This window comes from Hyla sarda, chromosome 5, assembly GCF_029499605.1.
Source record: "Hyla sarda isolate aHylSar1 chromosome 5, aHylSar1.hap1, whole genome shotgun sequence".
Taxonomy (NCBI): Eukaryota; Metazoa; Chordata; class Amphibia; order Anura; family Hylidae; genus Hyla; species Hyla sarda.
The window spans coordinates 118806916-119754480 of record NC_079193.1 but is presented as its reverse complement, the minus strand read 5'-3'; the positions used below and the strand labels follow the sequence as shown (position 1 = coordinate 119754480).

The 947565-nt window shown below is 44.1% G+C and overlaps 4 protein-coding genes across 18 annotated transcripts in view; 3 read left to right on the top strand and 1 right to left on the bottom strand.

Moving 5' to 3' along the window:
- The window catches only part of SLC6A19 (solute carrier family 6 member 19), a 283454-nt gene extending 203495 nt beyond the window's left edge, over nucleotides 1–79959 (top strand). For all 8 annotated transcript variants that reach the window (XM_056520183.1, XM_056520177.1, XM_056520176.1 and 5 more), the window contains 10 exons: nucleotides 6940–7077; nucleotides 33525–33706; nucleotides 35829–35939; nucleotides 38448–38560; nucleotides 58895–59023; nucleotides 60132–60288; nucleotides 71324–71528; nucleotides 77555–77714; nucleotides 77861–78023; nucleotides 79230–79959. In XM_056520183.1, the coding sequence (XP_056376158.1) occupies nucleotides 6940–7077; nucleotides 33525–33706; nucleotides 35829–35939; nucleotides 38448–38560; nucleotides 58895–59023; nucleotides 60132–60288; nucleotides 71324–71528; nucleotides 77555–77714; nucleotides 77861–78023; nucleotides 79230–79439 (1568 nt within the window). In that variant the 3' untranslated portion in view covers nucleotides 79440–79959. The remainder of the gene's footprint in view (nucleotides 1–6939; nucleotides 7078–33524; nucleotides 33707–35828; nucleotides 35940–38447; nucleotides 38561–58894; nucleotides 59024–60131; nucleotides 60289–71323; nucleotides 71529–77554; nucleotides 77715–77860; nucleotides 78024–79229) is intronic.
- A 94059-nt stretch (nucleotides 79960–174018) lies between these two features.
- On the top strand, nucleotides 174019–763443 carry LOC130273417 (sodium-dependent neutral amino acid transporter B(0)AT3-like). 5 transcript variants are annotated; one of them, XM_056520173.1, is made up of 13 exons: nucleotides 174019–174209; nucleotides 210852–210992; nucleotides 257802–257936; nucleotides 340823–341004; nucleotides 365754–365864; nucleotides 489523–489635; nucleotides 549238–549366; nucleotides 549447–549603; nucleotides 597868–598072; nucleotides 639031–639190; nucleotides 681284–681446; nucleotides 762106–762153; nucleotides 763178–763294. In XM_056520173.1, exons 1-12 carry the CDS (start codon nucleotides 174050–174052, stop codon nucleotides 762136–762138), a joined length of 1689 nt encoding a protein of 562 aa, XP_056376148.1. In that variant the 5' UTR covers nucleotides 174019–174049; the 3' UTR covers nucleotides 762139–762153; nucleotides 763178–763294. The 5 variants fall into 5 exon arrangements, with proteins under 5 accessions (XP_056376148.1, XP_056376145.1, XP_056376146.1 ...); XM_056520170.1 differs by lacking the exon at nucleotides 762106–762153 and having other exon boundaries at nucleotides 763178–763443; XM_056520171.1 differs by lacking the exons at nucleotides 762106–762153; nucleotides 763178–763294 and adding an exon at nucleotides 681976–682362.
- A 49822-nt stretch (nucleotides 763444–813265) lies between these two features.
- On the bottom strand, nucleotides 813266–834544 carry ALG2 (ALG2 alpha-1,3/1,6-mannosyltransferase). Of its 4 annotated transcripts, none has more exons than XM_056520168.1 (3): nucleotides 834046–834544; nucleotides 815515–815845; nucleotides 813266–814615 (listed from the first exon to the last, which is right to left on the bottom strand). In XM_056520168.1, exons 2-3 carry the CDS (start codon nucleotides 815824–815826, stop codon nucleotides 813713–813715), a joined length of 1215 nt encoding a protein of 404 aa, XP_056376143.1. In that variant the 5' UTR covers nucleotides 815827–815845; nucleotides 834046–834544; the 3' UTR covers nucleotides 813266–813712. The 4 variants fall into 4 exon arrangements, with proteins under 4 accessions (XP_056376143.1, XP_056376139.1, XP_056376142.1 ...); XM_056520164.1 differs by having other exon boundaries at nucleotides 833978–834102; XM_056520167.1 differs by having other exon boundaries at nucleotides 833943–834079.
- Nucleotides 834007–842037, top strand: SEC61B (SEC61 translocon subunit beta). Its single transcript, XM_056520169.1, has 4 exons — nucleotides 834007–834147; nucleotides 839727–839824; nucleotides 840774–840875; nucleotides 841849–842037. Exons 1-4 carry the CDS (start codon nucleotides 834145–834147, stop codon nucleotides 841934–841936), a joined length of 291 nt encoding a protein of 96 aa, XP_056376144.1. The 5' UTR covers nucleotides 834007–834144; the 3' UTR covers nucleotides 841937–842037.
- The last annotated feature ends 105528 nt before the right edge of the window (nucleotides 842038–947565 follow it).

Sequence of the window (947565 nt, the reverse complement as noted above, 5' to 3'; positions counted from 1 at the left end):
GTGCAGCTTCATCATCCACCAGCAATAGCACCCCATCATCCACCAGCACCCCCCCCTTCTGGAGATGGTGGTGCTAGTGCTGGGTGGGGGGTGCTGTGTATGATGGGGTGCAGCCTCATCATCCACCAGCAACACCTCCCCCCCCAGAAATAGCACCCCCATCATAAACCAGCACCCCCCCACCCAGCTGGATGATGGTGATGCTACTGCTGGGGGGTGCTGGTGGATGATGGGGTGCAGCCTCCTCATCCACCAGCAACACCTCCCCCCCCCCCAGAAATAGCACCCCCATCATCCACCAGCAATAGCACCCCCATCATCCACCAGCACCCCCCCCCTTCTGGATGATGGTGGTGCTACTGCTGGGGCGGGGTGCTGGTGTATGATGGGGTGCAGCCTCATCATCCACCAGCAATAGCACCCCGTTCATCCACCAGCACCCCCCCCTTCTGGATGATGGTGGTGCTAGTGCTGGGTGGGGGGTGCTGGTGTATGATGGGGTGCAGCCTCATCATCCACCAGCAACACCTCCCCCCCCAGAAATAGCACCCCCATCATAAATCAGCACCCCCACCCAGCTGGATGATGGTGATGCTACTGCTGGGGGGTCCTGGTGGATGATGGGGTGCAGCCTCATTATCCACCAGGCAATAGCACCCCCATCATCCACCAGCACCCCCCCCCCTTCTGGATGATGGTGGTGCTACTGCTGGGGGGGGGGGTGCTGGTGTATGATGGGGTGCAGCCTCATCATCCACCAGCAACACCTCCCCCCCCAGAAATAGCACCCCCATCATCCACCAGCACCCCCCCCCTGCTGGATGATGGTGGTGCTACTGCTACTGCTGGGGGGTGCTGGTGGATGATGGGGTGCAGCCTCCTCATCCACCAGCAACACCTCCCCCCAGAAATAGCACCCCCATCATCCACCATCACCCCCCAGCAGTAGCACCCCCATCATCCACCAGCACCCCCCCCCCCCTGCTGGATGATGGTGGTGCTACTGCTGGGGGGTGCTGGTGGATGATGGGGTGCAGCATCCTCATCCACCAGCAACACCCCCCCCCCAGAAATAGCACCCCCATCATCCACCAGCACCCCCACCCAGCTGGATGATGGGGTGCAGACTCATAATCCACTAGCAACAACCCCCCCTCCCCAGAACTCCCACTGCACCCCTTTTTCTCTGTACCTGGCTGGCTCGGCTGCTCCAACTGTCCCCGGGCTCACTAGTGTGGTCCTGATCAGTGCGGACGGCACGTCATGTTAGCGCCGTCCATCTAGCTCCGCCCGCCGACGTCCCGTCACAAGCCGGGACGTGTGCCGGAGCTACGGGGGGGGGGGGGGCAGTTTGGTGCAGCGCTAAGGGGGGGGGGGGTGGCGGTTGGTGCTGTCAGCGCTGAGGACCGGGGGGGTAGTTTGGGGTGCTGTCAGCGCTGCGGACCGGGTGAGGGGGTGGGTGCTAGCTGTCAGCGCCAACTGAGGACCGGGGGGGAGGGTTGGGGGGTGCTGTCAGCGGTAACTGATGACCGGGGGGGGGGGTTGGGGGTGCTGGCAGAGTGGTGTCACCCCATCAGCCTGGTGTCACCCGGTGCGGTCCGCACCCCCCACACCCCGGTCACAACGCCACTGCCTTTAGGGGGATCGTGGTGTCTTAGACAACCGCGATCCCCCTTATATTCCGGGTCACCATACACCCGTATGACCCGGAATCGGCGCATATCGCAAGTTTGAATTCACTTGCGATTTGCACCGATCGCCGACATGGGGGGCATTTGCACGGGGTGCCTGCTGATCCCTTCGTCCTTAAGTACCAGGACGCAAGGGCGTATGCATAAGCCCTTCGTCCCCAACAGGTAAATGCTAGACTCCATTGTTCAGGTGACAAAGTACCGTAATGCCTAGTTCACGCTTCAATAGACGAAGCGGATAGCTTCTACTACATGGGTCAGACCCCAGTAAGGAGGAATATATAAGCTTCAGACCCTTCATATAAGAGGCACAAAAATATTAATATTAGAGTCTATGGGAGTGGGGGGACGATGGTAGTGACTGCATAAAATGTCTGATTTGTAAATATTTAAAGAAATCGCTATGAGCATAAGATATCGAAAGCGTAAAGCTTCAAACATAAGAAGATGATCATTATCAAAGAGCTGACCAACGGTAAGTAAGCCAGCCGCAGTCCAGTCTTGGATATTCAAGTTTGGGATAGAAGCTCGCAGTATGGATATTGGTATATCCGCTTGAATAGCCGCCACTAGGGTGCTAGAGTGTGTAATGTAGTGTTTCCTGGCTTGAAATTATGCTTTTACTACTGGGTTAGTAAAGGAAGAGGGTTTATGCTGCCCAAGTGGAACATACAACAGATCACAAAGGGAATATGGAGCTACCGATAGGTTTTCAATTTGGACGCAGGAGAGATCGCCTCTAAACCAGTGTTTTAGAGCAGCCACTAACATGGAAATATAAAAGCCATGTAAATCTCGAGATCCAAGGCCTCCCGCCAATTTAAACTTAGATAAGATAGATGGGGATAACCTGGGTTTCCCTTCTGCCCATACAAAATTGGTAAGAATCCTGTGAGCGGCTACAAAGAAAGATTTGGGAAGGACAATGGGAAGGATGCCAAAAAGGTAAAGGAACTTGGGAAGGAGGAACATTTTGAATGTCGCCACTTTACCCATCCAGGAGAGCATAGCATTAGAGAGAGTGTTTGCTTCAGACACAATTGAAGTCAGGAGGGGAGTATAGTTAGAAGCATAGATGGTGGAATGTGGGTAAGAGAGTTGGACTCCAAGATATTTAATATTACCGGAGCGCCAGTCAAAATTGTAGGTGGAACAAAGGAGGTAGTCAGTAAGTGGAGGAATATTTATTGGGAGGGTATGCGTTTTTGTACTGTTAAGTTTATAATAAGAGAGGGTGCCATAGAGAGTATATAGATCAGTGGGGACAGCCTTGGCAGGAGCCATTGGTTATGGCAAACTCCCCCGAAAGGACACCATTAGTTGAGACTTTGGCAGTAGGGGAGGAATATAGGGAGGAGATGGCTGACATGATATTTCCAGAGAAGTCAATGAAGCAAAGAACCGAGAAGGCATAAGAACCACCGAAGGCAATCAAGCGCCTTCTTGGCATCCAAGGACAGTCGCACAGCTGGGGTAGAGGACTGTTCCAGGCTATGAAGAACACTGAGTAAGTGGCGGGTATTGTCAGAGGTCTGAAGTACCGCGACAAAACCCGCTTGATCTGGAGAGATGAGGGATGGGAGAATAGGAGCTAAATGGGTGGCAGTCAGCTTGGCAAAGATCTTAATATCCTGGTTCAGGAGGGAGATCGGGCGGGAATTCTGCGGCAAACTGTGGACTTACCAGCTTTTGGTAGAGTCATGATAAGGGCCTGTAAGTTCTCTGCAGGTAAAGAACCAGAGGATATGGCCTTCTGGCAGATATCTTTAAGAGGGGAGGACTAGATATCAGTGAACTTTTTTTTAATAAATGTTAGCGAAACCATCAGATCCGGGGGCCTTTCCTTAAGGGAGAGTGCGTATAATTTTAGAAATTTTGTAATCGGAGATGTCCCTATTTAATATTTGAAGCTGGGGGTCTGTGGGCTTGGGCAGAACCAGACTATCTAAATATTGTGTGACCACATGGTCCAAGTTAGGGAAGGACAGAATAGAGTCTTTTAGATTAAAAAGGTGGGCATAAAACGTTTGGAAGCCATTGGCTATGTCTAAGGGGGTAAGAAATTTGGCATTAGAAGTGGGGTGGACAAGGCAAGGAATGCAAGATTTTATTTGTCTGGAGCGCAATCGTCTAGCTAACAACCTGCTAGATTTAATTTCCTGGGAATAGTACACAGCTTGCATCTTCCTATGCAATTTTTCATAGGAGGCTAACAAGGCGCAGCGAAGGTCGCACCGCAAAGCTACTACTTGGGAAGCCAGCGTGGCTGAGGACAAGCGTTTATTAGCAGATTCAACATCTTTAAGCTGGGTCAGAAGGGAAGTAATTAGTTGCTCATGTTGTTTCTTAAGAATAGAGCCATGCTTAATACACAGGCCGCGAATAACTGCTTTATGGCAGTTCCAAATAGAAATGTGGCTATCCATGGACTGGAAATTAAGTTGGAAGTATTCAACAAGATCAGACGTAGACTCTTGGAGTATGTCGGGTGAGACAGAAGAAAAGGGCTAATATGCCATGTGTGGGCAGGGCAAGAAGAAACTTCATCTGATAGGGAGATCATGACTGCAGCATGGTCCAACCATTTAATAGCCGATATTTTGGATTCTATGACTGTGGGGAGGAGGGAACTACCCACTAGCAGCATTTCTAGCCTGGAATATGAATTGCGTGCACTCAAATGGAAGGTATAATCCCTCTCTGGGGTGTGCTGTAGTCTCCAAACATCATATAAATGTCTGCCTCCCAGGCCCAGGGGGCCAAAGAAATAGAAGCAAACCGGGAGGAGGAGGTGGAATCCAGTACAGGGTCCATCACTAGATTGAAGTCCCCACATAGTATAAGAGAGCCCCATAACTATTGCTAGCTATTTTAAGTACTTTCTTTAAAAAACTCAATTGACCAGAGTTAGGTGCATATAGTGATACTAAAGTGAGAGGAATAGCATTTCTCGTGCAACACAAGATAATATATCTGCCTTTGTCATCAGTGAGCACCTCATTCAGAGAAAAGGAAACAGAATTTTTGATCGCAATCAGTACTCCTCTAGTCTTTGTACCATAATGCACTTGAAAAATTTGCGGAAACTGAGGGTGCTTCAATTTGAAACTATCTCTGGAGAGAAGATGGGTTTCTTGTGCACACAAAACATCAGCTTTTAAAGATGAAGCCTCTCTCCAGAGATGAGACCGTTTGTAGTGGGCATTGAGACCATTAGTGTTAATGCTAGCTATTGTTATAACCATGGTTATGCAGCAAGGTAGGTAATATTAAAAGCAGGTATATCAAATAAGTGTGGAAGCGTGTGCCTCCCAGCCATCACACACGCCTCCTACATGGTTAGACCGGGCGACCATAAAGAGCATGGGAGCATATATCAATATAATATCTAAATGCAAAACCTAGACGGTTCACCAACATGGAGCCAACACATCGGAGTGGGGCAAAGTCCATCCTGTAGCCAAGGGGGATGAAAAAAACCTGAAAAAAAGCTGAAGATAAAAGTAACACCGATAGTCCTGAAAAAAAGGTGAAGACAAAAGTAAGGCTGGGTCCACACTACGTTTTGTCCCATACGGGAGCGCATACGGCAGGAGGGAGCTAAAACCTCGCGCTCCCGTATGTGACCGTATGCGCTCCCGTATGCCATTCACTTCAATGAGCCGACCGGAGTGAAACATTCGGTCCGGTCGGCTCATTTTTGCGCCGTATGCGCTTTTACAACCGGACCTAAAACCGTGGTTGACCACGGTTTTAGGTCCGGTTGTAAAAGCGCATACGGCGCAAAAATGAGCCGACCGGACCGAACGTTTCACTCCGGTCGGCTCATTGAAGTGAATGACATACGGGAGCGCATACGGTCACATACGGGAGCGCGAGGTTTTAGATCCCTCCTGCCGTATGCGCTCCCGTATGGGACAAAACGTAGTGTGGACCCAGCCTAACACCGGCAGTCCGGGCCACAGCCCACTCTTTCCGCAAATGTGATGGTGAAGATCTAGAAGAAACAGCATCTCAAGTAGGCAGTGAGATATTCTAGGATGTGAGGAGAGCTTGACCTTGGATAGGGGATGAGATGTTTTTGCCCGGAATACCCCTTTAAGTGTATGTTCCATGAAGTCCCATGCCATCTTATTGAAGGCCTTTTTGGCTTCAGTGCCGAGGATAAGCATCAGGTATTAGAGTTTTGAGCGTGTTGGATAGCATATACTGTCTAACCCTAATTACATTAGGTCTCCCTTCCCATCCTTTCACACAACCTGTATGATCTAGGTGTATTAATTTCGGTAGGTCTTTGCTAAGTCTGGTTGCTTTAAGTTTTGCCCAGAGGTTCACATCAAGGTTAAGGAGGGATATGGGTCTATAGCTAGCACACAAGGTTGAGACTTTACCTTCTTTGGGTATTACGGAAACATACGCCTCCAAGAATTGATTTGGAAAATAATCGCCCTTTAGGAGCGCATTGCAGGTATCAGTCAGGTGTGGGACTAGAACGTCAATGAACCTTCTATAATACAAGATGGTAAACCTGTTGGGACCAGGGCTTTTCTCTCACACTGTTTGATAAATCTGGGCCAGTATTTCTTACTTCTTGTTGTGTAATGTGCCTTATCAAACTTTTCACGTCATCTGGGGTGAGGGATGGGAGTCAGAGCCTGTCTAGAAAAGTGGAAGTTAGAAGGGAACTATCTTGTGGGGAGGTGGACGTCGACTGCAGGTTGTAGGAGTAATAATCTGTAAAGGTTTTGATGATGTCTTTGGTAGAAGAGTAGGAGGTGCCATCAGGAGCTTTAATGATGTGGATAAAGGACTCTCTCTCTGTCTTTTTAGCAGCACCGTCATCATCTTATCTCGAAGTATCTTTCTGCCCCCTGCATTAAATAGATCTTTGTGTCAATCCCTAAGGAACTTCAGGGCTTCATAAGCATCTTGGGCAGCTCACTGTTTATGTTAGAAGTGCAGACTTTTAATTCCTCTGCATGTATATTTCTATTGCACATTTTCAGATTTTACAACTTTTAGTGTAGAGGGGTAAAATCCGAATTAAAAGCTGCTACACATCTGCAACAAAATTTTGCTTCGGATTTGACATGGATTTGTTGCAGGAGAAATTCCTCTTGTGTGCACCCTAATCTTAGCAATAAGCTTTGTAAAGTAGGTATTGGTATTATTATTATGACTATTATAAATCATGATTCATGAATATTTATTTTGTTATAAAAGATGTAATACACATTTTATTTTTTAGGTGTGGCATCAATGTTGGTATCTTTCTTTGTTGGCCTGTATTATAACACTATTATTGCATGGGTCATGTGGTACTTTTTCAACTCCTTCCAAGAACCTTTGCCATGGAGTGAATGCCCTTTAAATGGAAACCGAACAGGTAAAGTGCAGATTTTTCCTTTTTTTAAAGTTAAAGAAATTATGTAAAAAATATATATTTAGTTTCCAAGTATTCTAGATTATATTCTGATTGATTCAGCCCATACAGCTTTTCAAAATATTTTTTACCTGAAGCATATGGATTTGGCAAATCTATTTACCATACCACCTAGGAAATGTTTACTATAACAGTTATTAAATGTTTGTTGTTATTAATTATAACATTTTATATTTTACATGGCAGTTTATTATGTTCTGAACTTCTCAGTAGTAAATAAATTACAAAGATAGCAAAAAAATAAATAAAAATGTATTATAACAGGCTCACTGCTATAAATCACAACCGATCCGAGCGTACCACAAAAACTCCCTACCCCAGGAAATACTAATGATAATACTGAAAATAATATAAAAGAGGAGCTCAAAGATTAATGGACAAACTAATACATTTATTAAAATGCATAAACACCAGTCAGCATATCATACTGGGCTGACACCCACTGGGCCCTAGTAGGTGCAGCTTAGAGTAAGGCAAAACAGAATTCTAATACGTATATTCACTTATGTCTAGAAACTCAATGGTAAAATCAATCTAAAATACTGACAACACTATAAAAACACTGCCCTTCAAGAATATATAGCTTGCTGCCTTAGTGTAAACTCGTCAATCCATATAGTCTGGGAAATGTTGGTAGAGTTATAAAACCAATATTGCACAGCAATTTCACATGTCCATAAGGAGATCAGCATTGGGATAAACGTGTATAGGCTGTTATGATGTATAAACACGAGTCTTATTGCCAATTGAAGCCGCAGATCGGCTGTGTGAGCGATGCCTCTAGGTAGAGTATAGATTCACCAATGCTCCCATTCACATACACTGTGCTTCTCTCTCTCAATTGGTGGCGTGATAACAGAGAATCGTCTCGTAGTCAGCGCTCTTCCCGGTGGCGTCCTCGGAGCAGTTAGCACGAGGAGGTCTTAGAAAGTAGTAATGTCCCTGACTGGTGTAAAATAGTATTACTGTATAAAGTTTAAAAATGATATTATCCAACGTCAAACACGTTTCAGAACTGCTATAGGTTCCTTCCTCATGACGGTTCCTCCTAGGAAGAAACCTATGGCGATTCTCTGCCATCTCGCTACCCATTGAGAGAGATGCACAGTGTATGTGAACGGGAGAATCGGTAAATCTATACTCTACCTAGAAGGATCACTCGCACAGCCTGTCTGCGGCTTCAATTGGCAGCGGCTGGATTTCACAGAGGAGCACTTCCCGCACTCACTCTGTTAACTGCGGTTTGGAGGGTGAGAGGTACCTGGTACCAAGCTGTGTTTTATTCAAGTGCAATAAGACTCGTGTTTCTACATCATAACAGCATATACACGATTATCCCGATGCTTATCTCCTGATGGGCATGTGAAATCGCTGTGCAATATTAGTGGTATAACTCTACCAACCTTTCCCAGACTATGTGGATTGACGAGTGTTTACACTAAGGCAGCAAGCTAAATATTCTTGAAGGGCAATGTTTTTAGTGTGTATATACCTATACATAGAATTCTGTTTTGCCTTACTGTAAGCTGCATCTACTAGGGCCCGATGGGTGTCAGCCCACAATGATATGCTGACTGGGGTTTATGTATTTTAATAAATTTATTAGTTTGTCCAGTAATATTTGAGCTCCACTTTTATATTATTTTAAGTTACAATAATACATAAAACATTTTTTTCCCTCTTGCTGTTGATCTTGTTAAAGCAGCAGTTACAACCACAAGGTGGTACAGTTCCCAAGCTTTTTAAAGAAGTATGCATGTTTGTAGGGGTTTGGAATTTGTTTATAGATAGAGATGAGCTAATCGAATCGGACCAAGTCTAATTCGTTCCGAATTTCATGAAAAATTAGATTTGGACCGAATCCGAACATCCACTCAATTCTAAATAATGAAAATAATGAATCTTTTCATTAGCGACACCCGTTGCGATCGTCCTGTATAATGTATAGATGCGAGCAGCTTTCTCCTGCGCTTGCATCTCTGCAATAGATAGGACGTTCGCAGCGGATGTCAGGAGTGAAACCCGCTGTGATCTATCCTTAACTGCAGGTACTACTGCTCCCAACATGGTGCACACTCTGCTCCATGCTGGAAGCTATAGTTTCTGCATTAACCCCTTAACGACGGAGGACGTAAATGTACGTCCTGGTGAGGTGGTACTTAACGCACCAGGACGTACATTTACGTCCTAAGCATAACCGCGAGCATCGGAGCGATGCCCGATCATGCGCGGCAGGTCCCGGCTGCTAATCGCAGCCAGGGACCTGCCCGTAATGGCGGACATCCGCGATCCCCAGGATGTCTGCCATTAACCCCTCAGATGCCATGATCAATACAGATCACGGCATCTGCAGCATCGCGGTCACTAAAATGGATGATCGGATCACCCGCAGCACTGCCGCGGTGATCCGATCATCCAGCATGGCAGACGGAGGTCCTCTCCCCTTGCTCCACTGCCTTCCCAGCATCTCCTGCTCTGATCTGCCTTCCCGCAGACCAGAGCAGAAGATGACCGATAATGCTGATCAGTGCTGTGTCCTGAACAGTATTAGCAATCGAGTGATTGCTATAAATAGTCCCCTATGGGGACTATTAAAGTGTAAAAATTAAAGTAAAAAAATTTAAAAATAAAGTAACAAAATTTTGAAAAAACCCCTCCCCCAATAAAAACTTCAATTGTCCCATTTTCCCTATTTCACCCCCAAAAAGTGTTAATATATATTTATATACATATTTGGTACCGCCGCGTGCGTAAATATCTGAACTATTAAGATAAAATATTAATGATACCATATGGTGAACGGCGTGAGCGTAAAAATAAAAAAAAAGTAGATGCTTTTTTATAACATTTTCTTCCCCAAAAAATTTCAAAAAAATGGATTCAAAGTTCTATATGAGCAAATATGGTATCAATAAAAGGTACAAATCATGGCACAAAAAATGAGCCCTCATACCGCCGCTTATACGGAAAAATGAAAAAGTTATAGGTCTTCAAAATAGGGGGATTTTAAAGGTACTAATTTGGTGCAACATGTATCTTATCATGGGTATCATTTTAATCGTATTGACCCAAAGAATAAAGAACACATGTAATTTTTACCGTAAATTGTACGTCGTGAAATGAAAACCTTAAAAAATTTGCAAAATTGCGGTTTTCTTTTTCATTTCACCACACAAATAGTATTTTTTTGGGGCGCCATACATTTTATGGTAAAGTGAGTAAGGCATTACAACGGACAACTGGTCACGCAAAAAACAAGCCCTCATACTAGTCTGTGGATGAAAATATAAACAAAGAGATGTGGAAAATAAATTAGGGGACCACGTAAACCCAAAAATAGACTCTATTTAATCCAGCATTAAGTATAATCAGAATGGGGACTATTCTAATGTGTCCAGGATGTGCTATAACTTAACTTTTAATAATTCGCTTAAAAGATTGATAAATTATGTCCAAGTGATGCAATATCAGTTTATAGTTACTCGGTCAATGTATATTAGATGTAGGTACTCAGTTCAATTGGGACTCTGCAGGGCCCTGCCAGTCCCAAATGACCGTTCACCCAGAAAATCGTGATTGATATACCGAATGGGGGAACTAATATATATATAACCGCCGCCGCATTTCTAGAAAGCAAATAATGCAAATACAGTACATGTTGGCTGTGGGAGAGAGAAACTATCCCTATTGGTCACTAATGCCAGCAAGGAAGTATGCAGCCAGGAATCTTTAATCCACGATTCGCTGGTCTGCTGGTTCATGCAGACGCAGTCCCGCAGATAACCGGGAGCCAGAGTTGTCCGGCCGCACTCCCCTCGTGCAGAGAGTGATGGCGTACTGTATTGGCATTATTTGCTTTCTATTGCAGGTTGTATAGGGAGAGAATCTTTTCTCTAGGTACTTTGGTCACACAACTACTACGCCAAGCATTACCATTGATATAGTGTTATTGCTATGTGATTTTGAATATATGATGGCATAAACTACTAGCTATTGTTTTAGCAGATATTTAAGGTGACTGATGGATGACTTTAACCAGTGCCTTTCTCGGTCTTAGCTGTTCTGTTTTGTACCCCCTGAGGACACTGGCTAAAAATCAGTCAGTAGAAACGCATCGGCGGTTATATATATTAGTTCACCCATTCGGTATATCAATCACGATATTCTGGGTGAATGGTCATTTGGGACTGACAGGGCTCTGCAGAGTCCCAATTGAACTGAGTATCTACATCTGATATACATTGACCGAGTAACTATAAACTGATATTGCATCACTTGGACATCATTTATCAATCTTTTAAGCGAATTATTAAAAGTTAAATGGGCACTGTCATGAAAACAAAAAATTGGTATGTTGTAGTACTTAAGTACTACAACATATCTCTAATATATCACTTTTAAATTTGGCCACAAGGGGTAGCCCTCCTAGTGGCCGAATGCATTCAGCAGTGACGTCACTAATGAATTCCGACTCGTTGAAGCCTGGCAACGAGTCGAAATTCAATCACTGCTGTGCTCGCTCCCGTCTGTCAATCAGACAGGCAGGAGCGAGCGCATTGAAGGAAGAGGACGCGCGCAGGCTCAGGGAAAAGGTAAAGTATTATGTTCACTGTATTATGTATATGTTCAAGTATTATGTATACTGTTCACCTATACAGTATGCCTCCAGTTTCCCCACTACAACTCCCAGCATGGCCTGGGAGTTGTAGTGGGGAAGCCTGGAGGTACACTGAATAGGTGAACTGAGGGGGAGTGGGTTGAGCGGAGCGGCGGGGCCTGGGGGGGGGTTGCGGGCTATGCGGTGGGGAGGGGGTACTCTGGGTGAACTAAGGGGGAGGGGGAGGGAGTTGAGCGGCACGACGGGGCCAGGGGGGGGGGAGAGTTGCGGGCTGCGCGGCGGGGAGCGGTATGTGCTCCGGTGTTCACCTATACAGAATGCCTCCAGTTGTTTCCCCACTACAACTCCCAGCATGCCCTGACAGCCAATAGATGTCAGGGCAAGCTGGGAGTTGCAGTGGGGAAACAGCTGGAGGCACCCTGTATAGGTGAACTACGGGCGGAAGTTTCGGCCCCAGCAGGCATCAGTGACGTGGTGCCTGCTGGGGAAGTCTGCCTGGTAGTGAGCACACTGCCAGGCAGACAAGAAAGCATTTTTAATATGTAAAAAAAAAAAAAATTTAAGGCAGGGAGGGGGTTAGGGATAGATGGGTAATAGGCAGGGACAAAAAAAAAAAGTGATGGTGGGAGCCACCCTTTAAGTTATAAAGCACATCCTGGATACATTAGAATAGTCTCCACTCTGGTGAAAATATAAAAGAGTTATGATTTTTTGAAGGCGAGGAGGAAAAAACGAAAATGTAAAAATTAAATTGTCTGTATCCCTAAGGCCCAAATGGTCTGCGTCCTTAAGGGGTTAAAGGGGTACTCCGGGGAAAAACTTTTTTTTAAATCAACTGGTGCCAGAAAGTTAAACAGATTTGTAAATTACTTCTATTAAAATATCTTAATCCTTCCTGTACTTATTAGCTGCTGATTACTACAGTGAAAATTCTTTTCCGTTTGAAACACAGAGCTGTCTGCTGACATTATGAGCACAGTGCTCTCTGCTGACATCTCTGTCCATTTTACGAACTGTCCAGAGTAAAAGGAAACCCCCCATACCGAACATATGCTGTTCTGGTCAGTTCCTAAAATGGACAGAGATGTCAGCAGAGAGCACTGTGCTCATGATGTCAGCAGACAGCTCTGTGTTACAAAAAGAAAATAATTTCCGCTGTAGTATTCAGCAGCTAATAAGTACAGGAAGGATTAAGATTTTTAATAGAAGTAATTTACAAATCTAGCAAAATGGAAGAGTAGTCAGTTCACCCGGCCACCGCACGGCAATATAATCCTCCAAGGGTACGAAGAAAGCAGGTAGATGGCGCTGATTCCTGGAATTTTAAATGTCTGTCTTACTGAAGTCTCTCCATGTCGATGATTTTATGTGGTTCTAATAAAGGTGAAGTTTCATAATCGCTGGCATCTACCTGCTTTCTTCGTAATTTACAAATCTGTTTAACTTTCTGGCACCAGTTGATTTAAAAAAAAAAGTTTTTCACCGGAGTACCCCTTTAAGTCTAGTAGGGCGCCCCCTCTGGTCAGGTTCTGTACCATTTGGGACAGATAATTGTCTTTAGCTATAGTCAGAAACCTGATTCACAGGTCTCAGTCTCCCAATTTATATCAGGATAGTTAAAGGGGTTATCCAGGAAAAAAAATGTTTTTATATATCAACTGGCTCCAGAAAGTTAAACAGATTTGTAAATTACTTCTATTAAAAAAATCTTAATCCTTTCAGTACTTATGAGCTTCTGAAGTTTAGGTTGTTCTTTTCTGTCTAAGTAATCTCTGATGACACGTGTCTCGGGAACCGCCCAGTTTAGAAGAGGTTTGCTATGGGAATTTGCTTCTAAACTGGGTGTTTCCCGAGACACGTGTAATCAGAGATTACTTAGACAGAAAAGAACAACCTTAACTTCAGAAGCTCATAAGTACTGAAAGGATTAAGATTTTTTAATAGAAGTAATTTACAAATCTGTTTAACTTTCTGGAACCAGTTCATATATAAAAAAAGTTTTTTCCTGGAATACCCCTTTAAAGTCTTGTTTATTTGCTTCAGTAGTTGATCTTCTGCCTCTTCCAACCACTCCAGTTCCTCTGTTTTATTACACAGACTTCTGGAATTAGTCATCATGCAATACAATGGTGAATCATTTTTCTTCCTATGATGCCTATCTCTATTAACTATTCTAACCCCTCCCTCCGCTCCACCTCCAGGTATATTACTAAGTCCCCCTCTCTATCTACACTATATTCCCCCTCTACGTTATAGGTTCCCTCCCCCCCAGTCCCTAGTTTAAACACTCCTCCACCCTTCTAGCCATCTTCTCCCCAAGCACTGCTGCACCCTCCCCAATGAGGTGCAGCCCGTCCCTACTGTAGAGCCTGTAATCGACAGCGAAGTCAGTCCAGTTCTCCATGAACCCAAACCCCTCCTTGCTACACCAGCTTCTGAGCCACTTGTTTACCTCCCTAATCTCCCGCTGCCTCTCTGGTGTGTATTTCAGAAAATATTACCTTGGAGGTCCTTGCCTTAAGCTTGCAGCCTAAGTCCCTGATATCATTTTTAAGGACACTCCACCTACCTCTTACTTTGTCATTGGTGCCAATATGTACCATGACTGCTGGGTCTTCTCCAGCCCCACCCAGCAACCTGTCAACCCGATCCGCGATGTGCCGAACTCGAGCGCCAGGAAGACAACACACTGTTTGGCGATCCCGGTCTTTGTGACAGATCGCCCTGTCTGTCCCCCTAATAATTGAGTCCCCCACTACTAGTACCTGTCTGGCCTGCCCTGCACTCCTCCCTCCCTCCTGGAGCAGACACCCCCCTGGCGGTCAGAGGCAGTATCTTGCTGCAGTTCTGCTAGCTCTGAAATGGCATCCCCCACATCTGCCAACCAGGCAAACTTGTTGGGGGTGTGCCAGTTCAGGACTAGCCTCCCTGACACTTTTCCCTCTACCCCATTTTCTAACTGTAACCCAGCAAGCTGCCTGACTGTCCTGCACCTCCGTCTCACTATCCTCCCCCACCTCTACCCCAGAGAGTACTTGCTCAGTGAGCAGGAGACTCCTCTCCAAGTTGTCAATGCATCTCAGTGTTGCTAGTTGCTCCTCTAGATCCAGGATCTGGGCTTCCAAATGAGCAACTCGCACACATCTCTCTCAACAATATGCACCCTCAAACTGCTTTTTAAAGGGGTACTCCGCCCCTAGACATCTAATCCCCTATCCAAAGGATAGGGGATAAGATGTTAGATCGCCGCGGTCCCGCTGCTGGGGATCCCCGGGATCCCCGCTGCGGCACCCCGCTATCATTACAGCACAGAGCGAGTTCGCTCTGTGCGTAATGACGGGCGATACAGGGGACGAAGCAGCGTGACGTCATGGCATCGTGACATCACGGCCTGTCCCCTTAATGCAAGTCTATGGCAGGGGGCGTGACGACCCCCACGCCCCCTCCCATAGACTTGTATTGAAAGGGGCGGGCCGTGATGTCACGAGGGGCGGAGCCATGACGTAACAATGCTCCGGCCCCTGTATTGCCCGTCATTACGTGCAGAGCGAACTCGCTCTGTGCTGTAATGATAGCGCAGTGCCGCAGCGGGGATCCCGGGGCTCCCCAGCAGCGGGACCGTGGCGATCTGGCATCTTATCCCCTATCCATTGGATAGGGGATAAGATGTCTAGGGGCGTAGTACCCCTTTAAGGATTGCATACATTGTGCAAGATGTGCACTGTACTGCATTTTCCAACATGGAGGCCATACTAGATTTGGGGATTGCAAGTATTTAAGGACGTAGGGTTTTTCAGTTTTTGCACTTTCGTTTTTTCCTCCATACCTTTTAAAAATCATAACCCTTTCAATTTTCCACCTAAAAATCCATATTATGGCTTATTTTTTGCGTCACCAATTCTACTTTGCAGGGACATTAGTCATTTTACCCAAAAAGTCACGGCGAAACGGAAAAAAAATCATTGTGCGACAAAATCGAAGAAAAAACGCCATTTTGTAACTTTTGGGGGCTTCCGTTTCTATGCAGTGCATATTTTGGTAAAAATGACACCTTATCATTATTGTGTAGGTCCATACGGTTAAAATGATACCCTACTAAGTTTCATTTTGTCGTACTTCTGGAAAAAATCATAACTACATGCAGGAAAATTTATACGTTTAAAAATGTCCTCTTCTGACCCCTATAACTTTTTTATTTTTCCATGTACAGGGCGGTATTTATCGGTACCATTTTTGTTTTGATCGGACTTTTTGATCACTTTTTATTCATTTTTTAATGGTATAAAAAGTGACCAAAAATACGCTTTTTTGGACTTTGGAATTTTTTTACGTGTACGCCATTGACCGTGCGGTTTAATTAACAATATATTTTTATAGTTTGGACATTTACGCACGCGGCAATACCACATATGTTTATTTTTATTTACACAGTTTTATTTTTTTATGGGAAAAGGGGGGCGATTCAAACTTTTATTAGGGAAGGGGTTAAATGACCTTTATTAACACTTTTTTTTTTAACTTTTTTTTTTGCAGTGTTATAGGTCCCATAGGGACCTATAACATTGCACACACTGATCTCTCATGCTGATCACTGGCGTGTATTAACACGCCTGTGATCAGTGTTATCGGCGCTTGACTGCTCCTGCCTGGATCTCAGGCACGGAGCAGTCATTCGTCGATCGGACACCGAGGAGGCAGGTAAGGGCCCTCCCGGTGTCCTGTAAGCTGTTCGGGACACCACGATTTCACCGCGGCGGTCCCGAACAGTGCGACTGAGCAGCCGGGTCACTTTCGCTTTCACTTCAGACGCGGAGGCTGAGCTTTGATCGCCACGTCTGAAGGGTAAATACAGGGCATCACCGCAATCGGTGATGTCCTGTATTAGCCGCGGGTCCCGGCCGTTGATAGTCGCCGGGACTGACCCGATATGCCACGGGTACATATACGTCCTTCGTCGTTAAGGGGTTAACTGTAGAAGAGAAAGAAAAAATCTAATATTTCAATTAAACTCCCCGAATTTAAAGTCCTTAATCGCTAGATATACTTGGTTTTATAGTTACCAAACAGGACCTTTCTCTTCAAAGCCTGGAAGTGAATGCAAGGGCTAGCAGGCTGAAAACAGCTGCAATTTATCAGCTGCTAATTAGTTAACCTGTTGGGGACGAAGGGGGTATGCATACGCCCTTGCGTCCTGGTACTTAAGGACAAAGTGCTTATGCATACGCACGTGAGAATTTCGGTCCCCGACACGGACCAGGATGACTGCTGATATTGATCAACAGGCAACCCGCGCAAATTCCCCCCCCCCCCCCATGTCGGCGATCGGCGCAAATCGCAAGTGAATTCACACTTGCGACTTGCGGCTATTCCGGGTCATGTGGGTCTATGGTGACTCGGAAAATAGGGGGGATCGCGGTTGTCCAAGACACCAACGATCTTTCTGAAGGGATAGGAGTGAGGTGGCAGGGGTGCCACCCCTCCTAACCCTGCTATTGGGCGTCTGGCTCCCTGGATCTGATGAAAGCTGGTAAGTTGCCTAGCAACATCTAGAGGGCTATAGTTTGAGACCACTATACAGTGGTCTTTACACTGCTGCCCTCCAGATGTTGCAAGACTACAACTCCCAGCATGCCCAGACAAGCTTTCATGCTGGGATTTGTAGTTTTGCAACAGCTGGATGGCTACAGTTTGGATATCACTGTGCAGTGAGCTGCAGCGCAAACTTGTAGCGGTAAGCTCACAGTAAACCTCCGCCAGTGTGAATGTACCCTAAAAACACTACACTATACTACACTAACACATAAAAAAGGGTAAAACACTACATATACACCCCTTACACTGTCCCCCAAATAAAAATGAAAAACGTATTGTACAGCAATACAACTCCCAGCATTTCCGGACAGCCACTGACTGTCCAGTCATGTTGGGAGTTTAGCAACAGCTGGAGACACCCTATTTGGAAATCACTGGCGTAGAATACCCCTATGTCCACCCCTATGCAATCCCTAATTTAGTCCTCAAATGCGCATGGCGCTCTCTCACTTCGGAGCCCTGTCGTATTTCAAGGAAACAGTTTAGTGCCACATATGGAGTATTTCCGTACTCGGGAGAAATTGCACTACAAATTTTGGGGGGCTTTTTCTCCTTTTACCCCTTATGAAAAGGAAAAGTTGGGGTCTACTCCAGCCTGTTAGTGTAAAAAAAAATGTTTTACACTAACATGCTGGTGTTGCCCTTTACTTTTTATTTTCACAAGAGGTAAAAGGAAGAAAAGACCCCCAAAATTTGTAACGCAATTTCTTCTGAGTACAGAAATACCCCATATGTGGGCGTAAAATGCTTTGCGGGCGCATAACAAGGCTCAGGAGTGAGAGCGCACTATGTACATTTGAGGCTTAAATTGGTGATTTGCACAGGGGTGGCTGATTTTACAGTGGTTCTGACATAAACGCAAAAAAAAAATACCCACAAGTGACCCCATTTTGGAAACTGCACCCCTCATGGAATGTAACAAGGGTATAGTGAACTTTAACACCCCACAGGTGTTTGACATATTTTTATTAAAGTTGAATGGGAAAAAAATATGTCACTAAAATGCTGGTTACCCTAAATTTTTCATTTTCACTAGGGAAAATAGGAAATAGGAATAGGAAAATTGAAAAATAGGAAAATTTGTAACCCCATTTCTTCTGAGTATATAATTACCCCATATGTGGATGTAAAGTGCTCTACGGGCGAACTACAATGCTCAGAAGAGAAGGAGCACCATTGGGCTTTTGGAGAGAAAATTTGTCCGAAATTGAAGGCCACGTGTGTTTACAAAGTCCCCATAGTGCCAGAACAAGGAACCTCCCCCACATGTTACCCCATTTTAGAAACTACACCCCTGACGGAATGTCATAAGGGGTACAGTGAGCATTTACGCCCCACAGATGTCTGACAGATTTTTGGACCAGTGGTCCTTGAAAATGAAAAATGTAATTTTTCATTTGCACAGCCCACTGTTCCAAAGATCTGTCAAACGCCAGTAGGGTGTAAATGCTCACTGTACCCCTTATTACATTCCGTGAGGTGTGTAGTTTCCAAAATGGGGTCATATGTGGGGGGTCCACTGTTCTGGCACCACGGGGGGGCTTTGTAAATGGACATGGCCCCCAACTTCCATTCCAAACAAATTCTCTCTCTAAAAGCTCAATGGCGCTCCTTCTCTTCTGAGCATTGTAGTGCGCTCGCAGTGCACTTGACATCCACACATGGGGTATTTTCATACTCAGAAGAAATGGGGTTACAAATTTTTTGGGTCATTTTCTCCTATTACCCCTTGTAAAAATGTAAAATTTGGGGGAAAACCAGCATTTTTGTGAAAAAAAAATGTTTTTTCATTTACACATCCAACTTTAACAAAAAGTTGTCAAACACTTGTGGGGTTTTAAGGCTCACCATACCCCTTGTTACGTTCCTTGAGGGGTCTAGTTTCCATAATAGTGTGCCATGTGGGGTTTTCTTTTGCTGTCCTGGCACCATAGGGGCTTCCTAAATGTGATATGCCCCCCAAAAACCATTTCAGAAAAACTCACTCATGTGGCTCCTTCCCTTCTGAGCCCACCGAACACTTAACATACACATGTGAGGTATTACCTTACTCGAGTGAAATTGGGTTACAAATTTTGAGAGGATTTTTCTCCTTTTACCCCTTGTAAAAATTCAAAAGCTGGGTCTACAAGAACATGCGAGTGTAAAAAATTAAGATTTTGAATTTTCTCCTCCACTTTGCTGCTATTCCTGTGAAACACCTAAAGGGTTAACACATTTACTGAATGTCATTTTGAATACTTTGAGGGGTGCAGTTTTTATAATGGGGTCATTTATGGGGTATTTCTAATATTAAGACCCTTCAAATCCACATCAAACCTGAACTGGTCCCTGAAAAATTTGCTGCATCCCAAACTTGAAGCAGGATACTTACTGTAAACCTGCCTGTGTGAATGTACCCTGTACGTTCACATGGGGGGGGGGGGGGGGGGGCAAACCTCCAGCTGTTTCAAAACTACAACTCCCAGCATGTACTGATAGACTGTGCATGCTGGGAGTTGTACTTTTGCAACAGCTGGAGGCACACTGGTTGGAAAACCTTCAGTTAGGTTTTGTTACCTGACTCAGTATTTTCCAACCAGTGCTCCTCCAGCTGTTGTAAAACTACAACTCCCAGCATGTACTGATCACCGAAGGGCATGCTGGGAGATGTATTTATGCAGCAGCTGGAGGTACGCAACTACAACTCCCAGCATGCCGAGACAGCTGTGAGACTCCCAGGTGATCAGTATATGCTGGGAGTTGTAGTTTTACAACAGCTGTGGGCACACTGGTTTGAAAATACTGAGTTAGGTAACAGAACCTAACTGAAGGTTTTCCAACCAGTGTGCCTCCAGCTGTTCCAAAAGTACAGGGGCCGGAATTCTCCATGACGTACGCATACGTCATGGGTCCTTAAGTACCAGGGTGTCATGACGTACTCGTATGTCAAGGGTCCTTAATGGGTTAAAATACATTACTAATAAAAATTTGCCACAAATTTATTCATATCGAATCGAATTTATTTGAAAAATTCGGTGAATCGCCCAAATCAAATTTTTCTAAATTTCGCTCATCTCTACTCATAGACAATGCAAACATTACATAGTAAGTGCACTAAGAGGATGTTCATCCATCTGTTTTTTATTCATAGCAAATGCACATATCAAAGATATAACAAAAAGATTATGTTATCCTCAATAAAAAAAAAATTATGTAATCCTGATTAGTACTTCCTTTAACCTCCTCTGTCATTAAGAAAGGTCTGAACCCTGGATAATTCCACCATACTGTACCAAATAAAACCACTATATACAGTCCAGTATTCCTCTATACAGTGGCCATATAGCGGTAGAAACCAGCTGTACACAGGATCTGTTTACCATATATTAAATACATTTGATCTGATATTTTATACAGGCTCATATAGAGATACATACCTATATTTGTTAACTTTCCCTTTTCTTTTCCAATCGGCCCAGACCATCATGCTGATTTCTTTCAGCCACCAGTTGTCTTTGCAGAATCTACCAAACATTTAAACTCTGCATTTTTCCTTACCTTCCCATCCATTTCAAGACCTATACAAATTTCCTATACATAAAGCCCCAACTTGTAATAATGTCCTTTGTGACGTCCCACACAGTATAAAAGTACCCCCTTTTGTGCTCCAAACAGTGATATTGTGGAAACCGCACCAGTGCCTGTTCAACTAATCACTACCTCAGGCAGGACACCGGTGTGGCCAGTGATTGGCTGAGCAGGCAGTTCCTGTTGGGAGTATACATCAGTAGTGGAGATGAGTGGGGATCAACAGCGTCAGTGCCACAGCTGTGAGGTATTGAAGAGTATGGCTTTTATTAACACCCCCCCTATCAGGTAGGCAGATAGGGATCCCCAGTAGGTTGAAAGGGACCCTGATAGACATGTTCCCCTGTCAGGTAGGGCTACCCAGTAGGTACATAGCATTGTGCTGCCCGGGTCCAAGAATGAAATGCTGCCCCCACCCCAAAAAAAGCACAAACACACATGCACGTTTACATGTATCTATATATGTATATATAGTTAACATGTATGACAGTTTTTTACACATGATAATACCTAAATACCTAAATATACTACTCATGCAGTTACCATTTGATACCACTAAACAAGGAGCAAATATTACCTTACATTATTGTAACCTGACCAGATCGGGCATACTGCGACCAACAATACCAATAATACCGGTATACCAAGATAAATATTACCAATAATACACCTATATAAGGAACACATAATACCGCCACACAAAGACCATTATATCTCAAAGTGTATGGTGACTGGATAATTTTACTATACTGTTATTAAATAAAATCCACTATATTCCAACCAGGATTCCCCAACTACCTCACCCCCACCCCCCAGGACCATATATTGGTATATACCAGCTGTACAAAGGATCTATATACCATGTAAGTGATTATATTGAGGACCGTATAGAGGTATATACCAGCTGTATACAGATCTTTATACCATATAAGTGATTATATACAGGACCATTTAAAGGTACATACCAGCTGTATACAGATCCTGTATACCATATAAGTGATTATATACAGCACTATATGGAAGTATATACCAGCTGTACACAGATCCTGTATATCATATAAGTGATTATATACAGGACCATATAGAGGTATATTCCAGCTGTACACAGATCCTGTGTACCATATAAGTGATTATATACAGGACTATATAGAGGTATATACCAGCTGTATAAAGATCTGTATACCATATAAGTGATTACAATTACATTTAGGGACAATTATATATTTTCTGATCAGAGGCGTCCTCTTTCAATTTCTTCTCCATCTGGCTCAGACCGCCATGATGTCTTCTTTCTGCCATAACTTCATTTCTTCAGCATCTGCGGGACAAACATGTTAGACTCTGCATTTTTCCAGTGCCCTACATTGCCGATCCACCCTTTGCCATTTCAATTTCCAATCCCCCCCCCCTTCTATAACATTTCAATTCCTCCCTCTGATCCCCTCTGTGCCATTTCAATCCCCCCCCCTTCTCATAGGGGGAAGGGATGAAATATCACAGGGGATCAGAAGGCGGGGGGGATTGGGAATTGAAATGGCACAGGGGAATCAGCAGGGGGATTGGGAATTGAGGTGGCCCCCCTGATCCCCATGTGCTGTGCCATTTTAATTACCCCCCCATTCCCCTGTGCTATTTCATTACCCCCCCTGTGCCATTTCATTAAACCCCCCTCCCCTCCCCCCGTGCCATTTCATTAATTGTCCCCCATGTGCCAATTCATTAACCCCCTCCCCATGTGCCAATTCATTAACCGCCCCCTCCCCATGTGCCAATTCATTAATCTCCACCCCCTCCCCTCCCCCATGTGCCAATTCATTAGTCTCCCCTCCCTCCCCACCCCCATGTGCCAATTCATTAACCGCTCCCTCCCCTCTGTGCCGTTTCATTAAAAAACTCACTTATAGCTTCTGCATCTCAGCAGGGTCTTCTGCCTGCTGAATCCTAGTGAAGGAAGCGCGCTGATGAGTGGCGTCATCGCACGCGCCGACGCTGTGACCCTGATGTCCTGCGCGGGGTCTCAGCTTTCTCTAGACCGGAGCATATAGGTATGGCTGTCATAAATTTCATCTGTATGTGCAGAAAGCCAAGCATACAGCTGAGAGATGTTCTGCAGCCACGGGGGCATCAGGTCTAAACTCTTGTGCCTCGGATCCCCAGGGGGGCCCACTGTGGATGGGGGCCCTGGGAAATTGCCTGCCTGGGGATCCGGGACAAGAGTCCTGGATCCCCAGTAGCAGCTGCAGGCCCTCAACCCGGCCGGGCCCTCGGACAACGTCCGGTCAAACCGGCTGGTAAGTCCGCCCCTGCACGCACTACACACCTGTACCAATAGGTTAGTGTGGGTGAAATTGATGATAGTTTCCCTTTAACCCCTTAACCTCTTAAGGACCGGGGTTTTTTCCGTTTTTGCATTTTTGCTCCTTGCCTTTAAAAAATCATAACTTTTTCAATTTTGCACCTAAAAATCCTTATGATTGCTTATTCTACTTATTTTACAATTCTACTTTGTAATGACATCAGTCATTTTGCCCAAAAACGCTGTTTTGTAACTTTTGGGGGCTTCCTTCTACGTAGTACATTTTTCGGTAAAAATGACACCTTATCTTTTTTCTGTATGTCCATACGATTAAAATGATACCCTACTTATATAGGTTTGATTTTGTCGTACGTCTGGAAAAAATCATAACTACATGCAGGAAAATTAATACGTTTAAAATTGTCATCTTCTGACCCCTATAACTTTTTTATTTTTGCGCGTATGGGGCGGTATGAGGCCGTGGCCCCGCGTTATAGATCGGGAGCGGACACATGCCGTTCCAGTACGTCATGTGTCCTTAAGCTGTTAAGGACATAGCCCATTTTATCCCTAAAGGGGTTATCCAGAAATAGAAAAACAGCTAATTTCAAAAACAGCTCCATGTCTGTCCCCAGGTTGTGTGTGCTATTACTTATTATTTTTCACTTCAATTGAACTGAGCGGCAGAACCACACCTGACATGGTAATTTTGTATACACAGAGTTAAACACATTTCACTATATAAATACACAATGGTCTCTGTGTATTACCACCTACCCCCAGAGAGAGAGAGAGAGAGAGAGAGAGAGAGAGAGAGAGAGAGAGAGAGAGAGAGAGAGATAAAGGTCTGATACATTATGTCTCAAAAAATAGTCTTGTCCACATTGAGTTTCAGATTTGTCCATTGCATAGCTGTTGGAGACATTACCCATATATTGTCTGTTCTTAGATGGTTTTGTTTAAACTGCCTACTCAGCTGTGATGTAATTAGAAACACATCATCCCATTGATTGACAGTCTATTGTGAATATAAAAAAAGGGCTGGCTGGTACAGTACTGTGTGCTGGGCTAACCTGCCACCATGGTAGAATTAGCTGTGTGTTGTTCTTTGTATGAATGTGAAGCTCACAGATGGACGAAGGGCCTGAGAGGGTAACACGACACACCGAACCTGGAGGAGACAGACAGGGAGTGTTTTTAAAAAAAAAAGAAATTAGCTCTGATTTCTATCCCTGGAGAACCCCTTTAAGGAAATAGCCCATTTTCATTTTTGCATTGTAGCTTTTTCCTCCTCCCCTTTTACACGTCCAGGCAGGATGCACGTTCCTGCACTAGGACAAGTATACACATCCATTGTTCTCGCGGGTGCTCCCCAGTGCACCCATGAGATCACGGCAGTGACTCGGCTGTAACGCACAGCCGGGACCCTGCCGCACTGCCAGGACCGACGTTAACTTCGGTTCCGGCAGTTTAACCCTTACAGCCGTGGTCGGAAGCGACCGCGAGCTGTAAGGAGTTTCGACTCTCTCCTGTAGCACTCTGCAACGATCGCGGGGTGCTGCATGTTACCTGCGTAGCCGGGGGTCTTTACAAGGACCCCCAGGTCTGCCCCGGTTATTGCCTGTCAGGACATGCCAGATGCACGTACTGACATGCGGCCTGCCAATGTAAAACTAGCAGGCAGCATATAACTGCAATGCTTTGAAATACTAAGTATTCTAAAGCATAAAAAAAAAGTGTAAAAAAAATATTAAATAAATAAAAGTGTAAAAGACTGTTAAAAAATGTAACAAAGTGTAAATTTTTTTTATAAAAAATAAAAATTATTAAATAAATATAATGAAAAATAAAAATGCATAATGTTTAGGATCACACGGTGCACATTTGCAGCATATTACATGCTGTGGATGCCCGCTAGCAGTCACAATAATGAGCTCCCTGCTGGGTAGCTTTGTATGTCCACTCATAGCGGAGGATTTCTCGCTGGCAGTCATGAGCGGACACACTGAGCTACCCAGCCGCAACAGTGATCTCGCCCTTGTCACTGCCGGCGGCATCCGCATGTGCTCTATGTGACCCTACACTGCATCCCGATCATACTGCATTTTAGCAGTATGTTAGAGGTATCCGTCAGCATCATGTCAAAAATTTCTGAATGAGATTGCTACAGTATACATTGGTATCCCTTTTTTACATGACAACTTGGGTCACTTGTGGGGGTTCTGTATGGTTCTGGCAGCTAAAACCCTTTGAAGACATGTAGTGCGGCCTATAATCCATTTGGCCTAAAATGATGCCCTGAAAGCCAAATGGTGCTCCTCTCTTCTGGGACCTACCACGCAGCCAAGGAACCAAATATGGTCTAAGCGGAGGTATTTCCAAACACGGGCCAAGCAGCTCAATTTCTTTCAATATCAGAAGCGATGTACAAAAAATATGTCCCACAAATGATTTGTGAAAAAAAGCATATTTCCAATTTTTAACACTGACTTTGTAATAATTCCTGCCAAAAAACTATGGTGTTAAAATACTCACTGTACCCCCAAGCGAATATCTTGAGGGGTCTAATTTTTAAAATGTGGTAATTTGGGAGGGGGGGGGGGGGTTTCTATGTTCTACTACCTTCAAATTTCGGCAAACCTTGCATAGCGCATAAAAAAAAGATGAACTTTTAAAATTTTCTACATTCTCAAAATTTCAAGTTAAATTGTTAGGCTTCTAATTCATTTAAAATGTTAATTAAAAACAAAAGAAATGCTTTCAAAATGAAGTAGACATCTGAAAGTATACGTTTCATAAACTATTTGGTCAGAAAGTATAAATATACAACCTATTAGTGTTAAAATAGCAAAAATCTGATTTTTTTTTTATTTCATGATTTTTTCCATTGAAAAAAAAAATACAAATGATATTGGCTTACTTTTACTATGTACATGAAGGACAACTTGTGACAAAAAAAAACTAAGTCAGAATTATCGTGATTGGCAAAACGTTACTAGAGTTATTCTCTAATAAAGACAGACGATTTGAAAAAACAGGCCTGGTCTTTCAGGGTTTACTTGTATTGGTGCTTAAAGTGTTAAAATCAATAGTTCTTTTATTTTCCCACCTACAGACTTATATGTTGTTTTTTACACAACCAATTGTACTTTGTAATATGATCTTTAATTTTGCCATAAAATGTACCGCAAAACCAAAAAATTATTATTTGTGAGCTCAAATTTATAAGTTTTTACCCAGTGCGTTTTACATGGTAAAAATGATACATTATCTTTATTCTGTAGGTCCATCCTAATTTATATCTTTTTTTAAATTATTGTACTACTTTTCTGATATATATGATGTTATATTTGAAAAAATATGTATTTTTGGTGTTTGGTATATTTTAACGTTTTTGACATTTACCGTTCAGGATGTAAACATTGGCCCTTATTTACTATGAGTGGAGTGTAGGTTTCTTTGTAGGTTTTAATTCCCTTCAATTTTTATTTTTCATGGTGTTTACTAAGGTTTCCCAAAATTTTCTACTTTCCCTACACTTTGCTTTTTTTTACACATGCTCTGATCTGTCAGGTTTTCCTCAGCTCAAATCCACCACATTTTCTGTGGAAACCATAGTAAATATGTTGGGTTTTTGGGAAAATTTCATAAACACGCCCCTTTTCGGTGACCACGCCCCCATTTCCATGCTGCCATGCCACTTTTTAGGTTTTCTTAGCAAAATGGAGAGCTAGTCTGGGTTTTTCAATTCTGCCGCAAATTCTGGCGCAGACAGAATTTCTGGTGCACAACCCAACAAAACATGTCGGGTTTGCAATAGTAAATGAGGGCCATTATATTTTATTGGTTTGGACAATTACGCATACAGCGATAGGAAATTTTATTATTTTTTTTATTGGGAAAATAAGGGTGATAGGGTGATTTGCTTTTTTATTTGGGGAGAGAGTTTTATATAATTTAACAAAAAATTTTTAATTTAAAATTTAACATTTTTTAAGTTAAATCAATAATTTATTGTAAAATGCTATGCCTATGCATAGCATTACATAGTATGATCGGTGATTGACTAATATAGCCTGGCTAAGCCCAGGCTACAGCTTTAGATCGGTGATTGGCAACAGGAGGCAAGTAAGGGGACCCTTCTCCCTCATTTTAGCTCACTGAGCTACTGGCACACTTTACTTTTACTTTATATTCTGTGATCGGCATTGATCATGGCATCTAAAGGGTTAAATGGCCGGCAGCGGTCACATACTTATCAAACTATCCAGCTCTTCCTGCTCAGTAACATGAATCCAGAAGATTAGATAGTATTTTCATGGTGGCAGGTTCCTTTTTAGTGTGCGACCTAGAAGGGAATAAGAGCAACCATGAATGTTGCACCCCAGCCAGTAGCATGCTGCCTGCGCTGGGTGTGTCTACAATAAATTCAGTTGTCACAAAGAGGGCACTGTTAGGTAAGGGGGTACTGTGTGGGCATTATTATAGAACTATTTACTGTGGGGCACTATTAAGAGGCTGAATAGTGTGTGTGTGGGCACTATTGGAGGGCTAACTACTTTGTGGAGTCTACTCTGCAGGGTAGGGATCGACCGATTATAGGTTTGGCTGATATTATCGGCCGATAAACACGATTTTGGGCATTATCGGTATCGGCAATTACCTTGCTGATATGCCGATAATGCTCCTCCCCCCGCACCGCCCGCACCGCGACCGCACCCCCCCCACGACCCGCCGCACCGCCCCATCGCGTCGCATCCCCCACCGCACCGCCCCGGCCCCATTGCCTCCCCGGTTTTATAATTACCTGGTCAATGCTACTTCTGGCTCCTGCTGCGTCCTGCGTTACGCTGTGCGCAATGACGAGTGACGTGACGCGACGCAACGTCACCGTCAGTGCGCACAGTGACAGCTCAGGAGGACGCCACCGGAGCCAGATGTAGAGTGGACCCCGGGCCCTGGGAACAGGTAATTATAAAACCGGGGAAGGGGGAGGCAATGGGGCAGGGGCGGTGCAGTGGGGGGTGCGGCGCGGTGCGGCGGTAGGGGGCACAGAGCGGCGCGGCGGTGGGGAGGGGGCTGGGTCGGTTGTGGTGATAGGACTCAGGACCCCTGGACAGGCAGGGGGAGAGAAGCAGGTGGCGGCGGCGGTCTATGGCACCACAAAAGCTGCTGCAGTTCATTGATTTAAAGCGCCCGGCTGTCGGCCCTAACCTCCACAGATTATCTGTATCGGCCCTAAAAAAACCATATCGGTCGATCACCACTGCAGGGGCACTATTGGGGACTAATTACTGCAGGAGTGCAATACTATAGGGGCAACTACTGTTTGGGGCACTATTGGGGTAACTACTGTGCTAGGACACTCTAGAGGTGTTCTCTAATCTGTGGGGGAATTATTGAGAGGCTATGGGTAGTATTAGCAAGCTAACTAAAGTATGGGTTTTTTATTAGGGTGGTAAATACTGTATGGGGGCACTCATATGGGAGGTTACTAGTATTGGGGCACTATTAGGGGTATTACTTCAATACACAGATCATATAGTGATTGTACTGCATCATAGATGGCATCTTCTTTAATCAGAATTATCCTATTTTGCCATCTTTCCTATTCAGCCCAGATCATCATGTCGACTTTTTTTTTTCCATTTCTTCAAAATCTTTCAGACAAATATCTTAGGGTCCTCACTTTTACAACACCCTTCATTATTTCTATACAAACCTCCTAGTGCCTAAAATGATGATAATGCCCCCTTTTGTACCCCACATAGTATATAGTATAGTATATTGTGTAGGTCTATATATAGCTTTTTGTATTTAGTATACCATAAGTCTGGTGGTATTACTCTTTAGACAGTGCTAATATGTGATGAGGGCAAAGCAATATTATTTGTACCTATTGATATTGGCATTGGTATAATAGGCATTGTTTAGTAAGAGCATGGTGGTAATATTTAGTTGATGTGTGCTGGTAATATGTGGTTTTGTTGTGGCAGTATTATTTGGCCTTTATATAGTGTTGGTCTTAGAATGCCGATTTTGATTGCTTGAATTCCTAACAGTAAGATAATAATAATTATTATGATATTTATGTGATACTTGATCCTTGTTAGCTGGTGTTTTGTAACCGTATGGCTAATATATAGAGGTAGACAGTGAACTATGCTGGTACCCAGTGCAGATTTTCTGCATGAAAACCTGCTGGAGATAATCATCAGTATATCCACCGATTTGTGAACTATATAGTTCCACCGATTTGGGAACTATAGATATAAGAGGGGAGCAAATTTTTTGAACAATGCAGATACAGTTAATCTGCCACTGATTGCCATCACCTTTGATCCATTACCTGACATAAAGCCCCATATGATAAATAAGTGAGACAATTTGATTGTTTTCTTCAGGTATCATCTTTATGTTTTATTAGTATGGCACTAGACAAAAGTATTGGTCAATGCAGATTTGTGATTCATCACTGAATATATCATTCAGTTATTCATATTCCATGATTTCCCATTTTTAACACCCTGGACAGTAACTTTCTTGTCTTCTGTCTAGCTGTTTCCATGTATGTCTCTTGTAGGGCCCTTTTCTTTTCTTGGCAAAACATTAACCTTTCTAATATACTTCATAAGAAAATGTTATTTCCTTTTTATAGAAACCATGGCTTAGTCCAAGCTGAAACACAGGCATGGACAAAGTCCAGTAAGTGAGGGTGGGCTAGCACTCCTCTGTGCTCTGTGTCTGATATAGGACAGGAGAGAGCGTAGAGGCGTATGTAGAGACAAGAGAGAGCACAGAGGAGTATTACTAGAAGATTTTATCCTTATTTTCATAAATATCCCTCTGGAAATGAACCATAAGAAAGACCCAAGCTGTTAGGTCAGCAACAGTAAGAGGACTGGATGTTTCATGAAGCCAGACTGTTTATCTATTAACCCCTTCCCGACCTATGACATACCTGTACGTCATGGGTGGCAAGGTGTTCCCGACCCATGACATACAGGTACGTCATGGACATTACTGCCGCTACTCGCGGCATCCCGCAGCGCCCGGAAAGATGGTGGCTATCACTGATAGCCAGCCATCTTACCGTGCGACCATGGGGGGGTTTCGTCCCCCACCCCCCCCAGCGATCGCTGCTATCAGCTGGTCAAATCTGACTAGCTGATAGCAGCGTTTCGCTATCAGAATACTTAGCAGCGCAGTGTGTGAGTCCCGATCACGGGGATCGGGACACACACTGCTCTGCTAAGTGTCCCTGACCCGTCCCCCGGCATCACTTACCCGTCGGAGCGGTGTCCCGAGCGGTCCCGGCGTCCTCCGTGCGGTCCCGGCGTCCTCCGTGCGGTCCTGGCTGCGCTGCATCCCGGAGGTGAGTTTCCGGCAGCAGTGCGGCATCTTCATTGGCAGCAGTGAGATCGCCGTAAAGCGATCTCACTGCTGCCTCTGAGAGTTTCAAAACTGCAACTCCCAGCATGCCCAGACAGCCTTTGGCTTTCTGGGCATGCTGGGAGTTGTAGTTTTGCAACATCTGGAGGTCCACAGTTTGGAGACCACTGTATAATGGTCTCCAATCTGTGCTCTTCCAGATGTTGCAAAACTACAAATCTCAGCATGCTCAGTCTGTCCAGGCATGCTGGGAGTTGTAGTTCTCTAACATCTGGAAGAGCACAGATTGGAGACCATTATACAGTGGTCTCCAAACTGTGGACCTCCAGATGTTGCAAAACTACAACTCCCAGCATGCCCAGACTGCCCAAGCATGCTGGAAGTTGTAGTTCGGCAACATCTGATCCTTCAGATATTGCCGAACTACAACTTTCAGCATGCCTTGGCAGTCTGGGCATGCTGGGAGTTGTAGTTTTGCAACAACTGGAGGCACACTAGTTGGGAAACACTAAGTTTGGTTGCAAAACACTTGAAAGTTTATTACTTAACTTAGTGTTTCCAAACCAGTGTTCCTCCAGCTGTTGCAAAACTACAACTCCCAGCATGCACGGACAGCCAAAGGGCATGCTCGGAGTTTGCAACAGCTGGATGTTTGCCCCCTCCCCCCAATGTGAATGTACAGGGTACACTCACATGGGCGGAGGTTTACAGTGAGTGCTGCAAGTTTGAGATGGCGCAAATTTTGCGCTGCAGCTCAAACTTCCAGCGGCAAACTTGCTGTGAACCTCTGCCCATGTGACTGTACCCTAAAAACACTACACTACACTGACACTAACCTAAAATAAAAAGTAAAAAACACTACATATACACATACCCCTACACAGCCCCCCTCCCCCCAAAAAATGAAAAACGTCTGGTACGCTACTGTTTCCAAAACGGAGCCTCCAGCTGTTGCAAAATAATAACTCCCAGTATTGCCGGACAGCCATTGACTGACCAGGCATGCTGGGAGTTTTGCAACAGCTGGAGGCACCCTGTTTGGGAATCACTGGCGTAGAATACCCCTATGCCCACCCCTATGCAAATCCCTAATTCAGGCCTCAAATGCGCATGGCGCTCTCTCACTTTGGAGCCCTGTCGTATTTCAGGGCAACAGTTTTGGGACACATATGGGGTATCGTTGTACTCGGGAGAAATTGCCTTACAAATTTAGGGGGGCTTTTTCTTCTTTAACCCCTTATGAAAAGGTGAAGTTGGGGTCTACACCAGCATGTTAGTGTAAAAAAATAAATTTTTTACACTGACATGCTGGTGTTGCCCTATACTTTTCATTTTCACAAGAGGTAAAAGGGAAAAAAGACCCTCTAAATTTGTAACGCAATTTCTCCTGAGTACGGAGATACCCCATATGTGGACGCAAAGTGCTCTGGGGGCGCACAACAAGGCCCAGAAGGGACAGTGCACCATGTACATTTGAGGCGATTTGCACAGGGGTGGCTGATTGTTACAGCAGTTCTGACAAACGCAAAACAATAAATATCCACATGTGACCCCATTTTGGAAACTACACCCCTCACGGAATGTAATATGGGGTGCAGTGAGCATTTACACCCCACTGGTGTATGACAGATTTTTTGAACAGTGGTCTGTGAAAATGAAAAATAAAATTTTTGATTTGCACAGTCCACTGTTTCAAATATCTGTCAAACGCCAGTGGGGTGTAAATGCTCACTGCACCCCTTATTAAATTCCATGAGGGGTATAGTTTCCAAAATGGGGTCACATGTGGGGGGGTCCACTGTTCTGGCACCATAGAGGCTTCCTAAATGGGACATGCCCCCCAAAAACCCTTTCAGAAAAACTCACTCTCCAAAATCCCATTGTCGCTCCTTCCCTTCTGAGCCCTCTACTGCGCCCGCCGAACACTTTACATACGCATATGAGGTATTTCCTTACTCAAGAGAAATTGGGTTACCAATTTTAGGGTGATTTCTCTCCTTTTACCCCTTGTAAAAATTCAAAAATTGGGTCTACAAGAAAATGCGAGTGTAAAAAATGAAGATTTAGAATTTTCTCCTTCACTTTGCTGCTATTCCTGTGAAACACCTAAAGGGTTAAAACACTTACTGAATGTCATTTTGAATACTTTGGGGGGTGCAGTTTTTATAATGGGGTCATTTATGGGGTATTTCTAATATGAAGATCCTTAAAATCCACTTCCAACCTGAACTGGGCCCTGAAAAATTACGATTTTGAAAATCTTGAGAAAAATTGGAAAATTGCTGCGGAACTTTGAAGCCCTCTGGTGTCTTCCAAAAGTAAAAACTTGTCAATTTTTTAATGCAAACACAAAGTAGACATATTGTATATGTGAATCAATATGTAATTTATTTGGAATATCCATTTTCCTTTCAAGCAGAGACTTTCAAAGTTAGAAAAATGCAAAATTTTCAAAATTTTCATGAAATTTTTAGATTTTTTACCAAGAAAGGATACAAATATCAGTGAAATTTTACCGATAACATAAAGTAGAATATGTCACGAAAAAACAATCTCGGAATCAGAATGATAACTAAAAGCATTCCAAAGTTATTAATGTTTAAAGTGACAGTGGTCAGATTTTCAAAAAATGCCCAGGTCTTGAAGGTGAAAATGGGCTGGGTCATGAAGGGGTTAAACAAACATTTTTTTTTTTTTTTTTTAGCACATCTGTGATATGTACATTTGCTACAAAGTTAAAAACTGGTTGAACATCTTTTGATTGTGGTGATTCCAGAATTTTGTCAGAGGTTGTTTCCCAAAATAACTCATCTTATGTAGGCTACACATTAGTGTTTGTAATGTTTAAAATTTTATAAACATTCTATATTTGTGATGTACAAAATCCTTTTCAAATTTTAAAACATGTTATGATTATTTTAGATGTGGAATTAGAGTGTGCAAAGAGCTCTCCTGTGGACTATTTTTGGTACAGAGAAACACTGAATATTTCAACATCTATTGACAATTCAGGCGGCCTCCAGTGGTGGTTAGTGGTCAGCTTGGCTTGTGCATGGGGTGTACTGTATGTGTGCACTATCAGAGGAATTGAAACTACAGGAAAGGTATTTCGTTTGCATTCAAATAAAACATAATATTAAAAATACACTTATGAATTATATCTGCTTTTATTTCTTACGTTAGTTCTCCAATGTTTAATTCTATACAAAAGAAAAAACAGTGGCCCAGATTTGTCAATTTTCCTGAAACCAACATTTTCGGATTTTGCTCATTGTAACCAGTTATTCCTCAGCTTTCATATGTTAACAGGCTCTGGTAAAATAGAAGCTGAGCTGTGATTGGCTGCTGTGAGCAAAACCAGACAGTTTTGGTTTCAGACAGATTGATAAATTTGGGCCAGTGTATGCATTGCTGGCCACCATTTTCATTGACCTTCATAGTGCTTATCATTAGATAAAAAAATATGTTTGTTATTCTGATTTTATTACTTTTAATTCTATAGTGTGTGAACCCAGTCTCAGGCTGGATTCCTGAGACTGGGTTCACACACTATATGTATTTTCTGTGTTTATTACAGTTTGAAAGCCAGAAAAAGGCATTGTAAGGCATTGGGAAAAAAAATATCAGATGATACATTTCCAAAAATGTGAATCACCTGTCAAAATCATGCTCTCAGCATCACAATACCATAGTGATTTGTTGCAAATTAAAAATTATTAATATTTGTGATTTGTGTTAAAAAAATGTTTTTAAATATATTATATTGTTCTAGACTTATCTTTGTCTATAGACATATGTAACATAACTAATATCACAATGGGAGAGATTTATTGTACAGTTGCCCTTAACCCCTTAAGGACCACGGGTTTTTCCGTTTTTGCACTTTCGTTTTTTTCTCCTTCAATTTTGCACCTAAAAATCCATATGATGGCTTATTTTTTGCGCCACCAATTCTACTTTGCAGTGACATCAGTCATTTTACCCCAAAATCTACGGAGAAACGGAAAAAAAAATAATTGTGCGACGAAATTGAAGAAAAAACGCCATTTTGTAACTTTCGTTTCAACGCAGTACATTTTTCGGTAAAAATGACACCTTATCTTTATTCTGTAGGTCCATATGATTAAAATGATACCCTACTTATATAGGTGTGATTTTGTCGTACTTCTGTTAAAAATCATAACTACATAAAATTGTCATCTTCTGACCCCTATAACTTTTTTATTTTTCCGCGTACGGGCCGGTATGAGGGCTCATTTTTTGTGCCGTGATCTGAAGTTTTTAGCGGTACCATTTTTGTATTGATCAGGCTTTTGGATCGCTTTTTATTCATTTTTTCATGCTATAAAAAGCGACCAAAAATACATTATTTTGGACTTTAGAATTTTTTTTGCACGTACGCCATTGACCGTGCGCTTTAATTAATGATATATTTTTATAGTTCGGACATTTACGCATGCGGCGATACCACATATGTTTATATTTATTTTTATTTACATGGTGGTTTTTTTTTTGGGGGAAAAAGGGGGTGATTTGAACTTTTATTAAGGAAAGGGTTAAATCACATTTATTAACTTTTTTTTTGCAGTGTTATAGCTCCCATAGGGACCTATAACACTGCACACACTGATCTTATACCCTGTTCACTGCAAAGCCATAGCTTTGCAGTGATCAGGGTTATCAGCGGTCAATTACTCAAGCCTGAATATTAGGCTTGGAGCAATCAATCGCCGAGGGTACACGCCGGAGGCAGGTAAGAGGACCTCCGCTCGTGCCCCAGCTGATCGGGACACCGCATTTTCACTGTGGTGGTCCCGATCAGCCCCGCTGAGCAGCCGGGCAGCTTTCACTTTCGGTTTAGACGCGGCGTTGAACTTTGAACGCCGCTTCTAAAGGGTTAATAGCGATCGCGGTGCCGCGCGCTATTAGCCCCGGGTCCCGGCATCAGATACATGCTGGGACAGACCCGATATGACGCGGGGTCACCGCATGACCCCACGTTATATCGCGGGAGCTGGCCAAGGACGTAAATATACGTCCTTGGTTGTTAAGGGGTTAACAACCAATCAGATTGCACCTTTAATTTTTCAAATGACTTTAAAAAAATAAAATAAGCAATCTGACTGGTTACCATGGGCAACTGCACCACTCTTCCTCTACGCAGGTTTTGATACATCATTCCCTCATATCAATTGTTAGAGTAAACATATTTATCTTCTTTTCCAGGCAGTTTATGTAACATCAACACTTCCATATTTGGTTCTTACTATTTTCCTAATAAGAGGCCTAACATTGAAGGGTTCTACAAGTGGAATTGTATATTTGTTCACTCCAGACGTAAGTTCAGTCATTATGGTGCAGTTAACGTCTTTGCTTGCATGAACCCCCCGCGATCTCCCTGCAGCACCCACATTGTATGCAGGGTTGCGTCTCCAGTGTCGGAAACTTCTGGGTTTCCGAGAATGGAGACGTGACGTAATGCCCCACCCCCTCCATTCATGTTTATGGGAGGGGGGCATAATGGTCGTCACAGACATTTTATCCCCTATCCTCTGGATAGGGGATAAAAGCTTAGGTTCCAGAATACCCCTTTAAAGGATTCCTTAGTTTTGCCCTTGTCTGTCAGAGAGATGGACATTTTCCAGAGCTTCCAAATTTAGAGCCTTTATTATATGCAAAAATAATATTCACTTAATAAATTATGTATATGGTATACTAGAGTTGAACTCAGGAGCAACTTCTTTACTGAGATTGTATGGGGTTTTTTTGTATTTAAATTGCTTTCTTCTGCATACCACAATCCATAAACAACTGGTTAGGTTAACTGGCTGTGTCTCTGGCCTTTAAGGTTAACATGTGCGGACAGTCCGCATATTTGACTCATCCGGCAGGCGCTGGAACTGCCCGGAAATGCGCCTTTTGAAAGACGGCAATGCATTTTCTTGTGAAATCCAAAGAATAAATAGACATGTCTATTCTTTCTGAGGATGCCAGAATCAGAATTTCCACAACAGAAACATCTGGTGCAGAAATTCTGCCATGTGAACAGTGCAGCAGAATCCCATTGAAATCAATAGGACTCTGCTGCGGTGGAATGTCAGTGCGGAATATTCTGTGTGGATATTCCACACAAATTCCCCTGTGTGAACATACCCAATGACAGACAAATAAGTTACATTAATATACAGTATGGCAAAATCAATAAACAGAACAAAAATTACAACATTACATGGGTGTTGAGTTTTTATTGGTAAGGTTCCCTAAAGATTTAAGAATTGCTCTGATATAGCATGGTCTTCCTTCTCCCTTGGAAAATAACACTGCTACACACTGTAACCTCTGAATGATAAACCTGCCACACACTGAGCCCCCTGAATATAACCCTGCTAGATGCTATATCTTCTGAATATAACCATGCCACACACTGTGCCCTCTGAATATAATTCTGCCACATAGTGTACTCTATGAACACAACACTACCACACACTAAGCTCCCAGAATATAACCTCTGAATAATAAACCTGCCCCACACTGTGCCCCTGAATACAATACTGGTACACACTGTGCCCTCTCAATGTAGCAATGCTACACACTGTGCCCCTGAACATAACACTGCTAGACACTGTGGCCTCTAAATATAACCCTTCCACATACTGATTCCCTTGAATATAACCCTGCCTTACACTGTGACCCCTGAATACAGCCAAATACTTTGGCTCCTGAAACATACAAAATACACCATAGCCCTGAAATTCAATTCACACTCTGTTCCATATATACATTTATTAATATACTATACTGCATATATAAACAATATTAAATAAATATGTATATACTGTATCCCATGTTTGAATGTATATATGCTGTGCCCCATATATGAATGTATTAATACATGCTGTGCCACCATATATAAATGTATTTTTGCATGCTGCTCCCATATATGAAAATTTTTCTACGTGCTGTGCGCCCATATATCAGTTTATTTCCACACTCTGTGGCCCATATACACATTTAATTTCTGCACACTGCTTTCCAGCCTAAGTCTCTTTAATAAAAATGCATCTGTCACTTGAAATCTGGTTGGTAAATGGGCCACATAGTGTAAAAGCTGGTGTCAAGTATACTGCAGTCATACCTATTTTTGTAGAATTGCTTGTTTTGTTCCATTTAAAAAGTGTTTTTTGTACTGTCAGGAATGGTCTGAGAGGTGTAGCTGGGGCTTGCTATGCCCTGGGGCCAAAGGCCTCTTTCTGCTTAGTTCACAGCATCTCCCCTGTGTGCTTGTGTATTATGGTGGATGCTCAAGGGCCCTATGTGTCAATCACACAGGGAAATGCCTTGAGAAAGAGCAGTGTTCGGAATGGGGCATCATTGACCCTGTGCCACATCTCTTGAACCATTGCTGACAGTACAAAAAACTAAATAAAGCAACAAATTCTAACAAATGTATGACTGCAGTATACCTGTAAGCAGCTTCTACACTATGTGACCCATTTATTAAGGGGATTGAGCGCAAGTGACAGATGCACTTTATTATCTACTAAAGTTTACTTTCTAGTTACAATATCTCTATTGTACTCTGTTTCAGCCACAAGGAACTAATGAACCCTAAAATTGTTTTTCTCTACTCCGATGGACTTTGTTCTTTTAGAAACCTAGCCATGTAACTTATTAAAAATATGTTACATATTTCTTAAAGCTCTGTGCAGAGGTCAGCACATATAACACCATGCACAATAAATTTGAGTGTTTAAATGTACAGCACACATGATTTTATACCTTTATTAAACTAAACTAAGTCTGTTTTGGATTTGCTATAAGTTTGCAAACTTTACTGTCATTTAGGTATCTGAATTGGCAAATCCAAAAACTTGGCTGGATGCTGGTGCCCAGGTTTTCTATTCTTTTTCGCTTGCTTTTGGGGGACTGATTTCATTCTCTAGTTATAATTCAATACAGTAAGTAAACAATTATGTATGACATCAAAACTAAGATGATAAAAGGATTTTTTTTTGTGTTGTTCAGTTGTAAAGAGTATTTATCATGAAAAAGCTGTTATTAAAGTTTTTGCACATTTAAGAATCATTAAATTATTATATTTTTAACTATACAAATGTTATGGTGTTATGATCTTGATTTCATATGGAGAAATGTTTTTGGCATGCTTCATTAAATGCTATATGTTCATGAATCTGCCTCTATACTGGCCCACAGGGCCTTACTCTAAAGGTATGTTCACACAGCATGTACCGTATATTCCAATGTGTATTCAGCATTAGAACATAATACACAGATGAAATATGCATAGATAAGTGACATGTCATTTATCTTGTTTGTATCCCCCTAAGTGATCAATTAGGGTAACCAGGACACAAATTAGCCCCACTGAAAGGGGCCAATCCGTGGGAAAAAAAACTGCAGCAAAATTCACAGCAAAAGAGTGATTTCTGCTGTATGTGTTTTGCTTGAATACTATGGTGTGTGAACATACTCTAACAGAGAGAGACTTTATTAAGCATAAAACTTTTCATAGCTTAATGTTAGAGATAAACAAACTTTCGAAAAATTTGATTTGGCCAATTCGACTAATTTTCAGAAAAATTTAGTTTGGGGTCGAATTTATTTGCAGCGAATCTATATTAAAAATGGCTATTTCTTGCCTACAGAGAGCCTCAATAGAAGTGTAGAACACTTTGCTTTCCTCTAACATGCATATGGAGTGTGCTGGGTTTGTTAAATAATACTGTTATTCAATATGACATGCAGATTACAGGCATCACTATTAGAATCACTGCCGCAGAGCGGCACAATGACAGAGCCTGGAGGTGGCATCAGTATGAGGAGACCATATAGTGGCTAAATGACACAGCATGGAGGTGTTGGCAGCATGAGGAGACCATATAGTGGCTGAATGACACAGCATAGAGGTGTTGGCAGCATGAGTAGACCATATAGTGGCTGAATTACACAACTTGGATGTGGCTGAAACATGAGGAGACCATATAGTGGCTGAATGACTCAGCATGGAGGTGTTGGCAGCATGAGTAGACCATATAGTGGCTGAATGACACAGCGCGGAGGTGGCTGAATCACGAGGAGACCCTCTAGTGGCTGAATGGCACAGCCTGGAGGTGGCTGAAGCATGAGGAGACCATACAGTTGCACAGCCTGGAGGTGGCTGAAGCATGAGGAGAGACCATATAGTGGCTGAATGGCACAACTTGGAGGTGTTGGCAGCATGAGGAGACCATAATCTGGCAGAATTACACAGCCTGGAATTGGAATTTAAGGTAATGTCCCAGGCCCAGCAGCATCAGTAAACCATAAAGTAGCTGAATGGCACAGCTTGGAGGTTGCTGAATCATAAGGAGACCACATAGTGGCTGAATGGCACAGCCTGGAGTTGGCAGCAGATGAGGAGACAATAGGGCCACACAATCTCTTATAATAAAAGATAAATTTTGAAATTTCTATTGAAGATGTAAAGTACCTAGTGCTACCATAAACATATATAGGTAATATCCTAGGCCCAGCAGCATCAGTAAAGCATGAAGTTGCTGAATGACACAGTCTAGACATGGCAGCAGCATGAGTACCTCAATAGGGGTGTAGAACACTTTGCTTTGTTCTAACATGCATATGGAGTGTGCTGGGGTAGTGAGGAATCTGTAGGCGCTATATAAATAAAATGAATAAATAATAAATAAATAATGTTGGAAAATGCAGTCCAATGTACATCCTGTTCAATGTATGCAATCCTTGAACAACAGTTTGAGGGTGCATATTGTTGTGCGAGATGTGTGCTAGTTGTCCGTTTGGAAGCCCAGATCCTGCATCTAGAGGGGCAATTGGCAACAATGAGAAGCATTAACAACATGGAGAGGAGTCTCGTGCTCACTGAGCAGGCACTCTCGGGAATAGAGGTGGGGGAGGACAGTGGGACGGAGTTGCAGGACAGTCAGGCAGTTAGCTGGGTTACAGTTAGAAAGAGGGGTAGGGGAAAAAGTGTCAGGGAGGCTAGTCCTGAACTGGCACACCCCAACAAGTTTGCCCGCTTGGCAGATGAGGGGGATGCCATTACAGAGCTAGCAGAACTGCAGCAGGATTCCGCCTCTGACCACCAGGGGGGTGTCTGCTCCAGTAAGGAAGGAGGGAGGAGTACAGGGCAGGCCAGACAGGTACTAGTGGTGGGGGACTCAATTATTAGGGGGACAGACAGGGCAATCTGTCACAAAGACCGGGATCGCCGAACAGTGTGTTGTCTGCCTGGCGCACGAGTTCGGCACATCGCGGATCGGGTTGACAGGTTGCTGGGCGGGGCTGGAGAGGACCCAGCAGTCATGGTACATATTGGCACCAATGACAAAGTAAGAGGTAGGTGGAGTGTCCTTAAAAATGATTTCAGGGACTTAGGCCGCAAGCTTAAGGCAAGGACCTCCAAGGTAGTATTTTCTGAAATACTACCAGTACCACGAGCCACACCAGAGAGGCAGCGGGAGATCAGGGAGGTAAACAAGTGGCTCAGAAGCTGGTGTAGGAAGGAAGGGTTTGGGTTAATGGAGAACTGGGCTGACTTCTCTGTCGGTTACCGGCTCTACCGTAGGGACGGGCTGCACCTCAATGGGGAGGGTGCAGCTTTGCTTGGGGAGAAGATGGCTAGAAGGGTGGAGGAGTGTTTAAACTAGGGACTTGGGGGGAGGGAACCTACAGCAAAGAGGGGGAAGATAGTGTAGATAGAGAGGTGGGAATTATAAATGTACCTGGGGTGGAGCGGAGGGAGGGGTTAGAATAGTTAATAGGAATAGGCTTCATAGGAAAATAAAACTTACAACCTTGAATCCCATTAACCCCAATAACATAAAGGATGGAAATGTAAAGTGTATGTTCACAAATGCCAGAAGCCTAGCAAATAAAATGGGGGAGCTTGAGGCCTTGATACTGGAGGAACATATTGATATAGTTGGGGTCACTGAAACATGGCTGGACTCCTCACATGACTGGGCCGTCAATCTGCAGAGGTTTACATTGTTTCGCAAGGATAGAATGAACAGAAAAGGTGGTGGAGTCTGTCTGTATGTAAGAAGTGGTATGAAAGTCAGTCAATTCCTAAATTTATTGCAGGATAATTTTCTGGGCCAGTTTGTGGAGGACCCAACAAGAAGTGATGCCTTGTTGGATCTGATCATTTCCAACAACGCAGAGCTGGTTGGTAATGTAACTGTGCGGGAAAACCTTGGTAATAGCGACCACAATATAGTTACTTTTGACTTAAAATGTAGAAAACAAAGACAGGCGGGGAAGGCAAAAACATATAACTTTAAAAAGGCAAATTTCCCTGGGCTGAGAGCTGCACTACAGGACATAGACTGGGGGGAGGTGTTGTCAAATACTGACACAGAAGGTAAATGGGACATCTTTAAATCAACTCTAAATAACTATACAGCTAAATATATACCAAAGGGGAACAAATATAAACGATTAAAACTAAATCCTACATGGCTGACAAATGATGTTAAAAGAGCAATAAACAACAAAAAAATAGCCTTCAAAAAATACAAATCTGATGGGTCAGCGATAACATTTAAACAGTACAAAGAGCTTAATAAAATCTGTAAAAATGTAATAAAAACAGCAAGAATTCAAAACGAGAGACAGGTGGCCAAAGAAAGCAAAACTAATCCTAAATATTTTTTTAGATATATAAATGCAAAAAAAACAAGGACAGAGCATGTAGGACCCCTTAATAATGATAATGGGGAGGTTGTCACAGGCGAACAAGAGAAAGCGGAGCTACTGAATGGGTTCTTTAGTTCTGTATACACTATGGAAAAAGGAGCTGACATTGGCCAGGTCAGTGCTGGTAACACATCATGTAATGTACTGAACTGGCTTAATGTAGAGATGGTACAAGGTAAGTTAAGTGATGTAAATGTAAGCAAATCTCCAGGGCCAGATGGATTGCACCCAAGAGTTCTTAGAGAGGTAAGTTCAGTAATATCTGTACCCCTGTTCATGATATTTAGAGATTCTCTGGTGTCTGGTATTGTGCCAAGGGACTGGCGCAAGGCGAATGTGGTGCCAATCTTCAAAAAGGGCTCTAGGTCTTCCCCAGGAAACTATAGACCGGTAAGTTTAACGTGCATTGTGGGTAAATTGTTTGAAGGACTTATAAGGGATTACATACAGGAATACATAGGGGATAATTGTATTATAAGTGATAGCCAGCATGGGTTTACTAAGCATAGAAGTTGTCAAACCAATCTAATTTGCTTTTATGAAGAGGTGAGTAGAAGCCTTGACAGAGGAATGGCTGTGGATATAGTGTTTCTGGATTTTGCTAAAGCATTTGATACTGTCCCTCATAGACGTCTGACAGGTAAGTTAAGGTCTTTGGGTTTGGAAATTTTAGTTTGTAACTGGATTGAACACTGGCTCATGGATCGTACCTAGAGAGTGGTGGTCAATGATTCGTACTCTGATTGGTCCCCGGTAATTAGTGGTGTACCCCAAGGTTCAGTACTGGGCCCGCTGTTGTTTAATTTATTTATCAATGATATAAAGGATGGTATTAACAGCTCTGTTTCTATCTTTGCAGATGACACCAAGCTTTGTAGCACAGTACAGTCTATAGAGGATGTGCATAAGTTACAGGATGACTTGGATAGACTAAGTGTCTGGGCATCCACTTGGCAAATGAGGTTCAATGTGGATAAATGTAAAGTTATGCATCTGGGTACTAATAACCTGCATGCATCGTATGTCTTAGGGGGGATTAAACTGGCAGAGTCACTGGTAGAGAAGGATCTGGGTGTACTTGTAGATCACAGACTACAGAATAGCATGCAATGTCAGGCTGCTGCTTCCAAAGCCGGTAGGATATTGTCATGTATCAAAAGAGGCATGGACTCAAGGGACAGGGACATAATACTCCCCCTTTATAAAGCATTGGTACGGCCTCACCTGGAATATGCTGTTCAGTTTTGGGCACCTGTCCATAAAAGGGACACTGCGGAGTTGGAAAGGGTGCAGAGACGCGCGACTAAACTAATATGGGGCATGGATCATCTTAGCTATGAGGAGCGATTAAAGGAGTTACAATTGTTTAGTCTTGAGAAGAGACGTTTAAGGGGGGATATGATAAACGTATATAAGTATATTAATGGCCCATACAAAAAATATGGAGAAAAACTGTTCCAGGTTAAACCCCCCCAAAGGACGAGGGGGCACTCCCTCCGTCTGGAGAAGAAAAAGTTTAGTCTCAAGGGGCGACACGCATTCTTTACCGTGAGGACTGTGAATTTATGGAACGGTCTACCTCAGGAACTGGTCACAGCAGGAACAATTAACAGCTTTAAAACAGGATTAGATACATTCCTGGAACAAAATAACATTAATGCTTATGAAGAAATATAAAATCCCATCCCTTCCCCAATATCGCGCCACACCCCTACCCCTTAATTCCCTGGTTGAACTTGATGGACATATGTCTTTTTTCGACCGTACTAACTATGTAACTATGTAACTATGTAATACTGTTATTCAATATGACATACAGACTGCAGGCATCGCTATTAGAATCACTGCCGCAGAGCGGTACAATGACAGAGCCTGGAGGTGGCATCAGTATGAGGAGACCATATAGTGGCTTAATGACACAGCGTGGAGGTGTTGGCAGCATGAGGAGACCATATAGTGGCTGAATGACACAGCTTGGATGTGGCTGAAGCATTAGGAGACCATATAGTGTCTGAATGACACAGCATGGAGGTGTTGGCAGCATGAGGAGACCATATAGTGGCTGAATTACACAGTTTGGATGTGGCTGAAGCATGAGGAGATCATATAGTGGCTGAATGACACAGCATGGAGGTGTTGGCAGCTTGAGGAGACCATATAGTGGCTGAATGGCACAGCGTGGAGGTGTTGGAAGCATTAGGAGACCATATAGTGGCTGAATGACACAGCGTGGAGGTGTTGGAAGCATGAGGAGACCAAATAGTGGCTGAATGACACAACATGGAGGTGTTGGCAGCATGAGTAGACCATATAGTGGCTGAATGACACAGCTTGGATCTGGCTGAAGCATGAGGAGACCATATAGTGGCTGAATGACACAGCTTGGAGGTGGCTAAATAAAGAGGAGACCCTCTAGTGGCTGAGTGGAACAGCCTGGAGGTGGCTGAAGCATGAGGAGACCATGCAGTTGCTGAATTGTACAGCCTGGAGGTGGCTTAAGCATGAGGAGAGACCATATAGTGGCTGAATGGCACAACGTGGAGGTGTTGGCAGCATGAGGAGACCATAATCTGGCAGAATGAGACAGCCTGGAATTGGAATTTAAGGTACTGTCCCAGGCCCAGCATCATCAGTAAACCATATAGTGGCTGAATGGCACAGCCTGGAGGTTGCTGAATCATAAGGAGACCATAAAGTGGCTGAATAGCACAGCCTGGAGTTGGCGGAAGATGAGGAGAAACTAGGGCCTCACAATCTCTAATAATAAAAGCTGAATTTTGAAATTTCTATTGAAGATGAATGGTACCTAGTGCTACCATAAACATATAAAGGTAAAGTCCTAGGCCCAGCAGCATGACTAAAGCATGTAGTTGCTAAATGAAACAGACTAGATATGGCAGCAGCATGAGTACCTCAATAGGGGTGTAGAACACTTTGCTTTGTTCTAACATGCATATGGAGTGTGCTGGGGTAGTGAAATAATACTGTTATTCAATATGACATGCAGATTTCAGGCATCACTATTAGAATCACTGCCGCAGAGCGGCACAATGACAGAGCCTGGAGGTGGCATCAGTATAAGGAGACCATATAGTGGCTGAATGACACAGCTTGGATGTGGCTGAAGCATTAGGAGACCATATAGTGGCTGAATGACACAACATGGAGGTGTTGGCAGCATGAGGAGACCATATAGTGGCTAAATGACACAGCATGGAGGTGTTGGCAGCATGAGGAGACCATATAGTTGCTGAATGACACAGCCTGGAGCTGGCAGCAGCATGAGCAGACACTGGGGCTTCACAATCCCTAAGATGAAAAGATGAATTTTGAAATTTAAATTGAAGATTTATGGTAGCTAGTGCTACCATAAAAATTTTTAGGCCCAGGCCCAGCAGCATCAGTAAACCATATATTCACTGAATGACACAGCCTGGAGGTGGCTGAATCATGAAGAGACCGTATAGTGGCTGACTGGCACAACCTGGAGTTGGCTGATGCATGAGGAGACCACATAGTATCTGAATGGCCGAGCCTGGAGTCGGCTGAAGCATGAGGAGACCATATAGTGTCTGAATGGAACAGCCTGGAGTTGGCAGAAGCATGAGGAGACCATTGAAATTTAAGATTTTAAAATTTAAGATTTTGAAATTGAAATTGAGGAATTTGAAATTGAAATTTTAACTCCTAAGTTTTAGTGTTTTGGGCCCCGGCATGTGGGTACAAAGGTACACATGGCGGCACAATGACACAGCCTGGAGGGGGCATCAGTATGAGGAGACCATATAGTGGCTGAATTACTGCCTGGAGTTTGTGGCAACATGAATAGACCGTATAGTGGATGAATGGCACAGCCTGGAGTTGGATGAAGCATGAGGAGACCATATAGTTGCTTAATGGCACATCCTGGAGTGTGTGGCTGCATGAGGAGACCATATAGTGGCTGAATGAGACAGCCTGGAGGTGGCAGCAGCAACATCAAGAGTCCTGAAAGTGACCCTAATGCAGAGGAATTTCTGAAACTGGGGACCAGCACCTTCATTATGTTTTGCAGTATCCATGGCAGCACAATGAGACATACTTATTGCGTAAATCAGGGGTGTACAATACGCTTCACTATGCTTAAAACAGTTAATGTATAAATAATATCTTTGAGATTATCGGCATGTTGCAAGACAGGGGACAGCAGATTTCACTTTCCACTCCATCAGTAGATGCACTTTTGGCTGCAGTTCTAGTCTGTGAATTAAGTTTTTTAAGGTTGCATATGTGCGTTGACCTGAAGAGGACACAATGGTCGACTAAGATCTGCTGATGTTTGAAGTTCCATATGTTCCAAAGCGGGAGAAGTCATGGTTGTCAATGGTGGCTGGAGTGGTGAGACAAAAAGTGTCCCCTTCAGACTCACCACTAGTGTTGCTCACGAATATTCGCAATTCAAATATTATTCGCGAATATCGCATATTCGTGAATTCGCGAATTTCGCGAATATAGCGCTATATATTCGTAATTATGAATATTCGGTTTTTTTTTTGTTTTTTTTTCACAGTACACATCACAGTGATCACCCCTCTCTGCTTCCAGCTTGTGTGGTGTAAAGAAGGCTGTAATACTACTGTGTGAGACTGGCGTGCGAAAATTCGCATATACGAAAATTAGCATATGCTAATTTTCGCATGTGCGAATTTTCGCGTATGCTAATTTTGTATATGCTAATATTCACATATGTTAATTTTCGCATACGCGAATGTTCGCATATGCGAAAATAAAACAAGAATATAACGAAAAAAGCGAATATTCGCGAATATATGACGAATATTCGTCCATATATTCGCGAATGTTCGCGAATTCGAATATGGCCTATGCCACTCAACACTACTCACCACTACAAATTGTTAAAGAAGGGGCTGCACTGTTGATGAAAGCCTATTTCCACTGGGGCACATTCCTAGTTATGATGTCCTGGCCAGTGGTATTTGGAATGCTCTTGGTGTTACGTGTGCTGTAAAAAAACAAGCCATCTGGACTCAAAGGGTGTAGAAGCAAAACAGAACTTTTACTAAACTTCTTCCACATAATGGAGGCACATATTTTGAACAGTTCCAACAATAATAGTTCTTAAATTGGTAGAAGGCAGATTGTATAGAACGAGTTATCCCACGTGGCGTGGATATGTTCAGGTGAGCAGTTCCTGAAGTTGCAGATCCTCTGAAAAGACTTGAAAAGCACTCTAAGGCTATGTTCACTCAACAAAATATCCACAATTCTGCACAAATTTCGTTCAGCAAAGTTTGCTGAATGGTATTGTGGACTGTACCAGAATTGCGGTGGAATTTGTCAAAACACAGAATTCTGCTGAAATTCAAGCCACATTGAGTTTAATAGGATTCTGCAGCGGAATTCCACAAAATTAAAGACAGGTCTTTAAATTTTGCAGAATGCTGAATTTTCTGACAGAAATTCTGCTGTGTGAGTGGGACAGCTGAATCCTATTAAACATTTCAAGAAAAGGTGAGTGTAAAGAGAAAGCAACTCACCCACTGTGGAGAAATGGAGACTTTATTATCCTTGGTGCATACAAATCATTTCAGCGGGGATGTGCTGGTGAATGGGCAGGGAAGCTGCAATCAGTGCGACAGCTGTTTCGGATGCAGCTATGATCTTTGTCAAGCCCATTCACGAGCACGTCCCCACTGCAATGATTTGTATGCACCGAAGATAATGAAGTCTCTGTTTCACTACAGTAGGTGAATTGCTTTCTCTGTACACTTACCTTGTCTTGAATTGATTAATGTCTTATACCGAAAGCACCACCTGAGAAGTAATATATTGTGCGAGCTGGAATTCCACTTGTTTTTTTTAAACGCCAAGAAAAACGCTCTGCCGCATGGCGTTTTTTTCGGCCAAAAAACACTGCAGCCAGATGTTAGCTGTAAATCAATGAGAAATCATAAAATTCTTATTCCACTTGGCATTTTTCACTTTGGCATTTTTTTTAATCCTTTTGGCGTTTTTTCATTCTTTTTTTTGCATTTTTTCATATCGTTGGTAATTGCAACTTGTTGAGCCACTAGTCAAAATCGTGGCGTTTTTTTTCCATAGAAGTCTATGGGAGTGAAAAAACGTCAAGAAAAACGATGTGTGGGTTTTAACTTTGGTGTTTTTGCAGGCGGTTTTCATTCTTTTTTGGACTTTAGCGATCCAAAAAAGTGATGGATATACCTTTTTTAATGAAATTTCGTTGGGTACCAGTAAAAAAAAAAAAAGATACAGTAGTGAAGGAAAAAATTGTATCTAACGAAATGTATCTTTTTATAACGACATTTTTATTACTTTTTAACCCCTTAAGGACTCAGCTCATTTTCACCTTAAGGACAGAGTCCTTTTTTTGCAATTCTGACCACTGTCACTTTATGCATTAATAACTCTGGGATGCTTTTACCGATTATTCTGATTCTGAGAAAGTTTTTTCGTGACATATTCTACTTTATTTTAGTGGTAAATTTTTGTCGTTACTTGCATCCTTTCTTGGTGAAAAATCCCCAAATTTCATGAAAATTTTGCATTTTTCTAACTTTGAAGCTCTCTGCTTGTAAGGAAAATGGATATTCCAAATAAAAGTTATATTGATTCACGAATACAATATGTCTACTTTATGTTGGCATCATAAAATGGACCTAATTTTACTTTTTGAAAACATAAGAGGGCTTCAAAGTATAGCAGCAATTTTCTAAATTTTCATGAAAATTGCAAAATCTGAAGGGACAGATGTTACAGAACTACAACTCCCAGCATGCCTGAGCAGTCTAGGCATGCTGAGAGTTGTAGTTTTGCAACATCTGGAGGGCTACCGTTTGGGCACCACTATAATAGTGGTCTCCAAACTGTGACATAGAAACATAGAATGTGTCGGCAGATAAGAAACATTTGGCCCATCAAGTCTGCCCAATAAACTGAATCCTATCAATAGTCCCTGGCCCTATCTTCTATGAAGGATAGCCTTATGCTTATCCCATGCATGTTTAAACCTCTTCACTGTATTTGCAGCGACCACTTCTGCAGGAAGGCTATTCCATGCATCCACTACTCTCTCAGTAAAGTAATACTTCCTGTTATTACTTTTAAACCTTTGCCCCTCTAATTTAAAACTACGTCCTCTTGTGGTAGTTTTTCTTCTTTTAAATATGCTCTCGTCCTTTACCGTGTTGATTCCCTTTATGTATTTAAAAGTCTCTATCATATCCCCTTTGTCTCTTCTTTCTTCCAAGCTACACATGTTAAGGTCCTTTAACCTTTCCTGGTAGGTTTTATCATGCAATCCATGTGCTAATTTAGTAGCTCTTCTCTGAACTCTCTCTAAAGTATCTATATCCTTTTGGAGATACAGCCTCCAGTACTGCTCACAATACTCCAAGTGAGGTCTCACCAGTGTTCAGTACAGTGGCATGAGCACTTCTCTCTTTCTACTGCTTATACCTTTTCCTATACATCCAAGCATTCTGCCAGTGTTTCCTGCTACTGATACTGAGGTCAAGACTGTGTCAAATATTCTATATTCTGCCCGAGGGTTTTTACGCCCCAGGTGCATTATCTTGCACTTATCCACATAAAATTTCAGTTGCCAGAGTTCTGACCGTTCTTCTAGTTTTCCTAAATCCTTTTCCAGATCCCTCAAGGAACATCAACCCTGTTACATATCTTTGTGTCATCAGCAAAAAGACACACCTTACCATCGTGACCTATTGTAATATCACTAATGAAGATATTAAACAAAATTGGTCCCAGTACAGATCCCTGAGGTACCCCACTGGTACTCCATTGACCACATTGACTAATAAACTCCATTGACTACAATCCTCTGTTGTCTGTCACTCAGCCACTGCCTAATCCACTCAACAATATTTGAATCCAAGCTCAATGACTGCAGTTTATTGATAGGTCTTCTATGTGGGACAGTTTCAAAAGCCTTACTAAAATTTAGATATGGAATGTCTACTGCCCCTCCGCGATCTATTATTTTAGTCAAAAAAATCAATAAGATTTGTTTGACATGATCTCCCTGAAGTAAACCCATGTTGTTCTTCATCTTGCAATCCATTGGATTTTAGATGTTCCAAAATCCTATCCTTTAGTAGGGTTTCCATTAATTTCCCCACTATTGATGTCAGACTTACCTAGAGTTTCTTGATACCTCCCTGCTACATTTCTTGTGAATGGGCACAACATTTGCTAATTTCCAATTTCCAATCTCTTGAAATTTCCAATTTGCAGAGGAAAAGTTGCCCATTTGCCCATAGCAACCAATCAGCTCACTTCTTTCATTTTTAACAAGGCCTCTGTAAAATGAAAGAAGCTATCTGATTGGTTGCTATGAGCAACCATTTTGTTCGCACAGGTTCTTATAAATCTTCCCCATGGGCTTTAAATTTCAGCAAAATTTCCAGTTGAATTCTTTTCAGAATTCTGCACGTAAATTCCGCGCAATATAACTTAAGATGGCTCCGGACAGAGACACTTTTATTTGGCCTGACCGAAGGTCCTCTCAGCCTTTAGAATTCATAAGAATGAAGTAAAAAGTCTGTACAGTAGAGATTTGTAGCCTTCTGCATAGTAGCCTGTACTGGTAAACATGATCTTGGTACACTTTAGCAACTATGCTCAAACTCCAGACAGTAAGACACTAAGGCCTTAGATGGCAACTACACTTGAGACCATCTAATCTAGGTCCCAGCGATTGGACCCCCGCGATCTAAAACTTATCTCCTATCATTTGGATAGAGGATCAGTTTTTCTGCCTGATAGTTCTCCTTTATGAAGGCTAAACGGGTATTCCGCCCCTAGACATCTTATCCCCTATCCAAAGGATAGAGAATAAGATGCCTGATCGTGGGGGTCCGGCGATACAGGGGCCGGAGCATCGTGACATCACGGATCCGCCCCCTCATGACGTCAATACAAGTCTATGAGAGGGGGCGTGGCGGCTATCACGCCCGCTCCCATAGACTTGCATAAGATGTCTAGGGGCGGTGTACCCCTTTAAGTACAGCTGTCCACCAGAGAGCAGAAAGTACATGTGAATGGGTTTCAAGGAAATGTGTCATCAGAAAATTACTTATTGTTTTCATCACATTTTTATGATAAACATGTTTTTTAACCTATTAAGGACTTAGGGCGTACCTGTACACCCTGAGCCCGGTCCCGATGTGAAAAACAAGGTCACACCGTGACCTCGCATCACACCGGGTCAGTCCCGGCTTCTAACGATAGCCGGGACCCTGGGCTAACAGCGTACGGCACTGATCGTTGTGCCGCGCGCTGTTAACCCTTCAGACGCGGCGATCAAAGTTGCCGCTGCGTCTGAAAACGAAAGTAAATGCTTCCCGGCAGCTCAGTCGGGCTGATCGGGACATCGCGATAAAATCGCGATGTTCCAATCAGCTGGGACGCAGGCGGAGGTCTCCTTACCTGACTCCGCGGCGTCCGATCGTCGATTGATTGCTTCAAGCCTGAGCTACAGGCTTGAGCAATCAAGCCCCTTTTAACAAAGGTCATTTAACCCCTTCCCTAATAAAAGTTTGAATCACCCCCCTTTTCCCATAAAAAAAACAGTGTAAATAAAAATAAAAATTTACAAATGTGGTATCGCCGCATGCGTAAATGTTCGAACTATAAAACTATATCATTAATTAAACTGCACGGTCAATGGCGTACGTGCAAAAAAATTCCAAAGTCCAAAATATCATGAAAAAATGAATAAAAAGCGATCAAAAAGTCTGATCAACACAAAAATGGTACCGATAAAAACTTCAGAACACGGCGCAAAAAATTTGCCCTAATACCGGCCCATATGCGGAAAAATAAAAAAGTTATAGGGGTCAGAATATGACAATTTTAAACATATAAATTTTCCTGCATGTAGTTATGATTTTTTTCAGAAGTGCGACAAAATCCAACCTATATAAGTAGGGTATCATTTTAACTGTATGGACCTACAGAATAAAGATAAGGTTTAATTTTGACCAAAAAATGCATTGCGTAGAAACGGAAGCCCCCAAAAGTTACAAAATGAAATTTTTTCTTCAATTTTGTCGCACAATGATTTTTGTTTCCGTTTCGCGTGGATTTTTTTGTAAAATTACTAATGTCACTGCAAAGTAGAATTGGTGGCGCAAAAAATAAGCCATCATATGGATTTTTAGGTGCAAAATTGAAAGCATTATGATTTTTAGAAGGTGATGAGGAAAAAATGAAGGGGTTAAAAGGAAACTGTCAGTGGCATCACCAGGATTAACCTTTTGCACTATTAAACATGTCGGTGATGCTGAATCTAATGCACTTACTAATTTATTTCTGTTGCACCATTTAAAAAAAAAATAATGGATAATTCCAAGTATACAAATGGTTGTTGTGACCAGGGGATGTCTCTGGCCCCTTGGTGTAACATTCTGAATGCCCCGCTGGTCCCTGTAATTCATAAATATTCATCTTCTGCTCTCAAGATCAAGGGGGTAGTAATACATGTGGGCTCGTGGGTAAGCTGGGAGGAGGGGGGCGGGGCTGGGAGGAGGGGGGCGGGGCTTTATCGCGGCGCCCGCACTCAGCCGTATTCGGGAACGGTATTTAATGCATGTCTATGAGCCGACCGGAGAGAACTGCAGCCTCCGGTCGGCTTCGTTTTTGGCCGTATGCGGTTTCCCGACCGTAGGCAAAAACGTGGTCGACCGCGTTTTTGCCTGTGGTCAGGAAACCGCATACGGCTGAAAACGAAGCCGACCGGAGGCTGCGGTTCACTCCGGTCAGCTCATATACATGCATTAAATACGGTTCCCCAATACGGCTGAGTGTGGGCGCCGCGATTAAGCCCTCCCCCCCCCTCCTCCCAGCCGTATACCGGAACCTTAGTTAACAAAACGTGGTTTTGTTAAGGACCAGATTACAAGGACCAGCCAGGCAGGCATAATAGTGTACCAAGTGGCTTGAAATGCGTTCCGCCCACAAATCTATTTATAAAATCCATTCAGAAAACAGTAACAGATTAGAAAAAAACAACATATTTTATTTCTAATCTAGTAAAAAATATATTTTAATTCTAATCTAGAAAAAAAAATATAGGTGACACATTTGGCAGCACTGATTGGATATTATCAGACAGTGTAGTGACACCCCCAACTTGCCACACTCTGGCAACATTACTAATAAAAATATAACTTCAAATATTGTAGTATTTTGTTCCACTTCCTAAAGCCTACTTCAGCAAAGCTTTTGTGGAAGGATTTACTAAGACCAGCGGGTCTTAATTAAAAGCCCCCTGTTGTCTGTGTCCCATGATAAAATAATGTGCCTTCTGTGTCATCAATTTGTTATTGAACCCTGTACTATGTGAATGCCCCTTTCTGTGGTCCATTTTATAATAATGGCCTCTTCTGTGTCAACAAATTATAATGATGTCCCATTTTGTGATCCCGTGGTATAATAATATCAACTTTGTGTCCTAAGTGAAAAATGCTCCCTTTAGCCCCCCCCCCACATTATAATATACTTATAATACCCCTTCTGTGCCTCAATATTATAATGCCTCCTTCTGTGCCACAACTTTAAAATAATGACCCATTCTGTGCCCCCATGTTATAATAATTACCCCTTGTCCTTCCACGTTATGGTAATGCCCCCTTTTCTACTAATAATTATGACATGAACAATGCCATCATCAATCATGTCTTTTCTTGTGCCAAAGAAAAAAAAAGACAACAAAAGCTACTTAAAGGGGTACTCCTCCCCTAGATATCTTATCCCCGCCACCGAGGACCCCGAGGCGATCTCTCTGCTGCACCTGGCATTCGTTTAGAGCATCGGGTGCAGTGCCAGAGCGCCGGAGGCTCGTGACATCACGGCCGGGCCCCGTTTGTGATGTCATGACCACGCCCCCTCAATGCAAGTCTATTGGAGGGGGCGTGATGGCCATCAGGCCCCCCACACACAGACTTGCATTGAGGGGACGTGGCCATGATGTCACAAGTGGGGCCCGGCCGTGATGTCACGAGCCTCCGTCCCGCATCACCACTCATCCGGCACGGAGCGAAGTTCGCTATGTGCACCAGATGTCTGAGGTGCCGCAGCCGAGATCACGGGGGTCCCCAGCAGCGGGACCCCCGCGATCAGACATATTATTCCCTATCCTTTGGATAGGGGATAAGATGTTTAGGGGCAGAGAACCCCTTTAACTCTCCCATTTCTCACACTCTGCTGTGTCCTCCGCTGGATACTTCCTGGTCTATCTCATTGTGCAGCTTGTACTAAGGCAGGCATCAACAGCCGCTGTGGATCATTTCTAGTCTGCAGGCCTAATGCAGCCTGCAACCTAAAAGTGAAGGTCAGAAAAATAGATGGGTTGTGGAGCTCACAATAGAAGACACGAGGTTAACTGCAAAATCTCTCACTCAAAGAGAAAAAAGGGAATATAGACAGTGTATACAAACAAAGCAGTGCTCAGTGATTTACTCAATCCAGCCTTTGGATTGAGTGAGTCACTGAGGACTGCTTTGTTTGTATTCATTGTCTAAAAGTGAAGGTCAATGAGCAGAGAGCACAAGGGTGCCCAGCTTAATAATAAATAAACACTGTGGGCGGGGACTTTGTATATCATGGGCCTTCCTTTTCCTGAAGTGTATTGAGCAGTTATGCAGTAGCAGCCAGTGCTCACCCTCAGGCACTCTGTAATTTGCAGCCTGAAATAAGATACTCATCTTGCTAGACCAGTGTTTCCCAACCTTTTTCGGGTCGGGGCACACCTCGAAAAAAAAAAATTCCGCGGGGGGACCTCTACAGAGGTTGACGAGCAAAAAAAATAAAAATAAAAAGGAAGGGGGAAAATGGTAAAAAATGCAATGCACTATATCTATTTATCAGTGGGTATGTAGTTTAAAGTGTTGCTTTATACAGCAACTCACCAATGATGTCTTCTCTAATTTGCAATGTTGTCTTCTCTTCTCCATCTGGTCCGGGCCATCATCACGATTTCTTCCACACACAATTCTTCACCGTTAAACCTGCAAAACAAATCTATTAGGCGCCAAACTTTTTTTTAAATGGGTGACAGAGGGGTGTAGAGTGTACATGGGTGACAGAGGGATGTAGAGGGGTGGACATGGGTGACAAAGGAGTTTAGAGGAGCGTACAGAGGGGTGTACAGGAGCGTACATGGGTGACAGAGGTGTAGAGGAGTGGACAGAGGGGTGTAGAGGAGCGTACATGGGTGACAGGGGTGTAGAGGAGTGGACAGAGGGGTGTAGAGGAGCGTACATGGGTGAAAGGGGTGTAGAGGAGTGGACAGAGGGGTGTAGAGGAGCGTACATGGGTGACAGGGGTGTAGAGGAGTGGACAGAGGGGTGTAGAGGAGCATACATGGGTGACAAAGGGGTGTATAGGAATGTACATGGGTGACAGAGGGGTGTAGAGGAGTGTACAGAGGGGTGTAGAGGAGCATACATGGGTGACAGGGGTGTAGAGGAGTGTACAGAGAGTTGTACAGGAGCGTACATGGGTGACAAAGGTGTAGAGGAGTGGACAGGGGGGTGTAGAGGAGTGTACAGAGGGGTGTAGAGGAGCATACATGGGTGACAGGGGTGTAGAGGAGTGGAGAGATGGGTGTAGAGGAGTGTACATGGGTGACAGGGGTGTAGAGGAGTGGACAGAGAGGTGTAGAGGAGCAGACAGAGGGGTGCAGAGGAGCGTACATGGGTGACAGGGGTGTAGAGGAGTGTACAGAGGGGTGTAGAGGAGTGGAGAGAGGGGTGTAGAGGAGCGTACATGGGTGACAGGGGTGTAGAGGAGCGTACATGGGTGACGGGTGTAGAGGAGTGTACAGAGAGGTGTAGAGGAGTGGAGAGAGGGGTGTAGAGGAGCGTACATGGATGACAGGGGTGTAGATGAGTGGACAGAGAGGTGTAGAGGAGCAGACAGAGGGGTGCAGAGGAGCGTACATGGGTGACAGGGGTGTAGAGAAGCAGACATGGGTGACAGGGGTGTAGAGGAGTGGACAGAGGGGTGTAGAGGAGAGTACATGGGTGACAGGGGTGTAGAGGAGTGGACAGGGGTGTAGAGGAGTGTACATGGGTGACAGGGGTGTAGAGGAGTGGACAGAGGGGTGTAGAGGAGTGGACAGAGAGGTGTAGAGGAGCAGACAGAGGGGTGCAGAGGAGCGTACATGGGTGACAGGGGTGTAGAGGAGTGTACATGGGTGACAGGGGTGTAGAGTAGTGTACAGAGGGGTGTAGAGGAGTGTACATGGGTGACAGGGGTGTAGAGGAGTGTACAGAGGGGTGTAGAGGAGCGTACATGGGTGACGGGTGTAGAGGAGTGGACAGAGAGGTGTAGAGGAGCAGACAGAGGGGTGCAGAGGAGCAGACAGAGGGGTGCAGAGGAGCGTACATGGGTGACAGGGATGTAGAGTAGTGTACAGAGGGGTGTAGGGGAGCATACATGGGTGACAGGGGTGTAGAGGATTGGAGAGAGGGGTGTAGAGGAGTGTACATGGGTGACAGGGGTATAGAGGAGTGGACAGAGAGGTGTAGAGGAGCAGACAGAGGGGTGCAGAGGAGCGTACATGGGTGACAGGGGTGTAGAGGAGTGTACAGAGGGGTGTAGAGGAGTGGAGAGAGGGGTGTAGAGGAGCGTACATGGGTGACAGGGGTGTAGAGGAGCGTACATGGGTGACAGGGGTGTAGAGGAGTGTACAGAGGGGTGTAGAGGAGTGGAGAGAGGGGTGTAGAGGAGCGTACATGGGTGACAGGGGTGTAGAGGAGTGGAGAGAGAGGTGTAGAGGAGTGGACAGGGGTGCAGAGGAGTGGACATGGGTCGACAGGAGGGTGAACATGGATGACAGAGGGATGACCGAAGGGTGGACGGGGGTGACAGGGATGACAGGAGGGTGGACGGGGGTGGACATGGGTGATGGGGGGTGAACGGGAGTGAAAGGGATGACAGGAGGGTGGTGGACAGGGGTGACAGGAGGGTGGTGGACAGGGGTGACAGGAGGGTGGTGGACAGGGGTGACAGGAGGGTGGATGAGGGTGAACATGGGTGACAGGAGGGTGGAGAGGGGGGGGGACGGGAGTGAAAGTGATGACAGGAGGGTGACATGGGTGACAGGAGGGTGGATGGGAGTGAAAGGGATGACAGGAGGGGGTGAACATGGGTGACAGGAGGGGGTGAACATGGGTGACAGGAGGGGGTGAACATGGGTGATAGGAGGGGGTGAACATGGGTGACAGGAGGGGGTGAACATGGGTGATAGGAGGGGGTGAACGGGAGTGAAAGGGATGACAGGAGGGTGAACATGGGTGACAGGAGGGGGGGCGGACTGGGTGACAGGGGGGTGTGGACATGGGTGACAGGGGGGGTGTGAACATGGGTGACAGGGGGGGTGGACATGGGTGACAGGGGGGGTGGACATGGGTGACAGGGGGGGTGGACATGGGTGACAGGGGGGGTGGACATGGGTGACAGGGGGGGGTGGACATGGGTGACAGGGGGGGTATACGGTGGACCCGGGTGATGGGGGGGGGTTGGACAGGGTTGAGAAGGGGTAACAGAGGGGTGGAAAGGGTACAGTACCTTGAGCAAGCCGGTCCGCGCAGCTTTGCAGGTCCACGGCAGGCACGGGAGTCCGGCGCAGGTGAAGATCGTTCCGCCCCAGGGACCCATTTTCGGCCCACTGCACCGCAAGGTAGAAGGGGGAGGAGGACGCAGGGGACGCAGTGGGGAGGGGGACGCAGGGGACGCAGTGGGGAGGGGGACACAGGGGACGCAGTGGACGCAGTGGGGAGGGGGAGGGGGACGCTGTGTGCGCAGTGCGCACGCAGGCTTCCCTTCCCCCCTGCGCCACCAGTCATAAGCGCGCAGGCCGGGGCGGGATATTTTAAAAAAAAAAATCACAACAAAATCCCGCGGCACCACGGCCAGTGGCGAACGGCACACACGTGTGCCGCGGCACCGCGGTTGGGAATCACTGTGCTAGACATATGGAGATAGCGGAGTCCAGACAACTGGTATCTGTGGTTCTGGTTCAGACCACAGTCTGCCAGTTGTAGTATTGTAGCTATTTTTTATATATTATACATAAACCAAAAGGCTATGTAAGTAAATATTTCATATTTTTAACTAACATAGAAACATAGACTGTGTCGGCAGATAAGAACAGATGCACCTGTCCTTTAACCTTTCCTGGTAAGTTTTATCCTGTAGTCCATGTACTAGTTAGTAGCTCTTTTCTGAACTCTCTCCAAAATACCTATGTCCTTTTGGATATGTTCTCCAGTAATGCGCATAATACTCCAAGTGAGGTCTCATCAGTGCTCTGTACAGCGGCATGAACGCTTTTTTCTCTTTCAACTGCTAATGCCTTTCTCAATACTTTTCTGGCCTACATTTTATGTAAAGTATGACCTTATATATAAAACTGCCATGAATAAAACATATTTTATTTTCAGGCAAAAAATAAACCTAAAGTACAGAAACTGGCAAACATTTTAATCACATATTTTTTATTTGTTTTATAGTAACAATTGTGAAAGGGATGCAGTCATCATCTCTGTTATTAATGGATTCACATCTGTATTTGCTGCTACTGTCATCTATTCTATTATTGGATTCCGTGCTACAGCCCAATATGATGATTGCTTGGCTAGGTAAGCTTTGTAAAAAACAGAAGTGGAAAAAAATATCCTAATATGGATCCAATACATATAAGTAATAAATTCCTTTTGGAACTCTAAAAACAGTCTGTATGTGAATTTGAAAATTGTCTTAGGGTTAGCATAAGTAAATATCATCTAACATATGTGATAGTAACCCAATTGTTGAGATAGAGGATAAGATGTCTGATCACGGGAGTCTGGCCATTGGGACACCCCCACGATTTCTGTGCTGTTACCCCCGCGTTCTGAACATTATGTTCAGAACACTGTGTTTGGGCGGTAGTGGTCTTGACGTCATGCCTCCTCCCTTAGACAGTAATGGAGGGGGCGTGGCGTGATGTCTAGGGGGCAGTACCCCTTTAAGGGTACATGCTGCAAATTTTATGTGACAGATTGGACGCTACAGACTTGTTGTTTTGTCAAGCAATATTACTAAATGATTCAATCACAGAATCAAATTTGCAGCATCAAATCTGTAGCAAACACTTTACCTGTGGATTTAGCTAAGGGGGTTTTCAGGGCTTTGATATTGATGGCCTAGCCTTGGGAACCTCTTCAATTTTTATTCATGTTTCATATAAAGAGACCACCTCCATCCAATATATTTACAGAGAATGACATAAATGAAAGGGGTATCCAGGTGAAAAAAATGTATCCCCTATAAACAGGATAGGGGATGAATATCTGATCACTGGACCCCTGCATGTGCCTGGAATCTCCTGCATGGCCCTAGCTCCTGCTGCTAAACTCACCAGTCGCCTGAGCTCTTCCACCTCCATCTTTGAAAAAGTGCAGGAGTGACAGCATGCTCAGGCAATCACAGGCTGATATGTTTTTCTCCCCAGATAACCCCTAAAAATTACTGGATTATTTTTTAATATAAACATATTGCTAGTTATTGTTACTGAAAAAGGGGATCCAGGGCTTTTGTTTCAAACTAAGGTTGGGAAAATTGTCTCTTTTACCCCATAGGTGTTTTTTGCCTGCTATACTATAAGATAATATGCTGAACTGAATAGATGTTGTTTTTTTTTTTTTTTTTTTTTTTTATCCTTACAAAGTTATACTGCATTTTCTAAGAGACTTTTTTCTGTTTTAGCAACATCCTGGCACTTACTAATACATTTGATTGGCCAGAGGGGAATATAACTGAGGATAACTATGACCACATGCTGAGTTATTTTAATCAGACTCAATCAAATGTGGTTGCATCCCTTCAGCTTCCTAAATGTGATTTAAATACCCTTCTATCTGAGGTAGGATTTTAATTCATCCTTAAAGTTTAAGTAACCTCTACAAAATTCAGATGTAAACATTATCAATAATATCTCACTACCCTATGTCTTGTTTGCCAGAAAGTCCATAAAGCTAATATAGAAGGAATTAGTTGGTACGTTTTGGTTTCTCAAAATAGTAAATACGTTTTTATCATATATTTAAAAAAAAAAAAAGAAAGACATTTAACTTAGGTCCTTCAGCATAATTAAGGAATGCCCCTGCTAGGGAAGGAATGCACACAGCCACCAGCAAATCTGCAGGGTCAGTGGGCACCCATAAAAAGATGAAAACAAAGTATTTTATGTAGAAAACATGCATATTAATGTGCATAATCATTTTAGGGCACATTACTACAAATGCTTGAGAATTGTTGAGCTAAACCCAGAATTGCATTCAAAAGAAATGAGAATTATCTGGATTTATACTTCCTCTACCAGCTGGACTAACTTCTGGGATAGGGGATAAGTTGTTCTGCACCACAGTACTCCTTTAAATAAGCTATTGATTTATCACACAGACAAGCAAACTGCATTATAAGGTTAATATGATTGATAAGATGATTGAGTGGCAAGCCAGGGAATGAAGTGTGCAGCCACTTTCTTCATCTACCTATATCTACAGTTCGGACAGGGTTTCAGGATAGAAACCTTGACCAATCTAAACTTTTGAAATGTCTGTGCAACATGTCAAAAACGTACTTAACTGATTGTTACATTGTAACTCTATTAGTCAAAGTACAGGGTGGGCCATTTATATGAATACACCTTAATAAAATGGGATGGTTGGTGATATTAACTTCCTGTTTGTGGCACATTAGTATATGTGAGGAGGGAAACTTTTCAAGATTGGTGGTGACCATGGCGGCCATTTTGAAGTCGGGCATTTTGAATCCAACTTTAGTTTTTTCAATAGGAAGAGGGTCATGTGACACATCAAACTTATTGGGAATTTCACAAGAAAAACATTGATGTGCTTGGTTTTAACTTAACTTTATTCTTTCACAAGTTATTTACAAGTTTCTGACCACTTGTAAAATGTGTTCAATGTGCTGCCCATTGTGTTGGATTGTCAATGCTACCCTCTTCTCCCACTCTTCACACACTGATAGCAACACCGCAGGAGAAATGCTAGCACAGGCTTCCAGTATCCGTAGTTTCAGGTGCTACACATCTCGTATCTTCACAACATAGACAATTGCCTTCAGATGACCCCAAAGATGAAAGTCTAAGGAGGTCAGATCGGGAGACCTTGGGGGCCATTCAACTGGCCCACGACGACCAATCCACTTTCCAGGAAACTGTTCATCTAGGAATGCTCGGATCCCCCCCTGCGCCTTTTTAATTCTCTTCTCCCTCTCTGATCCCTGCTGGTGCTGTCCTGTACATTACTCACTTGGCCTGTGTTCCAGCAGGCTCAGGTGCAGGTAGCATCTCAGCTGGTCTGGGCGACACTGCCGAGTGACATTCTCCTGCACGGCTCCTCAGCATGCTGCCTCACTCATCAGGCTCGACTCCTGCCAGCTGCCTTAGTTTACTTATTTAAAGTGGCCATGGCCCCGGCTGCCTGTTTAGCAGCTTGTGCCGTGGCCACTTAAGAACAATGATCAGCGGGCCTGAAAAATACCGGCCATTGCATGTGTGGTGAGGGTGTGATGAGGGCAGATGTAATTACCCTAGGGACAGACAGCATTAACCCCTCGTGTTCATGACGCCTTAGCATGGTTTATCCTCTACACCACCCGAAGGAATGCCAATGAATCCTGGGCTAGGCACGGGGGCAAATAATGACTCTGACACCAAGTTACGGAACAACCGCAGCTTTACTGAGTCAGACAGGTGTAACAGTCTATACAGCTTGGCTAGGCCGATGGAGGTGACCAGTGACTTCAGAGACCTTAGGGCTTGCTGGGACTTATAGTGGACTTGGACAATTTGGATGCAGGCCATGCTGACTTGAGACAGGTTGACTTGGACTGACTTGACTATAACAGACTATGACTGACTTCACCCCTTCTGTAGCTTACCAGGCTTTGACTTGACCTGTGGGGCAATGGACTTAAGAATCCGTAGCTGTTTGACTGACTTTAGGCCTCCTCTGGACTCCAGACCCACTCTAGCATGACTTGACCTCACTGCAACTCAGCATAAAAGAGAGCGAGCAGAGGCTCCACCCAGGGCTTATATGGGGGATACTCTCATGGGTCCCATAGGCCACCCTTTGGTCACATGGTCACTGATACATCACTGGGTTACAATCACATGACAACAGGTTAATCACTAGTGTTGAGCGGCATAGGCCATATTCGAATTCGCGAATATTCGCGAATATATGGACGAATATTCGTCATATATTCGCGAATATTCGCATATTCGTTATATTCTCGTTTTATTTTCGCATATGCGAACATTCGCGTATGCGAAAATTAACATATGTGAAAATTAACATACACAAAATTAGCGTACGCGAAAATTCGCATATGCGAAAATTAGCATATGCTAATTTTCGTATATGCGAATTTTCGCGCACCAGTCTCACACAGTAGTATTAGAGCCTTCTTTACACCACACAAGCTGGAAGCAGAGAGGGGTGATCACTGTGATGTGTACTGTGAAGAAAAAAAAAAAAAAAAACGAATATTCGTAATTACGAATATATAGCGCTATATTCGCGAAATTCGCGAATTCGCGAATATGCGATATTCGCGAATAATATTCGAATTGCGAATATTCGCGAGCAACACTATTAATCACATGTCAACTATTCTTAAAGGCATAACACTTTTATATACAATACACAGCATAAAATAACTGTACAAGAGGAACAGGTTCAAGGGAGCACAGGGGACACTGTAGGGATGCTGTCTAACAGGGCAGCAAGGGTACAGGGGTGCAACTCCTGTACTGGACCACCACAAACTCCCCCTCTTAACAACAGCCATCCTCGGCACCCAGTCCTCGAGGGCAGACAACAGAAAGTGGCAACTGGAGCCTAGTGATGACAACAGGAGATTATGAACATGTGAGATTTGTGAGTCTTGAAACTGCATTCACAACACATATTGGTGCAGATCGAACTGCCTGAGGCTTTCTGCCTAAATACCTTAGCTGCGGGGGCCCTTTGGCACTAGTTACTTCTCCCCAAAACACTATACACATTTTTTAGACAATTCTACAAGATTACCTTTATATGACAACTCTGTCACTATCCGTGTTTTTCTTATGTTTCAGGGGAACCCTCTGGCCAGTAGAGTTCCCTGTACACGATGGACAAGAAAAGTGGTTAGACATTTGAACATTTTACATTACGGACTATGGACTGGAATATATTTTTGTTGCCTACAAGCTTAACTAGGCACTATAGTTGACTAGTTTATGCACAATACACTATGTACATGACATTAGACTTAACAGTACAAAATGACATTTAGCATTATCTATGCTAGACTGGCTAAATATGACTGTACTTTAGACTGATAACTTTATACAAGGTACAATGACTATTCTCTGTACCTGGCTGGTAGCTGTCCCTATGTTGACCTTTGGGATCTGCGCAGCACCACCTATAGAGCTCTTGCGACTTCTGGGGCTGCAGCCAACTCTTCTTCAGCGAACTCAGAAGCTGGGATCAGTTCAGGACTTGCTGGACTCAGAATAGCTGGCATTTGTGCTGGAGAGGTTGGGAGACATGGTCGGCACCGGGAAGGCAGGTGTATAGGCCTGGTGACAGGATTAGGACTGGTGTGGTGACTAACGTGGGTTGAACTAGTCCTGAGGTTGGAGACACACACAGAAGATTGCTGGCTGGTTTGGAGAAAATATGGGGAAATCCATAGATGGGTTGATCCTCTTGCCAGGAACGTACTCCCTCACAGGCCTGACATCTGGAAGAGGCGGTGCTGGCAGCAAGGGTAAATCCTCTTTGAGACAAAGCTTGATACGATTCCATTGGACAACTTGTGCCTCATACCCACAATACATCAGACTCAGGATAAGGTATGGCCGTCACCGTATAGGTTTCTGTCTCCCAGATGGAATCCAGTTTGTTAGTCCTTGGGAACTTTTGTAGCCAGAATTTATCACCCAATTGAAGTGGTTTGGAGGAGGCATGTTGATTGTAGTCTTCTTGCTGCCTCTGTTGGGCCTCGCCCATTTTTTTACTGATATTTATTTTGGCTTCTTGGATCCTTCTCTGATGGTCAGAGACCCACTCAAGGGAGGCTTGTGGAGAGTTGTGGATTGGGACCTGTAGCCGAAATGGGCCACTGTCTTGGCTGTGAGATCTTTGACGGGTACTATGACCACCTATTTGGAGTAATGATCCACCATGGTGAGAGCATAAGTATACCGGGTAGGAGACAGTTTGACATTATCTAGCGTGACCAACTGGTTGGGCCTTTCACTCTGGATCCTTGTGCACATTCTTGGTGACATTGCAGACTGCACACTCACTGCACCATTTCTCAATGTCAACCGCATTCCGATCCAATAGAATCTTCACCTGACAGTAGCGTTGGTCTTGTGGACTCCAAAGTGTCCCGACTGGTCATGGTATGCGTTGAGGACCATCACCGCATCTCTTCGGGGAACCAGAATCTGATGAAGTCGATCACCAGAGACCGGATCCAAGGAATTTTAGTACAACAGTCGCTTCCTCTGTCGCCACAGACGTTTCAGCTCATAGTCACACTGGGCCTAGTGTAGACGGGTTGGTACTTTTTTCGTCCGAAGGTAATCCAACAGATCCCCCATGACTCGACTTTCATCTTGAAGAGTCTTCCAGGTGTACAGGTCTTTTTTTTTATTCTTTTAGGACCTGGGTTCACCATCAAACAGGGTGGTCACAACATTCTGGTTCACAAACCATTGATAAAATGGGGGCATCTCCACATCTTCCCACACGTCTTCGACAGGTGGTTCTTCGCCTGTAGTCATTCGAAATAGTACATCGGCATTGACGTTTGACTTGCCGCTTCTGTACTTGATAATGAAGCTGTAATTGGCCAATCTTGAAGCCCATCACTATTCAATGGCACCCAACTTGGCAGTGTTCAGGTGGGCCAATGGGTTATTATCCGTGTAGACAGTGAATGATGTGGCGGCCAAATAGTCTTTGAACTTTTCGGTCAAGACCCAGAGCAGGGTGAGAAGTTCCAATTTGAATGAGTTGTAATAAGCATCTCTGCTCCTCGCAGGTTATGACTGGCATAAGCAATAACTCACTCTTGTCCATCCTGGACTTGGGACAGGACAAGACCTTCAAAACTGGCATCAGTTTATAACCGGATTGGCTGACTGTAGTCTCGATATGCCAGGATTGGTGGTTCTGTCAACAAATGTTTAAGAGCTCGGAACGCTGTCTCTTGCTCTTCGACCTAATCAATAGTCTTCCATTATAATTCTCCTTCGCCGCACCTCATAGGAGAGCTGTGAGGGTTTAAGCAAGCTGGGCGAAGTGTGGGATGAAGCGGCGGTAGTAGCCAGCAAATCCCAGGAAACTCCTGACATCTTTCACCGTGCGCGGGGTAGGCCAGGCCGTGCACGGAGAAGTAAGCGGCCGACCCAAGGACAAGTGACCCTACAAACACTCTCCCTGCCTACTTGCCTATTCATCCTAAATGATGGATCGACAACTGGGCGCCGGTCCCCCAGAACCACCAGAAGACACAGGAATGTCTTGATACTAGAACGCAATCTCCCAGAGTCCACATGGAACATGGAGATCTCTTGTACTAATTCTCAATTCCCTGGGGTTCCCTATGGACAGGTAACAGGGCTATCTTGGTACAGAAACACAGAAAACGGATTAAGGAGAAAACAGTGTATTTCAGCTACCAGCAGAAAGGACGTACAAATCCTAAAAAGTGACTAATCAAACACAGATTAAAATCTACTATGAGCGTGCTACATAACCATGGCTAAAACCCAGAACATCACAAAGATGATTACAAAGTACATGCTAAGGCAAACATGGTAGATTTAAGGCTCAAACAAAGCAGAGTGTTTCGACAACAGCTTCATAACAGCATGTCAGGCATGTAAGCAGGAAGACAGGTTGTCCATCACCAGGGCAGAAGCTAGACAGAGCTGGAGATTTCTAGACACACCCGAGTTCTCATTCGTTCAGAGCATTAACCACTCCCTATCCAGGGAAAATAGAAAACTGTGTGTCAATAGTGTGGGAATACACACTTGAACAGAAAAATACAAAAACGAATAAACGGACATTACAGTTCCCTCTTTCTTCTTGACCAGGACAAGTGGCGCCGCCCAGGGGCTCTGACTCTTGGATCACGTCTGCCTCTTTCATGTCAGCCAGCATTTTCTTGACAGTCTGGTACATGCCTGGCGCGACCAAGCGGTACCTTTCCTTGATAGGCAGACTGTTGCCTGTGAGGATTTGATGCTGGATCATGGAAGTATGCCCATAGTCTGTCAGGTATTTGCTGAAAGCCTCATGGTACCTTTTTGAGACATTGATGACTCCATTGACTTGGTCCCTTGGGATAGTGTTGTCTCCCACCTGGAGTTGCGCCCACCAGGGCTCTGAAGGGCTTGCACTGGATCCTTTGGCCACTTGAGCTGCACGCTGTCGGGCCATCAGACGTACTGTCACAATGTCCTTCGACTCTAGGAGGTACAACTGAGCTACTGGAGTGTATTTGGATAAGACAGTAGCAGAATCAGACAAGTTTACCCACCGCACCGGACTCTCCCATTGGTATCAGTGACAAGGCTTCTCGCAGCTCGGACAAGAGGGTGATCTTCTAATTGCATAGATTCCAGCTGGGCCTGATAGTCCCTATTCTTGATTCCGGGACGTGCACGACACCAGATGATGGTTTCCGTGTTGGGTTGTAAGGTCACGGACCAGATATCTTGAATTCGTACTCAGATTTCACCTTGCTTGTTGGCAAACTTCTGCTCCGCCTGTAGAACTTTCAAGTGGTGCTGCACAGCCCACTGGCCTGAAGGGGACATATGGGGAAGAGAGGCATGTAAGGCATCTAATATATCAGCAAAAAAAATTTCATAATGTTCATCCCCAATATAAACTCAGCAGACCCCTTTTCTGACACATTGGTTAAAATCACTTCCTGCCCGGTAAGTACATGCTCTCCCAATTGAATCGTATGCTCCTAGTATCTATGTCTGGGGACTGGTTGCCCATTACCTGCAACTACTCTGAAATTAGCATCATCAGGCTCACACAATAAACTAGCATCTCAATATTGATTAAAAAAAAACACTTTTAGGTATGGTAGACACTTGTGACCCTGTATCTATTAAAGCCTCAAAAAGTACACCTTCTACAATAACTTTTAGGCTTCTTTCACACTACAAAACCCTCCGTCTTTAAACATCCGTAGGAAGATCCGTGTGAAAATCAGCTGAAAACAGCAGTAACAAAATCCTATATGTCCGTTAGAAAACCTCATTATAGTCTATGGGATTTTCTAATATCCATATTAGTCCGTTATAGTCCGCAATTTTTGTCACACGTGCGTTTTACTCTGCAATACTGGACACAGTTCAGACTGGGGGGGGGGGGTACTTTAGGCATAAGGCGTGCACCCGTATCCTGTTCGTAGGATTCCAAAAGTTGTGGTGAGGGTGTGATAAGGGCAGATGGAATTACTGTAGGGGCAGATGGCATTAAACCCTTGTGTTCATTGTGCCAGGGCGTGGTTTATCCTCTACACCACCAGAAGGAATACAGCTGAATCCTATGCTATGCACGGGGGCAAATAATGACTCTGATGCCAAGTTACGGAACAAGGGCAGCTTTACTGAGTCAGACAGGTGTAACAGTCTTTACAACTTGGCTAGGCCCACGGAGGTGACCAGCGACTTCAGAAACCTTAGGGTTGCTGGGACTTATAGTGGACTTGGACAATTTGGATGCAGGCCAAGCTGACTTGAGACAGGATGACTTGGACTGATGTGACTATGACAGACTATGACTGACCACACCACTTCTGTAGCTTACCAAGCTTTGACCTGACTTGTGGGGCAATGAACTTGAGAATCCGAGGCTGCTTGACTGACTTTAGGCCTCCTCTGGACTCCAGACACACTCTAGCAGGACTTGACCTCACTGCAACTCAGCATAAAAGAGAGAGAGAGCAGAGGCTCCACCCATGGCTTATATGGGAGAGACTCTGAGGAGTCCCATAGGTCACCCTTAGGTCACATGGTCACTGATACCTCACTGGGTTACAATCACATGACAACAGGTTAATCACATGTCAACTTTTCTTAAAGACATAACACTTTTATATAGAGGTCCTATATCTGTGGTGACAAGCATAGGGTCTGAAATGAACCCCCAGTTCTAGGAATCTCCTGTATTATTACTATGTGCTAAATTTCATATATCTATGTAGATTATTAATAGCCCTAGTTGGTCACATCAGCCCCTATGCTTATCACCTATGTTTCCCAACCAGGGTGCCTTCAGCTGCTGCAAAACTACAACTTCCAGCATGCCTGGACACCCGAGGGCTTTGCGAGCATGCTGGAAGTTTAGTTTTGCAAACAGCTGGAGACACCCTGGTTGGGAAACACTGCCCCACATAGTGTTTAAACTTCTGTGGTAGCTTGGGGGTGTAAGGTGTAGGTGGTATAGCTGTGCAGTGATGTAGCTGTGCAGGTGGTGTAACTGTCGTGATGCCAGGGTGCGGGTTCTTCCTCTATAGATATATATCCTACCGCCACCCGTCCCAGGAACGATAGGGAGGAATAAAGGATTGTCCACAACTGGAGGTTTAGTAAACTGTAGCTTTTATGCAGGTTGATAACGGCAAACAGTCTATACAACAGAGTAGTCTGTAAGTTCCTCACAGTTGGTTGGGACCTTGTAGTATATAAGCTCTGAGTCTGGGATAACGCTGTTCCGCTGAATTTAGGGGAATGATTTAGGTCCAGCAGTCATGCAGGATTAACAGGATTTAGATTTGGTAGACTCATGTTTAGTAAGCTGCTGAATTGGTAGGCTTCAGGCCTAGTTCGGTCTTTAGATTTGTGCTGAGCTCCGCTCGCTGTCATATTCCGGGGAAAAGAGAGCGAGAGTTTGGTTACAGCGACCCTATATGGAGAGGGGCAGGCTTAGAGCTTATTGGTTCCCACCAGCTGTCAGTCCTTTCACAAAGCATTATTGTACATCATGTGACCACATCACGTGCCCTGGAAGGTCCTTAAGCTTAACTTAACATTAGACATAGTGATTATGTGACCTAAGGTCCTGGAAGTACTATACATATACATTAATTATATAAATTATATACATTAAACAACAAAAAATTAAAGAAGGAAGAGGAGACAAGGGGTTATCCCACTAGGAGGATCCTACCGGTACATAGGAACTCTGACTTTGGGGACTTAGCACACAAGGTACGGTACAAGGTACGGTACCAGAACACCATACTGCCTTACCAGCCTGGGGGCAGCTCATGGGTGCCAGGATCCTAGGAAAAGATGGCTCTTCATTTGAATACCTCCAGTGTAGAGCAGCATATGGATGTCTGAGGTCAGAGGGTGGGGCTACAAAAGGTCGGAGAGGAAGCTATGCAATGTTGGGGGCAAAGCTACAGAAGGTCAGGCCATGGAATATAGGATAAGGGGCATGGCAGTCACACTGCAGCATGGAATGCAGTCATCCTGTCTCTAACAAATTCTACTGATCAATGAGTTAGAGTGGCCGTGGCGCCTGCTGTCTGTTCAGCAGCTCGGGCCATGGCCTCTTTAGAACAGTGACCAGCGGCAGCTGCTGAATAGCACCGGGTCCTGTCTCTTCTTTAGTCCACCATGGCAAGGCCTTTGTTGATTGGAAGCTGTCCTTTAAAACACTGTATGGTCTTGCCCACCATGCTACAGCTCATTTTCAGGGTCTTGGCAATCTTCTTATAGCCACGGCCATCTTTATGTAGAGCAACAATTCCTTTTTTCGATTCTCAGAGAGTTATTTTCCATTAAGTGCCATGTTGGACTTCCATTGACCAGTATTAGGCTCCTATCACACTATGAAAAGAACCCGTTATATAACACCGGTTAAAAAATCGCGGGCGATTGCATGCACTGTTTCTCTCGCTATTATCTCCCATCCCAAAGTAACGTGCGTTTTGAATGACGGGCGAGAACAGGTTAAAACGTGTATTAGAACAATGCCATAGACTATAATGGGTTTTACTAACGTAAGTTAGGGCTTTTCTAATGGCCATTTTACCCGGCGATCGCCCGCGATTTAGTAACGGGTGTTATATAACGGGTCCTTTTCATAGTGTGAAAGGAGCCTTAGAGAGTGTGAGAGTGATAACACTAAATTTAAGAAACCTGCTCCCTATTCACCTTGTATCATTAATAAGTTACATGACACCATAAAGATTAAATTGCTAATTTGGCCTCATTTGAAATTTCCACTTAGAGGGTGTGCTCACTTTTGTTGCCAAAGACAACAACTGGCTATGTGTTGAGTTATTTTGAGGAGACAGCAAAATTAAACACTGTTATACATGCTGCGTACTTTCTTCAGTGTTGTCACATAAAATTACCAAAATTTCTTCAGTGTTGTCACATAAAAAGATATAATAAAATAATAACAAAAATGGGAGGGGTACAAGATAAAAATATTCGTGTATCACACTATTGCAGAAAAAAAATGTACCTGAGGTTACTGTTGATGCCTGTACCCCAATTTTGTTTTATATAGATTGAAGGTCATATAACCTAAAACAGAGGTATGTAAACATCAGGATAGATAGAAGACAGAAAATAAGATTAAAATATGTGTCCAGTAGCTAATTTGACTAAAAAGTATTTTATTTGTTTAAACAAGAGGTCTACCACAGGACCCTTGCAGCAGCCTAATTAAATAATAAAAAAGCAAAAGTAAAAATGTGAGGGGTGTACTCACACTTATGTGAGATACTGTAGATAGACAGATAGATAGATAAATAACATGCTATGAATTGTATGTTTCAAGGTACATTTACTATTTTTAATGTGTTTCCCTCTACAGGGCGTTGAAGGAACAGGATTGGCTTTTATTGTATTCACCGAGGCCATTACAAAAATGCCAGTGTCCCCTCTCTGGTCTGTTTTGTTCTTTATAATGCTCTTCTGCTTGGGGCTTTCTTCCATGTTTGGTAATATGGAAGGGGTATTAGTGCCATTAATGGATTTGAAATTAATACCAAAATCATGGCCAAAAGAAGCTGTCACAGGTATTATTCTATTTCCAATTATTAGTGCTCTTATATAGAGACATATGAAATTGATACATGTAGCACAGGCGTGAATAAGTTAAAAAGGGTTATTGTTAGACTTTGCCCTGACCATTTCTAAAAGCTTGTTAAAGGGGTTGTTTCCACTATGCTCCACTTCCTGATGCTGGCGGTCAATATGTACCACTCAACCGATAGTTCCTAGTGCTTAGGCCCAATACGTTACATAGCCAATCATTTCTTAAAATTCTGCTTAGCTTTCATTTCATGTGATTCGGAATAATTTGAGTGGTCTATAAAATTGCTGCTAAACTAAAGAACCTGCTAACGTAGTAAAAAAGTAAAAGGACGTTTAACAAATGTGCCAACATAAAGTTGACATGTTATAGATGTGAAGTAATCACTAATTTATGTGGCATGGCTATTTTTCTTACAAGCAGAAAATGTCATGAAATTTGGGAGTTATTCACACAAAAAAGCAGAATGTAAAAAACCCAAAATTTACCACTAATATAAAGTACAATATTTCACAAAAAAAACTACCTCAGAAAAATTGATTTGATAAGTAAAAGCATTCAGACACATTAGATTTGAAAAATGGCCTTGGTCATTAAAGGGGTACTCCGCTGGAAAACATTTTTTTTAATTGGTGCCAGAAAGTTAAACAGATTTGTAAATTACTTCTATTTGAAAATCTTAATCCTTACAGTACTTATCAGCTGCTATATGCTCCACAGGAAGTTATTTTCTTTTTGAATTTTCTTTCTGTCTGACCATAGAGCTCTCTGCTGACACCTCTGTCCATTTTAGGAACTGTCCAGAGTAGGATCAAATCCCCATAGCAAACCTATTCTGCTCTGGACAGGTCCTGACATGGACAGAGGTGTCAGCAGAGAGCATTGTGGTCAGACAGAAAGGAAATTAAAAAAGAAGAGAACTTCCTGTAGAACATACAGAAGTTGATAAGTACTGGAAGGATTAAGATTTTTAAATAGAAGTAGTTTACAAATATGTTTAACTTTCTGGCATCAGTTGATTTAAAAAAAAGTACCCCTTTAACGTCAAAACAGGCCTGGGCGTGAAGGGATTAAAAACTTATAAAAGTACCCCTGGGGCATACAGTTTTTTTTACAAGCAAAAACAAAAGCAGAAAAACAAATTAATTGGAAGTTTTCATAGCATTGTTTGTGATAGAATCTTTTGTATTGATACATATATAATGTGTGTGTTTTTTCTGAAGAATTCTAGAAAAAATGCCATACCTAGAACACCAAAGGATTAAAGAAAAACAACAAAAAAATGCACTATAGAACACAACATTGTGTTTTTTCTCAAAAACACTGGCCCGGATTTTTCAATCTGCCTTAAACCAAAACTGTCAGATTTTTATCATAGCAACCAACCACAGCTCCACTTTCATTTTACCAGAGTTTTTGTTAACATATGAAAGCTGAGCTGTGAGTGATTGGTATCACCCCAAAAAAAAATTCACACAGCATACAGCACCGGATAACTACTGGAAGGATTAACATTTTCTTAATAGAAGTAATTTACAAATCTGTTCAACTTTCTGGCATCAGTAAATTTGAAAAAAAAAAGTATTTCCACGGAAGTACCCTTTTAACCCAGCTTGTTTTGGTATTAATGAGTTGGCCTTTAAAGTGACATAACTCTTTAACCCCTTAAGGACTGGGGTTTTTTCTGTTTATGCATTTTCATTTTTTGCTCCTTGCCTTTAAAAAATCATAACTCTTTCAATTTTGCACCTAAAAATCCATATTATGGCTTATTTTTTGTGCTACCAATTCTACTTTGTAATGACGTCAGTCATTGTGCCCAAATATCTACGGTGAAACGGAAAAAAAAATCATTGTGAGACAAAATTGAAAAAAACCCGCCATTTTGTAACTTTTGGGGGCTTCCGTTTCTACGTAGTACATTTTTCGGTAAAAATGACACCTGATTTTATTCTGTAGGTCCATACGATTAAAATGATACCCTACTTGTATAGGTTTGATTTTGTCGTACTTCTGGAAAATGAATACGTTTAAAATTGTCATTTCTGACCCCTATAACTTTTTTTATTTTTCCGTGTATGGGGCGGTATGAGGGCTCATTTTTTGCGCCGTGATCTGAAGTTTTTCACGGTACCATTTTTGCATTGATAGGACTTATTGATCGCTTTTTATTCATTTTTTCATGATATAAAAAGTGACCAAAAATGCACTATTTTGGACTTTGGAATTTTTTGCGCGCACGCCATTGACCGTGCAGTTTAATTAGCGATATATATTTATAATTCGGACATTTCCACATGCGGCGATACCATATATGTTTATTTTTATTTACACTGTGTTTTTTTATGGGAAAAGGGGGGTGATTCAAACTTTTAATAGGGGCGGTGTTAAATGATGTTTATTCACTTTTTTTCTCACTTTTTTTTTTGCAGTGTTATAGCTCCCATAGGGACCTATAACACTGCACACACTGATCTTTTACATTGATCACTGGTTTCTCATAGGAAACCAGTGATCGATGATTCTGCCGCTTGACTGCTCATGCCTGTATCTCAGGCACTGAGCAGTCATTCGGTGATCGGAGAGCGAGGAGGCAGGTAGGGGCCCTCCCGCTGTCCTGTAAGCTGTTCGGGATGCCGTGATTTCGCCGCGGCTATCCTGAACAGCCCACTGAGCTAACTGACATGCTTTCAGTTTCACTTTAGACGCGGCGTTCAATTTTGAACGCCGTGTCTAAAGGGTTAGTAGCGCGCGGCACAGCGATCAATGCCGCCCGCTATTAGCCACGGGTCCCGGCCATTGTTAGAGGCTGGGCCCGACCCGCTATGACGCGGGGCCACGGCGTGGCCCCGCATTATAGATCGGGAGTGGACACATGACGTTCCAGTACGTCATGTGTCCTTAAGGGGTTAAAGGGGTACTCCACTGGAAAACATTTTTTTTAAATCAACTGGTACAAGAAAGTTAAACAGATTTGTAAATTATTTAATAATCTTAATCCTTCTTAATTTAATAATCTTAATCTTAATCCAGCTTCTGTATGTTCTTTTCTTTTTGAATTTCCTTTCTGTCTGACAAAACTGCTCTCTGATACCTCTGTAAATGTTAGGAGCTGTCCAGAGTAGGAGCAAATCCCCATAACAAACCTATCCTGCTCCAGACAGGTGTCTGCAGAGAGCATTGTGGTCAGACAGAAAGGGAATTCAAAAAGAAAAGAACTTTCTCTGGAGCATACAGCATCTGATAAGTACTGGAAGGATTAAGTAATTTACAAATCTGTTTAACTTTCTGGCAACAGTGGATTTAAAAAAAAAAAGCCATATGAGAGCTTAATTTTTGTATAACCAATTGTTCTTTGCAAGGGCACCTTTAATCTTACCATAAAAATGTCTGGCACAATGAAAAAAAAAATTGTTTTGTTGAGTGAATTTGGGAAGAAAAAAATGCAATTGTGCAACTTTTGGGGGGTTTAATTGTTATGCAGTGCACTTTACGGTTAAAGTGACACATTGACCCTCCTTTACATAGAGTGGAGTGTAGTTTTCTTTGTTGGTTTTTTACCCGTCAGGTATTTTTCCATGATATTTACTAATTTCCCCTACGTTTTGTACTTTTCCCTATGTTTTGCTTTTTTATTTAGACCTGCTTTGAGCTGTTGGGTTTTTCAAAGTTCAAATCCACTACATTTTATGTGGGAACATAAGTAAATATATTGGTAACAGTTGGGGACACACCCATTTCAGTGGACACACCCCTTCCCCACTGGCCACACTCCTTTATCAGGTTTTCTGAGTAAAGTGGAGAGTTAGTAGAGTTTCTAGGAATTTTTGTCGGAAATTCTGGTGCACCATCCATGTGACAAAATCTACTTGGAGTGAGCCACAGTATCTATATTTTGTGGGTCAATACAATTGCAATACTCAATTTATATATATATTTTTTATTTGACTACTTTTTATTCTAAGTATGCTGAAAATTGCCCTATTCTATCCCCTATTACATACCCCATATATGTGTTGTATAAGGGTTATTTTTTTGCACCATGACCTGCATTCATTATTGCTACCATTTTTGTTTTGATAAAACTCTCTGATCACTTTTTCTTCTGATATATGATGTGACCAAAAATCTGACAATTCTGGTGTTTGGTATTTTTTATGTTCACATTATGTTATTTAGATTTTTTTGGAACATTTTGCACATAGCATTGTACAGCAATATCAGCGCTTCATTAGTACAGTTTGCCTTAGGCAGATTGTATTATAGTTTGAAGTAGCCGTATTGGTCCTGTGATGCAGATATAGCCAAATTTGTGATCACACAAAAATATATCATCTTAAAAGCAGTTTTATTAAAATACATCATGATGATAATAAAAAAATGTAAAAAAAATCTGTTAGTAAATAAAGCTATAGAAAGTCCCAATCCAAAAAGTGCAAAGAAAAGCTATACACTAAAATCATAGCACCATGGATAGAAATATACCTACACAAAAAATGACAAAGGAAAATAATAAAGGACCTGTGCAATCAGCAAAAATATAGAACATAATACAGACCACCCCACAGAACCTCTGACACTTGTTTTGCTGACCACATTTTACCAAATTCAAGAGTGCTACATACCTCTGAAAAACTTTTTTCAATTTTTTTTCAGTTAAATCTCTTTTTTTGGCCCATGTTGCCTGCGGAAAAGAAGCTGCCTAATAATTATGCACACCATAATATAGGTGTTAATTTATTTAGGCCACACCCTCCCTCATTGCATATGATCTGAAATTTTTTGTATAAATCTGCCACGGGTAACTAAACCTTAATATATATATTGGTGAAATAGAATGCAGCACACCACTGTTGCAGTCAAAACAAATAGATTTATTCCACAGCGTGCAGAGGACTACGTTTCACCGGTCTCACACCGGCTCAGACCGGTGAAACGTAGTCCTCTGCACGCTATGGAATAAATCTATTTGTTTTGACTGCAACAGTGGTGTGCTGCATTCTTTTTCACCTATTTGGATTGAGGAACCGGTAGACTCAGGCTCCAATTATGCGAGCACCCCATACTGACCTGATTCTCACTTGATTCTACTTGATGTGCTGCTTCTATTTGGATTTTTTCAAATATATATATATATATATATATATATATATATATATATATACACAGTGTAAAGAGATTAGGGTTTACTGAGAGGATGATTTCAGCATGTAAAGCTTCATTGTATAATTAGAGGGTTACCCAACAGGTGCTAAGCTTGTTATAAGATAGAGCTCTGATAACTGGACTGTAAGTATTTGTTCAAATGTTTCACATTTTTGGTCTGGGTCTGTTGAGACCTGATGCTATTGAATGGAGTTTTTAAAAAGGACTATTCAAAGGGAACCTAGTAACCCCTTTATGCTGCCGAACCACAAGTCATTGATCCCCACTGTATTCTGCCTGTCTCGTCACCCTTGATAGATAGATTTCTCCATATACCCAAACACAGGGGAAGATCTATTAATCAGTGGCAGAATGTTATTATTTTTTTTTTTTTTCCTATAACCTAATGATCAATGAGGGTAAGACTGCTAGGATCTTCACTGAACCCAAAAACAACATTTCTGCACACTGCAATACCCAATAATTCAGGAGAATAGCTTATTAGTAGTAGAGGCATAACATTGGTCAGAAGTGGATTGGAAAAACAATAAATATCTAAAGTTGAGAGCAGATCACACTAGTTCTAATTGTTGTGAGGGTCCCAGCAGTTGGACCCACACGGAACATGAAGGTATGACATATTCCAGTGACCTTCCATTATTCACCTTTGATCTCTTATGCCCGAACTGCATAATTGTACTAATTGTTCTCAGTAAACGGGTTGTTCTGCAAACTGCTGTTCTATTACTGTGCATTAATGGGACAGGAGTTGTGGATAAAAATAAGAAGGTGAGGGGAATTTGAAAAGCTAAATCATTATAAAAAGACATACTAAACAGATGTTTTTCCCCCTTTTTTTTTCAGGAATGATATGTGCGGTTTCATTCTTGATTGCACTTATATTTGTGTTGGAGTCTGGGAACTATTGGCTGGCTCTGTTTGATGATTTTGCTGGATCTGTACCATTGTTGATAATAGCTTTTTGTGAGATGTTTTCAGTAGTTTATATATATGGAATAGACAGGTATGTTATTGACGAATGTATACACAAAACATTTTCATAAAGCAATGTAACATATTTCTAATATTTCAATATTTCTAGCCAGCCAACAAGCCAAACCATACCGTAAAATAAATTCTGCTATTCATTATTCTTTTTTAAATTTTTAGGTTTAACAGAGACATCAAATTTATGATTGGTCATAAACCAAACATCTTCTGGCAAGCCACTTGGAGAGTTATCAGTCCTCTGATTATGCTTGCAATATTCCTATTCTATTTTGTTGTTCAAGTTACAGAGAAACCTTCATACAAAACTTGGGATCCCAAATATGTAAGTATCTTACCAGGAAGTCTTTCATATGATACAGTAAAAATTATTGTATTGTGTTGCATAATAGTGCAGGGGCCATATTCGAATTATCGATATTTCGCGAATATATTGACGATTATTCGTCCTGTCAAGGATGGCTTGAGGTGAGGCTTTCAAATGTGATTGACTGCTGATGTATACTGGTGATTGTCGACACAAGAAATATACATCAGACAAGAAGTTGGTATAAACTCTTTTTCAGCAGAAAAACTCAGAGCTGTTCCCGAGGAGCTCACATAAGAGTTTCCAGAGTGAGTTATGTTTAATCAAAACATTTAGTTTTTACATTTGGATAAAAGAGGAGGTTTAGTTATTACGTAAAAATCATCATGTTACATTTTGATTAGTTGTTTGATTATTGCGTCCGTATATATTAGCATATCTAGCATCCATTCATTTCTTGGCAGAAGTTCCTCTACCGGGAAATTCCAGAGTTCTCTGTCCGTCAGATATTTTGTCTTTTTACTCCTTATCTCGGTCCTGCTGGCGTCATCCCGAGGACTCTATCTTAGTCATGAGCAGATAGCAAGCTGGGTAAATGGGTTAACAAATATCTTTTTCCAGCATCAGCAATGGCATATCAGTATTAATATATTGATCAGTCATCAGAAACATAAGGGTCATCTTTATCAGTCCTATGTTCACGAAATTCGCATATTGGCTATGTTCGTTCCATTTTTTTTCCATGCTAAAAGCCACCTGGAAAATTTGCTTAAAAATTTGCATGTGAAAAAAACCAAAAAAAAACAAAACGAATATTTGTCATTACGATTATATAGCACTATATTCTAAATATTCACGAAATCGCGAAGTGATGATATTCGCGATAAAAATTTGCATTATGAATATTCGTGAACAACCCTATTGCATAATGGGATATTAATCCATGCAGTTCAGGGTACACAAAATTATTTTAAAAAAATCTGAAACTGCCTGAAATTCAGGAATGTAAAAGCTTAGGAATAAAAAATTATAATAAAATCTACTAGTGGATGGTGAAATTAAGAACAAAAATAGTGTGTATATATACATATATATATATATATATATATATATATATATATATATATATGTGTTTTTTTTTTTGTAATTAAGCAATAAATTAGTAAATTGAAAAACAAATGATTACAAAATAAATTATTAATTTGATATATGCTTAACTTCCAGGCAGATTTTCCGAAGTCAAGTGAACAATTTTATCCTGACTGGGTGTACGCGATGATAGTAGTTCTGGCTGGAGTTCCAAGTTTAGTAATACCTGGGTTTGCTATTGTCATATTTATTAGGAGATGCATAAAGAAAGATGATGACCAGCAAGAAATTATGAATGCTGCATCGATGGTGTCTGTTAATGGTGATACAAAAATCAAGATGTAAAGTTTAAAATGTGGAAAAATTTACATTGAATGAAAAATAAAAATATCACATTACCAAGATACTCTGAAGAATACAGAATTGAACACAAGCATTTTTTTGAGGGAATGGAAGAGAAAAGTCTCAGTTTAAGCCCAGACCCATAGCACTAAATCAGTAATCAACAAATAACACCAAAGTGCCCAGAATGGGCACGGAAACACCATTTTATAAACCCCAGTGTTAAAACATAAAGGGGTACTCCAGTTGAAAATGTTTCATTTTTAATTAACTGGTTCCCGAAAATTAAACAGATTTGTAAATTACTTCTATTTAAAAATCTTAATCCTTCCAGTACTTATCAGCTGCTGTTTTCTCTAGAGGAAGTTCTTTTCTTTTTGAATTTTTCTTCTGTCTGATCACAGTGCTCTCTGCTGACACCACTGTCCATGTCAGGTACTGTCCAGAGCAGGATAGGTTTGCTATGGGGATTTGCTCCTGCTCTGGACAGAGGTATCAGCAGAGTGCACTGGGGTCAGACAGAAAAGAAAATCAAAAAGAAAAGAACTTCCTCTGGAGTATACAGCAGCTGATAAATGCTAGAAGGATTAAGGCCCACATTTATCAAACTGTGTGAGAGTAAAACTGAAGTGATTTTCCCACAGTAGCCAATCACAGTTCAGCTTTCACTTTACCAGAGCTTGTTAGCTGAGCTGTTATTGGTTGCTGTGGAAAAGTCACTACATTTTTTCTCTCACAAAGTTTTATAAGATTTTTAAATAATGTTTAACTTTCTGGCACCAGCTGATTTAAAAAAAATATATAATTTCAACCGGAGTACCCCTATAATCTTTACTTATATTTAATAAAAAAAATGTATATAGGAATTAGACAAGTGAGTTTTAAAATTACTGATATTGTCACGGTGTCATGTAAACTAGTAGATTAATTTGCGGTGTGGATGTGTTAGGTTCATTGTTAACTGCCCTCCAAAGTCCTTTCTCAGTGATCACAATGCAATGAATATCTCTCTTAGTAATGAGCTACTGTAGATTGATGGTACATTTTCCTTTACCCTAATAGAGGTATTTTTTGTTTGTTTATATTCAGTAGTCAGATCAATATATTTTCTTCCTTTACTAAATCTTTGGACATAAGTGAAACAGTTTTATTTGCTTTGCTAGAAAGGTATTGACAATGTTATGTGTGTGTTAAACAGGCCTGCAATAGCCATAAGTTTATTGTTAGCATTCAAGCCCCCTAATAGTACATATTCAATACTACAGTGTCTTTAACACCTCATAATGATACGTACATACATTTTTACTGATTTTAACAGCTTGATGTACATGACATTGAAATTGATTTACAGTCTGTCAAAAATGCAACTGTTTAATGTACTAATGTCTAGGTATATGTTTAAAAATATGTAACATTCATGCTGATCTTAATGTGATTAGGATCTTTTACAGTGTGAAGAAAAATTTAGAAATATAGGGTTGTGCTGACAGAAAAACCCAACTAAACTTTGACCTGTCATTGATGTGGGTGGTTATTCAATGCAGGCCTTATCCTATACATTAAAGGAGTAGCGCAGTGAAAAGTAACTTGTCCCCTATGCAAAGATTAGGGTATAAGTTAAAGATTACGGGGGTCCAAGTGCTGGGACCCCCCACGATCTCCTGAACGAACCACGGCACTCTGCCGGATAGGGGATAAATTATTTTTCACTACAGAACTCCTTTAAAGGGGTTATCCAGGAATAGACAGACAACGCTAATTTCTTTCAAAAACTTCTCTCTGTCTGTCTCAAGGTTGGGTGTGGTTCTGCAGTTCTGTTCCATTGAAGTGAATGGAGCGAAGTTTTAATACCACACACAACCTGGGGACATACATGGAGCTGTTTTTAAAAGAAATTAGCTCTTTTTTTCTGTTCCTGGATAACCTCTTTAAAAGTCAATACTATGGTTAGAGGTTGGGAACAACGGAACAAACAATGGAATACATTAAGTTATTTTGTATATTACGTACAAATTGCATATAGTATTCAAGATCAAGGGAATCAGACGTTTCATATTAAATCTAAAAACAACTACTATTTCTGTAATATTTCCAAATAATCCCTGACTTAAGAAATAGAAATATGAATAAACTTTCATTTTTCATTTATATTGTAGTGGGTGAATGTCATACAATGAATTCATATTAAAATGTGTTTCCTAAATCTTATTTTTTGTTTATATATAAACCTATTATACAAAGGCTCAGACACCATCAGAGGGAACAGGGCAGCAATATCAAACATACCTACTGTTGAGGGGCAGGGACATTAACCCTTAAGGAGACTCGCCTATTAAGATATAATGACATATAGTTAGTATGGTTGAGAAAAGACATATGTCCATCAAATTCAACAAGGAAGTGATGGGAAGGGGTACGAGTGGATAAAGGGGGATGGCATGTGATTCTAAGAAATTATCAACCTAATCCTGTTTTGAAGTCCTCAACCATTCTTTCTGTGACCAATTCCATAGGCAGACTAAGCAGAATGGTAGAAAACGAAAGGATGCACTCACCCGGGAGTCTTCATAGCAGAAGACTTTATTGATACATCAGTAAAGGAAACAGGCGGGTAGGCGCAGAGGAGCGACCTCGCAGCGACAGGCTGTTTCCTGTGCACAAGGCGCACTTCTTCGGGCTGCTGCTGTGATCAGCAGCCCGAAGAAGTGCGCCTTGTGCGCAGAACACTGCCTATCGCTGTGAGGTCGCTCCTCTGCGCCTACCCGCCTGTGTCCTGTACTGATGTATCAATAAAGTCTTCTGCTATCAAGACTCCCGGGTGAGTGCATCCTTTTGTTTTCTACCGTTCTGCTTAATACCTGTGTCTGCTTTGTGGATTGCACCCCCGGCACTGCATGGATTGTGTGAACAGTTCCTGACTTTTTGTTTTGGGACCGGTTTTGTTTGGGCAGCAGTGCCGGACCACTTCTTTCTGTTTGTATCCATAGGCAGACTGTTACATAAATTTACAGTTTTTATGGTAATGAAAGCTTGTCGCTCCTAGAGACTAAACCTTCTTTGTGCTCCACCTATTTATATACTTAAATAGGTTGATCATGTCCGCCCTTAAACATCTCTTTTTAAGACTAAACTTTAATCTTTTAATCTTTTCTCATAGCTAAATGCATCTCTGTACCCTTTCCAGCTCCATAAATTACCTTTTATAAATGGGTGCCCAAAACTAAACAGGAAGTTCCAGGACAGGCAGCACCAATGCTTTATAAAGTGGTAGTGTTAAGTCTTTGTTCCATGAGTCCACGTCTCTTTACATGACACTATCATGTTGGCCTTAGAAGCAGCTGCTTGACATTGCTGTTTCTATAGGTACACCCAGATCCTTCTCTACCATGGACTTGACCAGTTCTACATCCCCTAGGACATTCAATGTATGCTGGTTTTTGTACCCAGATGCATTACTTTAAAAGCTTATAAGCTTTAAAAAGCTCTGTATCTTACCATTCTTCTTGCTCACATAGTGCATTTTCCCAGCAGGAGAAAGTGCAGACAATGCATGTAGAAGAAAGAAGAGGAACAGAGAACAGGTGCTTTCTAAGTGCCGTTAAATCCCTTTTTAGAGTGGAAAAAGGTGATTAGAGTAATAGCGGCAATGGGAGAGATTTATCATTATTTGTCTATTGTAGACACAGATCTACCCCTTTACACTCTTGTCTAATTTACACTCTTGCTCAGCATTTACTAAGGTTGTGCACTCCTTTGATAAATCTTGTGCAAATGTTTTTTTTTCTTCAAATTTAGATACGTGAATGCGGAGAACTATGTCAGATTTGGTGGATTGCGACGATGAACAGCGTTTTTAAAAAAAAAGTCAATAAAAGAGTTAACGAGGGCTGTGGGAGAGTGTTTTTTTTATAACATTTTTTTTCCATTGTGTTTTTTATAATTGAATTTTCGGGCTTAGTAGTGGAAGGAGTCCTGTAGACAGAATCTATTACTAGGCCTGGGCTTAGTGTTAGCCCCCAAATCAGCTAGCGTTAACCCCCAATAATTACCCGGTACCCACCGCCACAGGGGTTCCGGAAAAAGCCGGTACCAACAGGCCTGGAGTATCAAAAATGCCGCTCTTGGGCCTAGGCTGTAACAGTCTGGTGTTATTTAGGCTGGGGAGGGCCAGTAACAATGGTCCTTGCTCACCCTCATAACGTCAGGCTGTTGCTGCTTGGTTGGTATCTGACTGATACTGAAAAAATGAGGGAACCTCACACTTTTATTTATTTATAAAAAAAAATAAAATAAAAAAAAACGCATAGGATTTCCGCTATTTTCAGTATCAGCCAGATACCAAGCAAGCAGCGACATCCTGACGTTACCAGGGTGGCGAGAACCATTGTTACTGGCCCTCCCCAGCCTAAATAAAACCAGCCTGTTACTGCCTAGGCCCAGGAGCACCATTTTTGACGCTCTGGGCCTGTTGGTACTGTTTTTTTCTGGCACCCCTCTTGCGGTGGGTACCGGGGTAATAATTAGAGGTTAGCGTTAGCTGATTTTGGGGCTAACACTAAGCCCCAGCTTAGTAATGGATTCTGTCTATATGAAATCTTCCACTACTAACCCTGAAAATTCAATTATAAAAAAACACAACACATTGAAAATTTTTTATTTATTTAAAAACAACACTCCCCCACAGTCCTCGTTAACCCTTTTATTGGAATAAAAAAACAAACGCTGATCATCGTCGCAGTCCACCGAATCTGACGTAGTCCTCCACATTCAGGTATCTGAAATGAGAAGAAACGAAAAACAAGAAATATGGGTTAGTAAATTTTTTGCGCTCTCCCCTGGGAAGAGTGCACATAATGCAGCGTGTTCCTAAACAGGGAGCCTCCAATTGTTGCTAAACTACAACTCCCATCATGGGGGGGGGGGGGGCTGGGGCTGTAGCTACGCAACAGCTGGAGTCTCCCTGTTTGGGAACACACTGCCAGAAAGGCTCTGTTTCCATTATGCAAAACACATAATGTGAACAGAGATCTGTCCCTCTGCCCTTGGACTACTACTCAGACAGAGTCTGTCCTATGATGGGAGTAGTTGTAGTCCGCGGCGCTGCTGAGAGATGGCACTTGCACATCCCCCGGCTGCATGACTTTTAGAACTACTACTCCCATCATGGACAGACTCTGCCCATGATTAGAGTTGTAGTCCAGGGGCTGAGGTGCAGATCGCACTGGGTCATTCTGTCATTCTGGAGTGACCCGCTGCGATCCGCATTTATTAACTGTAAAAGCCGGCGGTACATGCGTCTACACAGCACACCCCACCGGCTTTTATATACAGTTGCCATAATTCATAATCCTCGCCGCCAGGAGATGGGAGCTCTGATTGGTCAATAGCTATTTACCAATCAGAGCTCCCATGTTCCGGCGGCGGTGATTATGAATTATGACAATGTATATAGAAGGCGACGGGCAGCGCAGTGTAGATGCATGTCCCGCCAGCCTGTATAGTTAATAAATGCAGATCGCAGGAGATCTCCAGATAATGATCTGCTGCGATCTGCTTTTATTTTCTTCTCATTTCAAATACCTGGTACTAACAGGCCCAGAGCATCAAAAATGGTGCTACTGGGCCTAGGTGGTAACAGGCTGGCATTATTTAAGCTGGGAAGGGCCAATAACATTGGTCCTCGCTCACCCTGGTAACATCAGGCTGTTGCTGCTTTGTTGGCATCTGGCTGATACTGAAAATAGGGGGAACCCTATGCGTTTTTTTTAATTTTTTTTTATAAATAAATAAAAAAAGTGTCTGGTTCCCCCATTTTTTCAGTATCAGCCAGATACCAACCAAGCAGCAACAGCCTGACATTACCAGGGTGGGCAAGGACCATTGTTACTGGCCCTCCCCAGCCTAAATAATATCAGCCTGTCACTACCTAGGCCCAGGAGCGTCATTTTTGATGCTCCGGGCCAGTTGGTGCATTGGATGGTGGGTATGAAAACATTACATATTTCAGCAAAACTTAAGAATGATCATTGCACTATTCAGAGATTTGTGGCTGATTCAGAGCACAGATGGGTTCGTGCAGATAGAGATACATTGAGGACGATTTCTGCCAGATCCATGCATCAGATCAAGAGAGCAGCTGCTAAAATACCATTACATAGCAGGAAACAGATGCTGGTGCCTCTGGAGTCCCATGGACAACAAGGTGTAGAGTCCTCCAGAGTCTTGCAACTGTGCGTAAACCTTCTATTCGGCCACCACTAACCAATGCTCACAAGCAGAAATGGGCAGAAAAATACATGAAGACTAATTTTTAAACAGTCACTGATGAGTGCTGTGCAACCCTGGATGGTACAGATGGATGGAGTAGTGGATGGTCGGTGGACGGCCATCCTGTTCCAACAAGGCTGCGACTTCAGCAAGGCTGTGGTGGAGTCAGGTTTTGAGCCGGAATCATGGGGAGAGAGCTGGTCAGCCCCTTTAGGATCCCTGTAGGTGTAAAGATGACCTCTGCAAAGTATATGGAATTTCTGACGGACCACTTTCTTCCCTTGTACAGAAGGAAGAACTATGCTTTCCATAATAAAATCATCTTCATGCATGACAATGCACCATCTCATGCTGCAAAGAATACCTCTGCATCAATGGCTGCTATGGGGATAAAAGGAGAGAAAGTCATGGTGTGGCCTCCATCCTCCCCTGACCTCAATCCCATTGAGAACCTTTGGAACATCCTCAAGCAAAAGATCTATGAGGGTGGGAGGCAGTTTACATCCAAACAGCAGCTCTGGGAGGCTATTCTGACATCTTGCAAACAAATTCAAGCAGAAAAAGTAAAAAAAACTCATAAGTTCAATGGATGCAAGACGTGTGAAGCGGCTATCAAATAAGGGATAGTTAAAATGTAACTTGACCTGTTTAACCACTTAAAGGGGTACTCCGGTGGTTAATTTTTTGACTATATGGCATCTTCTTTGTAAGTTTCTTTTTTATGCAATATACATGTGTTATATGTTTTGGCAGCATGTGTGTGTTTTTCATACCTGTTTGTTGGGCAGGAAGTTCTGTAGTTCAGAGGGTTTTCTTTTACTGTTGTCCACAGTTCTGAGTCTGTTGTGGACAAGATGTCACAGTTTTTTTTTTCTCTCTGTCTGCATGAGAGGAATAAGCCACGCCCCCTCATCTCATCCAGTTGAGTACACAGCTCCTTACCTCCCCTCCCCCCTGCTTTGTATTCTAAGGATGCAGGTATGCACAGGAGAAGAAACACAGAGAAGATAAGTGTTATCTTAAGGGGAGGATGAGAAGGTGCACGGGCTGGGGATGTATGAACTGCAGGGGAATAAATCTCATACTGGGAATGATCTCTATGGGGGAGATTTATCAAAACCTGTGCAGAGGAAAACTTGCCCAGTTGCCCATAGCGACTCAGATCGCTTCTTTCGTTTTTCACAGGCCTTCATAAAAATGAAAGCAGCAAGCTGATTGGTTGCTATGGGCAACTGGGCAAGTTTTCCTCTGCACAGGTTTTGATAAATCTCCCCCTATATGTGAAGGGGGAGGGGGGGGACACACACCTGAATGACACATGCTCGGAGTTGTAGTCCCTGTTGTGTGTATGCTAGTGTGTACAAACCAGTGTGCCTCCAGCTGTTGCAAAACTACAACTCCCAGCATGCCCTGACAGACTTTGGGCATGCTGGGAGTTGTAGATTCTCAACAGCTGGAGGTACACTGGTTGGGAAACACTGTTCTAGCCTATTCAGCATACACATCATGTTACACCAGTGTTTCCCAACCAGTGTGCCTCCAGCTGTTGCAAAACTACAACTCCTAGCATGCCCAAAGGCTGTCAGGGCATGCTGGGAGTTGGAGTTTTGCAACACCTGCAGGCATCCTGGTTGGGAAACACTGGTGTATGCCCTACAGAGGTGTGGTGAACTACAACCCCCAGGAGACTACAGAGGCAGTATGCTGGTGTTATACCACAGACTGAATACTCCTGAATGACACATACTGGGAGTTGTAGTCCCTTTTGTGTGTGTATGCCAGTATATCCCAACCAAGACTGATTATATTAGTTTGCTGTGTATAAGGGGGCCGACCCGGGAAAATAGTAGGATGGGTAAAGGGCGGAACAGCACAGCAAGAAACAGGAAATAGAAGCAAAGATAGGAAAACAAAGTGGGGGATAAAAAGACAACAAAGAACGGAAATAGAGTCGCCTAAACAACAAGAATAGAAATGAAACAAAACAAATAGGGTAAGTCAAAAACAGAAAAACACGTTGACCACCGGAGTATCCCTTTAAGGACTCAGGGCATACCTGTACTCCCTGAGTCCGATTCCATTCTTTAACGTGAGGCCACAGTGCCGCACACTATTAGCTATGGGTCCCGGCCGGGCCCGACCCACTATGACGCAGGGCCACGCTATTAACCCTTTAGATGTGGCGTTCAAAGTTGGTCACCCCGTCTAAAGTAAAAGTAAACTACTGCCGGTTAGCTCAGTGGGCTGTTTGGGACCACCGGCATGTCCCGAACAGGTGGAAGACACCAGGAGGATCCCTACCTGCCTCCTGCATGTCCGATCGCCGAATGACTGAACAGTGCCTGAGATCCAGGCATGAGCAGTCAAGCAGCAGAATCATTGATCAATGTAATCCTATGGGATAACAATGATCAATGTAAAAGATCAGTGTGTGCAGTGTTATAGCCGCACCGTGTAGCGCATAGCAATGGCGCAGGGGACGCACACTGGAGGCCTGAAGCAGCGCGGACCCGACCCCGGCAACAGGTAATTATGCAACCGGGGATGGGGATAGGCAGCGGCGCCGGCAATGGGTGCCGCTGCCCCTTCTCTCCCCCTGGCTGTCGGCGCCGCTTTTCTCCCCCTGGCTATCGGCACCGGCAATGGGGCACCGATAGTCAGGGGGACAGAACGGGCAGCAGCGCCGATAGCCAGGGGGAGAGAAGGGCCGGCAGCAGGGCTCTAGACCCCAGGAAAGGCAGGGGAAGAGAAGCGGGCAGTGACGGCCTCTCTCCCCCTGCCTTTCCTGGGGGTGTATCGGCGTATAACATGCACATAGACTTTAGGCTAAAAATTTTAGCCTAAAAAGTGCGTGTTATACGCCGATAAATACAGTAATAGTTTCACCAATGATACTTTTGCCACTTTATCACTCAGTGGAAGTCCAGCTTCGACTATTTCTCCAAGACTTTCGAATCCTACCTTATCCTCCCTAAGCAATTCAACCCAGAGTTTATCTTTCCATCCCCTTTTAATATTTAACAATTTACTCCCTAGAAAATATAGTTTAAAGTCTGGGAGGGCCCATCCCCCTTCTCCTTCCGGTAGTTACAAGTTTTTATACTTCATTCTCACATGTTCCCTCCTCCATAATAACCTACCTAACAGGGCTTCTAGGCTCCTAAACCATTTACCGGGTGTCCACAAATGGGCTGCTGCTAATATGTACTATACCTGAGGGAGGAGTAACATTTTTATCAGGGCAGATCTGTCTGCCAAGGAGAATGGCATTCTAACCCAGGTGTCTACTTTTTTCCTAATTTTTTGAAGCAATGGGTCTAAATTATCCTGGGTGAAACGATTAACCTTTGGAGAGAGCTTAATCCCTAAATAATCTAGGTTTCATTCCCTTGATAAAATTGTTACCCCTTGCACCCTTGGGGCAGACTCCGGCACCATAGGCAGCAGAGAGGATTTCTCCCAATTGATTTTAAATCCTGACCTTTTCCTGAATTCATCTATCTCCTTCATCACCTTGGGTACTCCAATTTCTGCATTTTCCACAAACAGGAGCAGATCATCTACATACATAAAAAATTTCTCACTAATACCCCGTATTCCAAAACCCCTAAGCTCTTTTGCCCTTCTTAATCTCCCTGCCAGGGGTTCCAGAAAGAGTACAAACAAGAGGGAGGACAGGGGACTCCCCTGTCTAGTCCCTCTAGAAATCTTAAAAGGAGTGGATAAAATCCCATTTATTCCTATTCTAGCCCTAGATCTCTTATAAAGCAGCTTGATCCAATTTACTATTTCTCCCTCAATACCAAACCTCTTAAGAGTCTGCCAAAGAAACCTCCACTCCACCCTGTGCTTCCTCTAATTCCTTATAATTGACTATGGATTGTTTCTTGTTGTAGTTCTCTGCCCTACTAATCTCCTGCCTAATATTTGGTTCTGCCTGGAAAAATTCTCTCTTCTTCCTCTGGATTGCTTTAAATAATGCACGCCCTCAAAGTATCCCACACCACATGATAAGGTATCCCACACCACATAATAAGGTGCTGAATTTTAACTCCTTAAGGACCGGGGTTTTTTCTGTTTTTGCATTTTCGTTTTTTGCTCCTTGCCTAAAAATCAATATTAGGGCTTATTTTTTGCGCCACCAATTCTACTTTGTAATGACATAAGTCATTGTGCCCAAAAATCTACGGTGAAACGGAAAAAAAAATCATTGTGAGACAAAATTGAAAAAAAACGCCATTTTGTAACTTTTGAGGGCTTCTGTTTCTACGTAGTACATTTTTCAGTAAAAATGACACCTGATATTTATTCTGTAGGTCCATACGGTTAAAATGATACCCTACTTGTATAGGTTTGATTTTGTCGTACTTCTGGAAAAAATCATAACTTCATGCAGGAAAATTAATACGTTTAAAATTGTCATATTCTGACCCCTATAACTTTTTTATTTTTCCGTGTATGAGGGCTCATTTTTTGCGCCGTGATCTGAAGTTTTTGCATTGATAGGACTTATTGATTGCTTTTTATTCATTTTTTCATGATATAAAAAGTGACCAAAAATGCACTATTTTGGACTTTGGAATTTTTTTCCGCGCACGCCATTGACTGTGCGGTTTAATTAACAGTATATTTTTATAATTCGGACATTTCCGCACGCGGCGATACCATATATGTTTATTTTTATTTACACTGTGTTTTTTTTTTTTTTATGGGAAAAGGGGGGTGATTCAAACTTTTAATAGGGGAGGTGTTAAATGATGTTTGTTTACTTTTTTTTTGCAATGTTATAGCTCCTATAGGGACCTATAACACTGCACACACTGATCTTTATCATTGATCACTGGTTTCTCATAGGAAACCAGTGATCGATGATTCTGCCGCTTGACTGCTCATGCCTGGATCTCAGGCACTGAGCAGTCATTCGGCGATCGGACAGCGAGGAGGCAGGTAGGGGCCCTCCCGCTGTCCTGTAAGCTGTTCGGGATGCCGCGATTTCGCCGCGGCTATTCCGAACAGCCCACTGAGTTAACCGGCATGCTTTCAGTTTCACTTTAGACGCGGCGTTCAACTTTGAACGCCGCGTCTAAAGGGTTAATAGCGCACGGCACAGCGATCAATACCGCGCGCTATTAGCCACGGGTCCCGGCCGTTGTTAGCCACGGGTCCCGGCGGTGGCCCTGCGTTATAGATCGGAGTGGACACATGACGTTCCAGTATGTCATGTGTCCTTAAGGGGTTAATTATCTTCCCAACAGCCTCATATAGCCTTCCTAATTTCCTCCTTTCCCTCAATCTAATTTAGCCAATGGGGGGTTTAAGTTAAATATCCTCTTCCTATCTCTTAACCCCCCCACCCCCCCCCCCCTTTTTAAACATACTATGGCCGGGGAGTGATCTGATATTGACCTGGGTTCATACTCCAATTTATTAATATACCCTAATCCCTGTCGTTACATAAAACCAAATCAATACGCAAGGCCACTTTGTTTGAGGCAGAAAAGCATGAGAACACCTTTTTTTTTTTACAGGATTCATAATACGCCATGGGTCTCTCCAACCCATTTCATCCTTATTTTTAGACAACGGGGATTAACATTACCTCTAACATTCTGTACTTGTATTCTTTAAGATTTATCCATGTCATAATTAAAAACACAATTAAAATCCCCACATAAATAAAGTGGAAGGTGTTCCCTGCCCTTAATAAAAATAATCTGCAGGGCTGCAGGGAGAATGGGGGAGGGATATAAAAAAAAATGGCAATACCATTTGCCAATTATTAATATCTAAATGGAAAAAAATGTAACGCCCTCTATTGTCTATCCGTTTTCCTACAATTTTAGCTGGGATCTGCCTGTGTATATACACAGGCACTCCCGCTGAATATGTAGACAGAGAGGAGTGGAACTCCACTTGGACCCATCTCCTTGATATTTTTTCTTTAGTCTCTTCAGTAACATGGGATTCTAATAAACAAATAATAGCAGGTAAAAATCTTTGTACCCTATCAAATATGGCCACTCTCTTACATCTCTTCCCATACAACTAACATTCCAGGACAGTATCTTTAATATACCCTCTACCATAGTCTACAGAGACAAGAAAAAAAAAAACCAACCTACCACACGGTTCCTCCCCCCCACTCCCCACAGTGGCCCGCTATCATCCTAGCCAATCTCTTACCACGTAAATTCCCCTACTTCTCCACCCCCTCCCTCCTAAATACATACATGAGTATTTGCCCTAGCAAAATCCAGATACAGTGCTATCTTTACCCCATTATACAAAGGATAGGGGATAAGATGCCTGATCGCGGGAGTCCCGCGGCTGGGGACGCCCGCGATCATGCACGTGGCACCCTGTTTGTAATAAGTGCCCGGCGCGTGTTCGCTTCGTGTCTGATTACGCTCGACCGCAGCTGGGGACGCCCGCGATCATGCACGCGGCACCCCTTTTGTAATCAGTGCCCGGAGCATGTTCGCTCCGGGTCTGATTACGCTCGACCGCAGAGCCAGCGGCGTGTGATGTCACGTCCCCGCCCCCGTGTGACATCACACTCCGCCCCTCAATGCAAGCCTACGGGAGGGGGCCTGATACCTATCACGCCCCCTCCCGTAGGCTTGCATTGGGGGGGCGGAGCGTAACGTCACACGGGTGCGGGGGCGTGACGTCACACGCCGCCGACTCTGCGGTCGAGCGTAATCAGACCCGGAGCGAACATGCTCCGGGCACTGATTACAAAAGGGGTGCCGCGTGCATGATCGCGGGTGTCCCCAGCTGCGGGACGCCCGCGATCAGTCATATTATCCCCTATCCTTTGGATAGGGGATAAGATGTGTAAGCACCGGAGTACCGCTTTAAAGCTCCCTTCTCTCTTGCCTTATGCAAAATAATGTCCCTGTCATTTGAACCAAGAACTTTTAGCAAAATCGTCCTGGGTGGAGCTTCTTTTTTTTTTCAATTCACTGTTTATTAAACTTTTTTTTTTTTTTTTTTAAACAAGGGGTACAGAAAAGAAAACAGGAGGTACAGGACAAGTAGGGTTTCTCTTGTACATAAACATGTCTAAGCACAATCTATAATAAAGATAGGACCTATAAGCCCTACATAGTGGTACACCATATACAGTAAGGTAATAGTATGTTGGTATATTAACAACAGCTTATTACAGCTTCCTAGGTATAATAGAGGGGAGTAAAACAGTGCTTTGGTTTAAAGCCGCCAAAACCTGGGGAAAAGAAAGAAGAGAGGAGGAAGAGGGAGGAAAGGGGGGGAACAAGGATAAGAGGAAATCGGAGGTGAGTATGGAGTGAGTGCGGAGAAGGGTGGGGAAGAAAAGGTGGGAGGAACAAAGAAACAGGGGATGAGATGAAAAGAGGGGTGGTATAAAACAAACAAGATAAACTATATACAAACTATAACAGCATATGTATATTGCAGAATTGTCTAAAGTATTACAACAAAACTTTTAAGGACTTAAGCACCTCAGGGGAGATGACCACAAGGGAAGGTGTAAATGTGACAGAGGAATACCATGTCAGGAGAATCTTGATGATTGGGAGAGTGATGAATCGAAATAGTCAGCCAAGGCCATAAATGAGATACAGCTAAAGGCGCGATCTAGGAGTTTTCAAGTGGTTGGGGAGATAGATAACCAGTGAGTGAGGAGCGGAACTGCTTCCATGGGGACCAAGTTTTCAAAAAGGCATCATGTCTCCTAAGCTCCCAGCTAACCAGCTCTTCCATGCGGTATATATAATCAATTTTTGCATACCAAGAATTCAATGTGGGGGATTCCGTTTGACGCCAAAGGGTAGGAATCAAGAGTTTAGCGGCTATTAAAAGCATGGTAGCTAAGTTTGCCTTCTTAGGGGTAAAAGCAGGGTGGGGGCCCAAAGTGTTACGCCGAGCGCTCCGGGTCCCCGCTCCTCCCCGGAGCGCTCGCAGCGTTCTCTTATTCACAGCGCCCCGGTCAGACCTGCTGACCGGGTACGCTGCGATATTGCTCCCAGCCGGGATGCGATTCGCGATGCGGGACGCGCCCGCTCGCGATGCGCATCTCGGCTCCCGTACCTGACCCGTTCCCCGTCTGTGTTGTCCCGGCGCGCGCGGCCCTGCTCCTTAGGGCGCGCGCGCGCCGGGTCTCTGCGATTTAAAGGGCCACTGCGCCACTGATTGGCACAGCAGGCCTAATCAGTATCCTCACCTGTGCACTCCCTACTTATACCTCACTTCCCCTGCACTCCCTCGCCGGATCTTGTTGCCATTGTGCCAGTGAAAGCGTTTCCTTGTGTGTTCCTAGCCTGTGTTCCAGACCTCCTGCCGTTGCCCCTGACTACGATCCTTGCTGCCTGCCCTGACCTTCTGCTACGTCCGACCTTGCTCTTGTCTACTCCCTTGTACCGTGCTTATCTCAGCAGTTAGAGAGGTTGAGCCGTTGCCGCTTTGCGGCAGGCTCTGGTGAATACCAGTAGCAACTTAGAACCGGTCCACCGACACGGTCCACGCCAATCCCTCTCTGGCACAGAGGATCCACCTCCAGCCTGCCGAATCGTGACAGTAGATCCGGCCATGGATCCCGCTGAGGTCCCGCTGCCAGTTGTCGCCGACCTCACCACAGTTGTCGCCCAGCAGTCGCAACAGATAGCGCAACAAGGCCACCAGCTGTCTCAACTGACTGTGATGCTACAGCAGCTACTACCACAGCTTCAGCAATCATCTCCTCCGCCAGCTCCTGCACCTCCTCCGCAGCGAGTGGCCGCATCCAGCCTCCGATTATCTTTGCCGGATATATTTGATGGGGACTCTAAGTTTTGCCGTGGTTTTCTTTCGCAATGTTCCCTGCATTTGGAGATGATGTCGGACCAGTTTCCAACTGAAAGGTCAAAGGTGGCTTTCGTAGTCAGCCTTCTGTCTGGGAAAGCCCTGTCATGGGCCACACCGCTCTGGGACCGCAATGATCCTTTCACTGCCTCTGTACACTCCTTCTTCACGGAGATTCGAAGTGTCTTTGAGGAACCTGCCCGAGCCTCTTCTGCCGAGACTGCCCTGCTGAACCTGGTCCAGGGTAATTCTTCTGTTGGCGAGTATGCCATCCAATTCCGTACTCTCGCCTCCGAATTGTCCTGGAATAACGAGGCCCTCTGCGCGACCTTTAAAAAAGGCCTATCCAGTAACATTAAAGATGTGCTGGCCGCACGAGAAATTCCTGCTAACTTGCATGAACTTATTCATCTTGCCACCCGCATTGACATGCGTTTTTCCGAAAGGTGTCAGGAGCTCCGCCAGGATATGGACTTTGTTCGCACGAGGCGGTTTCTCTCCCCGGCTCCTCTCTCCTCTGGTCCTCTGCAATCCGTTCCTGTGCCTTCCGCCGTGGAGGCTATGCAAGTTGACCGGTCTCGCTTGACACCTCAAGAGAGGACACGACGCCGCATGGAGAACCTTTGCCTGTACTGTGCCGGTACAGAACATTTCTTGAAGGATTGTCCTATCCGTCCTCCTCGCCAGGAAAGACGCACGCTGACTCCGCACAAAGGTGAGACAGCTCTTGATGTGAACTCTGCTTCTCCACGTCTTACTGTGCCTGTGCGGATGTCTTCTTCTACCTTCTCCTTCTCTGCTATGGCCTTCTTGGATTCCGGAAATTTTATTTTGGCCTCTCTCATCAACAGGTTCAACATCCCGGTGACCAGTCTCGCCAGACCCCTCTACATCAACTCTGTTAATAATGAAAGATTGGACTGTACCGTGCGTTACCGCACGGAACCTCTCTTAATGTGCATCGGACCCCATCACGAAAAAATTGAATTTTTGGTCCTCTCTAACTGCACTTCAGAAATTCTTCTTGGATTACCGTGGCTTCAACGCCATTCCCCAACCCTTGATTGGACCACAGGGGAAATCAAGAACTGGGGTACTTCTTGCCCCAAGGACTGTCTTAAACCGGCTCCCAGTACTCACAGTCAAGACCCTGTGGTTCCCCCGGTATCTGGTCTTCCCAAGGCCTATCTGGATTATGCTGATGTTTTTTGCAAAAAACAAGCAGAGACTTTGCCTCCTCACAGGCCTTATGACTGTCCTATTGACTTCCTCCCGGGTACTACTCCACCCCGGGGCAGAATCTATCCTCTGTCTGCTCCGGAAACTCAAGCCATGTCGGAGTACATCCAGGAGAACTTAAAAAAGGGGTTTATCCGCAAGTCCTCCTCTCCTGCCGGAGCTGGATTTTTTTTTTGTTTCCAAAAAAGACGGCTCCCTACGCCCTTGCATTGATTACCGCGGACTTAATAAAATCACTGTAAAAAAAACGCTACCCCCTACCTCTTATTTCGGAACTCTTTGACCGCCTTCGAGGCGCCCACATCTTTACCAAGCTGGACTTAAGAGGTGCTTATAATCTCATCCGCATCAGGGAGTGTAAGACTGCATTTAACACCAGAGATGGACACTTTGAATATCTGGTTTTGCCCTTTGGCCTTTGCAACGCCCCTGCCGTCTTCCAAGACTTTGTAAATGAAATTTTTCGTGATCTTCTATATACCTGTGTTGTGGTTTACCTGGACGATATTCTGATTTTTTCTGCTAACCTAGAAGAACACCGCCAGCATGTCCGCATGGTTCTTCAGAGACTTCGGGACAATCAATTATATGCCAAAATGGAAAAATGTCTCTTTGAATGTCAGTCTCTTCCTTTCCTAGGATACTTAGTCTCTGGCCAGGGACTACAAATGGACCCAGATAAACTATCTGCCGTATTGGATTGGCCACGCCCCTCCGGACTCCATGCTATCCAACGTTTTTTTGGGGTTCGCCAATTATTACAGACAATTTATTCCACACTTTTCCACTATTGTGGCTCCTATCGTGGCTCTAACCAAGAAAAACGCCAATCCTAAGTCCTGGTCTCCTCAAGCGAAAGACGCATTTAAACATCTCAAGTCTGCCTTTTCTTCTGCTCCCGTACTCTCCAGACCTGACCCATCTAAACCCTTCTTATTGGAGGTAGACGCCTCCTCGGTGGGAGCTGGAGCAGTTCTTCTACAAAAAAATTCTTCCGGGCATGCTGTTACTTGTGGGTTTTTTTCTAGGACCTTCTCTCCGGCGGAGAAAAACTACTCCATTGGTGATCGAGAATTACTGGCCATAAAATTGTCGCTTGAGGAATGGAGGCACCTGCTGGAGGGATCCAAATATCCAGTTATTATATACACTGACCACAAGAATCTCTCTTATCTCCAGTCTGCTCAACGGCTGAACCCTCGCCAGGCTAGGTGGTCGTTGTTCTTTGCCCGTTTTAACTTTGAAATTCATTTTCGCCCTGCTGACAAGAACATTAGGGCCGATGCCCTCTCTCGTTCTTCAGATACCTCTGTAGTGGAAGCCTCTCCGCAACACATCATTCCTCCGGACTGTCTGATCTCCACTTCTCCAGCTTCCATCAGACAAACTCCTAAAGGGAAGACCTTCGTTTCTCCACGCCAGCGCCTCGGGATTCTCAAGTGGGGACACTCCTCCCACCTCGCAGGCCATGCTGGCATCAAAAAATCCATCCAACTCATCTCTCGATTTTATTGGTGGCCTACTCTGGAGACTGATGTTGTTGATTTCGTGCGGGCTTGTACTGTCTGTGCCCGGGATAAGACCCCTCGCCAGAAGCCTGCTGGTCTCCTTCATCCTCTGCCTGTTCCTGAATAACCTTGGTCACAGATTGGTATGGACTTTATTACTGACTTGCCCTTATCCCATGGCAACACAGTTGTTTGGGTGGTCGTTGATCGATTCTCCAAGATGGCACATTTTATCCCTCTTCCAGGCCTTCCTTCGGCGCCTCAGTTGGAGAAGCAATTTTTTATACACATTTTTCGCCTTCACGGGTTGCCCACGCATATCGTCTCGGATAGAGGTGTTCAATTTGTGTCTAAATTCTGGAGGGCCCTCTGTAAGCAGCTCAAGATCAAATTAAACTTCTCTTCTTCTTATCATCCCCAATCCAATGGGCAAGTAGAAAGAATTAATCAGGTTCTGGGTGACTATTTGCAACATTTTGTTTCCTCCCGCCAGAATGACTGGGCAGATCTTCTACCATGGGCAGAATTCTCGTACAATTTCAGAGTCTCCGAATCCTCTGCTAAATCCCCATTCTTCGTGGTGTACGGCCGTCACCCTCTTTCTCCCCTCCCCACTCCCATGCCCTCTGGTTTGCCCGCTGTTGATGAAGTGACTCGTGACCTTTCCACCATATGGAAAGAAACCCAAAATTCTCTTTTACAGGCTTCATCCCGGATGAAAAAATTTGCTGATAAGAAAAGAAGAATTTCCCCCATTTTTGCTCCCGGAGACAAGGTATGGCTCTCCGCTAAGTATGTCCGCTTTCGTGTCCCCAGTTATAAACTGGGACCACGTTATCTTGGTCCTTTCAAAATCAAGCGCCAGATCAACACAGGGTTGTTACAAACTCCTTCTTCCTCCTTCTCTCCGTATTCCCAATGCCTTCCATGGCTCTCTCCTTAAACCACTCATCCTTAACCGCTTCTCTCCCAAAGTTGTTTCTCCCACTCCAGTTTCCGGGTCCTCTGACGTCTTTTCGGTGAAGGAGATTCTAGCATCCAAGACGGTCAGAGGTAAAAGATTCTTTTTGGTTGACTGGGAGAATTGCGGCCCAGAGGAGAGATCTTGGGAACCTGAGGACAACATCCTGGACAACATCCTGGACAAAAGTCTTATCCTCAGGTTCTCAGGCTCCAAGAAGAGGGGGAGACCCAAGGGGGGGGGGGGGGTACTGTTACGCCGAGCCGTTCTCTTATTCACAGCGCCCCGGTCAGGCCTGCTGACCGGGTGCGCTGCGATATTGCTCCCAGCCGGGATGCGATTCGCGATGCGGGACACGCCCGCTCGCGATGCGCATCTCGGCTCCCGTACCTGACCCGTTCCCCGTCTGTGTTGTCCCGGCGCGCGCGGCCCTGCTCCTTAGGGCGCGCGCGCGCCGGGTCTCTGCGATTTAAAGGGCCACTGCGCCACTGATTGGCACAGCAGGCCTAATCAGTATCCTCACCTGTGCACTCCCTACTTATACCTCACTTCCCCTGCACTCCCTCGCCGGATCTTGTTGCCATTGTGCCAGTGAAAGCGTTTCCTTGTGTGTTCCTAGCCTGTGTTCCAGACCTCCTGCCGTTGCCCCTGACTACGATCCTTGCTGCCTGCCCTGACCTTCTGCTACGTCCGACCTTGCTCTTGTCTACTCCCTTGTACCGTGCTTATCTCAGCAGTCAGAGAGCTTGAGCCGTTGCCGCTTTGCGGCAGGCTCTGGTGAATACCAGTAGCAACTTAGAACCGGTCCACCGACACGGTCCACGCCAATCCCTCTCTGGCACAGATGATCTACCTCCAGCCTGCCGAATCGTGACAGTAGATCTGGCCATGGATCCCGCTGAGGTCCCGCTGCCAGTTGTCGCCGACCTCACCACAGTTGTCGCCCAGCAGTCGCAACAGATAGCGCAACAAGGCCACCAGCTGTCTCAACTGACTGTGATGCTACAGCAGCTACTACCACAGCTTCAGCAATCATCTCCTCCGCCAGCTCCTGCACCTCCTCCGCAGCGAGTGGCCGCATCCAGCCTCCGATTATCTTTGCCGGATATATTTGATGGGGACTCTAAGTTTTGCCGTGGTTTTCTTTCGCAATGTTCCCTGCATTTGGAGATGATGTCGGACCAGTTTCCAACTGAAAGGTCAAAGGTGGCTTTAGTAGTCAGCCTTCTGTCTGGGAAAGCCCTGTCATGGGCCACACCGCTCTGGGACCACAATGATCCTTTCACTGCCTCTGTACACTCCTTCTTCACGGAGATTCGAAGTGTCTTTGAGGAACCTGCCCGAGCCTCTTCTGCCGAGACTGCCCTGCTGAACCTGGTCCAGGGTAATTCTTCTGTTGGCGAGTATGCCATCCAATTCCGTACTCTCGCCTCCGAATTGTCCTGGAATAACGAGGCCCTCTGCGCGACCTTTAAAAAAGGCCTATCCAGTAACATTAAAGATGTGCTGGCCGCACGAGAAATTCCTGCTAACTTGCATGAACTTATTCATCTTGCCACCCGCATTGACATGCGTTTTTCCGATTGCGGCCCAGAGGAGAGATCTTGGGAACCTGAGGACAACATCCTGGACAACATCCTGGAGAAAAGTCTTATCCTCAGGTTCTCAGGCTCCAAGAAGAGGGGGAGACCCAAGGGGGGGGGGTACTGTTACGCCGAGCCGTTCTCTTATTCACAGCGCCCCGGTCAGACCTGCTGACCGGGTGCGCTGCGATATTGCTCCCAGCCGGGATGCGATTCGCGATGCGGGACACGCCCGCTCGCGATGCGCATCTCGGCTCCCGTACCTGACCCGTTCCCCGTCTGTGTTGTGCCGGCGTGCGCGGCCCCGCTCCTTAGGACGCGCGCGCGCCGGGTCTCTGCAATTTAAAGGGCCACTGATTGGCGCAGCAGGCCTAATCAGTATCCTCACCTGTGCACTCCCTACTTATACCTCACTTCCCCTGCACTCCCTCGCCGGATCTTGTTGCCATTGTGCCAGTGAAAGCGTTTCCTTGTGTGTTCCTAGCCTGTGTTCCAGACCTCCTGCCGTTGCCCCTGACTACGATCCTTGCTGCCTGCCCTGACCTTCTGCTACGTCCGACCTTGCTCTTGTCTACTCCCTTGTACCGCGCTTATCTCAGCAGTCAGAGAGGTTGAGCCGTTGCCAGTGGATACGACCTGGTTGCTACCGCCGCTGCAAGACCATCCCACTTTGCGGCGGGCTCTGGTGAATACCAGTAGCAACTTAGAACCGGTCCACCGACACGGTCCACGCCAATCCCTCTCTGGCACAGAGGATCCACCTCCAGCCTGCCGAATCGTGACACAAAGGAGGAGAAGAGGTGACAAAAAAGGGGATTTTCACTTTGGCAATTGATTCTATAGTCCATAAAACACCCTCCCAGAAGTGCTTAAGCCTAGGGCAGAACAACCAGATATGCGATAAGGAGCCAGTTTTTTCATTAAAATGCCAGCAAAGATTACTGTTAACGAGTTTATGGCGATAAAGCCACTCTGGCGTGCGGTACCACCTAGTCATGAGCTTGAAGGAGTTTTCTTGAATTCTAACGCATCTAGAGAAACCATGTGAGCATGAGAGAATAGTTTTAACTTCATCTCTAGAAAAAGTAATATTTAGCTCAGTGCTCCAAGCAAGCAGATAACTAGGTGTCGCAGGTGAAGAAGAGATCACTAAATCTGCATACACATTAGACATAATACCTTTGGGAAGCATAGGAAGAAGGTAGTATTTATCAAGCCAAGAAAGAGGGGGTAGCGAGGGGAGGAGTCTACGAAATTGAATAGTTGTTTGTCGTAAGTGTAGGCGTGATAGAAAATTAAGTTCCTTGCGGGCGATATTGGGCAGCAAGCCCGCCGGATCACCATTCTCGGTGGAGTAAAGATCTTTTATGGTGAGCCTGCTGAAATGTGACCAAACATCCCTGTGGTCGCCCCCTAAGTTTAAATAGAGGGGCAAATCTGAAAGGGGAGCTAGCGGGGATATGTTGTGTATACCTGACTCTGAGGCTAAGTAATTGCGGTATGTTTGGATGGTGCCCTTGGTTAAGGGGTTAAGGGATGACCTAAGTGCTCCCCGAGAGGCACTTCATTCTGCGAATGAAGGCCTGGGGGTTGGACGGGCTAAGTCCAGCCATCTTGTAAGATCAATGGCCTGGTAATATTTATATAGATCTGGTAGGCCCATGCCTCCCTGCGAGGATTTAAGAATTAGCAGTCTATGGGGGAGTCTTGGCTTTCTACCAGTCCATAGGAATCTAGTGAATTCCTGACGGAGGGTGTTAAAAAAGGAGGTAGGAACCACAATTGGTAGGGTCTGTAGAACATATAGGATTTGAGGGACTATATACGTTTTAAGAATTTTTTTTCTACCTAACCATGAAGTCATGGGGAGTTTAAAATTAGCCAGTTGATGTTTAATTTTATTCAACAACGGAGTGTAGTTTTCTGAGAAAATGGATGCCGTGGTCTTGGTTAGATGGATGCCTAAAAACTTCATATATTTATCTGGCCAATTAAACGGGGCTAGTGTTTTTAGAGAGGGTACTTTCTTTTCGGGTACAGATATGTTTAAAATTTCGGATTTACTAAAGTTCACTTTAAAGTTAGAAATTTGACCATATTCCTTAAAGATTTCTAACACCCTGGGGAGTGCCACAGAGGGATTAGTAATGATTAAAAGAAAGTCATCTGCAAAAGCAGCGGTTTTATGCATATAATCTCCTATTTGCATACCTTGTATGGCTTCAGTTTGTCTGATCTTTTGTATCAGGGCCTCTATTGTTAAGACAAATAGGGTTGGGGATAGCGGGCATCCTTGGCGAGTCCCGTTTGTGATATTAAAATGTGGTGATAATGTACCGTTAATGCGTAAACGGGCTGAAGGGCATGAATATAAGGTGCAAATGGCAGATATGAACCCTGAAGGAAAATTCAATTTCTGTAATATCGCTTTCATAAAGGACCATGAGACACATTCGAATGCTTTTTCAGCATCTGTACCCAACAAAATAAGATCAGTGTGGGAATGTTGTGCATGGTGTATAAGGGAAAGGAGGCGAGTAGTGTTATGTTTACCTTCTCTGGATTGAACAAAACCTACTTGCTCAGGGCCAAGGAGCTGGGGGATAAGATGTTTCATACGGAAAGCTAATAGTTTGGCATACCATTTTATATCGGAATTTAATAAAGAAATAGTGCGATAATTGCCACAATCAAGTTTGCTCTTCCCTTCCTTATGTAGTAAAGTAATGTGTGCTTCCAGCGCCTGGGGGGGTAGCGGAGCACCCTGTAAGAGGCTATTGCATAGAGAAGTAAATTTAGTAAGTAAAGGTTGTTTAAGAGTTTTGTAATAAGAAATAGGGAGGCCGTCTGGACCAGGGCTCTTTTCCGAGGGGATGGAAGCCAGTACTTTGGAAACCTCATCTTCTGTAAATGGTGATGTTAAGGTTTCTTTATCAGCTTCGGAAAGGGAGGGGAGCAAAATTGAGTCAAGAAAGTGGGAAGTCAGGGTTGCAGTATCAGAGGGTTGAGGTATATTGTATAAGGAGCTATAAAAGTGGAGGAAAGTTTCCGTAAGAGAATCAATATCACTAGTTACTGATCCTGAGGGTGTGTTGAGTTGGGAAATAAATGTTTGTTCTGCTCGTTTTTTTTAGTAAGGAGGTAGTTAATTTAGAACCTTTGTCACCATGAGCATAAAATCTGAAAGAGCTCCTTTGGTAAGCTTTTGCAGATTTTATATTCAGTAGATCCTTCAGGGAGTTACAGAGAGTAGCCAGATCAGATTGAACAGATCACATATCTGATAGCTTACTCAATCTTTCCAATGAATATATTTGAGATAAAAGTGAATTAAGTTCAGAAGAGCGTTGCTTCTTCAGTTTAGAACCTAATGCAATAAATTCTCCCCTAATAAAGGCTTTGTGAGCCTCTCAGACAATTGGAAATGGAGTATCTTTGTTTTCATTGTGTTCAAAATATTCTGTCAGTAAGTGAGTGAAGCGATCTCTGTGTGCTTCAGAATCTAAAAGAGTTTCTTTAAGAGTCCATGTCCAATGCCTGGGGGGTATATTTCTGAAGGAAAAGTTAACAAATACTGGGGCGTGATCAGATAGTGTGGTGGGTCCAATAGAGGAAGATATTGCTTGGAGGAGAAACCTATTTGATACCAAGATATAATCTAACCTGTGAGAAGAATTGTGCGTAGGAGAGTAGAAAGTATAGTCTTTTGTGGTAGGGTTGTGGGACCTCCAGACATCAATAAGGTCAAGGGTAGATAGTGCCTTATGAATTGCTGATAGTACTCTACGGGAGATAAATGAACGTTGGGAGGAAGTGTCTAATAGTGGATTTAAAACAACATTAAAGTCTCCTTCTACTATGAGGACACCTTCGGTGAACTGTTTCAGCTGATCCAGAATGGAAACAAACCAATTTGCATGTTGTATGTTAGGGGCGTATAAGTTATGTATGGTTACTAAAGAACCAGCTAAGCAACCCTTAATAAAAAGAAATCTCCCCTCTGGATCAGAGAAAGAAGCAGTGTGTGTGAAGGGAGTGTTTTTGTGTATAGCAATACTCACTCCTTTAGAAGCCGAGGTGGGATGTGTGCTGTGGAACCACTGGGTGTAGAAATGGGTCAGGAGCTTGGGAATGTGGGTGCCTCTAAAATGTGTTTCCTGGATCAGGGCGATATCCACCCCGTCTTTACGGATAAGGGACAAAAGTTGTCCCCTCTTTTTGGCTCGTTGAAGCCCCTGACATTATAAGTAGAAACAGTTACAGCGTTGGTCATCACATAACATGAAGAAAGAGGTGAACCATCATTATCTGCTCACAATAAAGTTGCCTGGTGAACAAAGGCCAGTTGAGTCAGCCAATTTTAACAAACCAATAAACAATTATATAACAATACCACAAGTTATATGGTAGAATGTAGACCATCTTGTAGTCAGTATTAATATAGCAACCAACAATTAGTCAGAACTGCATTAAAGAATTGTGAAAAAGTTATAACAATGTCCAGCAACGGGAAGAACGTAAAGATAGCAGAGGGAACTAGGGGGAGAAGAGCAAGGAGTCAAGATGAGGAGTAGGTAGCAGGTAGAAATATGAGGGGTATAGGGAGAGAGTGTTGGAAGGTTATTGTAGAAATAGGGATATAAGTGGTGTAAAAGAGAGGAAGAGTGGAAGAAGGAGAACTAGGTTAAGAGAGCAAATGTGGAAAAATTGAGAGTAGACACAGTAAGGGGCACAGTTTCACGGACAACGTGTAATAGAGAACGCACCAAATAATAACTGTAACCCATTTGGGTATTTGCCAACGCAGTGCACACCTCTAATAACTATTAAACTATGAAACTAAATAAGGTCCAGAGACCTATTTGGTATCTGGCACCACATCTCTAGTGGTAAGATCACCTGTAGGATTGAAAAATTATTAGGTAAAGGTGAAAAAATGAAAACAAATTCTCCAAATGCAGCACAGGTGCGAGTCCCATTTAGAAGGACTCTTAGAGATGAATTATCTCTGCTAAGATGTCCCTCGGTCCATCGTACGTAATCAGGTGTCTGCTAAGTCGATTCCCCGAGCGTCTTCTAGCTTTATGTGATTTAATCGTCCCAACAGTTTCCCACGGTGTTGGCATTGGAATGGAGGGAAGATCTATGAGATCCATGACAGCAGCCCAGTCCGGCACATCAACATCACCCCATTCCAGAATAGAGAGTGCATCCGTGAGATCTGTTTTTGTGCAGATGGTAAATCGCTTGCCGCTCATGGAGAAGGATAGGCCGAAGGGGAACAGCCATTTATATGGAATAGACTTGGAGCGGAGCAGATCTGTGAATGGTCTCATGAGGTTACGTTTGGATAAGGTAATGCGGGCTAGGTCTTGGTATATGGAGAGAGGGGAGTCCTCAAAAGGAAAGGTCAGATAGATTCCTAGACTTGCGAAGAATATCATCTCTGACCATAGAGTTGAAGAGGTGGCAGATTCCGTCTCTTGGAGGTTCTTGCGGTTTTGGTTTGGCTCTCAAAGCCCGATGAGCTCTCTCAATTTCTATAGTGAGGTGGTAGGAGCCTCCGAGTATTTGGATGAATATTTGTTTGAGGGTCGGTATCAGCGATTCCTGCAGAACGGTTTCAGGGAGACCTTTTATTCGTAGGTTGTTCCGCCTCCCCCTGTTATCTTGGTCCTCCATCCACACGACAATTTTGTTCAGGTGGAGTTGGCATTTTGCAAAGGTGGAGGTAGAAGATTCTGCATAAGAAATAAGATGAGTTTGCGTAGTTTCAAGTTGCTCTACCCTGTTACCCACTTGTTTTATATCATGCTTAACTTCATTCAGGTCTTGACGGATGGGGTCCAGGGCAGAGGTAATTAGTTCACTCATGAAGGATCTGGAAACTGGGAGTTCCCCCGACTGCGACTGGTTATCCATTTCGCTGTCTGAGCAATCACCAGAGCGGGATCTAGAGACAGGCGTAGAATATTTAGCAGATGGAGAGGCTTGAGATTGTGCCTTACGTTTATCTCCCTTTAAGTGCTTAGTAACAAAGTCTTCAATACTTCTTTTCTGCTGGTGGGTAGCTGATGTATCTCTGTGTTTCGGAGGTCCTATTTTAACCATCTCCACTCTCCCAAGGGCTAGAGAGGGGCTTAAGGATTTAGAGGATGAAAACAAAGCTGCATGGACAAATCAAGTGCAGTTCTGCCAGATAAGGTAGAACTTAGTGCATTGTAGTTAGGTGGTGCTTAATGTACATGGTAGAGTCCCTTTTATGCAGATTCTGACAGTAATAACAATTAGAATAGAAGCTGACGTCATCTATTGGCTGCTGACACGCCAAGTGTGGGGGGGAAGTATAGAGCTGAGCAAAAGTTGGTAAAAGTGATTGTAAAATGCAGTACCAGTCTTTGGTCAACAGGTGGCAGCACTATATAAAGAGGGTCACAGTGCAGATACAGTTGTATAGCAATGTAATCTGGTATCTAGGAGAGGTTGTAGACAACAGTCCAGGAAGCAGATAAGCAAAGTGACAATAGTGTCCCTCCTCTGAGTGTGTTCTCTGACAAGTTGGAGGAGGGAGGCTGCTCAAATAATGGGTAAGTGATCCCTTAGTAGAACACTGTCTGTATGCTGAACAGAGGTTAGCTCATGTAATAGCACACTTAAAGGAGTAGTCCAGTGGTGACTCAGTGGTGAGCAACTTATCCCCTATCCTAAGGATAGGGGATAAGTTGCAGATCGCGGGGGGTCCGACCGCTGGGGCCCCCTGCGATCTCCTGTACGGAGCCCCGACAGCCCGCGGGAAGGGGGCGTGTCAACCTCTGCACGAGGCGGCGGCCGACACGCCCCCTCAATACAACTCTATGGCAGAGCCGAAGCGCTGCCTTCGGCAATCTCCGGCTCTGCCATTGAGATGTATTGAGGGGGCGTGTCGGCCGCCGCTTCGTGCGGGGGTCTACACCCGCTATCTGGGCCGAGAGCCGGGGCCCCGTACAGAGAGATTGCAGGGGGCCCCAGCGGTCGGACCCCCCGCGATTTCAAACTTATCCCCTATCCTTAGGATAGGGGATAAGTTTTTCACCACTGGACTACCCCTTTAACCCCTTAAGGACGCAGGACGTAAATGTACGTCCTGGTGCGGTGGTACTTAACGCACCAGGACGTACATTTACGTCCTAAGCATAACCGCGGGCATCGGAGCAATGCCCGTGTCATGCGCGGCTGATCCCGGCTGCTGATCGCAGCCAGGTACCCGCCGGCAATGGCCGACGCCCGCAATCTCGCGGGCGTCCGCCATTAACCCCTCAGGTGCCGGGATCAATACAGATCCCGGCATCTGCGGCAGTGCGCGATTTGAATGAATGATCGAATCGGCCGCAGCGCTGCTGCGGGGATCCGATCATTCATAGCGCCGCATGGAGGTCCCCTCTCCTTCCTCCGTCCGGCTCCCGGCGTCTCCTGCTCTGGTCTGTGATCGAGCAGACCAGAGCAGAAGATGACCGAAAACACTGATCTGTTGTCACGATGCCGGCTGGCAGGAGGTGGATCCTCTGTGCCAGAGAGGGATTGGCGTGGACCGTGCTAGTGGACCGGTTCTAAGTCACTACTGGTGTTCACCAGAGCCCGCCGCAAAGCGGGATGGACTTGCTGCGGCGGTAGTGACCAGGTCGTATCCACTAGCAACGGCTCAACCTCTCTGACTGCTGAAGATAGGCGCGGTACAAGGGAGTAGACAGAAGCAAGGTCGGACGTAGCAGAAGGTCGGGGCAGGCAGCAAGGATCGTAGTCAGGGGCAACGGCAGGAGGTCTGGAACACAGGCTAGGAACACACAAGGGAACGCTTTCACTGGCACAATGGCAACAAGATCCGGCCAGGGAGTGCAGGGGAAGTGAGGTATAAATAGGGAGTGCACAGGTGAACACACTGATTAGAACCACTGCGCCAATCAGTGTCGCAGTGGCCCTTTAAATCGCAGAGACCCGGCGCGCGCGCGCCCTAGGGAGCGGGGCCGCGCGCGCCGGGACAGGACCGACGGAGAGCGAGTCAGGTACGGGAGCCGGGGTGCGCATCGCGAGCGGGCGCCACCCGCATCGCGAATCGCATCCCGGCTGGAGGCAGTATCGCAGCGCACCCGGTCAGTGGATCTGACCGGGGCGCTGCGGGAGCGAGAGTGTAGCGAGCGCTCCGGGGAGGAGCGGGGACCCGGAGCGCTCGGCGTAACATCTGTTCTATGTCCTATACATAGAACAGATCAGTATTAGCAATCATGGTATTGCTATGAATAGTCCCCTATGGGGACTATTCAAGTGTAAAAAAATGTAAAAGTAAAAGTAAAAAAAAAGTGAAAAATCCCCTCCCCCAATAAAAAAGTAAAACGTCCGTTTTTTCCTATTTTACCCCCAAAAAGCGTAATTTTTTTTATAGACATATTTGGTATCGCCGCGTGCGTAAATGTCCGATCTATTAAAATAAAATGTTAATGATCCCGTACGGTTAACGGCGTGAACGAAAAAAAAAAAAGTCCAAAATTCCTACTTTTTTAATACATTTTATTTAAAAAAATTATAAAAAATGTATCAAAAGTTTTTTATATGCAAATGTGGTATCAAAAAAAAGTACAGATCATGGCGCAAAAAATTATCCCCCATACCGCCGCTTATACGGAAAAATAAAAAAGTTATAGGTCATCAAAATAAAGGGATTATAAACGTACTAATTTGGTTAAAAAGTTTGTGATTTTTTTTTTAAGCGCAACAATAATAGAAAAGTATGTAATAATGGGTATCATTTTAATTGTATTGACCCTCAGAATAAAGAACACACGTCATTTTTACCATAAATTGTACGGCGTGAAAACGAAACCTTCCAAAATTAGCCCTCATACTAGTCTGTGGATGAAAATATAAAAGAGTTATGATTTTTAGAAATCCTAAAGGCCAAAATGGGCTGAGTCCTTAAGGGGTTAAGCTGCACTGATGAGGGAAACAGGGATGTAGCAGGCAGTGGTGAGCTTCCTGAGTGTTACTGGATGCTGCACTCCTCCCTGCTGCCGTCTACTATAATCACAAAGAGCTCCCACTCGTGGTCTGTTCACTGTCTGTTCACTGAGTAACTGCAGCAGCAGCTCCTGTATGGGGGATGGTAGATTGTGTCAGTCTGCACTGAGCTGGGAGGCCGTCCCCAGCAGCACAGCTCTGAGATATACAGGGGAGGTAAGGGTCACTGAGAGCCGTGCTTCAGCTGTAGCAGGGAGGAGAAGCTGCCTGACAATGAGATGTTCTATGCCTCTGTCTCCCCAGCGATCCTCTGGCAGGTGGGGGCTTAGTGCTGCAGCACACAGTGAAGGGGGCAGCAGTGTATACAGTCTCTATTAAGTGTACTCACTCTGGCAGGAGTGAAAGTTGTTGAGAGCAGTCCAGCATGTGAGGAGGCACAGCACCTGAGGAACTATGCAGGGGGCCAAGATGGCACTGGAGATCTTCTGTATCCTCAGTGTAGGAGCTGTATCTTCGGGGTCCAGGAACCCAGGAAGACAGGACAGGTGTCAAAATGGTCCAGGGATACTCCGGTGTTTAAGGACCTCTGTTGTGGAGCTGTTATAGTCCTTTTAGGGCTTTTTAGCAGCAGTAAAAGCTGGCTTTCAGCAGGAGCACAGGGACCATATGTCCTTCTCAGTCTGCGGCTAGCTCCGCCCCTGTCCTGGGTGGAGCTTCCGGCGGTGTTCTCTTCATCGGGACTTTGTGTACCCTTTCCAGCCCGAAGAGAGGTGACAAGTTTTCTACCCCCATATTATCCTGTAGCCATTTACAACAGAACTCTCTAATGTCTCCATTTTCAATATCCTCTGGCATCCCAACTATTCTTATGTTATTTCTTCTCGACCTGTCCTCCAGGCAGTCTATTACTTTAGCTCTCAGGTTTGTTACTTCTTTCCTTATGTGGTAAGCTTGTGAGTGAAGTAGGGTATGGGGAGTGTAGCTGTGCGGTAATTAAAGGGTGATTGTTAACCCTTGCTATCCGTGACGCCAGGGTGAGGGCTCCTCAATATAGCTTTTCCTACCTCCACCCTTCCCAGGAATGATAGGGAGGTAGATGATAATATGCTTGAGATAGATAATAATGGATTGTCCACAACCGGAACGCTTCTGTAAACAGTGTTAACTTTTACTGAAGTTTTTCTGTACACTTCATCAACACAACAGTCTCTTATCATAACAACAGCTTCCTTTGGAGATTGACAATGTTTGGGACTTTAAGAGTCTTTTAGTCTATTGCGCTGTTCCACTGGATTTAGGGGAATTAGTTGCGATCCAGTAGTCACGCTAGTATTAGCAGGAATTAGATTAGAATTCACGATTTTGGTTCTGCTGAGGCCATAGGTTTTGAGGCCTAGCATGTTAGTCCGGCATCCACGAGAGCAGCAACCCAAGAGAGTGATAATTGGACGCAGCTCCCTTATATGGGCAGGGGCTGGACTAACGCTAATTGGTCCAAACAGATGTCAATCACCATTACAGAGATTTGTGGGTAACACGTGACCCAAGGACCTCCTAAGGTCCTGCAACATGCCATAGAGGTTACTAGCATGGTAACATGACCAAAGGTCTTGCGACGCTGAACAAGGTAAGTACTATACATTTCTATAGAATATAGCTATAATTATCAAATATATACATTTATTAATATTACAACTAGACTTAAGGAGAGGTGACTAGGGGCTGTCCCACCTGAGGAACCCTACCTGAACGTAGTTACTCTGACTTTGGGGACCTCTACACTAGGTACTGGATGCAATACGGTACCGGGACACCACAAACCCCCTTACTTAAGATAAGTCAGCCTCGACGTCAGTCCCCTAAGACAGAGGGGCGAAGTGAAGGTCGGGTACAACTTTTAAACCTACTTAACATTTCTTTTTCGTGTACATACATTGGTTTGGGTAAACTCACGAATAGGGTTGGTTAGTTCATGAATTTAGTAACAGGATGATATTAGTCACATGAGATGCATCCTACTTAGAATTTTTCTTTCTCTAGCTCAATTGAAATCTCACTATACATTTTTATTTAGGTTCACTAGACAATTGAAATCTCACTATACATTTTTATTTAGGTTCACTAGACAATTGAAATCTCACTATACATTTTTGCCACATTTAGCTACCTGTTTAGTACACTGGAAGTATATTGGCTTGCCTGAGGCTTTCTACCAATAAGCGTGGCTACTAGGGTCTATTGGCTATATGCTCCTATCCCTAGAACACAACAGATAAACCTTACCTAGGTTACCTTTAACAACGTGCTTTATTTTTAAGCTCGCAAGAGTATCTACTGGCAAGGCAGAACATCTCGCACACGTATAAGAACATAGAATTAGTGTACATGACAGTGGCAGGAATTGGAAAAATGACATTAGCTACAATTCCCAAGGCATTTACTTTAGTGTGAGATAAGTATTTTGCTTGTTTGGTGTACTAAATTTAAGTGAGATAAGTACACTTAAGTGATTGTTTTGTGAATTACTATGTGTTTAGTATTATGGGGAAGGTCAGTCTTAATATCTTAGGGGTAATTTGCCTTGAGTGGACCTTTGAGAAGATGTTAGTGATTGGTGACAAAATTTTAATTCCTAAGAGGAGCCGAGGAAGCCACCTACTAGCGACTACTACAACACCTATTATATACATTTTTTCTGTACATGTGTACAATAACAATTTACATTTAGTTACTCTAGCATGAATATTTATTAAACACTCCAACAGGGTTCAGGTGCATTCACCTGATAAGTACAACTTTCACGAAAAATGTCACGTTACGATTGAGGTATACACATTAGACATGTGCAATTTGGTTCGGCACGAATTTCTAATTGACCGAATTTTACGATTTTCGGGCATTCGAACCGATCCGAATGCACAAAAACATATTTTGAACATTCCCGAATAGCCATGATAATACAAATAGTAAAATAACGAATGCATTCGTTATTTACCGAATGCATGCGGTAAATAACGAATGCATTAGTTATCCGTAAACGAACGTACAGAATTCATTCTAATAACAAAAAAATAATTTAAAAAATGCAGTAGTGATGGAAAAGATTGTATCTAACTAAATGTATCTTTTTTATTATGAAATGTTTATTCATTTTTAAACAGGGATCAATTTATGTGAGCGGGTAAAGCACTAAAAATGTAGCCGACAATAATAAAAATGTATTGTGTGTGCGTGTTTTTCACTTTTTAAAAAAAACATTTTTTAGGTAGCACTACTACTCCCAGCATGGAACACACTGTTCCATGATGGGAGTAGTAGTTACCTGTACTAATTGACAGATCCCCGGGGTCCCTTGCGATCCTCTTTTATAATGTATAGATGCGGCGGCTGCTCTTCTATGGTCCCCTGCACTCACGTATATATGCACATATTCATATTTCCCGCAGAGCTGTGATTGGCCAGATGGTTCCAGCCAATCACAGCTCTCTGTGAGAAATAGGAATATGTGTATGTGATAGCCCTTGGGGGGTGTATGGTAGGGATGGTATAATGTTGGTATATGAGGGGTTAATATTAACCCAGTCACTCGTGACGCCAGGGTGAGGGCTGGTATGCTGAATCTATGTTCCGGCCTATCGCCGCCCTTCCCAGAAGCAATAGGTGCAATGAAATGACTGAAGGGCCACAAGCAGATTTAACTTGAATAACTTTACTGCAGTGCCTAATATCCAATGCGTAGTAACAGTCTCATATAACAGTTCTTAGGTTGCTTAGAAACTGGCAGAAGTTGCGGACCTTGCATTAAACTTATAGTCTCTGAATTTAGGGAGTGATGTGCAGATCCGTCCGGATTTAGGGGAAATATCGGGTCCGGTGATACTGCAGAGTGCCCAGGGGATGACACACTCTATACTTTAGATCATTCAGCCGTTGCCACAAGGCTCAGGCCTAACTCACTGCGATTACTACAATATAGGTCTTCTCTCATCAAGAGCCAGGAGAAAGAGAGAGATAAGATGGCCGCCGCTCCCTTATATGGGCAGGGGGCGTGGCGATTTTGATTGGTCCGAATGTCTGCCATTCACTTTACATGGTGTGATGGGATTGCTTACATCACAGGATCTATATACATTATAAAACCAGAATGAGGCTAGAGATACCAAAGTGAGGCCTGGAACGCATCCAGAATGAGGCTTGGAACGCATCACATGACCCGAAGGCCCTGCGACACCATGGAAACAAGTAATTAACCATTTATATACATAAATAATACTATATACATTATTCTATGAGCAAATTAGAAATCTATATACTACAATAGAGGCGACTAGGGGCGGACTGACTAACAGAGATTACTAAGTCCTAGGGACTCTGGCTACGGGGACCCATAGATAAACAAGTACCATATGAAATGCGGTACTGGGACACCACATGTATATATACGTCGCGTTATTTAGGCTGGGGAGGGCCAGTAACAATGGTCCTCGCCCACCCTGGTAACGTCAGGCTGTTTCATGCTTGGTTGGTATTGTGCTGAGAATGAAAATACGGGGAACCCTATGCATTTTTTTTTTTATTTATTTAAATTAAAAAAAATGAAAAAAACGTATAGGGTTCCCCATATTTTCATTCTCAGCACAATACCAACCAAACAGCAACAGCCTGACGTTACCAGGGTGGGCGAGGACCATTGTTACTGGCCCTCCCCAGCCTAAATAATGCCAGCCTGTTACCGCCTAGGCCCAGGAGCGCCATTTTTGATGCTCCGGACCTGTTGATACCGGCTTTTCCCGGCACCCCTGTGGCGGTGGGTACCGAGGTAATAATTTGGGGTTAGCGCTAGCAGTTTTTGGGGCTAGCACTAAGCCCTGGCTTAGTAATGGATTCAGTCAATAAGACCAGCTTCCACTACTAAGCCAGAAAATTCAATAAAAAAAAAAAACACAACTCATTGGAAAAATTATTTTATTTAAAAAAAAAAACACTCCCTCACAGCCCTCGTTAACCATTTTATTAAAAGAAAAAAAAAATCCGCCGTAATCCATCGAATCCGCAGTAATCCTCTGCATACACGGATCTGAAACGAGAAGAAAAAAAAACACAAAAAATTGGTTATGACATTTTTGGCGCTGTCCGCTGGGGAGAGCACCCATGATGCAATTTCTACCCAAACAGGGAGCCACCAATTGGTGTAAAACTACAACTCCCAGCATGCCCAGACAGCCTTTGGCTGTCTGGGCATGCTGGGAGTTGTAGTTTAGCAACAGCTGGAGTCTCCCTGTCTGGGTAGACACTGCCAGAAGGGTCTGTTCACATTATACAAAACGGACAATGTGAACAGAGCTTCAGATCACTAGGGGCGGAGCTACACGGACCTGCCCGATACTCGAGGGAAGTAAGCGGACTTCGTCTTCTGTATACACTATATACAGCTATCTATAGATAGCTGTATATAGTGTATACCGCCCAAAGGGTTAACCTACACTGTCCAGCAGTGTAAGTTAACTCTTTCCTTGCTGGGCTTGCGCATTGTGCACAGCTCAGCAAGGGGTTAAGTGAGCCAGCAACCCCGATGTATACCTACGGCTCAGCGTCAGCTGTTCTCCCGGCTCTGTAGCCCTGAGAACAGCTGATTCCGACATTCACATAAGGACGATCGCAGCGGGTGTCAGGAGAAGTGACATCCCTGGGATCTGTCCCTTACTGCAGGTACTAATACTCCCAACATGGAGCACACGCTGCTCCATGCTGGGAGCTGTAGTACCTGCATTAATAGACATATCGCAGCGAGTGTAACTTCTGACACCCGCTGCGATCTGTCTATTAATGCAGGTACTACAACTCCTAGCATGGAGCAGAGTGTACTCCATGTTGGGAGTAGTAGTACTTGTAGTAAAGGAAAGATCACTGTGGTTATCACTCCTGACACCCGCTGTGATGTTCCTGTATAATGTATGGATGCCGCGGCCGCTCTCCTATGGTCCCCTGCACGGCCGTATATATACACATATTCCTATTTCTCACAGAGAGCTGTGATTGGCTGGAACCATCTGGCCAATCACAGCTCTCTGTGGGAAATATGAATATGTGTATATATACGCGAGTGCAGGGGACCATAGAAGAGCAGCCGCCGCATATATACATTATACAGGAGGATCGCAAGGGACCCCAGCGATCTGTCAATTAGTACAGGTAACTACTACTCCCATCATGGAACAGTGTGTTCCATGCTGGGAGTAGTAGTACTACCTAAAAAATGTAAAAAATTAAAAGTGAAAAACGCGCACACAATACATTTTTATTATTGTCGGCTACATTTTTAGTGCTTTACTCGCCCAGATACATTGATCCCTGTTTAAAAATTTATAAACATTTCATAATAAAAAAGATACATTTCGTTAGATACAATTTTTTCCATCACTACTGTATCTTTTTTATTATGAATTTTTTATGATACCCTACGAAATTTAAATAAAAAAAGGTATCTCCATAATTTCTTAGGATCGCTAAAGTCCAAAAAAGAATAAAAAGATTTACCGAATGTACCCGAATACCGAACGTATCCGAAAAAAAATCAAACCGAACACCCGAATACCGAATGTATACGAAAAATCAAAACTGAAAATATTGCCGAACCGAAAAAAAATTCCAAAACGAAAAAACAAAACAAAACAAAAATTTTTCTACTGCACAAGTCTAATATACATGTAAACGTGCGTGCAAGGATCAGCAGTCCACCTGCACTAAGAGTCTAAACTTTCACGGCTAGCACAGTTTAGCCGGGCACACACTTACGAATCTCCTACCTCTAGGAGTCTCTTGGTCTATAGACCAGGCACAAAAGCTTAATGGTTACTTTATAATTTGAAAAGTCTTAGCATAGTTCTGCTAGGCACATTTCTTGAACTTGTTGCTGAACAGTCTGTGAAGACAAAAACAAAAGAATTTTCAAGGCAGAATAAATGTCTGCTTAGCGGAAACTCTGGCGACTTCGTCCTGCTCCTCGCCTAGAGCCTCTACCCCTCTCAGGATCACGAGCAGACAAAGAGTTAATGTTGCTCTCCCACACAACATTGGTCAGGGTAGAATGTGACACTGAAGGATTGAGGTTAACAGTTGGTGCTGGTTGATTCGTCCCACCTCCTCATCAGGCGTGGGCCGCAGCACATTTGTTGGTACCTGGGGGGCAGACCAAAGCTCCTTGTCGGGAGAAGGCCCAGGTACTTCTGTTGGCACCCACGGTCGAGGCCAAACCTCCTGGACAGGAGTAGGCCAGGGTGCTTTGCTGTAGACAGTAGGAACTGGTTGCTGTTGCAGAGACTTCTCCTCCTTGGGTACGTTGGTGGAGGCATCAGGAGCAGGCCACTTCGGCCTCAGCTGGAAGGGGTCCGCTTCCCAATCATTTTAAGGAAAATACTTGAAGGGCAACTGGGTTGGAGCTGCTAGCCTGGTGACTGCGGCCGCCCACTCTCCTCACAGGCCCTGGACAGGGGTGTATTCCACTATCTCACCCACCTCCAGGGAATAGAACTTCTTGTGTAGATATGACCTCTGTACAGCTCGCCAGTTTACAAGGATGGTATAGCCGTTGTGGCAATCAATGAGGGTACCATAACTTCTGACCTTGTCGAACTTGGCCACTGTTACTCTACAACATTCCAATGGTTCCTCCCCTTCTCAGGGATGATCCCATCTGCGAATAAAGAGTGCCTCCATCTCCTTGGTGTTCTCCTGACAGCATATCCTCTCCTCTAGAGGCAGATGTACATGCTTGGGGGCATAAAGTTCTCTGTGATGGGCCTTTACTTTTACCATCAGGTCGGCTATTTTGGCCTCCTGGCGGGCCCTTTCTTGCTGTGCCTTAGGCACCGATGGCAGAGTTTTCCCAGGTAGGGGTGGAAGCACGTCATGCATATATTGAATAAAACCAGGTTCATCCCCAAAGACCCATTGGGGTAATTTTGTTGAGCACGGTCGTGCATTTTGCAGGGCAGATAAGGGTATCTCTGGCTCAGGGCTGGTGGAGGAAGAGAAGGCAGATCGTGGAACAGTTGGGCTGCGACCGCCGCAACTTTCCTTTATTCCGGTGCCATCTTCGTGTGCATGCCACGTGGAACGCTGCTCTCTGCCATGTCTGTACCTTCCGGCTCTCCTTTGTGCAGACCGAAGAGGTCGCTGTGCAGGGTTCCCTTTATACTGGGCTTCACCAAAATGGCTGCCGGCCGGAAGAACGTTATCGGTGCAGCCCCGACTTCCTGTCCTCCCGGAAACAACAACCGTGTCTCTAAGTTCCCTTTCGGCTGTGATACACTCACTTGATAGCCGCACCCAGGGGCGGGTCGTGGCGCAGTGCGGGCCTTCTTCACGAGCTTTTCCGGCAGCGAGTTAACTCTTGCAGTGCTGACCGGACGAGAGGATTGTAGCGTGCATTCATTCCTTACTTTACACATTTCTGCAGCAATAACATTTTCGTCTCCCCCCCCTTACTTTCCGCATGTGCTCTCTGCACGCGGCACCATATGCAATCTTCAGTATAGTTTTATGGTGCTCCATAACACATGGGTACAGTCTATTATACAGGGGGAGTACACTTTACTTGGTGGCAACAGCTGAAGGCACACACCCGTATCCTGTTTGTAAGACACCAAAAAGCTATGTGGTAAGCTTGTGGAGGAAGTAGGGTATGGGGAGTGTAGCTGTGTGGTAATTAAAGGGTGCTTGTTAACCCTTGCTATTCATGATGCCAGGGTGAGGGCTCCTCAATATAGCTTTTCCTACTGCCGGCCTTCCCAGGAACTATAGGGAGAAGGATGATAATATGCTTGAGATAGATAATAATGTATTGTCCCCAACCGGAACGCTTCTGTAAACAGCGTTAACTTTTACTGAAGATTTTCTCTACACTTCATCAACACAACAGTCTCTTATCATAACAACAACTTCCTTTGGAGATTGACAATGGTTGGGACTTTAGCTTTAAGAGTCTTTTAGTCTATTGCGCTGTTCCACTGGATTTAGGGGAATTAATTGCGGTCCAGTAGTCACGCTAGCATTAGCAGGAATTAGATTAGAACTCACGATTTTGGTTCTGCTGAGGCCATAGGTTTTGAGGCCTAGCGTGTCTTTGAAAGTTGCGTAGCACACCGTCCTGTTAGTCAGGCATCCACGAGAGCAGCAACCCAAGAAAGCGATAATTGGACGCAGCTCCCTTATATGGGCAGGGACTGGACTAACGCTAATTGGTCCAAACGGATGTCAATCACCATTACAAAGATTTGTGGGTAACACGTGACCCAAGGACCTCCTAAGGTCCTTCAACATACCATAGAGGTTACTAGCATGGTCATATGACCGAAGGTCCTGCGACACTGAACAAGGTAAGTACTATACATTTCTATAGAACATAGCTATAATTATCAAATATATACATTTATTAATATTACAACTAGACTTAAGGAGAGGCGACTAGGGGCTGTCCCACCTGAGGAACCCTACCTGAACGTAGTTACTCTGACTTTGGGGACCTCTACACTAGGTACTGGATGCAATACGGTACCGGGATACCACACTTAATAATTCTGTTTTCGTTGTTACAGATAATACACCTTTTTCTAATGCAGGGAGGGCCGTTTCCATTTTTTAAGTGTGGTCCCTTATTTTATTAACGTCCTTTATAATCATAACATCCAATGATAAAGCTCCTACTTGCGTGTGCAATTCTACCAATGACTGATTGCATCCTTGCACTTCTTTTAGGATCAATTCCAACATAGTGGCAGTTATTCCTTGAGATCCCTCCTCCCCATTATCCACCATATCTTGTAAAACAGTGTACCTTGATCCTGTGTTTTCCAATGGGTTTTTAACCAGAGAGATTTTATTACTCCGGGTTTTAGTCCAACCTGGGGACAATTTTACATACTTATAATTTTTTCCTGCCCCAATCACTCCTTTCAGGGAGGTAGATCACCTCACTACAGGTTTAGGGGGCATATTTCTCATCAATAATGCGGGCTACCAGCCATTGGAGAATTTGGACGCACCTAGACGCAGGAGAAAACACACATTCTATGAATGCAACAAGTTAAATTCAGATCTCTAATATACTCCTTAACTCCTCAGGGATCACTTTCATGGGACAATCTATGCTGTTAAAGTCTCAGTAAATGCCCCTCCCAGTTCTCAGGGCAAGTCCACTTTTTATCCAAGCCAGGACCTGTACATACATAAAAGTAAAAAGTTCATACCCCTGCTCTCCTTTTCAAGGCCTGGGATTAACATTCCTATTAACCACCAAAGATATTCAATACACATTGACCGTCTACAGTATGAAACTTACAAATTGTCCCAGTCTGTTCAACACCAGTTGTTTCTCTCCGCAGAGAGGATATACTTAATAGATGGCAAATAATTTCACTCTGTAGATGGTCAGGGATATAGGATGCTATGCAGGGGAATAGAAAACAGCGCATATATTCCATCAGATCTTTTTCCGCGATATTCATGCATCATATTACACCAAAATTATAAGCAAAAGGATATTTCTATGCAAGATTATTTAGCTCACTAGTTCTCCATATACACCCACAGCTTATCCAGGCATATAGATGTCATGTTCGGGGCGGGGAGGCATATATAGTTATTGGGCTGAGGGAGTACTTCTTTCAGCTAGCAGAAGACAAGGGTGGTAATAATAGGCAGTAAGTCTTTTTCCTCCAGGCAATATATTTAACTATCCGTATGCGTAATATCTCAACCTGCCACAGCCTTCTCATCCCCACTCTCATGGGCCACCCATACTGGATGGAGGGAGGGGATGGGGGGTAAAACAGGCCGGGACCACCAAAAGAGAAAATAAAAAACACTCCACTTGCTTATGCAACGATCCCAACCAGCTCCCCCACCCCTTTAAGCTTCCACACATGCGGTTTTCTATGTGCATTAAGGTACCCAGCAAAATTCCAGCCATAATCAAAAAGCAGGGGGAAGTATTCACTCACAGATAGCTCTCCACGGCAGTCAGGTTCCACCTCGTGCAGATGCTGCCAGCGCACAACTGACTAACATAGTTCCACCTGCCTGGCCAAATATGGTCAGGCGCAACCATTCTCTTGGAGGAGGAGGATAAGCCAGGACCATCCTCAGCTCCTGCTCCACATCTCTCCTCCCGTGCAGCAGACTCCGACCTGCCAATCTTTTATTGTAGGGCGCTCCACAGAGAGGGGGGTCCAGGCGGCACGCATTCCGGGATATGTCGCCTTCACTTTTATCCTGACCTCCGGAACAGATTCTTCCCCTAGTAAATACATATTCCCGGCTCCATCTTCCTTCCTCGCCGGCAGGAACTATGGGCAGTCCAGCGGGCCAAACATCTGCATGCCTTGGCGTTTTCCCGGCAGGGTTCCATACACCAGGGATGTGGAGGGGGAGGAGAGGAGGGGAGGAGAGGCGAGCTCCTAGCATAGCGTAACTACGCCATGACGTCCTGTCCTGCTCCGGACAGTTCCTGACATGGACAGAGGTGTCAGCAAAGAGCACTGTGGTCAGAAAGCTTACTGTGGAGCATACAGCAGCTGATAAGTACTGGAAGGATTATGATTTTTTTATGGAATTTTCAAATCTGTTTAGCTTTCTGACACCAGTTGATTAAAAAAAAAAGTTTTTCACCTGAGTACCCCTTTAAGTCAGTGACCCTGTCCCTCACTAGGTAAATACGTTGGTAAATAGGTTGCTAGCTAGGTAGGTAGCCAAGAAGGAAGGTAGTAACTAGATTGGCAGGAAGGTACATTGACAGGTAGGTAAATAGTTAGGTAAGTAGCTAGGTAGATAGCCAGGTAGGTTGGTAGCTAGCTTGGTTGTTTGCTAGCTAGTTTGATAGGTAGGTATCTAGATGAGTAGCTTAAAAGATAGAAAGATAGCCAGGTAGGTAACTAGGTGGGTAGGGAAGTAGCCAGTTAGGTAGCTTGCTAGCTGGGTAATGTTCTAGATAGGTAGCTATCCAGGTAGGTAGATACCCCCTTGTGTCAGGATTAGAGATGAGTGAATTGAATCTGCCAAATCTGAATTCATTATGAATGTCATGAAAAATTTAATTAGTAACAAATTTGAATATCGCTGTGATTCGATAAAACAAATCGCTTCATTAAACTTCATTTAGTGCGGTCCAGGCTCCAGGGCATCTAAAATGGCGGCTCCACGTGTGAAGACATAGGGCAAGGAACGGAGTCCATTACTAAGCCAGGCTTAGCATTAGCCACAAAAACAGCTAGCGCTAACCTCCATGTTAGGATTCGGCTAGCTGGATGTGGATCCTCTGTGTCAGCGAGGGATGGCGTGGACCGTGTCGGTGGACCGGTTCTAGGGTTGCTACTGGTATTCACCAGAGCCCGCCGCAAAGTGGGATGGTCTTGCTGCAGCGGTAGCAACCAGGTCGTATCCACCGGCAACGGCTCAACCTCGCTGACTGCTGAGAAGGCGTGGGACAGAAGGACTAGACAGAGGCAAGGTCAGACGTAGCAGAAGGTCGGGGCAGGGGGCAAGGTTCGTAGTCAATGGCAATAGCAGAAGATCTGGAACACAGGCTTTGGACAACACTAAACGCTTTCTCTGGCACAAGGCAACAAGATCCGGCAAGGAAGGGAAGGGGAAGTGAGGTTATATAGACAGGGAGCAGATGGAAGATATTTAGACTGATTGGGCCAGGCACCAATCATTGGTGCACTGGCCCTTTAAATCTTAGAGAGCTGGCGCGCGCGCGCCCTAAGGAGCGGAGCCGCGCACGCCAGGATGTGACAGCCGGGGACCGGGACAGGTGAGTGACTTGGGATGCGATTCGCGAGCGGGCGCGTCCCGCTATGCGAATCGCATCCCCGCCGGCAGTGTCAGTGCAGCACTCCCGGTCAGCGGGTCTGACCGGGGCGCTGCAGAGAAAGGAACGCCGCGAGCGCTCCGGGGAGGAGCAGGGACCCGAGCGCTCGGCGTAACAGTACCCCCCCCTTAGGTCTCCCCCTCTTTTTGTCCGGTAGTTGCTTCACGTGGGACGAGGACATTGGTAGCGATTGTAGAGTTTCCTTCTGGAAGACAGAGAAGTCCTGGGTATCCTCATCAAAGGCAGGCAGTTCAGAAGGAGTGGGAATGGGGAGGGGGGGCAGAGGGTGAAGCTTGGCACGGGTCAGAGTGTTACCAGGACGGGGGCTATGAGGAGGCAAAGCATAGTCCTGATAGGCCTTGGGGAGACCAGGTGTAGGAGGAGGCACTGAGGCTTGCCTGACGGGACTGGGAGCAGACGTGAGGCATTTTTTGTGGCAAGAAGTACCCCAGCACTTGATTTCCCCGGTGGTCCAGTCAAGGGTAGGAGAGTGGCGTTGGAGCCATGGCAGACCGAGGAGGACTTCAGAGGTGCAGTTGGGCAAAACAAAAAATAAATATAAATTTTTTGTGATGCAGTCCAATGCTCATGAGCAGGGGTTCTGTGCGGTTATGCATGGTGCAGTCCAATTTAACTCCGTTGATCGAGGAAATGTAGAGCGGCTTGACGAGACGGGTCACAGGGATGTTGAACTTATTGACAAAAGATGCCAAAATGAAATTTCCCGCAGAACCAGAGTCCAAGAAGGCCATAGCTGAGAAGGAAGAGTTGGCAGAAGGAGAAATCCGCATGGGCACAGTGAGACGTGGAGAAGCAGACTTCATACCAATAGACGCCACACCCACGTGAGCTGGGTGCGTGCGTGCGTTTCCCAGACGTGGAGGACGAATAGGGCAATCCACCAAGAAATGTTCGGTACTAGCGCAGTACAGAAATAAATTTTTATCCCTACGGCGAGTCCTCTCTTCATGGGTCAGACGAGACCGATCCACTTGCATAGCCTCCTCGGCGGGAGGCACAGGGGTAGATTGCAAAGGATACTGTGAGAGAGGTGCCCAGAGATCAAGGTCTTTTTCCTGGCGGAGCTCCTGGTGTCTTTCAGAAAAACACATGTCAATGCGGGTGGACAAATGGATAAGTTCATACAGGTTGGCAGGAATCTCTCGTGCGGCCAGCACATCCTTGATGTTACCGGATAGGACTTTTTTAAAGGTCGCGCAGAGGGCCTCGTTATTCCAAGATAATTCGGAGGCGAGAGTACGAAATTGGATGGCGTACTCGCCTACTGAAGAATTACTCTGGACCAGGTTCAGCAGGGCAGTCTCGGCAGAAGAAGCTCGGGCTGGTTCCTCGAAGACACTACGGACTTCAGCGAAGAAGGACTTGACTGTGGCAGGATCATTGCGGTCCCAGAGCGGTGTGGCCCAAGACAAGGCCTTTCCAGACAGAAGACTAACTACGAACGCCACCTTAGACGGTTCTGTAGGAAATTGGTCCGACAACATCTCCATATGTAGGGAACATTGAGACAGGAAGCCACGGCAGAGTCTAGAGTCCCCATCAAATTTGTCTGGCAGGGACAAGCGGAGGCTAGGAGTGGCCACTCGCTGCGGAGGAGGTGCAGCAGCTGGCGGAGGAGATGGTTGCTGCTGTAGCAGTGGCAGAAGTTGCTGTAACATGGCGGTCAACTGCGACAGCTGCTGTCCTTGTTGGGCAATTTGCTGCGATAGCTGGGCGACCACCGTGGGTAGGTCAGCGAGACATGGCAGCGGCACCTCAGCGGGATCCATGGCCGGATCAGCGAGTCTGACCGGGGCGCTGCAGAGAGAGGAACGCCGCGAGCGCTCCGGGGAGGAGCAGGGACCCGGAGCGCTCGGCGTAACACTCCAATTATTACCCCGGTACCCACCGCGACAGAAGTACTTGGAAGAGCCATTACCAACAGGCCGGAGCATAAAAAAGGGTGCTCCTGGGCCTAGATGGTAACAGGCTGGTGTTATTTAGGCTGGGGGAGCCAGTAACAATGGTCCTTGCCCACCCTGGTAACATCAGGCTGTTGCTGATTGGTTGGTATTTGGCTGAGAATAAAAATAGGGGGAACCTTATGCTTTTTTTGCATAAATAATTAAATATAAAAAAAAAATGCATAGGGTCCCCCCCGATTTTTATTCTCAGAGAAATACCAACCAAGCAGCAACAGTCTGACGTTACCAGGGCGGGCAAGGACCATTGTTACTGGCCCTCCCCAGCCTAAATAACACCAGCCTGTTGCCGCCTAGGCCCAGGAGTGCCATTTTTGATACTCCGGGCCTGTTGGTACTGGCTCTTGGGTACCCCTGTGGCATTGGGTACCGGGGTAATAGTTGGGGGTAAGCGCCAACTGTTTTTGGGGCTAACACTAAGCCCGGGTTAGTAATGGACTCCATCTATAAGGCAGCTTCCACTACTAAGCCTGTGAACTAAATAATAAAAAAAAAACACAATGTTTTAAAAAAATGTATTCCAAAAAAACACTCCACCAGAAGCCCTCGTTAACCATTTTATTAACATTAAACAAAGAAAAAACGCTGGTCATGGACATAGTCCACCGAATCCGAAGTAGTCCACAGGATACACAGATCTGAAATGAGAAAAAAAAAACACAAAAAATAGGTTAATACATTTATTGTCACCTGCTCGCACATCTCCCACGCCGCACATCGGCAACTCCCAGAATGCCCTTACAGTAAGTACATGCTGGGAGTTGTACTCGTGCGGTGCGGAGATGTCCGAGTGAGTGACAAGCTTGTCACCTGCCCCCTGCTGTTGGACTACAACTCCCAGCATGCCCTTACAGTAAGGGCATTCTGGGAGCTGTAGCTGTGCGGCGAGGACAGGTAACAAGCTTGACACTTGCCTGCATAACAACTTCCAGCATGCCCTTACTGTAAGGGGATGCTGGGAATTGTAGTCTTGCAGCAAGGGCAGGTGACAAGCTTGTCACTCGCCCGCATCGCACAACTACAACACCCAGCATGCCCTTACATTAATAGCATGCTGGGAGTTGTAGTCGTGCAGCGCGGCGGGTGGCAATCAAGCCAGGGAAACAGGTGGTAATGCACTCCGCTCCCTGGCCGGCAGATGTGTAGGAGCCATCCCTGCCATCACTCAGTGTGTACCACAGTGCCGAGGGATGGCAGGGACGGCTCCTGAACATCTCCCGACCCGGCTTCGGGAGTCCCGGGCGGCTGCAGAGTTATGACAGGCCGGGCCCCTTAACCTGGCACCATGGAGTTAACCCCCGCCACCCCCCTTTCTCCCCGGCATTTCTCCCTTTTTCTCCCTGGCTTTTCTCCCGGGCTTTTTTTTTTTTTTTTTAACTCACCTGGCTGTGCTCCTGTAGGCTTAGATTCAGGCTGCAGGTCTTCCGGGTGCCTGCAAGTCTTCTGTGGTGCCTGTAAAGCATTGAAAGCATGCGAGTGACGATCCCTGCCGGCTCCTCTTCTGCGCGGCTTAAGGGATGTCACCGGCGCTACGGCCACTTTCACCCACTGCGGCTGCCGGGAATGAAGTCCCTTACGCCGTGCAGAAGAGGAGCCAGCAGGCATTGTTACTCGGCATGCTTTCAATGCTTTACAAGCAGAGGTGGCTCTCTAATTAGACGATTTAGGCAGCTGCCTAAGGCCTTGCGCTAAAAGGGGCCTCGCAGCCGCCTAAATAGTGTAATTAGAGAGCTGCAGGCCGCCACCGCCACAACTTTCAATAAGAGCAGTAAGGACTGTAAAGGTATAGAAGAAATCAGGGACGGACTGACCGACCTGGTAAAGGGCCCGTTGCAGCTGCTGAGGATCCAGGACACTTGCCCGGATCCTTAGTCAGACAAGCACTACTTTCCCTGATGTTTTTCTCTATGTAAATATCCCTGCCCTGCTCCTCCTATCATTAGCAGAGACAGGCAGGAGGGATGAAGGTCACCTGATTGATGGCTCCGCCCCAGCACAGGAAGAGGATGGGCAGAGAGCTGACAGGCCTCCCAGGAACACAGAGCGGCTGTGAGGGTGAGTGATGTCACTGTCCTGCCTCTCTCCCCATGACTAGCAGTATAACCAGGGGCTGGGGGGTGTAAAGTAGCAGCCTAGTGGGGTCACTTTCCCACCTCCAGTGTCCACAGGTTGCCAACAGGTCTCATTACAAGAACAATTTTGGGGAAAAATTGTGGCAAAAATGGCGCGGTTGCAGTAAATCCGCGCCATTTTTGCTGCGATTTTTCAAAAAATTGTTCTGGTAATGTGACCTGTGGACACTGGAGGAGGGAAAGTGACCCCACTGGGCCCACAACATGTGGACACACTGCTTGTTTATTTATCATTAACCCCTTAAGGCAGTGTTTCCCAACCAGGGTGCCTCCAGCTGTTGCAAAACTACAACTTCCAGCATGCCTAGACAGCCTTTATGCTGGGAGTTGTAGTTTTGCAACAGCTGGATGCACCCTCGTTGGGAAACACTGCCTTAAAGGGTACATTCACATGTACAGGATCTGCATATTTTTGCTGCATATTTTGTGCAGCTGATTTTGCAACCCATTAGCTTCAATGGTTAGCAAAATCAGCTGACCGAAATATGCAGCAGATCCTGTACGTATGAAAGTACCCAAAGGACGCAAGGCATACATGTACTCCCTGTGTCTGCTCCCACTCCCCCTTTCTAGTAGGAAAGCTGAATTAAGATTCCTGTTATTTCTCACAAGAATCATCATTCAGCTTTCGATGATTCCTGTGAGAAATATAATTACAGTCATATTTTTTTCACCCAGCTTTCCTAGACTTCCGAACAGCAAAGTTTGCCTAAATATGTCTTACCACATATTTAGGCAAACTTTGTTGTTTGGAAGTCTAGGAAAGCTGGGTGAAAAAATATGGCTGCAGTTATATTTCAGCAATTATATTATATGTGTTACCACATATTTAAGCAAACTTTGCTGTATTGAAGTCTAGTATAGTGGTTTTTACTGATATTATTGTTAATATTGGTCTCAGTATTCAGGATTTGGTCAGTAATGGTATGGTGGTAATATGTATGGTTATTTTATTCCTCCTTGTATACTGGTTTTAATGCTTAAAATTGTCCTCTTCTATTAGACTTTTACTTATGGGACTTTTATTTTTTGCTGTGTGGTCTATAGTTTTTATCGGTATCATTTTTGTTTTGATGGTACTTTTTGATCACTTTTAATAAACATTTTTTCTGGTATATAAAATGACCAGAAATCAGCAATTCTGGACTTAGGTATTTTTTTTACGTATGTTTATTTTTGTTTACACTTTTATTAGGGAAGGGACATAATCACTGATGTGCGGCATTAGCAGTAAATGAAGAGCATTCAGCTAGTAAGCGTACTTCCTACACCCAAACTGCTACCACGGCATACATGTACACCCTATTTCTTCAAGGAGTTAATGGTGACATACACTAACCCCTCGTCCTGACCTCACACACACAGCCTACCTCCCACAGTCCTGACGAATTCCTATCTCTTGAATTCACTGCTCCCCGAAGTTACCTGTGATGAGGAGCCTGTATTGTCATGCAAAATTAAGTGGCTTGCTTAAGGTACTGTACCCTTCCCGCCCCTCTGTTACTCCCCCCCCCTCGTCACCCATGTCCACCCCCCTGTCATTGATGTCCACCCTCCTGTCATTCATGTCCGCCTTGTCCACCCCCCTGCCCATCCCTGTCACCCATGTTCACCTCCCCTGTCCACCCCCAGTCTACCCCCCATTCTACCCTGTCACCCATGTGCATCCCCTATTCACCCATCTGTCCCTTTATCACCCCTCTTTATCCCCCTTGTCATCCTTGTCCACCCCCCTGTCCCCCCTGTTCACCCCCCTGTCTCCCATGTCCCCCCCCCTCGTCATCCATGTCCACCTAGGCCACCCCTCTGTCACCCCTGTCCATCCCTCTGTCACCCATGTTCACCCCCCCATCCACCCCTCTGACCATCCCTCAATCTACCCCTCTGTCACCCATATCCACCCCTTATTCACCTCTCTATCCTTTTGTCACCCCTGTTCACCCCCCTGCCTCCCATGTCCACTCCCATGTCCACCCCCCAATCTAACCCCTGTCACCCATGACCACACCCCTATTCACCCCTTGTTTTCTTTTTCAGGCTAATTTACTATTCTGTCGCACATGTCGTTTTTTTTGGTGTCACACGTTTTTTTGTATCGCACTAGTCAATCGTGTCGCACAAACTCTGAGCTACAGAAATTAGTTGTGTGAATCAAAATGGTTTAGACTTGTTTGTTTAAAAATGTTTCCATGAATCAAAAGTATTAGTGTGTTATAATTTTTCAAACATTACAACAATTATCCTTGTTTATCAGCTTGGGTGTTAAATTGAATTAAACCTAATATTGCAAATGTGTTAAAAAGAAAAAAATATATCAACATTAACTATCACAAAAGCATTCAATATTTTATTCATAAAAGTGTTGAACTGTACAAAATGTTTTCAGGTTATAAAACAATTTTGTTTCACAAAAAACACCATGGCAAACAGTCCCTTGTTAGAAATCACTTCATTTTTTGAATTTCACTCGGCCTCTTGGCTGTCGGGTATTGTGTGAGGCAAACTCACACTTTTTCTCGAGTTATTTTTGAAGTACTCCAGACATGCTGGGAGTTGTAGTTCTGCAACATCTGAAGGGCCAGATATTGCAGAGCTACACGCCCAGCATCCCTGACTGTCTGGCCATGTTGGGAATTGTAGTTTTGCAACAGCTGTAGGCACACTGGTTGGGAAACACTGAACTATAGTCTGTTTCCAAACTCAGTGATTCCAACCCGTGTGCCTCAAGCTGTTGCAAAACTACAACTCCCAGAATGCACTGACAGACCGTACATGCTGGGAGTTGTAGTTTTGCAACAGCTAGAGGCACACAGGTTGGAATCACTGAGCTAGAGTCTGTTTTCTAACTCAGTGGTTCCCCACCAGTGTGCCTACAGCTGTTGGAAAACTACAACTCCCAGCATGTACGGTCTGTCAATGCATTCTGAGAGTTGTCATTTTGCCACAGCTGAAGGTTTGGGGTGCCCCACCATGTGAATGTACCATGGGCGGGTTTACAGTGGGTTTTCTTCCACAAGTTTGACCTGCGGCAAATTTTTCGCCGCAGCTCAAACTCCCAGCGGAAAACTTACTGTGAACCCCCGCCTGTGTGAATGTACCCTAAAAACACTACACTAACAAATAATAAGTAAAACACTACATATACACCCCCTTACATGTCGTCGTCCCCCATCCCCCAATAAAAATTAAAAACGTCCCATAAGGCAGTGTTTACTAAACGGAACCTCCAGCTGTTGCAAAACCACAACTCCCAGTATTGCCAGACAGTTATAGACTGTCCTGGCAGGCTGGGAGTCTTGTAACAGCTGGATGCACCCTGTTTGGGAAACACTGCTGTAGGGTTTTGGTGGAGACAAGCCCCATCCTTGTAACCGGGTCTGCCTCTATTGCAAATTACTTATTTAGGCCTCAAATGCGCATGGCGTTCTCTCACTTAAGAGCCCTGTCATATTTAATGGCAACAGTTTGGGGCCACATATAGGGTATTTCCGTACTCGGGAGAAAATGCATTATAAATTTTGGGGGGATTTTTCTCCTTTTGCTCTTATGAAAAGGTAAAGTTGAGGGCTACACCAGCATGTTAGTGTAAACATTTTTTTATTTTTACACTAACATGCTGGTGTTGCCCCATACATTTCATTTTTACAAGAGGTAAAAGGAGAAAAAGACCGCCAAAATTTCTACGGAAATACCCCATATGTGGGCGTAAAATGCTCTGCGGATGAACTACTCAGGCGTGAGAGAGCGCCATGTACATTTGAGGCCTACAATTGATGATTAGCACAGGGGTGGCTGATCGTTATAGCGGTTCTGACATGAACGCAAAAAAAAAACTACCCACATGTGAGCCCATTTTGGAAACTACACCCCTTACGGAATGTAACAAGGGGTATAGTAAGCCTTAACAACCCACAGGTCTTTGACAAATTTTCGTTAAATTTGGACATGAAAATTAAATTTTTTATTATTTTCCCTGAAATGCTGGCGCTACCCCAAATTTTTCATTTTCACAAGGGAAAATAGGAAAAAAGCTCCCCAAAATTTGTAACCCCATTTCTTCTGAGTAAGAAAATACCCCATATGTGGATGAAGAGAAGGAGCGCCATTGGGATTCTGAAGAGAAAATTTGTCCACAATTGAAGGCCACGTGTGTTTATAAAGCCCCCATAGTGCCAGAGCAATAGACCCCCCGACATGTGACCCCATTTTGGAAACTACACCCCTCATGTAATGTAATAAGGAGTACAGTGAGCATTTACGCCCCACAGGTGTCTGACAGATTTTTGATTTGCACAGCCCACTGTTCCAAAGATCTGTCAAACGCCAGTGGGGTGTAAATACTCACTGCACCACTTATTAAATTCTGTGAGGGGTGTAGTTTCCAAAATGGGGTCACATGTGAAGGGGTCCACTGTTCTGGCACCACGGGGGGGGCTTTGTAAACACACATTGCCCCTGAATTCCATTCCAAACTAATTCTCTTTCCAAAAGCTCAATGGCTCTCCTCCTCTTCTGAGCATTGTAGTGAGCCAGCAGAGCACTTGTCGTCCACACATGGGGTATTTACATACTAAGAAATGTGGTTACAAATTTTTGGGGGTCATTTTCTCCTATTAACCCTTGTAAAAATGTAAAATTTTTGGAAAAAACTGCTAAATTTTTAGTTTTTTTCATTTACACATCCAATTTTAACAAAAAGTCGTCAAACACCTGTGAGGTGTTAAGGCTCACTATGCCCCTTGTTACATTCCTTAAGGGGTGTAGTTTCCAAAATTGTATGCCATGTGGGTATTTTTTGCTGTTCTGCCACCACAGGGGCTTCCTAAATGCAACATGCCCCTAAAAACCATTTCAGCAAAATTTGCTTTCCAAAAGCCAAATGTGACTCCTTCTCTTCTGAGCATTGTAGTTCGTCCGCAGAGCATTTTACGTACTAACATGGAGTATATCCATACTCAGAAGAGATAGGGTTAAAAAATTTGGGGGGGGGCGGTTATTTTCTTCCATTACCCTTTGTAAAAATGGTAAATTTGGGGAAAAAACTGCACTTTAGTGAAAACATTTTTTTTTTCATTTACACATCCGATTTTAATGAAAAGTCGTCAAAAATCTGTGGGGTGTTAAGGCTAATTGGACCCCTTGTTACGTGCCTTGAGGGGTGTAGTTTCCAAAATGGCATGCCATGTGGGGGTTTCTGCTGTTCTGGCACCATAGGGCCTTCCTAAATGTGACATGCCCCCCAAAAACCATTTCAGCTAAATTCACTCTCCAAAATCTCATTGTTGCTCCTTCCCTTCTGAGTCTTCTACTGCGCCCTCAGAACACTTGACATACACATATGAGGTATCTCCTTACTCGAGAGAAATTGGATTACAAATTTTTGGGGGGCTTTTTCTCCTATTACCACTTGTAAAAATTCAAAAACTGGGTCTACAAGAACATGCAAGAGTAAAAAATGAAGATTTTGAATTTTCTCCTTCATTTTAATGCTATTCCTATGGAACACCTAAAGGGTTAACACACTTACTGAATGTCATTTTGGATACTTTGAGGGTTTTTTATAATGGGGTCATTTGTGGGGTATTTCTAATATGAAGGCCCTTCAAATCCACTTCAAAACTGAACTGGTCGCTGATAAATTCTGATTTTGAAAATTTTGTGAAAAATTTGAAAATTGCTGATGATCTTTGAAGCCCTCTGATATCTTCCAAAAGTAAAAACATGTCAACTTTATGATGCAAACATAAAGTAGACATATTGTATATGTGAATCAATATATAATTTATTTGAAATATTCATTTTCCTTATAAGCAGAGAGCTTCAAAGTAAAAAAAAAAAAAACTTATAGCTCGGGATGGGAGGTCGGGATGGGAGGACGGGATGGGAGGATGTGATATGACAACAATATATAAGGACGGGATATTAAAGGGGTACTCCGGTGAAAACCTTTTTTCTTTTAAATCAACTGGTGGCAGAAAGTTAAACATATTTGTAAATTACTTCTATTAAAAAATCGTAATCCTTCCATTACTTATTAGCTGCTGAATGCTACAGAGGAATTTCCTTTCTTTTTGGAACACTAATGACATCACGAGCACAGTGCTCTCTGCTGACATGTCTGTCCATTTTAGCAACCATGCATAGCAGATGCATGCTAAGGGCAGCATGGTGGCTCAGTGGTTAGCACTGCTGCCTTGCAGTGCTGGGGATTTGGGTTCAAATCCCACTAAGGACAACAATAAATAAAGCATTATTATTATTATAATAACGTCAGCAGAGAGAACTGTGCTCGTGATGTCATCAGAGAGCATTCCAAAAAGAAAATAATTTCCTCTGTAGTATTCAGCAGCTAATAAGTACAGGAAGGACTAAGATTTTTTAATAGAAGTAATTTACAAATATGTTTAACTTTCTGCCACCAGTTGATTTCAAAGAAAAAAGGTTTTCACCGGAGTACCCCTTAACCCCTTAAGGACTCAGCCCATTTGGACCTTAAGGACTCAGACAATTTTATTTTTACGCTTTTGTTTTTTCCTCCTCCCCTTCAAAAAATCATAACTCTTTTATATTTTCATTCACAGACTAGTATGAGGGCTTGTTTTTGCGCGACCAGTTGTCCGTTGTAATGCCATCACTCACTTTACCATATAATGTATGGCGCAACCAAAAAAATACTATTTGTGTGGGGAAATTAAAAAGAAAACCGCAATTTTGCAAATTTTGGAAGGTTTTGTTTTCATGCTGTACAATTTATGGTAAAAATTACATGTGTTTTTTATTCTCTGGGTCAATATGATTAAAATGATACCATGATTATACACTTTTCTATTACTGTTGCGCTTAAAAAAATCGCAAACTTTTAAAGCAAATTAGTACGTTTAAAATCCCCCTATTTTGAAGACCTATAACTTTTTTAATTTTTCCGTATAAGCGGTGGTATGAGGGCTCATTTTTTGCGCCGTGATCTGTACTTTTTATTAATACCATATTTGCTTATACAAAACTTTTTTAATTACATTTTTTATAAATTTTTTGGGAATAAAATGTTATAAAAAAGCAGCTATTTTGGATTTTTTTTTTTACGTTCACTCCGTTCACCATTCGGGATCATTTACATTTTATTTTAATAGTACGTATATTTACACACGCGGCGATACCAAATATGTATATAAAATAATTTTTTTTACACTTTTTGGGGGTAAAATAGGGAAAATGGGACAATTTACGTTTTTATTGGGGGAGGGGATTTTTCACATGTTTTTTTACTTAATTTTTTTACTTATTTTACTTTTATTTTTACACTCTTATAGTCCCCGTAGGGGACTATTTATAGCAACCATCCGATTGCTAATCCTGTTCAGTGCTATGTATAGGACATAGCACTGATCAGGGTTATCGGTCATCTTCTGCTCTGGTCTGCGGGAAGGCAGATCAGAGCAGCAGACTCCCGGAAGACAGCGGAGGCAGGTGAGGGGACCTCCGTCTGCCATGCAGGATGATCGGATTGCCGCGGCAGCGCTGCGGGCGATCGATCATCCTGTTAAGTGACTGAGGGGTTAATGGCGGACATCCGTGGGATCGCGGGTGTCCACTATTATTGGCGGGTCCCTGACTGCGATCCACAGCTGGGACCTGCCGCGCATGATGCCGGCATTGCTCCGATGCCCGCGGTTATACTCAGGACGTAAATGTACGTCCTGCGTCGTTAAGGGGTTAAGGACTCAGGGTTTTTCAATTTTTGCACTTTCATTTTTTCCTCCTTACCTTTTAAAAGTCATGATAAAAACAAGCAATCTCCAGGTAGCAGAGCGGGATCAATGGAAGCGCTGAGACCAGATAAGAAGTTAAAAGGATTTATTTCCCATAATGCAATGCGTTTCACGGTCACCCGCTTCCTCAGGCATGTTGGGTTTAGCAGATTACAAGGTATATATAGGGAAAAGGGGTTAACCCCTTCAAGGAGGAAAATTAAATTAACCCCTTGAGGGGTCAAGCCCTTCACAACAAGATAGAAGCACATAATAACATCACAACAAAGTACCCAATAAAACAAATACAATACAATTAAAAACAAATATTACATTTTAACAAAAAAATATTATAGTACTATATATATTAAAAAAATATATATATATTTTTTTTTTCCTTTTTTTTTTTTTTCTCCCCTTTTTTCTTTTTTTCTTTTTTCCCTTCCTCCATTTTTCCCATTTTTTTCTCCTTTATTTATTTATTAATTTTTTCCTCTTTCCTCTTTTTTCTCTTCGATGTTTTAACGGGCATTTTCCAGTGTCTCATTAAGACCATCTGGAAATAAAGTAACCAAAGAAAAAATCCAGAAGGATTCTCTATTATTTAATCGCTGTATACGATTATGACTAAAAACTGGAATAGTTTCTAGTATAGTCAGCTTTAAAACATCAATGCATCTATCATGTTTAAGAAGTAAGTGGCGTGAGACACTATGTAGAACAAAACCATTTTTAATGTTAGATCTATGTTTGTTCATACGTGACCGCACCGTCTGTACGGTGCAGCCAACGTATTGAAGCCCACACGAGCAAGTAAGTAGATAGATAGCAAACGAACTATCACAGGAATAATGATTTTTTTTTTGGAAACTTTTTTTAGATACTGTGGAGTTAAATGAAACAGAGGGAGTGCCAATCATAGCACAACAAAGGCACCTTGGTCGCCCACAAGGAAATGTGCCCGGGGCTTTGGAGCCAACAGAATGGTTTTGTTGAAGAGATTCAGATTTGAACCTACTAGGGGCCACCAAATTTCTCAGGTTCGGGGACCGACGAAACATAATACCTGGTTGGGATGGCAAACATTCTTTTTAAATAGAGTCATCCAATAGGATAGACCAATTTTTTCTTAATATTCGGCGAATATCACCTGCTCCACAATTATAATCTGTAATAAAATTATATTTATAGGACTCCTTAGGTGCTGTCTGAATAAATTCTTTTTTTCTTTTTCTCACAAGTGTTTCCTGTGATATATCCTTCACCCTATTGAATGCATCGGTTAGGATGGAGGGGTGATAGCCTTTGGATAGAAAACGTTCACGAAGAATGCCTGACTGTTTTAAAAAATCTTGTTTATTGGTGCAGTTTTTGCGTATACGCAAATACTGCCCATAGGGCACGTTTTTAATCCACTTGGGACAATGAGAACTACTGTATTCCAAAAGACTATTAACGTCTACCTTTTTGAAAAAGGTTTCTGTTATAATCTTATTATTGATATCTTTTTTAATCAACAAATCTAAGAATTCTATCTCATTATTAGAAAAATGTAGGGTAAAAGAAAAACTCCAATCATTAGAATTTAGATGAGAAACAAACTGTTCAGCCAAGATGATAGAACCTGACCAAATAAAGAACAAATCATCTATAAAACGTCTGTAAAAAATAATATGAGAACTGAAATGAGTGGGCTGCTTAATGTACAGGGACTCGAATCGCCCCATAACCAAGTTAGCATAACTTGGGGCGAAACGAGTCCCCATAGCGCAGCCCCGTGTCTGTCTGTAAATCGTGTTATTAAACTGAAATGCGTTGTGATCCAAAATGAAATGCATGGCTTCAATTAAAAAGGAGATCTGTAAAGGATCCAATGTAGGATCATTAGACAAAGTATCATAAATAGCTTTCAAACCAACCGATGTGGAAATATTCGTATATAATGAACAAACATCAAGTGTGATGAATAAAAAATGTGAAGGTAAACTTAAATTGTGAATTTCTCTAATCAGTTGGGTGGAGTCCTTAAGATATGATGGTAACTGTAACACAAAAGGCTGTAAAAATAAGTCAATAAAGTGCAATAGATTACTAGTGAGGGACCCAACCCCCGAAATAATAGGACGACCAGGAGGGTGAGTGAGGGACTTGTGTAGTTTGGGAAGGTAATAAAAAATCGGTAGAGAACAATGTCTAACAGAAAGGAATTCCTTTTCCTTTTTATTCAAAAAAGACATATCAATAGCTTTTTTAATCAATGTATTATATTGTAGCTCATATTTGGATGAAGGATCCTGCTTCATGATTTCATAATAATTTGTATCAGATAGTATAGATAAAGCTTCATGAACTTAATCAACCTTATTTAAGATGGCTATCCCCCCCCCCTTGTCCGCAGGACGGATAACAATAGATGGATTGTTTTGTAAGGACTCAATAGCTCTACGCTCCTCATGGCTGAGATTGTCATGATATCCAGTCAATCTGACAGTTTCATGTAAAGAGCATAATTCTTTAGAAACTAGAGAATAAAAAGTTTCCACATGGGAGCCCCTATGTTGTAGGGGGTAAAATGAGAAAACTGGATTAACCTCAACATGTCTCACGGGACAATTAGTAGGGACAGCAAAATCCACCGTAGGGGACGCAATAGGTGCATCACTAGTGGGGGATGGCACACCCATCGAATCCCCAGCAGGGGACACGATGGATGTGTCATTCTGAGTGGCTGGCATGTTTGATAAACCACGTATATCGATCAATGAAAAGTGGCGTCCAAGAGTAAGCTTACGAATAAATTTATGTAAATCAAGAAAAAGTTGGAAATTATTAGGCAGTGCTGTCGGACAAAAGGAAAGACCTTTGGCTAATAAATCAATTTCATTCTGCTTTAGCATATAAGATGAAAGATTAAACAATTTAATTTTCTTTTTATTTCCACTATTATCTTCATTATCCTTGGTACTATCATACCGTATTGATCCTGAATTAGCTAAATCATAACCTTGTTCTTTTTTATGCTGTGATCTATTTCTACGTTTAATTCCTCCTCTTGAGCCTCTGGGGCGCTTTTTCTTTTTACGGCTGTACTTTGTATCAGGGGAAAATATTGTGTTATCCGATTTTTTTGGGGACTGATGGTAGGGGGAGGTAAGTGAACAGTGTTTACATGAGCACGCTGGAAGTTTAAAAAAGCCGTAGACTCATTAGACATAGAGTTAGGGGTGGAATAGTTACTGAGACTATCATTAGAAACCTCATGAACTGTTATATCGAGTGTTAATGTATCATCATCAGAAGAATTAGAAATACCAGAAATTCTATTGGGTGTATTTATGATAGAAAAAACATTTGTCACTGGATTGGACATATAGATGGAATCTTCAGTATCCTGAATGGAAAGATTACTCAAAGAAGTACCTGTTAGTGTATCAGGTTTAACTGTGGTGCAAGCAGCTGAGGGACGAATAATTTCACTAGGGTTAATAGCAGCATATGATCTATTAACATCAGGATTAATAGGGGCACATCCAGACCATGCAGTCAGATGTCGCGATTCTACAATTTGAGTAGAAAGACCATTATCAGAAATAATACCTGGGAGTATATCACAAGTCCCAGAAGTTTGTATCACTTGAGGGTGGATGGTTTCACCAGGGTAAATGGTGGGGTGTGGTTCAGTCCTTAGGGAGTTAATAGGAGCAAATTCAGACTGTGCGGTCAGAGACTGCAATTCTAATCTCGGACGCGCACAGGCCGGGAGGCCAGCATCAAGCTCACCTCTAGTGGTAGAAAGTTCCTTTATAATGTTATGACCAGGTAAGCCAGCCGGCAAGTGAGATTTTTTTGTATCATGAGGTTTAGTGAAATTATTTTTGTTTTTATGAAAAACAGAGTTATATATCATGCGGCCGCTGTGGGGGGACTGACGAACTTTTGGTCTAGTACCCCCCACTGCTGTCACAGTGGAAAAAGATGGTTTGATATTCAAAGCGGAAGGCTCACCAGATTTATTTAGAGTGGGCACATTCGGGAGGCTGCTGCTGTTTCCAGGCTGGGGTAATGTAGAGCCATGGGGAGCCGCAGCAGACCTGTTAATGGTGGAGTGGTTATTACTACCATCATTTAACTTCGTAATACTTTCAGAGTGATGATTAAATTTTGGCCATTTGCGAATCTGGCCACACAAATAATCATTTTTGTCTCTATTGTATTTATGTACTTTTTTGTTAATAGTTTCCATTTCAAGTTTTTTCAATCGATTTAAAATAATACCATCTAATTTCATAAATTCAACTGACATAGAAAATTTTGAAAGTCTATCTCTAACTTCCCTGGCTTTGGTAGTTAGTTCAGACACCAGGTTAGTTCTTTTTACATATAGACGCTCCATCAGCCCCCTAGAGCAGGTTTCCAAAAAGGATTCCCAGTCACAGGTAAATGTTGGATCGTCTGGAAATGAGGACTCAATCGGGGGGCGTAATCCCCGAGGTGTAATGTGTGAGTCTATATATCGAGTCAGGAATAGAATATCAGTGCCGTGGTGAATCTCGGCTTTACAATAATTTTCATATTGTTTAAATAACTCATTCATATAGTTACGGTCAGTCTCTGATAGAATGTCCAGTACCGCAATTGTAGGGATCGGCCGTTTCACAGGTGCAGTCCCAATGAGCTGACTGATCAGGTGATCACGAGTAAGTTCACGATTGTCCAGAAACTCCATAGTGACAAATAGGAGAATCCAATATCCAAATCCAATATTCAAGCGTAAGAAAAGGGTGGAACAACACAGTACAGCAATCCAATATTAATAAGGAATCCAAGCGGAGGAACTTGGTAGAAAACTGAAATAAAAAAAGCACAAACGGATGCGCTCCGTAGTGTAACACCAAAGGTGAGTTGGTAACGCTAAGTGTGAATTGCGCTTACCACATGAAGTTGTACTCCAACCAAGTACAACAATGGAACAGGGTGTATCATCAAAGGGTCTCTGCAGCTTCGCCCCGCTGAAATAAAATCACGATAAAAACAAGCAATCTCCAGGTAGCAGAGCGGGATCAATGGAAGCGCTGAGACCAGATAAGAAGTTAAAAGGATTTATTTCCCATAATGCAACGCGTTTCACGGTCACCTGCTTCCTCAGGCATGTTGGGTTTAGCAGATTACAAGGTATATATAGGGAAAAGGGGTTAACCCCTTCAAGGAGGAAAATTAAATTAACCCCTTGAGGGGTCAAGCCCTTTAAGCCCTTCACAACAAGATAGAAGCACATAATAACATCACAACAAAGTACCCAATAAAACAAATACAATACAATTAAAAACAAATATTAAATTTTAACAAAAAAATATTATAGTACTATATATATAAAAAAAAAATTGGGGTATTTTTTTTTCCTTTTTTTTTCTTTTTTTTTTTTCTCCCCTTTTTTCTCTTTTTCTTTTTTCCCTTCCTCCATTTTTCCCATTTTTTTCTCCTTTATTTATTTATTTATTTTTTCCTCTTTTTTCTCTTCGATGTTTTAACGGGCATTTTCCAGTGTCTCATTAAGACCATCTGGAAATAAAGTAACCAAAGAAAAAATCCAGAAGGATTCTCTATTATTTAATCGCTGTATACGATTATGACTAAAAACTGGAATAGTTTCTAGTATAGTCAGCTTTAAAACATCAATGCATCTATCATGTTTAAGAAGTAAGGGGCGTGAGACACTATGTAGAACAAAACCATTTTTAATGTTAGATCTATGTTTGTTCATACGTGACCGCACCGTCTGTACGGTGCGGCCAACGTATTGAAGCCCACACGAGCAAGTAAGTAGATAGATAGCAAACGAACTATCACAGGAATAATGATTTTTTATTTGGAAACTTTTTTTTAGATACTGTGGAGTTAAATGAAACAGAGGGAGTGCCAATCATAGCACAACAAAGGCACCTTGGTCGCCCACAAGGAAAAGTGCCCGGGGCTTTGGAGCCAACAGAATGGTTTTGTTGAAGAGATTCAGATTTGAACCTACTAGGGGCCACCAAATTTCTCAGGTTCGGGGACCGACGAAACGTAATACCTGGTTGGGATGGCAAACATTTTTTTAAAATAGAGTCATCCAATAGGATAGACCAATTTTTTCTTAATATTCGGCGAATATCACCTGCTCCACAATTATAATCTGTAATAAAATTATATTTATAGGACTCCTTAGGTGCTGTCTGAATAAATTCTTTTTTTCTTTTTCTCACAAGTGTTTCCTGTGATATATCCTTCACCCTATTGAATGCATCGGTTAGGATGGAGGGGGGATAGCCTTTGGATAAATATAATTTTATTACAGATTATAATTGTGGAGCAGGTGATATTCGCCGAATATTAAGAAAAAATTGGTCTATCCTATTGGATGACTCTATTTAAAAAAAAATTTTGCCATCCCAACCAGGTATTACGTTTCGTCGGTCCCCGAACCTGAGAAATTTGGTGGCCCCTAGAAGGTTCAAATCTGAATCTCTTCAACAAAACCATTCTGTTGGCTCCAAAGCCACGGGCACTTTTCCTTGTGGGCGACCAAGGTGCCTTTGTTGTGCTATGATTGGCACTCCCTCTGTTTCATTTAACTCCACAGTATCTAAAAAAAGTTTCCAAATAAAAAATCATTATTCCTGTGATAGTTCGTTTGCTATCTATCTACTTACTTGCTCGTGTGGGCTTCAATACATGGCCGCACCGTACAGACGGTGCGGTCACGTATGAACAAACATAGATCTAACATTAAAAATGGTTTTGTTCTACATAGTGTCTCACGCCACTTACTTCTTAAACATGATAGATGCATTGATGTTTTAAAGCTGACTATACTAGAAACTATTCCAGTTTTTAGTCATAATCGTATACAGCGATTAAATAATAGGGAATCCTTCTGGATTTTTTCTTTGGTTACTTTATTTCCAGATGGTCTTAATGAGACACTGGAAAATGCCCGTTAAAACATCGAAGAGAAAAAAGAGGAAAGAGGAAAAAATAAATAAATAAATAAAGGAGAAAAAAATGGGAAAAATGGAGGAAGGGAAAAAAGAAAAAAAGAAAAGAGGGGAGAAAAAAAATGAAAAAAAATAAAAAAAACATTTTTTTATATATATATATATATATATATATAGTACTATAATATTTTTTTGTTAAAATTTTATATTTGTTTTTAATTGTATTGTATTTGTTTTATTGGGTACTTTGTTGTGATGTTATTATGTGCTTCTATCTTGTTGTGAAGGGCTTAAAGGGCTTGACCCCTCAAGGGGTTAATTTAATTTTCCTCCTTGAAGGGGTTAACCCCTTTTCCCTATATATACCTTGTAATCTGCTAAACCCAACATGCCTGAGGAAGCAGGTGACCGTGAAACGCGTTGCATTATGGGAAATAAATCCTTTTAACTTCTTATCTGGTCTCAGCGCTTCCATTGATCCCGCTCTGCTACCTGGAGATTGCTTGTTTTTATCGTGATTTTATTTCAGCGGGACGAAGCTGCAGAGACCCTTTGATGATACACCCTGTTCCATTGTTGTACTTGGTTCGAGTACAACTTCATGTGGTAAGCGCAATTCACACTTAGCGTTACCAACTCACCTTTGGTGTTACACTACGGAGCGCATCCGTTTGTGCTTTTTTTATTTCAGTTTTAAAAGTCATAACCTTTTCAATTTTCCACCTTAAAATCCATATTATGGCTTATTTTTTGCGTCACCAATACTTCTTCGCAGTGACATTAGTCATTTTACCCAAAAATTCACGGCAAAATGGAAAAAAAATTATTGTGCGACAAAATCAAAGAAAAAACGCCATTTTGTAACTTTTGGGGCTTCCGTTTCTACGCAGTGCATATATCTGTAAAAATGACACCTTATCATTATTCTGTAGGTCCATACGGTTAAAATGATTCTCTACTTATATAGGTTTGATTTTGTCGTACTTCTGGAAAGAATCATAACTACATGCAGGAAAATTTATACGTTTAAAAATGTAATTTTCTGACCCCTATAACTTTTTTATTTTTCCACGTACAGGGCAGTATGAGAACTCATTTTTTTTTGCGCCGTGATCTGAAGTTTTTGTCGGTATGATTTTTGTTTTGATCGGACTTTTTGATCACTTTTTATTCATTTTTTAATGGTATAAAAAGTGACCAAAATCCGCTTTTTTGGACTATGGTAATTTTTTACGTGTACGCCATTGACCGTGTGGTTTAATTAACTATATATTTTTATAGTTCCAACATTTACGCACGCAGCGATATCACATATGTTTATTTTTATTTTTATTTACACTGTTTTATTTTTTTTATGGGAAAAGGGGGGTGATTCAAACTTTTATTAGAGAAGGGTGTGGCAGTGTGGCAAGGAAAGGGTGTATTTCCCTTGCTATCTCTGCAGAATGCTCCACCTGTGGCCTGATTAATGAGGTATCAGGAAGGGAAAGTGTGTGTTTAAAAGGAAAAGGAACAGAATAGTTGGGGCTCTTCCTAGGAGACAGCATGTGGGCTGTAGGGAAGAGACAGAGGCTGCTGAGGAGTACACAGCCCGAGCTATGAGGGGCTCAAAGAAAGTGATAAGAAATGTGAGTAGAAGGTTGCAGGGGACATAAGTTTAACCGGCTGAGGGAAGCTCAGCGGTTGTTAGTCAGGACAAGCTGATCTGTTTAGTCAGTGACCAGACGGTCTAGGATTTTGTTTTGTTCCTGCTTTTTGTTGATTTCTTACCCTGCAACCTGTCTAATAAAACTGGCAAGGTGCCAGATTTGCATTATAAGTGTTTGTTTGCTGGTTTATTGAGAAGAAACGCATCCTGTGGCGTGGTCCAGGACGATCCCAGAGCTAATCCCCAAGGAGGAATCCTTACAAGGGGTTAAATGACCTTTATTAACACTTTTTTTTTAAACTTTTTTTTTGCAGTGTTATAGGTCCCATAGGGACCTATAACACTGCACACACTGATCTCTTACACAGATCACTGGCGTATATTAACACGCCTGTGATCAGTGTTATCGGCACTTGACTGCTCCTGCCTGGATCTGAGGCATGGAGCAGTCTTTCGTCGATCAGAAACCGAGGAGGCAGGTAAGGGCTGTTCAGGACACCGCGATTTCACCGTGGCGGTCCCGAACAGCCCGACTGACTAGCTGGGATAGTTTCACTTTCACTTTAGAAGCAGCGGTCAGCTTTGACCGTCGCTTCTAAAGGGTTAATACCGCACATTGCCGCGATCGGCGATGTGTGGTATTAGCCGCGGGTCCCGGCCGTTGATCAGCGCCGGGACCGACGCGATGTGATGCGGGGTCGCAGCGCGACCCCGCTTCATATCGCTGGAGCCGGCGCAGGACATAAATATACGTCCTGCGTCGTAAAGGGGTTAAACAACCTCACTCAGGTTTATGGAATGGACTGTTGCAGAAATTTCTACCCCCCCAAATTTTTGCCCCCCTTTTAAATCCACCCTTGATGACATTGTCACATACATAATACCTCTTTTTTCATAGTGCTTTTATCACAGATTTTAATGTTTTTGGAAATTTTTATTTTTTGAACTTGAATGTTCTGTAATCAGGGCTGTAGCTCCCATGAGGCGAGGAGGCGATCGCCTCAGGTGCGCTGTTGCAAGGGGGTGCAATATCCAGGGCTGCATTAGCCTGGCCTCTGCACCTGCTTGCACAGGGAGTCCGGCACACATTACATAGTTAGTATGGTTGAAAAAAGACATACGTCCATCAAGTCCAACCAGGGAATTGAAGTGAAGGGTGTAAGGGGATAAGGGAAAGGGATGTAGTTTTATAATTCTGCATAAGCATTAATGTTATTTTGTTCCAGGAATGTATCTAACCCTGTTTTAAAGCTATTAATTGTTCCTGCTGTGACCAGTTCCTGAGGTAGACCGTTCCATAAATTCACAGTCCTCACGGTAAAGAAGGTGTGTAGCCCCTTTAGACTAAACCTTTTCTTCTCCAGATGGAGGGAGTGCCCCCTCGTCCTTTGGGGGGGTTTAACCTGGAACAGTTTTTCTCCATATTTTTTGTATGGGTCATTTATATACTTATATACATTTGTCATATCCCCCCTTAAACGTCTCTTCTCAAACTAAACAATTGTAACTCCTTTAATCGCTCCTCATAGCTAAGATGTTCCATGCCCCATATTAGTTTAGTCGCGCGTCTCTGCACCCTTTCCAACTCCGCAGTGTCCCTTTTATGAACAGGCGACCAAAACTGAACAGCATATTCCAGGTGAGGCCGTACCAATGCTTTATAAAGGGGGGAGTATTATGTCCCTGTCCCTCGAGTCCATGCCTCTTTTTATACATGACAATATCCTGCCGGCTTTGGAAGCAGCAGCCTGACATTGCATGCTATTCTGTAGTCTGTGATCTACAAGTACACCCAGATCCTTCTCTACCAGTGACTCTGCCAGTTTAATCCCCCCTAAGACATACGATGCATGCAGGTTATTAGTACCCAGATGCATAACTTTACATTTATCCACATCGAACCTCATTTGCCAAGTGGATGCCCAGACACTTAGTCTATCCAAGTCATCTTGTAACTTATGCACATCCTCTATAGACTGTACCGTGCTACAAAGCTTGGTGTCATCTGCAAAGATAGAAACAGAGCTGTTAATACCATCCTCTATATCATTGATAAATAAATTAAACAACAGTGGGCCCAGTACTGAACCTTGGGGTATACCACTAATTACCGGGGACCAATCAGAGTACGAATCATTGACCACCACTCTCTGGGTACGATCCATGAGCCAGTGTTCAATCCAGTTACAAACTAAAGTTTCCAAGCCCAAGGACCTTAACTTTCCTGTCAGACGTCTGTGAGGGACAGTATCAAACGCTTTGGCAAAGTCCAGAAACACTATATCCACAGCCATTCCTCTGTCAAGGCTTCTACTCACCTCTTCATAAAAGCAAATTAGATTGGTTTGACAACTTCTATCCTTAGTAAACCCATGCTGGCTATCACTTATAATACTATTATCCCCTATGTATTCCTGTATGTTATCCCTTATAAGTCCTTCAAACAATTTACCCACAATGCACGTTAGACTTACCGGTCTATAATTGCCTGGCGAAGACCTAGAGCCCTTCTTGAAGATTGGCACCACATTAGCCTTGCGCCAGTCCCTTGGCACAATACCAGACACCAGAGAATCTCTAAATATCATGAACAAGGGTACAGATATTACTGAACTTACCTCTCTAAGAACTCTTGGGTGTAGTCCATCCGGCCCTGGAGATTTGCTTACATTTACTTGATTTAACTTACCTTGTACCATCTCTACATTAAGCCAGTTCAGTACATTACATGATGTGCTACCAGTACTGACCTGGCCAATGTCAGCTCCTTTTTCCATAGTGTATGCAGAACTAAAGAACCCATTCAGTAGCTCCGCCTTCTCTTGACCTCCCCATTATCATTATTAACTTCTTAAGGACGCAGGGCGTATGGATACACCCTGCATTCCGAGTCCTTAAGGACGCAGGGCGTATCCATACGCCCGTGGGAATTCCGGTCCCCACCGCTAGCCGGTGAAATCGTTCAGCAGGCATCCCGGCATATCGCCCAGGGGCGTCATTATGCCCCCCCATATCGGCAATTCAGTCCAGCGATCTGCGGCGATTCCGGGTCAATCGGGTCTCCAGTGACCTGGTGACCCGGAATTACTGGCTGTTCGGGGCCGTCTCTGACGGCCCCGAACAGCCAGAGCCTGCAGGGGTGAGGTGGCACTGGTGCCACCTCACGATCGCCCTGATTCGTCGGCCGGATTACCGGCCGACCAATCAGGGCGCCTGCTGCGGGTGTCACTCCCGCACCCGCTCCGCCCCTCTTCCGGAGGGCGTGAGCGGGTGCGGGAAGACGACCCCGGGTGCTGGGGACCCCGATCGCCCGGCGTCCATGTTGGGATCGGGGCCCCAGCAGCGACGACGGCGGCGAGGGACAGCCTGCGATGGAGCAGCAGCAGGAGGTGAGTTACAGCCTCCTGCTGTTGCTTAGCAACAGCTCCCAGCATGCAAAAAGGGCATGCTGGGAGCTGTAGTTATGCAACAGCAGGAGGCAGACCACCACAACTCCCAGCATTCCCTTATGGGCATGCTGGGACTTATGGTTTTGCAACAGCTGGAGGCACATTTTGCATAACTATAACTCCCAGCATGCCCGTTGGCTGTCGGTGACTGCTGAGAGTTGTAGTTTTGCAACAGCTGAAGGCACACTGGTTGTGAAACTTTGAGTTTTTTTTTTTTACCTAACTCAGTGTTTCACGACCGGTGTGCCTCCAGCTGTTGCAAACTACAACTCCCAGCAGTCACCTTACACCATGCACCGTACATGCTGGGAGTTGTAGTTTTGCAACAGCTGGAGGCACACTGGTTTTGAAACACTGAGTAAGGTCACAAACTCCGTGATACATAACCAGTGTGCCTACAGCTGTTGCAAAACTAAAACTCTCAGCATGTACAGTCTGTCAGCGCATGCTGGGAGTTGTAGTTTTGCAACAGCTGGATGTCCCCCCCAATGTGAATGTACAGGGTACACTCACATGGGCGGAGGCTTACAGTAAGTATCTGGCTGCAAGTTTGAGCTGCAGCAAAAAATAAAATAAAAAGTAAAAAAACACTACATATACACTTACCCCTATACAACCCCCCTCCCCTCCCCCATAGAAATGAAAAACGTCTGGTACTCCACAGTTTCCAAAACGGAGCCTCCAGCTGTTGCAAAACAACAACTCCCAGTATTGTCGGACAGCCGTTGACTGTCCAGGTATGCTGGGAGTTTTGCAACAGCTGGAGGCACCCTGTTTGGGAATCACTGGCGTAGAATACCCCTATGTCCACCCCTATGCAATCCCTAATTTAGGCCTTAAATGCGCATGGCGCTCTCACTTTGGAGCCCTGTCGTATTTCAATGCAACAGTTAAGGGTCACATATGGGGTATCGCCGTACTCGGGAGAAATTGGGCTTCAAATTTTGGGGGGTATTTTCTGCTTTTACCCTTTTTAAAAATGTAAATTTTTTGGGAAAAGAAGCATGTTAGGTAAAAATTTTTTTTATTTTTTTTACATATGCAATAGTCGTGAAACGCCTGTGGGGTATTAAGGTTCACTTAACCCCTTGTTACATTCCCCGAGGGCTCTAGTTTCCAAAATGGTATGCCATGTGGGTTTTTTTTTTGCGATCCTGGCACCATAGGGGCTTCCTAAATGCGGCATGCCCCCAGAGCAAAATTTGCTTTCAAAAAGCCAAATGTAACTCCTTCTCTTCTGAGACCTGTAGTGCGCCAACAGAGCACTTTTCACCCCCATATGGGGTGTTTTATGAATCGGGAGAAATTGGGCTTCAAATTTTGGGGGGTATTTTCTGATTTAACCCTTTGTATAAATGTAAATTTTTTGGGAAACCAAGCATTTTAGGTAAATTTTTTTATTTTTTTTTACATATGCAAAAGTCGTGAAACACCTGTAGGGTATTAAGGTTCACTTTACCCCTTGTTACGTTCCCCCAGGGGTCAAGTTTCCAAAATGGTATGCCATGTGGTTTTTTTTTTGCTGTCCTGGCACCATAGGGGCTTCCTAAAAGCGGCATTCCCCTAGAGCAAAATTTCCTTCAAAAAAGCCAAATGTGACTCCTTCTCTTCTGAGACCTGTAGTGCGCCAGCAGAGCACTTTTCACCCCCATATGGGGTGTTTTCTGAATCGGGAGAAATTGGGCTTCAAATTTTGGGGGGTATTTTCTGCTATTACCCTTTTTAAAAATGTAAAACTTTAGGGAAACCAAGCATTTTATGTAAAAAAAAATTTTTTTTTTACATATGCAAAAGTCGTGAATCACCTGTGGGGTATTAAGGTTCACATTACCCCTTGTTACGTTCCCCGAGGGGTCTAGTTTCCAAAATGGTATGCCATGTGGGTTTTTTTGCTGTTCTGGCACCATAGGGGCTTCCTAAAGGTGACATGCCCCCCAAAAACCATTTGACGCTCCTTCCCTTCTGAGCCCTCTACTGCGCCCGCCGAACACTTTACATAGACATATGAGGTATGTGCTTACTCGAGAGAAATTGGGTTTCAAATACAAGTAAAAATTTTCTCCTTTTTACCCCTTGCAAAAATTCAAAAATTGGGTCTACAAGAACATGCGAGTGTAAAAAATGAAGATTGTGAATTTTCTCCTTCACTTTGCTGCTATTCCTGTGAAACCCGTAAAGGGTTAAAACGCTTACTGAATGTCATTTTGAATACTTTCGGGGGTGCAGTTTTTTATAATGGGGTCATTTATGGGGTATTTCTAATATGAAGACCCTTCAAATCCACTTCAAACCTGAACTGGTCCCTGAAAAAAAGCGAGTTTCAAAATTTTGTGAAAAATTGGAAAATTGCTGCGGAACTTTGAAGCCCTCTGGTGTCTTCCAAAAGTAAAAACTCATCAATTTTATGATGCAAATATAAAGTAGACATATTGTATATGTGAATAAAAAAAACATTTTTTTGGAATATCCATTTTCCTTACAAGCAGAGAGCTTCAAAGTTCGAAAAATGCAAAATTTTCAAATTTTTCATCAAATTTTGGGATTTTTCACCAAGAAAGGATGCAAGTTACCAAAAAATTTTACCATTACTTTAAAGTAGAATATGTCACGAATAAACAATCTCGGAATCAGAATGATAACTAAAAGCATTCCAGAGTTATTAATGTTTAAAGTGACAGTGGTCAGATTTGCAAAAAATGGCCGAGTCCTTAAGGTGAAAAAGGGCTCAGTCCTTAAGGGGTCCTACATGCTCTGTCCTTGTTTTTCTTAGTATCAAACGGAGTAAATTTATTGAAGCTTAAGAATGTTGCACATCATATAGTACAGCATTTGCAAAGTAACAGAACTAGTGCAATAACAAAGGATTAATGCCATATAAAGGTCAACATAAACCAAAATCCAAATTGGGGAGGGGGGAGGGGGGGGAGGAAGGGTCAGGTACATATAAGCTCAGTACATAGTAGTTCGGAGCACACAACCAGAAAGGTCTACATTTCCAGAAGTGGAGGGAAACAAACAGGCGATGGTGAGATGGTAGTATCAGAGGAAAATCATACATAGAAGACCCATTACAATGAGATATAGTAAGAGATATCCATACCATGAGGGGAGTTTATCCAGGGATTCCATACTTTGTTAAAGAGCAACATCTCATCCCCCCTGATAGCATTCAAACGTTCTGATAACATAATATCATTAATTTTTGTTATGACCATCTCCACAGACAGCACAGATGTTTTCCATTTGGAAGCAATATGAATTCTCGCTGCCAGAAGAATAAATTGTAATAGTCTAAATTTGGCACCAGGTAAGGCCCGAGGTCTGTGGCCCAACAGGAAAATAGCCGGATTTCGTGGGCAGGAGACATGTAAGACAGAGAAAATCAGGTCCCCAACCCGGTGCCAAAATGCGGCAACATACTGGCAAGACCACCATATATGCAACATATCACCTGTATCCTGACATCCTCTAAAGCACAGAGGGGAGACAGATGGGTAAATGGCGTGCAACCTGGAGGGAACATAATAGGTCCTATGAAGTATTTTTAGAGCAGTTTCTGTTAGGGAGGTCTGCCAACTACCTCTACTCAACTGCACACAGCATTCATGCCATTGCGGTAATGATAAGGTAATTTGGAAATCGTCCTCCCATTGAGACATAAACAATAACTTTGTGTCCTTGGGAGGACGGTTAAGAACCGAATAAATAAGGGAAAGAGTCCCCGTGCGTAATGGTGAGTATATAGCCGTGGCTTCATAGAAGGAGTTCTCTATGGCACATGAAGTAGTATTTAAGGAGCGCCAGAGGGAGAAAATTTGGGAGACTCTGAACATTTCCTCAGGAGGTGGGTTATACCTACTGATGAATTCTGATTGGGTAGTCAATCGTTTACGTACGAGAAAGTGGTGGAGTAAGCAGAGTTTGTGAGAAAGCCACCAAGAAAAATCCGACCTCTGTAGACCAGGAGGAAAGGAAGGGTTAGCAAGTAGGGGGGTTGTAGGAGAAACTGGAGATTGCAGCTTGTACTTAAAACGCACCGACCGCCAGAGGAGAAGAGAATAGAGGGATAGGATAGCTGAGGAAGGAACATAAGAGGAGACTGAAGCAGTAGACCACATGAGAGATTGTAAGGTATATGGAGAAAGCAAATCATTTTCTAGGGTAACCCAACGGGGAGAGTCCGATGGGGAGTAACAAAGGACTAGTTGAGCCAGACGAGCAGAGTGATAGTAGTGTATGAAGTTAGGTACAGAGAGCCCACCCAGTCTTTTGTGGTAGTACATGATACTTCGAGGGATTCTGGGTTTAAGATCTCGCCAGATGAACTCAAAAACATCTCTCTGTAACTTCCTAAGGTCCGTCATGCGGACTGGGATGGGTAAAGTCCTAAAGAGGTAGAGAAGTCTAGGTAATACCACCATCTTTATGGAGTGGATACGTCCAAACCACGAGATGTGGGGAAGGTTCCATCTGGCCAGGTCCTCCCGAATAGATTTGTAAAGAGAGGGGTAGTTAAGTTTATACAACTGTGATAAAGAAGAAGGCAGCGCGATTCCTAAGTATGGAAGGAAGGAAGAAGAGGGACGTAATTGAAAGTTAGTAGAGATAGAAGTACACAGCCGAGAAGGTGAATTACATAAGAGGATCTCCGACTTGGACCTATTGATTACCAGGCCCGATATTGTCGAGAAGCGATCGAGTAAGGGGAATAGATTAGGAAGGGAAATCAGGGGGTTAGTTAAGGTAAGTAACAGGTCATCAGCAAATAAGTTGGTTTCATACTGTGAAGAACCTACAGAAACTCCGGTAATATCTGGGTGGGAACGAATGAGGCTCGCCAGGGGTTCCATGACCAGAGCAAAAAGTGCCGGGGACAGGGGACAACCCTGGCGAGTACCCCTCAAAATAGAAATGGGAGACGGGTGGGAAGATGGGAGTTTGAGGTACGCTACAGGGTTGGAATAGAGAGTATTAATGGCTTGTACAAAGGGTCCAGAAAATCCCAGGGCAGACAGAACCCCAAACAAATATGGCCAAGATACCGTGTCAAAAGCCTTTTCTATGTCGAGGCCTAGGAGTGCCAGAGGAGTATTATGTACTGAGGCCCATTGGATGACGGAGAGCACTTTTCGAATGTTGTCTGGGGCCTGTCTGCCGGGGATGAAGCCTACTTGATCATTATGTATTAGGTTAGGTAACAATCGATTGAGGCGGTGCGCTAATATGGACGTAAACAGTTTAGCATCTAAGTTAATAAGCGAAATGGGTCTATAGTTAGAGGGTAGTAGTGGGTCCTTATTGGGTTTGGGAATAACTACTATGGACGCTTGCAGAAATTCAGGTGACATAGGGGTACCGGATAATAATTTATTGCAATAGGCAGTGATGTGGGGAATTAAGATAGAAGCAAATTTCTTGTAATAGAGGGTGGAGAAGCCATCAGGTCCTGGGGCCTTACCTAGCTTCAAATCGGAGATCGCAGCATCCACCTCCTCAGCCGTGATAGGGGAGTTAAGGGAGTCTCTAGCGGTAGAGGTAAGTGTAGGGAGGGGAATCGAGGATAGGAATGTAGAGATGTCAGGCAGTGAAGGAGAAGAGCGGCCAGTATTATATAAGGAGGAATAGAAGGAATGAAAAACCGAGTATATACGGGATGGGTCTGAGGTGGGCACCCCAGGTTTTAGTTGTATGCTATGCACTTTATTAATTCTCTGTCTATTTCGTAACATGGATGCTAGGAGGCGGTCCAGTTTATTTGCCCATTTATAGTAAGTAGTTTTCGTCCAGCTGTTGTGGTTCGTGGCTTTGGGGTTGAATTATATCTGGCTCCAAGGGTCCACGACCAGTTAAAATCTGCAGACCATGCATCTGGGACACAAAATGTCCGACAAAAATGGCTGCCACCGTGCGGTGTTGTGAATACAATATATTCACAGACCAGGTGCATAGACACTTAGCTGAGCAGTATTACCGGAGACCAAATGCATTCACAAACTCCCCACAGACCAACCTATTTCGGAATTTTGGAAGAGTTATATCCTAATATCCAATGCACAAATTAACACTACACACCCAAATACTGGCAGAAATAAAGATGTTTTAATATACAGCTAACTAAAACACACTCTAACTAAGAGAGAAAAGAGAAAAAGATTTTACAAATAGCTAGGAACTTAAATCTGCAGTGTAAGTAGACACATATACAACGATTATAGTAGAAGACACTATCCGTTGGCTATTTAGGTGGATTTTCCTTAAAATATACAACTATACTAAATGAAACACACAGAGAATATAATACTGAAAAATACTTAGCTTCGGGGACCCTTTACAGCAAGTATGAGCAACAAAGACAGGCATGGGAGCAGGCTGCAGTCCTTTGTTTCAGGATTCAGGCCCAAACAGGAAGTTGAATGGCCAGGTGTGTTGGTATCCAGCCCCGCAAGAGAAAGAGGAGAGTGGTCCCCTTTGAATGGGCTTTTATTTTAGATCTTCTCCGCCCCCAGGTGGTCTGTCTAATGTTACAAAAGCCCCTGTAAGCATGCCTTGGAGACCCCCTACTATAAAGATGATCCTCCATCTTTTCTTTTGTCTAAACTCCATGCGGCCTTCTAGGACTAGAATCACAAAATATAGCAAATAAAATGTATGTCATTTTCATGTCCATAACACCAGCGTAGGGCTTTCTCTGTGTGTTCAGATAGAACAGTGTCTAGCTGTAATTTAGTGATGCGTATGGCCTGTAATAAATACATGGAAGGATTAAAGCTGATGTGCAATGGAGAGCCTGGCCAGCTTATTTTCAAGCATGGTTTGAGCTTTTAGGCGTTCCCATTTCAGACGGGAAGCCAGAGAGATAATCCTACCTCTCATATAGGCCTTGTGTGCCATCCAGACCCACCCCGGTTCAGCAAAAGAAGAGGAATTAGAAGAGAAGTAGTCAGAGAGGTCGGATTCAAGTTGGGTACGTACATGTGGTCGGCATAGCAGTGACTCGTTGAGTCTCCATGAGAAAGGTGTGGAACAGCGAGTACCTATGTTAAATTCAGAAAGAACAAGATCAGGGTCAGACCAAACACAATTAATATGGCGAGCATAAAGTAAGTGAGCAAGAGTACATGAGTTAGTTAAAATCCAATCTATACGTGTATAGAGATTGTGTGAAGGGGAGTAATATTTATACCCCCTCTGTTGTAGATTATGCTCCCTACAGGTATCAACCAACTCATGGTCAGCAAAGGTTTGCAGCAAAAGCCTCTGCTGGGCCCCCGTGCGACGGAAGGAGGTGGTGGCAGATCTGTCTAATATACCGTTAAAGACCATATTAAAATCTCTGCTCCAGATGAGATAGTCATAGGTAAGAGACTGTAACAGGGTCGCCACGGTTACAAAAAAGGCAAGGGGTTCTTCATTAGGGGCATAGGAATTGACAATACCCATTTTTTTCTCTTGGTAAATTCCCTCTAGAATGAGGTACCTACCCTCGGGGTAATTATGTATGGTTGTGGGGGTGAAAGGGAAAGAGTTCTTCAATAATATCACTACCCCCCTCGTCTTTGTCTGAAATGAAGCAGCGTAGAAGCGAGAGTAATTCTTATGCAAAAGGAACTATGGGGGAGATGTATCAATGTTGTTGTTGGTAGAAGTTTTTTGTAGATCATTTTGGTTGGTCTAAATTTGGAGCAATTTCTCCAAATTTATCAAACTTGTGCAAGCCCCATGATAAATTTCGTGCAATGGTCTAAATCTCCACACAGTTCTATTTGTAGACCTGTTCTACACCTCACAGGAAAAGTGGTGTATCCTGGACGCTTGGCTTTTGTTCTATTGTTTTTCAGGATTCCACTGAGATTTTTTTTTGTCCACCAGCAAAAACGCCTGAAAAACGGTCCCAGCTTTTCCTGCATTTTGGTAATTTTTCTTGGGGGAGATTCATCAAAAACTGTACAAAGGAAGAGTAGTGCAGTTGCCCATGGCAACCAATCAGATTACTTCTTTACAAAAATGAAAGGAGCAATCTGATAGGTTGCTATGGGCAACTGCACCGCTCTTCCTCTACATAGGTTGTGATTAATCTCTCCCCTTGTGTTTTTTCTTGCATTTTTGCTGGTGTGTGGAAACAAACATTTTTGTACCCTGTGTGCATTTTTTTCACTGCAGGTACTACTCCATGGGTCGGATGCAGAGCGCCCGCCCCACGGAGTGTAAGGAGGTAAGGAGTGATGTATAGCATATACATATACAGGGTGCAGAGCATCACTACTTACCTCCGCCCGCTGTATAGTATACAGGGGGCATAGTGTATCCATGTATACTACACAGGAGCCCAGCAAGGAAAGAGTTAACCCACACTGCAGCTCTGAGTTAAATCTTTGTGCGCTCTCCTGTATATACAGCCATCTATAGATGACTGTATATACAGGATACAGTAGGCAGACAAGAACAATTGGAGGCTCCCTGTTACACACTGCAGTATGGGCGCACTCACCAGGTGAGATCGCAAATGATGTCCTAACCTTTTTTTTTTCTCATTTCAGATACGTGAATGGGGAGGACTACGTCAGATTCAGTGTATTGCGATGATGACCAGCTTTTTTTAATGTCAATAAAAGGTTTACTGAGGGCTGTGTGGGGAGTTTTTTTTTTTTTTTTTAAATACATTTTTTTTTTCAATGCCGGGCTTAGCGTTAGCCGCAAAAACAGCTAGAGCTAACCCCCGATTATTACCCCGTTACCCACCGCCACAGGGTTGCCGGGAAGAGCCAGTACCAACAGGCCTGGAGTGTCAAAAATAGCGCTCCTGGCTGGGGTTATTTAGGTTGGGGAGAGCCAGTAACAATGGTCCTCGCCCACCCTGGTAACGTCAGGCTGTTGCTGATTGGTTGGTATCTGACTGACACTGAAAATATGGGGAACCACACACTTTTTTTTATTACAAAAAAAAAACAACACATAGGCTTCCCCATATTTTCAGTGTCAATCAGACACCAACCAATCAGCAACAGCCTGACATTACCAGCATGGGCGAGGACCATTGTTACTGGCCCTCCCCAGCCTAAATAACCCCAGCCTGTTACCGCCTAGGCCAAGGAGCGCTATTTTTTGATGCTCCGGGCCTGTTGGTAACGGCTCTTCCCGGCACCCCTGTGGCGGTGAGTACCGGGGTAATAATTGGGGGTTAGCGCTAGCTGTTTTCGGGGCTAACGCTAAGCCCAGCTTAGTAATAGATTCCGTCTACAAGACGGCTTCCACTACTAAGCCTGAAATTTCAATTATAAAAAACACAACACATGAAATAAAAAATGGATTTAAAAAAACACTCCCCCACAGCCCTCGTTAACCCTTTTATTGACATAAAAAAAAATGCTAGTCATCGTCACACTCCACCGAATCTCAGGTAGTCCTCTGCATTCACTTATCTGAAATGACAAGAAAATAAAAACACGAAAATTGGGTCAGTACATTTTTGGCGCTCTCCCCTGGGTAGAGCGCACATAATGCAGTGTGTTCCTAAAGAGGGAGCCTCCAATTGTTGCTAAACTACAACTCCCATCATGGGGGCTGTAGGTAAACAACAGCTGGAGTCTCCCTGTTTGGGAACACACTGCCAAAAAGGCTCTGTTCCCATTATGCAAAACGCATAATGAGAACAGAGCCATACTTACCACCCTGGCTTCAGGCCTGGACTGTGAAGCTCCGCCCCCTAATGATGTCATCACTAGGGGGCAGGGGCGGAGAAGTTGCAAGGGGTCTCAAGAGTGAGACCCCTGAGATCCGTCAGTCTGCCCTTGGACTACTACTCCCATCATGGGAAATTTTGTGTCCCATGATGGGAGTAGTTGTAGTACCGCAGTGCTGAGGGATGGCTCTTACACATCCCCCAGCTGCGAAACTGTATTGTGACTGTTAGGACTACTACTCCCATCATGGACAGACTCTGTCCATGATGGGAGTTGTAGTCCTCGGGCTGAAGGACAGATCGCAGCAGGTCATTCTCCAGAGACCCGCTGCGATCTGCATTTATTAACTTAAAAAGCCAGCGGCAACACTGCACTCCCCCCCCCCCCCCTCCTCCTCCTGTATACAGATTTCACGATTCATAATCCCCGCCGCCGGGAGAGGGGAGCTCTGATTGGTGGAAAGCTATTCACCACTATACACCAATCAGAGTTCCTGTCTTCTGGTGGGGATTATGAATTGTGACAGGTCTATACAGGGGAGCGAGTGGAGCCGCTTCTACAGTATATAATTGTTATGTGTATTGTACGCCCCCCCCCCCCCCCAGACTAATACTGACCCCTTCTATAGTGAGCACTGGGACCGCTGTGTGATTGACAGGTCCCCAGCGCAAGTGTCCGGCCCCACTGACCTTTACATGTTATAAATCTTTATGATACACACTGCCCGTCCTCCTCTTCATTCTTCTGATACCGGAGACGCGCGGCTTCTGTATCATAGTCTATAGATAGAGTGCCCCCTCCCTGCCTCCACACTGCACGGGGCTGGGGTCAGACAACGGCAGGGGGCGCTCTGACTATAGTGAAAGCAGAAGCCGTGCGTCTCCGGTATCAGAAGAATGAAGAGGAGGACGGGCAGTGTGTATCATAAGGATTTATAACATATAAAGGTCAGTGGGGCCGGACACTTGCGCTGGGGACCTGTCAATCACACAGCGGTCCCAGCGCTCACTATAGAAGGGGTCAGTATTAGTCTGGGGGGGGGGTACAGTACACATAACAATTATATACTGTAGAAGCGGCTCCACTCGCTCCCCTGTATAGACCTGTCACAATTCATAATCCCCGCCAGAAGACAGGAGCTCTGATAGTGGTGAATAGCTTTCCACCAATCAGAGCTCCCCTCTCCCAGAGGCGGGGATTATGAATCGTGACATCTGCATACGGGAGCCGGCGGCAGCGCAGTGGAGCCGCATATACCGCCGGCTTTTTAAGTTAATAAATGCAGATCGCAGCAGGTCTCTGGAGAATGACCTGCTGCGATCTGTCCTTCAGCCCCAGGACTACAACTCCCATCATGGAAAGAGTCTGTCCATGATGGGAGTAGTAGTCCTAACAGTCACAATAGAGTCCCGCAGACAGGGGATGTGCGTCTCTCAGCGCTCCGGTACTACAACTACTCCCATTATGGGACAGATTCTGTCCCATGATGGGAGTAGTTGTAGTACTGCAGTGCTGAGAGACAGCTCCTGCATCCTCCACCTGCATCTTCCACCGTCTGCCATTTTCTACGAGTCCTTGCTAGCACTCTTAGGTTTAGACTACTTTTCTTGCAAAAAAGCGCAATTGCGCAAAAAAAAAAAAAATCTACTTTTTTTTTTGCACAATTGATAAATACCAGTCCACTGGATTAGGTGGTGTACTGTAGACCAAACTGGTGACAACTTTAGAAAACTGTCCACCAAAAAAAACGCAGCTCTATGCAAAAAAAGCGCAATTGCGCAAAATTTGTAGACGTGAAAAATGGTCTAAATGCAATGATACATGTCCCCCAATGGGTGAAATGAGATTCCTGGAGATTAATAACATCTGGGTCATGTGTGAGATAGTCAATAAATGCCTTTTTCCTCTTAATCGGGGAGTTGAACCCCCTCACGTTATGGGATAACATGCGACACATTAGGAGAGAGGGTATAGAGCTGAGTAAAGCAGTCGCTGACCAAGACATACAACAGTAAGGATGAAAAATCGGAAAAGTTCAAGTGTACTGCAGTTGGTAAGATAGTGCAGGGGGGGGGGGGAAGAAAAGACCATAGAATGGCCACTTCAGGCGTACCGGGAGGGGGGGAGGGGAACAAACAAGGAAAACCAAGAACAAGGAAATAGTACCAGAAGAGGATGGACAAAAAAGACCATCATAACTATCCTTCCCACCATCTCTATCATTCCTGAAGGAGAAAGGGGCAACAAGATCATCCACCCCCACCAAGATTCCCTAGGGTAGAGCATCAGCAGCCGCATGTAATAGCACAGTAAGCACAGTTGGGCAGTAGATAAAGAGAAGATCTAGAGGAGAAAGGAGTAGTAACGTAAAGTAGAAATTAGGAGAAGGGAGGTGGAAAAGAACCGGCAACAGAGTAAAGACAAGTATAGGTAGAAAGCATGAGAAAGGAAGAAAGAGTACTGGTAATAACTCACTAAGCCGAAAAGGTGATTGGAGATAGGCACCCAAAATACCCGAGATTAAAGAGCAAATTAAAAGGACAGCAATCATTAGCCAGTGTATATAACTATAAACTCCAAAAGGACCTCCGTATTGCAAGGAGGTACAGCAAAATAAAACAGTCATTATAAGAAGAAAAACGTATGAACTAGAGTCCATGAAATCCGACTCCACCTTTAAGAATAAAGGTTAGGCAGAGATATAACACATGGCCTGCGGCAAGAGAAAAATAAAATAATAAAGAAAAATAGTCTATTCAGCCAGGCTTGTGAGGTTGAGATCTTTGGCGCTTGTGGGGAACTTCGGGCCTTTGCCACATCCTTTTGAGGGTCGGAGAGCGCGAAGGTAATGGAGCATGTTCATCATATAGAAGGAAGGATTGTCCGGCACCAGGTATGCTCTAAAAGATTGCTTTTATTCATGCCATAGCAAGGAAACAGACATCACAGGACTGTGGTAATCTGACGCGTTTCGCTCTCTCTTGAGCTTAAACGTAGACTAAATTCAACAGACCAACATGCAAATTTAAAATAGAGACTCGATGGTCACATGATAAAATACCTGACATAGGTAGTAATTATAAAAACCCGGCATGGATATCATCTGTTAGTATTACAGAATGGGTTGGATCCTACCATTAGTGCGTTATTCGCTGTGTGTTTATCCTATGAGTGTGAATATACTCCAAACATTAAGTGCAAAAATCGACAGGTATGCACACAATAGGTTGCGGTATGTTCATATCGTGCATGTATAGGTTAATAGTAGAATGGGATAATCTACCTCATTGACTAAATAACTCAGAGATCTGCATACATGGATATATATGTTAAAAGTACATGCATTAGATGGATTACGGCATGTCAATATCACACATGCACGGGTAAATAATGGAAAAGGATAAGCAACCTCTTTATATGTGTAGTTCTGAGACCTACGTGCATGTATACATATACTAAAAGATGATATTTATGCCATGAATTAATAGATGTACATAAATAAATTGAAACACTGCACAATTTGCTCTGTTTTGGTTTACATATATATCCATTACGTATTAATACTATAATTTTCAGTAACCGCACTCTAATAGGTATCAAAACACACTAGGCGGAATCACCCTCCCAACACTCGCACCAAGAGAAATTATTGGTCTACCAAAAATATATAAATAAATAAAACATAATATGGGGCTACGGCGCTCGGGGCATCCGGGGAGGCATATAACGCTAAACTATATTCTTATGTACAGGTCATGATTAAATCTAAGCGTTTGTTCATTCCCCGCGGGTATCTGGTATCCAAAAGAAATATCCAATATGTCTCTCTATTGAAGAGGCGTTTTCTCGCATCCCCTCCTCTAATACCTATCTTAACCTTTTCTATACCAGACACCCGCAGGGAATCCAACTCCCCCGCGTGCACATCCCGAAAATGGCGTGATAACATGGAAATGCCTACTCCTTCACTCCTGCTGTCGGAGATATGTCTCCTGATTCTTGTTTTAAGGGTATTGGTAGTGCACCCTACATATTGCATGTTACACTTGGTGCATGTGGCCACATAAACTAACATCGTAGTATTGCAGTTAATGTATTCACGTAGTTGGTATGATTTTTTAGTTACACAAGACATTATTTCTTTAGAGTGGTGCATATATTTGCATGTAATACATCGGTTGTGACCGCAACCCCAATTCCCTACAATATCCAACCAATTACCCTGTTTAATTTTGTCCTTTGTCTTGTATTCTCCTTTTTTAGAATTGAATAGACTTGGTGATAGGGAGGAGCCCAATGAGGGTGCTTTTCTGGAGACTGCCATAATGCCCTCTTTAACCACCTCCCTCAGTATTGGGTCTCCCTCTAGAACTGGTGTATACTTATGGATTATATTTTTAATTTGGGCAAATTGCGCACTGTATGTGGTAACAAAAACTGCTCTTTTTTGTTTATTTTTGGTATTTTGTGAACTATTTGCCCTTTTTCTTTTCCCGGTATATTTAATCAATTGCTCTCTATTAATGCCTTCTACTCTTTCCTGAGCCTTATTAAGACAGTCCTCTGTATAGCCCCTTCTGGCAAATCTGCTTTTAAGCTCTCCTATCTCTTTTTCCCATTGTACAGGATCAAAGCAGTTCCTCTTGGTTCTGCACATCTCCCCAAAGGGGATATTCTGGACCACATGCTTTGGGTGGCAGGAGGATGCCATAAGGACTGAATTTGTCGCCGTCTCCTTTCTGTAGGGGACGACAACTATCTTAGACTCTCTGCTGGATAGGGAGATGTCCAAAAAATTGACTGAGGTGCTACTAAACTGAGCTGTAAATTTAAGATTTAAATGATTATTATTAATATAAGAAACGAACTAAAAAAAACGACATTCTGTACTCCCCCAGATAATCAATAAATCATCTATGTAACGCCCTATCCAGCAGATGTTCTCAAAAAAAGGGTTACTGGGTGTAAACAAAAATTGCTGCTCCCAATAAAACATGAATATGTTTGCTAAGGAGGGTGAATATTTGGCACCCATGGACGCTCCCCGGGTCTGAAGGAAGAAATCGCCATCAAACATGAAATAATTGTGCTGCAACAAAAATTCAGTAACCATGACGATAAATTCCTTCAGACCCGGGGAGTAACTGCTAAATTGATCCAAATGACATGCCAGGGCAGTAAGACCCGCATCCCATGGGATGGATGGATATAATCCCACTACATCACAGGTAGCCCAAGACATATGTTCACTCCACTCTTTCTGATCTAGAATATTAATGACATGTTTGGTATCCTGTAAAAAAGTGGGCGTGATTTTAGTGAGGGGTTGCAAATAGTGGTCCACCCACTCCCCAAGGCGCTCAGTGACCGATCAACAAAAAAGAGCAGTTTTTGTTACCACATACAGTGCGCAATTTGCCCAAATTAAAAATATAATCCATAAGTATACACCAGTTCTAGAGGGAGACCCAATACTGAGGGAGGTGGTTAAAGAGGGCATTATGGCGGTCTCCAGAAAAGCACCCTCATTGGGCTCCTCCCTATCACCAAGTCTATTCAATTCTAAAAAAGGAGAATACAAGACAAAGGACAAAATTAAACAGGGTAATTGGTTGGATATTGTAGGGAATTGGGGTTGCGGTCACAACCGATGTATTACATGCAAATATATGCACCACTCTAAAGAAATAATGTCTTGTGTAACTAAAAAATCATACCAACTACGTGAATACATTAACTGCAATACTACGATGTTAGTTTATGTGGCCACATGCACCAAGTGTAACATGAAATATGTAGGGTGCACTACCAATACCCTTAAAACAAGAATCAGGAGACATATCTCCGACAGCAGGAGTGAAGGAGTAGGCATTTCCATGTTATCACGCCATTTTCGGGATGTGCACGCGGGGGAGTTGGATTCCCTGCGGGTGTCTGGTATAGAAAAGGTTAAGATAGGTATTAGAGGAGGGGATGCGAGAAAACGCCTCTTCAATAGAGAGACATATTGGATATTTCTTTTGGATACCAGATACCCGCGGGGAATGAACAAACGCTTAGATTTAATCATGACCTGTACATAAGAATATAGTTTAGCGTTATATGCCTCCCCGGATGCCCCGAGCGCCGTAGCCCCTTATTATGTTTTATTTATTTATATATTTTTGGTAGACCAATAATTTCTCTTGGTGCGAGTGTTGGGAGGGTGATTCCGCCTAGTGTGTTTTGATACCTATTAGAGTGCGGTTACTGAAAATTATAGTATTAATACGTAATGGATATATATGTAAACCAAAACAGAGCAAATTGTGCAGTGTTTCAATTTATTTATGTACATCTATTAATTCATGGCATAAATATCATCTTTTAGTATATGTATACATGCACGTAGGTCTCAGAACTACACATATAAAGAGGTTGCTTATCCTTTTCCATTATTTACCCGTGCATGTGTGATATTGACATGCCGTAATCCATCTAATGCATGTACTTTTAACATATATATCCATGTATGCAGATCTCTGAGTTATTTAGTCAATGAGGTAGATTATCCCATTCTACTATTAACCTATACATGCACGATATGAACATACCGCAACCTATTGTGTGCATACCTGTCGATTTTTGCACTTAATGTTTGGAGTATATTCACACTCATAGGATAAACACACAGCGAATAACGCACTAATGGTAGGATCCAACCCATTCTGTAATACTAACAGATAATATCCATGCCGGGTTTTTATAATTACTACCTATGTCAGGTATTTTATCATGTGACCATCGAGTCTCTATTTTAAATTTGCATGTTGGTCTGTTGAATTTATTCTACATTTAAGCTCAAGAGAGAGCGAAACGCGTCAGATTACCACAGTCCTGTGATGTCTGTTTCCTTGCTATGGCATGAATAAAAGCAATCTTTTAGAGCATACCTGGTGCCGGACAATCCTTCCTTCTATACGCTGTTGAAGCCGGGGCGGGACCGGCGGGTCCGTGACAGCACAGGTGTGTCGGAGATTCGGCTCCGGAGGTGAGCGGACACCACTGCATTTGGATGTTCATCATATGGAATGTCCTCACGATGAAGAATTTCCATGGCTTCCGAGGGATTGTGAACCACATAGGAGCGGGAACGTATCTGGAACTGCAGCGAAAAGGGAAATCCCCATTGGTACTTTATCTGGGCCTTTTGGAGAGCCAGGGTGACCGGTCTCATGTTCCGTCTTCTTTCAAGTGTGGACGGAGCCAGGTCCGCATAAAGATGGACCGAGGGCGGCATGCCGGGTAAGGGAGAGACATTGCGAGCTGCTTGAAGGATTTTATCTCTCATGTCAGGATAGTGCATACGGAGTACTACATCTCTCGGTATGTCAGGGTTTTTAGGGCGACCCAATGCTCTGTTGATCCGGTCCATGCGTAGGTAGGTCCGGTCAGTTTGTGGTAATAGAGCAGTGAACAACGTCAGAGTCGTAGTGTTTAAGTCGGTTACTGCTTCCGGTAGTCCGCGAATGCGAATGTTTGCTCGCCTGGATCTATTTTCAAGATCTTCCATTTTTAGTTCCAGGATATCAAACTTATCATTATGCTCAGAGAGGAAACCTTTGTTAGCCTCTATAGCGTCAGCTAAGTCATCGGCCCTTAGTTCCATGTCGGAGACTCTGCTGCCTAGGTCGCCCACCTGTTTGGAGAGGTCTGCCACGGCCTTTGAAAGTTCTGTCTTAAACATCGCTTGGATGGAGCGGTATAATTCAGCCGGGTTCATAGGGTCAGCCGGTAGATCTGGTACTGGGGACTCATCCACTATGTCCTCCTCCTCAGGAGCAGCGGGGCTGGAGGCGCGCGAAGGAGTCGGCGCCATATTGGATCTTCGCCCCGAGCGGAAAATTTCAGGTATAGTTTGGGATAAGGACTTTTGCGAGTCCCCTGTCCGGCTCTTCTCCATCCCCGCAAGTTTAGCCCACCTTTAGAGTGTGCGATGCTGCTGTGGAGCCGTAAAAACAGCGCTGGTTATGGCTTAATCTCGGCAGGTGGCGCGGAGCTCACGGGGAACACGTCCTTCTCAGCGAGCCACGCGCATGCGCCTTCCTGTCCTGGTTTTTTGGTATTTATATATCTAAAAAAATATTTAGGATTAGTTTTGCTTTCTTTGGCCACCTGTCTCTCATTTTGAATTTTTGCGGTTTTTATTACATTTTTACAAATTTTATTAAGCTCCTTGTACTGTTTAAATGTTATAGCTGACCCATCAGATTTGAATTTTTTGAAGGCTATTTTTTTGTTGTTTATTGCCCTTTTAACATCATTTGTCAGCCATGTAGGATTTAGTTTTAATCGTTTATATTTGTTCCCCTTTGGTATATATTTAGCTGTATAGTTATTTAGAGTTGATTTAAAGATGTTCCATTTACCTTCTGTATCAGTATTTGAGAACACCTCCCCCAGTCTATGTCCTGTAGTGCAGCTCTCAGCCCAGGAAAATTTGCCTTTTTAAAGTTATATGTTTTTGCCTTCCCCGTCTGTCTTTGTTTTCTACATTTTAAGTCAAAAGTAACTATATTGTGGTCGCTATTACCAAGGTTTTCCCGCACAGTTACATTACCAACCAGCTCTGCTTTGTTGGAAATGATCAGATCCAACAAGGCATCACTTCTTGTTGGGTCCTCCACAAACTGGCCCATAAAATTATCCTGCAATAAATTTAGGAATTGTCGCCCCTTTGTAGTTTTAGCCAGCCCCCGGCCCCAATCTATATCTGGATAGTTAAAATCTCCCATTATTACCACTGTACCTACCCGGGCGGCCCTCTCTATTTGTTTATACAGCCAACCTTCTATCTCTTCATTGATATTAGGGGGTCTATAGATTACACCAAATGTTATTTTTTCAGTATTTCCCTCCTTTTGTAATTCTACCCACAGTGATTCCACATCCTCAGAATCATGACACACTATGGCATCGTTCACACTGGCTTTCATACCACTTCTTACATACAGACAGACTCCACCACCTTTTCTGTTCATTCTATCCTTGCGAAACAATGTAAACCCCTGCAGATTAACGGCCCAGTCATTACACTGAAGTATTGATTCCCAACCGGGGTGCCAGGACAATCTGGTGGGAAATATGACGCAAAAATTTGTGGATTTTCCTGCCCAGGCCTGTGCACATGTGAGTCACAGGCGTGCAGGCTGGGCGGGAGGGAAGTCTTGTGCAGTGCTGGGACGGGTGATGCTGCAGCTCCAATCCTCATGTATCCTCCCTCTCCTGAGGAGCAGCTCTGGACTCTGGATTCTCCCTGGTCCCTTAGCAGAATGATGTGGATGGAGGGAAGGCGCAGGGGCGCCACTGACAGAGGCCTACTCAGCTCCAGGTAGTGCACCCCAATCCTTCTTTCACTTCTCTACACCTCTCTATCACCACTTGTAACCTCTCTGTAACCCCTGGACACCCCTCTGTCACCCCTCTACACCCTTCTGTCAAGCCTCTAAATCCCTCTGTCACCCCTGTACACCTCATGGTTAACCTGTTCACCCCTCTATCACCCATCTACACTCCTCTATTACCCCTGTATGCCCCTCTGTCACCCATGTACTTCCCTCTACACCCCTGTCTCCCATGTACACCGCTCTGTCACTGTGTGGGGTAAGGCTGGAGGCATTATGTGTAGGTGAGGCAGGAGGCAGTGGGTGTGGGGAAGGCTGGAGGAATATGGAAAGGCAGGAGGCATTGTGTGTGCTTGTGGGGGGGGGGGGGGGTTCTGGAGGCATTTGAGTGAGGCTGCAAACATTGCAGGGGATTTATCAAAACCTGTGCAAAGGAAAAGTTGCTCAGTTGCCCATAGCAGCCAATCATATTGTTTATTTCACTTTACAGAGGCCTTGTTTAAAATGAAAGAAGCAAGCTATGGGCAACTGGGCAACTTTTCCTCTGCACAGGTTTTGATAAATCTCCTCCTCCTCCTTGTGCATTGTGGGAAGGCCTGTGGCATTGTGTTTGGAGGAGGCTGGAGTCATTTGTGGAGCCAAATACTAATAAGTTTGTGTTGCAGGTTCTGCCCTGAAGAGTTTTAGCTGAAACAAAATATCATGATGCCCTGGGTCAGATGGCGAAGAAAAAAAATAAAAGAGAATGACTCTGATCAGTGAATATGTCATTTGTGAGTCATTGCATAAAGCCGTCTTGTAATCTGCATAACAAACTAATTACATAATACATAACAAATATTTAAAAAAAATTATTCAGTAAGGGTGTCCCACAATTTTTTTTTTAAAGGGGTGCCCCAAGTCAAAATTGCTTTTTTTTTTCGTCTCAGGAACAAAAAGAGCTAGCTGCAGCTCTGTCTGTAATGCACTCATGTAACAATGTTTAGCACTTCTCTGATCGCTGTTATAAGAGCCTTGTAGTTTGCTGACTGTTTAAAAATGTTTTATAATTTATGAAAAGTGACTTGTAAATTTAATAAATAATCATAATTTAACATTCTAATAGGCTATAGTTAAATAAACACTTATTTACATAAATAAAAAGCTACACAGCTGTCTGGATTGAAGTGTGAATGTGGGAGATACGTAGGATAGCTTGGATATGAAGAGTGCTGTAGAAGTGACACTAATGTGAAGAAATCCTTAAAAATACATCATAGGTGTCCATAGCCATTACATCATTTAATTAAAGTGCTGATTTGACTCTAAGTAAGGTTTGTGTTTATAATGTGAAAGTGTCCAAAATATTTTATCGTGTTTCAGTCAGGCTTCAGTTTTTGAGAACTTTTGTAGTTTGCAGACTTTGTTTAACCCCTTATCGACACAGGACGTAACTGTACGTCCTGGTGCGTTGGTACCTAACGCACCAGGACGTACATTAACGTCCTGTACATGACCGCGAGCATCAGACCGATGGTTGGGTCATGTGCAGCAGGTCGTGACTGCTATTAGCAGCCAGGGACCCACCGGTAATGGCGCACATCAGCGATCGCGCTGATGTGTGCCATTAACACCTAAGATGCCATGATCAATACAGATCACGGCATCTGCAGCAGTGTGGTCACTAAAATGGATGATCGGATTGCCCGCAGCGCTGCAGCAAGGTTTAGATCATCCATAATGGCGGTCGGAGGTCCCTTCACCTGCCTCCGTCCATCTCCAGGGGTCTTCCGCTCTGATCAAGCAGACCAGAGCAGAAGATAGCCGATAATACTGATCACTGCTATACCCTATCCATAGCACTGAACAGTATTAGCAATCAAGTGATTGCTATAAATAGTCCCTTATGGGGACTATTAATGTATAAAAATAAAAGTAAAAAAAAAGTATAAAAAGTACAGATCACGGCGCAAAAAATTAGCCCTTATACTGCACTTATACAGAAAAATGAAAAAGTTATAGGTCAGCAAAATAGAGGTATCATTTTAATCATATTTACCCTCAGAATAAAGAAAACTTCATTTTTACCATAAATTGCACAACGTGAAAACGACAACTTCCAAAATTTGCAAAATTGCTGTTTTCTTTTTAATTTCCCCACACAAATATAATTTTTTTTGTAAAATTAGTGATGTCATTACAAAGGACAACTGGCCACGCAAAAATCAAGCCCTCATACTCATCTGTGGTAGAAAATATAAGAGTTAGGATTATTAGAAGGCGAGGAGGAAAAAACTAAAACGTACAAATAAAATTAGCTTACGGGGTTAAAGACGTTTTATAATTTATGAAAAGTGACTTGTAAATATTTTTATAAAATTTAATATAATTTAAATAAATAATTACTATACATAAAAGCCAGGTAAGATGTCCAGAATGGTAGGTCACTACATTCTCATGGCATGAAGGACCCTTCCAAAAGAATCTGCATGTCATACTGAATAACAGTATTATTTCACTAAGACAGCATACTCCCTATGCGTGTTATGACAAGGCAAAGTGTTCTACACCCCTATTGAGGCTCTCTGTAGCCTGGAAACAGCTGTTTTTCATAGAAAATAAGAAAATTCGGCAAATCGACCGAATTGAATTTTCCAAAAATTCGCTCATCTCTAGTCAGGATTTAAAAAAAAAAAAAAACACACTTACCCCTCCAATACAGCCGGGCCATGCCCCTTCCTCCTTCACAGTGCAAGTGCTTGCATTGGGCAGAGGACACGGCTGTGTATAAATGTATATGTGCGTGCGTGTTCTGGGTGACGAGTGTGAGGGGCAAATGTTGGATAAAAAATAAATACAAAATATGAGAAGTATCTTGGGCAGCAAACTACTGCTCACTGTCAAGATGCTGCCTCAGTCCATTGGACCCAGTAGGAATCATGGGATCCCTGGTAGCCCCAGCCATGGCTGAGACAGTTCCTGCATCTGTGTGGCTATTTAACTAATGCTTTCTGCTGTACAGAAGTTCCATGCAATTTTAAACAAGTTTTTGCAGGAATTGGCTCTTTGCTCGCTGGAGAACTCAGTGTATGCATGTTGTGACAGACAAGTCTAGCCACATGTGCAACGTAGAAAATACGGTTACTTAGGCCTTCAGCACCTGAAATACACACTTTACTGTCTAGCAAACCTTTTAATACCTCTACTAGGTATGGTGTAGCAGCTAGTACAGCTCGCACTGGGCTTCCACAATAACCTGTAATGTCATTACAATTGAGAAAAGAACCTCTTTTGTGTTGGTGTGGGAACCTTTTTTGCTCTAGGTGCAGAGGATACCCTCTGATTTATAGATCCTGGGTAAAAATTGAATATGGGAGAGAGCTCTGTATATTTATAGTTCTTTGGTTGCCCATCAGTCGTCTGATTTCTATATTGTATAGGCCTAATCTTAAAGGAGTATTCTGCCCATAGACTTTGACATAGACATCCTATCCCCTATCCAAAGATCCCAGCGATGGCGCCCCCGCGATCTCCTTGCAGTACCCCGCATTCATAGATATGAAGGGAAGGGGGCACAGCGTGACATCATGAGGGGGCTTGGTGTGACATCACGTCTCCAGTCCCGGAAACTCAGGGGTCTCTGATACTAGAGCATCAACCCGACACAGAATGCCGGGTGCTGCACAGAGATCGCAGGGGGTCCCAGCTGTGGGCCCCCAGCGATCAGACATCTTATCCCCTATTCTTTGAATAGGGGATAAAATGTCTGTTGTAGAATACCCCTTTCATAATATTTCTTAGTATTATAGTCTCCCTATTCCATTTATTACTCTGGTTGTCCATCTTAAACCTGTTCAAGCTCTAATAGGTCTTTCTTGCACACTGGTGCCCAAGAATGTAAACAAATATACCAAGTGCAACTATATAAATAGCAAAAAGGGTCTAAAATGAAGGTGTTGGCCCTTTAAAAAACGATGAGGAAGAAACTATAGACAGGGATTAGGAAAAAGTAAAAATATTTAACATATTCTTCACTGTATTCACAGAGGAATATGAAATGCCAGGTGAAATACAGCTAGATAAGGTAAACTCCCCAGTACAAGTCACCTGTCTAACCCAGGAAGAAGTACAGTGCCGCCTAAAAAGATTTAAATAGTCAAATCACCAGGTCCAGATGGCATTCACTCCCATGTCCTAAATTAGTTAAAGGGGTACTCCACTGGAAATTTTTTTTTTTTTTAAATCAAGTGGTGCCAGAAAGTTAAACAGATTTGTAAATTACTTTTATTAAAAAATCTTAATCCTTCCAGTACTTATCAGCTGCTGTATAATAGGGATCGGCCGATAATCACGATTTTGGGCATTATCGGTATCGGCACCGCCCCCACCCCACCGCAACCACCCCCGACCTGTCGCACCCCCCACCGCACCGCTCGGCCCCATTGCCTCCCCCATCCCCAGTTTTATAATTACCTGTTCCCGGGGCCCACGCTACTTTTGGTTCATGCTGCGCCCTGCGTTACGCTGTGCGCAATGACGTGACGTGCGCGACGTGACGTCACCGTTAGTGCGCACAGTGACAGCTCAGGAGGACGCCACCGGAGCCAGATGTAGAAATGACCCCGGGAACAGGCAATTATAAAACCGGGGATGGGGGAGGCAATGGGGCCGGAGCGGTGCAGTGGGGGGTGCGACGCGGTGGGTTGGGGGGGCGGACGCGGTGCGGCGCGGCGGGTTGGGGGAGGGGGGGCGGTCACGGTGTGGTGCGGCGAGTCGGGGGGGGGGGGGGGGGGTCGGTGGCGGTGATAGGACTCAGGACCATCCCCGGTGTTATAATTACCTGTTCCCGGGGGTCCGCGATCCTTCTGGCTCCGTCGGCGTCCTGCGCTGTCACTGTGCGCACTGACGGTGATGTCGCGTGGGGGACGTCACTAGTCACTACGCAGCACACAGCAATGGCGCAGGAGCCAGAAGGATTGCGGACCCCCGGGAACAGGTAATTATAACACCAGGGATGGGGGGAGGCAATGGGGCAGTGGCGGCGGTATGTGGGCAGAGGATGGGGGGAGGCAATGGGGCAGCGGCAGCGGTATGTGGGCAGAGGATGGGGGAGGCAATGGGGCAGCAGCGGCGGTATGTGGGGGGGGAGGCGATGGGGCAACTTTGGTGGTTAGACTCAGGACAGTCAGGGGGAGAGAAGTGGGCAGCGGCGGCGGTTTCTGGCACTGCAAAAGCCGCTGCAGTTCATTGATTTAAAGCGCCCGATTTAAATAATTGATCTGCAACGGCTTCTACTCCGCCGGGAGGGGGGGGGGTTTGAAATAGCCAATAACTTATACTGGAATATCGGTATATGTTATTGGCTATCGGACTGAAAGGTGACAGACTATCGGTATCGGCCCTAAAAAATCGATATCGGTCGATCCCTACTATGGGGATTTGTTACTAATCTGAACAGTTCCTAAAATTGACAGAGGTGTCTGCAGAGAGCATTGTCGTCAGGCAGACAGGAAATTCAAAAGGAAAAGAACTCCCTATGTATCATATAGCAGCTGATAAATTTCTGGAAGGATTAAAATGTTTTAATAGAAGTAATTTACAAATCTGTTTAACTTTCTGGCACCAGTTGATTAAAAAAAAAAATGTTTTCCAGTGGAGTACCCCTTTAAGTAATGTAATAGATAGGCCCCTATTTTTAATATTCAAGGACTCTATAGTGACAGGGTCTGTTTCCCAGGACTGGCGCATAGCAAATGTGGTGCCAATATTTAAAGAGGGGTCAAAAGGGGACCCTGGGAATTCTAGGCCTGTTAGTTTAACTTGCGTTGTATGTAAATTGTTTAAGGGTTTTCTAAGAGATGCCATTTTGCAGTATCTTGATAAAAATAAATGTATGACTCCATATCAGCATGGCTTTATGAGGGATCGGTCCTGTCAAACTAACCTGAACAGCTTCTATGAGGAGGTGAGCTCCAGACTGGACCAGGGGGAACCGCTGGATGTCGTATGTATTGATTTTTCCAAAGCATTTGATACGGTGCAACATAAAAGGTTGGTGCATAAAATGAGAAGGATTTGGCTGGGGGAAAATGTGTATGTAAGTAAGTAACTGGCTCAGTGATACGAAACAGAGGGTAGTTATTAATAGTACTTATTCTGATTGGGTGACTGTTACGTGTGGGGTACCACAGGGGTCAGTCTTGGGTCCTATTCTATTTAAAGGGGTACTCCCGCGGAAAACTTTTTTTTAAATAAACTGGTGCCAGAAAGTTAAACAGATTTCTAAATCACTTGTATTAAAAAATCTTAATCCTTCCAGTACTTTTTAGGGGCTGTATACTAAACAGAAATCCAAAAAAGAAATGCATTTCCTCTGATGTCATGACCACAGTGCTCTCTGCTGACATCTGCTGTCCATTTTAGGAACTGTCCAGAGCAGCATATGTTTGCCATGGGGATTTTCTCCTGCTCTGGACAGTTCCTAAAATGGACAGCAGAGGTCAGCAGAGAGCACTGTGATCATGATATCAGAGGAAATGCATTTCTTTTTTGGATTTCTCTTTAGCATACAGCCCCTAAAAAGTACTGGAAGGATTAAGATTTTATAATAGAAGTGATTTACAAATCTGTTTAACTTTCTGGCACCAGTTGATTTAAAAAAAAAGTTTTCCTCGGGAGTACCCCTTTAATATATTCATTAATGACCTTGTAGAGGGTTGAATGATGAAGTAGCAATCTTTACAGATGATACTAAATTCTGTAAAGTGGTTAACACAATAGAGGACTGTGCACGGTTACAAATGGATCTGGATACGTTAGAGGTTTGGGCTGGGAAGTGGCAGATGAGGTTCAACACTGATACATTTTAGGTTATGCACATGGGGAGGAAAAATCAGGGCTGGGATTATGTATTAAATGGGAGAACACTTGGGACGACTGACATGGAAAAGGACTTTGGAGTCCTAGTTAACAGTAAACTTAGCTGTAGTGACCAGTATCTGGCAGCTGCTGCCAAGGCAAATAAAATCATGGGGTGCATCAATAAATATATCAGGGGGCAGTACAGAGATCTCTCCCATGATCTATTTATACCCAGGACTGTATCTATAACAAGGGGACATCCACTACATTTAGAGGAAAGAAGGTTTCTACACCAGCACAGACGGGGGTTCTTTACTGTAAAAGCAGTGAGACTGTGGAATTATCTGCCAGAGGTGGTCATGGTGAACTCTGTAAAAGAGTTCAAAAGGGGTCTGAATGCATTTTTGGTGAGTAATAATAATGCTGGTTTTGTATACTAGATTTATAGGGACAGAATGTTGATCCAGGGATTTATTCTGACTGGCATATTGGAGTCGGGAATGAATTTTACCTCTAGTATGAGTTTTTTTTTTGTCTTCCTCTGGATCCCTCAGTAGGGACTTATAAGGCTAGGTTCAGACTACGGAATCTCGGGGCAGAAAATTTCCGCCCGGAGATTCCGAGTGCGGACAGGGCTGACTGAATCAGTCGGCGCTAGGACCGCGCGGACACTGCAGTCTCCAATAGACTGCAATGTGTTCCGCGTGGATTTCCACCTGAAGAAAGAGCAACTCCATTCTTCAGGCGGAAATTTCCAAGCGGATTTTCCGTTCACAAATTCCGCTTCACAAATTCCGAAGTGTGAATTTGTGAACGGAAACCCATTCACTACATCATACATTTTAGCAAGCGGAATTTCCGCCTTCAATTTCAAAGCGGAATTGCAGACAGAAATTCCATTGTCTGAACTTAGCCTTAGGGTTATAGGATGAACTTGATGGACTCTGGTCTTTTTTTGCAACCTTATGGGCTATGCTACTATGTAGGTTGTTGATATATCCATAGATACATGTTTAAATTTGCTTACTTTATATTTACCAGTAAAATATGATTTTCTCACATTGTTTCTGATCTTTCCCCCAACTAACATGTTTAGTTTCTTATTAAAATCTCTTCTCTCAAACATTATTTAACCCTGTGAAACATTTATAGATTTCTGTCATATAGTTTTAGTTTTTTACGACTTTTCTGATAACTTTTATACTTCATATATGTCAGGAAAGATCTAAAGAACTAAATCTGTATAGTCTAAAGGAAAGAAGGGAAAGGGGAGACATGACTTAAACTTAGATCATTAATAAATATGTTAAAGAGAATAGGACCCAAAACTGAACCTTGTGGTACCCCACTCGCAACAGTCCCCTAGAATATGTACCATTAATAGCCACCATGTGTTTCCTGTCACAAAGCTAGTTACTTACCCATTTACACACATACATTTTCCCTTAGCCCAATTTTCCCCATTATGATTTTATGTACCAGCCTTTTTATGTGACATAGGATCAAATGCTTTGGAAAAGTTAAGATATATGACATCTAGCAATCCACCTTGGTGCAGCAAATCTTTCAAACAATTAACCCCTGTAGAGCCCTCACAAGCACATAGGGGGGTATTTATCAATTTTGCCTGTTGAAAGTTTCTTTTTACCCTGTAGAGCAGCCATTTCGGAGTCCCTCCTCCAGTATATCAGCAAGTGACATGAGTTATTTTCTTTTGTGGGGTTTATAGCCACCATGTGAAATGGATTTTATTTTCAACTTGAGTAGTTTATTTATTTTTTTTTTGGGTTACTTTAGTGCTTAACTTTCCTGAACCTGTGTGGCCATGTCCAATGCTGGCTCAACGGAGGGTGAAGGTCCCTCAGAGACAACTATGTCGCAGGATAGTATTGTGCAGCCCCAGAGACGTCGCTGCTTTCACAAAAAAAATTTTTTTTATATATTTTGTGTTTTCACAAAAAATGTATTTAATGTATTTTGACGCCTTTACATTTTCTGACATTGCTATGTGTGTTTTCCATGTGCAAAATTTCTTGCCGGTGAATTGCGGCAAAAAAAAAACCTAAAGGCGCAAAATTGCGCCAAAGAATCGATTGGCGCAAATGATGAATTACTGACTGGCTAAGCAGGCAGTTTTCATGAGGATAGTCCATCACAGGAACCAGCATAGATTGTTGGGGCCCAAGAACAGCTAGAACTGCTGAGGCATAGCATTGGGACAGATTAACAGTCTCTTTTTTGTTTGTTTGTTTTTTTAGCACCCTGGCTCATTTTGAAACCTTTCTGCGGCTGGCATAACACTTAGTCAAGACACTTAAACACAGGAAATCCTTTAATATTAGTTACAAATTAACCTACCTGTGTATCTATTTCTTTTGGCTAATGGTAAAAAAAAGACTCATTTTCATTCAGGAAATAATTTCTTTAAACCATTTGTTATTTTAAGCCTACTTAGATTGGGTACATATTAATGTTGGTCTAAGTTATAAAAGACTTCAGCACATTTCCACAGGCCTGTCAGATACAAGAAATATTTTCTCATGAAAACCATGGGTAGTACTGAGCTTTCAAATAATGCAAAAACACAGGAAAGACCAAAATGGGACAATAAAGTCCAGTACTTGTTGACATGTATTGGATTTGCAGTGGGTTTGGGAAATGTATGGAGATTTCCCTATTTATGTCAGACCTATGGAGGAGGTAAGTGCTTCATACAATAAACATATATTCATATCATATTAAGCTGCACCTTTGTTTTGTTTTGTTAACATACTTTGTTAACATACTTATTTACAACCATTTTCTTTTTTGCATACAATATATATTAACCCCTTAGGGTTTTCACCTTAAGGACTCACCCCTTTTTTGCAATTCTGACCACTGTCACTTTATGTGTTAATAACTCTGGGATGCTTTTACTGTTTATTCTGATTCCGATAATGTTTTTTCGTGACATATTCTACTTCAACATAGTGGTAAATTTTCATCGTTACTTGCATCCTTTGTTGGCGAAAAATACCAAAATTTCATAAAAAATTTTAAATTTTTGAATTTTTATAACTTTGAAACTCTCTGCTTGTAAGGAAAATGGATATTCCAAATAAATGTTCTATTGATTCACAAATGCAATATGTCTACTTTATGTTGGTATCATAAAGTTGACATGTTTTTACTTTTTGAAGACATTAGAGGACTTCAAAGTATAGCAGCAATTTACTAAATTTTTACAAAAATTTCATAATCTGAATTTTTCAGGGATTAGTTAGGTTTGAAGTAGATTTGAAAGGCTTTTCTGTGAGAAATACCCCATAAATGTCCCCATTATAGAAACCACACCCCTCAAAGTATTCAAAATGACATTCAGAAAGTTTAACCCTTTAGGTGTTTCACGAGAATAGCAGCAAAGTGGAGGAGAAAAATCTAAATCTGCATTTTTTACACTAACATGTTCTTGTAGCCCCATTCTTTTCATTTTTAAAAGTGGTTTAAGGAGAAAAAGCTCCCCAAAATTTGTAGCCCAATTTCTCTCGAGTACGGAAATACCTCATATGTTGATATAAAGTGCTCTGTGGGCTCACAACATGGCTCAAGAGAGAAAGAGAAACTGTGGATTTTCGAAAATGAATTTTGCTGTCATGGCCATGTTGCATTTAGGAAGCCCTCATGTTGCCATAACAGCAAAATAACCCCCACATGGCATACAATTTTGGAAACTACACCCCCCTCAAGGAATGTAACAAGGGGTATAGTGAGCCTTAACACCTCACAGGTGTTTGCAGACTTTGCCTTGAAGTTGGACGTGAAAATGGAGAATTAGATTTTTAACACTAAAATGATGGTGTTACCTCAAATTTTCTTTTTCACAATGGGTAATAGGTGAAAATGGACTGCAAAATTTGAAGCTCGATTTCTCCCGATTAAGAAAATGCCCCATATGTGGACGTTAAGTGCTCTGCTGGCGCACTACAGTGCTTAGAAGAGAAGGAGCAAAATTTGGCTTTTTGAAAGAGAATTTTGCTGAAATGGTTTTTGGGGGGGCGTGTTGCATTTAGCAAGTCCCCAGGGTGCCAGAACAACAAAAAAAATCCACATGGCATACTATTTTGGAAACTACACCCCTCGAGGAACGTAACAAGGGGTATAGTGAGCCCTAACACCTCACAGGTGACGACTTTGCCTTGAAGTTGGACGTGAAAAGGGAAAATTTGATTTTTAACACTAAAATGATGGTGTTAACCCACATTTTTTTTCACAAGGGGTAATGTAAGAGAAAGAGAAAATGAACCCCAAAATTTGAAGCCCAATTTTTCCTGATTAAGAAAATGCCCTATATGTGGACGTTAAGTGCTCTGCTGGTGCACTACAGGTCTCAGAACAGAAGGAGCGCCATTGGACTTTTGGAGAGAGAATTTTGCTGAAATTGAAGTCGGGAGCCATGTGCATTTACAAACCCTCCATGATGCCAGAACAGCAGAATCCTCCACATGTGACACCATTTTGGAAACTACACCCCTCACAGAATTGAATAAGGGGTGCAGTGAGCATTTACACCCCACTGGCATTTGACAGATCTTTGGAACAGAGGGCTCTGAAAATGAAAAATTTAATTTTTGATTTTCACGGACCACTGTTCCAAAAAAATCTGTCAGACACCTGTGGGGCTTAAATACTTACTGTACCCCTTATTACATTCCTTGAGGGGTGTAGCTTCCAAAATGGGGTCACATATGGGGGGCTTCCACTGTTCTGGCCCCACGGGGGCTTTGTAAACACACATGGCCTTCAATTACAGACACATTCTCTTTATAAAAGCCCTATGGCACTCCTTCTCTTCAGAGCATTGTAGTTCGCCTGCAGAGCACTTTAGATCCACACATGGGGCATTTCCATACTCAGAAAAAATGGGGTTACAAATTTTGGGGGGCTTTTTTCCTATTACCCCTTGTGAAAATGAAAGATTTGGGTTAACACCAGCATTTTAGTGAAATAAATGCAAATTGTTCATTTTCACGTCCAACTTTAACAAAAATTCTTCAAACACCTGTGGGGTGTTAAGGCTCACTATACCCCTTGTTTTGTTCCGTGAGAGGTGTAGTTTCCAAAATGGGTCACATGTGGGTATTTTTCTTGTTGCGCTTATGTCAGAACCACTGTAACGATCAGCCACCCCTGTGCAAATCACATTTGAGGCCAAAATTACGCATTTGCATAGGAATGGACCCGGATGCAAGAATCACACTTGCCTCCTTCACCAAAATTACCCTACGGCAGTGTTTCCCAAACAGGGTGACTCCAGCTGTTGCAAAACTCCCAGCATGCCTGGACAGTCAATGGCTGTCCGGCAACACTGGGAGTTGTTGTTTTGGAACAGCTGGAGGCTCCATTTTAGAAACCATGCCGTACCAGACGTTTCTCATTTTTATTGGGGAGGGGGGGAGGGGGGTAAATGTGTAGGGGTATGTGTATATGTAGTGTTTTACTCTTTATTTTGTGTAGTGTAGTGTAGTAGGGTACATTCACACGGGTGGGGGTTCACAGCAAGTTTCCCACTGGGAGCTTGAGCAACAGCGGAAAATTTGCTGCATCTCAAACCTGCAGAGAGAACCTCACTGTTAACCCCCGCCCGTGTGAATGTACCCTTTACATTCACATGGGGGAGGGGGGGCAAACCTCCAGCTGTTGCAAAACTACAACTCCCAGCATTCCCTTTGCATGTCCGTGCATGCTGGGGGTTGTAATTATGCAAGAGCTGGAGGCACACTGGTTGCAAAACCCTGCGAGTTTGTTATTTAACTCAAAGTTTCGCAACCAGTGTGCCTCCAGCTGTTGCAAAAGTACAACTCCCAGCATGTACGGACAGCCAAAGGGCATGCTGGGAGTTGTAGTTTGCAACAGCTGGAGACACACTGGTTACGAAACACTGAGTTAGGTAACAAACTCTGTGTTTTGCAATCAGTGTGCCTTCAGCTGTTGCAAAAACTACAACTCAGCATGCAGTGACAGCTGAAGGGCATCCTGGTAGTTCTGCAACAGCTGGAGACATACTACTACAACTTCCAGCATGCCCTTTGGCTGTCCGTGCATGCTGGGGTTTGTAGTTATGCAACAGCTGGAGGCACACTGGTTGCAAAACACTGAGAGTTTTCTACTTAACTGAGTGTTTCACAATCAGTGTGCCTCCAGCTGCTGCAAAACTTCAACTCCCAGCATGTACAGTCTATCAGTGCATGCTGGGAGTTATAGTTTGCAACAGCTGGAGGCACACCGGTTGCAAAACACTGAGTTAGGTAACAAACTCTGTGTTTCGCAACCAGTGTGTCTTCAGCTGTTGCAAAACTACAACTCTCAGCATGCCCTTACAGCCGAAGGGCATGCTGGGACTTGTAGTTATGCAACAGCTGGATGCACACTACTGCAAATCCCAGCATGTCCTTTGGTAGTTTGTGCATGCTGGGGATTGTAGTTATGCAATTGTTTGAGGCACACTTTTTCACAGAAAAAAATGTGCCTCCAGCTGTTGCATAACTACAACCCCCAGCATGCACAAACTACCAAAGGGCATGCTTGGAGTTGTAGTTGTGCCTTCTGCTGTTGCTTAACAATAACTCCCAGCATGTCCATTTGTGCATGTTGGGAGTTGTTGCTAAGCAACAGCAGGAGGCACGGCCTTAACGCCGGATCCTGCTTGCCGCCACCGCTGTCTTCTCTCTGGGGGCCCCGATCCCGCCGATGTCAGGGATCGGAGGCCCCCACTTCAGGTACATACTCCCGGCACCCACTCTCGCCCTCTGCAGTGGGGGTGGAGCAGGTGCCATTAGGGACACCCCCACAGCAGGCCTCCTGATTCAGGATGATCGTGAGGTGGCACCAGTGCCACCTCACACCTGGGATCCGATTGACCTGGAATCAACACAAATTTCTGATCTGAATTGATTTGCACAGGGTTTGCACGGGATGCCTGCTGAATGATTTCCATAGGTGTACAAGTACTCCCTTTGTCCTTAAAGGAAAACTGTCAAATATTTGCTCCCGGATCCCCCCGCCTATTCGTCCGCAATCGTAGTTTTATTATATGTGGAAATCTGGCTGTAACTGGCATGGTCGTGGCTTCTGTAGCTTAACTGGCACTGACGTCAGCTACGCCCGCTTATGAATATTCATCCCCCCTCCCTCCAGTTAGGAGCGGCGAAGAGAGGGAGAGCTGGAGGGAGGGGGGATGAATATTCATAAGCGGGCGGCGCTGACGTCAGTGCCAGTTAAGCTACAGAAGCCCCGCCCGTGCCAGTTACAGCCAGATTTCCCCATATAATAAAACTACGATTGCGGGTGAACGGCCGGGCGGATCCGGCCAAGGTAGGGATCATAGGAATCAGCGTCCCCTGCACTATCCATCAAGCTTAAGGCAAGGACCTTCAAGGTAGTATTTTCTGAAATATTATGTGTACCACGAGCCACACCAGAGAGGCAGCGGAAGATTAGGGAAGTAAACAAGTGGCTCAGAAGCTGTGTAGGAAGGAGGGGTTTGGGTTCATGGAGAACTGGGCCGACTTTGCTGTCGGATACCGGCTCTACCGTAGGGACGGGCTGCACCTTAATGGAGAGGGTGCAGTTGTGTTTGGGGAGAAGATGGCTAGAAGGGTGGAGAAGTGTTTAAACTAGGGACTGGGGGGGGGGAGGGAACCTACAACGTAGAGGGGGAAGATAGTGTAGATAGAGAGGGGGGACTAAGTAATATACCTCGGGGTGGGGCAGAGGGAGGGGTTAGAATAGTTAATAGGGATAGGCTTCATAGGAAGAAAAATCATACACCATTGTATTGCATGATGACTAATGCCAGAAGTCTGTCCAAGAAAACAGAGGAACTTGAGTGGTTGATGTCTGAAGAAAATTATGACATAGTAGGTATAACAGAATCTTGGTAGGACTATAGCTGTGACTGGGCGGTCAACATACAGGGATATAGTCTATTCAGGAAGTATCAGACAAAACGGAAAGGGGGAGGAGTTTGTCTTTATGTGAAATCGAGTCTGAAGGCTGCACTGCGGGAGGATATACAGGAGGGAAACGATAATGTGGAGTCATTATGGGTAGAAATATATGGAGATAAAAATAAAAAAATTCTGGTAGAGGTTTGTTATAAGCCACCAAACATAATGGAAGAGGCAGAAGATCAATTACTGAAGCAAATAAACAAGGTAGCAAATCAGAATGAGGTGATAATAATGGGGGACTTTAACTATCCTGATATAAACTGGGAGACTGAGACCTGTGAATCTCATAAAGGAAACCGGTTTCTGACTATAGCTAAAGACAATTATCTGTCCCAAATCGTGCAGAGCCCGACCAGATGGAGCGCCCTACTAGACTTAATATTAACCAACAGACCTGATAGAGTAACTAATGTAACTAGGAAATAGTGATCATAATATAATACATTATATAATCTCTCGAAGGGCCACAAAAACAATGAACTTTAGGAAGGCAAAGTTCGATCAACTCAGTTCGATCAATTCTGAGAAGCCCTTAAAGGGGTACTTCGACGCTAAGACATCTTATCCCCTATCCAAAGCATAGGGGATAAGATGCCTGATCGCGGGGGTCCCGCCCCCGTGATCTTCCACGCCGCACCCCGTTAGAATCAGCCCCCGGAGCGTGCTCGCTCTGGGTCTGATTACTGGTGATCACGGGGACAGAGCATAGTGATGTCACGGCTCTGCCCCGTGTGAAATCACGCTCCGCCCCCTCAATGCAAGCCTATGGAGGGGGCGTGATAGCTGATACTAACGGGGTGCGGCGTGGAAGATCATGGGGGTCCCCAGCGGCGGGACCCCCGTGATCAGGCATCTTATCCTAGCGATGTTGTTACGCCGAGCGCTCCGGGTCCCTGCTCCTCCCCGGAGCGCTCGCGGCGTTCCTCTCTCTGCAGCGCCCCGGTCAGACCCGCTGACCGGGAGCGCTGCACTGACATTGCCGGCGGGGATGCGATTCGCATAGCGGGACGCGCCCGCTCGCGAATCGCATCCCAAGTCACTTACCTGTCCCGGTCCCCGGCTGTCATGTCCTGGCGCGCGCGGCTCCGCTCCTTAGGGCGCGCGCGCGCCAGCTCTCTAAGATTTAAAGGGCCAGTGCACCAATGATTGGTGCCTGGCCCAATTAGCCTAATTAGCTTCCACCTGCTCCCTGGCTATAATACCTCACTTCCCCTGCACCCCCTTGCCGGATCTTGTTGCCTTGTGCCAGTGAAAGCGTTTAGTGTTGTCCAAAGCCTGTGTTTCCAGATCTTCTGCTATCCATATTGACTACGAACCTTGCCGCCTGCCCCGACCTTCTGCTACGTCTGACCTTGTCTCTGCCTAGTCCTTCTGTCCCACGCCTTCTCAGCAGTCAGCGAGGTTGAGCCGTTGCCAGTGGATACGACCTGGTTGCTACCGCCGCAGCAAGACCATCCCGCTTTGCGGCGGGCTGTGGTGAATACCAGTAGCATCTTAGAACCGGTCCACCGGCACGGTCCACGCCAATCCCTCGCTGACACAGAGGATCCACAACCAGCTAGCCGAATCGTGACAGTAGATCCGGCCATGGATCCCGCTGAGGTGCCGATGCCAAGTCTCGCTGACCTATCCACGGTGGTCGCTCAGCAATCGCAGCAAATCGCCCAACAAGGACAGCAGCAGTCGCAGTTGACCGCCACGTTACAGCAACTTCTGCCACTGCTACAGCAGCAACCATCTCCTCCGCCAGCTCCTGCACCTCCTCCGCAGCAAGTGCCGCTCCCAGCCTCCGCTTGTCCCTGCTGGACAAATTTGATGGGGACTCCCGACTCTGCCGTGGCTTCTTATCTCAATGTTCCCTGCATATGGAGATGTTATCGGACCAATTTCCTACAGAACGGCCCAAGGTGGCGTTCGTAGTGAGTCTTCTATCTGGAAAGGCTTTGTCTTGGGCCACACCGCTCTGGGACCGCAATGATCCTGCCACAGCTACAGTCCAGTCCTTCTTCGCTGAAGTCCGTAGTGTCTTCGAGGAACCAGCCCAAGCTTCTTCTGCCGAGACTGCCCTGCTGAACCTGGTCCAGGGTAATTCTTCAGTAGGCGAGTACGCCATCCAATTTCGTACTCTCGCTTCCGAATTATCTTGGAATAACGAGGCTCTCTGCGCGACCTTTAAAAAAGGCCTATCCAGTAACATCAAGGATGTGCTGGCCGCACGAGAGATTCCTGCCAACCTGCAAGAACTTATCCATTTGGCCACCCGCATTGACATGCGTTTTTCTGAGAGACACCAGGAGCTCCGCCAGGAAAAAGACCTTGATCTCTGGGCACCTCTCCCACAGTATCCTTTGCAATCTACGCCTGTGCCTCCCGCCGAGGAGGCTATGCAAGTGGATCGGTCTTGCCTGACCCAGGAAGAGAGGACTCGCCGTAGGGAAGAAAATCTTTGTCTGTACTGCGCCAGTACCGAACATTTCTTGGTGGATTGCCCTATTCATCCTCCACGTCTGGGAAACGCACGCACGCACCCAGCTCACGTGGGTGTGGCGTCTCTTGGTAGGAAGTCGGATTTCTCCTTCTGCCAACTCCTCCCTCTCAGCCGTGGCCTGCTTGGACTCTGGTGCCTCTGGAAATTTTATTCTGGACTCTTTGGTGAATAAGTTCTGCATCCCGGTGACCCGTCTCGTCAAGCCGCTCTACATTTCCTCGGTCAACGGAGTTAAATTGGATTGCACCGTGCGTTACCGCACAAAACCCCTCTTAATGTGCATTGGATCCCATCATGAAAAGATTGAATTGTTCGTCCTTCCCAACTGTACCTCTGAAGTCCTCCTCGGTCTGCCATGGCTCCAGCATCATTCTCCCACCCTTGATTGGACCACCGGGGAGATCAAGAGCTGGGGTCCTGTTTGCCGGAAGAGATGCCTCACGTCTCCTCCCAGTCCCGTCAGGCAAGCCTCAGTGCCTCCTCCTACACCTGGTCTCCCCAAGGCCTATCTGGACCGTGCCGTGCCTCCTCATGGCCCCCGTCCTGGTGACACCCTGCCCCATGCCAAGCTTCACCCTCTGCCCTCCCTCCCCATTCCCACTCCTGCTGTACTGCCTGCCTTCGAGGAAACCCTACAATCGCTCCCAGTGTCCTCGTCCCAGGTGAAGCAATTGCCGGACAAAAAAAGGGGGAGACCTAAGGGGGGGGTACTGTTACGCCGAGCGCTCCGGGTCCCTGCTCCTCCCCGGAGCGCTCACGGCGTTCCTCTCTCTGCAGCACCCCGGTCAGACCCACTGACCGGGAGCGCTGCACTGACATTGCCGGCGGGGATGCGATTCGCATAGCGGGACGCGCCCGCTCGCGAATCGCATCCCAAGTCACTTACCTGTCCCGGTCCCCAGCTGTCATGTCCTGGCGCGCGCGGCTCCGCTCCTTAGGGCGCGCGCGCCAGCTCTCTAAGATTTAAAGGGCCAGTGCACCAATGATTGGTGCCTGGCCCAATTAGCCTAATTATCTTCCACCTGCTCCATGGCTATAATACCTCACTTCCCCTGCACTCCCTTGCCGGATCTTGTTGCCTTGTGCCAGTGAAAGCGTTTAGTGTTGTCCAAAGCCTGTGTTTCCAGATCTTCTGTTATCCATATTGACTACGAACCTTGCCGCCTGCCCCGACCTTCTGCTACGTCTGACCTTGTCTCTGCCTAGTCCTTCTGTCCCACGCCTTCTCAGCAGTCAGCGAGGTTGAGCCGTTGCCAGTGGATACGACCTGGTTGCTACCGCCGCAGCAAGACCATCCCGCTTTGCGGCGGGCTGTGGTGAATACCAGTAGCATCTTAGAACCGGTCCACCGGCATGGTCCACGCCAATCCCTCGCTGACACAGAGGATCCACAACCAGCTAGCCGAATCGTGACAGATGTCTTAGCGCTGGAGTACCCCTTTAACAATATAAAATGGGATAATGTCCTCAAAAATATGAATATTGACAATAAATGGGAGACTTTTAGGAATATCTTAAATTCTCACTGTAAGATGTATATACCCTATGGGAATATAAGGGTCCGAAATAAAAGAAAACCAATATGGATGAATAAAAATGTTAAGGAGGCATTAAATGACAAAAAAAAAATAGCATTTAAACTACTAAAACAGGATGGCAGTGAAGAAGTATTAAAAAGCTATAGAGAAAAAGTTAAAATATGTAAAATAAAGATAAAAGCCGCAAAAATTGAGACAGAAAGACTCATTGCCAAAGAGTAAAACTAACCCCAAAATGTTCTTTAACTATATAAATAGCAAAATGGTCATAAAGGAAAGTGTGTATTCACCAAGGAAAATGAAATGCCAGGTAAACTCCGAAGTACAGGTCACCTGTCTAACCCAGGAAGAAGTACAGTGCCGTCATAGACAAATCACCAGGTCCAGATGTCATTCACCCCCGAGTTCTAAAGGAATTAAAAAATGTAATAGACAGACCTCTATTTTTAATATTCAGGGACTCTATAGTAACAGGGACGATTCCCCAGGACTGGCGCATGGCAAATGTGGTGCCAATATTTAAAAAGGGGACAAAAGGTGAACCCGGGAATTACAGACCTGTTAGTTTGACTTCCGTTGTATGTAAATTGTTTGAGAGTTTTCTAAGGGATGCTATTTTGGAGTATATTGATAAAAATAAATGACCCCATATCAGCATGGCTTTATGAGGGATCGGTCCTGTCAAACTAACCTGACCAGCTTTTTTGAGGAGGCGAGCTTTTATGAGATCGGCGGGCGGCGATGACTGGCAGCAGGCTCCCTGGATCCGACGGAAGCCGGTAAGTTGCCTAGCAACATCTGGAGGGCTGCAGTCCGAGAACACTATATAGTTGTCTCTATACTGTAGCATTCCAGATGTTGCAAAACTACAACTCCCAGTATGCCCAGACAGCTGTTTGGGTATGCTGGGATTTGTAGTTTTGCAACAGCTGGAGGGCTACAGTTTGAGACCACTATATGGTAGTCTCTGAACTATAGCCCTCCAGATCTTGCAAAACTACAACTCCTAGCATGCCCACACAACTGTTTGCTGTCTGGGCATGCTGGGATTTGTAGTTTTGCAGCATCTGGAGGGCCACAGTTTGCAGTGGTCTCTATACTGTAGCTCTCCAGATGTTGCAAAACTGCAAATTCCAGCATGCTGGGAGTTGTAGTTGCGATCCCTCCAGCTGTTGCATAACTACATCTCCCAGAATGCCCTTCGGTGATCAGTACATGCTGGGAGTTGTAGTTTTGCAACAGCTGGAGGCACACTGGTTGGAAAATATTGAGTTAGATAACAGAACCTAACTGAAGGTTTTCACACCAGTGTGCCTCCAGCTGTTGCAAAACTACAACTCCCAGCCTGCATGGTCTGTCAGTACATGCTGGGAGTTGTACATATAAGGATATACTGGCGAATGTCTCAATTTTAACATCAGTGTTGAGGGATAGCCAATGTCATTGAATACATCTACCACAGTAGTGCACCTAAATTTCTGTATTGTATTATTCTAATTGTTACACATCCACACCATTTATCTGGTGTAGGATTCTATTGTGACACTTGTAGTCCACTGCAGGCATCCTCCATTGTATGCATTTTTATGCTGGGGATCTCCCCTAGCAACCGACTACAAGGGCAGTATCTGCTCCCCCAGTATAAATGCACAACTGCATTTGGGGTTGAGCACCTCCAGCCATTTGAGACCACGTCTTTTGTTGTTGTTTAAAATTTATACTTGAAGGTGTGTAAACTCCATATGTAATGCGCCTTGAACATTTTTCCAGGCAGCATTAAGGTTGCACCTGTGAGGCCATGCACCTATATCAGCCAACTTGGGTGGGGCTTGTAGCCTGTCTCTCCCTCCTCCCATTGTATGTGTGCTTAGTCACACTGGAGGCAACTGGGAGCAGGCTGCATGTCGGCCTAATGCTGCTGTAATTGCCCACTGGCCCCTGGTTTTTGCATAACACGCACAAGTAGGTTAGCGTTAGGTCCCGTGCAATTTGAGAAACCTTAGCGTTGGTATGCGGGCTCTGGTGTGTCCTTCATATAAGGATATACTGGCGAATGTCTCAATTTTAACATCAGTGTTGAGGGATAGCCAATGTCATTGTATACATCTACCAAAGTAGTGCACCTAAATTTCTGTATTGTATTATTCTAATTGTTACACATCCACACCGTTTATCTGGTGTAGGATTCTATTGTGGCACTTGTAATCCACTGCAGGCATCCTCCATTGCATGCATTTTTATGCTGGGGATCGTCCCTAGCAAAGGACTACAAGGGCAGGATCTGCTCCACCAGTATAAATGCACAACTGCATTTGGGGTTGAGCACGTCCAGCCATTTGAGACCACGTTTTTTGTTGTTGAGTACATGCTGGGAGTTGTAGTTTTGAAACAGCTGGAGGTACAGGATACATTCACACGGGCAGGCTTAAAGTACGTTTTCTGCTAAAAGTATGAGCTGCGGCAAACTTTTCGCCGTAGCGCAAACTCCTAGCAGGAAACTCACTGTAAACCTCCGCCAGTGTGAATGTACCCTAAAAACACTACAGTACACTGCACTACACTACACTAACACAAAATAAAGGGTAAAACACGACATGTACACCCTAACACTACATGATACACTGTCTCCCCCCCCCCCCCCCCCGCCAATAAAAATTAAAAATGTATTGTACGGCAGTGTTTCCAAAACGTAGCCTCCAGCTGTTGCAAAACAACAACTCCCAGCATTTCTGGACAGCCACTGATTGCCCAGGCATGCTGGGAGTTTAGCAACAGCTGGAGGCTCCCTGTTTGGGAATAACTGGCGTAGAATACCCCTATGTCCACCCCTATGCAATCCCTAATTTAGTCCTCAAATACGCATGGCGCTCTCTCACTTTAGAGCCCTCTCGTATTTCAAGGAAACAGTTTAGGGCCACATATGGGGTATCTCCATATTCAGGAGAAATTACACTACACATTTTGGGGGGCTTTTTCTCCTTTTACCCCTTATGAAAATGAAAAGTTGGGGTCTACACCAGCCTGTTAGTGTTAAAAAAAAAATTTTTTACTCTAACTTGCTGGTGTTGCCCTTTACTTTTTATTTTCACAAGAGGTAAAAGGAAAAAAAGACCCCCAAAATTTGTAACGCAATTTCTCCTGAGTACAGAAATACCCCATATGTGGGTGTAAAATGATCTGCGGACGCATAACAAGGCTCAGGAGTGAGAGCGCACTATGTACATTTGAGGCCTAAATTGGTGATTTGCACAGGGGTGGCTAATTTTCAGCGGTTCTGACATAAACGCTAAAAAATAAATAACGACATGTGCCCCCATTTTGGAAACTACACCCCTCATGGAATGTAACAAGGGGTATAGTGAGCCTTAACACCCCACAGGTCTTTGACAAATTTTCGTTAAAGTTGGATGGGAAAATGAAAAAAAAAAAAATTTTCACAAAAATGCTGGTGTTACCCTAAATTTTTCATTTTCACAAGGGAAAATAGGAAAGAAAAATTATAATTTGTAACCCCATTTCTTCTACGTAAGAAAATACCCCATATGTGAATGTAAAGGGCTTGGCGGGCAAACTACAATGCTCAGAAGAGAGGGAGCGCCATTTGGATTTTGAAGAAAAAATGTGTCCGGAATTGAAGGCCACGTGTGTTTACAAAGCCCCCATAGTGCCAGAACAATGGACCCCCCAACATGTGACCCCATTTTGGAAACTACACCCCTCACATAATGTAATAAGGAGTACAGTGAGCATTTACCCCCCACATGTGTCTGACAGATTTTTGGAACAGTGGTCCATGAAAATTAAAAATGTAATTTTTCATTTGCTCAGCCCACTGTTCCAAAGATCTGTCAAATGCCAGTGGGGTGTAAATGCTCACTGCACCCCTTATTAAATTCTGTGAGGGGTATAGTTTCCAAAATGGGGTCACATGTGGGGGGGGGGTCCACTGTTCTGGCACCACGGGGGGCTTTGTAAACGCACATGGCCCCTGACTTCCATTCGAAACAAATTCACTCTTCAAAAGCTCAATGGCGCTCCTCCTCTTCTGAGAATTGTAGTTCGACCACAGGGCACTTGACGTCCACATATGGGGTATTTCCATACTCAGGAGAAAATTACCACCAAAATTTGTTACCCAATTTCTTCTATTACCCCTTGTAAAAATGTAAAATTTGGGGGGAAAACTGTGAAAAAAATGTTTTTTTCATTTACACATCCAACTTTAACAAAAAGTCATGAAATACCTGTGAGGTGTTAAGGCTCACTGTACCCCTTGTTACGTTCCTTGAAGGGTTTAGTTTCCAAAATAGTATGCCATGTGGGTATTTTTGCTGTTCTGGCACCATAGGGGCTTCCTAAATGCGACATGCCCCCAAAAAAACATTTCCGCAAAATTTGCTTTCCAAAAGCCAAATGTGACTCCTTCTCTTCTGAGCATTGTAGTTCGCCCGCAGAGAATTTTATGTCCTAACATGGGGTATTTCCATACTCAGAAGAGACGGGGTTACAAATTTTGGGGGGCATTTTCTCCCATTACCCTTTATATAAATAGTGAATTTGGGGGGGAAAAATGCACTTTAGTGAAAAATTTTTTTTTTCATTTACACATCCGACTTTAACGAAAAGTCGTCAAACACCTGTGGGGTATTAAGGCTCACTGGACCCCTTGTTACATGCATTGAGGGGTGTAGTTTCCAAAATGGTATGCCATGTGGGGAATTGTCTGCTGTTCTGGCACCATAGGGGCTTCCTAAATGTGACATGCCACCCAAAAACCATTTCAGAAAAACTCACTCTCTAAAATTCCACTGTCGCTCCTTCCCTTCTGAGCCCTCTACTGCGCTCGCCGAACACTTGACATACACATATGAGGTATTTCCTTACTCGAGAGAAATTGGGTTACAAATTTTGAGAGGATTTTTCTCCTTTTACCCCTTGTAAAAATTCTAAAACTGGGTCTACAAGAACATGCGAGTGTAAAAAATGAAGATTTTGAATTTTCTCCTTCACTTTGCTGCTATTCCTGTGAAACACACTTACTGAATGTCATTTTGAATACTTTGAGGGGTGCAGTTTTTATAAAGGGGTCATTTGTGGGGTATTTCTAATAAGAAAGCCCTTCAAATCCACTTCAAACCTGAACTGGTCCATGAAAAATTCAGATTTTGGAAATTTTGTGAAAAATTGGAAAATTGCTGCTGAACTTTGAAGCTCTCTGATGTCTTCCGAAAGTAAAAACATGGCAACCTTATGATGCAAACATAAAGTAGACATATTGTATTTGTGAATCAATATATAATTTATTTGGAATGTCTATTTTCCTTACAAGCAAAGAGCTTCAAAGTTAGAAAATGCAAAATTTTCGATTTTTTCAAATTTTGGAATTTTTCACCAAGAAATGATGCAAGTATCGACAAAATTTTACCAATAACATAAAGTAGAATATGTCACGAAAAAACTATATTGGAATCAGAATGAAAGGTAAAAGCATCCCAGAGTTATTAATGCTTAAAGTGAAAGTGGTCAGATGTGCAAAAAACGCTCTGGTCCTACAGTGAAAAATGGCCTGGTCCTTAAGGGGTTAAATGGGAGAACACTTGGGACGACTGACATGGAAAAGAACTTAGGGGTCTTAGTTAATAGTAAACTTAGCTGTAGTGACCAGTGTCTGCCAGCTGATGCCAAGGAAAATAAAATCATGGGGTGCATCAATAGGGGCATAGATGCCCACGACAAGGAAATAATTATACCGCTGTACAAATCACTAGTCAGACCACACATACTGTGTACAGTACTGGGCACCAGTGTACAAGAAAGATATAGTGGAGCTGGTGAGGGTTCAAAGACGGGCAACCAGAGTAATACAGGGAATGGGAGGACTACAGTACCCAGAAAGATTATCAGAATTAGGGTTATTTAGTTTAGAAAAAAGAAGGCTTAGGGGAGACCTCATAACTATGTATAAATATATCAGGGGACAGTACAAAGATCTCTCCCATGATCTATTTATAGCCAGGGCTATATCTATAACAAGGGGGCATCCTCTACGTCTAGAAGAAAGAAGGTTTCTACACCAGCAGAGATGGGGGTTCTTTACTGTAAGAGCAGTGAGACTGTGGAATTCTCTCCTGGAGGAGGTGGTCATGGTGAACTCTGTAAAAAGAGTTAAAAAGGGGTCTGGATGCATTTTTGGAGAATAATAACATTGATGGTGTTGTAGAATATCCAGACTTGTAATCATTCGGGCTCAGTGGTGTCTGCCAGGATAGCGAATTCACAATAGTTGGAAAAACACAGACAGACAGAGTCAGTGGTCCAGCAACTGACTTCTCCTCCAGCATAGAAAGAAATCCCTGGGGGAGGTCAGTGTTCAGTTTATTTATTTATACAACAAAGAGGGAGGGGTTACAGTAGCCACTCCCACATATACAGTATCAAGTGTCACACCTACAGCCACTGTATCAAAGGCACTTCCACAGTGGACACAGACAAGTTACAATATGGTGATCCAGGCTACAACATTGTGCACTGAGGCATAGGCGTGCGCAGCCTATTGCATTAGGGTGTGCACCCTAAAGCACAAACTCACTCCACGCATGCGTGTGTGTGTGTGTTTATGTATGTATGTATATATATATATATATATATATATATATATACACACACATACATATACACACACACACTCTTGCTTGCATAGTGTAGGAGGATTGTATCCAGGGCCGGTTTTAGGCTTAACATGGCTATGGGCAAAATCAGAAGTGGGGTCCCAAAAGTCGTAATAGTGCACTAATCAGATTAGCACTATGAGTCACTTCAAATACCATAAAAAAATATCTAAAAAGCAAAAAAAAATAAAAATGGTACCGATAAAAACTACAAATCACAGCGCTAAAAATGACCCTCACATCCCCATATACAGAAAAATTAAAGTGCTATAGGGATCAAAATAGTACAATTTTATATTTTTGTATAGTTCCCCCACATTAGGTTGGCAGTATAGTTCCCCCACATTAGGTTGGCAGTATAGTTCCCCCACATTAGGTTGGAAGTATAAATCTCCCACATTAGGATGGAAATATATTTCCCCCACATTAGGTTGGCAGTATAGTTCCCCCACATTAGGTGCAGTATAGTTCCCCCACATTAGGTTAGTAGTACAGTTCCCCCACATTAGGTTGGAAGTATAGTTCCCCCACATTAGGTGCAGTATAGTTCCCCCACATTAGGTTAGTAGTACAGTTCCCCCACATTAGGTTGGCAGTATAGTTCCCCCACATTAGGTTGGCAGTATAGTTCCCCCACATTAGGTTAGTAGTACAGTTCCTCCATATTAGGTGCAGTACAGTTCCCCCACAGGTGCAATATAGTTCCCCCACATTAGGTGCAGTACAGTTCCCCCACATTAGGTGTAGTATAGTTCCCCCACATTAGGTGCAGTATAGTCCCCCACATTAGGTGCAATATAGTTCCCCCACATTAGGTGCAATATAGTTCCCCCACATTAGGTGCAGTACAGTTCCCCCACATTAGGTGCAATATAGTTCCCCCACATTAGGTGCAATATAGTTCCCCCACATTAGGTGCAGTACAGTTCCCCCACATTAGGAGCAGTATAGTTCTCCACATTAGGTGCAGTATAGTTATAATTGTAGGGAGGAGGACAAGTCTAGAATTTACCATGAGGCTTACGGGACTAATTCTACCCCTGATCTTATATTTGCCAAGGGGTTCAATGGGGGAACCAAAGGGTTGTCAAAATTAGGTTTTGCCTAGAGTGTCAAAAATCCATGCACCAGCCCTGACTAGACCTCCCACTTGTGTGTATGTTTGCTGGTGTTTATAGGGAGGCATTTGATGTGGATTTGAAAAAAAAATTGTAAGCTGAATGGTAAAATTCATGTTTTTCTTTACTTGGCAAATAGACATTTTTTTTGCACCAGATTGGTTGAAAAAGTGATGCGGCACCCAGCAAGCTTGGAGCAGCATGTAAGTTGTAGTTTTGGGTCTGCAGCTGACCCAAAACTAGGACTCCCAGCATGTTACACCATAATCTAAATTGTACTCCTATATAGATGTGTGGAGTTGTAGTTTTGGTCATCATAGATTGTATCAGGGCATGCTGGGATTTGTAGTTGGTAACTGCACCTCCCAGCATTGCATTCCTTCAAGGAATGCAATGCTGGGATTTGCAGTTACCAACTACAATTCCCAGCATGCCCTGATACAATATATGGTGACCAAAACTACAACTCCCATTATGTTGCACTGGGGGTGCTATGTGTGTGTGTGTGTGTGAGTGTGGGGGGGGGGGGTGCTGTGTGTGTGTGTTTGAGGGGTGCTGTGTGTTTGAGGGGTGCTATGAGTGCTGTGTGGGGGATTGCGTACATAATACATACATAATATAAAATACATAATACATAAAGAAAATAAAAAAAATGTTTATTTCAGCTACCGGGTCGGTGCTGTAGTCGTTTTTAGTATTTGTGCTGGTAGAAGAGCACGGACTGCAGAGAACAGGCCGTGTCCCGTGTATCAGAACAAAGGAAAAAAGAAAGTTGCCTCTTTCAAGGTGCTTGTAGTATTAAAACATCAAACCTTTAATCTGTATACATTAAAAATAGAAAAAGGTGACATCAATCATTAAAGAGAAGTGAAACGCCAACATGTTTTGAGCAAAATGTCGCTCTTAATCATGGCTATATGTAGCCCAAAACGCACTGGAGGTTCGCTTCTCTTTTATGATGTCACCTTTTTCTATTTTTAATGTATACAGATTAAAGGTTTGATGGTTTAATACTACATGCACCGTTATCCTTGGAAGAGATGGAGGCAACTTTCTTTTTTCTTTTGTTCTGATTCATAATACATATATACATACGTCATACATACATGCACACATCATACATGCATAACCTACACACACACATCTATATATATATACACACACATACATACATAATGCATAAATACATACTATATGCATACAAACATCATACATATATAATACATGCATACATCATACATACATATGCACACCATACATAATACATACACAAATCCATTATATATACATAGACATCATACATAAATACATCATACATACATAACATACATATGGTATGTATGTACTGTATGTTCTGTATGTATGATGCATGTATGTATGATGTATTTATGTATGATGTGTGTATATATAATGGATTTGTGTATGTATTATGTATGGTGTGCATATGTATGTATTATGTATGTATTATATATGTATGATGTTTGTATTTATGCATTATATATATATATATATATATATGTATGTGTGTGTATATATATTATACATACATAATGCATAAATACAAACATCATACATATATAATACATACATAATACATACATATGCACACCATACATAATACATACACAAATCAATTATATATACACACATCATACATAAATACATCATACATACACACATCATACATACATAATACATACATCCCACCCTCCTCCCGTGCTCGGTCTGTGCACTTTTCTTACCTGCGGCAGCCATGTTGGGGTCAGAGGCCGGGCGCGTCCAATCCCATCTGCTGCACATTTTGCACCATCACCCACTTCTTCCTCATGCCGAGGAATGGATACTCGGTGCCAGGAGTTGCGGCCAGGATCATCCCAGGAGGTGTAAGCAGACGTGCGCAGCTGCCGGGCGGCCCCTGCGTCTGCAGTTAGCGCAGCAGTGTGCGCGGCTGGGGAAGGGGGAGGAGCGGCCCGGAGGAAGGGGAAAAGAGCGGCCCAGAGGAAGGGGGGATAGAGCGGCCGGAGGACGGGGGATAGAGCGGCCCGGAGGAAGGGGATAGAGCGGCCGGAGGAAGGGGATAGAGCGGCCCGGAGTAAGGGGATAGAGCGGCCGGAGGACGGGGGATAGAGCGGCCTGAGCCGCAAATAAAAAAAAAATGCATTTTTAAACATCCGGTGTGCCCTGAAAGTCTTTCAGGGCACACCGGATGTTTAAAAATGCATTTTTTTTTAAATTTGCGGCTCTGGCCAATCTATCCCCCGTCCTCCGGCTGGTGATGTCAGGGATGTCTGGTGGGGCTGGGGTTTAGTAGTGAGGGAAAAAAAAATAATAAAAAGTCCTGCAGCAGCGGGCCGCGGCTGCAGTGATTAGGGTGTGCCTGTGCACACCCGGCACACCCCGTGCGCACGCCTATGCACTGAGGCTTGTATGTCACCGATCACAAACACATCTGCAGCTGTGCCAATAGCCAATAACAACAAACCACACTGCACAACATTACGCTCACCATGAAGGCAATGTGACAAACCAGAAAATATTTCCACGACAATCGTCATGTATACTAGATATTTAGAGACAGCATGTTGATCCAGAGATTTATTTTGACTGCCATATTTGGAGTCGGGAAGGAATTTTTACCTCTAGTATGAGTTTTTTTTTTGCCTTCCTCTGGATCAACTCAGTAGGGACTCATTAGGGATATAGGTTGAAGCAGAAGGACTTATGAAATATGTTACTATGTTACCTGTGGATAGTGTGGGAGCAAACATGTGACAGTTTTCCATTAAGTACCAGGACCTCAGGGCGTACCTGTACGCCCTGTGTCCTTAACGGGTTAAAGTGGTACTCTGCCAGAAAACATTTTCTTTTAAATCAACTGGCACCAGAAAAAAAATAGTTATGTAAATTACTTCTATTTAAAAATCTTAATCCTTCCAGTACTTATCAGCTGCTGTATGTTCCACAGGAAGTTATTTTATTTTTGAATTTCCTTTCTTTCTGACCACAAGTGCTCTCTGCTGACACCTCCATCTATGTCAGGAACTGTCCAGAGCAGGAGAGGTTTGCTATGGGGATTTGCTCCAACTCTGGACAGTTCCTAAACACAAGTGTCAGCAGAGAGCACTCTGGTCAGGCTGAAAATAATTCCAGAAAGAAATACAACTTCCTCTGTAGTATACAGTAGCAGATAAGTACTGAGAGGATTAAGATTTTTTAATAGAAGTAATTTACAAATCTGTTTAACTTTCTGGCACCAGTTGATTTAAAAATAAAAAATAAAAAATGTTTTCCAGCATAGTAGCCCTTTAAAGCGTTCCTGTCATAGTACAAAAAATAAAAAGTGATATGTTACTCAGTACCTACTCCTGACATGTACATTTTTTATGTGTCTAGCACCTTTTATTTTTATTTCTTTTATTACAATTTTATTGTTGCTTACTTGCTTGAATTCCGCTCACATGTCCTCTAGCATTAGCAAAGCTACAACTCCCAGCATGTCCTCAATGTCAGGGCATGCTGGGAGTTATAGTTTTGCTAATGCTAGGGAAGATGTGAGCAGGCAGATGGTTACATCTCCCGTAGCATTAGCAAAACTACAATTCCAAACATGTCCACAATGTCAGGGCATCCTGGGAGTAGTAGTTTTGCAACAGCAGCAGAGGCAAAATTTGCAGACCACTTCTGCCCTGCAGAATATAATATGGCCAGAGACTACAACTCCCAGCATGCCCAGATAGCCAAGAGCATGTTGGGAGTTGTAGTTGGGAAACAAAGCTGTATATGGCCCAGGCTTCCTCCCTCCCCTGCTATTGTGGCTTCAGGTTCAGGTGATGCTCATTGATGCTGCTCCAACCACATAGAAACAGTCTCCCACCACCACCGCCCCCCTGCCATCACCCCCCCCCCCCACACACACACACACACACACACACACACACTCCGATACCTGTCCGCTGTCAAGCGTTGCTCCGCTGCTCCCCTGTGCTCCATGGGACCGGGACATTCTGCTTACTCCGCTGTAGCAGATCACAGCTGCATTGACTGTGTGCAGGCTTGCTGCGCTCGCACAGGCAGTACGTGTCCCCGCCTACACAGCACCCAGTTCAGTGGCTATTAGTGTTGGGCGCGAATATTCACAGTTCGAATTGTCACTGCGAAAATCGCAAATACGTGAATTTGCAAATATTGGGTATATATTCAAAATTAAGAATATTCGCTTTTTTTCTCATATTAGCATATTCCTTCTTTTAACTTGTGGTCCAATTAGAATGATGCAAATATACTTGTCAGAGGTTATCAACAACATCCCTAGTAACTAATAGTAAAGTTGCCCACCCCTCACTGTTTTCTTCCTCAAATATGCGAATATAACGAATATGCTAAATTCGAGAATATAGGACGAATATTCGTCTATATATTTGCGAAATATCGCAAATTCGAATATGTCCAATGCCGCCCATTACTAGTGGCTATCTCCTATACTGGATACCGACACGCTTTACGGGCGGTATCCAGTATGTTGCAAAATCCAGACTAGTCTGTCTGTATAAAGACAGACGAACCCTAGTGGCGGCTATTTTTTGTTGAAATTTTTTGGGGAAAATGTATTTAAATTTACATTTTTTTAATACATATAAATTGAAAAAAGGCATCTTAGGATTAGTTCTGTAAAATACCAAGTTTTTCACAATCACAGTGCCTCTTTAACCTTTTGGGGACAGAGGGCGTATGGATACTCCCTCGCGTCCCGGTACTTAAGGACAGAGGGCGTACCTGTACGCCCTCCGCATTTCTGAATACTGCCACTCGCTGGGCGGTGATCGGACTTGGATGATGGCTGATATCTATCAGCTGGCATCCCATGGCAATGCCTAGGGGGGTCCTGAGACGCCTCCATGTCGGCGATCGCTGCAAATCGCCGGTCAATTCAGACCGACGATTTGCGGAGATCGGGGCCAAGCCGATCACTGGTGACCCGATCGCCCGGAAAATAAGAATGATCGGAGCTGTCAGAGACAGCTCCGACCATCCTAAAGGATAGGAGCGAGGTCGCAGTGTTGCCACCTCCTCCTATTCCCTGCTATTGGTCGGTCAGTAGGACCACCAATGGCAGGAGGGGGCGGGAGGGGTTAGAGTTAATTTCCCCTGTTCTGCCCACTGATCGAAGTTCGAGCAGGGAGGGGGGGTTGGGGGTGTAACACAAGCGGCAAGGGGGGGAGCACGGCCGGCTTACCTTGACCTCCGGGGGCATCCTGAAGCAGCAGCGGGAGGGGGCGGGAGGGGTTAGAGTTCATTTCCCCCGTTCTGCCCACTGATCGGAGTCCGAGCAAGGGGGGGGGGTTGGGGGTGTAACACAAGCGGCAAGGGAGGGAGCACGGCCGGCTTACCTTGACCTCCGGGGGCATCCTGAAGCAGCAGCGGAGGTCGGCCAGAAAGTGCGCCGGTGGAGGAGGCTCAGCCTTTGGCTGTCTGGGCATGATGGGAGTTGTAGTTTTGCAACATCTGGAGGGCCACAGTTTGGAGACCACTGTGTAGTGGTCTCTAAACTGTGGTCTTACAGATGTTGCAAAACTATAACTTTCAGCATGCACTGACTGTCTGGGCATGTTGGGAGTTGTAGTTTTGCAACATCTGAAGTGGCACAGTTTGGAGACAACTATACGGTGTAGCCCTCCAGATGTTGCAAAACTACAATTCCCAGCATGCCCAGACAGTCAGGGATGCTGGGTGTGTAGTTCTGCAATATCTGGCCCTTCATATGTTGCAGAACTACAACTCCCAGCATGCCTGGACAGTCTGGGCATGCTTGGAGTTGTAGTTTTGCAACATCTGGAGGGCTACAGTTTGGAGACCACTACTTAGCGGTCTCCAAACTGTTCTTCCCCAGTTGTTGCATAACTACAACTACTAGCAAGCCCAGACTGTCCAGGCATGCTGGGAGTTGTAGTTCTGCAACATCCGAAGGGCCAGATATTGCAGAACTACATGCCCAGCATCCCTGACTGTCTGGGCATGCTGGGAATTGTAGTTTTGCACCCTGGAGGCACCCTGTTTGTGAAACACTGCTGAAGGGTTTTGGCGGAGACAAGCCTCATCCTTGTATCCGGGACTTCCCCTATTGCAAAGTCCTAATTTATGCCTCAAATGTGCATGGCACTCTCTCACTTCAGAGCCCTGTCGTATTTCAAGGCAACAGTTTAGGGCCACATATGAGGTATTTCCGTACTCAGGATAAATTTTGTTACAAATTTTGGGGAGATTTTTCTCCTTTTACCACTTATGAAAAGAAAAAGTTGGGGGCTACACCAGCATGTTAGCGTAAAACATAAACATTTTTACACTAACATGCTGGTGTTGCCCCGTACTTTTCATTTTCACAACAGGTAAAAGGAGAAAAAGACCCACAAAATTTGTAACACAATTTCTCCTGAGTACGGAAATACCCCATATGTGGACGCAAAGTGCTCTGCAGGCGCACAACAGTGCTCAGGAGTGAGAGAGCGCCATGTACATTAGAGGTCTAAATTGGTGATTTGCACAGGGGTGGCTGATTTTACAGCAGTTCTGACATAAACACAAAAGAAAAAATATCCACATGTACCCCATTTTGTAAACTACACCCCTCACAGAATGTAACAAGGGGTATAGTGAGCCTTAACACCCCAAAGTATTTGACAAATGTTTGTTAAAGTTGGATATGAAAATTTTAAATTTGTTTCTTTTCCCCCTGAAATGCTGGTGTTACCACACATTGTTCATTTTCACAAGGGGTAATAGGAAAAAAGCTTCCCAAAATGTGTAACCCCATTTCTTCTGAGTATGGAAATACCCCATATGTGGATGTAAAGTGCTCTGCTGGTGAACTACAAGGCTCAGAAGAGAATGAGTGCCTTTGGGCTTTTGGAGAGAGAATTAGGCTGGAATTGAAGGCCATGTGCGTTTACAAAACCCCAATGCTACCAGAACAGTGGACCCCCCCACTTGTGACCCCATTTTGGAAGGGGTGCAGTGAGCATTTACACCCCACAGGTGTCTAACAGATTTTTGGAACAGTGGTCCATGAAAAATTACATTTCTCTATCGGCTCCATTGGGGGACACAGACCGTGGGTGTATGCTGCTGTCTCTAGGAGGTATGACACTATGGCAACAAAGAAGTCGGCTCCTCCCAGCAGGATATACCTGCCTCCAGGCCCTAAGCTAATCAGTTTTAGCTTAGTGTCTGAAGGAGGTGGACATGGTCTGGATTTTTCCAGACCAGGTCTTATGTTCTATTATTTCCCTAGTTAGGAAATGTGTTACCCCTCTCGCCAACGGTCAGCGCCTGGGGTTGTACCTCATGGGTCCCCCTATTCCCTGGTCGCCTCGCTCGCACATGGTAGCTCGGTGTGATGCAGGTAACAAAAAGCTGACTGAAGTCCTCACAGAAGACTCCATTAGGTAAGTTCTTCTGACTGAGGTGAGTCTATCTTTCTCCCTTTAGGTGCCGACTTGCAACCTCTGGAGACTCTCATTTTTTGGTCCACCTTTCAGGGTCCAAGGGGCTGGCCTGTGGTAGGGGCTCTATCTTTTATTCTGTAAAGGGGCAAGCAAGGAATGACTGGTTTACTTTATTATTATGCACATGTGTGTGTGTGTGTGTGTTTTACTATGTGGCTGACAGCTGCGGTGCTTACTATGCGGCTGACAGCCGCTGCGTTTTTACTGTTCGGGCGCATGAAGCACCGACTTATTTTCACTTTCGGCAGCAGACGGCTGCCAGCGGATATATGTATCGCCCGCTCACTTCCCCGCGGGCGCATATGTGGCTGACATCGGGGCAAAGAGCGAGCACCATTTCTATTTTTCTTCTCGGCGGCCGGGGCGCTATAGCTCCTCCCACAAGGCCGCCCAAGCTTACTGGAGGCACGAATCACCCTCCAATCAGCGCTGTGTGCGCAATGCAGGTGGCAGGGGCCAATCAGACAGTGCCCCTGCTCCAGGAACGCCCCTCTCCGGCTATTGGCTAGCCTGTTCTCCTCTCTGATAGAGCGGAGTTTCCTCACAGCAGGGACAGAGTGTTACAGTGTTGGGGTTAAAACTTTACTGACCACAGGGGACATAAATCTGTTCCTCCCTCTAAACAGACAACTAGACTGTTAATCTCCTCTATTGTCTGTATGACATGCAATTCCAAAATGCCGGGTCCTGCTGAGCCCACTGGCTCTGCCTGCTCCTCTGCTCCCCCAGACCGCCTAGCTCCCCCGGATTTTACAGTTCCGGTGGATTCGGCCGCCCCTCCAGCCTGGGTTTCTTTCTATCCCAGTGTATGTCTGACTTGATTACTTGACTCAAGTCTCTTTTTTTTCGGTGGCTGAGGCCTCCCGTGACGTGGTGTCTCCTCTTCTCTACAAATCTCACGCTCTCACAAGCGTACTAGGGGTGCTTCTTCTGACTCTTACATTGAGTCTTCAGGTAGATGTGGGCGTCCCCCCGTGGGTTTCACCCCCCCCCCGTGTCATCTGGTCACAGACGTCGCTCCTCCAGAGGACGTTCCCGGGGTCGCCGCTCTGCCTCGCCAGAGCCGCGTACCCGGTCAGGGTCGCCCCCTCAGGGCTGCCTCCACTCGTTCACATTCTCCTGGTGAACTGGCGGATTAGGCTTCCGAATCGGCATCTGACTCAGAGGACCGCTCGGATACAGTTGAAACGGTGAACTCATTGGTTGCTGCCATAAGAGACACCTTTCACTTTGAGGACCCAGGATCTTCGGACGTGACTCCTTAAGTATCCTTTCATCGTGCTAAACCAGCACCTCAAAGGTTCAGCTCTCACGCTGAATTTCACATCCTTCTGGAATCTGCATGGAGACATCCAGACAAAAGGTTCCCGGGAATGAAGAACCATTGCTGCCTGCCCTGACCTTCTGCTACGTCCGACCTTGCTCTTGCCTTGTCCCTGTGTACCCAGCCTGTCTCAGCTGTCAGTGGGGTTGAGTCGCTATTGGGTGGAACGACCTGGGGGTTACCTGCCGCTGCAAGTCCATCCCGCTTTGCGGCGGGCTCTGGTGAAAACCAGTAACCCCTTAGATTCCGTTCCCCTGGTACGGCCCACGCCATCACCTCACTGACACAGAGGATCCACCTCCAGTGTCCTCTCTACATACCAGTCCGGATCCTGACAACGTCCCATTTGAACGAAAGTTCGTCAATCACCTGTGGGGTGTTAAGGCTCACTTTACCCCTTGTTACCTTCCTTGAGGGGTGTAGTTTCCAAAATAATATGCCATGTGGTTTTTCTTTTTACTGTTCTGGCATCATGAGGGCTTCCTAAATGCGACATGCCCCCCTAAAACCATTTCAGCAAAATTCACTCTCAAAAAGCCCAATGTCACTCCTTCCCTTCTGAGCCCTATATTGCACCCACAGAGCCCTTTACATCCACATATGAAGTATTTCCTTACTCAAGAGAAATGGGGTTACAAATTTTGGGGGGGCATTTTCTTCTATTAATTTGGGCTAACACCAGCATTTTAGTGTTAAAAATCAAATTTTTTATTTTCACATCCGACTTTAACGAAAGTTCGTTAATCACCTGTGGGGTATTCCTTGAGGGGTGTAGCTTCCAAAATAGTATGCCATTTGTTTTAGTTTTTTTTACTGTTCTGACATCATGGGGGCTTCCTAAATGCGACATGTTCCGCAAAAACCATTTCAGCAAACTTTGCTCTCCAAAATCCCATTGTCGCTCCTTCCCTTCTGAGTCCTCTAATGCACCCACGGAGCACTTTACATCTACACATGAGGTATTTCCTTACTCGAGAGAAATTACTTACAAGTTTTGGGGGCCCTTTTTACCTTTTACCCCTTTTGAAAATGAAAACAATGGGGCTACAATAACATGTTAGTGTAAAAAATGGAGATTTTGATTTTTCTCCTCCATTTTGCTGCTATTCCTGTGAAACACCTAGGATAACTTTTTGAATGTCATTTTGAATACTTTGAGGGGTGCGGTTTTCATAATGGAGTCCATCATAGGGGATTTGCAACATAAAGACCCTCAAATTCACTTCTAAACTTAACTGGTCCCTGAAAAAAATCAGATTTTGAAATTTTCGTGTAGAATTGGAAAATTGCTGCTATATTTTGAAGCCCTCTGATGTCTTCAAAAAGTAAAAACATGTCGACGTTATGAGGAAAACATAAAGTTAACATATGGTAATCAATATGTTATTTATTTGGGATGTCTATTTTCCTTACAAGCAGAGAGCTTCAAAGTTAGAAAAATGCAACATTTTCAAATTTTTCCAGAAATTTGGGAATTTTTCACCAAGAATTGATGCAATTATTGACGAAATTTTACCGCTAACATAAAGTAGAATATGTAAAAAAAAAAAAAAAACTATCTTGGAATCAAATTTATAAGTAAAAACATCCCAGATTATTAATGCATAAAGTGATAAAGGTCAGATTTGAAAAAAATGCTCCTGTCCTTAGGGTTATAATGGGCTCCGTCCCCAAGGGATTAAAGTCAAAATGTACATAGTTCTTAAGGGTTTAAGAGAAATGGGCTGTTCAGCAGCACTAAAGCCAATATACTTGGTTATAATGTGGGTGAACAGCTTTAAAAACAGTAATCACTTACTTAACTATATGCACACATTGAGTGTTCCGCAAGTTTCTGTTGCAGCCGTGTAGGGGCGTATTATATATTGACGCACTCCGCTGATGTACATGCTTTCTGTTTCAAGCGTAAAGTGGCCTGTTAGTGTAAAAGCAGGGATATATACACACTCATTGAGTGTTCCACAAGTTTCTTTTGAAGCCGTATAGGGGTGTATTTCTCTATAAAAAGTGAAATATATACTCACTTCGCTGTTGTATGTGTTTTCTGTTTCAAGTGTATAGTGGCCTGTTACCGTAAAAGCAGGAATATATATATACACACATTGAGTGTTCCACAAGTTTCTGTTGCAGCCGTATAGGGGCGTATTTATCTATAAAAAGTTAAATATAGGCACATTCCGCAGCTGTATGTGTTTTCTGTTTCAAGCGTATAGTGGCCTGTTAGTGTAAAAGCAGAGATATATACACAGCCATATGGGCAGAGATATATACACAGCCATATATACACAGCCTATTTCTCTAAAAAAAAGTAAAGTAAGTAATGTATGTTGTGGGCTTAGCTCTTCTATACAGTGAGGACGATGAACTAGGGGACAGTCATCAGCTACTGCCCAGCCAAGAGGTGGAGGAGACATCCACCATTTACTCCACTAGATGAGCAAGTAGTGATGAGGAGAGTGGCATGGGTTGCTGTTTTGCAAGTGTTCAGGCTCCTGAAACAGACACAGTTGAGGAACCTGAGGATGACATCAATGATGTGCAGACACAACTCGATGATAATGAAGCCGATTGCACTTGGGAGCTGGGTGCAGGAAGGGCTTCATCCTCATCAGGAGAAGAGAGTGGCAGGTTGCTTGTGAGGCGGCAGCTGAGCCAGCAAGGGGATAGCACGTTTGGGAGTCAGCAGGGTGGAAGCAGTGGGAAGTCTGGAGCCAAAGGTGCCCGGGGTAGACCACCTGCTTTGCGGCAGCCTACCTGCCCGGGAGGTAGTGGAGCAGGGGTTCCCGGAGTCCGCAGCAGTATCAGTCAGTAAGTGCGGACTTTTGGGGGGGGAAATCAGCTACTCGGCGGTGTGGCAGCTGTTTGTCAAGCATCCGGAGGAGGTTAACATGGCTACATGCAAGATATGTCGACAGAAGGTGAAGCGTGGCCAGGGTCCCAATGTTGGCACCACGGCCCTGCGTCAATATATGCAGTGTCACCATAAAGTGGCCTGGGAGAACCCTTGCTCCGAGGTGGTGGTCCAGCCTGCTGCATCACCCAGTGGAACGCCGCTCCCTGTTTCAGCCAGCCAAGGCTCCACCACCTCAGCCCAAGGGAGCAGTCTGTCATTCCATCTTCTGTCGGTCCCATGACCCACCTACTTCTCGTCAGTCATTCCGGCAGCAATACATCACCGAAGCGATTTCCAAGAGACAGCAGTATGCGCCCACTCATCCAATGGCAAAGAAGTTGAATGTGCTCCTGTACAAGTTGTTGGTGCTGTAGTCGCTCTCTATTTTGGAAACTACACCCCTCACAGAATTTAATAAGGGGTGCAGTGAGTATTTACACCCCACTGGCATTTGACAGATCTTTGGAACAGTGGGCTGTGCAAATGAAAAATTACAGATTTCATTGTCACGGACCACTGTTCCAAAAATCTCTCAGACACCTGTGAGGCGTAAATGCTCACTGTACCCCTTATTATATTACATGAGGGGTGTAGTTTCCAAAATTGGGTCACATGTGGGGGGGTCCATTGTTCTGGCACTATGGGGGGCTTTGTAAACACATGTGGCCTTCAATTCTGGACAAATTTTCTCTTCAAAAGCCCAATGGCGCTCCTTCTCTTCTGAGCATTGTAGTTCGCACGCAGAGCACATCCACACATGGGGTATGTTCTTACTCAGAAGAAATGGGGTTACAAATTTTGGGGGGCTTTTTTCCTATTTTCCATTGTGAAAATGAAAAATGTAGGGTAACACCAGCATTTTAGTGAAAAATATATATATTTTTTTTTTTTTCATTTTTCCATCCAACTTTGAAGAATTTTCATTAAACACCTGTGGGGTGTTAAGGTACACTATGCCCCTTGTTACATTCCATGAGGTGTGTAGTTTCCAAAATGGGGTTACATGTGGGTATTCCTTTTTTTGTGTTTATGTCAGAACTGCTGTAAAATCAGCCACCTCTGTGCAAATAATCAATTTAGGCCTCAAATGTACATAGTGCACTCTCACTCCTGAGCCTTGTTGTACGACTGCACAGCATTTTACGCCCACATCTGGGGTATTTCCGTACTCAGGAGAAATTGCGTTACAAATTTTGGGGGTCTTTTTTCCTTTTAACGCTTGTGAAAATAAAAAGTATGGGGCGACACCAGCATGATAGTGTAATAGTTTTTTACACTAACAAGCTGGTGTAGCCCCAACTTTTCCTTTTCATAAGGGGTAAAAGGAGAAAAAGCCCCCAAAATTTGTAGTGCAGTTTCTCCTGAGTATGGAAATACCCCATATGTGACCCTAAACTGTTTCCTTGAAATACGACAGGGCTCCGAAGTGAGAGAGCTCCATGCGCATTTGAGGACTAAATTAGGGATTGTATATGGGTGGACATAGGGGTATCCTACTCCAGTGATTCCCAAACAGGGTTCCTCAAGCTGTTTCTAAATTGCCAGCATGCCTGGACAGTCAGTGGCTGTCCGGAAATGTTGGGAGTTGTTGTTTTGCAACAGCTGGAGGCTTCGTTTTGGAAACACTGCCAAACAATACATTTTTCATTTTTATTGTAAACCTTCCTGTGTGTGTACCCTGTACATTCACATGAGGGGGAAAACCTCCAGCTGTTGCAAAACTACAACTCCCAGCATATACTGACAGACCGTGCATGCTGGGAGTTGTACTTTTGGAACAGCTGGAGGCACACTGGTTGGAAAACCTTCAGTTAGGTTCTGTTACCTAACTCAGTATTTTTAAACCAGTGTGCCTCCAGCTGTTGCAAAACTACAACTCCCAGCTTGTACTGATCACCGAAGGGCATGCTGGGAGATGTAGTTATGCAAAAGCTGGAGGTACGCAACTACAACTCCCAGCATGCCGAGACAGCTGTTTGCTGTTTTAGCATGCTGGGATTTACAGTTTTGCAACATCTGGAGGGCCACAGTGATCTCCAAACTGTGGCCCTTCAGATGTTGCAAAACTACAAATCCCAGCATGCCCAGACAGCAAACAGCTGTTTGGGCATGCTAGGAGTTGTAGTTTTGCAAGATCTGGAGGGATACAGTTTAGAGACCACTGTATAGTGGTCTCAAACTGTAGCCCTCCAGCTGTTGCAGAACTATATTCCAGCATGCCCAAACAGCTGTCTGGGTATGCTGGGAGTTGTAATCGTCGCCCGCCATCGCCCGCTGCCTCCGGATGGGTAAGTGGATCTTCGGCGTCAGGTCCTCTGTCGTTTCCCCGTTCTGCCCCGCCTATTGTGGGTGGGCAGGACGGGGAAAACGAAAGTTAACCCCCCCTGCCCCCGATCTGCTATTGGTCGTCGCTTCTGGCGACCAATAGAAGGAATAGGAGGGGTGGCACCATTGCCACCTCACTCCTATCCCTTCAGGGGGATCGTAGGTGTCTTAGACAACCGCGATCCCCCTTATATTCCAGGTCACCATAGACCCGTAATCGCGCAAATCGCAAGTGTGAATTCACTTGCGATTTGCCGCGATCGCCGACATGGGCATTTGCACGGCGTGCCTGCTGAATGATTTCAGCAGGCATGCCGGTCCGATCCCCGCCCGGCACGCGGCAGGGGCCGGAATTGTCCATGACATACGCGTACGTCATGGGTCCTTTAAGGGGTACTCCGGTGAAAACCTTTTTTCTTTTAAATCAACTGGTGCCAGAAAGTTAAACAGATTTGTAAATGACTTCTATTAAAAAATCTTAATCCTTCCTGTACTTATTAGCTGCTGAATACTACAGAGGAAATTCTTTTCTTTTTGAAGTTGTCCCTGATGACATCAGGAGCACAGTGCTCTTTGCTGACGTCATTATAATAATAACAATAACTCTTTATTAATTGTTGTCCTTAGTGGGATTTGAACCCAAGGCCCCAGCACTGCAAGGCAGCAGTGCTAACGACTAAGCCACCATGCTGCTCTTTGCATACATCTGCTATGCACAGTTGCTAAAATGGACAGAGATGTCAGCAGAGAGCACCGTGGTCACGATGTCATCAGTGTTCCAAAAAGAAAGGAATTTCCTCTGCAGCTAATAAGTACTGGAAGGATTAAGATTTTTTAATAGAAGTAATCTACAAATATGTTTAACTTTCTGGCACCAGTTGATTTAAAAGAAAAAAGGTTTTCACCGGAGTACCCCTTTAAGTACCAGGGTGTCATGATGTACGCGTACGTTAAGGGTCCTTAAGGGGTTAATTTCTTCAATTGTAATGCCATATGGTCTCCCGACCCTGCTGCCACATCCAGACTTTGTCATTGTGCCGCTCTGCGGGAGTGATTCAAATAGCGGTGCCTGTAATCTGCATGTCATACTGAATAACAGTATTATTTCACTACCCGAGCACACTCCCTATGCGTGTTACAGCAAGGAAAAGTGCTCTACACCCCTATAGAGGTTTCTCTGTAGCCTGGAAATATCAGTTTTTAATAGCATTTGCCACAAATATATTCGGATCAAACCCAATTTTGGAAAAAGTCACCCATCTCTAATGCCAACACAAGGTAGAAATATTGTAAATGTGAAATAATTACTCATTTACAGTGGGGCAAAAAAGTATTTAGTCAGCCATCAATTGTGCAAGTTCGCAACACAAAAAGAGAAACGCAGCCGCACATCCACCATTTGCAATTTGATCTACTTGCTTCTCAGCATAATTTCAAAAACTAACAGGTTGTTAGTATACATTTTGATCAAAAAGTACAAGCCCACTCGCCACGTCAAGGCCACCTCGTTAGAGTGGGTCCCTAACCTGACACTGGTGTAGCCCTTGGCGGCGACCACTGCCTCCGAGACCCCATGCCCAAAGGGGGAGCGACCCAGTGGCCAGGCAGCCCCACTACTGCCCGACCAAGCCCCTGTCTCTGGGACACTCCACCCCACAGACAAAGCATCACATAAACAATGGCCGCCACAGAGAACCACACCAGTATGAAACCTACCATGTGCTCACTGCCAGAGGGCCGGGAGAACCCTTATGCAGTTTCCTGCTATTTAAAAACGCCTGGGCCAAATGGGTGGAGTGGAGTGCTGGCTATGAAAGGATTGAGAGACTACAAATGTGTAACACAAAAAGAGAAACACAGCCGCATAGCCACCATTTGTAATTTGATCTACTTGCTTCACAGCATAATTTCAAAAACTATCAGGTTGTTAGTATACAATTGTGCAAGTATACAATTGTGCAAGTTCTCCCACTTAAAAAGATGAGAGAGGCCTGTCATTTTCATCATAGGTATACCTCAACTATGAGAGACAGAATGGAGGGAAAGAATACAGGAAATCACATTGCAGAATTTCTAATGAATTAATTGGTAAATTTCTCGGTAAAATAATTATTTATATAGGTTTTTCTTTATTTTACTACTTTAAAAAAATTATAGCTACATACACCAAAATTAGTATGTTTAACCTGTTAAGGACCAAGGGCGTAAACTTACGCCCCTAGTCCCGCTCCCGTGATATAATGCGGGGTTACACGGTAACCCCGCATCATATCACGGCGGGCCCAGCGTCATAGTTAAGCTGGGACCCAACGCTAATAGCGCGCGGCACTGATCGTGGCGCCGCGCCCTATTAACCCTTTAGCCGCGCGCTCAAAGCTGAGCCACGCGGCTAAAAGTGAAATTAAAATGTGTCGGTTAGCTCAGGGAGCTGTTCGGGACCGGCGCGGTATAATCGTGGCATCCCGAACAGCTGTACTTCAGGAGGAAGGTCTCTTACCTTCCTTCCTGCAGTCCGATCGCCAAATGAATGCTTCAAGCCTGAGATCCAGGCTTGAGCATTCAATCGCCGAAAACACTGATTGATGCATTCCTATGGAGATGCATCAATCAGTGGTAAAGATCAGTACATGCAATGTTATAGCCCCCCCGGGGGCTATAATATGGCATAAGAAAAGTGTAAAAAAAAATCATTAAGCCTTTCAATGATCCCTTCCCCTAATAAAAGTTAGAATCACCTGGCATTTCCAAAAATAATAAAAAACAGTGTAAATAAAAATAAATCTATGTCGTATCACTGCGTGCGGAAATGTCCGAATTATAAAAATATACCGCTTTTTAAACCGCACGTTCAATGGCGTACACGCAAAAAAATTCCAAATTCCAAAATAGCGTCTTTTTGGTCACTTTTTAGATCATGAAAAGATAAATAAAAAGCGATCAAAAAGTCTGATCACTGCAAAAATGGTACCAACAAAAACTTCAGATCACGGCGCAAAAAACAAGCCCTCATAGCCCCCTGAACATGGAAAAATAAAAAAGTTAGAGGGCTCAGAAAATGACAACTTTAAACATATACATTTTTCTGCATGTATTTATGATTTTTTTCCATTAGTAATACAAAATCAAACCTATACATGTAGGATATCATTTTAACCGTATGGACCTAGAGAATAAAGAAAAGGTGTCATTTGTAATGAAAAATGTACTACGTAGAAACGGAAGCCCCCAAAAGTTACAAAATGGCTTTTTTTTAAAAAATTTTGTTGCACAATGATTTTATTTTCTGTTTCGCCGTAGATTTTTGGGTACAATGACTTATATCATTACAAAGTAGAATTGGTGGTGCAAAAAATACGCCATAATACAGATTTTAAGGTGCAAAATTGAAAGAGTTATGATTTTTTAAAGGTAAGGAGGAAAAAATGAAAGTGCAAAAAACGAAAAACGTTTTTCTGTATACCGGGTGGTATGTGCCGTGATCAGAAGTTTTTATCGGTACCATGATTGTTTTGATCACTTTTTCAAAATTTTTTTAGGGTATACAAAGTAACCAAAAATACGCAATTTTGGACTTTGATGTGTACGCCATTGACCATGCGGTTTAATTACCATTTTATTTTTATAATTCGAACATCAATGCACGCGCCGATACCACATTTGTTTATTTTTATTTTTGCTTACACATTTTTTGTTTTGCCGATTGCAACTGGGACCCAGAAGATACGAAGCGTGATCAGCTTCTGAGCGCGCTTCACATTACGGGAGCTGGCAACGATGTAAATATATGTCCATGGTCGTTAAGAGTCTCCTATGTGTTCCACTTGTTACTTGTATCAATGGCACCTGTTTGAACTTGTTATCAGTATAAAAGAAACCTGTCCACAACCTCAAACAGTCACACTCCAAACTCCACTATGGCCAAGACCAAAGAGCTGCCGAAGGACACCAGAAACAAAATTGTAGACCTGCACCAGACTGGGAAGACTGAGTCTGCAATAGGCAAGCAGCTTGGTGTGAAGAAATCAACTGTGGGAGCAATTATTAGAAAATGGAAGACGTACAAGACCACTGATAATCTTCCTCGATCTGAGGCTCCATGCAAGATCTCACCCTGTGGTATAAAAATGATCACAAGAACTGAGAAAAAAATCCCAGAAGCACATGGGGGGACCTAGTGAATGACCTGCAGAGAGCTGGGACCAAAGTAACAAAGGCTACCATCAGTAGCACACTGCGCCACCAGGGACTCAAATCATGCAGTGCTAGACGTGTCCCCCTGCTTAAGCCAGCACATGTCCGGGCCCGTCTTTAGTTTGCTAGAGAGCATTTGAATGATCCAGAAGAGGATTGGGAGAATGTCATATGGTCATATGAAACCAAAGTAGAACTTTTTGGTAAAAACTCAACTCTTCGTGTTTGGAGGAGAAAGAATGATGAGTTGCATCCAAAGAACACCATACCTACTGTGAAGCATGGTGGTGGAAACATCATGTTTTGGGGCTGTTTTTCATCAAAGGGACCAGGACGACTGATCCATGTAAAGGAAAAGAATTAAAGGAGCCATGTATCGTGAGATTTTTAGTGAAAACCTCCTTCCTACAGCAAGGGCATTGAAGACTGGGTCTTTCAGCGTGACAATGATCCCAAACACACTGCCCAGGCAACGAAGGAGTGGCTTCGTAAGAAGCATTTCAAGGTCCTGGAGTGGCTTAGCCTGTCTCCAGATCTCAACCCCATAGAAAACCTTTGGAGGAAGTTGAAAGTCCGTATTGCCCAGCAACAGCCCCAAAACTTCACTGCTCTAGAAGAGATCTGCATGGAGGAATGGGCCAAAATACCAGCTACATTGTGTGAAAACCTTGTGAAGACTTACAGAAAACATTTGACCTCTGTCATTGCCAACAAAGGATAAATAAAGTATTGAGATTAACTTTTTTTATTGACCAAATACTTATTTTCCACCATAATTTGCAAATAAATTATTTAAATCCCCCAATGTGATTTTATAGATTTTTTTCTCTCATTATGTTATAGTTGAGGTATACCTATGATGAAAATTACAGGTCTCTATCTTCTTTTTAAATGGGAGAACTTTCACAATTGGTGGCTGACTAAATACTTTTTTGCCCCACTGTATGTACCATAGCTATCTGTCTTACAATCAGAAAAAATTTGCAGTTTTTCAGAGATTATTTGCTCAAGGAGTCATCAAAATTTCCACTAACATGAAGTACATGGTGTCATGAAAAAAAATGTCATACTTCTTTGTAATAAATAAAAGTATTTCAAAATTATAACCAGGTAAAGCATATGGGCAGGTCAGTTCATAGAGACCAAAACACAGCATGGTCGGAAAAGTGTTTATGAAAGGGTTGTACAATAGTATTTTCCTATAAGTAGTCTGCTGCATTAAGGCTGCACGAGAAATATTTATTTTAGTTTAAACAACTATTTGAAATGTATTCTTTAAAATATAACAAGTATACATTTATTCCTAGGTGCATTTCTAATTCCATATGGAATAGCGCTTATCTTTGAAGGAATACCATTATTTTACCTTGAACTTGCAATTGGACAACGCTTGAGGAGAGGAAGCATAGGAGTCTGGAATGCAATTTCACCATATTTTGGAGGAGTTGGTATGCATTGTTCTCTAGTTTACCATTACTACAGTAATTTCAAGATGTTGATTGTTTTTTTTCCTCAGTAAGTTCTGTTCTCATTCTCCTATAACAATGATGCAGGGTAAGTTATGTCAATGGCTTCAGCTTTAGATCAAATCTGTTAGATACCGGTTAGATTTAGGTTTGAGCACCATACCTAAAAGCTCTGTGGAGTTGTGTGTGTAATAAGCCTACATCCTGACCATAAATTATGGTGCTTTCACATGTGCCAAATAGCATTTTCACAATTCTGACTTGGCATCATCACAAACTGCACTACCTTGCATTACCTCAAATGGAGGTCAGAGGAAGTGCTTTCTTATACAAAACGGCCATGGCCTTACTGTACTCCTGCTGTTCTTCAGAGCAGATTTAGAATGAAGAATGGACGAGTTCATGTTTTGAAATCTGCAGCAAAAAATCTGCAGCTTCAAAACCTACACATCAAATATGCGCAGCATACTGCACATGTGAATAGATCCTTAAAGGGGTACTTCGGTGAAAAAATATATTTTTTTTATAAATCAACTGGTGCCAGAAAGTTAAACAGATTTGTAAATTACTTCTATTTGAAAATCTTAATACTTCCAGTACTTATGAGTTGCTGTATGCTCCAGAGGAAGTTCTTTTTTTATTTATTTATTTATTTATATATTTATTTTCTGTCTGACCACAGTGCTCTCTGCTGACACATCTGTCCATGTCAGGAACTGTCCAGAGCAGGAGCAAATTCTGATAGCAAACATATCCTGCTCTGGACAGGTGTCATAGAGCACTGTGGTCGGACAGAAAAGAAATTAAAAAAGAAAAGAACTTCTTCTTTAGTATACAGCAGCTGATAAGTACTGAAAGGATTAAGATTTGTTAATAGAAGTGATTTACAAATCTGTTTAACTTTCTGGCACTAGTTGAGGATTTGTCAATGACTCAGAGCCTCTGAGCCCTTGACAAAGCCAATTTATCAGCAAAATGTTGGGGAGGCTACAGTACGTCTTTTAATCTGCAGCAGTGTACTCTAACATTACCTATGCAAAAACCACAAACTGGTAGCCCTATGAGGTTACACATATTGTGCATTCGCACAGAGGAAAAAAATATACCACATTGTGAAAGTGAGATCTGCGTAAGTATATGGTGTGCAATAGTGCTTGAAGCACAATGTTAGTGTCACACTGGGATTTAAATTTATCACTGGGTGGAATCAACTCTACAATAAAAGTCCAATAAAATTATTATTTTTAGGGGAGTCTTTAGTTTAGGGTCTCCCCTGAGGTTTTTTTTTGATAGTTCAGTACCCTGGGATAACTTGGTTATTGATTTATTTTTTGGAGTGTCTATTGTGCTGAGCACTGCTTAAATCGGGTTCATAGCTTCAAAATACTATTGCTGGCATACTAGTGCATACTACTGAAATGAACTTGTCCATTCTTCAGTCAGAATACGCTCTGCAGACATCGCCATCTATGGGGACGACAATGTCCACGGAGTCCTAGCACCGACTGACTTGCCGCACTCAGAAGCTCTGGGAGGAAAAATTATTTGGAAGTGGGAAACTAGCCTTATAGTAGCAGGAACCTGTGTTGCCGAGTATACCTTTTGTGTAGTTGTGCCAGACGCAATCTCTTGATATGTTTGCTAATGGTACAGTGATTGCAGGAGTGCCATGGCCCCTTTAAACAGCTGATGGAAATTAGATCCCTGTTGTTCTAATTTAATGGCCTTCCCTAAGGATAGGCCATTCAATTTTATGGACCTTAGTATTATTATTGACCAAATTTTTTCCTCCAAGAATGAGTTGCCATTGAAAGTCAAAACCCTGTAAATTATATACAGTCACAGCCTTCAAGTGGCTGCTATATGTAAGGCCTTTCCCTCAATCAACAGGACTATGTCCCGTATTGACCTTTGTCTTAGTAATAAGAATGAGACGATTAAGAAAATAAATTTTTACTCGTTGTATATCAGATCTCAATTAAAGGGGTTATCCAGGGAAACTTTTTTAATATATTAACTGGCTCCAGAAAGTTAAACAGATTTGTAAATTACTTCTATTAAAAAATCTTAATCATTTCAGTATTTATTAGCTGCTGTACTTATTGAGTTGTTCTTTTCTGTCTAAGTACCCTCTGATGACACCTGTCTCGGGAACTGTCCAGAGTAGAAGCAAATCCCCTCTTCTACTCTGTGCAATTCCTGAGACAAGCAGAGATGTCAGCAGAGAGCACTGTTACCAGACAGAAAAGAACAACTCAACTTCAATAGCTGATAATTATTGGAAGGATTAAGATTTTCTATTAGAAGTAATTCATAAAAAAAAAGTTTTTTCCTGAAATACCCTTTAAAACATAATGATCAATACAGGAGTAGAATATGGAAGGGGTATGCAAAAAATAAATGCATATTGATTTGAGGTGATAGATAATGAAGAAGTAAAATTACATCGTAAGGAATTCTTTGATAGAAACTGGGATATGGCCACAGACCAAATAGTGTGGTAAACTGCTACAGGGGGAATTAATGTGGGTAATAACAAAAAAGAAAAAATAATTTAGAAAAAGAGAAAAAGGAATGTTGGAGGTAGTGAATAATGCAGAAAAGGAATACATCCAATCTCCCTCAGAGGAAAAAAAAACAGGAGTCTGAAAATAATCAGGATCAATTAAACAGGTATCTAATGAGAAAAGCAGAAGAAAAGACTGCTTTCAGGGTCAACAATTTTTTTTTTGAGTCTGGAAAACTAAATAAAAGATTATTGTCATTGATTAAAAGTCAGCAGGGGAGTAGAGTTATTAAGGAAATCAGGGATAAAGACAGAAGAAATGATTTGGGAATGTGGGAAATATTTTGTAAAATTATACAAATCAGAATATCACCAAGGAAAAATAGATCTTCAAAGGTATTAGTAGAAGAGAAACTCAATGGTCCACCAACAATAGCTGAATTATATCAAGCTCTGGGTATGATAAAGGGGAATACATCCCCAGGAGCAGATGGATTCCCATTTGAAATCTACCATAGGTACGGAGATATGCTCATGCCTGTCCTACTCAGAGTGGTCGAGAGTTCCCTGAAAGGGGGGGGGGGGGGGGGGCTCCTAAAATCAATATGTGAAGCTAATATAATTCTATTGTAAAAACCAGACAAAAATAAAGAGGAAATATAATCACATAGGTCAATATCGCTCCTCAATACAGATGTAAAAATAGTGGCCACTTTCAAACAGAATACAGAAAGTTATCCCTAAACTAATACATAGTGATCAATGTGGGTTTATACAGATTGGTAAGGAGGGGGGGAAAGGTGTGGGAAGTGATGTAGAAATATGGTATGGGGGAGATCTGGTAAAAATAAAAAAATTAGTGTACACAAATGCTTCAGCTAAAATACTCATGGAAGGTATGAGGGATTCAGCCTTTCAAGAGGAACCAGACAAGGTTGTCCTTTCTCCCCCCTTTTGTTTGCAAGGGTTATTGAACCGTTGGCAGCTTGTATAAGAGCCGACCCAGGGGTACTGGGGTTCGGTGTTGGGGGAAGATAGGACAAAATATCACTGTATGCAGATGATATATTGATGTTTTTGGAGGATCCAAAGAAATTATGGATTAACAATATTGGAAAAGGGAGGACATTTTCAATACCTGGGTATACAAGTAGCAGGGGACATAGGAAACTATAATGATTTAAATACTAAAATATTAATTGTAAAAATCTAAAAAAAAAAAGCAACTACAGTGGTCCCTCAAGTTACAATATTAATTGGTTCCAGGACGACCATTGTATGTTGAAACCATTGTATGTTGAGACCAGAACTCTATGGAAACCTGGTAATTGGTTCTAAAGGCACCAAAATGGCATCCAAAAATAGGAAAAAAGTGAGGATTAAAGAAAAATAAGTAGATAACTAATATAGATAAAGCAAGATCGTACATATAAAAGTAATAAAGATCAGCTGGGAGCTGTAATCACTGTCTATGTCAGTGTTTCCCAAGCAGAGAGCCTCCAGCTGTTACAAAATTACAACTCCCAGCATGCCCGGACAGCCAAAGGCTGTCCCGGCATGCTGGGAGTTGTAGTTTTGCAACAGCTGGAGGCTCCCTGCTTGGTAAACACTGGTCTATATAGAGGACAGGAGCTTCTTCAGGGTCCTGTACAGAACACGCAATGTCCTAAAAAAAAAAATGGAGTCGCCCTCACCTGGTGTCCAAAGGAGAAGGTAACCCTGGTACAGGTAAAGTGTACAGAACATGTTGTACCTCCCTGTACTGTTGGGGGCGCTACCAGACACCAGTCAGTGCATACACTTCAGTAATACAGGTAAAGAGTAGAGAACATGTAATACCTCCCTGTACTGTAGGGGGCGCTACCAGACACTAGTCAGTGCATGGACTTCAGTAATATAGGTAAAGAGTAGAGAACATGTAATACCTCCCTGTACTGTAGGGGGCGCTACCAAACACCAGTCAGTGCATACGCTTCAGTAATACAGGTAAAGAGTACAGAACATGTAATACCTCCCTGTACTGTAGGGGGTGCTACCGGACATCACGTTTCACAGATCTGGACTGTCCGTAACATTGTATGTTGAGTCTGGTTTCAACTTACAAAGGTCCAGAAAAGACCATTGTATGTTGAAACTATTGTATGTTGAGGCCATTGTAAGTTGAGGGATCACTGTATATGGAATTATCTTAATATATATAAAGCTGAAAAAATTACACTGATCAAGTCGGTAATCCTCCCAAAACGACATTATGTATTTTGTTCTGCACCAATCTGGTGTGAAAAAAAAGTTATTTAACTCCTTAAGGACCGGGGTTTTTCTGTTTTTTGCATTTTCGTTTTTTCCTCCTTACCTTTCAATTTTGCACCTATAAATCCATATGATGGCTTATTTTTTGCGCCACCAATTCTACTGTGTAATGACGTCAGTCATTTTACCCAAAAATCTATGGCGAAAAAAAAATCATTGTGAGACAAAATAAAAAATAAAAAAAACGGCATTTTGAAAATTTTGGGGGCTTCCGTTTCTACACAGTAAATTTTTTGGTAAAAATTACACCTCTCTATTCTGTAGGTCCATACAATTAAGATGATATGCTACTTATATAGGTTTGATTTTGTCGTATTTCTGGAAAATGTATACATTTAAAATTGTCATCTTCTGACCCCTATAACTTTTTTCTTTTTCTGCGTATGGGGCGGTATGAGGACTAATTTTTTGCGCCGTGATCTGAAGATTTTCGCTGTACCATTTTTGTATCAATTGGACTTTTTGATCGCTTTTTATTCATTTTTTCATGATATAAAAAGTGACCAAAAATACTATTTTGTACTTTGGAATTTTTTTGCGCTTACGCCATTGACCGTGCAGTTTAATTAATGATATATTTTTATACCATATATGTTTATTTTTATTTACACAGTTTTTTTTATGGCAAAAGGGGGGTTATTCAAACTTTTATTAGGGAAGGGGTTAAATGATCTGTATTCACTTTCTTTTGCACTTTTTCTTTTTGCAGTGTTATACCTCCCATAGGGGGCTATAACACTGCACAGACTGATCTTTTACATTGATCAGTGCTTTCTCATAGGAAACCACTGATCAATGATTCTGCCGCTTGACTGCTCATGCCTGGATCTCAGGCACTGAGCAGTCATTCGGCGATCGGACAGCATGGAGGCAGGTAGGGACCCTCCCGCTGTCCTGTAAGCTGTTCAGAATGCCGCGATTTTGCCACGGCGATCCCGAACAGCTCCATGAGCTAACCAGCAACGTTTTAGTTTCACTTAAGAAGCGGGGCATTTGGAGGATCCAACATCCTACGGAAAAAGACTTTACATTTTACTCACACGTGCATAAAGTATATACACGCATAGACTTTTTTCTTATTAATAGATCACTCTTAGACTCAGTAGTAGTATCCGAAATAAAAACAATAACATGGTCGGACCACGCCCCAATTATCTTGGAATTAAAAGGCCCTGGCTTAGTTACTCCAGACAGACAATGGCGGGCTAGCTCTTATATTGTCAATAAAGAAGAATGTAAAAAATCCCTGGCTTCTTTTATTGATACATTTTTTGAAATAAATACAGGATCAGTTAACTCTGTCTCTATGCTCTGGTGTGCGTTTAAAGCAGCACTCAGAGGACAAATTATAAGTTTAACAGCTCATTATAAAAAAGAAGATAGAGCTAAGAGAAGAGCGTTAACGACTGAGTTGGCAGATCTCCATAGAAGGAACAAAATTTTATTTAATAATTCCATAGCAACCCGCATATCAAGTATTACTGCCGATTTACATAATATGGATTTATATAAACTAAACAGAGCTCTAATGAACAAGAAAACAGATACATATTACTTAGCTAACAGACCAGGGAGATATTTAGCTAGACAAACAAAAATTAATAAAAAAAGGGGGAAAATTACATATATTACGCTACAAAATAATATTAGAATCTTTGACCCCAAAAGCATAGCCAATGCTTTCGCAGATTACTATGAGCAACTATACAATTTGAATAATAACTTAGAAACTACTCAACCCACCCCTGAAATAATAAAACACTTTTTATCTAAAATACCCTTACCACAACTTTCAGATGATCAAAAGTTGAGTTTAGAAGCTCCATTCCAACTAGAGGAAGTGTCCCAACAAATACATAAATTAAAACTAACTAAATCCCCAGGGCCGGATGGTTTAATAGGCGAAATTTACAAAACACAAGCAATAACGCTAGCACCAGTGGTTACGGAGCTCTGTAATGAAATTTTTAATAAAGGTATAGTGCTGAAAGAGATGCTGGAGGCCCAGATTATATTAATCCCAAAAGAGGGGAAAGATCCCACGATCACATCCAATTTTAGACCCATATCGCTGCTGAATGAAGATATAAAAATATACGCTAAATTATTAGCAGCGAGATTGAGTCCACTATTACCAGAACTGATTCATGTAGATCAAGTGGGTTTTGTTAAAGGAAGACAATCATCAGATGGGACCCGTCGCATGCTGGACCTCATGGACTGGGTGGGTCGCGGTCGGATGCCTTCTCTCCTGCTGGGTCTGGACGCAGAGAAGGCATTCGACCGCATTCATTGGGGCTATCTGTGTTCGGTAATGGAGAGGTTTGGATTGTCACCAGCGGTTATTGGGGCAATCATGGCCTTGTACACTGTTCCCAGTGCAAGGGTGCGAACAGAGGGGGCAACCTCTAGAACCTTCTTTATTTCTAACGGTACAAGGCAGGGTTGCCCCCTGTCTCCCCTGCTTTTTGTTCTAGCAATAGAACCACTGGCGGAGCAAATGAGAAGGTCGGGTGACATACGAGGTATCCCAGTAGGTACAGGCACTGGAGACTATCGAATAAGTCTTTTTGCAGACGATATACTGATTTCATGTATTGACCCACTGAAATCCTTAAAATCAATAGTAAGGATATTAGAGGAGTTCAGTAAAGTAAGTTTTTATAAACTTAATATAACAAAATCAGTGGCCCTTATGCTTAATATTGATAAAGTAACTAAAAGGTGCTTGGGGGAAAATTATTCATTCATGTGGACAGAGGAAAACATAACTTACTTAGGCATAAAATTAGGGACTACGCTACAGCATACGGGGAAACTAAATGTGGATTCACTGATACTTCAAATGAAGCTGGATGTGGCAACTTATTCCAGACTGCCGATTTCATGGTTGGGGAGGGTGTCAATAGTTAAAATGATGCTGCTGCCTAAGATTTTATACATCTTTCGCAATATGCCAATTAAAATACCAAATAAGTCAATTAAAATCCTTCAGCAAATAATATTAAACTATATTTGGAAAAACAAGAAACCAAGAACCTCTGCTCAAATACTATATCGTCCAATTAAAGAAGGGGGACTAGGCTGCCCAAACCTTTTAAAATATTATTACGCTTCCCTCTTAACCCAGGTTCAGAGATTATGGCATAATGAAGTGGGGATGCACTGGGTAGGCTTGGAAACTGAGCTGTTGGGGGGAGTGCCCCCTGGGTTAGTATTGTGGATATCAGCTTTATTAAATAAGAAAATGGGAAGGGATGTTGCGACGGTTGTCGCGGGTTTGGAAGCATGGCGGTACGCGTTGCAACATCAAATCCTAAACCCATGCGTATTGGAGAATGTTCCACTGGCGGTAGTCCAGTTCCTTATACCAACAACAGATTTTGCTGCCTGGATGAAAAAGGGTATTTTAACACTAGGAGACATTGTAGGGGATACAGGACTGCTGCCATTTGAACATATCACTAAAAAATTTGAAATCCCTCCAAAAGACTTTTTTAAGTATTTGCAGCTGCGACATTGTGTCTCCTCTTTTGATTGGAGAATTGAAGTAAAGTCAAGATACAACGAGTATTTTTTTAATAATAAGGGGGGTAGAGGTGGGATATCTAGATCATATAAAGCTTTACAACAAACAGAGCCCAAAATAATGAATTTTCAGGTCAAATGGGAAATTGACCTAGGGTTTTCTATCTCTGAAGAAACATGGTCGGGTATCTTTACTATCCCAGTCAAGTTTTCACATTGTCTCTCCCACTTGGAGTCATCACGCAAGTTACTATATAGGTGGTACCAGACCCCGGTTAAAATGGCTAAATTCAATATAAAGAACTCTTCGGTTTGTTGGCGGTGTAAGCTAGGGGTGGGTACATTAAAACATATTTGGTGGGATTGCCCACATATAAAAAGGTTTTGGGACGAGATATATGGTTTACTGAAGCTATTGTGGGGTGAAACTATGGATATTACCTGGGGGCCAGGAATGGCGTTATTATCATTGGGTTTGAATCACCTTCAACCGAAATATTCAGTGATAGCCTTCCATGTACTGGTCACAACAAGGGAGGCAATAGCCAGTTGTTGGAATAGCCAAACTCTTCCAAATATAATTTCCATTGTTAGAACATTGAAACAAATATGTATTATGGAGAAATTAAGATTAAATAGGATTATAAAGGTTAAGTCAAAAGACAAATGGCAGGAGATCTGGGAAATTTTTGAAACCCAATTAAATAAGTTGATGTGAACCTCCCTAAATATTAGGGGTGAACTCTGGGTGTGAGTGGATAAGGGAGGCGGAAGGATGGTTAGGTGAGAGGGGTGAGAGAAAGGGAGAGATTGTAGGATGTTGTTAAGTAGAGGTTTGGTTGTTTTGAGTTTTATTTATGTATATGTGCGATAATTGTATCTTGAAAATAACAATAATAAAATATAACAAAAAAAAAAAAAGAAGCGGGGCTCAACTTTGAACTCCGCGTCTAAAGGGTTAATAGCCCGATCAATGCTGCGCGCTATTAGCCACGGGTGCCAGCCGTTGTTAGTGGCCGGGCTCTACCCACTATGACGCGGGGCCACGCCATGGTCCTGCGTTATAGAACGGGAGCGGACTCATGACGTACCGGTACGTCATGGGTCCTTAAAGGAGATGTCCGGTGCTCACTTTTCTTATTGTATCCGTTCCGGGCTGCAAAAAAAAAAGAAAATAAGCTTTCTCTTGCCTGTCTACACTCCCCCGGTGCTTCGGTACAGGTGTTCGGTCCCCGGGCTGTATTCTTCTTACTTCCTGTTAGCCCGGCACGTCACACGGAGCTTCAGCCTATCACCGGCCGAGGCGGGACATTGCTGCGGCCCGTGATAGGTTGAAGCTCCGTGTGACGTGCCGGGCTAACAGGAAGTAAGAAGAATACAGCCCGGGGACCGAACGCTTGTACTGAAGCACCGGGGGAGCCTAGGCAGGTAAGAGAAAGTTTCTTTTCTTTTATTTTTCAGCCCGGAATGGATAAAATAAGAAAAGTGAGCACTGGACATCTCCTTTAACAGGTTAAAAGAATTATGGCAATTTTGAATTCCCTGATTTGGGCAGGAAGAGAATAACAATAAAACTGGAATATCTATGTCAATTAAGGGAACATGGTGGTGTAGCTTTTCCAGACTTAAGTAAATATTTTCTGGCAAGGCAGATGTTTTTTCTGATTGAATGGAAGAAATTTGAGCTCTTTGGATATTTATCGTCTAAGAGTGAAGGAGGACTTAAAGATATTTTACAGCTATTGGAAACTGGTCAGTTGGAAAGGGGTAAATGGAAGAAGAATTTGATGGTTAAGAACTTGGTAAGAACATGGAAAGGGTTCAGAAAGGAAATGGGCATAGAGGCATGGACATAGCTCCACTGTGGGCCAATTTACATATTGAAGAGGTAAATAAATTAGGAAAAGTTGGAGTATTCAAAAAGGCGGATGTATTAAGATAAAAGATGTATGGAATGGAAGTAGATTCAAAGAATGGAATGACTTGAAAACTGAATTAAATCTAAAAGAAGGTGCATGGTTAGAATACAACACCTTAAAAACTGCCTTTATTGAGTCATTAGGAAAGGAAGGAAAGATAAGTCAATCAACCCTGATGGAAATAAAGAGAATAATAGAGGGGGTATAATTTTATATATATATATATATTCAGCCAAGCCAGATAACCCTGCTCTGTACTGACGAGGGGCAAACACCCCAAAACAGCTTTCCTTCTGGAGAGAGTTCTGGCTTGGCATGAATCCCAATCAGTTCTGAGACTTCTTGGCTGGAGCCTGAGCTGTTTGCAGGACACACTACCTGTGAAGGTGGTGTGATGAGCTGATTTGCATATTTTTGTACCCAGGAGCCCGCTGAGTGCTATATGGCCTACTTGAATCTCTGTCTTACACCAGAAGTGGTGTCCTCTCCCTGAGGAAAGTTTATATTTATATATTATATATATAACTTTTGTTTATACAGTTTTAAGAAGAAGGCCAGGGAAGAATTCCACTTGGAATGTCCGCATGGAAATTTCGCTACAGCAGAGTCCCGCTGAATTCAACAGGATTGTGCTGCGCTGTGCACACGGCAGATTTTCTGTGCCAGATGTTTCCAGCACGGAAATTTTATTTTCCGTGTCTGCGGAAAGAATGAACCTGTTTATTCTTTCTGTGGACTTTGCAAAGTATGCATAGTCTTCTATGAGACTTGTGCATTCTTGTGTGGTCCTAACGCCGGCACATTATGCCAGCGCACGCATTCCCAGACATTCCCAGATGGGAATATAGCCTAACCAAGACAAACATACAGTGTAAAACTATGGCATTGTCTTGCACACAGAAAATATAAAATATAACCTATATATAAATAAAATATAACCTACATTGTTATTGGCTGTTAAAAAGGCAAGAATGCAAAATTACTTGTGCAAGAGCTGGCAGTGGTTCTGGTCTCACATCATTATGTTCATCCTTCTTCCTTTCACCAATCCCTGGATACTTATTTTATTATTTTTCTCTCTGTGGCTCTGTGATTATTCCATCATGATTACAATTCAAACAGCATTGACAGTACAAACATACAAAAAACTTCTAAAACCTACATGATTTAGGTGAAGACGCACCCTTGGTCATGGCTGACTATCTGAACAAACATCTCTCTTTTAAGGTAGTGAGCTCCCAGGGGACACACAAAATTCATCTGTTTTAAAGATCCATTTGATGTTCCGTTATGAAAACCCTGGAAATTGGCCATTAAAAGGGTACTCCGCCCCTAGACATCTTATCCCCTATCCAAAGGATAGGGGATAAGATGTCAGATCGCCGGGGTCGCGCTGCTGGGGACCCCGGGGATCGCTGCTGCAGCACCCCGCTATCATTACTGCGCAGAGCGAGTTCGCTCTGCACGTAATGACGGGCAATACAGGGGCCGGAGCATCGTTACGTCACAGCTCCGCCCCTCGTGATGTCACGGCCCGCCCCCGTCAATACAAGTCTATGGGAGGGGGCGTGGCGGTCGTCGCGCCCCCTGTCATAGACTTGCATTAAGAGGACGGGCCGTGATGTCATGAGGGGTGGAGCCATGGCGTCACACTGCTCCGGCCCCTGTATCGCCCGTCATTACGCACAGAGCGAACTCGCTCTGTGCAGTAATGATGGCAGGGTACCGCAGCGGCGATCCCCGGGGTCCCCAGCAGCGGGACCGTGGCGATCTAAGATCTTATCCCCTATCCTTTGGATAGGGGATAAGATGTCTAGGGGCGGAGTACCCCTTTAAACGTCCGTTAGAAAATCCCATTATAGTCTATGGGATTTTAACATGATCCATTTTAATCCGTTATTAACCTCTTAAGGACGCAGGGCGTATGGATACGCCCTGCATTCTGAGTCCTTAAGGACGCAGGGCGTATCCATACGCCCGTGGGAATTCCGGTCCCCACCGCTAGCCGGTTGGGGACCGGAGCCGGATGCCTGCTGAAATCATTCAGCAGGCATCCCGGCATATCGCCCAGGGGGGTCATTATGCCCCCCCCATGTCGGCGATGGCCGCAGATCGCTGGACAATTCAGTCCAGCGATCTGCGGCGATTCCGGGTCAATCGGGTCTACAGTGACCCGGTGACCCGGAATTACTGGCTGATCGGAGCCGTCTCTGACAACCCCGAACAGCCATAGCCTGCAGGGGTGAGGTGGCACTGGTGCCACCTCATGATCGCCCTGATTCGTCGGCCGGATTACCGGCCGACCAATCAGGGCACCTACTGCGGGTGTCACTCCCGCACCCGCTCCGCCCCTCTTCCGGAGGACGTGACCGGGTGCGGGAAGATGACCCCGGAGGCTGGGGACCCCGATCCCCGGCGTCCATGTTGGGATCGGGGCCCCAGGAGCTGGTTGCATGACTATAACTCCCAGCATGCCCATTGGCTGTCGGTGACTGCTGAGAGTTGTAGTTTTGCAACAGCTGAAGGCACACTGGTTGTGAAACTCATTTTTTTTTTTACCTAACTCAGTGTTTCACGACTGGTGTGCCTCCAGCTGTTGCAAACTACAACTCCCAGCAGTCACCTTACACCATGCACCGTACATGCTGGGAGTTGTAGTTTTGCAACAGCTGGAGGCACACTGGTTTTGAAACACTGAGTAAGGTCACAAACTCAGTGATACATAACCAGTGTGCCTACAGCTGTTGCAAAACTAAAACTCTCAGCATGTACAGTCTGTCAGCGCATGTTGGGAGTTGTAGTTTTGCAACAGCTGGATGTCCCCCCCCCCCCAATGTGAATGTACAGGGTACACTCACATGGGCCGAGGCTTACAGTAAGTATCGGGCTGCAAGTTTGAGCTGCGGCAAATTTTCTGCAACAGCTCAAACTTCCAGCGAGAAACTACTGTGAACCCCCGCCCGTGCGACTGTACCCTAAAAACACTACACTACACTACCACAAAAAATAAAATAAAAAGTAAAAAACACTACATATACACATACCCCTACACAGCCCCCCTCCCCTCCCCAATAAAAATGAAAAACGTCTGGTACACCACGGTTTCCAAAACGGAGCCTCCAGCTGTTGCAAAACAACTACTCCCAGTATTGCCAGACAGCCACTGACTGTCCAGGCATGCTGGGAGTTTTACAACAGCTGGAGGCACCCTGTTTGGGAATCACTGGCGTAGAATTCCCTTATGTCCACCCCTATGCAATCCCTAATTTAGGCCTCAAATGCGCATGGCGCTCTCACTTTGGAGCCCTGTCGTATTTCAAGGCAACACTTTAGAGTCACATATGGGGTATCGCCGTACTTGGGAGAAATTGTGTTACAAATTTTGGGGAGTATTTTCTGCTTTTACCCTTTTTAAAAATGTAAAATTTTGGGGAAAAGAAGCATTTTAGGTAAAAAATTTTTTTTTTTTTTTTTTACATATGCTATAGTCGTGAAACGCCTGTGGGGTATTAAGGTTCACTTAACCCCTTGTTACATTCCCCGAGGGCTCTGGTTTCCAAAATAGTATGCCATGTGGTTTTTTTTTTGCTGTCCTGGCACCATAGGGGCTTCCTAAATGCGGCATGCCCCCAGAGCAAAATTTGCTTTCAAAAAGCCAAATGTGACTCCTTCTCTTCTGAGACCTGTAGTGCGCCAGCAGAGCACTTTTCACCCCCATATGGGGTGTTTTCTGAATCGGGAGAAATTGGGCTTCAAATTTTGGGGGGTATTTTCTGCTATTACCCTTTTTAAAAATGTAAAACTTTTGGGAAACCAAGCATTTTAGGTAAAAATTTTATTTATTTTTTTACATATGCAAAAGTCGTGAATCACCTGTGGGGTATTAAGGTTCACATTACCCCTTGTTACGTTCCCCGCGGGGTCTAGTTTCCAAAATGGTATGCCATGTGGTTTTTTTTGCTGTTCTGGCACCATAGGGGCTTCCTAAAGGTGACATGCCCCCCAAAAACCATTTGACGCTCCTTCCCTTCTTAGCCCTCTACTGCGCCCGCCGAACACTTTACATAGACATATGAGGTATGGGCTTTATCGAGAGAAATTGGGTTTCAAATACAAGTAAATTTTTTTTCCTTTTTACCTCTTGCAAAAATTCAAAAATTGGGTCTACAAGAACATGCGAGTGTAAAAAATGAAGATTGTGAATTTTCTCCTTCACTTTGCTGCTATTCCTGTGAAACCCGTAAAGGGTTAAAACGCTTACTGAATGTCATTTTGAATACTTTGGGGGGTGCAGTTTTTATAATGGGGTCATTTATGGGGTATTTCTAATATGAAGACCCTTGAAATCCACTTCAAACCTGAACTGGTCCCTGAAAAAAAGCGAGTTTCAAAATTTTGTCAAAAATTGGAAAATTGCTGCGAAACTTTGAAGCCCTCTGATGTCTTCCAAAAGTAAAAACTCATCAATTTTATGATGCAAATATAAAGTAGACATATTGTATATGTGAATAAAAAAAAATATTTGGAATATCCATTTTCCTTACAAGCACAGAGCTTCAAAGTTAGAAAAATGCTAAATTTTCTAATTTTTCATCAAATTTTGGAATTTTTCACCAAGAAAGGATGCAAGTCACCACAAAATGTTACCACTATGCTAAAGTAGAATATCTCACGAAAAAACAATCTCGGAATCAGAATGATAACTAAAAGCATTCCAGAGTTATTAATGTTTAAAGTGACAGTGGTCAGATTTGCAAAAAATGGCAGAGTCCTTAAGGTGAAAAAGGGCTCAGTCTTTAAGGGGTTAATAATAGAGGTGCACCGAAATGGAAATTTCAGAACCGAAACGAAACCGAAATAAAAAAAAAAAATGTCCGGCCGAAACCGATACCGAAAATGACTTCTCCCCGTCTTCTGGTAAAATGCAGCGCTCCGCTCATTAGATTAGATTAGATTCCCCCACATTAGATTGCCAGCTCCCCCACATTAGGTCGGGAGTTCCCCCACAATAGTAGGCAGCTCCCCCACAATAGTAGGCAGCTCCCCCACAATAGTAGGCAGCTCCCCCACAACAGTAGGCAGGTTCCCAAATTAGGTCAGCATTTCCCCCACAATAGTAGGCAGGTTCCCCACAATAGTAGGCAGCTCCCCCCAACAATAGTAGGCAGTTCCCACACAATATTAGGCAGCTCCCCCCAACAATATTAGGCAGCTCCCTCCACATTTTTAGGCAGCTCGCCCCCACATTAGGTCAGCAGTTCCCCCACAATAGTAGACAGGTTCCTCACAATAGTAGGCAGCTCCCCCACATTAGGTCAGAATTTCCCCCACAATAGTAGGCAGCTCCCCCCAACAATAGTAGGCAGTTCCCACACAATATTAGGCAGCTCCCCCCAACAATATTAGGCAGCTCCCCCCACATTTGTAGGCAGCTCCCCCCCCCACATTAGGTCAGCAGTTCCCCCACAATAGTAGGCAGGTTCCCCACAATAGTAGGCAGTTCCCCCACAATATTAGGCAGCTCCCCCCACATTTGTAGGCAGCTCCCCCAACAATATTAGGCAGCTCCCCCCAACAATATTAGGCAGCTCCCCCCAACAATATTAGGCAGCTCCCCCCAACAATATTAGGCAGCTCCCCCCAACAATATTAGGCAGCTCCCCCCCCCCACAATATTAGGCAGCTCCCCCCCCCCTCCCACAATATCAGGCAGCTCCCCCCCCCCACAATATCAGGCAGCTCAACTCAACAATATTAGGCAGCTCCCCCCCCCCCAACAATATTAGGCAGCTCCCCCCAACAATATTAGACAGCTCCCCCCAACAATATTAGGCAGCTCCCCCCACAATATTAGGCAGCTCCCCCACACACACACAATATCAGGCAGCTCCCCCCAACAATATTAGGCAGGTCCCCCCAACAATATCAGGCAGCTCCCCCCCCCCAACAATATTAGGCAGCTCCCCCCCCCCAACAATATTAGGCAGCTCCCCCCCCACAATATTAGGCAGCTCCCCCCCCCCACAATATTAGGCAGCTCCCCCCACATTTGTAGGCAGCTCCCCCCCACTTTAGGTCAGCAGTTCCCCCACCCCACAGACATACAGCTTCCAGCCATATACAGTGTATGGCTGGAGGCTGTATGTCTGTACTGCTTCCCCCACTGTGATCCGGTCACCGCTCTTTCGGCCGGGGTCACATCTACTGCTATGGCCTATGGACCATAGCAGTAGGTACCGGGACCGGAGGAGCAGTGACCGGAACACTGAACAAGATGACACGGTCACTTACCAGGCCCCGGCCAGCGTGCGTTCTCCCCCGACGATCCTGCGGTCCTCCTGCGTCTCTATGGTTGTACGCACGGGACGTCAGTGACATCCCGTGCGTACGACTTGCAAAAAATGGCCGAGTCCTTAAGGTGAAAAAGGGCTCAGTCTTTAAGGGGTTAATAATAGAGGTGCACCGAAATGGAAATTTCAGAACCGAAACGAAACCGAAATAAAAAAAAAAAATGTCCGGCCGAAACCGATACCGAAAATGACTTCTCCCCGTCTTCTGGTAAAATGCAGCGCTCCGCTCATTAGATTAGATTAGATTCCCCCACATTAGATTGCCAGCTCCCCCACATTAGGTCGGGAGTTCCCCCACAATAGTAGGCAGCTCCCCCACAATAGTAGGCAGCTCCCCCACAACAGTAGGCAGCTCCCCCACAACAGTAGGCAGGTTCCCAAATTAGGTCAGCATTTCCCCCACAATAGTAGGCAGGTTCCCCACAATAGTAGGCAGCTCCCCCCAACAATAGTAGGCAGTTCCCACACAATATTAGGCAGCTCCCCCCAACAATATTAGGCAGCTCCCTCCACATTTTTAGGCAGCTCGCCCCCACATTAGGTCAGCAGTTCCCCCACAATAGTAGGCAGGTTCCTCACAATAGTAGGCAGCTCCCCCACATTAGGTCAGAATTTCCCCCACAATAGTAGGCAGCTCCCCCCAACAATAGTAGGCAGTTCCCACACAATATTAGGCAGCTCCCCCCAACAATATTAGGCAGCTCCCCCCACATTTGTAGGCAGCTCCCCCCCCACATTAGGTCAGCAGTTCCCCCACAATAGTAGGCAGTTCCCCCACAATATTAGGCAGCTCCCCCCACATTTGTAGGCAGCTCCCCCCAACAATATTAGGCAGCTCCCCCCAACAATATTAGGCAGCTCCCCCCAACAATATTAGGCAGCTCCCCCCAACAATATTAGGCAGCTCCCCCCCCCCACAATATTAGGCAGCTCCCCCCCCCCCCACAATATCAGGCAGCTCCCCCCCCCACAATATCAGGCAGCTCAACTCAACAATATTAGGCAGCTCCCCCCCCAACAATATTAGGCAGCTCCCCCCAACAATATTAGACAGCTCCCCCCAACAATATTAGGCAGCTCCCCCCACAATATTAGGCAGCTCCCCCCCACACACACAATATCAGGCAGCTCCCCCCAACAATATTAGGCAGGTCCCCCCAACAATATCAGGCAGCTCCCCCCCCAACAATATTAGGCAGCTCCCCCCCCCAACAATATTAGGCAGCTCCCCCCCCCCAACAATATTAGGCAGCTCCCCCCCCACAATATTAGGCAGCTCCCCCCCCCACAATATTAGGCAGCTCCCCCCACATTTGTAGGCAGCTCCCCCCCACTTTAGGTCAGCAGTTCCCCCACCCCACAGACATACAGCTTCCAGCCATATACAGTGTATGGCTGGAGGCTGTATGTCTGTACTGCTTCCCCCACTGTGATCCGGTCACCGCTCTTTCGGCCGGGGTCACATCTACTGCTATGGCCTATGGACCATAGCAGTAGGTACCGGGACCGGAGGAGCAGTGACCGGAACACTGAACAAGATGACACGGTCACTTACCAGGCCCCGGCCAGCGTGCGTTCTCCCCCGACGATCCTGCGGTCCTCCTGCGTCTCTATGGTTGTACGCACGGGACGTCAGTGACATCCCGTGCGTACGACCATAGAGGCGGAGAAGCGAAGGACCGAAGGAGGATCGCGGGAGGATCGCAGGAGGACGCCGGGGAATGGTGAGTGACCGCCGGACATCCTTATGTCCCGAAAAGATTTTTCGGGACACAGGGATGTCCGGGATAGGATTAGGAATACTTCTTTTTATGTGCCCGGGCCGGCTCCCGTGTGTGGCGGCAGGCGGGGGCCGGCCAGAGCATATAAAACCTAATACTGTGTACTAAAAACCAGGGGGCCTCCAGCTGTTGTGAAACTACAACTCCCAGCATGTCCGGACAGACTTTGCCTATCCCGGAGAGCGCAACCCCCCCCCCCCAGATGTTGCGGCCGGCCCCCCCTGCACCCCCCACGAGTGCCTCTGCCACTGGCAGTGTTTGTAACTTGTGCTGTGGGCGGGCAGGGGAGGTGGTCATTATCGGCACATTTTTTGTTGTTTCGGCATTTTGCCGAAATAGCTATTTTCGGCCGATTATCGGCCGCCGATATATCGGTGCATCCCTAGTTAATAACGGATGTTATTTTGTGATGGAAGATAATTTCTTCCGTTCATTCTCCCGTCACAAAATAACGGATTAAGACGGATAATGTAAAAATCCCGTAGACTATAATGGGATTTTCTAATGGACGTTTAATGGCCGATTTTCAGGGTTTTCATAACGGAACATCAAACGGATCTTTAAAACTGATGAATTTTATAGTCTGAAAGCAGCCTAACAGTTTTGAAAGACATTGCTGTACCAGTGAATAGTGTGAACACCAACATAAACTCCTATTAGGAGCCACACCCATTCATCTTGGCCAGAAATATTTTCAAAAGACACTGCTTTACCAATGAATAATATAATGTGAACACCGATGTGAGCTCCCAACCAGGGGCCACACCCGCTTAACCTGGCCAGACATAGTTTCAAAAGACGCTGTTTTACCAATTAATATAGTAAACACTGACTTGAGCTCCCAACTAGGGGCCACACCTGCTTGTCCTGGCCAGACAGTTTACAAACAGTTCATAAACAACGTGAACACAGACATAAATTAAATGACATGGAATATTCACAATTACTGTTAAAGAACAGTTTGTACAAATAAAATAAACAGAGACTAAAGAACAAATTTAGATCATAAATGAAACATAAGCTCACGCTTGTAATTTTGCCCTCTTGGATAGGAGGTATCCAGATTAAATATCCCAAATTCCTCTTTATCCTCTATCATTAATAGGCATTTAAAATCGCCTCATCTAAGAGTCAGTATTACTTTTTCTACAGCATAGATCTTAAAATTATTCATATCACCTTGAGGTTGAGTAATGAAATGTCTTGAAGCACCTGAAATGTTCATGAATATCGGAATCAACTCTATTTTTTTTTTATTTATGTCCGCAATATGCTCTAGTGTACACACTTTAAATTTACATGTGGTGCAGCCTATGTACAATTTGCTTCACGCTGTACTGTGGTGGCCCAATACAGAATCTGTCATTCTGTACACCTGCCCGTCCTGTGTGGCGGCTTCTTTGTCAGTGTTCCCCTTTGTCCACATCCCTCCTAAGAGCTATAAAGTGTAATAAGTTCTCATGTTATATGCTGGTTAATCTTTTGAGGCATTTGTCTCTTTAAATCTTTGTTGCCAAGGCCTATGTTACCAGGGAAGGTGCAAGGTGGTGAACAGGACTTGTTGGTGACCAATGGGACATCTCGAAATTGCTCCCATATGTAGCTGAAAGTGGGTTGTGGGTGTCCGTTGTCACGATTCGGCTTCCAGGTAGTGGATCCTCTGTGTCAGCGAGGGATTGGCGTGGACCGTGCTAATGGACCGGTTCTAAGAGGCTACTGGTGTTCACCAGAGCCCGCCGCAAAGCGGGATGGTCTTGCTGCGGCAGTAGCAACCAGGTCGTATCCACTAGCAACGGCTCAACCTCGCTGACTGCTGAGAAGGCGTGGGACAGAAGGACTAGGCAGAGGCAAGGTCAGACGTAGCAGAAGGTCGGGGGCAGGCGGCAAGGTTCGTAGTCAGGATGGATAGCAGAAGTTCAGGTAACACAGGCTTTGGACACACTAAACGCTTTCACTGGCACAAGGCAACAAGATCCGGCAAGGGAGTGCATGGGAGGAGATCAGATATAGCCAGGGAGCAGGTGGAAGCCAATTAAGCTAATTGGGCCAGGCACCAATCATTGGTGCACTGGCCCTTTAAGTCTCAGAGAGCTGGCGCGCGCGCGCCCTAGAGAGCGGAGCCGCGCGCGCCAGCACATGACAGCAGGGGACCGGGACGGGTAAGTGACCTGGGATGCGATTCGCGAGCGGGCGCGTCCCGCTGTGCGAATCGCATCCCCAACGGCCAAGACAGTGCAGCGCTCCCGGTCAGCGGGACTGACCGGGGCGCTGCAGGGAGAAAGACGCCGTGAGCGCTCCGGGGAGGAGCGGGGACCCGGAGCGCTAGGCGTAACATCCGTGGAAAGGGACAGACCCAAAATCCGACTTTTGTGCGGCGCTTCTCCGGGATGAAACAGATTATTTCGTCAAGAATGCTGTGCAAACTTTTTATTTTTCAATCTACAGTAGTAAAATGGGCAATATAAGTTACACAGATTTGAGATGTGAAGGACAATGTGTTTCTAGAGGGGAATCCTCTCTTCATCAGGACCATTTATTTATTGGGAAGTGCAAGTATTTATACAGTGTGCGGGCTTCAAACGTTTAATTTTTTGGCGGGTAGCTGAGTTCACTTGGGGCTGGGCTGTGGCATTAGTCCCTGTGACCTCAGCTAGAACTGCTAAGGGCTTTCGTAGGATTTATCTATAACATTAAGAAATTTTCTCCATTAAAGCCTATTTAGGTTTATGGCCGGGCCAGCCAACTTCATGTTGAAGTTGAGCAGCTTTAAAGGGGTACTCCGGTGCTTACACATCTTATCCCCTATCCAAAGCATAGGGGATAAGATGCCTGATCGTGGGAGTCCCGCAGCTGGGGACGCCCGCGATCATGCACGTGGCACCCCGTTTATAATCAGTCCCCGGAGCGTGTTCGCTCCGGGTCTGATTAAGGTCGACTGCAGGGCCGGCGGCGTGTGACGTCACGCCCCCGCCCCCATGTGATGTCATGCTCCGCCCCTCAATGCAAACCTATGGGAGGGGGCGTGATAGGGGATAAGATGTGTAAGCACCAGAGTACCCCTTTAAGGTCTGGCTGAGGCTTAGATGAGGCTTCTGGAGACCAGAAGAACACAGTGTTTGAATATTTACATCTTTTCATCTATTTTGGTTTCTGGCTTACCCCTACAAAAGGTAAGAGGATAACCACACCCTGGCATCACAAACACATCTTATCAAAAGTGCACAAAAATCAACCCCCCCCCCCCCCCCCCCCCGGCAGACCTATCATCTCCGGAATCAACAGTCACACCTTACAAATATCTCACTATTTGGACCTCATCTTACAAGACTACGTTCAATCTCTCCCCAGTTACCTAATAAGTTCAGATGACCTAATCAAACTACTCTGCCCAATACCATGGCACAATGACCTCACCTTTGTGACCATAGACGTTACAGCACTCTACTCAAACATAAAACATGGCATAGGCCTGAGCTGCATTAAACTAATTCTGGAGGAAGATCCCACCACAACAGCAAAAATTTTTACTACAGTACTTAGAAATCGTACTCAACCACAATTACTTTACATATGCCCCCTACCACCAGATGTGGGGCACCGCGATGGGCACACTGGGGGCACCGTCTTATGCCAATCTGGTAATGGGCTCATTTGAAAAAATATTTATCACTTCTCATCCACTATTTCGAAAATATATGACACTATACCATCGATACATAGACGACCTCTTCATGCTATGGAACAGACCACCACACCTGATTGAAAAACTCATCCCCAGCATAAACAACAATAACTGGGGAATCACAGTAACCTCCAACAAATCTGCCAATAAAATCGACTTCCTGGATCTGGAGATTCATCATGAAAAGAACAACATCATCACCGCCAGCAATTTAAAAAAAGTAGATTCAAACAGCTATCCATCATTCAATAGTGGACACTACAAAAAAAAAAGGAAAATAAACATACCTTCAGCCAATACAAACGGTTCTGAAAAAATTGCACCTTCAACAGTACCTTCCGCACTCAAGCCAAAACTCTTCAAAATCGATGTTACGCCTAGCGCTCCGGGTCCCCGCTCCTCCCCGGAGCGCTCACGGCGTCTCTCTCCCTGCAGCGCCCCGGTCAGTCCCGCTGACCGGGAGCGCTGCACTGTCATGGCCGTTGGGGATGCGATTCGCACAGCGGGACGCGCCCGCTCGCGAATCGCATCCCAGGTCACTTACCCGTCCCGGTCCCCTGCACTCCCCTGCCGGATCTTGTTGCCTTGTGCCAGTGAAAGCGTTTAGTCTGTCCAAAGCCTGTGTTACCTGAACTTCTGCTATCCATCCTGACTACGAACCTTGCCGCCTGCCCCCGACCTTCTGCTACGTCTGACCTTGCCTCTGCCTAGTCCTTTTGTCCCACGCCTTCTCAGCAGTCAGCGAGGTTGAGCCGTTGCTAGTGGATACGACCTGGTTGCTACTGCCGCAGCAAGACCATCCCGCTTTGCGGCGGGCTCTGGTGAAAACCAGTAGCCTCTTAGAACCGGTCCACTAGCATGGTCCACGCCAATCCCTCGCTGACACGGCGGATCCACAACCCGTAAGCCGAATCGTGACTGTAGATCCGGCCATGGATCCCGCTGAGGTGCCGCTGCCAAGTCTCGCTGACCTTACCACGGTGGTCGCTCAGCAATCGCAGCAAATTGCCCAACAAGGACAGCAGCTGTCGCAGTTGACCGCCACGTTACAGCAACTTCTGCCTCTGCTACAGCAGCAACCATCTCCTCCGCCAGCTCCTGCACCTCCTCCGCAGCGAGTGGCCGCTCCTAGCCTCCGCTTGTCCCTGCCGGACAAATTTGATGGGGACTCTAAACTCTGCCGTGGATTTTTGTCTCAGTGTTCCCTGCATATGGAGATGTTGTCGGACTTGTTTCCTACAGAACGGTCTAAGGTGGCGTTCGTAGTAAGCCTTCTTTCAGGAAAGGCCTTGTCTTGGGCTACACCGCTCTGGGACCGCAATGATCCTGCCACAGCCACAGTCCAGTCCTTCTTCGCTGAAGTCCGGAGTGTCTTCGAGGAGCCAGCCCGAGCTTCTTCTGCCGAGACTGCCCTGTTGAACCTGGTCCAGGGTAATTCTTCAGTGGGCGAGTACGCCATCCAATTTCGTACTCTTGCTTCCGAGTTATCATGGAATAACGAGGCTCTCTGCGCGACCTTTAAAAAAGGCCTATCCAGTCGCATCAAGGATGTGCTGGCCGCACGAGAGATTCCTGCCAACCTGCAAGAACTCATCCATTTGGCTACCCGCATTGACATGCGTTTTTCTGAGCGACACCAAGAGCTCCGCCAGGAAAAAGACTTAGATCTCTGGGCACCTCTCCCACAGCATCCTTTGCAGTCTACGCCTGGGCCTCCCGCCGAGGAGGCCATGCAAGTGGATCGGTCTCGTCTGACCCAGGAAGAGAGGAATCGCCGTAGGGAAGAAAATCTCTGTCTGTACTGTGCCAGTACCGAGCATTTCTTGGTGGATTGCCCTATCCGTCCTCCATGTCTGGGAAACGCACGCACGCACCCAGCTCACGTGGGTGTGGCGTCTCTTGGTTCTAAGTCTGCTTCTCCACGTCTCACGGTACCCGTGCGGATTTCTCCTTCAGCCAACTCCTCCCTCTCAGCCTTGGCCTGCTTGGACTCTGGTGCCTCTGGGAATTTTATTTTGGAGTCGTTTGTGAATAAATTCCGCATCCCGGTGACCCGTCTCGTCAAGCCGCTCTACATTTCCGCGGTCAATGGAGTCAGACTGGATTGCACCGTGCGTTACCGCACAGAACCCCTCCTGATGTGTATTGGACCCCACCACGAAAGGATTGAGCTCTTCGTTCTCCCCAACTGTACCTCTGAGGTCCTCCTCGGTCTGCCTTGGCTCCGGCTTCATTCTCCCACCCTTGATTGGACCACCGGGGAAATCAAGAACTGGGACTCTGCCTGCCATAGGAAGTGCCTCTCCCCCCCTCCCAGTCCCGTCAGGCAAGCCTCTGTGCCTCCTCATGGCTCCCGTCCTTGTGTCACCCTGCCCCGTGCCAAGCTTCACCCTCTGCCCTCCCTCCCCATTCCAACTCCTGCTGTACTGCCTGCCGTTGAGGAAACCCTCCATTCTTTCCCGGTGTCCTCATCCCAGGGGAGGCAGTTACCGGACAAAAAAAAGGGGAGACCTAAGGGGGGGGGTACTGTTACGCCTAGCGCTCCGGGTCCCCGCTCCTCCCCAGAGCGCTCACGGCGTCTCTCTCCCTGCAGCGCCCCGGTCAGTCCCGCTGACCGGGAGCGCTGCACTGTCATGGCCGTCGGGGATGCGATTCGCACAGCGGGACGCGCCCGCTCGCGAATCGCATCCCAGGTCACTTACCCGTCCCGGTCCCCTGCACTCCCCTGCCGGATCTTGTTGCCTTGTGCCAGTGAAAGCGTTTAGTGTGTCCAAAGCCTGTGTTACCTGAACTTCTGCTATCCATCCTGACTACGAACCTTGCCGCCTGCCCCCGACCTTCTGCTACGTCTGACCTTGCCTCTGCCTAGTCCTTTTGTCCCACGCCTTCTCAGCAGTCAGCGAGGTTGAGCCGTTGCTAGTGGATACGACCTGGTTGCTACTGCCGCAGCAAGACCATCCCGCTTTGCGGCGGGCTCTGGTGAAAACCAGTAGCCTCTTAGAACCGGTCCACTAGCACGGTCCACGCCAATCCCTCGCTGACACGGCGGATCCACAACCCGTAAGCCGAATCGTGACTATCGATTTTTAGCCATAGGCTACCCAAAAAAAATAAAAAATGAAGCATATAACAAAACAAAATAAAAACACAAGAAGACTTTACTAGCAAAAGAAAGCAGATAAAATCTGGAAAATCAAACCAAACTCAGTTTCATTACCACCTACAACTCCTCCCACAACGCATTCTGCTCTGTCTTTCAAAAACACTGGCACATACTCCAATCCGATCCAGTCCTACAGAACGCCCTTCTAAATAAACCAGGCATAACCTTCAGGAGAGCACCAACACTAAAAAACCTACTAGCTCCCAGCAGACTAAGATGCCACGCAACCTGCCACCCACAACAATACCACAAATAAAAAAACAAAAGGGGCATACAGATGTAAAACAAAAATGTGTCTTTGCTGCACTACCATAAGCCACAAACAGAAAACATTTTCCAACAAAACCACCAACAAAATATTCAACATCAATTTCTCCCTCAACTGCAATCCAGCTATGTCATTTACCTGATCATCTGCATCTGCAAGCTACAATACATTGGAGGAACAACCCAGGAGTTACATCTCCAACCCAACCAACACAGAAACAATATCAAATGGAAATTCCCCCTCCATTCCCCCTCCACAGACATTGCTCATAAAAACATAAGCAATACAAACACCATATGCCAAATCGATCACATCCCAACATACAAAAATGACAAGGTTCTCAGCCCTAAGAAAAAACGAGAAATGTACTGGATTTAACACCTAGGAACACTTCAACCGCTTAAGGACTAAGCCCATTTTGACCTTAAAGACCAGGCCAATTTTATTTTTGCATTTTCCTTTTTTCCTCCTAGACTTCTAAAAATCATAATTCTTTCATATTTTCATCCACAGACTATTATGAGGTCTTGTTTTTTGCGCGACCAGTTGTCCTGCGTAATGACATAGTTTTACCACAAAATGTATGGCGCAACCCCAAAAATACTATTAAAAATTAACCGCATATAATTAAAAAGAAAACCGCAATTTAGCAAATTTTGGAAGATTTCGTCTTCACGCTGTACAGTTTACGGTAAAAATGACATGTGTTCTTTATTCTGTGGGTCAATACAATTAAAACCCATGATTATATACTTATCTATTATTGCTGCGCTTAAAAAAAATCTAAAATTTTTTAACCAAATTAGTATGTTTAAAATCCTTCTATTTTGACAACCTATAACTTTTTCATTTTTCCGTATAAGCAGCAGTATGAGGGCTAATTTTTTGCGCCATGATCTGTACATTTTATTGATACCCCATTTATGTATATAAAACTTCAATAAATTTTTTTATAATTTTTTAAAATAAAATGTGACAAAAAAGCAGCAATTTTGCGTTTTTTTTTTTTTATGTTCACGCCGTACACCGTACAGGATCAATAACATTATATTTTAATAATTTGGACATTTACGCATGCGGCAATACCAAATATGTGTATTCATTTTTTTTATTTTTTTTACACTTTATGGGGGTAAAATTGGGAAAAAAAGGACGTTTTACATTTTTATTGGGGGAAGGGATTTTTCACATTTTATACTATTTATAGCAATCCTTTGATTGCTAATACGGTTCAGTGCTATGCATAGGACATATCACTGATCAGTATTATCGGTCATCTTCTGCTCTGGTCTGCACGATCTCAGACCAGAGCAGAAGACCCCGGGAGACACTGGAGCCAGGTGAGGGGACCTCCGACCACCATGCTGGATGATTGGATCGTCGTGCCAGCGCTGCGGGCGATCCGATCATCCGTTTAAAGTACCGCACTGCCGCAGATGCCTTGATCAGTATTGATCACAGCATCTGAGGGGTTAATAGTGACATCCGTGCGATCACGGATGTCCGCCATTACTGGCGGGTGCCTGGCTGCTGATAGCTGACGCAAGCACCGGTCCCGGTGCTTCCGGTCATGGCGGAGCATAACTGTACGCCATGGTGCGTTAAGTACCACGGCACCATGACATACATTTATGTCAATTGTCATTAAGGGGTTAAATGATGCCACAGAGCTCATAATATAGCCAAATAATTCCTACTGCCAATAAACCACCCAGCTACCCCCACCTCCCATAATTACCTCAAGAAAATTATACACATTCCATAAAACACACCAATTCATCCCCCCCACTTCTCAATACAGCCTATAACCCTACCAATAAAACATAATAAAACCACCCAGCCATCCCTACCTCCCATATTCGTCCCAAGAAGAAGAAAAGGAAAAATAATACACAATTCATAAAACACACAATCCACCTCCCATATCCTTCTCATTATAACACAAATCGATTCAACACCCCCATTTAACTAGTACAACAATGGCCCCTACTGGCCAAATGCAATCACTACAACTCTATCACGCCAAAACCTGCCTGTATTTCTTTAATCTGTTACCACAAGTTTATGAATAACTTCCCCCATCTGTCAATCACAATTAACTGAACGTTCTAATGTAACCACAAGCGTTGTAATGTAACCACAAACTACATTAATTACTTCCCTCTTAACCATTACCTTTGCTGTCACTCAGAGTTAAATATAGTAAGACACCAAGACTGATAAAATAAAAGAAATATATTAGGTAGTGCCAAAAAGTAAGTAATGTTACCAGGGACAAAGAGCCAGCTACTAACATAATGCATAACAAAGGTAATTACCAGGTGGACAGGAGGAAAGACCCGACCCCCATCACCTGACGTTTCACCACTAAAGGCTTCTTCTGGGGTGTAATCAGTGTGGGTGTGTAGCTTCTATTTAAGTCTGGAGACGGCCAATCATAAACCTGGAACCAAACCATGTGATCTAACTGGGTTCCATAACCAAAACTCCGACATTGCGGGATGCCCGCAAATCCCGGGCATCGCGAGATGTCCACACTGTTGCTGATCACACAGTGACACAGAGGAACGCCTAATAACTCGTGGCAAGCATTACACCATAGTTGCAGGCATCGCAAGATGTTTGCGTAATGCCCAGTGGCTGACAGCAGCCACATCGCTATACTCGCAGGCATCGCAAGATGTCTGCGGGAATAGTAAGGTAAGAGCCTTCCCCTAATATAGGAGAGTCCACCGCGTCACTGCGGGAGACTCCGCCCAGTCACCAAGGAGACCAGAGTCACTATACAGCATATGTTAAAGTGTAAGATGCAAGTGGAGCAATGCAGCAATCCTGCAAAATGCTCCACAGGCATCACTAGGCAGATAAAAAGACAACAGGAAAGTATCAGAGAATAAATTGATTAAACGCACCACAGCTATAATGAACATAAAAACAATAGTAAGTAGATATAATTAACAATGACAAAATCATATGAAAACCCGGTCATGGCAGTAAAACAAATCATAACACCACGTATATACAATTAAATGAAAAAAAGGGACGATCATGCAGAAGATCCAAAATACCTATAAATGTCCGGAGCGCCCTGTGATATATGTCATTTCCATTGCGTCACCCTGCACAGAATAGGTAGTGCCACCAGTGGGAAAGCATATACCATGTAGTGAAGTGGTAATATAGCAAAAATTTGAAAAACATGAAACAAAAACAAATAAGGACACACAAAGTGATAGGAACACATCTGAATGCTCAGTGAAGAGTGCTAAGGTGCAGAATGTGACAGTGAGTCAGAACCCACCTGCAGAGAGAGGCATGCTACAAAACTGAAGCAGAAAAGTATGCAGGTCTTATTAAAAATACAGCATCCTGGGCAAGTTATAAACATATAAGGGGTCAAATTGGGGCTTATCTAAAATAATGTGTTACAATAACACGTGTGGTTCTCAAATTAATGTAATAGCCACAAGTGGCATCATGTTAGTATATGAAAAATGCTAAAAGATTCTGACTGATATGTTAGTACAGCAGAGAAGGAAATACTATCCAGTATACGTGGGAATATGTAAAATGGCCAACCGGGGGTACATATAAAAATCCGAGAGAGTGTACACATAAAATAGTACACTCATCAGTATTACTAATTAATATCCCACTGCAATACAGATAGAGCCGTGGATAAAGCATATTGTAGTTCATCATGAATAAGGAGCTGAAAAATAATGAAGACCAAGGTATGCGTCCACATGAAGAGAGGGAGACATCAGGCCGAACATTCACTATCTACATAAATTGAAGAATAAAGAATAAATGTTAGCAAAAATTATATACAGTTAAAAACTAAAACCATTGACAACCTAAAAGGATTAAAAACAACCACCCACAGTCTGAGGTCAAGTCATCTGTCAAAGTCCCTCACAAAAAAGGTAGATAGCTGTTCACCTCATTAAGTCCATGCGGAACCAACAAATCCAACTTAAAAATCCAGCGATTCTCACGTTGCGCCACAACTTTTCTCCAATTTCCACCATGTACCCCCATGGGGACATGGTCAATCCCTGTGAACTTAAGGAGATTGGCGTCACTGTTATGTTTTAGCTTGAAATGTCGAGGTATTGTCTTGAGATGTTGAATATTGCCCTCATTTGCAGCAGCCCTGATATCAAGAACATGTTCTCGTATATGTCTGCGGAACACCCTGGTGGTTATACCAACATATAGTAAAGTACAAGGGCACCTTGCGATGTATACCACCTCTTTAGTAAGGCAATTGATTGTGCGCCTAATTTCATAGGAGTGTGTACATTAGGTATCGGAGAACATGGTAGCTCTATCAATGTTGCTGCATGCAATACATCCACCACACGGAGAGCAGCCTAGTTTATGGCCTTCAGAGACAAAAATATATGTACTGCCACTATGATAGTGGCTGTGTACCAGAAGATCTTTAAGGTTTTTGCTGCGACGATAAACGACAGCCGGGTGTTAAAATATCAACCTACCCACAGTACTATCTGTATGTAAGACCAGTGACGCCCAATAATCTCTCTTACTTCATTGCTCTGTGAGTTGTAATCAAGGATACATCTCACCTGATCGTCAGATTTCTTCATTGTAGATATCCTAGGTAGCAATGATGTCCGATCCGACTGTTTAGCTTGTTTGCTTGTTTGGTATGCTTGTTTGATACTCCTGTTGCTGTATCCCTGCTCATGGAACCTCTGCTCCAAATCTTGGGATTGTTGTTCAAAGTCTTGTTCAGTGGAACAAAGGCGTCTTGCTCATAGGTATTGACCGACAGGTATATTCTTTATCAGATGGGAAGGATGAGCAGAATTTGCGTGCAATAGGGAATTTGCTGACATGCTCTTATGATGTAAGTTTGTGTGAACAAACCCATGGCCGTCAACCTGAATCTGGATATCCCAAAAGTCCATGTTAGTCTTGCTGGATTTATACATTAAATGGATATTTAATTCATTATTATTCAGGTATGACATAAATTCATCTAACTCAGTTGTAGTCCCCTGCCAGACAAACAGGACGTTGTCGATACACCGGCCACAGGAAATAACCTTCTCGGCATGGGGACATGAGTCAGATGTAAAGAGGGTCCTCTCCCACCACCCCAGGAAAAGGTTCGCATATGAGGGTGCACAAGGCGCCCCCATGGCGGTTCCCTGGAGATGTAAATAGAGGACGCCATTAGAAATGAAAAAATACCTACTTAGGACAAAAGAAAGGAGTTCCAAGGTAAGTGTACACAAATCAGCATCAAGACCACTGGAATCAAGGTAAAAACGTTGTTGCTGCTATGCCATCGGAATTCCTAATTGATGTGTACAGTGATTCCACTTCGCAGGTGACCAGCATTGAGTTATCATCAAGGTGAACTCCTTCTAACCTCCATAGTAGAGATGAGCAAACTTTTCAAAAATTCGATCCAAATTTATTTGCAGCAAATCTATATTAAAAATGGCTATTTCTGGCCTACAGAGAGCCTCAATAGGGGTATGGAACACTTTGCTGTGTTCTAACACGCATATTGAATGTGCTGGGGTTGTGATATAATACTGTTATTTAGAATAACATGCAGATTACCAGCATTGCTTTTAGAATCACTGCCGCAGAGCGGCACATTGACAGAGCCTGGAGGTGGCATCAGTATGAGGAGACCATATAGTGGCTGAATGACACAGCGTGGAGGTTTTGGCAGCATGAGGAGACCATATAGTGGCTGAATGACACAGTGTGAAGGTGTTGGCAGCACGAGGAGACCATAATAATAATTAATAATAATAATAATTTTATTTATATAGCGCCTACAGATTCCGCAGCGCTAGACCATATACAGTAGTGGCTCAATTACACAGCGTGGAGGTGTTGGCAGCATGAGGAGACCATATAGTGGCTGAAGGACACAGCGTGGAGGTGTTAGCAGCATGAGGAGACCATATAGTAGATGAATGACACAGCTAGGATGAGGCTGAAGCATGAGGAGACCATATAGTGGCTGAATGGCACAGCCAGGAGTTGGCAGCAGCATCCCTTAGATTAATTCAGAAATTTAAACCAAATATTTTTTATAGCTAGTGATACCTACCATAACAACATTTTTATTCCCAGACCTAGGCCTAGCAGAAGTATCAGTAAACCATATATTGCCTGAATGACACAGCCTGGAGTTGGCTGAAGCATGAGTGCACACCAGGGCTTCACAATCCCCCCCAAAAAAGACAAGAATTTTTTAAATTTAAAATGAAGATTTTGGATAGCTGGTGCTAACTAGCATAACAAAATTTTTATTCCCAGACCCAGGCCCAGCAGCAGCATCGGTAAACCATATATTGCCTGAATGACACAGCCTGGAGTTGGCTGAAGCATGAGGAGACCATTGAAATGTATGATTTTTTTTTAATTTAAATTTAAAGGGGTTATCCACCATAAGGTGATTTTAGTAAATACCTGGCAGACAGTAATGGACATGCTTAGGAAGGATCTGCGCTTGTATTTGGGATAAATGGCTATGTTGTGAGATTACCATAACACTGTAGCTAGCTTTTTGTCAACTGGTATTTGCTGTTTGACTTTTCTTTTTTGGACTACAAATCCCACAATTCCATTTCCCTTCCTCCGAGCCACCCCACCCATTGAAACATAAATGAGCTGCAGACCTGTGGTTTTCAATCAGGGTGCCTACAGCTGTTGCATTAGTTGTAGATTTATCCCTCCACTCATTGAAGCAGACAGGCTCTCTGTCATCAGCTGACTAGTGAGTCAGGTCTCTGCAGCATTGCAAGCTGGGAAAAATCTGAGACAACCGTCATGTTGTATGCTGTTAAAAATAAATAGTGGGGTGAAAATCACAGAAGAATTGTGAGAAAACCTTCACACACAGGTAAAGGCACTATATTATGAACTACACCAACTTTACAACCCCTGTAGCATAGTCAAATAAAAATAATTCCTGGAATACCCCTTTAAGATTTAGAAATTTAAATTAATGATTTTCAAATTGAACTTTTAACTCCCAAGTTTTAGTGTCCCGGACCCTGACATGTGGGTACTAAGGGCCAAATATAACAAGCTCCCACAGGGTTCATGTGGCCATGAGATGTAGGCGCAACGTCTCCATAGCCCTGACCAGCCATTGTTTCCAACACTTTTCGCCAAGGCAAACCGTCTGAAGAACAGCGTGACACCGCCGTGCCCTGAACAGACGGTATGCTGAAGGGCCACTGAAACTTTTCCGGGCAGTGGAGGCTGAGGACACGGTGGAGGATGAGGAGGCGGAGTCGCACACTGTCACAGGACCAACAGGCTGACAGAGTGGAGCAGGAAGTAGCATGGGTACATGAGAGGGGTTCACAACCCCTAAAATTAAACAGTGAATGTTGAAATCTCTATTGAATTTGCATGTTAGGTAGTGCTACCATCCAAAAATGTAAGGCCAAGAAGCATGAGTAAGCCAAGTAGTTCTTGAAAGACGCAGTCAGGAAAAGGCATCAGCAGTACACACAAGGATTTCATAACCCCTAAGATTGAAAGATCAATGATGAAATCTCAATTAAGCATGTATGTAAGCAGTGCAAAACATCAAAAAATGTAGGGCCCAAACCCAGAAGCATCAAAAAGCCAAGTAGTTCCTGAAACACACAGTCAGGAGCAGGCATCAGCAGTACCTAAGAGGGTTGCATAACCCCTTACATTGAAAGATCAATGTTGAAATTTCTATTAAGTATGTATTTCGCTAGTGCTAAACATCCAAAAATGTAAGGCCCAAGCCCAGAAGCATCAGTAAGCTAAGTAGTTCCTGAAAGACACAGAAGCAGTCAGGAGCAGGCATCAGCAGTACACCCGAGGGTTTCATAACCCCTTTACATTGAAAGATCAATGTTGAAGTTTCTATTAAGCATGTATTTAGCTTGTGCTAAACATCCAAAAATGTAAGGCCCAAGCCCAGAAGCATCAGTAAGCCAAGTAATTCCTGAAAGACACAGGAGCATGCATCAGCAGTACACTAGAGGTTTTCATTTGCATTTATGTTAGCTAGTGCTACCAGAACATATTTGGAGTTAATATCCCAGTCCCAGTAGCATCAGAAAACAATATATTGGCTGAATGCCACAGCTTGGAGGTGGGGGAAGCATAAGGAGCACATGTAGTGTCTGAATGGTACAGCCTGAAGGTGGCTGAAGCATGAGAAGACCATTGAAATACAAGAATTTTCAATATAAATCTAAGATTTTGAAATTGAGGATTTTGAAATGGAGCTTTTAACTCCCAAGTTTTACTGGCCCGAGCCCCGGCGTGTGGGTACAAAGCACATAATCTAACAAGGATTCCCATGTCACATGTCAGCACAATGACAGAGCCCGGAGGAGGCATCAGTAGGAGGAGACCATATAGTGTCTGAATGGCACAGCCTGGAGATGACTGAAGCATGAGGAGACCCCAGGGCTTCACAAAAATTGTCAGAATACCACCTGACATTCAAAATAATAAAATGATAGATACGTTCTATGAAGAATAGGATCCTTCATTGGATGACAATATGAGTATGGTGTGTTCCAGTGACATTAGCTCATCGGAGAAACAGAAAAAGATGATACAACTTAATTTTGCAACTGAAGAATCACAACAAAGAATGAACGACTTAAAGCCTACTGGAACTGAGGAACTTCAAAATGGTAAATGTACCACCTGGGATAGTCAGTCAATTCCAACAGCCTGTGGTCAGTATCCACTGTTCCCTTTTTCTGCTAGTCCTTGGCAATATTCCTTTTATTATTGGTCTGGTATCAACATGGCAATAATGCTGGGAGATTAACTCAAGGATAGCCACATGTTTCCTACAATACACAGTCAATATATGGAGACCATATAGTGGCTGAATGACACAGCCTGGAGGTGGCTGAAGCATGAGGAGACCATATATTGTGTCTGAATGGCACAGCCTGAAGTTGGCGGCAGATGAGGAGACAATAGGGCCTCACAATTTCTCATAATAAAATATTAATTTTGAAGTTTTCATTGAAGATGTATGGTACCTTGTGCAACCATAAACATATATAGGTAATGTCCTAGGCCCAGCAGCATCACTAAACCATGTAGTTGCTGAATGACATAGACAGAAGCAGTCAGCTGCAGGAGTGCACAAGAGGGTTTCATAACCCCTAAGATTGAAAGATCAATGTTGAAATCTCAAATCTCAATTAAGCATGTATGTAACCTAGTGCTAACATCCCAAAATTTAAGGCCCAGCAGCATCACTAAGCGAAGTAGTTCCTGAAACACACAGCCCATGGCAGGCATCAGCATGAGTTTACAGAAAAGCTTCACAACCCCTAACATTGTTAATGTTGAAATCTGCATAGAACATGTATGTTAGCTAGTGCTAACATCCCAACAATTTTGGCACAGGCCCAGCAGCATCAGTAAGCCAAGTAGTTCCTGAAACACACAGCCTAGATTAGGCAGCAGGATGTGTACATAAGAGGGCTTCCCAACCCCTTACATTAAAAGATCAATGTTGAAATCTTTATTGAGCATGTATATTTGCTAGTGCTACCATAAAAAATTGTAGGTAATATCCAAGACAGTCCCAGCAGCATCAGTAAACAATATATTGGCTGAATGACACAGCCTGGAGGTGGGGGAAAGCATAAGGAGCCCATATAGTGTCCGAATGGCACAGCCTGGAGGTGGTTGAAGCATGAGCATACCATATAGTGGCTGAATGGCACAGCCCGGAGGTGGCATCAGGAGTCCTGAAAGTTACCCTAATGATGGGAATTTCTGAAACTGGGGACCAGCACCTTAATTATGTTTTGTAGTATCCATGGCAGCGCAATGAGAGAGCCTGGAGGTGGCAGCATCAGCATAAGGAGACCATATGGTGCCACAATGACAGTGCCAGGAGGTGGTAGCATCAGCATGAGGAGACCATATAGTGGCACAATGACAGAGCGTGGAGGTGGTAGCATTAGCATGAGGAGACCATAGAGCAGCACAATGACAGAGCTTGGAGGTGGCAGCAGCAGCATGAGGACCATGCCAACTGAGGGTTGAGTGTGAGAAACCAACCGACTGTTGACTGGGGGTGTCGGATGTCACTTGAGATGAAGTGGATGACCGAGTGAACCGATCAATCACGGTTGCTGGGTTGCTGGTCGCAACTGCTAGCTGACACCGGGAGCTCAGACCTCTCGCTGCGACTCCGGCTGCCAGACACCCTTACTCTGCTACGACCTCTGCTTGCACCTGATGAATTTAGGCCTCTGCCAATCTTCTGTCCACGTCCTGGCAATACTCTTCCTGACATACTTATTGCATATAGTATTTGTCTAGAACAGCAGCAGGTGTGTACTATTAGCTGTCCATTCACAGTATCTAGGCCCTTGACAGATCAACAAGTACAAAATAGTACACTACTTAGATGTAGGTATGTGGTATGCACTGCTTAGGGCAGAAGAATGCGCAACAATACGCATAAAAACTCTGTATTTCTGTAAAACACCAGCCGGTGAGTACTATTGCTTGGACTTTCACAGTATGTAGGCCCTTGACAGATTAACAGGTACAAAATGGTACACTACTTAGATGTACGTAAGCGGTATGCACTGATGAGGGCAGAAAAATATGCTACAATAAGCCTAAAAACTCAGTATTTTTGTAAAACACCAGCCGATGAGTACTATTGCGTTATGCACTGATGAGGGCAGAAAATGCGCAACAGTACACTTGGAAAACGTATTTTCATAAAACAACAGCCAGTGATTAGTTTTCCCTGGCCTTTAACTGTATGTAGGCTTATTACAGATTAACAGGTACAAAAAAGTGTACTACTTAGATGTAGGTATGTGGTATGCACTGATGAGGGCAGAAAAATGCGCTGCAATACGCCAAAAAACTCTGTATGTTTTGTAAAACACCAGCCGGTGAGAACTATTGCTTGGACTTTCACAGTATGTAGGCCCTTAACAGATTAACAGGTACAAGATGGTACACTACTTAGATGTAGGTATGTGGTATGCTCGTATGAGGGCAAAAAAAAATGTGCTACAATACACTTGGAAAATGTATTTTCGTAAAACACCAGCCTGTGATTACTTTTGCCTGGACTTTCCCGGTATCTAGACTTGTTACAGATTCACAGATACAAAATAGTGGACTGCTTTGATGTAGGTATGTGGTATGCACGTATGAGGGAAGAAAAATGCACTACAGTCCACTGAAAAAAAAATATTTTTGCATAGCAGCAGGACACAACAGTGCAGCACCACAAAAAAAAATTGCACTCTGTCACAGAGTATTAAGAATGGTGTGAACTGCTCGTTATTATACCGTCTATAGACTAGTATAAGCAGCAGATGATTTCTTGTGGAAAAAATACACCAAATAGCACTGAAAAATCATTCCTGCCTCCTGGGATACGGTTCATGAAGTTAAGGCAGCTTGTTGATATGTATGTGGCAACGAAAAGCTGTCTGCCCCTCTCTCATAAAATGCTGAATAAAGTGACTGGGAGGTTTATGGCTAGCGTAAAAATCCATTTCAGTGAGAACAGGCAAAGCTCTGCACTGTTCTCTGTCCACAATGCTGATTTGACTGGCAGTTGGAAGTGGAATGCTGTGGTATGATCAATTCAGCGTGTCTGTATAACACACAGAGACACGCAGTCCGTCCTCTACCTACCTTCCCACCTTGCCTTCCCAGCATCCCCTGCCCCATGTACTGTCATGTGGATCTGCCATTTTAGGTGTCCTGGAGCCTGGAATGCTGTAAAATGGTGTTAAATGAAGCGATTTTCGTGATAGAACGGAGGCGATATTCTCATTCGTTGCGAATTGAAGAAATCCATAAATTCGTAACGAATTCAGGTTTGTCTGCTTCAATTCGCTCACCTCTAAACATAAAGTATAATATGTCACGAAAAAACTATCTCAGATTAAAATTAATAAGTAAAAGCATCTGAGAGTTATCAATGCATAAAGTTACACGGGTCAGATTTCCATAAAATGGTCTAAAAAGACCTTAACCTCTCTAAAAAGACCTTCAAATGGATGTCTTTGTTCAACATGACAGAGTTGTTTTTTCTTCTTTCTGTAAAATAGTAAAGATTTCTATCAATCTGTTTTCATAATGGAGTATTGAGTGCAGAATTGTGTGTGTGTGTGAGGAGATCTCATCTGGAGTCTGATGTAGGATTTTTATAAAATCACCAGTATAGAACAGATTTCCTTGCCCTTCCTGCCCTATGACATAAATGGTAAATGGTAACTTAAGGCACCATGACATACGTTTATTTGAATGGCGATCCCATGTCCTCAAAAGCAGAGCACATGGGATCAGCGGTGCAAGCTGGATTTCAAACACAGTTATATTCTTGCCAAGCTCGTGCTAAAGCTCACACCTGTCTCGGCAGTATTACTGTATAGATAATGCAATTGGTACTGACTGCAGCATCTAAAGGATAGCTTTCCCTGTCACTCATTGGTACCCTGCAATGCTTTTGCAGTATTCCAATAGTTGCCATGGCAGCCAGAGGCCATGGTTTGGGTCTGCAAGCTATGGAAGCCTGTGAGATCCATCCACAGGTTTGGTCTCACAGGCTACTGACAGGTATAGTACAGAGCAGTACAGATGTACTGCTGTGTGGTATACTAGCAATCAGACAACTGCAGTCTCAAGTCAGAAGGGGGAAAAAAGTTAAAATAATATGTTTGTTTTTTTTACCTAAAAAATGAAATAAAAAAACTAAATAAATATATTGCCCTTTACGTTATTTTAAAGGAGATCTGTAGTAGTAATTTTTCATAATCCCCTGTGCCTGGGCTGCAAAAAGTAACAAAACAAACTTTAATTCACCTTCCGACATTCCCCTCTTGCACCAATATCGGTGTCCTGGTCCTCCAATGCCAGTCTTCTTTCTGCTTCCTGGGGACAATGAGTCATACTGCGCTCATTGTATCACCAGCCGTATAGATGTCCCTCCTCGGCTCGTGATAGCCTGAGCACACTGTCATGTAATAAGCCTTGGCCTCGCCTTCTCTCTGCTGCCCGTGCTCGTTACATGACAGTGCGCTCAGCCTATCACTGGCTGAGGCCGGACATCGCTGCGGCCAGTGATAGGCTAAGCGCAGTATGACTTATCATCCCCAGTGTTACGCCGAGCGCTCCGGGTCCCCGTTCCTCCCCGGAGCGCTCGCCTCATCCTTGTTGCTGCAGCGCCCCGGTCAGATCCACTGACCGGGTGCGCTGCGGTTCCGCCTCCAGCCGGGGTGCGATTCGCGATGCGGGTGGCGCCCGCTCGCGATGCGCACCCCGGTCCCCGTACCTGACTCGCTCTCCGTCTGTTCTGTCCCGGCGCGCGCGGCCCCGCTCCCTAGGGCGCGCGCGCGCCGGGTCTCTGCGATTTAAAGGGCCACTGCGCCGCTGATTGGCGCAGTGGTTCCAATTAGTGTGTTCACCTGTGCACTTCCCTATATCACCTCACTTCCCCTGCACTCCCTTGCCGGATCTTGTTGCCTTAGTGCCTAGTGAAAGCGTTCCCTTGTCTGTTCCTAGCCCGTGTTCCTGACCTCCTGCCGTTGCCCCTGACTACGATCCTTGCTGCCTGCCTCGACCTTCTGCTACGTCCGACCTTGCTTCTGCCTACTCCCTTGTACCTCGCCTATCTTCAGTATCTTCAGCAGCCAGAGAGGTGAACCGTTGCTAGTGGATACGACCTGGTCACTACCGCCGCAGCAAGACCATCCCGCTTTGCGGCGGGCTCTGGTGAAAACCTGTAGTGGCTTAGAACCGGTCCACTAGCGCGGTCCTCGCCATCCCTCTCTGGCACAGAGGATCCACTACCTGCCAGCCGGCATCGTGACAGTAGATCCGGCCATGGATCCCGCTGAAGTTCCTCTGCCAGTTGTCGCTGACCTCACCACGGTGGCCGCCCAGCAAGCCCGACAGATCGCCCTTCTAACCCGTCAGCTGTCGGAAATGTCCACCATTTCGCACCAACTTCAGTCGCAACTTCTCCAGCAATCTTCTCCTCCGCCAGCTCCTGCACCTCCTCCGCAGCGAGTGGCCACTCCTAGCCTCCGCCTGTCCTTGCCGGACAAATTTAATGGGGACTCTAAGTATTGCCGTGGCTTTCTTTCGCAATGTTCCCAGCACTTGGAGATGATGTCGGACCAGTTTCCTACTGAAAGGTCTAAGGTGGCTTTCGTGTTCTGCCTTCTGTCTGGAAAAGCCCTGTCATGGGCCGCACCGCTCTGGGACCGCAATGACCCCGTCACTGCCTCTGTACACTCCTTCTTCTCGGAAATTCGAAGTGTCTTTGAGGAACCTGCCCGAGCTTCTTCAGCCGAGATTGCCCTGCTGAACCTGGCCCAGGGTGTTTCTTCCGTTGGCGAGTACGCCATTCAGTTCCGTGCTCTTGCTTACGAGTTGTCCTGGAATAGTGAGGTTCTCTGCGCGACCTTTAAAAAAGGCCTATCCAGCAACATTAAAGATGTTCTGGCCGCACGAGAGACTCCTGCTGACCTACATGAACTCATTCATCTTGCCACTCGCATTGACATGCGTTCTTCCGGATGGCGTCTGGAGCTCCGCCTGGATATGGACTTTGTTCGCACGAAGCGTTTTTTCTCCCCGGCTCCTCTCTCCTCTGGTCCTCTGCAATCTGTTCCTGTGCCTCCCGCCGTGGAGGCTATGCAAGTTGACCGGTCTCGCTTGACACCTCAAGAGAGGACACGACGCCGCATGGAGAATCTTTGCCTGTACTATGCCGGTACCGAACACTTCCTGAAGGATTGTCCTATCCGTCCTCCCCGCCTGGAAAGACGTACGCTGACTCCGCACAAAGGTGACACAGTTCTTGATGTCAACTCTGCTTCTCCACGCCTTACTGTGCCTGTGCGGATATCTGCCTCTACCTTCTCCTTCTCTACTATGCTCTTCTTGGATTCCGGATCTGCAGGAAAATTTTTTTTGGCCTCTCTTATCAACAGGTTCTACGTTCCTGTGACCAGTCTCGCCAGACCCCTCTACATCTATTGTTTTTACAATAAAAGATTGGACTGTCTCGTGCGTTTTCACTCAGAACCCCTCCTAATGTGCATCGGACCTCATCACGGAAAAATTGAGTTTTTTTTCCTCCGGTTCTTTGGCCCCAAGAAGAGGGGGAGACCCAAGGGGGGGGGGTACTGTTACGCCGAGCGCTCCGGGTCCCCGTTCCTCCCCGGAGCGCTCGCCTCATCCTTGTTGCTGCAGCGCCCCGGTCAGATCCACTGACCGGGTGCGCTGCGGTTCCGCCTCCAGCCGGGGTGCGATTCGCGATGCGGGTGGCGCCCGCTCGCGATGCGCACCCCGGTCCCCGTACCTGACTCGCTCTCCGTCTGTTCTGTCCCGGCGCGCGCGGCCCCGCTCCCTAGGGCGCGCGCGCGCCGGGTCTCTGCGATTTAAAGGGCCACTGCGCCGCTGATTGGCGCAGTGGTTCCAATTAGTGTGTTCACCTGTGCACTTCCCTATATCACCTCACTTCCCCTGCACTCCCTTGCCGGATCTTGTTGCCTTAGTGCCTAGTGAAAGCGTTCCCTTGTCTGTTCCTAGCCCGTGTTCCTGACCTCCTGCCGTTGCCCCTGACTACGATCCTTGCTGCCTGCCTCGACCTTCTGCTACGTCCGACCTTGCTTCTGCCTACTCCCTTGTACCTCGCCTATCTTCAGTATCTTCAGCAGCCAGAGAGGTGAACCGTTGCTAGTGGATACGACCTGGTCACTACCGCCGCAGCAAGACCATCCCGCTTTGCGGCGGGCTCTGGTGAAAACCTGTAGTGGCTTAGAACCGGTCCACTAGCGCGGTCCTCGCCATCCCTCTCTGGCACAGAGGATCCACTACCTGCCAGCCGGCATCGTGACACCCAGGAAGAAGACTGGCACCGGTGGACCAGGACAGCCATATTGGTACCACGGGGGAATGTTGAAAGGGGTACTCCGGTGGAAAACTTTTTTTTTTATGAACTGATGCCAGAAAGTTAAACAGATTTGTAAATTACTTCTATTAAAAAATCTTAATATTTCTGTTTAGCAGCTGTATGCTACAGAGGAAATTCTTTTTTCTTTGAATTTCTTTTTTTGTCTTTTCCACAGTGCTCTCTGCTGACAACTCTGTCCGTGTCAGGAACTGTCCAGAGCAGCATAGGTTTGCTATGGGGATTTTCTCCTGCTCTTGACAGTTCCTGATACAGGCATCAGGTGTCAGCAGAGAGCACTGTGGACAAGACAAAAAAGAAATTCAAAAAGAAAACTATTTCCTCTGTGGTATACAGCTGCTAAAAAGTATTGAAAGGGTAAAGATTTTTTAATAGAAGTAATTTACAAATCTAAAAAAGAAAAAAAAATGTGTGTGCAGCTCACAATTATTAATACACACCGAGGTCAAACTAGGGCATGCAACTACACCTCAGTTGCAGAAAGAGGGAACCAAAAACAAAATATTTTGCCCGGAACTTCTAGGTTAGTATAAATAAGCTATAGGTCAATATAAACTATATAGAAATTAATGAATATAAAATGAATAGCTGGATCGTGCTTCAATAATAATGCAATTATTTATTAAAATGTCACAATGTAAAAGGTTACTCCTCACAGGGCCCGTGTGTGGAGAACACATAAAAAAATGCAGGCAATCAATTAATACTAAGTATACATAAATAAGCATAAAATTGTACCGCTGGCATAAATGTATGGCTTATTGTGTACAACGAGCAAATGCCTATTTGTAAAACAAGCAGATACTTATTGCACAGAACAAGCAGTAGGAAGAGCCTAATAGGCTAGTTCCCACATTAGAATGTTCAAAGATAGATGCGTCCTTTTTATATTACTAGACAGTTTGTAGCAATTTGAAAATGATGTTACCGGTCCTATTTGTAATGACTCGGGCAGTTCACACTGGAAACAGGTAATGTTGTAACAGTGCCTGGATGGTTTAAAGCACCGAGTTCTCTGTGCGGCGTTCCCAGATTGTATTGGAGAAATAGCCAAGCAGAGTCCTAATTATAAAGCGGTGGTGGTCACCTCGGACTGATGGCGCTGGCAGGCGCTGATGTACACAAGATACCAGGAGACCGTTGGCGCTGGCAGGTGCTGGAGATGAAAGAATCCTCACCGCCGGGCTTCAATGCTGGCTGGATGGAACCGGAGACCGCACGCTGAATACGAGGAGCTCACCTCGTGTTACCGGCGTGTGATGTCAGCAGATGTTGGAGCTGGAAACTCTGCATCAGAGTTGCACTTGTAATAGCTGGACTGGACAAGTGCTGGACTGGATACACTGTAGTTTAACAGTCCACAGAAGGTAACTGGCCGTCAATAGTGGACACAGTTCATTAATAGCGTTTGTGCCAGTGGCTATGTATACAGGACTAGACGTGTTTCAGGGTTATGTAATGTAACCCTTTCCTCAGTAGTCAGTAGTCATGACTACTGAGGAAAGGGTTATATAACATAACCCTGAAACGCGTCTAATCCTGTATACATAGCCACTGGCACAAATGCTATTTATGAACTGTGTCCACTATTGAAGGCCAGTTACCTTCTGTGGACTGTTAAACTACAGTGTATCCAGTCCAGCACTTGTCCGGTCAAGCTATTACAAGTCCAACTCTGGTGCAGAGTTTCCAGCTCCAACATCTGCTGACGTCACACGCCGGTAACACGAGGTGAGCTCCTCGTATTCAGCGTGCGGTCTCCGGTTCCATCCAGCCAGCATTGAAGCCCAGCGGTGAGGATTCTTTCATCTCCAGCGCCTGCCAGCGCCAACGGTCTCCCGGCATCTTGTGTACATCAGCGCCTGCCAGCGCCATCAGTCCGAGGTGACCACCACCACTTTATAATTAGGACTCTGCTTGGCTATTTCTCCAATACCATCTGGGACCGCTGCACAGAGGACTCGGTGCTTTAAACCATCCAGGCACTGTTACAACATTGGAAAGAAAACTAGTGTGTGCAGCTCACAACCAACGTCCGAGGTACATGTGGTTAAAATGATCAGTCCCCACTGATCGACAATAGTGAAAAATCTCAATAGTAATATATTAACCACACCTCAAGGATGATACACAATGAACAAAAATTATAGACAGTTAGATTGATAGAAATGCAAAACAATTTATTATACAATGTTTGTCACAATATAAAAACCAATTGAAAAATTAATTTGATAAAACATAAATAAAAATAAGACTGATAAAGCAATAGTGTATATTAGGGATGTAAGAAAAAATCGATTCTCGCGATAATCGCGATTTTTTCATTTGCCGATACAGAATCGATTCAAAATATTTTTGAATCGATTCTTTTAGGGATGTGGAATTTTTATCTGCAGACGCCTGGAACAGCATGTCATGTCCCGGGCATCAGGAGATAAAAGTTCCACATTTGTGGAGCCGGGCAGGCCGGATCTGACACGGCTATGGAGCGGGCTCCGACTCGTGCCCACTCCGTACTATGCGACCCCCGGCTGATTTCAGTAGCCGGGGGCCGCCGCTAATAGCCAGCATGCGGCAATCGCCGCGGCTGGCTATTATAGGAGTATCCGGTGCACACTTTTCTCATTTTATCCTATCCAGGCTGCAAAATAAAACGCACTTTATCTTACCTGCCAACGAGCCCCCGGAGCTCCGGTACAGGTGTTCGGTCCCCGGGCTGTATTCTTCTTACTTCCTGTTAGTCCGGCACGTCACATGGAGCTTCAGCCTATCATCGGCCGCAGCGATGTCCCGCCTCCGCTGGTGATAGGCTGAAGCTCCATGTGACGTGCCGGACTAACAGGAAGTAAGAAGAATACAGCCCGGGGACCGAACACCTGTACCGGACTGTACCGGAGCTCCGCGGGCTCGTTGGGAGGTAAGATAAAGTGCGTTTTATTTTATTTTGCAGCCCGGACGGGATAACATGAGAAAAGTGAGCACCGGAGTACTAGATCGCCGCTGTCAAAGCTGACAGCGGCGTCTATTGGGATCTATGAATGCTCCCAGGTGGGCGATATATCGGGATATATCGCGATGTATCGTCACCTAGACGGTATCGCGATATATCGGGATATATCGAATCGCCACACTGGTATCGCGATTCGAATCGAATCGCCAAATTCTTGGCGATTCACACCCCTAGTGTATATAATGTTTTACCATTGGGCCCTAATGGTATATGGAATTGAATATAGCACTGCTGTTTGGGTGGTTGTTAGGTTATCGGCCGATTGCCAAACTGTTAGTCCGGCAAATATGTGGCTATAGTGTGAAACAGTCTTTGGTTGACAGACTAGGTTGTTCAGATTAATAGGAATTGGTTGTCTCTCACCCTGTCCGCTGGTCTCCGTACTGCGACGGGCCAATGATGGTAAAATTGCTGTGTTGTAGGCGATGGTTAGAATCCGTCTAGCGGCAGGGGCTCTGGCAAGAGACTCCCACGTCGGAGGTCCATAGCGGCGGCGTGCGGCTGTGTTGGTATCGGACCTCTACTTAGCAAGCCAGATCGGGATAGTTGTGCATACAACAGCGTTTGAAGCAAGTCTGTGCGGCAAGTAGGTGAGGCTCCCAGCTGAAGATGAACGGTTTGTTTCAATCAATGTGCCGGCTTCTGGAGGAGCAGTGCATATTTCTAATGCTCTATTCAGACTGTATCCAGACATAGACACGTTTCAGGGCACTTAAATAGACCCCTTCTTCAGTAGGCAATTTTTTTAATTGATTTTATATTGTGACAAACATTGTATAATACATTTTTTGCATTTTTATCAATCTAACTGTCTATAATTTTTGTTCATTGTGTATCATCCTTGAGGTGTGGTTAATATATTACTACTGTTACAACATTACCTGTTTCCAGTGTGAACTGCCCGAGTCGTTACAAATAGGATCGGTAACATCATTTTCAAATTGCTACAAACTGTCTAGTAATATAAAAAGGACACATCTATCTTTGAACATTCTAATGTGGTAACTAGCCTATTAGGCTCTTCCTACTGCTCATTCTGTGCAATAAGTATCTGCTTGTTTTACAAATAGGCATTTGCTCATTGTACACAATAAGCCATACATTTATGCCAGTGGTACAATTTTATGCTTATTATTCTATGTATACTTAGTATTAATTGATTGCCTACATTTTTTTATGTGTTCTCCACATACGGGCCCTGTGAGGAGTAACCTTTTACATTGTGACATTTTAATAAATAATTGCATTATTATTGAAGCACGATCCAGCTATTCATTTTATATTCATTAATTTCTATATAGTTTATATTCACCTATAGCTTATTTATACTCACCTAGAAGTTCCGGGCAAAATGTTTTGTTTTTAATTTACAAATCTGTTTAACTTTCTGGCACCAGTTGTTTAAAAAAAAAAATGTTTTCCACCAGAGTACCCCTTTAAAGTTTATCTTTTTACCTTTTGCAGTCAGGGCACAAGGGATTCTGACAAATTACTATTACAGATCTCCTTTAATGTGCAAATGAAGGAAAATTTTATAAAACACTGATCAAAGAATTGTATTTATCCCATAATAGTACCAATAAAAACTAAAGCTTGTTCCAAGAAGACCTCACACAGTTCCACCAACTGCAAAATGAAATAATGAACGAATCTGTGCTAAATATGCATAATAGTGCTCCTTCCCTTTTTAACCCCACCATATGTCCAAAAAGCAGCTTATAGCCATATATGGGGTACTACCATAAAAAAATTGGTGCCTATTTTGCTGTGTTCTGTAACTATATAATATTGCTAAATAATGTATTTTAATTTTTTCCAACCTAATTTTAATTACTTTTATGAAGCATCTGTTGGGGTCAAAAGCTCACTAAGTTCCATGATGGAAGAAGTTTCCATAAATGGGTCTTTTGTAGATAACAAAAAATTGGCGCTCCAGGTCCGGAGCGGTAACTGGCTGGTGTTATTAGACTAGTAACTGCCGAAATAGAAGTTTGAAACAACAGTGTCTATTTAAATAATAATCAAATAAAGCAGCAGCTTTGTCAAGTAGTAATTGGTCTGTTGCAATGTGTGAAGCTATTCTAAAGTGAGCCAACCATTAGTAATTATGTATATACATAAGTCTTTTTATTCATACTTTCTGTCTTGCATTTTGTAGCAAAAAATCTGTCACATATAATATGAAAAAATAGACTAATAGATGTAATTTCTTAATGAGTACTGTATGTAATACACTGATGACTTATCTTCAAGGCTTTCCTCAATATTTTTATTCTCTTCTTGCAGGTGTTGTTTCACTTCTTGTTTCTTTTCTGGTGGGAGTGTATTATAATACTATTATTGCCTGGATCCTTTGGTACTTTTTCAATTCATTTCAGGACCCGCTTCCTTGGAGTTATTGCCCTACTTTCAACCAAACAGGTAATAACAACGTATGTCATCTAAATAATATTGAAGATTTAGGTATGTAAACCAGGTATAAAAATATATATGCAGTGGGGCAAAAAAGTATTTAGTCAGCCACCAAGTTCTCCCACTTAAAAAGATGAGAGTGGGCTGTAATTTGCATCATAGGTATACCTCAACTGTGAGAGACATAATGAGAAAAAAAATCCATAAAATCACAGTCTAATTTAAAAAAAATGTATTTGTAATTTATGGTGGACAATAAGTATTTGGTCAATAACAAAAGTTCATCTCAATACTTTGTTATATACCCTTTGTTGGCAAAGACAGAGGTCAAATGTTTTCTGTAAGTCTTCACAAGGTTTTCACACACTGTTGCTGGCAATTTGGTCCATTTAGGCCACTCCAGGACCTTGAAATGCTTCTTATGAAGCCACTCCTTCATTGCCTGGGTGGTGTGTTTGGGATTATTGTCATGCTGAAAGACCCAGCCACATTTCATCTTCAATTCCCTTGCTGATGGAAGGAGGTTTTCACTGAAAATCTCATGATACATGGTCCCATTCATTCTTTCCTTTACAAGAATCAGTCGTCCTGGTCCCTTTGCTGAAAAACAGCCCCAAAGCATGACGTTTCCACCCCAAGCTTCACAGTAGGTACGGTGTTCTTTGGATGCAACTCGGCATTCTTTCTCCTCCAAACACGATGGGGGAGATTTATCAAAACCTGTCCAGAGGAAAAGTTGCCAGGTTGCCCATAGCAACCAATCAGATCGCTTCTTTCATTTTTAACAAGGCCTCTGCAAAATGAAAGAAGCGATTTGATTCATTGCTATGGGCAACTGGGCAATGTTTCCTTTACACAGGTTTTGATAAATCTCCCCCGATGAGTTGAGTTCTTACCAAAAAGTTCTTCCTTAGTTTCATTTGACCATATGACATTCTCCCAATCCTCTTCTGGATCATCCAAATGCTCTCTAGCAATCTTCAGTGGACTCATTTTCACCTTTTATTCACAGGTGGGCCCATTTTCACCTTAAGGACTCAGCCCTTTTTTGCAATTCTGACCACTGTCACTTTATGCATGAATAACTCTGGGATGCTTTTATATTTAATTCTGATTCCAAGAAAAAATTTTCATGACATATTCTACTTTAACATAGTGGTAAATTTTTGTGGTTACTTGCATCCTTTCTTGGTGAAAAATCCCAAAATTTCAAAAAATTTTTGAAAATTGTGAATTTTTCTAACTTTGAAACTCTCTGCTTGTAAGGAAAATAGACATCCCAAATAAATTATATATTGATTCACATATACAGTATGTCTACTTTATGTTTGCATCAAGTTGACATGTTTTTACTTTTTGAGGATATTAGAGGGTTTCAAAGTACAGCAGCAATTTCCAAAGATTTGAAGTGGATTTGAGGGGCCTTTCTGTGAGAATTCCCCATAAATGATCCCATAATAGAAACTGCACCCCTAAAAGTATTCAAAATGACATTCAGAAAGTTTGTTAACCCTTTAGGTGTTTCACAGAAACAGCAGAAAAGTGGAGGAGAAAAATCTAAATCTCAATTTTTTACACTAACATGTTCATTAGAGATGTCAGGAGACCATATAGTGGCTGAATGACATGGCGTGGAGGTTTTGGCAGCATGAGGAGTCCATATAGTGGCTGAATGACACAGCGTAGAGGTGTTGGCTGCAAGAGGAGACCATATAGTGGCTGAAGTTGGCAGCAGCATGAGTAGACACTAGGACTTCACAATCCCTAAGATTAAAAGATGAATTCAGAAATTTAAACCGAAGATTTTGGATAGCTAGTGCTACCTACCATAACATTTTTATTCCCAGGCCTGCAGCAGTATCAGTAAACCATATATTGCCTGAATGACACAGTCTGGAGTTGGCTGAAGCATGGGCAGACCCCAGGGCTTCACAATCGCCAAGAAAAGACACAAGAATTTTTGAAATTTAAAATGAAGATTTTGGATAGCTAGTGCTACCTACCATAAAAAAAAAATTCCCATGCCCAGCAGCAGTATCAGTAAACCATATATTGCCTGAATGACACAGCCTGAAGTTGGCTGAAGCATGAGTACACACCAGGGCTTCACAGTCCCCCCCAAAAAACACAAGAATTTTTGGAATTTAAAATGATGATTTTGGATAGCTAGTGCTACCTACCATAGCAACATTTTTATTCCCAGGCCCAGCAGCAGCATCAGTAAACCATACATTGCCTGAATGACACAGCCTGGAGTTGGCTGAAGCATGAGTACACACTAGGGCAGTGATTCCCAACAGCGGTGCTGCGGCACATGTGTGCCGTTCGGCACTGCCCTTGGTGCCGCGGGATTTTGCCGTGATTTTTTATTATTTTTTTTTTAAATGTCCCGACCCGGCCTGCGCGCTTATGACTGATGGCGCACACAGTGTCCCCCTGCGTCCCCCTCTCCATTGCGGCGCAGTGAGCCAAAAATGGTGCCCTGGTGCGGAACGAGCTGCATCTGTGCTGGACTCCTGTGCTTGCTGTGGAACTGCAAGCTGCGTGGGCCGGCTTGCTTAAGGTACTGTACCCTTTTTCCGCCCCTCTGTTACCCCTTCTCAACCCTGTCCAAACCCCCACCACTACCGTCACCCAGGTTCACTCTCTACCCCGCCGTCTCTCATGTCCACCCCCCCTGTCATCCATGTCCGCCTTGTCCTCCTCCCTGTCCATCCCTGACACCCATGTCCACCCCCCCATCACTCATGTCCACCCCCCCTCTCACACATGTCCACCCTCCTATCATCCCCGTCACCCATGTCCACCCCCCCTCTCACCCATGTCCACCCTCCTGTCATCCATGTCCGCCTTGTCCACTCCCCTGTCCATCCCTGTCACTCATGTTTGCCCCCCGTCTACCCCGTAGTCTATCCTGTCACCCATGTGCACCCTCCTGTTCACCCATCTGTCCCTTTGTCACCCCAGTCCACCCCTCTCTGTCACTCCTGTCCCTCTTTTACCCCCTTGTCCACCTCTATGACCCCCTGTCACCCATGTCCACCATCCTGTCATCCATGTCCACCCCCATCCAACCCTCTATCACCCCTGTCCATCCCTGCCACCCATGTTCACCCTCCATTGTCCACCCCTCTGACCACATCCTTGTCACCCATGTCAACCCCCTGTTCACCCCTGTCCACCCCTCTGTCACCCCCTATGCCCCCGTCACCCATGTTCACTCTTCTACACCCATCTGTCACCCTTGTACACCTCCCTACGCCCCTTTGTACACTCCTCTACACCCCTCTGTCACCTATGTACACCCATCTGTCACCCATGTACACTTCTCTATACCCCTCAGTCACCCATGTACACTCCTCTATACCCCTCTGTCACCCATGTACACTCCTCTACACCCCTCTGTCACCCATGTACACTCCTCTACACCCATCTGTCAACCATGAACACCCATCTGTCACTCATGTACACTTTTCTACACCCCTCTGTACACTCCTCTACACCTTTCTGTACACTCCTCTACACCCCTCTGTACACCCCTCTGTCACCCATGTCCACTCCTCTACACCCTTCTGTACACTCCTCTACACCCCTCTGTACACTCCTCTACACCCCTCTTTCACCCATGTACACTCTTCTACACCCCTCTGTCACCCATGTAAAAAAAAGTGCGGAGCCTAATAGGTTTGTATGCAGGTTTAACGGTGAAGAATTGTGCGTGGAAGAAATCGTGATGATGGCCCGGACCAGATGGAGAAGAGAAGGCAACGATGCAAATTAGAGAAGACGTCATTTGTGAGTTGCTGTATAAAGCAGTACTTTAAACTACATACCCATTGATAGATAGATATAGTGCATTGCGTTTTTAACCGTTTTTTTTTTTTTTTTTTTGCTCGTCAACCTCGGTAGGGGTGCCCCGTGGAAATTTTTTTTTACTGAGGTGTGCCCGAGGTGTGCGCAACTCCTCCATTGCCCTGACTGGCCATTGTTTCCAACACTTTTTGCCAAGGCAAACCATGTGAAGAACAGCGTGACACCGCCGTGCCCTGCACACATGGTATGCTGGAGGGCCACTGAGACTCATCTGGGCATTGGAGGCTGAAGACACGGTGGAGGATGAGGAGGCGGAGTTGCACACTGTCACAGGACCAACGGGCTGACAGAGTGGAGCAGGAAGCAGCATGAGTACACAAGAGGGGTTCACAACCCCTAAAAGTAAAAGGTGAATGTTGAAATCTCTATTGAAGATGCATGTTAGGTAGTGCTACCATCCAAAAATGTAAGGGCCAAGCCCAGAAGCATCAGTAAGCCAAGTAGTTCCTGAAAGACGCAGTCAGGAAAAGGCATCAGCAGTACCCAACAGGGTTTCATAACCCCTTACATTGAAAGATCAATGTTGAAATTTCTATTAAGAATGTATTTAGCTACTGTTAAACATCCAAAAAATTGAAGGCCCAAGCCCAGAAGCATTAGTAAGCCAAGTAATTCCTGAAAGACACAGGAGTAGTCAAAAGTAGGCATCAGCAGTACACCAGAGGGTTTCATATCCCCTTACATAGAAATCTCAATTAAGCATTTATGTTAGCTAGTGCTACCAGAACATATTTGGAGTTAATATCCCAGTCCCAGTAGCATCAGAAAACAAAATATTGGCTGAATGACACAGCCTGGAGTTGGGGAAAGCATAAGGAGCCCATGTAGTGTCTGAATGGTACAGCCTGAAGGTGGCTGAAGCATGAGAAGACCATTGAATAACAAGAATTTTAAATAGAAATCTAAGATTTTGAAATAGAAATTGAGGATTTTGAAATGGAACTTTAAACTCCCAAGTTTTAGTGGTCCGGGCCCCGGCGTGTGGGTACAAAGAACCTAATCTAACAAGGAGTCCCATGTCCTCAGTAGGAGGAGACCATATAATGTCTGAATGGCACAGCCTGGAGTTGGCTGAAGCATGAGGAGACCCCAGGACTTCACAAAAAATTTCAGAATACCACCTGACATTCAAAATAATAAAATGATAGATACGTTCTCTGAAGAAAAGGATCCTTCATTAGATGACAATATGAGTATTGTGTGTTCCAGTGACATTAGCTGATCGGAGGAACAGGAAAACATGATACAACTTAATTCTGCAACTGAAGAACCACAGCAAAGAATGAATGCCTTAAAGCCTACTGGAACTGAGGAACTTCAAAATGGTAAATCTACCACCTGGGATAGTCAGTCAATTCCAACAGCCGCTGGTCAGTATCCACAGTTCCCTGTTGCTGCTAGTCCTTGGCAATATTCCTTTTATTACTGGTCTGGTATCAACATGGCAATAATGCTGGGAGAGTAACTCAAGAATAGCCAGATGTTTCCTACAACACACAGTCAATACATGGAGACCATATACTGGCTGAATGACACAGCCTGGAGGTGACTGAAGCAGGAAGAGACCATATAGTGTCTAAATGGCACAGCCTGGAGTTGGTGGCAGTTGAGGAGATAAGAGGGCCTCAAAATCTCTCAGAGTAAAAGATGAATTTTGAAATTTCCATTGAAGATTTATGCTACCTAGTGCTACCATAAATATATATAGGTAATGTCCTAGGCCCAGCAACATCACTAAACCATATAGTTGCTGAAACACACAGCCTGGATCAGGAAGCAGCAGAAGTACACAAGAGGGCTTAATAACCCCAAACATTAAAAGGTGAATATTGAAATCTGTATAGAACATGTATGTTAGCTAGTGCTAACATCCAAAAAATGTTGGCACAGGCCCAGCAGCATCAGTAAGTCAATTAGTTCCTGAAACAAACAGCCTGGATCAGGCAGCAGGATGTGTACATAAAAGGGCTTCACAACCCCTAACATTAAAAGATCAACGTGGAAATCTTTATTGAGCATGTATGATTGCTAGTGCTATCTTAAAAAATTGTAGGTAATATCCACGCGAGTCCCAGCAGCATCAGAAAACAATATATTAGCTGAATAACACAGCCTGGAGGTGGGGAAAGCAGAAGGAACCCATATAGTGTCTGAATGGCACAGCCTGGAGTTGGCGGCAGATGAGGAGATAATAGGGCCTCACAATCTCTCAGAATAAAAGATGAATTTTGAAATTTCCATTGAAGATTTATGGTACCTAGTGCTACCATAAACATATATAGGTAAGTCCTAGGCCCAGCAGCATCACTAAACCATATAGTTGCTGATACACACAGCCTGGATCAGGCAGCAGCAGAAGTACACAAGAGGGCTTAATAACCCCCAACATTAAAAGGTGAATATTGAAATCTGTATAGAACATGTATGTTAGCTAGTGCTAACATCAAAAAATGTTGGCACAGGCCCAGCACCATCAGTAAGCCAATTAGTTCCTGAAACACACAGCCTGGACCAGGCAGCAAGATGTGTACATAAGAGGGCTTTACAAACCCTAACATTAAAAGATCAATGTTGAAATCTTTATTGAGCATGTATGTTTGCTGCTAGTGCTACCTTAAAAAATTGTAGGTAATATCCATGAGAGTCCCAGCAGCATCAGAATACAATATATTGGCTGAATGACACAGCCTGGAGGTGGGGAAAGCATAAGGAGCCCATATAGTGTCTGAATGGCACAGTCAGGAGGTGGCTGAAGCATAAGGATACCATATAGTGGCTGAATGGCACAGCCTAGAGGCGGCATCAGGAGTCCTGAAAGTGACCCTAATGCAAGGAATTTCTGAAACTGGGGACCAGCACCTTAATTATGTTTTGCGGTATCCATGGCAACATGGCGGTATCCATGGCAGGTGGTAGCATCATCATGGGGAGACCATAGAGCAGCACAATTATAGAGCCTGGAGGTGGCAGCATCAGCTTGAGGAGACCATAGAGAAGCACAATTTGAGAGCCTGGAGGTGGCAGCATCAGCATGAGGAGAGCACAGAGCAGCACAATTAGAGAGCCTGGAGGTGGCAGCATCAGCATGAGGAGACCATATGGCGGCACAATGACAGTTCCTGGAGGTGGTAGCATCAGCATGTGGAGACCATATGGTGGCACAACGACAGAGCCTGGAGGTGTTAGCATCAGCATGAGGAGAACCATAGAGCAGCAGAATGAGAGAGCCTGGAGGTGGCAGCATCAGCATGAGGAGACCATATTGCGGCACAATGACAGAGCCCGGAGGTGGTAGCAATAGCATGAGGAGACCATAGAGCAGCACAATGACAGAGCCTGGAGGTGGCAGCAGCAGCATGAGGGCCATGCCAACCGAGGGTTGAGTGTGAGGAACTCGCCGACTGTTAACTGAGGGTGTCGAATGTCACTTGAGATGAAGTGGATGACTGATCAATCACGGCTGCTGGGTTGCTGATCGCGACACAACTGCTAGCTGACACTGGGCGCTCAGACCACTCGCTGCGACTCTGACTGGCACACACCCCTATTCTGCTGCAACCTCTGCCTGCGCCTGAGGAATTTAGGCCTCTGCCACTCCTCTGTGCACGTCCTGGCGGTACTCTTCCTGACATACTTAGTGCGTAAATTAGGGGAGTACAATACGCTTCACTACACTTAAAACAGTATTTGTCTAGAACAGCAGCAGGTGTGTACTATTGGCTGTCCATTCACAGTATCTAGGCCCTTGACAGATTAACAAGTCCAAAATAGTACACCACTTAGATGTAGGTATACAGTATGCACTGATTAGGGCATAAAATACACTAAAAAATGCCTAAAAACTCTGTATTTTTGTAAAACACCAGCCGGTGAGTACTGTTGCTTGGACTTTCACAGTATGTAGGCCCTTGACAGATTAACAGGTACAAAATGGTACACTAATTAGATGTATGTATGCGGTATGCACTGATGAGGGCAGAAAAATGCGCTACAATACGAATGAAAAACTCTGTATTTTTGTAAAACACCAGCCGGGGAGTACTCTTGCTTGGACTTTCAAATTTTTTAGGCTCTTGACAGATTAACAGGTTCAAGATGGTACACTACTCAGATGAAGGTATGTGGTATGCACGTATGAGGGGCAAAAAAATGCGCTACAGTACACTTGGAAAAGTGGAAGTATTTTCATAAAACAGCCAGTGATTAGTTTTCCCTGGCCTTTCACTGTATGTAGGCTTGTTACAGATTAAAAGGTACAACAAAGAGCACTACTTAGATGTTGGTTTGTGGTTTACAAGTATGAGGGCAAAAAAATGCGCTACAGTAGACTTGGAAAACGTATTATTGTAAAACACCAGCCGGTGATTACTTTTGTCTGGACTTTCCCAGTATATAGACTTGTTACAGATTTACAGATACAAAATAGTCGACTGCTTTGATGTAGGTATGTGGTATGGACGTATGAGGGAAGAAAAATGCACTACAGTCCCCTGTAAAAACATATTTTTGCACAGCAGCAGGACACAACAGTGCAGCACCACACACAAAAAATTTGCACTCTGTCAGAGTATAAAGAATGGTGTGAACTTGTTATGCCGAGCGCTCCGGGTCCCCGCTCCTCCCCGGAGCGCTCGCAGCGTTCTCCTGTTCGCAGCGCCCCGGTCAGACCTGCTGACCGGATGCGCTGCGATAATGTCCCCACCGGGATGCGATTCGCGATGCGGGACGCACTCGCTCGCGATGCGCATCCCGACCCTCTTACCAGACTCGTTCCCCGTCTGTGCTGTCCCGGCGCACGGCCCCGCTCCCTAGGGCGCGCGCGCGCCGCGTCTTTGCGATTTAAAGTGGCGCCAGGGTTTTAATCAGTATCTTTACCTGTGCACTTCCCTATTTATACCTCACTTCCCCTGCACTTCCTTGCCGGATCTTGTTGCCATTGTGCCAGTGAAAGCGTTTCCTAGTGTGTTCCTAGCCTGTGTTCCAGACCTCCTGCCGTTGCCCCTGACTACGAGTCTTGCTGCCTGCCCTGACCTTCTGCTACGTCCGACCTTGCTCTTGTCTACTCCCTTGTACCGCGCTTATCTCAGCAGTCAGAGAGGTTGAGCCGTTGCCGGTGGATACGACCTGGTTGCTACTGCCGCTGCAAGACCATCCCGCTTTGCGGCGGGCTCTGGTGAAAACCAGTAGCAACTTAGAACCGGTCCACCGACACGGTCCACGCCAATCCCTCTCTGGCACAGAGGATCCACCTCCAGCCAGCCGAATCGTGATAGAACTGCTCGTTATTATACAGTCAACAGACTAGTATAAGCAGCAGATGATTTATTGTGCAAAAAGTACACAGGCAATGAAAAGCTATCTGCCCCTCTATGATACAATGCTGAATAAAGTGCCTGGGAGGTTTATGGCTAGCGTAAAAATCCTTCTCAGTGAGAACAAGCAAAGCACTGCACTGCTCTCTGTCCACAACGCTGATGTGACTAGCAGTTGGAAGTGGAATTCTCCGGTATGATCAATTCAGCGTGTCTGTGTAACACACAGAGACACACAGCCATCCTCTCTCTCTGTAGTGAATGGCATGAAATGAGAAAAATGGCTGCCGATTATATAGGGCTGTGACATCACAGGGGTCAATGAATGCTGATAGGCTGCATCCTGCATGTGATTCAGGGTCATCCCGCCTATTTCCCTTTGCGCCTTCACAGCATCCCCTGCCCCATGTACTGACATGTGGATCCTCCATTTTAGGTGTCCTGGAGCCTGGAACGCTATAAAATGGAGTTCATTGAAGCGATTTGCGTCATAGAATTGCAGCGATATTCGCATACGTTGTGAATCTAATAAATCCTGAAATTCGAAATGACTTTGGGTTCGTCTGCTTCAATTTGCTTATCTGTAATGTTCATGGAGCCCATTTTTTTTTCATTTTTACAAGGTTTATAAGGCTTAAAAGACCCCCAAAACCCAATTTCTCCCGAGTATAGCAATACCTCCCTCATATGTTGACTTAAGTGCTCTGCGGGCTCGCAACATGGCTCATGATGGAAAGAGAAACTGTGGGATTTTGGAGGGCGAGTTTTGCTGTCATGATTTTCGGGGGCATGTTGCATTTTGGAAGCTTCCATGGTAACAGAACAGCAAAAAAAAACTCCCCATGGCACACTATTTGGGAAACTATACCCTTCAAGGATCATAACAAGGGATATAGTGAGCCTTAACACCTTACAGGTGTTTGACAGGTTTGCACTGAAGTTAGACATGAAAATGAAAAATTAGATTTTTAACACTAAAATTATGGTGTTACTCCAAATGTTTCATTTTCACAGGGGGTAGTAGGAGAAAATAGACCCCAAAATTTAAAGCTCAATTTCTCCCGAGCAAGGAAATACCCCATATGTGGACGTAAAGTGCTCTGCTGGCGCACTACAGGTCTCAGAACAGAAGGAGCACCATTGGACTTTTGGAGAATTTCGCTGAAATGGTTTATGGGGGCCATGTTGCATTTAGGAAACCCCCATGGTGCCAGAACAGCAAAAATAAAAGCACCTGCCAACTATTTTTGAAACTACACCACTCGAGGAATGTAACAAGGCGTATAGTGAGCCATAACACCCTACAGGTGATTGACAAACTTTTGTTAAAATGGGACCATGAAAATTAAAAAATTAATTTTTTTCACTAAAATGCTTGTGTTGCCCCAAATTTTTCATTTTCACAAGGGGTAATAGGAGAAAATGTCCCCTAAAATTGTAATTTCCTTTCTCTCGAGTAAGGAAATAGCTCATATGTGGATGTAAAGTGTTCTGTGAGCACACTAGATGGCTAAGAAGGGAAGGAGCGACATTGGGCTTTTGGAGAGCGAATTTTGCTGAAATGATTTTTGGGGGTATGTCGCATTTAGGAAGCCCCCGTGGTGCCAGAACAGCAAAGAAAAAAAAACAAATGGCACACTATTTGGGAAACTACATCCATCAAAGAACTTAACAAGGGGTATAGTGATCCTTAACAGCCCACAGGTGATTGACAAATTTTTGCTAATGTTGGACGTGAAAATGAAATTTTTTATTTTCACTAAAATGCTGGTATTACCCCAATTTTTTCCTTTTCACAACGGATAATAGGAGAAAAAGCCCCCCAAAATTTGTAACCCCCATATGTGGATGTAAAGAGCTCTGCGGGTGCACTGCAGGGCTCAGAAGTGGAGTGTCATTGGGCTTTTGGAGAGAGAATTTGGATGGAATAGAAGTCGGGGGCCATGTGCATTTACAACGCCCCAGAACACTGCCCCCACATGTGACCCTATCCCGGAATCTACACCCCTCACGGAATGTAATAAGGGGTGCATTGAGCACTTACACCCCACTGGCGTTTGACAGATCTTTGAAACAGTGAAAAATAAGATTTTTCATTTTCATGGACCACTGTTCCAAAAATCTGTCAGACACCTGTGGGGTGTAAATTCTCACTGCACATACTCAGAAGAAATGGGGTTACAAATTTTGTGGGGCTTTTCTCCTATTACCCCTAGTGAAAATGAAAAGTTTGGGGTAACACCAGCATTTTAGTGAAAAAAATAAAATTTTTCATTTTCATTTCCAACTTGAATGAAAATTCGTCAAACACCTGTGGAGTGTTAAGACTCACTATACCCCTTTTTACGTTCTGTGAGGGGTGTAGTTTCCATATTTTCCATATTTATTCTTGTGGGTGTTTTTTTTTTTGCATTTGTCAGAACCGCTGTAGCTACCAGCCGCCCCGTGCAAATAACCAATTTAGGCCTCAAATGTACATGGTGTGCTCTCACTCCTGAGCCCTGTTGTGCATCCACAGAGCACTTTACATCCAGATATTTCCGTACTTAGGAGAAATTGTGTTACAAATTTTGGGGGTCTTTTTTTTTTTTCCCCCTTTACCTCTACAACACTACCTTTACCCTTTACAACACCAGCATGTTAGTGTAAAATAATTTTTTTTTTAACCCGTAGAGGACCTAGGGCGTATGTATATGCCTTCTGTACCTGGGTCTTAAGGACCCAGGGCGTACAGGTACGCCCGTGGGAATTCCGGTCCCTGCCGCACGCCGGGCGGGGATCGGACTGGGGTGACTGCTGATATCTATCAGCAGGCACCCCGTGCAAATGCCCAGGGGGGTCATCAGACCCCCCCATGTCGGCGATTAGCGCAAATCGCAAGTGAATTCACACTTGCGATTTGCGCCGATTCCGGTGATGCGGGTCTATGGTGACCCGGAATATAAGGAAGATCGTGGTTTTCTAAGATACCCACGATCCCCCTGAAGGGATAGGAGTAAGGTGGCAGGGGGGCCACCCCCGCCTATCCCTGCTATTGATCGTCAGACGCAACGACCAATAGCAGATCGGGAGCGGCGGGGTTAACTTTAGTTTTCTCCGTTCTGCCCACCCACAATAGGCGGTGCAGAACGGGGAACCCGAATGGGGACCAGGCGCCGAAGATCCACTAACCCATCGGTGGAGGCTGCTGGACGCGATCGGCTGCGGTGATCGGCGCAGCCGGCATGTCGTGCGGCAGAAGAGGACGGCTCCCTGGATCCGGCGGAAGCCGGTAAGTTGCCTAGAAACATCTAGAGGGCTACAGTCTGAGTCTGTAGCCCTCCAGATGTTGTAAAACTACAACTCCCAGCATGCCCAGACAGCTGTTTGGGCATGCTGGGATATGCAGTTTTGCAACAGCTGGAGGTCTACAGTTTAGAGACCACTGCACAGGAATCTCTATACTGCCCTCTAGATCTTTCAAAACTACAACTCCTAGCATGCCCTCATAGCAGTTTGCTGTCTGTGCATGCTGGGATTTGTAGTTTTGCAACATCTGGAGGTCCACAGTTTGGAGATCACAGTGCAGTGGTCTCTTACTGTAGCCCTCCAGATGTTGCAAAACTGCAAATCCCAGCATGCCCAAACAGCTGTCTCTGCATGCTGGGAGTTGTAGTTGCGTACCTCTAGCTGTTGCATAACTACATCTCCCAGCATGCACTTCGGCGATCAGTACATGCTGGGAGTTGTAGTTTTGCAACAGCTATAGGCACACTGGTTGGAAAATACTGAGTTAGGTAACAGAACCTAATTGAAGGTTTTCCAACCAGTGTGCCTCCAGCTGTTGCAAAACTACAACTCCCAGCATGCACGGTCTGTCAGTACGTACTTGGAGATGTAGTTTTGAAACAGCTGGAGGTTTTCCCCCCATGTTAACGTACAGGGAACATTCACACAGGCAGGTTTACAGTAAGTTTCCTGCTTCAAGTATGAGCTGAGGCAAATTTTTCGCTGCAGCGCAAATTTCTAGCGGGAAGCTCACTGTAAACCTCCGCCAGTGCGAATGTACACTAAAAACACTACACTACACTACAAACACATAATAAAGGGTAAAACACTACAAATACACGCCCTTATACTGTTCCCCCAATAAAAATGAAAAACGTATTGTACGGCAGTGTTTCCAAAACAGAGCCTCCAGCTGTTGCAAAACAACAACTCCCAGCATTTCCGGACAGCCACTGACTGTCCAGGCATGCTGGAAGTATAGCAACAGCTGGAGACACCCTGTTTGGGAATCACTGGTGCAGAATACCCCTATGTCCACCCCTATGAAATCCCTAATTTAGTCCTCAAATGCGCATGGAGCTCTCTCACTTCGGAGCCCTATCGTATTTCAAGGAAACAGTTTAGGGCCACATATGGGGTATTTCCGTACTTGGGAGAAATTGCACTACAAGTTTTGGGGGGCTTTTTCTCCTTTTACCCCTTATGAAAAGGAAAAGTTGGGGGCTACACCAGCCTGTTAGTGTAAAAAAAAAAAAATTTTACACTGATATGCTGGTGTTGGCCCATACTTTTTATTTTCACAAGTGTTAAAAGGAAAAAAGACCCCCAAAATTTGTAACATAATTTCTCCTGAGTACGGAAATACCCCAGATGTGGGCGTAAAATGCTCTGCGGACACACAACAAGGCTCAGGAGTGAGAGCGCACTATGTACATTTGAAGCCTAAATTGGTGATTTGCACAGGGGTGACTGATTTGACAGCGGTTCTGCCATAAACGCAAAAAAATAAATACCCACATGTGACCCCATTTTGGAAACAACACCCCTCACGGAACGTAACAAGGGGTATAGTGCGCCTTAACACTCCACATGTATTTGACACATTTTCTTTAAAGTTGGATGGGAAAATGAAAAAAAAAATGTTTTCACTAAAATGCTGGTGTTACCCAAAATTTTTCATTTTCACAAGAAAAAATAGGAAAAAAAAAATTTGTAACCCCATTTCTTCTGAGTATATAAATACCCCATATGTGGATGTAAACTGCTCTGCTGGCGCTCTACAATGCTCATAAGAGAAGGAGCACCATTGGGATTTTGAAGAGAAAATTTGTCCGGAATTGAAGGCCATGTGTGTTTACAAAGCCCCCATAGAGCCAGAACAATGGACCACCCCACATGTGACCCCATTTTGGAAACTACACCCCTCACGTAATGTAATAAGGGGTACAGTGAGCATTTATGCCCCACAGGTGTCTGACAGTTTTTTGAAACAGTGGTCCGTGAAAATGAAAAATGTAATCTGTCAAACGCCAGTGGGGTGTAAATACTCACTGCACCCCTTATTAAATTCTGTGAGGGGTGTCGTTTCCAAAATGGGGTCACATATGGGGGGTTCCACTGTTCTGGCACCACGGGGGGGGCTTTGTAAACGCACAAATATGACTCCTTCTCTTCTGAGCATTGTCGTGCGCCTGCAGAGCACTTGACATCCACACATTGGGTATTTCCATACTCGGAAGAGATGGGGTTACAAATTTTGGGGGGCATTTTGTCCTAATATCCCTTGTTAAAATTTGGGGGAAAACTAGCATTTTAGTGAACAAAATAATAATAATAATTTACACATCCAACTTTAAAGGGGTATTCCAGGAAAAAACTTTTTTTTATATATATATATCAACAGGCTCCAGAAAGTTAAACAGATTTGTAAATTACTTCTATTAAAAAATCTTAATGCTTTCAGTACTTATGAGCTTCTGAAGTTAAGGTTGTTCTTTTCTGTCAAAGTGCTCTATGATGACACGTGTCTCGGGAGCCGCCCAGTTTAGCAGAGGTTTGCTATGGGGATTTGCTTCTAAACTTGGAGACACGTGTCATCAGAGAGCACTTAGACAGAAAAGAACAACCTTAACTTCAGAAGCTAATAAGTACTGAAAGGATTAAGATTTTTTAATAGAAGTAATTTACAAATCTGTTTAACTTTCTGGAGCCAGTTGATTTATATATATATATATATATATATATATATATATAAGTTTTTTCCTGGATAACCCCTTTAACAAAAAGTCGTGAAACACCTGTGTGGTGTTAAGGCTCACTGGACCCCTTGTTACGTGCCTTGAGGGGTGTTGTTTCCAAAATAGTATGCCATGTGGTTTTTTGCTGTTCTGGCACCATAGGGGCTTCCTAAATGCGATATGCCCCACAAAAACCATTTCAGAAAAACTCACTCTCCAAAATCCCATTGTCGCTCCTTCCCTTCTGAGCCCTCTACTGCGCCCGCCGAACACTTGACATCCACATATGAGGTATTTCCTTACTCTGGAGAAATTGGGTTACACATTTTAGGAAGATTTCTCTCCTTTTACCCCTTGTAAAAATTCACTACTGGGTCTAAATGAACATGCCTGTGTAAAAAATGAAGATTTTGAATTTTCTCCATCAATTTGCTGCTATTCCTGTGAAACACCTAAAGGGTTAACAAACCTTTTGAATGTCATTTTGAATACTTTGAGGGGTGCAGTTTTTATAATGGGGTCATTTGTGGGGTATTTCTAATAAGAAGGCCCTTCAAATATACTTCAAAACAGAACTGGTCCTTGAAAAATTTCGATTTTGAAAATTTTGTGAAAAATTGGAAAATTGTTGCTGAACTTTGAAGCCCTCTGATGTCTTCCAAAAGTAAAAACATGTCAACTTCATGATGGAAACATAAAGTGGACATGTTGTATATGTGAATCTATATATAATTTATTTGGAATATTCATTTTCCTTATAAGCAGGAAACGATGCAAGTATCGACAAAATTTTTCCACTAACATAAAGTAGAATATGTCACGAAAAAAACAATCTCGGAATCAGAATGAAAGGTAAAAGCATCCCAGAGTTATTAAAGGGGTATTCCAGGCCAAAACTTTTTTTATATATCAAATGGCTCCGGAAAGTTAAACAGATTTGTAAATTATGAATTCGGGTAGAAAACAGACATGGCGCACATCTACAATCTTGTATAATGATCTGATTGCTACTCAGCATAATATCAAAAACTAACAGGTTGTTAGTATACATTTTTGATCAAAAAGTACAAGCCCACTCGCCACGTCAAGGCCACCTATTCAGAGTGGGTCCCTAACGTCCCTAGCATAAAATGGCGTAGCACTGGGTTGCGACCACCACCGCCGCGACACCAGTGCCCACGGGGGAGGGGAGCGTCCCACTGGCAGAGCGGCCCCAATGCCACTCAAACCAGTCTATGGGCCGCACCCGCCCCCAGACATAGCGCCACGGCAGCAACGGACGCCGCCCTGCACCACACCAGTGTGAACAAGGTGTAATGGCTCACTTACCATGCTCTCCCAGTCAGACTGGGAGGCTGCTAGTAATAAAATGGCCCTAGTGTGGCTAATTACCACCTATATAGGGTTGGACTGAGGGGGTGGGTAAGAGTGCAGCACATGTTCAAACAAAAAAAAGGGAAGGATAGAAATCACAGTGTGAATTCGGGTAGAAAACAGACATGGCGCACATCTACAATCTTGTAAAATGATCTGATTGCTACTCAACATAATATCAAAAACTAACAGGTTGTTAGTATACATTTTTGATCAAAAAGTACAAGCCCACTCGCCACGTCAAGGCCACCTATTCAGAGTGAGTCCCTAACGTCCCTAGCATAAAATGGCGTAGCACTGGGCGGCGACCACCACCGCTGCGACACCAGTGCCCACGGGGGAGGGGAGCGACCCACTGGCAGAGCGGCCCCAATGCCACTCAAACCAGTCTATGGGCCGCACCCGCCCGCAGACACAGCGCCACGGCAGCAAGGACGCCGCCCTGCACCACACCAGTGTGAACAAGGTGTAATGGCTCACTTACCATGCTCTCCCAGTCAGACTGGGAGGCTGCTAGTAATGAAATGGCCCTAGTGTGGCTAATTACCACCTATATAGGGTTGGGCTGAGGGGGTGGGGAAGAGTGCAGCACATGTTCAAACAAAAAAAAGGGAAGGATAGAAATCACAGTGTGAATTACTGTTGTTAATTACTTCTATTAAAAAATCTTAATCCTTCCATTAGTTATTAGCTTCTGAAGTTGAGTTGTTGTTTTCTGTCTAACTGCTCTCTGATGACTCACGTCCCGGGAGATGTGCAGTTCCTATGGGGATATTCTCCCATCATGCACAGCTCCCGGGACGTGACATCATCATTGAGCAGTTAGACAGAAAACTTCAGAAGCTAATAACTATTGGAAGGATTAAGATTTTTTAATAGAAGTAACTTAGAAATCTGGCAAAAATAGATTATTAGTCCTCAGCTCAATATCAAAAAGATTAAATGGTGGATGTCTGGTGTTAAAAATAGAGAAAAAGAAGGATGTAAAATGTGTTGTTTATTAATAAACAACATATTTTAAATCCTTCTTTTTCTCTATTTTTAGAGAAAAACAAGGATGTAAAATATGTTGTTTATTAATAAACAACATATTTTATATCCTTCTTTTTCTCTATTTTTTACACCAGACATCCACCATTTAATCTTTTTGATATTGAGGACTAATAATCTATTTTTGCCACTTTTCCATATCTCTCAGTAGGGGAGAGCTTTTAGTTAACCTAGCTCATTTTATTGTGGTTGAGCTACACATATCTGTTTATAATAATTTACAAATCTGTTTAACTTTCCGGAGCCAGTTGATATATATAAAAAAAGGTTTTGCCTGGAATACCCCTTTCATGCTTAAAGTGAAAGTTGTCAGATGTGCAAAAAATGGCCGGGTCCTACAGTGAAAATTGGCTGGGTCCTTAAGGGGTTAAACTAACATACTGGTGGAGACCCCAAATTTTCCATTTCATAAGGGGTAAAAGGAGAAAAAGTCCCCCAAAATTTGTAATGCAATTTCTCCCAAGTACTGAAATGCCCCACATGTGGCCCTAAACTGTTGCCTTGAAATACGTCAGAGCTCAGAAGTGAGAGAGCGCCATGTGCATTTGAGGCCTAAATTAGGGATTTGCATAGGGGCAGACCCAGATGCCTTCGCCACCACAAATACCCTACAACAGTGTTTCCCAAACAGGGTGCCTCCAGCTGTTGCAAAACTCCCAGCATGCCTGGACAGTCAATGGCTGTCTGGCAATGCTGGGAGTTGTTGTTTTGCCACAGCTGGAGGCACACTGGTGAGGAACACCGAGTTAAGTAACAGACAAACTCAGTACTTCCCCACCAGTGAGCTTCCAGCTGTAGCAAAACTGCCACTCCCAGCATGCACTGATAGCCAAAGGGCATGCTGGGAATTGTACTTATGCAACATCTGGAGGGCCACAGTTTAGAGACCACTGCACAGTGATCTCCAAACTGTGGCCCTCCAGATGTTGCAAAACTACAAATCCTAGCATGCCCAAACAGCAAATGGCTGTGTGGACATGATGGGAGTTGTAGTTCTTCAAGATCTGAAGGGCCACAGCTTAGAGACTCAGTCGCAGGAATACCGAGGGGTGGCACTCCTGCCACCTCACTTCTATCCCTTCAGGGGGACCGGGATGTGTCAGACAGCCCAGTTCCCCCTTATTTTCCTGGTCACCAGAGACCCGTATGACCCGAAATAGCTGGTCTGAATTGACCAGCGATTTGCGGTGGGGTCTCAGAACTCCCACGGTGATGTCACGGGATGCCTGCTGAATGATTTCAGCAGGCATCCCGGTCCGGTCCCCGCCCCGCGAGCAGCAGGGACCGGAATTCCCACGGGCATACAGGTACGCCCTGGGTCCTTAAGGATCGGGATGCAGGGCGTCCCTGCACGCCCTGTGTCCCCAAGAGGTTAAGCAGGGGGACACGTCTGGCACTGCATGATTTGAGTCCATGGCGGCGTAGTGTGTTACTGATGATAGCCTTTGTTACTTTGATCCCAGCTCTCTGCAGGTCATTCACTAGGTCCCCCATGTTGTTCTGAGATTTTTGCTCACCGTTCTTGTGATCATTTTGACACCACGAGGTGAGATGTTGTTTGGAGCCACAGACAGGGGGAGATTATCAGTGGTCTTGTATGTCTTCCATTTTCTAATAATTGCTCCCACAGTTCATTTCTTCACACCAAGCTGCTTACCTATTGCAAATTCAGTCTTCCCAGCCTGATGCAGGTCTACAATTTTGTTTCTGGTGTCCTTCGACAACTCTTTGGTCTTGGCCATAGTGGAGTTTGAAGTGTGACTGTTTGAGGTTTTGGACAGATGTTTTTTTTATACTGATAACAAGTTCAAACAGGTGCCATTAACCCCTTAACCTCTTAAGGAAGCAGCCCTTTTTCACCTTAAGGACTGAGCCCTTTTTCGCAATTCTGACCACCGTCGCTTTACGAATTAATAACTCTAAAATGCTTTTACCGAATATTCTGATTCTGAGAAAGTTTTTTCGTGACACATTGTACTTTATGTTGGTGGTAAATTTTCGGCGTTACTTGCATCCTTTTTTTGGTGAAAAATCCAGAAATTTCATGAAAATTTAGAAAATTTAGCATTTTTCTAACTTTGAAGCTCTCTACTTGTAAGGAAAATGTATATTCCAAATACATTTTATTTTTATTCACAAATACAATATGTCCACTTTATGTTGGCATCATAAAATGGACATATTTTTGCTTCTTGAAAAAATTAGAGGGCTTCAAAGTAGAGCAGCAATTTTCACAAATTTCATGAAAATTGCAAAATCTGAAGGGACAGATGTTACAGAACTACAACTCCCAGCATGCCTGGGCAGTCTAGGCATGCTGAGAGTTGTAGTTTGGCAACATCTGGAGGGCTTCCGTTTGGGCACCATTGTAATAGTGGTCTCCAAACTGTGACCCTCGAGATGTTGCAAAACTAGAACTCCCAGCATGCCCAGACAGCCTTTGGCTGTCTGGGCATGCTGGGAGATGCAGTTTGGCCTTCCTAGTGGTTGCCACAGTAAAGATCACTTTACTTTCACTTTCATTTCAGCAGGCATTCCGGTCCGGTCCCCAACCGGCTAGCGGCGGGGAGCGAAATTCCCACGGGCGTATGCATACGCCCCATGTCCTTAGGGACTCGGGATGCAGGGCGTATGCATATGCCCGGCGTCCTTAAAAGGTTAAGGACTCAGACCATTTTATTTTTATGTTTTTGTTTTTTCCTCCTTGCCTTCAAAAAATCATAACTCTTTTATATTTTCATCCACAGACTAGTATGAGGGCTTGTTTTTTGTGCGACCAGTTGTCCGTTGTAGTGCCATCACTCACTTTACCATAAAATGTATGGCACAACCAAAACAATACTATTTGTGTGGGGAAATTTAAAAGAAAAACCCAATTTTGCTAATTTTGGAAGGTTTTGTTTTCACACCATACAATTTACGGTAAAAAGGACATGTGTGCTTTATTCGTTGGGTCAATATGATTAAAATGATACCCATGATAACATACTTTTCTATTACTGTTGCGCTTAAAAACAAATCGCAAACTTTTTAACCAAATTAGTACGTTTAAAATCCCACTATTTTGAAGATCTATAACTGTTTCATTTTTCCGTATAAGCGTATAATATACCTGTTATGCTATGCACTCCGGCCTCACATGCTGGACGTGAGCACATGGTCCCCTTACCTTCTGCTGCCGACGGGGCTGGGACTCGCACTGCGGGACGCACCTGCATGCGAGCCCCAGTCAGTCACTCTCCGGGTGTTTCCCCTGCCTCTGCTTCCACCTCTCTGCTCCGGCGCACGTGTCCCGTGTCACGTGTGCGCGTGCCGGAGTTTTAAAATTTAAAGGGCCAATATGCTCATTAGTGTAACCACCTAGTTGATAAATTCCTCCACCCTCCTCAGTTCTCTGCCGGATCTTTGTTGCCTTGTGCCCTAGAGAAAGCGTTCCTTTGTATTGCCCTGTCGTGTACCAGATCTCCTGCTCTTGTGACCTTGACCTTGCTTCTCTGCCGCCTGCCTACTGAACTTCTGCTACGTCCCGACTAAGCTACTGTGCTGCCTGCCCTGACCTACAGCTATCCTGACTGCGAGTTGTCTCATCCCTTCTGTGCTTCACATCTCCTCAGCCGCCTGCGTGGTCGAGCCATTGCCGGGGGTTACGACCTGGGCGTCGCCTGCAGCAGCAAGCCCATCCTGCTTTTGCGGTGGGCTCTGGTGAAGACCAGCGGCACCTTAGACTCCGTTCCCTGGCACGGTCCGAGTCATCTGCCACACAGGTCCAACGGATCCACATACACCGGAGTTCCTGTCTTCAGAAACGTGAGTGTTACAGTAAGATCCGGCAATGGATCCCGCTGAGGAACCCCTGCCTGAAGTTGTGGATCTTTCCTCCGTTGTGATACGTCACTCACAGCAGTTGCCATGATGCAACAGCTTTTGGCCTTGCAACAGCAGTAGGTACCACAATCTGACCCACTCCCTCCTCCAGCTCCTGCAGTCTCTCCTGGCTCCCAGCTGCACCTGCCTTTGCCTTCCAAGTATGATGGGGATTCCAAGTCATGCAGAGGCATTGTTACACAGTGCTCCATGCATTTGGAGCTCATGTCTGAACTATTTCCGACTGAACATAGTAAGGTGGCCTTTGTCATTAGTCTACTTTGTGGAAAAGCCCTGGCTTGGGCTACACCCCTTTGGGACCGTGGTGATCCAGTATCCTCCAATTTGTCAGCATTCTTGGACGAATTTCGCAGTGTATTTGAGGAACTCGCACGTGCATCTTCAGCTGAGACAGCGTTGCTGAATCTATGTCAAGGAAATTCTACCGTTGATCAATATGCGGTTCAGTTCCGCATTCTAGCCTCTGAACTTGCCTAAAATGAAGAGGCCTTGTGTGCCACATTTAAAAAAGGACTGTCAAGCAGGATTAAAGATGCCCTTGCAGCACGAGACCCTTATCTTCTTTGTCAGAACTTATCCACTTGGCCACACACATTGATGTGCGTTTTGACGAAAGACAGGAGGAATTGCGCTTTGGGAGGGAATCTGCCCGCCTGACAACTGTGTCCCAACGTTCTCCTCTTCTGTCTCTTGCGCCTCTTGCCAAAGAGGTTATACAAGGAGATCGTCCTCGTCTTACGCAGCAGGAGAGGTCACGACGACGCAACGAGGATTTGTGTTTGTACTGTGCTAGCCTGGAGCACTTTCTCAAGGACTGTACTGTTCGTCCGCACCTAGGGTATGTGGGAGAGGCATCCCTGGGTGTGAATACTACCTCTCCATGATTAACTATTCCTTTACAAGTCTTCGCTTCAGCCAAGTCTTCCTTCAGCGCTACAGCATTTTTGGACTCCGGATCTGCAGGTGACTTTATTGATGCGGCTTTAGTCCACAAGTATCATCTTCCTCTTACTCGGCTTGCCAAGCCCTTGTTCATCTCCTCTGTAAATGGATAAAATCTGGACTCTAAGGTTCACTTCCGTACTGAAACTCTCGTCATGCAAGTGGGAGTATCGCATAAAGAGAAGATTGAATTCTATGTTCTGCCACACTGTACTTCTGAGATTCTTCTTGGTCTTCCTTGGCTGCAACACCATTCCCCACAACTGGATTGGAGAACTGGAGAAATAATTCTCTGGGGACAATCCTGTCAAAATTTTTGCCTCCAATCTGCTCTGCTTAAAGTTGTTTCTCCTCCACCACCTTTACCTGGCCTGCCGCCACCTTACCAAGATTTCTTGGATGTCTTCTGCAAGAAACAGGCTGAGTCTCTGCCTCCACATCATCCTTACGACTGCCCTATTGGTCTTCTGCCTGGTACCCCTCCTCCTCGTGGGAGGATATATCCTCTTTCAGTTCCTGAGACCAAAGCCAGTATATCCATACTAGCTGAGTATATCCAGGAGAATCTCCAAAAGGGATTTATCCGTAAGTCCTCTTCTCCTGCAGGAGCATGTTTCTTCTTTGTAGGGAAGAAGGATGGCTCACTCCGTCCATGCATTGACTACAGGGGACTTAACAAAATCACGGTCAAGAACCGTTACCCTTTACCTCTTATCTCAGAACTTTTTGACCGTTTACGTGGTGCCAAGTTCTTCTCCAAGCTGGACTTATGCGGTGCGTATAATCTCATTCGTATCCACAAGGGAGATGAATGGAAAACGGCCTTCAATACTCGTGACGGACATTTTGAGTATCTTGTTATGCCATTTGGTCTCTGCAATGCTCCAGCCATTTTCCAGGAATTTGTTAATTATATCTTCCGTGATCTTCTTTACACCTGTGTTGTCGTATACCTTGATTACATCCTAATCTTCTCTTCCAACTTAGTGGAGCATTGTGCTCATGTTCGTCTGGTTCTTCAGAGACTACGGAAGAATCATCTCTACGCCAAATTGGAGAAATGCCTGTTCGAAATGTCTAGTCTTCCGTTTCTTGGATACATTGTCTCTCATCAGGGCCTGCAGATGGATCCAGATAAGTTATCTGCAGTTTTGGATTAGCCTAGTCCCTCAGGCCTAGGTGCAATTCAACGCTTTCAGGGAGTCACTAACTATTATCGTCAGTTTATTCCACATTTTTCATCCTTGGTTGCTCCTATTGTAGCTCTCACTAAAAAAGCATCCAATCCTAGGTCTTGGTCTCGAGAGGCTGAAGAGGCCTTCTCCCGTTTAAAGTCTGCATTTGCCTCTGCTCCCGTGCTTACAAGACCTGATCCAGAGAGGCCCTTTGCGTTGGAGGTTGATGCCTCATCTATTGGAGCGGGAGCCGTCCTCACACAGAAAAGTGCCAAGGGCAAGAGTGTAACTTGTGGGTTTTTCTCCAAGACTTTCTCTCTTGCTGAGAGGAATTACTCCATTGGAGATCGTGAACTCCTCACTATTAAGCTAGCTTTGGAGGAATGGCAACATTTACTGGAAGGTTCTTCTCATCCGGTCAGCATCTACTTCGATCATAAGAATCTTCTATACCTTCAATCTGCTCAGCGTTTGAACCCCCGCCAGGCAAGATGGTCACTGTTCTTTTACCGTTTCAACTTCTTCATTCACTTCCGTCCTGCAGACAAGAACATCAGGGCTGATGCACTCTCCAGGTCCTCTGACGTCGCTGGTTTGGACTCCACGCCTAGGCACATTATTCCTTCCTACCGTTTGACTCCTGCCGCTCCTGCCGAGATTCAGCAAATTCCTCCGGGAAAATCCTTTGTGCCCACCAGATTGAGACGCAAGGTCTTGAAATGGGGTCATTCTTCCTTGACAGCAGGACATCCTAGAATACGCAAGACCCTACTTCTTATTTCCCGGCACTACTGGTGGCCCCATATTGAACGTGATGTTTCTTATTTTGTTCGGTCCTGTGTAACTTGTGCCCGTGACAAAACTCCTCGGCAAAGACCTGCAGGACTCTTATAGCCTTTACCCATTCCAGAGACTCCCTGGTCCCATATCGCCATGGATTTCATCACTGATCTGCCACCTTCTCATAATAACACTGTCATCTGGGTCATGGTAGATCGGTTTTCCACGTTGGCTCACTTCATTCCTCTCTCAGGTCTTCCTTCTGCTCCACAGCTGGCGAAGTACTTCTTGTCGCATGTCTTTCATTTACATGGTCTTCCACAACATATCGTTTTGGATCGAAGTGTGCAGTTTGTCTCTAAGTTCTGGCGAGCCCTTTGTAACTGTCTGGACATCAATCTGGACTTCTCCTTGGCCTACCACCCTCAGTCCAACGGTCAGGTGGAAAGGGTCAATCAAATCCTTGAGACTTATCTTCGGCATTTTGTTCCAGCTCGCCAAGATGATAGCGTCGACCTTCTCCCCTGGGCTGAATTCTCATATAATCTTAAGGATTCTGAGTCCACGAGGTCGTCTCCCTTTTTTGTTGTCTACGGACTCCATCTCAGTCCTCCTCTTCCTCTCCCAGTCTCCACCGGTGTGACTGCTGTTGATGAGCTGGTCCGTGACTTCTCCACCATCTGGCAACAGACCCGACAGTCATTGTCCCAGGCTTCTTCACGCATGAAGGCGCAAGCGGATAAAGGTAGAAGACCTCCTCCCTCCTTCTCTCCTGGTGACATGGTGTGGCTTTCATCCAAATACATTCAAGATCCCCTGTTACAAGCTCGGTCCCCGCTACCTTGATCCCTTCCAGATTCTACAAAAGATCAATCCTGTTTCCTACAAACTCCGTCTACCTGCTACGTTACGTATTCCCAATTCCTTCCACGTCTCTCTCCTCAAGCCTCTTGTTGTAAACCGGTTTTCTCAGAAGAATCCTCCCCCAACACCTGTCTCCGGGTCATCAGATGTCTACAAAGTTAAGCAGATCCTTTCTGCAAAAACTGTGAGAAGTAAACAATTTTTTTGGGTCGACTGGGAGGGTTACGGTCCTGAGGAGAGATCTTGGGAACCTGAGGAGAATATCCTGGACCGTGACCTTCTCAGGAGTTTCCTCTCTCGTAAAAGGAGGGGGAGACCAAAGGGGGGGGGGTACCGTTACGCTATGCGCTTCGGCCTCACACGCTGGCCGTGAGCACATGGTCCCCTTACCTTCTGCTGCCGACGGGGCTGGGACTCGCACTGCGGGACGCACCCGCATGCGAGCCCCAGTCTGTCACTCTCTGGGTGTTTCCTCTGCCTCTGCTTCCACCTCTCTGCTCTGGCGCATGTGTCCCCGTCCCTTAGGGCGTGCGCATGCCGGAGCTTTAAGATTTAAAGGGCCAGTACGCTCATTAGTGTAACCACATGTGTCATGTTGATAAATTCCTCCACCCTCCTCAGTTCTCTGCCGGATCTTTGTTGCCTTGTGCCCTAGAGAAAGCGTTCCTTTGTATTGCTCTGCCGTGTACGAGATCTCCTGCTCTTGTGACCTTGACCTTGCTTCTCTGCCGCCTGCCTACTGAACTTCTGCTACGTCCCGACTACGCTACTGTGCTGCATGCCCTGACCTACAGCTATCCTGACTATGAGTTGTCTCATCCCTTCTGTGCTTCGCATCTCTTCAGCTGCCTGTGTGGTCAAGCCGTTGCCGGGGGTTACGACCTGGGTGTCGCCTGCAGCAGCAAGCCCATCCTGCCTTGCGGCAGGCTCTGGTGAAGACCAGCGGCACCTTAGACTCCGTTCCCTGGCACTGTCCGAGTCATCTGCCACACAGGTCCAGCGGATCCACATACATCGGAGTTCCTGTCTTCAGAAACGTGAGTGTTACAATACCATATTTGCTTATATAGTTACGTAGTTAGTACGGTTGAAAAAAGACATACGTCCATCAAGTTCAACCAGGGAATTGAAGGGTAGGGGTGTGGCACGATATTGGGGAAGGGATGGGAGTTCAATAATTTTTTTATAAATTTTTTTGGGAATAAAATGTTATAAAAAATCTGAAATTTTGGACTTTTTTTTTTACATTTACGCCGTTCACCGTACGGTATCATTTAACATTATATTTTAATAGTTCGGATATTTACGCATGCGGAGATACCAAATATGTATATAACATTGTTTTTTTTTACACTTTTTGGGGGTGAAATAGGGAAAAGGGGACAATTTAAGTTTTTATTGGGGGAGGGTTTTTTTCAAATTTCTTTTACTGTTTTTAAAACCTTTTTTACATTTATTTTTACACTTTAATAGTCCCCATAGGGGACAATTTATTGCAATCATTCGATTGCTAATACTGTTCAGTGCTATGCATAGGGCATTGCACTGATCAGTGTTATCGGTCATCTTCTGCTCTGGTCTGCTCAATCGCAGACCAGAGCAGATGATCCATGGAAGGCAGCGGAGGCAGGTGAGGGGACCTCCGTCTGCCGTTCTGGATGATCCGATCATCCATTTTAGTGTCTGCAATGCTGCAGGTACCGTGATCTGTATTGATCACAGCATCTGAGGGGTTAATGGCAGACATCCTCGTGATCGCGGATGTCGGCTATTACCGGCGGGCCATGGCTACTATCAGCAGCCAGGACCTGCCGTGCATGATTCAGGCATCGCTCCGATGCTCGCGGTTATGTATAGGACGTAAATATATGTCCTGGCGCATTAAGTACCACCTCACCAGGACGTACATTTACGTCCTGTGTCGTTAAGGGGTTAATAAAGTAACGAGTGGAGGACAAATGAGACTCTTAAAGAATAAGTTACAGTTCTGTAAGAGACAGAAATCGTGCTTGCTCGTAGGTGACCAAATATAATTATTTTCCACCATAATTAGCAAACTAATTCTTTAAAAATCAGACAATGTCTCTCATAGTTAAGTTATTTCTATAAATAGAAAAAAGTAAGGTAGCTCTACAATAGGAGGAAGGGATAGAACGAGAACAGGTAATTAGGTTGTGTACTCTATACAACCTCAGAGTAAATAAATGTGAAGAGAAAAGGTAACCATTCTCTAGTGAGATCCTTGTGTGTGTGTATATATATATATATATATATATATATATATATATATATATATATAGTGTATGGAAGCTTGTTGTTTGCAGTGAATCAGATATATTACTTGTATATACAGTATTGATGTCTGCAATCAGTAGAAATATTGATTACATCATTAAAATATACACATTTATTTAGTATATCATTATAAACTCAAGCTTTCTGCAGGGCCTTTGCAGAAGCTCACAGTATTTAAATGTAAATAAAAATATTTCATTAAAAAACATAAAGATTATAATAAACGTATAAAACAGAATATAGTACTGCCACTTAAGTATAAAAATTCGTCCTGGTCAAAGCTTGTCTGAAGGGATATTGCAAAGGTATGATAGTTCTAGTTCCTGAAAGATAAGTAGAAAATCTTGTTTTCTGATCCTCGGAAAGCAGGGTGATGTTACAATTAGATGCTGTGCATCCGTTAGAGGTATAGTAGAATCCTGTAGTGGAAAAAAGGTTATAGGTGCTATGCACCATACTGTAGATGGTATGTCCTATTTGATATTGTATATCCGTTGGTGGTACAGTGGTAACCTATGCAGGAAATCTGTTGGAGGAAAACGGTGCGTGCTGTGCACTGCTTACCGATCCCGATGTTCGGTCCCACGGCGCTCTCACACTTACCCGCCTAGGCTTCCAGCCTGGTCCTGTCCTGGTTGGCGAACCACTGTCGCCGGCGAGCCTGGGGAGGGAGATATCGCTGTGTGATGTCCAGAGTTGAAGTCCCGTAGATGCTGCGGGCTGTGTCTTGCTCGTGGTTTTAGCGTGCCAGGTGCTAAAGTCCTGTCTTTATGTCGGATGGGGATAGACTTAAAAGACCTTGAAGTGGCAGTGCCGTATTGCTAGTAGGCTAGACACATTTCTGAGCATGTTATGCTCCTTTTTCAACAGGTGTGCACAGCTATTTAAAAAGGAGCATAGCACGCTCCGAAACGTGTCTAGCCTACTAGCAATACAGCACTGCCACTTCAAGATATTTTAAGTTTATCCCCATAATAGTTTTTTAACAGTAGATTGTCTATCAGGTGTTTTTTGATATTTGAGATACATGTTTTTTAAGATATTCACGTCACAACTTGAGCACCTCCCTTATGTTTCACCTCCTCTTTCAATCCTTTAACCCCTTAAAGCATACCTGTCATAGTGCAAAAAAACAGAAAAAAAAGTGATATGTTACTCAGGACCCAATCCTGATCATGTGCATATAATTTGTATGTGTCTCGGATCTATATATCCAGAGATATAAGCATTTATCTACTGGTGAGTTACTTCTTCATTGTGCAGGCTGGAGGGGGCGTGTCAGTCTGTCTCCCTCACAGGAGCTAGCCTGTGCAGTCAGCCAATCAGTACTCTCTACTCTGTAACACTTTCCTCTCTGGTTTTATGCTGTGTCATGTGTCAGAGGAAGATACTTGGAGCTTGCCTGCAGTAATCAGAAGACAGTATGGTGAATTAATTACAGGATAAAATGTATAAATATAACAATAGATCTTTATAAAATTAGTGCAAGGTTTTTTTTTATATAAAAGTACAGCATTTTTATGAATACATGTTCTGTTTTATCTTCTCCTAGTAAAGCTGGATGCTAATCAGCATAGCTGTCACTATGTGTGTCATTCATCTTTCACAGACTCCTGAATGACTGATCAACTTCTTTGTCATTCAGGAGTCCGAGAAAGCTTTGACTATTTCAGCATGCTGGGAGTTGTAGTTTAGTAACAACTGAAGCTGCAATGTTTGTAAATAACTGTGTTAGAGCAGTGTTGCCTCCAGCTGTTTTAAAATTACAGCTCCCAGCATGTCCACACATCCTTTATCTGAAGTTTTGCATACACAATAGAAATCTCCTATACTGGATACCGGTATGCTTTACGGACGGTATCCAGTATGCTGTAAAATCTAGACAAGTCTGTCTGGCTAAAAGACAGGCGTCCCCTAGTGGTGGCTATTTTGAGCTTGAATTTCAGGTGAAAATGAAAAAATTTTTAAACAGGTGTATATTGTGAAATGTCATATTATAATGAGTCCTGCAATATATGAAAAGGCTGTCTGGGCATGCTGGGAGTTGTAGTTTTTCAACATCTGGAGAGCCACAGTTTGGAGTCCACTATATAGTGGTGCCCAAGCTGTAGCCCTCCAGATGTTGCAAAACTACAACTCCAAGCATGCCTAGACTGTCCAGGCATGCTGGGAGTATTAGTTCTGAAACATGTGTCCATTCAGATGTTGCCAAACTACAACTCCCAGCATGTCTGGACAGTCTCAGCATGCTGGGAGTTGTAGTTTTGCAACATCTGGAAGAACACAGTTTGGAGACCACTATACAGTGGTGCCCAAACTGTAGCGCTCCAGATGTTGCAAAACTACAACTCCAAGCATGCCCAGACTGCCCAGGCATGCTGGAAGTTGTAGTTCGGCAACATCTGGCCCTTCAGATGTTTCCAAACTACAACTCCCAGCATGCCTGGGCAGTCAGAGCATGTTTGGAGTTGTAGTTTTGCAACATCTGGAGGGCTACAGTTTGGACACTACTACACAGTGGTCTACAAACTGTTCTCCTCCAGTTGTTGCATGGGCATGTCTGGGCATGCTGGGAGCTGTAGTTTTGCAACAACTGGAGGCACACTGGTTGGGAAACAGTGACTGTTTCCTAACTCAGTGTTCCCCAACCCATGTGCCTCCTGTTGCAAAACTATAACTCCCAGCATGCACTGACAGACCATGCATTCTGGGAGTTGTAGTTTTGCAACAGCTGGAGGCACACAGGTTGATAAAAACACTGAGTTAAGTTACAAACTCTCAGTGTTTTGCAACCATTGTGCCTCCAGCTGTTGCATAACTACAAGTCCCAGCATGCCCTTCAGCTGTCACTGCATGCTGAGAGTTGTAGTTATTGCAACAGCTGAAGGCACACTGGTTGCAAAACACAAAGTTTGTTACCTAACTAAGTGTTTCGCAACCAGTGTGCCTCCAACTCCCAGCATGCCCTTTGGTTGTCCGTACATGCTGGGAGTTGTACTTTTGCAACAGCTGGTGGCACACTGGTTTCGAAACTTTCCTTTAAGTAACAAACTTTCAGTGTTTTGCAACCAGTGTGTCTCCAGCATAACTACAACCCCCAGCATGCATGGACAGCCAAAGGGCATGCTGGGAGATGTAGCTTTGCAACAGCTTGAGGTTTGTTAAAAAAAATTCCCCATATGTGGATGTAAAGTGCTCTGCGGGTGAACTACAATGCTCAAAAGAGAAGAAGCGCCATTGGGCTTTTGGAAAGAGAATGTGTCTGGAATTGAAGTCCATGTGTGTTTAAAAAGCCCCCCGTGGTGCCAGAACAGTTACCCCCCCCCCAACCTGTGACCCCATTTTGGAAACTACACCCCTCAAGGAATGTAATAAGGGTGCAGTGAGCATTTACACCCCACAGGTGTCTGACAGATTTTTTTGAACACTGGTCCGTGAAAATGAAAAATGACTTAAATTTAGCTTACCTGAAAATTTCAATTCCTGGAGTCCGTAGGAAGCACAGTATGGGTTAAACTTGTTTCCCTGAACTTGCCAGAACAGATAATCAACATATAATTAATATATTAGCATAATTAATAGTCCCCTCCCACATAGCATAAGTACCCCAATGAAACCACACACCACAGAATATTTTTATAGCATGCTTTATTAGGGCGGGAACTCTGTGCTGCCTACGGATTCCAGGAATTGAAATTTTCAGGTAAGCTAAATTTAAGTCATTTTTCATTTTCACGGACCAGTGTTCAAAAAAACTATACTAAACTATACTAAACTAAAACAAATTCCTGGGCGTCCTACGGCAGCACAGTATGGGATTTACGTAGTAAAAAATAACAAAGGGTGGGCATTACTTCTTAAACGCTTCCTCTAAGGCTGTTTCCACTTGTTTTTTTTTTTTTGCAAAACGGCAATAAAAACGCCCATTCTGCCGCATGCTGCAGCCAGATGTTAGCTGCAAGTCAATAGTAAACTGCAAAAGGCCAAATCCACTTGGCGTTTTTCAGTTTGGCGTTTTTTTAATTCTTTTGGCGTTTTTGGGCTCCTTGGCAGTTTTTAAAAAACGACCTCTTGTCGAGATTTTGGCGTTTTTTCAGGAAAATCTTGGCGTTTTTCTCCCATAAAAGTCTATGGGAGTGAAAAAACTCCAAGAAAAACGCCATGTGGGTTTTAACTTTGGTGTTTTTTCAGGCGTTTTTATTCTTTTTTGGACTTTAGCGATCCCAAAATGTGATGGAGATACCTTTTTTATAAAAATTTCGTAGGGTATCATTAAAAAATAAATAAAAAAGATATGGTAGTGATGGTAAAAATTGTATTTAACTAAATATATCTTTTTTAGAACGAAATTTTAATTATTTTTTAAACGGGGATCAATTTATGTGTGCGGGTGGGGACCTAAAAATGTAGCCGACAATAAAAATGAAGTGTGCGCGTGTGTTTTTTACTTTTTTTTACACATTTTTTAGGTAGTACTACTACTCACAGCATGAAACACACTGTTCCATGATGGAAGTAGTAGTACCTGTACTATTTGACAGATCGTCCCTTTGCGATCCTCCTGTATAATGTATAGATGCTCCAGCTGCTCTTCTCTGGTCCCCTGCACTGCCGTATATATACACATAGTCATATTTCCCGCAGAGAGCTGTGATTGGTCAGATGGTTCCAGCCAATCACAACTCTGTGGGATATATGAATATGTGTATATATAGGTCAGTGCAGGGACCATAGAAGAGCGGTCGCCCGCATCCATACATTATACAGGAGGATCACAGCGGGTGTCAGGAGTTACACTCCTTGCGATCTATTAATGCAGGTACTACTGCACCCAGCATGGAACAGTTTGCTCTCCATGTTGGGAGGAGTAATACCTGCAGTAAGGGCCAGATCACAGCTGACACCCGCTGCCATAGTCCTGAAGTCGGGATCAGTTGTTCTCAAGGCTACAGAGCCGGGAGATCAGCTGATCCTGAGCAGTAAGATATACACTGTATACATACTGCCCAGCAAGAACTTACAGTGAGCCTGCAATGTGTATACAGTATACACATTGCTGGCTCACTTAACCCCTTGCTGAGCTGTGCGCTATGCGCAAGCCCGGCAAGGAAAGAGTTAACTTACACTGCTGGACAGTGTAGGTTAACCCTTTGGGTGGTATACAGTATATACATCTATCTATAGATAGCTGTATATAGGGTATACAGAAAATTAAGAAGTCCCCTTACCTCCCTCTAGTCTCCGTGGGTCCGTGTAGCTCTGTCCCCTAATGATGACATCATTAGGGGGCGGAGCTACAGACGGGAGTCAGGCTAGTAAGGCTCTGTGAAGCTCTGTTCACATTGTCCGTTTTGTATAATGTGAACAGACCCTTCTGGCAGTGTCTTCCCAGATAGGGAGACTCCAGCTGTTGCTAAACTACAACTCCCAGCATGCCCAGACAACCAAAGGCTGTCTGGGCATGCTGGGAGTTGTAGTTTTGCACCAATTTGAGGTTCCCTGTTTGGGAACACATTGCATTATGGGCGCTCTCCTCTGCGGAGAGCGCAAAAAATGTCCTAACCCATTTTTTTGTGTTTTTTTCTTCTCCTTTCAGATCCGTGTATGCAGAGGATTACGACGGATTCGATGGATTACTACGGATTAACTTGATTTTTTTAATTTTATTTCCAACAAAGCAGCAACAGCCTGACGTTACCAGGGTGGGCGAGGACCATTGTTACTGGCCCTCCCCAGCCTAAATAACACCAGCCTGTTACCGCCTAGGCCCAGGAGTGCCATTTTTGATGCTCCGGGCCTGTTGGTACCGGCTCTGTGGCGGTGGGTACAAGGGTAATAATTGGGGGTTAGCGCCAGCTGTTTTGGGGGCTAACGCTAAGCCCCGGCTTAGTGATGGATTCCGTCTATTAGAAAGCCTCCATTACTAAGCCTGAATATTCAATTAAAAAAAGACACAACACATTGGAAAAATTATTTTATTTTAGATAACACTCCCCCACAGCCCTCGTTAACCATTTTATTAAAATAAAAAAAATCAAGTTCATCCGTCGTAATCCATCGAATCCGTTGTAATCCACTGCATACACGGATCTGAAACGAGAAGAAAAAAAACACAAAAAAATGGGTTAGGACATTTTTTGCGCTCTCTGCAGGGGAAAGCGCCCATAATGCAATGTCTACCTAAACAGTGAGCCTCCAATTGGTGCAAAACTAAAACTCCCAGCATGCCCAGACAGCCTTTGGTTGCCTGGGCATGCTGGGAGTTGTAGTTTAGCAACAGCTGGAGTCTCCCTGTCTGGGTAGACACTGGCAGAAGGGTCTGTTCACATTATCCAATAAGGACAATGTTAACAGAGCCTTGTACCCTTTCCAGCCTGAATCGCGTATGTAGCTCCGCTCCAATGACGTCATCACTAGGGGGCGGAGCTATACGGACCGGCGGTGACAGAAACGAGGGAGGTAAGTGGACCTCCTGTTCTGTATACACTATATACAGCTATCTATAGATAGTTGTATATACTGTATACAGCCCAAAGGGGCTATAGGAGCAGGGAGTCCTGTCAGTCTGGTGACAGGATTCCCGGCTCCTGTATAGTATATACGGGTACACTATGCCTCCCTGTATACTATACGGCCCGGGAGGTGAGTAGTGATGCTGTACATTACTCCTCACCTCCTTACACTCTGTGGACCGGGCGCTCAGCATCCGACCCACAGAGTGGTACCCAGAAGGCAGTGAGAAAACTGCCACAGGGGACAAAATTGGCTGTTTCCACACACCAGGGAAAACGCCAGAAAAAACGCCAGAAAAACTGCCAAAACTCAGGGAAAACCTGTGGCAGTTTTTCTGGCGTTTTTGCTGGCGTTTTTTTAGGTGTACAAAAAAAAACAAGTGGAAACCTAGCCTTACACTGTTTTTCCTAAGGTCGAACTACTGGAAAGGTCTAGACGGTAGTGTTGAATGAACGTCGTTGGAGTTGCCCATGTAGCCGCTCTGCATATCTCTTGTAATGATACATATCCCACTTCTGCCCATGAAGTTGAGGCTGCTCTTGTTGAGTGCGCTTTCAGATCCTTTGGTGCATCCAATCCTTCCTTTTGGAAGCAGAAACTTATGGTGTTTTTTATCCAATTGGTGATAGTAGATTTTGCCGCTTTAGCACCCTTAGATTTCGCTCCGAACTGTATGAACAAATGCTCAGAAATCCTGAAAGGCTCCGTTCTTGCAATGTATTGTAAGACTGCTCTCCTTACATCCACCTTGGATATTTCTTCCTTCTCAGAAAAAGCTGGTGAAATTATTTCTTGTTGCATATTGTTGTACGAGAGAATTTTGGGAATAAATCCCGGCAATGTGCGGAGAACTAGTGCGTTTCCTAGGTCCCTCAGGTAAGCCTGAATCTCACTAACACGTCTCGCCGATGCAATGGCCACAAAAAAACATGTCTTCCATGTGAGAAACTTGAGATGAATCTTCTCTATAGGCTCACAGGGTTCTGATGCCAAACATCTCAATACCTTAGGTAGATCCCAGGAAAGGATTGGCTTATTTACCTTTGGGCATAAATTCTTGACCCCCTTGAAGAATCTTTTGATGAGAGGATCATTGGAAATTTTTTCTGCCAGAAAATAATTTATGGCCGCAGACTGAACTTTTAACCCCTTCCCGACCTATGACATACCTGTACGTCATGGGTGGCAAGGTGTTCCCGACCCATGACATACAGGTACGTCATGGACATTACTGCCGCTACTCGCGGCACCCCGCAGCGCCCGGAAAGATGGTGGCTATCACTGATAGCCATCCATCTTACCGTGCGACCACGGGGGGTTTCGTCCCCCACCCCCCCCAGCGATCGCTGCTATCAGCTGGTCAAATCTGACTAGCTGATAGCAGCGTTTCGCTATCAGAATACTTAGCAGCGCGGTGTGTGAGTCCCGATCACGGGGATCAGGACACACACCGCTCTGCTAAGTGTCCCTGACCCGTCCCCCGGCGTCACTTACCCGTCGGAGCGGTGTCCCGAGCGGTCCCGGCGTCCTCCGTGCGGTCCCGACGTCCTCCAGGCGGTCCCGGCGGCGCTGCGTCCCGGAGGTGAGTTTCCGGCAGCAGTGCAGCATCTTCATTGGCAGCAGTGAGATCGCCGTAAAGCGATCTCACTGCTGCCTCTGAGAGTTTCAAAACTGCAACTCCCAGCATGCCCAGACAGCCTTTGGCTTTCTGGGCATGCTGGGAGTTGTAGTTTTGCAACATCTGGAGGTCCTCAGTTTGGAGACCACTGTATAATGGTCTCCAATCTGTGCTCTTCCAGATGTTGCAAAACTACAAATCTCAGCATGCTCAGTCTGTCCAGGCATGCTGGGAGTTGTAGTTCTCTAACATCTGGAAGAGCACAGATTGGAGACCATTATACAGTGGTCTCCAAACTGTGGACCTCCAGATGTTGCAAAACTACAACTCCCAGCATGCCCAGACTGCCCAAGCATGCTGGAAGTTGTAGTTCGGCAACATCTGATCCTTCAGATATTGCCGAACTACAACTTCCAGCATGCCTTGGCAGTCTGGGCATGCTGGGAGTTGTAGTTTTGCAACATCTGGAGGCACACTAGTTGGGAAACATTGTCCGTTTCCTACCTCAGTGCCTCCAGCTGTTGCAATTGTTGCAAAACTATAACTCCCAGCATGCACTGACAGACCATGCATGCTGGGAGTTGTAGTTTTGCAACAGCTGGAGGCACACTGGTTTGGAAACACTAAGTTTGGTTGCAACACTTGAAAGTTTATTACTTAACTTAGTGTTTCCAAACCAGTGTTCCTCCAGCTGTTGCAAAACTACAACTCCCAGCATGCACGGACAGCCAAAGGGCATGCTCGGAGTTTGCAACAGCTGGATGTTTGCCCCCTCCCCCCAATGTGAATGTACAGGGTACACTCACATGGGCGGAGGTTTACAGTGAGTGCTGGAAGTTTGAGATGGCGCAAATTTTGCGCTGCAGCTCAAACTTCCAGCGGCAAACTTGCTGTGAACCTCTGCCCATGTGACTGTACCCTAAAAACACTACACTACACTGACACTAACCTAAAATAAAAAGTAAAAAACACTACATATACACATACCCCTACACAGCCCCCCTCCCCCCAAAAAATGAAAAACGTCTGGTACGCTACTGTTTCCAAAACGGAGCCTCCAGCTGTTGCAAAATAATAACTCCCAGTATTGCCGGACAGCCATTGACTGTCCAGGCATGCTGGGAGTTTTGCAACAGCTGGAGGCACCCTGTTTGGGAATCACTGGCGTAGAATACCCCTATGTCCACCCCTATGCAAATCCCTAATTCAGGCCTCAAATGCGCATGGCGCTCTCTCACTTTGGAGCCCTGTCGTATTTCAGGGCAACAGTTTTGGGACACATATGGGGTATCGCCGTACTCGGGAGAAATTGCCTTACAAATTTTGGGGGGCTTTTTCTTCTTTAACCCCTTATGAAAAGGTGAAGTTGGGGTCTACACCAGCATGTTAGTGTAAAAAAATAATTTTTTTACACTGACATGCTGGTGTTGCCCTATACTTTTCATTTTCACAAGACGTAAAAGGGAAAAAAGACCCTCTAAATTTGTAACGCAATTTCTCCTGAGTACGGCGATACCCCATATGTGGGTGCAAAGTGCTCTGAGGGCGCACAACAAGGCCCAGAAGGGAGAGTGCCCCATGTACATTTGAGGCGATTTGCACAGGGGTGGCTGATTGTTACAGCAGTTCTGACAAACGCAAAACAATAAATATCCATATGTGACCCCATTTTGGAAACTACACCCCTCACGGAATGTAATAAGGGGTGCAGTGAGCATTTACACCCCACTGGTGTATGACAGATTTTTGGAACAGTGGTCTGTGAAAATGAAAAATAAAATTTTTGATTTGCACAGTCCACCGTTTCAAATATCTGTCAAACGCCAGTGGGGTGTAAATACTCACTGCACCCCTTATTACATTCCATGAGGGGTATAGTTTCCAAAATGGGGTCACATGTGGGGGGGTCCACTGTTCTGGCACCATAGGGGCTTCCTAAATGGGACATGCCCCCCAAAAACCCTTTCAGAAAAACTCACTCTCCAAAATCCCATTGTCGCTCCTTCCCTTCTGAGCCCTCTACTGCGCCCACCGAACATTTTACATACGCATATGAGGTATTTCCTTACTCGAGAGAAATTGGGTTACAAATTTTAGGGTGATTTATCTCCTTTACCCCTTGTAAAAATTAAAAAATTGGGTCTACAAGAAAATGCGAGTGTAAAAAATGAAGATTTAGAATTTTCTCCTTCACTTTGCTGCTATTCCTGTGAAACACCTAAAGGGTTAAAACACTTACTGAATGTCATTTTGAATACTTTGGGGGGTGCAGTTTTTATAATGGGGTCATTTATGGGGTATTTCTAATATGAAGATCCTTAAAATCCACTTCCAACCTGAACTGGGCCCTGAAAAATTACGATTTTGAAAATCTTGAGAAAAATTTTAAAATTGCTGCCGAACTTTGAAGCCCTCTGATGTCTTCCAAAAGTAAAAAACTTGTCAATTTTTTAATGCAAACACAAAGTAGACATATTGTATATGTGAATCAATATGTAATTTATTTGGAATATCCATTTTCCTTTCAAGCAGAGACTTTCAAAGTTAGAAAAATGCTAAATTTTCAAAATTTTCATGAAATTTTTAGATTTTTTACCAAGAAAGGATACAAATATCAGTGAAATTTTACCGATAAAATAAAGTAGAATATGTCACGAAAAAACAATCTCGGAATCAGAATGATAAGTAAAAGCATTCCAAAGTTATTACTGTTTAAAGTGACAGTGGTCAGATTTTCAAAAAATGCCCAGGTCATGAAGGTGAAAATGGGCTGGGTCATGAAGGGGTTAAAATCGACTGCTTCAGGCCTTTGTTTAGACCTTGTTGTAGAAATTTTAAGACAATAGGAACCGTAATCTCCTGATCTGGACAAACCGAACTAAACAACTTCCAGACCCTCACATAACATTTCATTGTACCGGCTTTACTTGCGTTCTTTAAGGTAGAAATAACATCTTCTGACAGCATTGTGTTGAATACAGCTAATTCACCTTCCATGCAGTTAATTGTAGGGTATTCAAACTCTGATGATATATTCCTCTTTGTTCAGATAGGTCGACCCTTTTGGGTAGTAGCCAGTACTGATTCTGTGCTAGATCTCTGATCAATGAGAACCAAGCTCTTCTTGGCCACTATGGCAGGATCACTATTGCTTTGGCCTTTTCCCTCTTGAGCTTCCATAACGTCCTTTGACTCAGAGGTGGAGGGAGAAAGAGATAGACAAATGTCTTCCTCCATGAAACTGAGAGCCCGTCCACATGGCTCTGTGACTTCCCGGAACACCTCTTGGTTCAACTCCCACTCTCCTGGGTGCAAAGTTTTCCGGCAGAGGAGGTCTGCCTTTATGTTCAGTGTCCCCTTCAGATCAACTGCTGTCAAGTTGTTGACATTGTTCTCCGCCCAAAGAAATACTTCTGCACATTGTTTCCTCAGAGTTGTACACCTCGTTCCTTCCTGTTTGTTTAGATAAAACACTGTAGGTAGGTTGTCTGATCGTATTACTACGTCTTTGCCCAACAACGAAGGAGTGAAATGAAGCAGTGCCAGGTATGTGCCAGTGCCTCTTAACTCCCTCATGTTTGAGGACAGGATTTCCTCTGATTGTGACCATCTTCCTTGAAACCATTGATGTCCAACGAATGCTCCCCATCCGTGTGCTGAGGCATCTGTTGTTATGGTTACCGTTTGCTGGCCTGGTAGTAACGATATCCCTCTTGAAAACCTGTTTGGAACAAGCCACCACTGTAGATCCTGACATACAGTGGGGATCAAAAGTTTGGGCACCCCAGGTCAAAATTTGTATTAATGTGCATAAAGAAGCCAAGGAAAGATGGAAAGATCTCCAAAAGGCATCAAATTATAGACTAGACATTCTTATAATATGTCAACAAAAGTTATATTTTATTTCTATCATTTAAACTTTCAAAATAACAGAAAACAAAAAAATGGCGTCTGCCCCCTTTGGCAAGTATCACAGCTTGTAAACCCTTTTTGTAGCCAGCCAAGAGTTTTTCAATTCTTGTTTGAGGTATCTTTGCCCATTCTTCCAGTTCTTTGAGATTTCTGGTCTGTCTGTCACGCACTGCTCTTTTAAGGTCTATCCATAGATTTTCAATTATGTTGAGGTCATGAGATTGTGAAGGCCATGGCAAAACCTTCAGTTTACGCCTCTTGATGTAATCCCCCGTGAATTTTGAGGTGTGTTTAGGATCATTATCCGTTTGTAGAAGCCGTCCTCTCTTTAATTTCAGCTTTTTCACAGATGGCATCAAGTTAGCATCCAAAATTTGCTGAAATTTTATTGAATCCATTTTTCCTTTTTCCACTGGCTGCAATACAATCCCAAAGCATGATTGATCCACCCCCATGCTTAACAGTTGGACAGAGGTTCCTTTCATTAAATTCTGTTCCCTTTCTTCTCCAAACGTACCTTTGCTCAATCCAGCCAAAAAGTTCAATTTTAACCTCATCGGTGCGCAGAACTTGTTTCCAAAATGCATCAGGCTTGTCTATATGTTCATTTGCAAAGTTCAAATGCTGATTTTTGTGGTGAGGACGTAGAAGAGGTTTTCTTCTGATGACTCTTCCATGAAGACCATATTTGTACAAGTATCTCTTTATAGTGGAATAGTGTACCACAACTCCAGTGTCTGCCAGATCTTTCTGGAGGGATTGTGCAGTCAAAGGTGAGTTTTGAATAGTTTTTCTCACAATCCTGCGAGCTATTCTGTCTGATATTTTTCTTGGTCTTCCAGATCTTGCTTTAACCCCTTAAGGACCAGGCCATTTTACACCTTAAGGACCAGAGCGTTTTTTGCAATTCTGACCACTGTCACTTTAAACATTAATAACTCTGGAATGCTTTTAGTTATCATTCTGATTCTGAGACTGTTTTTTCGTGACATATTCTACTTTAACTTAGTGGTAAAATTTTATGGTAACTTGCATCCTTTCTTGGTGAAAAATCCCAAAATTTGATGAAAAAAATGAAAATTTTGCATTTTTCTAACTTTGAAGCTCTCTGCTTGTAAGGAAAATGGATATTCAAAATAGAAAAATTTTGGGTTCACATATATAATATGTCTACTTTATGTTTGCATCATAAAATTTATGAGTTTTTACTTTTGGAAGACACCAGAGGGCTTCAAAGTTCAGCAGCAATTTGGAAATTTTTCACAAATTTTTCAAACTCGCTATTTTTCATGGACCAGTTCAGGTTTGAAGTGGATTTGAAGGGTCTTCATATTAGAAATACCCCATAAATGACCCCATTATAAAAACTATACACCCCAAAGTATTCAAAATGACATTCAATAAGTGTATTAACCCTTTAGGTGTTTCACAGGAATAGCAGAAAAGTGAAGGAGAAAATTCACAATCTTCATTTTTTACACTCGCATGTTCTTGTAGACCCAATTTTTGAATTTTTGCAAGGGGTAAAAAGGAGAAAAAATTTTCTTGTATTTGAAACCCAATTTCTCTCGAGTAAGCACATACCTCATATGTCTATGTTAATTGTTCGGAGGGCGCAGTAGAGGGCTCAGAAGGGAAGGAGCGTCAAATGGTTTTTGGGGGGCATGTCACCTTCAGGAAGCCCCTATGGTGCCAGGACAGCAAAAAAAAAACACATGGCATACCATTTTGGAAACTAGACCCCTCAGGGAACGTAACAAGGGGTAAAGTGAACCTTAATACCCCACAAGTGATTCACGACTTTTGCATATGTAAAAAAAAAAAAAAAAAATGTTTTACCTAAAATGCTTGGTTTCCCAAAAATGTTACATTTTTAAAAAGGGTAATAGCAGAAAATACCCCCCAAAATTTGAAGCCCAATTTCTCCCGATTCAGAAAACACCCCATATGGGGGTGAAAAGTGCTCTGCTGGCGCACTACAGGTCTCAGAAGAGGAGTCACATTTGGCTTTTTGAAAGCAAATTTTGCTCTGGGGGCATGCCGCATTTAGGAAGCCCCTATGGTGCCAGAACCGCAAAAAAAAAAACCACATGGCATACCATTTTGGAAACCAGACCCCTCGGGGAACGTAAAAAGGGGTAAAGTGAACCTTAATACCCTACAGGTGTTTCACGACTTTTGCATATGTTAAAAAAAAAAAAACATTTTACCTAAAATGCTTGGTTTCTCAAAATTTTTACATTTTTAAAAAGGGTAATAGCAGAAAATACCCCCCAAAATTTGAAGCCCAATTTCTCCCGATTCATAAAACACCCCATATGGGGGTGAGAAGTGCTCTGCTGGCGCACTACAGGTCTCAGAAGAGAAGGAATCACATTTGGCTTTTTGAAAGCAAATTTTGCTCTGGGGGCATGCCGCATTTAGGAAGCCCCTATGGTGCCAGAACAGCAAAAAAACAACACATGGCATACCATTTTGGAAACTAGACCCCTCGTGGAACGTAACAAGGGGTAATGTGAACCTTAATACCCTACAGGTGTTTCACGACTTTTGCATATGTAAAAAAAAAAAATTTTTTTTTACCTAAAATGCTTGGTTTCCCAAAATTTTTACATATTTTAAAAGGGTAATAGCAGAAAATACCCCCCAAAATTTGAAGCTCTATTTCTCACGATTCAGAAAACACCCCATATGGGGGTGAGAAGTGCTCTGCTGGCGTACTACAGGTCTCAGAAGAGGAGGAGTCACATTTGGCTTTTTGAAAGCAAATTTTGCTCTGGGGGCATGCCGCATTTAGGAAGCCCCTATGGTGCCAGGACAGCAAAAAAAAACACATGGCATACTATTTTGGAAACTAGACCCCTCGGGGAACGTAAAAAGGGGTAATGTGAACCTTAATACCCCACAGGTGATTCACAACTTTTGCATATGTAAAAAAAAATTATAATTTTTTACCTAAAATGTTGGTTTCCCAAAAATTTTAGATTTTTTAAAAGGGTAATAGCAGAAAATACCCCCCATAATTTGTAACACAATTTCTCCCGAGTACGGTGATACCCCATATGTGAGCCTAAACTGTTGCCTTGAAATACGACAGGGCTCCAAAGTGAGAGCGCCATGCGCATTTGAGGCCTGAATTAGGGACTTGCATAGGGGTGGACATAGGGGTATTCTACGCCAGTGATTCCCAAATAGGGTGCCTCCAGCTGTTGTAAAAGTCCCAGCATGCCTGGACAGTCAGTGGCTGTCTGGTAATACTGGGAGTAGTTGTTTTGCAACAGCTGGAGGCTCCGTTTTGGAAACAGTGGCGTACCAGACGTTTTTCATTTTTATTGGGGAGGGGAGGGGGGCTGTGTAGGGGAATGTGCATATGTAGTGTTTTTTACTTTTTATTTTATTTTGTGTTAGTGTAGGGTTTTTAGGGTACAGTCACACGGGCGGGGGGTTCACAGTAGTTTCTCGCTGGCAGCTTGAGCTGCAGCAGAAAATTTGCTGCAGCTCAAACTTGCAGCCGGATACTTACTGTAATCCTCCGCCCATGTGAGTGTACCCTGTACATTCACATTGGGGTGGGGGGACATCCAGCTGTTGCAAAACTACAACTCCCAGCATGTACGGTCTATCAGTGCATGCTGGGAGTTGTAGTTTTGCAACAGCTGGAGGCACACTGGTTGTGAAACACCGAGTTTGGCGACAAACTCAGTGTTTTGCAACCAGCGTGCCTTCAGCTGTTGCAAAAGCTACAACCCCCAGCATGTACGGACAGCGGAAGGGCATGCTGGGTGTTGTAGTTATGCAACAGCGGGAGGCATACTACTTTGGCTGGGGATGCTGGGGATTGTAGTTATGCAACAGCTGGAGACACACTGGTTTGCTACTTAACTCAGTGTGCCTTCAGCTGTTGCAAAACTACAACTCTCAGCAGTCACCGACAGCCAACGGGCATGCTGGGAGTTGTAGTTATGCAACCAGCAGATGCACCACTACAACTCCCAGCATGCACTTTAGCTGTTTGTGCAAGCTGGGAGTTGTAGTTACACAACAGCTGAAGGTACACTTTTCCATAGAAAGAATGTGCCTCCAGCTGTTGCAAAACCATAAGTCCCAGCATGCCCATAAGGGCATGCTGGGAGTTGTGGTGGTCTGCCTCCTCCTGTTGCATAACTACAGCTCCCAGCATGCCCTTTTTGCATGCTGGGAGCTGTTGCTAAGCCACAGCAGGAGGCTGTCACTCACCTCCTGCTGCTGCTTGATCGCCGCACAGGTCAGTCCCGCCGCCGCCGCCGTCGTCGCTCCTGGGGCCCCGATCCCAACATTAACGCCGGGGATCGGGGTCCCCAGCACCAGGGGTGCACGTCCTGCACCCGCTCACGTCCTCCGGAAGAGGGGCGGAGCGGGTGCGGGAGTGACACCCGCAGCAGGCGCCCTGATTGGTCGGCCGGGAGTCCGGCCGACGAATCAGGGCGATCGTGAGGTGGCACCAGTGCCACCTCACCCCTGCAGGCTCTGGCTGTAATTCCGGGTCACCGGGTCACTGGAGACCCGATTGACCCGGAATCGCCGCAGATCGCTGGACTGAATTGTCCAGCGATCTGCGGCCATCGCCGACATGGGGGGGCATAATGACCCCCCTGGGCGATATGCCGCGATGCCTGCTGAACGATTTCAGCAGGCATCGGGCACCGGCTCCCCTCCGGCTAGCGGCGGGGGGCCGGGAATGGACAGGACGTACTCCTACGTCCTCGGTCCTTAAGGACTCGGAAACGGGGGCGTAGGAGTACGTCCACTGTCCTTAAGGGGTTAAAGGGGTACTCCGGTACTAAGAAATCTTATCCCCTATCCAAAGGATAGGGGATAAGATGCCTGATCGCGGGGATCCCGGCGCTGGGGACCCCCGTGATCTTCCACGCTGCACCCTGTTAGAATCAGCCCCCGGAGCATGCTCGCTCCGGGTCTGATTACTGTTGATCACGGGGACGGAGCATAGTGACGTCACAGCTCTGCCCCCGTGTGACGTCACGCTCCGCCCCCTCAATGTCACGCCCCCTCCATAGGCTTGCATTGAGGGGGCGGGGTGTGACGTCACACGGGGCGGAGCAGTGACGTCACTATGCTCCATCCCCGTAATCGCTAGTAATCAGACCCGGAGCGAGCATGCTTCGGAGGCTGATTCTAACGGGGTGCGGCTTGGAAGATCACGAGGGTCCCCAGTGGCGGGACCCCGGGATCAGGCATCTTATCCCCTATACTTTGGATAGGGGATAAGATGTCTTAGCACCGGAGTACCCCTTTAACTTCCACTGTTCCTGATGACTGCCATTTCTTAATGGCATTCCGAACAGAAGATATTGACATCTGAAAACGTTTTGCTATCTTCTTATAGCTTTCTCTAGCTTTGTGAGCATCAACTATTTTCAATTTCAGATTTCTAGACAACTGCTTAGAAGAACCCATGGTGCTGATTGCTGGGGCAAGGTCAGATGAGTCTGGGCCTTTAAAACCTTTGAGATTGACATCACCTGGTCTTCCCAGATGATGATTGAGAACAATCCATGACACTGACAGGTCTCAGTTTTGCAAAGGGGGCAGTGCATGCTATAAATTCTGCAGGGTGCCCAAACTTTTGCAGACGCCATTTTTTTTGTAGTTTTCTGTTTTTTTGAAAGTGTAAATGATGGAAATAAAATCTAACTTTTGTTGACATATTATAAGAATGTCTAATCTGTAATTTGATGCCTTTTGGATATTTTTCCATTTTTCCTTGGCTTCTTTTTGCACATTAATACAAATTTTTACCTGGGGTGCCCCAACTTTTGACCCCCACTGTAGATATGTCGGAATCCAGATGGATTTCTCCAGCGTTGTCTGTGACCTGTCCCACGATGCCAGAACCCTTGATTGTAGGGTTCTCATATTTCGCCCATTGAACTGTGTCTGTTAAACTGCCCAAGACTTTCATCGCCTGGCAAATCGAGACAACCCTGTACTTCAAGAGCCTCTTGATCTGTTGCCTCAAATTCTTTTCCCTTTCTTGAGATATGGAAATTTTCATAGTCACCGAGTTTATTATGAATCCCAAGAACCGGATCTTCTGGGATGGAACCATTTGCAATTTTTCTTTGTTGACAATAAACACGTGTTTCTTGAGGAACTCTATTGTTTTGCTTACGTGAACCGTCAATTGTTCCCTTGAAGTTGCCTTTATCCACCAGTCGTCCAGATATGGTACTATACTGATCCCTTGAGTGCATAGTGCTGCTGCAATGACTATCACCATCTTTGTGAATACTCTTGGGGAAGAGCTTAGGCCGAATGATAGACATGTGAATTGTAGGTGCCATACCACATCCCCTATTCTGAGTGCCACTCTCAGAAACTTCCTGCATAGGTGATGTATTGGTACATGCAGGTATGCATCAGATAAGTCCAGTGTGGCCATGAAATCCCCTTGATTGAATATCAGAAACACCGACCTGATGCTTTCCATCTTGAAATGTTTCTTCTGCATAAACTTGGTATGTCAAGTCTATTACTAGGCTCCATTTCCCATTTATCTTCGGGACCGCAAAAATCCTTGAGTATACCCCTGTAAAACACTTTTTTGCTGGTACCCACTCTATGGCATTTTTTGCTAAAAAAAAAAAAAACCTCTAATATTAGGGGTAGCAATTTTTCATCTTGTCTGCTGTTGAGGAAGAATTTCTCTTGAGGTTGACTCAGAAGCTCCAGTTTGTAGCCTCTCTTTATGATGGACAGGACCCACCTGTCTTCTGTTGTACTCTCCCAGACTGGAAAAAATGCTGCTAATCTTCCTCCAACTTGCGGCAATATTAATATGGCGTCATAACTCTTTCTTTTTTACTGGCGACTTCCTCTTGTTGGATGTATTGTAATTTACATTCCTTTTCTGACGGTTGAACCATGGCCTTGTATAACCTCCGAAATAAAAAGGATGGAAAAGCGCTCCACTGTGAAGGACAATATATAAAGAAGGTGAGCCCCTAGCAATAGAGTAACTCACCAGATAGTGTTGTGCTATGGAAGAGGCAAAACACTCTTGTAGGCATGTAATCCTTTCGGAGGGTTGTAATGGAGATCCCGCCTGGACATCCACCTAGGACTGCAGCTTATCCCGCCCTCGACAAGGCAAAGGGAACATAAATAAAAATTGTGCACTTTTCCGGTGCACAGGTAATGGGGATATTGCAGCGCTGTCCACAACCAAGGTGAGTAGTTTAGAAGTTTTTTATTTTACATGTAACGTGTTTCAAGGACGCTCCGTCCTCTTCCTCAGACATGTATGAAACTAAAAGTGCGGCAATATATACAGCTGATCACATGATCAGAGATGACATCATAGTACATTTGCATAAAATTAACATAAAATTTACATAGAAAAAACATAGTAAAAAAATAGAAAAAAACATGGAAAAAAACATTTACAAGCCACCAGTACATGGCTAAAAGTACAAATGAGTAAATAAAACATCCCCCATAAAAAAATATATATCCTCCTATATTTAACATGTTTTTTCAATTGTTTCATTAAGCCCTCTCGGCCATAACGTGTTCAGTGTGAAAATCCAAAAGGATTCTATATTCACTAATTTTCGGAAGCGGTCAGATTGATCAGGAGGAATACGTTCTGAAATGCAAAGTTTTATACAAGTGGGATCACTATTATGCATAGTCATAATGTGCCTAGAGATGCTATGTAGAACAAAGTTCTTATGACAAATGTTTTTTTCTATGTTTTTTCTATGTAAATTTTATGTTAATTTTATGCAAATGTACTATGATGTCATCACTGATCATGTGATCAGCTGTATATATTGCTGCACTTTTAGTTTCATACATGTCTGAGGAAGAGGATGGAGCGTCAAGGACGTTACATGTAAAATAAAAAAACTACTCACCTTGGTTGTGGACAGCGCTGTAATATCCCCATTACCTGTGCACCGGAAAAGTGCATTTGTATAACCTCCGGCCTGGTAATTTTTTCTGTAATGCTTTGGTGACCTCTTCCATTTCGGACACCCCTTGAATGACTCCTTCTTAGATGTTCCGGGAAAGATATAATTTTCCTCATTCATATCCTTAACCTCCCTGGCGGTATGATTCTGTCTGGAAATTTGTACCAAAAGCGGTACAATTTTTTTAACTGAATTTCACATCTCCCTCCGCCCATTTCACATCTCCCCTGTCACATTCCCCCTCTCCCTTGTCACATCCTCCGTCACATTCTCCCCCCTCCTTGTCACATTCTCCCCCCTCCTTGTCACATTCTTCCCCCTGTCACATTCCCCCCCTTGTCACATTCCCCCCCATGTCACATTCCCCCCCATGTCACATTCCCCCCCATGTCACATTCCCCCCCTGTCTTGTCCTGCAGCAAATACACTAGGTTTGCCGGCAGATTTCAAACCTAGTGTATTTGCTGCAGAACAAGCCCTTTCCCCTTCAGCCAATCACAGGCTTTACACCACTGCCGCCTGTGATTGGCTGAAAAGTGAAAGGTCCTAGAAGATGAATAGTGAAGAGAGGACACCCCGGACCGCATGGAGGGGAACGGCATCTGCAGGGACCGGGACTAGGTGAGCAAAAGGTTTTTTTATTTTACTACTTCTTCCTTTTACACTTAGCTCAGTGTTTTTCTAACAGGGGGCCTCCAGCTGTTGTGAAACTACTACTCCCAGCATGCCCGGGCAGCCTTTGGCTGTTCGGGCATGCTGAGAGTTGTAGTTTTGCAACAGCTGGAGGCCCCCTGGTAGGGAAACACTGACTTTTAGTATTTTTCTTTACCTGCTCTGGCCGGCCCCGCAACGGGAGCCGACAAGAGCAGATAATCGCATGTTTTCCCGGGGGCTGCATCGCTATATCGCATTGCTTTTGCGATATATCGTGCAGCCCGGCCGGGAACTCTGCAATTCTACCCCGAGCGTGACTCGGGGTTACCGATCCTGGCAGGGAAAATTAACCCCGAGTCACGCTCGGGAATACCGCTCAGGAGGTTAAGAATACTTTTCAGACTCGGGCCGAACAAAGATCCCGGAGAAAATGGTATTGCTGCCACATCCCCTTTCATCCACTGTTTAATCCACAATGCTCTCCTCACGGAGTTAGTTTCAGCCATATTCTGAGATGACAGGCGAAGCGTGTCTAATGAAGCATCACATAGAAATTCAGCTGCTGATTTCATGACCGGTATTTTCTTTAATATATCCTCTCTGAGCACCCCTTCCTGCAAACCCTTGGTCATTTGGCTCAGCCAAATCCTCAATGCCCTTGCCACAGGCAGCGATGCCATGCCTATCTTAGATACTGCAGCCACCATGGCATGAGCTTTCTTTGCCAGAGAATCTGCTTTTATGTCCATAGGGTTAGCCAACAGAGACGTATCCTCTGAAGGGAAATAAGATTTCTTTACCAGTTAAGCCACTGGCAAATCCACCTTAGGTGGATTATACCAAGAAGTAGAGGCTCCTGAATCCAGTCTATACACAGCTTTAAAGCGAGACCCAACGTCCACCCTTTTTTCCAGTTTCTCCCAGTTCGCTTTAAACCATTTGATAACTGATGGGTGTGAGGGTAACACTTTTTCATTAGAAACCGGAAAGTAGTATAGACTTTCTCTTGGTAATTTCCCTTCAGTAGACCGGTCTGACTCCAGCACATGTTTGACAGATTTAATCAAATCGTGCGTATTCTCCTTATGGAAAATATAATAATCTTCTGGGGAATCCATAGACTCCGCTGAAGAATAAGATTTAGACTCATCAGATTCTGACAGCGAAACTGCTCTGTGTCGTACCTTCTGTTTTTTTGCTGATGGTGCATCCTCAGGTAAGAATGATGAGATGTGTTTCTTAAACCATGAAAAGAACGAACTGGCTTCCTTTCTGAAACTCTGTTCGTCTTCCCTAGAATGTGCCTGTGGTGAACAATCTTCACAAAAATCCAACTCCACATTCTCCGCTAATGGCAGTGAACATGATCTGCATTGTCTGTGTCTTGATTTTTTGGATCTCTTCCTTCTTGGGGCTTTGTCAGACATCTAATAATGATAATTAACACAGTCTCAGAACCAAAAACCAAGATCAAGCAATTTTAAATGTTTTTTTATAAAATGCTCCAAAGCTGCTCTTATGCTAAACTGCCTGCGCATAGGGACTTCACAGTAACCCATACAACAGTAATGCACTATGCTGTCAACAAACCAGCTGCTTCACAGTAAGCCCAAGAATCAGTTGCCCTCCTACATTTGTACATATAATATCTCAGAGCCTTGCTTTATCAAAGAACAGCAACTGTCCACCATCACTATGCTACTTCACAGTAGCTGCTGACATGATATGTTGAGACATCACAGCCTGGTAAGCTTTTATATAAACCATAGCATATGTCCATCATCACTATGCTACTTCACAGTAGCTGCTGACACGACAAGATAATACATAACACATACTTTAAATTCCTAATAGTCCCACTGCCTTGGTACAGTGTTTTGGCTGCAGAGACGGGCCTGCCATACCTTTATATGATTACATTTGTGCGCCAAGATCCGCACGCTCTGCCCCCTCATGTCGACACCACTCCCGGGATCTCGGCGTCTTTCGCAATGCGCATGCGAATAGTTTGTTCGCATCCCTGTGCGTGCAGCACGGCGTGGAGTCCCCGGCTTCCTTACAGGTGCTCCGGAATTTCACAGTGCTTAGTCATACTCAATGCTTACCCAGCCGATAAGCTATACGGATCTACTATGACTAGTACTTCACAGTATACTATTTTACTATAGGCGCTTCACAGCCACCCTATGTGAAATCTAAAAAAGAAAGAAAAACTGATAATTAACATTAGATACATAAAACATAACCTTCCCATAGGAAGCGTAACAATTAGCTCTCCTAAGAAGGAAAAAACTCAATATTTTAAATATATGCTGATTATCTCTTCTGACAAGTTCAGAGAAACAAGTTTAAACCATACTGTGCTGCCTTAGGCCGTCAAGGAATGTAGTTTTTCATTTGCACAGCCCACTGTTCCAAAGATCTGTCAAACGCCAGTAGGGTGTAAATGCTCACTGCACCCCTTATTAAATTCTGTGAGGGGTGTAGTTTCCAAAACGGTGTCACATGTGGCGGGTTTCTGTGGTTCTGGCACCATGGGAGGTTTGTAAATGCACATGGCCCCCAACTTAAATCTCAGCAAAATTCTCTCTCCAAAAGTCCAATGGCGCTCCTTCTGTTCTGAAACCTGTATTGCGCCAGCAGAGCACTTAATATCCACATATACTTACACCTCACAGGTTTTTTGAACAGTGGGCTGAAAAAGTGAAAAATTTGATTTTTAACACAAAAACTATGGTGTTACTCCAAATTTTTCATTTTCACATGGCGTAATAGGAGAAAATGGACCCCAAAATTTGAAGCCCAATTTCAAATTTTCAGGTCTATTTTCTGCTAATACACCATGTGAAAATGAAAAATTTGGAGTAGCACCATCATTTTACTGTTAAAAGTAAAAACTTTCACTTTTTCACTTGTTCAAAAAAACCTGTGAGGTGTAAGTACTTACTGTAACCCTTGTTACGTTCCTGGAGGGGTGTAGTTTCGAAAATGGTGTAAAATGTGGGGGGCTTCTACTGTTCTGGCATCATGGGAGGTTGGTAAATGCACATGGCCCCCAACTTCAATTGCAGCAAAATTCTCTCTCCAAAAGTGAAAATGGTCCTCCTTCTGATCTGAGACCTGTAGTGCGCCAGCAAAGCACTTAACGTCCACATATGGGCATTTTCTTAATCGGGAGAAATTGGGCTTCAAATTTTGGGGTCCATTTTCTCCTATTACGCCATGTGAAAATGAAAAATTTGGAGTAACACCATAGTTTTTGTGTTAAAAATCAAATTTTTCACTTTTTCAGCCCACTGTTCAAAAAACCTGTGAGGTGTAAGTACTCACTGTAACCCTTGTTACGTTCCTGGTGGGGTGTAGTTTTGAAAATGGTGTTAAAAATCTAATTTTAAAGTCCAACTTCAATGCAAAGTCGGCAAACACCTGTGAGGTGTTAAGGCTCACTATACCCCTTGTTACATTCATTGAGGGGTGTAGTTTCCAAAATAGTATATCATGTTTTTTTTTTTTTTGCTGTTCTGGCACCATAGGGGCTTCCTAAATGCAACATGCCCCCCAAAAACCATTTCAGCTAAATTCTCTTTCAAAAAGCCAAATTTTGCTCCTTCTCTTCCAAGCATTGTAGTGCACCAGCAGAGCACTTAACGTCCACATATGGGGCGTTTTCTTAATTGGAAGAAATTGGGCTTCAACTTTTGGGGTCGATTTTCTCCTGTTATTCCTTGAGAAAAAGAAAAATTTGGGGTAAAACCATCATTTTAGTGTTAAAAATTAAATTTTCCATTTTCACGTCCAACTTCAACGCAAAGTCGTCAAACACCTGTGAGGTGTTAAGGCTCACTATACCCCTTGTTACGTTCCTTGAGGGGTGTAGTTTCCAAAATAGTATGCCATGTGGGGGTTATTTTGCTGTTCTTGCACCATGGGGCTTCCTAAATGCAACACTGCCCCCAAAAACCATGACAGCAAAATTTGTTTTTAAAAATCCCACAGTTTCTCTTTCCGTCTTGAGCCATGTTGTGAGCCCGCAGAGCACTTTATGTCAACATATGAGCTATTTCCATATTCAAGAGAAATTGAGCAAAAAATGTTGGGGGGCTTTTTCTCCTTATACCACTTTAAAAAATGGAAAAAATTGGGCTACAAGAATATGTTAGTTTAAAAAATGCAGATTTAGATTTTTCTCCTCCACTTTACTGCTATTCTTGTGAAACACCTAAAGGGCTAACAAACTTTCTGAATGTCATTTTGAATACTTTAAGGGGTGTAATTTCTATAATGGGGTAATTTATGGGGTATTTCTCACAGAAAAGTCCCTCAAATGCACTTGAAACTTAACTGGTCCCTGAAAAATTCTGATTTTGAAATTTTTGTGACATTTTTTAAATTTGCTGCTATACTTTGAAGCCCTCTAATGTCTTCAAAAAGTAAAAACATGTCAACTTTCTTATGCCAACATAAAGTAGACATATTGGCCCTCATTCACTATTGCAAACCCGACATGTTTTGTTGGGTTGTGCGCCAGATTCTGTCCTATTGCACCAGATTCAGTTGCCTTGCACCAGAAATTCTTTCTGCGTCAGATTTTGCACCAGAATTTGCGCCAGAATTGAAAAAAACCCGACTAACCCTCCATTTTGCTAAGAAAACCCAAAAAAGGGGCATGGCCGCCGGGGAAACGGGGGCATGGTCTCTGAAAAGGGGCGTGTTCCAGACATTTTCACAAAAAAAAAAACTACATAACAAACTACATTTATTTTCCATGGTATTTACTAAGATTTCCCTACATTTTGCTTTTTTTTTTTTTTTTTTACACATGCTCTGATCTGTAGGATTTTCCTCAGCTCAAATCCACCACATTTTATGTAGAAACCTTAGTAAATACCATGGAAAATAAATTGTAAGGAATTAAAACCCACAAAGAAACCTACACTCGACTCTTAAAAAATAAGGGCCAATGTATTTGTGAATCAATTAAAATGTTATCTAGAAGCGTAAATTTTTAACGTAAATTTGTTTTCCCTTAGTCCTAACAGCAGCACAAGCGGGGGTGTTCTGCCCCTGTGAAGCTGGCAGGACGGTGGAATTTTTAATTCCGCCCAAGTAATTAAAGACTTAATTAGACCCCCATATAAGGCCTCCTCCCTTAGGCCACATTGCTTAATAACAAGTAAAACAAAACAATTTGGGCGGGAAAATTTGTGTGCTGCTGTTAGGACTAAGGGAAACAAATTTCCGTTAAAAATTAACGCTTCCCTTACTTCCTAACCAGCAGCACAAGTGGGGACTTAGCAAGTAACAACCCAAATAGGGAGGGACTACGGCAGAGTGGCACTTAGGATTGATTGCCCGAAGGCCAACTCTTCCGAACGTTTGGCATTAACCCTGTAATGACTAATAAATGTATTATGCGTGCTCCAGGAGGCAGCAGCGCAGACTTGTTCTAGAGGAACAGCTTTTCTTTCTGCAAAGGAAGTGGAGACTGCTCTAGTGGAATGGGCAGTGACAAAGGCAGGAGGAGCTAACTCCTGGGCTACAAAAGCCTCCCGGATTGCCTCTTTAATCCATCTACTCAGAGAGGGTTTAGCGGCTTTAAGACCTTTGTTCTTCCCAGAAAAGGAAACAAGAAGGTGCTCCGATCTTCTAAATTCTCCAGTTCTTGAGATGTAAATTCTGAGGATTCTTGAAATGTCCAGAGAATGGTCAGCCGCTTCCTCGGGAGAGGATGGATTAGGACACAGAACTGGAAGGGATATAGCTTGATTGATGTTGGAGAACATCGGGACCTTAGGAACAAAGGTGTGCAAAAATCTCAACAGGACTCTATCCTGGAGAAAAAGCGTATAAGGCTCGAAAGCCGAAAGGGCCTGAAGCTCGCCAAAGCTTTTGGCTGAGGTTATGGCCAATAAGAAGGTGACTTTAAGGGACAAATACCTAAAGTCGACTTCTTCCAGAGGTTCAAAGGGGTGTGAGCATAACCCCTTAAGAACAATAGTCAAATCCCATTTGGGAATGGGTCTGAGAACTGTGGGTTTCAGTCTTTCAGCTCCCTTAAGGAATCTTCTGATTAGGGATTCTTGTGATAAAGATCTGCGTGGATGGGCTAAGACCCTTGTCAAGGCCATCCTGAAGGAAACGTAAAATTGCAGAAAGAGGAGGATCTGAGGTTACTACCTCTTTCGTAGCACACCATCGAAGGAAAATCTTCTTTATCCTAGAATAGACCTTGTTTGTAGACTCTGCTCTAGAGTGTGCAATAGTTCTCAAGACCTACGCAGGAAGCCCACTACTTAGTAGGGTCCTGTCAATCTCCAGGCTGTCAGATTGAGTCTCCTCAGATCTAGGCAGGAGCCTGTGTTGTGAGACACAAGGTTCTGCACGTGGGGAAGCCTCCAATAACACCCCTGACTCATCCTCATGAGTTGGGTGAACCAGGACCTCTTGGGCCAGAATGGTATGATGGCAATCACTGAGGTCTGGTCTTGCCTGACTTTCATCAATACCCTTGGTATCATGGAAAGTGGAGGGAATATGTAGGCCAGCCTGAACCTCCATGGAATGGACAGAGCATCTATCGCCACTGGATTGTCCTCTTTGTAAAGAGAGCAAAACTTGTTCACCTTGGCGTTCAGACGAGTTGCCATGAGATCTATCTCTGGCATACCCCACCTTAGGGTTATCTTCTTGAAGATGTCTTCATTCAGGGACCATTCCCCTTGGACCGGAAGCCCGCGACTTAGACGATCTGCCACTATGTTGAGATCCCCCTTGATGTGGACTGCAGAAAGGTGGGTTAGATTGAGCTCTTCCCAATAAAAAATTAGTCCGGTCTCCTTGAGGAGCACTTGGGACTTTGTGCCACCCTGTCTGTTGATGTAAGCCACCACAGTGGTGTTGTCTGACCGAACTCTTATCGCTTTCCCTAGAATAAGGGGTGCGAAATGGAGAAGAGCTAGACGAACTGCTCTCAGTTCTCTCATGTTGGAGGAGAGAAGTCTCTCCTGAGGGTTCCAAGTACCCTGTACTGGATTCTCATCCAGATGGGCTCCCCAGCCCAGAAGGGAGGCGTCCGTGGTTAAAGTGATCCACTGAGGTTGAATCAAGGACTTCCCATCTGTCAGATTCGTCCACCATCTGAGAGATGCACGGACTTCGGTCGAGAGGTTGCACTTTTTGTCCAACCATCTGGGGTTGCGATTCCAGACCTTCAAGACTTGATCTTGGAGAGGCCGGAGGTGCCATAGGGCCCAGGGGACTGCCTCTGCAGACGCTGACATATGACCCAACATCTTCATTAGAGTTCTGATGGGAACCTTGCGAGGGACCATCAAAAACTCGGCGGCTCTTATGGCTCGATCTTTCCTTTCTGGAGTGAGGGATAGAGTCGTCTGAGAGGAGTTCAGGACAAACCCCAGAAACTTCCTTGAGGTGGACGGGTTGATTTCTGATTTCTCCCAATTTATAAGCCAGCCCAAGCGCTGGAGAAAATCTAGAGCCAGATGAAGATGAGACTGTAGAACGTCTAGAGTAGCGGCTTTTAGAAGCCAGTCGTCTAGATAAGGAATGATCTCTAGACCTTTTAGTCTGAGAGCAGAGACCACTGGAGCCACCACCTTTGTAAAGGTGTGGGGGGCTGAAGTGATACCGAAAGGCAGAACAGCGAACTGGAAATGCTTTACCATACCGTTTATGGTGACAGCAACCCTCAAATATTTCCTGTGAGCAGAAAAAATAGGAACATGCAGGTAAGTATCCTTCAAGTCGATGGTAACCATGAGATCTTGAGGGTCCAGGATACTGACTACTGAGCGAATGGTTTCCATCCTGAACCGCCTTTTCCTTATGAAACGGTTCAAAAAGCGAAGATCTATGATCATACGCCAGTCGCCCGATGGTTTCGGCACCAGAAATATTGGGGAATACACCCCTGACCCTCTATGGTCGGGGGGAACTTCTTCTAGTGCATGTTTCCCCACGTACTGTAGGACAGAGTCCTCTAGAATAGCCTGTTTTGGCTGAGGAAGTAGCTTTGTTAAAACAAATTTCCTTGGAGGGGGAAATGAAATCTATTTTGTACCCCGACTGAATCACATCCAGAACCCAAGGATCCTGGATTTCTTGCATCCAGGTTGACAGAAACAAACTTAAACGTCCTCCGACCGGAGGGGGATTGGTAGATAGCATCTCTACCTGAACTTCCCGAGGGGAAGGGAGAAGGGAAACGTTGGTGGACCTTAGAGGAGAGTCATAGCTCGGCCTTACGGTCTTTACCGCGGCCGCGTCCTCCACCACGCTTTTGAGTAGACTGGCGTCTCTGGGATCTGGAAGGGATCTACCCTTGCCCGAAAGGTAGGCATTTACCTTTTTTATCCGCAAAACCCTCCATGATTCGGTCTGACTCAGACCCAAAGAGCCAATTAGGCTCAAAGGGCATCCCACAGAGGTTGAACTTTGAGGTATTATCAGCTACCCAGGGAAGCAACCACAAGGGGCGCCTGCTTGCGGATGAGAGCGCCATGGACTTGGCAGCAAGTTTGAGGTGCTGTTGGGATGATTCGCATAAGAAATCTACCTCGAGGAGTAGCGTTTTGAAGCTGTCCAGAATATCCTCCCTAGCAACATTACTTTCAATCTCAGACTGAATGCGTTGTACGCGTTCTTTGACAAAGTCCGCAACCTCACTTGAAGCGACAGCCACCGAGGCAGATGCTGAGGCCGCCGAATAGTTGCGTCTTAGAAGGGAGTCCACCTTCCTGTCAAGGGGGTCCTGGAGGTTACTGCCATCATCTGCAGGAACTAGAACCCTCTTGGACAGCTTGTTAACAGCCATATCCACTTTTGGCGGTGGCATCCAGGATTCCGACTCAGCTTCTTATAGAGGAAACATCAGCTTGAACCTCCGGGTAACAACAGCAGGCTTGTCTGGGTGCTTCCACTCGGCTTTCATCTTAGGGGCAAAGTAATTCTTGATCTCGTTGATAGAATTTCCCATGAATTCTTTCATCCAGATGAACATGTCTTGGACTGTAGGTTCAGCTGGATTAGCGGGTGGACGAGATCTAGGACACCTGTTGTATTCATAGGAATCAGGCAGTGGAGTACCACAGTCAGCGCAAGTTAGATGGCGCTTCTTTGAAGCAGACTTGCGACTACCAGCATGTGTATCACTCGACGGAGGAGTGGACATAGTTCTGGAATTAAAACAATAGGTTAGAAAAGACACCAGAACTGTTACCATTGCAGCGCAAATGGAAAAAGAGTACCTATTGAAAAATAGACAAGCTCTTTTACAAAACCCAAGAATAGCAGGAACCACACAAGTGTAGTCAAGCTAGCAAGGCAGCAAGAGGCCAAATGAAGGCCAGTACTGCCTCAAATAAGGGAGAGGGCGGCAATTTTAAAATAAGCCCCGCCCCTCCAGGAAGTCAGAGCACCAACCAGATCGAAATCTATAAAAACGATCTGAAATAAAACATTTTTGCTCTGAGCCCCTTCCTTACCTTGGAAGGGGCAAGTAACTAATATATTAAGTAAAATAATAGTGTAAAATATATTAAGTAAAACTAGCGCTCATTGCGCCAGAAGGCTCCGATGCCGGACCGGAAGTCGTCAGATGACGCACTTCTGGTCCGCGGCTCCGCACACAGCAGAGGACCGGAGCGAGACAGCGGCACTGCCGGAAAGGTAAGGGCGGAATGCCCGAGTAGCAGAGGGATCGGAGGATCCCAGAACCATAGGCTCAGCGCCGCCTGAACTAAGAAAATGAACTGTATCTACGAACCCGGACCGAAGTCCCGGGTCATAGATACAGAGTCTGAAAAAAAAAAAACTCAGCTGGGGCAGTGCCAAAACAACGCCGCCCAGGCTGACAGAAAAGAAGGAGCAGCAAGCTGCAACCCTGCTAGAAAAAAACAAACCCTTCTCCACATAAAAGAGGGGGAAGGGAAAACTCCATGCAGGCTCTACTAAAAAACCAGAGCCTGCACCGTCCTGCTGTCCTTGCACAGGACAGAAAAAAAGCAATGTGGCCTAAGGGAGGAGGCCTTATATGGGGGTCTAATTAAGTCTTTAATTACTTGGGCGGAATTAAAAATTCCACCGTCCTGCCAGCTTCACAGGGGCAGAACACCCCCGCTTGTGCTGCTGGTTAGGACGTAAGGGAATATCCATTTTCCTGACAAGCAGAAAGTTTCAAAGTTAGAAAAATGCTAAAGTCTCTAAATTTTCATGAAATTTTGTTATTTTTCACCAAGAAAGGATGCAAGTAATGACACAAATTTACCACTATGTTAAAGTAGAATATGTCACAAAAAAAACTCTCGGAATCAGAATAAACGGTAAAAGCATCCCAGAGTTATTAATGCATAAATTGACAGTGGTCAGAATTGCAAATAAGCGCTCAGTCCATAAATGGGCACTGTCAGATACAAAAACTTTTGATATGTTGTAAAACATGCAAAACCAATAGGTTTTGCAATTGCTTTCATTAGAAAATTTTCAGTATTTCAAACTGAAAAAGCCAGTCAAACAACTGCCCCCCCCCTTGCCTGTTTGTACACATGCTAGTCCTGCTGTGTCCATGCCACTTCCTGCTGTGTGGACACACTTCCTTGATTGACAGCTATGAGCTGTGAGTGCAGGGCTCACAGCTGGATGAAAAATCCTCCCACTGTCAGCTTGTGTCCCGCTACTGTCAGTGAGGACAAGCTGGGAGTTGTAGTTTTGCTAATACTAGGGGAGATGGGAGCAGACAGCATACTGAGGGAGGGGGCGGAGTAAAGCCATGCCCCCTCTGTTTGAGAGGAATTCAGACTAGTGAGCTAAACTAAGAGTGTAATAAAAAATAAAGGTGCTAGACACATAAAAATTAGATGCACATGCTCAGGAATAGGTACTGAGTGATATATAAAAAAAAATTTGGGTTGGCTCTGACGGCTACGCTTTAAGGGAAAAAAGGGCTCAGTCCTTAAGGTTAAAAAATGCAACTGTGAGTAATTGCATACGAGGTGGTCCAATGAAGTGCATTATGGGTACAAAACGGCTGTTCGCATCCACTGCTCCACAGCCCTCTGTTTGTCTCTCCCCGCATTATCCCATTACCTGTTATGTTTAACTTTTGAAATAAATGTGGTGAGCTGGGGTGTTGCAGTAGTGTCGAAGAGTCTGGTGGTATTAACCCTGGGGGGCAAGGTGTTATTAACCCCGTATTATTCGTGACATCAGGATGTGGTTATTCCGGTATGGTAACCGCCGTCAACCAAGCCAAAAACGGTCTTCAAGAAAGGAATGTCCACAGCAGGAATTATACAAGAACTGGAACTTTTACTTGTAATTCTTAAGAAACAGTCTTTACAGTTATGCAGTTTCTCTAGAGGCAACCAGGACACAGGATACCTTGCAGGCTTGCTGGGACTTGTAATATTGAGATTATCTATGCAGGCCACTGTGCAACTGATATTATTCTTGAATTGAGTAGTAGTCACTAGAATTATGGATAGAGCTTGATAACTCACGTTTTGAAGTGGCTGCTGGATCTTTAGGCTTTGGCCTAGCTGAGATGAATTTAGATACAGGTATTGTGCTTGGCTGAAATCCAGGAGATAAAAGAGACAAGAGAGTGCAGGAACAAGATAGCTAACTGAGAGACTACAGCCCCTTATATACTAAGAGGGCTGGACTAAAGCCCATTGGTTGCAAAACCTGTGGTTCCTGTGTCCATGGCATTCTGGGTAGTGTCACATGACAGTGCTTCACATGACTAACACATTTGTACAAACTTTATACATATTGACAATTGACCACAAACCCCCTTACTTAGTAAAAGTAGTCCTCGAAGTCTGTCGAAGGCCATAGGGCCGGATGCAGTCCTGAAGCATTTAATCACAATGTCCCATTTCAGGCTGAAGAACAATAAAAGAATAATGAAAAATATAGAGTATCTGTGCATTTGAATAATGTCCATACATGCTCTGGAACTTGTTATAAACAGGATGATAAGGAATAGACTTTTTCCTTAAGACTCACTAAATAGTAACATTCCTCAATAACATTACCATTATGTTATATTTTATCTGAATTTTATATGAATTATGAATAGCTATCAAATCCGACTATAGCTAACAATTTTATTGATATTGTACTATGACTGATATTTGACATTTGACTATGAATGACATTTGACATTTGAATATGACTGACAATTTTATTGACATTTGATATTGGACTAAAGTATGTATAATGACTACAATGCTACTACATACTTGGCATTATCTCACTGTTACTTTTTTTTTCATTGATATGCAGTTAATATTATACCACTCATTATTTCCTTTGTTATACACTGGTTGCGGATTGGGTTGCCTGAGGCTTTCTGCTCATTGCCCTAGCTGCTAGGGTCTATCGGTACTACACACGTACCCCTAGAACTCTTTATTGAGATAACACTTACACATACTGTTACCTTTACTGAATACGTGCATTTTTTAGTAAGCTACAGGAATACTTTCTGGCCACAAAAGCCTCCTGAACACATGGAGACAAAAAGAACACATTAGTACATGACATTTGTGCATAACAGTGGTATGGACTGGTAATAAACAGGTTACAGTCCCTAATACACATTGACTTGTGTACTGGTGAGATAGGTATATGAATTCTTTTAGTGAGATATGTGTACTAGACTTTAGGGATGTACACTACTTGGATTTGTATGTACTGAACTTTGTGTACTGAATTTTCAGTACATGTATGAAGTCAGTCTTGATATGGGTATTTAGCCCTGTGTCGACCTTTGAGACTGATGCAACACCACCTCTTGTGTCTCAGGAGTGCCCTCTTCTTCTTGAGCTCTTGCTGTTTCAGCCCTAGAGGGACCAGCTTTAGGGCTGGAGTCAGGAGTTTCACTTGATCCTGCACTGAGGACATCCATGTGAACGGGTGAGGTCGGTTCTTGACTTCAAACAGTTGCCACGGGAGACAGACTAGTAACAGGCGAGGAAACCAGAGATGGTTGTGCTGGAACTGGACATGGCATTGCACAGAAAACTGCAGGCTGGTTGGATGAAAACATTGGTATGTCCATCGATGGATGGATTCTCTCTCCTGGCACATATTCCCTCCTGGTTCTAGCAGCTATGGGAGCAGGAGTAGGAGGTTCTGGCAGGTCCTCTCTGAGGCACAATTTGATTCTATTCCGATGAACCACCTGCGGTTCAAATCCAGTCTTCTGGACCTCGTAGACATCTGAGTCCGGGTATTGCATGGCGCTTATAGTATAAGGTTCTGTCTTGCATGGCGCTTATAGTATAAGGTTCTGTCTCCCAGATGGAATCCAACTTGTGTGTTCTGGGAAATTTCCTTAGCCAAACTCTGTCTCCCAGTTGTAATGTAATGTAATGTTGTAATCTCTCTGTTGTCTTTCTTGGTCCTCGCCCATCTTCTTCCCCACAATCTCCTTAGCTTCCTGAATTCTCCTCTGATGATCAGAGACCCAGGCTTGTGGAGAGTTGTTGAAAGGTGCTTGTAATCCAAACTTTTGGAAGTTGTCCATGCCGTCCCATCATTAGGAAGAAGGGAGTGTACCCTGTGGAGCAGTAGACGGTGTTGTTGTATGTCTCCAACAGTTCAGGCAATAGCCGAGGCCACTCTTTGTGCTTGGATACTGATGCTGCTCGCAGCATATGTATGAAGACCTGATTGATTGCGCTCACATAATCCATTCCTCTGGGGGTGGTAAGCTGTGGTCCAGAACTTCTTGCAGTCATTAAACAGACACAATTCCTGGAACAATTGGGCTTCAAAGGCTGTTCCCCAGTCCATGAGGACCGACTCTGGATATCCCAGGGTCTGGACCTAGTTGGAGTAGAACATCTGTGCAGCGGTCTTCGCTGTGAGGTCCTTGACAGGTACTACCACCACCCACTTGGAGTAGCGATCTACCATGGTGAGGGCATAGGTGTATCCAGACCGCGTAGATGACAACTTGACATGGTCCAATTCGACCAGCTGGTTAGGCCTTTCAGTTTGGATGGAATGAAGGGGTGCTCTAGCATCCTTGTGGAGATTCTTGGTGACATTACAGACAGTACATTCACCTCACCACTTTTCAATGTCTCCTCGCATCTCGATCCAATAGAACCTCTGTCTGATGGTGGCTTTGGTCTTGTGTACTCTAAAGTATCCCGACTGATCGTGGTAAGCATTTAGGACCATTGTAGCATCTCTTCTCGGAATCAGGATCTGATGGAGTCGCTCACCAGAGACTGGATCCAATGAGTTCCTGTACAGCAGTCCTTTGTGTATAAACAGTCGGTTTCTTTGTTGCCACAACCTGTTTAATTCATAATCACACTGAGACCGGCATAGACGGGTTGGTACCTTCTTCATGAGTAGGTAGTCCAACAGATCCCCCATGACTCGAAATTCATCCTGTAGAGTCTTCCATGTATAGAGGTCCTCGGGAACCCTTGTGGACCTGGGCTCACCGTCTTCCTGTGTAGTCAAGACATGCTGACTCACAAACCTCTGATAAAATGGGGGCATCTCCACGTCTTCCCACTCGTCTTCAACAGGTGGTTCTTTGCCAGGGTACCATGCGGGATAGCACATCTGCATTCACATTAGACTTGCCACTTCGGTATTTGATGTTGAAGTCATAGTTGGCTAGCAAGGTGAGGAGCTCCAGCTTGGAGGAACTGTAATTGGAGTCGTTCTTCTCCGCTCCTCGCAGATGTCTGCTGGCATAGGCTACCACCTACCGCCTCTAACTGCACCCCCCTCCACAATAACCTTTACATAAGGGCAGGGGGCAACATAAAAGGAAAGTCCTGACATGGTGTATGTTGCATCTGGACCTGGAGACGATGCTCCTGAGGGCCGGTCCTCGACCTCAGGGGATTTCCTTTTAAAGCCCAACACTGACTTTTCCAATGTCTGGCTTTATTACAATGGTTGCAGAAGGGCCTCTGAGTCCCTGGAGGCCTGATAAGGGGGTAATTAGGTGGATTGGCAGGATGGGGGAGCAGGTTTTCTGGGTGGAGGTGTCTCTTGACTAGATGGGCTAGACCTGCTTGCAAGTTCTTTAACGGCCTTAGTTAACTGGTCAATGTCCTGTCGTACACTTTGCAATTCTGAGGCCGCAGAGAGTGTAGGGGCAGGTAGTGGTACAGGAGCAGGCAGTGCTGGTTGTACTGGCCTAGCAGAGGCCCCTAACGCTTCAGTGGAAGGGGCACTAACTTGTTCTGCCTCAGGCCCTGACTCAATGACCTGTATGGCGATCTCTTAAAGGCTGGGAAAGACAAGCTAAGACTCTTCACCACAAGTATTCTAATTTGGGCCTTGTCCTACTTGTTTTGTGCCCCATCTATAAATCTATCCATAAGCACTTTGTTACCCTGCTTGGGCGTAATGCCGTCTAACCTCTGGACAGTCTCTAACGCATTTTGCAACGCTACAGCATAGGCCCGAAGGGTTTCACCTGGTTTCTAATGCTGATCCCTGTAGCTGTCCCGTAAGTAACCACACCTGCTGGTTAGGGGGAAAGGAATAAAAAACAAAGAGACTCTGTATCTTCTCCTTGAAGTCTCGAAGGGTGAAAGGATCCCCATTATAGGTAGGGAGCAAGGGATTCCCCAGGAAGACAGGTGCGGCTACAGGAGCTCCCAGGCTGTAGCGTGGAACTGGAGGTGAAGAGGGTAACATTCTCCTTGCAGACTGTGGTGACCCCCTTGGCAGGGTCGCAGGAGCACCTTCATCCTGTGGATCAGGTGGTGGACTAGGTGCTGACATCTTACAGACTTTATTGGGTGCGCTGGCCTTTTAAGAGACTTTTGAGTGCGCTCACCTGTAGACTTGATGGGGTGCGCTGTTACTGTAAGCAGGTTGAGTGCGCTCTTGTGGACTTGATGGAGTGTGCAGTCGCTGCTGGGCAGTTAGGGTACGCTGGCCCTTTAAGACGGCTTGCTTCCACGGCTCCTGCCATCTGCTGTACTGCCCGGATCCTTGTCCTGATGTCTGCAGAGTCTATGCAGTGGAGGTTTGCTATCGCAATGCGGGTGCAGCTGCCGAAACCATTTTATTTTCGCTGCGCCCGGAGGACTTCCGGCTGGGTCTGGGCAAGAAAACCTTCCCCTCGGCAACACAGGAGGGGAACTTTCGTTCCTTCCAGCTGACACTGGAGGCGTGCAGTACTGCAGTAAACACACAGAATTCTTCACCTCCCCCCTTACTTTTTCTAGCACCCCAGCAAAGCACAATTTCAGCAACAATGTCCTGTACACTTGTGAGAGCAATTTCGACTTGCGACAATCCTGGACAATCTTATAAACACACTTCTGAATAGGGGGAGGACTATGGTACTTGTAATATCTGTGTACACCCATTTGTTGTTGCGGGTGGTCGGGGTAGCTGAGTTATTAAAGGCACACACCCATATTATGTTCGTAGGATGCCAAAAGCTAAGTGGTGAACTGGAGTGTTGCAGTAGTGTAGCAGGGTCTGGTGGTATTAACCCTGGAGGGCCAGCTGTTATTAACCCCGGATTATTCGTGACGCAAGGATGTGGTTATTCCGGTATGGTAACCGCCGTCAACCTACCCAAAAACGGTCTTCAAGAAAGGAATGTCCACAGCTGGAACTGGAACTTTTACTTGTAATTCTTAAGAAACATTCTTTACAGTTATGAAGTTTCTCTAGAGGCAACCAGGACACAGAATACCTCGCAGACTCGCTGTGACTTATTAGTATTGAGAATATCTATGCAGGCCACTGTGCTACTAATATTATTCTTGAGTTGAGTAGTAGTCACTAGAATTGTGGCTAGAGCTTGATAGCTCACGTTTTGAAGTGGCTGCAGGTTCTTTAGGCTTTGGCCTAGCTGAGATGAATTTAGATAGTATTAGCTTGGCTGAAATCTAGGAGATAAGAGAGACAATAGTGCAGGAACAAGAGAGCTAACTGAGAGACTACAGCCCCTTATATACTAAGGGGGTTGGACTAAAGCCCATTGGTTGCAAAGCCTGTGGTTCCTGTGCCCATGGCACTCTGGGAAGTGTCACGTGACATGACTAACACTTCTGTACACATTTGTACAAACTTTATACATATTGACAATGCATACACAATATATTCAATGCATTTATATGAGACAATAGAAGGTGAGCAAAGGGGTGAACCCTGCAGGAGAGCCATATAGACTGCAGGGACTCTTCCTGAGGGGACTTACCGGGACACCACAGAAAGACTATTTTTTTAATACTACGCATATGAGTGGCCTTTTTAAGTGGGAGAACTTGCAAAATTGGTGGCTGACTAAATACTTTTTTGCCCCACTGTACATTCCTTAACAGATATTTCTTGTAAATGTATATTGTGGTGAGGGTATGATGAGGGCAGATGGAATTACGCTAGGGGCAGATGGCATTTACCCCTTGTGTTGGTGATGCCAGGGCATGGTTTATCCTCTACACCACCCGAAGGAATAAAGCTGGATATTTGGCTAGGAATGGGGGCAAATAATGACTCCAATGCCAAGTTATGGAACAACGGCAGCTTTACTGAGTCAGAGAGGTGTAACAGTCTAACAGCTTGGCTAGGCCCACAGAGGTGACCAGTGACTTCAGAGACCTTAAGGCTTGCTGGGACTTGGACAATTTGGATGCAGGCCACGCTGACTTGAGACAGGATGACTTGAACAGACTTAGACTGTAGCTTACCAGGCTTTGACTTGAAATTTAGGGCAAGGGACTTGAGAATCCGTGGCTGCTTGACTGACTTTAGGCTTGAAAGCCAACCAAGAATAGCTAAAAATTAACAACTTTTATTGAAATCATGTTAAAACCTACAACAGTCAATATAAAATGAATACAGAGTCAAGGGTCCCAAGGTAAGGGGACTCTACTCAGGGTCAATCCCCTATTTTACACCCTCTTTACACCCGACGCGTTTCCCCGTAGGTTAGATAAATCTACGGTTCCTCAGGGGTTACAACTTCAACCCAGGACACAATGTGGAGTTATATGTGTTACAAGTTATTCCATTCTATAAATGATACACAATAGACAGACAATAAAGCAACACATAGCAAGCAGATAAGAATATAAAATAAATATAATGTGGTATATAAGTTCCTTCTTTGTGGGAGAGCTCCAGATAGATTCGGCATCCAAAAGACCCTAGGAGGTTGATGTATACTCTCCAAGGATAGTTTAAGAACCTAAAATGCAAAAAGCAAAAGACAGGAGATAGCAAGTGGAGATAAACATATTATCATATACAGCATGACATACAAAGTTATCTAAGCAAAGCAAGCCAGGGTTGAAATCACATATCAAAGCATAATGCATAAATAAATAGATAGACAGGGACCATTACTCATTATAAATTCGATAGAATGGAATAATTGTAATAAGTACCTGGATGCCAGACTTAGGTACTTCTGTGTATACCCATACATAATAGAGTGGGTAAACAAACAGTTATTTTCCTTCTCATCAATGGCCCCTATTCACTAAAAAATCAATATATATAGAATTACTTAGCAAAAGGTAGTTGCTTAGGAGAAATATTTCTCAATATATCAGTAACTAAATAAACAAACAAACATTACCTCCGTGTGTATGTCCAGATGAAAAATATGTTACTATAACTCCCAAAGGGAACTACACCATAAAAAAACAAACAACTAATCAAATGAGGCTCCACAGCAATACAAAAAAAAAAAAAAAAAAAAAAAATAATATATATATATATACATATATATATAAATATACCAAAATGGGGAGGGAGTGGAAATGGTAATACCTTTACTATTGGTCTTCACTGTATATGGATTGATGTGACCAAATATAACCTTCACAGTGCTACCATAAGCCGGAGAAGAATGATCTTTTCCTAGTAATAACAATAGGATAGAGTGACCAAACTAGCACAATTCATACAGTGACCAACTTGCTGGATATACATGTGGTCAGAAAATAAATGTAACTGACTCTTACCTCAACACTCCCTGACTGCAATAAATCCACAAAGTACACAGAGAAGAGGAGACCTCTGACTTTAGGCTTCCTCTGGACTCCAGATACACTCTAGCAGGACTTGACCTCACTGCAACTCAGCATACAAGAGAGTAGGAGCTAATAGAGAGGGCAGAAGCTCCACCCAGGCCTTATATGGGGACTCTGAGGGGTGACTCTGATACCTCACTGGGATACAATCACATGACAACAGGTTAATCACATGTCAAAAATGTCTGAGATGTTTCTTTTTGTCTATGGCAATTTATATACAGTCATGGCTTTAAATGTTGGCATCCCTGAAACTTTTCAAGAAAATTAAGTATTTCTCACAGTAAAGGATTGCAGTAACACGTGTTTTGCTATACACATGTTTATTCCCTTTGTGTTTATTGAAACTAAATTTAAAAAGGGAGGAAATAAAGCAAATTGGACATAATGTCGCACCAAACTCCAAAAATGGTCTGGACAAAATTTTTGGCACCCTTTTAAAATTGTGGCTAAATAAGATTGTTTCAAGCATGTGATGCTCCTTCAAACTCACCTGGGGCAAGTAAAAGGTGTAGGCAATATAAAAATCACACCTGAAAGCAGATAAAAAGGAGAGACGTTCACTTAGTCATTGCATTGTGTGTCTGTGTGTGCCACACTAAGCATGGACAACAGAAAGGGGAGAAGAGAACTGTCTGAGCACTTGAGAACCAAAATTGTGGAAAAATATCAACAATCTCAAGGTTAAAAGTTCATCTCCAGAGATCTAGATTTGCCTTTGTCCACAGTGCGCAACATTATCAAGAAGTTTGTAACCCATGACCCTGTAGCTAATCTCCCTGGGAGTGGACCAAAGAGAAAAATCTATGAAAGATGTCAACGCAGGATAGTCTGGATGGTGGATAAGCAGCCCCAAGCAAATTCCAAAGATATGCAAGCTGTCCTGCAGGCTCAGGGAGCATCAGTGTCAGCAAGAACTATCTGTCAACATTCAAATGAAATGAAACGCTATGGCAGGAGACCCAGGAGGACCCCACTGCTGAGGCCCCTTTCACACTACAAAATTCTCCGTTTTTAAAGATCCGTACAAAGTTCCGTCTGAAAATCAGCTGAAAACGGCAGCTACAAAATCCTATACGGCCGTTAAAAAATCCCCTTATAGTCAATGGGATTTTTCTAATAGCAATTTTAACCCATTATAGCCTGTTATTAATAACGGCCGTTATTTTGTGACGGAATATAGTAATAGGAGAAATAGTGCAGACGGAACTTCGTACGGATCTTTAAAAACTGAGAATTTTGTAGTGTGAAAGGGGCCTAACACTGAGACAAAAAAGCAAGACTACATTTTGCCAAAATGAACTTGAGTAAGCCAAAATCCTTCCGGGAAAACGTCTTGTGGACAGATGAGACCGAGATAGAGCTTTTTGGTAAAGCACATCATTCTACTGTTTACCAAAAATGGAATGAGGCCTACAAAGAAAAAAACACAGTACCTACAGTGAAATATGGTGGAGGTTCAATGACGTTTTGGGGTTGTTTTGCTGCCTCTGGCACTGGGTACCTTGAATGTCTTCAGGGCATCATGAAATCTGAGGATTACCAACGGATTTTGGGTCGCACTGTACATCCCAGTGTCAGAAAGCTGGGTTTGCATCTGAGATCTTGGGTCTTTCAGGAGGACAATGACCCCAAACATATGTCAAAAAGCACCCAGAAATGGATGGCAACCAGGCACTGGAGAGTTCTGAAGTGGCCAGCAATGGGTCCAGATTTAAATCCCATTGAACACCTGTGGAGAGATCTTATAATTGCTGTTGGGAAAAGGCACCCTTTCAATAAGAGAGACATGGAGCAGTTTGCAAAGGAAGAGTGGTCCAACATTCCGGCTGAGAGGTGTAAGAGGCTTATTGATGGTTATAGGAAGCGACTGTTTTCAGTGATTTTTTCCAAAGGGTTTGCAACCAAATATTAAGTTAAGGGTGCCACGAACTTTGTCGAGCACATTTTTGGAGTTTGGTGTGACATTATGTCCAATTTTCTTTTTTTTCTCCCTTTTTTGGTTTAGTTCCAATACACACAAAGTACAAAAGAGAACAGGGTGCGCGCCCCTGGATGGAACCTGATGGATGAGATAGTGAAGAGCCCAGTGAAAACACACTCACCAATGCAAGTTGTGCGAATCGAGGCACAACACTCAATGCGCTTGATCAGGAATCCTGTAATCGAGGCTGCTGCGGCTCCCAGCGTCCAGGTGCAAATGTAGATAAAAGGAGATCCAAGAAAAGGGAGATGAATCGCGCTGCCACAAGAAGTATATATGGGCGCCTGACGAAAAAGCCGGAACGGCTTTGAAACGCGTTGCGTGGATCGTTTGTGAGCAATAAATACACACAAAGGGAATAAATATGTGTGTAGCAAAACATGTGATACTGCAATCCTTTTCTGTGAGAAATACTTAATTTTCTTGAAAAATTTCAGGGGTGCCAACATTTAAAGCCATGACTGTATATAAATTGCCATAGACAAAAAGAAACATCTCAGACATTTTTGTACAAATATGTTATATACATTTATTACATTGTACCTTAAACAATACAGTACAAAAACATTTGCATTCACCTGTGCAAAAATATAAACAGAAATATATTACTCTGACAGTATATATATATATATATATATATATATATATATATATATATATATATATTTCGTACTACTCTACAGTTCTGCAACAGCTGGAGGGCCACAGTTTGGAGATCATTGAGTGGTGGTTTCTAAACCATGGACCTCTAAATCTTGCAAAACTACAACTCCCAGCATACACAAACAGCAAATGGCTGTCTCACCATGCTGGGAGTTGTAGTTGTGTGTCTCCAGCTGTTGTATAACTACATCTCCCAGCATGCCCTTCGTCGATCAGTACATGTTGGTAGTTGTAGTTTTGCAACAGCTGGAGGCACACTGGTTGGAAAAGGTAACAGAACCTTACTAAAGGTTTTCCAACCAGTGTGCCTCCAGCTGTTGCAAAAGTACAACTCCCAGCATGCACGGTCTGTCAGTGCATTCTGGGAGTTGTAGTTTTGCAACAGCTGGAGGTTTGCTCCCCCCCCCCCCCCCATGTGAATGTAAAGGGTACATTCCCATGGGTGGGTTTACAGTGAGTTTCCTGTATCAAGTTTGAGCTGCGGCAATTTTCCGCCGCAGCTCAAACTCCTAGCGGGAAACTTCCCGTAAACCCCCGCCTGTGTGAATGTACCCTAAAAACACTACATTAACACATAATAAAGGGTAAAACACTACATATACACCCCCTTACACTGCACCCCCCCCCTAGTAAAAATGAAAAACGTATTGTACAGCAGTGTTTCCAAAACAGAGCCTGCAGCTATTGCAAAACAACAACTCCCAGCATTTCCGGATAGCCACTTACTGTCCAGGCATGCTGGGAGTATAGCAACAGCTGGAGGCACTCTGGGAATCAATGGCATAGAATACCCCTATGTCCACCCCTATGCAATCCCTAATGTAGTCCTCAAACGCGCATGGCGCTCTCTCACTTCGGAGCCCTGTTGTATTTCAAGAGCCCCCACCCTCCAATCAGCAACAGTGTCCTTATTAGTATTGGTGCCTTCCTATTATTCCCAGTCAGTCATGGTGGCCCCCATTTTGTAGTGCTACTTTCATAGTTTCCCTTTTTTGTAGTGCAGTCCCCTTGTTTGTAGTACTGCAACTTTAGTACCCCAGCCAGTATTACTGCCCCACCTAAAAATATTCACCTATTCTCATTCCTGCAGTTATCTATCTCTTCAGGCCTACATCCTAGGAGCCATGTTCCAAGTGCAGTGATGTCAGATCATCATGCCAACTTGTTAAGTGATCTCATTCCTGCACCTCATGTATGTGGAGGGAGCTGACATTTCTATCTGCCCTGCCATTATACTCAGCTGCATTTCTGTCTTATAGATGCAGATGCAGATCTCTCCCGGAGATCAAGGGCACCAGACCAAAAACTTGGTGTTTAAAGCGTGATCTGTCAGATCCCATAAAAAAAATTATAATATGTTACGCAGTACCTAATCCTGACCATGTACATTAAATTTTATGCCTCTATCACCTATATTTTATTATAAAATACCTATTTTCATTAGCTCACAGTGTTAGAAATCCAGACATCCTCTCAGGGGAAGAGGGCGTGTCTCTCCCTTGTGGTGGTTGTGTGAGGTGATTTGTGTTTCTGCTCTGTTGTTCATGTGGTTTTGGCAGCTCCTATGGCCTCTGTTGTCTCCTAGATATTCTATTTCCTTGCTTGCAGCCCAGACTACAACTCCCAGAAGTCAGTGCAGCTCTGTGTATGGGCTGCTAGCCAACTACTTTTACTATCTGTGTGCATGCTGTGTTTTCAGTCAGCAGCACACACTGTACAGGTCTTTTCTTTCAGATTACCCCCCCCCCCCCCCGCAATAAATCATACTATGCTCTGAATCGCAGCAGTCAGTGATAAGATCTACAGCAGGAAAAGAGCAGCGTTATGTGCTGAGCTGTGACTCAGAATCTTCACTGGGGCTTCTGGAGAGGTGTGCCTGTTAAGCCAGAAATCATGTGCTTGTCTTGCAGGAGGGTGGAGGCTAGGTCTCAGTGAGGGGTTTACACAAAGACAAGCAGGATCTGAATATGACGTCTTTCTCTCATTCCCTGCATGTAAATGACAGCTGAAAGAGGGAAACTGCTCTATATAGCTAATGAATAATATTTAGACACATACATCAGTTGATGAGAGGGAAAGGATAGGCTATGGGTTTAGTTCCCTGGAGTACCCCTTTAATCTCCACACAAAACTCTCAGAAGCAGCAGTGGTATGGAAGATATAGAGCAGTACTGGCACTTTTGTTTCAACAAATTTTGCATGGATCACACACACCAGCCTCCTTGCACTGGCACGTGATAACGCCGAGACATGATATACAGAATACCCATGGGAGACGACTCACCTGACGACCTCCTTCCTGCTACCGACACTTTGGACTGCTCCACTTCAGCCTCATCAGCTTGCCAGCTCCACTGGAAGGTGAGTCTGCTCCTGGCGCCATTGTCTCTGCACGTGGTCTCCGGATGTTCTGCACACGCCGCCTGGGGATGCATTAGTACACAGGAGTCTCCTCTCCTCACTCTGAAATCTGAAATCAGGGGACAACCGCTGATACTCTTAACTGCACATCCCTGCCTTCTGGGATTTGGAACTACATTATCTGGGTCCTAACCAAAAATCTGCACAGCGACAATAGGCTGTGAATCCCCCTAGACCACAGGTACTGCAAATCTTACATCCTTCCTGGCTGCTTTAACCCCCTATGAAGCGTCCTATTTCTAATACATTACTGTGAGGACTTAGTCCATCTGGATGACCTCCCTGCCCTGGACTTGCCTATATCTAACATCAGAAAGACTGTTCTAAGACCTAGTCCCCTATAAAATGATGCCATCTTGCATACTTCTAATTCTGTCTAAGACAATCATTCTTAGCTCCAATTGCAGCTAAGTTTCTGAATCCTCACTGATTTGCATCAACTACAGACTGTAATCTAAAGAAGAAGCCTTATTATAAGCTTTGGCATATATTTTAGTGAAGCACATTTCACTTCTTGAATGATCCGATTATATGCTCAGTTCTCTGCTGCCACCTACTGTCAAGCTGTAGAATTGCCTTTAACTTCACTGAACTGTCTCACTGCTGAATTGTATGTTCATCGACATTCTCCTCATACCTTGAAGTTTTAATGAGGAATCACAAAAAACTGAAACAACACCAGACATCTAGAACATCTAGGTCGCAATCAATATCTACCGTCAATTTACAATCTGAACAATCGTCGCTTCGGATGGAACTTCTGTCACAAACACAAAGTGCTCCACCAACTCCAAGTAGGGAATCTCTGTCCAAATCATTCCTCAGCCTTCCGTCAATAGAAGGTCTCTCTGTATCTCAAACTAAAATGTCATACTCTAAGTGTACTGCTGTAACTCCTACAGATCTTCATTCTAGAGACTCATTGGCTGAATCTAGCCCGAAAGAGCAGCGGTCATCGAGATCCCAGTCTTACGATGCTAAAAGGACACTATCAACTCCTCCTCATTGAGACCTTGTGTTTGCTGATTATGTGTCCTCTCCTCCACAGAAAAAACATGATCAATCCTCATGGTCCCCACGATCTTCTAGCTCTGAAAAAGAAAACTCTGAAAACCTTATGAGGAAGGGAATGATACTTGGAGAAACTGCCTTTCTCATCACCCAACTAAAGACGACTTCAAAGATTTCATGAAAGAAATGAAAGATGCCTTTAAATCCAAACTCTCGGCGGTGAGACATGATAACCGCACGGTCACAAAGAAAGTGGACAATCTAGAGAACCACCTTGATGAAACCCGCCTGTATATCATATCCCTTCAATCTACAGTAGTGGCACAACATGATTGCATCTGTGAATATCGAAGACACTTAGAGGACCTTGACAATAGAGGGTGTTGCCACAACATATGGGTTTGGGGCCTCACTGAGTCTACCCATGATGAGGACTTGAAAATTACCCTTGAAGCTATCTTTAACAAAATACTTGCTTCTACTCCCATAGGATTCAATTTGACAGGGCCCACAGAGCATTATGTCCCAAGGGTACATCAGCATCCCCTCCTGATGTCATATGTTGCATCACAAATTACTCTCTCAAAGAAGATATTATAGCAAAAGCCCGTAGGTTGAGAGAAATTGATTTTGATGGGGCCATCCTCAAAATAATGCCTGACCTGTCATGGGGTAATTTACAAAAGAGGAGGTTGCTCAGATCACTACTACAATCATTATGGGACCATGACATTAACTACAGATGGGGCTTCCCCTTTAGCCTCACGTTGAGATGGAATGGACAGACTGACACGTTAAAGACTGCTCAGGACTTACGATCCTTCTGTGAAATTCTGGACATTCAAATTCCAAAACTCCAGAACTGGGAGCTCCTTCCACCTCCACCATCCCCACCCCCTGTCTGGAAGAAAGTATCTTCCCAGAACAAGAAATTCACACACCCAACAGTTCGAACACCTCATGGAACGCCACGACGGGAGATGACTACCGATGATGACGGCTAGGCTTTTCCTCATTCTTTATGTCCTCTTTACTAGTTATCTAGGTGCTAGTTATTTGTTTATTGCTAATTTTAGCTTAATGCAGGGTTTAAAACATTTGACATGTTTGTTTGTTTTTCCCATTACCCTGATCATTTAAGACTGCTACTGATTATGGTTTAATACAGCAGTGGGAGAGCTTATCTCTGTTTCCCTTCCCCCCCCCCCCCCCCCCCCTCGGATTTCCGCCATATATCTCCCTCTGTTGAGGAATTTACTTTTTCCTTCTAGTTTATCTAGTTTTAGGTGCGAGTTATTGTTATAATTTTTCACATAGCTTGAGTGAGGATTAGTTCCTCTGACTAGTTTACTGAAGTACTCCTCATTATGTTAGCTGTTCAACAGTATTGTTCTTTTTTTTGTTTAATTTTATATCTAATTCTTTTCTTTCTCTCCCTCTCTAGCATAGTCACTCATGTAATCTACCCGATCATCTTTTCACCCAAAATACTTACCTTACATGGCCTCAAGACTCAAGACCTCCTCACCTATGGTATGTCCCACATTACATCTGCGGCCAACACTCATATAGGTCGTCATGGTGCGTGTAATGACTTTTAACGTGAAAGGCTTGAACACAGACGTCAAGCGCACACTCCATTTAAATCAACTGGTGCCAGAAAGTTAAACCGATTTGTAAATCACTTCTATTAAAAAATCTTAATCCTTCCAGTACTTTTTAGGGGCTGTATACTAAAGAGAAATCCAAAAAAGAAATGCATTTCCTCTGATGTCATGACCACAGTGCTCTCTGCTGTCCATTTTAGGAACTGTCCAGAGCAGGAGAAAATCCCCATAGCAAACATTTGCTGCTCTGAACAGTCCCTAAAATGGACAGCAGAGGTCAGCAGAGAGCACTGTGGTCATGACATCAGAGGAAATACATTTCTTTTTTGGATTTCTCTTTAGTATACAGCCCCTAAAAAGTACTGGAAGGATTAAGATTTTTTAATAAAAGTGATTTACAAATCTGTTTAACTTTCTGGCACCAGTTGATTAAAAAAAAAAAAAAGTTTTCCACAGGAATACCCCTTTAAAGGAACTCAAGTCTCACAAAGTGGACATAGCATTCATTCAGAAGATGCATCATGACGACACAGGCACATTTAAATTTGCCCTTAGATACTATCCAATGGCTTATGTAGCCACACAAGACAGGAAAGGGGGGTGTCGCCATATTATTCTCTAAACATTGTCCCTTTCAGGTAACCTCAACATACTCTGACCCTAACGGTAGATATGTAATTGTATGAGGTACTATAGCTAACATTCCAATTACCTTATGTAATGTCTATGCCCCAAACCTCAAATTCCATTTCTGTCTCGGATTTTTGCTAAACTGGTCCAGTTACCCCCCTTCACTTTTCATTGGAGGTGATTTCATTATTCCATTTTCCCCCTCAGTTGACAGGTCCTCCCTCAACCAACCAACTATTCCTTCATCATTATTACACCTTGCTACTCTATTTAAGCAATTTGTCAGACGTAACCATCTATATGACCTTTGGAGGGTTTCCAACCACACTTATAGGGAATACACTTTCTACTCCCACCCACATACGACACACTCGAGGATTGAAACATTCCTGGGCAACCTCATGGGCCTTCGTCTTATCGAGAAAGCTAAGATCCATTCCATCACTTGTTCATTTCATGCCCTGGTCACATTGGACCTCAAACCAACTTCTATGCCTAGGAGAATCTGCCATGGGCATTTTAATGAGTCACTTCTTAAGACAGAGGTCCATAGAGAACTTCTTGGAATATATATAAAAGATATTTTTCTCCAGAATTTCGGTTCTGTCTCTTCATACTCCACCTTGTGGGATGCACACAAGGCAGTTTTTAGGGGCCATTGTATTGCCCTCTCCTCTTGTCTCAAAAGAGATATGCTTAAATTAATGAAAGAGACACAGGATAAATTGGAGGATTTTGGAGGAAAAAATGACTTGTCACCCCTCAGTGACCACCCTAAGACAAATAATTAGATTAAGATCACAATTGAAAGACATTGCTGTTGGGAGAGCTGAAAAATTACTCACTTTTACTAAAATGTATATTATATGAAAGCTATGAAAGCTAACAAGCCTGACTCTCTTTTGGCCTCCCAACTGAATTCTCGTTCTATCTACTCCAACCCTACAGCGATTAAAGATCCGAATGGTCTCCCTGTTTATGACCCTGATTCGATAGATTAGTTGTTCCATTACTTCTATCGTAAACGTTATAATTTGCCGCTATCTACATCTTCAGGGGTTGAGGCAGACTCTTCTAAGGGTGGGTTCACACCACATTTTTGCAATACAGTTCCTGTATCCAGTTTTTGATAAAAAAAAAAACGGATTCCTCAAAACCTGACTAAACTGTATCAAAACATGTGTACAAATTTTTATCTGTATACGGTTGAAAACCGTATGCGGTTTGTAAAATTATGTCCGGTTGCATCCTTTTTGTACGAAAAAAACTTATACGTTTTGAACTTTTCACTCCATTATGAATAAAGTTTCACTTATTTGATTGAAATTTCAAGAAAAAAAACGGTGGAAAGTCAAAAACCGTATGGTGAAAAGCATATGGAACTGTATGCACATACGGTTCTGTACGGTTCCCATTGACTCCCATGTTAAAAAAAAAAAAGTATACGGTTTAATACAGTTTTTCACCCGTGCCAAAAACCGTGTAAGGCCATGGTTTTCTGTCCGGAAAAAAAAAAGTAAAAAACCTTATGGTTTGAAAAATGGAGACAACCGTATACAATATGGTGCATACGGTTTTGAATGGGAAATCTATGGGCATGGTTTTCTGTACGGTTGCAAAGGTTTTTTTTATGAAACCATATAGCAAAATTGTGGTGTGAACCCACCCTAAGATCCGAGCATACCTGAACACTTGTGGTCTCCCATCTGTCACATCTGATGACCTACATGTATTAAATTCTCAGTTCTCTATAGAGGAATTACAAGAGGTCATTAACAATTTCCCAAATGGGAAAACACTAGGTCCAGATGGCCTCCCATATCTTTATTATGAAACGTACTCTGATACTCTTTCCCCACACTTATTTAACTTATTTAACTCCTTTCTGTTAAACTCTCCCATCCCTCAGACCATGTTACACTCTTACATCACAGTTATACCAAAGACAGGCAAGGACCCATCTGACTGTTGTAGCTATAGACTTGAAGATCTTTACTAAGCACCTCGCGAACAGATTGGGCTCCATACTCCCTTCCCTCATTAACAAGGATCAAGTGGGATTTGTACTGAACAGACAGGCTGGGTCTGTGATACTCGACAAAATATTGATTTAAAGGGTACCTCTCATCAAAAAAACTTTGAAGAAATGACCACTAGGGGTCTCCCTACCAGTCCTGGCAGCAAGCATTTCAGACTCATGCTGGAGTCCTAAACACTACGAGCTGCCAGTCTGCTTTGTTCAGAAAGGAGAACACTCAGAGCTGCCAGCCTGCTTTGTTCACAGCCTGTTTGGCTTGCTGACAGGACTAATCGGGAAAAATACAATAGAAAGAAGCATATTTTTCATTAACATGCTATTGGAAAGTTAGTCAACATTCATTAATCTAAAATATATCAAAAGTTTATTTGATGAGAGGTACCCTTTAATTTACGTACTAAATAAAAGGAAAACTCAGGGTCTCTTCCTGAGCTTAGGCGCTGAAAAAGCGTTTGATAGATTGAGTTGGCATTTCCTGATGTTGACTTTACGTGCCTTATGGGCTCTCGGGTCCTTTCTTCGATGCCATCTCCGGCCTCTATACATCTCCTTCAGCACAAGTATGCCTACTACATGCTACTTCCCGTAGTTTAGAAATTAAAAATGGCACTCGTCAGGGATGTCCCTTGTCCCTGATGCTGTTTGTCCTCTGCATCAAACCCCTCGCCGCACAAATCCGCAACAACCCGGATATCCAGGGAATTAAAATTAGCACAAAGGAATTTAAAATAACATTATTTGCGGATGATATGCTCTTATCATTATGTAACTAACTCCCTTTTGACAAATACAATATGTCTACTTAACGCTTGCATCATAAAGTTGACAAGTTTTTACTTTTGGAAGACATCAGAGGGCTTCAAATTCAGCAGCAATTTTCCAATTTATCTAAAAATTTTCAAAATCGGAATTTTTCATGGACCAGTTCAGGTTTGAAGTGGATTTGAAGGTCTTTCTTATTAGAAATACCCCATAAATGACCCCATTATAAAAACTGAACCCCTCAAAGTATTCAAAATGACATTCAGTAAGTGTGTTAATCCTTTAGGTGTTTCACAGGAAAGTGAAGGAGAAAATTCTAAATCTTCATTTTTTCTCGCATGTTCTTGTAGACACAGTTTTTGAATTTTTACAAGGGGTAAATGGAGAAAAAGCCTCTCAAAATTTTAAACCCAATTTCTCTCGAGTAAGGAAATACCTCTTATGTGTATGTCAAGTGTTTGGCGGGTGGAGTAGAGGGCTCAGAAGGGAAGGAGCAACAATGGGATTTTGAAGAGTTTTTCTGAAATGGTTTTTGGGGGACATGTCACATTTAACCCCTTGGGGACGGAGGGTTTTCCAGTTTTTGCACTTTAATTTTTTCCTCCTTACATATTAAAAATCATAACCCTTTCAATTTTGCAGCTAAAAATCCATATGATGGCTTATTTTTTGCACAACCAATTCTACTTTGCAATGACATCAGTCATTTTACCCAAAAATCAACGGCGAATCGGAAAAAAAATCATTGTGCAAAAAAATTGAAGAAAAAATGCCATTTTGTAAATTTTGGGGGCTTTCATTTCTACGCAGTACATTTTTCGGTAAAAATGACACCTTATCTTTATTCTGTAGGTCCATACGATTAAAATGATACGCTACTTATATAGCTTTGATTTTGTCGTACTTCTGGAAAAAATCATAACTACATGCAAGAAAATGTATACGTTTAAAATTGTAATCTTCTGACCCCTATGACTTTTTTATTTTTCTGCGTATGGGGTGGTATTGTTAAGGATGCCTTAATGTGGGGCCTTAATCTGTGAGTGTCTACCGCTGTACTAATTTCCAAGCGTCGACATAAGAAAATTCACACCAGGCCTCAACAGATGGTCCTGGGGGGGGGTGTTGTAGAAGTTGTCCCTTGCTGGAAACAGCGGGACTTCTGCCAGTCAATCTGTGCGGTGCTGCGCATCGCTGGGTTAACTGCATGTCATTTATATAAGCCGTGATGTGCGAACTGCCTGCACATCACGGCTTATATATAAGCCATTCTGCGGGAAGGGGTTAAAGTCTCAGGTAGAGAGAGGGTTGCAAATCATCCTATTAACAAAAAATGAACAGTGGATTGGCCAAACAAGGGTGTCAACGTGACAACCACTGTTTGTATGATGCCACTATATTCTGCTACTCTTATGCATTACTGTTCCAAATACAAGAGTTACGGGAGCCACTGTCCTTGCTCCAGAACAAACCAAAGCTATCAGTAATGCCGTCCTCTAATACGGTAAAAGTTACTGGCCGAAACAGTTCTGAAGCTATCAGCTTGTCTGACATCCAGAAAAAGTTATCGTGCCCACGTGCAGCCCATAAAAGGTATTAGAGAACCTAGAACTCAAAAATCTACGTCACTTATCTTCCTCGGCCCAATCCCCAAAATTAAAAAATTACAAATTAAATTAAATCCGAACTCAAAAATCCCAATGAATCTCTCTCACAGTTAAATTCTCCTGTTTACATTATGAAACGGATCTGACCTTGCTACAGCACACCGTATCTGCTTCTCAGATAAGGAATTTACAATATAAGCAAGAGAGAATTATTTTTTTTTTTTTAATAAGTCTGCAAGTTCTGCCACTTGACTGCTCATGCCTGGATCTCAGGAACTTAGCAGTCATTCGGCAATCGGACAGCATGGAGGCAGGTAGGGACCCTCCTGCTGTCTTTACAGTTGTTCGGGATGCCGCGATTTTACCGCGGACATTCTGAACAGCACACTGAGCTAACCGGCAGTGCTTTACTTTCACTTTAGACGTGGCGTTCAACTTTGAAGGCCACGTCTAAAGGGTTAATAGCGCGCGGTGCCGCAATCAGTGCCGTTGTTAGAGGCCAAGCCCGACCCACTATGATGAGGGGCCACGGCGTGGCTCTGCGTTATAGAAAGGGAGTGGGCTGAGGGCATATAGGTACACCCCTCAAGGAATGTAACAAGGGGTACAGTGAGCCTGAACACCCCACAGGTGTTTAATGACTTTTCGTTAAAGTTGGATGTGTAAATGAATTTTTTTTTCACTAAAATGCTGATTTTCCCCCAAATACATTTTTTACAAGGGGTAATAGGAGAAAATGCCTTAACACCCCACATGTGTTCGACGACTTTTTGTTAAAGTTGGATGTGTAAATGAAAATAGGGCAATTTTAACCCCTTAAGGACCGGGTTTTTTTTTCCGTTTTTGCATTTTCGTTTTTTGCTCCTTGCCTTTAAAAAATCATAAGTCTTTCAATTTTGCACCTAAAAATCCATATGATGGCTTATTTTTTGCGCCACCAATTCTACTTTGTAATGACGTCAGTCATTTTGCCCAAAAATCTACGGCGAAACGGAAAAAAAAATCATTGTGCAACAAAATTGAAAAAAAACTGCCGTTTTGTAAATTTTGGGGGCTTCCGTTTCTACGTAGTACATTTTTCGGTAAAAATGATACCTTATCTCTATTCTGTAGGTCCATACGATTAAAATGATACCCTACTTATATAGGTTTGATTTTGTCGGACTTCTGGAAAAAATCATAACTACATGCAGGAAAATGAATACGTTTAAAATTGTCATCTTCTGACCCCTATAACTTTTTTATTTTTCCGTGTATGGGGCGGTATGAGGGCTCATTTTTTTGCGCCGTGATCTGAAGTTTTTAACGGTAACATTTTTGCATTGATAGGACTTATTGATCGAAAAACCAAAAATGCACTATTTTGGACTTTGGAATTTTTTTGCGCGCACGCCATTGACCGAGCGGTTTAATTAATGATATATTTTTATAATTTGGACATTTCCGCACGCGGTGATACCATATATGTTTATTTTTATTTACACTGTGTTTTTTTTATTGGAAAAGGGGGGTGATTCAAACTTTTAATAGGGGAGGAGTTAAATGATGTTTATTCAATTATTTTTCACCTTTTTTTTGCAGTGTTATAGGTCCCATATGGACCTATAACACTGCACACACTGATCTTCATCATTGATCACTGGTTTCTCATAGGAAACCAGTGATCGACGATTCTGCCGCATGACTGCTCATGCCTGGATCTCAGGCACTGAGCAGTCATTCGGCGATCGGACAGCGAGGAGGCAGGTAGGGGCCTTCCCGCTGTCCTGTAAGCTGTTCGGGATGCCGTGATTTTGCCGCGGCTATCCCGAACAGCCCACTGAGCTAGCAGGCAACTTTCGCTTTCGTTTTTAGTGGCTCAGCTCTGAGCGCGCGGCTAAAGGGTTAATAGCGCGCGGTGCCACGATCGGCGCTGCGCGCTATTAGTGGCGGGTCCCGGCTTCACTATGACTGTGTAACCCCGCGTTATATCAGGAGAGCAGGACCAAGGACGTACCGGTACATCCTTGGTCCTTAAGGGGTTAAACATACTGATTATGTTATAAAAGTTTGAGATCAAAGTTGACTGCCGCGTCTGAAAGTGAAAGTAAACGCTTCCCGGCAGCTCAGTCGGGCTGATCGGGATATCGCGATAAGGGGGTCTCCGATCAGCTAGGATGTGAGTGGAGACCCCCTTACCTTGCTCCGTCGTGTCCGATCGGGGTTTGATTGCTCTAAGCCTGAGCTACAGGCTTGAGCAATCGCGCCCCTATCTCGCTGATCCATGCAAAGCTTTGACTTTGCAGGGATCAGGGTAAAAGATCAGTGTGTGCAGTGTTATAGACCCCCTATGGGAGCTATAACACTGCAAAAAAAGTGGAAAAAAAAGTTAACAAAGGTCATTTAACCCCTTCCCTAATAACATTTTGAATTACCCCCCTTTTCCCATAAAAAAAACTGTGTAAATAAAAATAAACATACATGGTATCGCAGCGTGCATAAATGTCCGAGCTATAAAAATGTATCATTAATTAAACTGCACGGTCAATGGCGTACGTGCAAAAGAATTCCAAATTCCAACATAGTGTATTTTTGATCACTTTTTATATCATAAAAAAATTTATAAAAAGTTATCAAAAAGTCTGATCAATGCAAAAATGGTACCGATAAAAACTTCAGAACACGGCACAAAAAATATGCCCTCATACCGGCCCGTATGCGGAAAAATAAAAAAGTTATAGGGGTCAGAAGATGACAATTTTAAACTTATAAATTTTCTTATAAACTTTTGCTTCAATTGACTTTAATAGGTAGGAGAATGCGCAGCAGCAAAATATGGCACGTGTGACAGTACCCTTAAAGTAAGAAGAGCATTTCATAAATTGTGCCATGCTTTTTCTGTAGGTGACAATGAAGAGTGTGCCCAAAGTAGCACAGTTAGTTACTTTTGGTATAGAAAAACATTGAATATAACTTCAACCATAAAAGACAATGGGGATTTGCAGTGGTGGATGGTATTATCTCTGGCAGCTGCTTGGGGAGCTGTGTACCTATGCACAATAAGAGGGATTCAATCTTCAGGAAAGGTCAGTTACTTATTAATGTAATTTATTATAATAATTAAGATGTATATGCAGATTATAACTACATATAATGACATTGTTTAGTAAAATTATTATTTTGCATTATTTTGACTACTGTGTACATATATATATATATATATATATATATATATATATATATATATACAGTATATATATGTAAAGGGATAAGCCTTATAACACCTCACCAATGTGACTGTTTATGTAAATGTTTTCACTGTTCTTTCTATATATTATTATTATTATCAGTATTGTTATAGCTATTAACCACTTAATGACAACTGATATGCCCTTTACTGTGTTATTGAGGGTTTGGGTAGTTTAACCCTTCACATGTAACAGTCAAATCATGACCGCTGCATGTGAAGAATATCGCTTAGCTCCAGCAGCAGCCCTGGCTCCTTACATGTTGATTACATTGCAGAGTTTTATACCTCTGCTGACATGCAAAATACACTGCAGTGTATTATACCAGCAATCTGCTAAGCACTGTCAGTCCCCTTATGAGACTAGTAAAAAAAAAATTATTAATTATAAAATGTACATACAATAAAGTATATTTTCCCTTTACATCCCTCCTTATACATAAAAAAATACACATTTGCCTTGTTCCTAATGACCTAATGACTTAAACCATCAAATGATTTTAATATTTATGTCTCAAGTTGAACACTGTAAAAATAAAAAAATAAATGCTATGATTAAACGGTGAACAGTTGAAATTTTAAATGCTAATCATTTATGACAAAATAGCATTTTTTGCAGTTTGACTAGCAAATTAATAAATATTAACCATTAATATATTACATTAACCCCTTAAGGATGCAGGACGTAAATGTACGTCCTGATGCGGTGGTACTTAACGCACCAGGACGTACATTTACGTCCTGTGCATAACCGCGGGCATCGGAGCGATGCCCGTGTCATGCGCGGCTGATCCCGGCTGCTGATCGCAGCCAGGGACCCGCCGGCAATGGCCGACACCTGCGATCTCGCGGGCGTCTGCCATTAACCCCTCAGGTGCCGGGATCAATACAGATCCCGGCATCTGCGGCAGTGCGCGATTTAAATGAACGATCGGATTGCCCGCAGCGCTGCTGCGGGGATCCGATCATTCAGAACGTCGCACGGAGGTCCCCTCACCTTCCGGCTCCCGGCGTCTTCTGCTCTGGTCTGAGATCGAGCAGACCAGAACAGAAGATAGCCGATAACACTGATCTGTTCTATGTCCTATACATAGAACAAATCAGTATTAGCAATCATGGTATTGCTGTGAATAGTCCCCTATGGGGACTATTCAAGTGTAAAAAAAAATGTAAAAGTAATAGTAAAAATAAGTGAAAAATCTCCTCCCCCAATAAAAAAGTAAATGTCCGTTTTTTCCTATTTTACCCCCAAAAAGCGTAAAAAATAAATTTTATAGACATATTTGGTATCGCCGCGTGCGTAAATGTCCAAAATATTAAAATGAAAATGTTAATGATCCCGTACGGTGAACGGCGTGAACGTAAAAAAAAAAAAAAGTCCAAAATTGCTACTTTTTTAATACATTTTATTAAGAAAAAATTATGAAAAAATGTATTCAAAGTTTTTTATATGCAAATGTGGTATCAAAAAAAAGTACAGATCATGGCGCAAAAAAATTAGCCCTCGTACCGCTGCTTATACGAAAAAATAAAAAAGTTAGAGGTCATCAAAATAAGGGGATTATAAACGTACTAATTTGGTTAAAAAGTTTGTGATTTTTTTTTAAGCACAACAATAATATAAAAGTATGTAATAATGGGTATCATTTTAATCGTATTGACCCTCAGAATAAAAAACACGTGTCATTTTTACCGTAAATTGTACGGCATGAAAATGAAACCTTCGAAAATTAGCAAAATTGCGTTTTTCTTTTTAATTTCCCCACAAAAATAGTGTTTTTTGGTTGCGCCATACATTTTATGATATAATGAGTTATGTCATTACAAAGGACAACTGGTTGCGCAAAAAACAAGCCCTCATACTAGTCTGTTTAAGGGGGTAAACATTAAAAAGTACAACTTGGAAGACGACAATGGAAAAATTAAGGAAAGAAAAACAATGCTTGGACATTTACGATCCCAAAAGGATGCCAAGGAAAGGTTAGTATGAGTAATCATAATCATGGTAATACTGTAACATTAACTGTTTCATTAACTGTCGTTGAAAAAACTAGAGTGAGGTTATATAAAGAACTTCAAGCAGAAAGAGGTTAATGTGTGTGGCTGAGACAAGTCAGGCAGAGGACACCTGTTACTTAGGAAAGTGTAGAACTAGGCCAAAGGCATGGAGTAGTTCAAAAGGAAGGGACTAAACAAAGAAAGAGCTACAGAAAGACCTAAAAGTGGTGGTTTGGATTCATAATTCTTTAACGTAGTCCCTTTAAAATCAGCCCAGAGAGATAAGAAGCCATGGTGCAGATGGACAAAAATTGTGCGGACAGTGGACTGCAATATGTGTGATAAAGACTTATGGAGTATGATGGAGGTGCAGAGGACCATGTGAGTATATGTTATTGTGGTAACATGTTTGTTGATGTTGTGATGTCACTGCTTAGTAAACGTGAGATGCGTTGTAATAGACATATACAATATACTTCAATGTGGCCGATGTGCCCTTTTTCAAATATATGTGATAGCCTGGGGGACTAGGGTATGGGGAGTGGAGCTGTGCGGTGACTAAAGGGTGCTTGTTAACCCTTGTTATTCGTGACGCCAGGGTGATGGCTCCTCAGTAATGCTTGTCCTACTGCCACCCTTCCCAAAAGCGATAGGGAGGTAGATAATAATGGAATGTCTAAAACCGGAGAGTTTGCTGAAACAGTTGTAACTTTTACTGAAGATTTTATGCAAGCTTCATAACCGGAACAGTTGCTATACATGCAAGCTTTCTTTGGAGATTGACAAAGGTTGGAACTTTAGCAATTTAGAGTCTTTAGCATAATATGCGCTGTTCCACTGGATTTAGGGGATTTAGTTGCGGTCCAGTAGTCACGCTAGCTTTAGCGGGGAGTAGTTTAGAACACACGGATTGGTTCCGCTGATGCCGGTAGGTTTTCAGGCCTAGCGTGTCTTTGCAAGTTGCGCAGATCCATCCTGCTAGTCCGGCATCCATGAGAGCAGCAACCCAAGAGAGTGATAATTAGCTACAGCTCCCTTATATGGGCAGGGGCTGGACTAGTGCTAATTGGTCCAATACTTGTGTCAATTCGGGTAGAAAACAGACATGGTGCACATCTACAATCTTGTATAATGATCTGATTGCTTCTCAGCATAATATAAAAAACTAACAGGTTGTTAGTATACATTTTTGATCAAAAAGTACAAGCCCACTCGCCACGTCAAGGCCACCTATTTAGAGTGGGTTCCTAACGTCCCTAGCATAAAATGGCGTAGCACTGGGCGGCGACCACCACCGCCGCGACACCAGTGCCCACGGGGGGAAACAACCCACTGGCAGAGCGGCCCCAATGTCACTCAAACCAGTCTATGGGCCGCACCTCCCCGCAGACACAGCGCCACGGCAGCAACGGACGCTGCACAGCACCACACCAGTGTGAACAAGGTGTGATAGCTCACTTACCATGCTCTCCCAGTCAGACTGGGAGGCTGCTAGGAAAGAAATGGCCCTTGTGTAGCTAACTACTACTTATATAGGGTTGGGCTGAGGGGGTGGGGAAGAGTGCAGCACATGTTCAAACAAACAAAAGGAGGGGATAGAAAACACAGTGTGAATTCGAGTAGAAAACAGACATGGTGCACATCTACAATGCAAGTTGCGCAGATCCATCCTGCTAGTCCGGCATCCATGAGAGCAGCAACCCAGGAGTGCTAATTAGCTACAGCTCCCTTATATAGGCAGGGGCTGGACTAGTGCTAATTGGTCCAATACTTGTGTCAATTCGGGTAGAAAACAGACATGGTGCACATCTACAATCTTGTATAATGATCTGATTGCTTCTCAGCATAATATAAAAAAAAACAGGTTGTTAGTATACATTTATAGGCCACCTATTTAGAGTGGGTCCCTAACGTCCCTAGCATAAAATGGCGTAGCACTGGGCGACCACCACCGCCGCGACACCAGTGCCCACGGGGGGCTGCTATTCTCTGGAATTATATCTATCTATCTACATATGTCTATGTAAAAATGGTAATTGGTTCTGGGGCCTCGGAACCATTGTATGTTGAATACATATCTCTATGGGAAACTGCTAATTGGTTCTGGGACGACCATTGTATGTGGAGTGTATGGGGAGTGTTTATTTAACAAACCAGGGTGCCTCCAGCTGTTGCACAACTACAACTCCCAGCATGCATGTACAGCCATTGACTGTCTGGGCATGCTGGGAGTTATAGTTTTGCAACAGCTGGAAGCACACTGATAGGGAAACATTGATGTATGGGATGTATAGTGTGTATATGTATTGTATGTGATGTGTGACATCACATACAGTACTGTACAGTTCTTTAAATACCTTCAGGGGGGACAGAATGTCCTCCATTACCATCCTGCCGACTACAGCTCTATAGGAAAGGAAGGGGAGGGCAGCCAGCAGCTCATTGGATGCCTGCAGCAAGATGCTGCAGGCTATTGGCTATGGCTGCACTGGGGGGCGGGACTTACACGGAGCTCACAGTGGAAGCCTGTATGAGTTAGCAGGACAGCATGTGAGTAACAGGAGGCAGAACGGGGCACACGGGGCACATTAAACAACTATCTGTCAGATGCTGAAGTTGTCAGTGCTGTCAGATAGCTGTTTGTACGATGGCCCCGACACACAGCAGCATGATATGTCGAGGCTGCCCTCAACATACGATGGGCTCTGAGAGGCCATCATATGTTGAAATGATCATATGTCGAGGCCATCATAAGTCGAGGGGTCACTGTATATATATATACATATATATATATGTATATATATGCATATATAAATATATACACACACACTAATATACTATATATACATGCCATGAGTGTTTTCCTAACATTGTGCCTCCAGCTGTTTCACAACTACAACTCTCAGCATGACCTGACAGCTATTGGCTATCCCTGTATGCTGGGAGTTGTAGTTGTGAAACAGCGTTAAGCGCCCTATTAGGAAAAAATATAATGGCATGTAAATATAGTAGACTACACACACACACAAATATATATATATATATATATATATATATATATATATATATATACACACTAATATACTATATATACATGCCATGAGTTTTTTCCTAACATTGTGCCTCCAGCTGTTTCACAACTAGCTATTGGCTATCCCCGTATGCTGGGAGTTGTAGTTGTGAAACAGCGCTAGGCGCCCTATTAGGAAATATATCATGACATGTATATATAGTAGAATAAATAAATATATATATATATATATGTATATATTTATGTCTATGGGTGGTGTATAGGAATGAATAGGCTAGATCTATAACATTGTGATTTTTTGTATGTGTATATACATGCCATGAGCGTTTTCCTAACAGTGTGCCTCCAGCTGTTTCAAAACTACAACTCTCAGCATGACCAGACTACTATTGACTGTGAGGGCATGCTATGATTTGTAGTTGTGAACCTAGGGGCATAATGTTAGGAAACTACATGACCAGACAGCAATTGGCTATCCCCGTATGCTGGGAGTTGTAGTTGTGAAACAGCGCTAGGCGCCCTATTAGGAAATATATCATGGCGGAGCTACTGAATGGGTTCTTTAGTTCTGTATACACTATGGAAAAAGGAACTGACATTGGCCAGGTCAGTGCTGGTAACACATCATGTAATGTACTGAACTGGCTTAATGTAGAAATGGTACAAGGTAAGTTAAGTAATATAAATGTAAGCAAATCTCCAGGGCCAGATGGATTGCACCCAAGAGTTCTTAGAGAGGTAAGTTCAGTAATATCTGTACCCCTGTTCATGATATTTAGAGATTCTCTGGTGTCTGGTATTGTGCCAAGGGACTGGCACAGGGCGAATGTGGTGCAAATCTTCAAAAAGGGCTCTAGGTCTTCCCCAGGAAACTATAGACCGGTAAGTTTAACGTGCATTGTGGGTAAATTGTTTGAAAGACTTATAAGGGATTACATAGAGGAATACATAGGGGATAATTGTATTATAAGTGATAGCCAGCATGGGTTTACTAAGGATAGAAGTTGTCAAACCAATCTAATTTGCTTTTATGAAGAGGTGAGTAGAAGCCTTGACAGAGGAATGGTTGTGGATATAGTTTCTGGATTTTGCTAAAGCGTTTGATACTGTCCCTCATAGACGTCTGACAGGTAAGTTAAGGTCTTTGGGTTTGGAAATGTTAGTTTGTAACTGGATTGAACACTGGCTCATGGATCGTACCCAGAGAGTGGTGGTCAATGATTCGTACTCTGATTGGTCCCCGGTAATTAGTGGTGTGCCCCAAGGTTCTGTACTGGGCCCGCTGTTGTTTAATTTATTTATCAATGATATAGAGGATGGTATTAACAGCTCTGTTTCTATCTTTGCAGATGACACCAAGCTTTGTAGCACAGTACAGTCTATAGAGGATGTGCATAAGTTACAAGATGACTTGGATAGACTAAGTGTCTGGGCATCCACTTGGCAAATGAGGTTCAATGTGGATAAATGTAAAGTTATGCATCTGGGTACTAATAACCTGCATGCATCGTATGTCTTAGGGGGGGATTAAACTGGCAGAGTCACTGGTAGAGAAGGATCTGGGTGTACTTGTAGATCACAGACTACAGAATAGCATGCAATGTCAGGCTGCTGCTTCCAAAGCCGGCAGGATATTGTCATGTATCAAAAGGGGCATGGACTCGAGGAACAGGGACATAATACTCCCCCTTTATAAAGCATTGGTACGGCCTCACCTGGAATATGCTGTTCAGTTTTGGTCGCCTGTACATAAAAGGGACACTGCAGAGCTGGAAAGGGTGCAGAGACGCGCGACTAAACTAATATGGGGCATGGAACATCTTAGCTATGAGGAGCGATTAAAGGAGTTACAATTGTTTAGTCTTGAGAAGAGACGTTTAAGGGGGGATATGATAAACGTATATAAGTATATTAATGGCCCATACAAAAAATATGGAGAAAAACTGTTCCAGGTTAAACCCCCCCAAAGGACGAGGGGGCACTCCCTCCGTCTGGAGAAGAAAAAGTTTAGTCTCAAGGGGCGACACGCCTTCTTTACCATGAGAACTGTGAACTTATGGAATAGTCTACCTCAGGAACTGGTCACAGCAGGAAAAATTAACAGCTTTAAAACAGGATTAGATACATTCCTGGAACAAAATAACATTAATGCTTATGAAGAAATATAAAATCCCATCCCTTCCCCAATATCGCGACACACCCCTACCCCTTAATTCCCTGGTTGTACTTGATGGACATATATCTTTTTTCGATCATACTAACTATGTAACTATGGCATGTATATATAGTAGAATATATATATATATATATATATATATATATATATATATATATATATATATATACATATATATATATATATATATATATATACACAATAATACAATGTGTATATATATATATATATATATATGTGGTAGGGCCTTGGGGGTGTAGTGTAGTTGGGGTGTTGCTTCGGTATATGAGGGGTTAATTTAACCCCTGTCACTCATGACACCAGGGTGGAGGTTAATACACTGAGGTGAATCTTCGGCCTATCGCCACCCTTCCCAGAAACGATTGGTGCGTGCTTAAATGAATGAAGGTCCACAATAGGGATGAACTTGAACTTGTATAAACTTTACTGAGGTACTTGCGGTACATCCAATTAACAGCAACAGTCTTAGCAATACAGTCTCTATGTAGTACGGCAGTGATTGACAGATGCTGCGGACCATTAGCTTATCCAAAGGACTAATAGAATTAGGATTGATGCAGAGATCCGTCCGGATTTAGGGGTCTGTTTAGGTCCGGTGATCTTGCAGACTTAACAGGGATTGAGGTAACTCACAGTTTTGTAAGATGGCCGTTGCCGCAAGGCTTGGGCCTAGTCACTGCTGACGACAGCTGCGCAGATCCTCCTCTATCAGCAGCCCACGAGGAAAGAGAGAGATTAATGGCCGCCGCTCCCTTATATGGGCAGGGCCGTTTTGGATTGGTCCATGTCAGCTGTCACTCACCGTTACAATGCATGGTGGGCGATCACCTGACTTCCTCCAAAGGTCCTTGAACCATAAAACCATAGAGTTTTGGAACGCACCACGTGACCCGCTGGTCCTGCGACACTACAACAAGGTAAGTGCACTTTATTTACATATTGAATTTGAATAATTTTAACTATTACAGGGGTGACAAGGGGCTAACTATGGATGAGGACCCCACCGGTACCTAGAGACTCTGACTTTGGGGACCCCACCACAAGGTAACGGATGCAATTCGGTACCGAGGTACCACACACACACACATATATATATATATATATATATATGTATTAGGGCTGCAGGATATGGGGAAAATGTGCGATTGGGATTTTGGGCCTAAATATTGCGATATAATAAAAAAAATGGTGAAATCCCATTTCATGTCCAATCGCCTCCATTTCACATCTATCCACCCATTTTATGCCCACCGCCTATTTCACATCTCCCCCTTGTCCCATTCTCCTCCCCCGTCACATCCCCCCCTTGTCACATTCCCCTCCCCCCGTCACATCCCCCTCTTGTCACATTCCCCCCTTGTCACATTCTCCTCCCCCTTGTCACACCCCCGTCACATTCTCCTCCCCCTTGTCACATTCCCCCCTTGTCACATTCTCCCCCTTGTCACATTCTCCTCCCCTTGTCACCCCCCCGTCACATTCTCCTCCCCCTTGTCACACCCCTGTCACATTCTCCTCCCCCTTGTCACATTCCCCCCCTTGTCACATTCTCCCCTTGTCACATCCCCCCCTTGTCACATTCCCCCCCTCCCCTTGTCAAATTCCCCTCCTGTTACATTTCCCCCTTGTCACATCCCCCCCCCCCTTGTCACAACCTTTATATCTGGCATGGACCAGACCCGATATGAGATGATCCCGGGATAAGATATATAGTAGTCTTCAGGTGACCACTTATATTAATATTATTAGTTATGAACAACATAACTATCACCTCTACCTGACAGGGACTGGCCCCAACAGTAAAATGACCAAGGGCCATCCCATGGGATAGTGATGATAATGTCGGCATACCACTATCATATGCCAACCTGCCTTATTTATATGGCAGTTGATGATAGGACTCCATGATTATGGTTGTTTGGGAACTGATATTCACTATGTGTAATAGATTCATATCTACAATGTGATGTCATTTACCCATTATGATAATAAAGATCTGGTTAACATTTATATGGTCATTCTATAGATATGCCAGGATGCTATTAATAACATACGTACTGACACTATTAGTACATGGAGATATCATCATCTGTTGATAACATAATGAATACAATGAGAATAGGACATGTTGCATAATAAATAAAAACTATACAAACAATACATTACAGGAATGGTGAAGAGTTTAATTTGTCAGCAGTAAGGTGAAGATGGATATTCACGCATGCGCTATTCAGAACATTAGAGGATGATTCCTAAGTGCAGTCTGGGACCCGGTGCGCATGCGCAGGGATGGAAGACAGGCGGATAATAATGCGCATGCGTGGAAACATAACGAAAGTAAACAGACGCGCTGAGGAACACAGGTGAACGCGTCAGGAGGCGCGCATAGATGAGGTGTCAGGAGGCACGCATAGATGAGATATCAGGTAAGCCCTTATATTATTGGTCACACTAAAGAGCTATCAGAAATTACAGGTGTGGGTGACATCATGATAAGGAAAGTGTATACTGATTGGTCAGAACGATGCCTGGGGCGGTGCCAATCAGCGGTCTTGGTCCATAAATAGCCAGTGAGTTGGCTATACAGGTTAATGCCCGTTTCCCTCCTGAAGACGTTGCTCTTGCAACAAAACATGTAGAGGGGGCATATTTAGCTTTTATATTAACCTCCTGTGTGTCTCAGTAACCAGTGACACTGCAGATCACTGGCTTTGATTTAGATACCAAGATAGCGGTTAGCTTCTAGATAACTACTGATATAGTTAATACACACAAGGAGGCTAGATTTTAACCTCTTTTGATCACTACATTATTTTGTTACTAGTTGTAATTTAAATAAAAGTTTCATTTTAGGGGGTGGGATTAATAAGGGTATTAGTGACTTAGGACTTGTTCCTAGGTCAGAGGTGTTTGTCAATTGACCCTAACCCATTCCGGGGTAAAAGTTGTTGGTCCTTGTCACATTCCCCCCCCCCCCCTTGTCACTTCCCCCCCTTTGTCACATTCCCCCCACTGTCACATTCCCCACACCTTGTCACCAGGGCCGCCATCAGGGGGGTACAACCAGTACCCCAGTAAGGGGCCCGGACCTCCAGGGAAGCACTGGGCTCAAACCTTTTTTTTTTGGGGGGGGGGGGCTTTTTGTGAGTCAGGGAGTGACTGTCACTCACTGACCGCTGGGGGGGGCGTCACTATACCCTGACTGACTGACCGTACTCTGTACAGGCAGTCAGTTAGTCACACCAAAGAGCAGGCCTGCCCCGCCATCATCACGTGGCTGCAGCTGGTATGAGACGTGCCTGCGCGCGGCCGTCAGTTACCAGCAGGCCAGTGACGTCGGCTCACGTGTCCCTCCTCTCCCTACCCGGCGCCTGCAATAGAGGAGCGGAGCGACCGGCTACACTGCACACAGGTAATAACTGATATGGGGGCAGTGTATGTGTGTATGATGGCTCTGTGCGCGCTTGTGTGTGTATATATATAGGGGCAGTATATGTGTGTATGATGGCTCTTTGTGTGTGTATATAGGGGCGCCGTGTATGTATATTGGGGCGCTGTGTATGGGTCAGTGTATATGGTATGGGGCTGTGTATGTATGTGTGTATGGGGGCTGTTTCTGTGTGTATGGGGGCTGTTTCTGTGTGTATGGGGGCTGTTTCTGTGTGTATGGGGGCTGTTTATGTGTGTATGGGGGCTGTTTGTGTGTATGGGGGCTGTTTGTGTGTAGGGGGCTGTGTATGTGTGTATGATGGCTCTTTGTGTGTATATAGGGGCACCGTGTATGTATATTGGGGCGCTGTGTATGTGTATGGGTCAGTGTATATGGTATGGGGCTGTGTATGTATGTGTGTATGGGGGCTGTTTGTGTGTAGGGGGCTGTGTATGTGTGTATGATGGCTCTGTGCGTGCGTGTGTGTATATATAGGGGCAGTATATGTGTGTATGATGGCTCTTTGTGTGTGTATATAGGGGCGCCGTGTATGTATATTGTGGCGCTGTGTATGTGTATGGGTCAGTGTATATGGTATGGGGCTGCGTATGTATGTGTGTATGGGGGCTGTTTATGTGTGTATGGGGGCTGTTTATGTGTGTATGGGGGCTGTTTGTGTGTAGGGGGCTGTGTATGTGTGTATGATGGCTCTTTGTGTGTATATAGGGGCGCCATGTATGTATATTGGGGCGCTGTGTATGTGTATGGGTCAGTGTATATGGTATGGGGCTGTGTATGTATGTGTGTATGATGGCTGTTTATGTGTGTATGGGGGCTGTTTGTGTGTAGGGGGCTGTGTGTGTGTATGATGGCTCTGTGCGTGCGTGTGTGTGTATATATAGGGGCAGTATATGTGTGTATGATGGCTCTTTGTGTGTGTATATAGGGGCGCTGTGTATGTATATTGTGGCGCTGTGTATGGGTCAGTGTATATGGTATGGGGCTGTGTATGTATGTGTGTATGGGGGCTGTTTATGTGTGTATAGGGGCTGTTTGTGTGTAGGGGGCTGTGTATGTGTGTATGATGGCTCTGTGCGTGCGTGTGTGTATATATAGGGGCAGTATATGTGTGTATGATGGCTTTGTGTGTGTGTGTGTATATATGGGCGCCGTGTATGTATATTGGGGCGCTGTGTATGTATATTGGGGCGCTGTGTATGTGTATGGGTCAGTGTATATGGTATGGGGCTGTGTATGTATGTGTGTATGGGGGCTGTTTATGTGTGAATGGGGGCTGTTTGTGTGTAGGGGGCTGTGTATGTGTGTATGATGGCTCTGTGCGTGCGTGTGTGTGTGTGTATATAGGGGCAGTATATGTGTGTATGATGGCTCTTTGTGTATATAGGGGCGCTGTGTATATATATAGGGGCGCTGTGTATGTGTGTAGGGGCAGTGTATGTGTTATGGCGCTGTATATGTGTGTGAATATGGGGGGGGGGGAGGGGGGTGTATGTAGGGTTGCCACCCAAACGGTATTTTTAATTTGCCACCAGTAATTTAATATGAAAAATATCAGAATAAAATTAGCCCGGATGCAGTAGCAGCCGCCGCCGCTCACTATACTGAGTGGCTGCGGCCCCTTTAAATCAGAGAGCTGCGGCAGTGATGTCCTCTTGCACCGAAGAGCCGCGCAGGAGGACGTCACTGTCGGTGCTGCCCTTACTGAAAGCCTGCCGACTCTAACAGTGCCTGCAGTGAAGTATAAGCAGCTGTCTAGAAGTAAGGGATCAAATTAAATTGCATAGTATGGTGGAGTAAGGTATTGTTGGAGTTAATCAATTAAATCAATTTAAATGGCACAGGGGGATCAGTGGGGTTCAAATTGAACCCCCCTGATCCCGCTGTGCCATTTTAGTTGACCTGAATCAGGAAGTTGTCAATGAAAATGGCACAGAAGGGGACTGAAATTATCCTCTGATCCTCCTTTGCTATTTTTTTATCCCCTTTCCGACCCCCCATGCCACTATAATCCCCTTCTGCTTCCTCTGTGCCATTACGTGACGCTGTGTGTATGGGCATGGGCGTAGCTACCTGTGATGTTACGCACATATAATTAATTATGCACATTACCATGGCAGTTTTTCTTAAATAGGTGGCAACCCTATGTGTGCATAAGGGCAGTGTATGCGTGCATATGGGGGCTGTGTATGTGTGTGTGGGGGCTGTGGATATGTGTGGGGGCTGTGTGTGTGTGGGGGCTGTGTGTGTGGGGGGGCTGTGTGTGTGTGTGTGTGTGGGGGCTGTGGATATGTGTATGTGTGTGTGTGGGGACAGTGTGGGGATGTGTATAGGGGCTGTGCGCACATGTGCGGGGGCTGTGGATATGTGTATGTGTGTGTGGGCTGTGTGTGTGTGGGTACAGTGTATGTGTGTGTGTGGGGATGTGTATAGGGGCTGTGCGCACATGTGCGGGGGCTGTGGATATGTGTATGTGTGTGTGGGCTGTGTATGTGTGTGTGTGTGGGGATGTGTATAGGGGCTGTGCGCACATGTGTGGGGGCTGTATCTGTATATGGGGCACAAAGTGAACACTATTACTATGTGAGACAATATTGATGTGGAGTTTGTATAGAGGTGGGGATGGTGCTTTAGAAAGGAGCATAAAATGTGTGTCCATCAGATTCTTCAGAAACAAGTCAGAGCTGGGAGAAATCTTCATGGAGGTCCAGACCAGATGGAGAAGGAAAGGAAACTTGAACGACTCCAATCAGAGAAGACGTCACCTGTGAGTCATGTCATTGTAATGGCCTATACTGTCAGCAGACACTTCCTGGATTCTACCTCTGTATGGTCAGTGGGGCAGATTTATCAGAACCTGTAGAGAGGAAAAGTGATGCAGTTGCCCATAGCAACAATGAGATTACTTCTATTTATTTTTTAAAGGCTTTCTTAAAAATTAAAGAAGCCACCTGATTGGTTGCTATGGACAACTTTTCCACATTTCGTCTCACAGGTTTTCATAAATCTCCCCCAGTATGTGGGAATATTCACACATTTTTAGGGCAGTTTTACAGTAACCAGAATAGGGTATATTTGATTATTACAGAGTGCGGCACAGTAACATTCTTTGCAGCACATTGTTTTACTGCACTGCCCTCTGCTGTAATCTAATTAAAAATAGATAATTAGAAAAGTAAATGGGGGGGGGGGGCCCTGGGGGCAGACTCAAGGACAGGCCACTAGGGGGAAGGGGGCCCAGGCCTTAACCTGTGTAAGGGGCCCCGAAAACTCTGATGGCAGCCCTGCTTGTCACATTCCCCCCACTGCCACATCCCCCCCCCCTTGTCACACCCCCCATCCATAAACATACTGCATTAACACGGCATGATTTGTTACATCAGTTATGAAAGATATATCTTTACCGTTATAACACCATATTTGAGTGTAGGGGGCTGTGTATGTGTGTATGATGGCTCTGTGCTTGCGTGTGTGTATATATAGGGGCAGTATATGGTCATCTATCCCCTTCATCTTAGTTTAGTCCCTCCCCTCCCCCCAATCTACCTTAGTTGTAATTGATTTAGATCTCCTTTCTCATATTTGACTCTGGTCCACTCCGTTATTCACCTTCTTAACCCGATTGGGCTTCTTACCTGCACTGTTGCAAGATACAAATGTATATTCTGTCTAAGGGACACACAAGAGGCACAACTAACTGACATCTGAAAGAGTGATGAGTTAATCAGGGAATGTGTTATATGTTTAGTCAACAATGAGTTAACCTGAGTTTACTCATCAGCATTTGAATACTAGTCACGTGCCATTGTTTACATCCTACGTCCATTCATTGGACGGCACTGTTGGTCGATCATGTGGGCAGTGATGTGAATGCGCACGGCCTCCCTGATCAGCTATGCCGCCACTGCTGAACACTAAATAACAGCATTGATCAGGCATAGAGGGAAAGCTAATCGAGAACACCATCTATTGAGACAGGTTTCTCTACAAAATTATATCTAGAACGCTGTCTGTGAGGTACGGGGTGAACCGGAAGTGGTCACCGCGATACCGGAAGTGCTCACGGCGTCTGTCGCGGGGTATAAAACATACGCGTGGCCATATCAAGACCGCAGGCTTATTGAATAACATACCCATTTGGGCGCTCACCTGACGTATCCATGATGCACATCAAGACGAGGTATGTAATGGCTGCTCCTTCCTTTTCAGGTGCTCATAGCATTTATACTGTGACCTCTGGGTGCATACTTAGCATGTCTTTATGATTTTTTTGTGCAGGTTTATCGTTATTATCAGTATACGGGCCTCGTTGTTGTGACATCAGTCCAATCATTAGGAATAACCTGCAGGTTCCTTGAGAAACCCCGACAAAATGGGGGGAAATGCGTCGGAACGGGGAAAATTGTAATGTCCTTTTTATTATTTCACTCACTTTGTATTGCACAGTAGGTGGTATAATTTAAGGTGTACACCTGAAGTGTCTGTGGTGAGTTACATATCTCACAAACATATGACATATATTGATGTCTGTTACATTGAGAAAAGGTAGAGCAATCTTTGATGGGATAACATATGGTTGCTACTCATCGTGTGAGAGATATTGTGCTTGTCAGGTGTATGTTGGTCTGTCTATCCTGGTGGACCGGTGATTTACCCTGAACCCACCACTGTTGATATTTACATGCTATTAGTCCTTTTGTCAGCATTGACTTGGGACTGGCACAGTGATTTTTCAGGTGTTGTGATTATTTTTGCACATAGTGTGTCACATCACAGTAGTCACTTTTTTTTATACGTTTTTGATTTACATTTTTAAGGTATATCAATAAAGTTTATACGTTTTAATTATATCTGCTACTACAGTCTATTGGGCTGTGATATACATTCGGAATGACTCTAAGGGTTATCCAGTTTGTTCTGCTGCTTTGTCACCCCCCCCCCCCCTTGGCACATCCCCCCCCCCTTGTCACCCCCCCCCCCCCTTGTCACATCCCCCCCCCTTGTCACATCCCCCCCTTGTCACATCGCCCCCCCTTGTCACATCCCCCCCCTTGTCACATCCCCCCCTTGTCACATCCCCCCCTTGTCACATCCCCCCTTGTCACATCCCCCCATGTCACATCCCCCTCCATGTCACATCTCCCCCTTGTCACATTTTCCTCCCCCTTGTCACATTCCTCCCTCCCCTTGTCACATTCCTCCCTCCCCTTGTCACATTCACCCCCCCCCTCCCCTTGTCACATTCACCCCCCCCTCCCCTTGTCACATTCCCCCCACTCCCCTTGTCACATTCCCCCACTCCCCTCCTGTCATATTCCCCCACTCCCCTCCTGTCATATTCCCCCACTCCCCTCCTGTCACATTCCCCCCTCCCCTCCTGTCACATTCCCCCCTCCCCTCCTGTCACATTCCCCTCACCCCCTCCTGTCACATTCTTGTACTGCAGCAAAATACACTGGGTTTCCCGGGCAGATTTCAAATCTTCCGCAGGACCAGGGAAACCTAGTGTATTATTGCAGTACAAGACCTCTCCCCATCAGCCAATCACTGGCTTGACACGTGACACCGCTGCGTCCAGTGATTGGCTGAAAAGGGAAAGGTCCTACTGTACTAGAGAGAGGACACTTCGGAGCGCACGGAGACGAATCTGCAGGGCCTAGGACTAGGTAGACAGAAGTTTTTTTTTTATTTTTCTCCTTGCGCCCTAAGCTCAGTGTTTGTCTAGCAGGGTGCCTCCAGCTGTTGTGAAACTACTACTCCCAGCATGCCCGGACAGCCTTTGCCAGTCCGGGCATGCTAAGAGTTGTAGTTTTGCAACAACTGGAGGCACCTTGGTTGGGAAACACTGACTTTTAGTATTTAAATTAGTTTTTACCTGCTCTAGCCGCCCCGCCAAGGGAGCCAACCCGAGCAGATAATAGCATGTTTTCCAGAGGGGCCGTATAGGAATGAATAGGCTATATCTATAACATTGTGATTTTTTGCCCATTGAAATCAATGGGCCCATTGTGGTCTATGGAGATCTTGTGGCAAATGTGGTAGAAAGCTAAACGGCAGGGTCCTGGTAGTAATGTGGATAGGAGACCCTGGCATGGGTTTTATTCCCAGGTTGATATACTGTGTTGTGCTTATACTTTAATTAGGATAGACATTTATGGGTCAATTGAACCCTGTGAACTAGGTCAATTGGATACCATAAATGGTCAACAGTTTGAACACATCAAGTAACCCATATATGTATATCCTAATTAAAATAAAATCCAAACACTGTATATAAAACCCAGGAATTGAACCCACACCAGGGTCTCCCATACACATTACTTCCAGGACCCTGCTGTTTAGCTTTCTACTCCATTTGCCACAAGATCTCCATAGACCACAATGGACCCATTGTTTTCAATGGGCAAAAATTCATAATGTTATAGATCTAACCCATTCATTCCTATTCACCACCAATAGACCCTGGTGGCTAACGTCATACTCAGCCTCCAATGGCATTCAGACCCGCCAAACTTCAAATGTTTAATGGGTTAATGCATTCATGGAAATATGTATATATAAAGTACTGTATCCACACTGTATCCACACACTGTAACTCAGACCTGAGGAAGGAGGGTGCCCCTTCGAAACGCATACTCCTACCATGTATTGCCACTATTTATGATTTTCAATAAAAAGCAAGTACGAATATATACCTGACTCCTGTGTCACCACGCCGGTGTACCTATATCAGTGCTGAAGTCATGTATTCACTGGAAGGTCAAGGAAACCCCTGCTGGGATTTCCACCTCCCACATCTGTACTTCTGTAGGAGAAAACCCTGCGACAGAAATGCTGGGAGTTGTACTTTAGCAACAGCTGTAGGCACACTGTTTGATACTCAATTGTGTAATCATCAGTGTGCCTTCAGCTGCTGCAAAACTACAACGCCCAGCATGCCCAGACAGCTATTGGCTGTACGGGCATGCTTGGAGTTGTAGTTAAGCAACAGCTGTAGGCACACTGTTTGAGACTCACTCATGAGTAATCATCAGGGTGCCTCCAGCTGCTGCAAAACTACAACTCCCAGCATGCCCAGACCGCTATGGGCTGTACGGGCATGCTTGGAGTTGTAGTTTAGCAAAAGTTGTAGGCACACTGATGATTACTGATCAATGTTTAGAAAACAGTGTACCTACAGTTTTTTTTAAATTTTTTATGACATACTAACCATTATATGTAAAGTCTCGGTCCCGGGTCTCGGCAGGTGTCTATTTTTATGCAGGCTACTCCTATACTCCTCCTCCCTGGGTAGCAAATGCACTGCTAAACAGGGAGGAGGAGACCCCGGAGCAGCCTGCCGTGCGATTGGCTGATTATCTATGCGCGCTCCTGACAGGAGCGCAGCATAGATGAAGTGAGGGCGGAAGTCGGCGCCAAGCAGGCGTCAGTGACGTCGCGTCTGCTGGGGAAGCCGGCTTCTGGGAGAGGACAGCGCAGCAAGAAAGAAGACTAGAAGATGAAGACTTTGTGAGTTGCAAACATTTTTTTTCAAAGGTAGGGAGGGTGTTAGGAAGAGATTAACAATAGGTAGGGACAGAAGCAAACAAAAAATAGATGGTGGGAGCTACTCTTTAAGGCTCACTGGCCCACTTTTATCATTGTAGTGTATTTGAAGCAATTTTTTACACCTTTTTTTTGTGTGCTGAAAATGTGTAGGTGTAATTTTAGAGACTTTTCACTGGCTCTGCACCATTTTTTGCTCCTTTTCACAAAAAGGCGCAGTTGATAAAACCCTTCCACATCATGTGTATTGCCAAAACCAGTGGATTGCAACTCAAAATCAGCAGAAATGTGTAAACAAAAAGGCGCAAAAAAAGGCTCAAAAGCCCTGCTTGCTCCATTTTTTGCCCCTTTTTAGACACAAAAAACATTCTAAAGACAATGATAAATGTGGGCCACTATACCCCTTGTTACATTCCTTAAGGGATGTAGTTTCCCAAATAGTGTGCCATGTGGAGGTGCTGGTCTGGCACCATGTGGGCTTCCTAAATGCAACACGGCCCCCAAAAACCATGACAGCAAAATTCGCTCTCCAAAATCCCACAGTTTCTCTTTCTCTCTTGAGCCATGTTGTAAGCCCACAGAGCACTTTTATGTCAACATATGAGGTATTTCCATACTCGAGAGAAAATATTTTTTTTTTTTGGGGGGGGCTTTTTCTCCTTATAACACTTAAAAAAATTCAAAAACGTGTTAGTTAAAAAATGCAGATTTAGATTTGTCTCCTCCACTTTGCTGCTATTCTTGTGAAACACCTAAAGGGTTAACAAACTTTCTGAATGTCATTTTAAATACTTTGAGTGGTGCAGTTTCTATAAAGGGGTAAGTATTTCTTACAGAATTGCCCCTCGAATCCACTTTAAACTTAACTGGTTCCTGAAAAATTCTGATTTAGAATTTTTGGTGAAATTTTTTAAAATTGCTGCTATACTTTGAAGCCCTCTTATGTCCTCAAAAAGTTAAAACATGTCAACTTTATGTTGCCAACATAAAAGTAGACATATTTGTATATTTGGAATGCCCATTTTCCTTACAAGCAGAGAGTTTCAAAGTTAGAAAAATGCAAAATTTTCATGAAATTTTGGGGCTTTTCACCACGAAAGGATGCAAGTAACAACGAAAATGTACCACTATGTTACAGTAGAATATGTCACGAAAAAACTATCTCGGAATCAGAATGAAAAGTAAAAGCATCCCAGAGTTATTAATGCATAAAGTGACAGTGGTCAGATTTGCAAAAAAGGGCTGAGTCCTTAACCCCTTAATGACGATGAACGTGTATACTCGTCCATGTGCCGTTAACAGGTTATGGGCTCACGACTCAAGCCGGTGTTAGAACGGCCAGCCCCGAGCTTATACCTGTAGCTGGGGGTCGGTGTTAATATCCGAAATGCGGTTGCCGCGGCCGGCTATTAAGCCTTTATATCGCCGCTGTCAAATTTGACAGAGCGTCTAAAGGTGCCTTTATCCTGTCCCTGATGGTCCAGTGCGGTGGATTGCACCCCCCACAGTGAGATCGCAGGGGGGGGGGGGGGATTCACTGCTGAGGTAGCCTGAGGGCTTACCTCTCCTTCCATGTGGGCTCCTGCGCTGAGAATGATAAAGCCTGGCAGGACCAGGCTTTATCAATCGAGCGCAGAGCACACAGATCAATGTGGTTCTATGAAACCACATTGATCTGTATGAGGAATCAAATTATTCCTCCTAAAAGTCCCCTATGGGAACTAAAAGTGTAAAAAAAAAAAAAAAAAAAAAGTTTTAAAAATGTTTAACCTGTTGGTACTGTTTAACCTGGTACTTAAGGACGAAGGGCGTATCAATACGCCCGTGGGAATTTCGGTCCCCGCCGCGCGTCGGGCGGGGACCGGGCCGGGGTGACTGCTGGGAACGGGCCGGGGTGACTGCTGATATCTATCAGCAGGCACCCCGTGCAAATGCCCAGGGGGGTCATTAGACCCCCCCATGTCAGCGATCGGCGCAAATCGCAAGTGAATTCACCAATAGCAGACCACCAATAGCAGATCTGGGGCTTTACTTTTGTTTTCCCTGTCCTGTCCACCCACAATAGGCGGGGCAGAATTGGGAAAACGAAGAGGACCGGCGCCGGAGTCCTCTTACCCCTCCGGAGGCAGCGGAGCGACGGCGATCGGCGGGCGGCGACGGAGATCTGCGGCGGCGTCTGGAAGAAGAGGACGGCTCCCTGGAAGCCGGTGAGTAGTTGACTAGCAACATCTAGAGGGCTACAGTCTGAGACCACTATAGTGGTCTCTAGACTGTAGCCCTTCAGATGTTGCAAAACTACAACTCCCAGCATGCCCAGACAGTTGTTTGCTGTGTGGGTATGCTGGAATTTGTATTTTTGCAACAGCTGGAGGTCTGCAGTTTAGAGACCACTGCACAGTGATCTCTATACTGCCCTCTAGATCTTGCAAAACTACAACTCCTAGCATGCCCACACAGCTGTTTGCTGTCTGGGCATGCTGGGAGTTGTAGTTTTGCAACATCTGGAGGTCCACAGTTTGGAGATCACTGTTCAGTGGTCTCTAAATTGTAACACTCCCAGATGTTGCAAAACTACAAATTCCAGCATGCCCACACAGAAAACAGCTGTCTGGGCATGCTGGGAGTTGTAGTTGCGTACCTCCAGCTGTTGCATAACTACATCTCCCAGCATGCCCTTCTGTGATCAGTACATGCTGGGAATTGTAGTTTTGCAACAGCTGGAGGCACACTGGTTGGAAAATACAAAGTTAGGTAACAGAACCTAACTGAAGGTTTTCTAACCAGTGTGCCTCCAGCTGTTGAAAAACTACAACTCCCAGCATGCACGGTCTGTCAGTACATGCTGGGAGTTGTAGTTTTGAAACAGCTGGAGGTTTCCCCCCCCCCCCCCCCCCATGTGAACGTACAGGGTACATTCACACGGGCGGGTTTACAGCAAGTTTCCTGCTTCAAGTCTGAGCTGCGGCAAATTTTTAGCCGCAGCGCAAATTCCTAGCGGGAAACTCACCGTAACCCGCCAGTGCAAATGTACCCTAAAAACACTACACTACACTAACACCTAATAAAGAGTAAAACACTACATATACACCCCCTTACACTGTCCCCCCCCCAATAAAAATGAAAAATGTATTGTACGGCAGTGTTTCCAAAACGGAGCCTCCAGCTGTTGCAAAACAACAACTCCCAGCATTTCCGGACAGCCACTGACTGTCCAGGCATGCTGGGAGTTTAGCAACAGCTGGAGGCACCCTGTTTGGGAATCACTGGCGTAGAATACCCCTATGTCCACCCCTATGCAATCCCTAATTTGGTCCTCAAATGCGCATGGCGCTCTCTCTCTTCGGAGCCCTGTAGTATTTCAAGGAAACAGTTTAGGGACACATATGGGGTATCTCCGTACTCGGGAGAAATTACACTACAAATTTGAGGGGGCTTTTTCTCCTTTTACTCCTTATGAAAAGGAAAAGTTGGGGTCTACACCAGCCTGTTAGTGTAAAAAAAAATTTTTTTTACACTAACATGCTGGTGTTGCCCTTTACTTTTTATTTTCACAAGAGGTAAAAGGAAAAAAATACCCCCAAAATTTGTAACGCAATTTCTCCTGAGTACGGAAATACCCCATATGTGGGCGTAAAATGCTCTGCGGGCGCACAACAAGGCTCAGGAGTGAGAGCGCACTATGTACATTTGAGGCCGAAATTGGTGATTTACACAGGGGTGGCTGATTTTACAGCGGTTCTGACATAAACCCAAAAAAATAAATACCCACATGTGATCCCATTTTGGAAACTACACCCCTCACGGAATGTAACAAGGGGTACAGTGAGCATTTACGCCCCACAGGTGTCTGACAGATTTTTGGAACAGTGGTCAGTGAAAATGAAAAATGTAATTTTTTTGTTTGCACAGCCCACTGTTCCAAAGATCTGTCAAACGCCAGTAGGGTGTAAATGCTCACTGTACCCCTTATTACATTCCGTGAGGGGTGTAGTTTCCAAAATGGGGTCACGTGTGGGGGGGTCCACTGTTCTGGCACCACGGGGGGCTTTGTAAATGCACATGGCCCCCGACTTCCATTCCAAACAAATAATCTCTCTAAAAGCTCAATGGCGCTCCTTCTCTTCTGAGCATTGTAGTTCGCTCGCAGTGCACTTGACGTCCAAACATGGGGTATTTCCATACTCAGAAGAAATGGGGTTACAAATGTTGGGGGGCATTTTCTCCTATCACCCGTTGTAAAAAAAGTAAAATTTGGGGAAAAAACAGCATTTTAGTGGAATTTTTTTTTTTTTCATTTACACATCTGACTTTAACAAAAAGTTGTCAAACACCTGTGGGGTGTTAAGGCTCACCGTACCCCTTGTTACGTTCCTTGAGGGGTGTCGTTTCCATAATAGTGTGCGATTTGTTTTTTTTTGCTGTCCTGGCACCATAGGGGCTTCCTAAATGGGACATGCCCCCCAAAAACCATTTCAGAAAAACTCACTCTCCTAAATCCCATTGTTGCTCCTTCGCTTCTGAGCCCTCTAGTGCACCCGCCGAACACTTGACATACACATATGAGGTATTTTCTTACTCGAGAGAAATTGGGTTACAAATTTTGAGAGGATTTTTTTCCTTTTACCCCTTGTAAAAATTAAAAAAACTGGGTCTATAAGAACATGCCAGTGTAAAATATGAAGATTTTGAATTTTCTCCTTCACTTATCTGCTATTCCTGTGAAACACCTAAAGGGTTAACACACTTACTGAATGTCATTTTGGATACTTTGAGGGGTGCAGTTTTTATAATGGGGTCATTTATGGGGTATTTCTAACCAGAAGACCCTTCAAATCCACTTCAAACCTGAACTGGTCCCTGAAAAATTCCGATTTTGAAAATTTTGCGAAAAATTTGAAAATTGCTGCTGAACTTTGAAGCCCTCTGATGTTTTCCAAAAGTAAAAACTCATCAATTTTATGATGCAAACATATAGTAGACATATTGTATATGTGAATCAATATATAATTTATTTGGAATATCCATATTCCTTATAAGCAGAGAGCTTCCAAGTTAGAAAAATGCAAACTTTTCAAATTTTTCATGAAATTTTTGAATTTTTCACCAAGAAATGATGCAAGTATCGACTAAAATTTACCACTAACATAAAGTAGAATATGTCACGAAAAAACTATCTCGGAATCAAATTTATAAGTAAAAGCATCCCAGAGTTATTAATGCTTGGACAGTGGTCAGATTTGCAAAAAATGCTCCCGTCCTTAGAGTCATAATGGGCTCCGTCCCCAAGGGGTTAAAAACACACACATTAACCCCTTCCTTATTGAAAGTTTAAATCACCCCCTTTTCCCAAATTCCATATAAAAAATATATAAACATAATAAAAATAAACATGTGGTATCGCCGTGTGCGTAAATGTCCGAACTATTACAAAAGTTATAGGGGTCAAAAGAGGACAATATTAAATGTATTAATGTTCGTGCATGTAGTTATGATTTTTTCCAGAAGTACGACAAAATCAAACTTATATAAGTAGGGTATCATTTTAATCGTATGAAACTATAGAATAAATAAAGTGTCATTTTTACCGAAAAATTTACTGCGTAGAAACAGAAGCCCCCAAAATTTACAAAATGGTGTTTTTTCTTCAATTTTGTCTTACAGTGATTATTTTTTTTCCGTTTCGCCGTATATTTTTGGGTAAAATGACTGTTAAAATGACTGGTAAAATGTCATTACACAGTAGAATTGGTGGTGCAAAAAAAAAAAAAAAAGGCCTCATGGTTTTTTAGGTGCAAAATTGAAAGGGTTATGATTTTTTAAAGGTAAGCAGGAAAAAACGAAAGTGCAAAAAACAGAAACTATTGGTCCTTAAGGGGTTAAAGGTGTATTCTGGTGGGAAAACATTTTTTTATATATTAACTGGTGCTAAAAAGTTAAACACATTTGTAAATTACTTATATTGAAAAAATCATAATCCTTTCAGTACTTATTAGCAGTTATATGCTACAGAGGAAATTCTTTTCTTTTTGAAAAAGAAAATTATTTTTTGAATTTTCTTTTTTGTCTTGTCCAAAGTGCTCTCTGCTGACATCTGGTGCCTGTATCAGGAACTGTCCAGAGCAGGAGAAAATCCCCATAGCAAACCTATGCTGCTCTGGACAGTTCCTGACACGGGCAGAGGTGTCAGCAGAGAGCACTGTGGACAAGACAAAAAAGAAATTAAAAAATAAAGAATTTCCTCTGTAGCATACATTCCAGTGGAGTACCCCTTTAAGCAATTTATGTTTTGTTGTAAATATTTATAGAATCGTCATATTTAAACTTAACGTAATTTTAACTATTGCTGTTTTTTTCTTTTTCATTTTCCAGGCAGTTTATGTTACTTCTACTTTCCCGTATGTTGTTTTAACAATATTCCTAATTCGTGGTTTCACATTGCCGGGTGCCATAGATGGATTACAATATCTTTTTACTCCTGACGTAAGTTACACATTTTTATAAGAAACTGCTGATGAACATAATGATCAAAATATAACCTAAACACCTAAATGAGTGGTCTAATATAGAAATAAATCAAAGCATACTGTATCTTATATTACAGGGCAATGTGTGGCTATTAAATGGCTTTACAATAGATGCCAAGGAATGTGTTTTTTTTTTTTGTCGGATGATCACTGGCCCTTTTACACAGGCCAATTATCAAGAACATTCATTCAACCAATAATCAGCTTGTGTTAAGGGTCCTTCAGGCCTAATTCTGACAACTAAAATGTGTCCACATTCTAACATCCATACCAACAGCATTACAAGGATCCAAATTCCGATTAGTTCAGTTCACTAGAAACATGGTCAGGCCAAGCTGCAGCAGATGCTACAAAGCAGCCACATTACAGGAAAGCAGAGTAGTTACCCCATGCTAACAATCATTGTTTTAAAATATTATTTTATTATATTGACCCAGGAAATTTTTGCTTTTTCATTTTCCCTTCTCTTCTTCTAAGAGCCAAAACTCTTATTTTTTCATTTACGGTGCAATATGAGTGCTTGTTTGCTGGGTTAATTATACTTTGTAACAACACTTCATTTTACATTTAAATTACAATTTACTGACCCCTGTAACTTTTTTTTACTTTTCTAAGAAGATGTATAGGTCACATAATCTGTAGTTTTTATCAGTACCATTTGAAATAGATAAACCTTTTTTTTTATCACTTTTAATTAAATTTTTTGGGTCATAAGATAAAAAAAAAAAACACACACACACACAATGGCCCTGATTTGCTATTGTAAACCTGACATGTGTTGTCAGGTTGTGTGCCAGATTTTGTGCCAGAATTGAAAAAAAAACAAAAAACGAACTAACTCTATTTTACAAAAAAATCCAAACAAGGGGTGTGGTCGACGAAAAGGGGCACGTCCCTAACATTATTACAAAAGCCCAACATATTTACTATGGTTTCCACAGAAAATGTAGGGAATTTGAGCTGAGGAAAACTCGACAGATCAGAGCATGTGTTAAAAAAAAAAAAAAGCAAAATGCAGGGAATAGTGCAAACTGTAAGGAAACCTTAGTAAATACAGTGGAAAAAAATTGTAAGGAATTAAAACCCACAAAGCAAACTCCACTCCACTCTTAGTAAATCAGGACTAATGTATTGCATTGCAATGCACTGAATTATTTACTTATCTTTAAATTGCTATTACAGCCTACCCATGGCTGCCATGACATAAGATCAGCTCCCCTTGATTGATCCAACCCCCTGAACAACAAGCATGTGACATACTACAGTTTAAATAACACTGTCACTGTGCTTTGACAGTGGCATCGGAAAAAGTTAAAAATAACAAATGGCATGCTACTGCGTGCTACTGGGTATGGGGCAAGATCAAATCCCAAACTCTCTCCATGCACCCTTAATGGCACCATAACAAGAAGAAAAAAAATTATAGGTTGTTAAAAGGTTAACCCCTTGGGACCTCAGGATTTTTCCGTTTTTGCACTTTCGTTTTTCCTCCTCACCTTTTAAAAATCAAAACCTTTCAATTTTGCACCTGTAGAGCCAAATGATGGCTTATTTTTTTTGCACCACCAATTTTACTTTGTAATGACATCAGTCATTTTACCCCCAAATCTACGGTAAAACCAAACAACGCCATTTTGTTATTTTTGGGGGCTTCCGTTTCTACACAGTGCACTTTCCAGTAAAAGTGACACCTTTTCTTTATTCTGTAGGTCCATACGATTAAAGTGATACCCTACTTATATAGATTTTGTAATCATGACTACATGCAGGAAAATGTATACTTTTAAAATTGTCATCTTCTGACCCCTATAACTTTTTTATTTTCCGCGTACAGGCTGTATGAGGGCTCATTTTTTGCACCGTGATCTGAAGTTTTTATTGGTACCTTTTTTATTTTGATCGGACTTTTTGATCGCTTTTTATTCATTTTTTTAATGGTATAAAAAGTGACCAAATGTACACTATTTTGGACTTTGGATTTTTTTGCACGTACGCCATTGACCTTGCGGTTTAACTAATGATATATTTTTATAGTTCGGCAATACCACATGTATATATTTATTTTTATTTACAAGTTTTTTTTTTTTTACACTTTTTTTTTGCAGTGTTATAGCCCCCATAGGCTATAACATGCAGTACATTGATTGCCAGCACTGTTCAATGCAAAGCCATAGCATTGCATTGATCAGTGTTATCGACAGTCGATTGCTCAAGCCTGGATCTCAGGCTTGGAGCAATCAATTGCCGTTCGGACGCGGCGGTGGCAGATAACGGACCCTCTGCTCACGACCCAGCTGATCGGGACACCGTGGTTTCACTGTGGTGGTCCCAATCAGCCCGACTGAGCTGCTGGGAGTGCTTTTTTACATTTTTGACACGAAGAACAACTTTGATTGCCACATCTAAAGGGTTAATAGCGTACATAACAGAAAATAATATGTACAGTATACAATAGTATTACAGATAGCACAGAAGTACACAGTGGTAAATGGACGGTAGCACTTTGAACACAAAATGATAATTGATGTAGTAGTAGTACAAACACATCCCTAGATACATCAAACACTATTACAATTGTAAGTTAAGCACAAAAATATTGTGATGCAGAAGCGGTAGGCCAATCTTGATTAGTTTATGATGCACACTAATGGTCCAGCAATAACTGTAGGATGTACCAGAGTATGCCAAAATCCACAAGCTAGATATGTGGAGAAAAAGAACAACAAAAGGTGGCTCTGCCTGGTGCCGTTACCAAGGGTAACAATTGTATACAAAGGTCAATGCAATTACACCTGGGCTAATTGTACCTGGGCTAAGAGCTTAACATCTCTGTGCGCATATTTTATAGATGGAAGTGGGGCAGCCTCACACCCAGACCCGACCATGGAAGGGTTTTGCATATGATACTTGGAGCCGCTGGGATGTCCAGAGGAATGTAGAACAAGTTTTCTATGAGGAGCATGCCGTGCTGGTATTGGTGATATACCGCGGACACTGTAGTTAAAATAATGGTTTTATTAATTAACCTGTTCAGGACCCAAGACGTATGCATACGTCTTGGGTACCTGGTACTTAAGGACCCAGGACATATGCATACGTCCTGAGTCATTCCGGTCTCCGCCACTCGCCGGGCGGAGATCGGAACTGCATGCCTGCTGAAATCGTTCAGCTGGCATGCCGTGCAAATGCCGAGGGGGTCCCGGGACCCCCACATGTCGGTGATCGACGCAGATCACAAGTGAATTCACGCCAGCGATCTGTGCCGATTCCGGTCATTCGGGTCAATTGTGACCCGATGACCCGGTAATAAATGGTGATCGGCAGTGTACGATACACCGCCAATCAATCACCTGCCGTTGCTGGGGAGAGGTGACAATACTGTCACCTCCCCAGCAACGCTGCTATTGGCTGGCGATCGTCCAGCCAATAGCAGTGCGGCAGAGGAGGGGTTAATGGCTCCTTCTCCCCGCTCTGCGCGCTTACTGAGTTCAGTCAGTGGGCAGTGCGGGAAGATAAAGACCGGGATCCCCCCTCAGAGCATCGGAGATCCGGGTGAGCTTTTTTTTCCAGGGACAGGTAGGGAATCAAATGAAAGTAAAAAACTGTAAAAAGGGAACAAACAGAAAAGAAAAAAAAAGTAACCCCCCCCTGACCCCCCAATAGGTCCCCAAGGGTCCGCTGTCACCTGATCCATGTGACCCCGGGCCCTATTAGGGGTTCAGGGTGCTGCGAGTGCCACCCATTTTTTTTTTTTGGCCGCAGCTTTTTTTTTTCCTGTAAGTTTACACCAAGCACCACACACTACACACTTCCCTGCCCCCCCCCCCCCCCCCGCACACACACCCTCCCCGCCACCGTAGAAAAAAGGCGATGGCCCGCCGGGCATTTTTGGCAGCAGAGGCTTACGTTTTTTTAGCCTCCGAATTTGCCAGTGAGGACGAGGAAGATCCTACTTTTTTGTGTTCTTCCTCGTCCTCCTCATCATCTAGCAGTGATGATGAGTCCCCTGTACGGCGGCGGAGACGCCGCCAGGCGAGGCCACGCACCCCTCATGAGAGTGACCCAGTGGCTTACACTAGTACGAGTGGCAATGCCGCTCGTAATAGGAGTCCGGCCCCCCAGACAAGTGCATCGGAGCCCCCTTCCGATGACCCTGTCTGGAGCCCCCCAGAGGGTTATCAGCCACGGGTTCCGGAGTTTGTTGGCGACTGCGGAATCCGGATTGACCATGCTGGCTTGACTGACCTAGACTTTTTAAAGTTTTTTTTCAGTGACAGCCTGGTCAATCACATGGTGGAGCAAACGAACTTGTATGCCCAGCAGTTCATTGCCCACCACCCCGATTCGTTTTTGGCCAGGTCCAATGAATGGCGCACCATTGATGCAGCGGAAATGAGAACCTTTTGGGGCCTCACGCTGCATATGGGCCTGGTCAAAAAACCAAGTGCTCGTCAGTACTGGAGCGGGGACGTCCTCTATCAGACCCCGCTTTACAGTATGGCGATGACACGGAAGCGGTTCGAGGCGATTCGGAAATGCCTGCATTATGCAGATAATGCGGCATGTCCGCCCCGAGGTGATCCCGCCCATGACCGGCTTTACAATGTGAGGCCGGTCATTGATCACTTTGGGTCCAAATTTTTGGAGGCCTACGTACCGCTCAGGGACCTCTCTGTAGATGAGTCTCTCATCAGTTTTAAGGGGAGACTCATCTTCCGCCAGTATATTCCCTCGAAGCGGGCGCGGTATGGCGTGAAGCTCTATAAACTTTGTGAGTGTTCCTCCGGGTACACTCTCAAGTTTAGAGTGTATGAGGGACGAGATTCCCGTATTAAACCCCCAGATTGTTCCCCCACTCTGGGTGTTAGCTGGAAAATCGTTTGGGACCTTGTGCACCCATTGCTGGATAAGGGTTACCACATGTACGTGGACAACTTTTATACCAGCATCCATCTCTTCACATCCCTTGCCGCCAGATCCACGTCCGCTTGTGGGACCGTGCGGAGGAACCAGAGAGGCCTCCCTCTAAATTTGGTCCAGACGCCTATCCCCAAGGGTGAGTCCTGTGCCCTCACCCATGATAACCTGTTGTTGGTGAAGTATAAGGATAAGAGGGATGTCCTTATACTCACCACTATTCATGGGAACGGCAGCACCCCTGTGCGAGGTACCATGGGACCGGTCCTCAAGCCCGATTGTATTCTGGACTACAATTGGTATATGGGGGGAGTTGATGTCTCAGATCAAGTCCTCAAGCCATATAACGCCATGCGGAAAACACGGGCATGGTACAAAAAAGTTGCGGTCTACATGGTACAGGTTGCCATGTACAACGCTTTTGTACTATCCCAGTACGCTGGCAACACAGGGACATTCCTCCAGTACCAAGAAGAAGTCCTAAGGTTCCTGATCTTTGCTGACCGGGAAAGATCAGGCCGGACTTCCCAAGGGTCTGGAGTTATAGGCACCAGGATCGTCCCAGGCCAACACTTTCCAGGTGTGATTTTCCCCCCCACTGGAAAGAAGGGACGAACCCAGAAAAAATGCAGAGTGTGTTTCAGGAGGGGGATTGGGAAGGACACCACATATCAATGTGACACTTGCCCAGATAATCCGGGCCTCTGCATAGGGAGTATCACACTTCCATTGAGCCCTAAATTTTCAATTTTTATGTAAATTTTCCATAATTTGACCAATGTACCAAGTCCAGAGTACATTCCAAATGTTTAACCCCATAAATCTCTAAATTGCCCCAAAAACCTAAAAAAAAAAAAAAAACCTGATAAGACCTCTGGGGGTGTTTTTTTCAAAAATGGGTCATGGGTCACTGAGTCACTATCATCGGGGACTTTTTTTATGTTGCCTCAAATGCGCAGCGCTCTCTCTCCACCTGAGCGGGTGCGCATTTGAGGCAACAGGTTAGGGACGGCCACACACATCACATTCCCAGAATGATGATTCAGAGCATAGGGTTTGGGGCGGGCATATTTTTTTTCAGTTTTGGCTATGCTCTGGGTCATCATTCTGGGAATATATCCTTTTTTATTATAATTTTCTGGCCCACTGTACCCCATATTACGGGCCTCTGTACCCCACCTGTATACCCCAGTTATGGCCCGTTGTCCCCCATGGTGTTCCCCTATTTTAGGGCTCAGTGCTCCCCATTAACGCTCCTTGAGGGGGGGGGTCCCACATCCTGGCTCCATATGAAGCTCAAGGCCCCTGACTGCCCTCCCACTCCAGCAAGACCTGCTGTGCATCCGCCGAGCCATTATCATCCAAAAATAAGGTATGTCCTTACTCCAAAGAAATGTATTTACAAATTGTGGGGGATCTTTTCTGCTATTAACCCTTGTAAAAATGTAAAATTTTGGGGAAAACTCACATTTTAGTGAAAAAAAACTTTTTTTTTTACATATGCAAAAGTCGTGAAAACCCTGTGGGGTATTAAGGCTTAGTTTACCCCTTGTTACGTTCCTCAAGGGGTCTAGTTTCCAAAATGGTATGCCATGTGTTTTTTTTTTTTTTTTGCTGTCCTGGCACCGTATGGGCTTCCTAAATGCGACATGTCCCCCCCCCCATTTCAGCAAAGTTTGCAAATGTGACTCCTTCTCCTCTGAGCATTGTAGCGCCCCTGCAGTACACTTCACGTCCACTTCCATACTCAGATGAGATGGGGTTACACATTTTGGGGGGTATTTTCTGCTATTAACCCTTGCAAAAATGTGAAATTTGGTGGAAAACTCACATTTTAGTGATAAAAACCTTTTTTTTTTTTTTTTACATATGCAAAAGTCGTGAAACCCCTGTGGGGTATTAAGGCTCACTTAATTCCTTGTTACGTTCCCCAAGGGGTCTAGTTTCCAAAATGGTTTGCCATGTGTTTTTATTTTTGCTGTCCTGGCACCAAAGGGGCTTCCTAAATGCGACATGCCCCCCAAGCAAAATTTGCTCTCAAAAAGCCAAATATGACTCCTTCTCTTCTGAGCATTGTAGTTCGCCCGTAGTGTAATTCAGGTCAACTTATGGGGTACCTCCATACTCAGATGAGATGGGGTTACAAATTTTGATGGGTATTTTCTGCTATTAACCCTTGCAAAAATGTGACATTTTCGGGGAAACACACATTTTAGTGAGAAATTTTTTTTTTTTTTACATATGCAAAAGTCGTGAAACCCCTGTGGGGTATTAAGGCTCACTTTATTCCTTGTTACGCTCCTCAAGGGGTCTAGTTTCTAAAATGGAATGCCATGTGGTTTTTTTTTTTTTGCTTTTCTGACACCATAGGGGCTTCCTAAATGCGACATGCCCCCCCGAGCTAAATTTGCTCTCAAAAAGCCAAATATGACTCCTTCTCTTCTGGGAACTGTAGTTCGCCCGTAGTGCACTTCAAGTCAACTTATGGGGTACCTCCATACTCAGAAGAGATGGGGTTACAAATTTTGGGGGGTATTTTATGCTATTAACCCTTGCAAAAATGTGAAGCTTGGGGGGAAACACACATTTTAGTGAAATTTTTTTTTTCTTTTACATATGCAAAAGTCGTGAAACCCCTGTGGTGTATTAAGGCTCACTTAATTCCTTGTTACGTTCCCCAGGGGGTCTAGTTTCCAAAATGGTATGCCATGTGTTTTTTTTTTGCTCTTCTGTCACCAAAGGGGCTTCCTAAATGCAACATGCCCCCCAAAAACCATTTCAGAAAAATGTACTCTCCAAAATCCCCTTGTCGCTCCTTCCCTTCTGAGCCCTCTACTGCGCCCGCCGAACACTTTACATAGACATATGAGGTATGTGCTTACTCGAGAGAAATTGGGCTACAAATATAAGTATACATTTTCTCCTTTTACCACTTGTAAAAATGCAAAAATTGGGTCTACAAGAACATGCGAGTGTAAAAAATGAAGATTGTGAATTTTCTCCTTCACTTTGCTGCTATTCCTGTGAAACACCTAAAGGGTTAAAATGCTGACTGAATGTCATTTTGAATACTTTGGGGGGTGCAGTTTTTATAATGGGGTCATTTGTGGGGTATTTCTAATATGAAGACCTTTCAAATCCACTTCAAACCTGAACTGGTCCCTGAAAAATAGTGAGTTTAAAAATGTTGTGAAAAATTGGAAAATTGCTGCTGAACTTTGAAGCCCTCTGGTGTCTTCCAAAAGTAAAAACATGTCAATTTTATGATGCAAACATAAAGTATTAAAAGTAAATGGGGCTCAAAGGTCAAAGATATCTGGTTTAGAATAATTTGTATTTATTAATATAGATTATAAAATGAATTAAATAGGGAATGCACAGGGCCCTTGTACTCCCCTAATTAATTTAATACACAGTAAAATATATATAATAATGCCAATATAAAAATAGCAACTAAAAACTAAAATTCAATACAAACTAAAAATAACTGTAAAAATTATTCTGCGATTTGAGCATGTGTGATCAATATAGCGATCAGCTAATCCTGTAGCGAAGCACAGTACAAATGTTCATTCCTGTTCACAGAGCTCTTCAATCAAACAGATACAATGTAGCAGCTGCAGATAACAGTAAGTCAATTAATATTGTATCTGTCCAGCCAGTGGCAACTAAATTCCACCGATATAATGATACAATATAGCGCTTTGTGGATAGTCGCTTAAGATCGATCTTTAAATGTCTCTGTATATACCGCAAAATATCACATCAACCAATTGGCAATAAAATCCAAAAAATGCTCACCGCTCCCGGGATACCATGGATCTCCCTTCGGTGTAGTCCTGTGGACCGACTGTATGGTGTATTTCGCCCGGTGACTGGCCTCAGTCAGGGATCGTGCTGCTGGAGTCTCGGCCGACTTCTAAGGACGCAGTACTTGGTGGTGGGCACCGTTTGGGGGGACTGCAGCGCTGTCAAGCGGAGTCCCTTGATCGAACCAACTGGGAAAAAAGGCGGTCAGCAAACATCGAATCCTTGTTGTAGATAGCCCGGTTAGCTTTAAACTTGTAATTAAAGTAGCGGCTGGATGCGGTATACAGAGTGAGTGACCCGGCGGCGTTCCTCGTGCACAGGTCGCGCGCTCGGGAGATAGCACACTGTAACAAATGTCTTGGATCTGTCGGATGATCGCTAGTGCTGTTAGGCAGATGTTCTATATTAGCAGGCTCAATATCGCATATTTAGAATCGCTGGACGCGTTTCAAAACCATCCTCGGTTTTTTCTTCAGCAGCGGAACATGGTTGGTTGATGTGATATTTTGCGGTATATACAGAGACATTTAAAGATCGATCTTAAGCGACTATCCACAAAGCGCTATATTGTATCATTATATCGGTGGAATTTAGTTGCCACTGGCTGGACAGATACAATATTAATTGACTTACTGTTATCTGCAGCTGCTACATTGTATCTGTTTGATTAAAGAGCTCTGTGAACAGGAATGAACATTTGTACTGTGCTTCGCTACAGGATTAGCTGATCGCTATATTGATCACACATGCTCAAATCGCAGAATAATTTTTACAGTTATTTTTAGTTTGTATTGAATTTTAGTTTTTAGTTGCTATTTTTATATTGGGATTATTATATATATTTTACTGTGTATTAAATTAATTAGGGGAGTACAAGGGCCCTGTGCATTCCCTATTTAATTCATTTTATAATCTATATTAATAAATACAAATTATTCTAAACCAGATATCTTTGACCTTTGAGCCCCATTTACTTTTAATACATTGTCCCTATTTTTTACACCGTGGGTATAGGTGTTTGTTGGGTCGCTCGGGTCTTTAGTGACGGTCAGATAGACAGGAGCCTCTCCATTGTGTTTATATCAAACATAAAGTAGACATATTGGAAATGTGAATTGAAATATTTTTTGGGGGGATTTTTTGGGGGGGATTTTTCACCAAGAAAGGATGCAAGTTACCATAAAATTTTACCACTATGTTAAAGTAGAATATGTCACGAAAAAACAATCTCGGAATCAGAATGATAACTAAAAGCATCCCAGAGTTATTAATGTTTAAAGCAACAGTGGTCAGATGTTCAAAAAATGGCCGGGTCCTAAGGTGTAAAATGGCTGGGTCCTTAAAGGGGTTCTCCGCCCCTGGCATCTCATCCCCTATCCAAAGGATAGGGGATAAGATGTTAGATCGCCGCGGTTCCGCTGCTGGGGACCACGGGGATCGCCGCTGCGGCACCCCACCATCATTATTGCACAGAGCGAGTTCGCTCTGTGCGTAATGATGGGCGATACAGGGGCCGGAGCAGCGTGACATCATGGCTCTGCCCCTCATGACATCACGGCCTGTCCCCTTAATGCAAGTCTATGGCAGGGGGCGTGACGACCGCCACGCCCCCTTCCCATAGACTTGTATTGACGGGGCGGGCCGTAACGTCACGAGGGGCGGAGCCGTGACGTAACAATGCTCCGGCCCCTGTATTGCCTGTCATTACGTGCAGAGCGAACTCTCTCTGCGCAGTAATGATAGTGGGGTGCTGCAGCGGAGATCCCGGGGCTCCCCAGCAGCAGGACCCCGGCGATCTGACATCTTATCCCCTATCCTTTGGATATGGGATAAGAAGTCTAGGGGCGGAGTACCCCTTTAAGGGGTTAAGGGTAAGCTGAGGACCTTCCTCATCTTACCCTAAATTAATAAAACCTTTGATTTTAACCACGATGTCCGCGGTTTATCCCTGAAACCAGTGAGGCTGGTTAGAAAACCGGTTCTATATTCATCTGGACATCCCAGCGCCTCCTTAAATCCACAAGATGTCATCCACTCAATTATGGACATTTATCAATGGGTTTAGTCAGGTTTTCTTTACTATAATTGTCGCAAAATTGTCCCAACTGCGACTACACGATTTTTCGTGCGACATTTTGACTGGAAAGCGAGAAAAGCATGTTTTCCTAAAATGTACTATGTAGTAATAATTTTAAAATGGACTACGGGTAGTCAGGTATTTATTAACTGCGACAGTCGCAACTGCGCAAAAAAAAGTCGCAACAGCGTTAAAAATTGACTAAATTTACTCCAGCTCAAACATGGAGCAGAAAAAGCTACTACCAAAGTAAAAAAGGAAAAATTGCTTACGTGAAAGAAAATTATGAACAGGCTGAAACCAGTTGATAAATACGTCGCACATAAGCAAAAAAAAAGTAAGGAAAAAATTACTAAAAAAAAGAATACATAAGCAAACATTGATAAATGTCCCTCACTATGTTCAACCTGGAGGCCTCTACATAGCTAATTTCAAAACTGGTCACTAAACGACCACAGGTAAGTTCAGCAAAGTGCGGTAGTGGAGTGGTTTAGTGACCACTTTTGAAATTAGCCATGTAGGGGCATCCAGGTGGAATAAATTGAGTGGATGAAATCTTGTGGATTTTGGCATAGTCTGGTACATCATACAGTTATTACTGGACCATTAGTGTGCATCATACACTCATCAAGATTGGCCTACTGCATCTGAATCACTATATTTTTGTGTTTATCCTACGATTGTAATAGTGTTTGATGAATCTAGGGATACTCTCAGTGTGCCCCATTATACCACATTGTACGTCTTCCATTTTTATAATTACTTTCTGCTATCTTGACTAATCCTTCGTGCCATCTAACATCTCTTATGTATGTCATCTACACATAGCTTTCCTATGTGGCTACTACATCAATTTCCATTTTCTGTTGAAAGTGCTACCTTCTCATTACCACTGTGTATTTCTGTGCTATCTATGTAATGCTATTGTAAATCTCTGTGTCTGTATCACCATTGTTACTTTCTGGGGTTAACCTCCTTATTTCCTGATGAACCCATTATATTTACTGGGTAAAACTTGTTAGATAAGGGAGTTTTAGCTATCTCTGTTTACTATTATCGTTGTCATTTCTGGAACCTTACATTATCCTTAAAGATAAGCGAATGTTTGAAAAACTCGATTCGGATGAATCGCCAAATTTTCCCAAAAAATTTGGTTCAGTCCAAATTTATTCATGCCAAATTGCTATTAAATTGGCTATTTCTAGGTTACAGAGAGCCTCAATATGGGTGTAGAACACTTTGTCTTGTCGTAACACTAATAGGGAGTGTGCTCTGTTAGTGAAATAATACTGTTATTCAGTATGACATGCAGATTACAGGCGTCGCTATTAGAATCACTGTCGCAGAGCGGCACAATGACAGAGCCTGGAGGTGGCGGAAGCATGAGGAGAACATATGGTGGCAGAATGAGACAGCCTGGAGCCATTTTTTTTTTTTTTATTTAACAAAAGGAAAGGTGTGCAAAAAACACAAAAAAATGTGCCACCTACACCACCAAGTATTGATGTGATGCAAAGACCTCTAAAAGGTGGAAGGAAACAACATATGGTCCATTGTAAGTAATGGGGGTAAAAACTTCCCCTGTAAGGCCTTACTCTAGCACTATTAATTCCCTTCTTGGCTAATGTTACTAGCCCTAAAAATGGCAGCCCCACACAGCAACCTCTCCCTATTTCCACCTACAAACACTGCCATTTCCTAGAGTTTTTAGTTAGAAATAGGGAGAGGTTCATGTGTGGGGCCGCCCTTTTTAGGACGACTAACCCTTGCCTCCAAAAGGTGGAAGAGAACAACGTATTGTGGGGGTAAAAACTTCCCCTGTAAGGCCCTACTCTTGCACTATTAATTCCCTTCTTGCCAAGTGTATCCCTGGGAAATGGCAGTGTTTTTAGGTGGAAATAGGGAGAGGTTCCTGTGTGGGGCCACCCCATTTAGGGTGTGTAAAGCTTGCCAAAAGGGAATTAATAATGTGAGAGAGGAGCCTTACAGGGGAAGTTTTTACCTCCACCTGTTACAATGGACCATACGTTGTTCCCTTCCACCTTTTAGAGGTCTTTGCCTCACATCAATACTTGGTGGTGTAGGTGCACATGGTGTTTTTTTGCACACCTTTCCTTTTCTTAGAACAAAAAAAAAAATTGTGCTCCTTATAATTTATCCTAAGAAAAACTAAGTTTTAGCTAATGCATATCCTCAATACTTACTTGTGGTCTGATGCGGAGGAATTTCTGTAACTGGGGAGCAGCACCTTAACCCCTTCCCGCTATTTGACGTATGCATAAGTCCAAGCATCCGACACGTTCGCGCAATTGGACGTATGCATATGTCAGGGGTGTGGAAATTTTATAAAAAACTACTTGTCCACGGGACTAAAATGGAGCAAAATCTACTTGTCCCTCATGACGATCCACTTGTCCGGGCCAATTCTCGCTTTTACGCTGTAATTTTTTCCTCCTCGCCCTATAATAGCCATAACTACCTACTATAAGGATACCTTTTAATTTTTCAATAACATATTCTCTGAACCAAAAAAAATATAAATTTGGCGGAGACAAATTTGCGAGCTAAGTGCCTCACTATTTCATAGTTTCACATTTGCATCTATTAAACCATAGCTGTATAGCTCTCCATGTTTTAACTGCATATTCATGTTGCACCTATATCTTTGTGCTGGCAGTGTGCTGCTGCATTCTTCTGTTGCTATATATATATATATATATATATATATATATATATATATATATAGGGAAGTGAAATTGAAATAGTAAAAGATAATTTTGCAGATTTGGTGGTTTTTTTTTCTGCGCCATTTACCTTGTGGTCAGATAACATGTTAGTTTTATACTTTACAGCAATACCAGATTTGTATCGTTTACGTCATGTTTTACTAATTCTGAACTTTTTCCAATTTTTTTAATTGCCATTTTTCAATCCCCATAGCTTTATTTTTTTCCGCATACCAGGCTGTATGAGGGCTCATTTTTTGCGCCATAATCTGTTTTTTGTATTGGTACCATTTTGGTATTGATCTGACTTTTTAATCGCTTTTTAACTTTTTTTTCTGGGATATTATAAAAATTGCAAATCTGTGGTTTGGTATTTTTTTTACATTTACCGTACGGGATACATAATGTTATATTTTAATAGGTTGTACAATTACGCACGAAGCGATACTAAATATGTTTATTTTTACTATGTTTACGTGTTTTTATATAGGAAAAGGGGGTGATTTGAACTTTTAACATGGAAGGGGTTAATGCAGCGGTCTTCAAACTGTGGCCCTCCGGATGTTGCAAAACTACAACTCCCAGCATGCCCGGACAGCCAACGGCTGTCCTGGCATGCTGGGAATTGTAGTATTGTAGCATCTGGAGGGGCACAGTTTGAAGACCACTATGTTAATGTGTGTCTTTCAAACTTTTATTAAAACTTTTTTTTTTTTTTTTTTTACACTTTATTACACTTATAGGAGGAATCATTAGATTCCTCAGACAGATGAATAGAGTTCTATTGAACTCTATTAATCTGTGTGCTCTGTGATCCATTGATAGAGCCTGGTCCAGCCAGGCTCTATCAATGACAGAGCGGGACAGCAGGGAACAGAGGTAAGTCCTCCGGCTACCTCCATAGTGGATCGCCTCCCTGCGATCGCGCTGCCGGGGGGGGGAGCGATCCACCCCACTAGCCCACCAGGGAGCATTCACATGTCCCTTTAGACGCCGCTATGACAGCGGCGATCTAAAGGGTTAATAACCAGCCGCGGCGATCGCCGCATGCTGGCTATTAGCGGCGGCCCCCGGCTACTGAGAACAGCCGGGTGCTGCAGAGTATGGAGTGGGCAGGAATCCCGAGCCCGCTCCATACTCCCCTGTGAGTGCCGCAAGCATCTCCCCGTGCAGACGTGCCTCCTCCCCTCAGCTCTCCGAAGCTACAGCTGGGGGGAGTGAAGGCAGAGGACGCAGGTCTGCACGGGGAGAAATAAGCCACGCCCCCTCATCTCCCCCCGGACGTCTGCAGAGCAGGGGAGAGTAGACAAATACTGTACACAGCTTCTCATCTCCCCTGCTCTGCTTCGGAGGACACAGGCTGCAGAGTATGGAGCAGGCAGGAGTCGGGAGCCCGCTCCATACAGACTGCAAATCGCCGCCGCACTTGTCAGGTCCGGCCCTGCTTGCCCGAAGCCGTGCTAAGGGCCGAACAAATTCACCTGCCCGGCACCCAAAACTGCTAGTCCCGGGCGTCAGGCAATAGGAATTCCACATCCCTGATATGTCATTGCGATCTCCTGAACTGCTGCGGGCAGCGCAGGAGATCGGCGACTGGACCCGGCTGTTAATCCGATCACGCCAGTCCCTGGAGCATTAACCCTGTAGATACCGTGATCAATCCTGATCACGGCATCTATGGTGTTGACATGGGGAGCGCTCTCCCCCTGTTCTCCAACGGCGGTGCCGCGATACAATCACGGGTCGCCGTTGGTGGCTATGGCAGCAAGAGGTCAGATCATGACCTCCTGTATGCCTTCTACGAAAGCCTGTGAGATCCAGCCAGAGACTGGATCGCACAGGCTGTACAGTGTGCAGCTCATCAGGTCATATTGTGCTGCAGTACAAATGTATTGCAGCATAGTATAATCTGTAAAAAGTGTAAAAAATTCAATGAAAAGTTCTTCAATAAAATTATGAAGTGTAAAAAAATAAATAAATACCCCTTTCCCAATAAAAGCCCTGTATTATCACCAAAAAAGATCAAGAACACAAATAATATACATAATAGGTATTGCCACGTCTGTAATGATGTGTACTGTAAAACAAAAACTTAAATTATCCCGCACGGTGAATGACACAAAAAAAACATTTAAAAAAGCGCAAAATTCGCCAATTTTGGTACAAATAGCAGAATGAAAAAGATCAAAAGGTAGCACATAACACAAAAATGATACCAATAAAATGGGTATCGCCATAATCGTACCGACCCACAGAATAAATATAACATCACTTTTACAGCACAGTGTTCACCATAATAAAAAAAAAATTTAAACGCCAGAAATTTTCCAGTTTTTCACAATATTTTGAAGTTTTTCACAAAAAATGCATGTGTCAACAAAATTGCGCCACTTATATAAAGTACAATATGTCACAAAAAAACTATCTCAGAATCGCTCTGCTCAGAAAAAGCGTTTTAAAGTTATTACCATTTAAAGAGATACATGTCAAATTAAAAAAAAAAGAGCCTGGTCATTGAGGTAAAAAATGGGTCCGTCCTTAAGGGGTTAAATATGTTTTTTGCACTATCCATATTTGTGAAGTTAAGAAAAGAATGAACATTAAATCTTATTTCATAATTGCCCAGTGAGGTCTGCTGCTGCCCAGCATACCGCTACAGGTGCCCTTGACAGATAGTGCCCTGTCAATCAAGCACCCCTCACTCTCAAAGACACGAGGACGATGGGGCTATATATACCTGCCGCAGAGCAGAGGTCCACATGTCTCATACAGCTGCCAATACCTGCACGCTGCTGTAGAAGATCAGTGCCGGCAACATACAACCTATACAGACCGTGACATCGGAGTTGCACAGTCAACTCCAGGAGCTGCAGGATCACACGATCCATACTCCCGTCTCCCGTGATCGGTGGGATAGGTGAGAGGTGCACAGCACCGCCGCACTATAACTGTGACATTATATTTCTAACGTGCCGAATATTACTATCTATTGCGGGAGCAAGCACAATATTAAATTCCCTGCCGGAATAAGCGCTATTTGATCATTATCTTGCGAGAACAATAGAATGTACAATCAACTGAATGTACCATCAACAAGTAACACAATGCCCTACTAACTTCAACTATTGGATTATCATTTTTTTTTCTTTTTAGCACATGATTTCAGCAGCAGTTCCCACGGCACTATATTATTATCTACTTATTTTACACCATTATTTCATGTTTTAATTGTTATTTATATATATAACTAGAGGTCAACCACAAGGGCCCTGTGGCTTTTCAGATGGCTATATATTGTATGTATCTTTTATTTATAGGTTCATATTGTTATTTTTAATAAATACATCATTGAGATTTTATATCCATTTAACTTTGAGCACCGTCATTCTTTTCTTAATTGTACATTATTTATTTAACACCTTGGGTATAGGTGTTTAGACGGGTCTGCTCGGTTTTAGGTATTATAGGCTAGGTGAGCGCCTTCCATTTCCTTTGCATATTTGTGCAAAATATATAATTTGTGTGGCACCATGGTCAATCTACTCTGATGCATCGGGCATTGGTGGGTGGAAATCCTGGCTGATCCATGCCTGATTCATCTTCACAAAGGTCAGTCTCTCCAAATTTTTCGTGGACAGATAAGTTCTCCTTGGGGTTACTATGGCCCCCGCCCCACTAAACACCCGCTCTGATGGCACACTACTGGCTGGGTAGAACAGCTTTTCCAGGGCAAACTCTGCTAGTTCCGCCACAAATAAAGTTTGGCTGCCCAGCAGTCTAGCGGATCTTCAAAGTGTGGTGGCAGGGTCATGTCAAGGTATGCCACCACCTGCTGGTTCAGGTCCTGCTCCAGATCTACCTGCTGCTGATGAGTTGCTTCACTATGCGGGTGAAGAAAGCTACTGATCAGCGACTGTAGACTCAGGCTGCTGATGGAGGTCCTGCCATCCCACCCCTCCCCAGCAGCCATGGCAGTGGAAGTTGAGCGCAGAGGGCCCCCCCCGAATCAGACCTGTGAGAGGATGGACAATGGCACAGATGACATCGGCCAACTGACTACGTAGGACGTCTCTGTAGTAGGTCAGTTTGTCCTCCCTCTCAGTGGGTGTAAAAAAGGCCCCCATTTTTTGGTGGTAATGAGGGTCCAATAAGGTGGAAAGCCAGAAGTCATCCCGCTGATGAATGGTGACAATTTGGCAGTCATTACGCAAGCAAGTGAGCATGCATCATGCCATTTATGCAAGTGACTCAGAGGGACTCCCTGCCTCCATCTCCACTGCATACTGCCGTGGTGTGTCTGGGTCCTCTGTCTCTCCTTCCTCATCACCCTCTACCTCCTCTGACTGCTCCTGCTCCTCCTCTCCTGTCAGATGACTAGAAAAACCACCCATTTCGCAAAACCTAAACTGTGCTCCACTGTCCCCCTCCTCCTCCTCTCCTGCTCCCACAGGGATCATATGGCCCTTAGATATAGGCACCACGTCTGCAGTGCCCTTACCTGCCATTTTTTCCAACACATGTTGTAGGAAATGAAGCAGTGGAATGACGTTGTTCATCCTGTAATCCTGGTGATTGACTAATAATGTGACTTCCTCAAATGGCCTGAGCAAACGGCAGGTGTCAGGTTTGAGCTGCCACTAGTTGACATTGAAGTAACACAGAGTAGTCCCGCTATTCACTTGGATCAACAACAAATTGGTGCTGGCTTTTCTCTGTTCGTATAGTCGGTCCAACATATGGATGGTGGAATTCTAATGTGTGGAAACATTGCAAATCAGACTTTGTTGGGGGATGCCGTTCTGATGCTGCACGGTGTACGAGTGGCTGAATTCCTTCCCATTGTTAGTATGTCTTGCAGATGGGGGGAACACTTCAGGAACAACTTGACAACCAGATTGAACATTTGTGCCTGCAGGGCGTATGGCTCAGGCTTCCTTGTCGCAGCACAGACAAAATGTTCTTCCCGTTGTCATGGTTCCCATTTCCAATTTTCGTGGAGTAAGCCATGATTGGATTTCTTGATGGATGACTTTTAGCAGTTCCTCCTCTGTGTGACTCCTTTCGCCAAGGCAAACCATGGGAAGAACAGCGTGACACCTCTGTGCCCTGCACACATGGTATGCTGGAGGGGCACTGAGACTTGTCTGTGCAGTGGAGACTGAGGAGACGGAGTCGCACACTATCACAGGACAAACTGCCTGAGATCGGGGAGGCGGAAGCGGTGTGACCTGTCCAAGTTGCTGTTTTGGCTGTGCAGGAACCACATTTACCCAGTGAGCCATAAAGGACATGTATTGTCCATGTCTGTAGTTACAGCTCCACACGTTCGCACTGCTGTGCACATTTTATTACACACCGACAGGCTCAAGGACTGGCCCACCATCTGTTTCACAAAATTGTGCAGGACTGGTACTGCATTTTTTTGCAAAGAAATGACGGCTTAGGACTCTCCACCTCTGCTCGTCACAAGCCATCAGTTCTCTGAAAGGTGCAGAGTCCACCACTTGAAAAGGGAGGGACTGCAGCACCAGCATCTTGGACAGGAGCACATTCAGCTTCTGCACCTTTGGATGAGTGGGCGCATACTGTTGTCTCTTGGACATAGTTTCGCTGATGGATTGCTGGCAGAATGACTGACTCGAAGTAGGAGGAGCTGGAGCATATGGAGCAACAGAAGATGTGTATGACAGACAGCTCCCTTTGGAGTGGGTGGAGCCTTGGCTTGGTGAAACAGGGAGCGGCATGCCACTGGGTGATGCAGCAGGTTGGGCCACCGCATCGGAGCCCCTGTTCTCCCAGGCTGCTTTATCGTGATGCTGCATATGTTGACACAGGGCTGTGGTGCCAACATGGGGACCCTGGCCACGCTTCACCTTCTGCCGACACATCTTGCATGTGGCCATGTGAACCTCCTCCGGATGCTTGATGAAAAACTGCCACACCGCCCTCGCCAACAGTCCACACTGATTGACTGCTACTGCTGCCGACTCCTGGAACCCCTGTTACACTACCTCCCAGAAAGGTAGGCTGCTGCAATGTAGGAGGTCTACCCCGGGCACATTTGGCTCCAGACTTTTCACCTCTGCCACAACCATGCTACCACCTTGCTGGCTCAGCGTCTGCCTCACGGGCAACCTGCAACCCTCTTCTCCTGATGATGATGAAGCCCCTTCTGCACCCAGCTCCCAAGTGCGATCGGCTTCATCATCATCGAGTTGTGTCTGCACATCACTGATGTCCTCCTCAGGTTCCTCAACAGTCTCTGCTTCAGGAGCCTGAACGCTGGCAACACTACCTCTCAGGCCACTTTCCTCATCACTACTTGCCCGCTTAGCGGAGGAAGCGGCAGATGTCTCCTCCACTTCTTGGCTGCTGACTGTCCTCTAGTAGATCGTCCTCACTAAATAGTGAAGCTGAACCCACAGCATACGATATTTCTGTGGGGAAGGGAACAGCATAGGACAGAGGAAATGGGAGGACAGGGACTAGTCCCAGGCCATGCCACCTGAGGGTTGTGTCTGAGGAACCCACCGACTGTTGACTGAGGGTGTCGGATGTCACTTGTGATGAGGTGGATGACTGAGTTAACCAATCGATGATGGCAGATGGGTTGCTAGTTGAGACACTGCCGCTAGCTCATACCTGGATCTCAGGCATCTCGCTGCGACTTCTGCTGCCACTTGCCCCTAGTCTGCTGCGACCTCTGCCTGCAGAGGCTTCTGTGCACGTCCCGGCACTTCTCTGCCTGACATAGTTATACATCAGCTGAATGCGTATGTTACACTTATGAGAGGAGGACTATACGCTCCACTACCTTTTAAAACTGTATTATACTACAGAAAAAAAGTGTGTAGCTTTCGCTGGCCTACATAGGTGTACGTACAATTTACACTTATGAAAGGTGGACAATATGCTCCACTACAAACTGTATAAGGCTAAAAAAAACAAGTGTGTAGATTTGGCTAGCTTTTCACAGTACCTAGGCCCAAATTAGTTTAACAGGAAAATACATAAAGAACACCACGTAGGTGTACGTACAGTTTAAACTTATGAGAGGTGGACAATACGCTCCACTACAAACTATAAGGCTACAGAAACAAGTGGGTAGCTTTGGCTGGCCTTTCACAGTAACTAGGCCCAAATTAGTTTTTCAGGAAAAAAAAAACGTACACCACATAGATGTACGTAGAGTTTACACTTATAAGAGCTGGACAATATGCACCGCTTAACCCCTTAAGGACCACAGGTTTTTCCGTTTTTGCACTTTCGTTTTTTCCTCCTAACCTTTTAACCCCTTAAGGACTCAGGGTTTTTCCGTTTTTGCACTTTCGTTTTTTCCTCCTTACCTTTAAAAAATCATAACCCTTTCAATTTTCCACCTAAAAATCCATATTATGGCTTATTTTTTGTGTCGCCAATTCTACTTTGCAGTGACGTTAGTCATTTTACCCAAAAATGCACGGCGAAACAGAAAAAAAAATCATTGTGCGACAAAATCGGAAAAAAAACGCCATTTTGTAACTTTTGGGGGCTTCCGTTTCTACGCAGTGCATATTTCGGTAAAAATTACACCTTATCATTATTCTGTAGGTCCATACGTTTAAAATGATACCCTACTTATATAGGTTTGATTTTGTCGCACTTCTGGAAAAAATCATAACTACATGCAGGAAAATGTATACGTTTAAAAATGTCATCTTCTGACCCCTATAACTTTTTTATTTTTCCACGTAAAGGGCGGTATGAGGACTCATTTTTTGCGCCGTGATCTGAAGTTTTTATCGGTATGATTTTTGTTTTGATCGGACTTTTTGATCACTTTTTATAAATTTTTTTAATGGTATAAAAAGTGACCAAAATACGCTTTTTTGGACTTTGGGATTTTTTTGCGCGTACGCCATTGACCGTGCGGTTTAATTAATGATATATTTTTATAGTTCGGACATTTACGCACGCGGCGATACCACATATGTTTATTTATTTATTTTTTTTACACTGTTTTATTTTTTTTATGGGAAAAGGGGGGTGATTCAAACTTTTATTAGGGAAGGGGTTAAATGACCTTTATTAACACTTTTTTTTTACATTTTTTTTGCAGTGTTATAGGTCCCATAGGGACCTATAACACTGCACACACTGATCTCCTATGCTGATCACTGGCGTGTATTAACACGCCTGTGATCAGCATTATCGGCGCTTGACTGCTCCTGCCTGGATCTAAGGCACGGAGCAGTCATTCGTCGATCGGACACCGAGGAGGCAGGTAAGGGCCCTCCCGGTCTCCGATCAGCTGTTCGGGACGCCGCGATTTCACCGCGGCGGTCCCGAACAGCACGACTGAGCAGCCGGGATACTTTCAGTTTCACTTTAGAAGCGGCGGTCAGCTTTGACCGCCGCTTCTAAAGGGTTAATACCGCACATCGCCGCGATCGGCGATGTGTGGTATTAGCCGCGGGTCCCGGCCGTTGATGAGCGCCGGGACCGAAGCGATATGATGCAGGATCGCGGCGCGATCCCGCTTCATATCGCGGGAGCCGGCGCAGGACGTAAATATACGTCCTGCGTCGTTAAGGGGTTAAAAATCATAACCCTTTCAATTTTGCACCTAAAAATCCATAGGATGGCTTATTTTTTGCGCCACCAATTCTACTTTGCAGTGACATCAGTCATTTTACCCAAAAATGTACGGCGAAACGGAAAAAATAATTGTGCGACGAAATTGAAGAAAAAGACATTTTTTAACTTTTGGGGGCTTCCGTTTCTACGCAGTACATTTTTCAGAAAAAATGACACCTTATCTTTATTCTGTAGGTCTATATGATTAAAATGATACCCTACTTATATCGGTTTGATTTTGTCGTACTTCTGTAAAAAATCATAACTACATGCAGAAAAATGTATACGTTTAAAATTGTCATCTTCTGACCCCTATAACTTATTTTTATTTTTCCACATATGGGGCGGTATGAGGGCTCACTTTTTGCGCCGTGATCTGAAGTATTAAGAGGTACCATTTTTGTATTGATCTGACTTTTTGATCGCTTTTTATTAATTTTTTCATGATATAAAAAGCGACCAAAAATATGTTATTTTGTACTTTGTAATTTTTTGGCGCTTACGCCATAGACCGTGCGGTTTAATTAATGATATATTTTTATAGTTCGGACATTTACGCACGCGGCGATACCACATATGTTTATATATATTTTTATTTACATGGTGTGTTTTTTTATGCGAAAAGGGGGGTGATTTGAACTTTTATTAAGGAAAGGGTTAAATCACATTTATTAACTTCTTTTTTACACTTTTTTTTTGCAATGTTATAGCTCCCATAGGGATCTATAACACAGCACACACTGATTGCCAGCACTGTTCACTGCAAAGCCATAGCTTTGCAATGATCAGAGTTATCGGCGGTCGATTGCTCAAGCCTGAATCTCAGGCTTGTAGCATTCAATCGCCAAGGGGACACGCCGGAGGCAGGTAAGAGGACCTCCGTTCGTGTCCCAGCTGATCAGGACACCGCATTTTCACTGCAGTAGTCCCGATCAGCCCCGCTGAACAGCCGGGCAGCTTTCACTTTCGTTTTAGACGCGGCATTCAACGTTGAATGCCGCGTCTAAAGGCTTAATAGCGCACCGCGATCGCTGCCACGCGCTATTATCCCCGGGTCCCAGCATCAGATACATGCCGGGATCGACTCGATATGACGCGGGGTCACCGCGTGACCCCGTGTCATATCGTGGGAGCCGGCCAAGCACGTAAATATACGTCCTTGGTCGTTAAGGGGTTAAAACTGTATAAGGCTACAGAAACAAGGTTGTAGCTTTGTCTGGCCTTTCACAGTAACTAATTAGTTTTTCACGAAAAAAAAGGTATGCAACCTACGTACGTACAGGTTACACTAATGAGTGGACAATAAGTTCCGTTACACAACCTGTATTAGACACTGTAATCAGGTGACAATAGCTTTTAGTGCTCTAATTAACTGGCCCCTTTAAGCTTTAGAGTTGCTGTACACCCCACTGCACTGCAGCAGTGGAGTCACTGTGTATTACACCCAAAAGTGTTCTCTCTCTCTCTGTCTCTCTCTCTCTCTCTCTGTCTCTCTCGTGGTGAATCGCTGCTGTAAAGCTGTTTTTCTATGCAATGCACACAATGCTCTCTGAAATAAAACGCTGAAGTGACTGGCCGCAAAATGGCTGCCAATAGGGCTGTGGCAATACTGGGGTAGCTGCTGACAAGGCTGACTGCTGCATATGATTCCGGGTCATCCCGCCATCCTGCCTTCCCAGAGTCCCTTGCCCCATGTCCTCACATGTGGATCCGCCATTTTAGATGCCCTGGAGCCTGGACCGCACTGAATGGAGTTTAATGAAGCAATTCGTTCAATCAAATCGCGGTGATATTCTGATTCATTGCATAGCAAATTTTTCATGAAATTCATAACAAATTCGGATTCGTCAGATTCGATTCGCTCATCCCTAATTATCATATATTTATTGCATATACCCTGCACCCTCTTTCACATTTTAGCTTAGGGTGGGACAGCTGGGTCATTTTTGTATTGTTAGGTTAGGGATTAGCACCTGTACCCCGTCATCATCCCTACCTGGCATTTATTGTGTTCCTTATAGAGTAAAACAAACTGTCACACACTGTTTTGTAACAAATGATTTTGTCAGTCTCTGAGTACAGGGGTGTGGAAATGAAAAAAAATAAATACTTGTCCAAAAGACTAAAGCGGAACACAATCTACTTGTCCCTCAAGAAAATCCACTTGTCCTGGTAGATAAAATAATTTCGACCAAAATAGTACGATTCACCCCACTAGACCACCAGGGATGGTTATAAGATCCTGTAGACACTGCTGTCAACTTTGACAGCGGTGATCTAATGGTTTAATAGCGGCCACGGCGATCGCAGCATGCCGGGCTATTAGCGGTGGGAGAGCTGTAGCTCCTTGTACATCCGAGGCAAGCCCAGAAAAGTCTAGATGTAACTTTTTGATCACCATAAAAAAATTCTCATATGTAGTGACCAAAATGAACAATTCTGGACTATTATTTTACATTTACACCGTTCACCATACGGTTTAATTAACATTATATTTTAATAGCCTGGACATTTCCACATGCAGCGATACCACTTATGTTTATTTTTGTACATTATTTTTATTTAAAGAAAATTGGAAACATTTATTAGGAAAGGGGCTTATTCACATATATACGCACTTTTTAAAATATTTTAATCACTATTTTTCAGTCTCAATAGGGACTTATGTGTTACTGGGGGGTGTTCTGCTTCTCCAGTTTATGTGCTGCATTTTGTGTCAGAAAATGCTGGAAGTTGCATTTAGTTACTAGATAACTACAACACCCAGCATGCCCTGATACAGCCTATGGTTGTGTGGGTGTTGCAGCATGCTGCACTGTATAGTAGTACAGTTAAGGTTATTGTGTAACATGCTGGGAGTTGTAGTTTTGGTTTGTGTCAGCTGCAGAGCCATAGGATGTGTCAGTGAATACTGGGAATTGCAGTTAGTAACTACAACACCCAGCATGCCCTGATACAGCCTATGGCTCTGCAGCTGACCCGAACCAAAACTACAACTTCCAGCATGTTGCACTTTATAGTTCTACAGTTTAGTTTATGGTGCAACATGCTGGAAGTTGTAGTTTTGGTTCGGGCATGTTTGCGGGCATCCGTGGGGCTCTTGGTTGGCGGGTGAGTATGAAGGGGCGGGATTCTGGGGGTGCAATTCAGTGCAGGTGGCCAGAAACCACTAAAAATAAATAAAATTAGATAGCACAACTTGCGGCGGCAGTGCCCCCCCCCTCCCCCACATCATACATTACATACACACATCACAGATACATCATACACATATACACTCACACCATACATATGCACACATCATACATACACCCGCCACTGCCCCCCCACCACAACATATATTACATACACACATCACACCGACATCATACACACATCACACATACACTCACACCATACATATACACACACATCATACATACACCGCTGCCCACCCCACATCATACATCACATACATACACACATCACACATAGACAGACATCATACACACATTATCCATTACATACACATCACACATAGACAGACATCATACACACATTATTCATTACATACACACATCACACATAGACAGAGATCATACACACATTATCCATTACATACACACATCACACACACAGACATCATACACACATCACACATAGACAGACATCATACACACATTATACATTACACACACATATCACAAATAGACAGACATCATACACACATCATACATTACACACACATCACACATAGACAGACATCATACACACATTATCCATTACATACACATCACACATAGACAGACATCATACACACATCATACATTACATACACATCACACATAAACAGACATCATACACACATCATACATTACACACACATCACACATAGACAGACATCATACACACATTATCCATTACATACACATCACACATAGACAGACATCATACACACATTATACATTACATACACATCACACACAGACATCATACACACATTATACATTAAATACACATCACACACAGACATTATACACACATCATACATTACATACACATCACACATAGACAGACATCATACACACATTATACATTACATACACATCACACATAGACAGACATCATACACACATCACACATTATACATTACATACACATCACACATAGACAGACATTATACACACATTATACATTACATACACATCACACACAGCCATCATACACACATTATACATTACATACACATCACACACAGACATTATACACACATCACACATACACTCACACCCTACATATACAACCACCCTTCCTGTCGCCGCCGCCTGCATTCTCTGCCTCCTCACCTGAGCCGGCCATGAGTGGACATCAGATCTGTAGTCCCGGCCGGTGTGAGGTTACATGGGTTTGAAAATATCACCTCACACCGGACGTCCTCTCCTCTCTCCCCTCCCCCGCTCTGTGTTTTCCCCGTGCAAACATGCAACCTCCCCGTGGTGGATTAGGTCCTGTGAAGAAAGAGCAGGGGGAGGGATAGAACTGTGTGCGGGGGAGGGGAGAAGCTGTGTGACGAGCTGTGGACATCCTTTCTCTCCCCCTGTCTTCTTGTGTTATGTGCAGCTGCGTCCTCCATCCTCCGGGAGGATTAGATAAGGGGGCGTGGCTCAATTATGTAATGCGAAAGTGCGACCTCGGGCTCTGCGGTCAGCTGGGGGGCCACCGCCGCCCCCCTCCATACACTCTGAGCGCCGGTGTGAGGTGTAGACTTGCATCCGCTCCTGCGCCTCACAACGGCAGTAAAGAAAAATAAGGGGGAAGTCGGTCTGTCCCTGCTAGCCCGATACAGGGCTAAATCTATAAACAATTCACCTGCCCGGCGTCGGGCGATAGAAAGTTATGTTTTCAGTAGGCCTCATTGGTATCAAGTAGGCCTCATTGGTATTTTTCTCCTGTTGTGATTTTGTTTACCAAGGGCAACAATATTTGAGGGGCTCTGGATACCCTATATTACTATCCAGTTTCAGTGTCTATACAGGCTATGGTCGCAAGGAGTATTGTAGCCGTATTTTAGTTTATAAAAGTGCGTCCACAAAATCGCAAAAAGTATTGGGTATGTATTTTTAATATTTATGTGCTCTATGTAAGTGTATAGGAAAGTAGTTGTCTGTACTCTGTCGCCCAATTTCCCTTTCTTTCTGTCGCAGTTTTTTTTTTCTGTCGCACAAAATGTATTCTGTGCGACAGAAAAAAGTCTCTGCAAATTCTGACTACATTAGGGTCTGTTCCATGTTGGGGGTAGTAGTACAGGGGCTGAGGGATTGACCACACCTGGTCGCTGGGGGGCTATATATGTGGCCCCTCCAGCGTTTCTATATATATTTCCCCCTGCTGCGCTATATCAAACTTAGTGGCCACTGCGCTTGAATAAATGTACTGCCCCCCCCAGCGCTATTATATATCTATACTGACCCCCACTGCGCATATACTGACCCCCGCTGCGCATACTTATATATATACTGCCCCCCACCCAAGCTGCGCATATTAATCTTCATCTTCTCCCTCCCCTGGCTGCCAATCAATGAAAACTCTATTAGCGGGGGAGCGGAGGGCTGCTGCCCGCTCTCGCTGCTAAGAGTTTGTCATTCATAGTGGGGAGGCTGCGTTGCTGCTGCCAATAGCTTACTTGTCATTCACAGCGGTGAGCCGGCATGTATATGCTATTGGCAGCAGCAGCGCACCCTCCCTGCACTGCTTTACTTGTCATTCATAGCGGTGAGCCGGCACCTGTATATATAGATGCTGTGAGGGTCAGACATATATCCATATATCTGAACCCTACCGGGCATCTATATATATATACAGGTGCCGGCTCACCGATATGAATGACAAGTAAAGCAGTGCAGGGAGCGGAGGTTCGCGCTGCTGCCAATAGCTTACTTGTCATTCATAGCGGTGAGCCGGCATTTGTATATGTATGCTGTGAGGGTCAGACATATATCCATATGTCTGACCCCCACAGCATGATATGCAGCTGCTGCCCGCTATGAATGACAAACTCTTAGCAGCTAGAGCGGGCAGCAGCCCTCCGCTCCCCCGCTAATAGAATTTTCATTCATTGGCAGCCAGGGGAGGGAGAAGATAAAGATTAATATGCGCAGCTTGGGGGGGGGGGTAGTATATATATAAATATGCGCAGCGGGGGTCAGTATATGCGCAGCGGGGGTCAGTATAGATATATATAGATATAGCGCAGCAGGGGGAAATATATATAGAAACGCTGGAGGGGCCAGATATATACCCCCCCCCCCAGCGATTCTATACATCTTTGCCCACCACAGCGCTTCTTTATTAAAACCCTTCCAGGAGGGCTTCTGGTGGGGAATTTAAAAATGAAAGTTTACAGTACATTGGAGGGGATCGGAACATGCCGCCCGCTCCCCTGCTTAATAACTTTTGATCGGAGCGGGTCTCAGAAGTGAGACCCGGTGCGATCAATCCCTCAGCCCCTGTACTACTACCCCCAACATGGAACAGACCCTGTTCCATGCTGGGGTTAGCAGGATTCACTCCATTTGAGGAATTTACCAACAGCTCAGAGCTGTCGGGTTTCTGTGAAGCAAAGCTCACAGGTTTTCCTGTGAGTTTTCTTAACACTCTGAGGTTTTTTTCTCTTTTTGTCGGGAACAAGCCCCTTTTGTTGTGAAAAACGCCCCTTTTGTCGTTTTTTTCCCCCACTCTGATTGATTTTGATTGTGTCGGGTTGTGCGCCAGATTCTGGCGCAGACAGAATTCTGGCACAAAGCCCAACAAAAAGTGTCGGGATCCTGTTAGTAAATGAGGGCCAATATGTGAAAAGGAAATGTTTATTACAACCGTGTAAATAATGGACATGACACAAATGCAAAAAATTTCAGTCTTTTGTTAGTTTTTACCGTACATTTTGTGTGCACAAACAACCACTTTCCTGTTGACGTACATAGAGCACATTCCAACCTGTTCCAAATTATTATGCAAATTATATTTTTCTCATTTACCTAAATAATTGATGTAAATAACAGTCAGCATAAGGGTATGTTCACACTACGTAATTCCCGTGGAATTCCGTGAGTGGAATGCCGGGAATGGAATTACGTGCTGTGAACATAAACATGGGTCTTCCGCTAGACCTGTTCACACTGTGGAATTCCGCCACTGAAATTGTTCTGCGCAAAGAAAGAACATGTTCATTCTTTGGGCGGAAGTACGCGAACACTGCATAGCCGTCAATGGTGACGGCGCAGTGACGCGCGGTCCTTCCACCGAAGTTTTGCGGCGGCCGCCAGAATGGAAACATCACTCGCGGAATTCTGCGAGCGGAGATTCCGTTCATTATCCGTAGTGTGAAAATACCCTAATTCTCATGTTATCAACTATTAAAGGGTACCTCTCATCAAATAAACTTTTGATATATTTTAGATTAATGAATGTTGAATAACTTTCCAATAGCATGTTAATGAAAAATATGCTTCTTTCTATTGTATTTTTCCCGATCAGTCCTGTCAGCAAGCATTTCTGACTCATGCTGGAGTCCTAAACACTCAGAGCTGCCAGCCTGCTTTGTTCACAGCCAAACAGGCTGTGAACAAAGCAGGCTGGCAGCTCTGAGGTTTCTCCTTTGTGAACAAAGCAGACTGGCAGCTCGTAGTGTTTAGGACTCCAGCATGAGTCTGAAATGCTTGCTTGCAAGAACTGGTAGGGAGACCCCTAGTGGTCATTTCTTCAAAGGGGAAAATTAAATAGAAAGAAGCATATTTTTTAATAACATGCAATTGTAAAGTTATTCTGCATACATTAATCTATAATATATCAAAAGTTTTTTTGATGAGAGGTACCCTTTAAGAGTACAATTCAAATTTTATTGAACAAACCTCCTAATAATAACAGTATTTTTTAACCCCTTAAGGACTGAGCCCTTTTTCCCCTTAAGGACGCAGCCCTTTTTTGCAATTCTGACCACTATTACTTTATGCATTAATAACTCTGGGATGCTTTTACAGATTATTCTGATTCCGCGAGAGTTTTTTCGTGACGTATTCTACTTTAACACAGTGGTAAATTTTCGTCGTTACTTGCATCCTTTCTTGGTGAAAAATCCCCAAATTTCATGTCATGAAAATTTAGCATTTTTCTAACTTTGAAACTCTCTGCTGGAAGGAAAATGGATATTCCAAATAAATTATATATTGGTTCACACATACAATATGTCTACTTTATATTTCCATCATAAAGTTTGACTTTTGGAAGACATCAGAGGGCTTCAAAGTTCAGCAGCAATTTTCCAATTTTTTCCAAAATTTTCTAAATCGGAATTTTTCAGGGACCAGTTGAGTTTTGAAGTGGATTTGAGGGGCCTTCATATTAGAAATACCCCATTATAAAAACTGCACCCCCAAAGTATTCAAAATGACATTCAGATAGTGTGTTAACACTTTAGGTGTTTCATAGGAATAGAAGCAAAATTAAGGAGAAAATTCAAAATCTTCATTTTTTACACTCGCATGTTCTTGTAGACCCAGTTTTTGAAATTTTACAAGGGAGAAAAGGCCTCCCAAAATGTATAAACCAATTTCTCTCGAGTAAGGAAATACCTCATAGGTGGATGTCAAGTGCTCTGTGGGTGCACTAAGAAGGCTCAGAAGGGAAGGAGCAACAATGGGATTTTGGAGAGTGTTTTTCTGAAATACTATTTTGGAAACATAAAAAGGGGTCCAGTGAGCCTTAACACCCTACAGGTGTTTGACGACTGTTCGTTAAATTTGGATGCGTAAATGAACTATTTTTTTTCACTAAAATGCTGGTTTTCCCCAAAATTGTACATTTTTACAAGGGGTTATAGGAGAAAATGCCATCCAAAATTTGTAACCCCATCTCTTCTGAGTATGGAAATACTCTATGTGTGGACGTCAAGTGCACTGCTGGTGCACTACAATGCTCAGAAGAGAAGAAGTCATATTTGGCTTTTGGAAAGCAAATTTTGCTGAAATGGTTTTTGGGGGCATGTTGCATTTAGGAAGCCTCTGTGGTGCCAGAACAGCAAAAAAAAAAAACAACACATGGCATACTATTTTGGAAACTACACCCCTGAAGGAATGTAACAAGTGGTACAATGAGCCTTAACACCCCACAGGTGTTTGACAAATTTCCGCTAAAGTTGGACAGTAAAATAATTTTTTTTATTTTTTCTCACTAAAATGCTGATGTTACCCCAAAATTTTCATTTTCACAAGGGGTAATTTGAGAAAAAGCCTCCCAAAATGCGTAACCCCATTTCTTCTGAGTATGGAAATACCCCATATGTGGATGTAAATTGCTCTGCAGGCGAACTACAATGCTCAGAAGAGAAGGAGTGCCATTGAGCGTTTGGTGAGAGAATTTGATTGGAATATAAGTCGGGGGCCATGTGCATTTACAAAGCCCCTTTGGTGCCAGAACAGTGGACCCCCCCCACATGTGACCCCATTTTGGAAATGATACCACTTACAGAAATTAATAAGGGGTGCAGTGAACATTTACACCCCACTCGTGTTTGACAGATCTTTGGAACAGTGGGCGGTGCAAATGAAACATTTTATTTTTCATTTTCACGGACCACTGTTCCAAAAATCTGTCAGACACCTGTGGGGCATAAATGCTCACTGTACACCTAATTACATAACGTGAGGGATGTAGTTTCCAAAATTGGGTCACATGTTGGGGGGCTCCACTGTTCTGGCACTATGGGGGCTTTGTAAACACACATGGCTTTCAATTTCGGACACATTCTCTCTCCAAAATTCCAATGTCGCTCCTTCTCTTCTGAGCATTGTAGTGCACTTGCAGAGCACTTTACATCCACATATGGGGTATCTTCTCACGCAGAAGAAATGGGGTTACAAATTTTGGGGGGCTTTTTTCCTATTTTCCCTTGTGAAAATGAAAAATGTAGGGTAACACCAGCATTTTAGTGAAAATTTTTTTTTTTCATTTTTACATCCAACTTTAACTAAAATTTGTCAAACACCTGTGGGGTGTTAAGGCTCACTTTACCCCTTGTTACATTCTGTGAGGGGTGTAGTTTCCAAAATGTGGTCACATCTGGGTATTTATTGTTTTGCGTTTGTCAGAACCACTGTAAAATCAGCCACCCCTGTGCAAATCACCAATTTAGACCTCAAATGTACATAGTGCGCTCTCACTCCTGAGCCTTGTTGTGCGTCCGCAGAACATTTTAAGCCCACATATGGGGTATTTCCGTCTTCAGGAGAAATTGCATTACAAATTTTAGGGGTCTATTTTTCCTTTTACCGCTTGTGAAAATGAAAAGAATGGGGCAACACCAGCATATTTTTGGTTTACACGAACAGGCTGGTGTAGCCCCCAACTTTACCTTTTTATGAGGGGTAAAAGGAGAAAAAACACACCAAAATTTGTAATGCAATTTCTCCTGAGTACGGAGATGCCCTATATGTGGCCCTAAACTGTGTCCTTGAAATACGACAGGGCTCCAAATCGAGAGAGAGCGCCTTGCGCATTTGAGGCCTAAATTGGGGATTTGAATCCGCCACAAAAAATACGCCACAGCAGTGTTTCCCAAACAGGGTGTCTCCAGCTGTTGCAAAACTTCCAGCATGCCTGGACAGTCAGTGTGTCACGACTCGGCTGGTTGGAGGTGGATCCTCTGTGCCAGAGAGGGATTGGCGTGGACCGGTTCTAAGTTGCTACTGGTATTCACCAGAGCCCGCCGCAAAGTGGGATGGTCTTGCAGCGGCGGTAGCAACCAGGTCGTATCCACTGGCAACGGCTCAACCTCTCTGACTGCTGAGATAAGCACGGTACAAGGGAGTAGACAAGAGCAAGGTCGGACGTAGCAGAAGGTCAGGGCAGGCAGCAAGGATCGTAGTCAGGGGCAACGGCAGGAGGTCTGGAACACAGGCTAGGAACACACAAGGAAACGCTTTCACTGGCACAATGGCAACAAGATCCGGCAAGGGAGTGCAGGGGAAGTGATGCATAAGTAGGGAAGTGCGCAGGTGAAGGTACTGATTAAAACCTCATGCGCCAATCAGTGGCGCACCGGCCCTTTAAATCGCAAAGACCGGCGCGCGCGCGCCCTAAGGAGCGGGGCCGTGCGCGCCGGGACAGCACAGACGGGGAACGGGTCTGGTAAGCGAGTCGGGATGCGCATCGCGAGCGGGCGCGTCCCGCATCGCGAATCGCATCCCGGCTGGGAACATTATCGCAGCGCACCTGGTCGGCAGGTCTGACCGGGGCGCTGCGAATAGGAGAACGCTGTGAGCGCTCCGGGGAGGAGCGGGGACCCGGAGCGCTCGGCGTAACAGTACCCCCCCCCCCTTTGGGTCTCCCCCTCTTTTTGGAACCTGAGAATTTGAGGACAAGATTCTTGTCCAGGATGTTGTCCTTAGGTTCCCATGATCTCTCCTCTGGGCCGCAATTCTCCCAATCAACCCAAAATTTTTTTTTACCTCTGACCGTCTTGGATGCCAGAATTTCTTTCACCGAAAAAACGTCAGAGGACCCGGAAACTGGAGTGGGAGAAACAACTTTGGGAGAGAAGCGGTTAAGGATGAGTGGTTTAAGGAGAGAGACATGGAAAGCATTGGGAATATGGAGAGAAGGAGGAAGAAGGAGTTTGTAAGAGACAGGGTTGATTTGGCACTTGATTTTGAAAGGACCAAGATAACGTGGTCCCAGTTTATAACGTGGGACACGAAAGCGAACATACTTGGCGGAGAGCCATACTTTGTCTCCGGGAGAAAAAATGGGGGGAATTCTTCTTTTCCTATCGGCATGTTTTTTTCATCCGGGATGAAGCCTGTAAGAGAGAATTTTGAGTCTCTTTCCATATGGTGGAGAAGTCCCGAGTCACCTCATCAACAGCGGGCAAACCAAAGGGCATGGGAGTGGGAAGGGGGGGAAGAGGGTGACGGCCGTACACCACGAAGAATGGGGATTTAGCGGAAGATTCAGAGACTCTGAAATTGTACGAGAATTCGGCCCATGGTAGAAGATCTGCCCAGTCATCCTGGCGGGAGGAAACAAAATGTCGCAAATAGTCACCCAGAACCTGATTAATTCTTTCTACTTGCCCATTGGATTGGGGATGATAAGAAGACGAGAAGTTTAATTTGATTTTGAGCTGATTACAGAGGGCCCTCCAGAATTTAGACACAAATTGAACGCCTCTATCCGAGACGATATGCGTGGGCAGCCCGTGAAGGCGAAAAATGTGTATAAAAAATTGTTTCGCCAACTGAGGCGCAGAAGGAAGACCTGGAAGGGGGATAAAATGTGCCATCTTGGAGAATCGATCAACGACCACCCAAATAACTGTGTTGCCATGGGATAAAGGTAAGTCAGTAATAAAGTCCATACCAATCTGAGACCATGGTCATTCAGGAACAGGCAGAGGATGGAGGAGACCAGCAGGCTTCTGGCGAGGGGTCTTGTCCCGGGCACAGACTGTACAAGCCTGCACGAAATCAACAACATCAGCTTCCACAGTAGGCCACCAATAAAATCGAGAGATGAGCTGGATGAATTTTTTTATGCCAGCATGGCCTGCGAGGTGTGAGGAGTGTCCCCACTTGAGAATCCTGAGGCGCTGGCATGGAGAGACGAAGATCTTCCCTGGAGGAGTTTGTCTGATGGAAGCTGGAGAAGTGGAGATCAGACAGTCCGGAGGAATAATGTGTTGCGGGGAAGCTTCCACTTCAGAGGCATCCGATGAACGAGAGAGGGCATCAGCCCTAATGTTCTTGTCAGCAGGGCGAAAATGAATTTCAAAGTTAAAACGGGCAAAGAACAACGACCACCTAGCCTGGCGAGGGTTCAGCCGTTGGGCAGACTGAAGATAAGAGAGATTCTTGTGATCAGTGTATATAATAACTGGATATTTGGATCCCTCCAGCAGGTGCCTCCATTCCTCAAGCGGCAATTTTATGGCCAGTAGTTCTCGATCACCAATGGAGTAGTTTTTCTCCGCCGGAGAGAAGGTCCTAGAAAAGAAACCACAAGTAACAGCATGCCCGGAAGAATTTTTTTGTAGGAGTACTGCTCCAGCTCCCACCGAGGAGGCGTCTACCTCCAGCGAGAAGGGCTTAGATGGATCAGGTCTGGAGAGTACGGGAGCAGAAGAAAAGGCAGTCTTGAGATGATTGAATGCGTCTTCCGCTTGAGGAGGCCAGGACTTAGGGTTGGTGTTTTTCTTGGTTAGGGCCACGATAGGAGCCACAATAGTGGAAAAGTGCAGAATAAATTGTCTGTAATAATTGGCAAACCCCAAAAAATGTTGGATAGCACGGAGTCCGGAGGGGCGTAGCCAATCCAATACGGCTGATAGTTTATCTGGGTCCATTTGTAGTCCCTGGCCAGAGACTAAGTATCCTAGGAAGGGAAGAGATTGACATTCAAAGAGACATTTTTCCATTTTGGCATATAATTGATTGTCCCAAAGTCTCTGAAGAACCATGCGGACATGCTGGCGGTGTTCTTCTAGGTTAGCAGAAAAAATCAGAATATCGTCTAGGTAAACCACAACACAGCTTTATAGAAGATCACGAAAAATTTCATTTACAAAGTCTTGGAAGACGGCAGGGGCGTTGCAAAGCCCAAAGGGCATAACCAGATATTCAAAGTGTCCATCTCTGGTGTTTAAATGTGGTCTTCCACTCGTCCCCCTCCCTGATGCTGATGAGATTATATGCACCTCTTAAGTCCAGCTTGGTAAAGATGTGGGCGCCTCGTAGGCGATCAAAGAGTTCCGAGATAAGAGGTAGGGGATAGCGTTTTTTTACAGTGATTTTATTAAGTCCGCGTTAATCAATGCAAGGGCGTAAGGAGCAGTCTTTTTTGGAAACGAAAAAAATCCAGCTCCGGCAAGGGAGGAAGACTTGCGGATAATCCCCTTTTTTAAATTCTCTTGGATGTACTCCGACATGGCTTGTGTTTCCGGAGCAGACAGAGGATAGATTCTGCCCCGGGGTGGAGTAGTACCAGGAAGGAGGTCAATAGGACAGTCATAAGGCCTGTGAGGAGGCAAAGTCTCTGCTTGTTTTTTGCAAAAAACATCAGCATAATCCAGATAGGCTTTGGGGAGACCAGATATCGGAGGAACCACAGGGTCTTGACTGACAGTACAGGGAGCAGGCTTAAGACAGTCCTTGTGGCAAGAAGTACCCCAGTTCTTGATTTCCCCGGTGGTCCAATCGAGGGTTGGGGAATGGCGTTGAAGCCACGGTAATCCAAGAAGAATTTCCGAAGTGCAGTTAGAGAGGACCAGAAATTCTATTTTTTCGTGATGGGGTCCGATGCACATTAAGAGGGGTTCCGTGCGGTAACGCACAGTACAGTCCAATCTTTCATTAATAACAGAGGCGATGTAGAGGGGTCTGGCGAGACTGGTCACCGGGATGTTGAACCTGTTGATGAAAGAGGCCAAAATAAAATTTCCTGCAGATCCGGAATCCAAGAAGGCCATAGCTGAGAAGGTAGAAGAAGAAATCCGCACAGGCACAGTAAGACGTGGAGAAGCAGAGTTCACATCAAGAGCTGTCTCACCTTTGTGCGAAGTGGGCGTGCGTCTTTCCTGACGTGGAGGTCGGATAGGACAATCCTTCAAGAAATGTTCGGTACTGGCACAGTACAGGCAAAGGTTCTCCATGCGGCGTCGTGTCCTCTCTTGAGATGTCAAGCGAGACCGGTCAACTTGCATAGCCTCCACGGTGGAAGGCACAGGAATGGATTGCAGTGGACCAGAGGAGAGAGGAGCCGGGGAGAGAAACCGCCTCGTGCGAACAAAGTCCATATCCTGGCGGAGCTCCTGACGCCTTTCGGAAAAACGCATGTCAATGCGGGTGGCAAGATGAATAAGTTCATGCAGGTTAGCAGGGATTTCTCGTGCGGCCAGCACATCTTTGATGTTACTGGATAGGCCTTTTTTAAAGGTCGCGCAGAGGGCCTCGTTATTCCAGGACAATTCGGAGGCGAGAGTACGGAATTGGATGGCAAACTCACCAACAGAAGAATTACCCTGGACCAGGTTCAGCAGGGCAGTCTCGGCAGAAGAGGCTCGGGCAGGTTCCTCGAAGACACTTCGAATCTCCGTGAAGAAAGTGTGTACAGAGGCAGTGACAGGATCATTGCGGTCCCAGAGCGGTGTGGCCCATGACAGAGCTTTCCCAGACAGAAGGCTGACTACGAAAGCCACCTTAGACCTTTCAGTTGGAAACTGGTCCGACATCATCTCCAAATGCAGGGAACATTGGGAAAGAAAACCACGGCAAAATTTAGGGTCCCCATCAAATTTGTCCGGCAAAGATAAACGGAGGCTGGATGCGGCCACTCGCTGCGGAGGAGGTGCAGGAGCTGGCGGAGGAGATGATTGTTGAAGCTGTGGTAGTAGCTGCTGTAGCATCACGGTCAGTTGAGACAGCTGGTGGCCTTGTTGCTCTATCTGTTGCGACTGCTGGGCGACCACCGTGGTGAGGTCAGCGACAACTGGCAGCGGGACCTCAGCGGGATCCATGGCCGGATCTACTTTCACGATTCGGCTGGCTGGAGGTGGATCCTCTGTGCCAGAGAGGGATTGGCATGGACTGTGTCAGTCGACCGGTTCTAAGTTGCTACTGGTATTCACCAGAGCCCGCCGCAAAGCGGGATGGTCTTGCAGCGGCGGTAGCAACCAGGTCGCGGTACAAGGTCTGCTGAGATTAGCGCGGTACAAGGGAGTAGACAAGAGCAAGGTCGGACGTAGCAGAAGGTCAGGGCAGGCAGCAAGGATCGTAGTCAGGGGCAACGGCAGGAGATCTGGAACACAGGCTAGGAACACACAAGGAAACGCTTTCACTGGCACAATGGCAACAAGATCCGGCAAGGGAGTGCAGGGGAAGTGAGGTATAAGTAGGGAAGTGCACAGGTGAAGGTACTGATTAAAACCTCATGCGCCAATCAGTGGCGCACCGGCCCTTTAAATCGCAAAGACCCGGCTCGCGCGCGCCGGGACAGCACAGACGGGGAACGGGTCTGGTAAGCGAGTCGGGATGCGCATCGCGAGCGGGCGCGTCCCGCATCGCGAATCGCATCCCGGCTGGGAACATTATCGCAGCGCACCCGGTCGGCAGGTCTGACCGGGGAGCTGCGAATAGGAGAACGCTGTGAGCGCTCTGGGGAGGAGCGGGGACCCGGAGCGCTCGGCGTAACACAGTGGCTGTCCGGCAATACTGGGAGTTTTTGTATTTCAACAGCTGGAGGCTCTGTTTTGGAAACAATGGCGTACAAGCCTTTTTTATTTTTTTTACTGGGGGGGGAGGGACTGTGTAGGGGTATGTGTATATGCAGTGTTTTACTTTTTATTTTGTGTAGTGTAGTGTTTTTAGGGTACATTCACACTGTCGGAATTGCTGGGAGTTTGAGCTGGGAGTTTGAGCTGCGGCTGAAAATTTGCCGCATCTCAAACTTGCAGCAGAAAATTTGCTGTAAACCCACCCTTGTGAATGTACCCTGCAGATGGGGGGGGGGGGATGGCACCTCCAGCTGTTGCAAAACTACAACTCCCAGCATGCACTGACAGGCCATACCTGCTTGGAGTTGTAGTTATGCAACAGCTGGAGGCACATTGGTTGCGAAACATTGAGCGTTTGTTGCTTAACTCAGTGTTTTGCAACCAGTGGGCCTCCAGCTGTTGCAAAATGACAACTCCCAGCATGTACAGTCTCTCAGTGCATGCTGAGAGTTGTATTTTTGCAACAGCTGGAGGCACACTGCTTGCGAAACACTGAGTTAGGTAACCAACTCGGTTTCACAACCAATGCTTCTCCAGCTGTTGCAAAACTGCAACGATCAGCATACATTGACAGTCGAAGGGCATGCTGAGAGTTGTAGTTTTGCAACAGCTGGAGGCACACTACTACAACTGCCATAGAAAAAATGTGCCTCCAGCTCTTGCATAACTACAACCCCCAGCATGCACAGACTACCAAAAGGCATGCTGGGAGTTGTAGTTGGAACTCCAGCTGTTGCAAAACTACAACTCCCAGCATGCCCTTTGGGTTTGCATGCTGCGAGTGTTGCTAAGCAACAGTAGGAGGTGAACAGACCTCACCTTCTGCTGTATCCTGCCGCCGGGTCCGCCATCGCTGTATCCTGCCGATGGGACCGAATCCTGCTGCTCTTGTCGCCGTCACCGTACACGAGGGGATACCCGCCGGACCTGGGCAAGGTAGGAGACCCCCGCCGGCGCCGATCTGAGCTCCGATCGCCATCCCCGGCAGGTCCGTGTTTGGTAAGTCGTTCCGACTGATCAATCACGTGATCGTGAGGCGGCATCGGTGCCACCTCACTCCTGCTGAGTGGCACCGAACAGCCCCATTCACCCTTTTTTTCCGGGTCACCGGGTCACCTGAGACCCAATTGACCCGAAATAGCGGCAAATCAGCAATCATCACATTCTGATCACCACGTCCAGAGACGCGGTGATCAAGGAAAGCGGTGCCATAAATGTACGTTGCTGTGGGCTAAGAACTTCTTAGCAGCACCGTACATTTACGGCGCTCAAGCTTAAGGAGTTAAACATAAAAAACTTACAATGCATTGTTCCAAATTATTACGCACAGTAAGTTTCAAAACACTTTATAGGTTGTAAAGAACTGAAAGTAGTCATTTGTTGTGTTTGCAGCATATTTACTGAAATCAAAAGCTATTTCAATCAAGCTTTAACTTTTTAAGCATTTTAACTGGTCACATTACATTTTAACATGGCCCCCTCATTTGATAGCAACTTCACAAGTCTTGTATCCATTGAACTTGTGAGTTTTTGGACAGTTTCTGCTTGAATTTGTTTTGCAGGATGACAGAGTAGCCTCCCAGAGCTGCTGTTTGGATGTAAACTGCCTCCAACCCTCATAGATCTTTTGCTTGAAGATGCTCCAAGGGTTCTTAATAGGATTGAGGTCAGGGGAGGAAGGAGGCCACACCATGACTTTCTCTTCTTTTATCCCCATAGTAGCCATTGATGCAGAGGTATTCTTTGCATCATGAGATGGTGCATTGTCATGCATGAAGATGATTTTATTATGGAAAGTAATAACTTCTGTAGCAGGGAAGAAAGTGGTCAGTCAGAAACTCCACATACTATGCAGAGGTCATCATTTCACCTTCAGGGACCCTAAAGGGGCCAACTAGCTCTCTTCCCATGATTACGGCCCAAAACATGACTCCATCACCGTTTTGCTGACGTTGCAGCCTTGTTGGAACAGGGTGGCTGTCCACCAACCATCCAGGGTTGCATGGCACTCACCAGGGAACAGGACTGTTTGAAAATTAGTCTTCATGTATTTTTCTGCCCAATGCAGCCGTTTCTGCTTGTGAGTATTGGTTAGTGGTGGCGGACTTTACACCTTCATGCCCGTGGGATTCCAGAGGCACCAGCAGCTTCAAATATTTGTTTGCATGTAATGGTATTTTAGCAGCTACTCTCTTGATCCGATGCATGGATCTGCCAGAAATCTTCATCAATGCGCCTTTATCTGCACAAACCCGTCTGTGCTCTGAATCAGCCACAAATCTCTTAATAGTTTGAAGATCACGCTTAAGTTTTCGTGAAATATCTAATGTTTTCATTGAACTATTTCACTCTTTTCCTGCAGCAGAGAAATCCTTTTTGTTCCCCATATTGCTTGAAAATGGTGCTTTGCTTAATAATGTGGAACACCCATCTTTAGTAGTTTTTCCTTAAATTGGGATCACCTGGCAGTCTAATTATCACAGGTGTCCGAGATTGTTTTCAATGATCAAAAGAGCCCTGAGACACAATGCCATCCATGTTAAACTGAGTTAAAGGGGTACTCCACCCCTAGACATCTTATCCCCTATCTGACCGTGGGGGTCCCGCCGCTGGGGACCCCACAGTATAGCATATGGCACCCACCTGTTTCTGGTCCAGAGGCGCTGGAGGGTCCGGACCAGAAACAGGTGGGTGCCGCATGCTATATTGCGGGGGTCCCCAGCGGCGAGACCCCCGCGATCAGACATCTTAACCCCTATCCTTTGCATAGGGGATAAGATGTCTAGGGGTGGAGTACCCCTTTAAACTGAAAAACAAAATATTTAATCTTTGTGACACTTAAATAGAATTTGCATAATAATTTGAAACATGGTGTAATGTAACAGGGTGTAATGTAATGTATTCCTCTTCTAGAAAAAGCAAAGGAACTGCGTACAACATACCTACATCAAAACAGTGTACTATTTTGTAGCTGTAAATCTGTAACAAGTCTAGATACTGGGAAAGTCCAGGCAAAAGTAATCACCGTCTGGTGTTTAACAAAAAAATAAATTTTCCAAGTGTACTGTAGCGCATTTTTTGCCCTCATACGTGCATACCACATTCCTACATCTAAGTAGTGCACTTTTTTGTACCTGTTAATTTGTAACTAAGCTACATACAGTGTAAGGCGAGGGAAAAGTAATCACTGGCTGTTGTTTTATGAAAATACGTTTTCCAAGTGTACTGTAGAGCATTTTTTTGCCCTCATACGTGCATACCATATACAAACATCTAAGTAGTGCACATTTTGTTCCTGTTAATCTATAACAAGCCTACATACAGTGAAAGGCCAGGGAAATGTAATCACTGGCTGTTGTTTTATGAAAATACATTTTCCAAGTGTACTGTAGCGCATTTTTGTGCCCTCATACGTGCATGCCGGACAAAAGTATTCAGGTAAGGACAGACAAAAGTAATCACTGGCTGGTGTTTTTAAAAATAATTAGAGTTTTTAGGCGCATTTTTCTGCCCTCATAAGTGCATACTGCATAAGTACATCTACGTACTATTTTGTACCTGTTAATCTGTCAAGGGCCTACATACTATGAATGGACAGACAAAAGTAATCACCGTATAAAGTGGGGGTGCACTTTACTCAAGTCTGGGCTTGATAATCACCAATAAATGGGTGTATATAAAATATATGTAAAAAATGATGTAGATCCAGTGAATTAATTTAAAACAATTTATTATTACAATGATAGTGCTTGTGGTGTCCTTTGTAGGGCCCTTACATCGGACAAAGTAGTGAATGTTTAAAATATTCATATAAGGAAATAAAATAAAATAGACATATAATATTCAGGGTAAAAAGTGCTGGTATCCCAGTGTGGCAAATAGTCTGTATCGCTTATAGATGTATGCATGGAGATTGGGCCTTGTATGGTTAATTACAAATAGTCTGAGTAGTGATGTCTCTGTATAGTTCGTATCTGGTCAGGATACTACATGCGGTAGCGTATTAGTAAGGGGTTAAAATCAATCCGCTCTGCGGAGCTGGGGTTTCCTTGTGGGTATCCCACTCTACCCTGGCGGCACAGGGATAGACATTGGTGAGCGGGATATAGGTAGTCTCTTAATTGTAATCCTTTGGGTGCATGAGGCTGCGTTCTGCAGCACTGGAGGCCCCTCAAATGTGGACCACTCTACCCCAGCGGCACAGGGAAAGTTTTGAGTGGATTTGGGGATTTGGCACACTGTGTCTCTTACCAGCAATGTCCTGGAGTCTGGTTGCCGGAAAATGGTTTTCGCGGGGGAGACGTCCGCTGGCAGGTGGGATGCGTACAACTCTGGAAGCGTGCTCCGGTAAATTTCTTGTGATCCAGTAAATGATGGTAAAGATCGTAGGGTTTGCCAATACTGGGGTAGAGGTGATAGCGGCTAGACACGTTTCGAGGTACTCATCTACCCCTTTTTCAATAGCAATGGCTGACTGGTTGTAGAGAGGTACTATTTATACCTGCAGCAGCCCTGTAGTTGGATAGTTCTCATCGTTATCTACAAATTGTGTACTGGATCGTTGTGCAGGTGATACTGATTGTCTGGTGTTGTGATGCAAAACCTGGATGTGGAAAATTCGTTGTCAACTTCTTATTGAGTGTAAAGATTTGATTGCAAAAAAAATAAAAAATTGGGTATAGAGAGATGGCATATCGTGGATATGTTCATGAATGTTTATTATGTGGAAATATTTTGAAGCATTATTTGTATACATACATTTTGATCAAGATAGTAATAAATGATGTACGATATGGCAAAAAATATATAAAAATAAAATAATAAATATATATTATAATCATACGTATGTAGAAATGTTTGTGATAATAAGATAATAGGTTGATCATATTAACATAGTAACATTAGGGTTATAGGTTGAACTTGATGGACTCTGGTCTTTTTTCAACCTTATGAACTATAAGTCCCTATTGAGTTGAGTTGATCCAGAAGAAGGCAAAAAACCCTCATACTAGAGGTAAAAATTCCTTCCCGACTCCAATATGGCAGTCAGAATAAATCCCTGGATCAACGTTCTGTCCCTATAAATCTAGTATACATAACCAGTAATGTTATTACTCTTCAAAAATGCATCCAGCCCCTTTTTGAACTCTATTACAGTGTTCACCATGACCACCTCCTCCGGGAGAGAATTCCACAGTCTCACTGTTCTTACAATAAACCGTCTGTGCTGGTGTAGGAACCTTCTTTCCTCTAGACGTAGAGGATGCCCCCTTGTTATTGATACAGTCCTTGGTATAAATAGATCATGGGAGAGATCTCTGTACTGTCCCCTGATATATTTATACATAGTTATTAGGTCTACCCTAAGCCTTCTTTTTTCTAAACTAAATAACCCTAATTCTCATAATCTTTCTGGGTACTGTATTCCTCCCATTCTCCGTATTACTCTGGTTGCCCGTCTTTGAACCTTCTCCAGCTCCACTATATCTTTCTTGTACACTGGTGCCCAGTACTGTACACAGTATTCTATGTGTGGTCTGACTAGTGATTTGTACAGCGGTAGAATTATTTCCTTGTCGTGGACATCTATACCCCTATTGATGCACCCCATGATTTTATTAGCCTTGGCAGCAGCTGCCCGACACTGGTCACTACAGCTAAATTTACTGTTAACTAAGACTCCTAAGTCCTTTTCCATGTCAGTCGTCCCAAGTGTTCTCCCATTTAATACATAATCCCAGCCCAGATTTTTCTTCCCCATGTGCATTACCTTACATTTATCAGTGTTGAACCTCATCTGCCACTTCCCAGCCCAAACCTCCAACCTATCCAGATCCATTTGTAACAGTGCACTGTCCTCTATAGTGTTTACCGCTTTAGAGTTTAGTGTGATCTGCAAAGATTGATACTTTACTATTCAACCCCTCTGCAAGGTCATTTATGAATATATTAAATAGGACAAGACGGACCCCTGTGGTACCCCACTAGTAACAGTCACCCAATCAGAATAAGTACCATTAATAACCACCCTCTGTTTCCTATCATTGAGCCAGTTACTCCCCCAGCCCAAAACTTCTCATTTTATGCACCAAGCTTTTATGTGGAACCGTATCAAATTCTTTGGAAAAATCCAGATATATGACATCCAGAGATTGCCCCTGGTCCAGTCTGGAGCCCACCTCCTCATAAAAGCTGATCAGGTTAGTTTGACAGGATCGATCCCTCATAAATCCATGCTGATACGGAGTCATACATTTATTTTTATCAAGATATTCCAAAATAGCATCTCTTAGGAAACCCTCAAACAATTTACATACAACCGAGGTTAAACTAACAGGTCTATAATTCCCAGGGTCACCTTTTGACCCCTTCTTAAATATTGGCAGCACATTTGCCATGCGCCAGTCATGGGGAACAGTCCCTGTCACTATAGAGTCCCTGAATATTAAAAATATGGGTCTGTCTATTACATTACTTAATTCCTTTAGAACACGGGGGTGAATGCCATCTGGACCTGATGATTTGTCTATTTTGATTTTTTGTAGGCGGCACTGTACTTCTTCCTGGGTTAGACAGGTGACATGTAAAGGGGAGTTTACCTTATCACACTGTATTTCACCTGGCATTTCATTTTCCTCAGTGAATACAGTGGAGAAGAATTTGTTCAATATATTTACTTTTTCCTGATCCCTGTTTATAATTTCTTCCTCATCATTTTTTAAAGGGCCAACACTTTCATTTTTGACCTTTTTGTTATTTATATAGTTAAAGAACATTTTGGGGTTAGTTTTACTCTTTGGCAATGAGTCTTTCTGTCTCTATTTTTGCGGCTTTTATCTGTTTTTTTACATATTTTAATTTTTTTTTTTCTATAGCTTTTTAATGCTTCTTCACTGCTGTCCTGACCCTTTTATTCCCATAAGGTATATACATCTTACGGTGAAAATTTAAGATATTTTTAAAAGTCTCCCATTTAGTGTCAGTATTGTTCATTTTGAGGACATTATCCCATTTTATATTGTTAAGGGCTTCTCTATGTTGATCGAACTTTGCCTTCCTAAAGTTCATTGATTTTGTGGCCCCTCGAGTGATTCCCTTATTGAAGAACAAGTTATAATGTATTATATTATGATCACTATTTCCTAGGTATCCTTTAACTTGCACATTAATTACTCTGTCAGGTACGTTGGTTAATATTAAGTCTAGTAGGGCGCCCCCTATGGTAGGGCCCTGCACCATTTGGAACAGATGATTCTCTTTAGTTATAGTCAGAAACCTGTTTCCTTTATGAGATTCACAGGTCTCAGTCTCCCAGTTTATATCAGGATAGTTAAAGTCCCCCATTATTATCACATCATTTTGATTTGCTGCCTTGTTTATTTGCCTCAATAATTGATCCTCTGGCTCCTCCATTACGTTTGGTGGCTTATAGCAAACCCCTATCAGAATTTTTTTGTTTTTGTCTCCATATATTTCTACCCATAATGACTCCACATTATCGTTTCCCTCCCAAATATCCTCCAGCAGTGCGGCCTTCAGACTGGACTTTACATAAAGACAGACTCCTCCTCCTTTCCGTTTTGTCCGATCCTTCCTGAATAGACTATAACCCTGTATGTTGACCCCAAACCCCTCCTTCCTACACGAGCTTCTGAGCCACTTGTTTACCTCCCTAATCTCCCGCTGCCTCTCTGGTGTGGCTCGTGGTACAGGTAATATTTCAGAAAATACTACCTTGGAGGTCCTTGCCTTAAGCTTGCAGCCTAAGTCCCTGAAATCATTTTTAAGGACACTCCACCTACCTCTTACTTAGTCATTGGTGCCAATATGTACCATGACTGCCTGGTCTTCTCCAGCCCCACCCAGCAACCTGTCAACCCGATCCGTGATATGCCGAACTCGAGCGCCAGGAAGACAACACACTGTTTGGCGATCCCGGTCTTTGTGACAGATCGCCCTGTCTGTCCCCCTAATAATTGAGTCCCCCACTACCAGTACCTGTCTAGCCTGCCCTGCATTCCTCCCTCCCTCCTTACTGGAGCAGACAACCCCCTGGCGGTCAGAGGCAGAGTCCTGCTGCAGTACCGCTAGCTCTGAAATGGCATCCCCCTCATCTGCCAACCGGGCAAACTTGTTGGGGTGTGCTAGTTCAGGAATAGCCTCCCTGACATTTTTCCCTCTATTCCGTTTTCTAACTGTAACCCAGCTAACTGCCTGACTGTCCTGCACCTCCGTCCCACTATCCTCTCCAACCTCTACCCCAGAGAATACCTGCTCAGTGAGCAGGAGACTCCTCTCCGGGTTGTCAATGCAACTCAGTGTTGCCAGTTGCTCCTCTAGATCCAGGATCTGGGCTTCCAAATGAACAACTCGCACACATCTCACACAACAATATGCACCCTCAAACTGCTGTTCAAGGATTGCATACATTGTGCAAAATGCACACTGGACTGCCTTTTCCAACATGGAGGTCATACTAAATTTGGGGATAGCAAAAATTTACAGAAAAAAAAAAAATTTAATATTTCAATTTAAACTTCCTGAATTTAAAGTCCCTTAGTTTTAAGTTCCCTCACTTTTATACTCACTCACTTGTATACGTCACACTCTTGTATACAGACACACAATCACTAGCTCAGACAATCGCTAGATATACTTGGTTTTATAGTTACCAAACAGCACTTCTCTCTTCACAGCCTGGAAGTGAATGCATCCTGGAAGTTTTTTCATAATTGGAATGGTGATTTATTATACTGAGTTGGTGTTACATGGTATTGAGACTTTAAACTTCAAACACGTATGGTAGAAGTGTGATGTTTGCACTATGTGTCCTACTGGTAATGGGAGTAATCCGGATATCACAATGCATTTATGAGTAGAAAAATCTATATATGTATAAAAATATGAAGGAGATATATCCTTCTCTTTTCCCTTTCTCCCCTTTTTTTTTTCTTTTTATTTCTTCACAAAAAATTTTTGTACAAAAAACTTTTTAAATTGTAGAAAGAATGATAGAAAATATTTTTGGGTAAAAAATAAAAAATTGTATACAAAAGTAGACACAGATATAGATTTACAGTCCGGAAAGAAAATGTATGTGATACTATAGCTGTACAGTGGAAAGATGACAATATAAAGTAATAATATAGATATATAGTCCAGATATATTTACGAGATGAAAACTTTGGCCCCTAAAGGCTTAAACACTGAACTGGAAATTTACGGATTCATCTAGATAGAGACACCACTAGGATTACATGAGGAATCTGGTTTCTATATCTGTGTCTATTTATGTATACAATTTTTTTTTTTTACCCAAAAATATTTAGTATAATTCTTTCTACTATTTAAAAAGTTTTTTGTACAAATTTTTTTTGTGAAGAAATAAAAAATAAAATAAAAAAAAAAGGGGGAGAAAGGGAAAAGGGAAGAATATATCTTCTTTATATTTATACTAGCTGAATACCCGGCGTTGCCCGGTTTTTCCTTCCTAATCCTTGTTGGGGAGGAAAATAAACAATGGAGGAAGCTTTTGACTTCATATCCCGTCCTCATATCCCGACCTCCTATCTCGACCTCCTATCCTGTCATCATATCTCAACCTCCTATCTCGTCCTCACATCCCTTCCTCATATCCCGTCCTCATATCCCAACCTCCTATCCCGACCTCCTATCCCGACCTCCTATGTCGACCTCCTATCCTAACCAGTAATAGGTGTACCAGGTATTGAAATATTGCCAACCGTACAGAAGTTATGTGGGAACAAACATTTCCCATTGATTTGCATGGGACTTTAACCCCTTAAGGCCCCAGCCCAAATATACCTTAAGGACCCGGCCATTTTTTTGAACATCTGACCACTGTCACTTCAAGCATTAATAACTCTGGGATGCTTTTACCTTTCATTCTGATTCCGAGATTATTTTTTCGTGACATATTCTACTTTATGTTAGTGGTAAAATTTGTCGATACTTGTTTCATTTCTTGGTGAAAAATTCCAAATTTTTTTTTACTTTGAAGCTCTCTGCTTATAAGGAAAATAGACATTCCAAATAAATTATACATTGATCCACATACACAATATGTCTACTTTATGTTTGCATCATAAAGTTGACATGTTTTTAACTTTTGGAGGACATCAGAGGGCTTCAAACTTCAGCAGCAATTTTCCAATTTTTCACAAAATTTTCAAAATCTGATTTTTTTCAGGGACCAGTTCAGTTTTGAAGTGGATTTGAAGGGCCTTCATATTAGAAATACCCCACAAATGACCCAATTATAAAAACTGCACCCCTCAAAGTATCCAAAATGACATTCAGTAAGTGTGTTAACACTTTAGGTGTTTCACAGGAATAGCAGCAAAGTGAAGGAGAAAATTCAAAATCTTAATTTTTTTACATTCGCATGTTTTTGTAGACCCAGTTTTTGAATTTTTACAAGGGGTAAAAGGAGAGAAATCTTCGTAAAATGTGTAACCCAATTTCTCTCGAGTAAGGAAATACCTCATATGTGTATGTCAAGTGTTCGGCGGGCGCAGTAGAGGGCTCAGAAGGGAAGGAGCGACAATGGGATTTTGGAGAGTGAGTTTTTCTGAAATGGTTTTTGGGGGCATGTCACATTTAAGAAGCCCCTATGATGCCAGAACAGCAAAACAAAAAAAAAAAAAAAAAAAAAAAAAAAACACATGGCATACTATTTTGGAAACTACACCCCTCAAGGAACGTAAAAAGGGGTACAGTGAGCCTTCATACCCCACAGGTGTTTCACGACTTTATGTCAAAGTTGGATGTGTTAATAATTTTTTTTTTCACTAAAATGCTAGTTGTCCCCCAAATTTTTTATTTTTAGAAGGAGTAATAGAAGAGATGGGGTTACAAATTTTGGGGGGCATTTTCTCCTATTACTCCTTGTAAAAATTTAAAATTTGGGGGAAAATTAGCATTTTTGTGAAAAAAATAAATTATTAACACATCCAACTTTGACATTAAGTCGTGAAACAGCTCTGGGGTGTGAAGGCTCATTGTACCCCTTGTTACGTTCCTTGAGGGGTGTAGTTTCCAAAATAGTATGCCATGTGGGTTTTTCTTACTGTTCTGGCACCATAGGGGCTTCCTAAATGCGACATGCCCTAGAAAAACCATTTCAGCAAAATGTGCTTTCCAAAAGCCAAATGTGACTCCTTCTCTTCTGAGCATTGTAGTGCGCCCACAGTGCACTTGACGTCCACAAAAGGGGTATTACCATACTCAGAAGAGATGGGGTTACAAATTTTGGGGGGCATTTTCTCCTGAGTATGGTAATACCCCATGTGTAGGCGTCAAGTGCACTGCAGGTGCACTACAATGCTCAGAAGAGAAGGAGTCACATTTGACTTTTGGAAAGCACATTTTGCTGAAATGGTTTTTCTAGGGCATGTTGCATTTAGGAAGCCCCTATGGTGCCAGAACAGTAAAAAAAAAAAAACACATTGCATACTATTTTGGAAACTACACCCCTCAAGGAACATTACAAGGGGTACAGTGAGCCTTACCACCCCACAGGTGTTTGCCGACTTTTCGTTAAAGTTGGATGTGTAAATGAAGAAAAAAAATGTTTTCACAAAAATGCTGGTTTCCCCCCAAATTTTACATTTTTACAAGGGGTAATAGGAGAAAATGCCCCCCAAAATTTGTAACCCCATCTCTTCTGAGTATGGAATTACCCCATGTGTGGACGTCAAGTGCACTGCGGGCACACTACAATGCTCAGAAGAGAAGGAGTCACATTTGCAAATTTTGCTGAAATGGGGTGTGGGGAGCATGTCGCATTTAGTGCCAGAACAGCAAAAAAAAAATTAAATTTGTAAATACATTTCTTTGGAATAAGGACATGTCTCATATCTGGACAGGTCACAGAAGAACAGGAGTGCAGTCAGGGGCCTTGAGCTTCGAAATCGCTGCCTGTGGAGCCAGAGCAGTGGGACCCCCCTCAAGGGGCATTTCATGGGGTAATTAATAAATGTTACATGGGGTAAGTTACTAAAATGGGGTACAGTGGGACATAAAATTATAAAACAGGTTATGTTCCCAGAATGATGACCCAGAGCATAGCCAAAACTAAAGAATATGCCCACCCCAAACCCTATGTTCTGAATCATCATTCTGGGAATGTGATGTGCGTGGCCGTCCCTAACCTGTTGCCTCAAATGCGTACCCCGCTCAGGTGGAGAGAGAGCGCTGCGCATTTGAGGGAACATAAAAAGTCCCCGATAATAGTGACTCAGTGACCCATGACCCGTTTTTTTTTGAAAAATTACCCTCAGAGGTCTTATCAGTTTTTTTTTTTTATCTGTTTTTTTTATGAGAGTTTTTTTGGGCAATTTAGTGGTTTTATGGGGTTAAAATTTGGAATGTACTCTGGGCTTAGTACATTGGGGTCAAATTATGGAAAATTAAAATGAAAAGGGAAAATTGAGTACCGCATGGAAGTGTGATACTCCCTGAAGCAGATTTTAATGCAGAGGCCCGGATGATCGGGGCAAGTGTCACATTGAGTGGTGGTATCCTTCCGAATCCCCCTCCTGTTACACACTCTTCATTTTTTCTGGGTTCGTCCCTTCTTTCCAGTGTGGGATCTCACCTGGAAAGTGTTGACCTGGGATGATCCTGGCACCTATTACTTCAGTTCCTTCTGAACTCCAGCCTGCTCTTTCCCGGTCAGCAAAGATCAGGGCCTTTAGGACTTCTTCTTGGAACTGGAGGAATGTCCCTGTGCTGCCAGCGTTCTGGTACAGTACAAAAGAGTTGTACATGGCAACCTGTACCAAGTAGACCGCAACTGTCTTGTACCATACATGTGTTTTCCGCATGGCATTATATGGCTTCAGGATTTGATCAGAAAGATCAACTCCCCCCCCCCCCCATATACCGATTGTAGTCCAGAATACAATCGGGCTTGAGGAACGTTGTTGTGGTACCTCGCACAGGGACAGGTGAGCTGCCGTTGCCATGAATAGTGGTCAGCAAAAGGACATCCCTCTTATCCTTATACCTGACCAGCAACAGGTTTTCATGGGCAAGGGCACGGGACTCACCCTTGGGCATAGGTGTCTGCAGAAAATTTAGAGGAAGGCCTCTCTGATTCTTCCGCACGGTCCCACAAGCGGACGTGGATCTGGTGGCAAGGGATGTGAAGAGAGGGATGCTGGTATAAAAGTTGTCCATGTACACGTGGTAACCCTTATCCAGCAATGGGTACATAAGGTCCCAAACGATTTTCCAGCTAACACCCAGAGTGGGGGAACAATCTGGGGGTTCAATACAGGAATCTCGTCCCTCATACACCCTAAACTTGTAAGTGTACCCGGAGGTACTCTCACAAAGTTTATAAAGCTTCACGCCATACCGCGCCCGCTTCGAGGGAATATACTGGCGGAATATGAGTCTCCCCTTAAAACTGATGAGAGACTCATCTACAGAGAGCTCCCTAAGCGGTACGTAGGCCTCCAAAAATTTGGCCCCAAAGTGATCGATGACCGGCCTCACTTTGTACCGCCGGTCATTGTATCACCTCGGGGTGGTGTATGTAGTGAGTGCTTGGTGTAACTATTAGATATAACGGTTTGTGATTAGAAATCACACACCGTTATATAAGGGAGGAAGAAAAATTGCGGCCCCCAAAAAAATGGGGGGGCAAATGCAGCGCCCTGAACCCCAGGTCACACTGAAAAATTTATGGTGGACCTATTAGGGGTTCGGATTTTATTTATTTTTTTAACTTTTGTTTTAACTTTTTTACACTCACTCCTACCTTGCCCTGGAGTGTATTCTTTCCCTGCTCTGTCCCTGCAGATCTTCCTCTCTGAGGGGGCTCTGATGGCACAGAGGGGGGGTCCCTGGCACCTTCGAGCAGCTTTGCCCGCTGACTGAACTCAGTTAACGGGCAGAGCTGCAAGAAGATGCAGTTAACCCCTCCCCTGCCGGGTGCTATTGGCTGGTCCCTCCAACCAATTGCAGCGCTCCTGGGGGGGGGGGGGGGGGGGTGGACAAAATCGCCACCTCCCCATAGATTCAGTGGGTGATACAAGATCACCTTGTATCTCCGGGTCATCGGGTCACACATGACCCGTATGACCCGAATCCTGGCAGATCGTTAGTGTGAATTCACTAACGATCTGCCGCGATCGGCGACACGGGGGGGAGGGGGGGGTCTGATGACCCCCCCTCAGCATCTGCACGGGATGCCTGCTGAACGATATCAGCAGGCATCCCAGTCCGGTCCCCGCCCGGCGCGCGGCAGGGACCGAAATTCCCATGGGCGTATGGATACGCCCTGGGTCCTCAAGTACCAGAAAACCAGGGCGTATCCATACGCCCTAGGTCCTTAAGGGGTTAAACGAAAACCCCGAACCTCACAAATGGGGGTAGTTAAGGGTTAAATTAACTATCCTATATTTTAAGTAGACATATAAGTAACATGTGACCAAGTATTATCGCAATATCTCCAGCCGTTTGGAAGTTGTGCAGTAACATATATTTCCCATTGACTTGTATGGGACTTTAAACATAAACCCTGCCCCTGGCAAATGGGGGTGAGTAAGGGTTAAATCACCTATCCTATGTTTGTTGTTGACATATAAGTAACATGCGTGCCAAGTTTCATGTTAATATCTTTAGCCGTTTGGACGTGATGCTGGAACATACACACATACACACATTAGCCCTCATTTACTTATTTGGTCGCACAACCCGACAAAAGATATCATCACTCCGAGTGTTTTTTAAACCCTTCGAAATGGACGTGGTTATCACAAAAAGGGGCGTGTTCCCGACAAAAAAGAAAAAAACACTCGGAGTATGATGAAAAACTCTCAGGAAAACCTGTGAATTTTTCTTCACTAAAACTCGACAGCTCTGAGCTGTCTGGAAATTACTGAAAACCGAGTGAATTCTACCCTCATCATAGAACAGGGTCTGTTCCATGTTGGGGGTAGTAGTACAGGGGCTAAGGGGTTGATCACATCGGGTCTCACTTCTGAGACCCGATCCGATCAAAAGTTATTAAGCAGGGGAGTGGGTGGCATGGTCCGCTCCCCAGCAATGTATTATGTGTTTTACTTTAATTTTCAAATTCCCCGCCGGGATCCTTGAATGGCCCGTACTGAGGAGCCATTCAGGGATCCCTGCAAGCTGTGGTGGGGAAAGATATATAGAATCGCTGGGGGTTTTGTATATGTCCCCATAGCTTCTATATATCTTGCCTCCTGCTGCGCTATATGCCTTGTCCCCCGCTGCGCATGTGTACATATATATATATATATATATATATATAAGAATTGTAGAGCAGCACTCCCAGGTTGAAGTAAAAGTAAATGGGTGCAAGCGGTCTCAGGGATCCCGGTTCTGGATCCAATACTTGTAGATACAATGGAAGGCAACTGCAGCACACCAACTTAAAGTGCAGGAAAGTGATTTATTCCAGAAAATACAGGCAACGTTTCTGTGAACGTTTCACAGAAACGTTGCCTGTATTTTCTGGAATAAATCACTTTCCTGCACTTTAAGTTGGTGTGCTGCAGTTGCCTTCCATTGTATCTATATATATATATATATATATATATACCCCCCGCATAGCGCTATTATATACCTTCCGCAGCGCATGATGATATATATTATACATGCCCCGCACAGCGCATCTTTATACATATGCCTCTGAAGCGCTATTAATGACTAATGCAGTGGTCTCCAACTTGCGGACCTCCAGATGTTTCAAAAATACATGTCCGGGCATGCTGGGAGTTGTATTTTTGAAACATCTGGAGCTCCGCAGGTTGGAGACCATTGCGCTTCCGAGGCATGTGTATATAGAAGCGAAGTGGGGACCAGACATATAGCGTTATCTGGTCCCCACTTCGCTACAATACATAATCCTCAGGAAACACCAGAGCTTCCCCATCGCCTCCCCCATCCCCAGTGTAATAATTACCTGTTGCCGGGGCTTGGGGTCCGCGATCATTCTGGCTTCAGCGCTGTTGCTGTGCGCTGTCACTGTGCGCACTGACGGTGACGTCACGACGTGCGTTGGGGACGTCACTCGTCAGTGCGCACAGTGACAGTGCACAGCAACAGTGCCGAAGCCAGAATGATCGCAGACCCGAGCCCCGGCAACAGGTAATTATAACACTGGGGATGGGGGAGGCGATGGGGCAGCTCTGGTGTTTGCTGAGGATTATGTATTGTAGCGAAGTGGGGACCAGATAACGCTATATGTCTGGTCCCCACTTCTCTTCTATATACATATGCCTCTGAAGCGCAGTGGTCTCCAACCTGCGGAGCTCCAGATGTTTCAAAAATACAACTCCCAGAATGCCCGGACAGCCAACGGCTGTCCGGGCATGCTGGGAGTTGTAGTTTTAAAACATCTGGAGCTCCGCAAGTTGGAGACCACTGCATTAGTCATTTAATAGCGCTTCAAAGGCATATATATATAGATGCGCTGTGCGGGGCATATATAATATATATCTACATGCGTTGCGGGGGGTATATAATAGCGCTATGCGGGGGGGGCTATATATATATGTACACATGCGCTGTGGGGGGGTATATAATATCACTATGCGGGGGGGATATATATATATGTACACATGCGCTGCGGGGGGTATATAATAGCGCTATGCGGGGGGATATATATATATATGTACACGTGCGCTGCGGGGGGCATATGATAGAGCTGTGCATGGGGCATATATATATATATATATATATATATATATATATATATATATATATATATATATATATATACACATGCGCTGCTGGGGGCATGTGATTGCTCTGTGCGGGGGGCATATATACAAATTACCCTGCGACACAATTTCCAACCCATGCGACACAATTGTTTTTTTCCCGTGCGACACATTAGTAAATCAGGGAGAAAAATACACAGAGTAAATCAAGAAACACTCAGAGATAAACCCGACACTCTTAGTAAATGATGGCCATTGAGTTTTATATATATAGATTTTTATACCTATTCTTCAATATAGATTTTTCTACTCATAAATGTATTGTGATATCCGGATTACTCCCATTACCAGTAGGACACATAGCTCAAACATCACACTTCTACAATACGTGTCTGCAGTTTATAGTCTCAATACAACGTATCACCAACTCAGTATAATAAATCACGATTCCGATTATGAATCAATATATATAATATCAACCTATTATCTTATTATCACAAACATTTCTACATACGTATGATTATAATATATATTTACTATTTTTATTTTTTGTATTTTTTTTTTTTGCCATATCTTACATCATTTAATACTATGTTGATCACCATGTATATATGCAAATAATGCTTCAACATAATAAACATTCATGAAAATATACACGATATTCCATCTCTCTATACCCAAATTATATATATTTTTTGTTTTGGAATCAAATCTTTACACTCAATAAGAAGTTGACAACGGATTTTCCACATCCAGGTTTTGCATCACAACACCAGACAATCAGTATCACCTGCACAACGATCCAGTACACAATTTGTAGATAACGATGACAACTATCCAATTACAGGGCTGCTGCAGGTATAAATAGTACCTCTCTACAACCAGTGAGCCATTGCTATTGAAAAAGAGGTAGATGAGTACCTCGAAACGTGTCTAGTCTCTATCACCTGTACCCCAGTATTGGCAAACCCGACGATCTTTACCATCATTTACTGAACCGCAAGAAATTTACCGGAGCACGCTTCCAGGGTTGTACGCATCCCGCCTGCCAGCGGACGTCTCCCCTGCGAAAACCTTTTTCCAGGCTCCAGAACACAGTGTGTCAAATTCCCAAATCCACTCAAAACTTTCCCTGTACTGTCTGGGTAGAGTGGTCCACATTTGAGGGGCCTCCAGTGCTGCAGAACGCAGCCTCATGCACCCAAAGGATTACAATTAAGAGACTATGTATATCCCGCTCAGCAATCTCTATCCCTGTACCGCCAGGGTAGAGTGGGATACACACAAGGAAACCCCAGCTCCGCAAAGCGCATTAATTTTAACCCCTTACCAATATGTTACCGCATGCAGTATCCTGACTAGATACGAGCTATACAGAGACATCGCTACTCAGACTATTTGTAATCAACCATACAAGGCCCGATCTCCGTGCATACATCTATAAGCTATACAGACTATTTGCCACACTGGGATACCAGCACTTTTTTTTTACCCTGTATATTATATGTCTATTTTATTTTATTTCATTGTATGAATATTTTGTACATTCACTACCTTGCTTATCATGGTGAGTCCAATGTAAGGGCCCTACAAAGGACACACCAAGCGGACACCACAAGCACTATCATTGTAATAATAAAATGTTTTAAATTAATTCAATGGATCTCAATTATTTTTTACATGTATTTTAAATACACCCATTTATTGGTGATAATCAAGCCCAGGCTTGAGGAAAGTGTACCCCCACTTTATACATTATTCGCAGGTTGTATGGCATACACAACTTTTTTCATATAAGTACTCGTCTGGCAGTAATGCTATTGAACCTATTGTTGGGTTGCAGCTACCTATACACGTTTTTGGCTAAAAGTAATCACCGGCTGGTGTTTTAAAAAAAAAAATAAAAAAATCAAACAAACAGTTTTTAGGCCCATTGTAGCGCATTTTTCTGCCCTCATAAGTGAATACCGCACACGTACATCTAAGTAGTGTACTATTTTGTACCTGTTAATCTGTCAAGGTCCTACATACTGTGAAAGTCCAGCCAAAAGTACTCATCGGCTGACTTTTTTTTAACCCCTTGGGGACGGAGCCCATTATAACTCTAAGGACGGGAGCATTTTTTGCAATTCTGACCACTGTCACTTTAAGCATTAATAACGCTGGGATGCTTTTACTTTTCATTCTGATTCCGAGATTGTTTTTTCGTGACATATTCTACTTTATGTTGGTGGTAAATTTTTGTTGATATTTGCATCATTTCATGGTGAAAAATTCAAAAATGTGATGAACAAATAATTTTACATTTTGTATTTTTCTTTTAAGGAAAATAGACATTCCAAATAAATTATATGTTGATTCACATACACAATATGTCTAAGTTTTGTTTGCATATAAAGCTAACATGTTTTTACTTTTGGAAGACATCAGAGGGCTTTCAAAGTTCAGCAGCAAATTTTCAAATTTTTCACAAAATTTTCAAAATCGGAATTTTTCAGGGACCAGTTCAGTTTTGAAGTGGATTTGAAGGGCCTTCATATTAAAAACACCCCATAAAAGACCCCATTATAAAAACTGTACCCCTCAAAGTATTCAAAATGACATTCAGTAATTAGGTGTTTCACAGGAATAGCAGCAAAGTGAAGGAGAAAATTCAAAATCTTAATTTTTTACACTCACATGTTCTTGTAGACCCAGTTTTTGAGTTTTTACAATGGGTAAAAGGAGAAAAAGCCCCCTAAAATTTGTAACCCAATTTCCCTCGGGTAAGGAAATACCTCATATGTGTTTGTGAAGTGTTCGGTGGGCGCAGTAGAGGGCTCAGAAGGGAAGGAGCAACAATGGGATTTTGGAGAGTGAGTTTTTCTGAAATGGTTCTTGAGGGGCATGTCACATTTAGGAAGCCCCTATGGTGCCAGAACAGCAAAAAAAAAAAACACACATGGCATACTATTTTGGAAACTACACCCCTCAAGGCACATAACAAGGGGTCCAGTGAGCCCTAACACCCCTCAGGTGTTTGATGACTTTTCGTTAAAGTCGGATGTGTAAATGAAAAAAAAAAGTTTTTTCACTAAAGTGCAGTTTTTTTCCCCAGATTTACCATTTTTACAAAGGGTAATGGGAGAAAATGCCCCCCAAAATTTGTAACCCCATCTCTTCTGAGTATGGAAATACCCCATGTTAGGACATAAAATGCTCTACGGGTGAACTACAATGCTCAGAAGAGAAGGAGTCACATTTGGCTTTTGGAAAGCAAACTTTGCTGAAATGGTTTTTGGGGGGCATGTTGCATTTAGTAAGCCCCTATGGTGCCAGAACAGCAAAAAAAAAACAAAAAAAAAACACATGGCATGCTATTTTGGAAACTACACCCCTTAACCCCTTAAGGACGCAGGGTTTTTCCGTTTTTGCATTTTCATTTTTTCCTCATCACCTTCTAAAAATCATAACGCTTTCAAATTTGCACATAAAATTCCATATGATGGCTTACTTTTTGCGCCACCAATTCTACTTTGCAGTGACATTAGTCATTTTACCCAAAAATCCATGGCAAAATGGAAAAAAAATTTATTGTGCAACAAAATTGAAGAATTTTTTTGATTTTGTAACTTTTGGGGGCTTCCGTTTCTACGCAGTGCATTTTTCGGTAAAAATAACACCTTTTCTCTATTCTGTAGTTCCATGCGGTTAAAATTCTACCCTACTTATATAGGTTGGATATTGTCGTACTTCGGAGAAAAATCATAACTACATGCAGGGAAATTTATATGTTAAAAATTCTCATCTTCTAACCCCTATAAGTTTTTTATTTTTGAGGACTCATTTTTTGCGCTGTGTTCTGACGTTTTTATCGGTACCATTTTTGTATTGATCGGACTTTTTGTTCGCTTTTTATGAATTTTTTCATTATATAAAAAGTGACCAAAAAGACGCTATTTTGGACTTTGGAAATTTTTTTGCGCGTACGCCATTGACCGTGCGATTTAATTAACAATATATTTTTATAGTTCAGACATTTCTGCTTGCGGCAATACCTCATATGTTTATTTTTACTTACAGTTTTTTTTTATGGGAAAAGGGGGTTGATTCAAACTTTTATTCGGGAAGAGGTTAAATGACCTTTGTTAACTTTTTTTTTTTCACTTTTTTTTTTGCAGTGTTATAGCTCCCATAGGGACCTATAACACTGCACACACTGATCTCTTATGCTGATACCTGCAAAGCCATAGTTTTGCATGGATCAGAGAGATAGGGGCTCGATTGCTGAAGCCTGTAGCTCAGGCTTGGAGCTATCAAACCCAGATAGGACGCGGTGGAGACAGGTAAGGGGACCTCCGCTCGCGTCCTAGCTGATCAGGACATCGAGATTTTATTGCAATGTCCGGATCAGCCCGACTGAGCTGCCGGGAAGCGTTTACTTTCACTTTCAGACGCGGCGGTCAACTTTTATTGCCGCGTCTGAAGGGTTAATAAAGTGCCGCATGCTGTTAACCCAGGGTCCCGGCTATGAATAGCAGCCGGGACTGACCCGGTGTGATGCGAGGTCACGGTTTGACCCTGTTATAAACACCGGGACCGGGCGTAGGGCGTACAGGTACACCCTACATCCTTAAGAGGTTAAGGAAAGTAAAAAGGGGTACAGTTAGCCTTAACACCCCACAGGTGATTGACGAACGTTTGTAAAATTGGGATGTAAAAAAAAAAATCTTAAAAAGCCCCCAAAAATTTTTAACCCCATTTCTTCTGAGTATGGAAATACCCCATATGTGGATGTAAAGTGCTCTGCGGGCAAACTACCATGCTCAGAAGAGAAGAAGCGCCATTGAAAAATCCCCCCAAAATTTGTAACGCAATTTCTCTTGAGTACGGAAATACCCCATACATGTCCCTAAACTGTTGCCTTGAAATACAACAGGGCTCTGAAGTGAGAGAGCGCCATGTGCATTTGAGGCCTAAATAAGGAATTTGCAATAGGGGCGAACCTGGTTACAAGGATGGGGCTTGTCTCCACCAAAACCCTACAGCAGTGTTTCCCAAACAGGGTGCCTCCAGCTGTTGCAAGACTACCAGCCTGCCAAGACAGTCTTTGGCTGTCTGGCAATACTGGGAGTTGTGGTTTTGCAACAGCTGGAGGCTCCGTTTAGGAAACACTGCCGTAGGAGAGGTTTTCCATTTTTATTAGGGGGAGGTGGGGGGGGGGGGACGTGTAAGGGGGTGTATATGTAGTGTTTTAGTTTTTATTATTTGTTAGTGTAGTGTTTTTAGGGTACATCCACACAGGCGGGGGTTTTGAGCTTTGGCGGAAAATTTGCCGCAGCTCAAACTTGTAGAAGGAAACCCACTGTAAACCCGCCTGTGTGAATATACCCCAAACCTTCAGCTGTGGCAAAATGACAACTCCCAGAATGCACTGACAGACCGTACATGCTGGGAGTTGTAGTTTTACAACAGCTGTAGGCACACTGGTGGGGAACCACTGAGTTAGAAAACAGACTCTAGCTCAGTGATTCCAACCTGTGTGCCTACAGCTACTGCAAAACTACAATTCCCAGCATGCCCAGACAGTCAGGGATGCTGGGTGTGTAGTTCTGCAATATCTGGTCCTTCAGATGTTGCAGAACTACAACTCCCAGCATGCCTAGACAGTCTGGGCATGCTAGGAGTTGTAGTTATGCAACAACTGGGGAGTAGTAGTGGTCTCCAAACTGTAGCCCTCCAGATGTTGCAAAACTACAACTCCAAGCATGCCCAGATTGTCCAGGCATGCTGGGAGCTGTAGTTCTGCAACATCTGAAGGGCCAGATATTGCAGAACTACACGCCCAGCATCCCTGACTGTCTGGCCATGCTGGGAATTGTAGTTTTGCAACATCTGGAGGGCTACAGTTTGGAGACCAAACTGTGCCACTTCAGATGTTAAAATGCTACAACTCCCAGCATGCCCCGACAGTCAGTGCATGCTGAAAGTTGTAGGTTTGCAACATCTGGAGGACCACAGTTTAGAGACCACTACATAGTGGTCTCGTAACTGTGACCATCCAGGTGTTGCAAAACTACAACTCCCAGCATGCCCAGACAGCCTTTGGCTGTGTGTGCATTCTAGGAGTTGTAGTTTTGCAGTTTTAGAAGGCCACAGTGAAGATCACTTACCGCGATATTCACTGCAGCCTTCTCCACGCCTCACTTTCCGGCCGCACTCCTCCTGCTGCCGTTGATGCCGCCGCTGCTCCATTATGCCACCTCCGTCGGTCTGGTAAGCCGGCCATGCTCCCAACCTTGACACCCGTCCCCCCCCCCCCCTCCCCCTCTGCCCCGACTTCGATCGGTGGGCAGAGCGGGGGAAATGAACTCTAACCTCACTCTCAACTGCCATCGGTTGTCAGCCTGATCACCCAATGGCAGGGGATAGGAGGGGGTGGCAACACTGCCCCCTTGCTCCTATCCTTTAGGATCGTTCTTATTTTCCGGGCAATCGGGTCCCCAGTGACCCGATTGGCCCAGATCGCGGCAAATTGACTGGCGATTTGCGGCAAATGCTGACATGCGCGGGGGGGGGGGGGTCCCCCTAGGCATTTCCACGGGATGCCTGCTGATAGATATACTGTGTATGGATACCCCCTCCGTCCTTAAGTGACAGGACGCGAGGGCGTATACATACGCCCTCTGTCCCCAAGGAGTTAAGTGTACTTGATAAGGATGGTCCGAGGGGAGGCTTTCAAATGTGATTGACTGTGCTGCTATATATTTTGCTAAGTGTTGACACAAGAAAATATACACCACACAGGATGCTGCTATACACTCTTTCTTAGCAGGAAACTCAGCGGTTCCTCAAAGAGTTCTGTTTAATACAGGAAGTAAATTTGGTTTTTACATTCGAAGAAAGAGGAGGGTTTGTTATGACATCACAAATAGCATGTTACTTTTTGATTGGTTGTTTGATTATTGTGTACATATATATGAGAATATCTTTTTTTTTAATAAATATTTTTATTTTAATAATTACAAAAATACATTGTACAAATCCAATAAAACAACATCACCATTGTACAAATCCGATAAAACAACATCACCAATCGGAAGAAAAGCAGAAGCCATAGAAGCCAAATTGATACTTGTTTACATAGTATGTCTAATCAACATCCCCCCCCCATCCCCCCCCCCCCGCCACTGGCACCGAGAAGAGCAAAGAGAGAAAAAAAAAGGGGAAGAGCTTTTTAAATCTACCATAAATTCCAAATTTTCCGACATTCTCTTTGCCCACCCCTACTCCTCATCCATCTAAACTCCTTATTTTTCATGGTTTTCAGACCTTCCTTCCATTCCTCTATTTGCAGTTCTTTAGGGGATATCCAATTCCTTAATATAATCAGTCTGGCGAAGAACAAATTCCGATGTAATAGGCACTCAAAATTGCCCATATTACCAATAGCTCCCAACAGTATAAACTCTATCGTACAAGGTACCTTCACAGAGATTTTACTTTCTACCTCTTTTATTACAGATTCCCAGAAAACAGATATCTTCTCACACGACCAAAAACTATGTAGATAGTCCGCCTCTTCCAAACCACATTTGACACACTGTGAAGTGATTCTCACCCCTATCCTATGTAAATGAAGCGCGGAATAGTGGGTCCTGTGTAATATCTTAAATTGTGTAATTTTATGTTCCATATTACGAGAAACCTTACTTATATTTTGGGCCATAATATCCCAGTCTTCCTCAGACACGGTACCCACTATTCCGGACCCTTTGTCTTTAATTCTGTCGATCCCCCTTACTCCAATAATCTTATTTAATTTCTTATACAAAATTGAAATTCCTTTTTTTTTTAAGTGCTCTATTTGAGTTAGTGCTTCTAAGAAATTGTGTTTCTGTGCTACATATATCTCCTTATCTATCGTGTTATGGACTGCATGACTAACTTGCCAATAGTACAGCCAATCATTATCACTAATATCATACCCCCTTTTTATGTGTTCAAATGAAAAGAGTTGTCCTTTATCAAATAGTTGTTCCAGTCGTTTTATACCCTTACTGTCCCAAAAAGTTGACTCACAATTCACCAATTCTTTAAATTTATTGTTACCCCATAGGGGTGTGAACCCAAAACTATTTCCTACATGTAATTCTCCCTTTAATCTTTCCCATACTTTCCTATATTTATACCATAACATCGTGTTGTTTGACCCACTCTCCTCATAATCATCTAATTCCAACACCTCATATATGTTCACTTTCTCCTTATCTACTACAGTCTTGTCCAGATATCTAGAATTTCTCCAATTCACGATTCGTACCAACTGCGCGGCCATGTAATAAACAAAGAAATTGGGCATATCCAATCCCCCCATATCTCCAGGGGCCATAAAATATCTGTACTTCAGACAAACCCTTTTTCTTCCCCATAGCAATCTACCCAGTATCACTTCTATCTTCCGGAACCAGCATTTGCCGATCCACACTGGCGAAGCAGCAAGAAAAAAAAGGATCTGTGGGAGGACCACCATTTTTATTATCGCCATCCTTTCTGACATAGAGAAGGGCATTTTAATCCATACTTCTACTCTCTTCGCTAAACTATTCAAAAGGGGCCGTATATTGTTGCTCACAAACCTATCCTTCGTGGCTGCTATTTTTACTCCCAGATACAGGAAACATTCATTTTTTTTTTAACACGGATAGTCTTCCCACCGTCTCCCCCATATCTTCATCCAGGGGGAGCATAGTAGATTTACTCCAATTTATCTGCAACCCAGATAGAAGGGCAAATACCTCGAACATCTTAATGATACGATGTATTTTTTCTTGTGGGTTAGTTACAAAGAGGAGGATATCATCTGCAAATAACAGGATCTTACTCTTCTCTCCGTTTACTCCAAATCCCTCATAAACATCATTATCTCTTATCCAAGCCGCTAATGGTTCAATATAAATTAAAAATAAAAAGGGTGAGAGGGGGCAGCCCTGCCTTGTTCCTCTGCTTAGTTTGAATGGGTAGGAGGGAGTTCCATCTACCACCACACTCGCCTCGGGGTTAGTGTATAGTAGCTGAATATAACTCAAAAACCTCGGGCCCACCCCAACCCTCTTCAAAACTTCCCAGAGGTATCCCCACTCCACCCTGTCAAAAGCTTTAGTAGCATCCAATGACAGAATGGAGCAGGGGGCCCCGGGATCCACTCTGGATTGCTTCATACACCTGATGAATACTGTCATAAACCGTTCTTCCTGACCTAAACCCTCCCTGGTCACCGCCCACCACTACCTCCACTACTTTTTCCAATCTCTTTGCCAGTGCTTTCGCTATTATCTTTATATCTGTATTAAGCAAGGAGATAGGACGATATGAGCCCAAATCCAAGGGATCCATATCTTTTTTCCTAATGAGTCTAATATTAGCCTCACACATAGATTTAGGGAGGGAGAACCCCCCCCCCCTCCAGGATTCATTAATGATACCCAGCAGTTTTGGAAGTAGCAGAGTTGAATATATCCTATATATCTGGAAGGGAATGCCGTCAGACCCGGGGGATGTATTCCCTTGGATTGATGCCAATGCCTCCTCCAATTCCTGGAGGGAAATTGGGTCGTCCAGGGAATCCCTGACTTCCTCTGTCAAACTTGGAATATTAATTCCCCTCAGGAATACCGCTACCTCCGCCCTATTAATATCGCTGCTCATATAGAGATTGGAGAAAAAAGAGCTAACCATTTGGGCTATTTCTTCTCTATCTGTGGTTGTGCTACCATCCTCCCATATATGAGAATATCTAGTGTCCATTAATTTCTTGGCAGAAGTTTCTCTGCTGGGAAATTCCAAGGTTCACTGTTCGTCAAATATTTTGTCTTCCTACTCCTGCATGGAGTCATCCCAAGGCCTATATTCGGAGTCACGAGCATATTGCAAGCTGATGTATATGAGTTAATGGGTAGTTAACAGATATTTTTTTCCAGCAGCAATGGCATATTAGTATTATTATATTGATCAGTCATTAGAAACATAAGGATCATCCCTATCATACTGTAGAGCATTTTTCTGCCCTCATCAGTGCATACCACATGCCTACATCTAAGTAGTGTACTATTTTGTTCCTGTTAATCTGTCAAGGGCCTACATACTGTGAATGGCCAGCCAAAAGTGCACACCTGCTGCTGTTCTAGACAAATTCTGTTTTAAGCATAGTGGAGCGTATTGTACTCCCCTCATATACGCACTAAGTATGTCAGGCAGAGAAGTGCCAGGACGTACACAGAGGAGTGGCAGAGGCCTAAATCCTTCAGGCAGAGGTGACATCAGACTAGGGGTGAGTGGCAGCAGGAGTGGCAGCGAGAGGCCTGAGCTCCCATTATCAGCTAGCGGTTGTGTCTCAACCAGCAACCCATCTGCCGTCATTGATTGGTCAACACGTTTATCCACTTCATCACATGTGACATCTTACACCCCCCAGTGAACAGTTGGTGAGTTCCTCAGACACAACCCTCAGATGCGATGGCCCGGGAGTAGTCCCTGTCCTCCCATTGCCTCTGTTCTATGCTGTTCCCTCTCCTACCAAAGTATCTTATGCTGTGTGTTCAGCTCCACTATTCACTGTTCACTATTCATCTAATAGAGGACAGTAAGCAGCTACTGCCCAGCCAAGAAGTGGAGGAGACACGTGCTGCTTCCTCTGCTAGGTGGGCAAGTAGTGATGAGGAGAGGGAGGTGGGAGGCGGTGTTGCCAGACACTGTTGAGGAACCTTAGGAGGACATCAGAGACGTGCAGACACAACTTAATGATGATGAAGCCGATCGCAATTGGGAGCCGGGTGCAGAAGGGGCTTCATCATCATCAGGAGAAGAGAGTTGCAGGTTGCCCTTGAGGCAGCAGCTGAACCAGCAAGGCGGTAGCATGGTTGGCAGTCAGCGTGGTGGAAGAATTGGAAATTCTGGAGCCAAACTGCCCGGGGGAGACCACCTGCTTCTCGGCAGCCTACCTTCCCGGGAGGTAGTGGAACAGGGGGCCCTGCAGCCAAGGCAGTAGTAGTAAATTAGTGCAGACTGTTGGTGGGAAAATCAGCTACTCAGTGGTGTGGCAGTTTTTCATCAAGCATCCGGAGGAGGTTCACATAGCCACATGCAAGATATGTCAGCAGAAGGTGAAGCGGCCTTGGAGAACCCTGGCTCCAATGTAGTGGTCCAGCCTGCTGCATCACCCAGTGGCATGCCGCTCCCTCTTTCAGCCAGCCAAGGCTCCACCACCTCAGCCAAAGGGAGCTGTGTGTCATACCCTCCTTCTGTCGCTCCAGATGCTCCTGCTTCACCCACTCTGCCATTCTGCCAACAACCATCCGCAAAGCCATGTCCAAGAGACAACAGTATGCGCCCACTCATCCAACGGCGCAGAAGCTGAATGTGCTCCTGTCTAAGTTGCTGGTGCTGCAGCCTCTCCCTTTTCAAGTGGTGGATTCTGCACCTTTCAGAGAACTGATGGCTTGTGCTGAGCCGAGGGGGAGAGTGCCAAGCCATCAGTACCAGCAGTACCAGCCCTGCACAATTTTGTGGAAGAGAAGGTGGGCCAGTCCTTGAGCCTGTGTGTACCAAAGTGCACGGCAGCGCCGATGTCTGGTGCTGTAGCTACAGTCAGGGACAATACATGTCCTTTACGGCTGGGTGAATGTGGTTCCTGCACAGCCACAATGCCAACTTGGACAGGTCACGCGGCTTCCTCCTCCACGCTGTCAGCCCATTGGACCTGTGAAAGTATGCAACTCCGCCTCCTCATCATCCACCGTGTACTCAGCCTTTACTGCCCGCACAAGTCTTAGTGGCCCTTCAGCATACCATGTGTACAGGGCCCGGGGTGTCACGCTGTTCTTCACATGGTTTGCCTTGGCAAAAAGAGTCACACAGGGGAGGAACTGCTAAAAGTCATTCGTAAAGAAATCAGAGCATGGCTTACTCCACGAAATCTGGAAATGGGAACCATGATGACTGACAACGGGAAGAACATCTTGGCCGCACTGCGGCAAGAAAGGGTGACCCATGTGCCCTGCATGGCACACGTGTTAAATCTGGTTGTCAAGCAGTTCCTTAAATGTTTCCCGCCATTTGCGAGACATGGGAAGGAAACTTTGCATGCACTTCAGCCACTCGTACACGGCAAAACACACCCTACTTGAGCTGCAGCGTCAGAATGGCATCCCCCAACATAGTCTGATTTGTGACGTTGCCACGCGTTGGAATTCCACCCTACATATGTTGGACCTACTGTACGAACAGAGAAAAGCCATCACCGATTTCTTGATGATCCAAGCGGATAGGGGTACTCTCCTGTGTAACTTCAATGTGAACCAGTGGCAGAACCATACGTGACACCTGACGTTTGCTCCGGCCCTTTGAGGAAGCTACATTATACGTAAGTCACCAGGATTACGGGATGAACAACTTCATTCCACTGCTTCATTTCCTACAAGTGTTGGAAACGATGGCTGGTCAGGGCAATGGAGACGTTGCTCCTACATCTCAAGGCCACATGAGCCCTGTGGGGGTTGAACTAGAGGAGGAGGATGAGGGGCACAGTGGAGCACAATTTAGGTTTGGTGAGATGGGCGGTGTTTCTAGTCATCTGACAGGAGAGGAGGAGCATGATCAACTAGAGGAGCTAGAGGGTTATGAGGAAGGCGAGACAGAGGACCCAGAAACACTGTGGCAGTATGCAGTGGAGATGGAGGCAGGGAGTCCCTCCGAGTTACTTGCACAAATGGTATGATGCATGCTCACTTGCTTGCGTAGTGACAGCCGAATTGTCACCATTCGGCAGCGGGATAACTTCTGGCTCTCCACCTTTTATATATTACCTTTCTACACTCGCATAGTGGAGCAACTCATCAGCAGCAGGTAGACATGGAGCAGGACCTGAACTAGCAGGTGGTGGCATACCTTGACATGGCCATGCCAACAAACATTGAAGATCCACTGAACTTCTGGGCAGCCAAACTTGATTTTTGGCTGCAACTAGCAGAGTTTTGCCATGAAAAAGCTGCCCTGCCCGGCCAGTAGTTTGGCATCAGAGCGGGTGTTTAGTGTGGCGGGGGCCATAGTCACCCCAAGGAGAACTCCTCTGTCCACGAAAATTGTGGAGAAACTGACCTTTGTGAAGATGAATCAGGCATGGATCAGCCAGCATTTCCACCCACCAATGCCAGATGCATCAGAGTAGATTGACCATGGTGCTACACCAACAATTCACAAATATGGATAGTGCCAAACAGATTTAAGGCACTGCTCCCCAGTTACAAACATTCCAGCCACCTTTATCACCGGGTTCTGGTATTGCCACCCACCCACTCTGTCACCGAACCAAGTCACTTTCAGGACTCCTCATGCTGCTGCTGCCACCTCCATGCTGTTTTGTTCAGCCACTATTTTGTCTCCTTATACTTCTGCCAACTCCAGGCTGTGCCATTCAGCCACTATATGGTCTCCTCATGCTTCGCCCAACTCCAGGCTGTACCATTCAGACACTATATGAGCTCATTATGCTTTCCCAACCTCCAGGCTGTGTCATTCAGCCAATATTTTGTTTTCTGATGCTGCTGTCTTGGATATTACCTACAATTTTTTTCAATTGAGATTTCAACATTGATCTTTTAATGTTAGGGGTTGTGACGCTCTCTTATGTACCCATCCTGCTGCCTGATCCAGGATGTGTGTTTTCAGGAACTACTTGGCTTACTGATACTGCTGGGCCTGTGCCTAAAAATGTTTGATATTAGCATTAGCTAACATACATCTTGTATATAGATTTAAACATTAACATTTTAATGTTAGGGGTTGTGAAGCCCTCTTGTAAACTCATGCTGATGCCTTCTCCAGGCTGTGTTGTTCAGCAACTATATGGTTTAGTGATGCTGCAGGGCTTGGGCCTTAAATTCTTTGATGATAGCACGAGGTAACATACCTCTTCAATAGAGAGTACTGCTGCTGCCTGCTCCTGCCTGCTCCATTTTGGGATCGTAGCACTAACTTACATGCATCTTCAATAGAGATTTTAACATTCACCTTTTAATGTTAGGGGATGTGAACCCCCTCATGTGTACTCATGCTGCTGCCTGCTCCTGTCTGTGTCATTAAGCAACTACATGGTTTAGTGATGCTGCTGGGCCTAGGACATTACCTATATATGATTATGGTGGCACTAGGTACCATACATCTTTAATGGAAATTTCTAAATTTATCTTTTATTCTTAGAGATTGTGAGGCCCTATTGTCTCCTCATCTGCCGCCAACTCCAGGCTGTGCCATTAAGCCACTATATGGTCTCTTCTCATGCTTTAGCCAACTCCAGGCTGTGCCATTCAGACATTATATGGTCTCCTGCTACTGATGCCACCTCCAGGCTCTGTCATTGTGCTTCCATGTGACATGTGATCCCTTGTTAGATTTGGCCCTTTGTACCCACACGCCGGGGCCTGGGACACTAAAACTTTGGAGTTAAAAGTTCAATTTCAAAATCCTTAATTTAAATTTCAAAATCTTACATTCCAATGGTCTACTCATGCATCTGCCGACTCCAGTCTGTGTCATTCAGACAATATATGGTTTGCTTATGCTGCTGGGCCTGGGTCTGGGCCTAAAAATGTTATGGTAGCACTAGCTACCCAAAATCTTTGGTTTAAATTTCAAAATTCGTCTGTTTTTTTTCTTTGGGATTGTGAACCCTGATGTCTACTCATGCTTCAGCCTCATCCAAGCTTTGTCATTCAGCCACTATATGGTCTCCTCATGCTGCCAACACCTCCACGCTGTATCATTCAGCCACTATATGGTCTCCTCATGATGCCAATACCTCCACACTGTGTCATTCAGCCACTAAATGGTCTCCTCATGCTGCCAACACCTCCACGCGCTGTCATTCAGCCACTATATGGTCTCCTCATGCTGCCAACCCCTCCACGCTGTGTCATTCAGCCACTATATGGTCTCCTCATGCTGCCAACACCTCCACGCTGTGTCATTTAGCCACTATATGGTCTCCTCATGCTTCAGCCTCATCCAAGCTGTGTAATTCAGCCACTATATAGTCTCCTCATACTGATGCCACCTCCAGGTTCTGTCATTGTGCCGCTCTGCGGCAGTGATTCTAAAAGCGATGCCTGTAATCTGCATGTCATACTGAATAACAGTATTATTTCACTACCCCTGCACACTCCATATGCGTGTTAGAACACAGCAAAGTGTTCTATATATTCCTATTGAGGCTCTCGGTAGGCCAGAAATAGCCATTTTTTAATATAGATTTGCCGCAAATAAATTTGGATCGAAGCTAATTTTTTTTTAAATATTCGGAGAATCGGATGAATCGAATTTTTCAAGAGTTCGCTCATCTCTATTAAATGCCTCCATATTATAATTTATTTTCAATAGGATTTTCACCCCGCTTCCCTATCTGTGATTTTTCAATTGATGTCCTAATAAAAAATTAAATCGAATTGTTTTTTGTTTTGAACTTTTTTATATGCATTCCTTAATAAAGATTTTGGATAACCTTTTTCCTTGAAGCGTGTCCTTAGGACAGCAGCCTGCGCATGAAGATCTGCATCGCTAGTGCAATTCCTATGGATGTGCAGGTACTGTCCATAGGGCACGCCCCTTAGCCAACTAGGGTAATTGGCGCTATCAAACTGTAAAAAACTTTTGACATCTATTGTCTTAAAAATTTCCTTGTTGCTATAGATCCATCATTAGTTTTATAAATATCCAAATCTAAAAATGTAATCGAGACATTTGAATAATGCATCGTAAATTGAAGACCTCAGGAATTCTGTTTCAATTCATCTACACATAATACGGCCTCTTCATCAGACCCTAACCAAATCATAAAAAGATCTATAAAGCGACGAAAAAAATATACAAACTTAATAAAAAACAAGGACTGTGCCATTATTAGGGACTCAAAACGCCCCATAAATAAATGTGCATAACTAGGGGCGAATCGAGTCCCCATGGCACAGCCCTTGATCTGACGGTAAATGATATCATCAAAATTAAAAACATTATTTATCAAAATAAACCTAACAGACTCCAATAGAAAATCCGCCTGGTTTTTGTTCAAGTAAGTATCATTCCCCAAAAAACTATTAACTGCTTGGATGCTTAATTCAGTATCAATATTGGAGTAGAGGGAGCACACGTCTAGAGTTAAAAAAGCAAAAGATGGAGGTAAAGATAAATTCTGAATTTCATATATTAATTGTGCTGAATCTCTCAAATAAGATGGTAAATTTAAAACATAAGGTTGCAAAAATAAATCAATAAAATGGGATACATTTTCTTTAACCCCTTAACGACGCAGGACGTATATTTTCGTCCTGCGCCGGCTCCCGCGATATGAAGCGGGATCGCGCCGCGATCCTGCATCATATCGCGTCGGTCCCGGCGCTCATCAACGGCCGGGACCCACGGCTAATACCACACATCGCCGATCACGGCGATGTGCGGTATTAACCCTTTAGAAGCGGCGGTCAAAGCTGACCGCCGCTTCTAAAGTGAAAGTGACCCGGCTGCTCAGTCGGGCTGTTCGGGACCGCCGCAGTGAAATAGCGGCGTCCCGAACAGCTGACCGGACACCGGGAGGGCCCTTACCTGCCTCCTCGGTGTCCGATCGACGAATGACTGCTCCGTGCCTGAGATCCAGGCAGGAGCAGTCAAGCGCCGATAACACTGATCACAGGCGTGTTAATACACGCCAGTGATCTGTGTAAGAGATCAGTATGTGCAGTGTTATAGGTCCCTATGGGACCTATAACACTGCAAAAAAAATGTAAAAAAAAGTGTTAACCAAGGTCATTTAACCCCTTCCCTAATAAAAGTTTAAATCACCCCCCTTTTCCCATAAAAAAAATAAAAGTGTAAAAAAAATAAACATGTGGTATCGCCACGTGCGTAAATGTCCGAACTATAAAAATATATCATTAATTAAACCGCACGGTCAATGGCGTACGCGCAAAAAAATTCCAAAGTCCAAAAAAGCGTATTTTGGTCACTTTTTATACCATTAAAAAATGAATATAAAGTGATAAAAAAGTCCGATCAAAACAAAAATCATACCGATAAAAACTTCAGATCACGGCGCAAAAAATGAGTTCTCATACCGCCCTGTACGTGGAAAAATAAAAAAGTTATAGGGGTCAGAAGATGACATTTTTAAACGTATACATTTTCCTGCATGTAGTTATGATTTTTTCCAGAAGTGCAACAAAATCAAACCTATATAAGTAGGGTATCATTTTAACCGTATGGACCTACAGAATAATGATAAGGTGTAATGATTTTTTTTTCTGTTTCGCCGTGCATTTTTGGGTAAAATGACTAATGTCACTGCAAAGTAGAATTGGCGACGCAAAAAATAAGCCATAATATGGATTTTTAGGTGGAAAATTGAAAGGGTTATGATTTTTAAAAGGTAAGGAGGAAAAAACGAAAGGGCAAAAACGGAAAAACCCTGTGTCCTTAAGGGGTTAATCAGGAGGATTTATCAAATCCTTATGTAATTTCGGTAAGTAATAAAAAGTGGGTAAAACATAATTTTTTATAGTGAGAAATGTGTGCGCCCTCCTGTCCAGTAGGGACTGATTTGCAGCCTTCTTAATCAATTCACAATATAGACCAAACATTTCAGCAGAAGGATCACTAGAAAGTGTATGGTATTATTCAGAATCAGCTAAAAAATGCAAAGCTTGTTTTTTGTATGTCATCAGGACGTGCTGCCGGACAAAAGGGCAATCCCTTAGCTAAAAGGTTAGTTTCACTTTCTGATAGCATATAGTCAGATAGATGAAATATTTTTACTTTTTCTTTTTGTGTTCCTCTAGTTTCTGTGTACGATGAATTGCTTGATTTCTTTCTATTTCTACCTCCTCTACAACCCCTTGATTTGCTTTTGTGGGTCTCCTGAGAGGAGATGATGTCACTGGTGGAAAGTAATGTGTTATCGGAAGATGGCGAACATCCAAATTTACAGAGGGTATTATGCTTGCTGCATTTGTTAGTGGGGAGTCTAAAAAAGGGGATTTGATTTCTGATATACTTGATCTAGTATGTAAATTTTGACTGATGTATTAATTAATGTCAGGTGAAGATATTTCATGTACAGTCATGAAAGAGGATTCCATGGAGCATTTATGTCAAAAGCAGCTCCGCTCGATCCATCCTACTCGATCCTGTACAATACTAGCGGACGTTATCAATGATTTGACTTTATTAATTTTCAATGGTAATTTTCACACAACCCAATATGGTAAGCGGCTGTGGTTGGTTCCCTTCCCCCATTCTATCTGACCGAGAGGTTCTAAACATGGAGCGCCTTCTACCCTCTTTTTTTGAAAATTTTTAAGGACCTTGTGACTACGGTTCTGGATTCCAGAGGAATCACTTTCTGAAGAGCAGCTCCTGAAAGTTTAATTAAGTATTTTACAACAATTATTCTGGACATTTTATTGTTCTTGTTATTCTTGCATTGACTTGTCGGTATTTGAAGTTTTCTTTAGTATGGATTATTTATCAAATCGAGACTCTGTTCGTGAATCACTTATTAATCAATTACTGGGTACGGCTAAGTATACAACAGCCCCCAGTATAAGTGAGGAAACGAACACTATTTCAGATAATGAACATAAAATAATGACTGAATTGTATCATGATAATGAAAACTGTTGTAAAACAGAACTACAACATAGTTTAGATGTACTGTTTTTACAGAGGTATTTATCAGACAACTTTACTCCCAAGGGATTGAGATTACCATTAGAATTTTCATTCCCTGAGGATTCTACATTCACAAAGGAATGGGAGGAATATACTGAGTTGTGGTCTAGAGGTCTAATGACACGGTTAATCGAAAAAAGAAAATCTTTAGCTTTAAGCTGTAGACAAAGAGCATGAGAGGAGAGCTGTCAATTTTTTCTAAATACTCTGAGTATTTTAAGATGGATGGTATCGTCTTTAACAGATTGCATAAACTTGAAATTTAAACTATTAATAAAAAGGTGCATAAGTATTAGGGATCGACCTATATCGGTTTTATAGGGCCGATACCGATAATCGGTGCAGGTTATGGCCGATAGCCGATAACTTATACCGATATTCCGGCATAAGTTATCGGCTATTTAACCCCCTGCGACACCGCTGCAGATCATTGATTTAAAGCGGGCGCTTTAAATCAATGATCTGCAGTGGCTTTTGCGGGGCCATAGACCGCCGCCGCCACCACCCGCTTCTCTCCCCTACCTGCCAGGGTGCTCCGGGCCATCCATCCATCGTTCATGTAGTGTCCGGGGGCGTTCCGGGTGGAGGGTGGTCCGGTCCGGGCTGTCCTTCTTCTCCGGCGGTCATCTTCTCCACTCCGGGCAGGCTCCGGCCTAGTAACGCTGCATAGACGTCGCTGCGCAGTGACGCCCATGCGCAGCGACGCACCTGACGTCACGGCGTAGCGTTATCTATGCAGCGTACTAGGCCGGAGCCTGCCCGGAGTGGAGAAGAAGACCGTGGGAGAAGGACAGCCCGGACCGGACCACCCTCCACCCGGAATGCCCCCGGACACTACATGAAGGAAGGATGGCCTGAACCACCCCCATTACGGGTAAGTTTAATTTTTTTATTGACTCGGAGGGTGGGGGAGGGGCCCGACCGGTATAGCGGTATGGGAAAAAATCCATACCGGTATACCGCCTAGCATCACGGTGGGAGGTGCGACGCGGTGTGGTGGGTCGGGGGTGCGGTGCGGCGGGTCGAGGGGGTGGCGGTCGTGGTGGGGGCGGTGTGGGGGGCGGGGCATTATCGGCAAGATAATTGCCGATACCGATAATGCCCAAATCGTGATTATCGGCCGATAATATCGGCCATACCGATAATCGTTCAATCCCTAATAAGTATAACCGTGATAAGAACGATTATGCATTTGGCCAAGTACACAAATGGCCAAAATATATTCCCATCTATACTAATAGACCATCCATTAAACAAAGATCCCAACTTTTCGTGAACCCTGACCTGTTAGTGGCGTCACTGCACAATGTGAACAGGGTTGGTAAATTGATTACCGTATATACTCGAGTATAAGCCAAGTTTTTCAGCACGATTTTTCGTGCTGAAAACACCCCCCTCGGCTTATACTCGAGTGAACTCTCCGCCCTCAGTGGTCTTCAACCTGTGGACCTCCAGATGTTTCAAAACTACAACTCCCAACAAGCCCGGGCAGCCATCGGCTGTCCGGGATTGCTGGGAGTTGTAGTTTTGAAACCTCTGGAGGTCCGCAGGTTGAAGACCACTGCGGCCTTCGACATCATCCAGCCCCCCCCCCCTCTTTAGTTCTGTACTCACCACTGCTCGGCGGGACGTTAGGGTGCGCTGGTCCGGTGCTGCAGGACTGTCTGGGGGGGAGGTCGTCTGGTGGGATAGTGGTTCCGGGCTGCCATCTTCACCGGGGGGCCTCTTCTCCGCGCTTCGGGCCCGGCCCCGGAATAGTCACGTTGCCTTGACGACGACGCAGAGGAACGTTCATTACCAACGTCCCTCTGCGTCGTCGTCAAGGCAACGCCTCTATTCCGGGCCAGAAGCGAGGAGAAGAGGCCCCCCGGTGAAGATGCCGAGTGGAGGTGAGTACAGAACTAATGGGGGTGAGAGGGGAGGGGGGGGCTGGATGATGTTGAAGGCCGCAGTGGTCTTCAACCTGCAGACCTCCAGAGGTTTCAAAACTACAACTCCCAGCAATCCCGGACAGCCGATGGCTGCCCGGGCTTGCTGGGAGTTGTAGTTTTGAAACATCTGGAGGTCCGCAGGTTGAAGACCACTGTATCAGACATTTACAAGCGGTGATGATGAAGGTGGGGGGGGGGCTGATGACATGTGGTGATGATGACAAGGGGATGATGAAGGGGGGTGTGTGGGATGATGACAAGGGGATGATGGAGGGGTGTGGGATGATGACAAGGGGATGATGAAGGGGGGGTGGGATGATGACAAGGGGATGATGACAGGTGGTGATGATGACAGGGTGATGATGATGAGGGTGTTAATGACGGGGTCTGGATGATGACAGGGGGGATGATGTATTTCCCACCCTAGGCTTATACTCGAGTCGATAACTTTTCCTGGGATTTTGGGGTAAAATTAGGGGCCTCGGCTTATATTCAGGTCGGCATATACTCGAGTATATACGGTAAGCAAAATCCACTAGGTCGGCAGACGGATACATTTGAACATAGTTGGACAATTATTTTTTATTTTAATATTAAACAATTACAAAAATACATTGTACAAATCAGATAAAACAACGTCACCACTCGGGAGAAAAACAAAAGCCATAGAAGCCAAATAGCCATACTTATTTACATCTAAGAGTATATCTAATCAACATCGGGCCCACCCCAACCCTCTTCAAAACTTCCCAGAGGTATCCCCACTCCACCCTGTCAAAAGCTTTAGTAGCATCCAATGACAGAATGGAGCGGGGGCCCCGGGATCCACTCTGGATTGCTTCATACACCTGGTGAATATTGTCATGAACTGTTCTTCCTGACCTAAACCCTCCCTGGTCATTGCCCACCACTGCATCCACTACTTTATCCAATCTCTTTGCCAGTGCTTTCGCTATTATCTTTATATCTGTATTAAGTAAGGAGATAGGACGATATGAGCCCAAATCCAAGGGATCTTTATCTTTTTTCCTAATGAGTCTAATATTAGCCTCACACATAGATTTAGGGAAGACCCCCCCCCCCCCCCCCCTCCAGGATTCATTAATGATACCCAGCAGTTTTGGAAGTAGCAGAGTTGAGTATATCCTATATATCTGGAATGGAATGCCGTCGGACCCGGGGGATGTATTCCCTTGGATTGATGCCAATGCCTCCTCCAATTCCTGGAGGGAAATTGGGTCATCCAAGGAGTCCCTGACATCCTCTGTCAAACTTGGAATATTAACCTCTTAAGGACCCAGGGCGTATGGATACGCCCTCACACCCTGGGCCTTAAGGACCCAGGGCGTATCCATACGCCCTGGCGTTTTCCAGTCTCTGCCGCGCGCCGGGCAGAGATCAGAACTGGATGCCTGCTGAAATCCTTCAGCAGGCATCCAGGGCAAACGCCGAGGGGGGCCATGTAGGCCCCCCATGTCGGCGATCGCCGCAAATCGCAAGGGAAATCGCCCTTGCGATCTGCGGCGATACCGGGCTGATCGGGTCTCTGGGACCCGACCGCCCGGTAATTTCGCATGATCCCGGCTGTCACAGACAGCCAGGACCATGCTGGAGCCTAGGAGCGAGGTGGCAAGCCTGCCACCTCCTCCGATCCCCCTGCGATCTGTCGGTTAGTTAACCGACCAATCGCAGGAGGGCGGGACGGTTACTTCTTCCCGTCCTGCCCGGCCCCTGAAAGTCCGTAGAGGACGGGAGGAAGATCGGAGGACGCGGCGGGGGACGGGGGAGTGCTGGGGACCGGCCCCAGTACTTACCTCGTCCCTGAAGACCCGGATCCCGGCGAGGAAGATGGCGGCGGCGACAGGTGAGTAGATCTTCAGCCGCGGTCGGGCCCTTTACAGCAATGCACGTCGCCGTAAAGCGACATGCATTGCTGTAATGGGACCCTGTAAACTACAACTCACAGCATGCCAAGACAGCCCTTGGCGTCTGGGCATGCTGGGAGTTGCAGTTTTGCAACATCTGGAGGTCCACAGTTTGGGACCACTGTGCCCTTCCAGATGTTGCAAAACTACACATCCTCAGCATGCCCTTACTGTCCAGGCATGCTGGGAGTTGTAGTTCTGTAACATCTGGCCCTTCAGATGTTGCATAACTACAACTCCCAGCATGCCTGGACAGTTTTGGCATACTGGGAGTTGTAGTTTTGCAACATCTGGAAGGGCACAGATTGGGAACCACTGTATTAGTGGTCTACAAACTAGTCCTCCAGATGTTGCAAAACTACAACTCCAAGCATGCTGGGAGTTGTAGTTCGGCAACATCTGGCTCTAAAGATGTTGCCGAACTACTACTCCCAGCATGCTTGAGAATGCTGAGAGTTGTGGTTTTGCAACAACTGGAGGCACACTGGTTGGGAAACATTGTCTGTTTCCTTACTCAGTGTTTCCCAACCCGTGAGCCTCCAGCTGTGGCAAAACTATAACTACCAGCATGCACTGATAGACTGTAGTTTTGCAACAGCTGGAGGTCCCCCCCTGTGAATGTACAGGATACATTCACATGGGCAGGGGGCTTACAGTGAGTATCAGGCTGCAAGTTTGCGATACAGCAAATTTTGCGCGGCAGCTCAAAGTCGCTGTAACCCCCCCGCCCATGTGACTGTACCCTAAAAACACTACACTAACACAAAATAAAATAAAAAGTAAAAAACACTACATATGCACATACCCCTACACAGCCCCCCTCCCCTCCCCAATAAAAATGAAAAACGTCTGGTACGCCACTGTTTCCAAAATGGAGCCTCCAGCTGTTGCAAAACAACAACTCCCAGTATTGCTGGACAGCCGTTGACTGTCCAAGCATGCTGGGAGTTTTGCAACAGCTGGAGGCACCCTGTTTGGGAATCACTGGCGTAGAATACCCCTATGTCCACCCCTATGCAAATCCCTAATTTAGGCCTCAAATGCGCATGGCGCTCTCACTTTGGAGCCCTGTCGTATTTCAGGGCAACAGTTTAGGGTCACATATGGGGTATCGCCGTACTCGGTAGAAATTGCCTAACAAATTTTGGGGGGCTTTTTCTCCTTTCACCCCTTATGAAAATGTGAAGTTGGGGTCTACACCAGCATGTTAGTGTAAAAAAATAATTTTTTTACACTAACATGCTGGTGCTGCCCTATACTTTTCATTTTGACAAGAGGTAAAAGGGAAAAAAGCCCCCCCAAAATTTGTAACGCAATTTCTCCCGAGTACGGAGATACCCCATATGTGGGCGCAAAGTGCTCTGGGGGCGCACAACAAGGCCCAGAAGGGAGAGTGCACCATGTACATTTGAGGTGATTTGCACAGGGGTGGCTGATTGTTACAGCGGTTTTGACAAACGCAAAAAAAACTAAACCCCACATGTGACCCCATTTCGGAAACTACACCCCTCACGGAATGTAATGAGGGGTGCAGTGAGAATTTACCCCCCACTGGTGTCTGACAGATCTTTGGAAAAGTGGGCTGTGCAAATAAAAAATGTTGTACAGACCACTGTTCCAAAGATCTGACAGACACCAATGGGGATAAATGCTCACTGTACCCCTTGTTACGTTCCTCAAGGGGTCTAGTTTCCAAAATGGTATGCCATGTGGGGGTTATTTTGCTGTCCTGGCACCATAGGGGCTTCCTAAATGCGACATGCCCCCCCCCCCCCCCCCCCGAGCAAAATTTGCTCTCAAAAAGCCAAATATGACTCCTTCTCTTCTGAGCATTGTAGTTCGCTCGTAGTGCACTTCAGGTCAACTTATGGGGTACCTCCATACTCAGAAGAGATGGGGTTTCAAATTTTGGGGGGTATTTTTTGCTATTAACCCTTGTAAAAATGTGAAATTTTGGGGGAAACACCCATTTTAATGAAATTTTTTTTTTTTTTTTTTACGTATGCAAAAGTCGTGAAACCCGTGTGGGATATTAAGGCTCACTTTATTCCTTGTTACGTTCCTCAAGGGGTCTAGTTTCCAAAATGGTATGCCATGTGGGTATTTTTTGCTGTCCTAGCACCATAGGGGCTTCCTATATGGGACATGCCCCCGAGCAAAATTTGCTCTCAAAAAGCCAAATATGACTCCTTCTCTTCTGAGCATTGTAGTTCGCCCGTAGTGCACTTCAGGTCAACTTATGGGGTACCTCCATACTCAGAAGAGATGGGGTTACAAATTTTGGGGGGTATTTTCTGCTATTAACCCTTGCAAAAATGTGAAATTTGGGGGGAAACACACATTTTAGTGAAATTTTATTTTATTTTTTTACATATGCAAAAGTTGTGAAACACATGTGGGGTATTAAGGCTCACTTAATTCCTTGTTACGTTCCTCAAGGGGTCTTGTTTCCAAAATGGTATGGCATGTGTTTTTTTTTTTGCTGTTCTGGCACCATAGGGGCTTCCTAAATGCAACATGCCCCCCAAAAACCATTTCAGAAAAACGTACTCTCCAAATTCCCCTTGTCACGCCTTCGGTTCTGAGCCCTCTATTGCGCCCACCGAACACTTTACATAGACATATGAGGTATGTGCTTACTCGAGAGAAATTGGGCTACAAATATAAGTATACATTTTCTCCTTTTACCCCTCGTAAAAATTCAAAAATTGGGTCTACAAGAACATGCGAGTGTAAAAAATGAAGATTGTGAATTTTCTTCTTCACTTTCCTGCTATTCCTGTGACATACGTAAAGGGTTAAAATGCTGACTGAATGTCATTATGAATACTTTAGGGGGTGCAGTTTTTATAATGGGGTCATTTATGGGGTATTTCTAAGATGAAGACCCTTCAAATCCACTTCAAACCTGAACTGGTCCCTGAAAAATAGTGAGTTTGGAAATTTTGTGAAAAATTGGAAAATTGCTGCTGAACTTTGAAGCCCTCTGGTGTCTTCCAAAAGTAAAAACTTGTCAATTTTATGATGCAAACATAAAGTAGACATATTGTATATGTGAAAAAAAAATTAAAATATTTTGAATATCCATTTTCCTTACAAACAGAGAGCTTCAAAGTTAGAAAAATGCAAAATTTTCAAATTTTTCATAAAATTTTCACATTTTTCACCAAGAAAGGATGCAAGTTACAAATTTTTTTTACCACTATTTTAAAGTAGAATATGTCACGAAAAAACAATCTCGGAATCAGAATGATAACTAAAAGCATCCTTAGGGTCCTAAGGTGTAAAATGGCTGGGTCCTTAAGAGGTTAATTCCCCTCAAGAATTCCGCTACATCCGCCCTATTAATATTGCTGCCTATATAGAGATTGGAGAAAAAAGAGCCAACCATTTGGGCTATTTCCTCTCTTTCTGTGGTTATGCTGCCATCCTCCCCCCTCAGAGCCATAATACCACATTCCTCGCCTTGATTTTTAAGTAATCTTGACAGTGTCTTGTTTGGTTTCCCTTTCTCAAAGAAATTAAATTGCCCACTGAAGAATAGTTTATTTTGTGCCTTTTTAAGTAGATATTCTTTATATTCCTCTTGAGCTGCCTTCAGTTCTAACAGCTGTTCACCCCCACTATCCTCTTCTATCCCTGCTTCTAATATTGCCACTTTACTATTCAGTACTGATTCTTCCTGTGAGAATTCCTTTTTCTTTTTATTGATTTGCCCCATATATAGGCCCCTCAAATATGCCTTCATAGTATCCCATACCACCTGAGGGTTTGCGGACTTATGATTAATCTCCCAGAATGCCTCTATTTCCTGTCTAAACCAGTCCTGATCTCCCACTAATTCTATCCAGTGGGGGTTGAGCCGAAAGCCCAACCTTTTCCCACCCATTGCCTTACCTCCAATTTCCACCACCACTGGGCAATGGTCCGATAGGGTTTTAGCTTTATACTGCACCCTGCTGGTCCAGGTCATTGCATTCTTATCACACAGGCATAAGTCAATTCGGGAAGCGGTGTTGTATGAGGTACTAAAACATGAGTACTGTCTTACTCCTGGGTTTAGTTTCCGCCACCCATCAACCCAATTCATCTCTCCACAGTATCTCGCCAATGCTGTTTCATTCCCCCCTACATTCCTACCTAATTTGTATCTGTCCATACTAGGGTCCATTACATTGTTCAAATCTCCAACTATCCATAATGCCGAATGTGTCTTACTTTCGCAATAACTCACGAAGTCCCTCAGAACATCCACTCTAAAAGGTGGAGGAATATAAACAAAAGCCAAGATGACTGCCCTATCTTCCCATATTCCATAAAGAAATACATATCGACCATACTTATCTACCTTTGCATTCTTAGTCTCGAATGGTACCCTCCTGTGAACATATACTGACACTCCCACGGAGTAGGAAGAGAGTCTGGAATGGTATTCTTCTTTGGCCCACTTCCTTGGAAGTATCTGCTCATCTTTTGACCTATGGGTCTCGACTAAACATATGATCGCAGGAAGGCACCTCCGAATATAATCGAAGATTGCTCACTTTTTAATTCTATCCGACATACCTCGTACGTTCCAGGCTAATAATTTAAGCATAGATATATTTACCTAAGAGAGAGAAAAAAAAAAAAGAAAAAAAAGATCCCCTCATTTGATCATCCCGTGCCATCCCTCCCCCTTCCCCTTACCCTCCCCCCCTTCCTTCCCCATAATGCACCGTACTTCTACTATGCACTCCTATCCTAGTGACACCCCAGAGAACCCCCCAACCCCTCCCCCCGAGACGTAAAATTATTACTCAACTAATACTTCCAACCCCTAATGCCGCAGTAGTGCCTTATATTAGATGCCTTCTTTATCCATCCATTCTGAGACTTCTTGTGGGGTTCCAAATATTGTTACCTTTCCCTTATGCTCAACCCGGAGTCTCGTTGGAAACAACAGAGAGAAGAGCACCCCCGCGTTCTTTAGCCGCCTTTTTATCTCCCGAAAGGATGCCCTTTTCCTCTGGGTCTCCCAGGAGAAATCCGGATATAGAAAAATATTCTGTCCATTATATTGTAGGTCCCTCATCTCTCTTGCCCTCCTAAGGATAGTATCCCTGTCCTGGGAGGTATATAACTTAATTAGGATTGTCCTAGGGGAACCCCCCGGAGGGGGAATACGCCTTGGTACCCGATGATCTCGTTCAATCCCAAACATTGGGGTAAGATGCCCTTCCCCTATCCCCTCCTTCAACCACCTACTAAGAAACTGTATGGCAGAGTCCCCCCCCTCCACCCCCTCAGCAAACCCCACCATCCTTATATTACAACGTCTGGATCTATCCTCAAGGTCAGTGAGCTTATCTTTAACGGATGTAGTCTCCTTTTTCAAGTCATTAACCTCCTCCTCCAAAACCTTAATCCTATTTTCTGTTTTAGGGGCTTCTTCCTCCAGTCTGGAAATCCTATCTCTCATTTTAGTCATATCGTGTCTTATCAGAGATACCTCGCTCGGTAGATACCACACCCAGTTGTTTATTTATCTCCTCAATTGCACAATTAGATTTTTTCTCCCCTCCCAGGATCTCCTCCAACATCTGAGTTCCCATAGGGGGCACAGACTGCCCCTCCTCAGTTTCTTCCACCTCCAAAACCGAGTACCTAGAGCCTGTTTTACTAGGGGAGAGATCCTTTTTGGTTCTAGTTTTTATACCCACAGCTGGAGACTTCCATATTTTATCCAATTTACCCATAGCCCCCTTGTCTTTTTGTGGCGAGCTACCCCCTGATCTTCTGGGGTTCACCTTGGGGGCCATTTCTCCTGCTTTGTTTTTTATATTTATGAGGAGTACGTATCACACCAGGGTGCCACCTATTGTCTTAGCGACTTTATGCACCGTGGGCCCCACCCACTCAGTAATTTACATCCAATTATTTACAACATACAAGGGAGAGGATTCATAGTCCCACACAACTCTGGAGTACGCTTTGAGCAGAGAGTATCACAGCCTGATCTAGCAGTATACAGCTACAGCATACTAATAAAAAATAAAATCGTTAGCGTATTCACACTCCCCCTAATAGACAGTCCGATATCCCCCCAGAGTCACTGAGCTTAGTGGGTCGAGGGAGAGGGTCCAATTCCATGGAAGAGGGGGTCTGCTAGGACAAAGTTGTTCAATTTAGTCCTTAAGTCCAGGTTACTCCTGTATAAGAGAGAGAGAGAGGGAGGAATAAGTCCTCTAGAGACATCAGTTTAGCAGTAGGACAGGCCATAGATGCATCTGCATGGCCATAATTATACCGCCCATACTCCTCAAAGTCCATGCATATTTTCATTCTGAGCAAGGAATTTCCATAGTTAAGAGCAAAAGATGCCTAAAAGGAGGAGGGCGCCAGTCCCACAACGCTCAGTAAATTCAGTTCCCCAAGTCCCCGGTTATCCATTAGGGCTTAGCCCACATAAGCAGGACAGGAGCATCCCTACCACCATAGTTAGGAATATTGTAACTCCCTTCCCGTGTGTAGCAACCAAGGGACCACCACATGGGGGAGAAGGGGGGGACCTGGTCATATCCATTGCCACGGCTATCACTCACCAAGTCACTAGAGAGAGTGGCCAGGCGGGGAGTCCGGCATCCAGTAATCTCTATTCCACATGGGACCAGTGCTGGGGACTGCTGCTGTTCACAATATTGCCGAAGTATTAATAGTAGGTTTCACCTATTGAAGGAAATCCGTAAATAGCAGTTTATCCCCATATTAGACTCCTCCATCCAGGGAAACTGTCTACTTAAGTGGCCTGTTCCCCAAAAAGAAGCAATAACTCACCAGCTTAGCGGCTATTAAGATAAATATCATGTGTAGCCTCAGGTCTTTTTCTCAATTCCTCTTTCCTTTCCACCAAAAAAGGGATCTGTTCCGGCCTGATCTAGTCCCAGCAAGGAGTAGCAGGACGCCACATGTACCCCTCACCACCTCCACACCGCTACACCGCGCTGTAAGACAGGTGCCACAATATATGGGCTTCCGGAGCAGGCCTGAGACTCCTCTCTGTTACTGGCCACGAAAGTCCACACCTCCCTCTCTCTCACCTCGTCTCCGGCGTCTCCCTCCACCGCACACGTGGGGGGGGGGGGGAAGACCTCCGCCTCCCGTCCTGTCCAGCAACGGGCCGCGCCATCCTCCTCTCACTCCTCCCTCCTCCTGCGGCTGAGTCCAGCGCCCCCAGCTCTCGCAGGGCATCCAGGCCGACAAGCAGCACCGGCGGCGTCACTCTGTGGGTATCCCGGCATCCCAAGTTCGGCATCAGCTCCACGTCCGTCCCGAGGGCTCAGGGGGCGGGGCCGGAGCCCCGGAGCGCGCGGCCCTAGCTCATGCCGCCGTCACTTCCTCCCGATTAGTGCCTCAGTTGGACAATTATTAATTCAACATGTAATAAAATTAAACAACACAGAACTAAAAAAGATGAAATCACTAAAAAGTCACAGAATTTAAGTAGTTATCAAATAAAAGAAAAATGAAAATGTTGTATATAACACTAATGAATCAAACACTCAATGCACGAATGTTAATATTAACACTGAAAAACTATCTCCAAATGGTTTGCTCACTATTACGACCATTGAAAATTAATAAAGTCAAATCATTGATAACGTCTGCTAGTATTGTACAGGATGGAGAAGAGGGATCGGGTGGAGCCACTTTCGACATAAATGAGTTGGACTGCTCCATGGATTCCTCTTTTCTGACTGTACATGAAGTATCTTCACCGGACATTAATACATAATCTCAATCCCTTGGGAGTAAAGTTGTCTGATAAATACCTCTGTAAAAACAGTACATCTAAACTATGTTGTAGTTCTGTTTTACAACAGTTTTCATTATCATGATACAATTCAGTCATTATTTTATGTTCATTATCTGAAATAGTGTTCGTTTCCTCACTTATACTGGGGGCTGTTGTATACTTAGCCGTACCCAGTAATTGATTAATAAGTGAGTCACGAACAGAGTCTCGATTTGAAATCCTAAAGAAAACTTCAAATACCGACAAGTCAATGCAAGAATAACAAGAACAATAAAATGTCCAGAATAATTGTTGTTAAAATACTTAAACTTACAGGATCTACTCTTCAGAAAGTGATTCCTCTGGAATCCAGACCGTAGTCACAAGGTCCTTAAAAATTTGCAAATAAAAAGAGGGTAGAAGGCGCTCCATGTGTAGAACCTCTCAGTCAGATAGAATAGGGGAAGGGAACCAACCACAGTCGCTTACCATATTGGGTTGTATGAAAATTACCATTGAAAATTAATAAAGTCAAATCATTGATAACGTCTGCTAGTCTTGTACAGGATGGAGTAGATGGATTGAGTGGAGCCGCTTTCGACATAAATGCTCCATGGATTCCTCTTTCCTGACTGTACATGAAGTATCTTCACCTGACATTAATACATCAGTCAATCAAAATTTACATACTAGATCAAGTATATCAGAAATCAAATCCCCTTCAATTTTAGACTCTTCACTAACAAATGCAGCAAGCATGATACCCTTTGTAAATTTGGATGTTCGCCATCTTCCGATGACACATTACTTCCCACCAGTGACATCATCCCCTCTCAGGGGACCCACAAAAAGGAAAGAAAATCCAGGGGTTGTAGAGGAGGTAGAAATAGAAAGAAATCAAGCAATTCATCGTACACAGAAACTACAGGAACACAAAAAGAAAAAGTAAAAATATTTCATCTATCTGACTAGATGCTATTAGAAAGTGAAACTAACCTACTATCTAATGGATTGTCCTTTTGTCTGGCAGCACGTCCTGATGACTTCCAATTATTTTTAGATCTGAATCAGTTCATAAGAAAACTTACACTTAACACGATCTGAAAGAACTGCTATTAGGATGAATCAGAACAATATGTCCATAATTATCCATCCAGCCAATAAAGGGGGGGTGTTGCGGTTTTGAACCGCAATGCATACAAAAAAAGTTTTGAGTATTTTAGCTGATACTGTATAATACCATACACTTTCTAGTGATCTTTCTGCAGAAATTTTCAATCTATATTGTAAATTGATTAAGAAGGCTGCAATTCAGTCCCTGCTTAGACAGGAGGGCGCACACATTTCTCACTATAAAAAATTATGTTTTACCCACTTTTTATTATTTACCAAAATTACTAGAGATGAGCGAACTTACAGTAAATTCGATTCGTCACAAACTTCATGGCTCGGCAGTTGATGACTTATCCTGCATAAATGAGTTCAGCTTTCAGGTGCTCCGGTGGGCTGGAAAAGGTTGATACAGTCCTAGGAAAGAGTCTCCTAGGACTGTATCCACCTTTTCCAGCCCACAGGAGCACCTGAAAGCTGAACTCATTTATGTAGGATAAGTCATCAACTGCCGAGCCGAGAAGTTCGTGACCAATCGAATTTACTGTAAGTTCGCTCATCTCTAATACTTATGAACAAAAACCAGGCAGATTTTCTTTTGGAGTCTATTAGGTTTATTTTGGTACATAGTGTTTTGAATTTTGATGATATCATTTACCATCAGATCAAGGGCTGTGCCATTGGGATTTGAATCGCCCCTAGTTATGCAAATTTATTTATGGGGCGATTCGAGTGTAATAATGGCACAGTCCTTGTTTTTTATTAAGTTTGTATATTTTTTCGTCGATTTTATAGATCTTTTTATGATTTGGTTAGTCTGAAGAAGAAGCCGTATTATTTGTAGATGAATTGAAATAGAATTACTGGGGTCTTCAATTTACGATGCATTATTCGAATGTCTGGATAAAATTTTTAGATTTGGATATTTATAAAACTAATGATGGATCTTTAGCAACAAGGACATTTTTAAGACAGTAGATGTCAATAGTATTTCCAAGTTTGATAGCGCCCATTACCCTAGTTGGCTTAGGGGCGCTCCCTATGGACAGTACCTGCGCATCCGTAGGAATTGCACTAGTGATGAGAATTTTCATGCAAGGACACACTTCCAGGGAAAAGGTTATCCCAAATCTTTAATAACGAATGCATATAAAAAGGTCCAAAACAAAAAACAAGTCTATTTAATTAGGACATCAGTTGAAAAATCATAGATAGGGAAGCGGGGTGAAAATCCTATTGAAAATAAATTTAAATTTAATTTCATAACAAATTATAATATGGAGGCAAATAACATCAAAAAAATTATTTTAAAACAATTGGCCGATTATAAAAAAAAATTACCCTTTTTTAAAAGAGATAATTCCAACAATACCAAATATAACCTATAGGCATTCAAAAAATCTTCACAATCTTATTGCACCAAGTAGATTTAGGATTGAGAAATCTATGGCCATTCCTGGTGCGGGCAAATCTGAATATTCTCCCTGCATGAGGAACTAGAAAAAAGAAGGAAAGAGCGCTCCATAGCGTAATTGTCAGGATCCGGACTGGTATGCGGAGTGGACACTGGTGGTGGATCCTCTGTGTCAGTGAGGTGATGGGCGTGGGCCGTACCAGGGGAACGGAGTCTAAGAGGTTACTGGTTTTCACCAGAGCCCGCTGCAAAGCGGGATGGACTTGCAGCGGCAGGTAACCCCCAGGTCGTTCCACCCGATAGCGACTCAACCTCACTGACAGCTGAGACAGGCACGGTACACAAGGACTAGACAGAGGCAAGGTCAGACGTAGCAGAAGGGTATACTTGATATAGCTTATAGCTAAAGGTTTAGGTCTCCCCAAAAATTTTTTCAATAAAGCGAAAGGGAACCTTATATTGCAGATATGATAAAACTTCACTTTTAATAATAATAGCTAGTAAAATAACCCAAAAAAACAAACAAACAAAAAAATCTAGTGCACAAAATATTAACGGACCGCCACCATTAACCCCTTAAGGACTCAGCCCATTTTGGCCTTAAGGACTCAGACAATTTAATTTTTACGTTTTCATTTTTTCCTCCTCGCCTTCTAAAAATCATAACTCTTTTATATTTTCATCCACAGACTAGTATGAGGGCTTATTTTTTGCGTGACCAGTTGTCCTTTGTAATGACATCATTCATTATATCATAAAATGTATGGCGCAACCAAAAAACACTATTTTTGTGGGGAAATTAAAACGAAAAACGCAATTTTGCTAATTTTGGAAGGTTTTGTTTTCACGCCGTACAATTTATGGTAAAAATGACGTGTGTTCTTTATTCTTAGGGTCAATACGATTAAAATGATACCCATTATTATATACTTTTATATTATTGTTGTGCTTAAAAAAAATCACAAACTTTTTAACCAAATTAGTACGTTTATAATCCCTTTATTTTGATGACCTCTAACTTATTAATTTTTCCGTATAAGTGGCGGCATGGGGGCTCATTTTTTGCGCCATGATCTGTACTTTTTTTGATACCACATTTGCATATAAAAAACTTTTAATACACTTTTTATAAATTTTTTTTTAATAAAATGTATTAAAAAAGTAGGAATTTTGGACTTTTTTTATTTTTTTTCGTTCACGCCGTTCACCGTACGGGATCATTAACATTTTATTTTAATAGTTCGGACATTTACGCACGCGGCGATACCAAATATGTCTATAAAAAATGTTTTTTACGCTTTTTGGGGGTAAAATAGGAAAAAACGGACGTTTTACTTTTTTATTGGGGGAGGGGATTTTTCACTTTTTTTTTACTTTTACTTTTACATTTTTTTACATTTTTTTTTGCACTTGAATAGTCCCCATAGGGGACTATTCATAGCAATACCATGATTGCTAATACTGATCTGTTCTATGTATAGGACATAGAACAGATCAGTATTATCGGTCATCTCCTGCTCTGGTCTGCTCGATCACAGACCAGAGCAGGAGACGCCGGGAGCCGCACGGAGGAAGGAGAGGGGACCTCCGTGCGGCGTTATGAATGATCGGATCCCCGCAGCAGCGCTGCGGGCGATCCGATCGTTCATTTAAATCGCGAACTCCCGCAGATGCCGGGATCTGTATTGATCCCGGCACCTGAGGGGTTAATGGCGGACGCCCGCGAGATCGCGGGCGTCGGCCATTGCCGGCGGGTCCCTGGCTGCAATCAGCAGCCGGGATCAGCCGCGCATGACACGGGCATCGCTCCGATGCCCGCGGTTATGCTTAGGACGTAAATGTACGTCCTGGTGCGTTAAGTACCACCTCACCAGGACGTACATTTACGTCCTGCGTCCTTAAGGGGTTAATAAGAGATATCGCTAGTAGAAGCTCAAATATCTGCTTTTTGGGCAGTCCTAGAAAAATGAAGGCGTACTGTAGTCGTAGGGCTACTAAGTATAAATAGTCACTAGATCACTACTGCTGATCTTCCTTCAACAAAGGTGCATGTTACCATAATTTATATGCATAAGGTGCGTCTTCCAGCATATATAGTGGTTGTCATAGTGCAGTAATGACTCTGCTAGTCAATATATCCCAGTGGTACAAGGCCTTGATAGCAGCATATATAGGCAGCAATAGATAGCACATATCTTAGCAGCATATCATCATAACACTCCGTTCTGCAGCAATTAGTATTGCACTTTCCAGCATAGCAGCAGAAATCCTGGTAGCAGCGTCAACAAGCAGCAATAGATAGCACATATCTTAGCAGCATACCGTCATTGTACTCAATTCTGCAACAGTAGGTATTGCACTTTCCAACATAGCAGCAGAGATATATAGCAGCAGATTATAGAGTTGGCACCAAAGCAAAATTTATATCACTGCACTTTGCCCTTCAGTTATGCAGCAGTTATATATTGCACTTAATTCAGTAGCTGCAGATAACTTGCAGTAAGCAGCAGTACAAGCTCTTGGTTCCAATATCCATCCATAGTCATTGCACTTAGCCCTATGCGCTGCAGCTGTCCTTCATCTAATCCAATAACAAATGCATTAATAAAGCAGCATAGTTACATATCTTGTCATGTCCAGAGCAGGGGTCCTACGCGTTTCCTTTGCCATCAATCATCAGGGACCAGCGTCTTGGCTCTTTATTATAGTTTGATCCATGTGCTCATTTCTGTATGTGCGACTCTGGTGGCGGCCGTACAAACAGACGTAGCAGAAGGTCAGGGCAGGCAGCGAGGTTCGTAGTCAGGGGCAACAGCAGACGGTCTGGGTACACAGGCTTGGGAACACACTATAACACTTTCACAGGGCACAAGGCAACAAGATCCAGCAAGGACAGGAAGGGGAAGTGGGTTTATATATGTTTGGGAGAGATAACACTGATTGGGCCAGGCACCAATTAGTGGTGCACTGGCCCTTTAAATTTCGGAGAGCCGGCGCGCGCGTGCCCTAGAGAGCGGGGCCGCGCGCGCCGGGACATGACAGCAGGGGAACGGGACAGGTGAGAGGATTGGGATGCGACCGGCGGGCGGATCGAATCCCCGCCGGCGATAACAGTGCAGCGCTCCCGGTCAGCGGGTCTGACCGGGCGCTGCACACAGAAGAACGCTGCGAGCGCTCCGGGGAGGAGCAGGGGCCCGGAGCGCTCGGCGTAACAGTAATACCGTAAGGTAGGGGATCCACAGGTATAATAGGAAATGCCCTTACCATGAGCGGTTGTGTAAGCTCACACACAACAGTCGTCAGAGTGAGTGAGAGACAAATCCAGTCTGCAGCCTTCCCATCCAAGTGAGACAATGGCAGGATAAGACTTCAAGGTGTGATGGGATTCAATGGCTATCTAGATGCCTGATGAAGCCGCACCTGCGGTGAAAAGTGTAGAATTGTTTTAATAAAGCCATCCTCCATCTTACCTGATGTGTCTGCTCCTGCTCAGCGCCATTGAATCCCATCACACCTTGAAGTCTTATGTTATGTTTATGTTGTCAATGGATTGGTAACAGTATTACCACATTTAAATCTTTTCAAACTCAAAACATTTTAAAAATAAAATAAAGGGAAAACTTAATTGTGAGACTAATTTCGCTATCTATCTGATATCCTGTAGCTGTAATTTACAGTATGTGGACCGGACGGTCCAGGAATAAACATAGATGGAATATTTCACATGGCTAGATGTTAGACTGGGTTCACATCACGTTTTTACCAATACAGTACCGCATACGGCTGGGGGGAGCCAAAACCTTGCGGTCCCATATCCCTGCCGTATGCCGCCCGTATGTAATTCATTTCAATGTGCCGACCGGAATGAAACGCTGACTCCGGTCGGCTCATTTTTGCCCCGTATGCGGTTTTCCCACCGCACCTAAAACCGTAGTCGACCGCGGTTTGAGGTCCGGTGGAAAACCGCATACGGGGCAAAAATGAGCCGACTGGAGTCAGCGTTCCACTCCGGTTGGCTCATTGTAATGAATTACATACGGGCGGCATACGGCAGGGATACGGGAGCGCAAGGTCTTAGCTCCCCCCAGCCGTATGCGGTACCGTATTGGTAAAAACGTGATGTAAACCCAGCCTACCATAGTTTATCGAGACATTTTAATAATACTCACCATAGAGATATGGAAATAGTAAAATTAACTATACTTTGGAAACTCCAAATAGATTTCAAAGATTAATAAATCGTGAATCCTTTTGGATTCCCAAGCTTGGTACTTTGACCCCTAATGGTTTTGATGAATCTATAGCAGGGGTGGGCAATTATTTTTTCCATGGGGTCACATTAGAAACTAAAAAATTGTGAAGGGCCGGGTAGTTTTCCCCCAGATTAGGCAGCATAGTTGTCCCCCAGATTAGGCAGAATAGTTTCCCCCAGATTAGGAGCATAGTTGTCCCCCAGATTAGGCAGCAATTGTCCCCCAGATGAGGCAGCATAGTTGTCCCCCAGATTAGGAGCATAGTTGTCCCCCAGATTAGGCAGCAATTGTCCCCCAGATTAGGCAGCATAGTTGTCCCCCAGATTAGGAGCATAGTTGTCCCCCAGATTAGGCAGCATAGTTGTCCCCCAGATTAGGCAGCATAGTTGTCCCCCAAATTTGGCAGCATAGTTGTCCCCCAGATTAGGCAGCACAGTTGTCCCCCAGATTAGGCAGCATAGTTGTCCCCCAGATTAGTAAACATAGTTGTCCCAGATCAGGCAGCTCACCCCCCCCCCCCCCCCCCCCACACACACACACACACACACACACACACACACACACACTGACACAGACAACACATACAGAGACAGGCACTTATAAATACACATATAAACACACACAGAGACATATATACACACAGGGGGACATGTATCATTTCCAGTGTATAATAGAAGTTTTTTACCCCCTCTGCCTGTTGTCTAAATTTGGTGCAGCTGCGTTAAATTTATCATTCTTGTGCAGCTACTTTCTTGAATTGCGTTTAAATTTAGAATTCTCCTCAGAGCATACATTTACCCCGCAGCTCTATTTAGTAGGAGCTTTGTCTGCAGCGTATCTGCACCTAAACAGTGTGTCCTCGTTATTAGTTTTAGAATTTTTTTTCTTCATTATGTAGAGTTTTAATCTCACAATAAAACCACTTTTTGCACCCAATTATAACACATCAATTATACCAATGTCCTTATTCTTCATTTAACATCTGTGACACCCCTGTGCAAATCACCTCAAATGTACATGATGCACTCTACCTTATGGGCCTTGTTGTGCGCCCGCAGAGCACTTTGCGTCCACATATGTGGTATCTCCATACTCTGGCTAAATTGTGTCCCAAAAAATGGGGATCTTTTTTCCCCATTTACCTCTTGTGAAAATGTAAAGTATGTGGCAATACCTGCATGTCAGTGTAAATAATTTTATTTTTATACACTAACATACTGGTGTAGACTCCAACTGTTCCTTTTCATAATGGGTAAAAGGAGAAAAAGTCCCCCAAAATCTGTAAGGCAATTTCTCCCGAGTACGGCGATACCCCATATGTGACCCTAAAATGTTGCCTTGAAATACGACAGGGCTCTGAAGTGAGAGAGCGCCATGCGCATTTGAGGCCTAAATTAGGGTTTTGCATAGGGGTGGACATAGGGGTATTCTATGCCAGTGTTTCCCAAACAGGGTGCCTCCAGCTGTGGCAAAACTCCCAACATGCCTGGACAGTCAATGTCTGTCCGGCAATACTGGGAGTTGTTGTTTTGCAACAGCTGGAGGCTCCATTTTGGAAACAGTGACGCACCAGACGTTGTTCATATTTATTGGGGAGGGGAGGGGGGCTGTGTAGCGGTATGTGTATATATAGTGTTTTTTACTTATTTTATTTAAGTGTAGTGTAGTGTAGTGTTTTTAGGGTACAGTCACACGGGCGGGGGTTGACAGCGAGTTTGCTGCATCTCAATCTTGCAGCACTCCCTGTAAACCTCCGCCCATGTGAGTGTACCCTGTCCATTCACATTGGGGGGGGGGGGGGGGGGGATAAACATCCAGCTGTTGCAAAACTACAACTCAGAGCATGCCCTTTGGCTGTCCGTGCATGCTGGGAGTTGTAGTTTTGCAACAGCTGGAGGCACACTGGTTGCGAAACACGGAAACGGACTCAGTGTTTCGCAACCAGTGTGCCTTTAGCTGTTGCAAAAACTTCAAATCTCAGCATGCAGTGACAGCAGAAGGACATGCTGGAACATGTAGTTATGCAACAGCTGGAGGCATACTGCTACAACTCCCAGCATGCCCTTTGGCAGTCCGTGCATGCTGAGGGTTGTAGTTATGCAACAGCTGAAGGCACACTGGTTGCAAAACACTTGAAAGTTTTTTACTTAACTTAGTGTTTCCAAACCAGTCTGCCTCCAGCTGTTGCACAACTTCAATTCCCAGCATGAATGGTCTGTCAGTGCATGCTGGGCGTTATAGTTTGGAGGCACAGCTGGAGGCACACGGGTTGGGAAAAAGAGTTAGGAAACGAACAATGTTTCCCAACTAGTGTGCCTCCAGCTGTTGCAAAATTATAATTCCCAGCTTGGCAAACATGCTGGAAGTTGTATTTCGGCAATATCTGAAGGGTCAGATGTTGACAAACTACAACTCCCAGCATGCTTGGGTAGTCTGGGCATGCTGGGAGTTGTAGTTTTGCAACAGCTGGAGGTCCACAGTTTGTAGACCACTGTATAATGGTCTCCAATCTGTGGTCTTCCAGATGTTACAGAACTACAACTCCCAGCATGCCTCGACAGAGTGGGCATGCTGAGATTTGTAATTTTGGAACATCTGGAAGAGCACAGATTGGAGACCATTATACAGTGGTCTCCAAACTGTGGCCCTCCAGATGTTGCAAAACTACAACTCCCAGCATGCCCAGATGGTCAAATGGTAAGATGGCTGGCTATCAGTGATAGCCACCATCTTACCGGGCGCTGGGGAAAAGTATAACGGAAAGCAGTAAATTTTAAAAATAAAAGGAGAATGATCTCCAGCGATAAGTGGATTACAAAGCTATTTTAATGTGACGGAGCTTGTTGAATGGTAAGTTATCAAACATTTCCTATGTAAATGTATTAAATTGTTGGATCATAAAATAACAAAACCAATATACAAGTGATCTGATGAATAACTGAACTGTAAACAAATATTCTATATGCAAATTATTTTAAAAGTGCTTTGGAATAACCAAGGAGTAAAAAGCAATATAAAGCAAACCAAAGGAGGAATTGAGATAGGAAAGTAAAAACATTCTGGTGGTTCCTTAGTAGAACTTTCCTTCAGAAATAGAAAGGATTGCTACGTGCAGTTAAAGTTGGCTTATATTTATGGGGAAAAAGACGCACGTGCATCAAAATTTTTGGTGCAAAGGAAAAGAACGCAGGTAATAAATCCATGTGTACTATAGATGTCACTCCAAGGTACCCTGATTCAGCCACATCTGGAGGACATGCTCTACCAAAACGTGCGCAAAAAAATGGGAAAAAACAAGCACTTGCGCAAAATTTTGCGCAAAAAAATACACACAAAACAGGGGTAAAATCTTTGATACATGTCCCCCACAGACACACATATACACAGACACACATATACACAGCAGGGGTGTGAAAAAAAAATATATATATACTTGTACAAGGGACTAAAGCAGAACACAATCTACTTGTCCCTTAAGAAAAACCACTTGTCCTGATAGATAAAATAATTTCAACCAAAATAGTACGATTCACCCCAGTAGACCACCAGGGATGGTTATAAGATCCTTTAGACACTGCTGTCAACTTAGACAGCGGAGATCTAATGGTTTAATAGCGGCCACGGCGATCGCAGCATGCCAGGCTATTAGCGGCGGGAGAGCTGTAGCTCCTTGTACACCCGAGGCAAGCCCAGAAAAGTCTCGATGAAACATATGAAGTGACCAATTTTAATAGCCTGGACATTTACACTTGCAGCGATACCACTTATGTTTATTTTTGTACATTATTTTCATTTAAAGAAAATTGGAAACATTTATTAGGAAAGGGGCTTATTCACATATATACGCACTTTTTAAAATATTTGAATATTTCAGTCTCATTAGGGACTTGGGGGGGGGGTTCTGCTTTTCCAGTTTATGTGGTGCATTTTGTGTCAGAAAATGCTGGAAGTTGCATTTAGTTACTAGATAACTACAACACCCAGCATGCCCTGATACAGCCTATGGTTGTGTGGGTGTTGCAGCATGTTGCACCGTACAGTTAAGGTTATTGTGTAACATGCTGGGAGTTGTAGTTTTTGTTCGGGTCAGCTGCAGAGCCATAGTCTATGTCAAGGAATACTGGGAATTACAGTTAGTAACTACAACTCCCAGCATGCCCTGATACAGCCTATGGCTCTGCAGCTGACCCGAACCAAAACTACAACTCCCAGCATGTTACACTTTATAGTTCTACAGTTTAGATTATGGTGTAACATGCTGGGAGTTGCAGTTTTGGTTCGGCGTGTTTGCGTGCATCCGTGGGGCTCTTGGTTGGCGGGCGAGTATGAAGGGCGGAATTCTGGTGGTGCAATTTAGTGCGGATGGCAGAAACCACTAAAAATAAATAAAATTAGATGGCACAACTGGCGGTGGCGGCAGTGCCCCCCCCCCCCCCTCCCATCATACATTACATACACACATCACAGATACATCATACACATATACACTCACACCATACATATACACCATACATATGCACACATCATACATACACCCGCCACTGCCCTCCCACATCATACATTTTATACACACATCACACAGACAGACATCATACACACATCACACATACACTCACACTATACATATACACACTAGGGATAGACCGATATCGTTTTTTTAGGGCCGATACTGATAATCGGTGGAGGTTAGGGCCGATAGCCGATAACTTATACCGATATTCCGGTATAAGTTATCGGCTATTTATCCCCCCGCGACACCGCTGCAGATCATTGATTTAAAGCGGGCGCTTTAAATCAATGCTCTGCAGTGGCTTTTGCGGTGCCATAGGCAGCCGCTGCCACTCGCTTCTCTCCCCCTGCCTGTCCGGGGGTCCTGAGACCTATCACCGCCACCGCTCCCCCCGCCGCGCCGCACTGCGCCTAGGGGTGCCTCCAGCTGTTGCAAAACTACTACTCCCATGCTGGGAGTTATAGTTTTGCAACAGCTGGAGGGCCTACTGTAGGTATAGTATATTATACAGACCCCTGTCCATCCCAGAACCCTAACTCACCTTCCCAGTTGCTGCAGGGACCGTCCGGGGAGGGTGGTCTGGGCCATCCATCCTTCCTGTAGTGTCCGGCGGCGTTCCGGGTGGAGGGTGAACCGGTCCTTCTTCTCCGGGGGTCCTCTTCTCCACTCCAGGCAGGCTCCGGCCTAGTAACGCTGCATAGATGCCGCTGCACAGCGACACACCTGATGTCACGGCGTCTATGCAGCGTACTAGGCCGGAGCCTGCCCAGAGTGGAGAAGAGGACCACCGGAGAAGGGCAGCCCGGACCGGTTCACCCTCCTCCCGGTATGCCGCCAGACACTACAGGAAGGATGGATGGCCCGGACCACCCCCATTACGGGTGGGGGAGGGGCCCGGCCTGTATAGCGGTATGGGCAAAAATCCATACCGTGGGAGAAAAAAAAAACGGTATCCGGTTCATACCGTTATACCGCCCAGCACTACAGTGGGGGGTCGGGGGGGCGGTCGCGGTGCGGTGGGTCGGGGGGGCGGTGTGGGGGAGGGGCATTATCGGCTTATCGGTAAGGTAATTGCCAATACCGATAATGCCCAAAATCGTGATTATCGGACGATAATATCGGCCATACCGATAATCGGTCGATCCCTAGTACACACATCATACATACATCGCTGCCCCCTCCACATCATACATACACACATCACCCATAGACAGACATCATACACACATTATCCATTACATACACATCACACATAGACAGACATCATACACACATCATACATTACATACACATCACACATAGACAGACATCATACACACATTATCCATTACATACACACATCACACATAGACAGACATCATACACACATTATCCATTACATACACACATCACACATAGACAGACATCATACACACATTATCCATTACATACACATCACACATAGACAGACATCATACACACATTATCCATTACATACACACATCACACACAGACATCATACACACATCATCCATTACATACACATCACACATAGACAGACATCCTACACACATCATACATTACATACAAACATCACACATACACTCACACCCTACATATACAACCACCCTTCCTGCTGCCACCTGCATTCTTGGCCTCCTCTCCTGAGCCGGCCATGAGTGGACATCAGAGCTGTAGTCCCGGCCGGTGTGAGGTTACATGGGTTTGAAAATCTCACCTCACACCGGACGTCCTCTCTCTCCTCCCCCTGCGCCTCACACCGGCAGTAAAGAAATATAAGAGGGAAGTCTGTCTGTCCCTGCTAGCCCGATACAGGGCTAAATCTATGACAAATTCACCTGCCCAGCGCCCAAAACTACTTGTCCCGGGCGTCGGGCGATAGGATTTACACATCCCTGCATAGACACACAGACACATATATACACAGACAACACACAGACACATATATACACTGACAACACACAGACAACACAGACACATATATACACAGACACATATATACACAGACAACACACAGACACATATATACACAGACAACACACAGACACATATATACACAGACAACACACAGACACATATATACACAGACAACACACAGACAACACAGACACATATAAACACAGACACACACATACACAGACAACACAGACACATATATACACAGACAACACACAGACACATATATACACAGACAACACAGACACATATATACACAGACAACACACAGACACATATATACACAGACAAAACAGACACATATACACAGACAACACACAGACACATATATACACAGACAACACACAGACAACACAGACACATATATACACAGACAACACAGACACATATATACACAGACTACACAGACAACACAGACACATATATACACAGACAACACACAGACACATATATACACAGACAACACAGACACATATATACACAGACAACACACAGACACATATATACACAGACAACACAGAAACACTCACCCGGCCGGAGTTTAGAGCCGAGGGGAGGGGGCGGAGGGAGACAGGATACACGGCCTCTCCTCTGCCTTCAGAGAGAAGGCAGGGGAGGGGAGAGAGTGCACGCCCCCTCCCTCTTCCTGTCAGCACTTCCTGTCATCGCACGGGAGCTCAGTGCACAGGCTGGTTCAGACCTGGGCATTGTACGGCCGACAGTCAGCGCGGGCCGGTCAGAGCCAATCAAACGGCCGTATGTGGCCCGCAGGCCGTACAATGCCCAGGTCTGATCTATAGAAAACCCTTGTTAAATTATCCTACTCTGTTTTTTTATTGATGCGCATACACACTGATGCTGTTCTGTTTGATAACAAAGCTTTATTCATTTAATTGAGTGTAAGTTTCTCTTCTTTTGTATTTCTGCCATATAGTCTTTGTGGTGGTTCACATTGGTGCGGATTTGTCCGATAACAAAGTACTATTCATTTTAATGATTGTTTGCTATTTATCGAATAGATTTTATATATGTATTCTCTTCTTTGTTATATATAATTTTTGCATAATAGAATATATTTTTTCATGTAAAATAATGTATGTGCTGTATTATTGTATTGTCAGTATTGTAAAGGGTTAATCTCTAAGGCTATCTAACCTGTGTGATAGCCCTATTTGACATGCCTGACGAACCTGCGCATGCGCAGCGAAATGTGTTGCATCTCTGCTGAATAAACCCACCTAATTGTCTTACCTGCCACTCTCCTGCTATTGTTGGTCCAGCGCTGGTATTATTCCTGCTTCCCCGGTCACTGCATGGTCTCTCCACATTATATAGGCAGCAGAAGACCCCCACATTAGGTTGGCAGTAGATTCCCCCCCTTCATAGTAGGCGTCAGATTCCCCCCCCCCATACTAGGTAGCAGTTTCCCCCCACCCCATACTAGGCCCCATAATAGATGCCATTAACCCCTTATGTTCGTGACGCCAGTGCGTAGTTATCCTCTACACCACCCGAGGTATAGCTGAAGTTTCCTTGGCCAGGCGCATGGCAAATAATCGCTCTGATGTAGGACTACGCAACAATGGCAACTTTACTGAGGCAGACAGATGGTATAGTCTTTAAAGCTCAGTTAGTCCCAAGGAGATGACTAGTGACTTTAAGAGACTTGAGGGCTCACTAGGAGTTATAGTGGACTTGGACTGAATGAAGCTGACCCATGCTGACTTTAGTAGACTTGACTATGTTTGACTAGACTTCTCCCCTGTGGTTGCTTACCAGGTTTTTACTTTAACCTGTAGGGGTACACACTTGATGGAAGCGTGGCTGCATGGTTGGGCCTAGGTCTCCCTCAGGACACCAGACACTCTCAGGTCTTGCCTGTTCTGTACTCAGCATGCACTAAGACTTACTAAGTTAGCTCCTCCCTTGGTTTATAAGGGAGCAATTTGGAGGGGTCCTATAGGTCACCCACAAGTCACCTGATCTCTGACACCTTCCCTGGTTACATAAGACTTGGTAACAACATTTAGAGGCACATGAACATTAGAAAGACAATTTAATAAATCACATAAGGCACTGTTAACCATTTAGGGTTTGTGGAATGGAGGTGGACCCAAGGACAATGAAATACAGTCCGCCACACATGACAGAAAAGGGTGTAGGAGGGCAACTCTTGTACTGGGCCACCATACTAGGCAGCAGTGCCCCGCCCCCCCCCATACTAGGCAGTAGTGTCCCCCCATATACTAGGGAGCAGCAGTCCCCCCCCATACTAGGCAGCAGCAGTCCCCCCCATTCTAGGCAGCAGTAGTTTCCCCTCCCCCATACTAGGCAGCAGTAGTTTCCTCCCCGTACTTGGCAGCAGTAGTGTCCCCCATGTTAGGCAGCAATAGTGTCCCCCATGTTAGGCAGCAATAGTGACCCCATGTTAGGCAGCATTAGTGTCCTCCGTGCTAGGCAGCATTAGTGTCCCCCATGTTAGGCAGCATTAGTGTCCCCCATGTTAGGCAGCATTAGTGTCCCCCATGTTAGGCAGCATTAGTGTCCCCCATGTTAGGCAACAGCAGCCCCCCTCCCTTCCCATACTTTCCTCCTGCGGCTCTTCTGTCTTCTTCCTGTCAGCTCCGGCGGCTCCCTCTGCACAGCTTCTTCCTCTGTGCTGCGGCATCTGATGACTTATGTTATGCAATGGAGTGGAGAAGAAGAACAAGCCTCTTGTGTCCGCTAGCCGGCGGGCCCAAGAATGATTGACATGGTGAGGAGCCAATGGCTCTTCACCCTGTAAAACTCTCTCCCCCCCCCCCCCCCCCCCCCCCCAGCACTGCATTTACTCAGGGATGTACCAACTTATCCCCTACCCGGGGGGGGGGAGGGGGGGAACGGTGACATGGGGGGGCATGAGGGGGTCCAGTGATCTCCCGCAAGGAGTCCCAGCTACCTGCATGAAAGGAGTCATTTTGACCACAGCACAAAACTGCAGCTGACCCTCCATGCAGTTCTATGGCAGAGCTGTAGATTGCCAAAAGCAGCGCTCCAGCTCTCTCATAGAGCTGCATGGAGGGGGCGTGTTGGCTGCCATTTCGTGCTGTGGTCGTCATGCCCCATTCATTCTGAGAATCGGGGCACAGTGCGGGATATCGCAGGGGGCCCCAGTAGTCAGACCCCCACAATCTGACACTTATTTCCTATCCTTAGGATAGGGGAGAAGTAGTTTTTTTGCGTCCCTGTGAATCCTTGCGTCCTCTCCTCCCCCAGCTCTCCGAAGATTTCCGAAGCTAGAGCTGGGGGAGGGCAGAGCAAGGGGAGAGAGAAGGTACACGCCCCCTCCCTCATCTCCGCTCCCTGAGCTCGGGAAGCAGATGTCCACGGGGAGAAGTACAGGCCACCCCTCCCTCATCTCCCCGAGCTGAGGACACAGATCTCCACGGAAAGCCAGAGCAGGGGGAGAGTGGAGGAGCACCGCTCCCGCATCTCCTTTCCCCTCGGAGGACGCAGGTCTAGAAGCCAGAACAGTGCTCCTCATCTCCCCTGCCTTAGCTCTGTCTGTGCTTACTGTACATGGGCTGGGGATTCATACATTGCAGGGACTGGAATAAATCTCTGACTGGGGATGATTTCTATGTTAGAGGAGGTGGGTCCCTGTTGTGTGTGTGTGTGTGTGTGTGTGTATGCTGGGAGTTGTATTCCCTGTTAGGTGTGTGTATGCTGGGAGTTGTAGTCCCTGTTGTGTGTGTGTGTATATGCTGGTAGTTGTAGTGCCTGTTAGGTGTGTGTGTGTATGCTGGGAGTTGTAGTGCCTGTTAGGTGTGTGTGTATGCTGGGAGTTGTAGTCCCTGTTAGGTGTGTGTATGCTGGGAGTTGTAGTCCCTGTTAGGTGTGTGTGTATGCTGGGAGTTGTAGTCCATGTTAGGTGTGTGTGTATGCTGGGAGTTGTAGTCCCTGTTATGTGTGTATATGCTGGGAGTTGTAGTCCCTGTTAGGTGTGTGTATGCTGGGAGTTGTAGTCCCTGTTAGGTGTGTGTGTATGCTGAGAGTTGTAGTCCCTGTTAGGTGTGTGTGCATGCTGGGAGTTGTAGTCCCTGTTAGATATGTGTGTGTGTATGCTGGGAGTTGTAGTCCCTGTTAGGTGTGTGTGTATGCTGGGAGTTGTAGTCCCTGTTAAGTATGTGTGTATGCTGGGAGTTGTAGTCCCTGTTATGTGTGTGTATGCTGGGAGTTGTAGTCCCTGTTAGGTGTGTGTGTATGCTGGAAGTTGTAGTCCCTGTTAGGTGTGTGTATGCTGGGAGTTATAGTCCCTGTTAGATATGTGTGTGTGTATGCTGGGAGTTGTAGTTCCTGTTAGGTGTGTGTGTATGCTGGGAGTTGTAGTCCCTGTTAGGTGTGTGTGTATGCTGGGAGTTGTAGTCCATGTTAGGTGTGTGTCTGTATGCTGGGAGTTGTAGTCCCTGTTAGGTGTGTGTGTATGCTGGAAGTTGTAGTCCCTGTTAGGTGTGTGTATGCTGGGAGTTATAGTCCCTGTTAGGTGTGTGTGTATGCTGGGAGTTGTAGTCCCTGTTAGGTGTGTGTGTATGCTGGGGGTTGTAGTCCCTGTTAGGTGTGTGTATGCTGGGAGTTGTAGTCCCTGTTAGGTGTGTGTATGCCTGTGTTTCCCAACCAGGGAATGCTGGGAGTTGTAGTTTTGCAACTACAACTCCCAGGAGACTACTGAGGCAGCATGCTGGTGTTATACCACAGACTGTAGACTCCTGAATGACACATACTGGGAGTTGTAGTCCCTGTTATGTGTGTATGCCAGTGTTTCCCAACCAGGGCTGAGTTATATTAGTGTGCTGTGTATAACACAGGTTTCCTCAAGCTGCAAGGGGAAGGACAGACTGCACAGGCTGGTTTCTGCTTTTTCATGGGGTTTATTAGCCCCATAAAGAGGACATAGAAATTAATGTTGTTTGTACAGAACATGAACATCACTGTATGAACCCTGTGCATTTATATGTCAGAGTTCATATAGCGACGTAGAAATGCACGGGGTTCATACAGGGGAGCAGAGATGCAAAGGGTTCATACAGGGAAGCAGAGATGCACGGGGTTCATACAGGGATGTAGAAATGCACGGGGTCCATACAGGGACGTAGAGATGCATGGGGTCCATACAGGGAAGCAGAGATGCACGGGGTTCATACAGGGAAGCAGAGATGCACGGGTCCATACAGGGAAGCAGAAATGCACGGGGTCCATACAGGGGAGCAGAGATGCACGGGGTTCATACAGGGGAGCAGAAATGCACGGGGTTCATACAGGGAAGAAGAGATGCATGGGGTCCATACAGGGAAGCAGAAATGCCCGTGGTTCATACAGGGGAGCAGAAATGCCCGTGGTTCATACAGGGGAGCAGAAATGCACGGGGTTCATACAGGGAAGCAGAAATGCACGGGGTTCATACAGGGAAGCAGAGATGCATGGGGTTCATACAGGGGAGCAGAAATGCATGGGGTTCATACAGGGGAGCAGAAATGCATGGGGTTCATACAGGGGAGCAGAAATGCACGGGGTTCATACGGGGAAGTAGAAATGTACGGGTTCATACAGGGAAGCAGAGATGCACGGGGTTCATACAGGGAAGCAGAGATGCATGGGGTTCATACAGGGATATAGAAATGCACGGGGTTCATACAGGGATGTCGAAATGCACGGGGTTCATACAGGGAAGCAGAGATGCACAGGGTTCATACAGGGAAGCAGAGATGCATGGGGTTCATACAGAGAAGCAGAGATGCACGGGGCTCATACAGGGAAGCAGAGATGCATGGGGTTCATGCAGGGATATAGAAATGCACAGGGTTCATACAGGGGAGCAGAGATGCACGGGGTTCATACAGGGAAGCAGATATGCACGGGGTTCATACAGGGAAGCAGAGATGCACGAGGTTCATACAGGGAAGCAGAGATGCACAGGGTTCATACAGAGGCCTTCATGTCAGCATTCATTGCACAACAGCTTTGAGAGAAAATCATGTCAGGAGGGACGTACAGGAGAAATAACACTGTAGCATGTACAGCTTCATCCAGGGGAAATTGAGAAGGAGGGGAAAACGGATCTTGGCGGCAGCCGCCCATTGAAATCTACACTTGCAGAATTCTGCAAGTGGAGTTTTAGATTAAATCATTAACCTGTCTAGGACCAAAAGCGTACCTGTACGCCCTCATGGTTTCCGGTCACCACCAGTAACCAGGCGGTGAACGGAACGGGATGCCTGCTGAAATCGTTCAGCAGGCATCCCGTGCCAATGCCTGGCCTGAGCCCCCCCATGTTGGTCAATTCAGACCGGAGATTTGTGGCGATTTCAGGTATTATGGGTCTCCGGTGACCCGGTAAATAAGGGTATTCGGGGCTGTCCAAGACAGCTTCGATCACCCTGAAGTGATAGGAGTGAAGTGGCAGAGGTGCCACCCCTCCTATCTCTGCTATTGGCCGGTCAGAAGCGACAGACCAATAGCAGATTGGGGAGGTGGTGCAAGGGTTAAAGTTAATTTCCTCCGCTCTGCCCACCCACGGTAATCCGGGCAGAGCGGGGGAACTGTGACGTGAGCAGCGGTTGAGGTCCCTTACCGACTGCGGACGGCGATCCTCCTCTAAGTGTGGCGGGCAGCGATCGTGCTGTTGACGGGAGCCAGGACGTGAGTACTTGCCTAGCAACATCTGGAGGGCCCCAGTTTGGAGATCACTATGCAGTGGTCTCTAAATTGTAGACATCCAGATGTTACATTACTACAACTCCCAGCATGCACTAACAGACCACACATGCTGGGAGTTGTAGTTTTGCAACAGCTGGAGGCTCACTGGTGGGGAAGCACTAAGTTAGGTTCTGTTACCTAACTGGGTGCTTCCTCACCAGTGGGCCTCCAGTTGGGACAAAATTACAACTCCCAGCATCCACTGATAACCGAAGGGCATGCTGGGAGTTGTAGATATGCAACAGCTGGAGGTACACAAATACAACTCTCAGCATGCCCAGACAGCCATTTGCTGTTCGTGCATGCTGGGAGTTGTAGTTATGTAGTTATGTATCTGGATGGCTACAATTTAGAGACCACTGCACAGTAATCTCCAAACTGTGGCCCTCCAGATGTTGCTAGGCAAGTACTCACCTCCTGGCTCCCGTCAACAGCACGATTGCTGCCCGCCACACTTAGAGGAGGATCGCCGCCGGCAATCAGTAAGGGACCTCCACCGCTGCTCACATCACATTCCCCCTGCTCTGCCCAGATTACCGTGGGTGGCCGGGCGGAGGAACTGAATTTTAACCCAAGTGCCACCTCCCCGATCTGCTATTGGTTGATCGCTTCTGACCGGCCAATAGCAGAGATAGGAGGGGTGGCACCCCCGCAACCTCACTCCTATCACTTCAGGGTGATTGAAGCTGTCAGGAGCCCCCCAGGCGTTGGCGCGATTTCAGCAGGCATCCCGTTCCATTCACCGCCAGGTTACCAGGTTAATGATTTAATCTAAAACTCCACTTGCAGAATTCTGCAAGTGTAGATTTCAATTGGCGTCCGCCGCCAAAATCCGTTTTCCCCTCCTTCTCAATTTCCCCAACATACACACACCTAACGGGGACTACAACTCCCAGCAAACACACACACACATAACAGGGAATACAACTCCCAACATACACACACCTAACAGGGACTATAACTACCAGCATACACACATACCTAACAGGGACTAAAACTCCCAGCATACACACACACACACACACCCCCCTAACAGGGACCACAACTCCCTGCCCACACACATAACAGGGACCCCCTCCTCCTCACATAGAAATCATCCCCAGGCAGAGATTTATTCCCAGTCCCTGCAGTGTATGATTCCCCAGCCCGTGTACAGTAAACACAGTCAGAGCTCAGGCAGGGGAGATGAGGAGCACTGCTCTGGCTTCTAGACCTGTGTCCTCCGAGGGGAGGGGAGATGCGGGAGCCATGCTCCTCCTCTCTCCCCCTTCTCTGCATCCTCAGCTCGGGGAGATGAGGAAGGGGCCGTGTACTTCTCCCCGTGGAGATCTGTGTCCTCAGCTTGGGGAGATGAGGGAGGGGGCGTGTACTTCTCCCCGTGGAGATCTGCGTCCTCCGGAGCTCAGGGATCGGAGATGAGGGAGGGGGCATGTACCTTCTCTCTCCCCTTGCTCTGCCCTCCCCCAGCTCTAGCTTCGGAAATCTTCGGAAAGCTGGGGGAGGAGCGGACGCAAGGATTCACGGGGGCGCAAAAAACCACCTCACACCGGAGTGCCGCAAACCGTGCTCCCCCTAGACACAATAAGATGCTGGACAACGGCTCAGGCAACCAAGTGAAGCTTAAAGGGGTTATCCAGGAAAAAACTTTTTTTTATATATCAACTTGCTCCAGAAAGTTAAAAAGATTTGTAAATTAGTTCTATTAACCTCTTCAGGACGGGGGGCGTATGCATACGCCCTGCATCCCGGGTCCTTAAGGACGTAGGGCGTATGCATATGTCCGTGGGAATTCCGGTCCCCGCCACTAGCCGGTTGGGGACCAGACCGGGATGCCTGCTGGAATCATTCAGCAGGCATCCCGGCACATCGCCGAGGGGGGTCCTGAGACCCCCCTATGTCAGCGATCGCAGAAAATCGCATGTCAATTCAGACATGCGATTTTCTGCTATTCCGGGCTCATCGGGTCTCTGGTGACCCGATCACCCGGGAAATAGGGATGATCGGAGCTGTCAGTGACAGCCCCAATCCTCCTATTCCCTGCCTATCCCTATCCCCTGCCATTGGTCAGAACTGAATTCTGACCAATGGCAGCACAGGGCAGTGGGTTGCCATGGCAACCCTCGTTCTGCCCACCCCTGGATGTCTGGCAGAACGGGGGGAGAAGATGAAGGCAGGTACCTGGAGGAGAAGATGCGTGGGGACCGCCGATCGTCGCTGGAGACTGCGGAGATCACGGCGCAGGTAGGGAAGCGACGGTTGGGGGGGGGAAGGAAGGGGGCAGTAAGCGATATTTACTGCTGCCCTTCCTAGTGGGTGCCAAACTGCAACTCCCAGCATGCCAAGACAGCCAAAGGCTGTCTGGGCATGCTGGGAGTTGTAGTTTTGCAACATCTGGAGGGTCACAGTTTGGAGACCCCTGTTACAGTGGTGCCCAAACAGTAGCCCTCCAGATGTTGCCAAACTACAACTCTGAGCATGCCTTGACTGCCCAGGCATGCTGGGAGTTGTAATTCTGTAACATCTGTCCCTTCAGATTTTGCAATTTTCATGAAATGTTTGAAAATTGCTGCTCTACTTTGAAGCCCTCAAATTTTTTCAAAAAGTAAAAATATGTCCATTTTATGATGCCACCATAAAGTGGACATATTGTATTTGTGAATAAAAATAACATTTATTTGGAATACCCATTTTCCTTACAAGCAGAGAGCTTCAAGATTAGAAAAATGCTAAATTTTCATGAAATTTGGCGATTTTTCACCAAAAAAGGATGCAAGTAACGACAAAAATTTACCACAAAAATAAAGTAGAATATGTCACGAAAAAACTATCTCAGAATCAGAATATTCGGCAAAAGCGTTTTACAGTTATTAATGCATAAAGTGAGGGTCAGAATTGCGAAAAAGGGCTCAGTCCTTAAGGTGAAAAAGGGCTGCCTCCTTAAGGGGTTAAAAAAATCTTAATCCTTTCAGTACTTATGAGCTTCTGAAGTTAAGGTTGTTCTATTCTGTCTAAGTGCTCTCTGATAACGTGTCTCGGGAACCGCCCAGTTTAGAAGCAAATCCCCATAGCAAACCTCTTCTAAACTGGGCGGTTCCCGAGACACGTGTCATCAGGGAGCACTTAGACAGAAAAGAACAACCTTAACTTCAGAAGCTCATAAATACTGAAAGGATTAAGATTTTTTCATAGAAGTAATTTACAAATATGTTTAACTTTCGGGAGCCAGTTGATATATAATTAACCCCCAACCCAGATATTTAAACGGCCGGTGACATGCACCAGCCCACTGTGGGAGAAAGGGTTGAATCCAGACTGCGTAAAAAACGACCTGCTAGAAGGGGACAAAGGGGAAAACCGTCTCTCTTCTTCCTGGGCAGTATATCTGCGGTGACCTTGCATTAGAGGTAAGCCACAATCTTACCACAGTGTGTGGCCAAGCATCCCTCCTTGCAGCAGCCGATGGGCTACAGGGGATGCCTCGGACAAAAGTGACATGCCAAAACCCATGTTGGAGTGGGGCCATCCTAGCTGTTGCAATGGTACTTTGCAACTACGTTATTTTGGTCTCTACTCCTGCTCAACTGTATTTTGCACATTACATGTTGTCTGCTATAGTCTACTTGCCATATATCTTTGAAACTTTGCACATAGGCACTCATCACCTTAATCTCATATGTTTCAATCTCTTAGGTACTTATAGTTACTTCATGTCTCTGTGTTTTATTTGTGCAATATATTTGCCTTATTATTAGGCTATCAAATAGTTGTCTAGTTATATTTTTTGCACATAGTATTTCTTGGATGCTGTAGTCTACATGCTGCATACGTTCGCATATTTGCACAAAGCACATGATACTTTAGTCGTTTACTTATTCAGTTTTTAGATACCTATTTATCTTAGTGTGCCTGTGCCTCAGTTGGGCATTACATAGTATTTACTTTATTTTTTTTGAGCCGTGTACTTAATATCTCTATGTATATTTTATATTACTTGTTGCAGTATCCGGTGATGTTGCCTTTCCTGTTTGTTTCCTCCTAATCGTTTATGTGTGTTTTTCTTTTATGAAATTTCTGTCAATAAAATTAATTTGTATATTATAGGATTGGTTATTTGAGAAGTGACTCTGGTGTTTTTTTTCTTTATGGTTTTACAGTACATTTTACAGTAAAACTGAAATGTTTTATTTATTCTTTGGGTTAATACTACATTCTTTATTTTCCGATTGTACTGCAAACTTAAAAAAATTTTAGGGCAAAGCTGAGAAAACATTTTTTGTAACTTTTAGGGGCTTTTTTCAGTAAAAAAATTACACATTTTGTAGATCCATACGAATAAAAAGATATCCAATTTATATTGTCAGCTATTACCAGCTACTGCCTGTATAGCTTTCAATCAATGTGGAGAATGAATTTTAGTTGGTAGGGCATGCATATGACCAATACAAACTAATAAAGCATAAACAGAATTTAGCACTTGGTAAGAGAAAACGAAGGTATATCAGCTTACCCAGTCGTATCCAAGATGCAAGGAATCGTGGCACAATACACCTGAACCAGCGGGAGCTTCGGATGAATCTCTGAGGCCAAGTCCTCAGGTGGAGTAATCACAGAGAAGGAAAGGAAGTTCCGGCTCCCAAAGCTGGGTAAAATTTCAAGTTTATTTCTTCATATAAAAATCCAGTGCACGAGCAACAATAAAAACATAGAAAAAGAGCAACACAAAACGCACCAACGCGTTTCGACTTAACGCTAAGTCTTAATCATGGCAACTACAATAACCAGCATGTCTTCCTTATATACCCTAATGTCCCATAATGAATAGAGGAAGGTGGGGTATGTAACCCGCCCATGGGCGTAAACCAGCAGGTGAAGCATGAATTCATCAAAGGACATCTGAATTGGTTCAAATGTATCAAAGGATATATATATATATATCAAAATTAAAGAAATATATAGAAATATAAAGAAAGTATATAAACTAGATGCAGGGATACATATCACCAGACACTTATACAAAACATTAGTAAATATAAGATAAATCATGTCTGTAGTTGAGTCCAGACGGGAAACGTGAGTCCATACATAGGATCCAAAACGCTTCCCGTCTGAACAAAGCCTTACACCAATCTCCCCCTCTCCGGGGAGGGCGTACTCTCTCTAATCCTGTGACCTCTATCCTAGGGACAACGCCATCATGGTTATCAACTAATGTCTTGTTATGCCCGACATAGATCTATTAGTAAATTGGGTATTTGTAGGTAAGTGTAAATGTTCCTGAATTCTAACTTTAAGCTTTCTGCTGGTGCATCCGATGTATTGTAATTTAGTTCTAGTTTATATACTTTCTTTATATTTCTATATATTTCTTTAATTTTGATATATATATCCTTTGATATTTTTGAACCAATTGAGATGTCCTTTGATGAATTCATGCTTCACCTGCGGGTTTACGCCCATGGGCGGGTTACATACCCCACCTTCCTCTATTCATTATGGGACATTAGGGTATATAAGGAAGACATGCTGGTTATTGTAATTGCCGTGATTAAGACTTAGCGTTAAGTTGAAACGCGTTGGTGCGTTTTGTGTTGCTCTTTTTCTATGTTTTTATTGTTGCTCGTGCACTGGATTTTTATATGAAGAAATAAACTTGAAATTTTACCCAGCTTTGGGAGCCGGAACTTCCTTTCCTTCTCCGTGATTACTCCACCTGAGGACTTGGCCTCAGAGATTCATCCGAAGCTCCCGCTGGTTCAGGTGTATTGTGCCACGATTCCTTGCATCTTGGATACGACTGGGTAAGCTGATATACCTTTGTTTTCTCTTACCATATCCATACCATGTTTATATCGTGCTAGCCCGGTCGCAAGGCAGATATTGGCTTATTGATACAGTCTATACACCATATCCTTATTACGTGCATTGAGCAAATTTATTAAGTTTTCTTACATCATGTCTACACAAACGGATAACCCAGCAACTTCCGTACCCCCAGCCTTACAAATTCCTATGCCCGACTTTTCCACTCTTAACATCACTACCCATCAAGCCAGGGTTGCGAGTGTTTTCTCAGGAGGGACGGATGCATCGTCTGTATTTGACCTCAAAAAACTCCTGTGGGACCTGGAAAACTTGAAATCACTCCAATTAAGGACATGGTGGGATGCCACCACCCTGTAACAATATTTGGAGAAGAATATGATACCCAGAGGTCTTCGTATAAGAAAAAAATGTACAACCTCATATGATGATGATTTTGCAACTAGATGGAATGACGCTCTGTCTAGATGTTCATTGGAGCTAATGTCCCTCATAATAGAGAAAGAAGAACTAAAGCTGGCTGATCTAGAAGAGAGTATCAATAAAATATTGGTCTCTATCGAACCGTTTAAACAATCTACTGATTTTGATGCTCTGCAGAGCAAGATGAACGAACATCTATTACAACTAGAAGAAACGGTTACTAACATTAAGAAAACCAAATTTAACAGAGACCTAAGAGATTATACTACAAACATGGTATACAACTGGCAAACTAAAAAACCATACAAACCAAGATCCATATTAAAATACTCCAAAACGCACAATACACCACAGCGAAAAAACGTGAGCTTCAGTTCCTCCGAAAATGAGGCCACTGATTATGGCACAGACAGCGAATATGAAGCCAGGCCGTCCAAAATCGATTACAGAAATAATCAACCGGCAAAAAACGACAAAACGCTGAATCTGAACAGAGACATAACGCAGGCCAAAAAAGGAGACGGAGGAGATATAGGTCGGGAAGGAAACACAAGTCGAGGAGAAACTACAAGAGCTACATACACGAGAAAGAACAAATTCCAACCGAAATACAAACAATAAAAAACTCAGTAGTCAACCTATCGGCACAGATACTCAGCAGTGCACAAATAGAAGTCCTTGAAAAAGGGCTCACGTTTGTTCCCACTTGCAATTTTGACCTTTATCATACAATCCTTGATGTTAACAAATTCGTTCGCCTACTAATCATTAAAAGGCATTTTTTTCAAAGTATGGAGACTGAACAGGTTTCTAATAATGACTCTATAAATACACAATACCTTAATGTCAAAGGACGAAGTCATATGCCTCTACAGAGCACGTTTCAAGATCATGTTGCCACCCAGATACTTGTGGACTTACAACAAACACCCGATGATTCAAATAGGTTTTCTAGTACCATCAATACATTCAATACAAAAAATCCAGATTTTTATCCTATCAACTCCAGAGCTGACAGTATGGACACCTTTCAACAAAGGGTGGAACAGGATTTGAAAATTCTTTACCAACAACAACACAGTAATAAACATACACAAAATCTCACAGCCAATCAAAGAAAAGCTGTCAAAGAATTAATGGATAATAAAATGTTGACCATACGACAGTCAGACAAAGGGGGCGCTGTAGCCGTCATGGACACTACATTATACGAGTCGCTGATACTAAAGATGTTGCAGGACACAAATACATATCGTAAGCTAAGCTACAACCCCACAGAAATTGTCAGAAACAAATTGAAACAAATCCTGGAAGAAGGTGTGACTTTACATATTATTTCTGAAAATCAGGCTGAATATTTAGAACCGCCACATGTGAAATGCCCCATATTCCATGCCTTACCGAAATTGCATAAGGGTACATTCCCTCCACCAATGCGACCCATAGTCTCAGGTATTGATTCCCTATTGGAAAGACTGAGTTCCTGGTTGGATGAACTGTTACAGCCCCTTGTATGCAGGACCACTGGATATATTAAGGACACTAAGTCTCTTTTACAGGCTGTGGAACATCTTCAATGGTCGGAACATGAAAGTTGGATGACCTGTGACGTCACGGCCCTGTATACATGCATTCCACATGACATGGCCGTGATAGCCATAACTCATCATCTTAAAAAATACAGTAATTATAGTTATGATTTGCAGGAGTATATCCTGCAAGTTATGCTTTTTCTATTACAAATTTTAAATTTTTAAAATTATATTATAATTTTTAAAATTTTAAATTATAAATTTTCCCCGTCTCTGGCCAATCTTTATATGGCATACTGGGAGGAGGTCGTCTTGTTCACGCCAGCCAACCCCTTTCACCATCTTATAGGGTGGTATGGGCGTTATATTGACGACCTCCTCCTAGTCTGGAGAGGTACTTCTAGTCAGATGCAGCAATTCTCACAGTTTCTAAATGACAATGATTTTTCTTTAAAATTTACAATCAGTATGAATCCTGTGAGTATTGATTTTTTGGATGTTCAGGGGTGTGGAAATTTTTTTAAAAACTACTTGTCCAAGGGACTAAAGCGGAACACAATCTACTTGTCCCTCAAGAAAATCCACTTGTCCTGGTAGATTAAATAATTTCCACCAAAATAGTCTGATCCCCCCCCCCCCCACTAGACCACCAGGGATGGATATAAGATCCTTTAGACACTGCTGTCAGCGATGATCTAATGGTTTAATAGCGGCCACAGTAATCGCAGCATGTCAGGATATTAGCGGCAGGAGAGCTGTAGCTCCTCTTACACCCGAGACAAACCCAGAAAAGTCTAGATGTAACTTTTTGATCACCTTATAAAAAATTTCTCATATGAAGTGACCAAAAACAAGCAATTCTGGACTATTCTTTACATTTACACCGTTCACCATACGGTTTAATTAACATTATATTTTAATAGCAGGGATGTGGAAATTCTATAGCCCGACGCCCGGGACAAGTAGTTTTGGGCGCCGGGCAGGTGAATTGTTTATAGATTTAGCCCTGTATCGGGCTAGCAGGGACAGACAGACTTCCCCCTTATTTTTCTTTAATGCCGGTGTGAGGTGCAGGAGCCGATGGAAGTCTACACGTCACACCAGCTCTGAGTGTATGGAGGGGGGGGCGGCCTCCAGCTGACTGCAGAGCCCCCTTATCTCCCCTCCCGGAGGATGGAGCACGCAGCTCAGAAGACACAGGAGGGTGAGAGAGAGGATGTTGACAGCTCCGTGCACAGCTCCTCCCCCGCACACAGCTCTATCCCTCCCCCTCCCCTGCTCTGTCTAGACAGGACCTAATCCACCACGGGGCGGTTGCTAGTTTGCACGGGGAAAACACAGAGCAGGGGGGAGGGGGAGAGGACGAAATCTCACCTCACACCGGCCGGGACTACAGCTCTGATGTCCACTCATGGCGGCTCAGGTGAGGAGACCAAGAATGCAGACGGCGGCAGGAAGGGTGGTTGTATATGTATGGTGTGAGTGTATGTGTGATGTGTGTATGTAATGTATGATGGGGGGGCAGCGGCAGGTGTATGTATGATGTGTGCATATGTATGGTGTATATCAGTGTTTCCCAACCAGGGTGCCTCCAGCTGTTGCAAAACTACAACTCCCAGCATGCCCTGGGCATGCTGGGAGTTGTAGTTTTGCAACAGCTGGAGGCACCCTGGTTGGGAAACACTGGTGGATATGTATGGTGTGAGTGTATGTGTGTATGATGTCTATGTGTGATGTGTATGTAATGTATGATGTGTGTATAATGTCTGTGTGTGATGTGTATGTAATGTATGATGTGTGTATAATGTCTAAGTGTGATGTGTGTGTGTATGTATGTATTCCCCTGGTTGGACTTGATGGACGTATGTCTTTCAACCATACTAACTATGTAACTATGGTGTGAGTGTATGTGTTATGTGTGTATGTAATGTGTGATGTGTGTATGATGTCTGTGTGATGTGTATGTAATGTATGATGTGTGTATAATGTCTAAGTGTGATGTGTGTATGTATGTGATGTATGATGTGGGGTGGGCAGCGGCAGGTGTATGTATGATGTGTGCATATGTATGGTGTATATGTATGGTGTGAGTGTATGTGTATATGTAATGTATGGTGGGGGGGGGGGGCAGTGGCGGGGTTGTGTGTGTGTGTATGTATATGGGGGCAGTGGCTGGTGCATGTATGATATGTGTATGCATGAATGTTTTGTATAGGAGCGGACTGTCACGTCGGGCATTAGGGCAGTTGTGCCATCTAATTTTATTTATTTTTAGTGGCACCCGCACTAAATTGCACCCCCAGAATCCCGCCCCCTTCATTCTCACCCGCCAACCAAGAGCCCCACGGATGCACACAAACACGCCCGAACCAAAACTACAACTCCCAGCATGGTGGACCATAACCTAAACTGTAGAACTATAAAGTGCAACATGCTGGGCAGAGCTATAGGCTGCATCAGGGCATGCTGGGAGTTGTAGTTTTGGTTCGGGTCAGCTGCAGAGCTATAGGCTGCATCAGGGCATGCTGGGTGTTGTAGTTACTAACTGTAATTCCCAGTATTCCTTGACACAGACTATGGCTCTGCAGCTGACACAAACCAAAACTACAACTCCTAGCATGTTACACAATAACCTTAACTGTACTACTATACAGTGCAACATGCTGCAACACCCACACAACCATAGGCTGTATCAGGGCATGCTGGGAGTTGTAGTTATCTAGTAACTAAATCTAACTTCCAGCATTTTCTGACACAAAATGCACCATATAAACTGGAGAAGCAGAACACCCCCCAGTAACACATAAGTCCCTATTGAGACTGAAAAAAAGTGATTAAAATATTTTAAAAAGTGCGTATATATGTGAATAAGCCCCTTTCCTAATAAAAGTTTCCAATTTTCTTTAAATAAAAATAATGTACAAAAATAAACATAAGTGGTATCGCTACATGTGGAAATGTCCAGACTATTAAAATACAATGTTAATTAAACCGTACGGTGAACGGTGTAAATGTAAAGAATAGTCCAGAATTGCTCGTTTTTGGTCACTTCATATGAGAAATTTTTTATAAGGTGATCAAAAAGTTACATCTAGACTTTTCTGGGTTTGTCTCGGGTGTAAGAGGAGCTACAGCTCTCCCGCCGCTAATATTCTGACATGGTGCGATCACTGCGGCCGCTATTAAACCATTAGATCATCGCTGACTGCAGTGTCTAAAGGATCTTATATCCATCCCTGGTGGTCTAGTGGGGGGGGGGGATCAGGCTATTTTGGTGGAAATTATTTAATCTACCAGGACAAGTGGATTTTCTTGAGGGACAAGTAGATTGTGTTCCGCTTTAGTCCCTTGGACAAGTAGTTTTTTAAAAAATTTCCACACCCCTGTAATAGTCTGGACATTTCCACATGTAGCGATACCACTTATGTTTATTTTTGTACATTATTTTTATTTAAAGAAAATTGGAAACTTTTATTAGGAAAGGGGCTTATTCACATATATACGCACTTTTTAAAATATTTTAATCACTTTTTTTCAGTCTCAATAGGGACTTATGTGTTACTGGGGGGTGTTCTGCTTCTCCAGTTTATATGGTGCATTTTGTGTCAGAAAATGCTGGAAGTTAGATTTAGTTACTAGATAACTACAACTCCCAGCATGCCCTGATACAGCCTATGGTTGTGTGGGTGTTGCAGCATGTTGCACTGTATAGTAGTACAGTTAAGGTTATTGTGTAACATGCTGGGAGTTGTAGTTTTGGTTTGTGTCAGCTGCAGAGCCATAGTCTGTGTCAAGGAATACTGGGAATTACGGTTAGTAACTACAACACCCAGCATGCCCTGATGCAGCCTATAGCTCTGCAGCTGACCCGAACCAAAACTACAACTCCCAGCATGCCCTGATGCAGCCTATAGCTCTGCAGCTGACCCGAACCAAAACTACAACTCCCAGCATGTTGCACTTTATAGTTCTACAGTTTAGGTTATGGTCCACCATGCTGGGAGTTGTTGTTTTGGTTCGGGCGTGTTTGTGTGCATCCGTGGGGCTCTTGGTTGGCGGGTGAGTATGAAGGGGGCGGGATTCTGGGGGTGCAATTTAGTGCGGGTGCCACTAAAAATAAATAAAATTAGATGGCACAACTGCCCTAATGCCCGACGTGACAGTCCGCTCCTATACAAAACATTCATGCATACACATATCATACATGCACCAGCCACTGCCCCCATATACATACACACACACACACAACCCCGCCACTGCCCCCCCCACCATACATTACATATACACATACACTCACACCATACATATACACCATACATATGCACACATCATACATACACCTGCCGCTGTCCACCCCACATCATACATCACATACATACACACATCACACTTAGACATTATACACACATCATACATTACATACACATCACACAGACATCATACACACATCACACATTACATACACACATCACACATACACACATCACACATACACTCACACCATACATATACACCATACATATGCACACATCATACATACACCCACCGCTGCCCACCCCACATCATACATCACATACACACACACATCACACTTAGACATTATACACACATCATACATTACATGCACATCACACACAGACATTATACACACATCATACATTACATACACATCACACATAGACATCATACACACATACACTCACACCATACATATCCACCAGTGTTTCCCAACCAGGGTGCCTCCAACAGTTGCAAAACTACAACTCCCAGCATGCCCAGGGCATGCTGGGAGTTGTAGTTTTGCAACAGCTGGAGGCACCCTGGTTGGGAAACACTGATATACACCATACATATGCACACATCATACATACACCTGCCGCTGCCCCCCCCCATCATACATTACATACACACATCACACATACACTCACACCATACATATACAACCACCCTTCCTGCCGCCGTCTGCATTCTTGGTCTCCTCACCTGAGCCGCCATGAGTGGACATCAGAGCTGTAGTCCCGGCCGGTGTGAGCTGAGATTTCCGTCCTCTCCCCCTCCCCCCTGCTCTGTGTTTTCCCCGTGCAAACTAGCAACCGCCCCGTGGTGGATTAGGTCCTGTCTAGACAGAGCAGGGGAGGGGGAGGGATAGAGCTGTGTGCGGGGGAGGAGCTGTGCACGGAGCTGTCAACATCCTCTCTCTCACCCTCCTGTGTCTTCTGAGCTGCGTGCTCCATCCTCCGGGAGGGGAGATAAGGGGGCTCTGCAGTCAGCTGGAGGCCGCCGCCCCCTCCATACACTCAGAGCTGGTGTGACGTGTAGACTTCCATCGGCTCCTGCACCTCACACCGGCATTAAAGAAAAATAAGGGGGAAGTCTGTCTGTCCCTGCTAGCCCGATACAGGGCTAAATCTATAAACAATTCACCTGCCCGGCTCCCAAAACTACTTGTCCCGGGCGTCGGGCTATAGGATTTCCACATCCCTGATGTTACACTCATTGGTGACATGCATAATAATTGTATCAATACCAAACTGTTCCGCAAATCATGTTCAGGAAACAGTCTTTTACATTCCACAAGCTGCCATCCTCGTCACATAATTCAGAACCTTCCCATAGGTGAATTTGTTCGAGCTAGACGTGCCTCCACTCAAGATTTCACATATCTAGACACATAAAAATATCAGGACACGCCTACAGGACAGAGGGTACGACAAACATACAATAGCCAGAGCAGAAGGCATTGTCAATTCCAAACCACCAGGATATTACCTGAAGGACAAACCTCTGCATACGCATAATGATATGGACAATACTCTAACTTTCACCACAGCTTTTTCTAATCAGTTTGCTGATATTAGAAATATTATTTATAAACACATACCAGTGTTACATCATGATCTCATCATGTCACAAATATTACAAGCCAATAATGTAAAGGTAATTCCACGCAAAGCCAGATCTCTACACACTCAATTATCACCCAGTGACATTACCACTTGCAATAATCAGGGCGATACCTGGCTTCCCACTAAAGGTAATTATCAGTGTGGTAGGAATAGATGTAGCAACTGTAAATTCATGACCAATTCTAATACTTTCAAATCTTGTGTCACCAGTATCAGTTATAATATCAAAAGTTATATCAATTGCCATACCCACCATGTGGTGTACAGTATTACTTGCCTAGATTATAAATTACAATACATCGGATGCACCAGCAGAAAGCTTAAAGTTAGAATTCAGGAACATTTACACTTACCTACAAATACCCAATTTACTAATAGATCTATGTCGGGCATAACAAGACATATAGTTGATAACCATGATGGCGTTGTCCCTAGGATAGAGGTCACAGGATTAGAGAGAGTACGACCTCCCCGGAGAGGGGGAGATTGGTGTAAGGCTTTGTTCAGACGGGAAGCGTTTTGGATCCTATGTATGGACTCACGTTTCCTGTCTGGACTCAACTACAGACATGATTTATCTTATATTTACTAATGTTTTGTATAAGTGTCTGGTGATATGTATCCCTGCATCTAGTTTATATACTTTCTTTATATTTCTATATATTTCTTTAATTTTGATATATATATATATCCTTTGATACATTTGAACCAATTCAGATGTCCTTTGATGAATTCATGCTTCACCTGCGGGTTTACGCCCATGGGCGGGTTACATACCCCACCTTCCTCTATTCATTATGGGACATTAGAGTATATAAGGAAGACATGCTGGTTATTGTAGTTGCCATGATTAAGACTTAGCGTTAAGTCGAAACGCGTTGGTGCGTTTTGTGTTGCTCTTTTTCCATGTTTTTATTGTTGCTCGTGCACTGGATTTTTATATGAAGAAATAAACTTGAAATTTTACCCAGCTTTGGGAGCCGGAACTTCCTTTCCTTCTCCAGAATTTAGCACTTACCTGGGCATTTGGGAATAAAGTCTTCACTGCTTTATTAGAAATTTGTAAAAGATAATGATCCACATCAGCGGACAGGCAGGAAAGAGATGAACAAGAAGGATAGCGCTGCATCAGGTATATCCTATAGATCCATGAGGTGGATTAAAAATAAAGAAAAGCTACATGTGCAAGGCATTGGAGGCAGCGAGCCGGCTAGCCAAGTTCCCCTGTCTGTTACATAGTCCCCGTTGGCCCTGTTCCCTTCATTCTTAAAGAGCTCTGCTCCCTATGCACTACCTTGTGGCTTTCATTAGCATATTAATGAAGGGGACGGGGCCGACAGGGATTATGTAGGAGACAGGGCAATTTGGCCAGCCGGCTTCCCGTCTCCAATGCACGCTGAGGCTCATTAGGAATGAAACTATGTACAAGCAGAACGCAGCAGCTAGCGAATGTATTTCAGTGAGTAACCCCTCATTTTACAGCTTTTCACCTACACTCTAACCCAGAATACTGGCTTTAGTGCAGGTGAACTAGCTGTCAGATTCTCTTTAAATTAAATGTAGGGCCAGAAAACTGTGTTGCAATATAAGGGCCAAAATACACCAATAATATGGTCCTTTAGGGTATGGTCACACATGCATATTTTAGCTGCAGATTGTGATGCCCATTGAAGTCATTGGGCAGCAAAATCTGCAGCAGCATATCTGCACATGCGAACGTACCCTTTAACTAACATTTGCTTTTGCAAAGGGGATGAGTTAATCAAATGGCCACACGCACTGGGGGGGGGGGGGGGGGGGGGGGATAATCCTGCACCCAGGCATTCATGACACTAGGAACAGCCCTGTTCTAGGAAGTATACAAGTGCAACAAACCATCTGTAAAATGCTCTATTGTACACATTTTGCCATCTCTTTATTTTGCCATCTCTATATCAGGGTAGAACATTAGTTGACTACCTGTAACACACATAGTTATGTGGTGACCCAGTACAGAATATAGCATATTGCCCATCCTGTGTGGCAGATGTTGCCTTCAGTGTCAGTCTTGGGCCCACATTACTCAGGACTCTATATATCTCAATATTATGCTATGGTTAATGTATTGTCATTTTATATGTACCTGTTGCTATAATCCCTGTTCTTAGAAACCTTGTTGTTAGGGGAGTGTGTAAGAGGTGAACCAGGTGACTTATCTGGCCAATGGGAATGCCGAATCCGAATCTGCCCTTTATATAGTGTGGTAAGAGTTCAGAATTCAGATTTAGCTGAGGTACAGTTTGGAGAAGTTTGAAGTGAGTCTGTGAGGTGTTATGAGGAGGCCTCAAGTATAATCCTGCAACCATGCATCTGCTTAAGAATAACCCCAGCACGTAGGTGAATGTCAAGCCTAGCGGTAAGCACTTAAGTCCTGGAGATTCAATTCAAGTCAAGTCAGTCATACAGTCAGTAAAGTCAAGCGTGGGTTGCCATACAGCAAGTCAGTCATATATAGCATGATCAATTATAAGTCCCAGCAAGCCGATAAGCTTCCAAGCTTCACCCTGCACATCTCTTTATACCAATCTGAGCTGTAACAGATTTTATCATCTCTCCTGCCTCAGTAAAGTCAGTTTCCCTTTTACCTTGTGTCAGAGTACTTATTGCCTCATGCCTGGCCCAGTAGAAGATGGCTCAACCTCGGATGGTGTATAGGTTAAGGTAGGGGGGCATAACGAAAAGGTTAATTGCACATTACCCTTACCCGACACCATAGTTATACTGGTCATAATCTATATTGTTTTTTATCTTTTACAATAGGAGGAGTGCAAAACCATCTTGACTTGCATGAACTGTATTTAGCTGTTATGATGAGTATAATTACAATGCATTTACTTATGTATAATTTCCAGCAGTCTTTAACCCCTTAAGGACCAAGCCCATTTTGACCTTAAGGACCAGGCCAATTTTATTTTTGCATTTTCGTTTTTTCCTCCTCGTCTTCAAAAAATTGTAACTCTTTTATATTTTTATCCACAGACTAGTTTGAGGGCTTGTTTTTTGCAAGACCAGTTGTCCTGCGTAATGAAATCGCTCATTTTACCATAAAATGTATGGCGCAACCAAAAAAATTCTATTTGTGTGGGCAAATTAAAAAGAAAACCACAATTTTGCTAATTTTGGAAGGTTTTGTTTTCACACCGTACAATTTACGGTAAAAATGTCATGTGTTCTTTATTCTGTGGGTCAATAAGATTAAAATTATACCCATGATTATATACTTTTCTGTTATTGTTGCGCTTAAAAAAAATCGCTAACTTTTTAACCAAATTAGTATGTTTAAAATCCTATTTTGACTATCTATAACTTTCATTTTTCCGTATAAGCGGCGGTATAAGGGCTAATTTTTTGCGCCATGATCAGTACTTTTTATTGATACCACATTTGTGTTTATAAAACTTTTATTCATTTTTTATAATTTTTTTATTGAATAAAATGTGACAAAGTAGCAATTTTGTGCTTTTTTATTTTTATGTTCACGCCGTTTTCCGTACGGGATCAATAACATTATACTTTAATAGTTTGGACATTTACACACGCGGCGATACCAAATATGTGTATTCATTATTTTTTTTACACTTTATGGGGGTAAAATGGGAAAAAAGCACATTTTACATTTTTATTGGGGGAGGGTTTTTTTCTCGTTTTTTACTTTTTTTAATATTTTTTTTTTACTTTTTTTACTTTCACTTTTACACTTTAATAGTCCCCATAGGGATTGCTAAAACTGTTCAGTGCCATAGCACTCAGGACACAGGACACAGCACTGATCAGTATTATCGGTGATCTTCTGCTCTGGTCTGCTCTGTCCCAGGAGATGGCCGGAGCCAGGCGAAGGGACCTCCGGCCACCATGCTGGATGATCGGATCACCGCGGCAGCGCTGCGTGCGATCCGATCATCCATACAAAGTACCGCACTGCGCAGATGCCGTGATCTGTATTGATCACAGCATCTGAGGGGTTAATGGCGCGATCGTGGATGTCGGCCATTATCGGCAGGTCTCCGGCTGCTGCTAGCACCCGGAACCTGCCGTGTATGACGCGAGCACCCTTCCGATGCTCGCGGTCATACACAGTATGTAAATGTACGTCCTGGTGCGCGAAGTCCCACCAAACCAGGACGTACATGTACGTCCTTGGTTGTTAAGGGGTTAAAATGTATTGCCTTCATGTATAGCTCAATATTATAATCATAAACTGTAATCATTTTTAATTTATTTAGTGACTCATCAGGAAAAAGAAATGGTATATATCAATTGCTGTCTTTTATTTACTTTTAGGGCCCTACTATACTCTTTTATGTGAAATGTATTGATACTTCATATGATCCATAAAGTATGGTAAAGTATAATAACTTTAATTTTTCTGTAGATAGCAATATTGATGAACCCACGTGTATGGCTGGATGCTGCAACCCAAATATTTTTTTCCCTTTCCTTGGGTTTTGGAGGATTAATTGCATTTTCAAGCTACAATCCGGAACAGTAAGCAACTTTTTGTTTTAATTGGTTATGATATTTTAATACTTATTTATCATTTTGATTAAAACGTAATATTAAAAACAATGGATTCTTAACCCCATAAAGACCCAGCCAACTTAATTTTTTATTTTAGTTTTTCCTCCTTGCCTTCTGAAAGCCATAACTCTTTCACTTTTTTTTTTTATCTTCAGACCCATATGAGGGCTTGTTTTTTGCACAACCAATTGTACTTTGTAATTACTTCACTCTTTTTTACATACAATGTATAGTGAAACAAAAAAGAACATTATCTGTGTGGGAAAACTGAAAAGAAAACAACAATTTAGAAAAATTTTAGAAGTTTCATTTTCACACTGTACAGTTTATGGTAAAAATGACATGTTCTCTGTATTCTGTGGGTGAATATGGTTATAATGATACCAATGCTGGCAACTGAAATTTAAGGTGGACAAGTGCAAGATAATGCACCTGGAGCATAAAAACCCTCGGGCAGAATATAGAATATTTGACACAGTCCCGACCTCAGTATCTGAAGAAAGGGATTTAGGAGTAATTATTTCAGAAGACTTAAAGGTAGAAAGACAATGTAATAGAGCAGCAGGAAACGCTAGCAGAATGCTTGGATGTATAGGTAGAGGTATAAGCAGTAGAAAGAGAGAAGTGCTCATGCCGCTGTACAGAAGACTGGTTAGACATTACTTGGAGTATTGTGCGCAGTACTGGAGGCCGTTTCTCAAAAAGGATATAGGGGGGAGATTTATCAAAACATGTCTAGAGGAAGAGTGGTGCAGTTACTCATAGCAATCAATCAAATCACATCTTTCATTTTTCCCAGGCCTCTCTAAAAATGAAAGAAGCAATCTGATTGCTATGGGCAACTGCACCACTCTTCCTCCACAGGTTTTGATAAATCTCCCCCATAGATATTCTAGAGAGAGTTCAGAGAAGAACTACTAAACTAGTACATGGATTGCAGGATAAAACTTACCAGGAAAGGGTAAAGGACCTTAACATGTATAGCTTGGAAGAAAGAAGAGACAAAGGGGATATGATAGATACTTTTAAATACATAAAGGGAATCAACACGGTAAAGGAGGAGAGCATATTTAAAAGAAGAAAAACTACCACAAGAGGACATCGTTTTAAAGTAGAGGAGCAAATGTTTAAAAGTAATAACAGGAAGTATTACTTTACTGAGAGAGTAGTGGATGCATGGAATAGCCTTCCTGCAGAAGTGCAAATTGCAGGTCGCTGCAAATACAGTGAAGGAGTTTAAAGGGGTATTCCAGGAAAAAACTTTTTTTTATATATCAACTGGTTCCAGAAAGTTAAACAGATTTGTAAATTACTTCTGTTGAAAAATCTTAATCCTTTCAGTACTTATGAGCTTCTGAAGTTAAGGTCGTTCTTTTCTGTCTAAGTGCTCTCTGATGACACGTGTCTCGGGAAACGCCCAGTTTAGAAGCAAATTCCCATAGCAAACCTGTTCTAAACTGGGCGGTTCCCGAGACACGTATCATCAGAGATTACTTAGACAGAAAAGAACAACCTAAACTTCAGAAGCTCATAAGTACTGAAAGGATTAAGATTTTTTAATAGAAGTAATTTACAAATCTGTTTAACTTTCTGAAGCCAGTTGATATATATAAAAAAAGTTTTTTCCTGGATAACCCCTTTAACCCCTTAAGGACCCAGCCAATTTTCAGTGTAGGACCAGGCCATTTTTTGCACATCTGACCACTGTCACTTTAAGCATTAATAACTCTGAGATGCTTTTACCTTTCATTCTGATTCCGAGATAGTTTTTTCTTGACATATTTTACTTTATGTTAGTGGTAAATTTTCGTCGATACTTGCATCATTTCTTGGTGAAAATTCCAAAATTTCATGAAAAGATTGAAAATTTTGCTTTTTTTTTTTAACTTTGAAGCTCTCTGCTTGTAAGGAAAATAGAAATTCCAAATTATATATTGATTCACATATACACTATGTCTACTTTATGTTGGCATCATAAAGTTGAAATGTTTTTACTTTTGGAAGACATCAGAGGGCTTCAAGGTGCAGCAGCAATTTTCCAATTTTTCACAAAATTTTCTAAATCGGAATTTTTCAGGGACCAGTTCAGTTTTGAAGTGTATTTGAAGGGCCTTCATATTAGAAATACCCCACATTATAAAAACTGCACCCCTCAAAGTATTCAAAATGACATTCAGTAAGTGTGTTAACCCTTAAAGGGGTATTCCAGGAAAAAACTTTTTTATATAAATCAACTGGCTCCAGAAAGTTAAACAGATTTGTAAATTACTTCTATTAAAAAATCTTAATCCTTTCAGTACGAGCTTCTGAAGTTAAGGTTGTTCTTTTCTGTCTAAATCCTCTCTGATGACACCTGTCTCGGGAAACGCCCAGTTTAGAAGAGGTTTGCTATGGGGATTTTCTTCTAAACTGGGCGTTTCCTGAGACAGGTGTCATCAGAGAGGATTTAGACAGAAAAGAACAACCTTAACTTCAGAAACTCATAAGTACTGAAAGGATTAAGATTTTTTAATAGAAGTAATTTACAAATCTGTTTAACTTTCTGGAGCCAGTTGATGTATAAAAAAAGTTTTTCCTGGAATACCCCTTTAAGGTGTTTCACAGGAATAGCAGCAAAGTGATGGAGAAAATTGAAAATCTTCATTTTTTACACTCGCATGTTCTTGTAGACCCAGTTTCTCTATCGGCTCCATTGGGGGACACAGACAGTGGGTATATCTTGCTGTCTCTAGGAGGTGCGACACTATGGTGATAAAAAAGTCAGCTCCTCCCTGCAGGATACACCCGCCTTCAGGCTCTGAGCTAGTCAGTTTAAGCTTAGTGTCTGAAGGAGGTGGTTGTGGTCTGGGTTGCTCCAGACCAGGTCTTCTGATTTTTTGTTTTCCTAGTTAGGGACGTGTTAGTTTTTTATTCCTTTTCTTTTCTGTTTTCATTGCAAGTGTGGGGGCACAGACATTGCGCATATGCGCTGTTAACCCCCTTCACCAACGGTCAGCGCTTGGGTGGTACCTCACGGGTCCGGGACCCCTATTTCCCTGCTCGCCTTGCTCGCGCATAGCAACCAGGCGTGATGCAGGTAACTAGAGCTGACTGAAGACTTCACTGAAGAATCCATTTGGTAAGTTCTTCTGACTGAGGTAAGTGCTTTTCTCCATAGGTACGGACTCGCAACAGCTGGAGACCCCCTGTTTTGGCCCACCTTCAGTTCTTTGGCGCTAGCTTTCAGGGGCTGCACTTTATTTTTGGGGGAGCAGTGGCACCATGAATGGACACCATATATGGGGCACTTCACTAAGCTTCCCTTTACGGGTGGCCGTCTTTTCGGCAAATGCCTTGATGAGATTATCTCCGAGGCAACGGGAGGTAAGAGTTCCTTGTTACCTCAAAACAAGGCTCGCCCTACTTCTCAAAGGAAGTCCTTTTCCTTTCGGTCCTTTCGGACCTCCAGCTCCAACAAGGGGTCCGGGCAGGCGCCCTCTTGGGATAAGAAGGCTCCCTCGTTCCGGGCTTGCCCATCTTGGAAGTCGGACTCCAACCGGTCCGGCCAAATCAGGCAACCGCAAGCCCACTTCTGCATGAAGTGAGGCCCCCACCCGCGGTTTCTTCTCGGGTGGGAGGTAGTCTCTTACTTTTTGGAGACATTTGGACCTCTCACATTCAAGACTTTTGGGTCAGGGGGGCGGAGCCTGACCGCTGAGCTGGATGGCCGCATGAACGCGCTGCTCTCCACAGCCTGAGTCCTAAGCTGACCTACACGGCTCATAAATCCTTGCCAAAATGGGCAAACATGATGAAACAAAGTCCGGTGCCACTCCTGGACCGACCAAGACCCGAAATAATCAATCGGACATGGCCGCATTTCTGAAAAGACAACCGGAGCAGAGCCCAGCACGGCCCTCCAAGATGGCGCCGACCGCCGCGCTTGTAAGCGATGCAGAAAGAGATGACGGGTCCGATAGAGAAAGCCTCCTGGGGAACTTCAATGACTCTGGTGGGGAAGATACGCGATTGTCGGTCACTAAAGCCCTCATAAGGAAGACGGTGCAACAAGCGGTGACTAAGGCCATACAAGCAGCAATGGCGCCGCTACTACAGGAACTTGTGGAGATCAAGACGGATGTGAAACAGGTGGGCTATCGCACCGAACACCTAGAAACTGCACTTACCGACACTGTCTCTTTCTGTGACTCTCCTTCTCACCACCTAAGGGCATAGGAGACCTAGCTTAATAGGGCATTCTTGCTCCTTGAAGATCAGGAGAACCGCAGCAGGTGCCGGAATATCAGAATAAAAGGGGTTCCGGAGACATTTGCGGCAGACTCCCTACCAGCAGTGACCCGCCAGATTTTCGCATCCTTGCTGGGGGGAGCGAGAGGGCTGACGAGGTGATCATAGAAAGAGTGCATAGAGCGCTGAGGCCTAAGCCGAAACCGTCCGAACCACCCAGGGATATCATATGCGGTCTTCTTAGCTACCTTGACACGGCTGCGATCCTGAAAGCCAGCAGAGAAGCCGACTCCATCGTCCACGAGGGTGTGGCGGTGAAATTATTTCAGGACATTGCACCATCTAAACTGGCTAAACGCCGTCTACTGAATCCCCTGCAATCAATGCATCCTATACCTGGCTGTATCCCTTCGGTCTCTCAGTGCTGAAGGACGGGAGATGTCTCGCTGTCCGCGATCCTGAGGAGCTGGAAAAGCTGTGGCCTTTCTTGGGAATTGATAAGATCGAGGTCCCGTCGTGGCTACCGGTCCAGCTCAGTCATACACTACCTGCCTTACCTAAGATGTCGCAGTGGTCAAAAGTGGAACGCTTCAAGTCTCCCAAGCAGAAGAAGCAACAAAAGGCTCACCAGAGATCAGACTATTCCTCTACCTGAAGAACACAGACAAGGACACTTGCTCTAGTTTTAAAACTCCCTGCCTTAAGGTATCGTCCTCCAGTTGATTGAACAGTAGCTCCTTACCTACTCAAGGTACATCCCGGACTCTTACGGTTAGTTGTTTCTCACTTTATTAGCCCTCTGGCTTAAGTGGCGGGGAAATGTTCCCGTTTATCCTGGGGTCGATATATTGAGGTTCCTCATGCCTGACTAGCATTGCTATAGGTGTCTTTCTGCGGATGTGCACATTGTGAATATTTTATTTTGCTATGCCACATATTTACTGTTTTCTTTATATTAATGGTTTTTTCCTCGGACCACTTGCAACCCTGGCGGCCCTAACCCTTCCCCCACCTTCATTTCCCTACCCCTTTGCCCCCCCTCCCCCCCTCTTCCCCACAATCCCCTTCCTCCTTTCTTCCATCTCCCCCTCCCAACCCCTCACCCTTCCATCCTCCCCCCCCTATTTTCACTTCTTCCACCCCCTCTCCCCCTCGCCCCTCCCCCCCAACCTTCCCCCCCAATCCTCTCCATCACTCGTCCCCCCTCCACCCCCCTTCCGCCTCTCCCCCTAAGTCTCCGTCTACCCTCCCCCCCCCCCCCCCCCCCGGTGATCATCGACCACTGTGTGGTCGCTGCACGCACCTCAGGGGTTACTCTTAATGATGGTTCCCACGGAGTGACAGTAACCCAGCATTAGTTGTAGGCACATGTTTATTCGGTACTTTTCATTGTATGCCGTTGTTTTGTTACAGTTTATATGTAAGCAGACAGATTCATGGTCGGCCTCGGACCGGCTGTCGGTTCAGGAATCCCTCCGTTTCCCACCCACTTGAATTTTTCGCCTCGGCTGATAGTTAATTGTTCAGTTCTAATTTTGACACTATCAGGGTCCCACCTCTCTAGAAAGGACCGCTTATCTTACTGTTTTCTTCCTCTGCCCTTGCTTTTCTCTTTCCTCCTTTCCTCATTCTCCACTCTCCTACTCGCACTCACTCACCCCTCCCCTCAACGCCCTCCCCTACTCCTACTCCCCTATCCACATACCCAGCATCATCCCCTGGTCGATAGATATCCTTACCACCTGAGGAAACTGTAGATTTATTTTCCGATGAACACACTGAAATATAACTTGAAGGGGTTTAACCCCTTAAGGACCGGAGGTTTTTCCGTTTTTGCATTTTCGTTTTTTGCTCCTTGCCTTTAAAAAATCATAACTCTTTCAAATTTACACCTAAAAATCCATATGATGGCTTATTTTTTGCGCCACCAATTCTACTTTGTAATGACGTTAGTCATTTTGCCCAAAAATCTATGGTGAAGCGGGAAAAAAAATCATTGTGCGACAAAATTGAAAAAAAAAACGCTGTTTTGTAACTTTTGGGGGCTTCCGTTTCTACGTAGTACATTTTTCGGTAAAAATGACACCTGATATGTATTCTGTAGGTCCATACGATTAAAACGATACCCTACTTATATAGGTTTGATTTTGTCGGACTTCTGGAAAAAATCATAACTACATGCAGGAAAATTTATACGTTTAAAATTGTCATCTTCTGACCCCTATAACTTTTTTATTTTTCCGTGTATGGGGCGGTATGAGCGCTCATTTTTTGCGCCGTGATCTGAAGTTTTTAACGGTACCATTTTTGCATTGATAGGACTTATTGATCACTTTTTATTCATTTTTAAATGATATAAAAAGTGACCAAAAATGCACTATTTTGGACTTTGGAATTTTTTTGCGCGCACGCCATTGACCGAGCGGTTTAATTAATGATATATTTTTATAATTCGGACATTTCCGCACGCGGTGATACCACATATGTTTATTTTTATTTTTATTTACACTGTGTTTTTTTTTTATTGGAAAAGGGGGGTGATTCAAACTTTTAATAGGGGAGGAGTTAAATGATGTTTATTCACTTTTTTTTTAACTTTTTTTTTGCAGTGTTATAGGTCCCATAGGGACCTATAACACTGCACACACTGATCTTCTATGTTGATCACTGGTTTCTCATAAGAAACCAGTGATCAACGATTCTGCCGGATGACTGCTCAGGCCTGGATCTCAGGCACTGAGCAGTCATTCGGCGATCGGACAGCGAGGAGGCAGGTAGGGGCCCTCCCGCTGTCCTGTCAGCTGTTCGGGATGCCGCGATTAGCCGCGGCTATCCCGAACAGCCCGACTGAGCTAGCCGGGAACTTTCACTTTCACTTTTAGCCGCGCGGCTCAGCTTTGAGCGCGCGGCTAAAGGGTTAATAGCGCGGCGCCGCGATCGGCGCTGCGCGCTATTAGAGGCGGGTCCCGGCTTCACTATGACGCCGGGCCCGCCATGATATGACGCGGGGTTACTGTGTAACCCCGCGTTATATCAGAAGAGCAGGACCAAGGACGTACCGGTACGTCCTTGGTCCTTAAGGGGTTAACTCACCGTGCAAGAGACATAGCATCTTCACGTTGCTAGCTAGAGAGGGGGTTGATTTCCTTTTTTTACAGGAGACTCATTTCAAATGGGGAAGGGTCCCTAAATTACCCATTAATAATTTCTCGCATTGGTTCCACAGTTGCAGCTCCAACTCGTCCTCCCGTGGGGTCACTATTGCAATACAGAAGGATGTCCCATTCACTCTAACCGCTGTCCATGATGGAGGAGATGGCAGGTCTCTATTTGTTAAAGGTAAGGTTGGATCCATGACATACACCTTTGCCTCATTGTACACTCCTAACAAAAAACAGGTCCCCTGGCTGTTAAAAACCCTTGATAAGTTGAGGTCCTTTGCTAAAGGCCCCATAATACTTGGCGCGGACTTAAACCTCCCATTAGACCCATCTCTTGACACCTCATCTACTAAAACTTACACTTCAGACCTTGCTCTCCGCACACTTCGCAACCGATTACATGACATGGAGCTGACTGACGTGTGGCGAGCGATGCATCCAACGGAACGGACATACTCATTCTACTCTGCGCCCCATAAGTCCTCTCACCGACTGGACTACATCTTTTGTCATCATAGCCTGCTTCCCACGATCCACTCATCCGACATAGGATCGCGGACGTTATCTGACCACGCCCCAGTACATGCAAATTTCGCTCTACCGCACATACCCAATAGGGCTAGGACATGGCGACTGAATGAGTCGTTGCTATCTGACGACTTAGAACTTGCTAAGCTCTCGTCTCAAATAGCCGAATACTTTGACATAAATACCACACAAGACATCTCCCCCACAATCACTTGGGAGGCCCATAAGGCCTATGTGAGGGGCCTCCTCATATCACTGGGCTCCAAGGTAAAGAGGGAAAGGACGGCACGAATCACTCAATTACTGGCAGACATTGCTGACATAGAAAAGTCTTCCTCACGGTTAACTGGGAATACCGATGTTGACGGTATCTCCACGACCTTGATTTCCCTTAGGGAACAACTAAAAGACGTATTATCAAAACAGCATGGCGACCGGGTCATACGTTTTCAACAAAAACTTTTTTTTACATGGGAATAAAGGGGGACGTCTTATGTCGGCCATGATCAAAAAACTTAGACAGAAAACGCACATTGCCAAGATTGTGGCGTCAGACGGTACCCAACACGTAGACACTGGCCCTATAGCAACGGCTTTCCGGGACTTCTACTATTCTCTTTATAACATACAACCAACTAACCCCACGCCATTGCCACGCACGCTGGCGATCCAAACTTTCTTGGACCGACTGAATTTACCTACCCTCACCACGTTGGAAGGAGAAACATTACTGGAGCCTTGCGCTGCTGAGGAGGTTGAGGCAGTAATAAAGTCCTTCCCCATAGGGAATAGCCCGGGACCAGATGGCCTGAGCTTACAATACTATAAAAAGTTGGGCCCAGTTTTGCTGCCTCGGCTTACTCAGTGGTGCAACGCGTTACTTGGAGGCACCCATCTGCCGCTCCAATCCCTAGAGGCACACATCACTATTCTACCAAAAGAGGGTAAAGACCCTCTAATGTGCTCGAGTTATAGGCCCATTTCACTTTTGAATATGGACCTAAAGATCTGGGCTAAGCTGTTGTCCATGAGACTTCGCCCCCTCCCCCCTGGCCTCATTCATGTGGACCAGACTGGTTTTGTGAAGGGCAGGGAGGGGAAGCATAACTCATTACGAGTCATGCATGCTATTCACTATGCAACACAAAACAAGATCCCTCTACTCCTTCTCGGCACAGATGCCGAGAAGGCGTTTGATAGGGTAGCGTGGGACTACATGACAAAGGTGTTAGCCAAATATTGCATCCCTGATCGCTTCATCCGAGCTATCATGTCCCTATATAGTGAACCCAGCGCTCGGGTTAGGGTTAATGGCACTCTTTCTGAACCTTTCCCCATATGTAATGGGACGCGACAAGGGTGCCCCCTATCACCGTCACTGTACGTCCTCGTGATGGAGACTCTTCTCCAGGCCTTGAGGCAGGATGAGGCGATTAGGGGATTGCAAATAGGGGATAGGCCTCATCTTACGGCTGCATTCGCTGACGATCTGCTCATAATGATCACTAATCCTACTGAAGCCCTGCCTCGAGTCCAATGGGTTATTGAAGAGTATGGAACCCTGTCCAATTTCAAAGTAAATTATAGTAAGTCGGAGATATTGAACATCACAATACCCCCTCGTATAGCCTCGTGTCTACAATCATCCTCATCTTATAGATAGCCTTCTAAACACATTACATACCTGGGCATAGCCCTTCCCTCATCACTGAGCAACTTGTTTGACCTTAACTATGTACCCTTACTGACTAAAATGAAGAATAATCTTGACTCCTACAAGTTACCCTTTCTTTCATGGGTGGGACAACGCAACCTCCTACAGACATACATTGTACCTTCAATACTCTACTCACTGCGCATGGTACCCATAGAGCTACCTAAATGGTATCTCCTGCAGTGGAGACGGCTCTTTGGGGCTTTCCTATGGTCAGGGAAGCGCCCGCGTCTAGCACATTCCCTTCTCACTTGATCTAAGAGGGGCGGTGGCATAGGTATGCCAGACATTTCTATGCTATATACAGCTAACCATATTCACAGATGGGTCGAGATCACTACTGGAACCAGCCTACTGGGTATCTCAGAACTTGAACGCTCTCAAATGACTTCCCGAGGCTATGGGGTGGACCGTCATGTCTGGCTGCCTACATGCCGCTCCCTCTCATATGTCAATAATCCCCTGTTGAAAGGTACACTCACTATCAAAAGAGCTTATGATAAAGGCACAACACAAGGCGACTACGGAAAAACGTTGATCTCTCCATGCTTTCCAAGTTCTCTGATTCCTTATGCAGTTCACCCTGACATGCAAGAGACGGACGACTTGTGGTCCCATTTTCAACACGTCCCTGTCAAAACCCTATGTGCCCGAAACCAACCACCCACAGTTGAGACACTATCCACGATAGTTCCACACCTTAAAACTAACTTTCTACATCTTCATATGCTCAGGGAGATGTGTGTTGCATTTCTAAAGGTGTATGTCATTGGTGAAAACCCGACCTGGATAGATAAGTTGATGCAATTCTCGCCGAACTGTAGGCCCAAATTTTCCACCTTTAATGCCTGTTTGAGAGATGAGAGACAAACATCTAATCTGTTGTACTTGAGGTCCTGGGAGGAGGAGTTGGAGCGCAGGTTCACGGACCAAGAGAGGAAATCCATTCTAACTGGCTCCCATGGCTTCTCTAGGTGCGTCAAGCTACAAGGAGGTCATTATAAATTAGTAGCCAGATGGTATAGGACGCCCGAGTTATTATATCATTGGGATCTGAGTGCTTCCCCTGCGTGCTGGAGATGCCATGGGGGCGTGGGCTCTTTGTCTCACATCTGGTGGTCATGCCCCAGGATAACGTCTTACTGGAGTGAAGTGAATCTCATCATAGATAAGGTGGTGGGACGGCATGTCCCTCTCTCACCAGAGGTGGTTCTCTTGGGCTTATCGACTAAGGATTGCACCCTGTCAAAGAGATCTCTGATTGCACACATGCTAACTGCAGCCAAGGCATTAGTTCCACTTCATTGGTTAGATGAAACACCTCCTACAGTTCAACAGTGGATTTCTAAGGTCTCCCAGTTGTGTAGAATGGAGGAGCTCTCCAGTTGGAGTGATCGCTCCCATGACAGATACTGGAGTATATGGGCTCCTTGGCTGGACTTTCGTGATGCTGACACTGCTCCCCCTCTCTCGCACCAGACATCGCAACTGGGTTCCAGCCAATGACCCCATGGACAATCCCCCCCCCCCTCTTTCCCAACCCCTCCCCCCCTTCCCACCTCCTCACCCACGACCAAAAACCTTGTATCTTTTCTTTATCCTCCACTCGTCTCTCTCTCTTCCTATTTTCTCTTTCTTCTGCCTCCCGCCTTGGAGAAATCCTTCACCTTTTCATTTCTCCTCCTTCTTTTTTCTCCTTCAGTACTCTGGCACATTGTGCTAATGTTCATTGATCCTATTATGTTCAGTACCATACTCCTATTAGAGTTCCACCTAATTAAATGGGCTCCTAGGTGACATCACCTCATACTTATAGGATGCTTATAGGCATGACTGACCTTCTGCTTTATGTATAGCTTAAGTAGACGTTTGCCAATACTTCTCTTGATTGAGTTGTTTTATTGATTTTACCATAATACATCAACAAAGGAGCTCACTGGTCTTTTTAAATGTTGCCTGGGGCCTAGCCCACACACCCCCTTTTATCTTGCTTTTTTCTCTCCTATTTGAGCATTATGTAATGTACTTCATATTACACTTGTATGTTCTGTTGTATTGCAATATTCGAAAATAAAGAATTGAAAAAAAAAAAAAGACTCTTGGGTCAGGGACGTGGTGTCCAACAGTTACCGGATCGAATTTGCATCCCTTCCGAGGGACCACTTTTTTCGCTCCCGGACCCCCCGGTCTCCTCCTCTGGCGAAGCAGTTTTGAGCGGCTCTCCAGTCTCTGCTTCTCCAGGGGGTGATTGTTCCCGTTCCTCCAGGGGAACGGTTTTGGGGTTTTTATTCAAATCTTTTTGTTGTCCCCAAGAAGGACGGTTCTGTGTGTCCAATTTTGGACTTCAAACGTCTCACCATCATCTTCTCATCCGCCACTTCCGAATGGAATCCCTCCGTTCGGTAGTGGCGTCCCTGGAACAAGGGGAGTTTCTTTCATCGGTGGACATCAAGGATGCCTACCTCCATGTGCCAATATTTCCGGGTCATCATCGGTACCTCCGCTTTGCGATTCCGGAAGGGCACTTTCAATTTGTAGCCCTCCCCTTCGGTCTAGCCACGGCTCCTCGGGTCTTTACGAAGGTCCCTGCGCAGGTGATGGGCCTGTTGTGGGCGAGGGGAATCTCGGTGATACCCTATCTGGACGACCTTCTCATCAAGGCTCCATCCAGGGCCCAGACTCTGGAGAATCTGGACGTCACTCTCCACACTCTGACTCGCTTCGGGTGGATTATCAACCAGGACAAGTCAGTCCTCCGTCCTACCCAGTCTCTAACCTTTCTGGGACTTAACTTCGACATGGCCTCTGCCCGAATTCGTCTTCCGCCGGACAAACATCTGGCGCTCCGGTCGGGGTTCGCTCCCTTCGGACCCAGGTATCGGTCTCCATCCACACTTGTATGGAAGTCCTGGGTCGGATGGTGGCAACTATGGAGGTCGTACCTTTTGCCCAGTTTCATTACCGCCCACTTCAACTGGCGTTTCTCTCCCGATGGAACAGGTGTTCTCTGTCCCTCGATCGTCAAATTGTTCTCCCTTGCAGAGTCCGTCAGTCTCTGCTCTGGTGGCTCCGCTCCCCCCTTCTTCTCCAAGGGCGGTCGTTTCTTCCCCTTCACGGGCAAGTTGTTACAACGGATGCCAGCCTGTCGGGCTGGGGCGGCGTGTTCAGGGATTGGACTGTTAAGGGACTCTGGTCTCCCGAGGAGACCCTTCTTCCAATAAACATATTGGAATTATGCGCGATTCTTCTTTGCCTTCTTCATTGGGAGTCCCATCTTCAGTCCCGTCCTGTCCGCGTTCAGTCGGACAATGCCACGGCCGTGGCGTACATAAATCGTCAGGGCGGCACTCGCAGCTCGGCAGTCATGGCCGAGGTGACCAAGATTCTCTCCTGGGCGGAGAACAAGGTTCCGCCCATTTCGGCGATTCACATCTCGGGGGTGCTCAACTGGGAAGCGGACTTCCTCAGTCGGTCCTCACCAGACCCCGGCGAGTGGTCCCTACATCCAGAGGTCTTCGCGCAACTCTGCGACCTCTGGGGCATTCCGGACGTGGACCTCTTCGCGTCCCGGCACAATCGGAAGATCCTTCTCTTCCGCTTCTTCCCAGGGTGCTGAGGAAGCTCAAGGCAGAGGGCGTCCCCGCCATTCTGGTAGCTCCAGATTGGCCCCGAAGGTCGTGGTACGCCGACTTAGTCAGGCTCCTGGACGACGCTCCACTGCGTCTTCCGCTCCGTCCGGACCTGCACTCTCAGGATCCTCTTTGCCATCCCAATTTACAGTTGCTGCATTTGACGGCGTGGCGGTTAAGACCGCGGTTTTAAGGGCCCGCGGGTTCTCTTGCCAAGTCATTCGCACCATGCTCAAGGCTCATAAGCCCTCCTCTGCAAGGATTTACCACCGTACTTGGAGGTCTTATTTTCGTTGGTGTGAAGCACAGGACTTCTCCCCGGTGACCTTCTCCGTTCCCCGTCTTCTCTCCTTTTTGCAGTCGGGGTTGGAACTGGGGTTGTCTCTCAGTTCTCTTAAGGGTCAGGTTTCGGCCCTTACTGTTCTTTTCCAGCGGCCCCTGGCTTCTAATCTCCATGTCCGGACCTTCCTGCAAGGAGTGGCGCACGCTGTTCCTCCTTATCGGTCACCTTCTCCCCCTTGGGACTTGAATTTGGTTCTGAGTGCCCTTCAGGGTGCACCCTTTGAGCCCCTTAGAGAAGTGTCTCTCCGCCTCCTTTCTTGGAAAGTGGCGTTTCTGGTGGCTATCACCTCCATCCGGAGGGTGTCTGAATTGGCAGCCCTTTCCTGCCATTCTCCGTTTCTGGTGATCCACCAGGACAAGGTTGTTTTCCAGCCAGACCCTTCCTTTTTACCTAAGGTGGTCTCGGCCTTTCATCTCAATGAGGATATTGTCCTCCCGTCATTTTGCCCAGCTCCTTCTCATCCTAGGGAGCGCTTACTGCACAAGCTGGACGTGGTTCGGGCTGTTCGGTCTTATCTCTCCATCACTTCTTCCTTTCGTCAGTGTGATTCCTTTTTCGTCCTTGCGGAAGGTCGTCGCAAGGGACAACCTGCTTCCAAGGCCACCATTTCTAGGTGGATTCGGTCTGCCATTTCGGAAGCCTATCGCTGTAAGGGGAAGATTCCTCCTTTCAGGGTTGTAGCTCATTCCACTCGTTCTGTTGGGGCATCCTGGGCTCTCCAGAATAGAGCCTCGGCCTCGCAGATTTGCAAGGCGGCTACCTGGTCGTCTTTGCACACTTTTTCGAGGTTTTACCGGGTTCATACTTTCGCATCGGCTGATGCTACCCTGGGGCGTAAGGTGTTGCAGGCGGCAGTGGATCAGCCGTCTGCCTGATTACTTATCTGCCCACCCAAGGGACGGCTTTGGTACGTCCCACTGTCTGTGTCCCCCAATGGAGCCGATAGAGAAAAGTAGATTTTTTAACACTTACCGTAAAATCTCTTTCTCAAAGGATCCATTGGGGGACACAGACAGTGGGTGTATCTTGCTGTCTCAAGGAATCCTTACAATTGGTGGAGGATGGGGGCAAAACATTGCTAGGAGCAACCGGTGGTCGAGTTGCAGTGAAGTTGTTGCCAAGAGAAAACTACAGTGCATGTTGCAAGGGTGTACTCTTTCTCAGAGAGGAGACAGTGGGACGAGCCCAGCTGTGGAGTACAAGAGCAGGACTGAGGCTGTGGTGAAGTTTTTGCTAGGGGCAACAGATCGCATCAAGCGAGTGGGCGCTCTTTCTCAAGTAAGGAGACAGGTGAATGGGCCATCTGCAGAGTGCAAATGTATAAAGGCGTTGCTAGGGATAACGGAAATTTATTATGGACAAGCGGCTGAATTTTTGGACTGTACTGTGCTGTGTTTGCAAGGTTTAAAGTGTTGCAAGATAGATGTCCTGATAAGTGCTTTGTTGCAGACTGCTGCAGCTCAAGATGAAGCAACCTTTGCAGAGTTTGAAAGGATTGCCACGCATGAGGCATGGCCCAAGACACACTGGGGAAACTTGGTGTTTGGAGAGGCCCAAAAAGTTCATTGTGAACTGGATCCAAAGATCTTAAGCAACTATGAGAAAGTCAAGACAGAGATCCTTACTCAAGGTGGAATAAGCCAAGCTACAAGACTACAGTGTGCACTGCAGCCTAACAAAGATGCTGGATTTAAAGGGGTACTCCGGCGCTTAGACATCTTATCCTCAATCCAAAGGATAGGGGATAAGATGCCTGATCGCGGGGGTCCCGCCGCTTGGGACCCACGTGATCTTGCACGCTGCACCCCGTTAGAATCTGTCCCCGGAACGTGTTCACTCTGGGTCTGATTACTGTCGATCATGGGGACGGAGCATTGTGACATCATGGCTCTGCCCCAGTGTGACGTCACGCTACGCCCCCTCAATGCAAGCCTATGGGACGGGGCGTGACAGCTGTGACAGGATAAGGGATAAGATGTCTAAGTGCCGGATTACCCCTTTAAAGTTGCAGAGCTACTTAAAGAGCAAGTGGAGCGATGTTCTGCAGCAGAGAAGCTGGTGAGAGGTGTCCAGTGCCATCCCTTAACTGACTGGACAGCAAGAGATTCTGGTAAGACTGTTCCAGGGGTTATGGGGGCCATGTATAGAGTCTATGAGACTGTACATAAGAATCATGGGACCGTACATAAAAATGCTTAGTCTGAGGGTGGTGTTTCCCTAGTTGACTGTGTGAACCATGTTCAAGGTGGTTCCAACCTATGTCCAGTTGCAAAATCATGTGAGGGTGAGGAACCCCTCATGAAGACTGATGAGACTGTTCACACTCTGCAGATTGGATAAAAAAAAATCTGGTGAACAGAAAATGTTGAATGCAGGACTAGGAGAATATTTTACAAATCACACTTTGCCTGAGCTAGGTCATAGTGCTATGAACTGTCCTGTAAATTTTGAACATGTGCAATCTGATTATGTTTTTTTTTTTTTTTTTAAACTTATGTTGATGTGTTCAGATGTAAAGAGTACTGTTGCCACCTTTGACAGGACAAAAGAAAACCTGTGTGAGCAGGCAATAGAAGGTAAAAAGGTGATGGCTTTGTTAGACCCCAGTTGTGTAACAAGTGTTGACCAGCTGCAGAAAGCCAGACCCCGCTATAGTGTCTATGCAAGCTGGTATTTGGGGTTATAAAACGGTTAATGTATGTATTTCTACTCCCTATGGTACTATAGGTCACAAGGTTGCAATAGAGCCCTCCTTGAAGTATGATGTAGTACTGGGGAAGGATTTTCCGTTTTTTCAACAGTTGTGGGAAGACTTTCAGGTGACTAGAGCAGGAACACCTGATAGGCTCACAACACTTGAATTGCACCACTCAGCAGTAGAAAGTAACTCAGCAGAGGCTGAGGACGGGGAGTGTCAGCAGACCCTAGGCATATGTCAGATGGGAGTGTGCCAGACCACTAGGGGAGCTGAAGAACAGTCTGTGAGTCAAGTCCAAGAGGTGACAGGAAAAGAAGCTAAGGAGAGGTCTGTGGAAAAACCAAAATTACGGAAGGGAGTACATGTAGAGCTGGGGGCTGCGCTTACTGTCACAGACAGAGTCCTGAGTGAAAGAGATGTGACGTCTGGACCAGAGATGGAGTGTGACCAGGAAGGTCGAACCACTGGACCAGATGTTGGTGCAGACCCAGGAGCCCTAGACGTTTCTGCCGGGCAGCGGAAAAACTGTGTTGAAGTGAAAAAGAAGTCTGCCAGTGAGCAGAGAGACAGTCCAGAGAGACTGTCCGGGAACTACCCTGAAGCCCAAGTGGCCAAGACCGTTGAAAAGTGGGAGACTACTTCTAAAGGTGGAGAAGAGTCGGAACGAGTTGGCTTGAAGGAAGAGACATGCCAAGGACAGGTGACTGTCAGAGGACAAGAGAATGTATCAAGGTCCAGCAGCGAGAGTAAGGAGACTGCTGTAAGTAAGAGAACTCGGAAAAAACGAGCTGGTCTTAGTAAGAAAAGGGAGCAGATCCAGAACCTTGAAGAAACCTTACAGATGGTTTCTGCTAAATTTTCACAACAGGAAGATTATATGACAGAGGAGAAAAAAAAATGCTTTCAGACTTGAAGAAAAAGCAGGAAGCGAAGCTTCAGCTGCAGAAAGATATGGAGCTCCACAAAAGTGAGTGTGCGGCTCTGCAGGACGAACTGTCCTGCTCCCAGGGTCTTGTGACCAGCAAGGAGAGAGAATTGGAGAGTCTGGCCAAGCAGATCTCATTCAAGGAAGAAGAAGTGAATGTTCTGTGTGAGGCATATCAGGCTCTACAAAGTGATCACAAGGCTAGGTTGGTAGCCATGGAAGAGCTGGAGAAGGAGACAGTAGTAATGGCTCATAAGGTGCAGAGCCTGGAGGCGCAGAACGAAACGCACATTAAGATTCACCCAGCTATCTTGGATTCACTGGGAACGCAGCTCTCCGAACAAGAGGCTCAGCTAAAAGTCTATGAGCAGAACGTGTCCAAGATGGTGCAGCTGAATAAAGACAATGAGCAGATGAGAGAACAACTGCTGTCCCGGAGGATACTGTCAAAAACTTGACAGAATTGCTGGAAAGTGAGAAGATGAACTCTGCTAAGCTCAAGAGTGAGCAGCAGAAACATTTAAAACTGGAGGGGGACATGAAGGTCCTAAAAGAAAGCAGAGACCAAGCTGTAGCAGAACTGGCTAAAGTGAGGTTAAAAGTGTCAAAGCCACAGCTGTCCGTATTGAAGAAGAAAAAGACGGGGAGGCTTTCTCTAAAAGTGATGGAGTCCGAACAATGGACTCAAGAAACAGTTGAGTCTGCAGACCATGAGAAGAAGCCATATGAGAGAGATCCTCTGAAGCTGAGACTGAGGTGAAACCATATGGGAGGCAAAGAAATTCTCTGAGGCAGAAGTTAAACTAGAGATAACTGCAGAAGCTGCAAGTAAAGTCAGTGACACATCTGAAGGTGCAGGTGAAAAACAGCCTAAAAGAGCCAAGAGTTCTCAGCCTGCAGATGAGCCTGTGAAGGTCGGCGTCTCTAAAGAAAAGGCTAATAAGAAAGCAGAGTCCTTAAAAAGAGGTCCCTGTGATAGAAGACTGGGTTATGGTAGAAACCCTGAGAGGCGCTGGATTAGTTCCAGAAAACACAGAAAGAAAGTCTGCAGAAGTAGAATTTGGAGAAGAGTCCGTCTCAAGGGGAAGATGGACAGGTGCATTAAAGGGAAGCCTCCTGAAATTGTGGAGGATGTCTTAGAAGTCATGCAAATGGGTGACATAGGCTTGGTTGGCCACCAGCAAAGTTCGGGCAATGGTCATACCGTTGACAGAAGACAATGGCCTGGAGCATCTGCCTTGTCGGCACCTAGTGTCCAGAGCACTGCACAGACCAAGATGAAGAACCTGATGTTTGAAAGGTGTGACATGAATAGAGCCTTTTACAAGGGATTTGTCAAAGGTGACCAAAAGTCTTGTGCTCGGTGGCTGGTGAAAGTGCGAATGAAAGAAGGGTGCGCCATTGAAGTGGTGCATATAAAATCTGCTGAAGAAGTAAGCCAAGTGCCTCAAAACCTGTTGTACAAAGTTGATCAAGTAAAAGGAAAGGCAGTTGGACACTGTCTTTTTAAGTCAAGTGCTCCTTCCCGGTGGTCTGAGCAGAGGGGGGGTGGGGGGTGGGAGAGATATTTGTGGCACTAGGGTAGGTTTGAGGGCAATGAAAGGGTGTTTTTCCCAGTCCTTTATTCTAGCTGCTATCAGGTGCCTAATTAAGGAGGCCAGCAGAAATGTGGGATGTCTTGATATAAGGAAAGGGCTCTCCCTGGGAAACAGCATGTCGCTGTAGGGGGATACACTCGGGCCCTGTTGAGGAAGCACACAGCTGGAGCTGTGAGTGGTCCAAGAAGTGATGTGAACTGTGAGTAGCAGGTTGCAGGAGTCACATAGGTTGTAGTAGTCAGTGACCAGACGGTCTAGGATTTTATTTTGTTCCTCCGTTATGTTTGTTTTTCTACCTGTCTAAATAAAGCTGGCAAGGTGCCAGACTTGCATGAATAACCATTGTCTGTGGGTTTATTGAGTGGAAAGGTGTCCCTTGGCACTGTACAGGACAATCCCGGAGCTATCCCCAAGGAGGAATCCTTACAACAGTAATTTAATACACCTGTTGACATTGATTTATTCCCTGCCTCCACGCTTGCTTTCTGAGCATTGACAAATGAAGTGTGCTAGAAACACAAAACGGAGACCACCCCAAGGAGGCACGCCAGTATATCTGTCCTTTTGTATCTACTGAGTTTTTTGCAATAAAGAAGTCTTACCTTGAACGGTGAGTGCGGCATTGCATCTTTTCTTTGTAATACAATAGATTTCATTGATCAATGCTATGTAATAGCATAGCAATAATAAGTATATAAGATAGTCACGCTCCAGACTACAGGAGCTGGGTGAGTACCTTTTTTCTTTTTTTAACTACTTAGAGGGAGCTGCTGCTGTTTTTACTACCTAAAGAGGGCTACTGCGACTTTTACTACCTAAAGGGGGTTGCTGCTTTTGCTACCTATAGGGGGCTACTATTGCTACCTAAAGGGGGCTACCATTACTACCACAAACGGGGCCTGCTATTACTACCACTGAGGGATTTTCACATAATCAACAGAGCAATAGATGGGAGAACAGCACAAGGTTTATTGGCAGAGATTACATACAAAACACAATCCACAGGATTAGTCTGGACAAACAATGGCCCGACAGAGAGACACAGTCCACGGCTAGGGGGTACAGTCCACAGAACAGTCCATGCCTAAGAGTATAGACCACTAACTGGGGAAAGAACAAACCACAGGGGAAAGAACAAAGAACAGATCCCGTGATTGAGCACCAAATCCGACACTCCACACAACAATATATTGTCTAGCGATGAGCGAATCGAATCTGATCGAATTTTAGCTTGGAGTGATTAACCTCCCAGTTATTGTCTACAGCATTGTATTACAGAGAAGGGCACAGAGCTGTGTGCCTTATATGTTGGAACAAGCTGGCTCAGCTGGAGAAACCTTAGCAAAGAAGGTAGGAATAAGTTTTACCATAACTCTGTGTCTTTGTTCCACAACAAATGGTCTGCTACTAATCTGTAGTAGACAGTCTAATACAGACCCAGAAGTCAATTCCTAATAGTCTTTGAAAGAGAGTGCAATTTTGGGTTTAGTACACAGCGACTGTGTGCTGCAGCACTGTTGTGCACAGCTGGTGTTGTGCACAAATACTTATTTAAGCATACTGTAGCGCATTTTTCTGCCCTCATAGGTGCATACCGCATCCATACACCTAAGTGGTGTAATATTTTCTACCTGTTAAACTCTCAAGGGCCTAGATACTGTGAAAGGCTAGGCAAAAGTACTCACTGGCTGGTGTTGTACTCAAATACTTATAAACGTACTGTAGTGCATTTCTCTGCCCTCATAAGTGCATACCACATACCTACACATAAATAGTGTACTATTTTGTACCTGTTAATCTGTCAAGGGCCTAGATACTGTGAAAGGCCAGGAAAAAGTACTCACCAGCTCGTGTTGTACTCAAAAACTTTAACCCCTTAAGGACCCAGCCATTTTACACCTTAGGACCCGGCCATTTTTTGCACATCTGACCACTGTCACTTTAAACATTAATAACTCTGGAATGCTTTTACTTATCAATCTGATTCCGAGATTGTTTTTTCGTGACATATTCTACTTTAACAGTGGTAAAATTTTGTGGTATCTTGCATCCTTTCTTGGGGAAAGATCCCAAAATTTGATATAAAATTAGAAAATTTTGCATTTTTCTAACTTTGAAAAGCTCTCTGCTTGTAAGGAAAATGGATATTCCAAATAATTTTTTTTTACTCACATATACAATATGTCCACTTTATGTTTGCATCATAAAATTTACGTGTTTTTGCTTTTGGAAGACACCAGAGGGCTTCAAAGTTCAGCAGAAATTTTCCAATTTTTCACAAAATTTCCAAACTCACAATTTTTCAGGGACCAGTTCAGGTTTGAAGTGGATTTGAAGGGTCTTCATATTAGAAATACCCCACAAATGACCCCATTATAAAAACTGCACCCCCAAAGTATTCAAAATAACATTCAGTCAGCGTTTTAACCCTTTAGGTGTTTCACAGGAATAGCAGCAAAGTGAAGGAGAAAATTCACAATCTCCATTTTTTTACACTCGCATGTGCTTGTAGACCCAATTTTAGAATTTTTACAAGGGGTAAAAGGAGAAAATGTATACTTATCTTCGTAGCCCAATTTCTCTCGTGTAAGCACATACCTCATATGTTTATGTAAAGTGTTCGGTGGGCGCAGTAGAGGGATCAGAAGCGAATGAGTGACAAGGGGATTTTGGAGAGTATGTTTTTCTGAAATGGTTTTTGGGGGGCATGTTGCATTTAGGAAGCCCCTATGGTGCCAGAACAGCAAAAAAAAAAAAAAAACACATGGCATACCATTTTGGAAACTAGACCCCTTGAGGTACGTAACAAGGAATAAAGTGAGCCTTAATACCCCATAGGTGTTTCAAGACTTTTGCATATGTAAAAAAATAAAATGTCACTAAAATGTGTGTTTCCCCCCCCAAATTTCACATGTTTGCAAGGGTTAATAGCAGAAAATAACCCCCCCCCCCAATTTGTAACCCCATCTCTTCTGAGTATGAAGGTACCCCATAAGTTGACCTGAAGTGTACTACGGGCGAACTACAATGCTCAGAAGAGAAGGAGTCATATTTGGCTTTTTGAGAGCAAATTTTGCTCGGGGGCATGTCGCATTTAGGAAGCCCCTATGGTGCCAGGACAGCAAAATAACCCCCACATGGCATACCATTTTGGAAACTAGACCCCTTGAGGAACGTAACAAGGCGTAAAGTGAGCATTTACCCCCCCCCCCCCCCACTGGTGTCTGTCAGATCTTTGGAACAGTGGGCTGTACAAAATTTTTAATTTGCACAGCCCACTGTTCCAAAGATCTGTCAGACACCAGTGGGGTGTAAATTCTCACTGCACCCCTCATTACATTCCGTGAGGGGTGTAGTTTCCGAAATGGGGTCACATGTGGGTTTTTTTTTTTTTTGCGTTTGTCAAAACCGCTGTAACAATCAGCCACCCCTGTGCAAATCACCTCAAATGTACATGGTGCACTCTCCCTTCTGGGCCTTGTTGTGCGCCCCCAGAGCACTTTGCGCCCACATATGGGGTATCTCCGTAGTCGGGAGAAATTGCATTACAAATTTTGGGGGGCTTTTTCCCCTTTTACCTCTTGTCAAAAGGAAAAGTATAGGGCAACACCAGCATGTTAGTGTAAAAAATTTATTTTTTTACACTAACATGTTGGTGTAGACCCCAACTTCACATTTTCATAAGGGGTGAAAGGAGAAGCCCCCAAAATTTGTAAGGCAATTTCTCCCGAGTACGGCGATACCCCATATGTGACCCTTAACTGTTGCCTTGAAATACGACAGGGCTCCGAAGGGAGAGCGCCATGTGCATTTGAGGCCTGAATTAGGGATTTGCATAGGGGTGGACATAGGGGTATTCTACGCCAGTGATTCCCAAACAGGATGCCTCCAGCTGTTGCAAAACTCCCAGCATGCTTGGACAGTCAACAGCTGTCCGGCATTACTGGGAGTTGTTGTTTTGCAACAGCTGGAGGCTCCATTTTGGAAAGAGTGGCGTACCAGACGTTTTTCATTTTTATTGGGGAGGGGGGCTGTGTAGGGGTATGTGTATATGTAGTGTTTTTTACTTTTTATTTTGTGTTAGTGTAGTGTAGTGTGTTTTTAGGGTACAGTCACACGGGCGGGGGATTACAGCGAGTTTCCTGCTGCGAATTTGAGCTGCCGCGCAAAATTGGCTGCATTGCAAACTTGCAGCCTGATACTCACTGTAAGCCCCCTGCCCATGTGAATGTACCCTGTACATTCACAGGGGGGGGGGGGACCTCCAGCTGTTGCAAAACTACAACTCCCAGCATGCACAGTCTATCAGTGAGTTAGGAAACTGAGTTAGGAAACAGACAATGTTTCCCAACCAGTGTGCCTCCAGTTGTTGCAAAACCACTACTCCCAAACATTCTCAGGCATGCTGGAAGTAGTAGTTCGGCAACATCTTTACAGCCAGATGTTGCCGAACTACAACTCCCAGCATGCTTGGAGTTGTAGTTTTGCAACATCTGGAGGACTACAGTTTGCAGACCACTAATACATTGGTTTCCAATCTGTGCCCTTCCAGATGTTGCAAAACTACAACTCCCAGTATGCCAAAACTGTCCAGGCTTGCTGGGAGTTGTAGTTCTGAAGGGCCAGATGTTACAGAACTACAACTCCCAGCATGCCTGGACAGTAAGGGCATGCTGAGGATGTATAGTTTTGCAACATCTGGAAGGGCACAGATTGGAAACCACTGTATTAGTAGTCTGCAAACTGTACTCCTCCAGATGTTGCAAAACTACAACTCCAAGCATGCCCAGACGCCAAGGGCTGTCTGGGCATGCTGGGAGTTGTAGTATACAGGGTCCCAATACAGCAATGCATGTCGCTTTACGGCGACGTGCATTGCTGTAAAGGGCCCGACCGCGGCTGAAGATCCACTCACCTGTTGCCGCCGCCGTCTTCATCGCCAGGATCCGGGTCTTCAGGGATGAGGTAAGTACCGAGGCTGGCCCCCAGCACTCCCCCGTCCCCCGCCGCGTCCTCCGGTCTTCCTCCCATCCTCTCCGGACTTCAAGGGGCCGGGCAGGGCGGGAGGAAGTAACCGCCCCCCCCTTGCGATTGGTCGGTTAGCCTCCAGCATGGTCCTGGCTGTCTGTGACAGCCGGGATCGTGCAAAATTACCGAGCGGTCGGGTCCCAGAGACCCGATCAGCCCGGTATCGCCGCAGATCGCAAGGGGGATTTCCCTCGCCATTTGCGGCGATAGCCGACATGGGGGGCCTACATGGCCCCCCTCGGCGTTTGCCCTGGATGCCTGCTGAAGCATTTCAGCAGGCATCCGCTTCCGATCTCTGCCCGGCACGCGGCAGGGACCGGAAAACGCCACGATGTACGGGGACGTCCTGGGTCCTTAAAGCCCAGGGTGCGGGGACGTCCCCGTACGTCCTGGGTCCTTAACCTCTTAAGGACCCAGCCATTTTACACCTTCGGACCCGGCCATTTTTTGAACATCTGACCACTGTCACTTTAAACATTAATAACTCTGGAATGCTTTTAGTTATCATTCTGATTCCGAGATCGTTTTTTCGTGACATATTCTACTTTAACCCCTTAAGGACTCAGGGTTTTTCCGTTTTTGCACTTTCGTTTTTTCCTCCTTACCTTTAAAAAATCATAATCCTTTCAATTTTCCACCTAAAAATCCATATTATGGCTTATTTTTTGCGTCGCCAATTCTACTTTGCAGTGACATTAGTCATTTTACCCAAAAATGCACGGCGAAACGGAAAAAAAAATCATTGTGCGACAAAATCGAAAAAAAAACGCCATTTTGTAACTTTTGGGGGCTTCCGTTTCTACGCAGTGCATATTTCGGTAAAAATTACACCTTATCATTATTCTGTAGGTCCATACGGTTAAAATGATACCCTACTTATATAGGTTTGATTTTGTCGCACTTCTGGAAAAAATCATAACTACATGCAGGAAAATTTATACGTTTAAAAATGTCATCTTCTGACCCCTATAACTTTTTTATTTTTCCACGTACGGGGCGGTATGAGGACTCATTTTTTGCGCCGTGATCTGAAGTTTTTATTGGTATGATTTTTGTTTTGATCTGACTTTTTGATCACTTTTTATTCATTTTTTAATGTTATAAAAAGTTACCAAAATACGCTTTTTTTGACTTTGGAATTTTTTTGCGCGTACGCCATTGACCGTACGGCTTAATTAATGATATATTTTTATAGTTCGGACATTTACGCACGCGGCGATACCACATATGTTTATTTATTTATTTTTTTACACTGTTTTATTTTTCTTATGGGAAAAGGGGGGTGATTCAAACTTTTATTAGGGAAGGGGTTAAATGACCTTTATTAACACTTTTTTTTTACTTTTTTTTTGCAGTGTTATAGGTCCCATAGGGACCTATAACACTGCACACACTGATCTTTCATCCTGATCACAGGCGTGTATTAACACGCCTGTGATCAGCATTATCGACGCTTGACTGCTCCTGCCTGGATCTCAGGCACGGAGCAGTCATTCGTCGATCGGACACCAGGGAGGCAGGTAAGAGCCCTCCCGGTGTCCGATCAGCTGTTCGGGACGCCGCGATTTCACCGCGGCGGTCCCGAACAGCCCGACTGAGCAGCCGGGATACTTTCAGTTTCACTTTAGAAGCGGCGGTCAGCTTTGACCGCCGCTTCTAAAGGGTTAATACCGAACATCGCCGCGATCGGCGATGTGTGGTATTAGCCGCGGGTCCCGGCCGTTGATAAGCGCCGGGACCCACGCGATATGAATATAAATATACGTCCTGCTTCGTTAAGGGGTTAACATAGTGGTAAAAAAAATTTGTAACTTGCACCCTTTCTTGGTGAAAAATTTGAACATTTTATGAAAAATGTGAAAATTTTGCATTTTTCTAACTTTGAAGCTCTCTGCTTGTAAGGAAAATGGATATTCAAAATATTTTAATTTTTTTTCACATATACAATATGTCTACTTCATGTTTGCATCATAAAATTGACAAGTTTTTACTTTTGGAAGACACCAGAGGGCTTCAAAGTTCAGCAGCAATTTTCCAATTTTTCACAAAATTTCCAAACTCACTATTTTTCAGGGACCAGTTCAGGTTTGAAGTGGATTTGAAGGGTCTTCATCTTAGAAATACCCCACAAATGACCCCATTATAAAAACTGCACCCCTCAAAGTATGCAAAATGATATTCGGTCAGCCTTTTAACCCTATAGGTGTTTCCCAGGAATAGCAGCAAAGTGAAGGAGAAAATTCACAATCTTCATTTTTTACACTCGCATGTTCTTGTAGACCCAATTTTTGAATTTTTAGGAGGGGTAAAAGGAGAAAATGTATACTTATATTTGTAGCCCAATTTCTCTTGAGTAAGCACATACCTCATATGTCTATGTAAAGTGTTCGGCGGGCGCAGTAGAGGGCTCAGAACCGAAGGAGTGACAAGGGGATTTTGGAGAGTATGTTTTTCTGAAATGGTTTTTGGGGGGCATGTTGCATTTAGGAAGCCCCTATGGTGCCAGAACAGCAAAAAAAAACACATGCCATACCATTTTGGAAACAAGACCCCTTGAGGAACGTAACAAGGAATTAAGTGAGCCTTAATACCCCACATGTGTTTCACGACTTTTGCATATGTAAAAAATAAAATAAAATTTCACTAAAATGTGTGTTTCCCCCCAAATTTCACATTTTTGCAAGGGTTAGTAGCAGAAAATACCCCCCAATATTTTTAACCCCATCTCTTCTGAGTATGAAGGTACCCCATAAGTTGACCTGAAGTGCACATAGGGCGAACTACAATGCTCAGAAGAGAAGGAGTCATATTTGGCTTTTTGAGAGCAAATTTTGCTCGGGGGCATGTCGCATTTAGGAAGCCCCTATGGTGCCAGGACAGCAAAATAACCCCCACATGGCATACCATTTTGGAAACTAGACCCCTTGAGAAATGTAACAAGGAATAAAGTGAGCCTTAATACCCCTCAGGGGTTTCACGACTTTTGCATACGTAAAAAAAAAAAAAAAAATCACTAAAATGGGTGTTTCCCCCCAAATTTCACATTTTTGCAAGGTTTAATAGCAAAAAATACCCCCCAAAATTTGAAACCCCATCTCTTCTGAGTATGGAGGTACCCCATAAGTTGACCTGAAGTGCACTACGGGCGAACTAAAATGCTCAGAAGAGAAGAATCATATTTGGCTTTTTGAGAGCAAATTTTGCTCGGGGGGCATGTCGCATTTAGGAAGCCCCTATGGTGCCAGGACAGCAAAATAACCCCCACATGGCATACCATTTTGGAAACTAGACCCCTTGAGGAACGTAACAAGGGGTACAGTGAGCATTTACCCCCACTGGTGTCTGTCAGATCTTTGGAACAGTGGTCTGTACAACATTTTTAATTTGCACAGCCCACTGTTCCAAAGATCTGTCAGACACCAGTGGGGTGTAAATTCTCACTGCACCCCTCATTACATTCCGTGAGGGGTGTAGTTTCCGAAATGGGGTCACATGTGTTTTTTTTTTTTTTTTGCGTTTGTCAAAACCGCTGTAACAATCAGCCACCCCTGTGCAAATCACCTCAAATGTACATGGTGCACTCTCCCTTCTGGGCCTTGTTGTGCGCCCCCAGAGGACTTTACGCCCACATATGGGGTATGTCCGTACTCGGGAGAAATTGCATCACAAATTTACTTTTTTACACTAACATGCTGGTGTAGACCCCAACTTCACATTTTCATAAGGGGTGAAAGGAGAAAAAGCCCCCCAAAATTTGTTAGGCAATTTCTCCCGAGTACGGCGATACCCCATATGTGACCCAAAACTGTTGCCTTGAAATACGACAGGGCTCCAAAGTGAGAGCGCCATGCGCATTTGAGGCCTAAATTGGGGATTTGAATAGGGGTGGACATAGGGGTATTCTACGCCAGTGATTCCCAAACAGGGTGCCTCCAGCTGTTGCAAAACTCCCAGCATGCTTGGACAGTCAATGGCTGTCCAGCAATACTGGGAGTTGTTGTTTTGCAACAGCTGGAGGCTCCATTTTGGAAACAGTGGCGTACCAGACGTTTTTCATTTTTATTGGGGAGGAGAGGGGGGCTGTGTAGGGGTATGTGTATATGTAGTGTTTTTTTACTTTTTATTTTGTTTTGTGTTAGTCTAGTGGTGTGTAGTGTTTTTAGGGTACAGTCACATGGGAAGGGGGGTTACAGCGAGTTTGAGCTGCCGCGCAAAATTTGCTGCATCGCAAACTTGCAGCCTGATACTCACTGTAAGCCCCCTGCCCATGTGAATGTACCCTGTACATTCACAGGGGGGGACCTCCAGCTGTTGCAAAACTACAACTCCCAGCATGAACAGTCTATCAGTGCATGCTGATAGTTATAGTTTTGCAACAGCTGGAGGCACACGGGTTGGGAAACACTGAGTTAGGAAACAGACAATGTTTCCCAACCAGTGTGCCTCCAGCTGTTGCAAAACCACAACTCCCAAACATTCTCAGGCATGCTGGGAGTAGTAGTTCGGCAACATCTTTAGAGCCAGATGTTGCCGAACTACAATTCTTAGCATGCTTGGAGTTGTAGTTTTGCAACATCTGGAGGACTACAGTTTGCAGACCACTAATACAGTGGCTCCCAATCTGTGCCCTTCCAGATGTTGCAAAACTACAACTTCCAGTATGCCAAAACTGTCCAGGCATGCTGGGAGTTGTAGTTCTGCAACATCTGAAGGGCCAGATGTTACAGAACTACAACACCCAGCATGCCTGGACAGTAAGGGCATGCTGAGGATGTGTAGTTTTGCAACATCTGGAAGGGCACAGTGGTCTCCAAACTGTGGACCTCCAGATGTTGCAAAACTGCAACTCCCAGCATGCCCAGACGCCAAGGGCTGTCTGGGCATGCTGGGAGTTGTAGTTTACAGGGTCCCATTACAGCAATGCATGCCGCTTTACGGCGACGTGCATTGCTGTAAAGGGCCCAACCGTGGCTGAAGATCAACTCACCTGTCGCCGCCGCCGTCTTCATCGTATGGATCCGGGTTTTCAGGGACGAGGTAAGTTCCGAGGCCGGTCCCCAGCACTCCCCCGTCCCCCGCCGCGTCCTCGGTCTTCCTCCCGTCCTCTCCGGACTACAAGGGGCCGGGCAGGACGGGAGGAAGTAACCGCCCCCCCTCCTGCGATTGGTCGGTTAACTAACCGACGGATCGCAGGGTATAGGAGGAGGTGGCCGGCTTGCCACCTCGCTCCTATACGTTAGCATGGTCCTAGCTGTCTGTGACAGTCGGGATCATGCGAAATTACCGGGCGGTCGGGTCCCAGAGACCTGATCAGCCCGGTATCGCCGCAGATCGCAATGGCGATTTCCCTTGCGATTTGCGGCGATCGCCGACATGGGGGGCATACATGGCCCCCCTCGGCGTTTGCCCTGGATGCCTGCTGAAGGATTTCAGCAGGCATCCAGTTCCGATCTCTGCCCGGCGCGCGGCAGAGACCGGAAAACGCCAGGGCGTATGGATACGCCCTGGGTCCTTAAGGCCCAGGGTGTGAGGGCGTATCCATACGTCCTGGGTCCTTAAGAGGTTAAGAGGTTAAACGTACTGTAGCGCATTTTTCTACCCTCATAAATGCATACCACATACCTTTTATCTAAGTGGAGTATTATTTTGTACCCGTTAAACTCTCAAGGACCTAGGTACTGTGAAAATCCAGGCAAAAGTAATCACCGACTGGTGTTTTACTCAAATACTTTTTTAAACATACTGTAGCGCATTTATCTGCCCTTATATGTCCATACCACATACCTTTATCTAAGTGGAGTACTGTTTTGTACCTGTTAAACTCTCAAGGGCCTAAATACTGTGGAAGTCCAGGCAAAACTAATTACCAGCTAGTGTTTTACTCAAATAAGTTTTTAAGTGTACTGTAGCACATTTTTCTGCCCTTATATGTGCATACCACATACCTACACATAAGTAGTGTACTATTTTATATCTGTTAATCTGTCAAGGGCCTAGATACTGTGAAAGGCCAGGCAAAAGCACTAACCAGCTGGTCTTGTACTCAAATACTTTTTTAAGCGTACTGTAGCGCATTTTATTGCCCCCATAACTGCATACCTACACATAAGTAGTGTACTATTTCGTACCTGTTAATCTGTTAAGGGCCTAGATACTGTGAAATGCCAGGCAAACCTACTCACCAGCTGGTGTTATACAAAAATACTTTAAGTGTACTGTAGTGCATTTTTTCTGCCCTCATAAGTGCATACCACATAAGTTGTGTACTATTTTCCACGTGTTAAATTCTCAAGGGCCTAGATACTGTGAAAGTCCAGGAAAAAGTAATCCCCGGCTGATGTTTTATTCAAATACTTTTATAAGCATACTGTAGTGCATTTTTCTGCCCTCATAAGTGCATACCACATACCTACATCTAAGTAGTGTACTATTTTGTACTTATTAATCTGTCAAGGGCCTAGATACTGTGAAAGGCCAGGCAAAAGTACTCACCGGCTGGTGTTGTACTCAAATAATTTTTTTAATGTACTGTACTGCATTTTTCTGCTCTCATAAGTGCATACCACAAACGTACATCCAAGTTGTGTACTATTTTGTACCTGTTAAACTCTCAAGGGCCTAGATACTGTGAAAGGACAGCCAAAAGTACACACCTGCTGCTTTTCTAGACAAATACTGTTAAAGGACTACTGTAGTGGTACACTTTTATATATGCCCATGCCTGGGCCTCAAAATTAAACAAAATAAACTCATACATACCTTCCTACGAGTCCCCGTTGGTCCGGCACAGGCCTCACAGTCCGGCAGTGCTGACGTCATTCCACTTCCTGGGGACGGGAATGCCGCAGAGCCGTCGGCGTATCAACGGGCGCAGCGATGTCCCGCCCGGCCTGTGATAGGCTGAGCCCACTGTCATGTAAGGAGCTCTGGACAGCTTTTTCAGGCACGGGCATATATAAAAGTGTATCATTACAGTAGTCCTTTAACCCCTTAAGGACCCAGCCCAAATATACCTTAAGGACCCGGCCATTTTTTGAACATCTGACCACTGTCACTTTAAGCATTAATAACTCTGGGATGCTTTTACCTTTCATTCTGATTCCGAGATTGTTTTTTCGTGACATATTCTACTTTATGTTAGTGGTAAAATTTTGTCGATACTTGCATAATTTCTTGGTGAAAAATTCCCAAATTTGATGAAAAAATTGAAAATTTTGCATTTTTTTAACTTTGAAGCTCACTGCTTGTAAGGAAAATGGATATTCCAAATAAATTATACATTGATTCACATATACAATATGTCTACTTTATGTTTGCATCATAAAATTGACGTGTTTTTACTTTTGGAAGACATCAGAGGGCTTCAAAGTTCAGCAGCAATTTTCCAATTTTTCACAAAATTTTCAAAATCGGAATTTTTCAGGGACCAGTTCAGTTTTGAAGTGGATTTGAAGGGCCTTCATATTAGTTATACCCCACAAATGACCCCATTATAAAAACTGCACCCCTCAAAGTATTCAAAATGACATTCAGTAAGTGTGTTAACCCTTTAGGTGTTTCACAGGAATAGCAGCAAAGTGAAGGAGAAAATTCAAAATCTTCATTTTTTACACTCGCATGTTCTTGTAGACCCAGTTTTTGAATTTTTACAAGGGGTAATAGATGAAAAATCCCCCCAAAATTTGTAACCCAATTTCTCTCGAGTAAGGAAATACCTCATATGTGTATGTCAAGTGTTCGGCGGGTGCACTAGAGGGCTCAGAAGGGAAGGAGCGACAATAGGATTTTGGAGAGGGAATTTTTCTGAAATGGTTTTTGGGGGGCATGTCACATTTAGGAAGCCCCTATGGTGCCAGAACAGCAGAAAACCCCAACATGGCATACCATTTTGGAAACTAGACCCCTCAAGGCACGTAACAAGGGGTCCAGTGAGCCTTAACACCCCACAGGTGTTTGACGACTTTCGTTAAAGTCGGATGTGTAAATGAAAAAAAAAAATTTTTCACTAAAGTGCAGTTTTTCCCCCAAATTTACCATTTTTACAAAGGGTAATGGGAGAAAATGCCCCCCCAAATTTGTAACCCCATCTCTTCTGAGTATGGAAATACCCCATGTTAGGATGTAAAATGCTTTGCGGGCAAACTACAATGCTCAGAAGAGAAGCAGTCAGATTTGGCTTTTTGAAAGCAACTTTTGCTGAAATGGTTTTTTGGGGGCATGTCGCATTTAGGAAGCCCCTGTGGTGCCAGAACAGCAATAAATACCCACATGGCATACTATTTTGGAAACTACACCCCTCAAGGAACGTAACAAGGGGTCCGCTGAGCCTTAACACCCCACAGGTGTTTGACGACTTTTCGTTAAAGTTTGATGTGTAAATGAAAAATTTTTTTTTTTTTTCTAAAATGCAGTTTTTCCCCAAAATTTTACATTTTTACAAGGTGTAATAGGAGAAAATGATCCCCAAAATGTGTAACCCCATTTCTTCTGAGAATGGAAATACCCCATGTTAGGACGTAAAATGCTCTGCTGGCGAACTACAATGCTCAGAAGAGGAGGAGCGCCATTGAGCTTTTGGAAAGAGAATTAGTTTGGAATGGTAGTCAGGGGCCATGTGCGTTTACAAAGCCCCCCGTGGTGCCAGAACAGTGGAACCCCCCACATGTGACCCCATTTTGGAAACTACACCCCTCACAGAATTTAATAAGGGGTGCAGTGAGTATTTACACCCCACAGATCTTTGGAACAGTGGGCTGTGCAAATGAAAAAGTTTATTTTTCATTTTTATGGACCACTGTTCCAAAAATCTGTCAGACATCTGTGGGGCGTAAATTCTCAATGTACCCCTTATTACATTACGTGAGGGGTGTAGTTTGCAAAATGGGGTCACATGTGTTGGGGGTTCATTGTTCTGGCACTATGGGGGCTTTGTAAACACATGTGGCCTTCAATTCCGGACAAATTTTCTCTACAAAATCCCAATGGCGCTCCTTCTCTTCTGAGCATTGTAGTTCGCCCGCAGAGCACTTTAAATTCACATATGGGGTATGTTCTTACTCAGAAGAGATGGGTTTACAAATTTGGGGGGGCTTTTTTCCTATTTCCCGATGTGAAAATGAAAAATTTAGGGTAACACCAGCATTTTAGTGAAAAAATAGAATTTTTTTCATTTTCCCATCCAACTTTAATGAAAATTCGTCAAACACCTGTGGGGTGTTCAGGCTCACTACACGCCTTGTCACGTTCGGTGAGGGGTGTAGTTTCCAAAATGGGGTCACATGTGGGTATTTATTTTTTTTTGCGTTTGTCAGAACCGCTGTAAAATCAGCCACCCCTGTGCAAATCACCAATTTAGGCCTCAAATGTACATGGTGCACTCTCACTCCTGAGCCTTGTTGTGTGCCCGCAGAGCATTTTACGCCCACATCTGGGGTATTTCTGTACTCAGGAGAAATTGCGTTACAAATTTTGGGGGTCTTTTTTTCCTTTTACCGCTTGTGGAAATAAAAAGTATGGGGCAACACCAGCATGTTAGTGTAAAAAAATAAACAAATTTACACTAACAGGCTTTTCCTTTTCACAAGCGGTAAAAGGAAAAAAAGCCCCCCAAAATTTGTAGTGTAATTTCTCCCGAGTACGGAGATACCCCATATGTGGCCCTAAACTGTTTCCTTGAAATACGACAGGGCGCCGAAGTAAGAGAGCACCATGTTTTACCCTTCATTAGGTGTTAGTGTAGTGTAGTGTTTTTAGGGTACATTCACACTGGCGGGTTACGGTGAATTTCCCGCTAGGAGTTTGCACTGCGGCAAAAAATTTGCCGCAGCCCAAACTTGAAGCAGGAAATTTACTGTAAACCCGCCTATGTGAATGTACCCTGTACGTTCACATGGGGGGGCAAACCTCCAGCTGTTTCAAAACTACAACTCCCAGCATGTACTGACAGACCGTGCATGCTGGGAGTTGTAGTTTTGCAACAGCTGGAGGCACACTGGTTGGAAAACCTTCAGTTAGGTTCTGTTACCTAACTCAATATTTTCCAACCAGTGTGCCTCCAGCTGTTGCAAAACTACAACTCCCAGCATGTACTAATCACCGAAGGGCATGCTGGGAGATGTAGTTATGCAATAGCTGGAGGTACCCAACTACAACTCCCAGCATGCCGAGACAGCTGTTTGCTTTCTGGGCATGCTGGGAATTGCAGTTTTGCAACATCTGGAGAGCTACAGTTTTTAGACCACTGCACAGTGATCTCCAAACTGTGGACCTCCAGATGTTGCAAAACTACAACTCCCAGCATGTCCAGACAACAAACAGCTATGTGGGCATGCTAGGAGTTGTAGTTTTGCAACATCTGGAGGGATATAGTTTAGAGACCACTGTATAGTGGTCTCAAACTGCAGCCCTCCAGCTGTTGCAAAACTACATATTCCAGCATGCCCAAACAGCTGTCTGGGCATGCTGGGAGTTGTAGTTTTGCAACATCTGGAGGGCTACAGTTAGAGACCACGGTCTCAGACTGTAGCCCTCCAGATCTACTTACCGGCTTCCGTAGGATCCCGGCAGCCGTCCTCTTCAGACGCACGTGACGCCGCCCGCCGATCAACGTCGCCGCAGCCTCCGGACGGGTAAGTGGACGTCGGTGCCCGGTCCCCTTCGGTTCCCCGTTCTGCCCCGCCTATTGTGGGAGGGCAGGACGGGGAAAACGAAAGTTAACCCCCCGCCCCCGGTCTGCTATTGGTCGTCGCCTTTGACGATCAATAGCTGACCAATAGCAGGGATAGGAGGGGTGGCAACCCTGCCACCTCACTCCTATGCCTACAGGGGGATCGTGGGTGTCTTAGACAACCACGATCCCCCTTCTATTCCGGGTCACCTGGTCACAATAGACCCGTATGACCCGGAATCGGCGCAAATCGCAAGTGTGAATTCACTTGCGATTTGCGCCGATCGCCGACGGGGGGGGGGGTCTGATGACCCCCCTGGGCATTTGCATGGGGTGCCTGCTGATTGATATCAGCAGTCACCCCGGCCCGGTCCCCGCCCAGCGCGCGGCGGGGACCGAAATTCCCACGGGCGTATGGATACGCCCTGGGTCCTTAAGTACCAGGACGTCAAGGCGTATCCATACGCCCTAGGTCCTTAAGTGGTTAAGCATAGTGGAGCGCACTCTACTACCTTTATAAATGCATACCACATACGTCCATCTAAGTGTTGTTCCATTTTGTTCCTGATAAAGTTTTAAGGGCCTAGTTACTGTAAAACTCTCAAGGGCCTAGATAGTACACACCTGCTGCTGTTCTAGACAAATACTGTTTTAAGCGTAGTGAAGCATATTGTACTCCCCTTATATACGCAATAAGTATGTCAGGCAGAGAAATGCAAGGACGTGCACAGAGGAGTGGTAGAGGCCTAAATTCATCAAGCAGAGGTCGCAGCAGACTAGGGGCGAGTGGCAGCCGGTGTCGCAGTGAGAGGCCTGATCTCCCGTTATCAGCTAGCAGTCATGGTTCGACCAGCAACCCATCTGCCGTCATCAATTGATTAACACGGTCATCCAGTTCATCACAAGTGACATCTGAAACTCCCAGTCAACAGTCGGTGGGTTACTCAGACACATTCCTCAGTTGGCATGGCCCGGGAGCAGTCCCTGTCCCCCCATTGCCATTGTCCTATGCTGTTCCCTCCCCTAAAGAAGTATTGTATGCTGTGGGTTCACTTCCACTAGTCAGCGAGGACGATCTGATAGAGGACAGTCAGCAGCTACTGCCCAGCCAACGAGTGAAGGAGACATCCGCCGCTTCCTCCACGAGACGGGCAAGTAGTGATGAGGAGAGGGATGTGGGAGGTGGTGTTGCCAGCGTTTAGGATCCTAAAGCAGACTGTTGAGGAACCTGAGGAGGACATGAGTAACATGCAGACACTTGTTGATAATGATGAATCCGATTGCAATTGGAAGCCGGGTGCAGAAGGGATTTCATCATCATCAGGAGTAGAGGGTTGCAGGTTGCCTGAAAAGCAGCAGCTGAGCCAGCAAGGCGATAGCATGGTTGGCAGTCACGCTGACTGGCAGGTGGCAGAAGTGGAAATTCTGGAGCCCAACGTGCCCCGGGGAGACCACCTGCTTTGCGGCAGTGAAATCTGTCACATCCAGATGCTCTACGGCAGTGATTCTAACCATCAAACAATGAAGCTTTATTGATTGTTCAAAGAAACAGCCAAAATCAGCACATAAAAAGATAAACAGAAGGTTCGAAAACCTCATAACAATAGTAACAAGTAGGTCACATAGAAAAAAAAAAAGTGAGTATCAACAACAGAGATCCTCACAGATAAAATACAAGAAGCGGAAATAGCCATACAACATAAGACATGAATACTAAGTTATCCATACATAGGAGAAAAAAACACCCCAACTCTCCCCCCCCCCCCCCCCCCCAACACACCGTCCAACTCCCACAATTCCGAATATCAGTACAAAGAGAAACTATGCGTCATATTAGGGCAATGTGGAGAGGTAAGCCAAGGCTCCCACACCAAGTTAAATCTATCTACCAGGTCTTCACGGATTGCCGCCAACTTTTCATATAACATAATGGCGTTGATTCTATCTATCACCACCGAGAGAGATAGGACAGGTTGTTTCCACTGAGCTGCAATATAGTTACATAGTTAGTATGGTTGAAAAAAGACATACGTCCATCAACCAGGGAATTGAAGGGAAGGGGATAAGGGAAAGGGATGTAGTTTTATAATTCTGCATAAGCATTAATGTTATTTTGTTTCAGGAATGTATCTAACCCTGTTTTAAAACTGTTAATTGTTCCTGCTGTGACCAGTTCCTGAGGTAGACTGTTCCATAAATTCACAGTCCTCACGGAAAAGAAAGGGTGTTGCCCCTTTAGACTAAACCTTTTCTTCTCCAGATGGAGGGAGTGCCCCCTCGTCCTTTGGGGGGGTTTAACCTGGAACAGTTTTTCTCCATATTTTTTGTATGGACAATTTATATACTTATATACGTTCATCATATCCCCCCTTAAACGTCTCTTCTCAAGACTAAACAATTGTAACTCCTTTAATCGCTCCTCATAGCTAAGATGTTCCATGCCCCATATTAGTTTAGTCGCACGTCTCTGCACCCTTTCCAACTCAGCAGTGTCCCTTTTATGAACAGGCGACCAAAACTGAACAGCATATTCCAGGTGAGGCCGTACCCAGTGGCGTCTCTAGGGGGGGCCAGAGGGGGCCACGGCCCCCCTACATCATGATTGGCCCCCCCTTGTGCCCCCCCCTAGCAGCAGTAGGTCACTAGCAGCTCTCATGGCCATCAGGGGGGTACAGCTAGTTCACCAGTAAGGGTCCCGAGCCCCCGCTGCACCCCCCGCCCCCCGGAGCCATCTACTCCGCCATTCTTTTTTTAATAAGTCTTCAGCCAGCAGCCCTGTCACCACGCAGGGGCCGCGCTATGCAGACTGGGAAGAGCAGACAGGAAGCTCCTCCCCCTCCCCTGTATGCTGCTGCTGGACCTTGTGGAGCAGGCCCGCTGTGTGTATACAGGCCCGGACACCACCAGTATGGAAGACTTACCTGCCCAATGCCCACTGCTGATGCTGCTCTTTTAAAGTAAGTAACTTGCTTGGGGGAGAGGGGGAAAGTTGTAGTTCGGGAGACAGTGGGAGGTAGTTCAGTGTTTTCCAACCAGGGGGCCTTCAGCTGTTGCAAAACTACAACTCCCAGCATTCCTTTGGCTTTATGAGCATACTGGGAGTTGTAGTTTTGCAACAGCTGGAGGCCCCAAGGTTGGGAAACACTGATCTATCTATCTCCTATCTATCTATCTATCTATCTATCTATCTATTTCCTATCTATCTATCTGTCTCATATCTATCTATCTCATATCTATCTCCTATCTATCTATCATCTATCTATCTCATATCTATCTATCTCATATCTATCTCCCATCTATCTATCATCTATCTATCTCATATCTATCTATCTCATATCTATCTATCAATCTATCTATCTCATATCTATCTATCTATCTATCATCTATCAATCTATCTCATATCTATCTATCTCATATCTATCCATGCATCTAACTTTCTATATATCTATCTTTCTCATATCTATCTCATATCTATCTATCTAACTCAGATAGATGAGAGATAGATAGATGAAAGATAGATATGAGAGATAGATAGGTAGATAGATGATATATAGATAGATAGATACATAAATATATATATAGATAGATAGATATAGATAAATAGATGATATATAGATAGAGAGATGATATATAGAAAGATACATAAATAGATGGATAGATAGATGATAGACAGATCGATAGATAGATGATAGATACATAGATATAGATAGATAGATGATAGATAGATATGATATAGACAGATAGATAGATGATAGATTAGATAGATAGATAGGAGATAGATGGATATGATATAGATACATTTATATGATATAGATAGATAGGAGAAAGATAGATAGATAGATCAGTTTCCCAACCAGGGGGCCTCCAGCTGTTGCAAAACTACAACTCCCAGCATTCCTTTGGCTTTATGAGCATACTGGGAGTTGTAGTTTTGCAACAGCTGGAGGCCCCCCTAGTTGGGAAACACTGATCTATCTATCAATCAATCATCTATCTATTATCTATCTATCTCCTATCTATCTATCTCATATCTATCTCATGTCTATCTATCTATATCATATCTATCTATCCATCTATTTATGTATCTATCTATCTTTCTATTTATCTATCTATCTATCTATCTCATATCTATCTCAGATAGATGAGAGATAGATGAAAGATAGATAGATATGAGAGATAGATAGATAGATGATATATAGATAGATAAATACATAAATAGATGGATAGATAGATATGAGATAGATAGATAAATAGATGATAGATGGATAGATGATAGATAGATATGATATAGATGGATAGATAGGAGATAGATGGATATGATATAGATAGATTGATATGATATAGATAGATAGGATATAGAAAGATAGATAGATAGATAAAGAACAATATGATGCAGCACGCCACAAGTTTGCAGAAAATGGTGGTTTATTCCATCATGGACATAGACTATGCACATGATGGAATAAACCACCATTTTCTGCAAACTTGTGGCGTGCTGCATCATATTGTTCTTTGTCTGGATTAAGGAACCAGTGGACCCAGGTTCCAAGTATGCAGGCACCCCGACTTCTCTCTAATCTCTGGATTTTGGTTGTGCCGTTTTTATTTGTTTTAGATAGATAGATAGAAAGAGATAGTATCTATCTATCTATCTATCATCTATTTATCTATCTTTCTATCTATCTCATATCTATCTATATATCCATCTATTTATGTATCTATCTATCTATATTTCATCTATTTATCTATCTCTCATATCTATCTATCTTTCATCTATCTATCTATATCTCATCTATCTCTCATCTATATGAGATAGATATGAGATAGATAGATAGATAAATAGAAAGATAGATAGATAGATACATAAATAGATAGATGGATATAGATAGATGGAGGAATAGATAGATAGGAGATAGATGGATAGATAGATAGATGATTGATAGATAGATAGATCAGTGTTTCCCAACCAGGGGGCCTCCAGCTGTTGCAAAACTACAACTCCCAGTATGCCCATACAGCCAAAGACATGCTGGGAGTTGTCGTTTTGGAATAGCTAGGGGCCCCCTCATTGGGATACACTGATCTATCTATCTATCTCATATCTATCTATATCTATCTATCTATCTCATATCTATCTATTAATCTATAATATCTAAGTGTTTTATTCCCCCATGTATGTGTGACGTTCTGATAGCATCCCGCCATCTTCATCATACGTACAGTTGTACATTCTGTAGTCTCTGTGACATCACTGTGCTTCATAATAAACTGTGACATCACTGTGCTTCATAATAAACGGTGACATCACTGTGCTTCATAATAAACTGACATCACTGTGCTTCATAATAAACTGTGACATCACTGTGCTTCATAATAAACTGTGACATCACTGTGCTTCATCCTGTAATTTGATGTCACTGTGTATAACAACCCTGTAGTGACATCACAGTTTATTATTCTTGAACGCTGACTTCACTGTGTATATTTTCCCGGTACAATGACATCACTGTATAGTTACCCTCTACTGTGACAACACTGCGTTTATTAACCCTGTAGTGGCAAAACTGTTTATTGTCCCTGTACAGAGACATTACTGTTTATATTAACTCTGAACTGTGATGTCACTGTATATATTGACTCTGAACTGTGATGTCACTGTGCATATTTACCCTGTATTGTCACTCGCAGTGCAAGGTAAATATGTACAGTGACATTAGGGTATACAGGCTTAATATATACAGTGATGTCACAGTGCAGTGTAAGTATCAACAGTGATGTTGCAGTATAGAGATAACACAGTGATGTTATAGTTCAGAGATAATATACACAGTGAGGTCACAGTACAGGGATAATACACACAGTGATGTCACAGTACAGGGATAATACACACCGTGATGTCACAGCACAGGGATAATACACACAGTGATGTCACAGTACAGGGATAATATACACAGTGATGTCACAGTACAGGGATAATACACACAGTGATGTCACAGTACAGGGATAATACACACAGTGATGTCACAGTACAGGGATAATACACACAGTGATGTCACAGTACAGGGATAATACATACAGTGATGTCACAGTACAGGGATAATACACACAGTGATGTCACAGTACAGGGATAATACACACAGTGATGTCACAGTACAGGGATAATACACACAGTCATGTCACAGTACAGGGATAATACACACAGTGATGTCACAGTACAGGGATAATACATACAGTGATGTCACAGTACAGGGATAATACACACAGTGATGTCACAGTACAGGCATAATACACACAGTGATGTCACAGTACAGGGATAATACTCAGTGATGTCACAGTACAGGGATAATACACAGTGATGTCACAGTACAGGGATAATACACACAGTGAGGTCACAGTACAGGGATAATACACACAGTGATGTCACAGTACAGGGATAATACACACCGTGATGTCACAGCACAGGGATAATACACACAGTGATGTCACAGTACAGGGATAATATACACAGTGATGTCACAGTACAGGGATAATACACATAGTGATGTCACAGTACAGGGATAATACACACAGTGATGTCACAGTACAGGGATAATACACAGTCATGTCACAGTACAGGGATAATACATACAGTGATGTCACAGTACAGGGATAACATACACAGTGATGTCACAGTACAGGAATAATATACACAGTGATGTCACAGTACAGGGATAATACACACTGTGATGTGTACAGCTGGTATCTACCACTATAAGGCCAGTGTATGTGGGAGTATTGGTATTTGTAAAATGAATTTTATACAGTAACAATTGGTGTTAGTCGGTCATTAGTCAGTCACAATGGTAGTGGTGGTCATGGTGTGGCAGTATTATTTGTTTCTTGCTAGTAACGCACACAACTAACAGTAAGCACCTTTTGTCTGGAGGTGCTGACCATTTTTATTTTTTTGTACTGGTATTATCAGTAATATTGGTGTCAGTAAAAGTATGACCATAATATGTATAATGACAATATTTTCTCCCTGTATACTGGTATTATTGGTAATATTGGTCTCAGTATACAGGATTTGGTCAGTTACAGTATGATGGTAATATGTATGGTGATAATATTCCTCCTTGTATACGGATATTATTTGTAATATTAGTCTCAGTATACAGGTCATTGTTCGCACTAGCGTCTAGCTCACCGGTGCTGCATGGAGCCGCTTTGCCTGCACACCCTGGAATTAAGGGTACGCTCCCACACGGCGTATTTGCTGCGTATTTGCTGCTGCGTATTTTATTTTCCCTGTTGAAGTCAATGGGTAGGAAAATACGCAGCACCAAATACGCAGCAAATACGCAGCAAAATACGCCACGTGGGAATGCACCCTTAAGCATGAAGTCTTGCAAAAGATTGGTGAGTTGCCTGTAATTTTTCTACATCATTGTAACATGAGCACCACCATATTACAAGCCTGTGCTGTCTGATACTTTAGAGTCCGGATTATAGGAGGAACGTATTTTTTGTGAACCACACAATACAGGTAGTGCCAGCACGCTTCTATCTACACATATATTACTTATGTTAATGTTTGACAGGGAACTGGCCCAAAAATAAGTGACATGTCACTTCTTCTCCACGTAGACACATGCTGAAGCTGCCTTTGAAGTCAATGAGATCTTGATGGTCCCCCGATGCTGCCCTTGGCTTGGATATAATTTGCACGTGCAATGTATAAATGTGGTGTTGTTATAATTGCCCCCCCCCTACTTTTGTCCTGGCCCCCAGTGTGCCCCCCCCCCCCAAAATTTGAAAGCTGGAGACGCCACTGGCCGTACCAATGCTTTATAAAGGGGGAGTATTATGTCCCTGTTCCTCGAGTCCATGCCTCTTTTGATACATGACAATATCCTGCCGGCTTTGGAAGCAGCAGCCTGACATTGCATGCTATTCTGTAGTCTGTGATCTACAAGTACACCCAGATCCTTCTCTACCAGTGACTCTGCCAGTTTAATCCCCCCTAAGACATACGATGCATGCATGTTATTAGTACCCAGATGCATAACTTTACATTTATCCACATTGAACCTCATTTGCCAAGTGGATGCCCAGACACTTAATCTATCCAAGTCATCTTGTAACTTATGCACATCCTCTATAGACTGTACTGTGCTACAAAGCTTGGTGTCATCTGCAAAGATAGAAACAGAGCTGTTAATACCATCCTCTATATCATTGATACATAAATTAAACAACAGCGGGCCCAGTACTGAACCTTGGGGTACACCACTAATTACCGGGGACCAATCAGAGTACGAATCATTGACCACCACTCTCTGGGTACGATCCATGAGCCAGTGTTCAATCCAGTTACAAACTAAAGTTTCCAAGCCCAAAGACCTTAACTTACCTGTCAGGCGTCTGTGAGGGACAGTATCAAACGCTTTGGCAAAATCCAGAAACACTATATCCACAGCCATTCCTCTGTCAAGGCTTCTACTCACCTCTTCATAAAAGCAAATTAGATTGATTTGACAACTTCTATCCTTAGTAAACCCATGCTGGCTATCACGTATAATACTATTATCCCCTATGTATTCCTGTATGTAATTCCTTATAAGTCCTTCAAACAATTTACCCACAATGCACGTTAGACTTACCGGTCTATAATTGCCTGGCGAAGACCTAGAGCCCTTCTTGAAGATTGGTACCACATTAGCCTTGCGCCAGTCCCTTGGCACAATACCAGACACCAGAGAATCTCTAAATATCATGAACAAGGGTACATAGATATTACTGAACTTACCTCTCTAAGAACTCTTGGGTGTAGTCCATCCGGCCCTGGAGATTTGCTTATATTTACTCTACCTAACTTACCTTGTACCATCTCTACATTAAGCCAGTTCAGTACATTACATGATGTGTTACCAGCACTGACCTGGCCAATGTCAGCTCCTTCTTCCATAGTATATACAGAACTAAAGAACCCATTCAGTAGCTCCGCCTTCTCTTGATCGCCCGTGACAACCTCCCCATTATCATTATTAAGGGGTCCTACATGCTCTGTCCTTGGTTTTTTTGTATTTATATATCTAAAAAAATATTTAGGATTAGTTTTGCTTTCTTTGCCACCTGTCTCTCATTTTGAATTTTTGCTGTTTTTATTACATTTTTACAGATTTTATTAAGCTCTTTGTACTGTTTAAATGTTATAGCTGACCCATCAGATTTGAATTTTTTAAAGGTTATTTTTTTGTTGTTTATTGCTCTTTTAACATCATTTGTCAGCCATGTAGGATTTAGTTTTAATCGTTTATATTTGTTCCCCTTTGGTATATATTTAGCTGTATAGTTATTTAGAGTTGATTTAAAGATGTCCCATTTACCTTCTGTATCAGTATTTGAGAACACCTCCCCCCAGTCTATGTCCTGTAGTGCAGCCCTCAGCCCAGGGAAGTTTGCCTTTTTAAAGTTATATGTTTTTGCCTTCCCCGTCTGTCTTTGTTTTCTACATTTTAAGTCAAAAGTAACTATATTGTGGTCGCTATTACCAAGGTTTTCCCGCACAGTTACATTACCAACCAGCTCTGCGTTGTTGGAAATGATCAGATCCAACAAGGCATCACTTCTTGTTGGGTCCTCCACAAACTGGCCCATAAAATTATCCTGCAATAAATTTAGGAATTTTCTCCCCTTTTGTAGTTTTAGCCAGCCCCCAGCCCCAATCTATATCTGGATAGTTAAAATCTCCCATTATTACCACTGCACCTGCCTGGGCGGCCCTCTCTATTTGTTTATACAGCTGACCTTCTATCTCTTCAGTGATATTAGGGGGTCTGTAGATTACACCAAATACTATTTTTTCAATATTTCCCTCCTTTTGTAATTCTACCCACAGTGATTCCACATCCTCAGAATCATCACACACTATGGCATTGTTCACACTGGCTTTTATACCACTTCTTACATACAGACAGACTCCACCACCTTTTCTGTTCATTCTATCCTTGCGTAAACCCCTGCAGATTAACAGCCCAGTCATGCGAGGAGTCCAGCCATGTCTCAGTGACCCCAACTATATCAATATGTTCCTCCAGTATCAAGGCCTCAAGCTCCCCCGTTTTATTTGCTAGGCTTCTGGCATTTGTGAACATACACTTTACATTTCCATAAATTTTTACACATATAGTCTCACTAATGGGATTTTCAGAGTTGTTGGGGTTAATGTTATTTTTTGAGTTATAAGGGCTAATTGTATTATTTAAGTTATTGGGGTTAATGGGGTTTTTGAGTTATTGGGTCTAACGTTGTTATTTAAGTTATTGGGGCTAATGGGATTTTTTGAGTTAATGGGGCTTATTGTAGTTATTGAGTTATTGGGGCTAATGGAATTTTTTGAATTATTGGGATTACAATTTTTCGGGCTACATTTATTTTTACGGCTGGTTTGTAACCCATGGATCTCCTTATCCACTGCTCTTAACCTCCCCCCACAGGACTCCTCTCCACCCACCATTATGTCCTGACCCCTCTCTAACCTATACATCCCACTGTCTGCTTTCTTTGCTTTATTATCCTCCCCCCACTCACCTAGTTTAAATACTCCCCTGTAGTTTAAATACTCCACCCCTGTATTCTTGTCGCCATTAGAATATAATGGGACAACTTAAAATCCCTAAATGGCATCCTCGATGGTTTGAGGCTCAAGAGGCAAAAGGCAGGGGTACGAATCACCCCGACCTCCAGCATCGAGGAGGTCAGTATGTCCAAAATGTGGTTCCATAACACGGATACAGTGGGGCAACTCCACCAAGTGTGAAACATTGTGCCTCTAGCCCCACAGCCCCTAAAGCACAGAGGGGAAACTGAAGAGTATATTCGATGGAGTCTAGTAGGGACTTTATAGGTACGGTGAAGTATCTTCAGAGATGTTTCTAACAAGGATATCTGCCAACTACCCTCACTAATAGTAGTACAGCAGTCTCTCCACTGTGAGGTAGAAAGCGTAGAGTGAATGTCCCCTTCCCACTCAATCATGTATTTTAACTTTTTATCTGGGGGTGGAGCGTTAAAGTGCGAATAAAGTATCGAGAGGAGACCTGGTGCGCTAGGGGAATACAACATGTGTCTCTCAAATGAGGTAGGTACAACTGGAGAGCTACGGGGAATATGGGACTTATAGAAAGAGACAATCTGAGAAGCCCGGAACCTCTCTCTCGGTGGAACTTCATGTTGCAAGCACAGGGAATCTAAGGTCGGCAACATTTGGCCTACTAAAAAAAAATGATGCAGGTACCTCAATCCCTTACTCAGCCACCAGTGAAAGGAAGTAAGCATTAAGCCAGGGGGAAAAGAAGGATTAGAAAGAAAGAGCAGAAGAGGCGAAGGCACCGACTGCATACGGAACTTAAATCTCACCTGACGCCACAGAGAAAGGGTGTACAGAGTGACTTGCGCTGAGGAAGATAGCAAGGACGCAACTGGGCACGTAGTCCACATCAATGAGGGCAGCGAATGTGGAGAGACCAGAACCCCCCCCAACTCCACCCACCTTGGAGCCCCCACTGGAATGTTAACCTGCGCTAATTGGGCAATGCGCGCGGCATAATAATAATAATATTTCAAATACTGCAGTGATTCTAATAGCGATATCTGTAATCTGCATGTCATACTAAATAACAGTATTATTTTACTAACACAGCATACTCCCTATGCATGTTAGGACAAGGCAAGGTGTTCTACATCCCTATTGAGCTTCTCTGTAGGCCAGAAATAGACGTTTTTAATAGCAATTCACCGCAAATAAATTCGGTGTGAACCAAATTTTTTCGGAAAATTCGACAAATCGGCCGTATTGAATTTTTAATGACCAAGCCCATTTTCACCTTAAGGACCAGAGCGTTTTTTGCACATCTGACCACTGTCACTTTAAGTATTAATAACTCTGGGATGCTTTTACTTATGAATTTGATTCCGAGTTTGTTTTTTCGTGACATATTCTACTTTAACATAGTGGTAAAATTTCGTCGATACTTGCATAATTTATTGGTGAAAAATTCCAAAATTTCATGAGAAATGTAAACATTTTGCATTTTTTTTTTACTTTGAAACTCTGCTTATAAGGAAAATGGACATCCCAAATAAATTATATATTGATTCACATATACAATATGTCTACTTTGTATTTTCATCATAAAGTTGACATGTTTTTACTTTTGGAAGACATCAGAGGGCTTCAAAGTTCTGCAGCAATTTTCCAATTTTTCAGAAAATTTTCAAAATCTGAATTTTTCAGGGACCAGATCAGTTTTGAAGTGGATTTGAGGGCCCTTCATATTAAAGTGTATAAAACTCAATATATGTAATAGGTTATTGTCACGATGCCGGCTGGCAGGTAGTGGATCCTCTGTGCCAGAGAGGGATTGGCGTGGACCGTGCTAGTGGACCGGTTCTAAGCCACTACTGGTTTTCACCAGAGCCCGCCGCAAAGCGGGATGGTCTTGCTGCGGCGGTAGTGACCAGGTCGTATCCACTAGCAACGGCTCACCTCTCTGGCTGCTGAAGATAGGCGCGGTACAGGGGAGTAGGCAAAAGCAAGGTCGGACGTAGCAGAAGGTCGGGGCAGGCAGCAAGGATCGTAGTCAGGGGCAACGGCAGAAGGTCTGGAAACACAGGCAAGGAACACACAAGGAACGCTTTCACTGGCACTAAGGCAACAAGATCCGGCAAGGGAGTGCAGGGGAAGTGAGGTGATATAGGGAAGTGCACAGGTGAACACACTAATTGGAACCACTGCGCCAATCAGCGGCGCAGTGGCCCTTTAAATCGCAGAGACCCGGCGCGCGTGCGCCCTAGGGAGCGGGGCCGCGCGCGCCGGGACAGAACAGACGGAGAGCGAGTCAGGTAGGGGAGCCGGGGTGCGCATCGCGAGCGGGCGCTACCCGCATCGCGAATCGCATCCCGGCAGGCAGCGGAATCGCAGCGCCCCGGGTCAGAGGACGTGACCGGAGCGCTGCCGCGGGGAGAGTGAAGCGAGCGCTCCGGGGAGGAGCGGGGACCCGGAGCGCTCGGCGTAACAGTACCCCCCCCCTTGGGTCTCCCCCTCTTCTTAGAGCCTGAGAACCTGAGGAGCAGACTTTTGTCTAGGATGTTGTCCTCAGGTTCCCAGGATCTCTCTTCAGGACCACAACCCTCCCAGTCCACTAAAAAAAAATTTTTCCCTCTGACCTTTTTGGCAGCTAAAATTTCTTTGACCGAGAAGATGTCCGAGGAGCCGGAAACAGGAGTGGGAGGAACAGATTTGGGAGAAAAACGGTTGAGGATGAGTGGTTTGAGAAGAGAGACGTGAAAGGCATTAGGGATACGAAGAGAGGGAGGAAGAAGAAGTTTATAAGAGACAGGATTAATTTGACACAAAATTTTGAAAGGACCAAGATAGCGTGGTCCCAACTTGTAGCTAGGGACACGGAAGCGGACATATTTAGCGGAGAGCCATACCTTGTCTCCAGGGGAAAAAACGGGGGGAGCTCTTCTTTTCTTATCCGCGAACTTCTTCATGCGTGATGAAGCCTGTAAGAGAGAATTTTGGGTCTCTCTCCATATGATGGAAAGGTCACGAGAAATTTCATCCACAGCGGGCAGACCAGAGGGCAAGGGAGTAGGGAGGGGGGGAAGAGGGTGACGGCCGTACACCACGAAAAATGGGGATTTGGAGGAAGACTCAGAGACCCTGAAGTTATACGAGAATTCGGCCCATGGGAGGAGATCTGCCCAGTCATCCTGGCGGGAGGAAACAAAATGTCGCAAATAATCACCCAAGATCTGGTTAATCCTTTCTACTTGTCCATTGGACTGGGGATGATATGCAGAAGAAAAATTTAATTTAATCTTGAGTTGTTTACAGAGAGCCCTCCAGAATTTAGACACGAATTGGACGCCTCTATCCGAGACAATCTGCGTAGGCAACCCGTGAAGACGAAAAATGTGTACAAAAAATTGTTTAGCCAACTGAGGCGCAGAAGGAAGACCAGGAAGAGGGATGAAATGTGCCATTTTGGAGAATCGATCAACGACCACCCAAATAACAGTGTTGCCACGGGAAGGGGGTAAATCAGTAATAAAATCCATACCAATCAGAGACCAAGGCTGTTCGGGGACAGGCAGAGGATGAAGAAAACCAGCGGGCTTCTGGCGAGGAGTCTTATCCCGGGCACAGATAGTGCAGGCTCGCACAAAGTCCACAACATCCGTCTCCAGAGTCGGCCACCAATAGAAGCGGGAGATGAGTTGCACAGATTTCTTGATACCCGCATGACCTGCGAGATGGGAGGAGTGACCCCATTTGAGGATTCCGAGGCGTTGGCGAGGAGAAACAAAGGTCTTTCCTGGAGGAGTCTGCCTGATGGAGGCAGGAGAAGTGGAGATCAGGCAGTCAGGTGGAATGATGTGTTGCGGAGAGAGTTCAACTTCTGAGGCATCCGAGGAACGAGAGAGAGCATCGGCCCTAATGTTCTTATCGGCAGGACGAAAGTGAATCTCAAAATTAAATCGGGCAAAGAACAGAGACCACCGGGCCTGGCGAGGATTCAGCCGTTGGGCAGACTGGAGGTAGGAGAGGTTCTTGTGGTCGGTGTAGATAATAACAGGAGAACTTGATCCCTCCAGCAGATGCCTCCATTCCTCAAGTGCTAATTTAATGGCTAGAAGCTCTCGATCCCCGATGGAGTAGTTCCTCTCCGCTGGAGAGAAGGTCCTAGAGAAAAAACCACAAGTGACAGCATGCCCGGAAGAATTTTTTTGTAGAAGAACAGCTCCAGCTCCCACTGAGGAGGCATCAACCTCCAATAGGAAGGGTTTGGAAGGGTCAGGTCTGGAGAGGACGGGAGCCGAAGAAAAGGCAGACTTGAGTCGTTTAAAGGCGTCTTCTGCTTGAGGAGGCCAGGACTTGGGATCAGCATTTTTTTTGGTTAAAGCCACGATAGGAGCCACAATGGTAGAAAAATGTGGAATAAATTGCCTGTAATAATTGGCGAACCCCAAAAAGCGTTGGATAGCACGGAGTCCGGAGGGGCGTGGCCAATCTAAGACGGCAGAGAGTTTGTCTGGATCCATCTGTAGTCCCTGGCCAGAGACCAAATATCCTAGAAAAGGAAGAGATTGGCATTCAAACAGACATTTCTCAATTTTGGCATAGAGTTGGTTGTCACGAAGTCTCTGAAGAACCATACGGACATGCTGGCGGTGTTCTTCTAGATTGGCAGAAAAAATTAGGATATCGTCCAGATATACAACAACACAGGAGTATAACAGATCACGAAAAATTTCATTGACAAAGTCTTGGAAGACGGCAGGGGCGTTGCACAGTCCAAAGGGCATGACCAGATACTCAAAGTGTCCATCTCTGGTGTTAAATGCCGTTTTCCACTCGTCCCCCTCTCTGATGCGGATGAGGTTATAGGCGCCTCTTAAGTCCAATTTAGTGAAGATGTGGGCACCTTGGAGGCGATCAAAGAGTTCAGAGATGAGGGGTAAGGGGTAGCGGTTCTTAACCGTGATTTTATTAAGACCGCGGTAGTCAATGCAAGGACGTAGGGAGCCATCTTTTTTGGACACAAAGAAAAATCCGGCTCCGGCAGGAGAGGAGGATTTACGGATAAAGCCCTTTTTTAGATTCTCCTGGACGTATTCGGACATGGCAAGAGTCTCTGGGGCAGAGAGAGGATAAATTCTGCCCCGGGGTGGAGTAGTACCCGGGAGGAGGTCGATAGGGCAATCATAAGGCCTGTGAGGAGGTAGAGTCTCAGCTTGTTTTTTGCAGAAAACATCCGCGAAGTCCATATAGGCCTTAGGGAGACCGGTTACTGGAGGAACCACAGAGTTACGGCAAGGGTTACTGGGAACCGGTTTTAGACAGTTCTTGGAACAAGAGGACCCCCAACTCTTGATCTCCCCAGTGGACCAATCCAGGGTAGGGGAATGAAGTTGAAGCCAGGGAAGTCCAAGGAGAATTTCCGAGGTGCAATTGGGGAGGACCAAAAGTTCAATCCTCTCATGATGAGATCCGATGCTCATAAGAAGGGGCTCCGTGCGGAAACGTATGGTACAGTCCAATCTTTCATTATTTACACAATTGATGTAGAGGGGTCTGGCGAGACTGGTCACCGGGATGTTGAACCTGTTGACGAGAGAGGCCAAAATAAAATTTCCTGCAGATCCAGAGTCCAAGAAGGCCACTGTAGAGAAGGAGAAGGCAGAGGCAGACATCCGCACAGGCACAGTAAGACGTGGAGAAGCAGAGTAGACATCAAGGACTGTCTCACCTTTGTGCGGAGTCAGCGTACGTCTTTCCAGGCGGGGAGGACGGATAGGACAATCTCTCAGGAAGTGTTCGGTACTAGCACAGTACAGGCAGAGGTTCTCCATACGGCGTCGTGTCCTCTCTTGAGGTGTCAGGCGAGACCGGTCGACCTGCATAGCCTCCACGGCGGGAGGCACAGGAACAGATTGCAGGGGACCAGAGGAGAGAGGAGCCGAGGAGAAGAAACGCCTCGTGCGAACAGAGTCCATATCTTGGCGGAGTTCCTGACGCCTTTCGGAAAAACGCATGTCAATGCGAGTGGCTAGGTGAATAAGTTCATGTAGATTAGCAGGAATTTCTCGTGCGGCCAGAACATCTTTAATGTTGCTGGATAGGCCTTTTTTGAAGGTCGCGCAGAGGGCCTCATTATTCCAGGACAATTCTGAAGCAAGAGTACGGAATTGTACGGCATACTCGCCAACGGAAGAATTACCCTGGACCAGGTTCAACAGGGCAGTCTCAGCAGAAGAGGCTCGGGCAGGTTCCTCAAAGACACTTCGGATTTCCGAGAAGAAGGAGTGTACAGAGGCAGTGACGGGGTCATTGCGGTCCCAGAGCGGTGTGGCCCATGACAGGGCTTTTCCGGACAGAAGGCTGACTACGAAAGCCACCTTAGACCTTTCAGTGGGAAACAGGTCCGACATCATCTCCAGATGCAGGGAACATTGGGAAAGAAAGCCACGGCAAAACTTAGAGTCCCCATCAAATTTATCCGGCAAGGATAAGCGTATCCCAGGAGCGGCCACTCGCTGCGGAGGAGGTGCAGGAGCTGGCGGAGGAGATGACTGCTGAAGCTGTGGTAGTAACTGTTGTAGCATAACGGTCAGTTGAGACAGCTGTTGGCCTTGTTGCGCTATCTGTTGTGACTGCTGGGCGACCACCGTGGTGAGGTCAGCGACAACTGGCAGAGGAACTTCAGCGGGATCCAGTGCCGGATCTACTGTCACGATGCCGGCTGGCAGGTAGTGGATCCTCTGTGCCAGAGAGGGATTGGCGTGGACCGTGCTAGTGGACCGGTTCTAAGCCACTACTGGTTTTCACCAGAGCCCGCCGCAAAGCGGGATGGTCTTGCTGCGGCGGTAGTGACCAGGTCGTATCCACTAGCAACGGCTCACCTCTCTGGCTGCTGAAGATAGGCGCGGTACAGGGGAGTAGGCAAAAGCAAGGTCGGACGTAGCAGAAGGTCGGGGCAGGCAGCAAGGATCGTAGTCAGGGGCAACGGCAGAAGGTCTGGAAACACAGGCAAGGAACACACAAGGAACGCTTTCACTGGCACTAAGGCAACAAGATCCGGCAAGGGAGTGCAGGGGAAGTGAGGTGATATAGGGAAGTGCACAGGTGAACACACTAATTGGAACCACTGCGCCAATCAGCGGCGCAGTGGCCCTTTAAATCGCAGAGACCCGGCGCGCGCGCGCCCTAGGGAGCGGGGCCGCGCGCGCCGGGACAGAACAGACGGAGAGCGAGTCAGGTAGGGGAGCCGGGGTGCGCATCGCGAGCGGGCGCTACCCGCATCGCGAATCGCATCCCGGCAGGCAGCGGAATCGCAGCGCCCCGGGTCAGAGGACGTGACCGGAGCGCTGCCGCGGGGAGAGTGAAGCGAGCGCTCCGGGGAGGAGCGGGGACCCGGAGCGCTCGGCGTAACAGTTATGCGTCTCAACCAGATACGGGAAATTCACCTCAGCATCAAAGATCAAATAATAATTAGATACAACTGAAGAGTGTTCTAACAAAAGGTGTGCTTAATACATAACTTTTACTAGGTTTGTATTAAAATCCACCAATTTCTAATAGTGCATGTGTATACCAACACCAAACGAGAAATAAACATAAAAATGGTCATCACCATTAGCAACCATGCATAATGAGGCTCTGCTGGGCCTTGCCTGCCCCAAATGCAATAATTGAGTAGTATACAGAACTGCCAACGCGTTTCTACCACCTAGTAGACGGTGGTTTCATCAGGGAGGTGTTAAAGGGTAGCTCCCACCATCCTATTATTTTTTTTTTGCTAGCCCGTTTCAACCCCCCCCCCCCCCGCTACGGCACTAGCCCATTCACTCCTCCCCCCCCCAAACCCCCCTGCCCCGCATACCCCGTTCCCTCATTACACTTGCAGTTACTGCAGAGTCCGGCAGCGGGCGTGTAGGGACAGCGGCAGCAACGAGGCGGCGGCGGCGATGTGCGGGAGGAGTGGCCTCCCAGCCAGTGGCCGGGGAGCTAATGCGCTCGCTCCCACCTGTCTGATTGACAGGCAGGGAGCGAGTGCAGCCTAACTGAAAAAGGACTGATTGCCACTCCAAAATCAGTCCTTTTTCAGTGGCCGGTTTTTAAATGTAAATTAAACCTTTTTAATGAAAAAAAAATAATAAAAGTATATTAGAGATATGTTGTAGTACATAAGTACTACAACATATCAAAAAATAAAGTTGGTGACAGTGCCCATTTAAATATAAATGACCATGACATATAACAGTTTCTTAGATTTTTGGTATATGCAGCAAATATGCCCCCTGGAAATAAAGCATACAATACAATAGGACTAGTAGGAAGGGCTCAGTTGATCCTGTAAGGAAAAAGGCTCCACTCCCTTGTCCTGTAAGAAAAGGTTGGGGCCAATTGTTCGTGGCTGCTTCTCACACCTAGAAAAAAACAGGCAAAAAGAATTCATTCAGTGCCTGTCCTGAAAAAAAGGTCAGGGAGCAATTTAGTCCCTCCGTTGTTACTCACGGTTAGCCGTCTCAGGATGCGGGCACGAACTTACCTGCAGTTGCGCAGGGAGCCTGATCTCGGTCCAGCTCAACTCGCCTAGTGCGGCGAGATGCCGGCGTCTCTCATCACTACCGGTTTCAGACAGAAGTTACATAGCGTGCAGTCTCCACCCGCTCTGTGACGCGCACAAACAGAGCAGGCGTGTTGCCGTACAAGGCCTGGCTGCATGCAAGATAGGCAACCCCGCCCCATTACCGTAGTGTGTATAATAAAAGGGTTTAAGGTGAGTATCTAGGCAAGTGCCATAATTCATACTTTTTTTTTTTTCCTATTGTATTGTATGCTTTATTTACAGGGGGCATATATGCTGCATATACCAAAAATCTAAGAAACTGCTATATGTCAAGGTCATTTATATTTAACACCTCCCTGATGAAACCACCGTCTACTAGGTGGTAGAAACATGTCGGCGTTTCTGAATACTACTCCATTATTGCATTTGGGGCTGGCAAGGCCCAGCAGAGCCTCATTATGCATGGTTGCTAATGGTGATGACCATTTTTATGTTTATTTCTCGTTTGGTGTTGGTATACACAGGCACTTTTGGAAATTGGTGGATTTTAATAGAAACCTAGTAAAAGTTATGTATTAAGCACACTGTGGCCCTGACGTCTGATTCCCCACGTAACATCTCAGCCTCCCCGTCCTTCTGTCGGCTGATCGCGATGTCACAGACCTGATCCCTTGGAACTGGTGAGCTGCTCCGCAATTTCTATTTCTTATGTGTGTAGATATTTGTCTGTCTTTTCTCAGCGTGAAGCACCACCCGTATTGATCTATGGACTTTCAGTGTTCAGCTAACACCACACATTGGGTAAATATTACATATTTATGGAAGGAATTATAACAGTGCCGGATTTTTCTCTGTTTTTCTTCTGTGGAGTGGTGAATCTAATTATTATTTGGCCCTTCATATTAGAAGTACCCCATAAATTACCCCATTATAAAAACTGCACCCCTTAAACTATTCAAAATGATATTCAGTAAGTGTCTTAACCCTTTAGGTGTTTCACAAGAATAGCAGCAAATTGAAGGAGAAAATTAAAAATCTTCATTTTTTACACTCACATGTTCTTGAGAGAAATCACCATAAAATTTGTAACCCAATCTCTCTCGAGTAAGGAAATATCTCATATGTGTATGTCAAGAGCTCTGTGGATGCACTAGAGGGTTCAGAAGGGAAGGAGCAACAATAGGATTTTGGAGAGTGAGTTTTTCTGAAATGTTTTTTGGAGGGGCATGTCACATTTAGGAAGCCCATATGGTGCCAGAACAGCAAAAAAAGAAAAAAAACATGGCATACTATTTTGGAAACTACACCGCTCAAGGAACATAATATGGAGTACAGTGAACCTTGACAGATGACTTTTCTTTAAAGTTGGATGTGTAAATTTTACAAGGGGTAATAGGAGAAAATGCCCCCCCAAATTTGTAACCCCACATGGAAATACACCATGTGTGGACATCAAGTGCTCTGCTGGCGCACTACAATGCTCAGCAGAGAAGGAGTTCCATTGAGCTTTTGGAGAGAGAATTTGGTTGGAATAGAAGTCGGGGGCCTTGTGCGTTTACAAAGCCCCCCGTGGTGCCAGAACAGTGGACCCCCCCTCCCCCACATACACCCCTCACATAATTTAATAGGGGGTGCAGGGGCATTCAAACCCCACTGGCTTGGTCCAAAAATCTGTCTGACACCTCTGGGCATAAATGCTCACTGTACCTCCTCATAACTTTTTGTGAGGGGTGTAGTTTCCAAAATGGGGTCACATGTCGGGGTGGGGGAGTCCATTGTTCGCGCACTATGGGGGCTTTGTAAACACACATGCCCTTCAATTCCAGACAAGTTTTCTCTCCAAAAGCCCAATGGTGCTCCTTCTCTTCTGAGCATTGTAGTTTGCCCGCAGAGCACTTTACATCTACTCAGAAGAAATGGGGATACAAATTTTGGGAGGCGCTTTTTCCTATTTTCCCTTGTGAAAATAAAAATTTTGGGTAACACCAGTATTTTTGTAAAAAAAAAATGTTTTTTCCCATCCAACTTTAACGAAAATTTGTCAGACACCTGTGGGATGTTAAGGCTCATTATACCCCTTGTTACATTCCGTCAGGGGTGTAATGGGGTCACATATGGGTATTTATTTTTTTACGTTTATGTATGAATCGCTGTAAAATCAGCCATCCCTATGCAAATCACCAATTTAGGCTTCAAATGTACATAATGCGCTCTCACTCCTAAGCCTTGTTGTGCGCCCGCAGAGCATTTTGTGCCCACATACGGGGTATTTCCGTACTAAGGAGAAATTGTGTTACAAATTGTGGGGGTCTTTTTTTTCCTTTTACCTCTTGTGAAAATAAAAAGTATGGGGCAACACCAGCATGTTAGTGTAATTTTTTTTAGTTTTTTTTTGTTTTTACACTAACAGGCTGGTGTAGACCCCAACTTTTCCTTTTCATAAGGGGTAAAAGGAGAAAAAGCCCCCCAAAATTTGTAGTGCAATTTCTCCCAAGTATGGAAATACCCCATATGTGGCCCTAAACTGCTTCCTTTAAATACGACAGGACTCCAAAGTGAGAGAGCACCATGCGCATTTGAGGACTAAATTAAGGATTGCATAGGGGAGGACATAGGGTATTCTATGCCATTCATTCCCAAACAGGGTGCCTCCAGCTGTTGCTAAACTCCCAGCATGCCTGGACAGTCAATGGCTGTCCGTAAATGCTGGGAGTTTTTGTTTTGCAACAGCTGGAGGCTCCGTTTTGGAAACCCTGCCATACGATATGTTTTTCATTTTGATTGGGGTGGGGGGGGGGGACAGTATAAGGGGGTGTATATGTAGTGTTTCAACCTTTTATTTTGTGTTAATGTAGTGTAGTGTAGTGTTTTTAGGGTACACTACTACTACGCAGCTCTAACATGAAGCAGGAAACTCACTGTAAACCTGCCCGTGTGAATGTACCCTGTACATTCACATGGGAGGGGGGGGGGGGCAAACCTCCAGCTTTTGCAAAACTACAATTCCCAACATACACTGACAGACCATACATGCTGGTAGTTGTACTTTTACAACAGCTGGAGGCACACTGGTTGGAAAACCTTCAGTTAGGTTCTGTTATCTAACTCAGTATTTTCCAACCAGTGTGCCTCCAGCTGTTGCAAAACTACAACTCCCAGATTGTACTGATCGCCGAAGGGCATGCTGGGAGATGTAGTAATCCAACAGCTGGGGGTACGCAACTACAAATCCCAGCATGGCGAGGCAGCCGTTTGCTGTTCGTGCATGCTGGGACTTTTTAGAAACCACTGCACAGTGATCTCCAAACTGTGGCCCTCCAGATGTTACAAAACTACAAATCCCAGCATGCCCAAACAGTAAACAGCTGAGTTGTAGTTTTGGAACATCTGGAGGGTTACAGTTTAGAGACCACTGTATAGTGGTCTCCAAACTGTAGCCTTCCAGATGTTGCAAGGCAACTCACTGGCTTCTGTAGTCTGCAGCAGGGAGCCAGCCGAACATCACCGCCGCCCGCTGCCGCCGCCGATCGTTGCCGCCGATGGTAAGTAGCCCTCAGGCGTTGGTCACAGGACAGTTCCCCGTTCTGCCCACACTACTGTGGGTGGATAGTACAGGGGATCGAACTTTAACCCCGCCCCCGATCTGCTTTTGGTCGGTCACTTCTGACCGACCAATAGCAGGCTTAGTAGGGGTGGCACCCCTGCCACCTCACTCCTATCCCTTCAGGGGGATCGTGGGTGTCTTGGACACTCCCGATTCCCCCTTATTTTCTTGGTCACCGGAGACCCGTATGACCCGGAATCGCCGCAGATCGCTGGTCTGAAATGACCGGCGATTTGCGGTGATCGCCGACATGGGGGTGTCTCAGGACCCCCTGGGCATTTGCATGAGATGCCTGCAGATAGATATAAGCAGTCACCCGGTCCCCATCCCGTTAAGTACCCATACGCTTTGGGTCCTTAAGGGGTTAAAGGGGTACTTCCTCGAAAAACTTTTTTTTTTTTTTTACATTTTTTATCAACTGGTGCCAGACAGTTAAATAGATTTGTAAATGTACTTTTATTTAAAAATTGTAATCCTTCCAGTACTTGTCGGCTGCTGTATGCTACACAGGAAGTTCTTTACTTTTTGAATATGCTTTATTTGTCTGACCTCAGTTCTCTCTGCTGACGCTATTTATTACAGGGACACCTTGCATGTTTTCATTTTTGCATTTTTTAACCACCATTTTTCATTATGTCTGTATCATTCTCATTGTTATAAAAATATTCTTTACATATTTTTATTATTATTATTCCTTTTCCCTATGCTACCTATTTGTTCCTTTAGAATTCTTAAATAGAGAACAACCCTGTATCTAACTGTTGATCAGCTTTCCCGTCACTAGATATATTTATTACATAAAGCCTTTCATTTTTATGGCTCCTATTAGGTCTAGTGACATTATATAACTGTTCAATATACATACTGTAGGTGTTTTTAGTGACGAGACTCTTGGTTGTTTGTGTTAAGTGGCGGAAATCACTGTCTTAGTTGTTACCTCCCCTTGCTTGTGCGGCATCGTAGCACATGGCTACGCCCCTTACTGACGTCAGACGGGGGCGTGACCTCTACGACGCGGCATAGCAAGGGAAGGGGATATTACATCAGACGCCACTGACACGAGCAGACAGCGCTCTGTAGCCGAACGTTCCGGCTCCCTGCCACTACAGGTGCGCGCTGCATCTCACATGTGCCGAATGAAAGAGACTGTGAGTACCCCGCAGAGCGGTTCCTCTTCCTTTCTATCCCCATTTCTTTTACAGGAGGATAATATAGCTGAATAGTATCCCTCTGCATTTTTTCCCTCTAGGTATTCTAATATGCCCACGTAAAGGCTGTGAGTAGGATCATATATACATGGGGGAGAATTTTCTCTTTTTCAGGAACGAGTGGCATTGAGTATATATATCTTTTGTACTTACCCTTTTTTACAGATTCCTGAAGTCTCACGGCTGCAATACATATCTATATGGATGGGTTTTTTATTATAATGAAAAAGGCATGCCCGACATCATGGGTTGCCATCCCCCATGGATATGAATGACTAGTATTATTGGATATTACTTGTTGTTGCTCTGAACTTTGTGCTACTAGGCTGAACTTACATGTGTGGCTTTATCTTCATAGCACCATATGTAATTCAGTTAATATGAACATAGGCTTTACCCCTGAAGACGTCACATCATTGTGACAGAAACGCATAGGGTACCCTTATGTTTTATGTGTTTGATTCTCTTGTAAGTGTTATCATAAGGCGAGACTGGTACTGACAGTCTCCTGGTAACTATTATCTATCTATAAAATATCCATAGGAGTTTATTTCTTAGCCATTCTTGAAATATATACGGCAATTTTAGACTGTAGTCTACAGACTTGGTTGCACTTAGTGTTTTTACTTGGTTTATTATCTAGAATCAAATAAAAGCCACGTTTTAGTATCTCCCCATTCTTGTTTGAAACATTGGATAAGATTCGTATATACACTAATTATTTTGGGAGTTTGTTCACATAAATATTATTTTGGTCCTCACTGCTGGATCCGTTATTTAAAAAGCAGTTTTTGTCTCTCTGCTGACACCTCTGTCCATTTTAGTAACTGCCCCGAGCAGAATCGGTTTGCTATGGGGATTTGCTTCTACTTTGGACAGTTCCTAAAATGGACAGAGGTGTCAGCAGAGAGCACTTTGGTCAGACTGATATATTTTACTGTTACTGTTATATATTTGTTGTTTTTGGTATGACCAGATATTATCAACCTTACTTGACTTTTCCTACCCCAAATCCTCTAGTTGTTGAAAGTCAAGCGGGGAGGTTTTGGTTAAGCTATGAAAACTAGTCAAACATATAATGAATAATGTATTTATATTTTTTTTTTTGTCCACTAGGAATGATTGTGAAAAGGATGCAGTGACAATAGCTGTCATAAATAGCCTGTCATCACTATATGCCTCCATTCCAATATTTAGTATTTTAGGATTCAAAGCAAAAACTGGCTTCTGGCAATGCTTGGACAGGTAACATGTAAATGTAAACATCTATTGTAGAAAATATATTAAATTGACATTAGATACAGTTATTACATTTTGTTTTCCAGAAATATTATCTCCTTAATTAATGAGTTTGACCTAAGTGAAATGACTATTACAAGAGAAAACTACGAGGAGTCTTTTCATATGCTCAATTCAACCTACCCAGATAGAATATTTAATTTAAAAATGAAAGAATGTAACCTTAAAGAATTTCTTGACCAGGTAATATATTTAAAAATACTATTTAAAAATTTTAATAATGTATATGCACTTATTATGCCCTTTCCATCTGCCCGTGTACTGAGTCTACATTTCACTGGACACAATGATCCAGGCACTTTCCATTGCCATCTGCTAACTGAGTGAAGTTTGGTTTACACATTGGCCCTGATTTACTAAGAGTGGAGTGGAGTTTTCTTTGTGGGTTTTAATTCTCTTCCAGTATTTTTCCACATAATTTAGTAATGTTTCCCAACATTTTTCACTTTTCTCTACAATGTGTTTTTATTACAACTGCTCTGAGCTGTGAGATTTTCCAGAGCTCAAATGCACCACATTCTCTCTGGAAACCTTAGTAAATAAGTTAGCTGTCACGATTCGGCTGGCTGGAGGTGGATCCTCTGTGCCAGAGAGGGATTGGCGTGGACCGTGTCGGTGGACCGGTTCTAAGTTGCTACTGGTATTCACCAGAGCCCGCCGCAAAGCGGGATGGTCTTGCAGCGGCGGTAGCAACCAGGTCGTATCCACAGGCAACGGCTCAACCTCTCTGACTGCTGAGATAAGCGCGGTACAAGGGAGTAGACAAGAGCAAGGTCGGACGTAGCAGAAGGTCAGGGCAGGCAGCAAGGATCGTAGTCAGGGGCAACGGCAGGAGGTCTGGAACACAGGCTAGGAACACACAAGGAAACGCTTTCACTGGCACAATGGCAACAAGATCCGGCAAGGGAGTGCAGGGGAAGTGAGGTATAAGTAGGAAAGTGCACAGGTAAAGGTACTGATTAAAACCTCATGCGCCAATCAGTGGCGCACCGGCCCTTTAAATCGCAAAGACCCGGCGCGTGCGCGCCCTAAGGAGCGCATCGCGAATCGCATCCCGGCTGGGAACATTATCGCAGTGCACCCGGTCGGCAGGTCTGACCGGGGCGCTGCGAATAGGAGAACGCTGTGAGCACTCCGGGGAGGAGCGGGGACCCGGAGCGCTCGGTGTAACAGTATCCCCCCCCCCCCTTGGGTCTCCCCCTCTTTTTGGAACCTGAGAATTTGAGGATAAGATTCTTGTCCAGGATGTTGTCCTCAGGTTCCCATGATCTCTCCTCTGGGCCGCAATTCTCCCAATCAACCCCAAAAATTTTTTTTACCTCTGACCGTCTTGGATGCCAGAATTTCTTTCACCGAAAAAACATCAGAGGACCCGGAAACTGGAGTGGGAGAAACAACTTTGGGAGAGAAGCGGTTAAGGATGAGTGGTTTAAGGAGAGAGACATGGAAAGCATTGGGAATACGGAGAGAAGGAGGAAGAAGGAGTTCGTAAGAGACAGGGTTGATTTGGCACTTGATTTTGAAAGGACCAAGATAACGTGGTCCCAGTTTATAACTGGGGACACGAAAGCGGACATACTTGGCGGAGAGCCATACTTTGTCTCCGGGAGAAAAAATGGGGGGAATTCTTCTTTTCCTATCGGCATGTTTTTTTCATCCGGGATGAAGCCTGTAAGAGAGAATTTTGAGTCTCTTTCCATATGGTGGAGAAGTCCCGAGTCACCTCATCAACAGCGGGCAAACCAGAGGGCATGGGAGTGGGAAGGGGGGGGAAGAGGGTGACGGCCGTACACCACGAAGAATGGGGATTTAGCGGAACATTCAGAGACTCTGAAATTGTACGAGAATTCGGCCCATGGTAGAAGATCTGCCCAGTCATCCTGGCGGGAGGAAACAAAATGTTGCAAATAGTCACCCAGAACCTGATTAATTCTTTCTACTTGCCCATTGGATTGGGGATGATAAGAAGACGAGAAGTTTAATTTGATTTTGAGCTGATTACAGAGGGCCCTCCAGAATTTAGACACAAATTGAACGCCTCTATCCGAGACGATATGCGTGGGCAGCCCGTGAAGGCGAAAAATGTGTATAAAAATTGTTTCGCCAACTGAGGCGCAGAAGGAAGACCTGGAAGATAAAATGTGCCATCTTGGAGAATCAATCAACGACCACCCAAATAACTGTGTTGCCATGGGATAAAGGTAAGTTAGTAATAAAGTCCATACCAATCTGAGACCATGGTCGTTCAGGAACAGGCAGAGGATGGAGGAGACCAGCAGGCTTCTGGCGAGGGGTCTTGTCCCGGGCACAGACTGTACAAGCCCGCACGAAATCAACAACATCAGCTTCCAGGGTAGGCCACCAATAAAATCGAGAGATGAGCTGGATGGATTTTTTGATGCCAGCATGGCCTGCGAGGTGTGAGGAGTGTCCCCACTTGAGAATCCTGAGGCGCTGGCGTGGAGAGACGAAGGTCTTCCCTGGAGGAGTTTGTCTGATGGAAGCTGGAGAAGTGGAGATCAGACAGTCCGGAGGAATAATGTGTTGCGGGGAAGCTTCCACTTCAGAGGCATCCGATGAACGAGAGAGGGCATCAGCCCTAATGTTCTTGTCAGCAGGGTGAAAATGAATTTCAAAGTTAAAATGGGCAAAGAACAACGACCACCTAGCCTGGCGAGGGTTCAGCCGTTGGGCAGACTGAAGATAAGAGAGATTCTTGTGATCAGTGTATATAATAACTGGATATTTGGATCCCTCCAGCAGGTGCCTCCATTCCTCAAGCGACAATTCCCACGGCAAAATTTAGAGTCCCCATCAAATTTGTCCGGCAAATTTGTCCGGAGGCTGGATGCGGCCACTCGCTGCGGAGGAGGTGCAGGAGCTGGCGGAGGAGATGATTGTTGAAGCTGTGGTAGTAGCTGCTGTGAGCTCACGGTCAGTTGAGACAGCTGGTGGCCTTGTTGCGCTATCTGTTGCGACTGCTAGGCGACCACCGTGGTGAGGTCAGCGACAACTGGCCACGGGACCTCAGCGGGATCCATGGCCGGATCTACTGTCACGATTCGGCTGGAGGTGGATCCTCTGTGCCAGAGAGGGATTGGCGTGGACCGTGTCGGTGGACCGGTTCTAAGTTGCTACTGGTATTCACCAGAGCCCGCCGCAAAGCGGGATGGTCTTGCAGCGGCGGTAGCAACCAGGTCGTATCCACAGGCAACGGCTCAACCTCTCTGACTGCTGAGATAAGCGCGGTACAAGGGAGTAGACAAGAGCAAGGTCGGACGTAGCAGAAGGTCAGGGCAGGCAGCAAGGATCGTAGTCAGGGGCAACGGCAGGAGGTCTGGAACACAGGCTAGGAACACACAAGGAAACGCTTTCACTGGCACAATGGCAACAAGATCCGGCAAGGGAGTGCAGGGGAAGTGAGGTATAAGTAGGAAAGTGCACAGGTGAAGGTACTGATTAAAACCTCATGCGCCAATCAGTGGCGCACCGGCCCTTTAAATCGCAAAGACCCGGCTCGCGCGCGCCGGGACAGCACAGACGGGGAACGGGTCTGGTAAGCGAGTCGGGATGCGCATCGCGAGCGGGCGCGTCCCGCATCGCGAATCGCATCCCGGCTGGGAACATTATCGCAGCGCACCCGGTCGGCAGGTCTGACCGGGGCGCTGCGAATAGGAGAACGCTGTGAGTGCTCCGGGGAGGAGCGGGGACTCGGAGCCCTCGGCGTAACATTAGCATTTTTTGAAAATGCCAAGAACGCACCCCCTTTTAAGAGGCCACACACCCTTTTCCCAGCGGCCATGCCACTTTTTTGGGTTTTCTGTGTAAAATGGAGAGTTGGTCGGGTTGTTACATTTTTTGGAACAAATTCCGGCGAAGATACAATTTGTGGCACAATGCACCAAATTTAGGCGCACAACCCGAAAAAAAAACATAGTTAACATAGTAACATAGTTTGTAAGGTTTAGTCTATCGCGTTCTACCTAAAACCCTACTGTGTTGAACCAGAAAAAGGCACAAAAAAAAAAAACATGAGGCTGATGCCAATCCATGACAGAGTAAAAATGTATTCCCAAACTTAATTTGACAATCAGAATAGATCCCTGGATCAACGTTCTATCCCCATAAATCTACTATCTATAACATCTTATGTTATTATAGACCGGTAAGTCTAACGTGCATTGTGGGTAAATTGTTTGAAGGACTTATAAGGGATTACATACAGGAATACATAGGGGATAATAGTATTATAAGTGATAGCCAGCATGGGTTTACTAAGGATAGAAGTTGTCAAACCAATCTAATTTGCTTTTATGAAGAGGTGAGTAGAAGCCTTGACAGAGGAATGGCTGTGGATATAGTGTTTCTGGATTTTGCCAAAGCGTTTGATACTGTCCCTCACAGACATCTGACAGGTAAGTTAAGGTCCTTGGGCTTGGAAACTTTAGTTTGTAACTGGATTGAACACTGGCTCATGGATCGTACCCAGAGAGTGGTGGTAAATGATTCGTACTCTGATTGGTCCCCGGTTATTAGTGGTGTACCCCAAGGTTCAGTACTGGGCCCGCTGCTGTTTAATTTATTTATCAATGATATAGAGGATGGTATTAACAGCTCTGTTTCTATCTTTGCAGATGACACCAAGCTTTGTAGCACGGTACAGTCTATAGAGGATGTGCATAAGTTACAAGATGACTTGGATAGACTAAGTGTCTGGGCATCCACTTGGCAAATGAGGTTCAATGTGGATAAATGTAAAGTTATGCATCTGGGTACTAATAACCTGCATGCGTCGTATGTCTTAGGGGGGATTAAACTGGCAGAGTCACTGGTAGAGAAGGATCTGGGTGTACTTGTAGATCACAGACTACAAAATAGCATGCAATGTCAGGCTGCTGCTTCCAAAGCCGTCAGGATATTGTCATGTATAAAAAGAGGCATGGACTCGAGGGGCAGGGACATAATACTCCCCCTTTATAAAGCATTGGTACGGCCTCACCTGGAATATGCTGTTCAGTTTTGGTCGCCTGTTCATAAAAGGGACACTTCGGAGTTGGAAAGGGTGCAGAGACGCGCGACTAAACTAATATGGGGCATGGAACATCTTAGCTATGAGGAGCGATTAAAGGAGTTACAATTGTTTAGTCTTGAGAAGAGACGTTTAAGGGGGGATATGATAAACGTATATAAGTATATAAATGGCCCATACAAAAAATATGGAGAAAAACTGTTCCAGGTTAAACCCCCCCAAAGGACGAGGGGGCACTCCCTCCGTCTGGAGAAGAAAAGGTTTAGTCTAAAGGGGCGGCACGCCTTCTTTACCGTGAGGACTGTGAATTTATGGAACGGTCTACCTCAGGAACTGGTCACAGCAGGAACAATTAACAGCTTTAAAGCAGGGTTAGATACATTCCTGGAACAAAATAACATTAATGCTTATGCAGAATTATAAAACTACATCCCTTTCCCTTATCCCCTTACATCCTTCCCTTCAATCCCCTGGTTGGACTTGATGGACGTATGTCTTTTTTCAACCATACTAACTATGTAACTATGTAACTATTACTACTTTATTATTTTGAACTTGTTTATTGAGTCAGACATCACAACATCATGTGGCAGAGAGTTCCATAGTCTCACTACTCCTACAGTAAATAATCTCTGTCTGTAATGATGGTGAAACCTTCTTTCCTCTAAACATAGAGGATGCCACCTTGTCATGGTTATCGGCCTAGGTATAAAAAGATCACTAGAAAGATCACTGTAGTGTCCATTCATATATTTGTACATTGTGATCAGAGCACCCCTAAGATGTCTTTTCTCCCAACTAAATAACTCCAAGCTTGATAACCTGTCTTGGTCCTGTAATTCTCCCATACCATTAATTATCTATGTCGCCCTCCTCTGCACCCTCTCCGGTTTTGCCATGTCCTTTTTATATACAGGTGCCCAGAATTGGACACAATATTCCATATGTGGTCTGACTAGTGATCTATACAGCGGCAAAATTATGTTCCTGTCACGTGTCTCTATGCCTCTCTTGATACATCACATGACTTTGTTAGCCTTGGCAGCCGCTGCCTTGCACTGATTGCTTAGGTCAAGTTTACTGTCCACCAGTACCACCAAGTCTTTTTCGGTAGAAGTTTTACCGAATTTCTTATTATTAAGCACATAATTGTACATTTTGTTTTTACGGCACAAGTGCATTCATCCACATTAAACTTCAATTGCCATGTCTGTGCCGAAGCCTACAGCTTCTCCAGATCCCTCTGTAATATTATGTTATCACCCTCTGTGGGGATCACCTTACCCAGTTTGGTTTCATCTGTAAATATAGAAATTCTACTTTGTAATCCCTCTACAATGTCATTAATAAACATATTGAAAATAAGTGGACCCAGTACTGACCCCTGTGGTACCCTATTTTTAACTGTCACTCAACCAGAGTAAATTCCATTGATACCCACCCTCTGCTTCCTGTCACTGAGCCAGTTGCTAACCCACTTAAATATTTCCTCCCCGAGTCTCAGCATCCTCATTTTATGTACTAACCTTTTGTGTGACACAGTATCAAATGCCTTTTGAAAAGTCCAGATATATAATATCCACAGCTTCACCCCAGTCCAATCTATAACTGACCTCCTCATAAAAGCTGATCATATTAGTCTGACAGGACCGATTCTGCATAAACCCATGTTGTTGTTGTTTCAGAAGGTTATTTTCATTAAAATTCCATTCCAGAATAGCATCTCTCAGAAAACAAACAAAAATCTTACCCACCACAGATGTTAAATTTACAGGCCTATAGTTCCCAGGATCCCTTTTTGACCCCTTTTTGAATATTGGTACCACAGTCCTGTGGAACAATCCCTGTCTTTATAGAATCTTTAAATATAAGAATTTTACTTTGTTCCCTCTCCTGTTATCTGACATTGGATTTTCCTTTTTAAATACAGTAGAGAAGGTAATTTAGTAGATTGGCTTTTCCTCATCCTTCGCCACCATTACCCCCCATATTATCTCTTAAGGGGGGGGGGGGGCAACATTCTCAGTTTAAAATTTCTTCATTATTTATGAAGGTGAAAAATATTTTTGGGTTCTTTTTACTTTCTATGGCAATTTTTCTCTCTGCTGTAATTTTTGCTAGTTTTATTTCTTCTTTACTGATTTTTGTTTTCTCTCCATATAATTATTTAATGTTTCCTCACTAGCTTCTTGTTTTAGTAGTCTAAATGCTTTCCTCTTATTGTTTATTGCTTCCTTAAAGCGTACCCATCAGATCCAACATATTTTTTTGTTATATATCACTTATGTAACTATGTAACTTAGTACCTAATCCTGACCATGTACCGTATTTTTCGCCCTATAGGACGCACCGGCATATAAGACGCACCCAATTTTAAAGGTGCAAAATCTAGAAAAAAAAAGATTCTGCACCCAACAGTGATCTTCAACCTGCGGACCTCCAGATGTTGCAAAACTACAACTCCCAGCATGCCCGGACAGCCAACGGCTGGGAGTTGTAGTTTTGCAACATCTGGAGGTCCGCAGGTTGAAGACCACTGGATAGGAGGTAATACTCACCGCTGCCCTGGATGTCGCTCCATTGCTGTCGCCGCGTCCCCATGGTGTCCGCGACGCTCCGGACATCTTCTTCCCCGGGATCCACGCTCTCCGTCGCCATCATCACGTCGCTACGCACGCCGCTCCTATTGGGTGACTGGATGGCGTGCGCGGTGACGAGATGAGGTCGAAGGAGAGCACCGCCATGCAGGGGATCCCGGCACAGAGCAGACACCGAGGAGGCAGGTAAGTTCCCTCCCGGTGTCCTGTAAGCTGTTCGGGATGCCGCAATTTAACCGCGGCGGTCCCGAACAGCACGACTGAGCAGCCGGGTTACTGTCACTTTCGCTCCAGACGCGTCTGAAGGGTTAATACAGGGCATCACCGCGATCGGTGATGTCCTGTATTAGCCGCGGGTCCCGGCCGTTGATGGCCGTCGGGACCGACCCGATAGGTGTGTATTCGCCGTATAAGACGCATCAACTTTTCCTCCCCCAAAAGTGTGTCTTATATGGCGAAAAAAACGGTACATCTAATTTTTATGTGTCTAGCACCTTTATTTATTTTTTTATAACACTTTTAATTTAGCTCACTAGTCTAAATTCCTCTCAAAGGGAGGGGCGTGGCCTCACTGTGCAGGTCTCCGCCCCCTCCCTCAGTATGCTGTCTGCTCACATCTCCCCTAGCATTAGCAAAACTACAACTCCCAGCTTGTTGCCACTGACATTAGTGGGACACACGCTGACAGTAGGAGGACTTTTCCTCCAGCTGTGAGCCCTGCACTCCCAGCTGTCAGTCAAGGAAGTGGGTCCATGACATAAGTGATAATGCATGGACACAGCAGGACTAGTATGTGTCATAGCAGGCAGGGGGTTCAGTTGTTTGACTGACTTTTTGAGTATGAAATACTGAAAATTTTCTAATGAAAGCAATTGCAAAACCTATTGGTTTTGCTTGCTTTACAACATATCAAAAGTTTTTGTATCTGACAGTGCCAAAGTTTTCCCCTATTTTTAGCGCCCCACCTCTTGTTGGGTCATGCACTAGTTGGGAGAGGTAATTGTCCTTTATTATTGCCAAAAATATGTTTCCCTTGCTGGATTTACAGGTTTCAGATTCCCAATTAATGTCAGGATAGTTAAAGTCCCCCATAATAATGACTTCCCCCTTCTTTGCTGCCCCATCTATTTGTCCTATAAGTAGGTTTTCTGCTTTTTCTGTTATACTTGGTGTCTTATAACAAACCCCTATCAGTAATTTCTTATTTTTACCCCTACCCCTTATTTCCACCCACATAGACTCCACATGATAATTTTTCTCACCAATGTCCTCACGCAGAATGGGCCCAAGACAGGATTTTACATATAAGTAAACTTCTCCCCCTTTCTTACTTGCACAGTCATTCCTGTACAGAATGTATACCTGTACATTAACCTCCCAGTAATAGCTTTCATCCAGCCATGTCTCCCTTGTCCTTACTATGTCATAGTCTTCCTCCAACATTAATCGTTCCAGTTCCTCCATCTTATTATTGAGGCTTCTGGCGTTAGTATGCATGCACTTTCTTGATTGCTTACCTATTAACTTTCCTCTGATCACTAATGACTGTTCTAACCCCTTCCTCCGCTCGACCCCCAGTGTTATTACCTATCCCCAGATGTCTATCGACACTATCTTTTGCTTCTATATTGTAGATTCCGTCCCCCCCATTGCCTAGTTTAAACACTTCGCCACCCTTCTGGCCATCGTCTCCCTGAGCACAGCTGCACGCTACCAATTGAGGTGCAACCTGTCCCCACGGAAGAGCCTGTATCCAAAATATCACTGTTACACTAGAACTTAACCTTTAATATTTCTTAGAATAAAAACAAGATGCCATCAAAATTTACAAAACACCAAAATCACAGAAAGATGTGACTCAAACTATCCTCATTACAGAGAGATCATCACCAACATTGGTGAGACTACCAGTGTTGGATAGTAAAACACGGTGAACAGTGTCACCTACAGGGTGCACTAACAGTGAGATCAGAAATTATTTACAACAAATAATGATACAACTATTGCTGTCCAAGTATTCCAAAAGGAAAAGCAGGGGGATAGGTGGGGAAATGGAGTGGGGGAGGGGGACTAGGGGAATGGGGGAGGGCCTAATGTATGTGGCCCCTACCTTTTATGTCTATTATATATCCCTTACTCTATTCCTGCACCCTAGGCAGAGTTGATGCCCTGAAAAGGGCAGCCCTGCAATGGAACCTAAACCTCCTCTGATCAAAGATGTCCCTGGTTACAGACAAAGTAGAGATTATGTGCTCTCTGCCTCACTAAAGGGATGCTATCTATCGGATAGGATAGAAGGACAGCAAACCTATAGAAGCCTATTGCTTATGACACCCTATGCAAAGATTGAACAATACAATGATAAGTGTACTAAGATTCTAGCACTAATAAATAACTTGTATTCTCAAAAAATTTAGCACAGGTGTATCTTATAGCATAGCTTAGTTATTTCAAATGTAACCAACTTGAGACATTCCTCTAGAAAGAAGGTAGGATATAGATAGAATAAACACATATATATGCAATGCAAAAATACATTCTGCTAGTTATAAATAGTCAGTCATCAAGCCACGTAAGCACATAAGCAGGTTTTATGACATGTAAATTGTGACTTATGCTAATCACATATCATAGCTTAGTTGTTAAAGGGGTACTCCGCCCCGAGACATCTTATCCCCTATCCAAAGGATAGGGGATAAGATGTCAGATCGCTGCGGTCCTGCTGCTGGGGACCCCCGGGATCACTGCTGCGGCACTGCGCTATCAGTACTGCACAGAGCGAGTTCGGTCTGCACGTAATGACGTGCAATACTGGGGCCGGAGCATCGTTGCGTCACGGCTCCGCCCCTCGTGACGTCACAGCCCGCCCCCCTCAATACAAGTCTATGGGAGGGGGCGTGGCGGTCGTCACGCCCCCTGCCATAAACTTGCATTAAGGGGACGGGCCGTGATGTCACAAGGGGCGGAGCCATGACGTCACGCTGCTCCGTCCCCGGTATCGCCCGTCATTACGCACAGAGCGAACTCGCTCTGTGTAGCAATGATAGTACAGAGCCACAACGGCGATCCCGGGGGTCCCCAGCAGCGGGACCATGGAGATCTGACATCTTATCCCCTATCCTTTGGATAGGGGATAAGATGTCAAGGGGCGGAGTACCCCTTTAACTAGTAACCAACTTGAGACATTCCTTTAAAAAGAAGGTAGGGTATGGCTGGAAAAAACATGTGTATGCAATACCAATATTCAGTCATCAAGCCACATAAGCATATGAGCAAGTTCTAAGAGATATAACTTGTAACTTATCTGCTCCCAAAGCCTTTTAGTGCCGCTAGTATAGCCGATGCATTTCTAGCCCCAATTCATCAGCAGACGATGGGGGGCTCCACTGATGTAGAAAATTCCATAATAGGATGATGCCCAAAGACTGCATATGGTGGAGCAGGGAGGACCATGGTCCTCCCTTTGCCACCATATGCAGTCTTCAGCCATCATCAGGGGACAATGGAGAGCTCCACTGATGTAGAAAATTCCATAATAGGATGATGACCAAAGACTGAATATGGTGAAGAAGTTGAGTCACTATCAGTCTATGAAGCAAGGGCATCTCCTGTGCTTGCTTAATAGAATGTAAACACTGCAGAACATAAATGTACATCTTGGTGTGTTTAGCACCAGGATGCAAGGATGTACATCTACATTCAATGTTGTTCAGTTGTTTAAAGAGTACTTGTCACCAAATAAAACTTTTAATATAGTGTTCCTTGTCATGCTTCGCACTCCAGCCGCGCATTTTTCCTATGTCCCCGGCTGCCGGTAGGGCTGGGATTCGCATCGCAGGATGCGCCCGCATGCGAGTTCCAGCCCGTCACTCACCGCGCTCCCCTGCTGCCTCTGCTCCTTTGCCGCCTGCCTTGACCTTCTGCTACATTTGACTACGCTACTGCCTTATCCTTTGGTACCTCACCTTGCCCAGCTACCTGTGTAGTCGAGCCATGTCGGGGGTAGCGACCCATTCGGGGGTAGCGACCCATTCTGCCTTGCGGCAGGCTCTGCTGAAGACCAGCGGCACCTTAGACTCTGCTCCCTGATACAGTCCATGTCATCAGCCACACAGGTTAGAGGATCCACATTCAGCTCTGTAACAGCAAGATTCGGCCATGGATCCTGCTGGGGTTCCTCTTGCAGATAATCGGGATCTCACATCGGGATCTCGTCTGGCACCTGTCATCCAGCAACCACCGCAACCTACTACATTGCCTCCCGCAGTGGAGGCTATGCAGGTGGATCGGTCTCGCCTGACCCTGCAGAAAAGAACTTGCTGACAAACTGAGAATCTATGTCTATACTGCGCCAGTGCGGATAATTTCCTTAAAGATTGTCCTCTACGTCCACAGTCACAGGGAAACGCTCGCACCTAGGGTTTGTGGGAGAGGCCTCCCTAGCTGTGAATAAAACCTCTCCACGCTTAAATTTGAAGGTCCAGCTTTTTCTACCCTCCAAAGAGATTGTCTCTGTTCTTGTCTTCTTGGACTCTGATTCCTCAGGAAATTTTATTGATGCCTCCCTAGTACATAGGTATCATCTTCCTGTATCTCGCTTGTTAAAGCCCTTGTACATCTCTACGGTCAATGGAGAAAGACTGGACTGGACTGGACTGGACTCAGCTATACAGCACTGAACTGTTGTCTATGAAGGTCGGAGCATTGTGTAAGGAGAACTTGTCTTTTTATGCACTCCTTCATTGTACTTCTCCTCCTGCTTGGCCCCATGGTTGCAACTCAATGCCACGCAGCTGGATTGGAAAACTGGAGAAGTTCTTCGTTGGGGACCGCATTGCAAAAACAACTGTATTCAAATACGTTTGTCTAAGTTGGACCCATCTTCTTGTCCTCTGCCCAGTTTGCCTTTGTTCCTTCAGGACTTTGCTGATCTCTTCAGTGAGAAACAAGCTGAAGTCTTACCACCACATCATCCCTATGATTGACCTATTGACTTACTGCCCAGCTCCACACCTCCCCGGGGCAGAATATACCCTTTTTTGTCCCTTAAACCCAGTCTATGTCTAATTACATCCAGGAGAATCTACAGAAGGGATTTATCAGGAAATTCTCTTCCCCTGTCGGTGCCGGATTCTTCTTCGTGGAAAAGAAAGACGGGTCTTTGCGACCTTGCATCGACTACTGAGGCTTAAATAAAATCACAGTAAAGAACCACTACCCACTTCCTTTAATCTCAGAATTATTTGATCGTCTGCCGGGTGCCAGGGTCTTCTCTAAACTGGACCTTCGTGGTGCCTATGATTTGATTTGTACACGAGAAGGGGAAGAGTGGAAGACTGTGTTTAATACTCGTGATGGGCATTTTGAGTATCTTGTGATGCTGTTCGGACTCTGTAATGCTCCAGCAGTCTTCCAGGAGTTTGTCAGTGACATTTTTCTTGACCTCCTGTGTCGTTGTCTATTTGGATGACATTCTCATCTACTCTCCCAACCTCCAGACTCACAGTTTACACCTCCACCGAGTTTACAGCATCTCTGAGACAACCATCTCTATGCAAAACTTGAGAAATGTACTTTTGAAAAGACCAGCCTTCCGTTTCTGGGGTATATTGTTACCAGTCAAGGTCTCCAAATGAATCCTAACAAGTTCTCAGCTGTACTGGAGTGGCCTTAACCTTCTGACTTGAAAGCAATTCAGCGCTTCCTCGGTTTTGCCAATTATTATCAGCAATGTATTCCTTACTACTCCACCTTGGTTGCCCCCATCGTTTCTCTTACCAAGAAAACTGCTAATCCGAAGGTCTGGACTCCTGAGGCCGAAGAAGCATTCAAACAGTTTAAGTCCGCCTTCACTTCTACTCCTGTGTTGTCAAGACCCGATCCAGGCATGCCATTTATTTTGGAAGGGGATGCTTCTTCAGTTGCGCCGGAGCAGTTTTGACACAAAAATCCTCCAAAGGAAGAACTGTAACCTGCGGATTTTTCTCTAAGACCTTCTCTCCTGCGGAGAGAAATTATACCACTGGAGAACGCGAGTGCTTGGCTATTAAGTTGGCCCTGGAAGAATGGCATCATTTTTTGGAGGGCTCTGTACATCCGCTTACTATTTATACCGACCACAAGAACTTGCTCTGTCTACAGACTGCCCATCGTCTCAACCCTCGACAGGCTCGCTGGTCTCTGTTCTTCTCAAGATTCGACTTTTTTTTATTCATTTCCGACCAGCAGAGAAGGGTCATGCCGGTATTTGTAAATCCTTGCACCTCATCTCCCCACAGTATTGATGGCTGACTTTAAAACGAGATGTTGTTGGCTTCATTCGTTCCTGTTCGGTCTGTGCCCGGATAAGACCCCTCGTGCCAAGCCTGCTGGTCTACTACATCCTTTGCCAGTTCTTGAGCTGCCCTGGACCGACATAGCAATGGATTTTATTGCTGGCCTTCCTTTTTCTGGCAGGAATATGGTCATCTGAGTTGTCATCCTCAGCCCCACAGGTTAGAGGATCCACATCCAGCTCCGTAACATTGCTTGTATAATTAGTAGACATTTCCCCATTCACTTGCTTTTATTCTCAATTATCAACATAAATATGTTTAAAATGTAATAGGAAAAACGGCCACTAGGTGGCACTGTTCTGTTCCCTGCCACAATGGATACAGTGAGTTTTGTCTGCTTCCGACCTGGCAGGAGACCAAACTCAGGAAGTGCTTCTCTATGCACTGAGCTTCATTGACAGCTTTACAGAGCCTCACTAAAAACTGCAAAAAGCCTCACTGAAAGCTGCAAAGAGCCTCACTGAAACATGCATAGAGCCTCACTGAAAGCTGTACAGAGCTTGAGGTCTTCTATTCATCAAAGCACTGCAACGATGTGAGGGCGGAAGTGGCCCCCCTGCAGGCTTCAGTGATGTCATGCCTGTTGGGAAACACCCACTTTCTCCTGCTGAGGGGCTGCACTATGTGAGCAAGAAGAAAGGTATGATAAGGAGCTTTTTAAAGGTCTGAATTTTTATTTTTTTTTTGAGAGTGGGAGAAGTGTTAGGAGAAGTTAGGGAACAGAGCCTGAGTTAGTTTAGAAAAGTTTACTTGGTGTCAGGTACTTTTTTAATACTAATACTGCTTTGTACCCTTGGGAGTGCCCACCTCCTCAATTTCCTCTTATTTCCTAGATATAGTGATTTTAATATTTGGTTGACTATCTTTTCCCTAAGCAGTCAAATTGGCAGGCATTTTTAATAAATATAAAAATATTATATGATTAGGTTGTGGACTAGGCTCGGTGTCGGGGGGGGGGGGGGAATAGAAGGGTGAAGTACACTTCAAGGGATGTGAATAAGAGGCTAAGGGGATTTGAATCGAGTTTTTAGAAGGAGGTCCTTCTATTTTAATGTTTATGTTGCTGTGGCCAGGTGTTGGCAGGGAGTTGATAGGAAATTATAAACTGCCAACCTTTTTGGATTTGGTGTTCCCCCCCTGCTTTTGTATTTTTTTTGGGAATAGAGCTGTTTCTGGGGTAATAATTGGGGGTTAGCGCTAGCTTTTTGAGCTAACACTAAGTCCTGGCATAGTAATGGACTCTGTCTATGAGATAACTTCAACTAAACCATTAAAGTAATAGAAATATTAAAAAAAGGTAAAAAAATGTATTAAAAAAACACTCCTCCACAGCCCTTTTCAACCATTTTATTAGAGAAAAAAAAACGCCATATTCACTTATCTTAAAAAAGAAGAAAAGAAAAACACAAAAAGGGTGTGCCCATAAAGTGCATAAAGCAGTGTTTACCAAACAGAGATCCTCCGGCTGTTGTTTAAACTACATTCCTCATCATTCCCAGACAGCTAATGGCTGTCCCGGCATTGTAGGTTTGCAACAGCTGGAGGCTCCCTGTTTGGGAATCACTAAGATAAAGGGTCTGTTCACATTTTACATTTTTAACATGGCTTTTTTTTTTTTTTTTTAACCCCTTAAGGAACATGGACGTACGCGTACGTCTAAGCACCCTGGTAGTTAAGGACCAAAGACGTATGCGTCCGTCCATGGGAATTTCGGTCCCTGACACGCGCCGGGCGGGGACCAAACTGGGGTGACTGCTGATATCGATCAGCAGTCACACACCGCAAATTCCCATGGGGGTCATCAGACTCCCCCATGTCGGCGATCGCTGCAAATCACAAGTGAATTCACACTTGTGGTTTGTGGCGATTCCGGTGATGCGGGTCACGGGTGACCCGCTGACCTAGAGATACATGGTGATCGGGGGTGTAGGATACACCCCCAATCACCTCTTGTATCTATGGGGAGGTGGCGATTTCGTCACCCCCCAAGGATCGCTGCTATCGTTCGGCCAATAGCAGCCGGCAAGGGAGGGGTTAACGGCATCTTCCCACACCTCTGCTGGCTGGCTGAGTTCAGTCAGTGGTTAGAGCTGCAGGACGGAGCCGTGGCCCCCCCCCCCCCCCCCCCCCTCTGCCGAGATCGGAGCCCCTCAGGAGAGAAGAAGCCCCCTTAGAGCAGGGACAGATTACTCAACAGGGAAAGGCAGGAGTAAAAAAAAAGTGAAAGTAAAAAAAAAAATAATTCCCCCGACCCCCTAATAGGTCCTCAAGGGTCCGCCCACAGTTTTTTTTTGCATGATGCGGACCCTATTAGGGGTTCCGGGCGCTGCGATTTGCCCCCCTTTTTTTTGGGCCGCAGCAGTTTTGTTTTTTTACCCCATATAATGGTGTGTGATTTTTAATCACACACCATTATATAATACAGTCACACCAAACACACACTACATAATCCCCTGCCCCCCCCCCCCCCCACACACACACACACCCTCCCCCCCTCCAGCCCCCACCCACCACCACCACTGTAGAAAAAAGGCAATGGCTCGCCAGGCATTTTTGGCGGCGGAGGCATACGCTTTTCTTGCCTCCGACTCCGAATCTGCCAGGTTGGACGAGGAATATCCTACATTCCTGTGTTTTCCCTTGTCCTCCTCATCATCTAGTACTGATGAGGAGTCCCCTGTACGTTGGCGGAGACGCCGCCAGGCGAGGCAACACACCCCCCATGATAGTGGCCCATTGGCCGGCACTAGTAGGAGTGGCCATGCCGCTCGTACTAGGAGTCCGACCCACCAGATAAGTATACTGGAGCCCCCTTCTGGTGAAACTGTCTGGAGACCCCCAGAGGCTTATCAGCCACGGATTCCGGCGTTTGTTGGCGACTCCGGAATCCGGATTGACATGGCTGGATTCATTGAAATTGACTATTTCAGTTATCTTTTCAGTGACCGTTTTGTCAATCACATGGTGGAGCAGACAAATCTGTACGCCCAGCAGTTCATCGCCCACCACCCTGATTCTGTTTTGGCCAGGCCCAATGAATGGTACGCCATTGATGCAGCAGAAATTAGGACATTTTGGGGCCTCGTGCTGCATATGGGCTTGGTCAAAAAGCCAAGTGTCAGGCAGTACTGGAGCGGGGACATCCTATACCAGACCCCACTTTACAGTATGGTCATGGCCCAAAGGTGGTTCGAGGCTATTCAGAAATGCCTGCATTATGCAGATAATGTGGAGGCCTACGTACCCCTCAGGGAGCTCTCGGTCGAGGATTCTCTTATCAGTTTTAAGGGGAGACTCATCTTCCGCCAGTATATTCCTTCGAAGCGGACGCAGTATGGCATGAAGCTCTACAAACTTTGTGAGAGTACCTCCGGGTACACTTACAAGTTTAGAGTATATGAGGGCCGAGATTCCCATATTGAACACCCAGATTGTTCCCCCACTCTGGGTGTTAGCGGGAAAATCGTTTGGGACCTTGTGCACCCATTGCTGGATAAGAGTTACCACGTGTACATCTTTTATACCAGCATCTCTCTGTTCACATCCCTTGCTGCCAGATCCACGTCCGCTTGTGGGACCGTGTAAAAAAAAAAAACAGAGAGGCCTCCCTCTAAATTTGATCCAGACACCTATTTCCAAGGGTGAGTCCCGTGCCCTTACCAATGAAAACCTGTTGCTGGTCAGATATAAGCCTAAGAGGGATGTCCTTATGCTGACCACAATTCATGGTAACGGCAGCTCACCCCTCCCTCTGCAAGGTACCACAACAACGGTCCTCAAGCCCGATTGTATTCTGGACTACAATCAGTATATGGGGGGAGTTGATCTTTCTGATCAAGTCCTCAAGCCATACATGGCCATGCGGAAAGCACGTATATGGTACAAAAAAGTTGCGGTCTACTTGGTACAGATTACCCTGTACAACTCTTTTGTACTGTACCAGAACCCTGGCAACAAAGGGACATACCTTCAGTTCCGAAAAGAAGTCCTAAAGGTCCTGAACTTTGGCGACCGGAAAAGAGTAGGCCGGACTTCCCAAGGTTGAACTTCCCTGGTTGAACTTGATGGACATATGTTTTTTTTCGACCGTACTAACTATGTAACTATGTAACTGAAGTTATAGGTGCCAGGATCGGGACGATCCTGGCACCTATAACTTCAGTTCCTTAGGAAGTCCGGCCTGCTCTTTCCCGGTCGCCAAAGTTCAGGACCTTTAGGACTTCTTTTCGGAACTGAAGGTAGGCCAACACTTTCCAGGTGAAGTCCCCCACACTGAAAAGAAGGGATGAACCCAGAAAAGATGCAAAGTGTGTTAAAAGAGGGGGATACGGAAGGATACCACCGCTCAATGTGACACTTGCCCAGATCACCCGGGCCTCTACATTAAGGATTGCTTTAGGGAGTATCACACTTCCATGGAATACTAAATTTTCCCTCTTCATTTTAATTTTCCATAATTTGACCCCAATGTACCAAGTCCAGAGTACACTCCAAGTTTTAACCCCATAAAACCACTTAATTGCCCCAAAAACTCTTTTATAAAAATAAAAAACACCCGATAAGACCTCTGGGGGTATTTTTTCCAAAAATGGGTCATGGGTCACTGATTCACTATCATCGGGGACTTTTTTTTATGTTGCCTCAAATGCGCAGAGCTCTCTCTCCACCTGAGCGGGGTGCGCATTTGAGGAAACAGGTTAGGGACGGCCACACACATCACATTCCCAGAATGATGATTCAGATCATAAGGTTTGAGGTGGGCATATTTTTTGGTTTTGGCTATGCTCTGGGTCATCATTCTGGGAACATAACCTGTTTTATAATTTTATGTCCCACTGTACCCCATTTTAGTTAGTGTACCCCAGTTATTTACCTCATGTAATGCCCCTTGAGAGGGGGGGGGGTCCCGCTGTTCTGGCTCCATAGGCAGCAATGCAAAAGCTCAAGGACCCTGACTGCACTCCTTCTCCTCCAAAACCTAGTGTGCACCCTCAGAGCTGCTAACATCAAGATATGAGGTATGTCCTTACTCCAAATAAATGTATCTGCAAATTTACAATGAAATTTTCTCCTTTTACCACTTGTGAAAATGAAAAATTTGGGGTAACCCCAGAATTTGAGTGTAAAAAATAAAAATTTTCCGTTTCACATCCCACTTAATGAACATTTATCAAACACCTGTGGGGTGTTAAGACTCACCGTACCCCTTGTTACATTCCTTGAGGGGTGTAGTTTCCAAAATAGTATGATATGTGTTTTTTTTTTTTTTGCTGTTCTGGCACCATAGGGGCTTCCTAAATGTGACATCCCCCCCCATTTCAGCAACGTTTTCAAATGTGACTCCTTCTCTTCTGAAATAAAAAAAAAGCACAAACGGATTCGCTCCGTAGTGTAACACCAAAGGTGAGTTGGTAACGCTAAGTGTGAATTGCGCTTACCACATGAAGTTGTACTCCAACCAAGTACAACAATGGAACAGGGTGTATCATCAAAGGGTCTCTGCAGCTTCGTCCCTCTGAAATAGAATCACGATAAAAACAAGCAATCTCCAGGTAGCAGAGCGGGATCAATGGAAGCACTGAGACCAGATAAAAAGTTAAAAGGATTTATTTCCCATAATGCAACGCGTTTCACGGTCACCCGCTTCCTCAGGCATGCCTGAGGAAGCGGGTGACCGTGAAACGCGTTGCATTATGGGAAATAAATCCTTTTAACTTCTTATCTGGTCTCAGCGCTTCCATTGATCCCGCTCTGCTACCTGGAGATTGCTTGTTTTTATCGTCCTTCTCTTCTGAGCATTGTAGTGTGCCCGCAGTGTACTTGATGTCCACACATGGGGTATTTCCATGCTCAGAAGAGGTGGGATTATACATTTTGGGGAGCATTTTCTCCTATTACCCCTTGTAAAAAAGTAAAATTTGGGGGAACACCAGCATTTTAGTGAAAACATTTTTTAATTTCCACATGAAACTTTAACGAAAAGTCGTCAAACACCTGTGGGGTGTTTAAAGCTCACTGTACACCTTGTTACATTCCTTAAGGGGTGTAGTTTCCAAAATAGTATGCCATCTGTTTTTTTTTTTTTTTTTTTGCTGTCCTGGCACCACAGGGGCTTCCTAAATGTGACATGCCCCCAAAATCCATTTCAGCAAAATTTGCTTCCAAAATCCAAACGTGACTCCTTCTCTTCTGAGCATTTTGACTTCCACACATGGGGTAGTTCCATACTCAGAAGAGATGGGGTTCCAAATTTTGGGGGGCATTTTCTCCTATTACCCTTTGTAAAAAAAAAAAAAAGTAACATTTGGGGGAAAACCAGCATTTTAGTGAAAAAAAAATTCATTTACACATCCAACTTTAACGAAAAGTCGTCAAACACCTGTGGGGTGTTAAGGCTCACTGTATCCCTTGTTACGTTCCTTGAGGGGTGTACTTTCCAAAATAGTATACCATGGTGGGGGGGGGTGCTTCCTAAATGGGAAATGCCCCCCAAAAACCATTTCAGCAAAACTCTATCTCCAAAATCCCATTGTTGCTCCTTCCCTTCTGAGCCCTCTACTGCGCTCGCCACGCACTTGACATACACATATGAGGTATTTCCTTACTCAAGAGAAATTGGCTTACAAATGTTGAAAGGATTTTTTTCCTTTTAGCCCTTGTAAAAATAAAAAAAACTGGGTCTACAAGAACATGCGAGTGTAAAAAATTAAGATTTTGAATTTTCTCCTTCAGTTTTCTGCTATTCCTATGAAACACCTAAGGGTTAACACACTTACTGAATGTCATTTTGAATACTTTGAGGGGTGCACTATTTCTAATAAGAAAGCTAATAAGAAAATTTTGTGAAAAATTGGAAAATTGCTGCTATACTTTGAAGCCCCCTGATGTCTTCCAAAAGTAAAAACATGTCAACTTTATGATGCAAACATAAAGTAGACATATTGTATTTGTGAATCAAAATATTATTTATTTGGAATGTCTATTTTCCTTACAAGCAGAGAGCTTCAAAGTTAGAAAAATGCTAAATTAAAAAAATTTTCATCACATTTTGGAATTTTTCACCAAGAAATGATGCAAGTATTGACAAAACGTTACCACTAACATAAAGTAGAATATGTCACGAAAAAATATCTCAGATTCAGAATAAAAGATTAAAGCATTCCAGAGTTATTTAATGCTTAACCTCTTAATGACCAAAAAAATTTTCACCTCAAGGACCAAGCCAATTTCATTTTTGCATTTTCGTTTTTTCCTCCTCGCCTTCTAAAATCCATAACTCCTTTATATTTCCATGTACAGACCCATATAAGGGCTTGTTTTTTTGTGTGACCAATTGTACTTTGTAATGAAACCTCTCATTTTACCATAAAATGTACGGCGAACCCCCCCAAAAAACATTTTTAGGGAGGAAATTTAAATGAAGACCAACATTTTGCACATTTGGAGGTTTTTTTGTTTTCACACTGTACACTTAATGGTAAAAATGATAGGTGTTCTTTATTCTGCGGGTCAATACGATTAAAATGATACCCATGGCTAGATACTTTTATAAAAAAAAATCAAAAACTTTTTGTACAAAATCAGTAATCTAAAATCGCCCTGTTTTGAGCACCTATAACTTTTTCATTTTTCCGTATATAGGGCGGTATGAGGGCTAATTTTTTGCGCCGTCATCTGTACTTTTTTTTAGATACCACATTTGCATATATAAAACTTTTAGATAATTTTTTATAAATTATTTTTTTTTATAAAATGTGGACTTTATAAATTTTTTACGTTTATGCCATTCACCGTAAGGGATCATTAACATTATATTTTGAGTTTCGGACATTTACGCACGCTGCGATACCAAATATGTTTATTTTTTTTTAAAAATTACGCTTTTTGGGGGTAAAATGGGAAAAACTGACAATTTTTATTGGGGGAGGGTTTTTTTCACTTTTTTTTTTTTAAATTTACAACTTTTTTTTTTACACTTTTTATGTCCCCATAGGGGACTATCTATAGCAATCGTTTGATTGCTACTACTGTGCAGTGCTATGCATAGGACACAGCACTGCTCAGTATTATCGGTGATCTTCTGCTCTGGTCTGCTCGATCTCAGACCAGAGCAGAAGACCCCGGGAGACAGCCGGAGCTAGGTAAGGGGACCTCCGGCTGTCATGCTGGATGATCGGATCCCCGCAGCAGCGCTGCGGGCGATCCGATCATCCAATCAAAGTGCCGCAGATGCCGTGATCTGTATTGATCACGGCATCGGAGGGGTTAATGGCAGACATCCACGCGATTGCTGCTACCAGCCGGAACCTGCCGTGTATGAGGCGAGCACCCTTCCGATGCTCGCGGTCATACACAGGACGTAAATGTATGTCCTGGTGCGGGAAGTCCTGCCAAACCAGGACGTACATTTACGTCCATGGTCGTTAAGGGGTTAAACTGAAAGTGGTCAGGTGTGAAAAAAACGCTCTGGTCCTAAAGTGAAAATTGGCCTGGTCCTTAAGGGGTTAAACAAAACTGCATGTTAAAAATTCAAGATGTGAACACAGAGTCGGACTTACCACCCTCTGTCTAGCTCTGCCTCTAGTGACATTATTAGAGGCAGGGCTACACAGGACCAGGCCAAAGTAGGCATGGAGGTGGGTAAGTGGACTTCAGATCACAATAAAACTCCAGCTCCTTGCTGGGCTGAGCATTATGCTCGGGCCCAGCAAGGAAGGTTTACAATATGTTCTTGTTGGGCAGAAGGTATACCATGTATACCTCCTGGACTGCTGGACTGCCCAAGCTGTATTTGCGGTTGTATAGCTGCTGGCACAGCTCAGCCTCCCTAGGAACAGGGACTCCTGGTAGTTTAGTCCAGGCCTCAGTACAATATACAGCAATACCCAGAAATAAATGATATTATGCTAGTACATTATTATAGATATGAAAGTATAGTGCCAGGACAGCAGCTGGGATGTCGGATTTACTAAGGTGTGCATTGTTAAATAGGTTTTTAGGAAGCACCCTACAAAAATAGGTTTATTGTAACTTTTTTCTTATCTTCAAACTTTTGTAGAATTTTAGACTGACTAGTGTTTTGTTTCAAATGACCGTATGCTCTGTCTGTGACATATCTTTTCATGATTTGTCTGTAGACAACATTTGTGTCTAATCTGGCATAAGTGAACAGACCTCCAAGTCAGTTGGTGGAAGTATCCTATACAATCTTTTTCTTGAATTCACCACATTCTAACCAACTTGTTCACATTATGTTTTTTGCTATCCACAGTGTATTTGTTTAACATATTCGAAAAAAAAAATGTGCATAGAGATGAGCGAATCGAAGCAGACGAACCCGAATTTGTTACGAATTCCAGGATTTACTCGATTCACAACGAATGCGAATATTGCCGCGATTCTATCACACGATTCGCTTCATTAAACTCCATTTTACTGCGTTCCAGGCTCCAGGACACCTAAAATAGCGTATCTACATGTCATTACATGGGGCAGGGGATGCTGGGAAGGTGGGACTGCGAGGCGAGAAGTGAGGTAGGCGTGATGGCCCTGAATCACATGCGGGATGCAGCCTATCAGCATTCATTGACCCATGTGATGTCACAGCCCTATATAATCAGCAGCCATTTTGTGGCTGCTCATTTCATGCCATATACACTGCAGGGATGGGACGGACCGTGTGCCTGTGTGTTACACAGAGACGCTGAATTGATTATACTGCAGCATTCCACTGCCAACTGCCAGATACATCAACGTTGTGGACAGAGCAGTGCAGTGCTTGTTGTCACTGAGAAGGATTTTGACGCCAGCCATTAAGCTCCCAGGCACTTCATTCAGCATTTTATCAGAGAGGGGCAGATAGCTTTTCGTTGCCTTATATATATATCAAGAAGCTGCCTGAACTTCATGAACCGTATCACAGGAGGCAGGAATGATTTTTCAGCACAATTCTGTGTATTTTTTCCACAAGAATTCATCTGCTGCTTAAACTAGTCTGTAGACTATATAAAAACCAGTTTAATCCCCTTTTTTTTTTTTTGGTGCTGTACTGTTGTGTCCTGCTGCTGTCCAAAAATATGTTTTTTTTCAGCGGACTGTGGTGCATTTGTCTGCTCTTATACGTGCAAACCACATACCTACATCAAAGCAGTCTACTATTTTGGATCTGTAAATCTGTAACAAGTCTAGATACTGGGAAAGTCCAGGAAATCACCGGCTGGTGTTTTACGAAAATACGTTTTCCAAGAGTACTGTAGCTCATTTTTCTGCCCTCATACCTGCAAACCACATACCTACATCTAAGTAGTTCACTTTATTGAACCTGTTAATCTGTTAAAAGCCTACATACAGTGAAAGGCCAGGGAAAACTAATCACTGGCTGTTGTTTCATGAAAATATGTTTTCCAAGTGTACTGTAGCGCATTTTTTTTTTGCCCTTATACGTGCATACCACATACCTATATCTAAGTAGTATACCATATTGTACCTGTTAATCTGTCAGGGGCCTACATACTGTGAAAGTCCAAGCAATAGTACTCACCGGCTGGTGTTTTACAGAAATACAGACCTTTTATTGCATATTGTATCGCATTTTTTTGCCCTCATCAGTGCATACCGCATACGTACATCTAAGTAGTGTACTATTTTGTACCTGTTAATCTGTCAAGGGCCTACATACTGTTACGCCGAGCGCTCCGGGTCCCCGCTCCTCCCCGGAGCGCTCACAGCGTTCTCCTGTTCGCAGCGCCCCGGTCAGACCCGCTGACCGGGTACGCTGCGATAATGTTCCGAGCCGGGATGCGATTCGCGATGCGGGACGCGCACGCTCGCGGTGCGCATCCCGACCCGCTTACCAGACTCGCTCCCCGTCTGTGCTGTCACGGCGCGCGCGGCCCCGCTCCCTAGGGCGCGCGCGCGCCGGTTCTTTGCAATTTAAAGGGCCGGTGCGCCACTGATTGGCGCATGGTTTTTAATTAGTATGTTCACCTGTGCACTTCCCTATATTACCTCACTTCCCCTGCACTTCCTTGCCGGATCTTGTTGCCATTGTGCCAATGAAAGCGTTCCTTGTGTATCCCTAGCCAGTTTTCCAGACCTCTTGCCGTTGCCCCTGACTACCATCCTTGCTTCCTGCCCTGACCTTCTGCTACGTCCGACCCTGCTCTTGTCTAATCTCTTGTACCGCGCCTATCTCAGCAGTCAGAGAGGTTGAGCCGTTGCCGGTGGATATGACCTGGTTGCTACCGCCGCTGCAAGACCATCCCGCTTTGCGGCGGGCTCTGGTGAAAACCAGTAGCAACTTAGAACCGGTCCACCGACACGGTCCACGCCAATCCCTCTCTGACACAGAGGATCCACCTCCAGCCTGCCGAATCCTGACAGTAGATCCGGCCATGGATCCCGCTGAGGTTCCGCTGCCAGTTGTCGCTGACCTTACCACGGTGGTCGCTGACCTTACCACAGATAGCGCAACAAGGCCACCAGCTGTCTCAACTGACTGTGATGCTACAGCAGCTTCTACCACAGCTTCAGCAACCATCTCCTCCGCCAGCTCCTGCACCTCCTCCGCAGTGAGTGGCCGCATCCAGCCTCCGTTTATCATTGCCGGACAAGTTTGATGGGGACTCTAAACTTTGCCGTGGTTTTCTCTCGCAATGTTCCCTGCATTTGGAGATGATGTCGGACCAATTTCCAACTGAAAGGTCAAAGGTGGCTTTCGTGGTCAGTCTTCTGTCTGGGAAAGCCCTGTCATGGGCCACACCGCTCTGGGACCGCAATGATCCTGTCACTGCCTCTGTACACTCTTTCTTCACGGAGATTCAAAGTGTCTTCAAGGAACCAGCCCGAGACTGCCCTGCTGAACCTGGTCCAGGGTAATACTTCAGTAGGCGAGTACGCCATCCAATTCCGTACTCTCGCCTCCGAATTGTCCTGGAATAACGAGGCCCTCTGCGCGACCTTCAAAAAAGGCCTATCCAGTAACATCAAAGATGTGCTGGCCGCACGAGAAATCCCTGCTAACCTGCATGAACTTATTCATCTTGCCACCAGCATTGACATGCGTTTTTCCGAAAGACGTCAGGAGCTCCGCCAGGATATGTACTTTGTTCGCACGAGGCGGTTTCTCTCCCCGGCTCCTCTCTTCTCTGGTCCGCTGCAATCTGTTCCTGTGCCTTCAGCTGTGGAGGCTATGCAAGTATACCGGTCTCGCCTGACACCTCAAGAGAGGACACACCGCCGCAATGAGAACCTATGCCTGTACTGTGCTAGTACCGAACACTTCTTGAAGGATTGTCCTATCCGACCTCCACGACAGGAAAGACGCACTCCGATTCCGCACAAAGGTGAGACAGCGCTAGGTGTGAACTCTGCTTCTCCACGTCTTACTGTGCCTGTGCGGATTTCTTCTTCTAACTTCTCCTTCTCAGCTGTGGCCTTCTTGGATTCCGGATCTGCAGGAAATTTTATTTTGGCCTCTTTCGTTAACAGGTTCAACATCCCAGTGACCAGTCTCGCCAGACCCCTCTACATCGCCTCTGTTAATGGTGAAAGATTGGACTGTACTGTGCGTTACCGCACAGAACCCCTCTTAATGTGCATTGGACCCCATCACGAAAAGATTGAATTTCTGGTACTTTCTAACTGCACCTCTGAAATTCTTCTTGGACTACCTTGGCTGCAACGCCATTCCCCTACCCTTGACTGGACCACCGGGGAAATCAAGAACTGGGGTACTTCTTGCCACAAAAAATGCCTTATGTCTGCTCCCAGTCCTGCCAGTCAAAACCCTATGGCTCCTCCGATACCAGGTCTCCCCAAGGCCTATCTGGACTATGCTGATGTTTTTTGCAAAAAACAAGCAGAGACTTTGCCTCCTCACAGGCCTTATGACTGTCCTATTGATCTCCTCCCTGGTACTACTCCACCCCGGGGCAGAATCTATCCTCTGTCTGCTCCGGAAACACAAGCCATGACGGAGTACATCCAAGAAAATTTAAAAAGGGTATTTATCCGCAGGTCTTCCTCCCCTCCCGGAGTAGGGTTCTTCTTTGTCTCCAAAAAAGACGGTTCCTTACGACCATGCAATGATTACCGCGGTCTTAATAAAATCACTATAAAAAAACGCTATCCCCTGCCTCTTATCTCGGAACTCTTTGACCGCCTACGTGGCGCCAACATCTTTACCAAATTGGATTTAAGAGGTGCATATAATCTCATCCGCATCAGGGAAGGGGACGAGTGGAAGACCGCGTTTAACACCAGAAATGGACACTTTGAATATCTGGTTATGCCCTTTGGGCTTTGCAACGCCCCTGCCGTCTTCCAGGACTTTGTAAATTAAATTTTTCGTGATTTATTATATACCTGTGTTGTGGTCTACCTGGACGATATTTTGATTTTTTCTTCTAACCTAGAAGAACACCGCCGGCATGTCCGCATGGTTCTTCAGAGACAATCAGTTATATGCCAAGATGGAGAAATGTCTCTTTGAATGCCAATCTCTTCCCTTCCTAGGATATTTAGTCTCTGGCCAGGGACTCCAAATGGACCCGGACAAACTATCAGCCGTGTTGGATTGGCCACGCCCCTCCGGACTCCGAGCTATCCAACTTTTCTTGGGGTTTGCCAATTACTACAGACAATTCTACATTTTTCCACCATTGTGGCCCCAATTGTGGCCCTAACCAAGAAAAACGCCAACTCTAAGTCCTGGCCTCCTCAAGCGGAAGAGGCGTTCAACCGTCTCAAAACTGCCTTTTCTTCTGCTCCCGTACTCTCCAGACCTGATCCATCTAAACCCTTCTCACTGGAGGTAGACGCCTCCTCGGTGGGAGCTGGAGCTGTACTCCTACAGAAAAATTCTTCCGGACATGGTGTTACTTGTGGTTTCTTTTCTAGGACCTTCTCTCCGGCGGAGAAAAACTACTCCATTGGTGATCGAGAGCTACTGGCCATAAAACTGGCCCTCGAGGAATGGAGGCACCTGCTGGAGGGGTCCAAATACCCAGTTCTTATATACACTGATCACAAAAATCTCTCTTATCTTCAGTCTGCCCAACGGCTAAACCCTCGCCAGGCTAGGTGGTCGTTGTTCTTTGCCCGTTTTAACTTTGAGATTCATTTTCGCCCCGCTGACAAGAACATTAGGGCTGACGCCCTCTCTCGTTCCTCGGATGCCTCTGAAATGGAAGCCTCTCTGCAACACATTATTCCTCCTGACTGTCTGATCTCTGCTTCCCCAGCTTCCATTAGACAAACTCCTCCTGGAAAGACCTTCGTCCCTCCACGCCAGTGCCTCAGGATTCTCAGGTGGGGACACTCCTCACATTTCGCCAGCCATGCTGGCGTCAAAAAATCCGTCCAGCTCATCTCTCGTTTTTATTGGTGGCCTACCCTGGAAGCAGATGTTGCTGATTTTGTTCGGGCTTGTACAGTCTGTGCCCAGGACAAGACTCCTCGCCAGAAGCCTGCCGGTCTCCTTCATCCTCTGCCTGTTCCTGAGCTACCATGGTCTCAGATTGCTATGGACTTTATTACAGACTTATAGAAGAGGTGTATATATAGATATATATACTGATTGCGTATTTTCTCAAATCTGGGCTTATATAGTTAGTTAAATACTAAATAGTTGTAAATAAATTGATTTATGTGTTGGTGGTATAAGGTGAAAGAAATAAAAGGATGTGATATATATATATCCAGATATATCACCTGAGTATATGTGTATGTAGAAAATGTGTATAAATATTAAGTAGAAATTACAATAAGTGATTGGGTGATGTGAGTGGATAGTGTATGGGTGGTAAATAAGTGATTTAGGAGAATTCAATATATTTCAATATTTATTTTTAATATAGTGACTATCTACCCCTGCAGGGTCCTTGCATAGGGTAGAATAGTACAATTGATATTAAAATAGTTTAAAATGTATAACTTTTAATTAAAAATAATTAAAAAATAATAATAAAGCTTATAAAACTTATACACATATATACATATATATATATATATATATATATATATATATATGTATACAGGTGAATATATATGGTAACCAGCTATTGTATTGGATAACCTTGCAGTATTATAGTTTGTATCCTGTTTGTGAAGATAGTTCAGTGTTCAATTGTTAGTATCACAATGGTTGTGGTAAAACGTGGATACCGGTATCCTTAAAAAAAAATTGTTTTTATAGCATATATTCCTATGGACGAAGGTGGTATATTGCAATTATGTATCCATATGATGGTGCACAGCACCACTTACCGATCCTCCTAGCGGTAATCCTAGGCACACATCCGGCTCTAGGTTGGTAGATGCCTGTCTGGAGGATAAGCCGCAAAGCAGCTATGTGGGATCCCGTGATGCCGGACTGGCGTGGCTGGCGTCCGGCCGATGGAAACTGTCCGGGCTGAGCGGGTGTCCACGGAAGCGGTGGTAAAATAGAGGATCAGCAGTGGATGCTGGCAATGGATACTGGCAGTGTCCTCGTGTGCTGATGCGCACGTATTGCAGTGAGCCCCAGTCCTAGGGTCTCCAGCGGTTGCAAATCGTAAAGTGCGTTCCTGGCTTTTGATCAAGGTGTCTGTATCAGACTGCTGGTATAAGGTGGGTGGGCTAGACGCGTTTCGAGACACGCTTCGGTCTCTTTTTCAATAGCTATATATTTATTACAGACTTACCTTTATCCCATGGCAACACAGTTATTTGGGTGGTCGTTGATCGTTTCTCCAAGATGGCACATTTTATTCCTCTTCCAGGTCTTCCTTCTGCGCCACAGTTGTCGAAACAATTTTTTGTGCACATTTTTCGCCTTCACGGGCTTCCTACGCATATCGTCTCGGATAGAGGCGTTCAATTTGTGTCAAAATTCTGGAGGGCCCTCTGTAATCAGCTTAAAATCAAATTAAACTTCTCGTCTTCCTATCCTCCCCAATCCAATGGGCAAGTGGAAAGAGTTAATCAGGTTCTTGGTGACTATTTGCAACATTTTGTTTCCTCCCGCCAGGATGACTGGGCCGATCTCCTACCATGAGCCGAATTCTCGTACAATTTCAAAGTTTCTGAGTCCTCCGCTAAATCCCCATTCTTTGTGGTGTACGGCCGTCACCCTCTTCCCCCCCTCCCCACTCCCACGCCTTCTGGTTTGCCCGCTGTTGATGAGGTGACTCGGGACTTCTCCACCATCTGGAAAGAGACTCAAAAATCTCTCATACAGGCCTCATCCCCGATGAAGAAGCATGCCGACAAAAAAAGAACTCCTCCTCCTGTCTTTTCTCCTGGAGACAAAGTGTGGCTCTCCGCCAAGTATATCCGCTTCCGTGTCCCCAGTTATAAACTGGGACCACGTTATCTTGGACCTTTTAAAATCAAATGCCAAATAAACCCTGTCTCCTACAAACTCCTTCTTCCTCCTTCTCTCCGTATTCCCAATGCTTTTCATGTCTCTCTCCTTAAACCACTTATCCTTAACCGCTTCCCTCCTAAGGTTGTTGCTCCTACTCCTGTCTCCGGGTCCTCTAACATCTTCTCGGTTAAAGAAATTCTGGCATCCAAGACGGTCAGAGGTGAAAAAAAATTTCTTGTAGATTGGGAGAATTACGGCCCGGAGGAGAGGTCATGGGAACCCGAGGACAACATCCTTGACAAGGACTTATCTACAAATTTTCAGGTTCTAAAAATAGGGGGAGACCCAAGGGGGGGTACTGTTTCGCCGAGCGCCCCGGGTCCCCGCTCCTCCCCGGAGCGCTCACAGCGTTCTCCTGTTCGCAGCGCCCCGGTCAGACCTGCTGACCGGGTGCGCTGCGATAATGTTCCTAGCCGGGATGCGATTCGTGATGCGGGATGCGCCCGCTCGCGGTGCGCATCCCGACCCGCTTACCAGACTCGCTCCCCGTCTGTGCTGTCCCGGCGCGTGCGGCCCCGCTCCCTAGGGCGCGCGCGTGCTGGTTCTTTGCAATTTAAAGTGCTGGTGAGCCACTGATTGGCGCATGGTTTTTGATTAGTATGTTCACCTGTGCACTTCCCTATATTACCTCACTTCCCCTGCACTTCCTTGCCGGATCTTGTTGCCATTGTGCCAGTGAAAGCGTTCCTTGTGTATCCCTAGCCAGTGTTCCAGACCTCTTGCCGTTGCCCCTGACTACGATCCTTGCTGCCTGCCCTGACCTTCTGCTACGTCCGACCCTGCTCTTCTCTAATCCCTTGTACCGCGCCTATCTCAGCAGTCAGAGAGGTTGAGCCGTTGCCGGTGGATACGACCTGGTTGCTACCGCCGCTGCAAGACCATCCTGCTTTGCGGCGGGCTCTGGTGAAAACCAGTAGCAACTTAGAACCGGTCCACCGACACGGTCCACGCCAATCCCTCTCTGACACAGAGGATCCACCTCCAGCCTGCCGAATCCTGACACATACTGTGAAAGGACAGCCAAAAGTAATCACCTGCTGCTGTTCTAGACAAATACTGTTTTAAGAGTGGTGAAGCGTATTGTACTCCCCTCATATACGCACTAAGTATGTCAGGCAGAGAAGTGCCAGGACGTGCACAGAAGAGTGGCAGAGGCCTAAATCCTTCAGGCAGAGGTCGCAGCAGACTAGGGGCAAGTGGCAGCAGGAGTCGCAGTGAGAGGTCTGAGCTCCTGTTATCAGCTAGCGGTTGTGTCTCGACCAGCAACCCATCTGCCGTCGTCGATTGGTTAACACGGTCTTCCACTTCATCACAAGTGACATCTGACACCCCCAGTCAACAGTCGGTGGGTTCCTCAGACACAATCCTCAGTTGGCATGACCCCGGAGCAGTCCCTGTCCTCCCATTGCCTCTGTCCTATGCTGTTCCCTCTCCTACAGAAATATCTTATGCTGTGGGTTCAGCTCCACTATTCACTGAGGACGATCTACTAGAGGACAGTCAGCAGCTACTGCCCAGCCAAGAAGGCGGGCAAGTAGTGATGAGGAGAGTGACGGGGGAGGCGGTGTTCCCAGGGTTCAGGGTCCTGAAGCAGACACTGTTGAGGAATCTGAGGAGTACATCAGTGACGTGCAGACACAACTCGATGATGATGATGATGATGATGATGAAGCCGATCGCAATTGGGAGTCGGGTTCAGAAGGGGCTTCGTCATCATCAGGATAAGAGAGTTGCAGGTTGCCCCTCAGGCAGCAGCTGAGCCAGCAAGGCGGTAGCATGGTTGGCAGTCAGCAAGGTGGCAGAAGTGGAAATTTTGGAGCCAAACTGCGCGGGGGAGACCACCTGCTTCGCGGCAGCCTAGCTTTCCGGGAGGTAGTGGAACAAGGGTTCCTGGAGAAGGCAGCAATAGCAGTCAATTAGTGCGGACTGTTGGTGGGAAAATCAGCTACTTGGCGGTGTGGCAGTTTTTCATCAAGCATCCGGAGGAGGTTCACATAGCCACATGCAAGATATGTCGGCAGAAGGTGAAGCACGGCCAGGGACCCAATGTTGGCACCATGCACCTGCGTCAACACATGCTTCGCCACCAAAAAGTGGCCTGGGAGAACCGTGGCTCCATGTAGTGGTCCAGTCTGCTGCATCACCCAATGGCCAACCGCTCCCTCCTTCAGCCAGCCAAGGCGCCACCACCTCAGACGAAGGGAGCTGTGTGTCTTACCCTCCTTCTGTCGCTCCAGATGCTCCTGCTTCTCCCATTTTTAGTCAGCCATTCCGCCAACAATCCATTCGCAAAGCCATGTCCAAGAGACAACATTATGCGCCCACTCATCCAACAGCGCAGAAGCTGAATGTGCTCCTGTCTAAGTTGCTGGTGCAGCAGCCCCTCCCTTTTCAAGTGGTGGACTCTGCACCTTTCATAGAACTGATGGCTTGTGCCGAGCCCAGGTGGAGAGTACCAAGCCGTCATTTCTTTGCAAAGAAGGCAGTACCAGCCCTGAACAAATTTTGTGGAAGAGAAGGTGGGCCAGTCCTTGAGCCTGTCGGTGTGTACCAAAGTCTAGAGCTGTAACTACGGTCAGGGACAATACATGTCCTTTATGTCTCACTGGGTGAATGTGGTTCCTGCACAGCCACAACCCCAACTTGGACAGGGCATGCCGCTTCCTGCTCCACGGTGTCAGCCCGTTGGTCCTGTGACGGTGTGCGACTCCGCCTCCTCATCCTCCAACGTGTCCTCAGCCTACACTGCCAAGACAAGTCTCAGTGGCCCTTCAGCATACCATGTGTGCAGGGCACGGCGGTGTCAGGCTGTTCTTCACATGGTTTCCCTTGGAAAAAGAGCCACACAGGGGATGAACTGCTAAAAGTCATTTGTAAAGAAATCGAAGCATGAAAACTGGAAATGGGAACCATGTGACGGACAACGGGAAGAGCATTGTGGCCGTGCTGTGACAAGGAAGGGTGACCCATGCGCCCTGCATGGCACACATGTTAAATCTGGTAGTCAAGCCATTCCTGAAGTGTCCCCCCCCCTTGCGAAACATCCTAAGAATGGGAAGGAAACTTTGCATGCACTTCAGCCACTCGTACACCGCAAAACACATCCTCCTTGAGCTGCAGCGTCAGAATGGTATCCCCCAACATAGTCTGATTTGTGACGTTGCCACACTTTGGAATTCCACCCTGCATATTTTGGACCGACTGAACGAACAAAGAAAAGCCATCACCGATTTCTTGATGATCCAAGCGGATAGGGGTAATCTTGTGTGTAACTTCAATGTGAACTAGTGGCAGCTCATAAGTGACACCTGCCGTTTGCTCAGGCCCTTTGAGGAAGCCACATTATATGCAAGTCGCCAGGATTACAGGATGAAAGACGTCATTCCACTGCTTCATTTCTTACAACAAGTGTTGGAAACGATGTCTGGTCAGGGCAATGGAGACGTTGCGCCTAACATCTCACGGCCACATGATCCCTGTGGGGGCTGCACTGGAGGAGGAGGAGGAAGATGAGGGGCACAGTGGAGCACAGTTTAGGTTTGATGAGAAGGGCGGTGTTACTAGTCATCTGACAGGAGAGGAGGAGCATGATGAACTAGAGGAGCTAGAGGGTTATGAGGAAGGTGAGACAGAGGACCCAGACATGCCATGGCAGTATGCAGTGGAGATGGAGGCAGGGAGTTCCTCCGAGTCACTTGCACAAATGGCACGATGCATGCTTGCTTGCGTAGTGACAGCCAAATTGTCACCATTCGGCAGCGAGATGACTGGGTCTCCACCTTATTGGACCCTCGCTACCGCCACAAAATGGGTGCCTTTTTTACACCCACTGAGAGGGAGGACAAAATGAACTACTAAAGAGAGATCCTACGTAGTCAGTTGGATGATGCCTATCGGCGCCATCAGCGCTCCACTAACAGGTCTTACTCGGGGGGGGCCCTCTGCGCTCACCTTCCACTGCCATGGCTGCTGGGGAGGGGTGGGGTGGCAGGAGCAGTACCAGCTCTATCAGCAGCAGCCAGAGTCTACAATCGCTCATGAGTACCTTTCTTCACCCGCATAGTGAAGCAACTCATTAGCAGCAGGTAGACATGGAGCAGGACCTGAACCAGTAGGTGGTGGCATACCTTGACATGCCCATGCCAACACACCTTGAAGATCCGCTTGACTTCTGGGCAGCCAAACTTGATTTGTGGCCACAACTTGCAGAGTTTGCTATGGAAAAGCTGTCCTGCCCGGCCAGTAGTATGGCAACCGAGTGGGTGTTTAGTGCGGCGGGGGGCCATAGTCACCCCAAGGAGAACTCATCTGCCCACGAAAAATGTGGAGAGACTGACCTTTGTTAAGATGAATCAGGCATGGATCAGCCAGGATTTCCACCCACCAATGCCAGATGCATCAGAGTAGATTGATCATGGTGCCACACCAACACTGCACAAATATAAATAGTTCCAAACAGATTTAAGCCACTGCTCCCCAGTTACAAACATTCCAGGCACCTTCATCACTGGGTACTGGTATTGCCACCCACCGGACCACTCTGTCACCGGGTCACTTTCAGGACTCGTGATGCTGCTGCCACCTCCAAGCTGTTTCATTCAGCCACTATTTTGTCTCCTTATGCTTCTGCCAACTCCAGGCTGCGTCATTCAGGCAATATATACTCTCCCAGCATTATTGCCATGTTGATACCAGACCAGTAATAAAAGGAATATTGCCAAGGACTAGCAGAAACAGGGATCTGTGGATACTGACCACCAGCTGTTGGAATTGACTGACTATCCCAGGTGGTAGATTTACCATTTTGAAGTTCCTCAGTTCCAGTAGGCTTTAAGTCGTTCATTCTTTGTTGGGGTCCTTCAGTTGCAGAATTAACTTGTATCATGTTTTCCTGTTCCTCCGATGAGCTAATGTCACTGGAACACACAATACTCATATTTTCATCCTTTTCTTCAGAGAACGTATCTATCTTTTTTATTATTTTGAATGTCAGGTGGTATTCTGACAATTTTTGTGAAGCCCTGGGGTCTCCTCGTGCTTCAGCCAACTCTAGGCTGTGCTATTCAGACAATCTGTGGTCTCCTCCTACTGATGCCACCTCCAGGCTCTGTCATTTTGCTGACATGTGACATGGGACTCCTTGTTAGATTAGGTCCTTTGTACCCACACGCCGGGGTCCTGGCCTCTAAAACTTGGGAGTTAAAAGTTAAATTTCAAAATCCTCAATTTTAATTTAAAAATCTTAGATTTATATTTAAAATTCTTGTATTTCAATGGTCTCCTCATGCTTCAGCCACCTTCAGGCTGTACCATTCAGACACGACATGGGCTCCTTATGTTTTCTCCACCTCATTCAGCCAATATATTGTTTTCTGATGCTACTGGGATATTAACTCCAAATGTGTTCTGGTAGCACTAGCTAACAAAATGCTTGAGATTTCAATGTAAGGGGTTATGAAACCCTCTGGTGTACTGCTGATGCCTGCTCCTGACTGTGTGTTTCAGGAACTACTTGGCTTACTGATGCTTCTGTGCTTGGGCCTTAACTTTTTGGATGTTTAGCACAAGCTAAATACATGCTTCACAGAAATTTCAACTTTGATCTTTCAATGTAAGGAGTTATGTAACCCTCTGGTGTACTGTTGATGTCTGCTCCTAACTGTGTGTTTCAGGAACTACTTGGCATACTGCTGCTTCTGAGCTTGGGCCTTACATTTTTGGATGTTTAGCACAAGCTAAATACATGCTTCACAGAAAGTTCAACATTGATCTTTCAATGTAAGGGGTTATTAAACCCTCTTGGGTACTGCTGATGCCTGCTCCGGACTGTGTGTTTTAGGAACTACTTGGCTTATTGATGCTTCTGGGCTTGGTCCTTAAATTTTGGGATGTTTAGCACTAGCTAAATACATCCTTAATAGAAATTTCAAAATTGATCTTTCAATGTAAGAGGTTATGAAACCCTCTTGGGTACTGCTGATACCTGCTTCTGACTGCTCTTGTGTCTTTCAGGAACTACTTGGCTTACTGATGCTTCAGGGCTTGGGCCTTAAATTTTTGGATGTTATGCACTAGCCTACATACATTTTTAATTGAGATTTCAACATTGATCTTTCAATCTTAGGGGTTATGAAATCCTCTGGTGTACTGCTAATGCCTTTTCCTGACTGTTCACCTTTTAATTTAAGGGGTTGTGAACCCCTCTTGTGTACTCATGCTGCTTCCTGCTCCACTCTGTCAGCCCGATGGTCCTGTGACAGTGTGGGACTCTGCCTCTTCATCCTCCACTGTGTCCTCAGCCTCCACTGCCCGGACAAGTCTCAATGATCCGTCAGCATACCATGTGTGCAGGGCACGGCGATGTCACGCTGTTCTTCACGTCGTTTGCCATGGCAAAAAGTATTGGAAACAATGGCTCGTCAGGGCAATGGAGACATTGTGCCTACATCTCACGGCCACATGAGCCCTGTGGGGGCTTTTTAGATTTGGCCCTTTGGACCCACACGACTGGGTCCGGCACACTAAAACTTGGGAGTTAAAAGTTCAATTTCAAAATCATTATTTAAATTTCAAAATCTTAACCCCTTCAGGACCCAGCCCATTTTGGCCTTAAGGACCGGAGCGTTTTTTTGCACATCTGACCACTGTCACTTTAAACATTAATAACTCTGGGATGCTTTTAGTTATCATTCTGATTCCGAGATTTTTTTTTCGTGACATATTCTACTTTAACATAATGGTAAATTTTTGTCCATACTTGCATCCTTTCTTGGTGAAAAATCCGTAAATTTGATGAAAAATTTAAAAATTTTGCATTTTTCTAACTTTTAAGCTTTCTGCTTGTAAGGAAAATGGATATTAATAATACATTTTTTTTGTTCACATATACAATATGTCTACTTTATGTTTGCATCATAAAATTGACAAGTTTTCAGCAGCAAGTTTCCAATTTTTCACAAAATTTTCAAACTCGATATTTTTCAGGGACCAGTTCAGGTATGAAGTGGATTTGAAGGGTCTTCATATTAGAAATACCCCATAAATGATCCCATTATAAAAACTACACCCCCCAAAGTATTCAAAATGACATTCAGTCAGCGTTTTAACCCTTTAGGTGTTTCACAGGAATAGCAGCAAAGTGAAGGAGAAAATTCACAATCTTCATTTTTTACACTCACATGTTCTTGTAGACCCAATTTTAGAATTTTTACAAGGGGTAAAAGGAGAACATTTTTACTTGTATTTGTAGCCCAATTTCTCTCGAGTAAGCACATACCTCATATGTCTATGTAAAGTGTTCGGCGGACGCAGTAGAGAGCTCAGAAGCGAAGGAGCGACAAGGGGATTTTGAAGAGTACGTTTTTCTGAAATGGTTTTTGGGGGGCATGTTGCATTTAGGAAGCCCTTATGGTGCCAGAGCAGCAAAAAAAAAAAAAAAAAACACATGGCATACCATTTTGGAAACTAGACCCCTCGGGGAATGTAACATGGGATAAAGTGAGCCTTTATACCCCACAGGTGTTTCACGACTTTTGCAAATGTAAAAAAAAAAAAATTTTTTACCTAAAATGCTTGTTTTCCCAAAAATTTTACATTTTTAAAAAGGGTAATAGCAGAAAATACCCCTAAAAATTTGAAGCCCGATTTCTCCCGATTCAGAAAACAAGAAAACATGCCATATGGGGGGTAAAGAGTGCTCTGCTGGCGCACTACAGGTCTCAGAAGAGAAGGAGTCACATTTGGCTTTTTGAAAGCAAATTTTGCTCTGGGGGCATGCCGCATTTAGGAAGCCCTTATGGTGCCATAGCAGCAAAAAAAAAAAACACATGGCATAGAATTTTGGAAACTAGACCCCTCGGGGAACGTAACAAGGGGTTAAGTGAACCTTTATACCCCACAGGTGTTTCACGACTTTTGCATATGAAAAAAAATATATATTTTTACCTAAAATGCTTGTTTTCCCAAAAATTTTACATTTTTAAAAAGGGTAATAGCAGAAAATACCCCTAAAAATTTGAAGCCCGATTTCTCCCGATTCAGAAAACATGCCATATGGGGGTAAAGAGTGCTCTGCTGGCGCACTACAGGTCTCAGAAGAGAAGGAGTCACATTTGGCTTTTTGAAAGCAAATTTTGCTCTGGGGGCATGCCGCATTTAGGAAGCCCTTATGGTGCCATAGCAGCAAAAAAAAAAAACACATGGCATAGAATTTTGGAAACTAGACCCCTCGGGGAACGTAACAAGGGGTTAAGTGAACCTTTATACCCCACAGTTGTTTCACGACTTTTGCATATGAAAAAATATATATATTTTTACCTAAAATGCTTGTTTTCCCAAAAATTTTACATTTTTAAAAAGGGTAATAGCAGAAAATACCCCTAAAAATTTGAAGCCCGATTTCTCCCGATTCAGAAAACATGCCATATGGGGGTAAAGAGTGCTCTGCTGGCGCACTACAGGTCTCAGAAGAGAAGGAGTCACATTTGGCTTTTTGAAAGCAAATTTTGCTCTGGGGGCATGCCGCATTTAGGAAGCCCTTATGGTGCCATAGCAGCAAAAAAAAAACACATGGCATAGAATTTTGGAAACTAGACCCCTCGGGGAACGTAACAAGGGGTTAAGTGAACCTTTATACCCCACAGGTGTTTCACGACTTTTGCATATGAAAAAAAAATAATAATTTTTACCTAAAATGCTTGTTTTCCCAAAAATTTTACATTTTAAAAAAGGGTAAAAGCAGAAAATACCCCCTAAAATTTGTAACACAATTTCTCCCGAGTACGGCGATACCCCATATGTGACCCTAAACTGTTGCCTTGAAATACGACAGGGCTCCAAAGTGAGAGCGCCATGCGCATTTGAGGCCTAAATTAGGGACTTGCATAGAGGTGGTCATAGGGGAATTCTATGCCAGTGATCCCCAAACAGGGTGCCTCCAGCTGTTGCAAAACTCCCACAATGCCTGGACAGTCAACGGCTGTCCAACAATACTGGGAGTTGATGTTTTGCAACAGCTGGAGGCTCCGTTTTGGAAACAGTGGCGTACCAGACGCTTTCATTTTTATTGGGGAGGGGGGCTGTGTAGGGGTATGTGTATATGTAGTGTTTTTTACTTTTTTATTTTGTGTTAGTGTAGTGTAGTGTTTTTAGGGTACAGTCACACGGGCGGGGGTTCACAGTAGTTTCTCGCTGGCAGTGTACGGGAGCCACACCCCATCTCACATTCCCACATTTTAAGCCCCACCCCTTTTATAATCTACCCTTTTTGTGCATCGGTCTGGCTTGCAAATCACGCCCAGTCCCACAAAGCCACATCCCCTTCTATTTTCAGCTTACAATATCTCATCACAGGATATGAGGTCGGGATATGAGGATGGGATAGGAGGTTGAGATATGGGGTTGGGATATGAAAACAATATATAAGGATGGGATAGGAAGTCAAAACCTTCTTCCTTTTGTTGATTTTTCTCCCCAACAAGGTTTAGGAATGAAAAACCAGGCAACGCCAGGTACTCATTTAGTCTATATATATTAAACTCAACGTGTGTATGTATGTATGTTCCTGCATCAAGTCCAAACGGCTAAAGATATTAACATGAAACTTGGCACACAATATTACTTATATGTCAACAACAAAAAAAGGATAGGGGATTTAACCCTTACTCACCCCCATTTGCCAGGGTCAGGTTTTTTGTTTAAAGTCCCATACAAGTCTGTGGAAAATATATGTTACTGCATAGCTTCCAAACGGCTGGAGATATTTCGATAATACTTGGTCACATGTTACTTATCTGTTCACTTAACCTCTTAAGGACGCCGGGCGTATGCATATGCCCTGCATCCCGAGTCCTTAAGGACATGGGGCGTATGCATACGCCCGTGAGAATTCCAGTCCCCGCCGCTAGCCGGTTGGGGACTGGATCGGGATGCCTGCTGAAATCATTCAGCAGGCATCCCGGCACATCGCCTAGGGGGTTCCTGAGACCCCCCCCATGTCGGCGAACGCAGAAAATCGCATGTAAATTCAGACATGCGATTTTCTGCTATTCCGGGCTGATTGGGTCTCTGGTGACCCGATCACCCGGAAAATAGGGATGATCGGAGCTGTCAGTGACAGCCCCGATCCTCCTGAGGGATAGGAGTGAGGTCGCAGTGCTGCGATCTACTCCTATCCCCTGCCATTGGTCAGAACTGGTTCTGACCAATGGCAGTGCAGGACACTGGGTTACCATGGCAACCCCCCATTCTGCCCACCCCTGGATGTCGGGCAGAACAGGAGGAGAAGATGTAGTCCGGTACCTGCAAAGAAGATGCGTGGGGACCGAAGATCATCGCTGAGACAGCGGAGATCATGTCACAGGTAAGGAATCGATGGTGAGGGGGGGGGGGGAGGAATGGGGCAGTAAGCGATATTTCACAGTTTGGAGACCACTGTACAGTGGTGCCCAAATGGTAGCCCTCCAGATGTTGCCAAACTACAACTCTCAGCATGCCTAGACTTCCCAGGCATGCTGGGAGTTGTAGTTCTGTAACATCTGTCCCTTCAGATTCTGTAATTTTCATGAAATGTTTGAAAATTGCTGCTCTACTTTGAAGCCCTCTAATTTTTTCAAAAAGTAAAAATGTCCATTTTATGATGCCAACATAAAGTGGACATATTGTATTTGTGAAGAAAAATAAGATTTATTTGGAATATCCATTTTCCTTACAAGCAGAGAGCTTCAAAGTTAGAAAAATGCTAAATTTTCATGAAATTTGGGGATTTTTCACCAAAAAAGGAAGCATGTAAAGACAAAAATTTAACGACACCAAAATAAAGTAGAATAGAAGCGTTTTAGAGTTATTAATGCGTAAAGCGACGGTGGTCAGAATTGCGAAAAAGGGCTGCGTCCTTAATTACCCCCATTTGTGAGGGTCAGGGTTTTTGTTTAAAGTCCCATACAAATGAATGGGAAATGTATATTCCCACATAACTTCCGTACAGCAGATTCATAGCTTCTATATACATTCAGAAAGGCGCCAAGAGAGAGGGGGCATGATTTGCCCGGCATAATAAATGTACACATAAATAAACAAAAATAGAATAAGAATGTCATAAAAACATCACATACAAGAAATAATAAGATTACAGAAAACAATTATTATAAAAGAATACGGTACTTATTTAAAAACATTATATAATAAAGTAACTGGTTACATAATTTAACCTGGATGTAATCAAGTAAAATCCTTCCGGATAAAATGTAAAAAATTAAGATTTGGTTCAAGAAACCATCCAATAAAAAGTGTAAAATAAAATGTATGTATATATGATAGAACATCTGCAAATGTATTAATAAACTTTATAAAATACTGGAAAATAACAGAATTTGTGTTTGTGCAAACGTAATGGCAGCAATTTATGAATGAAACGCTTGTAACATCGGTGTGTAAGCGGCCAGGATGCAGGGGATTTTTATGAATGAATAGTCATTACGCTGGAAGTTTATAGTGTAAACGGGGACCCATGACAGATCTTACTGGCAGATAGATATGTTGAGAGTACAGGCCGGTAACAGCGCAGAGAAAAATAGACGGAGAGCTCCGAGGAGGGAATAATAAATGTAAGGGAACAGCTTAGGATGAAAATATGAAGATATGAAAGAAGACCTGTTGGTGAGTAATTATAAATAATACTGTAATAGAAGGTATATTTAGTAGTAGAGTAAATGGTTAGTATGTATCAGGCATCTAAAGTAAAATAAAATGTATTTTATTTTACTTTTATTTTACTTTAGATGCCTCCTTACACTGATACATACTAACCATTTACTCTATTACTAAATATGCCTTCTATTGCTCTATTACAGTATTATTTATAATTACTCACCAACAGGTCTTCTTTTATATCTTCCTATTTTCATCCTAAGCCGTTCCCTTACATTTATTATTTCCTCCTCTGAGATCTCCGTCTATTTTTCTCTGCGCTGTTACCAGCCTGTACTCTCAACATATCTATCTGCCAGTAAGATCTGTCATGGGGCCCCGTTTACACTATAAACTTCCAGCATAATTTTTATTCATTCATAAAAATCCCCTGCATCCTGGCCGCTTACACACCGATGTTACAAGCGTTTCATTCATAAATTGCTGCCATTACGTTTGCACAAACACAATATATATTCTGTTTTTTTCCAGCATTTTATATGGTTTATTACTAAATTTGCAGATTACCTTTATATATATATATATATATATATATATATATATATATATATACATTTTATTTTATACTTTTTATTGGATGGTTTCTTCCAGCAAATCTTAATTTTTTACATTTTATCCAGAAGGATTTAACTTGATTACATCCGGGTTAAATTACGTATCCAGTTACTTTATTATATAATGTTTTTAAATAAGTATTCTTTTATAATAATTGTTTTCTATAATCTTATTATTTCTTGTATGTGATGTTTTTATGACATTCTTATGCTATATTTGTCTATTTATGTGTACATTTATTATGCCGGGCAAATCATGCCCCCTCTCTGTTGGCACCTCTTTCTGAATAAACCGTATTTTTCGCACTATAAGACGGACCTGACCATAAGACGCACCTAGCGGAGGAGAAAAAGAAAAAACACAGCAGGCCCCCCTTGTAGACAGTGCCCCCATGTAAACAGAAGCCCCCCCCCTTTTAGACAGTGCCCCCTTGTAAACAGCAGGCCCCCCTTGTAGACAGTGCCCCCTTGTAAACAGCAGGCCCCCTCTTGTAGACAGTGCCCCCACTTGTAGACAGTGCCCCCACGGTAGTTGCTCACCTGCGGTTGCCGCTCCGCTGCCCCGTTCTGCCGTCCGCATCCCTGTTCTGCCATCCGCATCATGGCGTCCTATGGAGGCACATGTGACCTACACTTCACTCCTCCGGGATAGGAGGTCGAGATATGATGGGCTATGAGGACAGGATATGATGTCGAGATATGAGGATGGGATAGGAGGTCAGGATATGTGGTCGAGATATGATGACAGGATATGAAGATGTGATATGAGGTTGAGATAGGAGGACGGGATACGGGGTTGAGATATGACAACAATATATGAGGATGGGATATGAAGTCAAAAGCTTCCTCCTTTTGTTGATTTTCCTCCCCAACAAGGATTAAGAAAGAAAAACCAGGTAACGCTGGGTACTCAGCTAGTCTATCTATCTATATATATATATATATATATATATATAATTCAATGTGTGTGTGTGTGTATGTATGTATGTTCCACAATTACGTCCAAACGGCTAAAGATATTAACATGAAATTGGCACACATGTTAATTATATGTCAACAACAAACATAAGATAGGTAATTTTACCCTTACTCACCCCCCATTTGCCAGGGTCAGGGATTTTGTTTAAAGTCCCATACAAGTCTATGGGAAATTATAACTTCCGTACGGCTGGAGATATTTCGATAATACTTGGTCACATGTTACTTATATGTCCACTTAAAATATAGGATAGTTAATTTAACCCTTAAACGGCTGCACTACAGGACATAGACTGGGGGGAGGTGTTCTCAAATACTGATACAGAAGGTAAATGGGACATCTTTAAATTAACTCTAAATAACTATACAGCTAAATATATACCAAAGGGGAACAAATATAAACGATTGAAACTAAATCCTACATGGCTGACACATGATGTTAAAAGAGCAATAAACAGCAAAAAAATAGCCTTCAAAAAATACAAATCTGATGGGTCAGCGATAACATTTAAACAGTACAAGGAGCTTAATAAAATCTGTAAAAATGTAATAAAAACAGCAAAAATTCAAAATGAGAGACAGGTGGCCAAAGAAAGCAAAACTAATCCTAAATATTTTTTTAGATATATAAATGCAAAAAAACCAAGGACAGAGCATGTAGGACCCCTTAATAATGATAATGGGGAGGTTGTCACAGGCGATCAAGAGAAGGCGGAGCTACTGAATGGGTTCTTTAGTTCTGTATACACTATGGAAGAAGGAGCTGACATTGGCCAGGTCAGTGCTGGTAACACATCATGTAATGTACTGAACTGGCTTAATGTAGAGATGGTACAAGGTAAGTTAAGTGATATAAATGTAAGCAAATCCCCAGGACCGGATGGACTACACCCAAGAGTTCTTAGAGAGGTAAGTTCAGTAATATCTGTACCCCTGTTCATGATATTTAGAGATTCTCTGGTGTCTGGTATTGTGCCAAGGGACTGGCGCAAGGCAAATGTGGTGCCAATCTTCAAAAAGGGCTCTAGGTCTTCCCCAGGAAACTATAGACCGGTAAGTTTAACGTGCATTGTGGGTAAATTGTTTGAAGGACTTATAAGGGATTACATACAGGAATACATAGGGGATAATTGTATTATAAGTGATAGCCAGCATGGGTTTACTAAGGATAGAAGTTGTCAAACCAATCTAATTTGCTTTTATGAAGAGGTGAGTAGAAGCCTTGACAGAGGAATGGCTGTGGATATAGTGTTTCTGGATTTTGCTAAAGCATTTGATACTGTCCCTCATAGACGTCTGACAGGTAAGTTAAGGTCTTTGGGTTTGGAAATTTTAGTTTGTAACTGGATTGAACACTGGCTCATGGATCGTACCCAGAGAGTGGTGGTCAATGATTCGTACTCTGATTGGTCCCCGGTTATTAGTGGTGTACCCCAAGGTTCAGTACTGGGACCGCTGTTGTTTAATTTATTTATCAATGATATAGAGGATGGTATTAACAGCTCTGTTTCTATCTTTGCAGATGACACCAAGCTTTGTAGCACGGTACAGTCTATAGAGGATGTGCATAAGTTACAAGATGACTTGGATAGACTAAGTGTCTGGGCATCCACTTGGCAAATGAGGTTCAATGTGGATAAATGTAAAGTTATGCATCTGGGTACTAATAACCTGCATGCATCGTATGTCTTAGGGGGGATTAAACTGGCAGAGTCCCTGGTAGAGAAGGATCTGGGTGTACTTGTAGATCACAGACTACAGAATAGCATGCAATGTCAGGCTGCTGCTTCCAAAGCCGGCAGGATATTGTCATGTATCAAAAGAGGCATGGACTCAAGGGACAGGGACATAATACTCCCCCTTTATAAAGCATTGGTACGGCCTCACCTGGAATATGCTGTTCAGTTTTGGTCACCTGTCCATAAAAGGGACACTGCGGAGTTGGAAAGGGTGCAGAGACGCGCGACTAAACTAATATGGGGCATGGAACATCTTAGCTATGAGGAGCGATTAAAGGAGTTACAATTGTTTAGTCTTGAGAAGAGACGTTTAAGGGGGGATATGATAAACGTATATAAGTATATTAATGGCCCATACAAAAAATATGGAGAAAAACTGTTCCAGGTTAAACCCCCCCAAAGGACGAGGGGGCACTCCCTCCGTCTGGAGAAAAAAAAGTTTAGTCTCAAGGGGCGACACGCCTTCTTTACCGTGAGGACTGTGAATTTATGGAACGGTCTACCTCAGGAACTGGTCACAGCAGGAACAATTAACAGCTTTAAAACAGGATTAGATACATTCCTGGAACAAAATAAGATTAATGCTTATGAAGAAATATAAAATCTCATCCCTTCCCCAATATCGCGCCACACCCCTACCCCTTAATTCCCTGGTTGAACTTGATGGACATATGTCTTTTTTCGACCGTACTAACTATGTAACTATGTAACTATGTAACTATGTAACGGGTAGTCCAGTGGTGAAAAACTTATCCCCTATCCTAAGGATAGGGGATAAGTTTGAGATCGCGGGGGGTCCGACCGCTGGGGCCCCCTGCGATCTCTCTGTACGGGGCCCCGGCTCTCGGCCCAGATAGCGGGTGTCGACCCCCGCACGAAGCGGCGGCCAACACGCCCCCTCAATACATCTCTATGGCAGAGCCGGAGATTGCCGAAGGCAGCGCTTCGGCTCTGCCATAGAGTTGTATTGAGGGGGCGTGTCGGCCGCCGCCTCGTGCGGAGGTCGACACGCCCCCTTCCCGCGGGCTGTCAGGGCTCCGTACAGGAGATCGCAGGGGGCCCCAGCTGTCGGACCCCCCGCGATCTGCAACTCATCCCCTATCCTTAGGATAGGGGATAAGTTGCTCACCACTGAGTCACCACTGGACTACTCCTTTAACTTCCGCCATTTTTGAGGGTTGGGGTGTTTTGTTTAAAGTCCCATGCAATCAATGGTAAATGTATGTTCTTACATAACTTCTGTATGACTCGAGATAGTTCATTAATACCTGGTACACATATTACTTATATATCAATAAAAAAAAAATATGATAGTTAAATTAACCCTTACCTACACCTTTATATAAAAGATGGGTTTTTGTTTCAAGTCCCATGAAAGTATATGGGACTTCCAGTACCTTACTCCACAAGCTCCCCTCTGCCTCTCCTGGTGAATGTGTCGGTCTGACTTGCAAGCCACACCCCATCTCTTGAAGACTGGATGGAATATGGGGTCGATCTATCAGGTCAGGCGATCACGTTGGGATATGAGGTCAGGATATGAGGTAGAGATAGGAGGACAGGATAGGAGGTTGGAATATGAGGACGGGATATGAGGTCAAAATAGGAGGTCGAGATAGGAGGACGAGTAGGAGGTCGGGATATGTGGTCGAGATATGATGGTATATGAGGATGGGATATGAGGTTGACATATGAGGACGGGATATGACAGTATATGAGGATGGGATGTAAAGTCAAAAGCTTCCTCCTTTTGTTGATTTTCCTCCCCAACAAGGATTAGGAAGGAAAAACTGGGCAACGCCAGGTACTCAGCTGGTATATAGATAAACATAGTGCCCACCAGCACTTTAATGATACTCTTCACTGGACATCACTTTATTTCCCGGGAACCAACCACAGCGGCTGTTGCATAAGGTTTCTTTTTGCCAAATTTTTTGCTTCTCCAAGGTGGGACTAGGTTATCTTTCTCCTGTTACCTTTCGGGCTTGGAAGTTCATCTCCATGGATTAAGTTTGGTACCACTGCGTAGGGATGATATGCGCAATATAATACAAGGTGAGCGGCCATCTTTAAGGTCTCCCCCCTCACTTGGGCTTTGGTGTCTTAGGTAATACACGAGGCATGGTCCCTTATTTCTGTTTTATCTTTACGGTGTGCCCGATGGCCAGTCTGGCCCTGGTCCTCACACATTCATGGAACACTCTTGAGATGAACATATTCTCTGTTTCTTATTATTTTAATATACTTAGTATTCATGTTTCTTTAAAAAAAAAAATGTTCTTCAAACGAGTTGTTTCAAATGTATGCATTCAATTAACTTATAATTGCAAATTTTATTTAAAAAAAATATGTTTAAGAAGCTGGTTAAGGGTGCATTCACACCACATTTTGTACATACGGGTTCCGGATCTGGAGGGGGGAGGGGCAAACCGGGCGCTCCCGTACCCCGGCCCGATCAGCCCGTGACTCCATTTACTTTAATGATCCGACCGGAGTCAAACGGTGACTCCGGTCGGCTCAGTTTTGACCCGTATGCGGTTTTGGACTGGACCTAAAACTGTAGTATACTAACTACGGTTTTAGGTCCGGTCAGGAAAGGATCATTAAAGTAAATGGAGTTACAGGCTGATTGGGCAGGGGTACGGGAGCACCCGGTTTGCCCCTCCCACGCTGGATCCGGCACCCGTATGTACAAAACGTGGTGTGAATGCACCCTACCAGCAAAAATAGTTGAGGGCTCTAAACAGACTTCGAAACTGAATGGAAAATTTTGAAGTGGACCAGAAAGTGGGATGAAAGCACTCATTACAGACCTACGTTTCATTCTTTCAAAATCCAGAGCCAAAAATAGGACTCGCCAGAGATTTAACCATCTCCTATATTCCCCATGTCACATCCAGCCTCTCCTGTATAAGATATCCTTGGGGAAATATAGATATCCCTTACCACCATAGTCCTGTTACTGCCTTACGTTATACATATATGTAGCCCAGGGAACATGGTACTCTTGCATGTCTAAATAAATCTTACCAGTTATGTATTTTTATCAAAGATTTTGGCTATAGCTATATTGGTGTATCAACATTATTTTCTGTTCGCAGAGTGCATCTGGTACTGGATTGGCATTTATCGTCTTCACTGAAGCAATCATTCAAATGCCTGGGTCCCAAGTGTGGGCTATTCTCTTTTTTACAATGTTATTCAGCCTTGGTTTGTCTTCAATGTTTGGAAATATTGAAGGAGTGCTCACACCATTGTTAGATCTTGAAATATTTCCAAAATGGATACCAATTGAAGCTATATCAGGTATGTTTAAAATGAAATGTTATTACACGTATAAAGTAAAATATAATCCAGAAGCATGGATAGATAGATGGCTAGAAATCCCCAAAAAGCAGCACATATAAAATTCATAAGATTCCAAAGAGGTAGTCCTGCAAGTCATAGGAGCCTTGCTTAGAGACTCCAAACTTCAAGAAAAAGGAAAGGACTGCAGCACACAACTTCAGAGCAAATCAAAGTGGTTTATTCCAGATAAAGTGCAACATTTCAGTGGTCTCACACACCCATGCTTGAGGTGCACCTGATCTTTCTTGCTGAAGACAGAATAAACCACTCGGATTTGCACGGAAGTTGTGTGCTGCAGTCCTTTCCTTTTTTTTAAATAAATATATAGATAAATGATAGATAGATATCCACAAGAAAAATAATTACTGCAGCACTCCAATAGGATTGTGAAAAAATAATTGATGTCCATCTTACATCAGCAACATTTCAGCTGCTCAATTGCTGGCTTTTTTCAAGCAAATACATAGTGCACATTTGGAGATATTATATATATATATATTTATATATATATATATATCAAGGCTGGTTTGTGAGTCGCTCATCCAGTGCCCGCCCCACTCGCCTCCTGTGCCGTGGACCGGCCGGTACCGCCTCCGGCTATTCACTTGTGCAAGAAGAAACAAGGTCCAGCACCAGGTTGCAAGTAAAAACTTATTCTTTTATTTCAAGATTCTGCGGTACAGGGTAGAAAGTCTGACGCGTTTCGCTAAAAAGCTTAATCGTAGACTGCCATACAATCACAGGAGACAACTTAAAATACCAAAGGTATAAGTCACATGACTGACCTCGTTATCGTTAATTACATGTTACATATAAAACCTGGAATTGGAATCCATTCAGAGCACTAATTATAGTGTCTGTTCACACTCTTAGATTATCATACACTGCGTTAGGAACTATTTCATATTTAAAGTTCACTGAATACAATACCAAGAGTTTACCCAGCAATAAATTAAATTGTAGGACGTGTTTTGGCCTCTTGTTGATTTAATATTTCAAATTTTTTTTTAATTTTTTACATTTTTTTAAATTTTTAAATTTAAAAAAAAAAAAACGCAGTGGATGAAAAAATGGATTGTGAACTAGACGTACAAATTGTCATGTACATACGGAAACCACAATAGGGGGGGGGGAAGGAGAAGGGAACAAACAGGCAAGAAGAATTTAACTTTAGCACGGGAAAAGAAAGATTTTTTGTATAAATACATATATGCTTGTCATTATCAGAATACGTACATGGGAAAAGCGCACAGTGCAGCTAGTGCGTAATATTATACGATATTGACTGCCATGTGAGAACAACATCAATTTGTGTGTGATTATTAACAGGATGAAATAAATGGAGACCATCAATGAACAGTTTTTTATATATAATTTTGTTATTATTTGTAATTTTATGGTGTATATATTGTTATTATTATTAATACTTTTTATCTTTAAATGTTTCTTATTTTAATTTATTTTATTTTTGTTATTTATATTTCTATGTATTTTCTGATAACATTAATTACTATGCCATAATATCCTGGATAGCATTACTACTTTATTATTTTTATTTTTATTTTATTTTTGTTTTATTGATTATTTTGTTGTTATTATTTTAAATCGTTAGTATTATTATTTATTTTTTATTTTTATTTTTCATATGTGGATCCTATCATGCTATTCCATAACATAAAAACATGATTGCCCTACATAGTTGGATGGATTTGGTCTATGAATACAGTGTGAGTTATGGCATTGTCAATCCACACTGGATTGTTTCGTTTATTCATACCTATAAATACTATTCCTACAAAATATAACCTAACAATAAAAATGCAATATTATGGACAAGTTAACATCATATCCATTCTTTTATTTAAACCTTCTGGGTATCTAGTTCCCAGAAGGAACATCCAATAGGTCTCTCGTTTATACATCCTGTATTTGAGATCTCCACCTCTTGGCCCCAAGGATGTCATAGGATTGTATCCATCTATTCCTTGGTCCAAGGGTCTAGAAGCTTTATCCTTACACATGGAAAAATATAGCCCGTACTCCCCTGGTCTGAGGGACTTCATCACCATCGCTACAGAATTTTTGCTTAAACACAATTATTTCATGTTCGATGGTGATTATTTCCTTCAGACCAGGGGAGCATCGATGGGGGCTAAATACTCCCCTTCCTTTGCGAACATCTTTATGTTCCATTGGGAATCCCAGTTCATATTCAATATTGATAATCCATATTTGAATAGCATACATTGGCTAGGGCGCTTCATTGACGATATTTTAATAATCTGGAAAGATTCAAAGGATGAATTTGAGAATTTTGTTAAATATATTGGATCCAATGACCTTAATTTAGGGTTCACATCATTCTTTAACAAGGATAGTATTAATTTCCTAGATGGGCAGAGAGGATGTTATAATGTTATAGAAGTCCTTCCTTATAGGAAGGAAACGGCGACTAACTCCATATTAAGGGCATCCTCCTGTCACCCAAAACATGTTTTGGATAACATCCCATTTGGGGAGCTCTGTAGGATCAGGCGCAATTGCTCTAGAGACGATGAGTTTAAAGTGGCAGCAGAAGACCTGTGTGTTAGGCTGAGAAATAGAGGCTATAATGATAAAATCTTGAATCAGTCACACAAGAAAATTAACCCCTTAAGGACCGGAGGTTTTTCCGTTTTTGCATTTTCGTTTTTTGCTCCTTGCCTTTAAAAAATCATAACTCTTTCAAATTCACACCTAAAAATCCATATGATGGCTTATTTTTTGCGCCACCAATTCTACTTTGTAATGACGTCAGTCATTTTGCCCAAAAATCTATGGTGAAGCGGGAAAAAAAATCATTGTGCGACAAAATTGAAAAAAAAAACGCTGTTTTGTAACTTTTGGGGGCTTCCGTTTCTACGTAGTACATTTTTCGTTAAAAATGACACCTGATATGTATTCTGTAGGTCCATACGATTAAAATGATACCCTACTTATATAGGTTTGATTTTGTCGGACTTCTGGAAAAAATCATAACTACATGCAGGAAAATTAATACGTTTAAAATTGTCATCTTCTGACCCCTATAACTTTTTTATTTTTCCGTGTATGGGGCGGTATGAGCGCTCATTTTTTGCGCCGTGATCTGAAGTTTTTAACGGTACCATTTTTGCATTGATAGGACTTATTGATCACTTTTTATTCATTTTTAAATGATATAAAAAGTGACCAAAAATGCACTATTTTGGACTTTGGAATTTTTTTGCGCGCACGCCATTGACCGAGCGGTTTAATTAATGATATATTTTTATAATTCGGACATTTCCGCACGCGGTGATACCACATATGTTTATTTTTATTTTTATTTACACTGTGTTTTTTTTTTATTGGAAAAGGGGGGTGATTCAAACTTTTAATAGGGGAGGAGTTAAATGATCTTTATTCACTTTTTTTTTTTCACTTTTTTTTTGCAGTGTTATAGGTCCCATAGGGACCTATAACACTGCACACACTGATCTTCTATGTTGATCACTGGTTTCTCATAAGAAACCAGTGATCAACGATTCTGCCGGATGACTGCTCATGCCTGGATCTCAGGCACTGAGCAGTCATTCGGCGATCGGACAGCGAGGAGGCAGGTAGGGGCCCTCCCGCTGTCCTGTCAGCTGTTCGGGATGCCGCGATTAGCCGCGGCTATCCCGAACAGCCCGACTGAGCTAGCCGGGAACTTTCACTTTCACTTTTAGCCGCGCGGCTCAGCTTTGAGCGCGCGGCTAAAGGGTTAATAGCGCGCGGCGCCGCGATCGGCGCTGCGCGCTATTAGAGGCGGGTCCCGGCTTCACTATGACGCCGGGCCCGCCATGATATGACGCGGGGTTACTGTGTAACCCCGCGTTATATCAGAAGAGCAGGACCAAGGACGTACCGGTACGTCCTTGGTCCTTAAGGGGTTAATGAAATCGATCGGAGGGATTTAGTGGCATACTCTAGGAGGAGACAGAAGCAGGAGGAATCACATAATGCAGGCGGCAAAAGCAGTAAATTTAAATCTAAATTCAAGAGACCTTTTTTCGTCACACCGTATAGCACCCAATTTAATAAAATAAAAAATATCATAAATAGATACATCCCAGTACTTGAAACTGATCCAGCTTTAAGAAATATTGTAGCGGGAGGTATTGCTATTGTATCTAGGAGGGGTCCCTCTATAGGGTCTAAAATATCCCCAAGCTTTTTTGTAAGTAAAAGTAATACCAAAACAAACAGCCAGAATTGGCTCAATGCCAAAGGAAATTGGAAATGTGGACACAATCAGTGTTTAACGTGTGACTATATGAGTGTCTCAAATGAAGTGATATCATGCACTACGGGAAAAGCACACAGTATACAAAATTATATAAATTGTAATACTAAAAATATTGTATATGTGGCGACTTGCACAATTTGCAAATTACAATATGTGGGTTGCACAGGCAACTCTTTAAAAATGAGATTCAGAAAACATGTGTCGGATATTAGGAGTAATCTACCAGGTATCTCCATGTTACCTCGTCATTTCAGAGAAATACATGGGGGGGAGGCAAATAGCCTCCGTGTCTCGGGATTGGAGAAGATATCCTTGGGGCCAAGAGGTGGAGATCTCAAATACAGGATGTATAAACGAGAGACCTATTGGATGTTCCTTCTGGGAACTAGATACCCAGAAGGTTTAAATAAAAGAATGGATATGATGTTAACTTGTCCATAATATTGCATTTTTATTGTTAGGTTATATTTTGTAGGAATAGTATTTATAGGTATGAATAAATGAAACAATCCAGTGTGGATTGACAATGCCATAACTCACACTGTATTCATAGACCAAATCCATCCAACTATGTAGGGCAATCATGTTTTTATGTTATGGAATAGCATGATAGGATCCACATATGAAAAATAAAAATAAATAAATAATAATACTAACGATTTAAAATAATAACAACAAAATAATCAATAAAACAAAAATAAAATATAAATAAAAATATAAATAATAAAGTAGTAATGCTATCCAGGATATTATGGCATAGTAATTAATGTTATCAGAAAATACATAGAAATATAAATAACAAAAATTAAAATAAGAAACATTTAAAGATAAAAAGTATTAATAATAATAACAATATATACACCATAAAATTACAAATAATAACAAAATTATATATAAAAAACTGTTCATTGATGGTCTCCATTTATTTCATCCTGTTAATAATCACACACAAATTGATGTTGTTCTCACATGGCAGTCAATATCGTATAATATTACGCACTAGCTGCACTGTGCGCTTTTCCCATGTACGTATTCTGATAATGACAAGCATATATGTATTTATACAAAAAATCTTTCTTTTCCCGTGCTAAAGTTAAATTCTTCTTGCCTGTTTGTTCCCTTCTCCTTCCCCCCCCCCTATTGTGGTTTCCGTATGTATATGACAATTTGTACGTCTAGTTCACAATCCATTTTTTCATCCACTGCGTTTTTTTTTTAAATTAAAAAATTTAAAAAAATTTAAAAAAAAATTGAAAAATTTATAAATATTAAATCAACAAGAGGCCAAAACACGTCCTACAATTTAATTTATTGCTGGGTAAACTCTTGGTATTGTATTCAGTGAACTTTAAATATGAAATAGTTCCTAACGCAGTGTATGATAATCTAAGAGTGTGAACAGACACTATAATTAGTGCTCTGAATGGATTCCAATTCCAGGTTTTATATGTAACATGTTATTAACGATAACGAGGTCAGTCATGTGACTTATACCTTTGGTATTTTAAGAAGGAGAAAAGGAAGTTCCGGCTCCCAAGGCTGGATAAAACATTCAAGTTTATTTCTTCATATTAAAATCCAGTGCATGAGCAAGCAATAAAAGCAATGTAAGGGAGAACAACACCAAACGCACCGACGCGTTTCGACTTAACGCTAAGTCTTAGTCATGGCAACTACAAACATGGCAACTTTACTCCAGGCTATGGAACGCCTACATTGGTCTGATCAAGAGAGCTGGATGACCTGTGACATTACGGCTCTGTACACATGCATACCGCATGACATGGCCGTTATAGCCGTATCATACCATCTCAAAAAATATAGTAATTATGATTATGATCTACAGGAATATATTTTACAGGTCATGCTTTTCCTGCTCCAACACAATTTCTTTTGCTTTAATAATACTTATTATTTGCAAATTACTGGCTGCCCGATGGGCTCTAAATTTTCGCCATCCCTAGCCAATCTCTATATGGCTTACTGGGAGGAGGTCGTCTTGTTTTCGCCAGCCAACCCGTTTTACCATCTCATAGGGTGGTATGGGCGATACATAGATGACCTCCTCCTAGTGTGGCGGGGGACTTCTATTGAAGCCCAGCAATTTTCTCAATTTCTTAATCACAATGATTTTTCTTTAATATTCACCATGAACACGAATACCGTGAACATAGATTTTTTAGATGTTACACTCACGGGTGATCCAGCCAATGATTGCATTCAGACTAAACTTTTCCGTAAGCCATGCTCAGGCAATAGCCTTCTTCATGCTACCAGTTGTCATCCCCATCAAACTATTTTAAACCTTCCAATAGGTGAATTTGTCAGGGCCAGGCGTACATCCACACAAGATTCTGTATATTCTGATACATGCAAAGACATTCGGAAACGCCTGAGAGATAGGGGCTATAACACACACACTATAGCAAGAGCAGAGGGTATCGTGAATTCCAAACCGCCGGGATACTACCTTAAGGATAAATTAACTAATAGACACCCAGACACAGAAATTAATTTAACTTTCACCACCTCATTTTCCAATCAGTTTGCGGAAATTAGAAATATCATTTACAAACATCTACCGGTCTTACATCATGACCTCACTATGTCCAAGATTCTACAGGCAAACAGTATTAAAGTCGTTCCCCTAAGGGCCAGATCCCTACACGCACAACTGTCACCTAGTGACATCACAGCTCATAATACACAGGGCAATACCTGGCTTTCCACCAAAGGGAGTTATCAGTGTGGAAGAAATAGATGCAATAACTGCAAGCTTATGACTAACTCTAACACCTTCAAATCATGTGTCACTAACATCAGTTATAACATCAAAAGTTACATTAACTGTCAAACACATCACGTTGTATACAGCATTACCTGTTTAGAATGTATGCTCCAATACATTGGATGTACCAATCGAAAATTAAAAATCAGAATACAAGAACATCTCAATTTACCTTCACCAGGTCAATTTTCAAATAGATCCATGTCGGGCATAGCCAAACACATAATAGAAAAACATGATGGCATCGTTCCCAGGATAGAAGTTACAGGTCTGGAGAGAGTACATCCTCCTCGTAGAGGAGGGGACTGGTGCAAGTCCCTGTTCAGACGGGAGGCGTTTTGGATCCTGTGTATGGATTCACGCTTCCCGTCCGGACTCAATTACAGACATGATTTGTCATATATATATTAGTTATTATACATCTCTCATGATGTCAAGTGTGTATAGATGTATATTTATATATACATATATTTTTGCATTCATGTTCTAACACTAGATTACGGTTGTTACATTTAATGGGACTGTATTGCATTGTATTCCTCACCTGTGGGTACACACCCATGGGTGTTTCTTCCCCTCCTATGGGATATTACGATATAAAAGGAAGTCATGCTGGGCTTTGTAGTGGCCATGACTAAGACTTAGCGTTAAGTCGAAACGCGTCGGTGCGTTTGGTGTTGTTCTCCCTTACATTGCTTTTATTGCTTGCTCATGCACTGGATTTTAATATGAAGAAATAAACTTGAATGTTTTATCCAGCCTTGGGAGCCGGAACTTCCTTTTCTCCTTCCTGATTGCTTCACCTGAGGACTTGGCCTCAGAGACCATCCGGAGCTCCCGCTGGTGCAGGTGTATTGTGCTATTTTCCATATACCTTGGAGACGACTGGGTGAGCTGATTTTTTTCTCTATTGTTACTTTGGTATTTTAAGTTGTCTCCTGTGATTGCATGGCAGTCTACGATTAAGCTTTTTAGCGAAACGCGTCAGACTTTCTACCCTGTACCGCAGAATCTTGAAATAAAAGAATAAGAAGTTTTTACTTGCAACCTGGTGCTGGACCTTGTTTCTTCTTGCATATATATATATATATATATATATATATATATATATATACACACACACACATATATATAATATGTGTATATATGTATATCAACATGTGTAAAAATATAGAAATATAATATATATATATATATATATATATATATATATATATATATATATATCCCTTAGGGACTCAGCCTATTTTCACCTTAAAGGGCATGTCCATTGCTCACTTTTCTTATTGCATCCGGTCCGGGCTGCAAAAAAAATAAATAAATAAATAAATAAGCTTTCTCTCATACCTGCCTACGCTCCCACGGTGCTCCGGTACAGGTGTTCGGTCCCCGGGCTGTATTCTTCTTACTTCCCATTAGCCCGGCACGTCACAAGGAGCTTCAGCCTATCACCGGCCGCAGCGATGTCCCGCCTCGGCCAATGATAGGCTGAAGCTCCGTGTGACGTGCCGGGCTAACAGGAAGTAAGAAGAATACAGCCCGGGGACCGAACACCTGTACCGGAGCTCCTGGGGCCGGTAAGAGAATGTTTGTTCTCTTTTTTTTTTTGCAGCCCGGACCGGATACAATAAGAAAAGTGAGCACCGGACATGTCCTTTAAGGACCTTAAGGATTTTCTTTTTTGCATTTTCGCTTTTTCTTCCTTCCTTTGTAAAAATCACAACACTTTCAATTTTGCGCCTACACCTACAGACCCAATTGTACTTTGCAATGACATCACTTATTTTAGAATATAACTTGTGGCGAAACAAAAAAATATATATTTGGGGGGTGAAATAAAAAAAAACTCCATTTTGTACATTTTGGGGGCTCCAGTTTCTACGCAGTGCAATATTTGGTAAAAATGACACCTTATCTTTATTCTGTAGGTCCATATAATTACAAGGATTCCCAATTTATGTAGGTTTTATTTTATTTTAATACTTATATATGTTTAAAATTGGCATCTTATGACCCCTATAACTTTTTTTTTTTTTTGTGTACGGGGTGGTATGAGGGCTAATTTTTTGCGCCGTCATCTGTAGTTTTTATAGTTACCATTTTTGTTTTGATGGAACTTTTTGATTGTTTTTTATTAATATTTTTATGGTATATGAAGTGACCAAAAATCCACAATTGTGTGGTTTAGCCAACCTAATACTTACGCACGCGACGGTACCACATATGATTATTTTTATTCTTTATAACATTATTTTAGGGGGGCTAAAACATGCAATCTTATGATTGCATATACTGATCAGTGCTCTGCCATTGCAAAGCACTGATCAGTGTAACAGGCACTCTGCTGTTCCTGCCTGCTGCGCAGGCATGGAGCAGTAGATCGCCGATCGGACAACGGAGAGACAGGTGAGGACCCTCCCGTCACCCGGTAAGCTGATCGGGACATCGCAATTTTGTCGCGATCAGTTCAACTGAGCTGCCGGGATTCTTTTACTTTCGTTTTAGATGCCGCTATCAACTTTTATTGCAGCGTCTAAAGGGTTAATGCCAGGCATCGGCCCGATCAGCCATGCCCGGCATTAACCGTGGGTCCTGGCTGCCCGTAGCAACCGGGACCCACTGGGTTTAACCTGTTCTCTGCTGGTGAGAACGGTTTAAACCCGGTAAACGGGACCAGAGTCCTTAACTCCTTAAGAACGTAGGGCGTACCTGTACGCCCTACGCCCAGTCCCGGTGTTTAAAACGGGGTCACGCCGTGACCCCACATCACACCGGGTCGGTCCCGGCTGCTGATCATAGCCGAGACCCTGGGCTAACAGCGCACGGCATTGATCGTTGTGCCGCGCGCTGTTAACCCTTCAGACGCGGCAATCAAAGTTGACCCCCGCATCTGAAAGTGAAAGTAAATGATAAAATCGCGATGTCCCGATCAGCTAGGACGCAAGTGGAGGTCTCCTTACCTGTCTCCGCGGCGTCCAATCGTCGATTGATTGCTCCAAGCCTGAGCTACAGGCTTGAGCAATCGAGCCCCTATCTCACTGATCCATGCAAAGCTATGGCTTTGCAGGGATCAGCATAGGAGATCAGTGTGTGCAGTGCTATAGCTCCTTATGGGAGCTATAGCACTGCAAAAAAAAAAAAAAAAAAGGTGGAAAAAAAAGTTAACAAAAGGTCATTTAACCCCTTCCCTAATAAAAGTTTGAATCACCCCCCTTTTCCCATAAAAAAAAACTGTGTAAATAAAAATAAACATATGTGCTATCGTTGCGTGCCGAAATGTCCAAACTATAAAAATATATCGTTAATTAAATTGCATGGTCAATGGCGTTCGTGCAAAAAAATTCCAAAGTCCAAAATGGTGTATTTTTGGTCACTTTTTATATCATGAAAAAATGAATAAAAAGTGATCAAAAAGTCCGATCAATACAAAAATGGTACCGATAAAAACTTCAGAACACGGAGCAAAAAATGAGTCCTCATACCGGCCCGTACGCGGAAAAATAAAAAAGTTATAGGGGTTAGAAGATGAGAATTTTTAACATATACATTTTCCTGCATGTAGTTATGATTTTTTCCAAAGTACGACAATATCCAACCTATATAAGTAGGGTATCATTTTAACCGTATGGACCTACAGACTAAAGATAATGTGTTATTTTTACCGAAAAATGCACTGCGTAGAAACGGAAGCCCCCAAAAATTACAAAATGAAATTTTTTCTTCAATTTTGTCGCACAATAATTTTTTTTTCCGTTTCGCCGTGGATTTTTGGGTAAAATGACTAAAGTCACTGCAAAGTAGAATTGGTGTTGCAAAAAATAAGCCATCATATGGAATTTTATGTGCAAAATTTAAAGCGTTAAGATTTTTAGAAGGTGATGAGGAAAAAATGAAAATGGGGTTAAGGATCAGGGATGCAGGGCATTTGCATACGCCTTGCGTCCCCAAGAGGATGTGTATATATATATATTAAAAAAACATCCAACTGAAGGCGCACCATAAGCAGCACACTGCCTGGATTCTTGATCCGTCTGGGTGCTCAGCTCCAGGACCAGACTCAAGTTCCAAAAGCAATACAAAATAGAAGTAGAAGTGGCATTCCAGTGGTGGGTGAAACCAAAAGTTGGTGTTTATTCACACATCTGCAATACACGCAAAGTTTCGGCTCATCAATAGAGCCTTTCTCAAGCATAATAGAAACATAGAATGTGTCGGAAGATGAATCCTATCAACAGTCCCTGGCCCTATCTTATTCAATAGATCTCAGCGACATTGTGCAATTAACTGCATACTTATAGGCCTCTAATTACACATGTAAATCAGGGGTGTGGGGGTGTCATTCAGTTGTCAAAACATAGCAAAACTTGACATATAAATGCTACAATATCAGTGATCCACAGTACACCTATTACATAGAAATCATCCTATCGTGTAATAGTGACAATGGTGCAAATGTGCATTGTAAGATTGTGACATACATTTCAATGTATCCTCGAAGATTACATTATTTTCGTTCTTGGTCTGGTTCGGAGGGCAGCGCTCACCTGATGTCAGACATATTGCCAACCAATCATCTCTTGTGTCTTCTCTTCATGTTACGTCTGTAAACACTCTGAATGCATAGGCCCCGGAATGTCACATCCAGATAAACTGGAAACCTCCACGTGCCCCACGGACCCATCGTCCTACTGTCACTGCATAGACCGATGTGGGCGAATGCGCACAAATGTATAGAAGCTATGGGTGGCCATCTTATAAAAAGGCACTTCTCATGGCAAATCATGTATAGTAGTACTGGCCAGCATAATCATAGTGATGTATCCAGTAGGCGACTAACAATGATAAATGGGCAGTGGAAATTATCCACAAATAAGTTTACAAGCGCTTACATTTTACTAATACCATAAATCAACGGCACATTGTAACTGCAGGTTAGTATAATGAAGTATATGGGCATACACACATAAAGCCATTCATATAGGTCCTAGAGTAAGGGGGTCCACTCCGGGATACAATCAACCTCTAAGGTCAGAAGTACCCATGCTGTGTGAGTATATGTCAGGACAACTGCGCCATGGTCCCACTCCAGGACTCTTGGGTAAGATCTGTAGAAAGGAAAAAAATGTAGACTGGCGAAGAGGTGCCTAGTGTGATACCATAAGAGAAAAAAGGGCAAAGTGAAACAATACACTAGTGGGCATACATTGCCCGTAGGTAGTGGGTGCTCATCTTGAGCGAGTGAAAAGCTTGAGTGTTAACCCACAACTGGGGTTATAAACAATACACTGGAGACAGCTGCTGAGCCTAGGGTGCAGGAGAGGACCAGCCTGTCCTGATGGAAGATGTGGAAGAATAGAATCAAAATACCCTTTGGAAAAGGCGCTGCTGATGCTGCTGAGGCGGTGTAGATGGAAATGACCAGGCCAAAGAAGGATGTATCAACCAAAACTGGACCAATTTATTGGAGAAAAAAAAAACAGTACAAACAGGGTAACGCATTTCGGGGGACAGCGCCCCCTTCTTCGGGTGAGTGACACAGCAAAATGAGACATACAGGGTTTAACCCCTTAAGGACTCAGATAATTTTATTTTTACTTTTTCATAACTCTTTTAGACGCTGCATTCAACATTGAACACCCCATCTAAAGGGTTAATAGTGCGCGGCACCGCGATCAATACCGCACGCTATTAGCCCCGGGTCCCGGCTTCAGATACATGCCGGGACCGACCCGATGTGACGCGGGGTCACCGGGTGACCCTGTGTTATATCGCGGGAGCTGGCCAAGGACGTAAATATACGTCCTTGGTCGTTAAGGGGTTAAAATCCCTCTATTTTGAAGACCTATAACTTTTTCATTTTTCCATATAAGTGGCGGTATGAGTGCTAATTTTTTGCACCGTGATCTGTAATTTTTTATGTATACCATATTTGCATAAATAAAACGTAATAATTTGTTATGAATTTTTTTTGGAATAATATGTTTAAAAAAATTATACAAAGCTGGATGTGGATCCTCTAACCTGTGTGGCTGAGGACTCGGACCGTATCGGGGAGCAGAGTCTAAGGTGCCGCTGGTCTTCACCAGAGCCCGCCGCAAGGCAGGATGGGCTTGCTGCGGCAGGTTACACCCAGGTCACTACCCCCGACACGGCTCGATGACAGATAGCTGGGCAAGGCGTGGTACCGAAGGATAGGCCAGTAGCATAGTCAAATGTAGCAGTAGGTCAAGACAGGTGGCAAAGGTGCGAAGTCAAATAACTTAGCGGGAAGTTCTGGATACATGGGTAAGGCAACAGGCAATATGGAACGCTTAATCTCAGGTTAGGGGCACTGAAGATCCGGCAGGGAAGTGTGGGAAGCAAGTGTGGGAGGTGCAGGGACTTTATAATGTAGTGTCAGGTGCAACAACTAATTATGGGCGCACTGGCCCTTTAAATACATAATCCTGGATGTAATTAGACAGCATGAGTTTCAGGGGCCGACAAAGGTTAGATTCTGCCCTGGGGAGGTGTGGAGCCAGGCAATAAATCAATGGGACAGTCATAGGGACGATGTGGTGGTAGGACTTGAGCTTGTTTTTCACTGAAGACATCAGCAAAGTCCTGAAGGAATGAAGGAAAACCAGGCAGAGGACAAGAAAATGATTCCAACTTAGCCAAACGTATTTGAATACAGTGGTTAGGGCAATGCGGTCCCCAACAAAGAACTTCACCAGTTTTCCAATCCAACTGAGGGGCATGGAGTTGCAACCATGGTAGGCCAAGCAGGAGAGAAGAACAATGAGGGAGTACATAAAAAGTCAAGTTCTCCTTATACAGGGCTCCAACCTGTATAGACCACTGTTCAGTGCGGTATAGCACAGTACCGTACAGTCTTTCTCCATTGACTGTAGAGATGTACAAGGGCTTTAACAGGCGAAATACAGGAAGATGATACCTATGTACTAGGGAGGCATCAGTAAAATTTCCCGTTGAACCAGAGTCCAAGAAGGCAAGAACAGAGACAATCTCTTTGGAGGGTAGAAAAGGCTGGGCCTTCAAATTTAAGCGTGGAGAGGTGGTATTCACACCTAGGGAGGCCTCTCCCACAACCCTAGGTGCGAGCATTTCACTGTGGCTGTGGACATAGAGAACAATCTTTTAGGAAATGACCCGCATATGGCATAGATTCTCAGTTTATCTGATATTCTGCAGGGTCAGGCGAGACCGATCCACCTGCATAGACTCCACTGCGGGAGGCAACGTAGAAGATTGCGGTGGTTGCTAGAAGACAGGTGCCAGACGAGGAAAGCGCCGAGGTCATGCAGACTCCTTGGCGAAGTTCCTCACGTCACTCAGAGAAACTAATATCAATCCGGGATGCTAAGTGTATAAGTTCATTCAACTTAGATGGCAATTCCCTTTCAACAAGGGCATCCTTGATATGATTAGATAGTCCTTTCTTGAAGGTGGCGTAAAGAGCTTCATTGTTCCATTATAACTCCGATGCCAGGGTACGAAACTGAATGGCATACTCGCCCACAGAGGAGTTGCCCTGTGAAAGACTCAGCAATGCCGTCTCAGAGGAGGAGGCTTGGGCTGGTTCCTTAAAGACACCCCAAAATTCCGTCAGAAAAGCCTGATTGGTTGTGAGAGCATCACTGAGATCTCAATGCGGAGTTGCCCAGGAGAACGCCCATCCAGTTAAGAGACTGATGACTCATGCCACCTTTGCTCGTTCCATAGGGAACTGTTCCACCATGAGTTCAATGCGCTTGAAGCACTGCGTCACGAAATCACGACAGGACTTGGGATCCCCCTCATATTTCTCAGGAAGAGACAAGCAAAGTTTTGATCCAGAGCAGACTGCAGCAGCGGGAGGCAGAACTGGAACAGGAGGAGGCTGTGGTTGTGGCGGTTACTGCTGGGCATGGCAGATAACTGGCTCAACTGCTGTGCCTGCTGAGCAAACTGCTGTGACTGGATGACCACGATAGAAGCGAGATCCGGATTATGTGTCAGAGGAACCACAGCAGGATCCATGGCCGGATCTAAACTGTGTGGCTGATGACAAGGACCGTATTGGGGAGCGGAGTCTAAGGTGCCACTGGTCTTCACCAGAGCCCGCCGCAAGGCAGGATGGGCTTGCTGCAGCAGGCGACACCCAGGTCACTACCTCCGACATGGCTCGACCACACAGGTAGCTGGGCAAATCGAGGTACCGAAGGATAAGGCAGTAGCGTAGTCAAACGTAGCAGAAGGTCAAGACAAGCGCAAAGGTGCGAAGTCAAATAACATAGCAAGAAGGTCTGGATACACGGGTATGGCTTACAGGAAACATGGAATGCTTAATCTCAGGCTACCGACACTGAAAATTTGGCAGGGAAGTGTGGGAGGTGCAGGGACTTTATAATGTAGTGTCAGGTGCAACAACTAATTATGAGCGCACTGACCCTTTTAAATTTCAGAGCTCCGGCATTGTCAGGATCCGGATAGGTATGCAGTGAGGATACTGGTGGTGGAACCTCTGTGTCAGTGGGGTGATGACGTGGGCCGTACCAGGGGAACGGAGTCTAAGGGGATACTGGTTTTCACCAGAGCCCGCCGCAAAGCGGGATGGACTTGCAGCGGCAGGTAACCCCCAGGTCGTTCCACCCGATAGCGACTCAAACCCAGCTGACGGCTGAGATAGGGACAAGGCAAGAGCAAGGTCGGACGTAGCAGAAGGTCAGGGCAGGCAGCAAGGATCGTAGTCAGGGGCAACAGCAGAGGGTCTGGAACACTGGCTTGGAACATACACAAGAACGTTTTCACTGGCACTGAGGCTACAAGATCCGGCGATACCAGGAAGGGGAAGTGGGTTTTTATAATGAGGACACAGCTGTAAGTACTGATTGGGCCAGGCGCCAATCAATGGCGCACTGGCCCTTTAAATCTCAGAGAGTCGGCGCGCGTCCTTGGGAGCGGGGCCGCGCGCGCGCCGGGACTGAGCAGACAGAGGATGGGACAGGTGAGGGGATTGGGATGCGAGCCGCGGGCGGGCGCGTCTCGCTACGCGGGTCGCATCCCCGCCGGTGACACTAATGCAGCGCTCCCGGTCAGCTGGTCTGACCGGGGCCCTGCATGGAGGTGAACGCCGCGAGCGCTCCGGGGAGGAGCAGGGACCCGGAGCGCTCGGTGTAACAGTACCCCCCCCCTTGGGTCTCCCCCTCTTTTTGGAGCCCCGGAACCTGTCAATGAGCTCCTTGTCGAGGATATTATCCTCTGATTCCCAAGACCTCTCTTTGGGGCCACAATTCTCCCAATCTACAAGAATTTTTTTTTACCTGACCACTTTGGAAGCGAGGATTTCCTTTACAGCGAAGACATCAGAGGAGCCAGAGACAGGAGCTGGAGCAATAACCTTGGGGGAGAAGCAGTTAAGAACGAGAGGTTTGAGAAGTGAAACATGAAAGGAGTTAGGAATACGGAGAGAAGGGGGAAGAAGTTTGTAGGAGACAGGATTGATTTGACTCTTGATTTTAAATGGTCCAAGGTAACGTGGGCCCAGCTTGTAGCTGGGAACGCGGAAGCGGATATACTTGGCAGAGAGCCACACTTTGTCCCCAGGAGCAAAGACAGGAGGAGTTCTTCTTTTCTTATCGGCATGTCTCTTCATACGAGAAGAGGCCAGTAGGAGCGACTTTTGAGTCTCCTTTCAGATAGCAGAGAAGTCCCGGGTAACTTCATCTACAGCAGGCAATACAGAAGAAGTGGGAATGGAGAAAGGGGGCAGAGGGTGACGGCCGTACACCACAAAGAACGTGGATTTGGCAGAGGATTCTGAATTTTTGAAATTGTACGAGAATTCAGCCCAGGGTAGAAGGAGACAAAATGTCGCAAATAGTCACCAAGAATCTGGTTTACTCTCTCTACTTGTCCATTGGATTGGGGGTGATAGGAGGATGAGAAATTTAATTTGATTTTTAATTGGTTACAGAGAGCTATCCAAAATTTCGACACAAATTGAACGCCTCTATCCGAGACGATATGCGTGGGTAGCCCGTGAAGGCGAAAAATATGCAGAAAAAATTGCCTCGCCAATTGTGGCACAGAAGGAAGACCTGGAAGCGGAATGAAGTGTGCCATTTTGGAGAAACAATCAATGACCACCCAGATGACGGTGTTGCCATGCGATACAGGTAGATCCGTAATAAAATCCATGGCTGCTCGGGAACGGGTAAAGGAAGGAGGAGTCCAGCAGGCTTCTGGCGAGGGGTTTTATCCTGGGCGCAAACTGTACAGGCCCGAATGAAATCAGTGACGTCACCCTCCAGCGTAGGCCATCAATACAAAGGAGAAATAAGCTGGATGGACTTCTTGATGCCAGCATGGCCAGCAAGGTGAGAGGAATGTCCCAATTTGAGGATCTTGAGGCGCTGACGGGGAGGGACAAAGGTCTTTCCAGGAGGAGTTTGTCCAATAGAAGCTGGAGCAGAGGAGACCAGGACTTCAGATTCGGTGGCATCAGAGGAACGTGAAAGGGCGTCAGCCCTGACGTTTTTGTCTGCAGGACGAAAGTGAATCTCAACGTTAAAGCGGGCAAAAAACAACGACCACCTAGCCTGGCGAGGATTCAGACGCTGGGCAGACTGGAGGTACGAGAGATTCTTGTGGTCAGTGTAAATGACAATAGGGTGTTTGGAACCCTCCAATAGATGCCTCCATTCTTCGAGTGCTAACTTGATGGCTAGAAGTTCACGATCTCCAATGGAGTAATTTTTTTCTGCCGGAGAGAAAGTTTTAGAAAATAACCCACAAGTAATGTTATGTCCGGTAGAGTTTTTTTTGGAGAAGTACGGCTCCGGCTCCGACTGAAGAGGCGTCCACTTCCAGCAAGAAAGGTTTTGATGGATCAGGTCTGGACAGCACTGGAACAGAAGCGAAGGCAGTTTTGAGGCGATTGAAGGCCTCATCCGCTTGAGGAGGCCATGACTTAGGGTTGGCATTCTTCCTGGTCAGGGCCACAATGGTGGAAAAATGGGGAATAAACTGTCGGTAGTAGTTGGCAAATCCCAGAAAGCGTTGGATAGCACGGAGTCCAGAAGGGCTTGGCCAATCTAAAACCGCTGACAGTTTGTCTGGGTCAATTTGAGCCCTTGGCCAGAGACTAGGTAACCTAGGAAAGGAAGAGATTTGCATTCAAAGAGACATTTTTCCATTTTGGCATACAGGTGATTTTCGCGGAGTCTCTGGAGCACTAGGCGGACATGACGACAGTGTTCCTCCAGACTAGAGGAGAAAATCAAGATGTCGTCCAGGTAAACCACAACACAGGTATATAACAAGTCCCGAAATATCTCATTAACGAAGTCCTGGAAGACTGCAGGGGCGTTGCAGAGCCCAAAGGGCATAACTAGATATTCAAAATGTCCGTCTCTGGTATTGAATGCGGTTTTCCACTCATCCCCTTTCCTGATGCGAATAAGATTATATGCGCCTCTTAAGTCCAATTTAGTGAAAATATTGGCACCACGAAGACGGTCAAAGAGTTCAGAGATCAAAGGCAGGGGATAGCGGTTTTTGATGGTGATTTTATTTAAACCGCTGTAGTCAATGCATGGCCGTAAGGAACCGTCTTTTTTAGAAACAAAGAAGAACCCCGCTCCAGCAGGGGATGAAGACTTTGGAATGAATCCTCTCTTAAGATTCTCCTGGATATAGTCGGACATGGCTTGAGTCTCTGGGGCGGACAGAGGGTAGATCCTGCCCCGGGGTGGAGTAGTACCAGGAAGGCAATCATAAGGCCTATGAGGTGGTAAAATCTTTGCTTGTTTTTTGCAGAAAACATCGGCAAAGTCCTGGTAGGCCTTGGGAAGACCTGGTATAGATGGAGCCACAGGGGTTTGACAAGTGGGAGCAAACGTGAGGCAATAATTGAGACAAGATGAACCCCAACTCTTGATCTCCCCGGTGGTCCAGTCAAGGTTAGGAAAATGACGTTGGAGCCATGGCAGACCGAGGAGGATTTCAGAGGTGCAGTTGGGTAGAACAAGAAATTCAATTTTTTCGTTATGCGGTCCAATGCAAATAAGCAGGGGTTCTGTGCGGTAACGCACAGTGCAGTCCAATTTTTCTCCGTTGACTGAAGAAATGTAGAGCGGTTTGACGAGACTGGTCACTGGGATGTTGAACCTATTAACAAAAGAGGCCAAAATAAAATTTCCTGCAGAACCGGAGTCCAAGAAGGTCACAGCTGAGAAGGAGGAGTTTGCAGAAGGAGAAATCCGCACAGGCACAGTGAGACGTGGAGAAGCAGAATTCACACCTAGAGCTGTCTCACCTTTGTGAGGTAACGGAGTGTGTCTCTCCTGACGCGGAGGGCGGATAGGACAGTCTTTTAGGAAGTGTTCTCTCTTGTAGGGTCAGGCGGGACCGATCCACTTGCTTAGCCTCCTCGGCAGAAGGCACAGGAACAGATTGCAGTGGACTAGAGAAGAGGGGAGCCGGGGAGAGAAATCGCCTGGTGAGAACAAGATCCTTTTCCTGTCGGAGCTCCTGGCATCTTTCAGAGAAACGCATGTCAGTGCGGATGGCCAAATGGATAAGTTCAGACAGGTTAGCAGGAATTTCTCGTGCGGCCAGTACATCCTTGATGTTGCTGGATAAGCCTTTCTTGAAGGTCGCACAGAGGGCCTCATTGTTCCAGGATAATTCTGAGGCGAGGGTACGAAACTGGATGGCGTATTCGCCTACGGAAGAACTTCCTTGGACTTGGTTCAGCAAAGCAGTCTCGGCAGAGGAGGCCCGGGCTGGCTCCTCGAAGACACTACGAACTTCAGCGAAGAAGGACTGGACCGTGACAATGACAGGATCATTGCGGTCCCAGAGCGGTGTGGCCCATGACAAGGCCTTCCAGACAGGAGACTAACCACGAATGCCACCTTAGACCGTTCTGTGGGGAATTGGTCCAACATCATCTCAAAGTGTAGGGAACATTGAGACAGGAAACCACGGCACAGTTTAGAGTCCCCATCAAATTTGTCAGGCAGGGACAGGCGGAGGCTAGGAGCGGCCACTCGCTGCGGAGGAGGTGCAGGAGCTGGCGGAGGAGATGGTTGCTGAAGCTGTGGCAGAAGTTGTTGCAGCATGACGGTCAGTTGGGTCAGCTGCTGTCCTTGTTGCGCTATCTGTTGAGATTGCTGGGCGACCACCGTGGTAAGGTCAGTGACAACTGGCAGCGGGACCTCAGCGGGATCCATGGCCGGATCTACTGTCAGGATCCGGATAGGTATGCAGTGAGGATACTGGTACGTGGATCCTCTGTGTCAGTGGGGTGATGACGTGGGCCGTACCAGGGGAACGGAGTCTAAGGGGGTTACTGGTTTTCATCAAAGCCCGCCGCAAAGCGGGATGGACTTGCAGCGCAGTTAACCCCCAGGTCGTTCCACCCGATAGCGACTCAACCCCAGCTGACGGCTGAGATAGGCGCGGTACAAGGGACAAGGCAAGAGCAAGGTCGGACGTAGCAGAAGGTCAGGGCAGGCAGCAAGGATCGTAGTGGGGGGCAACAGCAGAGGGCCTGGAACACTGGCTTGGAACATACACAAGAACGCTTTCACTGGCACTGAGGCAACAAGATCTGGCGATACCAGGAAGGGGAAGTGGGTTTTTATAATGAGGACACAGGTGTAAGTACTGATTGGGCCAGGAGCCAATCAATGGTGCACTGGCCCTTTAAATCTCAGAGCCGGCGCACTCGCGTCCTAGGGAGAGGGGCCGCGCGTGCCGGGACTGAGCAGACGGAGGACGGGACAGGTGAGGGTATTGGGATGCGAGCCGCGGGCGGGCGCGTCTCGCTACGCGGGTCGCATCCCCGCCGGTGACACTAATGCAGCGCTCCCGGTGCAGCGCTCCCGCCACGAGCGCTCCGGGGAGGAGCCGGGACCCGGAGCGCTCGGCGTAACAGGCATGCACGTCCCAGGAGATGGGGACGCGCGTGCTGGAGCTGAGACACCGAGGAGGAGGCGGAAGTGGAGCGTGGCTGGGACTCCCATGCGGGCATGTCCCGTGTTGCGAATCCCAGACCCGCCGGCAGACGGGAACACACGCTGTTCACCGTACGGTATCATTAACATTATATTTTAATAGTTCGGATATTTACGCATGCAGAGATACCAAATATGTTTATTCAATTTTTAGAGGTGAAATTGGGAAAATGGGACAATTTAAATTTTTATTGGGGGAGGGGATTTTTAAATTTTTTTTTACTTTTCTTTTTTTTCTTTTATTTTTACACTTTAATAGTCCCCTATGGGAACTATTTATAGCAATCATCCGATTGCTAATACTGTTGAGTGTTATGCATAGGGCAAAGCACTGATCAGTGTTATCGGTCATCTTCTGCTCTGGTCTGCTCGATCTCGGACCAGAGCAGAAGGCCCGTGGAAGGCAGCAGAGGCAGGTGAGGGGGACCTCTGTCTGCCGTTCTGGATGATCGGATCATCTGTATTGATCACGGCATCTGCAGGGTTAATGGTGGACTTCCGCGCAATCGCGGATGTCGGCCATTACCGGCGGGTCCCTGGCTGCTATCAGCAGCTGGGACCTTCCGTGCATGACCTAAGCATCGCTCCGATGCTCGCAGTCATGTATGGGACGTAAATGTGCGTCCTGGTGCGTAAATTACCACCACACCAGGACTGGCGTCATTAAGGGGTTAAATATGCTTGAATTTTGGAGCCCAAATCAATGGGGAGGGGCCAAAGTGAAGTACAGTACATAGCAGAATACAATAAAGAGAACAAAAAATAAACATATATATGTATAAAACAGTATGTAATCCTAAACTGATAGTTCTGTGTGGGAGGAATAACTGAAATTCGCAGAGATGAAGAAAAATAGTAAACATCTGTAAACTCTGCTTGCGCCGGAGAACACAGCAGTGTATCCTAAGCGCAAAGCGGAAGTAACTGTTACCAGGGACGTGTCACTAGGGCAGCAATGGGCGCGTCTCGCAGTGAGGACGTGTCATCATGGAGACGCGTCCAATGCTGCGTACAGCGCCGCTGGTGATAGAGACTCAAAGAGCCGGGCGGTGCGCTCCGTCTGAGCTGTCAGATATCATGCGCACTTGTAGGTTGCTGGGAAGTAAGATAAAAAAATTAAAGTAGCAAAGCAGTGTGGATGGGGCTAAGTGGAGAGAGAGAAATGTGGGTGGATTGCGGTGAAAGGGTATGGGGGATGGGATGTCTGAATAAGTATAAAGAATGGGTTATACACATGGATAATCCAGATAGGAGGATATCGGTAATGAATGACAGTATGACGCCACAGTGGGTGGCATAAGGTGGGATGCAATGCATATAGACAGATGGGTGTAATATGTAACAGGACTATTAGTGTGCTGAAAAATAGGAGAGAGTGAGCGGTGTATACATATGTACATATGCATAGGGGAATAAATGCATAACTGTATATATGCATGGTGTTGAGCGGTAGGCATAATGGGCATAACACAGCAATAACAGGCATATCAGAGAGGTGGATACACATAGATATATACATATATACAAATCTATAAATATCCAAGGAATCTATGCATAGATATATACTTGCATGGTAGGCAAAATAAGTATAACAGGTGTGGATGTAAATAAAAGTATTGCAAGAGGTGAAGGAGGTGGCGGGGTGTGGTAAAAGTATGGCAGGTGTGTAAGAGTGAGAAGGGACATATGTGAAACGAGGACCTGGGGATGGAGGAAACAGTACACCTAAATGAAACAGGGCTGGTGCAATGGAATGATTAGAAGGGACCCATGAGAAGGCACCCATGGTAAAGAAGACATGTGGTCAGTGGGTAGGATCACGGGTTACATTCGATCATCTCATTGAGACCTCGGGGGACCAGCGTCTGGAGGGAGAGGATCCAGTAGTTCTCTCTGCGTCTCAGTGTTCTGTACCTGTGGGAGACCTCTTTGCTGATCTGTTCAATGGGAGTAGCTTTGATGACGTTAAGCCATGTGTCGAGACCCGTTGGTCCGACGCTCCGATGCTTGTTGATGCACTCTAAAGCACCGGATTTTCTATTACCTCCCCAAAATTCACAAGCATCTCACCCTGCCTCCAGGACATCCATTCATCTCTGGCATCAACTCCATATACTCCAACTCATATCAAAAGAATCATGACAAGCAAACAGTCATCCCCTGGTAAACATGTAGTAGCGCTGTATAGTCAGATGCTGGTACCTGCAAGAGAAGACAGACAAAAAAAATAAATACACCGACATTAAAGTCAGGTACACCAACACTTACCCCTCCTGCAGGGTCTCATAGCAATTAAATAGATAAACTGGCAGATACTCACGATCCTGACTACAGCCTACGACCAGTTAGGGGGATCTATGTAAGTAAAATAAAACGTAGTCCACTCAATGACCTTATAATAGAAATAATATATATGTCTATATACAGTACACCCACTGCCCACCATGTGTACGACTAGCAGCCCTCTGTACTTACAGACATCCATCCACGATTATCAAACAAGACTCTACTGTGGCAGAGTAAGGATAGACGTGCTAAGTGTGCACGCCGGTGTGAGGTGTTTTTTTTTGCGCCCCCGTAGATCCATGCGTCCGCTCCTCCCCCAGCTCTCCGAACATTTCCGAAGCTAGAACTGGGGGAGGGCAGAGCAAGGCGAAGGAGAAAGTTCACGCCCCCTCCCTCATCTCCCTGAGCTCGGCTGGACGCAGATCTCTACTGCACGCCCCCTCCCTGAGGACATAGATCGCCACGGCAGGTCCCTCCCTCATCTCCCCGAGCTGAGGACGTAGAGCAGTGCTCCCAATGAGCTCTGTGTATAAAGGGGGACATACTGCACGGGCTCTAAATGTCCCCCTTTAGCCCATACAGTATGTCCCCCTTTACACATAGAGCTCAGTATGTCCCCCTTTAGTTTGTGCAGTCTTTAGCCCGTACAGTATGTCCTCCTTTGTCCCCCTTTAGCCTGTAGCCCGTGCAGTATGTCCTCCTTTGTCCCCCTTTAGCCTGTAGCCCGTGCAGTATGTCCCCCTTTGAGGGGACCTGCCGTGGAGATTTACGTCCTCAGCTCGGGGAGATAAGGGAGGGAGGGGCCTGCCGTGGAGATCTATGTCCTCGGGGAGGGGGCGTGCCGTGGAGATCTGCGTCCAGCAGCCGAGCTCAGAGAGGGGAGATGAGGGAGGGGGCGTGAACTTTCTCCTTCCCCTTGCTCTGCCCTCCCCCAGTTCTAGCTTCGTAAATGTTCGGAGAGCTGGGGGAGGAGCGGACGCATGGATCTACGGGGGCGCAAAAAACCACCTCACACCGGCGTCTCACTGCACAGTGCGGCGCCAAACACTGCTATCACGTAGGTCCCGTCCCTCTGACGCAAGCAAGGGGCGGGGCCTCACATCGCATCCACAAATCGGGTAATTAAAGTAACTGACAGCAGCGGCGTCGCTAGTACTTACAGATACATGAAAGATAAACCGATTATGGCTAATAGGGATCTATAGGTAAAGATAAGAATAAGGGAACAAAGGTCAATCTATAAGTAAGGGGTTCTAGATCCACCGCATTATATATTATTAGATCTGTTGTATGTGATCACTAACACTGTTAAGTAAAAGGGTTTAGTTAGTCATACTGGATCTGGGTAGTAGCAATGACTAGGAGTATTCTTAAAGGATCAAGGGCTTAGATCATCGTCCCTAGCAACCAAAGGGGCTATCAAAGAATAACCCCCTGATTGGTTAGGGTGTTTGCTAACAAATTATATAGTGTAGTGATGGAGTCAGTAAATGGTATGTTGCACTCCCGAATTGAGGGGCATTGCTATCGTCCCTAGCAACCAGTACATAGAAAACAGGAAAGTACCTATTGGTGTTTAGGATAAGCAACCAGATGGCGACCCATGGGGAATTATCGCCCCTAACAACCAGATAAAGAACTAGACTAGCCAGAAATGGGTAGCTGCCAACTTATGTAGAACTCGTAGATATCCAGAGAGAGAATAATTAGGGGTATCCTGTAGAGGACCTCACAGAGATCAATGGTTGTCCTTAGCAACCAGAATACAAAGATTGCCTCTCATAGCATACAAATACAGAACCAATTCTAAAAATAGAATAACAGCTTACAAATACTGTATTTATCGGCGTATAACACACACTTTTTAGGCTAAAATTTTTAGCCTAAAGTCTATGTGCGTATTATACGCCGATACACCCCCAGAAAAGGCAGGGGGAGAGAGGCCGTCACTGCCCGCTTCTCTCCCCCTGCCTTTCCTGGGGTCTAGAGCGCTGCTGCCGGCCCTTCTCTCCCCCTAGCTCCCGCCGACAGCCAGGGGGAGAGAAGGGGCAGCGGCACCCATTGCCGGCACCGCTGCCTCCCCCCATCCCCGGTGGCATAATTACCTGGGTCGGGTCCGCGCTGCTGCAGGCCTCCGGCGTGCGTCCCCGGCGTCGTTGCTATGCGCTGCACGGCGCGGGGCATGACGTCAGTGCGCCGCGCCGTGCATAGCAAAGACGCAGTAGACGCGCGGCGGAGGCCTGCAGCAGCGCGGACCTGACCCAGGTAATTATGCCACCGGGGATGGGGGGAGGCAACGGGGCAGCGGCGCCGGCAATGGATGCCGCTGCCCCTTCTCTCCCCCTGGCTGTCAGCGCCGCTTCTCTCCCCCTGACTATCGGCGCCGGCACCGATAGTCAGGGGGACAGAACGGGCAGCGGCGCCGATAGCCAGGGGGAGAGAAGGGCCGGCAGCAGGGCTCTAGACCCCAGGAAACGTAGGGGGAGAGAAGCGGGCAGCGACGGCCTCTCTCCCCCTGCCTTTCCTGGGGTGTATGGGGGTATACACGCGCACACACGCACCCTCATTTTACCATGGATTTTTGGGTAAAAAACTTTTTTTACCCAAATATCCTTGGTAAAATGAGGGTGCGTGTTATAGGCCGGTGCGTGGTATACCCCGATAAATACGGTATATAAACAAATTCAAAAATGGAATGAATAGGCAAAAAGAAAAGCCATTGCAAAATAGTGCGTTCCATATAGATAATGGGTGCTGGGCAGCAGATTGGGACAGGAGACCTAATCAGTAGGGAATGTGGATGACAGGGACCTTGGGAGAGCTGAGTAAACCTATATTGCACCTAGGCTAAAGGGCCCTAATCCTAAATGGCATGGACGTCCTTAGAAGGACGGCACCGTAGCACTGGAACCTCCTATTGTATCCTATATGCCGTGCATAGCAAAGACGCAGTAGACGCGCGGCGGAGGCCTGCAGCAGCGCGGACCTGACCCAGGTAATTATGCCACCGGGGATGGGGGGAGGCAACGGGGCAGCGGCGCCGGCAATGGATGCCGCTGCCCCTTCTCTCCCCCTGGCTGTCAGCGCCGCTTCTCTCCCCCTGACTATCGGCGCCGGCACCGATAGTCAGGGGGACAGAACGGGCAGCGGCGCCGATAGCCAGGGGGAGAGAAGGGCCGGCAGCAGGGCTCTAGACCCCAGGAAACGCAGGGGGAGAGAAGCGGGCAGCGACGGCCTCTCTCCCCCTGCCTTTCCTGGGGTGTATGGGGGTATACACGCGCACACACGCACCCTCATTTTACCATGGATTTTTGGGTAAAAAACTTTTTTTACCCAAATATCCTTGGTAAAATGAGGGTGCGTGTTATAGGCCGGTGCGTGGTATACCCCGATAAATACGGTATATAAACAAATTCAAAAATGGAATGAATAGGCAAAAAGAAAAGCCATTGCAAAATAGTGCGTTCCATATAGATAATGGGTGCTGGGCAGCAGATTGGGACAGGAGACCTAATCAGTAGGGAATGTGGATGACAGGGACCTTGGGAGAGCTGAGTAAACCTATATTGCACCTAGGCTAAAGGGCCCTAATCCTAAATGGCATGGACGTCCTTAGAAGGACGGCACCGTAGCACTGGAACCTCCTATTGTATCCTATAAGGCCCTGCCTAGAGGTGGTCCAAGGAAAATAGACAGACTACGGTCTCCACTCTACCTGCCATACCACCCAATATGCAATCAGCGGCCCCAGCAACCACCATCAATGCTCAACACCAGAACATAGTGAGAATCACAGAAAGGGGGCAAATGTGAGTTGTTCGTTAAGGCCCTGGGGGGCCATGGTTTGTAAACGGAAAATCCACCTGCACTCTCTCTGCAATAATAGTCTATCCCAGTCACCCCCCCCCCCCCCCCCCTGGCAGGAGGTTTAACAAGATAAATACCCATGAACATAAGTTGATCAGTCTGACCCTGATGGTATGTATTCATATGGATCGCCACAGGAGTATTCCTGTGGTTACGTACTGCGACTGTCCTTAAAAAATGGGAGGATGCCGCTACTAAGTGCTCCTTGGAGTTTATGAACATCCTCCTGGAAGAGGAAAGGGTACACCTGGACTTAGCCGGCAAAAAATTGGCAGAACAAAAATAAATTGTACTTAGGTTTAAGGCAGACCCTGAATTTGCGAGTAAAGAGGCACAATTGCAAACTACGATAGAACGTTTCCAATTCTTTCTGAAAGAGAGAAAACATTCCCAATATATACGGGATTTACAGGATTTTAAGGAGAACAAGGCATACACAGTTATCCCTAGAAATCCTGTACAGAGAGATTCGGAAACAGACACAGACTACTCCAAACTGAAAGAAACACTTCTCGCAGTGATAGGGGTCGTGGGTAATCCGAGAGGGCGCTTACCGAGAGGTTCTTATAGGACTAGATACTATAATAGGTCCCCAACACAGGATTACTCCAACCCTTCACAACCATGGAATGGGGGAAGGCATACACCCAATCAGGCACAGATGCAAAATGCAGGACAGTCATACGCACCTTCAGGATCTGCCTCTTCATCATCTTTTTTAGAGGGACCCAAGGATCCATACCAGCTCAGAGTACGACCATATCGAGGGAGATACCCAGCATAGACAGACATAGTGCTTCCAAAATAATTAATCTCTCAAAGCACACTCTGTCACAACGAGAGGTGGATGTCTTGGGCAAAGGGTTATCCTTTGTTCCCACGACTCGTTATTATCCATTTATCTGGACTAAAGACATCCCCCTATTCGCTCGGAAACTGAGGTGGCACAAACATTTCAAAATGAGAGTTAGAAGAGTAGCAAGGGAACATGGTCTCTCTGTTGAGGAACTATCTATGACTCGTGACCTGGTATCTTTATTGGAGGATAATGAAACCACTTTGGGACATGGACCATATACTGACTGTAAACTTAAAAGTCGCCTCATGCCCCCAGTGGGAGATGTTTCCTGCATTGACGTTTTTCTTGATCTAGTTACAAAGGAGTTACGCTCCATTGCGACCCTCCCGAATCAACTTCCGAATAATCTTTCTTATAACGAGAGGATCGCAGTGGAGAAACTGGAAAGCGATAATGACCTTATTATCAAACCCTCCGATAAGGGGGGGGGGGGAATATAGTACTCCTTGATCAAGAAAAATATGTAGATATGTTCTGTCGCCTTCTTGATGATCCTCTTACTTATGAGGTCCTCCCAGCTAATCCCACATCACAGTATCTTGTGGAATTAAAGAATACTTTGATACCAGCCCAAAAATAACCATCTCATCACACAGGATGAGTATGATTTTCTTTTGCCCAAGGCCCCGGTGATACCGACATTCTACGTACTTCCCAAAGTCCATAAGGGGCTAGATCCCCTTAAGGGACGCCCCATAGTGGCAGGTATAGGGAGCATTGGGCAAAATGTTTTAATATACCTTGCAGGCTGTTTCCTACTATTTGTCGTTTCGTGGAATCTACCATCAAGCCCATAATCGTCAAGTGCTGGACCTCCTACGTTACATCCTCACCCACAATTATTTCCTTTTTAAGGGGTGGTACTTCCACCACCTCAGGGGTATCACGATGGGGAGCCCCTGTGCCCCATCCTACGCAAACCTTACCCTGGGCTGGTGGGAGGCAACCATCGCCTTTGTGGGTGAGCAGGAGGTACTAGCAAATAGCGTGACCTTCTGGTCGCAATATATAGAAGACATTTTTATTTTATGGGCGGAGTCAAAGGCAAACTTTGACCTATTTGTACAGTATCTTAACAAAAATACCATAGGTCTTGCCTTTACATATGAAATTGACGAGCAGTCCCTGGCATTCCTTGACGTTCGTGTCAGTAAAAACTCACTGGGGACCCTCGACACAGCGGTCTATAGGAAACCCACTGCGACGAACAGCCTCCTGAGGTGGGAGAGTTGTTACCCGGTTCCCCAGAAAAGGGGTATACCGAGGGGACAATATCTCCGCCTCAGGAGGAACTGCTCGGATAAGACTGAGTTTATACAACAGGCTCAGGACTTGAGGAACCGGTTTCACCAAAGGGGCTATCCGGACTATATACTTAGGGATGCCTATAGAAACGCACTCCAACAGGATAGGACTCGACTCCTGGCCCCCCAGTCTAGGGTTAATACCGAAAATGTTACAAGAATCATTGGTACTTTTGACAACATGTCTATGCATATAAAAAATATTCTAGAGAAACATTGGAACATCTTACGGCTTGACCCAGATCTATCTGATACTATAGGCCCCAGGCCCTTGATAACATATCGCAAGGGACAGAGCGTGGGGGATAGACTGGTCCATAGCCACCTACAGAACACCACTTCTCACACTTGGCTGGGGTCTGTCGCAATACAGGGCTGCTTCAGATGCGGCCACTGCAGGGCCTGTACGAATGTTCTAAAAACTAAAATGCTGGAGGAGACTAACACTGGAAAACTGACACCGATTAAACACTTTATTAACTGTAGCTCACGTGGGGTTATATATCTTGCATCCTGTCCGTGCGGAAAGAGATACGTAGGCAAAACTTTTCGAGAATTCCGCTGCAGGATATTAGAACATCTTGGGGATGTACGTAACCACAGGAATACCCCTGTGGTGATCCATAAGAATACATACCATCAGGGTCAGACTGATCAACTTATGTTCATGGGTATTGATCTTGTTAAACCTCCTGCCAGGGGGGGTGACTGGGATAGACTATTATTGCAGAGAGAGTGCAGGTGGATTTTCCGTTTACAAACCACGGCCCCCCAGGGCCTTAACGAACAACTCACATTTGCCCCCTGTGATTCTCACTATATTCTGGCGTTGAGCATTGAAGGTGGTTGCTGGGGCTGCAGATTGTATATTGGGTGTTATGGCAGGTAGAGAGTGGAGACCGTAGTCGGTCTATTTTCCTAGGACCACCTCTAGACACCACCCCTATGCAAGGCCTTATAGGATACAATAGGAGGTTTCAGTGCTATGGGGCCGTCCTTCTAAGGATGTCCATGCCGTTTAGGATTAGGCCCCTTTAGCCTAGGTGCAATATAGGTTTACTCAGCTCTTCCTAGGTCTCTGTCATCCACATTCCCTACTGATTAGGTCTCCTGTCCCAATCTGCTGCCCAGTATCCATTATCTATATGGAACGCACTATTTTGCAATGGCTTTTCTTCTTGCCTATTCATTCTATTTTTGAATTTGTTTATATATTTGTACGCTATTATTCTATTTTTAGAATTGGTTCTGTATTTTTATGCTTTGAGAGGCAATCTTTGTATTCTGGTTGCTAAGGACAACCATTGATCTCTGTTAGGTCCCCCCATTGCAAGGGACAACTAAAGATCTCTGTGAGGTCCTCTATATGATACCCCTAATTATTCTCTCTCTGGATATCTACGAGTTCTACATAAGTTGGCAGCTACCAATTTCTGGCTAGTCTAGTTCTTTATCTGGTTGTTTAGGGGTGATAATTCCCCATGGGTCGCCATCTGGTTGCTTATCCTAAACACCAATAGGTACTTACCTGTTTTCTATGTACTGGTTGCTAGGGACGATAGCAATCCCCCTCAATTCGGGAGTGCAACATACCATTTATTGACTCCATCACTACACTATATAATTTGTTAGCAAACACCCTAACCAATCAGGGGGTTATTCTTTGATAGCCCCTTTGGTTGCTAGGGACGATGATCTAAGCCCTTGATCCTTTAAGAATACTCCTAGTCATTGCTACCACCCAGGTCCAGTATGACTAACTAAACCCTTTTACTTAACAGTGTTAGTGATCACATACAACAGATCTAATAATATATAATGCGGTGGATCTAGAACCCCTTACTTATAGATTGACCTTTGTTCCCTTATTCTTATCTTTACCTATAGATCCCTATTAGCCATAATCGGTTTATCTTTCATGTATCTGTAAGTACTAGCGACGCCGCTGCTGTCAGTTACTTTAATTACCCGATTTGTGGATGCGATGTGAGGCCCCGCTCCTTGCTTGCGTCAGAGGGACGGGACCTACATGATAGCAGTGTTTGGCGTTGCACTGTGCAGTGAGACGCCGGCATGCACACTTAGCACATCTATCCGGACACTGTGCCGGTTTACTCTGCCACAGCAGAGTCCTGTTTGATAATCCTGGATGGATGTCTGTAAGTACAGAGGGCTGCTAGTTGTACACATGGTGGGCAGCGGGTGTACTGTATATAGACATATATATTATTTTTATTATAAGGTCATTGAGTGGACTACGTTTTATTTTACTTTCGGATCCCCCTAACTGGTCGTAGGCTGTAGTCAGGATCATGAGTATCTGCCAGTTTATCTATCTAATTGCTATGAGACCCTGCAGGAGGGGTAAGTGTTGGTGTACCTGACTTTAATGTCGGTGGATTTTTAATTTTTTTTGTCTGTCTTCTCTTGCAGGTACCAGCATCTGACTATACAGCGCTACTACATGTTTACCAGGGGATGACTGTTTTCTTGTCATGATTCTTTTGATATGAGTTTATTGAAAATACTCATCAGAATTGCTCATTTTAAGTCACATGCTACAGGCTACTTATGTTACTAGCCTTTCTTTGTTATGGTGTGAGGATTGGCACACCTGATATACTATATGTCCCCTGATGAAGTGTGGGGGATCCTATGTTGACTCATCCCCTACACAGAAACGCGTTGGGACAGGGACAAACCTCCGTTCAATATTGGCATTTCTAGTTAATTAAGAAAGCTTTACATTTTTTCTTATGATATTTTCAGCATGTGATAATGTTACATTCTTCTGCTATTGGATGCAGTCCAGTATATCTCTTGATCATTGACAATATGGATTTTTGTGGTCTTTTTGAGTGACCAATGTGTGTTACCTTTGCTTGGTGCCTCCTTACTATGTTTTGTGGTTTGTGGTAGAACATTTATTATTTTATCTAGCATGTAATTAAACATTAAGTTTTATATAGCACCTCTGTTCCCTTTGGAACAACATTTCATTACCTTCAGAAGAGGCCACACCATACGGAACCTTGTAGCCCCTAGCAAACTTAGATCCAGCACCACCCTGTCGACCACCTCCAACTTTCTCGCCACCACCGGAAGTTTCTGATGTAAGTGCTGCTCCGTCATCTCACATAGATGCAGTTCCTTCTCCTCCACCACTACTAAATCCACATACCCCATCAAATCCTGTCTCAATTGTAGCTCACAATACGTGATTTCTCTTCTACAATGTCCGAGTGGACTCCAATATGTGGGGCGCACTATCCGGTGCTTTTAGAGAATGCATCAACAAGCATCGGAAAAACACCACCAACGGGTTACTACTACATAGTGTGTCTCGGCACATGGCTGAATTGCATTGGAAGGATTTTAACATCATTAAAGCTACTCCCATTGAACAGATCAGCAAACCCTGGTTCCCCGAGGTTTCAATGAGATGATCAAATGTAACCTGTGATCCTACCCCCTGACCACATATCTTCTTTCCCATGGGTCCCTTCCAATCGTTCCATTGCACCAGCCCTGTTTCATTTAGGTGTTCCGTTTCCTCCATCCCCTGGTCCTCTTTTCACATATGTCCCCTCTCTCTCTCACACCTGCCATACTTTTACCACACCTCGCCATGCCCTTCACCTCTTGCAATACTTTTATTTACATCCACACCTGTTAAACTTATTTTTCCTACCATGCATGTATACATCTATGCATGGATTCCTTGGATGTATATAGATTTGTATGTATCTATATGTATCCACCTCTCTGATATGCCTGTTATCGCTGTTATGCCCATCATGCCTACCGCTCAACACCATTCTTATATACAGTTATGCATTTATTCCCCTATGCATATGTACATATGTATACACTGCTCACTCTCTCCTTTTTTTTCAGCACACTCATAGTCCTGTTACAAATTACACCCATCTGTCAATATGCATTGCATCCCACCTTATGCCACCCACTGTGGCGACATACTGCCATTCATTACCAATATCCTCCTATATGGATTATCCATGTGTATAACCCATGGATAGCTGCATAAATTAGTAGTCCCATAGAATGACAAATGTTCGTACAAAACGCACAAGATAAATGTCATACAAGGTAGTAACATGTGTTAGATATACTGACAAACAGAACCTGTGTTACCCAGGGGTAATATTCAGTATTCATTAATATAGACATACATGTATATTTATCAGTGCATAACATTGGATACCATTATGCATGTACAAGTGATACCATACACACCCAACGCGTTTTGCTACTCTATAACATTACAGGTAGCTCCTCAGGGAATCGTAGAATACTTAGAAGGGGGTCATAGACAGACCCATGCACAGCAGTCAGTGTGCGTCCACATGTAGAGCTAGAAGATACTTGGATGGTGTGCGTATAGAAAGTAGTCCTCACTTAGGTTATAGAGTAGGACAGGTGGTAAACATATGGACAGTTGCTGATGAGTATCAACGAGATCTAAAATGAGAGACATAGGTCTGGTAAGTGTATTGATATTGAATAATACGGTAAGGTTACAGGAGTAAAGGGATAAGGATGGTGATTACCTTGTAGATAGTCCCTACATTTTCTGAGGGTATGGGTACTGGGTCCAGGTAGGACAGATAATCTGTAATGGGGTAGAATAGAAAGAAGGATAATGGAATAGAATGTGAGACAGAGTGTAGGGGTAGGTCTACATGTGTCAGTGTAGGTAGTGATAGTGTCTCCAGGGCTTAGGCACTAGGTCCGGCTGGAAGTTCCAAGAAGATGAGCAAAAACAAGATCCCACCCTAAACCTGATATAATGAGAGAATGGACTTAATATTAACCAACAGACCTGACAGAGTAACTAATTTCCAATTAGAAGAGAAGGAGCGCCATTGGGCTTTTGAAGAGAAAATTTGTCCGGAATTGAAGGCCACGTGTGTTTACAAAGCCCCCATAGTGCCAGAACAATGGACCCCCCACAGGTGACCCCATTTGGGAAACTACACCCCTCATGTAATGTAATAAGGGTTGCAGAGAGCATTTAGGCCCCACAGGTGTCTGAGAGATTTTTGAAACAGTGGTCCGTGAAAATGAAAAATGTAATTTTTAATTTGCACAGCCTACTGTTCCAAAGATCTGTCAAACGCCAGTGGGGTGTAATGCTCACTGCACCTCTTATTAAATTCTGTGAGGGGTGTAGTTTCCAAAATGGGGTCACATGTGGGGGGGGGGGTCCACTGTTCTGGCACCATGGTGAGCTTTTTAAATGCACAAGGCCCCCAACTTCTATTCCAACCAAATTCTCTATCCAAAAGCTCAATGGCGCTTCTTCTCTTCTGAGCATTGTAGTGCACCAGAAGAGCACTTGACGTCCATATATGGGGTATTTCCATACTCAGAAATGGGGTTACAAATTTTGGGGGGCATTTTCTCCTTTACGCCCTTGTAGAAATTTTTTATTCTGGGAAAAACCAGCATTTTAGTGAAAACATTTTTCTTCATTTACACATCCAAATTTAACAAAAAGTCGTCAAACACCTGTGGGGTCTTAAGGCTCACTGTACCCCTTGTTACATTCCTTGAGGGGTGTAGTTTCCAAAATAGTATGCAATGTGTTTTCTTTTTTGTTGTTCTGGCACCATAGGGGCTTCCTAAATGTGGCATACACCCCAAAAACTATTTCAGCTAAATTTGCTTTCCAAAAGCCAAATGTGACTCCTTCTCTTCTAAGCATTGTAGTTCGCCTGCAGAGCATTTTACGTACTAACATGGGTTATTTCCATACTCAGAAGAGATGGGGTTACAAATTTTGGGGGGCATTTTCTCCCATTGCCCTTAGCAAAAATGGTAAATTTGGGGGGGGGAAATGCACTTTAGAAAAAAAAAAACATTTCATTTACACATCCGACTTTAACGAAAAGTGAAGTGTTAAGGCTCACAGGACCCCTTGTAATGTGCCTTGTTTCCAAAATGGTATGCCATGTGTTTATTTTTTGCTGTTCTGGCACAGAAGGGCTTCCTAAATGCGACATGCCCCCCAAAAAACATTTCAGCAAAATTCCCTTACTTGAGAGAAATTGGGTTACAAATTGTAGGGGGCTTTTTCTCCTATTACCCCTTGTAAAAGTTCAAAAACTGGGCTTACAAGAACATGCGAGTGTAAAAAATGAAGATTTTGAATTTTCTCCTTTACTTTGCTATTCCTATACTTAAAGGGTTAAAAAAAACTTTCTGAATGTCATTTTGAATACTTTGAGGGATGTAGTTTCTATAATCGGGTCATTTGTGTGGTATTTCTAATATGAAGGCCCCTCAAATCCACTTCAGAACTGAACTGGTCGCTGAAAATTCCCGATTTTGAAAATTTCATGAAACATTAGAAAATTGCTGCTGAACTTTGAAGCCCTCTGATGTCTTCCAAAAATAAAAACATGTAAACTTTATGATGCAAACATAAAGACATATTGTAAAAGTTAATCAATATACATTTTTGGGGGGGGAATTTCAAAGTTAGAGAAAAATTTTCAAATTTTTCATGAAATTTGGAAATTTTTCACCATGAAATGATGCAAATATCGACGAAAATGTACCACTATGTTAAAGTAGAATATGTCACGAAAAAATAATCTTGGAATCAAATTCATAAGTAAAAGCATCCCAGAGTTATTAATGCTTAAAATGAGAGTGGTCAGATGTGCAAAAAATGCTTTGGTCCTTAAACCCTTGGGGATGGAGCCCATTATGACCCTAAGGACGGGAGCATTTTTTTCAAATCTGACCTCTGACCTCACTTTAAGCATTAATAACTCTGGGATGCTTTTACTTATAAATTTGATTCCAAGATTGTTTTTCATGACATATTCTGCTTTATGTTAGTGGTAAATTTTCATCGTTACTTGCATCATTTCTTGGTGAAAATTTTCAAAATTTCAGAAAACATTTCAAAATTTAGCATTTTCTAACTTTGAAGCACTCTGCTTATAAGGAAAGGGGACATGTCAAATAAATTACATATTGAATCACATATTCAATATGTCTATTTTATGTTAGCATCATAAAGATGACATGTTTTTACTTTTTGAAGACATCAGAGGGCTTCAAAGTATAGCAGCAATTTTTCACGATAATTTCTAAATCTGAATTTTTCAGGGACCAGTTAAGTTTTGAAGTGAATATGAGGGTCTTATGTTGGAAATCCTTTATAATCGACCCCATTATGAAAGCTTCATCAAAGTATTCAAAATGACATTCAAAAAGTTTGTTAACCCTTTAGGTGTTTCACATGAATAGCAGCAAAATGGAGGAGAAGTATAAACCCCACAGGTGATTGACAAACTTTCGTTAAAGTGGGACATGAACATGAAAAATTAGACTTTTTTAACACTAAAATGCTGGTGTTACACCTAACTTTTCACAAGGGGTAATAGGAGAAAATGCCTCCCCCAAAATTGGAACCCCATTTCTCTCGAGTAAGGAAATACCTCATATGTTGATGTAAAGTGATCTGTGGGTGCACTAGAGCAGTGGTTCTCAACCTTTTTTGCCGGAGTACCCCTTGACAGCCCCTTCCCATAAAGTTGTTAGGCCCCTCTGTGTCCCCAAATATAGCTGTAGGCCCCCAAACTGCCCCCATACATAGTTGCAGGCCACCATACTGTCCCGCTTTGGTGCTCCACTGCTCCTCTTGTCTGGGGACCTATTGCTATGGCTCATAGCAGTAGGTCCCTGGTCTGCAGGAGCAGTGGAGCAACAAAGCTGATGGTAGTTACTGCCCACAGCAGCCCAGTGCCTGCGCTTCCCCTTTGCTGTCCTCTGGTTCCGCTCCTCAGTGCAGTGACGTCAGCCTACCATTTTTTTCAAAGTGGTCCAGACCAGTAACCAGTGGCTGCCATTACTGATTTTTTTTTCAAGTATCCCCTGTAGAACTGCTAAGTACCCCTGGGGGTACTTGTCCCCCAGGTTGAGAACCATTGCACTAGAGGGCTCAGAAGGGAAGGAGAGACATTGGGCTTTTAGAGAGCGAATTTGCTGAAATGTTTTTAAGGGAGCATGTCACATTTATGAAGCACCCATGATGCCAGAACAGTAAAAAAAAAAAAAAAAAAAACACATGGCACTCTATTTTGGAAACTACACCCCTCAAGGAACGTAAAAAGGGGTAAAGTGAGCCTTAACACCCCACAGGTGATTAAGAAACTTTTGTTAAAATAGGACGTAAAAATAAAAAAAAAATAAAAAACATTTTCTTCAATAAAATGCTGGTGTTAACCCAAATTTTTCATTTTCACTAGGTGTAATAGGAGAAAAAAGAAACCAAAATTTGTAACCCCATCTCTTTTGAGTATGCAAGCGACCTACAATGCTCAGAAGAGAAGGAGCGCCATTGGGCTTTTTGGTGAGAGAATTTGGTTGGAATAGAAGTCGAGAGTCGAGGGGCCATATGCTTTTACAAAGCCCCCGTGGTGCCAGAACAATGAAACCCCCCCCCCCCCCCCACATGTGACCCCATTTTGGAAACTACACCCCCTCACAGAATGTAATAAGGGGTGCAGAGAGCATTTACACCCCACTGGCGTTTGACAGATCTTTGGAACAGTGGGCTGTGCAAATGAAAAATTACATTTCAAATTTTTACGGACGACTGTTCAAAAAATCTGTCAGACACCAGTGGGGTGTAAATGCTTACTGCACCCCTTGTTACATTACATGAGGGGTGTAGTTTACAAAATGGGGTCACATGTGGGGGGGTCCATTGTTCTGGCACTATGTGGGCTTTGTAAACACACATGGCCTTCAATTCCAGCCTAATTCTCTCTCCAGAAGCCCAAGGGCACTCCTTCGCTTCTGAGCATTGTAGTTCGCCCGCAGAGCACTTAACATCCACATATGGGGTATTTCCTTACTCAGAAAAAATGGGGTTACAAATTTTGGGGGGCTTTTTTCCTATTACCCCCTTGTGAAAATGAAAAATTTGGGGTAACACCAGCATATCAGGAATAAAAAACAAATTTTTAATTTTCCCGTCCAACTTTAACGAAAATTTGTCAAAGACCTGTGGGGTGTTAAGGCTCAATATACCCCTTGTTATGTTCCTTGAGGGGTGTAGTTTCCAAAATGGGGTCACATTTGGGTGAGCAAATCACCAATTTAGACCTCAAATATACATGGCGCTCTCTCACTCCTGAGCCCTGTTGTGCACCCTTAGAGCATTTTTCGTCCACATATGGGGTATTTCCTTACTTGGAAGAAATTGCGTTACAAATTTTGGGGGACTTTTTCTCCTTTTACCTCTTGTGAAAATGAAAAGTATTGGCAACACCAGCATGTTAGTGTAAAAAATTTTTTTTTTTTTTTTTTTTACACTAACATGCTGGTGTAGCCCCTAACTTAAAAGCAGAAAAAGCCCCACAAAATTTGTAACGCACTTTCTCCTGAGCACGGAAATACCCCATAAGTGACCCTAAACGTTTGCCTTGAAATACGACAGGGCTCCGAAGTGAGAGGGCCATGCACATTTGAGGACTAAATAAGGAATATGCAATAGGGGCAGACTCGGATACAAGGATGGCGCTTGTCTCCACCAAAATCCTATGGCAGCATTTCCCAAACAGGGTGCCTCCAGCTGTTGCAAAGCTTCCAGCCTGGGAGTTGTAACAGCTGTAGACACACTGGTGGGGAACCACTGAGTTAGGAAACAGACTCTAGATCAGTGATTCCAACCTGTGTGCCTCCAGCTGTTGCAAAACTACAACTCCCAGCATGTACGGTCTGTCAGTGCATTCTGGGAGTTGAAGTTTTGCAACAACTGGAGGCAACACGGGTTGGAATCACTGAGTTAGGAAACAGACTCTAGCTCAGTGTTTCCCAACCAGTGTGCCTACAGCTATTGCAAAACTACAACTCCCAGCATGCACTGACAGCCGAAAGGCCTGCTAGGAGTTGTAGTTATGCAAAAACTAGGGAAGAACAGTTTGGAGACTGCTAAGTGTTCTCAAAATTGTAGCCCTCCAGATTTTGCAAAACTACAACTCCAAACATGCCCAGACTGTCCTGGCATGCTGGGAGTTGTAGTTCGGCAACATCTGAAGGGCCAGATGTTGCAGCACTACAACGCCCAGCATGCTTGATTGTCTGGGCATGCTGGGATTTGTAGTTTTGCATCATCTGGAGGTCTACAGTTTGGAAACCACTGTATAGTGGTCTCCAAACTGTGTCCCTCCATATGTTGCAAAACTACAACTCCCAGCATGCCAAGACTGTCCAGGCATGCTGGGAGTTGTAGCTCTGCAACATCTGAAGGGCCAGATGTTACAGAACTACAACTCCCAGCATGCCTGGACTGTCTGGGCATGCTGGGAGTTGTTTTGCAACACCTGGAAACCACAGTTTGGAGACCACTGCACAGTGGTCTCCAATATCTGGCCTTCTAGATGTTGCAAAACTACAACTATTTAGAGGAAAGAAGGCTTCTACACCAGCACAGACAGGGGTTCTTTACTGTAAGAGCAGTGAGACTGTGGAATTCTCTGCCTGAGGAGGTGGTTATAAAAAAAAAAAAAATACACATTCCTAGATAAACAGTTTCCTGGAAAGTGGATTGGTCGTCGTGGACCAGTTGAATGACCCCCAAGGTCTCCCGATCTGACCCCCTTAGACTTATCTTTGGGGTCATCTGAAGGCAATTGTCTATGCTATGAACATACGAGATGTGCAGCACCTGAAACTACGGATACTGGAAGCCTGTGCTAGCATTTCTCCTGCGGTGTTGCTATCAGTGTGTGAAGAGGGTTGCATTGACAATCCAACACAATGGGCAGCACATTGAACACATTTTATAAGTGGTCAGAAACTTGTAAATAACTCATGAAAGAATAAAGTTATGTTAAAACCAAGCACATCATTGTTTTTCTTGTGAAATTCCCAATAAGTTTGATGTCACATGATCCTCTTCCTATTGAAAAAACAAAAGTTGGATTCAAAATGTTCGACTTCAAAATGGCCGCCATGGTCACCACCCATCTTGAAAAGTTTCCCCCCCTCACATATACTAATGTGCCACAAGCAAGAAGTTAATATCACCAACCATTCCTATTTTATTAAGGTGTATCCATATAAATGGCCCACCCTGTATATATAAAATATACAGTATATAGATATACCACCAAATGTGCACTCTGTATTTGCTTGAGAAAGGCTGCAATTGAGCAGCTGAAACGTTGCGGATTTAAGATGGAATAAATGCAACTTATTTTTCCACAATCCTTAAGTGCTTCAGTGATTTTTTTTCTTGTGGATACCTTGCTGGGACCCTGGGGACCTGAGTCCCACACCGGTTGTGTGTTCCTTAATCTGTTTTTGGTGTGCTGCTTCTTCTTGCTTCTCTAGATAGATTATATATTTATTGATTGCTTTTAGCAAAGGTATATGTCAATGCCAACTTGTTGCAGTTTATATTTTTTAAAAATGTTAGCATTTGCAGTTGCTAAAGTCACATTTTTTACACCTTTTATTGTTACTTTTCTAGGTTTAATATGTCTGATATCATTTGCATTTTCTCTTATTTTTACAATGGGATCTGGAAATTATTGGCTTCAAATCTTTGACTCCTTTACGGGTTCTTTAACACTTTTGGTAGTTGTTTTCTTTGAAGTTATTGCTGTCACATATGTATATGGAATTGACAGGTAAAGTACAATTTACATTTTTAAGTACATTGTGTGTATATATATATATATATATATATATATATATATATATATTATAAGTGTAATAGCCAGCAGTATGTGCAATTCCGATATGTTTAATTTATATTTAAATTACAAAACGTTTTTTGTAGCTTTGACAGAATACCAATATACCAAAGGGGAAAGCTTGTTATTAGTCCAAGTTAAAAGAAACTTTCTCATAAAAATAAAAACATACAAAAAAGTAGTACCTTAAAGGAGTACCTGTCACCAAATAAAACTTTTAATGTATTGTTCCTTGTGTAATTATCAGACACTTTCCCATTCACTTGATTTTAAAATTAATCAACATAAATATGTTTAAAAGGTAATATAAAAAATGGCAACTGGGTGGCTCTGTTCTGTTCCCTGTCACAATTAATACAGTGAGTTTGTGTGACAACTTGCGCTCCGGCCACTCACTCTTTCCATGAGCGCATTGTCCCCTTCTCTTCCCCAGCCGGCGGGGCTGGGTTCACATCGTGGGACGCGCTCGCATGCGAATCCCAGCCGGTCACTCACCTTTGTCCTCTGCTGCTTCCTCTCGCCTCCTAGGGCACGCGCGCGCCAGAGCTCTAAGATTTAAAGGCCCAGTGTACCCGTATTTATCCGTTGCACCTGTCACACCTGTCTTTACTCCTTTGCCACCTGCCTACTGACATCCTGCTACGTTCCTGACTATGCTCTTGTGCCGCCTGCCCTGACCTTCTGCTATCCTGACCACGAATTGCCGTATCCTACCTGTGCCTCGAACCTTCTCAGCCGCCTGTGTGGTCGAGTCGTGCCATGGGTAGCAACCTAGGTCTCCCTTGGCTACAACGTCATTCTCCGCAGCTTGATTGGAGATCTGGAGAGATTACTCGAACAGTTCTGTCAAAATTGTTGTCTCAGGCCAGTCCAACGTAAACTTGTTTCTTAGTAAACAAATAAAACAATAAAAATTACGCGTTTCTAGGAAGTCTCCCCTTCCTTAGATCAGTGTGCTAAACTCCACAAACATGCAGGTATATATACAGGAAGAAATGGGCGCCCAAAATGTACTGGGAGGGGCCTATCACATGGTATAGCACATGTTACATCACTGTCAGGTAAGAAAACATGATAAACAGATGCAGTGCAGATATATGTATGAGTAAAAGCCTGGAACAATACATAATTAGTAAAAATAAAAACTATGTATATAATGTAGTCAAGGTAAAACATCAGCAGTGAGCAACCAGCCTCCTCCTGTGTGGTTGTTAAGGACGCGTCGTCCGAGGTGGGCACCTCATGGCCCACTGTGTCCAATAGACTGAGACAGTGTTAGACTATGCTGGTAGGCAATGCAAGCGCTGATAACGGAGGCGCATAGCGCATAAGAGTACAGTATGCGGTAGTGATGGGATTACAGGTAAAGCTGTCAGCTATAGTGACAGGGCTGCAGGTAACGGGGACATACAAGAAAACTGTCAGCTATTGGTGACAGAACCTTGCTGTCAGTGCCGGGACTAGCTGTCAGCAGTGCCCAGATGTGACAAAGTATGTGAATACTATAAATAGTAATAATACAAGTAGTATTATACGGCGGTGATGGCAGTAAAATACATAAGGAATAAATCAATGAATAAAAACATATAGTGTTGGTACTGCATTATAATATAGCACATAGAACGATAGTAGTAAAAAAGGAATAATACTAGTAATGATCATAAGAATTGGTAATAATGTGCGATAAAATAAAGAAAATAAAAGAAATAGTAATATTAATGATAATAATGATAAAAACATGTAGAAAATATATAAAATATGTGGTGAAAAAAACACAGACTAGGGGAGTTAAAAGTATGCGGAGTGGTTTAGTTATAAAAATGTATATAATATATATGGAGCAAGAAATGGCAGCAAGTAGGTGGGTAACAGAGGTACGGGGGGGGGGGGGGTAGATGCATTATGACGTGAATATTTGCTGGTTTACAGGTTACATTCGATCATTTCATTCAGACCACCAAGGGATAGGGTTCGGAGGGTGTGGTTCCAGAAATGTTCACATCTTCTCAGAGTTTTGTACCTCTGGTTTACATTTTTGGAGATCTGCTCAATAGGAGTGGCCCAAATAACGCTAAAGTCTCCATTATGTTGTTCTGTCAGGTGGCATGAAACGTTGTGCAGGAGGAAGCCGTGTACTGTGTTGCTGCGGTGCTTGTTCAAGCGTTCCCTGAAACAGCATATGGTTCTGCCCACATATTGTTAGTTGCAGGGACATTGTAGTAAATAGATAATGTATTGTGACCCGCAGTTGAGAAATTACTTAATGGTATGGGTCACCCCGGTGACTGTAGAGGAGAAGGTTTGACATTTGTGGCTAATGAGTGGGCAACATTTGCAACGTTATGACCCACACTTGAAACTACCATTGATGTCCGAGATCGTGGACAGTTTGGACTGTTGCGGAATGGGCCTAAGCTTACTGGGAGCAATTAAGTTACATAGGGTACGTGCCCTACAAAATGTGAGAGAGGGTCTGGGTGAAAGAATGCTGCTGAGACCAATGTTTAGTTTTTATTTTTCTGATGTCTTTGTTTTCTCTGCTGAAGGTAGTGATGAAATTGTGTGACCGATCTGTGGTAGTGGTGGGTTGCACAGGTTTGGGGAGTAAACTGGATGCCTGATTGAAAGAGAGGGCTCTATCATAGGAGGACTGTACCAGAGCATGGGGGTAGCCTTTGGCTTTAAAACGGGCCTTCAAGATGTTGCTTTGTGAGACAAAATATCAGTCTCTAGTACAGCTCCTCCTAATTCTCTTGAACTGTCTGTAGGACACATTTCAGAGGCAATTTTTGAAATTGCCGCAGTCAAAGTTTGAAAAATGTTGAGGGGCTTGAAAAATGTTTTAGTGTGAAGAGAGTGACTATCATGAGATTCCAGAGCATCCAAAAATTCAGCATTGTTTGTATAGACAGTTTGTGTAAAATGTAAGGACCAGTCGTTTGAATACAACATCTTGAAGGCCCATTTTAAAGCCAAAGGCTATCCCCCGAAACCAACCCCCCCCCCCCCCCCCCCCCCCCCGTGCTCTGGTGCAGTCCTCCTATGATAGAGCCCTCTCTTTCAATCAGGCATCCTGTTTAATCCCCAAACCTGAGCATCCCTCTACTACCACAGATCGTTCACACAATTTCATCACTACCTTCAGCAAAACACACAAAGACATCAGAAACATACTAACTAAACATTGGTCAGTTTTCCTACGAGACCCACATCTCGGCAGCATTCTTCTGCCCAGACCCTCTCATGTTCCGTAGCGCACGTAACCCATGGAACTTAATTGCTCCCAGTAAGCTTAGGCCCACTTTGCAACAGTCCAAACTGTCCACGATCACGGACATCAATGGTAGTTTCACGTGTGGGTTGTCCCATTGCAAATGTTGCCCACTCATTACTCTCAAGTAATTTCTCAACTGCAGGTTATAATACATTATCTATTTCCTACAATGTCTCTGCAACAAATAATATGTGGGCAGAACCATACGCTGTTTCAGGAAACGCTTGAACAAGCACCGCAGCACACAGCTTCCTCCGGCACAGTGTTTCACACCACCTGACAGAACAACATAATGGAGATTTTAACGTTATTCGGGCCACATCTATCCAGCAGATCTCCAGAAATGTAAACCAGAGGTACAACACTCTGAGAAGTCGTGAACATTTCTGGATCCACACCCTCAGAACCCTATCCCCTGGTAGTCTGAATGAAATGATCGAATGTAACCTGTAAACCAGCAAATATTCACGTCATAATGCATCTACCCCCCCATACCTCTGTTACCCACCTACTTGCTGCCATTTCTCATGCCATATATATTATATACATTTTTATAACTACACCCACCCTGCACACCTTTAACTCCCCTACTCTCTCAGTTTTTTCCCACATATTTTATATATTTTCTACATGTTTTTATCATTATTATCATTAATATTACTACTATGTATTTTATTACTAATTCTTTTTTTTCCTTTATTCTATCGCACATTAATAATATCAATTCTTACTATTACTAGTGTTATTCCTTTTTACTACTATCGGTATATAGTAACATACAGTAGTAACATAGCTCATAAGGTTAAAAAAAGACCAGAGTCCATCAAGTTCAACCTATAACCCTAATGATTTCCTACTGAGTTGATCCAGAGGAAGGAAAAAAAACTCATACTTGAGGTAAAAATTCCCGACTCCAAATATGGCAGTCAGAATAAATCCCTTGATCAAGGCTCTGTCCCTATAAATCTAGTATACATAACCAGCAATATTATTCTCCAAAAATGCATCCAGCCCATTTTAGTTCACCATGACCACCTCCTCAGGCAGAGAATTCCACAGTCTCACTGCTCTTACAGTAAAGAACCCCCATCTGTGCTGTTGTAGAAACCTTCTTTCCTCTAGACGTAGAGCATGCCCCCTTGTTATAGATACAGTTCTGGGTATAAATAGATCATGGAAGAGATCTCTGTACGGTCCCCCTGAAATATTTTTACATAGTTATTAAGTCTCCCCTAAGCCTTCTTTTTTTAAACTAAATAACCCTAATTCTGATAATCTTTCTGGGTACTGTAGTCCTCCCTTTCCCCATATTACTCTGGTTGCCCGTCTTTGAACCCTCTCCAGCTCCACTATATCTTTCTTGTACACTGGTGCCCAGTACTGTACACAGTATTCTATGTGTGGTCTGATTAGTGATATGTACAGAGGTAGAATTATTTCCTTGTTGTGGGCATCTATGCCCCTATTGATGCACCCCATGATTTTATTAGCCTTGGCAGCAGCTGCTTGACACTGGTCACTTCAGCTAAATTTACTGTTAACTAAGACTCCTAAGTCCTTTTCCATGTCGGTCGTCCCAAGTGTTCTCCCATTTAATACATAATCCCAGCCCGGATTTTTCTTCCCCATGTGCATTACCTGACATTTATCAGTGTTGAACCTCATCTACCACTTCCCAGCCCAAACCTCCAACCTATCCAGATCCATTTGCAACAGTGCACTGTCCTATATTGTGTTGACCACTTTACAGAGTTCAGTATCATCTGCAAAGATTGCTTCTTTACTATTCAACCCCTCTTCAAGGTCATTAATGACTATATTAAATAGGACAGGACCCAAGAAGGACCCCTGTGGTACCCCACCAGTAACAGTCACCCAATCAGAATAAGTACCATTAATAACCACCCTCTGTTTCCTATCACTGAGCCAGTTACTTACACACCTTCTCCCCCAGTCCAATCCTTATTTTATGCACCAATCTTTTATGTGGCACCGTATCAAATGCTTTGGAAAAATCCAATATATAAATTATAATGCAGTACCAATACTATGTTTTTATTCATTGATTTATTCCTAATGTATTTTACTACCATCACCGCCATATAATACTACTAGTATTACTATTTATAGTATTCACATACATCATTCACAAACATACATTCACATACATCTCAGCACTGCTGACAACTAGTCCCAGCACTGACAGCTGACAGCACGGTCCCGTCACCAATAGCTGACAGTTTTCTTATATGTCCCCGTTACCTGCAGCCCTGTCACTATAGCTGACAGCTCTATACACATTTGTTTTTACCTGTAATCCTGTCACTACGGCATACTGTACTCTTATGCGCTATGCTCCTCCGTTATCATCGCTTGCATTGCCTACCCGCATAGTCTAACACGGTCTCACAGTCTATTGGACACAGTGAGCCACGTGGTGCCCGACCCGGATGACGCGTCCCTAGCAACCACACACTCTGCTAGGGATCGCGCTACCTGGGACAGCTTTGCCAAGCTCAGTGCAGCTCTCGGCGCACGAATCTGGAGTCTAGATGTTTACATCTGGACATCGGATGTGGATGCCAGTTGCTCACTGCTGATGTTTTGCCTTGACTACATTATATACATAGTTTTTTTTTACTAATTATGTATTGTTCCAGGCTTTTACTCATACATATATCTGCACTGCATCTGTTTATCATGTTTTGATTACCTGACAGTAATGTAACATGTGCTATACCAGTGATAGGCCACTCCCAGTACATTTTGGGCACCTATTTCTTCCTGTATATATATCTGCATATTTGTGAAGTTTGGCACACTGATCTGAGGAAGGGGGAGACTCCCCCGAAATGCGTCCTGTTGTTTTTATTTTATTTGTTTACTAATAAACCTCCCAGTGTTTTGTATTACCTACATCTCTGGCTACAGTTTATTACTTACACTATTGGAACTAGCAGCACCATCTCAGGGTTTTTTTTTTTTGCTGAACTACCACTGGTCTCCTCTCAGGAAACGGTACTACCTCTCCTGCAACCTTAGGCACAGCAGCGGTTCCAGCTTCTTTGTAACCCCATATGTGGGTGGATACTAAAGTTTTAACTTGCTGCAAGGTAAGCAGCCATTGCCTTGGGGTCACACAGGCCTCGCCACTTCTCTCCCTGTAACTATCCCTACGATATGACACGAGGCGCCCCCTCTGGTCTCTTTGTTTTTTTCCTTTCCTACAAATAAACTTGTTTATTCTCATCCTCTTCTGCCAGGTCTGTCTCTTTCGTATCAAGATTACTTGAATGTCTTCTGTGAAAAGCAGGCCAAGACTCTTCCTCCACATCGTCCTTATGATTGCTCCATTGATTTACAGCCTGGGACTATGCCACCATGTGGAAGAATCTATCCTTTGTCTGTTCCTGAGACACAAGCCATGGCTAAATATATCCAGAAGAACCTCCAAAAAGGGATTTATCAAAAAATATTCTTCTCTTGCCGGTGCAGGTTTCTTCTTCGTGGGAAGAAGGATGGTTCTCTCTGTCCATGTATTGCTCCTGCCATTTTTCAGGAATTCGTCAATGATATCTGCCAAGATCTTCTGTACACCTATGTTGTCGGAAATCTAGGAGGAGCATCGCACACGTTCGTCTGGTTGTTCAACGCCTCCGGAGGAATCATCTTTACACCAAACTGGAGAAATGACTTTTCGAGAAATCAAGTCTTCCATTCCTCGGTTACATTGTATTTCTCATCAAGGCCTGCAGATGGATCCTGATAAACTGACTGCGGTTTTGGATTGGCCTCTCTCTTTAGGACTTTGGGCTATTCAATGCTTTCTGGGATTTGCCAACTTATTATCGTCAGTTCATCCCACACTTCTCTTCCCTGGTTGCTCCTATTGTGGCTCTCACCAGAAAGAACTCTAACCCTAAGTTGTGGCCTCCTGAAGCTGAAGAGGCCGTCACACGCCTAAAGACTGCATTTGCTTCCGCTCCCGTGCTTTGTAGACCTGACCCAGAGAAACCTTTTGCTTTGGAAATTGATGCCTCTTCAGTAGGAGCCAGTGCCATTCTTACCCAGAGAAACCCCAAGGATAAAACTTTAACATGTGGTTTCTTCTCTGAGACTTTCTCGCCAGCAGAGATAAACTACTCCATTGGAGATTGAGAACTATTTGCTATAAAACTTGCCTTGGAGGAATGGCATCATTTGTTAGAAGGGTCTTCACATCTGGTCAGTATGTACTGTGACTACAAGAACCTTCTATACCTTCAGTCTGCTCAAGGTTTGAACACCTGCCAACAAGGTGGTCTTTTAATTTCTTCCTTCATTTCTGCGCTGCTGACAAGAACGTCAGAGCTGAGGCTTTTTCCAGGTACTCTGACGTTGTGGGTTTGGTCTCCCCGCCTAGGCATCTTATTCCTCCGGATCGTTTCATCAACCTGGACTTCTCCTCTGCCTATCACCCTCAGTCCCATGGCCAGGTTGAGAGGGTTAAGCAAATTCTTGAGACTTATTTACGTCATTTTGTCTCAGCTCGTCAGCACGATTGGGTTGATCTTCTTCCTTGGGTCGAATTTTCCTACAACCTTAAGGATTCCTAGTCCACGAGGACTTCTCAGTTCTTTGTTTCTATGGACATCATCTCCGTCCTCCTCTTCCAGTCTCTGTTTCCAACGGTGTGCCAGCTGTTGATGTTCTGATCCGTAACGTCTCGTCCATCTGGTAACAGACTCTGCAATTTTTGTCTCAAGCCTCCTCTCGCATGAAAACCCAGGTCAATAAAAGAAGATGATTTCCTCTATCTCCAGGAGAAAAATACAAAGTATGGTTATCCTCAAAGTACATTTGTTTCAAAATTCCCAGTTATAAGTTGGGTCCTCGCTTCCTGGGTCCATTCGAAGTCCTGCAAAGCATTAACCCAGTCTCATATAAACTCTGTTTGCCGTGTTCACTTCGTATTCCAAACTCCTTCCATGTGTCACTCCTCAAGCATCTGGTAATCAACCTTTAATTTTTTTATGAGGAGAGATCCTGTATTTTCCCGAGGAAAACATCCTGGATCGTGGTCTCCTCAAATGTTTTCAGCCCCAAAAGGAGGGGGAGATCATGGGGGGGGAGGTACTGTGATGACAACTTGTGCTCCGGACACTCACTCTGGCCGTGAGCACATCGTCCCCTTCTCCTCCCCAGCTGGCAGGGCTGGGATTCGCATGACTGGACGCGTATCCCAGCCCGTCACTCACCTCTGTCCTCTGCTGCTTCCTCTCATCTCAGGCACGCATGCCTCCACCTCCTAGGGCGCGCGCACGCACCAAAGCTCTAAGATTTAAAGGGCCAATGCGCCCGTAATTAAACGTTGCACCTGTCACACTGTTATAAGTTTCTGCACCTCCCACATTGTCTTGCCGGATCTTTGTTGCCCTAGTGCCTGAGAGAAAGTGTTCCAGTGTGTTGTCTTGCTGTTTTCTGACCTCATTGTTCTGTAACCGTACCTTGCTCCTTTGCCGCCTGCCTACTGACCTCCTGCTACGTTCCTCACTATGCTCCTGTGCCGCCTGCCCTGACCTTCTGCTATCCTGACCACGAGTTGCCATATCCTACCTGTGCCTCGAACCTCCTTAGCCGCCTGTGTGGTCCAGTTGTGCCAGGGGTAGCGACCTGGGTGCCGCCTGCCGCTGCAAGTCCAAGCTCTGTTGAAAACCAGCTGCACCTTAGACCCCGCTCCCTGGTACGGCCCATGTCATCTGCCACGCAGGTTCAGCGGATCCACTACCACAAGTGTTCCTGTCTACTGAACCATGAGTGTTACAGTTCGGTCTCCTCCCGGCCTAGCAGGAATCCGAACTCAGGAAGTGTTTCTCTGCACAGAGCTTGATTGTCAGCTGCACAGAAAGGGAAAGTTCCACAGATTTTCATGGTAAGCTGCATAGACTGAAACCTGCAGAAGAGCCTCACTGATAGCAACACAGACTGAAACATGAGCATGAGGTCTTCTATTGATCACAGTGTTGCAACCATGTGAGGGCAGAAGTGGTCACCAGTGATGTCATGCCTGCTGGGAAATTGCACTATGCGAGCAAGAAGAAAGGTAAGATACACAGCTTTTTAAAGCTCTGAAATAGTTTTTAGGGGCAGGAAGGGTGTTAGGAAACATAGCCTGAGGTTGTTGAGAACAGTTTTTTTGACAGGTACTTTTTAACCCCTTAAGGACCAAGCCCATTTTGACCTTAAAGGGTACTCCAGTGGAAAAAAAAAAATTTTAACCCCTTAACGACGCAGGACGTATATTTACGTCCGAATTCGGGTAGAAAAACAGACATGGTGCACATCTACAATCTTGTATAATGATCTGATTGCTTTTCAGCATAATATCAAAAACTAACAGGTTGTTAGTATACATTTTTGATCAAAAAGTACAAGCCCACTCGCCACGTCAAGGCCACCTATTTAGAGTGGGTCCCTAACGTCCCTAGCATAAAATGGCGCAGCACCGAGCGGCAACCACCACCGCCGCGACACCAATGCCCACAGGGGGGAACGACCCACCAGCAGAGCGGCCCCAATGCCACTCAAACCAGTCTATGGGCCGCACCCCCCCCCCCCCGCGGACACGGCGCCACGGCAGTAACGGACACCGCACAGCACCACACCAGTGTGAACAAGGTGTAATGGCTCACTTACCATGCTCTCCCAGTCAGACTGGGAGGCTGCTAGGAAAGAAATGACCCATGTGTAGCTAACTACTACTTATATAGGGTTGGGCTGAGGGGGTGGGGAAGAGTGCAGACAACATGTTCAAAAAAAAAAAAAAAAAAAAGAGGGGATAGAAATCACAGTGTGAATTCGGGTAGAAAAACAGACATGGTGCACATCTACAATCTTGTATAATGATCTGATTGCTTTTCAGCATAATATCAAAAACTAACAGGTTGTTAGTATACATTTTTGATCAAAAAGTACAAGCCCACTCGCCACGTCAAGGCCACCTATTTAGAGTGGGTCCCTAACGTCCCTAGCATAAAGTGGCGCAGCACCGAGCGGCGACCACCACCGCCGCGACACCAATGCCCACAGGGGGGAACGACCCACCGGCAGAGCGGCCCCAATGCCACTCAAACCAGTCTATGGGCCGCACCCCCCCGCAGACACGGCGCCACGGCAGTAACGGACACCGCACAGCACCACACCAGTGTGAACAAGGTGTAATGGCTCACTTACCATACTCTCCCAGTCAGACTGGGAGGCTGCTAGGAAAGAAATGACCCATGTGTAGCTAACTACTACTTATATAGGGTTGGGCTGAGGGGGTGGGGAAGAGTGCAGACAACATGTTCAAAAAAAAAAAAAGAGGGGATAGAAATCACAGTGTGAATTCGGGTAGAAAAACAGACATGGTGCACATCTACAATCTTGTATAATGATCTGATTGCTTTTCAGCATAATATCAAAAACTAACAGGTTGTTAGTATACATTTTTGATCAAAAAGTACAAGCCCACTCGCCACGTCAAGGCCACCTATTTAGAGTGGGTCCCTAACGTCCCGTATATTTACGTCCTGCGCCGGCTCCCGCGATATGAAGCGGGATCGCGCCGCGATCCCGCATCATATCGCGTCGGTCCCGGCGCTCATCAACGGCCGGGACCCGCGGCTAATACCACACATTGCCGATCGCGGCGATGTGCGCTATTAACCCTTTAGAAGCGGCGGTCAAAGCTGACCGCCGCTTCTAAAGTGAAAGTGACCCGGCTGCTCAGTCGGGCTGTTTGGGACCGCCGCGGTGAAATCGCGGCGTCCCGAACAGCTGACCGGACACCGGGAGGGCCCTTACCTGCCTCCTCGGTGTCCGATCGGCGAATGACTGCTCCGTGCCTGAGATCCAGGCAGGAGCAGTCAAGCGCCGATAACACTGATCACAGGCGTGTTAATACACGCCTGTGATCTGTGTAAAAGATCAGTGTGTGCAGTGTTATAGGTCATTTAACCCCTTCCCTAATAAAAGTTTGAATCACCCCCCTTTTCCCATAAAAAAATAAAAATAAACATGTGGTATCGCCGCGTGTGTAAATGTCCGAACTATAAAAATATATTATTAATTAAACCGCACGGTCAATGGCGTACGTGCAAAAAAATTCCAAAGTCCAAAAAAGCGTATTTTGGTCACTTTTTATACCATTAAAAATGAATAAAAAGTGATCAAAAAGTCAGATCAAAACAAAAATCATGACATTTTTAAACGTATAAATTTTCCTGCATGTAGTTATGATTTTTTCCAGAAGTGCGACAAAATCAAACCTATATAAGTAGGGTATCATTTTAACCGTATGGACCTACAGAATAATGATAAGGTGTCATTTTTACCGAAATATGCACTGCATAGAAACGGAAGCCCCCAAAAGTTACAAAATGGCGTTTTTTCTTCGATTTTGTCGCACAATGATTTTTTTTTCCGTTTCGCCATGCATTTTTGGGTAAAATGACTAATGTCACTGCAAAGTAGAATTGGTGACGCAAAAATAAGCCATAATATGGATTTTTAGGTGGAAAATTGAAAGGGTTATGATTTTTAAAAGGTAAGGAGGAAAAAACGAAAGTGCAAAAACGGAAAAACCCTGAGTCCTTAAGGGGTTAATCAACTGGTGCCAGAAAGTTAAACAGATTTGAAAATTACCTCTATATAAAGATCTTAATCCTTCCAGTACTTATCAGCTGTTGTATGCACCACAGGAAGTTCTTTTCTTTTTGAGCTTCTTTTTTGTCTGACCACAGTGCTCTCTGATTACACCTGTCGTATGAGTTACTGTCCAGAGCAGGAGAAGTTTGCTATGGGGATTTGCTTCTACTCTAGACATTTTAAGACATGGACAAAGGTGTCAGCAGAGAGCACTGTAGTCAGACTGAAAAGAATTCAAGAAAGAAATACAACTTCCTGTGGAGCTGATAAGTACTGGAAGAATCAAGATTTTTATATAGAAGTAATTTACAAATAGAAGCAATTTACAAATCTGTTTACCGGTAACTTTCTGGCACCAGTTGATTTAAAAAAAAAATATTTCACTGGAGTACCCCTTTAAAAACCAGGCCAATAAAATTTTTGTGTTTTTGTTTTTTCCTCCTCGCCTTCTAAAATCTATAACTCTTTTATATTTCCATCAACAGACTGATAGGAGGGCTTGTTTTTTGTGTGACCAATTGTACTTTGTAATGACACCTCTCATTTTACCATAAAATGTACGGCGAACTCAAATAAGTTTTTATTGAGGAAATTTAAATGAAAACAATAATTTTTTTAATTTTGGAGGGTTTTGTTTTCACAATATACACTTTACAGTAAAAATTACATTTTCTTGGTTCTGTGGGTCAATACAATTAAAATGATACCCATCTTTACATACTTTTCTATTATTGTACTGCTTTTTTTTTTGTATTGAAAAGTTTTATTTTTCAACAAAGGAACAAAAATGCATTCCATAACATTGAAAGATAACCAATAGTGCAGGAACTATAAGTGCAAATACAGTCAGCTACACATACAGCAATACATTAGAACATAGGAAGATTTTTACATGCTGAAGAGCAGGAGGCCACTCAAAGGAGAAGCCAGGTTCCATCAGTAACAATCATAGTAAGCCTACAGTAAAATATAGGTGTAGGCGAATCCTCAATAAACTAGCTCCAGAACATTGTCAATAGAATTAGAATGATGGCGTACTGAACATGAAATAACTCGCTACCATAATAAATCTGACTACCTTGACTTATGGAAACAAGGCAAAACGTCTACAAGCCTCAGCCAAAGCTAAGGTAGGTCAAAAAGAGAGAAAGCAATGTAGATTCAGATAGAGAACAGAAAAACTATACATAAAGAGAGGGACAGTAGTGAGAATGAGCCTCTTTCGGACATGGGGTACACAAACAGAAACGGATAGGAAGGGGAACACGTACGACATCCACAAGGGGGAAAGCAAGGGGTGTAGGAAAATCCACGTTAGTGCAGCGTGGGCCTAGGGACCGTTTGAAGCGTCAACCAATCGAACCATGTTTTCGTATAACGGTCATTCTCTGCAGGAGTGACCGCCACGAGCTCCTCCATTCTCTGAGTACAAGCGATTTCAGCTACCACTCACCAATGGTGGGGGGTTCAAGCGCCCTCCACCTACAGGGAATGACCGTTCTCGCCGCCTGGAGCATATAACTGAGAAGGGATTTCTTGACAGAAGTGGCAGCCATGGGGAGGTGAGAGAGCAGGGCTGCTTCCGGAGTACAAGGGACCGCAATTCCTGTCACCTCCCGAATCACCCTAAGGACCGTAGACCAGAAAGAGGATCATTTGGGGCAGTCCCACCATATATGTGTCATAGTGCCTGATGAGGTCCCACAACGCCAGCACACATCTGGTACCGACGGAAACCACTGGTGGAGTTGGGCTGGGGTACGGTACTAACGAGTGAGAAGCTTGTAGTTCGTTTCCTGGGCCTTACAGGCGACTACAGATTTATGAGAAAGCCGAAAACACTTAGTCCATTGAGGCGGTGGGAGAGATAACCCCAATTTGTTTTCCCACGCAGTGCAATATGAGGGCAAATCAGAAGTATAATGAGAGAGCAGCATGTTGTAAAGAAAACTTATGGTGTGGGACGTTACCAGAGGTGTTAAGCATAGCTTCTCAAATGTGGTCAACTCCCTCTGCAGGTTTGAAGTGCGTCTAATAGACGCATAGACTTGCAGGAGCTGAGCGTAAACAAAAAGGCTACGTCCTCTAGGGCAGTCAGCACGCACAAGAGAAGCCATGGGTAACAGGTCCGCCAAGGATAGCGCGTGATAAAAACGTAGGGGCAACTTATCAAGAAGTATAAATGGACACGCCGAGGAGAGCCCAGGGGGAAACGCGGGGTTACCGGTAATTGGGAGCAGCGGGCCATTCGAGTCCACCAGAGAATCTTTCAGCCCCTGACCTCCCAGCACAGAGACCGTTTTCTGGGCTGTGAAAGATCCAAGGCAAATCCAAGGCAGCCCAGCCAGGTCTCCAGGATAAACATCATGGGCAAGACACACCCAAAGTTTAGAATCGTAATTATGTCAGAGATCCAGCAGTGTAGCATGCATAGCGGCTAGATAGTACACACGGCAGTCTGGAAGGCCCAGGCCCCCCTCCTCCTTTGGTCGGAACAACACCCTTTGTCCCAGGCGGGGCTGGTTTCCCACCCATATAAAACCCATATGTAAGGTATGCCAATAGGTTACAGGCAGGACAACAGGTAGGGTCTGAAGCAGGTATAGCAGCTTAGGCAATAAGGTAATTTTTAGGGCATTCACCCTCCTGAACCAAGAGAGCGTTTTAGTCTGCCATCGGTCCAGATAATCCTTGAAATGAGAAAGAAGAGGGGCAAAGTTGCGTTGTTATAAAAGGGATTGGTCTGAGGGAATTGTGGTCCTCAAGTATGTTATACCCTGGGTCGGCAACGTAAAGGGGAAATTTAATCTAAGTCTAGTCGCGTCAGGGGGCGGGAGGGAAACATTTAAGGCCTCTGATTTAGACATATTGATTTTGAAGTTAGACCAAGATCCGAATCCGGACATCACAGACATCAAGGAGGGCAACGATATGTGTGGGTTAGAAATACATCCCAGGATAGGGATACGATTCTTAGGAGGGCAAGAGAAGTGAGGGACCTGCAGTGCAATGGGCAAAACATTTTTATATACCCGGATTTCTCCTGGGAGACTCAGAAGAAAAGGGCATCCTTTCGGGAGATAAAAAGGCGGTTAAAAATGCGGGGGTACCCTCTCTCAACGAGACTCCGTGTAGAGCATAAGGGAAAGGTAATAATATTTGGAACCTCACAGGAAGTTTCAGATTGGATGGATAAAGAAGGCATATAGTATAAGATATTATCGTGGCATTAGGGGTTGGAAGTATTAGTTGAGTATTAAAATCTACGTCTGGTGGGGGAGGGGGTGGTGGTTGGGTCTGTGGGGCGTCACTAGGATAGGAATGTATAGTAGAAGTATGGTGCATCATGGGGATAGGGGAGAGGGGGGATGTGGGGGGGGAGGAAGGGAGTGGGAAGGGGGGAGGGATGGCACCTGGGGCGGAGGGAAGGAGAGAGGCTTTTTTTTTCTTTTTCTCCTAGGTTAATATGTCTTCTTTTAAGTTGTTAGTTTGGAATGTGCGAGGTATGTCTGATAAAATAAAAAAGTGTGCAATCTTTGATTATATTCGGAGGTGCCTTCCTGCGATCATATGTCTAGTCGAGACCCATAGGTCAAGAGATGAGAAGATATTACAAAGGAGGTGGGCTAAAGAAGAATACCACTCAAGACTTTCTTCGTATTCCGCAGGAGTATCAGTATATGTTCATAGGAAGATACCATTCGAAACAAAAAATGCAAAGGTAGATAAGTATGGTCGATATATATTTCTTTATGGAATGTGGGAAAATAGGGCTATTATCTTGGCCTTTGTTTATATTCCTCCACCTTTTAGAATGGATGTTTTGAGGGACCTTGTGAGTTACAGCGAAAGTAAAACACATGCGGCATTATGGATAGTTGGAGATATGAATAACGTAATGGACCCTAGTATGGACAGATTCAAATTAGGTAGGAATGTAGGGGGGGGGGGAAGCATTGGCGAGGTACTGTGGAGAGATGAATTGGGTCGATGGGTGGCGGAAACTAAACTCAGGAGTAAGACAGTACTCATGCTTTAGTACTTCATATAATACTGCCTCTCGAATTGACCTATGTCTTTGCGATAAGAACGCGATGATCTGGACCAGCAGGGTGCAGTATAGATCTAAAACCTTATCAGACCATTGTCCAGTGGTGGTGGAAATTGGAGGGAAGGCAATAGGTGGGAAAAGATTGGGCTTTCGGCTCAACCCCCACTGGATAGAGTTGGTGGGAGACCAGGATTGGTTTAGACAGGAAATAGAAGCATTCTGGGAGATTAATCATAATTGTTGTATTGTATTCAGAGGATGCACTATATGGCAAGGTTATATTCAGAGGGCGCAGTGTTTGGTAGTATATTCAGAGGGTACAGTGTGTGGTAGTATTATATTCAGAGAGGGCAGTGTATGGTAGTATTGTATTTAGAAGTTATGGTGTGTGGCAGGTTTATATTCAGAGAGTGCAGTGTGTGATAGTATTATATTTAGAGGGTACAGTATGTGGCAGATTTATATTCAGAGGGTATGGTGTGTGAAAGGTTTATATTCAAAGTGTGCAGTGTATAGCAGTATTATATCTAGAGCAGGGGGCCACATGCGGCCCGCTGAGGACATTAATCCGGCCCGCCTGCCGCCGCTGCCTAAGGACAATCCCTGTGTCCTGAAAGATGTTTTCGGGACACAGTGATGCCCTGTTTACCTCTCTGCTGCCCCGTGTTTACTTTAAAAACGCAGATGCCGCCGGGAGATGACTGACATCCCGTGCGTGCACCCATAGCAATTGATCGCAGAGCAGCGAGTAGGACATGCGCTGGCCAGCTTGGTAAGTGTTACCAGCCGCACGTCAACTTCGGTGCTCCGGGGGAGTGGTACACTGTATGGCTAGAGGCTGTATGTCTTTAGGGGAACATACTGCCAACCTAATGTGGGGGAACTATACTGCCAACCTAATGTGGGGGAACTATACTGCCAACCTAATGTGGGGGAACTATACTGCCAACCTAATGTGGGGTAACTATACTGCCAACCTAATGTGGGGTAACTATACTGCCAACCTAATGTGGGGGAACTATACTGCCAACCTAATGTGGGGGAACTATACTGCCAACCTAATGTGGGGGAACTACACTGCCAACCTAATGTGGGAGGAACTGTGCTGCGTACTTACATGTTCGGGGCTCCATACATGTACTAGTGACAGGAAAAATTGCCTACATACCTATACAAGATGTTACCCTAGCATAGCGGTCTGAGTTGTGCCATAACCGCGCAATGAGGGCATGCCTATAGAGGGCAAAAAGCAACCATGCTTGGATAAATACAATTCCTGAAATAACACATCCTACACCCAGCATCAATCTTCACATACCCGAAGTAGAGTATACCTAGTGTGCTGAAAGAGTATCCCCGACCAACTAGTGACTACTAGAGGTGGTAACCATACCTTGGAAACTGTGGTAGTAACGTCCATCTGTAAAGAAACGACCTGAGAATGATAACATTCCCTGCCAAATATACTAACTGAACTATACCTATTACCATCCCTACTTGTGATATTAATTCAAATGGACATGGAAAGGCTAACTTCATGGCAGATTTGACAAGCACCAATCCGCTGCTATTTAAGAGGCAAAAACTAAACTGACAGGTAAATGACAAGAAATAACTAGCTACCTGATAGACCGTGTGGGTCATGTCACCTGACAAGGTTCACGAAGGCACCTTACCTGATTGAGACTGTAACAACAGACATACCTAACTAGCCAATGTACTGACCCAACTGGACTTGGGAGTGATGACCCGTTGCAGATGACAGCTCCCTGCATGAGCAACGCACATGTAGACTTGACCAGTGTTTAGGTGAACCATCATGCCTGTAGACCTGACAGGTCTTTGTGACACCGTCGTGCCTGAACCTGTCACGGGTCCCCGCGAAACCATCGAGCCTGTAGACATGACAGGTCTTTGTGAAATCATTGTTCCTGTAAACGTAACAGGTCTTTGTAAACCACTTTTTTTTTTCAAATACGTTAGTGTGAAATGCCATAGTGAGATTGTATGCGATCTGAAACGTGTCAGATTACCTACACAACCATGTCAAAATCAATTGCTCTGAAATGAGACAGCAGCAACCACGATTCAATCCCCGATCCTAAAGAAATGAGTCATGTAACTGTGTATTAAATACACAAAATATCTGCAACTAAATGCCGTCCCTCCTTAAAAGAGAACGTGCAACTGTGCCGGATAGTTGAATCTGTGTACTATAACGAAATGATAACGTAATCGAGAAATACAACAAGTGAGGTTGTATCTGACCTGAAAACGTGTCAGGTCATAACAAATATAGCAAACAACAAAATTGCTCTGAAAACGAGTCAGTAGCAACTGACATTACCCCTTTAACCTGAAGAGGATTCAGGCAACAGGATAACATCATGAGTATTCCTGACAAGAAACCTGTATGAAGCTGGCGTGTTGCTCTGAAGGCGTGTCAGTAACAAAAATGACCAATTGTGTCCAATACCCTAACCAAAATGACCTACATCCACTGTATGCACAGCATGAAACATGTTAACCGTATGTACAACATAACCTGCTAACAGTATACCCAACTACAAGTCGCTACTCAATATGTTATTGCTCTAAGACATGTCTGTAACAATAACCTATGTGGTGCATCCCCCCTGCAGATGTGGGAGGTTTAAGAATATGTGCTCGATATATCTGCTATGAATGCAAGCACAATATGAATACTGTAATCGTGTATTGTAAATATATGTACAGCCAGAGATGCAACTGCTATTCAACACTAGGAACGAATGCACATAATAACCTACCCGCATACAACTATGGTAGTATGCAACAAATGCTGTGTAGTGGTGCATGTATCATACACAAGCTGGAAGCGTAAGTACCGTGAAAATGTAAGGAACATTATGAATTTATGATCTAACACCATTATGAGTATAGCATACACGCCTAGAAAATAAAGTGTAAACAATATATATCTAAAAAGATAAAAGACAACGTGCAACTATGCTGGATAGTTGAATATGTCTACTATAAATAACATGGTCGTGAAATACCCCGGAGGAGGCTGTATCTGTCCTGAGAACATTTCAGGTCATGACAATAAACCACACTGTAATTGCTCTGAAAATTCATCGGTAGCAACCGACATTAACCCCTAAGCTGAAGGAGTCAGGCAAATAGGGCAACATCCTAACAAAGCTGTATAAGCTTTCCGTTTAAACACTATGCACGAATATGCAGTATGAAAGCTATGAGCATGAGTACAGTAAAGCTACGGGAGCATATGTGTAGTGTAGACTCTAAGGATGGAAATGCAGAAAAACTATTACCCATGTGCAGTACAACAAAATAAAGCTATGAACATAACCAGACTATGAGCGTAACGTGCAACTATGCCGGATAGTTGAATCTGTGTACTATAACGAAATGATAACGTAATCGAGAAATACAACAGACGAGGTTGTATCTGACCTGAGAACGTGTCAGGTCATAACAAATACACAAACGACAAAATTGCTCTGAAAACGAGTCAGTAGCAACCGACATTACCACTTAACCTGAAGAGGAGTCAGTCAACAGGATAACATTGTGAGTATTCCTGAAATTGGTTGCTCTGAATGTGAGTCAGTAACCACCACGATTCAACCCCTAATCCTGAAGGAACGAGTCAGGTGACCGGGTATTGAACAGCCGATTAGTGCCACTAAAATGATGACCACCCTTTGAACGAGCACCTGTGCCGGATAGTTGAATATGTGTTATAACTAACTGATAACGTAGTCGTGAAATACAACACAGGAGGTTGTATCTGACCTGAGAACGTGTCAGGTCATGACAATAAACAACAATGTGATTGCTCTGAACGATTCAGTAGCAACCGACATTGACCCCTTAACCTGAAGAGGAGTCAGGCAATAGGGCAACATCCTGACAAACCTGAGTGAAACTTTCCGTATAAAGACTATTCATGAATACACAGAATGAAGGCTATGAACATATGTACAGTAAAAGCTACGGGAGCATGTGTGTAGTGTAGACGCTTCGGATGAACATGCAGAATAAATACCATTACCCATGTGCAGTAAAAGCTATGGATGTTAGTGCAGAGAACATAACAAAATGAATGCTACATGTACGCAGAATAAGTACTACAACATGTCAGCATAATAATTACTACCATCGTATGTACAGAATGAATGCTACGAATGCCCGTGTAGTGTATTGCTACAATTATATGTGCAATATACATGACGTGAGCATGCCTGTGGTATGGATACAACGAGCGTATATGTGGTATAAATGCTATGAGCGTATAGTGGTATGATACTTTGGGCAGTATAATGCTATGAGTATACTTGCGGTATCAATGCTAAGAGCGTATGTGCCTCATGTAGGCCATGTGTATGTGCAGTATAAACGCTACAAGTACATGTGCAATATAACCGTTGATTATATGTACGGCATGAGTGATATGAATTAATATGTGGTATGAGTACTATGAGCAGTATAATGTTGTAAACATGTTATGAGCGCGTGGCCACAACTGCACGAAACAGCATGACACTATGTGTGAGAACCGTATGAAACCTGCGTATATGAATGCGGTGAACGTGTGAACAACAAAACCATGACCGTGTGACCACTATAACTGCCATGAGTGTAAGAACCGTATAATTGCCATAGGCAGTATACTGCCGTATCCAGTATAAAATACCATTAACATATGAACCGAATGACACTTTGAGCGTATGAACCAGTGATAAATACGAGGTGTTTGACTGCCATGAACGTAACATGGTATAGAAAGAATGTAAGACCATGAACATGCCAAGAATATATGAACAGCATAAATGCCAAGTTTGTGGACCATGAAAACACCAGCGAGTTAGTGAATAACCATGAGGTGAACAGCATAAACGAGTTTGCACAGTATAAATGCTGTGAATATATCGTCAGTGAGTATATGTACTGTATAATGATATAAGCACATGAAACTGTAAACATACTATGCGCATACGAGCAGTGTGCCATAACCGTATGAATTAACCATGAGAGTACGGACCATAAGAAACTCATGGAGTTATCAAACCGTGAAGATGCTCTACTCGTGTGCACCTTGTACCAGTAATGCGTGTATGCCCATTATAAACCAAGCATATGAACCGTATGGATACCATGATCGTGCAAATAACGAGTATTACACTGTGTATACTATGATTTAATTAGATGTAGCCTATGTTATATCTCTAAAGAGCATAGCACCTTACTATATACAGTATGCTATATTGAAACAAGACACTCTGCAGAGCGTTGCACCACCACACAGCATATGCTACCCTGCAACGAGATCCTCTGCAGAGTATTGCACCACACCAAACACAGTACATGCCACCCTGTGTTGCAACAAGACCCATCGCAGAGCACTGCACCACACTGCACATGCTAACTGTAACGACCCTCTGCAGAGCATTGCACTATACCCTATATTGATATATATGTTATATTGAAACCATCCCATCTGCAGAGCATTGCACTTACTGTTTAAAGTTTGTTTGTAATGAGACCATCTGTAGAGTATTGCACTATATTGTATATATTATATTGTAATGAGACCATCTGCAGATCATAGCACCATAGCTGTATACCATGTATACTATATTGTAGCGAGACCATCTGCAGAGCATTGCACCATAACTATATATCATGTATGCTATATTGTTACAAGACCATCTGCAGAGCACTGCACTATACTGTTATACAGTACATGTTATATTGTAATGAGACCCTTTGCAGAGGATTACACTGTACCATATACTGCAAGGGCACCGTATACCCCGCAGAGCACAGCAAAAGTTATATTGAAATGACTCTTTGCAGAGCATTGCACCACACTGTTTACAGCAAACGTTATATTGAAACAACCCTCCGCAGAGCATTGCACTATACTTTAGATTAACGATAGCAGACAAGCTGACAGGACCACCTAACGAGTGGCCATGCAGAGAACTGGGCAGCTTCCGCAACCTGTCCCAAGGGCATAGACAATTGTAGCTGTGCGGGTGGCGGGCAGTCCTTATGCCGCCATGAGGCAGCTAGCGGGCTGCGCGAGATGCTGAGGCCGCGCCACCCCCAGCACCGATTTAACTCACCTGATAGCCGCTCCTGGACCCCACTACCGCTGCAGGCAGAGTCAGCCAGAACCTTACCTTATAATCAGAGTGAGACACAGCATCCCCAGATAAGACAGCCAGTGGAACTGCCAGGGATGCCGCGCCTGCACCCCCCAAGCCAGACTCATGAACAGTGAGGCCTAGGCACCGTGAGCAGCAGCTCTGAAGATTTTTGCAGGAGATTCAAACACCAGACTGCCACAGAAAGCAGAGGCTTCCACAAATTACACGTGCTCCGCCCCTGTAGGATAGGGGGGAGTTATATACACACGCCCCCACCTCTTCCCAATAAGCCCCATCTGGAAGTGCAGGGAGCGATAATTACTTCCGCCCCTCACTCTGAGGGACAGTGAACTGGCCCCCTGTTTAAAAAGTTTGAGGACCCCTGATCTAGAGGATACAGTGTCTGGCAGGTTTATAATAATTATTGTTTTCATATAGAGGATCAGATTCCGCTGACATAGTGAGGAGTGAAACGCGTTGCATTATGGGAAATAAATCCTTTTAACTTCTTATCTGGTCTCAGCGCTTCCATTGATCCCGCTCTGCTACCTGGAGATTGCTTGTTTTTATCGTGATTCTATTTCAGCGGGATGAAGCTGCAGAGACCCTTTGATGATACACCCTTTTCCATTGTTGCACTTGGTTGGAGTACAACTTCATGTGGTAAGCGCAATTCACACTTAGCGTTACCAACTCACCTTTGGTGTTACACTACGGAGCGCATCTGTTTGTGCTTTTTTATTTCAACATTCTGCAGAGAGAAGATATAGCTGGAACAAATCTTGGCAGTATGTTCCATCTGAATTTGATAAGGAAAGACTATAGAGAAGACGTCACCTGTAGTCACTGATATTGTGTATTCTGCTCACTATGTTCAAGTAGTCACTTGTAAGTTATGCTGAGTGAAACTACAACTCCCAGCATAACCTTACCACTGCTAAAGGCATTCTGTGAGCTGTAGTTTTACATGGTGAAAACTTCTTTAGCGCTTTCCCATTCTGTGGCATTTGGTATATTTTATTATTATACTGGAATTTTTCACAATGCGCTACATCAGTGGTGTCTGTCAAAACAGGCTAAAAACTTCTTCGGTGGGCGGGGGGAGGCGTGGTAGGTATGTGGTGACACCATTTTCTACTGTGTCGGGTGACACCAACCTGCCACTGGCTGCAGATGCACAATACCAATTTGGAAATAGTGATGAGCAGCATAGGCCATATTCGAATTTGCTATATTTTGCAAATATATGGAGGAAAATTCATCCTATATTTGCGAATTTTGCATATTTGTTCACTTTTTTCCATGCAAAATTAGTAATTAAATTCGCAAAATGCGAATGTGTGATTATATTTTTCAACTAACTACTTTCCTATTGGTCGCTCGGGATGTTGCTAATCTCTGACAACTGTATTTGCATCCTTCTCATTGGCCCACAAGCTAAAAGGAAGGGATCAGTGTCCTCTGGAAGTGCCAATATTCGCAAATATTTGCATATTTGCCTTCTTTGGACCACAAGCTGGAAGCAGGGAGGAATTATCACTTTTTATTTACACTGTACACATCATTGTGATGTGCACTGTGAGAAAATAAATATTTTTCGTCAAAACGAATATTTCCTCTTCGTCCCTACGACAGCACATATTCTGTTCTCCAGACCTCCCACTAGGACCACCCATCTAGATTAACATAATTAATTAATCAAATACCATCCCAGATGACCTATATAGAGACCCCGCAAACAAAGCACACTGTGTTTTTTTTTGGTCCTCCTTTCTACATGGGACTTCACGTACGTTTTTCCATCATTAGAGATCAGCCTTGTGGGTTTCTTGGCTGCAACTTTGTAGGTAAGTATGTGCCAGTGCGGGGTCCTGGCCTTACCCTGCCATCCTGTTTTGCCGGTGCGGGGTCCCTGGCTTTGCTTGGCGGATGGCAGAACGTAGGCCAATGCAGGGTCCTGACTTGTACCAGCACCACTAATCTTTATATATTACCAGTGCGAGGTCCTGGTTATACAGTGCTGCTGATTAGTGTTGGGCGCAAATATTCGCATTTCGAATTTTTATCGCAAATTTGTGAATATTGCGAATATATTCGTTATATATTCGAAATTACGAATATTCACTTTTTTCGGCATATGCGCATATTCATATATGTGAATATTCGCATATGCCCATATTCGCATATGTGAATGTTTGCATATTCCTTCTTTTCACCTGTGGGCCAATTAGAATGATGCAAATACACTTGTCAGAGGTTATCAACAACATCGTAGCAACCAATAGTAAAGTTGCCCACCCCCTCACTGTTTTCTTCCTCGAATATGCGAATACTCACATATGCGAATATTCGCATATGCAAATATAGCAAATACACGAAATTCGTGAATATAGGACGAATATTCATCTAAATATTCGCGAATTCAAATATGGGCAATGCAGCTCATCACTACTGCTGATACCTGGATGAGGGCTGAATTTTACTGTGAAACCAGTGCGGGGTCCTGGTAAGTAATTATTGCCTCTGTATGGCCAGTTGTGGGCTCTGGAGGGTTAAAAAGCCCTTATACTGCTGGCTATCTGTCAGATTATATGGGCCAGAATTATTTCAAACAATCATACTGTGTGGCGTCCATTTTAATTGTTCAAGCCAAAAACTCCATGTTGTGTAAAGTTGATTCTCAGTTTTAAATTCCAGAATGTCACATGGTGTCTGCAAGTGTGAAACATCCCTTGGTCTGTGTTTATATAAACTACTTTATGGCTCAGGTAAGGGCATTGGAATTCAGGTCACTATTAGCTCAGGAGTGTATATATATATATATATATATATATATATATATATATATATATATAGAACTTCCTCCGTAAGGAAACAGCACCCAACACCAGGTCCAGGTAAAGTGCAAGCTACAGGGTCTTTATTGCATCAAGAGAAACAATGCGACGTTTCGGCTGACAAGCCTTTTTCAAGCATATATATATATATATATATATATATATATATATATATATATATATGAAAATACTTTTCCTTATATTTTTGATCATTATTATTCTGATTATTATTAGTGTAATTTTTGTGTTATGTGGTCAGTATACCATTTATAACTTATTTAGTTTTCCTGCATCTATAAGTTAGTATGTATGTAATTTGGTGGTCTGATTTCGTCCCATCAATAGTTTAGTTATTTCTTATCTGATAGATTTATAACTGTAAGAATAGTCAGAACTGAGAATCTATTCATTAGTTTAAACTTGGTAGGGACCATTAATGTCAGATTCAAATTGAAGACTTTGGAAATCCTGAGATGTCTGCTGTGTGTGTATGCTAGATGTTGAAATCTAATCCAGCTAACTATATTTATTGGACATTAGTTGGAGAGATGACTTGATGTGAAATCTCTATATCTTAGGTAATGTCTGCTAATCTGCTAAGAAAATATTTTAGCAACTCATGGACAAGAGTGTCCTTCCTGGTCAGTGAAATAGTTACATCTGGGCGAGACAAGGGCCTAGCATGTTTTTATTCTAGAGACGTGATTGGTTAGTTTCTTATCTGATCAAGATAACGGAACCTGGTTTTAAACTGAAGTGGCAAGGGAGGATGGGCAATTCTTTGTTCCTTCTTTGGAGAGAACCCTGGATTATCTTTCTGCTGAGTGAACAGGCTGATCCTATCCAATTTGCTTGACCCACTGGCATTTCTACTTTGTGGTAACTATAAAAGAACTTTAATATCTTTTGATTATTGTTTGGCTATTCTATAGCAGGGAAAGTTTGTACTTAAGGTAATTTATATCTTCCTACCCACAACTGGTGGATGAATTTATAGATTTCTGTTGAGGTACAACTTTAGTGAATCTTCAGACACTGTCATCTATCTGAACAGAATAATTTTAATTGTACTTGTGATTCATATCTTCCAAAATAAATAGTCCCAAATTATAGAATTAGTAAGGGACATTCCCCTCTTCATAGCCATCAATAATTTATATGTTAGCATTTATCAAGGCAAAGTTTCATTCACAATATCTCTAAGCGGGAAAATCACTGTTGCATGTATTAACATATCTTTTATTTAATATACTCAATTCTTATATATACCAGCTGCATATATAGTTCATAACATAGTTCATAAGGTTGAAAAAAGACCAAAGTCCATCAAGTTCAACCTATATCCCTAATGAGTCCATACTGAGTTGATCCAGAGGAAGGCAAAAAACCCTCTTACTAGAGGTAAAAATTCCTTCCCGACTCCAATATGGCAGTTAGAATAAATCCCTGGATCAATGTTCTATCCCTATAAATCTAAAATCCATAACCTGTACTGTTATTACTCTCCAAAAATGCATCCAGACCCCTTTTGAACTCTTTCACAGAGTTTCCCATGACCACCTCCTCAGGGAGAGAATTCCAAAATCTCACTGCTTTTACAGTAAAGAACCCCCGTATGTGCTGCTGTAGAAACCTTCTTTCCTCTAAACTGAGAGGATGCCCCGTTGTTATAGATACAGTCCTGGGTATAAATAGATCATGGAAGAGATCTCTGTACTGTCCCCTGATATATTTATACATAGTTATTAGGTCGCCCCTAAGCCTTCTTTTTTCTAAACTAAATAACCCTAATTCTGATAATCTTTCTGGATACTGTAGTCCTCCCATTCCCCGTATTACTCTGGTTGCCCATCTTTGAACCCTCTTCAGCTCCACTATATCTTTCTTGTCCCAGTACTGTACACAGTATTCTATGTGTGGTCTGACTAGTGATTTGTACAGCGGTAGAATTATTTCCTTGTCGTGGGCATCTATGCCCCTATTGATTCACCCCATGATTTTATTAGCCTTGGCAGCAGCTGCCTGACTAAGTGATCTCTGATGACACGTGTCTCGGGAAACGCCCAGTTTAGAAGAGGTTTGCTATGGGGATTTTCTTCTAAACTGGGCATTTCCCGAGACACGTGTCATCAGAGAACACTTAGACAGAAAAGAACAACCTTAACTTCAGAAGCTCAAAAGTACTGAAAGGATTAAGATTTTTTAATAGAAGTAATTTACAAATCTGTTTAACTTTCTGGAGCCAGTTGATTTGTAAAAAAAAAGTTTTTTCCTGGATAACCCTTTAATAACCACCCTCTGTTTCCTATCATTGAGCCAGTTACTTACCCACTTACACATATTCTCCCCCCAGCCCAAACCTTCTCATTTTATGTACCAACCTTTTATGTGGCAAACAGAAGAGAACGTCCAGCACTCGATGTCCGTAGCAATAGTGTTTATTGGCATAAAAACAGATACGTGAACAGGACAGAGCGTAAGCCTACGCGTTACAGGTATCAAGACCCTTAGCCATGACTAAGGGTCTTGTTACCTGTAACGCGTAGGCTTACGCTCTGTCCTGTTCACGTATCTGTTTTTATGCCAATAAACACTATTGCTACGGACATCGAGTGCTGGACGTTCTCTTCTGTTTGCTATATTGGGCGGTTGCGCTTCCGCCAGTCCGTGCACACCTGTGTCCAGTGGGAGGTGAGAGCTGTCTACTTACCGGCTTTGAACCTTTTATGTGGAACCGTATCAAATGCTTTGGAAAAATCCAGATATACGACATCCAGCGATTGCCCCTGGTCCAGTCTGGAGCTCACCTCCTGGTAAAAGCTGATCAGGTTAGTTTGACAGGATTGATCCCTCATAAATCCATGCTGATATGGGTTCATACATTTATTCCAAAATATCATCTCTTAGGAAACCCTCAAACAACCGAGGTTAAACTAACAGGTCTATAATTCCTGGGGTCACCTTTTGACCCCTTCTTAAATATTGGCACCACATTTGCCATGCGCCAGTCCTGGGGAACAGTCCCTGTCAATTTAGAGTCCCTGAATATTAAAAATAGGGGTCTGTCTATTACATCACTTAATTCCTTTAGAACACGGGGGTGAATGCCATCTGGCCCTGGTGATTTGTCTATTTTGATTTTTTGTAGGCGGCACTGTACTTCTTCCTGGGTTAGACAGGTGACCTGTACTGGGGAGTTTACCTTATCACACTGTATTTCACCTGGCATTTCATTTTCCTCAGTGAATACAGTGGAGAAGAATTTGTTTAATGTATTTGCTTTTTCCTGATCCCGTTTATCATTTCTTCCTCATCATTTTTTAAAGGGCCAACACTTTCATTTTTGACCTTTTTGCTATTTATATAGTTAAAGAACATTTTGGTTAGTTTTACTCTCTTTGGCAATGAGTTTTTCTGTCTCTATTTTTGCCGCTTTTATCAGTTTTTTTTACATGTTTTACATTTTTCTCTATAGCTTTTTAATGCTTCTTCACTGCTGTCCTGTTTTAGTAATTTAAAAGTCTCCCATTTAGTGTTAGTATTGTTCTTTTTGAGGACATTATCCCATTTTATATTGTTAAGGGCTTCTCTGAGTTGATCGAACTTTGCCTTCCTAAAGTTCATTGTTTTTGTGGCCCCTCGAGAGATTCCCTTATTGAAGAACAAGTTATAATGTATTATATTATGATCACTATTTCTTAGGTGTCCATCTACTTGCACATTAATCAGGTACGTTGGTTAATATTAAGACTAGTAGGGCACCCCCTCTGGTAGGGCCCTGCACCATTTGGGACAGATAATTGTCTTTAGCTATAGTCAGAAACCTGTTTCGTTTATGAGATTCACAGGTCCCAGTCTCCCAGTTTATATCAGGATAGTTAAAGTCCCATTATTATCACATCATTTTGATTTGCTGCCTTGTTTATTTGCCTCAATAATTGAACTTCTGGCTCTTCCATTATGTTTGGTGGCTTATAGCAAACCCCTATCAGAATTTGTTTATTTTTATCTCCATATATTCTATCCAGAATTACTTCACATTATCATTTCCCTCCCAAATATTCTCCAGCAGTGCGGCCTTCAAATTGGACTTTACATAAAGACAGACTCCTCCCCCTTTCCGTTTTGTCCGATCCTTCCTGAATAATTCCAGGCCGGATATTATTGTTTTACATCGTGACCTGGATACTAGGTAAGTTCCCATTGGTTACATTGGCTTACATCCATTTAAGACAGTATAGGATTGGTTGATTAATCAAGGGGATGATCCCAAAACATTATAAAAAGGGCCTCCTTTCCCTTCACGTGGTCATATGTCTCAGAGCCCCTGAAGATGTGGTTGGTACCACGAAACATGTAGGGGAGACATACTTTTTTGGTTTTATGTCAGCTTTGGTCCCTCTATAAAACATACTGCAGACGTTAATCTACTCATTGTTACTCCATATAGGAGAACTAAAATGTATGATTATAGGGACAGTGCTGGTGTTTGTAATACACTTTTTTGGACCTTTTAACTATATCAAATAAAAGTAAAGTTTTAATACTTGCACTAACAATAATAGAGGGGAAATTCGTTTGGGGTTTTTATACCCCGTCACCTTTTGGTGATTGGGGGTTGGTTATCTATTCAGCCACTATATGGTTTCCTCATGCTTAAGCCAAATCCAGGTTGTGCCATTCAGACACTATATGGTCTCCTCATACTGATGCCACCTCCACCCTGTCTCATTCAGCCACTATATGGTCTCCTCATGTGTCAGCCACCTCCAGACTGTGCCATTCAGCCACTATATGGTCTCTTCATGCTGCCACAAACTCCAGGCTGTGCCATTCAGCCACTTTATGGTCTCCTCTTGCTTCAGCCACCTCCAGGTTGTGCCATTCAGCCACTATATGGTCTCTTGATGCTGCCACAAACTCCAGGCAGTAACATTCAGTCACTCTATGGTCTCCTCATGCTTTAGCCACCTCCAGGCTGTGCCATTCAGCCACTATATGGTCTCCTCATGGTTCAGCCAAATCCAGGTTGTGCCATTCAAACACTATATGGTCTCCCCATGCTGCCACAAACTCCAGGCAGTCATCTGATGCCACCTCCAGGCTGTCTCATTCAGCCACTATATGGTAATTTCTCATGCTTCAGCCAACTCCAGGCTGTGCCATTCAGTCACTATATGGTCTCATCCTACTGATGCCACATCCAGGCCCTGTCATTGTGCTGCCATGTGACATGTGACTCCTTGTTAAATTTGGTCCTGTGTACCCACACGGCCCGGGACACTAAAACTTGGGAGTTAAAAGTCCGATTTCAAAATCCTCAATTTCAAAATCTTACATCTCTTTTTTTAAATCCGAAAATTTATATTAAACATTTTTGCATAAAACAAACAACACACAGACAACACCCCCTACCCCCGCCCCCCCCCACCCAAGATCCGTGTCCGACCCTCACAATGGAACTAAGGCAACGTAATGGAAAGTAAAATAATGCACAACAAAAGAGCGTATAACCACATTGCGGATTGACAACTAATAAACGGAAAAGTAGAAGGGCAGCACAAGGAAGTGCAAACGATGGAGTGACCCACACAAAAGAACACAACTACAAGACACAGTACACCGGATTAGACAAGAAACAACAAGACACCAGAAATAGAAGAAATACGAACAAGACAACAGATTACACTTAACATACTTTCCCCCCAGATCCCCCCAGTAGCACCTCCATGGGGGTCCTCTGTAAATATGCAGATGGTAACCCCGAGGTATCAATCCAAGGGCCCCAAATGAGTTAAAATTTATGCATGGCCTTCCTCTTGCAATATACCCCTTTCTCTAATCTAATAATATGATTCAATTTTACAATCAGCTCGGATATAGTAGGAGGGGATGCTCTCAACCAGTGCTGTGCAATTAACTTACGGGCCTGATATAGAATTCTACCAATACCTGTAGAGACCGCTGTCTATGTCCAGCCCATCTAAGTAGCCCCAAATACAAGTCACGGTGCATAAAGCAAACGGGCAACCATAAACCCTTCTGATCAAACGCCCCACATCATCCCAAAATGGAGCAAGAGGAGCACAGTCCCACAACACATGGAACAAATGGGCATCAGACATAGAACAGCGAGGACAGCAGGAGTCCGGCTGTACCCCAATCTTATGAAGAAACGCAGGAGTGCGATACACTCAGTGCAGTAGAAACATTTGGGACACCCGGTGAGCATCCAAAACGGCAAGCCGCGGGGTCATGGTCAAAATCTGCACTCATCCGATAAGGGACCCACATCTACCTCCCATTTTTCCCTAACCGTCAAAGGGTATGCTTCATGATAAGAGGACAGTAGGTCTCTATACAATACAGATATCACTCCCTTGGTCGAAACCTGAGTAAATAAATCATCCACCACCACCGATGAGCTGCCAGTCAAGTTACAAGTCCGTGACTGCGTATCTAAGGCATGTCTCAGCTGCAGGTAGCGATAGAAAAATGAATGTGGCAATTGAAAATCCTCCTGCAGCTGAGCAAATGACTTCAACGTCGGCCCGTCATACAACTGAGAAAGGTACAGGATCCCACGTGCAATCCAGCAGGTGACATCTGGCAGGGAGGACAGTTCGGAAAGCTCTGGATTGTACCACAGAGGAGAGAATGTTACAAAGACAGGATAGTGCATGAGCATCTTAAACTTCATCCAGACCTTGTGGACAAGGACAAAGGCAGGGGGGAGGTCCGGGGGACAAGTCTGTGCAGCTATTTCCAACAAATAGATAGGGGTCACACCACCTATATGCTTAGAGATTAAATTGCCCGTACGTCCCATAGTAGTATACTGCGCCCACCCCTTTAGTTGTTGGATCTGTGATGCCAAGAAATATAACCACGGGTTGGGGACAGACAAACCACCCTCCTCCATGCCACATTGTAGCGTTCCAAGACGGCTTCTAACCGATTTACCATTCCAAATGAGCTCCCTATATAGGGCCCTGATCCTAAGAAAGTATTTCACAGGGATCAAAATGGGTATTATGCAGAATGTAAAGAAACTGGGGCATAAGGACCATTTTAACTAAATTAGACCTACCCACCATAGATAAGGGGAGCTTGCGCCAAGTAACCACTTTCTGGGAGCTGTGGTCCAATAGCGGAACAAGATTGAGGTTAATATAGTCAGAGGGGTTGGCAGTGACAAACACACCTAAGTACTTAAATCTGGAGACTATGGGGAGACCAACTCTAGTGAGCCCTGGCAACGGAGGAAGAGGGTCAAAGGGACTTATCCCAATTGATGACGAGGTCAAAATAGGGCCAGAATAGCTGCCAAAGGATTCAATAAGGGTCATTAAAGGGGCCATAGAGAGCGGTGCATCTCCCTAAAAGAGAAGCATGTTGTCTGCATAGAGGGCAATGCGTTCTTCCAGAGCCCCATAGCAAAAGCCTTTGATATCAGGGGATGACCTAATTAAAACCGCCAGGGGTTCTATGGCGATAGCAAAGAGGAATGGGGATAGGGAGCACCCCTGACGTGTTCCTCACCATAAAGGAAAGGAATGGGAAAGCAGGCCATTAGCGCGGAGTCTAGCACAGGGGGCAGCATATAATAATTGGACCCTCTTCAAATATATAGGGCCAAAACCCATTCGTCTCATAACGCTCCAGAGAAAATTCCACTCGACACTGTTAAAAGCTTTGGCAGTGTCAAGGGAAAGTACGGCCCTACACACAGCATTCTCAGGTTGTATCAGCTGTGGACTTCCCTGGCATAAAACCTGTCTGATTCCCATGAATCAGGGAAGTTATAACCCTCAGGAGATGGTTGGCTAAAACCTTTGCTAGAAATTTAACATCTGAGCACAACAGGGAAATTGGCCGATAAGAGCCCGCAGATTGCAGGTCTTTACCAGGCCTCAATAACAACACTATTATAGCCTCCAACAAAGACCCAGGTAGACCCTCCCCCTCTGCCGCCGCCCGCATAACCTCCAATAACCTAGGTAACAAAACTTCCTGATTTTGTTTTAGAAATTCATTAGGAAGTCCATCGACTCCTGGAGATTTCTCTAATGGCAGCGCTCCCAACGCACATTCCAACTCAATAGTAATAGGCACATCTGGAAGATCTCGTTGAGTCTGCGACAGGGGCGGGAGCAGGATACCAGAAACATACTGGTCAATTGCAGCAAGATCATACGTCAGTTTAGAAGAGTATGTCTCCTCATAAAAGGAAACCAAGACATTTGTAATAGATGGGAATCCAATATGGTTTGCAAAGATTGCCAGTTATTTTTATTCTGTTCAGAGGGTCCCCGAGGAACTGATGTTCCGCCAGGAGCATCTGATTCTGTAAAGAAGTTTGAATCTTCCTATTATTAGTTTTACAAGTAGTAATATCCCTAATGAGAATACCCCTCCCATAGGCTTTTAAGGAACCCCAGTCAATACCTATAGAGGCAGTTCCCACATTGAGCTTGAGAAAGGCAACAATATCAGACTGAAGTGTACAGCCCACTGATTAAACCTGAAGCCAAAAAGGTTCAGACGCCACAGGGAACCCCACAATCTAGGGTGGGAGTCAAATGAGAGATATACAAGTACAGGGGAGTGGTCAGATAGAGTATGGGGGAGATACTCCACAGACTCGACTATGGGGAAAATTAAATCGTTGCACAGCACAAAGTCAATGCGGGAGAGCATGCCATGAGAGGTAGAATAACAAGAATAGTCCAACTCCGTAGGATGTTGTCTCCTCCACAAATCTGCCCACCCCACTTCCTCCACGAATTTAGCCAGACTAGTAGGTCCCAAGACACCAGACTGTCCCCCAGCAGGGAACCTATCAAGGGTAGGATGTAACAAATTATTGAGATCCCCAACCACCAGGAGCGGCGCATCGGGCAGAGAGGACAAGAAGGATGCCACTCTGCGCAAGGCATCGCCCGAGTATGGGGGCGGGGGGAATATAAAGTGCCACCAGTACACATAGTGTACGACTGAAAGTGCCATAAAGGCACACAAATCTGCCCTCAGGGTCAATTAAACTAGATATACAGGAAAACTAAATACTTCTATGGATGAGCACACTAACTCCCCTAGCATGCGATGAGAAGGTGGCGTGGAAAGTATGTCCAAACCAGAGTTTGTTTAGCACATGTTTAGAATCAGCCGTCAGGTGTGTCTCTGAGAGACACAATATGGCAGGGTGGTAAGGCTTAAGCGCCTGAAAAATATCTAAACACTTAATAGGATCATTGAGGCCGCTGACATTTCATGCCACCACAGATATAGGATTAGCCATCATAGAAACATACAAACAGAATGAGCAACATGGAACGAAGGACGCCAACAACATCCACTATATAAGCACACAGGCAGGTGCCAGAGGACAAAAGGAAAAACATTGTGCACAGCGTAAAAGAACAGTGAAAAAGACGTGCCTTAGGCATGTAGAACACAATACCACACAAAAACACGGAGGGAAAGACACGGAACAAAACAAACTCCCCAGACAAACAAAAAACCAAACAGTCGCAACTTGCGACACTAGAGGCAAACAAATAGTCCAGATAGGGTGAGCAGGTAACATAGGGAGTGAAAAAGTGAAAAAACTAACATATCGCACTCAAAGCAAAGCCAAAAATTGTAAAAAACATTAAGGACATTTGGCATCAAGGATTGGCAGTCAGGAAACAAGTATCTACAGTATGTAACATGAGGAGGCATTAAACACGAAACATTAGGGCCCAATGCACATAGTCAAGTCCTCACAACCGGTGAAGAGGAGAGAAGTCCACAAAAAACACTTCGGGGTCAGACACGTCTTATATGCGCTTCATGAACATCCAGCCACTCCGCAGCCGCCACAGATTTATAAAACATATGGGTAGTTCCCAGGGCAACCACACAGAAGCGTGCGAGATAAAGCATAGAGTACGTCACATTCAGAGCACGTAAGCGGCGTTTAACATCCGTGAATTTAGCGCGCTTCTTCTGGACCTCAGCTGAAAAATCCGGGTAGAGTGAGACACGACTGCCATTAATGGTGAGAGCGTCCATATCTCTGGCCTTACAGAGAATAATGTCCCTGTCCTTGTAATGCAGGATCCGAATAAGAACAGCTCTAGGTGGGGCTCTGGGGGGGAGGGGTCGAGTAGGCACCCTATGGGCTCGTTCAACTGCAAATAGGGGTGACAAAGTCTCTCTGCCGAATGTAGTAAGGAGCCAGTTTTCAAAGTATTCCCCAGGGTCGCGGCCCTCAACCTTCTCCGGGACACCCACCAGGCGTACATTATTCCGCCGTAAGCTGTTTTCCAGGTCGTCGGCTTTAGCAGAAAGAGCAATGAGGTGGTTAATTACTCATGTCCCTCTTAAGTGGAGGGACCTGATACTCCAAATCCCCCACTCTTTCGTCAACAGCACTGACACGCTCGGGCACTTTTTGCATATCCTGACGAATAAGGTTAATGTTCTCACGTAGGCCACCAAAAAGCATTTTAACATCAGCGTTGCCCTTGGGTATAGCCAGGCAAATGTCCTTCAGAGTGGGGTCAGGAGGTGGGGACGAGAAGGGAGGGGCAGCTATGTGACCACTGTCCGCACCAGCACTCATGGAGTTAAAATGCAGAGGAGACTGTGGGGCAGTAACAGGGACAGGCACAGGGGATGGTAGTGCTAGGTGAGACTTAGCAGGGCTTGCAGACATGGTAGAGGAGTCCCCAGCAGCAACAGAGTGCGCTCCAGCACAGAGGGGGTTAACAGACAACTGACCTCCTGTAGCAGCCTGAGACACAGACCGCACACTCACTGACGGATCCTCAGCAGCAGATCCCTCTTGGTCAGCAGTCGGCCAGTCAGCGCCAACCAGCTCCTCTTCACCCCAGGTACATGCAGGGGCCCCCGAGCAAAGCGCTGCAGGCGCTCTGCGAAACCCAGCACCTCCGGGCAAGATGGCGCCGAGTCTTCTGAGAACTTGGCCCCGCTTCTTCAGGCAGCCCCTGGGTCTTCTTGTTCCTCTTGCGCCAGGCCATCCCGCAGTATCCGTGCTCCGGCCCCTTACAGACACGAGGGGGGGGGGGGGTAACAGCAGAATCAAATATGCCAAATGCAGGATAAAATGCAGGATCTTTGGCGGAGCTCCATGCGCACGCTGACGCTCACATGCCGCACCAAGCCACGTCCAAAATCTTACATTTCTATTTAAAATTCTTAAATCTGAATGGTCTTCTAATGCTTCTCCCATCTCCAGGCTGTGCCATTCAGACACTATATGGTCTCCTCATGCTTCAGCCAACTCCAGGCTGTGCCATTCAAACAACATATGGTTTAATGATGCTGCTGGGTCTGGCCCTTAAGATTTTGTTATGGTAGCACTAACTACCCTAAATCTTGAATTTAAATTTCAAAATTCATGTTTTATTTTTAAGGATTGTGAAGCCCTAGTGTCTACTCATGCTGCTGCCAAGTCCAGGCTGTGCCATTCAGACACTATATGGTCTATTCATGCTTCAGCAACATCCAAGCTTTGTCATTCAGCCACTATATGGTCTTCTTATGCTGCCAACACCCCCACGCGGTGTCATTTAGCCACTGTATGGTCTCTTCATGCTGCCAACACCTCCACGCTGTGTCATTCAGCCACTATATGGTCTCCTCGTACTGATGCCACCTCCAGGCTCTGTCATTGAGCCGCTCTACTGCAGTGATTCTAAAAGCGATGCCTGTAATCTGCATGTCATTCTGAATAACAGTATTATTTCACTACCCCAGCACACTCCATATGTGTGTTAGAACAAAACAAAGTGTTCTACACCCATATTGAGGCTCTCTGTAGCCCAGATATAGCTATTTTTAATATAGATTCTGCCGAATCAAATTGTTCAAATGTTTGCTCATCTCTAGCCAGCACCATACAAAACCCCCACAAGTGACCCCATTTTGAAAACTACACCCCTAAAGTATTCATCTAGACCAAAAGTGAGTACTTTGATTCCTTTTTTTGTGGCTGGAATGGTTGCAAAGTCAGTGGAAAAAAAATTTCATTTGCTTTTTTTTCCACAAATACATCATTTGTGTGGCGTATTTTTGGTACATTCCATCTGAAAAAGAAGAAATGCACCCTATATATTATTGAGCTGCTGGTTCCGTGTTAATAAATACTATCACTTAAGCCATATTTCATTGTTTTGCTACATGGTGGGACCCTAAAGGAGAGGAGCACCATTTGGATTTCAGGACATCATTATAAAAAAAATCATAGGCCCCACTCCATGCCTGCAAAGCATTGAAGCTGGCAGAACCATACCGCATGCCCACAAGTGACCCCTTTTAAAAACTACACCCCTTAATGTATTCACCTGGGTTAGTAGGGCGTTCTTTTAGGCCTTTTTGTGTTGATGGTATTAGCATAGGTCAGTGTAAAATATTTAAATTCATTTTTTTTTTTTTTTCCACATATGCATCGTTTGTGGGATACTTTAAAAAAAAATTTGCTTATGAAATGCACCCCAAATCTTATTATGCTGCTTGTCCCATGTTAGGGAGTACCCCTTCTTAGGAAATAATTGGTTGCATGGCCACATGATGGGACCCAATAGGAGAGAAGCGCCATTTGGCTTTCAGGATATCATTATACAAATTATAGGCTGCACTTCATCTTGCAAAGCATTCTAGCTGTCAGAGCAATATCACACCCCCAGAAGTGACCCCATTTTTGAAACTGCATCCCCTAAAGTACTCACCTAGGGCAAAAGTGAGTACATTAAGTAAGTGGAAATTTTGTATTTTTTTTTACAAATGCTTTGTGGTACATCGCTTCTGAAATGGAGGATATGCGCCCCATATTTTATTATGCTGTTCATCCTGGGCTGGGCAGTACTTCAATTTAGGCCATATTTGGTTGCCTGACCACCTGGTAGGACCCAGAAGGAGAGGAGCCCCCTTTGGCTTTCAGGACATCAATATATGAATAATAGACCCCACTCCATGCCTTCAAAGAAACAAAGCTGGCAGAACGATACCGCTCCCCAGGGGCGGATCCAGAGTCTAGTCTCGGGAGGGGCACTATTAGAGTATTTTGTGTTGGGGGACAGAAAATAAGATGTTTCTTACGGAACTTACAATATTATTAAATGTATCATACAGTCCTAACCTTGTTTAAGACTTTTTGGCCATGCTCACATGTCAGAATAATAATCAAATATACCAACTGCCACAGAATGGGAAAGCGCTAAAGAAGTTTTTACCATTTAAAACTACAGCTTCCAGTATGACCTAAGTAGTGGTAAGGGGATGCTGGGAGCTGTTGTTTCACCCATCATTACTGCAAAACTTACAAGTGACTCCAGCTCTGATGGGACACACACAGGAGGATACAGAATGATATCAGTGACTACAGGTGACGTCTTCTCTATAGTCTTTCCTTATCTAATTCAGATGGTACATACCACCGGGACTTGTTCCAGCTATATCTTCTCTCTGCAGAACTTGACGCCCAGATAGCTCCTCACTATGTCAGCGGATTCTGATCCTCTATATGAAAACAATAATTATTATAAACCTGTCAGACACTGTATTCTTCGAATATAATACGGGCACATACCTTCTGAATATAATTCTGACACACTGTACCCCCTGAATAAACAACACACTGTCTGAATATAATACCGCCACACACCTTGCCCTCTGAATATAATACTATCATACACTGCACCCTCTGAATATAATACCGCCACACACCGTGCCCTCTGAATATAATACTATCATACACTGCACCCTCTGAATATAATACCGCGACACACCGTACCCTCTGAATATAATACTATCATACACTGCACCCTCTGAATATAATACTACCACACACTGTGCCCTCTGAATATACTACCACACTGTGCCCTCTAAATTTAATACTACCAAACACTGCCCTCTCTGAATATAATACTACCACACACTGCACTCTCTGAATATAACTTGCTGTGCAGTGCACCCTCTGAATAAAATACCCAAATGTATTGTTGCCCATAAAAAAACGTACCACCCCAGAAATTCCTCATAATCTACAATATACTTCTGAAATGCAGAACACTCTGTGCATTCACATATTGTAATAATGCCCCATCTTGTGCCCCTACATATAATAATTATGACCCGTCCTGTTCCCCCCACATAATAAAGCCCTGTGCCCCTAACATATATTGCCCCCTGTGCTGTGCCCTTCACATATAATTCCCCCGTTCTTTGCCCCTCACATATAATGCCCCCATCATGCGTCCCTCACATATAATGCCCCCTTTGCTGTTCCCCTCACATATAATGCCCCCCGTGCTGTGCCCCTCACATATAATGTCCCCTGTGCTGTTCCCCTCACATATAATGCCCCCCGTGCTGTGCCCCTCACATATAATGCTCCTGTTATATGCCCCACACAAATAATGCCCCCTGTGCTGTGCCCTTCACATATAATGCCCCCGTTCTTTGCCCCTCACATATAATGCCCCGATCATGCGCCCCTCATATATAATGCCCCCATCATGCAACCCTCACATATAATGCCCCCATCATGCGCCCCTCACATATGATGCCCCGTGCTGTGCCCTTCACATATAATGCCCCCGTTCTTTGCCCCTCACATATAATGCCCTCTTCATGCAACCCTCACATATAATGCCCCCTGTCCTGTCCCCTCAAGGGGCATTATATGTGAGGGGCACAGCACAGGGGCATTATATGTTTGGGGCACATGACAGGAGCATTATATGTGAGGGGCACAGCACAGGGGGCATTATATGTGAGGGACGCATGATGGCGCATAATATATGAGGGGCACAGGATGGGGGCATTATATATGAGGGGTGCATGATGGGGGCATTATATGTGAGGGGCACATGATGGGGGCATTATATGTGAGGGGCACAGCACAGGGGGCATTATATGTGTGAGACACAGCACAGGGGGAATTATATGTGAGGGGCGCATGATGGCGCATTATATATGAGGGGCACAGGATGGGGGCATTATATATGAGGGGCGCATGATGGGGGCATTATATGTGTGCGGCACAGCACAGGGGGCATTATATGTGTGGGGCACAGCACAGGGGGAATTATATCATATAATGCCCCCTGTGCTGTGCCCCATACATATAATGCCCCCTGTGCTGTGCCCCTCACATATAATGCCCCCTGTGCTGTGCCCCACACATATAATACCCTCTGTGCTGTGCCCCACACATATAATACCCGCTGTGCCCCCCACACATATAATTTATATGTGTGGGCACAGCACAGGGGGCATTATATGTGAGGGGCACAGCACAGAGGGCCCCCCTGTTATGTGCTCTTCACATATAGTGCCCCCAGTGCTTAGCCCTGCAGCCCCTCACATTAAAAATTCCCCTTTCTCTTCCCCCCCCCCTAAGTTTTTAAATCCCCCTCCCCCACCTCCTGTACGATATAGTGCCCTTAACAGTGGCACATATTCTATCCCCCAAATCCCCTGGGCCCTGAGCATACTCTTAGTACTTACTGTATGCTGGCCGCGGGGACGGGATTTCCGGGCGCCGGCGCGATGATGTGACGTCATCGCGCCGGCCTGCAGTGGATCGTGACCCCGCAGCTCGTGACAGCCAAGGTTAGTGAATGGTGGAGCGGAAGCTTACAGCTTCGGCTTCACCATTCTAGGGGGCGAGGGGGCAGCAATTGCCCCCCCCCCCCCCCGGATCCGCCACTGCCGCTCCCCCACAAGTGACCCCAAGTGGACCACAAGATTTTTGTCCTGGAAAGAAATATGTATTAGCTGGACCAGAGACCGCTGTGATCGGTCCTTGGTCGGCTAGCAGTGACGCGAAGCTGTCAGAAAACATCTGTAGTTCCTGATGGATATATCCGTAATGTGGGAAGAAGCATCCGCTCATGACGAATATATCCATCACTGGGCGTTGAAAAAAAATTGTGAAAAAATTATGTTTATTATGTTGGGGGGGGGGTCGTAGTCTCTATTCTAGTCTCTATATCTGAATTTCTGCAGTATGTTAGAGATGTCCGTTGTCATGTCAAAAAAGGGATGCCACCATATACTGTAGCAGTCTTATTCAGAAATGAATGGGGTTGCTACAGTATACGTCAGTATCAGTTTTATGACATAATGCTGTCAGAAACTTCTAACATACTGCAGAAACGCAGCATGAATGGGGCCTTTGTAAAACATAATAAAATAAGGGTAGGATCACACGGAGCACATCAGCAGAGTATTTTACACGGTGGATGTCCAGCTGGCAGTCCCATGAGTGAGATCATTGCTGCGACTGGGTAGCTCAGTGTGTCCGCTTGTGACTGCTTGTGACACACAGCTACCCAGCTGCAGCAGGGAGCTCACTATTGTGATTGCTGGCGGGGCATCCGCAGCATGTAATACACTGTGGATGCGCTCCGTGTGACCTTACACGTTGTGTATTTTTTATTTATGTATTAAATGTAATGTATTTTTATTTTTTAACCCTTTTTTATACTTATTTTTTAACCCTTTTTTTTTACATCTTTTTTACACCGCGGATGTCCCAATCAGCTGCCCTGGGCTACCAGGCACCATTAACCCTGCACTTCAACTTTGATTGCGACGTCTAAAGGGTTAATGCCGGGCACCAGCACTAACGGTGATGCCTGGCATTAACCATGGGTCCTCGCTGCTCATACCAACCGAATCCCACCGGGTTTTAAGCATGCTTCACTCGTGAGCAAGGTTTACACCCCATTCACGGGACCAGAACGTACAGGTACTCCCTCGGTCCTTAAGTACCAGGAAGTCATTACATGAAAGAAGTAATTACATAGTTCAAGTGATCCCACAAAAAACAATCCCTTATATGGGTGAGTAGATGAAAAAATTTAAGAGTTATGGCTATTAAAGTGCGAGGTAGAAAAAACTAAAGTACAAAAACAAAATTGGCAAAGTCCTTAAGGGGTTTAGTTATGTGATTGTGATTTCTAACAGTTTTTCATGGGGAGTTTACATCTCAAAACCTTTAATAACTCTGTTTTTATTTAGATTTAGTGAAGATATAAAGTGGATGACTGGCAGACGTCCAAATATATACTGGCAAGCTACTTGGAGATATATTAGTCCTTTGCTAATGGCAGCCGTGTTCTTATCATATATTGTTATTCAGTTTTTAACACCTCTGACTTATGAAACATGGGATCCAGATTATGTAAGTAATTCATTTTTTGTACAGTATATTAAAATTATTTCAAGGACAAATGTATGTACAGTATTTGTGGGCATGTTTCTTTAACCTCTTAAGGGCCTATTCACACATACAGTACCCTGAGCATATTTGATGCGTAGAATTTCAGAGTTCAAACTAAATGAACTAAACTAAATGACTGAACACAACTACAAATCTGCAGCTTCAAATCCTGTGCATCAAAAATGCACAGGATACTGTACATGTGAATAAACCCTGAAGGCTTTGTACGCCATAGCACTGATTTTGTCTGTATTTTTCTTTTTTTCCCCTGAATGCAAAATGAGCAACTTGTTTTATTAGAAATGTACTACCATTTAGCAGTTTGGTTAGTTTTTTACCACTTATGTTCACACATTTTTTATAAGCTCATTTTGAGCCTCAGAACACAGCCATTCTTATGGGCAAGCATAGTTTGCATATTTTAGATTCATTTATGCCATCCTCTTACGTTCAATAGTTTTTTATTGACAAATTTTTATCAAAACATTAGGCAGTAATCCAAAGGATCCGTAAACGGAAGCAAAGTAAACGTAAACGGAAGCAAAGTAACGATGTCTGTAGGACAAAAGATGGTAAAACATATGCCAAGCCATCCTGATTTATGGTAACATAGACATTTTTTAGAAAGGAACAATACAATTTCGTCCAGCCCTCAAAGCAAGTACAATGCAGTAGATTAGAAAATGGGAAAACAATGGTTGCTAGCGGTCTCAAGCCTAAAAGGGAGCGAGAGGCTGTGGAAGAGTTAGAAGACAAGACAAGGTGGAGAATCTATCCAATACTGACATTTCTTATTGAAAGTGGAAAGAGTACTTGACCCGGAGGCCAAGACCTTTTCAAAAGCAAATGTGTGATTACTTTTCTGTATGATTTGTGAAACAGAGGGAATGGTGGGCGTTTTCCAGTTACTCGTTAGTAGGTTTTTGGCAATAAAACATACAATACAGAAACATTTTCTCATGGGAGGTGGGAGCAGGTGGAGATCAAGGAATGGGGGGACTGATTGAGGGGACCACACTGGGGTTATTCCGAGAACCTCCTTCAGGAGTTTTAGACATGCAGTCCAAAAGGACAATATTAAAGGACAGGTCCAAAGAGTATGAAAAAGGGTACCCTTTTGGCCACAGGCTGGCCAACACTTATCCGAGGAACCAGGGTAATGTGGTAAGCTTGGAGGGTGTAGGGTGAATAGGGTGTAGCTGTGCAGTGATGAAAGGCTGTAGCATTAACCCTTAACTGTCGTGACGCCAGAGTGCGGGTTCCTCTTCATATATATATCCTACCGCCACCCGCCCCAGGAACGATAGGGAGGAATAAAGGATTGTCCACAACCGATATTGTAATAAACGGGAAATAACTTTACTGCAGATTTTATGCAGGATGCAAATCAGCAAACAGTCTTTACAAGAGGACCGGACTTTAGGCTCCTCACAGGTTGGTTTGGACTTTGTAGGGAATAAGCTTTGAGGTTTGCTTTACGCTGTTCCACTGAAATTAGGGGTTTGATTTAGGTTCAGTAGTCATGTAGAATTAGCTGAATTGGAGTTAGGTAGACTCACGGTTATCAAGGAGTTGAAGAAATAGGCTTTAGGCCTAATTAGTCTTGTAGCTTTGCACAGAGCTCCACTCGCTGTCATATCCCGGGGGAAAGAGAGCGATCATTGGTTAACAGCGCCCTTATAGCTGAAGGGGCAGGCTCAAAGCTTATTGGTTCCCCAAACCTGTCAGTCCTATCACAAAGGATTGTGGTACATCACATGACTAAATCACATGACCGGAAAGGTCCTCAACATTAGCATCACACATTTACTATGAATCACATAACCTAAGGTCCTGCAAGTAACCTTTATATTATTAAATATTCTAGATATATACAATAAATTACATTTTGATGAGGTGACTAAGGGTTATCCCACTGAGAGAATCCAAACGGCACGAAGGACCTCTGACTATGGGGACTTACGACACAAGGTACAGGACCATGTCCAGTACCGGGTCACCACAGTAAGCCCTGGCAATTCTATCAGGGGTAAAATACCACCTGAGTATAGTTTTTTAGGTTGATTCAACATGCATAGCGCAAAGAAAGCATTTAGAGACAGTTTTAAATGCCTTGTGCCAGTCATCAGAATGGTATGATATATTTAGGTCCCTTTCCCATAGTCTCAAAGGATACGTTCGAGTACATATATCCGATTGTGAATATAAATTATATGGTATCTTAAGGCCAGGAGATCTTATCTCAAAATAACAAAAGGATTTCTTGTCCGGCCAGATCTGTGTGGGAGAGAGTGGTGAGGAAATGCCTTATTTGAAGGTACTTGTAAAAGTCTGTCTTAGGGATGTTTAATATGGATCGAAGTTGTTGGAAAGAAATGAGGGTCTGATCTTGGTATAAATGTTGTACCTTAGTGATGCCTGCCGAGATCCATGAGTGCAGTGTCAAATGGAGGAATGGAAGCTTGAATAAAAGATAGGGGGATTTCAACCGCTGATTGGTCTAAGGGAGAGTTTTCTGCTGCGAGGTAAGCATTCCAAACATGAAGGGCATGACCAAGGAGAGGACTGTCAATACTAGTGTTGAGCGGCATAGGCCATATTCGAATTCGCGAATATTCACGAATATATGGACGAATATTCGTCATATTCGCGAATATTCGCATATTTGTAATAGTCTCGTTTTATTTTCGCAAATGCGAATATTCGCGCATGCGAAAATTAACATATACGAAAATTTGTATGTACAACAATTAACATATGCGAAAATTAGCATATGCAGATTTTCGCATATGCGAAAATTCGCACACCAGTCTCACACAGTAGTATTAGAGCCTTCTTACACCACATAAGCTGGAAGCAAAGAGGGATGATCACTGTGATGTGTACTGTGAAAAAAAAATAATAATAAAAAAAATATATATATATATATAGCAACAGAAGAATGCAGCAGCACACTGCCAGCATAAAGATATAGATGAAACATGAATATGCAGTTAAAACATGGAGAGCTATACAGCTATGGTGTAATAGATGCAAATGTGAAACTATGAAATAGTGAGGCACTTAGCTCGCAAATTTGTCTCCGCCGGCGGTCAAATAGTTTGGTATCAACTAAAGTGATGGCTGACTTATTCTTTGTCTATATATATATATATATATATATTCGTAATTACGAATATATAGCGATATATTCGCGAATAATCGCGAATTCGCGAATATGCGATATTCACGAATAAAATTCGAACTGCGAATATTCGCGAGCAACACTAGTCAATACCTGGGGCAGGGAGCTGCCAGAATGTGAGGTATAGAAGATCTATGGTGGAATATGGAGAGGCGAGATAGTTTTCTATGACTGCTCAGGGGGCAAAGGAGTCTGCATGCCACCAATATCATAGGGAGGATACCATGGTGGCCACATAGTATGCCTTGATGTTAGGGGACACCTGCATGTTTGACCTTGGAAAGCATAGTGTGAGAAAGTCTAGATGTTTTGCCTGCCCAAATAAAGGGAGTAAGGATCCGCTGTGCTTTTGTAAAAAAAAACATTCAGGTAGAGCAATGGGGAGTGTCCTAAAAAGATATAAGAGTTTTAAGAGGAAGAATATTTTAAATGCGGCCACCCTTCCAACCCAGGATAGATCGTGGGACATATATGAGATAGTCTCAGAGGAAAGAGACTGCGGTAAGGGTAAGAAGTTATTGGGAAATAAAGAAACATATGGGTAGGATAATTTAATGCAGAGGTAGTCAATAGTAGAGTTTTTCCAATAAAACACATAGGACGATTTTAAGATAGTAATTAAAGGGCTGGGGAGGTGAAGACGGAGAGCTTGCGTTTTGTTTTTATTTAGGGAATAATAGGATAGGTGACCAAAGTTATCAATGTTTTCCACGACAGCCGGTAACGATCTCTTAGGGTCCGAGATCGTAAGGATGACATCGTCAGCATAGAGCTTGATGACATGTGAGTGGGGTCCTATCACAATCCCCGATATGCGGTAATCCTGTCAAACAGTTTGCACCAAGGGTTCCATAGACAATATATAAATTAAGGGGGAAAGTGGACAGCCCTGGCGAGAGCCGTTCGTTATCCCAAAGGGATCTGACATGCTGCCATTAGCCAATACCCAGGCGGAAGGTGTAAAATATAGGGCCAAGAATTCAGAGAGAATATTGCCATTAAACCCCATTGCTCATAGGGCTGAGAAGGTACCAGCGTAGCCGGTCGAACACATTCTCAGCGTTGAGTGCCATAATTAATGCAGGAATAGAGTGTTTCTCTACTTGGTGGAAAATATGGAGCAGTCTCCTTGTGTTATCGGATGTGTGCCTACCAGGGGTTGATAAGGGAAGGGAGAAGCGGGGCCAATCTATTAGCTGGGACTTTGGCGTAAATTTTGACATCCTGGTAGAGCAATGAAATTGGGCGAAAATTTGGGGGAAGGTCCATAGATTTTCCAGGTTTAGGAAGGGTAGTAATTAGGGCCTCTAAATTTTCCTTGGGGAGGATGCCCAAGGTCATAGCACGATTACAAAATGCCAAAAGGTGAGGTGACAATACGGGAGAATATGTTTTAAAATAGGCTGAGATGAATCCGTCTGGTCCGGGTGCTTTGTTGCTAGGTATGACTTTATGACTTTTTGTATTTCTGGTAGAGAAATGGCCTGATTCAGGGAATCTAATTAGGCAGGGGAGATACAGGGGTGTCACGCTGAGCGCTCCGGGTCCCTGCTCCTCCCCGGAGCGCTCCCGACGTTCCTCTCTCTGCAGCGCCCCGGTAAGACCCGCTGACCGGGAGCGCTGCACTGACACTGCCGGCGGGGATGCGATTCGCATAGCGGGACGCGCCCACTCGCGAATCGCATCCCAAGTCACTCACCTGTCCCGGTCCCCGGCTGTCTCATCCTGGTGTGCGCGGCTCTGCTCCTTAGGGCGCGCGCGCGCCAGCTCTCTAAGATTTAAAGGGCCAGTGCACCAATGAGTGGTGCCTGGCCCAATCAGTCTAATTAGCCTCCACCTGCTCCCTGTCTATTTAACCTCACTTCCCCTTCACTTCCTTGCCGGATCTTGTTGCCTTGAGCCAGAGAAAGCGTTTATAGTGTTTGCCTTACCAGTGTTCCTGACCTCTTTTATTCGCCATTGACTACGAACCTTGCCGCCTGCCCCGACCTTCTGCTACGTCTGACCATGCCTCTGTCTAGTCCTTCTGTCCCACGCCTTCTCAGCAGTCAGCGAGGTTGAGCTGTTGCCGGTGGATACGACCTGGTTGCTACCGCCGCAGCAAGACCATCCCGCTTTGTGGCGGGCTCTGGTGAATACCAGTAGCAACCTAGAACCGGTCCACCGACACGGTCCACGCCAATCCCTCGCTGACACAGAGGATCCACATCCAGCCTGCCGAATCATAACAGTAGATCCGGCCATGGATCCCGCTGAGGTCCCGCTGCCAGTTGTCGCTGACCTTACCACGGTGGTCGCCCAGCAGTTTCAACAGATAGAGCAACTTGGACAACAGTTCGCCCAACAAGGACAGCAGCTGTCGCAGTTGATCGCCATGCTACAGCAACTTCTGCCACAGCTACAGCAGCAACCATCTCCTCCGCCAACTCCTGCACCTCCTCCGCAGCGAGTGCCCGCACCTGACCTCCGCTTGTCCCTGCCGGACAAATTTGATGGGGACTCTAGACTTTGCCGTGGTTTCCTGTCACAATGTTCCCTACATTTGGAGATGTTGTCAGACCAATTTCCTACAGAACGGTCGAAGGTGGCTTTCGTGGTTAGTCTCCTGTCTGGGAAGGCCCTGTCATGGGCCACACCGCTCTGGGACCGCAATGATCCTGTCACTGCCACTGTACAGTCCTTCTTTTCTGAGGTTCGTAGTGTCTTCGAGGAACCAGCCCGAGCTTCTTCTGCCGAAACTGCCTTGCTGAACCTGGTCCAGGGAAATTCTTCTGTAGGCGAATACGCCATCCAATTTCGTACCCTCGCCTCAGAATTATCTTGGAACAACGAGGCCCTCTGCGCGACCTTTAAAAAAGGCCTATCCAGTAACATCAAAGATGTGCTGGCCGCACGAGAAATTCATGCCAACCTGCATGAACTTATCCATTTGGCCACCCGCATTGACATGCGTTTTTCTGAAAGACACCAGGAGCTCCGCCAGGAAAAAGACCTTGATCTCTGGGCACCTCTCTCACAGTATCCTTTGCAATCTACCCCTGTGCCTCCCGCCGAGAAGGCTATGCAAGTGGATCGGTCTCGCCTGACCCATGAAGAGAGGACTCGCCGCAGAGATAAAAATTTATGTCTGTACTGCGCTAGTACCGAACATTTCTTGGTGGATTGCCCTATTCGTCCTCCACGTCTGGGAAACGCACGCACCCAGCTCACGTGGGAGTGGCGTCTCTTGGTCTGAAGTCTGCTTCTCCACGTCTCACTGGGCCCGTACGGATTTCTCCTTCTGCCAACTCCTCCTTCTCAGCTGTGGCCTTCTTGGATTCTGGTTCTGCGGGAAATTTCATTTTGGCCTCTTTTGTTAATAAGTTCAACATCCCTGTGACCCGTCTCGTCAAGCCGCTCTACATTTCCTCGGTCAACGGAGTGAAATTGGACTGCACTGCGCATTACCGCACAGAACCCCTGCTCATGAGTATTGGACTGCATCACGAAAAAATTTAACTTTTTGTTTTACCCAACTGCACCTCTGAAGTCCTCCTCGGTCTGCCATGGCTCCAACGCCACTCTCCTACCACTCTACTCGACCACCTGGGAGATCAAGAGCTGGGGTGCTTCTTGCCACAAAAAATGCCTCACGTCTGCCCCCAGTCCCGTCTGTCAAACCTCAGTGTCTCCTCCTATACCTGGTCTCCCCAAGGCCTATCAGGACTATGCCGTGCCTCCTCATAGCCCCCGTCCTGGTAACACTCTGCCCTGTGCCAAGCTTCACCCTCTACCCCCCCTCCCCATTCCCACTCCTTCTGAAATGCCTGCCGTTGATGAGCATACCCAGGACTTCACTGTCCTCCAGAAGGAGACTCTACAATCGCTCCCAATGTCCTTGTCCCATGTGGAGCGACATCCGGACAAAAAGAGGGGGAGACCTAAGGGGGGGGCTACTGTTACGCCGAGCGCTCCGGGTCCCTGCTCCTCCCCGGAGCGCTCCCGGCGTTCCTCTCTCTGCAGCGCCCCGGTCAGACCCGCTGACGGGGAGCGCTGCACTGACACTGCCGGCGGGGATGCGATTCGCATAGCGGGACGGGCCCGCTCGCGAATCGCATCACAAGTCACTCACCTGTCCCGGTCCCCGGCTGTCTCATCCTGGCACGCGTGCGCCAGCTCTCTAAGGTTTAAAGGGCCAGTGCACCAATGAGTGGTGCCTGGCCCAATCAGTCTAATTAGCCTCCACCTGCTCCCTGTCTATTTAACCTCACTTCCCCTTCACTTCCTTGCTGGATCTTGTTGCCTTGTGCCAGAGAAAGCGTTTATAGTGTTTGCCTTACCAGTGTTCCTGAACTCTTGCTATCGCCATTGACTACGAACCTTGCTGCCTGCCCCGACCTTCTGCTACGTCTGACCTTGCCTCTGTCTAGTCCTTCTGTCCCACGCCTTCTCAGCATTCAGCGAGGTTGAGCCGTTGCCGGTGTATACGACCTGGTTGCTACCGCCGCAGCAAGACCATCCCGCTTTGCGGCGGGCTCTGGTAAATACCAGTAGCAACCTAGAACCGGTCCACCGACACGGTCCACGCCAATCCCTCGCTGACACAGAGGATCCACATCCAGCCTGCCGAATCATAACAAGGGGGAAGATCAATGGCAGCAAGGTAGTCCTGGAATTTGGCACTATGGTCAGCAGAGGAGGGAATGGAGGCTTCTAGATTATAGAGGTGGGAGTAATATGATTGGAACCCATTAGCTATGTCTGTGGGGGTATATAGATTAATGCCAGTAGTAGGGTTAAGGAGGAAGGGGATTTTCGTTTTTCTGCTGTCTAGCTTTCAGTCTATGCGCCAATATTTTTCCAGATTTATTGTCCTGGGAGTAATATGATGAACCTAATTTTCTATGGGCTTTTTCATAGTTGGATAATAATAGACATCGCAGGTCATTTCGTAAGGAGGACACTTTTTACTCAGATACGGGGTGAGGTGCGTGTTTGTTTTCTGTTTGAGCTGCATGGAGAAGGGAGAGTGTGTCAGTTATTTGTTTGTCCATAAGCTTTTTAAGTGTAGAGCTATATTTAATGCACAGTTCCCGCACAACTGCCTTGTGACAGTTCCATAGTGTAACTGGGTCATCCATGGAAGGTGTATTCAATAGAAAATATTCCTGAATGTCACCCTTCAGGCGTTGCGAATATTCCTGGTGGGACAGGAGGAACGGGCAACATCTCCACATATGAGCTGGGGGAGAAGAGTAGTCATCAGCTAGAGACAAGGAAATAGCTGAGTGGTCAAACCATGTAATCTCTTCTATGGAAGAGTTCGAGGAACGGGATAAGCAAGTCCTGTCCACCAGGAACATGTCAAGGCGAGAATAGGAGTTGCGGACCCCGGAGTGGAAAGTGTAATTCCTAATGGAGGGGTCATGGACTCGCCATATGTCATAGAAGTCTTCTGAATGGAGCCAGCGCTCCAAAGTGTGTGTGGGGGGGGGGGGGGGGAGTCGGGAGCTAGAAGTGGTGTCAAGAGCTGTATTGGCAATGAGGTTGAAATCCCCACAGATTATGTGAGATCCCCAGGGGGATATACGTATTAGGTGGGTGATAGATTTTAGAAAACGTAACTGCCAAGTGTTAGGGGCGTAAATAGAGGCGATAGTTAGGGATAGATGGTTGAGTGCATTTGAGTATAATGTACCTCCCAGAAGGGTCAGAAGTGCAGCTATGTAAGGAGAAAGCAACGGTGTTTCAAACCGAAATGGTGACCCCCCTGGATTTAGAGGAATGAGTGGAGTGGAATATGTGCGGGAATGCGCGGTGCTTAACTCGGAACGTGTCGCTAGAGAGAAGATATGTTTCTTGCAAACATATTATGTCACATTGTAAAGAGTTAACCTCCTTCAGAGCCCAAGACCCTCATGTATGGGTAAGTAAGAGACAGCCGTCTTCAATCATCATGCCAGGGACCAGTCTTTTTGGATTCGCTGTGGAGACAAGGTGCTTCTAGTGGAGCTAGAAGGGAGAACAGAGATATTCCAAGATTCCAGCAGAGATTGTCCATCGGGCAGGGAAGGGACCACATGAATTTTCTCTCCTCTGCGAATGAGCAGACATGTCGGAAAACCCCAGTGGTACGCAATTTTAACAGAGCGCAGGGCCAGCGTCACTTGGAGAAGAGCTTTCCTGGCTTGCATAGTGGCTGCAGAGCGATCCGCATAGACTGAAATTTTATGAAAAGGTGCGGGTAGTCCATTGTTTTTTTTCGTGCAAATTCCATTAATCTCTCTTTGGTGGTGTAAAAATGGACCCTCGCCAGCACGTTTCTAGGTGTGTTCTCTGGGAGATGCTTAGGGAGGGGGAGTCTGTGAACCCTGTCCACCTCAATTTCTGTGGGGGAACAATCCGGTAATGCAGCCTTAATCAGGGAGCGCACATATTGTGGAATGTCTGGGGGCAGAACGATCTCGGTGACACCGCAGAATTTCACATTGTTGCAGCGACTCCTGTCCTCGAGATTGGCCACCTTCTCCCTCAGGGCAGTAACCTCGTCCTTGAGGTCGTTATGAGAGTCAATAAGCAAATTGTGGGAGTCAGAGAACTCCCCAAACTTATTCTTGATATGGTCCACCCGTGCCCCTATATCTTCAATAATGGATTGTAGGGGGGGGGGACACCATCTTATTCATGTCCCGTAGGAAAGTCTTATATAATACAAGCAGCATGGCTTTCATGGTGGTATCTGTAAGGGAATCCCCCGGGACAGCCAACGCACCTAAGGCATCCTCCTCATCAACATGTAGTGAGTCAGACACAGTTCAGTCCCCCATAGTAGAGTTAGAGGTGGAGGCATACCTTGGTCTCTGCTTCAGAGGGCTCTGCAATGGGGAGTGTTCAGGCGAGGTGCTGCTGTTGCACCTGGAAGCTGCGGGAGGCCCCTGAGAACGTGGGCTGGAGGTGTTGACGGGAGAGTCAGATGTCAGAGCTCGTATGCAGGTGAGTCACTGGAGGAGCTCGGTGTAGGTTGGGCATCGATAGGAAGCGCCGGGTGAGTGTAGGAGCAGGTTCGGAGTTCTCCGTCCTGGTCGGCTGTGACCAAGAAGGGGAAGGCGCACAGGAGCAGTCGGCGCCATCTTGGGTCCTCGTCCCGCTGCGGGTAAAGCGTAATTTACCTAGCGTTTCTTGGCAAGCTGGTTTCTTTCTTCGGCCCGGCATGATGGGCGATACTTAGGGAAGCAGGAGTAATTGATTCTGAGTGATAAAGGCGGCTGTCTGCGTTGTAAAATGTTGCTGGGTCAGGTTGAAGGCAGGAGCTCCTCTACAGTGCGGCCATTATCCTCGGCCACCAGGCCACACCCTTATGCCCTCCTCTTACGTTCATGGTATTTCTATTGGAAGTGTCTCTGTTTTCTTTTCTCTACAACTGCTTTTGTGACTATCATTAAACCTGATCTCTCTATGTTATTATTGACTACAGTGCAAACCACTTTACATGCTTAGTTTGTTTGCTAACCATCGATAGACCAATATAAACACACTTTTGATCTGGTCCTTTTTTTTTGGCTTAGCAAAAACACATTGTTTCTTGAAATTTCATATGCTAGCAACAATTTCAATACCCTTATCTGTCGAGTTTGGGCTTCCACATACAGTGGGGCAAAAAAAAGTATTTAGTCAGCCACCAAGTTCTCCTACTTAAAAAGATGAGAGTGGCCTGTAATTCTTCATCATAGGTATACCTCAACTATGAGAGACATAATGAGAGAACAAAATCCATAAAATCACATTGTCTGATTTGGTCAATAACAAAAGTTCATCTCAATACTTTGTTATATACCCTTTGTTGGCAATGACAGAGGTCAAACGTTTTCTGTAAGTCTTCACAAGGTTTTCACTCACGGTTGCTGGTATTTTGGCCCATTCCTCCATGCAGATCTCCTCTAGAGCAGTGATGTTTTGGGGATATCGCTGAGCAACACAGGTATGGTGTTTATATGGTGTTGAGATATGGAGACTGGTTAGGCCACTCCAGGACCTTGAAATGCTTCTTACAAAGCCACTCCTTCATTGCCCGGGTGGTGTGTTTGGAATCATTGTCATGCTGAAAGACCCAGCCACGTTTCATCTTCAATGCCCTTGCTCATGGAAGGAGGTTTTAACTCAAAATCTCACGATACATGGCCCCATTCATTCTTTCCTTTACATGGATCAGTCTTCCTGGTCCCTTTGCTGAAAAACAGCCCCAAAACATGATGTTTCCACCCCATGCATCACAATAGGTATGGTGTTCCTTGGATGCAACTCAGCATTCTTTCTCCTCCAAACACGACGAGTTGAGTTTTTACCAAAAAGTTCTACTGTTTTATCTGACCATATGATATTCTCCCAATATCCAGCCCTCCCCCCCCCCCCCCCCCCCGTGTGGTTATAGGATTTTTGCTTACCATTCTTGTGATCATTTTGACACCACAGGGTGAGATCTTGTGTGGAGCCCCAGATTGAGGGAGATTATTAGTGGATTTATATGTCTTCCATTTTCTAATAATTGCTACCACAGTTGATTTCTTCATACCAAGATGCTTGCCTATTGCAGATTCAGTCTTCCCAGCCTGGTGCAGGTCTAAAATTTTGTTTCTGGTATGCTTTGACAGCTCTTCGGTCTTGGTCATAGTTGAATTTGGAATGTGAATGTTTGAGGTTGTGGACAGGTGTCTTTTATACTGATAACAAGTTCAAACAGGTACCAAATACAGGTAACGAGTGGAGGACAGAGGGGACTCTTGACCCCTTAAGGACCCAGCCCATTGTCACCTAAAGGACCCGGCCATTTTTTGCACATCTGACAACTGTCACTTTAAGCATTAATAACTCTGTGATGCTTTTACTTTTCATGCTGATTCTGAGATTTTTCTACTTTATGTTAGTGGTAAAATTTCGTCGATACTTGCATCATTTCTTGGTGAAAAATTACCAAATTTGCTAATAAAAAAAAAAAATATTTTTAATTGTTTTAACCCCTTAAGGACTCAAAAAAAAATCATTGTGCGACAAAATTTAAGAAAAAACGCCATTTTGTAATTTTGGGGGCTTCCGTTTTTACACAGTACATTTTTCAGTAAAAATTAGAACTTCTCTTTATTCTGTAGGTCCATACGATTAAAATGATACCCTAATTATGTAGGTTTGATTTTGTCGTACTTCTGAAAAAAATCATAACTATATACAGAAAAATGTATACGTTTAAATTGTCATCTTCTGACCCCTATAACTTTTATAACTTTTTTCTATAACTTTTTCCGTGTATGGGGCGGTATTAGGGCTTATTTTTTGTGCCGTGATCTGAAGTTTTTAGCGGTACTTTATTTGTATTGATCGGACTTATTGATCGCTTTTTATTCATTTTTTCATGATATAAAAAGTGAACAAAAAATATGCTATTTTGGGCTTTGGAATTTTTTTGTGCTTACGCCATTGACCGTAAGGGGGCTATAACATTGCACACACTGATCTTTTACATTGATCAATGGTTTCTCATAGGAAACCATTGATCAATGATTCTGCCGCTTGACTGCTCATGCCTTGATCTCAGGCACTGAGCAGACATTTGGCGATCGGACAACAGGAGGCAAGATAAGGGACCCTCCTGTTGTCCTAAAGCTGTTCGGGATGCCGAACAGCCCCCTGAGCTAACCGTCAATGTTTAACTTTAACTTTAGACGCAGCGTTCAACTTTGAACACTGCATCTAAAGGGTTAATAGCGCGCGATCAGTGCCGTGCGCTATTAGCAATGGCCATGCTGTGGCCCCGCGTTATAGAACGGGAGCAGACTCAGGACGTACAGGTACGCCCTGAGTCCTTAAGGAGTTACCTTTGAAGCACTCTGCTTATATGAAAAATTGATATTCCAAATAAATTATATATATATACAATATGTCTACTTTATATTTGCATCATAAAGTTGACATGTTTTTACTTTTGGAAGATATCAGAGGGCTTCAAAGTTCAGCAGCAATTTTCTAATTTTTCACAACATTTTCAAAATCGAAATTTTTCAGGGACCAGTTCAGTGGGCCTTCATATTAGAAATACACTATAAATGATGCCATTATAAAAACTGCACCCCTGAAAGTATTCAAAATTACATTCAAAAAGATTGTTAACCCTTTAGGTGTTTCACAGGAATAGCAGAAAATTGAAGGAGAAAATTCAAAATCTCCATTTTTTTTCATGTTCTTGTAGACACAGTTTTTGAATTTTTACAAGGGGTAAAAGGAGAGAAATCTTCCTTAAATTTGTAACCCATTTTCTCTCGAGTAAGGAAATACCTCATATGTGTATGTCAGGTGCTCTGTAGGTGCACTACAAGGCTCAGAAGGGAAGGAGTAACAGTGGGATTTTGGAGAGTGAGTTTTTCTAAAATGGTTTTTGGGGGGCATGTCACATTTAAGAAGCCCCTATGGTGCCAGAACTGCAAAAAACAAACAAACACATGGCCTACTACTTTGAAAACGACACCCCTCAAGGAACACAACAAGGGGTACAGTGAGCCTTAACACCCCACAGGTGTTTCACGACTTTTCGTTAAAGTTGGATGTGTAAATGATTTTTTTTTTCACTAAAATGCTGGTTTTCCCCAAAATTTTCCATTTTTACAAGCGGTAATAGGAGAAATTGCCCCCCAAAATTTGTAACCCCATCTCTTCTGAGTATGGGAATACTCCATGTGCACTGCGGGCACACTACAATGCACAGAAGTGAAGGAGTCACATTTGGCTTTTGGAAAGCAAATTTTGCTGAAATGGTTTTTGGGGGGCATGTCGAATTTAGGAAGCCCCTATGGTGCCAAAACAGCAAAAAAAAAAAAGACTGCATTGCCTACTATTTTGGAAACTAGACCCCTCAAGGAATGTAACAAGGGGTACAGTGAGCCTTAAAACCCCACAGGTGTTTCACGACTTTTCTTTAAAGTTGGATGTGTAAAGGATTCTTTTTTTTTCCCCTAAAATGCTGGTTTTCCCGCAAATTTTACATTTTTAAAAGGGGCAATAGGAGAAAATGCCCCCCAAAATGTGTAACCCCATCTCCTCTGAATATGGAAAGACCCCATGTGTGGACGTCAAGTGCACTGCGGACGAACTACAATGCTCAGAAGAGAAGGAGTCACATTTGCAAATTTTGCTGAAATTGGGGGATTGGGTGGGGGGGGGGGCATGTCGCATTTGGGAAGCCCCTATGGTGCCAGAACAGCAAAAAAAACAAAAAAAAAACACATAGCATACTATTTTGGAAACTACACTCCTCAAAGCACTTAACAAGGGGTACAGTGAGCCTTAACACCCCACAGGTATTTGATGAATATTCATTAAAGTGGGATGTGAAAAGGGAAAATTTTTATTTTTTTACACTAAAATGCTGGCTTTGTTACCCCAAATTTTTCATTTTCATAAGTAGTAACAGGAGAAAATGTCACTGTAAATTTGTAAGTACATTTCTTTGGAGTAAGGACAGGCCTCATATCTGGGTGTAAACAGCTCTGCCTGGTGCACACCAGTCTCGGAAGAGTAGGAACGCAGTCAGGGGCCTTGAGCTTTTACATAGCTGCCTATGGAGCAGAACAGCGGGATCCCCCCCCCCCCCTTCAACGAGCATATCATGGATTAAATTACTAAAATGGGGTACAGTGGGATGTAAAATCATAAAACAGGTTATGTTCCCAGAATGATGACCCAGAGCATAGCCAAAACTAAAAGATATGCCCACCCCAAACCCTTTGCTCTGAATCATCATTCTGGGAATGTGATGTGTGTGGCCGTCCCTAACCTGTTGCCTCAAATGCCCACCCCGCTCAGGTGGAGAGAGAGCCCTGTGCATTTAAGGCAACAAAAAAAACTCAGTGACCCATTTTTGGAAAAAAAAAAACCAGAGGTCTTATCAATTTTATTTTTTTCTTTATAAGAGTTTTTTTGGGCAATTTAGTGGTTTTATGGGGTTAAAACTTGGAATGTACTCTGGACTTGGTACATTGGGGTCAAATTATGGAAAATTTAAATGAAAAGGGAAAATGTTGTACTGCATGGAAGTGTGATACTACCTGATGCAGTTTTTAATGCAGAGGCCCGGATGATCAGGGCAAGTGTCACATTGAATGGTGGTGTCCTTCCATATCCCCCTCTTGTGACACTCTCTGCATTTTTTTCTGAGCTCGTCCATTCTTTCCAGTGTGGGAGACCTCACCTGGAAAGTGTTGGCCTGGGACGATCCTGGCACCTATAACTTCAGTTTCTTGGGATGTCTGGCCTGCTCTTTCCCGGTCGCCAAAGATCAGGGCCCTTAGGACTTCTTCTTGGAACTGGAGGAATGTCCCTGTCTTGCCAGCGTACTGGGACAGTACAAAGGAGTTGTACATGGAAACCTGTACCAAGTAGACCGCAACTTTTTTGTACCATACCCGTGTTTTCCGCAGGGCAATGTATGGCTTCAGGACTTGATCAGAAAGGTCAACTCCCCCCATATACTTATTGTAGTCCAGAATACAATCAGGCTTGAAAACCGTTGTTGTGGTACCTCGCACAGGGACAGGTGAGCTGCCATTACCATGATTTGTGGTTAGCATAAGGACATCCCTCTTATCCTTATACCTGACCAGCAACAGGTTTTCATGGGTAAGGGCAAGGGACTCACCCTTGGGCATAGGTGTCTGGATAAAATTTAGAGGGAGGTCTCTTTGGTTCTTCCGCACTGTCCCACAAGCGGATGTGGATCTGGTGGCAAGGGATTTGGGGGGGGGGGGGGGGAGTATGTAGTGTGTGTGCTTGATGTTAACTTTATATATAACGGTGTGTGATTATTAATCACACACCGTCATATAGGGGGGGAAAATGCTGCGGCCAAAAAAAGGGGGGGGGGCAAATGCAGAGCCCTGAACCCCTGAAAAATCTGCAGCAGACCCTTGAGGACCTATTAAGGGGTCCGGAGGGGGGAAATTTTTTTTTTTTTTTTTTTTTTTATTAACCTCCTACCTGTCCCTTCACTAGCAATCTCCCCCTGCACTATACAGCTTCTCTTCAGCCCTGATGGGCTCAGATCTTCACAAAGGGGGGGGGGGAGGTCCATGGCTCCTTCTCACAGCTCTGCCCGCTGACTGAATGCGGTAGGCGAGCAGAGCTACGAGAAGGGGACATTAACCCCTCCCCTGCTGGCTGCTATTGATCGTCCGACCAATAGCAGAGCTCCTGGGGGGGGTGACTAAATCGCCACCTCCCCATAGATACAGGAGGTGATTGGGGGTGTATTCTACACCCCCATTCACCATGCATCTCCGGGTCATCTGGTCACATGTGACCCATATGACAGGAATCGCCGCAGATCACCGGTGTCGCAGATCGCCGACATGGGGGGGTCTCAGACCCCCCTTGGCATTTGCACGGGATGCCTGCCGAATGATTTCAGCAGGCATACCGTTCCCCGCCTGACGGGGACCGGAATTCCCATGGGCGTACAGGTACGGCCTGGGTCCTTAAGGGGTTAAAGTAGAAGTTACAGGTCTGTGAGAGCAAGAAATATTGCTTGTTTGTAGGTGACCAAATACTTATTTTCCACCATAATTTGCAAATAAATTCTTTAAAAATCAGACAATGTGGTTTTCTGGATTTTTCTTTCTCATTATGTCTCATAGTTGAGGTATACCTATGATGAAAATTACAGGCTTTTCTCATCTTTTTAAGTGGGAGAACTTGCACAATTGGTGGCTGACTAAATACTTTTTTGCCCCACTGTATGGAGTTTGTCATGTTTTTTCACATGTGATCTCTTTTATCTATGTCCAGTAAAAGATTTATAACTCTCCATTAATTGGCTAAATGTTTTCTTATGAGCCATTCGATATCGACATTTCTCAAAGGGAAAAGATTGTTTTATGCATATTTTTCCTCCCCGCAAAATCGGATTTCCAACATATCCTCAAATACATAGTTACATAGTTATATAGTTAGTACGGTCGAAAAAAGACACATGTCCATCAAGTTCAACCAGGGAATTAAGGGGTAGGGGTGTGGCGCGATATTGGGGAAGGGATGGGATTTTATATTTCTTCATAAGCATTAATGTTATTTTGTTCCATGAATGTATCTAATCCTGTTTTAAAGCTGTTAAATGTTCCTGCTGTGACCAGTTCCTGAGGTAGACCGTTCCATAAATTCACAATCCTCACGGTAAAGAAGGCGTGTCGCCCCTTGAGACTAAACTTTTTCTTCTCCAGACGGAGGGAGTGCCCCCTCGTCCTTTGGGGGGGTTTAACCTGGAACAGTTTTTCTCCATATTTTTTGTATGGGCCATTAATATACTTATATACGTTTATCATATCCCCCCTTAAACGTCTCTTCTCAAGACTAAACAATTGTAACTTCTTTAATCGCTCCTCATAGCTAAGATGATCCATGCCCCATATTAGTTTAGTCGCGCGTCTCTGCACCCTTTCCAACTCCGCAGTGTCCCTTTTATGGACAGGTGCCCAAAACTGAACAGCATATTCCAGGTGAGGCCGTACCAATGCTTTATAAAGGGGGAGTATTATGTCCCTGTCCCTTGAGTCCATGCCTCTTTTGATACATGACAATATCTTGCCGGCTTTGGAAGTCATTGCATGCTATTCTGTAGTCTGTGATCTACAAGTACACCCAGATCCTTCTCTACCAGTGACTCTGCCAGTTTAATCCCCCCTAAGACATACGATGCATGCAGGTTATTAGTACCCAGATGCATAACTTTACATTTATCCACATTGAACCTCATTTGCCAAGTGGATGCCCAGACACTCAGTCTATCCAAGTCATCTTGTAACTTATGCACATCCTCTATAGACTGTACCGTGCTACAAAGCTTGGTGTCATCTGCAAAGATAGAAACAGAGCTGTTAATACCATCCTCTATATCATTGATAAATAAATTAAACAACAGCGGGCCCAGTACTGAACCTTGGGGTACACCACTAATAACCGGGGACCAATCAGAGTACGAATCATTGACCACCACTCTCTGGGTACGATCCATGAGCCAGTGTTCAGTCCAGTTACAAACTAAAATTTCTATGAGGGACAGTATCAAACGCTTTAGCAAAATCCAGAAACACTATATCCACAGCCATTCCTCTGTCAAGGCTTCTACTCACCTCTTCATAAAAGCAAAGTAGATTGGTTTGACAACTTCTATCCTTAGTAAACCCATGCTGGCTATCACTTATAATACAATTATCCCCTATGTATTCCTGTATGTAATCCCTTATAAGTCCTTCAAACAATTTACCCACAATGCACGTTAAACTTACCGGTCTATAGTTTCCTGGGGGAAGACCTAGAGCCCTTTTTGAAGATTGGCACCACATTCGCCTTGCGCCAGTCCCTTGGCACAATACCAGACACCAGAGAATCTCTAAATATCATGAACAGGGGTACAGATATTACTGAACTTACCTCTCTAAGAACTCTTGGGTGTAGTCCATCCGGCCCTGGGGATTTGCTTACATTTATATCACTTAACTTACCTTGTACCATCTCTACATTAAGCCAGTTCAGTACATTACATGATGTGTTACCAGCACTGACCTGGCCAATGTCAGCTCCTTTTTCCATAGTGTATACAGAACTAAAGAACCCATTCAGTAGCTTCGCTTTCTCTTGATCGCCTGTGACAACCTCCCCATTATCATTATTAAGGGGTCCTACATGCTCTGTCCTTGGTTTTTTTGCATTTATATATCTAAAAAAATATTTAGGATTAGTTTTGCTTTCTTTGGCCACCTGTCTCTCGTTTTGAATTTTTGCTGTTTTTATTACATTTTTACAGATTTTATTAAGCTCCTTGTACTGTTTAAATGTTATCGCTGACCCATCAGATTTGTATTTTTTGAAGGCTATTTTTTTGTTGTTTATTGCTCTTTTAACATCATGTGTCAGCCATGTAGGATTTAGTTTTAATTGTTTATATTTGTTCCCCTTTGGTATATATTTAGATGTATAGTTATTTAGAGTTGATTTAAAGATGTCCCATTTACCTTCTGTATCAGTATTTGACAACACCTCCCCCGAGTCTATGTCCTGTAGTGCAGCCCTCAGCCCAGGGAAGTTTGCCTTTTTAAAGTTATATGTTTTTGCCTTCCCCGCCTGTCTTTGTTTTCTACATTTTAAGTCAAAAGTAACTATATTGTGGTCGCTATTACCAAGGTTTTCCCGCACAGTTACATTACCAACCAGCTCTGCGTTGTTGAAAATGATCAGATCCAACAAGGCATCACTTCTTGTTGGGTCCTCCACAAACTGGCCCATAAAATTATCCTGCAATAAATTTAGGAATACAAGAAAGACCTTAACTGTTCTCTTTCTCTATCACTTTGGCTCTTTTCTCAACCTGTAGCTATAAAAAGTTTATTTTTTGCCAACCGTCATTAATCATACCATAAATTGCTATACCAATGGTATAATATGTCTTTTAAGATGTCTAAAATGTTTTTACTTTGCTAATCCAAAAAAAAAAACAAAAAAAAAAGCCCAGCCTCAATGCTGCTTTGGTCTCAAGTAGAGATGAATGACCTTTTAAAAGTACGGTTCTGCCAGTTTGCCAAACTTTTACACTTGTTTTGCCCTATTTAAGTCTTTTTTGGGTTATAGCTCAAGAAATTTCTCTTTTTAATTTCAACTTTATTGGGACCTAATTTGTAAAAATATGTCCTAAATTACTGTATGTGTCAAAATATGGTGAGATTTTGGTCAGCAATTGTCCAAAAAAAGGCCCTGGCACTTAATAGGGAAACTACAACAGCCATTTTTTTTGAACATTTTGAGCTGTAAAATAGTCATTCTGGGGCTGTTTTACTTTCCAAAAATGCTCCCCCCCAAAATAGTATGCAAATAGGTTTGTAGATAACAGTATGGAGGGGTAGTGAGTTACATACAAAATGAAAGCGTTGATGTGGGGGGAGAGAGGGAAACCTTGGAGGACAGCTCACACAGGCTGAAGAAAGAAAAGGCACACAAAAGGTAATTTGCTATGGAGAGCCATATACGCTGTGTACAAGTATAAAGAGAAAATAGTGCTTACACAGCAAGCTGCAGAGGCTGTAGGAACAAAAGCATGCAATATTTTTAATAAAGACCTTATATATGAGACTATCTATAATGCTGTAGCTTCAAGTCAGTAAACTAATAGATTGTCTAGAACACTGGGCCAAATGATGAGAGGAATGATGTACCGCTAATTAATTTGTGTGAAACTGGCCTTAGATATACCTTCCCAAATATTTAATAATAAATCTCTTCCCATCACATCTAGCTTTGACCCTTCTTTTATTTTTTATTTTTATATATATATATATATATATATATATATATATATATATATGTGTGTGTGTGTGTGTGTTTTTTTACCTTGGAGCCCGCGGAGTGCTAAATGGCCTACTTGAATCTCCGTTACACCTGAACGATGTCCTCTCCCTGAGGAAAGTACTGACCCCTATATATATATATATATATATATATATATATATATATATATATATATATATAAATGTTTTATTTATAAGTTTTTTCAAAATACAGTAACATAGAAAAGGAAATACATAAAATAAAAAAAATTATTGTATAATCAATACAATAAGAGGGAAGGGTAACCAAATGAAGTCTTCTGGTAGAAACAGATTTTTCATTGCATTAAAAAGTACTGAAGTAGCAAGTAACAAGAAATGCACAACATATGCTACAGGAACACTACATAGGTATATGCTTACTGCTAAGGGCGTTAATAAAGCACAGAAACATCATGTCTGATATGTTAAAATGATATTGATTTGTGCGCGAAAATCTTGCATCGCTATAGTGGGTAGGTTATTCTCATAAAACATCTCACAGGTGAAAGAGAGAAAAGAGGGGCAGATCAGCAGCAGAGTAGAAAATGCACAAGGTAAGAAAAGAGCTAAAGAATAGAACTAAGAAAGTAGAAGGTTCAAGCGTGGCCGGAAAGACAACCCAGAGTACAGGATTATCGTGCTGATCCCAAGGAGTCATCATAGTCTTCCCACGGCTGCCATATCTTTATGAAATTAGATTTTTCAGAAACAGCTGTGAGACGTTCCATACTTTTTATATGCCTCATTTTTTTTCTCCCAAGAGAGCCTGTATTGTCGGGCCTTGGGGTGTCTCCACCAATGTGCAATGAGACATTTGGAGGCTGTCAGTATGTGTAGGAGTAATCTGACAAAGCTTTTTGAAACAACGCAACTGGAGGAGGTTTATGAGGTATGTTGCCGAACTGAGGGGGACATGAACCTCCGTGACCCTTCTGATCAGAGATTGAACCCAAGAAATGCCTCAGAGTGTGACAGAATATATGTGGGAGAGTACCTATATCAGTTTGGCATCTCCAACAAAGATGGGATAAATGGGGAAAGAGGCAATGTAGTTTATCAAGGGTATGGTACCAATACATAATTATTTTACATTGGTTTTCTCTGTGAGAGGTGCAGGAAGAGGATCTGGCCACCTGTGTCCAAATAGTCTGCCATTGAACTATAGAAAGTGGTGTACCCAAATACGTGTCCCCTTTATCCATAAAAGGGTGTCTTATAGCAGTGGGACCCCTACCGAGGACAGAATGTCATAAATGTCTGATATTAAACCCCTAGTAGAATTAGACCTTCTACATAGCATTTCAAAGGTCATCGGTGGTGGAAATGGAAAGTTCAGATGATGTTGGATCTCTTGATAAAACAAATGTGAGTCTCTAGGGAGGTTATGTTTATCTCTAGGACTATGGAAAGGTAAGAGTGTTTGCTTACATGAATCTACTAAAGCTTTGACCCTACTGACAGCCCCATTTTTCAAATATTTTGTTATTTTAAGTTTGTTATTTTCTGTGGTATATACATGGAAAAAAAAAAGGAAGGGGTACTTCTAGTGTTATATCAAGATGTAAAACTGTTACAGATGGTGCAGATGTAAAACTGTTACAAAAACTGTTTACAGATGCAACAGTTACAAAAACTGTTTACAGATAGTGCACTAAACTTATAGAGTTAGTGCAATGACATTGGCACAACTCTATACAGCACTATCATTTTAAAAGCCAGCAAGCAACACTGCTACTAACAATCCTGCTTCACATGCAAATAGGAATTCCCCCTCTGTATATATTACAACCATTTACAATTTATAATAATAATAAATGAATAGGTTTTAGCTTGATTCACAAGCTTTTGTCCAGTCCTTAACATTGTTGAAGAGAAGCATGATCTGCCCCATTAGCTAAACAAAGGAAAAAAGACACCCCCAGATATGTGAAAAGGACTGCTGATTATCCATTGTGCATGACACTCTAAACACATGTGGATAAAGGATTACCATTCATACTGTGCATTCACAAATCAATATGACATCTTCTCTTGATATGTGGCAATGGGCTGTGTTTTTTTTCTCCTTCTTTTATCTCTATGGAACTTCTTAGTGAGACAGAGAGCCTTTCCTTGTTGGTTGAATTTTCAGGCCTTGGACAAGAGTTTCAGGGGTAGAAATATAGCCTGGTCAACCTTCTAAGGCTGGGTTCACATCACGTTTTTGCAATACAGTTCCCGTTTGATGAAAAACGGATTCCTCAAAACCGGACTAAACTCTATCAAAATGTGTGTACAAATATTAACCAGTATACGGTTTGAAAAATAATATACGGTTGAATCTGTTTTCTTTTTTGTTTTTTTTAAACGTATAAGTTTTTAGCTTTTCATTCCCAAACCGCTCCCAGAAAGAAAGTTCCATAAGGCGGGTGGAACTTTCGGTGTGCTCTGTGCACCAGATGGAACCGTATGCACATACAGGTATCTACGGTTCTCATTGACTCCCATGTTAACCCCTTAAGGACTCAGCCCATTTTGGCCTTAAGGACTCAGACAATTTAATTTTTAGGTTTTCATTTTTTCCTCCTCGCCTTCTTAAAATCATAACTCTTTTATATTTTCATCCACAGACTAGTATGAGGGCTTGTTTTTTGCGCGACCAGTTGTCCTTTGTAATGACATAACTCATTATATCATAAAATGTATGGCGCAACCAAAAAACACTATTTTTGTGGGGAAATTAAAACAAAAAAAGCAATTTTGCTAATTTTGGAAGGTTTCGTTTTCACGCCGTACAATTTATGGTAAAAATGACGTGTGTTCTTTATTCTGAGGGTCAATACGATTAAAACGATACCCATTATTACATACTTTTATATTATTGTTGCTTCCGTATAAGCGGCGGTATGGGGGCTCATTTTTTGCGCCATGATCTGTACTTTTTTTTGATACCACATTTGCATATAAAAAACTTTTAATACATTTTTATAATTTTGTTTTTTAATAAAATGGTTTAAAAAAGTAGGAATTTTGGACTTTTTTTTTTTCCGTTCACGCCGTTAACCGTACGGGATCATTAACATTTTATTTTAATAGTTCGGACATTTACGGACGCGGCGATACCAAATATGTCTATAAAAAAAAAATTTTACGCTTTTTGGAGGTAAAATAGGAAAAAACGGACGTTTTACTTTTTTATTGGGGGAGGGGATTTTTCACTTTTTTTTTACTTTTACTTTGACATTTTTTTACATTTTTTTTTACACTTGAATAGTCCCCATAGGGGACTATTCATAGCAATACCATGATTGCTAATACTGATCTGTTCTATGTATAGGACATAGAACAGATCAGTGTTTTCGGTCATCTTCTGCTCTGGACCAGAGCAGGAGACGCCGGGAGCCGCACGGAGAAAGGAGAGGGGACCTCCGTGCGGCGTTATGAATGATCGGATCCCCGCAGCAGCGCTGCGGGCGATCCGATCATTCATTTAAATCGCGCACTGCCGCAGATGCCGGGATCTGTATTGATCCCGGCACCTGAGGGGTTAATGGCGGACGCCCGCGAGATCGCGGGCGTCGGCCATTGCCGGCGGGTCCCTGGCTGCGATCAGCAGCCGGGATCAGCCGTGCATGACACGGGCATTGCTCCGATGCCCGCGGTTATGCTTAGGACGTAAATGTACGTCCTGGTGCGTTAAGTACCACCGCACCAGGACGTACATTTACGTCCTGCATCCTTAAGGGGGTTAAAAGAACTGTAAATGGTTACAATACGGTTTTTCACCTGGACAAAAAAAATAGTTTTTGGGTACAAATTTAGAGACAAAAAAAAAATGGACAAAAGGTACAAGACACAAAAAGTACACAATAGGATGCATCGTTTGGCATGCGGTTTTCAATGGAGAGTCAAAGCATACGGTTTTCAATCAGATGTGTACGGTTTTCAAACTAAAAACGCATATGGGAACTGTATTGCAAGAACGTGGTGTGAACCCAGCCTAATAGTGTCTACTCCACCTAGGAATATGGCGCAACATCAATCACAAGACCATCCCATGTAATGAATTCACCAAATCCGTACCAACAGACCCCGAACTTTGAAATGATTAAAGGATAAGTGTTACGCCGTGCGCTCCAGGTCCCTGCTCCTCCCTCGCGGCGTTCTCCTGTCTGCAGCGCCCCGGTCAGACCCGCTGAACGGGAGCACTGCAATGTCTCTGCTGGCGGGGATGCGATCCGCGTAACAGGACGCGCCCGCCCGCGGGTCGCATCCCAATCCACTCACCTGTCCCCGGCTGTCACGTCCCGGCGCGTGCGGCCCCGCTCTCTAGGGCGCGCGCGCCAGCTCTCATGAGATTTTAAGGGCCAGTACACCACTATTTGGTGCCTGGCCCAATCAGTGTCAATCACTTCCATTGATATAAAAAACCACTTCCCCTTCCTGTCCCTACCGGATCTTGTTGCCTTAGTGCCCTGTGAAATCATTTTAGTGTGCTCCCAAGCCTGTGTACCCAGACCTTCTGCTGTTGCCCCTGACTACGACTCTTGCTGCCTGCCCTGACCTTCTGCTACGTCCGACCTTGCTCTTGCCTTGTCCCTGTGTACCGCGCCTGTCTCAGTTGTCAGTGGGGTTGAGTCGCTATCGGGTGGAACGACCTGGGGGTTACCTGCCGCTGCAAGTCCATCCCGCTTTGCGGCGGGTCTGGTGAAAACCAGTAACCCCTTAGATTCCGTTCCCCTGGTACAGCCCACGCCATCACCTCATTGACACAGAGGATCCACCTCCAGTGTCCTCGCTGCATACCAGTCCGGATCCTGACAGTAGATCCGTCCATGGATCCCGCTGAAGTCCCGCTGCCTAGTGTCGCTGACCTAACCACGGTGGTCGCCCAGCAATCACAACAGATTGCGCAACAAGGACAGCAGCTGACTCAACTGACCGTTATGCTGCAACAGCTTCTGCCGCAACAACAGCAATCATCTCCTCCGCCAGCTCCTGCATCTCCTCCGCAGCGAGTGGCTGCTCCCAGCTTCCGCCTGTCTCTACCGGACAAGTTTGATGGGGACTCTAAACAGTTCCGTGGATTCCTGTCGCAGTGTTCCCTACACCTGGAGATTATGTCGGACCAATTACCTACTGAACGGTCTAAGGTAGCTTTTGTGGTCAATCTCCTGTCTGGAAAGGCCTTGTCATGGGCCACACCGCTTTGGGACCGCAACGATCCCGCCACCGCTACCATCCAGTCCTTCTTCTCAGAAGTACGTAGTGTTTTTGAGGAGCCAGCCCGGGCCTTCTCAGCCGAGACTGCTTTGCTAAACCACGTCCAAGGGAGTTCTTCTGTGGGCGAATACTCCATCCAGTTCCGTACCCTCGCCTCTGAGCCATCCTGGAACAATGAGGCCCTCTGCGCGACCTTCAAGAAAGGCTTATCCAATAACATCAAAGATGTCCTGGCCGCAGGAGAAATTCCTGCAAATCTGTCTGAACTAATCCATTTGGCCACCCGCATCGACATGCGTTTCTCGGAAAGACGCCAGGAACTTCAACAGGAAAAGGATCTTGTTCGCACCAGGCGGTTTTTCTCCCCGGCTCTTCTCTTCCAACGTCCTTTGCAATCTGTTCCTGTGCCTTCCGCCGAGGAGGCTATGCAAGTGGATCGGTCTCGCCTGACCCTACAAGAGAGGACTCGCCGCCGTATTGAGAATTTGTGCCGTTACTGTGCAAGTACCGAACACTTCCTAAAAGACTGTCCTATCTGCCCTCCGCGTCAGGAGAAACGCACACACCTACTTCACAAGGGGGAAACGACTCTTGGTGTGAATTCTGCCTCTCCACGTCTGACTATACCTATGTGGATTTCTCCTTCCGCCAACTCCTCCTTCTCAGCAGTGGCCTTCTTGGACTCAGGTTCTGCAGGAAACTTTATCTTTGCCTCTTTCGTTAATAGGTTCAGTATCCCAGTAACCCGTCTCGTCAAACGGCTCTTTATCTCTTCTGTTAACGGAGATAAATTGGACTGCACTGTGCGCTACCGCACTGAACTTCTGCCCATGAGCATTGGACGTCACCATGAAAAAATTTAATATTTCGTTCTGCCTAACTGCACCTCTGAAGTTCTTCTCGGCCTACCGTGGCTCCAACGTCATGCTCCTACCCTCGACTGGACCACTGGGGAGATCAAAAGTTGGGGTCCTTCTTGTCACAAGCGTTGCCTCACATCTGCTCCCACTTGTCAAACCCCTGAGCTTTACCTTTACTGGGCCTTCCCAAGGCTTACCAGGACTTTTCAGATGTTTTCTGCAAAAAGCAAGCAGAGATCTTACCTCCTCATAGACCTTATGATTGTCCCATTGACCTCCTTCCTGGTACCACACCACCCTGTGGCAGGATTTACCCTCTGTCAGCCCCAGAGACTCAAGCCATGTTGGAGTATATCCAGGAGAACCTAAAGAGAGGTTTTATTCGGAAATCCTCAGCCCCTGCTGGAGCGGGGTTCTTCTTTGTTTCAAAAAAGGATGGATCCTTACGACCATGTATTGACTACCGCGGTTTAAATAAAATTACCATCAAAAACCGCTATCCCCTGCCTTTGATCTCCGAACTCTTTGACCGTCTACGCGGAGTAAGTATCTTCACCAAACTGGACTTAAGGGGCACGTATATTCTTATTCGCATCCGTAAAGGTGATGAGTGGAAGACCACTTTCAATACCAGAGATGGACATTTTGAATATCTAGTTATGCCCTTTGGGCTCTGCAACGCCCCTGCAGTCTTCCAGGACTTTGTTAATGAGATTTTTCGGGACTTATTGTATACCTGTGTTTACCTGTGTGGTTTACTTGGATGACATCTTGATTTTTTCCTCTAACTTAGAGGAACACCGTCGTCATATCCGTCAAGTGCTCCAAAGACTCCGTGAAAACCACCTGTACGCTAAATTTGAAAAGTGTCTCTTTGAATGCAACAGTCTTCCTTTCCTAGGTTACCTAGTCTCTGGCCAAGGGCTTCAAATGGATCCAGATAAACTGTCGGCGGTTTTGGATTGGCCACGCCCTTCTGGACTCCGCGCTATCCAACGCTTCCTGGGATTTGCCAACTATTACCGACAGTTTATTCCCCACTTCTCCACCATAGTGGCCCCTATTGTGGCTCTGACCAGGAAGAATGCTAATCCTAAGTCGTGGCCTCCACAAGCGGATGAGGCCTTCAATCGTCTCAAAGCTGCCTTCGCCTCTGCACCAGTTCTGTCCAGACCTGATCCGTTGAAGCCATTCTTCCTGGAAGTAGACGCTTCCTCAGTCGGAGCCGGAGCCATACTTCTTCAAAAACACGCTACCGGACGTAACATTACTTGTGGTTTTTTCTCAAAAACTTTCTCTCTTGCAGAAAAGAACTACTCTATTGGAGATCGTGAACTTCTGGCCATCAAGTTAGCACTCGAGGAGTGGAGACATCTATTGCAGGGTTCCAAACACCCCATTGTCATTTACACTGACCACAAGAATCTCTCTTACCTCCAGTCCGCTCAGCGTCTGAATCCTCGCCAGGCTAGATGGTCATTGTTTTTTGCCCGCTTTAACTTCGAGATACACTTCCGTCCCGCTGACAAGAATGTCAGAGCTGACGCCCTTTCTCGTTCCTCTGATGCCTCCAAATCTGGAGCACCTTTGCAGCATATCGTACCGCCTGAGTGCCTGGTCTCCTCTGCTCCAGCCTCACTGGGGCAAACCCCCCCGGAAAGACTTTGTTCCTCCACGCCTTCGCCTCAAGATCCTCAAATGGGGGCATTCCTCTCACCTGGCTGGTCATGCTGGCATTAAAAGTCCATTCAGCTCATCTCCCGTCTGTATTGGTGGCCTACACTAGAGGGTGATGTTACTGATTTCGTTCGGACTTGTACTGTTTGTGCCCGGGACAAAACCCCTCGCCAGAAGCCTGCTAGACTCCTCCTTCCTTTGCCCGTCCCTGAGCAACCATGGTCCCAAATTGCCATGGATTTCATTACAGATCTTCCCGTATCCCATGGCAACACCGTCATCTGGGTGGTCGTTGATCGTTTTTCCAAAATGGCTCACTTCATTCCGCTTCCAGGCCTTCCTTCTGTCCCACAGTTGGCGAAGAAATTTTTTCTGCACATTTTTCGTCTTCACTGGCTTCCCACGCATATCGTCTCGGATAGAGGCGTTCAATTTGTGTCAAAATTTTGGAGAGCTCTCTGTAATCAATTAAAGATCAAATTAAATTTCTCGTCCTCCTATCACCCCCAATCCAATGGACAAGTGGAGAGAGTAAACCAGATTCTTGGTGACTACTTGCGACATTTTGTCCCCTCCCGCCAAGATGATTGGGTCGACCTCCTGCCCTGGGCTGAATTCTCGTACAATTTAAAAAATTCTGAATCCTCCGCCAAATCCCCATTCTTTGTGGTGTACGGCCGTCACCCTCTCCCCCCCCCCCCCTCCCCATTCCCACTTCTTCTGGAGTTCCTGCCATGGATGAAGTAACCCGGGACTTCTCCGTTATCTGGAAGGAGACTCAAAAGTCGCTCCTACTGGCCTCGTCTCGAATGAAGAGACATGCAGATAAAAAGAGAAGAACTCCTCCTGTCTTCGCTCCTGGTGACAAAGTGTGGCTCTCTGCCAAATATATCCGGTTTCGTGTTCCTAGCTACAAGCTGGGTCCATGTTACCTTGGACCATTTAAAGTCAAAAGTCAAATCAACTCTGTCTCCTACAAGCTTCATCTTTCTCCTTCTCTTCGTATTCCTAACTCCTTTCCTGTTTCCCTTCTCAAACCTCTCGTTCTTAACCGCTTTTCCCCCAAGGTCACCGTTCCTGCTCCTGTCTCTGGCTCCTCTGATGTCTTTGCGGTAAAATAAATCCTCGCCTCTAAGGTTGTCAGAGGTAAAAAAAATAATTTCTTGTTGACTGGGAGAATTGTGGCCCCGAAGAGAGGTCTTGGGAGCCCGAGGACAATATCCTCGACAAGGAGCTCATCCATAGGTTCCTGGGCTCCAAAAAGAGGGGGAGACCTAAGGGGGGGGTGCTGTTACGCCGAGCGCTCCGGGTCCCAGCTCCTCCCTGGAGCGCTCACGGCGTTCTCCTGTCTGAAGCGCCCCGGTCAGACCCGCTGACCGGGAGCGCTGCACTGTCACTGCCGGCGGGGATGCGATCCGCGATCCCAATCGACTCACCTGTCCCGTTGCCCAGCTGTCACGTCCCGGCGCGTGCGCGCCGGCTCTCTGAGATTTAAAGGGCCAGTGCACCACTAATTGCTGCCTGGCCCAATCAGTTGTTATTCACTTCCCATTCCTATAAAAACCCACTTCCCCTTCCTGTCCTCGCCGGATCTTGTTGCCCTAGTGCCCTGAGAAAGCATTTTGTGTATCCCAAGCCTGTGTATCCAGATCCTTGCCGTTGCCCCTGACTTCGACCCTTTGCTGCCTGCCCTGACCTTCTGCTGGTCCAACCTTGCTCTTGCCTTGTCCCTGTCTCAACTGTCTCACGGTACGTGCCTGTCTCAGCTGTCAGTGGGGTTGAGTCGCTATCGGGTGGAACGACCTGGGGGTTACCTGCCACTGGATGTCCATCCCGCTTTGCGGCGGGCTCTGGTGAAAACCAGTAACCCCTTATATTCCGTTTCCCTGGAACTGCCCACGCCATCACCTCACTGACACAGAGGATCCACCTCCAGTGTCCTCGCTGCATACCAGTCCGGATCCTGACAATCGTTCTATATGCTGATTGGTCATTTGAGCGTGGCGTAGCATAAGTCATTATCTTGCAAGTCCTCTTAGCTTAAAGTGTAGCTCCCACCAAGTAATATATAATCTAATATGTCCCTACCTATTAGTAATCTAGCCCTAACCCCCTACCTGGCTTTAAAAAACTGTTAAATCGCTTTAATAGAGCAGATTTAGCGCTTCCCAGCAGGCACAACGTCACTGATGCCTTGCTGGGCGCTTGCTTCCGCCCTCAGATCGTCTATGCAGCGCTCCTGTCGGGAGCGCGCATAGATGATCTGCCAATAGCACTGCAGATCAGTCTTACCCATCCGGAGGATCAGCGCAGCAATGAGTGCTCGCGCTGCCTCCGGACAGGGTAACGGGGGCGGGCGGGGCCGCGCGCGAGGCCAGTGGAGCTGGCCAATGCGCGCAGCCCCAGCCATCAGCGGCTTGCTCTTGCCTGTTTGATTGACAGGCGGGAGCGAGCACAGCAGTGCCTGAATTTTGACTCATTGCCAGGCTGAAATGAGTCGAAATTCAGTGGTGACGTCACAGCTGAATGCATTCGGCCACTAGGAGGGCGACCCCTAGTGGCCGAATTTAAAAGTGATTTTAAACTTGTTTAAAATCACTTTTTTTAATTAAAGTATATTAGAGATATGTTGTAGTACTTAAGTACTACAACATATCAATTTTTTTTACTTCATGACAGTGCCCATTTAAGATTTCAGCATCTGTCCACAATGTCCAATATTTAGATGCCTTGTATCCATAGTCTCCATCTCAAGGCTCTAGTCTTAGTTACAGGCAAAGCGATAAGATGAAATATTTTGCATTTAGCATTCTGATGTATCTGGGTTAAAGGGTAAGGGAACAGATATTTTTCCAGCAGCAATGGCATTTTAATATTAATATATTGATCAGTCATTAGAAACATAAGGGTCATCCCTATCAATTCCCCCCTAAAAGATATCTGTTACCGTACATGACATCTCTCCCTATGGTGCTTTCTGCCTAATAGTCCCAGGTTCAGACGGAGAAAAATTTAAAACTGGATCTGGAACTGGATCTGTCTGGATCTGGAATGGAAGAATAAAACTACATGTGTTACTTTCAGCTCATTACACAGGGTAATGACAAATGTTACTAAACTATCATCTCCTGCACTAAGCTGCTGAGGGTAATAACATCCTAGCTTAGGGAACTCCCTTCCCCAAAAAATGTCTCATATGGGGTTAGACTGTTGGCTGCCGGGGTGTGTTTCTAACAGAGTACAGGACCATGGGCAGCATTTCTGGCCATAGAAGGGACAGTTCTTTACTGGCCTTTAGGATTTTGTTCTTTAGGATGCCACTCAGTCTTTCAACTTTCCCACTGCTCCGGGATGATATGGGGTATGGATTCTGAGGTCTGCTCCCACCTTTTTAAAAGTTTCCCTTATAATATCAATGAAAGCTGGTCCTTGGTCACTTTCTACAGTGGGGATCAAAAGTTTGGGCACCCCAGGTAAAAATTTGTATTAAAGGGGTATTCCAGGCCAAAACTTTTTTTTATATATCAACTGGCTCTGGAAAGTTAAACAGATTTGTAAATTACTTTGATTAAAAAAATCTTAATCCTTCCAATAGTTATTAGCTTCTGAAGTTGAGTTGTTGTTTTCTGTCTAACTGCTCTCTGATGACTCACGTCCCGGGAGCTGTGCAGTTCCTATGGGAATATTTTCCCATCATGCACAGCTCTTGGGACGTGACATCATCAATGAGCAGTTAGACAGAAAACTTCAGAAGCTAATAACTATTGGAAGGATTAAGATTTTTTAATAGAAGTAATTTACAAATCTGTTTAACTTTCCGGAGCCAGTTGATATATATATATATAAAAAAAAGTGTTTGCCTAGAATACCCCTTTATTGTGCATAAAGAAACCAAGGAAAGGTGGAAAAATCTCCAAAAGGCATCAAATTACAGATTAGACATTCTTATAATATGTCAACAAAAGTTAGATTTTATTTCCATCATTTACACTTTCAAAATAACAGAAAACAAAAAAATGGCATCTGCAAAAGTTTGGGCACCCTACAGAATTTATAGCATGCACTGCCCCCTTTGCAAAACTGAGACTTGCCAGTGTCATGGATTGTTCTCCATCATCTGGGAAGACCAGGTGATGTCAATCTCAAAGCTTTTAAATGCCCCGACTCATCTGACCTTGCCCCAACAATCAGCACCATGGGTTCTTCTAAGCAGTTGTCTGGAAATCTGAAACTGAAAATAGTTGACACTCACAAAGCTGGAGAAGTCTATAAGATAGCAAAATGTTTTCAGATGTCAATATCCTCTGTTTGGAATGTAATTAAGAAATGGCAGTCATCAGGAACACTGGAGTTTTCCACTATAAAGCGATACTTGTACAAATATGGTCTTCATGAAAGAGTCATCAGAAGAAAACCTCTTCTACGTCCTCTTCAGCGCAAAATCCAGCGATTGAACTTTGCTAATGAACATATAGACAAGCATGATGCATTTTGGAAACAATTTCTGTGGACCGATGAGGTTAAAATTGAACTTTTTGGCTGGAATGAGCAAAGGTACGTTTGGAGAAGAAGGGGAACAGAATTTTATGAAAAGAACCTCTGTCCAACTGTTAAGCATGGGGTGGAACAATCATGCTTTGTGGTTGTATTGCAGCCAGTGGAAGGAAAAATGGATTCAATAAAATTTCAGTAAATTTTGGATGCTAACTTGATGCCATCTGTGAAAAAGCTAAAGTTAAAGAGAGGATGGCTTCTACAAATGGATAATGATCCTAAGCACACTTCGAAATCCACGGGGGATTACATCAAGAGGTGTAAACTGAAGGTTTTGCCATGGCCTTCACAATCTCCTGACCTCAACATAATTGATAATCTATGGATAGACCTTAACTCCTTGGGGAGGGGGCCCATTATAACCCTAGGGACGGGAGCATTTTTTGCAAGTCTGACCACTGTCACTATAAGCATTAATAACTCTGGGATGCTTTTACTTTTCATTCTGATTCCGAGATGGTTTTTTCATGACATATTCTACTTCATGTTAGTGGTAAATTTTTGTCGATACTTGCATAATTTCTTGGTGAAAAATTACAAAATTCCATGAAAAATTTGTACATTTTGCATTCTTCTAACTTTGAAGCTCTCTGCTTGTAAGGAAAACAGACATTCCAAATAAATTATATATTGATTCCCAAATAAAATGTCTACTTTATGTTTGCATCATAAAGTTGACATGTTTTTACTTTTGGAAGATATCAGAGGGATTCAAAGTATTTTTCACAAAATTTTCAAAATCTGAATTTTTAAGGGACCATTTCAGTTTTAAAGTGGATTTGAAGGGCCTCCATATTAGAAATACCCCATAAATTACCCCATTATAAAAACTGCACCCTTCAAAGTATTCAAAATGACATTCAGAAAGTTTGTTAATCCTTTGTTTCACAGGAATAGCAGCAAAGTAAAGGAGAAAATTCTAAATCGTTATTTTTTACACTCGCATGTTCTTGCAGACCCAGTTTTTGAATTTTTACAAGGGGTAATAGTAGAAAAAGCCCCCCAAAATTTGTAACCAATTTCTCTCGAGTAAGGAAAACCTCATATGTGTATGTCAAGTGTTCGGCGGGCGCAGTGCAGGGCTCAGAAGGGAAGGAGCGACAGTCGGATTTTGGAGAGTGAATTTTGCTGAAATGGTTTTTGGGGAGCATGTCACATTTAGGAAGCCCTATGGTGCCAGAACAGCAAAAAACTCCCACATCGCATACTATTTTGGAAACTACACCCCTCAAAGCACGTAACAAGGGGTCCAGTGAGCCTTAACACCCCACAGGTGTTTGACGACTTTTCGTTAAAGTCGGATGTGTAAATGAAAAAAAAGTGCAGTTTTTCCCCCAAATTTTTCATTTTTACAAAGGGTAATGGGAGAAAATGCCCCCCAAAATTTGTAGTGCAATTTCTCCCGAGTACGAAAATACCCCGTATGTGGCCCTAAACTGTTGTCTTGAAATACGACAGGGCTCTGAAGTGAGAGAGCGCCATGCGCATTTGAGGCCTGAATAAGGAATTTGCAATAGGGGCGGACCCGATTACCTACAGTAAAACCCTACAGCAGTGTTACCCAAACAGGGTGCCTCCAGCTGTTGCAAGACTCCCAGCCTGCCAGGACAGTCTATGGCTGTCCGGCAATACTGGGAGTTGTGGTTTTGCAACAGCTGGAGGCTCTGTTTAGGAAACACTGCCGACGTTTTTAATTTTTATTGGGGGGGGGACGTGTAAGGGGGTGTATATGTAGTGTTTTACTTTTTATTATTTGTTAGTGTAGTGTTTTTAGGGTACATTCACACAGGCGGGGGTTCACAGTAAGTTTTCCGCTGGGAGTTTGAGCTGCGGCGGAAAATTTGCCGCAGCTCAAACTTGTAGAAGGAAACCCACTGTAAACTCCCACCCGTGTGAATGTACCCTGTACATTCACATGGGGCGGGGGCAAAAACCTTCAGCTGTGGCAAAATGACAACTCCCAGAATGCACTGACAGACCGTACATGCTGGTTGTAGTTTTACAACAGCTGTAGGCACACTGGTGGGGAACCACTGAGTTAAAAAACAGACTCTAGCTCAGGGATTCCAACCAATGTGCCTCCAGCTGTTGCAAAACTACAACTCCCAGCATGTACGGTCTGTCAGTGCATTCTATGAGTTGTGGTTTTGCAACAGCTGGAGGCACATGGGTTGGAAACACTGAGTTAGGAAACAGACTCTAGCTCAGTGTTTCCCAACCAGTGTGCCTACAGCTGTTGCAAAACTACAATTCCCAGCATGGCCAGACAGTCAGGGATGCTGGGCGTGTAGTTCTGCAATATCTGGCCCTTCATATGTTGCAGAACTACAACTCCCAGCATGCCTGGACAGTCTAGGCATGCTTGGAGTTGTAGTTATGCTACAACTGGGGAAGAACAGTTTGGAGACTGCTAAATAGTGGTCTCCAAACTGTGGCCCTCGAGATGTTGCAAAACTACAACTCCAAGCATGCCCAGACTGTCCAGGCATGCTGGGAGTTGTAGTTCTGCAACATATGAAGGGCCAGATATTGCAGAACTACATGCCCAGCATCCCTGACTGTCTGGCCATGCTGGGAGTTGTAGTTTTGCAACATCTGGAGGGCTACAGTTTGGAGACCACCTTATAGTGGTCTGCAAACTGTGCCACTTCAGATGTTGCAAAACTACAACTCCCAGCATGCCCAGACAGTCAGTGCATGCTGAAAGTTGTAGTTTTGCAACATCTGGAGGACCACAGTTTAGAGACCACTACACAGTGGTCTCCAAACTGTGACCCTCCAGATGTTGCAAAACTACAACTCCCAGCATGCCCAGGCAGCCTTTGGCTGTGTGTGCATGCTGGGAGTTGTAGTTTTGCAGCTTTTAGAAGGCCACAGAGAAGATCACTTGCCGTGATCTTCACTGCAGCCTTCTCCGTTGCACTTTCCGGCCACTCCAACTGCTGTTGCCGCGGCCGCTGGTCCAGGATGCCTCCACCGGTCCGGGTAAGCCGGACCATGCTCCCCCCTCGCCGCACATATTCCCCCCGCTCTGCACCGACTTCCGATCGGTGCGCAGAGCAGAGGGAAATTAACTCTAACCCCCCCACCCCCCTCCTGCCATTGGTGGTCAGCCTGACCGACCAATGGCAGGGGATAGGAGGGGGTGGCATCACTGCCACCTTGCTCCTATGCTGACAGCTCCGATCACCTCCCTCCTATGCTGACAGCTCCGATAATGCATATTTTCCGGGAGATCGGGTCACCAGTGACCCGATTAGCCTGGATCGCGGGCAAATCACTGGCCTGAATTGACCAACGATTTGCCACGATCGCTGACATGGGGGGTCTCAGGACCCCCTAGGCATTGCCACGGGATGCCTGCTGATAGATATCAGCAGTCATCCCGGTCCGATCACCGCCCGGCGAACGGAGGTGATCGGAAATGTGGAGGGCGTATGGATACGCCTTCCGTCCTTAAGTGATGGGATGAGAGGGCGTATGCATACGCCCTCCGTCCCCAAGGAGTTAAAAGAGCAGTGCGTAACAGACAGCCCAGAAATCTCAAAGAACTGGAAGACTTTTGTAAGGAAGAATGGGCAAAGATACCTCAAACAAGAATTGAAAGACTCTTGGCTGGCTACAAAAAGTGTTTACAAGCTGTGATACTTGCCAAACAGGGCAGTAAAAGATACTCTGCAGGGTGCCTAAACTTTTGCACACACCATTTTTTGTTTTCTGTTATTTTGAAAGTGTAAATGATGGAAATAAAATCTAACTTTTGTTGACATATTATAAGAATGTCTAATCTGTAATTTTTCCATCTTTCCTTGGCTTCTTTATGCACATTCATACAAATTTTTACCTGGTGTTGCCAAACTTTTGATCCCCACTGTATTACTTCAGGGACTCCAAATCCCCGCATACCAGTTCTGTTAGTAGTTTCTTTACAGTAGTCTTTTCTATAATATTAGTGATTGGGTAGGCTTCTGGACATCCTGAGAAAATGTCCACTGCTATTAGCATGTGCTCAAATTTTCCAATTTTAGGCAGTTGCATGTGGTCAAGCAAGGTTTGGCCAAGTGTTTCTTCGGAGTAACTTCTGTTCTTCCAGGGTTGCAGGTGTTGCAAATGTCACATCCCTTGACATTTTTGTTCAACTAGGTGTTGTTATTCCTGGTGCAATGTAGATTTTGTTGATAGAAGTGATCATTTGGTTCCCCCTTGTTTGCTTTCCTTCATAGGCCGTCTGATTCACTGAGTTCAGCTCCCATTTTCTCTTTCCCTTATTTAAGGCTTGAGTTTGGAACTGTTTTAGTGTCTTGAGTTCGGGGTTTTCCTTTCCTTCTTCTGTTTCTTCTGATCCTTTCTTCTGTCTTCTTGTCAACACATATACCCCTGATTCCTCTTGAGCAAGGGGCAGTATTGCAGTTTCTTTAGTTACCTGGTCTGCCAAGAAATTTCCTTCGGCTTCTTCAGAGTCCAGTCTTCCATGCGCTTTGATTTTGATGATTGCCACTTGTTCAGGCAATTTTAAGACTTCAATTGGGGTCCTGACAGTTTCAAAGTTCTTTATAGGGGTTCTATTTGCAGTCATGTACCCCCTTAAGGCCCATTTTAATCCAAAGTCCAGCGCCACTCCCATAGGCGTGCGCACGGGGTGTGCCGGGTGTGCCCAGGCACACCCTAATCCAGTGGCGTTGCGACCCGGGTGCGGCCCGCACCGGATGACACCAAGACGCTCCGCAGCACCCCCCATCTGTGCCCGACCGTCCTTCACCGCTGTGCGGTGCGCCTGTCCGTCAGGCGCACCGCACAGCGCTGCCTCCTGCTCCTGTTTGTGCCCCGCCCTGCTCAGCTCTGGCTCACCTTCAGTTGGTCCGGTCATGTGACGGCGCGTTACTGCCGTCACATGACCATCAGGACGTCACGCTGTATTCAAGGACGCCGGCCCCAGAGCGTGACGGTACGCGGCTCGCGGGGGGGGGATAGGGTTAATCTGGGGGGTACTGCATTCCTACAGGGGGGGAGAGGGGGTTAAACTGGGGGGTACTACCATCCTACTGGGGGGGGGGAGGGAGTCATCAGGGGGGTACTACCTTCTAACAGGGTGGGGGGATAGGGTTAATCTGGGGGGTACTGCATTCCTATAGGGGGGGGGAGAGGGGGTTAAACTGGGGGGTACTACCATCCTACTGGGGGGGAGGGGGTCATCAGGGGGGTACTACCTTCTAACAGGGTGGGGGGATAGGGTTAATCTGGGGGGTACTGCATTCCTACAGGGGGGGAGAGGGTGTTAAACTGGGGGGTACTACCATCCTACTGGGGGGGAGGGGGTCATCAGGGTGGTACTACCTTCTAACAGGGTGGGGGGATAGGGTTAATCTGGGGGGTACTGCATTCCTACAGGGGGGGAGAGGGGGTTAAACTGGGGGGTACTGCCATCCTACTGGGGGGGGGGGGGTCATCAGGGGTACTACCTTCTAACAGGGTGGGGGGATAGGGTTAATCTGGGGGTACTGCATTCCTACAGGGGGGAGAGGGGGTTAATCTGGGGGGTACTGCATTCCTACAGGGGGGGAGAGGAGGTTAAACTGGGGGGTACTACCATCCTACTGGGGGGGGAGGGGGTCATCAGGGGGGTACTACCTTCTAACAGGGTGGGGGGATAGGGTTAATCTGGGGGGTACTGCATTCCTACAGGGGGGGAGAGGGGGTTAAACTGGGGGGTACTACCATCCTACTGGAGGGGGCGAGGGGGTCATCAGGGGGGTACTACCTTCCAACAGGGTGGGGGGATAGGGTTAATCTGGGGGGTACTGCATTCCTACAGGGGGGAGAGGGGGTTAATCTGGGGGGTACTGCATTCCTACAGGGGGGAGAGGGGGTTAAACTGGGGGGTACTTCTATCCTACTGGGGGGAAGGGGGTCATCAGGGGGGTACTACCTTCTAACAGGGTGGGGGGATAGGGTTAATCTGGGGGGTACTGCATTCCTACAGGGGGGAGAGGGGGTTAAACTGGGGGGTATTACCATCCTACTGGGGGGGGAGGGGGTCATCAGGGGGGTACTACCTTCTAACAGGGTGGGGGGATAGGGTTAATCTGGGGGGGTACTGCATTCCTACAGGGGGGAGAGGGGGTTAAACTGGGGGGTACTGCCATCCTACTGGGGGGGGGTTAATCTGGGGGTACTACCTGCCTGCTGGAGGGAGGGGGTTAATCTGGGGGTTACTACCTGCCTGCTGAGGGGAGAGGGTTAATCTGGGGGTACTACCTGCCTGCTGGGGGGAGGGGATTAATCTTCGGTACTACCGGGGGGGGGGGAGGGGGTCATCAGGGGGGTACTACCTTCTAACAGGGTGGGGGGGATAGGGTTAATCTGGGGGGTACTGCATTCCTACAGGGGGGGAGAGGGGGTTAAACTGGGGGGTACTACCATCCTAATTGGGGGGGGGTCATCAGGGGGGTACTACCTTCTAACAGGGTGGGGGGATAGGGTTAATCTGGGGGGTACTGCATTCCTACAGGGGGGGAGAGGGGGTTAATCTGGGGGGTACTGCATTCCTACAGGGGGGGAGAGGGGGTTAAACTGGGGGGTACTACCATCCTACTGGGGGGGGAGGGGGTCATCAGGGGGGTACTACCTTCTAACAGGGTGGGGGGATAGGGTTAATCTGGGGGGTACTGCATTCCTAGAGGGGGGGAGAGGGGGTTAAACTGGGGGGTACTACCATCCTACTGGGGGGGAGGGGGTCATCAGGGGGGTACTACTTTCTAACAGGGTGGGGGGATAGTGTTAATCTGGGGGGTACTGCATTCCTACGGGGGGGGGGGGGGAGAGGGGGGTTAAACTGGGGGGTACTACCATCCTACTGGGGGGGGAGGGGGTCATCAGGGGGGTACTACCTTCCAACAGGGTGGGGGGATAGGGTTAATCTGGGGGGTACTGCATTCCTACAGGGGGGGAGAGGGGGTTAATCTGGGGGGTACTGCATTCCTACAGGGGGGAGAGGGGGTTAAACTGGGGGGTACTACCATCCTACTGGGGGGGAGGGGGTCATCAGGGGGGTACTACCTTCTAACAGGGTGGGGGGATAGGGTTAATCTGGGGGGTACTGCATTCCTACAGGGGGGGAGAGGGGGTTAAACTGGGGGGTACTACCATCCTACTGGGGGTGAGGGGATCATCAGGGGGGTACTACCTTCTAACAGGGTGGGGGATAGGGTTAATCTGGGGGGTACTGCATTCCTACAGGGGGGGAGAGGGGGTTAAACTGGGGGGTACTACCATCCTACTGGAGGGGGGGAGGGGGTCATCAGGGGGGTACTACCTTCCAACAGGGTGGGGGGATAGGGTTAATCTGGGGGGGTACTGCATTCCTACAGGGGGGGAGAGGGGGTTAATCTGGGGGTACTGCATTCCTACAGGGGGGGAGAGGGGGTTAAACTGGGGGGTACTTCCATCCTACTGGGGGGAAGGGGGTCATCAGGGGGGTACTACCTTCTAACAGGGTGGGGGGGATAGGGTTAATCTGGGGGGTACTGCATTCCTACAGGGGGGAGAGGGGGTTAAACTGGGGGGTACTACCATCCTACTGGGGGGGTTAATCTGTGGGTACTACCTGCCTGCTGGAGGGAGGGGGTTAATTTGGGGGTTACTACCTGCCTGCTGAGGGGAGAGGGTTAATCTGGGGGTACTACCTGCCTGCTGGGGGGAGGGGGTTAATCTTCGGTACTACCGGGGGGGGGGGGAGGGGGTCATCAGGTGGGTACTACCTTCTAACAGGGTGGGGGGGATAGGGTTAATCTGGGGGGTACTGCATTCCTACAGGGGGGGAGAGGGGGTTAAACTGGGGGGTACTACCATCCTACTGGGGGGGGAGGGGGTCATCAGGGGGGTACTACCTTCTAACAGGGTGGGGGGATAGGGTTAATCTGGGGGGTACTGCATTCCTACAGGGGGGGAGAGGGGGTTAATCTGGGGGGTACTACCATCCTACTGGGGGTGAGGGGATCATCAGGGGGGTACTACCTTCTAACAGGGTGGGGGGATAGGGTTAATCTGGGGGGTACTGCATTCCTACAGGGGGGGAGAGGGGGTTAAACTGGGGGGTACTACCATCCTACTGGAGGGGGGGAGGGGGTCATCAGGGGGGTACTACCTTCCAACAGGGTGGGGGGATAGGGTTAATCTGGGGGGTACTGCATTCCTACAGGGGGGAGAGGGGGTTAATCTGGGGGGTACTGCATTCCTACAGGGGGGAGAGGGGGTTAAACTGGGGGGTACTTCCATCCTACTGGGGGGAAGGGGGTCATCAGGGGGGTACTACCTTCTAACAGGGTGGGGGGATAGGGTTAATCTGGGGGGTACTGCATTCCTACAGGGGGGAGAGGGGGTTAAACTGGGGGGTATTACCATCCTACTGGGAGGGGGAGGGGGGTCATCAGGGGGGTACTACCTTCTAACAGGGTGGGGGGATAGGGTTAATCTGGGGGGGTACTGCATTCCTACAGGGGGGAGAGGGGGTTAAACTGGGGGGTACTGCCATCCTACTGGGGGGGGTTAATCTGGGGGTACTACCTGCCTGCTGGAGGGAGGGGGTTAATCTGGGGGTTACTACCTGCCTGCTGAGGGGAGAGGGTTAATCTGGGGGTACTACCTGCCTGCTGGGGGGAGGGGATTAATCTTCGGTACTACCGGGGGGGGGGGGGAGGGGGTCATCAGGGGGGTACTACCTTCTAACAGGGTGGGGGGGATAGGGTTAATCTGGGGGGTACTGCATTCCTACAGGGGGGGAGAGGGGGTTAAACTGGGGGGTACTACCATCCTACTGGGGGGGGGGGTCATCAGGGGGGTACTACCTTCTAACAGGGTGGGGGGATAGGGTTAATCTGGGGGGTACTGCATTCCTACAGGGGGGGAGAGGGGGTTAATCTGGGGGGTACTGCATTCCTACAGGGGGGGAGAGGGGGTTAAACTGGGGGGTACTACCATCCTACTGGGGGGGGAGGGGGTCATCAGGGGGGTACTACCTTCTAACAGGGTGGGGGGATAGGGTTAATCTGGGGGGTACTGCATTCCTAGAGGGGGGAGAGGGGGTTAAACTGGGGGGTACTACCATCCTACTGGGGGGGAGGGGGTCATCAGGGGGGTACTACTTTCTAACAGGGTGGGGGGATAGTGTTAATCTGGGGGGTACTGCATTCCTACGGGGGGGGAGAGGGGGGTTAAACTGGGGGGTACTACCATCCTACTGGGGGGGGGAGGGGGTCATCAGGGGGGTACTACCTTCCAACAGGGTGGGGGGATAGGGTTAATCTGGGGGGTACTGCATTCCTACAGGGGGGGGAGAGGGGGTTAATCTGGGGGGTACTGCATTTCTACAGGGGGGAGAGGGGGTTAAACTGGGGGGTACTACCATCCTACTGGGGGGGAGGGGGTCATCAGGGGGGTACTACCTTCTAACAGGGTGGGGGGATAGGGTTAATCTGGGGGGTACTGCATTCCTACAGGGGGGGAGAGGGGGGTTAAACTGGGGGGTACTACCATCCTACTGGGGGTGAGGGGATCATCAGGGGGGTACTACCTTCTAACAGGGTGGGGGGATAGGGTTAATCTGGGGGGTACTGCATTCCTACAGGGGGGGAGAGGGGGTTAAACTGGGGGGTACTACCATCCTACTGGAGGGGGGGAGGGGGTCATCAGGGGGGTACTACCTTCCAACAGGGTGGGGGGATAGGGTTAATCTGGGGGGTACTGCATTCCTACAGGGGGGAGAGGGGGTTAATCTGGGGGGTACTGCATTCCTACAGGGGGGAGAGGGGTTAAACTGGGGGGTACTTCCATCCTACTGGGGGGAAGGGGGTCATCAGGGGGGTACTACCTTCTAACAGGGTGGGGGGATAGGGTTAATCTGGGGGGTACTGCATTCCTACAGGGGGGAGAGGGGGTTAAACTGGGGGGTACTACCATCCTACTGGGGGGGTTAATCTGGGGGTACTACCTGCCTGCTGGAGGGAGGGGGTTAATCTGGGGGTTTCTACCTGCCTGCTGAGGGGAGAGGGTTAATCTGGGGGTACTACCTGCCTGCTGGGGGGAGGGGGTTAATCTTCGGTACTACCGGCCTACCGGGGGGGGGGGGAGGGGGTCATCAGGGCGGTACTACCTTCTAACAGGGTGGGGGGGATAGGGTTAATCTGGGGGGTACTGCATTCCTACAGGGGGGGAGAGGGGGTTAAACTGGGGGGTACTACCATCCTACTGGGGGGGGGGTCATCAGGGGGGTACTACCTTCTAACAGGGTGGGGGGATAGGGTTAATCTGGGGGGTACTGCATTCCTACAGGGGGGGAGAGGGGGTTAATCTGGGGGGTACTGCATTCCTACAGGGGGGGAGGGGGTCATCAGGGGGGTACTACCTTCTAACAGGGTGGGGGGATAGGGTTAATCTGGGGGGTACTGCATTCCTAGAGGGGGGAGAGGGGGTTAAACTGGGGGGTACTACCATCCTACTGGGGGGGGGGGGAGGGGGTCATCAGGGGGGTACTACCTTCCAACAGGGTGGGGGGATAGGGTTAATCTGGGGGGTACTGCATTCCTACAGGGGGGAGAGGGGGTTAATCTGGGGGGTACTGCATTCCTACAGGGGGGAGAGGGGGTTAAACTGGGGGGTACTACCATCCTACTGGGGGGGAGGGGGTCATCAGGGGGGTACTACCTTCGAACAGGGTGGGGGATAGGGTTAATCTGGGGGGTACTGCATTCCTACAGGGGGGGAGAGGGGGTTAAACTGGGGGGTACTACCATCCTACTGGGGGGGAGGGGGGTCATCAGGGGGGTACTACCTTCTAACAGGGTGGGGGGATAGGGTTAATCTGGGGGGTACTGCATTCCTACAGTGGGGGGAGAGGGGGTTAAACTGGGGGGTACTATCATCCTATGGGGGGGGGTAATCTGGGGGTACTACCTGCCTGCTGGAGGGAGGGGGTTAATATGGGGGTTACTACTTGCCTGCTGAGGGGAGAGGGTTAATCTGGGGGTACTACCTGCCTGCTGGGGGGAGGGGGTTAATCTTCGGTACTACCGGCCTACCGGGGGGGGGGGGGAGGGGGTTAATCTGGGGCCCCGAGTAGGCAGGTAGTACCCCCAGATTAACCCCCTCCCCCCCCAGTAGGATGGTAGTACCCCCAGATTAACCCCCCTCCCCCCCAGTAGGATGGTAGTACCCCCAGATTACCCCCCCCCCCCCCCCAGTAAGAAGGTAGTACCCTCAAATTAACCCCTCTTCCTGCCAGTAGGAAGGTAGCACCCTCAGATGCTGGTGGCCTCCATGTCTATTTTGCTTTTGTAGGGAACTGTACTGCACCTAATGTGGCAAATTATACCGCACCTAATGTGGGGGAAAATACTGCACCTAATGTGGGAACTATACTGCCAACCTAATGTGGGGGAACTATACTGCACCTAATGTGGGAACTATACTGCACCTAATGTGGGAACTATACTGCACCTAATGTGGGGGAACTATACTGCACCTAAAGTGGGGGAACTATACTGCACCTAATGTGGGGGAACTATACTGCCAGCCTAATGTGGGGGAACTGTACTGCACCTAATGTGGGGGAACTGTACTGCACCTAATGTGGGGGAACTGTACTGCACCTAATGTGGGGGAACTGTACTGCACCTAATGTGGGGGGAACTATACTGCACCTAATGTGGGGGGGAACTATACTGCACCTAATGTGGGGAACTATACTGCCAACCTAATGCTGGGAACTATACTGCCAACCTAATGCTGGGAACTATACTGCCAACCTAATGTGGGGAAACTGTACTGCACCTAATGTGGGGGAAGTATACTGCACCTAATGTGGGGAACTATACTGCACCTAATGTGGGGGACTATACTGCACCTAATGTGGGGGAACTATACTGCACCTAATGTGGGGAACAATACTGCCAACCTAATGGGGGGAACTATACTGCACCTAATGTAGGGGACCTGTACTGCACATAATGTGGTGAACTATACTACACCTAATGTGGGGGAACTGTACTGCACTTAATGTAGGGGAACTGTACTGGTGCAGTACAGTTCACCCACATTAGGTCCAGTACAGTTCCCCCACATTAGGTGCAGTACAGTTCCCCCACATTAGGTGCAGTACAGTTCCCCCTCATTAGATGCAGTACAGTTCCCCTTCATTAGGTGCAGTACAGTTCCCCCACATTAGGTGGCACCTAATGTGGGGGAACTGTACTGCTAACCTAATGTGGGGGAACTGTACTGCCAACCTAATGTGGGGGAACTGTACTGCAAACCTAATGTGGGGGAACTGTACTGCCAACCTAATGTGCGGGGACGTATACTCCACCTAATGTGGGGGAACTATACTGCACTTAATGTGGGGAACTATACTGCCAACCTAATGTGAGGAACTATACTGCCAACCTAATGTGGGGGAACTATACTGCACCTAATGTGGGGGAACTATACTGCACCTAATGTGGGGAACTATACTGCACCTAATGTGGGGAACTATACTGCACCTAATGTGGGGGAACTATACTGCACCTAATGTGGGGAACTATACTGCACCTAATGTAGGGGAACTGTTTTGCACATAATGTAGGGGAACTGTACTGCACATAATGTGGGGGAACTGTACTGCACTTAATGTAGGGGAACTATACTGGTGCAGTACAGTTCCCCTTCATTAGGTGCAGTACAGTTCCCCCACATTAGGTGCAGTACAGTTCCCCCACATTAGGTGGCACCTAATGTGGGGGAACTGAACTGCACCTAATGTGGGGGAACTGTACTGCCAACCTAATGTGCGGGGACTTATACTGCCAACCTAATATGGTGGGACTTATACTGCACCTAATGTGGCGGGACTTATACTGCACCTAATGTGGGGGAACTATACTGCACCTAATGTGGGGGAACTATACTAACTGTGTGCGTATATATATACATATATATATATATATGCACGCGCGCAGCGTGAGTTTGTGCTTTAGGGTGCACACCCTAATGCAATAGGCTGCGCACGCCTATGGCCACTCCATGCCCATAGGCATTTTGTCCTTCCAAAATGCGGCAGACTTCAGCTAAGGCAATGAGTTCCACCTCTTGTGTTGAAACACTGGAAGGAAGTAGTCTTTGCTTGCAGAACTTCAAATGGGCTAACCACTGAATATCCTGTGTGGAAGTTGCCACTTTCATCAGCATATCTAGACCCGTCTATGTAGAGAGTAAAGGTTGTATTGTCCAATGGTGTTTCTTTGTAGATGTGATGTCTCCATTTCCATAACCTCTAAACAATTGTGCTTGGGGGTCACTGAGGTCTCCATCATTTTGTTCAATTTGTTTTTCTTCATCATCCCCCCTTGAGAGAGGAAGCAGGGTAGCTGGATTGAGGATTGTGCATCTCCGAAGGGTGACATTTTCCGGGAGTAAGAGAGAGCATTGAAGTCTCACTTGTCTTTGTAGAGAAAGTAGATTTCTTTGACATTTCGTTATAATAGCTTTCAGTTAATGCAGAGCAAGGATGATAATAGAATGTCCAAGAACGATGACCAAAGTCTTGTCCAAAAGTTCTTTAACAGCTATCACAGTTCAAAGTCAGGTGGGTGCAGTTTGTGCAACAGGATCTAGTCTGCATGAGTAGTATCCCAAAGGTCTCAATTGGTCTCCATGTTTTTGTGCAAGGACTCCAGAGACATGACCCTTTTGTTTCAGAGGCAAACAGATAAAACGGTAGTTCATAGTTCAGGATGTCAAGTGCAGGAGCGGACATGATAAAGTCTTTTAGGCAGTTCAAACAGTGTATGGCTTCCCATGAAAGTGGTTGCTTCAGAGTCATAGCTGGAATGGCATCATACAGGGGTGGCATCAGTGCTGAGGCATCCGGGATCCATTGTCGGCAGTAAGTGATCATACCAAAAAAGGTTGTAGTTGTAGGTACAGGAATCTCTTGTATGGCTTGCTTTCTGTCTTCCGTGAGGTGTTTAGCACCTCGAGAGATACTGGTCTTCTGTAGGAAGACAACTTCTTGTTGTGTCCATTAACCTCTTCAGGACGCAGGGCGTATGGATACGCCCTGCATTCCGAGTCCTTAAGGATGCAGGGTGTATCCATACGCCCGTGGGAATTCCGGTCCCCACCGCTAGCCTGTTGGGGACCAGAGCCGGATGCCTGCTGAAATCGTTCAGCAGGCATCGTGGCATATCACTCAGGGGGGTCATTATGCCCCCCCCATGTCGGCGATGGCTGCAGATCGCTGGACAATTCAGCCCAGCGATCTGCGGCGATTCCGGGTCAATCGGGTCTCCAGCCATAGCCAGCAGGGGTGAGGTGGCACTGGTGCCACCTCACGATCGCCCTGATTCGTCGTCCGGTTTACCGGCCGACCAATAAGGGCACCTGCTGCGGGTGTCACTCCCGCAACCCGCTCCGCCCCTCTTCCGGAGGACATGAGCGGGTGCGGGAAGTTGACCCCGGCGTCCCTGTTGGGATTGGGCCCCAGGAGCGGCGGCAGCGAGGGATTGACCTGTGTGCGGCGGCGTGGAGCAGCAGTTGGAGGTGATTGACAGCCTCCTGCTGTTGCTTAGCAACAGCTCCCAGGATGCAAAAAGGGCATGCTGGGAGCTGTAGTTATGCAACAGCAGGAGGCAGACCACCACAACTCCCAGCATTCCCTTATGGGCATGCTGGGACTTATAGTTTTGCAACAGCTGGAGGCACATTTTTTCTATGGAAAAGTGTACCTTCAGCTGTTGTATAACTACAACTCCCAGCTTGCACAAACAGCTAAAGTGCATGCTGGGAGTTATAGTGGTACATCTGCCGGTTGCATAACTACAACTCCCAGCATGCTGTCGGTGACTGCTGAGAGTTGTAGTTTTGCAACAGCTGAAGGCACACTGGTTGTGAAACTCAGAGTTTTTTTTTATATCTAACTCAGTGTTTCACGACCGGTGTGCCTCCAGCTGTTGCAAACTACAACTCCCAGCATGCACCGTACATGCTGGGAGTTGTAGTTTTGCAACAGCTGGAGGTACACTGGTTGTGAAACACTGAGTTAGGTCATAAACTCAGTGATACATAACCAGTGTGCCTACAGCTGTTGCAAAACTAAAACTCTCAGCATGTACAGTCTGTCAGCGCATGCTGGGAGTTGTAGTTTTGCAACAGCTGAATGTTACCCCCCCCCCCCCCTCCCCAATGTGAACGTACAGGATACACTTACATGGGCGGAGGTTTACAGAAAGTATCCGGCTGCAAGTTTGAGCTGCGGCAAATTTTCTGCCGCAGCTCAAACTGCCAGCGAGAAACTACTGTGAACCCCCGCTCGTGTGACTGTAACCTAAATACACTACACTAACACAAAATAGAATAAAAAGTAAAAAAACACTACATATACACATACCCCTACACAGCCCCCCTCCCCAATAAAAATGAAAAACATCTGGTACGCCACTGTTTCCAAAACGGAGCCTCCAGCTGTTGCAAAACAAGTACTCCCAGTATTACCAGACAGCCACTGACTGTCCAGGCATGCTGGGAGTTTTACAACAGCTGGAGGCACCCTGTTTGGGAATCACTGGCGTAGAATACCCCTATGTCCACCCCTATGCAAGTCCCTAATTTAGGCCTCAAATGGGCATGGCGCTCTCACTTTGGAGCCCTGTCGTATTTCAAGGCAACAGTTTAGGGTCACATATGGGGTATTGCCCTACTCGGGAGAAATTGTGTTACAAATTTTGGGGGTTATTTTCAGCTTTTACCCTTTTAAAAAATGTAAAATTTTTGGGAAAACAATCATTTTAGGTAAAAAAAAAAATTTTTTTACATATGCAAAAGTCGTGAAACACCTGTGGGGTATAAAGGTTCACTTATCGCCTTGTTACATTCCCCGAGGGGTCTAGTTTCCAAAATAGTATGCCATGTGGGGTTTTTTTTTGCTGTCCTGGCACCATAGGGGCTTCCTAAATGCGGCATGCCCCCAGAGCAAAATCTGCTTCCAAAAAGCCAAATGTGACTACTCCTCTTCTGAGACCTGTAGTGCGCCAGCAGAGCACTTTTCACCCCATATGGGGTGTTTTCTGAATCGGTACAAATTGGGCTTCAAATTTTGGGGGGTATTTTCTGCGATTACCCTTTTTAAAAACGTTAAATTTTTGGGAAAACAAGCATTTTAGGTAAATTTTTTTTCTTTTTTTTTTTACATTTGCAAAAGTCATGAAACACCTGTGGGGTATTAAGGCTCACTTTATTCCATGTTACATTTCCCGAGGGGTCTACTTTCCAAAATGGTATGCCATGTGTTTTTTCTTTTGCTGTTTTGACACCCTAGGGGCTTCCTAAAGGTGATATGCCCCCCCAAAACCATTTCAGAATAATGTTCTCTCCAAAATCCCCTTGTCGCTCCTTCCCTTCTGAGCCCTCTACTGCGCCCGCCGAACACTTTACATAGACATATGAGGTATGTGCTTACTCGAGAGAAATTGGGCTACAAATACAAGTAAAAAATTTCTCCTTTTACCACTTGCAAAAATTCAAAAATTGGAGTAAATCCACATATTGAAGTAAAGTCACATTAAGGATGGGCACATAGCCATGGATGCAGACAGGTGGATAAGGCTTGAGGAAAGTGACTGGGGGAGTTTTGAGCTCCCTGTGGCAAGCGTGTCCAGGTGTATTGTCCTCCTTGGTGAGTAGAGGCAAAGAGGTATTGGCAGTCTGGATGCAAAGGAACGCTGATGGAAACATTGGCTAAGTCCAGAACAGTAAAACTTGGCATCTGGTTGTATTGAGCTGAGCAGAGTATGTGAGCTGCTGGCATCAGGGTTGAGGAGCTGGATGTGGGTTGGGAACAATGGGAGTATCCAGAACTGTGGCAGCATTAATGGCATGAAGGTCATGTACCATGCAGAACTTCTCAGGTTGTCCTTTTGGTGTCTTCTTCTTTGCTGGTTAAATACATTTGATTAAGGCTCCATTCTTGAGAAGAGTTGCTATTTGTTCAGAAAGAAAAGTTTCTTGGTTTGCTTTGGGCGGATTCTGGGGTACTCTAGGTATCTTGGCTCCGGGTTTCAAGAAGACCTTAACAGGCGGAACAGGCAAGAGTCCAACATCATCTGGGCTTTTGGACCAGACACATTCAGGAATTTGTTGTAGATGGACATCGGGTATAGTCTTTGTTGGGATGTTCATGACCATCAGTGGAGGGGCTTGCAGGACACAAAGTTCTTCAGGTGTAAGTGGTTAGGATAATTCAAGGTGCATCCCATCATCCTTATATTTATCTGTAGGGAAAAGAAAGGACCGACGGATGGCTCCTCGTGTATTTACCCTCAATAGATCGGGTGGTGGGCAACCCCACGGGGCTTATAGATGGCCGCTCACTTTGAGATCTATGCAAGAAAGCATATCACCCATGATATAATCGGGGTACTGTAGTGCGAGTGGCTGCTATGCCGATGGGTTGCAGGAGGAGACAAGTCGTCCTGGGAGTCAATATTAGAAGTAGAGCAGGAAAAAACCCTCAGATATGGCGCTGCAGACTCTTGTAGACAGATGAGGCGGATGCCAAAGGTAATAGGAAAGTCCTCAGCAGGACATTTTATTAAAAAAACAATAAAACGGACAAGATTACGCGTTTCGGGAGGATCCCTCCCTTCCTCAGATCAGGATAAGGACAGTACAACAATAGCAGGTTTATATGGCCCAGTAATGGGCGCCAAAAACACATGGGAGGAGTAGCAATCCAAACTTGAAAATCAAAGTACAGGAACAGAAACAGCACTTACATATAATATACAGTATGAATATACATTAGGAAGCAATACAATTGCAAATTGTGGTAATATAAGGTCAGGTTATGTGTTGGACCATGGCTGGCAACTGCTGGAGAACCGCAGTGGGACGGAAGCTGTCAGCCACAGCATGTGAACAGTGTAAACTAGGCACTTCCTGTGTGAGAAGCACATCAATAGCAGTGAGCTCTGAACCGTGCTGGTTGCGCTGGACGCGTTGCTATGCTAGGAGGTCACATGGTCAGCCCTCTACCAATCAGCTCAGAATGTGGTTTCTCCTTACTTGTGCAGGCTGTGAGGATCGTACTGGCAGAGGACACGGACAGGCTCCTATTCAGTGTAAGCTGTGCGATTATTATCTATATGCAAATAGGGCTGTCAGGGGATACTGACAGCCTGGTCAGTGTGGGCTGTGTGAGCACTGTGTATATAAGGATCGGGCTGTCAGGGAATACTGACAGTCTCTTAGACACTTCAGGCTATGTGAATCCTGTGAGGATCGCACTGTTAGGGGATAAGGAGGCATGAGAGGGAGACAAGATATGAATAGAGAACTATACAGGGATATTAATCTGTTTTTCTCTATCGGCTCCATTGGGGGACACAGACCTTGGGTGTATCTTGCTGTCTCTAGGAGGTGGGACACTATGGTAATAAAAAAAAGTCAGCTCCTCCCAGCAGGATATACCCGCCTTCAGGCTCTGAGCTAGTCAGTTTAAAGGGTACCTCTCATCAAAAAAACTTTTGATATATTATAGATTAATGTATGCAGAATAACTTTACAATTGCATGTTATTAAAAAATATGCTTCTTTCTATTTAATTTTCCATTTTGAAGAAATTACTGCTAGGGGTCTCCCTACCAGTCCTAGCAGCAAGCATTTCAGACTCATGCTGGAGTCCTAAACACTACGAGCTGCCAGTCTGCTTTGTTCACAAAGGAGAACATTCAGAGCTGCCAGCCTGCTTTGTTCACAGCCTGTTTGGCTGTGAACAAAGCAGGCTGGCAGCTCTGAGTGTTTAGGACTCCAGCATGAGTCAGAAATGCTTGCTGACAGGACTGATCGGGAAAAATACAATAGAAAGAACCATATTTTTCATTAACATGCTATTGGAAAGTTATTCAACATTCATTAATCTAAAATATATCAAAAGTTTATTTGATGAGAGGTACCCTTTAAGCTTAGGGTCTGAAGGAGGTGGACATTGGCTGGATTCTCCTGTCCAGGTCTTCTGTTTTTTATTTTCCTAGTATAGGGACGTGTTAGTTTTTTATTCCCTTTCTTTTCCTTTTTCAGGTGGGGACTCAGGAACTGCGGTTCACTGTTTCCCCATTGCAAGTGAGGGGGCACAGACATTGCGTATATGCGCTGTTAACCCCCCCTCGCCAACGGTCAGCGCCTGGGTGGTACCTCATGGGTCCGGGTCCCCCTATGTCTCTGCTCGCCTCGCTCGCGCATAGCAGTTAGGCGTGATGCAGGGACCATAAGCTGGCTGAAGACTTCACTGAAGACTCCATTAGGTAAGTTCTTCTGACTGAGGTAAGTACTTTCCCCCCTTTTTTCTCCAGAGGTACGGACTCGCAACCTCTGGAGACCCCCTGTTTTTGGCCCACCTTCAGTTTTATAGGGCTGCATTTTACAGGGGCTGCATTTTTTTATTGGGGGAGCAGTGGCACCTAAGGGGGCGTATATTATAGGGCACTTTACTTCTGGGGGCACTTTATTTTATTATATGTGTGTGTGTGCTTGGTGCAACTACTTCAGCGCCTTATATGCGCCTTCCAGCGCCGGCTTACTTTCGCTTTCCTCAAGCGCCTTATCCGCGGCTTACAGCCGCGGCGCCGCTTACAGCCGGGCGCTTCTGGACGAGGCTTCCGAGTCGGCATCTGACTCAGAGGACCGCTCGGACTCAATTGCAACGGTGAACTCATTGGTGACAGACATAAGAGACACCTTTCACCCAGGATCTTCGGATGTCTATCCAGAAGTATCCTTTTATCGTGATAAGCCAGCACCTCAAAGGTTCAGCTCTCACGCTGACTTTGACGACATTCTGGAATCTGCATGGAAACATCCAGACAAGAGGTTCCCGGGAATCAAGACAATCCAAGAACGTTATCCATTTGTCAAGGACTTTGTCGCTAAGGTGGTTTCCCCTCCCTCAGTGGATCCACCAATCTCCCGGATCTCTAGGGCGACTACACTGCCTCTGGCAGTTGCCGCTGACTTCAAGGATCCCACGGACAAGAAGGTAGAATCCTTAGCGAAGTTTGTTTCTGAAGCAACTGGCTCTTCTCTTCTTCCCATCGTCGCCTCGACATGGGTGTCCAAGGGCCTGTCGGAGTGGTGCCAAAAGCTCCATCAGGATATCTTAGCGGAATCCCCCCCCCCCCCCCCCCCCCAGAGGATCTATCTGCTCTGGCCCTCCAATGCTCTAAAGCTGGGGACTTTCTGTGCGCAGCTTCCACGTAGTCAGCCCGTTGTTCTGCCTTTGCTGTGGGTCACCTAGCGGCTCTCCACCGCTTTATGTGGCTTAAACCTTGGAATGCGGATGCCGATTCCAAAAGGTCTCTCACTGAGCTTCCCTTTACGGGTGGCCGTCTTTTTCCTGGACGCCTCGATGAGATTATCTCCGAGGCAACGGGAGGTAAGAGTTCCTTCTTACCTCAAAATAAGGCTCGCCCTTCTTCCCAATGGAAGTCCTTTTTCCTTTCGGTCATTGCGGACCTCTGGTTCCAGCTAAGGGTCCGGGCAGGCGCCCTCGCGGGACAAGAAGGCTCCCTCGTGCACGCCCCAACCAGTCCGGCCGTTTTGTGCCCAAATCGGGCAACCGCAAGCCCACTTCTGCTGAAGTGAGGCCCCCACCTGCGGTTTCTTTCGGTTGGGAGGTCATCTCTTGTTTTCCGAGACATCTGGACTTCACACATTCAGGACTCTGGGGTCAAGGATGTGGTGTCCAACGGTTACTGGATTGAATTCACCTCCCTTACGAGGGATCGCGTTTTTCGATCCCGGGCCCCCCGGTCTCCTCCTCTGGCGAAGCAATTTCGAGCGGCTCTCCAGTCTCTGCTTCTCCAGGGGGTTATCGTCCCCGTTGCTCCAGGGGAACGATTTTGGGGTTTCTATTCAAATTTTTTTGTGGTCCCCAAGATGGTTCTGTTGGTTCTGTTCGACCAATCCAACCATCACCTTCTCATTCACCACTTCAGAATGGAATCTCTCCTTTCAGTGGTGGCGTCCCTGGAACAAGGGGAGTTCCCTTCATCGGTGGACATCAAGGATGCCTACCTCCATGTGCCAATATTTCCGGGCCATCATCGGTACCTCCGCTTGTGGTTCCGGAGGGGCACTTTCAATTCGTAGCCCTCCCCTTTGGTTTGGCCACGGCTCCTCGGGTCCTTACAAAGATCCTTGCGCCAGTGTTGGGCCTGTTTGGTCGAGGGGAATCTCGGTGATATCCTATCTGGACGACCCTCTCATCAAGGCTCCGACCAGAGCCCATACTCTGGAAAATCTGGATGTCACTTTCCACTCTCTGACTCGCTTCGGGTGGATGGTCAACTGGGACAGGTCAGTCTTCTGTCCTACCCAGTCCTTAACCTTCCTGGGACTTCGATTCGATGGCCTCTGCCCGCATTTATCTTCCGCCGGACAAACGTCTGGCGCTCTGGTCGGGGATCCGCTCCCTTCGGACCCAGGTATCAGTCTCCATCTGCACAGTATGGACGGCCTGGGTCGGGTGGTGGCAACTATGTAGGCCGTACCCTTTGCCCAGTTTCATTACCGCCCCCTTCAACTGGCGATTCTTTCTCGATGGAACAGGTCTCCTCTGTCCCTCGATCGTCAGATTGTTCTCCCTCACAGGGTCCGTCAGTCTCTGCTCTGGTGGCTCCGCTCCCCCCTTCTTCTTCAAGGGCGGTCATTTATTTCCCTTCTCTGGCAGGTTGTTACAACTGTTGCCAGCCTGTCAGGCTGGGGCGGCGTGTTCAGGGATTGGACGGTCCAGGGACTCTGGTCTCCCCTGGAGACCCTATTTCCTATAAACATATTGGAATTACGGGCAATTCTTCTTTGTCTTCTTCATTGGGAGTCCCGTCTTCAGTCTTGTCCTGTCCGCGTTCAGTCGGACAACGCCACGGCCGTGGTGTACATAATCGACAGGGCGGCGCTCGCAGCACGGCAGCCATGGCCGAGGTGACCAAGATTCTCACCTGGGCGGAGAGTAAGGTTCCGGACATTTCAGCTTTTCACATTCCGGAAGTCTTCAACTGGGAAGCGGACTTGCTCAGTCGGTCCTGACCCGACCCCGGCAAGTGGTCTCTTCATCTGGAGGTCTTTGCACAGCTCTGCGACCTCTGGGGCTTCCGGACGTGGACCTCTTCGCGTTCCGGGACAATCGTAAGATCCTTCCGTTTGTGTCCAAGTTCCGGAACACTCAGGCTCTGGCCATGGACGCCCTAGTGATTCCTTGGGCGGGGTTCACCCTACCTTATCTGTTCCCTCCTCTTCCGCTCCTTCCTAGGGTGCTGAGGAAGCTCAAGGCAGAGGACGTCCTCGCCTTTCTGGTAGCTCCAAATTGGCCCCGAAGGTCGTGGTACGCCGACATAGTCAGGCCCTGGACGACACTCCTCTGCGCCTTCTGCTCCACCCGGTCCTACTCTCTCGGGGTCCTCTTGCCACCCCAATTTACAGTCGCTGCATTTGTTGGTGTGGCGGTTGAGACCCCGGTTTTGAGGGCCTGCGGGTTCTCTTCCCAAGTAATTCACACCATGCTCTAGGCTCGTAAGCCCTCCTCCGCATGAATTTACCACCATACTTGGCGGTTTTATTTTCGTTGGTGGGAAGCTCAGGACTTCTCCCCGGTGACCTTCTCGGTTCCCCGTCTTCTCTCCATTTTTTTTTTGCAGTCGGGGTTGGAACTAGGGTTGTCTCTCAGTTCCATTAAAGGTCAGGTTTTGGCCCCTGGTTTCTATTTCTCATGTCCGGACCTTCATGCAAGGAGTGGCGCATGCTGTTCCTCCTTATCGGTCACCTTCTCCCCCTTGGGACTTGAACTTGGTTCTGAGTGCCCTCCAGGGTGAACCCTTTGAGCCCCTTAGAGAGGTGTCTCTCCGCCTCCTTTCTTGTAAAGTGTCGTTTCTTGTTGCTATCACCTCCATCCGGAGGGTGTCTGAACTGGCAGTTCTTTCCTGCCGTTCTCCATTTCTTGTGATCCACCAGGACAGGTCGTTTTACGGCCAGTTCCTTCCTTTTTGCCTACGGTGTTCTCGGTCTTTCATCTCAATGAGGACTTTGTCCTCCCGTCCTTTTGTCCGGCTCCTTCTCATCCTAAGGAGCGTTTACTACACAAGCTGGATGTAGTTTTGGGCTGTTCGGTCTTATCTCTCCATCACTTCTTCGTTTCGTCAGTGTGATTCCTTTGTCGTCCTTACGGAAGGTCGTCGCAAGGGACAACCTGCTTCCAAGGCCACCATTTTTCGGTGGATTCGGTCGGTCATTGCGGAAGCCTATCGCTGTAAGGGGAAGATTCCTCCTTTCAGGGTTGTGGCTCATTGCACACGTTCTGTTGGGCTTCCTGGGCTCTACAGAATAGAGCCTCGGCCTCACAGATTTACAAGGCGGCTACCTGGTCGTCTTTGCACACTCTCTCTCGAGGTTTTTCCGAGTTCATACTTTTGCATTGGCTGATGCTAGTCTGGGTCGTAAAGTGTTACAGGCGGCAGTGGATCGGCCGTCTGCCTGACTACTTATCTGCCCACCCAAGGGACGGCTTTGGTACGTCCCACGGTCTGTGTCCCCCAATGGAGCCGATAGAGAAAAGGAGATATTTTAACACTTACCGTAAAATCTCTTTCTCGAAGGATCCATTGCGGGACACAGCTCCCGCCCTTTTTGTTTTTTTCCCTTTGGTTCTCTGTCCGAGGGAGTGTTTAATTGTGTTTTTTCTTCTGGTTCTCGGACAGTTTGGGGTTTTTCTTTGCCCTATTGGTCTCCTCCTATTGCTCTGGAACTTAAACTGACTAGCTCAAAGCCTGAAGGCGGGTATATCCTGCTGGGAGGAGCTGACTTTTTTTATTACCATAGTGTCACACCTCCTAGAGACAGCAAGATACACCCACGGTCTGTGTCCCCCAATGGATCCTTCGAGAAAGAGATTTTATGGTAAGTGTTAAAAAAATCTCCTTATCAGTGAAGAGAAAAAGTAAGCACTGCCTGTATAGTTATCAGTAAGGGGGAGACTCACATTGTCATAGGTAAAGATGAAGGTGATATGTAAAAGAGGACATGCTGGTGTGGTATTATGATGTGTAACAGCATGGTATAGTATAACCAGGTATTAACTGATAACAAAATTACTATTTTAGTCACGATCAGACCATGTTAGGTATGTGGTGTTAATAGGAACTTGTATAGTGATAACATATGGAGTGATATGCTGTGTCTTAAGGGGCCATAATAGGTATAAAACCCTGTATCAACCATTGGTGTATAGTGGATCAGAACACCCTATTTAAACAGTACACTCTTTATCACCTAGTAAAAATATAAATATGTGCATAGCATTAAGAAATATAAATATGTGCATAGCATAAAAAAATTATAAAAATATGTGCATAGCGTTAAAAAATTATTATATATATATGGGTCTGAGTACTATATGAACATGTAATAATGAAAACATATGTACAAATACATATACACACATATATATATATATATATATATATACACACACATACACATACACCCATCTACACACATGTACGTATACAAAACCATATAGGGCATAATGGTTTCAACTGCATATGCATGGGGAAGCTGTAGAATAGAAGAATAAAGTAAGGGCAGGACTGAATTATCTGATGACAAGGTGATAGCCTTATTTATAGGGAGCATTCTATCATCTCATTAAGACCTGTGGGCACCAATGTTTGAAGTTTGTATATCCAGTAATTCTCTCGTTTACGTAAGGTATTAAACCTATGTGGAATGTCCCTGGATATACTTTCTATTGGGGTAATTGAAATAACATTGAAGTTTTGACCATGTTGTTCAGTTATATGCCGGCAGACACTATGGAGGAGAAAACCATTAGTGGCGTTGTTCCTGTTTCGTGATTCTTTCCTGTAGACACCTAATGGTTCTCCCCACATATTGTAGACCACATTGACAATCCAGAAGATACACCACGTATTGGGAGGAGCAGTTCAGCAAGGTTTTAATCTGGAATGTTTCTCCCGTGGTTTTGGAGGTGAAGGTTTTGGCATGGTGGTGAAGATTTGCACAACATTTTCAGCGATTATGCCCGCATCTATAGGCGCCTGTGGTGGTGAGGAAATTCAAAGGTTGGTGATTGTGAGTTTTTAATCTGCTGGGAGCTATAATATTACGGAGTGTTTTACCTCTCCTGATTGTAACACCTGGTTTTTGGGGGAGAGTGTCTCGTAGAAAGGGGTCATTCATTACAATCGGCCAGTGTTTGTGTAAAATGTCTTTAATTTGTTTGTGCTCTCTAGTAAGTGGTAATGAAATTTATAGACCAATCTTTCTCATTTCTCAGGGTCAATTTTCCTTTGGACAAGCATTCTTGTTGTGATAGAGTGCTAGCCCTCTTAAAAGATGAATCCACAATGGCCATCGGATATTTTTTAGCCCTAAAAATCTTTCTTAGAATGTCACTCTGTTCTTTAAAATCATTGAAGTTAGAACAATTTTGTCTAATACGTTTAAATTGCCCGTTAGGCACTCATTGCATGTTCATATACGGTAGTACTCAGACCCATATATATAATTATTTTTTAATGCTATGCACTTTTTTTTTTTCATGCTATGCACATATTTATATTTCTTAATGCTATGCACATGAATAGAGAACTATACAGGGATATTAATATTTTTAGGTTTAGGTCACATATTTATATTTTTACTAGGTGATAAAGAGTGTACTGTTTACATAGGGTGTTCTGATCCACTATACACCAATGGTTGATACATGGTTTTATACCTATTATGGCCCCTTAAGACACAGCATATCACTCCATATGTTATCACTATACAAGTTCCTATTAACACCACATACCTAACAAGGTCTGATCATGACTAAAATAGTAATCTTGTTATCAGTTAATACCTGGATATACTATACCATGCTGTTACACATAATACCACACCAGCATGTCCTCTTTTACATATCACCTTCATCTTTACCTATGACAATGTGAGTCTCCCCCCTACAATGTGATCACTATACAGGCAGTGCTTACTTTTTCTCTGCACTGATAAACAGATTAATATCCCTGTATAGTTCCCTATTCATATCTTGTCTCCCTCTCATGCCTCCTTATCCCCTAACAGTGTGAGCCTCACAGGATTCACATAGCCTGAAGTGTCTAAGAGACTGTCAGTATCTCCTGACAGCCCGATCCTTATATACACAGTGCTCACACAGCCCACACTGACCAGGCAGCTAGTATCCCCTGACAGCACTATTTGCATATAGATAATAATCGCACAGCTTACACTGAATAGGAGCCTGTCAGTGTCCTCTGCCAGTTCGATCCTCACAGCCTGCACAAGTAAGGAGAAACCACATTCTGAGCTGATTGGTAGAGGGCTGACCATGTGACCTCCTAGCATAGCAACGCGTCCAGGGCAACCAGCCCGGCTTCAGAGCTCACTGCTATTGACGTGCTTCTCACATAGGAAGTGCCTTGTTTACACTGTTCACATGCTGTGGCTGACAGCTTCCGTCCCACTGCGGTTCTCCAGCAGTTGCCAGCCACGGTCCAACACATAACCTGACCTTATATTACCACAATTTGCAATTGTATTGCTTCCTAATGTATATTCATACTGTATATTATATGTAAGTGCTGTTTTTGTTCCTGTACTTTGATTTTCAAGTTTGAATTGTTACTCCTTGCATGTGTTTTTGGCGCCCATTACTGGGTCATATAAACCTGCTATTGTTGTACTGTCCTTATCCTGATCTGAAGAAAGGAGGGATCCTCCCGGAATGCGTAATCTTGGTGGTTTTATTGTTTTTTAAAAATAAAATGTCCTGCTGAGGACTTTCCTATTACCTTTGGCATCCGCCTCATCTGTCTACAAGAGTCTGCAGTGCCATACCTGAGGGTTTTTTCCTGCTCTACTCCTTATATTTATTGGTTGCTTCAAGTTTTAGGAGTAAATTTCGGATTCAGATTTTCGACAATTTCTATGTGAGACATGATTGGCTGGATTCTCTTGAGTTATACTGTTGTCGGGTCTTCATTGTTTATTCATCCTGGAGTAGTTTGGGTGTCCAGAGAGAGGTCCAGATTGTTGCTGGTCCATATTATGACGGTTTTGTGACATAATTGGCCTTACAGTGGCTGAATCCATTCGGTAGTTAGAAGGAGGAGGTTTGGATCTGCAGTTTTGCTGGACATGTCCGATTTTACCACATCTGTAGCAGATGATCGTTTTGACGGGTGATCTTCGAGGGACGTAATCCTGAACTGGGTATTGTGCTGCAGCATTAAGCATCATCGGTGCATCTTGACAGATTTACACATCCCAGCTCTTCTTAGTAAGTGCCACTTCAAATTGTTTTTCAATAGCTTCGACAATGACAATGAGTGAAAGCTGTTTTGGTTCAAGTGTCACATATTCAGGCCTAGTGTCCGTAAGTCTTTCTTTAGCATTGTGGAGGCCAATAACAAAAGTGCTAATGAGGAGTTTCTTATGGAATTTGCTTCCTAGGTTATAACCTTGTTCCTGGAACAGATTAAGTAGTCTGGAAAAAAAACTCTTCAGCTGATTCCGTAGGTTCCTGAGAGGCATCAGAAAAATTGGTGGATCTTGAAGCTAGTCTGTCTTCGGCCCAGGCTTGTAGTTGTCGGCAGCATTCTATTCCAGAGGAGTATGTCTCTTTGTCCTCAATAGCAGAGCTATCAAGGCTGGCGGAAATGATAGCCCCAGTTCTGATAAAGACTAGATTATATATATCCTCCCATACTGATGAATAGGTTTGTTGGATTTGCTTAATTCTTCTGTAGAAAGGCATTAGCTGTTTCTCTGGGTCAGTTAGTTGGGCTACAAGATTATTTACTTGTACCGAGGTAAACGGAACATATTTATAAAGAGTTTCTGAAAGAGGTTTTTCAGACCCTTTAATACAACCATAGGTAAGTGGTATTGACATAGTTTGCGGCGGACTGGATTCACCAAAACTATGCAGGAGATCTCTGGAATCATCAGGCTGTATGGGCAAAAGTTCAGTTGGCGTGGATCTGGGTAATCCATGTTGTAGGTCATCTGAATCATCACGTGGCATTGGGTGTTTACCCAAGAGGTTAGGTTTCTTTAACAAGTTAACAGCATCCACTAGCGCTTGGACTGTTTCGTATGTTTTAGAGAGAAGCCTGATTTCTTGCAATGTTGGTATTGTCTTGTGGTGATTAATACTCGACACTATTGCATTGGCACAGATATTAGGAGGAAATCCAAAGAGTCCAGAACTGATGGGTGGAATGGCCAGGGTGGAAATCTTCTTCTCTCTAGCTAGATCAAGAATGTGGTCCATTGTGGACTGAAGCGTCCTTATGCAGGCATCATGTTGGGCAGAGGAATATCTGGGACCAACAACATGTATTATCATGTTGCAGGGCAGTGTCCCAGATCCTGTAATGGCCAGATGGGAGGTTGAAATGGGCCCTTTTTGTAGTATCAACAGATATTCCCCCCCTGCCTGCACTAAGGCAGCAGCAAGGCCATCATTATGCTGAAGATACGGATTTGCAAGGTTAACTATAGCTTGCACTTGCTGGGTTGCACTTGCTATGCCAATCCGGAGTAGGGTTTTATTCCAGATCTTTGTTCCAAAGGCCGGTTGAAAAGATTCAGACACCATATCTGCTATACTGGTTTGGTACATGTTACTATTAGGAGGCTCAAGAAATTGCACCACAGTAGGTGTGATTGTATCAACAAGTGAAAGTAGCATGTTTTCTAGGGACAAACAATTATATTGACGTGATCTAAGGTGATACAAGGTGCTCAACCCCAAGTGCAGTTGTGCACCTACGTTGGAGTGGAGGACCTGCACCTATGGATCACAATGTAGTTTCGCTGCTGTGGGTAATGTAAACAATGATATTAGCTAACCCTCAAAACTGATGTAAAATTGAGACATTAGCCAGTATATCCTTACATGAAGGACACACTTGAGCCCACACACCACGCCAAGGTTTCTCAAATGGTGCGGGACCTATCAACTAACCTACCTGGCCAGATAAATAAAAGCAGGAACCAAATTATGGCAGCCATAGGTCCGACTTGCAGATTGCTCCTCAGTTACCTCCAGTGGTTATAGCAGGAAACTCAACCCCAAGTGCAGTTGTGCACCTTTGCTGGGGGACTGAGAGTTAAACAGTTCCTGGAGTTCATCTCGGTCTGGATGACTGTCTTCACTTGGTACAGAGGTCTTACTTCTTGGTGATGGACAGAAACTATCAGCAGAATGAAATACAGAGCTTTCCAGTGAGGGCTGATCCGGTGGTGTGTAGGTTTGACTTGGGGATAGGCCAGTTATCTAGTCATTATGTACAAAGTAACTCCCATCCTGAGTCACACCTGGAAAGAGAACAAGTGCTTCAGCACTAGAGGAAGTTCCATCTGGAAACCTTCCAGCAACGGCCAAGTTCTGTTTGGATATAATGGATGAGGGCTCATTACATGGAGCAAGTAGATTGGATGAACCAAGATGGCTGCCATCACAGAAAATGGATTTTGCCACACTTCCTGGGCCTCCAAGATGGCTGCCATTACAGGAAGTTACTGTAGTAACATGGCTGCCAGTGGAAGGAGGTAACATGGGATATAGTGGGGCAGGGACATTTTGGGTGGGGACTATTTTGATAGTACATGGAGGATCAGGACCAGGCCGGGCCAGGCTTGGTTACAAGAAACACAGTTCTCAGCTGAGGGCATGTTTTGCTGGCCGCAATGGGGACACACCCAACAGTTAGATTCACAGCCTTTATATAGGGGTGGCAGGTCTCTATCTTTGCAATACAATTATACAGTTATATTCTCCTTCTTATCTCTACATTCCATCTCTATATATTTTTCTTTTGTTATGGAACATGATGTACGATAACAAGCTTTTGCAGCCGCCAACAAATCATTATCCTCCAATATTCCCTTATGCTGCTTAATGGCATCAGCCAATTAGTCTGGGTGTAATCTACCCCTCTCATGAAAGCCACATATATAAATGATCAAATCCAATGTAGGAAACAGATATAGCGGTCGGCACCGCTGCGGTAATCGGGGCTATTGGGGTTAATACGTGCACAATTCAGCTAGTGACTCCCGAAAACACCTAGTGTCCTCCTCCCTTTTGTGCTTCCACCTCAATCAGATAAGCAATGCAAGCCATGAAGAGAAATAGAAAATGAGGGATCACTTTCGAGTCGTAGTCTCTTGTAGGTGAAGACTATGTCTTTATTTAGGTGCAGGCATATTCTCCGACTCGTAAGTGCTCCCTCATTTTCTATTTCTCTTCATGGCTTATATATATAAATGAGTTTCTTTATTTCTTCAAGATGCTTCTCCCCTTCCCTGTGCATGACTATTGCACATGCCTCTAAATATTGAGGGACAGAAGCAGTCTGACTTTTAAACAAAGACGGTACAGTATTCATCTCTATCTCCAAAAGTCAATCAATGCAAGAACTGGATGATTTCAAAGCTCTTTTAAAGTCTCAGATAGAGAGAGGGTTGCAAATTACCCTATTAACAAAAACTCATAGTGGATTGGCCCAAAAATTTATACTAAAACACCAAACAAAAAACGGGTGTCAACGTGACAACCACCGTTTGTATGATGCCACTATAATCTGCTACTCTTATGCATTACCAGTCCAACTTGCTCCCACGCATCAACAAAGATACTTAGTAATGCCGTTCTCTAAACCAGCAAAAGTTACGGTCCAATACTAACTTCTAAAGTTATCAGCTTGTCTGACATCCACAAAAGATATTGCGCCTACATACAAAAAAAGATATTAGAGAGCCTAGAGCTCAAAAATCTACGCACTTATCTTCCTCGGCCCAAATCTACTAAATTAAAAAGCCAAAAATTAAATTAAATCCGAACTATCAGGAAAGCAAAAAAAAAAAAAAAAAATAGATTTTTTAAAGACTCAAAAATCCCACATGAATCTTTCTCACAGTTAAATTCTCCTGTTTACATTATGAAACGGATCTGACCTTGTTACAGCACACCGTATCTGCTTCTCAGCTCAAGTAAGAGAGAAAAAAATTGTTTTTATAAGCCTGCAAGTTTGTGGCAAAGGAAAAAATCTCTGCTTTGCCTTCCAAACCTATTTAAAGTGGCAGTCAATCACAAGCAACTAAAAAACCAGAGAACAAGAGAACAACACAGCGGGAACATCTCTGTCGCTAAGAGTTAAATCTAGAGGGTCGACCTGGGCTGTCCAGATTCCCACAAAACCACTAAAAAAAACCACAGATAATACTACAGATTCATAAAATCAGCAGACTTACCGTGTTTCCGCAGGGTTGATCAGGCCCCTAGTTTGAGTAATAATGGGTTGCCTCGGGCGGCTCAAAGTGTCGCTCCACTGGATTTGTATCTTCCCTCAAGTGTGGTTCCGGCCGTCCCACGCTGCCACCAACTGTTAAGGATGTGTTAATGTGCGGCCTTAATCTGTGACTACCGCTATACTAATTTCCGACGTAAGAAAATTCACACCAGCCCAGGTTCCCTCCTCGGTACCCCAGGGAGTTCTGTTTATTACAGGAAGTAAATTTGGTTTTTACAAACTGAGAAAAAGAGGTGAAAGGTAAAATTATGCATCGTTCTATATGCTGATTGGTCATTTGAGCGTGGCGTAGCATAAATCATTATCTTGCAAGTCCTCTTAGCTTAAGATTTCAGCATCTTTCCACAAAGTCCAATGTTTAGATGTCTTGTATCCATAGTCTCCATCTCAAGGCTCTATTGTTAGTTACAGGCAAAGCGATAAGATGAAATGTTTTGCATTTAGCATTCTGATGTATCTGGGTTAAAGGGTAAGGGAACAGATATTGTTCCAGCAGCAATGGCATTTTAATATTTATATATTGATCAGTCATTAGAAACATAAGGGTCATCCCTATCAGTTTAAGCTGCAGTAGCTCTGGAAACAAGGCCCTTAAAGAGAGGAATGCTAATGTAGAAGGAAGAAGAGGGGTTTTCTGGGGGTTTAGTGCTAGTTTTCCTTTTTTTCAAAAACTTGTTAGTCTACCCAAAGCAGGGACATGCACACATAGGGTTCAAAGGGGGCTTCAGCCCCTGCCCTTTTTCGCCCTTGCTTCTTTAATGCCCTTTTTTATTTTTGCAAAACTGGTAGACAAAGTGAGTCTGCTCACTCTATAGAGGTGCTACCTCTCTGCAGAGGTCACTTGTATAGCGCTGGCACTGGCAGGGAGATGCTCGGCTCCTTTAACAAAAAGCCCCCCCCCCCCCCTCCTGTTCTGTTGCTGAACGATCTCGCACAGTGTAACTTCCTGTCTGCCGATGAGTGAACGAGTCTGCAGGAAGCACAGAGTCCTGCCGAACATCCAGTTACTGAAGTATTCCCTGCACCCAGCCAGCTTCCTATAAAAGTGATTGTATTCATATATAGTGTGCAGATGTATTGTGTGAACATGTCTGTGAAGCCTTTGTGTATAGTGTGGTGTGTATGTACTGCATGTATATACACATGTATGATATATGTGTGAGTATGTGTATGTAAGTGTGTATATGTATAGTATTTTATGTATGTTATATGCAGTGCTGTATCTGTCACTAGGCCAACAAGGCCCAGGATTGATGCAGCACTTATTGCAGTATTGGTCACAAATGGCGCCCCTTATAATCAGTGTTTCCCAACCAGGGTGCGGCCAGCTGTATTGGCTGTCTGGCCATGCTGGGAGTTGTAGTTTTGCAACAGCTAGAGTCACCCTGGTAGTGAAACACTGATTTATGCATGTGTGTGTATTTATCAATGTCTCACAACCAGAGTGCCTCCAGCTGTTGCAACTGCTGAAAGCACTCTGGTTGGGAAACACACACACACACACATATTTATATTAAGGGATGTGGGACTCCTATCACCCGACACCAGGGACATACTACTGGTGGTTGTAGTCGTGCTATGTTCCTTTACATACTGGTGGTTGTAGTAGAGCTATGTTCCTTTACATACTGGTGGTTATAGTTGAGCTATGTTTGGGTGGAAGCGGGGGGGGGGGTATGATTTTGAGGAGATCAAGCATATAATGGCCTATAACCAAACCAGTGTTTCCCAACCAGGGTGTCTCCAGCTGTTGCAAAACTACAACTCCCAGCATGCCCAGACGAGTTTTGCAACAGCTGAAGACACCCTGGTTGGGAAACTCTGAATCAAACATTCCCAGAACAAAATAAAAGAAGAATAGAAATATAGAAGTAATTTTTTCACGTTCGTGTTTTCCTCCTTACATTCTAAAAATCATAACGTTTTCCATTTTCCACCTATATACCCATATAAGGGCTTGTTTTTTGCACCAGAAATCGTACTTTGTAATGACTTCAATCATTTCACCACAAACTCTATGGCAAAACCAGAAAAATATTTGTGGGGCAAAAGTAAAAACAAAACAGCAATTTTGTAAATTTGGGGGCTTCTGATTCTACGCAGTGCACTTTTCGGTAAAAATGACACTTTCTTTTTATTCTGTAGGTCCATACGGTTACAAGGATACCCAATTTATATAGGTTTTATTTTTCTACTTTAAAAAAATTATATCTACATGCACCAAAATTCGTGTTTAACCCCTTAACGACGCAGGACGTATATTTACGTCCTGCGCCGGCTCCCGCGATATGAAGCATCGCGGCAATGTGCGGTATTAACCGCCGCTTCTAAAGCGAAAGTGAAAGTATCCCGGCTAGTCAGTCGGGCTGTTCGGGACCGAACAGCTTACAGGACACCGGGAGGGCCCTTACCTGCCTCCTCGGTGTCCGATCGACTAATGACTGCTCCGTGCCTGAGATCCAGGCAGGAGCAGTCAAGCGCCGATATCACTGATCACAGGCGTGTTAATACACACCAGTGATCAGCATGAGAGATCAGTGTGTGCAGTGTTATAGGTCCCTATGGGAGCTATAACACTGCAAAAAATGTAAAAAAAAAAAAAAAGTGTTAATAAAGTGTTAATAAAAATAACAAACCCTTCCCTAATAAAAGTTTGAATCACCCCCCTTTTCCCATAAAAAAATAAAACAGTGTAAATAAAAAAATAAATAAACATATGTGGTATCGCCGCGTGCGTAAATGTCCGAACTATAAAAATATATCATTAATTAAACCGCACGGTCAATGGCGTACGCGCAAAAAAATTCCAGAGTCCAAAAAAGCGTATTTTGGTCACTTTTTATACCATTAAAAAATGAATAAAAAGTGATCAAAAAGTCTGATCAAAACAAAAATCGTACCGTTAAAAACTTCAGATCACAGCGCAAAAAATAAGCCCTCATACCGCACTGTATATGGAAAAATAAAGTTATATAGATGACATTTTTAAATGTATAAATGTTATGATTCGGCTAGCTGGATGTGGATTCTCTGTGTCAGCGAGGGATTGGCGTGGACCGTGTCGGTGGACCGGTTCTAGGGTTGCTACTGGTTTTCACCAGAGCCCGCCGCAAAGCGGGATGGTCTTGCTGCGGCGGTAGCAACCAGGTCGTATCCACCGGCAATGGCTCAACCTTGCTGACTGCAGAGAAGGCGTGGGACAGAAGGACTAGGCAGAAGCAAGGTCAGACGTAGCAGAAGGTCGGGGCAGGCGGCAAGGTTCGTAGTCAATAGTAATAGCAGGAGGTCAGGAACACAGTAATGGTAAACACAGTAGTAGCTTTCTCTAGGCACTAAGGCAACAAGATCCGGCAAGGAAGTGCAGGGGAAGTGAGGTTATATGGACAGGGGGCAGGTGGAAGCTAATCAGACTGATTGGGCCAGGCACAATCATTGGTGCACTGGCCCTTTAAATCTTAGAGAGCTGGCACGCGCGCGCCCTAAGGAGCGGAGCCGCGCGCGCCAGGACGTGACAGCCGGGGACCGGGACAGGTGAGTGACTTGGGATGCGATTCGCGAGCGGGCGCGTCCCGCTATGCGAATCGCATCCCCGCCGGCAGAGTCAGTGCAGCGCTCCCGGTCAGCGGGTCTGACCGGGGCGCTGCAGAGAGAGGAACGCCGCGAGCACTCCGGGGAGGAGCAGGGACCCTGAGCGCTCGGCATAACAATACATTTTTCTGAATGTAGTTATGATTTTTTCCAGAAGTACGACAAAATCAAACCTATATAAGTAGGGTATCATTTTAACCGTATGGACCTACAGAATAATGATAAGGTGTCATTTTTACCAAAATATTCACTGCGTAGAAACAAAAGCCCCCAAAAGTTACAAAATGGCGTTTTTTCTTCGATTTTGTAGCACAATGATTTATTTTTCCGTTTCGCCGTGAAATTTTTGGGTAAAATGACTAATGTCACTGGAAAGTAGAAAAAAAAATAAATAAATAAGCCATAATATGGATTTTTAGGTGGAAAATTGAGAGGGTTATGATTTTTAAAAGGTAAGGAGGAAAAAAACGAAAGTGCGAAAACGGAAAAACCCTGAGTCCTTAAAGGGGTTAAAATTGTCATCTTCTGACCCCTAAAAGTTTTTTATTTTTCGGCATATAGCGCGGTATGAGGGCTCATTTTTTGCGCCGTGATCTGAAGTTTTTATCAGTATCATTTTTGTTTTGACCGCTTTTTACAAAAAAAATGTATATTATAAAAAATATGCTATTTTTTAATGGGGCTTTTTTTTTTTTTATTTGAACCCCTGCCCTCCAAAATGTCTGTGCATGTCCCTGACCCAAAGTGTATACATCTAATTCTGCACCTTACCCTTTTACTTGTCAGGTATTTACAGAATGTAAACGGCATGTTGTAAAAAATATTCCCTTTGTTAAATTATGTCGAATTAAACGTAACTGTTCTGATCCAGAAAAATATGAAAAAGAAAAAAAGATTTGGGAACAAAAATTTGTTGAAAGAGGGTATGGAAAAAAGGATATAGAGATTGCTAAAAATAAAGTGGAGAAAATAGACAGAAAAGATTTAATTGGAGAAAGTAGAAGAGATGACAGAGATGGGTGGAAAAAACAGGAGAAACGCAAGCCAACTTTTATTACGGCAAACAGTAGACAGTTTGCAGGTATTAGACACATTATCAATAAATATTTACCATTACTTGAAATGGATCCACTTTTGAGAAATTCAGTATCTGGGGGTGTTAATATAGTGTCCAGAAGAGGTCCGTCCTTAGGATCTAAAGTATCACCCAGTCTCTTTAGTAGTAATACAGACAGTGCGGCAGCCAGTACTTGGTTGAACAGCACGGGAAACTGGAGATGTGGCCACCGAAGATGTGTTACTTGTTCACATATGAAGGTTAGCAAGGAGTTTGAATCGTATGCTACGAGTAGAAAATATGTTATAAAGACCTTTGTGAACTGTAATACATCATCGGTGGTTTATCTGGCAGCATGTACAGTCTGCCGCCAACAATATGTTGGTTGTACTAGCAACCATTTAAAAGAAAGAATTAGGAGACACATTTCCGATGTCCGTACTGATAAATTTAATATCTCAGCGTTGAGCAAACATTTTAGAGATATTCATAAAGGGGACGTCACATCTCTTGTAGTTATGGGCATCGAAAAGGTTAAACATAACATTAGGGGAGGAGATCTCCGTAGAAAACTGCTAAATAGAGAGACTTACTGTATATTTGTTCTGAATACCAGACACCCAACTGGTCTAAATCATAGACTGGATTTAATTATGACATATTAATCTTTACTTCACAGTTGGGTGTCTGATATAAAGAGGAATGCATTGTTATTCATATTATTAAATAACTTTTTTTGATAATGGTCCCTGCTTAACCCCTTAAGGACACATGACGTTCTCATACGTCTCCATTTCCGAGTCCTTAAGGACACATGACGTATGAGAACGTCATGTGTTTTACCGGCCCCCCGCAACCATCTGGAGCGGAGCCGGTCCCCGATGCCTGCTGAAATCGTTCAGCAGGCATCGGGGCATAACGCCCAGGGGGGTCATTATGACCCCCCATGTCGGCGATGGCCGCAGATCGCTGGACAATTCAGTCCAGCGATCTGCGGCGGATTCCGGGTCAATCGGGTCTCCAGTGACCCGATGACCCGGAATTATTGGCTGATCGGGGCCGTCAGAGACGGCCCCTAACAGCCAGAGCCTGCAGGGGTGAGGTGGCACTGGTGCCACCTCACGATCGCCCTGATTCGTCGGCCGGATTACCGGCCGACCAATCAGGGCGCCTGCTGCGGGTGTCACTCCCGCAACCCGCTCCGCCCCTCTTCCGGAGGACGTGAGCGGGTGCGGGACGTGCACCCCGGGTGCTGGGGACCCCGATCCCCGGCGCCCCTGTTGGGATCGGGGCCCCAGGAGCAGCGGCGGCGGCGGAGACGACGAGGGACTGACCTGGTGCAGCGAGGATCGTTGGAGGTGAGTGACAGCCTCCTGCTGTTGCTTAGCAACAGCTCCCAGCATGCAAAAAGGGCATGCTGGGAGCTGTAGTTATGCAACAGCAGGAGGCAGACCACCACAACTCCCAGCATGCCCTTATGGGCATGCTGGGACTTGTAGTTTTGCAACAGCTGGAGGCACATTCTTTCTATGGAAAAGTGTACCTTCAGCTGTTGTGTAACTACAACTCCCAGCTTGCACAATCAGCTAAAGTGCATGCTGGGAGTTGTAGTGGTGCATCTGGTGGTTGCATAACTACAACTCCCAGCATGCCCGTTGGCTGTCGGTGACTGCTGAGAGTTGTAGTTTTGCAACAGCTGAAGGCACACTGAGTTAAGTAGCAAACCAGTGTGTCTCCAGCTGTTGCATAACTACAATCCCCAGCATCCCCAGCAGAAGTAGTATGCCTCCAGCTGTTGCATAACTACAACACCCAGCATGCCCTTCCGCTGTCCGTACATGCTGGGGGTTGTAGCTTTTGCAACAGCTGAAGGCACACTGGTTGCAAAACACTGAGTTTGTTACCAAACTCGGTGTTTCACAACCAGTGTGCCTCCAGCTGTTGCAAAACTACAACTCCCAGCATGCACTGATAGACCGTACATGCTGGGAGTTGTAGTTTTGCAACAGCTGGATGTTCCCCCCCCCCCCCCCAATGTGAACGTACAGGGTACACTCACATGGGCGGAGGATTACAGTAAGTATCCGGCTGCAAGTTTGAGGTGCGGCAAAATTTCTGCCGCAGCTCAAACTGCCAGCGAGAAACTACTGTGAACCCCCCGCCCGTGTGACTGTACCCTAAAAACACTACACTACACTAACACACAATAAAATAAAAAGTAAAAAACACTACATATACACATACCCCTACACAGCCCCCCTCCCCTCCCCAATAAAAATGAAAAACGTCTGGTACGCCACTGTTTCTAAAACGGAGCCTCCAGCGGTTGCAAAACTACAACTCCCAGCATGCACTGAGACCGTACATGCTGGGAGTTGTAGTTTTGCAACAGCTGGATGTTCCCCCCCCCCCCCCCAATGTGAACGTACAGGGTACACTCACATGGGCGGAGGATTACAGTAAGTATCCGGCTGCAAGTTTGAGGTGCGGCAAAATTTCTGCCGCAGCTCAAACTGCCAGCGAGAAACTACTGTGAACCCCCCGCCCGTGTGACTGTACCCTAAAAACACTACACTACACTAACACACAATAAAATAAAAAGTAAAAAACACTACATATACACATACCCCTACACAGCCCCCCTCCCCTCCCCAATAAAAATGAAAAACGTCTGGTACGCCACTGTTTCTAAAACGGAGCCTCCAGCGGTTGCAAAACTACAACTCCCAGCATGCACTGAGACCGTACATGCTGGGAGTTGTAGTTTTGCAACAGCTGGATTTCCCCCCCCCCCCAATGTGAACGTACAGGGTACACTCACATGGGCGGAGGATTACAGTAAGTATCCGGCTGCAAGTTTGAGCTGCGTCAAATTTTCTGCCGTAGCTCAAACTGCCAGCGAGAAACTACTGTGAACCCCCGCCCGTGCGACTGTACCCTAAAAACACTACACTACACTAACACACAATAAAATAAAAAGTAAAAAACACTACATATACACATACCCCTATACAACCCCCCTCCCCTCCCCAATAAAAATGAAAAACGTCTGGTACGCCACTGTTTCCAAAACGGAGCCTCCAGCTGTTGCAAAACAACTACTCCCAGTATTGCCAGATAGCCGTTGACTGTCCAGGCATTCTGGGAGTTTTACAACAGCTGGAGGCACCCTGTTTGGGAATCACTGGCGTAGAATACCCCTATGTCCACCCCTATGCAAGTCCCTAATTTAGGCCTCAAATGCGCATGGCGCTCTCACTTTGAAGCCCTGTCGTATTTCAAGGCAACAGTTTAGGGTCACATATGGGGTATCGCCGTACTCGGGAGAAATTGGGCTTCAAATTTTGGGGGGTATTTTCTGCTATTACCCTTTTAAAAAATGTAAAATTTTTGGGAAAACAAGCATTTTAGGTAAAAAAAATATATATTTTTTTACATATGCAAAAGTCGTGAAACACCTGTAGGGTATTAAGGTTCAAATTACCCCTTGTTACGTTCCCCGAGGGGTCTAGTTTCCAAAATGGTATGCCATGTGTTTTTTTTTTTGCTGTCCTGGCACCATAGGGGCTTCCTAAATGCGGCATGCCCCCAGAGCAAAATTCGCTTTCAAAAAGCCAAATGTGACTCCTTCTCTTCTGAGACCTGTAGTGCGCCAGTAGAGCACTTTTCACACCCATATGGGGTGTTTTCTGAATCGGGAGAAATTGGGCTTCAAATTTTGGGGGGTATTTTCTGCTATTACCATTTTTAAAATTTTAAAAATTTTGGGAAACCAAGCATTTTAGGTAAAAAAAATATATATTTTTTTACATATGCAAAAGTCGTGAAACACCTGTAGGGTATTAAGGTTCACATTACCCCTTGTTACGTTCCCCGAGGGGTCTAGTTTCCAAAATGGTATGCCGTGTGTTTTTTTTTTGCTGTTCTGGCACTATAGGGGCTTCCTAAATGCGGCATGCCCCCAGAGCAAAATTTGCTTTCAAAAAGCCAAATGTTACTCCTTCTCTTCTGAGACCTGTAGTGCGCCAGTAGAGCACTTTTCACCCCCATATGGGGTGTTTTCTGAATCGGGAGAAATTGGGCTTCAAATTTTGGGGGGTATTTTCCGCTATTACCCTTTTTAAAAATGTAAACATTTTGGGAAAACAAGCATTTTAGGTAAAAATTTTTTTTTTTTTTTACATATGCAAAAGTCGTGAAACACCTGTAGGGCATTAAGGTTCACGTTACCCCTTGTTACGTTCCCCGAGGGATCTAGTTTCCAAAATGGTATGCCATGTGGTTTTTTTTTGCTGTTCTGGCACCATAGGGGCTTCCTAAATGCGGCATGCCCCCAGAGCAAAATTTGCTTTCAAAAAGCCAAATGTGACTCCTTCTCTTCTGAGACCTGTAGTGCGCCAGCAGAGCACTTTTCACCCCCATGCGAGGTGTTTTCTGTATCGGGAGAAATTGGGCTTCAAATTTTGGGGGGTATTTTCTGCTATTACCCTTTTTAAAAATGTAAAATTTTTGGGAAACCAAGCATTTTAGGTAAAAAAAATATATATTTTTTTTACATATGCAAAAGTCGTGAATCACCTGTAGGGTATTAAGGTTCACTTTACCCCTTGTTACGTTCCCTGAGGGGTCTAGTTTCCAAAATGGTATGCCATGTGTTTTTTTTTTGCTGTCCTGACACCATAGGGGCTTCCTAAATGCGGCATGCCCCCCAAAAACCATTTGTCGCTCCTTCCCTTCTGAGCCCTCTACTGCGCCCGCCGAACAATTAACATAGACATATGAGGTATGTGCTTACTCGAGAGAAATTGGGTTTCAAATACAAGTAAAAAATTTCTCCTTTTTATCCCTTGCAAAAATTCAAAAATTGGGTCTACAAGAACATGCGAGTGTAAAAAATGAAGATTTTGAATTTTCTCCTTCACTTTGCTGCTATTCCTGTGAAACACCTAAAGGGTTAATACACTTACTGAATGTTTTTTTGAATACTTTAGGGGGTGTAGTTTTTATAATGGGGTCTTTTATGGGGTATTTCTAATATGAAGACCCTTCAAATCCACTTCAAAACTGAACTGGTCCCTGAAAAATAGTGAGTTTGAAAATTTTGTGAAAAATTTCAAAATTGCTACTGAACTTTGAAGCCCTCTGGTGTCTTCCAAAAGTAAAAACTCATAAATTTTATGATGCAAACATAAAGTAGACATATTGTATATGTGAACCCAAAAAATATATAATTTGAATATCCATTTTCCTTACAAGCAGAGAGCTTCAAAGTTAGAAAAATGCAAAATTTTCATTTTTTTCATCAAATTTTGGGATTTTTCACCAAGAAAGGATGCAATTTACCATAAAATTTTACCACTAAATTAAAGTAGAATATGTCACGAAAAAACAATCTCGGAATCAGAATGATAACTAAAAGCATTCCAGAGTTATTAATGTTTAAAGTGACAGTGGTCAGAATTGCAAAAAACGCTCTGGTCCTTAAGGTATAAAATGGCCTGGTCCTTAAGGGGTTAAATATGGTATTGGACAGTGTGGTATATATTCAGACACATGCGATTTTTCCTGCGGTTTGTGCAATATCTTTTTGTAATTCCCTTTTTTTTTTATATATATTTTTTTTACATATAATATATATTCATTTTGATAAATTTATATATTTGTCGCAGTTTTCGCTTGTGGCTTGAACGTTATTCACACTGCATCCACAATACAATGTATATTTCTGGTGAATCCGGTACAAGTTTTTTGAATATACTGGATCCGTTTCGTATTTTCCATCTGTTTTATCACCAATTGGTGAGAAGTAATTTTAGTATATATATATGTGTTTTTATGTGTTGTATGCCACTCTATTACTAAGCGCGAAAGCGTGAAACGCGTCAGAGATTTCATGTATGTAGCTGTCTTCATTGAATAAAGAAACCCGTTTTTTATCCACATCCTGGTGCTGGACAATAATTTCGTTTTACAGAATGTAAGCATCTGTTTAAAATGTGTTGGAAGCTTATCTATGTGTGGTGTACGGTGTCCATTTTAGGACATCGTCAGTCATCAGCCATAACTCCATCCCGAATCAGGCAAAACAGCATCCCTTCTCCACCCTCAGACCAATCTCCAGTCAGTTTTTGCCACAACTCCCTCCTCCTTCATCCGAAACAACCTCATCCAAAACTCTGTTATCCCTCAGATGAAAAACTTCCTACCGTGTAGCAGAGCCGAATCAGTGTCGGCTCTCTGCTATACGGGTTCTGCTGTACGTGCTATTCAGTGTCAGCTCTGCTATACAGACTCTGTAGAACATGTAGTGTCTGTAGTACACGTGCAAGTTTCACAGTTTCGACTCTGCTATACATGCTGTGCAGTGTCGGCTCTGCTATGCTGCAGGAAGTTTCGTCTGAGGGAGAATCCCCTGGGGGATGAGGGAGTCTCGGATGAGGGAGGGGGGAGTTGTGGCTGATGGATGCCGGCGATTAGTGTGATGGAGGAGGCGGGATGCTGTGTTGCCTGACGCAGGACTGAGTTACAGCTGACAACTGACTATGTCCTAAAATGAACGCCATAGTGGAGATGAGCATAAGATGTTCACACTAGGCAATGTTCACACTTTACTGGCCTAAGCCAAACTTTGATTAAAAATGATAAATTAATGACTTATTGTTGAATACATGGTTGAATGTCAGGTCATCTCGAGAAGGCACTGTGCATATAAAGTAGTATAAAGGGCTGCCATTTAATTTACTAAATCCTTTGAGAAAAGGGCCTTTAAAAAGTACATTTCTGTGAGGCTCATATTATCAAATTGAATTCCTCAGATGGTCACAATGAAAGAATCTAAGTATGTTAATGTTTGAAGATGCACTCATATTGGGGGTTGTGTGAGGCATTGTCCTTTGGAAGTATTGGGATAATTCTATTCATGGGGTGTTTATGTTTGTGATATATTAAATAGAGATGAGCGAATGGAAGCAGACAAATGCGAATTTTGTTACGAATTTCAGGATTTATTCGATTCACAACGAATGCAAATATTGCCGGGATTCTATCGCGCAAATCGCTTCATTAAACTCCATTTTACAGCGTTCCAGGCTCCAGGACACCTAAAATGACGGATCCACATGTCATTACATGGGGCAGGGGATGCTGGGAAGGCGGGAATGCGAGGCGGGAAGCAAGGTAGGCGTGATGACCCTGAATCACATGCGGGATGCAGCCTATCAGCATTAATTGACCCCGTGATGTCACAGCCCTATATAATAAGCAGCCATTTTGCATCTGCTCATTTCATGTTATATACACTGCAGAGATAGGACAGACTGTGTGTCTGTATGTGTTACACAGAGACGCTGAATTGATGAAACCACAGAGTTCCATTGCCAACTGCAAGTTACATCAGCGTTGTGGACAGAGATAAGTGCAGTGCTTGTTGTCACTGAGAAGAATTTTGACGCCAGCCATTAAGCTCCCAGTCAATTCATTCAGCATTTTATCAGAGGGGCAGATAGCTTTTTGTTGCCTCATATATATCAAGAAGCTGCCGGAACTTCATGAACCTTATCACTAGTGTTGAGCGGCATAGGCCATATTCGAATTCGCGAATATTCGCGAATATATGGACGAATATTCGTCATATATTCGTGAATATTCGCATATTCGTTATTCTCCGTTTTATTTTCGCATATGCGAAGAATTCGCGTATGCGAAAATTAACATATGTGAATATTAACATATACAAAATTAGCATACGCAAAAATTCGCATATGCGAAAATTAGCATATGCTAATTTTCGTATATGCGAATTTTCGCACGCCAGTCTCACACAGTAATATTAGAGCCTTCTTTACACCACACAAGCTGGAAGCAGAGAGGGGTGATCACTGTGATGTGTACTATGAAAAAAAAAAACAAAAAAAAACCGAATATTCGTAATTACGAATATATAGCGCTATATTCGCGGAATTTGCGAATATGCGATATTCGCGAATAATATTCGAATTGCGAATATTCGTGAGCAACACTACTTATCACAGGAGGCAGGAATGATTTTTCAGCGCAATTCTGTGTATTTTTTCCACAAGAAATCATCTGCTGCTTATACCAGTCTGTAGATGGTATAAAAACCAGTTCACACCATTCTTAACACTCTTTGGCAGAGTGCAATTTAGGGTTTAATGCCTTTATTTGTGGTGCTGCACTGTTGTGTCCTGCTGCTGTGCAAAAATAAATTTTTTCAGCAGAATGTAGTGCATTTGTCTGCCCTCATACGTGCATACCACATACCTACATCAAAGCAGTCTACTATTTTGTATCTGTAAATCTGTAACAAGTCTACATACTGGGAAAGTCCAGGCAAAGGTAATCACCGGCTGGTGTTTTACAAAAATACGTTTTCCAAGTGTACTGTAGTGCATTTTTCTGCCCTCATACGTGTAAACCACATACCTACATATAAGTAGTGCACTTTTTTGTACCTGTTAATCTGTAAAAAGCCACTATATGGTCTCCTCATGCTGCCAACACCTCCACGCTGTGTCATTCAGCCACTATATAGTCTCCTCATGCTTCAGCCTCATCCAAGCTGTGTCATTCAGCCACTATATGGTCTCCTCATGCTGCCACCACCTCCACGCTGTGTCATTCAGCCACTATATGGTCTCCTCATGCTGCCAAAACTTCCACGCTGTATCATTCAGCCACTATATGGTCTCCTCATACTGATGCCACCTCCAGGCTCTGTCATTGTGCTGCTCTGCAGCTGTGACTCTAAAAGCGATGCCGGTAATCTGCATGTTATTCTGAATAACAGTATTATTTCACTTCCCCAGGTACACTCCATGGGGGACATGTATCAAAGATTTTACCCCTGTTTTGTGTGTATTTTTTTGCGCAAAATTTTGCGCAAGCGCTTGTTTTTTCCTATTTTTTTGCGCACGTTTTGGTAGAGCATGTCCTCCAGATGTGGCTGAATCAGGGTACCTTGGAGTGACATCTATAGTACACATGGATTTATTACCTGCGTTCTTTTCCTTTGCACCAAAAATTTTGACGCACGTGCGTCTTTTTCCCCATAAATATAAGCCAACTTTAACTGCACATAGCAATCCTTTCTATTTCTGAAGGAAAGTTCTACTAAGGAACCACCAGAATGTTATAACTTTCCTATCTCAATTCCTCATTTGGTTTGCTTTATATTTTTACTCCTTGGTTATTCCAAAGCACTTTTAAAATAATTTGCATATAGAATATTTGTTTACAGTTCAGTTATTCACTAGATCACTTGTATATTGGTATTGTTATTTTATGATACAACAATTTAATACATTTACATAGGAAATGTTTGATATCTTACTTATCATTGAACAAGTTCCGTCACATTAAAATAGCTTTGTAATCCACTTAACACTGTAGATCATTTTCCTTTTATTTTTAAAATTTACTGCTTTCCGTTATACTTTTCCCCAGCGCCCAGTAAGATGGTGGCTATCACTGATAGCCAGCCATCTTACCATTTGACCATCTGGGCATGCTGGGAGTTGTAGTTTTGCAACATCTGGAGGGCCACAGTTTGGAGACCACTGTATAATGGTCTCCAATCTGTGCTCTTCCAGATGTTCCAAAATTACAAATCTCAGCATGCCCACTCTGTCGAGGCATGCTGGGAGTTGTAGTTCTGTAACATCTGGAAGACCACAGATTGGAGACCATTATACAGCGGTCTACAAACTGTGGACCTCCAGCTGTTGCAAAACTACAACTCCCAGCATGCCCAGACTGCCCAAGCATGCTGGGAGTTGTAGTTTGTCAACATCTGACCCTTCAGATATTGCCGAAATACAACTTCCAGCATGCCTGGCCATGCTGGGAATTATAGTTTTGCAACAGCTGGAGGCACACTAGTTGGGAAACATTGTTCGTTTCCTAACTCTTTTTCCCAACCCGTGTGCCTCCAGCTGTGCCTCCAAACTATAACGCCCAGCATGCACTGACAGACCATTCATGCTGGGAATTGAAGTTGTGCAACAACTGGAGGCACACTGGTTTGGAAACACTAAGTTAAGTAAAAAACTTTCAAGTGTTTTGCAACCAGTGTGCCTTCAGCTGTTGCATAACTACAACCCTCAGCATGCACGGACTGCCAAAGGGCATGCTGGGAGTTGTAGCAGTATGCCTCCAGCTGTTGCATAACTACATGTTCCAGCATGTCCTTCTGCTGTCACTGCATGCTGAGATTTGAAGTTTTTGCAACAGCTAAAGGCACTCTGGTTGCGAAACACTGAGTCTGTTTCCGTGTTTCGCAACCAGTGTGCCTCCAGCTGTTGCAAAACTACAACTCCCAGCATGCACGGACAGCCAAAGGGCATGCTCGGAGTTGTAGTTTTGCAACAGCTGGATGTTTCCCCCCCCCCCCCCTCAATGTGAATGGACAGGGTACACTCACATGGGCGGAGGTTTACAGGGAGTGCTGCAAGATTGAGATGCAGCAAACTCGCTGTCAACCCCCGCCCGTGTGACTGTACCCTAAAAACACTACACTACACTACACTTAAATAAAATAAGTAAAAAACACTATATATACACATACCGCTACACAGCCCCCCTCCCCTCCCCAATAAATATGAACAACGTCTGGTACGTACGGAACTGTTTCCAAAATGGAGCCTCCAGCTGTTGCAAAACAACAACTCCCAGTATTGCCGGACAGACATTGACTGTCCAGGCATGTTGGGAGTTTTGCCACAGCTGGAGGCACCCTGTTTAAGAAACACTGGCATAGAATACCCCTATGTCCACCCCTATGCAAAACCCTAATTTAGGCCTCAAATGCGCATGGCGCTCTCTCACTTCGGAGCCCTGTCGTATTTCAAGGCAACATTTTAGGGTCACATATGGGGTATCGCCGTACTCGGGAGAAATTGCCTTACAGATTTTGGGGGACTTTTTCTCCTTTTACCCATTATGAAAAGGAACAGTTGGAGTCTACACCAGTATGTTAGTGTATAAAAATTTAATTATTTACACTGACATGCAGGTGTTGCCGCATACTTTACATTTTCACAAGAGGTAAATGGGAAAAAAGATCCCCATTTTTTGGGACACAATTTAGCCAGAGTACGGAGATACCACATATGTGGGCGCAAAGTGCTCTGCGGGCGCACAACAAGGCCCATAAGGTAGAGTGCACCATGTACATTTGAGGTGATTTGCACAGGGGGGTCACAGATTATGTTAAATGAAGAATAAGGACATTGGTATAATTGATGTGTTATAATTGGGTGCTAAAAGTGGTATTATTGTGAGATTAAAACTCTACATAATGAAGAAAAAAATTCTAAAACTAATAACGAGGACACACTTACTGTTTAGGTGCAGATACACTGCAGACAAAGCTCCTACTAAATAGAGCTGCGGTGTAAATTTATGCTCTGAGGAGAATTCTAAATTTAAACGCAATTCAAGAAAGTAGTTGCACAAGAATGATAAATTTAACGCAGCTGCACCAAATTTAGACAACAGGCAGAGGGGGTAAAAAACTTCTATTATACACTGGAAATGATACATGTCCCCCCATATGTGTGTTAGAACACAGCAAAGTGTTCTATACCCCTATTGAGGCTCTCTGTAGGCCAGAAATAGCTGTTTTTAATATAGATTGGCCGCAAATAAATTTGGATCGAAACACTTTTTTTTTTTTTTTTATTCGGCAGAATCGAATTTTTGAAAAGTTCGCTCATCTCTAATATTAAACATGTAAGGTATGTTATTTATTTTTTATAAATGGAGAGTGTCTGTAGAGTTCTTAAAAAATGTAATGAAAATGTTTAAAAATCAAAGAAAATAGACCCATAAACTATTTCTAATAAAAAATAATAAAAACTTACACAAATGGAGACCGCGTGGGCGTAAAATAAAAAAAAAGACATGCCCCCTCCCATAGACTTGCATTGAGGGGGGTGGGGCGTCATCAGGGGGCGGAGCCGTGATGTCACAATACTCCGTCCCCTTTATCGCCCGTCATCAGCCACAGAGCGATCCTCTCTCCGTGCAGCTGAGGGACGGGGGTGCTGCAGGAGAGATCGCGGGGGTCCCCAGCAGCAGAACCCCCGTTATCAGACATCTTATCCCCTATCCTTTGTATAGGGGATAAGATGTCTAGGTGCAGAGTACCCCTTTAAAAACAGAACATGCTAATCATTGATATTTATTCATGATCAGTACTGTGAGGCTGCATAACAGCAAAAGAAGATAGGAAGTGGAGAACAATCAATTTAAGGAATATTAAAAAAAATAAACCTGCTGCCAAAAAGGGGCTGAGCACTTAGATATCACTGATCAGCAGTCATGAGTACCACCAGACAGACTTGGAGACAGGAAGACAAACTTGCTGTTACAGCACAGTAACAGTGGCACCTGAAGCAGGACAAAGGAAAGAGCTCAAAGTGTGACAACTCTCACCACAAAAAAACATCAAATACCTACTAGCCAAATTTCAGTAGAGTCACCAAAGCCCAGCACTGAAATCAGAGGGGATTTCCACATATGAGGGAACATAACCTTTGAGCTGGCTGGTGAACTAACACCAGTAAATCAAAGGAGATCCAGGTATTGCAACCATTACACATATGTTAAAATGCAGCAATATTACAGCCATCTTTTGCATTTTTAGCACCATAACATGCTCAAGAATTTAGCATTTAAAAATACCATTAGTGTAATACGCATAAAATAATGTGGTGTTTCATATTGTGCTAAATATTCTGTTTTCTTTTTTTAATACAGGAGAACTTTCCTATGAAGAAGATAGAACATTACCCTACCTGGGTTGTGGTTATCTGTGTTTTGTTGGTGGCTGCACCATGCATGTTTATACCATCTATTGCACTTCTTCACTTTCTTCGAAAAAGATTTAAGAAACAAGACTATCCACCAGGAAATCAAAAAAAATGAAGACTATCATGCAACAAAGGATATTAAAGATTCATATAAAAATGTTAACTTGATTAATTTATGAAAAATAAATAAGCCTTAAATAAACTTTGGTTAAATCATAATATACATTGTTATCATATATATCATATTATGGTTTTAACCCCTTAAGGGCTCAGGGTTTTTCAGTTTTTCCAATTTGTTTTTTCCTCCTTACCTTTTAAAAATCATAACCCTTTCAATTTTCCACCTAAAAATCCATATTATGGTTTATTTTTTGCGTCACCAATTCTACTTTGCAGTGACATTAGTCATTTTACCCAAAAATTCACGGCGAAACAGAAAAAAATCATTGTGCGACAAAATCGAATCAAAAACGCCATTTTGTAACTTTTGGGGGCTCCCATAAGGACCTATAACACTGCACACACTGGTCTCTCATGCTGATCACTAGCGTGTATTAACACGCCTGTGATCAGTGTTATCGGCGCTTGACTGCTCCTGCCAGGATCTCAGGCACAGAGCAGTCATTCGTCGATCGGACACCGAAAAGGCAGGTAAGGGCCCTCCCGGTGTCCTGTAAGCTGTTCGGGATGCCGCGATTTCACCGCGGTGGTCCCGAACAGCCCGACTGACTAACCGCTTCTAAAGGGTTAATACCGCACATTGCCGTGATCGGCGATGTGTGGTATTAGCCGCGGGTCCCGGCCGTTGATGAGCGCCGGGACCGGCACGATGTGATGCGGGGTCGCAGCGCGATCCCGCTTCATATCGCGGGAGCCGGCGCAGGACGTAAATATACGTCCTGCGTCGTTAAAGGGGTACTCCGGTGAAAACCTTTTTTTTTTTTTTTTTTTTTTTTTTTAAATCAACTGGTGCCAGAAAGTTAAACAGATTTGTAAATTACTTCTATTAAAAAATCTTAATCCTTCCTGTTCTTATTAGCTGCTGAATACTACAGTGGAAATTCTTTACTTTTTGAAACACAGAACTGTCTGCTGACATCACGAGCACAGTGCTCTCTGCTGACATCTCTGTCCATTTTATGAACTGTCCAGAACAGCATATGTTTGCTATGGGGATTTCCTTTTACCCTGGACAGTTCCTAAAAATGGACAGAGATGTCAGCAGAGAGCACTGTGCTCGTGATTCAGCAGACAGCTCTGTGTTTCAAATGGAAAATAATTTCCACTGTAGTATTCAGCAGCTAATAAGTACAGGAAGGATTAAGATTTTTAATAGAAGTAATTTACAAATCTGTTTAACTTTCTGGCACCAGCTAATTAAAAAAAAAAAAAGGCTTTCACCAGAGTACCCCTTTAATGTCCTTTTTGATTAACATAATAGGTGAAGAAGCTGGCCACCTTTTAACATACCTTTTAATATACCTTGGTATAGGTGGCCAATCCAATCAACTTCCTTGGGTATCATGGCTTCTGGGAGGGAATACTTTATTTACTGAATGTTATGGGGGGGGGGGGGGATTCTCATTTGATTCATTATAGTAAAAAAAATTCTGTTTCAATAATTTTCTCCTATTTTTGAAAAAGAAAGAATAACAATATTACCATTAATACAAAAAGGATATAGCTCAATGTATAAATCCAGTCTGTACATACAAAAAAATCAACCTACAAAAAATAGGACACGTAGCAACAAATTTATAACAATGCAATACTAATACCTAAATGGCAAGCTAAACATGCCAATGTATAACCTACTATAGCCAATAATTTAAATACACCATCATATATATTGCAGAAATAAATCTATTGAAAATAGCCCAAAATTGTATATAACACAATAACAACCCCCATAAAATACATGAGCACAAAAGACATAATAAAAAAAAAATTTGAGGTGGTGGGGGAACATCATAGTCATTACATAGTGTGGGGCAGCAGCTCTTATAGATATAACAAATTCATGAACTATTACAATTAATGTCCCCTGATAAAGTGCTAAGTGCCTGTGTAAACTATGTGCTAGAGTAGAAATATATGTGTAGCCTACATAAAGCACAGGCCTATTAGTACACCTGAGTTAGTGGTATAACATCCACTGTACTAAATGCCCATTCATTGTTGGTGCATACAATATTATGCCCTTAAATGGGTACAAGATTAATCACTATACAGTAGTATAATAGCTACAGAATATACAATACAGGCACATGGCACAAACACAATGTTACGCTATGCGCTCCGGCCACACACGCTGGCCATGAGTGCATGGTCCCCTTACCATCTGCTGCCGACGGGGCTGGGACTCGCATCGCAGGACGCGCCTGCATGTGAGCCCCAGTCCGTCACTCTCCGGGTGTTTCTCCTGCCTCCGCCTCTCTGCTCCGGCGTGCATGTCCCCGTCCCTTAGGCTTTGCGGTGGGCTCTGGTGAAAACCAGCGGTACCTTAGACTCCGCTCCCTCGTACGGTCCGAGTCATCTACCACACAGGTCCAGTGGATCCACATACACTGAGTTCCTGTCTTCAGAAACGTGAGTGTTACACACAGAGCTGTAACCCGGATGTTCCCCCACCTCACACTCCGACGCGTTTTGCCTAGCTTTTTCTAGGAGTAGTGAGGTGGAAAGCAAGGTATATAAAGGGCCCCCAATCCAAGGATGACCAATCAATAATAAAAATAGTGGCGCCAAATTACCGCAGCACTTGCTGGGAACGCTCCCCACAGTCTCCATAGCGCCAGAAACCACCTGCCCTCCACGATCGGCCGCCAGAAACAGCGTCATTTGACAGAGGAGGAAGGGAAATCATGCCCATACCTCATTCAAAGTATATAAGGTGAGTAGTGACAAGTGGATACAGACATGAGAGAAATGCACAATATGGCTTATCACAGAATGAATATCATGATTATAAGCAAATATAGGGGTAGTAGAAATAAGTGGCACTCACCCCAAGAATGACTTTTGAAATGCAGGAACAGGATTGTATTCAAAGTAGCAGCGTACAGGTAACAGGGAACAGAAAGTCTTCAAGCGGGGAGAACAAAGACCGTAGCCACGGTCAGAAGCGGGGGCACACCACTGAGCAACAACTAGTTTCAGGTCATGCCGACGCTTCTTCCAGTTGAAGGATGGTACACCTGCAACCGGAAGAAGCGTCGGCATGACGTGAAACTAGTTGTTGCTCAGTGGTGTGCCCCCGCTTCTGACCGTGGCTACGGTCTTTGTTCTCCCCGCTTGAAGACTTTCTGTTCCCTGTACTCTGCTACTTGGAATAAAATCCTGTTCCTGCATTTCAAAAGTCATTCTTGGGGTGAGTGCCACTTATTTCTACTACTCCTATATTTGGTTGCCCTTTGCTTACATTATATAGTGAGCACCCCCGGCTACAAGAGACTTAAGAGCAGCGGTCCATTCATTACAGGTGTGATCTCCTCCCGTATACGCTGTTATAGGCAGTGCTGCAGTGCCTGGTGAATTTCTGCTTCCTTTACATCTATCATGATTATAAAGCTGGCCAATAAAATTCATAATGCAGACATGATGAAAACAACAAAAATAAGAATATATTAAATCTGGATATCACCGGCGCTGGAATGGATTGAATGGAGTATATCTCTAGCTGCACCAAAACCAAATCAGCACACGTCCCCGTATGTTGTGCAATAAGTGGAGATACAAAACATGTATATATTAGTGGTATGCGCTGCTGGAGAGGGTGTGTTGTTAATACAGAGAGAGAAAAGCATACCTGTTTCCGTAGGAAAGAAGGATGTTTCAGTACTGACACTTTACTAGGAAACAGGTGTGCAGAGTAGTGCTGGAGGTTAGACTGAAGGCTTGATTGAGCTGAATTAAACGTACAAGAAAGTGGATGGTTGTTAATGGATGGTCTATAATTCTTACTGTATATACTTATAGATGTACTGCTGGTGTGTTGGTCCCATACTTTACGCAGCTCAGCAGCAATTGTGTGTGTTAGCGCCGTCTGCGTGGCTGGTTGCTAAGGGTAATGCCCGTTCAGATAAATAGATTATTGCCTACTGCGCATGTTTCTAAAAAACAGCAAAGTTAGTGAGCGATAAGCAACAAAGTTGGAGGACCATAAGTAGCTTTTACAAGTGCGCTTAGCGATCTGTCAGCGATCCTGCACTGATAGCGGAGCTTTCGTGTCTCAAGTAGAGAAATGATGCCTGAGTTCATGTGTAGCGTTAATAATACATAGTTATAGCACTGATTACCGGTTACTGATGGTATGGAGGGTCCTCAAACTCTGGCACGGTGGTTCCATTTCGGTGTCCGTGGAGTCTCCTCCTGTGATGCAGCGGGAGATCGTCCCGGCCGGTGGTGTCTCAACCAAGCTGCTGTGCTGTATGAAAGCAAAGTGAGGAGTAGTAATGTCACTACAAATGCTCCTATAGTCCACAATACCCTCGATTAGTTTCGGAAACTTGGGGCGGTTTCCTTTGGAGTGGTGCTGTGGTAACTGGATCCTCTGTTATGCTTGTCAGTGCACTTACAGGTTTTAACCTGTGATGGTCCGGACATAATTGTAAATCCCTCAGTGCCAGTATTGGAGGGGGGGGCGATTATATCGCACAGTTATCAAGAGCCGAAACTACTCTCCACACCTGTTTCCTAGTACCCCATTGGAGGGGGGGGCGATTATATCGCACAGTTATCAAGAGCCGAAACTACTCTGCACACCTGTTTCTTAGTACCCCATTGGAGGGGGCGATTATATCGCACAGTTATCAAGAGCCAAAACTACTCTGCACACCTGTTTCTTAGTAAAGTGTCAGTACTGAGACATCCTTCTGTCCTACAGAAACAGGTATGCTTTTCTCTTTTCTCTCTCTGTATTAACAACACACCCTCTCCAGCAGTGCATACCACTAATATATAAAAAAATAAGCATAAATAATTACAATATGAATGTAATCACCGACTTTGTGTAAATATCCTTATTATAAAGTGACCAGTTTGATAATTAATAAACATGATAAATGCACTGATATATGAAATTCTATATGAATATAAAATTGAAAAGCTACAAAGACAAGTACATACAAAATAACTCCTATGTAGCTAAGGTGTCATAAAATATGAATGCGACATCAAATAGTCAGAATAACAATTAAACAATGAACTAAAAAAAGAAAGGGTTCAAAGTAAAAGACCATGTGATGTCACAGAACCTAGGTTCATAAATAGGTCAATTATAAGAATGATGCAAATTACCATATTTTTCGCCGTATAAGACGCACTTTTTCTTCCCCAAAACTGGGGGGAAAAAGTCGGTGCGTCTTATACGGCGAATACACCCCTATCGCGGTGGTCCCTGCGGCCATCAACGGCCGGGACCCGCGGCTAATACAGGACATCACCGATCGCGGTGATGCCCTGTATTAACCCTTCAGACGCGGCAATCAAAGCTGACCACCGCATCTGAAGGGAAAATGACACTAACCCGGCTGTTCAGTCGGGCTGTTCGGGACCGCCGTGATTTCACCGCGGCGGTCCCGAACAGCCCGACTGAATAGCCGGGTTAGTGCTTACAGGACACCGGGCAGACCTTACCTGCCTCCTCGGTGTCTTCTCCTTTCAGGGATCCCCTGTATGCCGGCACTCTCCTTCCTCGTCATCACGTCGTCGCGTACGTGCGTCGGCGTGCGTAACGACGCGATGACGGCGACGGAGAGCGAGGATACCCGGCCGGCAGCAGAGACGTTCCAGAGCGATGGGGACATGGCGACAGCGATGGAGCGACATCCAGGGCAGCGGTGACGGGTCCGGAGCGGCGGGGACACGTGAGTATTACCTCCTCCTGCAGTAGTCTTCAATCTGCGGACCTCCAGATGTTGCAAAACTACAACTCCCAGCATGCCCGGACAGCCAACGGCTGTCCGGGCATGCTGGGAGTTGTAGTTTTGCAACATCTGGAGGTCCGCAGGTTGAAGACCCCTATTGGGTTCAAAATCTTTATTTTTTAAGATTTTGCCCCTAAAAATTGGGTGCGTCTTATACGCCAGTGCGTCCTATAGGACGAAAAATACGGTACTTTCCGTCTAGATGAAGTAAAAGTGAACTGACTCCCCATTACCATGTGGAACGACCAATTGGATCCAGGCGGCACCTCCATAGAGGCGGCAAATTGCCACCCAGAGAATATTTTTGACTCCTCAGGGTGTATGAAGTGGGCTTCAAACCCAGTGACGTCTAATGGGAGCTTTAAACATCTCTTGTGGTCAAGTGGGGTGGATTGCCCCCCCCCCCCCACACTCACACACAGCAGGCTTGCAAGGGGGTGGTCCACTAGGAAGGTAGCCGGGGGGCATACCTTTCTTCTGTCCCGATCCCAGCTCTGCATTTGATAGAGCCTGGCTGGACTAGGCTCTACCAAATGACCCCAGAGCACACAGATCAATGAAGTTCTATGGAACTTCATTGATCTGTATGAGAAATCTACTGGTTCCTCCTAAAAGTCCCCTAAGTTTAATAAAGGTTTAAAAAAAAAAAAAAACACATTAACCCCTTCCATATTTAAAATTCAAATCACTCAGTATTTCACTCCTGGACCCAGGCAGCACAATGTCTTGGGCCGACCCTGCATAAGGGTATGTTCACACTACAGTGTGTGAACGGAATCTTTGTTCGCTGAATTCAGCGTGCAAAGATTCAGACTGGCAGCCGGCAGCGGCGGTAGGACCGTGCGGCACTGCGCCGTCACCATTGATGGCTATGCAGTGCTCGCGGACTTCCACGCAAAGAATTAACATGTTCTTTCTTTGCGCGGAACAATTTCAGCAGTGGAATTGTCCGTCGCTGAAATTCCGCAGTGTCTTCTCGCGGAGACCCATTCACACTAATGTTAAGTTCACACCGCTCATGGGAATTCCGCTGGGAATTCCGTGGTGTGAACATACCCTAAGAGTATTTAAATATTTCACAAAGCAAGGAAGGTACTATATGCCAGAAGGGGGTTAGAATCGGGAAGGACCAGAATACATGAAGCAGAGTACCTTTGTGCATACAGTGTCTCCAACAGAGAGGGGAGCAGTCAGTCCAATTTAGCAGGCATGTAATACCATCTACATCTGCTTTTAACCCCTCCAGGACACAGGGTGTACAGGTTTGCCCTGACGTCCTGGGACTTAAAGACACAGAGCGTACCTGTACGCCCTGAATATTTCCGTTCACGGCCGAGCACAGGGTAGTGATTGGAATGGGATGGTTGCTGATACCTATCAGCAGCCAACCTGCCATATCACCTAGGGGACCTGAGACCCCCCTTGTCTGCGATTGCTGTGATTGGCTGGTCAATTCTGACTGGCGAATCGCAGCTTTTCCAGGCTGATCCGACTATCCTGAAGGATAGGAGTGGGGTGGCAGGGGTGCCACCTCCTCCTATCCTTTGCCATTGGCCGGTCAGGACTGACCAACCAATGGCAGTTGGGGGCGGGGTTAAAGTTGAAATCCCCACTCTGCCCGCCCCTAAAAGTCAGGACAGAGCGGGGGAAAGATGGCAGCCAGGGCCAGAGTGCAGGGGGACAGGCGATCGTGGCGGGACCGGCGGCAGAGGCAGAAGTAAAGATCAGTGGTATGTGATCTTCACTGCTGCCTTCTAGGAGTTTCCAAACTACAACTCCCAGCATGCCCACACAGCCTTTGTGCAGTGGTCTCCAAACTGTGCCCTTCCAGATGTTGCAAAACTACAACTCTCAGCAATCCCAGACAGTCCAGGCATACTGGGAGTTGTAGTTCTGTAACATCTGACCCTTCAGATGTTGCAGAACTACAACTCCCAGCATGCCTTGAGAGTCTCGGCATGCTGAGAATTGTAGTTTAGCAACATCTGGAATGGCACAGTTTGGAGACTACTATAAAGTGTAGCCCTCCAGATGTTACAAAACTACAATTCAAAGCATGCCTAGGCAGTCAGGCATGCTGGGAATTGTAGTTCTACAACATATGGCCCTTCAGATGTTGCCGAACTACAATTCCCAGCATGCCTGGGAGTTGCAGCGGGAAATTTGCCGCAGCTCAAACTTAAAGCGGAAAAACTCACTGTAAACCCCCGCCTGTGTGAATGTACCCTATACCCTATAGGGTACATTAACACGGGCGTGGGTTTACAGTGAGCTTTTCCGCTTTAAGTTTCAGCTGCGGCAAATTCTGCTGCAGCTCAAACTCCCAGCGGGAAGGAAGCTCGCTGTAAACCCCCACCCGTGTGAATGTACCCTAAAAACACTACACTACCACAAAATAAAGAGTAAAACACTACATTATACACACCCTTAAACAGACCCCCCCCAATAAAAATTATAAACGTCTCGTACAGCACTGTTTCCAAAACGGTACCTCCAGCTTTTGCAAAAGAACTTCCAGTATTGCCGGACAGCCATTGACTGTCCAGGCATTCTGGGAGTTTTGCAACAGCTGGAGGCACCCTATTCGGGAAACTCTGCCATAGGCTATTTTTGATTGCGCAGGCAAGTGTAACGCTTGCATCCAGGTCCACTCCTATGAAAATCCCTAATTTAGGCCTCAAATGCGCACGGCGCTCTTTCACTTCGGAGCCCTGTCATATTTCAAGGCAACAGTTTAGGGCCTCATATGGGGTATTTCTGTACTCGGGAGAAATTGCGCTACAAATTTTGGGTGGCTTTTTCTCCTTTCACTTAAGTTAAAGTTGGGGTCTACGTCAGCATGTTAGTGTAAAAAAATATATATTTTACACTAACATATGTGTTGCCCCATACTTTCACAAGAAGTAAAAGGAAAAAAAGACCCCCAAAATTTGTAGTGCAATTTCTCCTTAGTATAGAAATACCCCATATGTGGATGTAAACTGCTCTACTGGCGCACAACAAGGCTCAGGAGTGAGAACACACCATGTATATTTGAGGTTTAAACTGGTGATTTGCACAGGGGTGGCTGCTGGTTACAGTGGCTCTGACATAAACGCCCCAAAAATGTGACCCCATTTTGGAAACTACACCCCTCACAGAACGTAACAAGGTGTATAGTGAGCCTTAATACCCCACAGATATTTGACAAATTTTCGTTAAAGTTGGACGAGAAAATGAAAAAAAAAAATTTCACTAAAATGATGGTGTTACCCAAAATTCTTTTTCACAAGGGGTACTAGGAAAAATGTCCCCCAAAATTTGTAACACAATTTCTTCTGAGTTAGGAAATACCCCATATGTGGATGTTAAGTGCTCTGTGGGCGCACAACAGGGCTCAGAAGGGAAGGAGCAAAATTTGGTTTTTGGAGTGCGTCAATCACATGTAGGCTGGAAATCCATTGAGGTTTATTTTTTGCAAAAACGCCGTAAAAACGCCAATTTTTTCGCACAGTATTTTATCAGTAAAAAATGCTGCGTCCAAATGTTAGCTGCAAGTCAATAGTAAACTGCAAAATGCCAGATTCACTTGGCGTTTTTCAGTTTGGCGTTTTTTTTTTATCCTTTTGGTGTTTTTCAGCAATTTCGGGCTCAGAGGCTGGATTTTCAAAATGCCCCACAAAACCTAGTTTGGCGTTTTTTGCCCTAAAATCATGGCGTTTTCCTCCCATAGAAGTCTATGGGAGAGCAAAAAAGCCAAGAAAAACGCCATGTTGGTTTTAAATTTTTAATTTTTGCAGGTGGTTTTTATTCTTTTTTGGACTTTAGCGATCAAAAAAAATTATGGAGATACCTCTTTAATAAAAATTTCGTAGGGTACCATAAAAAAATTTATAAAAAAGCTACAGTAGTGATGGAAAAAAATGTATCTAACAAAATGTATCTTTTTTATTACGAAATGTTTATTCATTTTTAAACAGGGATCAATTTATGTGGGCGGGTAAAGCACTAAAAATGTAGCCGACAATAATAAAAATGTAGTGTGTGTGTGTTTTTCCCTTTTTTTTTTTTTTTTTTTTTTTTTTAGGTAGTACTACTACTCCCAGCATGGAACACACTGTTCTATGATGGGGGGAGTAGTACTTGTACTAATTGACAGATCGCCAGGGTTCTTTGCGATCCTCTTGTATAATGTATAGATGCGGCGGCCACTCTTTTCTGGTCCCCTGCACTGACGTATATATACACCTATTCATATTTCCCACAGAGAGCTGTGATTGGCCAGATGGTTCCAGCCAATCACAGCTCTCTGTGGGAAATAGGAACGTGTGTATATATACGGCCGTGCAGGAGACCATAGGAGAGTGGCCGCATCCATACATTATACAGGAGGATCACAGCGGATGTCAGTTGTGATACCCGCTGTGATCTTTCCTTAACCACAAGTACTACTACTCCCAACATGGAGTACACTCTGCTCCATGCTGGGAGCTGTAGTACCTGCATTAATAGACATATTAGAAGTTACACTTGCTGTGATCCGTCTATTAATGCAGGTACTATAGCTCCCAGCATGGAGCAGAGTGTGCTCCATGTTGGGAGTAGAAGTACCTGCAGGTAAGAACAGATCACAGCGGGTATCACTACTGACACCCGCTGCGATCGTCCTGTCTATAGCAGAGATGGAGGGGCTGTATACAGCGCTTGCATCCCTGTTCTGCACTATGCTCCGGGCTGGCCACTCATTCATTCATATTTTCCTCAGAGCTGTGAGGGCGGAAAATATGAACGGCCAGTAATGTGAATGGAACATTACTCAGAGTACAGAGCAGAGTTGCGAGCGCTGTATAGAGCCGCATTTCTGCTATATTATGGACGATTGCATCGTGTGTCAGACTGACACCCGGGGCAATATGTCTATAGTACAGGTACTGCTGGGAGTAGTAGTACTACATAAAAAATGTGAAAAAAAAGTTAAACACACACTTTACAAAAGTATTAAATTTTGTTATAAAAAATAAACATTTAGTTAAATACATTTTTACATCCTTACTGCATCTTTTTTTTTTTTTTTGTACCCAACTATTTTGTAAAAAAAACGCAAAAGGGGCCAAAAAAGGCAAATTCCACACAAAGGTAAAAACGCAAGAAAAAACGGCAGAAAAAAATGCCAAAATGCAGGGGAAAACTGTGGAAGTTTTTCTGGCGTTTTTTCTGGCGTTTTTATGCCACCAACATCGCAGGGCAAAAATCTCAGTGGAGTCCTAGCCGTAGGGTGTTAAGGCTCACTATACCCCTTGTTACGTTCCTTGACTGGTGTAGTTTTTTTTCTTTTTTTGCTGTTCTGGCACCATGGGGGCTTCCCAAATGCAACATGGCCCCCCAAAACAACATTGATTAAATTTGCAAATATTGCTAATGTGTGTACATAAATGTTTGGGAATAATCAGAGATAGTGCTTGAGAGTATTAAGTTTCTAGCAGGATAAAAGGTTAAATTGATCTAAATATCCATTAGTACCGTGTATATACTCGAGTATAAGCCGACCCGAGTATAAGCCGTGACCCCTAATTTCAACCCAAAATCCCAGGAAAAGTTATTGACTCGAGTATAAGCCTAGGGTGGGAAATACATCATCCCCCCCTGTCATCATCCAGACCCGTCATTAACATCCTCATCATCATCCCCTTGTCATCATCCCACACATCCCCCCTTCATCATCCCCTTGTCATCATCCCCACCCCCCCCTTCATCATCCCCTTGTAATCATCCCACACCCCCCCCTTCATCATCCCCTTGTCATCATCCCTACCCCCTTCATCATCCCACACCCCCCCTTCATCATCCTCTTGTCATCATCCCACACCCCCCCTTCATCATCCTCTTCTCATCATCCGCCCTCAGTGGTCTTCAACCTGCGGACCTCCAGAGGTTTCAAAACTACAACTCCCAGCAAGCCCGGGCAGCCGTCGGCTGTCCGGGCTTGCTGGGAGTTGTAGTTTTGAAACCTCCGGAGGTCCGCAGGTTGAAGACCACTGCGGCCTTCGACATCATCCAGCCCCCTCTCACCCCCCTTTAGTTCTGTACAGTACTCACCTCCGTTCGGCGCTGGTCCGGTGCTGCAGGACTGTCCGGTGCTGCAGGACTGTCCGGAGAGGAGGTGGTCCGGTGGGATAGTGGTTCCGGGCTGCTATCTTCACCGGGGGCGCCTCTTCTCCGCGCTTCGGGCCCAGAATAGAGGCGTTGCCTTGACAATGACGCAGAAGTACGTTGGCAATGAACGTACCTCTTGTCAAGGCAACGTGACTATTCTGGGGCCGGGCCCGAAGCGCTTAGAAGAGGCCTCCCCGGTGAAGATAGCAGCCCGGAATCACTGTCCCACCGTACCACCTCCTCTCCGGACAGTCCTGCAGCACCGGACCAGCGCCGAGCGGAGGTGAGTACTGTACAGAACTAAAGGGGGTGAGAGGGGGCTGGATGATGTCGAAGGCCGCAGTGGTCTTCAACCAATGGTCAACCAGTGGTCTTCAGCCGATGGCTGCCCGGGCTTGCTGGGAGTTGTAATTTTGAAACCTCTGGAGGTCCGCAGGTTGAAGACCACTGCGGGTGGAGAGTTCACTCGAGTATAAGCCGAGGGGGGTGTTTTCAGCACGAAAAATCGTGCTGAAAAACTCGGCTTATACTCGAGTATATACGGTATATCTTGATCAGTCAGAAATAATAAAACTTTATCTGCATAAAGTGATGTCTTATGTACACAATCTCCTACAACAATCCCTTTAACATTGCTATTCAGTCAGATTGCTTGAGCAAGGGGTTCTTTTGAAAGCACAAATATGAGGGGAAAAAGTGCACAGCCTTGTCTTGTCCCAATTATAATAAGAAATGGTCATGAAAGGGACAAATACTTTAGCCGGGGGGAGGGAATGCAATACTTGTATAGCTTGTATGTAGTGAAGTACCAAGAAGGCATTTAGAAAGCAGATAGACGGCATATGCATTATCGGAGGTATAAGACTCACTGGGGGACATGTATCATTATTTGTGTATGGTAGAAGCATTTTACCCCTTTTCCCAAATTCTAAATTATGCGCAGAAGTGCTAAATTTATCAATCAAGTGCAATGAGCTTCATAAATTGCGGGTAAATATTAGTAATCTCCTCAATCCACTCTTTGGAAAATAGAATCGATGATTTAGAGCATCTTGCTACGTTAAGTCCAAGATGGCTTATATTTGCGCAAAAAAAAACAGCTCTTGCGGCAACATTTTTGGTGTAAAGGAAAAGTACGCAGTTAATAAATCCATGTGTACTATAGATGCCACTCCAAGGTAACCCGATTAGGCCACATCTGGAGGACATGCTCTACCAAAACGTGAGCAAAAAAAATGTGCAAAAAAAAGGGCTTGCGCAATATTTTGCGCAAAAAAATACACACAAAACAGGGGTAAATCTTTGATACATGTCCCCCACTGATCTTATATTCAACTCAAGTAGTGTAGGAGCTAAGAGCTAATGTGTGAACCAATTAAGGTACAACAGTTACATCTTACTTTTTACAGGGAAAGGTTCCTGTTTCTGGTAAATTTAATTTATAATCAGGAAGAGCATGCTTTTTCTTTTCATTTCTTTTTTTTTTTACATCAGAATCCATTTTAGGGATGTTGTCCACATTTTTACTCAATGTTGATGAGGAACATAGTAAGTCTAATTGCTTTAAATTCCTTACCTTATTATATGCCTGAGATAAGGTCTAACCACGATTTTGGATAGCCTTTTCTTTTTAAAGCGATCAAACCAAACCAAGGACTGTTTTCTAAAAATCTCATCTTGTTTGTAGTTTTTATGAACTCGTAAATACAGGCCATATGGCAATTTTTTTTTTATCCATTTTGGATAATGGGAAATCTTGAACTCGTCTACATCAACAGTTTTAAAATATGTCTGTGTACTAATCTTACATAATTAACCCCCTTAAGGACTCAGGGTTTTTCCGTTTTTGCATTTTTATTTTTTCCTCATCACCTTCTAAAAATCATAACGCTTAAAATTTTGAACCTAAAATTCCATATTATGCCTTATTTTTTGTGCCACCAATTCTACTTTGCAGTGACTTTAGTCATTTTACCAAAATATCCACGGTGAAATGGAAAAAAAATTAATTGTGCTACAAAATTTAAGATAAAATGCCATTTTGTAACTTTTGGGGGCTTCCGTTTCTACTGTAGATTTCTACTGTAGATTGAGTTTGATCAAAAGTGGGATCTGACATAAATACCTCTTCAGCAGCTGATAAACCAATATCTGTGAAAAATTAGACAGAAAAGTTAAGGAGCATCATTCTCTAATCAACTTGGTGGAATCTTTTAAATATGATGGTAATTGAAGAACATAAGACTGTAAAAACAAATCAATATAAAGAGAAAGATTGCTTGTGATAGAACCCACCCCCGAAAAAATGCCACTTACCAGTTTGGCTTTGGGCCAAACTTGCAAGCGGAGTCTAAGTATCTCCCTGGTCTTCACCCTTTATCCCGCTCCGGGTGCGGAAGCTGGTCTTAGCTGCAGGGAGGTACTAGGTCGCTACACAAGAGTGGTTCCGGTGAAGTGGAAGCTGGCCTAGCAGGCCCGAGGATCCGTAATGAAAAGGACCTGTGTTTGCAGGCAGGTGGGTCTGGCTGAGTTTGGGTGGAGTAGCTCAGCAGCAGAGTCAGTAGAGACTGAACAGGCAGATGGTGTAGCAGAGCTGGAGCAGGGAATAGCAGAGCTGAGTAGCACAAATGCTGGTGGTGTTTTTAGCTCAACAGCAGGCAAAGGCGGGGTCTAGCAGTCCGAGATCAGTAACAGGAGAGACAGGAAAGTACCAGGGATCGGGTGAGAGAGGGCGTCATAAAACAGGCAGAGGTCAGGAACATTGAATAAGCAGAGAAGTGTAACGGAACTGGATATGGATCCTCTACCTGTGTGGCTGATGACTCGGACCGTATTGGGGAGCGAAGTCTAAGGTGCCGCTGGTCTTCACCAGAGCCTGCCGCAAGGCAGGACTGGCTTGCTTCGACAGGCAACACCCAGGTTGCTACCCCCGACAGGGCTTGACCACACAGGTAACTGGGCAAGACGAGGCACTGAAGGAGGAGGCTGTAGCGTGGTCAACGGAGTAGAAAGTCAAGGCAGGCGGCAAAGGTTCGTAGTCAAAAAACATAGCGGGAAGATCTGGATACACGGGTATGGCAAAACAGGCAATAAGGAACACTTTCTCTCATGTAATAGGCATTGAAGATCTGGCAGGGAGTTGTGGGAGGTGCAACAACTTACAATGTGGTGTCAGGTGCTTTTATTAATTATGGGCGTACTGGCCCTTTAAATTTCAGAGCTCCGGCGCACGCGCCCTAAGGGACGGGGACACGCGCACCGGAGCTAAGAGAGTGAGCGAGTTGCAGTAACAGAGCAAGGTGAGTGACGGGCCAGGATGCGAATCCCGGCCCCACCGGCGATCGGGGACACGGGAACACTGCGCTCTCGGCCGGGGGTTGCAGCTGGAGTACAGTGTGTAACTCCCGTTTGATCTCCCCCTCTTTTTATGGCTCAAGATCCTTTTGAGAAGATCTTGATCTAGGATGTTATCCTGTGGTTCCCAAGACTTCTCCTCTGGTCTGAACCCCTCCCAATCTACAAGAAAGAAATGTTTTCCTCTGATGAGTTTGGAGTCCAGAATTTCTTTGACCAAGTATACATCCGAGGTACCCGAAATGGGAGTAGGAGAAACGTCCTTTTTAGAGAAGCGGTTAAAGATGACGGGTTTCAAGAGGGAGACATGAAAAGAATTTGGGATAAAAAGGGAGGAAGGGAGATGAAGAGAATAAGCCACTGGATTCAGGCGCCTCTTGACTTGTAAGGACCCAAATAGCGTGGACCCAGTTTGTAATAGGGTACTTTGAAGCGGATGTATTTAGATGACAACCGCACTTTGTCCCTGGGTGAGTATTCGGGAGGAGGACGCTTTTTCTTGTCCGCTTGAAATTTCACACGGGTCATGGCACGAAGAAGGGAGAGATGAGTCTTCTTCCAGATGGAGGAGAAGTTCCGTACAAGTTCATCAGCTATAGGGACACCAGAGGGAGAAGACAAGGGCGAAGGTGGATGAGGATGAAGTCCATAGACTCCAAAGAAAGGTGAAGATCCTGTGGATTTGGTATCCTTATGGCTGGACGAAAACTCTGCCCAGGATAGTAGATCGGCCCAGTCGTGAGATGTGAGATGTGAGCAGAGTGCCCTCCAGAATTTTGAAATAAACTGGACTCCCCGGTCAGAAACAATATGTATCAGTAATCCATGGAGACGGAAGACATGGGAAAGGAACTGTTTAGCGAGTTGAGGTGCAGATGGTAAACAGGGCAAGGGCACAAAATGAGCCATCTTAGAAAATCGGTCCACAGCTACCCAGATGACCGTATTGCCGCTAGCAGAAGGAAGGTCTGTAATGAAGTCCATTGCTATGTTAGTCCAGGGCAAGTTAGGAACAGGTAAAGGATGTAGAAGGCCGTCTGGCTTGGAACATGGTGTTTTGTCCCTGGCACAGATTGGGCAGGAACGAACAAAATCTGTGGCATCCCGCTTCAGAGTGGGTCACCGATACTGTCGGGATATTAGTTGCAAGGATTTACGGATACCGGCATGACCAGCCAACAGAGAGGAATGACCCCATTTCAAGATTCAGACGAGCAGATACATAAGTCTTCCCAGGGGGCAGATGCTGAATACTTGCTGGTGCTGCGGAAATAAGGTGATCAGGAGGAACAATATGTTGAAGATGAGATGCCAGGTATTGTACTTCAGAAGATCTTGATAGAGCGTCAGCCCGAAGATTCTTCTCTGCTGGATGGAAATGAATAAAAAAAAGTTAAACCTGTAGAAGAATATGGACCAGCGAGCTTGACAAGGGTTGAGACGATGAGCAGACTGAAGATAGAGTATATTCTTTTGATCCGTGTAGATGGTAATTGGATGCACTGAGCCCTCTAAGAGATGTCGCCATTCTTCCAAGGCCAACTTAATTGCCAAAAGTTAACGATCTCCTATGGTACAATTTCTCTCTGCTGGAGAGAAAGTCTTAGAGAAAAATCCACAAGTCACAGTCCCGCCCTTGGAAGATCTTTGTGTCAAGACTGCTCCTGCACCAACTGAAGATGCATCCACCTCTAAAGTAAACGGCTTGTCTGGATCACGTCTTGTCAACACTGGAGCAGAAGTGAAGGCAGACTTTAAGTGCTTGAAGGCTTCCTTGGCCTCTGGAGTCCAGACTTACGGATTGGCAGTCTTTTTGCTAGGAGACATGATGGGGGTAACCATGGTGGAATAGTGGGGAATAAACTGCCGGTAATTGGCAAAGGCAAGGAACCACTGAATCGCTTTCAGACCAGAAGGTTAAGGCCACTCCAGTACAGCAGATAATTTGTTAGAATCCATTTGTACATAGTTACATAGTTCGATACATAGTTTGTACGGTTGAAAAAAGACATACGTCCATCAAGTTCAACCAGGGAATTGAAGTGTAGGGGTGTGGCACGGTATTGGGGAAGGGATGGGATTTTATATTTCTTCATAAGCATTAATGTTATTTTGTTCCAGGAATGTATCTAACCCTGTTTTAAAGCTGTTAAATTTTCCTGCTGTGACCAGTTCCTGAGGTAGACTGTTCCATAAGTTCACAGTTCTTATGGTAAAGAAGGCGTGTCGCCCCTTGAGACTTAACCTTTTCTTCTCCAGACGGAGGGAGTGCCCCCTCGTCCTTTGGGGGGGGGGGTTTAACCTGGAACGGTTTTTCCCCATATTTCTCCATATGAGCCATTAATATACTTATATACATTTATCATATCCCCTCTTAAACGTCTCTTCTTAAGACTAAACAATTGTAACTCCTTTAATCGCTCCTCATAACTAAGATGTTCCATGCCCCATATTAGTTTAGTCGCGCGTCTCTGCACCCTTTCCAGCTCCACAGTGTCCCTTTTATGGACTAGTGCCCAAAACTGAACAGCATATTCCAGATGAGGGGGGAGTATTATGTCCCTGTCCCTCGAGTCCATGCCTCTTTTTATACATGACAATATCCTACCGGCCTTGGAAGCAGCAGCCTGACATTGCATGCTATTCTGTAGTCTGTGATCTACAAGTACACCCAGATCCTTCTCTACCAGTGACTCTGCCAGTTTAATCCCCCCTAAGACATACGACGCATGCATGTTATTAGTACCCAGATGCATAACTTTACATTTATCCACATTGAACCTCATTTGCCAAGTGGATGCCCAGACACTTAGTCTATCCAAGTCATCTTGTAACCTATACACATCCTCTATAGACTGTACCGTGCTACAAAGCTTGGTGTCATCTGCAAAGATAGAAACAGAGCTGTTAATACCATCCTCTATATCATTGATAAATAAATTAAACAACAGCGGGCCCAGTACTGAACCTTGGGGTACACCACTAATTACCGGGGACCTATCAGAGTACGAATCATTGACCACCACTCTCTGGGTACGATCCATGAGCCAGTGTTCAATCCAGTTACAAACTAAAGTTTCCAAACCCAAGGACCTTAACTTACCTGTCAGACGTCTATGAGGGACAGTATCAAACGCTTTAGCAAAATCCAGAAACACAATGAGGGACATTTATCAATGTTTGCTAATGTATTCTTTTTTTTAGTAATTTTTTCCTTACTTTTTTTTTTTGCTTATGTGTGACTTATTTATCAACTGGTTTCAGCCTGTTGATAATTTTCTTTCACGTAAGCAATTTTTCCTTTTTTACTTTGGTAGTAGCTTTTTCTGCTCCATGTTTGAGCTGGAGTAAATTTAGTCAATTTTTAACCCTGTTGTTTTTGCGCAGTTGCGACTGTCGCAGTTAATAAATACCTGACTACCCGTAGTCCATTTTAAAATTATTACTACATAGTAAATTTTTGGAAAACTTGCTTTTCTCGCTTTCCAGTCAAAATGTCGCACGAAAAATCGCGTAGTCGCAGTTGCGACAATTTTGCAACAATTATAGTAAAGAAAACCTGACTAAACCCGTTGATAAATGTCCATATATATCCACAGCCATTCCTCTGTCAAGGCTTCTACTCACATCTTCATAAAAGCAAATTAGATTGGTTTGACAACTTCTATCCTTAGTAAACCCATGCTGGCTATCACTTATAATACAATTATCCCTTATGTATTCCTGTATGTAATCCCTTATAAGTCCTTCAAACAATTTACCCTCAATGCACGTTAAACTTACCGGTCTATAGTTTCCTGGGGAAGACCTAGAGCCCTTTTTGAAGATTGGCACCACATTCGCCTTGCGCCAGTCCCTTGGCACAATACCAGACACCAGTGAATCTCTAAATATCATGAACAGGGGTACAGATATTTCTGAACTTACCTCTCTAAGAACTCTTGGGTGCAATCCATCTGGCCCAGAAAATTTGCTTACATTTATATTACTTAACTTACCTTGTACCATTTCTACATTAAGCCAGTTCAGTACATTACATGATGTGTTACCAGCACTGACCTGGCCAATGTCAGCTCCTTCTTCCTTAGTATATACAGAACTAAAGAACCCATTCAGTAGCTCCGCTTTCTCTTTATCGCCCGTGACAACCTCCCCATTATCATTATTAAGGGGTCCTACATGCTCTCTCCTTGTTTTTTTTGCATTTATATATCTAAAAAAATATTTAGGATTAGTTTTGCTTTCTTTGGCCACCTGTCTCTCATTTTGACAGATTTTTACAGATTTTATTAAGCTCCTTGTACTGTTTAAATGTTATAGCTGACCCATCAGATTTGTATTTTTTTAAAGCTATTTTTTTGTTGTTTATTGCTCTTTAACATCATTTGGCAGCCATGTAGGATTTAGTTTTAATCGTTTATATTTGTTCCCCTTTGGTATATATTTAGCTGTATAGTTACCGTATTTATCGGGGTATACCACGCACCTGCCGATAACATGCACCCGCGTCGTTGCTATGCGGTGCACGGCGCGGCGCATGACGTCAGTGCGCCGCGCCGTGCAGCGCACAGCAACGACGCAGGGGACGCACGCCGGAGGCCTGAAGCAGCGCGGACCCGACCCCGGCAACAGGTAATTATGCCACCGGGGATGGGGGGAGGCAATGGGGCAGCGGCGCCGGCAATGGGTGCCGCTGCCCCTTCTCTCCCCCTGGCTGTCGGCGCCGCTTCTCTCCCCCTGGCTATCGGCGCCGGCAATGGGGCGCCGGCACCGATAGTCAGGGGGACAGAACGGCAGCGCCGATAGCCAGGGGGAGAGAAGGGCCGGCAGCAGGGCTCTAGACCCCAGAAAAGGCAGGGGGAGAGAAGTGGGCAGCGACGGCCTCTCTCCCCCTGCCTTTCCTGGGGGTGTATCGGCGTATAACACGCACATAGACTTTAGGCTAAAAATTTTAGCCTAAAAAGTGCGTGTTATACGCCGATAAATACGGTATTTAGAGTTGATTTAAAGATGTCCCATTTACCTTCTGTATCAGTATTTGAGAACACCTCCCCCCAGTCTATGTCTTGTAGTGCAGCTCTCAGCCCCGGAAAATTTGCCTTTTAAAAGTTATATGTTTTTGCCTTCCCCGCCTGTCTTTGTTTTCTACATTTTAAGTCAAAAGTAACTATATTGTGGTCGCTATTACCAAGGTTTTCCCGCACAGTTACATTACCAACCAGCTCTGCGTTGTTGGAAATGATCAGATCCAACAAGGCATCACTTCTTGTTGGGTCCTCCACAAACTGGCCCATAAAATTATCCTGCAATAAATTAAGGAATTGTTGCCCCTTTGTAGTTTTAGCAAACCCCGGACCCCAATCTATATCTGGATAGTTAAAATCTCCCATTATTACCACTGTACCTGCCCGGGGGGCCCTCTCTATTTGTTTATACAGCCGACCTTCTATCTCTTCAGTGATATTAGGGGGTCTGTAGATTACACCAAATATTATTTTTTCAGTATTTCCCTCCTTTTGTAATTCTACCCACAGTGATTCCACATCCTCAGAATCATCACACACTATGGCATCGTTCACACTGACTTTCATACCACTTCTTACATACAAACAGACTCCACCACCTTTTCTGTTCGTTCTGTCCTTGCGAAACAATGTAAACCCCTGCAGATTGACAGCCCAGTCATGCGAGGAGTCCAGCCATGTCTCAGTGACCCAGTATCAAGGCCTCAAGCTCCCCAATTTTATTTGCTAGGCTTCTGGCATTTGTGAACATACACATTACATTTCCATCCTTTATGTTATTGGGGTTAATGGGATTCAAGGGTGTAAGTTTTATTTTCCTATTAAGCCTATTCCTATTTACTATTCTAACCCCCCCATCCGCTCCACCACCAGGTACATTTATAATTCCCACCTCTCTATCTACACTATCTTCTCCCTCTATGTTGTAGGTTCCCTCCCCCCCAGTCCCTAGTTTAACCCCTTAAGGACTCAGGGTTTTGCCGTTTTTGCACTTTCGTTTTTTCCTCCTTACCTTTTAAAAATCATAACCCTTTCAATTTTCCACCTAAAAATCCATATTATGGCTTATTTTTTGCGTCGCCAATTCTACTTTGAGGTGACATTAGTCATTTTACCCAAAAATGCACGGCGAAACGGAAAAAAAAATCATTGTGCGACAAAAAAAACGCCATTTTGTAACTTTTGGGGCTTCCATTTCTACGCAGTGCATATTTCGGTAAAAATTACACCTTATCATTATTCTGTAGGTCCATACGGTTAAAATGATATCCTACTTATATAGGTTTGATTTTGTCGCACTTCTGGAAAAAATCATAACTACATGCAGGAAAATGTATACGTTTAAAAATGTAATATTCTGACCCCTATAACTTTTTTATTTTTCCACGTACAGGGCGGTATGAGGACTCATTTTTTGCGCCGTGATCTGAAGTTTTTATCGGTATGATTTTTGTTTTGATCGGACTTTTTGATCACTTTTTATTCATTTTTTTAATGGTATAAAAAGTGACCAAAATACGCTTTTTTGGATTTTGGAATTTTTTTGCGCGTATGCCATTGACCGTGCGGTTTAATTAATGATATATTTTTATAGTTCGGACATTTACGCACGCTGTAATACCACATATGTTTATTTATTTATTTTTTTACACTGTTTTTTTTTATGGGAAAAGGGGGGTGATTCAAACTTTTATTAGGGAAGGGGTTAAATGACCTTTATTAACACTTTTTTTTTTTTACTTTTTTTTTTTTGCAGTGTTATAGGTACCATAGGGACCTATAACACTGCACACCCTGATCTCTTATGCTGATCACTGGCGTGTATTAACACGCCTGTGATCAGCATTATCGGCGCTTGACTGCTCCTGCCTGGATCTCAGGCACGGAGCAGTCATTCGTCGATCGGACACCGAGGAGGCAGGTAAGGGCCCTCCCGGTGTCCGATCAGCTGTTCGGGACGCCGCGGTGGAACCGCGGCGGTCCCGAACAGCCCGACTGAGCAGCCGGGTCACTTTCAGTTTCACTTTAGAAGCGGCGGTCAGCTTTGACCGCCGCTTCTAAAGGGTTAATACCGCACATCGCCGCGATCGGCGATGTGTGGTATTAGCCGCGGGTCCCGGCCGTTGATGAGCGCCGGGATCGACGCGATATGATGCAGGATCGCGGCGCGATCCCGCTTCATATCGCGGGAGCCGGCGCAGGACCTAAATATACGTCCTGCGTCGTTAAGGGGTTAAACACTCCTCCACCCGTCTAGCCATCTTCTCCCCAAGCACAGCTGCACCCTCCCCATTGGCTGAATGACACTGCCTGGAGATGGCGGAAGCATGAGGAGACCATATAGTGGCTGAATGACACAGTGTGGACATGGCAGCAGCATGAGGAGACCACATAGTAGCTGAATGATACAGTGTGAAGATGGCGGCAGCATGAGGAGAACATATAGTGGCTGAATGACACAGCCTGGAGTTTGCAGCAGCATAAGGAGAACATATAGTGGCTGAATGACAGTACCTGGAGGTGGCGGAAGCATGAGGAGGCGGCACCATGAGGAGACCATATAGTGGCTGAATGACACAGCCTGGAGTTGGTGGCAGCATGAGGAGATCATATAGTGGCGAATCACACAGCGGTGAGGTGGCGGCAGCATGAGGAGAACATATTGTTCCCAGGCCTCATCAAACTAACCCACTTATACAACATCCCCCAATGATCCACTATAAATACATTACATTACTATAACTAATTGGCAACTGTAGACACAAAACAGTTACCTGTACAGGTTTGATTTTAAATATGAAAAAAAAAAATTTAAAAAAAAAATTTGTTTCATGAATATTAAGGACTCTCGCATGAAAAGAAAGATCTTGACTGAGAAAGGCTATTAATAATGTGCCTTACATGTTCTGTTCCCTATAAAACATTTACCATATTTACAAACTGTTGAAATATTTACTTACATATTTAAATAATTTGTCACATTATAACCTTGGTTTATTTTCATATGTGGGAGCAGACTTCATAAAACTTAAATATCTAATGTTGGTTTTAAAAACGAACAAATTCAATTTTCTAACATATCAGTTTATTATATATCATAATATAATGATCCCTCAAGTTACAATAGCCTTAAGTTAAAATATTTTCAACATACAATGGTCTTTCCTGGACCATTGTAACTTGAAACTGCACCTCAACGGCACCTTATGGGAATCTGACCAATCAGAGTTGGGCATTTAACTGGTTTGCTTTTTAGTAATGCCTCGCTACAGTATATTTCGGTACTATACTACTTTTTACCTGTGCCAGAACTAGCTCTGAGGTTAAAGGGGTACTCTGGCGCTAAGACATCTTATCCCCGAACCAAAGGATAGGGGATAAGATGCCTGATCGCGGGGGTCCCGCCGCTGGGGACCCCTGTGATCTTGCACGCAGCAACCAGTTAGAATCAGTTCCCGGAGCATGTTCGCTCCTGGTCTGATTACTGGCGATCACGGGGATGGAGCATTGTGACGTCACGGCTCCGCCCCGTGTAACATCACGCTCCGCCTCCTCAATGCAAGCCTATGGGAGGGGGGCGTGGATAGAGGATAAGATGTCTTAGTGCCAGAGTGCCCCTTTAACTCTATTTTGTATCTCCGGTACACTGTGCATACGGTAGAGCACCGGAAAAGCACCTGCTCACTATGTATAATGTAATTTTGTAGTTTCTGGCAACTATTTCTGACTTTTACATGTAGGGAATTGCTTTATATGTATTAGTTACCTTTCGGAAACATTAACTAGTTTTTGTCAGGACTTTTATCGGTCAAAAATGAGCCAAAGGCCTAATGAACAAAATCATGGCATTATTTTTGTCTAAGTTAGCATAAAGTGGGTTCATAAAAAAAAGATTTCAAAAATTCTGAAATGTATAATAAAAAGGGGATGACTCCTCCAGGCCAGGGCCCTGACAGATCTACTGAGATACTGGGAATTTTCCTGGTAGGCCTTCTGCTCTGTGGGTCAGCTAGGGCCAGCCTGACATCCTAACCAGGGCTTGACTGGCCATCAGGTACACCTTAATGACACACTTATAGTTAAATGCGACACTCAGGTGTTTGGACTAAGTGAAGTGCCATTGGCTCCTTGTCCTGTAAATCACTCTTGTGACCACCCACAATATGCAAGCAGCCACTAGAGGCCCGAGCATCTGTCCCCTGTCCCTTTGTGCTTCAGTGATCTTGCGCCGGAGCACAGACCAGATAAAAAGACCAGAGGAGAGGTCACGCTGCAGACTAAGTGGGAGCCAGGTGAGTATTACTATTACTACCTATCGGGGGCTTCTGCTGCTACTATTACTACCTATGGGGGGCTGCTGCTGCTACTATTACTACCTAAGGGGGGCTGCTGCTGCTACTATTACTATCTGTGGGGGGGGGGGGCTTCTGGTGCTGTTATTATTACCTATGGGTGGCTGCTACTATTTCTACATATGGCGGGCTGCTGCTGCTACTAATACTACCTATGGGGGCTGCTGCTGCTACTAGTACTACCTATGGGGGGTGGCTTCTGCTACTATTGCTACCTGAAGGGGGCTGATACTATTACTACCTATGGGGGGCTGCTGCTGCTACTATTACTATGTAATACTGGTGCCACTATAACTACCTAAAAAGGCATGCTACTATTCCTACCTAAAGGGGCTGCTGCTATTACTACTTAAAGGGGACTTCTTTTATTACTACTTAAAGGGGGGTGCTGCTATTTCTACCAAAAGTGGTAATGACATTCTGGGCAGGATCAAGTAGAAAAAGGAAGGTGACTGACACCGACCAAAGAAGATGTCACCTGTAAATCACCTGATGTAACTGTATATAATCACGTATATGGTCTGCAGAGCCTGTGTATAGCAGATATCTGTCACTATATGGTCACTGTATGGGGGGGGGACTATTTGCTCCATATATACTGGAATTATTAATATTATTGGTCTCAGTATACAGCATTTGGTCAGTAACAGTATGATGATTAGTAATATGTATGGTGATAATATTCCGCAATTTAAGCTAACTAGAGCAAATTATAGTTAAGGGTAAGGAAACTTATCGTGTAACTATATATGTGGCACAGTACCCCTTTAAAATATAGCTTTTATTTAGACAATAAAATAATTTGCGACCAATGAGACCATCAATAATGTCTGTAGGGTGTGTATCAGGGCACAAATGTAATACAAACAAGGTGTATTACTCAAAACAGGTCAAGATGTACCAAGCAAAAAATCCATAAGTGGATCATCACCTAAATACATAAAGTGACACGTAACAATTCTATGACCTGCACAAAAGTACGATTATATGCAAAAGACCAATACAAAAATACTGTATATATATATATATATATATATATATATATATATATAGATAGATAGATAGATAGATAGATAGATACAACATAGGCATATATGGTTCAAATCACTTACAGTTCTCCGCCAATAGTAGCAGGACAGACAGGTCAGATTAAGACAGTTGAAGGGTGTATTCTGTTGGAATGATGGTATAAAGATATAAACCACACAACAAATAATACTATCCCTATAATACAAATCCTACAATTATTAAGTTGGCCCTAAGACAGGACTGTACTGCTGACTATAGTATATACAGTCCCTACAACACAAGTTTTCCATGAAACACCATCATGTCCATGTAACTATCACTGACCTAGATTCAATAACTAGTTTACATTCCATCCAACCAGGTTATTGGTTCTTCATTATAAAGTTCCAACAGAAAAGAATAGAAGCTACACTGGTCCTTTCCAAGTGCTGATACAACACCGACATCTCTAAAGCTTCAGTACAAGGAGACCTGGATCCAAGCCGGCCATTGCCAGAAACTGCTGAAATTTGTCTAAATATCAGTTTCGGCTACTGTCTGGCCTTTTTAACCCTAGGTGTGTGTATGAGTGGCCATCCTAATCTGTTATTCAGAATACATGTGCAGTTGGCTAAAGCCACCAATCATACCAACTGTTGGGTGTGCTCTATACCACCCCCATAGTCAGAGCACATCGGCCATGGCCACCATCTATGCCACATATAGTTTTGGGTTGTCCATGGGAAGTGGTAGGGATCTATCAATTGAACTCAACAGCACATTTCTGGATGACAGAATGGGAAGGGAGGTCTATATAACTTCAGCCATGACCATAACTCATGCATAACCCTCAGCAAGGGTTTTCTGAAAGTCTGGGTGATCTGCAGGTGTATTTTTATTTCAGCTTTGGAGCCAATGAATTGGAAATCACAATGTGTAAGAATGGTGTTGTCAGCTTAGTAAAGCATTAGGTGACTTTGGAGATTGCACCATTGGTGATTGGTTTAAGCGGGTTGAAGTATATATATTAACCCCTTAAGGATGCAGCCCTTTTCCACCTTAAGGACTGAGCCCTTTTTCGCAATTCTGACCACCGTTGCTTTACGCATTAATAACTCTAAAACGCTTTTACCGAATTTTCTGATTCTGAGATTGTTTTTTCGTGACATATTCTACTTTATTTTGGTGGTAAATTTTCATCGTTACTTGCATCCTTTTTTGGTGAAAAATCCCCAAATTTCATGAAAATTTTCTAACTTTGAAGCTTTCTGCTTGTAAGGAAAATGGATATTCCAAATAAATTTTATTTTTATTCACAAATACAATATGTCCACTTTATGTTGGCATCATAAAATGGACATATTTTAACTTTTTTTTTTTATTAGAGGGCTTCAAAATAGAGCAGCAATTTTCAAAAATTTCATGAAAATTGCTAAATCTGAGGGGACAGATGATACAGAACTACAACTCCCAGCATGCCTGAGCAGTCTAGGCATGCTGGGACTTGCAGTTTGGCACCCACTAGGAAGAGCAGAAGTTAATATCGCTTACTGCCCCCTTCCTTCCCCCCCCCCACCCTCGTTTCCCTATCTGTGCCTGTCTCCAGCGACAATCTGCAGTCCCCAGGCATCTTCTCCCTCCATTCTGCCCGACATCCAGGGGTGGGCAGAACGGGGGTTGCCATGGCAACCCAGTATCCTGTGCTGTCATTGGTCAGAATCAGTTCTGACCAATGGCAGGGGATAGGAGGAGATCGCAGCACTGCGACCTCGCTTCTATCCCTCAGGATGATCGGGGCTGTCACTGACAGCTCCGATCATCCCTATTTTCCAGATCGGGTCACCAGAGACCCGATCAGCCCGGAATAGCAGAAAATCGCATGTCTCAGGACCCCCGTCGGCGATGTGCCGGAATGCCTGCTGAATGATTTCAGCAGGCATCCCGGTCTGGTCCCCAACCGGCTAGCGGCGGGGACCAGAATTCCCACGGGCGTATGCATACGCCCCATGTCCTTAAGGACTCGGGATGCAGGGCGTATGCATACGCCCGGCATCCTGAAGAGGTTAATACTATTCTTTTCTATCCTAATTTTATATGTACTTGGCGATGTTCCTGGGGACAGATGGAGAGAATCACAAGGATCAAGCAACGAACCACATCGTGAGATCAAGATCAATCTACTATGAAGATCAAGCCATCGTATTGCAAGTTTGAAGCTGAAAGTTCCAAGCAGATAGATCAACATCCTTTTAATTTGGACTATTTTATTACATTTCTGGACTTCTTGGTGGGAATGGCCCTTGGGTTTGCCTTCATTGGGGGGGCTGACTTGGCCTATCTAGTTCTTTCCTGTAGGTAATATACCACTAGGAAGGAATATGACAAAAAGGGGAGAACTGTCGTGGAAATATTAAGTTGTCACATTGCCTTCATATTGTGCGATATGACGTAGATTCATGTGTTCTCGACTGGTCACCATAGCTGCAGATGTGGTGGTTATTGATGGCACATGGAGATGTGTCATATATTCTGTAGGCTGAATCATTACTTTGTAACCTAATGCTGACTGTATGTATGGGCGTGGTTTTGCACTGTATGTGGGAGTGGCTTTGTAAACCCTCCCTTTTGTTAGGTATAAATAAACATAACCCACACTAGCAAGGGGGATTTCTTCCTGAAGCTGGTGAGAGAAACCGTGTTGTTGGATCACAATATGTTGTTTGTGCTTCTTCAGCCATGGCAAATTCGCTATCCTGGCAGACCGCCCTGAGCTTGAATTATTACAAGTCTGGATTCCTACAACAGGACCGAATTTATTTGCAGCGAATTGCTATTAAAAACGGCTATTTCTGGCCTACAGAGAGTCTCAATAGGAGTGTAGAGCACTTTGCCTTGTCATAACACGCATAGGGAGTATGCTGTGTTAGTGAAATAATACTGTTATTCAGTATGACATGCAGATTACAGGCATTGCTATTAGAATCACTGCTGCAGAGCATCGATGTGGCAGCAGGAAGACCATGTGGTGTCAAAATTGAAGAGATTTTTTATGTAATTTTTATTCAACCCCTTAAGGACTCAAGCATTTTTTGCACATTTGACCACTGTCACTTTAAGCATTGTACGAAATATTTACATCCGAATTAATCCGAATTCGTAACAAAACGAATTGTACATGCCTACGAAATTGTGAAAAACAAATTTTATTTTTGTTAAAACAAAATTCGTTTTCATTTAGTAGCAAGGGACCATTATGGGGAGCGGGTGCAAGGAAAAGGACCCGCGGAGATCAGAACATTGGAAGACAGGTATGATAATGTATCATTTTATGTGATTTATTAATACATGATGTAATGTTGAATGAATGAATGAATGATGCATGAATGATTGATGTGTTTGATTGATGTGTTTGACAGGGGATTTATGTATAACGTGTCATGTTGGTTATTTTTATTGTATTCTTCATGTAGATATTTATAGTAAAATATGTGATTTTAACATATACTTATTGTTAATACATACATTTTTATGTAATGTGTATTTTTTTTGAACATGTAAAACATGTTAGATAGATACATGTTTTAGACTTGCACTAACACAGTGTTTATGAAACTTTCTGTTACCCAACAAACCAGGGTGTCTCCATCTGTTGCAAAACTACAACACCCAACATGCCCTGACAGCCAAAGGCTGTCCAGGCATGCTGGGAGTTGTAGTTTTGCAACAGCTGTAGGCACCCTGGTTCGGTAGCAAACATTCAATGCAAATAATTGGGCATATAATTATAGGGTTCTACGTCAAAAACCACTGTTTTAATCAGGTCAATTTAAAAACCACCAATTCTGTGTATGTGACCAACACCAAAATAAGACGCCAGAGAGCAATATATTATTTAAATACAAAATGTGCTCCTCCTGTGTGAGTGGTGAGTAGGTGAGTAGGTTGTAATCACCAGGGTTTCTATAGGTTATACCACCAAATATACAAGAATGACCACCGACGCGTTTCTACCATACACATACAGTGTATGGCGTCATCAGGGAGGTATAGATATGCAATAGATAATTCCTATGTATTACTATCCTGGTCACCAATTAGTTGCTCAGCCACCTATTATCAGTAGCCTGTAAGTAAAAAATACAAAAGATGCCCATGTCCTGTAAGAAAAACAGAGAACATCCAGATATGGCTGGCATGAGCCTTCTTATCTATGGTGCCAGGATTTTAGTCGCTGGTCTGCCTGTAATAAAAACACAGAACAAAAGAACATTCAGATCGCGCCCTGTAAGAGAAAAACTGGAATATACAATGTATAATCCAGTAATGATTACTCACGGTTCCCGGGTGAAGGAAGCGGGCGCGACAACCTGCTGTAGCGCAGGGAGCAGTACAGCCAACTTTGTTCGCTGTGGTGTGCGAACTGTCGGCGTCTGTCGTCACTTCCGGTCAGGATCGTAAGCTTATACACGCACAGCCATGCCTCCCTTCATGACACGCAGAACGGAGGGGGCGTTCTCCCTTTTGGGTGAAAACAGCTAGTGCGCATGCCTAGAGTGCTCGGTTCCTAGAAGTGACGATTCGCAATAGTAAATGCGGGCTTAGGCGAGTTACCAATACAATTCTATATACAGAGTCTCATTGCTAGATGTGAATCTGCTGTATACAGTACCAGATTCACAAATCTACCACGTGTTTCCCATGTAGAAAATTGCTAGTAAATTAGCTACAGGTAAGTGTCACCATTAGGTTAGAATGGGCCTTCACTTTATATTCTGGTTGGATGTCAGATAGTTAAGAGGTATTATAAAAAACAGAGATAAAGCGTCAGAGGGCAGAGGTCACCAGCAAGGGTGCAGAGGTAATTACACAAGAAGGGTGCACAGCCACAGGCATGGTGCGGTGAACGATAGATAGGGGAGGTGAACCTATTTAGACAGAAGGGGGAGGGGGATGGCAGGGGCCTAGGGAACCTATTCTGACCCTGTTGGGCCCTAGATTTATGGCCCTATAGCCTAGGCGGGGTGGCCGCCCTAAAAAGGGCAGTCCCGCACAGGAATCTCCTATCAAGATCCTATTTGCCCTGACTCAGGATGGTGACCAATAACTCCTTCAGGCCTACTAAGGCCTCCACTCACTACCTCTCCGGTCACCAATTGTCCAACACCCATGTAGCCCCTGTAGCTACTAGTGTTGAGCGGCATAGGCCATTGCGATATTTCGTGAATATATGGACGAAGAAGAAAAAAAAAAATGAATATTCGTAATTATGAATATATAGTGCTATATTCACGAATATTCGCGAATAAAATTCGCATTGCGAATATTCGCGAGCAACACTAGTAGCTACAAGTAGCACCCAAAGTTAAGTCGGTAGATCCAGCGGCACTCACGCTTAAGAAGGAGTGCATCTAGATCTCCCCCCTCTGGGAGGGGACCAAACATTCAATGCGCTAAGTTACCTATTTCTGGTTTTTCTTTTTTTTTATTTCCCGCTCCTTTTACTGAACTGGGTTAGTAGGTTAATGAAATGTATATTTACCGGTAATAGCCGTGGGAAAATCTTTTATTGACAAAACCACATAATTTGATAATTGCCCTTTGGGGTTTTATCAATAAAAAATTTTCCCACGGCAATTAACTATGCAAATCACTAACCTACTGAGTAGGGAGAGGGAAATTTAAAAATGAAAAAACTGAAATAGGTTAGCGCATTGTTTGCAATTGTCAACAAACCAGGGTGCCTCCAGCTGTGGCCTTTGGCTTTCAGGGCATGCGGGGTGTTGTAGTTTTTCAACAGTTAGAGGCACCCTGGTTCGTTGGGAAACAGAAACACTGGGTTAGCGCAAGTGTAAAACACGTATCTAACATATTTTACATTTTCAAAAAAATACACACTGCATAAAAGTTAATGTATTAACAATAAGTATATATTAAAATCACATATTTTACAATAAATATCTACATTAAAAAAATATTATAAAAGTAACCAACATGACACGTTATACATAAATCATTCATTAATCAAACACATTAATCATTCAAGCAGCTTTCATTCATTCAACATTACATTATATATTAATAATAAATCACATAAAATTAAACATTATCTTACCTGTCTTCCAATGTTCTTGCATATTGGGAGTTGTAGTTTTGCAGGATTTAGAGGGGCACGGTTTAGAAACCACTGCACAGTGATCTTCAAACTGTGGCCCTCCAGATGTTGCAAGTGTACAAATCCCAGCATGCCCAGACAGCAAACTGCTGTGTGGGCATGCTGGGAGTTGTAGTTTTGCAAGATCTCGAGGGCCACAGTTTAGAGACCAATGCACAGTAATCTCCAAACTGTAGCCCTCCAAATATTGCAAAAGTACAAATCCCAGCATGCCCAAACAGCAAACAGCTGTCTGGGCATGCTGGGTGTTGTAGTTTTGCAACATCTGGAGGGCTAAAGTTTAGAGACCACTGTATAATGGTCTACAAACTGTAGCCCTCATGATGTTGCTTGGCAACAACTCACCGACTTCCGTAGTCATTGCCGCCCGCCGCCGGTAACTGACCACCTGACTACCGTGGGTGGGCATAGCAGGGGAACAAAACCGGCCCCTGATCTGCTATTGGTCGGTCGCTTCTGACCGACCAATAGCAGGAATAGGAGTAGTAGCACCCCTGCCACCTCGCTCCTAACCCTTTCAGGGGGATCGGGGGTGTCTTGGACAGCCCCGATCCCCCTTACTTTACGGGTCAACGGAGACCCGTATGACTCGGAATTGCCACAGATCGCCTGTCTGAATTGACTGGACCAGGACCCCCCAGGGGGTTGCACGGTGTGCCTGCTCAACGATTTTGTCAGGTATCCCGGTCCGCCATCCCGGTACCTGTACACCCATAGTTCTTAAGGACTTGGAAACAGGGGCGTATGGGTACGCCCTGCATCCTAAAATGGTTATTTGAATTAATTAACACTTTTTGAGTACCCATTCTGGTGAGCATCGAGCTGGCAGTACTCTGCCAGGCGAGATACCACCTGTTCCAGCCCCTGCATCTCAGCGCTAGTGTTGAGCGGCATAGGCCATATTCGAATTCGCGAATATTCGCGAATATATGGACGAATATTCGTCATATATTCGCGAATATTCGCATATTCGTTATATCCTTTTTTATTTTCGCATATGCGAACATTCGCGTATGCGAAAATTAACATATGTGAATATTAGCATACACAAAATTAGTGTGCGCGAAAATTCGCATATGCGAAAATTAGCATATGCGAATTTTCGCATATGCGAATTTATGCGCGCCAGTCTCACACAGTAGTATTACAGCCTTCTTTACACCACACAAGCTGGAAGCAGAGAGGGGTGATCACTGTGATGTGTACTGTGGAAAAAAAAAAAAAAAAAAAAAAAAACAATATTCGTAATTACGAATATATAGCGCTATATTCGCGAAATTCGCGAATTCGCGAATATGCGATATTCGCGAATAATATTCGAATTGCGAATATTCGTGAGCAACACTACTCAGCGCCCCCTGACTATGAAAGTGCGAATGTTTCATTTAATCAGTTAGGGTTCACTGTTATCGCTTCAAGCTGTTTCATTGGATTCTTGTTATAATTCAACAGGTAATATGACAACCATAGGGCCTCAGTCTTGAAAAGATTACATCAAATTTTTTTATTCAAATTTCACAATCCCTAAGATTAAAAGATAAAAAAGATAAAAAAAACAAAGCACTCCATGGTGTAATAAAAGAGTAACTTATCAGGCGAATTATGCACTGAGAAGGAGGCTCGCCTGGTAAAGTTGTGTAGCCGCATACACAACAATGGTGAGCGCATATAGTGTCCGCAGCCAGCCGGCTAAGCAAGAGATAATGTAGAGGAAGGCTTCAAACAGGGGTGCCGGCTCATGGATAAGTAAAAGCAAGGGTAGTTTATTCTCCCACCGAATTTCACTGCAGCAGCAGCTTCATCAGGCATGACAAGAATCACATGAATGGTGAATTTATCCAGAAGGTGAGAAGATACGTCAAGGGTAGGTGGGGAAGGGGAGGGGGGAAAAAGGAATGGAAAAGAGGGGAAGGATTTGGACGTTCTCCTCACCAACAGGCAAATTCCACCTTACAAATATATATACAATGTAAAAAAATATATGTATAAAACAATTATTATAAGCCAAATACAAAAATGTATATATAAAAGTATGCAAAAAATAATAACGAATGGGAATGAGAGGCTAGAGAGCGGTTGAAATTTTTAGCGAGCATTCTCTATGGTCTCATTCAAACCATGCGGTACCAAAGTAGACAAAGTAAAAATCCAATATGATTCACGGTTAATTAAATATTAAAAAAGATTAGGTTTCAAAAGTGGAACAGATTCCAGTATAATTAAACGTAGGGATGTTGGGTCACTTTTATGAACAAAGGTAAAATGATGTGACACACTGTGTAGTGTGAATTTGTTCTTAATATTGGATCTATGTTTGGACATACAACCGCGCACAGTTTGAATCGTGCATCCGATATATTGTAAATTACAGCTACAAGATAACAAATATATTGCAAATTGAGTATTACAGTTTAAACATTGCTGAATTTTAAAAGATTTTTTTGCATAAGAAGAAGAAAGTTTATCCACAAATGGCTCCATGATATTACAACATAAACAACGAGTTTTATTACACGGCGAGCATCCCCAAGTGGAAGGAATAGCAGAAGTGTTAGTAGATGAAATATTTTTTAATCTATTGGGAGCCAATAAATTTTGAAGGTTTTTTTAGATATTCTGTAAGTAATGCCCGATTTAGAGGGGACTATATCCTTGAGGATCGGATCACTCCGAATGATATACCAACTTTTTTTCAGAATACTATGTATAAAAGGAGCCGCTCTATTATAATTAGTAATGAAATTATATTTAAATTGATTGTTTTCTTTTTTATCTTTCTGTTTAGTAGCAGTAGTCAGATTTATCTGTGTTTTATTTTTTACTTTGTGGTATGCCTGTGTTAATAATGAAACTGGATAACGCTTTGATTAAAAAAAAACGTTGTTTTAGTGTTTGTGCCTGTAAAGAAAAATCGTGATTGGTGGTGCAATTTTTACGAATTCTAAGGTTTTGTCCATAGGGAACTCCTTTTAGCCAACTGGGATAATGAGCACAGTATAATAAAAAAAAAAACTATTAACGTCAACAGATTTGAAGTGAGTTCTGACATGTATCTGTCCCATATTATTAATAATTTCTAAATCCAAAAAATTTATATTTGTAGGGGAAAAATTTATAGTGAGTTGTAGACCCCAAGTGTTTGAATTTAAATGGTTAACAAAATCATAACCTTGTTTTTCTGTACCTGTCAAAAAAAAAAAATCATCAATGTAACGCCAGAAAAATGATATATAAGGTGAAAAGGTCCGAGACTGTGCTATGTGGACAGAAAAAGGCCCCCCAGAACTAAATTAGCATAACTGGTTGCGAAGAGCGTCCCCATAGCACAGCCTCGGATCTGTTGATAAAAAATACCATTGAACGAAAAAATATTGTGTTTGAGAATAAATGAAATAGATTGTAACATGAAAAATGCTTGGTCAGAATGTAAAGAATTGTCACCAAATAAAATGTATTTTATGACTTGTAAACCTAAATCAGTATTGATATTGGAATATAGGAATTCCAATGTCCAATGTCCTGTGACCTGCGCCATTGAAAGCCGACACCCCTGTTTGTAGCCTGCCTCTACATTATCTAAGATTAAAAGAGGAATTTTAAAATTTAAATTGAAGATTTATGGTAGCTAGTGCTACCATAAAATATTTTTAGGTAATGTTCCAGGCCCAACAGAATCAGTAAACCATATAGTGGCTGAATGGCACACCCTGGAGCTGGCAGTAGACAATAGGGCTTCACAATACATAAGATTAAAAGATGAATTTTAAAATTGAAATTAAAGATTTTGAAATTGAAATGTAAGATTACACTCCCAAGTTTTAATGTCCCAGACCCCGGCGTGTGGTTACAAAGGACCAGATCTATCAAGGAGTCACATGACCGCCTGGAGTTTGTGACTGCCTGGAGTTTGTGGCAGCATGAAGAGACCATATAGTGGATGAATGGCACAGTCTGGAGTTGGTGGCAGCATGAGGAGACCATATAGTGTCTAAATGGCACAGCCTGGAGGTGGCTGAAGCAGGAGGAGACCATATAGTGGCTGAAGAGCACAGCCTGGAGTTGGCTGAAGCATGAGGAGAAGGTATAGTGGCTGAAAGAGGCAGCCTGGAGGTGGCAGCAGCAGTATCAGGAGTCCTGAAAGTGACCCGGTGACGAAGGTGGGTGAAAAAAGGTTTGATGCAGAGGAATGTTTGTTAGGCTGGGTTCACACTACGTTTTGTTAAATACGGCTCCCGTATACGGCTGGGAGGAGGGGGCGGGGCTTAATTGCGGCGCCCGCACTCAGCCGTATCCGGGAACCGTATTTAATGTACGTCTATGAGCCGACCGGAGTGAACCGCAGCCTCCGGTCAACTTCGTTTTCGGCCGTATGCGGTTTCCCGACCGCAGGCAAAAACGTGGTCGACCACGTTTTTGCCTGCGGTCGGGAAACCGCATACGGCCGAAAAAGCAGCCGACCAGAGGCTGCGGTTCACTCCGGTCGGCTCATAGACATACTTTAAATACGGTTCCCGAATACGGCTGAGTGCGGGCGCCGCGATTAAGCCCTGCCCCCCCCTCCTCCCAGCCGTATACGGGAGCCATATTTAACAAATCGTGGTGTGAACCCAGCCTAACTGGGGAACAGCGCCTTAAATCTGTTTGAAACTATCCATATTTGTGTGAAGTGTTGGTGTGGCACCATGGTCAATCTACTCTGATGCATCAGGCATTGGTCGGTGGAAATCCTGGCTGATCCATGCCTGATTCATCTTCATAAAGGTCAGTCTCCACATTTTTCGTGGACGGCCGAATTATCCTTGGGGTGACTATGGCCCCCGCTGCACTAAACACCCGCTTTGATGGCACACTACTGGCCGGACAGGACAGCTTTTCCAGGGCAAACTCTACTAGTTGTGGCCACAAAACAAGTTTGGCTGCCCAGAAGTCCAGCGGATCTTCAAGGTGTGTTGGTATGGTCATTTCAAGGTATGCCACCACCTGCTGGTTCAGGTCCTGCTCCAGGTCTATCTGCTGCTGATGAGTTGCTTCACTATGCAGGTGAAGAAAATTACTCATCAGCGACTGTAGACTCAGGCTGCTGCTGAAGGCGCTGGTACTGCTCCTGCCACCCCACCCCAGCAGCCATGGCAGACGAATGTGAGCACAGAGTCAAACCTGTGAGAGGATGGACGATGGCGCCAATAGGCATTGGCCAACTGTCTACGTAGGATGTCTCTGTAAAAGGTCAGTTTGTCCTCTCAGTAGGTGTGAAAAAGGCCCCCATTTTGTGCTGGTAGCGAGGGTCCAATAAGGAGGAGAGCCAGAAGTCATCCCGCTGCCGAGTGGTGACAATTTGGCTGTCACTATGCAAGCAAGTGATCATGCATCGTGCTATTTGTGCAAGTGACTCAGAGGGACTCCCTGCCTCCATCTCGCCTGCATACTGCCACGGTGTGTCTGGGTCCTCTATCGCGCCTTCCTCATAACCCTCTAGATCCTCTGGCTCCTCCTGCTCCTTCTCTCTTGTCAGATTACTAGAAAAACCGCCCATTTGGCAAAACCTAAACTGTACTCCACTGTGCCCCTCCCCCTTCTCCAGTTCAGCCCCCACATCGCTCATGTGGTTGTGAAATGTAGGTGCCACATCTAGATTGCCCTAACCAGCGTTTCCAACACGTGTTGTAAGAAATGAAGCAGTGGAATGAAGTAGTTCATCCCGTAATCCTGGCGACTTACTAATAAGGTGGCTTCCTCAAAGGGCCTGAGCAAACGGCAGGTGTCATGTATGAGCTGCCACTGGTTGACATTGAAGTTACACTGGTGAGTCACCCTATCCGCTTGGATCATCAAGAAATCTGTGATGGCTTTTCTCTGTTCGTATAGTCGGTCCCACATATTGAGGGTGGAATACCAACGTGTGGCAACAACGCAAATCAGACAATTTTGGGGGATACCATTCTGACGCTGCAGCTCAAGGAGGGTGTGCTTTGCGGTGTACGAGTGGCTGAAGTGCATGCAAAATTTCCTTCCCATTGTTAGGATTTCTTGCAAATGGGGGGAACACTTCAGGAATCGCTTGACAACCAGATTGAACACATGTGCTATGCAGGGCACATGGCTCAGCCTTCCTTGTCAAAACGCAGACAAGATGTTCTTCCCATTGTCAGTAACCATGGTTCCCATTTCCAATTTTTGTAAGCCATGCTCCGATTTTTCTATGAATTACTTTTAGCAGTTCCTCCCCTTGGTGACACCGTTCACCAAGGCAAACCATGCGAAAAACAGTGTGAAACCGCCGTGCCCTGCACACATGGTATGCTGTAGGGGCACTGAGACATGTCTGGGTAGTGGAGGCTGAGGACACAGTGGAGGATGAGGAGGCAGAGTCACACACAGTCACAGGACCAACGGCCTGAGAGCGTGGAGGAGGAAGCGGCGGGACCTGTCCAAGTTGGTGTTGTGGCTGTGCAGGAACCACATTCACCCAGTGTCTTTTTGATGTGTGAATTCTGTCTGTTCACACATCAAAAAGACAGAATAGATACACCCCTGGAAATCAGAGTGTGTTCACACATCAAAAAACACATTTGTTCCTGACCTCTATTATAATATAGCCGTTCACTTTAATGAGTCTGGCATAAAAAATAGACACACCCTTGGATATCAGAGCGTGTTCACACACCAAAAGACAGAATAGATACACCCCTGGAAATCAGAGCGTGTTCACACACCAAAAAACACATTTGATCCTGACATCTATTATGATATAGCTGTTCTCTTTAATGAGTCTGGTATATATAAAAAATAGACACATCCTTGGAAATCAGAGCGTGTTCATACACCAAAAGACAGAATAGATACACCCCTGGAAATCAGAGTGTGTTCACACATCAAAAAACACATTTGTTCCTGACATCTTTTATAATATAGCCATTCTCTTTAATGAGTCTGGCATAAAAAATAGACACACCCTTGGATATCAGAACGTGTTCGCACACCACAAGACAAAAAATAGATACACCCCTTGAAATCAGAGCGTGTTGACACACCAAAAGACAAAACAGATACACCCCTTTAAATCAGAGTGTGTTCACACATCAAAAAGCACATTTGAAACTGACATCTATTGTGACAATATATAGCCGTTCCCTTTAATGAGTCCGGTATAAAAATAGATAGAATAGATACACCCCTGGAAATTAGAGCGTGTTCACACACCAAAAAACACATTTGAAACTGACATCTATTGTGACAATATATAGCCATTCCCTTTAATGAGTCCGGTATAAAAATAGATAGAATAGATACACCCCTGGAAATTAGAGCGTGTTCACACACCAAAAAACACAATACAAAATAAAACAAAAATTATGCACATATTTGCTTACCTCTCACAGTGAGTTTGCATGCTATGCTGAAAGTTGTTATGATGTGTAACTTGTATTTTCTGTAACTTTATAATCTTTTATTCCTGATACAAAAGTGGTTAAAGAGTTAATAAGTCCTTCCTGTCCTTCCTGTGATTACCATGCCTGATGAAGCCGCCCATGTGCAGTGAAACGCGTTGCATTTTAACCCCTTAAGGACTCAGGGTTTTTCCGTTTTTGCACTTTCGTTTTTTCCTCCTTACCTTTTAAAAATCATAACCCTTTCAATTTTCCACCTAAAAATCCATATTATGGCTTATTTTTTGCGTCGCCAATTCTACTTTGCAGTGACATTAGTCATTTTACCCAAAAATGCACGGCGAAACGGAAAAAAAAATCACTGTGCGACAAAATCGAAAAAAAAACGCCATTTTGTAACTTTTGGGGGCTTCCGTTTCTATTCCGTTCCGATTTTATTAGCCTTGGCAGCAGCTGCCCGACACTGGTCACTACAGCTACATTTACTGTTAACTAAGACTAATAAGTCCTTTTCCATGTCAGTCGTCCCAAGTGTTCTCCCATTTAATACATAATCCCAGCCCAGATTTTTCTTCCCCATGTGCATTACCTTACATTTATCAGTGTTGAACCTCATCTGCCACTTCCCAACCCAAACCTCCAACCTATCCAGATCCATTTGTAACAGTGCACTGTCCTCTATTGTGTTTACCGGTTTACAAAGTTTAGTGTCATCTGCAAAGATTGATACTTTACTATTCAACCCCTCTGCAAGGTCATTTATGAATATATTAAATAGGACAGGCCCCAAGACGGACCCCTGTGGTACCCCACTGGTAACAGTCACCCAATCAGAATAAGTACCATTAATAACCACCCTCTGTTTCCTATCATTGAGCCAGTTACTTACCCACTTACACACATTCTCCCCCAGCCCAAAACTTCTCATTTTATGCACCAACCTTTTATGTGGAACCGTATCAAATGCTTTGGAAAATTCCAGATATACAACATCCAGCGATTGCCCCTGGTCCAGTCTGGAGCTCATCTCCTCATAAAAGCTGATCTGGTTAGTTTGACAGGATCGATCCCTCATAAATCCATGCTGATACGGAGTCATACATTAATTTTTATCAAGATATTTCAAAATAGCATCTCTTAGGAAACCCTCAAACAATTTACATACAACCGAGGTTAAACTAACAGGTCTATAATTCCCAGGGTCACCTTTTCACCCCTTCTTAAATATTGGCACCACACTTGCCATGCGCCAGACCTGGGGAACAGTCCCTGTCTCTATAGAGTCCCTGAATATTAAAAATAGGGGTCTGTCTATTACTTTACTTAATTCCTTTAGAACACGGGGGTGAATGCCATATGGACCTGGTGATTTGTCTATTTTGATTTTTTGTAGGCGGCACTGTACTTCTTCCTGGGTTAGACAGGTGACATGTAAAGTGGAGTTTACCTTATCACACTGTATTTCACCTGGCATTTCATTTTCCTCAGTGAATACAGTGGAGAAGAATTTGTTTAATATATTTGCTTTTTCCTGATCCCCGTTTATAATTGAATAGTTATTGTGTAATTTTATGTCTGATACTTATCTTTGTTTGTACCCCATAATTGCAAGCGATGCGGAATCTGTAGGCGCTATATAAATAAATAAAAATAAATAATTTCTTCCTCATCATTTTTTAAAGGGCCAACACTTTCATTTTTGACCTTTTTGTTATTTATATAGTTAAAGAACATTTTGGGGTTAGTTTTACTCTCTTTGGCAATGAGTCTTTCTGTCTCTATTTTTGCGGCTTTTATCAGTTTTTTACATATTTTACATTTTTCTTTATAGCTTTTAAATGCTTCTTCACTGCTGTTCTCTTTTAGTAATTTAAATGCTTTATTTTTGTCATGTATTGCCCCCTTAACATTTTTATTCATCCATATTGTTTTTTTTTTATTTCTGACCCTTTTATTCCCATAAGGTATATACATCTTACAGTGAAAATTTAAGATATTTTTAAAAGTCTCCCATTTAGTGTCAGTATTGTTCTTTTTGAGGAAATGATCCCATTTTATATTGTTAAGGGCTTCTCTAAGTTGATCGAACTTTGCCTTCCTAAAGTTCATTGTTTTTAAGGCCCCTCGAGAGATTCCCTTATTGAAGAACAAGTTATAATGTATTATATTATGATCACTGTTTCCTAGGTATCCTTTTACTTGCACATTAATTACTCTGTCAGGTACGTTGGCTAATATTAAGTCTAGTAGGGCATCCCGTCTAGTAGGGCCCTGCACCATTTGGGACAGATAATTGTCTTTAGTTATAGTCAGAAACCTGTTTCCTTTATGAGATTCACAGGTCTCAGTCTCCCAGTTTATATCAGGATAGCTAAAGTCCCCATTATTATCACATCATTTTGATTTGCTGCCTTGTTTATTTGCCTCAATCATTGATCTTCTGGCTCTTCCATTATGTTTGGTGGCTTATAGCAAACCCCTATCAGAATTTTTTTGTTTTTGTCTCCATATATTTCTACCCATAATGACTCCACATTATTGTCTCCCTCCCAAATATCCTCCAGCAGTCTGGCCTTCAGACTGGACTTTACATAAAGACAGACTCCTCCCCCTTTCCGTTTTGTCCGATCCTTCCTGAATAGACTATAACCCTGTATGTTGACCGCCCAGTCACAGCTATCGTCCAACCAAGTCTCTGTTATACCGACTATTTCATAATCCTCCTCAGAAATTTTCAACTCCTGTTCGTCAATTTTATTGGTCAGACTTCTGGCATTAGTCAACATGCACTTCAATGGTGTATGTTTTTTTTTCCTATGATGCCTATCCCTATTAACTATTCTAACCCCTCCCTCCGCTCCACTCCCAGGTACATTATTAAGTCCCCCCCTCTATCTACACTATCTTCCCCCTCTATGTTGTAGGTTCCCTCCCCCCCAGTCCCTAGTTTAAACACTCCTCCACCCTTCTAGCCATCTTCTCCCCAAGCACAGCTGCACCCTCCCCATTGAGGAGCAGCCCGTCCCTACGATAGACCCGGTAAGCGACAGCGAAGTCGGCCCAGTTCTCCATGAACCCAAAACCCTCCTTCCTACACAAGCTTCTGAGCCACTTGTTTACCTCCCTAATCTCCCGCTGCCTCTTTGGTGTGGCTCGTGGTACAGGTAATATTTCAGAAAATACTACCTTGGAGGTCCTTGCCTTAAGCTTGCAGCCTAAGTCCCTGAAATAATTTTTAAGGACTCTCCACCTACCTCTTACTTTGTCATTGGTGCCAATATGTAGCATGACTACTGGGTCTTCTCCAGCCCCACCCAGCAACATGTAAACCCGATCCGCGATGTGCCGAACTCGAGCGCCAGGAAGACAACACACTGTTCGGCGATCCCAGTCTTTGTGACAGATCGCCCTGTCTGTCCCCCTAATAATTGAGTCCCCCACTACCAGTACCTGTCTGGCCTGCCCTGCACTCCTCCCTCCTTACTGGAGCAGACACCCCCCTGGCAGTCAGAGGCAGAGTCCTGCTGCAGTACCGCTAGCTCTGAAATGGCATCCCCCTCATCTGCCAACTGGGCAAACTTGTTGGGGTGTGCTAGTTCAGGACTAGCCTCCCTGCCATTTTTCCCTCTACCCCGTTTTCTAACTGTAACCCAGCTAACCGCCTGACTGTCCTGCACCTCCGTCCCACTATCCTCCCCCACCTCTACCCCAGAGAATACCTGCTCAGTGAGCAGGAGACTCCTCTTCGGGTTGTCAATGCATCTCAGTGTTGCCAGTTGCTCCTCTAGATCCAGGATCTGGGCTTCCAAATGAACAACTCGCACACATCTCGCACAACAATATGCATCCTGTTGTGCGAGATGTGTTCAAGGATTGCATACATTGTGCAAGATGCACACTGGACTGCCTTTTCCAACATGGAGGTCATACTAGATTTCGGGATAGCAAAAATTAAAAGAAAAAAAAAAAGAAATCAAATATTTCAATTAAACTTCCTGAATTTCAAGTCCCTTAATTTTAAGTCCCCTCACTTTTATACTCACTCACTTGTTCACACTCTTGCATACAGACACACAATCACTAGCTCAGACAATCGCTAGATATACTTGGTTTTATAGTTACCAAACAGCACCTCTTTCTTCACAGCGTGGAAGTGAATGCAAGGGCTAGCTGGCTGCAAACAGCTGCAAATTATCAGCTGCTAATTATTTAGTTACTCCACCCTCTCTCCACCTGTAATCCTCCCAGACAGAGAAAGAAAGAGGAAAAAAAACACAGAAATGCACTCAAAATGCTCACAATACTTTACAGTATACCCTTAATTTTAAGTCCCCTCACTTTTATACTCACTCACTTGTATACGTCACACTCTTGTATACAGACACACAATCACTAGCTCAGACAATCGCTAGATATACTTGGTTTTATAGTTACCAAACAGCACCTCTTTCTTCACAGCCTGCAGGGCCGGATCATCATTTGTGCTCATGGAGCACCTGCTCCGGGCCCCGGGCCCCGTCACATTCGGGACATCCCTGCGGGCTGCTTAGTAGCGGATCGGGGCCCCCGATAGCCGGCCGCGGCCACTTCAAAACAGTGACCAGCAGCGGCTGCTGTGGGCCCGCCCGGGACTCCTCCTGCTTTTTCTATATTTCATATTTCCTTACCTGGCCGGGCTCGGTAGGCTCAGGTGATGCATCGGGACATGTGGGCTGTGACGAGTGACGTCTCCTGCGGCTCCTCTGCACAGTGTCAGGGACGTCACTCCTCATTTCCGTCAGCCGCGCCCGCTACAGGGCACAGTTTCCTTCATTACACCCCAGCGCTGCAGGAAATGACGAGTGACGTTGTGCAGAGGAGTCGCAGGAGACGTAACTCGTCACAGCCCACGAGACCCGACGCTACCTGAGCCTGCCAAGCGCGACCAGGTAAGTAAATATGAAAAATAGAAAAAGCAGGAGGAGGGGGGAGAAATGAGCAGGGGAGGAAGAGTGGGGGCGGAAGATGAGGCAGAGGGGGGTAATGACGAGCAGGGGGATAATGAGCGGGGGGGGGGGGGTAATAAGGAGCAGGGGGGGTAATGAGGAGCAGGGGGGGGAATAACGAGCAGGGGGGGTAATGACGAGCAGATGGGTGGTAATGAAGAGCAGGGGGGTAATGAGGAGCAGGGGGGGGGGTAATGAGGAGCAGGGGGGGTAAGGATGAGCAGGGTGGGTAAGGAGAAGCAGGTGGTAATGATGAGCAGGGGGGATGATGAGCAGGGGTGGAATGATGAGCAGGGGGGTAATGATGAGCAGGGGGGGTACTGATGAGCAGGGGTGGAATGATGAGCAGGGGAGGAATGATGAAAAGTGGGGGTAATGATGAGGGGGGATGATGAGCAGGGGTGGAATGATGAGCAGGGGGGGAATGATGAGCAGGGAGGGTAATGATGAGCAGGGGGTGGAATGATGAGCAGGGGTGGAATGATGAGCAGGGGTGGAATGATGAGCGGGGGGGGGGATGGTGAGCAGGGGGGAAATGATGAGCGAGGGGAATGATGAGCAGGGGGGGAATGATGAGCAGGGGGGGGGAATGATGAGCAGGGGGGGGGGAATGATGAGCGGGGGGGGAATGATGAGCAGGGGGGATGATGAGCAGGGGAAAACACAGTCTCTTGTAGGGTTATAATGATTGTTGTCTTTATACAGAGGATGAGGATCGGCTGGCAGAGTTAGGAACCAATGATGTCAAGGCGTCAAACTTTACAGAGGAAGCTGATCTGGAAGAAGACCTGGCGTCTGGACCAGATGAAGAAGAAAAGGAAAGACAACAGAGAAGACGTCTCCTGTGAGTCATTTTATGTTTGTGTATTCTACTGACTGTCCCATTAGATCTGCGGACACTGCGGAAACGCAGTATGAACGGGACGCAGTGTAGGGTCACATAGAGGGCATCGCAGCATATTTCACACCACGGATGCTCCCCAGCAATCAAAAGAGTGAGATCACTGCTGTGGCTGGGTAGCTCAGTGTGTCCGCTCATGACTGACGGTGGGAAATCCGCCGCTATGAGTGGACACACAAAGTTACCAAGACGCAGCAGGGAGCTCATTATTGTGACTGTTGGCGGGCACCCGCAGCATGTAATATGCTGCGGATGTGCGCCTTGTGATCCTACACATTATACATTTTTATTATTATATTTATTTAATAAAAGTATTTTTATTTTGACGTTTTTTTACACCTTTGTTTTTTTCCAGTTTTTACACTTTTATTTATTTTATATTTTTTCCACTTTTTTTTTATGCTTTGGAATACTTAGTATTCCAAAGCATTGCAGATGTATGCTGCCTGCTAGTTCTACACTAGCAGGCAGCATATCAGGACGTGCCTCTGGCCGGGGCAGACCTGGGGGTCCTTGTAAAGACCCCCGGCTGCCCAGGTAACCAGCAGCAACCCGCAATTGTTGCGGGGTGCTACAGGAGAGAGACAGAGGGAGCCCCCTCCCTCTGCCAAAACTACTTACAGCTCGCGGTCGCTTCCTACCACGGCTGTAAGGGTTAAATTGCCGGGACCAAAGTTTTCTTTGGTCCCGGCAGTGCAGCAGGTCCCCGCCCGCTGGGGATCACACACAGCATCCCGCGATTGCGCTGTGGGGTGCTGGAGGGTAGTGTTGCTCGCGAATATTCGCGATGCGAATATTATTTCACGAATATCGCATATTCGCGAATTCCGCGAATATAGCGCTATATGTTCGTAATTACGAATATTCGTTATTTATTTATTTTTTTTTCTTCACAGTACACATCACAGTGATCATCCCTCTCTGCTTCCAGCTTGTGTGGTGTAAAGAAGGCTGTAATACCACTGTATGAGAATGGCGTGGGAAAATCCGCATATGCGAAAATTAGCATATGCGAATCTTCGCATATGCGAATCTTCGCATAGGTTAATTTTCACATACGCGTATTTTCGCATATGCGAAAATAAAACGAGAATATAACGAATATGCGAATATTCGCGAATATATGACGAATATTCGTCCATATATTCGCAAATATTCGCGAATTCGAATATGGCCTATGCCGCTCAACACTACTGGAGGGGTGACAGAGGGAGCTTCCTCTGTCATAACACTTACAGCCACGGTCGGAAGTGACCGCGCGCTGTAAGTGTTAAACTGTAAGGAACCGCACTGATTGGTCCTCGCCATGCTAGCGGTGACCCTCAGCTGTTAGTGACAGCGAGCATCACCCGATTGTCACCGCTGTTTAGGAGTGTTGACAATTAGAATCATGGACGAGTATAGACGACCAGGTGCCGGAACGGCCGCCAACCTGGACGTCTATACTCGTCCATGGTCGTTATCGGGTTAAAGTAGTAGAAGACGGGCCCTCTGAGAGACTGGAGTCAGAGTCTGTTGTCCAATAGTCCAAAACTTTTATGTTGTTGCGGTTACGTGTTTTTATACTTGTGGTTGGTATTCATTTTGCGAGGTTTCGCTGATTTTTTCTTTAGGAAGATGTTACCCGTCTCATAATCACTTGTCACAAATTAATTTATCATGTTTAATTTCTTTTATAGAGGCTTGTAGTATGGAGACTTTTTTTTCCATTTTTTTAAATAAAATCCTCAAAACGCTTATCTGACAATCGGGTGCGGATTTAAATTTTTCCTTTGCAAAGTTCACTTGTTATTTCGTATTCTTGTTTGTTTCTTTCTAGCACCAGCATCATCATGTTATTAGAATATTCCAGGTGCAATTGGTTCCATTTCTCCATGAATACGGCATCCTCTGTAAATTGAGAGGCTTCTTTATATCCTTTAAAAACCTCTCGATACACGTTTACAATCTGCGTATGATTTAAGGGAATTAAGAGTCCAGAAAAGCAGTGTTTCTTTTTTGTCTAGCTGCAGGACTTTGTTTGTGCTATGTACTTGGAACGGATCTTTTTCATTGCACTGCATGAAGAAAGCGTCTGCATTTTCTCTCCCAATGCTGATTGCATCAAGGCAGCTGGTTATTTCCTCTGGTTCCCGGGCTCCAGGTTCCAAAGTTTCCATTTCCATATGAGGAAACGCCAGTAAATTAGTGGGCAGGTCTGTAGAAGCACACGAGTTGTGTGAAACGGCGTTACCTGTTCTCATTGCATGAAGTATCACAGCCTCTGCTTTCTCCTGATTTTACAAATATCTGTCTGATGTTTCAAGAATAAAGAATTTCTGTTTGCATCCACTTGTTCTGTCTTCTAATCGCATCTTTAATTTTGCCATCTGCCAGGTCAGTTAGCCGAATCTTCTGACTGACTCTTTGAGCCCAGCCATAGCTATGTACCTGGGTGGGTGACCTGCCACTACTGACTACATCTTATTGCTTACAGAGTGTCTGGCTGTGCAGAGAACAGACTGCATGGGTCAGTGCTAGCAGTGGTTGTTAGAGAGAAAGGTGAGGAGAATTAAAATGTCACGTGATCTGTGACATTTTATACTCTCAGCTCAGCTCTTAGCTGTGTTTCGTATTCTCAACTGCCAAATGTGCAGAGAAGACAGCAGTCATGCTCATCTCCCACCACAGTGAAACAGTGACACTAGAAGAAAATTTTAAAATACTTCCAATTAGTAAGTTGCTGGTCTGTCCTCCAACTTACTTATTATACGTAATCTTTAAAACCTCCATAAACACTATAAGCACTGGCATATAGATTGTGCACTTACAGTGTAGCAGAACATAATTTCTTCACTGTTACAATTAAATATATAAATAAAATATGTACAAAAATGTGCACGTGCTGCAACGGTAGCTGGTTTCCCTCCATCTCCCATACTTGTAACATAGCCTACATTTTTTTCATGGGTCTCATTTTTAGATGGGTAGGGCGTATTTCAGAGGGGAAATGTTGACCTGGGACTACAGAATTTCCAAGTGGAATTTTACTTTGTTATTGCGCTTGGAAATTCCAGTGCAGCAGAGTCCGTTTGCTGGCAATGGGTTTCTGCTACATAGTACACACTGCAGAGTTTTTGAGACTTTCCGCCCAGAAAATCCCCTCAAAAAATTCCACCAGAACATTAAACTCGTTCAATGTTTTGATGGATCCCTGTTCCGCAGACATTGCTGTCAATGGGAAAAGCAATGTCTGTGCGGTCCTAGCGCCGACTTATTCGCTACCCGCACTTGGGCACTTGCCCACACTAGATTCTGTAGTGTGAAGCCAGCCTAAGACTGGTGTGATTGGTAGAAGCAAGCCTTTCATCCTACCTCCTGAGTCTTGCCTAACAAAAAAGCTTTGATGACATTCTCTTGGAAATCAAAGTAAGAACATGGGGGCAGATTTATCCAAACCTGAGCAGAGGAAAAAATTGCCCAGTTAGGCTGGGTTCACACTACGTTTTTCAACTACAGTTCCCGCATACATTTTCTATTAAAAACTGTATGGGAAAAAAACGGATGGAACAGTATGGGAAAAGTAAACCGTATGTGTTTTTAAACAGTATACTGTTTTTAAAAGTGCATACTATTCCGTCCGTTTTTACAGAAAAAAACCCCATACGTTTTTGAAAATTTTGTCCATTTTTAATGGGAGGGGTCTTGGGTGGGGACTTTAGGATTCAAATGCGCATGTGCAAAGTAAAAACGTATACATTTATCCCATATGGAACCTTTTACATGTGCGTTTCCCATTGATGTCCATGTTAAAAAAAACATATGCGGTTGCAGTACGGTTTTTAAACCGGAGACAAAATCGTGGTCAACCACGGTTTTGACTCCGGTTTAAAAACCGTACTGCAACTGCATAGGTTTTTTTTTTTTTTTTTTTTAACATGGACGTTAATGGGAAACGCACATGTATACGGTTCCATACGGGAAAAACGTATACGTTTTTACTTTGCACATGCGCATTTGAATCCTAAAGTCCCCACCCAAGACCCCTCCCATTAAAAATGGACAAAATTTTCAAAAACGTATGGGGTTTTTTTCTATAAAAACTGACGGAACTGTATGCACTTTTAAAAACAGTATACTGTTTAAAAACACATACGGTTTACTTTTTCCCATACTGTTCCATACGTTTTTTCCCATACGGTTTTTGATAGAAAACATATGCGGGAACTGTAGTTGAAAAACGTAGTGTGAACCCAGCCTAACTGGGCAATTTTTTCCTCTGCTCAGGTTTGGATAAATCTGCCCCCATGTTCTTACTTTGATTTCCAAGAGAATGTCATCAAAGCTTTTTTGTTAGGCTAGACTCAGGAGGTAGGATGGAAAGCTTGCTTCTACCAGATCCTTCCGTTCTTAGACTGTTATGCTGTGATTGGCTGGTGAAACCTGACCAAGTCATCTTCATCCTGTGAACAATGACACTCAGTGGTCTGTGACAGCGCTTGTCACTCTCCTGTCACCCCTGTTCACAAGTGGTGACCGTTTCAAATGAGGACGTGTCGTTATGGGCAGCTGCCCGTTGCCACACAATATGTATACACAAAGGACGTTAATGGGTTAAATATTACAATAACAACACAAGTGAGAGATTCTGTTGTACACATTGTTTTATGCTAAAGAAGGGGAGAGGAATAAGTCCTACAGCATGTCACTGCATTCTTGGATATTCTCAGCCCTAAGAGATTTGTCCCTTATTTTCTATGGTTTTAATGCTTTTCACTTGAACACAAATAGAATACATTCAAAATAATAATGTACCAACAAGGAATGTGTTTATTTTTTAGATGTTCTTACAGTGTAGTAGGAAATATTAAATAATGAAAATACAGCAGATGAGAAAGCAATCTTACATGTAAAATAAACAGCTGTCAACTGTGGCAGTAAGCTATATCACACAATCCCAGAACTCTTGAGCTTCTGGGATATATTCTTCTTTTAAAGTTGGATTTCTGATTCAGGCCTCACTCACACTAGGTCCATATTTTGCACCATTATTTGTCATCTGAAATCAAGCGTGGGTTCCAAAGCTGTGCAAATGTTTCCATTATAGTTTGTCTGTTTATATTTGCTTTATGTCTACTGTCAAATTCAAAACCAAAGAGTCTCTCAAGCTCTTAACATTTTTCAGTGCAGAATTCCGTTGCTGTCTGTAAAAGTGGTATAACAATACCTATTGTTCCATATAGGTATTATTGGGTTATTTTCATTCCACCAGCTTACATATGTAATTATACAGCTGATTTGAAAAAGCTTCTGAAGAAAACTGTTCCATAACTCTTTCGTGTCCAGATTTTCCCATTCTTATCCTAAGGGTAGGATCTTTTATAAACTTTTCCATTGCATCAGCAAAAGCGTCATGTGTAGGCGTACATAAAAACCCTGTGACATTATCAACAACAGATTCAAGAGGACCACCCGAGTTAACAGCTATTACAGGACAGTACATGTACATAGATTCTATTGGGACAATTCCAAAATGTTCATTGCTTGGGGTATATAATATACATACACAGTTGTGAAGAAGGTTCATTTTTTGTTTGTCAGAAAAAGATCTTAAAAATAAAACATGGTTGCTAATATCATATTTTACTGCAAGCTGATTTAGTTCTTTATAATACTCTACATTCTCATTCACTCTCTCATCATATCCTCCAGCCAAAATTAGATGAACCTTCTCCCAATGCTGAAAACTTATTTTGTCACGAAGAGTACATAGAGATTCCAGGGCAAGTTTAAGGTTCTTCTTTCTCTCATATCTGTTGATTGAAAGGAATATAATCTCTCTCTTTTTAGGTACAAGTTCAGCCAGGCCATCAAACACACAAGACTGGAAGTTGCCAACATTCAATGATGGATATAAAACCTCTGGTTTTATATGAGATAATGATGTAAATGTTTCTTTAAATATTTTGGCAGTAAATTGACTATTGACTAGAATACAGTCTGCCATGGCAGTAGTCTTCTCTTCCAACCAATCAATGGGAGCTCTATAGATCTTCTTAACCAATGATATCCTTTGGGTAAGTAGCTGGTCTGGAAAATGGCAGTAGAATAAAACACGTTTTTTTTTTCTGGTAAGATTGAAAATCGGAATGCAGGCAGATACCTGAAATAAAAGAGAGCGCAAAACTAGTAGTCGTGTCACAATAGAAACATGTATACTAAACACTGAATTCAGATTTTTTTTTTCCTTTTGGTCAATATTTGCTTATTGCATACTGCAATATCATCAAGCCCACATTTTTTTTTATTTATCACCTAGTGTCCCTGTCATTATAAAAAAGGTTTAGCATGTCAAACTTGAGCATTCAAAGCCCCAATCTATAGCTGTGGAAGTGCACAGTAAAGCAGCTCATCATCCAGCTCCCTGCAATCTGTCTCGAGCCCCATAGATGTACAGCAAGACCAGGATTGCAGGTAGCCTGAGGAAAGAATCGCTTAACCATGAGCACCCCCAGAATATCTATAGATTGGGGGTCTCCGACCAATCAAAACTTTTGACGGGTCAAATGGTTATTTTTATAATGACAGGGACACTAGATATAAGTATTGACCATCAATATTTGATTGGTGGTAATTCTACTCCTGGCACACCGGATGATCAGCTGCACTCATACAAGCACTGTAGCCTTTTCAAATCCTAAGGCTACGTTCACACACCCGAATTACTGATTCAAATTCTGCATGAATTTATACCCAAAAAACTTAAATGGGATTTTGCTTTCCCATTCACACAGCAGAATTTCAGCTGCACGCATACCATTGAAGTAAATTGGGTATAAATTCATGCATAATTTTCATGTAGAATTCTGTGCAAAAATTCTGCCATGTGAACATAAAGAATAGGCACAGCTCCGCACACCGGGTAGCTGTGGTACCTGGGATTGCGGTTCAGCCCATTCACTACAATGTACTCCAAACTTATCAAGCCTTATACAGATGCCATTAACAGCATTTGTATACCCTTGCATCTTACAGTATCGGGGAGTAAAAGTAAAAACTTACCTGGTCACAAAACACAACATCAAATTGTTCTCCACTGAGGAACACTATGTAGAAGGCCAGATATATCATTCGAATGTATGCACATAGAGCCAGGAATCTACCAAAAAGGCTTCTGGGAAGCCAATCTCCACAGCATCTAATTGGTATGCATGAATCTATTGTCTCTGAGAAACAATGATTTACATCATAATGTGCAGTCCAAATTTGAACTTGACAACCCCGTGATTTAAGTGCAAGTGCTGCATCAACAACAAGTCTCTCTGCTCCTCCAATTCCTAGGTCTGGATGAATAAATAGCACAGAAGGTCCCATGGTATCCGCTGGAATTAATCTGTAGAGATAGTAAATATGCCGTACATTATGTTTTACTTATCTGTACTGAACAGAGTATATATCTTTTCAGAGAAAAATAAATTAACTTCATACTTTTAGCAAACATATTCACCTACAGGTCCAGATTGGTTGCTCATAGCAACCAATCACAGCTGAGGTTTCATTTCGCCAGATCATTTTGAGAAATGAAAGCTGAGCTGTGATTGGTTGCTATGGGCAAATCAGTTTGTGTATTACATTAAAGCCCAGATTTATTAATCTATAAAAAACCAGGGCAAAACTGCAGCAAAAACAGCAGATATGGATGCAACCTTCTAAAGAATTACATGTTCCTTATCCAAAATTTAAAAAAAAAAAGTAATTGAGGAGACTTACATGTTCCTTATCCAAAATAAAATAAAAAAAAGTAATGGAGGAGACTTACTAAGGCTAGGTTTCCACACAGATTTTTTGGGGCATTTTCTGAAAAACTGCCACTTCAGTTATTGAGCCAAAGCCAGAAGTGTATCCAAATGTAATGGGAGATATAAAAGAAGTACTCCTTCCTACCGAATCCACTTCTGATTTAGGCTCAAAAACTGCAGAAGCAGTTTAAAAAAAATAAATAAATGCCAGAAAAAAAAACCTGTGTGGAAACCTAGCCCAAGACTGGCAATTCATATGCCGATCTTCTGTAAAACTCGGCCTGCGTTCACTATGCTGAATTTTCATGCCTTAAGGATGGATAGCCGATCCCACTGTATAATGCTATGCCACAGGCACAGCATTATACAGTAAATGCATTCTAATGATTGTATATCAAAGTACCTAAAAAAAAGAAAAAAAGGTTAAAAAATTTAATAAAAAATAAATTACACTTATATTCCAATTTTACTAAAAAGAATAAAAAATAAACAACATGTTTGGTATCACCGCATTCGTAAATGTCCAAACTATTAAAAAATAATGTCTATGATCTCGTATGGTAAACGGCATAAATGTAAGAAAAAAAAATTATAAAAAGCAATCAAAAAGTCCCATCAAAACAAAAATGATACAGATAAAAACTGCAGGTGTTGCGCAAAAAGAAAAGAAAAAGAGCACTCATACATCCCTGTATATGGAAAAATAAGGTATGGATTCTAAAAAGGAGAGGAGGAAAAAAACTAAAACGTAAAAATGAAAATTGGCCTGGTCCTTAACCCCTTCCTTTTTGCACTTGTTTTTTCCTCATCTTAAAAAAAATCATAACTCTTTCAATTTTGCACCTAAAAATCCATATGATGGCTTATTTTTTTGTGCCACCAATTCTACTTTTGTAATGGCATTAGTAATTTTACCCAAAAATCTACAGCGAAACGGAAAAAAAAAAAAATAATTGTGCGACAAGATTGAAGAAAAAACAACATTTTGTAAATTTTCGGGGCTTCCCTTTCTAAGCAGTACATTTTTCAGTAAAATTGACACCTTATCTTTGTTTTGTAGGTCCATCTGATTAAAATGATACCCTACTTATATAGGTTTGCTTTTCTCTTACTTCTGGAAAAAATCATAACTACATGCACAAAAATTTATATGTTTAAATATGTTTAAATATGTTGTCATTTTCTGACCCTTATAACGTTTTTATTTTTCTACGTACGGGGCGGTATGAGGGCTACTTTTTTGCACCATGATCTGAAGTTTTTAGCGGTAATATTTTTGTTTTGACTTTTTGTTAGTTTTTTATACATTTTTTCATGATATAAAAAGTGACCAAAAATATGCTATTTTGGATTTTTTTTTGCATGTACGCCATTGACAGTGCAGTTTAATTAACTATATATTTTTATAGTTCGGACATTTACGCGGCGATACCAAATGTTTATTTTTATTTACACTTTTTTTATGAAAAGGGGGGTGATTCAAACTTTTATTAGGGGAGGGGTTAAATTATCTTTATTTACTTTTTTAGCAATGTTACAGCCCCCATAGGGGACTATAACATGCAGTACATTGATTCAATACACTGATCAATGCCATTGCATTTCATTGATCAGTGTTATCGGCAGTCGATTGCTCAAGCCTGGATTTCAGGCTTGGAGCAATCAATTGCTGATCGGACACGCAGGAGGCAGGTAAGGCACCCTTCTGATGCGTCCTAGCTGATCGGAACATCGCGTTTTCACAGCAATAGTCCCAATCAGCCGACTGAGCTGATGGGAAGCTTTCACTTTAGACGCAGCGATCAATTTTGATCGCCACGGTCTAAAGAGTTAATGCCGGACATCAGCCCGATCGGCGATGTCCAGCATTAGCCGTGGGTCCTGGTTGCTTATAGCAGCTGAGCACGCGTCATACCTCGGGAACTGCAGATGGATGTTACTGAATGTCCATTTGCGGCAAGGGGTTAAATGTAACAGAAAAAAAAATGGCCACTAGTTGGCTCTTTTCTGTTCCCTGCCACAATTAAAAGGGGTTAACAAGGAAAAATCTATTTTTTTTTATATATCAACTGGCTTCAGAAAGTTAAACAGATTTTTAAATTACTTCTGTTAAAAAATCTTAATTCTTTCAGTACTGCTGAGTTGAGTTGTTCTTTTCTAAGGGCTCTCTGATGACACCTGTCTTGGGAACTGTCCAGAGAACAAGCAAATCCCCATAGCAAACCTCTTCTACTCTGTGCAGTTCCCAAGACAAGCAGAGATGTCACCAGAGAGCACTGTTGCCAGACAGATCAGAACAACTCAACTTCAGCAGCTGATAATTATTGGAAGGATTAAGATTTACAAGGGGATTTACAAATCTGTTTAACTTTCTGGAGCCGAGGGGGAGGTGCTTGAGCAGCATGACGTAGAGAAGCTGCTCTGCTGAGCTCTCAGATACCCTCCTCCCTCTCCTGCCGTCCAACCTGCATCGCTCCTGCGGCTTATGGAAGAAAATTTAGTCCGGAGGGCGTTTTTGGCTGGGGAACATCGTGATAGTATGGAGACAACGATACAGTATCCCTTACCGGTCCGTGCCTCCCGGGTTGCCGAGTGGTGCAGAAATCAGATCGGGACTATGTCCGCGCTGCGCATTGCGCTGTGATGGAGTAAACCACCAGGAAGGAGGAAAAGGAGGAGATCCGGCATCGTTTAGTGGACTGAGCTACCGGCTTGAAGCACGCCATTTGCCGTGGATCCCGACCGACCCAGTAGCAGCTCATGTACCAGTTTAGCCGTGAGTAAATCACAGGGCAATGACATGCCTGGACTTTGTAAACGTTAACAGAATGTGATGACCAGCGAGGACTTGTTTAAAAATTTTATTTGCTACCGAGGGAACCAGAGTAACCTGAACTACGATTCACATAGCCTTTTATTGTTTGAAGTAATGATCAGACTTTATAAAAGCAGTTACGGCTGCGCAAGATATTTGTTTAAATATATTTATTGACTTGGTCCGGTTGCTGCTATGGCTTGGCTCGGAAGGAGGCTCCGTTGGAACTATTAGTTAAATGCAGAGCAGATATAAAGTAATCTAAATATGGTCTGATGAACATTTGCCTGGTCATTTGCAGGGGGGACAGGCTATGGCAACTCATCAGTAATATGTATTACAACTAAGATGCCTTCCCAGAAACTGGTTTAAGGAAAAAATAACAGTTTGGTTATTGGGTATGGAAATGAACGGTTGGAAACAGAGAATAATCATATTGGTCACTGACAATACTCTTATATTGCGATGCTCTCCTTGGAAAAATACAGACTGCCTCCACCTCACTATCTAAGGCATGATGCTCATTTAGCAGCCATCTGGAAAAACTTATGCTCTATAGTCATGATGCCTTATGAACCATAATGGTGGCTACATGCAAAATTAATGACAATAGCATGCCCCTTTAGTACCTCTTATGGAACACAGAGGGATGGAAGCCATGAGGTGCATAACAATTATTTACGGGGCGAAGGAGGGGGCTGCATATGGTTATTCGCCCACAACTTTATCTTTATTAGACTCCTTGTTCGTATGGGAAGGGGCACTATAATAACTGTGAGCAGGTGGATGGGTGTTAAGTACAAAAGGACATGCTGCCTGTTCCTCTTTATTCGGTGGTGTATGGATATTATAATCCCTAACCATAAAAATGGTAGGGACAAAAAGGATTGAGGAAAAGGGAAGGGGAAAAAAAGACATCTTATAATACATTACATCTGTGATTATTGTAGGTCAGTAAGTGCTACTGGACTGGGCAAAAGCGATAGAGAGGACGGGAAGGAGAAATATTATAAAATAAAAGGGAAGGAAATTAAAGGGGAAAAAAAAGTAAAGAAAAGTTTGGTAACTGTAAGAGCCGGTACCAACAGGCCTGGAGCGTCAAATATGGCGCTCCTGGGCCTAGGCGGTAACAGGCTGGAGTTATTTAGGCTGGGGCAGGCCAGTAACAATGGTCCTCACCCACCCTGGTAACGTCAGGCTGTTGCTGCTTGGTTGGCATCTAGCTGAGAATAAAAATACAGGGAACCTTATGCATTTTTTTTTATATTTAATTATTTAGGAAAAAAATTTGCGTGGTTTCCCGTATTTTTGAGGCTAACGATAAGCCCGGCTTAGTAATGGATTCTGTCTATAAGACAGCTTCCACTACTAAGCCTGAAAAGTTTAAAAACTAAATAAAAAAACACCACGTTTAAAAAAAAAAAAAACTTTTATTTCAAAAATCACTAGCCCCCCGACCCCTTGTTAACAATTTTACTAATATTAAACAAAAAAAAAAAAAAAAAAAAGCTGGACACCGAATCTAAAGTAGTCCATAGAATATATGGATCTAAAAGGAGAAGACAAAACAAAAATAAAATGTTAGTACATTTGGGGGGGGTGGGGGAGTGGTAAATTAAATGTGATAAATAAATAAATATATAATATTATATATATATATATATTATATACACACACATCAGACTTTTTTCACAGCTGCCACTAGAGGTGGGGTTACAAATTGGTGTTCTGAAGTCATTTATTGGTTTTTGCTTATGTGTGCTAAAAAAAAAAAAAAAAAAAAAATGGTATTGAAAAGTGATTTATTGGTTTTTGCTTATGTGAGCCAAATTTATCAACCCCCTGTGATAGTTTAATAAATGTGTTATACATAAGCAAAACCAAAAGCAAGAAAAAAATGGCCTACAGAACTCGCTTACCAAAGCAAAATTGATAAATCTCCTCAAATGAGTTTTCAGTCTGCAAAGTTTCCCACTTTGGGAGCGTTCACACACTAGTAACTAGCAGCAGGTTTCCCGCTGCGAGTTATGCAACCATTCATTTAAATTTGTCCACAGACTGCAATAGTGTCAGATTTGCGGAACGTCCGTGGACAAAACCCGCTGCTTAGTTACTAGCATATGAATGCACTCTTATAAAAGGATTTGTCCTCCCTATGTGAATTAGGGACTGTGTGTTATCATAATCCTCTATAGACCAGTCTTTTGGGAGTATGTCTCAAGACTTGAGACCTCTCGCCACGATCTAATGTAGGATTTGCACGTTTTATTAAGGGTCTTGAAAGCTTGCTGGATATCTACTTGGTTTAGTGGTAAATTATTGCGGAAGGTGGGGGTAAATGAGATGTTAAATGCCCAAAAATTCCGAATTTACAACAAAAACTTCAGGAGGTACCAGGGTGATATCTATTTCACTACAACTTTAGGGGAAACTCTCGAAGGAGTACCCTAAACTAAGACCCTGGCCCTTAAAAAGGACTAATAAATTACAACACCAGTCACGTGGTATACCTGGTCACATGCCAAACATGTCACCTCTAATATGCCCCGCTGCAGAGGGGATTGGGCACGTGTGGTTTATACACGGGAGGCATTGTGGATCTTGTTCCTGGACTCCCGTGTGCCAGACGGACTCAATTACAGAAATGATTGAATGTGTATTTATTAGTAATTTCCATACTTTACTATGTTTCTTTTGTGTGGATAATCTGTTTACATTTTTTACACTTTTCTTACTTAAAGCGTACCCGTCAGATCCCCAAAAAAATTTTTTTTTTAAGTATATCACTCAGTACCTAATCCTGACCATGTACATCTAATTTTTATGTGTCTAGCACCTTTATTTTTTTATTACTCTTTTAATTTAGGTCACTAGTCTGAATTCCTCTCAAAGGGAGGGGGTGTGGCCTCACTGTGCAGGTCTTCGCCCCCTCCCTCAGTATGCTGTCTGCTCACATCTTCCCTAGCATTAGCAAAACTACAACTCCCAGCTTGTCCTCACTGACAGTAGCGGGACACAAGCTCCAGCTGTGTGAGCTCTGCGCTCACAGCTAACAATCAAGAAAGTGTGTCCATGACATGGTGATGATGAATGGACATAGCAGGACTAGTATGTGTCCAAGCAGGCAGGGGGGGGTAGTTGTTTGACTGACTTTTTCAGTATGAAACACTGACATTTTTTAATGAAAGCAGTTGCAAAACCTATTGGATTTGCATGCTTTACATAGTTACATAGTTAGTACGGTCGAAAAAAGACATATGTCCATCAAGTTCAACCAGGGAATTAAGGGGTAGGGGTGTGGCGCGATATTGGGGAAGGGATGGGATTTTATATTTCTTCATAAGCATTAATGTTATTTTGTTCCAGGAATGTATCTAATCCTGTTTTAAAGCTGTTAATTGTTCCTGCTGTGACCAGTTCCTGAGGTAGACCGTTCCATAAATTCACAGTCCTCACGGTAAAGAAGGCGTGTCGCCCCTTGAGACTAAAAACTTTTTCTTCTCCAGACGGAGGGAGTGCCCCCTCGCCCTTTGGGGGGGGTTTAACCTGGAACAGTTTTTCTCCATATTTTTTGTATGGGCCATTAATATACTTATATACGTTTATCATATCCCCCCTTAAACATCTCTTCTCAAGACTAAACAATTGTAACTCCTTTAGCTCCTCATAGCTAAGATGATCCATGCCCCATATTAGTTTAGTCGCGCGTCTCTGCACCCTTTCCAACTCCGCAGTGTCCCTTTTATGGACAGGTGCCCAAAACTGAACAGCATATTCCAGGTGAGGCCGTACCAATGCTTTATAAAGGGGGAGTATTATGTCCCTGTCCCTCGAGTCCATGCCTCTTTTTATACATGACAATATCCTGCCGGCTTTGGAAGCAGCAGCCTGACATTGCATGCTATTCTGTAGTCTGTGATCTACAAGTACACCCAGATCCTTCTCTACCAGTGACTCTGACAGTTTAATCCCCCCCTAAGACATACGACGCATGCAGGTTATTAGTACCCAGATGCATAACTTTACATTTATCCACATTGAACCTCATTTGCCAAGTGGATGCCCAGACACTTAGTCTATTAAAGTCATCCTGTAACTTATGCACATCCTCTATAGACTGTACCGTGCTACAAAGCTTGGTGTCATCTGCAAAGATAGAAACAGAGCTGTTAATACCATCCTCTATATCATTGATAAATAAATTAAACAACAGCGGGCCCAGTACTGAACCTTGGGGTACACCACTAATTACCGGGGACCAATCAGAGTACGAATCATTGACCACCACTCTCTGGGTACGATCCATGAGCCAGTGTTCAATCCAGTTACAAACTAAAATTTCCAAACCCAAAGACCTTAACTTACCTGTCAGACGTCTATGAGGGACAGTATCAAATGCTTTAGCAAAATCCAGAAACACTATATCCACAGCCATTCCTCTGTCAAGGCTTCTACTCACCTCTTCATAAAAGCAAATTAAATTGGATTGACTTCTATCCTTAGTAAACCCATGCTGGCTATCACTTATAATACAATTATCCCTTATGTATTCCTATATGTAATCCCTTATAAGTCCTTCAAACAATTTACCCACAATGCACGTTAAACTTACCGGTCTATAGTTTCCTGGGGAAGACCTAGAGCCCTTTTTGAAGATTGGCACCACATTCGCCTTGCGCCAGTCCCTTGGCACAATACCAGACACCAGAGAATCTCTAAATATCATGAACAGGGGTACAGATATTACTGAACTTACCTCTCTAAGAACTCTTGGGTGCAATCCATCTGGCCCTGGAGATTTGCTTACATTTATATCACTTAACTTACCTTGTACCATCTCTACATTAAGCCAGTTCAGTACATTACATGATGTGTTACCAGCACTGACCTGGCCAATGTCAGCTCCTTTTTCCATAGTGTATACAGAACTAAAGAACCCATTCAGTAACTCCGCTTTCTCTTGATCGCCTGTGACAACCTCCCCATTATCATTATTAAGGGGTCCTACATGCTCTGTCCTTGGTTTTTTTGCATTTATATATCTAAAAAAAATATTTAGGATTAGTTTTGCTTTCTTTGGCCACCTGTCTCTCGTTTTGAATTTTTGCTGTTTTTATTACATTTTTACAGATTTTATTAAGCTCTTTGTACTGTTTAAATGTTATCGCTGACCCATCAGATTTGTATTTTTTGAAGGCTATTTTAGTTGTTGTTTATTTTTTTTTTTAACATCATTTGTCAGCCATGTAGAATTTAGTTTTAATCGTTTATATTTGTTCCCCTTTGGTATATATTTAGCTGTATAGTTATTTAGAGTTGATTTAAAGATGTCCCATTTACCTTCTGTATCAGTATTTGACAACACCTCCCCCCAGTCTATGTCCTGTAGTGCAGCCCTCAGCCCAGGGAAATTTGCCTTTTTAAAGTTATATGTTTTTGCCTTCCCCGCCTGTCTTTGTTTTCTACATTTTAAGTCAAAAGTAACTATATTGTGGTCGCTATTACCAAGGTTTTCCCGCACAGTTACATTACCAACCAGCTCTGCATTGTTGGAAATGATCAGATCCAACAAGGCATCACTTCTTGTTGGGTCCTCCACAAACTGGCCCATAAAATTATCCTGCAATAAATTTAGGAATTGACGCCCCTTTGTAGTTTTAGCCAACCCCGGACCCCAATCTATATCTGGATAGTTAAAATCTCCCATTATTACCACTGTACCTGCCCGGGCAGCCCTCTCTATCTGTTTATGAAGCCGAACTTCTATCTCTTCAGTGATATTAGGGGGTCTGTAGATTACCCCCAAATATTATTTTTTCAGTATTTCCCTCCTTTTGTAATTCTACCCACAGTGATTCCACCTCCTCAAAATCATCACACACTATGGCATCGTTCACACATATTAAAAGTTTTTGTATCTGACAGTGCCCATTTAAACTTTTTTCTGTTTGTGGGTTTTTAGGCAATTTTTGGTTACCACCAGCTAATGTGGACCAAGCATACGTATATACATATTACAGTTAGTAAGGTATTTTCATATTAACACTATGTCATGCTTTGTCCCTAGGCTGTGGTCATACAACTTACATTTTAGAGATGACCCTCCGTCGCACATTAGTATTGTTTCACCATTGTTTGGGTATGATGCGCTGACCTGCACACATCTTTTGGTGTGAATTTCACACACAGATTGCGTGCATAGATGCTCTATGATTTGGATTTAAGTGACATCTAACGCAATTTAGTTGGACACTCCCTTTGGGTTCCTGGTTTTCTACACTGCTCAATAGACATGTGCAATTCGGTTCAGCACGAATGTCCAATTTACCGAATTTTACGGTTTTCGGGCATTCGGACCGATCCGAATGCACAAAAACATATTTTGAACATTCCCAAATAGCCATGATAATACGAATAGCAAAATGACGAATGCCATCGTTATTTCCCGAATGCATGCTGTAAATAACGAATGCATTCGTTATCCGTAAACGAACGTAAAGAATTCATTCTAATAACAAAGATAAAAAGGATACAGATACAGTTTGATTTTTCGGATAACTTCGGTATTCGGGTACATTCGGTAAATCTTTTTATTCTTTTTTGGACCTTAGCGATCCTAAAAAATTATGGAGATACTTTTTTATAAAAATTTCGTAGGGTACCATAAAAAAGATACAGTAGTGATGGAAAAAATTGTATCTAACAAAATGTATCTTTTTTTATTATGAAATGTTTATTCATTTTTAAACAGGGATCAATTTATGTGAGCGGGTAAAGCACTAAAAATGTAGCCGACAATAATAAAAATGTAGTGTGTGCGTGTTTTTCCCTTTTTTTTTATTTTTTAGGTAGTACTACTACTCCCAGCATGGAACACACTCTTCCATGATGGGAGTAGTAGTTACCTGTACTAATTGACAGATCGCCAGGGTTCGTTGCGATCCTCTTGTATAATGTATAGACGCAGCGGCCGCTCTTCTATGGTCCCCTGCACTCACGTATATATACACATTCATATTTCCCCCAGAGCTGTGATTGGCCAGATGGTTCCAGCCAATCACAGCTCTCTGTGTGAAATGTGAATATGTGTATATATACGGCCGTGCAGGTGACCATAGGAGAGCGGCCGCCGCATACATACATTATACAGGAGCATCACAGCGGGTGTCAGGAGTGATACCCGCAGTGACCTTTCTTTTACTACAAGTACTACTCCCAACATGGAGTACACTCTGCTCCATGCTAGGAGCTGTAGTACCTGCATTAATAGACAGATCGCAGCGGGTGACAGAAGTTACACTCGCTGCGATATGTCTATTAATGCAGGTACTACAGCTCCCAGCTTGGAGCAGAGTGTACTCCATGTTGGGAGTATTAGTACCCGCAGTAAGGGACAGATCCCAGGGATGTCACTTCTCCTGACACCCGCTGCGATCGTCCTTATGTGAATGTCGGGATCAGCTGTTCTCAGGGCTACAGAGCTGGGAGAACAGCTGATGCTGAGCCGTAGGTATTGTATATCTACTGCCCAGCAAGAACTTACAGTGAGCCTGCAATGTGTATACAGTATACACATTGCTGGCTCACTTAACCCCTTGCTAAGCTGTGCACTATGCGTAGGTTAACCCTTTGGGCGGTATACACTATATACAGCTATCTATAGATAGCTGTATATAGTGTATACAGAAGACGAAGTCCGCTTGCTTCCCTCGAGTACCGGGCAGGTCCGTGTAGCTCCGCCCCCAGTGATGACGTCATTGGGGGCGGAGCTACAGAAGGGAACAAGGCTAGTTAATCTGAAGCTCTGTTCACATTGTCCGTTTTGTATAATGTGAACAGACCCTTCTGGCAGTGTCTACCCAGACAGGGAGACTCCAGCTGTTGCTAAACTACAACTCCCAGCATGCCCAGACAGCCAAAGGCTGTCTGGGCATGCTGGGAGTTGTAGTTTTGCACCAATTGGTGGCTCCCTGTTTGGGTAGACATTGCATCATGGGTGCTCTCCCCAGCGGACAGCGCCAAAAATGTCAAACATTTTTGGGCGTTTTTGCGGATTCGATGGATTACGGCGGATTTTTTCTTTTAATAAAATGGTTAACGAGGGCTGTGGGGGAGTGTTTTTTTAAATAAAATAATTTTTCCAATGTGTTGTGTTTTTTTCTTAATAGAATTTTCAGGGTTAGTAGTGGAAGCTGGTCTTCTTGACTGAATCCATTACTAAGGCAGGGCTTAGTGCTAACCCCCAATTATTACCCCGGTACCCACCGCCACAGGGCTGCCGGGAAGAGCTGGTACCAACAGGCCCGGAGCATCAAAAATGGCGCTCCTGGGCCTAGGCGGTAACAGGCTGGCGTTACTTAGGCTGGGGAGGGCCAGTAACAATGGTCCTCGCCCACCTTGGTAATGTCAGGCTGTTGCTGTTTGGTTGGTATTGTGCTGAGAATGAAAATATGGGGAACCTTATGCATTTTTTTTATTTATTTAAATAAAAATAAAAAAACGCATAGGGTTCCCCATATTTTCATTCTCAGCACAATACCAACCAAACAGCAACAGCCTGACGTTACCAGGGTAGGCGAGGACCATTGTTACTGGCCCTCCCAGCCTAAATAATGCCAGCCTGTTACCGCCTAGGTCCAGGAGCGCCATTTTTGATGCTCCAGGCCTGTTAGTACTGGCTCTTCCCGGCACCCCTGTGGCGGTGGGTACCGGGGTAATAATTGGGGGTTAGCGCTAGCTGATTTTGGGGCTAGCACTAAGCCCTGGCTTAGTAATGGATTCAGTCAATAAGACCAGCTTCCACTACTAAGCCTGAAAATTCAATTTAAAAAAAAACACAACACATTGGAAAAATTATTTTATTTAAAAAAACACTTCCCCCACAGCCCTTGTTAACCATTTTATTAAAAGAAAAAAATAATAATCTGCCGTAATGGTTATGACATTGGTTATGACATTTTTGGCGCTGTCCGCTGGGGAGAGCACCCATGATGCAATGTCTACCCAAACAGGGAGCCACCAATTGGTGCAAAACTACAATTCCCAGCATGCCCTGACAGCCTTCGGCTGTCTGGGCATGCTGGGAGTTGTAGTTTAGCAACAGCTGGAGTCTCCCTGTCTGGGTAGACACTGCCAGAAGGGTCTGTTCACATTATACAAAACGGACAATGTGAACAGAACTTCAGATTAACTAGCCTTGTTCCCTTATGTAGCTCCGCCCCCTAATGATGTCATCACTAGGGGGCGGAGCTGCAATGACCTGCCCGGTACTCGAGGGAAGTAAGCGGACTTAGTCTTCAGTATACACTATATAGAGCTATCTATAGATAGCTGTATATAGTGTATACCGCCAAAAGTGTATACCGCCCAGCTCAGCAAGGGGTTAAGTGAGCCAGCAATGTGTATACTGTATACACATTGCAGGCTCACTGTAAGTTCTTGCTGGGCAGTAGATATACAATACCTACGGCTCAGCGTCAGCTGTTCTCCCAGCTCTGTAGCCCTGAGAACAGCTGATCCCGACATTCACAGCGGGTGTCAGTAGACAGCCCCGCTGGGATGTGTCCCTTACTGCGGGTACTAATACTCCCAACATGGAGCACACTCTGCTCCATGCTGGGAGCTGTAGTACCTGCATTAATAGACATATCGCAGCGAGTGTAACTTCTGACACCCGCTGCGATCTGTCTATTAATGCAGGTACTACAGCTCCTAGCATGGAGCAGAGTGTACTCCATGTTGGGAGTAGTAGTACTTGTAGTAAAGGAAAGATCACTGCAGGTATCACTCCCGACACCCGCTGTGATGCTCCTGTATAATGTATGTATGCGGCGGCCGCTCTCCTATGGTCTCCTGCACGGCCGTATATATACACATATTCCTATTTCACACAGAGAGTCGATTGTGATTGGCTGGAACCATCTGGCCAATCACAGCTCTGCGGGAAATATGAATATGTGTATATATACGTGAGCGCAGGGGACCATAGAAGAGCTGCCGCCCCATCTATACAAGAGGATCGCAAGGGACCCCAGAGATCTGTCAATTAGTACAGGTAACTACTACTCCCATCATGGAAGAGTGTGTTCCATGCTGGGAGTAGTAGTACTACCTAAAAAATAAAAAAAAGTGAAAAACACGCACTCACTACATTTTTTATTATTGTCGGCTACATTTTTAGTGCTTTACTCGCTCACATAAATTGATCCCTGTTTAAAAATTAATAAACATTTCATAATAAAAAAAGATACATTTTGTTAGATACAATTTTTTCCATCACTACTTATCTTTTTATTATGATTTTTTATGGTACCCTATGAAATTTTAATAAAAAAGGTATCTCAATAATTTTTTAGGATCGCTAAAGTCCAAAAAAGAATAAAAAGATTTACCGAATGTACACGAATACCGAATGTATTAGAAAAATCAAAACCGAAAATATTGCCAAACCGAAAAAATTTTCCTAAACAAAACGAAATTTTTTTTAGTGCACAAGTCTACTGCTCAAAAAAATAAAAGGGAACACTTATACAAAAAAAAAAAAATTCTCCTCCACACAGGGAGGGAGGGGGGGGGGGGGGGGGGGGTTATGGAATGTATCCTATGTTTAAATGAAAAAGAAAAAAACCACAATGTAACTCCAAATCAATCACACTTCAGTGAAATCACACTGTCCACTCAGGCAGCAACACTGATTGTTCCATTTGCACAACAGGATGTGTAATTGATTGTCAGACAATAGGTAATTAGCAAGACACCCCCAATAAAAGGAGTGGTTCTGCAAGTGATGTCCACAGACCATTTCTCAGTTCCTATGCTTCCCTGCGGATGTTTTGGTCACTTTTGAATGCTGGCGGTGCTTTCACTATAGTGGTAGCATGAGACTGAGTCTACAAACCACACAAGTGGCTCAGGTAGTGCAGCTCATCCAGGATTGCACATCAACGCGAGCTGTGGCAAGGTTTGCTGTGTCTGTCAGCGTAGTGTCCAGAGCATAGAGGCGCTACCAGGAGACAGGCCAGTACATCAGGAGACGTTGAAGGGGCAGCAGGAGGGCAACAACTCACCAGCAGGACCGCTACCTCCACCTTTGTGCAAGGAGGAGCAGTATGACCACTGCCAGAGCCCTGCTAAGTGACCTCCAGCAGGCCACAAATGTGCATGTGTCCACTCAAACGGTCAGAAACAGACTCCATGAGGGTGGTATGAGGGCCCGACGTCCACAGGTGGGGGTTTTGCTTACAGCCCAACACTGTGCAGGACGTTTGGCATTTGCCAGAGAAAACCAAGATTGGCAAATTCACCACTGGTGCCCTCTGCTCTTCACAGATGAAAGCAGGTTCCCACTGAGCACGTGACAGTCTGGGAGATGCCGTGGAGAATGTTCTGCTAGCTGCAACATCCTCCGGTTTGGCGGTGGGTCAGTAATAGTGTGGGGAGGCATTTGTTTGGGGGGGGGCCGTACAGCCCTCCATGTGCTTGCCAGAGGTAGCCTGACTTCCATTAGGTACAGAGATGAGATCCTCAAACCCCTTGTGAGACCATCTGCTGGTGCGGTTGGCCCTGGGCTCTTCCTAATGCAAGACAATGCTATCCCTCATGTGCCTGGAGTGTCAGCAGTTCCTGCAAGAGGAGGCCATTGATGCTATGGACTGGCCCGCTCGTTCCCCAGACCTGAATCCGATTTAGCACATCTGGGACATCATGTCTCGCTCCATCCACCAACGCCACGTTGGAACACAGACTGTCCAGGAGTTGGACCTCATCAGGAGCATGCCCAGGCGTTTTCGGGAGGTCATACGGAGGCCACACACACACACTACTGAGCCTCATTTTAACTTGTTTTGAGGACATTACATCAAAGTTGGATCAGCCTGTAGTGTGGTTTTCCACTTTGATTTTGAGTGTGATTCCATATCCAGACCTCCATGGGTTGATAAATTTGATTTCCATTGATAATTTTTGTGTTATTTTGTTGTCAGCACATTCAACTATGTAAAGACCAAAGTATTTCGTACGATTAGTTCATTCAGTCAGATCTAGGATGTGTTATCTTAGGGTTTCCTTTATTTTTTTTGAGAAGTGTACATAGTATACGATATATGGTTGTTATTTGGGCTATGACAGCTTATGCACCACTAACATTGTCATTACTATTATCATCATTATTACCACTGTTGAATCCAACTGTGTTGCCCGCATTTTGCCTCATCTCAATGTGTTTGAATTTCATGTTATAGATTTCTATACACATGAACACTTGAAACTAGTTATCGACCGATATTGATTTTTTAAGGCCGATATCGATAATCTGTGACCTTTCAGGCCGATATCCGATAACTTATACCGATATTCCAGTATAAGTTACCGGCAATTTCCCCCACCCGGCCCCGCAGAAGCCGCTGCAGATCAATGATTTAAAGTGGGCGCTTTAAATCAATGAACTGCAGCGGCTTTTGCAGAGCCAGAGACCGCCGCCGCCACCCGCTTCTCTCCCCCTGCCTGTTCTGGGGTCCTGACTCCAACCACCGCCACCCCATTGCCTCCCCCATCCCCGGTTTTATAATTACCTGTTCCCGGGGCCCGGGGTCCGTGAAACTTCTGGCTCCGGCGGAATCCCGAGCTGTCACTATGCGCACTAAAGGTGACGTCGCGTTGAGGACGTCACTCGTCATTGCGCTGCGCAGTGTAGTGCGCAGGAGCCAGAAGTAGCGCGGACCCTGGGCCCAGGTAATTATAAAACCGGGGATGGGAGGCAATGGGGCGGCGGCGGTCTCTGGTCGGGGAGGCGAGTCGGGGCAGGGCATTATCAGCAAGGTAATTGCTGATACCGTTAATGTCCAAAATCATGAATATCGGCCGATAATATCGGCCAAACCGATAATCGGTCTATCCCTACTCGAAACCAAATGTTTTATACCATTTATGGTCTATCATGTCACTGGTATATATGAGCACCTTACCCAACATCATACTAATAGTAACATGTGTTGACACTGTTGTTCACATGATGCGTTCGCAGCCATTCCGGTACCTCTGCATGTTGACGTGAGGGCCGACATCCATTTCATGTTTTAACAAGGCCTGCCCGCTCATACAGCTGAATACTCTGGCTGCTATTAAACGCTGTATATTCACTGCACCTACGGCCGATCTGGAGTTACTATGTGCTACTACGCAAACCGACATCCACCCCGTACTTTACCTGGCTCGTGCGCTCACATGGCCGGATCTGTCGTCAGACGCTATGCACGACAGGGATACGCTGGTTTGGTAATTATTCCCACTTACATTTAGTGTATATAAGCGAGCACTGTCCACTGTATTATTGCCAAGTGCTGACCTCTAGCCCTAAACTCTTCAGAGCGTGTTTTTATGTACCCCGTTATCTTTGGGTTTTGTACCATGTTTTAAGGTCCTATTAAAGGTCAAGTCAAGTTTAACTGCCTGGCGCGTGAGCTGGACCACCATTCCTTTCTGCCTATCTACAATGGAAGCGGCTGCATTGTCAGCACTACATATACTGCGGATGTCCATAAATGACTACTTGGATTGGTGAGTGAGCTGAGTGGCAGCTGCTTTTCTTTGTGCAGTGGAAGGTTAGACAAGTTTCCCATAGCAACCAGATTGCTTCTTTCATAGGCCATTGTTTGCCAAATGGAAATTTCACCACTTTTCCTCTGCAAAGGTTTTGATATATCTCCCCTAATTTTTTTTTTTCATACTAGCCACAGGTCCCACTTTAAGGGTAGGGTCACACGTGCCATATTGTGCTGTGTATTTTCTGCAGCTGATTTTGTTACTTAGTGACTTCACTGGGTAGAAAAATACAGCACGTGTGACTCTACCTTGGAGGAAATAGTTGTCATTGTATAAAAAATAAAAATTGGCATGTCAAAATAAAAAGTAGGAATTTTTTTATCGGGATGCAGCTGCCCTTACATTCGCTAAAATGAAGGGGATGATGGCACTCCTCTTCAGGAAAACAAGTGCAGTGTACAATCCCACAGAACAATGGACTCCAAACTGTGGACCACTAGCTACTGCAAAACTACAACTCCCAGTATGCTCAGACAGTGAATGACTTTCCGTACATGATGGGAGGTGCTGCAATGTTTGAGGACAACTATTTGGAGACCTAGGCCTTAGAACACCCGCACAACACTAGCCTCGCTCTCAAAGGAGAAATAAAGCGGCACAGTGGTGAAATAAATACTCCTGCCCCTTTGTTTTATCCTTTGGTGAGGGTCTCAGCAGTCGGACCCCAATGACCAAAATTTCTGACATTACTAGGATAGATAACTTATAAAAATAAAAAATTATATATATATTATACATACACACACAGACTTTTTTCATACTCCTGGATGGGGTAATTCCAGTTTCTTGTGACAAATTTGTCCCATAAAAAGCTATGTGAATGTTACAGCGTCTACGCCTGGGTACCATAATAATGTATGTAACTACACCAAAAGCAGTCAAAAAAAAGTGTAACGTTCACACAATATGGGCACAGGGCAGACACCTGTTTTTACACTGTACTCACACTCCTCGGCTGTATTGCAGGCTCCAGACTGCTCCTTATAGATACCATATGAACTAATCTCCACAACACGCCGAACTTTACTACTGACCATACCGAAGCTCAAGAGCCATCAGGCAACAAGCTTACAATCCAGATCATGAAAGCTGACGTGTCCTAGAAGCCCAGATGCCACAGTGCCTGAGAGCGTGTGTGAGTTTTCTGTCCGAAACCCAGCGGCCATCATACTGGAGCCTTATACCACTGCTGGTGATTAAACTTTAGCATCGATAAAATGGCCGCCCCAGCAGACGTGTGCTGGCCCCGGGGCGACAAAACAAGCTCCATATTTTACCTCTACCAACCAGTACTCGGAAAAGTAATACTGACGCTGGGCGTAACCACATAGACGAGCGGCGCTGGGATTGGCCGCCGATTGGACTTCCGCTAACGTGTACCTTTCCTTGGAGTGAATAAGTGACGCTGCTGTGGGTCTTTTTGAGCTGTAGATCGAATCTGTGAGAGAACGAGACCGGTGCAGACAACGTATTAGCAAAATGGTAAGAGCTCGCTGTTATTGTGACGATTTTCTTTCGTGTATCCGTACATTCATTAAGGTTATGCGTTGTTAGACTCGAGCCTATTTAATGTCCACACTGCTAATTATAACGTGAAATCAGTTATTTAACCCCTTAAGGACCAAGGCCATTTTTGACCAGGCCAATTTTATTTTAATGTTTTCGTTTTTTTCCTCCTCTCCTTCTAAAATCCATAACTCTTTTATATTTCCATCTACAGAACTATATAAGGGCTTGTTTTTTGCGTGGCCAATTGTACTTTGTAATGAAACCTCACTTTACCATAAAATGTTCGGTGAACCCCAAAAAGTGTTTTATGGAGGAAATTGAAATGAAAACCACAACTTTGCACATTTTGGAGGGTTTTGTTTCCACGCTGTACGATTTACGGTAAAAATGATGTGTTCTTTATTGTGTGGGTCAATACGATTAAAGGAAAACTGTCGGATACTTTCTCCCGCACTATCCACAGATACTGGTGGATAGTGCGGGAGACTCTTATTAAAATGAGCCCTACCTTACCCGGATCCGGCTGCACGCTTGCAATTGTAGTTTTATTCTATGTGTATATCTTGCTGTAACTGGCACAGGAGGGGCTTCTGCAGGTTAACTGGCACTGATGCTTATGAATATTCATCCCCCCTCCCTCCAGCTCTCCCTCTCTTTGCCACTCCTAACTGGGAGGGAGGAGGGGGGATGAATATTCATAAGCTGCGCTGACGTCAGTGCCAGTTAACCTGCAGAAGCCCCGCCTGTGCCAGTTACAGCAAGATATACACATAGAATAAACCCACAATTGCTGGCGAACGGCTGGGCGGATCCGGGTAAGGTAGGGCTCGTTTTAATCATCATCTCCCGCACTATCCACCAGTACCTGTGGATAGTGCGGGAGAAAATATGACAGCTTTCCTTTTAAGATGATACCCATGGCTAGATACTTCTATATTTTTGTACCGCTTAAAAAAAAAATCAAACTTTTTGTACAAAATTAGTAATCTAAAATTGCCCTATTTTGACCACCTATAACGTTTTAATTTTTCCGTATATAGGGCGGTATGAGGGTGCCGTCATCTGTACTTTTTATCGAGACCACATTTGCATATATATAAAACTTTTAGATCATTTATTTTTTTGGGAATAAAATGTGACAAGCAGCATTTTTGGACATTTTTTTTCTTTCTTGTTTTAGGTTTACGCCGTTCACTGTACGGGATCATTAACATTATATTTTGATAGCTCGGACATTTACGTTGGGGAAAAAAACATTGCATACAGTATCTTTTTTTTTTTCTCTCAAAAATAACGGAATAGAAACGAATATTAAAAATTTGGCATTGAAGTCTATGTCAAACAGATGAGCCTTTAAAGTCACCTGTTTGCACCTGGTTTTTAATATCCTTTTTTTTTTTTTTTTTTAACTGTTATTACTTCTGATTACATCAGGAGTGAAATCAGCAAACTCCTGCAGTGCTACGGGATTACTACTACTCAAATCGTGGAACAGACTTGTTTCCATGATGGGAGTAGTAATTGCCTGGCTGCAGGAGTCTGGGGAGACTACATTAGTGCTTGTAAGTACACCAACAGAACACAGTAGACAGCCTAGTATAGGGGGGGAAACTATAATACGTCCCTACGGTACTCCTAAGGCTATGTGTGTATGGACATATCTATGCTGCCAATACAGGAAACACGAATACACAAACCTATATAGAAAGAACACTGGCAGACAATAACGTGAATGCAAATAGTATTTATTGATTAAAATTACAATGAAAGCAGGATTGGCGTCTGACAAATATGGAACATCTCTCATGTAGAAGCTGCTAGAAATGCCAACATAGCACCTCAAGGTATTAAATATTGCAGCCTAACAAAGAATACATGCTGGGTCCAGATACAGTGCATCATTGTATATACATAAAGTGCTAAAGTACAAATACGAGCGCAGGATCACAGCAGCAAGATACCTATATGTGCAAGCAGAAAGCACAACAGAGAGACGTCCACCCCTACGTCCGTTTCGGACTTGCGTCCTTCTTCCGGGAGTGGTCTAATCATGATGGTGGTACATATTTATACTGACTCATACCCAATCACCTTATAGTATTATAATAGCAGATACAGAACAGCTGTGTTACCTGGGGAGTGGCGTGGCGCAGTGTGTTCGTCATCGGGATGGGACCGGATATGCAGACGCGCGATCCCCGGCGTGTGACGTCGGGACCACGTGACCGCAATACCCGGAATCAGCCGACGAGAGAACGCACTGCGTCCATAAACAAGGCTTCCGGTAGGCGTTACGTATGGGAGCGAGGCCATGTGACCAGCCGTCGCCAAGCAACAGCGGCCACATGACCAGGGATCCCATGACGTGCGCCAAAACGCACACAACGCCATCTATTGGGCTAATATGCAATAACATGTTGACAATAACGGTACAGCGTTGTACCAAAAGAGATCTTAAAAACCAGGTGCAAATAGGTGACTTTAAAGGCTCATCTGTTTGACATAGACTTCAATGCCAAATTTTTTATATTCGTTTCTATTCCATTATTTTTGAAAGGAGAGAAAAAAAGATACTGTATGCAATGTTTTTTTTCCCCAACGTAAATGTCCGAGCTATCAAAATATAATGTTAATGATCCCGTACGGTGAACGGCGTAAACCTAAAACAAGAAAGAAAATAAAAATGTCCAAAAATGCTGCTTGTCACATTTTATTCCCAAAAAAATAAATGATCTAAAAGTTTTATATATATGCAAATGTGGTCTCGATAAAAAGTACAGATGACGGCACCCTGTAATTTTAATCAATAAATACTATTTGCATTCACGTTATTGTCTGCCACAGTGTTCTTTCTATATAGGTTTGTACATTAGTGCTTGTACTTCTACCCAATCCACCCCCCCCACCCACATTATGGAACAGTCTGTTTCACGTTGGTTAGTAGTACAGGGACTGAGGGGTTGATCACAAAGGGTCTCTCTTCTGAAATCTGATGCGATCAGAAGTTATTAACCAGGGGAGTGGGTGGCATGCTCCCCTCCCCTGGATGTACATAATGTGTTTTTACTTTCATTTTCAAATACTTCGCCAGGAGCCCTGAATTGCCGACACTGAGGGTTTTTATAGTAATTAGTGAAGATTGTGATGGTAAACTACACTGGCGGCTAGGGAAGCACTGCGCTGTGGGACAATATTTATAGAAGTGCTGTGGGGGGGAAGATACATAGCTAGCGCAGCGGGGGGGGGGCAAGATGTATAGCTAGCACAGTGGGGGGGGGGGGGCAGACATATAGCACTATATTTCCCCCCCCCGCTGTGCTAGCTATGTATATTGCCCCCCGCTGGGTTAGCTATAGATCTTTTCCCCCCCGCAGCGCATCAGGGCAGCCGGAGACCACAGCGCAATGCTTCATCGGCCGCCAGTGTAGTTCACCATCACAGTCCTCACTAATGACTTTAAAACCCCCGCCGGGAATCCCTGAATGTCCCCTCGGTGCCGGCCATTCCAGGCGAGGTATTTGAAAATGAAAGTAAAACACACTATGTATCTCCAGGGGAGCGGAGCATGCTGCCCGCTCCTCTGGTAAACAACTTCTGATCGCAGAAGTGAGACCCGGTGTGATCAACCCCTCAGCCCCTGTACTACTACCTCAGACATGGAACAGACTTTGTTCCATGATGAGGGTAGTAGTAGTACAAGCACCAATCTAGCCTCCCAGCCGCCATGGGAACTACTATTCCAATCATGAAATGGATTCTTTTCCCTGATGGGAGTAGTAGTAGTAGTAGTAGTAGTAGTAGTTCCGGCTGCAGGAGTCTCTACAGGGTGGGTCATTTATGTTGATACACCTTAATAAAATGGGAATGTTTGGTGATATTAACTTCCTGTTTGTGGCACATTAGTATATGTGAGGGGGGGAAACTTTTCAAAATGGGTGGTGACCATGACGGCCATTTTTAATCCAACTTTTGTTTTTTCAATAGGAAGAGGGTCATGTGACACATCAAACTTATTGGGAATTTCACAAGAAAAACAATGATGTGCTTAGTTTTAACGTAACTTTATTCTTTCATGAGTTATTTACAAGTTTCTGACCACTTATAAAATGTGTTCAATGTGCTGCCCATTGTGTTAGATTATCAACCCTCTTCTCCCACTCTTCACACACTGATAGCAACACCGCAGGAGAAATGCTAGCACAGGCTTCCAGTATCCGTAGTTTCAGGTGCTGCAGAATGGGCAAAACAAAAATTGGAACAGGACCCTCAGTTTACGCAGAAGATTTTGTTCAGTGATGAGGCAAACTTTTATGTGAATGGTGAAGTTAACAAAGTCCCCGCTATTGGTCTGACACTAACCCACATTGGATAGATCCCTCCAAGACTGTTGGAACACAATTATGGGTGTCAGGTCCAAGCATTCCTAGATGAACAGTTTCCTGGAAAGTGGATTGGTCGTCGTGGGCCAGTTGAATGGCCCCCCAAGGTCTCCCGATCTGACCCCTTTAGACTTTTATCTTTGGGGTCATCTGAAGGAAATTGTCAATGCTGTGAAGATACGAGATGTGCAGCACCTGAAACTACGGATACTGGAAGCCTGTGCTAGCATTTCTCCTGCGGTGTTGCTATCAGTGTGTGAAGAGTGGGAGAAGAGGGTTGCATTGACAATCCAACACAATGGGCAACGCATTGAACACATTTTATACGTGGTCAGAAACTTGTAATTAACTCACGAAAGAATAAAGTTACATTAAAACCAAGCACATCATTGTTTTTCTTGTGAAATTCCCAATAAGTTTGATGTGCCACATGACCCTCTTCCTATTGAAAAAACAAAAGTTGGATTAAAAATGGCCATCATGGTCTCCACCCATCTTGAAAAGTTCCCCCCCCCCCCCCCCCCCTCACATATGTTAATGTGCCACAAACAGGAAGTTAATATCACCATCCATTCTCATTTTATTAAGGTGTAGCCAAATAGATGGCTGATACTAACTGATGCAAACGGGTGCCACTAAATGGCATCCGTTTGCATCTGTTAGTAGAATGGTCCATTTGGGAGGCATTAACGGAGAAAATCTGGACGGGGACAATGGCCGTGTGAACATAGGCTTATAAACTTGGAAGTGAGACAGGTGTGTGTGTGTGTGTGTGTGTGTGTGTGTGTGTGTGTGTGTGTGTGTGGTTTTTTTTTTTTTTTTTTTTTTTTTAAATATAGATCCACTGCCCTTCACAAGGCCTGATCAGTCATGCGGGCCTTTAAAATCGGCCGATAACTATGATTTTACTGGCCGCACATAAGATACAGGCAGCCGACTGATGGGCATTCGCTGAATGCTAAACCCTTCTACATATTGCAACAAGCACTACAAGGAATGGTTGTTCACTTGATATTTGTCTCATATAAAAGGGCCTTTTGAGTAAACTTATCTAAGACTGCCTGCATATGTACTGGATGTGTGTTGTACAACATGAGATTATTTTTTTGTGTTGACATATTTCCTCAGTATTTTAATAGAGATGAACATGGCTAATAAAATTTATTTCTCCAGCCTGGTCCTGCAGCAAGTAATACCAATGTTGGTGCTTCTGGGCGTTCCCCAAGTAAAGCGGTTTCACCTAGAGCAGCAGGATCTACTGTTCGACAAAGGTAGGAAATATTTTAGTGTAGTATAGTCTTTAATGGGTACTCTGCCCCTAGACATCTTATCCCCTATCCAAAGGATAGGGGATATGATGTCTGACACTGGGAGTCCCGCCGCTGGGGACCCCTGGGATCTCTCCTGCAGCTCCCCCTGTCATCTTGTGCATGGAGTGAACTTCACTCCGTGCTTGATAACGGGCGATACAGGGTCCAGAGGATCGTGATGTCACGGCCCTGCCACTTGTGACATCATGATCTTCCAGCCCCTGTATCACCCGTCATCAGTCCCGGAGCAAAGTTCGCTCCATGCACAAGATGACTGGGAGCCGCAGAAGAGAGCCCTTTGGATAGGGGATAAGAGGTACCCCTTTAAAGTCTACTCCTGCCATAGCAGTGTTGGCATTTCACTAAGATATGCTGTCACTTGCTAATCCTGGGGATCTGACTTTTGGAACCTGGTCTGATCACAAAAAATGATGAGCCTTGGCTTCTCCATGGGTTTTACCTGCTTGAAACCCTGGCTGTTTTGATAAGTGCTTCATCTGTGCCCTATTCAAGTAAATGAGGTTTAGTTGCAGTACCTGCACAGCAACTTGATTACTGTAGTGCTCTGCATTCTTACGATTAGAGGGGATTTAGGGTGCGTTCACACGCTTTAATTTTTTGCGGGTTTTCCGCTGCATATTTGAAAGTGGGCAGGCTCTTCTCGGCTGTCCGAAGTGGATTTTCCGCAGCGTAAATTCCGCCGCGGAAAATCTGCTTCGGACAGCCGAAAAGAGCCTGCCCTCTTTCAAATACGCAGCGGAAAACCCGCAAAAGCAAAAAGCATGTGAACGCACCCTCACAGTCGCTCAGCCCTTAAGATTACCAGCAGGATTATATGTCATCTTTGTTAAAATTTTAAGTATTCTTAAATTCTAAATATATTGTATCCCTTTCCTTTAAATCGTAATAGGAAAACAGCAAGTAGTGGAACAAGAAGTTCAGGACGGACCACATCTGCTGGCACAGGAGGAATGTGGCGATTCTACACTGAGGATTCTCCAGGTCTTAAAGTGTAAGTTTAAAAAAAATAAAAATGTTTATAATTTATTTATCTTTTAATCTTAAAAAAACAATTCATGGCCTATCCACAGGTCTGTGTTCTAGCACCCCTGATCAGCTGTTGGCTTTGTTCCCTGCGCAGCGGAGTACTGCAGCCTCAGCTCCTATTGAAGTGAAGAGGAGCTGAAGCTGCAGTTTCCTGTTTTCTCTTCTTGTTGTACTGTTAGACAGAGGTTAAAGATATGCAATCTTATGTCAGTCAAGGGGGTTGATCGAGACCCCACAATCATGCTGCTGAGGTCCTTACCACTTAAGATAACAGCTGGAAGTCAGTTACCCACCTCCCTGCAATTAAATAATTGCTCTGCCTATACAGTCTGACTCGGCAGGCAGCACCATTAACTCTGATAAATGCTATTCGCATATGGGATATTTAAAACTTTTTTTTTTATAAATCTGAATAAGCCCCTCCCCAATAGTCTAAATCACTACTTATCCCATTTTTCAATTAGAAAAAAAATTGGGTATCGTAGTATGCAGAAATGGCTTAACTATTAAAATATATAATATGAATGAAACCACACAGTGCATGGAGTAAAATAAAAAAATAAAAATACAGAACTGCACACTTTTGGTCACATACAATGAAAAACCGCTCTAAGGCTACTTTCACATTGCTGTTGTAACATTCTCAATGGGAAGCAACAGCAGTGTGAAAGGGGCCTAAGTGTCACCCATAGTGACACAAGGCTACAGCAAAAGCAAATATAGCGGATTAGTGCCCAAGAATTCATAAAGTATTAAAGGAACAGTAAATTTAATTTATTTAGCATATAAAATCATACAATTTTATTGAATACACTTAAAATACTACAAAATGTGGATAATGATAGGAGGAACACACGCACAATTGTGTACATTATGTAGCTTGATTTCCTAACTAATGACGAATATTTTAATTTTTTTTTTCTCTCGCTATTTTCTAGCGGCCCTGTTCCAGTTCTGGTGATGAGTCTTCTTTTTATTGCTTCCGTCTTCATGCTGCATATCTGGGGAAAATACACACGTTCATGAAAGTACTTACTTGCTTATGTATTACTGGACCAAATCATTTTGGACTTCAGAGAACAGTGTAACACTTTTTTTTTTTTTTTTTTAAGTTAAAGGCCATATTTCATACTGCTAACTTCATAGCCTGTAAATAAACTGGTCAAGTTCAAACTGAGAAATTTTGCTAGATGAGGTCATGTGGAGGGGATACAATAAATGAGATGAACCAGAGATTTAGTTGCTTTTGTGTTTATTTAGCTATATGTGTGAAGATATTCTTACTCATTACATAGGCACATTTCCTTGACAAAGAAAATCTCTATACATGCTTGTAGCTCTGGTTTTAACTTTCTAATTTTTATTTATATAGGTACTGTACATAATTTAAAATAACCACACCAATAACACTTAAATGGTTACTCTGGTGATGAACTTTAAAAACCCCACCCAGGCTGCCAGCTTTAAGGGTGCGTTCCCACCTGGCGCATACACAGCATATTTGATGCTGCGCAAAATTTGCGGCAGCAGCGGGAAATTCCTGGCTCAGTATACACAGGGCTTTCCGGCAGCAGTCCTATGCATGTAGTGAGTCTTGGATGCGGGGCCTTGTGTCGGCGTGACTGTGACTGCTCCGCCTCCAAAACTCACTGCACACATAGGGCTGCTGCTGGAAAGCCCTGTGTATACTGAGCAAGGAATTTCCCGCTGCTGCCGCAAACTTTGCACAGTGTGAAATACGCTGCGTATACGCCAAGTGGGAACACACACTAAAACAAGAAAAACCACTACTTGCCTCCCGTTGTTCCTCCAGTATCGCTGCTCTGGTTCCCGGTTAGATCATCTTCTAGGTGCTGGGGGGGTCGACACCTCAGCCTGAAGCTCAGCTTATCGCTTGCCAGTGTTCTCCCGCCTTGCCCAGTGATTAGATAAGCGGCAATGTGATATGAGTCAGAGCCCAGATCTGGCAATATTTTAACTTAATAAATAAAAAAAATAAAAAAGTTTACATGGTGAGTCCTTTTTAAACTTTTTTTCTGCTTTTTTAAAAAAAGTAAAAATATTGCCAGATCTGGGCTCTGACTCAATATACTGTGTGACCCTACTCTTAAGAGGAAAGTAGGCCGCACTCGCCCTAGCCGTGTAAAAGAAACACTGCTTTTATTCCAACATCATTTAAAATTGTGTCCAGGGGAGAGTAGGGAAGTCTGTGGTCAGCACAGGCCTGACTGCTGGGCATAGAGACTGACATCCTTTTAGTGGTTGTTCGCTTTCTCAAAGCCTGCCTGGCATCACTCGCGAGTGCTACTTTTCGACACGCTCCTTGTGACATCGGTGAAGTTAGATATGGATAAAATCTTCCTTAAGAAGAGTATCTTTAAAAAAATATATGTTATAGCTTGTATTTGTAAATGAAAGCGAATAGTTTGTTTAGCTCATTTAGATCAAGCTCGCCGAGGGCTCCTGTCCGGATGATCCAGGCTGCTTTCTTCTTGCAGAGAAAGTTTGTTTAATCATGACTGGATTCTAGTCTTTCAAGCCCAGTAAATTTCTATTCTTTGCTGTCATAATTATGTGCCGTTCTTTTACTTTGGTTGCTCTGACTAGAGATTGTGTGGGAGATTTGTCAAACCTGTCCAGAAGAAAAGTTGCTGCGTTGCCCATAGCAACCAATCAGATTGCTTCTTTCATTTTGCAGAACCCTAGGGACGGGAGCATTTTTTGCAATTCTGACCACTGTCACTTTAAGCATTAATAACTCTGGGATGCTTTTACTTTTCATTCTGATTCAGAGATTGTTTTTTCGTGACATATTCTACTTCATGTTAGTGGTAAATTTTTGTCGATACTTGCATCATTTCTTGGTGAAAAAATAGAAAATTTTGAATTTTTCTAACTTTGAAGCTCTCTGCTTGTAAGGAAAACAGACTTCCCAAATAAATGATATATTGATTCACAAATACAAGGGGGGAGATTTATCAAACTGTGTGAGAGGAAAAAGTGTTTTTTTTTGTTCCCCACAGCAACCAATCACAGCTCAGCTTTCACTTCACCAGAGCTTGTTATCTTTGCTGTAATTGGTTGCTGTGGGGAAAAAAAAAAAAAAACACACACACCATTTTCTCTCTTACAGTTTGATAAATCTGGGCTAATATGTCTACTTTATGTTTGCATCAAAGTTGACATGTTTTTACTTTTGGAAGACATCAGAGGGCTTCAAAGTTCAGCAGCAATTTTCCAATTTTTCACAATTTTCTAAATCAGAATTTTTCAGGGACCAGTTCTGTTCTGAAGTGGATTTGAAGGACCTTCATATTAGAAATACCCCATTATAAAAACTGCACCCCTCAAAGTATTCAAAATGACATTAAGAAAGTTTAACCCTTTAGGTGTTTCACAGGAATAGCGGCAAAGTGAAGGAGAAAATTCAAAATCTTCATTTTTTACACTCGCATGTTCTTGTAGACCCAGTTTTTTTATTTTTACAAGCGGTAATAGGAGAAAAAGCCCCCCAAAATTTGTAACCCAATTTCTCTAGAGTAAGGAAATAGCTCATGTGTATGTCAAGTGTTCAGAGGGCGCAGTAGAGGGCTCAGAAGGGAAGGAGCAACAATGGGATTTTGGAGAGTGAATTTTTCTGAAATGGTTTTTGAGGGGCATGTCACATTTAGGAAGCCCCTATGGTGCCAGCACAGCAAAAAATAAATAAAAATAAAATAAACACATGGCATACTATTTTGGAAACCTCACCCCTCAAGGCACATAACAAGGGGTCCAGTGAGCCTTAACACCCCACAGGTGTTTGATGACTTTTTGTTAAAGTCGAATGTGTAAATGAAGAGAGAATTTTTTGCTAAAGTGCAGTATTTTTTTCCCAAATTTACCATTTTTACAAAGGGTAATGGGAGAAAATGCCCCCCAAAATTTGTAACCCCATCTCTTCTGATGTTAGGGCGAAAAATGCTCTGCGGGCGAACTACAATGCTCAGAAGAGGAGTCACATTTGGCTTCAGGAAAGCAAATTTTTCTGAAATGGTTTTTGGGGGGCATGTTGAATTTAGGAAGCCCCTATGGTGCCAGAACAGCAAAAAATACCCACATGGCATAATACTTTGGAAACTACACCCCTCAAGGCACGTAACAAGGGGTACAGTGAACCTTAACACCCCACAGGTGATTGACGAACTTTTGTTAAAGTGAGACGTGAAAATGAAAAATTAGATTTTTAACACTGAAATGCTGGTGTTACCCAAAACTTTTCATTTTCACAAGGAGTTATAGGAGAAATGCCCCACAAAATTTTAGCCCCATTTCTTTTGAGTAAGGAAATACCTCATATGTTTATGTAAAGTGCTCTGTGGGTGCACTAGAGGGCTCAGAAGGGAAGGAGCAACATTGGGCTTTTGGAGAGCGAATTTTGCTGAAATGGTTTTTGGGGGCATGTCGCATTTAGGAAGCCCCCATGATTCCAGAACAGTAAAAAAAAAAAAAAAAAAAAAACACATGGCATACTATTTTGGAAACTACACCCCTCACAGAACTTAAGGGGTGCAGTGAGCATTAATACCCCACTGGCATTTGACAGATCTTTGGAACAGTGGGCTGTGCAAATGAAATGAAATCTTTCATTTTTTTACAGAAGACTGTTCAAAAAAATCTGTCTGACACCTTTGGGGCGTAATGCTCACTGTACCCCTTGTTACATACCGTGAGGGGTGTAGTTTCCAAAATGGGGTCCCATGTGGAGGGGGTCCACTGTTCTGGCACCATGGTGGCTTTGTAAACACACAGCCTTCAATTCCAGCCTAATTCTCTCTCAAAAAGCCCAATGGCACTCCTTCTCTTCTGAGCATTGTAGTTCACCCGCAGAGCACTTTTCTTCCACATATTGGGTATTTATATACTCAGAAGAAATGGGGTTACAAATTTTGGGGAGCTTTTTTTCCTATTACCCCTTGTGAAAAGGAAAAATTTGAGGTAACGCCAGCATTTCAGGGAACCTTTTTTTATTTTAATGTCCAACTTTAACAAAAAATTATCAGTCCTGAAGGGTGTTAAGGCTCACTATACCCCTTGTTACGTTCCATGAGGGGTGTAGTTTCCAAAATGGGGTCACATGTCGTTTTTTTTTTTTTTTTGTCAGAACCGCTGTAACCGATCAGCCACCCCTGTGCAAATCACCAATTTAGGCCTCAAATGTACAGGGCTCTCACTTCTGAGCCATGTAGTTCGTCCGCAGAGCATTTTACGTACACATATGGGGTATTTCCGTACTCAGAAGAAATTTTCACAAATTTTGGGGGTCATTTTCTCCTTTTACCTCTTGTGAAAATAAAGTATGGGGCAACACCAGCATGTTAGTGTAAAAAATGTAAAAAATAAATGTATACTAACATGCTGGTGTAGCCCCCAACATTACCTTTTCATTAGGGTTAAAAGGAGAAAAATCGCCCCAAAATTTGTAGTGCAATTTCTACCGAAATACCCCATATGTGGCCCTAAATTACTAAATAAGGAATTTGCAATAGGGGCTGACCCGGTTACCTACAGTAAAACCTTACAGCAGTGTTTCCCAAACAGGGTGCCTCCAGCTGTTGCAAGACTCCCAGCCTGCCAGGACAGTCTATGGCTGTCCGGCAATACTGGGAGTTGTGGTTTTGCAACAGCTGGAGGCTCCCTTTAGGAAACACTGCCATATGAGACGTTTTTTATTTGGGGGGGGGGGGAGAACGTATAAGGGGGTGTATATGTAGTGTTTTACTTTTTATTATTTGTTAGGTGTTCACAGTAAGTTTTCCGCTGGGAGTTTGCGCTGCGGTGGAAAATTTGCCGCAGCTCAAGCTTGTAGAAGGAAACCTACTGTAAACCCACCCGAGTGAATGTACCCTGTACATTCATATGGGGGGGGGGGGGGGCGCCCCAAACCTTCAACTCTTGCAAAATGACAACTCCCAGAATGCACTGACAGTACATGCTGGAAGTTGTAGTTTTACAACAGCAGTAGGCACACTGGTGGGGAACCACTGAGTTAGAAAACAGAGGTGCCACCCCTCCTATCTCTGCTATTGGTGGTCTAGACGCGACCACCAATAGCAGATCGGGGGCGGAGGGGTTTACTTTCGGTTTCCCTGTTCTGCCCACCCACAATAGGCGGGACAGGACGGGGAAACCGACAGGGATCGGCGCCGAAGATCCACTTACCCATCAGCGACGGCAGCGGGCGACGATCGGCGGAAGAAGAGGACGGCGACGCAGCTCCCTGGATCCAACGGAAGCCGGTGAGTTACTTAGACTGTAGCATTCCAGATGTTGCTGAGACCACTATAGTGGTCTCTAAACTGTAACCCTCCAGATGTGGCAAAACTACAACTCCCAGCATGCCCAGAGAGCTGTTTAGGCATGCTGGAAGTTGCAGTTTTGCAACAGCTGGAGGTCTACAGTTTAAGACCACTGCACAGTGATCTCTATACTGTGCACCTCCAAATCTTAAACTACAACTGATAGCATGCCCACACAGCAGTTTGCTGTCTGGGCATGCTGGGAGTTGTAGTTTTGCAACATCTGGAGGTCCACAGTTTGGAGACCACTGTGCAGTGGTCTCTAAACTATAGCTCTCCAGATGTTGCAAAACTGCAACTCCCAGCATGCCCAAACAGCTGTCTCTGGGAGTTTTAGTTGTGTGCCTCCAGCTGTTGCAAAAGTACAACTCCCAGCATGCACGGTCTGTCAGTACATGCTGGGAGTTGTAGTTTTGAAACAGCTGAACAGCTGGAGGTTTGACCCCCCCCCCCCCCCCCCCCATGTGAACGTACAGGGTACATTCACACTGGCGGGTTTACAGTAAGTTTACTACTTCAAGTATGAGCTGCGGCAAATTTTTTGCCACAGCTCAAACTCCTAGCTGTAAATTCACTGTAAACCTCCGCCAGTGTGAACGTACCTTAAAAACCCTACACTACACTAGCACATAATAAAGGGTAAAACACTACATTTACACCCCCTTACACTGTCCCCCCAATAAAAATAAAAAACTTATTGTACGGCAGTGTTTCCAAAACGGAGCCTCCAGCTGTTGCAAAACAACAACTCACAGCATTTCCGGACAGCCACTGACTGTCCAGGCATGCTGGGAGTTTATCAACAGCTGGAGGCACCCTGTTTGGGAATCACTGGCGTAGAATACCCCTATGTCCACCCCTGTGCAATCCCTAATTTAGTCCTCAAATGCGCATGGCGCTCTCTCACTTCAGAGCCCTGTCGTATTTCAAGGAAACAGTTTAGGGCCACATATGGGGTATCTCCGTACTCGGGAGAAATTGCACTACTAATTTGGGGGGCTTTTTTTCCTTTTACCCCTTATGGAAAAGAAAAGTTGGGGTCTACACCAGCCTGTTAGTGTAAAAAAAAAAAAATTTTTTTTTACACTAACATGCTGGTGTTGTCCTTTACTTTATATTTTCACGAGAGGTAAAAGGAAATAAAGACCCCCAAAATTTGTAACGCAATTTCTCCTGAGTACGGAAATACCCCATATGTGGGCGTAAAATGCTCTGCGGACGCACAACAAGGCTCAGGAGTGAGAGCGCACTATGTACATTTGAGGCCTAAATTGGTGATTTGCACAGGGGTGGCTGATTTTACAGCGGTTCTGACAAACACAAAAAAAAATTTATACCCACATGTGACCCCATTTTGGAAACGACACCCCTCACAGAACGTAACAAGGGGTATAGTGAGCCTGAACACCCCACAGGTGTTTAATGAAAATTTGTCAAAGTTGGATGGGAAAATGAAAAAAAATATATTTTTTTCACTAAAATGCTGATGTCATCCTAAATTTTTCATTTTCACAAGGAAAAATAAAAAAGCCCCCCAAAATTTGCAACCCCATTTCTTCTGAGTAAGAACATACACCATATGTGGATGTAAAGTGCTCTATGGGTGCACTACAATGCTCAGAAGAGAAGGGGCGCCATTGGGATTTTGAAGAGAAAATTTGTCCGGAATTGAAGGCCACTTGTGTTTACAAAGCCCCCATGGTACCAGAACAATGGACCCCCCCACATGTGACCCCATTTTGGAAACTACACCCCTCATGTAATGTAATAAGGGGTACAGTGAGCATTTACGCCCCAAAGGTGTCTGACATATTTTTGGAACAGTGATCCGTGAAAATGAAAAATTTCATTTTCCATTTGCACAGCCCACTGTTCCAAAGATCTGTCAAATGCCAGTGGGGTGTAAATGCTCACTGCACCAAATTCTGTGAGGGGTGTAGTTTCCAAAATAGGGTCACATGTGGGGGGGGGGGGGGTCCACTGTTCTGGCACCACGGGAGGCTTTGTCAATGCACATGGCCCCTGACTACCATTCCAAACGAATTCTCTTTCCAAAAGCTCAATGGTGCTCCTCCTCTTCTGAGCAATGTAGTTTGCCCGTAGTGCACTTCAGGTCAACTTATGGGGTACTCAGAAGAGATGGGGTTACAAATTTTGGGGTTATTTTCTGCTATTAACCCTTGCAAAAATGTGAAATTTGGGGGGAAACACACATTTTAGTGAAATTTTTTTTTTTTTTTTTTACATATGCAAAAGTCGTGAAACACCTGTGGGGTATTAAGGCTCACTTTATTCCTTGTTACGTTCCCCAAGGGGTCTAGTTTCCAAAATGGTATGCCATGTGTTTTTTTTTGTTTTTGTTTTTTTTTTTTTTTGCTGTTCTGGCACCATAGGGGCTTCCTAAATGCAACATGCCCTCCAAAAACCATTTCTGAAAAACATACTCTCCAAAATCCCCTTGTCGCGCCTTCGCTTCTGAGCCCTCTACTGCGCCCGCCGAACAATTTACATAGACATATGAGGTATGTCCTTACTCGAGAAAAATTGGGCTGCAAATATAAGTATACATTTTCTCCTTTTACCCCTTATAAAAATTCAAAAATTGGGTTTACAAGAACATGTGAGTGTAAAAAATTAAGATTGTGAATTTTCTCCTTCACTTTGCTGCTATTCCTGTGAAACACCTAAAGGGTTAAAACACTTACTAAATGTCATTTTGAATACTTTGGGGGTGCAGTTTTTATAATGGGATCATTTGTGGGGTATTTCTAATATGAAGACCCTTCAAATCTACTTCAAACCTGAACTGGTCCCTGAAAAATAGTGAGTTTGAAAATTTTGTGAAAAATTGGAAAATTGCTGCTGAATTTTGAAGCCCTCTGGTGTCTTCCAAAAATAAAAACACGTCAATTTTATGATTCAAACATAAAGTAGACATATTGGAAATATGAATAAAAATTTTTTTTATTTTGAATATCCATTTTCCTTACAAGCAGAGAGCTTCAAAGTTAGAAAAATGCAAAATTTTCAAATTTTTCATCAAATTTTGGGATTTTTCACCAAGAACGAATGCAAGTTACCACAAAATTTTACCACTATGTTAAAGTAGAATATGTCACAAAAAAACAATCTCAGAATCAGATGGTCAGATGTGCAAAAAAAACGCTCTGGTCCTAAGGTGTAAAATGGCCTGGTCCTTAAGGGGTTAAAAAAATCATAAAAAAAAGTTAATGAGTAACAGAACAAACAAACTTTAAACAAAATAGACATCTACAAAGTGTCCAAAGCAGAGCTTACACGTAGAGATGAGCGAACTTACAGTAAATTCGATTCGTCACGAACTTCTCGGCACGACAGTTGCTGACTTATCCTGCATAAATTAGTTCAGCTTTCAGGTGCTCGGGTGGGCTGGAAAAGGTGGATACAGTCCTAGGAAAGAGTCTCCTAGGACTATATCCACCTTTTCCAGCCCACGGGAGCACCTGAAAGCTGAGCTAATTTATGCAGACAAAAGTCATCAACTGCCAAGCCGAGAAGTTCGTTTACTGTAAGTTCGCTCATCTCTACTTACATGGCCTGGAAGCACTACACTGATGCATTATGAAGGTAAAAAGCTCTGTCAATGTAAGTTAGACAGAAATAGCATTATATGCCATGACAAATCCTTGTGCCTGTTGGTTAGCTATGCAGAAGCCAGTGCCACATTAGTCCATTGTCCATTTACTGAATGCAGTGGCAGCAGGACTGCAGGAAGTAGGAGGAGACTTTTCAGAATGTGAAGGATACCATTAGCGCTAATAAGCAGATTTGTCTTCTCTGTAGACATCTGGACCAGCGTAGCAATTTGCTACTAGCAAACATCCTGGATGAGAAGCATGGATGGTCCAGTATCCACTGCACCTGGCAATAATGGTGCTTTGAAGAACTGTCAGTGGCAGGGACTAGTTAAACACTTTAGAAGAAGGAAAGGCATCTTGAAGGAGATGGGTACAGTGGAACATAAACCGCTGCAAGATGTCAGCACCAGATGGAACAGAACTTACTACATGGTTGACAGATTCCTTGAGCAAACGTGGCCAGAAAAATGGAGTGTTCTTAAGGCACCTTCTACTGTGGGGTCCAGTGAGTCTGTATTGTGAATAATTGGCTATGAGGTGCTTCCAATCCACTGCAACCAACCAGACTCACAGCAGATGGAGTGATATCCTTCCAGAACAAGTCCATGATCCTGTCATTATTTCTGCTGCGCTGGACCCAAGATTTAGAAGATAAAAGTTTTTGACACCTGAGAAAAACTATAAATGTGCAGACAAAAGTCCAGACAGAGCTGCTCACTCTTACAAATGAGATCGTGGGGGTACAGCAAAAAAAACCACTTCACTTGCAGTTTCTAGTTCTAGCCAATCTTTCGTTTTTTCTGTATTCTAGCACTAAAAAAAAGGAAATCCATTTTTTTGCAGTGCAGCCATATACATTTGCATATACCTGTTATCTACTACTAGCCATAGTATAAGCACAAGATCCCGTTAAATCAACTTCCCATTAAACAAACATAGTTTCATGTGTGATACTGTCTGCAGATATTGAGGTATCTCAGCCTGATTTTATATATATATATATAAAAATATAATATTACTTCCTGCTGAGCTAGTGTATCTTATGCCTAATGTGTGATACTGTCTGCAGATCTGAGGTATCTCAGCCTGATATAGAGAGGGCCGCCTGGGCAGGTACAGTGGTAATAATGGGAGATTTTAACTATCCAGATATAGATTGGGGTCGGGGGCTGGCTAAAACTACAAAGGGGAGAAAATTCCTAAATTTATTGCAGGATAATTTTATGGGCCAGTTTGTGGAGGACCCAACAAGAAGTGATGCCTTGTTGGATCTGATCATTTCCAACAACGCAGAGCTGGTTGGTAATGTAACTGTGCGGGAAAACCTTGGTAATAGCGACCACAATATAGTTACTTTTGACTTAAAATGTAGAAAACAAAGACAGACGGGGAAAGCAAAACCATATAACTTTAAAAAGGCAAATTTCCCTGGGCTGAGAGCTGCACTACAGGACATAGACTGGGTGGAGGTGTTCTCAAATACGGATACAGAAGGTAAATGGGACATCTTTAAATCAACTCTAAATAACTATACAGCTAAATATATACCAAAGGGGAACAAACATAACGATTAAAACTAAATCCTACATGGCTGACAAATGAGGTTAAAAGAGCAATAAACAACAAAAAAAATAGCCTTCAATAAATTCAAATCTGATGGGTCAGCTATAACATTTAAACAGTACAAGGAGCTTAATAAAATCTGTAAAAATGTAATAAAAACAGCAAAAATTCAAAATGAGAGACAGGTGGCCAAAGAAAGCAAAACTAATCCTAAATATTTTTTTAGATATATAAATACAAAAAAACCAAGGACAGAGCATGTAGGACCCCTTAATAATGATAATGGGGAGGTTGTCACGGGCGATCAAGAGAAGGCGGAGCTACTGAATGGGTTCTTTAGTTCTGTATACACTATTGAAAAAGGAGCTGACATTGGCCAGGTCACTGCTGGTAACACATCATGTATAGTAATGAACTGGCTTAATGTAGAGATGGTACAAGGTAAGTTAAGTAAAGTAAATGTAAGCAAATCTCCAGGGCCGGATGGACTACACCCAAGAGCTCTTAGAGAGGTAAGTTCAGTAATATCTGTACCCTTGTTCATGATATTTAGAGATTCTCTGGTGTCTGGCATTGTGCCAAGGGACTGGCGCAAGGCGAATGTGGTACCAATCTTCAAGAAGGGCTCTAGGTCTTCGCCAGGCAATTATAGACCGGTAAGTCTAACGTGCATTGTGGGTAAATTGTTTGAAGGACTTATAAGGGATTACATACAGGAATACATAGGGGATAATAGTATTATACGTAATAGCCAGCATGGGTTTACTAAGGATAGAAGTTGTCAAACCAATCTAATTTGCTTTTATGAAGAGGTGAGTAGAAGCCTTGACAGAGGAATGGCTGTGGATATAGTGTTTCTGGATTTTGCCAAAGCGTTTGATACTGTCCCTCACAGACGTCTGACAGGTAACACGATAAAAACATGCCTGAGGAAGCGGGTGACCGTGAAACGCGTTGCATTATGGGAAATAAATCCTTTTAACTTCTTATCTGGTCTCAGCGCTTCCATTGATCCCGCTCTGCTACCTGGAGATTGCTTGTTTTTATCGTGATTCTATTTCAGCGGGACGAAGCTGCAGAGACCCTTTGATGATACACCCTGTTCCATTGTTGTACTTGGTTGGAGTACAACTTCATGTGGTAAGCGCAATTCACACTTAGCGTTACCAACTCACCTTTGGTGTTACACTACGGAGCGCATCCGTTTGTGCTTTTTTTATTTCAGTCTGACAGGTAAGTTAAGGTCCTTGGGCTTGGAAACTTTAGTTTGTAACTGGATTGAACACTGGCTCATGGATCGTACCCAGAGAGTGGTGGTCAATGATTCGTACTCTGATTGGTCCCCGGTAATTAGTGGTGTACCCCAAGGTTCAGTACTGGGCCGCTGCTGTTTAATTTATTTATCAATGATATAGAGGATGGTATTAACAGCTCTGTTTCTATCTTTGCAGATGACACCAAGCTTTGTAGCACGGTACAGTGTATAGAGGATGTGCATAAGTTACAAGATGACTTGGATAGACTAAGTGTCTGGGCATCCACTTGGCAAATGAGGTTCAATGTGGATAAATGTAAAGTTATGCATCTGGGTACTAATAACCTGCATGCGTCGTATGTCTTAGGGGGGATAAAACTGGCAGAGTCACTGGTAGAGAAGGATCTGGGTGTACTTGTAGATCACAGACTACAGAATAGCATGCAATGTCAGGCTGCTGCTTCCAAAGCCGGCAGGATATTGTCATGTATAAAAAGAGGCATGGACTCGAGGGACAGGGACATAATACTCCCCCTTTATAAAGCATTGGTACGGCCTCACCTGGAATATGCTGTTCAGTTTTGGTCGCCTGTGTCACGATGCCGGCTGGCAGGTAGTGGACCCTCTGTGCCAGAGAGGGATTGGCGTGGACCGTGCTAGTGGACCGGTTCTAAGCCACTACTGGTTTTCACCAGAGCCCGCCGCAAAGCGGGATGGTCTTGCTGCGGCGGTAGTGACCAGGTCGTATCCACTAGCAACGGCTCACCTCTCTGGCTGCTGAAGATAGGCGCGGTACAAGGGAGTAGGCAGAAGCAAGGTCGGACGTAGCAGAAGGTCGGGGCAGGCAGCAAGGATCGTAGTCAGGGGCAACGGCAGAAGGTCTGGAAACACTGGCAAGGAACACACAAGGAACGCTTTCACTGGCACTAAGGCAACAAGATCCGGCAAGGGAGTGCAAGGGAAGTGAGGTAATATAGGGAAGTGCACAGGTGAAAACCCTAATTGGAACCACTGCGCCAATCAGCGGCGCAGTGGCCCTTTAAATCGCAGAGACCCGGCGCGCGCGCGCCCTAGGGAGCGGGGCCGCGCGCGCCGGGACAGAACAGACGGGGAGCGAGTCAGGTAGGGGAGCCGGGGTGCGCATCGCGAGCGGGCGCTACCCGCATCGCGAATCGCATCCCGGCTGGCAGCAGGATCGCAGCGCCCCGGGTCAGAGGACGTGACCGGAGCGCTGCAGCGGAGGGAGTGAAGCGAGCGCTCCGGGGAGGAGCGGGGACCCGGAGCGCTCGGCGTAACAGTACCCCCCCCCTTGGGTCTCCCCCTCTTCTTGGAGCCTGAGAACCTGAGGAGCAGACTTTTGTCAAGGATGTTGTCCTCAGGTTCCCAGGATCTCTCTTCAGGACCACAACCCTCCCAGTCTACTAAAAAAAAATTTTTCCCTCTGACCTTTTTGGCAGCCAAAATTTCCTTGACCGAGAAGACGTCCGAGGAGCCGGAAACAGGAGTGGGAGGAACAGATTTGGGAGAAAAACGGTTGAGGATGAGTGGTTTGAGAAGAGAGACGTGAAAGGCATTAGGGATACGAAGAGAAGGAGGAAGAAGAAGTTTATAAGAGACAGGATTAATTTGACACAAAATTTTGAAAGGACCAAGATAGCGTGGTCCCAACTTGTAGCTAGGGACACGGAAGCGGACATATTTAGCGGAGAGCCATACCTTGTCTCCAGGGGAAAAAACGGGGGGAGCTCTTCTTTTCTTATCCGCGAACCTCTTCATGCGTGAAGAAGCCTGTAAGAGAGAATTTTGGGTCTCTCTCCATATAATGGAAAGGTCACGAGAAATTTCATCCACAGCGGGCAGACCAGAGGGCAAGGGGGTAGGGAGGGGGGGAAGAGGGTGACGGCCGTACACCACGAAAAATGGGGATTTGGAGGAAGATTCAGAGACCCTGAAGTTATACGAAAATTCGGCCCATGGAAGGAGATCTGCCCAGTCATCCTGGCGGGAGGAAACAAAATGTCGCAAATAATCACCCAGGATCTGGTTAATTCTTTCTACTTGTCCATTGGACTGGGGATGATATGCAGAGGAAAAATTTAATTTAATCTTGAGTTGTTTACAGAGAGCCCTCCAGAATTTAGACACGAATTGGACCCCTCTATCCGAGACAATCTGCGTAGGCAACCCGTGAAGACGAAAAATGTGTACAAAAAATTGTTTAGCCAACTGAGGCGCAGAAGGAAGACCAGGAAGAGGGATGAAATGTGCCATTTTGGAGAATCGATCAACGACCACCCAAATAACGGTGTTGCCACGGGAAGGGGGTAAATCAGTAATAAAATCCATACCAATCAGAGACCAAGGCTGTTCGGGGACAGGCAGAGGATGAAGAAAACCAGCGGGCTTCTGGCGAGGAGTCTTATCCCGGGCACAGATAGTGCAGGCTCGCACAAAGTCCCCAACATCCGTCTCCAGAGTCGGCCACCAATAGAAGCGGGAGATGAGTTGCACAGATTTCTTGATGCCCGCATGACCTGCGAGATGGGAGGAGTGACCCCATTTGAGGATTCCGAGGCGTTGGCGTGGAGAAACAAAGGTCTTTCCTGGAGGAGTCTGCCTGATGGAGGCAGGAGAAGTGGAGATCAGGCAGTCAGGTGGAATGATGTGTTGCGGAGGGAGATCAACTTCTGAGGCATCCGAGGAACGAGAGAGAGCATCGGCCCTAATGTTCTTATCGGCAGGACGAAAGTGAATCTCAAAATTAAATCGGGCAAAGAACAGAGACCACCGGGCCTGGCGAGGATTCAGCCGTTGGGCCGACTGGAGGTAGGAGAGGTTCTTGTGGTCGGTGTAGATAATAACAGGAAATCTTGATCCCTCCAGCAGATGCCTCCATTCCACAAGTGCTAATTTAATGGCTAGAAGCTCTCGATCCCCGATGGAGTAGTTCCTCTCCGCTGGAGAGAAGGTCCTAGAGAAAAAACCACAAGTGACAGCATGCCCGGAAGGATTTTTTTGTAGAAGAACAGCTCCAGCTCCTACTGAGGAGGCATCAACCTCCAATAGGAAGGGTTTGGAAGGGTCAGGTCTGGAGAGCACGGGAGCCGAAGAAAAGGCAGACTTGAGTCGTTTAAAGGAGTCTTCTGCTTGAGGAGGCCAGGACTTGGGATCAGCGTTTTTCTTGGTTAAAGCCACGATAGGAGCCACAATGGTAGAAAAATGTGGAATAAATTGCCTGTAATAATTGGCGAACCCCAAAAAGCGTTGGATAGCACGGAGTCCGGAGGGGCGTGGCCAATTTAAGACGGCAGAGAGTTTGTCTGGATCCATCTGTAGTCCCTGGCCAGAGACCAAATATCCTAGAAAAGGAAGAGATTGGCATTCAAACAGACATTTCTCAATTTTGGCATAGAGTTGGTTGTCACGAAGTCTCTGAAGAACCATACGGACATGCTGGCGGTGTTCTTCTAGATTGGCAGAAAAAATTAGGATATCGTCCAGATATACCACAACACAGGAGTATAACAGATCACGAAAAATTTCATTGACAAAGTCTTGGAAGACGGCAGGGGCATTGCACAGTCCAAAGGGCATGACCAGATACTCAAAGTGTCCATCTCTGGTGTTAAATGCCGTTTTCCACTCGTCCCCCTCTCTGATGCGGATGAGGTTATAGGCGCCTCTTAAGTCCAATTTAGTGAAGATGTGGGCACCTTGGAGGCGATCAAAGAGTTCAGAGATGAGGGGTAAGGGGTAGCGGTTCTTAACCGTGATTTTATTAAGACCGCGGTAGTCAATGCAAGGACGTAGGGAGCCATCTTTTTTGGACACAAAGAAAAATCCGGCTCCGGCAGGAGAGGAGGATTTACGGATAAAGCCCTTTTTTAGATTCTCCTGGACGTATTCGGACATGGCAAGAGTCTCTGGGGCAGAGAGAGGATAAATTCTGCCCCGGGGTGGAGTAGTACCCGGGAGGAGGTCGATAGGGCAATCATAAGGCCTGTGAGGAGGTAGAGTCTCAGCTTGTTTTTTGCAGAAAACATCCGCGAAGTCCATATAGGCCTTAGGGAGACCGGTTACTGGAGGAACCACAGAGTTACGGCAAGGGTTACTGGGAACCGGCTTTAGACAGTTCTTGGAACAAGAGGACCCCCAACTCTTGATCTCCCCAGTGGACCAATCCAGGGTTGGGGAATGAAGTTGAAGCCAGGGAAGTCCAAGGAGAATCTCCGAGGTGCAATTGGGGAGGACCAAAAGTTCAATCCTCTCATGATGAGATCCGATGCTCATAAGAAGGGGCTCCGTGCGGAAACGTATGGTACAGTCCAATCTTTCATTATTTACACAATTGATGTAGAGGGGTCTGGCGAGACTGGTCACTGGGATGTTGAACCTGTTGACGAGAGAGGCCAAAATAAAATTTCCTGCAGATCCAGAGTCCAAGAAGGCCACTGTAGAGAAGGAGAAGGCAGAGGCAGACATCCGCACAGGCACAGTAAGACGTGGAGAAGCAGAGTAGACATCAAGGACTGTCTCACCTTTGTGCGGAGTCAGCGTACGTCTTTCCAGGCGGGGAGGACGGATAGGACAATCCCTCAGGAAGTGTTCGGTACTAGCACAGTACAGGCAGAGGTTCTCCATACGGCGTCGTGTCCTCTCTTGAGGTGTCAGGCGAGACCGGTCGACCTGCATAGCCTCCACGGCGGGAGGCACAGGAACAGATTGCAGGGGACCAGAGGAGAGAGGAGCCGAGGAGACGAAACGCCTCGTGCGAACAGAGTCCATATCTTGGCGGAGTTCCTGACGCCTTTCAGAAAAACGCATGTCAATGCGAGTGGCTAGGTGAATAAGTTCATGTAGATTAGCAGGAATTTCTCGTGCGGCCAGAACATCTTTAATGTTGCTGGATAGGCCTTTTTTGAAGGTCGCGCAGAGGGCCTCATTATTCCAGGACAATTCTGAAGCAAGTGTACGGAATTGTACGGCATACTCGCCAACGGAAGAATTACCCTGGACCAGGTTCAACAGGGCAGTCTCAGCAGAAGAGGCTCGGGCAGGTTCCTCAAAGACACTTCGGATTTCCGAGAAGAAGGAGTGTACAGAGGCAGTGACGGGGTCATTGCGGTCCCAGAGCGGTGTGGCCCATGACAGGGCTTTTCCGGACAGAAGACTGACTACGAAAGCCACCTTAGACCTTTCAGTGGGAAACAGGTCCGACATCATCTCCAGATGCAGGGAACATTGGGAAAGAAAGCCACGGCAAAACTTAGAGTCCCCATCAAATTTATCTGGCAAGGATAAGCGTATCCCAGGAGCGGCCACTCGCTGCGGAGGAGGTGCAGGAGCTGGCGGAGGAGATGACTGCTGAAGCTGTGGTAGCAACTGTTGTAGCATAACGGTCAGTTGAGACAGCTGTTGGCCTTGTTGCGCTATCTGTTGTGACTGCTGGGCGACCACCGTGGTGAGGTCAGCGACAACTGGCAGAGGAACTTCAGCGGGATCCATGGCCGGATCTACTGTCACGATGCCGGCTGGCAGGTAGTGGACCCTCTGTGCCAGAGAGGGATTGGCGTGGACCGTGCTAGTGGACCGGTTCTAAGCCACTACTGGTTTTCACCAGAGCCCGCCGCAAAGCGGGATGGTCTTGCTGCGGCGGTAGTGACCAGGTCGTATCCACTAGCAACGGCTCACCTCTCTGGCTGCTGAAGATAGGCGCGGTACAAGGGAGTAGGCAGAAGCAAGGTCGGACGTAGCAGAAGGTCGGGGCAGGCAGCAAGGATCGTAGTCAGGGGCAACGGCAGAAGGTCTGGAAACACTGGCAAGGAACACACAAGGAACGCTTTCACTGGCACTAAGGCAACAAGATCCGGCAAGGGAGTGCAAGGGAAGTGAGGTAATATAGGGAAGTGCACAGGTGAAAACCCTAATTGGAACCACTGCGCCAATCAGCGGCGCAGTGGCCCTTTAAATCGCAGAGACCCGGCGCGCGCGCGCCCTAGGGAGCGGGGCCGCGCGCGCCGGGACAGAACAGACGGGGAGCGAGTCAGGTAGGGGAGCCGGGGTGCGCATCGCGAGCGGGCGCTACCCGCATCGCGAATCGCATCCCGGCTGGCAGCAGGATCGCAGCGCCCCGGGTCAGAGGACGTGACCGGAGCGCTGCAGCGGAGGGAGTGAAGCGAGCGCTCCGGGGAGGAGCGGGGACCCGGAGCGCTCGGCGTAACAGCCTGTACATAAAAGGGACACTGCAGAGTTGGAAAGGGTGCAGAGACGAGCGACTAAACTAATATGGGGCATGGAACATGTTAGCTATTAGGAGCGATTAAAGGAGTTACAATTGTTTAGTCTTGAGAAGAGGCGTTTAAGGGGGGATATTATAAACGTATATAAGTATATAAATGGCCCATACAAAAAATATGGAGAAAAACTGTTCCAGGTTAAACCCCCCCCCAAAGGACGAGGGGGCACTCCCTCCGTCTGGAGAAGAAAAGGTTTAGTCTAAAGGGGCGACACGCCTTCTTTACCATGAGGACTGTGAATTTATGGAATGGTCTACCTCAGGAACTGGTCACAGCAGGAACAATTAACAGCTTTAAAACAGGGTTAGATACATTCCTGGAACAAAATAACATTAATGCTTATGCAGAATTATAAAACTACATCCCTTTCCCTTATCCCCTTACACCCTTCCCTTCAATTCCCTGGTTGGACTTGATGGACGTATGTCTTTTTTTCAACCATACTAACTATGTAACTATATATTACTGTTGAGCTTGTGTATTAGTACAATGCACATCCCTATGTGTACAGCAGTGTGTAACTATAGTATGTAGTACATACACACTGCTATACACATGGCAGTACTTCATACACTAGGGTGCAATGCTCTGCACATACCCCTATGACAATATGAATGCGGCAGTAACCGTGGCTGCATAAGCCCTGAGGGCGCATTATACAGTAGGATTCTGGCTTACTGGCGGCAGAGGTACGGGTGAGGTCCTCCAGGGAAGGCTGCAGTTCCACATAAAATGGAAGAACGACGAGTGAGTCAGTCTACAGGCGGCGTAAGAGGCGAGCACAGCAACGGCAGCTCGTGATTGGTGGATCAGTGGAGGGTGGGTCAGCTGAGGGTGGGACTAGTAATTGGCTGCAGTATAGCACCTGACTTACCGCCCCGCAGCAGCCTAATGACCACCGGCAACTCGGACAACTATTCGGGCTATTATTCAATAACGGGATTCGTTGACAATAGTGTTGAACGGCATAGGCCATATTCGAATTCGCGAATATTCGCGAATATATGGACGAATATTCGTCATATATTCGCGAATATTCGCATATTCGTTATATTCTCGTTTTATTTTCGCATATGCGAACATTCGCGTATGCGAAAATTAACATATGTGAATATTAACATATACAAAATCAACATACGCGAAAATTCGCATATACGAAAATTAGCATATGCTAATTTTCGCATATGCGAATTTTCGGACGCCAGTCTCACACAGTAGTATTACAGCCTTCTTTACACCACACAAGCTGGAAGCAGAGAGGGATGATCACTGTAATGTGTACTGTGAAAAAAAAAAAAAAAAAAAACGAATATTCGTAATTACGAATATATAGCGCTATATTCGCGAAATTCGCGAATATGCGATATTCGCGAATAATATTCGAATTGCGAATATTCGTGAGCAACACTAGTTGACAATGAATCGATTAATCGTTGCAGCCCTAAAGGGCAGTGTCCACACGGAAAGTTTCCTTTAAGTTTTTTGTGTATTTGTCTATAACTGTAATTTACTGCAGACTAGAATATAACTTGCTCCATTTAAAGGCTACTAGAAGTTTTTCCTTCACTGTCTGACCTATTTCTGGATCACTAGCCATGATGTCCCAATATTTATATATAATTCTTATTCTGGTCCACTAGGGGATTTAATTTGAAGGAGAATATTAACATTTCTTTTTTTTTTTTTGCATTTTTTTTTTTATTGGTAACAAACTCACAGTGTTTTGCAACCAGTGTGCCTTCAGCTGTTGCAAAGGCTACAACTCTCAGCATGTAGTGACAGCAGAAGAGCATGCTGGGACTTGTAGTTATGCAACACCTGGAAGCATACTACTAAGACTCTCAGCATGCCCTTTGGCTGCCCATGCATGCTGGGGGTTGTAGTTATGCAACAGCTGGAGGCACACTGGTTGCAAAACACTGGGAGTTTGTTACTTAACTCAGTGTTTTGAAACCAGTGTGCCTCCAGCTGTTGGAAATATAAACTCCCAGCATGTACAGTCTATCAGTGCATGCTGGGAGTTGTAGTTTGCAACAGCTGGAGGTACACTGGTTGCAAAACCCTTAGTTAGGTAACAAACCCTGCATTTACCAACCAGTGTGCCTTATGCTGTTGCAAAACTACAACTCTCAGCATGCACTTACAGCTGAAGGGCATGCTGGGACTTGTAGTTATGGAACAGCTGGAGGCACACTACTGCAACTCCCGGCATGCCCTTTGGCTGTCCGTGCATGCTGGGGGTTGTAGTTATGCAACAGCTGGAGGCACACTTTTTCATAGAAAAAATGTGCCTCCAGCTGTTGCATAACTACAACCCCCAGCATGCACAAACTACCAAAGGGCATGCTGGGAGTTGTAGTTGTGCCTTCTGCTGTTGCATAACAACAACTCCCATGCCCTTTTGTGCATGCTGGGAGTTGTTGCTAAGCAACAGCAGGAGGCCAGCCTTACTCCTGCTGCTGCGCTATGTCCTCCTGCCTGCCACTGACTCCGCTCTTGGGGCCCCAATCCCACTGCCAATGGCAGGTATCAGGGGCCCCCATTCAGGTACAAACTCCATAGCACCTGCTCTCACCCTCCAGAATAGGGGCAGAGTGGGTGCCATTAAGGACACCCCCACAGCAGGAGTCTTGATTCGTCAGCCAGTAACGGCCGACAAATCAGGACAATCGTGTTAGTGCCACCTCACTCCTGAATGATTTCAGCTGGCATCCCGGTCTGGTCCCCACCTGGAGAGCGGCAGGGACCGGTGTTCCCAAGGCATACAGGTACGCCCTGTGTCCTGAAGGGGTTAAGTGCCCAACCGCTGGGACTGATCCAATCTTCCATACGGGGCCCCTGCTCTGCTGCTGTGATTACGTTTCGCGCCCAGCATATAAGGTAGTCAATACATGTCCCCTCCTTTCATTTCTATGGGAGAGGCAGAGACTGCTCCGCATTTATTTATAGAAATAAATGGAAGAGGCGTGTTTGACCAGCTTCCGTGCTGGGTACAAGATGCTCTTTAGTGAAGCAGAGCCAGGGCCACTTACAGGAGATCACTGGGAGACCTATCAAGATGTCCAGCATAAAAAACTTATTTAGAAAGTGTCTGATTGTAGGGGGTCTCCCCTACAATCAGACACTTTCTAAATAAGTTTTTTATGCTGGACATCTTCTTTAACCTATCCAGGACCAAGGGCGTACAGGTACGGCCTCGAGCCCTGGTACTCAACCACTTAAGGACCAAGGACGTATGCGATCAGCAGGCACCCCGTGCAAATGCCCAGGGGGGTCATCAGACCCCCCATGTTGGTGAATTCACACCAGCAATTTGCCGTAATTTGCACACCAGCCATCTGCCGCAATTTGACCCGGAGATACATGGTGATGGTAGGATTTCGTCGTCGTCCCCCCCCCCCCCCCCACAGGATCACTGCTATTGTCCGGCCAATAGCAGATGGCAGGGGAGGGGTTAATGACATCTTCTTGCCGCTCTGCCGGCTCACCGAGTTCAGTCAGGATCGGAGTCCCTCAGGACAGAAGATTCCCCTTAGATCAGGGACAGAATACAGAAAAAGGAGGGGTAAGAGTAAAAATAAGTAAAAAAATAAAATAAACGTTCCTTGAGGGGTGTAGTTTCCTAAATAGTATGCCATGTGTTTTTTTTTTTTTTTTTGCTGTTATGGCACCATAGGCGCTTCCTAAATACGACATGCCCTCCCATTTCAGCAAAATTTGCAAATGTGACTCCTTCTCTTCTGAGCACCCACAGTGCACTTGATGTCCACACATGGGGTACTTCCATACTCAGAAGAGATGGGGTTACAAATTTGGGGGAGGAGGCATTTTCTCCTATTTCCCCTTGTAAAAATGTAAAATTTGGGGGGGAAAAAACAGCATTTTTGTAAAAAAAAAAAAAAAAAATTTACACATCCAAAGTCGTCAAACACCTGTGGGGTGTTAAGGCTCAGTTTACCCCTTGTTACATTCCTTGAGGGGTGTTGTTTACAAATTAGTATGACATGTGTTTTTTTTTTTTTTGCTGTCCTGGCACCATAGGGGCTTCCTAAATGGGACATGCCCCCCAAAAACCATTTCAGAAAAACTTACTCCCCAAAATCCCATTGTCGCTCCTTCCCTTCTGAGCCCTCTAGTGCACCTGATGAACACTTGACATACACATATGCGGTATTTCCTTACTCGAGAGAAATTGGGTTACACATTATAGGATGATTTCTCTCCTTTTACCCCCTTCAAAAATTCAAAAACTGGGTCTACAAGAACAAGTGTAAAAAATGAAGATTATGAATTTTCTCCTTCCCATTGCCGCTATTCCTGTGAAACAACTAAAGGGTTAACACTTACTGAATGTCATTTTAAACACTTTGAGGGGTGCAGTTTTTCATAATGGGGTCATTTGAGGGGTATTTCTAATATGAAGGCCCTTGAAATCCACTTCAAAACTGAACTGGTCCCTGAAAAATTCTGATTTTGAAAATGTTGTGAAAAGTTGCTGCTGAACTTTGAAGCCCCCTGATGTCTTCCAAAAGTAAAAACATGTCAACTGTATGATGCAAACATAAAAGTATACAAAAGGAGGGTGCGGCCCATAGACTGCTTTGAGAGGCATTGGGGCCGCTCTGCCAGTGGGTCGCTCCCCCCCCCCCCCCCCCCCCGTGGGCATCTGTGTCGCGGCGGTGGTGGTCGCCGCCCGGTGCTACGCCATTTTATGCTAGGGACGTTAGGGACCCACTCTGAATAGGTGGCCTTGACGTGGCGAGTGGGCTTGTACTTTTTGATCAAAAATGTATACTAACAACCTGTTAGTTTTTGATATTGTGCTGAGAAGCAACCAGATCATTATACAAGATTGTAGATGTGCGCTATGTCTGTATTCTACTTGAATTCATATTGTGATTTCTATCCTTTTTTTTTTTTTTTTTGAACATGTGCTGCACTCTTCCCCACCCCCTCAGCCCAAACCTATATAGGTGGTAATTAGCCACACTAGGGCCATTTCACTCCTAGCAGCCTCCCATTCTGACTGGGAGAGCAAGGTAAGTGAGCCTTTACACCTTGTTTATACTGGTGTGGTGCGGGGCGGCGTCCGTTGCTGCCGTGGCGCTGTGTCTGCGGGCGGGTGCGGCCCATAGACTGGTTTGAGAGGCATTGGGGCCGCTCTGCCAGTGGGTCGCTCCCCCCCGTGGGCATCTGTGTCGCGGCGGTGGTGGTCGCCGCCCGCTGCTAAGCCATTTTATGCTAGGGACGTTAGGGACCCACTCTGAATAGGTGGCCTTGACGTGGCCAGTGGGCTTGTACTTTTTGATCAAAAATGTATACTAACAACCTGTTAGTTTTTGATATTGTGCTGAGAAGCAACCAGATCATTATACAAGATTGTAGATGTGCGCTATGTCTGTATTCTACTCGAATTCATAAAAGTATACATATTGTATTTGTGAATCATATAATTTATTTGCAATGTCCAATTTCCTTATATGCAGAAAGTAAAAAAATGCTAAATTTTACATTTTTTCATCAAATTTTGGAATTTTTTACCAAGAAATGATGCAAGTATCGATTAAATTTTACCACTAACATAAAGTAGAATATGTCACGAAAAAACAAGCTCGGAATCAGAATGAAAGGTAAAAGCATCCCAGAGTTATTAATACTTAAAGTGACAGTGGTCAGATAAGCAAAAAAACGCTCTGGTCCTTAAGGCCAAAATGGGCCTGGTCCTTAACCCCTTAACGACCACGGATGTACATGTACGTCCTGGTTTGGCGGTACTTCGCGCCCCAGGACGTATAGTTTACGTCCTGTGTATGACCGCGAGCATCGGAATAGTGCTCGCGTCATACACGGCAGGTAGCGGCTGCTAGCAGCAGCCGGGGACCTGCCGGTTATGGCCGAAATCCGCGATCGCACGGATGTCCACCATTAACCCCTCAGATGCCGTGATCAATACAGATCACGGCATCTGCGGTACTTTGAATGATCGGATCGCCCGCAGCGCTGCCGTGGTGATCCGAACGTCCAGCATGGCGGCCGGAGGTCCCCTCACCTGGCTCCGGCCGTCTCCTAGATCGAGCAGACCAGACCAGAAGATCACTGAAAATACTGATCGGTGCTATGTCATATGCATAGCACTGAACAGTATTAGCAATCAAATGATTGCTATAGATAGTCCCCTATGCGGACAGAAAAAGTGTAAAAAAAAAAAAAAAAAAAAAGTAGAAAAATGTAAAAAAAATAAGTGAAAAATCCCCTCCCCCAATAAAAATTTAAATTGTCAGTTTTTCCCATTTTACCCCCAAAAAGCGTAGCATATTTGGTATCGCTGCGTGCTTAAATGTCCAAACTATCAAAATATAATGTTAATGATCCCGTACGGTGAATGGCGTAAACGTAAAAAATAATAAAAGTCCAAAAATGCTGCTTTTTTGTCACATTTTATTTAAAAAAAATAATAAAAAACTATCTAAAAGTTTTATATATGCAAATGTGGTATCCATAAAAAGTACAGATGACGGCGCAAAAAATGAGCCCTCATACCGCCTTATCTACGGAAAAATGAAAAAGTTATAGGTGGTCAAAATAGGGCGATTTTAGATTACTGATTTTGTACAAAAAGTTTTAGCCAAGTGGTACAAAAATATAAAAGTATCTAGCCATGGGTATCATTTTAATCGTATTGACCCACAGAATAAAGAACACGTCATTTTTACTGTAAAGTGTACAGTGTAAAAACAAAACCCTCAAAAATGTGCAAAACTGGCAAAACCTTTTTTTATATATATCAACTGGCTCCAGAAAGTTAAACAGATTTGTAAATTACTTCTATTAAAAAATCTTAATCCTTCCAATAGTTATTAGCTTCTGAAGTTTTCTGTTTAACTGCTCAATGATGATGTCACGTTCTGGGAACTGTGCATGATGGGAGAATATCCCCATAGGAATTGCACAGCTCCCGGGACGTGAGTCATCAGAGAGCAGTTAGACAGAAAACAACAACTTCAGAAGCTAATAACTATTGGAAGGATTAAGATTTTTTATTAGGAGTAATTTACAAATCTGTTTAACTTTCCGGAGCCAGTTGATATATAAAAAAAAGTTTTGCCCTGGAATACCCCTTTAAGGGGTTAAGGACCAAGGGCGTACATGTAAGCCATGGTACCGTTTACGGGGTTTAAACCATTCGCACCAGCAGAGAATGGGTTAAATCCGGTGGGTCCCGGTTGCTACAGGCAGCCAGGACCCACGGCTAATGCCGGGCATTGCTGATCGGGCCGATGCCGGGATTAACCCTTTAGGCGCCGGGATCAAAGTTGATTGCGGCCTGTAAAATGAAATTGAAACTATCCCGGCAGCTCAGCAGAGTTGATTGGGACTATCGTGACAAAATTGCGATGTCCCGACCACCTTACCGGACGACGAGAGGGTCCTCACCTGCCTCTTCGTCGTCTGTTCGGCAATCTGCTGCTCTAAGCTTGCTCAGCAGGCTAGAACAGGAGAACGCCGAGAACACTGATCAATGCTATTCTATTACATAGCATTGATCAGTGTAAGCAATCAAAATATTGCATGTTATAGCTGTGGGGCTAAAAAAAAAAAAAAGTTTATAAAAGTGAATTGACCCCTTTAAATCACCCCCCTTTTCCCATTTTTTAAATAAAATAATGTAGTGTAAGATAAAAATAATCATATGTGGTAGCGCAGCGTGCTCAAATGTCCGAACAATTAAAATATAACGTAAGTTAAACCGCACGGTAAATGGCATACTCATAAAAAAAATACCAAAGTCCAAAATTGTGCATTTTTGGTCACTTCATATACCATAAAAATAAAGAAAATAAAAAGCAATAAAAAAGTTCCATCAAAACAAAAATGGTACCGATAAAAAAATTTGCCCTCATACCACCTTGTATGCAGAAAAATAGAGTTTTATAGGGGTCAGAAGATGACAATTTTAAAACATACTAATTTTGGTGCATGTAGTTAGGATTTTTTTGCACTGTGCAGAAACTGAAACCCCCAAAAGTTACAAAATGCGGTTTGGTTTTTCAATTTCACCCCACAAATATATATTTTTGGGTTTTGCAGTAGATTTTGTTATTAAATGATTGATGTCATTACAAAGTACAATTGGTGTCGCAAAGAAAAACAAGCAGTTATATGGGCCTGTAGGTGCAAAATTTAAAGCGGTATGATTTTTAGAAGGAGAGGAGGAAAGAAATGAAAGTGCAAAAATGAAAATTGGCCTGGTCCTTAATGGGGTACTCCACTGGAAAATATTTATTTTTAAATCAACTGGTGCCAGAAAGTTAAACAGATTTGTAAATTACTTCTATTTAAAAATCTTAATCCTTCCAGTACTTATCAGCTGCTGAATGCTCCAGAGGAAGTTCGTTTCTTTTTTAACCCCTTAAGGATGCAGGGTTTTTAAGTTTTTGCATTTTCGTTTTTTCCTCTTTACCTTTTAAAAATCATAACCCTTTCAATTTTCCACCTAAAAATCCATATGATGGCTTATTTTTTGCATCAACAATTTTACTTTGCAGTGACATTAGTAATTTTATCCAAAAATCCACAGCAAAATGGAACAAAAATAATTGTGCGACAAAATCGAAGAAAAAATGCCATTTTGTAATTTTTGGGGTCTTCCGTTTGTACGCAGTGCATATTTCGTTAAAAATGACACCTTATCATTATTCTGTAGGTCCATACTTATATGGTACCCTACTTATAGAGGTTTAAATTCTGTAGGTAAATACTTATATGGTACCCTACTTATATAGGTTTAATTTTGTCGTACTTCTGGAAAAAATCATAACTACATGCAGGAAAATTTATACGTTTAAAAATGTCCTTTTCTGACCCCTATAACTTTTTTATTTTTCATGTACAGGGCGGTATGAGGGCTCATTTTTTTTTCACCGTGATCTGAAGTTTTTATTGGTACCATTTTTGTTTTGATCTGACTTTTTGATCACTTTTTATTAATTTTTTAATGGTATAAAAAGTGACAAAAAAAATCAGCTTTTTTGGATTTTGGAATTTTTTTACGTGTACGCCATTGACCATGCGGATTAATTAACTATATATTTTTATAGTTCGGACATTTACGCACGCGGCGATACCACATATGTTTATTTTTTATTTACACTGTTTTATTTTTTTTATGGGAAAAGGGGGGTGATTCAAACATTTATTAGGGAAGGGGTTAAATGATCTTTATTAACACTTTTTTTTTTTTTTTGCAATGTTATAGCCACCATAGGAGCCTATAACATTACATACACTGATCTTTTACACAGATCACTGGCGTGTATTAACACGCCTGTGATCAGTGTTATCGGCGCTTGACTGCTCCTGCCTGGATCTCAGGCACGTAGCAGTCATTCGCCGATCGGACACCGAGGAGGCAGGTAGGGTCCCTCCCGGTGTCCTGTAAGCTGTTCGGGATGCCGCAATTTCACCGTGGCGGTCCCGAACAGCCTGACTGAGCAGCCGGGATAGTTTCACTTTCGCTTCATACGTGGCGATCAGCTTTGATTGCCTCGTCTGAAGGGTTAATACAGGGCATCACCGCGATCGGTGATGTCCTGTATTGCCGCGGGTCCCGGCCATTGATGGCCGCCAGGACCAACCTGATATGACGCGGGGTCACCGCGTGACCCCGCGGCATTTTGCGGGAGCCGGCGGAGGATGTAAATATACGTCCTTCGTCGTTAAGGAGTTAATTTCTTTTCTGTCTGAACACAGTGCTCTCTGCTGACACCTCTGTCCATTTTAGGAGCTGTCCATAGTAGGAGCAAATCCTCATAGCAAACCTCTCCTTCTCTGGACAGTTCCTGACATGGACAGAGGTGTCAGCAGAGAGCACTGTGGTCAGATTTCAAAGGAAATTCTAAAAGAAAAGAACTTCCTGTGGAGCATACAGCAGCTGATAAGTACTGGAAGGTTTTAAATAGAAGTAATTTACAAATCTGTTTAACTTTCTGGCACCGGTGGATTTAAAAGAAAATGTTTTTAGTGGAGTACCCCTTTAAGGTCAAAATGGGCTTGGTCCTTAAGGGGTTAAAACACTTTCACTATTAACAGAAAATACTGCTTGTGTTTACAATATATTGGTATATTTTTCAAATGAAATCATACCTACATACTTTACTTTGTTTTAGCTTACCTGCATCATGCAAGCTTAGTTCTGGCCTGGTAAGCATGTTAGTCCACTAGATGGCATCATTACCTAATCTATGTTTAGTTTTTTGTTTTTTTCTTCTTCTTCATCTCTGGGACTATAAGGTTAAATATCTTTGAATATAAAATTAAGTATGGAAATTTATGAAATATCAAAAAACAATATGTACCAACACAATTTATGTGGTTTCATATACAATGGTAATTAAAGGGGTTGTCCGGTGAAAAACTTGTCAATCCTAGGTGCCCAGATAGATAAAAAAAAACAATAAAAGCCTTAAAGGACAAGTCTCACAGTAAACAATTGTTCAGCTTTTAGTGCAGAAGATAAAGTTATACAGGTTTGTAAATCACTTCCATTACCAATGCTGCTTAGAAACAAGCTTTATCTGCATTCTTCTGTCTGACAGGAAATTCAGCTGTTCCAGGTTTTCATGACTTTCGACCCCCTATTCAGGCTGTTATCAGCAGCATCCAGGGGCCGTGACGTGACAATTACCCAGAAAACCCCTGTGCTGCATAGTGTTGCTCACGAATATTCGCAATTCGAATATTATTCGCGAATATCGCATATTCGCGAATTTCGCGAATATAGCGCTATATATTCGTAATTACGAATAATCGGTTTTTTTTTTTTGGTTTTTTTTTCACAGTACACATCACAGTGATCATCCCTCTCTGCTTCCAGCTTGTGTGGTGTAAAGAAGGCTGTAATACTACTGTGTGAGACTGGCGTCCGAAAATTCGCATATGCTAATTTTCGCATATGCGCATTTTCGCGTATGTTGATTTTGTATATGTTAATATTCACATATGTTAATTTTCGCATACGCGAAAATTCGCATATGCGAAAATAAAACGAGAATATAACGAATATGCGAATATTCGCGAATATATGACGAATATTCGTCCATATATTCGCGAATATTCGCGAATTCGAATATGGCCTATGCCGCTCAACACTAGTGCTGCAGAGAGCTCCCTGTGCTCGGCCTTAGCCCCTCCCATCTGATGAATATTCACACTGTCCTCCCTCTGTTCTGCAGTGATTGGCTGAGCAGCACTGCCTATATGTCGGCTGATTCAGATCATAGTTCTCTCCCCTCTCCTTGCTAATGTTTTTACACTGATAACGGAGGAGAGGGGGAGGGGAGGGAGCTGCCAGCGTAGGGCTGTCACACTGAGAATGGAGGGGAGGGAGAGTAGAGTTGTCACACTGAGCACTGGGAGAGAGGAGTGCAGGGCAGAGGAGGGGGGAGGTGATTGTGCCACTGTAAAGCTGTTTCATTGAGAGGAGGAGGGGGAGGGAGTGATTTTACAGTGTAAAACTGCAGCTTCAACTCCAGGGTCCCTCTCTCTGAGCACTGAGATTACATTTTGTTTCCTCGTGGCCACCCTGCTGTATAGGGCTATGATTGGAGCTCAGTGTTATGTGGGAGTGACTAACATAAGTTAGGGGTGGTAACAAGTTCTCTGCTCAGGCAGCTGAGAGCAGGAAATGTGAGCAGTGCATGCAGGGAAATGTAGTCTTTGAGATCACAGGCATAGCCACCATAACCAGGAAGTAACTGGAATTTATGAGCTGAATAGCCGGTGAATGGGGGCCGGAAAAAAAATCACAAACATGTCAGAGAGGTGGTAGGTGAATATACTATGGAATGGCTAGGTATTTTTTTTTTCTTTGCTGCATGGGATATCTTCTTTAACTCACTTTCATCGCTCCCTCATAGCCTCCAATACCAGGATGCCCTGTCTGTGGGCTGGACTGGCCTACTGGGATACCAGGAAAATTTCTAGTAGGCCACCCGCCCTACCGGCCTGTGCTTGGCCACTTGACGGAGTTTCATAGGGAGAAGGAAATGCGAACTGGGCTGCCCAATGACACTGGCACACAAAGTCCTGACACTAGTATACGGACCTTGTGTGCAGTAGCCACAGAGTGATGAAGATAAGTCCTGAAGCACTCAGCCCCACCACTCACTCTAATACCTACAGGGAGGACGAACAGGACATCTGTGTCATAGTGTGGTGGAAAGGTACTTTTATTTATTTATTGTTCAATTGTTGAAAGAGGGGGGGGGGGGCTATCCTATCCTGCTAATATGGTTAAAGGGAGGAGGGGGAGAAATCTATCACCTAGCTAATATGGAGGGTGGGAGCAGGGGAAAAAAGCCTGCTTACCTACTCACCATATATAATGGGGAGCAGGGGTCTACTGACATAATATAGGGGTGGGACATTTACATAGCTAATATCGTGGGGGAGAGCCTGCCTACCTACCCAACTAAATAAGGGAAGGTAGGGAAGTCTACTGACCTAATATGGGGGGGGGGACAGGAATCTTCTTATCTAATATAGGAGGAAGCTAATATGGGGACACCGAGGGAACTTAACTACATGGAGCACAGAGGGGGGCATAACTGCCATATGGGGAACATGGGGGACCTAATTCCTATATAGGAGCACAAAGGGGGGCTAACTACTATATAGGTGCATAATTGGTGCCTAACTACTATAAAGGAGCTCAGAGAGGGCCAAACTACTATATAGGAGGCTAGAGGTGATGTAATACTATATGGAGCACAGAGGGAGCCTAACTACTATAAGAGGGCACAGAGGTGGGTCCAACTTCAATATGGGGGCATAGAGGAGGCCGAACTGCTATATTAGGGCAGAGAGGGGCTCAACTGCTATATGGAGGCACAGAGGGGGCCTATATGCTTAATGGGGCCACTATTACTATATGAGGCAATTTTAATGGGAAGTTTGTATAGAGATGAGGATTGTACTGAAGCAAGGAGCTTTTAATGTTTGTTTGGCAGATTGTGCATAGACAAGTCTTACCCGGGAGAAGTCTTTATTAAGCCCAACACAGATTGAGAAGAAAAGTAAAAGTGAATGACTTGTGATTTACTTAGAGAAGACGTCACCTGGATGTAACTGTAATTACTTATGTGGTCTGCAGCGCCTGTGTAGTGTTGATATATACTTGTATATGGTCACTAGTGTTGAGCGGCATAGGCCATATTCGAATTCGCGAATATTCGCGAATATATGGACGAATATTCGTCATATATTCGCGAATATTCGCATATTCGTTATATCCCCGTTTTATTTTCGCATATGCGTAAATTCGCGTATGTGAAAATTAACATATGTGAAAATTAGCATATACAAAATTAGCATTCGCGAAAATTCACATATGCTAATTTCCGCATATGCGAATTTCCGCATATGCGAATTTCCGCACACCAGTCTCACACAGTAGTATTACAGCCTTCTTTACACCACACAAGCTGGAAGCAGAGAGGGGTGATCACTGTGATGTGTACTGTGAAGAAAAAAAAAAAAAAAAAAACGAATATTCGTAATTACGAATATATAGCGCTATATTCGTGAAATTCGCGAATTCGCGAATATGCGATATTCGCGAATAATATTCGAATTGCGAATATTCGCGAGCAACACTAATGGTCACTGTATAGGGGAAATATTTGTCATTTTATAGTGGATTTTATTTAGAAGCAGAGAGAGAGAGAGAGAGAGAGAGAGAGAGTAAAATGGATTAATTGCAATAGCCCAGTGGCAATGTATTTTCATTACATCTACATGCAATCCTTCCTTCAGTTCTTATATAGAACCTTTCCTCAAGCATTGGCTCCATTTTTCACTATAATAAATTACTGTGCTATTTTACTTTTTGAACTTAGTAAAAGAGTTCAGAAGGGGCATGGGTGCATTTCTGCAGAGTGATCATATTACAGGTTATGGATACTAGATCTATGGATCTATGGACAGAAAGAGAGATTTAGGAAGGAATGTTTACCCCTAGTATAAGGGTTTTTGCCTTCCTCTGGGTCAACTCTATAGGGACACAATAGGGATATAGGTTAAACGTGACAGACTCTGGTTTTTGTTACTATGACTCTGTGAACTGTGATTGGATGCTGGTGACCTACTTGTGGCAGATCATAGAAGAAGATCGCTGGCACTGGCCATAGAGAAGGTGAGTGGAGCTCTGGCCACCATTTTGACTCATCAGACCCTGTAATCACTCTGCAGGTAGTCTGATGAGTCTCTCAAAGCCCCCTTATACTTCAGATGCTGTGATCAGCAACTGATATCTGATAGCAATTTGCCAATCCACCCAAGGCATCAAAATTCCTTGGCCAACCCCTGTGGAGCCATTCATCAGGGATCTATTGCAGTTTTTTAGTTGCATATTAAAAGTCAATGGGAAAAAGTTGCAAAAAATCTGTAGCATATCTGCAAAATACACAGAGACAAAAATAATAATGCATCCAGATGTTAGATTGTTGCAAAACACAGCACAAAAATGTCTCAGAGGCTACTTTTGAGTAGTGTACCTATTGGTGAGAAATAGTTGTTTGCTAGACATGCCTCTACAATGCATTCAAAGGCATTTCCCCCAGTTGACAGACTTTAAGGGACAGACAATTGGGCTCAGAAAAGCAGGATGGTTGTTTTGGCAAATTAACAATCATTTAGGCCGTTCTGACCAAGCTGTTTGGAGGTGTTGGGAGCAGTGGTTGTGTGAGGGCAGGTACATATAGCAAAAAGGCTCTGAAAAACCAAGATAAACCAAAATAGAGAGGATTGTTTGATCTGCCATCAAGTACAAGCAGCTCCCACAGTTTTCTTGTCCACCATGCAGTCCAAAGTGGCACCTTCATTACTCAAACTTGTCTCTGCCTAAACCATTACTAGGTGCTTAGAAAAAGGAAATTTGGTGTCACAGTGCTGATTAAATGTTCTGCCATTGTCATTTTTGCTTGCAGTGATGTTGGGAAAAGAAATCATGGCTACTATGGACTGGAACCGTATCATCTTTAGCAGCAGATCAAGGATCTGTTTGGCATCCAGGGACGGTCATGTTCAAGTATAGAGGCCTTGGTTGAGCACTTTAATCCTGCCTTTGCTGGGGAGAGACACTCTGCCCCAACTGTTGATGTGATGATATGGGTCACCCCTAGTAAATATAAGGGACACTCAGCACTCAGCTCAGCAATATGTGCAAGACATCCTCCAGCCACGTGTGTTGCCTCTCATAGCAGGGTTGTACTGTTTTCCTATTACTTTTACTTTGGTTATAACTTTATTGCCAATGAGGAATACAATGTTAATATAGTATTACTGTTTAATGTATTTAATGTAAATCATATGTTAGATTCAACAAATTAATGAGCATATGTAGCTTGAAGTATCAGGACCTTGAATTAATAAAGGCTGTGAAGACTGGATATTATCTGTTAGGAGTCAGACAAGTAGAAACAATATATGACTTTTTGTCACTAGGGAAATAATGATTGAAATTCATCCTGACAAGCAAACACACAACAAGATTCAGTCAAAGCAGAAATGGGTGACTCATAAATTGTAGTGGCACGTTCTCTCTAAGGGCCTTCATGTTCACCAGTGCCTAAAACATTATACTAAAGATCAGACACACTGGTTGACTGAATTTCCAAACAAACAAGTTCCACTTTTTCAGCAAAGGACTATTTTCTAACCTGTGTTGCTTTTCAAATCAAAACCATGTATGTTCAGAATAACATTTCCAACACTGTACATTACAGGAACAATACCTATAATCCAGTAAGCTTTCCTCCTTCTCATAAACCATGCCACTCTCAACAGCTATGGCCTTGCTTCTAACATTACTAGTAGTGTTTTTTACTTACAGTCTTGAAGTTCACAATTTGTAATGTTTCATTCTAAAAGTAGAGGATATGGTGTTCCTGGTGGTCACCCAAGAAAAACTGGATAATACTTGGTGCCATTCAGTATATGGAAGCAGATAATTCCAAAGTAATACTTTATTGGGGGTTCATGGACAACGCATCTCGAGTGGTAATAGTCCACTCTGTCTGGTCAAACATCACAGTAACATGTTAGCAAACATTGATGGGCACAGTTCACATTCAAAAACAGGCATCAAACCAGTAATGGCCGGGTGACATCATCTCAGTCAATTGGTGAAATCATAATGTTGCAATTAAAGGGGTACTCCGGTGGTCAAGGTGTTTTTCCGTTTTTGACTTGCCCTATTTGTTTTGTTTCATTTCTATTCTTGTTGTTCAGGCAACTCTATTTCCATTCTTTGTTGTATTTTTATCCCCACTTTGTTTTCCTATCTTTGCTTCTATTTCCTGTTTCTTGCTGTGCTGAAAACTACAAATCCCAGCATGCCACATGCTGTTCCGCCCTTTACTCACCCTACTATTTTCCCGGGTCGGCCCCCTTATACACAGCAAACTAATATAATCAGCCCTGGTTGGGATACACTGGCATACACACACAAAAGGGACTACAACTCCCAGCATGTGTCATTCAGGAGTCTTCAGTCTGTGGTATAACACCAGCATGCTGCCTCTGTAGTCTCCTGGGGGTTGTAGTTCACCACATCTCTATAGGGCATACACCAGTGTTTCCCAACCAGGGTGCCTCCAGGTATTGCAAAACTACTACTACCAGCATGCCCGGAGTTGTTTTGATACAGCTGAAGACACCCTGGTTGGGAAACAATGCACTTTGTTTGTAATATACTGAATAGGCTAGGCCAGTGTTTCCCAATCAGTGTGTCTCCAGCTGTTGCAAAACTACAACTACCAGCATGCCCAAAGTCTGTCCAGGCATGCTGGGAGTTGTAGTTTTGCAACAGTTGGAGGCACACTGGTTTGTAAACACTAGCATACACACACATAACAGGGACTACAACTCCTAGCATGTGTCATTCAGGAGTCCCCCCCCCCCTTCACACATAGAAATCACCCCCAGTCCGAGATTTATTCCCCTGCAGTCTATACATCCCCAGCCCATGCACTTTGTTATCCTCCCCTTCAGATAACACTCTTATCTTCTCTGTCTTCTTTCATTGCAGACCTGCATCCTCAGAAGACAGAGCAGGGGGAGGGGAGATGAGGAGCTGTGTACGTCCTCTCTCTCCCCCTGCACTGGCTTCTCTCTCTCATGCACACCTTCATCCTCCAGGAGGGGGAGATGAGGGGGCGTGGCTTTTCTCTCATGCAGTTCTGAAAGAACAGAGGAAAAAAAAGCCATGACATGTTGTCCACAGACTAATCCTAACATGTGGACAACAGTAATAGATCCAACACAAAACTACAGAACTTCCTGGCCCACAAACAGGTAAGAAAAAAGACACATGCTACACAAACATATAATACATGTCCATTGCAAAAAACATGAACATTAAAAGAAGATGCAACATAGCCAAAAATCTTAACCACCGGAGTACCGCTTTAAGTACAAAATAATGGTGCACGAATGAAAAGTGGACAAACTATATGGTAAGGAATAATACAATTACATTTGAATGTAACAGTTAATTGATTGAGAATAAAATGGCTAAGCTGGGGTTTGCAAGGTTATTTGTATAGGGGAACAGTTCAGAATAACGTTAAGATACAGTAAATTTAAACAAGAGAAGGCACTATGGTAAGGGATGTGACTAACAGTTAAGCTATTAACATAAGGTTGTAGGATCGAGCTTAGGTGAGATAGTAATGTTTTAGTTAATTTCTATTTTTTTTGTGTGTGTGTATTTTTGTATATATTTTGGTCAGGGCTACATGATGCGATCATCATATCCTAAAACCTTAAATACGTACTTTAAACAGCTGCAATTAATACCTAAGTATGATCAACAAATCCTGAGCACCAACTACCTAACTAAACAACCTGAGGTGGCACATAACTGTTGAGTGAGGGTACCCCTAAAAGAGGGCCAAATCATAACCACATACTAGACAGAACTACACGCTACTTGCTAAATGAGCTCCTAAACATTTGATACTAGCCATTAGACCTACCAAACATGAGCTAACATCAACCTGCCCTCTTAACCCCTTAACAACGCAGGACGTAGATGTACGTCCTGGTGAGGTGGCACTTAACGCACCAGGACGTACATTTACGTCCTAAGTAAAAAAAAGTAAAAAATAAAAAGTAAAAAAAAAATTAAAAAACCCCCCTCCCCCAATAAAAATGTAAATTGTCCCATTTTTCCTATATCACCCCCAAAAAGTGTAAAAAAAATTAATATTTTATATACATATTTGGTATCGCTGTGTGCATAAATATCGCAACTATTAAAATAAAATGTTAATGATACCGTACAGTGAACGGCGTGAGCGTTAAAAAAAAAGAGGCCAAAATAGCTCTTTTTTTTATAACGTATTCCAAAAAAAGTATTAAACATTTTATATAAGCAAATATGGTTTCAATAACAAGTACAGATCACGCCGCAAAAAATGAGCCCTCATACCGCCGCTTATATGGAAAAAAGTAAAAGTTATAGGTCTTCAAAATAGGGGGATTTTAAACGTACTAATTTGGTTAAACAGTTTGCGTTTTTTTTTAAGCGCAACAGTAATAGAAAAGTATATTATCATGGGTTTCATTTTAATCGTATTGACCCAAAAAATAAAGAACAAATGCCATTTTTACCGTAAATTGTACAGCGTGAAAACGAAACCTTACAAAATTTGCTAAATTGCGGTTTTCTTTTCAATTTCCCCACACAAATAGTATGTTTTTGGTTGCGCCATACATTTGATGGTAAAGTGAGTGATGGCAATACAACGGACAACTGGTCGCGCAAAAAACAAGCCCTCATACTAGTCTGTGGATGAAAATATAAAAGAGTTATGATTTTTTGAAGGCAAGGAGGAAAAAAACAAAAATGTAAAAATAAAATTGTATGCGCCCTTAAGGACCAAATGGGCTTCGTCCTTAAGGGGTTAAGTCATGGCAAGAAAGCACAGAAAACCCATGCAGAATTCCTAATTACCTCAGCAAAGCGGCCAGAAAGTGATACCAAAGGGCAGACCACAAAGTGACGTAACCCGAATCCGGCTAGGATTAAAACCTACAACCTCAAGCATAGCTCCTCGCAAAGATGCTCGAACCCCATGATTCAAATACTGACAGAATAAATGAAAACTAATAAAGTACTGAATTTCTTACCTTGACATGTAGCTATGTAGTTGTCCCTAGCATTCCTTGATTAACATGTCTGTACGACTATGGGGTTCCTCTGAAGTGAAAGAAGGACATACAGGAAAAAGTCTTTACATTGCAAAAACAAAGAACCTACTCTAATGAAATGCAGTTAAGTAGGTACACCCAACCATTCCTCTTGCACATCTACTGAGGAGCTGACAACCCGGATAGATCTCACGACAACAATATCTGCATAAAACATACTTTATACTATGATAATGCACCCTAGTGAACCATGTGACTACTCTGAAGATAAATAAAATACTATCTGCAAAGACCTCATCTGACCATAGCCAAAGTTTGAGAGGCCAAAACTCAATTGTGCAAATAGGCACCAGGATGGACTCAATAAACAAAGACACCCCTAAACCCTATTTCAACAGACCTAGCCACTTCAGTAATGAAACTCCCCTGATTCCTGTGAATGAAACGAGTCAGCCTAAAGATAATGAATTATGTTCCTAACAGAAATAGCAAGCCCAAAGGTATTAAACAAATCCAAGAAAAATAAATGATGTCGTTGTCGACCTGATTACATGCCAGGTCTAACAAAAGCGAGCAACTTCCCCAAACACAACTGTCTAACCCAACGAGAATACACGAAAAGCAGAATCATGGTCAATCAGAACCATGACAGGTTATAACCGTAATCAACCTGTAGTCATGACAGGTCTTGCCAAATTAAACTACCCATGCCTTAAATATTACACTCAGATCCAACCAGTGTCCACAACTAAAAACACTAAAAACATTGTCGCCAACCTGAAGCCGTTTCAGGTTGTAACCATAATTTATCTGTAGACATGACAGTCCTAGCCGAAAACAAAGCAACATATCCAGCAACCATGACTATTAAACCCAACAAATATATGTAACTAATAATATTGCTGTCAACCTGAAGCCATGACAGGTTGTAATCATGATTGACTTGTGGACATGACAAGTCTCAACGGAAAACCAAGCTATATCCCTTTATGCACAATCCAATATTAAGACAACATACTAACTCACCAAATCAAATGCTGAAATGCCAAGACTAAATGCTATAACATGTGTCCAGACTTAAAAAACAAACGTATACACAAAATAACACTAACGCATGCACCAGACGTGTGCACAGAATAATTACATTCCCGTGTACACAGACTAACAAAATGCTATGAGAAGCATGCGCAATGTCAACTATATGAATGTATAGTTTGAGCACCATAAAAGGCATGCACAGTAAAACACTATAAAATGTATGGACCATATAAGATATGAACGTACAGTACAGACTAAAAGTTTGGACACACCTCATTCAAAGAGTTTTCTTTATTTTCCTTACTATGAAAATTGTAGATTCACACTGAAGGCATCAAAACTATGAATTAACACATGTGGAATTATAGACATAACAAAAAAAGTGTGAAACAACTGAAAATATGTCATATTCTAGGTGGAAAGTGTCCCCAAGTGCAGTCACAAAAACTATCAAGAGCTACAAAGAAACTGGCTCACATGCGGACCGCCCCAGGTAAGGAAGAACAAGAGTCACCTCTGCTGCGGAGGATAAGTTCATCCGAGTCACCAGCCTCAGAAATCTAAGGTTAACAGCAGCTCAGATTAGAGACCAGGTCAATGCCACACAGAGTTCTAGCAGCAGACACATCTCTAGAACAACTGTTAAGAGGAGACTGTTTGAATCAGGCCTTCATGGTAGAATATCTGCTAGGAAACCACTGCTAAGGACAGGCAACAAGCAGAAGAGACTTGTTTGGGTTAAAGAACACAAGGAATGGACATAAGACCAGTGGAAATCTGTGATTTGGTCAGATGAGTCCAAATTTGAGATCTTTGGTTCCAACCACCGTGTCTTTGTGCGACGCAGAAAAGGTGAACGGATGGACTCTACATGCCTGGTTCCCACCATGAAGCATGGAGGAGGAGGTGTGATGGTTTGGGGGTGCTTTGCTGGTGACACTGTTGGGGATTTATTCAAAATTGAAGGCATACTGAAGCAGCATGGCTACCACAGCATCTTGCAGCGGCATGCTATTCCCTCTTGTTTGCTTTTAGTTAGACCATCATTTATTTTTCAACAGGACAATGACCCCAAACACACCTCCAGGCTGTGTAAGGGCTATTTCACCAAGGAGGAGAGTGATGGGGTGCTGCGCCAGATGACCTGGCCTCCACAGTCACTAGACCTGAACCCAATGAAGGCAAAAGGGCCAACAAGTGCTAAGCATCTCTAGGAACTCCTTCAAGACTGTTGGAAGACCATTTCAGGCGACTACCTCTTGAAGCTCATCAAGAGAAAGCCAACAGTGTGCAAAGCAGTAATCAAAGCATAAGGTGGCTACTTTGAAGAACCTAGAATATGACATATTTTCAGTTGTTTCACACTTTTTTGTTATGTCTATAATTCCACATGTGTTAATTCATAGTTTTGATGCCTTTAGCGTGAATCTACAATTTTCATAGTCATGAATAATAAAGAAAACTCTTTGAATGAGAAGGTGTGTCCAAACTTTTGGTCTGTACTGTATACCAAGTATAAATGTATTAAACGAATGCATAGCATAAACTGCTAGACACGTATGTAGAGCATAACGATATGAACATGTGCCCAGCATGAACACGATAACCTTATGCCCAGCACCAAACACCATGACCGCATGCCCAGAACAAACTGCAACCATATACACAGAACAAACTATATGAGCGTATGCATAGAACAAACTTTATATGGGAATGCACAGAACAAACTATATGAGCGAATGCACAGAACAAACTATACAAGCAAATGCACAGAACAAACTATACGATCTAATGCACAGAACAAACTATAAACGCGTGACAAGAACAAACTAAATGAGTGTATGCACAGAACAAATTATATGAGTGTAAGTACAGAACAAGCTATATAAGCGTATGCCCAAAACAAATTATATGAGCATATGCACAGAACAAACTATGCGTGTATGGCCAGAACAATTTATATAAGCATACGCACAGAACAACTATAGAACAAACTACTGTATATGAGCATATGTACAGAACAAACTATATAAGCGTATGCCCAAAAACAAACTATAAACGCTTGTGCAGAGTACAAACTATATGCGTGTATGGTCAGAACAATCTATATGAGCATATGCACAGAACAAACTATATGTGTGAATGAAATTAGCACTGATGGATTGTGATAAAGTTAAAAACTTCACTTTTATTATTTCCCATAAAATTGTGAACAAAAAATTATTAATAAATAGTGCAAAAAAGTTTCAGCCGCCACCTTTATGAGCTGAAAGTAATAGGTGTAACTTACTCTTGCCAGGAGTAAGTTACACCCAAAACTACTTGTGGAGTTCGAGTCTCTGTTCACACTGATATTAGTCTCATATATTTCTGGATTGTAACTCCCTGCCAGGAGTAGATTACACCCAAACGCTTATAGAGTTCAAGTCTCTGTTCACACTGATAATGGTGTCATATAGTTTTGGGCTTTAACACCCAAAAACGCTTCTGGAGTAGAGTCTCTGTTCACATTAATAATGGTGCCATATATTTTTACATTATTGTTTGAAGTGTGCAGCGGGTATTGTTTATACCACCATTGTATTTTTGCCGATGTTCAAATAATCCTAGGGCATCAAGTGTGACAAACCGCACATATGTTAAAGTCTCTGTGCACACTATATAGATGGATACCAATTCCACACCGTCATTTGCTGTATATTTAGGATGATAATCACATAACCATAAACAGTATAAATCGACCGCTGTCCATCTTGACCATGGGGTATCCTATGTGTCCTAGGTTCACAGGTGAGAAATTGGGTTATACATTTTGGGAAAATTTCTCTCCTTTTACCCCCTGTAAAAATTCAAAAACTGGGTTTCCAAGAACATGCGAATGTAAAAAATGAAGATTTTGAATTTTCTCCTTCACTTTGCTGGTATTCCTGTGAAACACCTAAAGGGTCAACACGCTCACTGAATTTTGGATACTTTGAGGGGTGCAGTTTTTATAACTGGGTCATTTGTGGGGTATTTCTAATATGAAGGCCCTTCAAATCCACTTCAAAACTGAACTGGTCCCTGAAAAATTCCGATTCTGAAAATTTTGTGAAAAATTGGAAAATTGCTGCTGAACTTTGAAGCCCTCTGATGTCTTCCAAAAGTAAAAACATGTCAACTTTATGATGCAAACATAAAGTAGACATATTGTATATGTGGATCAATGTATAATTTATTTGGAATGTCTATTTTTCTTATAAGAAGAACAAATGGAAAAACCAGCGCTCGGAGGCAGTATATAACATAATAACAATCAAACCAAAATATAGTAGATTGTCACTGAGATGGACTTACTTCACTAGGGGAGATGTGTAGGTACAGTAACCTTTCACATCATCCCCTTCCTGGAGAGTATGACAAAAAGGCCCGGAGGTCCGTGGATAGATAGGGTAGGTTTTATTGCGACGCGTTTCGGAGGGCTTACAGGATCGCCTCCTTCCTCAGGCATATATCAAAGCAAAGTAATAACAGCCCCCTTAAATACATACCATGTCCGGGGTAGAGGCGTGTTAATTGGTTCTTGTGTTCTAATGGAAGGATGGTTTGAGGACCTGCAGATCCGGTTCTGCAGGTCACATGTTCCAGAGTCACGTGATCATAGATCACGTGATACCCAGAGGTATAGTGATTACCTCCTAAGGGGAGGAAAGCCCGGAGTTCCGGCAATGTGACCCGCGACCACGTGACGAAAATCGCCACGTGATCGGGGATGACCCGCCGGCCCTCCGGACAAATGCGTTCCACGCTGGAGCGCTCCCAATGCGCAAGCGGAGATGGATGGAACACTCGACGCCTGCGCACCAGGCGTGTCGGCGACCCGATGCGCTCCAGGGCGGAACGCACTAAGGTGACTATCAGTAAATTGTTAAAGAACCAAAAACGCCCATCCTACGGACATGTTTACAAAACAGGGAGGCAAGTAATACATTAAGAGAAACATGTTCAATTAAAAACATACAATACTGATATAGTATAATATAAAAAGGATACAAATATAAAAATATATAAATATAGTGTACACATGTACACGCAGGTGCAAAGACATATGCACGCGCATGTACACATGCATAAAGCACTCAGTCACACATATGCTAACATACACACCCATACTCTCATATGTATATATATATATATATATATATATACATACACATACACATACATACATACACATTCACATATACTTAGAAATAAACATACACACATACACGTATTAACATACACCTACACACATAAATGTATACACACATAAAAAATACATATACCAGTGTACATACATACATGCATGCACATATAGTCACACATAGATATCACATTAAACACATAGAGCATATTCTAACATATCACATCTCAATCACAGGCATATAATTAATTTAACATTATAAAAAGAGAAAGAATAACACATTATATATATATATACACATATACATGTATCCATGTGTATACGCACACACATGTATCCATGTGCACATACACACACAGCCACATTCTTCCATATGAAAGGATAGCTAAAATACATACTCCACAATATATGCATGTCATATAAAATTCGCGTCAATTACTTGATGTATAGAGGAATCAATGCACTTGTTCTAAGGATTCGTTTAACCCCCGGGGCATTAAGGTGTTCAATTTGAAGATCCAAAACATCTCCTTATTACATAGTAGTTTGTAATTATTATTTGGAATCTTTTCAAGAGGTGTTATTCTTAATAGTGTTGGATCTCTATTGTGTTGGAGGTTAAAATGCCTAGATACACTATGGAGGTTGAAGCCATGGCGTATATTGAATCTATGGCCATTGATACGCTGTCTTAAACTCGTAGTGGTTCTACCAATATATCTACCAAGTCACACGGACACTCCAGTAGGTATATGATATAGCCACTAGCACAGTTAAGGTAATCCTTGATGTAATAGGGTTTACAATCGGCTATGGGAATTTCGGTTCTCCTGTGCATAATAATGTCACAACATTTACAATTCTTAAGTCCACATTTGTAGGCCCCTGTAATAGCCTCACCTCCAAATAACGTACCCACCTCCCTCCGTGGGGTAAATTTCTTTTTTTGCTTAGTGGGTATTGATGGTGCAATGAGGTTTTTTAGGGTCTTTGATCTTCTAAAGATGCATCTAGGATTTTTAGGGACTATTTTCTCCATAATGGGATCCTGTTTGATGAGGTCCCAATTTTTTGAAAGGATCTTTTTGATGTGGCCATGTGAGGTATTGAATCGAGTTAAAAAGGCTAGATCCAATCTCTCTTGGTTGTCTCCGTTGGTGGCAGATTTCACCTGTAGACATTCATTTTGTCCAAGTTGTGAAATCCTGTCACTAGCATCTTTTATAAGTGGTTCAGGGTATCCTTTCTCCCTGAACCTACTTTCTAGAGTCTTTAGTAGAGAAGAGCATTGTAGGTCAGAGGAGCAATTGCGTCGTATACGCCTCATTTGCCCATATGGGATATTGGTTTTCCATGATTTTAGATGACAACTAGAAAAATCTAGGTAGTTATTTGCATCCACCTCCTTAAAATAGGTGGTGGTGCAAATTTGACCAGATTCGATGTAGATTTTCAAATCTAGAAAGACTACCTCGGATCCACTGATGGTAGATGTAAAATTTAGACCCCAGTTATTTTGGTTGATTTCAACTATAAAGGACAGCAAGGAGTCTTCCGTGCCGTCCCAAACTAAAATAATATCATCTATGAACCTACAATAAAAGATTATATGGGGATGTTGGAGGAAATTTGTCTCAAAAGACCCTACGTACAGGTTTGCGTAGCATGGGGCGAATTTAGTCCCCATTGCTGTACCGCAAACCTGTACGTAGTGGGTGTGGTCATAAACAAAATAGTTATGTTCTAATGTAAATTTAATGGAATTTAAAATAAATTCCTGTTGCTTAATGGGCATAAGCGGATCCTGAGATAGAAATCCCTTTACTGCCTCCAAACCTTTTTTATGTGGGATATTACTATATAATGCAGCAACATCTAGTGTTGCCCATATATAGTGTTCCTTCCACTCCAAATCTTTTAGTAGTGATAGTAGGTGACCAGTATCCCGTAGGTAGGCCGGTAGGGATATAACATACTTTTGTAATTGATGATCTATATATTCGGATAGCCGACTTGTCACCGATTCCATCCCTGCTATTATAGGGCGTCCTGGTGGTTTAATGGGGTCCTTATGGACTTTAGGGAGAAAATAGAAATAAGGTACCGAGGGGTTATGGTTGTAGATATAATTTCTCTCTCTTTTTAGGAGGCAGTTATCTCGTAATGCCTCATCTAATAAAGTTTTTAGGGAGCTATTGTAACTAGTAGTTGGATCCTATTCTAGTTTCAGATAGTATTTACTATCTGAAAGGATCCTGAGTGACTCTTGATGATAGTCTATATAATCCATCAGGACTATCCCTCCCCCCTTATCTGCTGATTTAAGCACTATATCAGTATCTTCCATAAGGGATTTGAGTGTTTTTTGTTGTAGAGAGGTAAGATTTTTTCTATAGTGGTGTTGTCCTTTGGTGTTTTTAAGTTGCATAGTTCTAAAGTCCTCCAAAACTTTATTATAGAAGATTTCTATATGAGCTCCCTTACTTTCAAGTGGGTAGAAGGTGGATTCAGGTTTTAAAGAGGTAGGGATCGGGTCATCTAGGATGGAACTAACCAAGTCGTCAACTTCAATATGCACAATACTGCCGGGATTCCCATTTATAGGGGTGGTATCATCTTTATATTTCAATTTTTTAAGGGCAAAGTGACGCTGAAGAGTCAATTTCCTCACAAATCTATTTAAATCAACAAACAGTTCAAATAGGTTAGGTTCACTACTGGGGCTAAAGGACAGGCCTTTCCTAAGTACTTCTATTTCACATACAGAAAGTTTATGTTTAGATAAATTAAAGATACCAGTTCGTTTTTCAACTATAGTGGTATCCACATTTTCTGGTTCGTAGTTTTTTGTCTTTTTTTCATTGCACTGCCATTTATGTCCTCCTCTACATCCTCTACGTTTTCGATAATTCTTTTCCGGGGATTGAAGAATTTGGTTATTTGAGGGGTTATACTTCCACCATGTGTGTCATGTGACACCACAGAGGGATTTTGAGAGGTGGTTGTGGTATGTGAGCAAATATGGGGAGTGGGGGTAAGCTCAACGGGAACTACACATAAGGGGGCCGAAGACTCTAATTCCATTATATTTGTATCGTGTATGTCAACTGACACCGTAATGGTGTTAGAAGGTTTAGGGATACTAATTATCGCACTTTTATTAGTAGGTAAAGGATCAGGGTTGGCTCCTTTCTGTATATTGGGGGTCAAAGCTTCTTTATTGGTCTTATATTTCAATTGATTGATAGATTTGGTGTTTTTATTAATTTTATGATATTTACTGTTGTAGAATGTTCTACCATAGGATATATATGGTTTCTTAGGTGGATTTGCATAGTTGCACTCCACAGCAGTGTCCAGGGTGCCAACACCGACCAGGCTCCGCCCACTATTGTTGGAAAGTCCCGGTCTACGCCGTGCACCGATGTCACTGCTGACTGGGATGGCACTAGTAGCGGCCGAGCTCCACCTACCCAATTTGGGGGGTCTCGGTCCACGCTGTACACCATGATCCCCACCTGCCGGAATGGCACAATCATTAGAATTAGAGTTGATATAATTGGGTTTGGTGTTTACTTTAGTGTGGTGTTTAAGATTTAGATCCCTAATTAGTTTATTGAGTTTCCGGTTTATAAGGATATTTTCCCATTTATACTCCCCTGATATTGTTAAATCCAGAGTATTGTTGTTCAGGGTACCAATCAAGGTCTGTAAAGATGTCACAAGTTCATACATAAGTATTTTACGTTTCTCTATCAGTTTATCCAACATGAGGCTAGAGAAGGTGTTCATCATCACCTCCCATTCGCCTGTGAAGGACACATCTGATATGAAAGCGGATTTAAAAGGCATGCAGAGACCTTTAGGTGTAAGGTTATTTTTACGATACAGAAAAAGAAAAAGCCAATCTATAGTATGTCGTAAAAGGTCGTCTACTAGGTTCTTAATTGTAAAGCGACCTATGGTAGTAGGAGGCTCGCTACAACCGAGATGTTCCGAGGAATTAACCTCTGGTAGAGAAGGTTCATCATAGTCCCAATTTAAATAATGGCTCATAGATGTCTCCTTCAATATGTTAGATTTTATTCTTCCAAAGAGTTTAGGCCAATGATTGTGGAGATATCCGATGTAGTTGAAGGGAGATCGCTCAGCCTGTAATACCGGCATCCTCCAAAATAGGGAAGGGCCGTGGATAAAAAAAAAAATTATAATAGATAAAACAGAAAGAGGCGGCGCTCAGATCCCAAAAGCGATTGAAAGTAGGAGAGGTTTGTACTCACCCGGTGTATGTGGGAGGTCACAGGACAGTGATCCCCCACTAACACCTGGAGTCCTCTTGTCACTTATATACTGAAACAATCTCCGTCATGTAGACATCCCTTAGGGAGGGCGCAGGGTGAGCCGGAATCACAGTGCCGTGGTCCGTGTATGAAAGAAGAACAAATGGAAAAACCAGCGCTCGGAGGCAGTATATAACATAATAACAATCAAACCAAAATATAGTAGATTGTCACTGAGATGGACTTACTTCACTAGGGGAGATGTGTAGGTACAGTAACCTTTCACATCATCCCCTTCCAGGAGAGTATGACAAAAAGGCCCGGAAGGTCCGTGGATAGATAGGGTAGGTTTTATTGCGACGCGTTTCGGAGGGCTTACAGGATCGCCTCCTTCCTCAGGCATATATCAAAGCAAAGTAATAACAGCCCCCTTAAATACATACCATGTCCGGGGTAGAGGCGTGTTAATTGGTTCTTGTGTTCTAATGGAAGGATGGTTTGAGGACCTGCAGATCCGGTTCTGCAGGTCACATGTTCCAGAGTCACGTGATCATAGATCACGTGATACCCAGAGGTATAGTGATTACCTCCTAAGGGGAGGAAAGCCCGGAGTTCCGGCAATGTGACCCGCGACCACGTGACGAAAATCGCCACGTGATCGGGGATGACACGCCGGCCCTCCGGACAAATGCGTTCCACGCTGGAGCGCTCCCAATGCGCAAGCGGAGATGGATGGAACACTCGACGCCTGCGCACCAGGCGTGTCGGCGACCCGATGCGCTCCAGGGCGGAACGCACTAAGGTGACTATCAGTAAATTGTTAAAGAACCAAAAACGCCCATCCTACGGACATGTTTACAAAACAGGGAGGCAAGTAATACATTAAGAGAAACATGTTCAATTAAAAACATACAATACTGATATAGTATAATATAAAAAGGATACAAATATAAAAATATATAAATATAGTGTACACATGTACACGCAGGTGCAAAGACATATGCACGCGCATGTACACATGCATAAAGCACTCAGTCACACATATGCTAACATACACACCCATACTCTCATATGTATATATATATATATACATACACATACACATACATACATACACATTCACATATACTTAGAAATAAACATACACACATACACGTATTAACATACACCTACACACATAAATGTATACACACATAAAAAATACATATACCAGTGTACATACATACATGCATGCACATATAGTCACACATAGATATCACATTAAACACATAGAGCATATTCTAACATATCACATCTCAATCACAGGCATATAATTAATTTAACATTATAAAAAGAGAAAGAATAACACATTATATATATATATACACATATACATGTATCCATGTGTATACGCACACACACACGTAAAAGCACGTGTGTGCACATACACACACAGCCACATTCTTCCATATGAAAGGATAGCTAAAATACATACTCCACAATATATGCATGTCATATAAAATTTGCGTCAATTACTTGATGTATAGAGGAATCAATGCACTTGTTCTAAGGATTTAACCCCCGGGGCATTAAGGTGTTCAATTTGAAGATCCAAAACATCTCCTTATTACATAGTAGTTTGTAATTATTATTTGGAATCTTTTCAAGAGGTGTTATTCTTAATAGTGTTGGATCTCTATTGTGTTGGAGGTTAAAATGCCTAGATACACTATGGAGGTTGAAGCCATGGCGTATATTGAATCTATGGCCATTGATATGCTGTCTTAAACTCGTAGTGGTTCTACCAATATATCTAAGGTCACACGGACACTCCAGTAGGTATATGATATAGCCACTAGCACAGTTAAGGTAATCCTTGATGTAATAGGGTTTACAATCGGCTATGGGAATTTCGGTTCTCCTGTGCATAATAATGTCACAACATTTACAATTCTTAAGTCCACATTTGTAGGCCCCTGTAATAGCCTCACCTCCAAATAACATACCCACCTCCCTCGGTGGGGTAAATTTCTTTTTTTGCTTAGTGGGTATTGATGGTGCAATGAGGTTTTTTAGGGTCTTTGATCTTCTAAAGATGCATCTAGGATTTTTAGGGACTATTTTCTCCATAATGGGATCCTGTTTGATGAGGTCCCAATTTTTTGAAAGGATCTTTTTGATGTGGCCATGTGAGGTATTGAATCGAGTCAAAAAGGCTAGATCCAATCTCTCTTGGTTGTCTCCGTTGGTGGCAGATTTCACCTGTAGACATTCATTTTGTCCAAGTTGTGAAATCCTGTCACTAGCATCTTTTATAAGTGGTTCAGGGTATCCTTTCTCCCTGAACCTACTTTCTAGAGTCTTTAGTTGAGAAGAGCATTGTAGGTCAGAGGAGCAATTGCGTCGTATACGCCTCATTTTCTGTTTTATCTATTATATTATTTTTCTTATAAGCAGAGAGCTTTAAAGTAAAAAAAAAAATGCAACATTTTCAATTTTTTCATCAAATTTTGGAATTTTTCACCAAAAAATGAAACAAGTATAAACAAAATTTTACCACTAACATAAAGTAAAATATGTCACGAAAAAAACAATCTCGGAATCAGAATGAAAGGTAAAAGCATCCCAGAGTTATTAATGCTTGAAGTGACAGTGGTCAGATGTTCAAAAAAATGGCCGGGTCCTTAAGGTATATTTGGGCTGGGTCCTTAAGGGGTTAGAGACACAAAGGACACTGTTTCTAAAATTAATGATGTACTTGTCACAGACTCAACATCACTAATGAGTTTGGACGTTTAGAATTTGTACAGTAATAGTTGGCAAGATTTAGGCATTTATGCAATTAGAACTTATCTAGAAACTAAGAGTAGACAGACACTTTTAGAAGCACATTTATGAAGGGATTTAGGGGGACATTTATCATCGTTGCTTTGGTAAGCAAGTTCTGTAGGCATTTATTTTTTTTTTTCTTTAGTTTTGCTTATGTATGACATATTTATCATACTATCACAGAGGGTTGATAAATTTGGCTCACATAAGCAAAAACCAAAAAATCACTTTTGAATACAATTTTTTTTAGCACACATAAGCAAAAACCAATAAAGGACTTCAGAACACAAATTTGCAGCTTTGAAAAAAATGTGTGATATATTTATGTATTCCATTTTTTTACCACTTTTTTCCCCTAAATGTACTAACGCATATTTTTTTTTTTACTACTCATTTCAGATCCGTGTATACTGTGGATTACTTTAGATTCGGAGGACTACGGTGACCAGTGTTTTTATTGCTTAATGTTAATAAAATGGTTAATGGGGGCTTTTGGGGGAGTTTTTTTTGTAAATAAATTTTTTTTAAACATGTGTTTTTTTAATTTACTTTACAGGCTTAAAGGGGTACTCCGCCCCTGACATCTTATCCCCTATCCAAAGGATAGGGAATAAGATGTTAGATCGCCGCAGTCCCGCTGCTGGGGACCCCGGGGATCGCTGCTGCGGCACCCCGCCATCATTACTGCACAGAGCGAGTTCGCTATGTGCGTAATGACGGGCGATACAGGGGCCGGAGCAGCGTGACGTCATGGCTCCGCACCTCATGACATCACGGCCCGTCCCCTTAATGTAAGTCAATGGCAGGGGGCGTGACGACCGACACGCCCCCTCCCATAGACTTGTATTTAGGGGGCGGGTCATGACGTCATGAGGGGCGGGGCCGTGACGTAACGATGCTCCGGTCCCTGTATTGCCCGTCATTAAGTGCAGAGCGACCTCGCTCTGCGCAGTAATGATAGCGGGGTGCTGCATCAGCGATCCCCGCGGTCCCCAGCAGCGGGACCCCGGCGATCTGACATCTTATCTTATAGGGGATAAGATGTCTAGGGGCGGAGTACCCCTTTAATAGTGGAAGCCGTCTTATAGAGGGAGTCCATTAATAAGCCGGGCTTAGTGTTAGCCACAAAAACAGCTAGCGCTAACCCCCAATTATTCCCCCGGGACCAACCCTAACCCTAACCTAGGCGCTAACAGGCTGGCATTATTTAGGCTGGGGAGGGCCAGTAACAATGGTCCTCACCCACCCTGGTAATGTCAGGCTGTTGCTGCTTGGTTGGTATTTGGCTGAGAATAAAAATAGGGGGAACCTTATGCTTTTTTTTTTTTTTGCATAAATAATTAAATATAAAAAAAAAATGCTTAGGGTTCCCCTATTTTAACCCCTTCCCGACCTATGACATACCTGTACGTCATGGGTGGCAAGGTGTTCCCGACCCATGACATACAGGTACGTCATGGACATTACTGCCGCTACTCGCGGCACCCCGCAGCGCTCGGAAAGATGGTGGCTATCACTGATAGCCAGCCATCTTACCGTGCGACCACGGGGGGTTTCGTCCCCCACCCCCCCCAGCGATCGCTGCTATCAGCTGGTCAAATCTGACTAGCTGATAGCAGCGTTTCGCTATCAGAATACTTAGCAGCGCGGTGTGTGAGTCCCGATCATGGGGATCAGGACACACACCGCTCTGCTAAGTGTCCCTGACCCGTCCCCCGGTGTCACTTACCCGTCCGAGCGGTGTCCCGAGCGGTCCCGGCATCCTCCGTGCGGTCCCGGCGTCCTCCATGCGGTCCCGGCTGCGCTGCGTCCCGGAGGTGAGTTTCCGGCAGCAGTGCAGCATCTTCATTGGCAGCAGTGAGATCGCCGTAAAGCGATCTCACTGCTGCCTCTGAGAGTTTCAAAACTGCAACTCCCAGCATGCCCAGACAGCCTTTGGCTTTCTGGGCATGCTGGGAGTTGTAGTTTTGCAACATCTGGAGGTCCACAGTTTGGAGACCACTGTGTAATGGTCTCCAATCTGTGCTCTTCCAGATGTTGCAAAACTACAAATCTCAGCATGCTCAGTCTGTCCAGGCATGCTGGGAGTTGTAGTTCTCTAACATCTTGAAGAGCACAGATTGGAGACCATTATACAGTGGTCTCCAAACTGTGGACCTCCAGATGTTGCAAAACTACAACTCCCAGCATGCCCAGACTGCCCAAGCATGCTGGAAGTTGTAGTTCGGCAACATCTGATCCTTCAGATATTGCCGAACTACAACTTCCAGCATGCCTTGGCAGTCTGGGCATGCTGGGAGTTGTAGTTTTGCAACATTTGGAGGCACACTAGTTGGGAAACATTGTCCGTTTCCTACCTCAGTGCCTCCAGCTGTTGCAATTGTTGCAAAACTATAACTCCCAGCATGCACTGACAGACCATGCATGCTGGGAGTTGTAGTTTTGCAACAGCTGGAGGCACACTGGTTTGGAAACACTAAGTTTGGTTGCAAAACACTTGAAAGTTTATTACTTAACTTAGTGTTTCCAAACCAGTGTTCCTCCAGCTGTTGCAAAACTACAACTCCCAGCATGCACGGACAGCCAAAGGGCATGCTCGGAGTTTGCAACAGCTGGATGTTTGCCCCCTCCCCCCAATGTGAATGTACAGGGTGCACTCACATCGGCGGAGGTTTACAGTGAGTGCTGCAAGTTTGAGATGGCGCAAATTTTGCGCTGCAGCTCAAATTTCCAGCGGCAAACTGGCTGTGAACCTCTGCCCATGTGACTGTACCCTAAAAACACTACACTAACCTAAAATAAAAAGTAAAAAACACTACATATACACATACCCCTACACAGCCCCCCTCCCCCCAAAAAATGAAAAACGTCTGGTACGCTACTGTTTCCAAAACGGAGCCTCCAGCTGTTGCAAAATAATAACTCCCAGTATTGCCGGACAGCCATTGACTGTCCAGGCATGCTGGGAGTTTTGCAACAGCTGGAGGCACCCTGTTTGGGAATCACTGGCGTAGAATACCCCTATGTCCACCCCTATGCAAATCCCTAATTCAGGCCTCAAATGCGCATGGCGCTCTCTCACTTTGGAGCCCTGTCGTATTTCAGGGCAACAGTTTTGGGACACATATGGGGTATCGCCGTACTCGGGAGAAATTGCCTTACACATTTTGGGGGGCTTTTTCTTCTTTAACCCCTTATGAAAAGGTGAAGTTGGGGTCTACACCAGCATGTTAGTGTAAAAAAATAAATTTTTTACACTGACATGCTGGTGTTGCCCTATACTTTTCATTTTCACAAGAGGTAAAAGGGAAAAAAGACCCTCTAAATTTGTAATGCAATTTCTCCTGAGTACGGAGATACCCCATATGTGGGCACAAAGTGCTCTGGGGGCGCACAACAAGGCCCAGAAGGGAGAGTGCACCATGTACATTTGAGGCGATTGGCACAGGGGTGGCTGATTGTTACAGCAGTTCTGACAAACGCAAAACAATAAATATCCATATGTGACCCCATTTTGGAAACTACACCCCTCACGGAATGTAATAAGGGGTGCAGTGAGCATTTACACCCCACTGGTGTATGACAGATTTTTGGAACAGTGGTCTGTGAAAATGAAAAATAAAATTTTTGATTTGCACAGTCCACCGTTTCAAATATCTGTCAAACGCCAGTGGGGTGTAAATGCTCACTGCACCCCTTATTACATTCCATGAGGGGTATAGTTTCCAAAATGGGGTCACATGTGGGGGGGTCCACTGTTCTGGCACCATAGGGGCTTCCTAAATGGGACATGCCCCCCAAAAACCCTTTCAGAAAAACTCACTCTCCAAAATCCCATTGTCGCTCCTTCCCTTCTGAGCCCTCTACTGCGCCCACCGAACATTTTACATACGCATATGAGGTATTTCCTTACTCGAGAGAAATTGGGTTACAAATTTTAGGGTGATTTCTCTCCTTTTACCCCTTGTAAAAATTCAAAAATTGGATCTACAAGAAAATGCGAGTGTAAAAAATGAAGATTTAGAATTTTCTCCTTCACTTTGCTGCTATTCCTGTGAAACACCTAAAGGGTTAAAACACTTACTGAATGTCATTTTGAATACTTTGGGGGGTGCAGTTTTTATAATGGGGTCATTTATGGGGTATTTCTAATATGAAGATCCTTAAAATCCACTTCCAACCTGAACTGGGCCCTGAAAAATTACGATTTTGAAAATCTTGAGAAAAATTGGAAAATTGCTGCGGAACTTTGAAGCCCTCTGATGTCTTCCAAAAGTAAAAACTTGTCAATTTTTTAATGCAAACACAAAGTAGACATATTGTATATGTGAATCAATATGTAATTTATTTGGAATATCCATTTTCCTTTCAAGCAGAGACTTTCAAAGTTAGAAAAATGCTAAATTTTCAAAATTTTCATGAAATTTTTAGATTTTTTACCAAGAAAGGATACAAATATCAGTGAAATTTTACCGATAAAATAAAGTAGAATATGTCACGAAAAAACAATCTCGGAACCAGAATGATAAGTAAAAGCATTCCAAAGTTATTAATGTTTAAAGTGACAGTGGTCAGATTTTCAAAAAATGCCCAGGTCATGAAGGTGAAAATGGGCTGGGTCATGAAGGGGTTAATTTTTGACACTCCGGGACGGTTGGTACCGGTACCGGATTATTACTGGGGTAATAATTGGGGTTTAGTGCTAGCTGTTTTTGTGGCTAACGCTAAGCCCAGGCTTAGTAATGGACTCCCTCTATAGGACAGCTTCCACTACTAAGCCTGTCAAGCAAAAAAAAAATAAAAAAAACACAACAGGTTTAAAAAAAAAACACTCCCCCACAACCCCTTGTTAACCATTTTATTAACATTAAACAGAAAGAAAAAAAAACGCTGATCATCGACGCAGTCCACGAAGTACTCCGAAGTAGTCCACAGGATACACTGATCTGAAATGAGAAAAAAAAAAGAAAAATAGGTTAATACATTTATTGTCACCCGCCTGCGCATCTCCCGTGCCGCACGACCACAACTGCCAGCATGCCCTTACAGTAAGGACATGCTGAGAGTTGTAGTCATGTGGTGCTGGAGATGTGCGGGTGAGTGACAAGCTTGTCACCTATCCCCCTCCGCTGTATGACTACAGCTCCCAACATGCCCTTACAGTAAGGACATGCTGGGAGTTGTAGTTGTGTGGCGGGGGCGGGTGACAAGCTTGTCACCTGCATTCTGATGCACAACTACAACTCCCAACATACCCTTACTGTAAGGGCATGCTGGGAGTAGTAATAGTGTTGCAGGGGGCAGGTGACAAGCTTGTCACCCACCCCATAACTACAACTCCCAGCATGCCCTTACAGTAAGGACATGCTGGGGGTTGTAGTTGTGCAGCAGAGGGCAGGTGACAAGCTTGTCACCCGCCACCGCCGCACAACTACAACTCCCAGCATGTCCTTACTGTAAGGACATGCTGGGAGTTGTAGTCGTGCAAGCCAGGGAGGCGGGCGGTAATGCACTCCGCTCTCTGGCCGGCGTTGATCATAAAATCCCTGTAATTTCATATTTCCCGCCGAAATTTGAAATGACAGTAAACTCCACAGCGCTGTAGCAAAGGGAGCCCGGGCTGACATAACACTCAGCGTGTACCGCAGCGCTGAGGGATGGCAGGGACGGCTCCTGAACATCTCCCGGCCCCTCTGCTGGAGTCCCGGGCAGCTGCAAAGTGATGCCAGCCCGGGCTTCTTTTAAAATATAACGGAGCCGCAGAGTTTTAGTCCCTACTGTAAGATCAAATTTCACGCTGGGTGCCGTGATTGGCTGCTCGGTCTCGGCCAATCACGGGACCCAGCGGGAAATGTGAAATTACATTAGGGACTCCAAAAACTCCACGGCGCCGAGGTTCTATCCCCACTACCCTCACTTAATGACTGAGCACTGATTTACATCCACCCTTGTCTCCTACCCGCGCCGCGCATCTCCCGCCCACTACAAGACTACAACTCCCAGCATGCCCTCACTGTAAGTGCATGCTGGGAGTTGTAGTCTTGCAACAGGTAGCAGACAGATTGGAGATGTGCGGCGTTGGCGGGTGGAAGACAAGGTGGGGATGTAAATCAGCATGATCCATGATCAGGTCAGAAATGCAGAAACATAAGCAAGGTTCAAGCTGGTGTAGATTCCTGGAGCTTTTTAATCAGATGCGCCTAGATCTGCGCAAGTCGCAGTTGATAAATCAGGGTGCACTGGAAAGTGAAAAGTGAAGAAACGTCTACGTGAGCAAGATGTCAAGATGAGTGGTGGGATGTAGACAAAAAGAAAGTCTCACATAAGCAGAGTTGTGCAAAAGTTGCACCAAATATACGGGAAAATAAGCTCTACAAACTTTGATAAATCTGGACCTTAAAGCTCTTTTTTTGCTTACAAAAGTCGCACAAAAAGTCGCATTAGCACCTAAGCAAATTTTTGTGCGACTTTTGGCTGTAAGCAAAAAGCTACAAAAGAGTTTACGAAAGTGAATTTTATTTTTCACTTTGCAGTGGTCAGGGATTTATAAGTGTGAAAGTCACACAAAAAGTCGCAAGCCTTCCAAAACAGCCGTAAATGTAAGCCAGCTGGCTTACAAAACAGCTTTGGAGAGCAAATTTTTATATTTCCCGCTAGCAGCCATGATCACAGCTCCAGCGGGAAATATGATGTAACAATACACAGGAGCCCGGGCTGGCATCACTCTGCAGCCACCGGGCTCCGTCTGAATCTAACCCCGCTACCTTAACTTAATGAAGGGGGAAACTGCTTTACATCCCCCGCTTGTCTCCCACCTGCCCGCACTGCACATCTCCCATCTGTCTGCTACCTGTTACAAGACTACAACTCCCAGCATGCCCCTACAGTGGGGGCATGCTGGGAGTTGTAGTCTTGTAGCAGGCGGGAGATGTGCAGCGCGAGCAGGTGGGAGACAAGGGGGGGATTGTTGCCAGGGTGGTCGAGGACCATTGTTACTGGACCTCCCCATCCTAAATAATGCCAGCCTGTTACCGCCTAGGCCCAGGAGCGCAATTTTTGATGCACCGGGTCTGCTGGTACCGGCTCTTCACGGCACCCCTGTGGTGGTGGATACCGGGGTAATAATTGGGGGTTAGCGCTAGCTGTTTTTGGGGCTAACGCTAAGCCCGGCTTAGTGAGGGACTCCGTCTATAAGTCAGCTTCCACTACTAAGCCTGTCAAGTAAATAAATAAAACACAACACGTTTAAAAAAATAATAATTATTCCAAAAAAAACACTCCCCCACAAGCCCTTGTTAACCATTTTATTAACATTAACCCCTTAAGGACCCAGGACGTACTAGAACGTCCTGGCACCCTGGGCTTTAAGGACCCAGGACATACTAGTACGTCCTGGTGTTTCTCCGGTCTCTGCCGTGCCCCCGGCAGAGATCGGAAGCGGATGCCTGCTGAAATGCTTCAGCAGGCATCCCGGGCAAACGCCGAGGGGGCCATGTAGGCCGCAAATTGCTAGGGAAATCGCCCCTGCGATCTGCGGCGATACCGGGCTGATCGGGCCACCTCCTCCTATCCCCTGCGATCCGTCAATTAGTTAACTGACCAATCGCAGGGGGGGGGGGGGGGGCGGTTACTTCCTCCCGCCCTGCCCGGGAGGATGCGGCGGGGGATGGGGGAGTGCTGGGGCCCGGCCCCGGTACTTACCTCATCCCTGGAGACCCGGATCACGGCGATGAAGACGGCGGCGGCGACAGGAGAGTTCCTCTTCAGCCGCGGTCGGGCCCTTTACAGCAATGCACGTCGCCGTAAAGCGACATGCATTGCTGCAATGGGACCCTGTATACTACAACTCCCAGCATGCCCAGCCAGCCCTTGGCGACTGGGCATGCTGGGAGTTGCAGTTTTGCAACATCTGGAGGTCCACAGTTTGGAGACCACTGTGCCCTTCCAGATGTTGCAAAACTACACATCCTCAGCATGCCCTTACTGTCCAGGCATGCTGGGAGTTGTAGTTCTGTAACATCTGGCCCTTCAGATGTTGCAGAACTACAACTCCCAGCATGCCCGGACAGTTTTCGCATACTGGGAGTTGTAGTTTTGCAACATCTGGAGGGCTACAGCCTGGACACCACTACACAGTGGTCCCCAAACTGTTCTCCTCCAGCTGTTGCGTAACCACTACTCCCAATATGCCCTTCGGCTGCCTGGGCATGCTGGGAGTTGTGGTTTTGCAACAACTGGAAGCACACTGGTTGGGAAACATTGTCTGTTTCCTAACTCAGTGTTTCCCAACCCGTGTGCCTCCAGCTGTTGCAAAACTATAACTACCAGCATGCACTGATAGACCGTGCATACTGGGAGTTGTAGTTTTGCAACAGCTGGAGGTTCCCCCCCCCCCCTCTGTGAATGTACAGGGTACATTCACATGGGCAGGGGGCTTACAGTGAGTATCAGGCTGCAAGTTTGCGATGCAGCAAATTTTGCACGGCAGCTCAAACTCACAGCGGGAAACTCGCTGTAATCCCCCGCCCGTGTCACTGTACCCTAAAAACACTACACTACACTAACACAAAATAAAATAAGTAAAAAACACTACATACACACATACCCCTACACAGCCCCCCTCCCCTCCCCAATAAAAATTAAAAACGTCTGGTACGCCACTGTTTCCAAAATGGAGCCTCCAGCTGTTGCAAAACAACAACTCCCAGTATTGCCGGACAGCCGTTGACTGTCCAAGTATGCTGGGAGTTTTGCAACAGCTGGAGGCACCCTGTTTGGGAATCGCTGGCGTAGAATACCCCTATGCAAATCCCTAATTCAGGCCTCAAATGCACATGGCGCTCTCACTTTGGAGCCCTGTCGTATTCCAAGGCAACAGTTTAGGGCCACATATGGGGTATCGCCGTACTTGGGAGAAATTGCCCAACAAATTTTGGGGGGCTTTTTCTCCTTTCACCCCTTATGAAAAGGGGAAGTTGGGGTCTACACCAGCATGTTAGTGTTAAAAAAAAAAAAAATTTTACACTAACATGCTGGTGTTGCCCTATACTTTTCATTTTGACGAGAGGTAAAAGGGAAAAAAGCCCCCCAAAATTTGTAATGCAGTTTCTCCTGACTACGGAGATACCCCATATGTGGGCGCAAAGTGCTCTGGGGGCGCACAAGGCCCAGAAGGGAGAGTGCACCATGTACATTTGAGGTAATTTGCACAGGGGTGGCTGATTGTTACAGCGGTTTTGACAAATGCAAAAAAATTAAAAAAAACACATGTGACCCCATTTTGGAAACTACACCCCTCACGGAATGTAATGAGGAGTGCAGTGAGAATTTACACCCCACTGGTGTCTGACGGATCTTTGGAACAGTGGGCTGTGCAAATTTAAAATTTTGTACAGCCCACTGTTCCAAAGATCTGACAGACACCAGGGGGGGGTAAATGCTCACTGTACCCCTTGTTACGTTCCTCAAGGGGTCTAGTTTCCAAAATGGTATGCTGTCCTGGCACCATAGGGGCTTCCTAAATGCGACATGGCCCCCGAGCAAAATTTGCTCTCAAAAAGCCAAATATGACTCCTTCTCTTCTGAGCATTGTAGTTCGCCCGTAGTGCACTTCAGGTCAACTTATGGGGTACCTCCATACTCAGAAGAGATGGGGTTACAAATTTTGGGGGGTATTTTCTGCTATTAACCCTTGCATAAATGTGAAATTTGGGGGGAAACATTTTAGTGAAATTTTTTATTTTTTTTTTTACATATGCAAAAGTCGTGAAACACCTGTGGGGTATTAAGGCTCACTTAATTCCTTGTTACGTTCCTCAAGGGGTCTAGTTTCCAAAATGGTATGGCATTTTTTTTTTTTGCTGTTCTGGCACCATAGGGGCTTCCTAAATGCAACATGCCCCCCAAAAACCATTTCTGAAAAACGTACTCTCTAAAATCCCCTTGTCGCTCCTTCGCTTCTGAGCCCTCTACTGCGCCCGCCGAACACTTTACATAGACATATGAGGTATGTGCTTACTCGAGAGAAATTGGGCTACAAACACAAGTATAAATTTTGTCCTTTTACCCCTTGTAAAAATTGGGTCTACAAGAAAATGCGAGTGTAAAAAATGAAGATTGTGAATTTTCTCCTTCACTTTGCTGCTATTCCTGTGAAACACCTAAAGGGTTAAAATGCTGACTGAATGTCATTTTGAATACTTTGGGGGGTAAAGTTTTTATAATAAGGGTCTTTTATGGGGTATTTCTAATATGAAGACCCTTCAAATCCACTTCAAACCTGAACTGGTCCCTGAAAAATAGTGAGTTTGAATTTTTGTGAAAAATTGGAAAATTTCTGCTGAACTTTGAAGCCCTCTGGTGTCTTCCAAAAGTAAAAACACGTCAATTTTATGATTCAAACATAAAGTAGACATATTGTATATGTGAATAAAATAAAAAAAAATTGGAATATCTATTTTCCTTATAAGCAGAGAGCTTCAAAGTTAGAAAAATGCAAAATTTTAAAATTTTTCATCAAACATCAAACACATTTTTTTTCAAAGCTGCAAATTGGTGTTTTGAAGTCATTTATTGGTGTTTGCTTACGTGTGCTAAAAAATGGTATTTAAAAATGATTTATTGGTTTTTGCTTATGAGAGTCAAATTTATTAACCCCCTGTGATAGTATGATAAATATGTCACACATAACCAAAACCAAAAAATTAAATGCCTACAGAACTTGCTTACCAAAGCAACAATGATAAATGTCCCCCAATGGCTTTGTCACACAATTATTATTATTTGTACTCACAAATAATTATTTCCTTTTTGGCGGTTCCTTCTACCATCAGGTGAAGGGTACTACCATGGGCACGATTTGCGCATCTACTTATGTAAACCTTTTTTAGGGTGGTGGAAAAGTAATATTGTTTTTGGTGAGGATTTCAGTTTATTCACCAAGCACATTTTATTTTAGGGAAGGTACATAGATGATATTAAAATTTTTGGATGGGTCACTTGTCATAGATTAAATGACAACAGGGTAGGAACGAAGTTCACATCAGCATGAAGTTCACATCAGAAATAGGAGGAAGAACATTGAATTTTCTAGACATAACCATATACATAGATAAAACAATAAAATTCAAACAAACATCTATCGGAAACCAAAAGCAACGAACAACTTGTTACATTGGGATGGCTGGCATCCAGCATCCCTTAGAAGAAATATCCCTGTAGGTCAATACCTCAGAGCAAGAAGAAATTGCTCTGAGGAGACCAACTTTATTGGAGAAAGCAATAACGTGATGAAGAAATTCAAACAGAGAGGCTAGCCAGCCAAATACATGTGGAAAGCATTTAATAGAGCAAGAACAACTAATCGATCTGAGTTACTGGACAGTAAGAAAAAAGAAGGAGAGTATAATTAGATGTATAGGGACCTATGATGCCTATTCTGGAAAAATTTATGAGATCCTAAAAACACACTGGAATATCCTTTTGTCAGACTCAGATTTAAATAGAAAAATGGGTCCTAGACCGAGCCTTACATACCAAAGACAACAGAATCGAGTAATGAGAAAGAACTAACTACATGGCTACCATCCCAACCACAGGGATCATATCCTTGGGGTCACTGTGCAAATTGCAAGTTTTTGCCAAAAATGTTAAAAATTACCAACCCAGTGGATAGAAAAAAAAAATGCAGTCTGGGACTTTATAAATTGTGGAACAACAAATGTGATATGCGTAGCTCAGTCTCCCTGTCTGAAGCTCTACATAGGTAAAACGATTCAGGAATTTCGGAAGAGGGTGAGCAAACATATCACTACCATTCGGACAAGAACAGATACACCCTTGGCAAATCCTATGTGTACAGTACATTTTAAGGATAAATATGCCATTAAGTTTTGGGGCTTAAGAAGGATGAAAATAGGGGAAAGGAAAGGAGATACAGTGGTCCCTCAACATACGATGGTAATCCGTTCCAAATGAACCATTGTTTGTTGAAACCATCGTATGTTGAGGGATCCATGCAATGTAAAGAATAGAAAGTTGTACTCACCTCTCCCCACCGCTCCGGACAGTCACGGCTCGTCCTCGCAGCCCTGGATGTTGCGCTCCATCGCTGTCGCCGCGTCCCTGTGATGTCCCCGTCGCTTCGGAACGTCTCTGCTGCCCGGGATCACGTCGCCATCATCACGTCACTACGCACATCGCTCCTATTGCATGACGGGACGGCGTGCGTGGCATGATGACGATGGAGAGCGCCGGCGATGGAGGGGATCCCGAAGAGGACGCTCCGGAGCCCCGAGGACAGGTAAGATACCATCACCGGAGCACACGGGGCATCGTAAACGGCTATCCGGCGCAGCTGAAGCAGTGCGCACTGCCGGATAGCCGTTTATGCGATGGCCCCAACATACAAAATCTTATGTTGATGCTGCCTTCAACATGCGATGGCCTCTCAAAATTATCGTGTGTCGGGGCCATCGTAGGTTGGGGGGTCACTGTATTGATAACATTTTGCTCATGGAAGAGACTATTTGGATATACAGGCTAGGGAGTTGAAGCCCAAATGCATTAAACAAAGATTTTTCATTTTCAGCTTTCTTGGATTAAAACAATAATTAATGATCAATAAAAATAAAATCAATATATGTCAACAGATTGTTGACTGTTTTTTAATGTCAGGGTACTTAATGGCAAATAAATCTAATGAACAAAAAGCACCAGAGGCAACAATGAAGATCCATATCTATTAGACCAATAAACCATATGACTAACCATATAATTATGAATATGAATAGTCCATCCATTTTTAATAGTAGATTAATTACTCACCAAGTGAAGATCCACTTAGGAGCTCTGAAGGGAGACCTAGAGTAACCAATGAAATAATAATAAGAGAAAATGATTATTAATTGAATATATGGACAGAGTAACCATATTAGAGTAAGTTGCAAAAGCTATTTAGTGATGAGTAATAAATAATGAAAAATAGATTTATAAAGATTTATCCCTTTTATGATTATAACAAATTACTAAATCTACTAATTATTTATAATCATTCTAACACAATTACCTGCATTAAATTTGTGAAATATTATTCTGAACTAATAGTAATATATAGATACGACTGTGTAACCTGAATTTCAGTATTGGGAGAGAAGACATGCGCAATGTAAGTCCCAAGACATGCGCGATGTATTAAGACATGTGCAGACATCAGAGTATCTCAATAAAAATACTACGTTTAAAGACATGCGAGGCAGATCAGGACATGCGCATACACAGAAACAGTATGCAAGAAGAATTCTAAGTCCACTGACATGTGCGGACATGGTAGGCTTAACCCTTCAAAAGAGAAGCATGCGCAGAACGCACCTGAACAACATGAAAAAGGTTAGGTACGCTGACATGTGCCGCACAAAAGATATGACAGGTAAACGGGTCACATGCACGAATTAGCTCTAAGGATGTGATATACGATGTGTCATAAGAAACCACGATCGAAGATTGGATGTTTAGGACACTAAGCAATTAAGCATGCTAATGATAAGTCTATAAATAGCCGGAAGTCAGTACCCCAGAGATGCTTCATACCTTTGAAAAAGCCAGGTCTGCTGGCAAAACGTTAGGAGAGGAGGGAGGAAAGTTTCAGCGCAACGCTGTGTCTTAGTTCCGAGTTCATTTGGTAATAGTCTGTGAAACAGACATAAAGGAAATTGAAGAGTGGAACGTAATAAGTACACAGCAGTTGTAATTTTAATACACCACTGCCATCTAGTGACCACTGAGCACAATTTCATTTTCTATCTTAACTAAAGCAATTAAGGTTAAGTTTTAACAATATTTTGGTGGGTCTTTAGTCAGGGTTATCCCTGAGGTGGTAATTACATAAGGAGTTATATTTTCACAGTAACTAGGCCCAAATTAGTTTAACAGGAAAAATATAAAGGACACCACGTAGGTGTACGTACAGTTTACACTTATGAGAGTAGGAAAATAAGCTCCACTACAAACTGTATTAGGCTACAAAATCAAGCAGGGATGTGGAAATTCTATCGCCCGACGCCCGGGACAAGTAGTTTTGGGCGCCGGGCAGGTGAATTGTTCATAGATTTAGCCCTGTATCGGGCTATCAGGGACACCCACTTCCCCCTTATTATTCTTTAATGCCGGTGTGAGGCGCAGGAGCCGATGCAAGTCTGCACCTCACACTGGCACTCGGGGTGTATGGAGGGGGCGGCGACCCCCAGCTGATTTCAGTACTCGGGGTCCACTGCTCAGAGCCCCCCAGCCGGTGCCCCAGTCTTTCCTCCTTCACACACAGAAATCCTCCCCGTGCAGTGCTGTCTGTCCTCCTCACACATAGCAGTCATTATGGAAGTGAAAGAGCTGTGCACGGATGTCCTCTCCCCCCCCCCCTCTGTGTTTTCCCCGTGCAAACTTGCAGCCTCCCCGTGGTAGATTAGGTCCTGTGGAGACAGAGCAGGGGGAGGGGGATGGAGCTGTGTGTGGGGGAGGAGCTGTGTACCGAGCTGTGTGCCGGGGATGGAGCTATGTACCAAGCTGTGTGCGGGGGATGGAGCTGTGTACCGAGCTGTGTTTGTCCTCGCTCTCCCCCTGCTTCTTGTGTAATGTAGAGCGGGGGTGTGAAGCTCAGGGGAGGAGGCCGAGCATGCAGGCGGCGGGAAGGGTGGTTGTATATGTATGTAATGTATAATTAGGGGGGGTGTATCAGCGGCGGGTGTATGTATGATGTGTGCATGTGTATGGTGTGAGTGTATGTGTGATGTGTGTATGATGTCTGTCTGTGTGTGATGTGTGTATGTGTATGATGTCTGTGTATATATATGTGTGATGTGTGTATGTGTATGATGTCTGTATATATGATGTGTGTATGATGTCTGTGTATGTAATGTATGATGGGGGACAGCGGCGGGTGTACGTATGATGTGTGCATATGTATGGTGTATATGTATGGTTTGAGTGTATGTGTGATGTGTGTATGATGTCTGTGTGTGACGTGTGTATGATGTCTGTCTGTGTGTGATGTATGTGTATGATGTCTGTATTTGTGTATGTAATGTATGATGTGTATGTGTGTATGTAATGTATGATGGGGGGGCAGCGGCGGGTGTATGTATGTATGATGTGTCTGTATGTATGATGTATGTATTTAATGTATAAAATAGGGGGCAGTGGCCGGTGTATGTATGATATGTGTATGCATGTATGTTTTGTACAGGGGCGGACTGACAAGTGCTGCTGCCAGTTGTGCTATATAATTTTTTCTATTTATTTTTAGTGGCTTCTGGCCACCCGCACTAAATTGCACCCCCAGAATCCCACCCGTTTCATACTCACCCGCCGACCAAGAGCCCCACGGATGCACGCAAACATGCCGAACCAAAACTACAACTTCCAGCATGTTGCACCATAACCTAAACTGTAGAACTATAAAGTGTAACATGCTGGTAGTTGTAGTTTTGTTTTGGGTCAGCTGCAGAGCCATAGGCTGCATCAGGGCATGCTGGGTGTTGTAGTTACTAACTGTAATTCCCGGTATTCCTTGACACAGACTATGGCTCTGCAGCTGACACGAACCAGAGGGCTTCAAAGTTCAGCAGCAATTTTCCAATTTTTCACAAAATTTTCAAAATTTTTCTTAGAAATACCCCACAAATGACCCCATTATAAAAACTGCACCCCCCCCCCCCCCAAAATATTCAAAATTACATTCAGTCAGCATTTTAACCCTTTAGGTGTTTCACAGGAATAGCAGCAAAGTGAAGGAGAAAATTCACAATCTTCATTTTTTACACTCGCATGTTCTTGTAGACCAAATTTTTGAATTTTTACAAGGGGTAAAAGGAGAACATGTATTGTTATTTTTGTAGTCCAATTTCTCTCAAGTAAGCACATACCTCATATGTCTATGTAAAGTGTTCGGCGGGCGCAGTAGAGGGCTCAGAAGAGAAGGAGTGACAAGGGGATTTTGGAGAGTACGTTTTTCTGAAATGGTTTTTGGGGGGCATGTTGCATTTAGGAAGCCCCTATGGTGCCAGAACAGCAACCCCCCCCCCTCACATGGCATACCATTTTGGAAACTAGACCCCTTTAGGAACGTAACAAGGAATAAAGTGAGCCTTAATACCCCACAGGTGTTTCACGACTTTTGCATATGTAAAAAAATATATAATTTTTTTCACTAAAATGTGTGTTTCCCCCCAAATTTCACATTTTTGCAAGGGTTAATAGCAGAAAATACCCCCCAAAATTTGTAACCCCATCTCTTCTGAGTTTGGAGGTACCCCATAAGTTGACCAAAAGTGCACTACGGGCGAACTACAATGCTCAGAAGAGAAGGAGTCATATTTGGCTTTTTGAGAGCAAATTTTGCTCGGGAGGCATGTCGCATTTAGGAAGCCCCTATGGTGCCAGGACAGCAAAATAACCCCCCATGGCATACCATTTTGGAAACTAGACCCCTTGAGGAACGTAACAAGGGGTACAGTGAGCATTTACCCCCCACTGGTGTCTGTCAGATCTTTGAAACAGTGGGCTGTACAAATTTTTTTTTATTTGCACAGCCCACTGTTCCAAAGATCTGCCAGACACCAGTGGGGTGCAAATTCTCACTGCACCCCTCATTACATTCCGTGAGGGGTGTAGTTTCCGAAATGGGGTCACATGTGGGTTTTTTTTTTTTTGCGTTTGTCAAAACCGCTGTAACAATCAGCCACCCCTGTGCAAATCACCTCAAATGTACATGGTGCACTCTCCCTTCTGGACCTTGTTGTGCGCCCCCAGAGGACTTTACGCCCACATATGGGGTATTTCCGTAGTCGGGAGAAATTGCATTACAAATTTTGGGGAGCTTTTTTCCCTTTTACCTCTTGTCAAGTATAGGGCAACACCAGCATGTTAGTGTAAAAAAATTATTTTTTAACACTAACATGCTGGTGTAGACCCCAACTTTACCTTTTCATAAGGGGTCAAAGGAGAAAAACCCCCCAAAATTTGTTAGGCAATTTCTCCCGAGTACGGCGATACCCCATATGTGGCCCTAAACTGTTGCCTTGAAATACGACAGGGCTCCGAAGTGAGAGAGCACCATGCGCATTTGAGGCCTGAATTAGGGATTTGCATAAGGGTGGACATAGGGGTATTCTACGCCAGTGATTCCCAAACAGGGTGCCTCCAGCTGTTGCAAAACTCCCAGCATGCTTGGACAGTCAACGGCTGTCCGGCAATACTGGGAGTTGTTATTTTGCAACAGCTGGAGGCTCCATTTTGGAAACTGGCATACCAGGTGTTTTTCATTTTTATTGGGGAGGAGCATGTGTAGGGGTATGTGTATATGTAGTGTTTTTTACTTTTTATTTTATTTTGTGGTATTGTAGTGTAGTGTTTTTAGGGTACAGTCACACGGGCGGGGGATTACAGCGAGTTTCCCGCTGCGAGTTTGAGCTGCTGCGCAAAATTTGCTGCATCGCAAACTTGCAGCCTGATACTCACTGTAAGCCCCCTGCCCATGTGAATGTACCCTGTACATTCACAGCGGGGGACCTCCAGCTGTTGCAAAACTACAACTCCCAGCATGTACAGTCTATCAGTGCATGCTGGTAGTTATAGTTTTGCAACAGCTGGAGGCACACGGGTTGGGAAACACTGAGTTAGGAAACAGACAATGTTTCCCAACCAGTGTGCCTCAAGTTGTTTCAAAACCACTACTCCCAAACATTCTCAGGCATGCTGGAAGTAGTAGTTCGGCAACATCTTTAGAGCCAGATGTTGCCGAACTACAACTCCCAGCATGCTTGGAGTAGTAGTTTTGCAACATCTGGAGGACTACAGTTTGCAGACCACTAATACAGTGGTTCCCAATCTGTGCCCTTCCAGATGTTGCAAAACTACAACTCCCAGTATGCCAAAACTGTCCAGGCATGCTGGGAGTTGTAGTTCTGCAACATCTGAAGGGCCAGATGTTACAGAACTACAACTCCCAGCATGCCTGGACAGTAAGGGCATGCTGAGGATGTGTAGTTTTGCAACATCTGGAAGGGCACAGTGGTCTCCAAACTGTGGACCTCCAGATGTTGCAAAACTGCAACTCCCAGCATGCCCAGATGCCAAGGGCTGGCTGGGCATGCTGGGAGTTGTAGTATACAGGGTCCCATTACAGCAATGCATGTCGCTTTACGGCGACGTGCATTGCTGTAAAGGGCCCGACTGCGGCTGAAGAGGAACTCACCTGTCGCCGCCCCGGGAACCGGGTCTTCAGGGACGAGGTAAGTACCGGGGCCGGGCCCCAGCACTCCCCCGTCCCCCGCCGCTCCCTCGGGTCTTCCTCCCGTCCTCTCTGGACTTCCAGGGGCTGGGCAGGGTGGGAAGAAGTAACCGCCCCCCCTGCGATTGGTTGGTTAACTAACTGACGGATCGCAGGTGATAGGAGGAGGTGGCAGGCTTGCCACCTCGCTCCTATACTTTAGCATGGTCCTGGCTGTCTGTGACAACCGGGATCATGCAAAATTACTGGGCGGTCGGGTCCCAGAGACCCGATCAGCCCGGTATTGCCGCAGATCGCAAGACCGACATGGCCCCCCTCGGCGTTTGCCCTGGATGCCTGCTGAAGCATTTCAGCAGGCATCCGCTTCCGATCTCTGCCCGGTGCGCGGCAGGGACCGAAAACCGCCAGGGCGTAAGTTTACGCCCTGGGTCCTTAAGTTCCAGGGCGCCGGGGCGTAAAATTACGCCCTGGGTCCTGAACAGGTTAAACCATTAGATCACCGCTGTCTAAGTTGACAGCAGTGTCTAAAGGGATCTTATATCCATCCCTGGTGGCCTAGTGGGGTGAATCGTTCTATTTTGGTTGAAATTATTTCATCTACCAGGACAAGTGGATTTTCTTGAGGGACAAGTAGATGGTGTTCCGCTTTAGTCCCTTGGACAAGTAGTTTTTTTTTAAATTTCCACATCCCTGATCAAGTGTGTAGATTTGGCTGGCCTTTCACAATAACTAGGCCCAAATTAGTTTACAGGAAAAAAAACTCACACCACCTACGTACGCACACGTTACACTTATGAAAGGACAATGCACTCCGCTGCGCAACCTGTATTAGGCACTGATATCAGGTGACTGATTTTTAGTGCTTACCCTAACTGGCCCCTATTAGCTTCAGAGTTGTTGCACACTCCACTGCAGCAGTACAAAGTCGCTGTGTAGTACACCCAAAAGGGCACTTTCTCTCTCTCCCTTCCCTTTCAGTGCTTTTCTGCAGTGATTTGGGCTTGTGGTGAATAGCTGCTGTAAAGCTGTTAAAGTTTTTCTGTGCAACACACACTGCTCTCTCTATGCAACAATAAGCTCTCTCTGAAATAAAAAATGGCTGGGTGCAAGATGGCTGCCGATTATATAGGGCTGTGACATCATAGGGCCGGTTGGCTGATGCTGCATGTGATTCAGGGTGATCCCGCCTACCCGCCTTCTCAGAGTTCCTTGCCCCATGTCCTCACATGTGGAGCCGCCATTTTAGATGCCCTGGAGCCTGGACTGCACTAAGTGGAGTTTAATGAAGCGTTTCATCAAATCGCGGCGATATTCAGGTTTGGTACGAATCTAATTTTTCATAAAATTCGTTAGGAATTGGGATTCGTCAGATTCAATTCGCTCATCCCTAATTACTGTATTGTTTGAAAATTAAATAAAAATTTGCTTAGAAAATTCTTTTTTCTGCATTTATCTTTAGTTAAAGGGGTTATCCACCATAAGGGGATTTTAGTACGTACCTGCCAGACAGTAATGGTCATGCTTAGGAAGGGTCTGAACTTGTCTTGGGGCTAAATGGCTATGTTGTGAGATTACCATAAGGCTTTCTTTTTATGAACTGGGTATATACTGTTGGAGTTTGTTCTCTCAAACTTCACATACCATAGTTCCTTGTTTGTAAGAGTGAGGTCACTTTCCTCCCTCCCACACATCAGCCACCCCACCCATTGAAACATAAATGAGTTGCATTCCATTTAAAGATCCATAGTTTTCTAACCAGGGTGCCTATAGCTTTTGCAAAATGATCTCTCTCCCACTCAGCGGTCGTTCCACCCATTGAAGCAGGACAGGCTCCCGTTGCACACCTTACTAGTGATGTCATGTCTCAACGTACTGCAACCTGGGAAAACCCGAGACCTGAGTCATTTTGTATGCTGTTAAATATAAATATTGGGCCGAAAATCACAGAAGAATTGCGAGATCACCACCCCACATAGGTATAGTCACTATATTATGAACTACAGTAACTTTAAAGCCCCTATAGCATAGTCCAATAAACAAAAACCCTGAAATACCCCTTTGAAGGGGTACTCTGGTGGAAAACAACTTATTTTAAATCAACTGGTTCCAGAAAGTTATACAGTACTTATCAGCTGCTGTAAACTACAGAGGAAGTTCTTTTCTTTTTGAATTTCTTTTCTGTCTGTCCACAGTGCTCTCTGCTGACACCTCTGTCTGAGTCAGGAACTGTCCAGAGCAGGAGAGGTTTGCTATGGGAATTTGCTCCTCCTCTAGACAGTTCCTGACATGAACAGAGGTGTCAGCAGAGAGCACTGTGGATAGACAGAAAAGAAATTTGAAAAGAACTTCCTCTGGAGCATACAGCAGCTGATAAGTACTGGAAGGATTAAGATGTTTTAATAGAAGTAATTTACAAATCTGTTTAACTTTCTGGCACTACTTGATTTAAAATAAATTGTTTTCCACCGGAGTACCCCTTTAACCCCTTAAGGACTCAGCCCATTTTGGCCTTAAGGACTCAGACAATTTAATTTTTACGTTTTCATTTTTTCCTCCTCGCCTTCTAAAAATCATAACTCTTTTATATTTTCATCCACAGACTAGTATGAGGGCTTGTTTTTTACGCGACCAGTTGTCCTTTGTAATGACATCACTCATTATATCATAAAATGTATGGCGCAACCAAAAAACACTATTTTTGTGGGGAAATTAAAACGAAAAACGCAATTTTGATAATTTTGGAAGGTTTTGTTTTCACGCCGTACAATTTATGGTAAAAATGACATGTGTTCTTTATTCTGAGGGTCAATACGATTAAAATTATACCCATTATTATATACTTTTATATTATTGTTGCGCTTAAAAAAAATCACAAACTTTTTAACCAAATTAGTACGTTTATAATCCCTTTATTTTGATGACCTCTAACTTTTTTATTTTTCCGTATAAGTGGCGGTATGGGGGCTCATTTTTTGCGTCATGATCTGTACTTTTTTTGATACCACATTTGCATATAAAAAACTTTTAATACATTTTTTATAATTTTTTTTTAAATAAAATGTATTAAAAAAGTAGGAATTTTGGACTTTTTTTATTTTTTTTCGTTCACGCCGTTCACCGTACGGGATCATTAACATTTTATTTTAATAGTTCGGACATTTACGCACGCGGCGATACCAAATATGTATATAAAAAATGTTTTTTACGCTTTTTGTGGGTAAAATAGGAAAAAACTGACGTTTAACTTTTTTATTGGGGGAGGGGATTTTTCACTTTTTTTTTACTTTTACTTTTACATTTTTTTTTACACTTGAATAGTCCCCATAGGGGACTATTCATAGCAATACCATGTTTGCTAATACTGATCTGTTCTATGTATAGGACATAGAACAGATCAGTATTATCGGTCATCTCCTGCTCTGGTCTGCTCGATCACAGACCAGAGCAGGAGACGCCGGGAGCCGCACGGAGGAAGGAGAGGGGACCTCCGTGCGGCGTTATGAATGATCGGATCCCCGCAGCAGCGCTGCGGGCGATCCGTTCGTTCATTTAAATCGCGAACTGCCGCAGATGCCGGGATCTGTATTGATCCCGGCACCTGAGGGGTTAATGGCGGACACCCGCGAGATCGCGGGCGTCGGCCATTGCCGGCGGGTCCCTGGCTGCGATCAGCAGCCGGGATCAGCCGCGCATGACACGGGCATCGCTCCGATGCCCGCGGTTATGCTTAGGACGTAAATGTACGTCCTGGTGCGTTAAGTACCACCTCACCAGGACGTACATTTACGTCCTGCGTCCTTAAGGGGTTAAGTTAATGTTTACTTTTGTGTATGGCTAAATGGTGCCTAGAAAAATTAAGACAAGAGACAAAGCTCAATTCACTACATACAGAATATACTCACTACAAACAGAATGACTGTTGGAGACTGTAGACATCTCAGACCGCCAAAGTGAACCTACCTTTGAAGTTACAGGATGTTCACTGAATTCATATGAATGTTGTCTTATTCTTGATAATATGCTATATACATACTTTTTCCGTCTCCCTTAATAAATGTTTGTAAGTTATAAAATAATTAAAAAACAAATTGAACGGTAAATTAAACCCTAATACAGTTGTATAAATAAAAATGTGGCAGGTAGCGGGGAGATAGTGAGCCCTAGCTGTCCCTTCAACTTCTGTACCTTCCTATTGCCCATCTGCCCTAAACGACGGATTGACAATCACGAGGATTTCTCCCTATACTGCACTAAAGTGCATGGACGAAAGAGTCAAACAAAAACAAAACAAACTGTTCATGTTGGGAAACAAGTCAGGAACATAACAGGAATACTACAAACAGATATACCAGGCAGGATATAGCAAACTAACAAACAGTTCAAGAACCAGGATCAAGATTAGTGGCAGATATGATAATATGAACAAGGCTAGATATGAGGATAAGTATTCAGCAGACAAAACCAGGAGATGCTGGGAATGAACAGGTTAACTGAATGTTAGAACAATAAATGGGTCAGGAACTCAAGAGCACTGTTCACATTGGACTCCAAACAACAAACTTACTCCCACCCTTCCCCAATCATGGAGGAACAACAATAATAAAGCCAAATAGGCTCTTAGCTAGCAGGCACACTGCACAGTGTGAACAGGATACTAGCCTAGGAGGAAACAAAACTCCTAAATACAAGCAAACACGGGTACAGACACAAGACTAACTCACTCCTAGACTGATTAACACAAAGCTCAGAACAGGATTCTATCCTGGGAGATCCAGGATCAAACAAGGTCAAAACAAGACTGACTAAACACACAGTGTGAATAAGGACTAGGAAAAACAAAGCAGAACGAACAATACAAGAATACTAAAACCCGACAAACGTACTAAAACAAGGCTAAATAAAATCTTTCTCAAATAACTAGGACATGGAGCCAGGGCTAACTAAAAACATTAGTGCAAATACACAGACATAGCAAAATAATGAAAACTTAGTCTGAGTAACAGGTGAAATTATCAGCCCAGAGCAGCACCTGAAGAGGCCTTATATACACTCCCAAAGCTGAAGGGCTAGAAGGTTAAATCTTCCCAAACCCAGGAGAACACAGAATCTGTTCAGACATAATGATAATGGCCCTGATTTACTATTGTAAACCCAACATGTTCTGTCAGGTTGTGCGCCAGAATCTGCGCCAGAATTTAAAAAAACCCGACCAACTCTCCATTTATCTGAGAAAACCTGAAAAAGGGGCGTGGACGTCGGGGAAAGGGTGTATGGCTACGTGTTCCCGACATTTTCACAAAAACCCAACATATTTACAACGGTTTCCACAGATAATGTGCTGGATTTGAGCTGAGGAAAACCCGACAGCTCAGAGTATGTGTAAAGAAAGCAAAACGTAGGGAAACATTAGTAAATACCATGGAAAAATAATTGTAGGGAATTAAAACCCACAAAGAAAACTACACTTCAATGGGCAGGTTTTGATAAATCTCCCCCTATGCCTATGATGGCTATATATACAGCTTTGTAAATTTTACTGAAAAACACACACAAGAAAATAGAACCTGTGATCAAAACTGTCACTGTTGATATAAACATTGCATAATATACTGGGCAGGTAAAAGAAGAATAGGAAGAAGGGGGCCACCGTGACTTTTTTTGTAAACCGGGAGATCACCCTGCTTACACAGCTACAGTTCATTGTTTTATAAAGTCTCGCTATATTATTGCTGTGTTCTTTTGATGCCTAACAAAATTTTTACTTCTGTAATTACTCCCAACTGCATTTTTCAGGAGCAGTCATGTCTCATTAAAGGGACAGCAAGTATGTAAATGATGGCTTTTCTTTTAACTTATTTATATGAATTAAAACAACATGAAGTTAAACTAAATCTGATGCATGAATGCCCAAAACATGACATACATAAAACATATGAAAACACAAGATGCAAGAAACAAAACATTAGAGCCAAAGTACATTATACCTGTTTCAATAGCCTGGCATTAACAAATCGTTCAGAATTTAATTTCTTTCCCCTTTACTAGATATCATACAAACTTATACAAGCATCAGCATTTATATAGCAAATCAAAAGTTTGACATTGCCTTTTTTAATACAGGAATGGATGTGCAGGCTGTGCAGAGTATAGAAAAAGGCTGAAGCCTGTGTGAATGGTCACATTTTTCTATATCATTGAATTTGGGGATTTAATTTAGTCCCAATGCTAGTGCTAGGCGGTATGACCTAAAATGAATATCACTTGAATTATGGCGGTATCATGGTATTACAGCTCTCCTACACCCCCCCCCCGTGTTAGCTACACATGTCATCCCATCCCCAAGTCTCCCGCACTCACCCCGCCTCCTCACGGGTCTCACCGGCTGATGTCGGCCGGCAGCTGCTTTTCATGGAGGGAATGAGAATTCTACTATACTGCCGGGGAAGGAGCATGTTACACGGGGAAGGAGCACGTTACACGGGGAGGGAGCGCGTTACACGTGGAGGGAGCGCGTTACACGGGGAGGGAGTGCGTTACACGGAGAGGGAGTGCGTTACACGGAGAGCGAGCGCGTTACACGGAGAGGGAGCGCGTTACACGGAGAGGGAGCGCGTTACACGGAGAGGGGCGCCGGTTACAGAATTCTCCGCTCATCACGCACCGAGTAACAAGCGTGTGCCCGGCTTCCTGTCATGCCCGTACACTCTGGAAACTGCCTCTATGGTTCTGGAGGACTGTCAATACTCCAGAACCATAGATTTCCAGAGTGTACGGGCATGACTGGAAGCCGGGCACACGCTTGTTACTTGCTACGGACCCCCTGCTCATGGTCCGGGAAAGGTGAGGGCTCCGCTGGTTGGGCTCTATAATTAATTCAGAGGGTGGGGGAGGGGCCCGACCGGTATAGCGGTATGGGCAAAAATCCATACCGTGGGGGGAAAAAAAACGGTATCCGATATGAACCGATATACCGCCCAGCCCTACCCAATGCCACAATTATATAAAATCAATCAAACAGCGATGCTGTCTGCCTTTACAAACACCTGTAAAATAATGACTAATTTAACCCCTTAAAGGGGTATTCCATGATTTTTTTTTAAATTTGACTATGCTACAGGGGCTGTAAAGTTAGTGTAGTTAATAATATAGTGTCTGTACCTGTGGGTGACGGTGGTCTCAAAATTCTTATGTGATTATCGTCTTAATATTTATTTTTAACAGCATACAAAATTACTCAGGTCTCGGGTTTTCCCAGGTTGCCATGCGTCGAGACATGACATCACTAGTTGTGTAGAAAGAGAGCCAGTCCTGCTTCAATGGGTGGAGTGACTGCTAGGTTGGAAAGAGATCATTTTGCAACAGCTGGAGGCACCCTGGTTAGAAAACTATGGTCTTTTGAATGGATGAAGCTCATTTGTGTTTCAAGGGTGGGGTGGCTGATGTGTGGGAGGTTGGAAAGTGACCTCAAACTTATAAACATGGAACTATGGGATTTGTAGTTAAAGAAACAGAACTCCAACGGGAAATATCCAGTTCACAAAAAGGTAGCCACAGCGTTATTGTAATCTCACAACATACTGTCTGGCAGGTACGTACTAAAATCACCTTATGGTGGATAACCCCTTTAAGGACACAGCCCATTTTGGGCTTAAAGTGTACCTGTCATAGTGCAAAAAAAAAAGTGATATGTTACTGTGCCTAATCGTGTGCATATAAATTTTATGTGTCTATGACATATATATTCAAAGAAACAAGCCTTTACCTGAGTTACTTTTTAATCTTTCTGGCTGGAGAAGGCATGTCTATCCATTTCCCTCACAGTGATGATTCATCTGCTCTGAGTCTCGGGAGTGAGCCTGGGCAGTCACCCAATCTCTCCTCTCTACTCTGTAACCCTTTCCTTTCTGGGTGTGTATGTACATTCCTATACAGGTATGGGTATGTGCAGAGCATTGCACCCTTGTCAGTAGTACAGGCTAGGGTGCAATGCTCTGCACAGACCCCCACACCCACATACCCCCACTGCTATACACACGGGTGTGTGTGTGTGCAGACTGCAGAGCATTGCACCCCAGTGTCTGAAGAAGACCCTAGGGTGCAATGCTCTGCAGTCTGCACATACACCCCCCCATGTGTGTGTATGTAAATTCTTATACAGGTGGGGTATGAGCAGACTTCAGAGCATTGCACCCTAGAGTCTGTGGTCAAGGCCTTCCAGTTTGTATGGAACATAAGCCTACCTAAACTAACAATGAGATATAAACTTAACACTAATTACCTATCCTGTATCCAAGGATGCAAGAAATAAACCTACCTCACCTAATCTGCGGCAGAGGTGTGCCCAAGCCGCCATCGGGGAACACCTTAAGAGGGCATACCCTGAATGAGACTGATGGAAAATACTTAAATGAGGGAGGGCTAATGGGTGGGAAAGGGTGACGTCCAAAGTGCCCCTGAACCTGCACGTGCTGGTATTTATTATTACACCCAGGCCCCTCCCATAAACACAGGTTGTGACCAACCTTCAAATTATGGTCAAGGCCTTCCAGTGTGTATGGAACGTAAGCCTACCTATACTAACAAACAATGAGATATAAACTTAACACTACTTGCCTAACCTGTATCCAAGGATGCAAGACCCAAACCTACCCTCACCTAATCTGCAGCAGAGGTGTGCCCAGGTCGCCGTCAGGGGGTACACCTTAAGAGGGCAAAACCAGCATAGCTAGGGAAGCAGCATGTTATATACCCTTGACATAAGATAAGGGCATCAGCTGCCAAACCAAGTACGCAGGCCATAGCCCACAAACAGCCCTCAGTGAAGTACCCATAGAACTGAAGACACCCCTGCTATTACCTCTAGCTCGCCAGACTCCACTGCTACCCCCCTAAACACCATGTGCATGTCTAACATATTACATGCCGGGTTCACTGATCAAACATTTTCCCCTCACCACTATACAATATGGACAACTTCTCTAACCATCATTGTAGGCTGCTTCTATGTTAACGGGGGCAAAACCCGACAAGTCGTAGGGAACGGAAAAGACCGAGATGACAAGGAACCCAAGCGTCATGAAAAATAGAAAATTTCAGGAGTATGCTGCCTACATGAAGGAACTATGACTTAAATAAACAAAGAAAATTCAAAACAACAATGGTCATAAGAAAAAAGACCTCCTAGTGACTACAAATATGGAAAGAATGACTAACTGAAGCATGTCATCATGCGTGGGTATGTCACCTGCAGATGAGGTATAATTAGTGAAAACATGGCAGTCTTGTCAGAACATACAACTATGCAGTGCATCCCACCTGAAAGCGTGACAGACATAACAGGTATACAACTGTATGTGTAGTGATGCTATTGTTCGGAAAAACGTGTCAGCAACAATAACTGGGCGGCGTAACCCACCTGAAAACGTGACAGGCATAACAGGTATACAACCACCTATGTGTCCTGCTGCTATTGCTCTGAAAAAGTGTCAGAAACAATAACTCAATTAGTGTACTCTCCTGCAGACATGGCAGGCCAGCTGAAAATGTTAACGTCTATGCAGATGTCCTCTAAGTGTGTCATGACTAGTTGCTTTATAATGAACATCTGTGCATGATGCCTATGATCGTTATACGTAACTAATTAACCTTCTTAGCGGTTATCCCGAAGCATTCGAATCACGATTTTTGCTTTTTGCGAAATAGCGATACGGCCACCCGGGAAAACATGTGATTATCTGCTCGGGCTGGCTCCCGTGGCGGGGCCGGTCAGAGCAGGTAAAGACAAATTTAAATACTAAAAGTCAGTGTTTCCCAACCAGGGTGCCTCCAGTTGTTGCAAAACTACAACTCTCAGCATGCCCAGACCGGCAAAGGCTGTCTGGGCATGCTGGGAGTAGTAGTCTCACAACAGCTGGAGGCACCCTGGTAGAAAAACACTGAGCTAAGTGTAAAAGACCACCGGGAGGAAAATAAAAAAACCTTCTGCTCACCTACTCCCGGTCCCTGCAGATGCTGTTCCCCTCCGTGCGCTCCGGTTCCTACTCTCTTCATTATTCAACTTGTAGGAACTTTCCCTTTTTAGCCAATCACTGGCTGCAGTGGTGTCACGTGTCAAGCCAGTGATTGGCTGAAGGGTAAAGGACTTGTTCGGCAGCAAATACACTAGGTTTGAAACCTGCCCGGCAAACCTAATGTGTGTTGCTGCCGAACAAGAATGTGACAAGGGGGGGGGGGGGGGGATGAATGTGATGGGGGGAAGAATGTGACAAAGGGGGAGGGGAATGTGACATGGAGGGAGGAAGAATGTGACAAAGGGGGGGATGTGACAGAGGGGGGAATGTGACAAGAGAGGGGGGGGAATGTGACAAGAGAGGGGGGAGAATGTGACAAGGAGGGGGAGGAGAATGTGACAAGGGGAGGGGAGAATGTGACAAGGGGGAGGAGAATGTGACAAGGGGAGGGGAGAATGTGACAAGGGGGAGGAGAATGTGACAAGGGGGGGGAGAATGTGACAAGGGGGACTAGAATGTGACAAGGGGGAGGAGAATGTGACAAGGGGGAGGAGAATGTGACAGGGGGGGGAGAATGTGACAGGGGGAGAATGTGACAGGGGGGGAGAATGTGACAGGGGGAGAATGTGACAGGGGGAGAATGTGACAGGGGGAGAATGTGACAAGGGGGAGAATGTGACAAGGGGGGAGAATGTGACAAGGGGGGAGAATGTGACAAGGGGGGAGAATGTGACAAGGGGGGAGAATGTGAAGGGGGGAGAATGTGAAGGGGGGAGAATGTGACAGGGGGAGAATGTGACAGGGGGAGAATGTGACAGGGGGAGAATGTGACAGGGGTGGGATGTGACAAGGGGGTGGGATGTGACAAGGGGGTGGGATGTGACAAGGGGGTGGGATGTGACAAGGGGGTGGGATGTGACAGGGGAAAGAGAGTGACAAGGGGGAAGAGAGTGACAAGGGGGAAGAGAGTGACAAGGGGGAAGAGAGTGACAAGGGGGAAGAGAGTGACAAGGGGGAAGGGAGTGACAAGGGGGAAGGGAGTGACAAGGGGGAAGGGAGTGACAAGGGGGAAGAGAGTGACAAGGGGGAAGAGAGTGACAAGGGGGAAGAGAGTGACAAGGGGGAAGAGAGATTGACAAGGGGGGGATGTGACGGGGGAGGAGAATGTGATAAGGGGGGATGTGACAAGGGAGGGGGAATGTGACAAGGGAGGGGATATGTGAAATGGGCAGTGGGCATAAAATGGGTAGGTAGATGTGAAATGGAGGCGATTGGACATGAAATAAGGGGATTTCACTTTTTTTTTTTTTATTATATCGCATCGCATATCGCAATCACAATATTTAGGCCCAAAATTGCAATCGCATATTTTCCCCATATTGTGCAGCCCTACAGGGTAGCATTGCAGAGTTGCAAGCGGAGACCACTTACCTTCCACTGGTGATCCAGCGATGTTCTCCGCTGTGATCACCGCCCAGTTCCGTCTGGGAGTGGAACTGGGCGGTAAATTCAAAAATGTAAAGATAACACACACATATAATAAGAGGTCATATATTGTAATCTGAGAGGGTTACACTGTATTACTTCAGAATATAATACATTATATTATTTATTAGATTAAAATTCATGATTTTGTTCTTCAAACTTTATCACATCTGGGATGTCTACTAGAGTCTTGTTTGGTCAGGTTTAAGTAAGTAATTACTAAGAATTGTAGGCCTACAATACATAACACCAAATTTCCATGCAAACATTTTTACCACTTTTGGTACAAATTTCCTGACATAATCATACCGCCAGGGAGGTTAAGCGATGTGACTACCCTGTTCCAAAACGAAGGTGAGCGAAAACGATGCAATGATGCTGGAACTAACAAACCTGTTGTGACGCAAGTCAACCAAGAGATAACAATGCTAATGGCGCCTCAGTAACCAAGCTATAAGAACACATTTGTGACAACCATATGTGCAGCAAGCTAAATCTGACATGACTAAACATATAAACCTGAAACTGAAAAGTGGAAAGTACCAATACTAAGGCAGCGCGACGCATAGTGACACCATATGCTTGGCCAACGCACCTAACAAAGCTAGAGCAAGTTATGTCTGTAACATCAGTGAAATCACCTGTGAAATATAAATGCTGTTAATACCCTGTACCACCATGACAAAAGATCGTAAGATGTCATGGTACTGAAATAAGATGCGTGCTGAAATGATGCAAGAGCTACGATACTATGGTAACCAAGCTAATATGACATGTATGTGTTGAACATTAATGCAGAAAACGACTAAAGTGACAAACGAACCAACAACGAAGCTGGAGAAAATGCAGAGTAACAAGTGCGAGTATCCCTACTTACTAACCTGCAAAGCACAAAACACAGATGAAACATAACCATGCTAACTCATATGTGCAAAACACATTAGATAGCATAAATAGTGATAACACCATGAATATGTCGCAATACTAGAAAAAAACAAAGCCTTGTGACCCTTGCTAGGTACCTAAGACGTGTGGGGAGATAAGCACCGCGCCATGCATGTAGTAACCTATAGGCAGCAATACTGAAATGACATAAACTTATGAATGCAACTGCTTGGTAACCAAGAAGTGTGGTAACAAAAGCCCTGTGCGATAATACGTAAATGCATGACATGCCTTCCCCTATGACTGAAAAACGTCATTGACAAGCTACCACAATTTAACCATGACCATGTATGAATGCTAACATAACATCCGCAAAACAAAAGCTAGCTAAAGTATAAGCACTATGACAATGGTATAGTGACGCGACATAACCTTGCCGTAACATAAGTGTAGAATCAGGACTAAAGTAACATACTTAACGTACACTATCGTGATGCCATAACAAGCATGCCATAAGCCGAATACCATAGTACCATATGTAACGTATGTGCCGGGACAATGCTAGAAAATAGACGTGTGCGTAATACAAGACTTGACGTAACGTGATGTTTAGTAACAGTCGTGACAACGCCATAATGACAACACTAATAGAGGACAAACCAACAAGGCTACCCCCAGCAATAAAGCTGTAACCAATGGAGTCACAGTAACCATGCTAAAATAACCAAGTTATGATAAACGCGAGCATGTGGTAATATGTCATCATAACATGCAGAATGAGGAGCTACAATTGCATTCAAGCTGTAAAGTATGCTTATAAGTAAGCTATAATGAAGAAACATGAAGAAACAACATTAAAATAAGTTGACAGATAAAAAAAGAAAAACTAAAGTAATAATGCTACAATACCGTAAACATAGTAACCATGTACAAAGTAACCCATGCTAAAGTAACAAACTATGAACACATATGCATAGTAACAAAGCTATGGTAACCTCGCTACTGTGATCTAGCCAAAACGCTAAGGTAACATGTGCAGTAACAAACGCTATGGTAACCAAATGCCATGGTGGCGACTAATGCCATCGTACAATACACCATAGCAACAAGGCTATGGTAACAAAACGCCATGATACCAATCATTACAGCAACCAAATGCTACAGTAACCAAACACCACCGTAACTAAATGCCACGGCAACAAACGCTACAGTGCCATATGTGAAGTAACGATTCTTATAGAAACAATGCTCTAGTAACAAAACCGCCACGGTAACTGATGCCAGGGTAAGAAAAGCTACCATGTCATATGTGTAGAAATGACTCTAACAACAATGTTCTAGCAACAAACTATGGTAACAGATGCTATGGTAACAGATGCTATGGTAACAGATGCTATGGTAACAAATGCTATGGTAAACAAACGCTTATGGTAATCAATGCTTATGGTAAACAAACACTATGGTAAACAAACACTATGGTAAACAAACACTATGGTAACAACTAAATCCCATATGCGTAGCAACAAATCTGTAGGTAGTACAATGAACTAATGCCATAATAGCAAAATGCCAACATATGCGTAGTAACAAAACCTATAGCAACAATGCTGACCTGCAAAGAAACAGAGCTATAGCAACGTGGGCCTGAACACAAACCATAGAAAAGACATGAGCATTGACAATCCTATGGTAACCCATACATGGTACCAATGCCATAGGAACATAAGCGTAGTAACATTGCTATAGCCGCATATGTGCAGCAAAAACAAGCTATCATGACATGTGTATAGTAACTCTACCACCATAACCTAAGTGCAGTAACAACACCATGCCAACTCATACTCAATGCCCTAGGAACATATGCTTAGCATCAAAAGTTGGAATTATTACTTACCGATAATTTGTTTTTCATGAGTTCATCATGACAGCACCACTATGAGATTGTCCCCTGTAGCTCTAATAGGAACAGGAAACAAAGAGAGGTTAAATAGGCCCCTCCCCATCCACCCCTCAGTGGTTTTAAATTAACTAGGGCATAAACAATACTTCTATAATACTTATCCACATTGAAGGGCGGGAATTAAAGGGTCATGACATGATGAACTCATGAAAAACGAATTATCGGTAAGTAATTATTCAAACATTTCATTTCATCATCATGGCAGCACCACAATGAGAAATACCAGATAAACAGATGACTTTAGGGAGGGACCACAGCTTCCAACACCTTCCAGCCAAAAGAGTGCTCTTGGGAAGAAGTTACATTCAACTTATAATGGTTAAAGAAAGTATGTGGAGAGGACCATGTTGCCGCACTGCAAATCTGTTCGATGGAGATTGAGGGTTTTTCGGCCCAGGAGACAGCTAGCGCCCTAGTTGAGTGAGCGCTTGGATAGCTATCTTCAGCCACCTAGAAATGTAATTTTTTGAAGCTCTCTTGCCCTTGTTCCAAGTAGTGAATAACACATCATCTGACATCTAGGTTATGTAAGACTTCATCCTTCAGATTTTTTGGATTATTGCAGAATGAGGGCAATATAATATCTTGAGACCTGTGAAAATTTGTGAGCACATTTGGAAGAAAAACTGGATTAAGTTTGAAAATAATCCTATCGTCCAAGATGATACAATATGGTTCCTCAATAGAAAGAGCCTGGATTTCTCCTACTCTTCTTGCTAAAGTTATGGCAACTAACAACAGTTTTGCAGGTCAATAATTTAACAGAGGTCTCAGATAATGGCTCGAAAGGATGTTTGGTTAAAAGGCAGAAAGAACTAAATTTAGATCCCATGGGGGAGTCAAGTTAGAAATCTTCGGTTTTAATCTAGAAATAGCAAAAATAAATCATTTTATCCATTTATGTTCAGCTAAAGAGGTATCAAAGTAGCATCTTAGAGCGGTAGTCTGAATTTTTAAAAGGTACTGATAGAAAGATCTTTTTCGGACCCCTCTTGGAGAAAGTCTAGTATTCTAGGGAAATACAGGGAAATAAATTTCTTCTAGTATCTTAAATATATAGAAGGAGTGGAACCTTTTTTACTTTGTAACAAAGTACTAACCACTTTATTAGAAAGTCCTTTCTTTAGTAGGATCTGCCTTTCAAGAGCAATGCTGTTCCTGTAGGGTTTCTAGGTCTTGATAACATAGAGGTCCCTGTGTCAGAAGATTCTTAACCTCAGGAAGCCAGATCAGATCTGTTACAGAGAGAAGATTTAGGAGGCCACCTCCGTGTGGTGGATGGGGGACACGTTTTGATCAAAAAGTGCGCTAAGAGCCTCCATTTTGTTGCTATGTGTGCTGCTGCCATTTTCTTTTTTTTTACATGTTTTGTACTTGCCACAGCAGCGTGCACCCGTGTATTGGGTTTAGGTGCTGGCTACATTTTTGTTTTTGCTGTGCAATTTGGGGGGGGAGGGCTGAAGTGGCTCGCTCTGTAGCCGTGCATCCCCTCCCCTATTTCACAGGAGGTGGTCTGGATTGATAGTGGATCCAACATGTCACTCAGTCAGAGGCTCTATGCCCAGCAGAGGTGAGTTAGTATTAGGGACCCATTCGATATGAGGCCACCTCCGTGTGGTGGATGGGGGGACATCTTTTGATCAAAAAGTGCACTAAGAGCCTCCATTTTGTTGACCAAGTGTGCTGCTGCCATTTTCTTTTTTTTCTTCTTTTTTTTTTACATGTTTTGTACTTGCCACAGCAGCATGCACCAGTGTATTGGGTTTAGGTGCTGGCTACATTTTTTTTTGTTTTCGCTGTGCAATTTGGGGGGAGAGGCTCCCTCTGTAGCCGTGCATCCCCTCCCCTATTTCACAGAAGGTGGTTTGGATTGATAGTGGATCCAACATGTCACCCAGTCAGAGGCTGTATGCCCAGCAGAGGTGAGTTATTAGGGTCCCATCCGATATGAGGCCACCTCTGCGTGGATGGGGGGACAGGTTTTGGTCAAAAAGTGCGCTAAGAGCCTCCATTTTGCTGGCCAACTATGCTGCTGCCATTTTCTTTTTTTTTACATGTTTTGTACTTGTTACAGCAGCGTGCACCGTGTATTGGGTTTAGGTGCTGGCTACATTTTAGTTTGTCTTTGCTGAGAAGATTGAGGAGACTAAACCAACCTCTCCTAGGCCACCAAGGGGCATGAAGATGAAACAAACTTTATCCCATTGAATCTTTTGTAGCGCTTTTAGGATGAGAGGCAGAGCAGGAAATGCATAAGCCAGAGAGAAGTCCCAAACTTGTTGAAGGGCATGGGCATCTACTGCAAGAGGTTTCTCTCTCGGATTGAGAGAGAAGTAGTTCTGGACTTTGCAATTTTTCTTGCTGGCAAATAGATCTATTTCCGGATTCTACCAAACTCTCACCAGTGACTGAAAAACTTGAGAATTTAGTTCCCATTCTCATGGATCCACTCTGTTCCGGCTTAGGAAGTCTACTTCCTGATTTTCTACACCCCTCAGGTGTATGGCTGTAAGGGAAAACATTTTTCTCTGCTCATATGGAAAATTTTGAGGAGAGATCCCTTAGAGTAGAATGTCTCATCCCAACTTGATGGTTGAGAAAGGCAACTGTGGTTATATTGTCGGAATATACCTTCACATAATGGTTTTTTTAAGAGATGTTCTGAAGCCTTTAATGCAATTAAAGCTGCCTTAAATTCCCAAAAGTTGGAGGACTGACATCAGGTTTTCTGGGACCAGGAACCTTGAAGATGAAGGTGCTCAACGTGAGCACCCCAACCCCAAAGACTTGAAGTCTGTTGTCACCGTAACAGCAGGAGAGAGAATCCAATGAATTTCCATAGAGAGATTATTTTTCTTCAGCCGCCATGCTAATGAGTCTTTTACCTGATGTGGTATCTGTAATCTCTTCTCTAGGGACAGTTGGGATCTGTCCCACACTTTCAAGATTATGGATTGAAGGAGTCTCGAATGACTTTGAGCCCAAGGTACTGCTGGTATACAGGATATCATTGATCCCAAAACTGACATGGCTGTTCTTATGGGACAAGATTTTCTCCATATCAGATCTTTTATTTTCAGCCGAAGGGAGAGAATCTTGTCTACTGGGAGAAACCTAGAAGGCTGGGCTGAGGAGGCTAAAGAAGTCTTTTCGGATAAGGACATTAGCCTTAGTAATAAAGGGATACCTACTTTAAATTCCACATTTAAGGATCTGGCAAATCATTATAGGGACAATATTAAATCCTGGTGGGAAGTACGCTCTTTAGAGAGCTACATTTCAAACAATATTGTACCAAAGGGACTAAGAATCAATATAGTCCCTGCTGAGAGATCGCGCACCCCTGAGCTTATGCTCAAGTGGGAACAAGAAGCTACTATATGTTCATTACGCTTTATGAACCTGCTTCTAGAGGAAGAAAAAAGAACACTAACCTCCACCACCCAGAAATTGCAAGACTCCATCGAGATTGCCCTCTCCTTGAAGTCTGATCCTGAGTTCGCTAAAAAGGAACTTGAATTGCAAAACAAAGTTGAGAAATTTAAGTACATCTTGAAAGATAGAAAACATAAGCAATACGTGAGAGACTTAGCTGAGTTCAAGGAAAATAGAGCGTACTCTTTTCTGGGGGGTGACACACGACGAGGCACCGATACAGAGATTTCATCTTCCGATACGGAAAACTCTGATCAAGAGTCAAATAGAGGATCTAGATCTAGATCACCATACGGAACGAGATTTAGAGGCAGGGGAGGATGGCAGAACAGATACAACAACTATGCCCCCAGAGGCAGAGGCAGGGGAAGAGGCAGAAACAGAAATCAATCATATGGACCTCCACAATATGGATTGCCCTCTTCCTCCTCCTCGTCACAGGCCAATGTGCCAATACATTCCGCCTCCACATCATCTTTTTTGGAGAAGGGTCCGATGCTGACCCAGAGTTAGGGCTAGCATCGACATCAATTGACCCGCTGTCTTCTCCCTCATCAGACAATAAACAAATTATAAACCTATCTAAAAGAATTTTTTCTGAATCTGAAATCTCTCTTCTTATTAAAGGCGTATCATTTATACCCACAAATCGACCTGACTCCTTTGGATGGGTACGTGATCTCCATCTTTTTGCCAGATCCTTACGTTGGAAAAAATTCTTCAAAATGCGTGATTTGAGACTTGGTATGGAACATGGCCTATCTCCTGACGAATTCACCGATGCACAATTGCTGGTGTCTCTCTTGGATGATAGCGAAAGAGACCCAGGGGAGGGTCCATTCTCTTCATGCCATCTTCGTAGCACTAGAATGCCTCCAATTAATGAAGAGGACAGTATTAATACGTTCCTAAGAGTAGTCATCCGAGCCATAGAGGACACGGTGAGAAATGATCATCACCAGGTCACCAATCTAACAAAGGATGAACTACAGTCCCTGAAAACCCTAGAGGAGGACAAAACCATAGTGATCAAATCCTCCGACAAAGGAGGAAACTTGGTCATTATGGATCAAGGGGACTATGTCACTATGTGCCTAAACGCACTCAAAGACAGAACAGGCTATCGGATTTTGGATAGGGATCCCACCATTATTTTTCAGAAAGAACTTAAGGCCATTGTCGACAAAGCTCTATTCTCCAATCTCATTGATAAAAAAGAATATGATTTCATTTACCCTATGTATCCCACTATGGCAACGTTCTACGGATTGCCCAAAATACACAAAGGACTTTCACCCCTGAAATGCCGCCCAATTGTATCAGGCATTAATAACCTCACGCAAAACGCGGGGGTTTACCTTGATCAAATACTACGTCCTTTTGTATTATCCCTCCCTTCTTATATTAGGGATACCACCGACTTGTTACTAAAATTGGAAGACGTCTCACTGGATAGTGATTCCTGGCTCTGCTCCATTGATGTGGAGGCCCTTTATAGCTCCATACCACATAATTGTGGTATTGAGGCTGTCAGATCATTTCTGTCCAGCAGAAGTATTCATCTAAAAGAACACAATGAATTCGTTCTACAACTCCTCAACTTTGTCCTGACCAGAAATTTCTTCACTTTCAATACCAAGATCTACCACCAACTCAGAGGGACTGCCATGGGCAGTCCAGCAGCGCCCACCTATGCTAACATCTATCTGGGTTGGTGGGAGAGTCTTATTGTATTTGGTGACACCCTTGAAAAATACCAGCCGTTAATATCCTTCTGGGGAAGGTATATTGACGATATTATTATCATCTGGTCAGGACAGAAAGAGGATTTTATCTCTTTTGTACACGAACTCAATGTAAATCAGATTGGCCTCCATTTCACTTATGAAATACACAAAGACAGTCTGTGTTTTCTTGATGTAGTATTGAGCAGGAACCCCTCGGGAAGAATAGATACATGTGTGTATAGAAAACCAACGGCGGGTAACAACTTTCTAAAATGGGATAGTCATCACCCAGTGCCTCTAAAACGTGGTATCCCTAAGGCTCAATATTTACGCATGAAGAGAAACTGCTCAAATGATACATCCTTTAGAACAGAATCCAACAAGTTGAGACAAAGGTTTAGAGAGAGGGGATATCCCAACAGTATTCTTACTAAAGCATATAATGAAGTAAGGAAATGTAATCGAAGTTCGTTACTTATCCCTCGCCCTAAAAAAGAAAACAACTGTCTCCGAATAATTGGGACGTATGATACAGCAGCCACATCTATACGGAACATTATTACTCAGTTTTGGCCTATCTTGACATCAGACCCATTGATATCTAGTCTGGTGGGTGAACGCCCACAGATCACCTATCGACGTGGTAGAAACCTAGGTGACAGATTAATACATAGTCACTTTACACCACCATCAGCCAAAGGAACCTGGCTTGATCAAAAAGTGGTAGGAACGTACAGATGTGGTAAATGCAAAGGCTGCGAATACATTAAGGTGACAAAATATCTACAGAGCCCACATAATGGACAAAGATACATTAGTCGGGATTTTGCTAATTGCAAAACCTCTAATGTGATCTATGCATGCCTATGCCCCTGCCCCCTTTTATATGTGGGAAAAACTAAGAGAGAACTACGCCGTCGCATATTAGAGCACATAGGAGATATTAATCATCAGAGAGACAAACCCATCTCTAATCATATGAGATTTGTACATGCGTCTACACCTTGTGCTATCTCTTTCCAAGTGTTGGAGGTAGTACACGCTAATGTAAGGGGTGGCGACATTGATCGTCGCCTCCAGCAAAAAGAAACTCAGTGGATTTATAGACTGGGGACTGTATCCCCTGGAGGGCTGAATGAACATCTGTCATTTACCTCCTTTATTTGATAGACATCCGAACAGATGATAATCCCTTTATCTGGTAAAAATTTGCCCCTGCCCCCCCCCCCCTTTCTATCTCATATTGGGGAGTAATCCCCCATTCCTTTAGTAACTTTTGGCCATCAATTATTACATATATATGTATTTTCTATATGCTGACAGCTAGACCTCCCTTGTGGATTATCATTTTTAAGATTGATTTTTCATCAGAATTAACTATTATTGACAGCTTATCTTGAATTGTCCCCCCTTTTTTCATCCTATTATCATAAAAAATAGGGACCTACTGACTGACATTATTGTCTGGTCAGTCTATCTTTTATCAACTTTTTTTTGTACTTTACTTTCATTACACATAGCAGCGATCATTCACATAACAACATTATTTTTCCATCTCTATGCATAACATCAGCTCCAAATATAGGATTGCATAAATTTGGTTGGCTTTGGATTTAATATTCGCTTTATTTACATGTCACATACCTTCCGGAACCCTTTTCCGGCATTTGGAACGCTCACGTGACCTAAGTAGGTCACGTGACGCGTCTCTGGATTGTATTCAGTTCCTGTCTGAGGCGCGGCTATACCGCGCATGCGCCGTAGTGCCGTATCTTCGCAAACGCATATGACCACTTCACTGACATTCACTGATCAGTGACGTGTTGCTTGCGCCCGGCGTTTGACATCACATTATGCGCCACTGGCTCTGACTGGTCGCCAGGTAAGAGGCGCACTATTTAAAATCAGCTGGTACACTCTGTTTAACACATCTGAGCATGTCGCCAGCCCAGAAAGACCAGATGCCCTGAGTGTACCATCGTCTGGGGGTGCTAAGTATACCTGCTGCTGGGGTGCCATTACACTCCACTAGCCTTTTCCTATATCTTTGAATATCTTGAATACTTGCTGCTGGGGCGCTAAGTATACCTGCTGCTGGGGTGCCATTATACTCCACTAGCCTTTCTCTATATTTTTGAATATCTTGAATATCTATGCTAGCTATCTAACATTTTTGTCCCAGTCTGTGATTTAATGGTTATACTCAATATACCTGCCAGCCTAGGCATTTCTTGTATTTATGTTTATTCAGTGGTAGCTCCTATCGCGCTGCTATCATTGTGTGTAGTGCACCCATCTACTAATGCACTAACACTAAGTCACCCCCTGACTTATCTCTGACCAATCACAACTATTTCATGGTACCTATGCATATATTTTTCTGGTAATAGTTAATGGTGATATTGTCTATCACGTCACCACTTGTATTTACTTCAATAATCCAGAGTACTTAGGTATGTGTATATTTTTGCATCTATATCTATGCTAGCAAATTGTGCAAGGAAAAACAATATCTTTTTGTTGTTCGTGTACATGTCTGTAATGAGTAAATATCATGGCTATTAACAGCCTTTACTCTGCATAAGGACACAATTTACTATATGTGGCATACCTCATGCACCTAGTGTACATCCCACACTAGGAGGGTAAATTTGGAGGAATTAGCTACTATCTGGGTCTGGTACGCTGCGCTCTTAGGGTATACTTGGCCATCATAAGTGCCCTGCCTTTTAAATTGGTGCTATCACTATCACTAATGTCTATGTTTGGTGCCACGTTTCTCCCTGATGATCCTGTTTAAATTTGACAGGTGAAACGCGTTGGAGTTGGGTTATTATTTTTTTGATTGTTTTTGCACTATTGTGGTTACCACACACACTTTGTTTTTTGGAGCCCTGGGTTGTGCAGCCCTATCCCTTTCTATCTATTGTCTCATTTTGTTGTTTTTTCCCCTCACTTAGTGAGAGCAGGGAACGTCACCGTGGTTGAGGCCACCCTGTTAAGGAGGTGGGTCCCTCAAAAGGCAGGGAAAGAGGGATGGGTTTATCTATTATAGTGGGCACATATCCCTCCATCTCTCTAATCCCTATATCATCTCATTGTTGAATAATTATACATCTACATCCTCTGATACAGGAACTTAGTCGCTCCTACCTTAGATTATCCATCTATATCTACTATAGGCGTGGTTCATCCATCTATTTTTGGGTCTGCACACCCCCGGGCTCCCTAGCACTATTAAGTACAAATAGCACATATCTTAGTTCTATTGTCATCTTCTAATTTTAGTCTGTAGTACATTAAAAGTTATATTTTAAATAATATTCTGTATTGATCATGAGGACGAATACTCGGTGACTTTTTCTACTGGGAGAAAGGTCTTTTGTTTCTCAGAGTCTAAGATCATGCAGAGAAACAACTTCTTCCTTGCTGGAATTAATTCTGACTTCTGCCTGTTTATGATCCAGTCAAGGTTTTGAAGACAGGACAAAGTTGAAGGTGCTAATGAAGCATTTCTTTTGACTGGGCAATATTCAGTAAGTCGAACAAGTAAGGAATTCCTTTTTGTCTCAGCTGAGCAATCACCTCTACCATTACTTTCATAAATGTCCTCGAATCGGAGGATATTCCGAAAGGAAGGGCATGAATTGTAAATGAAGGGTAGAGTGATTGTATTGAATTGCAAACCTGAGATGTTTTTGGTGAAAGGGATGTATTGGTAGGTGAAAGTAGGCATCTTTTAGATCGATGGTACACATCCAGGAGTCTCTTTGTATCAGAGGTATGGCTGTCTCCAGGTCTCTATCTTGAACCTTTTTTAAGAAACTTGTTTAGATTTTTTAGATTTATAATTGTTCTGAAGGCTTGGGCACCAAAAAGAGATGGGAATAGTGACCCAGACCTTGTTCCAAGATGGGGGCCGTTATGACAGCTCCTAGAGACAAAAGATCCTTTAAGTCTGAAAAAAAGACGTTTGTTTAAGGTGTCTGATCCGAGATTTGTAAAACAAAATCTTGGAGGAGGAAGGCTAATAAAGTCTATTTTGTATCCCTGAGATATGGAATTTAGAATGAAGGAATTTTTTGTGATCTGAGACCATTGGTGACTGAATAGAGACAGCCTCCCCCCACACACACACACAAGACTGTCATTGTTTTTGCAATTGGAATGGAGGATAAAGTCTCAGCTTTTTCTTCCTTTTGGGATAGCTCGAGTGACCTCCTTTACCTTTTCCTTTATACTCTTTGTTCCTATTAAAGGAACGAAAATTTTTATTTTGTTTAGGTTTTTTCTGAATAGGGAAATCGTTTTCCTTTTAGCCGCCTGTTCCAGAATTTTTTCAAGCACCGAGCCAAACACAAGATTACTCTGAAAGGGGATGGCACGAAGTCTAACCTTAGCGGTAGAGTCACCTTGCCAGTTTTTAACCCATAGGGCCCTTCTAGCAGAGTTAGATAAGGTGGCTTTTGCTGCAAATCTAACTGATTCAGCTGATGCATCCATCAAGAAGGCTGTGGCTAGTTTCAACACTGGGATGGAAGATAAAATACTTTCCCTAGATGTTTTGTTGAGAAAATGGCTCTCTAACTCTAGTAGCCACAATATTGGGGTTGATTAAAGCCGATGAGGCTTCCCAGGATCTTTTTAGGAGACCATCCATTTTGCGGTCTAAGGTGTCTTTAAGCTGAGCCGCATCCTCAAATGGAAGCGCAGTACTTTTAACAACTTTAGAAAGTTGCACATCCATTTTTGGAGGCTCACTCCACAGATTTACATCATTGGGGTCTAAAGGGAAAGGGTTGAGAAATTCTTTAGGAATCTGCAAGCGCCTCTCGGGAACCTGCCACCAATCTATAATAAGAGTTTTATAATAAGTTTTTTAACTTTTGTTTTGAGGTTTCAGACCAGCAAACATTCTGTCCTGATGGACGTAGGTTCTGGAGTATCTATTAGATTCATAGCACTTCTTACAGCGGAAAGTAAAATATCTGTATCTTCAGAAGAAAAATAATACATTTTTTTTATCATCCCTCTTAGGAGGAGTGTTTGGAATTTCACCATCTTCTTCAGAGTAAGAAAGACCAGAATTTTAATCTTCATTAGAATCGGAGTCTGAGTCCAAAACAACAGCAGTTTTTGCATTTTTGGTGGAGGAGGTTCAGCCACAGGTGTATCAGAAGTAACGGGAGCTGAAGAGCTAGGCAGTGCAGTAGCTATGATAGACTGTACTTGTTGATTTATAAGTAAACAAAGCTCATCAATAAAGTATGGAGATTCTTGGAAAATAATCTTGTCAGTGAAGGCTTTACAAAGAGGTTAAAGGGGTTATCCAGGAAAAAACTTGATATATATATATATATATATATATATATATATATATATATATATATATATAAACTGGCTCCAGAAAGTTAAACAGATTTGTAAATTACTTCTATTAAAAAATCTTAATCCTTTCAGTACTTATGAGCTGCTGAAGTTGAGTTGTTCTTTTCTGTCTAAGTGCTCTCTGATGACACGTGTCTTGGGAGCTGTCCAGAGTAGAAGCAAATTCCCATAGTAAACCTCTGCTACTCTGTGCAGTTCCCGAGACAAGCAGAAATGTCAGCAGAGAGCAATGTTTCCAGATAGATAAGAACAACTCAACTTCAGTAGCTGATAATTATTGGAAGGATTAAGATTTTTTAATAGAAGTAGTTTACAAATCTGTTTAACTTTCTGGAGCCAGTTGATGTAAAAAATAAAAAAATTTTTCCTGGAATACCCCTTTAACCCCTACAGGACCCATGACGTAACGGTACGTCCCGACACCCTGGGTCTTAAGGACCAGGGACGTACATTTACGTCATGGGCAGTTCTAGTCCCCGCCGTGCGATGGGATCGGAGTGGGATGCCTGCTGAAATCATTCAGCAGGCATCCCGTGCAAATGCCCAGGGGGGTCATCAGACCCCCCCCCCCCATGTCGGCGATCGCGGCAAATCGCAAGTGAATTCACACTTGCGATTTGCGCGATTCCGGGTCATTACGGGTCTATAGTGACCCGGTGACCTGGAATAGAAGGGGGATCGCGGGTGTCTAAGACACCCACGATCCCCCTGAAGGCATAGGAGTGAGGTGGCACGGGTGCCACCCCTCCTATCCCTGCTATTGGTGGTCTAGACGCGACCACCAATAGCAAATCGGGGGCGGGGGGGGGGTTTACTTTCGTTTTCCCCGTCCTGCCCTCCCACAATAGGCGGGGCAGGACGGGGAAACGACAGAGGACCGGCGCCGAAGATCCACTTACCGATCCGGGCGGGCGACAGAGGCGACGGAGATCGGCGGGCAGCGATGACGTGCAGCTGGATCCGACGGAAGCCGGTGAGTTGCCTAGCAACATCTGGAGGGTACAGTTTGAGACCATTATACAGTGGTCTCTAACTGTAGCCCTCCAGATGTTGCAAAACTACAACTCCCAGCATGCCCAGACAGCTGTTTGGGCATGCTGGAATATGTAGTTTCGCAACAGCTGGAGGGCTACAGTTTGAGACCACTATATAGTGGTCCCTAAACTGTAGCCCTCCAGATCTTGCAAAACTACAACTCCTAGCATGCTCAAACAACTGTTTGCTGTCAGAGCATGCTGGGAATTGTAGTTTTGCAACAGCTGGAGGACCACAGTTTGGAGATCACTTTGCAGTGTTCTCTAAAACTGTAGCCCACAAGATGTTACAAAACTGCAAATCCCAGCATGTCCAAACAGCAATCAGCTGTCTCGGCATGCTGGGAGTTGTAGTTGCGTACCTCCAGCTATTGCATAACTACATCTCCCAGCATGCCCTTCGGCGATCAGTACATGCTGGGAGTTGTAGTTTTGCAACAGCTGGAGGCACACTGGTTAGAAAATACTGAGTTAGGTAACAGAACCTAACTGAAGGTTTTCCAACCAGTGTGCCTCCAGCTGTTGCAAAAGTACAGCTCCCAGCATGCACGGTCTGTCAGTACATGCTGGGAGTTGTAGTTTTGAAACAGCTGGAGGTTTGCCCCCCCCCCCCGCATGTGAACGTACAGGGTACATTCACACGGGCAGGCTTACTGTAAGTTTCCTGCTTCAAGTTTGGGCTGCGGCAAATTTTTCGCCGCAGCTCAAACTTCTAGCGAGAAACTCACCGTAACCCGCCAGTGTGAATATACCCTATAAACACTATAGTACACTACACTAACACATAATAAAGGGTAAAACACTACATATACACCCCCTTGCACTGTCCCCCCCCCCCCCCCCAATAAAAATGAAAAACGTATTGTATGGCAGTGTTTCCAAAACAGAGCCTCCAGCTGTTGCAAAACAACAACTCCCAGCATTTCCGGACAGCCACTGACTGTCCAGGCATGCTGGGAATTTAGCAACAGCTGGAGGCACCCTGTTTGGGAATCACTGGCGTAATATACCCCTATGTCCACCCCTATGCAATCCCTAATTTAGTCCTCAAATGCGCATGGCGCTCTCTCACTTCGGAGCCCTGTCGTATTTTTCTCATAGGAGCTATCTAAATGCAACAGGCCCCCAAAAACCATTTCAGAAAAACGTACTCTCCAAAATCCCCTTGTCGCTCCTTCGCTTCTGAGCCCTCTACTGTGCCCGCCGAACAATTTACATAGACATATGAGGTATGTGCTTACTCGAGAGAAATTGGGCTACAAATAGAAGTATACATTTTCTCCTTTTACCCCTTGTAAAAATTAAAAAAATTGGGTCTACAAGAACATGCAAGTGTAAAAAATTAAGATTGTGAATTTTCTCCTTCACTTTGCTGCTATTCCTGTGAAACACCTAAAGGGTTAAAACGCTGACTGTATGTCATTTTGAATACTTTGGGGGGTGCAGTTTTTATAATGGGGTCATTTGTGGGGTATTTCTAATATGAAGACCCTTCAAATCCACTTCAAACCTGAACTGGTCCCTGAAAAATAGTGTGTTTGAAAATTTTGTGAAAAATTGGAAAATTGCTGCTGAACTTTGAAGCCCTCTGGTGTCTTCCAAAAGTAAAAAACACGTCAATTTTATGATGCAAACATTAAGTAGACATATTGTATATGTGAATCAAAAATTTTTTTATTTGGAATATCCATTTTCCTTACAAGCAGAGAGCTTCAAAGTTAGAAAAATGCAAATTTTTCAAATTTTTCATCAAATTTGGGGATTTTTCACCCAGAAAGGATGCAAGTTACCATAAAATTTTACCACTATGTTAAAGTAGAATATGTCACGAAAAAACATTCTCGGAATCAGAATGATAACTAAAAGCATTCCAGAGTTAATGTTTAAAGTGACAGTGGTCAGATGTGCAAAAAACGCTCTGGTCCTGAGGTTTAAAATGGCCTGGTCCTTAAGGGGTTAAGGACACAGCCAATTTTCACTGTAGGACCCGGCCAATTTTTGAACATCAGACCACTTTCACTTTAAGCATTAATAACTCTGGGATGCTTTTACCTTTCATTCTGATTCCGAGATTGTTTTTTCGTGACATAGTCTACTTTATGTTAGTGGTAGAATTTTGTCGATACTTGCATCATTTCTTGATGAAAAATTCCAAAATTTGATGAAAAAATTGCATTTATTTTAACTTTGAAGCTCTCTGCTTATAAGGAAAATGAATATTCAAAATAAATTAAATATTGATTCACATATACAACATGTCTACTTTATGATTGCATCATAGAGATGACATGTTTTTACTTTTGGAAGACATCAGAGGGCTTCAAAGTATAGCAGCAATTTTCCAATTTTTCACAAAATATTCTAAATTGACATTTTTCAGGGACCAGTTCTGTTTTGAAGTGGATTTGAAGGGCCTTCTTATTAGAAATACCCCACAAATGACCCAATTATAAAAAATGCACCCCTCAAAGTATTCAAACTGACATTCAAAAGGTTTGTTAACCCTTTAGGTGTTTCACAGGAATAGCAGCAAATTGAAGGAGAAAATTCAAAATCTTCATTTTTTACACTGTTTTTGTAGACCCAGTTTTTGAAATTTTACAAGGGGTAAAAGGAGAGAAATCTTCCTAAAATGTGTGACCAAATTTCTCTCGAGTAAGGAAATACCTCATATGTGTATGTCAAGTGTTCGGCGGGTGCACTAGACAGCTCAGAAGGGATGGAGCGACAGTGGGATTTCGGAGAGTGAGTTTTTCTGAAATGGGTTTTGGGGGCGATGTCGCATTTAGGAAGCCCCCATGGTGCCAGAACATAAAAAAAAGACCCACATGGCATTCTATTTTGGAAACTACACCCCTCAAGGCACGTAACAAGGGGTCCAGTGAGCCTTAACACCCCACAGGTGTTTGACGACTTTTTGTTGAAGTTGGATGTATAAATGATTTTTTTTCACTAAAATGCTAGTTTTCCCCCAAATTTTAAATTTTTACAAGGGGTAATAGGAGAAAATGCCACCCAAAATTTGTAACCCCATCTCTTCTGAGTATGGAAACACCACATATGTGGAGGTCAAGTGCACTGCTGGCGAACTACAATGCTCAGAAGAGAAGGAGTCACATTTGGCTTTTGCAAAGCAAATTTTGCTGAAATGGTTTTTGGGGGGCATGTCCCACTTAGGAAGCCACTATGGTGCCAGGACAGCAAAAAAAAAAAAAAACCACATGGCATACTATTTTGGAAACTACACCCCTCAAGGAATGTAACAAGGGGTACAGTGAGCCTTAACACCCCACAGGTGTTTGACGACTTTTCGTTAAAGTTAGATGTGTAAATGATTTATTTTTTTTTTCACTAAAATGCTAGTTTTCCCTCAAATGTAAAATTTTTGCAAGGGATAATAGGACAAAATGCCCCCTAAAATTTGTAACCCCATCTCTTCTGAATACCTCATGTGTGGACGTCAAGTGCTCTGCTGGCGCACTACAAAGCTCAGAAGAGGAGCGCAATTGAGCTTTTGGGAAAAAAAATTGTTTGGAATGGAAATCAGGGGCCATGTGCGTTTACAAAGTCCCTCGTGGTGCCAGAACAGTGGACCCCCCCCCCACATGTGACCCTATTTTGGAAACTACACCCTCACAGAATTTAATAAGGGGTGCAGTGAGTATTTACACCCCACTGGTGTTTGGAACAGTGGGCTGTGCAAATGAAAAATTACATTTTTAAAATCTCTCAGACACCTGTGGGGCGTAAATGCTCACTGTACCCATTATTACATTATGTGAGGGGTGTAGTTTCCAAAATGGGGTCACATGTGGGGGGGTCCATTGTTCTGGCACTATGGGGGCTTTGTAAACACACGTGACCTTCAATTCTGGACACATTTTCTCTTCAAAAGCCCAATGGTGCTCCTTCTCTTCTGAGAATTGAAGTTCGCTAGCAGAGCACTTTACATCCACATATGGGGTATGTTCTTATGCAGAAGAAATGGGGCTACAAATTTTGGGGGGCTTTTTTCCTATTTTACCTTGGGAAAATGAAAAATTTGGGTTAACACCAGCATTTTAGTGAAAATGTTATTTTTTTTATTTTTTTTTCATCCAACTTTGAAGAATTTTCATTAAACACCTGTGGGGTGTTAAGGCGCACTAAACCCCTTGTTACATTCACTTGCGATTTTGCCACGATCGCCGACATGGGGGGGGGGTCTAATGACCTCCCTGGGCATTTGCATGGGATGCCTGCTGAATGATTTCAGCAGACATCCTGGTCCGATCCCCGCCCGGCACGCGGCAGGGGCCGGAATTCTCCATGACATACGCGTATGTAATGGGTCCTTAAGGACCAGGGTGTCATGACGTATGCGTACGTCAAGGGTCCTTATGGGGTTAAGGATAAGTATCCGGTAGTACAATTGAACAAATTCCAAATTTTAGGGATTTAGATTCCTTAGAAGTTTCTATTGAGGATTCTCTTTCTTTTGATTTCTTTGGAGCCTCCCTGTCTCCCTCCCTAAGTGGGAAAAGGAATACCCATAAGAATCAAAGCTATATGCTACTTCAGAGAGTAGAATATAAAGGGGAAAAAGCAGCATAATGCAAGCAATATGGTGCTAATCCCAAAGAAACCACTGATATACAAGACACCAAGTGATACATAAGCAAGAAGCAGTATAAAAGTAAGACAACCCCTCCCCCCTAAGGGCCAGCTACTAACAGTTAATGCCAAGTGCTCCACATGAGCAGCGCAGGGGGCAGCAGACTCATGCATCCCTCTGAACCATGGATGCATGATGGAACAGAAAAGCAATTTATATCCCTCTGTTCAAATTTGGTGCCCCTCCACGCTTCCGCGGCGTTCTGGTGGGCGCCGCCATCTTGGGGGAGGGACTTTCGGTCCCCAGCCAATGCCAGAGAACGCTCGCGTCCATGTGCAAGTGTGACGTCCCACATGCACGTTGCAACGTCAAACGCGCGCACCGTGGCATCATGGAGCCCAGAACAGCCAGGGAACTCCAGGGAGATCTAAGACCAGCCTATACAGGACTCCTGCTGCATAAACCCGGAAGAGTGCTGCAGCAGGAGGAAGGGACCAGGAGGCAACAACCCCGAGGAGGCACGACCCGCTGCAGCACGGGGGGTGGCGGGGGGGGGGAGCATCATGACCAAAGCCCCTGCTGCCAGGCAGACCCATCTGGAGCAGGAACCAGCGCACAAGAGGTAAGAACCTCACCTCTCTGTGTTATGCTCCTCAGAACAGAATACACTGAACAAGCTTCTAATACTAAGGCAACATAAGCGTATTAAACCATATGGAAAACATAAGCATATTATACCGTATGGAAACTAATCGTGTGTACCATATAGAAAACATGAGTGTGTTACACCGTATACACGAGCGTGCTATACCGTATGCGAAACATGCGTATTAGACTATGGAGAACATAAGCGCATGAAACATGAGCGTATAACAACGTATGGAGACGTGAACATATTGACAGACATTTATCAAGCGATTTAGTTAATTTTTTTAAACTAAAAATGTCGCGACTACGCGATTTTTCGTGCAACATTTTGACTGGAAAGCGAGAAAAGCAAGTTTTCCAAAACGTAGTAATAATTTTAAAATGGACTACGGGTAGTCTGGTATTTAACTGCGACAGTCGCAACTGCGCAAAATAAAGTCGCAACAAGGTTAAAAATTGACAAAATTTACTCCAGCTCAAACATGGAGCAGAAAAAGCTACTACCCGCCTGCGCCGCACATCTCCCATCTGTCTGCTATATGTTGCAAGACTACAACTCCCAGCATGTCCATACAGTGAGGGTAACCCTGGTAACATCAGGCTGTTGCTGCTTGGTTGGTATTTGGCTGAAAATAAATATAGGGGGGACCCTATGCGTTTTTTTTTAAATAATTAATTATTTATGCAAAAAAAAAAAAAAGAAAAGATTCCCCCTATTTTTATTTTTAGCCAAATACCAACCAAGCAGCAACAGCCTGACGTTACCAGGGTGGGCGAGGACCATTGTTACTTGCCCTCCCCAGCCTAAATAACGCCAGCCTGTTACCGCCTAGGCCCAGGAGCGCCATATTTGACGCTCTGGGCCTGTTGGTACCGGTTCCTCCCGGCCCCCCTGTGGTGGTGGGTACCAAGGTAATAATTGGGGGTTAGCGCTAGCTGTCTTGGGGCTAACACTAAGCCCCGGCTTAGTAATGGACTCTGTCTATAATACAGCTTCCAATACTAAGCCTGTCAAGTAAATTAAAAAAAAACACCACGTTTAAAAAAATTTTTATTCCAAAAAAACACTCCCCCAAAAGTCCTCATTAACCATTTTATTAACATTAACCCCTTAAGGACCGGGGTTTTTTCCGTTTTTGCATTTTCGTTTTTTTGCTCCTTGCCTTTAAAAAATCATAACTCTTTCAATTTTGCACCTAAAAATCCATATGATTGCTTATTTTTTTGCGCCACCAATTCTACTTTGTAATTACGTTAGTCATTTTGCCCAAAAATCTATGGTGAAACGGGAAAAAAAATCATTGTGCGACAAAATTGAAAAAAAAAAACGCCGTTTTGTAATTTTGGGGGCTTCCATTTCTACGTAGTACATTTTTCGGTAAAAATTACACCTTATCTTTATTCTGTAGGTCCATACGATTAAAATGATACCCTACTTATATAGGTTTGATTTTGTCGTACTTCTGGAAAAAATCATAACTACATGCAGGAAAATTAATACGTTTAAAATTGTCATCTTCTGACCCCTATAACTTTTTTATCTTTCCGTGTATGGGGCGGTATGAGGGCTCATTTTTTGCGCCGTGATGTGAAGTTTTTAACGGTACCATTTTTGCATTGATAGGACTTATTGATCGTTTTTTATTCATTTTTAAATGATATAAAAAATGACCAAAAATGCACTATTTTGGACTTTGGAATTTTTTTGCGCGTACGCCATTGACCAAGCGGTTTAATTAACAATATATTTTTATAATTCGGACATTTCCGCACGCGGTGATACCATATATGTTTATTTTTATTTACACTGTTTTTTTTTTTTTTATGGGAAAAGGGGGGTGATTCAAACTTTTAATAGGGGAGGGGTTAAATGATATTCATTCCCTTTTTTTTTTCCACTTTTTTTTGCAGTGTTATAGCTCCCATAGGGACCTATAACACTGCACACACTGATCTTTATCATTGATCACTGGTTTCTCATAGGAAACCAGTGATCGATGATTCTGCCGCTTGACTGCTCATGCCTGGATCTCAGGCACTGAGCAGTCATTCGGCGATCGGACAGTGAGGAGGCAGGTAGGGGCCCTCCCGCTGTCCTGTAAGCTGTTCGGGATGCCTCGATTTCGGCTATCCCGAACAGCCCACTGAGTTAACCGGCAGCTTTTACTTTCACTTTTAGCCGCGTTAATAGCTTTTACTTTCACTTTTAGCCGGGTTAATAGCGCGCGGCGCCGCGATCGGCGCTGCGCGCTATTAGCGGCGGGTCCTGGCTTAACTATGACGTCGGGCCCGCCGTGATATGATGCGGGGTTACCGTGTAACCCTGCGTTATATCACGGGAGCAGGACCAAGGACGTACCTTGGTCCTTAAGGGGTTAAAGGGGTATTTCAGGCAAAAACTTTTTTATATATATCAACTGGCTCCGGAAAGTTAAACAGATTTGTAAATTACTTCTATTAAAAAATCTTAATCCTTCCAATAGTTATTAGCTTCTGAAGTTTTCTGTCTAACTGCTCAATGATGACGTCACGTCACGGGAGCTGTGCATGATGGGAGAATATCCCTTGCATGATGGGAGAATATCCCCATAGGAGCTGGACAGCTCCCGGGACGTGAGTCATCAGAAAGAAGACAGAAAACAGCAACTCAACTTCAGAAGCTAATAACTATTGGAAGGATTAAGATTTTTTAATAGAAGTAATTTACAAATCTGTTTAACTTTCCGGAGCCAGTTGATATATAAAAAAAAAGTTTTTGCCTGGAATACCCCTTTAACCTCTTCAGGACATAGGGCGTATGGATACGCCCTGCATCCCGAGTCCTTAAGGACCGAGGGCGTATCCATACGCCCGTGGGAATTCCGGCCCCCACCGCTAGCCGGTTGGGGACCGGAGCCGGATGCCTGCTGAAATCGTTCAGCAGGCATCCCGGCATATCGCCCAGGGGGGTCATTATGCCCCCCCATGTCGGCGATCGCCGCAGATCGCTGGACAATTCAGTCCAGCGATCTGCGGCGATTCCGGGTCAATCGGGTCTCCAGTGACCCGGTGACCCGGAATTACTGGCTGTTCGGGGCCGTCTCTGACGGCCCCGAACAGCCAGAGCCTGCAGGGGTGAGGTGGTACTGGTGCCACCTCACGATCGCCCTGATTAGTCGGCCGGATTACCGGCCGACCAATCAGGGCGCCTGCTGCGGGTGTCACTCCCGCACCCGCTCCGCCCCTCTTCCGGAGGACGTGAGCGGGTGCGGGACATGCACCCCGGGTGCTGGGGACCCCGATCCCCGGCGTCAATGTTAGGATCGGGGCCCCAGGAGCAGCGGCGGCGGCGGTGACGATGAGGGACTGACTCTCCGGCGTGGATCGTTGGAGGTGAGTGACAGCCTCCTGCTGTTGCTTAGCAACAGCTCCCAGCATGCAAAAAGGGCATGCTGGGAGCTGTAGTTATGCAACAGCAGGAGGCAGACCACCACAACTCCCAGCATTCCCTTATGGGCATGCTGGGACTTATGGTTTTGCAACAGCTGGAGGCACATTTTTTCTATGGAAAAGTGTACCTTCAGCTGTTGTATAACTACAACTCCCAGCTTGCACAAACAGCTAAAGTGCATGCTAGGAGTTGTAGTGGTGCATCTGCTGGTTGCATAACTACAACTCCCAGCATGCCCGTTGGCTGTCGGTGACTGCTGAGAGTTGTAGTTTTGCAACAGCTGAAGGCACACTGGTTGTGAAACTCAGACGTTTTTTTTTTTACCTAACTCAGTGTTTCACGACCGGTGTGCCTCCAGCTGTTGCAAACTACAACTCTCAGCAGTCACCGTACACCATGCACCGTACATGCTGGGAGTTGTAGTTTTGCAACAGCTGGAGGCACACTGGTTGTGAAACACTGAGTTAGGTCACAAACTCAGTGATACATAACCAGTGTGCCTACAGTTGTTGCAAAACTACAACTCTCAGCAGTCACCGACAGCCAACGGGCATGCTGGGAGTTGTAGTTATGCAACAGCTGGATGTCCCCCCCCATGTGAACTTACAGGGTACACTCACATGGGCGGAGGATTACAGTAAGTATCTGGCTGCAAGTTTGAGCTGCCGCAAACTTTCTGCTGCAGCTCAAACTGCCAGCGAGAAACTACTGTGAACCCCCGCCCGTGTGACTGTACCCTAAAAACACTACACTACACTAACACAAAAAATAAAATAAAAAGTAAAAAACACTACGTATACACATACCCCTATACAACCCCCCTCCCCAATAAAAATGAAAAATGTCTGATACGCCACTGTTTCCAGAACGGAGCCTCCAGCTGTTGCAAAACAACTCCCAGTATTGTCGGACAGCCGTTGACTGTCCAGGCATGCTGGGAGTTTTGCAACAGCTGGAGGCAACCTGTTTGGGAATCACTGGCGTAGAATTCCCCTATGTCCACCCCTATGCAAGTCCTTAATTTAGGCCTCAAATGCGCATGGCGCTCTCACTTTGGAGCCCTGTCGTATTTCAAGGCAACAGTTTAGGGTCACATATGGGGTATCGCCGTACTCGGGAGAAATTGTGTTACAAATTTTGGGGGGTATTTTCTGCTTTTACCCTTTTTAAAAATGTAAAATTTTTGGGAAAACAAGCATTTTAGGTAAAAAAAATTTTTTTTTTTTACATATGCAAAAGTCGTGAAACACCTGTGGGGTATAAAGGTTCACTTAACCCCTTGTTACGTTCCCCGAGGGGTCTAGTTTCCAAAATGATATGCCATGTGTTTTTTTTTGCTGTCCTGGCACCATAGGGGCTTCCTAAATGCGGCATGCCCCCAGAGCAAAATTTGCTTTCAAAAAGCCAAATGTGACTCCTTCTCTTCCGAGACCTGTAGTGCGCCAGCAGAGCACTTTTCACCCCCATATGGGGTGTTTTCTGAATCAGGAGAAATTGGGCTTCAAATTTTTAGGGGTATTTTCTGCTATTACCCTTTTCAAAAATTAAAAATTTTTGGGAAAACAAGCATTTTAGGTAAAAAATATTATTTTTTTTTACATTTGCAAAAGTCATGAAACACCTGTGGGGTATTAAGGTTCACTTTATCCCATGTTACATTCCCCGAGGGGTCTAGTTTCCAAAATGGTATGCCATGTGTTTTTTTTTTTGCTGTTCTGGCACCATAAGGGCTTCCTAAAGGTGACATGCCCCCCAAAAACCATTTCAGAAAAACGTACTCTCCAAAATCCCCTTGTCGCTCCTTCCCTTCTGAGCCCTCTACTGCGCCCGCCGAACACTTTACATAGACATATGAGGTATGTGCTTACTCGAGAGAAATTGGGCTACAAATACAAGTAAAAATTTTGTCCTTTTACCCCTTGTAAAAATTCAAAAATTGGGTCTACAAGAACATGTAAGTGTAAAAAATGAAGATTGTGGATTTTCTCCTTCACTTTGCTGCTATTCGTGTGAAACACCTAAAGGGTTAAAACACTTACTGAATGTCATTTTGAATACTTTGGGGGTGTAGTTTTTATAATGGGGTCATTTATGGGGTATTTCTTATATGAAGACCCTTCAAATCCACTTCAAACCTGAACTGGTCCCTGAAAAATACTGAGTTTGAAAATTTTGTGAAAAATCGGAAAATTGCTGCTGACCATTGAAGCCCTCTGGTGTCTTCCAAAAGTAAAAACTCATCAATTTTATGATGCAAACATAAAGTAGACATATTGTATATGTGAACCAAAAAAAAATGTATTCGTAATATCCATTTTCCTAACAAGCAGAGAGCTTCAAAGTTAGAAAAAATGCAAAATTTTCAAATTTTTCATCAAATTTACGGATTTTTCACCAAGAAAGGATGCAAGTATCGACAAAAATTTACCACTATGTTAAAGTAGAATATGTCACGAAAAAACAATCACGGAATCAGAATGATAACTAAAAGCATCCCAGAGTTATTAATGTTTAAAGTGACAGTGGTCAGATGTGCAAAAAACGCTCCGGTCCTTAAGGCCAAAATGGGCTCCGTCCTGAAGGGGTTAAACCAAAAAAATGCTGATCACTGTACTCCCCTGAATCTTAAGTAATCCACAAGATACACAGATCTGAAATGAGAAGAAAATAAATGAGTTAGTACATTTAGGGGAAAAAAAGGAATGTAAAAAAAAAACATATATATATATCACAAATTTTTTCAGAGCTTCAAATTTGTGTTCTGAAGTCATTTATTGGTTTATGCTTATGTGTGCTAAAAAAAATAAAATGGTATTCAAAAGTGATTTATTGGTTTTTGCTTATGTGAGCCAAATTTATCAACCCACCATGATAGTATAATAAATGTGTCACACATAAGCAAAAGCAAGAAAAAAAAAGCCTACAGAACTTGCTTACCAAAGCAACGATGATAAATATCCTCCATTAACCGTATGGAAAGATGAGCATGTTTTACCGCTTGAAACCTAAACGTAATATACTGGATGGGATACGTGCGTATTATAAGTAATGGAAACATGAAAAAATATCAGCGAGTGACACCGTATGAAAACATAAGCATGTTATATTGTATAGAAAACATATATAGAAAACACATTATATTATATAGATATACAGTGGTCCCTCAACATACGATGGTAATTCGTTCCAAACGACCCATCGTTTGTC

What these genes read in the sequence shown, in the direction of transcription:
- LOC130273417 (XM_056520170.1), top strand. Translation starts at nt 174,050, where the DNA reads ATGAAAACCATGGGTAGTACTGAGCTTTCAAATAATGCAAAAACACAG. An exon ending in GGATTCAATCTTCAGGAAAG is followed by an intron (nt 341,005 to 365,753) that starts GTCAGTTACTTA and finishes TTCATTTTCCAG; the next exon opens with GCAGTTTATGTTACTTCTAC. An exon ending in TTCTGGCAATGCTTGGACAG is followed by an intron (nt 549,367 to 549,446) that starts GTAACATGTAAA and finishes TTTGTTTTCCAG; the next exon opens with AAATATTATCTCCTTAATTA.
- ALG2 (XM_056520164.1), bottom strand. An exon ending in ATGTTGTGTTTTGTGACCAG is followed by an intron (nt 814,616 to 815,514) that starts GTAAGTTTTTAC and finishes CTTTTATTTCAG; the next exon opens with GTATCTGCCTGCATTCCGAT.
- SEC61B (XM_056520169.1), top strand. An exon ending in GGATCTACTGTTCGACAAAG is followed by an intron (nt 839,825 to 840,773) that starts GTAGGAAATATT and finishes AAATCGTAATAG; the next exon opens with GAAAACAGCAAGTAGTGGAA. An exon ending in GATTCTCCAGGTCTTAAAGT is followed by an intron (nt 840,876 to 841,848) that starts GTAAGTTTAAAA and finishes GCTATTTTCTAG; the next exon opens with CGGCCCTGTTCCAGTTCTGG.